We start from the raw sequence: 1,153,433 nt of genomic DNA on the forward strand, positions 1-1,153,433 counted from the left end.
CACAAGGGGGCGGGAGAGAGCAGGGATGACCAGGCAAGGAGAAGACCAGAACAGAACCTGGAAAGTGCCCCTACTGTTCAGGCCACTTGGGTAATCTCAGGCGGGTAGACCTCACGGGCCACAAGAGTGTGATTCCTGGCTCTTCCACTTACAGATTCTAGGGATGATCTTGAGCAATTTTCTTCACCTCTCTGCACCTATTTTCTGTCTGCAAGATGGGAATTATAAGACCTACCTCGAAGGGCTGCTATGAGAAGTAAATGAGACTCCTGTTGATGGAGGACTTAGCTTGGGGCTAACACAGGGCACGTACTCAGTAAACAAATGGCAGTTCTGACGGTTGTTTCCAATGCGTCTACCCTTCAGGCCTCATTGGAGGCCCAGCTTCTCAGAAGGTTGGCCACCTCCTTGGAGCGTTTCTGGATTCCTTCATATGAGAACAGGGTCTCTCCATGTACTGAGATGGTAGAGCACGAGGCTGGTACTTCCTTCATCGCACTTACTGCTTGCTGCTGCGTGTTTATTTGTGCATTATATTTATTGATGTTCCATGCTTTAGTTCTCCGATAATACTCCGATAATAATCAGATGATATCTGATTTTACTGTTCCTGACATTGCCTCACAATTTCCTGTACATCACAGATACCCAATAAATATAAATTGCCCCATGGATGAATATCTGTAAATCCTTGATCAATTATTTTGTAAGCCAGTGAGTTTTCACAGTCTTTTGTAAAAATGGCCCCAATGGGTCATCTACAGGTTAAAGGGGGACATAATTTAGAACGTGAAGTAACCACTGCCTCTGGTCTAAGGGCTGTTTGGTTGCGTTGTTCAGATTTTTCAGCAATGTCTATCAGAGGCTGCTGGGATAGGGCAGCCAATGTCCCTTAAGAGGCAGCTGGACTGGCCTGGACAGAAGACTAAATTCGAACTTGCAGATTTCATTTCAATAAATGAGTTGATGCTGATAATCTGGTCATGAAAAGGGAGATGAAAATTTAATTTCATAATTACTGGAGCAGGAAGAGAGAATCGAAAGCTGAAATTGAATTGTATGAAATCAAAAATAGTCAGAGATAGGCTTCTTCAAATGATTCAACCTGCATAATCATACTAGAAATCTGATCATCTGGGCTGCGTTTCGTTAGGATAGAAAACATCCTAAAGACTAATGTGCCACCAGAGAAAGGGTACCATGGATTTTCCGCTCTCTTCTCCATTCTGCGTTACAGACTCCACATCTGTCAATCAACTTCCCATCACGGCTGAGATAGCATTTTGGAAGCCCAACTAAGGAGCAAGCTTGACTTGTACTTGTGGACACAGCAGATGGGTAAGTGGGCCCATGGCAAACCAAGGGGACAGGACCGTGATGCCCCTGGAGCAGAGCCACGTCGCAGCTGCACGAGGGGAGACGAGCAGATGATGGGCAGATGGAGGCCAGCCTTCAGGGGCTGAGCAGCCTTTGAAGTCAGGGCTGGCTGGTGGAGACAAACTGCTCTGAAATCAGGAACTGGATTGAGATCGAGGCTGGCAAAAGGGACATTACACAGTACTTGGACAGTATTGTCAACAGACCATGTTTCTATTTCCCTCCTATGAACTCCAGACAATGCAGATTTTTATGAGGTTATATTTTGGTAAGAAAATGAAATTAGGGATGCCTGGGTGGCTCAGTCCATTAAGCATCTGCCTTCAGCTCAGGTTATGATCCCAGGGTCCTGGGATTGAGCCCCACATGGACTCCCTGCTCAGTGGGGAGTCTACTTCTTCCTCTGTCTGTCTGTCTCTCTCTCTCTGACAAATAAGTAAAATCTTTTCTAAAAATTAAAAAACCTGACATTATAACAATTATAAATATTATGTGTGGAGATAATGCCAGTGACACTCACATTAGACAAAATCCTCCCATTATACTGTTACGCCAGAAGTTATTAATACTTTGGGGGGTTTTTGTTTTGTTTTGCTTTTTGCTTGTTGGCACATCCTAGGGATGTAGACCTCAGATGTCATAAGAAGAACCCCAGATTCCAAGGGAAATTCTATACCAATCCAGATTCGCTCAGAAACACAGTCTTTTTTCAAATCCCTTTTCCCTTCTCCTCTCCCATTCTTTGCCTGGAATTTGACTTCTGTGAGGTTTTTTCCCTTATGAATAATATGGTAGCAATTCGTACCTATTTCGTTCCCCCTCACTCCCTCAGCTCCAGTCACGAGCCTTCTTGCTGCTCCTAGATCCAAGCCTGTCCTTTCTTCCAAGTGTTTGTATAGTCCCCCTGCCTGGACTGGTGTCCCCAGATAGCTGCCTGGCTCCCTCATCCCCAGCAGGCACTTGAAGGGGGGGGGGGGTCTTTCTTAAGCACTGCTGTTTTAATTGCCTTGCTTTGTCCCTTTGCCGCTCTGTTTTTCTCCATTGCACTTTTCAGAAGACATTTTTTGTGTTGTCTGTCTTCCCTCCCTCCGTGACGGAGGGTGTAAGCCCCCAAGGGCAGACATTTGTATCTGTTTCATCTGCTGTGTGCTCAGAGCCTAGAACAGTACCTGGCACTCACATGTTTGTTGAATACACAGACGGATACTAAGAAGGTGTGAGGACTTTGCTTCCTTCTGCCTCCCTCTCTAAAACAGTTGGGTATCTGCAGAGTAGCCACAAAGCCTTTCCAGATGTGGAGAAATGGAAGAGTTTCAAAACTGGTTACAGATCCAAGCATCTACACGTTGTGCAGATTCCAGACTAGGTGTAAATGAGATTTCAGCTCTGCTCCCCGTTCGCCAGCCTGCACGTTCTGAAAAGTAATTTGAAAAGTATACATTCCAGGTTAAATAGATGCATATTCACTTCAGCATCTTTCCAAGCAGAGAAATCAAATGCTTTGCCAACAACTTAATTCACAAATATTTACGAAGCTCCTACCATGTGCCAAGCTCCCTCCCATAGGCCTTGGCAGGAACCACAAAGGAGAGAAGTGAAGTCCCAGTCCTCAAGTGCCTTAGGATCCAGAAGGCAGTAGAAGGTAAGCAAAGATAAAGAGAACTGAAGGCAGAACATGATAACTACTGATTTCAGCGTAGTATTTATACTGCTGCTCAGTCTCGCTCTTAGTTTTATAAGAACCAACACTTCCATGATGAGAGACTCTTGTGTCCCAACTGAGAGCCTTCCACTGATTGCTTCCTTATCCCAACCCAGATCCCCCCACCCCCCAGCCCAGGAAGGAGAAGGGGGAAGAAAAAAGCTGCAAACAATGAAAAGGGCCTTGAGGCTTTATGTTCTGCCTAAGCCTGGGGAAGACCAGACTCTATCATCTTGCTCAATGAGGCAGCAGATGTGCAGGACCACACTCCATGGAGGGGCCTGCAGGGCTGGGTGCCTACTCTGAGCCCGGCTTCGCCACCGCCTACCCCAGCTAGAGGAGCAGGGAGAAAGGAGAAGACAGTACAGTCAAGCAGGAGGGGCCCTGGCAGGACCTGGTTCAGTCTCAGGGACTCCTGTCTTCCTTCAAGGTTAAGGTAACAGTAGCCTGGCTTTGCAATGGCCCATTCCCAAAGACAATCTCCACGTAATGAAACCGTTTTAGAGGAAAGGGAAGTATGGACAGACTTGTGTACACCAAAGCCAAAGGCCGACTGAACTGTTTGGTGAAATGATTTTTTTCATATTTCTTTCTTAAATATAAATTTATAAATAAAGAGGGAGGAGTCTACATCATTAAGTAGTATTCAGCCTGGGGAATGGGAGCCCGATGCAGTCCGGGGTTCCCTGCCGTGGCAAGGGCCACATGCGAAAACGATCTGAGTGCTAGGGGAGTTCCCAAAGTGTCAAGGGTATTTGGCTGGACAATCTGGAAACACCGTGGGGAGTGTCTAGTACAGTCCCCAGATGTGGATGTGGTCCCCACACGACAGAGGGCCCCCGTCACCTACTCATCCACTGCCTTCCCCATGGGACAAGGAAAAGCACTGTGCTTTTAAAACGCTTTCTCTGGAGGCCTGAGTCCTAATGTGGGTTCTCTGGCTGATCTGGGTGTGTGTGTGTGTGTGCGTGTGTGTGCGTGCGCGTGCGTGCGTGTGTGTGCACGCATGCGTGAGTGCGTGCGTGTGTATGTGTGTGTGTGCACGCGTGCGTGCGTGTGTGTGTGTGTGTGTACTTGCACAGGATAAAGTAGGAGCCCTCATTTACCCACTAAGAGCCTTCATTCATAAAACAAGGGCGTGGGTTATAGGGTTATGAAGCCCTCTGACAGCAACCCCCAGGGGACCCGTGTGTAGTCCCAGGTGCTTCCCTCACAAAGTCCAGAGTCATACTGCTTTCCACTTCACTTACAAGTTGAGATTACTTGTAAAATTTCATCCTAAGGTTTCCAGACCAGAACAAAAAAAGCCTACAGGTCTTGGGCTGGAGCTCTTGGTCCTCTCCAGAGTCCAGTTCCCGGGGTTCTGTGATTATGTAACATGAAATAGCAGCTAGGTCCTGGGAGGAATGCAGCTGAACACAGAGCACTGATGTGGGCTGTGATGGTCCACGACTCTAAATATCTTTCTTCTTTGCTGTCCTTCCAGGGACTGACTCGCTGACATATTTTCGCCTGGGCATTTCAGATCCCAGCCATGGGGTCACTGAATCTCTTTCTCATCCCATCATTACATATGGTCTCTTGGCAGAAGGAGCTGTGGGCTCCAAGGACAGTGGAGAACCCCTTGCCTGGTCCCTGGGAGAGGCACACTCAGCTGCCGAGGTCCTGGAGCTAGAGCACCTGCAGAGTCACCATGATCACTCAGAGGGTGCAGGCAGCAGAAATGAAAGCTTGCCCCCACTATCCCCCATTCCTGCGGGGAGTTCTCGGGGCTGACAGTGACCATGAGCGCTTGCTGAGTTGCATTCTTTTGGCAAAGCCTGGACAATCTGGTCGACCGCGTTCCATGCCTGCCATCTGCCTGAGCCATCTTCCAAATTCTCTTCCTCGGGAGCCCTTTGTCCTTTGCCCCCCGTATCCTTATGCCACTCCCACTCGGGCTTCTAACCGGCATCTTCTCCCTTCTCCCTTCTCATTCTAAATGTGACCATCTGGTGTCTCATTTCCTGGTGGCCAGGCCTATGCACAGTGACATACTACATTAACTTTCCCAGGATATTTCTGGCTCTTGCATATCTTTCTCTCCTTTATTGCATTATAAAGTTTATTAATCGATCATTCCCATTATCGGATAATTCCCCAAGGCAAAAATTATCAGGTTCCTACGGCGTGCAAATATCTGTTGCTAGGTGGGTTTTGTGGTAGGAACGTCCTGGAGGCGTGCCTGCGGGATGATGCATTGGGGGCACAGGAGGCTTCCAGCCATACCCGCAGTCATCCACTGGGTGCCCCCCTCTATGTCCCTGTCTGAACCCCTTCCCGACCCACACATGCGAGCCAGGCTTTCACACTTACCAGAGGAGGACTGGGTAGGTGTTTTTGGAGGCCAGAAGCACTACATTCCTCCAGCATGCCTACGATGGACAAGATTTCATTTCTTTTAATAAATACCTTTTTCTGGATGGCTACAGATAATATGGCTCACACCACGAAGCGGGCGTGGAAGGCCAGCTGGCATGAGTTAGAATATAAAGATAACTCTCTGGAAGAAGAACGTGTTACCCCATTAAAGAGGTTTCTGGAGTTTGGGGAAGGTACTTGCAAAGGACAGGTGAAAAGAAGGGAGAACACCAGGTCCCCAGAACCCATGGTTTTACATAGAGCTTCCTCTAAGCTAGGTCACTCTATTCTGAAATCCATCTTGTGATTTGGACTGTGGTGATTGAGGACACCTGAAGTCAGGCACCCAGTGACCTGTGGCAGAGGGAAGCCGTTCCATGCCGAAATCAGAAGAGGCAGGCAAAGACTGGTGCCCAGAAGAAGCGCCTTCCAGCAAGTCCCATGGCTCTGAAGAAGCACAGTCGCTGGCAGACCGCGGTGAGGTGCTTGGAGAACAGGTGCCCGAGAACCCCACCCTTGCTCTCCTCTGGCTCTCTGACATTTCCCGAGGATGTTCCCCCTCGCCAGCGGCCAGACCCGCCCAGGCCAGGGAGCACTGGAGGGGCCGTCCGAGGAGCACAACCTTCCAGGGCACAACGCAGAGCAGAGACTAGATCTGGGGGCTACAGTGAAAGGGTAACCCGTCCACGGTGGGCTGTGTTTGAGTTCCAGGACTAAGATCGGTACTTCTCAACAGAAGTACACACTGGAGTCAGGAGAACTGATTTTCCAATATATGTTATGGATTCGTCAGGAGCAGGGGTTACAATTATCAGAAAAAAGTGGAGCTTGTAGATGCTAAGCTGGCAAAGCAATAATCTTGAGTAAAATAAACAGTTGTGATAATGCCTACAGCATAGACATTGGTGTGAAAAACGTGTGTGAAAGCACTTTGCTCTGCTTACACATCGTTTCTCACTGTTGTTGCCAGACCGAAGAAGGTCTGACAGCTTAGGATCTGGCTGAAATCTGTGGCCAACTTGGGCTTGTACCGGACCCTTAGTCACTGAGACATTGAAGGCCAAGGCTAGGAAGGTTTGAAGACGGGGCCCTAGGAGTCTCCACTCCCCAGATCTTGATGCATGGCATTCGCTTTGACTGTAAAAAAAGAGAACCCTTAGCTGCCTGGCCTTCTGCTCTCAGGGAAGGGAGAGAGAAACTGGGGAAACAGTAGGAAAACTGGAACAGAATTGCAATCTGTTGGGATTTGAGGGTTGATACTAATCCTGTTGATTCTCTCTGGGGTGAGGAGCTCTTTGGAAAGAAAGGGGGAGAATCTGGGCTCCTAGGTTGTATGGGAAGAGTACGGGAAGTATGGTTTTGGGGTATCTGCCCCCCATCCAAGCCTCCTCTCCATCCACCATGACCTAATAAGCTGTCAACCCTTTGGTCAAAACCCCTTCCTAGAAAAGTATCTGGAAACAATTTCTTCTGCGCATTGTCAAAAAGCAGCATCTCTCCTTGTGGCATTCATATTTTATTTTTCATGTTGAGAAGCCTTTTTGTCCTACTAAATTTCATGCCTCAGGAGAAATAGAAAGAAGGTATTGCTGAGGTAAGGCTCTTTCCTGTATCTGAGGGCCAGATAGTAAGGGGGGGCAGGGGTAAAAGGTGAGGCCTACAGATGAGCGGGAGGCAGCTCCTTCCGGAACACCATTAGGCTCTGTGTGGCTCACATCTGGATGGGCCCCAGTTCAGTGGACATATTAAGGACAGCACCATCTGGAAAATTAGCAGAATAGTCAAGAGGAAGCGAGGCAGTTTTTTGTGGTCACTACTGGAGCCCCTTCATGATATGAATTTCTGGAGTTCCCTCGAGGGCATGACCATGACATGATCTATTGATTACATATGTGTGTTTCTGACAGTCAACTGTTTTAGTCCATTTAGCTGTATAACAAAACACCATAGGCCGGGGTACTTATAAACAATAGAAATGTATTTCTCACAGATCCGGAGACTGCAAGTCTGAGATTAGGGTGTCAGTGTGGCCAGATGGGGACCCTGTTCTCAGTTGCCCACGGTGGGCTTCTGACAGCGTCCTCACGTGATCGGATTGGGACAGGGATCTCTCAGAGCCTCATCTGTAAGGGCTCTAATCCCATTCATGAGGGTTCCCCTTAAGCACATCCCAAAGGCCCCACCCACTAATACTGTCACCCTTGCTGTTGGGTTTCAACATGGGAATCTGGGGGCCGGGAACATAAACATTCAGACAGAAGCAGTCGTGAACGTGGCCACCCAAGGACGCCAGGCGGTTCAGAGCCAAACCAGAGCGGAGGTGGCTGGGAGAGCTCTTTGCGTGGATTTGCAAACAAGGAAGCCTGAGTTCTGAACTCCAGGCTTTTGCCAAATTACTCATCACAGTCACACATGTTGTAACTCAGTTTTCCTTTTCTGTGACTCATAAAAGTATTTCAAAGGTTAACAGTAAATGATCCTGACACACTTTCCAAACACTCAAAACTATGAGGCTTTTCCCCTGCTTAGAGGACAGAACATGGCTGAACTCAGCACGCTACCCTGGTAGGAGACACACAATAAGTACGTTTGTTGTTGACGGACCTGGGCTCTGGCTCATCCTTGGTTTTGGATGTTTCCTGCAGTAAAGAAAATAAATTGCGAGACCCAGTTGCCAAGTTCCAGCTTTGTAATGCTCTGTACCCACGACACTTGTGCTTAACTTTATTTCTTCTTCCTAGAGCTCCCACCGGTAAGAGTAAATCATAGCTTTTCCAAGGATTACAACTCCTTTCTGCAGAGTTCACGGCTTCTTCCACGCTAACCCCCCCTCAGGAATTTGCATGATCTGGTTGAAAAATGGGGAAGAAATTGTCCAAGAAATAGTTTATGGGGACATTCTTCCCAGTGGGGATGGAACCTATCGGACATGGGTATCAGCTGAGTTGGATGCTCGGAGGGGTGACCTCCACTCCTCCCCATGCAGACTGTGGCCTCAGCATGGTTCTTCAGGTCCCCCAGGGTAAGGATGGGTTGTGGCTGTCTGGGGAGGGAGAGGGAAAGGGCAGGGCTGGAAGCACTGTGGGCTTTTTAAAATAGGTGGTTCTCTCACTCTTTGTCCTTAAATCTCCTTTATTCTTAACAATTACTGAGGACTCCAAAGAGCTTTTGTTTCTGTGGGTTATATCTATTACTCTTTACTGTATTGTAAATTAAAAATGGAAAAGATGGGGGCACCTGGGTGGCTCAGTGGGTTAAAGACTCTACCTTCGACTCGGGTCGTGATCCCAGGGTCCTGGGATCGAGTCCCATATCGGGCTCTCTGCTCAGCAGGGAGCCTGCTTCCCTTCCTCTCTCTCTGCCTGCCTCTCTGCCAGCTTGTGATCTGTCTGTCAAATAAATACATAAAATCTTTTTAAAATTTTTTTTAAAAATTGAAAAGATGTTTAAGTATCAGAAAACACAACCTCATATCTGTTGGCTGTCAGAGAGATCAAGCCATCACGAGTCATGTAGCCTCCCGAAAACTCCACTGGGCACATGTGAGAGGTGCAGATGAAAAGAAACAGGGAAATCCTGACTCAGACCCCAGGGGCTCCCTGAAGGGGTCTTGAGGTCCCTGGAGCGTTCAGATCACACTTTGAGAACCGCAGTTCCTCTGTGTCCATGTATCACCCCACCCTGAGCTGCGAAGTGAAAAGCAAGAGTAAGGGAAGTAGTGCCCGGCTTCCTGCTGATCACAGGGACAAAAGTCCCCAACAGTTGACAGAGAAGGGGAGGAGGGCTTGTGGAGTTTTCCTCACTTGCTGGCTCTCAGAACCAGAAATGATCCTGCTGGGGGTCTACTGTGAGAGGGGCTGGAGTTGGCATCCTGGGGGGCGGTGGGGAGACAGAAGTCCCCGCGCTGCGAGCAAGTGGAGGTGGGGATTCTAGGGGCCACAGACTGTCACTCCTGCAGCTCCATACAGTCTCGTTTTGGCGCCAGCCACTCCAAGCTCCATTTACAAATGGGTTAGGCGTCACTTTGCGATCACAGGAGGACCGGGAACACCGCTCCCGCGAGAGAGGAAGCACACACCATGGCTAGCGCTGGCAAGGAGAGTGGTCTGATTCACAGGCGAGGCTGGGCACCTGATGAAGACAAAGCCCAACTCCCAAATCCCGTCCAGGCGAACCGCCCTCATAGCCCTTGAGTCAGTATTGGTCTTTTGCCAAGCTCTATCTTTATTATTAACTAATATCAACTTTTAAGGGAATTTTGTCCTTGGTTTCAAGACTTGAGTAAGTTTTCTCCCAATCATGTGAAAATCCTTTTCTTTCTAAAATCATCTTTCAGGGCCACCTGAGTGGCTCAGTCATTAAGCGTTTGCCTTCGGCTCAGGTCGTGATCCCAGGGTCCTGGGATTGAGCCCCACATCGAGCCCCACATCAGGCTCCCTGCTCCGTGGGGTGCCCGCTTCTCCCTCTCCCTCTCCTGCTGCTGGTGTTCCCTCTCTCGCTTTCAATCTCTCTGTCAAATAAATAAAATAAAATCTTCTAAATAAATAAATAAATAAATGAACGAATAAAATCATCTTGAAGAGTAACCTTTGGAAAATGGGATTCAGGGTTAAGGAAAAGGGGATGGAGAAATGAGAGATATATGGGCTCTTGACACTTTGGGGAAAAATTAATTCACTCAGTAACTATGTAGTTGATACCTGCTATGTTCTGGGGACTGTACTGGGTTCTACAATATGGCAGTGAGAAGGACAGACGTGATTCCTGCTGTCAGAGAGCTTGCAGGCTAGCCTTACAACAACATTCCCCTGCATCTGGCTTCTTTAGATGCACAAATTGATCACAGCATAATATTGATGAGACCTGGATTATGGATTTGAACCCACTGTGGGCTACGAGTTCAGCTTTGTTTCATAACCACAGACTTCAATCTCAATTTAGATGATACTGCACAAAGCATGTTATTAGATCAGAGTAAAACCAGCTCCTTTACCAGAAAATCAACTCAGGAGTTAGTGAGTGATTGATGTTTTCTTTATAAAGTAGAGCACTAATCCCAACCCAATAAGAAATAACTTCTGAAGCTAAATATGTAAATAAACAAAAAATAATGAATTAACTAACAATGACACACCCCTTTCAAGAATGATACACACTATGAGTCCTTATCTCGTGGAGTTTGTGAATTTGAGTTAAAATTTGTCAAGTGCTAAGAGAATCTTGACGAAGCAGGCTAAAAATGTCAATGCTGGCTTCTCAGATTTTGCTGAACATTGCATAATTTGTTTTTGAGCTATAAGAAAAACTGCATATATCTGACTAAAAACTTTTCCTTTCAGAGCAAAATGGAGTCATCAACGCTTTTACACCAGATCAATGATTGGAGATATCTTCTTCCCAGTGGTTTTTCAGCTAGGAAGCATGGTCTTCTCTTCCCCTATAGACTCAAGTCCAGTGCTCAAAATTCTTGGCCCCATCCCTGATAACCTCTGGATATCATAGGTTTGAGCATTTATGGCAGAAAGATAAAGAATGACGAAATTTTTGTGCGACCAGAGAATCTCAGAACTGGAGGGAACCTTCTGATCCAGGACAGGAGACGTTCTCTCCAGTGCCTCTGACGGGAGCATCCTGCCGCCCTGGGAACACCCCCAGTGCGGGGCAGCTTACGATACCATAAGGTGCTCTTTCTCTTCTTTCACGAGAATGTTTATTATGTAGGAGTTGGAACCTCACAGGTGCCTTTGCTGTGACCCGACGTTTGGGGTTGGATCAGCCCATGAGATTAGCCAGTGAGCTTCTACAATGGCCTGTGAATGGCTGGACCATTTTACACATTTCCTGGCCTGCGAGAAAGTGAAAGTGCCCTGTTCTTATGGCAAATCTGCTGGGTAGCTTGGAATCTTGGAAGTATGCCTGGTCGGATCTGTGGAAGTGATCTCATTCTTTCTGATGTTTGTGGGAAAGTAAGAACACTATTTATCAGATGTGTTACCACCTTCAGTGGCACCGCAGTGACCTGGACCCAACTGCAATCTTTAATGCAGAAGTGAGAGTATGTCTCAGTCTCGGACTGGGGTTCGATTCTTCCTCTAATGGCTTCTCAGAGACAGGGCTGCCTCGCCTTTATACATACACTTATTCTCCACATGTATGCACCAGGAATAAAGCAATGCTTCACATGCCCTCGATTTTCCTTATGCCCCTAAAATCCTCACCATCATTTATCTCTAGTCCGGCTGAATTATCCTAGGATGGACATCAGTGGCATTCATCTGTCCCATTCCTTTGACCCTGCCTGACCACACACTTCAGCCCGGACACTTACTTCAGTGGCCCAACTTTGACAACTGGCTTTGAAAACGTCCCTTGGGCTTGATCCTTCACTTCCCTTGACTGGGACATTTGTCCTCTGGCTTTAATATCACAACCACAGGTAAAGACATTCTCAGTGTGCCAGGCCTTAAAGAACCCGCCTGCCAAGCCTACCTCTTGCTTCACTGTCCCCACCTACTTCCATGGATGAAGGTCCTACTCTACGTCTCTCCCTTCTCGTGCCGGCTGAGTCTCAGAAGAGCACAACTATCCCCGCTTCTCTTGTTTTCAGGGTTGCCATGGGCAATTCTTATGCCATCCTTTAAGCAGTGTTGCACTGTGAAGAGTGCAGCTTTATGTGGGGAATGGTTTCTCACCATTAAAATAGTTAGGACTTGGTATATTTCTGGACAGACACTGACAGTGAAACAGGTGATATGTCTATGTAAATGTCTTGTCTCTCCAACCGCCTGGTACGCTCCTCAAAGATATGAATGATCAAAGCCTCTTTGTGCTCTCAGGGCTTTACCCTACACTTAACACAAAGAGAAAACGTCCAAATAGATGAAGGGGAGGAGGCAGAGGCAAGGTCAAGACCTTCTGTAATGCGCTTGCTGCATTTCTGCTTCTCCTGTGGGGACTTTATGATTTAAGAGCTACATACGTGTAACATACAGGGGTGCCTTTAAATAATACCCAACATGTTGTAAGCTTCATTTTACCAGTGGTGCAAAAGTCCATTATTTCTTAACAATTTTAGACCTGTAATGGCTTTATTTTTTTTTAAGATTTTATTTATTATTTGAGAGAGAATGACAGTGAGAGAGAGAGAGCATGAGAGGGGAGAGGGTCAGAGCGAGAAGCAGACTCCCCGCTGAGCAGGCAGGCCAATGCGGGACTCGATCCCAAGACTCCAGAATCATGTCCTGAGCCAAAGGTAGTTGCTTAAGCAACTGAGTCACCCAGGCGCCCCCGGAATGGCCTTGTTAACTCATTTTGCTGACCAGATGCTCATAAGTGGAATCCATGAAATATCTGATAACATCATCTCAATCTCAAACACAACACCGTGTGCTGTCACCAGAATCAGGTTTTGACTTTGGGCTGTCTTGACCCAATATGTGAGTTAAGAACACTGGACAGAAATCTGTTGGACGCTGCTCTCCTCCTCTTCCTTCCCCTTCTTCCTCCTCCTCCTCCCTCCTCCTCACCCTACTTCTTCCTCTTCAGCTCCTCTCCATTTATTATCTCTTTTCTTTCTAAGCGCATAGAGACCAAGATGTAGCTCGTTTCCATGGCAGTGTAACAGGCAGGGAAGGAAAGCAGTTTGGAGAGCAGTGTGAAGGTCAGATGAGGTTTTCCCGGGCCGCGCTGCTCTGCCCCAGGGGTCCTGAGCTGTCCCATCAGATGACTGGCGTCCCTCCTCTGTCTCTCTCTCCTTGCTCCCGCTATTTTTGAGTGCTTCTGAGCCTTCCCTTATTTCCGAGGAGCTGTTTGGTTTTGCCTCTTCCTTTTTTGGCCTGAGACTGTTTCTGTAATTGCGGCCATGAGGAATAGTCATCCACAACGGAGGCCAGTGGTCACTTTCTGGCACGGTGGCTCAGCAGGGGCACACCTGATTCTGAGCACATCTGGGGTCTTTGTGTTCACATGTGCCGGTCACGTGTCCCCATGGGCTGATCGCATGAGTGCATATGCTCTGGGGCCAATAAATTAATTTATGGTGAGAAACACGATTGCCAAGTGGGTCAGATATGTGTCTCAGCTGGTCAGCAAATTTCCTGGCAACAGAGTCTACGTGAGAACAGCTAATCAGGGTCAGAAGAGTGCTTGGTGGCCCCAGAATCGGTGCAAGGGGACACATTCTTGCTCTTTAGGTCCCCCTTTCACACACAATTTATTGGTTCACAGAGTTTTCTCCAGAGAGGAGAGGTACTTGCCTGAAGACTCAGACAGCGGGCAGTAGCTCTAGAAGGGAGCCCAGGTCTCCCAACCCAGGATTTTCCCATTTGACTGAGGAAGAGTCCCTCACCACCCTTTCTGAAATGTCTTCACTACCCTTCTTTCTTTGGACATTCGCCATCTTTTAGCCTTTTATCTCTCTGGGACATCTCTGCATCTCCCTTTCTTACCAGGCTGCCTCTCTCTGATGTCCTTCTGGCTTCTGGTTGCCCTAAGCCCTGCAGGCTGTGTGACAAATCCCAGCTCTAGTGGCTTCAAACAGCAACAATCATTTTGTTATCTTCTAAAGTCTGTGCAAGTCAAATCTAGGTAGGACTGGGCCAAGCCACTCTGGCTGGGGATTACAGTCAAGAACTTTCTGGAATTTGCTCCAGATAGACACAGAGACTCTCCTTGTGGCCTGTGTAGATGAGACTGTGTAGATGTGAGGGCTTCCTCACAGCATGCTGGTCTCAGGGCAGCAAGACGGCTTCATGGCAGCTAGCCTCCCTCTGCAAGTATCCCAAGAGACCAAGGCAGAGGTGCATAGTATTTCTATAACCTAGCCTTAGAAGTCACAGAATGTGACTTTTGCCATTCCCTAAGTCAAGACAGTCCCAGAATTCTCCTCACTTTCAAGGGGAGGGAACATAGACCCCAACATTCAATGATAGGATTGTCGAAGTCGTGAAGGAAGAACACGGTGATCACCTTTGGCAAGATAAACCTGTCATAACTGGCACACCCCACCATCTTTTCCCCATCCCGCCCTGTAGTGTTTTTTTAGGGTTGCCATGACATTGTAAGGCTAACTGGGTGGCTGCTGAAACAATAGAAATTTGTACAAAATCAAAGTGTTGCCAAGGCCATGCTCCCTCTGAAGGCATCAGGGAAAGAACTGTTCTAGGCTTCTCTCCTAACTTCAGTGTTCACATGGTGTTCTCTGTGTGTGTGTGTGTGTGTGTGTGTGTCTGAATTTCCCTTTGTTAGAAGGATACCCGTCCTATTGGATTAGGAGTCCACTCTCTTCCAGTACGACCTCATCTTCACTAATTTATATTTGCAAGAACTCTATTTACAAGTAAGGTCATATTCTTAGGTGCTAGGGGTTAGCACTTAAGCATGAATTTTGGATGGACACAAGTCAACCCGTAGCATACCCCTATCAGACCTCTACAGGATCCCATCAATCCAGCAATGCTCCTTTTCCTCCAGCATATCAGCTAGCAGTGAGGAAATCAAAGTAATTAAATGAATTCACCCTGTAGTGAGACTGAAGAGTAGTGTGCCTTATCTTAACTCCCTATGAAAAGAGTTAAATCAAATGAATCTGGTGGAAGTTTGGATTGTTCTGGGGAAATTTAGGGAACAGCAATCCTTTCTTTAAATCATTCCACTCACTTTCCTTCTATTGATAAGGCTTACCGCCCAGCCCTGCAGAACAAGGAAAGGTGTTCTTGGCCTCTCGATGGTGGAAGGAGTTGTTCATTGGTTTACTCACTCAACAGCTTCTCCTCTTGAACCAGTGGCTTCTGATGCCTGCCACTTTTGATTCTCGGTGAGAAGGTCATGTTCTATGAGAAGGGGGATGCTTATGTCTTTTAGTAAGTTAAATATGAGTTCAGACCCCAGGACTCTGGACTTCCTGAACATAGATTCCTGGAGACACTCAGAGCATAGGGACCCCGGCAGAGGAACCCCCTCTACCAGCACCACCAGACTGTGGCTCCAGGGGGACTCGCCAAAGCTTTCACTGTGGCTTCCTTCCCCAACAGGCTTCCTTTTTGCTTCTCCACAGTTGGCTTTGCTGAGTTTAAAAAAAATAAAGAAAGAAAAAAAAGGCGAATACAGCAGCCACTTACACAAGTGACTTATCACATAGCAAGATAAATACCATTTACGTCATCAGATGTATCTCTGTTGCATATCTTGTTCGGTAAACTCTGTAAACTCAGCAAACCTTGCCCCCGTACTCTTATTTCTGGCTCCTGAACCAACTGAGGACATGAGCAGGGCTATAGCTAACCCATACGGAACTTTTGTGAAAATCAGAAAATCGTTCTTTTTCTCTGGTAGACACTGACCCAGGCCAGGTCATGGCTTAGCCCAGCAGAACATAGAGAAGATTTCTACCCTGTTTGTCCTCTCAGTGGGACATTCTTCTGTAGGGCTCGGCCTTATATTGCAGCTCTGGTCATAGCATCAGAAAATAGATGGAAATTGGCTGTAGACTAAGACGAATGAATTGATTTGGAAGGGGAAGAGTGACAGTAGAAAAAGATAGGTCAGTTCCTTCAAAACGGTAGAACTAGAAGCCCTGTTTGTATACCCGAAGAGCTATAATTATCTAAAAGGTTTTACATAATCCTATCATGGAGTTTATTTATGGCAATCTATTTTTAAAATTTTATGTCATATCACACAGTCTGTTTGCACAATGCTTTGTATGTATTAGCGACTCAGTAAATACTTCTAGAATGAACCAGTACAGTATTTTAATTAGCTCGTCCTCCTGTACTGGCGCCAAAGAACAGGGTCATCTTACAACTGAAGTCATAGAGGAGAAATATCCCACCCAAGATGGTGTGACATTCCAGGGGCCCAGAATGAACACTCCAAAGGCTTGTCTGAGTTCTTCAAAGGTTTTAGCAGCATTAACGTTCTTTACTTAATACTCCGCCTTGTTATTGCCTAGTCTGTGACATGAGTGATCTCGAACATTCTAACTACTCTCCTCCTCCCCCACACACGTTATCAGGGACAAAACCAGAATTCAGAGGTTCTCACACAAGGCACACCTTTTTATGAAGGCTCTGACAAGAGGTGCCAAGAAATGAATTCCCAGCCATCTTGATGGCCCAAATATCTGAAACCTAATATATATCTTTTATTCTTAAGGCCAGTGAAGCTGTTACATAATATGAATTTTCCTTTCTATTGTTATGCGGGTATTTCGTTAATGAAAGTTCTTGCAAAACACATTTCATCCATTCGTATCAATGACCTGGAAAGTGTGTAAAACTGCTCCTTCTCAGTGGAACCGATCATGTACAATTTTTTCTTCTCCCCTTTTCTCCCTTCAGAGTTAGCTGAACCCAGCAGGAACTTCTGCATTTGTCCTTGGCGGGGGTGGGGTGTGAGAGAATGTTGGAGACCAGAAGGTTCTGAGTCGGTTGGAGCTGGACAGTTGGAGCTGAGCGGCGGCGGAGTGGCAGCTGGAGAGCTGAGTTGGCCCGGAGCCCTGGCAAGCCCAGACTAGGTCTGAGGCAAGTACCGTGGCAGCAGCCAGACCTCTGAAGGAGCAAAACAGGGGCCAGAGAGTGGGAACAACTGAGGAGAAAAACAGCTTCTGAGAAAACAGCTTCTCAAATGGAAAATACATTCAGGGAACAGGAGGCTGCGGACGAAATGGGAAGCCACCTGAATGGAAAGGAAGTGAAACCAAGAGAGAAATGAGACATTCACCCCAAGCTAAGGCAGTCTTTGCTTTTTTTCCCTTTTGAGGTAGCAGTAGGGATTCTGAGGTGAATCTGTTATCCGAACTCAGTGAAAGTTCTACTTTGATCCTGAGCCACACGGTAGTGGTGTAAATAGGGAATTCTGGGAACACACCGAGAAGATACAAATTCTAAAAGCTGACAATCCTGGGGAAATTGAAAGGTTGAAGTAATAAAAAGGAAAACATTTGGAGTCCCATCAACTGTTAACAAACAGCCCCTTGAGGCACGCTGAAAGACCTAAAAGCATGTACTCTGCGTATTACTCACAAAACGGTGACAAATACATGGTCTGTGCGTTATACACAATAGGAAGTTGCCAAACCAGATGTAACCCCCAGAGGCTGAGTAGTTTGGGCTACCCTCCACCTTTCCTTTAAAGATCGAATTTGTCATCGACCCCTGAGGATCAAGGAGGGCTGAAGATGAAGGCTAGCTACTCTAACCCAACATGGCCCTTGAAATTGAGATCAAATTTCAAAGCTCTGTAAACTTGCCCAGCTTCACAGACTTGAAATCACTCCACGGGATGACTTGTTTATAGCCCCCATGATGAAATTTTCAAGGACTGTCCCCTGCCAGAAGGAATTAGCAGTTTATCTATGTGACACTGCTTAGGCTGTATTTTCATTAAAGCCACCAATTTTATTAACTCCCAATTTCTTGCCAATAATCTGCCATAGATATTGGCATTCAAATTCTATTCTTATGGCCTTCATCAGCTCTTCATAGGATGCATATTCTATGAGGCCTGAGACTCCAGTGCCCCGCACGTGGTAGGCACTCAGTATATATGCATAGTGATTAAATGAATTTCCGTAATGCCCACTCGGAGCCAGACTAGATAAGGCAATGGAGCCTGATGACATTTTGAAAATTAGCGAGCGCTGGGGCACCTGGGTGGCTCAGTGGGTTAAACCTCTGCCTTCAGCCCGAATCATGATCTCAGGGTCCTGGGATCGAGCCCCACATCGAGCCCCTGATGGTGACCCTTTGTGGTCATGCTAAAAAACAGGTTGGATAAAACTTCAGACTGAAATAGGAGGGCTCGTATATCAGTATTCATTCATGAAGAAGAGGTGGGAGAGGGGGAAGGGGTGGAGGAGCCCAGAGCTGTCTCCCTCCCCGAAGCAGCTGGGCTGGGCTTCCATGGCCAACCGGCAGTTGTGAGGGTGACATCTAGGAACTCAGAGATGTCTGGCGATGCAGAGTAAGTTCTAATCCGCTAGTTTCCTTTTTTGCCTTCCGGATTCCCCAACTGGCCAATCCTCAGAATTAACTCCCCCTCTAAACTCCTAAACGCTCTTTGGCTCTGCCACTCCACACACACTTGCTATCCTGTGTTGGTATTTATTCGTTTCTACACAGCCTGTCACTCCAGCTAGACCTCTGGCTAGATTCTGGCTTAACCCCTTAGGAACACTGCTTGCTCATTTGGGGCGGGGGGGACACAGTTTGAATTCCCTCTCCTTCACTTAAAATCAGGGTGATTTTAAATCACTTTACTTTTCTGAGTCTCACTTGTATAAAAAAAAAAATTTTTTTAAAGAAACAACAAAAAACAGGGCTAGTCAGGGTGCCTGGGGCGCTACGGCCATTGAGCAGCCGACTCTTGGTTTTGGTTCAGGTCATGATCTCAGGGTCACGGGATCAAGCCCCAAGTTGGCTACACACTCAGCACGGAGTCCGCTTGAGATTCTCTCTCCCTCTCCCTCTGCCCCTCCTGCTACTCGTGCTCTATCTCTAACATAAAATAAAATCGGGGCACCTGGGTGGCTCAGTAGGTTAAGCCTCTGCCTTTAGCTCAAGTCATGGTCTCAGGGTCCTGGGATTGAGCCCCACATTGGGCTCTCTGCCCTGCAGGGAGCCTGCTTCCTCCTCTCTCTCTGCCTGCCTCTCTGCCTATTTGTGATCTCTGTCTGTCAAATAAATCTTAAAAAAAAAAAAAAAAAAAAAAGTAATTCATTTGGGGAGTACTGGGGTCATTTTCACTGCTTTAAAACCCCATAGAAGAAAAAGTGAAGGGTATTTGGTGCCCGGATCCTGCTGTCTTTCATTACTTGAAGATGTCCTCACCTAAGGTTAGCATCACCTACTACGTGACCGAAAATCTCATCACTTGGGGGTGAGCTGTTCAAGATGATTTGAACCTCAAGTCTCTTTGCACAGACAGGAGGACCACCCCTTAAGACCAATTATCCTTCAGCCATTCGGATTGTTCAGTTCTCGAGCTGGTTTCCTTACAGTAACTACTTTCTAGAAGGTCAGAGCTATGCCTGAATCTATAGGTAAATCACCCATTTTCTGGGGCTCTTAGTGACCTAAGGGGAATGACTAACGCTTCCCATAGGACAGTACTGGCCACCATAATGAATGGGCTCTAGCTAACTGTTGGTTTCTTAGGGGCAGTTCCTCATGGAATTTATCCACATGTTGGTTAGGCAAGATGGGCTGTGTTTATAAATCTAACCTTGGTCAGTCTTGTCCTCAACAGTTCTTCCAGATTCTTTTCCCTCCCTCAGGCTCCCTGATTGACCTCATCCCATTTGCCTCCATATTCACAGAAAAAAGCCGAGGTTCACAGAAGCTCCTGATCTCCCCAGCCTCAAGGGAACCCGCAAGCCATCTCCCCCTCACCTCCATCCCGGTGCCTCCATGGAGGTATTCGACTCTGTTCTGGGCTCTGTTCCCACCAAGGCTCTCGATCCCTTCCTTTACTGACCTCCCAAGACCTTCTCCGCTGATCGTCCCTCCCCCTGCTGCAGCTTTAGCTGCTCAGACTGGTGCAGGTGCACAGAGAAAAGAGCAGAATTCACAGCCAGCCAGACAAGCGTTGGAATACCAGCTTCTCCATTTACTACCTCCATTTACTCCTCCACTTACTAGTGTGAGCCTAAGCACTTTTTAAAAAAGATTTTATTTATTCATTTGAAAGAGAGAGAGAGAGAGAGAGCGCACACCAACAAGCAGAGGGAGTAGGAGAAGGAGAGGGAGAAACAGATTTCCTGCTAAGTAGGGAGCCGTCAGTTGACCCTAGGACCTGGGATCATGACCTGAGCCCAGGGCAGATGCTTAACCGACTGAGCCACCCAGGTGCCCATTTTTTTTTTTAATTGTAGTAAAATGCACATAACAAAGTTCACTATCGTAAGCATTTTTAAATGTACAGTTCAGTTGTGTTAAGTAATTCAGATTGTGTGCAACCAATCTCCAGCACTCTTTTAATCTTATAAAACTGAAGCTCTGTACCCACTAAATGACACCCTACTCACCCTTTCCCAGCCTCTGCTAATCACCTCCTGTTTTCTGTCTCTATGAGTCTGACACCTTTAGGTGAATCATATGGTATTTGTCTTTGTAACGGGCTGACCTCACTTAGTGTAATGTCCTCAAGGGTTATCCAGGTTGAAGCATGTCTTATGTTTTATGGAATTTTCAAAAAAATTTTATTTATTTATTGGAGAGAGAGAGCATGAGCAGGGAGAGAGGCAGAGGGAGATGAAGAGGGAGATACAGACTCCCAGCTGAGTGCAGAGTGATCCCAGGGACCCTAAGCCCAAGTTAGATGCTCAACCAACAGAGCCACCCAGGCTCTCTTGAAGCAAGTTTGAAAAAAAAAAAAAAAAAAAAAAAAACTTCAGTTTCTTCACATACAAGGTCCCACACCTTCCCCAGGGTTGTTGGGAGGGTTACATACTATGGGAATTCAACATTGATTGGGTCCTTTTCCTCTTACTCCCTGAGATTTTTTCCTGGATTCAGAAACCCTCCGCGGTTCCTACTTAAGATCTTCCCTGATCTTCACCATCAGAGATCTTCTGAGCAGGAGATCAGAGAGCTGTCTCCACTCCTCACTTCCTTGTCACTCTGCTGCTCTGTAGAAGGACTTCTATGTCACTACCCCTTCAGTCATGCTGTTGCTGGGGAAGTCACTGGAAACTCCCAACTGTCCAATTTACTTCTCTAATTTCACTTGTCCCTTCTGCAATATCTGACATGAATTAAACATCACCCAATGTACTTTCATTGTTGAAAGCTCGTTCCTTGGCTTCTGTGATGGCACTGTGTAGCATTCTGAGCTGGTCAAAAAGATACTTAGGAATAACATGAACAGAGGCTGTGTTTGAATGTATTGTTTTATTATTATTATTATTATTATTATTATTATTAAGTGAACTCAATGCCCAGCAGGGGGCTTGAACCCCAAGATCAAGAGTTGCACGCTCTACTGACTGAACCAGCCAGACACCCCTAATGTAGTCTTTTTATTCATTCAACATCTATTTTGTGAGCACCCTATATGTGCCAGCTACTGTCCCAGGTTCTAAAGATATCTTGGTGAACCACACAGACAAATGTGGTGCCCTGGCATGCTTTGGGGGCAGATACTACTCCATTAAGGATTGGATGGTGGCTGGAGCTCCCCTGACCCACTCCCATTTTTCTGTACATTATTCACTTCTGCACTAGAAGAAAAGGTAGCTCAAGCCTCTTTCTCTGACACCACAAGCCTTGACCCTCAGCTCACGCCTTGTCTCTGTGACCTGCATCACAGGAGGGTTCCCTGTGCCCTTTTTGATCCACCCTTGACCTCGCACAGAGTCTACTGGAGGATAATGAGAGCTCTATGATGATGATGATTTCTGCTATCGATGACTTTCTATTCTCACCTGCCTATCTCCTCTGTAAGGAGGTGAGCTGCATGAAGGCACCGCTGGATGGGGCCATACTCATCCCGGTGTTCCCAGGGCCTGACACAGCACCTGGTACATAGTAGACAATCACTAAATGTTCACTGGATGAAGGTGAGTAATTTTATTTTTTTTTAAATGTTAACAAGAATATTGCAAGGCTCTTCTGTCCTTCTATATTTTGCTGGTTTAGAATCTGAACTGTAGGGATTTTTAATAAACCCAGAAACAATTAGGAAACATCTCAACTCCTTTTTCCTTTAAATAGTCCCCCACTGCCACTAATTTGGCCAAGAAGTTTGGGCTGCTCAAAGGCTTTTTCATTCTTCTTTTGCTAGAGCACTGGAACTGGAAGGAACCTTAGATAAGCCTCACCATTGCATAGATTAGGATCCCGGGGCCCATGAAGTGTCATGGCTGACACAGTGTCCCCCAGTGGGCAGCAGCCAGGAGAGACGTGGTATCCTTTGGGAGAGGGTCATGGGCGTATGGAGATGGGGGACATTGAATCCTTCACGGAGCTCAGAGACCACTTCCAGCCCAGCTGCTCACCTCACGCTGCATGCTTGTTTTACAGGACCAGCGAGGAGCCACAGTGATGCCCAGACCAACCACGGGTTTTCTGAGTAGAGAAGAAAGAACCAGGCTCAGTATTTCAGGCACATATTTACAACCTTATCTTTTCTTACTCTAAAATGTTCCTGAATAAGAGCTTTTGAGCCAAGAGTCTTAGTTTGCAATTCTAGTCAATACAACTTGATTTTGTAAGACAACCTCCAGAAAGGCCCAGGATATTAAGTGATACAGGACTGCAGAGAATAGTCGGTAGAATTAATGTGCTAATGAGGTAGTAACACAGCTTTGCTCAGGATTAACACATTCAGGAGCCAACCAATTAACTCTCCTTTCTACTACCTCCCAGGCATATTCAGTGTTCAGAATTTGGTAAAGCTCCTGGCCTCTGTAAATCTCAGCTCTCCTGTGCTTTTTATTGTTGTTTGGGGAGAGGGGAGCGCCTGGAGAGCCTGGGGAGTGGGGGAGGAGTTGGATAAATGAATGGCCTAAAGCTAGCTGATTGCCAGATCCCAGAGGGAGCCATCTTATACACGAAATACTGGTCAGGTACCTGCATTGCCTTGTACTCGCTTAGCATTATCCCAGCCCTTCCAGCACCCTGGTTTGGGTCAGAGCAGAAGCTGTGCTCTCTGGGCTGCAAGTCTCCTATTTTTCCTACCGTATCGGTGTTCACTCTGCTCCCGAACTGCTCTCCCTCTAACATGCAGAGCCCTTGCCAAAGCAAAAAGAGGTAAATGTATAACAATTGAGTCAGCTGCAAATACCCCTGAAGGAGGGTCCTTTGGAAAGATCACACACATGTAGACTCCCAGTCCTCTCTCTTTACTTTAGAAGCCCTTCAATGGTCTCCGAAATACGTCCTCTCATAAGGTCCTAAGACATTTCACAGAGCCGAGGTTGGGAAGCTATGCTTTAAATGCTTTATATTTGAATCACTCTCTACTGCTCCTCCATTCTCTTCCCTGGAAACCTCTTCCTCCAGGGAGAAGAGCTATTTGTCTCCTCTCTTAATCATTAATTCAACAAACGTGTGCTGAGTATAACCCTGTGCATGCCACACACCATGTTAGGTGCTGAAGAGGAACAAGGCTGGTTGGAACAAAGTCAATGAATGCTGTTACTTCTCTACCTTGTCTACCTGTCAGAACAAAGTTTGCCAGTCGTATATTGCCTTTTCTGGAATATCAGGAGAGAAAGAGAAAATGTCTGAGTATGCCAGGTGTCTGGCTATACTATCTATTCTCCTATTCATCCATCCATCCATCCATCCATCCATCCATCCACTCATCCAACACTCTGAGAGTCCTTCCAACTCACGAGTGCCCCCTCTAGACCAAGCCCTGTGCTAAACACTGAGTTTCCATGCAGGAGAGCTGCTTACTGCCCTCACGGAACTAAGTACCAGTTCAGAGGGACATGGTCCTATGATCAGACCATGAGCTAGAATGTCACTATTAGGATGCAGGCATGTCTAGAATGCAAAAGAAACCAAGCCCGTGGTCTCTAGCAGCTGAGGTGGATTGGGAGTTAATTCATGAACAGGTTTCAGGTTTTGAATAGCGGCTTTAATTCCCTTTGGGTGCATTTTCAAGGAAACAGCAAAATCTAAAATCCAATTCGATACATATTCTTTGAGGGCGTATTCGGTTCTCCTTTTTCTCTGCCTTCCTCCTTCATCTTCAAGCTCCCGACCTTCTGGAAGGTGCGATTCTGGTCTGTTTCCTTTGTTTAGCTCATCGTGAGCTTTCCATTCCCATCCACATCCCCACTCATGACAGGAGACATTTCAGGACCCCAGAGAGCCTGGGCTGGCAGAGCAAATTGACATGTGGGAGCGTGAGAGGCAGTCTTTCAGAGAAAAGGAAGAGGAAGAGACAAAAATGGCAGGCTGAGAGAGCAGAAAAGGGCAAAAAGAAATAAGGTAAGAGGACAAGACAGAGAAAGAAGGAAGAAAACAGAGGGGGTGGGGGACGAGCAATAGGACCCTAATGAGGTCTCCCCAGATGTGGCTTTGAGCGATTTCTGCAACATGGACTCCGGTTTAGAGAAGGGCCGGCTGGAACAGTCCTTCCAAATATGGGGGCGCGGTGGAGCAGAATTGCAGGAATACCAGAAGACCTGACTCATTCACTGAACTGCATCTTAAAGGGCGGTTTTGCTTTAATTATTGAACTGGGGGAAATTATGAAATTATGAACTGGGGGGTGGAGGTTAGAAAAACTCAGCATCCATCATGTGCTGCTTTTGAAAATTATTATTTTGGAGCACAAGCTGTTTCCTGTCTTAAAAGCCTATTATCTATCTCTCTTCCAGGTGGAGCTTGGGCTGCCTGCTAATTTAATCCCCTGGGTTTCCCCCTCTGCCTTCAAGATCTCAGAGAGACGCAGGCTTTAAAAAGAGGGCACCTTTGTGTCTTCCTCCCCTTAAGGCCCTGGATCTACCCTGGCAGCTATGAAGATGCTATTTTGGGAAACAGCAGCTGAGTGGGGAAGATTGTTAATTGTTTGTCAAATCCTTCTAGTCTAGTTAGATCACACCAAAAGAGAGAGAGAGAGAAAAGTCCTACCCTTTCTCTTCATTCTATTTTCCTCTTGCATCTGTGAGAGGAGAGGGGAATAAGGAGATCCTTTTCCTCTCAAGCACAGGCACACAAACAGTATTTTTAAAAAAATAAACCTAACTCTTCTACCCATTTGGAAATACATAAACATAATATTGGCCCAAGAACCAATCAAAATAGTTTAAAAATCATTTATAAGCTTCAAAACAAGCAAACCCAGAACCCAAACAAACAAAAAACTCCTATCTTCACCGAAAAGTCTTCAGGGGCTCTGCCATCCATTCGGACCCAACCGGCCCTGCCCAGTAGCATTTATTCAAACCACCGCGGCCAAACTGAGCAGATTCCCCCTCCCCCCAACAGCCGCTGACACTGGAAACAATCCTGCCCCGGCACACTCATCGGAACACCCACGGTCACACGCCCTCATTCCATCACCGCGAGGACAAATTCAAAATCAAACAGAAAAAGACCCAGACCGAGAAAAGGGTCCTCGGGACTCTGACCTCAGGAGCCCCCACGTGACTCTAAACTTCCTAAGCATTACGTCAGCCTGCGAGGAAAAAACGGGCTGGAAAGACTGGGAACCAAATGCTCACGCTTCTTAAAAGGGCAACGCCACAAAACATTTTGTAACTGGTGTTTCTCTTTTGACCCATTCTCGTAATGGCAGGATGCTAGTCCTACTTGACTTTTAAAGGACACCTTTTTTCCTTCCACAAGGTTTTTTTTTTTTTTTAAGGACTTTATTTATTTAGGCAGAGAGAGGAGGAAGCAGGCTCCCCGCTGAGCAGAGAGCACGATGCGGGGCTCGATCCTGGGACCCTGAGATCAGGAGCGGAGCCAAAGGCAGAGGCTCCACCCTCGGAGCCACCCAGGCGCCCCATCACAATGATCTTTTGATACTTTGAAGGAATGCCAAAAGGAACGATCTTTTATTAAGAGAGGAGTTGGACTCAGAGAACTTTATAAAGTGATAAAGGTGCAGGGAAGGATATGAGCGTGCTGCCTATTTCAGAATCGTTTTTCCTCAAAAGCGCTCAGACTGCTTTATAAACATAAATCTGCTAATCCACACACCAGCTCCTGGTTAGACAGCAGATCTGAAACTTCCTTTTTACACTGCAGGATGTGTCTGTATAAATACTTACTCAGAATTTGCTTAGTCAAAATGAACATGAGATGGGTTAGTGATTTGGGGTTTTCAAACTGAACGAGCATTCATGTTAGCATTTAGATCAGCTGTGTTGATCTAAAATGGACTTGACTGATGATTAGAATTCGCGCTATGAGCTTCCGCGATTAGAACCAGAGTGGGGAGAAGAGGCGAGACTTTTTTTTTTTAACCGGTTGTAGATATGCAGGTTGTCCCTAAAGAAGATGCTGTTACCTAGCGGGGTTTTCTGTACATCATTAATCCATAATAAATGTTTAATCAGAACAGAGTAGGCACGCAATTATTTTCTCAGTAATAAAGTCACACATTTGTAAAATAGCATGGCAGAAAAAGCAAACTTTCAAAAATCAACTTATTTCCTGTGGGAAGAAAATAGCTTTTACAGGGAAAAGGTGGAGCTTAGGGTCATGAATAATAATGAACTAAGATAAGATAAAATGTATTTGATGTGATATTTTGGTTAATAGGCTGCCAGAGTATTGTATGTGGAGTACTCTTTTTTTACCCTCTGCCTGGCTGTGTTTGAATACTTTAGCCTCAGATTTGGGGAGCCCATTAATAACTTGTTTATCAACTAGTTATTGATCTCTCAATATGTACATGGCAGTATTCAAGCTTTTGGGTATAAAGGAGGAAAGATGCAAAGAAAGTATAATGTAGCATTTCCCAGCACTTGAATGTTATTGGGAAATGAGAAATATATCCATGCAGAAGTGAAATAAATACCGTGCAAGTAAATACAATACGAAACAAAAATAAAAAGGTTATCATAACAAGTGGTATTGTGGTTTTAAGTAACAAATGACTATTAGAGTATGTGTGCCCAAGTGAGTACACCTTAAATACCAGTGGGCATGGAAGGCTTCCTGGAGGAAGTGTGGTGCAGAATTTGGGCAAGAGGGGAAAGAGCATTCTGTTGAAGTAGAAGGTAGACATAATACTTTTGATTAGACTTGTCTAGCTGGGAAAGAGATGGGGCCTTTCTGTTGCTCAGGGAACTAGAAAGGTTAAAAAGGTTTGACTAGATTAATAGAATCTCAGAATTCTAGACCTGAAGTAATCCTAAAACAATCATCTAGTCTGCTGGTTCTCAAGCGTGACTGCACATTGTAATCACCTATGGAGTTTTAAAAAATTCCAGTGCCCGGGTCTCACTCCAGTTTCTGATTTAAGTCATCTGTGGCGAGGTCTGGGCGGCTCCGTATTTAAAGGCTCCCCAGGTGATTCTACTGTGCAGCCAGAGTTTGAGGGCCACTGATTTAGTCCAACTCCCCAATTTTATAAGATAAAGAGCATGCACAGCTGGTGAGAAACCAGGCTCTATTCACCACTCCAGGCTGTTGTCTTTGACCGTGTATTGTGTGGTACTACAGAGACCGGGCCAGAGGGTTGGATTTTTGCCATAAGGGTCATGGGGAGCCACTGAAGGTTTTTGTGCAGGGAAAATGGCATGTTGGAAACAAAGGGTCCTGCAGCTTCCAGGTGGACATCAGAATCTGAAAAGGATAAACGTGCTCTAACCACGCGGGAGAATGGGGTTGTCCAAGTGAGTTTCTGAAATTTGTTTGCATGTTTGTGTTTTGAATTTTAGAATATTGTGATAACTTCTGTGTTCTCACATCAGATACGTAGAATTGTGTTTCACCACCTGTGTGGCTACTTCTCGGTTCTAGAAAGAATTTTCGTCTTGCCGATTGGCTGCGTTTTTTACCCTTTTCTTAGATTTTCTAAGAAACTAAGTGTTTTAACAACCATCTTAGTGTTTTATAGTTTACTTCCTTTTTACTTTATCTTCCCTCTCCTATCCCTCTTCTCCAATCAAGGACATTTGTTAATGGCTCACAGTATGCTCATGCATATTTATACGTCCACACCACCCTACCCTTTTATTACCGTGACTATTTTCCAACAGAAATATAAATTGAGGGGTGCCTGGGTGACTCAGTCGGTTGGGCATCTGACTTCTCAGATCATGATCTGGTTCACTGGCCAGCAGGGACCCTGCTTCTCTCTCTCCCTCTCTCTGTCAAATAGATAAATAAAATCTTAAAAACAAAGAAGAAATATAATTTGAGCCACCTATGTAAAAAAAAAAAAAACAGGTTACATTAATTTTAGTAATATAGTCTATTTAAGTCAGTATATCCAAAATCTAATAATTTCAGCATGTAACCATTCTAAAAATATGAATGAGACATTTTATGTTCTCTTTTCAATACTAAGCCTTTGAACTCTGCTCTGTATTTTATAATTGTAGCATTGATTCGGATGCTAAATTTTCAATCTTCAAGAATATTACTTAAGAAGGTTGTGTTTCAAAAAAAATGATTTTACCCTGTTTCAGTTTTTAGATTTAAAGTAAGTAAAATTTAAAATTCAGTTCCTCAATCACCCTAGCCCCATTGGTCCCATGGCTACTCCATGGATCAAGGCAGCCTAGCATTTCATATGGTAGTAGCTTTTCATTCTGTGGCTTGAGAGAGTGGAAGCCTCATTTTAATGAGTTTAAGTGCTCTATTTATGGAGGAATCTGTTCTCTAGGCATTCTAAAGGAGGCAAGGTATGACAAAGATGATTATAAAAATAACCTAAGTTTCTCTGAACCAAGATATATAAATTAGGACAAGAAGGAGGGCTAATTTAGGAAAGGAAATGGGGAAGAGGGAAAAAAAGGCAGGTTTTGATGCCCACTCCTGGTCGAATGCTACTTGAAAAAAAAGAAATTCTATAGTAGTCCAACAGCCAAAAGGGAGGGGAAAAAAAAAAAAAGATGTAAGATATGGTAGAAGAGTGAGAGAGAAAAATTAATTAATTAAAAATTAATTTAAAATTTAATTTAAAAAGTAGCTTTGGGGGCACTTGGGTGGCTCAGTCGGTTAGGCATACGACGCTTGATTTCGGCTCAAGTCATGATTCTTCAGGTTGTAAGATCGAGCCCCATGTTGGGCTGCACGCTCAGCTTCAGATTCTCTCTCTCCCCACAACAACAACTGCTTGCGAGCTCACTCTCTCTCACATACACACAAATAAATAAATAGAACAACTGTGTCTCCTTGACAGAGCAAGAGGAGTATTGCCTACATAAAGTGCTAATAATGTATTTTTGTAGAATTTTCCCCTAAAGAACTCAGGATTTCATACAAATGACTATTCGCTTACGTAAGCAACTTTGACCCCTGACAATTTCCAAGTGGCCTCACGTGGCAAGGTAGGCTCCGTGCAGAGAACCTAATCCCAGCCCCCTTCCTCTCACTCTTCCTTACTTCAGTAAGTACTCCTTACTTACTTACAGAGTGGGCTATGGAGTGTATCATCTGTGGTGTGTTTGCCTTGTTCTTCTACAGACTAAACTTAATTTAAGACAATGTAAGCTCTGTAATCATCTGATAATAATCTTTAGTCTTCAAGCTATCGTGCAAGAAACGGAGAACAACAAGAAATGAAGTCAACAGCTGAGGGCACGCAGGCCCTGCTCTTACAGGAATCCTCTAGCCAGAGCCCAGGAGCACCTGAGTGGGAACAGGTGTGGCCAACTCTCCTCGTGCTAACCTGCTCATGTGTGTCCAGGGGAGAGGATGGGGGTGGAAGGGTGGACCTGACACGTGGACACGCCCTGGCCACTTCTTCCAGAGCAGTTGCTTCCTGGGTCCTTGTACTGCTACCACTTTATTTTATTTTATTTTATTTTTTTAAAGATTTTATTTATTTATTTGACAGAGGGAAATTACAAGTACCTGAGAGGCAGGCAGAGAGAGAGAGAGAAGGAAGCAGGCTCCCTGCTGAGCAGAGAGCCCGATGCGGGACTCGATCCCAGGACCCTGAGATCATGACCTGAGCCGAAGGCAGCGGCTTAACCCACTGAGCCACCCAGGCGCCCCCCCCCTTTTTTTTTTAAACTGAAAAAGTCTCAACAACTGATAATGGCAAATTCAAACTCAGTTACCTGCTTTCTAAAGCTCAGGAAATGTTCTAGATCTGTCTTTTAGTAGGGGGGAGGTAAAGCTTGCTGAGCATAGCGGATCAGTTCTCAAGGTTCCATTCTGTTGTTTCAGGATTCGAAGTCCTGATGATAGTAGTGACCTTGCTCAATTTCAAGTCAGTGGGCACTTCCCCAGCACCTACTCTGTGGTATTGTAGAAAAACCATGTACAATTCAACAAGCGCTAACTATGGGCACTGGTATAAAAAGAAAAATATCAGGAAAAAATAGACTCAGTAAGTGCTTCTATGGTGCTGGGAGCTGTTAGGTATTGTTACTTCCTTTTTCTTTTTTTTTTTTTTTAAGATTGATTTTATTTATTTGTTTATCAGAGAGAGAGCGAGAGCACAAGCAGAGGGAGCTGCAGGCAGAGAGAGAAGCAAGCTCCCTGCTGAGCAAGGAGCCTGATGTGGGATTCGATCCTAGGACCATGGGTTCATGACCTGAGCTGAGAGCACTTAATTGACTGAGCCACCCAGGTGTCCTAGTATTGTTATTTCCACTTTACACAATAGGCCACTGAGGCACAAAAAGGTTGAATAACTTGGGCATGACTTTCTCATTTCAGTTAGACTTGAAATAACTTTCCAAAAGTCACACAGCAAGTAAGTGGTGAAACAAGGTAACCTGGTCCCAGAACTCTGCACTCAAGCTTTAGAAGCCCATGGGTTTGCAGTTCAATCCTACCCTCTCCACCTATAGCTGCATGACTTGGGGGAAATTACTGGGCCTTTCAGAGTCCTAGTTTTGTGATTTACTTTCAGAACTTTATAAGGATGATAAATAATGTTTGGAAAGTGACTAGCACAGTACCTGATAGACAACATCATGATTAGAAATTCATTAAGCCAAGTGCATAATCGCCCAGTATACACTGATATGGCCTCCCCAGTTGTTAAAACATTGTAATGATTCCATGCTGGTTGGCAGAATGTCTGCCCTAGGCCCCTGAGTGCACCCTTTCCTGGCCACTCGGCACCTCGTGCAGGAATCCGCCTTAAACCCTGGTGCCATAAGGGCCTCTAGGATTCTGTTCTGGTGGTTACTGCCTGCGTCATACATTTGTTAAATATTCCCACTATCTTCTGGCTACAAACATGAGATGGGCTCCTGCCTTCAGTGACCCGCACAATTTGAAAGGGACCCTGAACATGACCGGTGCGAAAGGAAAGCAGTGCTGAGACACCATGAATGCAGTGGCAGGGGTGAGACTCCCAGCTCATGTGGGGCAGCTTTACTGACTGCTTACTCTTTCAGTTCCCTGTTTGAGTGGGTGGTGACATCCCAGATCATCACCGTGGTTCCTTATGTTTCTTTCTTTTTTGTTTTTTAGTTCTTACCTCCTCTTAGTTTAGGCCTTCACGACCCTTTGCCTAGACTTTCACAAGAGTTTTATAATTGAGTGATCCTCTTTATAGTTCAGTTGTAAATTAAGTGTACTGACTGTTCTATAATCTATTCTGTGGTTCTCTTACTCAACAACCTTCGGTAGTTCCCTGTGGCTCCATGTCCTCATTGAGACGTTCATGACCCACTGTCATATAGCTCCAGCCCCTATTTCTAGCATTTACCACTTACTCTAGATGTCTGTCACATCTGCCAAATGATATGTTCCCTATATCAAACTTTGTTGCTTCTGCCACTCAGAACTTGTGATCCTACCTCAGCGTTTTTCAACACCCTCTTCAAGCATAGCTTCTTTCTCTTATCTGTTTCTTCTCTCCTCATCCTCTTCTCCAAACCCTGGGTCTTGTGTGGGGTGATATTTTCTAATTAACATACACTGATAGCTTCTTATGTGCCAGCCTATTCTAAGAGTTTCACATGTGTTACCTTGTTTTATCCTCCCAAAAACTCCAGAGGTGGGGACTATCATCTCTATTTTAAGATAGAAAAGATGGGGGTCCCTGGGTGACTCAGTGGGTTAAGCCTCTGCCTTCAGCTCAGGTTATGATCTAAGGGTCCTGAGATCGGGCTCTCTGCTCGGCAGAAAGTCTGCTTCCCCCTCTCTCTCTGCCTGCCTCTCTGCCTACTTGTGACCTCTCTCTCTGTCAAATAATTTTTTTTTTTAAGTCTTTAAAAAAAGGGAGAGGGGGGAAAAAGATGAAGGCACAGAGAGGTAAAATAACTTTCCAAAGGTCACACAGCAAGAAAAAGTGGAGCTAGAATTCCAACTCAGGAAGCTTCCCTTCAAAGCCTGCATTCTTAATCAGTGTTTTATAGTGACTAATAACTCTCAAAGAAAGAGAAAATAGAAGAAATAATTTTCAAGTTATTACTCAAAGTATGTGTCTTGCTTCTGTAATTATTCATGTTACTATTTTATCTCCTTTATGCAAGCTGAAAATTCCTAGAGGGGAGGAACCCTGGGTCTCATGGCCTGGTGTCTCAATTACCATTAATAAGTTGTGGCTTAAGTTATGTTATTGAGCCATCACATCCTTTGGAGACCTCTTGACTTGAATTGGCCATTACCAAGCCCACTTTTCACTATTTCTCCCAACCAGCTATCCCACTTGGCCAAACGCTGGTATAGGATCAGGCCAACTATTCCATGTGGAGTCTAAGAAAGCTTTGCTTAAGTTTATGATTCAGATTGTGGCCAAGAGTTATCACTTTTTAAAATTTTAATTCCAGTATAGTTAACATACAGTATTATATTAGTTTCAGGTGTACAATATAGGGATTCAACACTTCCATGTATCACCCAGTGCTCATCACAACAAATGCCCTCCTTTTTTTTTTTTTTTTTTTAAGATTTTATTTATTTATTTGAGGATGGTAGAGAGAGCAGGAGTGGGGAGGGGCAGAGGGAGAAGCAGACTCCTCACTGAGCGGGGAGCCCCATGATGTGGGCTCAATCCCAGGACCTTGAGAACGTGATAATGATAATGACCTGAGCCAAAGACAGACCCTTAACTGACTGAGCCACCCAGGAGGTATAGGTGCCCTCCTCAATCCCCATCACCTAGTTCACACATTCCCCCCACTCTGGTAACCATCAGTTTGTTCTCTACAGTTAAGAGTCTGTTTCTTGGTTTGTCTCTGTTTTTCCTTTGTTGCATTTCTTAAATTCCACATATGAGTGAAATCATCTGGTATCCATCTTCCTCTGACTTATTTCACTTAGCATTACACTCTCTAGTTCCATCCATGTCATTGCAAATGGCAAGATTTCATTCTTTTTTATGGATGAATAATATTCCATTATGTGTATATATTACCCATTTATCTGTGGGTGGTGAGAGTTGTCATTTATCTTCTGCATAATAGAGTGGATGTGTATGTGATTTCTCCCTTTTAGAGTTGGAGAAACTAAGGTTCCCTGCAGTTCTTTACCCAGAATCATTGGCAGGTCTGCGCTGGAGCTTAGGTGAACGAACTCAGACTGACTCTCCAGGAACCCAGGCCAGGACTCTGGACAGCCCCTGTGGTGATTCTGCCCTAACGCCATGTACTAAGGATCCCTGGATGGACTAAGTTGATGACTGACCAGAAAAGTCTGGAATAGTCTTCCCCTGTATTTTTACCTTGACACAAAATAAAAGTATGACATCATGATGGGAACACAGGACTTCTGTATTTGTATTTTTAGAACTTGTAGATTCTTCCAAGGGTGAACGGATCAGCGCTTGTGTTGAGGAGAAATCTCTGAGGAGAACTTGTACCGCCTTTCATTGTAACCGATGGGATAAGTGTGTTTGAGAACGAGGCGACAAATGGCTTTAGTAGAGAATCAGTAATTTCGCAGCTCGTCACAATTCCTTAATAAACAGCCAAAAACTTAGGAGCTTTTAGAACCCCCTTTTCTTTCTTGGGGGGGGGGGGAGTCGACCGATGCTAAGCGTGTGTGTGTGACTCCGGGAAGGCAAGGCACTCTGCTAAATATCTTGTGGTAATACTATTGATTACCCAGGGGTATACTCAGATGAAAGTTCGAGCGGGTTAGTTCCCTCTGGTCCTGGTTAGCCAGCCCACGAGCCATTAGAATCCTTAACTACACTACACACCCCCCTCTAGCTCCGCCACCGCCCTGTCAGCCTCCGCCCCGTCACCCGCCCGCGGAGCACAAGCCCGGACCCGTCCGGCCAGCGCCGCTCGTCGTCGCCCCCTTTAAGAGCCTGCTCCGCGGGACTAACGTTCGAATGGCCCAGGCGCCCCTCCTCGGCCTCCGATTGGCCGCGCGCGGCGCACGAGGGCGCGCCGGCCTGCCCCGGAACGGTTGGCGGCCCGTCGCGATTGGCGGTCGAGGGGCGTATATAAGGCGCCGGGCGGCCGGGCTGCCCTCAGTTAGCGACCAGACGTGGGACTGAGCTGTTGTTTGTGGTGACTAGGAGGCGGGGGGGGTCGCTGAGCGCGTCACCGGGGTCGTTTCTCTTCAGCCTTCGGGTATCGAGGGTCCAGCCCCGGACCGGACTTGTCGACGCCATCTCGTTTCCTCTCAGCTTCCGAACGTGAGCCGGGGACTCACCTCACCTCGGCGCCGGCCCCGCGAAGGGGAGGCAGGATGGAGTTCAAGCTGGAGGCTCACCGCATCGTCAGCATCTCCCTGGGCAAGATCTACAACTCGCGGGTCCAGCGCGGCGGCATCAAGCTGCACAAGAACCTGCTGGTCTCGCTGGTGCTGCGCAGCGCCCGCCAGGTCTACCTGAGTGACCCGTGCCCGGGCCTCTACCTGGCCGGTCCCGCGGGGAGCCCGGCGGTGTCGCCGCCGCAGCCCGGGGAACCGGCGGCCGGGCCGCCCGCGGGCTGGGGGGAGCCGCCCCCGCCGGCCGCCCGTGCAGCCTGGCCCGACGCCGAGCCGCGGCCAGAGCGCCTCGCTGGCCCCGCCGAGCCCGCGGCTCCGGTGACGGGCGCCGGGGACACTCCTCGGGGCGGAGAGGCGGAGGCGGCGGAAGCTGCCTGGCGCCGCGTGGAGGGACAGCGCGAGGCGGCGGAGGGAGGAGCCGGGGGCCCCGCCGGAGGCTCGGACGGCTTCCCCGAGGGGCCCCGTGGGGCGCGCCGTCCCTGCGGCTGCCCCCGGGGAACGGAGGACCGGCCGGGGCCACTGGGCGCGTGCCCCCGACTTGACTGCTGCTGCGCGCCGCGGCCCGCCGAGGACGAGCCCCCAGCACCGCCAGCCGTCGGTCCCCGGAAGCGCGGCGCGGCGGGCGTGGGTGGCGGCCCCGGGGACTGCCCAGCGCCGGGTTCCAGCCCGAGGAAGAAGCCGCGCCGGAACTCGGAGGAGCAGCCGGGCGGGGCGGCGGCCGCGGCGGAGGAGGAGGAGGAGGAGATGGAGACCGGTAACGTGGCTAACCTCATTAGCATCTTCGGTTCCAGCTTCTCGGGACTCTTGCGGAAAAGCCCCGGGGGCGGCCGGGAGGAAGCCGAGGGAGAGGAGAGCGGTCCGGAAGCCGCCGAGCCCGGGCAGATCTGCTGCGATAAGCCGGTGCTGAGAGACATTAACCCTTGGAGCACAGCCATCGTGGCCTTCTGAGCCCCCGGGACCCCGTCGGGAGGAGGTTGAGCAGCGGGGTGGCCTCGACGTGAGGCTTGGAGGACGGCCTAGGGACCGGAGGCGCTGAGCGCGGGGCGGAGACCGCGGGTGCTGCGGGGCAGCACGGACTGCCCTTGGGCTCGGCCCCGCGGCGCCAAGCCTGCCTGCGGTCTCCCCTGGAGACTTGGGCGTGTGAGGCTTGTCGCCGGCGGACGATCGTTCACTTTTGTGTAGTGTTATGTCTGTGTACGTCTGTTCGTCTCGTTAAGACTATTTCGTCCTTCTGGAATGCATCACCCCTTTCCCAGGGCTTAGGAGATTGGGGGCAGACAGGGACTTTCCTCTGCCGCCAGCACCGAGAAGGAAGCGGCTGAGAGCGCCGGCGCTGGGGAGTTCCCCTTTCGTACTCGGGGGAGGAAGGGACTTTACACACACCCCTCACATGAAAGCTAGCACCGCACCGGTGCCAGGAGTGGCATTTCCTTACAGGATTTCCTAAAACTAGAGGGATTTAGTCTGGGGTAGAGACTTGGATTCTTTCTCTCCCCCCACCCTCCCATCTCACTGAAAAACGTTTATACCCTGTGATTACTCGGGGAAAAGGGAATCTGAGCGGCCCTTGTCTTCCCCACAGGGAAAAAAAAAAGCTTGATGAACTTCACAGAAGAGTTCAAGCTTGGAAATATGGAGTTTATAGAGAATAGATATATTTTTAAAAGCTCTAGATCAGAACTACTACACAATGCTTTTAAAAAGTGTTTAATGAGACAAAAGTTTACAGACAGAAGCCCTAAGTGGAAAGACGTTATGGTTTTGTAGATACGGTGACTCCAGTCTTTGTTGTATAAAGGTTGGGGGAGCTGACAAGGTTTTTGTACAGTATTTTCTCCTTCGTTGTATTGATTTTTGTATAAAAATGTAACTCTACGTGTTTAACACGTATTAAATATTTTGAAGCAACTTAATTGCCTCCTTGTCTGTAATCACCTGTCTGGGTTGGGAGAGAAGTGGGAGGAGGGGAACTATGCTTCGGCCTGGAAAAGTGTAGTTCTCAGTATCAGTCATGCACAGACTGGGGACATTGTTTGCTGACTTCACTAAAGACCAAGAGAGACCCCTTTACGGTTTCTCCCCTGGATGGGAGAATAGCTATTAGATACTAGTATCAGTGGCCGGCCAGTTTTTTGAAACCTGTCACTGCAACTGCTTTTTTAAAATGTCAGTTTAGCCCAATTTGATTTTGTACAGGCCAATCTAATGGTGTCTGTTATTAAATAACTTTAGTGCCAACTTCTGAAGCCCTTCCTATATGCAAAAATGTTTTCATAACAACTACCTTTTAGTATCCTGTTTAAACTATATAACGGGTTATCTTTCAGTTTTGTTACTGAAATAAACTAACACATGAAGGAAGCTGATGAGGCTGACTTACCTACTTGGTCAGATCCACCCTGCAGTCCAGTGGATGTCAGGATGGAATTTTCAATGTTTTTTTTTTCTTTTATTGTTTTATCTGTAGAAAGTAAATGCATCAGTGAAAGGAAATTGCTTGTGTCGAATTAGATAAGGAAGGAGGGCTAGGCAAATTCAACTTAGCAAAACTTCCTGGTTTGCTCCTGGTGTTTGGGTCTTGGTAAACACTTAGGTGATGACAGCCAAATCATCCGTCAATTTTACTATAATCACTGCATTTAAGAGTGCTTTTTGTCTAAGGCAAATACTCAGTGTTTGAAAGGTATTCATTAATCTATTTCAAAAGCAAATCAATTAGAAGGATATCTTAAAATATTGTTGCTAGTACTTTAAACGCTGGTATTGGTTTACAACAGCTTATAAATAAACAGGGTGTTTAAGAGATGAGACAAATTGAGGTTGGGCAAAGCTTTAAGTAAGGGTTATGACCTTACTTAGAGAAGGAGCAAATGAATGGTGCTTTGGTGTTCCTAAAGTCTTGATTATGTGAACTTCTGTCATAGCTGAGTAGGCCAGTGCTTTGACTTTTTGACAGATCTATTAGTGATTCATTAAGTATAAGAAACTTTCTGCTTTATGCTCTATCACCTTAATAGTATATTCTTAGAATTAAACCTTGTCTAATCAGTCTTATTAAAATTGACGTGTTTTTCTTTCAGAGATTAGCTACTTGAGTTCTGTTGTAGCCACAAGAGATCCATTTGAGTGCTGACTCTTTAAACTGAAGAAGGGGTCCAGGGCCTGAATTTTGCAAACATTTCCTATTGCTAGAAAGTAATTATGCTTGAGCAGCTATCTCAGTGCATTTTTATACTTGGAAGGAGGTAACATTTGGTGTGTTTAAGAGAGTTGATATATTTTGGATAAGACTAAAGTTCCTATTGATGTTTTCACGTTAAGATCAGCTACAGGACCATGTTTCTGTTTAATTTAGAGAATGTAAATGGACATATTTGATAGGGAGACATAGCTTTGTAGGAAACCTGAAAACAGCATTGTTTTTGTTGTGGGATTGATGCAGAAGCAATGTAGTATAATGGTTAGAGCATGGGCTCTGGAGCCAGACTTCCTGGATTTGTATCTTGGCTCTGCTACTTATTAGCTGACGAACTCCAGATTACTTCCTTTTTCTCTGCCTCAGTTTTCCCAAATGTGAAATTGAGATAATTGGACCTACCTCAAAGGGCTGTGAAAATTAATGAGTTAATGCCCCTGAAATTCCTTAAAAAAGTGAACATAGTGAGCAGAATTCAGTTACCATTATTAACTTAGAAGTGATTTTGTGTATAAATCAGATATATTACTGTCAAAGAATTGTGTATATTTGTAAGAAAGGCGAGTAAGGGAGAATCTAAACTTAGCCTATCTGTGAATGCTGGGTTCTTTTATTCTCTGAACACTTGGCAGTTACAAAGCCTAGTTGCATCAGCATGGTTTTGTTCTCTATGTCTCACACCGATTCTGACTTTCCTGATCGTATCAACTCTATTTTCAGGGAGGAGTAAGCAGGAGTGAAAAAACACTCATGGAGCAAAGATCTTGTTGACAAACAAATGCTTTCTGTGGGATGAGTAAAGAAAAAAAAATAGCCCATAGAGTTATTTTTAGCCTGAATTGCTTGGGCATAGAATGTTTCTTAAGCCATGTTAATTGATAGGTCCCGGAAAAGAGCCTTCCTAGTGCCAGGATAGGGTTATCACACACATCTAAATCAGATTCACTGTGACTAGAAATGAAGCTACAGCTGTAGTATCTAACCACTTGACCACTGGGAGGGACCCCTTCTCTTGATCAAATTAACCTTAGCTGTGGTCTAGGAAAAAAAATTTTTTTGAGTGCCATGTAAAAACTAGCTGTTAAAAGTGCTTAAAAAAAATTTTTTTTTTTTTGTTAGAGCACAAGCAGGGGAAGGGGCAGAGGGAGATGGGGAAGCAGACTACCGGCCAAGCAGGGAGCCCAATACAGGGCTTGATCCCAGGTCTCTAGGATCATGACCCAAGCTGAAGGCAGAAACCCAACTGACTGAGCCACCAAGGTGTCCATTTAAAGTGCCTTTTGATGAATACTCCAAGAAGATCACATAGATGATGAATAAAGGTGATAAGCTTTAGTATAATGCTTCTTAACCATGTCACTTTAAACCTATCTTCCCTCTCAGAAATCATTGATTGTATTTGGGGAAAGGAACTTGAATGATGGAAAGCTTGAACTGCCCCTTCAGGTGACTGGATTTTCTCGAAGGCACTTACTAGAGTTAGAAGAACCCTTCTAACCCTATAGTTCATCACTGATTGGATTTGGGGAGGAGAAGTAGAAAGGAATGGGCTATTTAGCAACATTGGTAGAATTCTTCTCAGACTAAAGATACAGTAAATATTGGGAACGGTATTAATGACAAAACTGCTCTGTTTTATCACTGGATTAGACTCAGTCTCTTACCTCAACTTGCTAGGCACGACAACTCAGAGCCCGTGAGATAGGGTTGAAAGGCTAATACCCACTGCGACGTGGAGTTTGATGGACACTTATTTCCTTACACTTTTTTTAAAAAGTAGAGTTAGTTCAGTTCACTGAATAACCAAAGAACTTCTGATCTCTTGCCCTAAATATTCTTGTCCTGTTTGTGAATTTTTTATTCTTGTAGGCTTGCTTTTATCCCAGCAGTTACTGAAAGAAGACGAGAATGAAAAGAAACAGTGATCCCACCCTCCCGTGACTATGAAAGGATCCATTACTATTAGGTGCAGAACTCCGGTGGGAGTGAGGTCTGCTTCCCAGGATTCCTGGCACTCTTTCCAGTAATGAGCAGTTTGTTTCTCAGCCTTTGAACCATTATTCACATTTAAAATTCTACCCAGTGGAAAGCCTTGGGAGGAAAAATACAGTGGAAGCAGAATTGATGTTAGGAACCATTGTGATCTTAACTCATGTCCTTGGAGTTCTTTCCTAACAATTTCTGAGGGTATAGAGAAGAGAATGTGTGAGAGCAGAAAATCTAAAAGGATACCCGCATCTAGTAGAATGCCTCCTTCCTGATCCAAACACAGTTTTTCCCAATGCCTGCCACCCACCCCTCCCCCAGCAGGAATGAGGATTTTAAAAATAAAACCCTTCTCCAGCTCTCTCTCAGAGGAATATAGCCCAAAGCGTCTTTGCTGGACTATATCCTGGGGTTTATCTCAGACATTTGGAATCTTACAAGCAGGGAGGAAGAAGCCTCCTGGGACTGCATTCCTAAGAGGGCCTCTCCCTCTCCCCTACTCTGCGGATCAGCAGCATCTTGCACTACTGAATGCTGCCTGCTGAGGGGCAGGTGAGTGAGTCCTGGCTGTCAGCTTCCCAATGCGGCAGGAGGAAGGGCTGATCTGGTCGCTGTCTCTGCAATGGAGCATCTTCAGCGGGTGATTCTCTTAAGGGTCCAGCATAAAGTAGGCCCCTGGTGCTTCTTTATAAATCTACTTACTTTATCAAATGAAGTTTTCTGGGTCCTGGTCACAAGAAGCCCCCATGCCTGTGTGATAAGCCACATCTCTATCTTAAAGAATGAAGGTAAGACCCAGCTTTCCCCTGTGTACCCATTTGGCACCAAGTCAGTCCTGGTCACCCTCTGCTTTCTCCCTATGAATTTGGGCCTTCCTAGTGCCAGGATTGGGGCCGCAGCCCGTCACTCTACTAGATGCCAGGGCAAGGCTCCCTTCAGTGTTTCTAGAACTCAGGGATGTGCCAAACGCCATGTGTTCCTACCTGCTGGTTTTTCGCTTCATTCAGTCTCTCAAGTCTTGGGGCAGGGCAGCTCCGGAAACTTGCTTTCTCTAAGGTAAAAGAAAACCATTCTTTTCCCTTGGCTCAAAGCACTGACGTTCATCTCTGAGGAGCAGGATTTCCTTTGGTTACTCTCCATACTTGATCCCTTTCCTGGATCCCATTTGAGTTCTTCTCCAGGTTGATCCACATCTGCGTGGCTCGCTCCTTCTAGCCAGTCTCAGCATCACCCTGCCCTGTGGCACAGATACTTCCTTCAGTGCTGTAGTTTTCTTTCCGTTCTCTCTGGGTCCTAGTCCTCCCTCCACCCTCTCCTGAGGACACTCACATTCATTGTTTACCTGGGGAAGAGCTGTGATGGGGAATGCTACCGTCAGCTAAGATGCAGCAGAGTTGGGTTTCCTGACCTTGAGGCGTGCAGAATCTCGGGAGACTCTATGCCCGAGATCAAGCCACAGCTGTGGTAGCTGGTCGCCCAATCCCGGTGCCTCACCAGACCCCCAATTCCATCATAATAGCAGGGGGTGGGTTTGGGAGTATCTGTCTAGAAACAGGAGCAGCTGCTGAAAAACAGTCTGGCTTGTGGCCAGATGAAGGGAAGGAGAGGCAAAGCCAGGGGAGCCCAAACTTGGGATACACAGCATTTCCGCTCCCCCTTTCCTGGAACTGCATGTGCCGCTTTTTAGAACAGATAATGAATCACAGAGCTGCTCTGATGAAGACATCCAAAAGGGCCTCTTCCCCTTGTCTCCCCCATCCAGGTTTTGATTAATAGAAACTTTTTACAGTAGGTTACCAGCAATGGGAGAAGGGGAGTAGTTACAAGCCTGCTGGAATCCTGCAGCACTGGTGGCCGGTGGGGAGTGAGTGAGACCAGACCGTGGGAAGAGATCCTGTGGGCTGGGGTGGAGGGTGGAAGAGATCCTGTGGGCTGGGGTGGATTCCCCCTATTGCAGGGAATCCTCATGGAGTCAAGTTGTCCTGCTCAAAAAGTCTGCTGTGGGCCAAGTGAATCCAGGGCAGGAGCACCCCACCTACGTTTTTCTCCCCAGCTTTTCTCAAGCTGCACCCGTTTTCTTGAGACAATTTCCAAGTCCTATTTTTGGTTTGGAAAAGGGTGAAAGTGCCTTGGCATCTGCATTTATCAGCTTGCTCTCTGTGTGTAACCTACTTTAGAGACTGGAGTTGCTTTTATTTTTATGGCTATGGGAGAAATCCCTGAAAGCAAAAATTCAGTTTCAGAAGCTGAACTTAAGGGACATGGGACACTATGTTGAGGTGGTTATTACTCTATGATTTCTGTGGTTTTCTCCCCGCCCCCACCCCACCCCACCCCACCCGACCCCACTTCCTCTTCACAATGTCTTTTTAAAAGGTGCTTCTAATCTGCACAGCTAAGAACAGTTGTAAAGATGCCGTGTGGGGGAGATTCTGGCATGTGGGCTGGACCAGCTGTCTGCTTCCCAACCTTTGAGTCACCTCAGCGTCAGGCATCTGGCCTCCTAAACATGGAGCTTGCAGCTCCTTGAGGCTCCTGAACCTGCCTATGAGAGGAGACAGAAAGGGAGAGGTCTCCTATTTATCAGTCAGGAAAGAGTAATGAGGTCCAGAAAGTGAGTAGGTGGTCTTGAGCAGTCAGGTGAGAACCCAAACAGAGGCAGTGTTAGAATTCACACCAGACCAGTCCTTGGGACCCCTCTGAGCAAAGAAGTTGCAAACCAGAATCTAAAATGTGACTCACTCTTTGGAGAATCATTCATTTTTCTTGGTTTCTATTTATAGTTCCCCCCCCTCCAAAAAAAAAGAAAGAAAGAAAATAAAGGATCCACTTGCTTCACAATTGTGAGGTGGTTAAATTAAGGTTTGCAAAGCAAAGTTAGAAGATATAAACAAACCAGCCCTGGGTCCTATCAATCAAGTGTTCATAGGAACACCCAGAAGTAATTCATCAATGGGGAACACGGAGAGATGCAAACAATAGCATCCTGGTTCTCAAGTTGGATTAATTTCCAGATGAGCTACAAAAACAATGCAGGAAAACCCCCAGGAAACCTGACAGTTAGTCAAGTGTGATCTAGCCCCTTGCTTCTCCAAGTACTGTCTATGGACCAGCCACATGGGTATCAGCTGGGAGTTTACCAGAAATGCAGACTCTCAGGCCCTACACCAGTCCTACTGAATCTGCATTTTAACAAGGTCCCCAGGTGATTCGTCTGCATATTAACATCTAAAAAAGAGATCTTTCCACCAATCTCTGGGTCAAGTGGAAACTTCTCACCTTGAGGTCACTCAGGCCTAGGTTCCCAAAACTATTCTTTCCCTCTTGATGCCTCCTGCCCTATGGTATTGCCTGAGGGCTTGTGGGGGTGGGGAGGCTTTTCAAAGGGGCTGTGGGGACGTGGCCAACTTTAGGGTTGAGCCGAGAGCATAAAGAAACTCTCCAAGGGTACCTGGGTGGCTCAGTGGGTTAAGCTCAGGTCATGATCTCAGGGTCCTATGATCAAGCCCCACATCCAGCTCTCTGCTCAGCAGGAAGCCTGCTTCCCTCTCTGTCCGCTTGTAATCTCTCTCTCTCTCTCTGTCAAAGTAAATAAATAAAATCTTAAAAAAGAGAAAAAAGGAAAAGAGAAGAAACTCTCCGAGCTAGAGAGAAGGGCCAGAGCAATAAAAGGGAAGCCTAGAGGTAGGAGCCGGAGGAGGAAGAGGACCACCGCCAGCAGGAACAGTTTGCCGAGAGGGAAGTCAAGGAAAACAAGAGCAAAGAAAAGGTCCTCGAGCCAAAGATGGTTACGGTGAATTTTGAGAGCGGTTCTGGTAGAACATGGGAGGCAAAAAATCCAAATACAAAGTTGTAGAGTGAAGGATGTGGAGGCTCTGGCTGCCCCCAACACTTTGACATAAAAGGCAAAAGAGAACCAGGATGACAGCTAGAGAGGTCAGTTGAAAGGGCCTTGTCTTAGGACCGAACCAACCAGAAACAACCAAACTGAGGGGAATGGGGCTTGAATACCTAAACTGCTTAAGTATGCGTCTCTCTTATCAGAAGGAATAAACACTTTCTTCTCCTTCTCCTGTCAAATAAAAGGAGACTGGAGACACTAATAAATCACTCTAGGGACCTTGTTAGTATCCGCAGCCAGCACTCTCTTCCTCATTCTCAGCCCACGAAGACTCGCAGCTTGAAACTCCAGCATACCGGTTGGCAAGGTTAACACACGCGAGAGGATTCTGGAGGATAAAGGATCACTCTCCCAGACCCCAGCGACGCCTGCTACTCATCTAAAGTTCTCTATTTCTGATGCTTCATCCTCTTTACATATCAAAACATCAGAAAGCAGGCATGTTTTAGGAGGAAAGCAGAAGTTGGGGCTCTTGACAGCAGAAACACACACACACACACACACACACACACACAACCTGGTAATCTGTTCTCATTTGGAAAGCCAGTAATGAATGAGCGTGGTTTCCTGGGTAAAAATGTTCTCTTCCTTCCCTCCCAAGCAAGTCTGACCTCATCTGTCATTTTCAGTGTTATGGAGGATTAGTCTGAGGCTGAGAACAGGTTGAGACATGCCCCACAAAGGGGCTCCAGATCCTGAGAGAAGCGGGAGGGAAGCTGAGCAGTTTTAGGCCTCTCAAGGCAACGATGAGAATCGGGAGTGGGAGAGGAGAGGGGTGGACGGATGGGGAAGGCAAGAGAGACAGATGTCTGTGGTGATTTCAAAAGAAACACCAGACTAAAATAAACTTCGAGTCAGAAAACAGGACGAATGCGAGAAGACGAAAAGGTAATGGACTGAGAACCGCAGTGTGTTTGTGAAAACACAGCCCCATCCAGATGGAGGAACAGCATTATCCCCCCAGCAAAGTCTTCTGGAAGGGGGCGGAGGAGTTGCAAAATAGCTAATAGCTCTACGTGGTAGCGGGATCATTGGCTGCGAAAGCTATGAAAGTCACAAAGCGACATTGTTGTTGGACCTCCGTCCCAATTTCTGGAAGGGTGACAGGAGGCCCTGGTCCATGCAGTCTTGGCCTGCCTAGACTGTCAACCCAGAGCTCAAAATTCCTTCAGTCTATTTGCTTTCTATCCTCATTAGCTGAAGCTATTTCTAAAAACAAACAGATCATCTCCTCTCGCAGATTCCCTGGTGGCCCTTTCCCCACTGCTGTCTGCCCCCAAGGCCTTCTCCTAACTTCTATGTGCTGCTTAGACTCAAGTTCTGTCTCAGACGCCAGGGCTGCGGACTTCGCTTCACCTCCCTCCTTTGCCAAGACATCCAAACACTTGCTAAAGCTTAGAGCATCACCTCCAAAGCCAAGCTCATTTCCATTCCTCCTTCTCACTGCCACCTTCTTCCTTCTTTACTTCAAGCCCTTTATGACTTCAGTCTCATCTCCCTCTTTCTCCCAACACCTCCCCCACCCCCGCCCCAACCTGGTAACTAATAGATTACTCATCTGACAATGTCGTTTTGGTGTTGTGATCAGTCTCTGACTCAGAAGCCTCAAATGACTTTCCATATCTCTATGAACTCCTCTGCCTGCCATTCAGCTTTTTCAGTCAACCATCATTTATTGTCTACTCAGCACCAGGCGCTGAGTACAAAGTTGAGTTAAGAAATTGATATCTAGTGAGGAGATCAGCAGAAAACTCATTACAATTCAGGCTCGATACTACGATATTGCAGAAATATTGATGAGGGGTGTTTAACCCCGACAGAGAGGGTCAGGGAAGGAGTCCTGGGACGAGATGGTTATTTCTATGCTGATTTTCAAAAGGCTAGTTGGAGTTAGCTAAATGGGAAGTGAGTGGAAAAACATTCCAGGCAGACCCAGGTGCATGTGCAAAGGCACTGAGGCCAGAGAGCTGATAGTATCAGGATATCACAAATGCTTTATTCTGGCTGGAGCATGGCTAGGGAGAGGGACAGGGTCCCAAGGATTAGGCGAAATCAGACTATAAAAGGTTAGGCATTCCATAGGAGGGTTTTGGTTTCATCTGGAAATTTAGGGGCGAGGGGAGGGAGTCTTTTGAGCAGATTTACACTTAGATCCATCATTGCCTATAGTGTGGAGACAGGACTAGGAGTGGCAGAAGAGGAAAGACTGGAGACAGGCTAAGGCAGGGGCCAGTAGGGGCTGTTGAGTGAACCACATGGGGAATCTCTGGGGCCAACAGCAGCAGTGGCAATTCACCTGAGGTACCTATTATACACTGTTATGTACATGTTTGTTAATTTTCCAAAATTCCTTACCTCTCCCTTCCTCACTGGATTATAAATATTTGAAGGATAAACGCTGGAACTTACTGGATCCTAATCTTTTTTTTTTTTTAATTTAAAGATTATTTATTTATTTATTAGAGAGAGAGAGATAGAGCACAAGCAGGTGCTTGTGGGAGGGAGAGGGAGAAGCAGGCTCCCCATTAGCAGGGAGCCCGATGCAGGACTCCATCCCAGGACCCTGGGATCATGACCAGAGCCAAAAACAGACGCTTACCCGCTTACCTGACTGAGCCACCCGGGCGCCCCACCAGGTCTTAATCTTATCCATGTGAGAGCCTTTCTGTGTCTGGATCCGCAATGATAGCAGCTGAGCCAGAGAAAGTTAAGAAGTGGGGTGAGGGGGAACTAGCCTAGAGGCAGTAGGCAGGAGAGAGCTCGCAGCCAAAAGAGAGAAAGGAATGTGAGGTTTCTTTTGGTCCGACCCCACATTTCCTGCAGCCCAGCTGGGATCCCCCTCCAGTTTCTGAGAAGCAAATTCTGAATCACCTCTTTCTTCCTAAATTCTCTTTCCCCCAAAGGATTCAGAGACTCTAAGGGGTATTGAAATGGGGAGGGTAGAAGAACCATCTGATGCTTTCCCCTTCTCACAAGGTAGACAAAGAGCAGTGATGTTGACAATGGCCAAGCTGGGCAAAATGTAGCCAGAACCGAGCCCTCTGCCTCCCAGCCCTGGAGCCTCGCTTCCAGTGAGGGTGGAATTTCACTTGGAAGGTGGGCAGAGGGTGGTGAAGTTAGTCTTGAGAAGCTGGGTGGGAGGCAGCCTTGAAGGAAGGCAGCGTCCTCTTAGGCAGTGAATAGAATCTAATCATTTAAGGCACTCCTCTGGTTACAGGCTGTCCTGTAGGTAATTGCTTGTTTATTCCCTCCTACTTCTTAGAGGCTGTCGGACTCCTGCTGCTCTGGGAGTTGTGGGCTTACTGAACACCCCCCTTTACTCTCACCTTCTCCACTGCACCGAACCCATTGGGAAGGAACAAAGACCAGAGTTCAAGTTCTAATGAGGTCTCCAGTGAGGTAGAGGTGATCGTCTTCGTTTGGTCCCAGGCAGAGAGAGGTATTGAAATCCCAGAACCAGCCCTTAAATTGGCTGTTGGCCTGGTGCTCAGAATGAGTACCCCAGGGATGTGGGCATGCCTGGTTACAGGCTTTCTGGGACAGGGGCTTGAAGTGCAAGCAGTCCTCCTGGGCTCATTTCTTCCCCACCAACGACAGTTCCTTTCCCGGGGAGCGCATTTGAGTGCTGTGATTTAGGAAATCCTTGGAAGTCAGAGTGGATTAAAGACATGATAAACACAAAAATGCAACCAGTACTCCTAAAGAAACCAGAGGAAGATAAGTGACCCGTTGTACCTGGCTATATACGTGGTAAGAATTTGGGCTTGTTTCCAAAAAGTGACAGAGAGATGATAGTCCCCTCAATAACTAGGGTCTTTATCTGCATTTCCATTGCGAGGAAGGATCATGAACTGGTTTAAGTAGGACTTTGAGCCTCTGGAGATCTGTTATTCTGTGTAATCCATTGCCGCCTTGCTAGGAAAAGCTGTATCTTCTCCTAATTAAAGCACATTATCACTTGTTTACAAACGGTGAGGGCTACAATAGACTAACCCTTAGGAGATCACAGGTCAAACAAACACACAAACAAAGATAACTTACTACGGGATGTCAATAAGAACCTAACTGAAGAGTTAATCATTGCTTCTCTTTAGGGTTATTAGGTCCTTAAGGACTCTCTTCTGTTCCAGTTCGGTTCTCCCCTTTGGCCAGGGCCCCAGGGAGGCAATCAGAGTCCTTAGGTAGAAGGAAGAGCAGCATCTCCAGTGGCATCTGAAGCATCTCTGCCCCTTCCTTCCCTCCACTCTACCCAGCTGTCAGCAATCCTTGGGGCTCCCCCAATTGCCAGTGTTTTGCCAAGATTCCCCTGTCTGGACCACTTTCCCCATATACCTGCCGGGGCAAAGAATTTTCGCAGACGCTTCTCCTTGCTATAATTATTGGTTCACATGTTTCTTTTCCCGACCGGACTGTGCCCTCCCCACCTCAAAATCGCGTTCATCTTTTAGCCCCCAAACCTAGCTCAGAACCTAGCACGCGGTTAGCACTTTCCGGGAGCCCACGGGATGCTCTCCTGGGAGACTCAAGTCTGGGTTCAGCCCTTCCCGTTCTGTATGACTTTCCGCAAGTCATTTCATCGTTCTGAGTTTTAGCTTCTTCGTTTTAAAATAAATCCTGCCAATTCCAACTCACACGGTTACGAATTAAAAATGAGACAAGTGTGGAAGCGCTGAACAAAACGCCAGGTGGTGGAGGTGGTAGGAGGGGCGCTGGGCTCCAAGAGCACACATACTTGTCTCAGTTGGCTCCGGCGGCCATAACAAAATACCACAGACGGGGGGAGGGGGGACTTAAACAAAAGAAATTTATTTTCTCACAGTTTTGGAGGATGGAAGTCTGAGATCAGGGTGCCAGCACAGTTGGGTTCTAGTGAGGGCTCCCTTCCTGGCTTGCAGATGGCTGCTTTGTCATTGTGTCCTCACGTGGTAGTGGTGGGCTTGATCTCTCTTTGCTTCTTCTTCTAGGACCACGGCCCTGTTGAACTCACTTAACCTTGACTTACCTCTCCTAAAGACCCTGTCTCCAGATAGAGTCACGCTGGGAGTTAGGGCTTCAACGTCCGCATGGAGGGAAATGCCAACAGGGACACAATGCAGTCCGCAGTAATGTGAAAGGCGACTCAACAGCACACAGAGCCCTTCAGTCCTGCCTCCACGGTCCCCCAGCTTGCAGATCTGGTCTCCTCCTGAGTCCAGGCACCCTGTTGTCTTGCTTTCTGGACCATAGATGGTTTCTCTAGTCCACTATCAACATTTATTCTTTTAGAATTCCATGTCTCTTATTGGGGCTGCTCTTTGGGCTTGAGTTTTGGTTCCTACCCTTGGAGCGTTTAGTAGTTGAAGCTGTCTTTTAGGCAAAGAGGTAAAAAAGTAGTCCTCTTGCCAAATTAAGTCAACGACCCAGGAGTGGTCCTACAAAAAATACCCGAGTTTCTGACTTAATTTCTCGCCCTGTTCAGAGGAGACTGGAAGGAGGTAGTCTGTATCCTACTAGGCTATTTGGAGAAATAACCAGCAAAATCTTGGGATAGCACTTTGCAGCTACAGTATGTGAACCAGTTTATAGATGTCCCAATATGTGTCCAATATGTGTGGGGCATATCCTAGGGCTTCTGAAGAATACCTCCTACTTATCTCATCCCATCTTCATAACCACCATCTCCCAGATGAGGACACTTAGGCCTAACAGGTGCCTAGGTCCTCCAACTCTTCACCCCCAAACTCACTCCACCATACAAAGGAACCCCCATCCCACTTCAAAGAAAACACAGGGCCCTAAGGAGCGCAGTCTACCTCTTCAGCATCTTTGCTAAGACCAGAAAGAGTCCAGCCTCATACTTGTTAAATACGAATCTTTCTTTCTTGCTCTGGAATTCTATGGAGTTTGAAGTACAATAAATGGAAAGCGGTGACACTCTTAGAAGAGACCTGACACATGCAAAATTATTACTTTATTATGTTCGTTTGGCTGGAGACTAAATTTCAGGGGATCCTGACTACTTTCTTAGTGTATTTCCTTGAGATGCCTGGCCCACTTGGAACAACGGAATGAAGGAGGCATTATCTGGTTTTAACCCTATCCATTCATTAAACATTAATTTAGTTCAGAATCTACGTGCCTGGGGCTCTACCCCGCAGGAGCTCACATTCCAAGTTAAGGCAGGGGTAGACTCTACCCCTTAAGAGGGGCGGTATAAATGGAAATCTCTGTGGTTTGCGCCCCTCCCCCGCCCCCCGCAGCGATCTGGTGGCTTGGAATGTCTCCGTTCCGCCGCACTCACTCTGGAAGCTGCAGACACTCTTTGGGGCGGGGGGGTCTACAACACTCCCTTCTCAGCACACCAACAAACTGCGCGAGGGTACTGCACGGTCGAAATCCTCAGGCGGTGGGGGTGGGATCGGTCATCCCAGCATGGACCAATGTGCAGTTTTTGTTTGTTTGTTTGTTTGTTTTTTCCCCGCGAGATGCGGTGCGGTTGGGGAGGGGGCTGCCCGGAAGGCACGACCCCGGCTCCCGACAGCGATTCCCGCTCGGGTCTTTCCCTCCAGCCCGGGGCCCCCGCGACCAGCACTTCCCGCTTTCTCCGACCCCGGCCCTCTGGCCAGAGACCGCTTTATTTTCCGCCCCGCTCTTCCGTCTGGCCGAGCGGGCCGAGCGGGCCGAGGAACCTCCGCCAAGGTCTCTTCCTTCCACCCCAGGAGGACGGGCGGGGAGGTCTGGGGAGGTTTTCGAGGGGCCGGGAGGTCACGCGTGGCCGGAGGAGGCTCCGGGGAGACCGTGCGACCTGCCAGGGCGCTGTCGCAGCCTCCGCAGCCTTGGGGCTTCCTCCCCCGCTCCCGCCTTTCCGGGCCGGGCCGGCCGAGAGGAGGGGAGGCTTCCCGCGTCGGCTCCCGCGGCGCCCGCGGCCCGGCCCCTCCCCAGCGGGTGCAGGCCGGGGCCGGGGCTGAGCGCCGGGCGCCGCGGGCGGGGAGGGCGGAGGCGGGGCCGGGCCGCGCTCTGAAGCCCCTTCGGCGCGCCGCGGCCGCCGTTGCCAGGGTTACCGGGGGGCGCTCAGGTGGAGGGGAGGCCGCCGCGGCGGGGGCCGGCGGAGCGGAGCGGCGCAGCGGGCGGGGCGGGGAGGGCCGGGGGCGGAGTCGCTGCCTCGTCGCCATGGGAACGGCGCAGCTATTTCCAACCCCGGGCGGTGCCAGTGGCGCGGTGCCAGGGTGCGAGGGTATTGCAGGACAGCGGCAATCTGCTGCGGCCGGGGACCTAACAATGCGCTCCTTCTGTAGCGCGGGGCCCGCCGGCAAGAGGCCCGGCTAATCGGAGGGGCCCGGGCCGCCCCCGCGCGTCGCGCCTCGGCCGGGAGCCCGGCTGCCTGGGGCGCTCCCGGCCGCACGTGCTGCCCCCGCCGCCGCCCTCTCCAGACAAAGCGGGCTTCCCCTCCCCACTCGATGGACCCTTTGATTTCTCCCCACTGTCGCCTTCATCTCTCACTCGTCCCACCCCGCTCAGCGGCCTCCTGGGGAGCCGTCTCTTTTGTGCTCGCCACCTTCAATTCGGCCCTCGCTCCAAAGCTTTGCCCTAAAAAACGACTCCGTTTGACCTTGCCCCTCTCCCACTCTGTCATCAACTTTGGTAGCTTAATACCTTTGTTAAAAGGGCGACGGCCTCCCCCCCCCCCTCTCATATTTTTCAGCTTCGCGTTACCTTTTCTATTGTCCGCGCCCCTTCTTATCAGAACCGACTTTCTGGCCTCAACCTTTTCAAGACTTCAGAAACCCTTTTGCCTCTTTCCCAGTTTCTTTTCCACTTTTTTCCCCCTCTCAGCAGAAGAGAGATTGCAAATGGCTACCTCGGTTGGATTCTCTTTGTATTTCGCTGACACCGCCCTTTTCCCTGGGATCCCGTTATTTGGGTGCCGGGGTGGGGCTGTAGTTGGGTGTGTGGGAGTTCTATAGCTCCTGGCAAAGCGGTCGCTTTGCTTGTAAGCTCAAGTGAGGGAAACTTCTGGAAACTGGCCAGAGACCCCTGAAATGCATCTTGAGGACTAAACATCTCTCTCAATCCATTCCTGCTTGGTCACTCTTTAGTTCGTGCACCATCTGCCTCTTCCCACCTCTAGACCCTTTACCCCACCCTTTACCCCTGTCCCCGCGCCCCTCAACATCACATTGTTCATCCCTTTGGCACCAGCCCTAGAAGAGGAAAGGGCAGGTCCTCCTCCCCAGGAAGGAAGGTGGGGCAGAGCAGCTCCAGCAGGAAGGGAAGGAAAAAGGAGGGAAGGAAGGAAGTGGCCAACAGAAGAAGTGGAATCCGGTGGGAGGGCTTTGCATTGTTTTAACTTCTTTCCTTTTTAGCAAGGCAAAGCCAAGCCCAAGGCCATCCTGGAGCCAAGGTTATGCTGCCATCTCTGAGAGCCCCCGCAGGGACTGCCTGCCTTAGCCTGCAGAGGACAAGTCTGAGGGTTTTGGTGGACCTATTTAAGAGGGGTGGGCAGAGTTCAGTGTATGCTGCGGATTGTAAGCATTTACACTTTTAATGTATTTATTTCCTTTTGTTTCTTTCTGTCCAACAAAGTCAGCTTTTATTTTATTTCCTATTTCCATAAAAAGCCCCAGGGTAGAACGATGCCTCAGGTAAGGAAAATGTAACTAACACTTCCCCGGGATCCTCTAACTGTGAATCTGCTCTCATAGTCTAGAACACTTCCTATTTACGTTGGGCTTTATAGTTTATAAAGATCTGCCACTTAACACTACCGCACCTCAACCATTATTATTACCCCTACTTGGTCCTTTTCACCCCCTTACTTTAAAACTCAGCTCCTCGGGGAATAAATACTCATCAGTACTGCCGTCTATTTTCTTCACCCTTTTCCTGGGCTTGGCCCAAATTATAGGTCCCAGGAACTCAGTGGGGGAAGTGTTTTGGTCTCTGTGAGGCCTGTGGGTCTTATAAGCTGCTTGATGATAGACTAAAAGAGGTTTGTCTTTGTGATTGTTATTTGCATTAATATATCTTTGTATCACCATTCACTTAATATCCAAATGCCTAGAAAACCGCCAGCCAGGTTCCTGACTGTAGAGGTGGCGTCTTGTTCTTTGAAAGCCTCAGAATGAGAAAAAAATAAAAAATAAAAATAATAACTGGGTTGTGCTTTGGAAGAGCTTGTCTGAAACATAGTCCGAAGCTCAACCTGCTGTTTGTCTTCCCATCTTCTGGATGGGCTAACCGTGTCCTGAACACTGAGCAGGGGACTAGAGGGTGTGGGTGTTGGTTTTTCTCAGCCAACGGAAGCTCGTTCTTGCTCTCTCTCTGTGAGCCCTCCTTCGGGAAAGGGTTCTCAACAGTGCTCTGACGGCCCCGGATGGGGGTGAACGTCTGGAAGGGGCCCAAGAACTAGGATCCTTTTGTGTTCCTTTGGGTTTTAAGTTGCTGTCTCATTGGTGGAGGAAGGCTTGAAGGCATGGAGAACCTACCGGCTCCACCAACTTGGGACAAGTGTGGGCAGAGCTGTGGGGGTTGGCTTCCTTTTCTTCTGTCTTACTCATCATACTCACTGGGTTCTCTAGAGGGAATTTACTATCTCCATCTATTAGCAAACCAATCTGCAAGCCAGTTAGCCCTGGGCGCTTTCTTGGGGCACTGAGTTAGTGCCTCAGGGAGCTGACCCTCTCTCAGAGAACAAGCCCTACAGTTTTGTGGTCATTGTGTGGAGGGGCATGGGGTGCAGCGCTGGGGAGGGGAGATTTCTGGCAAACAATGGAAAGGATCTTCTAACCAGAGGAGACCTCAACACTGACAGTGGCTGGGCTTCCTGAGGCCTTCATGGTCATGGAGATGGTCAGGGAGCCCAGGCTAGATGTCCATCTGTCAGAAATCCTGTAGCTGGTTGTGGGGTTGAACTGATGACCCCCACAGTCCCTTCTAACCCCGAGAGCTTGCAATTGTGGAATATACTCTTGATCCGAGGCAGTGTTCAGTGAACGACTCAAACTTTACAGGGATTCTATTTATCAGTTATTTATCAAGTGTATACTTTGATTAATACACTTCTGTCCCCCATGACTTCTCAGGTCCGCGTCCTCTTACACCATTGCCCTGTGGTTTGTTTCTTCTTGAGATGCTGGATTGAAAGGTTTTGGGGCTTTGATCTGTGGAAAGGAGCAGAAAAGAGAAACCTTATTAATCCAGACAGAAGGGCGGAGGGAGTGGGGCAGCGTCTGTGAGGGTGAAAGCAGAGTGAGGGCTGAGCCCACCTGTCAGGATGCGCTAGGCTGGGGACAGACAGGAAGGAGCATCGGGAGGAAGATGAGGTGGAAATGAATGGGCCCCTGTAGGAGGAGGTAATGAGGTAAATCAGAAAAATCTGTCACTGAGATCCAAGAAGAGCCTGGCAGCTTTAATCTCTCTTGGTCTTTTTAAAAGATGAGGCATGTCAGTTAGAGGTCCCAGCCTTAGAGAGACAGATCTGTTTTGTTGGCTCCGACCAGGAGCCTGAGGTTGGAGCAGGGCTGCTGTGAAAGGTGCTGCTAGCCCAGCCCTGGGGCAGCCGGGAATCAGCTGTGGTGGGGGGCAGGGGCATCCTTCTCTCCCGTCCTGCTAAGTCCCAAGAACTCCTTCCCTGGCTTGGGCTCAGTAGCATCCCTGACCCCATGCAGGCCCAAGGCAGAGTCTCTATCTGTAGGACTCTCAGGAGCTCTAAGCCGGGAGGATTGGCGGGGTGGGATGAAGGTCACACTGCAGGACGGTGAATGGAGGAAGGGAGGGGTCCCAAGAAGTCTCATTTGCTTCTCTGTTCAGGGAAGCAACCCAGGACCCGTTGAATCAGAGTTCTTGGCGTCCTCGGGGATGCAAACTTCTGCTTTGTTGGTTTACGTCTGTGTGTGTGTCCGGGAATAGCCTCCTCCTTCCACAACTGTGGACAATCAGAGGCTCTTGTGCCCAGAATGTCGCTCAGGGGGGCTGCGTCTTACAGTTCCAGAAGGACCTGACTGCGTGACTTGAAGGACCTTGTAGGGAGGAGAGGGGCACTCACTCGCCCCAAAGCATGACTCCTCCACACCTGCAGCTTCTGCTGAGACAAATGCTGTCTGTTTGGGGATGCAGCGGCCATGGGTCACCATCTGCTCTCAGGAGTAGACAGGCAGACATGGGAAAGGGCCACCCAGGATAGACCAGGGGCCCGAAGGAAGGGGATCAAGGGCAAGGGAATTTTGCTGGGCATAGGAACAAGTCAGCGGAGAAAAATCCAAACACCAGGCTACGATTAGGAGCTGTTTTTTTGCCATCTTCATGTGATTCCCTGGGAGCCGAAGGACTCTGAGGCAGAGCCAGGGGCCTGACCGGCCTGCGACACCTCAGTGCCTCCCTGGGATAGGAGGGTGCTAGCATGGAATTTCATTTTTTTCTGTTCCGAGATTGAGCACAGGAAGGCTGCTGCTGGGAGTTTTGCTCATGTCTGAGTTCAGATCATCACAGGGTTCTCTGCTTTGAAGAATGAACGGAAGCCCGGGGCTCGGTTTGACAAGGGCTCTGCAGGGGCATGGTGGGATGCCATTGTAGGCCGCAGGAAGTTCTTCTCCTGCCCAGATGATGGATGCGACGGGCCTCTGCGAGGGATGTGGCCAGATGCTGGTTGCTTTTCTGGTTTTAGCTCTCAGGGGTGAGGTTCAGCTGGAAAACCCTGGTAAGTATTTCATGCAAACCAGAGTAGGACCAGAGGCACCTCACCTAAACTCAGGGTCCTCAATGTCACTGAACCCTGGAGTTCTGCCTGCAAGAGGCGAGGCTGGGTGGGTGTGGGGGGTGGTGGGTAGCGGCTGAGGTGGAAGCCCAAAGAGATGGGGTAGAGGATAGACTCTGCAACTTCAGAGGAACTGACTTTGAGGCTGGCCCCTGGGAAGAATGATCGGGAGTGAGGTGGCTGTGCCTCTACCAGTGTAGACAACTGAGCTCATGCCGCGTAAGCCAGGCATCTCCTATCCAGCTGTTCTCAGAGACTCCAATTCCCCTATTCCACCTGTCCCATGGCTGATCCTTTGGCTTTATCTCCAGTATTGACAGAGACTTTCAAGAGCTCATCAGGCTTAGGGGACAAACAGAGGCTTGCCTTCCCTTTCAGAATTAAATCCTAATGCTTCAGGGTTACGGACTCAAGTCTTCATGGTCCATTTCCTGCCTACCTTTTCTGCCTCACCTGTCGGACACCACCCTGCGTAGACAACACCCGCTAGTCACACTGAATTCTTCGTGGTTTTCCTCCCGTAGGGTACTCATTCTTTCTGTCTTCACCCGTGCTGTTCCTTCTCCCTGGGACACACCTTTCCCTTCCCCCACTCCAGAGATACCTTCAAAAGAGCTTGTGTCTCATCTTTTCCAGAGCCCCTTCCCCGATGCCCTTCATCCACTTCCCAGTCCAGAGTAAAATGCCATTTCCCTGTGTTCTGCACGAGAGTACACGTGCCTGAATCACAGCAATTCCCCTATTCCATTGTCGAAATTTTCTCCTGCGTCTCCCGGACAAGAAAACTTTACCTTCCCAGCTTTCCCTGTGCTCGGGTCAGTACCTGATATACAGTCAGCGCTGGTTTATTTGTTTAGTGGCTAACTGTGTGTTCCCTTCCACCACCCCCACACCTCGCATCAGAATTGAAGCCCCATAAGAGCAAGGATCTTGCCTTTTTGGTTGCTCTGCTAACCCCCAGTGTCTAGCACATAAAAAAATATTTGTTGAATGAATGATTAGAAGTCACGCGCTGTGATTCACATGTTGGCCCTCCCCCCAGTGCCCCAGTGACCGTGTATAAGTTACTCATCATATCTGGAATGGTCGTGTGGGGCCGTGGAGGGACGTGTGTCCAGAGCACCGCCCTTGGGCACCACGTCAATTCATCGCTGCCTGGAATCTGCCTCCAGCCTCCATTCCTCTGGCGAGTTCCGTGCAGGATCCCCAGGCTTGTGTGTGTGCAAGTCAGGAATATGGAGGAGCGGATGTTGTGGGGAACTGCGGCCAGCGGACAAATGCTTTTCCCCTTTCTTCCTCATGACTGATCTTGCAACGTTTCAAAGTATCCTCAGATGGCCCCGGGGGACTGGTCAACCAGCCAACCTTTTTGGACAGCTTCCTTGTTCCCCACTGTGTAGGCTCCCCCTCTTCTCTGTGCCTGCCTTCCTGGGTCACATACCAAGTGCACTACTCACATGTAAGCCTTTGTCTCAGGCTCTGCCTTTTTCTTAAAAATTTTTTCTTTTAAGTAGGCTCTATCCCCAATGTGGGGCTTGAACTCATGACCCTGAGATCAGGCGTCACACACTTTAGCAACTGAGCCAGCCAGCTGCTCCACAGATCCTGCATTTTAGGGAATTCAGGTAAAGACGACCAGGTTCCACTCCTGGCTCCTGCTGTGAACTAGCTCTGTCTTTGGGTCAAACCCTTTGGCCTCTCAGCCTCTATTGCCTCGGCTGGAAAATGGGTATCATGAAGCCACACAAGGTTTGCGGCATCTGATAATGTGGTATATTTGAGAGTGTCCATTCCAGTTCCTTGTATATCAGGGACTTCCTAATGGCTTCTTTCTCTTCCTACTGCCTGTCTTTCTGTAAAAAGGCAGGTCTAAGAAGCCCACCCGGCTCCCTAGTTGGCAAGGCCTCATGAAGAAATGTTGCTGAGTGTGACTTCCCTTCTGGTGGGAAGGCCAGACCAGAGGAGCAAAGGGTGACTGGGCCAGATGACTCAGGCATTTGGCAACGGGTCATTCTTCTTTGGAGCATTATGTAAACATTGGTCAAGGGAGTCTTGCAACAGGCCTGACAGGTGGGAGGCGGGAAGAGGCGAGGGTGTGGAAGCAGGAGGAGGCCGAACACATTGCTCACAGGGCGCTGGGGGGGGCATGTCAGAGATGCTCTTCTGGAACAAGTATGAGGCCATGTGTACAGGGCCTACTCGTGGGGGGCAGGGTGGGGTAGGAACTCCTCAAGTTCTCTTTCTGCCCCACATGTGTTTTCCTGTCCGCCCCACATCTTTTCTCACATGGCAGCCTTTTGCTTCAAAGAAGAGCCCCAGAGTTTTTGTTTCTGGGCCCCTCCCTCTCCATGCCTCCCCTCCGAAAGAGCTTAAGTCCTAAAGCAAAGAAGATGGATTTCTGGCTCACTGTGGCGATGGGAGAGAGATCTGGGAGGAGGTCTTCTGCCTGGTTCCCACTTAAATTTGTAGTCTACATCTCCTCAGCGTACAGATAAGGCAGGTTCTGGGTGCAATAGGCCCACTGGCCACTGGGAAGCTCTTCGGGAAACGACGCAGCAGGGCTAGGTCAGCTTTCTTGGCGTTTAGTCGTTACTTTTTCGAGCTTTAAGGCTCCTGGTTTCACCGTCCCTGACAGTCTGATGCTCTGAGCAGCCATCCTCGCTCACCGTTTGCTGAGAGATTCTTTTTCTCTCTTCTCCCAGCCTTCTGGCCCCAGGAGACCAGGGGAGACAGGAAGCTGGGGCCAGGAAGAAAGTCTGAAGCCCACCACAGAGGTGACTCTTTCTCCCAGAGCCCCCCCTGTTCCCCTCCACCTCCCAAGGGGGTAGATTCCTGCCCTCTTAGGAGGCCAGGAAGGGAGGGGGGAGTCACCAGGGGACCTCAGCCCTGGCTAGTCTCTTCTGCCCCTGCCTTCTCCCTGTCCCTAGCAGGCACCTCCCTGTTCAGCGGTCTGTTTCTCTGGGTCCTGTTCCCAGCTGGCCAGCAAACTCACCAGTCACTGGTCTCTGAGCCCCTTACTGTGCCCCACCCCGAGGTCTCTGTGCTATGAAAACAGGTGCACCTAGACACCAGTGGCTTTGCTGCCCTCTGCCCTCCCCCATACTGTCTGTGAGGCAGCAGCGATTGGTTGTTGGAGGCTCAGGGAACTTTCTCTGGAGGGAAGTGGCTGAGAATGGAGGGGAGAGGGGCAAGGAAAGCAGGGAGAGAATCATCTCGGAGCCTCTAGTCTCGGGCTCCCATCCCCCACTGCGGAGTTCATCTGGGGATGTGCATCTAAATAGCCACACATGCGGGCGCCACCTGCTTGTGCGAACCTCCCGTGCAGGTGGAGGTTAGCACAAGCTAACCTCCCGTGCAGGTGGCTGGTCTTCAGTCAGACTCTCTCCCAGCCCCAACCCTCCTTTTCACGCTCTTGGACAAACCCCCCTTCACCCCCGCACACACTCCAGACCCAGCTAGGAGACCACAGATCGCCTGGGTCATGTCCTTTATCACAGTGATTCTCAGAGCATGACTTCTGGACCAGCAGCACCACTTGGGAACTTGAAATGCAGATTCCAGGCTCAGCCTGCTGAATCAGAACCGCTCTGGAGGGGGCTCCGCCTTTCAGGCTTACCTGCCCCATCCTGAGATGCGTTCTGAAGTGTGAGCTCCGCTGCCTTATCACCATGTCTGCAAGAGTCTGAGCAGAGGAGCTCTGCTCCTGAGCAGGGAGGCCAAGGCAGGGGCAGGTAACCGGCCAACAAGCCGGGCTTCTGGGGGAGCATCCTGCAGGCTGTCCAAAGGTGCTGCAGGCCACCACCCACGACAGCAGCTGAGGCCTCCAGGAGTGTCCAGCGGGCACTTCTCACTACCATTTCTCTGGGCCTGGGAATCAGAGTGGATGTGCTCTTCTCCCAAGGGCTTGAAGAAGAGAGCGGGGAGAGGGGAACGTGGCTTCTCCTCCAGGGCTAAGTTCAGGGAACAGGGATTTGCAGGATGGCGCATGTTAGCTCAGAATTACAGTGCTGTGGTGGTTCCAACTGTGTGGCCAGTCTTCCCTGAAGGGGCCCCTGTGACAGTGTCATCTGGTTACTTTGATGAGTCGGGTGACGGTGCCTTATTTATGGACACATGGAGTGCTGTGGAATGAGCACTGGACAAAGAGTCAGGAGACAGGAATTCTTCTGTCCACTTTGAAACAGCTCTATTGGGACGCAAGGCAACTCCTTCTGGCCTCAGTTTTGGAAAACTATATACAAACCATGCTATATACAAACCATACAAACCAAACCAAACCATACAAACCAAACCATGAAAACTATATACAAACCATGTATATGGAAAACTATATACAAACTATCAATACAACGAGAGTAACATTATCAACTTCATTTAGCTGAAAATAATGCCTTGAGGACAGGATAAGACCCTTGTGACATTTTTTGGTAAGTTCAAAATGTTGGTTATCTAACCCTACAAAGCTGGCTTTTGATTTGTTTCTGTTTCTGGGAGCCAGGGTGGCTTAGTGGATGAAGTGTCTGACCTTCGGCTCAGGTCATGATCCCGGGGTCCTGGGGTCGAGTCCCTGCATCGGTCTCTCTGCTCAGTGAGGAGCCTGTGTCTCCCTCTCCCTCTGCCCCTCCCTCCTGCTCCTGCACGCACGTACTCGCTCTCAAATAAATAAATACAATCTTTAAAATCTAGCTTTCTGAGATCTGAACCCCAAGTGCAAACAGAACTGAGGGACAGCTTGGTGTGTGGGAAAGAACAATGGAGTGGAAGCCTGGAAGTTTGGACTCTGGCTTCAGTATGGCCTCACCAGCAGTGTGTGTCACAGGTGAACCACATTCCCTCCTGGATCTCAGTTTCCTCATCTGTAAAATGGGAACATTAGATTCGCTGATATCTAATGGCGTGCCAACATTGAACGGTCTAAGATTCCAGGACTTCTTTTTTTTTTTTTTTTTAAAGATTTTATTTATTTATTTGACAGATCACAAGTAGGCAGAGAGAGAGAGAGAGAGAGAGAGAGAGAGAGGAAGAAGCAGGCTCCCTGCTGAGCAAAGAACCCGATGCAGGGCTGGATTCCAGGACCCTGGGACCATGACCCGAGCCGAAGGCAGAGGCTTTAACCCACTGAGCCACCCAGGCGCCCCAGATTCCAGGACTTTGATCTGTTTGTTTGTTCTCATGGTCTTCATTCCCAGGCAGGCTTCACGATGCTCCGGCCTTAGCCTCACAGAGGGAAAGAAGCCAAAGGAAAGAGGTGGGGCGCATCAGGCTATGACCTCTAGACCCGGGATTGAGGACCAAGGGAATGGAGGATGCAGACAGAGGCAGAGTTGCCAGGCTTTCTAGAAGGGTGACAGGTCATTCTCAGAGAGAAAATTTGCTACAAGTCCGGGTGTTTTTTTCAACCACGAAGCTCAGGTTGGCGGCTCATAAACAAGGGAGTGCCCAAGAGAGAGAAGCAAGTGGGCGGGCTTTATAGGATTCTGTCCTCCTTCCTCATTGGCATCATGACACTGCTTGGAATTCGCTCTTACTCTTTCCCACCACAACTGACAAAGCTGGAGGAGATAGAGAGATAAGATGGGGCAGGCGATGGGGAGTGAACGGTGGGCTTAACCTTCTGCACTCCACATCTCTTCCTCATCCTTAGCTGGCCTTGAGTGGGCCACTCAGAAAGTAAGGCAGAGAGCAGACCACTGGCTTCAGGAAGGAAAAAGAACCCAGCATTTCCTTGACAAGACCAGCCCCCTGTATCCCAGACAGCATCAGTGGTTCCCTTGGCTCTGGACGCTTGCTGGCCCCACGCAGGTCAAGGGCGTGTGCCCAGAGCCTCAGTCACATCCTTCCTCCAGCTTCTTTGGGGGCCACTCACAGCTTTGGGGAGCAGCTTAAGTGGCAGAACCAGTGTCAGAGCGCCCTGGGGCGCTCCAAGGCTGTGGCTTCTACTCCTGGGAACAGCCCAAGGCTAGTTCTACTCCCTTAGTCAGCACAGGGCGGGAAGGGTGAGGGCCTGGGAAAGGCCAGTGGCGTGAGCTTCTGTAGCAACTGCTTCTTGGTAAACACAGTGATAATAGCAGGTCTGGGATTACGGTTGTTACCCCTGGTAATTATCGGCTGTAGCGCATTCTCTCCCCTAGGTGGGCCACACCGAGCTCATCACAGCGCAGGGGGCCGCAGAATAAGCTCCAGGTTTCCCAGATCGCCTCCTCCAGTTGCTAGGCAACTAGGAGTCTGTGCTGGAAGTGGGGTGCGCGGGGCAGGGGGTGGGGCGGAATCTCATTTAGGAAAATCTCCCCAGGTATCCCAACCAACCCTCCGCAATCTGCATGGATTATTCTCCAAGCGAAGACCTCGGATCACTGACTGCTCACCTCAGGGGGGCGTCAGAGGATGGTCCAAATGAAGGCTAAGCTGGGCTGAGTGAGATTGGAGTTGGGGGGGCAGCGTAACAGGGAGGGGAGGCTGGTCTGGGAGCAACCCCTTTCCTGAAACATCAGAGCTGCTGTTCTGGGGCTGAGTTAGCACGTGTTACGGCCATGGCCATGGCTAGTCGGAGTAAGAGGCAGCCCGTGGTTGTCTGCCTTGTACTGGCCAGAGACGGTGCAGGGGTGACCCTGGACAGAGAAGATGTAGGGGAGGAAGGTGGGTTTGTGTTCCTCGGCCTGTTTTCTGTGGCCAGCCCCGAGGGAAGCCTCAGGGAGCAGGCCCTGGTGTCTTGTGCTCTACTCCAGAGCTCCACAGACCAGTGTTTGAGGCCACGGGGAAGGAGAAAGTTCTTAGAGCTGCTTCCATTTCCTGCTCCAGGTGATGTCATTTGGGGGCAGGTGAACGGACGGACGGACCTGATGTACTGTCTCCGGACGGACGGACCTGATGTACTGTCTCCGGCGGGACCTGGGAGTCACTCTGGAGCCCCTGGGCACCACAAGCTGAGCAGGGACAGAGTCGGGATGAGGGAGGAGGAAACAGCAGGAACTGTTGGTTCTGGACCCTGTTAACCTTGACCTGGCACGAATGACAGTTCTCTGTTGAGTTTTGAGGAGTGCGTCTAACTGCTTAGCTCAGGGGGAAGACCTTGGCTTTAAGGCAGAAACCAAACACAAAGCAATTAAAATTCAAGAAACCTTCCTTGATCAGGCACCCAGATGGGCGTGGTGCTCAGGTGCCAGGAGGAAATGGGGGGGACCCGAGGGACAGGGACTCAGCTCCTCCCTGCAAGGAGCTCACAGTCTAGCCGGGGAGGCTTCACGGGCTCCTGAAGCCGGAGGTCGTTTTTCTTCCTAGGAAGGAGCCTCCCAAAGCAGCCAGAGGTTGAGGCTTTGTCCTACGGTGGAGGGAATAAAATCCTGTTGATCTTCCCAGAGCGAGACTTGCCTCAGGGCCTGCATGTCAGAAAGCAGCGCTCAGCCTGAGTCAGGCAGGTGAGCGCTTCCACCTCCTGAGCTCTGGAATCCTGGGGAGGGAGGCTGGGGAGGAGTGGGAAGAGGCGAGGCACAGCCCTGGCGTGGGAGCAGAGGGGGTGGTGCGAAGAGCTCCCTCCTCCTGGCAACCTTGACGGGTCCTCTCCCTCTAGCTGAAAGTGCCTCGAAGAGGCCATGATGACAAGAACAAGCTGTCCGCACGCTGGTGGTGATTGTATCCCAACGAAGAAGCATCGATGGGCACCATCACCTTCAGGTTCAATAAATACGGAATTTGCACCGCCTGCCAGCTACGGGGCTGGGGGCTTGGACGGACACTCGTGTGGTTTATCTTCTCTCCATCATTCTATGTCGTAGGTGTAGAGGAGGAAGCAGAAACTTGAAAGCCAGGGAGTCTGTGGGGACCACTTACTGGACTCAGCACTGAGCTCTGAGCTGCTTGCAAATACAACTCGGTGTCCTTCAGCTGTTTCAAAGTCAGTTTACCCAAAACCAAGTTCACTCGGATTGACTCCTTCATCTAGCTGCCCGAAAGGCGGGGGAGTTCTCTTTGATGCCTCCTATTCGCTCGCCCCTCCTTCCTCTATCTGTTCTTCTTACCAGTCACACATTGCTTGCATCCATTTCTTCTTTTCTGATCCTGGACCATGGTCTGAACGCAGGCTCTAGTAATGAACTGCCTGGTCATCACAGCGGCCTTGCCCAGAACCTTCTCCACCCTCTCCCACCCAGCCTTCTGCTGGAGGGCACATCTCTCTGACCTCTGGGATCACGTCTGCCCATTGTTTTGAATAAAAGGCCCTTTTGGATTGGACCTTGATTACCGGTGGTACTCTCCGCCTTGACCTGCATGCTTGCTGCTGGCCCCCAGGGCAGGACCTGCGGGCGGGTCCTGGGGGTGGGGGTTCCCGTGCTGCCCGCCTGCCTCTCTTGCTCAAGCTGGTCTTCCTTTCTGGACCGCCCTTTGCCTCAGCCACTCCCTTCACTTCCCTGCCTCCCATTTCTGTCTTCCAACCAAACCCAGGCTTCCCCCTCTTTTTCTTAGCATTTCCAGACCCCAGGTAGAGGTCGTTCCCTTGTGTCACCTGTCCCCAGAAAGGAGCCTGGGTCTCTGCTGAGCAGAAATGGAAAGATCTCGTGCTTGACAACCCCAGGGCACATTGACAAACGGACAGCCTTAGACAATAGTTTTTTAAGTGGGGAAGACACAGCAACATGCCAGTTACAAAAAGAACTTTTATAAAGATGTGTGGAGCTATCCTTAGAGTTCACTATCGGAGGGAGAGAGTCGGTCTTTGTTGAAGCCGATGGTGGACCGTGCTGAGCCTTTGCGACTGTCAGGCCCCTGTCATGAGCCATGCTTGGGACTGGGGCCCAGAGATCCTAGATGGCACGACCATCGTCACCCAGCAGTCACCTGCCACTCTTGAGGTTCACTGGCTACTCCTGCTTGGTGGTTGCCGGGCTGCCTTGTTTGTGGTGCTGTTCCTCCTCCTGCTTCTTCCCATTCCTCCGCCCCTTCTTCCTCCTCTTCCTCGCCCTTCTCATTCATCTGCCTCCCTCCTCCCCCCCTCCTCCCCTCTTCTCCCCTCCCCCCCCTCCTCTCCCTCCTCCTTCCCCTCTTCTTCCTCATCCTTCTCCTCATCCTACTCCCCCAATCCTCTCCTCCCTCTTCCCCTTCCTCCTCCCCCCCTCCTCCTCATTCTTCTCTTCCTCCTCCCCCTCCTTCTCTTCCTCCCTCCCCCTTCTTTTGTTTTCTCCTGGAGGAGGCCTCTTTGAAGGTCATGTGAGACCACACATCTGAGCCTCTTCCATTGTAGCCCACAACATGTAGCTCGCTCTGATCTCGAAGTTCCTCTATTTTCTAGAAGTTTCGTGTTTGCTCATGTTGAGCCACAGCAGAAACCCCCTTGAGTGGCCTTAAGAAATCATAGCAAACAGCACAAACCCAGCATTTCTATTCTTTCCTTACCTCCTAGTTTCCAAATAATCCTCCTTCCTTGGCCAGACACTCGGTTGCCTTTATGTCATGTCTTTATGTTGTTTGAGTTTCAGACTTGACATGGTTTCCCCTGTGGCTTCCGGGAGCCCCATGGGGCCGTTTCTCTGTTGCAGGGGCAACCGCCCAGCTGCCCTGCCTGTCAGCCCAACAGCTCTGAGGTCTCCTTTCATTTATTTATTACATTCATTGATTCACGTAACAGATGATCACTGAGACGCTCCTGTTCGTCAGGCACCGTTGAGGGCGTGAGGAAAGCAGGTGGGGTCATGAGCGAATGATCTTATAAAGCTTACCTTGTGGGACGGGACTGCAGAGGGGACAGACAGACACCTGCCCTCCCCCTAGAACAACTACAATAACAAGTCCCCAAAACAAAACTCTAAGACCCCAAGAAGTAGATAAATAACACACTTTCAGGTACTTACAAGAACTTCAAGGCAAATAAAATAGGATGGGAAAAAATGAAGAGAAGTGAAAAAAATGGAGAGAAGGAACACATGCACAGGCCTGGGGCCAGGAGAACCTTGAGGAGGGGAGAGGAGGCCAGTAGGGGGCACCGCAGGGGCTGAGGGGAGGGGAGGTGCGAAGGGGGGAGGGAGAGGGAGGCAAGGGCCGGATCACCGGCATCTTACGTGCCCTGGTAAGGAAGTGGGTTTTATTCTACACAACATGATCGAAGGACCACTCTGGCTGTTGTGGAAAACAGATTTTAGGCACCAAGAATGGGGAACAAGGAAATCCACTGGAAGGCTAATAGACTGACCCAGGCGAGCAGGGATGGGGGGCAGTAGAGGGAGAGAGAGAGAGATACAGTGAAGATGGACTGTGGAGAGGCAGCCAGCGGGGGAGAGGGAGATGCTCTCATCTGGGACTCAGAAGTCCCCGGGATCGCCCACCCCCACCAGCTGCGGGAGCTTGTGTGAAAGGCCTCACTTCTCGCTTCTCGGTTGGCTCATCTATAGAACCAGGCAGATGGCTCTGCCTGCCCCTTTGTTGGGTCGGGAGGGGAAGAAGGGGTATGTGCCCAGCAGTGCGCCTCTGTAACACAGCCTCCAGCCATGTCTTTGCCGTGCTGAATGTTGGGTGAGGACACTCGAGAGGTCACAGTATTCCAGGGATGTCCTGGAACACACCTCTTCTCTATGAAAATGGTGAAAAGGCGAGGCTCGCATGGAGGCTTCGTGTAAGTCAAAGCTCACTCATGGCTGATGGTGAAGGGCACCTTTGGGGGTCATTGCTTTTCAAAGTGGCGAACTTGGCTTCGGGTGAGGAGGTACCCAGGGCTGGTGGGAGAGCGCAGTAGCCCAGAGGGGACTGATGGTGGCTGAACAAGGCAAAAGGGCTTGGACCTGGGGGTGAGCCTGTCACTGTCCGGAGGGGTCGCTGGGAAAGGTGGCTCTGGACACATGGCCTTTGCTGGATGAAAGCAGGCAGGCTAAGGAAGAGTCTGATGGACTGACAGGTTTCTGGGAAAGTCTTAGCGAGGGGTTTTGACCTTTCATGGGTGGAGTAGGTCAGTTTCGAGCCCTTTCCATGGAAGTTCTGAAAGCAGAGGTCCCACCCTTGGAAATCACCTATCCCAAGCTGGCTTGCTGTCAGGTCTGGCCTGCTGCTCTGTGGGAGCCAGCCGACCCTGGGGCAGGGTGCATGGACTTTTATTAAGGCGGGAATCAAAGGTCAGCATAATGTGAGCCATATTCATGGGCCGTGCCCCTTTCTCTTTAGCTTTCTGAGGTCTGGACTCTGGAACCTCAGGTTTCTAAAGGGAAGTGGATGGGAGCTGAAACTGTTCACATCAGACATGGCTGGCATCTCGCCAAGCACCGTACACGACTCATAACGCTATGAAGTCAACATTATCATCTCCATTTTTTTTTATATTAGGGAACTGAGGCTCCGAGAGGGAAAAGCATCTTTTTCCAAAGTCTCTTGACGGGTAATGGACGCCCGAGCCCACCTACTCCAAACCCCAGCTTCTGCACAGCGTCTCCTGGACAGACTAGGTATATATCAGAACCTTCCAGAAGAGGGGTTTTGGGATCTTGATTTTTTAAAAAGTCCCTTAGTCTCCTGTGACGGCTAGCCAGGACTGGAAGCTTCTGCCTTGTACCGCATGGCTTTCCTAAATGCCTTCATGAGACATTTGAACCGAAGAGATGGAGTACGCACCCACCTTTGGAACATGACTTTAGCAGGATTTACCGAATCTAATCTATCGGTGTTAAGTGGCTTTCTGGCTGAGATGCAAGTCATTGAACTTCTCTGAGCCTCAGTTTCCCCACCTGTGAAATGGGGATCCAAAACCCTTCCAGGACCATTACAGGGTTAGGGACACTACAGCAAACCCCTAGTGCACGGTCCAGTTCAGCTGCCACTGAATGATTGGTCCAGCTCAGCTGCCACTGAATGATTGGTCGTCATTCACGGGATTCACTGCATTGTCAAACCTCTTGGAAGGGGGAGGTGGGGGACAGTCAGCTTCTCTGTGGCCCATTTAGCCCTTCTGAGGTCCTTCCTTGGCACAGTCTGCCCCATAGAAAGAGCAGCCTGCCAGGAGCTCTTCCTCTAGGGAGAGCTAGTGTCCCCACAGGCCACTGGGCCCTGGCCCCCAGTGCTTAAAGCTCTGGCACCCGGGGCCGCTCTCTGCTTTTCAGCTGGCGAGTGTGCCCCCTCCCTGGACTGGCCCAGGGGCACACTGGGCAGGGGGAGCTGGCAGGGAGAGCTGAGAAGGCTGGCCCTGTGCCCTACTCCTCTGCCAGCTGGGTGGCTAGGCCGGGCAGCAGCTTGGACTAGCTCGAAGGCCCAGCAGGGGTCTCTGTGGGGCGACAGCCTCCCTGAGCCCCTCAGCTAGCACCAGGCCATCTGGAGCCTCTGTCCCCTTTTGTGTGACGGGGGAAGGCGGGGTAAGGGGAGAGGGACAGATTTCTCTGGCCCGCTCTTTTCCAAACTGAGAAGAAGAAGCTGGACATAGAGGGCACGGGGCTTGGGAATGAGGTAGAGGGCACTCTGGGCTCAGGGCTCGGCAGAAGGGATGGGAGGGGGTGGTCCGAGGCATGAAAGGGGGCAGGTTCATGAGGGAAGGAGGAAAGCTCAGGAGGGACAGGTGCAGCGTGCAAACTACAAGGGGACGAGGCAAGAGAGAGAGAGAGAGCCAGAGAGCGAGCGAGCTGTGTGAAGAGGAAACCGTGGGTGCTGCGGAAGAGGGAATAAAAGTCCAGAGAAGGATGAAGTCCAGGAGGAGGAGAAGGTGTACAAAATCTCTCCGAGTTGGATGCGTGACGTTGCTGCTGTATTTCTGTTCTAGGAAAGAGGAAGTGAGAGCGCGTGGGCTGGGGGCCCCTTCCCGGGCAGGGGCCCTAGGTGAGGGCGAGCGGCAGACAGAGCAGTCCGGGGGGAGGGGGCAGCCCAGCCCTACCCAGCAGCTGCCAAGTTTGGGTCCCAGTCAGAACGGCCACCAGGCAGAGACTTTGGGAAAGGAATGGGATGGCTGGTCTCTAAGGGTGGGGAGCGAACGGGTGTTGACACAAATCCGTCCTTCAATGGGGTTCACTTGGGGACTAAAAATGTGCATTTCTGAGGCCATTAGGGAATGGACTTTGAAGAATTTCACATATGGGAATTTATAGTGACTTTGAGGGCACGGGCCGCTGTCGAGCTATGGAATATCCCTTCTCTTCTGCGCAGGCCACCGGGCGTGAGTAACGCAGGCGCAGGAAGAACAGTGCGGAGTGTGCCGCTTTGTGCGTTCCTGCTTCTGCATTCGGGGAGTGTCCGGGAGGACACAGGAGGTGGTTTGTTTTCTCCTCTGGGGGCAGCACAAACTGGCCTCGGGTTGGAAGCCTCCTTCCCCCTGGCACTTGCCTGTCAGACTCCAACCCTGGACCCCTGGCAGAATGAAGCTCGCTTCCCCTCCTGGGTTTCTTCTAGGGTCACCCCTTCCTGCTGGCCCTGAGATGTGTGTTCACCCTCTTGCTGTCCTCGAAACCCACCTCGTCATCTACAGAAGGCCTTCCCGGCCTCGGTCTTCTGGTGCCGTCTGGAGAGAAGGTCCAAGTCGGTGTTAACCTTCTTGAAGCAGGAAATCCACACAGAGCTCGTTCATGACTGGTAGAACCCCTCCCGCTAATCTAAGTGATTTTATTTATTTTATTTTATTTCATTTTTTAATCCTCAAAGTGAGTGATTTTAGTGCAGATGTGGTCCATTTAGCATCAACCAACACGGGATCCCCGCCCCCGACATTAGAGTCATCCGAAGATCCTAGGTTGGCTGGGGGCTCTGGGAAGCACTTCGCGCAGCTCTGGCGGTGGGGGTAACCCATAGCGGATGTGTATACCTTGGTCCTCTCCTGCCGAGCTGTCAAGGGCTCAGGGGGGGCCTTGTGTGTGCGCCATTCTGTGGAGACTTAAAGCCACTGTGTGGGGGGGGGGTCTGATGAAAGTTTGGATGAGGGGAGTCACGTGGTCAGGGCTGGCCTCGCAGGGGGAACAGAGGCCAAGGTGGTCAGGAGGAATGAAAACTATAGGGCAGAGCTGGCCAGGAGGATGGTGTGGTTGTTTAGAGAAATGGGGAAGTCACAGAGAGGAGATGCTTTTGGGTTAGGGGGAGGAGACATGAGGAGATTAGAATTTGAACCTGGTCAGGTCAGTTGTTAGCTGGACTTCCAGGTGGCCATAGGGAATTAGGAGGGGCTCCCTGGTCACCAACCCTAAAACCTCATCTTGAATGTCCAGCTGCTTCATTCTCTCTCAAGACGCTGAGCTCACCGTCTGGGACTCAGGGACTTACATTTTGTATCTCTCAGTGGCATCAGAACCTTGGATGTCCTGGGAGCTGAGGGGCCCAGTTCCCAGACCGGGCTAAGGGACAAAGACAACAACTATATAGTCCCTGCCCTCAGATGTGGGTTTCTCAGATCTTCAGGGAAGCTACAGATGAAGAATTTCCCTAGAAGTCTCTTTCTACAAGACCTAAGCCTCTGGTTTTCTCAGGGAAGACCTCGTTCACCCTTCCACAGGGGTACGGAGGCCAGCAGCGGGGACAGGGTCGCTTTTTGGCTCAAGGGTCATGACAATGGCCCTGCCTGACCAGGAGGAAAGAGACAGCTTCCTTCTCTTGGCTTGACTTTTGCATGAGAGGGGAAAGAGACAGTGGCCCAGGCTGTTGACTCCTCCCGGGGCCTGATCTTACAGTTCGTGACCTCTTCTCGAACAACTGAAAAACCTGAACCTGGATCTTGGATTAGGGTGAATCCCCCTTCTCGGTGAGGAGGCAGAGCTCTAAGAAGAGGTGACTTACGGATAGGATCCACTCATCCCCTTTCCTCATTCACTAAGGATGCATCTAGTGTCTACTCTGGGTCAGACGAAGGATAGTTGAGCTGAAGTCTCGCCCCTAAGGGACTGAGAGTTGGGGGGCACAGATGCATACTGAGGGGTAGGGGGGTTGGATGTCCTCACAGAGGAAGCAGGCTTCAGCTCAGTTCGGGGGTAAGTAGGAAACTGTCCAGGGAAGAAGGAGCAGAAACTGTTCTCAGAAATGAAAACAGCAGGAGCACCCCCAGAAATTCTGATTTTGTGGGTCTGGAGAGTGGCTCAGGAGCTGGCATTTTAGTTCTAGAGGATTCTGACTGGCAGTCAGGGGTGCAAGGGCTCACCCCTGCCTTGTGTGTGGAGTTCTGCTCCTCATGGGCGGGTCTTATTCAAGGAAGCGCAGGAGTCCAGGTTGCCGGGCCTGGTGGGAAGAGGGCCAAGAGCCGGTCTGTGTCGATTCGGCCTGCTCTCCCTGCAAGATCTGAGCCGGTGGCTTCTGTGATCTCCCCCTCATCCCTTCCTGGGGCCACCCCCTTGCTCTGGCTCCTGCTCTTGGCAGACTTCTGCAGTGGCCTCCCAACCAGTCCCCTGCCGCCAGGAGCCAGCCCCAGTGGGGGCATCCGTGTGACCTAGGACACATGGGGGCTCCTGTCATTCCTGACCTGGACGGGGCGCTCCCGCCTCGCAGGGACCTGGACAACGTCTCCTCCGGGCAAGAGAAATCCTGCCTTTGTAGCTCACTTCCCACCTCCCATTCCTTTCCTGGGCTGGCCTTCATCTTCTGTGTCTGCACGCCCAGCTTGTCCTTCAAGGAGGAGGTCAAGTGTCTCTCCCAGGAGCCCCCTCCCCGCCCCCGACCCCCGGAGTTAAGGGTCCCATCTATACTCCTGCACCATATGTGCACACCCTCTTCTCCCCCTCAGATGGACACGTCTGCAGCCACCACCAGCTTTCCTTTTTAAGGGAGGAAAATCACTCTTTTTTTCCCTCTGTGCACCTTAGGTGCCTTGATTGGGGCCCCACAAACTAGGATGACAAAGGACAGATTAGCGAAAGAAAATGGACAAGGTTACTCCATGTTGCATGGACGCACGGGAGCTCTCAGTGATGAGTAACTCAAAGGGGTGCAGGGAGCTTGGACTTCTAGAACATCTTAACGGAAGAACAATAGACTTGTAGAAAAGGGACAAGACCAAAGAAAACAGTTGTCAGCTTCCACGGGTGGCAAGCTGTGAGAAAGCAAGTATCTGGGGGAAATTTATGGAAGATAAGGCCTTCTCCGGCCTGATAAGGGTCAGGAGTAACTTCTGATCTTCCTGGTAGAGAGGGGAGTGGGGACCTCGTTACAAATGTATGCACTGATTTTGGGCCAAGAGTAGGAGGGCAGAGGGCTCTTCTGGGGTTTTCTCTGCTGCCTTGGGCTCCAAGTCTTTACACCAAAGCAGCTGTTTTGGGGTGGGGTGGTGTATTCGGCTCCCCTTCACTCACCAGACCTGGCAGCCGCCAGCCCACAGCAAGTGCACAGCAAAGGCAAGGACGACTCTGCCGCTGCGAGCAGAGTCAAGGTGAAGTGGATGGCAGTGGCCTCACTGCAGATGGACATTCCGTCTGGGCTGCTCTCCTGGTTTTAAATGAGGAAACTGTGCTTCCCCAGAAGAGGAAAGGCTTGTCATAGATCATTCTACAAATGTCAGAGTTGGCATTTAAGGCAGTGCTGCCTCAAGTGTTTTTGTGACTTTGTGTTGACAGCACTGGACCTTCGTAGGGGGAAGAATCAAGGGACGATTCTGCACTACCCTTGCCTTCTTCTGCCTCCTACACCGGCTGCCCCTTATGCCCCCTGCTCTTTTCTCCCAGTTGCCTGATTTTATTGTAGGTGATTTATTTTTGGCTCCCACCATCAACCCCCCTGCAGGTCTACTCGACATTTCAGAGACTGTCAGGGAGGCCCGTGCCTCATTTTTCACGCCTGCCTGGGAGCCAGGGAGTGCGCATGCCTTGCAGGAAGGGGCAGCGAGGGACAGGGGATGGCAGAACGACTAGCAGTGTGTCCCCAGATCCCTGCATCTGTGCGTCAGCAGTCCAGCCTGAGGCCGAGAGGGAGGGAGACAAGCCTGGGCATGTCCGGTGGGGCAGGCTGGCTCGGAGCCCATGTGTGTGAAGCCCACAGAGATCACTGGGAACTGCTGCTACTGGATTCGTAAACGTGCTAAACCGGACCAGGGCCTGGAAAAACCGCCTTGGTCCGGGGAAGGGAGGAGAGCCGTGCTCTGGGGGAGAAGGATGGGTTTGGAGGACGGTGATGTGATCATGTGGGTGGTAGCGGTGGGGGGTTCCTGGAGCGAAGGGCTCCTATTTGCTGGGCACAGTGCTCTGGTCCTTTGTAGGTCTGAGGACCCCACCTTGAGGTGAGACTTATCCCTACTTTCCTATTTACATGTGGCAGTTACAGATGAGGAAACTGAGGCTCAAACCTCTGGTCATTAATGGAGGGCCACACGGCCAAGCCCCTGACCATTCTTTTTTCTGGAGACTTCGAGAGTCCTGAGGACACCCAGAGATACTGGATGGGGTGTCTCGGGGGGTCTGGAGCAGGTGTGGCTCAGAACCAGCCAACTCTGGGTTCCTCTTGTTCTTGTGTCTCTGACTAGCAGGTCTGGGAAAGCATGGGCCACGTTCACAGGTCTTTAAAAACAGAAAAGTGTTCATGCTTGACTCTAAAATAATACACTTTCTTTAGCCTTTGCCTAGAAGGAGGTACAACTCTCTTTAAATGGCTCTGAAAGGTGCTTCCTGCTATGACTCCTCTGGGCCCTTCTACCTGGCACAAACCCTAACAGCTTAACCCTTCTGGGCAACACTACAGAAAAAAATAAATCCCGAGTGTCATAATTGGCCACAAGCTGAACATGAGTAAGCAGCAGAGAAACTGATTTGTAAGAAAAAGCGGATTCGGGGCAAGTGTGAAGTGTGAAAGGGAATTAGCCCCCCTCCCTCAGTGGGACAAGGCAGAGGAACTTCCCTACACGTGGTGCTCCGAGGGGTCACTTCTAGATCACATGTTAGGAACTCGGAACCCCTTCCTTCACAGAATCATTGTTGCAAATGCAGGCCAAGTTCTGAAGCTCGCTTAGAACGGTGGGCAAATTGCTCGGATCCTCAGAGCTGCTGAGAAACAATAGGAGAGAGCAATGTAGCAGCCATGTGCTCCCCTTCCTTCGTTACATATGACTGGGGAAATGCGCCTCGGATACGTGAGGAGGGGAGTGAGGATGTCATGCGAGAGACAAGGCTTCCTCCAGTTTTCAGGCTGATAGAATTTGGCACACCTCTGCCTCTTCCCACCCCTTGCGCCTACTTTCTTTCTAGAAGGCTTTCAGCAATTCCCCAAGTCATTGGCATGTGTGTGCACATATGCGTATGAGCGTGCATGTGTACACACACACACACACACACACACACACACACACACACGATGGGACCGGACACCTCTTCCAGTGCCCCCTCCTCACCTGCTGGTCTGACTCCCAGTGTGAGATGCTTCTTCATGCACTTTGCTAAAGTCTGACAATGACAGTGTGACAAAAGGCAGTCCTCGCTCCAAAATACATTTCCCTCTAAATTGTGCCTCCATCCTTCTGGTGCCTTCCATCATCATTATCAACACCTTGGTCGTCATTTCTGGTGGAGACAGGCACACTAGGTAGAATGGCTCCTTCCTTCTCACTCCCTGCCCCCGCTCCAGTCCTCAGTTCGATTTTCCACACAGCGTCCAGAGCAACTCTGGACCATTTTTATCAGGTCATGTCACCCCCTTCCCCTCATGGGTAGAGTGAAATCCAGCTCTTACCCTGACCTTGCCAGGTCTGGGTAGTCTCCCCGCCTCTAGGCTCGCCCCTGGCGTCGGGCTTTTGCTCTTGCCTACACCTCCGTCTGGACCACCTTTCCTCCCTGCTGCCTCTTCTCATCTGGCAGATGTCAATTTAAATATTAGTTTCCTCCTCCAAGAAGTCTTCCTGGATCTCCCTTTCTAAAAGGCCTCCTAGGGTGCCTGGGTGGCTCAGTTGGTTGAGCAACTGCCTTCAGCTCAGGTCACGGTCCTGGAGTCCCGGGATCAAGTCCCGCATTGGGCTCCCAGCTCCATGGGGAGTCTGCTTCTCCCTCTGACCTTCTTGCCTCTCATGTTCTCTCTGTCTCTCTCTCAAATAAATAAATAAAATCTTTAAAAAAATAATAAAAAAAATAAAAGGCCTCCTACGGTGCTCTCTTTCAAGATCCTATTTATTTGCTTCAAAACATGTAATCACAATCTGCAGTGCTCTTGTCTGTTTACCATGCCCTTGTGTATTGTGTATCTTCTCCACCAGAATGGGATTTTATTTATTCATTTATTTATTTAAATATGCCCCACATGCAGCATGGAGCCCAACATGGGGCATGAACTCATGACCCTGAGGTCAAGACCTGAGCTGAGCTCAAGAGTCAGATGTTTAACCGACTGAGACACCCTGGTGTTCCCAGAATGGAATTTTGAAAGCCTGGACTGTTGATCACTGTAGCTGCAGTGCCCAGAACAGTGCCTGGCAGTGAAGGTGTTGGTCAATGTTTGCAGAATGAACAGGTGAATCTAAAATGCATCAGCGAGAGCAGATGAAAAAAAACGCTTCTGTGCTAGGGAAATTTTATAGACTGAGAAGAGATTTGGGGACATGGACGCTGCACAAGCCCCCAGAATCCTGTGATTGAGGACAGGCTTGGAGTCAAGGTCAAGGCATGAGGCCGTATACATTGTATGAGGCCTTAGTGGTTGGAGGGCATCTGGCAGCTGGGTTGGGTGAGAAAGAGGCTTGGAGGGGCGCCTGGGTGGCTCAGCGTGTTAAGGCCTCTGCCTTTGGCTCGGGTCATGGTCCCGGGGTGCTGGGATCGAGCCCCGCATCGGGCTCTCAGAGAGCCTGCTTCCTCCTCTCTCTCCTCTCCGCCTGCCTCTCTGCCTACTTGTGATCTCTGTCCATCAAATAAATAAATAAATAAAATCTTAAAAAAAAAAAAAAAAAGAGGCTTGGAAGCACAGATCCTGAAGTTAGTACCTGATGTGAGAGGTGTAGGGACTGATGTTTTCGGGGGTGGGGGCGGTATTACCGTTGGTTTAGACCTTATTGCATCTCTGCTTATAATACATCAGACTCTTATCATTTAAATGTGAACCCCAAGCCCCACTTTCCCATTCATATTCAGGGGCTAGAGAGTAGTTTGGCTGGGATGAAAACAATCATAGCTTAATTGGTTTTAAATATGCTAATGTCTGTGTTGAAAGCACAGTGATGTGAACAGATGGGAGCACACCTTTGGAGGGTGTGACCTTTCCGCCACAAGGTGGGATGACTAATGAGAGAAACAGACCCTTAAAAGATAGCTAAGGGAGGTAGTTCTGAAGAGTCAAGTAGAGATCTAGGAGAAACTGAATTCACGACACAGGAAGGATTTGCTGGTAAGGACAGAACGCAAGGAGAATGGGACATGAAAGAGGTGGAGTTCTTTTAGATGTTTGTCTTGGGCCACAAGAGAGAAATACGATATTATCATTGATATTATAATAATGGATTTTCACTCTTGGGAATCAAAATTTTCCTACTCACTGTACCAATGGATTTGTGGTTTCAGGGGAGCTCCATGTGTCCCCGAACGAAGAAGTCTTGCTTAGCTTCACATTTTAAGCCAGATTTTAGAAAAACCCATAGCAAGCTAGTAATCAGTGATTTTGAGAGCCTGGTTCTTGAGAGGGAGGCGGTTTTCTACTTTTCAAGAAGATGCCTTTTCTGTATGTAGAGCAAAGCTTGGGGATCTGAGCACAGAGCGATGTTACGCCGTCATGCTGAGAAGGAATAAAGCGTTGGACACAAAGGAAGTACTTGCCCCGGAGAAAACCTCATCTGGTGCTGGGAAAAGCTTGGAGCAAGACTCAGGAGAGAAGAGGAGTGTGGTGAGGTGCCCCTGCTCACCAGTCAGATGGGAGTGAGGGACAAGGGGGCAGAAACAGCCCAGATGGGGTGACAGGAAGTAGAACATTGATTTGGATCCCTGGGAAGAAAATCCCTTATATGGGATGCCCACGGCGTAGAGGAAATGCTGGCAAATTGTGTTTCAGCACAGGGAGGGCCTGACATCGTGGCTCCTGCTTTATCTCTAGAACTTTCTGGTGATGCCTGGGAGTGGCCAGCATGCCCCCATTGAGGCGTGACTGGGTCAGGGGAACTTCTAGGCTGAGTCTTGGAGTAGACAACAAGAGCTAGCACCAGGGGGAAGGTGTGGCTGAGCCCTGGTGGGTCAGTGGGGCTGGGGCACACGGAGGAGGGGGCCCACAGGGCAGGCGCGATGGCCAGACCGCCCAGGAGTACATAGTAGGCACTGCATACACAGAGACAACAGGTTGTAAACATCTCAGGCCCGGCTAGATAAGGGGCGGGAGAGGCGGTGGCTTAGGGTCAGCGCATGGGAAAGGTACTTAAGAGGTTCTCATTCTGGACAAGATCAAAATGAATGTCCAGCGTATTTAGACCCGTGAAATAAAATGAAGGGGCCGTAGTGTGGTCCCATTCTTCTCTGGGCCAGTCCACTATCTTCTGAAGTCATCTAGTCATGATGGGGTCTCACCCTGAGACCAAACTGACAAACCGACTCCATTCAGAGTGTGGTGAGAAACTGCCACGTGAGAGGAAGGAGGAAGGCATCTAGAATGTGCCGACTGGAGAAGGACGATTCAGGGTGACACACTGCTCAGGTTCTCTAGGTCCCTGAGGGCAGACTCCATGTGGGGACATTATGGGCAGAGCATGAGATTTCAGCTCCAAACACAAAAGAACCATTCAAGAATTCTGAGCTGGCACCGGCTGAGCCAGGACCCAGGCACTTCCTGGAATTGGTGTCTCCAAGCCAGGACATTACGTAGGAAATTCAGACAACCTTTAAGATGTCTTCCAACCTTAAGATTATGTGAATTGCTGAATGAAACTCTCATTCTAGAATTCATGACTCAGAAGTGGCTCTTAATTTGAGTTGGGGTATGTGAGCAGAGTGAGGTCCCAGCTCCTCAGGAATCAGATGGCCCTGACCTTGGAGATTGGCTTTGTCACTCACTAGGTGCAGGACCTTGCAGAATCTCCTCCACCTCTCTGAGCCTCTGTTTTCTCGTCTATGAAATGGCAGAACTTACTGGCATTAAGTGAAAGAATGTGATAAAAGATCACAACAGCTGTGTGTGTGTGTGTGTGTGTGTGTGTGTGTGTGACAGTGAGAGAGAGGGAGAGAGAGAGAGAGAAGGGGGCCAGGAGGGAAAAGCAGGTGAGTACGGGCCTTGGAAGCACTATAAAGATCTCATTACTGCCTATAGTTAATTTTTGTCTTCATAGGAACCCACTTACAGAGCATCAGTTTTAATGAAATGGTGATGTAGACTCTGATAGGGTGTGGACTGATTCTGGCTTGAATCCTTAACAGGAGGGGAAGGCGAGGGTCTGAGCTGGGGAGGAAGGGAAGCCCCTGGGGAAGGGGCAAGAGAAAGCCATCCCCTGAGGGCCACAAAGAGAGGGCCCTGGCCCCGGTCCTGGGTTTCTGGCCATGGGATGAGTGTGGCTGTGTGGGTGCCCCCCCTCTCGTGAGAAAGGAGCGGGTCTGGACAAGCTCTCCCTTCCCCAGGACCCTGTGAGGTACAGCACCAGCACCATGTGGGGAGCAACCCTCAGAGGTGCAGTGAGTGAGGTTTTCTTTCAGCCTCCCCCACCTCTGCTCCAAGGTCATCCCCCTCCCCCACAACTCCCCCTCACTTTCTTCCTCCTAATTCCTCCCTCACAGCTCAGTTCCTCAGAAACAGCTCAGTTGTTCACAAAGAGGTATAAGTGACTGACGAAGCTGAAAGAGCTCCCTCTCCCAGGGGCACTGGCGCTCCAGGCCAGGCCAGACTCTCCACAGGGGCGGTTCTCCTCAGCGGGGGGGTGTGGGTGGGGTGAGCCCCGCTGACAGACTCTGGGCCCAGTCCTGACCCGCTTGAGCCCTGGTGGATGGCGGTAAGAAACCAGGCCCCAAGCCCTGCCTGGGGGTGGGGGGAGTGGCCCCCACGCTGGAGGAAGTGAGTGGGTCCCGCCTGGGGCCTCAAGCTGACTCAGTGATTCCTGGAAGGTGTGACATCACGGTGACATCGCAATTCCCCACCCCAGCCAAAGTCAACAGGAGAGTGAGTGCCGAGTGTCTCTCATGGGCACTGAGCCCTGAGGCCTCCAGTTACCAAGTCCCCCAGATCTCACAGGCCACTTAACGCTGCCTGCATTAATCCAACCCTTCTCCAGATTCCCACAGCTCAGATCATCTTTCTCTACATGCATCCCATGTTCTGGGCAGTCTTGATTGATTTTAATAATTTTGTCCCTTTGTTTTTCTATGTAGATAAATTCACAGGGGTGCCTGGGTAGCTCAGTCGGTTGGGCATCCAACTCTTGGTTTTGGCTCAGGTTGTGATCTGGGGATGGGGATGGGGGGTGCTCATGGGATTGAGCCAAGTGTCCAGCTCAGAGCTCGGTTGGGGAGTCTGCTTGAGAGTCCCTCTCTCTGCCCCTCCCCCCGCTCAGGCTTTCTCTCTCTCTCTCTCTCAAATAAAGAAATAAATCTAACAAATAAATAAATAAATTCACAACTCATAAAAAAAAAAATCATCCCAGTTCTGACCCGTTGTGTCCTGAGGTTTGGGCAACAGAGCAGGTGATCATGTGTACCCTTGTGTCTTTCTTCAGTTTCACATCTGTGGGTCTTTTGCAGTATTAATAGCTCCGAAGTGTCGGAAGCTGTGTCCCTTTACTGCTTCTGTCCTCTCCAGGACTCCTGAATGGGGCTGAGGATGAGCGGCAGTGAAATCGCTAGTGTGGGGCGCTAGCTCCTGGTCTTGCCTGTCAGGCGCTCTCGACCATCACAGCATGAAGGAAGGGACATCTGCAATAAGGGCCCTATGGCTGGGTAAGAAGTCTTTTGCTCCTGGGTGCTCTCTTGAAGGGTAACAGTCGTCAGTCCCCGTGTGGGTTTGGGGGAAAACCCGGCTGGACTGGTTGGGATCAGGAGTGCTTGAAAAAACCACTCCCTGCTTCCCTGTTCCCGCAAGGACCCGACTCCCTGGGAAGCTGAGTGGCAGACCCACGTGGCCGAAACCGGGTCCTTTGTCACCTGGAGTCTGAATGCAAGCCCCTCCTCCTCGGTCCTTCATAGCCGCGCTCCAGCGGTTTCCAGGGGCGCCCGGGGCTGGCCTCACGCTGCCCGATGCTGCCCCCTGCAGGTCGTTCTGGGGCACAGCGCTCAGCCCCGGGGGGCTTGCCGGCTCCTAGCCCCTGCCTTCCAGAGGGTGGTTTTTCATCACCTAAAGTTGTCAGAGCAGCTAATAGCCCATGAACATGGAGAGAATGAGGCTTCTCCAAGTGAACTGGGTGTTGAAAGACACTGTGATAAATGGTGGAGATAGTGAGGGTGACTGATCAAGATGCTCGTCTGAAATGAGCCGGTGGGGGTGGGGTGAGGTGGCGCAAGAAGGAACCAGTGTTTACTGCGACCTTGTCATTTACATCAAGGCTCACAACAATCCGAGAGGCATGTGTTCCGAGCCCCTGGCTGATGAACGATGGAGTCGAGCCGTAGGTTAACCAACATGACCCAGGTTATACAACCAGTAAATGGTAGGGCCAGGACCGGAACTCAGTGACACCAGAGTTGTGACAGCAGGTGTCCCATCACTCCATGCCAGCAGAATCCTGCCCAGGAGGAAGATCCCTTTTTCTATGGTATGACTGGGGTTCTTTGGAATGAAGGTGAAATTTTAACAGCGTTGTCTTCACTAAGAGTTTCAGCTATACCCTCCATGATGTGATTTTAGGGATGCTGGGAAGATCTCCCTACCTGAAAAAGATGTCCCCCCCCCACAACTTGCCCATCATGCAGCTCAACATGTCACTGTAGGAGAATCATTCCTTTGATTAGCGTTGGCTACATGGTTCTCTCTTGTTAACTGAACATGATTCCTGGGGGCGGGGTGGGGGAGTCACATCTTCCCTCAATGAGGATTAGCTCGTCACATTGGTTTGTCCCCGTGATAGAGCATTAAGGGTGTGGGGAAAGTGGAGGACAAGGGTTCCCAACTACATGTTTCATCTTTTCCCCAACCCTGCTTTTTTCTTTGTTGTCACATGGGCCCAGAAATCTCCAAGGTGTCCATCCTCCCTCCATCTAATTGGTCAAGAAGTCACTCCCGGCCCACTTCCTAACGGTGCTTGCCTCTTCCCTGTGCACACTCCAGTCTCTGGTCAGCTTGTCCCTGGCTTGTTCCTGGCTCTGGGCCTTTAATCAAACGCTGGCACAACAGCAGAAGAGAACTTTCTAGAATGCAAATTGGCCAATGCTGCACTTCCTCTTAAGATCCTCCGCATTGCTCAAGGAACGCAAACACCTTAGTATTGTATACGCACCCCTCGGGACCTCCTGGCTACCCCTCCCTCTAGCCCCAATTCTGCTTTGTCTCTGTCCATTCCTCCGTCACCCCCTCCTCCATCCCATTTCTGCCGCCTTATCTGACATTTTCCCTTTGTCACCTTAAACGTTCATTCACATCTTCATGCCTTTGCCAGTGCTTTGATTTTGTCAGGAAAGCCTTATCCCCTTCGGTGGTCAGCTGACCACGCCTTGGTGAAGCCATCCCTGATTCCCACCCCAGGGACCCCGGGAGGAGGGGTTTTCATGTCTCCATCTCCCCCACTAAGCTGGAAACATACATGAAGGAGTGAATGAGTAGATGAAGTCAGCCGATGAGCAGGCTCTCCATTTCAAAGGACGTGCTGCTTTGTCCACATGAATACAACCGGACGGTGGCTGCCAGCGTGAGCGCCACTGCGAGGCACCAGATGTGCGCATGTGAGCCTCGGTGGGCTACACTGGCTCTGTTATGATAAGTAATTTGATGGGCCTTGAACTTACTCACACAAGCAGAATAGTTTCAGAACATTGCCATGGAGACGGATGAGGCCTCAAGCAGCAGGGTACCACTTAGGCAGTGACAGATTTTACAGAAAATGGGCTTAGATACACCTTTCTTGTCAAAAAAATAAATAAATAAATAAAATTCCCCAGCTAATGGGAAGAGTGCTTCAAGGCAGAATGAAACCTTCCTTGCACACACACCTCCCCCCCCCCCCCGCCCAGTGAACAAAAACCCCCCAAAGTTTGGAAAACGGGGACGTGGCAGGGCGGGAAGAAGGTAAATGCTTAGCGATAGGCCGCAAGACAAAGAGAGAACGAGGTTGCCGACGGGCTGACATGATGCCGGAGTTCCAGATGTTGTCAGAGAATAAGCAGAGGAAGAAGATGTTCCCAGTATGTAATTATGCTCGGGAAGACGAGGAGGGAATCCTGTTGTGTGGAGTGATGAGCTATCACACGGAACGCGCGGGCCTGGAGGAAACGTGTCCCGGGGGCTTGGGCAACGTATTCATCATTTATGACATAACTAGTACTAGCACCTTCCAATTCTCCTTCGTCGGCGGAGAGTGACCTTCCCTGCCTGGTAGAAATGTGTTCTTTCCGGGACCGGCTCAAATGGTCCCACGTTATAGGTGAAGCCTTCCCTGAGTCTCCAGGTGGGGCTGATCCCTTTCTCTGTGTGGCTCCTCTTGTCCCTTCATTGCATCGCTGGTGGCATTTATTCTCACGTCAGTGTTAGCTAGACTGTGGGCCACATGAGGACAGTGCCCTTGTCTAGTCACCTTGAACCCGCTGACCCCCAGGGTGGTGTCTGGCATAGAGCGTGTGAGGAAACGAATTGTCTTCACCGACCCCCAAGCGGAAGTCCTAACCCAGGAACGCAGAGTGCGACCGTAGTTGCAGACAGGCCCTCAGAGAGGTGATTAAGGTAAAATGAGTCATCAGGATGGGCCCCAGTTCAAGCTGCCCGGTCTCCTTATAAGAGAAGGAAATCTGGACACAGGAGGCATCAGGGGCCTGGGTGCACAGGGAAGACCGCGTGAGGTTGCAGCGAGAAGGCGGGCATCTGCGGGCCCAGAAGAGAGGCCTCAAAAGAAACCAGCCCTCCTGACACCTTGCTCTGGAACTTTTAGCTTCCAGAACTGTGAGAACATGCATTTCCGTGGTTTCAACTGCCCAGTCTGTGGTATTTTGCAATGGCAACCCTGGCAGCCTGATACAGAGGACTTCCTCAAAAAAATGTTTGTCCTTTTTTTTGGTCAAATGAAGATAGAAACAATGATTATGAGTCGAGGCAAAGTAGCAGTTTTTGGTTAATTATGTTAGGAATAGAACCTCCAGGATGGCTCACTGCTACAGAAAAAGCCATGTGTCTGAATTGGGAAGCTTAGTTATGTACTCACATAGATATATATCTATGTGAGTATATATGTGTGTGTGTGTGTGTGCATACAATTTATCTTTTAATAATTTATTTTGAAATAATTTCAGACTTTCAGAAAAGTTGGGAGAATAGTAAAATCAATTCCTATATCCCACACCCAAATTTCCCACTCCGTAACATTTCAGGGCATTTGCCTTATTAACCGCCCTCTCTCCTTCTCTCTCTCTCTGTGTGCCTGCATGTGTGTATGTGTATGTACACATATGTGTGTGTATCCATGTATATACATGTATGTATTTTCTGGACCACTTGAGAGCAAGCTGTGGGTATGAAGCCCTGTCACTTCTACGTACTCCGGTTTTATTTCCCCATAGACAGCGGTGTTCTCCCTCAAACAAGGGTCTTCTATCTACTCACCATTCAGCCATACACATCAGGGAATAAACTTCAGTACGTCAACACTGTCTAATCCAGAGATGCGCCATTCAACATTTCCCAGCTGTCTCCACTATCTCTTGCTCATGATTATGTCTAGAAACGCATGTGGCCTTGCTCTCATGCCTCATTAGTCTTCTCCCATCTGGGACAGTTCCACAGTCTTTCTTTTCCTTTTATGCCCTCAACTCTTTGAAAGAGTACAGGCCTTTCGTTCTGTGTCTTCTCAAGACCGGGCGTGTGTCATGCTTTTTTGATAAGAATGCCACAGAAATGATGGGATGGGGAAACATATGGTGTCAGGCCATCCCCCCACTGGTGATCGCTCTTTCCCTCTCTCTCTCTCTCTCTCTTTCTCTCTCTCTCCTTTCTTTCTTTCTTTCTTTTTTTTTTTTCCTGGTATCTTTCGACCACTTTCACTTATTTGGAGTTATTCATCCTGATTGCTAGTCATGTTGGTGTCTGTCAGGTTTCTCTTATGTGAAATCACCATTTCCCCCTTTTACATTTTGTGGGGAGATACTCCTGCTTTTTATCAAACTTCCAACCCCCGATCTTAGCCTCCATCCATGTCCCTGCTGAGATCAACCATCACTCTGACAGTTGCCAAATGATTATTTTCTATTTTTAGCATTCCTCCTCCTTTTATTAATTGGCCGGTTACCCTAGGAAGGAGCATTCCCATTTTCTGTGTTTGTTTGTATATTCATTTCGGCAGGAGCTCTCATTTCTTTCCATAGGTTGTAGTCCATTGCCAACCTGGTTTATCTTGCTATTCAGATGGTCCCCCACACACAGCCTGTGGGTCTTCCAGGATTCCCTGGCTCCTTCTGGTGTGCCCCATCATGGTCAACACTTTTTTTCCTTTCTTATTTATTTATTTATTTTTGAAATTTTTAGAAATATTTTATTTATTTATTTGACAGACAGAGAGACACAGCGAGAGAGGGAACAGAAGCAGGGAGAGTGGGAGAGGGAGAAGCCAGGCTTCCTGCTGAACAGGGACCCTGATGTGGGGCTCAATCTCAGGACCTCAGGATCATGACCTGAATCGAAGGCAGATGCTCAAAGACCGTGCCACCCAGGTGTCCCACCCAGGTGTACTTTCTGATACAACATGTCTCAGGTTTATCTTGTGCTTTTCCTGCCCCAGCCTGGAATTTTCCCTAGGGAGACCTGCTTCCTTTCAGTGGAGGACGGTATTTAGAAACCAAGATCTGGGTACTTGGTGTGTTTATTGCTACTGGGATGTCATTCCTTCTAGACCCTTTTGGTGGAGAGAGCTAGGAAATACACGCATATATACACACATGCGTATACACATACTGAAATCTGTAACTATTTCTATATAAGCCTGTATTTGTATATTAAAAAAATGAGCTGATATTTGTACCTCTATTTCCATTCTGTCTTCATGGTTCTTTATAGCTTTCTCCCTTTCTATATTTGCAACCCCCTTCTCAAACTGGCTCTCATCATCTTCAGTATATGTATTTATTTGCTCAATAAGTTTATTTATTTGCTTAATGCTTATTTGCTTAATAAAATCAATCTCCCAGTCATACCAGCTGTATCTTTTACCTCCACTCCCTGCTCTGACCCTTCAGTATCTGGTTTCCTTGGGTAGCAGCAAGTATCCCATCACAGCTGCCCCACAGCATAGCCCTCTCCTCCTGTCAGTATCTGGTGAGGGCTTGATGCTGACTAGTCCATGTCTGGAAGGGAAGAAGAAAGAAATATAAGGAGGCTGTGCTGATTGCTTTAACTGGAAGCTAGAAAGAAGAAAAATCAGATGCCATTAAACCTAACTAGCAAGTGCTTTATCAAGTACTGATTAATAAGAAAGCATGGGGGGTGCCTGGGTGGCTCAGTTTGTTGAAAAAGTGCCTCTTGTTTTCGGTTCAGGTCATGATATCTGGGTCCTGGGACAGAGGCCCTTGTGGGGTCTCTGCACCCAGGAGGGAGTCTGCCTGAGGATTCCATCTCTCCCTCTGCCTCTCCCCCAACCCGTTCTCTCTCGCTCTCTCAAACAAATAAATAAATCTTTAAAAAAAAAGTATGGATAGATATACATTGCATGTATGAACTGGTAATGAATATTCCTTTAATAAATCATCCAACAGTTATGTTTAAATATATTGTTGTTGTCCCTCTCTTCACAAATGCCATATAACCTTGTCGGGGGTGTGGAAAATATAAAATCACAGTGATAGGTCAGAGAAACATTCAAGGGCAATTCACAGTTGGGTACAGGCCTTAAGGCAAGGATACATCTTAGAAATTTGTAGCAAAGTTAAAAAAGAAATTATCCTCTAAAGTTGAAGTCCATAAAAATCAACCTCAAATGAATAGTATTAACAAACAACCTTGGGGTGGGTCCATCTTGAAAGATGACTTGTAATTGGCTCCTGGGTATAACCAGAGTGCTTTCCAAATCTCCATCAAGAAGACTGAAGACCCTTCCCAACCCTGTCCATGCAGTTATGCATTCATTCATTCATGCAACACCAGTCATGTTGGTATCTGCCAGGTTTCTCCCCTGCAAAGTTATCATTTCTCTTTTCAGAATCACTAAGCCCTGGGGGACATAACAGGGGATAAAATACAGTCCTTGTGCTCAGCAAGTTCATAGTCTCATTAGAGAGACAGACCAGTAACCTGTTCATTTCTAAGTCCCTGGAGAGGAGTAAACCCCTGAATCGGACTTGGGAGAGGGTGTGTGGACAGGTTTCCCAGAAGAGGGGACATCAAAGGTAAGACCTGAAGGACCGGTGGGAGTTAGCTAAGAGAAGAGCTAAGAGAAGGAGTGTGATAGAAAGGCTGAGAGGAGAAAATATTATAGGATGAACAGCCATATGTTTTAAGATCTGGAAAAATGAGAACACTTAGGGAGTGGCAAGTTCAGTGTAGCTGGAATATCAAATTTAAGGGGGGATGGGGGACATGGATGAAGAGTTATGTGGAGACAGAATCATCAGAGGTCTTGGAAGCCATATTTAGGCATCTGGACTTCATCCTAGAGAAGAGGAACATCCCTCACGTGTTTTAGGCAGATACGTGATGTGATCATAGTCCCATTTTAGAAAACTCCTCTGGCTGTGTACAGTGAGTTAGCCAACTTGAGGTTAAGGGCACAGTCCCCATAAGTCTGCCTTTACTTCACACACCAGCTCCAAGTTTTATCTTTGACTAATTCCAATTTGTATTTTTTTATTATAATCAAAGTCTACTCCTAAGTATAAAACTTGCCCAAATATCAAATTATCAACTGTGAGGGTAGTCATGGGAGCCCCTGAATTTGCAGCCAGATGCTATGAAGAGAAGGTGATCCTGGGGGTCAAAGATAAAATCAATTGGAATCAGGAGGGTGGATCCTGAGAGGGTTCCAAGCATGAAGTTTCTGTGTCCTCAGAACGCACTGCTTCCCAGCATCTCTAGATGAATACACAGAAGTATTGCCAAGTTCATCTGAGCTTTAGTTTTGTTGAGGCTTCATTACCTAGGCTGATTGAGTAAATAATTGCCCACATCTTTGAACTCAATCTCCAGGTTCTTTCTCCTCTCTGGAGGCCAGGCTGTCACAGGGCCTGGAGACCCAACCACAAATCACATGGTTGGTCTTTGGGGGTGGGGTTTGACCCACCCTGACTTCCATGTGGGACGTGTCCCAGGATTGCTTAAGCTTGCGTGTGTGTGTGTGTGTGTGTGTGTGCACATATGTGTGTAATAAGGGGAGGTTCTAAGCAAGTTGTGATTGTTACTGTTTCGTTGAAAGTCAGACATACATCCTACTGTATTGGAGAGACTTGAAGAGGGGTATGTGTTAGCCTGGAATGAACAGGGATGAGTGTTGAGAGGAACTGTCTTTCCTCTCTCTTCATGTTTCCATATAGAGGGAGTTGGATTAGGGTAACACTGTTGGCTTCCTTCTGCCCCTTCCTCTTTTCTCCTTCATAGTTTAACAGCTTAGTGGGCTTGGGAAAAGGGGCTGAGGATACCTGGCTCAGTCCCTCCCCGACTCTCACTTAGCAGCTGGCTGCCTCTGGAGAGTGTAGGTTGTCTTGGCTTCCGGTAGGTGCTCAGCTTAATGGAGCAGGGCGCTCAGCAGGAGGCCTGCAGGGATGCAGTTCTGCAGCACCCAGGAGGGCCAGTGTGCCTGGTCCTGGAGGCAGGGTTAGGAAGATCTCTCTAACTGTGTGCCTAAGTGACCTTTCCGGGATCAGCTTCAGTATTGTGCAGTTCAAAGAGGAGAGACAGTCTCTCTTTCTAGCTCTCCCAAACACAGGGCTCCCAGCAGAAGTCTGAGGCCAACTTGCCAAGGCCTATCCCCATACCCTGCCCTGATCCCCTGAGACTGGTTTTATGGCTTCCTTTCAGCCCGAGTTCCTGTATTCGCGTGGGCTACCATAACAAAATACTGGGGAGCTTAACTGCAGAGACATTCTTTCTCACAGCTCTGGAGGCTGGAAGCCCAAGATGAGCGTGCCACTGGGGTTGCTTTCTGCTGAGGCCTCCCTTCTGGCTCTTAGACAACATCTTCTCACTGGGTCCTCCTCACATGACCTCTTTTCTGTGCGCATGCAGACAGACTGAAAGGTTGCCAGTAGCTCTTTCTCCTCTCCTGGGACCCCAGTTCTATGGAATCAGGGCCCCACTCTGATTCAGTGACTTCATTGAACCTTAATTACCTCCTGAAAGGCTCGATCTCCAAATACAGTCATTTTGGGGATTTTGGTGGTGGTGGTGGCGGGAGGGGAGGGACGCCACAGTCCATGCCACCACCCATTTAGAGATCTTTCCCATTGCCTTTCACGATTAGGATATAGTTATACAGTCTGGGTTGTGATAAGGTTAAGAATTTTTGGATTATAATTTCAGATTGGTTTTAAGAACCATGAACCTGGCATTCAGGAATTGCCTGTTCATGCCTTCAGGATTGTGATACTTGGGTTTTGCATATAATCAGTGTCAGTGGACTTTGGGCAAGACACCAAAGGGCATGGATGATGGATCAGTCCTTTGTACCCAGGTGCATCTGGGGAATTTTCCAGTGATAACCAGCAGGTGCTATTTGTTATGTCATAAAAGTCCTTCAAGTCCGAATGATTTAAAGCTGGGGGCAAAGGTTACATTTGAAGATTATTCGTATCTTATTCTGACGTCATTCCTGAAAAGTTCATGCTGCTCATTATGGCTTGTTATGGTGATAAAGGGGGTGACTTTCTGGGAAAAATACTACTAAGTGGAAGGAGGGGATTAAATACTTAAAACTCTAAAAGGCAGGCAAAATTATTGTTCTGATTCAGGCTTTCAAATTCCTCCCATCTTCTCCCATGATGTTGGCAGGTGATGCAATGTTGATATATCTCCAAAGAATTTGCTAGCCACTCTGGGCAGCATCTGCTCTACTGGAAGGCCACAGCCTTGGAATGAGAGCCCCATTGCTGGTCACAGAGAGCCCCTGTCTGTCCTGGGAGCCAGATTTAAGGGAGGGCTTAGCAGGACCAGGTGATGAAAACTAGACTGTGGACCACAGAGCGGGTAGAACTTCGAATTGTGCCTCTGCTATTGTAACTTTCAGCATAGAACGTCACCTTTCCCAGCTTCTCCAAGCTGCTGTTTTTTGTTCTGTAAAATGGGAACGATACCACCACCAATACTGTTATCGGGATCAAATAAGACTGTGTACGTAGGTGTGAGCATGTGTTGTTGACCCTAACGTACCCCTTCTCTCAACCAACCCAATTCCATCAGGAACTACAAGGCATGGTGCCCGCGTTCTCCATGATGTTCATGCTCTCCACGAGACCGCCGTTGGCCTCCAGAACCCAGTGAAACATCTCTTCCGGACTCTCCACCTTATCACCTGTGAGGATCATATCCTGTTTGCTGGGTGAGCTTTCTCTCTGAATCTGCATTTGACTTCCTCAGCTAGGCTGGTCTCTCTCTGTCTGCAGAGATTTTCATATATTTTTTATGTTTCATTTTTGAATCCTGGAACAAAGGACTTGCTCAAAAAATAGGGATCGGCTGAGATCTCATCTACTTTTGTCTCCCCGGAATTGGCCCAGGGTCCTGAGCTAGCTGAACTCAGCCTATAGGAGGTTGTTACTACAAAGTAACACCATGTTTATTCTTTCATCTGTTTATCTAGCAGCCCTGCCATGACTCACACATCCACATGAGGACTCCTGCCTTAGAAGGAGGCACTTTGAAGGCTATTATTCCAAGGAGCCTGTCACCTCTGAAAGCACTTTTAGAACACCCGCTTTGAGTCAGTGCCCCTGTCAGGATGGTGAATGCTTAACCCCTCTGGGAACAATTATTTCTGGAGGCAATGAAAGTCATGTTGGCCAAGTTTGATAAGGATGGTCTTCCAGAGGGTGGGTGGGTGTGGAGAACGAAGCACAGTGGGTGGATAAGCAGTTAATATTTAATTAGGCATTTCCAGTGGGTCAAGCTCTTTGCGTTCACTGTCTTTTTGTTTTTTTAAGATTTTATTCATTTATTTGTCAGACAAAGATCACAAGTAGGCAGAGAGGCAGGCAGAGAGAGAAGGGAAAGCAGGATCCCTGCTGAGCAGAGAAGCCCATGTGGGGCTCGGTCCCAGGACCCTGAGATCATGATCTGAGCAGAAGACAAAGACCCAACCCACTGAGCCACCCAGGTGCCCCTTATTTTATTCTTTTTTTTTTTTTTTAAGATTTTATTTATTTATTTGTCAGAGAGAGAGAGAGAGAGAGAACACGAACAAGCAGGCAGAGAGGCAGGCAGAGGCAGAGAGAGAAGCACGCTCCCTGAGCAAGGAGCCTGATGTGGGACTTGATCCCAGGACTCTGGGATCATGACCTGGGCTGAAGGCAGCGGTTAACCGACTGAGCCACCCAGGCATTCCCCCACCCCACTTTATTTTATTCTTAATAACGTCTCTATATGGCAGGTGCTATGATCACCCCCATTTTCCAGACAAGGAATCGGAGGCACAGAGTGCAAAACACATTCTCTACAGGAGCATGGTTACTTTTTTCTCCCCTATTACTAAGCTAGAGTTAGGGGGCCTGGAAGCAGGCAAGACAGACATCCTCGAGTGACCTTTCAGCACCCCAGCAGAGAGTAGGAACAGGGACATCTATCTAAAGACAACAAAGCCAAGAGCAGTGACTTTTGAACTGGTGGGGGCTGCGAGGTATGAGAAGGCAGGAACCCCGGGGGGAGCAGGAAAACGAAAAGGCCGTGCTGGCCCCTGGAGGGCTCCTCTGGGAGAGATGGGACAAGAGGGGAGAGGACTGGTCCAGGACTGGGGACCCCGGAGCAGGGGGAAGATGGTCACCAGAATTCCTAGTGGAAGGAATTCTTCTCGTGCCTCTCTTTTTCACTTTCTAAAATTGGTGTTCGTGTTTGCTGACTGTAAGAGAAGCTCAAATTCATGGTGGAGAACTTGGAACACGTAGAGGTATATGAAGAAGACAAAAAACGATCTGGAGGTGAGCTCTCCTCCCCAAGATCCCAGGCCTTGCTAAGATGCGTGCTGAGCCCATCCACACGCCCCAGGTTATTTATAAGCTCCCTCCTTCTGCTCCACCCACTCCCCTCTCTGCTGGGGCCAGGGAGGCCTAGGGCCAGGACATTCCCTTGCAGCCTCCACAGGCTGCTATATAAAGCAGCTCCTCGCGGGGCTGGATCAGGACGTTCCTTATCTCTCTGCAGCAGGGTTCTGATCATGCGCCCAGTTGGCAGGCGCTCCGAGCCGCGCCAGTGTGCTCTGGTTGCTGCCACCGGGGCCTCCAACCCCCATGTGCTCGTCTGTTCTGGTTGTCGCCGAGCCTTGGCCAACGACACTCACTGAAACCTTCAACATGGAAAGCCGTCTGCTTGTTTCATTAGAGGGCAGTTGCCAGGCAGCTGAGTTGAACTGGATGGGCTTGGCACGAGGGATGGGGGTGTTGGGCCCATGCGAGTGGCCCCCTCCTGCAGCAGCTGTGCCTAACCCCCATTATTTCAGCTCCCGCCCTGATTTCCCTCTCCTCTCTCTTCATTAGTGCTTGGCTCAGAATTTTCTACATCCATATGGCTTCTGCAGGCGAAGGCCTTCCGTGGCTGGTGGCCTGCTGTGTCTCAGTTCCAGAATTCCAGGCTGGACTTCTCCCTAAACGATAGTGGACTCTAGCAGATGTACTCTCTCTGCCTGGAAAATAAGTTTTGCCAAAGGAGGTAGAACCAATTTAATCACCATGAGTTGGGGCGGCGGGGGGGGGGGGGGGTGGAGGGGTGGACAGAAGAAGCATCCTGAAAAAATGCATAAACCTTTCTTAGAAGGCAGGGGAGGGACTGTAGAGCATTTCTCAAACTGAGAAGTTACTTTGAGACTGAAAAACAAGGAGGCCACACCATACAGTTTACAGAGAGTTTTATTCAAGGTAACTTACTGATGGTGGGTGGGGATCAGGCAGGGGGTGATCCAGCAGCAGAGTTATTCTCCACAAAGTCTGGATCTTAATCTACAGGTTTTATAGAATGAGGGTATGTGTGGAAGGGCACTGTGGTGAGACCAAAGGGTTCACATGCATCTAATAGATATGAAACATTTAATTAGATCTTGTGGTCCCACCTGTGTGTCAGGAAGGGGAGACACTATGTTATCTTTAACAAATTTACAGAGGGCCAAAGCAAGCTTCTCTCCATCTCAGCCTTGGCAGGCTTTTCTAAGGTATGTATATTAATCTCTTAGGACTCTGGAACACGGGGGTAGGGGCAGTGAGGGGGTGGGGAGTAGAATTGCGGGGAGTCAGTGGTTAGATGTGAACTAGATAAAGAGCTAAAGACAGTGTCAGTAGTGTTAGCTTTCCTACAACTCTAACTCAGACAGAACTAGCATGAAGTCCTAGCTCCTTTGTTGAAAAAGAGGTGTGATCATTAAACAAGTTATATATTCCCTTTGAGGCTTAGTTTTCTCATCTTTAAGATGTAGAGTATGATATCTTTAAAAACTCATGCAAAATTTAAATAAGATGACATATAAACATTGGAAACACTTTACTTGGTATTATGGTAGCTATTATAGTTTTTGTTAATATTTTTATTTATGAGCATTTGGATACGAGCGAAGTGGTGACTTCTTTTATTTAAAAGATTTTATTTATTTATTTGACAGAGAGAGACACAGCGACAGAAGGAACAAAAGCAGGGGGAGTGGGAAAAAGAGAAGCAGGCTCACCACTGAGCAGGGAGCCTGATGTGGGACTCGATCCCAGCACCCTGGGATCACGACCCGAGCCAAAGGCAGATGCTTAACCAACAGAGCCACCCAGGTGTGCTCTTTATTCCCTTTTGGATTCCCAAGGGGAACTCTCGACTTTGGTTATTAAGAGACTCATTTAGCAAAAAGGCATGTGTTTCCATTGATATTTAAGTGAGTTTTTCAAGTTCTTAGAGTATTTTTCCAAAGCAACATCTGGGTCTCGAGGAGGTCCGGTTCACCTATGTATTGGCCTGTGAGAATCGGATCATCAACCTCATACAAAAGGACAAGTCCGTGTACTCATGGCTTCACCAAAATTTAGTAGCAAAACATCCCCGCTATAAGCTACAAGGGATTTCAAGATGGAATGATTATATAGGAAATAATATATATGAAGTTATACATGAAATAATAATAAAACATGGCTTATCAGAACACAGGAGAAACAATTAAGGCAGTGTCCAGAGAAGAATACATAGTGAGATTTTATGTGACAACTTGCATAGACCACAGGGTGCCCAGATACCTGGTCAAACATTATTCTAAGTGTTTCTGTAGGGCGTTTCTGGGTGAGGTTAACACACGAATTGGCAGACCGACCAAAGCAGATTGTTCTTCCCAGTATGGGGAGGCCGCATCTAATCTGTTAAAGGCTTGAATCGGATAAAAGACTAAGCAAGCATTTGTTCTTTCTGCCTGCCTGTCTTTGAGTGGGGACATCATCCCTTCCTGCCTTTGAACTTGGACTGGGATGGGAACTTACATCAGTGTCCCTCCTGGGGCTCCAGCTTGCTGGCTGATGATCTTGGGACTTCTCAGCCTCCATAATCTCATGTGCCAATTCCTTAGAATAAATTTCTTTATATATCCTAGAGATTCTGTGTCTCTAGAGAACCCCGACTAATATACATAGTCTTATAATGAATTAATAAAAAATTAAACAGGAATGATAAATGAAATAAGCATCCCACTGAAGCAGTTGGGAGAAAGGCAATAAACCGAAGGAAAGCAGAAGGAAGGAATTAATAAATGTTAAAGCAGAAATCAATAAATTATACAACAAAAAAGTTTTATGATTAATAAATTATAACAAGCAACTCACAAATAAAGCGAATTCCTTTAAAAAACACGATTTATAAATTGTCGACTAATCCTGTTGAGAGAAAAGAAGGAAAAAGGCACACGAAAGAGGGACTGAAGGGAAAACAATCATGATGGACGGAAATAAATCTTAGAGACTATTTTGCTCCACTCCATGCAAATACATTTTAAAACTTGTCTTGTAAAAAAATGAACATTACTCAAAGAGATTTCTGGACTTTGTCCTTGGCTCCTGGGAGATCATCTCCAGGACCTTGGAAAGTCCTGCCTGATAAGAATGTCTTTCTTTACTTGGGGGCCTCAGGCCATGCCAGACAGTTTAACCATGTGATTTAGAATGGGAGCTTTGGGCTTCATACTATTTGCTCTATCTTGGCTCTGCTCTAAAGGTCAGTCACCTGGGTGGTCAATCATGTCTATGTGGTTGACCTGCAGTGGAGACTCTGGACACTCAGGTGAGTTTCCCCAGCTGTCAGTCCTCTGGTTGCATGTTGTTGCTAGGGAGAGTAGTGCTGGCCATGGGTCCACCAGAAGAGCTGGAAACTCATTCAGTGCTTGGAAATTTCCTGGATTCTGCCTGGTGGAACTCTTCCTTTGGCTGGTGTTAATCCACATCCTTTCACTGTAATGAACTGTAACCATGAGCACAACAGCTTCCAGTGAGTTCTGTGAGTCTTTCTACAAATTGTTAAACCTAAGGGTGGTCTTGGGAACCCCATAAGTTTAAAAAACCTGATATATTGGACACTTCTCTGAAAAAGTATAGTTCTCCTTAAATTGAATCAACAACATGCTGAATCAACAACCAATGTTAGTTTCTCCTTAACAGATAAATGAAAGTATAAATGAAATGAACGTATAAATGAAAAGAAATCCCAATAAAACTAATAGTTCATATGGAAAAAGAAGATGGAAAGTGAATGGGAAGCTAGTCCTATAAGTTCTAATGCATATTGTAAAACTATAATAATTAAAATAGTGTAGGACATCTTGCAGTTGAACAAAATAGAAAAATCCAGAAATAGACTAAAGCCTATTGGGAATTTAGCTTATGATAATGATGGCATTTCAAATCATTGGGAAAAAAAGATGAATTATTCAGTAAATAGTGGTGAGACAACTGAGTAGCCATCTGGAAAAAAATTAAGTTGGATTCATACCTAACTTCTTATATCAGGATACATACCCGGAGAGATCAGTGATTTAAATTTTCTAAAATGCTAGAAGATACTGTGGGAGATTAAGAAGGAAACTAATGACTATTTTGGAATGAGGAAGAACTTTCAAAGTATGCCATAAGATAGAAAAGTCACAAAGAAAACAGATGATAACTTCTATTGCATTAAAAATTCTATATGGGAGGGGGGAAATACCTGGATGGCTCAGTTGGTTAAGCAACCAACTCTTGATTTTGGTTCAGGTCATGATCTTAGGGTTGTGAGACTGGGTTCCACACTGGGCATGGAGCCTGCATTAAGAGTCTCACTCTTGGAGCGCGTGGGTGGCTCAGTTGGTTAAGCATCTGCCTTTCAGCCTGGGTCATGATCCTGGAGTCCCTGCACAGTGGGAAGTCTGCTTCCACTCCTTCTCTCTCACTCCCTCTCTCTCAAACAAATAAATAAAATCTCAAAAAAAAAAAAATTCTTCTTCTCCCCTGTCTCCCTCCCAAATTATGTATGGAAAACCATACGTATTCTACAGAGTATCGCCAAATCAGGAAAAATAGGCTGACATTCCTACTACATAAAGACCTTTTACTAATCAATAAGAAAAATGACAGGATAATAAGAAAATAGCAAAAGATATGAACAGAAAGCTCACAGAGAAGGAAACATAAATGATTTATAAATATATAAAAAGGTACTTTACATTGTTCATATTAAGAGATATTGTGAAATAAAACTACAGAGAAATAGCACTTATTGTTAAAACTTACCAAGTTCACAAAGATAAAACATCTGTTTGTGCACTTTGCTGGTACAAACACAGGGAACAGAAAGTCTTCTATGTTGCTTATGACATTGATTCTGTACAAGCTTTATGGATGGCAGAAAGTGACAAACACACATACCTGTTGGCTACTGTTCTACTAGTAGAAATTTATCCTAATCACTTTTGAACAAAACAAAGTATGCACAAAGTTATTCATTGCAGCATTGTTTGTAAGAGTAAAATATTGGAAACCACCAAAATGTTCATCAAAAAAGGATCGTCCTGGGGCGCCTGGGTGGCTCAGTGGGTTAAAGCCTCTGCCTTCAGCTCAGGCCATGATCCCAGGGTCCTGGGATCGAGCCCCACATCGGGCTCTCTGCTCAGCAGGGAGCCTGCTTCCCCACCTCTCTCTGCCTGCCCATCTGCCTGCTTGTGATCTCTCTGTCAAATAAATAAATTAAAAAAAAAAAAAAAAGGATCGTCCAAATACATTATGGTGCCCTGAGCCAATGAAATACTATGGCGCTCTAAAATCAACCAAGGAAACTCTTTATGTACTAATGGGGGAAGGAGATACCGACCCACTTGAAAGCGAAAAAAATAAGGGCAGAAGAGTATGTGCAAAACAGTGTGCTATCGTATCTGCAAGACAGGGAAGAAAAGAATGAGAGCTAATACGGGCTGTGATTATACCGTGCTCTGCAGACGGGGGTCATTGGGGCACAGAGAGGCTGCCCAAGGTCATGGACCAGTTGGTACCAGGCAGTGCTGGGTCTGGACCTAAGGGAGTCTGGTTCCCGAGTTTGCCTTCTTCCCACATGCCATGTCCCTCTGCATGGACACGTGTGCATATTTGTTTATGTGTCCATAAACTGTCTCTGGTGGCTAAGGGACAGCTGTGGGAGGGTGTTTCTCACTGTAGTCCCTTTTTGTACATGTGGCTAATGAGCCATCGAAGTTTTATCTACTGATACATTTAAAACAAATAAATTTCTGATTGGGAGCAGAGTTCAGAGGAGAGGATATATTGCGTAGGACTCGGTTCTCTGAGGCAGAAGTCGAGTCCTGGGTGCTGAGAACTGAGTGTCTGTCCCTGCCACGCTGGGGAAACCGCATGGCCTCAGTACGGCTCTGATCTGCTCAAGGGGCCAGCAGAGTGGGAGTGGGTGGAGTGGATACTGAGCCAGCCCACTGTCTCAGTGAGCCCACTGCTGAGCTCAGATCCGAGACCACAGAGCTGGGCATCAGGTGGGCCCTGGGCTGGGCCTTGTGCTGGGGTCTCTGCTGTGATCCGAGGTGGGACCTGTCTTCCCACGGGCCTCCTGCATTAGACGTCCACTTGCTGGTTTCCCCTCTCCCCCTACCAGGGCATTCGGCGTTGTCTGGCGGGGCTTGCTTGACAAGCTCAGGGCAGTGGGATGGGCAAGGTCTGCGTCGGGTGATGCAGATCATGTTTCTGTGCAGGAAAGTATTCTTGGGAATAGCGGTGGTGCTGCGCAGAGGAGAACCTTCAGGCTTCCAAGAGTTTGGACTTGACCCCACTCTGGGTGAGTGGCCTGCATAGCCGTGCTGGGTGTCACCGACATCCGAGAGGGAGGGCTGCGGGGCCGAGAAGCTCGCGCTGCCAACAGCCGCTCCCCTCGGAGAAGAGTCCCTCTCTCCGCTTGTCCTTTTCTGTTGGCCTGTGCACAGCCTGATGCCCTGAGATGGGAGAGTGTTGGGTGTCAAGAGGCCATCCCTCCCCGCAGCTGCGCTCCTCAGGCTGTGATGAATGAGCCAGGATACCTGCGACAAGCGGGCAGCAATGGCAACAACCACACAACCGCAAGGACTGAAAACTTCCCAGCCACCATGACTGTAACAACCACGCAGAACGATCGCACAAGTAACAACAGCAGTAAGTGTGAAAACTGCAACAACTACACAAGCACCCAACAGCAGCAGCAACCACACCATCTGCACAACCACACAGCACCTGCACAGCCACACAACATCCTACAGTCATAAAACACCCACACAGTCACACAACACCCACACAGCCACACAACATCCCCACAGCCACACGACATCCCCTCAGCCACACAACACCCACACAGTCACATGACACTTGCATAGTCACACAACATCCACACAGCCATACAACATTCCCACAGCCACACGACATCCCCACAGCCACACAACATCCCCACAGCCACAGTGACCTGCAGCGTCCACGGCCATTGACCCAGTGTGTTATCATGCTCTGACTTAAGAGCAGAAAGGGGGGTCTCCGAGACCTCCTGCCACAGATCAGTGGAAGTCTGGAAGGCTGGGTAGCTCTCGGGCTTTTGGGCAGGAAAGGGTTGGCAGGAAGTTGGATCAGGGGAGCTGGGTTTCATCTGCTTCTCTGAGAGATGGAGATGGAGGTGGAGAGATGGCCTCGTCTCCTTCTCTGAGGGGAGGTGTGGTCCCTTGAAGACTCCCAAGTCACTTTGGCCCTCAGCCCTAGAGGAGAGAGCATCTTTCTCACTTCCCTTTCTGAGGAGGGGGGCATCTGTCTCGTGCTCCTTCCCTGGGGACACCCTGCGCAGCTCAGCACTGAGCTCTGAGCGTAAATGGTGCTCTCTGGTGGGAGAGCATCCTATTTGTGTCTCATTCCAGCGTCCTATTTGCTCTGGCACATCACACGAAGGAGCGAGCCCCTCGCCTTCTGAAACCCGCTCTCCAAAAGGAGCATGGCGAAAGCAAGCTGTTGTCCAGACCCCTGGGTACTACCAGCACAGCCCCATAGAAAGCCTCTGTTCCATGCAGCCTGGCCCTGGTGCTGGTTGCCAGGACAGCGGAGGGCATGGTCCACACGCGCAGGGACTGACTGTGTGCGTGAGGAGATAGGACCGTGCCCAGAGAATCTCTCCAGACTCTCAGTGGAGGCGGCCGGAGCCCTGAGGCAGGGGAAGCCGCAGGAGGCCACTGGAGCTCCTGGGGAGGGGCGGGCTGATGCCTGGGGCTCTCAGGAAGGTTTCTTGGAGAAGGTGGAGCCTGATCCAGCTCTAAAGGAAGGATTCCACTCGCCCAAAAGAGAGGAGAGGGTGTTCTGGGAAGGGGAACGACATGAGTGAAAGCCCAGAGGCCTCCTGAAATCTGGTAGCGTCATTGAGCAGTGAGGCTAAGAAGGGCAGGAAGGAGGCCGTAGGACGGCAGAGGGGGTCAGAGGCTGGAGGGGGCATCTTGGAATGCAGAGTCCTGTGGGCACCAGAGACCACTGAAGGTTTCTCTGAAAGGCCGGCAGAAACGCATGTAGCGCAGGGTCCCCGGTTGTGGCCGCCCTATGTGGGACTGGGCAGTAGGACGCCAAGGGTGTTGTTGCGGGTGGGGAACAGATCAGGCCAGGTGAGGGGCTGGGGATTGGACTCAGTATCCCCCGCGGCAGTGGAAGGCAGGGAGGGGGTGGGCAGGAAGGACACAGGAGAAGAGAGAAGAGGAGACAGGATCCGGCAACAGCTCGGATTCGGGGAGGATGAACCAAGGACGGTGGCTCCAAGGGATGCTGTTTGGGCCACTGGCTGGAGGGGTCCTTAGTTTCCGGGGAGAGATGCTGACCTCGTGCAGCCCAGGAAGTAGGGCCGTGACCGTGGGGGGAGGCACAGGAGGCAGCTGGCTCTGTGGCATGGAGCCCAGGGGCATGGGGTGGCGTGGGGTGCACCTAGGTGGTGACAGCTGCAAGAGCAGAAGGAGTGAAAAAGGGCCAGAGGGAAAGAAGCAGAGGGCCGGGGAGAGAACCGGGACGCGGCTGCAGACACAGGCGAGGAGGCCGGAGTCGGAAGGACTCCAGCTGCCGGGATGTCCCCTTTGTCCTTGGCGCCTCCCCTTCTGCCTTCCTTCTGCTTCACGGCAAACGTCAGCTCCCTAAGGGTCACAGCTGTTTACCTATCTGTGCGCCCCACTTCTCTGGGAGCCCCAAGAAGGCTGTAGCTCTGTGTCCAGTGAGGGAAAGAACTTACCTGCAGGAGGGGTGGGCCCTGAGATCTCAGTGATGTGTGTGGTCCTGGGGACATCTGAGCGGCAGACCTGTCAGGAAGCAGGCTGTCCCTCTTGTCTAGAATGCTCTTTCTCTCCCGGGCTGCTCAGACAGCAGCCTCCCTTTCGTGAGTACCTGGGTACTGGGCATAGTGGGGCAAGTCCAGTGACAAACTGGGCACAGCTTCCTTAGGGTTCTTCCAGATCTTGCTTCCTTCCTACTAGTGGCCCAAGATGGAATCAAGGAGGAAGAGAGAAAGCAGGCAAGGCAAAGAGTCCATGGGGTAAGAAGCCCTGAGGACCTAGATGGCCGCACAGGGGAAGCAGGAGTGGCTGAGGGACAGGAGGAAGATGGAATTTTCCGAAGAAGAGAGGAGGGAGTGGGTTTGGGTCAGTTTGAAGTTTAAAGTCAGTTGAGAGAGAAAGGGAGGGCCTGGCAGACTCATGTGTGTAGGACAGAGAGGCTGAGCCCAGGAACCACCGGGATGCGAAGGCACAAGGTGAGATCAGGCCAAAGGAAGCCCTGAGGCTTCAGCTCAGGAGGGCGGGTTTGTGTAGACAGAGAGCGGGGAGTCTCGAACCCAGGAGTGAGGACGCCTCAGTCAACACGTGATGCTGTCAGAAGAATCCCCCCTGGGAGATGGGCAGGAGGCCCAAGGAAGGCCTCCAGAAATCTCAGGTGTTCTCCTGGGTACCGGCCAAGGAGAAGCAGTCAGGACCCTACGCGGGCAGGGGATGGCAAGGATGAGGGCGTATGGGGGCAGCAGGGAGCTGAGGCATGGCCCGATGCCTGGGGGTGCTGGGGGCAGCAGAGAGCTGAGGCATGGCCCGATGCCTGGGGGTGCTGGGGGCAGCAGGGAGCTGAGGCATGGCCCGATGCCTGGGGGTGCTGGGAAGTTGGGGGTGGTGGGAGGTGGAAGATGTGAATGGGAAGGGCCAGCTCAAGATGTAGGGAACCCTGGGACAGAGGTGGGGGTAGGGAGAGAGAGGGGCAGGGGGAAGAAGAAGGGAGGAGGGGGAAGTGCTTTCTAGACCCGAGGGGATGAGGTTTCACAGAACCGGCATCGTCTAGGTCATTTCCTGCTGAGCCCATGCACAGGAGGAACTGGACAGTCTCCTCGTATCACCCCGGTTCTAGGCCGCTGCCTTTCATTCTGTGCAGGTCTAGAGAAGAGACAGCGCCCCTCCTCCACTCTGGGAGAATCGTCAGTTTGCTGACAAGTACTCTATGCTTCCTCTTTTCTTCCTTCAAGGAAAGGGGAACCAGTTCTCGAAGCTGTCAGAACACTGGCCTCTGAGGTTTGCCAAAGGGCTTGTCCTGGCACTTGAGAGGGGCTGACGGGCCCCTGCCACCACATTCAGCAAGAACATTTTCCTTTCTCTTGTCTAGTTCTAGGCCATTGGTTCTCAGCTGTGGTTGGATGACAGTATTCCCCACTGGAGATTGAAAAAAGAATCTTATTGCCCAGGTAGTCCCCGAGATCACTGAAATACTAATCTTAGGGGAAGACATCAGTATGTTTGAAAGCTCCTTAGCAGATTTCTGGGTGTAGCCAGGCTTGGGGAGCTCAGTCCAAGGGTGTAGTTCCTGTAAATGCCTCTTTGTTTATAGCTGGAAAACCTGGTCCAGGCTAAAAGTTGGCCAGCTGTTTCTTTTTTCTTTTTTTTTTTTTTTTAAAGATTTTATTTATCCACCTGACAGACAGAGATCACAAGTAGGCAGAGAGGCAGGCAGAGAGAGAGAAAGAGGAGGAAGCAGGCTTCCTGCTGAGCAGAGAGCCCGATGTGGGACTCGATTCCAGGACCCTGAGATCATGACCTGAGCCGAAGGCAGCGGCTCAACCCACTGAGCCACCCAGGCGCCCCTGGCCAGCTGTTTCTGATATAATAATGTTTTTTTTTTTTTTTTTTTTTTAATTTGACAGATAGAGAACAAAACTAGGCAGAATGGCAGGCAGAGGGAGAGGCAGAAGCCGACTGCCACTGAGCAGGGAACCCGATGCAGGGCTCGATCTCAGGCTTCTGGAATCATGACCTGAGCCAAAAGCAGACGCTTATTCGACTGAACCACTCAGGTGCCCCTATTATGATGTTTAAAATGGGGCAAACTCAGCTGGGCCTTGGGGAGAGGTGGGTAGGGCAATGGGTCATCACCTGCATGAAATACTCTGGAATTAGATCGCCTCCCTCTCCTCCCTGTCAAACAGCTGTTTTTACCTCACACAGTCCCTCTAGTCTTGTTCCTAAGGGTCGGTAAAATCCCCCTGCACCTGCCTTCTTGCTTCTTTGGCTTCCTGTCTTTGTATAGATCCAGACAATGATGCATGTGTCTTAGCTTGAGCTACTATAACAATATGCCATGAGTACCTGGGTACTGGGCATAGTGGGGCAAGTCCCTGGTGTCTCTTCCACTTTCCCCATCATGGAAACTTATCTAAACCTAATTACCCGTCAAAGGCCCCATCTCTAGTACCATCATAGTGGGCATTAGGGCTTCAACATATGAATTTATTGGGGGGGGGCACAAACATTCAGTTCATAGCAATGTGATTATCTTGTTCTACCAGAAAGATTTCTTATCCTTACGAAGGAGTCATTAATCCCTAGTTCACTTCCTGACTTTGAGGGCTGAGAGATATACTGCTTGGGAAATGCCGGATATAATTCCTGGCTCAAAGCTGGAAACAACATGTTGTAGCCATTATTGTTACTGTTGTTCAGATATGTTGTGCTTTTGTTGTTCAGTCCCAAATTGTTGTCTTTTCCATTATGATATCATTCCTTAGTAGTTCTGTTACCTGGGACCCATTAATACTTTTAATTATTAATACTTTTAATTATTGCATGCCTGAAAAAAATTTTTTTTTCCTCACTCTTGACTGGATGATAGTTTAGCTGGGTACAGAATCCTGTGTTGATTGGCAACTTTCAGCACTGTGCCAGAGTTCCTCCTGTGTTTCCTGGCAACTATTGCTGCTGATGTTGCTACCCATCAGATTTGCTTTCCTCTGTAGATTGCCTTATTTAATATGACCTTTTCCTTTATCCTTAAGTGTTCTGTGGTGTCACTTTTGATGTATGGGCACCTAGATACGTCATAATGAAGGTAAGAGTTCCTATATAACCATATCTAGAGTTCTTAGTGAATTCTAACTTTAATACTGGAAAACCTCAGGTGTTCCCTCCATGGACACCAGTTCTCTCTCATTCCTTTTATTCTTTTCTTCTGGAATTGCTATTAGCTGTATGTTGATGCCTGTTAGTCCACATCCCATGTCTCTTAACTGCGTTGTGTGTGTGTGTACATATATATTTCTCTTTGCTTTTTCATACTTTTAAAAATACGTATTCTCTGGGGTGTCTGGGTAGCTCAGTGGGTTAAGCCTCTGCCTTTGGCTCAGGTCACTATCTCAGGGTCCTGGGATTGAGCCCCACATTGGGCTCTTTGCTCAGCTGGGAGCCTGCTTCTCTCTCTCTCTCTCTCTCTCTCTCTATCTCTCTGCCTGCTTCTGTGCCTTCTCGTGATCTCTGTCAAAAAAATAAATAAAATCTTAAAAAAAATAAAAATACGTATTCTCTCTTTGTGCTGCATTATGGGTGATTTCATCAATACTGTCTTTTAATTAATTAAGTTCTCTTCCATTATGACTTCATAATGTTCATTCAATACTATTTAGTTTATTTATCTCAATGTCTATATTTTTCATTTCAATTGGTTCTTTTTTATAAATTGCTTTTTAAAATGTTGCCTATTTGTTGTTTCATAAATTATTATTATTATTATTATTTTAGATTTTGTTTATTTAACTGAGAGAGGGAGAATGAGAGAGAGAGCATAAGAGGGGAGGGGGTCAGAGGGAGAAGCAGACTCCCTGCTGAGCAGGGATCCCAATGCGGGACTCCATCCCAGGACTCAATGGGAGTCAAAGGCAGTAGCTTCACCAAGTGAGCCACCCAGGTGCTCCATAAGTTATGTTTCTATTTATAATTATTAATCATTCCTTTATATCTTTGAGGATTCTCAACATTTCTTCATAACACTTGTTGTTACTTGACATATATTTTTTAGTAATTGTCTGTCACTTCTATTATAATGTAAGTTCCATGAAGGCAGTCACTTTGTTTTCTTTTTTTGTTTTGTTTTGTTTTGTTCTGTTTTGTTCATTTCAATTTTTTAATTTAAATTCTAGTTAGTTAACATATAGTGTAATATTAATTTCAGGGGTAGGATTTAGTGATTCATCACTTGCATATAACACCCAATGGTCATCACAGCTGCCCTCCTTTATGCCCATCACCCATTTAACCCATGTCCCCACCCACCTCCTCTCCAGCAACCCTTAGTTTGTTCTCTGTAGTTAAAGTCTGTTTTATGGTTTGCTTGCTTTACCCCCAACGCACATTCTTCTGTTTCAGTTCTTAAATACCACATATGAGTGAAATCATATGGTATTTGTCTTTCTCTGACTGACTTATTTTGCTTAGCATAATATTCTTTAGCTCCATCTACATCAAATGTCAAGATTTCATTCTTTTTTATGGCTGAGTAATATTCGTGTGTGTGTGTGTGTGTGTGTGTGTGTGAGACATCTTTTTTTTTTTTTTAAAGATTTATTGGTAAGAATGAGTGGGTGGGGGGAGAAGAGAGTGGGGCAGAGACAGGAAATCTGAAGCAGACTCCCTGCTGAGCATGGGGCTTGATCCACAACCCTGATATTATGACCTGAGCTGAATTAAGAGTCCAAAACCTAACCAGCTGAGCCACGTCTAAACCACATCTTATTTGTCATTTGACAAACTCACCAGATAATGGACATTTTGGCTCTCCCATAATTTGGTTATTAATGATAAAGCTGTGGGGAGTACATAAACATGGGGAGCATGTGCCCCTCAAATCTATATTTTTGTATTCTTTCAGTAACTACCTAGTAGTACAATTGCTAGGTCATAGGGTAGCTCTATTTTTAACTTTTTGAGGAACCTCCATACTGTTTACCAGAGTGGTTGTTCCAGCTTGCCTTCTCACCAACAGTGTAAGTGGGTTCCCCTTTCTCAGCATCCTCACCAACATCTGTTGTTTCCTGTGTTGTTAATTTCAGCCATTCTGACAGGTGTGATATGATATCTCCTTGTAGTTCTGATTTGTATTTCTCTGATGATTAGTGATGTTGAACATTTCTTCATGTGTCTGTTAGACATCAGGATGTCTTCTTTGGAAAAGCGTCAATTCATATCTTCTGCCCATTTCTTAATTGGATTGTTTGTTTTTTGGGTGTTGAGTTTGATAAGTTATTTATAGATTTGGGCTATTAACCCTTTATCCGATATGTCACTTACAAATATTTTTTCCCATTCCAAAGTTTGTCTTTTATTTTTTATTTTTATTTTTAAAAAGAGTTAATTAACTAATTTATTTTAGAGTGGGGAGAGCAGAGGGCGAGGGAGAGGAAGAAGGAAAGAATCTCAAGTAGACTCTGCATTGAGCACAGCGGCCAACACAAGGCCTAATCCCATGACCCCGAGATCATGACCTGAGCCGAAACCAAGAGTAGGATGCTTAAGCAACTGAGACACCTAGGCACTCCTCAAAGGTTGCCTTTTAGTTTTGCTGATTGTTTCCTTTGCTGGGTAAAAGGTTTTATTTTAATGAAGTCCCAATCGTTCATTCTTGCTTTTGTTTCCCTTGCTTCTGGAGACATATCTAATAAGAAGTTGCTATGGACAGTGTCAAAGAGCTTGCAGCCTGTGTTCTCCTCTAGGATTTTGATGATTTCCTGTCTCACATTTAGGTCTTTAATGCATTTTTTTTCATGCATTTTTTATTTATTTTTTGTGTCTGGTGTAAGAAAGTCCTTCAGTTTCATTCTTCTGCATGTTACTGCCCAGTTTTCCCAACACCGTTTGTTGAGATTGTCTTTTTTCCTTTGGGTATTCTTTCCTGCTTTCTTGAAGACTAATTGACCATAAGTGTGGGTCCATTTCTGGGCTCTCTATTCTGTTCCATTGATCTATGTGTCTGTTTTTGTGCCAGTACCACACTGTCTTAATGATGACAGCTTTGTAATACAGCTTGAAGTCCGGAATTGTGAGGCCTCCAGCTTTGCTTTCCTTTTTGAAGATTGCTTTGGCTATGTGGAATCTTTGTGGTTCCATATGAATTTTAGGTTTGTTTGTTGTAGCTGTGTGAAAAATGCTGGTGGCATTTTGATAGGCGTTACATTCAATGCATAGTTTTGTGTAACACAGACATTTTAGCATTATTTTTTCTTCCAACCCATGAGCATGGAGTGTTTTTCCATTTCTTTGTGTTATCTTTAATTTCTCTCATAAGTGTTCTCTAGTTTTCGGAGTACAGATCTTTTACTTCTTCGGTTATGTTTATTCCTAGGTAGCTTATGGTTTTGGGTGCAGTTGTAAATGGGATCGACTCCTTGATTACTCTTTGCACTGCTTCATTGTTGGTGTAAAGAAATGCAATAGATTTCTGAATGTTGATGTTCACTGACTTTGTGTATCAGTTTTAACAATTTTTTGGTCTTTCATATTTTCAACAAGGAGTATCAGGTCATCTGCTAATAGTGAAAGTCTGGTTTCTTCCTTGCCAATTTGGATGCCTTTCATTTCTTTATGTTTTCTGATTGCTGCAGCTAGGACTTCCAGTGCTATGTTAAATAACAGTGGTGAGCGTGGACATCCCTGTCTTGCTCCTGACCATAGAGGGAAAGCTCTCAGTTGTTCCCCATTGAGAATGTTATTAGCTGTGGGTCTTTCATAGATGGCCTTTATGATGTTGAAGTATATTCCCTCTAACCCTATTTTGTTGAGGGATTTTATCAAGAGTGGATACTGTACTTTTTCAAATGTTTTTTTTTTTTTGCATCTATTAAGAGGTTATATGGTTCTTCTCCTTTCCTATATTCATGTGGTATATCATCTTGGTTGTTTTGTGAATATTGAATAACCCCTGTAGCCCAGGAATAAATCCCACTTGATGGTGGTTTATGACTCTTTTAATGTGGTGTTGGATTCAGCTTGCTAATATTTTATTGAGAATTTTAGCATCCATGTTCATCAGGGATATTGACATGTAATTCTTTTCAGTGGAGTCTTTGATTTGGGGATCAAGGTAATGCTGGCCTCATAGAATGAGTTTAAAAGTTATCCTTCTGGAGCACCTGGGTGGCTCAGTCATTAAGTGTCTGCCTTTGGCTCAGGTCATGATCCCGGGGTCCTGAGATAGAGCCCCGAATCGAACTCCCTGCTCGGCGGGAAGCCTGCTTCTCCCTCTCCCACTCCCCCTGCTTGTGTTCCCTCTGTTGCTGTGTCTCCCTCTGTCAAATAAATAAATAAAATCTTAAAAAAGAAAAAAAAAGAAGGTATCCTTCCTGTTTTGGAACAGTTTGGGAAGAATAGGTATTAACTTATTAACTCTTCTTTAAATCTTTAAATATTTTGTAGAATTCCCCTGGGAAGCTGTCTGGTCCTGGACTTTTGTTGGGACATTTTTGATTACTGATTTAATTTGCTGGTGATCAGTCTGTTCACATTTTCTATTTCTTCATGTTTCAGTTTTGGTAGTTTTTATGTTTCTAGGAATTTATCAATTTCTTCAAGATTATCCAATTTTTTGGTATATAGTTTTTCATAATATTCTTTTATAATTGTTTGTATTTCTGTGGCGTTGGTTGTGATCTCTCCTCTCTCTTTTTTTTTTTTTTCAAAGATTTTATTTATTTATTTGAGGGAGAATGAGTGAGAGAGAGCATGAGAGAGGAGAAGGTCAGAAGGAGAAGCTGACTCCCCAAGGAGCTGGGAGCCCGATGTGGGACTTGATCCTGGAAGTCCGGGATCATGACCTGAGCCGAATGCAGCCGCCCAACCAACTGAGCCACGCAGGCACCCTGATCTCTCCTCTCTTTTTCATGATCTTATTTATTTGGGTTCTTTCTTTCTTTCTTTGATAAGTCTGGCTAAGGGTTATCAATTTATTAATTCTTTCAAAGAACCAGCTCCTAGTCTCTTTGATCTATTCTGAATTTGTTGTTGTTTGTTTCTATATCATTGATTTCTGCTCTGGTCTTGACTATTTCCCATCTTCTGCTGGTTTTAGCCTACATTTACTGTTCTTTTTCTAGCTCCTTTAGGTGTAAGATAAGGTTGTATATTTGAGTCTTGCTTCTTGAGGTAAGCCTATATTGTTATATACTTCCCTCTTATGACTGCTTTTGCTGCATTCCAAACGTTTTGGATCATTGTGTTTTCATTTTTATTAGTTTCCATGATTTTTTTTTATTTCTTCTTTAATTTCATCATTAACCCATTCATTCTTTAGCAGGATGTTCTTTAATTTCCATGTGTTTGTGTTCTTTCCAAATTTTTTGTTTTGGTTGACTTCAAGTTTCAAGTTTATTGTGGTCAGAAAATAAGTATGGTATGATCTCAATCTTTTTGTGCTTGTTGAGGCCTGATTTGTGACCCAGTATGTGATCTATTCTGGAGTGTTCCATGTGCACTCAAAAAGAATGTGTGTTCTGCTGCTCTAGGATGAAATGCTCTGAATATACCTGTTAAGTCCCTCTGTTCCACTGTGTCATTCAAGGCCCTTGTTTTCTTGTTGATTTTCTGCTTAGATGATCTGTTCATTGCTGTAGTGAGGCATTAAATCCCCTACTTTTATTGTATTATTATCAATGAATTTCTTTGTATTTGTTATTAATTGTTTTATATATTTGGGTGCCCCAAAGTTGTGGGGGTAATATTTGCCATTGTTAGATCTTCTTGTTAGACCCCTTTATTATGATGTGGTGCTCTTCTACATCTCTTTTTGCAGTCTTTGGTTTAAAGTCTAGTTTGTCAATACAAGTATGGCTACTCTGGCTTTCTTTTGATAGCATGATAAATGGCTCTCCATCCCTTCCCTATCTGCAGATGTCTTAGATGTAAAGTGAGTCTCTTGGGGTGTCTGGGTGGCTCAAAGAAATTCATTAATAAGGCATCTTTAGATGTAAAACGAGTCTCTTAAGTGTCTACCTTCTGCTCAGGTCATGATCCCATGGTCCTGTGATCAAGCCCCACGATGGATGCTTCACTGACTGAGCCACCCGGGTGCCTCATGGGATTTCTTTTCCCTTGCTCCTTTTAGGACTTTTTTCCTTATCTCTGTATTTTGCAGATTTCCTATGATATGTCTTGATGTTGGCCTGCTTTTGTTGATTTTGATGGGAGTTCTCTATGCCTCCTGGATTTGGATGTCTGTTTCCTTCCATATATTAGGAAAGTTTTCAGCTGTATATTCGTCAAATAAACCTTCTGCCCCTTGCCCCCTCCTCTTCTTATTTTCTTTATTATTTTATTATTATTATATCCTTCTTATTTTCTTTTATATTTTCTATATTTTATATTTTCTATTATATCCTTTTTATTTTCTTTATTATTATATCCTCAGCACTCAAAATAGTATCTGGGAAGCTGTAGTTGCTTAAAATATTTGGTGAATAAGTAATGAAATCTTTAAAGATTTTTTTTATATTTGACAGACAGAGATCACAAGTAGGCAGAGAGAGTGGGGGAAGCAGGCTCCCTGCTGAGCAGAGAGCCCAATGTGGGGCTCAATCTTGGGCCCCGGGATCATGACCTGAGCCGAAGGCAGAGGCTTAACCCACTGAGCCACCCAGGCGCCCCAGTAATGAAATCTTATTTAAAAAAATCAATATTGGATTGCCCTACTGTTTCACTTCATCTGAATTGAATTCACTTTCTGCCATTGCAATTTTTTTTAATACAAATTTTGATTGCCTTTCTTAGTCTTTCTTTTGGGGGAGTGACTATTAATAACTCTGATCTCTCTCTCTCATGTCCATGCCCCCAAAGTAGTGGTTTTATAGTTGCTTCCTCTTAACCTCCCCCCCCTCCCCCGTTCTGAACCAGATCTCCTACCATCAGCTCAGGTATCTGTGCTGTCATAATTTGGGAATGCCACTGATCTTGTCATTGGCCAGGGAACCCAATTCCACTTCCTGCAGAGCTAAGAAGTTTGGTATAAGCCTCAGCTCTGGAAGCAGTTACGTATTTTATGCCCCTGGTTCTTGAGTGTGGGAGCCCCACCCAGTCCCTGGCTTGGGGACTCCTCACATGGCATTCTCTATCTCACCACAGCAGGAAAGCTCCTCATTGTCTCTGCCTGCTTCTCATCCTGGAGACTCACAACCCCACAGCATCATCCAGCTTAAAGTGTCGCGTCTCTGTTGTTCTGGTCCTCAGAGATGGTCCTCTTTTTTTTAAGCAAGGCTTTGGTTTTAAATTTTCAAATTTTTATATTTCATCTGTTACTGTTAAGTGTTTGGAGCACAGGGGGCCTCAGAGCATGAATTTATAGTACCATTGTGCCCGCAAGTCTTATAATGACTGCTCTCTTTGACTTCCCATTAAACCCGTAATAGTACCAGGCCTGCAGGCTTTTCTCTTCAAAGTAAGGCTCCTGAGGCTGGGCGTGCACTGAAGCTCATCTCACTCCACCTCATTTCACAGAGGAAGCAGTCGAAGCTCAATGACATGCTTTTGGCCACTCACTTTGTTAGTAGCAGAGCCAGGAAGGTAAACCTGATTAGACTCCCTGGGTCTTTGACCGTCCATTCGCCTCTGAATCTGTTTTCTCTCCTACTGAATGGCATTCCTGCTTTACTGTTTTGTCTGAGACTTGCTTATAATTTAAGGGTTCTACAGTCCTCCATGGTCTCTCCCTTTTCTCAAGGCCTGACACTTAAGAGGGAGGGCAAGAAGATCAGCTCTCATAATTACTGAGGACCTGCCTTGTAATGGTTCTGCCTGTGGGGTCTACTGGAGCTCATGGTTAGAGGAAAACTCACATTTTTATATACGCTGCTGCCCTCTAGTGGCCACAGTGGACATCAAATATATAGTCTGAAACAGCAAACAAAACTGCCCCAGCACCAATCTGTCTTGAACATATTAATGTTCTTGTAGTCATAACTTCCCTGCTCTGCATGGAGACATAAATCTAAGTCCTATTTATTTGATCTTTCAATGTCAAATATGTAAGATATATATACGTAGAATCCAAAGTTGTAATCGACCTCTGTGGCATAAAACATTCTTCAATTGATGCTGACCATCTAGGCAGCACTGTCCAACAGATATATAATGTGAGTCACATAGTAATTTGGAATTTTCTAGTAGCCTCGGGGTGCCTCTGATGGCTCAGCCACTTAAGCGTCTGACTCTTGATTTCTGCTCAGGTCATGATCTTGGGGTCATGAGATCGAGCCCTGTCATGGTTCAGAGGCGAGTTTGCTTCTCTCCCTCTCTCTCTGACCCTCCCCCTGCTTGTGTACTCTCTCTAAAGTAAATAAATAAATCTTTAGAATTTTCTAGTAGCTCCATTCTTAATAAAGTAAAACATGTTAAATTCGTTTTAATGATACATCAATATAGCCAAAATATTATTTCAATAAGCAATCAATATAAAAATTACTAAGACATATTATACATTTTTTGTACTATGTTTTTGAAATCTGGTGTGAATCTTACAATTTCATCACATCTCAGTTCAGACCAGCCACATTGCATGCAGGTGCTCAACAGCCACACGTGCCTAGTGGCCCCTGAACTGGACAGCCAAGGTCTAGAGCGTCGTTTCTAAACTCTGTCTGACCCTGTTGTTGCACTGATGTTTGTAGGTTCCCAAGGAACGTTTTCACCAATCTGCAGCCAAATGAGAAAAACATGAGCCATGTTTTCTAATATATAAAGTGAATGTAAGATTATTACCTGTCTTGTTTGAGAGGTTGTCCTTCTGACTTTGTCAGTGTTCATATGTTCATTCTTCTATGAAATCATGGTCACAGCAGATCATCAATTATTGATCAAGTGGTCTTATTTTGCAAATAAAGCATTTGCAATCCTCTCAGGGCCCTGCGCTTTTTGTGCACACTTCACTGATGCTGTGTGATGCACAAAATCCTGCGAGCTGGCAAGCGAGGTGGCTTTTTCCCCTGGCTGCGACCATCGATGGTCACAAATGGACACACACCTGTGTGGGGAGGCTCCTGGGCGCTGGTTGGCACGGCATCTCTACACCTTTCTGTCTGCCTCAAAAAAGCATAAGGAAATGCAAGTGAGTGAGCCTGATATGAATAGAGGGGTAGCCTTGAATTTACTCTGAAAATCACAACACAGAGAGTAAATCAAGAGCAAAAACCAAGTCTGAGCAATAATTAGTAACAAATGACTACTCAACCGAGCCTACACGCTTGGTTGCCACATAGCAGGGAGAGGACCTTGTATTTTCACGTGCCTGGTTTTTTGTTTTTTGTTTTTTTAAAGATTTTATTTATTTATTTGACAGAGATCACAGTAGGCAGAGAGAGAGGAGGAAGCAGGCTCCCCGCTGAGCAGAGAGCCCGATGTGGAGCTTGATCCCAGAACCCTGAGTTCATGACGTGAGCCGAAGGCAGAGGCTTTAACCCACTGAGCCACCCAGGTGCCCCACGTGCCTGGTTTTTAATGCAGAGCCCCAGAAGCTGATGAAGTTCTAAAGAGAAGCCACTGTTCTATGGGCAAGGTGTTTAATGTCTTCCCAAACTCTACAGCAAGCAGCATCTGGAGTGGGCTGGGTAGGTTTGTCTCACTGTATATGGCTAGGGCATGGAGGCAACCGGGGCTCTCCCCTCTGTATTCAGTGGGGTGTCTACTTGGCCGTGGCTCTAGACTGGGGTCTGGTCCCTTTAGCCCCCTTCTCTGATTGACACCCCCCCTTTGGCTCACCTGTCTGTGCATGTCCTGATCTGTCGCAGCCCATCCCAGGCTTTGAGGCTGATCTTCAAAGTGTCCTTAAAATATACCTTCTGGGGGCGCCTGAGTGGCTCAGTGGGTTAAAGCCTCTGCCTTCAGCTCAGGTCATGATCCCAGGGTCCTGGGATCGAGCACCGCATCTGCTCGATGGGGAGCCTGCTTCCTTCTCTCTCTCTGCCTGCCTCTTTGCCTACTTGTGATCTCTGTCTGTAAAATAAATAAATAAAATCTTAAAAAAAAAAAATACGCCTTCTGCTCACCCTACTTATAAATTCAAGTCTTTAGCTCTCTAACTGGGCTGCCACTAGGGTGCTCATTAGCAGTTCTGTTTCTTTTTCATATATAACCCTTACTCTTGGGGTGGGAAACGGGGAAAAAAATGCTAGCAAATTGAAATTTTGTATATCGAATAATTTTGATTGCTCTGGGAGCTCACTCTTTAAGAAATCCTACGGCAAAATCTTCTGTAAATTAAGCCATTGGCCTTTTATCGGTTTTAAAAAATTCAAGTTTGAATATAGTATCTTGCCTGCGGTTGGGGGGCAGATGGTGTTTGTATTATTAGAAAGATGCACAGAAAATGTGGAGCCTGGGGTTCTCCCCCTCTTTATTTAAATAGTGGAGTGTAATCCCAATTACCCAGCTCGGAAGCAAGCAATTACACTTAGTATGAATGAAAGGACCCAGGTCAAAAATTGTGCCCAAGGGAGGCATCTGCCTACACATCCGGGTTAATGGTCCAGCCATTGCTTTAGTGGATGGTCAATGAGGTGTGAAGACAACAGGCCAAGAAGGGTGAAACTAAACCTCCGTCAGCAACTTGCCATTAGTCTCCTGACCTCTCTGCTTCTATTTCTTTGCAACCCTGAGTGTTTATTTATTAATTTATATATATATATATATTTTATTAATTTATATTTAATACACTTCATAGAGCCTTGGTTGACTCAGAGTAAAGATTTGCTTTTGTGGGAAGGGCATTAACAAAGCCCCTTCCCTAAATAAGTTTCAGCGGCAAGCCCCACGGTCACGGACTCTGATGAACCTTGGGGTTCTGCCCTCTGCCCCTCTTAACAGGTTCTCTGGCCCTTTAGATGCTCGGCCCCCACCCTCTTGTCTTCTGGCTGCAGATCCCTCCCCTCTTTGCCACCTGGAAGGTGTGGGTGGACCTAGTGGTCACAAACTCATCCTCAGTGAGATCTCCTGGGTTTGCCTCCCCGCCTCCATGACCTGTGAGTCTTGGCAATTCACTCGGTGGGAGCGCTGGGAGGGAGCCAGCCTGCTCTGCCCTCTCTCCTTCTCGTGTTTCTGATTCTGGGGTGGAATTCTGAGCTAGAGCCTGGGCTAGGCCTACCTTGACTTTAACCTAGCCCTTCTGGGAACTCAGATTTTGCTCCTGACCCCTGTTCCCTGTTTCCCTGGCTGAATTCCCTCTCTCAGAAAGACTGCATAAGCTCTTTTTTTTTTTTTTTTTTTTTTAACTTGTTTTGAAAATCTGTTTCTTAAACTGTGGCCTGTGAGCCGTGTCTGGCCTACTGCCTGGTCTTGTAAGTTAGTTATTTATTTTTAAAATTTTTATTTATTTTTATTTCTTTACTTTTAAAACTTTTATTCATTTATTGGGCAGAGAGAGATGCCGTGAGAGAGGGAACACAAGCAGGGGGAGTGGGAGAGGGAGAAGCAGGCTTCCCGCTGAGCAGGGAGCCCCACAATGGGCTTGGACCCAGGACCCCGGGATCACAACCTGAGCTCAACAACTGAGCCATCCAGGCACCCTTTTTGTAAGTAAGTTTTATCGGAACACAACCGTGCTCATTTCTTTATATATTGTTTATGGCTGCTTTCTTGCTACAGCAGCCGCTGAGTAGTCATGCGGCTCTAGTCTAAAACGTTCACTGTCAGGCCCTTTGCTGAAAAAGCTTACTGTTCCTTGTTTGTAGGGGTTGAATGAAGTCCTCTAAAAAAGGTATGTTGAAATCCCCAGTACCTCAGAATGGGGTCATATTTGGAAATAGGGTCTTCCCAGGGGTAACCAAGTTAAACAGAGGTCATTAGGGTGAGCTCCATTTCAATGTGACTGCTATCTTTATAAAAAGGGAAGTTTGGGCACAGAGTATATTAATAATTTTTTTTAAAAGATTATTTATTTATTCGACAGAGAGAGAGAGAGTTCGCAAGTAGGCAGAGAGGCAGGCAGAGAGAGAGGGAGAAGCATGTTCCCCACTCACCAGAGAGCCCAATGTGGGGCTCGATCCCAGGACCCCGAGATCATGACCTGAGCCGAAGGCAGAGGCTTAACCCACTGAGCCACCCAGGCGCCCTAATTATATTTTCTCATTTTCTGCATTCTTGATGCAGAGACATCTGGAGCTGGGGTGAGAATGCCATTCCAGGATCAGCCAGCTCCTGGAGATAGCAAAAGACTTGCCCAGAGCCCTGCCTGTTGTCTGCAAACTAACCATTCCAAGGCCCAGACTCCAAACTGCCTCCTCCATCTGGCTCTTCCATCCCAGGAGGTAATATTCCTCATCACCCGGGGGCCAAGTACTAGACCACGAGGCTCCATCCCCACAGCCCGGAGCCTGCTGAGCTTATCCAACCTATCTAACCCTAGACCTGCTCAGCCTGCTTGTCTTGCTTCTTCTTTCCCTCCCGCGAAAGCCACAGGGAGGACTCATGGCCACGCTTTCTCCTCACTCTTTCTGCCTCCTGACCAACCCTGTGTGGCCTGGTGTGGTGTCCGTGCCCCCTCCTCCTCGGGGAGGGGTAGTGACAAACTAGAAGTAACAAACCAGATTTTCAATGGCAGTCATCCCCTGATCTGTTGGTCTCACCGCACTTGAATAAAAACCAAAATCCCAGGTGCGTTTTAGAACAGAGACATATTTAGAACTAGAATGTCACCTAACACATTATTTTATTTTGTTTTCTTTATTCCTCATTGTTTTTTCACATAAAACATCTGTGTGGTATCTTATCGTTGTTTTAAGATGACCTTCATACACCTTACCTCATCTGGGTATTTCGAGGTGGTCCAGCCAGCGAGCGGCTCCTTTAACCTCGGACTGAGGCTCAGAGACCTCAGGGGACTGCAGGAGATCCCTCCAGAGGCAGCAGGTGGGGAGAGCACTGGTGTTTACTGAGGGCTCCTGCACTGGCCTCACAGGGTTTCAGGACCCACCCCCACAATTAACCTGAGGGCTAGGAGCTGAGCAAGTCTGCTAATGATCAGATAGCTGCGGACATCAAAAGGATGTCTTCTGACCTCACTTTCCCTGTCTTTAGGTGGCTGCTGCTGCTGCTGCTGCTGCTTCTGGTAAAGATTATTTATTTATTTATTTGAGAGAGAGAGAAAGAGAGAGAGCACAAGTTGGGGAGGGGCAGAGGGACGAGCAGACTCCCCAGCCGAACAGGGAGCCCGATGCGGGGCTCCATCCCAGGACCCTGGGGTCACGATCTGAGCTCAGCCAGCTGGGCCACCCAGTTGCCCCGTTTCCGTGGTTCCTGAAGGCCAAAGTGCATTAGGAGTTTGGACACCTGCAACCCCAGGCTGCCGGGTGGGAACCGGCTGCCACCGCCTGGACCGTCCAGGGAAGTTTTTCCTTCAAAGGACAGGGCCGAACCCAGCAGTGTGCGGGGGAACAAGGGACCAGAGCTCTAAGGCTCCTTCTGCTGGCCCTGTGGGGTGTGGTGGGGCGCCGAGGAGGGGAGGATGGGGAACAGTCTGGGGCTGTTCCCGTGTGTAACACTGTGGTGCGAGCTGGAGCTGCTTCTGGTCAAGGCTTGGTCTGGAGGTCAAGATTCCCTGAACTCTGACACCAGGAGCCCAGCCATCTCCTGAGATTCTTTTCTTTCTTTCTTTCTTTTTAAATTTCATTTTTAATTTTTAATTTCATTAAAAATATATTTTTCTGGGGTGGCTTGGTGGGTTGGGCCTCTGCCTTTGGCCTGGGTCCTGGCCTCGGGGTCCTGCAATGGAGCCCCGCATCGGGCTCTCTCCTCGGTGGGGAGCCTGCTTCTCCCTCTCTCTCTCTGCCTGCCTCTCTGCCTACTTGTGATCTCTCTCTCTCTCTCTCTCTCTGTCAAATAAATAGCAATCTAAAAAAACTATATGTATATTTTTCTAGTCAGATATCACAATTTCATTATCCAGCGCTGCACATGGGGGCTTCCACTCATACTCTTTCCTCTGCGTTAATCCGCCAAGCATGGCGGTTCCCTGGGGAAACTGCGCAAAGTGCAGAATGCGTCACGAATTTGTGTGTCATCCTTAAGCAGGGGCCACGCTAATCTTCTCCGTATTGTTCCAATTTGGGGATATGTGCTGCCAAAGTGAGCACTCATTTCATGTTATTTCATATTTCTCGCACCATGATAAGTGCTCTCTTTAATCCCTCTCCCCTGTTCCCCCGTCCGCCACCCACTCTGGTAATCATCAGTTTGTTCTCTATAGTTGAGTCTTTTTCTAGGTTTCTCTCCTTCTCTTTTCTTCCCTTTGCTTGTTTATTTTGTTTCTTAAATTCCAAATGAGGGAAGTCATACAGTATTTGTCTTTCTCTGACTGACTTATTTTGCTCAGCGTTATACCCTCTAGCTCCATCCATGTTGCAAATGCAAGATCCATCCTTTTTTATGGCTGAGTAATATTCCTGTGTGTGTGTGTGTGTGTGTGTGTGTGTGTGTGTGTGTGTGATCTTCTTTATCCATTTGTCTATGCATGGACTGCTGCTTCCATAGTTTGGCTACTGTAAATAATGCTGCAATAAACCTACGGGTGCGTGTATCCTTTTGAATTAGCATTTTTGCATTTTTTAGGTAAAAACCCAGTAATGCAATTCTAGGATCATGGGGTAGCTCTATTTTTAATTTTTTGGGAAAGCTCTGTACTGTTTCCACCGTGGCTGTACCAGTTTGCATTCCCAGCGACAGTGCATAAAGATTCTTTTTTCTCTAGATCCTCACCAACACTTGTTGTTTCTTGTGTTTTTGGTTTTAGCCGTTCTGACAGGTGTGAGGTGGTATCTCCTTGTGGTTTTCATCTGCATCTCCCTGACGATGAGTGACGCTGGGCATCTGCATTCTTCTCGGGAGAAATGACTGTTGATGTCTTCTGCACATTTTTAAATTGGATTGTTTTGGGGGTGTTGAGTTTTATCAGTTTTTTTTTTTTGTATGCTTTGGATACTAACCCTTTATCAGATATGTCATTTGCAAATATCTTTTCCCATTCAGTAGGTTGCCTTTTAGTTTTGTTTTTTTTTTTAAAGGATGTACTTCTTTTTTTTTTTTTTTTTAAAGATTTTATTTATTTATTTTTCAGAGGGAGAGCTAGCACAGGCAGACAGAGTGGAAGGCAGAGTCAGAGGGAGAAGCAGACTCCCCGTGGAGCAAGGAGCCCGATGTGGGACTCGATCCCAGGACGCTGGGATCATGACCTGAGCCGAAGGCAGCTGCTTAACTAACTGAGCCACCCAGGCGTCCTGGTTGCCTTTTCGTTTTGTTGACTGTTTCCTTTGCTGTGCAGAAGCTTTTTATCTTGATGACGTCCCAATAGTTTGTTTTTGCTTTTATCTCCCTGGACTCAAGAGACATAGCTAGAAAAATGTTGCTATAGCTAATGTCAGAGAGATAACTGCCTTTGTTTTCTTCAGTGATCTTTGTGGTTTCAGCTCTCAAATTTAGATGTTTAATTCATTTTGAGTTTATTTTTGTGTGTGATGGAAGAGAGTGGTCCAGTTTCATTCTTTTGCACGGAGCTGTCCGTTTTTTCCACCATTTGGATTTTGTTTGCTCTTTTTCAAGCTCCTTTAGGTGTAAGTTGGGTGGTTTATTTGAGACTTCTTGCTTCTTGAGGTAGCCTCGTATTGCCCTCTCTGCATTTTATACTGCCCTTCTGCTTTCATTCCCTTCACCCCTTTGTTCACCTGCCCTTGCCTGCTCACCTTCCAGGTGTGTGAGCAGCCTTCCTGACTGTCCCAGGAAGAGCCGGCTGCTCCGCCTGCTCCGCCCCAGCCCCTGGGACACAGAGCTTGTGAGCACATCTTACACTGCCTTGTAATGACCTGGGTACAGGTTTACCTTCCTTATTAGACGGTGAGCCCAAGAGATGGGATCCTGTTTTTACATTTACATTAATACTCTGTTTTACATTTATTTTTTTTTTTTTTTTTTTTTTTTTTTTAAAGATTTTTATTTATTTATTTGACAGAGAGAAATCACAAGTAGGCAGAGAGGCAGGCAGAGAGAGAGAGAGGAGGAAGCAGGCTCCCTGCTGAGCAGAGAGCCCGATGCGGGACTCGATCCCAGGACCCTGAGATCATGACCTGAGCCGAAGGCAGCGGCTTAACCACTGAGCCACCCAGGCGCCCCAACTCTGTTTTACATTTAAATGTCTGTTTCCTTGCACAGCAGAACCTGGCTATTACCAGGTACTCTGATCCTTGATGAATAAATGATCCAACCAATTAACCAGACTAGAGTGCCTCTTAGGTTCACTAGTCTTTGCTAATGGCATCCCTCTGTCTGAAGCAACTGTGACTCTCCATTAGCCACAAAATTGTCACCGGTGTTAAAAGTTGAGACATTCTTATACCCATGATCTCTGATTCTTTGTGGTTCCATTGTTATCAAGATTCTTCCACATCAAGGATATCTTATAAAGTTATGCCAAGATTTGGGGGATCACAGATAGGGGTAACCCTTCCATTGGGGACATCATTTCTACTTCATGGATGAGAACACCGAGTGTCCGTGGTCGGGCCTCACAGCCAGTCAGGGGTGATGATGGCGTCGGGGCTGGCCTGCAGTCCTTGTCATCACGCAGGGCTGAGCTGGGGTATCCCTTGGCCACTTTTGCCAGAAAACACTGTTCAGAATATGACTCAGTGTGTGCTGGCCCCCAAATATAGCCACATCTTAACCCCCGGCACCTGGGAGTATCACCACACATGGCAAAGGACACTTGGCAGTTGTGATGTATCGATCGATTGATTGATTGATTTATAGCATTTTTTAAAAAGGATTTTATTTATTTATTTGACAGAGAGAGAGAGAGCACAAGTAGGCAGAGCAGCAGGCAGAGGGAGAGGGGGAAGCAGGCTCTGAGCAGAGAGCCCGATGTCAGCTAGATCCCAGGACCCTGAATTCATGACCTGAGCCGAAGGCAGAGGCTTAACCCACTGAGGCACGCAGCACCCTGGCAGTTGTGATTAAGTTAAGAATTGTGAGATGGGGCGACTCCCTGGATTATCCAGGAAAGCCCTATCATCACAAAGGTCCCCTAAGTAGCTACCAGGCCCTCCAGACACATGGTGGGGCAGAAGCAGTTTCCTTCGTCTGATGAAAACTTCCTGAACACCTAATCCATGCCAGAGGCTGCTCTGGGGGCCTGGGATATAGCGGTGAGCACACAACTCGAAGTGTTGCCCTCAAGGGGTTCACAGTGAGCCACAGTGATCTCTGAAGGATGTAGAACATTCCAGGCAAGAGGAATGTCAGGACAAAGGCTCAGGGGCAGGACGCTTGCCAGACACTTTCCAAGACAACAAGGAGCCCAATGTGGCTGGGATGGCGTGGGGTGGGGAGGGCAGTGGTAAGCATGTGTGTGGAGGCAGAGGGTGGGTGATGAGGGGCCTCATGGACTTTAGGTCACCTGCCAAGGGTGCCCTTGGGGGGTTTTGAGCAAAGGACTGAACTGGTCTGAGTGTTAAAGGGATCCCTCTAGGAGACCTGAGCTACCACCTTCTTTATCTGTTCTGTGGCTGCACCCACTGAAGTATCAGCCCTCCGCTAAATCAGGAGAAAGAAAAAGAAACCAGTCTTCGTGGCTCCATCCTTGGCCCTCTTACCCCACTTCTCCCCATTAGTGGAACCACCCGTCTATTCGTGGCCTATGCATGGTCCTCCCCCCACTTCTTCTGCATGGCAGTCCCCACCTCTTCTCCCCATACCTTATCAGTCATTTACACTTTAGTATAATCAAAGATATGTATCCCATTACCTTCTCCAAGGTTATGAGTTGAATTGTGGCACCCAAAAGATATGTTGAAGACCTAATTTCCAGTACCTCAGAATGGGACCTTATTTGAAAATAAAGTCATTGCAGATGTAATTTAGTTCAGACAAGGTCACACTGGAGTAGGGAGGGCTCTTAATGCACTGTGATTGGCGTCCTTAGAAAAAGATGACGTGGAGATGCTGGGGAAGACACTGGGGAGATGCAGCTGTGGTCAAAGAGCAGCAAGAAATGTGGAAACCCCCACAGCTAGGAAGAGGCAAGGGAAGAGCCTGCCCTAGAGCCCTCAGAGGTGGCAGGGCCCTGCCATCCCACACCTGGATTTCAGACCTCTAGCCTCTGGAACCTTGAGAGGATATGTTTCTGCTGCTTTAAGCCCCCCAGGTTGCAGGGACTGAGGAAGCTAGTGTCAGGGATGTTCTCTTTTTTAGAGTCTTAATTGTGAAATGGAAGATTTTATCCTATCTAAAGAAACGTCTGGCATGTTATCCTACTAATCAGACTTTACCTGAAGATAATGGTGTTGTGCTGTGGGCGGCATCCTGGGGCTGCATGAGAATTCAGAAGGGCCCATTTTGCTACTGCCTAGACACAGACACTTGTATGTGAATGTTCACTGGAGCATCGTTCAAATAGGAAAAGGTACAGACAGCCCAAAGGTCCACCCGCTGACCTGTGGCTGAACAAAATGTGGCCTTTCCATACAATGGGGTATGAGTCGGTGGGAGGAGGAATGACGTACCGCTATCTGCTACAAGGTGCACGGCCCCAAAAACATGATGCTGAGGGACAGAAGTCGGACACAAAAAGTCACAGACTCTAGGATGCCATTTATTTACTTATTTTTATAATTTTCTTAAAGAACAGTAGGTTTTATGCCTATGCACCATCACAAGACATCAATCTGCTAAATAGAAACTGTAACGGGATTCAAATATAAAGATGGTTTGTGTCCAGCCAGGCCAGTGAAAGGCACCAGCAGATTATTTTTTCTATAGTGATAACTTGTAAGAGTTAACTCAGAAAACTGTCAGGAATTATGTTTTATATATATATATATATATTTTTTTTTTTGAGAAGATATCATCTAATTGTCCTAGTGACTTTAAAATGTAGAATATATGTCAAGAATTTATCAGCTACTTTCTCATAAAATGCCAATTTTTTAAGAATGTATTTTGAATCCCAGAAACTACGGATTTTTAGTTTTTGGCAATGGCTGTGGCTATTTATGTGTATAATAGTGATTTGTATTTAAAAGTCTTCACGAAAGGGGCGCCTGGTTGGCTCAGTGGGTTAAAGCCTCTACCTGCAGCTCAGGTCATGGTCCCAGGGTTCTGGGATCAAGCCCTGCATCGGGCTCTCTGCTCAGCAGGGAGCCTGCTTCCTCCTCCTCCTCTCTCTCTGCCTCTCTGCCTACTTGTGATCTCTGTCTGTCAAATAAACAAACAAATAAATAAATAAAATGTTTTTTAAAAAGTCTTCACGATGAAATTATTTACTTGACATGCTACATTTAAAAAAATCACATTTTAAAAATATTAGAGTGAGGGAGATCATTCTATCACAAGCCCAAAAGTCATAAGATAAATAAAAAAATTAAAATACTTAAAAATCCTGACCAGTAAAAAAGACATAAAAAGTAAGAGCTATTTTTTATTTGTGTGCAATGTATACACCTCTACACCTCTCAGCACAGTTATTTCCTATTTATGGGTTAGCAACCCACCTGGATTTAAAGAAAATTTTGTGTATGTATTAGCTATAGGCAGAAGATATATGAATATGAAATTTAGCAAAATGTATGCCACAATTAACCTTTTCTGTTTTTTTTTTAATTTTATTTTTTTATTTTTTAAAATTTTATTTAAAAAAATTTTTATTGACATAGAGTGTGATATTGGTTTCAGGAGTAGGATTAGGGGATTCATCACTTGCGCCCGACACCAGTGCCCTCCTTAATGCCCACCTCCCATCTAGCCCACCTCCCATCCGCCTCCCTCCATCACCCCTCAGTTTGTTCTCTATTGTTAAGAGTCTCTTATGGTTTGCTTCTCTCTCTCTCTCTCTTTCTTTTTCCCATTTGTTCATCTGTTTTGTTTCCTAAATTCCACATATGAGTGAAATTCTAGTCTTTACCTTTCTCTGACTTATTTTGCTTGGCATAATATACTCTAGCTCCCTTCATGTCATTGTAAATGGCAGGATTTCATTCTTTTTGATGGCTGAGTAATATTCCATTGTGTATGTATATGTATATATACTACATCCTCTTTATCCGTTGATCAGCTGATGTACACCTTGGTGTTTAACAAGTGATGGGCACTTACACACACACACACTTCAAAATCATCTTTATTCATTCATCAGTCGATGGACATTTGGGCTCTCTCCGTAATTTGACTACTGTTGATAATGCTCTAAACATCTGTATTTTTGTATCCTTTGGGTAAATACCTAGAAGTGTAATTGCTAGATCATAGGGTAGCTCTATTTTTAATTTTTTGAGGAACCTCCATACTGTTCTCCAGAGTGGCTGCACCAGCTTGCATTCCCACCAACAGTGTAGGGCCCTTTCTCCACATCCTTGTCAACACCTGTTGTTTCTTATGTTGTTAATTTGAGCCATTCTGACACGAGTGAGGTGATAGCTCCTTGTTTTGATATGTATGTCCCTGAAGATGAGGGAAGCTCAGCATTCTTTTCATGTGCTATTAGCCATCCAAGCTTTCTTTGGAAAAAGGTCTATTCATGTCTTCTGCCCATTTCTTAACTGAATTATTTATTTTTGGGGTGTTGAATTTGATAAGTTCTTTATAGATTTGGGATACTAACCCTTTATCAGATATGTCCTTTGCAAACATCTTCTCCCATTCATAGATTGTCTTCTAGTTTTGTTGACTGTTTCCTTTGTTGCAGAAGCATTTTATCTTGATGAAGTCGCACGAGTTCATTTTTGCTTTTGTTTCCTTGTGTGATTCCATTTATATGAAATGTCCAGAATAGGCAGATCCATGAAGACAGAAAAACAGAAAGCAGACTATTGATGGCCAGGGGCTGGAGGTAGAGGAACAGTCAGTGACTGCTTAATGGGTCTGGGCTTCCCTTTTGACGTGATGAAGTGTTCTGAAACTCGGTGGTGGTGATGGCTGCATAATCTTGTAAAAGTACTAAATGTCACTGAATTGTGCACTTTCAGTGGTAAATTTTGTTATTTTACCACCCCTCTACGTGAAACCCAGGGTTCCTGCTCCCTACATTCAAGAGAGAGGAGACAGATGATTAACAAAGAAATACATATTTCTGGAAAGTGCTGTGAGACAAAGCACAGGGAGTGATAGGGAGGTGCTAACTGATTGTGTGGTTGGCCTTTCCAAGCCGAATGCCAGTGAGAGAGCCGAGGACATAGTGCAGAGGAGACTCTCCAGGCTGCAGAAACAGAAAGGGCAAAGGCCCTGAGGCAGGCTCAGGCTAGGAGTGTCAGCAACCGAGCAGGAAGAGGGGCACACAGGTGAGGAGCTCAGAGAAGAAAGAGGCTGGAGGTGTGTGGGGGGAGGGCCCGAGGGCCAGAGCGCCCTGGGGACCTGAGGGGCACAGGCAGGACAGTGAAGGGCAGGAAGCCATGGCAGCAGGGGTCTGATCTGCAGAGCTCTACACATGGCATCTCCTGTCTTGGTCACCAAGCAGCACCGTCACGATTAAGGAGATGCATAACTATGTGAAGTGTTTGTGCTTTTTGAGCCGATCACCTGGGGATGCTTATTGAACATTCAGGTTCATATTGAGCGATGTGCTGTATTTTCCACAGCAGGTCTCCTGCTGTGCCTCTGCTTGGGGCTCCCTGACCCCCTCACTCTGTTTTCCCCTTCCCCCGTCCACATATCACTGCCCTACGCAGTTGTATAGCGCTGTCCTGGTTAATTTCTGTGTCACTGTGGCTAGGCTGTAGCACCCAGTTACTCAGTCAAACACTCACCTGGTGCTGCTGGGAAGATACTTTGTAGCTGTGGGAACATCTACAATCAGCTGACTTGAAGGAAGGAGATTACTCTGGATAGCTCGGGTGGGCCTCGTCTAATCAGTTGAAAGGCCCTCTACATCAAAACTGAAATTTCCCAATGGAGGAAGAAATTCTGCCTCAACACTGCAGCCCCAGTTCTGGTGGGAGTTTCCAGCTGGCCAGCCTGCCCTACAGATTTCAGCCTGGGCCATTCGCCCCAATCACATGAACCAGTTCCTTGAAATAAATCTCCTTATGTCTGTATCCATACCCACACACACACACACACACACAGAATCCCCACTGGTTGTGTTTGTCTGGGGAACCCTGGCAGATGTCGTGTCTCCCTCTTTGTTTATCATCCCCCTCCCTTCGGATGCAGGCAAGTGCAAGGGCTTGCTTCTTTTCTTCATAGCTGTGTCCCCCAGAACGATGCCTGGCCATAGTGGGTCACTTGGTATTGCTTACTGGATAGTTTTTTTTTTTTTTTTTTTTTTTAAGATTTATTTATTTATTTATTTGACAGGCAGAGATCACAAGTAGACAAAGAGGCAGGCAGAGAGAGAGGAGGAAGCAGGCTCCCTGCTGAGCAGAGAGCCCGATGCGGGGCTCGATCCCAGAACCCTGGGATCATGACCTGAGCCGAAGGCAGAGGCTTTAACCCACTGAGCCACCCAGGCGCCCCTGGATAGTTCTTTATACTTCTGGTTAATTTGTGTGGTTGTTGGATCAGTTTGAAAATCAAGAGAGAAAAAAAAGGGGGGGGAAAGAGGCACCCTAGTCTTCTGTGAGCTGGGGATTTCCTTGCGGGGCCCGGGGCTGTGGGTGCTGCTGTGGAGTGGGTGTCTGTCTGCAGTTGGGGAAGGGCAGTGGCCGTGAAGAAAGGTTGCAAATTTAAACTCAACTTCAGATTCTCCTAGCAACATGCACGCCCTCAGCCGGGGTAGCCCAAGCACCGAACACTGCCGCTGGGGCAGTGTGTGTTGCGGGAGAACAGTGCCTCCTGCTTCCAGCACAGCTGAAGGTACCTTGTGACATCAGGAGGGGTGAGCAAGGTGGGCATTGCCTTATGTTTCCCGAGTAATTGTTTTAAAGTAAGGTGTGCACGGAGCAGGCTTAAGCCCTGGTTTTTGTTTGTTTGTTTGCTTCAAAGCTAGTGGTTAGGCCAAAGCCTCTAGTTTCAGAATATGTCCCAGAAAGGTTTGCAACTAGGGACAGAGTCTGTAGGAGATTATGAAACAACCGATTCTTCTCCTGTTTGGCTCCCAGCTGCCACAAGCCAACCGCATCAGAGCAAGAAGTGTGGGGGTCTAGGATGAAAAGGATCAAGTTGGCGATGGTTGGGGCCGGGAGGGCTCTGGGTTTCCAGATTTTGTATGTGCTTCATTACATTCACAGACTATCCTGACCTCAGTCCTCTGTGGTGCCGGAGGCTGGGCTATGGGGGAACAGGAGGGCCCAGATCGCTGCCCCCAGCTGCTCCCCAACTTGCACTTTGCAAAAGAGGAAACTGAGGCAGGAGGGCTGAGCAGCCCATGTTAGTGGCAGAGCTGAGAGCCAGGCCCAGCTCTGTCCCATTCCCAGCCACCGTCTTTCTCCCACATCTGCTGCCTGGGTCGGATGGGACAGCATCTGCTCCGGGCTTGGAGGGGAAACCCACAGAAGATTGCTTTGGGTCTATTTTCTAAGAGGATGCCCTTAAGAACAGAAATTCAAGTTCCCCTAGAGAAGCCTCTGCTTCAGAAGGAGTCATGGAAAAAGTGCTGTGTTCATTGAACTGATTTTATTTTCCTCTTGGACACAGGGAAAGACTACAGCTCCCACTACAATAAGGTGGTGTCATGGGACTGAGTTTCTGGCCAAGGGAAGGGGCTAAGGGGATGAACACCCCTGCCCAGCATGGCCCCAAAACCTGCACGTGATCCCCCATGGGCTTTCTTCCCACCTTCTGGCTGGATGCAGAGGGCCCAGGTGGGACCCCAAGACCCGGGACAATGGGTGGAACCACTAGGAAGGAGCCTGGTTTTCTGAATGATTTCATGAAACAGAACAGCCCCTCCACTTGACATAACAGATTATGAGTGAAAAACAAGCCTGTGTTGTGTTGAGCTCATGGCCTTGGAGGCTGTGATGCTGATTAGTACCCAGCATATAGGAGGGTATGTGACAAGATCTTTTTTGTCTGGGGCGCCTGGCTGGCTCAGTAGATCATGTGAGTCTTGACCTTGGGGTTGTGAGTTTGAGCCCCACATTGGGTGTAGACATTACTTAAAAATCAGATCTTAAAAAAAATGATCATTTGGGTTAGAGGAGGAAAGAGAGAGTGGTACTTGGCAGAAGTGTCTCCTGAGCAGGTAGGGGAGCCTCCTGCTGACAGACAGATGAGGTCTGATGAGCCCCCTTGACTGAGAAGAAGAGCCGGTGTGTGTGTGTGTGTGTGTGTGTGTGTGTGTGTGTGTGTGTAAATTGCAGTTAAGCACCCTCTGGTAGGACCTTTTCTGAACTAATTAAAGGTAATAATAATTATAATAATAGTTAATGGTAATAATAATAGCAACTAAGGAAACTAATAATTAAAATAATAAAAGTTAACTTTTATCACATACTCACTTTTCCAAGTGCTTTACATGATTATCCTGTTTAATCTTTGTAACAGTCCAATGAGGCAGGAACTATTAATGTTATCCCCATTTTATAGGTGAGGAAACTGAGGCCAGCAGAGAGGCAGAACTTCCCCCAGTGTCCACAGGAAGTCAGCAGCAGAGTCAGGACTGGAGGGAAGGTAGGCTGGCGATCGAGCCCGCCTCTTATCCACTCTATCTGCTCTGTCTTTCTGGAATGTGCCCTAACTCTTCTTAATGAGGATGAGGAATTCTGCTTTCCTCCTTCTTTGTCTGAAACAAAGGCAGAATTAATGTGGGTGTCTAAGTCTCCAGGTTGGTGAGGAAGCCATGCCATTGATCTTGTCTGAGCTAGTGCCAGACATTCCTGGAAACATCCCAGAGGGCCCAGCGGGCACTGGGGTACCAGGGAGGAGGTCAGCCGGGAGGGGGAGAGGCCGCGGCCTGTTTTCGTTGTAGGTTTGAAGCAAGGGTCTTGGGTGGCCTTGCTCAGGCAGGGGGAGCCAGTGGGGCTGGGCTCAGTGCTCCTCTGAGCCCAGTACTTCCCTGGAGACCCCGGCCCGGCCACAGAGCAGGCTCTTGGTGGGAGGACCCCTGGCTGCCCTTTCCATACTGTGTCCTAAGACGAAGGCTGAACATCTTTCTATCTTATACAAGAGAAGTGCCCAATGTTTGTTGGATCTATGTCACGAATACTTGTAAAAGGCCTTCTGTGTGCCAGGAGATGTCCTAGATGCCGGGGATGAAATAGTGAGCAGAATGGCGTGGCCTCTGCCTTCATGGAGCTTTCTGCCAGATTCTAGATGCTGATGGGTCGCTGGAGGTTGAGCTGGAGGTCATAGGCACTAGAGAAGTGGGATGGGGTGGGGAAAAGGCTCAGCGGGGCAGGGACCCCAGAATCTGCTGAAACTAAGCCATGCAATCTGACTGGGGAGGGTTTGCCTACCTGCAAGTGTTTCCAGACAACTAGAAACTGTGGGTAGCCGTGTTCCGTCTGTAAATACAGAGAAAGTACATCTCAGAGGTGGGGGAGGGGGGCAGGAAGGAGCCCTCAGTGGGCTGGTTTCCCTCAGGGCGCCAGGAAAGGGGGGGCTGTTGATGGGGAATTTGGATAATCCTTTTTTTAGGACCAGCAGAAACTATGCCCAGGACAGACTCTTCCCATTTTTTATGTCACTTTGGGATGTACATTTGATTTGCTCCATGCCACAGGCATTCCGATTTAGCTGAAGATGTTGTCTTGCATCAAATTAGGAAAAACATAATCCTTGGTTGGTCTGGAGCCTGGAGCCAACCTACTGACTCTGGTGCCTCCTTGAACAGGAACATTGCATAGTGTAAGCATTTTCTCTTTGACTGATGTCTGGCCCTCGGGGGCAGGCGACTCCATGTCCAAGTGCCTTAAACAGGATGTGTTTGGAGAAGAAGCAGCCTCCGGGGGCTTGAGGATTTGTCCCCTGTTAATTTAAGCCAGGACGGGAGTGCAGAATCTCCCTCACTGTCCTCATGTTCCCTATAAGCTCTGGGACCCCCGCATCCTCTATGTCAGGTTTAGCACAACCCACGTAACTCACGGGGGAAGTGGGCCAAGTTTCCCAAATATCCCTTTTGCGGGTATCTGTCCTGGGCTCCAGCCCCCTGTTCCTGGCTGCTTTCCGGATGTCCTCCCTTCACTCACCCATCTTCCGTGGAGCCTCCTCTGTGCCACGGGCTGCTGGGGGCTGGAGACAAAGTCAGAGAAGAGAAGCCCCCCTCCCCCCAATCCTGAGGATGGTCTCTGTTTACCTGGTCACCTCCCTGCTCCACTAGACGAAGCCTGGTGAGAGTGCGCTCTCAGAACTGGGCGTTAGCACACAGTAGGTGCTCAGGAAACAGGATTGCTGCCATGGTGAATAAAGGGACACCTGTCCTCAAAACGCTTGTGCCAGGGGAGCCAGAGGGTGAACCAGTGACTGTAGTGCACCCAGCGACTGTGTTGGGAAGCAGGTAAGCAAGAGGAGGGCATGTAGGGAAGCCCCTGACAGGGGGCTCGGTGGGCCACTTCGAGGAGGAGGCTGTGTCTGAGACCCAAAGCCAAAGGCAGTCTGGCAAGCAAGGGGAGGGGACTGGGCCAAGGACACCCTGGACAGTGACGGAAGCGGAGTGGGGCAGGACCCATGGCAGGTCAGGGGACAGTGGTTGGAGGTGAGGTAGAAAGGTCCAGGGCGGGTGGCTCAGCTTATCTTTGGCCAAGCCGCTCCACCTTCCCTGACTTCCCATTTTGGGGGGAGGGTGCCTCTGCTCCCCTGAGACCTTTCCGGCCTTCCTTTGCAGTCTATCTTCTTCTCTCTTCCTTGGGATTCCAGTCCTTTGGTTCTGTGCTCGCCCTCCCGCCTGGGGCGTTTGTTCTGGTAATTCTGCTCAGCCCTTACCTTCTGCTTGCCTGGGTCACTGTATGGGCCACCTGACATCGGGTCCTCCTGTCCTTGTCTTTTTGGGCTCCGATCTACCCCACACACTTCTTCCAGATTCTTCTTTCTGGAGCTCAGTCCTGATCACAGCTCTCCCTGCTCAGTAGCTTTCAGTGGCTCCCGGGTGCCTTATTAAATTAGGTGAAAATGTCTTCACTTAGCATTTCAGGATTCTAAGCTGTAAGATCTACCCAACTTTCTAGAATCTTCTTCCATTATTGACATTCACCGTTGTGACACCACCATTGAGTTCCTTCTTCCTGGAATAGCTGTCCCCATATCCTCAAATGTCTGTGGGGTCCTACAGATCTTTCAAAGCCAGTCTTAAACTCTGCTCTCTCTGTGAAGCCTTTCCCAACTCAGATATTCTGGCTCTTACCTTGTAAGGCAGCACAGTCTAACCTCCTTGCTGAACCACTCCTCCCAGAGCACGGGAGACTATTATCAAAGTTACTGCCAATGGGAAGGGGCTAATACATGTGTTACGACCAGAGGGCACAAGCAGACCCCAACATCCAGAAAACACTATCCACAAAGTCTCAGAGGGCGACTTAGAGGCAGAGCAGTGAAGAAAAGATTCACATTTGATGGTGGCTAGGCATGGACCCCACACCCCGCAGAGGGAACTGGGCTGAGCCAGGGGACTGAATTCTCTTCAAATGTCTGCTCTTCCTGTGCTCTGGCCAGCCACATGGAAGGACAAGGGAGGGCCAGCCTGAGCCAGCGAACCATACCTGCCATGTGAACGGAGGCGAGGACCAGGCCAGTCATGCCCCAGCCCACATTGTAGGAGCAGCGCCCACACTCATCTGCAAATCTGGGTCCATCACTGTCTTTCCATCTGGCCAGTCCAATGAGCATTCCCCTCCCTTGGGACAGAATGACAGGGGAGGTGTGCAGGGAGGGAGTCCTGAGAGCATCTCCCCATCTTACCTGGGAAGTCTCCCAATACCCAGCCCAGCACTGAAGACGGTGATGCAGACTTGTTGAATTAACGAGGAACCAGGACTGCCAGCATGAGTCAGGTGATGGTCAGGGTCTGCCAGAGCTGGAACCTGGCGATGGGGTGGCCACTGTCCTCAGAGTGACCCCCCTTCCCGCCTCCATGCAAGTGCACACATAGCGGTACCCAATAAATGCTGACGACCCACTGGGCTGGGAGGATCCAGAGGTGATGTCTCTTAAGGTTTCACACCCAAAGATTCTGGAAGGTTCTCTGGAAGACTGTCACAGAAGAAAGAGGTGCTGCCTGGCGGCATGTGAGCGAGCCTGAGAAGCAGAATGAATCAGGACAAAATTCCTGGGAGGTGGAAATACATGGACTGTGAGAGCAGCGAATGTGACCCTCTCTGGTTAGAGAGAGAGGACAAGAGGACAAGGGCAAGAAGGGGCTGTTAGGACCTGCATAGGGACCCTGCAGCAAAGGGGACTTTTAAGAGGTGTCTTAACCAGAGGAACTAAAATGCCAAACTCGTGTCTGCCCTGATGGGTGCCTGGCCTCTGGCCAGTCTGCTCCAATCATCCCTCCTAACGCAGGTCTTCTCACTCTGCCCGTGGGAGAGAGACGGTGAGTAAACGTGGTTGGCTCCCCGCTCCGTGCTGGGGTGCAGCACAGGGCCAGGGCTACTGCTGCTTTCTCTCCCTGACTCTGATGTCAACTCTCATTCTGTCTCAAGGTTCCAGGCGCTGAACTCTGACGTGGGGGTAGCCTTGTTATGGAGACACTGGGCCAATGGTCAGGAGCCCAGGGCTCCACCTCTGAGAGCAGAATGGGACCTGCAGGTGGATTTGTTCTTGTGCAAGGAATGTGCCTCCGCAGGTAGACTCGGGGAGGCGTTCCCAATATCTGAATAGGTTCCGAGGCTGGCAGGGCTGTCATGGGTCAAGGTCATGTCCACAGATCTGTGATTCCATCTTTGAAGTGGTTCCGAGTAGGATCCTAGTCAATTCTTTGCTTCTTCATCTTCTGAATGTTTTGGGGGATCATAACGTCTATTCCACTGGTTTCCTAAAGAGCAAGCTGCCTTCTACATGCTCTATAGTAAAACCCTTAAGATATTCTTGATCATTTAAATTTCCCATATGGAACCTTGGGATTTTGGATCTCAGCTCCGTGTTCCTTTCCTTCTCCTCCACATGCAGTCTTTCCTCTGAGGAGTTGTTCACAGTCAGGACTGGCCGGTCTTCCTCCTCAAGCAAATGTATTTGTATTTGCCTGTGCTCACGTGGTTACTAAAGTCGTGTGGACCAGAAACTTCCAATAGCGGTGGTTTTGTCATGTCATTTGTCTTCCAAATGCTTCCCTTAGCGTCCTGTTCTTTGAGTCTCACAAGCCCTGTCTGAGGGAAGTTGGAGGTGTTTATTTTTATCACCCTCTTTCTCAGGTGCAAAATGCAGGCATGAGCTGAGGGAGTGGAACCAGCTCCCAGCAGGGATCGGAAGCCGGACTCCCTCCAGACGCCAGTGGTGGGAAGGGGCAGCTGCTCCTGGCCGCAGGGCCCTGAAAGCCTCTGTCTTAGTTTCCTCATCAGCCCAGGGCACGGCGGAGGCAGGGATATCAGGGGACAGGATCCTCGGCCCCAGCCACCGGAGAAGGCAGGGGTGGGGTAGGAGGAATGGGCACCGACAGGGAGTAAAGGCCTCCTGCAGACAGCCCTGCCACAGGATCGCTGCTTTCCCGACTGAATTAATTACTCCGTGTGACCTAGACCCTACAAGCCCTTTGTCTCTGCAGAGTCCCAGCAGCCGGGGTTCCCTTCTGGACCACCAGGCTCTCAATTCTTGCAATTCTGCAAGTCGCCACTGGGTGGCGAAGCCGGCCGCCGTGTGCGGGCCCGGGTAGCAGCTCTAGCTCCAGGCACGGGTCCTGCCTTCGCTTGCCCTGACCCCCAGCCAGGAGTGGGGCTCCTAGCGGCTCTGGGAAGAGGAGGCGAGGGGAGGGGGGCATTTTTCGGAACTTAAGGAGGTGGGGGGGCTGCTGGGGGATGGGTAGGTGGTGGCGGCTGGGACGCTGTGGGGCCCGGCGTGGCAGAACAAGGCTCAGGAGCACTTAAAGAAAGACGAAGTGGGTAGGTTGGCATACTGGGAGGTGCGGCAGGGTAGGGTGGGGAGGGGTGAGGCGAGGAAGGGGAGGCTAAATCCTCTTTTCCCCCAGGGTTTGTTCTTTCTCGGGAGTAGGATGGGCTGGAAAATTGCATTTGAAAAGAGAAGAAAATGTCTCTGGGCCAAGAGGGAGTGATCTAGGGTGTGTGTGTTGGGGGGGGCGTCGTCTTTCCTATCTGTTTAACAAACACACAGAACTTACTATGTCTGACACTTCCCACTTGTTAACTCATTTAATCCACACCATGATCTCAGCCTGCACCGTTGCAGACCCTAAAGCACAGCTCCCCCAGCTACACAGTGGCAGAAGCAGGATTCTACTGGGGCAGCCACCCCCTGCCCCCCAGCAGCTTCCTTCAGGGTGGGGAGGAGCTTCAGTCCCCCTCCTCTCTTACAGGACTTGCAGGGAGCGAGGCCAGCCTGGCAGCTCTGCGGTGGTTCAGTTTTGATGCCCTCCTGCTTTGTCTGCTCATTTACTCCTGCCTTCTACAAGTATTGGTGGAGGCCTTCTGCTTGCAGGCACGGGGCTTGGCACTTCACTGTCAGTAAAACCAGCCACAGTCCTTGTTTTTGCGACGCCAGTGGGGGAAGACAGAGATTCATCAGTCACACGCGTGGCATTCCCTGAGATCAGTGTTCTGGAGAATGGAACCCCACTTTCGTCTTTCTGCTCCCCTTTCCTCCTGACCCCACTCCGTCCTTTCCCACTGCGGGCCCACTTGGCACGTCTGGACCCCGGGCTGTCTGCTAAGATGCGAGCTCAGAGCTAAGGTGATAGATGGGGACTTAGCTGTACAGCCTTCTGGGACTTTGAAGGCAGATCACATCCACGGTCTGACTTGGCCTCGTCCAGGACAGGCTGGCGTGATCACCCAGGGAGGCAGGCTCTTTAGAATGGGGTTGCTCCAATCCAGCAAAGATTCTGGGGGAGACTGGAAAAAGTCTTGGCTTTCAGACTTGGGATTGACCCAGACAATCACCCGATTTGTAGTGTTCATGGATTTCTGTGGTCCAACGGATGGAGGAGGATTCAGGTTACTAATATGCCGCTGGTTGCGGAGCTGGAAAGAAAGGTGCAAAATCCGCCCTCGCAGCCTGGGTGGGATGCTCCACACACCAGCACCAGGTCTCTTACTTGGGTGAACGGAGGCAAGTGACTTAATACAGTGAGATATAATTTCAGCCTCTCCATTTGGAAAATGGTCTAGTAACACTTCCCTCAAAGTGTTGGTGGGGAGGATGAAACGACTTGCTGCTGTCCCCACCTCGCTCACTGTATCCTTAGTATAGCCATTCTCACTCTGCTTGTTTGGTTTTATGTCTGTTTTCCAGTGAACTCTGAACTCCTTAAAAACAGGGGCAATGTCGCATTCATCTTTGTATCTGCAGGGTCCAGCACAGGGCCTAGTGCTGAGCACTGAGTAAGTGCTCAGTAAATGTGTCCCTTTCTAACCTTAAAGTAGGGCCCTGTGTGTTTTGGGGGGGTGGAGTGGAATGGGGGGGGATTGAATAACAGCCACTCCCAGAGAGGGTCTTCCCTGGGGTCTACCTTTGGCTACTTTGGCTCTTTTTGTGACTCTGGGTGAGTCATCTGGTCCTCGGCTTGGGCTTTCCCTGTGAGCGTGGGGAGGGTTGGCTTGGTCACCCCTGCATGGATCTTTCATCAGTCCTGCCTGCCCTGGCTCTGAGGCAGCTGGGAAGGCTCCCCGTGAACTTCCCCTGGGGTGGGATGGGCTCTCCTAAGTCTCCTGTGTTCCCTGACCCCCTGCACCCACCCGCTGCCACCCACCAGCCTACAGCTCCTTCCCTCCAAGCTTCCCTCCCTGCTTTGTAGCTGCTTCTCCATCTCCAAGGGTACGTCCCTGAGGTGAGGGCTGGACAGGACAGAGAGGAGGAAAAAGAGCCACAGGGAGACGGATCTCTGCAGGAGGCTGCCCTAACGACATTCTTACCTTCGCCCCCACGTACTAGCTCTGGTGGCCCCACACAGCTGCCTGGTGTCAACTCTGCTCCCCAGGGGGGCCCTGGAGTGTCTTGCATCGCCAAACCCAGAAGGTGTCTTCTCCCAAGCAGCCCAGTGCGAAGAGCCCTCTCTTCCTTCTTCCTTTCCCACCAGGACTCTTGGCCCGGTGTCTTTGAGGTCCCTGGCCCTCCAGAGGCCACATCTGGTTTCGTGACAAACCCGGCGTGGTCTGCCATCATTGTTGGTGGGCTGTGTCCTGTCTTCTCCCTGCCCATCATTTCCCTCATCGGCCCACACCTGGACTCTGGCTAGGAATTCCTAACAGGACCCCACATCCTCGTTCTACAGCCTCTCCATGTAAGTATGATCTCTAATGTAAATCTCACATATTCTTTCTTTCATTCCTTCCTTCAGCAAATGTACATCAAGCCCCAGCTCTGGGTCAGGTACTGGAGATATGGCCATGAGCAAGGCAGACAGGCCTCGAGCGTCCTTGAACGCCCCAGTCCCATGGCCTCTGGGAGGTTTTCAGGGCCCATGGAGTGAGGGGCACATCGTTCAGGATCAACCCCAAACTATTTTTCCAGCCCCTTGATTTTCATCTCCTGCCTATGAGCTCAAGCCACCTGAGATTCTGGATGAATATTTCGAGTGTCCATGCTTTAATCTTAGGAGAATTCCATTAGCTAGAAATGATCGTGGCAAGGCCTCCTGCCCAAGGATTTGTGGTGGTGGTTGGAAGCTGACTTTGCTACATCTGGAAAACCTCACGAGGGACTTAACGTCTGTGTCATGAGGAAGATGAGATGAAGGGCCATAATTTTAAAAAGTTGTGTGGCATCTCTTCTGCCTACTAGTTTCAGTGGAAAACATAGGGAAAATAAGAGCAAAAAAACTATTATTAAGAGACAGGCACCAAAAAATAAAAAGTGAGCGAGAAAGAAAAAAATGCAGCAGACGCTAGAACAACCAGGTTGAGCTATGTGGGTCCACTGATACGCAGATCCCTCCCCCGCCGCCCAGTAAATACAGTGCAGTACCGGAAGTGTATTTTCTTAATAACATTTTCTTTTCTCTACCTGACTTTATTGTTTTTTTTTTTCAAAGATTTTATTTATTTATTTGACAGAAAAAGATCACAAGTAGGCAGAGAGGCAGGCAGAGAGAGAGAGAGAGGGAAGCAGGCTCCCTGCTAAGCAGAGAGCCTGATGCGGGGCTCGATCCCAGGACCCTGAGACCATGACCTGAGCCAAAGGCAGAGGCTTTAACCCACTGAGCTACCCAGGTGCCCCTACCTGACTTTATTGTAAGCACACAATGTGTAACACATGCAAGATGCAAACTGTGTGTTAGTTGATTGTTTATGTTTTGGGCGAGGCTTCCGGTCCCCAGTAAGGTATGTGTAGTTCAGTTTTGGGGGAGTCCAAGGTTGTATGTGGGTTTCAACTGCATGGGGGTCCATGCCTCCGCCTTCTGTGATGTTCAAGGGTGAGCTGTCCTGGAAATGCCTCGCTGGCTGAGAGACTCCACTAGCCAGAGTCTCAGATAGTGCTTGACTGCAGGCTGGTGACTTGTGACTGTGACGGTGACTGATGACTTGTCCTGTGCAGTTGTTCTGGGAACCAAATGACACAATTCACCTAACCCAGCTTTGAATAGCACCAACAAACCTTGGTGAGTCACAAACCAAATGCTTCACAGCAGCCTGGACAAGGGGGAAACACAGCGTGTAATTCACGGCAGGTCAACCGTCCCGTCTGCTATGTTGATGTCCAAAAAGCTTTGAAATCCTAAAGTTTTTCTATTCATTTGTAAGAAACTGATCTAGTGGCAAAACCTGACCTGAGCTGGTACTCACCCGTTTATGGTCTTTATACATCCCATTCAGTGTAAATGTTCAGCTTACATGTAAGGTTCTCTGTACAACTGTGAGGCTGTTTAATCATGACGTGCCAGCCCGGACCTCCAGGGCAGAATTACGCAGTATAAAGTGTCTGCACTTGGGCGCCTGGGTGGTTCAGTTGGTTAAGCGTCTGCCTTTGGCCCAGGTCATGATCACACGATCCTGGGATTGAGCCCTGCGCCGGGCTCCCTGCTCAGTGCGGAGATTGCTTCTCCATCTGCTGCTTCCCCTGCTCATTCCCTCTCTCATTCTCGCTCAGATAAATTAAAATCTTAAAAATAAATAAATAAAGTGTCTGCATTCTAGAAACTCTCAAAATTCCAGAGTCTAAATTCTGAACATCATCTGGCTCCAAGGCTTCTGATACAGGATTTCAGATATGTTTTGGGAAATTCTTTAGAAGAAATCAACTCTTTGAATTCTCGGAGGAACTTATCATGGCCTTTGGATAAGGAGTTTTAAATGATATGCTGATAGATAACGTGAATTCACCCAACAGATATTTATAGTAGTTTAAAAACAATGCAGGTTCATATTTCTTTTTTTTTTTTTTTCCTGTCCCTATGGAGTTTCTCTGAACTCCTAAGACAGAAAATGGTATAAATGTGTGCCTGTCTAAAGTTACATGGAAAGCTGTATCTGAAAAATCTAGACTTTCCTTAAAACCTAGATCCTCACCACAACTGAGGATTACTTGGCTAGAGTTGGCTCAGATGTTCCTGTAGCACTGTGACCGGATGAAAGGGTTGCCAACAGTCAATATGGAAGGTGGCCTTATTGGAATAATTTCAGAATAAGCGTCACCTCCCTCCCTGGGTTTCAGTCTCCTCTTACAAATGTGGATAACAATAGCACAGTGTTCATGGGGCACTTGCTAGGTGCTAGGCAGAGTTCTAAATATTTTATATATTGTGTAAATCATTTAATTCTCACCATGACATTGTAAGTTATAGTACCCCCATTTTCACAGGTAAGGAAACTGAGGTACAGGAAGGTTAAATCATGAGCCCAAGGTTATCCAGCCAGTAAATGGTGGGTCTGGGTTTTGCACTCAGGCAGTCTGGCTCTCAGAGCTCAGGTTCTAAGAATAGTAGTTCCTCCACTTCCTGCCTCCCCTTCTTCTCAAGGGCTGCAGTGCTAATTACTAATCAATCTAGTTCATTCCTTTAAATAGCCTACCATTTCATTAGTTTAGTGAAATGGGAAGTTATGTGGTTTTGTTGCCTTTTCTTCTGTTCCTAATCTGCCCATCATCTGCTGCCCGTCCATCCATCCATCCATCCATCCATCTGTCCATCCATCCAAGATTAACGCAACGTCAGTAGTTACAAGGATCCCACTTATCCACTGTTCGCTTCTAGCCTCTGTGGACATCACTTACCTTGTCGGTATCAAACGGCATCATAACCTTTACCTGGCAGACTGCTTGTATTCAATGAGCTGTTTCATGTAGAATGTCTAGCCTGGAGTTCACATGACTCTGTGTCGTTGAAAGAGTCATAATGACATTGAAAAAATTCTACAACTGGTAGAACTACGGATTTCGCTAGTGTTCCCACCTTCACATTTATTCGAAATCAGTTATATTTCAGTTTTAAAAAATTGAATCCTGCAGCAGCCTAGGAGAAGATAATCCTCCAAATGTTGAACTGACTACGGGGCCCACGTAACCTTGGCCACCACCCCCTTCCTGTGATGGAGGGAGCCATCTGCCTGTCGGCTGGCAGGAATCGGGCACGGTGGCCTCGTCTCTTTCCCTTCCCGATCCCTGTCGATAAGTCTGAGCCGCCTTTCCCCAAAGGACGAGGGCAGAAGGCTTTGGAGGGGGCCGGCCTTCCTTTTCCAAGGGGGCAGTGGAGAGCATCAGGGAGGGTACGGACCGGCCCGGGTGGCAGCTGGAACACGTATTTGCTGCTAGAGTGTTCCAGCAACAAGGTCAAGGGCAGCAGTCGGAAATGTCTAGTCCCCTGTGCTTCTGATCTTGGATGTGGTGGTGAGTGGAGGCAGGCAGCCTTTTGCCAGAGACAGCTTGGCACTCAGCTCCCACCATCTGGGTTGTGAATGCTGTGTGTGTGTCTGTGTGTTTCTCCGTGTGTCTCTTTGTATGTGTGTTCTTTCCATAGACAGACTCTCTAGCCAGATGTCAGAAGGTTTCAAAGCAGGGGCAAAGGAGTCCTTAATCAACTGTCTCCCCATCCGTCTTCCCAATCTCACCACTTTCCACAAGTTAATTGTGGAACAGATTACAATTCAAAAGACTTGGAACTTTTTTTTTTCCCTTAGGACTTTATTTATTTGAGAGAGAGAAAGAGAAAGCACGAGTGGGTGGTGGGGCAGAGAGAGAGGGAGAAGCAGGGAGCCAGGTGCCGGGCTCGATCCCAGGACCCTGGGACCATGACCTGAGCCTAGGGCAGATGCTTAACCGACTGAGCCACCCAGGTTCCCCAAGTTTGAACTTTCATTCATTTGTTGTCTTGTCTCTGTTATCCAGGTAACAAGATAGTCCATATTACATAATAATTCATGGTCAAATGGTCACAAACCAAAACACAAGAGAAACCAAGCACCCACAGGTTCAAACTACCTTCTGTGGTTCCCTCCCCCATGCCCTCGGAAGGAAGCTGACATTTCTGGATTACTCTGTGCAGTCAAGGACAGGGCGGGATGTAGTGAGCTACAGGGGTGGCTGAGAGTCCAGGAGGCCCATGATGTGAGACCAGTAGCCAGCAGCCAGCCAAGATTCAGCTGAGAGACTGGCCGGCTTCCACACAAAGACACAGAAGCCACACCTATGCAAGGGTATAGCGGGGAGGGGCTTGATGAAGGGACATTGATGGGGAAGCCCACTGCAGACCTTCTTAAGGACTCAGAGGCAGGGGTGGCCCCAGGATCTGTGTGGAGCCCATATTGGAGCACCTGGACTATTCCCTCAGCTGGAGAGGAGTGACCTGTTGCTTCTGGAGTCTGAGGAGCAGAGGGCATACCCTAGAAATAGAAAATCATTTGCCGCACTTTTTTTTTTTTTTAAATTTTATTCATTTATTTGACAGAGAAATCACAAGCAGGCAGAGAGGCAGGCAGAGAGAGTGCGGGAAGCAGGCTCCCTGCTGAACAGAGAGCCTGACGTGGGGCTCAATCCCAGCACCCCGAGATCATGACCTGAGCTGAAGGCAGAGGCTCAACCCACTGAGCCACCCAGGCGCCCTGTCATTTGCCTGCTTTTATGAACAGCAAGGCTCCTGGAACCAGTTGTCTTGAAAGCGTAGCTGTAGGGTGAACTTGCAATCACTGAGTCACGCATTCAACAAATCCTCTGGAGCACTTAGCTTTGCTGTGGCAGGGGCTGAGTGCTGAAGACACAGCCACGCACAAACAGAATCAGTAAACCTGTTGTCACCAAGTCTGCCTCCTGGTGGGGCGGCATGGATCATAAATAAAGTAAAATATATGGTGTGTTGGCTGGAGAAAGGTGTTTGGAGAAAAAAAAGGGAGGGAGAGAAAAGGGATGTTGGGGAGATTGTATCATTTTATTTTTTATTTTTTATTTGTTTTTAAAGATTTATTTATTTGACAGAGATCACAAGCAGGCAGAGGGAGAGAGAGGAGGAAGCAGGCTCCCCACTGAGCAGAGAGCCCGACTCGGGGCTTGTTCCCAGGACCCTGAGATCATGACCTGAGCCGAAGGCAGAAGCTTAGCCCTCTGAGCCACCCAGGCGCCCCGACTGTATGATTTTAAGTGGGGTGGCAAATAAAGGCCTCACTGAGGCGGTGCTCAAACGGAGATCAGAAGGAGGTAAGAGGAGACTTGTAAACACCTCAAGAAAGAGTGGGTTAGGCAGAGGACGTGGCAGCGGGAGCACCAGAGCAGAGGCTGCAAAGGAAGGCCAGTCAGAGATGACCCAGAGAGAGAGGTGGCTCATGGAGGACCTTCTGGGTTATCTCAAGGCCTTTGTCATTATCTAGGTGAGAGATAGAAAGCTGTTGGACCGTTTCTAGCACAGAAGGGACTTAGGGTTTTGTAGAATCACTTTCCCCAGGTTCTTGAACAGAGACTGTAATAGTTCTGGCCGTAGCTCTGGGAGTGTAGTGAGATGGTCCCCAGGAGAAGGGGAGGACATCTTCAAGGCAGATACGAGCGTGGTGACTTGCTGATGTGAGACTGTCTGATGCGACAGGATTGTTGACATTGGGCACCTGGGGAGGGTGTCGGATGAGAAGAGAGTGAGGTAAACTCACAAACTATAACGTGGAAAGAAAAGTGCAGTTCTGTAATATCGTCCTGTACGTCAGACTGCACGTGTCCATACGCAAGAAGTGCAAGGTGTGTGGCGGCGGGCCGTCAGAGGCAGGCAGGGTTCTGTCTGGGTGGCTGGTGATCCTGAGTTTCCCTCCCCCCCATACCTTTCTGTAGTGTTTAAAATTTTTTTTAGTAATAAGCAGGTGTTATTTATATAACCAAGAAAAAAAGAAACCAACAGAGTTCTTTTCAACTTGGAAGAATAAAAGAAAAATCAGTGAGAGTATATTGAAGATTTTGTGGTTTGTTCTGTTAATATATTTCATGGTCTCAGGCCCTCAAGGGATCAGCCTTAAAAGTGGGATGCAACCAATCGAATAAGGAGGGTGATGATTTCTTCTTCAGCCGGGCAAACAGCTACATCCACCTTTGAACCAGGGGCTGCCCAGCCCAGCGGGATCCATTTCCACCTGCTGGTTTGGGAAAGGCAGAGCTGCCTGGCCCTCCCTGTCTGTACCCAGGGTCACTAACAGCCCATTCAACACTCCAAGTTCATTACTGCAGAAAGGTGTGAGCGAGGTGTGCAAGGTGAATGAGCCGGAGGTCTAGGGCCAAACTATACCAGGTGCCTGAATAAAAATGCAGGAGCCAATAAAAAGGAGCAAATGCCACTGCCTAGTGCTTGTGGGACCCAGAGCAACAGTTTTCGAGGAGACAGTCTTCGAAAAGCAGAGGGAGGAGGAGGGGGAAGAGGAAGGCAGGGCCTGCTCTTGTTCGGATCAACGCTTCCCTGCGGAGTTATCTCACATGAAAAATCAAGCCCCGAGCAAGCTGAGGAAACAGTTCTCTGCAAGTGGGGATTCCGTGAAAATTTAAGGACCTGAGCTGACATATGCACTCTGTGTTGTTTTAATGTGTGTTTAATTGTGTGTTGTTTTCACACCTTCAGTGCATTAAGTGCATGTGTCGACAGCTTTGAAACCCCAAAGTCTCAGGGTCTCCCCTGGGGACCACTGTGAGGGCTGCACGGGTTTCCCACCTTCCTGAGCCTTTGGGGACCCCATTCCTGGGGACTTTGCCCAGAGAAAGGAGGCTGGAGTCGGAAGAAGTCGAGGGCCCCCAGGGTCCCTCTGCCACATACCTGTGGGTGAGTTACAGGTGTCCCCAGAGTGGCAGAGCCACACCACAGGTTACCAAGGCAACACCCGCTCCTCCTGGGACAAGAGAGGAAGGGAGCGCTGACAGAGTAGGATTTCATGAGCTGCCTTTCCAGAGGGATCCAGGCTAAAAATACCCACGCAGTTGGCACTCTCTTGGCTTAGGGAGCCTCTGAGTGTGTTTCGCTTCCCAGTGGTGGTCTGGTCCCTCAGAGGACGGTGCAGCGCCACCTGGGGTGGGGAGGCAGGCACTTGAGAAGACCCAGGACTGCCTTCCTGACCTTGCCCAGAGGCCAGCAGTAGGGCTGGTGCGAAGAGGAGGGTGGGGGTTTTCCGGGCAGACACAGGGCCTGTCCGATTTGACTGTGCCAGAAGTCAACAGGTCAGCCACTTCTGGGCAGCCTACCCAGAATAAGAAAACCACTGGCAGCTCCGGAGGGCACTGGCGACAGGTACAAAATGCTCTTAAACCTGCCTGCCCGCCCTGGGTCTGCGTGACCCAGGCATCCCTGGTTCTGGGTCTCTGCGCTGTGAAAGCCCTGGAGGGCGGTGGTCTGCGCCGGGCTCCTGTGGGTTCCAGGATGCAGTCACAAGGACATGTCCGGGAATCGAGGCCCTCTGAGGCTGGCCATTGAGTGCAGCCTCCACACCCTGTGGGTGTGTGAGGCTCGAGGTCATGACCAAAGGCTTGCACCCCCGGCAACGGGCCGCCCCGGCAGAGAGCCCACCTGGCTCACAGCGTCCACTCCAGCCGCTCGCTGAGGCTCCTCCACCTTCATGTGGCACAGGATCGTCGGGTGCTTGCGAAAGTGCAGGTTCTGGCTTGGCAGGTCTTTGTGGAGCTTGAGACAGTATTTCTGATGGGCTCCTGGGTGGTGCCCCTTTTGCTTTTTCTGTGGAGTAGCAAACATGAGGAGGGCTTCCGGGCAATGGTTCTCAAACAGGGGAGCAAATAAGAATCCCTGGGAGGCATTCTATTATCCATTTATTTATTAGAGAGAGAGTGCGCTCCGGCAACTGGGGGGAGGGGCAAAGGGACACGAGAGAGCGTCCCAAGCAGACTCCGCGCTAAGCCTGGAGCCTGATGTGGGGCTCGATCTCACGACCCCGAGATCGCAACCTGAGCTGAAACCAAGAGTCAGCATCTTCACCGACTGTGCCGCCCAGGTGCCCCTGCTGGGGAGGCATTTTAAAACTCCAGATCCAGGGCCACCTCTGTGACTTCTTGAGTCAGTCATCCCATGACAATACGTCAGAAACGCTAAAGGGTGGTTTGATGTCAGACTTTGACTTTGCAACCACTGTCTTGGAGCCTTCGGTGGGTGGGGAGACGCGGGAGAAACGCCTCCTCCAACCTGCGTGGTCCAAACATTTGTCTTCTCTATTTTTAGTACGATTTGTCCTTTGCCAACCTGGCCGACCATCCTTCTTCTTCCCCAAATATTTATTAAGTCTCTTCTGTGTTTCCATAAGGGTCTCTTCTTTCTTTTCTGGCTGGACAGATAGACGGCAGATGACAGACTCTGCTTCACGCCTGCAAGGCTGCGAAAGTGAATTAGAGAAATCTCCAGTGGCTTAGAGTTCACTAAGTTGGTTTCCTTACATGGCTGCAGAGCTGCTAATGTGTTCTTAATGAGCTGCCATTTACTTATGCAAATAGCGGGGCACAGATGCCAGGGGGATTAGGACCTAGCATGAGAGGCGTGCCTCTGCATAGCGCTCATGTTTTAACACAGGAGCCGCTGTCCTTTTGGACCTAACCTCATTTTTTGCCTTTAATTGCTGCCGTGTGGGCAGTGTGTTTGTGTGTGTGTGCGTGTGTATGAGCATGGGTGGGTTAGGGGGTCTCACCAAGCCAGCCTGGTATGAGAGCATCTCTCCCAGCCAGAAGTGGGAGTCACAGACCTCCCCTGTTCACATCTGCCTCGAACCTGGCCAGAGACCACTGATGAAGACCAGGAATGGGGGAGGCCAGGGGCCGTTGAACTGCTGGGTGTAATGGGCTTGCCGGGTCTGCGCACCGCTGTGAGTGTCACTGCTGGTCTTCATGGAAACTTTTAGCAAAGATTCGTTTGTGTCTTGTCAAAGGCCAAAAAACAAAACCAAACAACAACAAAAACCAACCAACAGACACAAAAAACCCCAAAAACACCATGGGGGAAAAAAAAAAAGCCCTGTTTTTATTTCTCTCCTGCTGTCCCAAGAAACTGGCCCTTTCCCACGGGAGAAGATGCACGATGGTGTGAGATTTCTGAGCGCCCGGTCCTGGCCTGGGCGCTGGCATCTTTGCTGGCATGTCGGAATGCAGGCTGGCCCGCTGGCTCATGGGCACCGCTGACATTTGCTGCCATGCCAGACTCTGTCCAAACAGAGCCGAAGAGGCCTCTCTTCCCACTTCCAAGAGCTTTTGGAACATGTTATCAGAAAGCAAAAATCTGTCCAAACAGGCACAGCGTTCTCGGGAGAGTCGGTGCCACTCTTCCTGTGTGCCGCTAGGCCTGCCCACCCTGGCATCTGACTGGCATTGTCTTGCTGCCGCCCCTTTCCTCCGGCAATGACTGCGTTACTTGCGAGTTTTCGGGCTCGTTGCATGCTCTGCCCGTCCGGCTAGCCTGCCCCATAACCTGGCGGGAAGAATCCCTGATCCTGCCGAGGGAGGCTCTTCCTGAGATTCGATGCCTGTAGCTTCCCCGTCCTGTCCCCACAGCCCATGGCTCTGCGAGCCCTGCCCCATCCCATCCCTTTCCCTCTCTGGGGCTGAGCCTTCTCCGCTGTGAGCCCGCACAGCTCCTTCCTAGGCACCGAGGCTTGGTGGGGACCGTTGGACCCCATGGCAGCTGGGACGATGAAGGTGTCTTTTGGTCTGTGCCTCTTCCCTCCAGCCTGGGAGTCACCTCTATCAAGAGAGCTGTGAGTCCAGAGTGGGGCAAGCTGTCCTCTGCTGCTTGAGGCTGGGGAGCGGAGGGAGAAGGCTATGAGGCGTGGCAGATGGCAGGAGCGCACTGTGGTCGATGGCGGTGCAGGTTTCAGCCGCAGCTGTCACTGGAGGGGTAGACATAAATCACCGTGTTTCTTGAGTCTCCATTTCCCATCTGCAAAATGGGGAGATGGGGCTGGCCTTAGCCGGCCCACGCTGATTCAAAAAAAGAGGAACAAAACAAAACCCCATTTGGCTTAACATTCGAAAATCAGAGGTTTCACATAAAAGTATGGATTTTCCCCTTATCCAGAAGAACGGGCGTATTTGGCAACATGATTGCCTCTTGGCAGCAACTGAATTCAGCTGAGTAAGTGCTGCCCTTTTTTTGTAGGCTGTGCTCTGCAGCTGGGTCCACCCTGGGCTCACTTCTGACAACACATGTATATCTATGTCTTTGGTTTTCTAGACCCATCTATTAATTTTTCGGGACTGCCGTGACACATTACCACAAACCGAGTAGCTTAGAACTACAGAAATTTACTCCTCTACAGTTCTGGAGGCTGGAAGTCAGAAATCAAGGTGCTGGCAGGTCAGTGCTCCCTCACAAGTCTCTAGAAGAGTTTTCCTCGTCTCTTTCTTGCTTCTGGGGGAGCTGGCCGTCCTCGGTGCTCCTTGACTTAGAGAAGCATTGTCTTCCTTTCTGCCTCCATTGCCACGTGGACCCCTCCCTGGGTCTCCCTGGTCATTGACTGGGGTCCACCTTAATACTGTATGAGCCGTGTCTGAACTGGATTACATCAGGTCACATTCGGAAGTTGCTGGTGGACATGAATTTTGGGGGACACTGTCCAACCCAGTGTAGTGGGCCGGCAACCCTTGGTCCAGCTGGCTTTACGTCCTCTGACTCGCTGTCCTCCTGACTTCTTTCCTCAGTTTTCTTCCTCCGGGCGGCATTTTCGCTTTCCTTCACCTCTCTGGATGTGGCACCTCATCCCATCCTCTCCGGATGTGACTGCGCATGAGGCACCGCCGTCCTCTGCTCTTGGTTTGGCTACTGGAAGGGCCACCTTGGGGACAGTCATTGCTCTTCTGGAGGTTTTGTTTGTGTGCATCGCTGCAGGACAATGGGAGCTGCCCTGGGCTGAGTGGGAAGCAGGCCGAGAAGGGCATGTATTTTTCTTTTGCCCGGTCAGACGCAGTTCTCAGTGGTGCTCTCTCCGAACAGCCCCTTTCCTGACTTGCACTTTATTCTAGCACTTACTACTAAGTTGCAACGAGGTGTTAACAGAGCTGTTTCCTCTCTAGACTCTGAGCTCCATGAGGTCAAAGACGGTGTTTTTACTCGAGCTATTCAGCCAGGAGGATGGGAGGCCTGAGGCAGGTGTTGATGCTTTAGGGAGCTCCCGAACTCCATAATCAGGGTGGGCACCGTACCACCTTCCCCCTCCCCCCCTTTCATGCCACTGTAGGCCCAAGGCTGTTGTGTTACTCTGCTGAATGCCCCAGTTTTGGACTCTTCCATGGTCTACCCAGCCTTGATGGGTGCATAATTGAGAAGAGATGGGGATCTAGGCTTTTCCTTGCCAGGCCCTCTCACTGCCAAGTCTGGTGTTGTGTGCGTTTTGGAGTTTCCTTCTCCTAACCTTTAATCCCCTAATCTTCAATGTTAAATAGAAACATTTTATTTAATTGCAGGAAGGCATTTTCCCCAGATCTATCTCCAGAGGTGGGACGATGCCTACGGTCTGCCTAATCCTGGCAGGTTTCCTGTCCTTTGTTAAGGTCCTTCATCCCAACGAGACTCGGTTTCCCCATCTGCTGTGTTCATTATGGGCCATTGTCATGGATTTAAACGGTGACTGGTGTTGTAGAAGCTAAACATGTGGTCCTAGGACAGTGTCTGTCAGGAGGATGTGACAGGGAGAGCCAGGGAAGGATGCTTCCTTGGAACATGGCATTTGAGCTGTGCTTTGAAGGTAACTAGTAGGAGTCTGGTTGGTGGCGGTAGGTGGGGACAGGGAATGGCGGGTGCAAGACACATGGACACCTCAAGGTAGGAGGGCATAGCACCAACCAGGACCAGGGAGAAGGCTGGTGTGTCTGCATGTTGGAGAGCAAAGGGGTAAAGAAATAATGGGGAGGCAAGGGAGGCAGACTGGGGCCGGACCACACTGGGTGTTGGGTGCCTTGGGAGCTATGGAAGCAGTTTAAGCAGGTGAGGGGCATGTCCAAATTCACATTTTCAAGCGCTCCCTCTGGCTGCAGCGTGGGGGATAGGCTTGGAAGAGCAAGAGGGAGAAGGAGGATGGTAGTAGCGAACTGTGGGAGCCTGCTCAAACAAAGCTTGATGATCTTTTAGGCTGTGGTGAAAGGCGTGGGATGGGGCAGAGTAGGCAGATCTGGAAAGTACTGGGGTGGGGAGTCAGCCAGACCCGGAAACAGTCTGGACCTGAGAGTGAGGGAAAGGGAGCCCTCAAGGGTGATTGAGGTTTAGGGTTTATAAGATTGGGGGGTGGCATTGGTCATGGTGAAGAACAGTGGATGGGCCCAGCCCTGGGGGAGAACATCAGGTGGTTGGCTAGAGATCTGACTGCAGATCACCTGGTCCCAGGGACTGGCCCGTAGGACATTGCTCATGGAAACTCTCGGGCTCTTTAAGGAATCCTCTGTGGTTAGATTCAGAGACAAGCCCTGTGCTCTCTTTCCCCATTAACTTGGGTCTACTCCGACCCTTGTAAGAAACAGTCACTGAAAACATGCTCGGTCAGGGAGCTAATTGATCAAGCAGGGTAACAGTTGGTGCCCTGTGGGCATTAAAAAATATGGTTCCCTTGTGTCCTGGAAGTTAAATGTCCTTCCCAGGATGAACCGCTTTTATCAACCACAAGTGAGCAGGAATCCTTGGACCAGACCGCTGGGCTTCGGCTACTGATAGGCTCCTTGAAGCTGGGAGGTCATTCACCTTTCATGAGCCTCTACTTCTTTTGTGTTATTTTTTTTTTAAGATTTTATTTATTTATTTGACAGAGAGAGATCACAAGTAGGCAGAGAGGCAGTCAGAGGGAGAGGGGGAAGCAGGCTCCCTGCCGAGTAGAGAGCCCGATGTGGGGCTCTATCCTAGGACCCTGAGATCATGACCTGAGCAGAAGGCAGAAGCTTAACCCACTGAGCCACCCAAGTGCCCCACTTTTGTGTTATTTTTTAAAGATTTTATTTATTTATTTGAGAGAGAGAGAGCATACATGAGTTGAGGGGCAGGGACAGAAGGAGAGCGACAAGCAGACTCCCCGCTGAGCAGGGAGCCCGATATGGGGCTTGATTTCCAGACCCAGACATCATGACCTGAACCCAAGGCAGATGCTTAACCTACTGAGCCACCCAGGTGCCCCCTGAGTCCCTGCTTCTGAGGGGAGGATCCATAAAGATGGTGGGGCTGAAAGGACTTTAAAGTTAGATGTCATGTAGAAATCTGTGGTGTCTCATTACCGTTGTGGCCGCAGCTCCCCCAAGGCCCCGTCTCCTGCCCCTTGCAGATCAGAAGGCAGAGGGGATTTGTGTCAGTGACCACAACATCACTTGGTGGGTGTGGCTGTCGCCACTGGTCCTGCAGCCAGATTTTTATGTCACGTGACACTGTTCTTACGCAAGAATTTTGCAAATCCAGTTCCTTGAGATGTTGTGCCAATTCCTTCAGTGAAACTGAAATCTTCCACATCTGCTCTGTTCCTCTTAGTCACTAATTTTGGTAATTTGATTACAGAGGCAGTCCTCTCTGCCGGAGCTTTTCTGCTCTGGCCAAGGAAACTGGTTCTGGGTGAGGTGTTATTGCCCCTCCTTCTGCACAGGTTGTTTTTCCTTCATGTTTTGTTCTTGAGTTTGGGAAATACAGCATTGACAGGAGCTGCAGTGGGTCAACTGCCTCTGGTTCTTTTTAGAGCAGGGTAGAGAATAAACAAATAAATACATTCATCTGTATGTAAGTACCTTGGACAGCTGCTTCTGGAGAGGATCGATACCTGCCTGTGTTTTCCTCTATTAAAAGGGGACAGGCGCAGAGTTTTTTATAGATGATTTCGCTCCTTGGCACTGGGAACCCAGCCCACTGTTTGAGCTGTGAAACTGTGGGTAGGTCTTTGGCTTCAGTGGGCCTCTGTTTCTCCACCTGTACAATGAAAGCATCTAAGTTGCCTTTTCTAGCTCAGAAGGTCATTCATTCATTCATTCATCCATCCATCCATCCATCCATCCATCCATCCAGCAAATATTTGTTCTAGGCACTAGGGAAGTAGCTGTGAATAAATCAGACACAAACCCTTGGCTTTGAAATACCTAAATCCTAGCTCTATAGTAGCATTCAGGAAATAGTGCTTGAGCCCCTACTATGTGTCAGACACTGTACTGGGCACTGGGGAGACAGTACTGGATCATGGAGAAGCTCCTTTGATTTGGTGTGTGTGGGGGAGGTTTGTGGTTTGAGAGGGAAGAAGTAAAGTAATAAAGGGTCCTTATTGTGTTATAGGGTGAGGAAGAGAAAGCTAGTGGTCCTAGAGGGGGAGACTTGCCCCAGTCTAAAGTTGGGGAAGGTTTCTTGAGAAGAGAAGGCTGAGCTGAGAGGAAGGGGGAGGAAGAGGGGAAGGTGGGTTATTTTGGGCAAAGGAAAAGCTTTGAAGAAGCTGAGGGAACTGGGGGAGGTCTGAGGCGGCCAGAGCTGGGGAAGTGAGGGGCAGCAGAGTGGGAGGGAACTGGAGATGTAGGCAGGGGCTCTTTGCCAGAGCCTGGTACACCTTGAAGTCTGGAAGGGGGCAGAGAGACCCAGGACCTCTGAGACCACTCGGAGAGTGAGGTGTTCCCAGTGGCAGACCCTGGGCTGGAGGATGCTACTCCCAAAGTCAGGTCATCTTCAGCCAGCCCCGTCCCCCCTTCATTTACATTCAGATCTGTACTGTCTTCTGGGCCATTGGAATGGCCCTTCTGTTTGGCTTCCTCTGATAAATGGCTTACCCTGATTTCTTTCCTTTCACCATTTTTTTCTCCTGAAGAGATGTTTATGGGATTTGAGGCATCTGAGGCAGTTGGTGGTATGGAGGGCTTTCTTGATGGTTCAGTCTTGTTTTCCCTGTCTTGTGTCTTTTTCCTGCACATTTTCTTTGGAAGCCTTGTTGAGGGCTTGTCTGGGACTTAACTTTAGTGGGAAGGCCATGTGGGAGTTGCAGGGGAGGGGAGTGGCCAGCAGAACGTGAAACAGCTAGTACCAAAACCAAGAAGGATCTGCAGACATTTCCTGTCATTTCTGAATAAAGAGCCAATGCCAAACTCTACCACTTTGTACTTAAGCCAGCAAATTTAACACAAATCTCGTATGAAAATAAAACATATGAAAATAAAACATACATGCCCTAGGTTTTCCAGGGCACCCCGTGGCTCATTGGGTTAAGCCTCTGCATTCAGCTCGGGTCATGATCCCAGCATCCTGGGATCGAGCCCTGCATCAGACTTTCTGCTCAATAGGGAGCCTGCTTCTCTCTCTCTCTCTCTGGCTGCCTCTCTGCCTACTTGTGATCTCTGTCAAATAAATAAATAAAATCTTTTAAAAAACACAACATATGGTTTTCCACACAAATTGGAACTCCTGGGATTGTCACATCTAGTGACAACACTCCTGCCTTCTGAACTTTAGCCACACTGGCCACCTTAAAGCTCCTCAAACACTCCACACTCCCTCCTTCCCCAGGGCCTTTGCACCTGCTGTGCTTTCCCCTTGGAGCATTTTCCCCTTCACCTCATACCCCTTTGCCTCTTTTCCCCTAGTCCTTCTTCTTAGCTCACCTTACCTATCACTTCTTCAGAGAAATCTTCACTGGCCCACACAGGTGAGATTGGGTCCTCTTATATTCTACCATGGCTCCCTCTTCTCTTTGGGCATAGCACTCATTTTCACTTGTAGTTCACTATTTGTGAAGGAATCTGATGGTTTCCCACTAGACTCTCAGCTCTCTGAGGGCAGGAGCTTGTCTGTTTGAGTCATTGTTCCTTCAGCACAGAGCATGACGTCCGGCACACACTGCGTGTCTGTATACGTATATTCGTTGGGTGGACAAGCCAGCATAAGCCTCAGTTTCCTAGGCTTTTTGGATGCGCTATTGCCACAAGGGAACTTAAGAAAGCAGAAGTCACACAACAGCTCGTTGGCCAGAGCTTTTGTGAAACCCAGGCTGACGTACCTGTCAGGACACGTTTCAGTTCACGTTTGACAACAGCCCTGGCTGAAAGGAATATGAACAGACTATTTGGGAGGGGGGCATTCAGTCCTTTATGAGAAAGATCGGACATCTGGGCAGAGAGCTGAGAGTATAATGTGGCTGAGAAAATGAGTGGTCATCGAATATCTGTGTGCTCCCGAACTGTGCCGGCTTCCTCATGGTTATGCTGGGGACATGTGCCTGGTTCTTTCCAATGGATGACAAGTGGAAGGATTAGGAGCCGTTTCTGCCTCTTTCCCGTATGTTGAAGGCATATGTCCATAGCACAGAGTTGTAAGATGGAGAAGAGCCTCCTAGCGTGAGGCAGGCTTTCTGTGAATGAGAAATAAATCTTCATTCCATCAGACCGTTAGGATTAACATTCTTCTTATCAAAATTTCATCTTGGTTGATCTGTCACTGCGGTATATCATACACTGTCCCGACCTATACCCTCTAACCACACTGACGCTTCCTCATGCATTTTCTCAAAAGCCAAGTATTATCTCCTTTTATCCTTTTTAAATTCTTACCTGTTAACCAGATGGTTTCAGACTTTCAGGAGTTTGTATTAAGAATTCCAGACACCCCACCAGTGGTTTGCAGACAACGCAGCTCCTGCCAACATGTGGTTGAATTGGTCTCTCGACACGGTTTCCTTCCCCTCCCCCGGGGAACAATGTTTCATATGAAGTGAATGTCTTCCAGTGCCTGGTGGCGTTTCTGACAGCTTCTGGAAGGGGAGTTCTGCTTGGCAGATTCCTGGAGTGGCTTGCACACCTGCTCTCCCCTAGGTGAGCTGGGGCACAGAATATTCCCTCTCTCATCCTGATCTGCTCCAGTTTTTTAGCAGGTTCAGATCCCAAGTAGAACCAAAAACACGCCCCCCCCCCCCCCCAAAACTAAGACAGTCATTTATAGGATAAAGGAGCCTGTTCTCAGGGAGAGATGCTGAGGAACATCTTCTGAGTTCTGCTGCTTCTTTCTTCTTTCCTTTGAGAGACCCTGGGAGGATGAGGGTCAGGGACCTGCTGAGGAGGAGTGGGCTTTGAGCTGGTGTATGGGAGACCAGGTCAGCTGACAGATCCTCTCAGCGCTAGGTGGCCTGTTGCTTGGGGCAGGCTCTCCCTAGCCGGCAGACTGTGAGCGGACCGCTCCTGTCCTCAGCTGTAAGATAGTGTGTGCGTGGCAGGAGGGCAGGGGAGGCTGTGTAGCCCTCCATTGTCAAACTGCTGACTCTCAGGGCTCAGAGGCATGGGTCAAGGGGGCAGAGGACAATGGCCCTCTTTGCCAGAAAAGCTCTGCTTTGAATTATTTCATTTGGGTAGTGGAATAATCAGCTGATGTATTAACTGATCTATTAATCAGTGCTTTGTTCTGGTTGTCATGAGAGGTTCCAAAGAAGGAGGTTGAATTTTATTTTCTCCCATATTCTCGAGGTCTGGACTCCTTGCCCTAGGTCTGTTAACAGTGTTTGAGATTCAGGACAAAAAAGTCATGCACAGGGAAGACCCTGTCCCCAACCTAAGTTTTGTTCAGAGGTGGGTAGTGCTGGAGGAGAGGAAAGAGAGTCTGGGGCTCAGAGTGGTCCTTCCTGGGACAAAGGGGCTGGCAAGGGCCTGTGAGGGGTGGAGGCCTGCACCTTGCCTGCTGATGTGAAGGTAGTGCTGGATGGATGGTTGGCTGCTGGGTTTTCAGATGCCAATTCTATAGCCTTGACAATAGCCTTGGGTGGGTGTCTGTGGTCAGGGATGTCTTGGTGAACAACAGGGTTTGGGAATAGAATAGGGTTGAGAAGGGTGATCTCCTCTGCAAGGAGCAATGGTAGAGGAGGGGACAGAGGACAGAGCCTTTTCCCCAGTAACCCATCCCTTGGGATGGAGAAGAGGGTGCTCCAAAGACTGGCTATCATCAATAATTTCAGAGCTGAAGAATGTTTGAAGTGGAGAGAGTAATTTCTATGTAAGCCTTCTGGTAAACTGCTTAAAGAAATCTTGGTAGAAAAGTCCTGGGAAATGTCTCCAGTAACTTATTATTATTTACTATTCAAAATAAATGTGTTCTTTTATACCTGATTTTGTATTAGTTATTTTGTATTCTTTTTCTTGCAGAGGGCACTGAAATTGCTTCAGGTTTCACAAAACCCAGGTCTGACACTGTTGATGTGAATATGCAGGTGTTTGTGACAAGCAGTGACCAGGATGCCTCGAAACACCGCTGTCCTTTCTACCAAACACCACTGTCCTTTCTACCGTTGGCGCTTTGGTCCAGACCAACCTCACCCAGGAGTGCCTTCCTAGGCCTGGGGGTGGGGGGCTTCAAAGTCCCCACGTGAGCCACTGCCCATGAAGCTCTTCTTTCCGGGTATGACCAAGCATGGTTTCTCCCCACTTCCAACTGTGCTGGGCATTTCTTTAAAATCCGGTTTGTGAGTTCCCATATAGAACTTTGTGGTATTTTTTCATGTTGTTGGTCCTGAATTGAGATTCGAGTGCCAGACTGTTAACTTTTTGTATCATTTTGTCCTATCTCTGCAGATCAGCATGTAAGCTCCTTGGCCGGGGTAGGGGGGGGTAGGGTGGGGGTGAGGTGGGGAGCTGCTTTCATGAAAAAAAACTTTGTATTTCCTACGGAGCATGTCTCACGCTGAGCTTCTTAAACACATAGCTGTTGGTTTGGTTGAATAACAATGCCTAAAATATTTCCAAAGTTAAAACAATTTACTCTCTTACTCAATTAAAAAAAGGCAGAACAGGTAGATATCTTCTCTGCTTTATATAATTGAAGAACTCAGCTTGAGATACAGCTCATGTACTACCCAGAATTAGACTATTGTTCCACGGTAAGACAATTATAAGCCATTTTAGATAGATGGTTCCATTTTATTTTTAATTTCTTGCAAAAAGTAGAAATTTCTAGCAAGGCCCTTTTCAGCGGGTCCTGTTTATCAGAAAGCCTTCTCTCTGCCTACCCCAGAACACCTCTGCTCTGATTTCAAGCTTGCTTATATTTTCCAGCTGGAGAGATCTCTTCAAAACATTAAACTCTCCATCTGAAACTAATGATGTACTATATGTTAGCTAGTTGAATTTAAATTAAAAAAAAAAATGATGGCAGCCCATTGCTTGAAATCCTCCAATGAGTTAAATAAAACCTGGCACCTTCTGTGACTTCCCACCCTGTGTGAGCTGGCCCTGCCTGGTTCCCTAGCTCTTCCTGCCCTCTTCTTTTGCTCCACTATAGTCACATGGCTCTTGTGCTTCCTAGGACATTCCAAGTGCTTCCTGCCTCAGGGCCTTTGCATGTGCAGCCCCTTGGCCTGCTACTCCTCTCACTCCTTATCCCTTAGGTCTCTGCTTATCTATCACTTCCTCCAAGGTATTTTGATCACCCATTACAAAGAGGCTCTTGCTCTGCCAGTCTCTATCACAGACTGTATTTATTTCTTGGACAGAATTTTTCACAGTCTGAAGTAACTTTAATTATTGCTTGGTTTAGCTGTTTATATTTTGTCTTCCCCACAAGTGAGTTGTGTTTTTTTTCTGTTTGTTTTTTAAAGATTTCACTTATTTGTCAGAGAGGAAGAGAGAGAGCACACAAGCAGGGGGAGCAGCAGACGGAGGGAGAAGCAGACTCCCTGCTGAGCAAGGAGCCTGATGTTGGACTTGATCCCAGGCCCTGGGATAACGACTTTAGTCGAAAGCAACTGCTTAACCCACTGAGCCACCTACATGTCCCCACCCATAAGTGGGGTCTATGAAGTAGGGACCCTGTCCATTTTAGCCACCAGTTCTACTCCTACTTGTCTCATGGCAGGGGTTCTATATGTATTTATCAACTAGAGGACAGAAATATTCAATGTGTTGATCTAAGAGTAAAGAAGGCTCAGTCCCCCTCTGCCCCTCACCTTGGAGTTTGGTTATGTGAGGCTCGCCTGAGTCTGAGAGACGCCTGGTGACCGATGGCCATCTTTATTTTTTTTTTTTAAGATTTTATTTATTAATTTGACAGAGAGAAATTACAAGTAGATGGAGAGGCAGGCAGAGAGAGAGAGATAGGGAAGCAGACTCCCTGCTGAGCAAAGAGCCCAACGCGGGACTCGATCCCAGGACCCTGAGATCATGACCTGAGCTGAAGGCAGCGACTTAACCCACTGAGCCACCCAGGCGCCCCCCAATGGGCATCTTTAAATCAGGTCAGTTAGCTGGCCTGGCTGGCAGGTCAGTGGGCTCCTTGCTCATGGCTCTGGCCCTTGTCTAGACACTTGCTGTAGTCAATCCTCCCTCCTGGCCCTTCCAGCTGGTCTGGGAAGGCGTAGGGAGCTAGTGAGCACCAGGTGCTGCTTATAGGGCTGGGAGAATACCATGTAGGAGGCCCCCTACCGCCCACCACAGTCCCAGCTTTTCCTGAGGTCTCCAGGCGTGAGCACTGGACCCGCAGCGAGGCCAACAGAATGGGTTTGGTGGTTTGTCATCTCAGGGGAGGAGGGGACCTTTCAGGGAGAGAGTCCGGGATGAGGTTTTAAAAGACACTGTTGTCTGAGGTGACAGGGAACAGCCCGTTTTAGGGCCCAGGGTCTCACTTGGGAGTCAGTGGATAAAAGAATGATTTAGTAGCCGGAGAAAGGGAAATCAGCTTCTCAGGCTTTTTCCAGCTGCTCAGCCACAATACCATCCAAGAGCTGACCTTTCATGTGGGCGTGTGCGGCCAGCCTGCTGGAACAGACCAGAAGAATCAAGCCAAGAGATGCTGATGGCGAATCTCAACTGGCCAAGGGTGTTGCAGCCGGGGGCCCAGCCTTGCAGGGAGAACAGCCCGAGAGCTGGGAGATGGAACGCAGCGCTCAGATGCTTAAAATGGTGCAGAGGGCTGCAGCGGAGGCTGGAAACAGCACACTAGGCCTGAGAGCTGTACAGGAAGCGGGACGGGCAGTGTCCGGGGAGGAGATGGAAACTGCCGCCCCTGCCGGAGAGCAGGATGGGCAGGGGTGCTCGGGAGCCCGCAGAGTGGTGGGCGTCACAAACTTGCTGATGATACTAAGCTGCCCTCAGCAGAGCCTGTTTCATAGAAATGGTCTAATTTGGGTCTCTGAGGAGCATACCGTCAGCCCCACTTCCTAGATGCGGAAGCAGGTACTGGGGAGGTTGGATGAGTTACCTGAGGCCTCTGGCTTGTTAGTGGCAGAACCAGGCTCGGAAGCTGGGTTTGCTGATCCTGAGGCCAAGCCACAGAGGTGCTCTGTGAGTTTTGCAGCTCCCCAGGAGACGATGCTCACCCTCCCTTTCTGGATCTTCCTCCTCCCTCCAAATCCTAATCCATCATCCTCCATTCCAATCAAACCAGGTACTGAGAGCCTTCAGCAGGTTCAAGCCAGTGCAGACCCTGCTGCCTTACTCTACTGGTCCATGAGGAACAGGTACTTCTCACCCTGGACTCAGCCCACAGGGGCCTAGCGACCCTGGGATTTGGAGCAGAGCAAGACGGTGATTCTGTAGTCAAGCATTCTCTCCCAGACTATACCGTCAGGGGGATGTAGGGTCTATATGTTTGGAGAAAGCAACTGATGCTATCAAAACTTCCTTCAGGTTCATTGGCCTGACTTAGGTGGTATTTCTTTTTATCCCAGAGAGACTGTGGGAGATTGCGTTCATGGCCCCTAGTCTTCCCCTCTCTTTATCCATGCTCTTTGCCATGCGGCTTCATTTCCTTCCTTCTTGAATCCGGAACTAGTCATGTGACCTACTTTGGCCAATAGGATAAGGTAGAACGGACTGTAGTTCCCAGCCTGGACCTCAAGGGACCTTGTGTCTGCTTGCCCTCTTGCTCTCTCCCTGGAAAGATCATGCCTGGGCTGGCCTGCAGGTTGATGAGAGGAGGAGAATGAGAGACATTTGGGGCGGAGCTGCCCCAGCTCGGGGGCCCTGGTCAAGCAGCCTGGAGAGCCCCCAGTGGATCTGCAGATGCCTGAGGATGCAGCCCACACCAGCCCCTCCAAATGGCCGTGTGAGCTATTGCTGTTCAATTTTGTATGTCACTGGGACTTTGTGGCTGGCAAGCAGCAGCTGCTGGTGCTGGCTAACAGATACAGGGATACTTTAAGAGTTAGCAAAGTACCAGAGCTCTGACAAACTAACTCAGTATATTGTGTAGAAGAAGAAAAAAATGTAAGAAAGTTGATTGACAGAAGCTTAGCTCAGGAGGGCACCTAGGGATCCCGAGTCTAACTCTTCGTCTTGCAGTTCCAGAATTGGAGTCCCAGAGATGTGAAGTGACTTGTTCCAGGCCACCCATGTGTGTGTCGAGGATAAAAGTCCAGTTGCCCAGTCCAGGCCTGCCTCCTTGTTTGGGCTGGTGGCTGTCCCACCATGTGGGCTAATGTCCAGGGGGAGGATATGCTCTACAACCATGCTCTTCAACTCAACCCTGAAGAGTCTTGGCTTGGGGGTCTGAGACTAAGTAAATGGCCTTAAAGCAGGAGCCCAGTCCCAGAGTGGCCACTCCATCTTTCAGAATTGGCCTCCTGGTGGTGAATGGTGGCCAGCTGCAACTTTCACCTGGAGGCCCAGTGGTCCCTTCTGAGCTCTATAATGCCCAATGCGTCCTGTTCCCAGAAAGCTGTGACATGGCCTCAGGACTATTCAGGTGATTGGATTACACTCTAGGCTGGCATTGTCCTGTCTCTGGAGTCCGAGAAATGCTCCTTTGAATACTGGGCATGGTATAGAAGACAAGGCTGGTGTCTTCCTGTGTTCCCAACTTCACCTCTTGTACTTTTGTTCTCCCGGAGGTGGACCAGGGTGCTGGGTAATTTGGGTGTGAATTTGCATGTGCATTTGCGTGTGTGAGTGAATGTGGGGCATGAGACTGGAGTGGGACCATTCCCAGGTAGATATACTCAGAGATTGGTGAAACTCTTTTCCTGGATAGAACATGACGGGTTAAACAATAGTGCTTTTCCATAATTCCTCTGTTCTAGGGTCTCCCACTGGCCCTGTCTCCTTTTCATTCCCTTCTTACTGGAAGCATGAATTAGATTTGTGCTGGGAAGATCAAGATGCCAGCCCAGTTCTGGGAGAAGGAGCAGACTGAAGGAGTGGGTGGGGCCTCTAGGCAGCCAGATTGGAGAACAGACCCTACTAAGCCCTTCCGCTTGGTCCACTCCTGTCAGCCTAACTCTCCATTCAGGCTTCAGAGGGCCTCTGGGATTCCTGGGTCTGTTGACTCGTCAGGACAGAGAGGCTGAGCTCTGTCTGCTAAAAGGAGGTCCAGGACCACCTCCTGGACTCCAGACACTTTACATGGCAGTTCTCCAACTGGGTTGCATTTCAGAATCACTTGGAGATTTTCAAGGACCTATGCCCGGACTCCATCTCAGGCAATAGTCTCAGAATCTTTGCGGGTGAGAGCTTAAGCAAGATCTTTTTAAAAATATGATTTATTTAAATCATGTTTATACAATTTTATTTTTTAATAATGGCTGTATTTAATAACGGGCTCACAGAATTCATGAAAAATTAACCATCCGCTCTCCCAAGCTGGTATAAGCCAGCTCCAGCATGCCGTTTCATATCCCAATGAGCCCCGAATTTCTGTTTCCAACCAGGAACTCTTTCTCAGTCCCAGGCTTCTGTAGCTAACCTCCTGCTTCTCATTTCTATGACTCACAGATACCTCAGACTTAACACATCCCAAAGCAAATTCCGTATCTCTCCCCCTAGTGCCGCTTTTTTCCCCACTGCTCCCTGTATCTTCATTCAGATGTCCGACCAGAAACCTTGGGTCATCCTTGTTATTTTTTCTCCCTCAGTGACACGTTTGCCCGCTGCCTGCGTTGAATCCATCACCAGGTGTGAATCTGTTCTACCTCCAAGTAGACCTTGAATCCATGCCCTTCTCTACATCTTCTGTGATACCTCTCTGGCCCAAACTATTAGCATCACTCCCTGGACCTCCTAGAGCAGCCTCTGACATAGTCTTCCTGATTCAGTTCTGGTTTTTCATTCAGCCATGTTCCATGAAGAGCCACAGTAAGTTTTTTCAAATGTAAGGAGAACCTTCTGTTTAAGTCCCAGTAGGCTCTTCTCACTGCACTTAGGATGAAATGTTTACTCATCACCATGGCCTCTAAGCAAAGCCCACTGAGGTTTCCCATGATATTTGTCACTGGGCTCAAGCTACCCTTGTGCCATATAGCCCTCTGGTTAGTTCCTCCCACCCCAAGCTCCCTCCTTCTTCAGTGCTTTCATGTGTACTCTTTTTTTCTGTGTGGGAGTCTTCTTTCTCTCTCTTTTTTAATGCAGCACAATTGACATACATTATTATATTAGTTTCAGGTGTACAACATAGTGACTTGACGTTTGTGTACATTGCAAAATGGTCACCATGATAAGTCTCATTACCAACTGTCACCTTACAAAGTTAATGCAATAAAATTGACTATATTCCCTATGCCTGATGTTACAACCTCAAGGCTTATTTATTTTATAACAGGAAGTTTATACATCTTGGTACCCTCCATCCATTTTGTCCTCCCCCAAACCCCCTCTCCTCTGGTAACCTCCAATCCCTAGGTTTTATTTGTCTATTTTGTTTTCTAGATTCCACATATAATGAAACCACGTGGTATTTGTTTTTCTCAGTCTGACTTTATTTCACTTAGCATTATACCCTTAAGTTCCAACCATGTTGTTACAGATGGCAAGACCTCATTCTTTTTTAAGGCCGAGTAATATTCTATTGCATTTATCTACCAATCTTTGTCCCTTCCTCTGTAGATGGAAACTTAGGTTCCTTCCAAATCTTGCCTATTGTAAATAATCCTGCAATAAACATAGGGGTGCATGGATCTTTCTTTTTTTTAAGTGCCCAGCATGGAGCCCAATGCAGGCCTTGAACTCACAACCCTGAGATCAAGACCTGAGCTGGGCTCAAGACCTGAGTTTGATACAGGCACCCCACGTTATCCCACATACACCTTTTTGATTAGTGTTTTCATTTTCTTCAGACAGATATCCCTAGTAGAATTGCTGGATCATATGATAGCTTTTTGTTCATTTATTTATTTATTTATTATTTTGAAAGATTTTATTTATTTATTTGACAGAGAGATCACAAGCGGGCAGAGAGGCAGTCAGAGAGAGGGTGGAAGCAGGCTTTTCGCTGAGCAGAGTGCCCGATGCGGGACTCGATCCCAGGACCCTGAGATCATGACATGAACTGAAGTCTTAACCTACTGAACTACTTAGGCACCCCTATTTACTTATTTTTTAATGTTTATTTTTTCGAGGAACCTGTGTACTATTTTTGAGAGTGGCTGTACCAATTTGCATCCCCACCAATAGTGCACGAGGGTCCTTTTTCTTCACACCCTTGCCAGCACTTGTTATTGCCTGTGTTTTGGATTTTTAGCCATTCTGATAGGTATGACGTGATATCTCATTGTGATTTTAATTTGCATTTTCCAGATGTTGAGTGATGTTGATAATCTTTTCATATGCCTTGTGGACATCCGTATGTCTTCTTTGAAGAAATGTCAATTCAGATTCTCTGCCCATATATAATTGGCTTTTGTTATTGTTGTTGTTATTGGGTTGTATGAGTTCTTTATATATTTTTGATATTAACATCTTCTTGGATATATGACTTGCAAATATCTTCTCCCATTCAGTAGGTTGCTTTTTTTTTGTTTTGTTGATGGTTTCCTTTGCTGTGCAGAAGCTTTGTAGTTTGATGTAATCTGAGTAAGGCATTTTTGTGAATTAAGTGATTCTCAAATTCAGCCTGAGTTGGGTCCACTGCTTGCAGAGATGGATCTGTAAGAGCCACCTGAAGGTGCTTTGACCCAGTGCTATTTGGAAGTATTTGGTGGTGAGGCAGTTCTGTAGGTTAAGACACTGCCTGCAGGAGGCTGAATCATGGCATTCAAAGATATTAGAGTCCAATCCCTGAAACTTACAACTATTATCTTATTTGGACAAAGTGTCTTTGCAGATATGATTAAATTAAGAACCTTAAAATGGGAAGATTATCCTGGATATTTTGAGTGAGCCCTAAGTAGAATCACAAGTATGTTATAAGAGGGGGCAGAGGGAGATTATACACACACAGACGAGAAAGTTATGGGAAGATGGAGCAGAGAGACCTGAAGATGCTGGCCTTGATGACTGGGGTGATATGGCCACAAGCCAAGGGATGCTGGCAGCCACCAGAAAACAGAAGTAAGGAACAGATTCTCTCTAGAGCCTCCACAGGGAGCACAGCCCTGCTAGTGCCTTCATTTTGGTCCCACGAAGCTGATTTCTGACTTTTGGCCTCTAGAGTGGTGAGAGAGTAAATGTGTGTTGTTTTAAGCCATGCATTTATGGTACTTTCCTACAGCAGCCACAGGAAACGAATACATTGCTTACCTGGAGAGACCCTTTGAGATGTCAAGTCAACATTACCCTTTCTGGGTAACATCTCCTAGCCCAGTACATAACTCACATGAATCCCACCCTTCAACCAATTGGCCAAATACTATTAATGAGGGGACCAGCCCCACATCAGATCAAATGGCAGTTACAAAGCAGGATGAGCAGCAGCACAGGGCGCTGATGGGACTGGAATTGAGCCAGCAGACAGGGCTGGCATCCCTTGTGGTTTTCTACCTACTGGTCACATGATAACAGAGGAACTATAGAGGTATCTTCAAGAGCTTATCAAGGCAAGGAGAGGGGCCTGGGGGAAAAGGGGCAGAATCCTTGGAAAGGATAGAATAGTTTGAACATAGGACTATGCCAAAGATTTTGTGGAAACATGTGCACAGATAAGCTTGGCTGGAGCCATGGCTTGAAGTGTGGAGGTTGTTCTAGAACTTCAGGGTTTGAGCAACTCATGAATTGCTGAATTGTCGAGGAGCATTGTCTGGGAATCTGCCCTTAATACAAGCTCCTGGGGTTATTATCATTTAGATGATTTACTGGTTACATTTTTAGAAACACTGAGTTCAGGTCATAGAGATAGAAAGTTGAAAAAGTTGGTTAGAGTTAGGCTTATTGACTCTTCAAAATCAGCAAAACTTGAAATATTATCTAACTATGTAGTATTTCTTTTATAGCTATACCATACCTTAAATTCTTATTTCCATCAAAGTAATGGACATGTATGAATTTAAAAGTTAAAGGCACTGCAAGGATTATAATGAAAATCATCAAGTCTCCATTCTACCTCTTCCTATCTCAGATTCCAAGAGGCAACTTCTTTCAACTCTTTCAGCTGTTTATTCTGGGTTTAACCTCCATATTTCCAAATAACATGTACATACTGCTACTTCTTGATTTTTCAATTTGAGGCATTATTGACTGACTTTCCTCCAAAATTAACAATTAACTTTTCCATCCATTTCCCTGTCCCCATCAGTAGATCCAATTCTTTCCCTCCATCTTCTCCCAATAGCTTATCTTTTAATGTATGGTTAAGTAAAAATCAGCATGTTGATTTCTAGGCAAAATTGTTCCCAGTCATGCCATATGGTGATTATGACTATATTTGCTTCATTATGTAACTTAGATGTCTCTTGGAATAATAAATTGCTTAGTTTTAGTTTTTCAGGTACCAGTGGCAGAGACAGACAGTCAGCTATGCCCCAACATCCTTTCTCCCTTGTTCTGGAGTAAGAGAGTGTGTAAGTGTACATTGAGCCATCCTGCTAAAGCTACAGTTCCTAGCCTTCCTTGTAGTTGTGTATGGTCACTGGGACTAAGTTGTGCCAGTAGGTATTGAGGAGATATGGCAATACCTAGGTCATGCCCTTAAAGGTAAGAATGCACCTTCTTATATCTCTTCCCTCCATTCTGCTACAGAATCACAGATGTGATGGCAGAAGCAAGATGAGTCGATTAAGAGTCTAAGGGGTGCCTGGGTGGCTCAGTTGGTTGGGCGACTGCCTTCAGCTCAGGTCATGATCCTGGAGTCCCAGGATGGAGTCCCACATTGGGCTCCCTGCTGAGCAGAGAGTATGCTTCTCCTGATGACGTCCCCCCTCTCGTGCTCTCTCTCTCCCATTCTCTCTCAAATAAGTAAATAAAATATTTAAAATAAAAGACTCTAAGGTAGAAGTCACATGTGGAGGAGCTGAAGAACAACACAATTGAAGATGACTGCCTTACCATAAGAAAGAAATAGGCTGCCATCTTGTTGGAGTTTTTGCCCCACTGTGTCTCTTTGGGGCCCAACTGTATTAACAGCTGCTATAATATCTAGGGGAAGATTTTCCATGAAGCTAGTGGAGTTCAAGCTTCAGGGTTCCTCATTTGCACGTGTCTCTTTCAAAGGCCCTGGTAGGGACTCTAGACCTTTTGTATTTGTGCTTTTATATTGTTTTCATTAAAGAAGCCCCCCTTACCTCCAGTTTCACAAGCTTCAGGCCCCTCAAAGTGGATCCTATCCCTCTCTGTACTTAAAGTAGAAACTACTAGCTCTCCACCAAAATCTATTCTGGCCTTCTTTGGATCTCAGGCTACATTTCCTAGTCTATCTCCTGGTGAAGTATGGTCCTGGGAACTGCAGTGATATGTGCTGCCTCCAGGCCTGGCTCCTAAAAACCTCCTCCAGTCTCCTCTATGCTCCTTCCACCCCCTACTCTGGCTGACTGGGAAGCTGATGATTAGGGTGTCCTGATTGTATTTTAATTTCCAAAAGTTCTTTCTTTTCCCTAAATCAGTCAATCAATCAATCTTACCCCCCCCCCAATGTTGTATTCTTATTTCATGAAGGTAATATCTTTTATCTCCCTGAGGACACAATTATAGTTTTTATTTTAAAAAAATTTTTTTAAAGATTTTATTTATTTATTTGACAGACAGAGACCACAAGTAGGCAGAGAGGCAGGCAGAGAGGGAGAGGAGGAAGAAGGCTCCCCACCAAGCAGAGAGCCCAGGGGCTCAATCCCACAACCCTGGGATCATGGCCTGAGCCGAAGGCAGAGGCTTTAACACACTGAGCCACCCAAGCGCTCCTCACAATTATAGTTTTTTTAAAAAAGTTTTCTTCTGGGGCACCTGGGTGGCTCAGTGGGTTAAGCGTCTGCCTTCGGCTCAGATCATGATCTCAGGGTCCTGGAATGGAGTCCCACATCAGGCTCTCTGCTCAGCAGGGAGCCTGCTTCCTCCCCCCCGCCCCCCCCCCGCCCCCGCCTGCTTCTCTGCCTACTTATGATCTCTCTCTTTGTCAAATAAATAAATAAATCTTTAAAAAAATGTTTTCTTCTGCTTCCTTCAGTGTCTCTTTACCTCTGAATGAATTTTTAAATTCGTGTTTCTTTTGGATTTTTTTTCTGCTGTGTTTAAGGATTTCTTCAAATGTCTTGTAATTCTTGGCTAAGTTTTCATATATGAGAAGGAGGTATTAAATTTTTTTAGACCTTCTGAGAGATTTGTGGATTAGCGGGCCTCCCTATTTGCAATTTCCTTGCAGATCCCCAGATGTCAGGATCTCTAGGGCTTTACCTTGGCCCAGTTTCCTTATAAAAAAAATCATCTTATCTCTTGCCTTGTAAGCCAGTAAGACTGGCTGCTTGGAAGGGAAAGGGGCTTGTGGTGGACATGGAGCTCCACCTTCAAAGAAGGACTAGTTGGATCAGCTCTGGGAGTGTGGTAGTAAGTAGTCTTCAGCTGTCATTTCCTTCATGGATAGTCTCAGCTGCAGAGAGCCCTCTCCAGATTGTCCTTCCAGGAGGGACCCGTATCCAATAATTGATCAAGGTGGGGCTATAAGGGCCTGGTATTTCTTGGCCCACTGTGGGACAACTTTGTTGGACCCTTTCAGCCTTAGAGCTCCTTATGGAGTTGACTTGAGGCTGTCAGACCATTTTTCTCTCTTCCCCATCCCTTTCCTTTCCACAGGTTTTGATGACTCCCTAATAAACTTCCTGAACAATAAACTCTTTCTCACATAGTCTGTTTTCTAGATGACTCAACTTGCAATAGCTTCTTTTTTTTTTTTAAACTTAAATTCAATTAGCCAACATATAATACATCATTATATTCAGATGTAGAGTTCAATAATTCATCAGTTACATATAACACCCAGTGCTTGCAATAGCTTCTTAAGGAGCATCCCATAAAAGTAGGAACTAAGAGGGGATTTTGGAGCTGGATCATTCACCTCCCATTTGACGATGAGGATCCCATCATTGGTTACAGGTAGGCACAGAGAGTCCCTGGTGCAAATTCTGTGGTTAAATTTCACCAGTGGTGAATTAGATGGTGTACCAGGAGAAGTAAATGCACTAGCTGGTGCTATACCTCAGGTGTTTGAAAAATTTGAGGGAAATAATGCTATAAACACAACTGGATTATGTGTTAGTTTTATATTGCTGTTGATGCAAGTTACCATGACCTTAGTGGCTTGTAAAATTCAAATTTATTATCTCACAATTCTATGGGTCAGAAATCTGGCACAGGTCTTACTGACCTACCTATAAGTTGGCTGCATTTTTTTTCTGAAGGTTCTAGGGAAGAATCTACTTCCTTGCTTTTTGTAGCTCTTAGTAGCTGACTATATTCCTTGGCTCACAGCTCCTTCCTTCATCTTCAAAATCAGTAATTGTACGTGGAGTCCTTCTTATTCTGCCATCTCTAGTTCTCTGCACCTTGGAAAAAAGGATCTCTGCTTTTAGGAACTCTAATGATTAGATTAGATCCACCTAGATAATCCAGCATAATCTCCCCATCTCAAGGTCTTTTTTACATTTGCAAAGTCATTTTTGCCATGTAGGGTCACATATTCATGAGTTCTGAGGGTTAGGATATAGAAATCTTTGGGGAGGGTGTCATTGTTTTGCTTCCAAAGATGGCTATTGCTAAGCTTCATGAAGTGTTAGAAAAAGAAAGCGAGAGACTCAAACCATGTGACAGCCTCCTTGTTTCATATAAAGAGGCTCTCACCCTAGTGCAGGAAGTGCAGAGAACATGGAGACTAATGCCCGGTACTTCATAGTCAGCATGGCTGATCTCTAAAGAAGGCTAAATTCCCAAACATGGCAGGTCTGCTATGCCAAGGTCAGGATCCTGGTTGGGAAAGGATGAGACCCTGCTACATGGTTATCTGTGTCATTGTCTCCCAAACTCAACTCAGATTCCTTTGAACTCTCTGAGCCTGTGGAATTTGGCCACCATGTCTGTTAAAAGCTAGCACTCCCATCCTTGATTTGAAAAGAATGCAAAGTTGTCTTGCCTGCAGCCTCAAGATCTGTCCCTGCTTCCTCCTGGCCACTGGGCCTATAACTAGAGTTAAATCACAGAACAACCCAGTCAGGGATGTGCAAGCTTGAAAGAGGGAGGAAAGGGGGACTATCTCCCAAATCAAGACAGCGTGTACTGGAAGGAGCCAGAGGAGTACACGGAACCAGATTCTGAGTGTGCTTAATCATGAATGCCAGAATGGAAGATTGAATACGGGAAAATGTTGATTTGGAAATGCTCAGAAGACATACAGTTTAATCAGATGGTATAAACTTGCTGCTGTAATGGCTCTTAGAAGACTTCAAACATGATAGCTCACCTTCATAAGGCCAAAATGCCAGCATGGTCATCATAAATGGTAGAGAAGGAATGAAAAGACTGAGGGATGCAGACATGCTGAATGGTTATACCAAGCAAGGCTGGGAAACCACTGGATGAATATACACCATTTGAAGAATGCAGTGACAGAGAGGCCCCAACATCACTGTCTGATGTTGGTTCATCTCTATGGGCCAGAGCAGACAGTAGGAGGGACCATTACAGAACTAGGCTCAGTGATAACAGAGGAAATGGGACACCAACACTGCTGAGGCCAAGTGGCAGTACTTAGCCTTCAGAAACTATTTATAGATGCAGTAATTATAATGCCATTGTTGTGGATACAATTATTACAGTGAGCAGCAAGGTCAGAGTAGTAGCCAAAGGGGCCTGACCCACAAAGAGTTGTGGAGATGGTTAATGGAACACTGTATCTTTAGGGGCAAAATATATGAGCAGCAAACAAGAGAACTACTCAACTTGGGTCAGCAAAAGAAGCCAAGGATGGATGATCAGGACAGTTACTCCACAAAAATTAAGGGTCCCTTACTTGGCTTCTGGATCTGAGCTAGTTTTCAGAAACAGAGCCCATTGATTGAAGGAGAGGCCGTGTCCTCAGGAAGAAGGACACCCTGTACCAGTTCTGTACATATACATAGTAATGACTTTACCAGTCCTTCCCCTCAAAAAGATCTGTAATGATTCACTCTGAGGAAAGGAAAATACTCTGAGGAAAGGAAAATACCCAAATATTTTATGGATAGTTAGACATAGAGTCTCAGTGGACACTGATACTCAGACACCTGAAATATTACCAAGGTCCCCCGAATAAGATAGGCCTAGGAACACCACCCAGTCAATCAAGTTCTGGCCAAAGTCTAGCTCTCCTTGCTTCTCCTGGGTCTTATGGACTCAGCTGTGGTCATTTTCCCAGTCCCCAAATGTCTACTTGGGATGGATGCAGTTCATCATAAAGTGGAAGTGGCACTCAGATGGTCTACGACTAGAACCAGAGGGCACATAGCAGCTGCACGACAGGTAGCTTGGATCTCATGTCATCTATCGTCATTTCACCCGGGCCCCTCTCTTAGCTCATACCTCCAGCCATACAGACAAATCCAGCTGACAGAGAATGAATAATTCCAGTCCCAATAAATAAGCCTAATCTTGGATTATAGACACGTGAGCTTTGTGTCTGGGCTCAAGCCAAAATATGCACATAGCTGTACTACAGCCTTCTTCAGGGATACCTGGGAAGACAGAGGTGAGGGAAAATCCTCCCAGGGGTGGAGCTCCAAGGGTTACATCTGAGCATCCACTCTATGTGGAAAGGGATATAGCTCCAGGACACACACACACACACACACACACACACACATAAATAAAATATACACACACATACATACAGTAAGTGGCAAATAATCTGACAACTGATCAATGACCTAAAAGAAGAAAGACTAAAACGCTGGGAACAAGGATATCTTGGGGTAGAGGCATATTGATGGACATATGGGAACATGTAAAAATTATAAATATCTTTGTATCATATGCTAACACCCATTAGAGTACATCTCCAATGAGAGAGACACTAAGCAAACAAGCTGATAAAATGACCCGGAGAGCTGATGTCCGTCAGCTCCTGTCGTCAGCCACTACAGTGCTGGTATGATGAGAATAGGGATGAGGTGGCCATGGCAGCAGACACTGAGGGTAACTGGGCTCCCAAGGGTAACTGGCCAAGGGTAATCCAGATGCTACTGCTACCAAATGTCCAACTTTACAGCAAGAAAAACCAACATGTGCTCTCAATTTAGCACCATCGGTCCAGGTAGCAAGTTGGCAACATTGAATCTCTCATTTTGGAAGGATCAGCAATTTGTTCTGACAGGAATGGATATTCATTCCAAGCATGGATTTGCCTTTCCTGCCAATGCCATGATCTGAGGATGTACGCAAGATCTCACCTAAAGTCACATCAGATCAGGATATCCACTTTGCAGAAAGGGAGGGAGGAATGGATCCATCAGCATGAATATATTGGTCATATCTCATGCTCGGTAACCTGGGCGCCAATAGGATGGTAGAACTTTGGGGTGGCCTGCTGAAGAAAGAGCCGAAGCTCCAGCTCAGACGTGATGTTTTTGAAGAGGAGGTATCATACTCTAGGATATAATACACATCTTGAATCAAAGGCCTTTATGGTGCTGTATCCCAGATTGGAAGAATTTGTGGGTCCAGTGACCAAGAAGGATGCAGGAGTGGCCCTACACTCCCAGTGGCCCACGTGAAAAAATTGTGTCTTCTGTGCCTACAGTGCTGGGTTCTGTAAGGTTAAAGGTCCCATCTCCAAAGTGGGAACATTTCCACTAGGGGACTCAGCAAGAAACTCCTTGAATCATAACTTCAGCTGCCACCTGGCACTTCAGGCTCCTCATGTCCAGGGATTAGCAGGAAAGAAGCTACCATCTTGACGGGGATGATTGACCCTGATTATTTGTGGAGGTAGAGCTGCTATTACACAATGGAGACAGGGAGGCAGGTGATACCTTGGGTCCCTCTCCAGTATTCCCAACCATAATTTCGATGGTAAATGGACAAGTACAGCAATCCCGAGGGCAAGATGAATAGGGCTTTGGACTTCAGGCCTGAGGGTCCAAGTTATGCCAGTATCATGAAACCAGCAAAGGGGCTAACGGAAGATGAGCAGCAGCCGATAGTGACAGAAGGAGACATTGGATAGAGGTTGAGGCCCCGAGAACAGCTGCAGCAGTGGGAGCTGTAATTTGTTCCATTAATTTTCCTTCTGAACCATAATTTGTCTCATTAACCTTCTTCCTGTAAGTCTCCCCCTGGAGTCTCCCCATGAGAACAGTGGCAAATTTAGCATCACTTTTCAACAAAGTACTCCCCACATTCTGGGGACATGCGTGGGGATCTCAAAATGAGTTAGGACATTCATCATCCTGGAAACGGCTACTTCTTGGAATTTCATATAACACGCAGAGGGCATGTGCTTCTTGTCAACACTATCTGTCACGGTCCATTTTATATGTCACCCTGACTCAGCTAAGGGAGGCCCAGAGAGCTGGGTGTGTCTGGAGGATGTTTCTGGAAGAGACTGAATCCACAGACTGAATAAAGATTGCTCTCACCTGTGTGGGTGGGCCTCATCCACTCCTCTGAGGACCTGAACAGATCAAAAAGGCAGAGGAAGGGTAAACTTGCTCTTTGCTCTGGTGGAAAATCCATCTTCTCTTGCCCTCGGGCACATGTGCTTCCAGTTCTTGGGCCTTTGGACGCAGACTGGGACTTACATCATCGCCTCCTCTGTCTCAGGCCTTTGGGTTTGGACTAGAACTGCACCATGGCTTTCTTGGTGCTCCGCTTGCAGACAGCAGATTGTGGGATTTTTCAGCCTCTAGTGGTGTGGGCCAATTCCTTATCATCAACCTTTCATGTGATCTCTTTCTATATCCTATTGGCTCTGCTTCTCTGGAGAACCCTACTGCATTATCCATCCCCCATTCCAGTCCCAACTCCCACCAGCCCTTCCACTCCCATTCCATCCAGACATACAAGAGCTCAGCCACTTTCCAACAGTCAGTCAAGCCGTCAACAGGTACTTCATGAGCAACCATGTTCCGCTGTGTACCTTGCTTTGAGGAACCAACTACAACACTGTGTTCCTCTATCCTCCGCCTCCCCACTAGACTGCGATTTCCACGGGATCATGGACTGTCCCTCGCATCCCCGGTCCTGAGATCAGGGCTTGGCACTTTCTCGGGGGCTCTGTACATTATTTTTTTTTTTTTTTTTTTTTTTATATTTTTATATTTTTTTTTTTATTTTTTATAAACATATATTTTTTATATACATATATTTTTATCCCCAGGTCTGTGAATCACCAGGTTTACACACTTCACAGCACTCACCAAATCACATACCCTCCCCAATGTCCATAATCCCACCCCCTTCTCCCCAACCCCCTCCCCCCGGCAACCCTCAGTTTGTTTTGTGAGATTAAGAGTCACTTATGGTTTGTCTCCCTCCCAATCCCATCTTGTTTCATTTATTCTTCTACCCACTTAAGCCTCCATGTTGCATCACCACTTCCTCATATCAGGGAGATCATATGATAGTTGTCTTTCTCTGCTTGACTTATTTCGCTAAGCATGATACGCTCTAGTTCCATCCATGTTGTTGCAAATGGCAAGATTTCATTTCTTTTGATGGCTGCATAGTATTCCATTGTGTACATTATTTTTTAAATAAAAAAATGTCCCTCAAGAAGCCAACTACCGAGTACAGGGGTGGAGCTGGGGGGGGGGGGAGACGTGAGGAAGACAGGAGGCTTAAATCTGGGAAGCAATTATTAAACCCCTAGAAATGTCTGGGTATACACAGCTTCTCAATGAGCACGGGAACACTGGCTATGAGTATTTTAGGAGGTTGGAGGTATATGAGGCTGAAGAGGGAAGGATGTCACAAAGAAAGTAGCCTTTCTCGAAGGCCTTGAAAAGTACATAGTGTCTATACAACCAAGAGCTTTTGGGATTAAAGGGGACTCGTTCACTCATTCAACACATAAGTACCAGGTATTTGCTTGGTTTTGGGGGTGCAGCAGTGAACAGAGAAAAGAAAAAGAATCGCTGTCCTCAGGGAGTTTCTATTCTGGCAAGAGACAAACAATAAGGAAGTAAGAAGTCTGTAGTCTATTAGCAAGTGTGGAGAGCTCTGGGCAAGCAGAAACCAAAGAAGAATGCTGCAGAGGTCAGCAGGGTGGACTGGGTACAAGGACCAGTTCCCGAGAAGTGAGACAGAGACCCATGCAGATCCTTGGTGAAGGGCATCCAGGCAGAAGAACAGCAGGTACAAAGGCCCTGAGGTTTGTGTGTGCCTGGTCTACACGGCTGGCTCAGAGTGAACTAGAAAAATAGTAGGAGGCTGGGGGTTCAAGGTTTTAGTCTGAGTGAGAAGGGAAGCATGGAGGGTATATTAGTTCTCTTTTGCTGTGTAACAAATGACCACAAACTTGAGGTTTTAAAACAGCATACATTTATTATCTCACCATTTCCAATGGTCAGGATTCTGGCATGTTTTCAGTGGGTCCTTAAGTCAGGGTCTCACTAGGCTGAATCAAGATGTCAGTGGGAGTTGTGATCTCCTCTGAGGTTTGGGATCCTTTTCCGAGTCCCCTGATTGTTGGCAGAATTCAGTTCCTTGTTGTTGTAGAACTGAGTTCCATCCTTCCTTCCGTCCTTTCTCCCGCCTTCCTTCCTTCCTTCCTTCCTTCCTTCCTTCCTTTCTTCCTTCCCTCTTTTAAAGATTTTATGTATTTATTTGACACAGAGAGAGGCAATAAGAGAGGGAACACAAGCAGAGGGAGTGGGAGAGGGAGAAGCAGGCTTCCCACTGAGCAGGGAGCCTGATGTGAGGCTTGATCCAGGACCCTGGGATCATGACCTGAGTTGAAGGCAGACTCTTAATGACTGAGCCACCCAGGTGCCTCTAGATCCCTTCTTTCTTGCTACCTGTTAGCCTGGAGCCAACTTCAGCTCCTAGCGGTCACTTGCTATTCTCTGCCACCTGACCCTATTCACAGCACAGCCATTTTTGAGGGCATCTTTGCTGCTTTGACTTCCTCTGTCTCTGACCTCTGGACCTTCTTTTAAAAGAACTCACCTGGGGGCACCTGGGTGGCTCAGTGGGTTAAAGCCTCTGCCTTCGGCTCAGGTCATGATCCCAGGGTCCTGGGATCCAGCCCCGCATCGGGTTCTCTGCTTGGCAGGGAGCCTGCTTCCTCCTCCCTCTCTCTCTGCCTGCCTCTCTGCCTACTTGTGATCTCTGTCTGTCAAATAAAATAAATAAAATCTTTAAAAGAATTCACCTGATTAAACCATGCCCACCCACACTAGTACCATGAGTCTTGGGACCATTTTAGAATTCCATCTACCCCAGAGGGCTTAAGCAGAAGAAGGACATGGTCTGACTTACATTTCTGCAGGATTTTGCTGGTGCTGCATTGAGAATAGACTGGGAGGAGCCTAAGTAGAAACATGGAGACCAGTTAGGAGGCCGTCATGGGGTATTGGGATGGAGAAAGCTGAAAGGGTGTTGACACTGTTGCATGGCTAGGGAATGCCTGGAAGCCGAGCAGGGGATTCTAGACTTTATTTTGGTGGCAAAAGATGCTATGGTAGCATTCTGAGCTGGGGAGAAGTATAACTTTAGATTCGCCCAAGCTGTAATTGCTCAGACGCTTCTTTGCCTCATCCTGTAGGGGGATCTGCGCATAGTAAAAGCATGATGGTTACTGATGGGCAAGAGGTGGGGCAGGGGGGAGTCAGTGTGCCCAGGTTTGCTGAGGATAACTGTGGCCAGGTGCGGCCCGCCACATACCTCACATCCCCGAAACTGCTTTAAGCTCCGACTCAGGCCAGCATCTCCATTCTCCTCCTGTCTTAGGACCTCCTGTCCTTCCTTCTTTCCTCCTGTCAAGGAAAGCGTGTCCTAGGATCCCACGAGAAGGAAGGTAGAACAAGTTCCCAGCTGGGGAAGGCAGAAACAGTTGGAAAAGCACGGCAGGGACGTGCCTGTGAATATCCTCTAGTCTGAGACTTGTCACCTTTCCATCAGGGAGAGGAAAAGAGAATGAGGAGGCAGGTTTGAGCAGCACTGGTGAGGGCTAATGTGGAATTCTATGTGAAAATAGCCTAGAGCCTGCCACAGAGCAGCCTTTTATGTAGTGGTGCTTACTGGGGGCTTGCTCTGTGGCTGGGTGACTAACACGCCATCTTGGCCTCAAGGAGTTCAGTTTTGTGGAACACAAGTGTTCAAATGGCCTGTGTGTGACAGACACATACGTGTGTGTGCGTGCATGCACACGTGCCTTCTGAAGTCGGGCTGCCTGGGTTGAGATCCTGGCTCTCGCACTTGATAGCATGATATTATGGGAATCACAGACCCCTCTGGGCCTTGCCCCTCTTTGAAAATGGAGTGTTAATAATAGTACCTGCTTCAGAGTACTGGTGGCAGGGTTGTGCGAACAGTGTGAATGAACATTGGTAAAGTGTTTTAAAAAGTGCCTGGGATATGGGTTTTGCTGCAGAAGTGCTTGATACAGAAAACGTGTGACTCTTAAAATCTCGAGTGATGTCTCCTCAGCTTGTGACACTCTTTCTCGGTTCTTGGAACCGCCTTGCACTGGGTGTGAATAGAACTGAAGGGCTCCCCGTTTTGTATGAAAGCAGGAGAGCCTTCTTGGGAGGACACGGTGGTTACCTGAGCTGGGCCCAGAGCCGGGCTGCCTGGCAGGCCTATGTGTGGTCTCCGAGCTCCACTCCAGACCACTGAATCCCAGTTTCTCGGGACAGGAACTGGGAATGAACTTTTAAAATGTCCTGAATGGATTTTATTTTTATTTATTTGTTTATTTATTTATAAAATTTATTTATTTATTTTCAGAAAAACAGTATTCATTATTTTTTCACCACACCCAGTTCTCCATGCAATCCGTGCCCTCTATAACACTCACCACGTGGTACCCCAACCTCCCACCCCCCACCCCCCCCCGCCACTTCAAACCTCTCAGACTGTTTTTCAGAGTCCATAGTCTCTCATGGTTCACCTCCCCTTCCAATTTCCCCCAACTCCCTTCTCCTCTCTAACACCCCTTGTCCTCCATGTTATTTGTTATGCTCCACAAATAAGTGAATTATCATATGGTTTCACTTATTTATGGATTTTATTTTTAAATTTTTATTTATAAATAATAATTATAATTATAATCATTATAATTAATAAATAATTATTAAAGAGTTATTTATTTTAGAGAGAGAAAGCATGCATGAGCACAAGTGGGGGGAGGGACAGAGGGAGAGAATCCCAGGCGACTCCCCGCTGAGCAGGGAGCCCTTCGTGGGGCTCGATCTCACAACCTATGAGATCATGACCAGAGCTGAAACCAAGAGTTGAACACTTAACTGACTCAGCCCCCCAGGCACCCCAAAATGTCCTTGGGAGATTTTAATATCTTACAAGCTATGGTACTTACTGATAGTTTTGATTTGTCTTTTCTGCCTGTGTTTAATTTTCACTTTTGTCTGTGGAGAGTGCATTTGCGTCTGTGTGTGAGGTAATCCTTTGTCGCCCACCTGCTCTGACAGAGTTACGGTAACCACTGGTTTGGATACAGGCTTTTGTGCCAAAGCTCATTCTATTGTCAGGTTGGTGAATAAAGCTCGTTATTTATTTCTGTGCTGCTGTTAAGACAGAGAAAGCTTTCTTGTTCTCTCATTCTCTCTCTCTTTCTCAAAGGTGGGAATGGTCACCCTTTCTGACCGTTTCCTATATCCCTTCCTGAGTCAGGTAGAAATAGTCAAGGACCAGCAATGCTGATAATAACTGCTCTGGGAGGTCAGGGATGGGAGTAGAAAGACAAGGTCTGAGCTTGATTTGCAGAGAAGGGGAGAGCTTCTGAAAAGTGGAGAAAGAAAAGCCCCTTCTCAGGGCTCCCCAGCCTCCTGGCACTGCTAAGGGGACAGTCAAGTTGAATAATTTAGAACTGCATCCTTAGTGGGCTGCTAATTTGAACCCCCGCCCTCCTCAGAACCCGAATGGGTAGCTCAGAACAGAGTTGTCTGTCTTTCTGACCCTCCCCAGTTTTTGTTACAGCTAATGGCTGATTCCCAGTTACATAACTGGTTCGCTGCAAGACTAGATCTCATTATTCTGTGGTGTGGTGCTCATCAGGTCTGGATTCATGTTGAGATCCCTCAGAGGAGCTGGGAACGTGCTGTTTCTCGTCATTTCCACCCAGCAAGAGAATTGGGGAGAAACAGCTACACCCAAGCCAATTACAGTGAGGTCCTTGGGGCCTGTTACATATCTTCCGGAGACAGCATAGGGGCTGACCTTGCAGTCCAGCGGGTGCACGGGCTGAGACAGCATCTTTGGTCTGTACATTCTCTTTCAAACCCAGAGGAGTTTCAAGGTGTACTTGTATGTGGTCAGGTGGGCAGGGAGCCTTCTAAATTGACTTGAGATTTTCTTGCCCATGGATAAACGAAATAAGAAAATGAATGAAAAACAAAGCCAGGCCTTCCTACTAGGCCTGGTCATTGCTGTGTTTTAGGTTGTAAATAAGCTCTGATCCAGGCCAATCAGGTCACTAACACAATAACCCTTGAATCCAAATATGAAATCCAAATCCAAATCCACATCCTGATTTTCACTGCTCCAGTGGGAAGCAGAAGTGTGGCTGAGCTGTCCAGGCCTGGAGCCCTCAGAGGCCATCAGGGTGGCAGGATGGCACTGCGGGGTCAGAATGGAGGGCTTTCAGGTCAGCAGAGCTGATATGATTCTGCTCTGCCACTTACCAGTCGTGTGATCTTGGATAAGTCTTTTTATTTATCAGGATCCAGTCAGGAAAACAGAAACTGCTCTTAGTCTATTTTTTTTTTTAAGATTTTATTTATTTATTTGACAGAGAGAGAGATTACAAATAGGCAGAGAGAAGGGGGAAGTAGGCTCCCCGTTGAGCAGAAAGCCCGATGCGGGGCTTGATCCCAGGACCCTGAGACCATGACCTGAGCCAAAGGCAGAGGCTTAACCCACTGAGCCACCCAGGCAACCCCCGCTCTTAGTCTTTCAACAGAGGATACTCGGTTATACAGACATTGGAGGAGCTAAAGAGACATATGGGCGTGGGGGAGCTGGGGACCAGCACAGAGGAGGCTGCTGCCTGCTGGGACCCACGGAGTGGGGTATCTTATCAGAGTTCGGAAGCCAGGCTTGTCCCCAGAGAGCTGGGACCACGGAGGGAAGGAAAGCCAAGGGAGAGCTAGAATAATGGGGGAGACAATAGCTGGAGAGGCCATTCCCAGCGGAGAGAGAAGAGAGACCCCCAGGCTTCTCCCTTCCTCTCACCCTCTGATCTTGTGCAAGTGTCCCCACAAGGGGAGGCTGCTAGTGATGAAGTTCCAGAATCTCCTACTCCCTCATCAGTAGCAGGCAAAGGAGCGTGGGAAAGGAGTCTTCTGTGATTCAGGACAAAACAGGGAAGGGACAGGGAATGGATCTAAAAACAAATAGGTACATGGCTTGTGTAGCCACTCATGTCTCTAAGTGAATTGTATCTGATGATTAATCACTAACGGTTGCCATCCCTGGGGCTCAGACATGGAGCAAGACTGGCCGAGGGACACTCTCGGTTGTCCGGGAGGGGAAGGAAATGCAGTGTTTGCCCATACATGTGCCTCTCATGCATTTAGCTCCTCTGTCCTCTGACTGTCCATTTAGCCCCAGGTGGCTGCGGCCTCGGCCTCCTGCGGAATGTGGCTCTGACCGTGTTCGACATGGGAAGCCTTGCTCCAAAGGCACTCTCTTAGCTTGGGTTCCTCCAAAACCAATGTTGGGACAGGGCTCTGAGTGCAAGTAGTTACTTTGAAAGGTAATCTGAGAAAACAGGAGGGAAGGGAGATAACGGAGGGAGAAAAGCCAATAATGTGTGAATGAAGGAGCAGCTTCCTGGGGGTGGCTGGGTTTGGTCCTGCTGGAGACCCTTAGAGAAACCACGGGATACACTCCAGGATCATCGTATCAGTGAACAGGCAGGCTGGGGCTTTACTCCCATCCCTCACTGGCAGAGGGTTTCCACCTAGAGAGTAACTTTTCCTTGACCTCCAGACTGTCCAGGCTGGAATCAGCTCCCTCAATGCTGGACAAAACCCTTCGGCAGTGAAGAAGCTTAAAGATGTTGGGTCCTTCCTGCTGCCCCTGTGGGGGAGTCTGGGTCAGCCACGGGAAGCATGGCATGAGCAGCGGGGGTTATAGTCACTGAGCCCAAGGGAAATTAAAAAAAAAAAAAAATCCCTAAAGTGTGTTATTAGGTAGTAAGAGGAGTCACTCTCACCTTTGCCTCTTGGCTCCAGGACCTGGGTTGTCTGACTTTGGGGGAGTAACACCATGCATTGGCCATTTCATTGTATTGGATAGCATCCCAGCCTTACAGGTATGGGGTCCAAGCAAGCATCATGGAAAAGGGACTGCGCTACTAAAGTTGTGATCATGGACAAATGCAGCCACTGCAAAAACTTGGTAAGATAGGGAGGAAGCAAAGGGTCAGGGATACCCTGACCTCCCTCCTCCATTTCTTCCATCTCCAGGCTCCTACTGGTGCCTCTCTAAACTGGAAGCAGAAGGAAAGTTTGCCTAGATGGTGCAGTCCACAGGGGTCCATCTTTTGAAGAACAGCACAGGGCAGAGAACCAGAAGGATGGGGCAGAGGGGTGGCAATGAGAACACAGTCTGATTAATTGCTTCCAGAATGCCTCTCTGCTTTTCTCCCATTCTCACTCTCATCATCTTTGTTCTAGCCTCCTTATTGCACCTCTAGACTATTGGAACAACCTCCTAACCGATTTTCATGTCTCTAATCCACCATTCCTAATGTCTGCGACACAGAGTCCTACCACTCCCTTTTCAGAGAACTCCAGCATTTCCCACTCTCTACTCATTATTGAGGATGGCCAGGTGGAAGGCAATTTAGGGGATAGAAAGACAATTCCAAGACTTCACATCTTATTTCTAATAAGGAAGATAGATATTAAGAAGATAGAAATGGATAATTTCACCTTAAAAGAGTTGTGGTTAAAAAGATGTGTGAATTTGACCCTTTCATGTCTTAGGGTCATAGTCAAGGCTCTTCTCCATCCAAACTTTCCTTCCAGACTTGGTTTCTAAGACTTGCATTCTACTGCATTCTTTCATGTGCCTTGGGTCCCAGCCCTACTGATCACCTGACAGCCTTTGACAGCACATACCCTCCACATGAGAATTCTGGGTCTTTGCCCTTGCTCTTCCTCTAGTCCAGAAAGCCCCTCCCCAGCCAACCTTGGTGGATGGTCTGATCAGCTGCTCAAAGTTAGCTGAGTCCGAGCACCAGACTTGTACGGCCTCATACTCAGAGAGTGATACTTCGACCCGTAGCACCGCAGCACCTGGGGGCTTGTTCGAACAGTAACTTTGAGGCTCACCATGCCTACAATCAGAACCCTGCATCTGGGCCAGATCTCCAGTTGATTCCCTTGTGTTTGGAAGTCTGAGAAGCAGCAGATGTTGTCTGAGCAGCCCAAGTGTGCTTGTAGCTTGAACACGGCAGCTTGGCTCCTTACCTGATCTCCCTGGAGTAAAGGCTAGGGGACTCAGTTTTCAGTTAGTTGTAAACCACTGTGTTCTTAGCTCTAAAGCTATGAGGGGGCTGACAAAATGGCTAAGAGAATGAGCTTTTGCATGATACAGCCATGGGTTCAAATCTCAGCTCTCCCACTTACTAGCTTGGGGCTATAATAAAGGCAGTTAACCTTTCTGAGCCTCTATTTTCTAGAGTGTGATGTGTTAATAATATCAAAGCATAGATTTAAGGGTCAAATCGTTCAGATGTGTACACTCTTTCATAAATGTTAATCACATTTGTTATTTTGCAAACCTGTGATGCAAAGTCACGGGGCAAGAATACCTTGTGTGGGAGGGTCTTGGCCCCTTAACTTCATGGTGGGAGGGGGCAGGTCTTTGGTGATGTAACAGGAGCCCAAGGGCCTAACAGTAGCAAATCAGAGAAAACAAAAGTGTCTCCGAGAGCAGGTTAGCCTACGTGGTTGAACAAACGCTCTCCTGACAGAACAAAGTCTGCAGACACTATCCAGGAGGTAGGAGGTATTCTGGAGGGCTCCCTGGAGGCAGTGTTACCAGGATTGGTGACTCCTCCCCTTAAGGTATAAAGTCAGCTGTATCTTCTCAGACAGAACTAAAAAGGAGACATGCCACCATCCTCCTGGATGGCTCATCTCAAATAACTGCTACCATCTAATATCTTGCTAGTACTCCACTACTTACAAATCACTCACATTTCCATCATCTCTTTTAATTTGGAATGTGACAGGGTTTAGCATGCTGTTCAAGTCTCTCATGACTGCCCACTTCTTCTGATTCACACAGGAAAGCAATTCAGTCCAGAGTGAAAAACAAACCTTGAGTGCATCTCCCCAGACTCTGACATTTTGAGTCAATTCCCAAAGTCACAACCAAAGGAGGGAGGTAAACACCTCAGGAGCCCCCAGCTTTGGGAAAGAAGGGAGGCCGCGGGACAGGAGCCGCTGGCTTTGCAGAGGGCTTTCAAAGTGTGGAATTTGGTGGATTTAACACACCGGAGTGCCGGGTTGCTGGCACAGAGGGAGGGAAATCTCAGGAAGAGTGGGGTTTGGGCCTGGATGTTTGCCAAAACCATCTCAAAGGCTTTAAAGGGGCATTTGTGACTGTGGAGAAAAATGCCCAGAGGAAACTGGAAAGTCCGATATGATCAATGGCACACGGAGCAACATTTCATTTTTAAATGAAAACAAGAAGGACGGAGCTGGGAACGCTGTAGACTCCAGGCCCGACTGCGCAGGGTGCGGGCCACACGCGAACTGAACTTGAACGTTAATGTAAGAAAGAAAATATGTTCGCAGATTCATTTCCCTCATCTTGTAGGTTTATGTGAAACTAAGGTCTTTCACTCTTGTTGAGAGGATTCAGCCCAGTGGGTCCGCTGTATGTCCTGTATGAGAGGCAGCCCAAGACAGTGGGTGAGTCTTGGTCTCAGGAGTTCAAATCCACGCGAGTGCCCTCGCTGGCCTGACAGGAAGCACAGGAAGGCACAGGGAAGTCCAAGTTTCCTCCAAAGCCACAGAGGTATCACAGGGGTAGAGGAGGAGCTGCCCAGACAGGAGACTGGAGGAAGCTGACCGTGAAGTGGGAAGGAAATGATACGCCAGTGGCATCTCGAAAGCTCGAGGAGGACAGACTTGATGAATGCTCTCTAGTGTCGTGGGCTGGAGAAAAGAGAGATATGCTGTCCAGGGGAGAACAGGAGGGACCTCTGAAGCTGGGTGGGATGGAGTGATAAGAGGTGGGAGCCCTGGGGCTGGCCCTCCTGCTGTGAGGTCTTGGGAAATCCACTGACATCTTTCAGTCTTGCCCTTCTTAAGTATTACCATTAAATGATTTTTTCTTTAAATTTTCTTAAAAGTTTTTTTTAGAAGTCTTTATTTTTAAATTTTTGTGTTTTTATCTTTAAGGTTTTTAAAATTTAAATTCAGTTGAGTTAACATATACTGAATTCAGGGGTAGAATTTAGTGATTCATCCATTGCATACAACACCCAGGGCTCATTCCATCATGCCCTCCTTAATGCCCGTCACCCAATTACCCCATCCCTTCATCTACCTCCCTCCCGGCAGCCCTCAGTTTCTTTCCTGTAGTTAAGAGTCTCTTACAGTTTGTCTCTCTCTCTCTGCTTTTTATCTTATTTTATTTTTCCTTCCCTTCCCCTATGTTCATCTGTTTTGTTTCTTAAATTCCACACTAGTGAAATTATGACATTTGTCTTTCTCTTATTGACTTATTTCATTTAGCATAACACCCTCTAGTTCCAACCACATCATTGCAAATGGCGATATTGCATTCTTTTTGATGACTGAATAGTATTCCACTGTAGATCTATCTACCACATCTTCTTTGTCCATCTGTTGATGAACATCAGGCATCTTTCTATATTTTGGCTATTGTGGACTTTGCTTCTATAAGCATTGGGGTTCGTGTGCCCCTTAGAATCACTATCTTAGTTTTAGATGAGCCTATGTTTAAAAATTTGACTTTAAATTGGAGATTCAATCTTTCTTTTTTTAAAGGAGATAGAAATTTATTGATATACTGCAAGGAAGCAGTGGGCAGGGCAGCAAGAGAGGGACTGACTGCCATGAGGCAGTGATGGACGGGTATAGTTAAAGGGAGAAGCTGAAAAGGTATGGGAATGTATGGCATTTTCCAGAAATGCAGTCTTAATTCACCAGGTATTTATTGAGCACATAGAAAACTCAAGCTTCTTACTGTGTTCAAGGCACCCTGGGGATCATAGCCCTGGTTTGGAATTCTGGATTTGTCTTCCAGTATGGTCTGATCTTGGAAGAATCATTATGTTTCTCCATCCTTCATTTTCTCATGGGTTCTAATGGTTATTGAGCACCGACTGCCCCATCAAGGTACCAGGATGAGGAACAGGAGTTAGAGAAGAAGTGTAATTTATTCAAGACCTCAGGTCTGCGAGCCGTGGAGCTGGCAGGTGGGCATTCGTCCACGTTCCCCCCAACACACTTCCTCTCCATGCGTGTTTGGTCCCTTCTCTAGCAACAGAATAAGCGCTGCCAGGACCATGTGTCTCTACCATAGAGCAAACCTAGTGAATTATATTCTTTTATTCATCTGTCTTTCCTGCTAGGTATAAGATCCTTAAAAACAGGGGTTGATTCTGAATTACTTTTTTGTGTTCCTAAAGTCTAGTAGAATGAGGCTAGAGATTTTCTTCCTTCCTCTTCCTTCCTTCCTTCCTTCTTCCCGTCTTTCCTCCCCCCTTTGCTGCTGCTTCTTTTTTTTTTTTTTTTTAAATGTTATCAGTGTGGGCTTCTACTAAACACATTATTCTGAGACACGTTTTGTTCCACTTAATCTGTGCTGATTTATTGAATGAATGGCTAATACTTGCCTTTCATTTTGTGTTTGGTAAAAGTGAGAAGCTGGGTCAGGACCTATGCCTCTCACCAGAGCATTGACCTCTTGGCCCTTACACTGGTAAGACAAGGTCCCAAGAGAAGCAGGTGGGAAAGAGACCAAAATGCTCGAGCGAGCTCTGTAGGAACACTGGGCTTCCGAGCAGAAAGGCTCCCTACAATTATCCGGAACAGAAGCTCTCCAAAGACAGGGGTATCTTCAAGTTAGAGTTAGGCCACAAGGTTTTTTTTCAAATAATAACTAAAAGAAGTTGTAGAATTTTGTTTGTTTATTTAAAGTTTTCCCTGGGGCAACATCATTTTTCAGATAACCCCAGGTCATCCATGGGCTAAGTTATAGATCACAAACATCTGAGAGCATCATCTCAATCTATTTCCCAATTCCTCTATCACCTTTGTACTAGTTAGGATGCAGATTTTGTTACTCTAAAAGAGACCCAAAGCTGGCATAAATCTTTAGAAACCTTGAGAGCTGGTTGTTAAACACAGTCCTCATTAAAAATTAAATTATATAAACTTAAAAGGGAATAAAATATATTAAAAACAAAGTGATGAGTACTCAGAACCACTTCCTAGTTATTTTACCACATTTTACTATTTTCTGTGCTCTTACGGTGACTTATATGTTGCCTGTGCATGGCGGCCAGCTCTGTGGTGACATGTTCTCGGCCCCACAGTTCTGACCATCTAGGCTCCTTTGATCATTGCTATTCTGACATCTCAATGTCTGTATTGCATCCTGGGTCCAAGGAGCCTTGCCTAAGCTTCAGCATCCTGCCTGTACACCAGCCAGAGGAAAGAGGAGGAAGAGACGGGAGGTTCATTTCTTCTCTCTTCAGTGCATGGTCTTGGATTTGCACACATCACTTCTTCTGACTTCCTACTGGCCACACCTAGCTGCAAAGAAGCCTAGAAATATGGTCTTCATCTGGGATGTTGTATGTCTGGCTAAAACTCTGTCCTTCTAGAAGGTACAAATGGATCCTGGGAAACAGCTGGCACTCTCTGTTATAACATTTTGGTTCTCAGCTAGCTTTAGGCCACCAAATATTCTCTCCTATCCTCACCACACTTCTTCTGAAGGCCTATTAGAGGGTTTTAGGAACTGCTCCTGCCACCGTCTACAGCGGTCAAAGACATGGCGCCTTCCAGCTGATCTCACATCCTGAGCCTGCAGGGAGTGAGAGGAGACTCAGACACATGAGCCAGGACCATCTTTTCCAGAGAGAGAGCACCAATAGACGAACACTGGCCCAGAAGCCACACTACCCCCCATTCAGAGCTGAGCTGGGCTTAGGTGGAGAAGGGATAATGGGACGCTGAAAAATCAGACAGTACCTGCCCCCAAGGACTTGCAGTAAATAGTACAGGCAATAACTGGTAAAGACCAGGTAGCTCCTTTCTGGGAGTGCCTGAGTAGCTCAGGTCATGGTCCCTGGATCTTGGGATCGAGCCTGCGTTGGGCTCCCTGTTCAGTTGGGAACCTTCTTCTCCCTCTCCCAATGCCTGCTGCTCTGCCTACTTGCACTCTATCTCTCCCTTTCTCTCTGTCAAATAAATAAAAAAACTGCCCCCCCCCCCAAAAAAAAAGACCAGGTAGCTCCTTTCTAATTTTAAATTCTGGGCAGAGAATTAGTTCTCACAAATAACCAACTCATTGTTGGACTAAGCTCTTGTTTTTAGCTTTTACAGTTATAATCAAAGAAAACTTACAACAAAGTTAGGTTGACATTAGTTAAAGATCTACCTAATTGTTGTGCTGCCTGTTAATTAGGCAGAAACTGTAAGCAATTCACATAAATGACTGTAATTAGCATTATTTTTACATAGCCAAGCGAAGTTTCTAATTTTCCCTGTTATCCTTTGTGGTTTACTAGTTGTCACTCCTGGCTCCAGCCATCAGTAATATTTACGTGCCATACCCCGGCTCTCTCCAACCTCTGACCTGAGCCTGGATGGCCTCCCCTGTGCTTCCCCACCAAGTCCCCTTCATACGGGGAAGTGGCAAGGCAGAGAGGTCAAGTGCTAGGGCTCTGGAGGGAAAATGCCTTTTGGACTCATCTCACAACTTAAGGTGGGTGACCTTAGTGACTTGTTTTATCTTTCACCTCCTTTGAATTGTCCATACGCAATTCCTGAGGATATTCCTAGGTCAAGTTGGTCGTTATGAGCTCATTTATTCATTCATCTCTTCAACAAAGAATTTTGGCATCTGCTACCAGCCAGATGCTTCTCTGGGTGCTGAGAATTAATAGTGAGCCAAACAAAGTCCCATGCTTTACATTTGAGAGGAGGGAGACACACAAGTAGCAACTAGTGAAATCTATCAGGTGGTGATAAGTCTGATGAAGAAAACAAGGCATAGTAAGGTACAAGGGTGAGGGAGGATGCTATTTTAGCAGAAGAAGGTGTATCAGTCAGAACACACTAGGTCCAACTGCAGTAACAAACAACCTCCAAATCTCAGGGCTTATTTTTGTTTGTTTGTTTTTGCTACGTGTCTGCCATGGGACAACAGAGGATTCTACTCTACATGCTTATCACACTGCAAGCAATTCAGCAATCACACTGGGACCTGGCCTGACTAAGTCTTTATGTTCTGAACTGTTCCTGGTCATTACAGCAGGCTGAGGGGGAAGGGGATCACCTATGTTTGGATGTGACACTGACCTTATTTCAGGGGCTTGGTAGAGAATTCAGAACCCTAATTTGGGCCTGGAAGGAGAGGAACCAGAAATATTGAGGTGCTGAGTAATCTCCATTTGCCCCCCAAATATGTTCTCTGCTGCCCTGCTGTGTGCTCTTGAACCTGAACTCCATGGACTGTATCACTAGGGCTCTCCTGCCTTCTGGCTCCTGGTTGTGTTTGGCCAAAAGTATGTAGCTACAGGAGACCCAAGGATGGGAAATGGTAGGTATTTGTTCTTTCTGCTCCCTGCTCAGCCATAGTTCCAGCCACAACTCTACCAAGCGCAGTCATGCCCATGGCGGCCACTCTGAGGTGGGCTCTGATAACACCATTTCCTTGCCTTGTCCTTCAGGACTAAGAGTAAGGTGGTATCAGCCTCCTAGCATGGCTGATCCTTAGGGCCTCAAAACATCTGGATTTCTTTGTGACTAGTAGCTTCAGGAGAAGAGCTCTTCGAAGATGAGACCTGAGATAACATTGGAAGTAAAGGAGAATGTCAAGCAGGTATCTGGGGAAAGATGGTTAGTAGGTAGAGCAGAGCAGGAGGAGGATGTGGGGGAGGATGTGCTGGAGGAGGATGTGGAGGATGAGGACTAGGAACCAGGCAGTGTGGCTGGAACCAGCGAGAGTGATGGGGCATTAGTCGGAGTTGAGAGCAGAGAGGTGGGGGCCTCCGATTATATCAGATTCTTCTGGGGAGGGGATAGGAGGGACTGGGATTTCATTCTGAGGGGCAAAGAAAACCACAGGGGCTTTTTGGGCAGGTGAGTGACATCATCTGGCTTATAGTTTTAAAAGATCACCCTGATTTTAGGGACCATATGAAAGTGAGAAGATCTGATAGGAGGTCGATGCAGAAGTCTCAGAGGGAGGTACGGTGGCTTGGCCCACAGTGAGAACAGTGGAGGTGGTGTCAAGGCGCCAAATCAGGATTACATGTTTAGGGAGACGTAACACAGGATGTGTTGACTGACTGGATGCTGGCATGAGAGAAAGAACTCTTCTGAGAGGAGAGATCGAGGGGAATGCAGTTTTGGGGGCGTAGTGAGGGTAGAAATTGAGTGTCCAGTTCCATGCGTAGTAAGTTAAAGATACCTATTGGACCTTGCAGGGGAAGGTTAAGTTAGCAGAGGTCAGAGCTAGGATAAAAAAAATTTGGTGGTTTCTAGTGGCGGGGGTACTTAAAGCTAAGATATGGCTGAGCTCTTCTGGGAGGTGGGGGGAGAGCCATAGAGAAGAGGTCCTAGAATCAAGTGTCCTAGAATCCATCAAAATCCGGAAGATAAGGAGGTGCCAGCAAAGGAGATTACAAAGGAGTGGCTGACTAGGAGGGAAATTAAGTGAAGAAAAGTATTTCAAGGAGGAGTGTATATTAACTACATCGAATGCTGCCAACTTACTGAGTTGGAGGAAGACTCTCTTTCAGGTCTTAGGTGGTCTGTCCCCTCCTCCGAGAATTCTGCTCTAACCCCTGAGTGGCTGCAGTAGCCTTCTGCTGTGCTCCCACACACTCACTGCTTCCCCTTCGTATTGTAATTTTGTCCTATCCGTCTCCTCCATTGGACACAGAGTGCCTTGAGGGTAGGGATGGTGTCTTGCTCATCAACTTGATGCCTTGCACTTAGTAACCTTAACACTAGTTCACCAAACACATGAGTCCGTCGAGGTGCTCTGCACACCCATTCCACCCCTGCATCTCCCATGGATCTGCTGTCCAGAGCTCCACATTTTATTCCTAAGAATTGAAGTTCCCTATTTTTTTTTTTTTTTCAGTTTGAAGGGGCCTGAAGATTTGTGGACTCCTTTAAAGTTTTCCCATTATAGAGTTGATATCCCACCAGCATTCCTCTTTCTTCTCACATGGAGAGGTTCTGGGACTATTTTCACTGGTTAGGCAACTTGGGTACCACACCATGACAGGACTGCAGAACCATGGAGAGAGAGATTGGTAGATTGTCTGCCTCGGTGGTTGGTGACTCACTGAATTCTGAGGGAGAGACAATTGGTGGGGAGGGAGAGGGGGAAGGGAGAGAAAAGTGGAGAGAGGCAGATAGGGCTGGAGAAGAAGAGGGAAGGAGGGAGAGGAGAGAGACGCAGCATAGAGGTAGCGGCCTTGTAAGTATAAAGAGGTGGCTATGGGGAAATGAGCTTTTTCTCCTTTAGCATCTTGGAAATGGTCTAGCCCAAGCCCTTCATTTCAGAAAAGGGAAGTTGAGGCCAAGACCAAAGACTTCAGAGTTCGTGGTACGCTGGCCTAGGCCATATTCCTTATGTCTCTCAGGTCAGTGCATTTTCTGTAACAGGCTGGTGACTTTGGAGATGAGAGTAGTTGTCTCCTGCCCCAGGCACATGTCTTCCACTTGCTCAGTGGTACCTAGAACTTCTTTAAAAGACAACCGTTTTGTGCCACAAATGAGAGAAGCAAGGTTTACATTGTAAATGGTGGAGGAAAGAAGGGTGATGGGGCTGCTTCTGTCTGAGGGATAAAGGATAGTAGTTCCTCAGGGGGCGCCCAGGGGTGGGGGTGAAGATACCCCAGTATCTGGCTGGAAAGAGGGCAAGAAAGGATAAAAGGAAAAACCAGAGCTGTGGAATTCAAACTGAAATTAGGTGGGTGAGAGGGAGGGAAGCAAAGCTAGCTCTCTGATCCTGGGCATGAACAGAACCATCTCATAATGGGAGCACACTTAAGGAAGACAAAGAAGAGGAGAGGCCCAGTTCTCATCCAGCTAGTGAGACAGTGATGTCTGAATCTCGATTCCCTCCTGGAAGGGCCAGATGGTTTCCCAAGGAAGGCTCAGGATAGCGGAGTTTGAGGATGACCAACTGGGATCTGAGTTGGGACATTCCCCTCCTGGTGACTGTTGTCATGTTCTCCTGGGAAGCAGCCGTTCTGCCCTCTTGGCCCATGGGCAGCTGGGGAGCAGACATCAGACCTTGTCCAGATCTCCAAAGCTGGGTGACCCTGGGATTCCGCAGTGCGCTCAGTCTGTAGGTTTGTGAGCTGAATGTTACAGCTTTAGTCTGCAGTGTTGCTTGAGTCTGGGGGCTTTGCCAGACTCTGTCTCACCTAGCTCTTTCTAACAGTGCTAATTTCCAAGCCCAGTCATTTCTACAAAGAGCCTGGCACCCTTACCTTCCTTCTCCGTGAAGGTTTAATAGCAGAGTGCTGAAACAGGGCTCGCTGCTAAAGCTTCATTGTTTTCACAACGTATACTACAGGACTCCTACTAACATACCATGAACCATTGTCCTAATTAAAACTCAATGACTCATGTCAAATTAAATGAGCAGAGTACATTGGGTTAGCCAGGGCTCTGGCTTGCAATTGCATGTTTGTTTACTTGTTAATTGGCCGAGTCCAATCATCTACAGCAGCCTTTTCTTCTCATCAATGCAAGTTACTGATGCTTCAGACTTGATCTGCTGGGGAGCCCTGGCTTGGGAGACGGGATACTTGACAAGTGGTCCCGCTGTGGCATCTCATAAAGCTGTTGAACCACCCTGTGCTATTTCTCCTGGAGTAAAAGGAAGCGTGATCTTCCCCACCTACCCACTTCTTGTAGTTGTTGAAAAGGCCCTGTAAATTGGGGACATCAGAAGAGCTCCTAAGTGTGCTCCCCCTCTGGAAGAGCTTTGATCCAAAGTCAAGGACTTTCTAGGTCTTAGAAGGCTAGTATATGAGTCAGGATTTTACCAGAAAAACGTAACTGGTAGAATACATGTTACTGTCATATATGTCTATAGTATATGTAAATAGCACTGTATACATGTGTATACACGTGTGTGTGTGTGTGTCACAAGAGATTGAGTGCAAGGGCTTGGCTTATACCATTGTAAGGGTTGGCTATGCAAATCAAAATCCACAGGGCAGGCCTTCAGGAAGGGCAGACTGGAAACTCCAATGGGAGATAAAGCTTCAGTCCTTAGGCAGGGTTTCTTCTTCCTCCTCGGGGAAACCTCCATTCCACTTGAAAGGTCTTTCCCCTGATCAGATCAGACCCAACAGGATTATCGAAGCTATTCTCCTGAAAGTCCATGGGTTGTAGCTGTTTATCACACCTACAAAGTACCTTCATAGAAACACCGAGATTAGTGTTTGCTTGAAGAACTATAGCCTACTTAAGTGGATGGACAAAACTGACCACTGTGGCTAGAATCTGGAGGTTGGTCATCCGGTTTAGCAATATTGCCTTCACTTGGTTCAAGAGGATAGAAAATAATGCTATTATGTCCGTGGGTTCTCAGTTCTTAGAGAAAGGCTCTCTTCCAAATATTTCATTCATTCACACCTCCATGAGACATAATTTGGAGCCTTCGCACTGAGCTAGGAGCTAGAGGCACATGGATGAATGAATGGGGGTTAGTCTGTGTCACTGCGGAGGTTACCATGTGGTGGGTGAAATGAGTTATACACAGAGGACAGCACAGTGAATGTGACAAAAGAGATATCCATGTGGATTTCAAGACCCCAGGGAAATAAGAGGGGTCTTCCAGGAGGAGGTAAAGCCTGAATATGGAAGATGGGGAAAAGGGAAGAAAGAGGGACATGTGTGTAAGAGAGGCCATCCCAAGCAGAGGGGAGACACAAAGCTAAGCAAAGGCACAGTGGTGAGGGGTGCCATGGATTCGTCAGGAACCATATGCAGGTTCGTGGTCCAGGAATGAGGAGAATGAGGTGTGGAGGTGAGTGAGGCTGGGGAGATGGCAATGGCTGGATTCTGAAGAGCCTCACAGAAGAGTTTGGACTTTTCTGTAAGTGGTAGGGGACAACATTATTAACTCTGCATGTTGAAGGGGCCCCCTGTGGAATCTGTGGGAAAGATGGGGTTAATGGGGACAAAACTAGGGTGAGGAAAGCCCATTAGAGACAAGCAATACCAAAGGTCAGGACTGGGGTCATTATTTCAGGTTTGGAAAGAAAACTTCTGGAAATACTTGGGAGGTGAACTCCACAGAACTGGGTGGTTGGTTGGTCCTGTGGGTGTGTAAGAAGAAGTAGAAGATGGAGCAATTGCTTCAGAGGGAGAACACAGCAGGAGGCAAGATATAGGGAAGGCTGATGAGCTCAGTTGGGGATATAGTGAGTTTGGGGGGTCTGAGGGACACACAGCTGCCATGTCAGCTTGACGTGTGGATGTAGGGCTCAAGATAGAGGTCTGCACTGGGAATTTTGAATTGTAGGTGTTGGGGGCCATTAAAAATAGGCCATCTGTACCCCAATGTTTATAGCAGCAATGGCCACGGTCGCCAAACTGTGGAAAGAACCAAGATGCCCTTCAACGGACGAATGGATAAGGAAGATGTGGTCTACACTACGGAGTATTATGCCTCCATCAGAAAGGATGAATACCCAACTTTTGTAGCAACATGGACGGGACTGGAAGAGATTATGCTGAGTGAAATAAGTCAAGCAGAGAGAGTCAATTATCATATGGTTTCACTTATTTGTGGAGCATAACAAATAACATGGAGGACAAGGGGAGTTAGAGAGGAGAAGGGAGTTGGGGGAAATTGGAAGGGGAGGTGAACCATGAGAGACTATGGACTCTGAAAAACAATCTGAGGGATTTTAAGTGGTGTGGGGGTGGGAGGTTGGGGGAACCAGGTGGTGGATATTTGAGAGGGCACGGATTGCATGGAGCACTGGGTGTGGTACAAAAACAATGAATACTGTTATGCTGAAAATAAATTAAAAATAAATTTAAAAAAAAGAAAAGAAAAAAATAAGTAAAATAATAATTTTTTTTAAAAAAACAACAGGTGGTAGTACAAAGCATGCAGTAAGTAAGATCATCCAGAAACAGACCCAGGAGACAGACAGTGTTTTCAATTCACAGATGAGAAAAACTGGGTTAAGGCTCCTATTTTGTGAAAAAAGGCAAATGCCAGTGGGAAGTACATTTGCCACATGTTGTCATTCTGCCCTGCTTCTGAACGAAGCCTACTAGTTTGGCACTGAGAGGGAGACCTCTCTCACCTGGGCCAGGACTAGGACTCAGGGAGGTCACACAGCTCCTGGGGTATCGTGTGTGGCTAGGACACGTGACTTCTAAATTCCAGCCAGGTCTTTTTTCCTCTGTGTGGTATAAAGGGGGGGGGGCAGTTTTGACTGTGTGGATGGGGAGCATCCCTGCGGTACTGAACACGTGGGGCCAGGAGGGTGCAGAGAGGCGCTCGGGCAGGAACTCATGGCAAGAAGGCAGGAGGTCCCAGGGAAAGGGACCTGGGCTACTCCACCTGCAGAGCTCACAGGGCCTGCCCTAGACTTTCTGTCTCACACTATGGCATGCCCTGGTCCAAGTGAATACACAACCCCCCCCCAGCCACGGGGAGTGTTCAGAAAATAACCCCAGCTGTCTTTAACCAGTTAGTATAATTTAGAATCAGCATGAAAAAGAGGGAAAGAAATGGTGAGCAACGGAGAGACATCCCCCGGGAGGGAGGAGACAGGGAAGCCTCTGGATGGCTCCCGGCAGCTGTGCTGACAGCTAGGTCTGCCTGAGCCTGTGAGCTGCAGCCGATGTTTTGGTTGTTAAGGAGCCCCATGTTTGTAGTCTGTCCCTGACCTGACCACAGTGGTCAGTGTGCCCTGTTCTGCACAGACCATTCAGGGAGCTGTTAGCTACAACCCGGTGTACTTTGCACAAAGGCAGCAAAGATGTGTATGGGATCCTGGAACGTTAGTTGCTATAGCAACATCTGTCTTTATTATCACCTAAACCCATTCACTGTATAAATATAGTAACTATTTGACTTCCCCACCCCCCCAGTCCACTTGGTAGGATTTAAAAAGAAATGGCAACAACCAGAAAAATAAAAAATAAAAAAAATAAAGAAAACCAAGGAACTGCGGTATCATGGGTCTGTGCACAGAGGAGGTTTGGGAGGTGGGGAGAGCATGAGGACTTTTGCGGGTGCGGTATATTTTCACAGGTTGCAAGTTAGTGGAGATGTCTACTCTTTACAACCTATGCAGAAAGGGCAAATTCCTAGAAGTGATGGACAGATCTGTCCAGAGAGCTGAAAAAAAAAGGGGAACATCATAGGACAGGTGCAGAAAAGGAAAATATTATAGTGGAAAGAACTTGAAATCGTAATCAGACCTGAGCTCAGATCTCGGCATCCTGCTTATACCCGAGTGACACTGGGTCACTCAATCCCCTGAGCCTGTTTGCTCATCCACAAAATGGGAGAACCATATCCCACAGCCCATTTCAGCAACTTGATCTCTTCCGGTGAGGCCTGAGGATCCCATCTCTAATGTTGGGACAGACACCAAGATGTGCTCATTAGCAGGAGGAGATTTCCTGGACACCAGCTACATTCCCTGCAGTGAGGGGTGAAAAGGGACAGGCCCAGCAGGGGTTGGTGAGAGAGATCATCATGCCGGTCTGGACAAGGGCTAGGCCAACCGGATAGGGCAGGGCAAGGCACAGCAGGGCAAAAGAGGGAGTGGGAAGGAGAAAGTCCCCTGCCAATGCATGTTCCATGGGCTGCTTTTCCTTCTGAAGACTGGGTTTCCATATGTGGGACTATTAACCATTGGGAGAAGGAAGCCATGGACAGAAACCGAGCATCTAACAGCCATTTTTGGAGAGCCTGCTGTGAGCCAGGCACCGTGCTGGGAATGGGGGGTTATAAAATGGACAGATACAGTCCCGCTGAGGCCAGAGGGACCACTACTGGAGGAAGGAATAGAGCCATAGAAACTTTTCTCTCACACCCATCCCTACATTCCTGGGCTTCTTGCCCCTGGAATGAACTGATTTTTTTTTTTCTTGGACTCTAAATAACAAAAGCCAACACTTACATAGCACTCACTACTTGCCAGGCACTATGCTGACTAAGTACTTCATAAATACTGATTCATTTAATCCTCACAATAATTTCACAAAGCAGAACCAGATATTGTCCCACTTTGCAGATGAGCAAACTGAGGCAGAGAGTGCCATGCACAGGATCTCATAAAGTACTGGCTCCAAGGGTGAGACCCAACCTGAAAGCTGCTGCTTCTGCTTCTTTTTCCCCTTCTCTCCTTCTCCTCCCCTTCCCCCTCCTTTTCCTGCCTCTTCCTCTCCTCCTCCTTCTCCTTCCTTCTCTACCTCTTCCTCCTCCCCCTCCCCCTCCCCCTCCTCCCCCGCCCCCTCCTGCCCCTCCCCCTCTCCCTCCTCCTCCCCCTCCTCCTCCTCCTTCTTCTCCTTCTAATTCTCATGAGAGAACACAACATAAGCATTTAGCCTGAACCTGGCTAAGTACGTGCCTAATACATGTTGGCTGTCACTGCTATGATTGTTATTCTCTAGTGGAACTGCTGTCAGGTCCATGAAGTTCAACCATTTTTTCTATTTTTGAAAAGGGCTCTCCTTGCCCCCTAAATTTTGCCTTGAGAGAACTTCTTCCCTTTGTGATTGGAAGTATCTAGAAACAAGTCAGTCCTATTAGGGAGGAAGGGAGTGCAGTCAAGACAGGAGTCAGGCAGCAGGACTAGGTCTCTGAAGCCAGAGACATTGCCCTGGTTATATTCAGACAGGCCTGGGTTCAAATCCTACCTCAGGCATTACTAGCTGCATCCTTAGGCAAGTCACCCAAACTTCTGAACATCACTCCTAGTGTGTTGTGGTGGTTAATTACCAGAAGTGCCACAACTGCTACACAGGAAGTGCTTGGTAAATGCAGCCCCATGCCAGTGAGGATAGTGATGTTGCTGTCAAGTATGGTGTTGGCAAAGATGATGATTTGAACCCTTCCTGTTTCCATTTCCTTGTAAGAAGAGACAGGAGAGGGGCAACTGGGGGGCTCAGGGGTTAAAGTCTCTGCCTTTTGCTCAGGTCATGTTCTCAGGGTCCTCGGATGGAGCCCCGCGTCGGGCTCTCTGCTCGGCTGGGGAGGCTGCTTCCCCTTCTCTCTCTGCCTGCCTCTCTGCCTGCTTGTGATATCTCTCTCTCTCTCTCTCTCAAATAAATAAATAAAATCTTAAAAAAAAGAAAAGAAGAGACAGGAGAGTAGCTCCCTTTCTCTGCCTCCTCCATCACCTTCATGAGGCTAGACCTTCAGCAGAATGAGAGTGCCAATGCAGGAAGTGGGAACACAGATGAGAATCTAAATACGTGGATAATTCAGACGACCGTAAGTCTGGGTCCAGACGAAAACCCAACCGTGATAACTGGGCATATAAATAAGAACGCAAACTCTGCAGTAAGAAAACAGCTTCTTTGATTCCCCCAAAGACCTCATTTTTCCAATGCCATGGCTGGAAGCTATTCCTCTTACCTTCTAACAGTCAAGCCACCAATCCCTTTCTTGTGCTGAGAGCAAGCCTAGTTTGCTGACCTCTGCAGGGGAGGAAGGGAGGAGTCCTACTGGGTGTTTTTCAGGAAGTGGCCCAGCCAGCCAGGGGAGAAAACCCTGAGATGAGCCCAAGCTGGAGGGGTTCAAGACTCTCATCCTGGCCGTCTGGCCACTGTGGCAGGTCACAAGGTGCTGATGGAAGCGCTGTTGGTCATGTCAACAAGGCGTAAACTAAGGACCTTTGAAGTCCCAGCCTATTTCCCTTCCAGGCACGGGCTTTATCTTCCTTGTAGATATCAAGGGGCCATCTCTCTAAAATTAAGAGGAATAGAGCATCGAGTTAAGACTTTCCCACTGACCTGTGGAGCTGACTTGTCTTCCTCATGCCCCTTCATGTCTTCCTTCTCTCTGTGTGCTTTGTTAAAATTGTGATTGAGCCTCCATATGTCTTTAAAGCTTCTTTGAGTCTGTTTTGGTTATCTGCTGCTGCATAATAAGCCACCCCAAAACTTACTGTGCTTACAAATTCTGTGGATCAGGAATTCTGACAGAGCACCGTGGGGTTAGCTTGTCTGTTTCAGGATGTCTGGGGCTGCCGCTGGGAATATTTGAACAACTGGGAATGACTTTAAAGAGCAAAACAGAAGGAGCAAGCTGTCCTGTCTCTTCTCAGAAGGGCATTAACCCCATTCATAAGAGGTCCATTCTCATGACCTATTCACCTCCTAAGGGCCCCACATCCTAATAGCATCACATTAGGGGTTAGGATTTCAACATAAGAATTTGGTGGGGGGACGATATTTAGTTTATAACGTGTTGCTTAGAGCTCCAAAGGTAAATGTTCCAGCAAACAAGGCCAAAGCTTCATGGGTCTTTATGATTAGCCTCCCTATTCCTCTGGGCTGACAGAATCACAAACTCACTTGGGCTTAAGGAGAGGGGATATGGACTCCACTTCTCAATGGAAAGGATATTAGTGGATGTGTCTGATTATCCAACATTCAATAGGTCTGTTTACTATATAGAGAAGTGAAATCTTAAAGATCAAGCCAAAGATATGGTTAATAAGTGAATAATTTCCTTCTTTTTTTAAATTTTTAATTTTTTATAAACATATATTTTTATCCCCAGGGGTACAGGTCTGTGAATCGCCAGGTTTACACACTTCACAGCACTCACCAGAGCAGATACCCTCCCCAATGTCCATAACCCCACCCCCCCTCCCCCCAGCAACCCTCAGTTTGTTTTGTGAAATTAAGAGTCACTTATGGTTTGTCTCCCTCCCAATCCCATCTTGTTTCATTGATTCTTCTCCTACCCACTTAAGCCCCCATGTTGCATCACCACTTCCTCATATCAGGGAGATCATATGATAGTTGTCTTTCTCCGCTTGACTTATTTCGCTAAGCATGATATGCTCTAGTTCCATCCATGTTGTCGCAAATGGCAAGATTTCATTTCTTTTGATGGCTGCATAGTATTCCATTGTGTATATATACCACATCTTGATCCATTCATCTGTTGATGGACATCTAAGTTCTTTCCATAGTTTGGCTATTGTAGACATTGCTACTATAAACATTTGGGTGCACGTGCCCCTTGGGATCACTACGTTTGTATCTTTAGGGTAAATACCCAGTAGTGCAATTGCTGGGTCATAGGGCAGTTCTATTTTCAACATTTTGAGGAACCTCCATGCTGTTTTCCAGAGTGGTTGCACCAGCTTGCATTCCCACAAACAGTGTAGGAGGGTTCCCCTTTCTCCGCATCCTCGCCAGCATCTGTCATTTCCTGACTTGTTGATTTTAGCCATTCTGACTGGTGTGAGGTGATATCTCATTGTGGTTTTGATTTGTATTTCCCTGATGCCAAGTGATATGGAGCACTTTTTCATGTGTCTGTTGGCCATCTGGATGTCTTCTTTGCAGAAATGTCTGTTCATGTCCTCTGCCCATTTCTTGATTGGATTATTTGTTCTTTGGGTGTTGAGTTTGCTAAGTTCTTTATAGATTTTGGACACTAGTCCTTTATCTGATATGTCGTTTGCAAATCTCTTCTCCCATTCTGTCAGTTGTCTTTTGATTTTGTTAACTGTTTCCTTTGCTGTGCAAAAGCTTTTGATCTTGATGAAATCCCAATAGTTCATTTTTGCCCTTGCTTCCCTTGCCTTTGGCGATGTCCTAGGAAGATGTTGCTGTGGCTGAGGTCGAAGAGGTTGCTGCCTGTGTTCTCCTCAAGGATTTTGATGGATTCCTTTCTCACATTGAGGTCCTTCATCCATTTTGAGTCTATTTTCGTGTGTGGTGTATGGAAATGGTCCAATTTCATTTTTCTGCATGTGGCTGTCCAATTTTCCCGACACCATTTATTGAAGAGGCTGTCTTTTTTCCATTGGACATTCTTTCCTGCTTTGTTGAAGATTAGTTGATCATAGAGTTGAGGGTCTATTTCTGGGCTCTCTATTCTGTTCCATTGATCTTTGTGTCTGTTTTTGTGCCAGTACCATGCTGTCTTTATGATGATAGCTTTGTAATAGAGCTTGAAGTCCGGAATTGTGATGCCACCAACTTTGGCTTTCTTTTTCAATATCCCTTTGGCTATTTGAGGCCTTTTCTGGTTCCATATAAATTTTAGAATTATTTGTTTCATTTCTTTGAAAAAGATGGATGGTACTTTGATAGGAATTACATTAAATGTGTAGATTGCTTTAGGTAGCATAGACATTTTCACAATATTTATTCTTCCAATCCAGGAGCATGGAACATTTTTCCATTTCTTTGTGTCTTCCTCAATTTCTTTCACTAGTACTTTATAGTTTTCTGAGTATATATTCTGTGCCTCTTTGGTTAGGTTTATTCCTAGATATCTTATGGTTTGGGGTGCAATTGTAAATGGGATTGACTCCTTAATTTCTCTTTCTTCTGTCTTGTTGTTGGTGTAGAGAAATGCAACTGATTTCTGTGCATTGATTTTTATATCCTGACACTTTACTGAATTCCTGTACAAGTTCTAGCAGTTTTGGAGTGGAGTCTTTTGGATTTTCCACATATAGTATCATATCATCTGCTAAGAGTAATAATTTGACTTCTTCTTTGCCGATTTGGGTGCCTTTAATTTCCTTTTGTTGTCTGATTGCTGAGGCTAGGACCTCTAGTACTATGTTGAATAGCAGTGGTGATAATGGACATCCCTGCCGTGTTCCTGACCTTAGCAGAAAAGCTTTTAGTTTTTCTCCATTGAGAATGATATTTGCAGTGGGTTTTTCATAGATGGCTTTGATGATATTGAGGTATGTGCCCTCTATCCCTACACTTTGAAGAGTTTTGATCAGGAAGGGATGCTGTACTTTGTCAAATGCTTTTTCAGCATCTATTGAGAGTATCATATGGTTCTTGTTCTTTCTTTTATTGATGTGTTGTATCACATTGACTGATTTGCGGATGTTGAACCAACCTTGCAGCCCTGGAATAAATCCCACTTGGTCGTGGTGAATAATCCTTTTAATAATGTACAGTTGAATCCTATTGGCTAGTATTTTGGTGAGAATTTTTGCATCTGTGTTCATCAAGGATATTGGTCTATAGCTCTCTTTTTTGATGGGATCCTTGTCTGGTTTTGGGATCAAGGTGATGCTGGCCTCATAAAATGAGTTTGGAAGTTTTCCTTCCATTTCTATTTTTTGGAACAGTTTCAGGAGAATAGCAATTAGTTCTTCTTTAAATGTTTGGTAGAATTCCCCCAGGAAGCCATCTGGCCCTGGGCTTTTGTTTGTTTGGAGATTTTTAATGACTGTTTCAATCTCCTTACTGGTTATGGGTCTGTTCAGGCTTTTTATTTTTTCCTGGTTCAGTTGTGGTAGTTTATATGTCTCTAGGAATGCATCCATTTCTTATTGTCAAATTTGTTGGCGTAGAGTTGCTCATAGTATGTTCTTATAATAGTTTGTATTTCTTTGGTGTTAGTTGTGATCTCTCTTCTTTCATTCATGATTTTATTTATTTGGGTCCTTTCTCTTTTCTTTTTGATAAGTCTGGCCAGGGGCTTATCAATTTTATTAATTCTTTCAAAGAACCAGCTCCTAGTTTTGTTGATTTGCTCTATTGTTTTTTTGGTTTCTATTTCATTGATTTCTGCTCTGATCTTTATGATTTCTCTTCTCCTGCTGGGCTTAGGGTTTCTTTCTTGTTCTTTCTCCAGCTCCTTTAGTTGTAGGGTTTGGTTGTGTACCTGAGACCTTTCTTGTTTCTTGAGAAAGGCTTGTACCGCTATATATTTTCCTCTCAGGACTGCCTTTGTTGTGTCCCACATATTTTGAACCGTTGTATTTTCATTATCATTTGTTTCCATGATTCTTTTCAATTCTTCTTTAATTTCCCGGTTGACCCATTCATTCTTTAGAAGGATGCTGTTTAGTCTCCATGTATTTGGGTTCTTTCCAAACTTCCTCTTGTGGTTGAGTTCTAGCTTCAGAGCATTGTGGCCTGAAAATATTCAGGGAATGATCCCAATCTTTTGATACCGGTTGAGTCCTGATTTAGGACAGAGGATGTGATCTATTCTGGAGAATGTTCCATGTGCACTAGAGAAGAATGTGTATTCTCTTGCTTTGGGATGAAAAGTTCTGAATATATCTGTGATGTCCATCTGGTCCAGTGTGTTGTTCAAGGCCTTTATTTCCTTGCTGATCTTTTGCTTGGATGATCTGTCCATTTCAGTAAGGGGAGTGTTAAAGTCCCCTACTATTATTGTATTATTGTTGATGTGTTTCTTTGATTTTGTTATTAATTGGTTTATATAGTTGGCTGCTCCCACGTTGGGGGCATAGATATTTAAAATTGTTAGATCTTCTTGTTGGACAGACCCTTTGAGTATGATATAGTGTCCTTCCTCATCTCTTATTATAGTCTTTGGCTTAAAATCTAATTGATCTGATATAAGGATTGCCACTCCTGCTTTATTCTGATGTCCATTAGCATGGTAAATTCTTTTCCACCCCCTCACTTTAAATCTGGAGGTGTCTTCGGGCTTAAAATGAGTTTCTTGCAGGCAACATATAGATGGGTTTTGTTTTTTTATCCATTCTGATACCCTGTGTCTTTTGATTGGGGCATTTAGCCCATTAACATTCAGTGTAACTATTGAGAGATATGAATTTAGTGCCATTGTATTGCCTGTAAGGTGACAGTTACTATATATTCTCTCTGTTCCTTTCTGATCTACCACTTGTAGGCTCTCTCTTTGCTTAGAGGACCCCTTTCAATATTTCCTGTAGAGGTGGTTTGGTGTTTGCCAATTCTTTCAGTTTTTGTTTGTCCTGGAAGCTTTTAATCTCTCCTTCTATTTTCAATGATAGCCTAGCTGGATATAGTATTCTTGGCTGCATGTTTTTCTCGTTTAGTGCTCTGAAAATATCCTGCCAGCTCTTTCTGGCCTGCCAGGTCTCTGTGGATAAGTCAGCTGCCAATCTAATATTTTTACCATTGTATGTTACAGACTTCTTTTCCCAGGCTGCTTTCAGGGTTTTCTCTTTGTCACTGAGGCTTGTAAATTTTACTATTAGGTGACGGGGTGTGGGCCTATTCTTATTGATTTTGAGGGGCGTTCTCTGAACCTCCTGAATTTTGATGCTCGTTCCCTTTGCCATATTGGGGAAATTCTCCCCAATTTCTCTCCAGTATACCTTCTGCTCCCCTCTCTCTTTCTTCTTCTTCTGGAATCCCAATTATTCTAATGTTGTTTCGTCTTATGGTGTCACTTATCTCTCGAATTCTACCCTCGTGGTCCAGTAGCTGTTTGTCCCTCTTTTGCTCAGCTTCTTTATTCTCTGTCATTTGGTCTTCTATATCACTAATTCTTTCTTCTGCCTCATTTATCCTAGCAGTGAGAGCCTCCATTTTTGATTGCACCTCATTAGTAGCTTTTTTGATTTCAACTTGGTTATATTTTAGTTCTTTTATTTCTCCAGAAAGGGCTTTATATCTCCTGAGAGGGTTTCTCTAATTTCTTCCATGCCTTTTTCAAGCCCGGCTAGAACCTTGAGAATTGTCATTCTGAACTCTAGATCTGACATATTACCAATGTCTGTATTGATTAGGTCCCTAGCATTCGGTACTGCTGCTTGTTCTTTGTTTTGTGGTGAATTTTTCCGCCTTGTCATTTTGTCCAGATAAGAGTATATGAAGGAGCAAGTAAAATACTAAAAGGGTGGTAACAACCCCAGGGAAATATGCTTTAACCAAATCAGAAGAGATCCCAAATCGTGAGTGGGGGGAAAGGGGATAAAAAGAGGTTCAAAAAGAAAGAAAGGAAAGAAAGAAAAAAAAAGAAAAGAAAAGAATTTAAAAAAAGAAAACAAATAAAGAAAAATATAAAAAAGAAAAAATATATATATTAGATAAACTAGTTAATAAACGTTAAAAAAGGGTAAAAATTAAAAAAAATTAGTAGAAGAAGAGAAAAATAATGAAAAAGAAAAAAATTAAATTAACTGCAAGACTAAAAAAAAAAATCACAGGGAGAAAGCCATGAGTTCCGTGCTTTGCTTTCTCCTGCTCTGGAATTCTGCTGCTTTCCTTGGTATTGAAACCGCACTCCTTGGTAGGTGAATTTGGTCTTGGCTGGATTTCTTGTTGATCTTCTGGGGGAGGGGCCTGGTGTAGTGATTCTCAAGTGTCTTTACCCCAGGCGGAATTGCACCGCCCTTACCAGGGCCCAGGCTGAGTAATCCGCTCGGCTTTGCTTTCAGGAGCTTTTGTTCCCTGAGCGCTTTCCGTAGAGTTCCAGAGGACGGGAATACAAATGGCGGCCTCCTGGTCTCCGGCCCAGAGGAGCCGAGAGCCCAGGGCCCCACTCCTCAGTGCACCCTCAGAGAACAAAGCCCAGTGACTCCCGTATGCCTGACCTCCGTTGGCGCTCCAAACTCACCGAGCCTGCGACCGGTTCAAGGTAAGCCCGAGCTGGGAGCTTACTGTCGGCTCTGTCTCTGTGGCCGGCTTCCCCGTTCCAATACCCGCAAGCTCTGTGACACTCAAGACACCCCCGATCCTTCTGTGACCCTGCGGGACCTGAGGCCACGCTGACCCCGTGTGGGCTTCGCCCCTGTTTAGCCTCTGGAGCGATGTCCCTCAGCGGAACAGACTTTTAAAAGTCCTGATTTTGTGCTCTGTTGCTCCGCCGCTTGCCGAGAGCCGGCCCCTCCCCCGGGGTCTATCTTCCCGTAGCTTTGGATTCACGTCTCCGCCAGTCCTACCTTTCAGACAGTGGTTGTTTTTCTGTTTCCAGAATTGCTGTTCTTCTCTTTGATCTGCCAATGGATTTGCAGGTGTTTGTAATCTTTAGATAAGCTATCTAGCTGATCTCCTGCTAGCTGAAGTAGTCTCAGCCTGCTACTTCTCCGCCATCTTGACTCCTCTCCAATAATTTCCTTCTTAAATAACTTAAAAATAATTTCTTTAGTCAACAAAAAGAATGTCATAAATGATGGTTAGTATTTTCCAACCTATATGTCCTGCACAGAGATTCCCAGAGCCATCTTACAAAACAAACAAAAAAAACAAAAATTCTTATTTCTAAGGAGCCAGGGGGTGGGAGGTTGGGGGAACCAGGTGGTGGGTATTAGAGAGGGCAAGGATTGCATGGAGCACTGGGTGTGGTATAAAAAACAATGAATACTATTACACTGAAAAGAAATAAAAAAATTAAAAAAAATACTTTGCACTATACATAGCCTCTTGGAGAGTCACTACGTATACTGACACATCAAAGTCCTGGAGAAGTCTGCAGCAAAGGAAGATTTATTTTCTTTTAGAGTTTGGATTTTTCCAAAACCTGTTTGAGCACAGAATCTTAAAAAAATTTTTTTTTACGTTCCAATATCTGTTGAAATCTCACCAAACTAATATTCCTTGAGGTCTCTTTAAGAAAAGCTAAGTAGGGGCACGTGGGTGGCTCAGTGGATTAAGCCTCTGCCTTCAGCTCAGGTCATGATCTCAGGGTCTTGGGATCGAGCCCTGCATCTCGCTCTCTGCTCAGTGGGGAGCCTGCTTCCCTCTCTCTCTCTGCCTACTTGTGATCTCTCTCTCTCTGTCAAATAAATAGAATTTTAAAAAATTAAAAAAAAATCTCTTAAAAAAAAAAGAAAAGCTAAGTAATAATCCATAGTGTGTGTACGTGTGTGTATATCACATCCTCTTTATCCTTTCATCTATGGATGGACATTGGGTTGCTTCTGTCTTGGTTGTTGTAAATAATGCTTCAGTAAACGTAGGGATTTGAGGGGGTGCCTGGGTGTCTCAGTGGGTTAAAGCCTCTGCCTTCAGCTTAGGTCATGATCTCAGAGTCCTGGGATCAAGTCCCAAATAGGGCTCTCTGCTGAGCGGGGAGCCTGCTCCCCCCCGCCCCCGCCTATCTCTATGCCTACTTGTGATCTCTCTCTGTCAAATAAATAAACAAAATCTTTGAAAAGAAAACATAAGGATGTAAGTGTCCCTTTGAATTAGTGTTTTTTTTTTAAAAAAAGATGTATTTATTTATTTATTTATTTATTTTAGAGACAGAAGTGTGTGCACACATGCAGCAGGTGGGGAGGAGGGTGCAGAGGGAGAGGGAAAGGGAATCTCAAGCAGACTCCATGTTAATCAGGGAGACCAATGTGTAACTTGATCCCATGACCCTGGGATCATGACCTGAGCCAAAATGATGAGTCAGACATTCAACCAACTGAGCCACCCAGGTGCCCCTTAAGTTATGCTTTTGTTTTCTTTGGATAAATATCCTGTGATGGAATTACAGGATCATTTGGTATTCCTATTTTTAATTCTTTGAGGAACCTCCATAGTGTTTTCCACAGTGTCTGCACCAGCTTGCATTCCCACCAACAGTGCACGAGCATTCCTTATTCTCTACATCCATTCAAGCTCTTGTTATTTCTTCTGTTTTGGAGTTCAGCCATTCTGACAGGTGTGAGGTAATATTCTTGTATGGTTTTGATTTGCATCTTCCTAATGGTTAGCAATGTTGAGCACATTTTCACATGTTTTGTTGGCCATCTTTATGCCTTCTTTGGAGAAATGTCTGTCCACGTCTTCTGCCCATTTTAAAAATTGTATTATTTGGTGTTTGGTGTTGAGTTGTATAAGTTCTTTATATATTTTGGATACTAACCTCTTATTGGTTGTCATGGGGGATGGGTGAAATAGTTGAAGGAGATTTACATAATTTATCACAAGGAGCACTGAGTAATGTATAGAATTGTTGAATCATTATATTGTACACCTGAAACTAGTATAACATTATATGTTAATTATGCTTGAATTAAAAGTATATTATGTTCAATTAAAGATATTATGATAAAAAACCTTATATCCAAAGAGTTGGGTCTCATGAGACGGAACCAACCCAAAGTTTGCATAAATTAAAAGAAAGAAAACCAGTTATAGACTCTAAATTCCAGAGGAAGCAAGTTGCAGAACAAATCTTAAAGTATTATTCAATAATTTTTTCAATAACTCTATCATAATTTCCAGTGCTTGAGTATTTGTACCAGAGCAATTGAAGCAGAGTCTTTGGTGGTGGGGTCTTGGGCCCTGAAATTTTTGAAAAGCCTCTTGGGGAATTCTAATGTGCAGTCAGGTTGAGAGCCATTGACTTAAACTATTATTTCAGAAAAATACTATTTATTCTTGGGAAGTTATACACTTTGTTCAACAGTTACTTGCTGGAAAATTGGGAGAACAAAGAGGCATATTTGCAATTCTTTTTTAAAATTAAATTTAAGGGGCACCTGGGTGGCTCAGTGGTTTAAGCCTCTGCCTTCAGCTCAGGTCGTAATCTCAGGGTCCTGGGATCGAGCCCCACATCGGGCTTTCTGCTCAGCGGGGAGCCTGCTTCCCCCTCTCTCTCTGCCTGCCTTCTGCCTACTTGTGATCTCTCTCTGTCTATCAAATAAATAAATAAATAAAAATCTTTTAAAATTAAATTTAAAAAAATTTTAAATAAACATATAATGTATTTTTAGCCCCAAGGGTACAGGTCTGTGAATCGCCAGGTTTACACACTTCACAGCACTCACCATAGCACATACCCTCCCCAATGTCCATAACCCCACCACCCTCTCCCAACCCCACTCTTCCTACAACCTGAGTTTGTTTTGTGACATTAAGAGTCTCTTATGGTTTGTCTCCCTCCCGATCCCATCTTGTTTCATTTATTCTTTTCCTACTCCCCAAACCCCCCACGTTGCATCTCCACTTCCTCATATCAGGGAGATCATATGATAGTTTTCTTTCTCCAACTGACTTATTTCGTTAAGCATAATACCCTCTAGTTCCATCCACGTCATTGCAAATGACAAGATTTCATTTCTTTTGATGGCTGCATAGTATTCCATTGTATACATACACCACATCTTCTTTATCCATTCATCTGTTGATGGACATCTAGGTTCTTTTGTTTATAGCAGCAATGTCCACATATTTGCAATTCTTAATGAAGGGGAATCACAAAAGAGACAGACAAGATCCTGAGTATCTGCACTCACCCTGCTCTGTTCCATGAGTCGTGGATTGCTACTCCCCCCACACTCCCCACCCCTGTGTTTGCCTATCCCCTCCAGATTGCATTGTCCAAACCACTACTGACTCTTCTGCTAAAGTTTTGCCTCCTCTCACCCCCCAGCCCCAAACAGGACTTTATTCTAGAATGGATAATTCGAACTGGAGGACATATACCCCTGGGGATGGGAAGATGAGCTCTTACAGATTGGAAGAGGGGTTTCTAAAACTTGCATGGAGGTTCATTGGGAAGATATTAGAAAAGGGATAGGGATAGAGGAGGAAAGGACATGCAATATTACCAGTGAAAAGAACCTTCCTCCCTTCCATGAAAGACTCAAGCATTAGAGAGCTTACTTACCCTGTAGGCTGGAGAAAATTCATATTGCCTACAGCTTTATGTTCTTCATTCCTATTGTGTAATTTTCTTTAACCCAATAATTTGGAAAAATCTGCTATACTCAGAGTCTTGTGGCATGATGTTTGAAGAATAAAGGAAAAGGTCAATAGAGGGAAGTTTGCCAGTTCCAAGCCCAGCTTGCACAGTATCCTCGGAGGTGGCTACATGCAGCAGTTTTAAATGGAGACTATCTGTGGAGTAAACGCAGTCCACGGGGCGGGGGCTGGAAATGACGAGACAAACACCTTGAGTGCCCTTGGTGGAAAACACTCTTCCTTCCTCCATCTAATAAGGGAAAGATGACCTTGAAAATAAAAAGTAGAAAAGGGGCCGGGCGGAGGTAGATCTACGTTTGAGCTACAAATGGATGTACTATCATGTATTTATTTAACTTTTTCTCCTTTTTAAACCATATGGTTTGTTTCAAGGTCTTCTTATTACATTACACTGCATGCACATTATGACACATAAATCCTAGCCTGCATCTTGCTCTATTTCCTTAGGTTAAATTCCCCAAAATGGAATTACCAGATCAAAAAACAAGAGATATTTTTAGGGCTGTTGGTATATATTACTACCCAGCCCGCTTAGAAAATTTGTATCAAATTAAACACTCATTAGCAGTGTACAAGAATGCTCATTTCCCCACGTCTGCCAACACTGGGCATTTTAACTTAAAAATATTTCTTGGTGTTCTTGTTATTTTTGTTTTGATAGTTTCCTTTCTGGATTATTCTCAAAAAGAAAATTTTTCCCCAGTTTTGAGATATAATTGGCATATAACATTGTGTAGTTTTAAGGTAAACAATGAATTGATTAGATATATAGGTATTGTGAAATGTTTACCTCAGTAGCATTAACTAACACGTCCACCACCTCACATAATTACCACTTATTTCTTGTGATGAGGACACTTTAAGATCTGGTCTTTTAGCAACTTCCAAGTATATAACACAGCATTGTTAACTATAATCACCATTAGATCTCTAGAACTTACTCATCACATGTATAACTGGAAGATTTTTTTAAAAAAGATTTTATTTATTTATTTGACAGACAGTGATCACAAGTAGGCAGAGAGACAGGCAGAGAGAGAGAGAGGAGGAAGCAGGCTCCCTGCTGAGCAGAGAGAGCCCGATGTAGGGCTCGATCACAGAACTCTGAGATTATGACCTGAGCCAAAGGCAGAGGCTTTAACCCACTGAGTCCCCGAGGTGCCCTAACTGGAATTTTTTTTCCCCCATTTCTCTCATTCCCCCAGCTATTGGCAACCACCCTTCTGTTTTGTTTCACCTTTTTTAGATTCCATATTTAAGTGAGCTCATACAGTATCTATCTTTCTCTGTCTTGCTTATTTCACTCGGTGTAATGTCCTCAGGGTTCATCCATATAGTTGCAAATGGCAGGATTTCTTTTCTTCTCACAGCTGAGTAATATTCCTGTGTGTGTGTGTGTATGCGTGCCTATATGATTTTATCCATTCATCTGTAGGTGGTTTCCATATCTGGGCTGTTGTGAATAATGCTGCTGTGAACAAGGGGCTACAGATATCTCTTTGAGATCCTGATTTCATTTCCTTTGAATATATACCCAGAAATGGGATTACTGGATCATAGGGTAGTTTTATTTGTAATATTTTGAGGAACCTCCATACCACTTTCCATCGTGGCTGCACCAATTTACATTCCTACCCGCAGTGCACGGGATTTCCCTTTTCTCCATATCCTTGCCAATACTTGTTATCTCCTGTCTTTTTGATGACATGATGACCTGTTAGCCATTCTAACAGGTATGAGGTGATAGCTCATTGTGGTTTTGATTTGTATTTCTCTGGTGATTAATGATGTCGAGCATCTTTTCATGTGTCTGTTGGCCATCTCTCTGTGTTCTTTGGAAAAATATTTATACAGTCCCTCTGTCCATTTTTAAAAATAGGATTGTTTATTTTTTGCTACTGACTTGTATGATTTCCTTGTACATTTTGGATATTAACCCCTTGTCAGAAATATAATTTGCAAATATTTCCTCCCATTCTGTAGGTTGCCTTTTCATTTTGTTAATGGTTATTTTGCTGTGGAGAAGCTTTTCATTTTGAGGAAATTTCACTTACACATTTTGATGTCATATCCAAAAATTATTGCCAAGACTAATGTCAAGGTGTTTTTCCTCTGTATTTTCTTGCAGAAGTTTTATAGTTTCAGGTCTTGTGTTTAAGCCTTTAATCAATTTTGAGTTAATTTTTGTTAATGGTGTAAGGTAGAGTTCTAATTTCATTCTTCTACATGTGACTATCCAATTTTCCCAGAACCATTTGTTGAAGAGACTGCCCCTTCCCCACTGAGTATTTTGGCTCTCTTGTCAAATATTAGTTGGTTGTATATGTGAGGGTTGATTTCTGGGCTCTTGATTCCTATCCATTTGTGTCCATTTCTATACCAATATTATAACTCTTCATCGTTGCTCTAACTTTGTAGTGTAATTTGAAATCAGGAAGTGTGATGCTTCCAGCTTTGTTCTTTCTCAGGTCTGCTTTGGTTAGTCAAGTTCTTTGTGGTTCAATACAAATTTTAGGAGTATTTTTTCATATTTCTGTGAAAAATGCCATTGGAATTTTGATAGAGATTGCATTGAATCTATATATGGTTTTGGGTACTATGAACATTTTAATGATATCAGTTCTTCCAATCCATGAGCATGAGGTTATATTTTCATTTATTTGTATCTTCTTCAATTTCTTTCATTAAAGTCTTATAGTTTTCTATGTATAGACCTTTCACCTCCTTGGCTAAATTTATCCCTAAGTATTTTATTGTTTTTGAGGCTATTGTGAATAGGATTGTTCTATTTTTTCCAGATATTTTGTTGCTAGTATATAGTATATAGAAGCACAACTGATTCTGAAAAAAAAAAATTTAATGGAGTAAATTAAATTATGTGTATTGTCTCTCTAGTCTATTTTCTCTTCAAAAAGTATACAAATATCCATTTGCTTTAGAAACATAGCAATCAAGTTTTTTCTTTTATCAGTTCTCCCAGATAAGAAGCAGATAATATTCAGGTTGCTGATAAAGAACAAGAAACCTCCTCTCTTTCATGGATATTTCAAAGAGCAGATGGTCTTTTGAGATTTTCTTCTTAGCCTTTCCTTAGCAGTGGACTCCAATTTGCCTACGCAAGTGTCTCAGAAACTTGTAGAGCTTGTCTTCCAGGCCAAACATGCCTCCTAAAAAGAATTTTAAATAAGGGTTCTCTGATGGAGATTTAAGTGAAATCATGAGTTAATTCCTTTTTTTTTTTTGTTCTTATAATTGGTGATAAATTATTGAGTGCTTTTTAAAAATTTTTATTTTTATTTATGTGTGTGTGTGTGAGAGTGAGAGAGAGAGAGCTCAAAAGCAGGGGGAGAAGCAGGCAGAGGGAGAAGCAGGCACTCCACTGAGCAGGGAGCCCAATGTGGGACTCAATCCCAGGACTCTGGGATCATGACCTAAGCCAAAGGCAGAAGCTTAACCACTTGAGCCACCCAGGCATCCCAAATTATTGAATGCTGGCTAACTGTTTTACATTGTACAATACATTGCAAAGTGCAGGAGATATTAATTGTTCATGGATTCCATATTTATAATTTTGCATTTTGGTGAAATTTATTGTAACCCCAAATCAGTGCTCATGGCTCTTTCATGGTCATTTATGGATATGGGTAGTACCAGGAAAATTTGAGTCACTCCACATGCACATGCCTGGTTCAGGTAAAAGAAGGCATCACTCTGCCTTTTTGTTTTCTCTCTCATACTATGAATAAGAGTCCTTTTGTGATGTATTTGGTGCCATATTTTTGCATTTTTTCTTGGTTATTTCTTTATTTAAAATAGCCCCTGAGGGTAGTGCTGAAGTGCTGTTTACCGTTCCTAAACTGTGATGTTCAAGAAGGGAGAAAATATGTGTCAGGTAAGCTTAATTAAGACATAAGTTATGTTGATCATGACTTCAATAAATCAACAATACATATTAAGTAAAGTGTCTTTAAACAAAAACACACATCAAACAAGGTTGTGCATTAATTGGTTGATGAAAATGTTGTAACCAGAGTCTCACAGGAATCTAACCTTGTATTTTCCCTAGAAGCAGTGCCTCAGTACTCACTAATTCAGTGTTCCCAGCAACTATACACAACGTAACTGCCAGGAGAACTAGAATGGACAGTATATCAGAGGGTGACAGTTTACTTGGGAAGTGCAAGGAACACACATAAATAATGAACAACCTGAACAGTAACAGTGGTACAAATAACAAAGGGTAAACAAATCAGGATGATCTGGAGGAAGTCTTTGTGAAAGGACTGGTCATCAATCTAGGCTCTGCAGACTGAAGAGGCTTTATGTAAGCTCCGGTAGCAAAGAGTAGGAGTGATTGAATAGTCTTATTCAGGGAAGACAGGCTATAAGCCAATTTGTATTGGAGGATTATTTTGAATGTGGAGCATATGAAAAATAAGGCTGAAAAAAATCGTGTAGGAAGGACTTATGGAGGTCCTGAATTTAAGTCTGAGAGAGCCTGGGTTTGTTCCCTCAGACCAGTTTTTTTTTTCTTTAATCAATGTCATAATTTGCATAAAATAATTGCACTCATTTCAAGTGTACATTTTGATGAGCTTTGACAAGTAAACACCCACAAGTAAACACCACCACATTCAAGATATAAAACATTTCTATTACCCCAAAATGTTTTCTCATATTGCCTCACAAACAATACCCTTACCACTCATAATACTAGGCAAAAAAAATAGCAAAAATTGGCTTCTATAGAAATTCTTATGATTTTTTTATTTGACACTTGGATTATTTGGAATAATTTTGTTTAATTTTAATACACTTTGAGATTTACCAGATAATTTTCTGTTGTTGATTTCTTCATTCTGTTGTGGTCATAGAAAATTGTAAGTTCTCTGAGTACATGCTGCTGAGTGGAGCATTCTATAAATGTCAATTAATTCAAATTGATTCAAGTGTTGTTTGAGTGTTCTGTATTTTTATTGAATTTTTAGTCTACTTGTTCTATCAATTACTGAAAGAGGCCTGTTGAAATCTCTAACTATAATTATGTGTTTATTTTTCCTTTTACTTCACTCTATTTTGCTTTCTCTGTTATAGAATTCTGTTTTTAGGAGCCTGTCATTTAGGGTTATCGTTGACACTTTTGTCATTATGAAATGTGTCTCTATCCTTGGTTATATTTCTTGTTGTGGTATTAACATAGGCATTCCAGTTTTCTTTTGATTAGTGTTTTCATCATATACCTTTTAAACATTTTTTTAGTTTTAGCTTATCTTCAACTCTGTATTTAATGCTGGTTTCTTTTGTTGAGGAATGCTTTTTTATTCAGTCTGACAATCTCTCTGATTTTTAACTCGACTATTTAGATCATTTGTGTTTAATGTAATTATTAATATAGCTGGATTTAAATCTAAATCTATTTGTTTTCTCATTAGATTTTTTTCTTTCATTAGATTTTTAAAAAATTTTTATTCATTTTTAAAATTTCTTTTCAGTGTTCCAGAATTCATTTTTTATGCACCACACCCAGGGCTCCATGCAATACATGCCCTCCATACTACCCACCACCAGGCTCACCCAACCTCCTTTAATCCATTCTTTATTCATATTTTCCTCTTTCTCTACCTTGTTTTTGGATTGAGTATTTTGTAGTATTCTATTTTCTCTCCACTATTTTTTTATTTTTAAAGATTTTTATTTATTTATTTATTTTACAGAGAGAGAGAGAGATCACAAGTAGGCAGAGAGGCAGGCAGAGAAAGAGGGGGAAACAGGCTCCCTGCCGAGCAGAGAGCCCGACGTGGGGCTTGATCCCCGGACCCTGAGATCATGACCTGAGCCGAAGGCAGAGGCTTAACCCACTGAGCCACCCAGGCACCCCTTCTCGCCACTATTAACTTGCTAGCTCTATCTCTTGTTTTATGTATGTGTGTGTGTTTTGGGGAGAGTGGTTGCTCTAGATTTATAATATACATCTTTAACATAGTCTGCCTTTAAATAATATTATGCCACTTCGTATATATAATATAAGAACTTTAAAATAATATATTTCTGTTTCCCTTTCCAGTCCTCTATGTTACTATAGTCATACATTTTACTTCCACAAAGTTATAAACTCCACAATACATTCTTTGGTTCTTCTAAACAGTCAGTTATCTTTTAAAAAGTTAAAATATGAAAAAAAAAGGATTTTTACATTTATTCTTATATCTATTATTTTACTTTCTTCATGTCTTTGGATAACTCCAAGTTTCCACCTAGTATTATTTTCCTTCTTCCTAAATGATAAAAGATTTACATTTAAAAAATTTATTTAAATTCAATTTAATTAATATATACTGTATTATTAGTTTTGGAGGTAGAATTTGGTGATTCATCAGTTGTATATAACACTCAGTGCTCTTTACTTCAGGTGCCTTCCTTAATACTGATCACCTAATTACCCCACCCCCCCACCTCTCCTCCAGCAACCCTCGGTTTGTTTCCCATGGTTAAGAGTTTCTTATGGTTTGCCTCCCTCTCTCTTTTCACCTTATTTTATTTTTCATTCTCTTCCCCTATGTTCATTTGTTTTATTTCAAAATTCCACATATGATTGAAATCATATGGTATTTGTCTTTCTCTGACTAACTTATTTCCCTTAGCATTATACCCTCTAGTTCCATTCATGTCATTGCAAACGGCAAAATTTCATTCTATTTGGTGAGTAATATGACACTGTGTGTGTATGTATGTGATATATATATGTATCTATATGTAGATACATATATGTATCTCTCTATATATAGATAGATAGATAAATATCATACATTTATTCATTCATTTGTTGATGGACGTCTGGGTTCTTCCCATAGTTTGGCTATTGTGGACATTGCTGCTATAAACATTGGGGTGCACATGCCCCTTTGAATCACTATATTTGCATCCTTTGGGTAAACACCTAGTAGTGCAATTGCTGGGTTGTAGGGTAGTCCTGTTTTTAACTTTTTGAGGAACCTCAATATTGTTTTCCAGAGTGGCTGCACCAGCTTGCATTCCCACCAACAATATAAGAGGGTTCCCCTTTCTCTGCATCCTCACCAATGTTTGTTTTTCATTTTACCCATTCTGACCAGCATGAGGTGGTATCTCATTGTGGTTTTGATTCGTGTTTCCCCAATGCTGATGTTGGACATTTTTTCATTTGTCTCTTAGCCATTTGTATATCTTTGAAGAAATATCTATTCATAACTTCTGCCCATTTCTTGACTGGATTTTTGGTTTTGGTGTTGAGTTTAATAAGTCCTTTATAGATTTTGGATACTAACCCTTTATCTGATAAGACACTGGCAAATATCTTCTCCCATCCTGCAAGTTGCCTTTTAGTTTTATTGACTGTTTCTTTTGTTATGCAAAAGCTTTTTGTCTTGATGAAGTCCTGATAGTTAATTTTTGCTTTTGTTTGCCTTGCCTTTGGAGACATGTCTAGCAAGAAGTTGCTGGGGCTGACGTCAAAGAGGCTGCTTTCTGTGTTCTCCTCTAGGATTTTGATGGATTCCTGTCTCACATCTTCAGTCCATTTTGAGTCATTTTTGTGTGTGGTGTAAGGAAATGATCCAGTTTCATTCTTCTGCATGTGGCTGTCTAATTTTCCCAACACCACCTGCTGAAGAGACTGTCTTTTTTCTATTGGATATTCTTTTCTACTTTGTCAAGATTAGTTGACCGTAGTTGAGGGTCCATTTCTGGGTTCTTTATTCTGTTCCATTGATCTATGTGTCTGTTTTTATGCCAGTACCATATTGTCTTGATGGTTACAGTGTTGTAATATAGCTTGAACTCCAGAATTGGGATGAATTCAGCTTTGGTTTTCTTTTTCTTTTTTTTTAATTATTAATTTTTTATTAACATATAATATATTAGCCCCAGGGGTACAGGCCTGTGAATCTCTAGGTTTACACATTTCACAGCACTCACCATAGCACATACCCTCCTCAATGTCCATAACCCAACCATCCCCTCCCTACCCCTCTTCCCCCAGCAACCTTCAGTTTGTTTTGTAAGATTAAGAGAGTCTGTTATGGTTTATCTCCCTCCCAATCCCATCTTGGTTTTCTTTTTCAAGATTACTTGAGTTTTTGGGTGTCTTTTGTGTTTCCATACAAACTTTAGGATTGTTTGTTCCAACTCTGTGGAGAATGTTGATGGTATTTTAACAGGGATTACATTGAATGTGTAGATCACTTTGGGTAGTATAAACATTTCAACAATATTTGTTCTTCCAATACATGATCATGGAATGTTTTTCCATTTCTTTGTGTCATCTTCAGTTTCTTTCATAAGTGTTCTATAGTTTTCAGAGTAAAGTTCTTTTACCTCTTCGGTTAGGTTTATTCCTAGGTATCTTACAGTTTTCTGTGTATTTGTAAATGGGATCACTTCCTTGATTTCTTTTTTTCTGCTTCATTATTAGTGTATAGAAATGCAACTGACTTCTGTGCATAGATGTTTTCCATCATGTGACTTTGCTGAATTTCTGAATCAGTTCTAGCAATTTTTTGGCGGAGTCTTTCGGGCTTTCCACCTCAAGAAACAAGAAAAAGACTCAACCTAACCTTACACCTAGAGGAGCTGGAAAAAGAACAGTAAATAAAGCCTAAATACAGCAACAGAAGGTAAATAATAAAGATTAGAGTCTGGTGGTATTATGGAGGGCACATATTGCATGGAGCACTGGGTGTGGTACATAAACAACGCATTCTGGAACACTGAAAAGAAATTAAAAAAAAAAAACGCAAACACTTAAAAAAAAGATCAAAGCAGAAACCAATGATATAGAAATAATAATAATAATAAACACCCCCATAGAACAGATCAATGAACCCAGGAGATGGTTCTTGAAAAGTATTAATAAGATTGATAAACTCCTCGCCAGACTTACCAAAAAGAAAAGAGAAAGGACCAAATAAAGTTGTGAATGAAAGAAGAGATAGCATAACCAACACCACAGAAATACAATTAGAAGGAAATATTATGAGCAATTATATGCCAAACAATTAGGCCATCTTGAAGAAATGGGTACTTTGATCTGTAAATTTATAATTTTTACAAAATTTGGGAAAATTTCAGCCATAAAGTCTTCAAATTTGTTTTTGTTCTCTTCTCCTCCTTTCTGGGACTCCAGATACACATATGCTAAAGAGCTCAATATTAGTCTTTGAGATGCTGGTGTTTTGTTTTTGTCTTTTCTCTTCCTCTTACCCTGTGTACTTAATTAAGATAGTTTCTTCTGTTATGGCTTCAAGTTTATTGATCTTTTCTTCAATAGTGTTTAATCTGCTCTTAGTACCAGTCAATGAACTTTTCATTTCAAATAATGAGTTTTAATCTCTAGATGATCTATGTTGTTTTTATTTATATTTTCCATATCTCTCTTCACATGTTAATGTTTTCTTTTAAATATATATACATAGTTATGACGTTTATAATTGTTATTTTATGTCTTTGAAAACTCCCTATCAAATCTATCATTTCTATATCTGTGTCTATTCACTGACTTTCCTTGTGGTTTTGAGTCACATTTTACATATCTAATAATTATTTTTATTGGAAAGTGAACATTCTGAGTTTTCTCTGTTGAGTGCTTGATTTTGTCATATTTCTTTAAAACATGATTGGTTTTATTTTGGCAATCAGGTAAGTTAAAGATTAGCTTGATCCTCTTAGGTTTATTTTCTTTCTTTCTTTCTTTCTTTCTTTCTTTCTTTCTTTCTTTCTTTCTTTTTAAGATTTTATTCACTTGGGGTGCCTGGGTGGCTCAGTGGGTTAAAGCCTCTGCCTTCGGCTTGGGTCATGATCCTGGGGACCTGGGATCGTGCCCCGAGTTGGGCTCACTGCTCGGCGGGGAGCCTGCTTCGTCGTTCAGCCTATTTGTGATCTCTTTCTCAATCTGTGTCAAATAAATAAATAAATAATAAAATCTTTTTAAAAAAAGATTTTATTCACTTATTTGACCAGAGAGAGAGATCACAAGTAGGCAGAGAGGCAGGCGGGGAATGGGAGGAAGCAGGCTCCCCACGGAGCAGAGAGCCTGTGGGGGCTTGATCCCAGGATCCTGAGACTGTGACCTGAGCTGAAGGCAGAGGCCCAACCCACTGAGCCACCCAGGTGCCCCGAGGTTTATTTTAAAGTTTTTTTTTCAGGGCAAGTCTGGAGGATACTTCAGGCTCCAGTATGCTAGGGCTTCTTTGTGATGCTACTAGGCTATGATTCTTCCGATGACTCCTCTGAGTGCTCTGTGACTTCAGTGAGGCCTACTTATACTGGTTGATGAAAATTGAAATAATTTTTTTCAGATCTGTTTGAGCTCTGGGAATTTCTTGGCTTACTACATTCTACTAATCTTTCTTAGCCTCATGGAGCTCCACCCTATGCATGTACAGATATATGTTCAGGCAAAGAATTGAGAGGACCCCTGTGCACATTTCTGGAGCTCTATCTTCATATAGCTCCCTTATTTCCAATATTCTGCCCTGCAAGTTCTACCTACCTTGGGCTTCTTGAACCTCAAACTTTGCAAGGCTCTTTTATTTATTTTATTCTTTTTGTTTTGTTTTGTTTTGTTTCTTTTTTTGCAAGGCTCTTTTTAGACCACTCCTTCCTGTGCTGTAGTTTGGATGTTATATTGAGGTGGACAGTGAGTGCAAACATATAAATACTTCATTTATTTCCCTTTTCTAGGGGAACATAATCTTGCGTTACTTGTAGTCCATGTCTGAAAATACTGATTTAATTTATTTGTTTATGTTTTCCTTTAAGTCAGGAGAGCAATTTCCATAGCAGTTACTTATTCATGGATATAAGTGAAGTCTACAATGGTATTTAGCATTGTGTTTGAGTTTGAGTGATCAGATACATGTATGTATTGTGTATGCCTTCATATGGTTAATATGAGTTATCCACATCGCCTTACTTGACTTGGGCTGCCATAACAAAATACCATAGACTGGTGCTTAAACAATAAAAATTTATTTTCTCACAGATCTGAAGGCTGAAAATTCAATATCAGGGTGCCACCTTGGTTGGGTTCTGTTGAGGGTTCTTGTCTTGTGCCTTTTCTCATAAGGACATTAATCCCATCAAGAGGGACATACCTGGGCACCTGGGTAATCCAGTGGGTTGAGCCTCTGCCTTTGGCTTGGGTCATGATCTCAGGTTCCTGGGATCGAGCCCCACATCAGGCTCTCTGCTCAGTGTGGAGCCTGCTTCTCCTCCCCCTCTGTCTGCCTCTCTGCCTACTTGTGACTTCTCTCTCTGTCAAATAAATAAAATCTTAAAAAAAAAAAAAAAAGAGGGACATACCCTCATGATCTCATCCAATTATCTCTCAAAGGTCCCATTTCCAAATACCATGACACTGGGGATTAGCGTTTCAACATATGAATTTGGGGGTGGGGATGGATTTAACTTAGATCTTGGCATGCATTCTTCAGAAATATCTCTCATTACAGTAAATTGTTTTACCACATACGTGATAGCCACTCTTCTTTTTTTTTTTTTTAAAGATTTTATTTATTTATTTGACAAAGAGAGATCACAAGTAGGCAGAGAGGCAGGCAGAGAGAGAGAGAGGAGGAAGCAGACTCCCTGCTGAGCAGAGAGCCCGATGTGGGGCTCCATCCCAGGACCCTGAGATCATGACCTGAGCCGAAGGCAGCGGCTTAACCCACTGAGCCACCCAGGCGCCCGATAGCCACTCTTCTAAGATGTATTTTAGAATTAAAAATAATAAAACTCCCAGCTTCTACTCCATTAGTGCTACCCAGTCTGGAAACGAATGCAGGCAATAGGGAGCTCTTACATACGGATTTTTGAGCAGGGATTTGACCTGACGAAATGGTGATTGAGGTGTGTGAGGTCAGTGAGACTAAATGTAGGAGAATGACAGGACAGCAGGTTTAATTATCAGTATGGTAACCATCTTTGAGTTCTCTCAGGGTTCAGGGTCAGTAAAATTTGTCATTAGTCATTTGCTTAGCTAGTTGTACCCAAGCTTATCATTATCTTCAGCAACCAAAGCTTCCAACAGCTCCAGCACTGAGGAAATCTTCAAAGACTCAGGTGCTGGAATGCATTATCCATTCATTTATTCATCCAGTATATCTTTTATTTAGTGGTTGTATCTGGCATTTTTAAGTAATCTAAAATAAAGACTATTGCCCTTGGGGTGCCTGGGTGGCTTAGTTGTTGCGCATCTGCATTCGGCTCAGGTTGTGATCCCAGGGTCCTGGGATGGAGCCCTGTGTCAGGCTTCCTGCTCTCTGCTTGTGTCCCTGCTCTCAATATCTCTCTCTCTGTGTCAAATAAATAAATAACTCTTTTTTTTTCTTTTCAAAAAAAGGTATTGCCCTTGCCCACAAGGGGTTTATGGACACTTTGGGAAGGCAAGACCAATGCATAAGTTAAAATATAGCATAAATTCATTATTTTGGCAATATCATACTGCTTTTAAGATGAATTCTCATACCTTCTATGGTCAAAAAGATAACAACATGCTGTCTCACAGATTGTCCATATGCTGTAGGGAAAGAAAAATGATAGTCAGTGTGGGATGGTATTAGCCAGAGAAGACTTTTCAGAAGAGGGTTCGGGTGTTTTCTTAAAAGATATGCTAAAGAAGTGGAAGATCCTTTGGTTGCAGAAATCTCCAGGCAGATATCATAGGAGTTTAGGCTGACCCAGGCAGGGTCTTGGGGAGCTACGGTTGGATAAGAGGAGGACCCCAGGTAGTAGAAACCTTAAGAGCAGGCTGAGGCATGTGGACTTGATATAAGCATCAAAGAGAGAACTGTGGGAAGTTCTTCTGTAAAAAAGCAATGGAAGTTTTTGCTCTATGTTTTCTGTTCCCTTCTTTTTCCTCCACTTTCATGCGAGCTTATTTTTAAATTCCCTTATGACACTAATAAGCTTTTAAAATAAGCTTTATGCTTGCGTCTTATTTTTTAAACAAGCCAAAAAGAGCTCTTTACCACAAAAGTCTGTAATAAAATTTTAGGACCATACCCATTGAATTGATACATTAAACTAGTAACTGACCACCTTTTCTCTTGCAGGCATAGTGCAAGACACTGAGAGGGATAGAAAGCGTCAACGTTTATTATTCACTCATTCAGTCAATCAGTCTCTTACAGTGCTCAGGAAGCATTGTCTATGTCTTCAGTGTCTTACAGTCTCATGATCAGGAGGGACTGATGTAAATGACTGGTTGGATCAGGTCACTTTTTGTCTCCTTCAGCTGTCCGAGGGGTCCACTCACTCATTACTCAGGACCTCTCTCCAGGACTTATATTTATTTTATTTATATTATATTATATTTTAGTATGCTCCATGCCCAATATGGAACCCAATGCAGGGCTTGAACTCACAACTCTGAGATCAAGATCTGAGTGGAGAGCAAGAGTTGGATGCCTAACCAAGTGAGCCACACAGGTGTCCCTCTCCAGGGCTTTCTAATTTGTTTATGGACATGGGAAGGGAATCACAATGGAAATCAGGAGCTGTGCTGGGGTCTTCCGGGGCTGCTGGGGCCTTTTTCCTCCTATCACAGAACTCCATGTTGACATAGTCCCATGGAGATTTCTTGGTCATGCATGGTGTTTCTGTTCCTGAATCTTTGAAATAGTCATCTGAATCTAAAACTGAGGCTCAAGTAGAAAGGATGGAAAGAACATCAGAGATGTCACTTACATGGTTGGGGGGTAATGTCTGGCTGTGTGAGGGAGGCATATTTAATGAAAATCAGTTATTTCATCAGCAGGTGGGAAGTACTTGTAGCTACAGGATTTTAGTTTACAGAAAACACATGCCATGCCGTGTGACCACAACTTGGAATTAAATGCAGTTTTAGATCATATTCATAAAAGTGTAATATGGAAGATACTTAAAACAAACAGTTTCCATTTTACTTTGCATTGACTAGTTTATGTCTGGAGTGTCTTGTTCATTTTTAGGGGTCAGGTTTTAAGAGAAATACAGCAAACTGATTTATTGAAACGTTAAGTAATCAAATGTGAAAATGAAAGGGTTTGAAACCAAATGACATCTGGAAAGGCTGAGGGAAGTCTATATTGCTCTTGCAGAAGAAAAGACTGACAGGCATTCGAGAACTTTGAAACAGCCGACAGGAGTTTGAAGTAGGAGTTAAGCCGGATCTGTGTAGATACAACAGATTCATTTAGGAACAACTCAAGGAAGTATTGGGGAAACCCAAGGAAGGCGGAACTTCTCCACGATCATAACTGTTCCAAATGGACTAGTTTGTCCATTGGAGTAACAAATACCCCATCACTGGATGGATTCTATGAACATCAGGGGAAAACGTTGAGGAAGGCTCCAATATCGTTTGATTCAATGATTTTGTACCATATGATGAATCCTGTCACACTTCAGTGCCCTCTGAGTGATCACAAGTAGAGCTCATAGGAAGCTGGAGGAACTTGGATGAGCAGATGAAGAGGACAACTGCCAGAGGCTCCAGTTCTGAGTCATATTTGAGCTACCCTTAGAGGCAGGGTAGAGAGAGGAAAAGAAAAAATTCCAAGAGGAAAAACACCTTCTGTTGCTCTTGGCAAACATTTGAACAGCACCACCAGCCTTATGCAGCCCTACGGGGAGGAGGTTGGCCGTTGATGCGTTGGCCCCTCTATCTGTCTGCACTTCCCAAGGCAGGAGGCTCTTCTTGGACCCCCTCTCCTCTATAGCCGGGAGGTGATTAGGCCCCAGGGTGGTGGGCGAAGTAAGTGTAGGTCTGTTGTCAGTGACAGGAGACAGAGCTTACACCAGCTCTGCAGCCGTGTCTGGTACTCCCTGGCAAGGGGATAGTCTCAGTTGTTCTTTCTTCCTTTGGCTTGTGGGGGCTTTCCTGATCTCTAGAATGTTTGAGCCTCATCACCAGCACGTGTGCGTGTTCCAGAGTCTGCTGCCGATGCCTTCCCTATCGTGCATGCCTCCTTTACCGCCTTTGGTGGTTCTCTTCTCACATGTACTTGTCTTCTATCTCCAATCAATGGTAAAAATCCTGAGGTAAGGATTGGCTTATACTCTTTTTAGTTAAGTTTTTAAAAATATTTCTTCCTTTTTTTAAAAAAAGCTTTTGTTATAATTCCAGTATAGTTAACATACAATATTATGTGAGTTTTAGAGGTACCATAGAGCGATTCAACAATTCTGTGTATCTGTGCTCATCATCAAAAGTCCCCATCGCCTGTTTTCCCCATCCCCTCTCCCCTCTGGTGACCATCAGTTTGTTCTCTATAGTTAAGAGTCTGTTTCTTGTTTTTTCTCTCTCTTTTTTTGCCTTCGCTCATTTGTTTTGTTTCTTAAATTCCAAACATGAGTTTGTCTTTCTCTGACTGACATTCTATTCTCTAGCTCCATCTATCTTGTTGTAAATGATAAGCTTTAATTCTTTTTATGGCTGATTAATATTCCATTGTGTATATACACCACATTTTCTTTATCCATTCATCTATTGATGGACACTTGGGCTGCTTCCATAATTTGGCTATGGCAAATAATACCGCAATAAACACAGGAGTACATGCATCCCTTTGAATTAGTATTTTTCCATTTTGGGAATAAATAGCCACTATTGAAATTACTGGATCATCAGTTCTATTTTTAACTTTTTGAGGGACCGCCATAGCGTTTCCCACAGTCGCTGCACCAGTCCGCATTCAAACCAACAGTGTAAGAGGGTTCCTCTTTCTCCACATCCTCACCAACTCTGTTTCTTCTTTTTGATGTTAGGGATTGGCTTATACTTTCATGTGTTTTCCATAGCACCTATCCCAGTCCCTTTGCATAATGAATGTGCTTATTCAAGTATCAAGGATTTATGCCAGTTTGTCAAAGCAGATCTTTTTGTAAAGGTGAGGATGTTGGTTAGATTTTATGTAGGGAAGTTATCGATTCTTCATGATAAACATTAATCATTGAACACCAGCTCTTTTTTTAAGACCCTTTACGTGTTCAGACTGGCTTATATCATTTGAAAATTCTTGCAGCTGGGGTAGGTGTTGAACACTTGGAGTTCTCTCCTGGCCCAGCATTTGGAGATCATCTCTGAGGTCTGTTTGAATCTGTTACTGTGAATTTCAGGGACTGTGCTGCTGATAACACGAATTTACTCAAAACCAATAATAAACTGGCCACTCCCCATGATTTGGGCTGTTACTTTTCCTAGAAGAAAAAAATAGAAAAGTTTTCCAAGAAGTCACGTGTGCCCTTTAAGTCCCTAAGTGTCCAAAAGCAAGAGAAGCCAGGAGGAGAGACGCTAGAGTCATTGCCAAGTGCAGGGTATGTGTGGGTTGCAGTGTGATAGTGACCTCACACACCACATCTCCTTGGCTCTTATTTTTCCCTCTGCGGAAAGCTTTGGGGGAATGGGCAAGCAGCTTTGGCACCCTTTAAAGGAGAGTCTTCTCAGGCAAAAACAAGCTATGTCAAAGTAGTCTTGTTTTACTGCCTGGCTGCAAGTTCATTTGTGGAGAAACCAAGGAAACCACCTTTGAAAGGCTGCATGTGGACCAAATAAGAGAATCTGAAACCATGTTGTTGTACTTCAAAAATAACAAGACTTGGCAGGTAATGGGAGAACACCATGTTTTAATTGCTTTGGGTATTAATTAAGAAAGGTAGAACAGGCTTTCAGGGAGGGGCTTTCATGACCGTAGGAGTGTTTGAACACTGTCTTTGTGTGTATCTATTCTATAAATCATCACAAAAACGGGAGAAGATGAAGAAGCATGGCAGACTGATTTTACTGCCAAAACAAAGATCGTGTCTGTAATAAGGTACCCAATGTCCCTGTAGGTCTACGCTGGGCAGTATCCTCTTACATTCAGCCTTAGCTTTTCCTTTCCTCCTTCGGCACCTTCATCCCTGTGGTCCAGTCACCTTCCCTTCTGCCGCTCAAATTCCTTTTCCTCCTTGATATTTAACAACTGTGAAACACCAACCACTGACTGTCCAATGATTTGAAACCATTACTAACAGAGCTAACTTACCTGGCCAGGTGTTTGCTTCTGTCTTCAGCCAGACCTTGTATTCACCCAATCAGATCGGTGGCTGTTCTCTGGGAAACTTGCAAACTTTGTAGCAAAAGCGAAGATGGCCATGAAGAAGTGTCCTGTGGCCCTCAGTTCCGTCTCCATAGGAGTGCTGAGCAGCCTTGCCCCATTTTTCTTCTGTTTTTCAGCTGAGAGGAAGTTTAAAAAAAAAAAAAAAAAAAGGTTAATGTCGTGCTTAACTAGCTGTGACCTCTAGGAAACCATTTCCCAGCATCATGAATTCTCATCTTCAAAATGAAGGGACGGATTGGATTACTTCTAAAGGTTCCTTGGGATCTACCCTCTGTGATTCTGCTCTAGCTTAGCATTCACTACCGGCGCTCCATACCACAGGTCACCATGTGAGCAACAGACAAGAAGTGGTTTCAAGGAAGGGAGAGCCCAGCCCCAGGGACTGAAATGGCGTCGGCAGAGTCCCGAGAAGGTGAGCTCTACAGCACTGAAGAAATGATATGTTAGTTCACGAAAATTTCCCAGTACAGTGTCTTAAGTATTTTAGAGGGAAGTAGCAATATAAATCTAATATGTGAGCGATTCTGTCATTCTAACTCCTATGCTTTCTACCAGTTACAATGAGGTCTCCCTGGTGTTTAAACTTGGGGTGTAGATTTTTTTTTTCCTGCTCTTTTGTTTTTTGTGCTTTTCAAGGCCCATTTTGTTTGGGTTGCAACAAGAAGGAGCAAGTGAGGGCCAGAGCTGGTCTAGAGATCTGGGGTCTGGGGCCACGGACAGGACAGTAGCCTGGCATTGAACACAGAAGCTGGGGCCTGCTTCCCTCATTGAGGTACCAGAGTTGTCTGAGGGGTGCAGTATTCTTTATCCTCCATCTTAACAATCCAGAGGTCTGGGAAGCCACAGGAAACTTCCAGAAGCCCAGGAAGGCCACGACTAAACACACGGGACTATATGATGTGGGACCCATGAGTGGGAAAACAAAGAACACTAAACATCTTAACCTGGAAAGAGGAAGCCTTGGACATGGTGTTGGAACATATTTTAGTCCTTAAAGGACCGTCATGTAGAAGGGGAATGAGGCTTGTTTTTGGGTTTTCATAGTACATTATTGATGAAAATTAGACAGATATTGGTTCAATGTCAATAAAAATATCTTAATGGTGTGTCAGAAATTGAATAATACTACTTGACATCTTTATAGTGTTGTACATTTGTGCTTTTCCTATCTAATTTAATAGCCCTGTGGGGCAAGTAGAGTTATTATTGTCACTATTATTGGGATTCCTAATTCCTTTTGTGGGGGGCGGATTCCTAATTTCACAGCACTATGGGTAGGTAGAGCTCAGGTTATTATTGTTATTACCATCAACACCATTATTTTAAGTCAGATATGAAAATGGAGATTATACTAAATGACTTAAAGTTCTGAAATTCTTAAGTGGATAAGTCTAACTCTATAGCCTAAGCTTTTCGTTAAATTTACAAATATATACACTCCTCAAACTACAAAATAAGTGAGAAAACAAGATACCTGCTTCCAAATAACAGTCAGTCAGATCACCCCATGCTCCTCTTTAAACCCTTCCTGACTTTCTCTTCTGGTGTATTAACTTCTGATTGCCAACTCCAAGGTCTCTCTGTTATTCTCATGGACCTGGAATGGTATTTTTTTGAACTCTGGCTGGGGTCATTTGGGAAGGATCAGCGGGGGGGATGGGGAACCTGGGGCACTAAGTGGCTAATTCAGGTCTAATCTGTGGGGCCCCACCGAGCAGCTGAGTGCATCCCAAGGAGCACAGCTGGTTTTTCGTAGTGCTGCTATTATAGGATTATGAGAAATGGCAACTGGGCATCAAGTAGTGGGGCCTCTTTTCTCAGGCTCTAGGGAAAATGTAACAGCAATAGTCCATGCCCTTGGCGACCTTTGGCCTCAGGAGAGAGCAAATGAATGGTCAGTGGAGGATGATACTGAACTCATTTTAGTAAGAATTAAAAAAAAAAAAATCCCGTTTTGTTTTGTTTTGTTTTTTCGATCTCCAGGGAATAATTCCCTCTTTTTGTCCCAGTTCCTAGCCAATTCCTGGAGTTTTTCATTTTGCCAAACCCAAATATCTCTTGCTGACATTTAGCGAGTTGATGAGGCTTACTGAGCACTTGCTCTCTGGAGAGCAGGTAGGGAGAAGCAGAAGAACACATGCACATGCTCCCTGACTCAGTTTCCCAGAAGAACAGTTATCGTAGTTGGCATTATGGTGGAGGTGTCAAAAGGGCATGGAAAGATCTATAAGAGCTGGAACACACTAATGTGGTTCATTGGCTACCCAGCAATATATATATATTTTTAAAAACCGTATATATTTTTTAAGTCGAGAGCATGTGGGAGGTTGGACAGGAGTGTGGTTTGAGCAACAGGCCAAGGATTGCCTTCCATCTCTTGGGTTTTTTTCCTTCCTTTTCAACTCTTCGTCCCTGCCGCAAGCTGGAGTGTTCTAGCTTTCTCCTTCCTCGCTTCTCACACCTTCGCACAGCGGTTATGTTCTGAGAGCCTGTCAGTCCAAAACCTTTTCCGTTTCTCTCAGCGGGCCTAGGGGCCCCGTAGGCCAGCAGGGCACCTCGCAGCCCCACTAAACAGCATAGAAACATGAGATGGTTTGGCCGAGGAGCTCTGTTCGGACGCCTGGTCCGGATGCCAACAGTGGCAGGTCTGCTGCCCGTGATGAGGACTGGTGATGGGGAAGCGGGGACTGCCAGACTGTAGTGAGGCAGGGCACCCTGGCAGACACAAGCCTTCAGCCACGTTCTTAAGGTGGTGAGTGTCTGGCCCGGGGGGGCAGGGGGGCTCGGCACAGAACCTTGGAGGGAGCAGGATGGAGTCAGACTTGAGCATGAGAAGGGAGGAGGCCAAAGGTGTTCTAGTGACGATCAGAATAATTCAGATCTTTAGAATTTGAGTCCCTGCTCCCGTCCCCACACTTCATTTCTCTTTCCTTCTCCCTCACATTCAGAATACGGCAGTTTTTTATCACACTGCTCTTAGGTGGCAGATGGATGGAGGTAGGACAAAGAAGTCCGCTGGATTTCTGATGGAGTCTTCTGAACTTGCCTGGCATAAACAATAATCTTAAAAGCTGAGGCTTTACATTTTTTTTTTTTTTAAATCTAAAATGCCTGGCTTTAAATATCAAGAGCCAAAGTCTAGAGAGCTGAAATTTTAGAAGGCAGGATGACACAATTTATTTCCTTCCCAAAAGGAGATAAAAATGTGACCAGCTGGGGAAACAAAGAGAACCAAAGCCAAGTAGCTAGATATCACTAGAACTTAGGCGCTTCTATGAGGAGGGTCAGCGTCCTTATCTCTGGGGCTGAATTATGAGAGGGGGTAGGATTGGGCAACTGAAATTGTGACTGGATTGAAAGGAGCTCAAAGGGCAGTAGACCCTTGTGCCTCTCTCTCCCTGAGCTGTGGCCCAAAGACCAAGGACACCTGCCTCCGACATGACCCTGGGCTGTAGCGTAGTGACAGCTGGGAGAGGCTAGTTAGCGGATCTGAGGAAGCCTCGTGGAATTCCACACGATCCTACGCTCTCGCAGGTGGTAGCAGAGGGCCCCCAAAGAGTTCCCACGACACCTACAATGGCAGCAAAAGTGACCAAGAATAAACTGTGTGATTCTAAAGGAGGCTGGTACTGGGTTCTGCGAGGAAGGTACGCATGCATGCACTTCCCGGTAAGATGCTGTAGCAGGACGGCGAACTGTGAGGACCGGGGACAATGAGTCAGCCAGTGTGGAGGACAGCTTGAAGACAGACTTCTTTCCCCGGAAGCCAGGACAATGGCTGCCCTCCACCAAAATAGAAATTTAGAACAAACCCTGCAACAAAGAAAAGAGAAGGGGGCGGGGGGTTGGGAGCGTGTGCGTCTCAAAGTAACCCTAGTTAAGTCTTAAAGAGGCTGAGTAAGCTTGAATCGGAAAAATTAAGATTTCTGTGACAGAGAAAGAAATAAGAAATGAGCTAAGTTCTGTTATAGACAATACAAATATTGCATTTTTTTATAGTCCATGATTGGGTATTTGACTTTCCATGCAGGTTTGCCTAGATGGAGTGATGACACCGAAATGAAGTAGAGTAGGAGACCAATGCAGAAACCTCTAGAGGGGAAGCTCAAGGCCTAAAGGAGGTAATTATGATGAGAACTTGCCTCGTGTCCAAGAGGAGGCTAGGGATGGGGGAAGGCACGCTACTGGTTTTTTTTTTTTTTTTAATAAATATTTTTATTTATTTATTTGACAGAGAGATCACAAGTAGGCAGAGAGGCAGGCAGAGAGAGAGGAGGAAGCAGGCTCCCTGCTGAGAGGAGAGCCCGATATGGGGCTTGATCCCAGGACCCTGAGGTCATGACTTGAGCTGCAGGCAGAGGTTTAACCCACTGAGCCACCCAGGCTTCCCAGGCATGTTACTGTTTCGCAGAGAGGGCTGGCTGCAAGGGGATCCCAGTTGGTTTCCCGGCATGTTGATATGTTCCTTTGGTGTCTCTCATGAGGCCCTAAAAGAGCTCTTCCCAGGGAATCATTATGAACCCATTAAATGGCTTTGACCTTTCCCCACTCCTCCCAGCAATGAGCACATGCAGTCTATTGGTTAGTGTTGTGAGAATGGATCCCATGCTTGTGACCTAGACTCCGTGTGTGGGAAGTGCTTCTGCAGGCACTGCCCACGACCAGACGGGGCCAGACCGGCACATCCCACGCCTGCTACTGCTGGGTGTGCGGATGAGGGTGGGGCAGCGAAAGGTGAGATGTACTCTGTTCTCAGAGTATACTGACGGCGAGATAGATACAGCTAAAATGAAACCACCGAACCCACTCCCACTTCTGATCGCTGAGCAGCCACCTGAGACATGTAACAGGAGAATTATTTGGAAGCTAGTTCTCTGGATCAAGACAGATTTGCATGAGGAGAATGGAGTTAGGACACCATCCCCTGGCTCTGTGACTCTTTTTCTATCTATCTATCTATCTATCTGACAGAGATCACAAGTAGGCAGAGAGGCAGGCAGAGAGAGAGGGGGGGGGAAGCAGGTTCCCCGCTCAGCAGAGATTCCAATGCAGGGCTTGATCCCAGAACCCTCGGATCATGACCCAAGCCAAAGGCAGACACTTTAACCCACTGAGCCACCCAGGCGCCCCACTGTGACTCTCTTTCTTCTGAGGGTTTCCCCCTTCCCCCTTTCCTCGGTCAACAATACTTTTAGCTTTTGCTTCTTCACTTTTCTTTCTGTTTGTCTTTCCTCCCCTGATGCTTGACCTTCACTTCGGATCCCCCGAGTTTCAGTTTTGCATCCTGGAGGGAGAAAAATGGGATTCTCCTCCCAAAGAGGAGCTCTATCTTCATGCGGCTCAGAGAACATCCTCCGATCCTAGACTGGTTATAAATTCCGGGTTTCACTTTCTCGCAGCAGTTTTGCTCGTGGGACAGGTTTGTTAGAAGAGTGTGAGCTGCTGATAGAGAAGAGAGAGATGCAGAAGGATTTAGCATATTGGTAGGACTGATTAATCCATGTACTGGCACCATGGAGTCAGGGTTCTAAGGGAATGGTGCAAGGAATGGTGATGTTTTGATGGGACAACGGGACTCTTACCTAATCTTCACTCCGATAGCTGATAATGGGACCCACAAGGCTCTTGTCTCAGATAAACTAATTACAGTTACAGGGCTAACAAGCATGTGGCTTACAGCTTCCTGAATTCCTTTTTTTTTTTGTAAGAGTGTGAGAGAGCATGCAGGAGAGCTGGGGAGCGGCAGAGCGAGAGGAAGAGAGAGAATCTTAAGCTGATTCCACTCCCAACACCGAGCTGGAGGTGGGGCTTGATCTCACCACCCTGAGATCATAACCTGAACCGAAATCAAGAGTCTGATGCTTATCAAACTGAACCACCCAGGTACCCCCGAATTACTTTCTGAATCGATAGTTGTGCTCTTTTACTTTTCTCCATGTATTTTAGTTCTGTAATTTGGGATGAGGGGGCTTCAGGTTTAGAGAGTTGCCTTAGTCCTTCTCCTCTGTTTGTAGACTATAATTATCATCCCTTGTGGTATTCATTTTCTTGGATTAGCATTTTATTTTTTCTTTATTACACTAGGACCCTATTCCCATTTTCCCTTCCATTGTTAACATTCGTTCCGAAGTGCTCAATCTATGACCTTAAGAATGCACGTATCTATGAGGAAGAGTGATGTCTTGTATATGTTTCTTATGAAAAAAATATAATGGAGAATTTAAAACATTTATAAAAAAAGAAGGATGACCTAATGACTCCCCCGCCATGTACCCACCTATCACTCAGCCTCAACAATTATGAACACACGGCTCATAGTTCCCCTTCCTGTATTGTTCCTTTTATTCTCCTCATATTTTTTGAAGGAAATCCCAGATATACAATTTAATGTACAAATATTTCAGTATCTCTTTCTAAAAGACAAAGACTTCCCCTTTTTAAACATGACCATAACGCCACTGTTGGACATAAAAAATCATCAATAACCAGTAATACTATCAAATATCTTCCAGTCATTTCCCATATTTTCCTGATACTATAAATGTTCTTTTCTTTTGTTTATTTTTATTTGTTTTCACAGTGTTTGAATCAGGATCCAAACAAGTTCTGTGTATTACAATTGACAACCATGTCTTTCAAATTTCTTCCAAGCTATGGTTTCCATTCCATTTCTTTTTGTCCTTGGCACTTTTTGTTGTTGATGAAAGGCAGCGGTTTGCCTGGTCCAGTTTCCCACCATTGTTTCCTTGGTTGCCTCCTAAGACCATGTTTATTTAACATGTAGCCCTGTCTCCGATATTGTTACAAATTAGAAGTTAGATCTAGAGGTTTGATCAGATTCGGGTTTGATTTTGGAAAGGTCCTGACTACTTCATAAGTGGTACTTTGTACTTCCATCAGAAGGGATATAATGTTTTGTTGTCTTTTTGTAATATTGGTAGCCCTTAATAATTGGTACTCATATTTAATTCATTAGAACCTGTAAATTTGAGATATCCTAATTCTAGCAGTTCTTTTTAAGGAGGAATACTACTGAATAAAATCAGATCCATGTTCACACTGTCCTCCAGAATAAATTCCAAATGCATCAGAAGAGAGTTAAAGCATACAAATATTCCAAAAAATATGGTGAATTCCTCTCTAATTTAGAGTAAGGAAATCCTAACTCTGACTTAAAACCCAAAAGCAATAAAAAAAACTGATACATTTATTACATAAAAATTTTAAAAAGCCTTTTGTATAGCAAAAGTTATCATATGGAAAAAAAATAAATGACAAAGTAGGAGAAACTATTTGCAACTTATTCATAAACAACAAGTTAATGCCCTTAATATAGATAGACTTTCCCTTATAACCATCAGTTTGTATTGGGAAAGCAGAATAAATGCTTAATTCTTTTTTTTATTATCAGTTTTCAAAAGAATGAGTTGAGGAGTGCCTGGCTGGCTCAGTTGGTAAGCATCTGACTCTTGATCTCAGGGTTGTGAGTTTGAGCCTCATGTTGGGTATAGAAATCACTTAAATAAATAAAACTTTAAAAAAAAAAAAGAAATGAGTTGATTTCCAAGGATGATCAATACAGTGTTTTTCTAAAGTATAGTAATGAATTTGTGGACTTAGAGTTACTTGTTGTGTTTCAATTGATTGTAATGGTCTATAAGGTCAAACTGTCCATCTGTGACTAGGAGGAGCCTATTCAAGGTGGGTTCTGGGTCCATTTGACATAACTCCAGCTGTCTTTGATAGCATCCTGGCTTTCTTGGAATTTAGATACTGTCAAATTCCTTTTCCTTTTTTTAAAAGTTTGTTTATTTTGGAAAGAAAGAGAGCGAGCACATGGGAGAAGGGCAGAGAGGAGGAGAGAGAGAGAATCTTAAGCAGACTCCCTGCTGAGCCCCCAACTGGAGGCTCGATCCCACGACCCCAAGATCATGACTTGAGCCAAAATCAAGAGTCAGTCACTCAACTGACAGTACCACCCAGATGCCCCAGATATTGTTAAATTCTTCCCCATAGGAGTTATATCATTTTACGTTCCCACCACTTTTTCAACAGAAGATGACATCAAACTGAGGTTTTTACCAGTCTGATGGGTGAGAGGTGGTATCTCAGTGTAGTTTTATTTGGCTCTTATTATGAGTAAGGGTGAACACATTTTCATGTGGTTAGGAGACATTTGCATTTTCCCCTACAAACTCTTACTTTATATCTTTATCACACATTACATTTTTTAATAAAGATTTTATTTATTTATTTGACAGAGAGAGAGGTCACAACCAGGTAGAGAGGGAAGCAGAGAGAGAGGGGGAAGCAGGCTCCCCGCTGAGTAGAGAGCCGGTTCGGTGCTCAATCCCAGGACCCTGAGACCATGACCTGAGCCAAAGGCAGAGGCTTAACCCACTGAACCACCCAGGTGCCCCACATATTACATTTTTTAAAGTGTTGCTGGCCTCTTTTCTGTTTTTAGAAGGTCTCTCACTATACTAAGGATATTAACCCTTTTTTAATGAATAAGTTGCTAATAGTTTTTCCTGTCATTTGTCTTTGTTCTTAGGTTTGTTATTTGTCATGTGACAGCTTTAAAAAACTTTTTTATGTAATAAAATTGATCAATATTTTTATTGCTTTGGGGTTTTAAGTCATAGTTAAAAAGATTTTCCCTACTCTAAGAGTGTAGAGGAATTCACCTATTTTTTTCCCAAATACTTGTATGATTTAATTTTAGATGTTCAGATCTCTGAAATTTATCAAAATTTATTCTGGAATGAAGTATGAGCAATAAATCTGATCTTATCTTTTCCTATTATTATACAATTACCTTATACTATGTTTTCTCCACTGACTTGAGATGCTGTGATTACCATATACTAAATGCCCATGTCATATATGAAAGTTGATATCTGGGTCATTTTCTAGATTTTATTTTCTGTTCATATAACAACATGAAATATATATATTTAAATTTGTGATACATAAAATTTATTTTTTTCTAGTTAACATGCCGTGTTACATCACTTTCAGATGTGCAGTATAATGATTTAACAATTCTATACATTGTTCAGTGCTCAAAGTATTTTATTATAGAGGTTTATATTAGGGTTGAATTCTGACTTAACTAGTCCCCTTACCCCTGATCAGCCCCTTTACCCCCTTAAAATGTTCTTAATATTAAGGTTTCTTCCCTGGTGCTTCTTGCTAGTTTGTTTTTCTAAATGAACTTCATAATCAACTTGTCTAACTCAAAAGAGAATTATCTGATGACATTTTTTTAAATTGAGGTTGCATTATACTTACAGAATATCTTATTAAAAAGCTGACATCTTTGGGATGCTGAGTCTTCCTATCCTCACATGTGGTATCTAATTTCATTTGTTCAAGCCTACCTTTTGTTTCTTTCTTAATGTTTTATGGTTTTCCTCATATGGATTTTGAGCATTTCTTGTAGGTGTATGCGTAGGTATTTTATTTTACTTTTGCTGCAGTGAAAGGGGTTTTTCTTTTCCATTAGCCTTCTGACTAGGTCTTTTGGTTTGTGATAATTTTACTGCCTGCTACTTTACTAAGTTTTCTTATTATTTGTATAATAGTTTTCTCAGGTATTCTTTTCAATTTGAGATTATATCACATGTAAATGGAGAGTTTTATTCTTTTGTTCCAATTCTTATTCCTCTAGATGCTTTCTCTTGTCTAATTACATTAGTTCCAAGACAGTGTGAAATATAGGAAGAGATAGTGTTTGTCTCATTCCTAAATTTAGCAGAAAAGCCGTCGGTGTTTCCTTCTTTGTAAGATGAAAGATTTGGGATTTTTGTCTCTTGGTTTCTTTTTATGTCTATTGGGTCAACATTGAAATTAGCTAATAATCTCTTCTTTCCCTTCCCTTTCCATCCGCTGAATCTATTTTGAAGTAGCCTTCTTTTAGTCCCAATTAATTCCCAGTGAGCTTATTTTACTTACACATATTCTTTCCAGTCTTCCTCTGGTTTTTTAATGGTTGTGTTGCACAGGAATTGTCAAAACATACAACTCTAACTTTATTACCTTATGTATCTTACATATTCTCCTTTATAACTGTAATTTAGTCTTAAATTTACCAATTAATATACACTTAATGTTTAAAAATTTTTATTTCTAGTTGTTTGTTCCTAGTGTATAAAAGAATTAATTTTTGTAAATTGCCCTTGTAACCTGCAACCTTGTTATATTTTATTTATTAGTTCTAGGAAGTGTTTTGTAGTTTCCTGAGAGCTTTTCTACAAAGAGAATCATGTCTATTTCATCATAGAGATACAAGTGTATTTCCTTTACCTGCCTGAGAATATTTATACTTGATGCTTTAAAGTCTTTGAGAATTCTAACATCTGGATCATCTCAGGGTTGGCATAGGTTGATTACCATTTTCTTCAAGAATAGGTCATATTGTCCTGAGTCTTTCTTTGTTGAATACTCTGGGGTTGTACCCTGGACATCGTGAATGTTATACTGCAGAAACTCTGCATTGTTATATTTCTCCAAGAAGCGCTGATGTTTTGTTTATCAGACGATTAACTCGGTTAAGACTCAGATTGCCAGCTCTCATGCCTATGCTACGTGGTGGTTCAGATCTTACCTCAGCTCTATAAGCCATAATTACAATCTACTTTCCATTTGTTCCACGTTTGCATGGCTCAAGGGTTGGCCAGAGACTTGGGCTGGGTTTGTACATAGAATTTCAGAGTCTCCTTACCCCGGAACCCCGCTCTTTTTTTTTTTTTTGAGGTTCCCCCTTACTTTCTGGCAGCTCTGGTTGTCCTGGCACCTTGGCATGGTTTCGACAATCAGAAAGATACTGGACCTGCTTCCAGAATTTAAGCCAGCCCACACCAGTATTGCTGCAACTGTGGTTTCCTGCAGGGCAAAGCCACAATAAGCAGGGAGCTCATTCCATACTGGTCACTTGCTCCAGTTTTAACTCATCTCTAAGCAGTCTGACCTTCTCTCAGTCTTGAGAATTCCCTGAGTTTCTGTTGTACTTCTTCCCAGGGTTTATAGCTGTTCTTTGGCATAGTAAGTGTTTAACTCCACACTGGAAGTAGCACTTCTTTTAGTCCTTGAAAAGTCTCTCAAAGGGAATATAACCTGGGGCAGGCCCAGTGGGGATAAGTTTGGGTCCTAAGAGTCTCTCAATAGTGATTTCTGCACTCCCTCTACGGCAAAGCCTGCTTCTCCGCACTGAGACTGTTCACTATTTAACAAGTCTCTGTAAGAGTATTTCCTGCCCCTTACGTTCTGAGCCTCACCGTGGCCTTTGATAGCCACGGAGCTAGATGGAACTGGGACAGTATCCTCTTGCCTCCAAGTCCATGGGCCTGTGCGCAGCAAGCATCCCAATTTGCAGAGCAGATGTAGAATCATCAGTACGAACAAAATCTCTTTAAACTCCCGTGTGTGAGGCTCCCCCTCGGTCTGGCAGTAAGAGACCTGTCTTGCCTCCATCTGGGAATATTGTGTCTACAACAGCACAGGGAAAGGGGATCAGGGATGGGGCTCCGTTTCTTGACTCTTGAGAAATGCAGTCACTGGATCGGCACCTATTTTCTGCTTTTTGTATGACATTGGTGCTGTGTTATGGTTTCTTTCATGTCCCACTTTTTTTTTTTTCCCCTAAAGCCTTCTCTAATTGTCACAAATCTCATTCTTTCTCAAGGCTTTTAAAGAAAAGAGTATCTGTAGATTGGATTGCTTTGTGTTGTCTTCTCATAATTTCATAAGTATAAATCCTGACTTTTCTTCCAGTCTGTAATAATTTTGAAGGCTGGGTCTGAACAACTGATCCCCCTAACAGTGCCTAATGTAGGATATATTGTCAATGTACAGTTGAATTGAGCCTGAAGTCAGCAACCAATTTTGACAGCTCAGAGTTCTGGGCTTGCGGCAGAATGTCAGTAAATTTCACAGTAGGTGGCCTTAAAACCATGCTGAGAACTCAGCAGGAAGGACAGGGCAATTTTCCCCGTTCAGGAGACTGAGTATGCAGTGCAGGATATTAGAAGTGAAGCTTTAAAATAAGTAAGTAAATAATGGACCTGTGTATCTGAAGGTTTCAACTTAAGGCAAGGGGCTTAAAGCCAAGATGAGAATCATCAAGGAGGTAAGCATGGCTATTTCTCGACAGCTTAGGGACTGAACGAAATTCAATCTTGGGTCATGATCCTGACACTTTAATTGAAGTTAAAATTTAACATCAATAAAGTAAGTACATAGCACAGAAAAAGAGCCGCGTTTTGTTCTCATCCTGTTCACTGTCAATTTGACTTTTCTAATCCGAAAGGCTTCGTTGGCCACTCCAGGGGATTTTCTGAGCAGGCTGCCTTCAGATCAGCAACTACTATTACATTGTATAGTTACATTGTTGCAGTAGTTTTTGGACATTCTGCATCCATCAATTTGCTTTCTGACCCAACAGGATCTACTCTTCAAATTGTTTTACGAGGAGTGCTGTGGCTTTGTTTTATTCCCTGTACTTTTCCTCCTGATCGGTCTTGTAAAAAAAATCTCACTGATTTCTCCTTCCTTGGAAATCCCAACACTTATTGTCCATTCTGCATAGACTCAAGTCATCATGTTGTTGATGCTCAACTGGTTCAGCTCTCATATGTCACCTTACACATGAGAAAACCAAGGCCCTATAGTCAGTTTCCCAGTGTCCCACCGTCATTGGATGGCAAAACTGGGATGAGAATCTTGAGTTTCTACAGACTATTCAGTAGGCTTCTACATGCGTGGCACTACCCACATTCCCACACTTCTTATTATAAACATATAATAATAACAATAAGGAAAATAATAATGTGATATGTCTGTATAAAGCATTATGCTTTCTTTCTATTTTTTAAGGTTGAATAATAATCCATTGTATATGTATACCACATTTTCTTCATCCATTCATAACTTGGAGGATTTTAAACAAGTGTGTAACCCAGACTGTGATTTAGAACAACCAGTCTGGGGATACAAGGCGCAGTGTGGTCCAATATGAAGTAGAGGGGACAGAAGGACACCAGGGACACCAGGGAGAGGCTGGTGGAGTTGTCTAGGCAATATGAAGGTGGCCTGGCCTCAGACATGACAGAGGACTTGAATTCCAGAGACATTTAAAAGGTAGAATCAGTGGGATTTGATAAAGGTGACAAGATATTTGTCCTAGTTTTAAAACTGCAGAGGTGTCTTTATGCTTAAATCTTATGCTTTATTTCTTAAGTAAATGAAAAAAAAATTTTTTTTAGTGAAGATAATACTGATTTGGCTAGATGGTTAGCTCCTAAGATAGACAACACTATGCCAATATTTACTCCCTAGAATGAAGCTCCAATTTTGGACAGGGGCACTTACTCGGCTATTCCATGCCCTGGATAAAATGTACCAACACTGTCCTCCTTCCTTTGTTATGATTCTGTGCTCACCAAGCAGCCTCTGATGACTAATTTGGCCTTGCAGATACCCTGATAGCAAGAAGGAGGTATGTGGCTACAGAATTTGTATACATTTCTCCAGGCCCCAGAAAGTACAACCTCCTGTATGAATTAATAAACTGGCATTCCAGAGTTTTAGTCTCTGGGACTTTGGTTTATGTGACACCCCACACCCTGAAACTGAGTTTCTGAAACTGTCCAGCTGAGCTCAGATTCTAAATGGACTCTGCTGAGCCGTGACTGCCTTGGGGGTCCTTGTAGGGTCCTTGTGGGGTCCATCTTGAGCAGGAACCCGCTACCCCCGCCATCTGTGAAGATCTGTTGAACAGTAGCAGCAAAGAACCACAGCCCTCCAAAGAGCGACTTGATGTTTTTCCCTTCAGAACATCAAGGGACTTGATGTTTTCCATTCAGAACATTCTATTTCATGCTTTGTTAAGATTCTTTCACAGGCTGGGTTTGGTACTAACAAGGCCTGATGGCAAAACGAGATAGAGACTGAGAGGACCTGGCCAGCAGTCCTAGAGAGCTGGAAGACAAGGACATGCCTGGCTTTTAATTCAGATTAGGGAATATTTTTAAAAAAAAAAAAAGTCTTGGAGCCAATGAGATTCCTTTTTTATTTTTATTTTTATTTATTTATTTATTTATTTATTTATTGGCCAATAAGATTCTTATTCTGATTACCAATTCTCCAGAATTTTCTGTCTCACCTACATTTAGGATAAGGAATAAATGGGCCTGTGCCTGTACTGACAGCTACTTCCATAATAACATTGTCATCAGCCACCCTCCCCAACTCAGAACTGTTTCTTCCCAAAGAACAGCAGATCAGTTAAGCCAGCTTTGCTTTCGGTTGCAGAAGCTGGGCGAGCTCTACATCACGTGTCTCTTCTGTTCCTCCTGCGACCAGTGGGACAAACTAGGCCTGTTCTCCTCCCAGTGGTAGCAGAGAGGCAACCCTCCGGTGTGAGCACATCTTAAGCGCTGGCCTGAAGCAGGTCTGCTGGAATCTCATTGGCCAAAGCAAGTTACATGGCTGAGCCAATGTCAAGGGGGGACAAGTACCCTGCCTTCTTGTGGGAGGAGCCACCAAGCTACCCAGCAGAGGGTGTGAACAGGGGAGGGGCAAAGGACTGAGGACGTTGAGGCAGACCCGGTTTGGTAATCTTGGAATCATGATGTTATTTATGTCCCTGGGAAGGGTTTTTCTGCAGATGAGAAACTTTTAAAAGAGGATGCGGTAACAGTTTGGTGGGTTCTCAAAAAGTTAAACATAGAATTGCCACTGGATCCAGAATTTCACTCCTAGGTGTACATCCAAAAGAATTAAAAGCAGAGACTCAAATCAGTGTTCTTGGCAGCATCGTTCACAATAGCCAAAGGGGCGGAGGACAACCCAAAAGGCCTTTACCAGATGAATGTAATTATACAAACGAAATGTGGTATAATGTACATTGGAATGTTAGTCTTAAAAAAGAAGAAAATTCTAACACATACTACAAATGAATAAACCTCGAGGACATTACACTAAGTAAAGTAAGCCAGATATAAAGGCAAATCTTGTGGGACTCCAGTTACACGAAGCATTAAGAGTAGTTAAGTTCATCAGGTTGAAGATTTGATGGGAAGTTGTCCAAACCTTCCTATTATGATGATTGGCCTAATCAAATATATTCCTGGAAGAAAAAACGAATGGGTGTCTCAGGAACTACCAGTTTCCAGTGGACGCGGAGCAGGAGTCACTTGTCAAATATTTGTGCTTTCCTTTTTTCCTTCCCATAAAAGCTCTTTGAAAATATGTCAGTGCCATTGATACCAGCGTGGTGAGGAAAGCAAGGTGCTATTTGTGTTGTACATTAACAAGTAAGGAGGTCTTCCCTAGTACAAAGATTTTATGCCTTTATTGTCTTCTCTTTTCTTCCTCTCTCTCCTGCCCCTCACTTCCATGAACCTGGAAAGCCATAGATTCTAATTGCTGCCTTTGCATGTAACAATATTTTAAGAGTGCCTGCCTGGGGGCGCCTGGGTGGCTCAGTGGGTTGGGGCCTCTGCCTTTGACTCAGGTCATGATCCTGGAGCCCTGGGATCGAGCCCCGCATCGGGCTCTCTGCTTAGCGGGGAGCCTGCTCCCCCACCCCTCTCTGACTGCCTCTCTGCCTGCTTGTGATCTCTGTCTGTCAAATAAATAAATAAAATCTTAAAAAAAAAAAAAAAAAAAAGAGTGCCTGTCTGCAAAGACAGGGCTGGCGCTTGCCAGGGAAGCAGGGAAGCATCATCTGGTTAGATGGACCTGTTGTCAGACTCCAGGGAAGTGTCCCCTCCAGGCCTGGGGAAAGAACTTTTTAAACTCTCTGATGACTCATTTGCTCTTTGCTCAAGGATCCTGGGCCTCGAAAACTTGGGTACTGCTGGGTTCTCTGAATGGACATCGTTTTGCACATTCCCTGGAGATGTGAAACTGAATGTTGCCACTTTGGCCTTGGGCTCTTCCTTAGACAGATAATGTCCATGGAAATCTGGTATTACCAGCGTCCCAGGGACTGTGGGTCTGGCTTTCCTACCACTTTTCCTAATGGCAAAAGAGACTAAAGAGATTGTAGACAGAACCAGCAGCAACTAAATCGAAGTCCCCAAAGTGGACAATTAACCAGGTGGCCTGTGGTCCAGGCGATGGAAAGAGGGGGACCTTTGGTGACTCATTGTCAGTGTCCATGAGGCTCAGGTGGAGGCTGCTAGGAGCACCACCTGCTGTTCCCGGGATTCTATAAACACCATTCATACCTGACCCATGGAAATGAACCTGCTTGTGCTATTCTGGTGTCATTAAGTTAAATCCTCAGTCCTGCCCATCTCCCCATTCTAAACATCTAAACATACAGTGGAGAATAAATCATCCTTGGAGTGGAGAGATCTAGAGGGATCTGTCAGGGACGATGAGTTCACAGGGATGGAAAATGAAAACCTGAGAAGCCTTGAGTGGGCTATGGAGGAAGGCTGAGAGCGTTCATGGCTCCAGTTCACACACTGTGAGGTTGGGAAAGATGATGGCTACTTCTGGCTTACTGATCCTTTCTAAAGTAATCTATATGAGTGGGATTTAAGGATTAATTTTGAAGCCTTCCCTGAAAGGTAGCAAGTTGGTTCTCATATTTCTGTGTGATTTCAGAGCTAGGAGGTGCCTGATAAGTTATCTTATCCATTTTCTTGTCTTCAGGTTGGACCAACCCAGATACTGGACTCAATTCTAGCTTTCTGAAAAACAAATAAACAGAACTAAAATAAACCCCCCAAATCTTCAATTTAAAAAAACAAATGACTTGGCTGTCTTTCTAGTAATAATTGCTGAGTATTTTCTATGTTCCAGGCACTGTTTTTGATACATGACAGGCAATATCTCCCAGAATCCTTACAATTGCTCTATAAGAAAGGCGTTGTTGTTGTTATCCAGTTATGTAGAGGAAACTGAGGCCGAGAGAGCTCACGTGTTATTTGGCTGGTGGGCCGTGAGTGGGCAGGGAACCCCAGGTGGCCCGACTCCAGAGCCTACCGTCTGGAGAGCCGTCCGGGAGCCACTCCGTTTTCTCTCACTTCAGCACACCTGCTGCTGTTTGGTCTCAGCTTGTTAGGAGTCTGCTCGGGCTGCTGTAACAAAGGACCACAGACTGGGTGGCTTAAACAACAGAAATGTATTTTCTCACAGTTCTGGAGGCTGGAAGTCTGAGATCAAGGTATTGGCAGTGTTGGTTTTTTCTGAGGCCTGTCTCCGTGCCTTGTAGAAGGCCATCTTCTCCCCTTGTGTTCACACGGTCTTCCCTCTGTGTGTGTCTGAGTCCGAGTCTCTTTTTTTTTTTTTTTTTTAATTATTTGACAGTCAAAGATCACAAGTAGGCAGAGAGGCAGGCAGAGAGAGGGAGGGGGAAGCAGACTCCCTGCTGAGCAGAGAGCCTGATGTGGGGCTCGATCCCAGGACCCTGAGATCATGACCCGAACCGAAGGCAGAGGCTTAACCCACTGAGCCTCGCAGGTGCCCCCCCGAGTCTCTTTTTATAAGGACACTGGATGCATTCGATTAGGGTCCGCCGAATGACCTCGATGACCTCCTCTTAATGACCTCTTTAAAGGTCAAAGCACAGCCCTCTCCAAATACAGTCATATTCTGAGGTTTTATGGGTTACGACTTCAATATGTAAATTTGGGGAGGGGACACAAATCAGCCCATAATGCAGGGGGATGGACAATGTGGATCCCATTGAAGCTGGTAATGGTTACATTGTTTCTTGCTTTTCTCTTCTGTGTGGAGGAATAGTCCCACCTCTGCTGCTTGCCTCCCGGGTCTTCTCTTTCCCGCTAGTTAATTGTTTCACTGTTCTTTTCTCCATGAATGTGTACAGTTTCATGTCTTGCTCTGTAAGTCGTAAGATTCAAATTGAAAGCATACTATGTCCATATACATTTAGTTTTCCTCTTCCCTCTTACTGATCCATAGAAAATGCCCATTCTGGGTTGGAGGAGAAAACTTAGGGTAGAGATGGAGGAGATAAGAGAGTATAATAGAGTAGAGACATTTGGAAAAGCACTCTTTTCTCTCTTTACGTACCATTCAGGGCTGCCTTAGCAGTTGAGCTGGGTCCTTTCTGCCCTATATCACATGTTGAATTATCAGGCCAAAGGGTTTCTCCCATATGTGGCAAGCCGTTTGGGACCTCTGGAAACCAGGAATCGGAACCTAAGATGCTCAGGCTGAGGATAGCTAAGAGCATTGCTTGGGGCCTCCAGGCTGGTTAATGGCTGAGCTGAGACAGGAATTTGGCTTCCATTTACCACCAAATGAGTTTCCCTCTTCTTTTCCACGATTGAACCTTATTGTGTTACTCCATTGATTAAATGAAATTGTGTTTCTTCTTTACTCTTTTAGGTCATCAACGTCTGAAGAAGAGTCTGGGAATTAGTCCCAATAGGCTCCTGGTTCTGAGATCTTAGCATGGAAGTGTGTTGAAGTATTTTATTTGACAATCCAATTTAGGCAGTTTCTGATAGATAGAGAGATAGATAGGACCATATCTGAGGCTAATACTATCTTGAGAAATTATTTTGTCCCAAATTTATATAAGATAACCATTTTAGAGAGGCCTCTTGTCAAGGGCTCTGGAAAGAAAGCACCTGTGTTGGAACCCTGCCCCCATTCCTGTGGTTAATGCTGGTCTGGGTCCTTAGATGTTATTCTCTTACAGTTTTTTTTTTTTTTTTTAAATGAATTAGTAAATATGGCTTTTCTCACCCACTCTGGAGTGGCTGTCTTTCTTACACAGAGGAGAAAGGGTGGGTGTATATGACCTTGGCGGCCTCTAGACATTGCTTAGTCTGAGACTTTTCCAGGGCAACCTGTATGTTGAAAGTCAGAGTTTTCAATACCCTCCCTCAGAGATAAAGCCAGAGCCCCCCAAAAAGGTTAGACTCTGTTACAATGTATTTGACTTGAAACTAACTAAACAGGGATGGTGCTGGAATGCAGATACAGCAAGCCAGTGAGCAAGGGAATGGGCAGGAGTGAACAAGCTGCATCTGTTGAATGGTGAACCCCAAGAGTTCAATTACCCCAGTTCCCTCCACAGAGGGTAACCATGGAAACCTCATAAGCCAAAGCATCACCAGTCTCCAAGCAGAACACTCACACACACACACTTACATGCATGGCCCTGGAGGGCAGTGTATACATATGACTATGTATGCCTGTGCTTATGTTTGACTTATTCTGTACGTGGGGTGTGTTTGTGTGATGCCTTGACAGTTTCTGTGTGTGTATCAAATGGAATTAGCATGGGCGTTTGCTGCCACATGCTTTCCGGTTCTGCTCTCGGGTGGTGAAAGAGCGTAGGTTTGTCCTAATGTTTGGGTGGTGCACTTGGAGCTGGTGAGAGGACGTGCCTTTTCAATTTAGTCGAGGGTGCTGTAGTGGCGTGCTTTGGGCATACAGGAAGGTTTTTAACTTATTTTTCCCATATCAGATCTCTATTGCATGCAAGTGTACAGGAGGTGGACTTTTCACCAGCTGGGAGGTGTTATTCCCCCAGGATGGGGAAACAGCACGGATGCATGCTGGGCTGCTCCAGTAATCTAGTGTGGATGCAAATTCAGGTTTGGGAAACAGTGTCTCCCCCTCCCCCTACCCAGGGTACGTGCTGGCTTTTTCTTTATTCTCTTCTAGCTTTCTGCTCTTTCTACTTTAAACCTTCCCCTGTGTTGGAAGCTGAGGCTAGCCTCCTTATGGCAGGAGGAGTATGAGAATGTGGCACTTGGGGAGGAGGTGGGGAGGTGAACTCATGGAAGTCTGCTGATGAAATGTGTCATTCAGTATGTGCATGATATCAAGAAGATTGTGTGTTACTTGGCAGACTTGTGAGGGTAAGGCAGGTCCATCTGGATTAGGGATTCCTGGGGAGAAGAGCATACGAAGGCCGGCCTTCAGGAGACATGCCTGAGGTTCTGAGCTGTGAATGAGGATGGCACGCTGTGCAAAGCCTCACCCCCATTCCTGAGGCTGTCTGCCTAATGGAGCTCTGGGCACACGAGTGTGAGCGCTTCCATGTTTGTGTGTTTGTCAGCTCTGTCCCTTCTTCTTTACGTAATGAATGACTGAAAGAGAATTCACTAGGGAGCATTGAGAAGGAACTCTTTTCTTCTGAATTCTTGCCCCTCATTCATTGGGAACACTTTAAGGGTTCCCAAATGGAGAGGTCTTGTTTGTCCATCAAGAAATGACTATCAAAAGAATCTTTTCTTTTCTCCTTTGAAAACAGCCACTTCCTGGATGACAGAAATCCACACTGGCATCTCCCGGCAGGGGCCTGAAACACTGCCCATCTCCTCCCTGACTCCTCAGCCCATGGCCAACGCACCTCTGATGGCACCCTCTCAACTTCCGTCTGCTGTCCTCGTGGCCCTGCTCCCTATAAAGGAGTCAGGCTAAAAGACTATAAGATATCTGACGTCAGGCAGTCGCCCAAAGCTCTGACACCTTGGAGGGAACTTCTGTTCCTGCATGGGTTGAGTAACTTGTTGAGTTTGCCCAAATGGTGGCACAGGGCACCCTCAGAGATGGGCCGAAGGGACCACCTCCTTGGCGTTTTCACTTTCCCCACGCCTGCTGGAGCCCATTTCAGTCCCTCCAGGAGCTGTTTCCCTAATGGAGCACCCCCCACCAAAGTGACTGAAAGAGCCCATTGCGTTGGCTCACCACCTCATCAAAACAGTTTGAGAAGGAGGTCTCCTTCACCCCATCCACGGTCGTGCAGGGGAGGCTGACACTTGAATGGGCTCCCCCTCTGGCTTCCTCACCCTGTGCCCTTTTTGGGGTGTATGTTGAGTCTTTCACAGCCAGTGATTCAGAAACCTGCCGTTTGAAGGTTTTTGTTGTTGTTGTTTTGTTTTGTTATTCAGTCTTCCAACCACCACTTGTTAAATGCCATCCAAGTAGTGGCCACTGGGGATACAGCAATGAAGGAGGCACTATTGTGACCCTTAGTGAGCTCACCTGTGTAGAAGTAGCAGCTTCCTGCTCAGCAGGGAGCTGGGGTACAACAGGGGCTAACCCAGAGCGTGGATAAAGGTGGCAGGGAGTTTTCTTAGAGAAACTAATATCTCATCTGCCACCCGAAGTATGGGGGGAAAGTTAGCTAGGTAAAAGCGGGTGATGGTACTCTTTCAAGCAAGAGGGAATGAAATATATTTTTTAGAGATTTTATTTATTTATTTTGACAGAGATCACAGGTAGGCAGAGAGGCAGGCAGAGAGAGAGGGGGAAACAGGCTCCCCGCTGAGCAGAGAGCCTGATGTGGGGCTTGATCCCAGGGCCCTGGGATCATGATCTGAGTCGAAGGCAGAGGCTTTAACCCACTGAGGCACCCAGGCGCCCTGAGAATGAAATATTTAGTTAAAAAAAAAAAAAACCCTGCTTCACAGGTGAACCCTCATGGCAAATGGTATTCCTGAGAGAGAAAAATGGGGCGGGGGAGAGAGGGAGAGAGAGAAAGAGGCACAGGAAACAAAGAGGCAAAGAGACAGAGAAACAGAGACAGGTGGACAGAGAGGAAAGGCTGAGAGGTGGACAGATGACAGAGACAGAGGCAGGCCAGGGACAGAGGCAGGCCAGGGCCCCATGGATTGTTAGAGCTGGAAGGAACCCTAGTGAATTTTACAGATAAGGAAACTGAGGCAAAGAAAGTCATTTGCCAGAGTCATGAAGGTATTTAGTCTGAATGCCGAGTCAGGAACCTAGATCTCAGCTCTAGTAGGTTTGAGAGAGGAAGGGCTAGAGAGGGACAAGATGGGGGGAAAGGGAAGTCAGAGATGGAAGCAGACAGGGAGAGGCCCGAGAGACCATCTTCACTGGTTTCACACTATCAGGCTTACTGGAGGGAATGCAGGGAAAGTTTCGATGAAATCTGAGCTAGGTTTCTTTCTTTTCCTTTTCCCTTTCCCTTCTTCTCTCCCTCTCTTTTTCCTTCCAACCACATCCTGCCTACAACTAGATGGCAGGGAACTGGTTGCCATGGCTACTAAATGGCATTCGAGCAGGCTGAATTATTAAACCAGGGTCTTTTCTTTGAAGCCAAGGCCCCAGTGTGAAGTACCATTAGGGGGCGCAGTATGGGGTATAGGTTTGTGCCCGGGGCTGGGCTGTCCTAGGTTCTCTCTTGCTGCTCTGGCTCTGAGAGAGGACGGTGAGTCTTGAGCCTTGAACCCTTTCCCCCCCGGCTGGCTATCACAGAGGCTTGGGAGCGGGAGGAGGTGCAGAGAGGAGGAGGTACATCTGCTGGGGTGAGGAGTCGGAAGGAGACACGCCCTGTGTGCTGAACCCAGTCCCCGCATCTCAGACTACTTCCCCCACCTGCTCCGCCTAGAGCGAGAAAGGCACTGGGCAACAGCCACCACTCATTCAAATGGGATAAGAACCAAAGCCAATATTTTTGTTATGTCAGAAATGACACCATATTGTTCTAATTAGTTGTTACTTGTAGCCAGAGAGGCAAGAAATAAAATGGCAGGTATGTCCAAGGGGGTTGTCCTTGGGCATGTGGGTTTGTGATGCCTCCTTGGAGAGGTTAAGTAAATCTGTCATGGAACCATCCAGTTGGTGGGCATGGCCTTACCCCAATAGTATGAAGGGGCCATCAAGGAGAATCTTATTTGTGAGCACAGTTGTTGTTTGTTTTGATGATGGGGGGGGGTGGGTGAGTATGGGTGCTCTTCTCTGAAGGAGATTCTAAGCCAGGAAAACCATCAGCCTTCTGGTATCCTAGCTCTTTAAACTTTCATTACAGAAAGAAACCCAAACATTGTAGTGTCAACGCTCCTGCTTAGGGATTGATGGAAGAAGGGCTTCAGTGCTGGTAGTTGCCCTCTCTGTATGCATATGCTGGAGTAGAGTAGGGGGCAGAAGAGTACGTTTTGGAGCTAATGGAGTCATTCTCCTTCCCTCTAACAGGTTCGATAGATTCTGAGGTTAATTTCGTAGAGTGGGAAAATCTCTCTCTCTTCCTCTCCACTTTGTGTTTTTTCTCCCTTGAGAGGAGGGCTGCTGACTCCCCCAGGCAGCTAACCTAAAGAAAGGTTAGGATTCTGACCTTCCTTTGTGCAGGGCCCAAGATCTCCTCCACAAGAGGGGCTCCCGTTGCACACTCATGCTTGAACTGAAAAAGAAAATAAAATTCTTTTTTTAAAATATTAATTTATTTATTTGAGGGAGAGAGAGTGAGAAAGAGAGAGCACACAAGTGGAAGGGCAGAAGTAGAGGGAGAGAATCTCTAGCAGACTCCCCAATGACAGCAGAGCCCAAGGTGGGGCTTGATCTCACAACAGTTTTCAGAACTGAGCTGCAATCACGAGTCAGAGGCTTAACCGAGTGAGCCATGCAGGTGCTTCCAAAACCAAATTTTTAACAGGGGAAATTAGATGTGTAAGACTTTCTCAAAATCTGTCAGTCTGGGAACATCTGATGTGTTGCCCTGATTTTTTTTTCTTTTATCCTAATGCCCAGTTTTTAACGTCAGAGCTAAATTCCTGGTTTTCTAAAAGTCTAGTTCCTAGACACCAGACTCACTTCCTTTTCAGTGTAGGTGATGATGTTCAGAACTTACCTGAACCTGGGGTCAAAGTCCTGGGTCCTCACAGAGTGACCCTCCCAAACAGACCTTCAGAGGGGGAGGGGAAGTGAGTGAGAACAGGCCAAGGGAGGTGGCCGGGCCCCTGGTCTTCACTTCCATACCCTACCCTAAAAGGAGAGGAGAGGGGACCAGAGTCCTGTGCCTTGTGGCTATTGAGTTCCCTTCAGTGAAGTGTTCTGAGATGTGCCAGGCCCATGAGGGGGTGGGTGGATGGTGGCAAAGCTGGCTAAGCAGAATCCCTGCTCTCAGCCATGGCCATCAGCCTCAGCCATATCAGCTCTCAGCTCCATAGTTAAGTGGGAATGGCTGTCTGTCCTCACTGAGCTTTGGCAACCCCCAGAACCTGGCTTCAGAGGATTTGCCCCCTCCTTGTCAGGCCTAAGGAACAAGAGCAGTGAGGGAGAGAACCCTCCCCTTTCCCCTCCTCCCCACCCTGGTTCTACCTCAACCCTCCCGCCTCCTCCTCTCTCTCTCCTGGGGCCCTTCCTGTGCTCTGATTCTGAACTTTTGGTGGAGGGTGGGCATCTGCTTAGAGCCAGCTGGAAAAGCCCCTCTGGGGACCTGTCTGGACTGAAGAGATGAGCCAGAGCCCAAGGTCTTCACCAGCAATGGCTCTGGGAGCATTTCTGTGATTCTTGAGGCAAGATATGCAAAGAGCCAGAGACATGGGGGAAGAGGGAGCCCTCTGAGAGAAGCCTTCAAAATGACAGTCTGACTCGGTCGTTAGGACTGTTTATTTTGCGTGTTGCCTGCCCCTTCCAGAGGCAGCAGACTCCCCGCCGCCGTAGCTGGGGCCCCTGTCCTTGGGCAGCATCTGACTCAGGCACTGGTTCCCCCTCCCCACTTCCCTTTCTCCCTGACTCCTTAAAGCCCCCAGTGCGCCTGTTTCTCTTCAGATGCAATCATGCTCTTGCATCACTGCTTCCCCTTGCCCGACGGCGGGGCCGGCGGCTCACAGCCTGGAGCATCTGATGTCCAGGCGTTGCTCCCCCCGCAAACCGGGACAGTTCTGGAGTGGAATCGCCTGGGGAAGTTCGAGGTCGCTGAACTTTTCCGGAGGAACCCTGACCCGAGTTTCTCGCCCGCAGGCTGTTTACTACCCGGAGCCCCGCGCCACTCCCCCCGGGCCCCGCGGCGCGCCCCGCCCCGCCCCGCCCCGCCCCGCCGGCCCCGCCCCGCCCGCAGCCCCGGGAGTGCGCGCGCCCGCCGGCGGCCGTCCCCGCGCCTCCCCGCCCGCTCCTTCGCCGACCCGCGCGCGCTGCCCGTGTGGGGACCGCGGCCGCTTCCCCGGGAGCCGGCTCCGGGCCGTCCAGCTCCTTTGTTATTCCCCGTGTGCCCTCCCTGGGGGTTGGGGGGCATGTGTGCGAGTTGTCTTGCTGACGGTCAGAAATTTCTTTTCCACTGTGTGGGCAGGAGGCAGATTTTTTTCCCTTTTAACTGTGTTCCTTCTGTTTTATTTATTTTCCGCTTCCCCCCCGACCTCCTCCTGCCTTCCTTTCCCCTTCCTTCTTTGGGCTGCTCCTTCGTCCCCCTTCAGTCTCCCCATCTTTCCTCCCCTCTTGCTCCGTTCCCCTCCCCCCACCCTCTTGCTCTTTTGCAATAATTCAGGCATGTCTCGGGAATCCTAGCACGCCCTCTCCATTCAGCCGAGCGCGGGACCCTGCGTGAATTCCAGGTAAGCCCGGGGTCTGGCAGCCACGGGAACGGTGGTCCGCGCGGGTGTCCGCTGCTGCCCGCGGCCCTGCGCTGTCCTCCCAGGCGGCGGGCGCCGCGCCTGGGTCCCGGCGCTGCTACCTGTTGGGGGGCTGCTGGACGGCTGGGAGTCCTCGTGTGCCCACACCTCGGAATCCGGCGCTCCGCCAGCTTTGCCTCTTCCAGCTCTGCCCTTTCCCGGCAACTTCCGTGGCGATCTCCCGGGCGTGAGGAAGCCCCGTGCCGTCCGGCATTTCGGGGGTGTGAGTGGCGTGCCCTTGCCAGGCGCCCGGGCGCCTTGTGGCTGGTTGTTGCGCGCTGGCCCAGCCCGCGGCGAGGGAGGCTCGTGCGACCTGGGAGCGCCGCCAGGCTGGGAGCAGGTGCCCGCCGCCGGGTCTTAGCGAGCCTCGCGGCCCCCCGCAGCCCTTGCGCCAGCCACGGACACCGGGCAGTTTTGCACGGGGGACCCCTCGAGGGGAGGACTCGCTGAGCAGGGACTGAGCTTCCAGCGAAGTTTTGTGACGTGAAGCTGCGTGCGCCCTCGGGGGCGTCCCAGGAATGGTAGGCTGGGTGTCCAGAGGCGGGGGTCGGGCGGGTGGGGAGTGGACCCAGTCCTGGGAGGGGGCTGACAGTTGGGCCCGGAGCAGGGAGAGGAGTGCGGAGAAGTCAGGCCACTTGGAGTGACTTGCTTGCTGTTGGGTAGAATTTGGGTCTCCCAGTGTGAGAGTGGTTGTGCATCCTTTTCCTGGGATGGAACTCCCAGTTCTTTCTGCCTCTTTGCTTTCTGCCCTTGCCTGGGAGAGAATGATGGGAAACACTACGCCCTCTGAACCCCTAAGACTGAGGCATCCACCTCAACGCTGGGGACAGATGGCGGTTTGTCCCCTTGCCCAAGGTGGGTGGGGTGTTCTCCCTCACACTGGGTGGGTGACTGTGAGTCCACTCAGGTTGTGCAGTTCAGGCTGAGTGAGTGGGCTCTGGACCAACATCTGGGGGCTTGCAGTGATTCGCTGGTTCTTCCCCTTGGAGGTGATGGTGGTGGATTCTTACCTACTCTTGGGGGTGGGGGGGGGGAAGCCCAGAGCTGCCCCATGTCACAGAGACATCATCCTTAGAAGAAAGGTGGGATGGAAGGAGCCAGGAAGGCTCAATCCAGAGAAGCATTTTCCTGAAAGGATAGGATGTTTGTGATGCTTAAGTAAGAGCATGGTTTAAAAAAAAAAATAGAAAGAAAAAAAGAAAAAAGCATGGCTTTATCTTTAGGGATATGAGAGAGAAAAGGGGCTCTCTTTACTCAGCTGGAAATTAGGGTAGATGCCAGGGGAAAACTTCCTGTTGACAGTTTCAAGAGGAATTACTAATGGAAAACAGAAATTCCTCTTCTGCAAATGTGTAAGTCTTATATGATTGGGCAGCCATCTCCAGATCCTGGAAGAAGGCATTTTTTTTTTTTTTTTTCCTGTTTGCTTCCATTCTCCTGTTTTTGTTTGTTTGTTTTGGTTTGGTTTGGTTTTTTTCTTCACATGCTATGTCTCTGGCCAGCTAGCAGGTTTTATTGCTGCTGCTGTTTCTTTGTTTTTTTTTTACCACTTTGTAGTAATGGGTCTTCATGTAATTTATTGTGCAAGCCAGGACAGTTCTGAGAGTGGACAGAGAGAGTCATAGTTACATAGGGACAGTAGAGGCTGTCCAGACAAGGATAAATGATTGCCCTAAGAGTGATCATATATATGTTCAGAGGTTGGGACAGTTCACAAGGCAACGTGTGTTAGTTTCATATCATCTGGATCTCGCATCTTCCTTTCTGTCAGGATTTTCCCTGACTCAGATCTCAAATGGACTTTATTTTGGTTCTCTCTGAGAATCTAGCCCTGAATATAAATCTCTTTCTCTTGATGAACTCTTCTTTCTCCAGCTCCACCAGACCCTCCAAAAATCCCATTCCCAGGATGGGGACTTCGTGCTCTGACTACAGGGATTACAAGCGGAGGGTGATACACACGGAGCTGCCTCTATCCCTCTGTCTGCTTCTTGGCCATATTTATGAGCCTGGGGCTCCCAGGAGGCGGTCCGTCTGCCAGGAATTCAAGTGTGTTGATGGCAGCGTGATATACAGTGACCCTCTCAGTCACACAGTTGAGTTATTGGATTACTGCTCTCATACCTCTTTGACTCTCTTGTGGCTCTTGACTCTCTTGGGATGAAGAGTGTGTGTCTTAGTTTAAAACTAAACCGGAGACTCATGTTCAAGAATTGTCCGATTGCAGGGAAATACCTGGCTTTTACTCCCTCGCTTGTGTGCAGGAGCTATGAGGATTCTTAGGGCATGTGTCTATTAGTCACACCTTCACTCCCCTGGGAGCCCCTGGATCTGTCAGGGAGCCAAGTCCCTCAGGGCTTCCAAAATTTAGCTACCATTGATTGAGGGTTTATTATGTTCCAGATATAATACCAAGCAATTTTTAGACTGTATTGTAAATAATTCTCATCCAACCTTGTGAGGTAGGTTTCCCCATTGAATAGATAAGGAAACTAAACCTCAAAGAAGTTAGTAACTTGCTCAAGTTCACCCAGATAGTAGAGGGCAGAGTTGGGATTCAAATTCAAGGCTATCTGACTTCCTCTGTGCAGTGGCGCTTTGTTGTGCTGAAGTTTATATGGTCAGTGTTTGGCCCACAGTGTTTGGGGTCTTGGGGATGATGGACAATTCTAGAGTGTGGTGGGTTGGGCACTCCACTTGTCGATCCTGCCTAGTTCTTGACTCATGTTGCCCCTGTCCTTTCTGTCAGCATGACCCTTTCTTGGGCTCCAAGAAGTCTGTGTCTTCATTCCCTGCCCTGCTGCTGAGACTGTCACTGTAGGGTCTCTTTCCTGGATCCTACGCCAGTGAACTCATGAGTACCTGGGGTGGTAGAATCCTTTCTTGGAAAGGCAGAGCAGAGGTCATTATTAGGTTTTCAGTATCTGTCTACACTTTAGTTATTGAAGCCTGTCTCTCTCAGAATCACTGTTGAGTGAGTCCAGTTTTTCAGAGACTGACCGTGACCTAGACTTGGAGAGACCATACCTCCCCAAGAAGTAATCCTACAGATTAGCAAGGGAATATATACTCAGAAATAATTCTGTAGATTAGCAAGGGAAGCTGACCATACCAACCTATGTTGACTAGGTCCCTCAGATTCTTTGTCTATCATGTAAGTGAAAATAGACCGTTAAGTAGAAAATTCTAGACATTGGATTTACTGTTTACCCTGCAGCACCATAGAACAGACCAAGAACAGCAGCCTCGAGGCATGCCTAGAGGGAAAGCGGGCATTATCAGGTGGGGTGGGGTAGATAAAAGAGCCTTGCCCTGGAAGACTTGACTTCTAGCCCTGGCTTAGCCCCATTAAGAAGTCATGTGGCCCTCGGTCAGTCATTCACTTCCCTGGGCCTCTTTTGCCTTGCCTGAAAATGGAGTTCGGGCACATGCTTCCCAGGTATGTCCCTGTTGCTTGGCAGTCTAAGGTCCCACAGTTCAGGGTGGCCTTGTGAGCTGTGTTCTGCAAATCGTAGGCAGAGCCCTCCTCTCTTCCCCTCTTTTGGTGAAGGTACAGGGGCCCCTGGGGCTGATGGGTAGGTGTTTGTTGGAGGGGCCATGAAACAGGCATCCTGGGGAGCAGAGTGACTGCTCTTGGCCTCCTGTGGGCAGATCTCTGCCCAGTTTGTGTCTGGAAGAATGAGGTGGTTTATCTGACCAGGGGAGAGCCTTTGCTCCTGCCTTGTGTTTCCTCGCATCCCCTATAAGTGACAGAGAATCGAGAAGAGAAGCAAATACAATACTCTTGCTAACCAACGTCTGTAATGTGCCCTGAATGATGAGAAGGGCTGGGGATGGGCGATAGGACAGTGGGAGAAGGTGGTCTACAAGAAAGGGGGCTGCACAGTCTTTGTTCTCATGGCACTTACATATGCTGGGGAGCCTGGACCTAGGCCATTGGACGAAACATTCATGTGACGAACCATAAAGCCATCTGGGACCAAAAGGCTTATCATAAAACCATCTGTTAGAGTTGGTTACATGCACATCAGCTACCTGCCTGGTGGAAGCAAAGGTGTGTGATGCCTTTCTCGCTGTCACCTGGAAAACTCCTAGGGGTTTAATTTTCGTCTCTGACATGAGGATTCTGAAGGGTTCTGCTGTATGCTTACACGCATGGGTGTGGAGGAATTGCAGCAAATGAGATTCTAGAAGAGAACTGGGCTTTCCCAAGGAAAAGGCCCTCCCATTTTTATGGTTCCTGCAGTGTTGTTTGGAAAGATTCATCATGTGGCATCACAGAGGCTCCATAACTATATTGATCATACTTGAACAAAAAATTGCCTTCTGAAAAATGCTAGATTGGGATTGGGGTAAAGAGAGAGTGCCCTAGATTATCAGTGCGGGGTTAGTGTTGGCAGCGGCTGCCGCGTGGGCATTGGGGAAGGGCAGAGAATGGGGAGCAGCAGGAGGAAGGTCTGATGCTGTCTTGGGTGTGGGTCAGGCACTGCAGCCTGTGGTAGGGCCGCAAATCCATCCCTAGGGGTTTTCATGCAATTTCTAACCGGGATAACAGAATCCAGGGCTACACGGATGGGGACACCTTTTAATGGTGGAAGCATCACTGTTGTTGCAAAACGCAACCTAGTTCTTTGTCCCTTGTGTATTGCAGAGGTGGTATGTGTTTATGATTCTCTCATATATCTTTTGGGGTTCCCCCCATTCTCATGAACTGCGTGTGTACATGGCCTTTTTATAGGAGGAGTGGGAAAATAAAGATGAAAATAACGTGGTTCTCACTCTCAGATCATTGGTTTCTAGCTCTCAGTACAGTACTTTGAAGAAGCCTGGATTTCTTTTACCAAATTATATGTTATCTGACCGTGTTGTCCCTGATCTGGCCTTGCTCTGGTCCTTACTGGCTGCAGACCATAGACAAAGCACTTAAGCCCCTGGACCTTAGCTGTGTTATCAACACACGGGCCCGGAGCCTCTGGTGGCTTGAGATTCCTTCCCATTTTAAGAATAATGACTGTTCCATGATTTTGTCTCACCCCTTTTCTCCCCCTCACTTTGTTCTTTGTCTCTCCCTCTTGCTGTGTCATACAATAGAAATTTTTTGTTTTCTCTATTTACTGAACAAGAGTTTTCTTCTTTTTCCTTAATTTAAAAAGGTGGTGAAGAACATTTTATATATTTCTGCTTAAAAGAGAGTAAATTGAATCTCTGTTGACTTATTTGGTCCTTGATTGATGTTTTCTTGAGTATAATGATCCTCACCAGAGCTCCATGGCTTCTTTAGGGAAGGGATTTGCAATGGCAGGGGAACACATATCCAGCAGCCTCCTTCTCTCTTTGTTGCGTCTCAGACTCTGGGTTAATGAGCTGTTCAGCGCTGAAGTCTGAGCCCTGGGTACATCTGCCTCTGTACCCAGGCAAGCAAAGTCAACCTGCCAACCTCAGAACCTGGGCACTGGCCCAGAGCCATCCCCAAGGTGTGTGTAGAAGGAGTCTGGGCTGCGGGGTAAAGCCCCAGATGTGAACCTCAGCTCTGGTACTTAGTGGGAAAATCACAGCCTCTCCCTTCTTGCTCTCCACTTCCCTTCTCCTTTCCCACCACCCCCTTGTGCAAATGATGTATTCCTTGTGCCCATTCTGGGTCAGGCAGTGATCTGGGTGCTGGGAATATAGTAGCACACAAGCTCCTACTTTGGTGAAATTTTTTTTAAAAGATTTTATTTATTTATTTGACAGAGAGACACAGCGAGAGAGGGAACACAAGCAGGGGGAGTGGGAGAGGGAGAAGCAGGCTTCCCGACGAGTCGGGAGCCCGATGTGGGGCTTGATCCCAGGACCCTGGGATCATGACCCAAGCTGAAGGCAGATGCCTAACCGACTGAGCCACCCAGGAGCCCTGAAATTTATATTCTATTGCAGGCGGGGAGAAAGAGAGAGAGAAAGAGAGAGAGAGAGAGAGATGATAAATAGACAAGTAAATGTGGAAAAAAATGACTGATAAATGTCACTCAGGAAATTAGTATAGGGTGATGTGGTGGTGACTGGGTAGCTCTTGAGACTGGGATGTCAGCGAAGGCTTCTGAGGACGTAATAGTTAAGTGGAAGATCAGAATGGCAAAAAAAAAAAAAAAAAAAGAAATAAGATCTATGACACCAATTCTCTGTGGCCATTACGAGGAGCAAGTACAATTGCACAAGAACGTGTTTTATAGACGATAAAATAAATGCAGCACATTTTATATCCCATTAGGCAAAATTCCTTGAGGGCAGGCATTGTGATTAATTAATCACAGTCTCAGTACCTAGCCCAGTAGTAGATGTGGGTTGAAAAAAAAAATTAGGTCTGTAAAATTGGGAGTTCACAGGGGATTTTTAACAAATAAAATGAGATGGTGTCTGTGGCAGGCTTTTGTTAAAAGAATATTCCTTTCCTTCTTGCTGGTCTTGGCAGATTTCCACACTCATTGCTCTGGGGAGAGTGGAGAAGCGCTCAGAGAAGAGCATCACCAGGGCAGAGGGACGGAGTAGGACGGGGAATACCGAACAGGTAGACTTCCCGAGGAGGTTCCATGTTGCTTTTCTTGCTGTTCCGGGTCTTGTTGGCCCAACGCGGACGCTGACTTCTCTGAAATTGGGAAGAGGTGCCATAGGCTTGCTCCTGCCCCCCATATCTAGGGGGAAGGCTTCCTTCTGCAGCCTTTGCCTTCCACCAGCCCTGGAGCCAGGCTCATCAGGTGCCCAGAAGACCTCAGTCCATTCTGCTCTCGGCTGTGTCCCTTTCTACCGGCTCCTCTCCCTGCCACCCTGCGGGCTGAGTCAGTGTGGCCCACCTACTGTGCCCACTGAGTCATGGCTTTTCAAACATCCAGGTATGAATCACTTAACTTGTAGCCCTTGAGATGTCTTGGGTGACAGCTGAGGGAGAAGACTTTGTGCCTGTCCCTGTCCCTTACCTGACTGTTGCTTTATCACACTTCCCTGTACTTGGAGCCTAGAGCTCTCATCCCACAGCCCATCTCTAGGGCCATGAGACCAGTCGTTAAGAGTACTTGGGAGTATTCACTCACATGGTAGGGTCCTTGGGGGAGAACTCGCGGTCCCAAAGTGTGGTTCCTGGACCAGCAGCATCAGTATCGTCCTGGACATCCTGAAGCAGAAACTCGGGTTGGGGCAAACCTTCCAGGTGAGTCTGGTGCATGTTGGAGCTCGAGAACCACTGTTAGAGGCATTGATGAAGGGATGTACCAGAAACATGGTATAGCTTACACCTGTTGGGGATATAGGAATTATTATTCTTGTTTTATTTTTTTAAAGATTTTCTTTATTTATTGGAGAGAGAGAATGAGTGAGAGAGTGAGCGGGATAGGGCAGAGGGGGAAGGAGCAGAGGGAGAGGGACAAGAAGACTCTGTGCTGAGTGGGGAGCCCGGCACGAGGCTCTGTCTCAGGACTCTGAGATCATGACCTGAGCCGAAATTAAGAGTTGGAGACTTAACTAGCTGAGCTGCCCAGAGGCCCTAGGAATTGTTTCTCTTGTTTTATAGGAACAAACAAAAGTCTCCAGAATCCAAGATCACAGGAGGCGGTGGAGCCCAGATAGGCTCCAAAGGCAGAATTACTATGAGGTTGAGATGCTTATTTAAACTGCAGATATTTCTGGAGACTTCTGTTACTAACCATTAACACCTTAGTGTTCATTGCTTTATTGTCCCTTTACAGTAGGCTTCTGAGAAGAGATCTGGAACAAGCCAGGCGTCAGTGGTATTTCCCAGGTGCCCTCACTGCTTGGCCAGGTGGCCTCTGATTCGCTCTGGCTGGTTCCTCTTCCAGCTGGGAACTCAGCGACTGCTTTTTAAGTGTAGGTGCCTCCTTGACCCAATCCTGGTCCTTGACACCTGTTATGGTACACACTCTCAGAGAGATTTCCTCCCCTCGCTCTCTTTAGCCATCATCCGTATACTGACACCCTTCAGATTTGTTTTCTAGCCCAGGATTGTCTCCTGACTTTCAGCTTTTCCTTCTGACTGATTACTGGACATTTCTTTCTTTCTTTCTTTTTTAAGATTTTATTTATTTATTTGACATACAGAGATCACAAGTAGGGAGAGAGTCAGGTGGGAGTGGGGGGGGAAGCAGGCTCCCTGCTGAGCTGACAGCCCGATGCAGTTCGGGGCTCGATCCCAGGACCCAGGGATCATGACCCGAGCCGAAGGCAGAGGCTTAACCCACTGAGTCATCCAGGCACCTCGGACATTTCTACTTCATCACTTCATAGTATCTCAGACTCAACGTTGTCCCAAACGGAACCCATCGTCATTCACCAGATATTATCTTCTGCTTATGTCACATTTATTATTGTTTCATCGGCTAAAGCAAGTCACAGGGTCAAGTTCAGACGGAGTGTGCAGCCCTCCAGGAAGCAGACATTGAGATGGATTAAATGTGCAAGGACTTTATTAGGGGACATACCTATGGAAGATAGTAGGAGGGAGCCAGGAAAGGCTAGAAGAGCTATCAGGACAGGCTACAAATCTGACCCTGAATGACGGACAGAGGGAGGGGTTGGGTGCGAGGGCCCAGCCTGCTGTTCTGTGTCAGGGTGCTCAGCAAGGCTGCTGGGAAGCCCTTGGACCAAAGTCAGCCCTCAGATGTGTTTCATGTTTCCCAGGAGTGGGCCTGCCTTAGTGTGCCTGCCCTGCTCCCTCTGCGCAAACACGGTGGCAGATTTCAGAGCCCAGAGCTGGGGCTCTTGGTATATTAATGCCCTGTAGTTGGCATGTCTGCCAGGCACATTCTTTTTTTTTTTTTTTTTAAAGATTTTATTTATTTATCAGAGAGAGAGAGAGAGCGAGCACAGGCAGACAGAGAGGCAGGCAGAGGCAGAGGGAGAAGCAGGCTCCCTGACGAGCAAGGAGCCCGATGTGGGACTCGATCTCAGGATGCTGGGATCATGACCTGAGCTGAAGGCAGCTGCTTAACCACCCAGGCGTCCCTGCCAGGCACATTCTTGAGGCTGCTGTGGGGCTACTACTCTCCCTACCCCCCTTTCACGATCAGACTGAGGGTGCCTCTGTGCTGAACAACTGGCTCCCAAAGCCATAGTCCTGATCAGCTGTCTGGGATGGCCCAGTGAGGCTGGGGCCCATTTCTTAGCCTGCCCTCTGACCTGTGAGGGTCTCCTAGGCTTAGGTCTTTGTTGCGCCTCCAACTTCCTCCGGCGTTTACCTACCACGGCCACCTCCTCCCAGCCCTCCATCTTCCCCTCTTCTCTGCCTGTGTCCAGTTCATTATGGCTGAAACTAATGGCTGAAACATCTCCAAAATGTCAAAGCAGGCATTAGTCATCCTGGTGAGAGGCTGGCTACCTAGGGAGTGAGCAGAGCAGGTGAACTTGGAGGTCAGGTGAACTGACAGGCAGGTAGGCAGGTGCCTGGAGATCCAGGCAAACACAGCCTGGGTGTGGTATGTGGCTGCAGAAACTGTCCCCAGCTGCTGTCGTGCTCTCTTCCCTATGCGGTGGGGGCCAGGCTTGCTGGCATCCTAGAATTGTGGCTGAAACTCTGTTGCTGGAACATAAAGCTTCCCAAGACTCTGGTGAGTCCAGAGAGATGTCAGACAAGTAACAACCAAGCAGGTGGGGCCTCGGTTCTGTGCTAGAGGACTTAGAGCCCCAACTCTGGGGCTCTCATTCATTCTTAAGTGGCTCTGCACAAGTGACTTATTTTCTTTGAATCTCCGCTTCCGTGGATGTGTGTAGGAGTCATACCTACCCCGTAGGATTTGTGTGAAGTTTGAATCAGTATAAGCAATGAACAGATATTAGCTAGAGATTATCGGGACTTGTTTTGGGTCAGGGGATGGTGCTGAGCTCTCAGAGGAGGGCATAGAAGGCACAATGGCAGGAGGTCTGGCTGGACACTGCCACAGTGCCCTTCAGCAGGCCACCTTCTTAATCTTCCATCCTACAACATTTCAGAGCCTCGAGCTTGATAGGTATCCAGTAAAGGCTAACTAAATGAGCATATAAAATATTTGAGGGAGGCAGGCAGTGTGGGTTGCCTTGGATCTCATCCTGTTAGGCGTGGCTTTTGTAGGCACATAAAGTTGGGAGGGTTTGGGGGACACTCATTTGTAAAGACGAGCACCGTTCAATTAAAAAAAAAATACAGATCGCACCCCCGCTTTATTCCTTCCCTCTGCTTTTTAAAGTTTCATCGCCAAATTTTCAAGGCCCAAGTATGAAGTGCCAATGAAATAATTTGCCTTGTAAACTGTAGGGCTTGAAAAATATGTATAGTGTCAGCAGTTATGTGGGAAATAGCTCCTGATAATTTTGCTATTGTGTTCAGCCTTTAAAGGCACAGGATGCTTAAGGTTTGCATTGCTGTTTGCCTGCCCCTGAAGAAATGCAATTGAAAAATGGAAGATTTTTAATTTTTGTTTTCATTGATCCCGAAACAGTCTTCTATTTTGGGCGGGGGTGGTCAGAGGGCCTTTGAGGGAGCTCTAGGAGATGTAATTATATTCCAGACCTCACCCCAAATCCTGTACATCAAAAAATGATTATACCTCTAGTACAGTGATTCTTTTTTTTTTTTTAAAAAGATTTTATTTATTTATTTGACAGACAGAGATCACAAGTAGGCAGAGAGGCAGGTAGAGAGGGGGGGGGGAAACAGGCTCCCTGCTGAGCAGAGAGCCCCGATGTGATGTGGGGCTTGATCCCAGGACCCTGAGATCATGACCTGAGCTGAAGACAGAGAATTAACCCACTGAGCCACCCAGGTATTCCTAGTACAGTGATTCTTACGTTTGGGGGTCCTAGACTTTTTTGAAAATTTGATGAAAGCTATGGACTCAACCTGGTGAAATGTACATCCCAAATATTCATGTAATATCAGGGGGACCCCAGGACGTCACGAAGCACTTCCTACTTGGAGCCTGGGTGGATCGCCCCAGGTTGAGAATATTTTTAGCATCGTGAATCAGCCCCAGGGAGTCTGGACAGAGCTCAGAGTCTGGATAGAGATGCCAGGGGGAGAGGCAGATCTGGGACTTCTGGTGTGCAGGACCCTGCAGAGATGTTTCCTTCTCCAGCATGCAAATGTGCCCTCCCTGTGGATGCTTCCTGCACCTCGCAGGCCCGGGTCCCTTCTGCAACTGGGGGCCCGACGCCATCCAGAAGGCTGGCTGTGGTCAGCTTGGCCCACAGGAAGCGATCCACTCCTCAGCCCCCTTCTCTCCAACATGAACTTGGTGAAAAGTCTGTGGACAGGGCTTTCCCTTGCGTTCCAGCCTTTACTCCCATTACTTCTCTTCCTAAAATGTCCTGGTCTCCCCTCTCTGGCCACCTTCCAGAGTCTCACCTCCTCTGGGAAATATTTGGCATCTCTCCCACGTGCCTCACCTTCCATCATTGCTGTGAACCCCGGTATTATTATGGCCCTCCCCTCCTCTGTGCTCCTCTTTTTTGGTGAATCTTTTAGCTGTAGGACGTGGCTGTGCAGCGAGAGGGCAGATTCTCAAGGTCAGAGACTGCACCTTCCGGCTGGCTACCTGGAGGCCGAGAGTGGGAAGCTTAAGACACCAAATATGTGATTTAGGACAGCAGCTGGGAGAAGCAAGAGGGCTCCTGTGACAGTCGCAGGGGCTGTGAAAGGCAAGTCTGCTGGAGATGATTGCGTTTTTTTTTTTTAAGATTTTATTTATTTATTTGACAGAGAGAGGCACAGAGAGAGGGAACACAAGCAGGGGGAGTGGGAGAGGGAGAAGCAGGTTTCCCTCTGAGCATGGTGCCTGACATGGGCCTCGAACCCAGGACCGTGGGATCATGACCTGAGCCAAAGGTAGATGCTTAACAACTGAGCCACCCAGGCGCCTGATGACTGCGTTTTAATTTTATTTTATTATTTTTTAAAGATTTTATTTATTTATTTGACAGAGACAGATCACAAGTAGGCAGAGAGGCAGACGCGGGGATAGGGAAGCAGGCTCCCCCGCTGAGCAGGGAGCCCGACTCGGGACTCGTTCCCAGGATCCTGGGATCATGACCTGAGCTGAAGGCAGAGGCTTAACCCACTGAGCCACCCAGGTGCCCCGGATGACTGCATTTTTAAAACTCCTCTTTCCTCCCCAGAAATGGCTCTATTTCTCTTCTCAGTCCAGTACGATTTCTCCAAAGAGTTGCTTGTACTTGTTGGGTCCAAATTCTCACTTTATTTTCTCCTTTTCCTCTTTTTCGTCCTTCTCTTCCTCTTTTTTTTCTTTCTTTCTTTTTTTTTTTTTTAAATTGAAGTATAATTAGCATACAGTGTTACATTAGTTTCAGGTGTATGATATAGTAATTCAACAATTCTATAATCAGTGTTCATTACTATAAGTGTATGCTCTTCTTTTGAAATTAGCTTTTTATTGTGGAAATTTTCAAGCATATACTAAAGTAGAGAGAATAGTATAATGAACCCTCAAATACTCACCACCCAAGTTCAATAATTATTGACTCCTGACCAATTTTTTTCACCTAAATCTCCCTATTTTACCTCCCACTGGGTTATTTTGAAGCAAATATTTAGGTACCAGTCTCCAAAAGATAATGGACTAGAAAAATAACTGTAATAGCATTATTACACTCCTTCAAAATAATAATAATTTCTTCATATCTCCAGGTGTCTAGTTGGTATTCGAATTTCCCCCTTTGTATCTTATTATGTTTTATTTTTTTAACAGTTTGTTTGAATCAGAATTGAAATAAAGGCCACACATTATATTTGCTTCAGAGGTTTCTTGAGTCAGAATCTGTAGGTTTCTTCCCCTGCTTTGTTTTTGGCCTGAGAATTTGTTGGTTGATGAAACTAGGCTATTTTTTCTGTCGATTTTCCCATACTCTAGATTTGGCTGGTTGCATCTCCATTGTGTTTTTGTTCCCTGGATTTCCTATAAACTAGCACTTAGTTCCATCTGATACAGATTTGATTTTCTGTTGTTTCGTAAGTAGACATCCTAGGGAGTGTTGTGGACTTTCATCAGAGGCACATATTGTCTGGTTCTTTCTCTTCTTATGACATTAGCAGCCACTGAGGATCATTACCAAGATTAGGGTTGGTAGATTTTCTCTGTGAAGGCCAGACATTCAATCTTGATGACAGCTTCTCAAAACTGCCACCATAGTGCAGCAGCAGTCGTGGCCAATGTGTGCATGAATGGGCATGGATGAGTTCCAATAAAACTTTATACACAGAAGCAGGCAGGCCAGATCCAGCCCAAGGTCCATGGGTTGCTAACCCCTGTCTGGATAGTTTGTTTCACTAGGGGTCTGCAAAATGTTGATAATTCCCATCCTATCCTTCCTTCTTCATTTATTAGTTGGAGTAACTTCTTTTTTTTTTTTTTTTTTAAGATTTTATTTATTTATTTGATAGAGACCACAAGTAGTCAGAGAGGCAGGCAGGGAGAGAGGAGGAAGCAGGCTCCCCACTGAGCAGAGAGTCCGATGCGGGGCTCGATCCCAGGACCCTGAGACCATGACCTGAGCCAAATGGGCAGAGGCTTTAACCCACTGAGCCACCCAGGCGCCCCAGTTGGAGTAACTTCTAAAGAGAGATTTTCTCTGCACTATTTGTCTTTCTCTGTTCTTTCGGACCCTTCTTTAGAGTGAGGCTCCCTTTTGTCCCTCCTCCACCAAAATTGCTCTAGCATCATCAGTGACCATCCTCTTGCTATATTCAGTGGTTAATTTTCAGTTCTTATCTGGAGATTCTTGACCTAACAACGGTGTCTAACATAGCTGATTATGTCAGCTATATATCATAATATCGAAATGCTTCACTTGGCATTCAGGCTGTACGTCCTTTCCCAATATTCTTTTCATGTTATTGGTCATTCCTTCTCGGGGGTTTTGTTAATTTTCCTCACTAGCCAACTCGGAGTGTTGGGTACCCTTGGCTCAGTCCTCAGACCTCTTCTTTATCTATAATCTCTTATCCAGACCCCATCTGCAGATGGCTTCAAAATATATAAACATATAACTACATACATAATGTATATTAAATATCATATTTACTAGGATATTAAATATATAGCTCTAGCCTGGCCTTCTCTCTGAATGCTACATTCAGTTGTCCATGAAACAGTTCCACATGGATGTCTAAGGAAGTATTCCAGACCTTACTTGCTCAACTATGAGTTCTTGACCTTCAGCATAAAACCCTCTCCTTCTTCAGTCTTCTCTGCTTCAGTTAATGACTCCATCCATCCCTGGATAGATGGGTATAATCCAGTAATGACTCCATCTACTCCGTGGAGTAGAGTTAATGACTCTACTTCATGTAGTAGCTTCAGCCAAAAAAATTTACAGCAGCAGTCGTGGCCAATGTGTGCATGAATGGGCATGGATGAGTTCCAATAAAACTTTATACACAGAAGCAGGCAGGCCAGATCCTGCCCAAGGTCCATGGGTTGCTAACCCCTGTCTGGACAGTTTGTTTCACTAGGGGTCTGCAAAATGTTGATAATTCCCATCCTATCCTTCCTTCTTCATTTATTAGTTGGAGTAACTTCTTTTTTTTTTTTTTTAAGATTTTATTTATTTATTTGATAGAGACCACAAGTAGTCAGGCAGGCAGGGAGAGAGGAGTAACTTCAGGGAGAGAGGAATAAAGAAGTTTACTCCTCACATGAGGCAAATCCACTTGCCTCAATTGTCAAGTGTGTCTGCTTCTCACCAAGCTATCAACCAGGTTCAAGCTATTGTCACCCTTCTCCAGGACTGTGGCTACAGGCTACTACTAACTGATGGTGGTCAGGTGTTCATGCTTCCCTACTTGGAGTATATACTCAACCTGGCAGTTCTAGGGACCCTTTGAAAACTATGTCAGTATATCTCATTCTTCGGTTCAAAACCCTCCAGTGGCTTCCCATCTCATTAAAAGTAGAAGCCTGAATCCTTAATATGGTCCACAGAACCTGATAGGGTCTAAAAGCCTCCACTACTTCTTACCTCTCCAAACCTCCTGTTTTTGTTGTTGTTGTTGTTTTTTAAAGATTATATTTATTTATTTGACACAGAGAGATAGAGAGAGATAGAGAGAGATCACAAGTAGAAGGGCAGACAGAGAGTTAGGGGGAAACAGGGTCCCCTGCTGAGCAGAGAGCCCAATGCAGGGCTCGATCCCAGGACCCTGAGATCATGACCCGAGCCAAAGGCAGAGACTTGACCCACTGAGCCACCCAGGCACCCCACTACCTCCTGTTTTGTAACTCTTCAACCTCCTGTTTTTAACTCTTCCTATATCTCTGTGCTCCAATCACACGAGCTCCTGATAGGCTAGGCACACTCTTTGTCTCAGGCTTTTGCATTTGCTGTTTCTTTTGCTTGGGGTGCTTTTCTGCAGATATTAAGGTGACCTTTTCCTCTTTCCTTAAAAACTAAGGTCTTAGAATCCTTTGGGTTGCTGGACTAGCTATGGATCCCAGAGCCTGGGGTCTGTGTAGATGTACTCTCTTTGGATTCACATCTTCACTCATGAAATCTGTTTCAATGTTTTTTTCCAAGGTCTGGATCCTGGAGCTTATGCTAGCCCAGAAAAAGGCTGTGGCAGCCCCCTCTTAGGGACTTTCTGCCTTTCTTTCTGTCTTCTGGGAATGATTGTGCCTTGGTTCCTCTATGTTCATCTATGTGAAAATCGTGTCTGTCATTTTGCACTGGAGTCCACACTGGACATATGGAGGCTTCTGGTCCCTGCTGGGGGGAATTTGGATGATGTCATGAAGCAGATATGTCTGCAAGGCTGATACCGTGGAGACTTTCCCCAGCCAAGCTGCTCATAGTCCAGTCCTTGGCCCTCACCTTATAGCATCACCGACTCTGAACCAGATGGGCCATAGTGGTCACCTAGTTTAACCCCCCGAATCTCTTCTGCAACGTGTCTGATAAGTAGCTACCCAGTCTACTCACTATTTATTTATTTATTTAAATTACTTTTATTAACATATAATGTATTATTAGGGGTACAGGTCTGTGAATCATCAGGTTTACACACTTCACAGCACTCACCATAGCACATATCCTCCCCAGTGTCCATAACCCCACCACCCTCTCCATACCCCCATTCCCCCCAGCAGCCCTCAGTTTGTTTTGTGAGATTAAGAGTCTCTTATGGTTCCACTCACTACTTTTAAAAATAGCCCATTCTATTTTCAGGTAGGTCTAATCATTAGAAAACAATTTAGACCTTCAACCTCATTGAGTCTCCTGTTTACCTTCTCGAAGGATACTATCATTAATGACTCTTTTTTTCTTTTTCATAATGACTCTTTCAACACTTACTCCTAAAGCAAGGACTTGAGTGAAGGTAGAGTCAGTTAAGATCCCATTTCCTAAGAAAAAAACCAAACCAAACCAAACCAACCAACCAAACAAACAAAAAACTCTTTTCCTCAGTGGTGAAGCTCTTAAACACAGGAACCCATCCAATTGATCTCTGTATTCCCAGTACTTGGCATAGTGCCTGAATGTAATAGGTGCTCAGTCAATTTTGGTTAAAGATAATAGTGAGGAACCACTACTTAGGAAGTACTTACATTGTGGCAGGTACTATGCTAAGCTCTTTATGTTCCTCGGTGCTCAGTCAATTTTGGTTAAAGATAATAGTGAGGAACCACTACTTAGGAAGTACTTACATTGTGGCAGGTACTATGCTAAGCTCTTTATGTTCCTCAGGACCAAGCCAGCATAGTAGGTAGTGCTACTATTATCATTTAATGGTTGAGGAAACTGAGGTATAGGAAGGCTATGTACCTTAACCCTGTATGGTCAGCTGAGATGACAGACCTGTGAATGAGAGAGTTCAAACCCAGGAGAGCTGATACTAGAATCCATGCTCTCTTTTTTGTTTATTATTTAAGGTTTATTTCTTTCTCTTTATTTTTTTATTGTGGTAAAATACATATACCCTAAGATTTACTGTGTTTCCCACATTGAAATGTACAGTTTAGGGGCGTTCAGAACATTAACACTATTGTGCAATCATAAAGTCCTCTAGAGCCTTTTCATCTTTCCCGTTCTTGAACTCCGTTCCCATTAAATAGCTCCCCATTCTTCTGCCTCCCCCAGCCCTGGCAACTGCCATTCTAATTTTTGTCCAGGTCAATCTGACCCCATGAGGTACTTCATACAAGTGAATTCATGTGAGACTTGTTCTTTTGTGACTGGCTTACTTTACTTAGCATAATGTCTTCCAGGTTTACGCATATTGTAGCGTGAGTCAGGATTTCCTTCCTTTTTAAGACTGAATAATATTGTATGTATAGTCAATATTTGTTGACGTACTTATCTATTGGTCGACAATTTGGATTGCTTCCTGTTTTTGGCTATCATGAATGATACTGCAAAGAATATGTGTGTATAAATATCTGTTTGAGTCCCAGCTTCAATTCTTTTGGGTATATACCCGGAAGGAGAATTGCTGAATTATATGGCAATTCTATGTTTAATTGTTTTGAGGAACTCTCATACTGTTTTCCACAGTGACTGCACCATTTTCCATTCCCACTGGCAATGTTCCAGGGCTCCAAGTTCTGCACATCCTCACCTATTTATTTACTTATTTATTTGTTTGTATGAAATGGTATCTCACTGTGGTTTTAATTTGCATTTCCCTCATGATTAGGGATGTAGATTACCTCATGATTACCTCATGATTAGTGATGTAGAGGATCTTTGGTGCTTATTGTCATTTGCATATCTTCTTGGGAGAGATTTCTATCCAAGTTCTTTGCCCATCTTTAAATTGGATTTTTTGTTGTTGTTGGGTTATAGGGGTTCTTTTTATATTTTGGATATTAATCCCTTATCAGGTAGATGGATGATTTACAAATATTTTCTCCCATTCCATAGATTGCCTTTTCACTCTGTTGATACTGTCCCTTGATACAGAACAGTTGTAAATTTTGATGTTCACTTTTCTGTTTTTCATTTGTTGCCTGTGCTTTTTGCGTCACATCCAAGAAATCATTATAAAATCCTGTGTCATGAAGTTTTTCTCTTATGTTTTCTTTTGAGAGTTTTATGATTTCAGCTCTTAAGTTTAGGTCTTTGATTAGCTAATTTTTTATAGTATAAAATAAGGGTCCAAATTTATTCTTTTGCATGTGAATGAGACTGTCCTTTCTCCATTGAATGGTCTTGGGACCCTTGTGAAAATCATTTGACTTACATGCAAGGGTTCATTTCCAGGATGTTTAATCTATTCCATTGATATATATGTCTGTTTTTATTCAAGTACCACATAAGCAATAAGTTTTGAAGTTAGGAAGTATGAGACCTTTAACTTAGTTCTTTTAAAGATCATTTTTTCAGGTCTCTGGAGTTTCTGTATTAATTTTAGGTCCGATTTTTCTGTTTCTGCAAAAACTGTAGTTGGGATTTTGATAGGGATTGCATTGAATGTATAGCTTATTTTGGGTAGTAATGACCTCTTAATAATATTAAGTCTTCCAGTTCATGAATACAGGCTGTCTTTCCATGCAGTACTATCTTCTTTATTTTTTTTAATTAAATTTATTTATTTTCAGCATAACAGTATTCATTATTTTTTCACCACACCCAGTGCTCCATGCAATCCGTGCCCTCTATAATACCCACCACCTGGTACCCCAACCTCTCACCCCTGCGCCACTTCATTCCCTTCAGATTGTTTTTCAGAGTCCATAGTCTCTCATGGTTCACCTCCCCTTCCAATCTCCCCCAACTCCCTTCTCCTCTCCAACACCCCTTGTCCTCCATGCTATTTGTTATGCTCCACAAATAAGTGAAACCATATGATAATTGACTCTCTCTGCTTGACTTATTTCACTCAGCATAATCTCTTCCAGTCCCGTCCATGTTGCTACAAAAGTTGGGTATTCATCCTTTCTGATGGAGGCATAATACTCCATAGTGTATATGGACCACATTTTCCTTATCCATTTGTCCGTTGAAGGGCATCTTGGTTCTGTAAGCATTGTTTTGTAGTTTTCAGTGTCTTTATTTTTGAAATTTTAAATTTTAAAAATTTCCCCAGTTGGGGTGCTTGGGTGGCTCAGTTCTTTAAGCTTCTGCCTTCAGCTCAGGTCATGATCTCAGGGTTCTAGTAACCCAGAGTCCCTTGTTGTGCTCTCTGCTCAGTGGGGAGCCTGCTGCTGCCACTCCTGCCTGATTGTGCCCTCTCTCTCTCAGATGAATAAATAAAATCTTAAAAAAAAAAATTCCCCTAGTTACCTTGCTCCCCTTGTAAAAGATAAGCACTGTTACTGTTTCTTGTGTATACTTCCATTTCTACATATATAAATAAAACTATAATGTATAGAGTTTTCAAAATCAAATAGTAACATACGTATACACTTCGGTATTTTTCCACTTAATAATTGATCTCGGATATCCTTCCAAATCAGGGCACTGAGATTTGCTTCAATCTTTTTAAAGGAGATATACATTCTGTAGTTTATTTAGTTGATCCCTGCTTAGTAGCCCTATAATATTTCTTTTTTGGGGGTACTATTTCACTATTATATTATTCTTCAATGAATAGACATATAAAGATGCCATTTGCATACATGAAAATATATGCAATAGAAAACTTCCTAAAAGTAGAGTTGTGGAGCCAAAGAGTAAGTTTAAAATTTGCAATACATTTCCAATCACCTTCCATGAAAGTTGTACCAACTTATCAATCTAGTGGTACAACGCCTGTTTTCCTTTCATTTTTGCCAACATAGCATGCAGTAAGCTTTTTGGTCACTGATTATCTAAGAGATTAAAGTGGTATATCCTAGTTTCAATGTGTATTATTGTGAGATTAAACATCTTCTTAAATAAATTGGAGTCATTGATATTTCCTTTTCTGTGAGTTGATTGTTCATGTCCTTTACATTTTCTCCTTGATTTGTAGAATTTCTTTATATATTAAGAAAATTAGTCCTTTATCCCTGCTTTAGATGCAGAAAATATTTTCCTGATTTGTAATTTGCCTTTTGAAGTTATGTTTTTATGACAGTTTTTACATTTTTATGTAACTGAATGCATCAGTCTTTTTATTACTGCATTTTTGGTTTTGTGTTATGCTAACAAAGGCCTTCATAACTACAAAAGTTCTATCTTTTTTAGTTTTAGAATTTTTATGGTTTTATTTAGATCTTTGATTTATCAATAGTTCATTTTAGTATAAGAATTGAGGGAGGGATTCTATGTAATTTTTTCCCATGTTTATGTAATTGTCCCAATGCCATTTATTCAATATTCAACTCTTCCCAACGATATAAAATGCAGTATTTCTCATAGGATTTTTGGGTCTCTTTCTGCATTTCTTATTCTTTTCTATATATATTTTTTTTAAGATTTTATTTATTTATTTGACAGAGAGAAATCACAAGTAGGCAGAGAGGCAGGCAGAGAGAGAGGAGGAAGCATGCTCCCTGCTGAGCAGAGAGCCCGACGCGGGGCTCGATCCCAGGACCCTGAGATCATGACCCGAGCTGAAGGCAGCGGCTCAACCACTGAGCCACCCAGGCGCCCCTCTTTTCTATTTTTTTAAAAGATTTTATTTATTTGATAGAGAGAAGCACAATGAGAGAGGGAACACAAGCAGGGAGAGTGGGACAGAGAGAAGCAGGCCTCCTGCTGAGCAGAGAGCCCGATATGGGGCTCAATCCCAGGACCCTGAGTTCATGCCTTGAGCTGCAGGCAGACGCTTAATGACTGAGCCACTCAGGCACCCCTTATTCTTTTTTTTTTTTTTTTAATTGACACAGAGAGAGAGGTCACAGTAGGCAGAGCAGCAGGCAGATATAGAGGCTCTGAGCAGAGAGCCCGATGAGGGGCTCGATCCCAGGACCCCAAGACCAGGACCCAAGCCGAAAGCAGAGGCTTAACCCACTAAGCCACCAGGCACCACCTTATTCTTTTCTATTTATGTTTTTATGTTTCTATTCTATTTATGTTTTATGTTTTTTTTGTCCAGTTATATGCTGGGATGCATGTTTTAATTAATGCATTTTAATAATATGCCTTAATATGTAGTAAGACTTGTTTTCTCTCATAACATTTCTTTTTCAGAATTTTTCTGGAAGTTATTACTTATTTGTTGTCCCATATGAATTTTAGATTAAATTTATCTAGCTCTTATTTACCCAAAATTTATTGGTAATTTTGTTGCGAATACATTCAGTTTATAAATCAACTTTAGGGAGAATTACATCTTTGTGATGTTAAATGCTTTTTAATCCATGAACATGGTATGACTTTCCATGTGTCCAATCGTTCCATTTCTTGTGTCCTTAAGTAGTGTTAAACATTTCTCTATCATCTTGCATACTTATTATTATATTAATTCCTAGGGTTTTAGTTTTGTTTTCATTTGTTATTGTAAGGGTCCATACTCTTACCTACTCCAGGTCTTGGTGTGATCTTAGGAACATAGTCACTAGAAGTTTCCCACCCTTCTGATCTGGGGTGCTACAGTGTCTCCAAAGAAACACTTATTCCAAATTTGGTCAGTGATTTACTATTTGTTTTATTTTCCAAGTAATGGATCTGTTTCAGGCTCATTATGATCATCTTCTGTTTTCCTCAAAAGCCATTTCATGTAATCCTTACAACAGCCTTGAGATGTTAAGGTTTTTAAGTGTATTTATTCATGTTCATTTTTTTAAAAGATTTTATTTATTTATTTGACAGAGATCACAAGTAGGCAGAGAGGCAGGCAGAGAGAGGGAGGGGGAAGCAAGCTCCCCGCTGAGCAGAGAGCCCTATGCGGGGCTCGATCCCAGGACCCCGGGACCATGACCTGAGCAGAAGGCAGAGGCTTTAACCCACTGAGCCACCCGGGCGCCCCTCCAGTCCAGGTTCTTATCATTACTCTCCTTTCCCCAGATCCCCACACTCTTATCCCGTCTCTAGGGGAGCCTTTCCGTCTCTTCTTCCAGGATTACTCTCCATTCCAGTCCTTTCTCCCAGCAGTCCACAACTTGCTGCTTTGCATGTGTGCAGGGATAGGCCGAAGGCTGCTTGGAGCATAGCCCACAGCGTAGCTGAGACATATGGGGGTCTGCTGATGGCTTTTGCTGCTCTCTCGATGTTTACTGAGGCAGTAGTTGGGAAGGTTTGCCATTTCCAAAGGTTTCACTGGCAGGCTGGCAGCTTGAATTGTCTCGTTCTGCTGCCTCAACTTCTCAGAATAATGAAACACTCCCACCTTCCTCTCTTCTTGTCTAGATGAGGATTAAAGCAGCCTCACTTCTCCTCCTACTTTATAAGGGTTTGGCTTAGGCTCTGAAGGAGGTTCAGCATTCCCTTCCTCACAGAGAACCTTCTCCCAGGCTGTAGGATCAGCTAGACTGCAAGGGACTCTACAGTACACCAGCGATCAGAGCTGCAGGGTAAGGGGATAATCCTCAACCTAAAGGCACGGAATGGAGTTTCAGTCATTGTTAACCTCCTCCCTCCCTTCCTTTCTTTATTCTTCCTTCATTGTTCTCAAAAGTACTCATTGCTCTCCACTCTGCTTCCTTCCTCCAACTACCACTAGATTTGGTTATGCTGACATCTTTCCTGGAGCATTCATTCATTCATTGTTCATTCATTCATCCAACAAGCTTTTATTGAACACTTACCCTATGTCAGACACAGTTCTGGATGCAGAAGATACAGCGGCCTATGAGACAGTGTCCCTGAGGTCTATGAGACTAGAAGAGATAAACAATAAGCAACTAACTAGACTTTCAGATAAGATCGCTTTCCCTAGCAAGGAGTACCATTAGGAAAATAAAATAAGGAGATGGGACAGAGAGGGAGAGAGCTTTGGAGTTCTCTTCCAAATGAGATGGTCAAAGGAGTTGTCTGAAGAGTTGATATTTGACTCAAAACTTGAATGACAAGAAGCTGGCTCTTCCATGATCTGCATTCAGGCAAAGGGCAGAGCAAGTGTAAAGGCCCTGAGGTAGATGCAAGTGTAGTATGTTCCAGCAATAGAGACTGATGAGGTGGGAACATGGTGAGCAAGGAAGAGAGAGAGAGGAGAGGACGTCAGAGAGAGAAGGTCTTATAAGCCATGATAAGGAATTTGGATTTTTAAATATGGGAGGAAGATTTGGGAGAGTTTTAAACACAGAAGTAATGTGGTCTGATCCATGTTTTAAGACTATCCTGGCACCAAGAGACAGATATCAAACTGCTCATGGCAACCTTATTCATATTAGCTGAAAAACTAGAAGCAGTCTGATGGGTGAAGGGGAGTTGGAGGTGCAGGCTTCCAGTTATGGAATGGATAAGTGACGGGAATAAAAGGTACAGCACTGGGAATCTAGTCAGTGGTGTTGTCATAGCATTGTATGCTGACAGCTGGTAGCTACCCTTGTGGGGAGTTGTTGGATCCAACACAGAGCTGTTGGATCACTATGTTGTACGCTTGAAACGAATGTAGCGGTGTGTGTCCACTATACTTCTATTAAAAAAGAAACAGAGGCGGGGAGCTGGGGTGGCTCAGGCAGTGGAGCATCTGACTCTTGGTTTTGGCTCAGGTCACGATGTCAGAGTCATGAAATCGAGTCCCACGGCAGGCTCTGCATTCAGTGGGGAGTCTGCTTCAGTTTCTCTCCCTCTTCCTCCCCTGCTTTCTCTCTCTTTCAAAATTAAATAAATCTTAAAAATAAGTCTGAACCTCCCCCCCCCCAAAAAAAAATAACCCCAGAAGAAATCCAAGTTTCCATCAACAGTAGGATGAATAAATAATGGACTTCCATAAAATGATAAGAATAAGCAGATTAGAGCTACCTGTATAACATGGTAAATCTCATGAATGTAATGCTGAGGGAAGGGGTCCCAATACAAAATAACACATACGGTATGATTCCATTTACATACAGTTCAAACAATAACCAGAATCCAAACTATATAGCTTTTCGGCCTTCATGCTCAGGTAGTAAACTGTGAGGAAAGTCAAAGAAGTGATCGCCTGAGAAGCCAGGATGGTGGTTGTCTTTGGCAGGGAAGGGGAGCAGTGCGGAGGAGTGAGGACGAGGAGGGCTTCAGGGGTGGAACCCGTGATGTTTTATTCCCTGACCTTGGGGATGATTACTTGTATGTTTACTTGGTGATAAACCGTTGAGTCATACATTTGTTTTTTATACCATTGTGCATGTGTGTGTTTCACAATCACAATGTGTAAAAACCTTCTTTGGGTGCCACGTGGCCAGTGATTGAGGGGAATGGAGAATGGAGGGAAGGCTGCCAGGTGACTGCAGACCTCGAGGTGGGTGGCCAGGGGCTGGCACGGTGCTGGTTTTCATCCATTGGGTTTGGGATATGTTTTAGAGGTGAGGTCCATGGGGCCTGCCAATGGATTGGGTGTGGTTAGTGGTGGTGATGAGGGAAACAGCAGTCCGGATGCCCCCTCGGACTTACTGAGAAAGAGAAGGCTTGGGATGGGCAGGCTGGAACGGGAGATGTAGAATTCTGCTTTGGTTCCATCAAGCCTGAGATGCTTATAAGCATTTAAGTGGAGAAATGCAGTAGGTGCCAGCTTCTTAACTGGCTAATCGGCCTCCAGATGTCTGGCCTCATTGTGTTCTTGACCCCATGGTTCCAGTGGTATATCCAAAAAGTAAATCTGGGATGATGCTTCTCATTTCAAAATCCCCACCGTGACTGTTGCTGAATGGGTGGAGGCTGAATTCCTCATTGTTGCCCCAAGCCTGTGCTGGCTGGGTCCTGCCTCTCCGGCCGTGTCTCTGTCACACCACTTGGGCCGAATAGAAGGACGGCATGCTGTCCCATGTGCTGCCCTCTTTATCTCCAGCTTCTTGCCACACCCTTCATCTGTCACCTAGGTGACTGCGGACTTTCAGTGAGTGATGAAGGGGCTGCGACTCTTTCTTTCTTTCTTTCTTGCTTTCTTTCTTCTTTTGAAGAGAGAGAGAGAGAGAGAGCGCAAGCAGGGGGAGCAGGAAGCAGAGGGAGAGGGAGAAGCAGGTTCCCTGCTGAGCAAGGAGCCTGATGCGGGGCTCGATCCCAGAACCTTGAGATCATGACCTGAGCTGAAGGCAGATGCTTAAATGACTGAGCCACCTAAGTGCCCCTGGGACTCATTCTTTAAGACTCACCTGGAATAACTGTTCCCCAGGAAGACTTTCAGTGCCTGTTAGCCCCCAGGACTGAGTGAGGAGCCCTCCTGTGTGTTCCCAACCCTGACTTCACCTAGCTCTTCTGCTAGCAGTCCTGATACTCTGCAAGTACCCCTCCTTTTTCTTTTTTGTTCCACTACAAGCTGTTTGAGGACAATGACTAGGTCCTGTTCACAATTGTGTTCCGAGCCTCTGCACCATGCCTGTTAAAGCAAACCCAACAAACACCTCTCGATAAATTAGTATTTAATGTATACCTCGCCCTGCATGCATTCCAGGCACGTGGTCTTTCTTTTCCACCAGCAAAACTTCCTTTGGGGCTGTTTCCACACCAAGGCACGCTCTATATCGCTTCTCTCACAAGCATCCCGTCTGAGGCTAGGGATTGGGCCTCCAAGGGAGACCTTTAGAGAGAGAACACTGGGAGCTTGGTCCCAGCCCACAAAGTCTTCTGTGAGTGCAGATGCTTTTCTGCCTAAGGGTTTGGAAGGTCCCCAAGGAGGAGGCAAAAGTATTATCAGAGCAGCTGCGGAATAGAGAGGGGAGAACAGAATTCTCATTTTCTGGTGCCCTCCCAGACAGAATGACTGAAAAATTGACTTGGAGGGGGAAACCTGGGTCTAAGTGGTTGACAATGCTGTTTGTCCGTGGAAAACATCTGGCCAGTCCAGTCAGATTTCATGATGTGTATCTTCCCTGCTCAACACCCTGACTTCCATTTAGCTGGGATTCTCCAGGAGTCATTAAGTGGAACAAGAGCCACGCAGGAGTGTGTAGTAGAGGTTGGCCCTTTGTGGGCCTGACCTGATAGAGCTCAGGTTTCTGGGCTTTTTGTTTGGGAACCCGAAGTCTTTTTTTTTTAAAGAGCCTGCATGTAGAGCCCTGGTTGCCTCTGAGGTTTACATGGCCGAGTCAGCTTAGGATCTTGCCGTGGGTGCCGTTCTGGCAGTTGTGCTACATTCCTCCTCTGCTACCTGCCGTCTGTAGGTGGTGCAGGTCCGATAAGTTGCATTTTGTCCCTTTGAGAAAAAGGTAAGCGACCTCAGACCCAAGAGTGGGGCTGTCATAGTGTCAGCCAGCTCCCTGTTACCCACTCAACAGAAGTGCTTGGGCAGGGGGCCCCCTGTCTCAGCCTGGACGCTCACACAGCAGCCGGACTGCAGACTCCTCCGCTCAGTGCTCTGGGCCGGGCTGCCTCCAGGCTGCCTTGGCGTGCGAGCGATCGCCTGCTGCGCTGATTGACGATGATTGCCTTGGAGTGCTGGTGGCTCATTTTCTTGTGAAGCCTTTTCATGAGAGCTCCGCAGACCCTGGGACTGGAGTCTCGCAGTCAGTGTGAGCTTAGGCAGTGAAAATGCAGGCTGATGAAGGGCCGACGTACGTGAAATCGCTTCATTTCCCCTCATTGTTAAGCATGGCCACACACTGGGTCGGGTGGCAGCACCAGTGCTGTGAGAGGCCACTGAGAAGGTCATGGGCCTAAAATAAAAGTCCCACAACCTGCTGGCTTCAGAGCCTCCCTTGGGCAAGTAGCCACATGACTCAGGGCCACTGTAAGCATGTCGGCTCTGGGCCTGGGAGGAGACACAGAGAACACTGGCCAGGAGGGGTTTAATGGCAGAGGGCAGGGCTCACCAAGGGCTAGGAAAGGTATTAGAGATGAGCTCTGTGATGTCCACCTTTTACAACAAATGACAGGAAGGCCTGATGACTTGCAGGCTTAGATCTTTCTCCTAGCCAAGGGCCCTCTCGATACCTCTGATAGAGGGAGAGTGGGTTCCTGGGCCACGGAGTGCTACAGGCGGAGGGTCTGCAGGCTCGGAGGGCGTCACCTACCCCACAGCTGTGCGAGGCTAGACTCCTCATCGCACCTCTCGCCCACAACGGACCAGGTGTTCCCGACATTTCACACGGGCAGCTGGATGTGGAAGCATACGTCTGGGGCTTTGCCCAAACTAGGCAAGCTCTGGTCGGGTGTGTAAGGGAGACCCCTGCGTGACTAAAGTGGGCAGTGGGAGAGCAGGAGAGCAGGGGCTCTGAAGGGCAGTGAGGCCATGGGCTCGCCCTCCCTGTCCCTGTCACTTAGCTCTCCCTGGCCTCCCTCTGCTCCAGACAGCCGCCTCCTGTCCTTGCCTGTCTTCCAGATCTGCTGTGTCAGAGCACCTGTGCAGCGCTTCCCTTTGTCTGAAATGCATGTACTCAGATATCTCTGTAGTTCCATTCTCCATGCCTTTCATATCTTTACTCAGAAGTAACTCTTTCGAGAAGATCTTCCTTGGTCATCTTTTCTAAAAACGTATGCCAGCACATCTCCTTACTTTATTTTTCTTCCTTAACCGCTATCACCATCTAAAATGCCGTTTGTTGTATTTTAAAAAAATGTTGGATATTGTCTGTATCTCCCATTAGAAGCCGGTGGTTGGAAGATGGGGATCTTGGTCTGATTTGTTGCTTACTATCAGCCAAGATGCCAGGCAGCCCCTAGTGAGAGGGAGAAGGCCACCATGGGGTCACCAACTGTGGCTGCTATAGGGTGCTATTATAGGACCCTGTTCTCTCTAAAAAGTGGAAGTTACTCTAATGTTTCCTAAATCCCCCTTATGGCTCTCGGGGCAGGGTTCCATTTTCCTTAAGATGCTTCCCCACGGGGAGTTCACAGAGCCAGAAAGTCCCAAGAATCTTCCCAAGCTGAAGAGACAGAAAACGGGGGTGCTGGGTATTGGAGAGGGCACGGATTGCATGGAGCACTGGGTGTGGTGCAAAAACAACGAATACTGTTACGCTGAAATAAATAAATAAATAAATAAGAAAAAAAAAAGAATAAGAATGTATTTGACTCTTATGAGGAAAAGGAAAATCCTAATAGATCTGTCCTAGCAATTTTACCTTTGTTCTAGAAGGCACTCCTTTCAAAGTTGTGGTAAACTTAGGTTAGCAAACCTCTTTCTGCTTTTCCCCACCAACTCCCAGTATTTCCCACTATTCATTCACCTGTTTCTTTGGTAGGGAACCTTGGCAGTTCTGTTCCCTCCCTGGGATCTGCCCCTGCATTGTACCTTGCTTGAAGGAGCACTGCCCCTTTTTCCAAAGATCTACATTCTAGGGTATGGACCAAGTGATGAACATGATGCAAATAAAATGTATCTTTATTTTTTTTGAAGATTTTATTAAATTATATTTCTGAGAGAGAGAGAGAGAGTGAGTGAGCCCATAAGCAGGGGGAGGGAGAAGCAGGTTCCGTGCTGAGCAAGAAGCCTGATGTGGGACTCGATCCCAGGACCCTAGGATCATGGTCTGAGCTGAAGTGATGCTAATAAAATGTAAAAAGAACAAATAATTAAAAGAAAAGAATATATTTGAACTGCTTCCCTTCCTTGTCTTTTTTTCATTTGTCCTCTCCTTGGATGGTTGTTTGGTGTTTTTGCTCATGAATCCATGTGTGGCTTGTTTTTGGATGGTCAGGCAGACAGGCTTCCTCTTCAAGAAGGCTCCCATCAAAAAGCTTCCAAGCCCTCCTTCCAACTCTGACCCCAAATGAAAGACTCATAGGTTCAGGGACAGTGGGTAAGAGGATCTGAACGGACTTCTGTACCTGTTTCTCTTCCATCCATGATTCTGGGTCTCCCAGCCCCGGGCCTTCATTCATTTTGCTTGTTTTAGTCATTTGTGGGGCCAGTGGCAGTCTGAGCTCAGTGACTATGTCTGTTCTCCCTGGTGACAGATTTGGTGACAGCATATGGGCTGGGGCTGGGAGTGGCCCCTTCACCACAAAGGGCTTTCCTCCTTCCTGTGCTCTGTGGGGATCCTAGTCAGAAGTGCTTTGAGATGGTAAATATTTTTGCTTCTTAATATCCCAGCTGGACACATAAAAGGCACTTTTCATAGTGTTAATTATTGACAGTGCACAACAGCTTACCTCAGGGTGCCAGTCCAGAGGTGGCTGCTCCCCTTAGCAGCCAGGAACACAAAGGCAATCCTTGGGAGAGCCCATTCAGGGACAGCCTGGGCCAGGATGCCCCCTAGGCTCTGCGCCATCACCTGCTCAAGTGACTGGCAGGGGACACTTGGGCACTATCAAGATGGACCGACTGTCTCTGGCTCACTTCTTTGGATTGCCACCATCTGGTCATTGATGTGGAGGCCCGTGGGATTGGAGTATGGGAAGGCGATGGGCAGGGTTGTCTTTTCCAGATGCCTTCTACCCGGTGACTTGTAGTTTTAAGGTGACGAGTTGTCCCTGATAGTTGTAGCAATGGACTGAGTCCTGTGCCTTGAAGTCCTTTGTCTTGGGGGGAGGTGTTAATGCCAGTTGTACCCCAGCAGTAAACTTTCCTCTGAGGTATCCTCTGGGGTCTAGGAAGACCAGATGGCTTTTCAGTGGAGACAAAGGGTCTTACTGGGGCACAGCTGGTCACCAGAGGAGAGAAAGGGTCATACATAGCATGGGGCTTCCAAGCCTGATGTCTGCCTATTGTATGTGGTTCCCCACATCTACTTACTCTCCTCTCACAGTCAAAGGAAACATCTGTGATCCTGGGAACAGACTTAGAGGGCCAGTATGGTTTGCTTAATGGCAGTTCTGCTTGTTACTGTCTTCCAGATGAGTCTTGATACAAGTCATGGGGCTGCAGATCTAATGAACCATTGCCACGCTCCTGGGAAGCTGTGTGTGATGGGGAGGGAATGTGTGTATGTGTCAGGTGGGCGCAGGGTTGCCTCAGACGTTTCTGTGCCTTCTAGTGTTTACCACAATTCTCTTCTGGGAAATGCAAGTCAGATTTCCAGGAAGAGGGCTGATTTTCCTCTTTCTCCTCTTAGATGCTCTAGGCTTTCAAGACTACCTGGTTCTTTAAGCTGCTTTGCTTGTCATTTGTGCAGACACTGATGTCTACTTAAGACTCTACGAAGGACAGGGAAGTGGGCTCTTAGGGAGCCGCAGTGAACTATAACACCCTCATTTACCAGACGAGAGCCTGCAGTGAGTGGCTCTGGCCCCAGAGCTAGGCAGGCAGGTGTAGGGAGCAGCTCTACAGCCAGGACTCAGTCCAGAGCTCCCGATCCAGTGCTCTTCCCATAGTCACACTGTTTCTCTTCATCTCCAGGGCAAGTCTAGAGAACTCAGAATATGGGCAGGGAGAGTGGGTCAGTTATTGTACGTGCTGTTCCTCAGACTTGGGGTGCTTTGGGGGACATGCAGGGGGAGCAGGGCTGTGGCAGGTCTGGGCTGGGTATTGTTAGAAGGTAGACAGAGATATCACAATGTGGAATAAATTTGGTCCTTGGTGGGGTACCTGTCCCTTTTTTGGATGGGGGTGGAGGGCACAGGTCTACTGTGGGACTTGTCCAAGGCAGTAGAAGTCACCCAACCCTGGGCTGGCCTTGAATCCCTGATTTCCAAGGGGCGGGCAGTGGTGGTCTTCTCACTGTGTCCTGGCCTGGGGTTGGGGAGGTGAGGTGGGGCGCTACTGAGAGGAAGGTGCATGAAATTTGCAGCCTTATTCAGAAGATGAGGGGAAAGGATCCTGCACCACGAGACAGGGTAAATTCAGGGCTAAACTCCAACTGTTGGAGTTGTTCAAAGAAGGGAATGGAGAGTATTAAAAGGGAAGATGATGGAGAAGAGTGGTCTTGAACTAAGGGCTCAAGGTTGTATGAAATCAGAGAGACATTGAAGGTGTGAGGCTTGCTAGGCATCTCAAACAAAAGCATGTAGTTACTGAGGGACAGTGAGTAGACAGGCTTGTGTAGAAAGGATTCACGTGTGTGCATGTACATGCTTTTGCTTGCATGTTTGTGTATGTGCATGTGTATGGGGTGTTATGGATGAGGCTCCAAGACGCATATGCAGAATAGAGTTGGAGAAGGTATTATCCTGATAGGGGGACATTCGAATTCTTGGCTCCACTCTTACCAGCAGCTGTGTGACCTTAGTCAAGTCGCTTTCCTTTTTGTACTCAGTTTCCTGGTGTATAGTTCTTTTCAAACCTTATCCAGCTCTAGCTTGTGAGAGAGGCATTTTGAGTGTAGACCCTCAACTCCCTGGCTTTATCATCTCTGGATATTTCCCTGAGGTGACAGGTAGGGGACTGGGAGGAAGGGTGTCTTCTATGACTGTGCATCCTGGTCAGGAGACTGCCTCAGAGGCACCAGTACTTATTGGGAGATATTTAATGGAGCTCTCAGGAGCTCATTTCTCTCAGATAAACCAGAGCCTGAGTTAATGCTTTAATTATCCAGTCAGCCTCCCCAAAGGCCTTATTCTCCATTTTAATTTTGGAAGACTCGTGTATGTGATATGCTTCTTCTCTTGATCTTTCATCAATCAGGCTGAAAATACTTTCTGGTTCCTGGGTGGAAGGGATCAGCATTTCATATCAGTGTCCAAAGGGGTAGGATGACCTTCTTCTGACTTGGGTCCAAGACCATCTGATGCGTGGGGGGCATTGCGGCAAGAGTTTCTAGGTGGTAGCCATGCTTATCAAGTAGGGGTGAGTGTGTAACCTGGCTTCTGTGGTTGGAGGGTTGTCCGGATTGGAGCAGGACAGAGCTAACTTGCAAATCAGGAAGTGGGGGCAGAATCATGCAAATCCGGCAAAGGATGAGGATAGGCTGCCGGTACAGAGATCGCATAAGGCCAGCCTGGGCATATAGATCCTTGGCCTCATGACGGCCCCGTTCTTTGGGGGATAAAGCTTCCGGGGTCTTTGCTGTTCCATCACAGTCCAGGCATGACTGAAGTTATAAGAGACAAGTTGAAGGGGCTGGAGGAGGAGTTGGAATCTGAGGGCCTTGAAGGATGGTGGAGATTGAGGAGGGGAAGTAGAGAAAGGCACAGTCAGAACAAACCTGCAGACAAGTCACTAAGTACATACACCTTGAGCCATTCAGTCTGGGCTTCTGTCTCAACAGGATTCTGTCCCATGATTCAAATTTGGAAATGGTTGGGTATATCCTCCTTTGTCTCATATATCCCCATTTTTTTCCATCTATAACCTCTACAGTTGAGAGATTAACTAATTAATTTGAGAAGAATTTATTAATTGCCTGCCATTTATTAGGTACTGTGTTAGTGCTGAGGATACAGGAAGGAACAAGACAAAGGCAATCCCTGAACTGTGGGAGGAAGGCAAACCCCAAATTAAAAAAGCAACAACAACAAGTAATCAGTCAAATAAATAATGGTAATTGATGGTAAATCCTGTGAAGAAAGCAAACAGGAAGCTGGCAGAGAAAAAACAGAACTCTTTCTGATGCTATGTTAGGGACGGATCCTCTAAGAGGTGACATTTAAGTTTAGATGTGAGGAAGGAACCAGCCCCTTGAAGAGCAGGGGGAGCAGAATCCCAGCTAGAGAGAACGGCAAGGAGTGTAGGAATAACCGAAGGAGGTCTGATATGTTTGGATTCTTCACTTGTGAGCAGTGATGAAATTAAGGCAGGGTTGTGAGGTGGGTTGGTGGTTTATATAGAGGTGAGTGAAGCACTGTGTTTCAACTTGGACAGCTCCTAGTGCTGAAGTCCCAAGGCCCTCAAGAAAGGCTCAGGGTTCATGGATGTGTCATGGAACATGGTGGGTACCCTGGACTCTTTAAGACTAAGGAGTATGGATGCAAGTTCCTGGGATTTGCAGAACTTTGGGGTTCTCCTATGGAGTAAAAGTGATTTGGATGTTGTATCTGTTTTCTCTGGCAGCTGTCGTCAATTACCACACACTTGGTGGCTTAAGGCAACAAATTTAATCTCTTATGGTTTTAGAAGAAGTCAGAAGTCAGTATCACTGAGCTGAAATAAAGGTGTTGTCAGGGCTGGGCTCCCTCTGGAAGTTCTAAAGAAGAATCTCTTTCTTGCCTCTTCCAGCGTTGGTGGCTACTAAATTCCTTGACTGATGCTTGCAGCAGCCCCATTTCAACTTTGGTGGTCACATTGCATTCTTTTTCTGCGTCCCATATCCCCTTGCCTTTTTCTTATAAGGACAGTTGTCATTTCACTGGGGCCTATCCAGATAATAAAGATAATCTCCCCATCTCAAGATCCATAATCACATCTGCGAAGTCCCCTTCGTCATATAAGGTAATGTCCACAGGTTCTGGGAATATTAGAGTTTGGACATGTTTGGTGGTTGCTATTCAGCCTACTTGTAAGGGAAGAGGGGAGAGGAGTGAGGCAGGATCCAAGCACCAGTTCTGGAGTGGATGATGCTTAGGGCATGGTTGGAGCCCCAGTAAACACTGGTAAAACACTTGAGTATATCCCTATCTATGATATTTGGATTTTTCATTAAACCTTAATCTGTTATTCCCAGGAGAGGATTTGACCAGCAGGAAGGAGGGATGAGAAGTTTGGGGTGGCAGAAGCCCTGGATCAGCTGCATCAACTCTTTGTTTTTTTAATAAAAAGCCTCCTGACACAGAGTAAAAGGGCACAGAGCAGTGGGAAATGATGGTGTCACAGGAGGTGGGGTTGGAGGAGGGTGGTGGAGGGTGTAGGGACTTCTGTTGGCGTGACAGGGTCCTTTGCTGACTTCAGTTCTGAGTTACTTATGGTTAGATTTTAAGAATTTATGGACTTAAATAATTACATGAAACAAGATTAAATAAATAAAAGAATACTATATTTCCTAGATCTGTCAAAGAAACATGAAGGTCTCCTACCTAGACAGTCTTTCCAGAAATATTGAATTTCTTTTTATTATTTCTGAAGTTAAACAAGAATAAATTTGAATAATTAATGCATGGGTCTCTCTCTTCACCGCCTCCTCTGCCACTTCTTAGCATCTATATCATCTTAAGGTGCTGAGAGGAAAGAAATAGATCAAAGATGTGGCAGTGCAATTTGTAGGCATCAGCTAAATCACTTGCTTGGCTGTGGGTGGATGTGGTTGTTATGATTGGAGGATGAGGGGTCCTTGGCTGTAAGCTCTTGGGGGACCATGCTGAAGTCTGCTCTCACTGATCTGTCTCAATGCAGGACTCAGGTTGGTGAGAACTTTAAAATAAGACTTACTGATTGGGATGGGAAATGGGGCTAAGTATGGGCCCTGGGAGATGAACCGATGGGTTGGTGCCATGTGGGACTGGTAGGCACCGCTCTGATCTGAGGGAGGGTGGGGCAGGGTCTTGGGATTGGCCCTCCATGCCCCTTTTAGAGTGGTCTCCAGGGACTTCTATCATGCTGTCTTGGCTTCTGGACAACTGCTGGTTATTAGTTGTGCCACTGCCTGCTTTGTCTAATGCAGGTGATTGTCAGCTGTACATACTGGGAATTAATGAGATGGCTTCTGATGAACTGATGACTTCTTCCGCTAGCATCTCTCTGGGATCCTGCATAAGGCCCTCATTAATGTATCCCACAGACATTTAATGGGAGTCCACTGTGGGTCAGGCTTTGGGGATACCACAAGGCATGGTACCGGCTGAGCCCTAAGTAGCTTTTGTCTAGTGGGAGAAACAGACAAGAGCAGGCAATCACAGTAGAGTGGAATGCAGACTGCTACAGGCCTGATTGCAGGGTAGTCTAAGAGCACAAAACCAGGTCTTGAGAATCACTGGCTTTCTGGAAGAAGTCATGCCTACTCTGAAGTCTGAAAGTGAATTTGGCATTAGCCAAGTAAAAGGGAGGAGAGAACATTCTAGGTAGACAGAATAACATACGAATAAGCTCTGGAGAAAGAGAAGGCAAGGCTGTGTTTGGGGAACGGGAAGAAGTTTGGCATGAATGTGATTGTGGGTGAAGGATGGGCGTGGGAAGAGGTGGAGGTGAAACAAGCCTGCTTCTTTGGATGGGACATCAGGGCAGTGGCTCATGAATGGGTTTAAATGTGGGAGTGACATATCCGATTTTCACTTACTATTATTTTTTTAAAAGATTTTATTTATTTATTTGACAGACAGAGATCACAAGCAGGGAGAGAGGCAGGCAGGGGAGGGGGAAGCAGGCTCTCTGCTCAGGGCTTGATCCCAGGACCCCGGGATCATGAGCTGAGCCAAAGGCAGAGGCTTTAACCTACTGAACCACCCAGGCCTCCCTCACTTACTATTATTTTAGAAAAGTCACACCGGGTGTAATGTGGGGGATGATTTGGGGTGGGATTAGGGTTCCTTAATAGGGACTCCAGTTCAGGGGCTATTGTAGTCAACCAGACAACAGAGATCAGTGGGATAGACCAGGGTCTCAGCAGTGGGGATGGAGACAAGAGAAGATATTTGAAATATTAGAAGAGTAGAAGTGATAGGACCTGGAGGTTGTGGAGAGTGAGAGAAAAGTAGGAATAGAAGGTGACACCCAGGCTTCAGTTTGGGGCAACAAAATGGTTTCATTTACTCAGATAAAGAACACAAGAGGTGCAGCAGAATTTCGGGAAAGACACTGAGATGCTTGTGGGATATCCCGGAGGAGATGATGCTGGTCTCAACACGTGAGACAGAGCGGGTAGAAGATCCAAAACTGGATCCTCAGCACACAGATGGCAACTGAAGCCAAGGGAGAGGCAAGAGCTTCCAGAAAGAGCACTGAGTGAGGAGAGGTGAGGACTATCATTCTCCAGTCATCAATTGTGGCATAACAAATGGCCTTCAAACTTAGTAGCTTAGAACAACAAATATTATACTATATTTCTCTGTTTTTTGGGTCATGAATTTGGCCAGAGCTCAGCTGAGCACTTCTTCTGTCCTGTGTGGGGTTGACTCAGATGACTCGTTGTATTTGGCTGGCAGATGGGCTGCTCTGGGGAACCCGAGAAGCCGTCACTCACGCACCTGCCACCTTGGTGGAGATGGCTGGAGGTCCAGACCCAGCTGAGACGCTCCACCAAGGCTGTGTCACGGTGGCAGAACGTCCTCTGTGGGAGTTCAGGATTTCCAGATGGACTATTCCACGAGAGGGGAATTAGAAACTGTCAGTTTCTCAAGGCATAGGCTCAGAGACTAGCACTGTGTTATTTCCAGGGCATTCTGTTGATCAAAAGCAGTCACAGAATCATCCACTGAGACTTAAGGGCTGGGGGTGGAGACTATGTCTTGATAGGCACAGTGTCATATTTGTCAAATTTGTGGCATCATGCTGAGGAAGGAAGGCACTAGAAGGCCCTAGGAGGCAAGGCTATCCTTATTTATAGGCAAGAAATTAGAAGAGATTCCTTGACTATTATTAGTTGGTAGTCAATTGGTATGCACTAATGCTGCTATATTGGGTTGTCAAAAATGAAATATTACTATACATATTTGATAAGTAGCCACTTCCCTGAGCTCCTGAGTGCTTTCTAACTGACCTGGCTGACTTGGTCCCTCCCCTGCACACACAAATTGGAATTTTACTTTTGTTTATTATTTACATTTAGCATTTATCTCCATATCAGACTGTAAGATGAATAAGGACAGAGGGCTTTTTCTTTTTTCTGATTTTTGTTTTTGTTTTTTTTTAGATTTTTAAAATTTATTTATTTGACAGACAGAGATCACAAGTAGGCAGAGAGGCAGGCAGAAAGAGAGGACGAAGCAGGCTCCCTGCTGAGCAGAGAGCCCGATGCGGGGCTCGATCCCAGGACCTTGGGATCATGACCTGAGCCGAAGGCAAAGGCTTTAACCCACTGAGCCACCCAGGCGCCCCCGCCCCCATTTTTAAGGACTTTTTCTTTTTTAAACCAATGTCTATTATAATAGTGCTTGGCACACAGTAGGCACTCAGTCAGTGCTTGCTCAATGAATAACTGAGTGGACCAAGTCTGTACTGAGTATCTACTATGTACCAGGCACATTCTGGGCATAGAGTGAAACCGATCATAAACAGAATGAACAGGAGACATCTACAGTACCTCAGATGTTTGTGAGTGTGGAGAAAACACAGGCAGGAGTTTAAGGAGGCCTAGGGAGGAGAGGCTGTTTAAATCAGGCTCTCAGGGAGTGCCTGGGTGGCTCAGTGGGTTAAAAAGTCTCTGCCTTCAGTTCAGGTCATCATCTCAGGGTCCTGGGATCGAGCCCTACATCGGGCTTTCTGCTCAGTAGGGAGCCTGCTTCCTCCTCTCTCTCTGCCTGCCTCTCTGCCTGTTTGTGGTCTCTGTCTGTCAAATAAATAAATAACATCTTTAAAAAAAATAAAAAATAAATAAATCGGGCTCTCAATGTGCAGGTAAGTTTTGAAAGAAGATCTGAAGGAATGAGCGAACAAGCTTACACAGCAGGTTAGGGGCATTGGGAATGCACCTCAGCAAAATCCAGACCTTTCTCTCCAGCTTCCTGCGCCGGCAAGGTTACAAGTAGAGCTCTTTCCCTGAGGTTTGGGTTGTCTGTACCTCAGCCTGTTCTTTTATTTTTATTTTTAAGGATTTTATTTATTTATTTGACAGAGAGAGAGAGAGAGAGAGAGAGAGAACGCACAAGTAGCAGAGTGATAGGCAGAGGGAGAGGGAGCGGGAGAAGCAGGTTCCCTTCTGAGCAGGGAGCCCGAGGCGGGACTCAGTCCCAGGGGCCCGAGATCATGATCTGAGCTGAAGGTAGAGGCTTCACTGACTGTGCCACCCCGACATCTCTAGCTTGTTCTTTCAGAGGGCCACCGAGCAGCAAGTATTGTTAGAACTCACTGTGGAAGATGTGGCTGAAGCCACCCTAAGAGCACGTTTTCATAGAGGGAGAAAGTAAGAGCTGGAAAGCGTTGGCTGCCTGACAGGGTTCTAGGGAGGAGAAGGCCTACTAGATAGGGTGTGGGAGGGCAGGGGAGCTCACGTTCCTCTGTGGGAAGAGGAAGAGAGAAGAGAAAAGAGGGGGAAAAGGAGGATTGCCCCATGAAGAACCCAAGACAGAAAAAATTAAAATGGCGACCTCAAGCCTGGAGAACGGGATTAACAGACAAGGTTCTGGATCGTATGCCCTCCTGTGCGAGACTCCCAGGAAGTGTGTTCAGTTGTGTGAAGAAATCAAAGAAGACCAGGGTCTGACTGTTCCCTGCTCCAGGAGGAGGGACGAGCCCCACTTAGGGAAGAACCACAGGGGAAAGGATGCACTTTACAAAGTCGGACGGTCCTTAGGAGAAAGAATCCAATCAGGTGGTTAAGCTGAAAGAGGCCCTGACTGCCTGGGTTCGAGTCCCGACCCTGCCACACACCAGCTGCTGCCTTAGGCAGGACTGTTTCCCTTTCCATGGCAGTTTCCTCGCCTGGAAAATGTGGGCAAATAGCGAGACCGACCTCACAGCGAGGAGGAGGGGGTTTCACGGGGTGTAGCATAGAGCGTGATTAGCCCCCGGCATCCCGTACGCGAAGGGCTCATTTTACTGATGATTAGAGATAAAATGCAATTAAAGGCCACCTTTAAAAGAGAGTCCTTGACCACGATGCTTGTTTACTGATCAGTAGCTGCTGGAGGACAGAGGAGGTGAAAGCTACATTGACAGAAGGCTTTGCCAAGTACGGAGACACCAGAGAGGGGGGTGAAGCAGCTCTGAGACTCTAGGGCAAGACTCTAGGGGCGTGGACACCCACTTGATGACATTCGTGCGCTACTTTGGGATCCCAAATTGCAAGTAATGTGTGCCGAGTTGTTTCAAGTGGCTTATCGCCCCCTTTCCTGTTTCTGCAGCACCCCTCCTTTACCTGGCGTTCGTACTGGCGGGGCACCTCCTCCTCGCATTCACAACTGGCTGGACACCATTTTGTGCCTTTCTCTCTGCCATGCTGTCACTTAAAAATGTAGTGACGTACAGAATGGTTATTGTCACCGTCTGATAAACATGAGCTCTCTATAGACGCACTTGTCTGCAGACTGCTCTTCTGGTTTATTAATCCCTCCCACATTTATTGATGAGCTGGGGCTCCTGGGCTGGCAGGTGGCCTCCAGCTGTCCGGGGTGGGGTCCTATTCCGTGATCTCTACTGTGATAAGAGTGCACAGCGGTTTCTGGTGAGATGTGGACTGGGACCGAGGTGACCCTACTGTGTTGTGGTTAAGATAACGCTTTTAGGACAGCCTGCCAGCCTGTGAAGCCCACAAAAACATGTACGGGTGGGTTTGTTGAGAAGCCAGAGCCGGTATTGAATGAAGAATATGCGGATTATGACCTGTCCCATGGGATGGCACAAGCCACCCACCCAGGGTAGGTAGGTAAATCTCTCAGCATCCGAGGTCCCACTTGTTAGGGCCAGTGACAACTCCCCAGGGTTGTTTTGCTTGAAGATGCAGTTTCAGGACACCTGCACATAGGAAGTCACTTCCCAAGGTTTGTTATGCACAGATCCCAGAAACCAGGAGGTGGGGGGCCGCAGTGAGCTGGGCCAGCCCTCCCTCTTGGGTCATGGGTGAGACGGAGAACAGGATAGCAAGCTCTTGTCACTTATGAAGAGGTTGGGGTGGATGTCACTAACTCTTCTCAGCTCTAAGTGGTCATTTCAAAGGGTGCCCTGGGAAAAGCAAAGTGGGAACTTGTGGCAGGAATCCTAAGCTTGGGTCTTTATGTAAATGCGTGAACTCTGGCTGTGAGCGGGGCTGCCTTCCTGTAAATGCCAAGGCAGTGGGTCTTGTCATCTCTGCATCCCCGGGCCAGCATGCTGCCTGGTTCCCGTGGGAGCAGGCATGTTAAAAATGCTTGGTTTGTCTTGGTTCATGGCCAGCATGTGACCTCCTTGACTCATGGTGGGGTGCTCCTGCGGTTGGATAAATTGGGAATGTCCTAGATGACTTGGAGGCACTCTGGCAGGGTTACTCTCCTTAAATTGTAGGGAAGTGGAGCGTGAGGGCATAGGATGGAGAAGGGTAGCAGACTATCCACCCTACCCGCTGGCTGTTTCTTTCCAGTTGTGTGTGTGTGTGTGTGTGTACACATACATACGGGAGTCCAGGTCGATTGCGGCATCATAGAAGGTGGCTCCTATGTCGCCTGTTTGCTTTCTGTCTAACCCATACCACCTCCTCTTCCCCTAGTTTAACTCAGCAGGTTTTGCCTAGTGCGTGGGACACATGCATGAATAGAACCTTGGTCTGACTTGGTGGTTTAGCAGCTGGACCCACCCCAGCACCCTGCTCTCCCTAGAAGACATGCGTGGCCTGGTGTCTGCACGGTCGCCACCAGGTCTTGCTTGGAGGAGGCGTGGGGCCTGCAGGCCTCAGCCTTGTGTAGACACCTCTGCCACCAGCGTCATGGTCAGAGCCACCTTCCAGGCTGTTCTTGGCTCCACTGCTGTGCTCTCTTCCTGCCATGGTGGGTTTCTGCTGAGCCCTGAGGGGTTCCCCCCTCCTGGGGTTTGCAGTGGGGGGAGGCTAGCTTCTCTACACCCTTGTCCCTTCTTCCTCCCCACCCCCAAGCCCTGGTAGGAGCCCTTATTCTTTGGCTCCAGGGACAAAATAACTGGTTGCCCAAATAGGTTCTAAATTTAACCAGCACAGCAAAAAGCTCAGCTAGAGGGTATGGAGAAGTTGTACTTCGGCAAACGACTATTTATTTCTGATTATTTTACCAGTAATTGGACCTGCCCTCTCCCAGGCGTCCCCTTCGCCTCTGTTTTAGCAGCAAATGTAATTGTTTCTATTGAAGCTGTTCCCCTCCTCCCCTTCCACCTGCTGCCTCCTCGCCTACCCACTGTTTGAAAGGAGTCTTGACTCTTGTTCTTGTTCTTGGATGAACCCCAACAGCTCACTGAGCAGAAAGATGGGCTGGGGCAAGTCTCTGCAGGCCCTGGCTGCTGGAGCTGGAGCCCACTCCTTCATGGCTCCTAGCCCCCAGGAACGTGGATGTTGCCACACTCAGAAGTCCTCACTCAGGCACTCTGGGGACTTTTAAACAACAAAACCACTATTTGTTCCTACTTCCCTATGAGAAGACTGAAGTGGATGCCTAATTCTGACCCTTGTGGGGCTCCCTGGGGAACAGACCTTGTTCCTCGGCCCCTGTCCTGGGCTACCACTAGCCTCTGTGGTAGGGACAGACTCCTGTTCTCCTTTCCCTATTTTTATCTTTCTCATTGTGAAATGAAGGATGCTGCCAGGCACTCTGTGTGAGCTCGTTAGAGTAGGCCAATGATGATAATTTGTGGGTAGGATTGCCTGGGCCTGGCCCCAGGGAAACCTCCCCGTGCTCGACAGGGAAATTCAGCCCTGCCTAACCCTGCCTAACCAGTGTGAGGCAAATAGAAGTGTGTCTGCTTTTCCCCCAGATTTCAGAGCTATACGGATGAGCCCTCATCTCGATGCTGTGGATATCCAGACCCTGAAGGAGCCTGGGGAACCCACCACTGTTGCACACTGTCCCTGGAATCTTGGCCCCTTGGCGTTGTGAATGAGGGCAGCCGGAAGCTCACTTCTACTCCTGAGGGGTATTTTCTGCTGCTCAGTGCACTACTGATGCTGGCCATGGAAGGGGCCGAGAGATTTGCTAGTGAAGTGTTCTTTCTGTCACAAAGCAGGAAGTCTGGTCCTCTGATGAGTGTAGGGGTGCAGGATAGAGAGGGCTGACATGCCTTTGGCGAGAACAGGCATGTGCTGGCTGCAGACACAGACTGGACTGTCGGGGGACTAGTTACGTGCAGCTTGCCGTCTGTGTGGAGGGCGCCGTACCTCCAGTGCCTTGTCCAGAACAGTCTTACACTCCTCAGGTTTTCAGGGGACCAGGTGGAATGGGGGAGTTTTACCAACCACTCCTGTTCTGTGGTCAGGAGCTATTTCTGGAGCCTTAGCTAAGACCTTGGAAGCGTGCAGAAACATCTCCGGTTTGTTTTGCCACAAGATGCAACAATGGGGTTTGTAATGATTTCCCTTCCCGTGTGTAAATGGACATTTTAAGAGTTTTTGGTGAAATCCTATTCTCTGTGTAATCTCGTGAGAGTTTACAGGGTTGAAGGGGGATTTATTTTGGATAGTAAAAAGAGCTTTGTTATTGTAGGCTGGTGATCCAATGAACTAAGGAACACAAAGGCTCGTCCCTCTGCTGAGATGTCTCAGAAATACCCGGACAGCTGCTCTGTTGCAATGGGTTGAATGTGAATATTCTGTTTTGCGGGGGGAATGTTGGTGAGTGGGGAATCTGGCCATTGCTGAGCTTTGTGCTACAGCTGATTTATTCATCATGGACTGTCATTTCACATCAATGTAAAGCAGACTTCTAGAAACTGTCCTCCCTCAGAAGTACACCCAGCACGCTACATAATGTCCTTGTAACATTTTCCCCCATATGTCTCTTCCTCAAATACCAGTCTAATGCATATGCCAGCAATGTTCCCCACTTGTAACATTCCTGCTTTTATCGTTTTGCCAGAAACTCAGGAAAGCAGTTGTGGGACCAGTAGGAATTTGGGATGATTCTAGAGTCAACTTCTGCCCATGCCTGGGACAGCGGTTTCACAGGCCGGGTAGGGAGGTTTGCCTGTCTGAGTTTTTTTCCCAGGACCCCCTGGGAACATGGGAGGTCTCTCTTTAGATATGATGGGCTGGGCCCAGACAGAAGGCCCCTGGAAAAGGGCCTTTCAGTACCCTGGAGAGCACCCTCTCTCATCTGCACACCTGTCTTCCCCTCCGCAGGGGCAGGCTGTAGTGCCTGTAGTTCAGCCTCTGTCTCGTGCTTGAGGATGTCATGGGGAAGGGGACTCGACTTGATCTTCAAACCCTCAGGATGGCTCTGCTGCCCACAAACCGAGGGGCCTTGAGAAAATTGATGAGACTCGGTTTCCACATCTGTGAACAGGGATAGGATTACTTAATGCATTCAGCCTCAGTCTGTGAATGAAGGATTACTAGAATTAGTACGTGCACGTGTTCCTCAGCACATGCCTGGCACTAGGCAAGAGCTCAGTATGTGGCTGGGACCATGCTGACTGTTATTACTAGATATGTGATCTGGACAGTCTCACCCTCTCTGAGCTTGTCTTCTCTGTCAGGTGGGACCACTGCAACCTCCTTCATAGGGTTGTTTTGAAGTCTAGTTATGTGCCAGCCTTTGGCGTTCAGTACATGGGTGTTAGATAAACCTTAATCTGCCCCCTTTCCATATTTTCTCCAGCAGCTCTGGTCCTTCCTCATTAGAGACCACAAGGGGCAGTGCTTTGTCCCCACCATGACCTCACAACTCTGGTCCTGTTTTACTCTGACTTTCCTTTTTCCAGAGGCCCAGAGCCCCATGGATTTTCCCTTTGGGGACAGAGACAGAAGAATGGGTTCATCTGTGGTCCTGTCTGTTGTGGCTCACAGCAAGACTTCCTTATTATGGGAATGAGCCTTGGCCTTTGTTGCTGTTCTGGACATGGCTATACTTCTTCTTCTTCTTCTTCTTTTTTTTTTTTTTTTTTTAAGATTTTATCCATTTATTTGACACAGAGAGAGAGAGAGACCACAAGTAGGCAGAGAGGCAGGCAGAGGCAGAGGGGGAAGCAGGCTGCTGGCTGAGCAGAGAGCCTGATGCGGAGCTCGATCCCAGGAACCCTGAGATCATGACCCGAGACGAAGGCAGAAACTTAACCCATCGAGCCACCCAGGCACCCCGAGGACATGGCTACACTTCTTATCTAGCCTTGGCTTTGTTGCTTAGCATGTGTGTGGGCTTGGACGAGGCATACCACCTCTCCAGATGTCAGTTTCCTCATCTGTAGAATGGGAATAATGATCCTATTTGCCTCCCTCATCTTCTAGGATTGTTGTTATTGGCACCTAATGGAATGATGAATGTAGAACGTAGTTTGTAGAGTGCTGCACAGTTGTAAGGGATTAGGATTCCAGATTCCCTGACTGCCTAAAGTTTTGCCAGCCCTCTTGAAACACAAATATCTCCAAGAGGTGGCTCACCCAGAGGCCGCCTGTATCATTCCTACTGTATCAGTAGGAATGAGAGCAAAGCATGGGAATAGATTTAGACATGCACCTCAAGGAGGGGAAACTTGGGGGGAGGCAGTGTTGGGGATGAATGTGAAAGAGGAGACAGGTTGTGACCTTACACTTTGTCTATGGTTGACTGAGGCCCTTTGCTGGACCCCTCCCCCTGGGACATCTTCAGGAATCCCAGTATGAGTTCACTGGAGAGGCTGGAGGGCATACTCAAAGGGTATAAACTTCCCATTCTAGCTCTTACAGGGTGGCTTGTACAGGTCCCCGCACACTCCATGGGCACAGTCTCCTGGGGGATGCAGCTGCATTTCCCAGACCAGGCATGTGGTGCAGGTGGTCGCCTGTTGATGTTTTCTTTAAGGGCCCTCATTCCAGGTCGCTGGGCTGCATACAGGAGACAAAAGCACATTCACTTCAGGTTTCATATGTAGGTCTTGAAGGCGTATTTTGTGCCTCACCTGGTGTGGAAGGTTATAAAGAAGCCAAAAATTCTGTCGCTGCTCTCAAGGTACTCAGGATCTCATTGGGAAAATAAGAAGAAATAGTTACATGAAAACCATTGACAAACCAAAACCAAACCCCCAGCCAACCCCTTTGTGAATCCTTGCCAAAATGCCAGTGAGCTGTCTATTCCGATGGTAATTCAGAGAGGGCTGGCAGAATGGCTAAGGAGGAAGGAGAGAATCTGTGTTTGGCAGTGGTGGGAACTAAATTGGGACAGTGCCTTAGGTCACTTTCCTGGAAGCAGACCCTGAAAGAAAGACTGGTATGCAAGTGATTTGTTAAGGGTGTGCTTCCAGGAGAAACAGTATCAGCGGGAGCAGGACAGGCAGGACAGGGAAGACACCAAGCAAGGTTGGCATTCCAGGTAATGGTCCAGCCTCAGCCTGCCTCCCCGGCAATTCTGGGGCGTAGATGACACTGCTGACTTTATCCAACCTCTAGGCAAGACTTTTATAGTCCCAGTTGTCTGTAACAAGAAGTTCCCTGAATCCCTCACCGCACACTCTTCATCCCCTGTATCCTGCTTTGCATTTTCCTTTTGCCCAAGCACACACTGGTTTCTCACATACTTTATAACCTCCCTATTTATTACAACTTTTGTGAATTGTGGCTCCTTAGAAAAATGCGAGCTCCGGGTGGGCAGGGCTGTCTGTTTTGCTCCCCCATTCAGCGCTGGCTCGTGGCCGGCACGCAGCCCACGTTTTGTAGATTGGATGCTTCGAGCCACGTTTTGTAGATTGGAGGCTGCCAGAGAAGCCGCTGGATAGGAAGACGTGGACCTCACGGATCTTCCGGGGATGCAGCAACCGGGACGAGTGGGCTGGACACAGGGGTTGAGTGGAAGGATGATGACGAGGATTCGGACAAAGGGAAGCAGGAGGATGCTGTGTCACTGCTGAGGAGTGGTGCCGCAGGACTGAATTCTGGCTGGAGCGGCATGTTGGAGGAGTACAACACAGTGCGGCTGCAGGGAGCAGAGCTTCCCGTGAGGGGCAGTGGGGTGTGTGTGTGTGGGGAGGATCCATTCTCAGATCCGTTTGGACCTGAGTCTGATGCCTGGAGCAGGGAAGGCCAGGTGCCACAGTGGGAGCAGACGGGAGGCTTTTCCTGCTCTCCTGCCTGGGGCCTCCTGCCTGCTGACAGGGCTGCTAGGATAATGAGTGGTTCCCCAGGCCTTCACTCTGCACAAAGGCCTTGGCATTTGTGCATCAGCCAAGGCTTGCCATTCCCACTGAGTGGCCCCAGCTGGGTCTCATTTACTCCTGGCCTGGTAGGGTAGCAGCACGGAGCTTGCACTTGGGCAAGGGAAAGCCATCTAATGGCTTGTGTGAGTGTGGAGGACAGTGGGGACAGCCCTGCTGTGATGGGGATCCCAGCCCAGAGAGCAACCTGGAGTTCGGAAGCACCCAGGGGAATCTGAGCAGCTGGCGTGGGGCAGTGGCCGCCTGCTGGCTCCATCCGTTGTGCGGAAGAGATGGCAAGGGGCAGCAGGGTGGAGACAGGCACGGCTCCCTTCCTGCCCCAGATGCAGGGACATGAGATCTGGGCAGCATCGGGGAAGGGCATCTCAGGCAGGAGCTCGAGCCATTGTATTTGCCTTGGTGGGCAGGAAAGGGCTTTCCCTCTGTGTCAGCGCGGGGGACAGGGAGGTCCCTGAGCCTGCTCTGGTGCCCTGACATTTAGCAGGAAGTGCCACGCCAAGCACAGGTCACCCTGTTTGTGAGTGGCCACTGACATCTTGCTGGAAGTAGATGAGGGGGCCGGAGTGGGAGAGGAGGGTTGGGTGGATGCCCTGTGGAAACTGGCAGCAAAGCGCAGGGATATGCCCCTTGAAGACCTTCCTGGTGACTGGGGGAGGCCTGCGAGAGCCTGCAAACTTGAGGTTACTAGCTTGTCCCTCCGCCTTCATATCCATCAGCTGGTGAGAGCTGCAGACAGGCTGTCAAAAGGAGCCTGGGATGGGGGCCTCGTCCGTTACCTGTGTGACCTAGAATCCTCACAGCGGTCATCTGTGTTGATACTTTTAGCTCAGTTTTATAAATGAAAGGATCATGTCTTGGAGGCTTCCATCCTTTAAAACCTGCTCCTCTTTCCATTATGTGATCCTGGGTCTGTACTCAAGGAGGTATCCCCTTGCCTAACATTTCCCATTAGCGCCTTTTGGGGGCACCACAGGGACGGGCCCCAATTGGGCCTTGGGTACCCCGGCTTTTTGGGACAGCTCTGCATCTCCTGCTCCTCCATTCTGGGAGACTTGCCATTCTAAAGACTGTTGTCATAGCACCTTTTACATTTGGGGACCCTACTGCTCCTCAGGATCAAAGCAGTTTTTTTAGCACAATTTGGGATTTGTCAAAGATCTTTGGCCTCGTGCCTGATCCAAAGTGCTGCTTCAGAAGCTCTTTTTTGAGTTGAATTGGCACCTCTCATCTCTCCTTTTTCAATCTTCTTTTTCCTATCTCGGGCCTCAGAAGCTACTTTCTTAGTTTGTCCCAAGGTGGCCTGGACATTCTTTTTTTTTTTTTTTTTTAAAGATTTTACTCATTTATTTGACAGAGATCACAAGTAGGCAGAGAGGCAGGCAGAGAGAGAGAGACGGGGAAGCAGGCTCCCCGCTGAGCAGAGAGCCCAACGCAGGGCCGGATCCCAGGACCCTGAGATCATGACCTGAGCCGAAGGCAGAGGCTTTAACCCACTGAGCCACTCAGGCACCCCTGGACATTCATTTTTGTTGTGCATCGCTGTCTTGGGGTGGGGGTTGGGGGGGAGGAAACATTTAGGAAGCTTGCCCCTGCAAGGGGTACTGAATTCACAGCTGTGGAAAAAAATTAATTAAAAAAAAAAAAAAAAAGCTTAAAGCTTTCCAGAGGAACTTGATTTGGCTTAATAATTACGTTTGTATTTTAGTTACAAGTGAAAATAACAGAGTAACTAGTAGACTACTTAAAAGATTATTTCATAAGGGATGAGTAAGATATGATAGCTTAGCTTTTATATTTCCATTATTTTTCCAATGTAAGATACAAAATTTTGTTCCAGAACCATGAGAAATATGTCAACTTATTTGTAATTTACTCTGCTTTCCTTGAAAAGGATGCTTTATTTCTCATATAGTGTTCAGAATAACCCTCCCAGTCCTTGTGATAGATAGCCATGTGAAGTACTTGGCAAAGAGAAAAATGCATCACAGATCTACCAGAATAACCGAAATGAAGATATTTATAACTAGGTGACAAATGAAAACTATCACCACAGAGAACCTGCGGTACAAATTTTATTATTGAAAGGAGCTCTAAAAAGTTGCTAAAGACATCTAAATTAGAAATAATAAAAGCAGCTGAAAATCAAAATGAGTCTGAAATAAGACGATCCGTGTGAATGAGGAAAAGGTGGCCTGTTGTGTAGCACAGACAACTCAGACGTCCTTATGGAGCTTTCGTAAAGATGCTTTTCAAAATTCACATCTGACATTTTCTCTCTTTTGTCTGGTGAGGACAGAGAACAGCAGATGGGGGGAGAGGACCGGTAGAGGAGGACAGCGTTTCGCCCAAACTCAGCGTTAATACAAATGGCCGTGGAACTAATTTAGAACGATTTTTTTGTAGAAAGAAAGCGGAAAAAAAAAAAAAAAGGATTTTTAAAAAATTTCTATTTACACTGAATTTGTTTCCAACTTTCCGAGGGGAGAAATGAAATATGGTAGAGGCAGTCAGTGTGATTGGGCCCAGGTTTTGGAGGAAAAGGGATCTCACGATGCCTTGCTTGTGGATTCTTCAAGGAGCCAAGATCTGGGTGTAAGTGCTCGGTGTACGGTAGGTTCGTATTAGATTGCCACCAGGGTTTGTACTGATGCTGATTTATCAAGATGGGGACTCTGTGCTGGCAGAAGCAGAATCAAGGAGGGCCGAAGCCCACACTGCAGAAGGGAGTGGGTTCCTTTGTCTAAGTGACTCCGCTGGCTGGTTCAGCCTGGGACATTTCCTCACTTAATTATGCAGGACGACAAGTGCTCCAGTGTGAATAGTTGCATGTCAACATTTCAAAGCTAGTTGACTCTAAGGTATTTCTAGCTTGGAAATTTCCACTAATTCAAGCCTTGCACAAAATGCAGTGTGGAGGTTGAAAACTAGAGAAATTACCTGGCTTGCTACCAAGTCTATTTAATGGCAGACTTCTTGAGTCTCTGTTTCCCAGTTTGTCTGGGCCAAGGGAGAAAGCGAGTGCCTGTTGTGTCATAAACCCTGCTCTGACTATCAGTCACAGGCCCCCCTTTGGGGTGGGACTGATCTTCCACACCTTGACTGAAGTGTTCTGGGACACACCACAGTCACAGAACGTCCGCTCAAGTGGATTTCTGACAGGCATCCTATATTTCCAATACACAGGCCTCAAAGATGCGGACCTCACGCCTGGAGGCATTTTCTCAGTAATTGGTGCTGGCATGAAACTTGACTCCCAAAAGAGCCAAGGAGTTTCAGGTCCCCTGGACCAGGCTAGACCAGTCACAGTGCCCTGGAGCCCTGTGAAGATCATGTCCCTTCTCCAGTACCATCAAGAGGCCTAACTGTCTCCTGAAACTCTAACATCACTTGATTAGTAGAGACAGCCTTGGTAGGAAATTCAACTCTGAATTGATTCCATTTTTTTGAAAAAATTTTATTTATTTGAGACAGAGAGAGCAAGAGAGTGAGAGTACAGCGGGGAGGAAGGCAGAGGGAGAGGGAGAAGCAGACTCTCGCCTGAGCAGAGAGCCTGACGCAGGGCTCGATCCCAGGATCCTGGGATCATGACCTGAGCTGCAGGCAGACGCCTAACTGACTGAGCCACCCAGGCTTCCCTGAATTGATTCCATTCTTGCCCCTAAAAACCAGAGGTAACCTAAAAGAAAGTCTTTTTGGTCAGTAGAGTCTAAAATAACTTTAAACAGCAAGTTTTAATTTCCCCTTACTACCCCAGGAATTGGGATTGAAAAATAAAAAGGAACGTGGTATTAAAAAAGAAAGGCATGGTTTTACATACCTGAGTTGTAAATATAATTTTTGCACCTCTAGGTGTATCAGATAATAAAGAAAAAGGCATGAAAAGATGACTAGAGTGAAGGGAAAGTAATACACCATAGTTAACGCCGAACAAAACGCCGAACCAAAAATGGTGTGTACTGTAAATGCCTTCGCAGGTAGAAAGTGGACTTCAGAGCTGGCTCTGAGGTGCTTTGCAGCCAGAATAAGAGGCACAGTTAGTCCCAGGTGTCGCATTTTCATAAGGTGAAAGAAAAATCGTTGCTCCGGAGAAGGTTTCCAGACACCAAAGATGGAGAAACCGGAGGTGCTGAGTGATACAGGCGATGGAAAACAGTACAATGGGTATTTGTTACTTCATTCCTCCAGTGTCTGTAGAATGCACAATAGGCTCGCCGTGCCAGGTACGGGGCATGAAACAATGAATAGGACGCAGGCCCTGCCCTCACAGAACTTGCCCTGTGGTGGAAGTTTCAGGTAGGGTTTCCTGAAACTGTCCACGCAGACTGGGGGCATAGACCTGAAAGGCCATTCTGGCAGAAGAGTTTCTCATGACCGATCATATTTGTGTCAGTTGGCTTTGTAGCTCATTAATAGTCTAGGCTGGTGTTTAAATCTTAGCTGGTGGCTTTATAAAACTGAAAAGGAATTCATTCACTTGTTTCTTAAATATTTATTAGCCCTTATTTGTGCCAGCTCCTAGGAGAGGCACTGAGAGCACAAAGCTGAGTATCATGTTGTCAAGGCTTTCTAGAATCTCTGCTTGCAGGGAGGGTAGCTCGCACAAGCAAGTAAATCAGAGTGGAACATGGTGGGTGTTAGTACAGATGTGTGAACTGAGATTTCCAGAGATGTCGGAATCTTCCAGAGTCAAGGAGGGTCTACTGAGAGTAGAAACACGAGCTCCTTCCTGAAGGACCGAGAATAACCACAAGAACAATAGCAAACACTTGACGCTTCGTTTCTCAGGAACTGTTGTAAACACTTTCTGTACATAATATGTGTTGAATGAGCTCATTTTAATCCTCACAACAGCTCTGTGAAGTAGGTGTTATTATGATCCCCATTTTAATTAATGAGGAAACTGAGGCAAAAAGGAATTAAGTACCACGTCCCGGATCACCTTGCTGGTAAGTGACGTCGAGCAGTGGAGCCCCTCATCCTTCTCGCATCCTCTGAGTGACCTCTCCTGAGACCCGGATGAGGCTGGTTTTCCTGCTTGCGTGCTCCAGCAGCACTGTGGGTTTTCTTTCTTAGAACTTACCATGTTGTGTAATTACACGCGTATCTGTGCAATTATCTGTTTAATGTCTACTTCCTCCCCTAGACTGCAGTCTCCACTGAGGCAGAAACGGCACATTTTCTTACCATTCAGTCGCCAGTGCAAGAATTGGCACGCAGAGGGCGCTCAGCAAATATTCCGAGTGCAGGTGGGAAAGAGCTTGAACTACATGAAGAATGTGTGGTAGAGACCTAAGTGGCAGAGAGGTGGGAGTGGGGTTTGGAGATGTTTGGGACAAACTTTCTACAAAGCAGGTCATCTTTGTGGATGTCTTTGTTGTTGTTGTTGCTTTTTGCTTTAAAATAATCCTCTGCTAGGACTGCCCACGCAGGCAGGGAAGCTGTTTACTGCTCCGAGGCAGAGACATGAAATAGGCAAGGAGGGTGGACAAGGCCAATTTACATTTTTTGGCAACATTGACCTACCAGATGCTTCCTGAGCCAGGTTAGGTGCACAGAACCTGCAAGAATGGGGTATTATATCCTAATTCTCTTTTCTTCCCTCAGTCTCTGGGAGACAGAGGTAGAGAGGACCTCACAGTGGGAGGTGGCTTGTGATGTGCCCTATTTTTTCCTCCTTTCCCAACCTTTTGGGAAGGCCCCTCAGAGCTTGGGGTGGGCAAAGGTGGGGAGTGGCTCTCAACCCTGGTTTCTCTCTTGCTGGCTGCAGGGCTGGCAGGAATAGGCTGCCTCCCGTCCTGTGACATCATGTCAATCTTCCTTTGCATCCTGAGCTTCTGCTGCCTCCCAGTTTCTATTTCCAGGGGAGCATGGCGGCTGCGTCTATATTTGGTGGGATGTTCTGCTTCTCTTTGGCACATTTGACTCAGTGAGGCTGTGTTAATTAGACAAGTTCAAGAGCCTGGAAACTGGCAACTGGCGTTCTGTAGCCTTTGCTACTTCTGTACCCCTGAGGCTGCCAGGGATAATGTGGCTGTTTGGGGCTTAGTTCTTCCTGCCATTTGCATGACGAGGAGTTCATCTCCCAGGAAGAGCTGGCTAAGGAAAGAATTTACTAATGGTTCTTTGCCCTGAATATCGCCATCAGTCCTCTGAGTCAAGTCAGTTTGTTCACTGAGCAAATATTTGTTGAGTACCTATGAGGCGCATAGGTCTATGATAACAAGTACTAATAAATGAGGTAATGGGGGTACCGTGAACATCATGGACAGTTATTAGGGGTGTTGAGAGGATACGGAGATTGAATATTTTTTTTTTTTAAAGATTTTATTTATTATTTATTTGACAGAGAGAGATCACAAGTAGGCAGAGAGGCAGGCAGAGAGAGAGAGGAGGAAGCAGGCTCCCTGCTGAGCAGAGAGCCCGATGCAGGACTCAATCCTAGGACCCCGAGATCATGACCTGAGCCAAAGGCAGCAGCTTAACCCACTGAGCCACCCAGGCGCCCGAGATTGAATATTTTGAAAATGATCAGTATGGGCTTTATAAGAAGGTTGAGTTTGAGTTGGACTCTTAAGGGTGGGTAGGATTTTGATTTGGGGTGGGCTTGGGTGGAGGGGGTCTCTGATATGGAATTCCAGGTGTAGGTGATTGTGTGAGCATAGGTGGGAAGAAAGATGTATTTGGGATCTGGCAAATGAATCAATATTATTGAGGCAAAGGTTTCATGTGGGGGTAGCAGTGGTAGCAAGACGACTTTAGAAATGAAGTCTGGGGCTAAACAGTGGGAACACTTTGGGGTTACATGGGGAGTCACAGAAGGCTTTATAGCAGGGATGCAATAGATAAAATTTGGATTTTAGGAAACATCTTCCAAAAGAACTATTTTCTGGAGGATAACTTAAAGGGAGGAGAAACTGAAAGCAAGGGGACCACTTTAATTCAAGTAATGGTTCTTCAAAAAGTTAAAAATAGAACTACACTATAATTCAGCAATTGCACTGGTAGGTATTTATCCAAAGGATAAAATCTGTATACAGATTCAAAGGGGTATATGCACCCTGATATTTATAGCAGCATTATCAACCATAGCCAAATTATGGAAACAGCTCAAGTATCCATCGACTGATGAATGGATAAGGAAGGTGTGGTATATATATATACAATGGAATATTACTCAGCTGCCAAGAAGAATGAGATCTTGCCATCTGTAATGACATGAATGGAGCTAGAGGGTATTGTGCTAAAGTGAAATAAGTCAGTCAGAGAAAGAGAAATACCATATGACTTCACGCATGTGTGGAATTTAGGAAACAAAACGGATGAACATATGGGAAGGAAAAAAGAGGGAAGCAAACCATAAGAGAATGTTGTCCCAGATTACTGTCTTGAGAGTTTCCAGGCCATACTGCAGGGAAAGGAAAATCAAATAGATCCCAGAAGACTCCCTGAATTGAAGAGACAAAGCTAAGAGTCTTTGAAACCAAGTCTGTTAAAGTTCTCAGGACAAAGTAACAGGAGAGAGTTGTATCTAGAGAGAACTCTAGAGATTTGTAGAAGATCCTTTTTGAGTACTCAGCTGAGTACTTAGAGAGAGAGAGAGAGAGAGAGTGTGTGTGTGTGTGTGTGTGTGTGTGTGAGAGAGAGAGAGAGAGAGAGAGAGAGAATTATGCACATCTGGGTAAAGAACCACCTGAAAGGATTAGAGGTAACAGCCCTTACACAGATAAGAAGTGGTCCCTGCTCTCAATAACGACACCAGAAATCTCAAGTTTCAGGGGCATTAAGTGGAGTACACAGCAGTGTTTTCTTCAGTACTGAGGGTTAACGAGCTGTAGACTAAATACTGCTCTGGTTCTGCATAACAAATCTTAAAAGCAGGACACAAAAGGATTAAACTATTTCCAAATAACTGCATCCAGAACAAAGATCACAAATACTTGTGGGGAAAAATATTTTAGCATCCAATAAGGTAAAATTTACAGTTTCATCTATCCCATCAAAAAATGATCAGCCATGCAAAGAAACGAAGTACAACCTATAATGACATAAGCCAATCAACTGAAACTGATGTGGAATTGACCCAGATGTTAGAATTAGCAGACAAGGCCATTAAAAGGCCATTAAAAATAATTACAACTATATCCCAGATGTTCAAAAGTTAAGGAGAGACATGAAAGATATAAAAGGCCAGATCCAACTTTTTAAAAATAAATTTTTATTTATTTGTTTTTAATTTATTTTCAGTGTTCCAGAATTCATTGTTTATGTACCACACCTAGTGCTCCATGCAATACGTGCCCTCCTCAATACCCACCACCAGGCTCACCCAACCTCCCACTCCCCTCCCCTCCCCTCCAAAACCCTCAGTTTGTTTCTCAGAGTCTCAGTCTCTCATGGTTCGTCTCCCCTTCCAATTCCCCCAACTCAGTTCTCCTCTCCATCTCCCCATGTCTTCATATCCAACTTTTAAAAATGAGAATTACAATGTGTGACAGGGAGAATTCACTGGATGAAACTAATGATAGGTAAGACTTTGCAGGAGAGTTTGGCGAACTTAAAGTCATAGCAACAGAAAAAAAATAAAAGATACACAGGAACAAGGGAAAATAAAGAAGAAACAACAAAAACTGAGCCTCAGTAAGCTGTGAGGCAACTTCAGGTAATTGGAGTTTACGTAGGGGAGGAGACAGAAGGGACAGAAAAAAATATTTGAAGAAATAATGGGTGAGATTTCCAAATTTGATGGAAACTATAAATTCATAACTCTAAGAAGCTCACAAACTCCAAGCACAAGGAACCTGAAGAAAACTGTACCAACTCACATCATAGGCCAACTGCTCAAAAGCATCAGTAAAGACAACGTCTGAAAAGCAGCTAGAGGAAGAAGACATGTATGTACAGAGTTGGGACAAAGATGAAGACGACAGCAGATTTCTTTTGGATACAATGCAAAGGAAAGGAAAAAGTACTGAAAGACAAATACGCCTGTCAACCTAGAATTATAGGCCCAAAGAACATATCTTTTAGAAATGAAGGAAAAATAAAGATTTTTCAGACATAGAAAAGATATTATTTAAATCTCTTTAAGAGAAAATAAACTGTTTCAATAAAAGCAGTAATAGTATAATGTGGGGTTTGTAGTGTAAGTAAAGGTCATAGGCACCACAGGCACAGAACAGAGGTCAGGAGGGAAAAAATGGAAATGCACTATTACAAGGTTTTTAATACTCTGTGAAGTGGTATGTTATCACTTTACTGTATCAGGTAACTATGTATACTGTAAATCCTCAAGCAACTGCTAAAATAAAACAGTTATAGGATAAGCTATATATAAATTAGAAATAAAATAGAATCATACAAGTTAACTTTACAAAATAAGGCAGAAAATGAAGAAGAGGGAAAGAACTACTAGAATGGAGAAATAGAATAAATAAAAAGATAACAGATTCAGTACAACCGTATCAATAAGTACCCCAATTAAACGATGGAGATCGTCAGATTGGGTAAGATTATACATGCCGCCTATAAGAACATACTGAATATAAGGACGCAAACTTTATAGCACCGAACACCTATTTTAGAAAAAAAGAAAAGTCTCAAATCAGTGACTCAGATCCCATCCTAATAAACTAGAAAGAGCAAAATAAATGTAACATAAATAGAAAAAAAAATTGGAGGGGGAGACGAACCATGAGAGACTGGATTCTAAAAAACAACCTAGGGTTTTGGAGGGGTGGTGGGTGGGAGGTTGGGTGAGCCTGGTGGTGGGTAGTATGGAGGGCACGTATTGCATGGAGAATTGGGTGTGGTGCATAAACCATGAATTCTGGAATACTGAAAAGAAATTAAATAAATAAAACTAAAACCAAACTAAAATAAAAATGATGAGAAAATTCATCTGAGAAATATAAAAAATTCAGAGCAGAAATCAATCAGCAAATGGAAAAACAGAGAAAAATTAACGAAACCAAAACCTAGTTCATAGAGAAGGGCAATAAAACTGATAAACCTGTAGTCAGAGTGATCAGGAAAAAAAATGAGAGAAGATACAAATCACCAGTATCAGGAATGAGAGAGGTGACATTACTATATATTTTACAGACATTAAAAAGATAATAAGGACAATATGATTAGCAACTTTCTGCCAATAAATTCAAATTGACGAATGCTTCAAAAGATACAAGCTACCAAAGCTAACTTAAACGGAAAACGATAATCAGAATATCTGCATATATATTAAAATATGTAATTTTTGGTGGAAAACATTTCTACAAAGACAACTCCAGGGCCAGATAATGTCACCAGTGAATTCTACCAAACATATAAATAGGAAATCTACCTAAATTCTTCCAGAAAGTTTAAGAGGAAGGAATATTTCCCAACTCATTCTGTAAGGCCAGCATTGCACTGATCACCCAAACCAGACAAAAGCATTGCAAGATAAGAACACTACAGACCATTATCCCTCATGGACACAGTTGCAAAAATCCTGAGCAAAATTTTAGCAAACTGAATTCAAACAGGTCAGAGATAAGTCCCTGAAACTATGCTCAACTTCATCAGTAATTTGAAAAAAGCAAATTAAAACTTCAGTAGGGATATCACAATCGTCTACTAGAATGGCTAAAACTACAAAGGCTGATGATATGAAGTATTGGGAGTTCTGCAGAAGAACCAGGACTCTTCAGTGCTGGTTGTGGGAATGCAAAAACAGTTTTTTTTTTAATTTAAAAAATTAAAAAAATTTTAATAAACATATAATGTATGATTAGCCCCAGGGGTACAGTTCTGTGAATTGCCAGGTTTACGTACTTCACAGCACTCACCATTACACATACCCTCCCCAATGTCCATAACCCCACCACCCTCTCCCTACCCCCCTCCCCCCGGCCACCTTCTGTTTGTTTTGTGAGATTAAGAGTCCCTTATGGTTTGTCTCCCTCCCGATCCCATCTTGTTTCATTTATTCTTTTCCTACCCCCCCAAGCCCCCCACATGGCATCTCCACTTCCTTATATCAGGGAGATCATATGATAGTTGTCTTTCTCCAATTGACTTATTTCACTAAGCATAATACCCTCTAGTTCTATCCACGTCATCGCCAGTGGCAAGATTTCATTTCTTTTGATGGCTGCATAGTATTCCATTGTATATATATATACCACATTTTCTTTATCCATTCATCTGTCGATGGACATCTAGGTTCTTTCCATAGTTTGGCTATTGTGGACATTGCTACTATAAACATTTGGGTGCACATGCCCCTTTGGATCAGTACGTTTGTATCTTTAGGGTAAATACCCAGTAGTGCAATTGTTGGGTTGTAGGGTAGCTCTATTTTCAACTTTTTAAGGAACCTCCATGCTGTTTTCCAGTTAACAGTTTTTTTTAAAAGCTAAACATTTATCTCCAATATGATAGAGGCATTTCATCCTTAGTTACCCACACAAGAGCAAAAAAAGCATGTTTGTATAATGACTTGTACGTGGTGTTCATAGAAGCTGTATTTGTAATAGACAAAAACTGGGAACAACTCAAATACCCATCAGCTAAGGAATGGACAAATTTCTGTGGCAATACAAGGGAATACTACTCAGTGATGAAAAGGAACACATTATTGACACAAGGTTCAACATGCAATGGGTCTTAAAATAATTATGCTGAGTAGAAAACCAGATCAAAAAAGAGTATAAAATGTGTGACTCCATTTATGTAAAATTCTAGGAAATACACACTAATGTGTAGTGGCAGAAAACAGATGAGTGCTTGCTTTCCAGGGGAGAATGGGAAATTTGGGGGGTTGGTGAGGAAGAGATTACCAAGGGACACAAGGAAACTCTTTGGAGTAGCGAATATGTTTATAATCTTGATTTTGGTAATGATCTGGTATTTTCTTCAATTCAATTTCAATAGCGCTTTTAAAAAATAATAATGACTACCTCAATGATTAAGAAGTTGCCATGTGAAAGCTCTTTATATACTACTATAAAGCTCTTTATATGCTACAGTGTTACAGAAAAGTTCGTTGTTAATTATATAAGGAATTAAAGATGACAGTGTGATTGTAAGATTAGGGAATTGTAAGGATGGTGGTAGGAGTAACAGAAACAAGGGGTAGGAACTAATTTGCAAAAGATAGTGATTCTGTTTTCCCAACTGTGATATATAGGTGGAACACCCAGGAGCTAGTTGGGAATGTGGAACACAGCAGCAGAGAGCTGAGTGCTGGCACAAGCATGTACAAATGGGCAGGGGTCAGGATGGCGGCAGGAGAGTGGAGGAGCTCTCTAGAGGGACAGCATGGGGTAAGGGAAGAGTTGAAGTCTGGGGACACTCCCAGCAAATTTCGTAACAGTAACTGGGGAGGGGGAGCCAGTTTGGGATAGGGAAGTTAGAGGTCATCTGAAATGGTGACATTGGAGATCATGTGGAGATCAAAAGGAAGATGTTCCTGATCTAGGAACAGCAAACTGGAGAGACCTTGAGATGGGAAAGAACTTGATGTGTTTTAGGAACTGTTCAGGAGGCCAGTGTGGCTAGAGTTGGTAAGAGAGGAAGAAGGTAGTTTAAGACTTAGTTAGGCTCATAGGCTGCAATGAGTTTAGATTGGTTTTATCTTCAGCATAATTGGGAGGCACAATGGATTTTTAGAAAGGCCATTCGGCTGTAGGTGGATGAGTAGTTGTGGAGGAGGCAAGAGCAGAAGCAGAGAGATCAGTGAAGGAGCTTCCTTCAGTAGTTGAGGTGGGGTATGGTGGTGACTTGGACCAGATCACTGTGGAGTGGATGGATTTAAGGTAGAAAGATAAGGGCTTGGTCAAAAACCAGGGTGCTTAGGAATCTTGCCAATGACAAAACCATTAGGCCTTGAAATTTTAGAGTTGGAAGTAGTATTAAGGATTGATTGCCCAGGAGAACTCCTTAACCAACAACCCTATTTCCTGCTCTGCTCTGTAGCGTATAGCAATATAGCATAAGGCAATGGTTGTCTTTTGCATTTGTGTCATCCTTCGAAGCTTCCAGTGTGTGCTCATATACAGCATTTCCTTCAAAGACGTGGTCCCACTCTTGCTTTATCTCAGCTTATTGCTCTAGAGTTCTGTGCCTGCCAGTTTGGTCATGTCTTTGTACTCAGATGCAGGAAATGGTGAGTCTTGTGTTACAAAGGGGGACTTGGGGCAGGGTAGGGATGCAGATGATGAAATTTGCTGGGAGTGTCCCCAGACTTCAACTCTTCCCTTACCCCATGCTGTCCCTCCAGACATCTCCTCCACTCTCCTGCCGCCACCCTGACCTCTCCTGGGCAAGCAACTCCTTTCCAGAGACCAACTCCAAGTACATGGCCAGCCATCTTGTCCTCAGAGCAAGGTCAGCACAGCCTCCCTCTCTTCTTGGAAGCTCCTGCTCATATCCCAACCTACTGAAATCAGGCTCAGCATTTACAATTCATACTATATTGTCTTCTCTTCCAGGGAGTTTTTCTTTGCTTCCTTTTCCTGATGTCATCTCACATTTTTTTGAACCCTCACTTTTGTATCTCTTTTGGGGCATTTATGTCAGCTCAACATGTTATAATTATTTCAAACTTCCCCTGAGTTATTGTGTATCTTTTACTATTTTATACCCAATGCCCCCTACTGCATATAGCTCGTGCATATAGCCCGGGCCTAGTGAAGGTTGTTGATCTGAACCCATTCGAATTCAAAGACATGCATCAGACATGATAGATACATAGAAAAGTTAGAAGGGAGCTAAGATTCTCATGTGAATGCTTATTTTTTTTAATCAAAGTTTTTCTAATTGCAATATAATTGACATAGAATATTGTATTTGTTTTAGACATACAACATAGTGATTTGATATATCTATATATTGCAAAATGATTACCACAGTAAGTTTAGTTATCATCTATCAACATACACAGTAACATTTTTTTTTTTTTCTGGAGAAGAGACTTTTTAAGATCTGTTCTTTTTTTTAAAAAATTTTATTAGTATGGTTATTATTTTTTAAAATTTATTTTATTTTTTCAGTGTTCCAAGACTCATTGTTTATGCACCACACCCAGTGCTCCATGCAATACATGCCCTCCCAACCCTCCACCACCCTCCCCTCCAAAACCCTCAGTTTGTTTCTCAGAGTCCACAGTCTCTCATGGGTCGTCTCCCCCTCCGATTTCCCCCAACTCACTCTTCCTCTCCTCCCAATGTCCTCTGTGTTATTCCTTATGCTCCACAAGTAAGTGAAACTATATGATAATTGACTCTGAATGACTTATTTCACTCAGCATAATCTCTTCCAGTCCCATCCATGTTGATACAAAAGTTGGGTATTCATCCTTTGTGATGGAGGCATAATACTCCATTGTATATATGGACTGTATCTTATCTATTCTGTTGAAGGGCATTTTCTTTGAACAACTTCCAAATAAACAATACACTATTGATAACTGTAGTCACCATGCTATACATTATCTTCCCAAGATTTATAACTGGAAGTTTGTACTTTTACACCATCTTCATCCATGTCACAGTCTCCCCCTGCCCCCGCCACCACCCACAACCACTGATCTGTTCTCTGTATCTATGGGCTTGTTTTTTGTTTTGTTTTGGAGTTCACATATAAGTGAGATAATATAGTATTTGTCTTTCTCTGACTTACTTCATTTAGCTTAATGCCTTCAAGTTCCATCTGTATTGTTGCAAATGGCAGGATATCTTTTTTAATGAATACTATCCCATTATATATGTATCTGCGTTTTCTTCTCTTTTTTATGCTAGTTGACAGAAAATGTTAAATAATTTCAGGTGTACAACATAGTGATTTGACAAATTATGCTGTGCTTACCACAAGTGTACAATGCTATTGTAATATTGCTGACTATATTCTCTTCTGCACCTTTTATCCCCATGGACTCACTCCTTAAATGGAAGCCGGTACCCCCCACTCCCCTTCATTCATTTTCCCCTCCCCTCTGGTTGCCATCAGTTTGTTCTCTATATTTATGGGCCTATTTCTGCTTTGTTTCCTTTTTTAGATTCTATATATAGATGAAATCATATGATGTTTTTCTTTCTTTGATGTATTTCACTTACCATAACTCTCTAGGTCCATTCATTGTCACAAATGACAAGATCTCTTTTTTCTTTTTGGCTGACTAAATAGTCCAATGTATATGGTGTGTGTGTGTGTGTGTGTGTGTGTGTGTGTGTGTGTGTGTATTTGTGTATACACATCACATCTTCTTGATCTGTTCATCTACTGATGGACATTGGGGTTGCTTCCATATCTTAGCTATTATAAATAATGCTGCAGTAAACATAGGGACACATATATCTTTTCAAATTAGTGTTTTCGTTTTCTTTGGGTAAATACACAGTAGTGGAATTCCTGGATCATATGGTAGTTCTATTTTTAATTTTTGAGGAAACTCCATACTGTTTTTCACAATGGCTGCACCAATTTACATTCCCACCAATTATACATGGAGGATTCCTTTTTCTCCACATTTACACCAACACTTTTTGTTTCTTCTCATTTGATGATAGCCATCCTAACTGGTGTGGTTTTGATTTTCATTTCCCTGATTAGTGATATTCATCATCTTTTCATGTGTCTGTTGGTATCTGTATGTTTTTTTGGAAAAATGTCTATTCAGATCCTCTGTCCACTTTTAATTTTGCATATGTATCTATGTAAAATATATATATATGTACATATATATCTCTTCCAGCCCCATCCATGTTGATACAAAAGTTGGGTATTCATCCTTTCTGATGGAGGCATCATACTCCATAGTATATATGGACCATATCTTCTTTATCCATTCGTCTGTTGAAGGGCATCTTGGCTCTTTTCTTTTAACAACTTCCAGATAAACAATACACTATTATTATAAAACAAATAAACAATACACTATCGGTAATTATAACATATATCTGTATATATATATTATATATTATATATTATATATATATATATATATATATATATATATATATATAAAATATAGGGGTGCCTGGGTGGCTCAGTGGGTTAAAGCCTCTGCCTTTGGCTCAGGTCATGATCCCAGGGTCCTGGGATCGAGCCCCGAGTCGGGCTCTCTGCTCAGCAGGGAGCCTTCTTTCCTTCCTCTCTCTGCCTGCCTCTCTGCCTGCTTGTGGTCTCTGTCTATCAAATAAATAAATAAAATATTAAAAAAAATATGTGTGTGTGTGTGTTTATATATCTATGTATATATGATGAAAGAACTTACACAACTCAACACCAAATACATATATGTGTGTGTGTGTGTGTATATAAATACATATATTTGGTGTTGAGTTGTGTAAGTTCTTTCTTTGTTTTGGATATTAATCCTATATCAGATACATCATTAGCAAATATCTTCTATTCAGTAGGTTGCTCTTTCAATTTGTTGAAGGCTTCCCTCCCTGTGCAACAGCTTTTTCTTTTGGTGTAGTCCAAATAGTTTATTTTTGCTTTTATTACCCTTGCCTGAGAAGATATATCTAGAAGAATGTTGCAAAGGCTAATGTCCAAGAGATTACTGCCTGTGTTTTCTTCTAGGGTTTTATTGTTTCATGCTTCACAGTTAGGGCTTTAATTCATTTTGAGTTTATTTTTGTGTCTGGTGTATAAAAGTGGTCCAGTCTCATTCTTTTGCATGTAGCTCTTCGGTTTTCCCAGCACCATTTATCGAAGAGACTTCTTTCTCCCATTGTATATTCTTGCCTCTTTTGTCATGATTAATTGATCATATAAGCATGGGTTTATTTCTAGGGTCTCTAGTCTGCCCCACTCATCTGTGTGTCTATTTTTGCTAGTACCATACTTTTTGATTACCAAAGCTTTGCAGCATATACTGAAATCTGGGATTATGTAGCCTTAAGTTTTGTTTTTCTTTCTCAAGATAGTTTTGAGTATTTTGTGGTTCTATAGAAATTTTAAGATTATTTCTTCTGTGAAAACTGTTCGTGTTTTAATAGGGAATGCATTGAATCTGTAGATTACTTTGGATAATATGGACATTTTAACAATATTAATTATTCTGATCCATGGATACTATATGTATTTCCATTTGTTTGTATAATCTTTAATGCCTTTCATCATTATTTTATAATTTTGAGATTACAGGTCTTTCACCTCCTTCATTAATCTTATCCCTGGGTATTTTATTCTTTATGGTGAAATTTTTTTAATTAAATTTATTTATTTTCAGCATAACAGTATTCATTGTTTTTTCACCACACCCAGTGCTCCATGCAATCCGTGCCCTCTATAATAACCACCACCTAGTACCCCAACCTCCCACCCCCCTGCCACTTCAAACCCCTCAGATTGTTTTTCAGAGTCCATAGTCTCTCATGATTCACCTTTCCTTCCAATTTCCCCCAAGTCCCTTCTCCTCTCTAACTCCCCATGTCCTCCATGCTATTTGATATGCTCCACAAATAAGTGAAACCATATGATAATTGACTTGGTGAAATTTTAAGTGGAATTGCTTTCTTTAATTTGTCTTTCTGCTGCTTTGTTATTCATATCTGGAAGACTCTGTATCCACAACGTGGCTAATTTAATTTATTACTTCTAATAGTCTTTGCCTTTGGTAGAGTCTATAGGGTTTCCTATGTGTAGAATCATGCCATCTATAAAATAGTGACAGATAGTGACATTTTAACTTCCTCTTTTCCAATTTGGATTCCTTTTATTTCTTTTTCTTGTCAAATGGCTTCCAGTACTATATATATAGGACTTCCACTACTATATAGTATTATGTTGAATAACCAGTACTATGTTGAACAAAAGTGGTGAGAATGGACATTTCTTATTTTGTTCCTGCTCTTAGAGGGGAAGTTCTCAGTTTCTCACCACTGAGTGTGATGTTACGTGTGAGTTTGAAATATATGGCTATAATAAATATGTTGAAGTATGTTCCCTCTAAATCCAAGTTGTTGAGAGTTCTTACCATGAACAGATGTTGAATTTTGTCAGATGCCATTTTTGCATCTATTTATATGATCATAAGATTTTATGTTTCATTTTGTTAATGTGTATCACATTGATTGATTTGCAAATATTGAATCATTCTTGCATCCCTGAAATAAATCCCACTTGATTGTGGTGAATGGTCCTTTTAATGCATTGTTAAATGTGGTTTGCTAATATTTTGTTGAAGATTTTTGAATCTGTGGTCGTCAGGGATATTGGCCTATAATTTTCTTCTTCTTTTCTTTTCCTATAGTGTTTTTGTCTGATTTTGGTATCAGGGTAATGCTGATCTTGTAGAATGTTTTGGAAGATTTCCGTCCTTTCCTATTTCTTGGAGTAGTTTGAAGATATTAACTCTTCAAATGTGAATCCCTCTGGTCCTAGGCTGCTGTTGTTTGTTGGGAGTTTTTTGATTACCAGTTCAATTTTTATTACTAGTAATTGGTCTGCTCATATTTTCTGTTTCTTTCTTTTTAAATTTTAATTTAATTTAATTTTATTATTATTATTATTATTTTATTTCTTTTCACCGTAACAGTATTCGTTGTTTTTGCACCGCACCCAGTGCTCCATGCAATACGTGCCCTCCCCAATACCCACCACCTGGTTCCCCCAACCTCCCACCCCCCACCCCTTCAAAACCCTGTTTCTTTTGATTCAGTTTTGGAAGGTTGTACATTTGTAGGGTTTTATCCATTTCTTCTAGCTTGTTCAATTTGTTGGCATATAATTTTTCATAATAGTCTCCTATAATCCTTTTTATTTCTGTAGTGTTGGTTATTTCTCCTCTTTTATTTATGATTTATTTTATTTGCGTCCTGTCTTTTTTTTTCCTTGATAAGTCTGGCTGAGGATTTACTAATTTTATTTTTTCAAGAAATCAGCTCTTTGTTTCATTAATCTTTTCTATTTTTTAAAATCTCCATTTCATTTATTTCTGCTCTGATATTTATTATTTCCTTCCTTCAATTAATTTTGGACTTTGTATGTTCTTTATCTAGTTCCTTTAGGGGTCAGGTTAGATCGTTTATTTGAGATTTTTCTTGTTTTTTGAGACAGTCCTATATCATCGCACATTTCTGTCTTAGAACTACTTTCACTGTGTCTCAAAGATTTGGGACTATGTTGTTTTCTTATCTTTCACTGATGTCCATCTTTTACTTATCTTTCACTTATCTCCATGTATTATTTGATTTCATTGATTCATTGGCTGCTAATAGCATTGGTTTAGCTTTCATGTGTTTGTGTTTTTCTAGTTTTATTTCCTTGTAATTAATTTCTTTTTAAAAAGATTTTATTTATTTGACAGAGAGAGTGAGAGAGAACACAAGCAGGTGGAGTAGGAGAGGGAGAAGCAGGCTCTCTGCTGAGTAGGGAGCTTGATGCAGGGCTTGATCCCAGGACCCTGGGATCATGACCCAAGCCTAAGGCAGACAGAACTGAATGAGTAATCCAGGTGCCCCACTTGTAATTAATTTCTAGTTTCATATCATTGTAGTTGGAAAAATGTACGATATGTCTTCAGTCTTCTTTAATTTGTTGAGACTTACTCTGTGGTCTAACATATGATCTATCCTGGTATTGTTTCATGTGTACTTGAAAAGAATGTGTATTATGTTGTTTTGGGATGGATTATTCTATACATGTCTGTGAAGTCCACCTTGTCTAACGTGATGTTCACAGAGACTGTTTGACACTTATGAATTTTCTGGCTGAATAATATGTGCTTTGATATAATTGAGTTAAAATTTCCTATTATTACTTTAATACTGTCAATTTTTCTCTTTATATCTGTTAATATTTGCTTTATGTGTTCACATGCTCCAGTGTTGGGTGTATAGATATTTATAATTGTTATATCCTCTTGTTGTGTTGATCCCTTTATCATTATGTAGTGCCCTTCATCTCATGTAATAGTCTTTGCTTTAAAGTTTGTTTTGTGTATGTATTGCCATACCAGCATTTCTCCCATTTTTGTTTGTGTGAGCTATCTTATTCTGTCCCGTCACTTTCTGTCTGTATGTGTCCTCGGGTGTGAACTGAGTCTCTTGTAGGCAGAAAATAGATGGGTCCTGGTTTTTTGTTGTTGTTGTTGTGGTGGTTTTTTGTTTGTTTGTTTTTTGTCCGTTCATCCATCCTATGTCTTTTGATTAGAGCATTGAGACCATTTATATTTAGAGTAATTACTGGTAGATATGCAGTGATTGCCATTTTGTTGTTTCCTGGTTGTTTTTTATAGGTCTTTTCCTTTCTTTTTCTCTTGCTCTCTTTCCTCATAATTGATGATTTTCATTAATGTTATGCCTGATTTATTTCTCTTTATTTTTTTGTGTCTCTACTATAGGTGTTTTATTTGTGGTTACCATAAGGTTTGTATATAACATCCTAAATATGTAGCGGTCTTTATTAAGTTGATGATTTAAAGTTTGAACACATTATATAAGAACTTATATTAATATCTTCTGCCCATTTCTTGACTGAATTATTTGGTTTTTGGGTATTGAGTTTGATAAGTTCTTTACAGATCTTGGCTACTAGCCTTTTATCTGACATGTCATTTGCAAATATCTTCTCCTATTCCATAGGTTGCCTTTTAGTTTTGTTGACTATTTGCTTGCTGTGCAGAAGCTCTTTATCTGGATGAACGGGAGGGTATTATGCTGAGCAAAATAAGCCAGTTAGAGAAAGACAGTTATCAGATGGTTTCAGATATATGTGGAATATAAGAATCAGGACAGAGCGCTGTAGGGAAGGGGAGGGAAGACAGAATGGGAAATCATCAGAGAGGGAGAAAAACCATGAGAAACTCTTAACTCAAGGAAATAAACAGTGTTGCTGAAGGGGAGGTGGGTGGTGGGATGGGGTAATTAGTTGGTGGCATTAAGAAGGGCACAGGATGTGATGAGCACTGGGTGTTATATGTAGCTGATAAATTATTGAACACTACATCTGAAACTAAAGATGTACTATAAGTTGGCTAATTGAATTTAAATAAAAAAAGAACTTCTGTTTTATACCCCCACTATACACACACACACACACACACACACACATACATACATACATATATATGTATATATACATATATATAGGTCATTGTATTTTAAATCTTTTTATTTTGTGGGTCCCCTTAACTGATTTTTTGAAATAATTGATTTTCATACTAGCTTTATAAGAAATTTCTCTATTATCTAAAGTGTATATTTGTCTTTACTCATGAAATTTTTACCTGTCATTATTTTCTTCTAATTATAACTTTTTCTTTACCACTTTTCTTTACCACTACCAAAAGAAGTCTCCTTTATATTTCCTGTAAGATCAGTTTAGTGATGATGAATTCGTTTAACTTTTGTTTGGGAAAATCTTCATCTCTTCTTCAATTGACAATGACAGCCTTATCAGGTAGTGTATTCTTGGTTGTAGGTTTTCTTTTTAGCACATTGAATATATCATGCTACTTTCTTATGGCCTGCAAAGTTTCTGCTAAAAAAATCAGCTGATAGTCTTATTTTTTTAAATTATAGTTTCCTGGGACGCCTGGGTGGCTCAGTTGGTTAAGCAGCTGCCTTCGGCTCAGGTCATGATCCCAGCGTCCTGGGATCGAGTCCCGCATCGGGCTCCTTGCTCCGCAGGGAGCCTGCTTCTCCCTCTGACTCTGCCTGCCACTCTGTCTGCCTGTGCTCGCTCTCACTCTCTCTCTTACAAATAAATAAATAAAATCTTAAAAAAAAAAAATTATAGTTTCCTACTTGCTTTTCTCTTGATGCTTTAAAAATTCTCTTTATCTTTATTTAATCATTGACATTTTAATTATTATGTGTTGTAGTGTGGACCTTCTTGGGTTCATATTGTTTGGAACTCTCTGTACTTCCTGAACCTGGATTATTGTTTTTCTTCCCCTTGGTTAGGGAGGTTTTCAGCTGTTGTTTTTTTTTTTTTTTTTTTTCAGTTAATTTCTTTCTTTCTTTCTTTCTCTCTCTCTCTCTTCCTTCCTTCCTTCCTTCCTTCCTTCCTTCCTTCCTTCCTTCCTTTGTTATTTTCTCTTTTTCCTCTGGGGAACCTATAATTTGGTATTGTTCAAGAGATCTATCCTCATTTTGTTTTATTCTTACTTCTTTTTGATGTTCAGCTTGGATGCTTCTTATTACCCTGTCTTCCAGATCACTGATCTGTTTCTGCATTGACTTTGATTCTCTTTAGTTTATTTTTCACTTCAGTTTTTGTATCCTTCAACTATGGTTATTTTTCATATATTTTTTAATCTCATTTTTGAAGTTCTCACTACCTTCATCTTCTCTCCAGTCCTTTGAGCATTTTTATGATCATACTTTGTACTCTTTATCATGTAGGTTGGTTATCTCCATTTCATTTAGCTTATTTTCTGAGGTTTTGCCTTCTTTCATTTGGAAAATATTCTTCTGTTTTGTTTTTCTTGATTTTCTGTGTTTGTTTCTTTTTATTAGGCAGGACTGCTACTTCTCCCAAACTTAAAGAAATGGTCTTATGTATGCTCACCCTCTGTGTAGACTGTGTGTGCCTGGTGACATTGTCTGACTGGCTGGAGTTGTGACTGGCATGGGTGGTGGGTCCTGGGGCACTCCATGCTGTGGTTTGTTCTGGTAGGCTAGCTGGAGCTGAAGTGTGCATGGGCTAGGGTGGTCCTGAGACTCTCCTACTAGAGGGTGCCCTAGCAGGGTAGCTGAAGCTGAAGTAGGTACAAGATAGTGGTGTGTTGGGGCTCTACATGCAGAGGATGTCCTGGCAGGACAGTTGAAGCTGAAGTGGGTACAAGATAGGTATTTTGTTTCACTCCACACAGGGGGTACCCTAATAAGGGCAGCTAGAGCTGAGATGGGGTGTGGTTTGAGGGATCCTTTCACTCTGCACTGGGGCTATCCTAGTAGTTGTCTGGAGTTTAAGTGGTGTGGGCCTGGCGTATCCTGGAATGCTTTGTGCCTCTGTCACTTTGTTAAGCTGGCTGGAGCAATAGGGAGCACTGACCAGGGGCTGCTGTGGTAAGGTAGCGTGGTTGGGTATGGGCTAGGGGTCTGGGGCTCACTGAGGTAGTAGGCTAGCTAGGGCACCTGGATCCTATTCCCATCCATGCTGTTATTGTAGAGGGGGAAAGTAAACCATGACTCTTACCATCTCCTCCAACCTGGAGAGAGTTCCAGTAGGTACCCCAACATTTGTCAGAGTTCTAGGGCTCATTCCTTTATATTCCAGTTGCCCTTTCATTTTACTTTTATTTTCCCCAAATTTTTATTTAAATTTAAGGTAGTTAATACATAGTGTAGTATCAGTTTTAGGTGTAGATTTAGTGATTCTTCACTTACATACAAAACCCAGGACTCATGACAAGTACCCTCCTTAATACCCATCACCTATTTAACCCATATCCCCACCCACCCCTCCTTCAGTAATCCTGTTTGTTTTCTATAGTTAAGAGTCTGTTTATGGATTTGACTCTCTCTTTTCTCCCCTCTATGTTCATCTGTTTTGTTTCTTAAATTCAAACCACACCATTTTTTCCTGTGCCCTGGGGCAAGTGAATCTTCTCAGAGTCTCTTAGCATTGCAGTTTGCAGTGTCTAGGGTGAAGATTTCCTCCAATATGGGTTTTCTGTCTCTTTTGCCATTCTCTCTGTAGTCTGTCTTTCGTTGTGAAGAAGCTATTCAGTCATCCCTCCATTCTTTTTCAAGAGAAACTATTCTATAAATCGGTGTAGATTTGGTGTGTCTATGGAAAAGGTGAGTTCAGCTTTTACCTGTGTCACCATCTTGGCTCAGAAGTCCCTATTTTCTTTTTTCATTCATCTGTTGATGGACACTTAGGTTATTTCCATGTCTTGGCTATTGTAAATAATGCTTCAGTGAACATGGAGGTGTGGATACCTTTTCAAGCAATGATTTCATTTCTTTGAGATAAATACCCAGTAGTGGTATTGCTGGATCATATGGTAGTTCTATTTTTAATATTTTGAGGATGCTCCATACTGTTTTCCACAGTGGCTGCAGCAATTTATACTCCCACCGACATCGTACCAGGGTTCCGCTTTCTCCATGTGCTTGCCATTTCTTGTCGTCTTTCTAGGATAGCCATTCTAACGGTGTGAGATGATAGCTTATCGTGATTTTGATTTGCATTTCCCTAATGGTTAGTGAGGTTGAACACCTTTTCATGTACCTTTTGGCCATTTTGTGTATGTTCTTTGGAAAAATAACTATTTGGATCCTCTGCTCATTTTTTAGTTAGTTTTTGTTTTCCTTTTGAGTTGTAGGATTTTTTTTTTGTATTATTTCTGATATTAACCCTTCACCAGATACATGATTTAAAAGTATTTTCTCCTATTCAGTAGGTTGCCTTTTCATTTTGTGGGTGGTTTTCTTTGTTCTGCAGAAGCTTTTTAATGCGATGTGGTCTCACTTGTTTATTTCTGCCTTGCTGCCTCCCCTGTGAATGTTGATTCTAGTATCTCTATACCAGGTATAAATGATAGAGTAGGGGTGGAGGTGGGGAGAGAAAGGAAATAAAGGGAATAAATGGAGCACCTGGGAGTGCTTAGAATTAGGAAAGTATGTCTGTGGCAAAGTGCCCTTAGAGAACTACAACCCTGGGTGTGAGCCTGACCACCATCTTAACGCTTCCTTGTTTAAAATTTAAAACAGTCTATGGGGAGATATTCTCTTTTTTAGGATTATCATTCTGATTTTATTACAGAGCTCTGTTGGGAAATTAATTTTTCATTTTAGGAACTTGCTAGAATATATCTGTGGCAGAAACTGTAAGTACTCAACAAGCTCATTTCCTTTTCTTCCTGGGCATATAGCTTGACTACCTTTCTGTCTCCCTTCTCCTTTGCAGTTAGGTTTGGCTGTACAATAGAGCCCTGGCCAGTGGAGTATTGGCAAAAGTGATGTCTGGCACTTCTAGGGCTGGTCCGTTAAACTTCCTACATCATCATCCAAGCTTTTTCTCTTCTTTGCCTGTTGCTGGATGCCCGAGATCTAGTCTAGAACGGCACTATCCAATAGAACTTTCATGATGATGAAATATTCTAAACCTCTTCTGTCCAGTATAGCAGCCATGTACTCACTGAGCCCTTCATATACAGCTAGCAGAACTGGGAAACTGAATTTTTAATTTCATTTAATTTTAATTAATATAAATAACCACAAATGGTCAGCAGCTACCATACTGGATCGCAGAGCCTTTGATAGAAGGAGTCTGGTCCCTGAGTGGCTGGATGGAGCAGAGTTCTTGGCCTGCCTACACTGCATGGTGAAATGCATGAGAAATATATACTTACTGTGTTAAAACACTATAATGTAATACCTGTTCCAGAAAAGGAGGGACACCTGCTGATTCACCTACACTAAAAATTCATGTGGCATGCATTTTCAGCTGGGCAACAATATGGCTGGACAAACACAATATCTCATATCAAATCCAATCATCTAGTGTAATTCCTAAATAGGCAATCTAATTTACCGCCCTTAAGCGGTTAATTTTTGCCCCCAGTTTTGCCCCCCACCCTATTTTCTTGGAGAGCAGTAGTGAACAGGAGGCCATGACACAGGTGCCACCCCCTTTTCCTACTGGGGTAGAAGAAACTGCTCAGCACTCTGGTTTCTTCTCCATCCTAGATCACTGTGTAGGCTTGGGGAAGTCACATCGTTTCTCTTGTTATTGCCTTCATCACCTATAAAATTGTGACTTCTGGATTTGTTTTTTTTAATGGTTCTTTCATATACATGCTCCATGATCTCTTATGCACCCTCTGTTTTTTTTTTTTTTTTTTTTGAAGGGGTGACTGCCACTACCATTGCTCTGGTCTAAGTCCCTCCAGGCCCTTCCAAGTTCTGTGCCTCTGACTTCATGCCTTCATGTCTTTCCTCTGTATCACTGATTATGCCCACACCCGTTAATACTGCTGCCCCATACCTCATTCACCTTCAGCCTCTTCAGGCTCATTCCCATCCAGACCTCTCTGGTGAGAGGGCTTTTAGGAATATCCCTATAAAACCCTTCTGTTCAGTTTCAGAAGAGTGGGCTCTGGGGACAGATGAATCTCCCCGTCTGGGTGCTTAATCCTGTCACATGGCATTTCTCTCCCCATTTATATATTCTAGACTTTTATCTCCTTCACTCCTAGAATGTCAGGGGAATTAAAAGTTTGTAAGTTGCCTTGAATTCCTTGGGGATAACGAGCAAGTGTAAAGAATAAAAGTCATTTTATGGAAAGCTGTTGAAAAATAGGCAGTGAATTGATTCACAGGCTCCCCCATTGGGCTATGATTATGAGTGTCTCAGATGAAATATCACATTTCAGTACGACAGGTGATGCCTGTGTTGGGCTGCTAATTGTAATAAAAAGCTTAATTTGCACGTCTGTTTCTCATTCCAGTGGGTTGAGGAGAGGGGGTGGCAAGGATGGGGCTATTCAGGGAGTCTTTATAAGCTTGTCCTTGAGTTGGTGATGGAAAGCGATTGTTCCAGCATTGTACAGTCAAAGCTTGACTGCTTGGTGCCACTAGTTTCCCAGCTATTCTGTTTCTCAGTAACACCATCGCTTTTCCTGTCTCCTAAGGCATACATTTCGCATCGATCATTTACTCACCTACTTCTTCCTTTTGTTCTCCTTCTCTCTCCGTCTCCCTCCCTCCCTTTCTCTCCATCCTTCTCTCCTTTGCTCATCCCCTCCCTTCTTTTCTTCCCTTCCTTTCTTGTGCCATCATTCCTTAGTAATTGTGGTTGTCTGTTTTATTGAAGAGACTGAGCATAAGGTGGTGAATGAGATCAATATGTTCCCTGCCCTTGTATAATTGCAGACTATTATGGTTGACAAACAATGATACAAGGAATTTTATTTTATTTTTTTAGAGATTTTATTTATTTATTCGACAGACAGAGATTGCAAGTAGGCAGAGAGGCAGGCAGAGAGAGGAGGAAGCAGGCTCCCCTCTGAGCAGAGAGCCCAATGCGGGGCTCGATCCCAGGACCCTGGGATCATGACCTGAGCCGAAGGCAGAGGCTTTAACCGACTGAGCCACCCAGGCTCCCCAATACAAGGACTTTTAACAAAGAGCTGTTTATTTGTTCATTCAACAAGTAATGAAAGAGAGCCTACTATGAGCCAGGCACTGTTCTACAGACTTGGGATACATCAGTGAACAACAAAGCCCAGACTTCTCTGAGATTGTAAAGCAGGTGACTGTGATTTACCTAAACGGTCCAGAGGGGTGAACAGGGATGCTTTGTTTGGCCCGGTAGGATGAGAAGAAATTAGGTCAGCCAAAAAGGGTCAGGGAAAGTGGTCAGCTGGCTGCTGGAGGGAGCAGCTGGTGAGGAGGAAGGAACGAAGTTTACTCACTGAAGCTGGTGCATATGGTGTGTGGGTCCAGAACGGCAAAAATGAGTCCTGAGAGCCAGGCAGGAACCAATCCCTAGGGGACATCTAAGCTACAGCAGTGATTTCAGAGTTCATTCACGGCATTTAAAGATCACATTTAAAGGGGAGTAAGGACAGTTTGGATCAGAACTGTCCAATAGAACTTTCTGGGATGGCGGAAATTCTGCTCTGGCCGGTATGGTAGCAACTAGTCACAGTAACTAAGCATGCTTAAAATTGTGGACTATGTGACTGAGGAACTGAGTTTTAAATTTTATTATTTTAGTTTATGTAAGTTTAAAGGGCTGCATGTGGCTAGAAGCTACCTTACTGGATAGTGCGTATCAGAACTGTTTGTTCATATCATATCCAGGATTATAATCACATGTTTTCTGCATCGCACCCCAGTGTGGACTTCTGCTCCTTTGAAGCTTTTCCCAACCACGGAGGCCTGCGGTACCAATCCAATCTCCCAGCTGCCTGGGCAGCAACTTTCTACAAGTTTTTATGTGAGTCCCCCTTCCTCCTCACTGACTCTTCACACTCTCAGAGTGAGGACTGTCTTTGTTTTTATCCTCTGGCAGGCCACGCAGCCTCTGTTCATGGAGTAATTTTTATTTCGGGGTTGACTCCTGTTTTCCTCTGTGGGCTCAGGATGGGTGGAAAGCGCGAGGATGCAGATGCCAGCTTGGCCTGCGTGCTACCCCACTGGGTCTGCGTGGTCAGCCTCTAGAGGGCGCATGGGGGGCATCTGCCCAAGAAGCCAGCCTGCCTGGCCTCTAGGAGCCCTGCCCGAATCTCTCACCTGTCCACCCCTGGGGCCCTTCCGTGCTGTGAACCAAGCGAGGCAGAGGGCTTCTCGGGTTCTCCTTCTTGTCACATGGAGGAACGGTTGGGTTGCACTTCTGAAAGTCTTGTGGGGACAGAAGCTTGCTTTCCATCCTTGTATTTCCTCTCGACAGTCAAGTCATTTTCCCACTGAGGTTTACAGTTTAAAACTGATTGGGAAGGGTCTTTTTTTTTTATTTAAGAAAAATTTTTTTATTAACATATAATGTATGATTAGCCTCAGGGGTACAGGTCTGTGAATACACACTTCACAGCACTCACCATTACACATACCCTCCCCAATGTCCATAACCCCACCACCTTCTCCCTCCCCCCAAACCCCCCAGCAACTCTCAGTTTGTTTTGTGAGATTAAGAGTCTCTTATGGTTTGGCTCCCTCCCGATCCCATCTTGTTTCATTGATTCTTTTCCTACTCCCCAAACCCCCCACGTTGCCTCTCCACTTCCTCATATCAGGGAGACCATATGATAGTTGTCTTTCTCCGATTGACTTCTTTTGCTCAGCATAATACCCTCTAGTTCCATCCACATCGTAAATTGACAGTTTTTTTGGTCAGTACTCATGACTTAGTTAAAAATGTTTTTCCTCTTTGTTTTTTTTTTTTTTTTAATTAAAATAAACTGAAGACCTATATCTAGCAGATGCTGCAGTTCTACTTCTATTTAAAAGGGGAAATATACTGTGGAAAGAACCAAGATGCCCTTCAACGGACGAATGGATAAGGAAGATGTGGTCCATATACACTATGGAGTATTATGCCTCCATCAGAAAGGACGAATACCCAACTTTTGTAGCAACATGGACGGGACTGGAAGAGATTATGCTGAGTGAAATAAGTCAAGCAGAGAGAGTCAATTATCATATGGTTTCACTTATTTGTGGAGCATAACAAATAACATGGAGGACAACGGGAGTTGGAGAGGAGAAGGGAGTTGGGGGAAATTGGAAGGGGAGGTGAACCATGAGAGACTATGGACTCTGAAAAACAATCTGAGGGGTTTGAAGTGGCGGGGGGGGGGCGGTGGGAGGTCGGGGTACCAGGTGGTGGGTATTAGAGAGGGCACGGATTGCATGGAGCACTGGGTGTGGTGAAAAAATAATGAATACTGTTATGCTGAAAATTAAAAAAAAGGGGGGGGGGAATATATACCTACCTTACCTTCATTTAGATCAGCCAAGTATTTTACATGTCATCCTTGTGCAGAGGATGCAAGGATGACACGTAAATCTCTGTATCGTTCCAATTTTAGTATATGTGCTGCTGAAGCGAGCACTCAATCAAGTATTTTAGACTTGTTCCATCTTTACATATGAGCTTGTTTGGTGTACATTTATATATTAATCTTTTAGTGGTTGCTCTAAACATTTCAACACATAAGCTTGGTTTATTAGAGTTTATCATGAATTAGGACTTTTAACACTTCTCAGATAATGAAAGTATTTAAAAACTTAAACTTCATTTATTCCCCTTTGACTTTTGTGTTTTTGTTAAGCATTTTGTCTTTATATATATTTAAAATCCTATGACAATTTTTTATATAGTGGATATTTATTCATATTTTTGCCACTTTTTTAAAAAATGGTGGTGTTTTCAGGTTCTCTTTTTTTAATTTAATTGCTTTTCAGTGAAGCAGAATTCATTGTTTATGCACCACACCTAGTGCTCCATGCAATACGTGCCCTCCATAATACCCACCACCAGGCTCCCCCAACCTCCCACCCCCCGCCCCTTCAAAGGGTCTTATTTCCATGCTTATGTTTTGAGCTCAGCTTGAAGCATGAAAGGAAATATTCTTATGTTCTCAATCAATTTGGGGACTTTTCTCAATTCCCTCAGTCATCAGAACCAAAATGTGTGAAGCTCTCGTTTGAGTTCTCTCACGTGACTAGCCTAGGGCTGCGTCTCCTCTCTCTGGAAGTACAGATAGCATTGCCCCATTTTCAGAGTACACAGAAGATGGGACATGGTAATTTTAGTGACGGAATGGGGATTTTTGTCCTGGCAGAGTCTTGGTTCTCACAGGGGAAATTTATTTTCATAAAATAACGATGGTTTCAAATATCATTTAGGGAGTGTTTCTGTTTTCTCAGTGAGCCTTTGTTGTCACCTGTGGAGATGGGACCTCATTACCACATGAGGCTTTCCTCCTGTCCTCAAGGCCTTTCTGACTATCGGAACATACTTCACTGGGCTGAAGTAAAATCCGCTCATGGTGGCTTTCACTCCTGGATTTTGGCTTTTCCCAGGAGGCCTGATAAGCCCAGTCTTACATCCCTCCTTCACCTGAACACCCCTGGGTATTTGATGATAGGCCAGTCTTCCCTTGTCCAGTAGATTCCCAGAGTTCCTTTATTGATTTCTTGGAGGATGAGGTGTCAAGCCCCATGGTCATCTCGAAGGACAGTCTTTACTTTCTCCTCAGATGGGAGCACCCAGAATAAAGGAAGTCAGCTTTATGCAGAGATGTGGAGAATGCGTGACCTGGGCAGAAAGGGCATGAAGTCTTGACCAAGTGTGTATCCCAGAGAGGTCCACAGTAGTGGTCCTGCCTATATAGTGAGGGGGTCTTACTCTTTGTCCCGTGTCCTCGGATAGACTCAGCTGTGAGAGGACATTGCCCTTGTTTGCATCAGTGCCGTCTGGCGCAGTGTCTCATCCAGAGTGGGCCCTTGGCGAGTATTTGCTGTCGGGCTGTGGGGGCCGATGTGAGTGCTGCTTCAGAGCAGAGGGCGCCCAGGGAGAGAATGGAATGAGACGGGATGCATGTAGGACCCAAGAGGCACTTAAGTGAGGACACAGAGCTTATGATTAATTCAAACAATAAATGAAGAGGCAGCAGAAGGACCTGAAGGAAGAGACTGAAGTGGTCGCAGCCACAAGAAAGATGATGTTAGACGAGGCAGACTCTGTGTTGGGATGGGAATGGTGCGAAGCAGAAGGCTTGTTGTTTTCCGTTTCCCCAGGAGACTTTCTTTCTTGAGGCCTCTCCCTCCACATAAATGACAGCCGCTCCTCACAATGGCTCCTGGAGACAGTGCATGGCTGTTATGTTCATTGTTAATGTTCATTGTTCAGATGAGCAAAGGGCCCAGGGGATTTACCTCCACTTCCCAAGGGAACAGGATCTGTGTTGGGCCCAGGGCACCTGCTATCACTGACCTCACCATGGGGAATGGCCGCAGTGAATTCAGTGATGGCGAAAAATGAGAGGTTAGGAAACTGGTGGAATTTGAGAGAGCTTTTTAAAGAAGATGTGCTGTTCATGGTGTTTGTTGACGTCACTTTGGTTCGGTTCAGTAGATAATCATTGAGTCTCTACATGTCCTTCCTGCTGGGAAGAATAGAGTCATGGGCTGGGCAGAAAAGGAATATGAGCATGTGGGTCAGGACAGCTGCCCATCGACAGGAAAGTGGGTTGAATTTATGCGGCGGGGAGGGACACCAAGGATTGTTAACAAGGGTCAAAGTGGGTATAGAAAGCCATACCCGTATGTATAATAAGAGACTTGAACTGTAGTGCCTGTGACCTACAGGTGAGTCTGTTCGGCTGCCAACTCAGGCCTGGGCCCGAGAGCCCAGGTGCTTGTGGAGGTCACAGAGATGGACAAGAAATGGTCGGCCACATGCAGTTACAATCTAGCAGGGAAAGTAAATCAAACGGACATATAATTATATAATATGTAGAATATAAATATATATCCTATATATATTTATATATACATACATAAATATGTAGAATATAAATATATAAATATATAGAATATAAATATATATTTTACTATGCTGTGATTACAAAGGAAGGATATATTGCTTCCTACTGGAAGAGAAGCTGGAGGCTCTATGAAGAGGAGACAATTTGACAAGCTCTTTGACCCTCAAACTGCCCTTGCCCTTACTTTCCTGTTTCTATATTTGCCACCCTGCTGGTCAAGCCAAAAATCTAGAGGCGTCATTACTGATACTTCTCTTTTTCCTCTCCCTGATGTCCAGTCTGTCACTCGGTTCTGTAGCATCTGTCTCCAGCAAAGAGCTTGATTCCATCGGTTTCACTCCTTCTTCGCTGCCACCATTGCTGCCATGGACACAACCGCCTGTTGCTGGGACTGTTGAAAGCATTTTCTACACATCTTCCTATCCTGTGAACAGTTTTTGCAGCATCCAAAAGGTAATTTAAAATCCTGCCACTCCTCTGCTCAAAAAACCTCTGTGGCTTCTCATATTAGTCAGTGAAACAACCTTAGGCATTTCCCCCAACCTCACCCTGTTTTTGCTTTATTGACATCAATGCTCAGCTTTTATTGTCTACTCCTGCAGTGGGGAGGGACAGCCTCTTCTTCCACTGCTGCTTCTTGGTCAGTTTCTCTTTGTGCTCGTTCAGCTGGCAACACCTGGCATGTGTCGTCTTGGGCTGCAGATCCAAGGGCTTGTTACTTCTTACCCTTGTATAATTTCTTGAGGTTCCCTTTCTGAGTCTGGTTAATGGCGGTGAGATTACGAGCAATGGATTTGCAAACAACTTGGAGAGCTTGGAAGCTACCTGGCTTGTCACAGCTGGGACAGCTCCGTCTTCAGGTCTCCCAGCTGTTTAAGCAGTGCCCCCTCCACGGCCACGCGCTTCTTGCTGTGAAGGTCTTGAGCTTTAATCTTGGCCATGCCTGCAAAAGCTGCTGCCACCTGCTCCTTGACAAAGAGGAAGATCTTTAGGTATTTCAAATAAGGAATATTAATACAAGATTGTGTTGCATACATACAGAGGATGGGAGGCAACCGGAGCATGAAAACACCACCACCTCAAGGTTAGAGACTCCCCTGAACTCAGAAGCTGCTTGATCATGACGGGTTCACCTGGTGGGAGCTGTGCTCTCCGAGGAAGGGGCTGTTTGGCAGGAAGCTGCAAGGGCAAAAGAGATGCCACCATTGCATAAAGTGGCAACTAGAGTCAAGAAGGGAGAAATACTCTGGCCTCTCCTTCCTGTCTCCTAGTCTTCCATTGTCAAGGGATCCTGGGAAATGCTGAAGGGTAGAAACAGATTGACAACCAGTTGGTGAAGACTGGCATACTCCCAGCTCTCTGCCATTGCCTACAGGGCCTCACGTGATCAGCTCCTGGCCACCTGGCCACTCTTGCCTTGTACCGACCTTCCTTCCTCCTAGCAGCCTGCTCTGTGGTTTCCCTCCTTTACCTGGAGTATCCCAGGCTCTTCCTTCCCCACTTCTTTGGACAGTGGGCTCTCTTTCCCGAATAGGCATCCCTTGGCTACTTTCATGGCTGGCTCCTTCTTTGCATCCTTTAGTCTTAGCTCAAATGGCACCTTCCCAGGGGGACTTCCGTGCCCCGCCCCAACTATGGTACCTCCCCTTGCCTTACTGATGACTGTTCTGTAATGTCTCCTTGGCATTTCATTGTGGCACTCACCATAATCAAGACTGACTGACTTGTTAGTTGTTTATTATTTGTCTTTCTCACTTCATTCAGGTCTCTGCTCAAATATCATCTCCCCAGGAAGGCCCTTAAGGCCACCCACGCTAAGGAGTGCCCCTTTCCCATCATGTTCTATTTCATCACACAACTTTGTTGTTGTTGTTGTTGTTATTATTATTATTATATAGGTAGTCATTACTTGGCAAACATACTACCCACCCCCCAACCACACACACACATAGTTCTTCCCCACTAGATTCTAAATTCTCGGAAAGCTTGTTGACCTTGCTCATTTGAAAAGAAAGCTCCATGAAGGCAGGGGCTTTATGTGTCCCATTCAGCTGATTGAATGTTGTGAACATCCCCCGCACTTAGAACGATGCCACATACCTTGCACACTCAGTGAACACCTGTGGCATGAATGCATAAATAGTGTTGAAGTTGAGTAGAATCTCAAAAAGCTGTGTTGGAAGAGAAGAGAGAAGATTCTCCAATGATGGAAACACATCGTTGTGTGTTTTATTAATAAAAGCAGAGATATTGGAAAGTGTATGCTCTGGGGAAGATGAGAACTTTGGTTTGTTGAAATGTGAAGACCGTGATGGGTGTTAAGTAGGAGTTAAGTCAGGAGACCAAATCATGGAAGACCTTAAAGGCTATGTTAATGAGTTCATTAAGTTAGGAAATACGGAACCCTGGAAGGTTTTGGAGCAGGGTTGTGAAATACACAGACTGTGCTTGAAAGATGCATTGGAAGTGTCTAAAGCTTTACTTTACTTTAACACCGGTGATAATTTTGTGGCTATTGGAGAGTCACAGTTGGTTCAGACAGAGGGATGCCATGAGCAAAGACTAGTGAACCTAAGAGGCATTCTGGTCTGGTTAATTGGTTGGATCATTTATTCATCAAGGATCAGAGTACCCGGTAATAGCCAGGTTCTGCTGTGCAAGGAAACAGACATTTAAATATAAAACAGTATTAATGTAAATGTAAAAACAGGATCCCTTCCCTTGGGCTCACCCTCTGATAAGGAAAGTAAACCTGTAAACAGGTCATTACAAGGCAGTGTGAGATGAGCTCTGTGTCCCAGGGGCTGGGGCGGAGCAGGGGGAGCAGCCGGCTCTTCCTGGGACAGTCAGGAAGGCTGCTCACACACCTGGAAGGCGAGCAGGCAAGGGCCCGTGAACACAGGGGTGAAGGGAATGAAAGCAGAGGGACAGTAAGAGATCTCTTGGCTTCTTTTTACTCTCTCATGGCCTGGTGGAGGGACATTCATTCAGTCAAGGGAGAAAAGGAAAAGTCCAGGGTTTTCCCGGGAAAAACAAATTCTGCATTACATTACACCAAAGTTTTGAATTTTCCCACATGACTGAATGTTTCTGGAAACAAATTTTTTAATGAATTCAAAATCTTCAATCATATGAATTTACCATTTAAACTGTGTTCCACAGCTGGGATTCCAATTTTTTAATTATGAACAATGCTGAGATTAAAATCTTCATTCATGAAACAAAACAAAACAAAACAGAGGGGCCGTGTAAAATGCAGAGGGGTTCAAGAGCATGGCTGTCTGGGGAACAGGGAGCAGTAGCTCTCTGGGTAGAGTGAACTGGCATTGGGAGGGTGGGCAGAGCACTGTGGATTGGAGATGATGAAATGTGGGGGTTCAGAAAGCTAGGAGGGGCTGGTAATGAAGACCTTATTTCACCACGGTAGGATAAGGAGTTTGAAGACGAGGTCTGTTTCCTACTACTCCTTGATTTCTGTTTGCAACAGAAATGCTCTCTTTGTGGCCCTGACATACTCAGTTTACACCATTCATGTTCATTTTTTTCTAAAAATATTTAGTAAGTTTCTACTATGTGTCCCCCACTGTTCTATGCATTGAAGATATGGTGGTGAATAAGGTAAACAAGCTGCCCTTTCATAGTTTAAAGGCTAATGAGGAGGATGCATACATGTGTGTGTGTGTGTGTGTGTGTGTGTGTATACTGTGTGCATTTATTTCTTGCCAAGTCATGATTAATTTTATGAAAACATTTGGATATTTATATATACATTTTTTTTTTTTTTTTTTTTTTTGCCAAATTGCTGATTAGTTCTAGGAAAAATACAACTTGTCTAAGGACATAAAACACGATGAGAGGGAATGTTTAGATTGTGGCAGGTCTTTCTGTTTTGTGGAAATGATATGGGAGAAAAAGATCTGAAGTGAGGAGCAAGCCATGTGACTATCATGGGGAAGCGTGATTCAGGGAAAGAAAACAGCAAATGCAAAGGCCCTGAGGTGAGAGCTGTTCCAGGAAGAGCAAGGAGGACAGAGCAGGTGGAGTGAAGTTAATAAAGGAAGAGGGATAGAAGTGGGGGAAGCAAGTAGGGACAAATCATGGTGGGCTTGCAGGTGACACGCAAGGTTATAGATTTTATTCTAAATGTGATGAGAATTCATTAGAAGGCTTTGAGAAATTCGTTGTAAAAGAATCATGCTAATTGTTTGTAAAAAATGGCCTCTAGTGGGGCAGGGGTGGAAGCCAAGGGATGAGTTGGGAGGCTGTTATAGTAGTATAAGTGAGAGATGGTGGTGACTTGGTGCAGCAAGTGGTGATGCTGTTGGCAAAAAATGGTTAGATTCTAAATATATTTTGAGGATGGAGCCAGTAAGTTTGCTGATGGATTGAATGTGGGGTGTTGGGGAAAGATAGAAATCAAGGATGATTCCCAGGGTTTTTGACTTGAGTACCTGGACAAATGAACAGTGGTGCCATTTACTGAGATAAGAGACACTGATGGAAAAACAGATTTGTAAGAATGTAGAAGGCAGTGAAGTCAAAAGTTTTAATTTGGAAAAGCCTACTGGACACCCAAGTGGAGATGCCGTGTGAGCCATTAGATGCACAAGTCAGGAGTTCAGGGACAAAGTCAAAGGTGGAGGTAGACATTTGGGAGTGTCCACATATGGGGGGCAGTTAAATGCAGTTAAATGCGGTCTCTGTGGTCCTGACCATCCTTCCAGGACCAGAATCAGTGCTGCTCCTTCCATGAAGCTTTCCTGGACTGTCCCAGGCCTTTCCTTTGCCTTCCTGTTATTTCTTTTAAACTGAAGACTTTTGTTTGGGAAAGCTGTGGCTTTGCCTGTGATTTAGATCTCTTGAGGCTTCACAGGGCCTTGACTGGGGTGTCTAGAGTGAGAGGTGCTTGTCTTCTACGTCTATAGGCAGGTGGGCTGTGTTTCCCAAGGTTCTCTGCGGCTGATGTTTGGAAGTATCAGACAGGACCCTGTTCTTGTCATTAGAGCCTAGACCTTCAAGATCAGCAACAAATATTGAAACATCATCATGCAAACCAAAGGTAAAAAGACTCATTATAGGATTCTTTTTTTATGAAATATCCAAAATAGGCAAATCCATAGAGACAGAAAGCAGATTAGTGGTTGCCAGGAGCTTGGTGAGGGGGATTGGCAAGAGACTGTTTAATGAGTAGGGTTTCTTTTGAAGTGAGGAAAAGGTTCTGGAACTGGAGAGTGGTGATGGTTACCCAGCACTGTGAATATGCTTAATGCTTTTGAACTGTGTACTTTAAAATGGTGAATTTTATGTGTGTCTATTTTACCACAATGAAAAAAAAATACCAAAAATATATCATTAGGGATGACAGTTTCCACAGACCTTCTCATTCTCTTCTCTTTGTGGCAGCTTCCTCACTTCCACTGGCTCCCTTTGCTTGGGGCAGGGATGGAGGCTGGGGGCTAGGCACTAGGGATGGGAGAGGTTGGATGCTTGTGGCTGGGGCCTGGTACTGACCTGCTTGGAAGGGCAGTCTGTTTGTGGGGAGAAGTGGAGGAAGGCAGGGATAGGATTACAGAGCAGGGTTAATTTACTCCCAACCAACCTAAGATTTAGGATGCGTGTGGGGGTGGGATAGGGGGTGGCCATGGGGAGGCTTGGCGAGCTGTGATGACAACTCATCTGCAGACCACCAGTATGCACTAGGGTAGCTACTGACACTCTTCTTGCTGAGCCCTTGCTTCCAGGGGCATCTGGGAAACTCTGGGGGGACTTGTGTTGCTGGTTGTAAACTCTGACTTTCCCCCAGCCTGGGGAAGGAGTCCAGTAGGGATTGGCTCAGAAAACCCCTTGAGAGAGGCTGGAAAAAGACTTTCCCAGCGATCTGATTATCCATCCCCTTACTGGGGTGACCACCCTTTGATTTTCAGGGCAAGGTTCTGTGGGCTGTGCTTTGGGGGTTCCTAAGGACCCATTAGCTTGAAATTACCAAGTAAGATGTAAGATGTTTTTACTTTGGGACATAGTGTTGCCTGTGGTAGACCCCCGAGCAGATGTGTTAACTTGAGAAGGGGAGCCTATTAGCTATTGCACTAGCATGGACAGTCGCAGGGGGGCACCAGGGAATTAGGATGGGGAGGGTGGTTGTATTTCTAGAGATAGAGATGGAGGATGAAGATGGAAATCCAGAAAAGTCCAGGACATGTGGAGTCCTCAGTGAAAGTAAGCGAAAGGGAATTTGCTAGCTCTTCCTCTGGTACAGGGCCACTTATTTCCAGCATTATTACATTAGGACTCCGGGTGTTTGCAGCCCCAAGTCTAAAATGTGGGTGTGACTCTGGAAATAGGAGTTGTCTTAGTCTGCTTTGGCTGCCATGATCAAATGCCTTAGACTGGGTGGCTTAAACAACATCCATGTATTTCTCACAGTTCTGGAGACTGATGTCCAAGGTGAAGGTGCTGGCAGACTTGGTGTCTGGTGAAAGTACTCTTCCTGGCTTGCAAACAGCCATCTTGTTGCCAGGGCCTCATCTGGCAGAGAGAGAGAGAGGAGGAAAGAGCTCTCTGGTGTCTTTTTTTAAAGAGGGCACTAGTCCTATCAGATCAGCACTGCACTTTATGACCTCACCCTCTAAGGCCACCTTAATTACCTCCTAATGGCCCTGTCTCCAAATGTAGTCACATTGGGGGAATAGGGCTTCATCTTGTGAACTGGAAGGTGGCAAATACAGCCTTTCACAGCACTCATAACCACACAGCTTCAGGAATGCTCTCTGGGAGGATTCAGAGGTCTAGAGCTGACACTCAGCGGCCTCGTTTCAGAAACTCATACTATGGATTGTGAGTTGTGTCCTGACGTGTCCTTTATGAGAACCAGCTAAGCTTAGGAATCATTATGTTGATGAAAACTGAACCTGGAGACCCGGCTTCTCAGGGGTTGAGCCACAGGTGAACCAATTTCTCTCTGGTATTATGAAATACTTTGTAGGGGTTGGGACACATGTGGGGCCAGGGGCCGAAGCAGTTGGTCAGGGACCTGAGCTGTATCTGGAAAATAGAGTGCAGGTAACTCTTGGCTTATAGACTATCTTCAGGCTCTGCTCGAATAATATATGCAAACTGGGTTTATCTCCGGGGTGGAACAGAAAGCTGCTGGAATTGTGTGTCAAAAAGTGCCATAGCCCAGGAATCTGGTCAATGATTCCACGTGTGTGTGTGTGTGTGTGTGTGTGTGGGCAAAGGGCTGGGTAAATGAAGCAGAGTCCCTTGTTGGCCTCTTGTTGACCCTGGGATGATACGCATAGAATATTATTTTTAAAGATTTTATTTACTCATTTGACAGGCAGAGACCACAAGTAGGCAGAGAGGCAAGCAGAGGGAGAGGAGGAAGCAGGCTCCCTGCTGAGCAGAGAGCCCGATGTGGGGCTCGATCCCAGGATCCCGGGATCATGGCTGAGCAGAAGGCAGAGGCTTTAACCCACTGAGCCACCCAGGTGCCCCAAGAATATTATTTTTAAAAGAACTCCATGAAGGTCAGCATGGACAGTGTTAAGGCACAGGCAAACCAAGCAGTTTGCTGCTTCCATAGTACAATCTCAGTGTCTTTTCATTTGTCATTAAAGCCTTTTAGAATTTCTTCTGACCTTATCTCCCATGTTTCTCCACTGGAAATCTTTCTTCTGCTACTTCACTAAGCCTTACTGACTTCAACCTCCTTACCTCTGAGTGTAAGATTCCTTTTGGCCAAATCCTATTTTCCCATTCTTTCCATTCTTCAAGAACAGCTCAATCCAAGGTGCCTGGTAGCTCACTCAGTTGGGCATCTGACTCAGGTCATGGTCTTGAGGTTGTGAGACTGAGCCTTGTGTGTGTGTTGGCCCTGGAGCCTGCTTGGGATCTCTCTTCCTCTCCCTCTGCCTCTCCCCTCCCTACTCTCTTCTCTCTCTCTCAAAACAACCACCACCACCACAATAACAACGACAACAACACAACAGCAACTCAGTCCTCATCTCCTCCCCGAAAAGCTCCTGGTTCCTCCAGCCCACACGGATCTGTCTCTCTTTAGAAATCTTAAAAGGTTTAAAATTGCTTTCACTTCTTGGTTAAATCATAACTTTTTCAAAGAGATATTTCAGAGATGTCACCACCATATGCAGACCCAGAGTGGATGAATGACCAACATCCAGTGAGTGGAAATTTATGCAGTCCTAAAAACCAAGCAGTCTGTTCTAAAAGGAAGAAGAGGCTAGGCAAGTAGAAATGTGTGTCATCAGTGATTGGTGATCCCTGCCAAAGGGAGTGCTTTAGGAATAAGAGCATTGCAGTCACTGGAAAGAAACATGAAATTGTGGCTCTTGGAGCAAAAGGAGGCTGCCCTTAATTAATGGGTAGCTGGCAAAAAATACAAAACAAAAAATAAAAAACAAAAAACCAGTGCTAACAGAGGCTGAGATGGAGAGCCGACTGAGAAAGCGCGAAGACCATGTGTGATGGTGGCAATTGTGAAATGTCACGTTTAGCAATGAATAGTAGATGACTGATGTGGAAAATACGGGGCTGGTTCTTTAGAGTGGTCAGGATGGGGTCTGTGAAATGATAAGGGAGATAAATGTGGATCGCTCTGTTAGAAGATATGTCAGTCTCCTCCCCATCTAGATGTTGTTTGTGAGTATGAATGGATTTGCTCTGTGGAGTGCTGGAGCCTTCCACGGCCGCAGGTGGTGTTTACATGTTCCGCTCGCTTTCCTGCTGAAGTGTTGTGTATCTGTTAAATACAGGCTGTGGAGGTAGGCTGTTTGGGTTCAAATTCTGGCTCTGCTGCTTACTAGTTACATGGCATGCTGGGAATGTCTCTGAGCCTCTCTATGCCTCAGTTTTTCTCATCTGTAAAATGGGGTTAATAATAGTACCTTCCTTAGAGTGTTGTTGTGAAGGTTAAAAGAGGTGTAATGCACAGAAGCATTCAGGAATGTTTCGCATGTTGTAAGAGCCAATATGGTGTTAGTTATTATTACCATCGGCTGTCAGTGTCATCACTGATTTTATGCTGTCTTCAAGTCTTTGAGGATGGTACTGATGAAAGGCTAGTGCTCTTTTCTGGTGGGGGAAGTAAGAAATTGGGGGCCAATATATACTCATCTGGTCTCAAAGGCTTTGAAAGCCCTGATATTTCACATATTTGGAAAGACGTTTGCAAGTCTTGGAAAGTGAATACCAAGAACCTCTTCCCAAGTTTGTGGGCTTGAGGCACTGGAGGTGTTGGTGCGACTCCCAGTCTCCATGTGTCACAGGTGGGACTGGAGCCTGCACCTGGGGATGGGAAGAAAGGTGGAGATTAGCTGCTGGTCTTCAGATGAGACCCTTAAGGGATGCCACGAAGGTGTGAAGTGTTGGTGTCTCTGGGCCAAAGATAGTTGTTTCAAGTGACTTTCATCTCTGACTAGTCCAGGGTATGGTAGGTGTTTGATGAAAGTGTGAGAAGGGTGCTAGGTGTATCCCCAGAGACTTTAGTGCCAGACAGGCCTGGATTCACATCAGGGCTTGACTCCTTATCACTTATGTGACGTTAGGAAGCTACTTAACTCTTTGAGCCTTGGAACACAGGAGGAATACATAAGATAATGTATATGAAGTTGTCTGCACATAGTAAGAGGCATATTAATTCCTTTTCACTCAGTTTCCTCATCTGTAGAATGTGGATAGTAAAAAAAAAAATTGTGGAACTTCCATAATAATTATAGATAATAGTTATAAATTCATTTATTCAACCTTTTTTTTTAAATGGCAACTATATGTCAGGCACTGTCTTAAGAGCTTAGGGCTTATCTGAATAAAATAGACAAAGATTCTTTCCTTTTGTAATTTGAATTTTACCAAGGGAAGATAGACAATACACTAACAAATGAGTAAGACTTCTAGTGTGTTTAAAGATGCTAAGTATATGGAAAGAAGAGAAAAATGAAAGTCAGATAAGGAGGCTTGGAGGTGCTCGGGGTAGCAGCAGTGTGCAGTATTAAATAGGAAGGCCAAGACATGCTTCATTGAGAAAGGGGGTATTTGAGCAAAGACTTCAAGAAGATGTGGAACTGAGTCACAGTGATATTTAGGGGAAGAGCATTCCATGCAGAGAAGGAGCAGTACAAATGCTGTGGGAGTGTGTCTGGCATGTTCCAAGAAGAGCATGGAGGTCAGTGTGGCTAAAGCAGAGTAAGAGGGGGTAGAAGAAGATGAAGTCCGGGGAATAGGGGGGGAGCCAGACCATGTAGGGCTTTGCTGGCCATTGGGAGGGCTTTGGATTTTACTCTAAATGAAATGAGGGTTTATCACAGAATGCCAAGTAGAGAAGAATAATGATATCTGCCTATTTAAGGGAATCACATTGCACACTGGCTACTGTGTCCAAAACTGAGTGCAGAAAGACAAGGGTAGAAACAGAGAGACCAGTTAGAAGGCTCTTGCTGTGTCCCTGAGAGATGATGGTGGCTTGAACCAGAATGGTAGAATGGTAGCAGTGGCAGATGAGAAGCAATTGGATCTCGTATTCTTGATGGTAGAGTCAGTAGGATTCCTTGATGATTGAATATGGGGTATAAAGAAAAAGATAGGAATCAAGGATAATCTGAGCAACTAGGAGGATTCCACCAATTCAGAAGAATATGGAACAGGTTTGGGTGGAGAAAATTAGGAGTTTACTTTTGATCATGTTGAATTGGAGCTGAATATTAAATATCCAAGTGGAAAATTGTGTAGACAGTTGGTTACGTGAGTCAGAGCTTGGGAGAGAAGATCTGGGCTGAGATATAAATTTGGGAATTGACAACGTATAGTGGTAATGATTAAAATCATGAAGCCGAAGGAAATCACCAAGGGAGTGAGTAGATATAGAAGAGAAGAGTAGCAAGGGCCAGCTCTGGGCCTCAACTGAAAAAAGTTGGGTGGAAGTATAAGAATCAACAAAGCAAGTTGATGGGAAATGATCCGTGAGGTAGAAGGAAAACCAAGAAAGAGTGGTTTAATGGAAGCCAAACTAAGAAAGTATTTCAAGGAGGAAGGAGTGATCAACTGTGTCAAATAATGTGACAGGTCAAGTATATTAGTAACCTATTGTTTAACAAATCATTACAAAACTTAGTAGTTTTGTAATTTTGAGGGCCAGGAATCTGGGAGTGGCTAAGGTGAGTGCCTCTGACTTAAGATCCCTTGCAGGGTTGTGGTCAAAATGCCAGCTGGGGCTGCAGTCATCTCAGGCCTTGACTTGGACTGGAGAATCCTACTCCAAATTCTTGCAGTTTTTGGAAGTCCTCAATTCCTCACTGGCTTTGGTCAGATACCTCAGTTGCTCACAATGTGGGCTCTTCACAGGCTTTCTGTGTAGCCTTATGACACTGTAGCAGCTTCTTTTCATGTGATCTGAGAGAAAGAGAGTTCAAGAGAGCACCTGAAAGGGTAGTCACAGTCCTCTATAACCTAATTTTGGAGGTGCTACACCATCAACTCTGGATATTCTTAGAAAGAGACTATAAGAGTGCGTGAATACCAGGAGGTGCGGGTCATTTTGAAGTTGATTATCATGTCAAGTATAACAAGAAGAATTCATCATTGGATTTAGCAATATGGAGGTTATTGTTGACCTTAAGAAATGTTGTGAAAAGAAGTATTTGATGAAAGTTGGTGTAAGAAATACTGGGATGAAGAGATCTGAGACCATGAAATACACAACTCTTTTGAAGAGTTTTCTACAGAGAGGAGCAAAGAAATGGGGTAATACCTGGTGAATGAAGTGTTTTTTCTGATATGAGGGAAATAGCACTATGTTTATATATTGATGGAAATAGTCCAATAGAGAGTGAAAAATTGATGATGTATAACAGTTAGAGAATTAGTAAAGCACTGTCCTTGAGTAGGAGAGATAACTTGTGTTGAGAAGGGTGGGTTGACTTTAGATAGAGGCATGCTGGATTCATCTACAGTATTATTTGGGAACATAAACTATGTGGTATGTGGGCAGATATGGTTATGGAAGTCTGCAGAATTACCTTCTGATTGCTCCATTTTTCTCAGTGAAGTGGGAATCAGTGGCATCAGCTGGGCTTGTTAGATGGTATTTATTTTTAAAAATCATTTCTTTGATACCTTTGGTAACTTTTTTTTGGATACCTTTAGTAACTTCGATGAAGGTAAGTAACTATGGTTACAGTAAAGGCACCTCCCCCAAGATTCCTTTTGCTTTAAGTCAAAAGGTAGAACTTTTATTCTCATAATTTGTCCAGATGGTGGGGCATCTGCTGTTCATGGTAACTTTGTAATATAACATGGAAACAAAGATCGATTTAACCCAAAATAAACAGTTTATTCCAAGACACTAAAACCCGTTCCCGCCCCCCCCCCCCAAAAAAAACCCTACAGGTCAAGATCCCTGATGAACATAGATGAAAAATTTTCAACAAAATATTAACAAGCCAGATTCAACAATACATTAAAGGGATCGTATACCATGATCAGTGAGATTTATTCCAGGGCTGCAAGGATATCCATAAATCAATGTGATATACCACATTAACAAAATAAAGGACAAAAAATTATATAATCATATCAATAGATGTACAAAAAAATTGACAAAAATTCACCAACCATTTATGATAAAAATTCTCAATGAGGTGGTTTAGAGGGAGTATTCCTCAACATGTTGAAGACCATATATGACAAACCCACAGTTAGCATTATACATAGTGGTGAAAGCTGAAAACGTTTCTTCTTCTTCTTCTTTTTTTTTTTTTTTTTAAAGATTTTATTTATTTATTTGACAGAGAGAGAGAGAGAGAGAGAGATCACAAGTAGGCAGAGAGGCAGGTAGATAGAGAGGGGGAATCAGGCTCCCTGTTGAGCAGAGAGCCCGATGCAGGGCTCGATCCCAGGACGCTGGGATCATGACATGAGCTGAAGGCAGAGGCTTTAACCCGCTGAGCCACCCAGTCGCCCCTGAAAACTTTTCTTCTAAGATTGGAAATAAGACAAGGATATCCTTTCTTGGCACTTTTATGCCAAGAGGTCCTAGTAGAGGTCCTAGCCATAGCAATTAGGCAAGAAAAAGAAATGAAAGTTATTTAAATTGGAAAGGTAGAAGTAAAACTCAGTATTTGCAGATGGCCTGATATTATACATTAAAACCCCTAAAGCATGCACCCAAAACCTATTAGAACTAATAAATGAACTCAGTAACGTCGCAGGATATACAGATATCTGTTGCATTTCTATACCCTAATATCAGAACGATGAATTGAGAACGTAATCCCATTTACAATTGCATCAAAAAGAAAATATCTAGGAATAAACTTAACCAAGAAGGTGAAAAACCTGCACTCTGCAAGCTCTTAAGAAACTGATGAAAAACAATGAAGGCAAAACAAATAAATGAAAAGATATACTCTGCTCAGAGATGGCAAGAATCAGTATTGTTAAAATGTTCATAATACCTCTGCCCAAATCCATAGATTCAATGCATCCCTATGAAAGTATCAGTGACATTTTTCATAGAACTAGAACAAAGAATACAAAGATGGGTCTGGAACTACAAAAGACCCCGAATAGCCCAAGCAATCTTGAGAAAGAAGAACAGAGCTAGAGGTATCATGCTGTCAGACTTAAAACTCTACTATAAAACTATAGTAACCAAAGCAGTATGGTACTAGCACTATATGAATGGGATAGAATAGAGATCCCAGAAATAAACCCATACTTATATGCCCAATTAGTCAACACCAAAGGAAGCAAAAATATACAATGAGAAAAGACAGTCTCTTCAATAAATGGCTGGGAAACTGAAGAGCTACATGCCAAAGAATGAAACTGGACCAGTTTCTTTCCCCATTTACAAAAATAAATTCAAAATAAAGATTTAATGTAAGACCCCAAACCATAAAATTCCTAGAAAAAAACATAATGAGCTTTTTAACATTGGTCTTAATGCTTTTTTTTTTTTTTTTTTTTGATCTGTCACCTCAAACAAGGACAAAAGCAAAAATAATTAAGTGGAACCACTATATCAAACCAACAAACAAAAAACCCCCACAAAAATAAAGACCCATTTACAGTGATAGAAACCATCAACAAAATGAGAAAGCAGCCTACTGAATGACAAAAGATACTTGCAAATGATATATCTGAGAAGAGGTTAACATCCAAAATATATAAAGAACTCATACAACTCAATATTAAAAAAAAAATCAGATAAAAAAAATGGACAGAGCTGAGGTCCCCAGGTGGTTCAGTTGGTTAAGTGGCCGACTTCTGATTTTGGCTAAGGTCGTGATCTCAGCGTCGTGGGATCGAGCCCTGAGTCCGGCTTCATGCTCAGCTGGGCATTTGCTTGAGGATTCTGTCTTTCTCCCCTTCTGTCTGCTCATACTCTATCTTTCAAATAAATAAATAAATTTTTATAAAAAAATGGGCAGAAGGCCGAGTAGAGAGCCTGATGCGGGCCTCGATCCCAGGACCCTGGGACCACGACCTGAGCTGAAGGTAGAGGCTTTAACCCACTGAGCCACCCAGGTGCCCCTCTTTGAGGTATTTATATGAAGGAAACAGAAACACTAATTTGAAAAGACTTATGTACCTCTATGTTCTTTGCAGCATTATATTTACAATAAACAAGGTATGGATGAAATTTAGGTGTTGATTGGTAGATGAACAGCTAAAGATGATCTCTCTCTCTCTCTCTCTCTCTCTCTCACACACACACACACACACACACACACACACAGAGGAATATTACTTAGCCATAAAAAGCAAGAATTCTTGCCATGTGTGGCACCATGGGTGGATGGACACAGAAGGTGGTATACTAAGTAAAATAAATCAGAGAAAGGCAAATACCAGATGATTTCACTTACATATAAAATCTAAAAAAAAAAAAATGGATAAACAAAACAGAAAGAAATAGACTCATAGATGTAGAGAGCAAACTGATGATTGCCAGAGGGGAGGGGAGTGGGGGAACGGATGAGACAGGTGAACGGGGGATCAAGAGGTGCAATGTTCTACTTATAAAATAAATAAATAAGACATGGGGATGTGATATGTAGCAAAGGGAATAGAATCAATAATACTCTAAAAATTTTGTATGGTGACATATGATAACTGGACTTATTGTGTTGACCTTTTCCTACTTATTGGGTTGACCATTTTCTAATGCATATAAATATCAAATATGTTGTATGCCTGAAACTAATATAGTATTGTATTTCAACTATTCATCAATAAAAAACAATTTTTAAAATGTTTGTGCTAGGGCACCTGGGTGGCTCAGTGGGTTAAGCCTCTGCCTTCGGCTCAGGTCATGATCTCAGGGTCCTGGGATCGAGTCCCGCATTGGGCTCTCTGCTTGGCAGGGAGCCTGCTTCCTCCTCTCTCTCTCTGCCTGTCTCTCTGCCTACTTGTGATCTCGCTCTGTCAAATAAATAAATAAAATCTTTAAAAAAAAAAGTTTGTGCTAAAACAAATAAAATCACCTGCCATATTCTTATACAGACAAGAGGTAACATCTCAAGAATTTTTTTTTTAAGATTTTTATTTATTTGACAGACAGAGATCACAAGTAGGCAGAGAGGCAGACAGAGAGAGAGGAAGGGAAGTAGGCTCCCTGCTGAGCCATGATCCCAGGACACTGGGATCATGACCTGAGCCAAAGGCAGAGGCTTTAACCCACTGAGCCACCCAGGTGCCCCACATCTCAAGAATTTAAGAAAACAAACAATTACAGGAAAGAAATATTAATATTGAGAACATTCTTTGCATTAACTAATTTTTCTTCTGGGAATTGGGAGAAGACTGCGCTGTTTTTTTCAGGAGTAGAACATACCTGTTCAGCCTGGTTTGAAAACCTCTGTAGTCAGCCTTGCAAATGGAAGGGCAGGAACTTTCAAGGTAGTTCAGAGCTCTGAAGACAGGCTTTCTGTCTCTGGGTGAGGGAATTGAGGAGCTGACCAAACACACTGCACAGGGAAAAGGGCAGGGGTCTGTGGAGGCCTCAGAAGTTTCTGGAAGAGGCAGGAGCCTCAGCCCCGTCTCAGTGCCTCCCATGTTTCCTTCCTGCTCATTGGATCTCACTGGAGTGAATAGCAGTTAGGACTCAGCCCTGGTCCCCTAAGCTGCTCATCCTCCTGCCTAGGCCAGTGACGTAGTGTCCTCTTGAGCCCACTAGGAAGGCTCTGGAAAAGGAGAGTGAGGGAAGCTTTTGAATGGGCCCTATCGGTGATGCGGAGAATCCATTTCAGGACCTGGCTTCCCTTCCTCTGTCATCTTGTCCTTCCTATATCCTTCCCAGCTTCTCAGCCTGGGGACCTCCAGGTGCAGGCCTGACCATGGGGTCAACTCTTCTCCCATGGGGTCAACGCAGTTCTCATGGGCACCATCGTGGTTATCAAGAAGCCCTTACTCCATTGGCCAAGACGAAATCACCCTGGAGATCCTGCATACTCTCCTAGCAGCCATGACGGAGCTGGTGGCCACCTCACTTTTGCAGAGACAGGTGCTCTGGTAACAGGAGCAAAGCAATTAGCCAATTTGACGCTAGTGTGAGGATGTTGCCTTATAAATGGTACCTGGCTTAGGGGAGCTACCTCTTCCCCAGATGCCCCTAGCCCTGCTCTGGCACTCAATTTCTCATTGTTGCTTCAACCACGGGCTTATGTGGGATGGCACAGACCACAGGGTCCCAGCAGAAGCCTGATTCTTCACCTCCTTATTCTGAAGTCGGTTGTAAAATGCTGCCCTCTCGATGCTGGTGCAGACCACAGGCTCTGCCCGGAGGTTTCAGCAGAGGGCAGGGACAGTGTAATTCCCAGTCCTGGGCTATTCTTTCCTGCCTAATTCCTGAGAAACAGAAAAAAGACATGATGAAACTTTATTTCAGGTGATAATAACACTTTCCTCCTTAAAATGTGCTTTCTCACCTTTGTCTTGTTTGATCTTCATGATACATCTATGAGGACAGTTTTCTCTGTTTTGTGGATGAGGGAACAGAGACCCAGAGAGGGTGCCTGACTTGCTCACCGACGTTGGCTGTGAAACAACTCTGGGCATGGCGGACGGGGCAGAGGGGCCAGAGGGGGCCACCTGAAGGGAAGGCGAACTCTGGAGGGAAGTCTTTCTTCCTGGCAGCTGGAGCCGGGCAGTGTGGAGCCTGCTGTCCTTTGTTGGGCCTCCCTGAAGGAGTCTGGGGCTCCAGGAAGCACTAACCCTTCTCTGCCTCCTCACACCCAACCGGGTCACCTGTCACAGTGTCAAGTTTCCACTGTGTCTCATTTTCGGGAAGGATGTCTGAGCAGCAGCACGGCCGGACCTCTTCTCGTTTGCTTTCCAAGGACTTTTTGCTTCGTCAGGCAAAACCAAGCCCCTCTTTGACATCTGTAGCCCTGTCCACAGAGATCAGACTTTCAGCTTTGATCGACAAAAAGCAATGGAGAGACCACGAGAAACAGAACTCTGTTCCTTCCAGGTGGTCTTGCCCTGCGGAACATCACCTCAGAAATTCTGCCTCTACCATGAGGGCATGGGTGTGAGGGAGCGTCTCCTCTGCAGATTCTGGGTGCAACTTGATCTCTCAGTGAAGCCCCTCAGGCCGCCTCCCGAATCCCTTAAACATTCATCTTCATGTTGTGCCCTCTCTGCCCTTCTTCTGAAGTTGTGGGAGTTGACTCTTCCCAAAATAACCCAAGTCAAAAAGTGATGGCTTGCGGGAAAGTTACAATTAGCTTTTCATGGGGAAAAAAAGCTCAAAGAGATTTTTTTTTTTTTTTTTTAAAGGAAGAGGTGGAGGAAGGAAAAGAAGCCACTGGAAAAAAATCTGTGCTCTTCTGAGGCAATGGAGAAAACACTGAATTATTTCAGCACAGAGCTGTTCGGCAGGAGACACATTGATTTTTGTCTCCTCTTCATTGTTTTTATTGTTGGTTACATCCTCTTTTTCTGAAGTATCAGCAGTGGGCAGAGGCAAATGAATTACTTTTCCTCACAATCCATTGATTTTTGTGTTGACACACATTGATTTCAGCTCAGAATAAGAAAGCACATCCTCCTAGAGTTATCTAAAGTTGGAATAGTTGCCTTGGGGGCTGTGGGATCCCTGTCAATGGAGGTGTTCGAACACAAGCTGAATGCCTGGGCAGGGACTATTTAGAGCTGACTCAGGCAATGACTGGGAGGATAGCTTGGGTAAACTCAGTGTCCTCGATGTCACGCTCAACATTAACACCTTGGATGACTTATTCGCTAGGGATAGAGCCTGCATGTCACCCAGGGCAATGTTTCCCCCATGGTGATATGGTAGATGATTTTCATTGGTGAGGATTTACTATGAAAATAGTAAATGACAAAGGACAAATGTTGGGGCACCTGGGTGACTCAGTGGGTTAAAGCCTCTGTCTTTGGCTCAGGTCATGATCCCAGGGTCCTGGGTTCGAGCCCTGCATTGGGCTCTCTGCTCAGTGGGGAGCCTGCTTCCCTTCCTCTCTCTCTGCCTGTCTCTCTGCCTACTTGTGATCTCTGTCTGTCAAATAAATAAATAAATAAATAGTATTTTAAAAAATAAAAATAAAAACAGGAAAAATGTAAAACAACAATAAGATACACACGTTATGGTGGTAAAAATCCAAGACATTGACCACACGCAATGCTAGCAAGAATTGGAGCACCAGGAACTCTCTTTCACTGCTGGTGGGAACGCAGAATGACGTAACCACTTTGGAAGATAGTTTGGCAATTTCTTACAAAACTAAATATACTATTACCATGTGATCCAACAGTCAAGCTTGTTGGTATTTACCCAAAGGAGCTGAAAGCTTATGTCGACACAAAAGCTTACACAAGAAGTTTCTAGTATTTTTATTCAGAAGTGCCAAAGCTTGGAAGCAAGGTGTTTTTCGGCATATGAGTGGATAAATTGTAGTAATCAGACAGTGGAACATTATTGAGTGCCAAAAAGCAATGAGCTACAAAGCCATGAGGAGACATGAAGGATCTTAATTGCATATTACTAAGTGAAAGCAGTCCATCTGAAAAGGCCAAATACTGTCTAGCTCCAACTATATGACATTCTGGAAAAGGCAAAATTCTAGGGACAGTAAAAAGATAAGTGGTTGCCTGGGATTGTGGGGATTAGGAAGGGATGTGTAGGCAGAGCGCAGAGGATTTTTAAGGCAGTGAAAATACTCTGTATAATACTAGGGTGGTTGATAGATGTCATTAAACATTTGTCCAAACCTAAAGAATGTGGGACACCTAGAGTGAACCCTTGTGTAAACTCAAGACTGTAGGTGATGAGCATATGCCAATGCAGGTTCATCAGTTGTAACACGTGGGCCACTCTGAGGTGGGGGGGATGATGACAATGGGGGAAGACTGTGTATATGTGAGGACAGAAAGTATATGGGAACTCTCGTGCCTTTTTTTTTTCAAAGATTTTATTTATTTGTGAGAGAGAGAGCACAAGCAGGGGGAGCGACAGACAGAGGGAGAAGCAGACTCCCAGGCGTCCCTCTCTCTCTGCCTTTCTCTCAATTTTTCTTTGAACCTAAAACTGCTTTAAAAAATAAAATCTTTAAAAAAAAAACTGAAAAAAATAGTAAAAATATAATTAGCATATCAGATCATGATTTTATATATATCATTGCCTAGGATGAAGCTGAGACCATCAATGCCATGGAAACCCACACTGAGACTGCACAGATTACAGGTGGAGACTTCAGACATGGCTTTGAGTAGTTAAAACCTCCATTGCTGAATTTCAGCCCCAATTGTCCCCAAGGATGAAGAGTTCAGATGATCAGATAAATAATATGGAATCATATTGGGCATATTTCTGTGCTGTATCTCAGTGCTCTTTTGGGTGGTACCTTATGAAGATTTGAATTTGCACAGCCGCAAAACTCAGGTTATAAAAATGTAGCTATCCTTCGTTCCAGAAGCTTGTTTGATTTCTGAGTCCCTAGCTACATTAATGGAAAACAACTTGATTTTTATAAATTTATGTCTTTCCTTAGTTCTAGCCAGAGGTTTTCTAGTTAGCTCATGATTTATCGTTCTTTTTTAAAAGAAAATTAATTTTCTTTTTAAAAAGAAAATTAAGAAATGTGCATTTAATGTGGGGCTCAAACTCACAACCCCAAGATTAAGAGTCACATGCCCTACTAACTGAGCCAGCCAGGCACAGTTAATTAATATGTTGTGTCCTACCCCTTTTTGTTGGAGCTTATATGGCCTGATATTGGGGCAGGACCTCAGGCTCAGATGTCATTTTCTCAGTGAGGCCTCCCCTGATTGTGCTTTTTAAATTGTAACCTACCCCAACTCCTACCCTCTCTGCCAGGCCCATTCTTACATAATGTACATTCTCAGCTTAAATATCCTCTCCTTCAAGCAGCCTCCCCAACTCCCCAGGGCCTTCTGTGGGCTCCCAAAGCCCCTTATTCTTTGTTCCCATCTGGGCACTTACCACAGTGGCGTGTCAGTCTCTGTTTACTGATCTGCTTTTGGCCCTGATGCTAGTGGCATGTAATAGGTACTCAGCACAAGTGTGTTGAATAAATAAGTGATTGGATGAATGAGTGAATGATTCAGTTCATTAAAAAAAAATACCAAAGACTGCTGAGAGGATTAGCTAAAAGGCTTATAAAGCCTTCAGTGTGGTGCTTAGTCCGAAAAGAGCTAATTGATAATTTCTGTGATAAGGTTTTCCTGCCACAGAGCTTCCATATTGTCTAGAGTTCGACGGGTCCCAGTGAGAATGGCACTGATTTTATATAGGAGAAATCAGACTAAAATGCATGGAAAAGGTAGTTGGATGGAAGGGACGGTCCTGTGTTTTCACGGTGTCAGGACTCTCTCACGCGTGATTAGCAGAGGTCCCTCTGTTTGCCTCACCTCCTGTTGTCACTGCCTTGCTGTCAAACAGCCTCCCCAGCTCCCTGGAGCACTGGCTCCTTAGAACGTGCGAATGTACTGAAATGATTTTGATTTGATTTCTGAGCGCCTGCTGCTGGGGGAGCTTAGGTGTTGGGTGGGGGGAAGAAGAGGTAGAAGAAAGACAGGATGAACCCCCTTGGAGCTTGTGTGCGGTGACTCTGTGGTCCAGCCTTTCTGGTGTTTCCCAGTTTCATGTAATTCTGTTTTTTCCAACATAGGTCATTGAGACATTCCATAAATATCAAACTTTGTAAATCAGAAAAAAAAAATCTTCTTTTCTGAGCAGTTTTAATTTTTGGATAAAATTTGCCATAATCTTGGGGAGTTTTTTTGTAGAGGGTCATGGTGAAGACAGGCAGGAATTTGGTCACAGCCACAAGACAGGGTTAGGACTGGGGCAGCTGGAGGGTGGAGGTGTAAGGTGGTGAGACAGAGAGGAAAGGACCAGGGGATCAGGAAAGGAGGTGGAGGGATCCCAAGGCTCATGCTGTCTCTTTCCTCCTCGTTTAATCCCAGAGCAGATGAGTTCCTTGATTCTTGCCAGGCGATGACATGATCTCAAGTGCCACTCCCCTTTTTTGCGCACATGGGGGCTGTCCCCTGTGATCACCCGCGTGGCTGCCTGGACCCACTCAGTGCTGTGCTTCTTCAGAGAGCGCCGCTGACCACGGCTCTTCATCCTCTACGCGGATCTGTGTGAAGACACAAAGCCAGGACGGTGGGAGAGGCTGGGTCTAATCCGTCACCAACATGCAGGACTTTACACCCTCCACATGTATGTACGTGATACATACAGTCGCTAAAATATGCAGATGCTAAAAACAAAACAAAACAAAACAAAAACAGAAAGAAAGAAAGAAAAAAAAAAAAAGCAGGGCACCTGAGTGGTTCAGTTGATTAAGCATCTGTCTTTGGCTCGGGTCATGATCCCAGGGTCTTGGGATCAAGTCCCATATCAGGTTTCCTGCTCCACGGAGAGCCTGCTTCTTCCTCTCTCTCTGACCCTCACCTGTGCTATCTGTGCTTTCTCTATCATGCTTTTTCTATCTCAAATAAATAAATCTTAAAGGAAGGAAGGAAGGAAGGAAGGAAGGAACATGCAGATGATCTTGTACCCAAGGAACAGGACCATTTGAGACCACGTCCACTTTCAAAATGCAGGTTCCCAGAGGGACATTGATGAGGAATCAGATACTAAAGTCCAGAGTCAGTGTTAACAAGCTGGGTGACCTTGGGTGACTTTCCATCGTTAACAAGTGATAAGATTTATCTTATGGGGTGGTAAATAAACATGAATATCAGGTCCTGAATCTGAGCTCAATAAGTGAAAGTTGTCCTTGCCATTATTGATTGTTACAGTCCTGACGTTCTTGGAGCCCAGTGTGGCAGGTGGCAGCATGGCAGTCAAAGTCAGGCAGACATTAAGTAGATGTTCCGCTACTTAATAACAGTGTGACTCTGACATTGGGGAGGTTTCTTCATCCTTTTAAGTCTCCGTTTCCTCATTTATGAAACTGAGTTAATAATAGTTTCATTAGATTTTTTTCAAGAATTATATGAATTCTTAAGATTTATTCTTTGCAAGGCCCTCATTGCAATACGTAGCATTAAAAAATTAAATAAATATTAGCCATTATATTTCACGATGATGGTGATGGTGATGGTAGTGCCTACTGTGACCACTACAAAGTTTTATCCTCTATTTAATTGCAACAAGTCCTTTTCCATATAATCCAACTGCAGTGTTTCCTTCTCTTTTCCTAAAACTTACCGCTCGCTCAATTGAATTTAGCTTTATTCCACTGGGGTTCAGTCATTTTCCTTTTATATGAAGGATTCTCAGAATCCTCGTCTCAAGGATTTTACGCAAGACTGAAGTCCCAGTGTCTATGTATAAAAGATGAATTACAGCCAAAAATCATATAAAGGAACGTGAGGGGACTTTCCCTTTCCTGTGGCCAAAACACTGAAATGGTTTTGCGGGCTTGTGAGTTGTACTGTTTTGAGGATGTGGGGCTCCTGCAGTTAGTGTGCTTTGGGGTGGAAATAATAGAAAATGGAGCTCAAATCAATGGGCTCCAGCCATCAGGGTCTGTGTTGCCTCATATTGCTAGTGGTGTAGAGGTGGGGAGGCTTCCGGGTTGGCTAAATCTGGTGGCTTTATCTCCCCTGCCCATGATTCTCTTGGCCCTGCTTTCCTCCAGGTGATGGCTTCATCGTTGAGTTGGTGGCAGAAGTCCCCCCATTTACATCTGTGCACGACAGCGTCCAGAGACAATTCCCTTAGGACCTTCCTTTAAGAGCTGGGAGAATTTTCTTAAAAGCCCTAGTAAGCTTCACCTCATTCTTTACTGGCCTTACATGGGTCGTGTGCCCTCTTCTTAATTAACCACTGGCAAAAGGATGGGATTCTCCCAACTAGCTTAACCCAGCTAGAACCCACCCAGGAGCTGGAGCTCATTGCCCATTGCCCAAACTGCGTAGACACTGCACAGAGGTGGCAGATGGAAGGGTCTTGAAGAGGTAGCGGTAATGCTTACTGGGAGTTTTTAGCTTGTTGAAGGTATGCAGGCCTTTCAGTTTGGTTTTCCTTATTGGTCTAATCTTGTAAGTGCTCTGTGTCATTTTGCACAGCGCTGGGGGACGCCAGTCTGAGATGCACACCAGAGGTCGCCAGCATTGTCCTCTGTATTTGTCGAACAAAGTATCCTTCAGGTCATATTATCCCTGGAAATGCAAATTTTGTTCTCAGTGAATTCTTTGGCTTAAATAAACAGGTTAATTATAATACCATTAGTAATTATGTGGTGAAATACACAATAAATGACCAGAAAGAAAATACGTAAAAATGAACAGAGAGTACAGAGATGAGGGTGGGCTGAAGGAAAGAGTCTGCAAGCTTCTGGAGACCAGATATGCTCTGGAGGCATCAGCGCACCCTTCCTCCTTTTCCACTGGTGCCTGAGTGTCCAGCTCATAACCTGTCATTTTTCTACTTGGTGGCAGGCTTCTTTGTAACTTCCAAGTCTTTGATCACAGCTGGGAAGGTGGCTGGACAGAGGCTGGGCTCTGAGACAGATCTGACATCTGGACGTGACCCCTAGGAGGAGCCAGCTGTGGCGGACAGACGGACGACCACCACCACAGAGGCTCATGGCTGGTTAAAATGCAAAGCCCTTAAGGGTTATATGATAGACTTGTCCTTCCTGGAGCCACAGCAGGGAGCTTTGGATGCCAGGCTCAAGGCTTTGCACTTGTTTCTCTATGTGGCTCTTCAGACCAGCACTCCCAGTGAGAACAGCATTCCCTGCTTAGAGCTGCGGAGAGAGAGGCTGTGAGCTTTGAAAACTTGAGCTTCGTATTAGGACCCCGATCAGGAGGAGATTCTATCTAACGGTGCCAGCACTGCTGTCTTCCACCCTACCTTTACTGAAGCAGTAACTTACTTTTCTTTAAAACAGGGCTTCCAAGGAAATCAATTCAGGTAATCTGGGTCTGTGTGGGTGGGAAGGATATTATCAGGCTCTAGCTGGAGATTTCTGGTACTCCTGGCGATGACACTTGAGTGTCAGCGTTTTGATGGAAAAGTGGCTCTGGAGAAGTTTCTGCAGCGCTGTGGATTCTGTGGTCTGAGACTGGTGCTGCTGTGGCTTGGACCTTTCAGGGTGTACCCGTGGTCTCCTACATGTTTGCCCACCAGGCCTTCTTTGTCCCTGGCTGGTCAGGCAGCTGTGGCACCTTGACTGTGTTTCTGCAAGTCCAAAGGCTAGAGGCATTTGTTTTCTCTACAGATGTAACCGTTACTGACTCCTGGCAGGTTTCCCTTCCAGAAACTCTCTGAGGAGTGGTACTCTGTTCTTTGTTTTCTACTCCCCGACAGGTCCTCAGAAAAAAACAAAACAAAACATACTTCTCTTTTTATCTTTGTCTGTCTATCTGTCTGTCTGTTTATGTCTGGGTGTTTTAGGGAAGTAGAGGATTAACAGAAATAACAAATTCCAGAAAAGTCACAAATGGTCCAAAAAAAAAAAAAAAAAAACTCAAGATACTCTGGCAGAAGTAGTTCTTGCATTACATTAAAAAGTTACTGTGCTATAGATTATGGACATTGGGGAGGATATGTGATTTGGTGAGTGCTGTGAAGTGTGTAAACCTGGTGATTCACAGACCTGGGGATAAAAATATATGTATATAAAAAATATATGTTTATAAAAAATAAAAAATTAAAAAAAAAAAAAAGTTACTGTGCTATAAAACAACAGGAACAAAAACTGATTGTACTGGGCCCAACCTCTTGGGTTTTTTCCTGGGTGCTTGTTGTGAGATCATAGAGTTTCCAGTGCCTTTCTCAGTCCCCAACACATAGTAAATGCTCCATAAATGTTTGTTGAGTGAATCTGTTGTCTTTTACTCTGATGATTTCTGCACAGTCATGTATTAAGTCCTCTTCCCTCATTAAAGAGATTTTCTTCCCTTAAGTCAGGTAGATCCTGTGAGGTTTGAAACAGCTTCTAAAGTGGAATTGTAAAGATGAATATTTAAGCAAATTGGAAAGTTGCAAGCTAAGGCCCCTTACAACCACTTCCATCCACTCCAGTGCAGTTGTAAGGATTTCTGCAGAAGGTAACTCTTAAAGAGGACGAATTTACCACAGTAGCAAAATTCGAGTACGGGAAACTCCCAGCATCTTCTTTCTTCTCTCTTTGCCTCCTGCCCCTGCCCTCGCCCTCCTCCTATGCATTCCTTTCTTTTATAAATATTTACTGAACGCCTGTCAGGGCTGGGTGCTAGGGATCCAGTGCTCAATAAAGCAAGTGTGGTTTCTGCCTTCATGTAGCTAAAAGGCTAGTGTGTGAGGAGGTGTCATTGATCCGGGGACTGTAGGGGGAGTTATGTCTGTGATGTGAGGCTGCTCCGTAATCGATTAGGATCCCCCTCCCCCACATTTAACGTTTTTGAGGACTTGCCTTCCAAATCATCAAGATCCTTTGGTGAATTGATTGTCGTGTTTAGGGCTTCTCCTTTTTCCTTTACATAAATCTGTTCCTCTATCTTTGTCCACATTATGATGTGGCCAATTTCAGCAGTTCATCAACTCCCCCATTGGATTGGCCAATATTCAGTGTATTTATACATTTGTAAATATTTGCCTTTGTATTTACCTTTGTGGTTATATTACAATACAAATACTAATACTGTCATGGAGATTGCTAGTGCTTATTAATACTGCTTTCCTCCTTCTCTTACTTGGCACACAGGAAGACTGTATTTCTGCTTTCCTTCAATTTTAAGCAGGGCCAGGTCTCAGAGATCTGGCTAAGGAAATATTGCCTAAGTAGTGCATACCACTTCTAAGTCTGGCCTCTAGACCTCTGCAAGATCCTCCAAGCTCTTTTTCTTTGTCTCCAGATTGGAGACAAAAAGTCTAATGGTGGACTCTGAGGCTCTAAGCTCAGGTGTTAGCTGCTTGTTTTTATAAATAAAGTTTTATTGAAACATAGCCACACCCATTTGCTTATATATTATCTATGGTGCTTTTACACCACAAAGACAGGGTTGGATAGTTGCCACTGAGCTCTTGTGGACTGCAAAGCCTAAAATATTTACTATCTGGCCCTTGAGGGAAGAAATGTGCCATCTCCTTGGGGGCTGACAGAGTCACTGAATGAGACAAACCTGGTCCCTGAGTGGCTGTGTGGAGCAGAGCCCATCCTTGCCATTTTCCAGGCCAGTTTCTGTTATTAAATGGTGACATGACAAAGAAATAAACCTTGACTATCTTAAGCCACAGGTATTTTGGGGTTGTTTACTAACATCATTTAATCAAAAAAATATAAGACATTTCACGTAATAAATATGACAGCTAATATTTATTGGGCATTTTTATCAGATACTATTTTATAGACTTCTATATTTACTTCCCACGACAGCCTTATGAAATATCTACTTTTTTTTTTTTTAAAGATTTTTATGTATTTATTTGACAGAGAGAAATCACAAGTAGATGGAGAGGCAGGCAGAGAGAGAGAGAGAGGGAAGCAGGCTCCCCGCCGAGCAGAAAGCCCAACGCGGGACTCGATCCCAGGACCCTGAGATCATGACCCAAGCCGAAGGCAGCGGCTTAACCCACTGAGCCACCCAGGTGCCCCTAAAATATCTACTTTTAAAGACCATTTTACAGATGAGGAGTGGAAGGCTCTATAATTTGCCCATGGATTCAGTTGGTGAGAGGGAAGCTCGGATTCATACTAGGCAGCCTGCCTCTAGTATGCAGACTTTAATCTGCTCTTTTTCCCATATTTATGGGATTTAACAGTTTCTAGTGCTATCTTATTTTGATTCCCACCACTGATTTCTATAGGACAGATTGTATTATTATCCTGATTCCTCAGGTGAGGAAACTGAGAAGAGAGGTATATTGCCAAAGTTTACTTGACTACCAAGTGGAAGAACTCTACCCTGAACCCAGAGATTCTGACACCAGACCATGGGCTCTTTTGACTCTGCCTCAAGGACTCTGGTGGACTTAGCGATCACTCCATGTTTGAAGCAGTGTTTTCTTTGGGTCTTGGTTTACTTTCAAAATGCACCAGCCTGTCAAACTGCAGTTGGACATTAGCCCATCCGTGAACAGTCACCATAACAACATAGACATATGGAGGAGAATGTGGGATGGGCAAAAATCGATGCCAGTCTAGGGGAGGATAGAGTTTTACAAGGAGTGGGGGTGGGTCGAGGAACTCCTCTGGGTATGTAGATACAGACTGAAAATGGGTAAGATAGTGTCTCTCTTTAAGTTCCTAACTCACCCAGGACAACACCTCTTACCAACTTAGTACAACCTCTCCTAAGTCTACGGTGCTTTTAGGACGTATTCTTAAGACATGATTAGGGGAGAAGATGCTTATTAAAACCATAGATTCCTGAGAGTACCCAGGATCTATTGTTGAGACTCTGGAGGGAGGTTCCAGGAATCTGCATTTTAGAAAACTAGCAGGGTAGATGATTCTGATGTATACTCATAAAGCCTGAGAACCACAGCCTTAGGCAGTCACAGGAAATGAAAATAATGTCCAGCTTTTTTCCTTCCTTGTGGTCAGGTAGCAAGCTGACTCAGAAAAGAAAAATCCTTTGATGAATAGTTCTGCATCAGGAACATCTCCTTTCTGAACAGGAGGGTGAGAACTCTGAGTAGGGTCATTTTCTGCTTTCCCTTTTGCTGGACAGAAAATCCATGAACTCTATGACTTCTCTTCTCTGGACTATCATTTTTAGAGAGGAACCCAGTATGGCATCTCTGTTGTGTGGTATCATGTTTTAAAAACTGTTTCCCTCTTGTGATGTTTTATTTCCAGCAGTAGGGGTTGGGGCCTTTCTGCTCTCTTCTTGTGCAAGACAGACAGAGGGAGCAGAGCCAGAAGAGTTTCTGGGCCACCACTCACCCTTTAGTCTCATTTCTGCCCGCCAGCTCCCAGCCCATGCCACTCGGTGGTGTATGTGGTGGAGACATTCTCTTCCTTGCTGAACTCAAGACTTGCAGGATATGAAGACCGTACATTCCCAAGAGCATAAGCTTTGTCGACTTCTGGGTATATCCATTGTTCAGAAGGTGATTGGAGGATGCGCATAATCTGGAGGAATGAGAAAGTGAGCCGTGAAGGGGTGGGAATGGAACGGGCATATGAGTCCAGTGAGGGAACGATACAGGTCTTTGGCACAGTGGACTCCCCTGCTAGGCCTGGAAGACACAGACAAGCCAATGGGATGCATGGGCCATTATTTCTGAAGCAATTCAAAAATAGAAGAATAAAAATTAAAACTCCTGATAGAATATAAAGGGAAGAAAGTTGCAAATGACATAATATTCCTCTGTGGAGGAAGATCTCAGCTCCAACTCTGGAAGGGTGAGAGGAGTGAAGATTTCCTTACCCTGCTACTCCATGTGGACCGGGAAGCAAGAGAAGAGCTCTTAATGGGGCTGTTGGGTTTCTAAGAAGTCATTTTTCGTCCTCAGGACCCCTGTGATTAAAAAGTCTTACCCTTGCCCATCAGCCAAACAGAGCAATAAAGAATAAGAAGAAAGTTGGGTGGAAAGCAAGGGTTAGAGGAATAAAACAGGTGCCCTTGGAGATTTCACTAGCTTGTTCTTGGGCCAGGATTTCAGAACTGCAAGGCCTGTTTTCCTTTAATTAGGGACTGTGGGTGGGGGCCACAGGAAAGCAACTATGCCCTCAGGAAGCTTCTTGTTAATTTTATTATTTATTTATTTACCTATTTTTAATTATTATTATTTTTTAAAATAATTATTTATTTTTTTTAAATAATTTTTTATTTTTTATAAACATATAATATATTTTTATCTCCTGGGGTACAGGTATGTGAATCACCAGGTTTACACACTTCACAGCACTCACCATAGCACATACCCTCCCCAATGTCCCTTATTTTTAATTATTTTTAAGGAAGTTTCTCATTTGGCATGTCCACCCTCAATTCTGTTTTATGGCTCTCCATTTCCTCTTTCTGCCTGCTGCTGTAGAATCTGAGTAGCAATGAAGGAGTGCAAGAGATGCATTCGAAAGAGCAAAGTTCACAAAAGTTTATAAAGTTTGTCAGAACACAGTCACACACATTTGTTTGCATATTGTCTGATGGTTTTCATGCTATAACAACAGAATTGGAGAACTTGCAGCAAAAATTACATGGCCTACAACATCTGAAATATTTATTGTCTGGTCCTTTATAGAAGGATTTGCCAGCCTCTCCAGATCTAGAGATCTCACACCGCATTTAAATGCTTGGTGTCGAAGGGAAACTCTTCACTCTACTCACAACTCATTGGCCAGAACGGTCACGTGACCCCAGTCAACCACAGGAGACCAGGAAGTGCATCCTACTAGGTGCCCAGGATGGGGGATAACCGGAATATTTGGCAAACAGTATCATGACCACCCCAACAACCTACTATGTGTTGACCTCAACACTGGGTGCTGGATAATAGAAAGATAACACAAAATCCCTGATCTCAAGGGACTCAAGGAATCCCAGAATGTGGGGGCTGGGCAGGAGAGAGGCTAACTACAGAGTAGATCCCAGTGTCCCTCCTTGGCATTTGTAGACTTCATCTCATCGATATTACTTGAGGTAGAAGATGTTTTCTCAGTTTGATGATAGCCAGACCTGGGAACTGGCCGGCTTGGCAGACAGATTCCCCTGATGAACATTTATATCAATAATAGAAGGGTTGTTTAACAGGAATTCTTAAAGGAAAGATGAGATAATTTCATGTTTTGATATTCGTAAAATTGATTCTGTTGAAGCAGAGCTCTGCAGGGCATATTATTGTGCTGTCATTTTGGCAAAGATGTGATTTGGATTGGCAAAGTGTTTGGGAAGGGGAAATCCAGGAAGGGGAGCGAGAGTGGGCTGGGCCAGGAAGTAGATGCCAGGAGCCAGGTCCCAGTGGCCCAGTAAGAGCGGGGACAGTGGCCCAGGAGCCTTGGCCGTGGAGGAACATGAGGGAGAGGAGGCTGCCGGGGCTAGAACTTGAGAGTGCCTGAGCTTCCGGTAGTGCTGAAGCCTGTGGAGGGGGTGGGAGCACCCCGACGACGGGCGTGTGCATGTGTGTGGTGAGGGAGAGACATTTAAACATTGTAGGAATGAAGGATAAATTTAAAACCCATCAAGCAGAGTTGAGACAGAATGACAACGTGAAGAACATGAATCACTCTTTCCAGGGACCCACCCAACTGTTTGCAGATTTTGAAATGTATTTTTCCCTTCATTTCTCTTCCCTGCCAAGCTTATGCTGGGCCCCTTACCTTTTCCTTCCCCTGCTCCTTGGACTCAGGCTTGGTGGCCAAGGGTCTAGCAGTGACCAGTGTGTCCCCAGAGCCTCCAGCCTGGCATCACTGAGGCCTTGGGGGTGCGGTGCTGACAGGGCTGGGGAGACCAGGCCAGATGCTAGAAATGGAGCAGGGGACGAATGAGGGCGACTGAATGACTTACTCTCTAGGGAAGTTAGGCTCTCTTCATTGTCCCCTTCAGGCTTTATCGCATATGCAGGAAGATCATCCTGGCTTTTTCTTGTCCACCTGCGATCTTAGTGTGATGCGGAGGGGGCTGGGAGAACATCTCCTTGTTCTGCTTCATGTGGTAGAGACAGGGTGGTCAATACCGTGGGATAGGCTGTGAGCCGGGATTTGAAGCCTGGGCTGTGTCTTCGAGTAGTAGTGTGACCCTGGGCCACTCTCTAAGGTCTCTGCAGCTCAGCTTCCTCACCTATAAAACGCTATGGCTATACCATGAACATTCCTGCCCATTTTATGAATCTTTGTTCTTGTGACTTTCAGTTCAGACTGGGGCAGGCGGTGGTGGGGTCTGGAGAGTAGCGTTCTGGGAAGACGCCTCCCTGGGGGGCCTACCACGGTCCCCAGTGCAGAGCGGGCCCTCACGGAGCCCTGGTTGGGTGATCGGGATGCTACGCCTTGTCTGAACGAGTAGAGCATGTGGCACTGCTTCGCGCCGAGGGGCCGTGTGTGTGCCATTTGTGGTCATCACTGGGGTGTGTGGTTTGGAACATGGGTGGGGAGGAGGCAGGAATTCAGGGGTTGGGCTCAAGGCTGGAAGGAGACAGTAAGCAAATACCTCAAAAAGGTAGTCGCTTCAGGCCCTCTCATGTCAGAAGGTCCGTCCGCTAGACCTCAGACTTGCCGTGGGAGGTCTGGCCACATCTTCCTTCTGTTCCCTAAATCCTCCTGCACATGCTCTTCCCTTTGTCCGTAGTCCTCTCTCACTCCTCACATGGCAAGCACTGTTTAAACCCAACATAATGGTCCTCTCCACAAAGCCCTTCCAGTCATCCTGTGATGAGTTTCAGTGCCCCTACTATGAGCTCACACCGCAACTGGCTCACAAGGGATGTTCTTCCTGTGTCTCCCATGAGGAGGATGTGGACCAAATCCAGCTCATCTCAGTGTGCCCAGCGCCTGGCACAGCGCCCAGCACACGGGAAGCCCTCAGTCAGGGTGGACTGGATGAGTGTCCTTCATATGCAAATCTGGCCACATCCTCTTTGGCATGGAAAAGGAGAGTGAGGCTCAAGGACGCCAACAGAGGCCCGTGAGGCCACACGTGCTCCCCGGATCCTGTGCGGATGCCCACATTAGGAAAGGAGGAAGCGACCTCTAGTCAGGGCCAGGTTCTCAAAGACGGGTTGCCTGTGGCTACTGCTGGGGAGAGAGTGTGAGAGTCTGGGCAGCAGGTAGTGGGTGTAATTTCCCCAGAGAAGTCCCAGTTCTTCCTCTTGAATGGGAGAGAACAGGCTGCTAGCTGCCTGGGGCCAGGGCCCAGAAGGACAGCCTTTGGAGTTCTTCCCCTGACGCACCAGTACCCTGAGATGTTCATCACATCGCAGCTAATTATTTCTTTAACCTCTGTCTCTGCACTAGACTGTGAAGTTCATGGGACAGAAATTAAGTCTGCTTTGTTTAACTCTGGATCCTGGCACTTGACACCCAGCCTGGTCTACAGGGGATGCTCCTGAGGTTAGCCACCATTTGCGGAGTCCCTACTGTGTGCCAGCTTCTGGGCCAGGCCTGGGACGTAGCCCTGGGTCAGCCAGAAGCTTTGACGTCATTAACCTCTTTCTTTTCTCTATTTCCCTCGTGCCCACCCCTCCCACCCTCCCGCCCCTCTCCCCCTTCTCTCTCGCCCGCTTCTTCCCCCGCAGAGCAATGTTCTGGGATGGTGCCGGAGATGCGTGGACCGAGCCCAGGCCGCAGGCTGCCCGAGCCCGCCCCCTGCCCCGCTGCAGGCGGGAGCCCTGAGCCCTGGGCCGCGGGCCGCCGCCGCCACGTCCTGGCCCTGCCGGAGGAGGAGGCATGGCGGCCCCAGCAGTGCGCCCTGCTGGAGGCCGACGCCTCGGAAGAGGTGGGCATGCTGCCGGCCTCCCCGCGCGCCGCCAACGCGGGCTTCGACAACTTCTTCCCGGTGCAGGAGGGCGAGGGCCCGGGCTGGGAGGCCGGGGCGGCCCTGGAGGCCGGCTCCAGCCCCTTCCTCCCGGTGAGCCCCGAGGTGATGAAAAGGCGGCGCGGGGGCCTCATTGAGCAGCGCGACATCATCAAGGCCCACGAGGCCCACAAGATGCAGAGCACGCCGCAGGCCCGGCGCAAGGAGTGGGAGTGAGTACCGGGAGGCGGGGCCGGGGACACACGGTGGGGGAGCGGGGAGCCGCCCAGGGCGGCCACCGGGAGGATGGGGTGGCTGTGGGAAGGGGTTGCCCGGGAAGTCAGATGCCTTTGTCGCTGCCGCTGGTGCTACAGAGGGATCTGACCCATCAGATGAGGTCCCAGTGCTCAGCGGGAACCTCGCTAACCAGCTGTAGGCTGCGTGCAACCTCACCGAGGGCGACAGCTGTCACCGGGGGCCATCAGGCTTGCCCTCCAAAACGTGCCTAGTTTGCTAAGATCTGGAGAAAGAACAGGGGTCTGTTTCACACTCTGAGCTTCCCTGAAAAGAGGAGCTCTATAAACGATGGAGAAGTCACCAAAACATGAATCATCAGTCTCATTTTTCTTCTGGAATTGTAGCTAAACTTACTCTTTCTAATATCATCCTTGGGTGAATGATTACATTTTGGGGCAAGTAGTGGAAGAGATTGTTGCCCCCGTGACTTTATCTCTGATTTTTTTGGGTAGAGTAGAAGCATTTATGATCTGTCTTAGATTGCCTTTAACCCAGTTCGTGCCTCTCGAGAACCTGGGCTTTATTCCAAGGAGCCTGACGTTAAAGGCAGAGTGTGTTTCATCAGATTCTCCTTCGCTGCTCCAGGCTTACTGCCCACCTAGAGGCTTTGTTTTGTCTTGTGGATGCCAGTGAACGTCCTGCATGTTTGCACGTCTTGTAGTCTCTACGTCTTCCTTAGGGTGTTGAGTTGTTAAATGTTATTAGGTACAAAAAGACGAGCAATAGATGTGTTTTGATGGTGGTGGTCATGGTAGAATTTACTTATCTGGTTTCAGTGGACATTCTGGGTGCTACAAAGGGGTAGGTTAGCTGATCTCTGGAGGTTTTTTCCTATGGTTGTCAAAACGTTCGCTGGTTCATCATTCATTCATTCAGTGGGTCCTGATGTGTGCCGGGCTCCTGGGATTCAGAGCAAAGTCAGGTGTCCAGCACTTGACTTCCTCTCCTGTTGCTCACCTTCAAGCGCTATTAGTCTTTAAAACCCTCCATGGCTCTAAGAGCCAGGTGACGTCCTAAGCCTAAGCCCCCGTATTAACTTATGTTAATCCTCACCATTACTGTATGGTAGGTACAGTTATTATCCATATTTAACCAGTGTTAAATAACTTTAACACTCAGACAACCAGTGTTTAATATGGCACAGAGACACAGAGAAGTCCCCCCAATAATCACTACGTTGTTATTGGGATTTGATTATTTCAACCCTGGCAGTCTGGTTCTAGAATCCGTGCTTTGAACCACAACCTTGCAGTGCCTTTCTTTCCAATTCCCAGAGGACTCACCTTCTATCTGAACCACCAACTGAGACACCGTGGCAAGAGATTGGAGCTTGAGAGATTTGGGTCTAATTCCCGGGGTGACTTAACCACTTGACTTAAGTGGTATGATGTTAGGTAAGTCACCCCATGGCCTCCAAACTTGAACAGGAGAAAGTAGGTGACCATGTGAGTATCATGCAGCTCTCATAGTTGGTTTTTCTTCATATTCAGGAGTAATGTATTCCTCTGCACCTCTGTCTTGTTTCCCCGAGAAATTTCTGAACAACTCAAGGGCAGAGACTATCTCACACACTTTCCACGTCACCCAGTGCCTGTCCTATGGCCTAACTCAAGGATTCCTGTCGTACTCACTGAAAGACTAGCTTCACCATGGCTAGTGAAGGATGAGTAATTCTTCTATCTTTCTCCAAGTTAAACTTTTGCCAGCTGGGGGATATAAAGGTCTTGTAGCAGCTACCTATTTCGAGTTATGGGAGACTGTGCTTTCACCTGGGAAGGGCCATGAGGAGGTGAAACAGAGCAGATACACCAGTGGCTTGGGGGCGTGTCAACCTTCCTGTGGGGGGGAACGGAGACGGATTGGCCAGGGAGGTAGGAGGAAAGCCAGAGAGTGGGGCGCCTGGGTGGCTCAGTCGGTTAAGCGTCTGCCTTCGGCTCACGTCATGATCCTGGTGTCCTGGGATCGAGCCCCACGTCTGGCTCCCTGCTCAGCGGGAAGCCTGCTTTTCCCTCTGCCCCTCCCTCTACCCATACTCTCTGTCTGTCTCTCAAATAAATAAATAAAATTGTTTAAAAAAAAAATAAGGAAAGCCAGAGAGTAAAGGGACAAAGAAGAGAGATGTTTTTTCAGAAAGAAGGAGTCATTGTGTAGGAGGTTGCTGAGAGGTCAGATAAACGAGGGAGGAGAAGGGGTCCCTGGCTTCAGCAATACGGAGGTGACCTTCACGGGAGCAGTTTCAGTAGGGTGATGGGGCCGGGGCCAGTTGGAATGGGTTGAAGAGAAAAGTGGGAGATGCTAGAGACAGTGATGTTGCCCTACTCCCTGCTTCTTGGCACTCCCAGCCTCATCTCTGAAGCCCGTCTGGAGGTGTCCCTGGTTGATACCATCCTGCCTTTTTCCTTTACCATCCGATATCCATCCTCATACGGCTCTACGTGCCTTAATCTGACCCACTTCCTACTCTTTGCCAGCTCCCCTAACCTTAATATTGTACTGTCTGGATCTCACATTCCATCATGAGAAAAACTCTCTACCTCTGTCACCTTCTCTGGATATACCCATCACCTGCTTGTTCTGACTGGTACCTGCCTCTCCCCCAGGAACGTGGCTCGATCGGCAGCTGCCTCACATGGGGGCTGCTGTCCTTCCCACACCCCCTCACACTCTTGAGCCTGGGAGCTGGGGATACACGTCTCCTTGCCCCTCATGATTGCTTTCAGACCATGATTCCTCATCCTGTCCTGAAATGCCAGCTTTGGAGCTCATGTCCTCGTGCCGTAGTACCCTTATTCCTTCTTGTAGCCATCGACAGACTCCCAGGCCACTCCCCTTCTTTCCAGAAAGATTTTAGTTGGTTTATTGCCTGTCTCCCATCTCTCCTCTTGCCGTCAGTCTTCGGTGATTTCCATATCCACTTAATGACTTTCCTGGACCCAGGCCTCTTGGATCCCTCACCTCTTCTCCCCGATGGTCTGGCCTCCATGTTGGCTGCCGAGACCTCACTTCCGTGGCTTTCCCAGACCTCGTAACTGCACTGCTCTAACCTCACGTAGCATCTTAGTCTCTGACCACCGCCTCTTCTCTGTGCAGTCCACTCCCTCTAGCGCTCCGTCCCCAAGATTCTGTAACCTCACTGACTCCACAAGACGTCGATCGCATTACTGCTTTTCTGCTCCCTCATGTCCGTACTTCTCATATTATCCAATTAAATTCCACTGTGAGCATCAAAAATACTTCACAGAGCAAAATGGTGATGTCACTCTTGCGATCTCCTACTACCCTCTCAACCCTTTCTCCTGCCAGCTTCTCAGACAGAGCCCGTCCTCAGCCAGCGGCAAGAATGCTGGATGCCTCCCAGGCCGGCTCCCGTCTGCTTCGTGCTCCGTCAGCCTTGTTTTCACCGTCGACTTCCTTGCCCCTCTGTTGCCCCATCAGACTGGTCCGGCAGGATCCCAGCCCTGCTCAAACCTCACTTGCCACCGGTTTTCCCCTCGCACTTGCACAGCAGAACACCATACAGCTATAATGCGTACTTGTCTCGCTGTAAATTCGTGACCCCCTCCTTCAAGTTGGCCCTTGGTCTTGCCCAGGAATCTGACTAGTTTCCACCTTTCTATTCATCCTCATGCTCTTTTAAAGATTATTTCATATATTTTCCCCTTAGTTCTCAAACCCCGACATCTCCTGCCAGCCTGTTCCTAGCTCATCGCTGCAACTGCCTTCCTACTTCACTGGGAAAAGAGCAGAAGTCACAGAAGCTTGCAAGAGCTCCAAGCACCCCATTAACCCCTGCTGGCCCCAGACTCCTGTTCTAGGCCTTTCTTCTGGTTTCTGTGACTGACTATTCATGGTCCATGTGGAGGTCTAGATGGAGAGCATAATGAGCCCTTTTGTCTACATTCTCTGTCTCCGGTTCCCTCTGGAAACCAGTGAAATCAGGTCTGTGTGCCAGTCAAGCTCCCACCCACATGCTGCTGAGTGTACTGGGTGGTCCTCTGTGTCCATCTCCTTGACCTGCTGGTCACAGCCGTTACCACTTGTCCACTGTCCCTCAGTTTTGCTTAGAACTCTTCTCTCACATGGCCTTTATGACTCTAGGTTTTCTTCCTATCTTGCCAGACTTTTCTTCACCTCTTTTGCTTGTTTCCTCTTCCTTTTTCCAGGGCCCCAATCCTGGGGGACCCAGGGCCCCATCCTCCACCGTCTTGTACCAACACTTACTTCCTGGTGACCTCACCCAGTCCTGGACCTTTAGTGACCATCAGGGACTGGTGATGCCCAAATTTGCACCTCTAGCCAAGACCTCTTCCCTGGGTTTTAGATGCCACCTGCTTCACCAGCACCTTCCTATGCACATCCGTAAGTGCCCCAGGCAAGATCGGTCCAAGAGCAAAATGCCAGTTTTCCTCCAAGTCTGCTTCTGCGGGCTTCTCTTGCTCTATAAGTGGAGCCTACATGCGTTCTTTCTGTTGCTGGGGCTGGAAGCATTGGAGTCAGCTGATTCCTCTCCCACTGACACCCAGCACTTGCCTTCAGTTTTCCCTCAAAATGTGTCACATCACATTGGATCACTTCTGTCACTATCTCCCTGGTCCGAGTCACCTATGATTTTTATTTTTTATAGACACTTAAGTGATAGACACTTATATGGCATGTACTAGATACCCAGCACTATTCGTTTTTCCCTTAAAGATTTGTTTATTTATTTATGTCTGAGAAAGAGAGAGCACATGCGCCAGAGGCAGGGGACAGAGGCAGAAGGCGAGGGAGGGACTCTTAAGCTGACTCTGCACGGCGCGTGGAGCCTGACGCGGGGCTCCATCTCACGACCTTGGGCCAAAACCAAGAGTCAGATGCTCAACCTACTGCCCATGCAGGCGCCCCTCCTCAGCTCTATTCTTAATACTTTAATTCCTTTAATCCTTATAACAACTGAGTGAGACCAGTACTATTATTACCCCCATATTGGCAGTTGAGGCACACAGAGTTTGAGTAACTGGTCCGAGAGGGTTGCGGCAGCCACTCTCAACTAACGGCCTCCCTGCTAGAGTCTTTCCCCCACCGAAGCTAAGGATTCTTCTTCACCTTTTTCTTCTCAAGATTTACAAGGGACTTGGAGAGATTGGACACGGAGTTTCCATCAAGGAGTCTTCAGAAATTTATCACATCAGTCCTCTGCTCCAACCCTTCTAGTGGTTCCTCATGTCCCCCCGGAACAAAGTCCTTACTTAGCATGGTCTTTGAGGCCCTACGTCACCTCCCTCCTCCACCACTTGGTCCTTTCCCCAGCCCCCCAGATAAGCACAGGCATCGTTGGCAACGTCCCTTGTCTCTTCCGCACTCGTTCTTCTCCACCTGCTCTGGTCCCACGCCATTCCTTGAATGTGCTCAGATCATTCCTACCTCAGGACACCTGGCTTTTGCTATTCCCTCCACCTGGAATGCTCTTTCCCCACAGACGTGCATGACTCCCACTCACTTCATTTAGATCTCTGCTCAGAGAGACCTTTCTGGTCACTCCTTGTAGTATAGCACTCCCCATTGTCACTCTCTTTCTTTTTTTAAATCACAGCCCTTCCTGTTGTTTTACACACACTCAGGCATATAAAGACACACACACACGCACACACACAGTATAAAGACACACACACACGCACACACACACAATACAGATACACAGATAACTATCTGTATCTGTGTATAGATGTATAGATCTACATAGATATCTACCAGATGTTTCCATCTATGTACAGGTATGTATATAGATACACAGATATATAGATATCTATCTCCTTCCACTGACGTGTAAGCTTCTTGGAAGGAGGGACTTTATCTTATCTTGAGAGTGTGCCACAATGCCTTGGATGTAGTTGGCTCACAGCAAGCATTGTTTGAATAATTGAGGAAGTAAATGCACTGAGGGGAATCGATACCCATTCTAGTCTGCAAGCTTCCAGGGAAAGAGCTGAGTTCCTGGGTTAGCTGTGTGGTTCCACAGGTTGCTGACTGCCCATGGTCCTCCAGTTACACAATCGGCAGTGAGGTGGGGAGTCTGTTCTCTATCCTCCTTCTTCTCAGGATCCTGTGTCTACTCAGTGCACCGTGAAGAGATGACACCTGCTCCTTTCTATCCCCTTCCTTCTGGCTTCTCCTGACTGACTTTCTATAGACAGGATCCTCCTGACACTGAGACAAGGGCAGCCTGGTCCTTCCTCAAGAATGGGTTTGCTACTGTAGGAAGTCAGGAAGGTTCTCTGCCAGCGGCCCTGGCTTCCGGCTCCTCCCTCAGCTGCAGCCCCTCGCAAGACCCTGTCCTCTGCCCACACAGCTGACAGCCTACAGCACACACACCAGCTTTACAAACCTGCCTTCTTGGCACTGACTCTGGATTCTAGTGGTGCACGAAGCAGGCTGGCAGCCAGCCGGGGAGGTTTCCAGAATTTTTTGCCTTTGGCTGGGTGAGCCAAGTGTGGTAAGGGAAGGACTTTGAGAGGGTAGGAGGAGGCCTTGAGTAAAGGGTCTTTGTTTTCCTGTGGACAAAGTATTGGTGATTTGGATGAAACAGAAATTCTTGTGCAGAATTTCACTTTCCAAAGAAGCTACTCAAAGGTTTCCGCAGGCCATTTTGGAAGGGCTATGAGGACCTCTTGGGGAACCCGAACTATTCCTCATGGACTGAGTTTTGCTGTGTTCAAAGGCATGACACTGTGTTTGACTCATACTTTCACAGAATTGCCTCCTTACCCAGTGTTTTCATGTATACTGTCTCGTCTGACCCTCATAAGGACCCAGTGGACTAGCTATTATTAGTATTATTTTTTCTTGAGAGAGAAAGAGAGAGTTGGGAGTGGGGCAGAGAGAGAGAATCTTAAGCAGGCTCCATGCCCAGTGTGGAGTCCCACAAGGCTTGATCTCATGACCTGAGCCAAAATCCAGAGTCAGACGCTTCACCAGCGGAGCCCCCCAGGCACCCCTGGACTAGCTATTATTATTCCTAATTTACAGAGAAAATTAGCCCAAAAGTCAGAGGTGGTGCTAGGTCAAAAACCCCTTGTTTTTATAATGGCTGTTACCGTTTATTGAGCACTGGCTATGTGCTAGGTGCTTTGCATGTATTATTTATTCTAATGAAAATCACAGGTACCAGTATAAAGAGTAGAAACATTTCATACGGGACTATTATTGCATATGGATTTGGAAGAAAGGAAATTATGTATAACTTTAAAGTCTGCGTAGGTTGGTACAACATACTCTCAAAAGAGGGAAGCAGTATTTCCATAATCATAGTACTTATCACACTTATCACACTATATTCTAATTGCCTGTTTACATGTCCATGTCCCCCACTCGACTGGATAGCACAGAAGTCTGTCTGCTCGCCATGGGTCTCCATCCCTTGGCACAGTGTCCAGAATACAAGAGACACTTAATAGATATTTGGAAAACAAAAACAAAAAACAGTAACTCATGATTTTATACCCCAGAAAGCTCAGTCTTGCCCAGTATCACACAGCTGGCGAGGATTCACCTCGGGCTCTCTGGCTTCAGTGCCTACCTTTTTCCATTGTGGCCTTCTGCCCATATAAGCATCACGTGCGGTCATTGTACAAGGGTAGACAAGAGACAGGACCCCAGTCATGCTACTGAGGGTTGATGCTTGCCTTGCCGCTTGTGCACTATGGGGCGTGAGGCAGGCTGTAACTTCTCTGCACTTTTAGAGTGAAGACAAGTAGTAATACTCACCACGCACGTCTATTGTGAGCTTGGAGTGTGTTTGCTAGATCACACATGCTGGTGTGGGTCCTGAAAATGTTGGCGAGCCTCGGGGCTACTCCTGGAGTCTACGCACCTACACGGTCTCCCTGGGTGACCTCGGCCAGGCCCACAGAGCTGCAGGTGACTCCTAGATACAGATTTCCTAAGAACCCTTGACTCTTGTAGCCAAATGGGAGGCTGACATCTCCACATCGTGGTCTAACCAGCATCTAAAACTTAACATGGCCAAAGCAAAACTCTCGATCCTCTCCTGATCCAACCCAGCCCCCCCTCTCCGTAGGCGGCACGACATCGGCCCCTTTCCTCAAGCCAGAGGCTTCTCTGGTCCTTTATTACTCTCTTTCCCTTTTCTTTTGCTTCTTATCAGTTGGCAAGCTTTGTCAACACGTCTCCCAAACATGTTCCAAGTCTGAACACTTTCCTGGTGCTACCAATCTCTTCCAAGCCGTTGTCACTTGGCCTTCTCATTTCCATGCCCTCCTAATTGGCCTCTCTCCTTATGTCTTTGTTTTTCTGTATTCAGGAATGTGGCTGTTCATAGAACAGGCAGGGGCATTTAAAAAGGATGCCAAACAAATCATGCTTCTGTGATGTAGCTTCCCTTCGCACTCAGGGTAAAATCTGACTCCCTATCTCGGTCTGTAAAGCCTTGTGGCACCTGGTCATCGGTGGCTCGTGACCTCATCCCCACAACTTGCTCCCTTCCTCCCTGCGATCTTGCCCACTTTCAGGCCAGGCCGATGCCTGCTATGTTTCTGCGTTGTCTGTCTGCCTAAAATGTTCTTTCTGTAAGATCGGTCCCTTCGTCGTCACCACAGAGTCTACAACAGACATCTGGTAAGTCTGGCTCCCATCGCTCTGGGCTGCTGACTGCCTCCCCGCAACAAGAAGGGAAGGGACACACTGCCTGGTCCAGTCTGTAGCCTCAGTGCTGGGAGCCGTGCCCGACATCTAGGCTCTCAGTGACTGGCTGTCAGTGAATGAATGAATGAGTGAATGAATGCATGCCGAGGGTGTGCCGAGTTGATGTGGTAATGATTCTGACCTGCAGGCTCACTGAGCCTCTGCCAGCACCCAGGCACTGTCGGGTCTCATCTGGGGAGCTGGGGACATCAGGAACTCTGCATTGAAGCCAGGTCAGTCCCTGTGGTGTGGAGCCTCCTGGGCTGAGAAAACCCAGGCTGGTTAGGTTGCGGGTTTTGGGGGCACTGTCTTCCTTCACGCCTCCGATCACCCCCGACCCGTGTGTTATCCAGCCTTGGCAAAAACATTGCACCTTTCTGAACCTCAGTATTTAACCTCATTTTCCTCCTCTGCTGGCTTGTGGATGAGGGCGGTCGCCTTTCAGACTTGTGATGAGGACGTGGGGTACTTAGCCCAGGGTTTGCTTGTTTTCCTCCTTCGTGTCCAGTTCCTCTCCTATAGGAACCCACTGCTTGCTCTCTCTGGCCGGGCGTCTGAGGGTCGCTCACGCCTGCAGGCACCGAGGCTGCAGCCAGGGCTGTGGTCAGCTGTGGACACCAGCGGACCCGTCGGGCGATGAGATGGGGACGTGCACGGTGCCTGACACGTGGCCCAGAGTCAGGGCACAGCAGTTGCTGTTGGTATTATTGGTATTATTCCCAATACTATCATCATTGTCTAGGCCAGCTGCCTCATTGACAGCTGAGGGAACGAGGGCCTCCAGGCCCCAGTGACGGCTCAAGCTGCACACGAGCCATTCTGATGGCAGGGACAGGTTCCAAGAAGCTGGCCCTACAAGCCCCACCCGCTCCTCCCCTGTGTCCCCCCCCAGGAGCCAGGAGGGCTGTAACTCAGTCTCATCAGCTTCTGTGCCACACCCACAGCACAAATCAGTGACCCCAGGAAACAAATGTCCCAACCTTGAAGCTTTCCCCTTAGGTTTGAAAAGCAAGTGGCTGAGCTCCCAAAAGACAGCTAACCCCATGCAGATCTCAGGGAACTGAGTGGGGCCATCATCCCCCATTTTGCCACTTGCTGGTAAAAGCAGCAGCATTTGGTTTACTGGAATGCTCGTGTCTATAGAAATGTCATTGCCAGAAAGGTGCGCGGGCGGAGTTTGCTCAGTGAAACAGAAATGCCCTGTTGACTGATCTAATACAATTTAGATTTTTACGAGCTTCGGAGAGGCAGGAATTCTTGAGGTCACTGCTGTTCCCACCATTCCCCATGGCCTGAGACCGGGCTAGTTCACCTATCAGCTGTGGTGATCCAGGCCCCGAGGGCGGCTGACTTTGCAGCCCTGCTGAATCTCACCCCAGCGTTCAGAGACGAGGCACTCTAGGCTGGTCGGGTTGTAGTATGACAGACTCGTTGACACCAGAACATACGCCAACAGAATACAGAAATCACGAGATCTCAACACACTGAGCTCTCCCTAGCCAGCAACACGTTTGAAAGCCACAAGCCAAGTAGGGACCTAAGTGTGTGCCTTGCCTGTCTGGAATTCTGAGCAGGACAGGGAGCCCCTAAGAATCCAGAGAGCTGGGCTTCTTCTGGGAATTGACACAATTTGGGTGTCTCTGTAGAGATCTAAGATGGGCCCTTTGGGAAACGTCAACATACAGCCTTGATTTTTTTTTTTTCTTTTTGTCCTCCAGAGATTTGGAAATAAGTGTCTCTTTCTAGGTCCGGTCTCTAGTCACGTTCTTTTTCCTACATTTTTTCTCCTGCAGTTCTCTCAACGCTTCCTCTAGAGAGCAGGCTGTGGGAATATGCAGGGTGGTGAGCCCGAGAGGTGGGGTTCCTGTGCGGGTGCCCAGCCCCTCACTCCGTACCTGGTGATGCTGATCTCTCGAAGGGAATAAAGGTGCAGCTTCTCTGTTCCTTCGCCAAAGCCACTGGATACCCTAAGAGAAAGCAGAATCCTTTTACCTCCTCCACAGTGTGGGGCCAGGGGCTCGGGCTTATTGGGGCGAAGGTTCCTCTGCTATCCTGGCTCTTCCCTTCTAGGCCAAGCCAGGAAGGAGGCGGCAAGGGAGAAGAGTTTGTGACTCTGTGGTTCCAGGTCCTGATGGGCCCCCCGGGGTCCATCTGACGCCTGTGCTTCCCTGTCCAGCCCCATCAGAGTCTTGTCCCTGTTTGGGGGGCTGGGGGGACAGGCGATCAGTCTCCCCCTCCTACCCGAAACTCGGCCACCGCCACTCTGCAGGCATGGGCCATGCCTGAATATCTTCAAAAGGAGACTCTTCAACCTTCTGCACTATCTAGATCTGAACAGATGCTTCTACCCCCAACCAGAGTCTCCCTTTTGAAGAAAATGGGAAGAACAACGCCCTCTAGTGCCAGCTGCACAATTTGTCACACTCGCTCGTTCTTGAGATACTTTTCCCTGTTTTATGATGCCCTCGAGTGGTCACTTCTGTGTACTGCAGCCACAGTCTCTTACTTGGAAGAGTCCCAGAATGCTGTGCAGCTGGCAGGGGCTGGGGCTGGGGCTGCCTAGGGGTCACCCATCCCGTCGGAGGGAAGGACACTGAAACCTGAAAGCAAAAGGGCCTCGAAGAGCAGGGTGGATTCCGGTTTGCGTCCAGGGCTACCGTCTCCCTCACCAGCCTGCGCGGCCTTTCCCTCCAAGCAGAGCTCATCTGAATGCATAGCTGCGGATGAGTCAAGGGTGTTTTTCTCCTGGATGTGATGGGGTGGGATGAAGACGCTTGTAGCAAAGGAAATACTCGGTGCTGAAGAGTCGAAGTGTGAGTCTGAGTGCGAGCATGCGCACAGGCACGTGCACGCACAGGATCCTGCAGTGATCCAGGCCCCGAAATAAACAAGACCTTTAGAAACGTCATCTCGGGCGCCTGGGTGGCTCAATGGGTTAAGCCATTGCCTTCGGCTCAGGTCATGATCTCAGGGTCCTGGGATCGAGTCCCGCATCGGGCTCTTTGCTCAGCAGGGAGCCTGCTTCCCTCTCTCTCTCTCTCTCTCTGCCTGCCTCTCTGCCTACTTGTGATCTCTCTCTGTCAAATAAATAAATAAAATCAAAAAAAAAAAAAAAAAAAGAAACGTCATCTCACCTAATGTCACATTTATTTAATGTTCAGGTGAGAAAGCAGAGGCCCACAGAACGAAGTGTGTCGCCCTGGGCCAAGCTGTGGATCTGTGTGACCTTTAGTCGCTGCTATTTTCAGTGGTGGCACCTGCTCTCTGTAGGAGAGCATAGCCTGTTCCTACCCCTCGACCCTCTCTAACTCTTCCTACCCTGCGACCCCCTCTAACTCCTACACTCTGCTCTTGGCCCCTCTCTCCGCTTCCTCTTTTGCTCTCCAAAACCCAGAGTGGAGGAGGAATGGTAAACGCAGGGTCAGAGTCCTTTGGTGCCTCTCTTCTGTCCCTCCACCTGTTACCTGGGAACCTCCGTGCAGACTTGAGCAGTGCACACATCCCACTACCTCACCGCACTGCTGCTGTGGGAGCGAGCCGCATTACCTACTCATCTCAGAGATGGGAAGTCCACATCCCTTCCCAAATCTATGAAGAAAACAGGGAGGAGTCAGGTAAATTCTCCCTCTGTCCTTAAGAGTGGAAAAGTAATATACAGAAAGGCTTCCTTGGGGACCACACTCTTCCAGGCAGGGTGGTGCTGGCCTGACAGCCCTGGTTTGGGGACACCAGCTTCTAGTTGGTCTTCATCCCCCCCCCCCACCCCCGGCATCTTAAACCTTCCCTAGCTGCCATCTATTGTGGTTACTCTCCTCATTCCTGTGCTTCAGCTGGGTAAAATCTGTCCTCTCTTTCTGGCATGAAAGTGGAGTTGGCGTAAACACATGGGTCTGCACGTGGCATTTGTGGTGTTTTAAAAATTAACTGTATCATAGGCATCTCCCTCGGCAGTTTCTAGAAAGACGTCCATTCTGTCTCTGCAATGTTGCACAGCATTCCCTAGCATGAGAGTCTCTGGTCAGTTGGCATTTAGGAGCAGCGCTGCAGGGACCCTTTTTGTGAAGTGCCTTCGTGATGTCTGCCTTCATTTCTGCAGCAGAGAGGGCCAGAAGCCGGTCGGTGGAGAAGGCTTTCCCACGCCACGCCCGTGCCCATTGCGGACTGATGCTTCTCCCCCACAGCCCTCCTCCCGTCTCAGCCTCAAATTGAAATGTGAACTTTTGCAGTCTGTGTTATCTCTCTGGCCTTGCTGGAGAGGCCCATGAATTAATCATAGGCCAGCAGGAAACAGAGAGATGGAGTCTCTAATAGTCAGTCTGCCCAACCTCTTGCCGTTGCTAATTAGCACGCCTACAGCTTTGGTTTTATCCAGAGCCAGAGCAATACTTCGGGGAGGCTCGTGGCTCAGCTCTTGGCATCTGGCACAGAGGGGGGACCCCGGAACCTTCCTGGGTGGGGTGGGGTGACCTTGCAAGAGGCTTATTGAATTCAGAAGTTCCTTCAGGGAACCCTGTGTGCCTCCTAGTGGGGGAGGAGACAGGCCTGGGCCGGGGGGGCGGGGGTGTCCGGGTGGTGCTGGCTGGTGTGGGCTGTTCTCGGGGCCCCTGTGGCAGGTTTGTGACTCTGGTTCTGCTAACGATGAGGGACACTTGCTGAGCAGTGTTGGGTTTGGTTGTCTTATGGACGAGCCTTGCCTCCAAACCGTAGGCTCCTTTGATGGGAAGGGGAGGCCCAGAAAGATGGCTTTAGCGTGAATACAATTCTAAGCTTCCAGCCCTGTCTTCTTTCATAACACATATAACCCCAGGTGATCTAACCTTAAATCTGGCCCTGGCACCATGCTGGGCTCTTATAGGGTTGCTCTTATAGGGTTCCTTTACAGAAAAAGAAACTGCCACCAAGGAGCTATGTGACCCTGGCCAAGGCCGTTCACCTCTCTGGCTATTTATATTGTGGCTCAGGGGTAGTCCCCATCTGCTGCGTGAGGCAGTGTGGCCCCATGGTTCAGGGCACAAATTACAGGACAGACTGCCCCTTCCCAGTCCTGACTCCAGCACCTAGAAGCTGGGTGGCCTTGGGTGGGTCACTTCGCCACTCAGGGCCTCTGTCCTTTTATCCCTTTAATGAGTAGCTAATTTCAGTTTGGTATTGAGGTGAGCTCCAATCTGATGAAAATAAGATTTGGTTTGTAAGCTCTTCGGCAGATGGACTCCCGATGAAATGTTATAGGCCACCTGGCAGGGACTCAGCCCTCTCCTTCCTGACGACCACCCCCTCATCTTCCCAATCAGGCTGTGGAGCCACTTTGGGGCCATGGAACCTACGACAGAACATCCACCTTTGACTGGGACACAGGCCTGGTCGCCTCTTCCACGTGGCCCTGCTCGCCGGGGCGGGCTCCGTCAGGCCCATCCTCTAGCTTTCCCCTCCAGGACGCCTGCCCTCCCGCTGCACTCTGGGGCTTCTGCTCCCGCGCTGCTGCAGAGAGGGTGACGCTGCTTGTTGTGGCCTGGGTTCCAGGAGGCAGGCCCCGAGGTATGGATTAGTGTACAGGGGGCCTATGGGAGCACTTGAGAGCCACACCTGGGAAAGGCAGGGAAGGATGCAGGCCTAGGTGGAAAGAGAAGTCAGGCTGTGATGTGTCTCAGCAGAGGTGGCCTCATGGGGTGAGGGGGTGGGCGGGAGGGTCTTCCAGAGTTGCCCTGAGTTGGGCAGAGAGGCCGGCATTTTCTGTTTGCTCACCGACCAGTCATTGGATGCAGACTGCCCCAGGAAGGTATCCTGACCTTGGTCCTGGTAGCCAGATTAACTAAGGCAGTTCCTAAGGTGGGCTAACAACCATGGGAGACCAGCCCTGCAGTCCTACAGGGACACGGGGACACATCACAGCATCCACTGAGGTGTTTTAAGGCTACTGGCCCGGCAGCTCCTGCACCACATAGAGGGATGGCTTCGTGGTCCACCATGAGCAGCGACGCAGGGGTTGGCCGGAACCTTCCAGAACGCCAGCAAGACCCTGCCGTCCTGACGGCGCTCATCTGTTGTGAGCACATGCCTCTTTGCTCTGGCCTCTCCTCACCCCTGTGGGGGCAGTTGGAATCTCGAAGTGGACTGCCTCAGTCTTTTCTCCCTTGGCCAGTAAGCTCCATGCTTGCTTCTGGATCTCAGGCCCCTCTCAGATGTTTCTGGCGGCAGAGCTTCCTAGAAGCTGAAAGTCTTTGGAATTAGGTAGATCTGGTCTGTCACTCAGTAGCCTCACATGTCTCTTAGTCTTGCTGGGATTGAGTACAACAATGTCTCAAGTTATTTTTGTCTGTGTATTTACATTCATCGATGAGTCTCATGCATTCTTAGGCTCTTGTGATGTATTTGATATCATTTTCACTAGTGTTTACTATGAGTCTTTGTTCATTTGGGCTGCTGGGACAAAGTACCACAGACTGGGTGGCTTATAAACAGCAGACAAGTATTCCTCCCAGTTCTGGAGGCTGGAAGTCTGAGATCAGGGTGCCGGCACGGCCGGGTTCTGGTGCAACCCTCTTAGGCTGCGGACGGCTGACTTCTTGCTGTGTCCTCCCTCAGAGGGTGGGGAGGGAGGGAGCTCTCTGGCCTCTTATAAGAGCATCAAAGCCATTCATGGAAACTCTACTGTCAAGACCTAATTACCTCCCAGAGGCCTCACCAAATACCATCCCATTAGGATTAGGATTTCAACATAGGAATTTTAGAGAAACACAGACATTCAGTCCACTGCCTTCTCCTTATCCTACTTCCCCCTCGCTGTGGCTGGGAAACAGAACAACCATTTATGCGGTGTGAGACCTACCCAGTGACCCCACCTGCCTGCCTTCCCACTTGGCTTTAAGAATTACGGGGCTCTAGATTCCAACTCTGACGGGCTCACATTCCCGTCCTTCTGGTTGGAGTCCCGGCATTGATAGAGACATGTACTGATAAATAGACTTTTACAGTTCCTCAGGTGATTTTTTAAAAAAGATTTTATTTATTAATTTAACAGAGAGAGACAGTGAGAGAGGGAACACAAGCATGGGGAGTGAGAAAGGGGGAAGCAGGCTTCTTGCCAAGCAGGGAGCCTGATGTGGGGCTCGATCCCAGGACCCTGGGATCATGACCTGAGCCGAAGGCAGATGCTTATAGACTGAGCCACCCGGGTGCCCCCACCTCAGGTGATTTGAAGGTGCAGTCAGGGTTAAGAATTATTGTTCTTCGTCTGTGGCTACAGGGAGGGCAGGCACCTTTGCCCAGGTTCTGTCAGGAGTGAGTCCCACTGATGTTTCTCCTGGGATACAGCAGATTGTTGGAGACGATCTCCTGGTGACTTGCACAGATTTTTTTCTGGGACTAGGCTGTCCGTCTGGGTTTTCTAGAAGGTAATTAGGACTTCTCTGAGAGGTTCTGGATCTCTGTACCTGGACCCTACGGGGGCAGGGCTCACTAGATGGTGACATATCCCTTAGACGGAGTCTTGAGCTGCATAGGGGTGCAGGACTCTTACCTGGATTTGAGTCCTGTTTGGACCCAGCCATTCTCAGTTAGTTGTCTGGTCTTGGGTAAACTACTGAACCTTCTTGAACCTCTTTTTCCTCATCTGTAGGAAAATATGTGCCTTACAGTGGTAACATTACATTTCCAGATCCCTGGATGTACAGTTGACAAAGCACATTCACTACCTCATGGAATCCGAGAGCGTAATAGCCTGGTGAGTTGTTATGGATAAAAGAAAAGGCTCAGGGAGATTAAATATTTCAGCCAAGATTACACAGCTAGAGCTAGGATTGAAGCCACATTTTCATTTCCCTTACAGCTATGCCGAGGAAGGGCCTTGCAATTCCATATGACTCTAAAGAAGTAAAATCCAGATCCTTCAGGGACAAAGAGGCTGTTCCAAAGTATACTTAACACTCTTCTTTCCTTCGGCTCCGCAGTTATTAGTCAGCCAGCCCTGGAATTGGGGTGACCTCATCAGGGTTATGGGCTTCTCCAGATCCCCAGGAGGCCAGTGGAACTCTCCCCACCCTGGAAACATAACTCGTACATATACAACATCACAAACAACTTTGCCCTTAATTCATTTTATTAATATATTTTACATACATGAAATAGAAAAATATGTCAAAGAATGATGCTTCTCACTCCATTATTTTATGTAGAAACACATGCCCACTTGCTAAAAAATTAAATTGTGTGAGTAAAACAAAAGGTATATTTAAGCTTGGCCCAAAAGTAACTTTCAACAGAAGATGGTTGTTGTTTGCTTTGAATAAGGAGCCAAAATTGTGGAGTGATTTTTGGATGGAACAGGGTGTATGTCATCTATGCTCTCGAGCTGCTTTTGACTTGGTTTTGATGGCAAACATATATGACCCTGAAGCTCAGAGGTACGTAATCACATCATTTTGAAGACATCATGACTATCCAAGTTTCCAGAAGGGGCACCCCAAATAGCCATTCTTCTAAGAGGGCATTGACATGTTCCAAACCAGAGAGACCCAGGGACTGACTGAGTGGTTAGAACTGGGAGTTTCAGATAGTTTTAAGTTGAAGAAAACTGGCAGGGGTAATCTTTGGTGACTTGCTTCAGGAATCTGACAGAAATACCAATGACCCTGGGTGTTTGATGTCACTTGACAGAAGCATCGCTTCCATTTTTTCCCCTCTGCACTGAGCCACAAAGCGACTCATTCGTTTCCAGGGCACGTGTCTTCAGGGGGGGTCTCTGTGGCTGCATTTGTCCTCCCTTGTTTGGCAATCTGTAGGATTTTTCAGGATGAGGTCTTTGCCTGAGGGCCCCTGAGATTTGGCAATGTTCTGCTTTTTTAAAATGGAGCGTTCTCATAAAATCGTTTCATAACCATGTGACGGACACATGTGGGATGTATTTGTGGCCTGCTGTTTCAGAAATTGAGTTTGACTTTTGAGTACAGTGACCTGAAGAACAAATTGGGGTCTTATTTTTCTCATTCCAGTACATCTGCGGGAGGCAGGCTGGGGCTGGGGAGGCAGTTCTGTGATGTCATCAGGGTCTTTCCAGCCAGCCGTCTCTAGTGTGGGCTCCTTAACTCCGGGTCCCACGCAGCAGATCTGTGTCCAGTGCTGTGAGCAATATAGGAAGAAAGAAAAGGAAGAGCAAAAGGAAACACGCTATGGGAGCCAGCCCCTTCCTGAAGAACTTTCCCTGCAGTTTCTGCCTAGTAACTTCTGATTCTATCTCCTTGGCCAGAGCTGTATCACATGACTTCCTTTATGTGGAAAGGGCGATAGGAAGTGTAGTTCTATTAGTGGGAGACCTCGATCTTCCTTATAGAGTCAGGTTTCTTTCAGGAAGAAGGAAGTAAAAGGCTACTGGGTAGGCCGTTCTCAGCTATAAGAACCTTGCAAAGCAAGAAATGGTGCCGAAAGTAAAATCAAAACATATGTAAGCCTTGCTTTATTGTGATTTTCCAATGTAAGCGAGATCCAATGTAAACAAAGAATATGTCTGCATATAAAATGGCAAGATCTAGTTTAATTTTTATCAAGTGGAAAACTCTTCCAGACCTCATTCATGGTGACGGTTTGGACTGAACTCTACCCAGTAGTCTACAGAATGCACCAACCACCCTATATTTGGTTGGGTTGCAGCAATACAGGAATGAAAGCATTTTGAGAATGTTTCATAAAGACAGTTTTCTTTTTTTTAAAATATATTTGATTTATTGGACAGAGAGAGAGAGAGATCACAAGTAGGCAGAGAGGCAGGCAGAGAGAAAGAGGGAGAAGCAGGCTCCCTGCTGTGCAGACATTCCCAATGCGGGGCTTGATCCCAGGACCCTGATATTGTGACCTTGAGCCGAAGGCTTAACCCACTGAGCCATCCAGGGGTCCCAACAAAGACAGTTTTCTAAGTAACAAAAAGAACATTGGGGAAAAAAATCCTTAGTTGTTCCAAGTTTCCCAAATACCAGATGACAATAACCTCAGTTGTCTACAGAAACCAAGTAGTCCATTGATAGGTCTCTGGAATCAAACATGTGATATGTAGATTGGGTCAAGAGGCAAGAGAACTGGATTGGGTGGTAAGAACTGTGAGATGTGGTCTAACCTCTTTCACTAACTAGCTGTGTAAAGTTCATTAAATAGCTCTAGCCACTCACCCTGTGTAGCTTCAGGTTGGTCATCTTTAAATGAAAGGGCTGGTTTAGATCATGTTCAGTTGAAATATTATCTGAGCCACAAATGCAGGCCATCAGTATAATTTTAAGATTTTTTAGTAGTTATGCTGAAAAAGTAAAAACAAACAAGTGAGATTATATTTTAATAATCTAACATGTCAAAAATATTGCCATTTCAACATGAAGCCAATACAAAATTGAGGTATTTTACATTTTTTTTTTTTCCTGCTAAATCTTTGAAATTGGTGTATAGCCTCCAGTTGGTGGACTAGCCACATTTCAAATGCTCGTAGGATTCGTGGTTACTGGCTACTGTTTTGGCTCCACACTGCTCTGAATGAGCTCCAATTTCTTTCAGACTGACTGTTGTGGATTCCACGCTTGGGTACTCAAGTTTAGAGTATCTTTCTATCCTCGAATATCCTTATTGTCCTTTCTGACTCAGTCTCTGAGGGTCACAGCTCCTTCTCCCAGGTGGCCATTCTACCTGTGATATTGTGATTTGTAAGAAAGATTCATTTGGTCATTCGGAGGATTAAAATCCGTCACTCTTACAGGCATTTGGTCTTTGTCTAGTTCCCAATTCACAGCTCCCCAAACCCTTGGAATTTCCTAAATGATGAGAGTGATAAAGGTGTCCCTTGTTATGTTAATGAAGTGACTTCGAGAAAGCACCTAAGGATGGGGTCTGTTTGCCAGGAGAACCAACTGTGTGATCACAGGGTTGGAACTTAGAGTCCCAACCCCAACCTCCTCTTAGAAGAGAGGGGTTGGAGATGAAATCAGTCATCAGTGGCCAATGAGTTAATCAGTCATCTATGTAACAGACCCAAAAGGACAGTGTTGGGAAAGCTTCTGGTTTGCTGAACACTTGGAGATTGGGGAGAGTTAGTGTTCCTGGAGAGGGCACAGAAACTTCCTCCCTTTCCCCATACCTTGCCCCATGCATCTTTTCCATCTGTTCCTGATTTATATCCTTATATAATCAGCCAGTAATCTAGTAAGGAATTTATTTCTCTGAGTCTTATGAGTTGCTCTAGAAAATTAATTGAGTCCAAGAAGGAAGTCCTGGGAACCTATGATTTATAAGCAGTAAGTCAGAAATACAGGTATCAACCTGGGTTTGCAGTTGGCAGATGAAGTGTGTCCCAGGGTGGCAGCCTTGTAGGATTGAGCCCTTACCCCGTGGAATCTGACATAGTCTCTGGCTTCATAATGTCAGAATTGAGATGACAACAGGGTACCAGCTTAGTATCATTGGCATTGTGTCCCAGAACCTAGAAGGCTATCCTGACATGGAACTCACTTCCCTTTCTGTGTTTTTTGGGCAGGGGGAACCAACACCTAAGTATAACCTTTTTGTCATCTTTCTTCGCCTTCACCTTCCTGTCCTGTGCTTGTGTCATTTTGTAACTACTTCCCTTGCTGCTTTTTCTCAGGTTAAGCGTGTGAGGACTTTACCCACACCTCTGGTCTTAGCCCAGCCTGGAGAAATCCTATTTGCAGCCTCCCAATGCTGTTTCATCTGGTCTGTTTAACATTCTCTGAATTTTGTTTTCCATTTCCTTTAAAATCTTCACCCGTGGGGCGCCTGGGTGGCTCAGTGGGTTAAAGGCTCTGCCTTCGGCTCAGGTCATGGTCCCGGGGTCCTGGGACCCAGCCCGCATCAGGCTCTCTGCTCAGCAGGGAGTCTGCTTCCTCCTCTCTCTCTGCCTGCCTCTCTGCCTGCTTATGATCTCTGTCTGTCAAATAAAAAAAATCTTCACCCACTAAAAACAAATGCAACGATATAGATTTTTTTCTTTCTCATTACAAAAGACAGGCTAATTGGGAAGCAATTGGAAAGTGGGGAAAGGCATACAGAAGAATATAAAATTCTCTCAGAATCCAGTCACCTCAGTCCAAACCCTGTTGACATTTGGTGTGTTTTCCTCTCTGGTCTTTTTGTAAGCATCATATATATGTACAAATGTGTTTTTAATTTCTGTGTTTTCCCCCAAACCTAGCTCTTACAGAACACATAGTTTTCTATTGTGCTTCTTTTTTAAATTATCTGTGCAGAATTATAATGATATCATGAAGTATTATTTGAAAACCTGATCTGTAATGGCTAACAGTTGAAGTTCAGGGAGAGATTTGGGTGCTATTATGTTGCTGTTAGGCTTGGGACTCAGATACACTTAGTTCCGGCCCTGCTTCTTATCTGTCCCTCCCAGAAGAGCTCTCCACCAAGGGGATATGAAGAGCAGGAACCAACTGTGAAATAAGGAACGACTTTATTAATAGTGCAGTGGGCACCTGAAACCCACACTTCCACGGTCCTGTGGTTATTGGTCTAAGGGAAGCTTCGTCCCCATCCCTGGAATCTTAGATGTATCTATCCAGTTGGGCCTGGGAAACGGACTTGGATTTGACTTATGTGGCTCCTTGTGGTTTTGGGCAGATGACTTAACCTCTCTGGGTATTTCCTCAACTGTAAAATGAGGATGACAAGAGGGCTCATGCCATAGAGTTTTGTACAGATGACATGAAGTGAACAGATCATGTGCTTCTCACAGTATCGTGTAGATCAACAAATCCAATGTTCAATAAATGATCAACAAATGTTAGTTCTACCATGTCCCTATCATGGAACATTTATGTGGTTTAAACATTCTTCACTATTATAGACTAAAAAATGTGTCAGTACTCAACAAATAGGTATCAAGTACCTAGTATGTGCCAAGTGTTTTCCTGAATGTTGGGAATGACATAGGATAACCATGACAGGGACCTGACCTTGTAGAGTTTAAAATTTTAGTGGAGAAGCATGATCAATAAAGGAGGTAAGTTCAGACAGTGACAGCGGCTGTATAAGTTAATGGAGTGAACTAAGGGGTGGCAACCTCAGACCTTTCTGAGTAGGTGACCTGAATGACAGGGCGAGATTCTGGGAAAGGTCAAGTTGAAAGACTCTGAAGTGGGAGTCAGTATGGGGAGTTCAAAGTTCAGGAGCAGTAAATGAGCAAGGAGGGGATGGGAGGTGGGGGGGCTACCTCCTTGGGTGGACACAAGGGGCCACCTTGTCGTGGAGAGCTTTGGAGGACAGGGTAAGCAGGGCAGGCTTTCGGCACAGTGTGAAGGACACCCCCGGAGCATTTCGTACTGGGGAGTGATGCACACGGAGTGGTGTGTGCCTGAGAACCAGTTGCGCCTGTCTCTCCCCAACTAATTGTGTCATGACATCACACGTTGATAATTCACAATGGCCATGGTGAAAGTATTTACAGCACAGAGATCTGTAGCAGATGCTGCAAGTCAGGACTTTGATCCTACAGAGAGCCATTGTTAAACACTCACCAGCCCACCACTAGAACAAGCTGATCTAGGGTTTAAAGAGGCTTGAGCTGCTCTATGGAGAATGGATTACATGGAAGTGACATGGCCGTGAACATTCTGGAACATACTGTTTTGACTGAGTTTTGAGTATTTCCTTAGAAGAAATTATTAGAAGTGAAATGACGGCATAAAATTATCTAATTGCTCCCTACTGGAAGTTTTCACCAATTTATATTTCTACCAGCCATGAGAGATAATTTTTCTGTACCCTTACTGATACTGATCACTAGCAAGAGAAAAAAAAAGGAAAAAAAACCACAACTCAATGTGTTAGATGAAAAGTGGTTTCCTGTGAACCTGGGTGGCTCAGTCCTTAAATGGCTGCCTTTGGTTTAGGTCATGATCTCAGGGTCCTGGGATGGAGCCCTGCATCGGGCTCCCTGCTCAGTGGGGAGCCTGCTTATCCCTCTCCCACTCCCTCTGCTTGTGTTCCCTCTCTCTCTGTGTCTCTCTCTGTCAAATAAATAAATAAAATCTTAAAAAAAAAAAAAGAAAAATGGTGTCCTGTTTACTAATGATTAGATGTTTATTGATCATTTGCCGGTCTTCTTAATGGAATTATTTATCCATATCCTAAGCATCATTATAAAAAAATTGGGTATTTGTATTTTTCTTATTGATTTGTCAGAATTCTTTTTAATTAATCAATTAACTAATTAATTGATTAATTAAAATTCAATTAACCAACATATAGCATATTAGTTTTTGATATAATGTTGAATGATTGATTAGTTGGGTATAACATCCAGTGCTCATCACATCACGTGACCTGCTTAAAGCCCATCACTCTTTATGCATTAAAAGTAACAGTTTTTGCCATTATGTTGCAAATATTTTCCTTAGTTTACTCTTTTAATTTTTTTAGTATATAAAAGTTTTACATTTTTAAAAAAGATTTTATTTATTTATTTGACAGAGATCACAAGAAGGCAGAGAGGCAGGCAGAGAGAGGGGGAAGCAGGCTCTCTGCTGAGCAGAGAGCCCGATGCGGGACTCGATCCCAGGACCCTGAGATCATGACCTGAGCTGAAGGCAGAGGCTTAACCCACTGAGCCACCCAGGCGCCCCAGAAGTTTTACATTTGTATGGAAATAGATCTATATTGTTTCTCCCAGTTCTTTCATGTTTAAAAAACTTTTCTCCATCTTGAGGTCGGAGGAATATTCATTTATGTTTTACTTATGTTAATTAATTAATTAATTTTTAAAGGTTTTATTTATTTAAGAGAGAGAGAAGCAGAGAGGGAACACAAGCAGGGGGAGTAGGTGAGGGAGAAGCAGACTTCCCACAGATCAGGAAGCCCAACACAGGGTTTAATCCAAGGACCCTGGGATCATGACTTGAGCCGAAGGCAGATGCTTAACAACTGAGCCACCTAGATGCCCCTACACATGTTCGTTTTTGTTTTTGTTTTTTTAAAATACAGCTTTAATCTATCTGGAATTGATTTGGATTATAATTCAATTTCATTTTATTCTAAATGGCCTATCAAATTTTTCCAGCCACTACTTATCGAATATGTATTTTTTTCTCCACTGATTTTTAATGTTACCTGTATCATCATTTATAATTTTGTGTATAGTAAGGTCTGTTTTTGTCTATGTTTATTTTTATTTATTTATTTATTTTTAGAAGATTTTATTTATTTGACAGAGAGACACAGCAAGAGAGGTAACACATGCAGGGGAAGTGGGAGAGGGAGAAGTAGGCTTCCTGCCGAGCAGGGAGCCTGATGTGGGGCTGGATCCCAGGACCCTGGGACCATGACCTGAGCCAAAGGCAGCCATTTAACGACTGAGCCACCCAGGCGCACTGTCTATGTTTTTAGTTCCCTTGATCTATTTATTACTTCCTCATTATCATGCTGTTTTAATGTTTAGCTTCATATTAGAATATTTGATAATTCAACATCCCCTTTAGGACACTTCAGAATCATTTTGCAACCAACAACATAAAAAATTGGATTTTGGGTGAGAATTGCAACAAACTTATTGGTTTAGTTAGAAAGGACATTTGTAGAAAGGACATCTTGGCATGGAACTTGGCATTTATTGAAGACTTCTCTTACCTTTTGGAGTCAAATGTTATAATTTCCACTTTCCTCCCTTTAGCCAAATTCTGTTTCTATGTATCTGGTTAAGGGATTTTTTTTCCCCCAGATAAAGTTTTTATTGCTATTCTGAGCAGGATACTTTTTTATGACATGTTATTACTGGCATGTAGGCAAGTTGTAATACTGTGTGTTTGTTTATGAATGTTGAACACTTATATTAGTGTCCTAGTGAAATCCAGACCTAGGAACCACTGTCTGATCTGGCACCACCTGTCCTCCAGCTCCTGCTGCTTCTCTGTTCTCTGTCCTCTGGGCTTTCTCTGACTTCTCCAATACCTACGTTCTTTGTTTTTACCACTTTGTGGGCTCTGTTCCTCTTATCTCGGACTTCCCAGTTTCCTCTCTACGCAGATAATTCCTTTTTATCCTTCAGGTCTGGACTCTCTTGCCCTCACCTCCCAAAAGACTTTACTGACCACCCTGTTAGTTTGTCGTTACCTATCTGCAAGAACCACGGCCATTTATTTATTTATTTATTCCCACTGCCCAGGACAGTGTCTGTCACCTGGTAGGCTCTCAACCTATGTTCTTGAGTAAATAAAGACATCTGGCCACCTTTCTGAACTTCCAAATCAATGAATTCTCGTAGAGTCAAAGGAGTTTTTTTTAACTTGGAATGTCCTGGATTGGCTTATTCAGGTTTAGGATATTTTTGGAATTGACATATATGCTGTTAAAAGGGTGCCATGATTGATAACAAAATATTATGCAGTAAAATGCAGCTGAATATCTGTTACCAGAACACACGAACAGCTAAGATCAGTGAGCCTTCACTGTAGATCAAGTGAATGATCTACAGTGATCTTCACTGTAGTGATCTTCACTGCAGATCAAGTGAGCCTTCCCTGTGTGCTCACCAGTGGCATCTCTGACCAGCAGACCCCTCTCCCCATGTGCCACGTGTGGCCACGGCTCACCACGGCCTTTGCTTCTCCCAGCGTGGCTGCTGGGTGTAGTTTCACTTCTGCCAGTTACATTTCTGCATCTGTTCTCAGTCTCAGCCCTTCATCTTTGGGCTGTCTGTGTCTCTCTGTCCATCAGATCCCTCACACTAGTGTAAGGACGTGCTGTAGGATCTCACACTAAACAAAGCAAACCTCCCTTGACCTCATGCCCTTCTTTATCCTCTGGCCTGTGTCTCTACTCTTCTCTACGGCAGAACTTATCAAGAGTCGTCCCTGGCTGTCCCCTTTTTCTCATCTGCGGTTCCCTCCTCCAGCTACTCTGATAGGCTTGGGTTTGCCAGAACTGCTCTTGGTCAGGTCCCGAGTGGCATCCGTGCTACCGCATTTTCGCGTTCCTCCTCCAACTTTATTTTACTTGACTTGTTACTTGGTGCAGCTGACTACTCTCTCGTTCTTGAGACATTTACTTCTCTGGGCTTGTGAGACAGCATGCTCTTCTGCAGTTTCCCTCCTCTGTGGCTGTGCGTAGTAGTCTCTGCTGCTGGCCCTTCCTCTCTGCTATGAGCCCTAATGTGGGTGTGCCCCAGGGCTGTGTTCTGGCCTTCTCTTCTCTGCCCATACTCAGCCCTAGGAGCTCATCCATTCTTGTGGGCTTATGCAAATCTACCCACAGATGACTTCCCCATTTATAGCTCCACATTTCATCTCTCCTCTGAGCTCCAAAACCTACTGCCTCCTTGACACCTTAACTCAGGTGTCTAGTAGACATCCTCTCTTTAACATGTCCACACCAGAACTTTCAAGTTATCCTGTCTTCCAGTCTGTTCCTCCTCTGTGTCTTTCCTGTTCCACTAATGACACCACCATCTATAGTATCTGTATCTATAGTATGGCTCCAATCCCAGCTTGTGTTAAAGAGTTAAGGAAGGCGTGTGGTGGGAGTAACAGCTACGTTCCCCAGGGGTGCTGTTACAGGACGTGTCCTTTCTCTGATCCGACTCTCATTCTCTAGTAGCTGTTTCAGAGCGCAGTGTGTACCGCCAGCTCTACCCACCCACTGCTCCCACCGCCTTTCCCTTCTTAGGAGTTTTGGACTCATAATGGCTCTGGAAGCAGAGGAAGGCTGGCATTAGGTCGACTCCAAAGTTATAGCCATGCAAGAGAAGGTTGGTCTCCTGGGTTTCTGGCTAGTGCAACCCCTTGTTTCCTGTGATGTGCAGCAGGAATTGTGGGTGAGGGATGGGGCATTTATGGAAATTCTTTCAAGCCAGTATGTTTGTTCTGTTCCAATTCCATACTCAGCTTTTTTTTTTTTTTTTTAAATGTTATTTGTTTTTGTCTTTTCTTACCCCCCTTATCATCATGTGTATTTTGGTGGGGAGTGGGGGAGTCTACATTAAAGATTGTCAGTCAGATGGTATTTTAAGCTAGAAATCCCCAGAGAAATGCAAATACAGCCACTTATGAGAAACTTCTTTGGACTCCTCAGAATGGTAAAATCCAGAAATTTGGATAATTCCCGTGTTGGCACTGATGGGGGGAGACGGGAACTTTCGTAGACTGCTGGTGAGAACCCAGCTGGTACAGTGATTCTGGAAAGTAATTTGGCAGAAGGTAGTGAAATGAAATGTGGATGACCTACAAGCTCAAAATCCCACTCAGGTGTATGTATCCTAGAGAAATTCTTTGCAAGGTCTGAAAGGAAGGCCATGCACAGAGATTTCCTTACTGTACGCTTCTAGTGGCAGGGAGCTAATGGCCACCGAAGCGCCTGTTTCAAAGGGAGCAGGTGAGTAGAGTGTGGTGGGAGCAGTGGTGGGACATGCTGTGGAGAACTGAGAGCCTCCATGCAGCACCATTAAAGACACTGTTGAGTGAACAAACACAGAACCAAATGAAATTCATAACGTTATATGAGTTAGGGAAGTGAAAAACATCCCCACATCTGATGTTTTATAAAGATAAATGAATATTTAAGATTGTGTGTTAGATGTGTCAGAGAGGGTGCCTGTGCTGGGGGAGGTGCTTGAAAGGGGTTCTTAGGGATGAGGAACCCAAAGCCCTGTGGCCCCCATTTCAGGAACCGGGAATAATAACCTGGCTAAACTCAGAGATAGGAAGTTCAGATTTGAGATATATTTTCCTCATGAATTTCAGAAAGATAGATGCATAGTTCCCAAATGTGGACTCTTTTCTCGAAGAACCATCCTTAAAACCCCAGGTCACGACTGGTGTGAGTAGGCCATACCCTGCTAATGGCAGTGAGGGGTGGCCTTTCTCTCCTTTCTAACCCCAGACTGCTCCAGGTTGCAGAAGGCGTAAAACCACTCTGTGTAGTGAGTCACCCTGTTGTCTCGAGATTGAGCTCTTAAGGAGAGAGACGACACCCATTCCCTTCGGTGTCCCCAGCAGCTGGCTACCCCTGGGCAGTGAATACGTCATCAGCACTGCTTACCACTTTTAATTGCATCACTTCACTTGCAAATTGCAAAGTTCCCTTGGGAACTTTCCTAGTCTAGATGCTTGCCTTGCGAGTAGCCTATGGAAGTATGCTTCCTGCCCTCCACCCCACAAGGCAGGTATCACATAAAGAGACAGTATGGTACTGTCTACCAAGGGCATTACATGTCATCTGGTCACAGGTTAAAAGCATGGAAATGGGCTTCCCTGAATGATGGCTGGGTCTATTCCCACAAAGAGACAACATCTTTTCCATGTAAGAAATACTCTGATGGAATTCTGTTCGAGTTCCTTCAACCTCACAAATATTTGTTGAATGCCTACTAAGTGCATGGGAACAGAACCCAGGGTTGGGGGTGGGCGTTCCAGTGAGATGACCAGAATGCTCTAGAGTGAGCAGTAAATAGATTGTGGTACATCGAGTACAATCCTTTATGCAATAGTAGGAATAATAGGAAATAATAAGGCCTTACATTTATAGAATGCTTTATACTTTTCAAAAGTACTTGCATGTCAATTATCTCAGCATGGTTTGGTGACCACAGTCTCAGGCAGTACCTGCGATCAGGTAGATATTTTCTGTGGAAAATGGTCTCCAGCATTGGGCATCCTACTTTTTTTGGGTTGCGTGAGTGTGCGGGGGAAAGAGTCAATTGTCATTGTTTCCATCGATGGAGATGAGGGAGCTAAGACTGAAAAGTTTCCCATCCCTAGGAGTGAAACCTTACATCAGTGATTCCCAACCCTGCTTATTGGTTCCCCAGGGGTGTCTGAAATTTTTCAAAGGAAATTAATTGCAATTCACTTCAATTTTTAAAATACACATATAGACCGCACAGCACAAAGGTTCTGGGCAGGGGCGGGCCAAGGGAGGTGGACTTGAAGTTGTATGTGTGCCAAAGAAACTGTCAATCAGCCAGAGAACAATAGGGAGCTGAAACTCTCCCAAATTTGGGGGAGTGATTGGTCTGTGTTCACCCCTGCTGGGTAGGCAGAGGCAAAAGGGGTGGTGTTGGTTACTGAAAAAGTTGACATAACTTGGATGACTGCAGTGACTTTGAAGTCTCAACAGAAGATGACCTGCTCTTTCCAGAGTCTGGAAAAGCAGGCTTCCTGGCCCCAGGGAATGTGTTAAATCCACCTTCTACAGTGGGGGGCAGGGCCTCGTTTTGCCATTATTATTTTGAATTGGCTAATTTAATGACTTGGTGCTCTTAACACTTACTTGTCCACACCAAGAAAATGTTGTTGGATGGCTGCTTGGCTTAAGAACACAATGGTGTTGGTCATTCCCTTCCTTCCCTATCCAAGCTAGAAAATGCCGAGTTTGCTCTGTTGTGGCACGTGATTGATGCAGTCACGTGGGTCACTGTGTGTGCTGGTGCTCAGAACTTAAAATGCATCCTCCTGGATAGGGAGGAACTCACGGACGACTAGGTCTCAAAGGAACGTATCGAGGGCTGCCCCCTGCTTTTCTCCGTCTCCCTTGCTGGGTTCTCAGGGGAAGTGGGATTTTGTGGGTAGCCGCAAGTGTTCGGGCTGTGTGTTCTTAGCCTGGTTCTGCACAGCCCAGTAGGAAAGGGGACAGAGGAGGAGGCTAGTGGTTGGGGATCCTCTGTTTTGGGAACATGAAGCATCCTGGGTGAGGAGGAGGGAAGTTATTGGGGAAGAGTTAGGGAAGCCTTGATTCATTTCATCTGTTAGCCCAGAAACACAAGTTGCAGGATCTCCTTATCTGCAGGTGGGCCATCAGCTCAGTTGCTGCACATTGGACCTTGAACTCTGGCATGTGCTCTAACTGACTATGAGAATAGCAGTGGTTCTTCCTGTTTCCCTGGGGCACATGACGACCGAGGCTTTCATGTCCCTTGCCGCAGGAGACAGATCTAGAAAAATGATGCTGTAGTGAACATCAGAGCAATTACTGCCTGTGCTCTCTTCCAGGATTTTTATGGTTTCAGGTCTCACATGTAGGACTTTCATCCACTTTGAGTTTATTTTTGTGTGTGGTGTAAGAAAGTGGTCCAGTTTCATTCATTTGCAGGTTTCTCTCCAGTTTTCCCAGCACCATTTGTTGAAGAAACATTTCTTTTCCCATTGGATATTCTTTCCCACTTTGTCAAAGATTAACTGACAGTGTAATTGTGGGTTCACTTCTGGGTTTTCCATTCTGGTGTGTTGATCTCTGTGTCTGTATTTTGTGTGTTTTGTGCCAGTACCATACTGTTTTGATTACTACAACTTTGTAATATGACGTGAAGTCTGGAATTGTGATGCTTCCAGTTTTGTTTTTCGTTTTTCAAGATGGCTTTGGCTGTTTGGTGTCTTTTGTGGTTCCATACAAATTTTAGGATTGTTTGTTTTGGCTCTGTGGAAATGCTATTGGTATTTTGATGGGGATTGCCTTAAATGTATAGAGTGCTCTGGTTAGTATAGACACTGTAGTGATATGTTTTCTTAATCCATGAGCATGAACTCTCTTTCCATTTCTTTGTGTCATCTTCAGTTTCTCTCATCAGGGTTTTGTTTTTTTTTTTTTTTTAAAGATTTTATTTATTTATTTGACAGAGAGAAATTACAAGTACACTGAGAGGCAGGCAGAGAGAGAGAAGGAAGCAGGCTCCCCGCTGAGCAGAGAGCCCGATGCGGGACTCGATCCCAGGACCCTGAGATCATGACCCGAGCCGAAGGCAGCGGCTCAACCCACTGAGCCACCCAGGTGCCCCTCTCATCAGGGTTTTATTGTTTTCAGGGTATAGTCCTTTCTCCTCTTTCCCTTTGCCCAATCTTGACCTCACACTTCACGGCTGTCTCTTCCCTGAATTTTCCTCATTGACCATTGTGAGATCAGAAAATGTGCTCTTCTTTCTCTTAGATATTGAAGTTGATTAAGAAAATGACTTAAACCTATTTGGAGTCGTGACACTTTCAAAACAAAGTCAGTGCAAGGGTTGTTTGCCGCAGGTGAAAAAGAGGCAGGTAGCCTTGGCAGGCAGCCCCCCCCCCATCTTTTCATGTCACTACACATTCATGAGGACAAGAGGTGCTGAGCTGGGGTGTCCCAAAACAACCGTGTATGGCCGGGGTTCCTGTCCCTCTTTTATAAATAAGAAAAAAAACGAGCCTTTGTGAGCAGCCAGAGCTCACCCTGGTGTAAGTGGTGGAGACAGGATTTGAGCCTAAGCCCGCCAAGCCCCAGAATCCACCCTCTCTGCCTGCAGCATAATGCTGACTGGTCTAGATGCGCCAGCTCTCCTCCTGCTCCTCCGAAATAGCTCAGAGCAGGCCTTAGAACTCTGATGAGTCTGCACAATCTTTCCGGCTTCCAGGCGCGCTGATGAGGACTGGAGCTTTTACAGAAGATTTTCTTGGCCAGATGAGGAAGACATTTTGCGTTGTACATCATCTAGAAACACTTTCCTGAATTTCTTGAATTCTTATTTAACATCTCTCTTCTCCCTCATGCTTTCCCCCCAGCTCCACTTTTAGGGTTGCGTCATCTGTTTTCTCTCCCTCTTCTCCTTTGATGCCTCGGTTCCCTCCTCCATCGCTCCAAGCCGTTCATCGTGTGCCCCGGTCTGCGTGCGCAGGCCCGCCAGGGGGAACGGATCTGGGCGGTTAGTCCAGCTGGCTTCCTTTGGTGGCCATTGGTGAGCGGATGCATTTATTCCTGCAAGTCCCCGAGTGGCGTATCAGAGTGTTCATCCAGCAGGGCTGCCGTTCTCCCGTGGTAGGGGTGGCTCTGCTGTGAACAGTGCTGGATTTTTCTCCACGTTGTTTCATGTGGGAGAGCATGAAGGAAGAGAGGTGGTTCGAAGAGAGGCTGACGCTCCAGGAAGGCCCGTGGGGAAAGAGAGGAGGAGGCTACTGGTGGAATTCTAAGACTTGGTGATTATCTGGAAAGAGAGAGAAAGGGAAGAATTTTGTCTAGAGCAAAAGAGTAGCATGAGATGGAGAATTCCGGAAGAAAAACAGATTTGAGATGGGGTGGGAGGAAAATCGTTCAGGGAAAATGCTCTAGTTTTGGAAACCAGCGCGTCCTTGCTATCAGCTTGGGGCACTGTCTCACCTGTCCGGTGCTCCTTGCTTTGGTCTTGGATCCTCTGCTGTGGGGCTCAGCCCCAGTGTGGGAGATGGGAATGGCTGGTCGGACTCGGAAGTAATTCCACAGCCCTCGCCACGAGTGCTCCGGGGACCGTCAACTCTGTTTGGAGCTCCTGGAGCTGCTCCCATCACTGGGTTTACCATCACCCCCACCCCCATGGTTCCTCATTCTTCTCTGTCAATTTGTACCCTTTGGCTTTTGGTCTTTTAGAAATCTCTTGCTGGTGGCATTTTTGTTTTTGATGGTTAGTTGCAGATGAATTCTTAAACAAAACAAGATAAGACAAACACACTGGAAGGAAACAAAAGGAGACAGGCACTTGGACCATCCTTCTGATCAACTCCTCCTACACTTGTTTTTCTGGCTTGGTCCCTTCCTGACTTTGAATTCCTCCAGGGCAGGAAAATCAGCTTATTTATCCTTTTGTCCCCAAGCACGGACTCATTCTTTTGGTTTTTTACATGCTGTGGAATGCTTAATCTTTAGGGGATTGTATGTTTACTTCCTTTATAAACTAAAAAAAAGGTAAAAATAAAACACGTCATCTCCAACTGAAGATTTGTTTTTTTCCCCTGTATTTTCAATTCAACGCTATTTCTGAGTGCCTCTTCTGTGTTTAGCACGAGCTTTATCCAACGTGCAGACAATATCAATACTTCAGAAGACTTAAAGCCTTGAAGCCGTTTCACCTGCTCCTGGCCCTGGACTTCAGGGCTGGAGAGGAGAAAGGATGGGTTGTGAGGAAGAAGGTTGACAGTGAGGGGGGAGAGTGGCAGCAGATCTCTGGCCGGAGGAAGTTCTTTGTGGGACTGGCTGGTGGGCGAGTGTTTCAGCCCACCCACATGTCTTTTGCACACCTGTCCTGTGTGTGACAGACCGCAGAGCTGTGTGGCACAACAGGTGACACACCACACAGGGCCCTGCCCTCCTGGAGCTAAAGGGAGAGAGGCTTGATAGACAGGTAGCCCTGGAAAACATCCCAAACATTCCACGTTAGAGTTAAAAATGATGGCATTTGGCACATCTTGTCTCAGCCTCCCTGTACTTGGTCAACGACTTGTTTATGCAGCAAGGATCAGTCAGGTTCAAAAAGGGAGACGTCAGAGTAGGGGAGGCATTTTTGTGTCTTTGCCTGTGGCTCCTGACTTCCCACTGGCTCTAGAAGAATCCCCAGCCACTCCAAGTTTGTGAGGTGACCACTGTCCCAGCCCAGCCCTGTGAGCACCCCCTGGCATTTATGAAGGGAGAAGAATGTAAGGGTGCTTGTACCTTCTTCCTGCAAATGACTGTCACTGAGTCATCTTAGAGCCCCCCCTGGAAGTTTGTTTCAAGATAAATTAATATCCTGTTTCTAGACTGACTGCTTCTATGCTCACCGGCAGGGCTGACCTCAGAGTCCAGGTCGCGGGACAGTCTTCATTACCTTGATGAACTGCGGTGTTCTTTGCAGGGGCAGGGGGGCCTTTTAGGACTGGGAGACACATGTGGCAAAGGCCAGTCCGGGGTCTTCCGGCCTCTGGGAGGTGACCCCACAGGTGCCTCTGGCTTGGGAGCACCGCCTAGATCCTGGGTCTGCCTGCAGTAAGGAGGCAGTGAATCTTAGCCGAAGGACCCAGGGTTGCTTGATGCCATGTACTGCATTCTGAGCACGTCAGAGTACACTGGGCCTAATGGATAAAGCTATTATAAATGATCTAATTAATACAGCAGACCACTGTTTTATTACCGGGGCTGCAGGCTCCCATCCGCGCACGTCGCTTGGAGTCACTGCCATTAGCTGCTTCTCGTTCCTGGCGTTCGGGTGGCTAATGCGCTCTACGGAGATGCAGAGGCATTTAATAAGATGGTCAGATGCCACGCTGAATTCATGTTTACAGCTTCTTGGCTTGGGCTCACTAAGTCTAGAGGTGCTCAGGACTGAAAACGAAAAATTTGGGTCCGCGTGCTCTCTCTGCTCACACCCATTATTCTTTGGTAGCATGTCCCACGAAGACCTTGCTTTGTGTCATTCAGTCACAGAGCACATTCTGACAGGTTGGGAGATTTCATAATGTGTATCATCCGTGTTACCAGGAAATCCCTTCTGGTGGCTGGAGGGGCTGCGGCACCTTCGGGATCATTCTTATGTCCAGGTACCCATGTAGCATCTAGTTTGTTTCCTCTCTCCCAGTCACACCATTCTTAAAGTGTTGTTCCTTGGAACTGCGCCCGTGGGAGCCTTTCTTAATCCCGGAAGAATCTGGTCCATTGCATTTTAAATTTGTGATGTTATCTTGCATTGAAGTGTGATATGGGAAGACTCTTCTCCCGAGGCTGTCAAGTTCATGCCAGATGTGTTTTATTTCCTTAGTGGACACCAGGGAGGAAGTGGCCTTTATTAGAGGCTCAGAGCTCAAATATCCAGCATATCCTGGCTTCTCTAGGAGTGGTTAACTGAGTTAAAAACCAAACCAAACCAAACTGATTGTTATTTTGGGATTTTTAAAAAATCAAAATAGAACTCCGTTAAAATGTTAAATCTAGCTGTACATCGTAGAGTGTTTCAATTTTTCTATTGCTGCCATAACAAATTCCTGCGAGTTTAGTATATTAAAAAACCCTCGGATTTCTTATCTTCTAGTTCTCTGTACAGGAATCTGGTATGGGTCTCCCTGGATGAGAATCAAGGTGTCAGCAGAATGTTCCCTTCTGGAGGCTCCAGGGGAGAATTTGTTTCCTGGTCTTTCTGGTTGTTGGCAGAATTCATGTCTTTGCAGCTGGAGGCTTGTGGTCTCCCTTCTCTGGCTGGTTGTAACCAGAGAGGCCTCTCCTTCTAAAGGCTGCTGAATTCTCTGACTTGTGACCTTCTTTCTCCAAGCAAGAGCGAGGGGACCATTTCTCAAGGTGTATCGCTGGCCTGCTTTTTTGCCTTCCTCTTCTACTTTTAAAAGCTCATGTGATTAGGGGCGCCTGGGTGGCTCAGTGGGTTAGGTCTCTGCCTTCGGCTCAGGTCATGATCCCAGAGTCCTGGGATCGAGCCCCGCATCGGGCTCTCTGCTCAGCAGGGAGCCTGCTTCTTCCCACCCCCTTCTGCCTGCCTCTTTGCCTACTTGTGATTTCTGTCAAATAAATAAATAAAATCTTAAAAAAAAAATAAACCTCATGTGATTAGATTAGAGATCAGGTAAATAGGTAGATGAGACCATGGTAATCTGGGATAATCTCTCCATTTTCAGGTCAGCTGAGGAACAACTGTTTATTCCATCTACAGCTTTAATTCTCTTAATTTTCAGGTCCTGGGGATCAGGATGTGGACATCTCTGGGAGGGGGATTATTCTGTCTACTGCATAGCATTTCTTTACAAAATCCACAATGCATTTAATTTAAATTCTAGAGGTTACGATAGGGAGGAGGGAAATTGGTGTTTGTTGAGCACCTACTGTATGCCAAGCTTCATGCTAGACCTGCACATGCGTTATGTGCCTTAGGTAAGTACTATTCTCATCTTGCTGAGGAGGTAACTGAGATTTGTAGAAATTAAGCAACTTGCCTAAGATCCAAAAGTTAGCAAATGACAGAGCCAGGATTTGAGCCCAAGAGGGTAAGACGCCAAGGTCTGAATCCTTCTCTTTCTTGGACTTTAACCAAGAGCCTCAGAATTGATGGCGTGTTTAAACATAACTGTTTTCTCTGGGTTAACTTTGGTATGTTTGAAGCCTGAGCTGCTGTGGAGAGCAGAGCACCAATTCCCCCACCCCCACCCCCACTGTCAGTCTCTCATACGCAGCTGGGCCAATTTTAAGAAAGGCCGTGGAGCTGGCTCAGTCAGTTAAGCGTCTGCCTTTGGCTTGGGTCATGGTCCCAGGGGCCTGGGATCGAGCCCCATATGAGCACCCTGCTCAGCGGGGAGCCTGCTTCTCCCTCTCTAGCTCCCCTGTGCTTGTGTTCCCTGTCTTGCTATCTCTCTGTCATAAATAAATAAAGTCTTTTAAAAAAATTAAAAAAATAAAAATAAAAAGAAAGGCCGTGGAGGAAGTAAGGAACCCGCATCGGGACCTTTGGCTAGGCCACGCTCAGAGTACCCGAGTGGCATCTAGTACCTGTAGTCCCCGACCTTAGGTATTGGAAAGCTGCTTGAAGCTCCTCCTTTGTTTGGGTCATCTCAGCCCACCTGGGACCCTGCAGGGGGCTGACCTTGGGCAAGTGGCACCTGCTTTCTCAGTGGGCTGGAACCAAGAGGCCTGGAGTGGCCTTGCCACCAGCGTCAGAGCTGCTGGAGCTCTGCAGGGCAAGGTTCTCTTCCAGGAATTACAGGCACCAAGGAGACAGGGTGAGACAGAATGGTGTGGCAGATCTGGTGAGCTATTGGTAGGGTCACATCTGGAGGCCTACAGTTTTGTAACAACCCCCCTCCACCGCTGCCCCTCCCGCCCACAACCATGATGTGACGTTGATGTCCTGCAGCTGCCCTTGGTTTGGATACAGTTAGACATTTGGCGCTGGGGCATTTTGGAAGCTCACAGTTCAAGTAAGAGTTATTTGGTTTCTTCGTCCATTAAAAAGCTCCCCAGTGGTAGGCGCTCCCACCCCGGAGATGCCTGCCACAGTAGCGGCTCAGGGGGCCAGAGCTATTTCTGTCTGCGGTCCACACATATGTCCACTCACGTACACATTTTAAATAATGTGATTGGCTTATGTCCTGCCTCAGTATTCTTGTTTTTCTCTTCCAATTTTGGTACTGCTCTCACAGGCTGGCAGGGCACCATGATTCTGTCTTTGCATGTTGATGCGAGTGACTCTGACAGATGAGGATTACAAGTTGCTAACTTGCTTTTGGGCCTCGGCTGCCGAGGAATTTATAATGTCTCCCGAATCTCTTCTCCGTCTCAGTTTCTGCGCAGAGAGTCAGGAGCTGGTCTCGGCGTCTTTGTTGGCACACAGGAGGCCGGGAGCCTGTGTGAGAGCAGACGCTGGGGGCCGCTTTCCGTTGATGACCAGTTCCTACCCGCAGATCCCTTGATGTGAAGGTGCCGGGCTGCGGGCTCCTTTGTTTCATTTCAGCAAATCCTGATTAAGCCTCTGCTTTGGTTATTCGGAGATAAAAAATGGGGGCGCCTGGGTGGCTCAGTGGGTTAAGCCTCTGCCTTTGGCTCAGGTCATGATCCCACAGTCCTGGGATCAAGCCCCACAATGGGCTCTCTGCTCAGCCGGGAGCCTGCTTCTTCCTCTCTCTCTGCCTGCTTCTCTGCCTACTTATGATCTCTGTCTCTCTGTCAAATAAATAAATAAAAATCTTTTTAAAAATATTAAAAATGGCAAACCTCTCCCTCAATTAAAAAGGCAAACATGATAGAGTGTTATAAATGTGATGGGAGGCAGGGATGTATAGGGTATTACGGGGGTACCTAGGAAGGTGCCCAACCCAGTCTTGGCAGTGGATGGGCAGGAAAGGCTTTCTTAGGGAACTGACATACACACTAGATCTGAAGACAAACTGAGGGAGGGGAAAGAGAAAGTGAGAGTATGTGGGGGGGGGGGGTTCCAGAAGAAGTGAGGGAGATCTCTAAACAGAATGTGTGCCATGAGCAAGGGCGCCTGGGTGGCTCAGTCACTGGGCATCTGCCTTTGGCTCAGGTCATGATCCCAGGGTCCTGGGATCGAGTCCTGCATCGGAATCTCTGCTCGATGGGAGGCCTGCTTCTCCGTCTCCCACTCCTCCTGCTTGTGTTCCCTTTCTCGCTGTGTCTTTCTTCATCAAAAAAAAAAAAAAAAAAAAAAAAAACTAAAACATTTTTAAAAATGCCGTGAGCAAAAGCACAGAAGCCAGAGAGAGGTAGGTGAGTGAGAGTATTAGAGGTCCAGGTCAGGGATGGGACTCTAGAGAGCAGCAGGACAATGGTCGGGGGGCGCAGAGAGATTGGATTAGTAGGAACTGAACCACTATATAATGACACATAGGCCACAGGAAGATATTTGTGCTTTAACCTCGGAGAAATAGAATAATTATAGGAGAGTAGTTACATGAACAAATTTGGCTTCAAAGAAGATGACTTGAGCTGGGCTGTGGAGAGCGGCTTGGAGGAGGCAGCTCCAGTCAGGGAGACACACGGAAACCGTCTGAAGTAAAAAAAGCAGGGGCCAGATTTAAAGATGGGGCTGGAGAAAGTGGGCGGATGTGAGAACTATTTAGGAATGGCAAAGAATAGGACTTGCTGAGGCATTCAGTGGGGTTCAGGGAGAGGAGGCGGCGGCGAGAATACCCAGATTTCTTCCTTAGGCAACTGGACCGATAGTAGAGCCATTTACTGCTCCAGCGACATAAAAGGCAGAGCAGGTGTGGGAGGCTGAAAAGATGAATGTAGCCAGGACATGTCCAATGTGAGGGGCTGTGGGATGGCCAGGATTGAGTTTCAGCTGGTCCTGATTCGTATGGCTGGGCTGGTTGTTGAAATCTTAGAACAGCTCGGTACTGGCGATGAAGAACCACTGCCCTGAGAAGCCCTCATCCGTGTGCCCTTTTCACTGTCCAGCTCGCCCTGATGTCCCCGGGCACTCAGGCCCTTCCCGAGGTCTGCAGAGCTGGAGAGTGGGCGGCGCAGCAGGACATGTTCTGACTGGTTGGTGCCTTTACCGCCCCGGTTCAGTATTTGTAACATCTCCCCTTGGAGACAGCCGAGTGTCCTGCAGGCAGCTAGTTTTAAAAAAGTCAAGAGCGCAGGAGAAAGAGAGGTCATGGCTATGAATACTCTGTTTCAAGTCATCTGGCTCAAAGCTGAAGCCTTGGCATGGCCGAGAGTCTTCCAGAAGAGTGTACAGAATGAGAAGAGTGGGCCTAGGACTAAGGAATTTGGACTTGACCCTACCAGAAGTGAGGAGCCAAGAAAGTATTTAAAGCAGGACCATGAAGCAACTGGTAGACCCCTTAGAATTGAGAAGGGTGCTGAAGACGTCTGACAAGGTTGTGCTGTAGAGAGGGGCTGCTTCCATTGGGGTAGGCGACAGACATCCTCCTGCCCCTTGGAAGTGACCCTGCTCACTACGTAGGAGAACTGAAGAGCAGGTGAGCAGCTCTGTACCACTCTAAGTAGTTCTGTCCCACAGCGCGGCCCAGAGCCCCCAGCAGGGAAGATCTTCCTCAGTCTGATGATGGCTAAGGTCAGCTGAGGAAGTAGTTGACCAATCTGGCTTTGTTGGAATCCTCATCGTAAGGCAGGTCCTTGGGACTAGGTGACTTCTGAGTTCCCTGTCGAAGCCCAGCTACTTGAATAAGCGGGAAAGTCTCTTCATAAAAAGAAATGCTTTTGTGTGCCACCTTGGGGTTTACGAGACCCTGTGATGTGTGTTACCTCATTTTATCCCTTCAGCCCGGAAGTGACAGAGAATGTTGCAGAGCTAAGGAGCTGAGACCCAGAGAAGTTTGGAGTTAACTCGGGTAATGGAACCAGCCTTTAAATCTGGGTCTTTAGATTCAAATGTTGGTACATTAGTGCTTCTCCCGTGTTCTGCAAACCCTAGTCCTTGGCACACTTAAGGGACTGCATTAGGTTGTAGGTGTTGGGAAGCACCTACCTAGTCTACCACGGACAATACTACTGTTTTCCCCATCAGCCTTCTTAGGACATTTTCTCCCGGGAAAGCATTTCCTGATAGGGGAAGCCTATCCTGTCTTCAAGACTTTTCTGGTTAGGCCTGATGAAACCATCCTCCAGAGTTGGTGCTGGTTCCTTTACTGATCACACACAAGACCTAGCAAGCCCCATCTTTTGTTTTAAACCGAACCCTTTGGCCCCTGCTCCAGCATCTTCTATCTGGACCATGCTCTCTGGTGCTGGTTCTTCTGAGCAGGACGGCTGTCTTCCACCCTCTCCCGTGGATTCCTGGCACTGCAGACACTGTAAGAGTGAAAAAAAGGTTTGCCATTTGGATTTGTTCCTGGGCGTGCATTGTTGCTGACCCTGGGACTGCCAGCGGCCAGTTTCAGTATCTTCAACTCTTGACGGACTTGCCTTTGGACCCATCGTGCCAGTATTTTTCTGAAACCATTACATCTCAAGCATCTCGATGTACCAGTTCCTTTGTTCTCAGAAACTGTGTCTTCATTAAAACAAGCCTCTTTCCATTAAGTGTTCTTTAGAAGGCTGTGGTTTGCCTTGATGCACCAGTAGTTATGAGTTAGAGGGTAAGGAGAAGGGGCCCAGAGGCAAAGACAATCATTTTGCTTCCTAATTCTACAGCAAAATTAAGAGTTCATATTTCTCTGGTTTCTCTTTCTGAGAACTGCCCAGAGTTTAGTAGCAACTTTTGAACTCAAGATTTGTGAAATACAGGCGTAAGCCTTTTTCTTTTTCTCAAATACTTTCGGAGTGCCTACAGTGTAGGTACAAAACTGAGTTCTGGTCTCTGTAGAGGATCTAGCAATTGTAAGAAATGATTTCTGTCCTCAAGGAGGTTATGATCCTCGCTTGCCCTTAAATGGAACAAGGAGAGGCAGGGAAGGTGTAGGTAGGTCAGGCCTAGGATGGCCTGAAAATGGGAGGAAACCCCCTCCAGGTTCCCAATTCGAATGTGGGTGATACGACAGGTGACCCTTTTATACCCTACTCCAGAAGTGTGGGGTGGACGGCAGGAGACAGAGAGCAGGAAGGTCCTGCAAAGGAGGGCTGACCCTGTCAGTTTCGAATGCCGGTAGGGTTGATGGCGGTGGTAGGCGGGGGATCGGGCCTCCAGTGGGATTCTCACCCCGCGGCAAATTCAAGGCATTTCATTGTATGTTTCGGAAGATCCAAGTGACCACTAGTAGTTCTTGACTTCTTAGCCCCTAACAGGCTGAAGCTGGGAGAGCGCAGGCTCTGGCGTGTTGTCTGGCGGATTCAGCACTTAAATCCCTGCTGACCTTTTCCACTCTGTCGCTTAACTTCTCTTGCCTCAGTTTTCTTCTTGTGCAGAGGGAACTAATACCTACCTTGCTGGGTTGTTGAGAGGATGGGAGATGGTGCAGGGAAAGTACTCGGCGTACAGGAGGCAATCCATAAATAGCGCCTCATTACCTTTACTGTGAACCCAGTGGCTTCACAGTGGGAACAGGGCACACGAAGCTGCGGTGGCCTAGCTCTGATGTTAGACTTTAGCCTTGCAAGTGGTCAGGAGAGCCACGCTGGGTGGTGGATTCAGGGTCTAGAGATTGGGTTCCTCTCCCAAGCCTCAGGGGGGACCTTAGATAAGCCTGTTAACCTTCTCTGTATGTTATTCCTGTTCATATACTGATAAAATGGGACTGAGAAAAAAAAATCACAGCATTCTGATTTGGAAAGGATCTTCCAGGATAAATGTAAAATAAGGGCATTTCATAGGGGAGGCGGCTAGGGCTGGAAGAGATAAAATGACACCTTGAAGGTAAAGCAAGAATGTAACCCTGTCTTCACTTTCAGCTTAATGTTCTTCCTCTAAATAGATGCCCCTTAGACTGGTAACAGCTCAGGGGTTTGGGAAGATTAGTTCACGTTTCGTGGATTATTGATCCCTTGGGCTGGACCACCCGAATTTGTCAGATGTATCAATCTGCTTTCATCAGCATCACTTGAGGATTTAAAGCATGAATGTAGTATAAGGGGTTGGTGGAAATGTGCTGTCCTCCCCATCTTTTTTTACTCTTTATCTCCCTCCTTAACTTTTGGTTCCTGAAGTATTTCTCTGCTCTGACCTGGCATTCACTTACTTGGTATTTATTCCATGGACAATGTGTACTATGAGGGATACAAAGAAATAGACGACAGACCTTGACCTGAAGGGTCTTACTATTGAGCACGTAGGGAAGGCATGTGCAGTTGAAAAGTTGGGTAAACAATATGAGAGGGGAAAAAGTGAACAAAACATGCACGGCACTCTATGATTAAGTGTCAAATGAGGCATCTAGACGTATGGTTCCCAAATGCTAATTTATGGGTTGGTGCCTGTTGATGACACCATTTTCATCAGTTTTCTGTGAAATGAGGAAAATAGGGCAAGTAGTGATTATCTCATAGGGCTAAATTTATTTGTCTTATAGGATTTTCTGAGATTATATCCTTCCAGTGTTACAGTGCTAAAATACTTGTACTTCTCCTCCCCCTCCGTCTCCCCACTCCGTCTCCCCCCTCCGTCTCCCCACTCCGTCTCCCCACTCCGTCTCCCCACTCCGTCTCCCCACTCCGTCTCCCCCCTCCGTCTCCCCCCTCCGTCTCCCCACTCCGTCTCCCCACTCCGTCTCCCCATCCTCCTCCTCCTCCTTCTTCTTTAAATAATGGGGCATAAATAGTGGTGGCTGTTTTTGAAAGCCCATACTTAGAAAATAAAAAGTTAGCCACATTGTATTGGTTCCCTTTTAAGTTTTGCTCATCCTTGAAAACCAAAAGCCTGGTGTGCTCAAACGTCTGGAGTTGAGAGGAGCAGCAGACATGGAGTAGTGGAGTGTTCAGGAAAAGCTCCCAGTACGGGGAGAAACACTGATAACAAGTTGGAAGGTTGGAAGCTTTTGTGATCGTCGAGAGGTATGGGGAACCTTCCTCTCATGGAATAATGTGAGAAGAGCTTTGGGGATAAGATTGGAAGGCTTCTTTAGGACCATGGGGAGAAAAGTTTGGAAGCCTTATCCATTTATCTGCTGTGCTTATATATATAAAAAAAAAAATCACCCTGCTGTTACCACAATAAAAACAGATCTCTGATTTCCTTGAAATAACCCAAGTCAATGTCTTGAACCACTGCCCCCGGTCAATGAGTCAGTGACCCAGTCCACCTTGTGTTCCAGTTCCGGCCTGCTCGCTCACATGACCATTCTTGACCTTGAACATTTGACCTTGAACATTTACATGCAGTACACAATATCTCGTTTTCAGTTCCAACCTCTTGCTTCTATCCTAGACTACAGCGTGGACTCATTCTTGGGTTAGATCAACCTTGCTCATTCTGGTCTTGTCCTGAGGTGTAAAGCCTAGGTCATGCCCTTGAAGAAAGCATCCATAATGAGTTAGTCCCAGCTCCCAACGAGGGCCCAGTGAGCAGTGGCAGGCAGCATGCATAGCAGGGGAAACTGGAGAGAACGGAAGAGGGCTCGGCAGGACACATGTCTGGGGGGAAAGGGGGGAACCGGTGGCCTAAACCTGGGGTCTGGGGCTGGAATGGTCACCATTGACTGCAATGGGAAGAGAGCCTGTTCAGGGGAGGGAAGGTATTTGGTTTCCGAGTTGTTGAGTTGAGGGATAGGAAGGCGATAAACGGAAGCTGGAGAAGAAAGGCCAGGTGCATTTGAAGCCAAGAAGTATTCACGACCAAGAACTTTTAGAGAGGGAATGGAGTGCTGTTGCTGGTCCAAGTGAACACAGGGGAGAAAGAAACTGAAAGGAGTGTAGCCTCACATGAAGGCCAGAAATTAATGCAGGGGGCACTGGGCAGATGGGCAGGAGGCTGGGAACCCATGGGAGACCAGACGAGGGAAACCACTAACTTAGAGACCGTGAACTTGGGTCTCGGCAAGGACTCATACTTTCTGGCCTAGAAGGTATGTCTCAGTCTAGGTGAGTATCTAGGGGGTGAGGGAGAGACAGGCTTGCTTTATGAGCCTGGGTGTGATGTGAGGTATTCCCTTGGCGCAAACCTCTCCCTCCTTTGCTTGGTGTCTTCACGCCTGCCTTTCCCTGCCTCCAACTCCTTCTCAAGGTGGAGGAGTCCTTGTTTCTAGGAACTGAGTGGCTGTAGGCCACAGAGAGGGTAGGAGCCGATGGGGCCATCCTTCCTTAGGCCTCCCTCATGGGCTGCTAAGAGCCGCGGATCGGTTTGAGTTTATTTATGTGCCTGGAGTGGAGAGCCCATGTTTTGCTTATTCAACCAGCTTCCCACGCTGCCAGGAAGGTGCTAAGCAGCAGAAATTCATGTTCACCCTCTCCCCTCTCCCTCACACGTTCTCTGGGATTCTTCAACTCCAGTGGGAGCTAATATTTACCTGCAGTGTTAGCTGTGGGGCCGTGGGAGGTGACAGCTGGAGGTGGAGACTTTTTCTCCCTTCCTCCTCCACCTGTCTTTCCCCAGAGGTTTGAAAAGGGGAAAAATTGTAATTGTAATCTGCAAGACTGCCGGGTTGAGAATTCAGAGATGGTGGGGAAGAGCCGGGGTTGGGGGGGGGGGGGGCTTGAGTTAGCCTTTCTACTAAAAGGCAAGAAAGGAAGATGAATTTGGTGGGCAAAGGGCTTTTGGGAGATGCCCTGGAGATTGGGAGAGCTGTAGGAAGCCCAGGACGGGCTTTAGCTGCCAGCCAAGGGACACTGTTCCTTACCAGCTGAAGGACTCCAGAACTGGGGTCTGGCAGGCCTAGAGGACAGAATCACAGGTGCTACCGTGCCTGGTCTCACTAGCAGCACAGGCAGCCTCGACCAGGGGGGCCTAGCCTAGCAGGCTTCGCAGGGCTAGGCTTATAACTTCTCCTACCCCTGGGAATATGCACAAAGGGCAAGCTCCCTCCAAGCCCACAGGCTGGGGCTGACTCAGGGTGAGTGTTCAGTGGCCCACCTATCAGGAATCAAGCCTATGCGGTAAGTGAAATGAACGTCTGAGGCCAGGAATAGGAGCGGTGCCTCAGCTCAACCTGCTTTGTGAATGACAGAGAGATGAATAACCGGTGAGATCTGATCCGTTGTTCCTGCAGTGGGAAAAGAGGTTTCCCAGGGATGCTGGGGGAAAGGTCATGCAGGGGAGGTGGAGCAGGGAGGAATAAAGGAATCTCAAAGTTGGGAGCGGGTAGTAGGGATGACACCCCATGCTGGTTCTGGACGTGGTGTGGGTCCTTCTGTGTCTGTGAGCTGGCTCCCTGCCAGGGGCCAGATGCCCTCCTCCGCTCACTCTTCTAGCGACCTTTCCCTGTCTCTCCAGCCATTTTCCAGAAAGCCTGTTTCTGTTCTTTAAACTGCTCTTTTAAGCTGTGTCATAATTCTCTCTTGCCCCAATGTGTCCTCTCGTTGCCGTGGTAACAGGCTGGGGGTCTCCAGCTAGGCGGAGGTGTCCGGCTGGCAAAGCGTGGAGGCAGAAGACACAGGTGATCCTGAGCTGGTGATTTTGGAGCTCCCGGTGCCATGAGGCCCCTCCTTTTCCCTCCGCCCTTGCTCCCAGCTCCCTAAAGTTCCCAAAACTTTGCCAAAAAGCAAAAGCAGGGGAAGAAACCATAGAAGCATTTGTTTTTGTTGTTCTGACCGCCTCAGAAATAACGAGAACTGACTTGGCCCATCCATGACTAGGAAAAGGACACAGCAGAGAGCGAACAAGAGCCAGGGTTTAGTGTATGGAAAGCCACTTCTAAGAAACATGCATCATCTGAGGTGTACTGGGCCTGTGACGTGTGAGCTAAGCAGCCCAGCTGGGATGCTTCAGTCCATGAGCTCAGACATTTTCATGTGGACTCAAGAGTCCAAGCTTCACTGCTGAGGATCCCCAGTGAGTTCAGTGTCTTGCATGACCACATGTTAGCCTTTTTAGCTTTCACTCTGACTTTCTATCAACTTCATGGCACTTTTTCACCAGACAAGATCCATTTTAATTAATTTATTTACGCGTCCATCCGTCCATTTATCCATTTCTAGCCATCCATCCATCCATCCATTTGTTCAACAAATACTCAAGAAATAATTGAGCATCTACTACAACTTTGTACTAATTCAACTGTGTACGGCACTGAACGATCTTGACAGTCTCTGCTGTCATGTAATTTGTATTCTTTTGAGACAGATCAACAATGAATAAATGAGAAAATGCCAGATAGCAAAAAGTGGAAGATTAGCAAAGGATGATGTCATAGAGGGTTTCTGGGTGGGTGGTCCCGGAAGGCCTCCAACAAGGTAGCATGTTAACTTGAGATCAGAGCACTGGGAATTAGCCACAAGGTGGAGATGTGGGAAGAACATTTCCAGCAGAGGCAATAACTAGCTTAGATGCCCTAAGGCAGAAGCTAGCTTGTGTGCTTGAGAGATACGAATGTCAGTATGAGCGGAATGAGTGAGTTCAGGGTGGGTAGAAGATATGGTTAGATCAGAAGTCATTGGGTCATACATGGGCCACATCAGAACCTCTTGGCCTCACCCACCTCTGGGACTTTTGGCCATTTGTTCCAGGCCAGCCTCCACTTCAGTGACTGACCAATTCCGTGCATGTAAAAGCAGACAGCCCCTCACCTCCTGCTTTGTATCCCCCACCTTTTACCCTGGAGCTTCCTTCCCTGTTGACACTGATCCATGAAATACTCAGGACTCTCTTGGGCAGCTGCAAGTTGGAGAAGGAAGTTGACTCCCTGAGTGATGAACTTTTGACCAATAGGAGATTCAACCGTTAAATTTCTTTGGTTTCCTCTGATGGACTTTCCCAAGATGCAGTTATTTAAGCTTTTCCCATGGCCAGGTTGGTAATACACCCTTGTATTAGCTTTTCCTTTTCCCCTGCCTTACTTCCTTCCCCCCACTCCTGCTTTTGTGTGATTACATGCAGTAATAAAAACATATAAAACCCTGCCTCAAGGCTCTGCTTCCCGGAAAGCCAAGCTAAGACAAATAAGCAGGCATTAGGTGAAGTAGGTTTTGTAGGACATGGTAAGGCATTTTCATTTCATTCTAAGAATTAGGGGAGATGATTAGAGTATTAAACAGGGGACTGTTGATCTGACTTACTTTTCAAAAAGATGACTCTGGGAGAATAATTTGAAGGGAGGCAGGAGTAGAAGTGGGATGAGCGGTGGGGAGGCTATTGCCGTGGTTCAGGTGAGAGATGAATGATAGCCCAAATGAGAGGGAGCAGTAGAGGTCACGAGCCTGTGTGTCTGTGACAAGGGCGATCCTAAGGCGAGGCCGCCCCAATACGGGTGCTGGGTAGTGGGCCAGTTGCTCTCAGTAATGAAGTCACCTCTGCACAGCTGCCTTTATGCTTGGAACTCAAATACATAGTTCAGCAAGATGACAGATTACAACCTGCCATGGACCTTCATCTATGTTGAAATAGACAGGCTTCCCCTTGAACACTGTCAGGGTGAACTGAAGACCTTTTGCATAACCTCAAATCAGCATTATTCAAGCTGTTCCAAGGGAGAGGAGTTTGGGTTCCCCACCCTCCGCTGACTCAGAGTAGCCTTCTGCCTTTATCTGCTTAAGAAATTTACACTTACAGTAGTATTTCTTTTGCAGAAAAAGCTCCGTGGCTAAAAATTTAAAGAAACGCAGCTTCCATTAATGAAAGGTAATTTAGTGTAATAAGACCGACTGAATCTTGGATTCAGATAGCTCTGGGTTTCAATTTCAGACTGAGCAGTTCCTAGTTATATGGCTTTGTTTCTTATCTACAATGTGAAGATTAATAACACCAACTGCTCAGAGTTACAAGAATTAAATGACTTAGATGTGTAAAGTGCTTGCTCCATGCTTTCTCTATCCTCTGACTACACCCGCCACCTAAGATCAATAAACCACGTGGAAGGTGAAATTCAGTGGGGTTGAATTAGGTTGATTCAGTGTTGGCCGTCATCTGGCAGACCTCCTTCCGTGGTTGGCCCTGGAGATTCTGGAGTTTGTGCCATAAAAGGTGGGGGGGGAATAGACCCTTCCCAACTATTCTTCTGGAGACATTCAGGAGGCTGGAACCTAGCCCTTTCTTTTGAGAAGCTCAAAGCAGCATCCATCTACGAATTACTATGATGGTGGCCCCATGAGATAGTTTGAGACAAGTGTTGTTCAATCCATTTTATGGATGGAAGGTTCTAATACCTCAGGCAGTTGTGTCTTTGCAATCAAATGCTAAGGCATTTTTCTCTTGCTGTCTTCTCTACTTGCTCAACTAAAAATATGTCAGCTCTTGCAGAATAAATGATCAGTTGTGAATAGTGGCTGATGTGAACAACCCTTATGAACCTTGCACCCATCAAAGATATAGTGTGTTTTTTTGAAATTTCAAAAACATTTTATATTTATTTTATAAAATATGAAAAAGCACACAGAAGGAAATCTAATCTATAATTCCATCATGTCAAATTAATCACTAACATTGGATAACTATTTCTTCTGGGTTTCCCACCCTCTCCCCCACGTGCATCTACACAATTTCATCTATAAACCTACCTATAGTCTTATTACATTATATGGGGATTATGGTCAGCACATATTGCCTTTATGACCTGCTTTACTAATTAATAGTATGCTGTGGACAATTTCCTGTCATAAAATAAATATTTTATTGCCACATGATTTATCTTACCATATGATTTTAAATAATTGTAAAATACTCCATTATATGACTACATTGTGTTAGCCAGTGCCTTATTATTGTTTATTTGGTGACGTCTTTAATATTGGAATTAATAGTTAAGTGGATGATTTTACAAATCATCTTTGTGTGCCAATTCAGTGATCTCATAAGGACGAGTTTTTAGAATTGGAATTATTGGGGCCAAGGCTATGCATATATTTATGACTCTTTAGAAACATTGCCCGCTCTTCCTCAGGAGAGTTTGTACTAAATATACCCCTTACCAGTCTGGATGAGATTACCCACATCTTTGCCAACTCTGGGTGCTTCAATTAGTAAGAGCATCTCCCGAGTCTCTCTTAAACATTTATTTGAATTGTGATATATCAAACATTTAGTATAAAAATTAAGAAACACCCATGCACCACCACGAAGATTAAATTGATCATAATATTTGTCTTACTTGCCTCACTAGCTCCCATTTTTGAAGGAATCAATATTACATTTATGCACCCCCGTCCCTTATCCCTCTCTCCACAAGTCACCCCTCCTCGGGAGTTAAAATGTTATTACCATGTGCATTTTGTAATTTTACTACATATGTATGTATTAATGAAGTATGTATGTGAATTTTTGTGAGTTTTAGAATTTTATATAAATGATACATGGAGTGTGTCCTTTTGCAGCAAAGTGAACATTAATTTTTAAGATTAACCAGTCTCATTATACGCACACTTATTTCATTATTTCACTTTCTGCATAATTGAAGGTTGTTCACTTACTCCCCTTCTGAAGGGAGCCAGGCTTTTGTCTACGATAAGTGATGTTCAAATGATCTTCCTTGCCTGTGTCTCCTTGGGCAAGGATGTGAGATTTCCTCTAGGGTAGATGCCTAAAAGTGGAATTGTCAAGTTTTGGAATGCACATTTCCCCCTTTATCGGCTGTCACCACGTTGCTTTCCAAAGTGACCCCCATCTGCATGTCTGCCGTTCGCAGTCTCCATTTCTGTGTCTTCCACAACACAGCAGGCAATCAGAATTAAACTGGACAATCTGATGCATGTGAAATGAAATCCAATTATTGCATTAATTGTGTTTTCCCTGATTACTAATGAAATTGAGCATGTAACATGTTTATTGGCCATTTCGATTTCTTTTTTTAAAATTTAATTTTATTTTTCCAGTGTTCCAAGATTCATGGTTTATGCACCACACCCAGTGGATTTCTTTTTATGTGAATTGCAGTTTCATATCTTTTTCCTGTATTTCTAATAGGTAGTTTATGGGTTTTTTTCGTTTCATTTGTTAGGGTTCTTGTAAGTATTCTAGATATGATTTATGGGTTGTAAATATCTTTTCCCTCAAATGGCTTGTCTTTTCTACTTTGTTTACGGTGCTCTTTGTCACACAGAGTTATTAATTTTAGTGTGGTAAAATTTATCTGTTTTTTTATGACTTTAGCCGATTTTGTCTTGTTTAAAAATTCTACATACTGAGATTAAAAAAAATAAGTTCTTTGTATTAAACCTTTTTTTCAGTTTTGCTGATTGTATTTGGCTCTTTGAATCCATCCATAATTAATTTTTGTATACAGTGTGAGGTAGGTCTAATTTCATCTTTCATCCTGCCTATGATTAGTCCTTTGCCATAACACCGTTTAATAGAGAGTCAACGGGCTTCCACTGTTTCTGGCCAGTGGTCTAATTGCATATTCCCTTTGACATGTCTCAATAATTTAGATTTTATAGACGTGTAGTTTTGATGCATTAAGGAAAATTCTCCCCACACCTCTGCCATATTATCTTGTATATTGGCCCTTTATTCATTCATATAACTTTTAGGATCAGCTTGTCACATTTCATTTAAAAAATGGGATTTTGATTGTAACTGAACTTAACGGATTTCTTCGGGAGAGGATTGCTATCTTTAAGACCGTTCATTTTTCCATCCCCCAACATGACCTATTTCTTCCTATGCTTAGATCTTCCTTAAAATCCCTCAAGAGAGCTTAAAATTTTTTTCCCTACATATTTTATTGTGTATCTTTTATTTAATTTTGTTTTTACACACCATATAGTTTTGATGCTATCACATGGTATCTTGTAATCATTGTATTTTCTTATTCTTTGTTGTAATTGTAGGAGAACCTATGTGTTTGAATATTGATTTCATATCCAGCATCCTTGTAGAACTCTTTTATTACTTTGCATGTTTTTCTGTTGGCCCTCTTCTATTTGGTGTGTAGACAACATCGACAGTGAATATTGACAACTTTGCTTTTTCCTTTTTCAGTCTATATGTCTTTTCTTTCTTTTTTACTTTGTTGATTACATTGACTAGTACTTCACGTACAGTCTTGAGTAGAAATAGTTTCAGCAGGTATCCTGGTCAAATACCTTCCTCACTTGCTTATCTGCAAGTCTGTCCTCCTGGACCTCTGATCATCCTGTTGTCTAATGCTATAGTTCCATCTTGTGTGTGTGCGTGTATTCACAATTAAATAATCTACCTATCCATCCACACGCCTATCTACCTATGTAATCATCTATCTAATCATGTGCCTTTATAGTAGATTTGTCCTCATATTTACTATTACCTTTTGCTCATTGTGCCATTTTCTTGCAAGCAATTCTTTTCTTCCATCTGAATTTTCTGCTTGTGGAATACTGTATAGCGTTTATTTCACTTGAGCCGGAATGGTAAACTTTTCTTGATTTTTTGGAGAAAGCCTTTATTTTAACCTCAATTTTGAGAAGTAATGTAGTTGAGTATTTTTTTTTAAGATTTTATTTATTTATTTGACAGAGAGATCAGAAGTAGGCAGAGAGGCAGGCAGAGAGAGGGAAGTGGAGGCAGGCTTCCCACCGAGCAGAGAGCCAGCCCAATGCGGGGCTTGATCCCAGGACCCTGAGATCATGACCTGAGCCGAAGGCAGAGACTTAACCCACTGAGCGACCCAGGCGCCCTTAGCTGAGTATTTTTAATACTCTAAGATATTATTCCATGATCTTCTGGTCTCTGTGATTATAGCTGATAATCAAATTGTTGTTTCTTGTAGATAATCTTTTTTCTCACGATGCTTTTAGGAATTTCTCTTCATAATTTTAGATCTTTTGGTGTCTCACTAGAATGCATATAGTTTGGGTTTATTTTTGTTCATCCTTCTTAGAACTCATTGAAGGATTTATAGTTTTCATTAATTCTGGAAAATTTATCCGTTAGCTCTTAAAATACTATCTCTCTCCTTTCTCTCATTTCTCTCTTTCTAGAACTCCCATGAGTTATATTTTGGATTTTTCAATCTGTTCTCCCTGTCTCTTTTTATCTTCCATCTCTTTATGTCTCTGGCTGTATGCTGGAGAGCTTCCTCATATATGTCTGTTTGTTCACTAATACTCCCCTTCGTTGTGTCTAACCTAACAGTTAATTTACCTGTTGCCTTTAATTTCAAGGATGACATTTTTTTGTTACAAGAAATTGTATTTGCCATTTAATATTTTTTTCCTTGTATCCTATTTCCTTCCTCATACACATTTTCTCTTATTTTCCAGCTGCAGTGTTCCAATTCTCTTGTTTATATAGTGAGTTGCTTCCTTACATGATTAAAAAGTTCTGATTGCAAGCTCCTGTCTAGTGATGCTTGTTTTTCCTGTGGAAATGAGATATAGTCAGGGTTGTGAGAGTGGAGCCTCATGGAGCATTTCTGTTTGTTCTCTCACTTGACCTTGGGAAGTTACTGGGTCTGGTTTTCACTTGATTTTTTTTTTTTTTTTTTTTGGCTTAAGTCTTCTAAACCCTCCTGCACATGTAGTGTGAATTCAACTTGCAAACCATGTAACACACAGTCTTGGGTTTTGATTTCTCAGGGTTTTGCTTCTCAGAGCTTCCTCATTATCTCCTTTTGCTGCAGAGCTGATTTTTCTGCAGCTTGTTGTTAACTCAGGGGATAGTCTTTCAAGTGTTCCCGCTTAATGCAGAGTTTTAGCGTCAACTTCTGCTTACATCCGCTTCTAAGACCTTATCTCTTGCTCTTGAATGGGCCTTAAAACCCATCCATTAAATCTTCTAGGTTGGGGCGCCTGGGTGGCTCAGTGGGTTAAGCCTCTGCCTTCGGCTCAGGTCATGATCCCAGAGTCCTGGGATCGAGTGCCACATCGGGCTCTCTGCTCGGCAGGGAGCCTGCTTCTTCCTCTCTCTCTTTCAGCCTGCCTCTTTGCCTACTTGTGATCTCTGCCTGTCAAATAAATAAATAAAATATTAAAAAAAAAATAAATCTTCTAGGTTGCCAGGACTAATCATGGTCCAAAGGATAGCTGCAGTTTTGGTTCACATGCTTCGTTTTATGTTTTTCATTTCTTCCTGGAAGATTCCTTTCATATTTTGCAAATTTAACAATATATATTTTAAAATCTTTTTGAAAATGCACTCTTGTACTTAATCTAGTTTTTTAGAAATTTGTAGCAAGAGGTTCCTCTTGTTCTGCCATCTTGCTAGAACTAGATCCTTGAATGTCTTTTACCAAGTGAATACTCTGAAATAGGAAAATGCAAGCTATTTCCAGGGTCCTCCAGGACTAGTAACTGTTAATGAGTCTGTAATCAAAGGAGCGAGACTGATACAAATTGAAGGTCAAGCAAAGCTTTATTTTGCACCAAGCATTGAGAATCAAACCGACGGGTCGGGGCCACCTCTTACAGAGAGGGCAACCCCTTCCTGCCTCACTAACTTTTATAGAGCAAAGGCCATGTGGTTGAGCCTGGCCACACATAGGTGGCCAATGAGATTGTAACACACAGAGAAAGCTGCACAGTCATTCTAGGTCACACACGGGTGGCCAATTGAATTACAATTCACCCCATAGTAGCTATTTGAACTAGCCTATCACCTTGGTCAGAATTGGTGCCCAAAAGGCACCCAAAAGGCAGGGCCCACACTCCTTGGTAGCTAGGGAGACAGTATGCACTTTACTGATTGGATGTCTCCACCTGGCCCGACTCATCTTTGCATCCAGGGTCCGTTACCTCCACCTGACCTGCCGTTGCATTTGGGCTCTGTTATCAGGGACTGGTCGACCATATTCTACTGGTTTCCCGGACTTGCTTTTAAGTAAGTTCCCCTTCGGTGAGGGGCAGGGTCAGTGTAAGTTTTACTGCATAAACAACAAAATCACTGTTTAACTGGATGGAATTGCTCTGGCTAAGTAGGCCTTTACACTGTGATGTTCCTAACGGAGAGGTGAGTCAGAGTGCTGGACTGAGAGCGTAAAGGCAGGTTTGAGGAAGGAAGTTGGGGAGAAAGAACAGTGCATTAATGGACAGTCCTTTTCTGCCTCCCCAGCTGGTACACCAGTGCTCAGCTAAGCAGTTCACTCAGAAGAGTGATGATTGCTTAGTCCTCACCGACAGCTCCTGAAAATAGCTTGCCTGAAATGATTGAGTCTTTTTAGGAAATGAAAGATCAGAATATGGAAGGAGGGAGATGGTTCTCAGGTTCTAGTGAAGACGGATTCTAGAAGCAAAGTGGGGGCCACAGAGCGTGTGGGTGCAAGGAGATGCTTTACAATACGGAAGGGGAAGCAAACAGAAGGAGAAGCAGGGGTGAGGGTGTAAAGGATTGAGTCAAAAACATGAGTGTGGGAGTTTCCCCTGAAGACAAAGCTGATTGGAGGGGATAGAGCCTATTCTCAATGGGGCCTTGTGACCACATTTCTTAGAATCCGAAGTATCGGGGAAAATGCTACTTGTCTGAGATCCAGTTGTTAAGCCTTAAGCAGGTGATGTTGGGTTGGGATCACTCCTGTATTTTTAGCCTGAGTTTTTCCTTCAGCCTCTTCTAGGAATATGTCTCTTTTACACTGAGCTGTGGAACCCCATGTAGGATGATGAGGCATTAGGAAACCAGAGGTGCTACTCCGAGTTCATTCCAGTGCCCAGAGACTGTGTCTTACCAGCCATGAGGCACTGAAGAGAAGGTAGTACATGGTTTGACCAGAACATTCCACTGGGGGTTACTCTCTTCTTGGTTAGGTTGCTGGTGTGTTGTATGATGTTGAGCAACTTGATCATTCTGCACCCATGGGCTCAACTGGGGACATTTTTGTTCCCCCACAGAACAGTTGGCCATCTGTAAACATTTTTGATTGTCACAAGTAGGGCGTGCATCTGGCCTCTAGTGAGAGGCCAGGAAGGCTGCTGTACAACCCACAATGCAGAGGACAGCCCATGCTTGCAAAGAATTATCTGACTCAAAAATATCAATAGTGATGAGGTTGAGAAGCCCTGCTCACATGTCTTTTCTATCTAGAAGTTGGAGGGGTTCGAGGAGGAGGTTGGTATGTGTATAGCTAGATCAGAGAAGTTCTATATTCAAATTACCCGTCTATCTAACACAGAACACTTCTGCCCACATCACATCCATAGAAACATGAATCAAATGAAATGAGTTAAAAACAATCCCTCCCTTTTCTACCAAAGAACAAAATCTTGTACTCAAAATGCTTTGAGCTTTGCAGGTTCACAGTGACCACTGTGCTCGTCTCCGTACTCCGGGCTGCTCATCTTATCATGTTATGTTTGCACGTTGCCCTTGCATTTGTGAGGGAAGGGTGAGGACCGTTTTCCCCAAGCTGAAATTGTTGTCTCTAGGACAGGCTTAGCACTTCTAGCTTTTCTTGTGCAAACTTCTCAACATGGGTCCCAAGACACCTGTGTTCTGTTTGTATCCACTTGGCTTTGCATAGAGTTAACATTCATTCATTCATTCCATAAACCTGTATTCGTTACCCACCACGCACAGACATTGGTTGCTGTGGGGAACACAAGGCTACATACATATTAGCCCCTCACACCGTAGTGGGGCAGATGAGGTCCATACACCCCAGTATCTGAGGCAGGGGGACATGAAGTGCCACAGGTTCTTTGAGAGAGAGACCATGTTTGTTGTAGGATCACAGAATGCTTCCTAGAGGAGATAATGTGTGAACTGGGCTTTTAATTCTACCTAATTGCCTTTTTTTTTTTTTTTTTTTTGAGAGACTAAGCATGTGCTTGAACTAGGGCAGGGAGGCAGTTAGAGGAAGTGGGAGAGAGAGAATCTTAAGCATGCTCAAGGCCCAGTCTGGAGTCTGATGTGGGGCTCAGTCTCACGACCCTGCGATCATGACCTGAGTCAAAATCAAGAGTTGGACACTTAACTGACTGAGCTACCCAGGTGTCCCAAGTCTATCTAGGTTTTTGACAGGTGGCTATGAAAGTAAGGGAAGGAAGGAAGAAAGAATGAGAAATGAAATGCAGAAGGATTACTTCAAGGTGCCTTTGTGTGATGGTGAACACCCCTGCTTCCTTGAAGCAGACTGTGAGTACTGCTGCTGAGATGTTGCTGCGAGTGTAGTTGGGTCGGGCGGCCGAACAGTTTGTTCAGTCCTGGTCCTTAAAATAAGGACTGATTGGATGACATTTAGGTTTGCTTTTAACCCTAAGATTATAAGATCTCCTGATTCCCTGGTGATAGTTGGAAGGCATTGGGAAACTCATTTATTTACTCAGTCCGAACATTTGTTTAATGACCTTTACCAGACACTGTACTAGACACAGGCAATACAACAGTGAACGTACTCTTGAATTTTATTCCACTGACGGGTAGGACCAGGGTCAGAGGTGGGCTGTGCAATGAATTGTTGAGCCAGGTAGAACCTGGAAGAGAAATAAGGATTAGGAAACTCTTCTTTGAGGAGGAGGAGGTATGAAGTCTTGAACTTGAGAGGTGGCGGTGCAAACAGAAAAGAGGAAGATTATGAAAGTGGAATAAAGAAAAAAAAAAGTGACAGGGTGTGGGGGATGGTTGCTGTGGGAAGTGGGCAGGAGGAAGAATCAAAGATGCATCCAAAGTTTTGTTCCCGAGTTATGGGGAGTCCGCGATGCTGCAGACAGAATGAGAGACTGGGGAAGGCGTTGGTGTGGAGGAAAAGAGCATGTGTTTCTAAACCAGCTGATGGATTCTTGGTGTCTTCAGATTGTCCTGGTCGGGGGAGCCCCTTGAGAAGTTGTGAATGTGGTATCTGGCTTTTTAAAGAGGATCGAGGGCGCCTGGGTGGCTCAGTGGGTTAAAGCCTCTGCCTTCGGCTCAGGTCATGGTCTCAGGGTCCTGGGATCGAGCCCCGCATCGGGCTCTCTGCTCAGCGGAGGGCCTGCTTCCTCCTCCTCTCTCTCTCTGCCTGCCTCTCTGACTACTTCTGATCTGTCAAATAAATAAATAAAAATCTTTAAAAAAAAAAAAAAATAAAGAGGATCGAGCCAAAGATAAAGATTTGGGCATGTCGTGGATAGTAGCTTGAGCTGCAGCCATCCAGATGGGTGAGATCAGCCAGAGAGTGTGTGTAGACTGAGAGAAAGGGTAGGAAACAGCCTCAGAGGAATGCATTCATTCAGGAGGTGGAGGGAGAGACGGAGGCAGCAATAAAGAATAGGTTGGAAATGCTCCTGGGGCTTGGGGGTGGGGAGGAGAAGCGGTTCCTGCGGAGTCCTGGATGCAGCGGAATGTGTACACATCCTAATAGCCTCCAGGGAAACAGACTCTGGTTTTAAAAATCCCTTGGATACATTTAGCTGTAAAAGTGTTGAGCCACCTGATCATTTTATCACTTCTCGGTGCCTCAGCCAGAGGGTGAGGAGGGAGAGGGAGAGGAGGAGGCTCTCCGGTGACTCATCCCTCCCGTGTGTTGGGAATTTTGGTTAAAAGGTTTGCTGCAAGAGAAAGCTGCTTGACTTATTTTGTAATAGGTTCCGGGAGCACCGCGGCAGCAGTAGGATTGTAGAAGCTGTAGCCTTTGTCCCAGAGAGGTACGCCACCCAAGGGAAGGCATTTGGGGAACCGTCCGGGATTGAGGTGATCTGTGCCATCCTAGAGGGGCGAGTGGCTGCTTTGGGGTTTGTAGCTCGTGCAAAGCCTGTGGCTTCTAGGCTTTTCATCCTTTCACGTTTGGCTGTGGAGGAAACTCTGTGCCCAGGGCTCGATCCTTCCTGATTCTGGAGTGACTCCGTACCCTTCCACTATGGGCCCTTGCTGCCATTCCCGTCCAGCCTCGGGGCCCGGCCATACCGGCTCCTTCAGCCTGTCTGTTCCAGTGAGGTGTGGGGTAAGATGTAGCCGCTGGCACGAGGCACAGAGGTCCCGGAGCTAGCTCTGCACCTACTCGCTGTCTGAACTTGGTTTAGGGACTCCGTGTCTCTGATCTCAGGTGCTTCTTCTGAACGGTGGTCACAGCTCCAATGCCTGCCTTGTAGGTTCTTGCACAGGTCGAGTGGGGTAGCGTGTACACGGGGCTGTGTTAGGCTTCCCACAATGGTTAGTTACTGTCGCTGCTTTGAAACTTTCTTTTCTTTTTCTGTTGAGCTGTTTTCAGAATTCCTTTCCCTTTCTCCCTCTGTTTCCCACTTTTTAAGAAAAGTACTGAACTTGAACAAAATCGATACCTAACGCCCATCCACTGGCTTCTGTCTGGATGCCTATGAAGGGCCTTGAATACTTTGATTGTCCCGCTATCATTCCCTTTTGGAAGTAGAAGCTGTCTTTTGACATCCCCTCTAATGCCTGGTGTCTGTCTCTGCAAATATAACCACGACACCCCCCACCCCCCGGGGTGTGACGATCTAAGCTCACAAAGCATTTTCACGCATGCAGCCTTCACCACCTCAGCATCATTTGGGAAGCTGGGTCTCACAGCCCAGCAAGCCGCTGACTCTCTCTCCAGGTTTCAGGTGCACGCGTGTGTGAGTGCATGCGTATGCAGACGTGCGGGCTGGAAGGCTTGCTGCTTTTCTTTGAACACAAAGAGCTAAAGTTTCAAAGCAGGTGGGGTGTGGGTTAAACACTGTTCTAAATGGCAGGCCTGCTGTTCGTGGGGAGGGAAAGTGGCCTGAAAGTTTAAAAATAACCTGAACATTATAGACTCCTGTGAATTCTACAGCCCGGAGCACCGTGAGTCTGTGGGTGTCTTACCTGCTGGAGTGCAGGCAGGAAAACAAGTTTGAGAGGCAGGAGGATTTAAATTTGCTGAATCCTCCCGTGGCATGCGTTGGCAGCAGAAGTTTTCATAAAAAAATGAAAACCGGACCTAATAATCAGGATCGATATTCCCGAATGGTAAGACATAGTGCCACCCTTGGATCCCCTGAACATAGGACGCTGGCTGCTATTTGGGTCGGCAAGAGTGCAGACCCTCCTTCTCTGCTGCTGGATACCATCTCTCCCTCCTTTTCTTACCCTCCCTTGCTGACCCCTCCAGAGTTTGGCTGATGGCTTTTCCGGATAGCTGCCTGAGACGCCTCCCCACCCCAGGGGGCTCAGCGGCTGGGGCATTTGGGGTAGATTTGGCCATTCATTGAGAAACTAGCAAACGGTGTGTGTAAAACCACATTCATCAATCAGGAGTAGATTGTACACAGCAGCATACCCTCTGAATTTTTAAAAAGTTTTGAAGAGTTTAAACAGCTTGTGAAGCAAGACTCCGTTCTCCTTGGCGTGGCCCGTGCTGCTTAGGGACGTTGCAGTGGGGGACTGGAGCAGCAGGTCAGACGAACAACACCAGCACGTATTGGAACACAAGGCACTTGCGAGTCTGTCGTCCCAGCTGGTGGATCAGTAGTCTCCTGGGATTCGGAGGACAGATATTACTGTTGTCAGTTTTTGCTCACACAGGCATAAACCCAGCCAGGGCTGAGGGGCAAGTCTTGTCTCCTACGCTTGTGACTTGCTTATTCTGAGCCCCCCCCCCCCAACCCTGGGACCTGTTGTAGTGTCTGGATATTTTCTTGCATCTTGGCACTACATGGGGGTCCGGAAAAATAAGGTGACTAGCCCAAATCTCTCTGAATCATATCAGTGAGAAGCTCCACACTGGGGTGGTTAAGATAATGGAGTTTGGAGTCAAACAGACCTAGGGTTGACTTTCTGCTATGTCCTTCACCACTTTTCTGACCTTGAGGGAAATTATTTAGTTTCTTCCAGTTTTGCTTTTTTACCTGTAAAATGTTGATTAAAATAGTACTTACCACACGGGATTAGTCTCAGAAATGAGGAAAGTAAAGGGCTTAGAGCAGTGCCTTGTTAAATAGTAAGTATTGAATACCTGTTACAATTAATATTCTTGGCCAGATTGCCTAGACTCATTTTGATAATTATTCTTTATTTGTTTGAGTCATGTCCATTTTTCTCGTTTTCTTTTTTTTTTTTTTAATAGTCCTGGAATTTACAATATCAAACCATGACCCACTGGAGAATAGACATTATTTTAATGAAGGAAAATAGCATAATAGGAAGCTTTGGGTTATTATATTAATAATACTTGACTACTTCACATCTAGCAGAAGTCTTTTGAAGAATGTGACTGAGTGAAGGAGGATTATGTAAAAAAAAAAAAAACAAAACAAAACGACGACGACCCAGGACCCAGTCTGTAAGGAAAGTAGTGTATGATGAGTGCATCTGTGTGTGTGTGTGTCTGAGGAGCTGGCTTGTCGAGCGTCTTAGGAGTATTTCAAAATTCCTTTCTTTTGACTGAGCAGTACATTTCCACCTTTCCCATTTTTAAATGGCACATTAGGAATATTTATAAATCTTCAAGAGAGCTTGTAATTCTTCCCATTTAAATATAATGTATTAGGCCTGTCTGAAAGCTCCCAACAGCGTAGTGGATTACTTTATATGTTTATACAGTTGGCAGGCAGAACTTGAGATCAGATCAGTATTAAGTGTGTGTCTTTGCACAAAGACAAAAGTGTGTGTGTGTGTGCGTGTGTGTCTTCCACATGCCATTCTTTGTAAGGGAAAAAAGTCCAAAGATGACATTTGCCTTTTTGTAGAGAGAAGAGATAGAACCAGTTTAAGACTATAGTTGATTTTTTTTTTTAAGATTTTAGTTATTCATTTGACAGAGAGAGCACAAGTAGGCAGCAGGAGAGGGAGAAGCAGGCTCTCTCACTGAGCAGAGAGCCCAATGCGGGGCCTGATCCCAGGACCCTGAGGCCATGACCTAAGTTGAAGGCAGAGGCTTAACCCATCACACCACCCAGGCGCCCCAAGATTTTTTTTTTTGAAGCAGAAGTTTATTCTTCTGTTTCATATTCTGTGAAAAGAGATTTGAAAATATTCTTTATGTGGGGGGTCTGAATGTCTTTTTTTTTTTTTTTTTAAATAGGTGATTCCCCAAATCCTATTTCATTTATTTTTAAAGAGCAAAGATATTCCTCATAAGAGAGTGAACCCTATAATTTGATGATTGATAAAACGAGGGTGAGGTTATTGTGCTGGTAAAGCTCCTGAGGAGAGTCATCTGATCCCTTGAAGGAGAGGGAGGCACGGGAGGATGAACGTTCAACCCAGAGAGAACAGCAGGAAACAGCTGAACACAGAGCAGAGACTCAGAGTTAGAGCCAGAACGTGTTAGGAGGAGGGCAGCCTCTGTGACAGGAACCCACTAACCAGTTGATGCTAAAACTCTTTTTCACCAAAAAAAATTGCAGGAGACTCCATGCTTCATTTACTGGTGATGTTTTTAGTAAAGGGCTGTTATAATGCAGACACTCCAGGTAATACAACGAAGGGGAAGGTATGTCCTTTACACCTGAGAAGCTTACACCATAGTGAAGAAGATAGGGCAGACATGATTGAGAAGTTAAGTAAGAATTCAGTGGTGAAGTTATACCCATGACAACAATGACAGAAAGTAAACAAGGTGCTGTATGAATGATAGTAAGTTCTGTGAGTTTGTAGGAGGTAGAGGTCACAGAATTGACGAGGTTATGGAAGGCTTTGTGGAGGAGGTAGAATGGAACTGAACCACACCTTGAAGGATACCTAGGAGTCAGAGAAGCAGAAAAGAGGAAGGATGCTGGGGGCGCCTGGGTGGCTCAGTGGGTTAAAGCCTCTGCCTTCGGCTCCGGTCATGATCCCGGGATCCTGGGATCGGATCCTTCATCGGGCTCTCTGCTCGGTGGGGAGCCTGCTTCCTCCTCTCTCTCTGCCTGCCTCTCTGCCTACCTGTGATCTCTCTGTCAAATAAATAAATAAAATCTTTAAAAAAAAAAAAGAGGAAGGATGTTCTTGGGTCAGTCTGAATCAGGTGCTCTGAGCAGGAGTGGGTGGGACATGTAACTTTGTTGATACTGTGGTACATTCGAAGATGGTGTTAGAAGGGTAGGTTGAATTCAGATTGTCAGGCTAAGGAGTTTGGCCATTTTTAGGCGTCAAGGAACCACTGAAATTAAGTGGCTGACAAGGGAGAATGATATCACCTCAGTAGAAACTGGAATTTTTGAAGGGGAGATTGTTTCAAGGGAATTACAGTGAATTCACTTTTAGGCATATTGTGTTTGAGATGGTGGACAGCCCTTAGTTGGACATTTGGATCTGGAAACGAGGTGGAAAAGTAAGGCTGAGACTAGATGTGGAGGCAGGGGGGATGGTTGGAAGTGACCCTGAAAAGAAAAGATGTCAGAGAAAATGAGGGGTTAAGAACAGCCCCCTGGGGGACTCCCACAATAAAGAGGGGGGAGAAGAGGAGCAGGAGAAGGCAACGGACCGCGAGAAAGTGGGAGGTGGGGTGCTAGAAGAAGGGAACTCTGAGAAGCAAGGGGGGTCATTGGTAGCAGAAGCTACAGAGTAGTCAAGGAGAAGAAAGAGGGGGGAAACAAAGACCATCGGAGGTCAGTGGAGGTCTGAGTATAGGTTTAGGGGAGGGGAAGGGGCAGAACCAGCACATGGCCTGCCCAGGTGCACATTTCAAAACTGGCCTTAAGTCCATATCATATGGGAATGCCTTATTCACTCTGATTATTTTATACCAGGTGGGTGTAACCAGCTGCTCAGTGTAGGAGAGCGTGGGAGAGAAAGGGTGTGGTGATGGACAGGTGGTGGCTTACTCTGCTGATGATTCCAACCCAAAGAGTCCTGTAAGAGACAAGACTGGTGGGTGTGGTGGGACTGAGTTCCCTTCTCTGGGCCATCAGGGTTCCTCTAGGCTTTGTTTCAGCTGTGAGCTGCTCTTCCTGCTATCGGGACGCTGTCTTCAAGAGTGAAGTGTGGGGGAAGGATTAAGACCAGCAAGTGCAGGTTAAAGCTCAGGCACCTGCTCATCCTCCCCCCCCCCCCCCCCCGCAGGGATGCCTCCTTTGCTCTAACACCTGACATCATGCCTGACACACGGAAGGTGCTCATTTGATGTTTGCTGAATGAATGAATCAGACTGAACCCACCCAGGCTGAGCAAGCTTTACACTGTGTGGGCTGTATTTTGTTTTCTGAGTCAAGAGGCCAAGGGGGCGGATGGATGGGCGTGTTTCCGTCGGTTGTTCTCACCCTTAGATGCCCATCATCCTCCGCTCACCCCCCACCAGTCAGATCTGGAGCTCTGCAGAGCCGTCCCATTGCTGCACTTGGCCTCGACCAGGAAGCAAGGCTGGACCCAGAGGATAAGTGTTGAGGTGCCGCAGTGGGGCAGTGGGTCTGGGGCTAAACACTGAAGCTCCAAAAGGACTCTCCCCATAAGGGTTAATGTTTGTTAGGCTGAATATATTTGACTCTTGTCCATGTTGAAAAGTGACCTGATGGGAAAAATAAGGATTGAAGGAGTAATACTAGGACTTTTAAGATCCTAGATACACAGAAATGCAATAAACATGCGGTCTGGTTAATCAGTCCCCTGCACCTGGCGTTTCCTCCACAGCCCAGGCTTTTCGTGTTCCATGCTGCTGTTCCCCGCTGCTTCTCGCCACCTCTGGCACCCTCTCTTTCAAAGGATCTCCCTGACTCTTTCCTTTTTCTGGTTGCCTCCAATCAGAGGGGATATCTCTCTGTTCTCCCCTTTACTGTGTACACCCTTGGGGTGCACATTATCACTTCTCAGCTTTTTGGCTCAGATCAAGTGTATTGGGGTGCTCATTATGTTCTGCCTCATATCAGAGCCCTTCATGGGTATGTTTTCCTCCTCGTCTCTCTTCAGATGTAAGCTCTCTGAGGCTTAACTGTGGCTGTGTCTAATTTATCCTGGAGCCTCAGAATCTTGAGAAAAATGCCTGGCACATTAAAAGGGTTAAATGAACATGAAATGGGCTTATGAATGAATGAATAAATAAACAAACATAGATCTGCTCCCAGGTACCAAGGTCTTTGGGCTCTTAGGACTGTGGTCTCTAATGTTTTCCTTTCTTTTCTCTTTCCCCCCATTTGTCTTTCTGATCAAGTCTCAGACACTTGTGTTTTCTCTGCTCTTCTGTCCACCCCATAAACACCAAAGTCATCCCTGGGCTGCACGTCTGCCGTCCGCTTTCCAAAATAGAAAGCTGCCTGATACGTGGTTTGTTTATGTGGTACTGTGGTCATAGCTACCACTGCTGAAATGTATTTAACAAACACGTATGTAGAGCCTGTTGTATGCCAGGTACTGTTCTAAGAGCCTGACACATATTGACTAACTTAACCTTCATAAGAGCCCAGAGACAGGTGGTGTGCTTTCTTTGAAGTTTAACACTTTGGGAGGCTTTCTGGCTCAGGGTCACACCTCACCTCTTAAAGTCCGAGATCATGCCTTTGCCTGGGCTCTTAAGCAAGGAAAACATTATTTTGACATGCACTATGCTAATAGTGGCCACGGATTGTCTAGAGTCCTGATCTTATTACCAGGAGACCCAGCCCTGCCATTCCCTACCCTTGTGCACTTGGACAAGTCCCCGACCTTTTGCACCTCAGATAATAGAATGTGCCTCACAGTCCTGCAGCAGAGATGCAGTGAGATAACATTATCACAGTTGGCACCCAGGAAATATTGAGTTGTCATAAATGAATGGTTTTAAAAACATTTTTTAAGCAAAATTTGCACATCTATAGTTAGCCGGTCGAGTGTTAGAGCTGTGGGGTTTCTCAGGCATACGTTTGAGAAATGCTGCTTCTAGGGATGGACATTACATAAGGATGTAGAGTTATGTTTTCACCCAAGTAAGGGCTGTAAGGTATTGTGGAAGCCACCAGATTCCCAAGATGTCTGCATCGCCATAACGCTCCTCTGCTCTGCAGTGAATTTGCACATGGTCTCCTGCCAACTTTTTTCTTAAGAACCCACTCCCAAATCCTCTCTGCATTCTGTTCCTTAGAGTTGCTTTGCATGAGTCTATTTCTTGGAAAAGCTCAACAGGGGGAAAATAGAACAAAAGGGGCTCTGATAGCTTAACCATAAGCTATAGGAGTGTAACTGGCAGTGGGGGAGGGAGGATGAGGAAGCCAGGCTGGTGGGAGGGGCGCATGCTTTTTGGATGAGGCCAGATTTGCAGACTGCAGTGGCGGGCTGAAATCTCATGCAGAGATGGCCCAAGGCCTGACTGATCTGGGAAGAGCTTTATGAATGAGGGTAATAGGACAAGTACTTCTCCACTCATGCTGCTCTTGTCTGTCCAGCTTAGTATAAACTCCTGTGGCCCCTGGTCTGGGGCCGGCGGGGTGGGGGGTGGGGTTTAGCCGACTGGTTTCATTCCCTTTCCAGAGGAGACTGGAGCATACCAGTCACCCTTCCTCCTGCCTGCATTTTAGAGGGGACCCTGGAGGTGAAGGGTTACAGGGTGAACGCTTTGAAATTAAACCATCTGGATGGGATTAATCTAGGAAAGTTTTTCACTTCTTCCTCAGATCCTTTTGGGTTTCTAGTTTGCAGGCCACTGCTTGCAGAAAAGCATGCCTGCAGAAAACCATCTGGTTGCACCATGTTAACCGTGCGTGAATGTGTGTGTGAATGTGTGTGTGTGTGTGCATGCAACGTGTTGACCTTGTGCCCAGTGTGTGCGGATGTACTTTCCAAGTACTGTGATATGGGACAGTTGCAATGTGGTGAAATTTTGGGCCTGGACCTCAACAAAGTCCCACAGGGGAGTAGAGAGCTGGTGACAAGAAATCACCTCTTCAGCATGTCTAGGTTGTGAAGTGTGCTGGGCTGCCAGGTACTGGGCTCACGGTGACGTGTTCACAAGTGACCAGTAGATGGTGCTCTGACAACAGGGAAATACGGCTACTGTCCCTCATGGGCTTGAAAGGGATTTTAGGAAACTGTTTCCAATCAGAGTTGTGACCATAATACTGATTTTCTGCATTTCCATATGTGGGTCTTTAAGAAGACGTTGGAAGGAGGGACACTTGTTAGGAGAATGCCCACCAAGTTCCCTCATGAAGAGCATTATGGCAATGACCTGACCTCCGTTTTTTTTCCAAGGATCCTCCTGGATCTTGAGAGCAGTACATTGTGTTCCTAGCTTAGCTTCTTCCCAGCATGGCCCCAGGGGCATGTGGCTACTGATCAAATTCAATTTGAGGACAGTAAGCATAGGAATCTCACAGGTTTTGCATGATTGTATAGTTTCTTCTCTTGACAATGAACAATTTGGAATTACACTGTTACCATCCACCACAGATTGGACTGGTTTTTAGAAAGAGACATATAGTGGCAGTCCGAAGATCTCTTAGAAGCCCAGGGAAAATTACTTAAGATTTCTGAAGCTCTGCAATTTTCCCATCAAATCAGAATCATCACAACTGGGTTGCCAGGCTGATCTCAGAGATTTGTTGTGAGGTTTTTGTAAACCTCGAAAACTATTGAACACAAAGGAAATATTTTTCAGTCTTTAAATTCTAGCCCTCTGGGGGCTGGGAGAATGGGAGCATTAGAGAGCATGAGAGACATTCTTAGGTCTCCAAGTTCTGAAGAGCTGTGTGGGTGGGGTGGGGGATGGTGTTAGAGATGATGGTGGTGGGAGAATATGAGAGGATGCCTCCATCCCACCATTACTGTCCTTAGATCAAGTCAATTTCCAAAGACTTTCATGCCATCATGTTAGCCTCTTTCCTCTTCGGCTTCTCCCCCCCCCCCCCCCCTACAAATTCCCCATTTGTAACTTCCCTACAGAGGTACTTACGCTCTCCAGCATCCTCTCTGTTATTCCCAACCCGTGCATTAGTGATTCCTGTCTCTTCAGGGGGCAAGCCTCAACTCCACTGGGTCTTCACATTTCCAAGTGTAACAGTCTGTCTTGGGAAAACCTAGGTCTTTGAAGAATGACAACAGCCACACAGAACACAGGACACTGTAGAGAGAGGGAAGGGACTTAGTACCGCCTCTCTGCTGAGTGGGTGGCATTGAAGACCCAGATCTGGAGGTTCCAGATCTTCCAAAAACCTCTTCCAGGAGCTAAAGCTTAGAGAGCCCTGCTTCCTCTGAGCAGGAACAAACAGGCATACCACTCTGACGCCTGCTAAGGCCGGGACCCAGAAAAAGAGGTGAAGTTGTCCTGTGAGAATAAGGTCTATCAGGCATTCTGGCCCGTAAGGTTATAGAATCTAATTTAGAAGAAGACACATTTTTTTGGTCATCTATTTTGTTCATTTGGCATCCTCAGTGCCAACAGCGCCTGGTGCTCAAAAATATTTATCAGATGATGGATGTGAGTGAATTTTGTGCTCCGGATTACTATCCTGCCTGAAAGCATGGGTTGATCACTTCTGCAAGCCCTTTCTAATCTGCAGTTCACAGGCTTAGTGAGACAGCCACTTACGGCCCTTGCGAATGACTACACAGGCTGATGGGGCCCCGTGGGGCACAATACTGCCTCCCCTTTCACTTCTGATGAGGTATCCAGACAGAAAAGGTCCCTCCAGTTAAGGGAGGTAGAATGACAGAGTAAGGCAGTAATGTGTAATCAAAATCCTAATTAGAGTGGACACACCTTGCATAGTCAGCTGGCCTGAAATGGGCTGCCCCAAATCTAGAGGTCAACATGCCGCCCCAAGGGCAGCATGGACACCACCATTCATTTGGAATTTCCAGGACCCAGAGGATTTCCCATGTACACATTTCACATGCACATTCACACAGACCTGTGTCAGTGCTCACGTGGCCTTGCCCACACATAGGCACATATACATAGGAACACACGTGCCTCTCACTCAGATGTCATCACCCTTCCCATCAGTTAATCTCACACACACACAGACACTGCCTTTCACACACGTGAATCCACACTCACCCATGGTTTCCAGCCTCCGGGTTTTGGTCAGACTCTTTGTTTCCTTCCTCGACCGCCCCCTTCCCCTTCTCTAACATTGCTCAGGTGGGGAGGAGCTGGATAGAGCTGTGTATTGAGCCTAGGACTGTAAAAAGGAGGAAAGTGTAGACATGGCTGGTCCTGTGCTCAGTTCAAACCACTAGTCACCTGTGGAGAAGGGCTTGGTCACCAAACCTAGGGACTCTTTCTCCGGGTCTCGGAGTCCACCTTTCCCATTTACGCAGCTCAGATACTAATTGGTTTTTCTTTCTTCCTTAATGGAGTGGGTTTCAGGAAGTCAGTGGAGCGGATTTGTGGGTAGAAAATAGGGGTGGGAGGATTCCCCCTGATTGCTAACATTTGGGGGGAAAGGTCGTTATAGCCCCAAACTCACCATCTACGGCCCCAGTATCTGGATCACTCTGCCAGAAATGGATGCGCAAGGCTCCACGAGAGCTGAACCCAAGAGGCCAACCCAGATCGCATTTGCAGGGGGAGGGCAGAAGCTCCCACGCGGAGCTGGCACCCACACCAGAGTGCAGAGCCTCCAGAGGTCCTAGCGTGCCTCGAAGGGCCTGCGGGTTGCTAAGTGGGGAGGTGGGGAGAAAGTGCTGCCTTCTCCGCGGAAATCCCTGGGCAGCGTTCCTTGGAGACTGGGAGGTGAGGAGGAGCAGCAACGCGGCCCCGGTGCGTGGCACGCAGGGCTCAAAGGCTTCGACTACCCTCCGGGGCAGGCACTGTGCGGGGCACAGCACCGGCTGTCGCCTCGGCGGGGACGGCAGGCGCGAGTGCGTGCGCGCGCGCGTGTGCGCCCCCGCCGGGCCTGGGCTCGGCTCTCTTGTGGGGACTGTGCCGCGCCGCCAGCTGCGCCCGCCTCTCTTCTCTCGGCGTTACTTGGGGACACTCTGCAGCGGCGGCCCCCTGCCCTCTGGCTAAATAAATCTATAAGCCAAACCAGCCTCGCTCGCCAGGCCCCTGCAGCGGCGGTCGGCCGGGGTCCTTCCGGCTCCATCCCCGCCCCTCCTGTCCCCGCCAGCCCCGCCCCCGCTTCTCCCGGCGCTCCGGCGCGCGCCTCGCAGCGCCTCTGCGCTCCGCTCGCTCTCCCCTCCTCGCCTTCCCCTTTCCTTCCCCACGTTCTCCTCTGCTTCCCCCGGGAGTGGGGCTGTCCGGGTGGCAGAAGAAACCGAGCCGTTCCGGAGGAAGTTCGGTCCTTGGTGAACTCCCGTGCCAGGCCACCGCTGGGCTCGCCTGCAACCTGTTCCTCCCTCGCCCCAGCGCTCGCCCAGGCGCTTGCCCGCCCGCCCGCTCCCGCTCCCGCCCTCGCCCCGGCGCAGCCGCGGATCGCTGTTGCATGCTGATCCGGGGAGGCGGTGGCGGTGGCGGCGGCGAGCGCTCCGGCAGGATGCTGGCACTCGGGCTTCGCTGCTCTCTGGATCCTGCTCAACTTCTATCCCAAGCGCAGGAGCTTTGAAGTCGTTTGTCCCTCTCCGGCTGGATTGACTTCTTATTTTGATATTTTGGGCGTTGCGGTTTGCGCAGGAACCTCAATACCGCTCTCCCCCTCCCTCTCTGTCAACCTTTGGATGCGTCTGTGCTGGCAGATTTAAAGACCCAAGTCTCGGCTGTGGAATTTCTTAGATGGACTTGCTGGGGCTGGCGTTACAAAGCATGTCACCGTAATCCCATCCTTTTTTTTTTTTTTTTTAAAGTTCTTTTGTTTTTATTCCTCCCCCCCTCCCAATAAATCACCAAACTGTTACCTAGCGGGCCGGTGCCTGCCTCTCTTCCAGAACTAGGTGGTGCGTCTGCCAGAAGATGAGCTATGTTTGAGGAGCAGCCTACTCCACCCCTCTCCTCTTCACTCCCCGAATGCCACCACACACTGGCATTTTGAGAAAAAAAAAAAAATTGCCTTCAGAAACTGAGCACCCCCAAGCCCTCCCCCCGTTTTTCTCCTCCTTGAGGAATGGAGCTTCGCAGAGGTTGTATTTAGATTCAACAGTTCGGAGCGGCGGGGCTGCTGCTGCTGCCTCTTCCAAGAGCTCGCGAGGCTCCCCGGAGGCGGTGGTCCCCGCGCTCGTCTGGATGCGGCTCTGAGTCTCCGTGTGTCTTTCTGCTTGTTGCTGTGTGCGGGTGTTCGGCCGCGATCACCTTTGTGTGTCTTCTGTCTGTTTAAACTTCAGGATGGCTCGCTTCGGGGAGGCGGTGGTCGGCAGGCCGGGGTCGGGCGATGGAGACTCGGACCAGAGCAGGAACCGGCAAGGAACCCCGGTGCCGGCCTCGGGGCCGGCGGCCGCCTACAAGCAGTCGAAAGCGCAGAGGGCGCGGACTATGGCTTTGTACAACCCCATTCCTGTCCGGCAGAACTGTTTCACCGTCAACAGATCCCTGTTCATCTTCGGAGAAGATAACATTGTCAGGAAATACGCCAAGAAGCTCATCGATTGGCCATATCCTTTCTTGCCCACCATAACTCCCCTCTCCCCCTTTGCATTTCTTTGGGTAAGGGGGGAAATCTAGCGTGGGATTTATGCCCCATCCCCTTCTTGGTGCCTGTTTGCCCCTTTGCTGAAATGCACTCTTTACTCCGGTGTGCCTAAGGGGCAAGCTTGGTGCTGTAGAGGCCAGTGTGTGCACTAGTGCTTTTCAAGGTAAGACTTTTGGTTTTTGATTTTTCCTATGTGGAGCTCTGTATCGTCCCTGAGTGCGTGGTGTTGCTGTGTCTGCCCCTTTCTGGGCTGGGCTTTGTCTGATTCCCAGGCCCCCAAGGCCCTTTACATAGAATGGGCTGCCCCTAATCTTATGGTTTTCTTTCATACTCACTCCCTCCTTTCCTCCCTCAAAGCCACCCCTTCTATCCCCATCCCCACCAGCTGGGGAGACATCCTCACTCTGCCCATGGGGAAGTCAAGGCTCCCTGGGGGATTTATCGTTTCAGAAGCTTCAAGAGTCTAGGCCAAAACCCTGTAGACAAATAGACAAATGGATAAATAAAGCAGCCATTTGGCTGGGGATCCAGCTAACTCTGGGGACTGAGTTTAAGTTCCACGGAGAGTGGAGTGAATGAATGTGTCAGCGGAGGCAATCTCTAATGATACAGCCCAGACGGCTCAGAGTTGGAGTTCTCTTCTCAGCCAAAGAAGAACAACAGCTCATCAGAGCTCTTCGTTTTCTTAGTCTGGGGTTGGGTGCCCCCCCCCCCCGCCCCCTGCCTCTGAATGCTTGACCCAGCTGAGCGCCCAAGATTCAGGTTGATCGGCTGGGCCTGAATTCTTCAGCTGAGGGCTGCATCAGCCGAGCCCAGGGGTGTGCAAGCAATCTGTCTCTCCCTACCTCCAAAGGAACTGCTCTCCACAAAGAGCTGGTGGGGGCGGCTCTGAAGGTGGCAGTGTCAGGGTGAACAGGCATCGAAGGAGCCTTTGCAGGCTCAATCAAGTGCACCAAATGCAGCCTGCTGATTAGGCATCTCGCTGCCTTGTTCTTCACTAAGGATTTGGGCATCTGGCAAGGTCTTTAGGAATTGTGGGTTGGTGGGTGTGGGGAGGGTGCTTGGTAGGAAGCAAGCCAGGGGGGTGGTGTTAAATATGGGGGTAGGTTTGGAGAAATGGGACTTTGATGCTTATGAAAAGACATTTCTCGGGAAGGATGCACCTGCAAAGGAGGCCCCTCCTCTTCTTCTCCATCCTCCTCGTTCCCCACCCCCACCGTCCAGGTGTGCAGCAGCGAGGCAGCTGGAGCTGCATTGGGTCTCTAGTATCAGCGAGGCACGTGGCTCGCTTCCCCCAGGACCTGGGCATCTCCCTACTACCCCCACCCCAGTCTCTGGCCTTCCCCTCCTTCCTCCCTAGTTCCCTGCCTCAGCAGCACTGCCATTGGCTGGCGCGTGGTGCTTCTAGGCAGCACCCCTCATTAGAAACGAAGGAGCATCTCTAAGCAGATATTCTTCCTGCTGCTGCTCAGATCCTCCCACAACCACCCCTGGCTGGGCTTCCTCTCTCCTCCTCTCTGCACTCCCCTCCTCCTCCCGCCCCCACAGAGTGATTCGGGGTCACTCCGTGCCCGCCGGAGTTAAAGGCGTCTAGGGTGGGGGTACTGGGGAGGAGGAAGGGTCCGGTCCCCGCAGTCCCGCCGGCCGGTGTGCTGCACAAAGCGGACAGATCTCATTATGTTGCACGCTGCGGCTGGGCTGCGAACAGTCCTCTGCTCAGAGCTCTGCCGATTTCTCCAGCGGGGCCCCCTCCCCCAGCCGCCTCATACAATTCTCTAAAATTCCCACCTTCCAGGTGCTGCCTTACTGTGCCCCTCTCTTAGGGACATGCTTACTCAGGCGCCCTCTGGTTTCATTGCGGTAGACAAAGCCGCCCAGCCACGCCGCGGGTGGCAAAGTGTGCCAGCAGCCATCCTTGGCACCTAGGACAGCGCCAGCGAAACTCCCCAGGCGTCCGCGGCTACGGCGCTCTGGGCCCTTCCGGCCGGGCCGGGGCTCCGGGGCTGGGAAATCAAGCGCGGCTCAGAGACCGGGAGACCACGCGGTCGGGCGCTTTTCACGGTTTCTCTTCCGCGGCAAAGACATCGCCTTTCTACCAGGCGTTGCGAGCGCAAGGTGCCACAGTGGTTTTCACCCAGCCCTTTCCTTGTCTTTGGTCCTCATGGCCCAAAGAGAGCCGCAAGAGAGAGTAGGGAGTTGACTTCAGCATCATGCTGGGTGCCTGGGCTGAGAACCGGGCCCCGGGGGTCTCTTCTGTCCCCGTAGCTGGAAGTTTCCCAGCGGTTCCGCAGCACGTAGGCTGTTGTAACAGTGTTCAGAGAACATCTGCTAAGGTGTGTAGAGGAGCCCGATTGGAAAATTTAAAATACACCATGTTTGCTTTTTTTTCCTCTTCGCTGTGCAACGTGACTGACTGACAAATCTATGTTGCCTCTGGTGGTGACCATGTGGAAACATTGCCTTCTGTGGGTTCTGCATTTTCTCCCCAATACTGCATCTGAGATCCTAGACTCACTTTTCGTCCTACCTAGACATCCAGCATCCGGAAAGCTCTCCCTTTTTCTTCCTGGGAGTCGGCGAGCAGTGGTTACCAGGAAACTTGGGAACCTGGCTGAGTTCACATCCCAGTTTCTTCCCTGGCTCTGTGACCTTGAAAAGTTACTTCCTTACTTTGCGACTCAGTTTCCTTGCCAGTAAAATGAGGGTGATAGTCATGAGTTAGTAGGAGAATTAAATGACCTAAAATACGTTGGGTTCCTAAAACATTGCCTAATTCCCCAGTAAACACTAGCTATTATTTTAACGGGGTCCTTCAGAAATTTCAGTATGCCTGAAGGGAGGGGTCTTAGTTCTAGGTCAACTAAGTCTTCTAGGTTTTTGCCTCTCAAACAGAGCAAAGAGCAATATCCCCATCACCTGGGGGCCTGTTAAAAATTCACAACCCTGTTAAAAATTCAGAGCCCCACTTCAGATTTTACTGAATCAGAATCTGCATTTTAATAAGTTCCCAGGTGGTTAGTATGGACATTAAAGTCTGGGGAGTACTTCTCTACTGTTTGTTAAGGGCTGGATATTTGAAAAAAAAAAAAAAAAAAAAAAAGAACATTGTTCAGGGCATGGGTTAAGACCGCCAGCTTTGAACTGACATATGAACATGTAACATGCTTGAGGACTTTGATTATCTGTGCACTGTGTCTTTGAGGCATATGCATCTTTTATGGGCTGTAGAAAGTCACTGTGGAGCTAGGGGGAAATGAGCATTTCTGTGGGCTATGTTAGCTTTTCTTCATACTGCATAATACTGGTCTTTAACAAATTGGCCTGAAAAGATCAGTTCAGGGAAAGGAATTATTTAATTTATACTTGTAGGACCCTCTAGCTTGGGTGGGCCGGAGGGTCAATCTTTTCCAATTATTTAATAGGGAAAGTCTAGTTCCTATGGAAAGAAATGCCCAAGATAACCCAGATTTGGCATGAAACATGGTGGTAAGTTACAGCCCACTCTGAATGTGTTTCATTTTTCTTGGAAGCTACATCTGCATAGGGAGATAATTTTATTTTCTTATGGCACTCTTTTCTGCAATGGATACCGTAACCTTTTTGCAAATGCTAATCGGATTTAAAATGTGATATTACATTTTATATGATGCCACTATTTCTTTCTTGCTCATCTAATAGATATAAGGACAAGAGGATTCTTTTTCCCTCAGGGAGTTGGCTGCTCTGATGGTCCTCACAGGTTCACTGTGCCGTAAGCTTACCAGTTCTCACTCTTCCATGCCCAGGCTGAGTTAACTCTGTGGACACATGCAAAGCCTCCCTCATGGTTTGTGAGATGCCCCACACTTGTTGGCGTTTTTTTAAGGTCAGCAGATGAGGGGAGGAAATGGGATATCTGATTGGGGAACTCGTGCCCTTGATGGGGAGCAGGAGAGTCCCCCCAACCCCCGTGGCGCCACTATGTGGGTCTTCTCAGGAGGCGATCGCATGTTTCATGCAGAAATGTACAAGGTCTGAAGTAGGAAGATCAAATGTCTTTGCAGCCACTGAGATGTTGAAAGCTCATTATGATGAACTTGTAGATATTCATCCATGATTTCTTGCTGCAGAGCATTTCACTGTAGCCTCAAAGGACTTTGGCTCTGAGTCAGAGGTTATGTGCTTTATTATGGCGAATTTCCCTTTGTGAATTGCCTATTTATTTTGGAGGGTTTTGGTGAGGATTACTGAAAGCTTTAGTTCTCACATCTCCCATTTTGGCATAAACTTTTCTCCTGCTCTGGTCGCCTGTAAGTATACAGCACCTTGCAGGATAGTAGACTGTAATCTTGGCAAGAATTTCAGGTTTGATGTAAGCTAATGGATCATGAGTCAGAGGGCCTTGATTAGGGCAGAGGGTGGCAGCTAACAAGGACAAAGTCTGTAATTATATCCTATGATCACATCATGCAGAAAGACTCTGCATCTTCTGTGTACCTGGGCACAGATGCAGACAGCGAAGCCAATAGTGGCTGTAACTTGCTTTGCGGCTGCTGGAAAAAGGTCTTCATTTTCTGAGGCTCCCAGGACAGTCTCCAAATTGTCCATTGGCTTTGTCTTTGAAATGAGGTGTGGGTAACATTTCCTCTGGAAACCAGGCTTTGACTTGTTGTGGGGACCAGTTGTAATTGGGATGCAGCCTGGAAAGCAAGCTGGAGTGAAGGAGTTTGACAGAAATGAAATAACTGAAGGATGGAGACAAAAATCCCTTGGACGTGCTAGTGTTGTCTGTTGGTTTGCATGTCACCATTTCTCCGCTTCCCTCCGCTTGCGTTCCCTGCAGTAGGTGGGAGGCACACTACGAATTAGAGGAGGAGGGGAAATAATGAGAACAGGTCTTTTGATCTTCTGAGAGATCCAGACTTTGGAATTATTAGTTCCATCCAGAACTGCTGATCTCTTTTTAGCTGCTGCTGTGCAAGACGTAGGGTTTCTTCCCCCTCCAACTCTGCCGCTTTCCCCCTACTTTATAGGAACATCTGGTTTCCTTCCATCTTCATGTTCTTAGTTAAAATAGAACAGAGCCAAGATTTGCTAAGCTATCAGAACTCCTGCAAACCCTTGACTCCTTGGGTCCCACCAGCAGCCCAGTCGCCTTCCTTTCGTTGTTTGCAGATCTGCCTTGGAAGCTGCGGGTCTCCGAAGCCCCGCCGTGGAAGCCAGCCAGCAGAGGCCCCTCTGCTGATCTTAGTTTGCTTATCGATGACCACACACAAGTTAAAGAGGGAACTTGGACGTGACCGTAATGAATACCCTTTTATTCAAGGAGAGAGATTTCTCTTTGTGCAGTTCTCTGTCCCTTTTCCATCTCTCTTAATTTCTCCCTCTCTCATTTTTAGGTTCAGCCTTTGTGAATAATTCATTTTATGTGTGGGTTTTCCCTAGGATTTTTAGAAAAAGGAAGGTGACTTGTCTTCCTCTTGGATACAAGCAGGGTCTCTTGCTGAGGACCAGCTTCACAGATCGCCTTTTCCCTCTGTGTCTGTTTGTTGCCGTGGGACTAGGACACTGGAGAAAGGTAGCAGGGGAGGGGGAGAGCTCTCCTGTTACATGCTTTTTCCTGCTGCTTTTAAAATGACTGCCTCCTACCCAGTCCTGGTACATTTGGGTGCCCCATAAATATGCAGCTACTCCCCTCTATTCAGAGAACATGTTTAATTAGAAGATATTTGTGTCCCCAAGTCTTTGTCGCTCTGAAAGCTCTTGTCATCCTAGGTCTTCATGCTAATAAGGGCTGAGCCGCAGAGCCAGGGAAGCTTCTGTAAATGTTTCTTTTCAGACTTTAGTGGGCGTTCACATAGGAAATTGAAGGGGTGAGCAGCCACTGAAATTAACGTGTACCACTCCCCATCACTTCGGCTGTCATCAACACGATGTGGCTTTTAAAGAAGCCCCTTTCAAGGAGGGATAAAACCACCAGTGACCAGTGCTAGTACCTCCCTTCCCAAGGGTTCTGGACCTGCCCGGAAGGGGCTTACTGGCATGTTCCCACCGTCACTCATATTTAAGGACAGAAAGTACTGCACGGAGTTTTTTGGCTTCTCCAGTTGTAGTGGTTGGTCTCTTACGTGTCAGTCCTACTTTAGGGAGATGTCTGTGGTGTATTTTTGCTCACTGCCTAGCCCAGGTACGTTCACTTCACTTTCCATTCCCTGTATCCTTGGCTGGTCCTTGGATATAAAGTCTGAGGAGCCGCCCCCATGTCACCATTTCTGGAAGCCAAGGGGCAGCCAGAAGGTGTGTCCTTAAGAGGGAGAAATGGGCCAGACTAAGGAGAACGGCACTGAATGACTAAAAAGTGTCAGTTATCCAAGACACTGGCAGAGCTGTGGGTCCTTCTTAGGAGCGTCTTTTTTTATTGTATTTTGGGTTCCAAATTTGTAGGGCTAAGCAGTTCTACTCTTAGTCCTCTTGAATATTTAAAAAAAAAAAAAAGACCCGTTTTTAAAGCAGTAGAGCTCATCCCTAAGGCGGGTGGGCAGAGCCTGGGAATGTGACTGCCTCCAGGCTAGGCTTCAGCTCCGGGCTCCTGTGGTCCAGCCAGGGAGGGGCTTCCGGGAGAGGCCTTGCTTGTCGCCTATGCCAGGTGGGGTCTTTCTGCCTGTGGGTGGTTGATTTGGATTGCTCTTGCAACTCTGCATTCTGTTGGGGCTGTGTTTTTTGCTGGATGTGGTGGTGCTGCATTGGTACTGCATCTGTTCCCCTCATCCCTAAAGAATTTGGAAAGCCTGTGTCAGATGTATGCCTTCGCTTTCTGAAGGCTTCTGTCATTAAAGCCAGGAGTGGGGCGTCTGTATGATCCTCTCCCCTTTAGAGAAGGTATGAAGAGGATGTGGGTGGGTCACAGATCAGTGGGGAGAGGAAGAAAAGCTCTGACTAATGTCAAGAACGGAGGCTCAGACACTAGCACAATTTCTGTGGCTGAGAGGCAAGGCACAGTGTGTGCCTTATCCACCCAGAGAGGCTCTGCAGACCAGGACTGGGAGGAAAACTAGCCCTCACAAGCTTTTCTCCACCTGTGACATGGCTGTATGTTTGAAGTGTTTCAAACTTTCGGTGCCTCTTTCTCAGTTTCCACACCATCATCTCATGGGACTGGTCAGAGTCAAAAAGCATGAAACGGATTTTCAGCAGTCACTCACCAGCATCCTGGCAATTTCCGGCTGTGTGCTGTTGGCAACTGTTTTGCTACTATCTTGTCAATGACTGTGCCTTCCAGAAGGTGACGTCTATTAGCATCAAAGCTAATTCCTCAGTTAGTCTCTCTGTGCTGAAGTCATACCTATGCACTCCCCACTTCATCTGCATCACTGGGTTCTGAAGCTTCGTGGGGCTCAGAATCTCCTGAAGGGCTTATTAAAATACAGATCTCTGGACCTTCCTGCCAGATTGGCTGATTCAGTAGGTCTGAAGTAGGGCCTGGGAATGTGCATTTGTCACAAGTTCCCAGGTGATGCGAATGCTGCTGGCCTCAGAGCCATCTTCCGAGAACCACTGTTTGCCATGGTTTTGTTGCCTGCACAGCAGTGCCTTCAGAGAAGGCCAGTTTTACAGTCGTAGAGGAGAGAACCCCCATCCCCAACTGTGCTCATCTCTCAGCCTGAAGCCTTGCCGCGACCTTTGGGTTCAGGTAGTGAGGGTTCAAGACTTTACCATCCAAATGCACATGCTCTTGGGAGCTGGGATATGCTAGCTGCTACATGGCACTAACACCGTGTAACTGAAAACAGGCTCTTCTGAGAACTGGCACAGGACACGCCCCTAATTAATTTCTGTACCTAGTGCAACCCTGGCTCACGGCGAGCAGCGGGGACAATTTCATTAGATGATTTCATTAGGTGGTTATTACTAGTCAACAGAAAGTCTCACTGAAGCATCTCTTATGTGCTTCGTGTTGCACTGACCTGGACCTGTAGGACCAGAGGTGGCCCGAGCGTGGGGAGAGGAGGTTGCTAGGAGGCAGTGAGGGCACTGGATAGCTGGTGGGGTCACTACATGCAAATTTGGAAGTTGGAAAAGACGAGCTTCAGGATCTAGCTGGGGATCACTCCAGTTTCTGTATGACCTGACACGAACTGTGAAAAAAGCACACGGTATTTGTTATCTGGCATTTTATTATACAGAACGCTTTATTAATTGGCACCCAGAGACCTATAGGGTAATAACAATTGAGATTTGTTCTGACGGCCCCCAGGCACCACAAAATGCCATAGCACTTTCGGAATATCGCCAATGAAGCATTTATTACATCATGTTCAACATGGTTTGAATGGTGTGGGCGCGTTATTGTGTTCAGAGCTTTTGCAAATTATAATCCATATTGATTATTTAAAGTAGCTCTTTATCACTTTTTTTGTTAAATTAACCAAAGTGTTCTTCTCTAGCTACACCAGATAACAGAAGAATTCCTGCATTATTCTAGAAATCAATTCTTTTCAGCTCTAGAAATACTCTAGGGCCTGAAGATGAATTCTAGACAATTATCATACTGTCAGGTGGTGATCAGAACAAAGTGTCTCTCACACACACACACACACACACACACACACACACATATATATATATATATATATATATATATTTTTTTTAATGAATTGATAGCTCAGCAAACTTTGGCTTCACTGGGCAAATTCTCCAGCTTGTAAGCTGGTATTACGTCTGACTGAGTCTGCGTGTGTCTGGAGGTTGTCATTGAAAATGGGACATCAGGATTTACAAGAGAGTCTCTAATGGGCATCTCAGCAAGAGGTTGACAGATTCTCTTCTTCCTTCCCCAGCCTGACTGAATTATCCAACTTTACTGCCCTGGGTTGTTTCCAGGTCCTTTTATACATGTCCCATCTCTTTTCTCCTTGATCAAGGTCAGGGGATGCTTCACTTGGAACTCTTCAATTGCAGGGTGATTGTCTTTAGATGGTCCCATTATGGAACTTTACAGGCAGGAATGACCCTAGTGGCCATCTTGATGACATCTAGATGATTCTTTTTGGAGGACTGGGACAGCCTCGTCCTCTAGTACAGTGTTTATTTGCTTTCTATACTGGGATCACAAATTTTACTGAAATTTGATTGGTGCTATGCACCCTTCTTTCCTGAAAAAAAAAAAAATACACATAAAATTTGCATTCAGTTTCAGGGGATCCATGGATTGCAATGCTGTGTTAGAAAGTTCCCACATTCTGGGATGTTGGGATGTTGAACCATCGGGCATAGGGACTCCCGATCCAGCATCATATCCCTTAGCTGCAAGCACTACAGAAACTCCATGTGAAAGAGCTACAGAGATACATTTGCACTAGTGCATCAGCCAGACTGCCGTGGTAAAATACAGACATTCTAACCAATGAGCATTATGTCAATAGAGGAGCTCTTTCTCCATCTCCCTGATGGGTGGCCATCAAGCTTCCAGTGATGGGGTGCTCTTGTCACTAAGGTGTAGGACACTGAAATACTCTTTTGTAGAGCTTTCACCTGATTGTTTTTATTTTTCCTGTTTCTGTTCTATAAAGCAATATAAACCCAGTCATTTATTCACTTCTCATTCACTTAAGGTCCTATGGCACTGATTATTGCGGCAGACCAGAACTTTCTGTGCTGATGGTTATATGTTTTTATCTGGGCCAACTAATGTAGTCGCCTGTAGTCACATGTGGCTCTTGAGCACTTGATAGGTGGCTGTCGTGACTGAGTACTAAATTTTAAGTTGCATTTCATTTTAATTAATTTAAATTAAATAGAGACATATGGCTAGTGGCTAAGATAAAGGACCGTAGGGGTAGAGAGAATAGATAATGACTCAGGAAACCTAAGTACCTGTCTGGGTTCTGTGATTTGTTTGCTTTATAACTGGGCAAGGTTTCCCTATCCTGGTGTTCAGGGCTTCTTGTGCTTTACTCTACTTCTGGGGGCAACTGTAATCACCTTCTTTTCAGCTATTCTACTGGGCTGCTAATGTTTGAAGGCATCAGCTTCTCCTAGGCCTCCCTGCCTGTGCACTTACTGCTCCCATTGCCTGGAATGTCTTCTCCCCAACCCCCAACCTCCCCTGGCCCCGGCTTTAAGACTGTAGTTAGTAGTCACTTCCTCCATGAAGACTTCCTTGATTTCTCTTGGCAGATTAAGACCAACTCCCTCCTCTGTACTTCCGTAGGGCACCTGGTTTATTACTTCAATGTAACACTTACCATATAGATTTAGTATTGGTTTAAATCCCTGGAAGGGGGTGCCTGGGTGGCTCAGTGGGTTAAGCCTCTGCCTTAGGCTCGGGTCATGATCTCAGGGTCCTGGGATCGAGTCCCGCATTGGGCTCTCTGCTCGGCAGGGAGCCTGCTTCCTCATCTCTCTCTCTCTGCCTGTCTCTGCCTACTTGTGATCTCTCTGTGTCAAATAAATAAATAAAATCTTAAAAAAATAAATAAATCCCTGGAAGGGAGTGGACAGTATCTATTAGTTTTTTAATTACTAGAACATAGATCAGTACTCATTAACATTGGCACATTTGTTTAACTGGAGACAATTTTTTAAATTGTTTTTTCCTTTTTAAAGAAATGGCATTGTACTTCAGACTTGACTTGAGGTCGCTTGCCGTCAGCAATAAACCCTGGATCTTTTATATGAATTGGTGACAGAATTAGCTTTCTCTCACTTCGTTCTCAATTTAATTTTTGAGTCTAAATTCAGGACTTTATATTTATTTCAAGTACGTTTTATCTTTTGGTGCAACAGTCCTTCTTATAGAGATCCTTTACAAGCGGGGACAGGGAACTAACATTCAGTGGGCATTCATCAAATTTCAGATTCTGCATTTATCTAGCTATCTGAGAGGGAGAGTGTGTCCAACATGTTCAAGAGCAAGGAGGGACACATGGGAGAGGGAGAGAGAGAATATCAAGCAGGCTGCACGCTCAGGGAAGAAACCAATGCTGAGCTCAATCTCCCGACCCCGAGATCACAACCTGAACCAAAATCAAGAGTTGGACGCCCAACTGACTGAGCCACCCAGATGCCCCAAGACTCTCTACATTTAAACAAAACAACCATGCAGTGAGATAACTATTATCCCGATTGTAAATACAGAAAAACAGACTATAGGAGATTAAATCACTTGCCCGAGGTCACCACTAGTGGACTTGAACTGCAGTGTTCTGACTCCAGAATTTAAGTGATTTCTACTACATATTGTCTTCAGCCTCTGCTCTTTAGTAAGTGAGATCTCTGCTCGGAGCTCTACGTCCTCTGCAGACAGGATAAGCATGGGCTTTTTATACTTTCCTTCAAGTAACTGGTACACATATGGTTAGAATTGGGGACTTCCCTTCTGCTTGTCATTAGTGTATTGGTCAGTACTCGACTGTTCAGCTTTTCTTGAATTTTCTGTACTATTCTTTAGCCAGCTTCTATTTCTTTATTCTGCAAGAATTTTATACAAGATACTCGTGTCGCATGCTTTGCTGAATCAATACATGCTTTTATGACTATTTCATGTCTATTTTTATTTTTATTTTTATTTATTTATTTTTTTTTTTTTAAAGATTTTATTTATTTATTTGACAGAGAGAAATCACAAGTAGATGGAGAGGCAGGCAGAGAAAGAGAGAGAGGGAAGCAGGCTCCCTGCTAAGCAGGGAGCCCGATGTGGGACTCGATCTCAGGACTCTGAGATCATGACCTGAGCCGAAGGCAGCGGCTTAACCCACTGAGCCACCCAGGCGCCCTTTCATGTCTATTTTTAGGCTAGGATATAGTGTTCTACTTTCACCAAAGTCCACACTAAATATCATTTTCAGAGATTCACTTAGATATATTTTATTTCTTTACTAGAAAAAAGAAGTATTGAAGCCTAGAATCTCAAAGTTGAAGGGATATTAGACATCATCTGATCCGGTGCCCGGAATCAGATGATGGTGAAAGCTTCGCCTTACTATTAGGATGTACCAGTCTCTGGCTTGGAAGCACTAGAGTCAAGGTTAAGAACTGACCTCTGGATTCAGACCTGGGTACCATTTCCACAACTTTCTAGCTGTGTGCCTCAGGAAAGCGACTTAACTTTGCTGTGTTTCAGAGTCCTCAAACATCAAATGGAAACAGGAGTAGGATTTTTGAGGAGATCAGGTTAGGATAGCGCGTGTAAAATGTTAGGATAGTGTTTGGCATGTAGTAAGCCATGACTGCAGCTTAGCTGCTAGTATCTGGTTAGCACTGGGTGAATCCATAATGAACCCCTGCAATTAAGTTTCCTTCCAATAATACCATCTCCTTTCTTCTGATTCTTGTCAGGTTTTAGGCTGAGCACGGCTGCACTTAACATTCAGGTGACCTCGAGTCACTTTTGCAACCTCTGTGAGCCTCAGGGATTTCAGGTGTGAGGGGGAAATCACATTCTCTACTTGCCTAGCTTGCAAGACTCATGGGTATGAGAGCCCTTTGTAAACACGATAGAAATTAGTACTAGCATTAATGTGGGTAGAGCTAATATTAATCAAGTATTTATGAGGTACCGGATTACTGTGCTAAATTTATCCCACAGATCATTGCATTGATTCATTGTAGCAGTTCTACAGAGACACGCATTCTTGTTTTCCACACCCCACAGTTGGGGGATTAAGGTGTGGAGAGGTTAACTAACTTGCCCACTTACACAGCCAGAGAGAGCTGGAAGCCTGGCTCAGAGCAGGGGCTCTGTCTGGTCTTCCCAGGAGCCTTTTTTCCCCCATCTCAAAGTTACCAAGTTTACTTTTTTTTAAGATAAGTTTTTAAAATACCTACATCAAAGCCCATCTTTCTTTGCGTGTTTCTAATACCGATTTTACACTGATACTATCCCTAAGGACATATCTGGATTTATAACCCAGAAAAGATATCTTCAGGAGCAATAAGAGGCGGAATTTTCCCAGCAAGCTTTTCATAAAAGCAGATTAGATATTCAGAACCCTCTGGCTTACACTAACACAGTAGATTTTGGTTTTGTTTGTACAAAAATGGTAGCCACAGGTTTCAGATGACACGGGGAAGGATCTGTCCTGGAGTCCAAGCATGGCCTGCGAGCAGATCTCCTTCTCAGGGGCTGTTGGCCTTCTGGTGAATTACTCCTTACCTGTTTAGGTTTCTTTTTTTTTTTTTTTTTAAGATTTTATTTATTTGACGGAGAGAGAGGAATCACAAGTAGGCAGAGAGGCAGGCAGAGAGAGAGAGGGGAGGAAGCAGGCTTCCTGCGGAGCAGAGAGCCCGATGCGGGGCTCGATCCCAGGACCCTGGGATCATGACCTGAGCCGAAGGCAGAGGCTTTAACCCACTGAGCCACCCAGGTGCCACCTGTTTAGGTTTCTAAGTATTCTGGGTCTGCATGTCTGTTCTGTCAGAGAAGGGAGTCGGGATTGGACTCCATTGACTGTTGAAGAAGCTTCTGAAAGGATTAGAGGGATGTAGGGGGAGGGGAAACCTCCAAGGCTTCTCTTGCACATTTGCCTAAATGAGCTTGACAAAGGTCCCCTGACCAGGATCCTGGAGGGCATTTTCCCTGAGGGCACTGGATCCTGGTGTGGCTGTGGATGGAGAACTCAGATGTACCACTTGGCTTCCGCAAACCAGGTGGAGGGTTTAAAAGAAATTTAAAAAATGTTAAAGGAATTGCCTCTTCTTTCTGCTAACTTTGGGTTGTGTTTGCATGGGAATTTGTGTTTATGAAATAACTGAGCCATATGGATGTTCGGGGATGCATGTGTTCTCCTGATCTGTTGATATGAGGAGCAGTTGAAGGGTGTGGGCTTGTCTGGAGGTGGCCTGGGTGGACGGAGGTGGTAACACAAGGCAGGGGCAGGTCCTAGGAATATGGGCCCATGTGAATTCAGAGGATCTGAGCCTTTTGGCAAAATAACACTCCCTTCTCAGAAAGAGTTATGTATGTCTATATTTATTTATTTGGGGGACCACAATGACCTCCCCCCCCACTTAAGAGGAGGATGTTACATAGTTTCTGGGTAACCTCTTTCCATGGTGATGATTAGGGAGTAACAGATGCCCACTCCTGAATGCCAAGGCTCAAAAAGCCCCAGCTCGTTTCTGTTACAAATATCAGTAGACAGGCTCAAGAGCGCGAAGCAAAGGAATAGATTGCGGAAGATGAGAACTGTCCCAACAGCTGTCCACACTTCTGCTGTGAAGCAGGCTGGGTTCTGAACAATCCCCCACAGTCATACACTTAACCCTTTCGTTTTCTCTTACCTTCATGTACTTTTGTCAAATAATTTTACTGACATTCCATGGGACCGTGACCCAGGCCTAGCGTGCCATCCATTCCTCACTATGCCATTAATCAATGCCTGTTGTGTGACACTCTGTGCGTGTTTTAGGGACATCTGTCATTTAGTTCCCTGTGAAGGGAATGTTGTTCTCCTGTTACAGATGATTAGCCCAAGGTTGCAGGTAGATGTGATCTCCCTGGTTCCATGGACTGCTCTCTTTCCATTGTAGCGCACTGCTTCAGCTCAGACCAGAGACCAGCAGGCGCTCTTCCCTAATGGAGCATCTTTTTAGGATGAGTGTGAACTGCTTGCCTGTATCTGTTGCACCCACTGGGGGTGAAGCTAAACCCATGGAAGAGTAAAGCATCAGTAGATGGGAGAAGACCAAAGATCTCTTACCCATCATCATGGTCATCATGACATGGATCTGAGACATCTTGCGCTGTGTCATTGGAATGCAAGCTCTTGTTGGAATTAGGGCATTGTGCTGTTTTGTTTTCCCTTCACCAGAAACTCCGCTGCCATACTTCTTCATCGCTCTGTATAGGACCTTTGGGAAATCCCAGTTCTTCCTCCCCTTTCAATATTAGCATGTAAAGTCCGTTTTCTTTCTCCCAGCCCTCTAAGGAATCTCTTTTCCGGGATGCCCATGGTTGTAAGTTACTGTGTGAAGCAGTCAACTTTAACAACTCTTTCTTGAACTTTTATCTTACTGAATGCTTCTGCCTTTGCAGATTTTAAAGGAAATGGGAGTTGGGGGGACAGGAGACTGTGGGAAAGATTCTCAGACTCTTATACAGAGTGTAGGTTTATAGAAAAGCAGCTTGATGTTCACTGCCAGGCCACCATTACGAGGATTCTAACTTTTTATTAGCTATCTTCTAGTGAAGTCTTAGGCCAACGCAGCTTGTCATGGAGCTCCTGTTCTTGAAAATTAAGAAACGTTTCCATCCGCTTTGGACGCTTTCAAGGTATTCCTAGGCATGCCAGGATTTCCATTTTGGATGTTATTGTTCGATGTTCTCATTAGTGACGTCATCAAAATGGCTTCCCCCAATTGTAGTAATGGACGCTTCTCCTGTATCCTTCACTCTTTTCCCATCATATTGCCCGTTACCACCACAGAGTCATAGTTTATCGGAGTTAACAGTGACCTAAGAGAAACTCTCAGCAGGTGACAAGAAGGGGGCTAGAACTAGGGTTCCTGACTCTTAAATCCAGGGATCCTTTGATCACATTTCCTCCTTCGTTTCCTCAGTACCCTCTCTCGGCTCAGTCGTCTTCCTTCTAGCTCCTTTGTCCTTTTCTGAGGACTTCTTACCCTTTTATTAGTAAGTACGTGTTTTAGTGTTGTCTTGGGCTGGGGCATAAGAGGCTGGAAATAGGGATTTTGGTGAATAAGGACGGATTTAATTAAGGAGTAGGAATGGATAAGAGAAGGTTAATTCAAGAGAAGCCAGCTAGCACTGATCCAACAAGAATGAGAAATAGTGATTCCGAACAATGGTTAATGTTCTGCTTTCCCAAAAATGTTGCCAAAGAGAATCCTTTATGAGAACTAAATGAATTGATAGTGTTCTTTTCAGTAGGCAGTGGGCTTCTGCCCAGTATAGAACCAAAACCATGTCTCAGCATACGGTAGCTCTGGCAAGCACTCATCTCAGAGTGCTTCCTGGACTCGTGAGTGGCCTTAGGAAAGGTAAACCTTCCAGATTCTACCTTAAGAAATGGACTCTTGAGAACAATTGAGTAGTCTGCCCATGGAGGAAGTAAACTCAAATAAAAAGATGTCATGGATGGAACTAGAGCGTATCATGCTTAGCGAAATAAGTCAAGCAGAGAAAGACAACTATCATATGATCTCCCTGATATGAGGAAGTGGTGATGCAACATGGAGGCTTAAGTGGGTAGAAGAAGAATAAATGAAACAAGATGGGATTGGGAGGGAGACAAACCATAAGTGACTCTTAATCTCACAAAACAAACTGAGGGTTGCCGGGGGGAGGGGGTTTGGGAGAAGGGGGTGGGATTATGGACATTGGGGAGGGTATGTGATTTAGTGAGTGCTGTGAAGTGTGTAAACCTGGTGATTCACAGACCTGTACCCCTGGGGATAAAAATATATGTTTATAAAAAATAAAAAATTAAAAAAAAAAAAAAAAAAAAAAAAAAAAAAAAAAAAAGATGTCTGTCTTTGAGAACGTTCATTTCAAGTCAGGAAACCAGGGAGTTTTACTTGGTTGTTCTGATAACGGATTCCCAAGCTTCTCCGGGGGTGGGGCTATAAATCCATGGAGGTTTCTAGTCCTGGCTCTGGAACAGTCTCCTCGTACCTCAGATCTCTCTATCTACATCTGTAAAAGGGATGTAATGGAACAGTTAATAGAACCATAAGACATCTTCTGGTTCTTACCTTGGCACTTCTCAGAGTCTAGTTTCTCCTGTTGTTATCTCCCTGAGTTGAGGATACCATTAGGTTTCATGGCCTCCAGCATCGGCAGCAGTGTTCTTTACTGCTGTGCTGTGTTTCCAGCAGTGTTCTTTACTGCTCATTAGAATCAGTGTGGGAGCTTCTAGAAATGCTCATCCCCAGATGGCACCTGAGACAAATCAGAATTTCTAGAGATAGGACACCCATATCTTTAATTTTGGAAAGGTTTCCAGGTCATTCTGTGTGCAGCCAAGGCTGAGATCCCCTGATCTTCTAGAATGATACATGAGCCTTTTATGGGATGTGTTTCTGTCTTTTGGGATTGTGCTTTCATTGTGTGTGTTGGCTGGTTCCTCTCAGTTATTTTGCAGGTCATGGTGAGATAGCAGGAACCTGTGGGTACCCCAGACGTCAGCCTGAGATAATGGGGTGATTAATTAATTGTTGTGCTTCATGGCAGTGGCACACCATTCAGCCGTGCTGCTTCTGGCCCACATCCAGCTGCACAGGTCCTGCCTTCTGCGATAAGGGTGGCGCTCCAGACTTCATGAACGCAGGTCTGGCTAAGTGGGCAACTTGAGGCCGAGGACCACCGTGAGTCATGCTGACCCAGGAAGCCCTTGAGCAAGTGACTGAAGACTCATTGACCTTGCTTCCTATCCATCTCTTAACCCCTTGTTAGCAACAAGGGTTGATCCAGCTCGACTGCCATCAAATACAGGAATCTCTGCCTCGATATTCTTGACTTCCAGTAAATGATGAATGGGAACTGGCCAGTTCCAGCTCTTGTGTACTCCTTGTGTGTATCTTTGTAACTTCATGTGCATTGCTGTCAAACTGGGAGCTAGAAATTAGTTATGGAAAGAGTATTTACACTCCAGAAATAGGCAAATGCTATACACCAGGGCTTTTCATCTTTTCAGGTGAGCATTTATTGGTACAACCTTCATTTTACTGCTTAACGAAGTTATCCATTCACTTAGAGAAGAGTGAAGCTTCTTCTCTGTATTTTCTCTGATCTACCTGTGGGTGGTCTTTGGTCTTTTTGGTCTTGGTCTTAGCCTCCAGAATAACGTAGACAATGTCTAAGCCCCCATCATAAGCTAGTCCTTCCGATATTTGAAAGCAGCAATGATGTCTCTCTCTAACCTTCCCTTCCCAAGCTGTGTATCCTCAGTGCCTTTAACATTTTCTCTAGTGGTTTGCAGGCTCAATGGGTGTTTTTGGACACTAGGGTATAGGTTCTGGGTTTTCAGAGGAAAACCAAAATTCTCTCACAGATGATCTGTGGACTCTTTCATTAGAGGTTTTTCATTTTCTTTGTACATTCAGCTGCTGTCTGTCACCCCACGAATCAAGTGTGGATGTGAAGTTAGGGGATAGTTTGGGGTGTGGTTGCCGGTTCCAGCCCCCATTCTTCTTTCCCTCGGATGTACATTGTTGCCAGAACTCTTGATGGGCTCAAATTTGTCAGAGTATCATCAAAACACCAATCCTGGTTTCTGAAACAGGTTATTTTCCCGCTGCTGTTTTGTTTTCTTCCAGAGCCTTTTAATATTCCCTGTTCCTTTCTTCCCTTTTCTGTAGTGTTCAATCATCTGTCCCCTGATCACCAAAACTGGGTGTTGAATGACAGCCTTTTGAGTCCAGGATTTAGTCAAACGCATAGCAAGTGAATTTGTTAAGACATATCCACCTGACTGAAACTGAGGCAAAAGGAGGAAAGCTGCCTTCATTTCCTCAGAACTGTCACTCCCCATTCTCTTGGAACTGGGGCCCAGATGAGTCTGAGTTAACCAAATTAGAAATACCATGAACTTCCTGTCAGTCCTTTTATATAGGGCCAGGGATATGGGAGTCAGATAAGAGTTTTTGGTCAAAAAGCAATGGAGGGTTGAATGTGGCTTCCTTCACAGCCGGTATTAAAAGGGTGATGCTTGGGACCTTTTTTGGTTGAGGAACTGAGTCCATTGACCTCCCTAGGAGAGCAGGGAGGGGACTGTGGCTGCAAGAGAGAGCCTTTTAGGGACCGGTTGTGTATGTGTGTGTGTGTGGGGGGGGTCTCTGCCTCTTTGCTGTGTTCTCAATATTGCTTTCTTTGTCTTTCATTCATTAGGATTTAAGTGTTTAGGAGTAGGTGTAATGGTATTTCCATCTCCTTGACAGAGAGCGAGAGAAAGAGAGAACGTGAGAGGTGTGCGTGTGTGTTCAGGACTGCCTGTCAGATGGTGAATTTGAACCGAAGCAGCTGTTGTCATGGTGATGGTAGGTTGCATCCCACCACCATGGAAACCAAAGTTAAAAAACTGATGTTAAGGCTGGAAGTCACGTGATCCATTTTTGTTTTGTTTTGTTTTAAAAAAGAAAAGGGGTTTGGCTTTTCAATCTGATTTTTTTTTTTTTTTTTTAAACGAAGTTGGGTGGCGAGAAAAAATGCGATAAGGAGAGTGATGCTAGTGAAGTGGGACATCATGAGGTCTGGAGAGCCTTCTCGGCATTCTTCTGCTCGTTAACTGCATTTCTCCCATCAGGGGAGCAGGAAGGGCGGAGGAGATGCTGTGCGAATTTCCAGATTTGCCCCCATGGCACTGCCGCATGGAGAAGCACAGGCAAGGAGCCCTCCCGCCCCGGCGGTGGCCCTGTGTGGGCCGCCGTCTATTGATCAGCCCAGGCCGGAGGCCGGAGATTTAACATGGAGGAGCTGAGACAAGAGAAGGGAATGGAATTGAGGGTGTGACTTGCTCCAGAGAGGAGGGCGGTTCATGTGTTGATAAGCTTAGAGGATTAACATTGTTTTTCAGGAAATGGAAAGATTCATCTGTAGTCCCTCAGAACCCCAAGGAATACAGTCCTTCCGTCTGCTCCCCTTTCTGGATTGGTCTTTGGGCTGCACTGTCCTCCTGAGTCAGCCACAGGAGCCAGTGGGATAAATGCGGGAGGATCCCATGCAGGAGCCCGTTAGCCTCTGAGCCAGGATCCTTGGGCCTCAGTTTGGCTCTTAACCTGGCCTTCCACCCGGGCTGGTTGAGATGAGGCGGAGAAGGCAGGCCAAGAGGCGTTAGGGGACTCCCTTGGATTTCCATCTTTTACCGCATACTTGCTCTCACTTCATACCATGATCTGGGCAAAAATCGAGGCACCTTTCCAGGAAGGAGAGCTGGCCCCAGGCCTGTTTTACCAGGGTGGGGGTTAATTTTCTTTCTAGTCTAAAGGGTTGAAGGCCTGCACGCTTGGCTTGTGTGGACAGGCCAGGAGGCAGCTCTTCTGTCTGGGTTTGAGGCACAAGGTCTGTCTTGTCAGTTTCCTGTTCCCTCCAGGACAGGTGTATGGTTCTCAGCAGCCCAGGCGAGGGGGATGTGATGTCACCAGCATGATCTCACTGCTTTTCCATCAGGGTCTGTGGGAGCTGGAGTCAGACTTCTGTGATGGTTCAATCCCTCCTGTTCTTAGCCCTGGCCTTGGCGGTGATTAATGCCCCCTCTAATCGCTGGGAGAGATTGCATCAGAGCCATCAGCTTCATAAATCCTCCTCTGGGGACTGGTGTTTGGATGTGCTTTCCATATTCCCAGGAGGTTCGGGGCCAAATGTCTTTGCTCTCTTCCCGGAGGCCCATTACCATAATTTTTTTTTCATATCCTTTATTGTGGTGGGTCTTTTCAGTGTCAGCTCCCGGCTGCAGCCCGCCAGCCCACTCCTGGAGGCTATGAGCTCAAACTGTTGCTTATCCCAAAGCTTAGAGTCACAGTAGATACTTAAGAGTGATTTAGTAGGGTAATAAAAATGACTGTGCATTTGTGTAGCACCTTACTGGTTTTCAAAGGACTTTATATTCATGGATCATTTTAGACTTTGATTCTTCTGTATTTGGTGTTTGGTTCTGCGGGAATGGATGGCGGTGCTTTCCCCTGCCTTGAGCGCCACATTGGGGCAGATTTTGCAGTGGGAACCCTGGCTCTGGTTTCCCGTTACCAATCTGTATTTCTCCATTGCATTGTAGGTTTCCAGGAAGATTCTGGTTCTTCTCATTAAAAAAAAAAAAAAAAAAAAAAAGTAGTCTGAAAGACTTGGAGAGCTGTATAGCTGTATTTCATTATCATTCATATGTAAAATGTCTCTCTGGTGTAGTGCTTGAGGGAATCACAGATTAGTCAGGGCCCCTTCCCTCTGACTGTCTTTGAGTTAACATTCCACTAGAATGGCCCAGGCCATCTTCTGAGGCCTCTTTCATCTCTTAGAATTGAACCTCCAAAAATAGGCCGCTGGTATGGAAAGGAAAGGAGGGAATGGAGACAGATCTTGCCAGGAGAGTGTTCTGGGCTGTGGGGGTGAGGAGTGGAAATGGGTAAAGGTGACTGGGATAAGCCTCCCCTGAGACTCGGGGGCTATCTTGGCTCCCCCAGGAGTTTTGAGGAAGTGCGTAAGTGGCCACAGTCTGCTCCCCACGAAAGCGCATTCGCCATTAGGGCCTGGAGTCAGGGAGAGAGCACAGCATTCTGTCCCTTGTGGCCTCTCGGCCTCTCTGAGTACGGGTAGTCTCCTTAGTGAGCTCTGATGTCACAGCTCTGAGAGGACACAGCCAGGAGCTGAGGGGTCCTAGGATCAGCATCCTGGTGGTGGTGAAGATGCAGGTTTCCCCTGGAGCTCCCCAGGTGTGCTGCTAGAGTCCTAAGTCTCTCCCGGTCCTGTGCCTGCAGACCTGCCCCGAGAGGTGTTGGCAGGTGAGGCTCTGGTGGTCCAGGCCAAAGGAGGGTTCTTGTCCCGGGACGGGTCCCCAGGGCCCTGGTGACAAGCAGAGCCAGCACCACAACTGTGGCCTATGGGGCAGCCCTCTTCCTCGCCCTGGCTTTCTGCGCCTCAGGAAGGAAATGAACAAATGGCAGGTGTGCAGGCCAAGTAGTGCTGCTCAAATTAGCTGTGTTGCTAAGGAAACAAGTCAACCGTTGGAAGGAAGGAGCATCGGGTAAAGGAGATAAATCAATAAGCGAACCTATTTTTGTCATTTCCCTAATGATTGTCTTGAAGCTGCTAGACGGGAGGGGTAGAGATGGAGCGACAGAGGTCCTCATTAATGGGCTCAGGGGGAGAGTGGAGTGAAGGGGTGTTTGGGGAGATTGCCAGGAAAGTGGATGAAATGAGGCCCCTGGTGAACAGATAGTGAGACACATACGGGAGCGGAGGCGTCTTGGGGGGTTTCAAAGCACTTTCACTGCCATTTCCTCCTTGGGTCCTGTCCCTTTGTTATCCTGCCTTAGATCCTCTCAGAAACCTTGTACTAATTTCCATGACCCTCAGGTTGGGATGGTTTTATTGTGTTGGCTTGTGTTTTTTCAAAATACATATTTTATATTCAGAATACATTGATTTTATAATTATAAACTAATGCATACTCATTATAACACTCAAGACAATGTGTAAAGGGGTAGAGAAGAAAGTGAAAATAACCCCACTACCCCCAAGAAAACTCATTATCCTTCTAGTGTGACAGATTTTTTTTCCTTTGCTCCTTTTTAAAAAATCCTTTTTACATTGAAGGGATCCTCTCTGCATGCTGGTTTCTATTTTTGAATAGCTAATGTGTATACACAGACTAGAGTACGGAAAGTTCAAGTGGGTACACAGTGTGGAGAAGGTAGGAGATACCTTTGCAAGGATACCTCTGACTCTCGCTTCTCTATGCCATTCATTTACCAATTGATTGATTCATTAATTAATTAGAAGACAATCATTGGGTGCCTACCATGCGATGGACACAAGGGGTCTGGAGGTAAGACAGGCAACACTTGTGCCCTCAGGCTCCCACATCTCACCGCCCTGCTGGCTCCATTTATTTAAGATCTCCGACTACAGTCTGGATACCTGGGAGAGATACGGTTCTCCAGGATGCATCTGGGGTCCACAGAGTGTGATGGGAGCCACTGAATTCCTGGGCGGAGGGCCTCAGAGTCTGGACAGTCTTCCATTACTGTCTCATGAAGGGCCTTGTTCTTTGAGGTCTTGGCAACATGGAGCTTCCTTGACCTTTCCAGGTCACATCTTTGTCAAGCCAGAGGTGCATTCCCTTGGCCTGTTGACCATTATTTGCAGTCCAGGCTCTTGCCTTGGGAGATAGAGCAGAGCCACAAGCCTTAGAGCCAAGCTTATTTGGCTTGAAGTTATGAGGGTAGATGAGAAGAAACGGGAGTGGCACCTCTGAGTCAGCTCCCAAGGGTGGGGGTGAGCAGGAGCCCGGGCCTGAGCCAGCACGAGTGAATGTCGTGCTGCTGCTCCCAGGGGTGCCTCCCATTCATTCATGCCTGCGTTGAGCATTGAGTCGGCTCCTGCTGTGTACTAGGGGCTCTGTAAGCACTGCCATTGGAGAGATGAACAAGAACGTGTCCTTGCTTTCAAGTGTAATTTCTTGGGGAGACAAATAGGAAGAGAGGTGAAAAAATTGTACAATAGAAAGAGCTGTGGGGCACAGGGAGAAACCTTCCCGGACAGGGTGGTTAATTCTAGCATGTTCTGAACACAGGACTGGAAAAGAGGAGAAAGCCCATTGCAGGTGGAGGCTAGAGTGTTGACATGTACGTGCCTGTTCTTCTTGCTTTCTTCAGAAAGAGAAGGGGGTGAGGAAAGGTCTGGAAGGGAGAGTGGCCGGGCCCCAGATGGAACTGGTTGCTCTCTGGCGAGATTACCCGTCACCGCCCTTTCTTTCACCTCTGCTTCTGCAGCAGAACCTCACCTCAGGTTCTTCATTGCCCCAAACCCAAGTTCATCCCGAGGTTGAGATGAGCCTTAAGGTCTACAGGGACAACTGTCCCAAGGATATGTCATTTAACCGCTTTCCACACTTCAAGCCAGAGGATTGTTGCTCTGCCTGGGTCCTTAGATGTCAGAATGTAGGCAGAGGGTATGGATGGGGGAGGGCAATGGTAATGGGGTCTTCTCAGAACCTGAGAATCACCAAACCCTCACTTTTCGATGGAATCCTCCAGGGCTTTAGGCACTGCCGTTGACTGAGACCTCATGAATTCTCGGCCATCCAGATACTTGGTTAGTCACAGAAAGTTTGGGTCATTAGCACCTAGGGCCAAGAGCCTTGCTCCTGCCCTAAGCAGCCGGCGGTGGTGATGGCTACACCTTCCCAAAGCTAGCCTGGTGGTCACAGAGAAGCCTCAAATATCTGCACCTGGGTGTTCTCCAGTAGGTGAGCTGACAGGTCCTCGAAGGGAGCCGTATGCTTAGGTGATCCGACTAGGGAAATGCAGGTGTGGACGTGGGAGCAGGGAGTGGGGTCTGCCGAGGGGCTGCCACAGTCCCAGGAGGTGTTGTGGGGTAGAGAGCCCGGGGCGGCATATGGCCACCATGACCTGTCATGCCTTCAAGTCAGCACCTAAAAGCAGATTTACTGACGTCTGTGGCTGTCACTTGGCAGTTCTCAGGGGTAGAAGCCTGAACCTCAAAAAGCAATTCTAGAACCCAGGCACACCCATGATGTCTGCCACTCCCCATTCCTGCTTCCCGGGTCACCTGCTGGGTGCCTTGGACCCGCTGAGCCGCTTTTCTGAACTTGCCGGGGCCCTGCTAGCCAGGGCCAAGGGCAGCTGAGCCCACACCTTGTGAATGGTTCCGCTTCGACTAAGGATGAGGCAGGAGGTGGGAGGGACGCCAGCTTCCCTCCCGCCGGAGCAGCAGCCCTCCTTCTCACACCTGGGGACCGGCGGTGACATCTGCCCTTTGGACCAGAGTTTCCCAAATACCTTCTCTGACGCCATTCCCAGGAGAGGTGGTCTGATGAAACGATGGTGTGGTGAAGCAAGTTAAGGAATGCTGCATACCGGGGCGCCTGGGGGGCTCAGTCGGTTAAGCGACTGCCTTCGGCTCAGGTCATGATCCCAGGGTCATAGGATCGAGTCCCACCTCGGGCTCCTTGCTCAGTAGGGAATCTGCTTCTCCCTCTGCCCCTCACCCCACTCTCATGATCGCTCACTCTCTCTCCCTCAAGTAAGTAAAAATTCTTAAAAAAAAAAAAAAAAAGGAATACTCTATACCATTCCCACTGCCTTTGGGGGAGGCAGTGGACGCTGTTGATAATAGTCCCTAAGCTTCCAAGAAGTCCTGCTGGGGGGAAGCCGGCTCACTCTCCTGAGTTCTGGCTTTCCCTCATTGATCTGATTGCAGATTCCTACGGCACTAGCATCCGTGTATCCCGCGGCCTGCATTGTAGGAACACTGGCCTACATGCCCTCCTCTTCTCCTGACCTTCGTCAGCGGCTGGTCGGCATATGGTCAGGGAAAGGCTGGTATGCCTGGGCCACCGCTTCTGCCTTGCTTCCGTCCTCGTGTTACCGTTTGAGTCTGGGGGCTTCCAGGTGTCTGAACCTGGCCCAGGACCAGCTAGACTTTTCAGATGGCTTATGGGACACCAGGTCCCGCTGTGCCCTGGTCCCTCTACACTTGGTCAGAGCTCTGAGTCAGAGCCCATGACGGGAGGGAAAAGAAGGCCCCCTGTGGTCAGTGGGTTTTGGTCACCCTGGGTGTGTTGTTGGGCGGCGGAGGGGGGGGGGTTGTCCCAAGAAGGGTGACATCTGTGGAGCATGTCCGCTGGCATGTTTAGCTCTCAGGGACCGAGTTCGGTAGGAGAGAAATTGCGGGAAGAGGAATGGCTGGGTGTGTGGGTAGATTCTCCTCTGACTGGATGGGTGGAAATAGGCACCGTGGGGTGTGGAGGCAGAGGGCTGGCACTGAAGGCCTTGGAGCCCACCCAGTCTTCAGATCTGGTGGCCAAGCCCTGGAGTAGCAGAAGCCAGCAGAGCCGTCCCTAGATTGTGGGTCCTGGGTGAGCGCTAGGGCTGTGTGGGAGGGAGAGTGGGTGGTGACTCGGGTGCTGGTGGCGGGGAGGAGACAGCCCTGGGCACTGCTGAGAGCCAGTGGAGAGGTCTCGAAGCTCAGGTGCAGCTTCCTGCCTCGCCTGAGGCAACCTCCCTTCCAGCACTGGGCCTGAGCAGCCACAGGCACCTCTCATCTCCTTCCCATGTCACCTCGGCAGGGAGGAGCTCTGTGCCCGGCCCTTCCTCACATATGTCCTGAATGCACACTGACCACTGATGGGCACTGGTACGGGAAAGCATCAGGGCCTGATTATGATCTGCCCTCCCTAGGGAAAGCTCTAGGCCCTACATGCTACACAGCAGGCCTAGAAGGTGGTGATGGGACAAGGGGGATGGTCACTTGCCTTCCCTCCACTTGGCCAGATCTACTCTTTTCTCCGTCCCAGATGCCAGAATCTGCCAGAGCATAGGTTGCTTGGCAAGACCTGTGGTGACAGCTCACTTGTGTTTGTCACAACAATAGTCACGGAATGAAATCCAGCATGCAGAGTGACTTGACTCCGGAAGCTGGTGATTCCCTCTCTCTCTCTCTGGGAACAGTGCCCCCTCCAACTCCTCCTGGGCTTGTGGTGCCCCCAAGAGCCCGCATGCAGGCACTTGAATCATAGTCCTGCTGTGCAGAAGGGCTTAGGGAGCCTCCTCATTGGTCTGCAGAGAAATGCAACAGAGAAAAGCCTGAAATCATTATCCATTCGCTTGTAGTTTGGTTCTTAGATGCCCTAACTTTGCTACCTGGACCCAGACTCATGATGTGTCCCTGTTTTCTATCTGTGTAGAAGCTTGGGAGAAACAGGGTGGGTCAAGGCAAGCTTCTGACTGCATTAAATTTTTTTGTGAATTGGCTATTGAAACAGAAAAGAGCTCACATGGAGAGAACTGTTCTTTTTTCCAAAGGCTCTTCTATTCCACTGAGCAGAGGTTCTAGAGGAGGAAACCCCAGAGGTGATTCCCGGAGACAGCTCCCGACAGCCACGGCTGGGTCCTTGCTGAAGCATCGTCGTCCAGCGCCGTGGCGGGAGCGGGACGAGCGGGAGCCGCCGCATCCCAGTCTCTTCCTTCTTTCCGTTTCCGTTTTCAGCCCTGCTTCATCCCTGCTGTGCCTTTGAATCCCGTGAGTAGCTGGAGTGTCGGCCAGATGTCTAACTATATTATTTATTGGCTGCATTTCTCCTTCTGTTGGAGAAGGTGCTCGGGGTTTCGAGCCCAATCAGAAACAGTTGTAGTTTCCCACGTGAAGGGCCCTCCGCTGCCCGGCCGCCTGCTGGCTGCTAGAGATGGCACAGGCCCTGCGAACGGCCCGCGGGGTTTGATGCAGTTTGTGTATTTCTGTGCACAGCCATCCATCAGGGAGGCTGCATCCCTCTCTCCCGGGTGAATCTGTTCCTTAACTTCATCTTTCCTACGCCGTTTGAGTACATGATTTTGGCCACCATCATTGCCAACTGCATTGTCTTGGCCCTGGAACAGCATCTTCCTGAGGATGACAAGACCCCGATGTCCCGCAGACTGGTATGTGCCTCCTTCCTTCTCCTCTTTCCCCGGTCCCTTCTCTCCCCCAGTGGTTCCCTTCTCCTTTGCTTCCTCACCTGGCCCCCTCCCCCACCGCCCGCTACAGTTCAGTGAGGACTTTGTTCTTTGCTGAGGGACATGCTGGTGACAAACCCCACTGGGAGGCAGAAGGACGAGAGGACTGACCATTCTAACTCCCGCTCCCAGAAGTTCTGAGGGCATCACAAACACTTGTGGACACACGGTGTGGTAGCCAGACAAGAGGAAAGGGCAGGAGCAGGGGCCATTAACTTCACTCCCCTGCCTAACGGATTGGGAAGCGAGAGGGAGAAAGAAGGGTGCTCCAAGCCTACGTGCCTTCACAGTGCTGAGCTTTGTAGGTGTCGTGTCCGTACTCTCCTTAAAGCAAGGAGTCACGTGTCTAGTGTATTCTCCCAACAGAGGACAACCTAATAGCTTAAAATCTAAATGTATGCATAAGTGGCTTCAGCCTAATTACCTGCAGAAGAGAACCCTCGAGCTTACAGGGTAAGTGAAGGCCAGCAGAGGAAAAGCCAACTCTGGGGGTGCCCGGGTGGCTCAGTGGGTTAAGCCTCTGGCTTCGGCTTTCATTCAAAGCACACAAAGAAAGAAGGCTCAGGTCATGATCTCCGGGTCCTGGGATTGAGCCCCGTATTGGGCTCTCTGCTCAGCAGGGAGCCTGCTTCTTCCTCTCTCTCTGCCTACCTCTTTGCCTACTTGTGATCTCTTTCTGTCAAATAAATAAAATCTAAAAAAAAAAAAAAAAAAAAAGGAAAGAAAAGCCAACTTTGCCAGGGTGAAGCCAGAAACGTCAGCCACTCTCCTGGGAAGAGGTCTGACTTGACTGTGACCCCCCATACCTATCCCTTCCGGCAGCTGGCTCCCCCAGGCTTCCGGTGCGCTTGTGCATTCCCCGAGTCCTTCAGTGAGTGCACTCACTTCCCACTTGTACTCAGGTGTCCTGTAGGAGCGAGGAGTAGTCAGAGTGGAGAGGGTGGCCGGGGCGTGACTTTGTCTGCATTCCCCCAGTCCCTTAACCAGAACCCATGCTTCTCATCCCGCAGGAGAAGACGGAACCGTATTTCATTGGGATCTTTTGCTTTGAAGCTGGTATCAAAATTGTGGCCCTGGGGTTCATCTTCCATAAGGGCTCGTACCTCCGCAATGGCTGGAATGTCATGGACTTCATCGTGGTCCTCAGTGGGTGAGTCCTTTTCCAGTCAGTCCTTTCTGGTGTGAGGGGTTGTGCCCGTGTGGTCTTGTGGTCCTGAAGTGACTGGTACAAGGAACCCAGGGGTGGGAAGGCGGTGCGGGGAGTAGGGTCAGAACAAAAAAGTTCAAGGATGAGATTCCTCACGGGGCTAAACCATAGGTGACCCATGTGCAGGGGGAACGAGTACTCTGTGGGGATGCTTGTGGCATTCTGTAGAGGTTACAGAACCAAAGTGTGGCTACTTCTGCTTCTGGTTTTCATTCGGTGTTTGACTAGTGCTGGACACACATATCCCAGTGAGTCTTTGCACTAAAGCACACAGCTTGCGCTAGCCTGAGGGGCCCCCAGCAAAATGGGCCCCAAATGCCATGAGATGCAGTGTTTCCTTGAATGTTGAAGAAGAACCACCCCCTGCAATGATATTTTCTTAACTGATCATTGAGACTTGTGTCCCGACCACAGAACTTTTTATGATTTGCGGATTTATTAATAGGAGTATAAAATTGAAACACATTAAAATATTTGATAAGTAATCCTGAATTATTGCTGATGCAGTGTCATATTTGCATTATTTAAATATTTGATAAATCATTTTTTGGAGAATGAATATAGTATGGCCTCTATTGGGGCCCATCCAATGCCATTAGCAGCATATGTGATGGCCTTGGGACTGGTGGTAATGGGCATGACTTTCTGGGCTTTTGTGGTTGCTCGCTGTTATTTGTGTCTGGTGGCTTTTGGTGCCTGCATGGGAGGGTAGTGGCCCAGGCCTCATGGGGGAGCCCCTGGCCTGTGTGGGCATGACTGCGGCAGTAAGGGGTGTGACTTGAGAAGTCCCATACCCAGCTGCTTGCCAGACCTGTGTGGAAAAGAAGAGAATGCAGTAGAAAAGTGAGGAGGGGAATCTAGGAGCCACCATTATGACTGATCAAAAGGAGGGGGGAACAAAGAGGAAATTTGTTCCAGGGAACAGAGGAGCGGAGGTAGATAAAGTCTGAGGAAAACGAGACCTTGGGAATGTTCGCGTCCACTCATGTCTTGTGGAACACATGCAGTACTCATACTTTAACCTTCCCACCAATCGCGATTAGGTGAAAGAGAAGAAGGGGAAGGTGTGTAGGACTGGAATGTTCGAATGCGGCTCATCAGCAGGCAAACCGCTAGTATAGGGAACAGATAAATGGAGACTATGATGTTTAAAAACATTTGTCTTATGGGAGGATTTTCTGAAGGTTACTCTTATAAAAAAAAAATTCTACTGAATCTTAAACATGGCTTAGTCTATGAAGATAATTTGTACATAGTGTTTCAGAAGTGCGTGGTCATCGACAATGCAGCACACCTGGGCCATGTTTCTCATGGTTTATTTTTTTCAGCTTTATGGAGGTATGATTGATGGATAGAAATTGTATATATTTAAAGTGCGTGTTGTGATGTTTAGATACACACTGCAGAATGATTACCACAATCAAGCTAATGAACATACCCGTCATCTCACACGGTTACCTGTTTCATGTGTGTGGTGAGATCACTTGAGCTCCACTCTGCAAATTTGAAGTGTATGGTACATTATTATTAACTGTAGTCACCGTGTGGTCACCATGCTGGTGTCCGGGACTTACTCCTCTGTAGCTGATAGTTTGCACTCTTGACAGGTTTCTCCCCCACTCCCAGCTCCTAGCAAGTACCATTCATTTCTCTGTTACTGTGAGTTCGATTTTTTTTTTTAAGGTTTTGCATAGAAATGAGATCATGAAGTAGTTTTCTTTTCAGTGCTTGGGTTATTTCAGTTAGCATAATGTCCTCTGAGTTCATCCGTATCATCGCAAATGGCATCATTCTTTTTTTTAAGGCTAAGTAGCATTCCTTCGTCACCCACCGATGGACTTTGAGGTTGTTTTCCTATCTTGGCTATTGTGAATAATGCTACAGCAAACATGGAGGTGTAAGTATCTCTTCAAGTTAGTGGTTTTATTTCCTTTGGTTATATACTCAGAAGTGGAATTGCTGGATTTATGGTATTTCTATTTTTAATTTTTTGAGGAGCCTCTATACTATTTTCCATAGTGACTGTGCCAATTTAACATTTGCACCAATAGTGCATGAGGGCTCCCTTTTCTCCACGTCCCCGCCAAGGCTTGTTATCTTTTGACTTTTTGATAGTGGCTTGATGATGTTTTAAATGTCCCTAACATAAGTAATACTACTATATCGTGAGAGATCTAAACGAGAATCTGAGTCCTTTAGAAATATTGTGATTCTATCTGGGAGCAAAGTACCACATACTGCAATGCATGTGGTTTATATGTCCACATTGTGTGCGCTTTTGGTCCTGTTGAGTTCTGTATGTGTCAGAGGCCATTTGAAATTTCTCATCTCACCATTTACTTATTTAGAGAGTTGGGGGGCGCAAAGAAGAGGAGGAGGGAGAGAGACACTTAAGGAGGTTCCACACCCAGCACAGAGCCTGATGTGGGGCTCGATCTCACAACCCTGAGATCATGACCTGAGCTGAAGTCAAGAGTTAGATGCTTAACTGACCGAGCCACCCTGGTGCCCCTCATCCATTTATTTTTATTTTAAACTATTATGTGTCCATTAAACAAAATATTGGAAAGTCAAAAGAGAAAAACAGTTTACTGATGAAGAATTCATAACTGTTTGGTGGTGTTTCCTTCCAGACCTTTCAGTGCTAAGGAAGTTTTCTTATCAATGCATATAATTTTGCGGCCTTTTGTCAAAGCCGTATGGACATAGTACATATTACTCTATATTTTGGTAAAAATCTGTAATGCTCGACCAGCAGTTTATTACCTGGATGTCCATGGAAGATGAGGACTTCTCCATTTTTAAAGATTTTATTTATTTATTTGACAGACAGAGATCACAAGTAGGCAGAGAAGCAGGCAGAGAGAGAGGAGGAAGCAGTCTCCCTGCCGAGCAGAGAGCCCGATGCGGGGCTTGATCCCAGGACCTGACCATGACCTGAGCCAGAGGCAGAGGCTTTAACCCACTGAGCCACCCAGGCGCCCCGACTTCTCCATTTTTTCCATGATTTGACAGCGAGGTTGCCTTCTGGTTTGGGCTATTTTAGTTAATGATTAAAAGTGTTGCAGTGTACGTCTTTAGGACATCACATTTTGAGAGGCATCATGACAGGTTGAAGTGCTTCTAAAGGTGGCTCTGCCGTTCTGGTGTGGGGTCCGGCCGCTAGTATGTGTGAGGGGAGGTGGAGGAACTGGACCCTTTGACAGGAGGGGAGAAGACTGTTGGAAACTGAGGCACAGGCTTCCCAGAAGGGTTGCCATGTGGCTTGAGGAGCAGGTTTGTAGGAATCACCAGGATCTTTCCATTAGCATGGCCAGGAAGGTCCTCCATGTCCTTGCTTGCCTGTGTCGGGGTGCACACGAGTGGGCCCAGGTGGTGACCCCGAGGCTATGTCACTCATCCTCTTCATTCTCTGAGGGCCTGCTCAGCCCTCCAGCCTCTTAATAGTGGCTCTTCAGACTTTGCCAAAATGTCCCTGCTGTCCATTGGAACCAACAGGACTTTGTCCCTGTTCTTACACCTCCCGATTCCTTTCTCTCTCCTTAATTCCCACATGAATGTGCCCCAGGGAAAAGGTTTGGTGCTCTAGAGGTTCCTGCTGAGGGTTCCCCAGGAATGGCTCCTCGGATTTAGCCTGCGGTGCACATGGCGTGTCACACAGCACAGCGCACTGCTCCCCAGTGCCCGTTTCTCAAGCTGGAGCATCGTCGACGTCAGCCCGTGTCTTACAATAAGGACACGATATTGTGTAATTGACAGCATTTTTCTTTCTGTCTTTGCTAAGAAGGAGCTCACAGGGTACCTTACAACTCTTGGGGTCTTAGAAGCAGTGAGATATGTTATAATACCAACCAGGCAGCCAAGCAGATCAGCCTCTTGATGTGACTCATTGAGTCCTCAGGTTGGTTAAGTGCTCTGTCCGAGGTCACTGCTTCTTGACCGCAGCTCGTGGTTCGGCACTGTGCCCTTTGACCCAGGGCTGGTGCTTTGCCTGGGACAGCCCCCCTCCGGGCTTCCTGACATCCGCCACTGCAGTGGTCCCTGCTGGCAGCGCCTACTTCCCACTGGAGTTCCAGGTGTCCCTGCACATTTTCCTCCTGTGTGCAGAGGGAATGACAGGTGCTGGAGCGTGACACAGCGCCTCCGGCTGAGACTGCACAACTTCTCAGCTCATCAGCGTGTGACTCGAGGAGAGGGACCGACGGAGGGGGTGTTGAGGTGTCAGACGGCTGGTTCGGTGAAAGACCTTCTATCAGTGACCTTTGCTAAGGAAGGAGTAGCTGGGGACTGGGTCCCTCTGACCTTCCAACCTCTGGTATTCTTAGGTCTGTAAGTTGAGAGAGTTCATGGTTTAGGAAGCTAATGTATGTGCTTTATTCATCTAAGGCTCATAATCCCCCAAATGAGGTCTTATTATCCTCATGTCATAGACGAAGAAGACAGGTTCGGGGAGGGACTTACGAGAAAGTACTCGATGCAGGACTTGAGCCCACATCTGCTGGCACCAGGGTCCTTCTTCACACTGTCAGCCACCTGCCAAGCTGACGGGCTCTGTGTGTCGTATGCAATCTCTGTGAATGCGTGTTCCTTCAGTTCCCTTGATGCAATGTGGGGTGCGCGGTGCATGATTTGGCAAATATCCCCATCCCAGAGCTGCAGCTTCCCATGTGACTTCAGGAGGACCCGAGTCCCATATGTCCATCCTAAGACTTGTCTCTGTGGTTAAGAAGCCCTGTAGCTTAGTTCTTGTGGGGTTAATTATAAAAGCTGAATCACAAGTTCATTAATAGGCTTGTTCGTTCATTCACACGTTTACCCATTTTTTGAACAAACTTGTATCATGGAACACTCGAGCAAGTGCTAGGACTGTGACACACCAAAGTTAATATATTCTCATTTCTCCTAAAAGACAGTGGAATTTGCCATTCCTTTAACAAACTAGTACCTTACATAACTTGGGATCTCTTGTATTGGTAACAATTTAGGACATGTGGTTTCTAAACATTTGTTAGGCCACCTGGAAAATTCTACATTATTTGAAGTCCTTATCCCCTAGTAGTCTTTATAATAAATCATAGTACCTGGAAGAGCTGGGTGACTGATAGAGGAGGATGGGAGCGCAGAGATGCTCCTCGGCTGTGGCTAAGAATAGAGAAGAAAGGGTGAGGACTGTCTTTCTTTCTTTCTTTTTTTAAATTTTAATTAATTAATTAATTAATTTTTTTTTGGTGCTCCAAAATTCATTGTTTATGCACCACACCCAGTGCTCCCTGCAATACATGCCCTCCTTAATACCCACCACCACCCTCCCCTCCAAAACCCTCAGTTTGTTTCTCAGAGTCCACAGTCTCTCATGGTTCCTCTCCCGCTCCGATTTCCCCCAACTCCCTTCTCCTCTCCATCGCCCTATGTCCTCTGTGTTATTCCTTATGCTCCACAAGTAAGTGAAACCATATGATAGTTGACTCTCTCTGCTTGACCTATTTCACTCAGCATAATCTCTTCCAGTCCCATCCATGTGGATAACAAAAGTTGGGTATTCATCCTTTCTAATGGAGGCATAATATTCCATTGTATATATGGACCACATCTTCTTTATTCCTCTGCTGAAGGGCATCTTGACTCTTTCCACGGAACACAGTGGGCATATTGACTCTTTCCACAATGGCCATAGGTGACTGTGGCCATTGCTGCTATGAACATTGGGGTACAGATGGCCCTTCTTTTCACTACATCTGTATCTTTGGGGTAAATACCCAGTCGTACAATTGCAGGGTCATAGAGTAGCTCTATTTTGAATTTCTTAAGGAATCTCCGCACTGTTCTCCAAAGTGGCTGCACCAGCTTGCATTCCCACCAGCAGTGTAAGAGGGTTCCCCTTTCTCCGCATCCTCTCCAACACACAAATGGCTAACAGACACGTGAAAAAATGTCCATCATCATTTGCCATCAGGGAGATTCAAATCAAAACCACATTGAGATACCACCTTAGAGCAATTAGAATAGCCAAAATCAACAAGACCGGAAACAACAAGTGTTGGAAAACTGTCTTTCAACACTATTCCTCTCTGTAGCCTTAGGGCCTGGATTGTAGTAGGTAAATGTCAGTTGAATTGAATCCTTTGCTTCATCCCAGAATCTCTCATCACCTATAGGATGCAAAAGAGAGTGTGGAGGGAAGCCTGGGCTTGGGCGTAGGGAAGTGTTATCTGTTACCAGTCCTTCACCTTAATCTACAATGTCTCTCTCATGTAGCTATGACTCGTCCCAGCTGGCTCCCATTCTGATCACTCTGTTAGAGAAAGGAGAGCTGGGAATTCAGTCTCCCAGACACCTGGGTGGCTCAGTGGGTTAAGCCTCTGCCTTCGGCTCAGGTCATGATCCCAGGGTCCTGGGATCGAGCCCCACATCGGGCTTTCTGCTCTGCAGGGAGCCTGCTTCCTCCTCTCTCTCTGCCTGCCTCTCTGCCTACTTGTGATCTCTGTCAGATAAATAAAGAAAAAATTTAGTTAGTAAATTCACTCAGGTTAGTAAGAGGTACAGGGTTCTAGTCACTTGGGCCTGTTTTCAGGGTTCTCAGTGTTACCTTTTGGGGATTGCTTCCTGGGTGATGGCGTCGGGGGTAGGGTCAGGGCGAAATATTGAAGACCCAGCCTTCTAGACGTAGCTGTAGGGGGTGGTAAGGAGAAAGCAACAGGAGTGAGTCACCTGCCACTTGCTGTACAGTGAAAGCTGCTGTTTGTTAACCCACGTGCCAAAGACTGTGTAGTATGTAATCCCACATGCACACGTATGGATGTGTGTATGTATGTTACTGCTCAGAGCATGCTGTGCCAACAGTTTGGCATCCTTACTGTGGGAGATGACCTGTTTTGACTATTCCTTAACTATGAGTGTCTGCATGCAAGCCCTGGAGAGTGGGTAGGTGTATCTAAGCTTGGGGCTTTTCCTCTTTTTTTTTCTACTGAGCCCCTCACTCCACCCTTCTGTCTTCCTTCACGAGACGTGGTCGCACACCCACAGTGTGCCCGGCACTGTGCTCGGTGTGCGTGGCTGTGGGTGGGCTGGGGCTGAGTGTCCCACGCCGGGACCCACATGTCATGAAAACCAAGAGGAAGGGCAGCAACCTACCTTTGGGGGGGGATTAGGGCAAACTTTCCGAAAGAAGTAACATTTAAATTCGGATGCAAGATGGGCAGGTGGGATTGAGACAAGGAAGAGGAGGTTTTCAGGGGAAGGAATGCTTCGTCCAAACCCTTGCAGCTGCAAGAGGGAGAGTAAGCAGGACCGTTCTGGGGTGTTGGCCGGTGGCGTCTGAGAGCTCAGCCTGGAGGTCTGTAGGAGCTCAAGCCGGCCTGGCCCGGGAGCCGGGGTGGGGGGCAGTGGGGAACCCCTGCAGGCTTTGAGCTGGACTGGAATGATGCGTTCTAAGTCTGCACAGGACTTCTTTATCCTGGAAGCAATCCATTCTGAGGTCTTGGCAGGGAGAGGAGAAGGGAGCCATGACCATGTCTTTGGCCGCAGTTTGGGGGGATGTGCATAACCAAGCCGAGAAGAGGAGAGATAAAGGAAGAAGGAGCAGGAAAGAGGAAAGCCAGAGGACATGCTGGGGGCTGCCAGCGCAGGTCCCCAGCTTTTCCTGAGCAGCACACGCCGAGTGCTTCAGCCTGAAGCCTGTTGGTAGGAGGGTGGTATCTGGAGCTAAATATACATTGATAGGTATTTTTAGAGGGCTTCTGTAAGGAGGCCGCCCTAATACACGAGTTTCCTGAGCAGCTACAGATCGAGGAAAGCAGTTTCCCGGTGGGAGCCCCGTCTCCAGTGCCGAGAATGTGGGGGAGGTGTTGCGAACGCAGTCCCGGGGCCCCCTGCCCGATTTAAACCTCTGTGGTAATAGTACCACAACACTTGTATTTATATACCGTGAGCCTGGCAGGATTTACAGACCCGCCCTGTGCTCATCCTCTCTGCTCTCCGTGGGTGAAGCGGGGGGTGGGGGGCACGGGAGGGCTCGGTGAGGGGAGGGGGTGTTGGGGCTTGTCATTTGGGAGATGTCTAACCCCACACTGGGGGCACACGGCTGCTGCTTGCGGCAGCTCCTTTCATCAGAACATTATTATTACTATTTTTTTAAAGTGCGTTTTCCTCCAGATAGATAAATGATGGGAAGGCTGGAGTTAGAATAAGGAATTTTGTTTCTCGCGGAGCTTAGAGATCTCTCAGGTCTGTGCCAGTGAGAAACCCAGTTCCTTCAGGGAGACTCTGAATGAGGGTCCCAGGTGGTAGTGGACAGGTGGGTGAGTGGGGATTACTCCTTGAATGCTGGGAAATTGTCCTTTCATACAGGACATTTTTTCAGTATTGAGAACTATCTTTGAGTCACTCAAAAGATATTTATTGAGCAGCTACTATGTTCTAGTTTTAGCATTGTTTCTCTTTCCTGAATGGCTGCTTCTTGCCTCCCCCACTGACTGACAGAAGCTGGAACTGGAGAGAACCGAGTAAGGCCTGAATTGGCCGTGGTGTTAATAAGGAGGAAGTGGGAGAGGGAGTGGAAGAGGCTTCAGAATCCTTGGGGAGGTCAGTTTGGGGCTATTTTCCTGGCTTTACGTCCATTCAGAACAGCTTAGAGAAAATATGATGGCAAGTTGCTTTCTAAGTCAGACCGTGTCCCTCCTAGGGCCGTCCAGTGCCTGCCCTCCGGTGCGTGCCCTCTTCCACGTGTGTGAGTGCGTGTGGGAGAGCGTGGCAGCAAGGGCGTTCCGCGGCATGTCTGCAAAGCAGAGATGGATGTAGCATAAATATTCATTCTGTCGGATTACCAGGTAGGCTTCTGAATTGAGGGGCGTGTTTACATTTGCCTTCTGTGGCTGACGCACGTCCCCTCACCTAGGCAGAGAGGTGTCCCCTGGAGTCTGTGTTGCAGATGGAGTCCACCGTGAAGCTCAAGTTCATCCGTGTGAAATGTGCAATTCAGCAGCACTATTTAATGCACGTCTCCCTGAAGTCAGGAGCTAGCAGAGGTGATGAGTGCAGAGTGGTTGCCCACAGGAGGGGTTGAAGGGAAGCAGGACAGGTGTTGAAAGGAAAAAGAAGGTGTACAGAGCTTAAAGAGAAGACACAAAGGAAAGTGAAGTTTACAGTTACTAAAACTTGATTACTGAATTTCAGATTTAGGAGGATGCTAAATTGCCCTGGCTTTCCCTTATTTATTTATTTTTTAAAGTTTTTTTTTTTTTTGAAATTTAAGAGTGAGAAGGAGCAGTGGGGAAGGGCAGAGGGAGGGAGAGAGAGAGAGAAGCAGACTCCCCGCAGAGCAAGGAGGCAGACGCGGGGCTCAATGCCAGGACCCAGAGATCATGCATGACCTGAGCCAGAGGCAGACACGTAACAGGCTGAGCCACCCAGGTGCCCCTTGGCTTTCCCTCATTTATTATCTGTCACAGAAGAGCACACGGAGGCCCCAGAGGCCAAGCAACTTGTGGAGGGTGTCCCAGCCGGATCGCGGTGAACAGGGACCCACCGCCTGGTTTGTGGTTGTGCCCCACTGTCCCTGACAGTGGGAAGCTGCTGCTACTTGATTGTGCTTAGGCCGTCCAGCTGGGGTGGGAGGAAACATTTCATTAGCTGGAGTATATATGCGGATCTTCTATGGGAATAGTTTAATCTAGGGGACTGAATGTTTCGGGGCTTGTGGGCTCTGGTCCTGACACTACAACGCATTGTCTCCGTGATGCTGGGTGACACTTCAATGATCTCTACCTCAGTTTCCTTTGTGAAGTGAGGACAGCACTTGCTCTAACTTTTTCACTGTGTCTTGTGACAAGTGAATGAAATAATGACTATGCCAGTGTTGATGGTGATGGCTCCCATTCCACCAGACGCTCACATGTCTTATTTTATTTTATTTGTTTATTTAAAAAATTTTTTTTAAATTTTTTAAATTTCTTTTCAGTGTTCCAGAATTAATTGTTTATGCATCACATCCAGTGCTCCATGCAATGCATGCCCTCCTTAATACCCACCACCAGGCTCACCCAACTTCCCAATCCTCACCTTATCAAGACCCTCAGATTGTTCCTCAGACTCCACAGTCTCTCATGGTTCGTCTCCCCCTCCAATTTCCCCCAACTCCCTTCTCTTCTCCATCTCCCCATGTCCTCCATGTTATCTCTTATGCTCCACAAGTAAGTGAAACCATATGATACTTGACTCTCTCTGCTTGACTTCTTTCACTCAGCATAATCTCTTCCAGTCCCGTCCATGTTGATACAAAAGTTGGGTATTCATCCTTTCTGATGGAGGCATAATACTCAATAGTATATATGGACCATATCCATATCTTCTTCATCCATTCATCTGTTGAAGGGCATCTTGGTTCTTTCCACAGTTTGGCGACCGTGGCCATTGCTGCTATGAACATTGGGGTACAGATGGCCCTTCTTTTCACTACATCAGTATCTTCAGGGTAAACACCCGTAGTACAGTTGCAGGGTCATAGAGAAGTTCTATTTTTAATTTCTTGAGGAATCTCCACACTGTTCTCCAAAGAGGCTGCACCAACTTGCATTCCCACCAACAGTGTAAGAGGGTTCCCCTTTCCCCACATCCTCTCCAACACACGTTGTTTACTGTCTTATTGATTTTGGCTATTCTGACTGGTGTAAGGTGTTATCTCAATGTGGTTTTGATTTGAATCTCCCTGATGGCTTGTGATAATGAACATTTTCTCATGTGTCTGTTAGCCATGGCTAACACGTCTTATTTTAAATGGGAAAGCCTTCATGCTGCGTCTCATCCCTGGTACAGGTCATTTTAAATGTAGAAACACAACAAGGCTGACAACTGTCTCCATTTTCGCGTTGAGGAAATCAATGCTGAAAGGGGCTATGTCAGGTGCTTTGTAGCCAAATAGCTACGAAGGGCAGGGAATGCCATTTTAATTCCGTTACCAACAATTCCAGAGCCCACGCTCTACCCTCTGAGGCCCAGCGGCCTCAGCAAAAGTGCCCCGAAAGGCAATTCAACAAAATAGCAAATCAGTGAGCAGTGATACCTTCCCCCAGGACAGTGATAATATGAAGATAAATGCTAAAATACACATAAAGCAACTTCGAAAAAAAAGTGTATAAACAATGAAAGTATCCAAAATACTCGGGTTCGGGAGCGCTCATTCAGAACAGTCATTTATCTCCATAAAACTTGCAGCCTCAGAGACAAGTCTCACTACAGTCTACTGCAAATTCCAAAACTGTGGCTAATTAAACGATTTCCATTGTTTGTCATTTTGTTTCATGACTGATGTTTACTGCAACTTGAATGTGGGATCTCTCTCTCACTTCCTTTGGGTAGCGTATCTAATCTCATCAGAACTGATCAAATCCTTCCACAGTGATTATCAACAACAACAAAGAAAGTCCAAGAGTAACAGCTGGAACAGAGGCCTTCATTTTTCATCTTTACGGATGATGAAAACCCTGCATTACCCAGATTCCCCTGCCCCCTGCCTTTTATTAATTAATTAGTTAATTAATATTTTGGCTTCATCTTCTGGCCCGCCATTTCTCCTCCCTCCTTCATACAGATATACACAGGTTAGAGGGGTGTGGTTGTTACAAAGGAGGGCTGAAGAGAATGTCCCTCTTCCCTCAGTCGGGTTGCCTCATTGGAGAGCTCTAGTTACCGCTCTGAGGAGCACTGACTGGGAAGACCGAGCTCCAATGTCCTCCAACCCTGTCTTTCATTTCCTTCTGTCTCGGCTGCCACTCTTCTCTCAGAAGCCTGGGCTGTGGTGACACAGTGGTTAGGAGAGGAGCTCAAGGCCATGGCTTTTCTCCCTGGATTGTAACTCTGGGACAGTGACTGGGAGGCTGAGTGACAGGTGTGGCTGGTTCACAATTTGAGGTGACATTTGCATTGAAGTCTCATGATTTACGTCACTGTGGGCGTCCCGTGCATCTTACCTCCTCCTCCTACCCCTGTGGAGCCCAGCTGGGCTTATGGCGTTGGTCCTTAGCCCAGGGCCACATAACTGGCCATGGGGAGACAAAATGAAACGGACGGGTCTGCTGTGTCTTTGCTGTTGGGTCTGAGTCAAAAGTCTGGGTGAAAAGGGATGACCAGGGTGAGGTCTGTTGCAGCTCGGCCCACTCAGGGCTGAACATGCCGTGCACCCACATCTGAAACCTGGAGGGGTTTCAGGTTCCAGGGGGTTCGGGTTCCAGGGAAGATGTGGAGGGGCCAGTCGAAGACAGGGAGGAAGGAAGGGTGGAGGCAGCCTGTATGCGTCGAGCACCTTCCGTGTGTTCCGCACGTTGTGCTGACTCCGAGGGATGCGGCCGTGGAGAGAGATGTCCTTTCTGTTGTCTTAGAGCTTGCCACCCAGCAGAGAAGACAGATGTTAAATATGCTTAAATATAATAGTTTTTAAAGTGCTGCCAAGGAGACCTGTTAGGAGGCTGGGAGGGCTTTAAACTGGGAACCTAACCTAACCTGAGGGAGGACGTACAAGGAGTTGCTGTTGATGTGGAAGGTTGGAGACTGGGCAGCATTTGGCTGGAAAAAGAAGACAAGAGGGAAGGGGGTGGGGTCAAGAGGGTAGAGGCAGAGGGCAGGGAAGGACTGACGGTGGCAGAGCCTGGCAGGTCTTGGAAACAGAAGACCAGCGGGCCTGTCACACTGTGACGGAGATGAGGCTACATTGAGGGAGGCTGGAGAAGGGGGCGGGGCCACGTCATTCAGGGCCACATAGCGTTACCAGGGGTGTTCCATGGGATGCCATTGCGCGGTTGAAGTAGGAAAGTGGACCCGGTTGCAGCACATGAGCGGGGATGGGACAATGCTTGCCGAGGAGATAGAACCACTTCCCTGAATGACTCTGTGTCTGCTCAAAATGAGGGACACACAATTAGTGTCCTCCAAGAGTCCCTCTCTTCTGTCTTGCCTCCTCCCTCCAGCACTGCCCTCAGCTATAATTTTGTTTAACCTTTTGGAGTTGTACCAAAACCCCATCAGCAGACCTTATAATCTAGCCCATTATATGCTAAAGATCTGTTCATCTTGCCCAGAGCAGAGACATAGTCCTGCCTTCTGGGTTCACAGTCTGAGCCTCTCCTACTGATTCAAATAATGGGTAGGAATTGATGAGTGTGTGGGCTTTTATTTTTGATATTCAGTGGAGACATTATTTTAAAAAATGCTTTTGCGAGAACATTGCTATATGATTATTATGATTTTTATTTTTCTGATAGAACAATAGTCAAAAGACCAAGCCAACCCACATTCTTGTTTATGGGATGTTTCTCTTTTTTTTCCTGCCTTCTAAGCCTGTGACACATCATGATGCTAGATCTGGATCCCAGTTGAACTCTGGTTAATAACCACCATAAACACAACATTTTGTGATTTAGGGGCTCCATCCGGCGAGAGCTCACAGTGCTCTGTAGTTCACCATCTACTCACTCCTCATTTGGAAGAGGGAACTAGAGGCCTCCTCCTGGTTCCCTTTCTGGGTAAGTGTTGTAGTCTCTGTTCTAGAGACAGGTCGCCCAGATGGATGCTTCACAGCTAGTCTTCGGTGCTGGAGATGGGGAGGTGCTCACTGCTGTCCCCAGTCTTTCCTAATTACTACTTCAATCCCACATGCTCTCTCCTGAGGAGCACAGCCCACTCCTTCATGTTCCAGCTTCCTCCTCGCTGTTCTTGCCTTGTCCTCTCCTACCTCTGCCTCGCCCTCCTCTGTTTTCATTTCTCACACTCGTTCAAAATAAAAGATTGGGTAAGGGGGAGGCAGGTGCCATGGAGGGTGGTGGTGGTGGGTGTGTGTGTGTGTGTGTGTGTGTGTGTGTGTGAGAGATAGAGAGAAGATGACAATTCTCACGGACTCCTTAAAGTTTTATTAGAGTGACTTTGACATCAGCCTCTCTTCTCCAACAAACAAATCCAAGTTTGGGGTGCGTCCTCTCTGTTGGGAATAGGATAACTCAAAGGTCTGACCAGCTGCTACTGCAGATGAGGGAGAAGGGACTTCCCTGACTTCAACTCCCCTGAGGGGTGCCTGACCAGATACCAGACCGAAGCTACACACCGAGAAAGCACCCGGAAGTTCACATTTTAGGAGCACAGATAGTGAAGGCAGAAATATACCTAAAGTGTCACCTATCTGTTCCAGTGGTTTTCAGTCTGTGGGCCCTGGGACTCTGAGAGGCCTGGAGTTACTGCCGTGGGTGGCAGATCCATGGCCACATCCAGTATTGGCTGTTTGCTGAACGACGTCTCCCACAACATGTACCACAGCATCGTTCTTCTGAAGCGTGTGGGTGCCATTGTGATTTAGAAAAAATAAATGTATTTAAAAGCATTGTTGAATAAATAGTGGTTTTTTATTTTTTCTTTTAGCTGATAGTACTCTGTGGACAAGCAAAGCTGAATTCTTATTTCTGCTCTGCTTGTTAGTAGCTCAGTGGTTGTAGGCAAGTGACCCAGCTTCTCAAAGCCTCAGTGCCTAGAGGACATTTATAGAGGATCTCTGTAAGAAAGGGGTGTTAGTAGTGGCAGATACGGACATCTATTTAACACAGTTGTTACAGGGTTATACTCATGAAATAGTGCCTCCAGGGGGCAAAGTGGGTTTTAGATTTTGACATTTTAAGGGAGCCTCATGCTTGAAAGGGTAAGAACGGATCCAGTGTGATCCCTTGTTACAGAAGAAGGAGCTGAGGGGCCATTGAGTGCCTGGTATTCTTGTGTCTGATTGGAAATTCCTTGCCTGAAGGTAAGGGCTGGTTTTCGTCAAGCAGAGAGAGTTTGGGTGTTCCGTCTGATGTAGGTGTGGTGGGGGGAGTAGAAATTAGACACAGTGTTCACACTCATGAAGGGATCTGTCTGGCTGGAGTAGAATATATATAGAGAGAGGAGGGTGGGGAATAGAGAGAGGAGGACAAAGGACAGCTAGGTACAGTGTGATCAAGACATAGTCTAGTTCTGGGTTGGGTGGTCCAGTCTCTAGCAGTGAGTGGCTAGACAGGAAGGATGTAAGTTGGGTCAGAGACACCCAGATCTCTGCCTAGGGGTAGGTATCCCAGGGTCAGTCTTTGGATCCTTTGTGTGTGTGGTTACTTTTTTTTTTTTTAAACCATTGACCACAAATGCCTTCTTGGATCGTTAACTCTCTTTTAGCCGCTGCATGTCCATCTTTCCTTACCCCTCTGTGTATCTATATCTTGTCTTACTGTCCTAAAGGAAAAAAAAAATTATTTTTCTCAAGATTTTTCAGCTTGACTATAGATCTTGATTTGATTACTGCTTGGTAGAGGAGAGCAGGATTAGATCTTGTTTTCTTTTTAAATTTATTTTTTATTTTTTTATAACGTATTTTTATCCCCAGGGGTACAAGTCTGTGAATCGCCAGGTTTATACACTTCACAGCACTCATCAAAGCACATACCCTCCCCAATGTCTATAACCCCACCCCCCTTTCCCAACCCCCCCTCCCCTCAGTAATCCTCAGTTTGTTTTGTGAGATTAAGAGTCACTTATGGTTTGTCTCCCTCCCGATCCCATCTTGTTTCATTGATTCTTCTCCTACCCCCCAGGCCCCACGTTGCATCTCCACTTCCTCATAGCAGGGAGATCATATGATAGTTGTCTTTCTCTGCTTGACTTATTTCGCTAAGCATAATACCCTCTAGTTCCAACCATGTCGTCGCAAATGGCAAGATTTCATTTCTTTTGATGGCTGCATAATATTCCATTATGTGTATATAACACATCTTCTTTATCCATTCATCTGTTGATGGACATCTAGGTTCTTTCCATAGTTTGGCTATTGTGGACATTGCTGCTATAAACATTCGGGTGCATGTGCCCCTTCGGATCACTACGTTTGTATTTTTAGGGTAAATACCCAGTAGTGCAATTGCTGGGTCATAGGGTAGCTCTATTTTCAACTTTTTGAGGAACTTCCACGCTGTTTTCCAGAGTGGTTGCACCAGCTTACATTCCCACCAACAGTGTAGGAGGGTTCCCCTTTCTCCGTATCCTCGCCAGCATCTGTCATTCAGGATTAGATCTTTAAAGATACATCTCTTTTTCCTGAAATTCAGGGCAAGAAGCTATAGTTGGAGTCTACAAAGACCTTCAGCATCCTTCGCCCTCGCTATAGGAGGATATGGGATAGGGAACGACGTAGTTGGTCCTTTCTCATCATATTTATCCTAGTGGCAACTCTTCCCCACCCCCACCCTGCCACCTGTCCATGTAGTCATCTATCCAACCACCATCCATCTAAAAAACCATCATGTGTCATTTAAGTGGGTATGGGGATTCTAGGCACTATATCAGATGCTGAATATATCAGTAATGTAATTGTTATAGTCCCTGCCCACATGGAGCTTGCCATCGATTCAGGCTTAGGGAGGAGTAAGAAAGCTCAGTCCAAAGTTGCCTGGACTGTGCTCAGCAGTGGGGGGAAGTTGTGGTTTCATAGGTGTGTATCTGTGCATTCCTAACATCGAGTCACCCCAACAGTGCATGGTGGAAAGACTAAGGACTTCAGTGTTAGGCAAACCTGAGCTTGAACTTTAGCTTTGCTGCCTAGATGTTGCTTTGGGTAAATTATTTAACCTATCTGAACCTTGTTTGTAATCTAAGTGCCCCATTTGTAACATTTTATGTGCTAGATTGAGTAACTCTCAGTGCTCTCAGAAACGACCCCCCTGATTGCAGTGGGTTAGGTTTATGTCTTTCCCCTTGAACAGGCCAGTGTGTTCTTGGGTTTCCTTCACTTTATGTCCCCTTCTAGGTGGTGCCTCTGCTGTCTTCTAGGTTCCTAGGGTTTACATCTCGATGGGAATAGAATGAGAAGTATGAAGAAGGCATATTCATTTTTTACATTTTTTGGCATAGAAGTGACATAATTTCTACTAACATCCCATTGGCAAGGACTAGCCTCATGACTCAACAGATGCAAAGGAGACTGAGAGATCTCATCTCTAACTGTGTGGCTGCTTCCCAGCAACAACCCCGCACTGTTGAAAGGAGAACATCAATTTTAGAGACAAATACTGACCTCTTCATTGTCTGTATGAGGGTTAAGTGAGAAGATGCATGTAACTTGTCTGATGTATAGCAGATACTCAGTAAATGTCTTCTTGGAATTCCTAGTAATACTCATTGATTCAAGGAATATTTATCATGTATGTACAGAACATTTTACTACATATTGGGGCTAAAAAAGGAATAAATAATAAGATATCTTATTACATATGTAATAATACATAAAATTATTATATATTATAAAATATATTTTATATATAAAATAGATTTTATATATAAAATATATTTATATATTATAAAATATATTATAAAAATTATAATATATATAATAATATATAAAATAATAAATAATAAGATATCTGCCCTCAAAGAGCTTTTGGTCGGATATAGAGACGCACTGGGTGAATAGATAACTTAAATCTGAGCTCAACAGCACCTGATCAGGAGGGAAGACTGTGAAAATAAATTTTTTCTGTCCATTTGGCTTTCTCTCCATCTATCCACCTTTATTAAGGGTTTCATCTTGCTGTCTTGACACTTGCACTGGAAGCAGCCCCTGAACGCCTTTTGCCCCCTCTTTTGATCTGGCTCTGAAGATAAGATTGAGAAGCAAGCAGTTTATTTTATTTCATGCAATTTTTGTATTGTTGCTTTCCTCTTTAAGATGACAAAGCCCCGAGGTAGGCAGCCAGAGGAGCTGTTTATAAAATATCCACGTTGGCTGGGGTATTGCTGCTCGTTAACATCTGTCCAACTCCAAACAGTGTAGCCAGTAGGACAGAGGATCAGAAGCCAGTTTCAGAGGGAAAACCAGCTTTTCAGTTCACTGATATCTTTTCTATCTTTAGTTTGCACAGACAAGGTTGAGAAGTCAGAGGTTTCGTTCATGTACATCTACAACACATAAACCAGGGAGTTGGTACAAGGAAATGGTCGTGGCCGGTCTTTGGAGAAGGATTTATTGCTGTGCGAGTATTGGAACGGTCCCTGGGGATGTTAATTATGTTGCTACTTACTGTAGCATATAACATGCCTTCTGCAAGAGGGTTCTGTAACTGAATCTAGGAGAGCTGTCTCCTTTGAAGAGAAGAGGCTGGTTTGGTTCCAAGTTCATGATCTTAAGGAAAGGAGCTTCAGAAAGGAATTGCCCAGATGATTCAGTCTCCTTGATGTTTCATCTTACTAACTCTGGAAGATAGTTTTTCCAGTCATCAGCTGGCCCCTGCCATAGTGATGCCAGGTCAGGAGGCCAGGGGAGAAGACTGGACAGAAACCTGGGATTACCCAAGACTGCTGACTTTGCTGACAGCTGATGGCCTGTGCTAAGCACTGCATTAACCATTTTAAAGCATTTTCTCATTTAATTCTTTCAACCACCCTATGAGGTAGATACTCTTATTATTGCTATTGGAGTCAGGAAACCAGGGCTTCAATGGGTTCTATAATTTTCCCCTTATCACGCTGCTCCTGGTTGGCGGAATCAGGATTTAAATGAAGTAGTCTGATTCCAGAGCCCACATCTTGATCCATGATGCGGTACTGTCTTCCTAATGTCTACATTATGGGGGCTGCCTGCTCTGGATTTGTTACTCTTCTGTAACTAACAAAAGTAAAGGGTTGTAGCTACCGAAATGTCAAAACCCATCCAGGGGAATATGAAACTCACTCCTTGGTTTTGGCTACTGGGAAAATGTCTTTTGTTAAAAGGGGATTAAAAGAGCCACAGATTATTGGATTTTAGATATCACATTGATCTTGAAATCATTTTGGACAGGGTTTCCATTTAGTTCTTTAAAATAGGTTAGTGTTGGGGCGCCTGGATGGCTCAGTGGATTAAGCCTCTGCCTTTGGCTCAGGTCATGATCCCAGCGTCCTGGGATCGAGCCCCGCATTGGGCTCTCTGCTCAGTGGGGAGCCTGCTTCCTCCTCTCTCTCTGCCTGCCTCTCTGCCTTGTGATCTCTGTCTGTCAAATAAATAAATAAAATCTTTAAAAATAAAATAAAATAAAATAGGTTAGTGTTGCAAGGCAGGACAGCCTGGCAGGATGAGAAGAACAAAGGCCGTGGAGGTACACAGTCCTGCATTTGCAGTCTGAATCTGGCTCTGTGATGGAACGGGTTATTGTTAGCCTCAGTTTCCTCATTGGGAAATTAAGCGTTCAGGATATTTCTGAGGGTTTTATGAGCATCATGATATGATGTGTGTAGAAAAATTTGGCACAGTGCTTTGTACATACTAGGTTTTTAATAAGTAGTATCTATTACTATTCCCTAGTTTAATGTTGAAGAAAGAGAGGCCCAAATGGAACTAATATATTCATTGAGTTACTCTAAGCCCCACAGAAATTCTTGGTAGAGCCGGGATGAAGCTGATGGCCCTGTATTTCTAACCTGTGGTTACTTGGTACTGGGTCACTCTAGCTTCTACCGTGTACTGAACCTTGGGTGGGCTTTATAGTCCTAGAGTCACTTTGTATGTGATCCGTATTTACAAATCTTAGTTTACCTAGGGTGAGGTTTCAAGTTATGAAAAACTGTTTTTACCTAATGATAAATAAAGCAGGTCTGTATCAAACAAGGCACACTATCAGTTGGCTATGAAAAAAAGCCTTGCTAAGCTGATGCGTATGACTCTTTTCCTCCTTACCCTTTTCTCTTTCTTTCTTTCTTAAAGATTTTATTTGTTTGAGAGAGAGAAAGGGAGAAAGCACATGTAGGCAGAGCAGCAGGCAGATGGAGAGGGAGAAGCAGGCTCCCCACTGAGCAGGAAGCCCAATGTGGGGCTCGATCCCAGGACCCTGGGATCATGACCTGAGCCAAAGGCAGATGCTTAACTGAATGAACCACCCAGGCATCCCTATTTTTTTTTTTTAAGATTTTATTTATTTATATGAGGTTTTATTTATTTATTTATTTAATATATATATTTTAAAGATTTTATTTATTTATATAAATATTTATTTATTTATATTTATATGATGCCGAGCTCCATGCTTAATTGACTGAGCCACCCAGGCACCCCCTTACCCTTGTCAAAAAAATTCTTTTTCCAGTTCTGCTTTTACAATTATTACTCCAAGAAACCAGTCCATTTTATTTCTTCTCTGGATCTTATTTGCTTCCTATCCCTTCATACTTAAATAATCAGAATCCCATAATACTTGTTTCTTTGTGTTGCTTTCTAATGATACATCTGTGTCTTCCTCTTTTTGGAGATTATGCACATTAATATTTATTATAATAGAGGATTTATTCATTTTCATTTCTTTCATTTATATGCTGGCTGTTCATTAGAATTTTCCCCATTTTTCTTTTTATTTTTCCTGCATTGCTCAGCATGTTATAGATCAGTTGCTTATATCAAAATTATTAAAATATTCTTATGATGGAGAATCTATTTTTTATCTTTTTTGTTTTAGCTCCCATCCTCTTTCCCACTCCTTTGCATGCAGTAAGCCTGTATACACCTACAGCAGTGAGCTTATTCCTGACTTTGTAGTAGAGTTTTAATACTTCTTGCATAATGGACTGTTTGGGATCAGGCTGTCAATTCCAGGGAGATGTTGTGTGTTATACTAGAATGCCCTTCGGGGTCAGCACTGACCGAGTTCTCGTACTGTCCTTGTTGGTGATATGACTGTAGGCTAGTTGCTTCACCTTTCTGAGACTTAGTTTCCTGCTCGACAAGAAGAGGCAGAAACACTAGTCTTCTGGAAGAGTTGACATTCCACGGCGTATCCGAGAGCGTCTGCTGCCTGCTCTGCTTCTTGTCCCTTTCTCTGCCTGCCTTCTCTCATGCCTTTCCCACATCTGTAGAAGGAGACACAGAGGCATCTGATGCAGATATCTGTATTCAGGCTACGGTGCTGCAGAGCAGGGAGACCATGAAAGTTTGATGGTGCCCCAGGCAGCTGCCGAGATGGAGGGGAGATAGAAGAGAAGAGAAAGAATAAGAAATATGGATGAGAATAAGAAATTCTGAGGCTCTTGAAGAAGATAGGCACAGGCTTGTAGTTTATGATCTGTCCAGATGCATGTTTGCTATTGGGTCGTATATATATTCTTGCCAGAGTTTGCCAGGAAGCCAATCAGCATCTACATTTTCGTCTGAATCCCCCACCCCATAACCCAATAGGTTATGGTCCGCAGAATTCTTTTCTTTTTTTTTTTTTTAAAGATTTTATTTATTTATTTGAGAGAGAGACAGTGAGAGAGAACATGAGAGGCGAGAAGGTCAGAGGGAGAAGCAGACTCCCCATGGAGCTGGGAGCCCGATGCGGGACTCGATCCTGGGACTCCAGGACCGTGACCTGAGCTGAAGGCAGTTGCTCAACCAACTGAGCCACCCAGGCACCCTGGTCAGCAGAATTCTTAGATGCAAACCGCATGGCAGTGTGTACCCTTAGTGGTTTGCTTTCTTTACCAGTGATTTTGTTAAAAGGGTTTAAAAACATTTTCTTCCCTTTGGAGAGAGAGACCACAGCTTGTTTCTATGAACTGATCTAGCGTTGGAGTCTCCTGCCTTTCTGTGAACTGCTCCAAGGGAATCTCTTTTCTTCTCCCCTCCTTAGCGTCCCCAGCCCCTGACCCTGACCACAGTTTAGTCTTGTCTTTACCAAGATCCAACCCTAAGAACTCACCAGGGATGAACTCTGCCAGGTCGCCAGTTCTGGAATGCAAATCCTTGGCCAGGATGGACGTTTGGAAATGAAATTGCCACAGCAAGGACAGCCATTCAGCCCTAATTTTACTGATGAGCCTGGTCTGCTGTTTGAAGGCAGACCCATTTCCCAAGAGGACACACTGAGATTGTCTTCCCTGTACTTCTGTGAAGGGAGGGAGGACAGACAACTTGTTTGACGGTTTTTGAAAGGCAAACCCCTTCCAAAGTTAATGTACATTAAAAGTAAAAGAAGAGGGACGCCTCGGTGGCTCAGTTTGTTAAGCAGCTGCCTCTAGCTCAGGTCATGATCCCAGGGTCCTGGGATCGAGTACCACATCAGGTTCCTTGCTTGGCAGGGAGCCTGCTTCTCCCTCTGCCTCTTGCCTGCTACTCTGTCTGCCTGTGCTTGCTCTCTCTCTCTCTCTCTCTCTGACAAATAAATAAATAAAATCTTAAAAAAAAAAAAAAAGTAAAAGCAGAAACAAAAAGTCAAGGGACTACAAAAGGGTGACTTTTTTTTTTCTTTTTTTTAAGTAAGCACATATTCCAGGAAGTGTAACATCTCTCACTACATTTTTTTAATTTAATTTTTTTCTACTCCTTGATTTTTCTTGGAACAGAATATCCTTCCCTACAAAATGACATGCTTTCTGACATCACTGCTCCCATCGGTGGTCTGTGTGGTTATGAGGAGGAGACCTGTAGGTGTGTCCGAAATACTGGGATCTGTTCCAGGCCCTTCTGGGCTCTTCTGAGGGAAGGCCTGGGCTGCTGTTCTCACCTACAGCCTGGAAGCTTCTGATGGATGGACTTTAGGGAGTCTTGAGTCATTGGAAGTGCTATTAAAAGTTAGCATATATGAGCATTTCCCCCCAGGGCAAAGAGCCCATAGATTTTACCAAAGAAGCCTGTGGCCCACATTTCAGGACTAATCTATTAAATGATCTCTAAGGAATCCACAAGCTTGCGAATTTATGTGGGTTTTATTACCCATCCTGTCCTGTAGACTTTTCTGTTACGTTTGATGTCTTCATCATTATGTGGGTTTTATTACCCATCCTGTCCTATAGACTTTTCTGTTATGTTTGATGTCTTCATCAATCCAAGCCCTGATTTTTCTCTCTGGCTCCTTCCTCCTCTCCCCTTGTCAGGCTTGTCCTCAGCGGACCTGTTCCTGCAAGAGCATCACAGCTGGACTTCCAGCCTCCGATTCGCCTCTGCCCTGGTCCGTCATCGTGTCCACAACTGAATCCTTTCTTTGTATCTCTCTCATGATCAGGACCTGTGGACAGTGTTTCTTTCCTCTTTGATGTGGAAGAGGAACTGTAGCGTGGCACCCCAAATGCGTGTCCCCGAATCTCCTGCTCCCGTCCTCGTGTCTGTTGCCTGACTTGTGTCATTGCGTTGGATGGTTTCTTCTCCTCAGCAGAGCCAGACTCGGTGCCTTTCTCATCTCGAAGCTTCTCCCCATGTTCTCTCACTCTCCGTTAATTGTTTATAGCCTGTTTCCATTTTACCAGTCCTTGCAGTGATAATCTGTCTGTGGGAACCAGCTCAAGACCCAGCCTCTCAGAAAGGTAGCCTTTCTTCCCTGACGCCCTCAACACCTACCTGTGCTGGCCCCTTATTAGCAAGCACTGTACCTGTTCTCTGGGCGATCTTGGGACCCTCTTGTCTCTCTACTAAGACGGAGCATCGTGCTCTCCTTCCCATCTTCTCTAGGGTGACGTGGGTTCTTCTCAGACCCGGAATTGATGCCCCACAAATGTGGGATGAACGAGGCTGTGAGCAGCAAGGGTCATTGCATATCTGCCTGCGGAGCTGAGGTGGGAGTGGGGATCACGGACCCGGCCTAAGCCTTGAACCCCAGCTGCACTTAGAGCCTGTCCAGGTGTGTTTCCCAGCTCTGAGCCCATGAAGCTGGAGTAAAAATGTGTGCCGTGACCCAACCTTAGGCCCAGTGGCAGCATGTACGTGGGTATCGACCTCCCCGTCCAGCTGTAGGTGGTAAGACTACAGGTAGAGAATGGGGCATCATGGGGAGGAAAGCTTTGATTAGGACTCTGGGCAAGGCAGTGTGTTTCTCCTGTCCTGCTTCAGAGGCAGCCCGTATCCCGTATTAGTTATCCAATTAACTTACAAGAGGCTATTTTCTTTTCTTTGTGCTTTCTTGTTGTTTGTTTAAAATAAATGGAGTATTAATCCTGCCAATTGTCAAACTGGCACGATGCCTTTTCCTTCCGTCAGCCTCTTCTCCCCCTTCACCCCTCCTTCCTGGACAATTAGCCAAACGGTTGGTCTTTGGTTTGGATGAATAATTGATTCAGAAGCTTTGTGAATGATTCATGGCCCATATGGTAGGACAACAGGGTGTGTGTGTGTGTGTGTGTGTGTGTGTGTGTGTGTGGCCAGCATCTCATACAAAAGGTCAGAGGCTTCTCCCTTGCTCAGTGGAAGGCTGGTGCAGACCATTCCCCAGGGCCGGAGAAGGTCACACATGGTCTTTCTTGTCTGTACTCTATCAAAGGTAAGACAATTGGAGCTTCTTCTAGGAAAGCAAGATTCTCCCTGAGTGTATGCATTTCAGTTCTCCTTCATCAGTGGTTCTGTTTTTGGTTCGATTAATCAATGAATGAATTAGAGTTTATCCCCTTTGAACTAGCTCTTCACCCTCCCCAAGATGAATGGCTAATTTGATTTTCAAAGCAATTGAGGAAAGGGGATATCCTGCCTTTTTTTCCTTGACATTACCATATTTCAAACCTTCCTAGTTAGGGGACATTTTTTTTTCTTAACCTAGGGCCTTACCCTAGACACTCCCTGCTACTACATTAATTTGGTTTCCTTGTATACCTCCTTCATTAGAGATGGAGAACATCTGGTTATCATTCATTTTATAGCTTTTCTCATCCTTAAAAACTGTTATGAAATACTGAGTGCATGGAAAAAATGGGACTGATGCCTAGCTTATATTACAGAAGACTGACATTCCCTATCTAGAAACCTTTTCCGTTTTAGTCAATTTTTAGGGAAAAATTGGGACTCCTGAATATGCCCTGGTCTTTGGAAGCCAGCTGAGAGAATGTAATGTTGGTACCTGCACAGAGTTCGTGGTCTCTTAGGCAGTCAGATTGCGCAGTTTATTATAGGAAGTTGAGACAGATGCAGTATAGGAGTAAAGTGCGAGATATGATGAAGATGTGGTAACGTGTTTATTGGTCATTCAGTTCAGTTCTTCCAGAAAGACTATAAAGATTATATTTTTTAGTACAATTTTAAAATTATGCTTTTCCTATGTAGGACCTAATCCTTTTCACATTTATTTTTGTGTGTTATATGAGGTATAAATGAATATTCCTATATATTACAAGTTCCCAACTCCATTTAATGAATAGTACATCTTTTGTCCACTGACTTACAATGCTACTTCTTTTTTTTTTTTTTAAAGATTTTATTTATTTATTTGACCGAGAGAGATCACAAGTAGGCAGAGAGGAAGGCAGAGAGAGAGAGAGAGGAGGAAGCAGACTCCCTGCTGAGCAGAGAGCCCGATGCGGGACTTGATCCCAGGACCCTGAGATCATGACCTGAGCCGAAGGCAGCGGCTTAACCCACTGAGCCACCCAGGCGCCCTACAATGCTACTTCTGTTCATATACAAAGTTTCCATGGGTGAGGGATTTGTTTTTAGGGTCTATGTCCTATCCCACTATTATTTATCTATCCTGGGTTTTTTTTAAAGATTTATTTATTTTATTACTTATTTGACAGATCATGAGTAGGCAGAGAGGCAGGCAGAGAGGAGGGGGAAGCAGGTTCCCTGCTGAGCAGAGAGCCTGATGCAGGGCTCCATCCCAGGACTCCAAGATCATGACGTGAGCTGAAGGCAGAGGCTTAACCCACTGAGCCACCCAGGTACCCCTATTTATCTGTCCTATTAATGACTATATTTTAAAAATAGTTTTTGATAATTGATAGTGCTAATCATTCCTTCTCCATTTTTCTTTAAAATTGACTAACTTTGCACATTATAGTGTCATATGACTTTAGAATTAACTTGTCAGGGCGCCTGGGTGGCTCAGTGGGTTAAGCCGCTGCCTTTGGCTCAGGTCATGATCTTAAGGTCCTGGGATCAGGTCCCGCATCGGGCTCTCTGCTCAGCAGGGAGCCTGCTTTCTCCTTTCTCTCTCTCTCTGCCTGCTTCTCTGCCTACTTGTGATCTCTCTCTCTGTCAAATAAATAAATAAATAAATAAATAAAAATCTTAAAAAAGAATTAACTTGTCAAAATCTAAAGATTTTCTTAGGAACTACTCTAATGATGAAGACACAGAAAGAGAAATTAAGAAAACAACCCCAGTTGCACCAAAAATAATTAAAACCCAGGAATAAGCTTAATTAACGAGATAAAAAACCTGGGCTCCAAAATCTATAAAACACCGATGAAATAAATTGAAGATGGCACAAATAAATAGAAAGCTATCCCATGCTCTGGGTGGGAAGACCCGATATTGTTAAAATGCTCATACTACCCAAAGCAATCTACTGATTTAATGCAACCCATGTCCAAATACCAAAAACATTTTTCACAGAACTAGAGAAGATAATCCCAAAATTTGTGTGGAGCCATACAAGACCTCCACAGCTAAAGCAGTCTTGAGAAAGAATAATGCTGGAGGCATCGCAACCCCAGATTGCAAGGTACACTACGAAGCTCTAGTAATCAGAACAGTATGGCACTGGCTCTAAAACAGACACATAGATCAGTGGAACAGAATAAAGAATCCAGAAATAAACCCACTCTTTTATGGTCGTTAGTGAGTAACAAAGGAGGCAAGAATATATAATGGGAAAGAGAACCACATCTTCAGGAAATGGTGTTGGGAAACTGGACAGCTAACATGCAAAAGGATGAAAGTACATCACCTTCCTCCACCGTACCCAGAAATAAACCCTGGGTGGAAATATAGTGTGTTTACTGACTGATTTGGGGAGAATTGATATTTTCATAATGCTAAGTCTTATCAATATCTCTTCATTTATTTTGGATATATTTTAGGTGTTAGAAGAGTTTGGGAGATTTCTCCCATTTAGGACTTGCACATTTTCATTAGGGTTATTTCTATGTACCTGTATTATTTTATTGCTCTTGCAAAGGAATTAGTAATTTTCAGTACTTCTAATTAAACATTGCTAATCTGTAAGAATGTTACTATTTTTGTTAATTCTGTATCCAATAATCATGTCAAAACTTTTCATTAATCAAAATCATTTATTTGTAGATTTTATTTATGTTGCCTATGTAGAAAATGACATCATCTGAAAATAACTGGTATTGGATTTCTTTCTTTCCAGTTCACCCACTATGTATTCTTTTCTCATTGCACTAATTAGAATTTTTATGACAGTGTTGAGTGATGTCAGTAGTAGTAGAAGGCTTTCATCTCTTGTTTTTGATATTAAAGAAAATATTTTTAAATCTTCTGCATTAAGGTAGCTGTTTGTTATAATGATATGGTGGATATTTTTCTAAAGTAACTAAAGTGTGACAGTTAAGTTAGTTTTATGAGTATCTTAATTTTTTTTTCTTTTTTAAAGATTTTATGTATTTATTTGACAGAGATCACAAGTAGGCAGAGAGACAGGCGGCGGGGAGGCGGGGAAGCAGGCTCCCCACTGAGCAGAGAGCCTGGTACTGGCTTGATCCTAGGACCCTGAGATCATGACCTGAGCCGAAGGCAGAGGCTTTAACCCACTGAGCCACCCAGGTGCCCCAGTAGCTTAATACTTTTATTTGACTTATAAATTCAAATTTTTTGGCAGTTCATTCTGTAGAAGGTGAAATGTTGAAATTATTGTGAATGCTATAGAAAATTCAGTTAGAAGTTTAACATTAACAAACTGAGTGTTTTGGAGGGGATGGGGGGAGTGGGTTGGGTGAACCTGGTGGTGGGTATTATGGAGGGCACATATTACATGGATCACTGGGTGTGGTGCATTAACAATGAATTTTGGAACATACACAAAAAAATTAAATTAAAAAATAAACTTAATTTACATTTAAAAAACAATAAATGACTATATTTTTAGTGATAATATGCATACAAATTTGATGCAATATGGTATTATTGTATAAACAAAGTTTTCACTAATCTGTGGAATGGAAATTGATGGGGTAGTGATGGAGACACAATTCATAGCTAGCAAGGTCTGGTATTCTACACATTGAGTTAGAAGCTGTAGACAAGTAGAACCTGTATAGAAAAAAGGGCAACAAAACGCAGAAAGTCCATCAAAAAATAAAAAAAACAAGAGAAGAGAATCAATAGGTAAGACAACTAGAAATTATGAATGTAATAATAAGTCTTAATTTAATAGCAGTTGTAACAAATGTAAATAGATTAAACTTTAAAAAAAAAGACCTTGTGATTTTATTTAATTTTAACTTTATATTGGCTAACTAATAATGGTACTAGAAAACTAAAAATAGAAGAGATGGTAAAAGATGTGCTAGACCCATGCCAACCAGAAGAAAGTAGATAGGACAGGTACTAAAAGCATTAATGTGAAAGCCTTAAAGGGGACAACAATGACATTTTATTCTGATAAAAAAATAATTCTTTAAGAACAGAAACTGATTCAAGAAAATAAAAGTTATGTGTGCATTGTCAGCATAAATGTCTGTTAAATATAGAAGGGTAAATATTAAAGAGGCTTCCAACTGGTTTTGAACAAAATGCAACCAAAATTTCTTCTTTATAGAAAGTTTAATACCATTTCAATACACACACACACACACACACACACACGATTATCTTTACTACTTACTGTACTTACTTTTATCTTTTACGGTTGGTGACAATATGTACCTGATTTTTTTTAAGAGAAAATTTACATTCCCCCCTTATTTTTGAAGTTTTAAAATTTATATGTTTTATGTTATTATTATTATTTTAAAATTTTCATGCCATTTTGGAAGGCCCTTTCAATCTGAAGATTCATATCTTTATTCAGTTCAATTCTGAGAAGTGCTTTTTGAATTGTTTTTCCCTCCCTCAAGTGGCTCCCTCCTTTCTTTTTTAAAATACTGCTTTCTCTCCCATTTATCTATTATTTACTTCTAAGTATTCATTATATGTGATGCTGGGTCCCTTCTATACTTCCTCTGTCTTTTAACTTCCTTTTTCAGTTTTTTATTGCTCTGTGTTGATTTCTGGCAACATTGCTCAGTTTCATTTCCTGGGTCTCTAATTCAGCTGTCTCTTTGGCCATTCAATATATTTAGTTGTTTTAAAAATTTTTAGTTATCCAAATTTTCATTTGCCACTATCTATAGCTAATTTAAAAAATGCTTGTTATATCCTCACACTTTGTCCTAAGCTAGTAATTGTATGTATTCATTCTTGATGATTATAAGTTCTTTGATGGTTCAGTTTGTTTCCTCTCTTTGTGGTATTGATTTTCCTTGAGCATCGGGTGATTCTTGATTATAATGTCATCTGTCATATCTTTGTGGAAACTGCTTAAAGGGATTTAGTTTCTGAGCTGAGTATGAGCAGGGTGGGACCTCCCTGCGGCAGCTGGTCACCTGTACCTCTTAGGCAGAAGGGATAAACGGGTGCTGCCCTACTTCTCATCCAACTTCCATGCCCATTTCCTTGACTTGTGGGCAGATACCCCAGAGAGGGAAAGGAAGAGAGAGTAGAGTGCTCGCTTGATCTTCCTGCTACTGTACCTACACTGTCACTGCGTTGGGCATCCCTGGACCCCTCCAGACCCCAGTGTTTACCGCCTGCAGGCAGGAGCGCTCAGGAGGCCAGCCTGTATTTATTGCAGTTGCATCCTCATCGGTGGGGGGCTGGGGACTGTAGTTTCCTTCCAGACATCAGATTGGATCCGCTTTCTGTCCTAAGGGCATTCATACAATTGTTAGTCTTTCAAGGCTTTCTTTCCCTTCTTGCTTTTCAGTGTGGTTATTGTTTGTATTTGAAAAATGATTTCTAGGAATTTGGGAGATGACAAGGTCAGTGTGTGCTTATGCTGCCTGTGGGAGAGAAGTTGGGGCAACCTCTAGCCTCACTGAACCTCGGTTTTACGAGGTTGGTGGTGGTGATGGTGGTGGTGGTATTTAGCTAACACTGAAAAGTATAATATGTGTCAGGCATTTTTCTAGGTTCCCACTTTACATGTGGGAACTCCTCTAATTCGTCAATAACCCTGTGTTAGTTACATATATTATTGCCACTTTATAGATAAGAAAACCGAGGCATGGGAAGGTTAAGTAATTTACCCAAAGAAATGGCTATCTACTTCATAAGGTTCCTTTGAGGACTATTGAATTAATACATATGAAGCACCTTCCATGGTGCTCAAGACATATTAAAACTACAAAGATGGCTGTTATTTTTCTCAGCACCAACCTGAGCCGGTTGAGTACAGATTTGGCTGAAAACCGGTACTGATAAAATACATGATAACTGAATGAAAAGATACCAGAAAGTCTTTTTTTTTAAAATTTTTTTTCATTTATTTATTTTCAGCATAACAGTATCATTATTTTTTCCCAGTGCTCCATGCAATCCGTGCCCTCTATAATACCCACCACCTGGTACCCCGACCTCCCCCCCCCCCCGCCCCGCCACTTCAAACCCCTCAGGTTGTTTTTCAGAGTCCATAGTCTCTCATGATTCACCTCCCCTTCCAATTTACCCCAACCCCCTTCTCTCTAACTACCCATGTCCTCCATGCTTTTTGTTATGCTCCACAAATAAGTGAAACCATATGATAATTGACTCTCTCTGCTTGACTTATTTCACTCAGCATAATCTCTTCCAGTCCCGTCCATGTTGCTACTAAAGTTGGGTTTTCGTCCTTTCTGATGGAGGCATCATACTCCATAGTGTATATGGACCACATCTTCCTTATCCATTCATCCGTTGAAGGGCATCTTGGTTCTTTCCACAGTTTGGCGACCATGGCCATTGCTGCTATAAACATTGGGGTAGAGATGGCCCTTCTTTTCACAACATCTGTATCTTTGGGGTAAATACCCAGGAGTGCAATGGCAGGGTCATAGTGCAGTTCTATTTTTAATTTCTTGAGGAATCTCCACACTGTTCTCCAAAGAGGCTGCACCAACTTGCATTCCCACCAACAGTAGAAGAGGGTTCCCCTTTCTCCACATCCTCTCCAACACATGTTGTTTCCTGTCTTGCTAATTTTGGCCATTCTAACTGGTATAAGGTAATATCTCAGTGTAGTTTTAATTTGAATCTCCCTGATGGCTAGTGATGATGAACATTTTTTCATGTGTCTGATAGCCATTTGTATGTCTTTATTGGAGAAGTGTCTGTCCATATCTTCTGCCCATTTTTTGATATGATTGTCCGTTTTGTGTGTGTTGAGTTTGAGGAGTTCATTATAGATCCTGCATATCAACCTTTTGTCTGTACTGTCATTTGCAAATATCTTCTCCCATTCCGTGGGTTGCCCCTTTGTTTTCTTGACTGTTTCCTTTGCTATGCAGAAGCTTTTGATTTTGATGAAGTCCTAAAAGTTCATCTTCGCTTTTGTTTCCTTTGCCTTTGGAGACATACCTTGAAAGAAGTTGCTGTGGCTGATATCGAAGAGATTACTGCCTCTAGGATTCTGCTGGATTCCTGTCTCACATTGAGGTCTTTTATCCATTTTGAGTTTATCTTTGTGTACGGTGTAAGAGAATGGTCGAGTTTCATTCTTCTACATATAGCTGCCCAGTTTTCCCAGCACCATTTATTGAAGAGACCGTCTTTTTTCCACTGTATATTTTTTCCTGTTTTGTCGAAGATTATTTGACCATAGAGTTGAGGGTCCATATCTGGGCTCTCTACTCTGTTCCACTGGTCTATGTGTCTGTTTTTATGCCAGTACCATGCTGTCTTGGTGATCACAGCTTTGTAGTAAAGCTTGAAATCAGGTAACGTGATGCCCCCAGTTTTATTTTTGTTTTTCAACATTAAGACCAGAAAGTCTTAGTCTCCTTGGTCTGCAGAAGGTCATGTGGAAGTTGGACAGCAAACCTTGTCCAAGTGTTTTCTTGTCGTACAAGTAAACTGGGTTCTGGACATTGGCCACTTGGTTCCCACACTACCAGCTCAGGAGTTTAGATTTTTAGGTATTGAGTTTTGGTTCTTGGAATCATTTTAGCCTTTTCTGTTTTTGTCATGGGGTATGGCCTAACTGAACATTTAGTTAATAAGTTTTAAAAAATCAAGAGCTTTCCTCATTTCCTTCCTTCTTTCTTCGTTCCTTCCTTTCTTCGTTCCTTCCAATAAAATGGCCTTTATTTTACTTTTATTTTTAGCAACAAACTATTTTTTAATTTAAATTCAACTAATTAACATACAGTATATTATTAGTTTCAGCGGCAGAGTTCAGTGATTAATCAGTCGTGTATAACACCCAGTGCTCATCACATCACGTGCCCTCCTTAATGCCCATCACCTGGTGACCCGATCCCCCCACTCCTCTTCTTCCAGCAGCCCCCAGTTTGTTGAGGGTTTAAGAGACTCAACGATTATAGTTGAGTCTCTTAAGTTTGTCTCCCTCTTTGTTTTCGTCTTATTTTTTTTCTCTCCCTTCCCTTATGATCCTGTTTTGTTTGTTAAATTCCACAAGTGAATGAAATCATATGATGACTGTCTTTCTCTGATTGACTTATTTTGCTTAGCATAATACCCTCTAGATCCACCACAACATTGCAAATGGTAAGATTTCATTTTGATGACTGAGTAATATTCCATTGTGTGTGTGTGTGGTGTGTGTGTGTATACCACGTGTGTGTGTGTGTGTATGTATGTTTCTATGTATGTTCACACCCCACATCTTCTTTATCCATTCATCTGTCCGTGGGCATCTGGGCTTTTTCCGTAGTTTGGCTGTTGTGGGCATTGGTGCTATAGACATTGGAGTGCACGTGCCTCTTCAGATTACCACATTTGTATCTTTGGGGTAGATACCTAGCCGTGCAGTTGCTGCATCATACGTTAGCTCTAAAAAGTGAGTTACTTTTCATTTCTCTTATTCAGAGTACTGAAAAAAATGTTAACTTTTGCTTTAAGGGAACTTACACTACAATTTCCATATACATATATATTATATACACATTTACATATACTGCACAAGAATAGTTTCTTTCTTTTAGTAGTATCATTGAAAATCAGTGTCTAGCACGATGTCTGGAAGAGAGCAGGTGTTCAATAAAGTATTGCTGAGTAAATGAGCATGTATATGTAAATTAGAGTGCAAGTCTCTGCCTTCATGGGATCCATAGCATAGCAGAAGAGAGAGACTTGTAGAAAGTAATTAGAATGCATCACCATAATAATGTTCTGTAGAATGTGTCCTGGGAACTTGGAGGAAGAAGGGGGTGACTGTGTATGAGGAAGGAAAAAAATCACAGAGGAGTTGATGTTTGTTTTAGCTCCGTTTTGAGGATGGGGAAGGGGTTGCTATGGAGAAAGTGGTGAAGGGCATTCGGTCAGGGTAAGGGGAGGATGTCACCCAATAAAAAGCAAAGTGAATTGCCAAATGCTGAGAATCTGCACAGTGAAATCTGTTCAATGATATCATGTTAAGCTAAAATGGCTTCTGTTGAATTTTGAAAAAAAAAAAAAAAGATCATACACGAGATCACCATAGATTTTTAAAACGAAATGAAATTTGATTATGCAGCTCTTTGCCTAAAGGCCTTCCGTGGTTCACTGTTGCCAGTGGCCAAGGACAAGAGCCATTCAAGACCCTTCCTGACCTGACCACATGCAGCCTGCCCTTCAGCTACGTTGGATTACTTGTAGTTCCTTGAATTTTAGGTGATTTTGTGGCTCTTTCCTTTTGTATATGCTCTTTCGCCTGCTGTTACACCATCCTTGCCATCCCTTTAGCTAATTCCTCATTTCCCTCCACCTTCCCTTCCTTCCTGGCCAGTTTCTCTCTGAACTTTCTTCCATAGTTGACACTGGTGTCTCCTTCATGGGATGGGGTGCTTGCTGGGGGCTGGAGGGCAGGGCTAGAGCTTACTCTTATTTGAGTTCCTTGTAGGCTTGGCATTTAGTAATATTTCAGCACATACTACTGAAAAATAGATGAATGAACAAGCTAATGAATAAATTAAGAAGTGGCAGATATGAAAGGGAGAAGGGCATTCTTAAGGCCAAAGAAATGCCAGTTTGATCCCATCTGTGTCCAAGGATTACTGTCCTGGGAGGAAGAACATATCATTCCTCGTCTTCTACTCCTTCCCCCCTCTCTAACGGTCCTTTTTAACATTATTAATGCTGCATATGAGCCCTTCAATCCCCCATGTTCTACACTATCTGAGTCCCAGTAAAGCCTTCCTTGAGCTGAGTAAAAGCAACTTGAAAAAACTGATAAGCTTTTTTCTTAGTTAATAGAAAACCTACCTCAGAGCAATAACCTCTGAATATTAGCTATAAAGCCCTTACATTACTTAATGGATAAAACTCCTGTTAAAATTCACCTTTTCTCCATAGAAGAGAGTCTAGGTTTTGCTCTCGATGTATATGAAATGGTGTATAGTGAAGTTGTGTTATTTGACCAGGAGTCTTAAAACAGGACATTGGTGAAATCAGACATCCCCAGGTGGATAGCAAATGTTTCTTACAACAGTTGTTTCCTATTTGTCCTTCTTTGGTTTCTGTCCTCCTTGTTTCCAGCATTAATAGATACTCAACAGACACCCATCATTTGTGTATGACGTGCTTTTGGGGCCGGTGAAGTGATGGATGGGTAGAGCCCGCTTATAATGAGGCAGATGGAAGATCTTCAAAAAACCCACATTAAAGTAACCGTGTTCGAGCATACTTTGTGAAGTCAACCTTAATTATGTGCGTTTATAAATAACAAACATCAGAGGTCTCTGGTTAGGTGTCTCATCGTCAGAGATTTCCTGTATCTTCATCTGATTTCTCTTGGGCTCACTACCATAGTTTCCATGCTCTAAGGTAAATGGGGTATTATATGAATTTATATATGGTAGTTTTTATTTCCTGTGTGCCTTGCACTTAGTAGTCATTCACAATATTTGATGAATGGTGAATAAGCTAATGAATGAATGGCACATTTATTTTACAAAGGCGGGCAAGTGTTTTAAGAGTGTTTTTCAAGTCCTAGGAGTCCTTCAGCACCTGTGTGGCTCAGTTGGTTGAGGACCCAACTCTTGATTTCAGCTCAGGTCATGATCTTGGTGTCCTGAGATCCAGCCCCGCATTGAGCCCTGCATCAAGCTCTACGTTCAGTGGGAAGTCTTTTTGAGAGTCTCTATCCTTCTGCCCCTCCCCCTTCTCTCACTCTCAAGTCAATAAATTTTTAAAAATCATAAAGTCCTAGCAGTCCTAGGATTTGACATGGTGTTTTAGGCAGAAAATGATGTACTTTACATTTGGAAAGAAACTGGGGTTTTATGTTCAACAGTCTGCTGCCGTAATAATAGAAGTTAAATATTCACCCAAAAAAGGATGGAGGTAACTTCTAGGGAATGGGATTTTAGGAGCTAGTAATGCTGGGAGTTATGAATTTCGTGATTATAGATAGGTAGACAATGAAAGAAAGAAAAAAGGACAAGGGTGTGATTTATAGTTGAGCAGTAGCCGGATAGCTGAGAGCACAAACAGAAGAGAATTGATACTCATCTCCCAGATTAGTTAAGAACAGCCTAATTAGCTAATGAACAGTTCCAGTCCTATGTTCTGAAAAGCTTGGTTTCTGGGCAAGCTGCAGTGCTTAGCAGCAGCTGCAAAATGTGTGGACATGCTAACACCAAGCAGAGAAACATATGCTGAGTTCCGACCCACAAAGGCTGGTCTTTTTGCGTTACCCGTTCTTAAAGGAATATCAGAAAATGGGGTTTGTAAGGATAATAGACACAGGCCACAGTAGCCTGGACTTGAGCCAGGTTGCCTGGGGTCAACTCACAGCCCCATGGCTTATTAGCAGAGTGATGTTTATCCCCTGGTCCTCATGACCTTCGTTGTTCTCTACCACATCGTGTCAGGGTTGTGACCAAGAGAACATGGCGGAAGTGAGAGTGTGACTTTTGAGGCTCAGTCATAAAAGACCTTGCCATTTCTGCCTTGCTCTCTTGGATTGCTTACTGTGGGGGAAGCCAGCTGCCGGGCCTGAGGACCCCCAGTGAGCTCTACAGAAATTCACATAGTGAGGAACTAGTCACTCTCGCCAATGCCATGTGAGTGAGCCATCTTGGAAATCCAGAATCAAGGTCATGCCTTCAGATAACAGCAGCGCCCGGTGGGATCTTGACTGCCACACCATGAGACATCCCAAGCCATGTAGCTAAGCCGCACTATGTGAGGTCATAAATGCGTATTGCTTTTAAGCCGCTGCACACTCCATCTTGCTCTGTTGTAATAGATAACTGAACAAAAGACTTTGTCAAGAACCAGTTTAAAGGTGTTTGCTAACAATAGACTTGATTTGATAAATAGCAGCCTACCCTTTTAATTTCTTTTTACAGAATATTGTTAATGTTTCTGAAAGCAACTTGTATGCGACACTAGTCCTTCAAGATGCTCTGTGTGAAAGGGTTTCATGCTTCTACAACACTGGGAAAGGCTCCACATTATATCTTCTTGGAGATCCACATGCCCATAAACATATTAAAGAATCTGAGAAGTCCCAAGAAAAGGATTTTTTTGATTAGTTTAGGGTTTCTCAAACTTATATCACTAAGAAATTTCTTTATCAAATATCACCTGGTAAAATACTGTGAAGAACCCTGTAAAAAAACATTATTCTATAGCACTGATTTTCAGACTGAAGTTGACATCAGACTTATTTGGAGAGCTTTTAAACACACATTGCTGGGCCCACTCCCAGGATTTCTGATTCAGGAGATTTGGGGTAGGGTCGGGGAATTTGCATTTCTAATAAGGATTCTGGTGATGCTGCTGGGCATACACCTGTGTAAGGTGAGTGGACCCCACTCTGAGAATAAGGTTTAATAAGGTTCCAGGTTCTTTGGTAAAAGCTTTAAAGAATGTGTAGGCAAATGTCCAGTAAGCATAAGAAAGGGTTCAACATTATTAGCCATTAAGGAAATGTAGATCAAAGCCACAAGGGGATACCTCTTCATACCCACTAGAATGATTACAACAAAAATTTTTTTTTAAAAAGGCAATAGCAAGTGTTGGGCAGGAATGTGGAGAAATTCGCACCTTCACCATTGCTGGGGGAAGTGTAAAATGGTGTAGCCATTTTGCAGAACAGTTTATCAGTTTTTCAAACTGTGAACCATGGAGTTACCATATGCCCCAGCTAGTTCACTTTTAGATACATTCTTAAGAGAAATGAAAACATGTACCCATGCAAAAACTTGCACCCGAATGCCCTTCACAACATTATTCATAATAGCGAAAAGTTGCTAAGCACCCAGGTGTGCATTGGCTGATGAATGGACTAACAAACTATGATTTATTAAATTATCATGGAATACTATTTGATGATGAAAAGGAAGGAAGTACTGACTCATGTTACAAAATGAATGAACCTTGAAAACTGTGCTGAATGGAAGAAGGTCCTTTGCAAAAGGCTACATACTTCACGATTCCATTTATAAGAAAAGTTCAGGATAGGCATATCCGTAGAAACAGAAAGTAGAACAGTGGTTATCAAAGGCTGGGTGGAGGCTGGGTGCAGAGTGACTGATAATGGGTATGGGTTTCTTTCTTTTTTTTTTTTTTTTAAAGATTTTATTTATTTATTTGACACAGAGAGAGAGAGGGAGGCAGGCTCCCTGCTGAGCAGAGAGCCTGATGTGGAGCTTGATCCCAGGACCCTTGATCCAAAGGCAGAGGATTAACCCACTGAGCCACCCAGGTACCTCTGGGTATGGGGTTTCTTTTTGGAGTGGTGAAAATATCCTGAAATTATATAGCAATAGCAATGATGACCGGATAAGTGTTTGAATATAGTAAAAACCCACTGGGTGGGAGAAAACCACTTTGTTGTTGTTTTTATTATTATTATTATTATTATTATTATTATTATTTTAGAGAGAGAGATTGAGTACAAGCAGTGAGGAGGGGCAGGGGGAGAGTGCCACACTCAGCATGGAGCCTGATGTGGGGCTCAGTTCCGTGACCCTGAGATCATGATCTGAGCTGAAATCAAGTCAGATGTTCAACCAACTGAGCCACCCAGGCGCCCCATGGGAGAAAACCACTTTAAGTGAGAGAATTTTTTGATTGTAAACAGACTTAAAACTGCTATAAAAAAGAATGTGTATAGCTTCTACATTAAGAGAGCAACAAAAGTACAAATATCCAGTTACAACCTCCACCGTCCCTCTGTTACAGTCCATCAGGTGCCAGAGACGTGCAGGTAGCAGTAGTGGGCTGAGGCGAACTGGACATGTAGCTATGAGGGGCCTTTTAGCTCTGTTCTCTCCCTGTGTCCCTCTCTAAAGATAGTAAAGGCTTACTATTATTTTATGGTAGCTCTGAGTGAGCTGTGGAAGTGATGGGAAAGTAGCAGGCTGACCCTGGGCCATTTGGTCATCGGACAGAGTACAACACCTGCCTCTGATCTGTCAGTTTGCATGGAGCAGTAAATGACAGCAGCATAAAGGGTAACCCTGCCCAGGGTTAGTTGCTGTGTTTTGGTCTTTGTGGTTGTTTGTCTTGTGTTCTAAGAGAACTTAAAGTCCTGGGACGCCTGGAGGGGCTCAGTCAGTTAAGCATGGGCTGTTGATTTCAGCTCAGGTCATGATCTCAGGATGGTGAGATGGAGCCCCGTGCCCACCATGAAGCCTGCTTTTGATTCTCTCTTCCTGTCCCTCTGCCCACCTTCACCTCTGCCCCCGCTTGCTTGCGAATTCTTGCTTTCTCTCAAAAAAAAGGTGGGGCTTAAAGTTCTAAGCTAGAACAGTGGCTTTTGAAATTTTAGTGTGCATTAAAACCGTTTGGAGTTCGGGGGCACCTGGGTGGCTCAGTCGGTTAAGCATCTGCCTTCGGCTCAGGTCATGATCCCAGGGTCCTGGGATCGAGTCCCACCCTGGGATCCCTGCTTGTCGGGAAGTCTGCTTTTCCCTCTCCCTCTGCCTGCAGCTCTGCCTACTTGTGCTCTCTCTCTCTCTCTCTCTCTCTCTCTCTGTCAAATAAATTAATAAAATCTTAAAAAACACACAGAAAAAATTTGGCATTCTTATCTAAAAAGCAGAATTTTGGCCTTACTCCAAGAGGGTCAGGAATCTGCCTGTGAAGCGAGCACCCAGAAAACCCTGAGGCACGTGGTTCATGACTCTTTTGAAACCAGCCGAGCTGGAAAACACCCAGCTATACTGGGAAAGTACATAGATATATGTACAACGCATACAGCCAACTCCAAGACAGGGATTATTCTGGGAAGGTGGGGGAGGAAACGGGTCGGGGTGTGGTCTTAGCTGTATCTAGCACGTCCATAGCTTTTAAAAAATGATTTGAAGCCAATATCAGAAAGTGTTAAATCCTTGATAAATAGGGGACTGTGTAAAACTGTGCACATTGTGTCTTACATTTTATTTTCTGAATTTCTGAACGATCTCATAAGAAACATGGCATTTTATAATTTTGGGGATTTTAGGGTTTAGGGCCCTTTTAGGGACTCTCACTCGGGGCTCTGTGTTTCTGGCAGGGCTGTAGGGGATGGTAGGCGGCAGCTGGACAGCCTCTGCTGGGCCTGGCCCGGCCCTGTCCTCCCACCTCTGCCTCTGGCATGGAGGCCCTGTTGCGGGGACTCCTGGCTCCGCACGGCGTCCGTCCGGGCAGGATGCAGGAACTCTAGAAGCCCGAGAATAGAACGTCTCCTGACAGAACCGGAAGGAGAGGAGGAACCGGGAAACCACAGCCTACCTGCTCTGCTGCTGGAGTTCGGGAAGATTCCATGTGTAGATCATCACGGTCGTCTCACTGTCCTTCCCTTTCCCTCATGGGTTTCAAGACACCCACCTTTCCCCCTGCCCCTGGGAGAGAGGAGTATTTATTTCTCTCTGGTGGGGGAGCACCATCCCCCACCCCCAGTCCAGTCTTTTCCCTTACAGTTTTCTGTATATTCTTTCCTCGGTCCCCTTTGACTTGGCCGTGCCCTGAGGTGCGATGAGGTGCCCAAATGCTGCTCCAGGGTGGCCGCCTTGTCGGGGCTGTGGCTCCAAGCCCCACATAGCCACCTTGGGGCCCGGGGCGGGGGGAGGCTGGCAGAGGCTCTGGAGCGCTGGGCCGGCCAGAAAGCCCATGTGGACGGCAGGGAGGCAGTGGGCTGGCAGGGAGGCAGAGGTACAGCGAGTCATCAAGTTCTGGAGCAGTCTCCGGCCAGTTGGGAAGCCGGCCAGCGGGTGCCTTCCCTGAGGAGGAGGGGGATCTGGCCAAGAGCGCTTTGGCCCGAGTACCAAGGTGCGGGCTCTTGCCAGCTGCTTCTTTCCCTGAACCTCTGCCCTCCGTCTTCCTCACGGAGGTGATGACGCTACGGTAGGGCCTTGGTTAGCCTGCTGGTTTAAAACCCTGTAGTTGCTGTGTGCCCTTGTCTCCCACTTCCTACGGCCCGTGGTCTCTCCACAGGAGCCCCGCTGTGGCCGTGCCCTCAGATCGTCCCCTTTCCCTGCTCCGACCCCAGCTCTTCCATGTGTGAAGTCTCTGAAGTTTCCAGAGTTACACAAGGAGTAATTTAAGAGTAGGAGAGCTCTCGTTGGCTCTGGCTGCTGGCCAGCTCTTGTGTGCCAAGCGCTGTGCCGTGGGAATCGCATGGTTAACTGCACCCCGTCCACGGACAAGAGTCTGTGGGGTCAGTCTGCACTCCTCAGTGGCTCTTCTCCCTCTTTATGTCCGCTGCCCATCACCCGGAGCGTGGGATGTTGGCGCTGGGCTCGTTCAGACCATGGGGCGTTGGAGTCGGGTGTTGGCCTGGTCTCGGAAGTGATGAGATAGGTGCTGGTCTCATCACTTTTGTGCGTTCTGCACACCTGTGTTTTCCAAGTCGGTGTCTGTCCTTTTAGAATAAGCCTTTTGTGTTCCCCTTCACCATCCTGCTCCCAGCCACTGGCCTGTGTCCTCATCACCTCAGAACCACAGACGATTTAACGGCTCGTTGGTTGGCTTCCGGTCTTCGCTTCCTCCCCAGTTTCAGTCTATTGACTGCCATACCTCCTTAATGCCCCTTCCACAGCAAGACATGACCCTGAGTGGGAACCAAGCATGGCCTCCGAGGTCCTGTTGCCTGAGGTCTGGCCTCTTTTTCCTGGCCTCGGAAGCCCTTCCTCAGCTGGTGATGCTGTCTCCACCCTGCCCCCGCTGCGCCAGCCACCAGCTCAGCTCTGTTCCCTTAAACATGCCTCCATTCTGACGTTACATCCCTGCTCAGGATCTGCCCGCTTCTGGAATCCCTTCTGTCGGGCCTCCTTCCTCCTCTTGTCCATCCTTTGTCCCCCTCGAAAGCCTTGCACCATGAGGTCAGCTACTGCTTCTGCATTCCAAACCACCTTTGAAATGGAAGGGATCTCAGAGATCCTTGGGTCTTCCTTCTCTCTAGGGGCCCCAACAGAGAGAGTAACCTGCCTGTGAGTCCGTACCAGGTGATTTCTGGACCAGGCCCCTCGGCCCCAGGCCAGGGCACCTTTCACTGTGGGCCCCTTGAAGCTGTACAGGAAGTGTTCTCGCCCACAACGAGCTGGGACATTGCCATCCGCAGCCACGGGGATGCAGTGGAAATAAATAACAATATTTGTGGAGGATTTCTTATTCATTGCCTTTGCCATGCAATTAGCGCCTTATTATAGCCTGATCTCATTCTCATTGTCAGCTCCACGCATTGAGCCCTTTTATATAGGAATATAACACTGCCTTGTTCACTAATTACTTTATGCACAGAAGACAAAACTGTCTTAAATATCTTTTGTAGCCCCAAGGATCTCCCACAGTTGCAGGCAGGGAATAGAACGTGCCGTCTATTTGTTGATTCCCTGGGTTTCAAGGATAATTCTAGGCAAGGCTCGCATTTAAACTACTAGTCGTGATGGGGACCTGCCTCCCTGCACTGGTGTTGGCTCGGAGACGTCTCAGGACCTCCTGACTAGAATTAGACACCTCCCCTCCCCCTCTGTTCTCATAGCACTTTATTAGCACCTTGCTTGTTGCTCAGATCATGTGATAATTAGGAACAAACCCATGCCTCTTTCTGGATTCTGAGTTTCCAGGGATAGTAAGAAGTCTTTCTCTGCGTGGCCTCTAGATTTCTTTGGCCACCGTTTCTTGCACGTCGTTACAGTCCATACACGGTTGTTAAATTGAGTATTATGAGTAATGACATAGTCAACACCATCGTATCCACATGTGGTCTGTTTGCACAGCCCAGGGCCTCTTTCCACACTGTGGCCAAACCCCAGGCTGGGACGAAGGCCAGGCTGGGAGAGCTTGGGATGCTTTCCAGATGGGCAGAGATAGTTGTATGTCTCTGAGTGTGTCTCTAACCGCCTCTCAAAGTCAAATATACGATAAATTACTTTGGTTTTATCTATTATGGTTAGTTGGCTATGTCTCTCCCTCCCTTTATCAGCCCAGATAATGAAGAGATGACATTTTTACTGTTTACTCCATGGCACGGAGAATAAAGCAAGTTTCCAGGTAACCCGACACAGGCAGCATTTTCCAAGCACCTCAACTGATATGGTCTGGGAAGGAGAGGTGCATCTGGGGGACACAGAAAGGAAAAGCTAGACAGAAAGAGGAGTCATTCTTCATTGGTTCCAACTCTGAGAGAGAGAACCTGTGGCCTCATTTTGTGAATAAAGAAATGGAGTACAAAGAAGGAAAGCCAGCCGAAAGTCACTGGCGGTGAAAGTGTGGGTCAGAACTAGCAGGAGGAACGGGGACTTCCGAGCCACTGGCCTGGTTGTCTGGTTTTGGTTTCCTTAAGCCTGTAGCTCCATAAAGTAGTTAGGAGAAATGTCACATGACCAGATGGTCAGGCCATGCATTGAGGGCGTTAAGAAAGGGATAGGAGTGAATGGGTTCGGGTAGGAGTGTGGGGGATGGCTGAAGGGCTAGAGAGACAAGGGAGGGAGAAGGGCTGAGAAGAGGGGGCAGGAATATTTGCCGTTCATTCAGCATGATTCCCTTCTCGAGGAGGAAGGATGAGTCAGAGAATGAGGGAAGGCCACGGCCATGCCCAAGGTGGGATAGAACAGTTTGCCTCTAGGCTGCTTCCAGATTCATTGATCTCTTTCCCTTAGAATGATCGTGTCTCAATTTTAGAAATTTTGAAAACTTCTGGGCAGTGAATCTGTCCAAAGGAGAAGGATGGAGGAGGACAGTTGTCCTTGGTGTCGCGAATGCTCGCTGAGGAGCTGTATTCAAGCGGAGCCCCCTAAGGCTGGACATGTGGGGGAGGGGATGGATAATAATAATTCGATGTCACCAAGCACCCTAATTAGGTAGATCCATAGTCCCATAAATAGGGAACAAAACTAAAGGGGGGGGGGAATTATAAATTCCTGAGTTAGGATTTTATAAGTGAATAACTTAAGAACCAGGTGGCAGAGTCTCCAGCAGTTCACATAAAATTTGTGCTTTTATGGTTTAACTACTATTATCTTAATTTCTATTGGCAGAAATATAGGGTCCAGATAAAAGGTAGCGGTAATACGTACGTTCTCTTGACTTCACGCCCGTGGAAATGATGTGCTTATTCAAGGGTCATGCTCTGTGAGGGATGCTGCCCATCTGGGATGCCCTCCGAGGAGGGTGGCGGGACAGTATAGGTTCTGGGAACTAGAGCACCTTTCTGATGATTGTAAGTACTCAGTAAGCAACAAACCCTTCCTACAGGATTCAGAGTATCTTGGGAAATTGGACTAGAATCCAACCATTTCTTTTTTTTTTTTTAAGATTTTATTTATTTATTTGACAGAGAGATCACAAGTAGGCAGAAAGGCAGGCAGAGATAAGAGAGATGGGGGGAAGCAGGTTCCCTGCTGAGCAGAGAGCCCGATGCGGGACTTGATCCCAGGACCCCGAGATCATGGCTTAACCCACTGAGCCACCTAGGTGCCCTAGAATCCAACCATTTCAATAAGGGTGATAGGGCTGTATGAGAGGGAAGTCCAGCATGGTCAGGGAGCATGGAGGAGGAAGCATGGGTCTGCCAGGGGGAGTCAGGGGAAGGAACCGTGCAGAGGAGCTGTTGCTCGAGTGGAGATTTATTCAGAAGGGGCTTCTCAGCAGCGGGGCTGGGGAAGAAAGCCACAGGGAGGAAACCCAAGCAGAGGTGCCGAGGCGAGAGCAGATGTGCAGCCCTGGAGAATGGCACGTGTGTGGTGTGCAAGGCTTGGAGTGTCGGGAGCATGAGGGAGGGTGGTTCTAGATGCAGCCAAGCAGTGGGGTCTTGTGTCCCATGATAACATGTTGGGATCTTACTATGAAGGCAGTACAGGGTCATTAAGGGTTTAAAGCAGGAGAGTAGTGGAATCCCTGGAGGGTGAACCTTCCAGCCTTTGGAGGCTGGGATTCTCGTGGTGCAGGGGTGAGGTGGTGATGATTAGGGAGGGGTCAGACCCATTGGGAGGCTGTCCTTTACATGCTTTACTGTCTGGAGCGAAAACGAAGGCCCAAACCTGGATTGTGTTAGTGAGACCAGACTGAAGAAGACAGATCTAATATCGAGAATGTATAAATTTGAATTACGAAGGAGAGGGAAAAACCAAAGTTGAACCCAGGTTGGGTGGATGGAATTCCTTCCCTGAGAGATAACACACGGGATGAGGCGGAGTCTGGAGGGGTGGGGGATATTTCTGTGTTTGTTGGGTTGGATCTGCTCTCTGGACCACTGGGTGTGGAGCTCAGGACCGGGGTCTGTGGGCTCATCTGCCATTCATCAGTGTGTGCTTGGCAGTTGAAACCAAAGACATGGACCAGATTGTCCCAGGGGAGGCCAAAGGTGGACTCCAAGGGGAAACATGGGGGACCTGAGAGGAGCCTGAGGTGTAGCAGGAAGGGGCAGGGAGGCTCGTGGAGGGAGACTATTAGCAGGGAAATGAAGGAAGAGTTTCCAGAAGAAGGGAGTGGTTAACAGAGTCAAATGTGAAGAAAGTACCCACTGTGGGCATTAGAGAAATTCTGACATTTTTCTCCTCCCTCGCTAGAAATGAGTACTATTTCTCTATGGGGGGCAGTGATGTACGGGGGCCCTGCCCCTGGCGGGGGGGTGGAATCATTATTGCCTGATGTCTTCAGTTCCATTTATAAAGTCTGTTCTGGTTCTAGGCTTTTGTCAAAGAGCAGAGAACTCTTACAGTTTGCAGCGAGAAGCAGGGGGGCTGGGTGTGAAGGATGAGCTCCTCAGTTTTAGCAAGATCGTCTGAGCTCCTTGAAAGGCAAGCTTTATTTCTACGTAAATAGAAAGCATTATTATTATTATATCCTCACACTGTATCAGAGCCAAACACTGGAGTCCTTAATACTGTATTTATTTCTCTGGGCTTCTGGAGGGGTGGGGAAGAATGGGACGTTTAGGTTGCTAAGTGATTTTGCTTCTAAAAATAATGAAATTCCCCAGCGGCTCGCTCTCCTGGTTGTTGTTTTTTTTTTTTTTTTTTTTTTTTTTTCTGGTTAGAGTAAGAGAATGTGAAGGTCAAGCTATGGGTTTATGGATGACAGACTATGTCTCGGGGTGGCCTCAGGGCAGCCTGATGGGGAAGGAGAGGAGGAACTCTTCCTCTCCAGTCCTCCTACCTGCATCCCCTTAGGGCTCACTACTTTGGGAAATTGCAGGAAAAACTGGGCCTCTCTCTCCCTGAATTGAAATGCCTTGTGAGGTAGTCAGCCCCAGTGGTTGCTATGGTGATGGTGGGCGGTTGGGGGGAGCTGGTGATGCAGCATTTGGCCTGTGTGGCTGAGGTCCCCAACGCAGGCTGCTTGGAGCCAAGGCTGCTGATGCTCTCTCGGCAATTCATTTGGGATTCCAGAGGGTCACTTGCTGCAGTGTTGAAATCTTCAGACAGGCCAGCCAGTTTGTCCAGCTGAATCCTTCACTGTTGAATATGCATCACACAGACCAAATTTTGGCAGGTGTTCATGGGGTTGGGAGCTCCACATTGACCTTGATGGGGGAAGGGGATAAAGTTCTGAGCAGGGCAGAGGGTGGGGATCATAGCCTCTGAGAACTGAAAGTGGCCTTTATGATCATCTAGTTTGTCAGTCTCCTCAGCAATATTCCTGACAGCTGGTCCCCATGCCCCAGCTTGGACTCTTCCTGTGTTGGAGAGCTCACTACTGGGCAAGGCACACGAGTCTGTTGTTGGATAGCGCCTAGGTTTTCTTCCTTCCCTCCCTCCCTGTCTTTTTGTCTTTCTTTGCAAAATCCGGCTCCTTCTAATTTGATCTACTGGCCTAAGTTATGCCAAGAAGAAAAACAGTGTAAGTCTTCCTCCAAATGACATCCACTTGCTGCCAAACAAAACAATAGTATCTTTCTGAACTGTTTCTCACCTGACATCACCTCAGGACCCACTGTGCTAATCCCATGCCCCAAATTTCTCACTATTATTCTTAACATATGACACTTAGAACTGAACCTAGTACTCTGATGGTCAGAGTTATGTAGAGAACTTTTGGATGATAGCACAGATCTGTGAACACAGTCTGAGCTAACTGTTTTATCTCCTTCATCAAACACCACTGGCTGATAGGAAACTTGGGCTTGTCAGTCTCCCATCTTTTGTATACAATTGCCACTGCCCTCTACTTCTCTACATTTTTGCTTTTTTCATCTAAGCTGTTGGTAAATATGTTGAAATGGACAGAAATGGTGATAAAACTCAGTGGCATACCTCTGGGAACCTTCCTAAAGGACATAATTATATTAACAGCTGACATTTTGGTGTATCTGTCTAATCTGTCTAATCACTGGCCTTTGACATGGTTATTATTACTACTACTAGTACTACTGGTACTTCTACTACTGTTATTATTATTATTTATGATGAGGAAGTGGGACCACGGAGAGGTTAGGTAAGTTAACTGCTCAAGCTCTCACAGGCTCTAGATAGCAGACTCAGTATTTGAATTTCATCTTTTATTCAGTGATAAGTATAATTTGAGCAAGACTTTTCAAATGTCAGCAACTCTGATCCAGTGGTACTTTCCACCATTCTGAAAACACAAGAGATTTTCTCAAGCGCTGCTGAAACACAGCCACATCAAATCTCCAGCAATGGCCTGATCTGGTCTTCCAATAACCTTATTAAAAAAAGAAACAAGGTTAGCTTGGGTGGGTTTGTTCCAAGCAATCTCTTGCTAATTACAGATAATAAGAAACAGTGATAATAGTAATAGTCCTCATATTTATGGAGCCCTTACCTGTGCCAGGCCCTGAGCTAAGCTTTCCCAGTCAGTGTTTGACCAACTTGCTTTTCTCGAAATTCCTCACAAACTAGCTATGTATTGCGGAATTCTGGGATTGACAGTGAACGCACTGGTTATTATTCCAGATTTTTTTCAAATCAGGTATTTGTTTGGGTTTAGGTTACTTTGGGTTTCTAAGGCCCTTGACTTTTTCCTTAGTTTCTTACAAGGTCTCTCTCAATTTGGGTGTCTTATTTTATTTTCAGTGCTGTGTCTAAAGGAGCATTGAACTTAGGGGCTGGAGACTGGGTTCAAGTCTAATTCTATTATGCCTTTTTATCTATGGGACTAATAGCAAATCACTCAACCTTCTTGAATTTTGGTCTTCTCATTTTTCAAATGGGCACTAATTTCTGCAAAGCTTATTTCTAGGGATGATAGGATGTTCTTGGGGAAGAATGTTTATGTAAAAGTCCTTTCAAGTTTTGAAGTTTCAGATGTACCATTGTTTTTATTAAAAGTGGTTAAGTAGCCCCTCTTATGTTATCTCCTATTTGTTTTCCACTTTTCTCTTAACAAACTTTGTCTTATCTTCTTAAAGTCATTATTAATCACCAGGCACAGAAAGATACCCACCAGCCCTTTCTGCACTGATTTGTGTTTGAAGTGGAAGAAATGGGGTTGTAGACCCAAGGAGGAAGAGGGTATCTTTTTAGAATTCTTTTGTCCAGTGGTGATTCTCAGACCTGTACCCCTGGTGATAAAAATATAATATATGTCTATAAAAATTTTTTTAAATCAATTAAAAAGAATTATTTTGTTCAGAAAAAAGCATCCCTGTCTGCCATTAAACAGCAGAAGTCCTCAAAGAAGCAAGCCACGTTGATCCTAGAAGAAGGGTGCCATATGCATTGATGTTTGTTGTCTCCCCCAGTGTCCACAGGATAATCTGGTGCCCCCTGCAGGTCTTATGTTGTCACTGTGGTGGGGACAGTGGCATGTAGAAGCAACCAGCTTTTCACCCTGGTGGCACCAGAAGCCTCATTTTCTCTTTGGGAAAACTAAGGCACAAAAGAATGGTCAGAGACCTCCATGGTATCATGAGACCAGCAGAGCCAGCAGATGCTCTCTTCTGTCCTTGGCCTTGGTCCTCTGGATTGTAAAGTCTAAGAGGGCAGGACTTGACCCCCTTGCCATTACGTGCTGGCTCCTCACATGGTTTGGTACCATGTACATGTGAACTGTCAACATAGGGGCTTATGGGAACGAAGGGATGAATCCATGAGGGGAGAGTCCTTTTCTGTGGGAACCGTGGCTCCTTCCAGTCTGAGCAGCCCTTAAGCTTTGTGGACGGAAGCCCAGAAAGAAGTTCACCAGAGGGGCGCCTGGGTGGCTCAGTGGGTTAAGCCGCTGCCATCGGCTCAGGTCATGATCTCAGGGTCCTGGGATCGAGTCCCGCATGGAGCTCTCTGCTCAGCAGGAGGCCTGCTTCCTCCTCTCTCTCTCTCTGCCTGCCTCTCTGCCTACTTGTGATCTCTCTCTGTCGAATGAATAAATAAAATCTTTAAAAAAAAAAAAAAAAAGAAGTTCACCAGAAAGTCTCCACCAATTTCTGGTCCTGAGACCTGTCAAAAAGAATGGAAATGTTCCAAGATTATTGGAAACATGGGCCTAGTCTCGCACATGACTTGGAGTGATGCAGGTAGGCGTGACTGTCCAGTTGCCGTCAGCGGCGAAGGACGGTACAGAAGTAAGGGCGGAGGAGGGGCTTTCTGCTTCAGGTCCAGGTCTGTGCTAGAGCTGCCCAGGCGTCTTCCAACTGCTCTTGCAGTGGGGCCCTCCTTGGGGACAGAAGCACTGCCGTGTACCTTCCTGCAGATCTGTGCTGGACACTGCTGATCCCAGGAGAGTGAATTCTCGTACATGTTCATTCCACAGTACCCTTGAGAGATGCTCTTGTCTCTTCCTGTCCCCACAGTAGCCACCTCTAAAGCAAGGAGATAAATCTGAAGAAGTTCGGGCTCCCTTCATGTTCGCAGTAGGTGTGAACAGCAGGGCGGGGCAGAAGGGGGTGCACGTGAGGAGCAGGCCAGCTTATCCACCGCTGGACCGCTTAGCCCCAGAGAAGCCTTGTGGGCACTGGCCCTTTGAGGGCACCCCTTCCCACTGTAGTAGCAGGTGCATTGCCTCAGATTTTTGAGTTGGGTGGGAAGAATTTGAGGGGGCACAAGGAGGCACTGTGGTCCTCTAGAAATAATGAATTGCTAATGCTACCTGTTCTGGGGGGCTCAGGTTCCTCATTCCCTGCGCAGAGACCAGACTGTGTGTGGCCCCACGGCCACTGCCACAGTGAGGTGGGAAACCGGAGTTTGGAGGGAGAAGCAAAGACTCTGCTTGTTCACGGCTTTTCTCATGGTTCCTACAGGATTTTTAGTCCCCCGCCCCTTTCTTTCGAATATGTCAGAACCAGTGAGATGAGCAGGCACGCAGCCTCCCGCGGGGCTGGAGCTGGGAGCTGGGTGCGCCCCTCCTTGGCTCTGGGGAAGAGGCGTTGGTGAAAGCTGGTGGAGTGTTCGGGAATCTGCTTAGGGTGGGGTGGCTGTTCCCTCAGCTCTCCTCACTGCAGCCCTGGCTGCCGCCTTGTGGAAGGCCAGCCTGTGGGCCCACAGCTCTGGCAGCGCCGACCAGGGCACCCCAGTTACGAGGCTCCGAGAGGGGCGAATAGCAGATGTGGTGAGATCCATGGAGGGTGCTGCCTGGGAGGCTCCGGAGCGCCGCCTGAATATTCCGTCCAGCCTTTATTTTCCCCTCCTGGAAATGACACCAGCAACTCTAACCTGACTGCCATCACCCTTTGACATATAGTGGCTGCCTCCATTTTTTTGACAGCTTCAGAACATTTTAATAGCCCTACTGCTGAAAACCCTGGGGAGCAGGCACTTCCTGTCGGCGTGCTGAGGATTCTGAGAGGACCGGGTAATGGACTTCCTTTTCTTCCCGGTCACTGCCCCAAGTTCAGAGTCTCACAGCAGGGCTGTGGCAGAGCTCTCTCCCCTGGCCGCTCTCCTTTCTCCGGCCTCTCTGTTGGCCACCACTGTACAACCTTCTAAAGTATTGTCCTCTTCACGTTGTCCTCCTGCTCCAGAACCATCCATGGCTCCCCACACTCAAGAGAGGAGGAAGGAGAGCTATCTTAGCAGCATTTTTGAGGAAAGGGTTCACAGTAGGTTAAGAAGACAGAATGGCTGCTGAAAAGGACGATGGTGTCTGGACCTGCTGTCAGCAGAGCTTAAGGTCCCCAAACAGGATTCACACTTTTCCACTTTTAAACTCAGTCCTGGTTTTTTAAATGGACGCTACCTTTGAAGAGGCAAACAGGAGTGGTTCCAGATAAAACTGTCCAGAATAACTAGGGTTTGGCTTAAGGAAATATTACAGAGAAATGGGAGAAGAAAGAAGGTTGTAAACCTGGGAAAGAGAACAATTCCAGGACTGTAAGATGCTCATCTTTGAATGTATGAAGGGCAGTCTTACAGCTATGTTAAGAGGGGGTACTTTGGGGGCGCCTGGGTGGCTCAGTGGGTTAAAGCCTCTGCCTTCAGCTCAGGTCATGATCCCAGGGTCCTGGGATCGAGCCCCACATCGGGCTCTCTGCTCAGTGGGGAGCCTGTTTCTTATTCTCTCTCTGTTTGCTTCTCTGCCTACTTGTGATCTCTGTTAAATAAATAAAATAAAATAAAAAGAGGGGGATACTTTGTATAATTCTGAGGTCAGGGATGGGATGCCTTGGATGAGCTGCCCATCCCTGTAAGGGACAAAACAGAGGATAGAATGACCCAGGAGCTCTATGTAATAGAGGTGTAGACCTTGGGCTCTATGTCTTCTAAGATCATTTCTAGTTTGAGGTTGATCTAGTCACTCTGTCCTGCAATATCCATTTATTGGGTACTTACTGCGTGCCAAGTACTTTGTCATAGACAACTTGTTCTTGGCCCCCCTTATGGGATTAATGCCCTTTAAAGAAGAGGCACCGGGGAGTTTCCTCACCCTCTTGTCATGTGTAGACACAGTGGGAAGATGGCTGTCTATGAACCGGGTTCATAGACAGGTTCTCACTAGACACCCATCTGTTGGCACCTTGATCATGGACTTTCCAGCCTCCAGAACTGTGGAAAATAAATCTTCTTTTGTGTTAGCCAGCTAGTATATGGTGTTTTGTTATGGACTAGGACATGCCTTCTTCTCTGTTGTACTAGAATATGGTACAGGCCTTGCCCTCAGAGAATTCAGCCTAGTAGAGGAGACAGATAAGATAAAGGAATTATAAGCTACAACATTGGGGGAAGGCTGATTTGGAAAGACTTCCTAAGGAACTCACACTGATGAGAGCTTTAAGGGGAATGTTCTGTGGAGGGCCACCTGGAGGGGTTGTGGTGAGAGGCTAGGCTAGATCATGGCATGATTCTAAAGTTCACATGGAGGTACTAGAGGATTTGACCCAGGATCCTACATACCAGCCCTGAATTTTAGAAAGATCATTCTAGTAATGGTCTGGAAATAAGATTATGGAAGAAGGGAACAGGAAGTCAGAAAGAAACCAATAGGTAGTCTCATGAAGCATGATGAGGACATTGTCAGTGGAGATAGAGGGACAGAGATATTAACAGAGATGAAGTGACAGGAGTTGCTCTAAGAATCGCTGGAGAAAGAAGGGGTGGTGTTTGAGTTGAAACTTGAGTGATGAGAAGAAAGGATCATCAAAGCCCTGGAAACAGAAATAAATCTAAAACATTCAAGAAACAGAGAGGAGACTGGTATGGCTGGATGATAGAGAGTGGTGAAGATAGTGAGGAGTTGACGTGAGGGGGCAGCAAGGTCCAGACAGTGCAGGACCTTACTTGTGGGAAAGGTTTGGAAGGTTGTTGTGTGATGAGAAGCTGGAACATTTTAATCAAGTTGATCTGATTTATACTTTTGAGAGTTCATTCTGCTGTGTGAAGAATACACAGTAGAGGGTACATGCAGGTGAGAAGCCCTGTGGGAGGCACATGGACCATAGAGTGGAAATGTTCAACAGGGCACTGGATATTTGAGGAGAGAGTTCTGCCCTAGAGATAAAGGCTGGGGAGTCATTTGTATTCAAGTGAGAGTTGGAAGCTTGGTTTCAGGGAGGCCATCTAAGGAGAATGTGTGGATTTGGAAAAAAAAAAGGGGGGGGTGGGGGAAGGTTGCAAGTATGAAACTGTAGGAAACCTTGTTTTTAAAAGAGGTTGGAGGAAGAGGAGTGGCCAGAGGAAGAACAGTAACTCAGAATGAAAGGGAGGAATTTCAAAACAAAGGGCACCAAATACTACAGAATTATAAAATACTACAACGTGAATACCAACAAGTACATACGGGATTTGGGGACCTGGAGGTCAGTGATGACCTTTAGTGGAAGTCATTTCTGGAGAGTGGTGAGGGCAGAAGCCAGAGGGCAGTTGAGGAGGTGGCTAGTTGGAAGTATACCAGCTTCAGCAGCTGGACAGCGACATGAAGATGCTGCAGAGGGACACCTCCACATCCAGGAAATGCTGTGTCAACAGTTAGAGAGGATGGAGTTGAGGAAACAAGACAGAGGGGCTCAGCATAGAGCCCCTGAGGGCGTGGGATGCAGGGAGGGCATCAGATGAAGGCTGGTCTGTAGCATGAGGAGCCTTAGCTCTGCCAGGTCCACATTGGTATTAGAAGGTTTTGCTTGTTTTAAGTACGGATTTAACAATTATTGCAATTTTTTTCTACATGTTTTGAATTTTAGTCTTAATTTGAAGTTCATCAATCAAAACATGTCTTTGGTCCTCAATATGAATGTAAAAATCACCATCCAGTTCAGTGGGCCTCCTGGACAGGGCCATGAAGAGTGGTTCTCTGAAAAGCATGGGAGTTGTTCTCTGTGGTGCTAACTTCAGGTTAGGGAGAAGGTCCAATCAACCTTTCTATCTCTCTCTTTTATACTTGTGTTTTTCTGTTTATAGAAGGAATTCATTCTCATTAAAGAAAATCTGAAAAATACAAAGGAATCTAAAGAAAATACAGATAATCTGTAATTCCACCACTTAAAGATGATCACTATTACCTTTTGGATAGTTCTCCTTCCAGTCTTTTTTCTTCTTTTACACATTTCATAGTATTGAATTTAATTGTACAAAACTATATGATAACTTCTTCCATGTTACTAAAAGGAATATAGGAATAGCATTTTAGAGGCTGCATAACATTTCATTGAGTGCACTATACTCAACCCCATTTCCCTCTTGTGAAAACACTAAGACTCTCTGTGGCAAATGGTATGGCAGTTCCTCCAAAAATTAGACATAGAATAAACGTATTATTCAGAAATTCTGCTTCTGCATATATACACAAAAGGACGGAAAGCAGGAACTTGGACAGATATTGGTACACCAGTGTTTATAGCAACATTATTAACAGTAGCAAAAAGGTAGAATCACTCCAAGTGTCCATCGATGGATGGATGGATAACAAAATATGGTATATTTGTACAAGAGAATATTCATCTCCAAAGAGAGAGGCAATCCCAACACATGCTACAACATGGGTGAACCTAGAAGACATTATACTGAGTGAAACAGTCATAAAAGGGCAAATACTGTGATTTCACTTACATGAGTTACCTGGAGTAGTTAAATCACAGAGACAGAAAGTAGATTGGCGCTTACCAGGGGCTGGGGGAAGGAGGGAATGGGGAGTTAGTATTTAATGGGTACAGAGTTTTTCTTTTACAAGACTAAAAGAGTTACAGGGACAGATGATGGTGATGGTTCCGGAACAGCGGGTATGTGCTTAATGCCACTGAACTGTACACTTAAAAATGGTTACGGTGATAAATTTTATGTGTATTTTACCACCATGGAAAGAAAACACTGAGGATCCTGACAAACGTATTCAGCTGGCTAACCCTCACCATAATCAAGACAAGAATATTTCCCTCACTCTCAAAGTTCCCTCAGGCCCCTTCCAGTCTCCTCTCCCAATCCCCAGGATTTTGTAAGTTGCTGATCTGCTTTGTCCCTATAGTTTTGCCTTTTGCAGAATAGCATATACTGGGAATCAGATAGGATTGTAGCCTTTTGATTCTGGCCTCTTACATGAAACATGATACCTTTGAGAGCCACCTATGTCATTGCACAGATCAGTAGTTCATTTCTTTTTGTTGCTGCCTGGCGGTTGGATCTGTGTATCACAATTTGTTTATTCACTGTTTGAGGGACACAGCTCAGATTGTACCCAGTTTGGGGCCATTATGAAGCTACTTTTGATAAGTAACTGTTCATGGTGGGGTCATATAGCAGTGTTGGTTTAGCTCTAAGCAGCTGCTGCAAAACTGTTCTCCAAAATGGTTGAACTGTTTTGTATTCCCACTAACAATATGCAAGCGTTGCCCTTGCTCTCCATTCTTGCCAGCATAAGGTATTATCAGGCTTTTTATTGTTTAGTTTCATCTATGTTTTAGCTTTCCAGTAGGTATATAGGGAGAACTATTGTGATTTTAATTTTCATTTTCTTAGTGATTAAATAATGCTGCTTATTTGTCATCCCCATCTCTCTGATGAAGTGTCTGTTTACTTCTTTTGCTCATGTTTTTAATTGGGTTGTTTGTTTTCTTATTATTCAGTTGTGGGTGATTTAAAAATGTTTTACTATCATAAAAAATCCTTCATTGAACAACATTGTATGTGGAAACTTTGCCCTAATTTTGGAATATGGACTTAAAATAACTTCCTAAACCTAATGGATCAAAAAGAGTGAACATCTTCTGCTGGCGAGGATGCGGAGAAAGGGGAACCCTCCTACACTGTTGGTGGGAATGCAAGCTGGTGCAGCCACTCTGGAAAACAGCATGGAGGTTCCTCAAAATGTTGAAAATAGAACTGCCCTATGACCCAGCAATTGCACTATTGGGTATTTACCCTAAAGATACAAATGTAGTGATCCAAAGGGGCACATGCACCCGAATGTTTATAGCAGCAATGTCCACAATAGCCAAACTATGGAAAGAACCTAGATGTCCATCAACAGATGAATGGATAAAGAAGATGTGGTATATATACACAATGGAATACTATGCAGCCATCAAAAGAAATGAAATCTTGCCATTTGCAACAACATGGATGGAACTAGAGCGTATCATGCTTAGCGAAATAAGTCAAGCAGAGAAAGACAACTATCATATGATCTCCCTGATATGAGGAAGTGGTGATGCAACATGGAGGCTTAAGTGGGTAGAAGAAGAATAAATGAAACAAGAAGGGATTGGGAGGGAGACAAACCATAAGTGACTCTTAATCTCACAAAACAAACTGAGGGTTGCCGGGGGGAGGGGGTTTGGGAGAAGGGGGTGGGATTATGGATATTGGGGAGGGTATGTGATTTGGTGAGTGCTGTGAAGTGTGTAAACCTGGTGATTCACAGACCTGTACCCCTGGGGATAAAAATATATGTTTATAAAAAATAAAAAATTAAAAAAAAAATTTAAAAAAAAAAAAAAAAAAGAGTGAACATCTTCAATGACCTTATATACAAAATGTCCAGTAGTTTTGCAGAGGACCAATATGCTTTCTTTCTAGTGGTAGTAACTTGACAGAGGAACAGGCTATTGTGTGTTGTTTTAATTTGAATTTCTTTGGCTATAATGCTATGGAACTTTTTCAAATAACCTCTAAATAGTCTCTGTTTCTTCTTCTGTGAATTGTTTATAGCTTGCCTTTTTGACACTAGATGGACACAGAAATTCGGCATGGCAGTATCTATACAGGGTAGTTATAGAGTATGTGAAGATCAGTGCCAGGATCAGTGGTTTAAAGTATTTTCAGTTTTTCATAAAATATTAACCTGGTCTCAGCCTGGTTTCTTTCATTCTCCGAGGCCATGGGCTAATTTGCATAGCTGGCAAGGTAAAAATAACTTCAGAGCTAAAAAGAAAGATCATTGCCATTGAGTTAAAGTTGGACTCTGGATGCCAGCACTTCTATGGGGGGTAGCAGTCCTTATTCAAGACTCCATTATTAATAAACACATGCCATTGTTCCTTATAAATAGAAAAAAGATGCTCTTTAAAATTCCTTTCTGAGAAAATGGCCATGTCTCTTAGCTCTTCTGGGAGAGTAACCTCTTGATTCTTCCAGTAATTCAGCATTTTATTTATTCACAATGAAAGTACAATTAAACCCATTTACTTTGTGCTTATATATCTCTATCAAAAAGATTTGGGTAACAATTAAAGAGTTCCTGTACATAGGCCCAATTCATTTTAATTATTAAAATTGCTTGTATTTTATTGTATTCCAAATAGGTGGTATGGGATGTATTATGACTCAGAAGTACTAGAAGGAATTTTGGTTTAATGACTCTAAAAAGTAAAAAGCACTTTGTTTTCTCTGACAAATAACTCTAGTTCATTTGGGGGCTCTACAGACAGTTGATATTTTATAACAGTTTTATGGCTGCCTCTTCATCATGCACTGTAATTGTAGGTTTGTCTGCTCTGCAAGCATGGGAAATTATCTTGGTATTTTTTTTTAATACTTGTCATCCTAGAAGACAGATGGCATATGCCTGTCACACTAATCAATCTTTTAGGCATTGTAGGCTGAACTAGGAAAGTGGAACAATGGACAAATATGTTTTCTCTAAAATTTATGGATCCATGATTTTTCTGAAAGAGTCATTGATTTGAGAGGTTTTATAAACTCAGATTCCTTTAGCTAGCTCTTCCTCAGACATCCAAAAAAAAAAAAGAAGAAGAAGAAGAAGAAGAAGAAGAAGAAGAAGAAGAAGAAGAAAAAGTCTCCTACCCCAATACACTATGAGAAGGTAGAGTTTGATTCCTTAGGTTTTTCTTTTCCTCCTACTTCAAGTATCCCTTCAGTCAACCCACCATCTAGTGTTAACCTGCATTCATTCACATGTGATGTCTCAACAAGAGGACTCTGGCTCTCCCCAGGATCTTTAATATGTGTAATTTCTCAGTCTTTTCAAAGCTGAAGAAGGAACAGTGTTTCAGTATCTTTGAATTAAGCCACTTGCTAAGGTGACATAAAAAAAAAAAAAAAGCTTGCACATTCTCTAATTGGTGTATTGGCTCCATGCCAGGGGCACGGTTCTGAGTTTTTCTTTGTTTTTCATGTATCTTACTTAACTCTTGTCTGGCCAGCCAGTTATATCAACTTCCACTTTAGTTTCTTATCCAGATGGTATTATCTGGACAGAATAGGTGAGTCGGTCATCACGAGTGACAGAAACCAAACTTGGAGTCATTTAAGCAAGCGGGAGGCTTTTCAAGGAAGATGTGTCTCATGGAACCACCAAGTTGCAGAAATGTCAGAAAGTAGTTGGGCCTCAGGAACTGCCAGATCAGGGTGCTAGCTACAGAGGAATTCCTTCCTTTTTTTCATTCCTCTTACCTCCATCCATAATTTTATTCTTCTCTATTCCTACAGCCAGCTTTGTTCTGTGAGAACAATGACAGCTCCTGAAGCCTTTCATTTTAGGGCTTTTGTTGCTTCAGGAGAGATCAGCCAAACTCTGGTCCTACATCCAAACATCCCTGGTGAGAAACTTAACTGGGCAGCAATGGCATATAAGAGCATTGCAGTTTTTGAAAAGAACTGTAGGGGTAAAGTCGTGTTTTTGGAGGAAGAGGAGGTCCTAGCCATATAAACAGTAAGAGGCCACTGTGTGTGGGTGGTGGGGGATTGCACAGCTGGTCTCTGTAATGTGATACTGGAGGTCTCCAGTGCAGCCTTCTCATGTGGCTGGCATTAGGGGCTTGGCTCCTACATGGGTAACCAGCTGCATTCTGCTGCTCAGCTGGTTTCTTCTCTATCCCAGGCCAGCCATCTCACAAGTGCTTGTCCCTGGACCTAAGGGAGACCTGGTGAGAGAAAGTGTGTGGGTGGTAGATCAATACAAATCCCTCGCCACTACTAGAAAAACAACTGAAAGAACATGTATTTATGTTAGCAAGTTCTTATAATGTGGGATTTCCCTCTCCTGCAATTCTCTGTCTTTGCCAGCTCTCTGAAGTACAGTTTAGGTAACATTCATATGATCCTGCAATCACAGGACACTGTGGGCTTTGCAGAGAGGCAGCTCTGTGGTTGTCCTAGAGAAGACATTTGTTGAATGTAGGTGCCTCTGGGATAGATTTCTAGCTATTAGCCATTATCTTTTGTAGCTACTGAAAGCGCTCCAAATTTGGAATCAAATTTCTGGGTTTGGGTCTCAGTTTGATCATTTACTGTCTCTGGGATCTTGGGCTAGCCAGTTGCTCTCTCTGAGCCTTAGTTCTCGAACTGACGAAATGGAGAATAGTGATATCTTTATGGGACAGGGTTATGTAAACAGTGAAACAATGAGGCATTTTTTTCATCATCATCACCATCATCATCGTCACCACCACCTGGGCTTGAATGACACTCACAGTCTTTGTACCCATCGCTTGGCATTTCTCCTTCCAGTGTCTGAGTGAATCATCAGGGACTTTCTTGTAAAACAAGGAAGAAGCCCAGGACCACTGGTCAGAACCTGACCTTTGTCTCCATTACACTGAGGTTAAGTAAATAAAACCCTCCTTGGCATGTTACTGTGTTCTTTACCTTGCTTGATTTGGGGAAACTTTTGGATTAAAGATTCCTTTGTAGACACACTGAGGTTAAGCTTCATGTGGCCACTAGATGTTTAAAGAAGAAGGCAGAGGACATTTTTAGCAATGCCGGCATCTATGCATTTTCATCAAAATTATGACTTGTGGCTGGGGGTCACTGTGGCAACATCTTCGTCTGCCTGAGAAGGGCTGAGTGTGCTTCTCCCAGAGTGGATGAGGACTAGTAGTGCAACATACGCATTGTCTTTAATCAGGCTACTGCTCCATTTGAAGGAGGTTCTCCATCCATAATGGTTCCCAACCAGGAGTATGTCCTCCCCACCCTCAGAGGACATGTGATGATGTTTAGAGACATTTTTGGTTGTTATAACCGGGGGCAGGGTGGGGATTGAAGGAGGGGTTGCTACTGGCCCCTAGTGAGCAGAGGTGGGGGATGCTGTTAAACATCCTGCCAGGCACAGAACAGCTCCCTACAGACAAAGAATTATCTGGTCTCAAATGTTGAATACAAACTCCTCTCCTTGGTGTGACATGGTTTGATTGTTGAATTTTCTTTTGGTGGAAAAGGAAAAGAGAGGATTTTTAGGCCATGATTTTTCTGCTCATCAAAAAGTACATTTTGGAACCACTTCATAGCCCTAGAGATTCTTAGGAAATTTAATTAGGAGCCCCGTTTTAAATTCCAGAAAGGGTAGGCCTCACCTTTGTTAAATACAGAACCACTTGTCCCTTCTGGAAATGGCACAGACGTTCTCTTTTGGAAAGGGACAGTCTGACCCTCCTGTCCTCATTCTCCCAAGAAATATCAGGACTTCTTCCTAAGCAGAATCTTAGAAGTTCATGCTCCGCTTTGGTCATAGACCAAATAAATAACAAATAAATAACAGCCAACCAACTAACCCACGAACCAAAGCCCAGAGATAGCTTGCCTTGTGATGGATTTGAAGGTGTGGTCTCTCTGTGAGACTAATCCATTCGGAAAGGCACCAAGACGGAGTTGCTATCTCTGGTAACAGAGAAGGGAACAGGGTCTCTCCTAGACTACTGTGTCTGCTGTTCTTGGAAGAGCACAGCAGAACTTTTCAAGGCAAACCATTTCATCATTTGGGGAAAACACCGAGAAACCACATGGTGCTATTAGAGCAGCAGTTCATGTCGGTCCGTCTTGTCCTCTTTAGAATGAGCATGAGTTAGCTAGTCTCTGCATCTGGGTTTTTCAAACTGTAGGTCGACCCCATTAGAGAGGCATGGCGTCAACTTAATTGGCTGCGACCAGCAACCAAAAACAAAAGATAGCAAGGAAAAATTGGAGAGAAAATATATCACACATAGAAAGAGTATTATTTGATGGGGCACTATGGAATTTTATACATACACACAGGCACTCATACACATAAATCATACATGCATATATTCAACCTGGCTTGTGATATAAAATATGTTTTGTACTGTAAGCTATGTTCAAAAAAGATTTGAAAATTGTTGCTTTGTACGCTTTTACTTTTGTTCTAAGAACATGGGTGAGTTGAAGCAACACAGCATATTTTCCCTTAAAGGCCTGATTTCTGTAGGCTGTTCATTCCTAAACCAGTCACTATTAAGAATAGGACAATGGATGATTTGCTTAGGATAATCTAGATTCAGTCTCTGGGCTGGAGAGGGACCCAGCCTTCCTGGTTGGCATGATCCCAGGATATCTGTGTTACCAGGAAAGGTTACTGTGGCGGAGGCAGGTGGCAACAGCTGTCCCAGGAAGGGCCTAGGGGAATAGACGTCGGCACTAATTCAGCTATAGTGACCGAGGTAGACACACATTTTTAGCAGCCGGGGCTGGGGCTTGGGGAGAAAATAAGAGACCAGTGGTTCAATCAGGGAAGTTTTTGGAGCTCAGAGTCACAGTAGGGGTAAGCTGATGTTCCATTACCAAGTGCAAGCCTGGATTTTGAGCGCTGCCAGGCTTGGTCCAATCTCTAATATAGCCTGCGAAGTTTTCTTTATTTGATATTTTCTACACTTTCTAGCCTCTCTGCTTTCCATTCTTCCCTGGATTTCGTTAAATTCCAGACACACCAGCTCTTGTTTGAATTGTTCAAGTGTACCAATCTCCTTTCTGCTCTGTCCCTTCTATGCATGCCTTTTCCTGCCTCTGGGATGCTCTTCCCACACTGTTTCCTCTGGCCGACTCATACTTCACCTTTGGGCTCATGCCATTTCCATATGAATGCCTTCCTTCCCTGACCTTTTACTTAACTGTTACTGTGATCTGTGTAACGTCTTTTTCATTAAGTTTCTTGAGGACAGCCTCCATCTCATCCTGTTCTCCACTGCAATGCCAGTGCCTACCGCACTGCATACATTCAGTAATGATCTGCTCGTTGTAGATGGGTTCTGGGTTCTGAGCTCTGGGTTCTGGGATTGAGCTAAGCCTGAACAGCGTCTGGGGAGGAGGAGGGGGCAGCTTGCAGAGATGGGTACTGGCCCAGAGCTAACAGCTGTTTTCTCTCTCTCAGCCTCATTGTTATCCCTCAGATGGATTTTAGTTAAATTGAATTTTGAGGGGAGCTTGTCTCCACTAAACAGTTTAATACACAGAGACTATTTTTGTTTGTTTTTGATAAAATGAAGTAAAATCTTTAGCAATTGATTCCGAAATCAAATTATACTTTCAGTAATTTATCATTTAAAAGAAATGGTAAGCCCAACATTAGGTGTAATTTAGTAGATTTTTGATAGATCATCATTATTTGCACATGTGGTTAAATCTCCTTCGGTGTGGATATCTAATTATATGGGTGCCGATGGGCTCATTCACAGCTCCATGGACAAGTCGATCTGATCTGCCTTAGTGGGGATCTATTAACACCCCTTTATCCCAGAGTCGAGGGTATCTCTTGGGCATTACTGCTGCATGTTGTTAGGGAAGGGACCATAGACGGAAATGCGAAAGGCACTTTCTGCCGTCGAGGAGCCAGCTTTGAACTGAGTTATGAGGATGCAGCTAATTATCATTAACAGTCAGACTTCAGTTCTAAAACACTAGAACGGTATGAAATCAGGTGTTCAATATTGTGCAGCGTTCAAGATTCCAGGGAAAGGGAGTATGAAATGAGCTGGAGAAATGTAGCACCGTATGGACAGGTCTTGGCTCAGAGTCTTAGAGCCAGGACAGATCTGAGAAGTCCCTTTACCTGATCCCTTTATTTAAGAGACTAAAACAGACACAACCTCTCATCTTTCTACATGACCCCTATTTCCTCAGTACTTTCTATGAGTCAGGCTTAGTAGACATTGTTGTGTTTTTAGCTATTTCAGGTTCAACTTCCCCAGTGGCCCCCAGTCTCCTTTTTGGGAGAATCTTTTATTGTGTGTGCACTTGATGGGGGTCTTGCCCACTTTGGAAGTGCTAGAGGACTATCCCAGTGCAGCCAGATGGAAGTGTAAGGGGACATGTGACTTAAGTTCCACCACATGCTTTTTTCTGCCATGACTTTTAAGCTGTCAGTGCTACGATATCAGTACAGTCGGTGATGATATGTCTGGCAATAGCCACAGTGGCCTAGGAATCAGATTTCCTGGAGTCTCTGACCTTTGCCAATGTATTAGTTTCCTATTCCTGCTGTAGAAAACTTGTACAAACTTGGTAACTTAAGACAAATTTCTTCTCTTACGGTTCTAGAGTCAAAACTCCAAGATTGGTTTCCCTGGGCTGTCCTGGTTATCAGCAGGTCTGTGCTCTCACCAAAGGCTTTAGGACAGGGAAGCTATGTGTTGGGCTTTCCCCGCTTCTAGAGCTGTGTTCCTTGCATCCTTCCTCCATCCTCAAAGCCAGCAGCACAGCACCTTGCTTCAGTCATCATATCGCCTTCTTTCTAGCCCAATCTTCCTGTGCCTCCCTCTTGTAAGGCACTTGTGATTGCATCCAGGGCCCACGCAGATAATCCAGAAAAATCTCCCCATCTCAAAATCCTTAACCACATCTGCAAAGTCAATTTTGCCATAATCAGGTAACATTTGCAGGTTCCCAGGATTAGGGTCTGGATCTCTTTGAATCTGTTATCCCGCCTACCACACTGAGATTTCCACTTCCCCGTTTTTTCCAGCTGGTCTTCCATACCCCCTTTAATTCTGTGAGCTCTTGATAACTTTTCGGGTCAGCACTCTGTGAAGAAGTTTATAAGCATCTTATCTTTTTAAATGCTCACAGTGACCCCTTAGGAAGGTATTGTCCCCATTTTACAGATAAGAACACTGCAGCTCAGGGAGGTAATTGCGTAAGGCCAGGCAGATAGTGTGAGTGAGGGAACTAGCATTTGAAACCAGCCGGTATGATGGGAAAGTACATGCTTTACCACTTCCTCATAATCCTGGTTCAAGTCTCTTTTGACTATAGATCCTTTCCACGGAGGAGTAGGATGCCATCTGGCTCTGAAGTCTGGATCATATTATTTAGGCAGGGAGAGAAGGCAAGGGGGTGGGCATTCCAGGCAAGAAGGAAGCTGGAGAATAAGGGGTGAATCCAAGAGATGTGTTGATGGAAGGATATGTAAGGCTTTGGTGCTTCATTGGAGGTAAAATAGTAGAAGAGAAGAAGGAACCAGCCACCTCTGAAACACTTCTAAGTGGACACAGCAACTCATTTTGGTGGATCACCCATGGAAATGATATCCTGGCTTAAATCTGTGTAGGGAATCCACCTTGAATTAGGCCTCCCCCTGTCTCTTCTGGGTCTCCTGCAATACGCAGGAGTCACAAAGTACCTGCAAAGAGATACTTTTTGGAGCTCAGGAAGGACTCCTGGGCCTTAAGGCAGGAGACCCTTGGTTTGTGTCTCTTCTTCAAAAGAGAATTCATACATTTGTTTAGGGCTAGGAAAACAACTGGGATGGAAGCTATTTATTTACCTGGTCATCCCTTAAATAGAGTTGCCAGATTTAACAAACAAAGTACAGAATGTCCAGTTAAATTTGAATGGCAGATAAGCAACAGATAATTTTTTAATATAATATTTGCTTCATGCTTCATGGAAGTGTGAAAAGAGACTGTTAGACTTCGGTTGACGAGGAGGCTAAGACAGAACTCCAACGTCAGAAGGAATTCTTTGGGTGATTGACCTGGGGAGAGACCATTTGGCCGTTGATGGCTCAGAGCATCCCTTCCGTCTCCTGCCGCTGTAGTGCCCGTCACTCCACACCCTCAGGATCTCATCAGCCTCTAGGCTCTTCTACCTGCTGATGGCTCAGAGCAGAGGCAGCAGAGTAGGGCTGAGCCATGACATCCAGGAGGGAAAAGGGTTTGAACATGTACAGGCACCAAACCCTCCGTTTCTGCCAGTGGTGCTCAGAGGTTCCCGTCTGTCCTCCACTTTGGGGGTAAAGTGGTAATTAAGCACCCCTTTGTGTACAGACCTCCCTGCCCAGGCCCTGCGCTCCTGGGGACAAAAGAACTGGAAAACACAGCCTCTGTTTCTGAAGAGCACACGTGTGTGTGGCACACGATGACACAGAGCTCAGGCTTTTATGAACTCAGAATTGGAATTTTGCACAGTGGCCTCACTCTGATCCTGTGGCATGCGTGTATGTGTGTGCGTGTGTGCGTGTGCGTGTGTGTGTGTGCGTGTGTGCATGTGTGCGTGTGTGTGTGTGTGTGTGCGCGCGCGCGTGTGTAGATCTTACGGCAGCCATCCTTTCTGGTGCAAGGAGCCTCTGACCTGCTGGTCCGGACAGCGGTCAGTGACGAGTCTGAGGAACTCAGTGATCTGTGGCTTGAGGATCAGGGGAGCCCAGCTCACTGGCTCGTAGGGAGACTAAACATCGTGACCTTGGTAGTTTTAGAAGCACAAAGGACTGAGGACCAGTGGAGCTGTGTGGTGCTGACAAAGACCGCGCACAGCAAGCTTTGACACCAGAAGGGGAAGGACTTTGATATTTGATACCTGCTCTGGCCATGTACTAGCAGTTTGATTGTTTCTAAGTCTCAACTTCCTCTCCTATGAGATGGAAACAGTTGTTATATCAGGATATGTTTGAGGATTTCACAAAATAACTGAGATGAAAATGCCAGCCTTGTAGGTGACCCCACAGCAAGTCCCATTCTCGGAGCGCTTGGGAAGCATCCCCGTTATGACACACTTCATCATGAATTACAATTATTTCCTTTGTCTGTCCGCTTCCACTAGACCGAGGGCCTGGGCCTTCTACGTGCACTTGCCTTGAGCCTCCTGCATCAGTCCCACTCCGTGTGAGGCCCAGAGTTTTGTGCAGCCCTATAGATTTCAGCACTGAGGCTGTGCGAAAGGGCAGGTCTTTAACATGTGGAGTCTCCCCCCTACCCTCCCTCTCTCTAACTTTCCTGCTGAAGACAGAGCAGATCCTGTCCTGTGGGATCTGCTTGAGAGCAGGCGTCCTACATGCTACTGGAAGCTCCTCATTAGACTCTAAAATGTTTGAGGACAGATTTCTAGTGTGTTCCCGCACGCTCCAACAGGCGTGTGCTTGGGTAGCTGCCCACCTGTGCCACCTGCCCTTCCCGTGGGTAAATTCTAAGGTGTCTGTGGTATTCCTGCCCGTTTGGTTTCTGCTTCAACACACTGACTGCTTTCATCAGTGCAGTTCGGTCCTCCAGGCACTCATCGAGCACCTTCTGCTTGCCAGAGCCTGGGCTAGGCGTGGGGTGTAGACATGAGGAAGACAGCATTTCTACTTGAGGGGTTCCAGATCTTGTGGGAGAGACAGAGGAGAAACTGGAGAAAACAGAGAATTCCTCTAAGATGTGGGCAGGGCAGAGATGGTAGTGGGTACAGAAAATTAGAGGGGCACAGAGCAGGGCCCTTTCCCTTAAATATCCTTTGCCCCCTAAGAATTCTGCCCCTGCTTCTACCAAGTGGATGGGACCTCCTGCCCTCAGACATGATGTGAACACTAGGGAACAGCCAGTGGCCAATGTATGAGCTCTTCTGTGTGGGATGAAGGAGAAGAAATTTCTGAGGGCACGGGGACAATGGAGCGCCAGGTGGTGTGGTCCTGGCTGAAGTTTGGGGCGACTTGGATAGCCTGGGGGACAGTTTGGTGAAAAGAACATGGACATGTCTTGTGGTCCACCCTGCAAGGTCCCGACCACAGGTGCCATATTTTTGCTTCTCTCCTTCAAACGGACTCTACTTTTATTCTCTTTCCCACACGAGAATTCTTTCTCTTGCATTCGCCTCTCCCCACCAGCACTTATTTCTTCTTATTTCTTTCCTGTTTTCATCTCCGTGTTTCTTCTCCTCATTCGCTTGCCTGCCCTCTCATTCTCTTTTCCCTCAAGCATTTTTCTCTCGGTCTACACTTAGGCCTTCTTGCCTTTTCAATTTTGTGTTTTGGTCCTACCTCCATGTTCTGAAATATCCCTCCTTCCACTCAGGGTTGGGAAGGAAATTTTCCTTTTCAATAGCTCTTTCTTAGGACTTGAAAGAGCATCTCATGTATATCCGGGTATCCTAGGAAACAGAACTCGGGTTTCTGAACGGGGCAGATTCTCCTCACCGTGTGTGCGTGTGAGGCAGCGCGAGCCCGAGGGCGAGGCGTCTCCTGTGGGCACCGCGCCTCAGGACACCGTTAGCTGATTCTTCCCCTGTTAGCAGATTCAGCAGAACAGTGACCCCATTTTCCTGGAGGTTCTGGTTTTATAGCACTACACTCTCGAGCTTTCTCTTTCTCCTCTTTGCTTTGTTTGTTTCTATATCTCTTTTATTTTTCAGTCCTATTTTCCACGTTTCTCCTTGCTCTCTTTTCTCTGCAGGTTTCCCCTACGTATTGGAAATGATGCCCCTCTCCTCCCTGGTTTCTCTCTTTGGTTTTGGCAGATAAACTCAAAAGCAGCCTCAGAGACCCTGATGCTCATTTTCAGAGACAGCGTGGAAGTTTGGGTCAGGAGAGGTAGAGGGAGACCTGAGAACCAGCTTGCCTAGTTCCTGAGACCCATTATGAGAGTCGGGTTTCTTTCTGGTTCTTATTTTGAGGTTGGGTCAACATAGAATTATAGTCTTAAAATTGAGAAAAATCCCTGCTAGTTGTTTCGATAAGCTCCAACTCCTGCTGGAACACTTTTAACTTCCTAACAGATAGTCGTACGGCCTGTGGCTGAGTATGTTTAATGTTGGGAGGTGGATCTACCTCATGAAACATTCGGCCTTGTCCTCGGCCAGCACTGTTCATGATTCTTATGTCCCCGGATCTGTGTAATTTGTACCTATTGATCCTAGCTCTGCTTTCTAGAGGTATACAGCACGGACCTTTCATTCAAGTTCAATTTCATGTATTGAAGGAAATGTTTCCTCCAAAATAATGAAATGACATAAACTCTTCTCTCCACCCTTTGACTATATAGAAAGCTCGGTTTTCTGAAGGACTTATTTGCTAGTGGCTCCAGATCACTGAAATTGTCATGGAGAGGTCATGAGGGAGGACAAGGACTGTTCCACAGAAAGAAGACTAAAATTAGACAAAACCAGTCGCAAAACCAGTACTGTTAATATTTTGTATGTAATAACTAGTCTGCACATTATAACTTGTAGAATACTACTCTTCAATACCGTCTCATTTTATTTTTGTAGCAAAGTCCTGGTACTCCCCCCATTTTGTAGATGAGGGCAGTGAGGCTGCTGGAATGTGTAACTTGCCTCACGTCACTCGGTTCTCAAGTGCTTGAGTCACGACGGGAGCCCCGCTGTGCTGGCTCTTGGTCATCTGCTATGTCTTTCCTTAATACTCAGGGGTCCTCGACTATCCACAGCACCTGCAGTGTCATGGGATTATATGAAATAAATTGTCTACTCGAGACAAGGCCCTTGGTATACACAGTCTAATAGGGTTGTTATGGATTTGTGTGTGTGTGTGTGTGTGTGTCTGTGTGTGTATGCGTGCATGTGTGTGTGTCTGGCTGTGGAGGTGGAAAATGGAAGCAGAGAAACCAAATCCAAGTTATACAGCGATGTAGAGCCATTATAAAAGTGCTGTGTGAGGACCAGTGAAGTTACTCCGTGATTTATAAGCTTCAGTGTGATCGATTCACTTGGTAAAAATTCCTGAGTGCCAGGGTGGAGAGGAACGAGTTACTCCTTTACTGCAGCTGATCCAGAGAAAGTCCCGGAAGGAGTTAGCAGACAGGGGAATCTAAGGAAAGGCTGAAATACAAAACCCAGGGGCCTTGGCCAGTTGGAAAGAGGGCGAGGAGGTTGGTGAGGAATAGAGAGGAGAGGAGGGGACAAGGTTTGGAGGCAGGAATGGGACAGATGCTAGGGAGCCAGTGTTCTATTCATGATCTGGAACTAGGATTCTGGTGTGATGATAAGTTTTCCTTCTGTGCAAAGTAAAACCCAGATGTGGCTAAATTTAATTCCAGTCAGAACCAGCGATGATTCACCCAAGCTCAGGTGCGCCCACGTGCAGCTGCCCTCGGCACCGTGTGCTTTCCAGGCTGATCCCTCCTCAACCTGGCTTCCCCTTGGGTCAGGGGGAGAAAGCCAGACTGTGGTAACCTTGACCTTCTGTGTCTCCACCTGCAGCATCCTGGCCACGGCAGGAACCCACTTCAACACACACGTGGACCTGAGGACCCTCCGGGCTGTGCGTGTCCTGAGGCCCCTGAAGCTCGTGTCGGGGATACCTAGTGAGCTCCTGTCTTTCTTCTTCTTCTCCTCTGCTGTAGCTTTACGGATGTGTCCCCGAGGGATCTGGGGCCAGAGGAATCCAGGATAAACAAGAAATGATTTCTCCAGTGGTAATAAAGAGTGCAGAAGCAGGGATCTGGCATAACATTTTACTTTAAAACCTAGCAACTCTTTTTTTTTCCCCCCTGGATTTTAAAGATAGTGAAAGATCTTTGTAGAATTATTTGCAAGGTAAAAAAGATGCTATAAAATGAAAAGGAAAAATGCTCATTATCCTATATTTGTATGCATTTTTTCCAGTGCATTTTAACACAATTTGATCATATTGTGTCTATACTTCTGGATCCTGTCGTAGAAGCATTTGATTTTCCTGACATTAAATATTCCTCAAAAATATGACTTAAAAAGTTTGATATTACAGCCCATCTCATACAGGCTGGCTTCTCTAGTCATTTTTACATGGCTGGACAGTAGATTGTTTTCATTTTTTTCCAACTATAAATAAAGCGGCGACATGCATCTTTTTACTTAAATCTTATTCAAATCTCTGATTATTTTTTTAGGGTAGAATCCTAGAAGTACACTTTCTGGGTCTGAGTGTATGGTGCTTTATGAATAGTGATTGTACTGACTGTGATCCCACAACAGTGGAGAAGCAGCGAGCTCTCAGATAGAGTCGAGTGGGAGGGGAGGCAAAGCTTGTCCTTGTTCTCATAGGACTTACAGCCTAGCAGGGCCAGGCTTCATTTCTTTTAGGAAAGAAGCATGTTCTAATAGGTTTGTGAAAGATAAGCAGAAGACAATAGGGGTGAAACAAAGAAGTGAGGAGTAATAAGCACGTAAATGATTAGAGAATGGTAGGAAAAGCACGAGATGGATGCCAGGAGTAGTTGTGATGGCTGTCTTTGGCTTGACTTGTTCTGGTTGTCCCTTTGCAAATTGGCTTCATCATCTCAGGGCCAGAGGTTCTTTTCCCTCAAACACTTGTAGGAGGAGGTCAAGGGAGCCTGCTCTATCCAGTGGTGCTCAGGGAGGCTCCCGTTGTCATTCTCTTCCTTTCCTTCCAGGCCTGCAGATTGTGCTGAAGTCCATCATGAAGGCCATGGTGCCTCTTCTGCAAATTGGTCTTCTGCTCTTCTTTGCCATCCTGATGTTTGCTATCATTGGCTTGGAGTTCTACAGTGGGAAGTTGCACCGCGCGTGTTTCACAAACAATTCAGGTAGGGTCATTGTTTCTTGCCTTCTACATCTTCCCTTCCTTGCCCTTCTGGTCATTGGAGTAATTTCAGGTCATCGGGAGACTGGGTGGAAGACAATATTCTGCCCCTGTCCCAGAATTAGAAACTCCCAAGTTAGTGGCTTTTTGAGGCACAAGCAGCACTAGACTAAAGGTCCCCATTGGACACAGATATTGCAAAACCAATGACCTCTAAAGTTTGTAGTCAGAGGATTTCCAACAGAAGATCTCAGCTCCCCCGTCCCATGGTAGAAGGTTGTCAAAACGCATGTCAGACCTCATCTGTCTGAATGTGCTTTGTACAGTGTCCTCTTTGGCTCATAGACCAGGGGGATCCACGAGTCCAGAGTCAGATTTTGTTCTTTCTAGATCTGTGGAGACATTTTCCCTCATGATCCATGTTGTGACTTTCCTCCTCCTCTGCTGTGTCCCGCAGAACGTGTAGAAGAGCTGAGGGAGCCCTGAGCTTGGCTTGCCAGGGGGCTGGGGGATTTGTGGTGTTCACAGACCTCAATTTTTTTTTTTAAGATTTTATTTTTATTTATTTATTTATTTGACAGATAGAGATCACAAGCAGGCAGAGTGGGGGAGGGCAGGCTCCCCGCTGAGCAGGGAGCCTGATGCGGGGCTCGATCATGACCTGAGCTGAAGGCAGAGGCTTTAACCCACTGAGCCACCCAGGCGCCTCAACCCAAATTCTTAGCTCTTTGTATCTTATTTGTTCTTTTCAAGTTGAACAGAATAGCTTAGCAGGAAAGGGGATCAGGGGGAGGTTGAAGAATTTCAGTTTAGTATAATGTTTGTGTTTTATCAAAGACTTCAAAGAACACCTTCTACCTTGGAGTTTCATTTTACTGATTGATTGATTGATTGTCTTACTCAAGACCAGGAATTTGGGCCAGAAGAACAAGGTGTTGAGCCCTACTGTGGAGGGACTATAGTTTATCATTGTCCCCAGGAAACGCAGGAAGACCTCAGGGTCTACACCACAGTCTGAAGTTAGACAGTAAGATCCTGCCTCCACCTCACACTGTCCTGTGTGACCCAGTCTGTCATGTCCTGTGGGGCTCAGGCAAGAGCAGAGCATATGGCCTGCACCAAAGGAGGGCTGCGTGGACGAGAGGCTCCGTGTCCAGAGGAGGTTGGGAAGTGCTGGGATGAGCACATGGTAGGGGAGCTGTGAGGCGGAGCGAGGCCAGAGGCAGGAGGGAGCCTGAGAGAAAGGAGGACACGCCCTTCTGTGAGAAATGGCATTGAGTGTTTGTGGCTCCCCGAGTCCTTTCCAGCTCGTGCTAACCACCATGTGGTGTATCCCCTGCCCTCCAAACGTGTCTGCAGGTATTCTGGAAGGATTCGACCCCCCTCACCCGTGTGGTGTGCAGGGCTGCCCCGCTGGTTACGAATGCCGGGACTGGATTGGCCCCAACGATGGGATCACCCAGTTTGATAACATCCTTTTTGCTGTGCTGACCGTCTTCCAGTGCATCACCATGGAAGGGTGGACCACCGTGCTGTACAATGTGAGTAGAGCTGCCAGGGGGCTGCAGCAAGAGGGAAGAGCCCTCAGATGAGCCTTCTGACGTTGTCTGGAACATCTGGTTGTTCTGGGGCACGGGAGGGCTGTGTGTGTCGGGGGCGGCAGACTCAACCGTGAGAAGTTGTAGCACTTTATATCCTTCTATCATCTGGCCTCTCGCTGAGTGGAAGCACACAGCTTCTTAGCAGAGTCAGGAAATCATATCCGTTGGATGGGTGAACGGAGCTAGTTAAATGAAATCACCTTAGTAGTGATAGAGTGTATTTTCCAGCAGCTTCAGCACAGTGGCGGGGTTCAGCAAGGAGTACCAAGAGGTATAGACTCCTTGGTTGTGGGCCTCAAAGAGCTTGCCATCAGTTGGGGAAGATATTACAGTTGCTCTCAACCCTGGCTGCAGACTGGAATCAGCTAGTGGCTTTAAACAGTGACACCTCCTGGGCTCCGCTCCAGACAGATTAAGTAGGAATAGCTCGGGGTAAAGGCCGGTCATTGATTTTTTTTTTTTTTTTTAAAGCTCCCTAGCTGATGCTGAGATGCAGCTCCTGTCAAGAACCCCTGCATCACATGTGCACAAGAAACATGCTTAATTGCAGGACTCAGTACGGGCGCTGGTTAAAATCCAAGTTCATAGGCCTCTTCTGGGCAGGTTTTGATTTTGTGTAGCTTTGACAAGCTCGTGGGCTCTATACTTCTTACAAGTGCTTCTGGTGGCTTGTATGATCGGGCCGGTTCGGAAGGTTCTGAGCTGGTGCACAAGACGACGCTGTCTGACTGCCCGTCCGGGATGTTAAGGGACTTGGGCATAGTGACACAACAGACCAGGTGACCACTGAAGGATCTTCTGCCTCCCAGAGTCCGATTTTAACAGCTGTGGAAGGCATGGGCAGAGTCCAAGTTCTAAAATGACAAGGGTCGGGGAGACGTGTGCTTGGATGTAAAGGGAACCCAAGCGGGCAAAGCAGTCTGGGTAGGTTGCCTTTGTAGAGGTGCTTGGAAAGGTCTTTATTCGCCTGTGTACCTAGCCAGCCCACCCTGAAGCAGACACTTTGGAATGATTGTACCTTGTATCTTTACTTTCACGGGCTGCCTTTACCCTAAGGTGCCTTCTATCTGTAGAAGCCTTCTATCTGGTTCTATCTGTAGAAGCCTTAATGGGGGCAGGAGTGGGCACAGGATAGCTTACACAAAGCACTCATCAGAGGGAGCTCTGGACATCATCTACACTGGAGGGAAAGGAGATGCTGTGTCTCAGGAGAGACCCAACCAGACTGTAATGCCCAAAGAGTCGGCATTTGTACAAGGCCTGCACAAGTAGGTGTTTTGTACACGTCCATTACTAACCTGGACAGATCTCCATACGGGTGAGCAAGTCAGGTCTGAGCTTTGTGGAAAAGAGCCACAGGCTATTACGCTAAATCTCTACAGGGCAGTGAAGAAATCCCAAGGACAGTTCATGTGCCGCAAGCCCAGTGACCTAGAAACACCTTGAGGACATTCTGATTCTTACCAGTTGTGGGGGTAGCAGGAGGGAGGGGAGGGGGGCCAGATGGGTGAGTTTAGCTGCTCCTTATTTGAAATGTCAGGAGGCCATGTCACTCAGATTAGCCCGGCGTCTCTGGAAATTACAGCACCAGCCCCACTTTGGCTGGTGTCACTCGTGGGGCTTCGGGAGTGATGTATTTCAATTATATGTGTAGACTCACCTAAGTGATGTGATAAATGCATTGAAAGCCTGAAAGGAGAAGTGTTGCATTTGAACCTACAGGCGTGATCTGTCGGTCCTCCTGAACCAGGGCTCTGGTGATGCCGAGACAAATAGGAATGCAGCTGAAAAATCACCCAGAGTGTGCATGAATTCCTTGTTCATTAATTCATTCAACAGATATTAAGTGAGCCTCTACTGTATGCCAAGCACTTTTCTAGATACTAGGGAAATATGGAGGCATAAAAGTGCTTGTTCTCATGGTGCTCTCTTTAAATTCCCATTTCTCTCCAGTTATCTATCTGACATAGGTATAGAGGTCACACAGAGACCATGATCTTGCCCTTTTCTCTACTTTTGCTCCAGTGAGGAAGCAGGGAGGAGAAGAGATCCTGCTGCCGATGTCCTGAAACCTTTCACTGCATGTGCTCCCACGGTCACAGACTCGTGTTCTCTCCGACTTCTGGTCTGTTGCTGTTGAACCTCACTTGACGGAGGCCTCCTGTTACCCTCGTGGTTGAATCCAGGGTTGAGGGAGTGAGTTGGGCTGTAGGGCTGGTTTCTAAAATGTGGCTGGCTGCTCTTGGGGAAGAATGAATCTCTGTCCATGCTGAAATGATTTCACTTTCCGCAACATTGGATCTAGGAGCGGGGAGCCAGGAATCCACAGGGAGAGGTATAGTTCAAGGTGGAAAACTAACCTTGGTTCAGGAGAAGTTGGAGGAAAAAGACACTCATTTTTAAAGCCAGTGGAGGCAGGACAACGTGTGTCTCCCTCAGAAGAAAGAACCAGCAAAGGCTGGGCTCCATCCACTTGAGCAGGGAACTGGGGCATGAAGCCTGACCCAGGCGGTCTTTGCTCCAGAGGCTGAATGCACAGCCTGGAGTTAGGGTTGTCTGCTTCTGGAAGGGCAGGTTCAGAGAAGTGGAGTCGTCCTACTGTTGGGCATAGGGCTGGCCGTACATGGTGGGCTTCCATCATACATGCTTTCAATTTGCCCAAATTCAGCCATTCAGCTTGGAAAGGAAGAGGGAGTCAGGGAGAAAGGAAAATAATTTACATAGTACACATTCATTCATTTATCATTCCCTCACTGTTCCTATACCCACTGAAAGTGTGAGATGAGAGATGCCTAAGGAAGGCGATGGTTGAAAAGTTGATGCTTCTCATAGCCAAGTCAACAATTCCTGACTATTTTTCATCTTTTTCTTTTAACTCAGGACTTGGTAATGACATAATTTTATATATATATATATATATATATATATATATATATATATATATATTAGAATTGGTCACACACCATGCAATTAACCACGAACAACTAGTAAATTCAGTATTACAAATTCTACTAGAGAAAATCTCTCACTCTGCCATTATTACCACCATTCCAATGAGATGCAAATGTAACTGTTGGTTTCCCTTTCTCCCCCTGGGAGGCTCAGTCCACCCAGGGGCTATATTTCCTCCCCCAACACAAGAAACAGGGGTAGGGAGGGCTCTCATTCCCAGTCCCGCACCTCTTCTAGTCAATGGTGGCAACCAGTATGTACAAAACACTGGTGCTGGTTGTGCTGGAAGCAGGAGGAGGAGAACCTTCACGTTTACACAGAGCACAGAGACTCTCTCAAGCACGTGGACTTGGTTTTAGCCTTTCTCGATACAATTTAAATGCTTCCCTCCTGTTGGCATCTTTTTTCTGCTATGCGGTCTCTCCCTGCATGCATGCCTCCTGTGACTTTGTTTGCTCTGCTTTGGGTTACTTTTTTTTTTTTTTTTTAATTTAAATTCAATGGCCCACCATATAGTACATCATTAGTTTTAGGTATAGAGTTCAACAATTCATCAGCTGTGTGTAACAGGCTCTGGGTTACTTTTAACTTCATCTGCATGTGGCTTTTCTCATTGGAATGCGTTATTGTAAGGGGCAGGGAGGGCTCTCCTCGCGGGGGCGACCTGCAGTCAGGCTTGCTCAATTTAGTCTCTACCCAAATTTCAATTCAGCTTGGTCAAACTCCAACTGTATTCTTGGCTTCCCTCCCTCTTGTGGTGGAAAGAATGCAAAGCAGTCTGCAGTTCTGCTGGCGGCTTCTTCCTGTTGTGACTGTCTCTCTGAAGGTCTCCTCAACTTGCAAACCCTCCCCTATTCTTGCTCGTTTAATTCATGTTATTTCTCCTGCCCTGACTAGGTGTTCCTTCTTCGGTACAATACATTTTGCTTGCGGTCAAGGCGGTTCACTCCACAGAGGTCACCGTGGCTCTTGTGTCATCTTCCAGCCCCGGTCACCTGGACTGCGTCTGGCTCTGAGGACTGGCTTGTTCCTGCTTCTGGTCGGTCTTGTTGCTGTGTTGTCACTCTGGTCTGGTGTGATCTGCTGTTTGCATTTCAAAGACTCACATGCGGATTCCAGAGGTTCCCAGGCTCTGTCCTTAGTCACTCCAGCCTCTGCCCTTAAAGTCTGTCACTTTTCATCTGTATTTCTGAGGCTTGAGGTGTCTCTTCTTCTTGCTCAGTATTGATGAAGTCAGGCAGGTGTGCACATTTCTCTGGGGGTGCCCTTTCTCCTGGGACGCAGCTGGGTCTGTTCTGACTGGCAAGGAGGCTCTGTGCTGCTGTGGAGAAAGAGATGCTCAGAGACCTCACCGGCTTTTTGCGTGAGGTGACACGTAGTCTGGAAGCTCTCTGAGTCTTCCTTGCTTCTCAGTTCTTTGGTCTGTAAAAGTGGTTGTGACTCTGTTTTTCAGTTGCCTTCTCTCAGAAGTATACCGTCAATATTTGCGAAATAGTTGACAGTCACTCACTTTTTGCTTTAAGATTTTGCTCAAGTGTGTTATGCCCCATGGTCAAAAATAAAATTCAACTGAGTAAATTTGAACATCAAGTTGGCTTTTTCAGTGATTCATGAATTGGGCAGTATCCCATCTAGCAAAAGAGAGGCGCTCCCAGGAGCTGTATGAAGTGGAAGGCTTTTACAGGCAGATAGGAGAGGAAAAAGGAAGTTTCTAACAGAGTGGATTGTTTTCAGGCAAGGTCACCTTCCTCTTGGGGAAAGGCAGGGCTCTTTCTACCTCACTAGTGCTGATCAGCACCTCCAGATGTACTGGTTCAAGGTTACTGTCCTGAGAGAGGCTGAAACTACAAGAAGATGTTGAGTCTTGTCTCCTGCTGTGGGGTCAGTGCAAGTGACTCTGAGGCCTCCTGTTTCTTTCTTTTCTTCGTCATTGTCTTCTTCTTCTTCTTTTTCTTTTAACAATTCCCACTTTTTGATCAGAATCTCAGCTTAACTGAAGGATGTGATCAAAATTTAAGGTATTAGTGCCTTTTGTAGTATGGCTCTCAAGTTCTTAGAGCTTTCACTGATCCTCTACGTGATATAGGTCGTGATAGAGGGTTTTTTTTGTTTGTTCATTTATCTGTTTCTGAATCTCCGTGGTATTCCCAACTCAAAACTTCAAGCCCACAATTTTTTAGTCAGTCATTTTCTTCATTCCTTTTCCAGCATTCCAGACTTAGGGAGGTTATTTGCTTGGTGATTAGTGGCTGTGAGCATGCATTTAAAACTCGTGAGAGAATACAGGGAACCAGGGAGACTACGACTATTATTACTGTAAGTAGGATAATTCCCAGTATCTGAGTGTGTTTAAGAGCCTTGGTCCCCAAGACCCAAACAAATCAAAATCCAGTATGTCAAAGACCCTGTCGAAGGAGTTACTTTCTTAAGCTAGTTCAGTGACCTTATGTCGCTGAGTTTCCACTTTGCTAGAAGTGTTAATACACGTACAGCCTGTAGTGCTGGCCATAGCACAGACACCTTCTCCCTCAGCTAAGACAGTTGAGGGCTGTCCTTTTATCAAGAAGAAGTTTGGCTAGAGAGTCTCGGGACCTTTGTTGGGCAGCTGTTGTTTTACCAGCAGATTCTGTAGTACTTTCAAGACTTAAGGAGAGTTTCTTGACCAGACCCTCATTGGTATTCACTCATGACAAAGGAAGCAAATCCTGAATCATGAAACACTTCTGGTAAGTCTTTTCTAACCCAATGTTGTATATTCAGGGGAACTAACCAATGAAGTAGCACATTGTATTTGTGAAAACATAGGGGTACAGTTAGCCTATGAGGCATTCCTCAGTTATGGGCCAGCCACTTAGGGATTCATAGGCCCAAGAATGAGAACCACTACAGACAAAGATACATTCGGTTGGGACACAAACCACCCCCACTAAGTAGGCACTGTTAATGGACAGAGCAGAGGTTTTGATGACAAATCTAGCCGTCTGAAAGGTCTTAGGAGATACAATGGCCTAGGAGATACAGATGATGGCATTATCTTTCCAGACCAATACCAGAGCAAAGGAAAGAAAGAAAAGAAGAGTTTTATGCTTAAAGTCTTGATCCAGTATCTTGGGTAGAAGCAGTTACTTTGATATCAACTACTTTTCTTCCTCATCAACTTGATTTTGAAGTCTCCAGCTGGTGAACAGGACCATATGTTGGGTGGAACCTTCTTTAGCTGTGAAATATAGATCCAAAGTTCAGATCTCTGAAGTTTGGCTGGATGGTGAGGAGGATCTGGTATAATGCCATCCAAGGACATTCAAGGGCAGTTTCTGTTCTTAGTGATTCTGAATCAGAAAGCAACTAATTGGAAACATTAGTTTGGAAAATTGTAGTCAGATATTTGGGGAAACTACAACAATTCAGGATCAAGTCCAGTTTATAGGTATAGAACAAAACCTCAAAGGCAATTAACAGGACTAGAATCTAATACCTACAAAGGTACAAACATAATTTCTCTTCCTATAATCAACCCCATTCTTTTAACCAAAGATAATCACAGTAATACTCATTTATTTGCATTAAACATGACCTGATTACTTACATAAATGCAGCAAAAATGGTGATTGACTATAAGTTCTTTCTAAAGATTGATTTGCTGGAATTTTTCTTAGGGAATCTCAGACTGAACTCTGAAAAATTCTTTGAAGCCAGGAAAATAAAATAAGGGCTTCCCATAGTTTTTGCCTATAATACCTACAGTTTGGCTGAATTCCTCCTTTAGGGTCCCTCAAAATATCTTGATGTTTCTAGGTCTACCAGGCAGTGACCTACCTTCCTTCCTTCCTTCCATTCTTCCTTCCTTCCTTTCTTCCTTCCTTATAAGGCTACCAGGAACCTTACTTATAAGCAAGGTATCAGGATGATCTTTCCAAGTAGTTACTTAAGCTGTCTGGTCATATCTGAGTCTATACATTATCTTTCTCAAATATGATATTCTAGTCAAAGCTTTGGTAATACTACCAATGTTTCCATTGTGTTCTATTACAGGGAGAATGGATTCTTGTTGAACTTATGCACATAACTAATTATATTGCCATGGAAAGAATACTAAAGAATTTCTGATTTTTGGAGGAATTGGGTAGGGAGAAAAAGTAAATGTTTCATTTTTGTTTACAAAGATGTACTTTACCAAACTGCTGTAGGTCATGGATAGCTTAAGAAAAGGTGGTTTTTTGTTTTGTTTTGTTTTTTTTTTTTTTTTTTTTTTTTTTTTTTTTTTTTTCATGGTATCATTTTTATGTGGAATCTTTAAAAAAGAAAAAAAAAAGTCAAACTTACAGAAACAGAGAGTAGAGTGGTAATTTCCAAGGGCTGAGGGACCGGGAAAACAAGGAAGGGTTAAAGGGTATAAGCTTTCAGTTATAAAAAGAATAAGCGTTAATGATCTAATGTATGGCATAGTGACTGTAGTTAGAATTTCATTGTATAATTGAAATTTGGTGAGAATAAATCTTTTTTTTTTTTTTTTTTTTTTTTTTTATCATGCATCCATTTTATTTTTTATTTTTTATAAACATATATTTTTTATATACATATATTTTTATCCCCAGGTCTGTGAATCACCAGGTTTACACACTTCACAGCACTCACCAAATCACATACCCTCCCCAATGTCCATAATCCCACCCCCTTCTCCCCAACCCCCTCCCCCCGGCAACCCTCAGTTTGTTTTGTGAGATTAAGAGTCACTTATGGTTTGTCTCCCTCCCAATCCCATCTTGTTTCATTTATTCTTCTACCCACTTAAGCCTCCATGTTGCATCACCACTTCCTCATATCAGGGAGATCATATGATAGTTGTCTTTCTCTGCTTGACTTATTTCGCTAAGCATGATACGCTCTAGTTCCATCCATTTTGTTTTGTTTTTTTTATATCTAGAAAAATAAAACATATATCAAGAACTGGCAGCAATCAAACAAAAAGTCATAAGGAATTATAATTATCCTCCTAAGTTTGGTCAGTCCCATGTAGTTAATACTTGTTCTGCTTGAATCTAGTTTTTTCACTGGTCCTGGAATATCTTACCCAGTTCAGTTTTATTTTCTTAAAGTTATCAGAACCTGTGCTTGTCAAATTCCTTCCTAAGGATCTCCTTGAAGATGAAACACTTTGTGGAACGTCTTTACAAAAGCATCTGAATAAAAGAATAACTGGCCTGTAAATGACAAAAGACTTGAGAAGTGCTCATTGTAAAAGATCTGATAAGAGTTTGTCATAATGGAATTGACAAAGAAATTTGGTTATTTCTGTGACACACAGCATTTTAAAATTATGACTGATAGCATTATATATCAGGACATATCAGATTTCTAGGAATTTTATACAGTTTCTAGAACACTAATAAGATTTTCCTATACAAATATGACATAAAGACTTAGTATTACTTTTTTTTGAAAGATTTTATTTATTTGACAGACAGAGGGAGCACAAGCAGGGGGAGTGGAAGAGGGAGAAGCAGGCTCCCTGCCAAGCAGGAAGCCTGATGTGGGGCTCCATCCCAGGACCTGGGATTAGGACCTGAGCTGAAGGCAGATGCTTAACTGATTGAGCCACGTGCCCTTTAGTATTACTTCTTATTTGGCAATGCTCCTATGTAATTTAACATATCAAATAAGGCTAATTAACTTAATATCTCATTTTTATATGGAAAGAAATTAATCTTTTGAGATGTTCCAGGGACCCTCTGAAAAAACCCAAAGATAGTTGTAAGGCAAAAAGACCTTATTTAGGATTTAATTTTGTGAAGTTTGTAAAAAATATCAAAGGTTTTAAAACACTTAGTCAAGTTGGATTATAAGTCATTGTGAAATAATACTTAGTTATATATTTAACAAATAGTGACAATAAGAGATTTTGTAGGCAAATACAGAAAGTTAAGTAGCTGGAAAAAAAAAAAAAAGAATTTGGGTTTTTAAATAGAGAAGACTCAGTTTTCTTCAAGTAATCAATGACCTGACGTGTTATACAGATATCGTGAAGCATGGCAAATTTTGGTAAGACACAAAATCTTTGCTGTTCAGGTACATTACTTAAAAAATAAAGAAAACTTTTCACAGTGTCTTATCAAAACCAGACTAATAATCCAATAAAACTTTGTTCTTGGGACACCTGGGTGGCTCAGTTGATTAAGCAGCTGCCTTCAGCTCAGGTCATGATCCCAGTGTCCTGGGATGGAGTCCCAAATCGGGCTCCTTGCTCTGCAGGGAGCCTGCTTCTTCTCCCTCTCCCTCTGCCTCTGCCTGCCATTCTGTCCTCCTATGCTCGCTCTCTCTCCCTCTCTCTCTGACAAATAAATCAATAAAAATATTAAAAACAACAACAACAACAACAACAACAACTTTGTTCTCTTAACGGAGAGAAAACCAAATCCTAATTTTGCACCAGCTTACTTTTGATATTAAAACACATTCACTTAATTAAATTCATTCCAATCTTAGCAAGTCCTGATCGTGCATAAAATTCCTTTCCAAAGATTCCTATTCTACAAACCTTGGTGACTTTAATTATATATGTTAGAATTTTTTACCCTTAAAAATCTTACCTTTTAGTAAGAATAAACAATTATGAGCTGTCTCTTACACTAGCATTCTGTGGACTTGCAGACATTTTATAATTTCTAGAAACACATGCTTTCTCATAGTAATTTTTTCAGCATAACCTAAAACTAACAGACTCAAATATCTTTAGTTTTCCTGTAAAAGGAAGCCAGAGTAGATAACTTATATTCAGTAATTAATGTTTCAGTATTTTATCTTATTTGGAAATAATCCAGATATATAATGATTACCTATCACATGATTTAACTTGGCAAAACCTTAAGGTTTCAGGTTACCCAAAAGATTTGAGAAACTATTAAAAACATCTTAAGACTTTTTTATCCCACGTACATCCATTCAATTCACTTGTTCTCAACAATTATATTTAGAATACTTAGAAAATTTCATTGTACGAGGTTATTTTTTTCTTGTTGACAAGTTTTGTAACAGATAATATGAGTTTGTTTGACTTGCAAACCCAGGTAGAATAAAAGTTATATGTCGACATTATTTTTAATTTTGATAACTTTAAAGATAATGTCTATTTTAATTAGATGAATAAACTTAAGCTAGTATTTAATTACTAAAGATTATCTGAGATCATGGGAACCTGAAAGGCATTTGGGTTAGTTTTCATGATAATTCTAAGAATTTTATGAATATGTGATTCATATTAGCACTTAATTATCCTTGGGTCAATTAGATATAACTCTTTTACAAATTGATTTCGGTAAATCAAATCAAATACCCATATTCAGAGATAGAAAATTATCATGCATGTACAACAATATATGAAGATACACATAAATAGACAGACACACAAAAAACCTTATGCCTCCCACTTAAAAATTTTAGCCACAAATCAAGTAGTTATAAAAGAGATTGGATACCTTTCTGGCAGGTGGAATAATTTCAGATTACTTGCTCAGGTGGCTAATGTTTTTTATTAATATGTGTGGAGAAGACACTTAAGATTTTTATTTGCCTTTGTTTTTTTATAATTTTTAAATTTTTTAAATAAACATATAATGTATTATTAGCCCCAGGGGTACAGGTCTGTGAATCGCCAGGTTTACACACTTCACAGCACTCACCAGAGCACATACCCTCCCCAATGTCCATAACCCCCCCCCCAGCCACCCTCAGTTTGTTTTGTGAGATTAAGAGTCTCTTATGGTTTGTCTCCCTCCCGATCCCATCTTGTTTCATTTATTCTTTTCCCACCCCCAAGCCCCCCCACGTTGCCTCTCCACTTTCTTATATCAGGGAGATCATATTACAGTCGTCTTTCTCTGATTAACTTATTTCACTAAGCACAATACCCTCTAGTTCCATCCACGTCATCGCAAATGGCAAAATTTCATTTCTTTTGATTATTTGCCTAAGTTTAAAAAAAAAACTTTTCACTTTTATGTCCTTTTTTTTTTTCCCTAAGAATTAGCTCCCTGAAGTTTGCATATCAAAGAAATGGCTTAGACAAGAGTTCTGGAGGAAGACCACGTAGGAAGGATACTTTTACCTCAAAGGTATAGGGAAAGAATGCACAAAGGACTTTTGTTTCTTAAGGCCAGAATTTTTATAATACTTACAAGACTTTTGAGATAAATAGATGAGATTGGTTGCTTATGAAAGGACTGACACACCTACCCATCTATGTTGGAATGTTTTTCTTTCCCTCTGCATACATTTGTTTAAGGGAGAGGGCCTAAAAAATATTGCTGTTGGGCTCTGAGTATCAACTTCCAGTTCGGCCAAATTTCTGGTCATAGGGTTATTAATTCCTTTCAAATATCTTACCAGGTTTTAGCAAACAGTAAATACATCTGGCAGTATTAAACAACTTTATGGACCCTCAAAGAGGGTGCAAAAGATATTATCTTCACAAGATTTAGAGCTACTCCCAAAGATAGCCAAAGAAAGGAACTGATAACCTGCCTGTCCCTGGCAGGCAGAAAGCCAAGCCGAGTTCTTAGGATGTAGTATAAAACAAGAAAACAGTCATCCTTGGAAGAGAAGAGATCAATAACCAATAAGTCTGGAACTGGAAAGGGAGAGACAGTGAAATTGTATCTTCCTTTTTCAGCTGGGTCCTACAGACAGAGGTCTAGGAGAGCTGACTCAGGTAAGAATTCTCACACTGAACCTGGCTTTTGCCAGTTTTCCTATGAACCCCTTTGTTGGCTCCAATACCTAGCAGAATTTGGCAAGATTTTTCCATCATTATAATTTAGATTCTCTTATTCATTTAAGAGAATAACATGGAAGTTTACCAGAAAACTCTTCAGAGTCCCATCAGCCTTGGGAGGGACCTACATGGGGGCCCTCCTTCAAGAGTACATGAGGATATATCTATAAGACCACTAACTTGGCAGACTTGTGTTTATGGTCTTATAGCCTTTCCAGAGTGGAAAAGCAACTCAGATGGAAGATTATTAGACTGTGAATACTCTGGTATAAGGGAGGAAAGAAGGGGGCAGGTCTTATTTTAGGTACCTCCCGTGTCTTTAATTTTTCATTAACCTTTGCAACGTATTTTTTAATGAAGCAATTTTAGAATCTTAAAGCCTTTTAGAATCTTTTGCATAGCAATTAAAATAGATCTTCAGTCCGTTTAATTCAGGAACCCTTACTTTCAAGTGCACTTATTAAATGTACGATCTTGTCTAATTAGAATGTTCCCCATCTTGGCCATTGTAATTCTAGATGGTCTTTAGTAAGATCTTGCCATTTTTGTAGCTATTTATATCCTGGAACCATACTTCTTAGATATAAAATAAACAAGTGTGTTGGAAAGTGGCATGCTCAAGTCTTTGGAATTTAAGGGTATCACTTTTATTATTTATTTGTTTGTTTTTAAGCTAAGCCTTTCGGCCTCTTGGAGCCAAACTAACTCCTAAAAGGATGTACTACTGGTTTGGGGATTGTGTTCTGCCTTGTTGCACATAAGTTTTCTAGAGATTGGCAGATTACCTTGTGTCTATCTAACCTGCCCCATGACGAACTGGTCCTAATAGGAGTTGTTGGGTGATGTGCTAAGAACCCCAACAGCTCTTAGATGCTTGACCTATCACTACCAGTTCTGCAGCTGCTTCTAAGATTCCCATTAGCAGTAGACTTTGTCTACACAAAATAAGATAAACAAACACGTGTTCTAATATATGGGTATGATGAAGTTCTAGAACCTAGGTGAGGTTTGGTGGGCTGAGGTCCGGAGCCGATGACCAAGAAAGAATTCTTGAGACATCTTTGGTGCAAAATGGTGGTTTATTAAAGCACGGGGACAGGATCCGTGGGCAGGAAGAGCTGCTGCCCTGGGTTGTGAGGGATGGCAGGTTCTGTACCCTGAAGTTGGGGGAAGGTGAGGGAAGGGAGGTTTCAACGGAGTTTCATATGCTAACGAGGGCCTACAAGGTGCCAGGATACCTGGATACCGGAGGCCTTGCCCTGGCGCCTTGATCAATGTTGTCTTTAGGCCAGCCATTAACATCAAGATAGTTGGGAGATTCTTGGTGGGATGTCACAATCCTGCTATCAGTCGTCTTTTTAGTGAGATTTAGGTTTAGAAGAGATTTAACTATATTTACATTCCCTTCTAACTCAGCCTCCTTCAGTTTTGTTTATGGTGGGGAGGGAGACATTAGGGCTTGAGGAACTGAGTTATCTGCCTCTGGAAATTTGTGCTGTAGATAAGGTAACCTCCCTGTTTGTAGATCTCCAGGACATTTGTAAAGCAAGGGAGACTCCTGTCCTTCAGGACCACGATCTCTGCAAGTTAGGTATTTGTTTACCGTCTATGGCAGTCAGAGGTGCCTGAGGAATACCACACACACTACGGAGGGGGAGCAGATAGAGAGAGGGTGCAAGGTGCCGGCCCTTGCTCTGTCTTCAGCCAGCCTCCTGCTCCCTCATTAGGCAGTGACTAAGAGGTGTTACTACATCATGACCAAGAGAAGGTCTGTGCACATGACCACCAGTTCCCACCATGAGAAGATTGGGGAAGGGACTGAACTAGAAGACCCCAACAAGTGGGTACTGCAGACTGGGAGCTCCACATAAATGGAGAGCCCTGAACTGCCACTGCCCATTCTCATGCAGATTGTGGTAGAAAATCAAGGGCTGGGAGTTGCCACCAGTTCAAGGAGAATTGTAGTCCGAGCTGTCAGTAGTCCCCAACATGGAAATGACTCAAAAGCTAATTAGATCTGGAGCTAGATGAAAGCCATCAGCGCTCCGAACCAAGGGGCGCACCTCCCCACAGCCCTCAGAAATGATGAGAAAGAGCACTCAAAAGGGTTTGCAGGCACCATGTCCCTGAAACCCTCAGAAGTTCATTTTGGATCTTATCACTGCCACCAAATCTGTTAACAAAATTCAGCTGAGTAAATTTGAAGATCAAATTGGCTTTATTCAGTGAATCATGAATCAAGCAGTATCCTATCTAGTAAACAGAAGCCCCAAGTTGCTGTAAGAAATAGAAGGCTTTTACAGGCCGAAGGGAGCAGAAAAACAGAAGTTTCTAACAAAGAATGGATTGTTGCAGGCAAGGTCACCTTCCTTTTGGGAAGGGCAGGGCCCTGTCAGGCAGATTGCCTCACTAATGCTGATCAGGTCATTCCAAATGCACTGGTTAAAGGTTACAGGAAGCCACAACCAGAACAGAGTTAAGCTTTGTTTGCTGCTGTGAGTCTCAGCACAAGTGACTCCACGCAGGGTGTCTCGCTTCTTTCTTTCTTTCCTTCTTTTTTTTTTTTTTTTTTTTTAACACCAAGCACAGTGAAAGAATATCACCATTTCCAAGGGTTGATGAAAAACTGCCATTTTCCAGCTTCCTGAAGTTTCTCTGTTTTTATGGGATCTCCAGAGAATGTTTTGGTTCGAGGGTCCGTGAGACTAGGAAATGTATCTACTCGTCTTTGCTTGGGTCTTCCCCCACCACCTCCCCTGTGTGCCCTAGGAACAGAATGTACTCAGACCTCATTTGACAATGAGTGGGCAGGAGCCTGCCATCGTCTGGCAGTGCTAGAGTGAGAGGGTTCACCAGCTGACCTGGGATCACAGGTATAGTGGACAGAAGTTACAGATACCTATAGCCAGGATCAGTCATGCTCTGCAATAGGTTGTGTGTTTTTCCCCTCCATGTCCCTGTCTACACTGTCCTGTTCCCGTGTTCTTTTAGGAGTCTGAGACCTTACAACACAGATGACACTTGGAATCTGATATTCGTGTCTGTTCACCTGTGACTTATCCACAGAGAAATTGATAAATGGATGCTAGAAGTTAGTCTGTCTGCTTTTCTGCTAAGGCTGGAAACAGGGTGTGTGTGCTTAAAAGAAACTGTAATTCCGTATTCCCCCTAATCCTGTACAGGCGCTTTGGCTGGACCCATTGCTTGCCAGGCTCTTCAAGGAGGAGAGAGAGCAGAGGGAGTAGAAGACTATTTCCTGGACTCAAAGCAAAGTCTTCTAAACCTCCATCTTATCTCATTTGCATTTTCTCTATTTGCATTCACAGTTTGGTCATTGACTCATTATTCAATAAATATTGATTAAGTGTCGGTTATGTGCTAGGAACTGTTCTGGATGTTGGGGATACAGCGGAGAATAAAAGGTGAAAAAGTCCGTGTCGTCGTGGAGCTTACATTCTACTGGGAAATACGTATGGAATAAATAAGTGAAACGTGGTGTCTCGGATAGTGACAGGGGCTGGAGAAAAATAAAAGAAGAAGTTGGTTGTAATTTTAAATGGAGATGTCAGGGAGGACCATGTGGAGAAGATGGCATTTGAGCAAAGGGAGTGAGCTGGGGAAAAAGCGTCCCAGGGAGGTAGGATAGCAGCTACAGAGATGCTGAGATGGACAGGTTCTGTGTATGTTTGAAAAGCCAAGACACCACTATGTTGGAGTGTAGTGAGTGAGGGGTAAAGGAGGAGACCATGAGGTCAGGAGGAGACACAATACCCAGGCAGATGGTGTGGAGTCTTGTAGGCCATTGCAAATAATCTGGTAGGTACTCTGAGAAGGAAGCGATAGGAGGATTTGGGGGAGAAGAGGGACATGACCCGAGTTATGTTTTTAAAGGATCATTCCAGCTGCTTTGCTGAGAACAGATCATAAAGGAACAAGGCCAGAAATAGGGAGACAAGTTAAGAGGTATTGCAGTGATCTAAGACAGAGATGATGGAGCCTTGGACCAGGGAGGTAGCAGTGGAGGAGGTGAAAGCGGTAGGATTAAGGCCATGGTATTCTCTAGTAGACTGAATGTATGAGGAAAGACAATCAGAAGAGTGGAGTTGACATTCACTAACTTGGGGAAGACTGTAGGTGAAGTAGGTTGGGAGGAACGTTCAGAATTGAGTTGGCACATGATCGGAGACTTTGTGATGCTTATTTGAGTATATGGGAGTATAGAAGGGAGCTGGGTAAATGAGTTCAGGGCTGGAGGTGAAAGGTAGAAGTTTTCAGTGTATAGACGGCATTCAAATCACGAGACTGGAAAAATATAACTATACATTACAGAGAAGAGGTTCCTGAACTGAGTTCCCGTGTTAAGATACTGATGAGCTGAGGAGGTAACAGCGGAGAGACTAAGAAGAAGCAACAGAGAGGAAAGATGGCGGTCGAGGTTGTGATGTCCTAGAGACCAAACTGAGAGAATGCTTGGGGCGAGAAGAAGGGAAGGAGACCAACTGAGTCAAATACGGCTCATAGATCAACGTGAGGGCTGGGGCAGTTTGAGTGAAGTGGGAAGTGGGAGAAGGCCGAAGAGAAGATTGGAAACAGCGAGTACAGACCATTGTGTTGAGTTTTGTTTGAAAGGGAAGCAGAGACAACATGACAGGTGCAAGAAATCCAGTTTATATACTGGTGAGAACGATCGGGTCGAGATAAAAATCATTGCTGTTGCAGGAGAGGGAGGACCGTTGGTGGAATGTTCTACCACAGCGGAGAGAATGGGCTCAGGGCCAGGTGGGGAGGGTTCTGCTTGGCCCATGCTCTGATGGTTCATCCACAGTCCTAGAAGGGGAGACTCAAGGCTGCCATGCAGGTAGATGAGGTGACAGAAGCTGTGGAAATTCTCCCATTATTTCTGTTTTCTTAATGAAATAGGCAGTAAGGTCATCAGCAGAGAGTGGGAGGAGGAAAGGGTTGGAGGAGAAGGTGAGACATAGTCTTCCAGAAGAGTGAAAGGAGTGGGGATCCGATGACAGGCAGCATCTAGGACCCACTTGGGGTTAGTGGAGATGAGATTAAAGTGAGACCAATGAACCTGTGGGTTTTCCTCTGGCCACATTCAGTCGCTGAGGTTCAGGCAGGAAGTAGACTGAGGGCTGGCTTTTACCCGGGTAGTTTTGCCAGGTGAGTAAAATAACATGAGAAAGGCAAGAGAGTGATCTTAGCGTGGCAGTGGAATTTGAGCTACGTAGGGAGGAAAGAGATGGGGGAGAGACGGAAGGGGGGCCGGAATAATGGAATGTAGAATAATGGAATATATATAAAATATATATTCAGACGTGATTTGAAATGTTACTCTTCAATCTGCTGGACATATTCAGTCAGTTGCGAAACCTGTCTCATTGCATAGAGGAAGTAGGAAGTGAGTTTTGAAACCAAATGTTCTGATTTCTAATTTGGTCCTCTGCCCCCAGTAGAGAGAATGAGTGTGTGTGTGCCTGTGTGAGTGAGGTATGTGCATGTCCGTGTGCAGGGGAAGCTGTGACTAGAAGTTTCGGCACACCTCCTGTGTCCTCTGACTTGACTCCTGGGTCCTGCTTCTGCCTGATTCAGAACACTGACTTGGGGGGACTTTTGAGGGGCCCAAACCATGGGGACTCCCAACTTCCTCCCTAGCATTGTATTCTGAAATCTTGTTTTCTTCCTCAGAGTGTGTGTCTAACTCTTTTTTAAAACATTATGTTTGCTGCTCCTGCTGATGCCGCTGGCAGCCTGTTCTCCATGCTACTGGCTCATCCTCCTTCTAAGCCCTGCAATGCCTCCCTCCTGCACCCTGCCCACTGGGCTGGAGGCTCAGGTCTGCAGGGCTCCTCTCTTTGTCTCGCTTCCTGGGAAAAAGCTGTGGTTTCCTTTCTCCCTCAGGGTCACATAGTCTCATCCATTCTGAAATTATCCCTGTTCTTTCCTATCTATCTTGCTTTCTTAATAATCTGTCAAACCAGAGATGCCAGTATTGGGGGTTTATTCCAAATGTGCCAAGTTTGCCTCCTGATCAGGCGCCTGAATTTCACACCGTGCACCAGGCCAGCTTCCAGGTCTTCTGTTTGCATAGAGTCATTAGGCTGGCTCCTGGTTTCTCTCCTTTCTTTTAGCCCACTCTAATATACAGCTAAATTTCTGATGCATTGCCGGAGGCCTCGGGCTCCTGATGTGTCCTGCGGCCTTAGGCTATGATCTCTCCAGTTCCAAGGCAACACTAAGCCTCAGGACTAAGGGGCAGAAATTAACTCATGGTGGCTTGTTGGTGGCTCAGTGGCCGTTTTAGGGACTTTCCACTGGATCCTTCTGGAGCCCAAATCCTTATGAAATCTCAGCCAAACAAGGATGGCCCAGGGCCAGTCTCTGGTACACTGGATAAGCCAAGAGGCCTCTATTATTTTTTTCCTTATCATTCGCTGGAAAAGTATTTTGGGAGGGTAGAATGGGGAGTAAAGTAGGAAATATCGAACGAAAAGCCTTCCAGCCTGTCTCCCTCACTGGATGGATTTCCAGGAGGTCATGCTTTATTCAGGATTTATCCCGCATAACATGATTGACACACAGCAGGCTCTCAGGGAAAGAATTAGTTTATTGCTCTAAGTCTAAAAGAGGTGATCGATCAGTGATGGGCACGGAAACACACACGTTCTTGTAACAACGAGACCCATGGAAATTCGTGAATGGTTGGGACCTACCTAAGCCAGCCAGGGTGTGTGGGAGGACTGAGGAGAGCATGGCTCACATACACGGGGCTTCTGGGAGCCAGTGTGGACTGAGCCTGTGTTCAGTGAAGGCCAGTGGACCCAAGGGGAGCCAGGGACCACGGACTGCAGCCATTGGACAGGCTGCTGGATGGAGAAATCAGAGCTACTCAAAGTACATCGGGGCATTTCTTGTCTCCTGTGCACTTAGAAGCTCTTTTATGTTTTTGCTTCCTTTCAGGGATAACGCTCAGAAATTGACTTTTAAATTGTGGGGTATGGGGGGAGAACTAACTCTCTCTTTAGGACCCTCTCCGTGGCGCTTCCTCTCTTCATGTCTATTAAAAGCGATTCCCCGAGGTGCACAGACCTTTGCTTCCGCGAGTCATATTCTGCAGATCTCAGCTTTTTCTCAGGGTTGCAGCCGCTTCTTGTCCTGTTGACCTGTACTCCTGCCCTCAGTTACACCTGGGTTCCTTCCCAAAGAGAAGGAAGTCCTGAACAAAAGCCTCTTTCCTCCAAGATGCTAAACATCAGGAGGCCCCATTTTACCCTTTAAAGATCTTTTAAGAATTTTTTTTTTTTTTTTTAAAGTAGGCTCCATGCCCAGTGTGAAACCCAACATGGGCTTTGAACCCACCACCTTGAGACCAAGAGCTGAGCTGAGATCAAGAGTCAGGGTTTAACCAGCCGAGCCATCCAGGTGCCCCTGGGCAACACTTTTTAAAGGGACTCCTGAGAACCCCACTTTCTACCACCTTCCTCCCCCTGCCATCGGCTCCCGTTATCTGTCTACCAGAGAAAGCAAAGGCTTTCCTGTGCTCACGAAGAAGGAAGAGTAGTAGCGTTGGTCACAGGGAATACATTTTATATTTGACTGGTTAGTTTTGGTTTATCATCTGCATGTGAATATATCTGATCTTCTGGGAAATTACAACACTCACAATAAAAGGCAGAAGCCATAGTGATGAGAGCAGCCTTCACGGATCTGGTATGTTCTTTTGATTTTATCCCTACCAGCTTCTCTTAGTTTCCTTCCTCTTGAGAAGTGGCAGCCTAAGGCTGAGGCCTTCACCCTTAGGAGCAGGCCGGTCACAGCGGCCAGTGATGGTCAGAGAAGATGAGGACTGTGGCATTTCCAACCTCCTGAGGGGGCTCTGCCAGGTACCTCTTTCCCCTACGCACCGGGCCTCACTGTCCTGCTCTTTGCCCTCTGGGCCAGGGACTTGTCTGCTGAGATCTGTAGACAGACTTTGGTGGCTGATTTCCAATTTTTTAAAATGATTTCCAATTTTTAAAAAAAGATTTTATTTATTTGACAGAGAGAAGAGAGCATGAGCAGTCAGAGGAGAGGCAGAAGGATAAGCAGACTTCCTGCTGAGTAGGGAGCCTGACACAGGTCTCCATCCTAGGACCCTGAGCCAAAGCTGATGCTTAATTAACTGAGCCACCCAGGTGTCCCTCAAATTTTGTTTTGTTTTCTAAAGATTTTATTTATTTATTTGACAGACAGAGATGACAAGTAGGCAGAGAGGCAGGCAGAGAGAGAGGAGGAAGCAGGCTCCCTGGTGAGCAGAGAGCCTGATGTGGGGCTCGATCCCAGGACCCTGGGGTCATGACCTGAGCCGAAGGCAGAGGCTTTAACCCACTGAGCCACCCAGGCACCCCTCAAATTTTGTTTTAAAATACACTTTTAGCTATTAAATTTCCTTGAATCTAAGATACATACCATTGATTATAAGAACTACTAAAAACTTAGTAACAGCATTTCATGCTGGAGGGGGAGGATATGAAGATAGGTATATTAGAGTTGATGAGGTAGGAAATGATGAAAAGGAAAAAAAAAACACTAATTTAAAAAGTCACACATCATCAATGCATTATAGACCAAATATTCACACTTGGAGACCACCCATTGTCATCCTGCTATAATTCCGTGTTGGGCAGACCTTGAATTCAAGCTCTCTGTGCCATCTTCCATGTTTGTTTGAACTTTGGGTAAATGTGCTGTTGATTAGACAGCTTGTATTCTGTGTTAGCCTTTTTAAAAAATTCAGGCTTGAGCGTGTTGGCTCCTATGAAGTGATACAAGGGAGCACACAGTTACTTTTTTGTGTGATTCAGGATTTCCTCCATACTGTGAAACTAAAACAAAATACAGAAATAAGCTGGATGCCAATGCTGATTCAAGACTGCACCTGTCATCTGTGGTCTTGACTTTGAATTTGTAATTTGCTGAAAACCATCTCATTTCTTGGAGTGATTGATTCCTTATTGAATGCATGTTTTGTATCATACATAGATTAAATAGATAAAATGGTTTTCTGTAAAAAGATGTCCTTTTGGGGTAAGTTTTCTGCCCTGATGTTCTGATGAAGATCTTGTTTGGGGAAAAAAAATGATTTCTGATGCTGGAGGTGGGGTAACCATGGTTAGGAAGCCTGGTCCCACCTTTACGCTGCCTGTGGGATTTGGGCAACTTACTTACCCTCTGTACCTTAGGTTTCCTTATCTGCGAAGTGAAGGTAATTTTGGGACCCGCCTCATGGGGTTGGGAGAATTGAGTAAGATCAGGTGGAGAAAGCCCTTGGCACCAGCCTTGGACACAGGAAGCCCTACGGTGATACACTGTTGCTCAGAACATCTTGTGAAAACCACTCACCCAGAGTGGACAGACAGAGCATCTTCTGCTGCCTGCTGTGCGGATCTGCTGCTTCCTGTCCCTCAGCCTAGCGACTTCCACCGGCCTCTTGGCCGATCTTGCACCCATGTTTTTCTTCCGAGACTTTGGTGCCATCTCCTTGAGAGAGCCTTCTCTGACTATCCCGGAGAAGGTCAGGGGAGAGGGGATCTTTCCTCTGAGCTGTCTTCCCCAGACCTAAATGTGAGTAGCATTTGCTGGGCTCTTTTTCCAGATTCCCCTATTTTGACTTATCTTTTAGGTGTCTCTGTCCTTTTTCCCTGCAGGAATATCCTTCTGTCTTCTGGCATCAGTCACAGGTCCCCAAACATGGTTAACCATTCAGTAAGTATCCACTGAGGGACTGACTTCGCCCACGGAAGGTGCCACGGCTTCCAGACTGCCCTGGCTCTCCGTGCAAGTGGGCTGGGTTCCATGCTGGGTGAGGGGAGTGAGCACCATGGTCCCGAGGGAGCCTGGTATGCTGGTACACTCCAGCTCAGTTCCCTGCTCCCTCCCCCAGAGGCAGGTAGAGGAAAAAAAATAGTGAAAAGTAGGGGGACCTTAATTTGAGTGTTTACAGAGGGTTTGCATGTAATTAGCAGTTTATTTCCATGACACAGTTGGCATCCAGGCTTGGAAGCTGGCTCTGAAAAGCTTTTAAAGAGACCCACACCTAGGCAGTCTGAGAGATGCTAGGGTTTTGGAACGTAACAAAGAAGAAGACCAAGACCAGACCAAGAACAGTTCCCTCTTTGAAGACTCCTTAAACACACACACAAGGACACACACTTTTGTTTCTTTTCTTTTCTTAAAATTTTTTTTTATTATTTTCTTAAGATTTTATTTATTTATTTGACAGAGAGAGATCACAAGTAGGCAGAGAGGCAGGCAGAGAAAGAGAGAGAGATGGGGAAGTAGGCTTCCTGCTGTGCAGAGAGCCCGAGGGGGCTTGATCCCAGGACCCTGAGATCATGACCTGAGCCACCCAGGCACTTCAACACACTTTACTTTCTTGAATCCATTTCCATTACTGAATTCACCTTTGACTTGAAACTTTTACAAGCTCCATTTTTTACTTTCCTAGAAATCAGCTTGGGATTGATACATAACCATGGGTAGGGACACCGCCACTGGATCCCCTGCTGCGCAGGGCCCCGTGATTGCAGGCAAAACACTTACCTCTCTTTTTAAGTACTGGGTAGGTGAATAAATAAATGTCTTAGTAGTCTTCTCATTAGTAATATGGGGGTTGGGGCACCTGGGTGGCTCAGTTAGTCAGTTAAATGTCTGCCTTTAACTCTAGTCTTGATCCAGGAGTCCCAGGAATGAGCCCCACGTTGGGCTTCCTGCTCAGCAGGGAGTCTCCTTCTCCCTCTGCCCCTCTCCCATTCATGCTCTTTCTCTCTCTCACTATCTCGCTCAAATAAATAAATAAAATCAGTTAAAAAATGTAAGATGGCGGGGGGGGCGCCTGGGTGGCTCAGAGGGTTAAAGCCTCTGCCTTTGGCTCAGGTCATGATCCCAGGGTCCTGGGATCCAGCCCCACATTGGGCTCTCTGCTCAGAGGGAAGCCTCCTCTCTCTCTGCCTGCCTCTCTGCCTACTTGAGATCTCTGTCTGTCAAATAAATAAATAAAATCTTAAAAAAAAAAAAAAAAAGAGAATACAGTAACTAACACTTAAAAAAAAAATGTAAGATGGGGATAATACCACCTCATGTTCCTACCTCAAGAGTCCTATGTGAGATAGGAAAGTACTTTGAAAAATACTTTGCCATAGGATTGCTATTCTCATGACTTTTTGCTTGTATGAGCTATGTCCTTATAAACTCGGTTTTACTAAGTGAAAAGATTTCATTTAATTATTTAATCATTTTATTTTATTATTTTTTTTTTTTTTTTGCTTATTTGAAGGGAGTGTCTGGTTGTTTCAAGGGCATGTAAGGTGAATTCTCCCATCATGTTTTCTCTCCCTTTGCATCTGTTCGCTGGTTAAGTCTCTGCTCTGTGCTCTGGGTACTCTCATACCCTGCCTTTTGGCTTAGAAATACGATGTGGTTTAATTACATGTGTATTGAAAACGTACCTGCATTTGTAAAAAATGGTTTCTGAATATTATTGAAGCGTTCACCTCAGTTCTTGCTAACTTTATTACCTCTGAATAATAGGGAAATGGTGACATGGCACGGCCACAAAATTCTCACGTGCTTCAGGATTTTTGACACTTTGTAAGTATAGGGCAGGCCTGAACTTGACCCACAGTAGTGTTTCTGAATGGTCCAGGGCCGAGGCCTTGGGAAAGTCAGAACAGGACGATAATGGCAGTATAGGTGTTCATGAAACTAAACTCCTTCAACTTGCATTTGAATTTAAAAATTTAAAATGTTAAAGGCTTTTCTTGGCAAAATAAAACATTGGCCCTATTGCAAACCCATATTCTTTTGTTTGTTTGTTTTGTGAAAATTCTCTGAATTGTGAAAGGTAGAAAAACAATGGTAATATAGATTTTATCTATATCATAGATTAATCTATTAATATAACTATATTGATATAAATAATTTACTGTGAATGCACAGTATTGCTAATAGCAGCTTGGTACTTAAGTTTTCTTTTCTATTCTGGTGACACTGAACTTTCTACTTTAATTTTAGCAGAACTTAGTAGTTGCTTATCTGACATCACTGAAGAATGAAGATCTTAGGAAAACAGTTAGGCTGGTATGGCGAATGCCAGAAGACATGAGGTAATATTAGACATAGGATTGTACTCGGGAAGCCCAAGGCCCATTCCAGGCTTTGTTTCTTATCCACTTCCTGCTCCCCCTAGTCATGATTTAGGAAAGTCACATGACCTCAATGAGACTCAGTTTACTCTTCTGTTAAATCGTAATACCAGTTCAGTCCTTAGTTCTATTACGGATGTAAGAATTAAGTAAGAATGTGTGCACGAAAGTACTTTGTGCACCGAGATATGCTTTCTAAGTTTAAGGTATTATTAAAACACTTTACGGCTACGAAGAGTTATGTTAGGAGGATTTCTACTATTGAGCTCCACAATGCAGATTTTTCACGTTATCTCCTTAAAATGTGTTTTGACAGATACGGTCACTGGGATTCCTTGGAATAAAGGTAGACTATGTATTCAAAATATTGTTAGCATCTTTCTCTTTCCTTTCTGCACAATACGTCGTAATACTATGACCTTTTTCAGCTGTTTCCTTGATGATGTAAAACAAAGCCACCACTCCCCAAGTAATTTGTATAGAAACAGCAGATTTCTAGATGAAGCAAAAAAGAAAGGGAGCGTGGAAACACCAGTCCTTCCCCAGGTGGCTCCATCTTTAGCCGAATGATTGCGGCGTACCCCCACCTGCCTTTAGGGGCGCCGCTAGTTATGACTGTCCCCTTGAACCAGAGAGCCTGCCCTGAATGATTTGGATAGAGAGGCAGGACCCAAGGGCAGCAGGCACATGCCCAGCCAGGCGATCACACCTCCTTCGCCACCAGTCGTGGGTACTTTCCAGTTCTTGGTAGGACCGGCCCCCTAACCACAGGTGGGGCTAGGGTAGTCACTGAGGCTGGCACACCTTTCTCCTGGGGTTTTCACTCAGGACTCTCTTCACCTTCCTCACCATCCTCAGGTCTGCCGCCCTCCTCGCTCTGTGACGGGTTCCTCTTCCTTAGCAGGCTGCACGGACAAGCCCTTCCCGGGGCCCTCGGGGAGCATGCCGCCTAAGTAGCAGAGGCACCCGGGGCTGGCCGAGTCATCGGGATGCTGCTCCGTAAAGAGGTGGGCACCGATGGCTCCGGTCCTCCTGGGGTTAGAGACTCCATTGCCTTGTTGAGCCGGCGGTTTGGGTCTAGCCTCTAGGACCTTCATCCACCCCGGAACACCAGCTTTGCCTGCCGCCCTGAGCTGCTGGAAGCACTGTGGGCTCACTTGCCCGCCCTGGAAGGGTTAAGGCGGAGTGTAATCGCCCGCGTTTAGTTTGTGCCTGAGCGTGTGATGGAGTGACAGGGAGGGCGCGCGCCTCTCTTTTGTGCCCAAGTTATTTATCGCGTTTGTCTTCCATTTAAAGCTAAATACACTGCGAAGTAGGTTATTTAAACTGGATCTCTGGTGCCTTTAGCAAGTGGGGAAGTGGGCGTTGAGGAGGAAGAGAGACAGGAGGTTGGGCAGAGGAGATGAGAGGGGCCAAAGAAACAGAACAGGGCTGTTTCCCTCCTCCCCGGGAGGTTAAGGCAGCTTTGCTGCGGCTCCTGACAATGCACACAGCCCCTTTGCTGGAGGGTCTTGGAGAACTTTCTGTCCCAGGCACTTGGGAGGCCACTTCCAGTGGGCTTAAAGATTTATGATTTATAAATAAAACAAAGGCGCCCGCCTAGCGCTGCAGACGACATCTTTCTCTTTCTTAGCATCTTTCTCTTTACTTTGTGCACAATATGTCGTAATACCATGACCTTTTTCAGCTGTTTCCTTGAGGTCAGGTGGAAACCCACCTTTCCAGGTGGAGGTGCGCCGCAATCATTCGGCTAAAGATGGAGCCTCCTGGGGAAGGACTCATGTTTCCATGCTTCCTTTCTTTTTTGCTTCATCTAGAAATCTGCTGTTTCTATAAAAATTACTTGGGGAGTGGCGGTTTTGTTTTACATCCTCCTGGAAAGGTGGGTTTCCGCCTGACCTCATCGTACCTGGGCCCCCTGCGTGCCCTGGCTTTGTGTGGCCTGGTGCAGGGCAGACGAGTGAGGGAGAAGGAATGTCCTTACAGTGCATTATAGTTACTGGATCCAAGGGACTTGGGGTCAGGTCTCTACCGAGGGGCATGCCCCCCGCCCTTCTCCTGCACGTGCCTGTGTGCGTTTATTCAAGCTCCAACTGCCTGCAGGCTGGGGCAGCTCTTTGTCATCTCAAGAGACTCCTGGTCCATCAAAACCACTCATGAATTCTCTTTTGTACGGATTTGATAAAGGGTCTTTCTGGAGTACCAGAAGTACTGAACATAATTCATAACACGAAGCAAGATGAAGTAGAAAGAGCAAGAGAAAATAATAACTGGGGAAGGGAAAGTTTTAAGCTTTGTTACGAGCCAGGAGGATGAGTCAGCAGCACGTATGTCTTGAGGGAGAGCTTTGCACAAAGCTGGTTTTGGGGTGGGGGCCTACGTGTCCGAAAAAGGAGGCCAAAGGATTCCAAGAAGGAGTGAGAAGTGGGGGGTGGGAGGAGGCGGGTTGAGGGGCAAAGGGAGGAGAGGGGCAGGTTGCGAGGGGGGTGACCTCTTGCTCTGCCCTGCCCCTTTCCCTCCTCCGCCTCCCCTTGAAGGAAGGAAATATCCTGGGGCTTTCATCATCTCCCCATCTCTCGCTTTTCTCCTGGTTTAATTAACTTCCTGCTCTAATTTGGAAGAGCCTGCAGATCTCTCTCTGCTGTGGCAACCGATCTCTTTTATGAAACCCACCCTGGTGCTCAGAAGAGCTATGACTTCCACGGGGACTTGGTCCTCAGTGGCTTTGGCGGTCATGGTCAGTTGAGTAAGGGGAGAGAGGGGGCCGTTGCTCTGGTCAGTCGTCTTGCTTCCCACGGCTTCAGTCCGCCCCTTCCCCCCCATCACCGGGAGTCAAGCCTCTCCTCCCATCCATACACCTTTGCGTCTTTCTCCTTGTGTTACTCGCCTGTCTCAGGACAAAACACACTTTGTTGCGATCTCTTTGAGCGTGAGGTGAATCGGAAAAGAGAGGGGAAAGACAGGAAACGTGGATAATCGTACTAGCCGCCGTTTATGCTACACCTCCTGTGTGCCAGGCGCTGTGCCAGGCACTTCACATGTACGACCTCTGATTCTTACAGTGGCCTTGAAATTGACTCTTGTCATTCTTTGTTTTACATATGAAGCACCTGGGGCACAGAGAGGGTGAGTGACCTGCCCAAGGTCACACGGCTATGAAGTGGAAAGCCAGGGTCGGAACCTAGTTTTATCTAAGTAGAGAAGCCCAGATTCTTTCCACTACTCCTTGCTGCCATTTGTTAGAGCAGAATGGGAGAGAAGATGGTGGCTGATAGGGGAATTCAGTTCCACTTAATTCACACAACAAACCTTAGAGGACCTACTCATTGCCAGGACCTGTGCTAGGTGTTGGGAGTGTAAAAAAAGATTGTGTTCCTGTCTTCGGGAAAGGAAAACAGACTGTGTTCAATCAGTGCCATAGTGAAGTGTCTTGTCATGTTTAGTGCTCTGGGGTCATGAAGACGATGGCCATAGTCTGTCTGAAGTGGTCAAGAATAGCATCATAGAGAAGCCTCCCAGTGTCTTGCATGGCAAAGTGGTTGCTTGGTAGGTTCAGAGAACAGCAAGAAAGCCAGAGTGCGCCAGGGTGAGCCGAGAGATAGTTGGGGCCAGATCCAATGTGGCCTGGTTGGATTCTGTTTCTCATTTAATGGGAAGTGGAAGTATTTTGAGCAGATGAATGGTCTGATCTGATGTATGTTGAAAGATCGCCCTGACTGCTGTGTGGAGAACCGGCCATTGTGGGGCAAGAGTGGAGGTGGTAAGAGAGCATTGGTAGTGAAGTCTGGAGTGGCTGTGCTGGTGGCGGTGAGCGGTGGTCTGATTGGGGTGTGTTCGGAAAGGCAGGGGCCAGTGATGGGTCCTCGGCAACAGTGATCAATCAGCAGTGGTGCCATTTACCAAGACAGGGACACCTAGAGAAGAAAGAGGTTGGTTGGACAAGGTCAAGGGTTCATTCAGGAGTGTGTTACATTGGGGACGCCTGTCTGATTCCTGTGGGTGATCCAAGCTGGAGATGTAGTGGTGAGAGAGTGGTGGAATAGAGGAGTCTGGAGCTCAGAGGAGAGGTCAAGACAGGACACACACATTTAATTTCTTTTAAGATTTTATTTGTCAGAGAGAGAGAGAGAGAGCACAAGCAGGAGAAATGGCAGATAGAGGGAGAAGCAGGCTTGCTGCTGAGCAAGGAGCTCCATGTGGGGCTCAATCTCAGGACCTGGGGATCATGACCTGAGCCAAAGGCAGATGCTTAACGACTCAGCCACCCAGGTGTCTCAGGACATATGCATTTAAGAAGCATCAATTTATGAATCATTTTAGAATCTTGGGGATGATGTCCCATAGGGGGACGGTGTCCCTAAAGAAGAGGGCCAAGGCCTGAGCTCAGGAACTACAACTTGCTGTGTATTAGGACAGCAGTCAGCCTGTTACTAAGCCCTTGAGAACTTGGGGTTTTTCTCTTGGAGCTATTTCTTCTGGAATTTAGCCCACATTTAGCATTATTAGTCCTCTTAGGAAATTATCAGAATAATAACATGCTCTAAGGGCCAGTTTCTTGATTAGAACAGGAACTGCTTTGCCCTAGGGAATGAAAATAGGAGTTCCGTTACCAGCCAAGGAGCTAGCTGCAGGTTTAGGGGAGAGAGAATTTCGGAGTTCTTCGATCTGAATCTACTGTGATTTGGTTCATTTTCCTTTTGTCTCTGCCTCTTCTCCTGTGAAATAAAATCATATTTTCCTTCAAGATGATGTCATTTGCAAAGCTTGGTTTTTATGTCTGTAACCGTATCTCTTTGCGTTCAACAAACTTCCAGTGAGGGCCTGCTGCATGCTGGACACAGTTCTCCCTCTTCTAACACGGTTCTTCTCTCCGTTCCGTATTGCCCCTCGTGTCCTCTGCTGCCTTCCCGCTCCTCTTGACATGTTACATTTGTGGCGTCATTCACTTACCTGTCCTGTCGTTCAGCCGTGGACACTGGAGCTCCCCAACCTTGAAACCCCTCTTGACTTCTCTTTTCTTCTCCCACCCCACATTGAATTCGTCCATCATTCCTGTTGAGTCCTCATTCTGTACTACCCAGGACCTGACCGCCCCTTCTAACCCCTAGCACTACCCCCCACTCCAAACCTAAGTTACTGCAGTGCCCTGATGGCATCATTGCCTCACATCTCTCTGTCCCTGTGACCTGGTGAGTTTAAGTTCGAGCTTGTCATTCAGGCAGGGAACCCTCCAGTGGCTCCTCCTCCCTTGCCGGGTAATAGCCAGAGCTCTCCCAAGGCTCCGCGGGACTCTGTGCGACGTGCTCTCCCCACCCCCTGCTCTCTCTGCTCCGACCACAGCGGTTCTCCTGTGCACCCATGTCAGGCATGCTACTGCCTCGAAACCTTCCTGGTATACTCTCTCGCGCACTTACCGTGGTGGGCTCACTCTTTGCCCTCCTCAGTGAGCCCTTTCATAACCATCCTATCTAAAATTCAACATCCCTTTTCTCGTTTTCTTTCTTTTCAGGCAATTTATCACAGTGTATATTTTACCCATTTATTCTGTCTATAGGTTCCCTCATCACACTAGAGTATAAACCTCATGAGGGTAGGAATTTTGTCTCACTCACTGTTCACAGCACATTGATGTAGAATAAGTTCTTAGTAGATCTTTGCTGAATGAATGAATGAAAGAATGTGAATTCATAGCAGGTGAGCTGGTCCGTGTACTGTCTGCTACTCCCTGGCCCTCCAGTGACCTCTGGAGTGCCTTTGTGAGACAGCTGGCTGCCGTAAGGGAGCCGAGAACAGCATGCCCATTGGAGAGGTCGGCTGGCCTCCACAGCATTGAGCCATTCACCTAGATGTGCTTGATCTTATTAACAAACTTATTAACAAACTTAGTCTTATTAACAAACAAACCCATCCCACGTTTGAGCTTAGGTGCATCCACAAAGGGGCTTACTGAGGTCATATTTACTAAAGAAACAGTGATTTATTTGAGGGTCCCAAGATCCATTTCTGTGCTTGAAGATAACTGTGGGATCTCTGACTGGGGGGTGGGGAAGAGGTCGGAATTCCCAAGGGAATCCTCAGGAAGCCTTCACCCAGACTCACAGCTCATGTCACAGTGAGCTTCCAGCACCACTGGCTAGAGTTTGAAACTGTGAATGAATTGGAGATGTTTGAACCTTAAAACCAGGAAGGGAAAACTACTGGCCCTAAGGATTGGGAGACCTCTTGCTTACATCCTTGGGGGTATTAAGTGTTGGGAAACATCCAGGGTGAGGAATCATGGCACACCCCAGACAGCACGTATTGTACGCCAGGCAATGTTCTAAGCATACTATAAATACAAATTCGCTTAATTTTTCTTAACAACCTTTTCCAGTAGGACTGACCTATCCCCATTTTACAGTTGAGAAAACCAAGGCCATCATCTATGCCCAGAATCTGTGCTCTTAGCCATTATGCTACAACCGTTTCAAAATAAGTGTTGCCAAAGGGCCATTTAGGGGAGTAGACAACTTGTTTAATTTGCTTACGTGTTATATTTTTATTTTTATATTGTTATCGGGAGTAGCTGTGTGTGAAAACTGACTTTTCAATGAGGCCTGCATGTGTGAATACTGTAATTAGTATTTCCAAGAGAGAACGGGTTTTTTCCCCTACTGCACCTAGCTGGAGACCTTGCTTGTGACACATCTTTTCTCTTCTTTCCTTTCCTTTTTTTTTTTTTAAATATCTTCATACGAGAGAATATTAGAGTAGGGCTGTCCTTTTGATGAAAGTACTGGAGGGTTTGGGACCCTTGAAGACTGGTCAGATGCTAGTAAGCATTGTTCACCTTTGATCGTCTTTACTAAGGAATTCTTGATTACCAGGAAGGATTCTATAGTAATTCTATAGGATAAGAAGCCTGTTTCTTATCCTCTCCTGTTTTTTGCCTCTGCCTGCCTGCCTTTCCATGTCCACTGATGTGAGCTGGCTCACCGTCAGGTGTCTGGGCAAGGAGGCAATCAGGTGTGCCGAGGCCCGCCTCACAGAGCTCCAAAGGTAGCTCAGGTAATGAGTGCTGGTCAAAGATGTGCAGTACTTAGCCTGACCAGAGGCTTGAAGATGGCCCTCTGACCCATGCCCCTTCACACTTTGCCCTTGCCTCGAGGGCACAGAGCTGGGAAGCTAGTCTTATCCTGGAAGCACTGATTTTTTTTTTTAAAGATTTTATTTTTATTTATTTGACAGAGAGAAATCACAAGTAGACAGAGAGGCAGGCAGAGAGAGAGAGAGAGGGAAGCAGGTTCCCTGCTGAGCAGAGAGCCCGACGCGGGACTCGATCCCAGGACCCTGAGATCATGACCTGACCTGAAGGCAGCGGCTTAACCCACCGAGCCACCCAGTCGCCCCTGGAAGCACTGATTTTTAGAGAAGAGGCAGACTTCTATTTGCTGGACTTACTGTGATTTGAGAGGCAGGGTCTTGTTGACTCCCACGAATGGTGCCGCGTGCCCAAACTTCCAGTGCCATTGCCGTTCGAGGCGAGTAGTGGGTGAGTGGCTCCACACTGACCCTCCTCAGACTGAGGTCTCGTTGATCGCCCGAGTGTGGTCATTGGGGAACTTGCCTCACCTTGGTTGGCCTTCCTTTTTGGGGGAATGATCAGAACCGTCCGACCCTACTGCCATCTTCACAAACAGAACTTCCCACCTTTCCCAGCTTTCTTCCAGACAGGCTTGAGGTAACGCTTTTCATGGAGAGCGGCTGCCATGGAATTGTTTGGGAACAGGAGCACAGGTTGGCTATACTTGCCTCTGGTAAAACTGAGGAGTGGGAAGAGATGGAGTTGTTGAGCTTGGCCCTTGGAGGCAGGGCTTTCATGGGGGCGGGGGGTGGGGGAGGACATCGTCCCTGCACTGTGGCACGCCTCACGCTCCTGTAATTAGACTCCTCATGCCACTTTATGCTGATAAGGGTGAGGCTGCTGCCAAGCCACTTGAGATGGAATTAGGTCGCCTGTCATGATTCCTGTGGGACTGAGGTAGAACGGTGCTTACTATACACCTTGCCCTACTTTCCCCTCCAGCTGGATCTGATCCCACATCCCAGCTGGAGGAGCAGAGAAGGCCTCTCTGGGCCACTCCGATCTCCTCGAGGTGGGGACCGGCCCAGGAATGCCTCTCTTAACATGGAGTTGCTTAATGGAGGTCAGAGGGAATCTTTTATCCCTTTGTGAGTCCAATTTGTAGGACGAGAGGGAGACATGACCCCAAAACCCTCTGAGTGTGGGAGACATGAGAAAGGCCCCATGTGTCATTCTGAATGTGGAGGAAGGAATGGGCCGTTGTCTTCTCTCAGGAAGCCCTGATCCCTGGTTGCTAGCTTTTCCCTGAGAATGGAAATCAGGAGAGCTGCCCAGAGACTGAGTGAGCGAGGGAGGAAAGGCAGAGAGAAGAGAGTCAGTTGTGAGTGTGTGAGCGCGTGCCCGTACACTCGTGGGTTTAACTTAGGATGCTGTTGAGGAGGAAACAAAGAGAGAAGTGAGAGCAAGCAGGAAAGGTGACCGAATGGGGGTGAGGGAGGCAGAACGTGCACAAAAGCCTGCCTGACGAGGCAGTGAAAACTCCATGAGGGTGGAGAGAGAGAGAGAGAGAGAGAGAGAGAGAGAGAGAGACGCAAGCCTGGAAGGGAGGGAGGAATGGGGCCTGGGGAGCGGGATCAGCATGAACTATTTCCCAGCCAGTGACCCAGCACCCCCCCACCTCCCCCACCCTCCAGCCCCCCACCCCGTAAACCTCCAGACAAAACACAGGCAAGGAAAGAATTCCTTTCGTTTTGTTTTCTTTATGTTTTCAGAATAGGAATAACAACCAGAAAAGAAACACAGGGGGCAAAAAAAGACAGGGAAAAAAGTCTGTCATGGAGGTATGAAAATTTAATCAACACCCAGTGTTCCTAGCAGTTCGGGAACACGCTCGATCTCATTAACTATGCAGCTATTTCTGTCACCTGGAGGGGGCCCTCAGCTGCCCTGGCCCTTGCCTGGGCTCCCGGAGATAGCATCTGGGATCCACTGGGCTGGCCAGGCAGCGGGGAGGGGAAGCCCGGGTGACCTGGGGAGGCTTCCGGCACAGGGCGGCTTCAGGCTTTACCTGGTAGGGACTGATGTAGGTGAGGATTTTAGCACAGAGTCTGTAAACTTGTAATCTGAGCATTTAAACCTCAGCCTTATTCCCTTCGGTACACGGGTATGGGTCAGTCTACCCTACTCGACCTCCCAGCGACATTCAGCCTGCACCTCCGTCCCTCCCTCTTGAAGCTCCCGGCTTCAGGGCCATCTCCCTGCCCTGCTTCCTTCCCTTTTTCTGGTTGCTTCTTCTCCTTGGAGCCCGCATTGCTTCTTTCACGCCCTTTCCCTTGGGATACTGTTGAAAGTCCCTTGACTATACGCTGATGACTCGATCTTATATTTCTAGTCCAGAACTCTCCTCCGAGCTCCAGGAGGAGACGGCTAATTACCTACAGCTGGCACGGTTGCTAAATACCTCAGCCTTACACAGGAGTCTTGATCTTCCTGCCATCCTGGTTTCCAGTCTCTCGCAGCCCAGTACGGGAGCCCCACCACCTGTTCAGTTGTGTGAGCCAAAAGCCCCCTTGTCATCCTTGTCTCCTCCGGCTCCTTCACTTCGTCTCCCTGTCATGAAAGCAAGGCTTACAGGTGCTGCCCGCAGAACAGGTCCCAGTCCCTCGGTCTCTGTCTCTGCTATGGAGACTCTGGTCCGGGGACCGTCTTCTTTCCCAGATTATGACAGCCACCCCTTGAGTGCCACCCCAGTTTCCTCTCTGGAGCCTCTGTCTACCCTGCAGCCTGAAGGGTTTTTAAACAAGGCACAGTCTCTGTGTCACTTCCCTTTCCAAATGCTTTATTGGGTTCCTGTTGCACTTGAACTACAGACAGAACTCCGTAATGGCGCGTGATCTGCAGGAATCACAAGCCTCCCAGCTTCAGCTCCCTCGGAAAGTCAGGTACGCAGTTCTGCAGGTATGAGAATTTCCGGCCTCGGTAGCCTCCCATCTTTCTGGTTAAACTCCTACTCGGCTTTTAGGTCCCGTGTAAAGGACGTACCCTGAGGAAAATGTTTTCTGGGCACCGGCCCTAAACAGTCAGCTGTGCCCAGGGATCATACTCACGACTCTTTCTGTTTTCCCGTGGATCGCTTACCGTCGTCGTACTATTCCGGTTACTTGTGTAATGTTTCAGGCACTAGCATTCCTCCTACTAATCACAAGGCTCCATGCGAGCTCGGCTGTGTCTGGGTAGTCACGGTGGTGGCTCTGGAACGTGGCAGGCAGCCCACTGTAGAGACTGAACAAGTGAGGGCAATGTCTCCAACCCCTATGCTCAAGGTGCTTTGATTCAGTGGGGTGGGGGGGTGGGGCAGGACATTCAGAAAAGTGTAACAAAGAGTCCTGGGCCCTAAGGCCCCTTTCTATTTGGCCCTATTCTAGTCTGTGTTATATTATCTGCTTGTGTGCATAGGCATTTTCCCCCCCCCAAATAGAGCTTATGTATTTCTCGAGGACTGTGTCTTCCACTCTGTGGTGACACATGCAGTGGGTTTTATCTTCTTGGACCTCAACTGTCCATAGATGCCCCCCAGCCCCCATCCAGCCAGACGCACCTCCCTCCCCTCCCACACTGGCCTGTCTCTGTGGGATTTCAGTTCTTCCCGCAGCCCAGACCGCCTGCATTATGACAGCCTCATCGCTGCGTGTTCTCTGCCGTGGCTCTTGTTCTCCAGAAGCTTCAGCTCTCTGCAAAATGCGAATGAGATTATTAATGGTAATAATACCTTGTCTATCTTTCAGGGCTGTTGTGAGGAAAGGATGAGTTCATTTATGTCAAATACTTTGAAAACCCTAACGCTCCATCAGAGTGCTGGAATTAAGTAAGAACGTTGGGGAGTGACGAGAGATGAGCAATCACTCTTTTAACTACAGCGGAAAAGAAAGTTTCTTGGAGGAGGCGGGATTTGGAAGGAGGCTGGAAAGATGGTGACTCCGGCAGATCCTGATGGGGAAGAGAAAACAGCTTCAGGTGGTGCGTGAAGAGGAGTATTTAACGAAGGGAGTACTTAAGCGATGTGGACGGGGCCTACGAGGGGGGTTTAGATCTCAGGGACTAGCTATAGTGGGACGTCACTTCCGGCCCTGGGTCTAAAGAAGCAAGGGGAGGAACGGGGGTTACCAGAGCCCAGTGAGAGCTGGAAGCAGGAGGAGGGACCTCCAGACGGTCTTCACAGCCGGAAGGTGCCCTGAAATCAGAGGGAGCGGGGAAGGTCAGCCATCCGACCCTCTCCTGCTGCAGGTGCCCGTGGTGAGAAGCGAAAGGGCTAAGAAGCCAGGAGAGGAAGCTTGTTTGAACGGGGCCACGGGGGGGGGGCCACCGGCTCCCTCTCGGAGCACAGAAACAGGCAGCGAGTAGATGGGGGAGGGGCAGCACAGATGGGTGTGGTTGGGGAAGGCAGGAGCAAGGAACCCAGGATGCCCAGATGAAGACAACAAAGTGAGGAGAGCAGAAAGGCTGGAAGGTATTGAGGGGCAGCTAAAGAAACCAATGGGAAGTAGGATTTAAGAAGTAGGTAGCTTCCACCAGACCGTGAGGGCTGTTGTTAGGCTCGGAAGGTTGGGTTTTATCCTGCTGACAACGGAAGTTACAGAAGGTGCTTCAAAGGAGAGGACCCGTTCATTACTAACACTGTGTTTGAAGAAATGGTGTGGGCAGAGGCATGTGGGTCGGGCCGAGAGAAGCATGGAGTGGCTGGAAGGCTGTTGTCATAGGAGCTGTTGTGAGGGGACAGGGGGCCCAGACCGAGTGGTGGCTGGCTGAAGATGGAAAGCGCCCGACGAACACGAGGAACCACTGGGAATGGGGGAGACTTGGGTGTGGAGGCTGTTAGTCAGGAAGTGTGTCCATAGGACACCCAGGGGCGCAGAGAGCCCCCCAGTCCTGGCATTTGTGGGCAGGATCCCTCCGCTTGCCCCTCTCCCTCCTAACCCTCTCTTCCAGTCCCATGCCAGGGGGCTTTGTGACCAGTTGCTTTTCTCTTCTTTTCCTTGGGGCATCATTGCTGCAGCTGCCTAGCTCCTTATTTCGGGGGGCTCCTTCCACACCCCTGATCACGCGTTATTACTGTGAGACTCGGTAATGATGGACTGAGGCTTTTGTGCCTGTGGGGCTGGTGGGAGGCGTCTCCTGACTCTTCCAACCCTTGTGCAGCTGCCCGGACCGGGGCTGCCATAGGAGACGCTGTGGAGACAGCCGCACCCACACGTGGGCCCGCAGGGTGCAGGACGCCCAGGAGGCGCAAATGGAGGGCGAATATTTGTCTTCCCTGGCTTTCTCCTGAGCACCTGAAGGGATGCCCTACCCAGCAGGGCCACCTCTTGCCCATCTTTCGGGCGCCATTCCTTTATTGTAATGCCAGTTCCTAGTTCACGTCCGCCAAGCACAAAAGCTACATCAGGGCTACATGGGAACAAAGCAAAACCGTGAAAGGGCTCCTTGGGTTTAGGCCTGAAGTAGGACAAACAAGAACGTAAAACCTAACCCCAGGAGTTGAGGGCCCAGGAGAAAATGCGACGGGGCTGGCTGGCCGGCTCGCTCTCAGGCTCTCCGCCCTCTTCCGCTCTCCTTTCCTTAAGAACTCTTATTTGAAAGATGTTTGTGTTTTGTTTGTTTTGTTTTTGTCAATGAGAACTGAATGGAGGCGAATATTTGAAAAGGACGGATTTTGAGAAGGGTTGTTAAACAGAAAACAGTTCGACAGGTATGATGAGGAAGCCTTAGGAGTAATAGTCCCAAATGTGGCAGACAAGGAGAGGAACCGAGTGGGCAAACGAACGCCAGATGCAGTGAATGTGGGGGTAGAAGGGGCTTTGGGATGAGGTGAGGAGTTGGTGAAGGCTTTGCCTGAGAACGTGTATGCAGATGGTAAGAAAATTGCTAATGAGCCCAAGTAAATTCTAACGCGCGTTCATTATGTGATTAAGCAGTGTGGTTGCGTTCCTTCATGCATTATCTTGTTTAATTCTCCTAACGATTCTGCAAGATAGAACTATTAGCTTTCGTTTGTAGATCACAAAACTGAGGCCGAAAGGGAGTATCTTGCCTTAGGTCACCCAGCTGGTCAGGGGCACAGGTGGATCTCAGACTCGCTATTGTTAAGGGATTGTTGCACCAGGTTTTAGTTCTTTAGAACTAGCTCATCTTGGGTGGAAAACCAAGACTAGTTCTAGCTAGTTCTAAAGTTCTAAAGAACTACAGCCAGGTTAAAGAGGAGTTAGTAGGAGAGCACACACATCCACGTGCCCGGAGCTGGCCCAGAGAAACCAGCACAGGTGTTAGACGGATGGTCAAGAAAGGCTGGAAAAAGCTCTGTAAGTTTTGTGTAGAAAGCATCTTCCTTACCTGGAATAGGTCTTTGTAGTCAAAAGCCCCTAACCGTTTGTTCCCCATGTTGTATAAGGACAACCAGGTCCTGGTGCTCTAGGCCCACCAGAGGGTCTGTGGCTTGGGCCTGCTTCCTGAAGGCCAGTCCTTTCCAGTCCCTGTGCGTCATTTTTCCAGCCATTCTTCTCCCCCTTATCCACAGTCGTAGACCAGGAACCTAAACAAGTAAGGTTGAGAAGACTCCGTCTACGTGTCTTTGAGTAATTGGGGTGGAGGGTGGCCTACAGAATGTATGTGAGGATTTGTTGGGAGGTACCAAGAACATTTCTTTCTCTGTAGTACTTTCTACCTTGCCTAGTCTACAAAAGACAGCCAGTGTCCGAGTACAATACTGTGTATTTTGTTTTTTTCATTTGACATGCCAACTATTCTTAATCATCTTTGGATAAGAGCAAAATGTTCTGGTGCAAACATTGTTTCTCACACGGAAATCACTGAGAGAGCTGAAAGCAGGCCTTGTGAACTTGGTCATCTAAAGTCTTATTTGCAAAGACACATACTTAGGTAGCTCTGTCAATACCGTTGTTAAGGCTCAAGAAAGTAATTTGGTGCTGAGCTCCCCAGACTCAGTGGGGCGTCTTGATTCATGAGGTCCCTCTGAGGCCAGCTCCGTCCCTTGCACACCAGCATGCAGCTTGGCTCTGGTGTAAATAAAACTATGGAAAATGGTTCTTCTTCATTGAACTTTTTACTATACAATGGACATTATACTGAGGTCTTTACTATACAATGGGCATTATACTGAGGTCTTTAAATCCATTATTTTCAAATTTTACAACACCTGCAGTACAATATCATTGTGTCAGAGTCAGATCTTGGAAAAATGGTCAAGTGTGTCTTCTAGCTGCCAGCCTTCCTTTCCTTTCCCATATACACCTTTTATAAAACTCCCCTCTCCTATCACCACAGTCAACACAGTTTGGTCCTCCATGCCTCTCCTATCAAATTCTCTTCCCCATTCATTCATTCATTCATTCATCCATCCATCCATCCATCCATTCCATCAGTTCATACTAATAAGTAGTATTATGCTCACTGTCCTGGGTACCATCATGGGCTCTGCTACAAGGAAAGGTACTAATTTTAGTTGCTTACACTTTTGCTTGATTTTAAGCCTATATTTTCTCTTGGAAAATAATTCATACTAAACACTTACTTTTAACCAGAGAATGGAAGACTATGTCTGTTACCAACAAGCACATTGGTGAGGTGTATCACTGCTGTCAAGCCAGACAGCAGCCTGCTTTCCTCAAGGATAAGATAGATTTGAGGTACACAGAGGTGAGTTCAAGCATGATTTGGATCTACCTCCAGAAGCTCTTATGTCACTTGGTAATCTGTAGATTCAATCAGCCTTCATCCCCTAGCCCTATCCCAGTATCGGTATCTGTGAGGAACCCGTGGGGTCATGTTTACTGCCATAATTATTCTAGTGTATGAAAAGTCACAACATTGTGGTTGTGCAACTGTGTGGTTAGCAGATTTTTCATTGAGTAGTTGGCTTATGTCACAAGTCTTAAGTGAGAATCACTTGTATCTGGTCATTCTAGAATGCAACCAACTGTCTCTGTTTACCCTTGGTAAAAATTTTAGGTGTGGACAAACTATTTCCTTATTGCCTACAGGTGGGAAAATAAGGCATCCTTAAAAACACAAAAGGAAGAGAAATAAGATCTCCTTCTGAATGTCAGTGTACAAAGCTAAGAGTAGGCATTGCTAAATCATGTTCCAGTCTACTAGAACCAGTCTAATACTAATTAGTAGATAATACTAATACTATTGGTAGATTAAAATACCTGAACAAAATGTGGCCCTCAGAGTAGGTGCTGACCATCTGCGGAAGCAAGGGAAAGAAGAAGCTTGGAGAAAAATGTAGGTCCTACCTAACCATCCCAGCTTCTGAAAGGCAGAAGTTTCTCTGCCTAAGGAGTAGACTTCCAGGTCTATCTGAGGCATCTACTCTCCTGGAGGGGAGTGGCTAATACCACGGATCTTTCCAATCATGCGACTCCATTTGCTCTGAGAAATATTTCAATTACAGATTGGCTTCACAGGTGGCTGATGGGTTACTGATTGGTTAACCTGAGCATGTGGGCCATGGATATTATATAGTTCTGTCATTGGAAAAGTTGCTGATGGTGAATCTGATGTGAGAAATCCATTCTTGGGGTGACTGAATCATGTTTGTGTACAGCCTATGCTCAGGGCCAGACTGGGAGTGTATGGAGTTTATTCAGGGAAGTTTATCACTGGGGGCCTCTTAGAAGTCCATCTGAGCCCCAAGCAGGAGCCCTTGGTAGCCCTTGGTAGGCTTTTTTTAGTATCAGTCAGTTGGGACAGTCCCATGGAGAGTAAATGTACATGCGTGTGCACACGCATGCACACACATACACACAGGTTACATTTAAAATGCTCTTTCCTGAAGAGCTACTATGATCTACAGTGCCAGGCAAGATAACTCCGCCATTCATTTCTTTGAGTATACACAAAACTATCAGGTTGACAGAGCTAATTTTCCCACCTCAAGGTCATGAAGATATTCTCCTGCCTTATTTCCTAGAAGTTTTACTGGTTTACGCTTCACATTTGGTTTTCAGCACACCCAGAATTGATTTTCATGTATGTTGTGCATGGGAGATAAGACTAATTTTTTTCCATATGGACATGTAGTCTACATGGGCTAGCACTTTTTGACTAGCACTGTTTATTGAAAAGGTTATTTATCATTGACCCTACATGTAGGAGTCTGTTTCAGGGCACTCTGTTCTGTTGTCTCTTTGCTTGGTCCCAGTATCACCATTTCTTAATAATTATAGATTTATAGTAAATTTTGATATGTGGTAATATAATTCCTCCAAATTTGTTCTTCCTTTTCAGGCTTATCTTGGCTATTACTTTTTTCTCCTAGCATTTTCGTTGTGTGTGTGTGTGTGTGTGTGTGTATGTGTCTGTTTGTATATATATTAGAATTATAATTTAGAATTATTTCAGAAAAATTTTATTTATATGTATATATCTATTTTAGAATTGTCAGTTTCCATCACAAAAGTTCCTGGTAGAACTGCTCTGAATCTGTAGATTTGGGGGGAGAATTAACATCTTTACAATAGAAAGCCGTACCATTGCTATGTGCATATGCATGTAGCATATCCCTCCATTTATTATATCTACTTTAATTTTTCTCAGTAAGGTTTTATAGTATGCTATGTAGAAGTCTGATGTATCTTAAACAATGTTTTTGATATTATCATAATTGGTGTTTTTCAAGTTTGTTTTCTAATATTTTGCTAGTAGTATATTAACATACAAATGAGTTTTGTTTATTGAATTTCTATCTGGCAATCTTGCTAAATTCATTTCTGCATTTTAATAGTGTATCTGAAAATCCGTCTACATACATAATCATGCCAGCTGCAACTAATGATAGTTTCATTTCTTCCTTTCCAATCCTTCCACCACTATTTCTCTTGTCTTATTGCACTGGCTAGGACCCCTAGTACAAATTAAATTTAAGTGGTAAAAATGGGTATTCTTATTTACAGTCTCCATGAAAAAGTCTTCAATATTTCCTCATTAAATATGTTTGTTATAGATTTTTCATATAGATCCTTGTTTTGGCTGAGAAAATTTTCTTCTAGTCCTAAATTGATAAAGTTTTTTTTTTTTTTTTAAATCAAGAACGGAGGTTGAACTCTCTTAAATTCATTTTTCTCTACTTATTGCATCGATCATATAATTTTTGCCTATATTTTAATATAGTGAATTATACTTTTTTTTTTAAAGATGAGCAGAGGGAGGGACAGAGGGAAAAGCAGGCTCTCCACTGAGTAAGGAGCCCAATGAGGGGCTCGATCCCAGGACCCTGAGTTCATGACTTGTGTCAAAGGCAGATGCTTAACTGACTGAACCACCGAGGCACTCCTACACTTATTTTTCTAGTGTTTAAACTTTCAGTGCTGGACTAACACAAACTTTGTTGTACTATGCTTTTTCTATGTCACTGGATTCGATTTATTCAGGTTTCGAATTTTATTCTCTATGTTTATAATAGAAATTGGCCTGTAATTTTCCTGAAATGTCCTAGTTAGTTTTGGCTAACTAGGCTTCCCACATGAAACAAGATATATTCCCTCTTTATTCTTTGGAATAATTTATAAGATTTAAGGATTAGGGTTACTTCTTCCTCTAGTGTTCATGCATAAAGTAATCTGGGTTGGTGTTTTGTTTTTGTTTTGTTTGTTTTTGTTTTTTAGCTTTATATTGGCTTTATCCAACTTGCAAATTGTTTAACAGTATAAAATTAATGTAATTCACTGTATTGAAAGGATGAAGGAGAAAAATTGTGATCAATGCAAACATCAATATAGAGAAAGAATTTAGTAAGGTTCAAGTTTCATTTTTGTGATTTTTTTAAAGTACAGATTTAATTTCTTTGCTAGACATTAAACTTTTCAGCTTTCCTGTTTCTTGTATAGATTATTACAAGTTGTATTTTAAAAATTACTGATGCATTGCCTCTTAATTTTAAAATTTAGTTGCATAAAATTGTTATTCTTATCTTATTCGATGTTTATAGAATCTCTAGTAATGTCCTCTTTTTTTTCATTACCAATATTAGTAATCTGTGTCTTCTCTTTTATTTTTTGATCAGTCTTGATAGTTTCATCAAGCTTTTTAAAGAATTATTTATTTTAGAGAGAAAGCATGTACAAGTGAAGGGAGAGAGAGAGAGGAATAGAGAATCTCAAGCAGATTTCCACTGAGGGTGGAGCCCAATATGGGGCGCAATCTCATGACCTTGAGATCATGACCTGATCTAAAATCAAGAGTCTGATCCTTAAACCACTGCATCACTCAGGTTTCCCGGATTATTGAATTTATTAGTTTTTTCAAAGAACCAATTCTTTTTTTTTTTTTTTTTAAAGATTTATTTATTTATTTTACAGAGATTACAAGTAGGCAGAGAGGCAGGCAGAGAGAGAGAGGAGGAAGCAGGCTCCCTGCTGAGCAGAGAGCCCGACGCGGGACTCGATCCCAGGACCCTGAGATCATGACCTGAGCCGAAGGCAGTGGCTTAACCCACTGAGCCACCCAGGCGCCCCAAAGAACCAATTCTTTATCCGTATATACAATGGAATACTATTCAGCCATCAGAAAGGTTGAATACCAACCATTTGCATTGACATGGACGGAACTGGAGGGGATTATGCTGAGTGAAGTAAGTCAAGCAGAGAAAGACAATTATCCTATGAACCTATCCTATGGTTTCACTCATATGTGGAACATAAGCAATAGCACGGAGGACTGTAGGGGAAGGGAGGGAAATCTGAAGGGGGAGAAATCAGAGCAGGAGATGAACCATGAAACTGTGGCCCCTGGGAAACAAACTGAGGGTTTCTGGGGGAGGGGGTAATGGAGTAATGGGTATTAAGGAGCGCACGTGTTGTGATAAGCACTGGATGTTATATGTAACTGATGAATTGCTGAACACTACATGAAAAGCTAATGATGAGCTATACTCTGGCTAACTGAACATAATAATAAAATATTCTTGATTTTGTTGATTTTCTGTATTACAGACTTACTTTTATTTTAATTTCTGTTATGTTCTCATTTTGGAAGGTTTTAATATGCTATTCTGTTCTAGCCTATGTATCTTTATATCTAAGATGTGTTTATTCTTAAAAATTTTTGTGTTTTAATTGGCACTTTTAGTGTCGTTTTTTTTTTTTTTTTATTTTTTTTTTTATTATGGTAAGTTGCACCTGGAATAGGTGGCATATTCTAAGTTTTCATCAGAAAATACTGAATGAATGAGTGAATGGGCACCGAGGTGTTCGTGACAAGCAGGAGATTGGGACAGAAATAGTCAGGGATCTGAATCTGTCCAGCCACAAGTGGAAGGTGCAATTCCTTTGGGCACCTTTGTTCTGTATTTAGTTGCCTCTCTGACTCTCTGATTGTGATTTCGCCGGCTTTCATGCTTCTCTTTTTTATAGCAATCCCTCTATCAAGGACTCTTGCTTCCCTATTCCCCACCCTCCTCCCTCACAACGATAACAGTGAGAGGTGCTGCGCCTTAAGTATATGACATATTCTTTGCCAACACTCTCATTGGCCCCTCCTTGTCAGTGTTCTCCCAAGGAAAGATTGCCACCCACACCTCTCTCCATTACAAAAGAGCCCAAATGACTCTGGGTATTTTAGGGGCACAACGTTGTGACAGTGACAGAGTGATGTGGTATTAGCACAGTGACTCCGCTGGAAGTGCCATTAGGACTTTTCATGTCATCTGGATGACTGCTGCTTTGTCCGCATTTAGCCGGGTGAGCCCCAGAGCTGAGGGAATTTATTTTCAGTGTGGGAAGAAAAGCTTCTTGGATCTGCATGGCAGCTTCTTCTTTTTTCTTTTTTTAAGACTCTAAACTTGATATGACTTTTCCTCCCTGCCTTGCCCCTGAGGCCCAAAGTTGCAGACAGTGAGTCCCAGCGTGAAATTTAATTCGCCTACAGTGGTGTTTTGAATGTTAAAGATCAACCAAGTATGAATTGGCTCCATGTCTGTGTTTATGTGGGTATGTGAGAGGGAGGGGATTTGGTGAACCAGAGAGAAAGGCTTTCGGGAAAAGTAGGAAGATGTTGGAGAGGGGATAATAAGTGGGTGTGATAGATGAGCTTCCCAGTGGCTGAAAGGACATCAGGTGATCATCTGGTTGGGTCCTCTGTCTTTGGGTAGGTAAAATATTCTCACTCATACTTCATGAACAACTCGTCTCAAGAGACATTCCATTACTTGGTAAAGAAGTGAGAATCGGATTCTGCTAGATTGTAAATTTCAGGGGTCAAAGGCTCTATTTGCTGTGCTTGATATTGTTTCCCCAGCACCTAGCTCAGTAAGTATCACACAGTAGGTGCTCAATAAGTGGTTGTTTAATGGACCCCAAATGCATAACTACTGCCAGCAAAAGTTCCCTCAAGGTTATTCTTTAACATGTTGTTCAGAGTATTGGCTTAATCTGGTTCTGAAGTTCTTATTTTAAGATTATCAAGTTCTTTGATTTAATAGATAAACAACAGTAACATAAAATAAGTGGCTTTCAGTTTCTTAAATTAGGGTTTATAATTATAACAAATTCTTATTAAGAATCTATTCTATACCAAGTGCATAATAAAGATCTAGGTAAGGAAGGGGGCGGCAGGGAGCAAATTCATGGATTACATTCTAAGTAATGTAAAAAGCAAAGTAAAAAAATGATATACATAGTATGATAGAAGTGGTCATAATCCTTGGGGCATGGGCAGGTTTGGTAGGTGAGTCTGTGGTTTTTTTTATAGGATAGTTAGGAAAGCCTCGAAGAGAAGTTGACTTTTGGATAAGACCTGAAGAAAGCTAGGAATTGAGACCTCTGCATACTTAGGGAGCAAGCATTCTGAGAAGGAACAGCACAAGGGAAAGCCCTGAGGTAAGAGTAGATCTAGAGAGGACAGTGTGCGTGGAGCTTACCAATAGGAGGGAAGTAGTAGGAGATGAGTTCATATATGGGGAGTCAGATCCTGGGGGGTCCTGTAGACCATGATGTGGCTTTGAGGGGTGAGGTAGGAAGCTTTGGGAGAGCTGTGAAGATGGCAGTGATGTGATTCAGCTTGCACTTTGATAGAATTAGTCTAGCTGCTGTGTTGTGAGTAGACTGGAAGAGGGCAAAGGCGAAAGCAGGAAGACCAGCTAGGAAGCTATTGCAGTAGTCCAAGCAAGAGGGATGGTGCCTTGGATCAGGGTGGCCGCAGTACAGGTGGGGAGGAGTGGAATCCTGAAGGTTCTGAAGGAGAGGCTGATCTATTTATTGATGAACCAGAAATGGATGTGAGAGACAGAAGGTTTTTGGCCTGAAAAACGGGTAGAATTGCATTGCGAGGGCCGTGTCATGAACTCAGATTGGGACATGTTGAGTTTGAGATGGCGGTTGGCCATCCCCGGACGACCTTGAATGGGCAGTGTCTCTGTGTCTGAAGTTCAGAGAACAGGTTTGTGGTGAGCATCAATATTTCAGGGTTATTATAGCATATAAAGGTTTTGTTTTTTGTTTTGTTTTACTTCTACATATATTATTGTTATAGCAGATAGATGGCCATGAAAATTAAGTGGGAACAAAGCTGTCAGGAGTTCCATTTGGATATGGCCCAGATGGGTTTTCCTGTTTGAGGGGGGTGGAGGGGGACACTGAATTGTGTCAGGGCCTCCAGCCAAGCTAGCTGTAGAGTATAGTACAAGTACATGTTCATCCTACAGGTGAGCCTCGTGAGAGCAGGGAGGGTAGATCTACATAAGCCAGTGTCGCTACTGGAAAAGCAGCCTCATGCGGTGAGTCAGCCGTCATCACCGTCCTTACTGTGAGGGGAGCATAGCCTGATTGCTGTGACAGATATGCAGATACAACTCCCCTGGATAATGTCAGTTCAGCGCGCTGACACCTCCTCATCCACATGTTGAGACATGGCTGACATGTGCAATTGAACTCATTTCTTGTTTTTCTTAGGGTTCATTCATCTCAAGGTGAGACTTGGAGATCGAGTTGACAGATGGGCCAGAGTGAACGCAGATCAAAGCATACTAGGACTGGTCAGCACTGCCCAGGACACTGGGAGGTTATCTTCTCCCAGCTTGTTTTCAGAAGGTGTTTCCTTGGGAGGAGTCCCAAGTGAGTTGTGTTGCATTCATAGCAATGTGGTGGGTCCTGGGGGTGCACAGAGGTAGAAGACTCACGCTTCTCTTAAGAGACTTATCATCTGGTGGAATTTCTATGGAAGTTCGAATAATAAACACAAAATGTAGGGTGCTAGAAGGCAAAGGCAATGTGTGTCATGAAGAACACAGAAGAGAGACTCCTGAGTGCCATGGAGTCAGAAAAGCCTGTTCCCACAGGAGATGAGACTTGAGCTGGGCTTTGAGGAGTGGAGGCACTTAAATAAGCACAAGGAGGAGGAGAAAGTCTCCCCTGTATGGTTGTTCAGGCAGTACATAACTTCACACGGCACCCTATAATACACTGGTTGTGTCCACAGTCAGTGACCCCAGCACAGAGAGACCCTCCAGGAGGCAAGAAGTATGAACAAAAGCAAAAAGGCAGAATTGGGTATGATATACTCCTTTGTTTAATGCTGATCTAACATCCATCCACTTGTTTTATTGTCAGGCATCAATAAGCAGACCACATTGGGGCGCCTGGGTGGCTCAGTGGGTTAAGCCGCTGCCTTCGGCTCAGGTCATGATCCCAGGGTCCTGGGATCGAGCCCCGCATCGGGCTCTCTGCTCAGCAGGGAGCCTGCTTCCTCCTCTCTCTCTGCCTGCTTGTGATCTCTCTCTGTCAAATAAATAAATAAAATCTTTAAAAAAAAAATAAGCAGACCACATTGACCATAGTGGAAGGTTCATGCTGGAAGGTGGTAGCAGAGAATGGGCCTCCACTGTGCTATGTGACGTGAGGCCTTGAATGTCCAGCTAAGGAGCTAGAACTTTGTCCTATGGGCAGTTAGGAGCTGACAATTTTTGTTTGTTTGTTTTTGAGTAAAAGATTCAATGTTTTAAAAAATAATGTTCTGGTGGTAGGTATTATGGAGGGCACGTATTGCATGGTGCATTGGGTGTGGTGCATAAACAATGAATTCTGGTACACTGAAAAATTTTAAAAATTAAAAATTAAAAAAAAAATAATGTTCTGGAAGCTATCTTGGTAGCATGGGGCAATCTGGCTTCGATTATGAGGTGACCGGTGGTGAGGAAGTGACAGAAGGCCATTGGCTAGGGGAGGAGTTGCAAGTGTTAATGGAAAGACATGGTACTGGTACTGTGGGGCCAAGGAGGTGCCTGTTAAGTGTTTGCACTGCCTGAGCCCACAGATCTCTAACACCTAGAAAGGGGAGATGGGAAATAATTAAGTATATGCCTCTCTCCCTCGATTGCCCAAAGTCTAGCTGAATATAAAATGCACGTGCACATTGGAAGTCAATCTACCAATAAGAGAGAACTGTACTTGGATAAGAAGAAAGAAATATAGTAAGTAAATTTAATAATGGCCAGGATAACTAGCATTTATGGAGCTCCCCAGTGACTTCAAACATGACCATGAATTACCACCCTTGATTCTCACTATAGCCCTGTGAGATTGGCATCGTCAGCTCCGTCTTACAGTAAGAAACCAAAATGCTGAGAGGGTGAGACACCAGTGTTATCACCCAGCTTGTAAGTGCAGGCCACGGCTCAGGCTCTTCACCAATTTCTCCAGAAATGATGCTGTTCTACACCCATGTTGTCCTGAGCTGCATGTTGTGTCCTTCTTTGAAGCCATGGGAGACCCTGCAGAAAGTATTGGTAGAATGAGGAGAAAGGAAAGGGGATGTTTCCCACTTGTAGGTCTTTTTCGTGTGGAGAGCCCTGGCCCTTTCAGAGTCCTTGCCTGTATCAAGCTGTCTTTCTACAGTGTGTAGGTAAGGGAACATCTACTCCCAGAGCCACCTTTGTCTGCGGTGGTGAGGGTCATGCCTCAGCCTGCCATGAGTGTGTGCCCTCCTCAAGGGGCATACAAGACCCTGATGATCTCAGACATTCAGTACAGGCCCAGAATGCCCCTGGCCTAATTATAGTGTCCTTGAGTCACAGAGTCCCTACTCCCCCCCCCTTTGGATGTATCGGTTGACAAGGACTCCACCAACTCTCCTTGGCACTGGTCCGCCAGTGCTGCCTCATGCCTGTTTCCATTCTCAAGTTGTGCTTGGCATATCCAAAGTAAGATCCTCCATTTCCTCCCCCGAAGAGTCTTCCATAGTGTCTTGGAGAGCCAGCTCTTGGCTCAGTAGAGGGCTCTTCTCTTTCAAGGAGTCGAGGTTCTTTATTGAACTGTCCTTGATGATGATGGTAGTGTTAGAGGAGCTGATAGGTGTACGGGTATGCCAGAGAAGCCAAAAATTACCACAGGCTGTGTGGCTTAAGTAAAAAATTTATTTTCTCACTGCTCTGGAGGCTAGAAGTCCAACATGAAGGTGTAGGCAGATTTGGTTTCTCTTGAGGCTTCTCTCCTTGGCTTGCAGATGCCCGTCTTCTTGCTGTGTCCTCATATGGTCTTTCCTCTGTGTGTGTTCTGTCCTGGTATCCCTTCCTATGTCTTTAGCAAGACTGAATTTGGGCCTACTCTAATCGCCTCAATTTAATGTAATCACCTCTCTAACACACCCTGTGTTCAAATACAGACATGCACGGTCATACTGGGAGTTAGGATTGTAACAAATGAATTTTGGAGGGACACAGTGTAGCCCATAATGATGGAGAAGCTCTTCCCTCTTCCACCCTCATCCTTCTCTTGCCTCCACTTTCCCTAGGACCTTTCCTGGGAGTCCATTTGGCCTGGATCCAGAGGATAAAAGGTGGGATCGAAAGTGGTCACTTACAAACTAGACAACAAGTTCCTTAAGTACAAGGACTATAGCTTAGATGACTTTTTCTGCCAGAATTTAGCAAAGAGTGGACACAGAGTAGGTTCTCAGATGTTTGCTGAATGATTAAATGATTAGGAGACTAGTCTGAAGCAGGGATTTTTTGGTTTTAAAAATCAGAAATTTCTGCTTATCAAATATAGTACTTAAGACTTGTATAGATTTTGTAGAGTATAAATTTTACAAAAATCAAGCTGCAGTCGAGTGCATTTTAAATTCAAATAGTATAAAACTAATCTCATCTTCGGTGTATGATATAAAGTGAATGACATTAGAGCAAAGCTAGAGCATTCTGCTTCCTGCTCTGCTCCTCATGGGCTTTTGGATCTCGGGATCCGAAGTTTAGTTTTTTCTTAGGACCTCTTACCGAACAAAAATGAGGGGATGGACTCTCAGCTGACACGTAAGCTTCACCTAGCATGCAGTGTTTAGTCAATGGACACAGTTGCCTGGAGGAGGATTCTGAGATCATGTTCAAACTCATCTTTGCAGAGTAGCTTGCATGATTAGCCATGTCTATCAAATGCACGGGAGAGGGGAAAGGTGACATAAATGGAGATGTTCCCTGAGGTCACCCTGAGAAATAAAGTTCTATGAATTTATGATTCAGAGAAGGCACTTCAGAAACTTGCTAGGCCCAAAGTCATCACCAAGAACATCTGCTTGCATTGTACTGATGATATGTAGGAGTGCTCATTGGCAGAGATTTCTGGTCAACCAAATGCTGGGTGAGTACAGAGTATGTGACTTGATCTAAATTTAGGAAAACATGCACAGGGCGTAGGACTTCCATATGTAAATTTATTTAATTGCATTGATATAAAATGTGCCATTGAGAGGGTAATGAGAGTGGTTATCTCTAGGTGATGATTGTGGTTAATTTTTATTTTTCTGTTTACACTTTTCTTTTCAAATGTTCACGCATTGCTTTTATGACCAGAAGAACAAAATCTTATAAAAAATAATTAACATTCTAGCAGGGTGAAAGAACAATGAAAAATATCAAAATTCAGTTCTTTGCAACAAACACATTACCCATCTCCTTCAGTAAACATTTATTTAGCATAGACAGTGTTACAAGTACTGTGAGGGTTACAAATGCGACTCAAGATGGATAGCCATTCACAGGATGTTTTACAGAAGAGCAAGCTCTTAAACTAGGTCTTGTGGGAAGAGTTAGCAATGGATAGAGTATATAAGGTGGACATCTCAGTTGGAGGAAATAGTACCTGTATCTGGAAAATGTGGTATGTTATCAAAGGACTGCAAGAGGTCAAGTTTAGATGTATGGCAGGGATCCTATCAGGGAGTGGAGAGAGAGAAAGCTGAACATGCACACTGGGTCCAGATGGTTGCCTCACAGCCACCGGTTGGTGAGCAGAGTGTAACCACTGCAGACCCCTGAGCAGAGGAAGGTCATAACAGAGCCGTGGATTGACATAATGGACTGTGATCACGGGGTATGTTGGAGGGGACCCATAAGTCCGGCAAAGTAGATCAAGTATATGGGAATGCTGTCTAGGCATTCCGGGGTCTAGAAAAAGACGTTTCAAGGTGGTAGATACTTCTGGGAGCACCAGGTTTCTCCACAGTGTTGCTAATGATTACAAATTAAGGAGAGTAAGGTTTAAGGTCTCTCACTAACGTGCTTATCCAGTAGGCGAGGCTAAAGGTTGCTAAACTTTTTGGAATTGTGATACAATAATTTCATTGTTTTAGTGTCGTGTCTTGTCAGCCCACCTCTGCTTTCTCTGTCTAGCCTTCTTCTACCCCATTATTGACATTTAGTTCATATTCATTTTAGTACTAAAGTGAACTAAATTATTTCTGTATTATGAAATTCACCTTTTAGATCATTTAGACATATTCTGTAATGCTGGAAGCCAGAATCATAAGACCAGTTAAGTCCTATTCTTTAAAAAAAAGAAAAAAAATCACCAAGAAGCTAGAAGAGGTAAAGAAGTGCTGAAGTGGGCTGGTCTGCATCCCTCAGACAACTGGCCAATGTCAATAACCCTTGACCTTTGCACTCTAGGTGAAAAGCTCAGCTGTCCCACTATAAAGCTCTGATCATTGGGGGTGCCCCAGGAAGCTTTTCTTTTCTTAGATTCTTTAGCAACCCTCAGGAATGGGAACACTTTCAGGGAAAACATGAGACTAAGGAAGTAAATATCCACAGTAGTTACAAAGAGGAAGCAGGGCCTCTATTTTTGAAGGACTCTGTGCAGCCAAATAAGTTTCTTCTATTAAAAATTGGAAACCCTTTCTCCTAGGAGTTCATTGCCAGACGTCTTTGTAGTCTCCTAGTCAATTTAAAAATATGTCGCTTCTGGAAGTTGGGAGCTTGAAGTGAATGCTATCACATGAATCATTTTTTTTTTTTTAAATCATAGAAAAGTCTTTTAGGTGGGGTGTTGATGTCAAGATTAACTCAGAGAAAATTGACTGAAGTGAGGGCTAAACGATAGTGATCACTGCAAAAGTCATTAAGAGTCTGAAAAACGGATAGTTAGACTTCATCCTTGACCAAAAACCATTTATCCCAGAGTTAAACATGGTAGCTGGAGAACGACCGTTCAGCAACGCTCAAGCGTAGGAGGCCTTTCTTATGAACCAGGCATGTTCTTGACATTTACTGTGTCAATCAGCTTTTTGTAAATGGAATCTTTTTTTTTTTTTTTTTCCCATTAACTTACCCTGTAATTTCAGCAATGTTTAACATTCTTCCCTGATTGATCTTGAGTTGACACATAACTGCGAACATTCGGCTTGGAATTCAGCGCTTCTTTCTTGATTTCTTGCTCTTTTCCTTTGCTTGCTTTCTTTTGACAGCTACGTAAGGAGCAAATAGTGTGCCAGGTGCAGTTCTAGGTGTTGGGAATATAAAGATGCATGGCAGGTAAATAGTTACCAAATGATAGGTAACGCAATGCTGGGGAATGCAGGGAGGCCCATGATAGCACAGAGTCCCTCTATCTAGGGAGGTGAGGCACCCGTAGGTGTTTGACCTGAATGCTAAAGGAGATGAAGATAGGAGGACGAGCTTGCTTGGGTGTTGCACACCCAGATGACTGGGATCAAAGGCCTGGTTGGGATCAACTGGCTGGAAGGACTTTGGTATTGAATAGTTTCAGTCCTGGGACAAGCATTCAGCTGTGGGTGGTTTTTGCTTAGCCTTCTACATGGAGTAAATATCAGTCAAAATTTGTTTCCAATCTTCGTTTCTCTAATAGTTGGAAGGAGATAGTGTACTGTTATTTTCTCCTAACTTTTCTGTCCAGTGCACTTGTGGAGTTTCTGCAGTATGCATTGTCTTACTTCAATCTGTAAATTCAACCTATAATACCAAAATCTTTGTATTTGTGAAGTAGAACAGCCCCAAATAAAATTGAGAGGGAAAAGGATAGGAATCTCTTAATTTCCAGTAGGAAGACAAATTTTGAACTTGCAACTTAAAGAAATGATTATATAGAAATTCTAATTTTTTCAATGGCAGAGGACATCCACCATAAGTAATGTCAAGATATTTGATGGACTAAGAAAAATGACACATAAAACAAGCTTCTTTTTTTTTAAAGATCTGTTTATTTTATTTATTTTTAAAGATTTTATTTATTTATTTGACAGAGAGAGAGAGAGAGAGGAGGAAGCAGGCTTCCCACTAAGCAGAGAGTCCGATGTAGGGCTTGATCCCAGAACCCTGAGACCATGACCTGAGCTGAAGGCAGAGGCTTTAACCCACTGAGCCACCCAGGCACCCCAGATCTGTTTATTTTAGAGAGAGATTGTGTGTATGAGTGCAGGAGTGGGGGAAGGGGCAGAGAGAGAGAATCCTCAAGCAGATTCCCCATTGAGCACAGAGCCTGACCTGGAGCTCAGTCCCATGCCGCATCAGATCATGACCTCAGCCGAAACCAAGAGTTGGATGCTCAACTGATTAAGCCACTCAGGTGTCCCAAACCTGCTTCTAATATAACTGAGATAGAAAGAGCCTCTACAAATTCATAAGAAAAAGACAAAAAACAAAGCATATGAATAAGCAATTCAAAGAAAAGCAAACGTGTATGATAATAAACACCTGAAAAGATGCTAATTTCAGAAAAATGAAAATTAAAAAGGATTTTTTTTTTTTTTTTTTTTTTTTTGGTCCAATGGCCAACATTTAAGGGTCATAACATCCAGTACCTGTGAGCATGTGGAGGAAAAGGCATTCATGAATGTCTGGTGGATTTGGTGGTGGCTTCCAGTATTACTACAACCTTTGGGAGAAGTAATACTGAATATAAGTATTCCCTTTGACTCTGTAAGCCCATTGTTGAGACATCCACCTGGCGAAATAAAAAGGCTGCTTGATAAGGACATGATATGTAAGGGAGAGTATTTCAGCCTTCTTTAAAAGTACAAACCAAAAGCAAACAAACACCAGTAGTGAGATCAATGCTGCTATGATTCTGTGAATGCGCATGCCTCTGTGTGTGTGTGTGTGTGTGTGTGTGTGTGTGTGTGTGTTTGTGTGTGTGTGTGTATTTCAGTGAAATTGATCTGTGTGTTTGTCCTGGAGGGAAACTCCTACTGTGTTTTAAATAAGAAAAGCAAGCTACAGAGTAATGTGTATAGTATATGGTCCCATAAAAAAAATAGTGAAACATTTTATGTTCATTTGAATGTGCATGGATGCAGGTAGGTGGGGGAAGTACCCACATCAGACTGGAAACACTTGTGTAAACACAGCAGGATGAGGATGGAGGTGAGGGGAAGCTAAACCTTTCCTTTACACATTTTTGTTGTGTTTGACTCTCAGTTGTTCCTCATTCACATTGCTTTTGCAATTTAAAACGTCACAGGTAGAACTGAAATAAGTACATGAAAATTGAGAACTGATTAGGACACTGTTGTTGCTACTCTTGTCCAAGCCAGCGAGAAAACAATTACACAATGCCAAGGAAGGTGAGCTCTCTGCCTCACCATCCCATAGAACAAAAGCCTACCCGCTCTTGCTTTTAGGTCCTAATATGTATTCATTCATCCATTCATCTGTTTCTTACTTCAGCTATAATTTATTTTATTTGTGAAACATTTATTGATTTATTTGAGAGGGGGTGCAGGAGCAGAGGGAGGGGGAGAAAGAGTCTTAAGACCCCCCACTGAGCTCGGAGCCTTATGCGGGGCTTGATCTCATGACCCTGAGATCACAGCCTGAGCCGAAACCAAGAAGTGGACGCTTAAGCCCTGCACCACCCAGATGCCCCTCTTTTTAATTTTTACTTTATTATTATTATTTTTTTTAAGATTTATTTATTAGAGAGAGAGTGTTGGGGAGAGGAGCAGAGGGAGAGTCTTAAAGCAGACTCCCCGCCGAGTGCAGAGCCAGGTTAGTTATAAATTTTAATAAACATGTAAAAAAATAAAGTGTGTTTAATAAACAAGTTTGACAGATAAACAAGTGAATATGCATGTGTATCTAGGTTTCTCTCTATATATCGATAGGTAGGTGGGCAGGAAGATTGTCTCCTATGTGCTTGGCTTCCCACGTGTACTGGCTTTGAGCCCTGCACACCTCGCCGGTGGTAGTGTTGAATGTTTCTCACTCTGACCTAATTCTTTCCAGGCCAGAGGCCAGCACCTGCTGGAATTGCACTCAGGGAGCTGGAAGGCCTGACTAGAAGGAGCTTGGTTTTTGTCACCCTTGGCTGGGCGTTGCTCCTTGGAGTTCTGCTCTCCAAGAACAAACCCACTGAGCCTGGCTCTGCATAATAGAGGCGTTTTCCCAGGCTTGGTGCCCATGGGGGCGGGTGCCTGCCAGGTGCACAGCCCTCGGTTAATTAGGGGATGATGGCGGTCCCTGCAGCCCTGCTGTGCGCTCATGAATCTGGGCTGACCCGGGAGGCCTCGGACCACGAAGGGACTTCTCTGCAAGGAGTTTGAATATTTCAGTTTTCAGGATGACTTTTCTTTTGGGAAAGCTTTATAGGACTGCTGAGGCCCTCAGCACCTATCTAGCCGTCTCTGAATGTCTTTTTTGGGGTATATCCTTTCTTGTGCCTTCAATCATTGCACTTTCCATTTTCCCTGGTTGGAATTTAGGCGGCCTGAGGTCAAGAATTTTCTCTAAGCATTCGCTCCCTCCAGTACAGTGCTTTGGGCATAGTTGGTGCTCAGTAAGTGGACAGCTGCCCGAAGTGCTGTGGCTTCTGGGGCATGCATGGGCCTGTATTCCCAGAGGCAGGGGCCTGCTGGAAGAGGCTAGGTGAGGATGGTGGACACGATGGGCCTTTCCGCCCAGGAACTTCTGCCAGGCCGTCAGCTGCATGATACCCCTCAGAGGGAAGGGAACCCTGGGGCAGGTGAGAAGAGGGAGAGGCTGGGCCCTTGGCTTCAAGGGACCACATCCAAAACTCACCTGTTAAAATGCCCACTTTACTCCCACTCATGGAAAGCTGAGAGAGTTGAGGAACCCCCCCCCATTTGCCCACTTTTTCTGATTCGTGGTAGCCTGGCTGGACCCCCAGGGGAGACACCTGGCCCATACAGCCTTTCCCAGGTCCCCCTGTCTGACTCCACAAGCCCAGGGAGATATTGTGTGTGTGTGTGTGTGTGTGTGTGTGTGTGTGTGTGTGTGTTCAGCTCAGGTTTCATGTGTTGATAAGAATACTGTAGAGTGGATCTCAAGGCCCCACTAAAACTCAGTATCTCGGGGGACCTCAGAGTCTGTGCACGAAGCAGGAGACGCATCCAAGTAACCTCAATTCTGCCTGGGAGTCCTGAGGGAGAGTTCACCCTAGTGTGGCACCAGGGACTTGAGACTGAACCAGAGTCACCTCGGACTGCGGATGCGGTATCAGCAGCGACCCATTCTCCACGGGACATCTTTCCTCCGCCTCTCCCAGCTCATAGCCAAGGGGGGATGGCACTGAAGGATGGCAACAGGGGTGAGCTAACGTCTTTCCTGGCACCGAAGGAACAGGGTGTGTGCATCTTCCCTTTTATACCTACATTCTAGGGGAGCTAGGTATAGAGGAGATAGTGTAACCCAAGAATGCAGATTTGGGAAGAAGGGAGCTCCCTTCTCTTTCAAGCGTTGCTGGCGGCTTTCTGTGTCCCCTCAGTAGGAGTTTCGGTGGAGCGAGAATTCTGCTGGGATCCACTGTCCTCCAAGGAGTATGTCTTCTCCCTACAGGGATGCTGGTCAGGAACACCTGTCTTTACAGATATGGCCAGATATATACAGACATATCATGATGGACTGCACTGTTCCACGATAGGGATTATCATCTCCATTATACAGACTGAGAAATTGAGGCACTGAGAGTTTAAATGATTTGCTTATTGTCACACAACCAGAAAGAGGTGAGACCAGTGTTTTCTCATTGTCTTGTAGTGTCTCACAGAAGTAACCTGCCCAGTGAAGACATCCAGTTCTGGCTGGAATAGACATCGCAGCCCTTGGACAACGTGTGGGCCCCCAGTTCTCTCCCTTCTCCCTTCCTGTAGAAGAATCATGTGCTTGGTTGTGGACGTGTGCGCATGGCTTTTGAAGTGAGGCAGACATGGGTTTGAATCCTGGCTCTGTTTTACGACTTGTCTGAGTTCAGTTTGGTCCTCCATAAAAGGGGGGTCATAACGACCACTTTGTTGGGTCATGATGAGGATTAAAGGAAATCCGATCGGAGAACTCTCTCTGCACATTCTTCCCCACCCTCCCTGCCCCCCAGAAAGGGTTCAAGGCTGCACCAGGACTTTCAGAGGGCACATTCTGTGAACATAGCAGTGGCTTACTGATTTCTCTTTTTCTGCATCTGCTTTCTTTCTCACACAGAAAGTGACACTACGTCTTACATGCAGTTTGCTCAGAATTCGAACGCTAGCTTGTTAGTCTCATCATAACAACGTTCTTCTTGGAAACAAACCTAGCAACAGCAATTATTTCTTACTTTTAGTGTCTAATTGGCTGTAAACTCCCTTTTACTAAGTTATTTCCATCTAATGTATGGAGCGTTGTGCGTTTGGCTTATCTCAATGTCCGCTTCATGCAGCCCCTATCTTGCCTTATTAGGGAAGACAGTTTGATGTGTGCTTGCCTTGGGGGTTCCCTGGAAGCTCTAGCCATTCCCAGCAAAGGACTGGTAACAGTCTTGTGAGCCTTCTGGTCCTTGTTATTCCTTGGTTCTCCCACCAGAGTCTCTGGCCTTCAGTCTTCTTGTGAGTTCTGCTGGTATGCCCCTTCCCCATTTGATCTCCTCTCCTGGCCTCTGGACTAATCCTTCCCTACTCTCTTAGCCCTGCTTCATTGCCCTCCTCTGCTTCCAACCCTGAAGCTAGGTCGGCTCCCTCCCTCTCCGCTTAAGTCCCTCTTCTTTTCTCACAGCATCCCAAAGGGCAGCCAGGCCATCCACCCAAGCCAGACTGTGTTAGGCTGTGAGCCTACAGCAAACCCAAGTGCCTCTACCTTGCTCTGTCTTCTGCCCTTGCCAAATAGCTTTTGCAGGAGCCTAGCAGGGGGCCAGAGCCAATGTGGGGTGCCTTTTCCTTAAGCTTTCCCCTCACTAGGTCCTTCCAACTCAAACTTGGAACCTTCTGCAGGACTCAGGCCTCAGCCTAGGTGTGTCCAATGCCAGGCCGTTGGCAGGAGAGTGGGGGAGAGATGCTCTACCTGTTGCTATGGTAGCGCCCGGCTGAGACCATGAACCCATATCATTCCCCGGAGATTTCAAGGTGAATCAGTCTCTCCTCACCCACGCCCTTTCTCCTCCCTCCCCGTCTCCCCCCACATTCTTCTGTCATCTTTCCTCCTCCCCCACTCAACCTCAGGCTTCTTCTTCCTCCGATCTCTCTTCTTTTTGCTCCTGGATACATCTGCATAGCAACTGAGGCTACACACAGCAGACACTTTTTTCCCCCCAATGAGTGTTTCTCAAACTTTAGCAGGCATCCCCTAACGAGCTTGTTAGAACACAGTTGCTGAATGTTAAGCTTCGTCGCCAGAGTTCTGATCGGAAGGTCCTTGTTGGGATGTGAGAATGTACATTTCCAATAAGGCCCCCCAAAATGCTGGCGCTATGTGGAGCCCTTTGAGAACCACTGTTCTAGACTATGTTTTCCCATGCTGAGCTAGTTATGGCTGTAGTATTCCATCATGTTTTGATTCTAGATGATTGAATTAGCTCATTCATCCATTTATACACCATGTTTATTGAGCACATACCTATTCAGGGAACCATGGCCGTTATTCTCTACACAAAGAAACACAAGACCTTGTCCTCCAGTTCACAGATTTGTACAGGGGACAGACAAGTAAATAATTATTATATGGTGTGATAAGTATTATAATAACCTGCAAATAATGACAAAGGTTTAGAAGTAGGCACTAATCTCCTTGCACAGGGAAGTAAAATATTTAGATGAGATGAATACAAATTGATTCATTCACATAAAGTGATTCATTCTTTCTTTCGCTCTTTTCCAAGGGTTAAGGGTAGCTGAGATTAACCTATTTAAATAGCATTTAAATAGCATCTAATGTTTGTGGAGCATTTACTCTGTTTTAGTTACTGTATCAAATGCTGAATGTATTGTGGAAACTTCTGGGGTCAGACTGATTGCTGTAGCCTGGTCACTTCCTCTCTGTGCAGCCTCAGACAGGTTATTCAACCTCTCCGTGCCTCAGTTTCCTCATCAGAGAAAAAAGCTATCATACTAGTATCTGTGTCAAAACATTCTTGAGGGAATTTAAGGTGCCAGTGTGGGTAAAATGAGCATAGTAATTTCTCCAATAAAAAGTTGGCTCTTATTATCCATATTTTTCAACCTCATGCTGAGCATCAGACAGTCTGCCGAGAGAAATGTATACCCCCCAGATTAAATAAATCACCAGGATTTAGCCAAGGGAATGATTTGTGGGTAGGTCTGAGCATAGGGATTGCAAGGTCTCCCAGCAAGCCTGGAAGGCCTCTGGGGCACCAGCCAGGGAAAGCAGCCCCAGCAGGGTAGTCAGGGATGGGGCATAAGAAGGGCCTTGAAAGATGGCCAGGATTTTGACCAAAGTGCCTGCCTTCCTTCCTCCCTTTCTGAGATGATGAATTGTCAGGATTGAGCCTGAAAAGCATTCCCAGCAGAGAGAACATCTCTACCCCACAAAGTTTAAGAGGGAAGAGCCCTCAGACCGAGGTCTAGAGTTTCCGACTTAGCTTTGCCAGTGAGAGGGCTGGGTTACCTTTCCCGAGAGCTGCTTTATTCCCCCATCACCTCGCCCATCACCTCAGGCCCAAATGTCCTGTATCTAGTGCTATCAGCGTTAAGTGGGTGTTTCCTAGCAATGCCCTCCGAAGAGGCTGTGTTTTCTCTTGCTTCCCCCAAGGCGCAGGCTTCTCCCCTCTTAGATACCCTATCCAGTCCTGAGGGATGAGGTTCTCTGTACTTATTCTGAGATAAGGGGTGTCCCCCTAATCTTTGGGGTCCTCCAGGGAGGGACTGTGGTCTACATTCATGCTGAGTGTCCATTCTGAATTTTCCTCTACCTTTCTCAGAGCCAAGTTTGCAGCTGAAACTGTAGCTGGATGGGAAGGCAGAATCTTAGCCATTTTCTTTTAATCCTTTCCTGAGTTCATCAGAAATAAGAGTGATACAGCCTCTCTTCTTGCAGAGACGATTAGAGGATGAAGTCTTCCCTGGAAGAGACACCTGGGAAGGGCTTATTAAGTGATAATTCGATGGGGTTTATCAGGGATTATCTACTAACCCTGCCCTCTTAGTAATGAAAGAGACTTCTAGGCATTTCGTGAACTCCTTGAGAAATTTTTTTTTCCTCACCTTTTCTTGTCTCCCTTCTGCTTGTCTTGGATTTAATCAGAGCCAGGCATTCAGCTTATTAACTTATTCCTTTATTTATTCATTCAATGAACACTTGCTGAGCACCTGCTGAGAGCTAATTTGGGTTCTAGGACAGATGCCTAAACATATAAGACTTGTTCCTTGTTCTTAAGGGATATCAAGGGGCACCTGGGTGGCTCAGTGGGTTAAAGCCTCTGCCATCGGCTCAGATCAGGATCCCAGGGTCCTGGGATCTAGCCCTGCAACAGTCTCTCTGCTCAGCAGGGAGCCTGCTTCCCTTCCTCTCTCTGCCTGCCTCTCTGCCTACTTGTGATCTCTGTCAAATAAATAAATAAAATCTTTTAAAAATAAATCTTAAGGGATGTCAAGCCTTGCAGGGGAGAATGACATGTAAGGAAGCACTGATTACTGCACAAAGTTCAGTTGTATGACCGCATTAAGACCTCTCATTGCTGATGAGAGCGAATGACTCTGGGAAGGTTTCCCTGGCATGGGTAACACTTAACCAGGGTATGTGCAGAGGCTTTCCAGGTGAAAGAGTGGAGAGGGATTTCTAGGTACTGGAGAGAGCATGAACAAAAGCCTAGAGATAGGAAAGAGCATGAAATCTGAGGGAATTGCAAGAAGCGGGGTCTGGTCATTGACCTGGTCAAGGGAGAGGCAGCAGCTGTGAGGTGAGCTGGAGAGGTGAAGCTGGAATCAGGCCTTGGAGGGGATTTGGCAGGGCAGCCATCAGAGGTTTTTAAGCAGAGTAGAGATGGTGAGATAGATTGGTAGGAAAGAACAGCTTTCCCCTGTTCTGAAGACTGAGGACAACTGTGTGGCTGGGAGTCCCTTGTCCCACTTTACAAGGTCACCCTCCTAGCCAGGGAACTAGCTGGGACAGTGTTTCCACCTAATCAAATGTCCATGGCTGGAAAGAAACCCCTGAGTTAAGGAGATCACATCAAAGGCGTTGAAACAATGTAACATTTGGATGGGATTAAGATGTGCACTTGGTTAGCAACGATTTCCTCTGCTGGCACTGCTGTTGTAAATGCCTTCCTTCATAACTCCGTTCTCAGGTATGTTCCAGGTTACAACAATATGGTTATTTTTATCCCCCACCCCCAATAGAAGAAGCAGCACAATGTAATATTTTGAGAAGAGGCCAAAGGAGGGTTTGTATATTGGTTCTGTGATTGACTGTGGGAGCTTCAGCAAGTCCCCTTAGCCTTTCTAAGTTTGGATTTTGTTGCTTTTGTACTTCCATGAACTTAAAATTGGACCTGTCTTGCACATGGTTGTGAAGATGACAGTTAATGTGCATTATGTACTGGCTCAGTATTCAGCAGAGAGTAAGTGCTTAACAAGTAGATTCTTTGTCCTCCTCAGTTACATTGAGGAGTCTCAGGATAGAAGTCACAGGAAAATATTCAAGTAAAGATGTTTTAATCAGGTCCTCTTCATAATTCCAGAAATAGGTCTCACTGGGTCCAGGCTGGGGTTTCATTCAATAGCTTATATACATTCTTCCATTAGGCACCTATCACCATTAATCCTAGCACGTTCATAGTACAAAGAAAGTTCTGCAGAGAATGGTAAAAGCAAAAAGTGATTGTTTCCAGTGACTCCTTGACTGGGAAAACAATGAACATTATTGTTCATCATCTGTGTTCTGTTCCAACATTGTTATACCCCTAAACCAACAGAAATGGTCCATTGCCATGAATTTTGTGCGTCTTTGGGGAAAGGGCAAGAAGAAGAAGAAGAATTTCTAGGAGTGGACTGAACCAGTAGAAAATCAAGAGATGAGAAAAGAGAAGGGAGTGGTAGACTCGGAGCCCGGAAAGGAGAGTCCGTTAGCGAGAGGAGAGACAAAGCGAGGAATATGGTCTGAGTGGGAAGGGCTCTCACATCTGTCGTCTGATGTAGGCACCTACTCAAGTGAGCAATTCCCTCCTCAGTGTCCCTAACAGATGGTAATCTTGCACAGTTATTCCCATTTTTTTTTCACATCATGGCACACATAGAAAATAATATTTGTATAACACTGGGGTAAGTGGATGAGGCTGCTTACGGGTGGAGGTGACCAGCTTGGGGCTTCTGACAGGTGAGAAGAGCAACACCTTGAGTGCTCCTAGAACCCAGTGTGCTTCGAGACAGCACCAGAGAGGGAGGCTTCACCCACGTGTTCTCAGGACGGGACCCCAGGGGATGCACAGCCACACAGGACTAGGTTTTTCATTATCACCACCAGTGAAAATTTATTGAGCATGTTTTCTAGAGAGATGTCTTGGATTCTGAAGATGCAAAGACTTGAAAGCCGTAGTTGTTTGTTTTCATGCTGTTCTTACTAGGAAGTCAGAGTGCTTCCTGTAGCCACAAAATAAATGAAACTGGCCCGCAGCTTCTTCAGGGAGCCAGCTGGGCTTACCAGCCTTGCATAGTGTGTGACACATGAATCATTAATTAAAATAAGGATATTCAGTGATAAATTAATTCACCTGCTCAGAAGGCATTGCGGCGGGAAGAATGAAAGTGAAGAAAAATGTTTATTGGAAACCTTTTTTCTTGAGTGTCTCTTCTAACATGGTGTGCTAAATATTTGTTAGCTAGGTGGACATTCTATATGTCAACAAAGGTGCCATTTTATGGACAATGGATTTATTTCCAGAGAAGGAAACTCCTAGAGGCCTGTGAAACAGAAGAATGCTAATGGTGGTATAGTCGCCCATCAGTCAACGACTTTATTGAGAATCTGTTGTTTAAGGAGGAGAAGAGAAAGAATCTAGGTGTTAGCAGAGTGAATGGAGAAACAAAAGATGTATTCTGTTTTTAAGAAACATTTAACCCTAATGGGAAGGTAGGACCAAACTGTGAAAGAGGCAGAATATATATAAAACAGCCCTGTAAATAAGTACAAATCAGAACTCAAGTGCAGCACTGAATGTTCTCTTTTCTATGGTAGGTATTTCTACTCATGACTTAGGCTTCGTTAAGACACCAAAGGCTCTTGAGGACTGTTTTCCATTCTTATTCATCTTGTGCGGATCCCACACTCAAAGGTGTTGAATGAATCTGCTACTATGGGGGAATTCTGGAGTGCAATAGAGTGATGTGCTCAGGGGAAGCCTTATAGAGGCTGAGCAGTGTTTTCAACTGTGAGAAACTCACAGTTTGGCAGGGGGAGGGGACCGGAGAGGGAGGAAGGAAGAGCTCAGAGGCAGTGAGCAAATCCAGACACACTGAGGCCGCCACTCAGGGTCCTGCGGGACCTTCTCCTCCTGGTTTTGCCTTCCTAACTCCTGCCCAGAACAGCCCTTTGTGTCCTCCTCATTGCTGCCCATTTCTTTCTCCTTGGACTGTCTTCCTCCATGGACTGGCCCGTCTGAATCCTCCTCCTCCTTTGGGTAGAAGGTACAGGTACCTTCCTGTAGAAGGTACAGGAAGCCTTCTATGACCCTTCTGAGCTCACTTCTTTCTTCACGAAATCCGTTAAGAGTAATCACAGGTCTGAGCCCTGGGCTCTTCACGTTCGGAGGAAGTGAGATACAGCATCAAAAGAGTCTTCAACCTGATGTAGCTTCCACGTGAGTTCCTGAGGCTGGACTAATTATATACAAAAGAATTAGAGGGAACTGGCCCACGGAGATGGAGTTTTAGCACTGAACTGAGTGGTATAGAAGTGCTGTGCAGAGTGAACTGGGGGCCCTAAGTCCCGCCTCCCAGTTCTGCTCCTCCACCCAGCAAGTGGGATGTCTTCCAGCAGTCACCTGGCTTGTGATCCTCAGTTCTTCACCTGCGAAATGAGGGGTTTATGCAAGATGCTAGGATTCCTTATCAGCACAGTCTTTCTGGAATACAATGGACCCTCCACAAATCTCCCCCTGTGTACAGAGTCTGTCAAGCCTCATGTACCTGTTGTCCCTGAGCCTCAAAGGAATAGTCTTCTGAGACTCTCTCCTTTATTTATTTTTTTAATATATATTTTATTTATTTGAGGGAGACCAAGAGACAGAGACTAAGAGTGGGGAGAAGGGCAGAGGGAGAGGGAGAAACAGGCTCCCTGCTGAGCAAGGAGCCCAGTATGTGGCTTGATTCCAGGTCCCTGGGATCTTGACCCGAGCCAAGGGCAGATGCTTAACCGACAGAGCCGCCGAGGAGCCCTGGGACTCTCTCCTCTTTAGTTCTATGGTTCCTGAATTTCTTGAAAAAGTACATCGAGTCTCTCATCAGCAAGCTCTGTAGAAGGGGTGAAGGGGTGATGTGTTTTAGCTAACCATCATGGGATGCATCCTCTTTAATTTCCTCTTTCAGTTGCGGACTTTGGCCAGCCTGCACGCGAAGCTGTCAGAACAACACACTCACCTCTTCCCAGAGCAAAGCAGCGTCCCAGCCTGGATGGCTTTAGCAGAGGGTCAGCTGCCTCTGTCCTGGCTCTTCAGAGGCTCTGAGAATGTCTGCCTGCCTAGTAGCATCTTGGGTTGCAGGGAAGGAGGACTTCTCTCCTTGTCTCTGCCTCTGCCTCCCTCTTTTTTCCCCATTAGTCTTTGTTTTCTCTCATTATTCAAAACAAAAGGTTACTGCAGGACGAGTTTCCAAGTATAGGAAAGAATAAAAAAACTAGAGATTTAAAAATCTTTAATTTCTACCCCTCCCATTATCATCACTATTAACATTTTTCACCACTTTGACTAAAATAAAAATACATAAAATAAAAAACTAAAAGTATTTAGACTAAAATAGGATTTTCTGTTAAAATGTGTTCATGACCCTGACCTATTTAAATAAGTGGTTCAATTTGGGGAAAATTTGAAACCTCTTATGGAAATTTTCAATCCCATGCATGACTAGAGAGGAGAGAACATGTAATCCAACCGCAGCTTCGGCAGATAAACCTTCTTTAAATGACCGGTTCTCTCCGCGGTGGGCTCTGGGGCCAGAGCTCAGAGAGGGAGTGGACAGGATAAACACCACATAGCAGTGACGTTGGAATTACTAGGACGTAACCAAAGAGGTTTGAAGGGTGGCAGGGTCCTGAGCCGTATGGGCTTCAAGGCCCTGTGTATATGGACACACAGAGTCATGGCTGCCTTCCTGCTTAGACGTGGCACCACGGACTGTCTCTGCCCCCGTGGCCAGGACGGCGCAGTACTTGGCCTGTGATGCTGAGCCGGGCTCCTGGGCACACGGGTCCTGACCCTGTCTCATCGGCATCCTGCTGCTGCCTGGGAGCTAGGCAGGGTGGGGGGGGGGGAGGCGGTGCTGGTGCTGCTTTTTCCTGGCTGGTTCTGCCGTCTTCCCACCGGCAAGAGAAGGGGAGGGATGGGGCGTGAAATGTCCAGTGGGAAGTGACTCCGTGGGGGGTGTTTGCATCCGGACTCAGGTGCTGCTGCACCCTCTCGGTGGTGGGAGAAAGGGCCGCTGGCCATCCAGTCTGGGGGCTTGGAACAGCCACAATGTGTGCCGAGTCTTGGGTATCAGCCCCGGGCCCCTGGCAAAGCCAGATGCTGCCTGTGGGGCTTGTTTGTGTGGGGAGACTCGCAGTGTTGGTTAAATATGCTCAGGGAGCTGAGACGTAATAAAACACTTTGCCTTCAGGACTGACAGGCTTAGCCTTCTTGCGGGGGGTGGGGGGTGGGGTGCAGGTTTGGTGTTTTACTGGGAGCTCTCTGGCCTCACTCTTCCCACCTGCTCCTCCACACTTCTTTCTGTCCTGGGGGGTGGGGGTGGGAAGACAACTCTTACCTTCTGGCTGCCAGGTTCCAGTGCTGGCTTTGTTCTCCCCCAGAATGTGGTAATGGTATGGACAGGATTGTTTTTAAAAGATCTGGAAGTAAAGGAGATATGGAGAGTCAAACATCCTAAAGCACGTGACCATTTATTGTTTTACGCTGTGACTCCGGGTCACTTTGCTGATTTGGGCCTCAGCCTCCTTTTCCACCAAAAGATGGGTTGGATCGAACCTTCTCAAATTCTTCCAAGTCCAGGGATGGAATTCCTGGTATGCAGGAAACCAGGCTGGGTAATCCGTATACACTTTTACTTGTCCACAACGCTGTACCTTATGTCCTTTTCCTAAAATGTGAGCATGGTCAGAAGGGTATACATGGCTCTGCCCCTAGAAACCGCCAACTCTGTGACTCAGGGGTGCCCCTAGAAACTGCCAACTCTGTGACTCTGACTTTGTAAGGCTGGTGAAAACCCTGATGAGAAAGGGATATAATGCCTTAAGTCAGATTCCCTGTGAACAGACATTGTGACAGATTCCTGTGGCCATGATTTATTGAGGGACTGCTTTCCAGGGAAAACTGTAAGGATATGAGGGAAGCTGGATAGGCTAGGGGGAAAAATATTAGAGATGTGGTTCTAAAAGTTTTAACCTCAGTCTGATCCCACAGGCAGCTCCAGAATGGGATTTGCAACTCAGAGGTGGTCCCCCGCCACCGCCCCTCCCTGCCCGCCTGGGGAAAATGGGCTGGATCACAGATCCCTTCCATCAGATAATTATTGCCTCTTGGACACCCGCCCTCCAAGGGCAGACGTAAACTTTTGGGTGAGGCAGGTCTCTCTGCCAGGGCCAGGCTTCTGAGAAGGGCCCACATGTGGGCCTGTAGCAGCCAGCACACATGATTAATGGGGCATGGGTGCACAGGCAGGTAGAGGCCGCCTGATGGAGGAAGGCGAAGTGAGGGGAACAATACAGGATTTTCCCCATCAGGGCTGGTGAGAGCCAGATAGGGAGCAGGGGAAGCGGCCCGGTGGGAGAGGGTTATTCTGAATGTAAATCTAGAGCACTTCTCGGTCCTGGGCAAAGAGGGACTGTGGATGGCTTGGCATCTGCAGGGAGAAGCTCAGATATGACTTTCCAACTAGGCTGACGTAACTGATGATTGCGGAAGAAGTCAGGGTAATGGTACATTTGAAGAGAGGGAGCTGGTGCCTTGGACAGAGCTGGAGGGAAGCACCGGGCTTACCTGGGGGCTGCTGGCACAGTTACGTACACTGGGAAGAAAAGCCATCGAGAGGTCCCCTCACAATTCATAGATGTTTCAGTGGGACGCCTACACAGGGTGGTGGGAGTTCGTTCTGACAGGGCATCCCAAGTCTCCTTTCTCTTCCCCTGTGTCCCCCGCTGTATGGCATTCCTTCATCTTCACTTTCTTCTCCCTTTTGTTTCCCCTTCATAATGAACCTGTTCTCTGCTTTTCTGGCCTCTGCTGTCTCAGCCAAGGTTGTGTCATAGATGGTCATGTGACTCTTTTCTCCGAAGGATTCAGTGCATCCTTTCCTGACCCCCTGGACCAGATCAGATGCCCCTGTGCATCCCTGCCCGGTGTGGCGCCTTCATGCCCACAGCTCAAGGGCACGTGTGTGTACTGATCTATTTAATGCAGGTCCCTGTTATCCCGGGCTTCACCAGGGCCAGGACCTGTGGCTGTTTTGCTCATTGTTTATTCCTAGCACTTAGGAGACTGTCACAAAGTACGTGATCCACAAATTTGTGGAACACAATGTGGCCCTTTGGCTCTGTGGTGTGAACTCCAAGTCCCTTGGGGTGGTAGAGGAGCCTTGGGGCTGGGATGAAGCAGAGGCAAAGGGAGGCTGTCCGCCGGGGGGAGCTGTCTGGTGCGCTGCCCTAGGGAGGGCGGTACTTGGTAGAGTCGGCTTTTGCTTCTGTCCCTTTTCCTTCACCATGCTTGCCCTCCCTGAGCTTCCTCTTACTGGGGTGGTCACCGGAGGGCTTGGGGGGATGCTTTTGCTGAGATGCATAGTCCAGTCCTTTGTGCAGCCTCAGGAGCTGGTTCCACCCATGTCTTGACTTGAGATCAGTTGGTGATTTCAAAGAACTCTCCTTGGGACAGAGCCTCTCAGCCTGTGGTTTTCAACTAGAAGCTTGTTTTTACTCCTCAGGACACTTGGCAATTCCAGAAACACCTTTCCTTGTTACCGCTGGTGGGGTGCTTCTGGCATTTAGTGGGTAGAAGCTAGGGATCCTGCAAATGAACCCTGCGGGACAGAACTATCCGGAGTTACCCCATGACCAAGAATCATCCAGCCCAAGATTCTGGCAGTGTCCAGGCAGAGAAACCCAACCGTAGGCAGCCCAGGCTTGCCAGCGGATGCTGTCTCCAGACTGGGAAGCAGCCGTGTCCCACAGATCTTCTTTTTTCCTGAAAGGGCCCGAGAATCCACATCCCCCTTATCCCCAGTTCCGGCTCATTTAGACTCCTTCGTCCAATTTGCTCTGTGAAAGGCGGGTACATAGAAGAGGCCTTTCAGCATTTCTTCCAGAGCCCCGTGGAACCTTGATAGAGACCTGCTTCCAAGAGGGAGGGCCTAGCTCTGCATCTCCAGCTTCAGTCCAGGAGAACCACGGGAACCCCCACTTCATCTCGCTGCCTCCATGCTCCTGTTTCTTTTCAATCCTGTTCCTCCCACCACACCTTCTACCATTTCCCCCAGTCCTCCAGAGATTAATGCGATAATTGCCATGTGTGCCTGTTTACGCAGCGAGTGGGTGTGCTCCCCAGCCCCAATCCGGCAGGTTCCCAAAGGAACACATCTCACCGTGTCAGGACTGGAACCCGCTGAGCACTCCTTGTGCAGGTGGGCGGCCACCCCCGACTGCTTTCTCTGTCTGTCATTACCCCACCGTGCGCACGTGTGCGCGTGTGTGTGTCACTCAGGGAGTCAGCAGGTGAGAAAGACAGACGTCAGCCAGCCTGCCGGTGGGTCGAGGGGCTGGGCTGGGCTGGGCTGGGCTGGGTGGAGAATCCGCGCCCTCACTGAGAGGACATTGCCCTGAAGAAAAACACTCTTCTGTAATGGCTGCCAAAGAGTAGGTGTTGCATGAATGGTGGGGAATGAAGATCCTTCCCTGAAGGGAGGAGACTCGTTTAGCCTCAGCTGCTTCGCGGCAGCCGGCGAGGCAGGGGAGCTTCCACTGTGAGACTCTTGGGCCGGAAGCCATGGAACATGTTCAGAAATCTGTAGGTCTCTTTCCCCAGTGTCTTGCTCAGAGTACTCAGCATGGCTGCCTCCAGAAGAAGGCATAGCAGCCTTCTCTCCTGAGGGAAGAGTCGCTAGGGAAAGTAGAGTGTGAGGATGCCATGGGTGGGGAGCTTGTCAGAGTCCCAGAAGCAGATGGGTGTGGAGAATGGAGCAGAGCACAAGGCCTTCTCACCTCAGCGGCCTTCCTCCATTCCCCCTCCCGCTATGACAGGGACACATGGCCTCTTGAGAGAAAACAGTCCCAACTCGGAGGTCGCACTGGCCACTTTCTCCTTGGCCTTCCTGACTCCCACCTCACGGGACTTCAGGACACTTGTTCACTCCAGAGTCTTTGGTTACTTTCTTCCTTTTGAATCTCAAAAGACACTTGAGTCTTTTGTCTCTCCTACACCGGACAGTTTTAAGGTTTTCATAATGATGAATCAGAAAGGAGATTGAAGTTCTAATTAGCATCAGAAAGAATCTTGCCATTTTGGAGGAGGGAAACCTGAAGCCCTTAGCCCCCTTCCTGCTGAGTTATGTCCCCGTGTCCAGCTGGATTTGTCCTTGATCCACTGACAGGCTGTGAGCTGAGGGGGAGTCCTCCTGGTGGGAAAGGTGGGGGGGAGTAACCAGGAGGAAGCCTGAGGGTGGGGAGAAAGGTGTAGAGAGGGTGCGGCAAGTCTATTAAAAGGTTTGTGAATAATCTTGGGGAGCTGTCAAGCTGGCTTCTCCAGAAGAATCTTTACACCATAAGTCATCTGTAATAACTCTCCAGGGTACCACACCGCTGGCCCTAATGTCCTCCTAGCTTTTCTTTTTCTTTTTCTCTTCCCCTTTCTCTCCTTTTCCTCATCAAACAGAGCCTGGTGCCATTGTGGGGGACAGTTTTTCTTAAAAAAAAATTCAGACAAAGCTTGAGGGGAATATCAGAATGAACAATTCTGGGGGGTACATTTTAAGCAGGAGAATGTTCTTATTCAAATTGTGGTCGTGTATTGGTTAGTTGACAAATATTTCATGTGCTGAACCCTTTACTAGGAACCATGTATAGAAATGGACAGTTCAGGCTTTTACCTTAAGGTGGGTTAAACCTAAAACCAGAGCGTTCTCAACACATGGATAAAGAGACACTGTCTGTCATTGTTTTTTTCTGTCAGAATTGAGAAGTGTTTTCCAGACGTTAGGCCCATGAGGAGAGTCCTTTTATCCCTGCATTTCACAGGCTGTATTTCCTCATATTTTAAAAGATTTCCTTCACAAAAGGGGGTTTCATAATCCAGGAAGTAAATGAAATGATATTAAAGTTAATAATGGAACTAGGAGGAGTCAAGATGGCGGAGAAGTAAAGTTAATAATGTTTCAAGCTAAGGGGAAAATAGAATCTGTTGTGTTTCCCAAGTTTCTTTGGTTACAGAAGCTCATTTCTCACAGAACACATTCACACGGATGACTAGCAATGAGGAGAATGTGACTTGGGAAACGCTCTTCACTCCATAACATCTTGGGCAAATCATCCCCCTACTGAAATTGCTTCTCGCCATCTTCAGACTGTAGCTCAGTCACTCCTGGGACCAAAGGTGCCTTAACAGCATGTTTCATGATTGCCATGGCCGGTATCAGACATACTGGCAGCTCAGCTCTGATCCGGGTACAGGGAGTGGACGTGGTCCTTGCTGCCAAAGCATGCTGGGGGACAGGGGACACTGGCTAAGCCATCTAGTGGATGAAACTTGTTGGTCTGGTGCACTGCTGGTGAGCCATCCAAGCTAACCAGTCTTTACAAAATGTTGCATTTGTAATCATGAATGAAGACAGAGCTATTTATACAAAGGTCATGTAATCCATCCTTCAGCTTATAAGAAGGACCGTGACTAAACTGTCTCAGAAAAAACAGCTTCCTCTGTTCATTAAAATCTCTTGTGGCTGGCCCTCAGCATCTAGCTCTTCTACATCTTTCTGATCATCAGGAGCAGTTTTCTCTGAGGTCGGGTCCACATCTTCCCTGCTTGCATTTAACTGACCAGACCCGGTTGAACTGAAGAGTTAGATCTTAAACACACAGAAATCGGCAGACCCCGCCTTTGCCCCACCGTTCAGCAGGTGTTTGTTTTTAAGTTATATTCTGCTTCATTTGCAGTCATCTGTCTCTGAACAGTGTGGGGGCAAGACGAAAGACACAAGTTTGGTGAAAGAGGTTGCTTTAAAAGTCATTTTTTTTAAAACATCTGTTTTTACTTATCTGACAATGTATTTTGCCATTTTTGAGGGATTGTTTTGCTGGAATAGAATCTTGATAGACAAATATTTTCTTTCAACACTTTGAACATATCATCCTATTGCCTTTTTTTTTTTTCTTAAGATTTTTATTTGTTTATTTGACAGACAGAGATCACAAGTAGGCAGAGAGGCAGGCAGAGAGAGAGGAGAAAGCAGGCTCCCCGCTGAGCAGAGAGCCCGATGCAGGGCTCGAGCCCAGGACCTTGAGATCATGGCTTGAACCGAAGGCAGAGACTTTAACCCAATGAGCCACCGAGGTGCCCCTTAAAAGTCATTTTTAATGGAAAAATCTACTATGTGGTGACAGCTTCCAGGATCAGTGGGAAGCTATAATCTGCGGATATTTGAATGGGAGGCAGAAAGAAAATTAGATAATTTTTAAAAAAAGATTTCATTTATTTTTTTGAGAGAGAGAGCATGAGAGGGGAAAAGGTCAGAGGGAGAAGTAGACTGCCTGTGGAGCCAGGAGCCTGATGCGGGACTCGATTCTGGGACTCCAGGATCATGACCTGAGCCAAAGGCAGTTGCTCAACCAACTGAGCCACAGAGGTGCCCCGAAAACTAGATAATTTTGATAGAAAAGATAGAATGCCCTAGAAGTCCACAGAAAGTATGAGAACAATGAGTCAATATATGTTTGCAAAGTTGAGTAGCGAGAGGAAGAAAAAGGTAAATCGCAGGGACAAAGAAACACTTTGCCTTAGAAATTCTGAGTTCAGATCTTAATTTTACTAATTTAGCCTGTGAATCTTAGGCATGGCATTTGACTTCGATGGCTTTGTTTCTCCAGTGAACTGAGAATAAAAAGCTTTTAACTGTTTCAAATGGGTATTAAGGTTTGCATGTGAGGGGCCTGTGGGGGTGGGGGGAGATTTCAAAGCCCTGTGTATGTAAAATGCAATTCAAGGAGACTATTAAGAAAGACTTGGAGTTGATATTGTGGGGAAAGAGAGTCAAGGTGAGGTTTAGTTGAGAGGCTCAAATGTTAGAGAAGAGTTTTCAAAATGTTCCCAAATTGTTTCTAGTTCCTAATAAGACATTGTTCCAAGAGTTGCTGCCTCGGCTAAGCCATGTAGTATAGTCCTCGCTCAACCCCCCACCATCCAAGGGTCTTGTATCTCACTTATAGTATGAAAGTCCAGAATATGAATTTCCAAGCACTTTGACTTTACTGAGGGATTGCTCTTTAGAATTAATTATTCCTTGTTCTGTCCAGAGCCTTGCTGGGGCCAAGCCTGAGCCAGCTCTGTACTATTGGACTCTGATAGAAGAAAGCAAGCCAGAGCTGAGGGTAAAGGGCTGAGCGGGAAATGGCTGACACTAATGTCCCCCCAAGCAGCCCCGTCAGGGCTTTCGCCAGTCTCCAGGGACTAGACTGATGGCCATAGCTTGCCTCTGACTTTTTGACAGTTTGTCTAACGTAGACTGCAAAAGCTTGGAACCGACATCACTATACACTATAAAACCTGTAATTTGTTTCCATGACCTTGGAAAGTACTGGACCTCACTGGATTTAGCTATCTCAGCTATTAAGTGAGGGATGATTGGATGATTCCTACTCAGGATATCGCACAAGGCTCATGCAGGGTTATTGACTCTGTACATGATGGAATAGGAGTTAACCCACAGTAACACCAAGCTGGGAATGAAGCAGGCCGTGTTCATTGTATTGACCTGTGCTTGTTATATCGCCATATATGCGAGGCTTCAGGAAGGGAGGCCTTCTCCTGGCAGATGGTTTTGGTAAAATATTAAGGAACGATTTTTCTTTCTTTCAGACCAATGATGCCTTAGGAGCCACCTGGAACTGGCTGTACTTCATCCCCCTCATCATCATTGGATCCTTCTTTGTTCTCAACCTAGTTCTGGGAGTGCTCTCCGGGTAAGCCAGACTCTCTCCTCTTCACTTCTTTCCAACTGTAAACTAATGCTCCTGACCGCCGACCGAGTCATTCATTGAACATTCATTTGGAAGACATTTACTGAGCAGCCCGTGTACCAGCCCGTGTACCGGACACGGTAGATGTGGTAGTGAACATTGCTCTCATTGTGTTTATTTTTCTTAGGCGTTAAAAAAATATTTAAACCACATACAATATTGAACATGATATCTAGTGAGGGTTCACGTGTCCATCCGTCCTTTCACTCAGCTGTCATAGACCTTCTTTGTCAGTCACTGTGCTGGTTGTGAGGGTTATAAAGTGGAGTAAGATGCAATCTTTACCCTCAAAGAGTATTGTTCTGCCATTTATTGAATGTCGAATCCCATATTTGTAGCTCGGGTTAGCATACCTCAGTCAGCGAGTATGCAATGTACAGTGCATGGTGAGCATTGCCAAGAGCACACAAAGTCTTGGGCATGATTCCTTCCTTAAAAAAACTGTACGTTGTGGGACACCAGAGTGGCTTAGTCAGTTAAGTGTCTGACTCTTGATTTCAGCTGGGGTCATGATCTTAGGGTCACAGGATTTAGCTTTCCATCAGGCTCTGTGGCTCAGCATGGAGTTGCTTGGGATTCTCTCTCTCTCTCCCCCCTCTGCCGCCTCCCCCACCTCTCTCTCAAATAAATAAATAAAATCTTTAAAAAAAAAGAAATTTGTATTTTGTAGACAGGACAACACACTTGAAAGAGTGAGGGAATACAAAATCTTTTACTTACTAATGTAAGCTGTAAATCATTTGGAAGGAACAAATCTATTTATTCTGAAGTTATCAGGAATGGCTTCATAAAGGACTGGCCTTTTGCTTGGATGTACAAGATGTAATAGGATAAAACAAAATATATCTGAGTGAACATTCCAGGAAGGAGAGCACCAAACCACAAGCAAAAACGAAGAAATGGGACTTATCTTACAGTGGGAAAAGATTGTAATGCAACCTAACTTACCTAGGCTGAAACTTTACTTTGGGAAATGAAAACTATAAAATAGGCTATATCAGGGGTTGATTTTAGAGGGTTTACATTTCTCTAAGCAAAACTGGACTTAATTTCTTCTCTGAGTGGCATAAGTTCTTCGAGCGGAAGTTAGATGGTGGTACTTCTGTTTCAACATAGTGGACTGAACCAAGTTTGTCATGCATTGTAACTCTACAAACACAGGAAAAAATTTTTAAGAAGGGCATAGTGGTAAGACAGGAGAGGAAATGACAAAAATGAGAGATGTCAACAAAAGTTTTGAAGGTGGAGAGTAAATGGTAACTGATCTAGTGATGGGAAAACTGAGGTTTAGTGCCCTTTAGTGAGGAACGCCAATAAAAAGCCAAAATGATTGTCCTCTAGAACCTTCCACAGTCCTGGAGAGGCTCCAGGTATGTCTGAGAGATGAATGGGTGGCACTAAAAATAAGAGGATTGGTCAAAAGCCCTCGTAAGGAATACTTTGATGCCTTCTGACCAACACCCTAAATCTCTACCCCCAAACACTTCTAACCAGTATCTGCCCCGCCCAACCACCCACCCCAGCCAGAGTCAGAAGACTTCCTGTCTCTTTGGAGGCTGAATCAGAAATTTGCAATGGCAACATCAGGTGTTTCTGAGGGTAGGGGTGATATGTTTGTAGTGAATTCCGCAAACTGAACATCATGCTTCCAGCCCACATTTACCATTGACTCATGGAGGTATATCGAACTGGTAAGGGTTAGTAGGATTCCCCTGTGGGGAAACTGTACATCTTAAGAGAAGAATCTAAGTACACTGATATCTGAGGATGGCCAAAGAAATGGCTCCCACCCATCACCCTCAGTGAGGCTCCTATTTGTTTACAATGGCTGCTGCAAGAAATTAACACAACTAGGTGGCTTCAGACTGTGAATAATATTAGCTCTTTCACAGTTCTGGAGCCTAGAGGTCCAAAATCTGGCAGGGCATTACTCCCTGAGAGGGCTCAAGGGGAGAATTTATTTCCTTCCTCTTCCAGTCACTGATGATTCCAAGTATTCCTTGGCTTGTGGCTGCATTACCCTGGTCTCTTACTCTGTGGTCACATTGCCTCCTTCGTTGGATTTAGGGTTACTTGTATATTCCAGGATGACCTCTTCATCTCCAGACCCTTAATTTAATTGCATCCAGCAAGGACTCTTTTTCCCCAAATAAGGTAACATTCATAGGATCCAGGAATGAGGATGTTGATAAATGTATACATATATATATATTTATGTATTTTTTGGTAAGCGCATTCAACCCACCACACTCATCATTTTAGAAGCTTTAGCCATACACACAAATTTCCAATAAGCCTTTGAGACTTGCTCTTAAATATTAATGCACAGCTAGAGATTACCAGCATTTGAAGAAAATGTTCAAAACAAAAGACAAAAAATAATACATTAATAAAGGAATTAGATGGAATATGAATGATGCAAAAGACTTAAAAAGCATAACTGATGTCAGCAGAGATAGAAGAGAAATAATTTTATCCACAAACTAACATTGCTATTTAAAAAAGAATATTTAACCATTAGGAAGAGCCCTTGGGAATTAATGTAAAATAAATAATGTAAAATTTACATTAATGTAACATGAATTAATATAAAAATGTAAACATGCGATGAAAATAATGAGGTAGTGAATGGTTGGAATATGAAATTAATGAAATCACCTAGAAAGTAGAACAAAAAGAAGAAAATCAAAGAGTTCGTCCAACATTCAACTATTAAGAGTTCCATAAAGAGAACAGGGAAGTTGGGAGGAAGAAATTTACAAAGAAAAATATTGAAAATGTTTCCAGAATCAGTAAGCACACGTTGCCAGAGAAAAAGGTCTGTTGAAACGTGTGCAAGGATAGTCTTTGAGGGAGAGTTGGAGAACCCGGGCATCCATAATTGAGATGGTAGATAAGTAAGCTGTTGTATGCATATCATGACATACTAGGCAGCAGTTAGGAGCAACAAATACCGTATACACATGCAACATAGAATATTTTAAAAGGACAGAGTTTAGTGAAAACAAGAAGAAATAGCATGGTATAATACCTTCCACATAAATAAAAAATACATGCATATGCAATATGTAGTTTGTGAGAATGCTTTCAAATAAAAAGTATACATTGAATACAAGTTTCTCTTGCTACCTGAAGATAAAACATTTTTTGTCTTTTATTGAAATATAATTAACATACAATGTTAAATTAGTTTCAGAGTTTCAGCCTGTTGATTTGACAATTCTATACATTATCTGGTGCTTATCATGGTAAGTGTAGTCACCATCTGTCACCATATAACATTATTACAATATTATTGGTTATATTCCCTAAACTGTACTATTTGGCTTTATGGATTATTTTATAATTAGAAGTTTGTGACTCAATCCTTTTATTTATTTTGCCCATCTCCCCACTCCCCTCCCCTCTGAGGCAACCACCAGTTCTCTGTATTTAAGCATCAGGTTTTTGTTAGTTTGTTCCTTTGTACATCATATGGTATTTGTCTATCTTTGTCTGACTTATTTCCCTTTACATAATACCCTCTACGTCCATCTGTGTTGTCACAAATGACAAGACCTCATTCTTTTTTTATGACCTAGTAATATTCCATTGCTTATGTATCCTACATCTTCTTTATCTTCTATGGATGCACACTTGAATGGCTTCCATATCTTGGCTATTGTGGAGTGTGCTGCAGTAAGCTTAGGGGTGCTTTAATCTTTTCAAAGTAGTGTTTTTGCTTTCTTTGGATAAATACCTAGTAGTGCAGTTAATGGAGGACATGGTATTTCTATTTTTAAATTTTTGAGGACTCTCCATACTGTTTTCCACAGTAGTTGCACCAACTTACATTCCTACAGACAGTGTTTGAGGGTTCCCTTTTCTGCATGTCCTTGCTAACACATTTCTTATCCTTTTGCTATCATATCTATTCTGATATGATATGTATGATATGATATCTCATTGTGTTTTGATTTTCATTTCTTTGATTAGTGATGTTGAGCATCTTTTCATGGGTCTGTTGGCCATCTGTGCATCTGTTTTTGGACAAATGTCTATTCAGGTCCCCTGTCCATTTTTTAGTATGACTTAGTGGGGTATTTTTTAATTTATTTTTTATTTTTGGTGTTGAATTGAAAGTAGAGCATTGTTTTGAAATCTTTCATAAACCAATATGACAGAAAGTAAAGAAGCGGTTACCATTTCATAAAGGCAAAAATGCTCTTTGGATTTTTTTCGGTTTTCGAAAATAGGTACTAATGTGGGTTTTTCATGAAAGCAAAGTGGTATAAAGTGAAATTTCAGATACTGGATGAAACCTGCATATTGTAATGGTAATTTGTATAGCAGAGACATGGGAGGCAGGTATAGAGATAGAAGGGAACAAGTGAATTTAATTAATAATGAAAATGCCCACTGAGCACTTGACACAAATGATGAAAAGAGACCACACCAAGATAAAGACATCACAAAATTTCAGAGCATCTGAATAAAGATAATATTCCAAAAGCTTTTGGTTATTGGGAAGACAATATATTTTGCCAATGAAGAATCAGAAATTAGGGCAGCTTTGGGCTTCTCATGGATAACTGAAAGTTAGGAATGAACAGAGAAGTTCCTAAAAGTTTTTGAAGGGAAAAAATTTCCAAGGTGGAATTCTATACCCAGCCCAAATAGCAATAATTTATGAGCTTGGAATAGCTGTATTTTAGGACACTTTCTGAAGAAGTTACTGGAAAATGTGAGTCACTAATTAATTCCTAAGAATAAGTAATTAATTGAAGAATGAAAAGGACATGATATTCATGCAAACAAGGGATTCAGTAGAGGAGAGAGACAAAGGGAATTCTAGGATGATGATGAGAGGAAGTCTACCATGACAGCTGTCAGAATGCCTAGAGAACAGCAAGTTCCGATTTGAATAGGGTGACAATTCTAAGAATGAAACAAGTATATTCCGTGATATATATTATATTCAGAAAAGTCTAATGGTTTTGTGAAGATTGTATATATATTTATATTTACAAAATATATACAAATATATGTTTGCATTGTGTGTGTGTATATATATATATATATATATATTCATGTTTGTATTTGTATGTACATACCTCCATCTAAGCAATTCCACAAAATACAAAAGTGTTACCATTAAAGGAATATAAGCATAGGGAGTTTTCTCTGCAGCTGTCAACTGGATTTTCATTGTTAACACTGGACTGTGAAATGACCCCTTATGGTGTTATAATTGTCTTGAGAGAAAGGAGGGAGGTAAATATGGGGAGGGAAGGGACTATCAAAGACTGAAATCTTAGGTTCCACAGTAAGAGTCTTTAAGCAGTATCTAAAATTGAAAGATTAAAAAATAGCCATTGTGTAAGTATGATAGTCAGAAAATTGGAAGCGACTACCAGAAAAAAATACAGGTAGAAGTTAAAAGTGATGGTTTCTGGGGAACGAGATTTAGGAGTGGGGAGGGGTGAGGCAGTGGACGGACTATCTCTTCATATAAGTCTCTTTAAAATATTTGACTTTAAAACTCAGTGTGCATCACTTTAAGAAAAATAGAAATACAATTTTAAAGTAAAAATGCTGCATTTACATTAAAGTGTAGGATGAAAGGGATGTATAAGCCCATTCATCCAGCATCAGTGGGGGAAGGATTGGCACAGAGAGAGACCAGATCCATAGGATTAAGGAGGAAACAACTATACTAATCCAAGTATGTAGTACTGAGAGCCTGTGGTGACTTTTGAAATGGTTATGAAATAAGAGCAGGCGACATTGTTAAGGCATTCTTAATACTGTGTATCATGAGTGGAAAGTTCTAAGACATAATGGGACTTCATAAACATGTACTCATTCAGTGAGCATTTATTGGCATCCTTGACGTGCAGGCACTGCTGTGGGTAATTTGCTCTCTGTACCCTGCACCTGCAACTCAGATGCTCTCTCTCAACGATGACTTACCCAAGGGGCCTGACCACCGACTTCATTCTTATGTATTTCTACAGAAGGGATACCTCTTATTTATGTAATCTGACTTGATCTTCTTTATCCTTACTTGTTTCCAAAGTGTGTCTCTGTGTTAATTTAGAAAATTCAAGTCCTCTTCTTACTATTGGAAGAGGGAGAAAAGCAGATGCTGTGCTAACCATCATTAGTGTTCCAGATAAGGCTTTGATATAGGCTCAAGATGTATTTTAACAGAGCTGGACATAGGATAGAGCACTCCCCTCTGGGACAATTCTTACATCTAACCATATCCACTCTAATGGACCAGGTCTGGTTTGGGGTTATCTCTTTTAGTTCTCCTGCATCCTTCTTCTCATGAGAAAGAGTGGCACAATGGGGAAAGCAGGGTCTTTGGCACGTGATGGTCATGAGTGAGACCCTTATCTTGCCACTTTCCAGCATTGTACATCTGGACCAGTTACTCTGAGCCCACTTCCTCCTGTGTGAATTGGGATAGCATTTTCTCTCCTAGGCAGAAGCCTAGCCTGGAGTCTAGCACAGAGCAGCCACCAGCTCTTATACCTTTGATAGTATTGACGTTCATTTTCTCTACCCGTTACATCTAGGTGGCCGTCATCTGAGTAGCAGCCTGTGATGTTTGGCTTGAATTGGCTGTGAGGCCGTCAGCTCCTCTCTGACGGGGAGACAGCCTCCTCAGGCTGGGAGATGAAACAGGCCTGGAATGGCGTATGTCTCCTTAACACTTCAGGAGAAGCCTAGGAAGTGACAAAAGCAGCTGGGAACAGCTGGTGTGAATAAATTCTGACATTTCAAGGAGTGTTAACAATAGGGGCCTTACAGGCTAGGACTGAAATATTTCTGTCCTGGTTTCTTTTTCACATTCTGATGCCCAACACATCAACACATTTACTGGTGTCTGTGGAGGGTTCAGCAGCGGCTAGTTCTATGTATAAAGAGGCCAAGGATGCTCCCTTCTGCTTGGTCTGGTTCTCACATCCCTCTGGAGGGGATGTTGGCTTTCTCTTTGGAGTAAGTGTTTGGTTGGGATTTGTGCTTGAGAGCCAGAGAAAAGCTTGGGAGGTTTTATTTCTAGGGGACGTGTTCCCTGTGCCCTGTGGGCAGTTCAAATATTATGCACCCAAGGCTTTCCTAAAGCAGAGAAAGAAGGCAGTGGAAGGAGGAGCCACTGTGTCGGCAAGTGACAAGAGGGTTCTGGGCGAGAGGGGGCAGATAACCTATGCCAGCCCTCCTGGCCCACTGGATGCTCAGTGTGGAAATGGCTGAGGCTCCCATCTCCGGGGCAGGGGATTTGGGGAAAGGAGGGCAGTCAGCTTCGGTGTATTTAAAAAGGAAGTATGGATAGAAGCATTGCAGCATTTTTACTAGTCTCAGAGGAAATGGGATTTGATAAAAACCATTAGCTTAAGCTTGAAGAGAAGCAGAGCTTCCCGTCTCCATGGAAACAAACCAGGGCTGCATAAGCACAGGGCTGCAGGGCAGAAGGCTCACACAAACAGACAATGACCCTGAGCTAGCCTGTTGCCTCTGTCTATTGCTCCCAGGGCTTCTGGAGAGAGGAGCAGGTGAGCTTGGGGGAGTAGTTGTATTGTCTCCAAACTAGGACGGGGACAGCCGGGCCAGAGACTGCTTACAGATGCACACGGGGAGCAATTGGAAACCTCAGGTATACAAAGCAAGCCATCATTTTCAAAGCTCCTTTTCTTCCATTTTCAATAGCACTCAATGTAGCACAACTAGAAAAAGGCTGGCCAAGGGTTAGCCTAGAATATCACCCTGGTTTTAATCTGTACATGCATGGACACACACACTCACACACACCGGTCTTCATGAAAACAACATGACCTGGTACATACAAGGTAGAAAATGCCAGGACACGCTCTCCCAGTCCTCTTGCCCTAAGGACTAACGGGAGGGGGTGAGCTTTCTGTATTAGAGGAGGAATTCTTCTGGTTGCATCTTTTATGTGAATGGAATGGTTCTCATAACAAGCAAAGTGACAGTTGACTGTCTGTCTTGACACCAGACTCATTTGACGATTTAGTGCAATTTCATAAATGTTTATTGAATATTTGCAATGCAGTAGACACTTTGCCAGACTGAGATTACAAAGATAAATAAAATGAGATTATAGATATATTAAGGAAATAATTCAAAATACATGTCATGGAATCTCAGTTCAAGGAGATCCAGAATTTTAGCACTTTCAAAAGCTATTTATATAATATTAATATATATCATATATTTTTGAAGATTATATATATATATATATATATATATATATATATATATATATATATAATCTTGCATATTTGAGTGCCTACTATCTTACAGGGCATTGTTAAAAACATAAAACTGAATAGGACCTAGGTCCTGTCCACAAGGAAGACACCAACAAATGTACCTTCAGTATTAAACTTTTCATCTCCTGAATCACATGCCCTCACTTCTCTTTGGATTTAGAAGCTGGCACCTGAGTATTTCCCAGACCTTACTTGTGTGTAGGTGAACTGCACAGTAATTTTCCTGCCAGATTCTGACCCTGGAATCAACTGTAGAAATTCCTTTATTCATGCATCCAGTGTTAACTGAGTTCTTGGTGTAGGTCATCTGCTACTAGGAACAAGGATATCAGACAAAGGCAGAGAGCTATTACCCTCAAGGAACGTGTCATCTAGGTGAAGAGACAGCAAAAGTTGAGCATTTAAATTAGAAGGAAAAGGATCAGTCAAGGCCAAATGAAGAAGTTGCCACTGATATATATTTTGAAAGAATAAGTAATGGTTGGCTAGAGGAAAAAGGGAGGACATCCCAGCAGGTGGGTAGTTCAGAAGATACAGAAGGACATTCTGAGTGACTTGAGTGATGGTAGAGGAGAAGAAACTAGAGGCAAAGGCAGAGGCTTGTCACGAAGGGCTGATCAGATGAGTGAAGCCGATGAGTTTAAACCTGGTTCCAGAAGCTTGTGAGAGGTTCTCAAGATGACCATTTTCTGCTTGAAGATGATCATCCGGCAGGAAATACATAGAGAAACAATCCTGGAGGCAAGGAGAGACTTCAGGAGTAAAGCAGAGAAGCAACGAGGCCCAAAGGGGTACAGTGGCGTGGCAGTGGACAGGATGGGCCGAAAGGTGTCGGTGATGCAGGATGTGCAGACTTGGTGACTGTGTGGGTGTGTCTGAGTGTGGGCTAGGGGCAAAAATATGAGGGAAGTCTCTTAGACTGCTTCTGGATTTCTGAATTGAGCTGCCACGTGGCTAGTAGAGAACATAGGACAAAGCTTTTGAGGGAAAGGTTGTATGTTCTGGATCTGTTGAATTTGAGAAAACATAACAAGCCTTACACCTGTTGGCTAGTTTGTAGCAGTAGCATAGTGTTCGTTTCAGGTGGATTTTTTTTTTCTTTTTGCCTGGGAGGGTCTATAATTTATTGAGACTGTGCTGTGCATTGAAGATTGTGCCAATGTCATGAGACAGGTTGTTTCATTTAATCCTCACAATGACCCCATGAGGTATTACTGTCTTCTTTTATGGACAGGGCAACTGAGAGGGAGGTTTGGTAATTTGCCTATGCTCACAAAGCTTTTAAGCAGCAGGTTCAGAATTTGGGATGAGGTCTGCCAGGCCCTAGCACCAATTCTGTTAAACACATCCTCCATATAGTAAATGTCCTTTTTGGAAGGAAATTATCCAGCATTCAGCATGACAAATCTTGATGGAAATGGAGGGACGCTTGGTGGCTGGCAATACACGTAGAACTTTCCAGTCCTTCAGACAGAGGTTTCATGTTCAACACGGGTAATAACCAGAGTAGTATTTGTAGTCCCTCCGTGACTAGGATAACACTCTCTTCTGGATGAGTTGTGTAACCATGAAAGTCACATACAAAGCCATGAGAGCTTCTTGGAAGCATCTGCATTTCCCCAAGACACTGTTCGGTATCAGTCGCCAGAGCTGTATCTTAGAGTGTGATACAAATTATTTGAGGTAGAAGGGGCTGTAAGTGAAACTTATATCTGGCCCCTGTGTTACAGATGAAGAAATGAGAACAGAAAGTGAAGCAACTTGCTCAAGTTATAGATAGCTAGTTAGTGGCAGATCTTGACTGGAACCTAGGTTCTCTGGCTCCCTGTCCAGAGTGCATTTTTCCCTCTGCACAATAGGTGTAGCTTGGTAGTAAAATATGTAGACTCCTACACAGGATATATGGGTTTGAATCCCATCTCTATCACTTGTTATCTTTATGACCTTAGGCAAATCACTTCACATTTTCATACCCTTAATTACCCAATGCTAAAAAAGTCTCCGCCATGTAGGATTGTTGGGAAAACCAAATCAGGTCTTGCATGTTAAGTGTGTAGTACCTGGAGAGAGTTAATACTTAATTGGTGTTGGGGCTCCTGGGTGGCTCAGTCATTAAGCTTCTGCCTTTGGCTCAGGTCATGATCCCAGAGTCCAGGGATCAAGCCCTGCATCAGGCTCCCTGCTCAGCGGGAAGCCTGCTTCTCCCTCTCCCACTCCCCCTGCTTGTGTTCCCCCTCTCTCTGTCTCTCTCTGTCAAATAAACACATAAAGTCTTTAAAAAAAAAAAAAAACTTAATCTATGTTAGCTATTAATGGCAGATTCTTCTTTCCAGAACCTGGTCTACACCTCAGTAGGTGGGACTAGGAAAGAGTCATTCTTCTTACCTACCTAGTAACCCCACTGGGTCAATTAGCATCAACTAAGATGGTGTCGGATACCACTGGTAGGGCTGAGGGACTATGGCACGCTGCTGGGAGTCATCAGACCAGTGGACCATATTCTTGTGCCCCATGTGTGGCCATTTCCTTAGACTCCTCTTCTTACAGTTTCTTCAAAACAACCTGGACTTTCTACCCTCTGCTCCTGTGGTCTAGAGTAGGCTCCTGTCCCCTTCGTTTTCCTTGTTGAATTCTTGCCCTCACAACCTTTTTCTACTTTGACCTGTTTCATGAGATCTTTCCAGGTCCATACCCCTCCTCCCTTTCTTCAGTTAGGATCAAAATCTTTCTCTCATATATTCTCATAACACTATGTACCTATCCATTATAGAACCTATTACTCATAATAACATGCAATTTTGTTATAGAACTTAATAATACTGAAGACAAGAGCTAACATTTATTGAAAGCTCATCATCTGCCTGGTACTATGCCAAGTACTTTATATACATTATTTCAATTACTTTTTATAAAAGCCTTGTGAGTAAGGTACTGTTGTTAACCCCAGTTTATAAATGAGGAAATGGAGGCTGAGAGACCTAGAGTCTTGCCTAAGGCTTCATGGTTAGTGAGGGGAGTGTATTGGAGCTATGAATGTCCCTGTCCCCTGTTAGGTTTTGTTTTCTATGCTAGAGATGGGTTTCCACATAATTATATCTTTCCTAATATCTCAGTGCCTTGTTCTTGGGTTCAGTAAGTAATTGCTGAGTTGAAGGGAAATCCAGTTAACACTAGGCTCTTCTTAGAGGATGCCATACTCCCTGTGACCTCTTGGAGAAAAGTATTGCAGAGACTAAGGAAGACTCTGTTATCTTAAAAGTAAGGAGCATAATCACTGGGACTGGAGATCCAGGTAGAGGCCTGGAGAGGCTGTTTTCTCTGGAAAGCGATGGCCCTTGCCAGCGTCTTCTACACAAAGTCATCAACTCACACTGACCGTTTTTTTTTTTTTTTCACATGGTTATTGCTACTCACATTTTTTAAAGTTACTGATTATGGCCTTTTCCCACATTTCTATTGGTATGTTTATCTTTTTTCATGTGAACATAAAAGGTCTATTTATATAGCAAATATATTAACCATATTAACCTTTTAAAAAATCATATGTAGCATTATTTGCAGAATAATTGCTTTTAAAGCATAAAGTTGTCATCATATTGGGAATTGTGGGCAACTCAGTCTGTTGGAAGCAGAAAAAGACTAAAATGGTTATTCTTTTTAAATGTAGGGCACTTCACTTAGAAAGCATTCCATATGTTTTCATTTGTTTGATTCTCACAATGGTGCTAGGAAGTGTATTATCATTATTTTACAGATAAGGAGAGTAAAACTCAAAGCGAGTAAGTATTATGCCCTAAGTCGTAAATCTGAAAGTGTGGGGTTCTGCTGTGATAAAAGCTAGCAATCACATCCAGAAAGAACAACGTTGGGGGTGGGGGGCAGTGTCGAAGTGTTAACGAAAACAAAATAGAGAAATCGGTAAGTAGGACTATCAAGATACATAATCAGAAAAAGGTACTGTTCTACATGGACTCACCATTTGTATAGAGATATTCGGACAAATATATTGGGATTTCATTACGTGCCTTTTTGATGATGTTGAGGCAAAGGCCAAATATAAAAATGCCCCTATTATCTCTTGAATTTTTTGTATGTGGAATTTTTTAAATTTAAAATTTTACCTAGTTGGGCGCCTGGGTGGCTCAGTGGGTTGAGCCGCTGCCTTCGGCTCAGGTCATGATCTCAGAGTCCTGGGATCGAGTCCCGCATCGGGCTCTCTGCTCGGCAGAGAGCCTGCTTCCCTCTCTCTCTCTCTGGCTGCCTCTCTGTCTACTTGTGATTTCTCTCTGTCAAATTAATAAATAAAATCTTTAAAAAAAAATAAATAAAAAATAAATGTAGGGCACTTCACTTAGAAAGCATTCCATATGTTTTCATTTGTTTGATTCTCACAATGGTGCTAGGAAGTGTATTATCATTATTTTACAGATAAGGAGAGTAAAACTCAAAGCGAGTAAGTATTATGCCCTAAGTCGTAAATCTGAAAGTGTGGGGTTCTGCTGTAATAAAAGCTAGCAATCACATCCAGAAAGAACAACGTTGGGGGTGGGGGGCAGTGTCGAAGTGTTAACGAAAACAAAATAGAGAAATCGGTAAGTAGGACTATCAAGATACATAATCAGAAAAAGGTACTGTTCTACATGGACTCACCATTTGTATAGAGATATTCGGACAAATATATTGGGATTTCATTACGTGCCTTTTTGATGATGTTGAGGCAAAGGCCAAATATAAAAATGCCCCTATTATCTCTTGAATTTTTTGTATGTGGAATTTTTTAAATTTAAAATTTTACCTAGTTGGGCGCCTGGGTGGCTCAGTGGGTTAGGCCGCTGCCTTCGGCTCAGGTCATGATCTCAGAGTCCTGGGATCGAGTCCCGCATCTGGCTCTCTGCTCAGCAGGGAGCCTGCTTCCCTCTCTCTCTCTCTGCCTGCCTCTCTATCTACTTGTGATTTCTCTCTGTCAAATAAATAAATAAAATCTTTTTAAAAAAATAAATAAATAAATAAATAAAATTTTACCTAGTTAACATACAGTGCAATATTGGTTTCTGGAGTGGAATTCAGTGATTTATCACTTAATGTACAACATCCATTGCTCATCAAAAGAAGTACCCTCTAGTGCACCCATCTAACCCATTCCTCACCCACCTCCCTCCATCAACTCTCAGTTTGTTTGCTTTTGTTAAGAGTCTTTTTTTCCCCAAATATTTTATTTATTTATTTGTCAGAGAAAGAGGGAAAGAGAGAGCATAAGCAGGAGGAATGTCAGGCAGAAGGAGAAGCAGGGTCCCTGCTGAGTAGGGAGCCTGATACGGGACTCAATCCCAGGACCCTGGGATCCTGACCTGAGCTGAAGGCAGATGCTTAGCTGACAGAGCCACCCAGGTGTCCCAAGTTCAGAATCTCTTATGACTTGTTCCCCTCTCTTATTTTTTTCTTTTCCCCCTTCCCTTACGTTCATTTGTTTTCTGTCTTAAATTCCACATATGCTAAGATAAAATCAGAGAGACAAATCGTAAGAGACTCTTAACTATAGGAAACAAACTAAGGGTTGTTGGAGGGAAGGTGGGTAGGGAGATGGGGTAGCTGCTGGGGGATGGGCATGAGGGAGGGCATGTGATGTTATGAGCCCTGAGTGTTGTACACAGCCAAGGAATCACTAAACTCTACCTCTGAAACTAATAATACACTATATTAGTTAATTAATTAAAATAAAAATTTTTTAAATTCCACATTTGAGGGAGATCATTTGGTATTTGTCTTTGACTGACTTATTTCACTTAGCATAATACGTTCTAATCAGTCAGTGGACACTTGGGCTCTCTCTGTAGTTTGACTATCACTGATAATGCATATGTAACCATTGGGGTGCAGGTACCCCTTCAAATCTGTATTTTTGTATCCTTCAGGTAAATACCTAGTAGTGGAATTTCTGGGTCTAGGGTAGTTCTACTTTTAACTTTTTTTATTTTTTTAAAGATTTTGTTTATTCATTTTTTTTTTTAAGATTTTATTTATTTACTTGACAGAGAGAGAGAGAGACCACAAGTAGGCAGAGATGCAGGCAGAGAGAGAGGAGGAAGCAGGCTCCCCGCTGAGTAGAGAGCCCGGGACCCTGAGACCACGACCCGGGCCAAAGGCAGAGGCCCAACCCACTGAGCCACCCAGACGCCCCTATTTTTAACTTCTTGAGGAAATTTCAAACTGTCTTCCAGAGTGGCTGTACCAGTTTGCATTCCTACCAACAGTACAAGAAGGTTCCCCTTTCTCTGAGTTTTCCCCCAACACCTGTTGTTGATTTTAGCCATTCTGACCATGTGAGGTGATATCTCATCATGGTTTTGATTTGCATTTCCCTGATGCTGAGTGATGTCGAGCATCTTTTCATGTGTCTTTAAGCCATTAGGAGGTCTTCGGAAAAGTGTTCATGTCTTCTATCCATTTTTTGTTAAAAATATTTATTTATTTATTTATTTATTTGATGGGGTGGGGAGAGCACATGTAGCAGAGCGGCAGGCAGAGGGAGATGGAGAAGCAGGCTCTATGCTGAGCAGGGAGCCTAATGCGATGCTCAATCCCTGGACCCTGGGATCATGACCCAAGTCAAAGACAGACGCCCAACCTACTGAGCCACCCAGATACCCCTCTTCTGTCTTTCTTAACTGGATTGTTTGTTTTGGGGGGTGTTGGGTTTGATAAGTTCTTTATAGATTTTAGATACTAGCCCTTTATCAGATATGTCATTTACAAATATATTTTCCTCTGGAGGCTGCCTTTTATTTTTGTTGTTTCCTTCACTGTGCAAAAGCTTTTTATCTTTTTTATTAAAAAAAGATTTTATTTATTTGATAGAAAGAGAGAGAGACTGCACAAGCAGCAAAAGCAGCAGGCAGAGGGAGAGGGAGAAGCAGGTTCTCCCCTGAGCAGGGAGCCTGATATGAGGCTCCATCCCAGGATCCTAGGATGGTGATCTGAGTGGAGGGCAGATGCTTTACCGACTGAGCCACCCAGGCACCCCAGAAGCTTTTAACTTGATGAAGTCCCAATAGCTCATTTTTGCTTTTGTTACCCTTGCCTCCGGCAGCGTGTCTAGTACGAAGTTGCTATAGCTGAGGTCAAAGGGTTTCTGCCTGTGTTTTTCTCCCTCTAGGGTTTTAATGGTTACATTTGCTTGGTCAAGTTTCTAGGTCTCTGAACAATCCTGTTACCTCCTCTGCCACACCTTAACTAATTTAGTGTAGATTCACCTTCTAATACTCTGATATCTTCATTTATGTGTGTGTGCACATACATATGCTCATCTCTACATGTCATACAGACACACGCTATATATGCATTTCTATACATAGTTTTTCATATACATATTTTCACACATGTACATGATACTGTGTATCCATGTTCCATGCATGCCTGCACTACTGTTCAGTTTTCTTCCTTCCATGAAGAACTTCAGGACCCAGCAGATGACTGTACCATTCTGAATTCAGCTTGCACAGCACACACTATATTGCATACTTGTACACTATATTTAAACCTATTTCAAGAGTGTTTCCATCTAAAAATCTCATTTTACTTCTCTGTTTTTCAGAGAGTAATATAGAATAACATAGAATAACATAATGTGAAATAATGTCCAAGACATATCTTTGTTAACAGACAGACCTGGATTTAATTTACCTGCCTGCCACTGGGCTCCAAAGGGGGACCTCTTTGCTGAAGTATCCCTTACACAACTCAGATTCAGGATGCTCTAAAGTGAATTCATTCTCTCATTCTCCCACCCTCCACTCATTATCTCCCCACACTCTCCACCTGTTATCTTTTATCACATTCCTTATCCAAGACCATAACCTTAGTTAATACTTTTTTTTTTTTTTTTTTTTTTGCTTATTCTCTGCATCTAATCACTCCTCAAGACCTACTGGTTCCACTCTTGAAAGATTTCATGAACTATATCCAGGATGATAGCAACTGTCTTTTTATTATTTTTCTTTTTTAAAAATTTTTTTCTTTTTTCTTTTTTTATAAACATATAATGTATTTTTATCCCCAGGGGTACAGGTCTGTGAATCGCCAGGTTTACACACTTCACAGCACTCACCATAGCACATACGCTCCCCAGTGTCCATAACCCCACCCCTTTCTCCGGACACCCCCCCCCACCAGCAACCCTCAGTTTGTTTTGTGAGATTAAGAGTCTCTTATGGTTTGTCTCCCTCCCAATCCCATCTTGTTTCATTTATTCTTTTCCTATGCGCCAAACCCCCCATGTTGCATCTCCACTTCCTCATATCAGGGAGTTCATATGATTAGCGACTGTCTCTATAAATGCTCTCCTTACTCTACTCCAGCCGCTGTCCATCACCAAAGCAGTTCTTCTAACTTCTAATTATGTTATTTGTATATCTTAGCTATTTTTAATGGTTTAATTAATTAATTTTAATTGCCTAAATAATGGAATCATTCATGTTTTCACTTGTTCAGTTTTTCAACAAATGAGCTTCTGTTATATGCCAGCCGGTGTTCTAGATGCCTATGTAGCAGAGAACAGAGCAAACAAGAAGTTGGGCACTTGTGAAGCTTGAGTTCCAATATGAGCATATCCCAATTGCTGTCTGTTTTCATTTAGGTAATTGAAAGGCCAACCCTGTTCTTGAAAAGGAATATTTCAAATTACAGAGATCCTGCTTTCCCCTACTTTAGTCTTTAATGTAATATTGATAAACACAGATGAGATTTTCACTTTACTAAATTGAAATTTATTTGAACACTTATGTATATAAGAATAACCAGGACATTTCTTAGAACAATGAGGATCGGGGTCTCTGGAGGCTCCACAAGTAGTAAATTACATTCTGAAGCAATAGTAATTGAAACAGTGTGGTATGATGTAGGAATAGAAGGACCAAAGGGAGACTCAAACATATATATGAATTTACAATAGTGTACATGTGTCATTTCAAATTAGTAAAAATGAATTATTTGAAAAGTGACACTAACACCTATCTAGTACCTGGAAAGAGAAATATTAGGTTAGATCCCCAGTTCCCATATCTCACACCAGAAAAATTTAAGGTGGAGCTATTATTTAAAAATGTGCGTACTGTTAAATCATAAAAGGATTCAGAGAGATTATGCACAATTTAAAATTCTTCAAGGGAGAAAGTTTTTTTTTTTAAGTATAATGCAAATTTGTAAGTCATTAAGGAAACAATGGATACATTTGAATTTGTAAAAATAAAAAATACACTGCCTTAATTCATTAATAAAAAATAAAAGACAAAACTTGAGTTAGTTTTGAATTTTAGATGGGGTCTGTAGAAGATTAGGGAAGTTTTTCTTTTTCTTTTTTTTTTTTTAAGGTGATTGACTAGTAATAAGACCATAAAAACGACCTGGTTGTGAACAGAAAATGAGGATATCAAGCACTGTTGACTGAAAAATAAAGAGAAAACAGGTGAAGATTTCAGGTGGTGGAATTGTCAGGTGATGGGGAGTGATTGGCTGGAACACATGGAGGAGGATGGCAGAGGGTGTCCCCAGATTCAGTTGTAAATGTCTTGGAGAAATTTAATCCCAGGAATTGAGATGAATACCAGAGGAAAGAGAAAGAAAAGCTTTTGTTCTGGGAGGGAAATGCATTCAATATCAAACAGAATTTGAGGTCCAGGAGGGCCAAGCAGGTAGACGGGATTAGCCAGTATCTGTGTTTTAAGAACAGAGAGAGAAAAGATGTGATGTGCTATCAGGACATGATAGAGAAAATGGTAAAAATAGGTAAGGTTATCTATAGAAAGCATCGAGAAAAGAAAAAAAGAGCCAGAGATAGAGATTTATCAAAACATGAACCATTAAAGAGTTAGAATATCAAGATGGGTCAAGGGGAGATCATGAAAAGCACCAGGTCATAGACAAAGACCAGGTCAAAGACAAAGAAGTATAGGGCTTCAGAAAGGAATGAGAAAACCCCCAAAACTCTCCCTTTATAACCACACCACGGACCCTTACCCAGTCCTCACAACCCCTGGAACCACTAATCTGTTCTCCATCTGTCTAATTTTGTCATTTTCAGAATGTTCTATAAATAGAATTATACAGTATGTAACTTCTTGAAATGGTCAGTTTTTTTACCAAACATAATTTCCTTGAAATCTACTCAGATGGTTCCAAGTAACAGTAGTTCATGCCTTTTTAATTCTGAATAGTGTTCCATATCACGGATGTACCACAGTTTGTCTAACTATGCACCCCTTGGAGAACATTTGGGTTGTTTTCAGTTTTGAGCTATTGCAGATAAAGTTACCACAAAGATTTCTGCATAGACTTTTGTGTGAACAAGTTTTCTTTTCTTGGGATAAAGGCTCCAGAGTGCAATTGCTGGGTCACATGGGAAGTGCATGGTTAGTCTTATAAGAAACTGTCAATCTGTCTTCTGGAGTGGCTGTATACCATTTTACATTCCTGCTGGCAATATATATGAGAGTTCTATTTTTCCTGTGTCCTCACTGGCAGGCTTAAAAATAATTAAATAATATACAGTGAACTTTAATCAGTTTCACAACTTTGTGTTAAAATTTTAACACAGTATACGTAATGTTGGTCAATGATTTTTAAATAGGTGACTTTTATTTTGTTTTTATTTTACTGATTTATTTGAGAGAGAGCGAGAGAGAGAGAGAGAGAGAGAACGAGTGTGAGTGGGGAGGGGCAGAGGTGGAAGGACAGAGAGAGGGAGAAGCAGCCTTTCTGCTGAGCAGGGAGCCTGATGTGGGCTTTGATCCCAGGACCCCCGGATCAAGACCTGAGCCAAAGGCAGAACCTTAACTGACTGAGCTACCCAGGCGTCCCTAAATAGGTGACTTAAAAAAAAAAAAAAAAAAGATTTTATTTTTTATTTACTTGAGACAGGGAGAGAAAGAGAACAAGCATGAGCAAGGGGAAGGGGCAGACTGAGAAAGAGAGGCAGGCTCCCTGCTGAGCAGAGAGCCTGATGTGGGGCTTGATCCCAGGACCCCAAGATCATGACCTGAGCCAAAGGTAATCACTTAACCAACTGAGCTACCCAGATGCCCCAAAAGAGGTGACTTTTTTTTTTTTTTTTTATATTATGGACCAGAAAAATCCTTAGAAAAAGAGAATAAACAAAAACAGAAAGCCAATGTGGAGTGTGTAGAACAGATGAATAACTTTTAATTTTAACATTTAAAGGCTTTAAAGCGAACGGAGTAATCGCAAACACCGCTTCAACTGCTAGCTTCCTCATCATCAGTTTATTAGAGTCCAGGTTAATGTTCCTTATCATGCATGACGTCTCAAAGCTCAGTGCAACCTACTTGTCCATCCTTGATCCTACCTTCCTCTCTGTTAGCCCTGCCACACACATGCTGCTCCTGGGTTTCCCAGGTACACCTCCCTTCATTTCTTTGTTCACTTTGCCTAGAAATAGCCAACCCCTACAGTCCTCCTCCGCTCTCCTGCTTTATTTGACTGGGGACTCATCTTGTAAGGTCACATTTCCCTTACATTTTGCTCATCAGTGTTTCCAGTGCACTGTCTATGACCCTCTGTGAGAGCACTTGTCTTACAGTTATTTGTGGATGTCTTTGTCCATTTCCTAAAATTATGAAGGCAGGTAGCATGGTGAGCTCATCTTCTTTCCTCGGCACTGAGCAAGCATCATGAGTAGGCACACAGTAGGCTCCCAGTAGATGCCCTCCAGCAAACAAGTCAAAGGCCGTCTTCCTGTTTATGTGATGCTTGTATTAGTCAGAAGTTTTCCGGAGATCTTGGGCATCATTGTCGGTGGGAATAATTCCCCTGAAACCCAGGTTTAATATTAGTTGAAGGGCTGAGCACAGATGAGTGTAATAGAACTCCTTTATGTGGCTGATATCAAGGGACAACTCTGAGAACCATGTAGACCTTCTCCATTACAGGAAGAAAGAGAGAACATTTGTCAGTATCAGTAGGGCGGACATGACCCCATGTAATCAAATCGTTGCTATTTGAGAGTCTTTTAAATGGCTTTCTTTGCTGTCATAATTTATCCCACATGCTCATTTCACTGTAGCTTTTGTGCCAAAATCTTATGCTTTTCAAGATTAGAAAAGAATTTTATGCTTGAACCTATGTCTCTTTTTCTGGTCTGTGGAATCTCCTAGTAATTGCTTTCACCACACGGAAATTTGTAATAGTGTTAGAACCTCACTTCATTCGGAGCTTATAGCCCATAGTCAAGCCCCTATAATTAGACATGTTTTCTGTGCACTTGCAGACATGTGCACACTGAGGTGGTTGAAATAATACCTCCCAATTTCCCCGGTTGATAATCACAGTCTTTACAACTTGGTTATATACTGGGTGCTTGGCATTTCTAGCTGTTAAGTTCGGATTCTGTTAGAGTCGCAGTTGAATTAGAAGTTCTTTATTTTCCCCTTGGTGTCAAGTGCATCCGTACATACTCAACACTTAATTATCATTGTGTCCTAAAATATTCCTCATTTAGCAAAAATATTGAAATCACTTTTTTCCCGTTGAAGAAGCAAACTCTGATATGCAGGGAAAACACTGAGTTGCTGTGTTCCCCTAGAGAACCCAGGAAACGAACAACAACTTAGGGCATTTGGAAGAACAAGAGGGACCCCAAAACCAGAGGACACATCCATAAGCTAAAGCTCACCAGACCAGAGGAAGCCCCCCAGCCCTCACCAGAGTTGACTGAAACAGCAGTAAAGTGGGATGTGGTCTTCCTCCCCTCCTCCCTCAGCCTTCTGTGCTGTCCACGGGCAGCCTTTCCTCTCTCACCTCCCCACTACATTCTCATATTAGACTCTTCCCTTAGATCAGGGTGCCCGGTGATCTAGTAGAACCCGAGAAAAGGATGTCCTTATTTGCAGACACTAGCGTCTCAGCCAGCAGCTCTCTGAGACTAAACACTGAGGGAAGAAGACGCAAGATAATTGAAGTAGAGGTAGATAAGGAGACAGAACATGTACTTGCTCATTTATTAAAATACTTTTCCAGCAACCATTTATGAAGCACCTGTGTGTTGGGCACTGCGGGTTTGATGGTGAACAAGGTGAGGTCCGTCACCTCCATGAGCTTCATATTCTAACGGGGAAGAGAGAAAACAAGTAAACGTATGAATAACGTGATATTAATGGTAAATGTCATGAAGAAAATGAACAGGCTTTGAAGAGCAGTTCTGACACCTTCCTAGAATAGGAAAAAAAAAATCAAACCTGAAAGAAGAGCTCCCATTCCCTGACAATCTGCATGGGTCTGACCTCTATGTCGAATACGTGGATATGCTTTTTTCAACTGACACAACCGCTTCCTCGCTGTTCCCCACAGGAGAAAAGCTGCATGCTTTTCTCAAGGGGACAGTGTCAGTTATTCTGAAAATGTCCTTTCCCAGCCAACTGGGCTACAAAAAAATAACCCAAGTAACAGTATCTTGAATGCATTAATTAACCTGTGCAGCGCACCTCCCGTCCTTTGCTCAGTGGTGTTCAAAAGAACGCCTCTGTGTTAAAAGATGCCCCAGCAGATAAAGCAACTTAATATTCTTTCCAGAGATAAGGAGCCGGAATCCAGGACTGTGCTGTTACTCACATCCCTACTGTCTACGTTCCCTGTGCATACACTCATGGATAGAAAGAAAAAAAAAAAATTCTAAAATGGTTCTGAGGGCACCTCAAGGCCAAGTTGTGTCCCAGATTGGGTACCCCCCAGAGAGGAGGAGTGTTGTTCATTCAGTCACTCATTTCTGCCCCTTTCCTCCGCCCTATCCTCAGAAGCAGTAGCGAATAATGATCTCTAGGTTGGGCTGTGCTGGTCATTTTCGCAGATAAATTAAGCAGAGATTATTTCTTCTCTCTAGGAATTTCTTGTCCATCTAGTCTTTCAACCCTGGTCAAGATTTGCTCCTGGCTAAATGTGAGAAGTGGGTGGCATGTGTATTTGACATCATGCACCTTTTCTCTCCCCCAGTTTAATGTCACCCCTTCCATTTCCCCCATCCTTTTGTCAGGAAGGAAAATGATTTGGTGGACCCACTAGTTCACAAGTAGTGTTTTAGTTGGGGTATCCCTGAAAGAAGACCCAGAGAAAAGAATTGGGTATAGGTGGTTTATTTGGGAGATGATCCCTAACTGCAAAAGGGAGAAAGTGAGAGAATTTAAGCAGAGAAGGAGGAAAAGCCAAAGAATACATGTCAGTTGAGAGGGTTACTAGTATGGGCTGCTGAGGCTTTGTCTGCTGGGAACCTTCTAAGGAAACATGTACCTCAGAATTGCTCTCCAAGACTTGAGAAATGGAGATATATATAATCTCGGTTAATTCCTGTCCCTCCTGGAGGAATAACACTTTGGGGTTGTCCTGCTTAAGAGCTAACCAAGCTCCTAGGGCACTGGAAGAATCCCTTAGGCAGAGAAGCAGAACAATATGGGCACTTGAGTTGGGAACTGTCATATCTGTCCCTGTGCACAGGATCTGTTTACAGCAGCTTTGGGACAACTCAGAAGTGATCTGAGAGTGTATGAAGTGGGGCATCCAGAGCAAACACTCTTGCTGTCCATTCAAGGAGCATGTCATTTGATCAACATTTATTGAGCACCTACTGTGTGCCAGGAGTAGTTTTCCCAAGATGAGTATCCACATAAATTAAAAGAAACAGGGTAAAGGGACTTTGGGTGGCTCAGTTGGTTAAGAGTCCTACTCTTGATCTTAACTCAAGTCTCAGTCTCAGGGTTATGAATTCAGGCCCCATGTTGGGCTCCACACTGGGCATGGAGCCTTCTTAAAAAATAAAAATAAAAATAAATAAAAGAAGCAGCATGGAAATAGATCCAAGGTAAGGAGCAGCCTGGGAGAGCAGGTGTTCCACTCCTCCGAATGACGACATTCCTCAAAGGGCTGGGGAGATAGGTGCTCTGGGAATAGGTATGCTGCTTCGAAGCCATGGGCTGGCTAGAACACACCTGTCACATCCTGCAAGGCCAACCAGATACCTGGAAGTTTATGTCAAAACTCTCTTCCCCTCCCCCACAGCCTGGTTCCCCCTCCCAATCCCATTTGGTCATCCCTACCCTGACACGTGCCATGCCAGCTCGAAGTCCTTCTTTCTTCTTCTGCCTTCTCTCCCCAGCTCACCCAGCATTCCATTTTATCCCAGTGTGCACTTGCCCTGCTCAGCCTCCCTGCCCTTTTCACCCTCCTCCTCATCATGAAGTACAGTATTCTCATTATCATGGCCTAGTTCCCCATCTACACAGCTAATCCTGTTAAGGACCAATTTAAGCAACGCTAGAGTCTGGAGCTTTTATGACTTCAGCAATTGAGGATCTCCTTATGTTCCCAGTGATGAATGACATAATAAATAAGCAGAGTCTCAATTAAAATACTCATCCATCATGTTTGATGTCACAGAAGTCTAATCTCAAACTTATATCTGTAAATTAAAAATAGTCGATCCCAGTCGCCAGAAGGCCATTCTGTCTTAGAGCCTCTGGACACTGTCCCCTAATCTGGGTCTGGCCCCATGTGTCAGTTTCATCCCCCACCTCCCCTGGTCCTTCCCCAGCCTGTGTACTGTAGCCCCAGTGCATCCCCTTTCCTTGGGGATGAGAGGGCAACGGCAGGTTGTCAGGAGGGAGGGACTCTGCCGCAGTTGCCATGACGGTGCTGGTCCGAACCAGCTGTCTTGCGTCACCTGAACCCCAGTCCAAGGAGCCACAGCAGAGGTCCTCAGGGCACCAACCCTTTGGCAGGTGTACAGCCAAATCAACCATTTAAGCTGTAGATGCCCCTGCGCCTCCCCAGGCACAAGGGCCCCCTCGCTGTGGATGAATGAAACAGATGGGGGCAGGTGCGGGCCTTTCTCAGGTGGCTTGTGTGCAGAGGGGACATTTGGACTCCCTCTGCCCTGTTTTGGTTCCCTTTGCCTCTCTGTCTCCATCTGGTTTTTGATAGCAAAGGTGAACATTATAATTAAACAGTCAATTCAGCAAATTTTCTTTGGGGATTTCCTTACCTTTCCTTTTGGCAACTGTAGCTTCTCTTATCTCCAGAAAGCCCCTGTGAAGTCTGTCCGAGGTGTTTTCACTTATCCTTTATCTACAGTTGTTGTTTTTTTTAAAATGCTGTTTTCTCAGACTACTGAATGATAAATAAGATGTAGCACATTCGTGGTTTACGTAAGCAGGAAGGAATAGATTTGCTTCTCTCTGCAGGAGAAGAGAAGGAGGCAAGTTGATGGCTGTTACCCAAGGCCTTGTTCCCAAATATCATGGGGATTGGGGAGTCTAAGAATATTAATTGGATATGGCGAGAGCAGTGGCAATTTCAAACACCCGGGAGGGACGTGCTGTGCTGAAAGAGAGTGTGAGTGAAATTTACCTGGTGGTGATCTGGTCTTCGTTTCTTCCATGTTTTGTTTGCCATGCCAAACATATATGTGGCAAGAGATGGGAATAGGGAAAGGGAGTTCATGGAGGGGAGAAGAAATAAACTTTGAAAATTCTAGTTGCCATGACAACGTAATGAGCTCCAAAAGTGGTATCTCTGAACTAGTTTTGCATGGAGAGGCAGGGGAGCCCAGAAGGAGAGAATTAAAATAATACAAATAATAAAACAGGGATCATGAAACAAAAGACACCACGGAAGAGCCACTTCTTGCCACTCCCTGGGGACGGGGACCGGGACCGCGGAAGCTGCCTGCTCCTGGGCAGACCACAGCAGGGTCAGTGGGATTACTGTTGGGGGCTAGAATGCTTTTCACAACCTCCTGGGCTCTGGGCGATGCACAGTGAAGAGATTCTGACAAAAGAAACTCTGCATTGTGTGTGAAGCAGAGCGTGCTGAGAGCCCTCTCAAAGCCAGTCTCTCTTCCTACCCGATGTTCTCCTCCCTTTCTGTCCTCCCACCTGCGTTCCCTTATAGCCTGGCTTCTCCTTCCAGTGGCTTTCACTGCAGCCCAAGCGACAATGCGTGTTGTCTCGCTTTTACTGCAGCAGCTGGGAACAGGGTCCCCATTGCTGCGTGCACTGGTTGTAACTGGAAGGCCCTTCTCCCCCAGCCGAGGGCCCCAGAGTTGTACAGGGTTTAGAAAACAGCAGGCAGCATTTAGAAGCATAAAATAGGAAGGCTGAGGAGTTGTAGGTAATGGTTTCTCAACTACCCTCAAACTGAAAATGCACCCAAGGCATCTTAGAAATGTTTACTCTTAGAAAAGGAGGGGGAGGGGGTTTTTTTGGATAGGATAACTATGGACCTTGCAATATACATTTTTTTCTCCTAAAATCAGCATTTATTTCCCAGCGTTGTGAAGGGATCCGGGAGTTAACACGCTTATTCTTAGGACTGGGGGAACGTGGGGACCCTGCTGCCACCTTGCGCTTGCTTGACTCAGCTGCGCACTGGGCCTGTGCCTCGCTCTGTCTCTCCCACTGAGCACAGTAGCTGGCACACGATCCTTACCTAATATTATGTCTGTTGCAAAAATAGAATTTATGCCACGTAAAATACCAACCATCTTTATTATATGTGCTCTGGCTTGACTCCAACTAACGGCTGTTTGGCAATAAGCCACATCAAGTTCAGAGATGACTTACAGGTGTATGTGTACGTGAACTCTTACTCCTGAGGAGGGCAGCCCCACCATGGAAAGAAGCAAATCATTGAGATCAGCAAAGATAAATTAATTCATTTTCTAGCCCCTTTCAGGTATTATCCTGTTAAAGTATTAACACTTAATACTAAAACTTAAGACTTCCTACTTTAGAGCCGTTTATTTCTGAGGGGAAATCCTTTTGCCTGGCTTCATCATGTTTTCACAAGGAGGCACTTCCTCTAGAAAACTCTAGGCTTCTTTCTCCACCCTTCATTCATTCCTCCTGACTTGTAATTGATGAGCTTAGACGACCTGGGTGTGCTTCTCTCTGCCTCTCTTTTTAGAGCTTCCCTCCCTCTAGGAGCATGTACCCTCTCCTCTGCTTTATTCTGAGCTCACAGGGACAGCACCCTGGACTATGGCAGGCCTGGGATCGTGTGGTTGTGCCTGTGATGAGGTTGCTAAAATACTGGGGTAAATATTAGTGATAGAACCAAAGCCACATTCTCCAATGGGCTTTATCAGAAACAATGCTGATATTTTTGTCTTCATTTATCTGACTGCTCTATATCCTGTTTCTCTCAGTTGGTTTCATAATCTGAAGGAGAACAAATATATTGATCCCCTTAGTACTGTTATATCTGATTACAAAGTCTTTTTATTCCTTCACATGTGCAATTTTCAGTGATAGAATACAGTCTCCAATGTGATTTTCTTCCCATCCAAGGAATCTAGAAATTCCAGTGCACATACCTTAGATATTTATTTTGAAAGTCAGTTGGGAAAGAGTAGTCAAAAAACAGAGATTATCTTTATAGCACGTTTGATTAGTGTATGACCTTCTGATCACCAAAAATAGGAGAATGCAAAAGAAGTGTAAGAATTCGTTCGTCCTCCTGGGGGCTCAGTCCTCCCCCTGGAAGCTTAAACCCACCATCTTTTCATATGGGGCTGTAGTTGATTATTCTGTGGCTTTTCATACAACAGCAGCTTTGCCAAAGAGGTGGAATTTGAGCGGGTCTTTGAGGGGGTGCCTGAAATTTACATGAGCCAGGGATGGTGTGGAGTTCAGGGAGATAGGCACCAGCTTTGAGGCAGGCCCTAATCTGTTGACGGGATAGAGAGGACATTGCATTTGGAAGTTGGGCAGGCAAGGTCGGATCAGTTGGATCTGACTAGATTTTGGAGAGTCTCACAAAAGAGGGGATCAGGCTTGAGCCTCCAGGCAGGTGAGATATTGTGGGTACCAGATGGAGAATAAGGGATGACCATGTGGGATGTAGTATTTTAGTAAGATTAACTTACAGACCTGTCCTGCGAGGACATCTGCTTATCTAATTCCTTTGCTACCTCCCCAACTCTTTAATCTTCCTCTGAGCTGCACCTGGTGTGAGGACCGTGGTTGGGTCTCTCTGTCAGTCGCTCTGAACTGTGGCTAGATGCGCCTAGAACGGAAGTTGGGTAGGCTGCTTCTAAAACGACTGAGAGCATTTTTTTCTTAAAAGATTTTATTTATTTACTTGAGAGAGAGATAGTGAGAGAGAGCATGAACGAGGAGAAGGTCAGAGAGAGAAGCAGACTCCCCATGGAGCTGGGAGTCCGATGCGGGACTCAATCCCGGGACTCCAGGATCATGACCTGAGCCGAAGGCAGTCGTCTAACCAACTGAGCCACCCAGGCGTCCCAAAGACTGAGAGCATTTATTCCACCCAGACCATGGCTTTTAGAGTTGAGATTGGATATTAGGATGTTTATTTTTTTTTTATCAGAAAAGTGTTTGTTTGTTTGTTTTGATAAATGAAAAAGGAGAAATAATAGTCCCCATTCACCTGTAAACACATAGCATTCACAATGTGATTTTCTTCCCATCCAAGGAACCATAGTGAAGAGCTGTATGTAATAACAATTGTATTAATAATACTAATGATTTGGGGTGAGAACACAAGCCAAGGATGTGACAGTATAGCTACTGTGTATAAAGTGTTTGCTGCATGCTACTACTTATCTTACTGTATTTACTGTGTCTCTACCATGTAGGTCTCTGATAAGGGCATACCTAACAGGTGTTGGGATTTTAACATGCTGGTAATAAATATGGACAAAAAAGGCAACCTGTGAGAGCAAGGTGGTGGATAGGCCCCTTACCAAAAGTGGGGGGCAGTCTGGCATGGTGGTTTTGGAATTAGAGGGCTCCAGCTTGACTCCTAACTCTTCATTTTACCAGTTGTATGGCTATGGGCCGATTTCCCAACCTCTGTAATATAGTTTCAGTTACCCTGTCTGTAAAATGGGGGTCATAATACTTCATATTGTGGTGGTTGTTGTTTGTTACTATTGTTGAAAGTGAGATAATAATTAACGTAATAAACCTACAAGCACCATGCCTGGCAGGGAATAGATTTTCAGTATCGTGTAGCTATTATTATTAAGGGCCTCTTTAACTAGCATCCCATGGATCATAACTTTTCCGCCATCCCCATCCATTGTATCTTTGACTTGAGACTTTGGATGAGCCTCCAAAGAAGTAAAAATAAGATACATAATCAAAGTTACGCATTTTCTCCCTCATGTTTCCTGAATATCTTTGTGCATGTGCATTTATTCGCACTTTAAAATGATGGAGCCTTGGGAGAGAGGTACAGGCAAGACAGAATCATTTTGATAGCTAGGGGGATGGAACTGTGAAAGGTGAGGAAATCTGAAAGAAAAAAAAGGTAAGCTAACAAAATGTATTGAATAACCACAACATGGTAGGAAAAATTTCATGTATTGTCTATTTAATCCTCACAACAACTCAGTAAAGTAGGCTATGTTCTCCTCACATGCAGATGAAGAAACATGGACCATCAGAAATTAAGCAACTTGCCCAAGGATACCCAGATAGTAAGTGGGGGGACCGGGATTTGAACTCTGATTTCTCTTCATCCCAAGCCTGTGTACTTTGTCCTGTATTCTCCTGGCCCTCATGGATTGCACAGAATGACATTGCCTATTGGAAGAAGCCACACATCCTGGGGAAGCCAGGGGCAGGCTAAGGACATGGTGCCCGAGAGCCCCATGTAAGCATGTGATAAGAGGGAAATGGGGGAAGGGTGGAGGATAGGTATACTTTCACAATTTCTACTTCTACTACCACTTAGGGCTCATTTGGTCTGTGGGAGATAGAGGTACCGAGCCCCTGATCACACTCCCAAGGCTCACTACCCATCAGGACAATGATACAGGGACCAGGGTTCTGAGAGGGGCTGCTCAACATCCTTTCCATCAGCGCAGGGCATGAGCAGGCCTGACTTGGCAGAGGCCTGGAGAATGTAGGATAGGCAGGCTACTTGCTATCTGCCACAGCAATGTGTAGAATTGGCAAATCCATGTCTAGAAGGGGACCAAAGTCATAGTAAAGGCTGATGTTCTAAATCTGGGTCCCCAACCTAGAGAGCTAGGTAGGAAACAGGAATCAGGATACAGGCTGGAAGAGTCAGTGAATAGGAAGGGAGGCAGTATGAAGAGAATGAACACAGGCATTGGGAGATGGCCCTGGAGGTATCCTGTGGGCAGGGAGTGGGCTTTTAGTATGGTTCCTGTGTCCTCCTTGGGAAGGTACACTGGATATTTTTCAAGGAGCCAGTTCTGATGTGTTGTGATGTATGAACCTCCAACCCTTGGGGTGAGGGATGTGATTTGGGGTGAGAACACAAGCCAAGGATGTGACAAGCAAATGTGCTTGAGTGAGTGAAAACTGCCACAGTGAGAAATGTGTGGGTTTGCCAACCAATAGGGCCAAGGAGAGTCAAGGAACTGCGTGTTTCACCAGCGCGTGTTCTCTAATTCACATGCAGACCAACGCTGGCCCAGTCAACCCTGCTTTTCAGGCTCTCTGCCTTCAGAAATGAAGAGCTAAAAAAGGAAACCTCAAGAAGATGATTTCTACACTTCCAGGCATAGGTCTACTCAACAGCAAAGTTGACCACACTCCTGTACCTGCCCTCACTTAGCCCCAGTGAACCTGGCTCACCAAATCATGTCTCTTTCTTCCATGAAGCCCTGTCACTGCCTTGAGGTATTTGAATAAGTTGAGGATTTCACCAAAACTTTTCTCCTAAGTTTCTCTTTTTCACTTCCTACATTTCTGACCACTCATGCTCAGTATTAGTCAGTATGGATTAGGCTTTGTTGCTGATATGAATAGCTCCCGAGTCTCAGTAGCTTACAACAACAGAGGTTTATATTTTGCTCAAGCTTCTAGATCAGCATTGCATGTCATAGATGCCTCATAGAGACTCAGGCTGACAAGTTAAGTGCTTTGGCACAGAAGTGCCTCCCAGCAGTCTTGCTCACATGTCATTGGTCAGAACTAGTCACATGGCCTTGCTAACATCAGGTCTGGGATAAGAGCAGTCTTCCATGTGCCTGGAAATTGAGGAGAACTGGGTATGAGCAAGTACCAGTGTCTTGTCTGTAATGTCTACCTCACTCTCTTTGCTGATTTCTTTTTCTCTAAGTTCTGGTAAAACATTGGTTTCCCACAAGGTGCCAATCTCAGCTGCATCATCCTTCTCTTCCTTGGAGGTCTCATTTATTCCCATAGCTATAAGCCATCCATGTCCTTATGACCCTTGGATCCATGTCCCCAACTTTTGCCTCTTTCCTGTGTTACAAAGCCATATTTTCAACTGTATGATAGATCTGAATGAATTACTTCAAACTCATCATGCTGCAAACCAAATTAACTTTCTATACCAAAATCCCCACCTCCTCTTTCTACTAACACACCCACTTAGCCATTGTGGGGGCCTTTGGAATGTCTGGCTCTTCTAATCTGGTCTACAAATTAGTTTTTTTATTCTGCGATGTGTCTGTCGACCTGTCTATCCTCTTTTCCATTTTCAGTGCCCTTGATCATGTAAGGCCCAGGGTCCTATCATAGCCTGTCAAATAGTGTCCCCCCCCATCTTTAGTCTTTGGCACAAATATAGCAATTATCCTAAAAATAGATTTAATCATGTTGCTCCTTGTGGAAAAACCTTTAAGAATTTCTTGCGACCCACAGAATAAATTAAATTACATCAAGTCGTTGGGGGAAACAGGGTTGTATTTGAGCAGAGCCAGACAAGGATTTGAATCCTGGTCTACCACATACTAACTGTGAGTAAGTTATTTAATCTCATTGACTCTCAGTTTTTCAGTCTATAAAAAAAAAAATAAATAAAAAAAAATAATGCCTGCCTCTCAGCATTGTTTTATTTCTTGCTCATGTTACATGTCCTTCATCCATTTGACTGGGGGATTCATGCCAATGGTTATTGTATTTTCTCTAGAACCTGGGCTGATGGAATACCCATTCTCTGACCTCATCCCCTCCTGCTCTGTCCTGGCCCACTGTACTTCAGCCATACTTTCTCACATTGGGGTAAGGAATAAGAGAGCTCTGAAGGCTCTTACTCTAGCAGGAAGTATTTGCACTCAATCTTAGTTGCCAGAATTGGTCATATATCCATATCCAACCTTAGGGGATAAGAAGGCAAAGAGCTAAAAATATTACGTCAACAGCATTAATGACTCCCCTATAATCCCAAAGAGGTTGCCTCAGATCCTTGCCCTTTGGATTGCCTCTTGGCCTGCTCAGGCTCTGACACAGAGACTCTGTGTGAGCATTAGCTAGTCAAACTTGTCAGGTTTTTCTTAGCCTCCTTCAAAAGAGGATGGGACAGTTTAAGCATTTCAAGGACTTGAGAATTAAAAACTGACCCTCAAAGATGCTCTAACTAAAGGGGATGGAAACCATCTTTTAGTTAGTTCTACTCATCACAGATGAAGAAACTCAAGGACCAAGAAGAGTAAGACATCCTGCCTAGTGTTCTCTGATACTTTAGACTCTGCATGTCTGTCTCTGAATCTTCATTATCCCTTCCAGCAAGCCCCACCATCCAACCTATATTTTCTCTGCATCTGCGGTCATCCTCTATTGTCTATTTATCCTTTGGAACACAACGTCATCTTTCCTAGACACCTTCCTTAGTTCCTCCCATAGAATCAGAACCTTTCCTCCTTATGCCATCCATGTCCCATTTATAGCATATGCCATTTTGTATTGATTTCTTTGTCTCCTGGGAATATTGGATTTACTTGAATAAGAAATGGTATTTATACATCTCTGTATTTTCCAATCTAACAAGTGGTACTTTATCCAGTGGCACTGGATACAGACTCTGTGTCTGAATAATTGGTCAAAAAAATTCCCATAGCCACACAAGCCGTAGCAGATTTAGTACCAAAACCTAACACCCTAAAACCACATTGAGATGCCACCTTACCCCAGTTAGAATGGCAAAAATTGACAAGGCAGGAAACAATAAATGTTGGAGAAGTTGTAGAGAGAGAGGGGAACGTTCCTCTTACACTGTTGGTGGGAATGCAAGTTGGGGTAGCCATTTTGGAAAACAGTGTGGAGGTTCCTCAAAAAATTAAAAATAAAGCTACCCTATGACCCAGCAATTGCCGTACTGTTGTATTTACCCTAAAGATACAGATGTAGTGAAAAGAAGGGCCATGTGTATCCCCAATGTACATAGCAGCAATATCCACAATAGCCAGATTATGGAAAGATTATCTGCCTTTCAACAGATGAATGAAAAAAGAAGATGTGGTCCATACACACAATGGAATATTACTCAGCCATTAGAAAGGCTGAATACTCAACTTTCTTATCATGGATGGGACTGGAAGAGATTATGCTGAGTGAAATATGTCAAGCAGAGAAAGTCAGTTATATGATTTCACTTATTTGTGGAACATAAGGAATAGCATGGAGGACATTAGGAGGAAAAGGGAAAAAATGAAGTCAGGGAACCAGAGGGAGAGACAAACCATGAGAAACTATGGACTCTGAGAAACAAATTGAAGGTTTTAGCGGGGAGGTGGTTTGGGGATTGGTTAGCCTGGTGATGGGTATTAAGGAGGGCATGTATTTCATGGAGCACTGGGTGTTATACACAAACAATGAATCTTGTAACACTACATCAGAAATTAATGATGTACTCTATAGTGACCAACATAACATTAAAAAAAAAAAAAAACCCTAACACTCTTGACTTTTGTTCCCATTAATTTTCTGTGTAATTTTACAGCTTATAATTTTTCAGTCTCTTACAGAATTGTGTCCTATGCTTTTCTTCTTGGGTTTAAGAAACTATTTCTTACCACATTTTTCCCTCTATTCTTCATTGGATTTTCTAACTTGCATTTTTTGGGGGGGGGGGGTGTTTCTTGTTTGGTGGTAATACCACATTCCCGTTCAAGATGGTTATTCTCCATAAATAAAAGGTGTTTCATTTTTATTTTTGTTTTGCCTTTCAAGTATCCTGCTGTAAGAAATGTAAACAAGTTAATTCTAATTTGCAATCTCACAGACTTTAAAAATGGTTCTATATGGATTTGGGAGCTTCCTGTATTGCAAATACTGAGTTACTCTTGAGATGCTCTGTATGAAAGTTTTTTGTTTTGTTTGTTTTACAAACTCTAAGGTGGCTTAGAGTTACAGGTATTATATTTAACATTATAATGTTAAATTATACTTAGTATCCATCATCATGTCTGGTGCTGGTAGATGCTTAATGAGAATTTGATGAACAAATGAAGACTCCCCCCGCCCCACCACAGATTATTTCATGTAGTCCTCATGAGAAGTTGTTTGTAGCCATGGGCTGTAGCCCTCGAGTCAGTCAGTGCTGTGTCCTGAAGGCCTTGTACCGGTCTCCAGGGGAATTGAGCTGGACACCATAGGTGACTAACCCAGGGCCGTCTATTTTCTACCAACAGTAGGTTCATTGCACTACCTTCCTTCTTGGAGGGCAGTCTCCTTACCCCTACTGACTCACTCTTTTAGGGTTCCTCTTTTTTACTTCTGGAAGGGTTCCAGTTCTTTCTTGTAGTATTACAAATTGTCATGTTTTGGACAGGTGTTTCCAGTTGTGAAAACCGTATCAGCAAACCCATCTTTAGGAGATGTTCTCAGTCCTGGTCTCTTTCATTCAATAAACATATGTAGTTCTTACTCAGTTCTTACTCCTAGGTTCTGTAGGAAAAGCATGAGTAGACTACTTTTGGGATACCCTCTCAAAATTTGTCCAGAAGATTTTTAGGAATAATTCACCTATATCCCACTGTTTTAGGACCCCCTGGTTTCCCGAGTCTTCCTTATTGTATACACTGACTATTTGCACTTCATATAACGTGGCCTTTTCCTTCGTATTCTTCATCCCCTGCATCCTTCATGCCCTGCCTCTTTGTTCTCTCAATTTTATTCCCTGGGACCAATCAGATGTGACTTACATTGGACTTCATTTGAGTTATAACCATAGAATGCTCAAACTAACAAGGCCCTTAGAGAGCATTTCAGGGCTGAAGTCAAGTCCCCCATCCCACCCCACCCCCACAACAGATTTGTCTTAACAAAGACCCAGGGGCAGTGAGTGGTGGAGTAGGGCTAGAATCCTGGCCCCTTGGCTCTTATTCAGATAGCATTCTTTACCTACCTCTGTTCAGTGCTCTTTGTCCTTATCAGATGAACCTTTTGATATTTGACTTTCATCCTTGTAATCCTTTCCTCTTGATCTGATGCCAAGACCATGGCTTCCATCCCTCAGATTGATTACAGAGCCGTAGGGACCAATAAGAACCCAGGTTGCAGAGTGATGGCTTCATGCCTTTGAGGATGACATGCAGTGGTTGGTAGCAAGATGATGAGTCTTTTCTCAATCCTTATTACTATCTAGATGATGCAGCTTGGATTGCCACTAGTAGTCACGGTAAGGCCCTTCTAATCCAGTGAGGTCATATTCAGAGGACAGGCCAAGGTGGGGATGCCGGCAGGACTTTCATGTGAAGAATTCTAGTGTATGGAGTTGTTTGGGAAGCAGACTTGTGGGTGAGGGGCGAAGAGAATTCTAAAAAGGCTCTACATCATATTCTCTTTAGCTCCCTCAAAGACAAGGGGAGATCCTGGATGACTTGGGATGTTAATTTTTAGTATTATGCATCCTGGTATGATAGGTGTGTCTTTTGTTGTCTCTCTGGCAAGAGTGACGTGACTGGCTTGTTTGGGAACATGAGATAGAGGAGGAGATTCAGCAGATTCCCCCTACTTCACAGATTTCAAGAGAGGTCGTTGGTGGGGGGGAGGGGGTAGAAAGGCTGCCACTGGAGGGAGAAGAGCACCACCTAACTCCAGCTGCCAGCGGGGAGCTGGGGTGCTGGAGTTATTAGGCAATAGGTGTTAGGGTGAGGCCACCAACCTTCCCAGTCTTCTGCTGGTATTTTTCTGTTTTCTGCCCTGCCCTTTTGTTTTCCCTTAATAATCTCTGAAATTTGTGACTCCTTATGGTCTGGAATGTCACTAGGGCAAAATACACTGGGATGTCAGCTTTGTTACTTACTGATTTAAATGGCCTGGGCCGGGGGTGGGGTGAGCGGATTCCTTACCACACTTCTGGTTTGTCACACTCACCCCTCGGCTGGCTGGAGCTTGGCCCTTTGAGAGGGTGGTGGTGTGCATGGGAAATCAGTGGGCCTGAGGTTCTGTTTAGGGGAATACAAGGTATCAGGCTTTGAGAGCACCAGAGGCTCCCCCCTGTACTTGGTGAGGGTAAAAATTAAGAGAAGTTCTGACTGCTTTTATATATTTTTGGAAGAAGAGGCACTGAGGCAACTATAAACATACAGCTGACGGACAATTTCTTGAATTGGGAGAAAAACTTATTTCCTCTTTCTGTTTTTAGGGTTTCTATACTCATCTATGATAGCATATGGTTTATTAAAATTTCCAGAGCACCTTTGTATATGTTTTTTTCTTTTACCATAACTTCAAGAGAAAATATCATCCATGTTGTAAGAAACGGAGGCCATTTGGTGACTTACCCAGAATTTCATAACTAGAATATGTCCAAGTTGGGACCAAAAAACAGTTCTTCTTCCAGTCTGGTCCTTCTTTAGTTATTATTCAGGGTAACTCAATGCCCTCATATAACCATGAAGCAGTACATTTTATGACTCATGGTTCATTGACTTAAAAGACAACCTTCTGTCTGAAATATTTCATATATGCCTCTTCCCGCCCCCAATATGTGTATGTATGTGTTTGTGTGTGTATATAAAACTTTATATATAGTTTGTACCATATATGTGATATAAATATAAATAAAATATCTTGGTTTTCACAATGAAGCTTAAGAGAGGGAATATTACCAGCAGCAGAGAAACCCAGTGGCCTTTTCCCAACTGTATCTCTTCATCTCCTCTTCAAGGGTAGTGCTTATTATTCCTTTGCTTTTCATTTGCTTTACTACCTGTATATATTGCCCGACAAGGTAAATCATTGAATGCTATATGGACTGTAGCATACTGTGCATGTTTTTGTACCTGTTGGTTCTCTCAGTTTTACTGCAGTATGGAATCGCACTCTATCTGTGCACTGCAAGTTATGTGTCCTTTCTCCACTTGGGCAATTCTAGGTTTTTTGTTAATGCAAATTTGCTGCCAGGAGATTCTGGAACTGAATTTTTGGGGGTTAAAGGGCATCTGCGTATTCCACTCTACAAGATAATGCCCAATTGCATTTTCAAAATCACTTTTTAAAGTGGTTATACCAGTTTACATTTTCATCATCAGCATGTCAGACAGCTTGTTCTTCATTCTTGCTGACACTTGAGCTTTCTGACTTCTAAATCTGTGTCAGGTTGATGTGTGTAAACAGCATCTTGTGGTCTTAACTTGCATTTGCTTATTTGCTAGTGAGGTTGGGCACATTTTCAAAGGTTTATTGCCCATTTGTATTTGCTTTTTCCTTTTGTGAGTCCTTAACTTTTTCATGTGAATGATTTGGGATAGTGACCCATTTCTCTTTACTTTCCGTGTAGATAGTGAGATCTGTATGAATGCCCAGCAGCACAGACAGGGATATCTGGCTGTTCTTGGTTTTTCTTTTCCATGTGAATTTTAAAATCCTTATCAGTTTCCAAGGAAACCTCTGTTAGGATTTTCATTAAAATGCTTTTTATCCTATAGTATGATTTGGTAATATTTCTAATAAATCTGTCCATTAATATATAGATGCCTTCATTTATTTCTGCCTTCTTTAATGTCTTTCAACATAATTTTATAACTCCATAAAGGTGTTGCACATCTTTTCTTATGTTTATTCCTGGGTATTTTCTGGCCTTTGTTACTAGTTTATTGTTTTATTAATTGTTCTCATGTCTAGAGTTTCAACTGATTTCTGGATATTGATATTTTTATTCATTGATATTGTTATACTCTGTTAATTCTATTATATGTACATTTTTTGAGGTTTTCAACACATTAAATTATCATTAGATAATCATGGCTTTTATATATTTTTTTAACATATTCTACTTATACTGTCTATCAAATTTTAAGTTATTAGCATTCTCTATCTGTTCTTTCAATGGCTAAATTTTAATTTTTCTAGGTATTCTTCAATTAATGAAATTTTTATAGACTTAATACCTTCTACCATAAAATACAATACCTCAGTAAGTCATATTACCCTATCTTGGGATTATTAGACCAATATGCAGTTATAATTTATATTTTTAATGTAACAATTTAGGCATAATCTTTGATATTTTAAACATACTTTGTTAGATTTACTCACAGTTTCCTACCTATTTTTTACTGTTCTTTCTTCCATCTTCCTTTTCTTTTTAGACTGTTTTCCTTATTTCTGAAGTACCTTCTTCAGTACCTTTGACAGTGCAAATTCCTTCAGTTTTTAGTGGTCTAAAAATATCTTTATTTTGACCACATCCTTAGTGTTTGTCAGGATTCATAATTGAAAGGTGACAGTTATTGGGGCACCTGGGTGGCTCAGTGGGTTAAAGCCTCTGCCTTCGGCTCAGGTCATGATCCCAGAGTCCTGGGATCGAGCCCCGCATCAGACTCTCTGCTCAGCAGGGAGCCTGCTTCCCCCTCTCTCTCTGCCTGCCTCTCTGCCTGCTTGTGATCTCTCTCTCTCTCTGTCAAATAAATAAATAAAATATTAAAAAAAAAAAAAAAAGAAAGGTGACAGTTATTTTGTCTCAGTATTCTAAAGAAATAATCCCTGTATCCTGGCTTCATCATTGCTGATGAGATCGAATTATCATTCCTTAGTAAGTGATAAATTTTTTTTTTCTTATTTCTTAGGCTCCCTTAAAGACCTTGGCTTTGGTGTTGTGTGGTTTTACTTTAATGGTTTTAGTTATGGATTTCTAAATTTATCCTACTTTTATATATATTGAACTTATTTATTTGATTTACAAATATTTCCTCTCTTCACTCTGTTTTTTTTTCTTATTATGGAATTCTGACTTGACTGAAAGACGTTAATCGTATCTAACATTTCTATTAATCTCCCTTTCATTTTTCTCATCTCTTTATTTTATTGTGCTGTGTCTAAAAACAGCCCCCCAAAACAAAAATAAAATCTCAACAGTTCACTGACCTTTTATTTAATGCTATTTGCTCTGCTATATAATTTACCTTTAAAATTTAAATTTCAAAGAAAGAAAGAAAACACAAATTATCGACATGAGGAATAAAAACGGGTTATCACCACAGGTCCTACAGACATTGGAAAATATGAACAATTTTCTGCCAGTAAATTCAACCACTTAGATAAAATAGCAAGTTCCTTGAAAACAAGAATTGCCAAAGCTTACACAGGAAGTTAAAAAGTTAAGTAAACCCATATCTATTAAAGAAATTAAATTTATCTAAAACCTTCCCACCAAAAAGCAAAACAAAACTCCAGGCCAAATATCATTTTTACGAAACATAATAACAATCCTCATGCGCTCCTTTAGAATATAGAGAAGTATAGAACACTTCCCAACTCATTTGATGTAGCAGGCATAACCACAGTATGTAAATCTGACAAATATAAGATGATTACAGAACAGTATCTATGATGAGCATAGATGCAAAACTCCCGAATAAAATATTATCAGTCAAATCTGGCAGAACAGAAGGGTAATATGCTATCACCAAGTAATATTTAATCTGTGAATACAAGGTTAGTTTAGCATTTCAAAATCAATCAATGTAATATGCCATAGCAACAGAGGGAAAAAGCATATTACATCTTGACAGGTGCACAAAAAGAATTTAACAAAATCCAACTCCTTTTTGTAATAAAAACTCACAGTAAACTAACATAAGAGAGAACTTTCTCAATCTGATAAAAGAATGTTTAAAAAATTCTACAAGCTAGCACCATACCTGTGGATAAAATATTTATCCCTTCCCCTCTGATCTGGAAAAAGACAAAGAATTTGTAGTTTCAGCCTTTCTTATAAAGATTATATTTATTTATTTGACAGAGAGAGATCACAAATAAGCAGAGAGGCAGGCAGAGAGAGAGGGGGAAGCCTGATGTGGGGCTCAATCCCAGGACCTTGAGATCATGACCTAAGTCAAAGGCAAAGGCTTAACCCACTGAGCCACCCAGGAGCCCTGTTTCAGCACTTCTTAAAACTGTTCTGTAGCTCTGAGCCATTTTAATAAGGCAAGAAAAAGAAATAAAGGGCAAGAATATTGGAAAGGGAGAAGTAAAACTAATTTTTTCACAAACAGTATCATATTTTTGAAACTAAAAATAGAACTGATAAACTACGGGAGCTAATAAGCAAATTTAGCAAGATACAGGATATAAGGTCAATATACAAACAATCAGGTCATATATACTTACAATGATCAATTTCAACTTGAATGAGAAATGAATTTAAACTTAAAAAAATTTTACAGTAGCATAAAATCCAATATCTAAGCATAAATCTAACAAAAGATGTGTAAAACCTTTATACTGAAAAGTACAGAACATTGCTGAAAAAAAGTCCTTTAAGAATCGAGGGAATACCATCCTTATAGACTGAAAGACTTAGGGGTGCCTGGGTGGCTCAGCTGGTTAAGTGTCTACCTTTGGATCAAGTCATGATCCCGGGGTACTGGGATGAAGCCCCAGGTTGGGATCCCTGCTCAAGGGGTAGGGGGAGTCTGTTTCACCCTCTATCCCTCCTCTTGCTCATGATCTCTCTTTCTCTCTCAAATAAAATAAATAAAATCCTTTTAAAAAAAGACTTAATATCATTAAGGTATCCATTACCCCTAAATCAATATACAGATTCAGTATATTCCCTACCAAAATTCCCACAGGCTGACTTGAAGACATAGGCAAGATGATTAAAAAACTAACATGTAAATGCAGAAGTTTAGAGAAGCCATAGAATTTTGTAGAAGGAGAACAAAGTTATAAAACTTGCACCATTTTATTTTAAGATATACTATACTGCCACTCTATCAAGATAATATGATATTAGTGCAAGGATAGAGAAATTTATCAGTGGAACAGAATAGAGACCCCCTCATATATGTGGCTGGTTGATTTTTGACAAAAGTGCAAAGTCAATTTAATGAGGAAAAGACAGTTTATTTTAATAATCATGTCGGATCTATTGGATATTGGTATGGGGAAGAAAAAATCTAGACCCCTATTTCTCTCTGTAGATAAATATTAATTTGAGAATTTCAGAGAATTTAGGGCAAATATTTCTTGCACAGAATACAAAAAAACCACAAACAATAAAACAAAAAAATTCCTAAGTTGGGCTTTGTCAAAATAAAAAAGCAAAACAAAACAAAACTGTTCATCCAAAAGGCAGCATTAAGAAAATGAACGTAGACAAGCCACAGCCTGGGGGGAAATATTTATATAGCATGTGTCTTTTTTGTTTTTTTGACCATGGAGATTTCTGTTACTTAAGCTTAGCAATGTGTTAATTGCCATACTTATTGCAATTTACCCAGCATCTGGGAATTTTGTATAAAAGGTATTTCAGAACACTAGTGGATCATTCTGCCAGAAGCAGAAGCTTTTTTTTTTTTTTTTTTTTTTTTTTTTGACTTTTTAGATTCTTTATAAAGTGCAGTCATTTTTCTGAATAGCATTAGGGAGAAATACAGTGATAGGAACCTAATGATTACAGTATTTCAATGTAAGAATTATTGAGCTAATCCTATTGAGTCACCCCCCTCCCCCCTTTGAAGTAAAGCCTATACTTACTGGCTTCCCAGGTAGGGGGCATATCTACAAAGGAATAGGTAAACCTCCAGAAAAAACGTTGGCATGGTAGATCTTTTCAGGTCTTAACCTTCCTGTAAGTGGGCTCTGGCAATACATGTGTGTATACGTGTGTACCCACATGTATGCATGTAATTTTTTATGACTGTGGAGCCATATGTATGCAAGGATAATGTTTTCAAATAAGATGTATTTTCAGGTAAGAATTGAAGTTTTGGGAAGAAGTCATATTTTCACTTAGAATTCCTATTTCACTTAGAATTGTAATATTTAGATATAGGATAGCTAAAAAATGATCAGTGTTTATTAGCAGAGCATGTTTCCTTTCAAAAGGATATGGCTGGCTATTTATGCTTTTGAAAACCGGCACTTTCCATGAGAATCCATTTCTCTTAATTTCTGTGATAATAAAAGGGCAATATACATTTCCTACTTCCTTCCCTGATGAGAATGTGAGTTTAATGCCTTTGTATGATTTCATCCCCTCAACTGCACAAAGCAGGGTAGGGCAGAAATATCCTTAGTGGAGTTCAGGGGCATACCTAAGACAGGGTGGAGGAAAAGATGCACTTTCTTCTTGGTATTCCTTCCTTTCTGATGCTGACTTACTTGTATTATCCTTGACCCAAATGTCTGTTTTGAGTTACTCTCCCAAGGTGATAAAATGACAACAGTTATCCATGACAGAGTTTTGGATTTTCCGAGTACTAGTACTTTGGGCTTCAGATTCAACCCACATATATTTAAGATAGACCATGCTTAGGTACTCTTGTGAGCCCACTCTATTTTTATCAATGCCATGTATGAGGAAATCCCACCTCCAAGAGGTTAAATGACTTGGCGGTGGTCTGTGATTCAAAACTAGGTATACCAAGTCCAATACAGTGGTTTTGTTTGTTGTTTTTGTTTTGTTTTTTGTTTTTTGTTTTTACTATACTACGTTTTTAATTATCTTTTAGGACATCTTGTTACTTTAGTTGTGTATTTATAATTAGAGTCCTCATTGGAAAGTGCATAGCCTCCAGTAGTCTTAAGCAGTAATGTCTACCGCATGCTAGCCTTTCCAAAGGAGAACATCTTTGCTTGTACATCACCTGCTTTTGTCCCTAATAGGCTTTGAAATTTTCAATGGGGTAATAATGAATTGCATTTTATCAAAGAACTTAGGTTAACTGCAAGATAAGCTAAAGAAGTTGGTGATTTATTAAGTATCTTCAATTTTAAAAAGACCTCTAAGTAAAAGATAATAGCCATCAACGGAAGGGAGTCTGCAAGGGATGAGCTGTCAGTGGCAGAAAAAATTTAAGCCAAATGTACTAAAGAATTCCTTGAAGTGAGGACACTTTGCAGCTTTGGCACGGTTTTGAAAATTCACCTGTAAAGCGTCAAGATAAGGGTGGATAGCTTGTTTTCAGAGTGGCTTGGTTGAGAACGAATTCTTGGAGGTAGAGGGATTGATCCTACACAAGTAGATGGGATCTGTGGTGGTCGTGAGTCGTGAAGGTAACTTATCTCCAGAGAAAAGAATACATAATTTTGAATGCTCTGTTACCTTTATTCTTTCATTCAACAAATATTTGTTAAGTTCCTTCTAGGTATCTGGGCACTGAGGACACAATGTTGAACATTGTAGAAGAAGATTATTATATTCTTTTGGAAAGACAAAAATAAACAGGTGGAAAAAAATCATCTTTTCCTGACAAAGGTTATTAATGAAGTAAAACAGCCTGATTCAGTAGAGCATGACAACTAGTGGGCTTGTTAACTTTGGTTCTGTGATCTGGAAAGATCCCTGAGAGAGACAAAGATCCGACCCATGTAGGGTTATGTAGACTGTAGTAAAGAGTTTGGATTTTAGTCCTGAGATGCCAGGGAGAGAGTCATAAGCAGGGGTAAAGAGGACTTTTTTGTATTTCGAAAGTCACCCCCCCACCCAGTTTTCCTTCCATGAGGGAAATTGGGGTGATCAGGAGAAGGGTGGAAATAAGAAGTCACTTAGTGAGATTACTGTGGGCTGCTGAGGGTAGGAAGCATCCAGGCAAGAGACCGGAATAACCTGGGCTCAGGTGGTAGCAATGAGTTTGAGAGAAGTTCGTAGACAGAATGGCTAGGAATTGCCGATAGATTGGATTGGGCTTGTGGTGAGGACAGGAGAATGGATAAGAAGAACGGAAAATGACTGAGTGGTGTTATTTGCTTACTGAGATGGGGAGAGACTAGAGGAGGAGCAGTGTGGGGGAGAAATTAAAAGTTCTGCTTTGGCCATCTTAAGTTTGAGAGGCCAGGTTCACGTCCACATTGTTGATACCAAGTAGATGGTTGCACCGATGGCTTTGGAGTTCACTGGTGAGTTGGGGCTAGAGAGATAAATGCGATCTTCAGCATAGAACGGTGTTGACTCCATGGGGCTCTGAGATCACGTAGACAGAGAACGCTCAAGGAGACCCAGGTCTGGGTCCTGGGACATGCTCATGTTTGGAGGAGAAGCAAAGGAGATTGAGAAGCGTCTCCTGGAAAAATCAGTGGGAGTCATGGAATCACGGATCCTCATGCACCGCCCTGTGCCACCACCCGCTTCCCCTGCCCCCCACCATTGACTCCGCACGTTGTGGGATGATGCATCTTATGGACTGAGGCCCAGGGCCTGTGCCACTGGACCCGCTCTCTCCTCTTATTCCAAAATCCAAAACTGCCCTTTGCCCAGTGGTTGCCTGTGGGGGTGGGGTGCCATTCATTCTCTTAGCAAACGTTTCCTGAGCAGCCAGTAGGTGCTGGGACTATGAGTGTGATACTGAATGAGAACGAACTGACACAGCCCCTACCCTCACAGAGTTGACCACGTAATCGGGCCACCAACAAGTAAGTGGACAGTTTATAAGGAACAGAAATGTTTGAGGTATGGCTGTTTCTAATACAGATGTGTGAGCAGTCTGAGCAAGTTTACCTGCACTAAGCCTCAGTTTTTTTGTCTGAAAAATCGAGCTGAGTTTGAGGGGCTCTTTAATGTACCCTGAAGATATGAATGAATACATGTGAGAGAAAACTCTTGCCTAACCTGTCATGGAGACGTTTACCAGGATAGTGAGTAGAAAACATGGCCTTTCTGCATGGTAAGCTCACACTTGGTGCGTTAGCCAACATCAAGTCTGCAAACTTTGTTCACCTCCCTCAGGACTCCCCGTCTTGTTCTCTCTAGCCTTTTTTTTTTCTCCATTTTATAATAAGTTATTTAAAAAAAATTTTTTTATGTTATGTTAGTCATCATTAAGTACATCGTTAGTTTTTGATGTAGTGTTCCCTGATTCATTGTTTGCATATGACACCCAGTGCTCCATGCAATCCGTGCCCTCCTTAATACCCATCACCAGGCTCCCCCATCCCCCACCTCCTCCCCTCTAAAACCCTCAGTCTGATTCCCGGAGTCCATAATCTCTCACGGTTTGTCTACCCTCTGCTTCCCCCCTCCTCCATTTTTCCCTTCCTTCTCCTAATGGCCCCCATGCTATTCCTTACAATCCACAAATATGTGAAACCATGTAATTGCCTTTCTCTGTTTGACGTATTTCACGCAGCAGCATCCCATCCTGTCCTATCCATGTTGACGCCGGGTTGGGTGTTCATCCTTTCTGACGTCGCCAGCCCTTTTTTTTTTTTCCTTCAGATTTCTGCTCCGCTTCTCACTATCCACCACCCCTGTTCCGTCAACCCTGGGCCTTCTCTTTGGTTCCACTTGTCCATTCCAAAGCAGAAGAAAGGTCTTGTTTTAACAGGGAAGAATCTTCTGATGCTGAACCAGAGGATTTTACCTCCCTGAGAGGAATCTTTAGTGTTTAAATTATCTGGGGCTGTTGAACAATGGACTGTGGGAAATTCAAAGCTTTTTACAAAGGAAAAAAGAAAAGCCCACACAGTATTAAGTGTATAATGACTCAAGTGGTAATATACTCTCAGTCACTCCCTTGAACATGCCTCATCCGTTCTTCAGAACCTCCAGACCCTTTTGGGGTGGGGAGGGAAGCATCGATTGCTCCAACTTCTCAGAGGATCTGAGTGTCTCTTAAAAGAACACAGCCATTTGTTCTGTCAAGAAGCCTCTTTCTTGCTATAGAGTGCTGTGGGGGGCGGGCGGAGGGGGAAATGAGCGAGAAGGAATATGAAATCCCTTCCTTCCCATGGCTCATTCTTCCTCACCACAGGGCTTTGAGCCCACTGAAGTATTGTGACTGAAACACATCCCATGATGGACAGGAAGACACTGAAGGCTTCGTGTGTGCCCTAGAGTTCCTGCCTTGGTAGTGTCTGTGCAACAGTGGGCTGGTGTGGACCGGGAGGCAGTTAGATGTACAGAGTTGGGAGATCTGAATTCCACTTTGTAACTCTGTGTCTGTCCATCTGTCACATTGATCCTTTAGGCCTTTGATATTCTGATCTGTCGAAGAGGAAGAGAAGTATGGTTTCCTAGTTCCCATCTTAAAAGCTTGTTAAGGACAAGCACATGAGAATGTGTCACTTTTCTCTGTCCATAGTACACGCTGTCCCTGGATCATCTCTGCTGATGGGAGGAGCTGTGAAGCAGTTGGAATGGAATAATGCATCATTCCGGAATATTTGTGGGCTTTGGTTTTATTTTGAATCTTATTTGCAGCGATAGCAACAATAATTTCTGGATTGTATTTTGCTGAAAAATCAGTCCCCATCTTCCTAGCATATGACAGCAGAGGAGAAGAAGGAGTGGCAGAGAGACTGTCTAGGATACTCCTTGAAGCAGCTGGCGTATACCACATGGAGAATAGAATTAGTGCTGCTGGGCCAAATGATTTTTAATGCGAATGTGTCTGGATATCTAGCTGACTTATGTACGTAGCTGAACTTGAGATCCCCACTCCATCCTCCCCACCCCCAAACCACTACTCCTCACAGTGTCTTTTCTATCGCAGTTCATTTAACTCCATCCTTCTTGTTGCTCAAGCTAAAAAACTTCTGGTGTGGGGGGGTCATCTTTAACCCAGATCTCTCTTATACGCCACAAATGTTATCCCGTCTTCTTAGCCCCACCTTCACATTGTATCCAGAGCCCTGGTATTTCTCAGGATCTGCACACCTACCACTCTGGCCAAGACAGCCGTGATCTGTGTATAAACTGTAGGGTCTCCCTGCTCCAATCCTTAGCCCTCATCTGCCTGTTGTCAACAGGGTGACCAGAGACCTTCTGTGAAAACTTAGGTCACTGACTCCTCTGCTCCAATCCCTCCAGTGGCTTCGAGATCACACCAAGTAAAAGTCAAATTGTTAGAGGGCCTCTGAAGTCCTACATGGTCTAGCTGTCCACCTCCACACAGCCTGTGACCCACTGTGACCTCATATCATTTTTTTTCTGCTTATTCAGTCCATTCCAAAGCAATATTGGCCCCTTTCTATTCTTGGAATGCTCCTCTGGAAAGTTCCTGCCCCAGAGCTTTTCCCTGGCTGTTGCCTTTCCTGGAATGCTCTCCCTCAGATACCTGGATGGCTCCCTCCCTAACACTTCTCAAGTCATTTCTTATGCCAGGCCTTCCCTAGCCACTCTACCCCAAATCCCAGACCTCTTCCCCATACTTACTGCTCTTCTTCTATGCCATAATTTTGCCTTAGCCCTTACACGTATGTAACATATTTATGTTGCTCTTTTCCATCTTGTTTTCTTGTCTGTCTCCTCCACTAGAATGTAAGTTACATGAAGACCAGGATTTCTCTTTTGTGGTTTCTGTTGTATTCCCATATTCTAAAATAATGCCAACCACACAGCAGGTACTCAATTAATTATATTTTGGAGGCAAAATATGTAGAGATGGATAGGTGGATGGATAAAGGCCTTGGTAATAGATTAATTGTATTATGATACATTCTCAGGAGTGTCAGTGATACTTAAAATGGGCACTTAGAACACCTACTCTCCTAGATACTATACTTGGCATTTTCCATCTGATATTTACTTTAACCCTCACAACGCTTTGAGACAGGTATAGCGTTTATTCCTTTTTCACAAAGGAGAAAACTGAGACTCAGATGTTCACTTGTCCCAGGTCATACCCGGATGTAGACAGGATTCAAATCCAGTTTGGTTTTGGTTTCAATTTTTGTTTCAGAGCTTTTAATTATTATGCTCAAATAGTCTGGGTTATACCAACTTCAAGGTTAAAAGGCCAAAAACTCAACAGAGACATATTCCAGCTCCTTCATTATCCCCTTTGTGTTAATTTCCAGGCCTTCCCCTGCATCTACTCAAATAAATGAGATCTCAATGTCAAGAAGAACAAGAAAAAAAAAAAATAAAAAGAACCGTGCATTCCCCCAAGATTCTATAAGAATGTGCTTCTTTGACTTCTCATGACTAAAATGTCATGCAGATTTAAAATGCACTGGCTCTGGAATCCGGAGATCCAGGTTCTGCTCTGGGCAGCCATCACATGCTACCGGCCTTGGACCAGCAAGCCATCTGACCTGTTTGTGCCTTGGTTTCCCTGCATGTGGAAGAGGAGGCTGGGAGAGCTGATTTGTTAGCGCCCCCTACCTGATACTCTGATATGTGAGACCCATGGCCTTCCTTCCATTGCTGTGGGTATGGAGTGGAGGAAAAAGGGTAGGATACTGTGCTCTGTGTAAGGTCATTTATTTGCCTTAACTGCCTTAGGAAAGGATGACTTCTCATTGGAGGAGCCCTCCCAAAGCCCCTGATCTCGGGGGAAGTGTGACGGTGAGATACAGTGCCCGAGTTAAACATTCCTCACCTTCCGGGACTCCCATCCATCCTGCTTATTAAAGTCAACACTGGACAGCATTTAGAGAACTGGGTGCTGTTCTGGCCTTTATTTATTAGCAACCTAAGGCTCCTTAAATCCTTTCTGGAACAAGTCAAGGGATAAGACATAAATAACTATAATACAGCTGAACTGTGTGACCTTCAGGAAGGTGTTTACCTTCTCTGGGCTGTGTTTGCTCCTCTGAAAAATGGGAAAAAGCTTCCCTGGACTCACAAGAACAACCAAAAAGCTGTTTTACCCTCCATCCCCCAACCCATGTTCCAATGAGACCGAGAGGACATCGCAGCCAACACACAACTGCCTATCTGACGTCCCCCAATTTCTCTTGATTTTAGAATATTTAGGGTTGAAGAGGTTTTTTTCAGGATGTCTAACCCAAATTCCCCTTTCCCGGAGCAAATATCCTATCGGAAGACTGGCCAAGTTCCTCTGGGAGCAGAGAAGCATTTTGGAAACATGGACTCCAGAGAAGAGCAGGAACATGACCATGTGGCCATTTGTGTGCTTGGCAAAGTCTATCTGCATATGCTTCTACGTGCCCATGTGAGCATATGTGTATGTGTGCCAGTGTGTGTGTGTGATGAAGCGTACAAGCGTGCACAAGAGTGTGGGTAAACAGATCTTTGAGTCACACAGGCCAGCCCATCCTGGCTGGCTTTGTCTTCTCTTTGGTTGCCATGACAGCTGCAGAGGCCTCTGCATCGGTAAACAAAGCTCCGGGTGTGTACTGAAGCAGGAGGAAAGGTCTGGAGCTAGAGAGTCACATAGGAGCCAGAGTTCTCCACAGAGTGGTTCTTATCACAGCAGACCTACCAGAATGCCATCCTCACTGTCTAGATTAATGTAGAGCTACCTGGCTAGGTGCCTGGTGACTCTGAGGTGACATAACATGGACAGGAATTTCAGGCGGGAGCAAGGCTTCATTGACTCTCCCAGGTTAGTCCTGGTGACTTCGTCACCTCATGGTAAGTTCCAGCAATGTGAGTGACCGAGCACCCTCACATCAACCCATGGACCAAAACTGGTCACCTTAATGTAGTGATACACAGATTAGCCCTTTGTGGATATCTGGCAGTGACCCATTTATAGGTCTATAAATTCATGAACTATAAACCCATTTTAATATTTACCTAAATATGACTTGAAAGAGAACTTTGCCGTCTCCCTGAACACTTCCCGTCTCCCACTGTCACACATGACACTGTTTTGGGTGTTATACCTTGTGTGAGATTATCTATGTAATTCTTCCACTTCATCTAATTGTGGATCATTTATAATTGGCTGTGTAGGAATAGTTGATTTTTTTTTGTTTGTTTTAACAAATTATGCCTCTCGTGTGAACTGCTGCAAAACAAAAGCAATCACAAGTGTAAATTCACCACCTAGGCTGAAAGAAGAAAATGGTTCTTAACCAAGCAGAACATGGAGATCAGCTTTCTTCTTAGTTCCCATAACTGAAATTCAGAAACCCAAACCTTGCACGCCTAAGTGACAACTAGAATAGAGGCTCATCCATGCTTAGCTTCAAGTCACTTTCCTTCCATCTATGTGAGGGCTCTGTCATGGGAGGGAACTGCAAATTATCCTCCTGGACCAAAACAAAGTGGGAGGAGGTACAGCTAAAAACTATGGATCACAGAACTGGGTAAGAAGTATCTGCAGTGAAACACAATTTGGATTTTTACCATCCTCCAGTCTTTTACAGGAACCCAGTCTGGACTCCTAGAATAACCCGATATATTCCTGTGGTGGGTTATGAGCAGAGGGAATGATTGACAGGGAAGCTGGGACAGAGAGATCACTGCCACTTTGTTAGCACAGAGGTTATCAGGATACCTAGCTCTGAGAACAGACCTGGTAGTATTTTTGCTACCTCACCTGGGATTTATTTTTGTTCCCCCTGTTTGGGATTCTGGAGTCTAGATGCATCCCAACTTGAGTTCTGTTCTGTCTGTGGGTATTTTTCCACTGGATGGAGCAAATGAAAAGGGGTTGTTTAGCCATTCTCATACCTTAAGCCACAGGCTGATGCGGGAAGGGCTGAGGGGTTATGAACACTTTCCACTGTAAGCCAGAGTTCCTTCTTTTACACTTCCTTGCTCAATTCAAGGGAATTGGATAAATCGAGATATTTGGAGGGCCTCTCTTTGAGGTACCTTTCAGTAGAAAGTTTGGCAGTGGTCATCTGAATGTAGCAGTTGTATGCTTTATTTTTGCCAAGCATCATCATCTGAATAATCCCAGATCCTCTGTGAAAAGGAGTACTCAGGTCTTCAGGGAAGAGGGGATAGGTGGCAGGACACATGTTTCCCTTTCCTTGGGACCAGGCATATCTATACTTCCAAGAATGGTGGACATATCAGATCTAAGTTTAGAATAGACACTTAACTTTTGGGAGGTATTGGAATTAAATCCTGTCCATCCCTGTTCTCTCTAGAATGTAAGCTGCATATAGATCATTGGTGGCTATACTACACATACAAAATCAAGCAATATATTACTAGCTTGACTAATGCCATGAATTTTATATTGTGTCTTTATTAACCCAGCACAGAACAACGGATTTTTATGCTCTTCTCTCAATTAAAAAGATTGTCCTTTTAGAAAAAGCACAAAACTCTCTTTTTAGGTCCTTATTTTCTTTAGGTCCTTATTTTCCTTGAGCTGAAACTAAATCCCTTCTGATTTTAAATGTTGACATCTAGATAGCATGTAAGACAGCTGTGGAAATGGCACTTAACCTCACTTTGGAATATATTACCTTGAATTCTGGCTCTGTCTTCTGCTGATGAGTTGATCTTGGGCAAGAGCCTTTCTGCATCTCCCAGGGTTTTTACAAGTATAAATGAAATCATTTATATGAAAGCGATTCATGATTAGAAATATCACCAGGGTGCCTGGGTGTCTCAGATAAGGTTAGGCGTCTGCCTTTGGCTCAGGTCATGATCCCAAGGTCCTGGGATCAAGCCCTTCATTGGGCTCCCTGCTCAATGGGGTGTCTGCTTCTGCCTCTTCTCTCCTGCTTGTGTTTTGTCTCTGCCTCTCTCAAACAAATAAATTTTTAAAAAATATTTAAAAATTTAACAAGTCGCAAATATGTTATTTGAATATTAGGTGTTCTTCATATGTTATTTCCATAGCCTGTGAAATCTACTGTAATAACAGGCCTTGGATCCAACTTCACAGGGTCTTGTTGAAATGTGGTACAATGTAGGCTCTGCTTGGTCTCATGGAGCCCGTAGACTGACTAGTCAGGGAGATAAGCCATGGGCACAATTATGTCGACCAGGGAGGGGTGACAGGTATGAAAGACACTGGTACCAGACTTTGTGCCCTAGGCCCCCAATGGAAAAACAAAACAGAAAAGTCTCCTTGATAGACATAATACAGAACCTTCCCCCTACCCAGCCCTTCTTCCTCCACTGACACAGGGGCCGCTCAGGAATTATCCCCACTGGTGCATATTCTTTGCTTTACTTCTTTAAGCTAAGAGGCTTCTTTAAAAGGCCAGGGAGTTTTGGTACGCTCTGGGTCCTTGAGCTCTGCCTGCTAAGAGGCCCGGTGGAAGCATGAGAGTTCACGGGGGCCTGTAGTGCCAGGAGAGGAGAGTAGGGAAGCCAGCTGAGGAGACCCAGAGCCAGAAAACTTCCAAATACACAGGGAGGCTAGACTGGGCTTTGTTGGTCTCTCTCTCCCACTGGAAATCAAGCAGTCGGGTAATTCTGGGGGCCAGGTGGAAAGTGACACACAGCATACGTCATGGACTGATTTTGCAGAGATTTTAGTGGAGTCAAACCAAGGGAAACAGTGGTGGCGGTGTCCAGGAATTACCTGACCACTGCTGCTCTCCGGCTAGTTCACCTGCCTCTCTTTGGGCCAGTACAGAGTTGGAGTGTTCCTTCACTTAAGCCTTTGGGAACCAGGGTAGAGCTATCAGAATACTCTCCAAGTCAGCCTGGATATTTTTAATTAAAAAGAAATCTATATTGGGCATATTACCATGTGCCAGGCCTAGTCTGTCTAGTCTGGGAGGATACGGAGTTGAGTAAGACACGGAATATTTTCACAAGAGGCTCACATAGTCACATGTACAGCTCACCACGGTAAAGCCTGGCTGGGAGATGAGCTGTAAAGGCACAGAGAAAAGAAAGGATGGAGGCTGGAGATTGTGCAGGGAGGAAGGAGAGGAAGGGAAAGCTGAACAGATGAAGTGACATTTCAACCTGGCCTTGGAGAAGGATTCTGACAGACTCTGGCAGTTAAGAAGGGATTCTCGGCAGAGAAACGGTGGACCAACCCTGGAGAGCGGAGCTGCATTCTCCAGAACAGGGAGAAGGGTGCTGCTGCGGGAGTCAGCCACGCGGGCTGCAGGCAGGTGGGTGGGTGCGAATGACGGGAGGCGAGGCTTAGAGGAAAGGTTAGTATCAGGCTGTGAAAGACTGTGAAGGTCATGTTAGGTGTTTGTATTTCATTTAGCAGAAGGTGGAGGAGGCTGTGGAGGAGCAGAGGGAGAATAGAAAGAAAATGGAATGTAGAAGACATGAAGGTCTTGGTTGCTCTTAGTGGCTCTGTGTCCTTGGACACTAGCTCCCTCAAAGGGCCACTTAGCTCCCCTTAGGTTCAGTGTTCTGACATAGAAAATGGTGCTGTTGGTAATGATGCTCACCCTAGATGCTAAGGATTATTGTGTTTTTCCGCTCACAACTGCTTAAATTCTCCTTTTTTCAAGGTCTTCCTTAAAATATTACCTTCTTTTTAAAACTTTCTGGATCCCCAGAGTGTAGTTGAAAAGTCAATGCATATATATATATATATACATATATATGTATATATATATATAATAAAGTAAGTAGCATATGAATATGCCATTGGGCTAGACAGACATCAGGGGTATGAAGAGCCTGGGCTCTTAGAGCAGACAGGCCTGGGTTCAATCCTGGCTCTGTTTTTTACTGAAATTGAAACAAGTTGTTTAAGTTCTAAATTGAGGATGAAAATACCTGTTCCACCTTTTTTTAGAGTGATTATAAAAAAATATGAGCAAAATGTGTGAAGGTGCTTGGAAACTAGAAGGTGTTCAACAAATGTTACTCGCTGTGGTTATTATTTTAGGTTTGGAAGTGATCAGATCTAGTGTGTGTTTTAGAAAGTGTGTGTGAGATGGATAAAATGCAAGGAAGAGAGACAGCTGGTTGAGAGACAATGGGAGTGTAATAATCCAGGCAGAAAAGGATGAGGCCGTGGACAAGGCAGTAAGGACAAAGAATGGAGGGTAGGTCCAAGTGCTGTTTTGGGGATAGAACCAACAGAACATGGCACTAATTGGACAAGAGGGATAGAAAGAAGATAAAGAACAAAAGGTAGAAACTTTGGTAGGTGGTAATGCCATGAACCAAGCCAGTCCCTTGTTGCTTTCTAATTGTTATAATCCAGAGAAGAAGGAAAGGAAAGGGGTGCCCCATGGCTTCTGTTACTCTGACTTTCACTGGTCCTGTACTCTTCATTTTGACTGTTTCCCTCTCTATTCCCCCACAACACTGTTGGTAGAACCTGCTGAACCTGAATATGAGCCCAGAATTTCTCCCTTAATGTGCTTTATTCTCAAGCCCTTTGCCTGACCATGATAAGGTGTCCATGCCAAGGAATCCATATATCTTGGCAGGAGAGGCTGAATGAGGTTCTTCCTCTTCCCCTGCCTGGGGGCTGTGGCATGTCCTTCAACCCCTGGCTTGTTTCTTCTTCCCTGGATATGAGGGCTATCTTATTTTGGGAGGCAAATTATGCTCAGAGGCTAAGTTTGTCTTTGCCAGCAATTTATTTAACATTAACATAAGTTAATGTTAAATGGCATTAAATAACATTAATTAAATAATATTAACTAACATATTTAACATTAACATAGGTTTACTGCAGGAATTTTACAAGCTAATAGTACACAGGATAATTTCTCTTAATAAGCCAATAAAGAAATAATATACTCCAAATCAATGACAGATTAATCACACTATTGTTCCAGGTAAGGGAAGATGAAAGGAATAAAAGACAAATTTAGTTGAGGTATACCTCGATACAAGTTGGTACTGGGAAGAGACAGCTTAGCCAACTGAGAGCTGATGTCCAGCTACTAGTGCAAAAGTAAAAGTCCTGTAGTGCAATATGTTAGAACATACTGTTAGGGAACAGGGGAACTAGTGTTGATGGGAAAAATGTTCTTTATGGGGCTGCTGTTTGACTTTCCCCACTGCCTGTAAGTGTTACTTTATGGATGTCCACAATCATCATTTTTATTCAGCATATACTAGAAGTCCTAGCCACAGCAATCAGACAAGAAAAAGAAGTAAAAGTCATCCAAATTAGCAAGGAAGAAGTAAAACATCCACTATTTGCAGATGACATGATACTGTATCTAGAAAACCCTAAAGGCTCCAACAAAAAACTACTAGAACTGACAAATTAATTCAGTAAAGTTATAGGATATAAAATCAATATACATAAATCCATTGCATTTCTGTACATGAATAATGAAGTAGCAGAAAAAGAAAATAAGAAAACAATTCCATTTACAATTGCACCAAAAATAACAGTATACCAAGGAATACACTTAACCAAATTAACCTGGCCTCTGAAAACTATAAAACACTGGTGAAAGAAATTGAAGATAACAGAAAGAATGAAAAGCCATTCCATCCTTGTGGATTGGGAGAATAAATGCTGTTAAAATGTATAAAATAATCTACAGATTTAATGAGATCCTTATAAAATACCAATAGATTTTTCACAGAACTAGGACAAACAATTCTAAAATTTGAATGGAAATACAAGAGACCCCAAATAGCCAAAGCAGTCTTGAAAAGGAAGAACAAAACTGAAGGTATCACAATCCTAGATTTCAAGCTATACTACAAATCTGTAATCAAAACAGTGTGGTATTTTTACAGAAGATCAATGAACACAATAGAAAGCCCAGAAATAACCCACGATTATATAGTCCATCTTCCACAAAGGAGGCCATGAATATGTAATGGGAAGAACGGTCTCTTCAAAAGTGACATTGGGAAAACTGGACAGCTACATGTGAAGGAATGAAACTGGACCACTTTCTTACACCGTACACTGTACACGTAAACTCAAAATGGATGAAAGACCTAAATGCTCAGAACTGAAACCATAAAAATCCTAGAAAAAAACACAGGCAATAATTTCTCTGACATCAGCCATAACATATTTCTAGATCTATTTTCTGAGGTAAGGGAAACAACAGCAAAAATATTGGGATCACATCAAAATAAAAAGTGTCTGCATAGCAAAAGAAATACTAAAACTAAAAGCCTACAGAATCAGAGAAAATATTTGCAAACAACGCATCTGATAAAGGTTGATATAAAGAACTCCTACAACTCTACACCCCAAAAATAAATAATCCAACTTAAAATGGGCGGAAGACATGAAGAGATATTTTTCTGAAGAAGACATCCAGATGGCCAACACATCTAGACACATGAAAGGATATTCAACGTCACTCATCGTCAGGGAAACCACAGTGAGAGATACCACCTCACACCTGTCAAAATGGCGGAAATCAAAAACACAAGAAACAAGTGTTGGGGAGGATGTGGAGAAAAAGAAACCCTCATGAACTATTGGTAAAAATGCAAACTGGTATAGTCACTGTGGAAAACAGTATGGAGGTTCCTCAAAAAATTAAAAATAGAATGACCAGTAATTCCACTATAGGGTATTTACCCAAAGAACACAAAAACACTAATTTGAAAATGTATGTTCATCCTATGTTTATTGCAGCATTATTTGCAATAGTCAAATTATAGAAGCAGTACAAATGCCCAGATAAAGAAGATGTGGTATATATACACAATGGAATATTATTCAGTCATAAAAAGAATAAAATCTTGCCATTTGCAACAACATGAATGGATCTAGAGAGTATAATGCTAAGTGAAATAGAGAAAGACAAATACTCCTATGGGAATTTAAGAAACAAAACAAATGCACAAAGGAAAAAAGAAACCAAAAATCTACAAAGTAGACTCTTAATTATAGAGAACAGATGGTTATCAGAGGGGAAGGAGGTGGGGGGATGGGCGAAATAGGTGACGGGGATTAAGAGCACAGTTATCTTCATGAGTACTGAGTGAGGCATGGAATTGTTGAATCACTATATTGTACACCTGGGACTAATATAATGCTGTATGTTAACTTACTGGAATTTAAAAAAATAAACTGGAAAAAAAAAGTCTGTTTTACTAAGGCTGGAGCCGATTGCCCCAAGTTCTTCAAGGAGCTGTCTTAGATCAGTATAGTGTAGGCTTGCTCACACCAGATGCTCTTGGATTGTCCTCACAGACTTTGGTCACTGTTTAGTATTCCCTTGCCATTGCTGTCGCTTCATACGCTCATTGTTAAGCCCCCAGTGGGGCCCCTCAGCAGCTGAGTTCTAAGGGGCCAGAACAGATGAGACGGTGACATCCTGACACAACTGACTTCATTCTTCTCTCAAAACCAGTTTACTTCTGGGGGCACCTGGGTGGCTCTGTTGGTTGAGCATCTGCCTTTGGCTCAGGTCATGATCCCAGGGTCCCGAGGTTGAGCCCTGAGTCCACCTCCCAGTCCAGCAGGGGAGTCGTCTTTCTCCCTCTGCCCCCAACACTTGTGCTCTCTCTCGCTCTCTTGCTCACTTTTTCTCTCTCAAATAAATAAGTAAAATATTTTTAAAAAATCCTTCTAAATACATCTTTTTTTCTCCACTTTGTTATATACAAGTCGATTAAGACAACTGCACTTAAGCCATAAGCAAGTGGATTTGAAATCCTATCAAAGAAATACACGACAAGTGAGGAGCTGACGGGACCCACTGTGGGTGCTGGGCTTCTTCCTCTTCAGGCTTCGCCTCTTTAATTATGGGGACACCCCGAGGAAGTTCAGCAGCTCCCTGGGCAGCAGGAGCACTCCTGGGCCCCTGCTGGAGAGCATTCCTCGGGTGAGCGGCGCTGTGGCCTGGAGGGATGTCTGGTGATGAGAAGGGCCTCGGTAGAGCGGGTTGCTGGACAGGTGTCTCAGCCCGTGTGCCTTTATTGATGCCCATATAGAATGTGTTCGTCTTCCTCTCTGCCACGGAGCCCTCGTGTCTCTTCTCCCTTCTTTCTCCCCATGGGACTTTAGGATTATGGCTGTCTTGTGCCACAGACTCTGGTCCCCTGCACCTGTCAGTGGACTGTGTCTTCTCCCTGATTTTTGCCCTTGGCTTGCCCTCTGTCCCATTATATCCCTTCCCACAGCTCCCACCTTCCCACTTTCTTTTCTAGCCAGGGGCCCTTTCTGTGTTTTTCCCTTTCCTGTTTAACCTCCGCCAGCCATCTTCACACACAATCAGCCCTTCGAGGCATGGGTGCTCTTGGTCTCAGGGCCACAGGCTGCCAGAGGAAGCACAGCGCTGTGGTTTGACTCCAGATCCCAGAATGTTACTTCCCTTCTCAATCCTTGGTGTTTCCGCATCTGTTAAATAGGAATTTTAATAGCGCTTATTACTTCCTAGGGTGCCTGTAATGGATTAAATGAGTCCATGGGCCTGTAAAACGACATACAAGGCTGGCACATAATTGGTCAATATACATTAATCATGGTTGTTATGAAAAGCACAAAGGCAAGGTGGATCCCCCCGGGGGTGCTGAGGGTTTGAGTTGTAGCTGGGGAAACAGAACATAGCATTTTGAACCCTGGTGTGTCCCATGACTAAGAAAGTACCTTTCCAGATAGAGCACGCAGAGGGCGTTAAGGGCTGACTGGGACGTCAGCTGCGTGAAGCCAAAGGAGCGAGGTTTCTGTGCAGCATTTTAAGATCACAGTTGCAGTCTGGAACAAAGGGGTGGGGGGCGCGCGAGGGGTAGAGGACACCTGCTCTGGCTCCCTCGTGCTTCTCCGCGCTTCACCCGTCCTCTTTGTCCTGGCGCTTCCTACCTTCACTACTTCTGCATCTCCCCCTCTCGTCCACAGGGAATTTGCCAAAGAGAGAGAGAGAGTGGAGAACCGGAGAGCGTTCATGAAACTGCGGCGGCAGCAGCAGATTGAGCGCGAGCTGAATGGGTACCGCGCCTGGATAGACAAAGCAGGTGAGGTGTGGCGGGCTGCGCAGACCTCCCTGCAGACAGCCCCCTGCCCCTGACCCCACTGCTTTCGTTCACATGGGCCACCCTGGCCAGAGCACCGAGAGGTGCTGGCTGCCTCACCAGCTTTTTGGGTTCCCTGCTGGTCCCTCTTGCTTCCTCTGGGGTCTAACTGTCCCTGTTCTACCAAACACCTTCGTGAGGCCCGAATTTTAGCAAGGTGAGGTGAGTGAGAGGGAACAGAGCCCAGTCCTAGAGCTGAGGTCGGGTGGCTAACATTTTACACGACTGCTAACAACAACAACAACAACAATAATAATAACACCAGCAGCAACAGCAATCCATTCATTCCACGAATATTTAGTGGGCGCTTACTTTGTGTCAGCGCCTGTCTTAGGAACTTGGGATATGGCAGGAAGCCTCTTCTTGCAGAGCTCATTCCCCTCTAGCTGGGGAAGGCAGAGATAAAATCATAAGTAACTTGTAAGAAGGTGACAAGTACCCTGGAACACAGATCAGGGTAGGGTTATGGGGTGTGCGGTAGGTTGTGATTTTAAATAGGGAGGTCAGGGAGACCCATTTTGGGGAAGGACTTGAAGGAGTTGAGGCATAAGTCGTGGGAATGTCTGAGGGGGTATTTCAGTGCCATGGCTCTACTGTGGAGGTGGGCCAGGAATGTTACAGGAGCAGAAGGAATGAGTACGGGGAGACGAGTAGGAAGACAGGGTGGGGGCAGTCATGGGAGGAGGAGGCAGACTTTATGGGCCACGGGAAGGGTTTGGGGTTTTCCTGTAAGCGAGGCAAGAACCACTGGAGGGTTTTGGGCGGGGGGCGGGGGAACATGGTCCGACTGATGATCTGGAGGTGCTGCACTGAAAGTAGACAGTGGGAGGGCAAGGCCAGAAGCAGGAATGTGGACGGTGAGGCCACTGCAGTAAGCAAGTAATAGTGGGTGGCAACAGCTGCTTGTTCCTATTCCCCGAGCCATCCCCTGTTCCTCACTGCGAGGCTCAGCATCAGGAACAGTTCTTGCCCAGCCTTGAGGATAGGTCCAAACCGATCACGATTTTATTAACCCACAGAGCCACCAGATTCAAGTTTGACTGTGGCTCCGCTGCTTATGAGAGGAATCGATCACCCTGTATCTGTCAGCAAAATGGATGCATTTTCTTTCCTTATTATTTTAAAGATTGCATCACATGGCTGTTATATATCTTTATTTTCATCCTAAGCAAAGAGTAATTTATTTTAATAAAAAAAATACACTTGACAGCATTTTTTTCCCTTCATTCCCGGTAGAAAGCAGAGCACAAATGTGAGGTCTCGCAGGAGAAATTTGGAATATGATTTGAGGCTTAGCTGCCTGAGCCTTACTCTGCTACATACAGCAGCTCTGGAATGACACCATGGCCCTCCCGTTCTAACCACCAACACACAAAAGCTCTCTCTCGGTTTTGGAGTCAACCTTTGATCACCTATCTGGGGTGAAAGTGTGTGTATGTGATGAAAAGTGCCATTTCAAAGCCAGATTGAAAACCTCCTCCCAATTAGGACCATCTGCATTTCTTGGCTGCCTCTGGAGGCCTGCTCCGTGCCCACTGACGGCGCTTCCAAATTTGCCCTTTCTTCTCTGAGGTCTCGTGGAGGGAAGGGGGGTGAACCTCTCTGCCTTCCTTCCAGAATGGTAGCTCAGCCTTACAGAGCAGATCTGCCTCCAGGTCTGGCAGGCAGCTTGAAGTTCCCCACCGTCCTTGGCTTCCTGGGTGGAGGAACCATCTGACAGACCGCCCCAGTGAGCCGTTAGTAGCAGAATCTGGCACAGACCCTCCCCCGCCCCGTCCGTGACCCGACTCGTGGTCAGGCAGCACGGGATGCTGTTCTCTGTGGCTCTGCTCTTTCCATACATGCAGAATTCCAAGGCTCCACTTTCTTCCAGTTGGCAAAGCCAGCTCTCTCCTTCTAAGAAAAAAGACGCACTGCGACGTCAAATTGTGCTTCCTGGCCCTTCCTTTTGCAAATGGGGTGTGAGTGAATCAGAGACATATGGGTTACATTTCCCTGGAAAGACACTCTCAAGTTCGAAAGAGAACTTGGCAAAAGGCAGTGGGGGAGGGGGGCAGCTCCACACCCAAAGCCCTCAAAGCGCTTCTCAGATACTCAGCAGCCCCACACAGCCTCCGTCTGCCTTGGGGATCCTCAGATCTGCCCACCCCAGCACCCAAGCACTGTACACAGCAGACGTGACCCCCTGGATGAGTTCATTCACGTTGTCACGAGGGTGATTTTAACGAGTGTCTGATTTTTAAATGATGCCCTCCTGAACGAACAGCGTGGGCTGTGCTTGACTTTAAAACCCTCTATGTCTGCATAAAGGAGCATTCCACCAATAACACTTAACCTGTTCACTTAGAGTTTTGCCAGAGGCTGTACTTCAAAAAGAAAGCTGAACATTTATGACCTGGTATAATGTGCGGTACCCCCCCACCCAGTCCCAAAATATTCCCCTCCCTGGGAAGTACATTACATCCTCTCTGTTTTATATGCAGGTGGAATGATGGTAATGACTTTACCCTCTTCTGCTTGTCCTCTTACTTGTTAACAATTGCTTCAATTAAACCATTGTTTAATAGGGCCTGCTGCAAGCTTCTCCCCAGCAGCTGGAATCTCAAGGAGTGATTGCTCAAGGCCTCCGACAACCCCTCCTGTGGCTGAGGTGGGGGGCGGGGATCAAAATTCATCGGCATCGCTCCCAAAGGGGACTCAGAATCCTGCCAGACATGGGACAGAAGGGCTAGTTTGTAAGTTTGGAGGGATGCTAGTGAGGTTTATTCTAAACAAGTTTTCCTGGAAAAGAATATCCCGCTAGTGAGGGCACGTCCTGGAAGGCAGGACTGTTCCTGGGGAGATCATGAGGAGAATGCAAGGGACTGTTTGGTTCTTTTCCAAATACCAACAACCAGACTCCTCATTCCAACACTGGCCAGCATTTCGGTTCTCCAAATGGGTGTCCCCAACAATTCAATTCAGTTCTGACACCAAATACCACCAGAAATTAGCACAGATCCCACAGGTTAGGGACTTAATCCCACGAGGCTGCCCTTGCTTCACACAGCACCTGTACACAGGGTGCCCGGCCCAGGTGGTCTGCATTTTTGCCTGCCTGACTACAAATTTAGAGGGCTCCAGATTTGATCATTCCTCGAATGACTTCCAGAGCTCAGGAAAATTATTCTTACTATCACCAGTTTGTTACAAAGGATTTGACTCAGGAACAACCCAATGGAAGAGAAAACTAGAGGTGGAGGCAGAGAGCCTCCATGCCCCCTTCAGGCATATCATCCTGCCAGCACCTCGACGTGTTCACTAACTTGGAAGCTTCCTGAGACCCATTATGTAGGTTTTTTGTTTTTTGGAAGTTTCCATTACATAGACACGCTTGATTAATTCATTGGCCATTGGCAATTAAACATTCTCAAGCCCCTCACCCATTCCTGGAGTTAGGAGGGGGAATGGGGCTGCAGGCTATAGCCAAATATGTGGTTGCTTTTTTCTGGTGACCTGTCCAGATCCCCAGGTAACACAGTCCTCCCCCACAATGAGTCATCTTGTTTGCACACAGACGACAGTAAATTCCAAGGGCTTTGGAACTCTGTGCCAAGAAGGTGGACAAAGAATATTTGTTCGTTCTATCAGAGGCACGAATGTATGATGAGCTTAAGCCTCTTCCATTCAAGCAAGGCAGACTGTGAGATTGGGGTAAGAGGAAGCAAGCCCACAAGCCCTGCTTCTCTGGGCCATTGGCATCTTCCTCTGCTCTTCCTCCAAGAAGCAGACGAGCTCAAAACATGGTCTCCCTCCTGAACGGGGTGGTAGATGCTATGCCTTGGTAAGCCTTGTACGTGCTGCAGACACAAAACACCAAGGAAGCTCCTGTTGCTAGAAGAAGGTTACGGAAACTGGGTAGAAGGAAAAACAAAAATGGAAAGTTTTCATTCCTACCAATTTAGGAGATTTCACTCCTACCAATGTAGTTTTTAAAAAAATGAGGTCTTGCTCACAAGTGTTATCAGACACAGAGCTGAGTTTTACCATCAGCCTCCAAGCGCCCCCTCATTACAGAACTTCCTTTCTGTTCTGATGTGCACTCAGGAGCTCCCTCTGTGACCCTGGCTGTCTTTCTGATGCTGGTGCCTGCACAGAGCTGTGAACTCTTTGCGCGCTCTCTCTCTCTCTCTCTCTCTCTCTCTCTCTGCTACCCTGGAACCACAGCCACCCCGGGGGATTTTTCATTTTGCAAAATAATTTGACATTTACAGATAATTCACTAAACCATTTATTTCCATATAGAGGAAGTCATGCTTGCCGAAGAAAATAAAAATGCTGGGACGTCAGCCTTAGAAGGTAAGGCCATGCTCTGGCACATGCCCGCATTTGTGCCCTCTTACGCCGTGGCCATCTCTTGATAAAAGAGGAGGGGAAAAAAAAAAACTAAAAGAGGAGTGCCCTGGGATTTGAAATGAAAGTCTCCCTGTCATAAAATCTCTCATGCTTTAAAATGAAGAGAGTTGAGTCATGGATTTAAATGCTTTTTAAAATGATGGAAATGAACTCTTAGAGCTGCTTTGTTCTAGGGCATGTGATTGATACCGTACAATAAAAAGACCATCACACACCCAGTGGCACGTAAAGGGATCTCCTGTGAAAATTTTTGGGCATCCTCTTGGGACCACTTTCACAAGCGGGAAGTAGCGTTGTTTTTGAAGAGCCAGAACAAATAGATAGGGAGCGCCTGTTTACCTACCGCATGTAGATAAGGTCTAGCGAGGGTTCTGGAGCCCGTGTGTTTCGAGGTGCTGCTGAGCATGGGAGCCGTGTTTCTACAGACACTGGCAACTTCTGTAACCACGGCCCAGGGGGTGTGAGGCAGCTGCCTGTGTCACAGGAGCCCCTGACACACAGTCCTGAGCTTTGACCTGAATTATCTGGTTGTGCTCCTGGTCTTTCACCGGCCTCCCCCTTCCCTGGTGTAGTGCTTCGAAGGGCAACCATCAAAAGGAGCCGGACGGAGGCCATGACTCGGGACTCCAGCGATGAGCACTGCGTGGATATCTCCTCTGTGGGTGAGTGGAAACACTTAGGTCTTCTTTGACTTGTCTGAGCTCTCGTAAGAAGACGATCCTCTCTTCTGAGAAGCACCACGAAGAGGAATAGAATCAAAAGAAGCCAGAATTCAGGGATGTAATTAAGGAAGGACTTGGAAATCGATTCTAGAGAAAAATGGACCATGAGGGTTAAGGCTTAGAGTCTCACCCAGATCCTTCAAGCGCGGCAGATGTCTCCCATTTGCATCTAGAACTATCCGTCCTGGAGGTGATCATGAGAGCCAACTTTGGGTTATTGTTCAGAGGATCCCGAGGACCTGTTGCTTCTAGTGACCCCCATTTGAGGACCTGCGATCATTTGCCTGACCACAGTGGGAGCGACCACCCACTCCCATGTGATAGTTCAACAAATTCCTACTGGCAGCTCTTAAATGGTTCCTCTTCAGGCCCAGGTTCTCTTAGATAGGCTGGCTACTGGCAGCTCTAACGTCCCCAGGAAAAGGGATGGCAGATTTCTCCCTCCTCCTTCACTTCATCCTTAAAAGCAGACGAGGTGTGCAGAACCGTTGCTGCTCTTGACTGCCGGGGGAGAAATCATCACAAATGCAGCAAAATGACTCTAGTGCCTGAAGCGTATTTAAAAGGAAAGGCCAGAGAGAAGCCCAATCTGTTAAAAACATAAATGGCCCCCTATTAGGATTCAGGACACCGGGTCCGTGTCTGGTGTCGTGCCCAGGGAACCTTTCGGTTTCCTAGAATTGAGAGTGGCCAGTAAGGAAAAGCAAGGGTCTCTGCCTCAGAAGCTACATAGCTCACCACATGGGGATGCCCTGGGCCTGTGATGTGGGGGTCGCCCAGCCCCCCAGGACTGAAGCTATCCACCTCCCCCTTTGACTGCCTCCTTGCCATGGAGAGTAATCTGTCCTGCAGCCTCATTCTTCTTCCTTCCTTCTCTCCCCTTAGGCACCCCTCTCGCCCGAGCCAGCATCAAAAGTACAAAGGTGGACGGGGCCTCCTATTTCCGGCACAAAGAAAGGCTTCTGCGCATCTCTATCCGCCACATGGTTAAATCCCAGGTGTTCTACTGGATCGTGCTGAGCCTCGTGGCTCTCAACACTGCCTGTGTGGCCATCGTCCATCACAACCAGCCCCAGTGGCTCACGCATCTTCTCTGTAAGTGGCCAGTGAGCGCTGGTCAGCGTGGTGCAGCTGGATTCGGGTGTGAACACAAGCAGACGGGCGTCCTGCTGGGCCCGGCAGTACTCTTGGTTGGGAGGGCAGCGTTGGTTGCCTCAAGGGGTGGGGATATCACAGCACTGGTACCCTTGTCGTTCATGATCAAATTGGATGAATCTTCTCCTGATAAGACCACAAAATGGGGTTAGCCTTGGGTACTCTAAGGCTTTCACTGAATATCATAAGGAGACTAAATGGTATAGAGCATTTTGGTCACCTAAGTCCTGGGGAGAAAGTTCTTAGGCCAGTGGTTACTTCTAATAGACCAAGACGGGAACGTCTAGGTCGGCTCTGGGCAGGGCTGCCACTGGTGTAAGTGGGGATCCAGGGTGCTGTCACAGGTGCGAGTGTGTAGGGCGAATCCTGCTCTTTCATCAGTGCCATGGTAAAGCCCTTTCTTTCTCTCCTGAGAGCCATATTCCATTTAACGGCCAGTGACAAGCCCATCCATTGAGAGAGAGCAAAGCTGATGTGTGGAGTGTGCCTGGGCCCCCCAGGTCAGAGTGTATCCAGATATCATCAGGTTTTTCCTGCGGTTCACCTGATATGGTCACTGAATGCTGGCGTTGAGGGCTCCTCCGTAAGGTTCAGGAGGTTGGGCTGGAGGACGCGGGAGCCCATGGCATCTACAAAACAAATGCTTCTGCTCTTGATGCTTTCAGACTATGCAGAGTTTTTGTTTCTGGGACTGTTCCTCTTGGAGATGTCCCTGAAGATGTATGGCATGGGGCCTCGACTTTATTTTCACTCTTCATTCAACTGCTTTGATTTTGGGGTAAGTGGTCCCGAGCCCACCTATCCTCCTGCTTCACGTTGATATGCCACAGTTTGAGATAAGCAGCTCACTCCACTGCTCAGCATGAAGCACTGAAATCGGAATTTAAAAAGGGCTAGAGGGAGGGCAGGAATAAGGGGATCCTTCCCTTACCAGGATTTGTTTGTTTGCTGGTTTAAAGCTCTTATATTTCTGATGTTTTTGTTGAAGTGTAACATGCACACCATTGTGTACACTTAAGTGTAGAGCTGAATGAATTCGACAGAGCTGCCCATAGCAAGGTTTTAACCACTTGCTGACTTGGGGGAAGCCTGAGAGAGAACAAAGGAACTGATTCCAGAAGGTGGCTCAGTAAGAAAGAGAAGCTTATATACTTGTTTTGTTTTGTTTTTTAGTTCAGTTTAAAAATGGGAAAATTATCTAGATACACCCTCATGCAAACATGCACATTCACACACACACACACACACACACACACACACACACACATACACACGCTCAGTCACTCCTCCCTTAGCAGGTTCCCACATAGATCATTTCATCCAGTGTTCACTTCCTAAATGATGTTGATACGTAAATGTGTGCCTATCTAACCATCTTCAAGATGTTCTGACATACCAGTCCTCCCACTCCGCTCAGGACTCCTAGCCTCTGTTACAGATCCCATTTGCAGATGAGTGAAGAGAGAACATCGTGTGCAAGTTCATATACCCAGTTAGCAGCAGAACAAGGTTGCAAAACTTTGGGTTCCTGAACCACTTCTCTTTCTGCCAAACCCATTTCTATTCCTGCCAGTTCTTTAGTTAGGTGCTAACGATTCTGAGCCCTTGCCAATCTGCATTTTTCACTTGAAACATATGCTTCTGGGTATGGGCAATTTTCAGGCACAACAGCTAGTGAAAGACCATTCCCTATATACGTACTTTTTAGCATTGCAGCAAGGATTAATTTTTGTCACTTCTCCTAGTGCATTGTGTAGAACATAGTAGACATTCAGTGAACATATAAAGGCCCAATTGTTAATTTGACATTGCTCCTTCCTACAACAATCAGAATCTATATGCCATCAACTAGTACTGTCACACTGGGATGTGTGGGACCTGAGTGACTGAAAGATACTTCACATATGGGTGACTGAACCATTCTTGGTAGAAATAAATTCTAGGACAGTGAGAGAATGTGGACCTCCTCTGAGGTTTTTACATTGAAATGCAACCTGTATTAACTTAAATTTGTTTTGTTGCTTCGAGTACCACTCTTTTGTGTGTTTGTTCAAGGTGTTATTATGTAAGAAGAGTTGTGGCTCTCAGGTTTGTGCAGAAGCAGTGACTGGCTCTGGTAGTTTCCACCAAGGACAGAGCAGCAGTCAGTGAACCAGTCTCCAGCATGAAGGAGTGACGTCAGGAAGGGGAATGGAGAGCAGTGTGGAGGGAGGCAGTAGAGTCTCATTTTCCCTCGGCAGCCTTCACAAATAGGTGGTTTTGTTGGAGTTGTGCTGGGTGGGGAAGGGAGAGTTTTAATTTCACTGCAGCGCAGTGACAGGTGTTGACTGCTGAATGCCAGAAGGCTCCTCTCTTCTCCTCCTTCTCCTCACTGTGGCTGGGTTTGGCTCTTTAGGTCACAGTGGGGAGTATCTTTGAAGTGGTCTGGGCAATCTTCAGACCTGGTACATCTTTTGGAATCAGTGTCTTGCGAGCTCTCCGGCTTCTAAGAATATTTAAAATAACCAAGTAAGTGATCAGAATCTGGACTCCTCCCAACCACCTGTGAGAGTGGATGTACTCTCTTCCTTAGTATATTTCCTTCCATCCCCTTTTCTCCTTCGCCACGTGTTCCCCTTACCACGTCCCCTACTCTGTTCTTCAGCACCGCTTCCTCCAAAAATCAGACCAGAAAAATACCTATGATGCCAGATCCCATGCCACACTCCCAAGGGGAGCCTCATTGTTGCTGACATCTCTCCTGCACACAAGTTTACAAATGCAGCCTGTTTCATAGACTACCAGGCAGCTGGACTTGGGGATAATTTTTAAATACAGTGTTCACTGCTGTAATGTTTGGATTTTGTAGGTATTGGGCATCTCTGCGAAACCTGGTGGTCTCCTTGATGAGTTCTATGAAGTCTATCATCAGTTTGCTCTTCCTCCTCTTCCTCTTCATTGTTGTCTTTGCTCTCTTAGGAATGCAGCTGTTCGGAGGCAGGTAAGCACCAATGAACTTTCCATTCAAAAGAGCCTCAAAACCCAGTCTTCAGCCTCTGAGCAGGAGGGCTTCTAATTTGGTCACCATGCCACCATTCTATTTGCTTTGGCCCACATCAACCACTGTGTGTGTGTGTGTGTGTGTGTGTGTGTGTGTGTGTATAAAACCAATGTCTCTGCTTCTAATCTTTTCACAATGTACAGGGTTCTGGATCTGGAGACCCCTCTCTTTGGAGCTGTCCCTAAAATAAAATGTACAGTGTGGGGCCTTATAAATCAAGATCAGTCCAAACCCCATCTCATAATCTGTACCTTCAAAGTGCACAGCCTACCAGTAATAGTCACTATAATACCATCTTCATAAATTACATGGAATGGGGAGAAATTAGGGAAGAAGAGGATATGGAGAAAGGGTAAAAGAAGTGACAAAGAGGTAAGAGAAAACTTGGTATGTGAGATTTTCATTTTATTTTTCTCTCCGAACTTCTTTTTCAGGTTTAACTTTAATGACGGGACTCCTTCGGCAAACTTTGACACCTTCCCAGCAGCCATCATGACCGTATTCCAGGTATGAGGCCAACTGGCAGTTAAAAATATTATGTAGGATCTTTTGGAGCTCACACCACAAAATGATATGTTAGGAGAATCCTACTTTAATACCCCAGGCTCGTCCCAGGCAACTGGAACTCTTGTTGAGTAATTATCATCACAATAATTCCTAGAATCTGTGTAGCTGCATGCTTACCAATAATAGAAAAGCTCTATCATGATTAAATTATTGGCCTTTTCCCTATACTTGTGAGTTTACAAGAGATATTAAAGCAAAGACATTCAGTAACTTTTATAATATTTATGACAACCATCAAGTGAACTTTATTCCAGGAATGCAAGGATGGTTCAGCATGCACAAATTAATCAATGTGATCTACCACATTACCAAAATAAAGGATAAAAATCATGGGTTATTTGAATAGATGCAGAAAAAAATTTATAAAATTTAACATTCATTCATTATAAAATTCTCAGTGAAGTAGGTATGGAAGGACCCTACGTCAACATAATAAAAGCCATATGTGACAAACCCACAGCCAAGTCATACTCACTGGTAAAAAGCTGAAGGCTTTTTCTCTAAGACTAGGAACAAGACAAGGATGTATACTTGCGCCACTTTTATTCTGCATAGTGCTGGAAGTCCTAGCCACAGCAATCAGACAAGAAAAAGAAATAAAAATCATCCAGATTGGTAAGGAAGAAGTAAAACTGTCATATCACATTTATGGTTTTTTGAAATTGGAAGCATCTCCTGACCCATATGTCCATTTAATGAATTATTTTTTCAACCCACCTCATCCCCCCCCCCCCACAAAAATATGTTTTTAAATCATGGAGGAAAACTAAAAAATCAGCAATGCGGAGAGCTAAAGAAAACACTGTTTATCTAGACTTTGAGGCTAAACCAGAACCCAGGTTTCTGGAACTGGAGTCCATGAGGCTCTTTCTAATAATGCTTCTGTCCCAAGAACTTTATCTTAGCTCTCCTTGGATGAACTGATAGTGACTAGACCACCTGATCTGTGTAGTTCCTATAGGTCTGGCAAAGCTGGAAGTGGAGGGACTCTATAGTCAGACTCAGAATAGAATCTTCCCTTGTGATGCTCTCTTTCCATTTTCAACATTTAAAATTATCTTCCTTATCAGAAGAAAGTTTGTAATTATTCATGGAAGTGACTTTATTTTTCTCCCTGGCAGAATGGCGAAGCAAGAGGCCAGAATTTTCCTTTTTACATTGGCCCCATTTTCTCAACCAACCCAAATCTCTGACTTGCCTGTTGTTTGCTTTACATAGATCCTAACAGGGGAGGACTGGAATGAGGTGATGTACAATGGGATCCGCTCCCAGGGTGGAGTCAGCTCAGGCATGTGGTCAGCTATCTATTTCATTGTGCTCACCTTGTTTGGAAACTGTATCCTTTTTAAGATAGTCCTCTTCATGCTGCCTGCCTGCCTGGACCAGCATTGAGGAGGTTGGTTGTGGTGGTGGTGGTAGAGTTAGGTGGGAATTTTTTTTTGGGGGGGGGGATTCAGGATATTACTTGGTATACTAAGAGAAACAAGGATTCAGATCTTTTTTTTTTTTTTTTTTTTAGATTTTATTTATTTATTTGACAGAGAAAGATCACAAGTAGGCAGAGCAGCAGGTAGAGAGAGGGGAAGTAGGTTCCCTACTGAGCAGAGAGTCCAATATGGGAGCTCGATCCCAGAACCCTGAGATCATGACCTGAGCTGAAGGCTGAGGCTTAACCCACTGAGCCATCCAGCCACCCCAAGGATTCTGATCTTAAAGAGATTATATACTAGTTGGGTAAAGAAGACAAATGTAGACAAAGGAAATAAAGTATTATCCAAATCTTCAGCATACACTAATAATAACACGTGAGGCTCTTATACTGAGTAGTTGGAAATACTATCAGCTGGGGAAAATAAGAGGTGACAAAGATAACTGTTAGGCTGAAATAGTGGCCACATTGTAATATTAATAAATTAATTACATGTTAATATAGAACAGGACCTGCACATAGTAAGATCTCAGAAATATCAGTATTATGATTAATGATGTTGCTATTTAGCATAGCTAACACTTATTGTATTTGTGATATTCACGAGAGCCTGTACTAAATGTTTTATAGGAACTAGTTCATCTGACCCATGACTTAGAAGAAGTAAGTCAAACAATTATTAAATTGTACGGGGAGATTGGAAATCAAGTCCATTTAATTCCCAAACCCATACCTGGTCGTAGGATCTAGACTAGGAAGATTTAGGTTTTAATCTCAGCAATTCTGTTTACCAGCTTTGTGGCCTCAGGAAAGTCCCCTAATCTGCCTGAGCTTTTAGTTTTCAACTCTGTAAGGAGGATAACAGCATCGATTCCTTTATTAGTTGTGAGTAGTAGGTGAGATCATTTATTTGGATGCACCTTATGTACTACAGACTTCTACACAATCACTGGATGTTTGTGGGAGATGGGACTTCCCTTGAAATGGCATTGGTGGAGTAAGAAGGGAGAGCCATGTGATGTAGCTGTACTTCTGCTTTTCCCATATTCTCATGGAGACAAGCTATTCCTTTAACTTTTCTGCCCCCAAAATTTCTAGGGCCCAGAGCAGACTGTGAACCAAACATGAGACACCCATAGGAGGAAAGTTATCCAGTGGGTCACAGAAAAGGAAGTCCAGTTTGTGACAATGGCACCTTGAGTTCCCTGTTCCTCTGAGGGTAGTCAGACCTGGACTTTGATGCTAAAACCAGCTCTATATTCTGCAACGCCGGGACCTCAAAGACAGTTGGAAAATTGGGACTTCAGTGGCTAGAGCTTGGAATGGAAATGTGTTCCATAATGATCTTGTATGCTCCATGACATTGTTGTTGAATAAAATATGGAAGTCTTCTAAGATAAAAAGAATGAGAGAACTTAGCATTCCATTATTGAGAGCCATTCAGTGATGGGTCTGTGGAATCTTCTTTTCACCTTTAAGATCAGAGTAGGATCTTGGTCTGGGTGGGCTTCAATTCTAGCTTCCCAGAAAGGAGAGGTAAACTCCAGCATTGAGCTCCCTAACATCACATTGTGCCAGATTCAATATTGCTATGAGTGGAGGCCATACGTGTCTAAAGGCCCCCTTACTCCAGCTTGGCCCCTGAGTGGTTGGATTCAGCTATCTCCACGTCCTAGGCAAAGAGAAGATCTGTGGAAGGAAGAAGCGATACTCTCCTTCAGACAGAACTGCATAACCTCTGCCTAACTGATGCCATGGGGTAGCTTCTCTTCCTGCTGGATCTCAGACAGCAAAGACCTTGAGGAAACCCTCTCAGTCTTGCTGAAGCCTTTTGGTTTTCTTACTTGCCCATCCTTAACCCATCACCCCAGACACACTGCTGAACGTGTTCTTGGCCATTGCTGTGGACAATCTGGCCAATGCCCAGGAGCTGACCAAGGTAAGCATTCTCTGCAGATCTCATGGTTTTCTTGTGCCATTGAGCATTTCATCTAGAGCATGGAAACACCCTAGCTGCTTTGCATACCTCACAGGATCATTGTTAGGATCCAGTAAAATACTCTACGTGGGAGACTAGAGCAGGCTGAGAAGATGTGTGTTCTTAGTAGCTCTAGTCATTTCACCTGAACTGGCTTTCCCCAGTGTCGTTACAAAGAGGGGACACCTACACCAGGAATGGAGGTGAGGGGATGAGGTCCTTGCCTGATCACCTGGGGTGAGGCCACTTAGCTGGGCAGGAGAAAGGGCACGAGTAGAGGCACAGCCTTAACAATGTACTCTGGACGGGTCTGACTGGAAGGGCCCTGTTCCATTCCTTGCATGCACTGCAGAACATCTGAGATGTGTCAGCTCCATTTTCTGACCTCCACTGCCATGCGCTCCACTAGGGGCTAGAGCTTAGGGTAGAATCCCATGGCTTTCCTGAGAAACTGTGGGGAAGCCTATGGGGCAGGCTGGAGACCAGAACTACTGGCCATGCCAGGCTGTGGAGGCTTCTGTCTCCCAAGGTGCCCGGCACCTGGCCACCTGACGCCTCTGAGCCCAACCCACCCTCCTCCTGCCTTGTTTAAGGTCCTTCCCTGCCTTCCTCGTCTCACCTGGTGTCCCGAACTTGTGGGGAGAGCCGGGGAGCTATTCTCCTTCATGGGGATCCCAGGCAAAGCCATCTCTGCTTTGTGTCTAGGATGAGCAAGAAGAAGAGGAGGCTTTCAACCAGAAACATGCATTGCAGAAGGCCAAGGAGGTCAGCCCGATGTCTGCACCCAACATGCCTTCTATCGAGTGAGTTGGCTGTCCCCACTTAACTGACCCCTGGGCTCCTGTGCTAACAGCCAATTCATCCACTCAAAATGGTATATTCTCAGAGGATGCCTCCTCCGTGCTGGGAAATGTCCTTAGGATACAACGGTGAACAAGACAGCGTCCTCTCATGGAGTTTTATTTTAGTGAGAGAGATAATAGACGTGTAAATGATTTTAGGTGGTGATCACTGCTCTAAGGCACATAGAGCAGGATAACACAGAGGAAAAAGAATTGGATAGAGTACTTACAGGCAGCCTGGAAGGGATTCTTTGAAGAGGTGAAATTCAAGCAGAGATCTGTACGTGGAGAAGGCGGTCATGTGACATCAGAAAGGAAGAGCTTTCTCCAGCGAGGGTGCGGGGTGGCTGGTGGGCACGGAGCAAGGAGAAATAGAAGGAGACATGGCCACGAAGATCCTGGAGGCCCAGCTAAAGGGTCTTAGCCTTTTTTCTAATTGCAGCCGTGGAGGGTCTAAGGCAGAAGGATGGATACTATGTGACCTATGCTTTTTTAAAAACATGTTTTATTTATTTGTTTGAGACAGAGCATGAGAAGGGGGAGGGGCAGAAGGAAAGGGAGAAGCAGACTTCCTGCTCAGCAGGGAACTGGATGTGGGGCCTGACCTCGGACCCTGAGATCGTGACTTGAGCCCAAGGCAGACACTTAATCAACTGAACCACCCAGGTGCCTCATATAGCATGATATATACTTTAAAAGGTCGCTCTGCTCTATGAAGAAGGGCCCAGGGTGGAGGCAGGGAGACAGAGGGTTGGCTCTAAGAGTAAAGTAGGTGACAGTAGTGGTGGTTGAAACCATAGCAATGGAGGAGATGAGAATCCCATTCAGTCTGTGCTTTGGAGGGAGGACCAATAGGAAGAGGTGATGGGTTAAATGGGCTGGGGGTGGGGATAAGAAGAAAAAAGAAATATTTCTCTCATGTTTTAAGTTTTGATGCAACTAGGTAGATGGTGCTGGTACTTCCTGAGAGTCTGGAGAACAGTGGAAATCCAAGGTTCATTTTGGCCACAATAAATCTGAGATGCTTAGAGAACATCTAAGTGAAGATGCTGAATAGGCCATTGGTTACATGAGGGCGAAGCTCAAAAGAAAAGTCCGCGTTGGAAATGAGGAGTTGGGGGGAGACATTTGTATTTGGACAGTATTAAGCTCTCAGCACGGGTGAGCTGGCAGAGAGTTGTCATGGAGACAGGGTTGTTCAGGACAGAGGCCCAGAGCTCTCCTGTGCCTCGAGGTCTGGCAGAGGAGAAACCCGCAGAGGACACCGGGAGCAATTAGGAGTAGAAAGAAAGGACAGGGAAGTGTCCTATCGTGGGGACCTAGAGAAGAGAACTCTTCAGGAAGGCACAAGTGGACAGTACAGCCAAATACCATCGAAAGATCACATAAGCTGAGGACAGAAAAGGGGCCATTGGGTTTGGCAAAATGAATGTTGTTAGCAACCTTCAGTTTCAGTGGCCCAGTGGGAACAGAATCCAGCTGGAGTGGATTAGGGAGAGACTGGCCAATGATAGTGGAGCAACGAGCGTAGACTTAAAGGATTTAGCCTGGACCTGAAGTTGCTGGCAGAACTAGCAAGGCGTGGGCCTGGTGTAGAGCCAGAGGAAGGTGTTGGAGGAGGAGCTGAGAATCCCGTTTGTGGCTTCTGAGCCTCTGTGAGGTCTGGGTGGGTGGCCCTGGGAATGGATGGGGAGGCTTTGAGGCCCCCGGGAGGTGCAACTCTACCTGGATACTAGACCCTGTCATCTACTACTTGAATCTGGTTGGGGAGAAGCCTTTCTTCGTCAGGTGCTCATGGGAAGGGCTCTGAATGTCCTCTGCCTCACCCTTTAGAATCATCCCAGAGTTATATGTGGGGCTCTCCTTCCCCTGGATGGTCATCGTCTTGCCCTCACCTTTCAAAACTGAAGGCCTGGCCTCCAAGCCACTTCTCTGTGAGCGAGAAAAAAAAATCGGCCCTCAAACTTTGTTAATGATTAATGGAGAAAGGCAGAGCAACTCCTTCCTCTCTGGAATAATCTCTGGGCCTTGAGTCGTTCCTTCCTCACCTTCCCTGCACTCATGAGTTTCGGTTAAAAATATACACACACAGGTATGCAAACATGCTGATGGGGAGGGCTGGCTGTCACTTAGGAGTGGGTGGTTCTATTTACTGAGATGAAGAAGCAGGGGAAGAGTGGGTTTGGAGACGTGAGTTGGGAAGATGCTTGGCCCAGAGTAGAAACTCACTATTTGTGGAATGAAAGAATGAATGAAATGCTGGTAGACATAGGGCTGTAGGCAGTGAGCTGTGTGCGTGTCTGGGCACGGTGAGGTGGAAGAAGGTGCTATACCATCCAAGATGAGCGGAGATCTAGCTCTGGTCATAGAGTGGGTGCTGCTGGTGGGAGCGATGTCAGGGTGGGTGGGTGCTACTCCGGAGTGCAGGCAGGACCCCTGATTTCTGGACTACCGGACAACCGAGGAGGTGGGTGTCCATAGAGAAACCTGAAAAGAGCATTGTCACAAGTCAGGAGGTCTGAGGGCTGGTTCTGTCACTCCCATGCTCAGTGTCCTTGGACAGAGAGCCACTGAGGATCCTAGAAACTCTGTTGCCCCATCTTTGAAGTAGGAAGGATGCCGCTGCCCTTCCTGATCCACAAGGTTAATGTCAGGTGTATGTGAGGTCACGTATGCATGAGCTGGAGCGATGTCAGTGCTTCTCTGTGTGATTTTTAGGAGTGAAGGTGTATTAATGATGGGCTGTGAATTGGGATATGTGTATGTGTGAGTGGAGAAGTGGAGTTTGAAGTGTGTATCTGGTCTGTATGGGAATTAAAAGTTGGGTCTCTTTTTGCCTGGCCTGTGTGTGTGTGTGTGTGTGTGTGTGCGCGTGCACATGTGTGCATTCATGAGGAAGAGAATTCTTCCATGTACTTAAACTCTTGACTCATATGCTTCTGGAGAGCTGATACTTGAGTATTGGAAAATTTGCAAAGAGATGGTAGCATCTGCTTCCCCTAGTGGGTGTGCATGCTGCCTGGCTAGAGCGGGTCCTTCTCGTTCTGTGTGCTACCCAGGCTTGGCACTGGCACCCCACGTGGGCCTCCTCACACGGCAGCTGCCTCTGCTGAGGGCTGCACACAGTTGGGGCGCTTGCAGGCCTCTCCACAGTGATGTCTGCACCCACCCCGTGGATGCTCGTACACACTGTGCCTCTTCCAGATGCCAAGTGAGGCTCCCACGAGCTGCCTCTCTTCCCTCAGCTCACCCGTGTCTCAGGCTTCCGTGTGGCTGTGGGACATGGCAGTTGAGCAGTGCTTCTCGGTCTAGCATGTTCTCTGTTGGTCAGGGAGGGAGCAGCAGTTGCCAAGCATGTCCCAGGTTGAGGCCAGACTGGGTCTGTCAGCCCACATTGGGGGCGGGCTCGCTCCACGGGTGTTCACATGTGTCGTCCTCCACTGGAGCATGGACATGACGCCAAGAGCTTCATTTCTAGGAGTCCCATTTGCCTTTGTGGGTAATGCCCACACCCTGCCGGTCTGACCTTCTCTGGACCTTGGAAAGGGAAGGACACAGCATGTGTGTATCTGGAGAAAGATTTTCTCCCCTGCGCATGGCTGAGAAGGCTGACACTATGCTTTCCCTAGCTGACCAGACGGAGTCTGGAAGACCTCTGGCTGGGATCACTGTGTTGCACAGTTGCAGGGCTGTCGCACGTATCCTGAAGTACACGGCCAGCAGCCCATGGCACGGGGACCCTTCCTGTGGCTGTGGGCTGCTCCGTGGCTCTGATGGCCTGCATGGCGAGGCACGTGTTCCTGCATGAGTTACAGTGCCTGGACTGAGGAGCTGGGGAGTCACACCCATGTGTGAATCCCAGACGTGACTGGGGAAATACTACTCATGCAAGTTTGTAAGATTTCCAGAATAGATCTCGTAAGGGCAGTTCGGGGCAAGTGTGGGGGCCTGTGGGGCATGAAGACGGAGCACCTGAAGCCCTGTCCCCCATGAGATAAGACACCCGAGTGTCTGCATGTGCGCTTCCCACACCAGATCTGCGTGTCTGCACACAGTGAGGCAACAAAGGTCACTCCCAGGGCAAGTTGAAGGTTAGGAGCCTCCTGAGGGCAGCAGGCATGTGGAGAACGTGTGGGCACCTAGAGGACCCCGTGCCTCTCCCTGGAAACTGACTGGTGGCTGTGGGGCTTGTGGTTCTGAGAGGTGGGGGTGAACTGAACCTGTTCGTTTTTCTTTCCCAGAAGAGACAGAAGGCGAAGACACCACATGTCGATGTGGGAGCCACGCAGCAGCCACCTGTATGTGTGTACCGGTCTGCGTGTCTGTGAGCGGTTCTGTGTGTGTGTGGGGACGCCGTGTCTCCGCCCCCACCGCGGACACAGTGGCGCCGGGTGTGCATGTCAGCGTGTGCCGTGGTGTGTGCGTGTGTTCCGTGGACACTGTCCTCCGCACCTCTCCACTTGTGCTCAGTTCAGTGTGTGTCTACGGTACGTGACCCCGTGTGTCGTGCCCTTCTCCGTGCGGCCTGCGAGCAGGCACGCGGCGGCGTGCTTCCTCCGTGTGGGCGCGCGGGGCCCTCCACGGGGATGCGCGTGGGCACGTGTGAGCGGAAGTAGTGACGAGCCTCCCGCCCGCAGGAGCTCAGCCCCGTGCGCGTCACCGTGCGCGGGCCCGCGGCCGCGTGCGGGCTCGCCCAGGCCCTGAGCCGAGGCGTGCAGCAGGGGGCTTGAGAGGCAGCCGCCGGCGCTCTCGGCACACGCGGTCCCGTGGTTTCCATTAGCCGCCGTGGAAGAGAGCCACGGCACGCCTGTTCTCTGAGGGGGATGCCAGCCCGGGTCCGCTAGTCACCGCCGTCAGCTGTCCTCTCAGAGGATCCCGCCGCTGTGCTTCTCAGCCTGTGTCCCCCCCACTCCCGGCTGTCATCTGAGGGGCAGAGGACAGGGACAGCAGGGGGAACAAAGGTCTCTGACCCGGCATTAAGGGCCAGTGCGGAGCACAGGGTGGGTGTAGTTGGATGTCCTGAGGGCAAAGGAGAGCAGGGGAGTGCAGACCGGGTGAGCCTTAGTACCACTGTCCTGCAGGCCGCGGGGGCTCCATCCAGGGCTCGCGCCCCCCCCACCCCCGCGGCTGCGGAGCAGGAGGACAGTGGGAAGCCCCGCACGCTAGGAGGTGCTGCTCCAGCCGCCTCCTCGGGCGTGGCCCACTCTGCTCCTTGCCTCTCTCTGTGCTTCCTGTCTGCAGGTGCGGGGCTCTCCCGTTTGCTGCCCCCCCCCCCATGTGTCCCGCCCCTTTGCCGTGGCTGCTGAGGGCGGGTCTGCACCTCAGTGGCTCCCTGCCTCGCCTCCGGCTGTCCGGCTCTGACCCGGGTCCTCGCCCTTTTCCCTTTGGCAGGAGGGAGCGGAGGCGCCGGCACCACATGTCGGTGTGGGAGCAGCGCACCAGCCAGCTGCGGAGGCACATGCAGATGTCCAGCCAGGAGGCCCTCAATAAAGAGGAGGCCCCACCAATGAACCCCCTCAACCCCCTCAACCCGCTGAGCCCCCTCAACCCACTCAATGCCCACCCCAGCCTCTACCGGAGACCCAGGCCCATCGAGGGTCTGGGCCTGGGCCTGGAGAAGTGTGAGGAGGAGCGCATCAGCCGCGGGGGGTCCCTCAAGGGGGATGGAGGGGACCTGTCGAGTGCCCTGGACAACCAGAGGAGCCCCCTGTCCCTGGGCAAACGGGAGCCACCGTGGCTGGCCCGGCCCTGTCGTGGCCACTGTGACCCGACCCAGCAGGAGGCTGGGGGAGGGGAGACCGTGGTGACCTTCGAGGACCGTGCCAGGCACAGGCAGAGCCAGAGGCGCAGCCGGCACCGTCGCGTCAGGACAGAAGGCAAAGAGCTCTCCTCCACCTCTCGGAGCCGGTCGGCCAGCCAGGAGCGGAGTCTGGATGAAGGGGTGGCCACCGACGGGGAGAAGGACCGCGAGTCCAGGGGCAGCCACACGGGCAAGGAACCCACAATCCAGGAAGAGGAGAGAAGCCAAGACTTGAGGAGGTAGGGTGGTCACAGGAGTGCCCCGGAGGCATCTAGCCCTGCTGGTGAGAAGGATTCTCCAGGACCATCCTATCTGACCCTCGGTTTTCCCTTTTACAAAACGGAGAGGCTGCTAACACCCCCTTCATCAGGTGTGCGTGGCTATGATAGGTGAGGGACTCTGTTCCCTTGAAAACCAGCATCTGTTCTTCTAGGGCATCTCCTGTTGGGAGCGGGTCACAGGTGGGTGGACCAGAAGAAGGCCTGAACACTGCCTGGGGGTCCTAGCTGCCCCCCAGCTGGGTGGGTCGGGGTGGGAGACAGCAGATGCTATGCTCTCCAGCAAGGCTTTCGGGCTTCCCTCACTTTCCCCTCTTGTCTGGCTCACCCACCACTTGAGAACAGCTTCTTCCTATCTGAGCACCAGCAGTCTCCTCCTCTGTCCCTCCAGGACCAACAGTCTCATGGTGCCCAGAGGCTGCGGGCTGGCAGGAGCCCTCGATGAGGCCAACACGCCTCTGGTCCGGCCCGAGCCGGAGCTGGAAATGGGGAAGGACATGGTGCTGACGGAGCAGGAGGCGGAGGGCAGCAGCGAGCAAGCCCTGCTGGGCGACGTGCAGCTGGATATAGGCCGGGCCATCAGCCAGAGTGAGCCTGACCTCTCCTGCACCACAGCCAACACAGACAAGGCCAACACCGACAGCACCAGCGTCACCGTCGCCATCCCAGACGTGGGCCCCTTGGTGGACTCAACTGTGGTTCACAGTGAGAACGCAGTCCCTGTCCCCTTTGAACCTCATTGCCCATCCCACCCCGGGGCTGGGGACCATTGTGGCTCTGGAGTCACTCAGCGAGGCTATGGGGAAAATCCCACCAGCAGGATGAAGTCATTCGTCAGCAAGTAAACAATAGCAGTGGTCTTAGCTTGGTTTGCAGGAAAAACAAGTTGGAATTTTCTCCACCTTAAGCTTTGCCCATAAAATTTCCTTCAGCCTTGGCCCTGGTGACCACCATAGAGCCTTCAGCGAGATCACATGTGGTTTTGTACCCAGATATATGTTCAGCTGTTTGACTTGTAGTGTGAATATTTGGTGGTGGTCTCTAGGACCTCTGAGGTGCCCTGTCACTTGGACAGCTTAGGGAACCTCTGAAGGAGCAGGAGATGGCCCAGAGCTGCTCAATGTGGCTTCCACAAACCTCTGCTTCTCCCAGAGACTCAGATTGTCAGCCCAGTGAAAGCATTGAATTGGGTGATCTCTGAGGTCTTTCTCAGCACTAACATTTTAGGAATCTGTTACTCTTATCTACTCTTTTCTCCAAGGAGGTTTTACTCAGTTTTTATCCCAGATATCTCAGGAAATGGACATTAATTTTCAGACCTCAAAAGGGGAGACAAAAATCACTGGACTACCCCCACCCCCATCCCCTCCCTAACCCCACCCCAACCTCACTCCTGTCCTTGTTTCCCTTTTCCTCCCTCAATCCCATCCTTCTCTCAGCCCTAAACTTAATCTCTACCCCATGTCTGCCCTAACCCCATCCCTGCCCTAAGCCCACCCCTATCCTGTACTAACCCCACCCCCTTCCCTCCTTCCCGACTCCATCCCCTCCCTGACCCTCCCCACACACCCACTCCTGCCTTAATCCCACGTTTGCTCCATGGCCACTGAATTGCAACCTCCCTGGCTGTGTTTCTCCCGTTTCCTTCTTTTTCTGTTCACAGAACAGTTTTCTGCTCTCCCCGTTTTTCTTTCTCCCGGTGCTGCATCTCCATTCTGTCACCTTCTCTACACTCAGAATGCCAGCAGTACTTAAGAAAATGAAATCTCCCATGTGCAGTGCTCCCTGGGGTTGGCTTGGTCCTGTCTTGGGATTTCGGACAACCATTTTTGCTGTCTGTTTCATTTTATGCTCTAGTATTAGTGCTTTGGACCCTCTCTAATGAGAAACGTTAAGAAGTTTTTTTTCTGGGGCTGGTCGATGGCCTTGGTCATAGGTAAGAGCGTATTATCAGAGACCTTTTGGATGAGTTACGTCTTGGAAGGACTCAGAAGGGGCCGGAACCTCAAAGGTTTCCAGGGTAGAGGCATTCTCTGAGAGCGAACAGTGGTAGAGGCTGACGACATCCCCTGCCCTGTTTGGAGAGCTTCTGCCTCGCTGCCACTCACCCTGCATTGTGACTTGCATGTGGAAAGTGAGGGTGGTGGCCCAAGAGCTCCCCTCAGCCTCCGGCTCCTTCCTCCTCCCCATCCTGGAGTGCAGCCATGGTCCCATAGAGGCATGAATATTGCATTGCCATTTCAACATTAATCATGAATGAAACAAGCACAGACAGAAAGTCAGCCGCAAACAGAGTAACGGTTTCTTAAAATCTTCCATTGCAGTGTGAGATCATTGAAAGGCTACAGGATTTTGAATCGGGAACTAGCTGTATGAACCTAGGATAAGTACTTGAATTCCCTGAACTTCAATTTTCCTGACTGTATAATGGGCAGGACTACATGCCGCTCAGGGTGTAGTGAGGTGAAAATTCAGTAAATGAATATAGGCAAAGAATCTAGATCTTAGATATGTCAACTTTGTAAACTTTACAACAGAAACAAGCCTTCTCTGACCCTGGAAAATGTGATTATTATTTATACATCCAAAAAAGGGCATACCATGTAAAATTAGGGTGACGGCCAGGCAAGAACGAGAGTAAGGGCTTAACTCTGTGTAATAGTGAACATCTCCAGTGTTTGCAACGTACCTGGCTAGACACATTCCTCTAACCCCTTCCCCTCCTTTCTATCCTGTCCCCAAGGGATACCATTCTCACGGGTGGCAAGGTTTCTGATGATTTCACCATGTCCTTTTTGCAGTTAGCAACAAGACTGATGGAGAAGCCAGTCCCTTGAAGGAGGCAGAGATCAAAGAGGAGGAGGAAGAGGTGGAAAAGAAGCAGCAGAAGAAGGAGAAGCGCGAGACAGGCAAAGCCATGGTGCCCCACAGCTCCATGTTCATCTTCAGCACCACCAACCCGTAAGGCCCCCTCCTGTCACTCCCCCTTTGGTGCCAGGGTTAGAGCGAGGGCGGGGTGACGAGAAGGAGAGATCAGGGTCCACTCCTTCTCCTGATCCTTCTTAGTGGACTGTGGCTGGACACCCAGAACATATAGAACGCTCACTGGTGGAGCTGGGTCATGGGATTGAAAAGCCTCTGAGCTCTGTGCCAAGTCCACAAAATAAGATAGGGAAGCATGAGAGATGTCAGGAGAAAATGATCCCATGCCTCTTAGTCCTTTCATTTGGTTGGTGAGTTGTGTGGGGGTGGGGTGGGAGGAAGGCAGTCTACTTCAGATGTTTCACCAAATATTCCAGGGGTAGACAGAGCTGAGAATATGCAGCCTAGAATAAATAGATGGCCCACTGGGGTTTAAGAGTATTGGTCCCAGAACCCCAAATGTGGATTTTGAAATGGGCATGGTTCCTCAAAGCAGAGGTAGGGGCATAAGATGGAGGTGGCAGAGAAGATTGTGGAAGGTTAGACTGAGCTGTCTTTTGCCCCCAAAATGAGCAAGATGTACAGAGAGACCAGCTTCTGTGGCTAGGAAGACAGAAAGGTTTTCAGTGACCGTATGGGCAGTATTCTGGCAAGGCTCTGGGAAGGAAGGAACTTGGGCTAATGTATGTCAAGTCACAAGTCCAGAATACAGTCTGTGGAACATAATCACTTTAATCAGCATACTGGGGCTCATAAAAACCTGTCGCTGCTCTCATTAGGATCTTAGACTCCAGGTGTATCATTAACGTTTCTTGGTTCTTCCAATTTCCCTGCTATGCCCCAGTTTTTATATGGGGGCAGGGGGAGTAGACACTGAGAGGTGGTGGAGGGTACCATGTGGGCATGCGCAGTGCATATTGTCTGACTTGGGCTGCTCCGGTGGTTCAGACGTGCCTACGGATAATGTATCTTGGCTTGCGCTACTGCAGCCTCTAACCAATCTGATTACCTTCTCCCACTGGAGCTTTAAATCACGGGTGGTGCCTGCGAAATTAAATTGCTCTCCCTATGGCTTCCTCTGGCCAGGGCCTGGCTGTCTGGCGGAGGCTGATGTGCCCGCGGGTGGGGAGTAAAGGGGAGGGGGGGTGGGAAGCTGAGGCAGCTCCTTTGGCTCTGCCACTGCTCCCAGGATCCGCAGGGCCTGCCACTACATCGTGAGTCTGCGCTACTTTGAGATGTGCATTCTCCTGGTGATCGCGGCCAGCAGCATCGCCCTGGCAGCCGAGGACCCCGTCCTGACCAACTCCGAGCGCAACAAAGTGGGTGCATGGGAGCCGAGCCATCGGCCCTGGGACCCACCCCGTCCCAGCCCCTCCCCAGCCCCGTGTTGAAGGTGAACTAGGGAAGGTTCCTGGGGCAATGCGGAAGGCTTAAGAAATGGCCCATTCCTGTTGCTCAGGGCAGAGTATGGATTCTTCCTAGGTCAGCTCCTTCTTCCCAGACCCCTAAGGCTGCATTGGCAGGCCTTAACTCCAGAGCCAGCCAGTCTTTGCAGCCACCCAGGGGCTTGTGGTGGAGGTGGGTGGGGGGGAGGATCTCTGATGCCGGGTCTCGTGAGGGATATGCATGAATTTGGGAAGCTGAAACTCTACCCTGGGGAGCTGAGACATCTCCTGGAGGTCCCAAGTGTGTATGTCAGGAGGTATGAAGGAGGTGGGTGGGGAGGATTGCAACTGACAAGGATTCCAGGGCCCGAGGGAGAAATCTGTGGGACGTTTGGGACCCAAGAAGTTAAGTTCTGGCCAAGGGGAAGGAAGAGCCAAGGAATGACCACCGGATCCTGCGGCTCTAGGAGAATGCATGGCTCTTCTCCTCCCTGTGTCAGCTAACAGTGACAAGCCCAAGCTTCTGTTCTGAGGGAGAAGTGAGCTGGGGAGGGGGTGCAGGACGGCGTGCGTGTGGCCTGGTGACCACACCTGGGCCTCTTCCCTTTCCTGTGTCTTACAGGTCCTGAGGTATTTTGACTATGTTTTCACTGGCGTGTTCACCTTTGAAATGGTCATAAAGGTAAAAGCTTCCAGAGAAAAGCTGGGCTCCAGGGTTTGGATGGGTCATGGGTCTGCTCCTTTAGTATAGTGCTGCTCCCCAGTGCTGCCACCTACCAACCAATAACAGACCTCAGTAGGGCCTTTGGACACCCCTCTTCTGGCCTCAGGAGTCTGAGGAAGTCTATCATGGCCAGCATGACTGGGGGGGTCTGTTTAGACTGGGGCAGACCTGTGGGTATGGCCCATGGAGGAGCCTGTCCACTCTCAGACAGTCAGGAATGCAGACAGTGAAGGAGCAGGAGGCTGCCTGAGGACAAAGCAAAGGCTGGCGCCTTGCACCCCCCCTTCACCTGCTCCCCTCCATGTGTGTAGCATTCCTCAGGCACCCCTGACTGCCATAAAATGATAAATAGTTAACTTGCTGAGATCACAATCCTGCAAGACAGGAGTCTCCCTTGGTTTGCAAATGTCCTTGAGATTACAAAGAAGTTACCTTATCAATAGCCCTAATGTCACCCTCCCCTCCATAAAAAACCGAAGGAGGCGGAGGTAGAAGGAAAAGTAAATAAAGTTAAATTTCTTCTAAACCTAAATCTCACTAACAAGGATGCTTGATAGCAGGAATGTAACATTCCACCAGGAGACTCCCAATTGTCTTTACTTGATAGTAACCAGGCCTTCAATATCCTGATAGTGCTTTTTTCGCATGCGTGGGCTAACCGGCCAGTTCTGCTTCTGTAAGATTGCTTTGTCTGCTTTTACGCGGGGGTCCCCTGACCCAATTCACTGACGCCAAGTATGCCTGTTCAAACTGTCAATCAATCAGCTCAGCCCCACCCGAAACTTGTTTATATCTGTCTATAAAAACCCTGCACCAACCCAGCTCTGGACCTCTCGGCGTTATCAGCAACGAGCGCCGCAGAGGTCCAGGTTCGAACCTGCAATAAACGACCCTTGCTGATTGGCTTTGACTCACGTCTCTGGTGGTCTTTTAAGGTGAGGGTAATACTCTATTGGCATTTCAACAGGCATGGGGACTGTCCTTGCCTCCCGAGCATTGCCCCCTGGTTCAAGCCAAGGCAGAGGGTCAAGTAGGGATGAGTCCTCCCGGACTCCATGTAGTCCTAGCTGCACTTGCTGTTTACCAGTCTGTGCCCCATCAGCCTAACACCCCACTGTCTTGTTCATGGTCTCTGCCGTCTGGGGTATTCCTCATCTGTGCATATGTGGGGACCTCTGGTGCTCTGAGACACTAAAGGAAGGAGAAATGTGAGGCTGAGGAGTCTAGTTGAACCCTGGTGGCTATGACACGGGGCCTTGGACTTCACAGTTAGGTGGAGAGAGCCTGTGGGACCTGTCCTTTTGTTCTCCAGGTCCTTGTATAGGGTTGGTTGTGGAGGCAATGGCCGTAGAGGCATTGTCCTGGGGACCCCTGAGCTCCAGATGCATTGCCGGCTCCTGGGGGCTCATCCGCAGCTGTTCATATGCTTCTCCCGCAGATGATAGACCAAGGCTTGATCCTGCAGGACGGGTCCTACTTCCGCGACCTGTGGAACATCCTGGACTTCGTGGTGGTGGTTGGTGCATTGGTGGCCTTTGCTTTGGCGTAAGTGTAACTCTTTCTTCTTGTTCAATGTCCTTTCGTCCCTTCTTCCTGAGACTTGGACTGATTTGAGGCCTTCTCCAAGGCCAGCGTGAGAGGCAGTTCCCTCAGAGTGGTGCCAAAGAAAGCGGCCCTGGAAGTCTGCTTCCCACTTGCCCTCTGTGGTACCCCAGCGAGCCTCATAGCTTCAGCTCACTGCCCCAAACGGCAGCACTGGTGAAGGAGGAGCCAGGGGAGTCCCAAGGAAGAAGCCAGAGGCCCTGGAGTTCCTTTCTCGGAGATGAGTAAGCATGGGGAGGAGCTCACTCATGTGGGCAGTTCCTCCATGGGCTCAGGGAGGGACCCAGGACAGCTCATGTACCCTTCCTTTCTTGGGTATGTCAAACAAAGAATCCGCTTGGAAGAAGAATACAGAGGGTAGAACAGAGTCAGGGATTACAGACTGCCCATGAGCAGGGGTACCCCAGAGATATTTTATAGATATAAGAACCATGATCATGTGTTTAGCTCCAGAACCTAAGACTTTCACAACTTTCTTGGTAACGCACTGAGGAAAACATTCAGGTGACTAAGCCGTGCTCATTACATGTGGGGAACTTTTTTTCCCCCAGACACTGATCAGCTGTAGCAGGTTTTCAACCACATGCTGACATTTCCTGTGGCATCCAGTCAAGGAAGGGGCTCTCTGGGCCCTTCAGGGTTTAGCTAAGAAATACACATGATCAGGGCCTTTTCCCTAAGATGCTGTATAGAGTGCCCAGGAGATGAATGACAGCTTTAGGTCCCTGTCTGTACCTTGCTGCACTGCCAGAGAGCCTCCCCCTTTTCCAGTATACTGCCAAAGGGAAGGGGTAGAGCACCTGCAGAGGGTGGACCTTCCCAGGTCCAGGTGGTTAGAAAGGGCTCATCCATCCCTCCCTTCTCCACAAACACCATATCAGCTCCTTCCCATCCTGGCAGAGAAGGAGGTGGGGTGACAGTGAAGAAGGCACATTTTCTAAGTGTCTGAGGGTGGGGAGCTCTTTGTAGGAGAGATGAAATGTCCCCAGCTGTCCTAAGGACTTAAGATTTTCCAGAACCTAGAAGTGGGCCATTTGCATTGCTGTGCCAGCCACGGAGGACCCTCCAAAGGAGAGCCAGGTTCAATGTGGCTGGTGGCGCTGAGGTGGACTTGCAGGACAATGTCCGCGTACCTTGTCCCCCTTGTAGACCAGTGTATTAACCGCACCTACCTTTAGAGTTATATGGAATCACCTGTGCCTCTCACAAAAAGAAAGCCTCTTATTAGACATGACTGAGCTAGTTCCAAAGAAATTTCACAAAAGCATGGTATTTCCCCCAACATCTGGACCTTGTATAAATTCTTATCTCAAGATAAAAACCAAGACAACTTTGCTCTACCCAGGGGACTCCCAGCTCCTCTTCCTCCTTCTTAGAAAAACAATCATTCAAGTCCGGCTTTTTCCTCAGGAGGCCTACTTACTTTGTTAGGATAAATACCACCCTTGAGTTTTCAAAAGGTCAGTTTCCTTCTCATTTTATCAATTCATTTGCATATATTATTCACCATATTGTCCTTTCTTATTTTGATCTCAGTAAAGTAGTTTGTCTTTGAAGAAACAAAAGATGAGGAGAGAGAAGGAATGGGAAAGGATCCTCCCCATCTTTAGGAAGAACAGAGCTCATTGGGGTGACAGGGAAGGATTGGAGGAGGGGTGGGCTCTGGACTTGCTTTTGAATCCCAGCCCCTCTACGTACCTACGTGATGTCCTAGAGCTGCAGAGCAGGATAGTAAACTTCCTAATCTCGGTTTTTCATCTCTGCAATGGAGTCAAAACAATGCCTGCGGAGTGCTTAGCACCTAGGGCGTGGCACCACGTGAACAATCAACAAATGTCTTTTTTTTTTTTTTTTTTTTTTTTTTTTGATTTTATTTATTTATTTGACAGAGATCACAAGTAGGCAGAGAGGCAGGCAGAGAGAGAGAGAGGAGGAAGCAGGCTCTCTGCTCGGCAGAGAGCCCGATGCGGGACTCGATCCCGGGACGCGAGATCATGACCTGAGCCGAAGGCAGTGGCTTAACCCACTGAGCCACCCAGGTGCCCCAACAAATGTCTTTTTTAAACTTCCGTTCAGTCAGCCAGCATATAGGACATCATCCATCTCGATGGAATGTTCCATGATTTGTTGGATCTTAATTCCCTTCCTCATCCTTCCATTCTTTCATCGCATCCTGAAGTCGAGATGCCGGAGCCAAGTGTGTGTCGATGTATAATGTGTGCAAATGGCCGAAGGTGAACACAGGCTGGTTTCCACGTCCGGGCTGTTTTACACACACACATGCGCATACACACGCATGCAGACATGCGGGCGCGCACAGACCCACAGGCACCCAGACACACAACCCGGTAACCAGGCAGGTACGTAGGTGCCCGTGGGGAGGAGCTGTGTTTCAGCGGAAGCCTCTGCATGCCTGCCCCACGTCCACAGTCCTGTTGTCTTCTCCTCAGGTCCAGAGTGACAATGATGGGCTGGAGGGTTGTCATCTATCTTGTTCTCTTTTTTTGTGCCCTTTGAAAACATGGCGATGGTGGCTTTGGTGCTGGTGGCAGGGGAGGCCTTAACAGCCCCGGAACCGAAGCCTCTCTGTGGGTCCTCAGACCAGGTACAGTGCAGGGAACCCCAAGAATCCCCTGGTTCTGGGGTCCACACTTACGTGATGGATTGAGAGTTATGATCCATCACTTGTTTTAAGTGATGTCACTTCCTGAACTTTTTCTTAATGTCCCTGGAAGTGTAACTGGTACTTGCTCCCCCTTCTCCGTCCACTCTCTTGTGCTACCATCCTTCCCGGCTGGCCATGCACATCCCCTCTCCCCTTTCTCCTGCTCATGGAACAGGCTCACACCCGTCTCCTCTGGCCTTTGTCACGTCACGGAGGTCCAGGCAATGCTTTCTCTTGCTCACGTGCCACGCTTCCTAACTCTTTTCTCTCTCCTTCCTCATTAAGGGCACCAGAGAATTCAGCTCTCCCATCACTTTGGTAGGGTTGGCCCGGGTCCCCCCTGTCAGTGGAGTGAGGGCCTGGCCCGGGGCACACAGCAGAAGGAAGCCTGTGTTGCACAGCCGGGCCATGGTAGGAGGCTCAAGCCAGTAGGAAGCCAAATGTGGGGTTTTCTGTAGGCTTTTTAAGGACCTCCCTCCTTGCAGTTACAGATTTCATCATCAGAACCCATGTATTTGCCCCTGAGGATGTCCACCATTCAGATAGCCTTACCCTTGCCTCGTCTCACTGTCCTCCTCCTGAGCAGAGGCTACTGTGGAGGCTTCTGCTCAGGCTCTTACTCAGTCTGAGCAGATCTGACCATGATGGCTGTGGTAACACCTTCATGCGATGCCTCAGAAGTCAGAGGTGACTTGGCATCCCTGTCACTGCGACCAGCCAGGATCTTCCCAGAACCCAACCCAAGTTCCAAGAGGAAAGCCCCTAACCAAGGGGAAGCAAGGTCCTGTAGCTGAATTCTCAAAGAAAACTGTGTGGTCCCCTGAGCCCTTCTGGCAGAGAGCTGCACCTACCGTCATGTATGTTTTCTGTAAGCATATATGTCGTTGACGTAGTGGCTGAAGAGAACTCTCTCTTCTCTATAGCTGTGTACCTCAAGGGAAGGGATTCTTTATAATGTAAACCTGACAAATTCTGTTTGGGAACTTTTATTATTGACTTTTGAGGAGGAGGGGACGGGGATTTCTTTTCTAAGTGTGGGCGTACCGGGAGATGAGAAAATCAACGGAAAGATACTCCAATGGCACCTTTCCTATTCCTCCCGGCACATTTTTACATTATAAAGCATTTATAAGAACACTCGGGTCTCCTTGCCTCAGCCAGATACCTGTGTAGGGAGACGGGCAGAGTTTTGGCAGAGGTTGGCTTTGTTTCTCCCTCATTCCGCTGCCCTCACAACACCCCACTCTCTGGGCCATATGGAGACACAGAGTGTTCGCCAACTATAAATGTCCTGACCATGCCTTTTCCTCCTTGAGGTTTCAAGAAAAGTCTGGTGAGTGACTGGGTCTGTGAAACCTTTCTCTTTTATCTTTTTCTATCTGAAAAAGAGGGATTCTTCTGTTTGATCATTATTTTATACCAAAAGGCCAGCAACTGCTTGTCCCAGTTTCCTCACACCCTGTTACCATCATGTCTGCCTCCCAGCCTCCTGGGCGGGACAACAAAGATGGTTCCAGCCTTGGCATTTCTGGGTATCTGCACCTCAGGCACATTCCCTCATTTGGGGACATCCTCCTGGAGGCAGCTGCCTCATAGGGAAATTAGGCAGCCCCTATGTCAGGTTGAGTTCCTGAACCTTACAGGATTATGCGCAGTGAGGGGGTGATGCTATCTGGCCTTCGGGTTTTGCATGTGAAGTGGCTTGTGAAGGGATTTGGACGGGCAGTTGGGCAGGGACAGCATCTCAGGAGGAAAGGCAGGGAGAGCACAGGGATGTATGTGTGTGTGAGATCCTTCACTCCAACCCAACCAAGCCCCTCATCCTCCTCATTCTCATTGTTCCACAGCGTGTTACTTAACTAGCTCAAGTCAAGTCACCAGGTAGCCAGCTATCCTGGATTGGGTTCTAATTAGTAAACTCACAGCTTATAATGACTTGTCCACACAAACAATCTCAAAGAAAAATAATGAGCAGTTCTGCTCCTACCTCCTCCCCCCACTGGGGCTGGTGCATCAGTCAGAGTCACGCATGCTCTCTGGCCGCTGAGACCCAAGCTCTCCCTTACTGCCTGCCATCTTAGCAGGGCATGAGGTAAGGTCAGGGCTCCCTGGCACGTGGGGGATCTGGATCACAACCGCACTTGGCCTTTAATTATTCAGTGCTTGGCCAGAAAGGAAAAACATGAGTCAATCTGCCTCTTGATGCCAGAAGGAACCAGAATTCCCACATTAGCTTTTATTACATTCTTTTCATTGAAGTATGTTGCTTTTCTGACACTTGACACTCTGCCCTGGTCTTTAAGATGGATAAGGTCCTTTGAATGCATTCAGAACCAGCTGCAGTGGCCAAGCTGGTTCTGAATTCATTCAGTGAAATACACAGAGATAATTTTAGATTTGGAAGGGCCCTAAGGAGCTGCAGAATATGGTACCCTGGTTTGTTTTGTATTCGTAAAGGTGTGAATGTGTGCTCGGGGAAAGGAGTGGCTATCCAGAGCTGAAATGCTAGTAGGTACTTCCCCTTAGCAGAGCACAGAACAATAGAACAGACATTTCTCCCTATGCCTGACTCCTCCCTGTTCTTCACTGCTTGCCTGTGTCTGAGGCAATCCTCCTCACATCTCACGCTTTGCTGTGGGATTTCTTTCTTGACAACCCCTATTCTTGTAGAACTGAAAGGGGCATCTCCCAAAGGAAACTGTCATGACCCATTAATCTTGGAGGAGGGCAAAAAAAGTAGACAAAGTCCTGCTTCATGCAAAGAAGACCCACTTGCCACTGAGCCAGACAGGTCATCCAGTGCCACTGTTCTGTGGAAGAGAATGAAGGATTAAAATTAAATTTTGCCATCAGGTAGCCAATTAACTGTGGATTTAGGATGCTGGCTGAGCTGGAATTGGAAATTTCCAGCAGTGAGCAGATAGAAGGATGTTGTTCCTCCAGACTCCAGCTTTAAGGGTCACCTCAAGAGTGACTTTCCCTGACTTTGTGCCCAGGCAGGGACCCTAAAGGTGATTAATGGCCAAGAGGCTCTTGGGGTGCCTACTGCTGTATTATACCCACGGTCCCTTGAGAATGGGTTTTGGCATGAATTAGGAGGGACAGAGTGGGAGCCATGTAGAGGGGGTGCCTGAAAGAAAGAGATAAATTCTCACTCTACCCGCTCTTGGCATTAAGCCCCAGCACACATTTTTTTAAAGATTTTATTTATTTATTTGACAGAGAGAGGTATCACAAGTAGGCAGGCAGAGAGAGAGAGAGGAGGAAGCAGGCTTATCCACGGAGCAGAGAGCCCAATGCGGGGCTCGATCCCAGGACCCTGGGATCATGACCTGTGCTGAAGGCAGAGGCTTTAACCCACTGAGCAACCCAGGTGCCCCAGCACACATGTTTTTTGATGAACGCTAGAAAATACATTGTCTGTGATTTACATCACTGATGCTAGGGAATGTGCATTTGGAGACCTTTATCCTATGGAGGCAATGGGTGTGGATGGCCCAGCATTTCTCTTTATTAACGAGCACGAATTTGGGAGATGGTTGATTATAAATGGGATGTCAGCCTCTGGCCACATTAACAAACGAAATGATCCAGTCAGGGAATACGGTCCATTCACACGGCAGCCAGCAATTTAGCTCACCAGCCTCAGATGCAAGGTGCCCCCCGCACCAGAGTCTTCCCAGACACAGGAACAGCTCAGAGCTGCAGGATTCGTAGAAATCCATCACAGTGTCCTCCAGATTTAGCAGTAAGTTTTGGAGTAACTCAGAGCAGATTTCGTGGTGGGACTAGGGAAGGATCAGCTCAGATCACATGACCTGCAAGCCATCTGCCTAATCCACACTCACAGAGCCACAACCTAGCATTATGAATTAGTCGCCTGCTGGGGGAGCGTATTGGCTGGACTTTAGCCAGAGCCAAGGCCCTCTGGGCAGGTTCAGCAGATGAGGGGTCTTGGGTATGTTTGGAAGGTGAAGTGTAGGAAGCAAGACCGATCAGGTCTCTTCTGCAGCTTGAATAACAAAACTGCTAGGAGACAGTAAGGTGACTTGCTGTCCCCTGATGCTTCTCAGAGCGTGGACCTTCTGGTTAGAGTGTGATGCTGTGTTTTGAAAAGGAGAAAGTTTTTGAAGGCAATGATGACTGTGTATCGGGAGCTCACTAAGGTGCATTTGCAGGAAGGAAAGGATTATGCACTAGCCACTTATTATAGAGTTGGTGGCATAGTCACGGAGCAAAGGAAGTTGGTAGAGTTGCAAAGGATTTAGGGCTCATGGTAGACCCCAAATGATGCTGAGTTAGGGGGCGAGGAAGAAAAATACACAAATAGGTGAACTAGCCTTACCAACAGGGCCCAGACTTCCTCTGGGGATAAGCACTCCCCGTGCAGCTTCTCATTTCCACTGGTCTTTAGAACTTACAAAGTGTTTCTGCACTCTTTATTTCATTCATCTCTCAGCAGTCCTGTTTTATAGTGGAGATGTGGATTGCTTGAGACTTTAACTATTTTGACTCATTTGACTAGTAGCAAAACCAGTTTTTGTTCTAAAATAACTGGTATTTTTTACTTCAAGGTTAGGGGCTTCCCTAAACTTTTCTTTCCCCTTAACCTTTCTCTATTACATCTAACTCCCTTCTCCCTCCGTTGTCGTAGTCAGTTCCAAGCCATTAACCCCAGAAAACTCAACTTGGTGGCTTGGTACAGATCTCTCCTCAGCCTTCCGATCCATCCGTCTCTGCTTGGAGACAGACAAGACCTATGGACCAGGTAGGGAAGGGCATCCCTGACCTTGCCTATCTGTTCCATCTGTACCTTTTCCTTTCCATGTACACTCACAGGCCCTAGGCTGATTAAGGCTAAGAGGAAAGATAGCTCATTATTTGAGTTCAGGAACTGCTGGTTTTGATGTTTGCTGTTCCTCCTTTGGTTAAAAACCCTCCTGCGATTCTCATCTGAAAAGGCACTGTAACATAAATAAGGATGTGGATTTCAGAGCCTAACTTAGGTCTGCACCCCAGCATAATGAATTATTAGCTGTCTTAACTCTCTGAAGTTCTATTTCCTCGTCTATAAGTGGAAATTAAAAATAGCTATGTTTTGGTCTTATGAGAATTAAGTAAGGTAAAATATATTCAGTGTCCTGTATAGTGCCAACCCCTTAGCAAGTGCATGTCGACGTTATTATGGCCTCCCAAGTAACAGTCCAGACATTTCAGCAAGGCTCAGGGCTCCCCACAGTGTGACCTCCTGTCCCTACCTTACACTCCAGCAAGCCTGTCCATGCTTCTAATGCAAGAGATTCCTTAAGGTCCCTGCGCTGTTCTCTCCGGGGCTCATGGAGGAGGGCAGAAGGCCATTCCACTTAGAGGAGGAGGAGCTCTTCAGAATCTGATGTCCCTGCTCTGCCCACCATGGAAAGAGCTGGTTCCTTGCAGAAATCAATGTGCAAGCACGTCTTCTAAGAAAAGGGAGGCCTAGAAACTGAGAAGTGAGATTACAGTGAATGATGAGTGATTATATATAAGTTCTGGAGGGCAGCTTGACAACTGAGCTGGAAAATTCTCATCTTTTACTGATGAGACGTAAGAGAAGTGTGGCTTTTTTTTTTTTTTTTTTTTCCCTTCCTGGAGAGCAGCCAGGACCTTATCAAATAAGAAATGAGTAGGAAATAAATGGGGAAATGGGTGGCCCAGTTGAGTCCCAATTAAAGGGGGACCAGTATGTCCTAGCCTGTGAAATTATCCTCAAGTTTTAACATTAGAGTCCGTTTTTAAACCTGACAAATTTCACGAACTAGCTAGGCAGTGTAAAAAAATTCTGATTATACATAGAGTAGGAAAGACTAACAAAACGTTATCAAATGATTATATTTAAATGATTTATAAAAAGCATATGAATTATTTCAAAAATAATAGGCCTCCATTAAAGTGCTTGACGAGCTTGTCCTTTTGGTTTGATAAAACATTTCCCTTGCTGTCTTGTTGACTATGATAATGACTTAAATAACTCTCCTGTGCCAGAATTTGGGAAGGGTAGTTTGGCCTAGCATATGTGTAAATTAGGATGTATTTTAATTAATATTAAAATTAATATTGGGACTAAGTCATTAAGATGTTTCTGGGCTCTATGATTTTGTTATCTATTGTTCCTTTCATTTCAAAAGGCAATTTTCAAATCCGTGCTGAACATATGTTATAAAAACCAAGAAGCAAGCGTGCTTTTCTGCAACCACTCAAAATTGTAGCTTTTCAGTGGCTTCTCTGCTGCGAAGGGCCTGTTTGAAAAATGTGCAGAGCAGTGACTAATCGGTATTTTGCTTTGGGCCTCAGTCTTATTACTATCCCTGGCTCAACTTTGTGGGAATCAGTATGGGACAAATGTCCCCCACCTCCGCTTACATTGGCAGCTACAATCAGCTGTTGAGATCAGAGTGTACTATTAAGGATCCGCATTTTCCAAAACAAGGGACGCACAAATCAGACAAACAATGGGTCAGAAATGTTCTTTGTTCCATAGCAGAATATTTTAGTAGGATCCTGGGGCAAAAATTAATTACAGAGAACAAATTTTGTCCTTTATCCAGGTATATGGGAAGAGCAAGAAATTTGGGGCTTTCTTTCATAAAATGGGCATCTGTGAGTATGAACCTCTGAGAACCCGTTCAGATGCTACTGGACATAAATGTCTCAGAGTTGAGGTCCTGGGCTAACCAACAGGTAAAAACCGGGAGTGTGTCACCCTAAATCACCTGCCCATCCATTGATCCTACTCTGTTCTCTCATTTTAGGGGTAGATTCTCTCTACCCCTTAGGGAAGATTCTAAGTTTTTCCTCAAGATGAATGTAGCCTGGGGAAAGGAAGTGACCTGTGTAGCTGTTTTGGTGAGATTTTCAGTCAGATGATTGCTTTTCCCATGGCATATAACTTGCAATGATGCTTTTGTTTGTTGGCTTGTTTACCTGAGGTCTGTCCTCCCTCCTAGACTGGGTAAGTTTCAAGAAGTGAGGGACCTCATTTGTTTTATTCACAGAGGTATACCCATACCTAGAAAGGGCCTGGCCTACATTAAGGACTCCATCAGTGCTGTGATACGAGTGGGTAAAGACGTGTTTGGCGGACTCATTGTGTGCCCAGTCTCATGTATGAGAAGACACTGTTGCAACTCAGGGAAGGATACTATCTTTGCCTTCTAAACTCTCAAAGGGTGTCCCATGAGGTATTTAAGATTTATAAAGCCTTGGATTTAATCCCATATTACCATTAATTTGGCAAGTACTGTGAAGATGAATGTATTTTTGAATATGAGATCATATACTGAGTAAAATAATCATGAGAAGTTTTTGCTTGTGACATATAGTGGTGTACCGTAGGTTTGTGATACATTACAAAGATTAAGGAGAAAAAGTACCCTTTCCAGCAACCGGCAGCAGAGAAGCCCAGCCTGAATTCCAGACATTTCTACATGGCTGCAGGAAGAGTCCCCAGTGGGACTGTGGCTCACTCCCTGAGTGACCTCATACAGGGCACATTTTCGTGGGGATGTAGTTAAGGGGGTTTCAGGCATCTTTTCCAGCTCTAGAATATGGTTTGATGGAGCCTGGAACCAAAACCTTCTGGTGCAGAGGCTTAGTGGTTCAGGGCAAGAGCTCCGACCACCTTACAGTCTTGGCTTCAAGGCCCAGCTCGCCGTGCTAGTGCTAGGTGCTCCTTAACTTCTCTGAATCACGTCTGTGAATTGGGATAGTCAGAGCTCTGTGTCCTCAGGTTATTAGAAAGGCCACAGAAAGAGTTGCACTAAAAGTGCTCAGCCTAGAGTAAATCTACAGAAAGTTAGCTCTCATTATTTTTAATTTCAAATATTTCACATTTGTGTTCTCACCCTTTTTATTGTTGGCAGGCCTCCAAATAGAGCTGGGATGATTTTTCTCCAAGCTGCACAGTAAATAGCTCACGATAGATGGTCATTTAACTTATCAAAGGGCATCCCTTTGTGTGACATCAGGAACTTGATACACAATAACTTGCCCCAGATCCTGAGGTGGTTTTAGGGTGTTTCTTCCATTTGTGCTTTTAAGAGAGATCCTATTATCCCTATCAAAGTGGTCCTGCGCCCCACTGCAAACGAAATCCTTCAGAAGCATAGATACACCACTGTGACGTGAAATGCCTTTCCCAACAGAATTTTTGGCCCAGAGCAGATCTAATTCCTCTATCCTGGTTTCTTATAAATTCACTGGAAATAGAGTTTGTTGGAAAACTACTAAGGAAATGGAAGTCAAAGGCTCTATTTAGGAAGTGTCAGTAGACTGGGCTCCATGAAATCAGGCACAATATGGGGAATGCCATCCGGTGAGAGGCAATTTCACTGGTGCCTGCAAAGGGCCTTTGCCTTTGCAGGTTGGAGAGGTGGGCGTGGAGCAAATGATGCGCTGGGCCCTCCTTTCGCAGAGCGTGTGGACTCTACCAAGTGCCAAGGCTGTAAGCGGGATCTCCTGGGCCTGTGCTTGTCCAATTCCCTGTTGCTGTAAGATTTCCTGGCCTCCCTGAAGTTTTCTGACTGTTTCCTTCTGTCTACCCCCAACCCTTTTTTTTTTTTTTTTTTAAACTGCTTTCCGCCTGGATTCTCCATAGGAACGCTCTGGGGTAAATATCATTCTCACTTTTCTTGAAGTCAAGAATACGGGAAGTGGGTTGGAAGAGGGTGCAAGCCCAGTTAGGAGGGAAGGAGGCTGCTCCCTGAGAAAGGACTGAGTTTATGTGAGTGGTAAGTTCTCACTGATATCCTAGAGAACAAAAATTAGGAGTCACCAAGCCTTCTTGGGAAGGGATCATTGGCACTGGTTTGGGTATGTATTTGGTTTGGAAGTTGTGTTTTTTTTAGATCGGTAGATACGTGAATGTAATATAGTAAAAGAGTTTATAGAATATACAAAATCTTTCGGTGAAAAGACCTTCTAATGTAGTACTCTGAGATTATCTATATTCAGAGCTCCAACTGAAGGATAGTGGCTTATAGGCCATGGCCTACAGCCATTAAGAGGGTCTTTAAATTCCCATTCTGGACAAAGCCAGCATTCCTTGAATGCTATTGAATGTCTTCCTACCTTGCCTTTTGTAGAAGCATAGATGACCTTTTATCTCTCTGTCCAAGGCAGGAAGAATGGGGTAAAAAGCAGGCAGAGGCCCTCATACTTCCCACCTGATATTCTGGATCGCCTTTGCTCAGGCTATTGGTGCAGTGGTACTCTGAACCAAGATGGGGAAGGAACCAGAGCCTGGGGTCCCTCTTCTGAGTCTCATTTCCTACCATCTGTGTGTGTCTTTTACAAATTGCAGTTGTTTGAATTGAATGCAACAATCTCGGGATAAGCTGGGTGGGGAGAGAAATGCAGGTTGATTGATTTATCTCATTCCCGAAGAGAAAAAGAGAAACGTATTTTATCTATGAGGAGCAAACATTTCCAAGCAGCTGACTAGGGACGCTCAGGAGCTGAAAGGCAGGGGGCAAGGTGGGCAGGGCCTGCAGTCTGGGCCGTCTCCAACTCTCTGGCTGTCTGCAGCCTGTGCTGGGTATAGAGGGCCTCCAATGGGGAGAGGCTGCAGAAAGAGCAAGGCTCACACAGATAATTGGGGCGGGAGCCAAGGTCCTGGCCAGAAGCCCAGGTGACATGCTTTCTCTGGAAGCGGCAGCTAACACAGCAGGAGTGTCATGTCCCCAGTGCCCTTCCTCACCCTGCTCTCCCCTGAACTAATGAACTCAGCAGGGGTGACAAACCTGCACCAAGGAAAGGGCTAGGTCAAGTCCTCTGATGAGACATGCTTTCGACCAGGGGTTCCTAGTCCCTTCAACAAATATCATTTGTCAGCCTGTTACTGAAGAACACCAGAGCAGGCACCTGGGGATCCAGGGTGGACTGACGTGCCCAGTCACGTTCCCTTGTCGGCTGAACTGCCATTTGCATTCTGCTAGTGTGGTAATAAGCCGCCATGACCCCGGCCGTTGGGGAGAAGAGGTATGCGGTACAAACCGTGTGTGGAGGCCTCTGGGTGTATGGACTCTGGGTGCGTTCCTCTGTGTGAGGACGCATGGGTGTGCATGCGTAGGACTGTGTGCACACTGGGGAGTGAATTAAAAACTTTCCCGGAGCATGTTTTGTGGGGTCGTCCTGAAGGGAGTCCATTCTGACCCCACTTCCGGTCTCTTGCCCAAGTGTCTCCCCTTTCACCCTGTTGTTGATGCAGTCATGCAAATGCCACTTTCATTTCTCCCGCTGTCCTCTGACCCCCGGGGGCCTCCCTGCTGCAGAACAAACAAGGGGCGAGACATCAAGACCATCAAATCTCTGAGGGTCCTCCGAGTTCTGAGGCCGTTGAAGACCATCAAGCGCTTGCCCAAGCTCAAGGTAATGTTTCCCGAGGCCCCTTCTCTCGTCTTGTCTTTAGCCATGGTAAGCTTGCTCTTGGAGGATCATTTCTGGGAATATTCCTTTTGCTCCCACAGAGACTGGGGTTCTTTCAAATGCCTGAGTTGAAGGTCTTCGTTTCAAAGAAAAATAACCAGAAGGCCAAGAAATCCAGAAGGGGGTTTGGGTCTCTTGAGTCCAGCCCCAGGTGGTATTTTATGTATACTCTGCCTGTGGCATGTCATCCAGAAAGAACCCCGTGTCATTAAGGTGCACTTGGAACACCAAAACAGAAGTGTGGGGGGGGGTGTCCCGTGTATTTTGGGCTGCACTTCAGATCATGCCAAGTAAACTGGGATGCTTTTTTCCCTCATAATTCTACACGAGGAAAGGATTTTCTTTCCCCGATCCTTCATATTCTTTTTTAAAAGATTTTATTTATTTATTTGACAGAGATCACAAGTAGGCAGAGAGGCAGGCAGAGAGAGAGGAAGGGAAGCCGGCTCCCTGCCGAGCAGAGAGCCCAATGCGGGACTCGATTCCAGGACCCTGAGATAATAACCTGAGCCGAAGGCAGGGCTTAACCCACTGAGCCACCCAGGCGCCCGACCCTTCATATTTTTAAGGCACAGACTGGTCAGTTAACTTGCTCAAGAATAGTCATTTTTGGCAGAGGCAGAGAATGGGGAATGGAGTTAACATGAATTGAGGGCTTCCTGTTGCCAGGAAGTTTCCAAGCTGCATTACCTTGGTTCTCCTCTTTTCCAGCCCATGCCCTCCCTGTTCTATCCTCCTGGGGCTCCTTTCTGCCCTCAAGGTGTGCTTTACCATTCAACTCCAGCTTGCTAACATGCTGAACACTTCTTCCCCTGCCCCCAACACACACACTCAAATTGTGATTGCTGGGTTCATGGGGGAAAGTTCTTCCTCCTGCATCCCTGAGTGAGAGCTCACCACCATGAGGGAGGGACCACGACTCCTGGTTCACAGCCCTGAGGTCTGCTCACTGCTGCCAGGGCCACATGGCCAGCCGAGTGAGCCACAGCACTGGCTGAGCCTGGTCTCTAGGATATATATATATATACACACACACACACACACACACACACACACACACACACACACAACTTCCTTACAACTCTCTTCCTGGTAATAGACCCATCATAGTGCCAGATCTTGTCCATGCCCATAAATACTCCTTTCTGCGGGTCTGGGGCCCTAAGCACTATTGTTAGCTGCAGCCCATGCTTTTGGGGTCTCCTGTCTTTTTTGAGCTTTGTTGGGGTCCTAAGAAAGCTGCAGGCAGCATGGTGTGATTAGCTCACAGGGTGGAGTGTGCAACCCCACCCTTGGTTAATTCCATTTAATTAGGAAGTGTTGGCTTCTCAGTCTCTCTGCAGCTCCATAACCTGAGGGAAGTGTAGGTGGCTCTGATGATACCATAAGACTGCGTGCCGCTCACATTCCCTGCAGTGTTGAACTAATTAAACCAGCGACATCCACCCAGCGCTGTGAAGAAGCAAGTGCACAAATGTGGCAAAGGCACAAATGCAGTGCCGCTATGGGGCGAGACTCCAGTGAGCTAAACCTAAAAACCTAGAAAGTAACCTAAAAATGGCTTGAAATGTGTTGAATTCCTGTGTAACCCTTCGGGATTCTGCACAGGGACACCCATGGCCTGTAACGGTCCCCCCTGCCTTTTGAAAAGATAGCTTTCCATCCCCACCCACACCACCTGTTGAATCTTCATCCCCAATACAGCCTGCTTTAAGCTAAGAACATTTACGTGAAGTGTTGAACATATTTGGAGCAAATGTAGGAATTTATTCAATATATTATTAAATAATAAATGGTAATCTACTGCACTCTCTGATCCATTTAGAAAGGTAAAGAGAAAATAACACATATTCAGTATATAAACCGACTCTAAGAATGTCACCAAATCGATGTCAGGTTAGGGACAAGCCATTTGATCCCTTTCTGCAATACAATTCTGTGCCTCCTCCTAACTGGAGTACACCTGTGGGGAGCCCACAAAGGACTCCCTCTTTGCCTGCTGCCATTTGTTTTCTGCCACTTTGGGTTTGCTTTCAGATTCGGAGCCCGTGTGCCCTTCCAGGTGGTAGGTCCTGGCAGTCATGACCAGCTTGGAATACAGCTCTGAATCCCATGAGTGTCACTTCTTAGTAAGGGGATGTCTCCGGGGCACTTTCTCAGCGGGGCTGGCTGGTGGTGATGTGGCTCTGACTCAGCTCTAGGCAAATGCACAGGCCATTCTGGGGACTTACAGGGCTCTGGGCTTCTCTTTGCAGGCTGTCTTTGACTGTGTGGTAACCTCCTTAAAGAACGTCTTCAACATCCTCATTGTCTACAAGCTCTTCATGTTCATCTTTGCTGTCATTGCGGTTCAGCTCTTCAAGGGAAAATTCTTTTATTGCACCGACAGTTCCAAAGACACAGAGAAGGAGTGCATGTAAGTGCAACCATAATGTTCTGCTCACCTTCTGCGGACGCGTATTCCGGCAATGCCCGCTTGGGCACCCAATAGGTCTTCTCTTTCTCTCTTACCTGTCTCTCTTTTCTTCTTTTAGGAAAAAGGCAAGACAGGAAATTGCTATTCTTTTATTGAGCACCTCTTTTGTGTCAATCATGGCACTTGGCATTTTATACCCAGTTTTTCATTTTAAATCTTTACAATGACCTTTTGATATAGGTTTCATATTCATGTTCTAGCTGTGGAAGTTGAGGCTCAGAAAGTTTAAATTACTCGAGGTTACACACTGTGCCTAGTAAAAGGATTAGGATTTAATCTTCCATTTCTACTAGGCACCAAATACAACTTTTATTCCACAATCATAGACTGCCTTTGATAAGACTCTGCTTTCTTCCTTGCATTTGTACCCTGATTATTACTCAGCTGCATTATTGAAGTTTGTAGAATTTCCTTACTCTCCCACGAGCTATAGTGAAGAGGCCCTCTTTCATCTGTACTCTGGTTTTAGAGGCAACTATGTAGATCATGAAAAAAACAAGATGGAGGTGAAAGGCCGGGAATGGAAACGCCATGAGTTCCACTATGACAACATTATCTGGGCCCTGCTGACCCTCTTCACCGTCTCCACAGGAGAAGGATGGCCTCAGTGAGTGATGGGTTTGCGTTGCCATACTTGTGTGTGAGCTGGGATGGGATAGGGGGTTGCCTGGAGAAGCTTATTTAAGATGAACAAGGCTAAGCCTTTGTTATTCTACAAGAAAGTAAGTGGTTATGAGTGGGTGAGACAGGCGGAAGAGAAGAGGAATGGAAAGCCTTAAGGCAAAAATCAAGAAGGAGAATACAAAGAAATATTTGAAATTTTTATTGTTTCAGTCTCTGGAGACATTGTTAGACACATTTCTCCTCCATCCTGGCCCTCCACCTGGGGACTGAGGGTTAGAATGAGCTGGAAGAGGGGCGCCTGGGTGGTTCAGTTTGTTAAGCATCTGACTCTTAATTTCAACTCAGTTCTTGATTTCAGGGTCATGAGTTCAAGTCCCATATTGGGTTCCATGATAGGTATAGAGCCTACTTAAAAAAAAAAAAAGAAAAAGAATGAGCTGGAAGAACTCAGAGACACTTTCTGTGATCATACCTCTTATGAAGAAGATAATAATGCAGTTTCTTTTTTCTTTTCTTTCTTTCCTTTTTTTTTTTTTTTTTTTAAGAGAAAGAGGGTGTGAGTGGGGTAGGGGAAGGGCAAAGGGAGAAGGAGAGAGAGACTCTCAACCAGGCTCCATGCCCAGCACAAAGCCCAGTGACTCACAATCCTGAGATTATGACCTGAGTTGAAATGAGGAGTCTCGTGCTTAACTGACTGAGCCACCCAGGTGCCCCTAGAGCTGGCTGATGGCTGATTTAGACCTGGCAATTATTAAGACCTTAGTTTCTGGTGGCAGCATGCTGTGTTGGTAAAATGCCAAATAGACATCCAGGAGTTTCTTGATATTGAATATGACGACCTAAGATAATAATGTAACTTGGTTTCTTAACAATGGATGCTATTGGGACAGGACTTAGCAAGGGCTGTGGATTGGGGCTCAGTGGTTCTTTAACCAGCTTGGTTATGGGCCCTAAAAATTATGGTAGATCCTCAAAGCTAGGGAAGCTACATAAGAAAATATAATAGGGGGCACATCTCCTAACAAGCCACTGCCAAGATTGCCATCCACCATCCATATCTCATCACTGTCCCTACAGAGTCCTACAGCATTCTGTTGACGTGACAGAGGAAGACCGAGGACCAAGCCGCAGCAACCGCATGGAGATGTCCATCTTTTACGTGGTCTACTTCGTGGTCTTCCCTTTCTTCTTTGTCAACATCTTTGTGGCTCTCATCATCATCACCTTCCAGGAGCAAGGGGACAAGATGATGGAGGAGTGCAGCCTGGAGAAGAACGAGGTAAAAACATATGGCCTAGGGTGCCTGGGTGGCTCAGTAGGTTAAGCCTCTGCCTTCGGCTCAGGTCATGATCTCAGGGTCCTGGGATCGAGGCCCGCATCCGGCTCTTTGCTCAGCGGGGAGTCCGTTTCTCCCTCTCTCTGCCTGCCTCTCTGCCTACTTGTGAGCTCTCTCTCTCTCTCTCTATTTCAAATAAATAAATAAAATCTTTAAAAAAAAAACATATGGCCTAAAGCATGGCACTCCTGGGGTTCCAGAAAGGATGCTTGGAATCCCAGTGGTAGGAAGGAAGACTTTCTTAACTTTATTAAAACTTCATTTAATAAAACTTGATTGAAAATGGCAAGGTGGGAAAAATTAATTATTTAGTCATTAAATAAATATTTTTTGAACATCTGCTCTTTTAAGACATAAGCATGAGGCACAGAGAGCTGGTAGGATTAAGGTGTAGTCCCTGCCTTTGGGCAGTGAATAGTCTAGAAGTGGCAGTAAAGTATGTGTGCCAAAATTCCAACATTAAGACATTTTCTTATGAGTCTATGTCCCTCTGTGGCTTGTATTTGCTATAAGGATAAGGGATATGGCTTCCTTAGTGCAGCTTTTCTAGGAACAAACATAGTGCTGGCACATTGCAGGGTTCATTATTTTTGTAATGGAATGGTACAGAAACTGTTTGAGACGATGAGACAAGAGCAAATAAAGTGCTATGGGAATGCATGGGGAGACAGTTTTACTTCTGACTGAGGGCATCGGGTAAGGCTTCCTGCCTGCTCGTGTTGGCCGCAGGCTGTGTGACGGACATGACTGATCACCATGAAATCCACATCCCACATGAGAGCCCAGGTCTGTGTACTCATTTAAAACCAGACACCTGCACTTTTGTCCCCCTAATCCCTGCTGCCTTTTTCCCCCTTCGCTTGTCCAGCCCGACCCTGGTTTCCCTGCACTGTCCCGTTCTTCTAGCCACCTAACAGAGAGCCCACTGATGGGTGAGGTTGAGGGAACTTGAGCTTGGGCTAATAGCTGTGACTTTCCTTCAGAGGGCGTGCATCGACTTCGCCATCAGCGCCAAACCTCTCACCCGCTACATGCCGCAGAACAGGCATACATTCCAGTACCGTGTCTGGCACTTCGTGGTGTCCCCATCCTTCGAGTACACCATCATGGCCATGATCGCCTTGAACACCGTCGTGCTGATGATGAAGGTGAGTGGGTGGTGGCCGGGAGGTACTCAGCAGACAAGGCCTTGGGGCCCAGTCCCTCCCAGGGCTTGAGGCATGGGGAAGATGCTTGCTTCCTTCCATTCTTCTCCACTTTGGAATCTCTTTCTGATCTTGTCCCGTTCAGCAGCCCCATGAAGGAGTGAGCCCTAGAGTAGTGGCCCAGTAGCACCGGGGCTCCAGGTGCTGATGGCCGTCAGATTCAGACCAGAGTGGGAATGTCTGGAGATCCACATGATCGTGGGGTTCTAAAAGAACGTTCCAAGTGTTGGAAGAGGTGTGATCTTATTTAATAATCAATGGTGATTGGTTCCTGAAAATGTTTCTGTCCTACCCACCTTCATCTCTAGGAAGACTGGCTATGTTTGCTAATAAGTAGCCATTGTAGGGTGTGGTCCATGATTTTCTCCATGTTGCCTTGTGCTGCTCTATGGGCTACATGGCCCTCCTCTCCAGCACGTGTGCTGCGCCTCCTGCACCACACACCAGAGTGGCCCGCAAGGGCAGGGTTGAGAGATGGCCAGCCTCGGTGACACGACATACCCCCCCTCACCTTAAGGGTTTGATTCTTTTTCTCCTTTTTTCTCTTCTTGACAGTACTACTCTGCTCCCTGTACCTACGAGCTGGCCCTGAAGTACCTGAATATTGCCTTCACCATGGTGTTCTCCCTGGAGTGTGTCCTAAAAGTCATCGCGTTCGGCTTCTTGGTATGGCGCGGCCTGTGCCCCAGCATCGCACTTGTCTTCCCTTCCTTCTGGAGGCACTCCCGGCCTTTGTGGGAAGGGGGGTGGTTCCCACTCTTCCAGAAACGGTTCACACACCTGACCTAATTGCGGGCCTGTTTCAACTGCTCAGTAAACTGCCTGAGAGATAAGAGGATGCCGAGGGTATTAGGAGAAAGGGGAAAGGAGACCAGATCCCCAGCTCCGTATTCATGCAGCCATTGGCGCTGGCCTTGGCAGGTTCTGTCAGTGGTTGAGGGGTGACAGAATTCTTATGAGAACTGTAATTTATTTGTAGATAAAGAGCAAAACAAAAATTGGACTAATAAGCCTGGAATGTTTATTGACTGGTAAAAGGTGTAAGATTTTATGATTCAGATGGGAACATGTCTGTCCCTCTTACCCTCAAACAGAGCAGATACTAGATTTTACCTAATCATCCTTCTCCCATTAGTTATATGAAGCGCAGTTTCTGCGAACAAAAATAAATGTTTTTTTACTTAAGCTTACAAAGGTTCATGACCATTAAAGTGTGTGTGTGTGTGTGTGTGTGTGTGTGTAGAGAGAGAGAGGGAGAGGGAGAGAGAGAGCGAAAGAGAGAGGGAGAGAAAGGTAGATTGGCAGGTAGGTAGGTATGGTGGAATTAGGTTTGTGGAGGGTTGGACCGAGTTTTTCTTTTATGAGTATTTTCCTTCTCTTCAACTATTAATTACATTCGCTTGCACATTCATGCATCTCCTCTCAGCAGTGTTAAGCAAACCTAGCCCTTTGCTTAGGTGTCCTGTAAACACAATAGTTCTCTCTGCCACCCCCCTCCTTGTTTAAGCATTTACAGTGAGATCAGTGGGATGCGGATAAACCCACTTGACAGCTGTTTCACACTTATTCAGTGTGTGAGCTACCATTTCAAATATGGGGTGTGTGTGTGTGTGTGGCTTTCCCTGCAAGAAGAGAAACTTTGCTTATTATCCCAATAAGGGTTTGTCTGAGAGCAGCTTTAGCGGGGCCTCTGGGCTGGGCTTGATAATTGCTGAGTGTTGACTGTGGCGGTTGCTTTTGGTCTCCTAATGGTTCTTTGAAAAGTCATTAACTTGACGGTTTGGGGAGGGGAGTTGAAGGGAACCCATTGCAGGTGGCTGTATTGTTGCTCGCTTGACTCCCCTTTGAGTATTTTGAGACTTGGGGAAATAAAAGAGTAAAAAGAAACTACCTCCAACAAAGATGCCTTTACAACCCAGCCTAGCCCTGAGCAGGGTGAGCAGAGTGAGGGACAGGCTGGTGCCACAACAGGGAAAGGTTTTCTGTGCATCGTGATTACTTACATATGCTGTTGACGTTGTCTGTTGACTTAAGTCCCCAACTGTGTGCTAATTATGGTGAACGCTGAATACATACTTCCAAGCTGAACCAGACTTGGTCCCAAAGCCTGCCGCCTTCCCACTCTCACCTTCATATTTGCATTCAAGATCTAGAGGCATTTTCACATGATCAAAGACACCACTACTCCCAATTTAGTCTTTACGTTGCTATAGTACTCTAGGTTTTCAGAATATCCCAACATATACTGTTTTGTTAGATCTTGTCAAATACTCCAAAATACACATGGCAGATGCCATCATTAACATTGTTGACATTGTTAATTTGAATGAGGAACTTGACATTCAGAAAAATTGGGCAGCTTTTTAAAGACGACACAGTAAAAGGCAGTAGAAATGGAAAGTGGGATGGGGATGAAAAAGGAAGAAGGAAGAAGAGGGAGACAATGAGCATGGGGTGCCATATTAAGTACGGAAGTCTTTGTATATTACTCATTTTAGCTTCGTAACAGCTCTACTTAGATAGACGTTATTGGTTTCTTTTCTGGATGGGCTAGGACTCAAGAAGATTCAGTAGTTGACCCAAAGCTTACTGAAAGGCAGAGCCAGCATTCAGATCCTGGTCTAATCCCTGACTTGAAACCCACCGTCTGTCCACACTGATCTACTGGTCTACATACACGGTGCTGTTCTAAGCCATATTTTACCATAATCCCCCTTCCACTGGAATCCAGAGCTCCTCTCCTCTGAGACCTAGATTCGTGTTCTTTCTACTGTATGGGGGCCCATCCGAGAATTAAGAAGCTTGGCCCACGTTGGGACTAGGAGAGCCCTGAGAACTGAGGAACTCAGAGACTCGACTTGGTTCTGCTCCTGAGGAAGTAGGTATTCTTCATGGAAAAGTGAGTCTGTGAGGCTGTGTGCCCCGTTTCTCTACACGCCCAGCAGGTGTCCCTGGTTTTGGAGTCATACAAGCCTCTCTAAGCCTTAGTTTTGTCATTCAAAATGAGGATCACAATAGCTGTCTTATGGCCTTAGGTACTTTATTGTACCCAAGGCATCTACACCTGTAGTCCTGAGTAGGTGCTCATAGATAACTTTGTGAGGCGTCTGGGCCGCTCAGTTGGTGATGCGTCTGACTCTTGATTTTGGCTTAGGTCATGATCTCGGGGTCCTGGGATTGAGCCCTCTGTGGGGCTCCATGCCCAGCAGGCAGTCTGCTTGAAATTCTCTCCCTCCCTCTTCCTCTGACCCCACCAGCCCTCCACACCCACGATCTCAAAAAGAAAGAAAGAAAGAAAGCTTTGCTCTCACCACACCCTTTTGCTCTCACTGTTTGCACCTCTCTGCCCACTCTTCTTGCCAACCCTGCCACTGGGTATTTTATGGACGTAGCGTGTTGAGGATATTGATCATGACCTAGGGACCATAGGGTCCCTGAGAGGAACAAACTGAAAGAACTCCAAGGGCCTAGTACTCGTCCGGCACAGACTGTAAAAGTCACTAATGCTCATTGTGACGGTTGCTGGGGATTGGCTTCAGCAGTGCTCTGAGGGGCTTTTATGGGAGGTACTGCCCAAGGACAAGCCAATGTCTTTGGAAACCCAAGTATACTGTTTCTTTTAAGGAATATAGTCCAAGGTCTGTGTTCACCTGAGCGCTGGAGATAGGCGCAGAGCCTACCTACTCTCTCTGTTAAGCAGAGTGTTACATGGTTGGTGGATTTTCCAGGTCCTTTATTTCTCCTCCATCTCCTTCAACCCACTCATTTTATTACTCAAAAGGTGTAACAGAGCCGAGAAAGAAGGGAAGGATGAAGTCTACTCGTTTTGTCGCCCTGTGGAGTCAGGAGAAGATTTTTGGCACATCTTTTGGCCTTTAATGACTTAAGACGTCTCTGTGAATTTTATTAATAGTTGAAAGTCAGAAGTGTATGTTTATAGGGTCACATTATATAATATAAACAATTTAAAATTGTAGAAAATCTTAGAGTAATATTGTAAATAACTTTATTGCCTTGTAAGTGGTGATGATGATCTTTCTTTCCTTTTTTGGGACTTTATAATGTGCTTGGCCTCAAATCTCTTTCTTACATAGTTTTTTATGTAGCTTTTTAGTGACAGCTTCAAAAACAAGGTCTTCAAGTAGTAAGAAGTCTGCTTCCCAAATGAGAAATTCCCAAATCAGTAAAGAAATAGCGTTTCCAGTTAGAAATAGGAAACTAAAACCAAAATTAGAATGACCTTGTATGTGAATTGGTGAGTTTTAATTCCAAGTGACAACTGATGTAATGAAAGATGTCTTTTCTCCATTCCTTTTTCTTTTCCTCTTTTTTTTTTTTTCCTGGTGCTCCCATGACTGAATTCACACGCCAGAACTATTTCCGAGACACCTGGAATATCTTTGACTTCATCACTGTGATTGGCAGTATCACAGAAATCATTCTGACAGACAGCAAGGTGAGTGGCTCGTACATCCTTGTCTTTAAGCTTGGCCCTGAAGTAGCATAAAAGAATCCTCTATGTATGCTGTCCATTGTTTTAAAAAGATTTATTTGTTTGTTTGTTTGAAAGAGTGAGCACAAGCAGGGAGAAGGGCAGAGGCAGGGGGAGAAGCAGACTCCCCTCGGAGCAGGGAGCTTGACACAGGGCTTTATCCCAGGACCCTGAGATTGTGACCTGAGCCAAAGGCAGACGTTCAACCGACTAAGGCACCCAGTTACAGTGGGTGTGTGCCCATACTTGCATACAGTCCATTTTTAACTCATCAAACCAAATACATAGCCCTCTAAGAGCTGGGAGTTCATTTCCTCATTCCCGAGCTGCAAACACTAGAGTGGCACTGGGTCTCGTGGGAGGTTTTGTTTCATTGGCTTGACTCAACAGCAGCCACCTAATGGGGTCAGTGCAATAGTACCAGAAGAGGGCTACTGTGCACAACATTCTGCTAGATTCTTTGGGAGTGACAAAAGAGGCATAGTATCATTGCCCTCAAAGTTGTTTTATCTGAATTGTTTCCCTAAAATTGTTTATTCTAAAGACGACTTGAAGAGCTCATTGTCACTCTCATCAGATGTGTGCATGGGCGTCATATGTGCTAGAGGGATTACTCCTTTGCCTCGCTGGCATCCAAGTGCAGTCGGGAGCACTAGAGACCCTTGGAAGACTAGAGAGGCTGCTTTCCTCTGATACACACAGGACACTCTTCTGGGGGTACGAGCCGCACCTTAGCCAGGCGTGGGAAGGCTGGGGAGAGGGCCCTCGCTGGCTCATCATTTGGAAATGGGATTGAAAACAAAAGACAGAATCCATGTCAAATTTTATATCAGAATGAGGGATAAATATGTAAATACTAGTGCTTAGTGTTTTCTAAATGATCATAATGTCACTAGTTATGAGGTTCCTTTTGGTCCACCAGCTGGTAAACACCAGTGGCTTCAACATGAGCTTTCTGAAGCTCTTCCGAGCCGCCCGCCTCATCAAGCTTCTCCGGCAGGGCTACACCATCCGTATTTTACTCTGGACCTTCGTGCAGTCCTTTAAGGTAAGCGCAGCCGCTCTTCCTCTCTGTCTTTTGGCCCCACGCTGTCATCACCTGGCCCCACGCTGTCATCACCCAGGTCCCTTGACCTCCAGGAATGAGTGTTTGTCAGATACTTTCAATGAAGGCAGCAGTTCTCTCTTCCAGTGCAGCTCAGCCAGGTAGCTGGTGCCCAACGGGATAGAATCTCATTCCAGAAAAACACCACCACTTTGTAACTCCCTTGTCTTCTCTTCACGGAGGCTGGGGCTTGTCCGAGGAGGTGTGCTACCTCTCCAGATGGTCCAAAAGGCCCCAAGCAGTCCCATCTTGTCAGGAGCCAGCTTTTGCATTTTCACGTACTTGCCAGTGGCTTGATTTCACATGAACAGTTTTCCAAAGGACTCCTTGGGCGCTGTTTGATTGCAGGATGAGTCATACAGTCCCATCCCTGTCTTTGTCCGTGTGTTTCCTCAACCACCAAATGTGCAGCGTGTTCATGGTCACCTCTGTTTCCCATGGTCTAATAGGATATTTGGGCCAGGCTAATGTGATGAGCTTCTTTGAATGGTCTCATGGGGCCATACAGAGGTGTATTGGTAAGAAATCGAAGTTTAAAAGCTACCTGAGATCGACTTTAATGGCAGAGACTTCCTGCAAAAGAAATTTTCTAAACATATTTCAGTGTCTTTAGGCTTTAGCAGTTATCATGGTTTGTTTTTGGAGTTTCAGGGTCTAAGTGCTATTCAAATGCCCACTATTTTTCCTCTTACTAAAGAAAAAAGCTTCTCAGTGAATGTGTTTTAAAAATAAATTTGATGACATTGATTCAAAGCTGAGAAATCATGAATTTACCCATTGCCACCTCTATTTTAATTATTTATGTATTTTAATTGAACCTGAGAGGGTCAGCCAGTAACTTCGGTGGTTTCTCATCATTTGGAAAAGCGTTTACCGCACACCGTCATTAATGACTTATTCTCCATTGAGGTCCTGCGGGTTTGATAGGTGAGACTAGGTGTCGTAAGGATGTTCAGGCTCCTGCCAACCACGTTTTTATTGTCAAGGTTGTATCCAGAGTCATTGTGTGGTGACCTAACTCCTACAGAGCCCTCACCTCAATGAAAAGAACTTTGCCAAAGTTACATGACAGAGGAGAAATCTAAAACCTTAGTAAGAATTTACTAAGTCTCAGGTGAATTTGGATCTAGAGTCCGATACACAAGGTACTTCTAAAACCTTTTTGCTTGAGATCTTCCAGACAAGTTACAGTTAGTCTCTCAGGAAATATGTGTCAGCCTGTCACATTATCATGCTCACCAGTTCTCTGTAAAACTGCATACTGTGGAGGGCAAAGAAAAGCACATCAAAAGTTGATAGCAGAGTGGTTGGCTCACTGCAGTGAATATACAACAGTGGAGACGGGGCATCTGCGTCCAGGTGACACTGTGATGGAGAGGTGTTTCCTTTTTGGAACAGTCCCAGGACTTAGTAGAGAAATTGTTGGCTTTACAAAGGCTGCCTCTGTAAATACACAGCAGGGAGCCACAGAGTATAAAGGGCACTGCCATGGCCTACCCAAGCTACCCCCGCCCTCCCACCGGCCGTGAGCATAGCCCCCAGTTCTCCACCATGGAGCCCTACTTCATTCTTCCCCATTTTTCCTTTCCTGAGTTAGAATTTTTAGCATGATAAGAGAGGTGATCAGAATGTACCTTTGATCTTTTTCCAAAAACTGGGATTCGGGAGAGATGAGCTAGGGAGTGAGGACTTGGAATAAGAGCAGGAAGTAAGCAGAAGGTGGGAGAAGGTAGCAGCACCTTGAGCTGTAAGAAACCTATCTCCCTTCTCTCTTCTACCAGCAGACGGAGTCTTCACATGGCCCCTTGAAACGCAGACTTTTCTCTTCGGAGACCTTGGGAGTCAGCATTTTACTGGGGAGGAGATTCTCCTAGCAACTCTGAGTTGCATTTTAATTTTACCCTTTTTTTCAAGTTGTAGAAGTCTCCCAAGGCTCTTCATTTAGCTGGCTCCGTTGATAAGCCCTGCCCTTGCAGTCTGAAAGCCTTCAATCGATCTTGTGGGATTCGTGCTGCGCACAGCAGATAAAGTGGAGGCCCCTAGTTGCACCGTCTTCCAGGGAGCTGAGTGGGTGGTAAACGAAAGAGGCGGGATTCCATGTCTGCGCTGAGCTCGCTTCAGAATTCTAGAACGCACCCCAGCCCTAAAACCAAATTGCCTTACATCCTCCGCCAGCCAGAGGGCAGTTCCCTACCTTCCATCTCCTTCGCTTGCCCCATTCATTGTCCACCTTACTGAAATGTTATCGTCCCAGAGTGGCAGTCAGCTTGGAGCCTATGGGATTTGGTGCCACAGGGCTTCACGGCAGGGGTTGCAGTGGCTAACCTTTGAAAGGCTTTTTGGAGTTTTGCATAACACGTAATGAAGTGTCAGGAGGTGTTACTGTTTCCAGTGTTTACTGGAAAGAGAGGTCTCCTCAGAAGATGAAGGTGCCTTCTAGGACACGATGAACAACTGAGATTCTCAGCCTGTTCACTTTGCTCCCAGATTCTCCATTATGGGCTTGGCATTGAGTGAAGGATGGGAAGGGGTAATACAGGGATTTGGGAGCTGAAGCTAGGTACTTACTGTGTAGTTTACATCACAATTACTCACATTATTAGTATTCTGCAATGCAGAGTGGGATGCATCGGTAAGCCCAGGAGGTTTCCCCAGCTCTCCTGGGAGATCTGGGCCGCCCTTCTGGTTGAGTGAGAATCCTTGGTGGAAGGTAAATGACAGGCTTCTCTTTAGACAATAGCTTACCTGTCAGAGGACATGACCTTCTGCAAAAGTATGGCATTCTGCGAGAGCACAGCCCCCACCACCTCATTTATATCAGCCTCAGGGCAAGAATTGTAGTAGTGCTGGTGACTATAGATTGTGGAGCCTGGGAGCTGTCTGCCTCTGAATTTATGGTCCTTTCTCTGCTTTCCTTCCAGGCCCTCCCCTACGTCTGCCTTTTGATTGCCATGCTTTTCTTCATCTATGCCATCATTGGGATGCAGGTGAGCTTATGTATCAGGAGCCTGGCGGGGGACAGGTATTGCCCGGATTGTCACTGGCTTACCGGCCTGAGCATAATAGATTGAAGGCGAGGCTTACCATGGTCCTTGTCTCAGGATCTCCCATTTTTGAGCTAGACCTAGAAGAAAGTCAGGTGGTTGTTCTCTTGTATACAGCAATACAAAATGTGTCTTGAGTTAAGTCTTAAATGGCTGAGATTTATGCCCTACGACTTATGACCGGGAATACTCCCAGAGCTCCTAGTAGCCGGCCTAATCTTAGGGACGCCCAAAGGCCGTGTGCCTGCAGATGCCTATCAAAGGGCCAGGCAGCTTCCTGGACAGTTCTCTTGGGTTACCACATCCTTTCCAGTTTCAGAGTTGAGAAGTGGATCAAGTTCCCACCGTAGACATTTATTCAGGTCGCCAGAGCCCCACTGAGCAGAAGAGGCCGTAGTTTCTTTCTAAAGTGACTATCATTTGTGGCCGATGGACTCCTGTAAACAACCAGCAGCTCGATCCCAGGAATCGATCCAGTTAGGCACACAGGATTTCCTGCCTGTCTAGGGGAGGCGAATTTTCTGACTTGGAGATGCGGAGACTAAACCCCGGTATGGAAATTCAGCCAAGTGGCAGTCTCCTGCAGTCAGCCAGTCTGGCCGCCTTGGGACCGCCAGCAGCTGCCATCTGGGGCCACTGCGCACATCTCCCAGGCTCGCCGTGTCTGCAGCCTTTTTCTAGAACATCTCTGAAATGTCTCTTCTTTTTGCTCCTCTTTCTTGTGGGCACTTCTTAATTTTACCCATCTTCTAACCCCATTCCTGGAGAGATTTTTGTCCTCCAAAAGGAGCAGAATGTCAAATGTCAAAAAGTGTGAGACTTGGTTGAGAAGTAGTGAGTTCTCCTTCAATGAGGATAATTCAGTAAAGATGTCATGACAGCATCAGGGCAATGGAATCCCCTACTGAAATTGCTGATCGGCTTGATGATGTCTGTTAAGGCCCTTCTAATTCTCAAACAATTGATTCTAGAATTTTAATGTTCTTGAACAGCCAAATAGAAGCGTAATCGATTTTTGCCCATGCTTAAAATAGCTCGTACCTCCTTTTCATCATCAATCATAATAAACTAGAATAACACCATCTCCAGTACTAAACCGTTCTCGATATTGCTGATAATGATGAGAAGACTGTTTACCATCATTTGAATGCCCGACTATGCCAGACCCCGTCCTAAATGTGTGCTCTTATCCCCATCCTTCCGCCCTGACCACAAGCACACACACAATTCATGACTGATGTATTCAGGAGCGATGTGAAAATGTTTATGGGTGGGTTTCATTGACTCCATTGAAGCTTAGCATCGTTAAGTAACTTATAACATGTTCGAGGCCTCAGTAAGTGGGAGAGCCGAGATTTAAATTTAGCTCTGTCTGCCACACAGCCCGTATTCTTACTGTCCTACATGTTCTCTCCTCCCACCAACAAGCAAATACAAGTATTTCTTTGACCCTTTAGTGGGATGTGGGCGTTGTTCAATCATGAAATTGTGGTCTTCACAATAACTGCAGTGTCTAATATTTTATTGCCCTTAGACTTCTTTTCAAAAAATAAGAGCCCTATTTCCATTACACAGGGACACAAATGGCTATCCCACTGTGATTTGCCTTAAGATGGCCGTCTTCCTTCTGGTCCATGATAGCGACTCCACACCAAGCACACAGCTGACACCTAGCTTGTGACTAGAGAAGTGGTATCTGGTATAGTCATAACAAAGCAGAGGGATCCATCCAAACAGAAACATAAAGGCAGGAGACCCATATTGGAAAGATGAATAGGAACAGGATGAATCTATGAGAAGAAAAACCATTATTCTGAACTTTCACATGCATCTTAGAAGGAGAGAGAGCTTTGCAGAGGATCTGAAGATAGAAGGAAGGAGTAATGTGCTGGGTATGGAAAAGAGTCCTGGGGCCACAGATCATTAGAAGGCGAAGCTTTCAGCCTCAGCTCCTCCACTGACCAGTTGTGTAGACTTGGTCAGGAGTTGGATGGACATCTTCTCAGGTCCTTTGATGTGCCTAAGTTTTCTGATTCCAAGTGAAAGTAGATTTAAGCTTATACGTCCATTCAGTTTTCCGGTGGGTCTCGGTGTCCCTTCTTTCTCTTTCAAACCTTTTGGTGTAAGAAATTTGGTTTGGGACAAGAACTAAGTGAAAGCTAAAAAAATAAAATAAAATAAAACCTTCCTTCACAATAAATATACATTTATATATTTTTGGCTTGAAAACTAGAGTAGATTTAAAATAGCTTCAGGGGGAGGAGTCAAGATGGCGGAGAAGTAGCAAGCTGAGACTGCTTCAGCTAGCCGGAGATCAGCTAGATAGCTTATCTAAAGATTGCAAACACCTGAAAATCCATCGGCAGATCGAAGAGAAGAAGAACAGCAATTCTGGAAACAGAAAAACAACCACTTTCTGAAAGGTAGGACCGGCGGAGAAGTGAATCCAAAGCGACGGGAAGATAGACCCCGGGGGGAGGGGCCGGCTCCCGGCAAGCGGCGGAGCAACCGCGCACAAAATCAGGACTTTTAAAAGTCTGTTCCGCGGAGGGACATCGCTCCAGAGGCTAAACCGGAGCGAAGCCCACGCGGGGTCAGCGTGGCCTCAGGTCCCGCAGGGTCACAGAAGGATCGGGGGTGTCTGAGTGTCGCAGAGCTTGCGGGTATTGGAACGGGAAAGCCGGCTACAGAGACAGAGCCGACAGTAAGCTCGCAGCTCCGTGTTACCTTGAACCGGTCGCAGGCTCGGTGAGCTCGGAGCGCGGCCGGAGGTCAGGCAGACGGGAGTAACTGGGCGCTGTTCTCTGAGGGCGCACTGAGGAGTGGGGCCCTGGGCTCTCGGCTCCTCCGGGCCGGAGACCAGGAGGCCGCCATTTGTATTCCCGTCCTCCGGAACTCTACGGAAAGCGCTCAGGGAACAAAAGCTCCTGAAAGCAAACCCGAGCGGATTACTCACCCCGGCCCCGGGTAAGGGCGGTGTAATTCCGCCTGGGGCAAAGACACTTGAAAATCACTACAACAGGCCCCTCCCCCAGAAGATCAACAAGAAATCCAGCCGAGACCAAGCTCACCTACCAAGGAGTGCGGTTTCAATACCAAGGAGAGCAGCAGAATTCCAGAGGAGGAGAAAGCCAAGCACGGAACTCATGGCTTTTTTCCTGTGATTTTTTTTAGTCTTGCAGTTAATTTAATTTTTTCTTTTTCATTTTTTTTTTTTTTCTCGCCTTCGGGTAAAATTTTTTTTTTTTTTAACTGTTACCTTTTTCTTTTTTAACGATTTTTTACTAGTTTATCTAATATATATATATATTTTTTTACATTTTTCTTAGGTGTTTTCTTTTTTTAAAAAAAATTCTTTTCTTTTTTTTTTTTTTTTTTTTTTTTCTTTTTTCTTTCTTCCTTTTTGAACCTCTTTTTATCCCCTTTCTCCCCACTCACGATTTTGGATCTCTTCTAATTTGGCTAAAGCATATTTTCCTGGGGTTGTTGCCACCCTTTTAGTATTTTACTTGCCCCTTCATTTACTCTTATCTGGACAAAATGACAAGACGTAAAAATTCACCACAAAAAAAAGAACAAGAGGCAGTACCGAAGGCTAGGGACCTAATCAATACAGACATCGGTAATATGTCAGATCTAGAGTTCAGAATGACAATTCTCAAGGTTCTAGCCGGGCTCGAAAAAGGCATGGAAGATATTAGAGAAACCCTCTCGAGAGATATAAAAGCCCTTTCTGGAGAAATAAAAGAACTAAAATCTAACCAAGTTGAAATCAAAAAAGCTATTAATGAGGTGCAATCAAAAATGGAGGCTCTCACTGCTAGGATAAATGAGGCAGAAGAAAGAATTAGTGATATAGAAGACCAAATGACAGAGAATAAAGAAGCTGATCAAAAGAGGGACAAACAGCTACTGGACCACGAGGGGAGAATTCGAGAAATAAGTGACACCATAAGACGAAACAACATTAGAATAATTGGGATTCCAGAAGAAGAAGAAAGTGAGAGGGGAGCAGAAGGTATACTGGAGAGAATTATTGGGGAGAATTTCCCCAATATGGCAAAGGGAACAAGCATCAAAATTCAGGAGGTTCAGAGAATGCCCCTCAAAATAAATAAGAATAGGCCCACACCCCGTCACATAATAGTAAAATTTACAAGTCTCAATGACAAAGAGAAAATCCTGAAAGCAGCCCGGGAAAAGAAGTCTGTAACATACAATGGTAAAAATATTAGATTGGCAGCTGACTTATCCACAGAGACCTGGCAGGCCAGAAAGAGCTGGCATGATATTTTCAGAGCACTAAACGAGAAAAACATGCAGCCAAGAATACTATATCCAGCTAGGCTATCATTGAAAATAGAAGGAGAGATTAAAAGCTTCCAGGACAAACAACAACTGAAAGAATTTGCAAATACCAAACCAGCTCTACAGGAAATATTGAAAGGGGTCCTCTAAGCAAAGAGAGAGCCTACAAGTGGTAGATCAGAAAGGAACAGAGACCATATACAGTAACAGTCACCTTACAGGCAATACAATGGCACTAAATTCATATCTCTCAATAGTTACCCTGAATGTGAATGGGCTAAATGCCCCTGTCAAAAGACACAGGGTATCAGAATGGATAAAAAAACAAAACCCATCTATATGTTGCCTCCAAGAAACACATTTTAAGCCCGAAGACACCTCCAGATTTAAAGTGAGGGGGTGGAAAAGAATTTACCATGCTAATGGACATCAGAAGAAAGCAGGAGTGGCAATCCTTATATCAGATCAATTAGATTTTAAGCCAAAGACTGTAATAAGAGATGAGGAAGGACACTATATCATACTCAAAGGGTCTGTCCAACAAGAAGATTTAACAATTTTAAATATCTATGCCCCCAACGTGGGAGCAGCCAACTATATAAACCAATTAATAACAAAATCAAAGAAACACATAAACAACAATACAATAATAGTAGGGGACTTTAATATTCCCCTCACTGAAATGGACAGGTCATCCAAGCAAAAGATCAGCAAGGAAATAAAGGCCTTAAATGACACACTGGACCAGATGGACATCACAGATATATTCAGAATATTTCATCCCAAAGCAACAGAATACACATTCTTCTCTAGTGCACATGGTACATTCTCCAGAATAGATCACATCCTCGGTCCTAAATCAGGACTCAACCGGTATCAAAAGATTGGGATCATTCCCTGCATATTTTCAGACCACAATGCTCTAAAGCTAGAACTCAACCACAAAAGGAAGTTTGGAAAGAACCCAAATACATGGAGACTAAAGAGTATCCTTCTAAAGAATGAATGGGTCAACCGGGAAATTAAAGAAGAATTGAAAAAAATCATGGAAACAAATGATAATGAAAATACAACGGTTCAAAATCTGTGGGACACAACAAAGGCAGTCCTGAGAGGAAAATATATAGCGGTACAAGCCTTTCTCAAGAAACAAGAAAGGTCTCAGGTACACAACCTAACCCTACACCTAAAGGAGCTGGAGAAGGAACAAGAAAGAAACCCTAAGCCCAGCAGGAGAAGAGAAATCATAAAGATCAGAGCAGAAATCAATGAAATAGAAACCAAAAAAACAATAGAACAAATCAACGAAACTAGGAGCTGGTTCTTTGAAAGAATTAATAAAATTGATAAACCCCTGGCCCGACTTATCAAAAAGAAAAGAGAAAGGACCCAAATAAATAAAATCATGAATGAAAGAGGAGAGATCACAACTAACACCAAGGAAATACAAACTATTATAAGAACATACTATGAGCAACTCTACGGCAATAAATTTGACAATCTGGAAGAAATGGATGCATTCCTAGAAACATATAAACTACCACAACTGAACCATGAAGAAATAGAAAGCCTGAACAGACCCATAACCAGTAAGGAGATTGAAACAGTCATTAAAAATCTCCAAACAAACAAAAGCCCAGGGCCAGACGGCTTCCCGGGGGAATTCTACCAAACATTTAAAGAAGAACTAATTCCTATTCTCCTGAAACTGTTCCAAAAAATAGAAATGGAAGGAAAACTTCCAAACTCATTTTATGAGGCCAGCATCACCTTGATCCCAAAACCAGACAAGGATCCCACCAAAAAAGAGAGCTATAGACCGATATCCTTGATGAACACAGATGCGAAAATACTCAACAAAATACTAGCCAATCGGATTCAACAGTACATTAAAAAGATTATTCACCACGACCAAGTGGGATTTATTCCAGGGCTGCAAGGTTGGTTCAACATCCGCAAATCAGTCAATGTGATACAACACATCAATAAAAGTAAGAACAAGAACCATATGATACTCTCAATAGATGCTGAAAAAGCATTTGACAAAGTACAACATCCCTTCCTGATCAAAACTCTTCAAAGTGTAGGGATAGAGGGCACATACCTCAATATCATCAAAGCCATCTATGAAAAACCCACCGCAAATATCATTCTCAATGGAGAAAAACTGAAAGCTTTTCCGCTAAGGTCAGGAACACGGCAGGGATGTCCATTATCACCACTGCTATTCAACATCGTACTAGAGGTCCTAGCCTCAGCAATCAGACAACAAAAGGAAATTAAAGGCATCCAAATCGGCAAAGAAGAAGTCAAATTATCACTCTTCGCAGATGATATGATACTATATGTGGAAAACCCAAAAGACTCCACTCCAAAACTGCTAGAACTTATACAGGAATTCAGTAAAGTGTCAGGATATAAAATCAATGCACAGAAATCAGTTGCATTTCTCTACACCAACAGCAAGACAGAAGAAAGAGATATTAAGGAGTCAATCCCATTTACAATTGCATCCAAAACCATAAGATACCTAGGAATAAACCTAACCAAAGAGACACAGAATCTATACTCAGAAAACTATAAAGTACTCATGAAAGAAATTGAGGAAGACACAAAGAAATGGAAAAATGTTCCATGCTCCTGGATTGGAAGAATAAATATTGTGAAAATGTCTATGCTACCTAAAGCAATCTACACATTTAATGCAATTCCTATCAAAGTACCATCCATCTTTTTCAAAGAAATGGAACAAATAATTCTAAAATTTATATGGAACCAGAAAAGACCTCGAATAGCCAAAGGGATATTGAAAAAGAAAGCCAACGTTGGTGGCATCACAATTCCGGACTTCAAGCTCTATTACAAAGCTGTCATCATCAAGACAGCATGGTACTGGCACAAAAACAGACACATAGATCAATGGAACAGAATAGAGAGCCCAGAAATAGACCCTCAACTCTATGGTCAACTAATCTTCGACAAAGCAGGAAAGAATGTCCAATGGAAAAAAGACAGCCTTTTCAATAAATGGTGCTGGGAAAATTGGACAGCCACATGCAGAAAAATGAAATTGGACCATTTCCTTACACCACACACAAAAATAGACTCAAAATGGATGAAGGACCTCAATGTACGAAAGGAATCCATCAAAATCCTTGAGGAGAACACGGGCAGCAACCTCTTCGACCTCTGCCGCAGCAACATCTTCCTAGGAACAACGCAAAAGGCAAGGGAAGCAAGGGAAAAAATGAACTACTGGGATTTCATCAAGATCAAAAGCTTTTGCACAGCAAAGGAAACAGTTAACAAAATCAAAAGACAACTGACAGAATGGGAGAAGATATTTGCAAACGACATATCAGATAAAGGACTAGTGTCCAGAATCTATAAAGAACTTAGCAAACTCAACACCCAAAGAACAAATAATCCAATCAAGAAATGGGCAGAAGACATGAACAGACATTTCTGCAAAGAAGACATCCAGATGGCCAACAGACACATGAAAAAGTGCTCCATATCACTTGGCATCAGGGAAATACAAATCAAAACCACAATGAGATATCACCTCACACCAGTCAGAATGGCTAAAATCAACAAGTCAGGAAATGACAGATGCTGGCGAGGATGCGGAGAAAGGGGAACCCTCCTACACTGTTGGTGGGAATGCAAGCTGGTGCAGCCACTCTGGAAAACAGCATGGAGGTTCCTCAAAATGTTGAAAATAGAACTGCCCTATGACCCAGCAATTGCACTATTGGGTATTTACCCTAAAGATACAAATGTAGTGATCCAAAGGGACACATGCACCCGAATGTTTATAGCAGCAATGTCCACAATAGCCAAACTATGGAAAGAACCTAGATGTCCATCAACAGATGAATGGATCAAGAAGATGTGGTATATATACACAATGGAATACTATGCAGCCATCAAAAGAAATGAAATCTTGCCATTTGCAACAACATGGATGGAACTAGAGCGTATCATGCTTAGCGAAATAAGTCAAGCAGAGAAAGACAACTATCATATGATCTCCCTGATATGAGGAAGTGGTGATGCAACATGGAGGCTTAAGTGGGTAGAAGAATAAATGAAACAAGATGGGATTGGGAGGGAGACAAACCATAAGTGACTCTTAATCTCACAAAACAAACTGAGGGTTGCCGGGGGGAGGGGGTTGGGGAGAAGGGGGCGGGATTATGGACATTGGGGAGGGTATGTGATTTGGTGAGTGCTGTGAAGTGTGTAAACCTGGTGATTCACAGACCTGGGGATAAAAATATATGTATATAAAAAATATATGTTTATAAAAAATAAAAAAAAAAAAAAAAAAAAAAAATAAAATAGCTTCAGTTTCTTTGACTGTTAGACACATGCCTCATGCAAAATTCCAGCATGCCCTCCAACTAGTTGTTGACTGGATAAAGTGTTTGAGAAAATCATAATGAGAACAATTAATGATGGCTTCAGGATTGTCATAGGTAGAAAACACACACACGCGTGCACACGCGCGCATGCGCGCGTACACACACACACACACACACACACACACACACACTGTAAGTCGTGTGGATGTGATCAATGAAGGGTAAATCGTGGCTGTTAGACCGAGAGGGTGAAAAGGAGAGACAGAATGTGAGCACAGACAAGGATGTAGGACAGTGTTCTCCTGGAGTGCCTGGAACTAAATTTAAGGGGGACTTTTTCAGTCCTACTATTTCTGTTTGTGGGTCCTGCACCTTCTTATCTTCCTCCTTTCCCTTTCCCCTGGTGCTGCCTCGCTTGCCACTTCCATTCTCCCTGAGAGACAAGTAGTATTTGGGTTTTGAAAAACAGTGTTGAGAACAAGTTCCCAAAGCAGGTGTCAGTGGGAGTTATTTGAGCAAAATAGCTGGGGGCAGAGATTGTTCCTCAATTGCACATTCTCAAAACTGTTCAGGGAGTGGGGGGGAATGTGTTCTATTTAGCATATATTAGATAAACGGAAGCATGTTATGTATAGGCTGGAAACAGTCTCAAAAGGCTGGGAAAGTGACCTGTAAGCCTTCGGTTATGCCAACATTGACTTGTGAGACTAGATCCTGGCATCTGAAACATGGCTGGGGCTGGGTAGTGCGGGTGGAGGGGTGTCCTTCTCATCCGAAGATAGTTAGGCTCTAGGAGTTCAGCATCATTCACTTGTCTATGGACAAATATCTCTGAGTTTTCCCTCTTTTTTTTTTTTCACGTGAATTTGCATAATGACCGCATTCCGAGCTCAAAAACAGACAGTAGATTTATAAACTCATTCCGTAGCCAGATCTACACAAATGCATCGTATTTTTCCTTTTCTGAGTATCCGGTTATCCTGACTTCCTTCAACCTCTTGGTCAGGACTTGGCTTTCTGTGCCTTCATTCTTGTGGACTCTAGATTATAGATGTACTGACCTTCTCAGTTTGACATTCTGGATAGGAACATATCCAAGGAAGATTGAGATGCCTCTCTCTGACCCACACAACTTACAAATATTAGCGCAATATCTGTCCAAGACGTGAATCACATCTTCTGTAAAGACACATGCTCCCATCATTACTACCAGAGACAGGAAGAGAGGGGTAGTTCCTTCCATGCACTTCTGTGATGGGGTACGTCTTTGACAGACTGCTTGAGTACCCTGGTGACAGGTACCATGGAAATTAAGAGACCAAATTAGGTGTGGGAGGAACTACCTACAGGCAGAGTGACTTCCAAAAGATCTTGCCTTCTGTGGCCCTGGATCCCCTTTGCTGCAGTGGAGAACATAATTACTTCTTTACAGCAGGCCAGGAGCATGGGGTCCACCAGTCTGTCTGGGTCTAATCCTGTCTGCGTCAGGGTTAGGCCATTGAGAAGGGCCACACGTATGCGTTGCCAACCCTAGTAGAGGCAGGTGCGGCTAATATTCATGTGCAGGGCACATGACACAGCCGGTAATGCTCTTTTTTTGTTGTTGCTGTTTTCTTTTCAAGGTGTTTGGAAACATAAAATTAGATGAGGAGAGTCACATCAACCGACACAACAACTTCCGGAGTTTCTTCGGGTCCCTCATGTTACTCTTCAGGTATCTGGATGCGTAGCTGTTGTAGCAGGAGCTCTCTTGTCGAGGGAGACAGAGTTAGTCTGCCTTTTCCTCCTATTTGTCTCTTTATTCTGCTTGCTCTGCTCCTATGAGGACATACAGTAGAGGCAGAGGTGGGGAGGGGCACTGGCTCTAAAAACCGGCTCCAATGACAGCAGGAAGTCTCGGCGGCGTCTCTGACTCAGTAGATGATCTGTAGACTGCAGGCTCAGAACACTGAGTGGGGAAGGGGAGGACAGTTTCCTCCAGATCGAATTCCATGTAAGGGCTGAAACCCTGGATGGCCAGGTCTGTGTGGGGTCTTCGTCCCACCACTGTCTCAACCGCTGTCAGCAGACACTTCTGAACAAACAGAGAAGTCGTGGGCGGGACGGCAGAGCCCAGGAGAGACCTCCTTGGCATGTTCCATCTCCACATGGAGAGTACGAGACGGGGGAACCATACCGGGAGAGGAAGGGATGGGTGGGTCGGGAAGGAGGGCCAAAGAGAAGATGAGACACGCGGACCAGCTACCACTAACCATGATGTCTTTGGGGCTCAGGAGTGCCACAGGCGAGGCCTGGCAGGAGATCATGCTGTCGTGCCTCGGGGAGAAAGGCTGCGAGCCAGACACCACCGCGCCTTCGGGGCAGAACGAGAATGAGCGCTGTGGCACAGATCTGGCCTACGTTTACTTTGTCTCCTTCATCTTCTTCTGCTCCTTCTTGGTGAGTAAACCTGCACTCTTGGCTCGAGATGTGGCGGGCCGTCCCTTGGCCTCCCCTCTCCCACCTCATCCCCCCCCCCCCCCCCAAGGAACTCTTGAAGGCCAGGACGCCTAGTGGACTCCCCAGTGAGTGACTTCCCATGGCTGCCACCAAGCAGATTTTGTTGCCTCTAAGGAAGGATGGCTGTGAAAAAGAATGATGAGTGGAATGGAGTTTAGGGAATAGAGTACTGAGTTTCGTGTTGGCTCTGTTGTGACCCAGAGTACATCTCTCTTCTCTGTACCTCTGTATTTTATCTTACCAGTAGAGCTAAGCATATCTTAGCTCTCTTTTGTAGCCTTTCAAACTGTCGCGAAAAGGTACCTTGGAAATATGAAGTGATAGGATTAATAGGAGTAGAGTGGTGACTGAATACAGTGTCACAGATGCGGTCTCTTGACTTATGTCATTATGTTTGATGACAGTTGGCCGGCTGACAGACGTGAAAGGATCGCTTTGGGCATTAGTAAATATTGAGTGACATATGTGGAACACGCCCACTTATAAAATGCTGAGAAGCCCTAGGTGCCTTCTTAATCTGTTCTTTGGGAGAAACCGTGAGTCAGCACCGGGACTCCCAAAATCTCTATGCTGTGTAACCCTAGATGAGGTCCTGCCAGGTCCATTAAAGGGTCAGTCTGGTGTTTCTAGCCGCCCTGACATCCCTCGGCTTCGCTTCACTGGTCGTGTCGCCGGCTGAACAGAATCCAAAACTAGGGGCGCCTGGGTGGCTCAGTTAGTTGAGCATCTGCCTTAGGCTCAGGTCATGGTCCCAGGTCCTGGGATTCAGGGAGTCGGGCTCCCTGCTCGGCGGGCAGCCTGCTTCTACCTCTGACTGCCCCTCTGCCTACTTGTGCTCTCTCTATGAGTCAAATAAATAAATAAAAATCTAAAAAAAAAAAAATCTGAAACTAAAGCAGGGCCCCTGAGAGGTGGTTAACCTCACAGCCTTGTGTCAGCAGATGAATTAGGTCCCGTCCAGGCATTTCTGCCTCTCTGAGGTGACTGCGAGGGATTTGCCATGTGTCCAGCTGGCTGGTGTGGAGAAGCTCTCTAGTGTGGCTTCTGAGGGTAGTGGGTGGGTTCACCTAGCAGGCAGCGAGCTTGCTGGAGGCTCAGGTCGCCTGTGCTGTGTGGTCTTGGCTTTGCTGCTGTCCTAGCATGGTCAGTCATTTTCCCTGTTGTAGCTTCTGTAAATGGGAGGGAAAAGGGCTTGATCATAAGGGTATTACATGCATGGTGAGCGGGTACATGTGTTTTTAATACACTCCCTTCTTGTGGGTGTGAAAGGTTTTTCAATGAAAAGAAGAAAAGAACACAGAACAGTATCTTAGAGGTATGGGGGTGAGGCTGTGAGTGGGTTTCAGTCTCTCTGTCAATCTGAGGCAAAGGGAGGAAGGCCCACAAGCCTTTTGTTGATGGGGCTGTTGTCAGGTGACACAGAGGACCATCGAGAAGGGCATGTGGATATTTCGGTTTTGTCCTCCATGATGTAAGTGTTTAATGATACATATTTAAAAAGAAACCAAAGATATAACTGGAAAATTCATTAGAGACTAGGAAGGTACTTTGAGAATTTGGAGATGGAGGGTGCTGCATAATTCACATTCTTGTTATTTTTAAAGAGGCTATATTCAGCCTGAGCTGATCTGCTTTCGAATCTCAGCCCGACCGGAAATTGACTTTGTGACCTTGGGCAAGTCACACAGTTTCTTCACTCAAACCAGCCGCTCCAGCAAGATTTACCGGTACACCGTGATGTGCCAGGCCATGTGCCTGGAGCTGAGAGTATACGACGTGTCAAGGAAGCACTTGGGTCCTCAAAGGGCCGTGGGTAATTAAGTCTGCCTCACGAGGTTAGAGCAGCGTTAAAACAAATAATAGGTTTGAGTGTGCACACCCCACTCTGAAAGACTATATGAACGTAAAACAATGATTTTGTTCATGTTAGTAATAAGTACTGTGAAGGGAGTGTAAAACACATGTGTGGCTATGTGGAAACCCCTTCGTAACCCAGGCAATGATGGAACATGTTCACTGTGTCTCCCATGTCAGTGACAGAAAGAAAGGCCGGGCCCATGCTGGGCTTAGGTTCAGCCGCACGGAACAGAACTCCCCAGACATCAGCGGCTTAACCAGGAGACGTTTATTTCCCTCACACACCGGTGAGGTCTGCGGGAAGGCAGTACAGGTGTGTTAGGGTGGCTCCACAGAGTGTTGAGGACCCCACCTCCAGGACCCAGACCTCCAGGCACCCACGTCTATCCCAGGCAGCAGGATGGAGGCGGTCAGGCAGGGACGAGAGGGATTGTTAGGGTGCAGGTGGCCAGTCTCTCCATAAAGACCCATGGAGAGGACTCCAGCCACATCCTGTCTACAGACTTCGTTCTTTCTTTCTTTCTTTCTTTCTTTCTTTCTTTCTTTTTTTAAGAGATTTTTATTTATTTGAGAGAGAATGAGAGAAAGCATGAGAGTGGGGTGAGGGGCAGAGGGAGAAGCAGACTCCCTGCTGAGCAGGGAGCCCGATGAGGACTTGATCCTGGGCCTCTGGGATCATGACCTGAGCCAGGCAGACACTCAACCGACTGAGCCACCCAGGCACCCGACTTTCTCCTTACCTCATAGGCCGCCTGCTTCTCTGGCACCTCCATCCACCTGGGAACCTCCTCTCTTACCTCATCAGCCAGTTGTCTCAGGCAGGACTCTCTCCCTCGTGAGTGAAGGAAGGCCCAGCTCCCCCTGGCCTAAGCAGAAAGGGATTTTACAGGCACATATAAATGAAAAACCCTGGGGCAGCAGAGGCATAAGTAGGTTTCTTTCTCTGCGTATGGATCTCTTCCTCCGGGCTCTACCGTGAGAGCTCTTTCCTCAAACACCCCAACCTGTGGCTCCAAGATGGTAGTTGCAGCAGTTCTAGACCCCAGTCCTCACTGGTACACCTGACAGGGAAAAACAAGTCTACTGCCCAGAAGGTCCAATACCATTTTGTTGGCTGTGATTAGATCACCAGTCACTATGGCCCAGGGGAATGGGATTCAATGGCTGAGGCCTGGGTCACAGGTGATGCCTCACTGAAGCATGTTGACTGGAAATAGGCAGGGGGTGGGATCCTCAAGAGACCAGACCTACAGTAAATGAGCACTAGGCAGCCAAGAAGCAACGGCAGAGTGTGCTCACTGTGCTCAAGTTCTGTCAATTCCATGTCCTCCATGTCCTCCATGTCCTTTGATTTTCAACTGTCCCCACTGGGTTGGTCCAAGAGCACCGCAGAACTCTCCCCACAGATCTCCTGGGTACCCTCTGCACTGCTGCCAAGGGTTCTTTCTGGATGAAACAGACCTTGGTCTCTCCCCTACTATAAACGCTTTTGGTGTATTCTGTGGCTTCCTCATAATTTAGACCAGAAATGGGCAAACTACAGCCCAAGGGCCAAATCTGGTTTGCCACCACTTTTTGTCTGGCCCCTGAGCTATACCATTGGGTTTTACAGTCTTTCTTTCTTTTTTGTTTTTTTTTAAATATTTTATTAATTTATGTGACACAGAGAGAGATCACAATAGGCAGAGAGGCAGGCAGGCAGAGAGAGAGCAGAGAGTCTGACTCGGGGCTCTATCCCAGGACCCTGAGATCATGACCTGAGCCAAAGGCAGAAGCTTTAACCTACTGAGCCACCCAGGCACCCTGGGTTTTACATTCTTAAATTGTTATGGAAAAAGTCAAAAGATGGATGATATTTCAGGAACTGGAGATTATATGAAATTCATATCCATACTCCTTTCTGATCCCAGTGTATCCTGCATACGCTTCTTTCATGGCTTCTAAAAAGATTTATAGCATTTGTATATTCCTGATACATCACAGTCTCTGCGAAATACCAAGTAAGTCTTTTAAGACTACTCAAGTATCAATACCTAGGGAAGGCTTGCTGTGTTTTAAGCAACGTGTGAGGCACAGGCGAGTATCTCTGGACAACAGCTTTCTTATTTCCCATCCTTAACGCCTGGATCTCTACAACGCAGTGGGTGCACAAGAAATGTTGTTGAACAAATAAGCGAGAGGACAGGGACCAAGGGGCATGAACAGCTGCAGGCCATCACACAGGAAGCCTTGCAGTGAGCTCCAGGACACCTCACTGGTTCTCTTGATGGCTCCTTTTGTGGAGCAAGAGACAGGGCCAGGGGAGGCTAGAAGGGAAGGTTGGTGTCAGGCCTTGACTTTGAGAATGTTGTCACTGTTGTGGCCCCCTCTGCTACAAATCAGTTAGATTAACTGAACAGATAATAAAGTGACTTTTTATGGAGTTCTTTGCCAATAGAAAGTGGCCCTGAAGAGTGACGTACTGAGGCTCACACAAGGAAGTATGTGGAAATTAGAATGGAAACAGCAAGGTCAGCAGTCCTTTCGTTAGGAGCTGTGGCCCCACAGACTTCTGAATTCTTCATTTGCCTTGAAGCCTGTTTTCCTGCATAGGTTTCCCCTAACTCCTCTTCTCCCCCTTGCCTTCCAGATGCTCAACCTGTTCGTGGCCGTCATCATGGACAACTTTGAGTACCTGACTCGGGACTCCTCCATCTTAGGGCCTCACCACTTGGACGAGTTTGTCCGCGTCTGGGCAGAATATGACAGAGCTGCATGGTGCGTAGGCCTCTTGGCCATCCCGGTGGGGCCCGTATCCAGGGCCTCTGGAATTCCCAAGGAAGGGGTTGGAATCAGATGCCTGCCTGTTACAGAAAGAGAGGAAACTCCTCTCAGTCATGGCCTGTAGGACAGGCCAGATCCTCAGATTGGCTCTGATATTAAGCCAGTCATCAAGACCATAGCTTCTTTATCTTCCTTCCCCCTCCCATTCCTTCTGTGACAGGCTTTTCTTTTCTTCGCCAATCTCATCACACAATCTATACCTCAGAATCGTTGGTTTCAGTCACCAGAGGGGCTTCCTGTAACCTTGTTCTTTTCCCCTGCCAATGGTTAGTGGACTCAATTTTTGAGTCCCTGGAGCAGGGAGGGTGGTGGGTTGATGATGGTTTTCTGGGCTACTTGAACATCTGGCCATCACGGTCAGTGACAATAGCATTTTGTCTCTCTCATCCCTCTAAAAAGATACTGTTTGAGATGACTCTGAAATTATGTTAAGAACCGAGCAAGTCATTCTTCCAACTGATCCCTTAAACACTTGAAGATTTTTGTTGCATAGAATTGAATTACATGGCAGGAATTTGCGTGAATAACCTCCCCAGATTTCTTTCACTGTCTAGTATTTCTCCTGTGATATGCCTTCTGAGCTTTTGAGTAGGGTTTGGTAAGCTACAGCCTCGGGGATAAACTTGGTCCACTGCCTGTTTTTGTAAATAAAGCTTTATTAGAACATAGCCACACCCATTCATTCATGCATTGTCTGTGGCAGCTTTCACACTATGAGGCTGAGTTGCGTAGTTGTGAAAAAGACAGTGTGACCCTCAAAATCAAAAATACTACCTGACCCTTTATAGAAAAAAAAAATGTTGATCCCTGCTTTATTTCACAAAGGCAGCATTTTGACCCCTCAAGCTGAGGAGAGGGTGACTGCTCTGGTAGCACTTACTCCACAGGAACTTTTCTGTCCTGTGTCATTTTAGCTTTAGGATCTTATCTCACCAATCTACCCATTCTGGTCCACTTCTAAAAATACTACAGGAAAGGCCATCCTTCACAGGAACGGCCCACGTTGCTTCCACCTGGAGCCCCTTCATATTCTGAGACTCTTCCTAAAATCTACCCTCCTGCAAGGCTCTTGAACTTGGGTCAAGTGTTGGAAAAGTGAATCAGAATTTCTCTTCCCCTCAGTAATTATTAGTGACTTAGGGCACAGAGTTCTCCAAATCCATTCCTATTACAATGGCTGAGCAATGGCGTTTACTTGCTAGGTCTACTTTCTGGTAGATAGGCTGCTCAGAAAGCCATGGGTGGTATGTTAGAGGCAATGTAGGCAGGGGCTGCATGGAACTGGCCCTGTGGCCTTGGACAAGTCATGTAACTACACTAAGCCTCCTCGTCTATAAAATGGTGATGATGACGCCCTGCCTACCTCGAAGAGTGGCCGTGTGGATTATGTTAGATCATGTTTGTAACAACTGATAATAACCATATGGGAAAGCAACCAGAAATTACGGAACATTGGTTTGAATGTGGATGGCTATGAGATGGGGAGCCTGAGAAGGCACGTCTTCTTTCCTGAGAGAGGAGAACTGCTAGTCGAAGAGTTCATTGCTCACCTAGCTCATGTTATCTTGGGACGCAAAGCCTTGTGAATTAAACATGCTCTTCCCCACTCATTCCAGCTGCTGGGAAGAAAGAATTCCAAGAGAACTAAAAAAATAAATAAATAAAATAAAATCATGAGACTTAGATCTAAGAGCTATGAGAGGGCAAAAGTAGAAAGGAGAACCCCTTCTGCTTTGAAATTGACAGCATAGCAGGCTGGTTGGTTCACTGGCCATCTCCTTGAGTTTAAGGGGGGGGGGGGACTAACAGAGCTAACATGAGCCAATGTCTTGGCCAACTGAGACGGGATGTGGGGAAAACCAGCTTATAGGCAGGATAAACCCACCCACATTCCAGTCTCAAGAAACAAAGCAAATGGTTAACTGAACATCGTCTCAAGGATCAAGAGACTTGAAGTACCAATGAGCTGCTATTAAGAACAAGAGGAGGAATGAACAGCAACATCAAGCAAAGACTAGAAAGAGTAAAGCTGGGACAGAGCCTCCCATGGCTGCTGGCAAGGACGGGATGCTCAGAGGTAGACATGTGGGTTCATAGTTTCAGGTAGAAACCATGTTCCATCCCAGGAGGTAGCTTCCTTGTCTTGTCTCTGTCAGAGCGGATGATTTAGCCACTTAAAATGAATCCACTGTTGATTCTGTCCTTCCTGCACAAAGCCAGGACTTCCTAGCAGACCCTTGATAGAAGGGTGGTAAGACAGGTCATGTTGTTCCTAGAATTCTGGCTGGATCCAGCCAGGCTGCCTGCTTGTGGGCTGGCTGGCAGCAGCAGAGCGGGAGGGAGGATGTCCACGGCCCCCTCCCAGGCTGCTCTCTAAGCACAGATCCAGGCAGGCGCCCACTGAGGAGAGCAGAGCTTGCCCCGGCTGAACTCGGGAATAATCTGCCACCACGCGAAGCAAAGCCCTTTGCAAATTCCCTTGTGCTCACTGTGCTCCCTGCTAATTAGCCTAATGGGGAATTGGTCTCTCTCCGTCTGCAGAGAGATGCCGACTTCCCACTGCCCCTGACAAGTGGGTCTGAGTAACCGACTGTAATCAATGTCTGTGAAAAGCACACAGTTGGGGAGTCCACTTCCCGGCAGCCTGGCATCTGCTCTTGATGGCTGTCAGAGGCCTTTGTGAACCATCAAGCTGTGTTCTTCAAAGCCTGGCTCGAGCTTCCGTCCGTTTCCTGCATCTGGCTAAGCATGGGCCAGATAGGTGTCTCGGAGGGGCTCTTGCCATTCGGCAGGCCCTTTGGGCACTGGATAGGCTCTGATTTCCTTAGAAAATCGGGGGCAGTGCAGTTCAGCAAGATGATGGTTCTCTGATGCTTACTGCTCTCAGTCTGTCCTGGTCTGGCTCGTGCCGGGTCCCAGGAAAGAAAAAAGCAGCTGTTCTTCCTCTTCCAGCCATCATGGTCATGGCTACACTGTCATGTCTTTCCCGCCCTTTGCTGAGTGTCCTCTATTAACCCGCCTGTGCTTCCTTTGCAGCGGCAGGATCCCGTATAAGGATATGTACAAATTAGTGCGGGTGATCTCGCCGCCTCTGGGCCTGGGAGAGAACTGCCCCTACAGGGTGGCTTGCAAGGTTTGCCTCCCAGTCCCCAGCCGTGACCGGCGGTGGGGTGCACCTCGAACCCTTCTCTCCGTCTGCTCCACCCCACTGCGCCACATGAGGGAATCTTCATGTTGCTTTCCTTTGAGTTTAAAGAGGTCCAAACCCTCCCAGAACCAGCAGCTGTTACACAAGGAAGAAGGGCACATTGTGGGGTGGGGGGAGGTAGAAGGACTTCATACAGAATGCTCATTTGACCTCTCTCACTGTTCAGCACATGCACAACTCAGTCACGTGTGTATGCACGCGCGCGCGCACACACACACACACACACACACACACACTCTCACACTCTGTCTCTCTCCCCACTCCACCTTAATCTGGAGATGTCAGCAGAGGGCCCTCTCCGTCCTCCAGAGAACGCAGACATCTTCACTGGTTCCCCTTCACTGGAGAACAGAGAGCCTTCTTTTGGTAAAAGTAGTGTCCTCCTCTCCTGTGCAAAGTAGCTTGGCGTGGTCCTAGTCATCCCTCCCTCCGTGTGCCCTCCAGCTCCTGGATAGTTTGGCCAGAAAGGGTTGTAAGAGCTCGAGAGTAGAAAGGAGGAGTGAGAAACCAAGAGGATTGAGAGCTGAAGGGGAGTGGTAAGAGGAGGGCGCCTCGGTGGCGTGTGGAAGAACGCGGCAGCTCAGGGGGGCTGGGAAGGGGTCTGTAGGTGACGGAGGGCTCCTGAGCGGATGCCTTGCCTTAGCGTCCTCCACGGACTGCTAAGGGGAACAAGGGGCCTGTCCTAACTGCCACATCATTGCTTGCTTGTGAGACCAAGGACGTTGTTCAGGAGCACACAGGACCCCCTCTGCAAGTCTGCCTGCCCCAGGGAACTCGAACAGGAGTGGCTCTGCCAGGCCGCCGTCCAAGGCCAAGGCCACTTAGAGAAGGAAGCCTCTCCTGGCGCTGCCGGCAGGAAGGGGGTGCTCTCTGGGCATAGCACAGTCCCCCAGCTGGCGGAAGACGTAGTAGGGCCAGGACGAGGCCAGCGAGGGCAACGGGAAGGAGCTGGCTTGAGGGTGGCGACACACTGACTCCTGTCCCCAGCAGGCCAAACAGCTGCCTCCGCTGAGACTCTTTAAACTGCACCCCAGTGAAACCTGCAGCCGCATGTGGGGAGAGCCGGGAGGGCGGCATGGCATGCAAGATGCTCTTTCTCCTCCTGGTTTGGTTTCTCCTGTCCCCAGCATGCCATCGGCCAGGGGCATGCTGGGAGGAGGGAGCGCTCTCCCCCGCAAAGCCAGGTGGAAGCAACGGGGCCGATGCGAAAGGGCAGCCCACCACTTCCAGTGCAAGTTGCCACCTCCCGCTGCACACACACCGCAGAGAGGGATACACGATGTTCCACCTGTGGGTCGAGGGGAGGAGAAGGGCCTGCCTTCCGGGTCGGGGACCCCATCGCCACTGGGGCCAGGAGTCCTAACCCGTGGCTGGAGCACCGTCTATCCGTTTTATACCGCTCACACACAGCCCTGGGAATTGCACACAGGCTTGTGTTGAATGGGGGATGGGTAGCGTGAACAGCCAAGTAGGGTCCTGGTCATCCAGGAGGAGAAAAACAGAGCCAGAGGGACCAAAAGGTTGCCACCAACGTTCCCGGGTCTGTGTGGGGCGTGATATAAATCCGCACCAGGACAGAGTCACACGTATGATTTGCCTTGATTAACAGGTTTCCTGTTCTTTTTCTGTTTGTCCATTTTGTTTTGTTTCTCTTCTCCTGTTTTCTGTATTATTTTGTTTGTTTTGTTTTGGCTCTCTGGGAATGCCTGTTCTCCTCTCCTCCCCGTCTGCATCCTTCTCCCCACTTCCTGTTCCTTTCCCCGTCACCCCTCCTGCCCCGCCGACCCCCACCCCCCACTTCCCACCCCTCCATGAGCAGTGGCCGCATCCATTACACTGAGATGTATGAAATGCTGACTCTCATGTCACCACCGCTAGGCCTCGGCAAGAGATGTCCCTCCAAAGTGGCATATAAGGTAGACCACCCCTTCCTTTGTTCTGGGCTAGAGACCAACAGGAACTGGGGCCCCGCTGTGGGGAGGCCAGAACATGGGGAGGACGCCGGGCTGGAGTGGTGGAGGAGGGAACCGAGGGGAAAAGAAACCATGAGATGGAAGGGCAAGGAAGGTTCCTGGAAGTACAGAGTCCTAGAACACTACAAAGCACGGTTGGCAAGACTCTGCACCTTGGGGCGTGGTATGGGTGAGTCTGCGTTTCTCCAAGCGTGTGGCTTCTTGTGGGCAGATTACTGGGAAGGAAGTGTTAAGTAGCGTGTTCCCTCAGAGGAGGCTGAGTGGTGGCCGGCAAGATAGCATATATGGGCAAGAAGGAAGCCTTATAGCAAAACTCCTATCAGAGCCTATATATAAAACAAAATCTTCAATTAGATAAGCTAAGAAAATAAATACAGAAATTTGTCTAAACGTGGTTCAAGAATTTTTTAGGAGAGGGGTAAACTCTTAACAAACTTCTTCTCCTTTGACGTAGGAAGGAACCATGGCATGGTTCCTTCTAGGTATCAAATAAAGGGAAGAACATACCTCCGTGACACACACGGAAGGATCCAGCTCCCTTCCCCTACTGGCCCAGCTGCTGGGCTCTCTTGTCAGTACAAGGGGAAAGGTGACAATGGGCACAAGTTGCCCTCCACATTAGACTTGCATTCTTGGCATGACTGATGATGGGGCCTGGCCCTGGAGTCACGGGAGGATTCCCCATAGCCTGCTCAGAGCAGCATTGTATATGGGAAGTCACCTGCTCTCAGGGTACTCAGAGCTTTGGGGTCTGCTTTTCTTCTCCACCTGTTAGTAATAGTTACTGTATGGTGTTTAGACTGACCCAGCACTCTGGAGCTCCTTCATCTAGGAATGCACCCCAGCAGTGTTGCCACTTTGTCTAGAAGCTTAAGGAAGTGGGAGAGAGATGGCACTCAGATACAAACAAGAAACTGACTTTACACTCTTAAAGACACCGTGTCTGTGGAATCACATTAGGCGAGATGTTCCAATGGAGCATTAAAGATCCTGCCTTGGGAAGAGACACGTCCCTCCCTGCTAGGCTGGTGGTTCTGCCAGAGGACCTTCTGCTGCTTCTACCTCCAAGTTGTACGGCTCCAGAGAGCATCTCCTTGGAACAGGGCCCATTAGGGTCCAGGACATGGCTCTTCATGCACAGCTCACAGGCTGGCATCCTTTTTGCTCATGATGGCCACATCCAAAAGGACCAGGTGGTGGGATGTGGTATTAAGCTCTTTGAATTTCTGGGATGAAGCTTGGTGGGAGAGGGGGTGTGGGGCCTGGAGGAAAAGTCAAAGGATTCCAAAAGCAAGATACTCTCTGGAAAGTGGATTTGGCCATTTCAATTTGATCCCTTCCTTCGGGCGAGGGGAGCAAGGCCTGCCCACTCTGCTCCTGCCTTGGTCACCCTTCTCTCATTCTCTCTCCTCCGCGCTGCCCAGCCTCTTCCCCTAGACCCTGTTTGCACTCTTCCCCTTCTCTATCCTGTTCCACCTCATCCTTTGGATAAGTTGGACTTATGCATGTTTAGTCATGTGCTGGCAAATTTCACCTTTTAAAGACTCAAAAAGGGGGCATCAGGATGCATCTTTCAAGTCAGATAAGCAGAGCGAAATCTCCCCCATCACTGTCTTTCCATGTGAGTTTTGGGGGTGTCTGGGGGACAAAGGGGAACGGCAGCCTCGAATCTGGGAATGGAGTCACCTCCTAGAGCTGACCATTTTCTCCGAGCCACTTCTCTGAGAAATCACTTTCCGTCCCTACTAAAGACATTCTTAGGACCGTAGAGGAGTCCTGAAGAATGACTTTTGGGAATTTGGTGATATTGCTAGAGGAAAAAAACTGGCTTACTACGCAGTCGTGCATGCGCCTGAAGTGAGCAGCAGGGGAGAGGTAGGATCAGGGACAGGGAATCCTTGCCCTTCTTTTTTGTCTCTGCATTTGACCCCTGACCTTTCTTCACTTCTCACCAAGGTTTCTTTTGGTATTTTTTTTTCCTTCCTGCTGTTTTGTTTCCTCTCTTTCGCACAGAGATTGGTCCTGATGAATATGCCAGTGGCTGAGGACATGACGGTCCACTTCACCTCCACACTGATGGCTCTGATCCGGACAGCTCTGGACATCAAGATCGCCAAAGGTGAGCCGGGGAGGGAAAACGGGATTCTGGAACGACTCACCCAAGGCGGGCACAAGATGGAGATGTTCGAACTCGGATCCATCTGACAACGCCGTGATGTGGAAATCAGCTCTATAGGGTCCTAGTTTCACCTCTGACTTGGTGACTATAATGTTTGTCATCTCTTCCTGGAAAAATGAATGGTGTGATCATCTCTAAGGCTCCTTTCAGCTTTACCAGCCTGCAGTCTTCCGGGTCTGGTACACAGTAGGCATTTTAGAAGTCTTTGCTCATTGAGCATAAGACTTTTGATTCTGTCCTTTCTTCCTTATTGGTATCTCTGATGCCCCGGAAGGTTCGCAGCTGGAGTTGTAGAGGGCAGCACTTTGCTCCTCTCCATGTCTTTTGCAGTGACTGAGGAGAGAGAACAGGCTTACTACTTCCAGATGGCCCTCCAGCCTTCCTGCTCTCACCTGATCCAAAACTCAGGTCACTCAGACCAGGGACTCAGAGTCACTGGAAGAATTGATGTACATCTCATGAGGCAGGGGAGTCTCTTTATGGCTCTTTTCATTTTTTCCTCTGATGTATTAAGCACTTGGGAGGTGTTTCAAATGAATAAGGAAGCTGCTCTTGGTCTCGGGGCCTCAGATCTCTGTGGCAGGATATCCCTGAGTCACTAAAAAGGAGAGCCAAATTATGTTCTGCTTCTTCAGCAGAAAGACCTGGTGTTATAAGATCCACAGTCACTCAGTGCCAGAACTTCCAGTGACCATATGAGCGGCCCTGCTGATTCAGCTCCCGCCCCGACCTACTCCCTCAGTCCTTGGTATTTGCGTGTCTTTCCTATTTATTAAAATTTATCTTCTAGGTGGTGCAGACAGACAGCAGCTAGACTCAGAGCTACAAAAGGAGACCCTGGCCATCTGGCCCCACCTGTCCCAGAAGATGCTAGATCTGCTTGTGCCCATGCCCAAAGGTGCGGGGTCTCCTCCTGGGTTGCATTGTCTCTGTGGGAACAGGAAGTGACCAAAGAGATAAGGAAAGGGTGCTCTTCTATCCTTAGGAATCCCAGATCCCTCACTTCTTAATCCCTTCTGCATGCACTGAAAACAGTTTTTCAAGACAGGTCACTGTAGTTGTGGGTTAAACTTCTTGGGCACAGAGCTCTCCTGGTACATGATAGGGTTCAGCAAACCTTCACGTAGTTGGGAATGAGGGTGCTGTGACTTAGAGATGGGAATCTAGACCAGTGGAGGTGACACTTTACTCTTATCTTACTCTTTCTCATCAATATCCTCATCGTCCGCGGCAGTGGAAGTTCTCCGAGGGCAGATCTGGGACCTCGTCACTCTGTATCTCCAGGGTCGGGCACACGTGGCGCTCTCCATGAATGTGAACTATAGATGGGTGGCAGAGGGAGCAAACCTGCTGCAGAGAGCGGGGAAGCTTGCGAGTGGTCCTTACTCTCTGCCACCTGTCTTTTCCCTGTTCCCTTCCATGCCACCTTTGTGGTTCTAGCCTCGGACCTGACTGTGGGCAAAATCTATGCCGCAATGATGATCATGGACTACTACAAGCAGAGTAAGGTGAAAAAGCAGAGGCAGCAGCTGGAAGAGCAGGTGAGGGTCACTGACAGTGGCCGTGGTGGGGGCACCAGGAGGAGTCACTAGAGGGCCCCTCTAGGGCCAAGCCTGCACCTCCCTGGGGCACAGTGCCCTACAAATGCTCGGAAGCAGAGGCTAGTGTGCGGGGTCCAGGAACTTTCTAGTGCTGGGGATTAGAAACCCAGATCAGAGAATCAGGCATGATCCTGTCTTACCCAAGTAAATGGGATCCCCGGTCCCCTGCTGGTAGACCCCGTCATCACTTGAGTCCTTTTTCCTCCTTCTTGCTTTTAACACAGAAAAATGCACCCATGTTCCAGCGCATGGAGCCCTCATCTCTGCCTCAGGAGATCATTGCTAATGCCAAAGCCCTGCCCTATCTCCAGCAAGACCCTGTTTCAGGCCTGTGAGTATAACCAAGGGCTCCCCAGCTGTCCTTCCTGCTTCTGGCACCAGCACCATGGTGCAGGCCCAGAAGTGCCCAGGAAATCATAGTCTGAGCCGAGTGATCCTTTCTCTGAGCATGAGAAAACCATATTTTTTATTTTAAAATGGCTATTGAGCAGGGGTAATAGCATGTTCAGTTCTGGGGCCAGCTCGAGGGAGAGCACTGTGAATGGACAAAAGAAGAAGGGCTTGTGTTAGTGCATTCACGCCTCAGATAAGAAACTGGGGACTAAGTAAGTTCCCCACATCCATGTGGCTAGTGAAGCTGAACTAGAAGTTAGGTTTGTTCTTCCTAACTCCAGAATATTCCCACTGCGCTGTTATCTGTAATGAAGAAAAGGAGCCTTAGAGCAGGCAAAACAAAACAAAAACAAAAACAAAACAAAAAAACCTCAGTTAAGGAATTTGCCAACTCTTCTGAGTTGCAAACCTTAGTCTCCTCTTTGGTCATTGGTCATACATGATTCCTATAGCAGCCATACCTCATTGCAACCTAACCCTTCTGTGCATCAGCAGGCTTGTCCAAGTACCCAAAGGGCAGAAATCTCTCTACCCCAGGCAAGTGAGTTTTTGTGGTTGGGATTAACCCAATCCTCATCCCCATGGAACCAATAATCACTAAATACTCAACCCCAGCAGTTATCAGGGGAATGAAATCAGGGCTGGGGGATGAGACCTCTGTCCGAATGCCATTTGGAGTTTCTCACACCATGAATTCCTTTCAGCCTGTGGTGCTGGACACCTGTTTTTGAAAAGCATTCAGTTCAGAGGTCACAATCCAGCACATTTGCAAGAGAAGCAAAGGACCAACATAATGACCAAGGCTATTGTTCATTTTTACAGATTATCTGATGTGATATAGTAGCAAGGTATGGATTCTCCTGTCTGTAGAAAACCAGGAGATGTGTGTCTGGGGTCTGTGCAGGAAGGGGGCATGGCTGAAGCAGTGGAAACTTCTCAGGGGAAGTATAGTGTTTTACAAGGGCCTTGGTTTAGAAAGAGAGGACACACCTCCACCTGGATCTCTCGCACCCCAACAATTTGACATATTATCTCACATCAAAGCATCAGTCCAACTCCTCCCTGTGTTAATTGATTCATGTACTTCTTGATTTGACCAATATTTATTACATTCCCTTATGACAGAAGAGCTGTCTCGGGCACTGGGGAGTTAGCTGTCAACATGATCAAAGCCCCCATGGAGACAAATCTTGAGAAAGAAATTAAACACAGGAGGAAGATTACAATGCAGAAAGGGTAGCCTCATGTGATACCACGGAAAGGAAGCAACACAGCGGTTCTGGGGTGTAGGGAGGCCTCCCTGTGCAAATAACATTTAAGTGAGACTCAAAGGCGTACTCTTCAAGAGGGGCAAAAGGGGGGGAAGCCCCAGGAAACTGAAAGTCATCAGGAGGGCTGGAGCACAGAGAGCTGGGGTGATAAGCTCCATCCAGGCCAGCACGGGAAGCATAACAGGATACAGGAGTGAGGGTTTATCTGAGGATCATGGAGTTTTACTCATCAGTGTGACATGATCAGACTTGAGCTTTTCAATGATTCTTGAAACCGGTGTGGATGTGGATGAGAGGGGGGCAGTTTGAAAGACAGAATTGCTTTTAGTATGAGACTGCAATTATGTGAATTATTAATGACTGTGGCTTGGACTAACAGGATGGAGATGGGGAGAGATGCTCAGACTTGAAATATTATCAGTAGGGAGACTGGATGGGATGTGGTAATTGATTTGCCTCAGGGAGTGAAGGAGAGCGGGGGCGGGGGATGATGACCCACAAGTTTCCAGCATAAGTCTTTTGATTTTTTTCAAGATTTTATTTATTTATTTAACAGATTGAGAGAGAGAGAGAAAGAGAGAGATCACAAGCAGGCAGAGAGGCAGGCAGGGAGAGAGAGGGGGAAGCAGGCTTCCTGCTGATGTGGGAGAGCCTGATGTGGGGCTCGATCTCAGGACCCTGGGATCATGACCTGAGCTGCAGGCAGAGGCTTAACCTACTGAGCCACCCAGGCGCCCCCCAGCACTTTCTTTTGGTGGATGTTGGCACATTTCCCGAGAGGGGGCAGTGGTGGAATATCCGGCCGGGTCCTCAGGACCTTCTGCCCTCGCTGAGCTTACACCTGGTGGAAAGCCAGTCCCGAAATGGAGTTATTGGAAAGAAGAAAAGTGATTTTTGGTGATTTGTCCTAGGAAGAAAAGCGTGTGGCATAATCTGAGTCCACCTCTGTTCTGGTGGGGGGTGGGGGAGCTTGGGGGGAGGGGGGAGGGAGATATCAGAGAGCATTTCCTGAACAAAGTGAATTTTGAAGGATGAATTCAAACTAACCTGAAAAAAGTTTGCAGAGGGCAGGGGAGTTGGAGAGAAGCATTCTGCCCTCTGGGAACAGCTCGTATTGACATCTTGAGGCAGAGAGAAGCCAGGCGGGCCCATTCAGTGAACTAAGAGAGTCCAGTGTGTCTGAAATTCAGGTGCAGGAGGTAAAGGGCACGAGAAGGCAGAGCAGGAACTAGATCAGGAGAGGCCGAGTTCCAGACTTGATCCTAACAGAATCCAGACGCGGTTTTTCCAAGGAGGAAGTCACTCTCGCTTCAAATTATTCAACTCTCGGAGGTTGTTTGGCCATCCCAAGGGTCCTCAGTCCCTATTGGGGATTCTTTGGTTACTGAGAGAGCAGTGTCCATCTTGCTCCCAGTGGCCCTCAGGAGAAGGCACACTGAGGAAGAGAACTGGCATGAAAGCAGGTCATTTAAATATCAGGTCGCTCTGTAGCAGTTGTGAAAATTCAGCAAACATCCTCCTGGCAGCAAGGGGACAGGTGGGGTGACTCTCTTCTGCTCTTCAGATCTCTCCCTGTGATCCCAGTCAAGGTAAGATTGTGCCTATGGATTATTTGTAAGTAAGTCTGTTCATGCCTCAGATTTTCTAGCGGATGCATTCATGAGTTCAGGACTCTCAGCTACGAACTGTCCCTCCTTGAAGCACGAGATGGTGCCCCAACCCTCCCTTCCAGCTCCACCATCACTGAGAGCTCTGGCCCTGTCCACAGCCACTGTCCCTCTGCTCACCCTCAGGAAGCTTACTCTGCATTCCTGAGTAGGTCAGAGGGCACTTCTTAATGTGCTAATAGCCCTGAAGGGCAGCAACAGGCATCATCTCAGGAGAGATTGGCTACCTCTTTTTCTCCTAACCAGCCCCATGGATGCCATTGGCTAAGAGCATCCGCAAGTACCCAACAGTGGTTTAAACTGGGATAGCTCACCATAGCTTTCATTCAGAGGCCTCTTACCTCATCACCATTTAAGTATCTTCCTCCATAACAATCAAACCAGAAGTGACCAGCTCCTCCCCACCACCTCTGAGCTCCTTCCACCCAGTTCCTAAACCAACAGACATGGTGTCTGGCACCGAGTTGTCCTTCAAGAGATGTTCACGGCATTGAATTGTTTAGTTTGGCCAAAGATGTTGGCACAATAAAACCATATTTCTACTGAGACAAGGAAATTTTTTAAAAGACCATGACTGCTTAATATTTAAACAAACTGTTCACTGTTTAAACTACAGTATATTTTTTTTTCTGCTGAAGCGAGAAACTGAGCAGAAACAGGTTTGTCATCAAGCCTTGGTCTTCCATATGGCTGAGTGTGACAAATAATGTCGTTTGTCACAGATAGGCTAGTCACCAGCAGAATGATGAATGGTTCCAAATGCAGGTTGAAAACAGTGCTTCTCCTTTCCAATGCCCCCACCCCCCCCCTTTTTTTTAACGTATTTATTCTAAGGTCCAGCCCCCTATCAGTCGCCAGCCTCACACCCAGCCCATACGGACGGATGTTGCCCTTGCCGGAAAGGAAGTCCTGTCTAGGGTGGGAATGAGTAGTGGTTGCTATGACAGGACTTTTCCTTTCTCTCATGTACACGTTACTTCTTACTTTGCCGTTGCTTTTCAGGAGTGGCCGTAGTGGATACCCTTCGATGAGTCCGCTCTCCCCTCAGGAAATATTCCAGTTGGCTTGTATGGACCCGGCCGATGACGGACAGTTCCAGGAACAGCAGTCTCTGGTGAATGAATGAGTTACATGACCTCAAAATTAGTTCCTTAGTTTCCTGATCCCTCCCACTCTCATTTCCAAATCTTATTTCATAGCTATGGCTTATCAGGAAAACCCTTTCCAATTGTCCTGCCAGTCAGTTACCTGCTGTCTCTCCTTTCGTGGCTAAATTTCTCATGTTCTCTGCAGCTTTTAACAGTCCCAGAGGCCCCCCCTGCTGCAGGAACTTAGATCGCTTCAGGCCAAAACTTCTTAATGTATGCCTATAAGCAGCAAAAGTAGAAGCAGGAGTCACAAAATCTTGCCTTTGGTGTGGAGCCTTAGGATGAGCCATCAGAATGAGTGGTATCCACTGGGCAGCTTCATGTACCCACGTATATTTCTGGGAAGACAGGAGTGCCCTCTGGCCATGCCCACCTCCTAGGTAACTCAGGGGAGCGTATGTGTCTGTGATGAGCTGTCAGCCAAGAGTTACGAAGAACCTCTTATCTCTTTTCTATGTGACCCTTTTGGTCACAATTCTGTAGATCAAGTACATATTAAGAGGTTCTTAAAATCCCTCTCCTGAGCCTAGAGTTTTTCATTAGCATAAATGGTAAGATTCCTGAGAAACCTGCTGAACCAAGTTTAAGCTTGGGGAGGGGCAGGGCACATTGACCTTTAGCTTTTGCTAATACAAAGCTTAAATAGCTTTGTGTTTTGATTCCCAACGATAATAGACTTTACCGTTATCCTTAGTTCAGGAGTCCTGAGATCAGGGTCACTCCTGAACTTACCCTGAAAGCATGGAAAGAAAAAGAAAAAACTCAACATTTGCGAAAGTCCATAGAGACAGCTTATCCTGAGCTCCGTGTCATTGGATTATAATTCATCTGGGTTGTTTTTTTTTCTTTCTGCTTCTCTCCTGACCTCCTCCACTGCTACTGTGCACGCCAGATCCACCCTGGATGGATGATGTGGGTGGAGTGTGGGGCTGGCCTGTTTATGCAGTGCATGTCTGATGGTATAGGTACCCGGAGAGGGGAGCAAAACCCTCGGGTAGATCAAATGGGTGATTCGGTCTCCTGTGACTACAGAGACGTAATTCTGTGTAGATGTTTGGGAGATGGCTAGACCAAACCCTCCCAGTGTGTGAGCATTCTTGGTAAGGTGGGCAGGAATCCTTGGACTAATTTCCTGCCTTCATTAAGGAGGGACTTAGCACCATGGACTAATTGGTACAGATCATTTGGTTCTTAAAAGTGCTTCTCAGCATTTTACAGCTTGTCTGCCTGATGATGCGTCTGGCTGGGAAAAATCTCAATAATGTGTCCTTTCTTTCACAGGGAGGCTTTATTACATCGTTATTTCTGGGGGTTCCCCAGGGCTGAGCCGTAGTGCCAGGACTTTTTGGATCTGTGTTCATCTCATTGTCAGTACTGGTGTCTGTAATTCAGGTGTCAGCCCGTGCCACACGCTCACCACTGTGTACTCCTGCCCATCCCTTGGGGCCCCCTGCTCCACATCCCGAGGCGTGGCCGTGATTCGTGCATGTGTCTTATCCCACCTCTCACACCCCACACACTGTAGTGTTGTTGCCACGTCTGTTTGAAGTCGGACCTGTGTGCTTTATAAAGCGTGTACAGCAGACACTACAATTTCTTCAAGCATGCTTATCATGTCCAATGAGGGCAGTCCTCCCCTTCACACCAGAAACCACCCGGCCAAATGGTCTTGGAGGCTGAATAGGGTCTCAGGTACCCTTCCCTTCAGCAGGGCCCTATTTAAACAACTAGGTTTTGAGGGTGTCATTCTCTAAATATAAAATAGATTTTTTTTTTCTGGTAAAATCTCCAGATGTCCAGGATATTTCTAGGTCTCTTTGGTGGCCCATGTAAACATTTCTAAGACAACTCTACCCTTTAGGCAGGGACAGTAGCTCTCTGCATGGATCACATATGTTTGCCAAACTAACAATCTTTAACCAGGAAAATCCCCTAAAAGAGCTGACCCCTTAGAAAGTTCCAATCCAGCCTTCTAGAGTGGCATAGCCCAGAATAACAACCACTACCCATATGTGACCATTGAGCAGTTGGAAAATACAGGTCCTGTCAAAGACGTGGTGGTGTCAAAAAGAACATAAAATATCCCAAGCTTTAGATTGATTACATGTTGACATAAGAATATTTGGATATATTGGGCTAAATAAAATATTAAATTTAATGATTTTTTAAACTTTTTAAAATGTAGACACTAGGAAATCTAAAATTACAGAGGCACTTTGCATACTATTTTTATTAGACTGTACTAGTCAAGAGCATTCCTGACAAATGGGCATCTGTCACATTTTTTGAATGGTTTCAATCAGAAAGAAAGTTCTCAGCTAATTAAATCATGGGTCTTAAGGTTTGAGATGACATATTTGACACCAGAAATTGGTGACTTTTCCTTAGAATAGTGATTTCTTTGCTTCTTCCAATTAAAAGAATAAAGCCTAACAAATACTGTCAACTTTCAGAAAGTAAACGTCACATATCTAAGAAGTATTATGGCTGATAATGTTTTACAAAGCTATAAAATCTGAAGCACTGCTTAGTGGTAAAATAAGAGGATACTTGTCTAGAAAAGGTAATCTTTACCTTTCAGTCCCCAGTAGAGCTCTGTTTGGGATATCTGGTATACCGCCTGTGCACACAAAAATGCACACATATATACCCAGCCATCTGAGACCTGGAAGATGCACGTCTCTCTTCCAAAAGCCATTCTTGTTATGGAGGAGGCAGAATCATCCGCTGGAGGTGAGAAGCAATGAGATGGAACCAAGTCCCACAAGCTTGGCTGTGTGTTTATTTCCAGGAGCCAGAGGTTAGTGAATTAAAAAGCGTGCAGTCCTCTAACCATGGCATCTACCTTCCTTCGGACACCCAGGAGCATACGGGATCTGGGAGGGCATCCTCTATGCCACGCCTGACTGTGGATCCCCAGGTAAAAAGCTATCACCACCTACCATGTGTAGTGGCATCCTGGACTGTATTGAAGTGGTGGGTTATGAAAAATCATCTGATATTTTCAGGTGAGCCCTCAGCTAGTCCCCATCCTTTCCGTATAAGCAAAATCTGGCTCGTGGGCCTTCTGTTTAGAGCCCGTCCGTCTGCGATGTGTTTTTAGTGAAGTCCTAACCACAAAAGTCTAGCCAGCAAAACGGTGTGATTCCTTCCGGACGGGCTGCACATTCTCAACAAGACTCAGCCAGCCATGCAAGAAATCTTTTCCAGGATTTTCCCTGTGGTTTCCGCCTCCCCTTTCCACCTTTCTCGGCTTCCCCAGCACATATGCAATTACGTACACACAGCTCTGTGTCAGGACCGTCTGTCCTAACCAGTGCAGGCCACGCCTCATTTCTTTGTCTGTTTTCCTGGCTTCTTTTTTCTGTCTGTCTGTCTTACATCAAGTTTTGACAGAGACAGGAAGTTTTTGTGGATCTGTTTTAACATCTGTGGCAAATCAAAATGCCAGCGTTTAAGGTGGGGCTGGGGAGCAGAAGGGATGGATGATAGACAGCAGTGCATTCTGAGACGCCTCCCAGCTGCGCGCTCTCCTGAGCTCCTGGGCTACATGGCACAGTCTTCCCTGTTGAGAGCAACAGATAAAAGGCAAAGTTCTGCTTCTTTCATGGTGCAGACTTCGTGATCAGTTCCCTCCCATATTTCAAAGTGGCTCAAGGTTCACTGCAGGTCCTGGCTGGGTCACTATGGTAGAAGACTCTAGCGGAAGCTTGCACTGTACACTTAGCTGCCTGCTTTCCTGAGCGTGAAAAAAAGGCCCTGGAGAAGTCCAGTTAACATAGCATAGGACCCTTGCCACCAGCTAAGGTCTGAGCAAAAGGGGTTCAAGGCAGGTTACAGTTTGCAACCTTCAACAATCTCTATCTCGCTTCTTCCTTACTTGTAGACATTTTCCATAATTAATCCAATTTTATGTTCCTCCGGGGGCTCCTGTTTCCAGGTGGTGACAGATCCCAGCTCCATGAGACGCTCATTTTCTACGATTCGGGATAAGCGTTCAAACTCCTCATGGCTGGAGGAATTCTCCATGGAGAGAAGCAGTGAAAACACCTACAAGTCGCGTCGTCGGAGTTACCACTCCTCGCTGAGGCTGTCAGCTCATCGCCTGAATTCTGACTCAGGTGAGGGGGACTTCCCTGTTCACCTCTTTTCTGGTTCTTGCGCTGATGAGCAATTCTAACACAAACTGAAAATCACTGGAACAGCATTCAGATAAGAGTGCAGGTTGAGGAGAGCAGGGGAAGAAAGAACACTCGGGGCGCCTGGGTGGCTCAGTGGGCTAAAGCCTCTGCCTTCGGCTCACGTCATGATCTCAGGGTCCTGGGATCGAGCCCCCTACCAGGCTCTCTGCTCAGCAGGGAGCCTGCCTCTCTGCCTACTTGTGATCTCTGTCTGTCGAATAAATAAAATCTTAAAAAAAAAAAAAAAAAAAAACTTGTCATAGGAAAGCATTCCCTATCTAACTTATCCTAGAACAGAGTCTTGTATATTCATCATAAAGGCTGAAATTTCTTTCTTTCAGAGTAGGACTATAGAAATCATTGAAATGTATAGAACTGTTGAATCAATTCTGTGGTACATCTGATACGAATATAACCTTGTATTTTAATTATACATCAATGATTTAAAAAACAGATTTTTCAAATGACCTGCAAAAGCACTGCGGTTCCTTAGGGAGTTTCTTTTTTCTTTTTTTTTAAAGATCTTATTTGACAGAGAGATAGCGCAAGTAGGCAGAGTGGTGGGCTGAGGGAGAAGGCGGCCCTCCCGGGATCATGATGTGAGCCGAAGGCAGCTGCTTAACCAGCTTAGCCCCCCAGGTGCCCTGCCTTAGGGGGGTCTCTAAAACATTCCTGGCAAGGGCTGGGCTCTTACTGCTAACTCTGCTTCAACCCCAATAGTGCTACCTGGGATTTTTTTTAGGTTTTTGAGTTTTGTTTTAAGAAAAAGGGTCATCCTGATAGGATCTGAAGCATTCTTACGCTTTTCTAATGGTTTCTATTTTACTAGTTGAGGAAACCGATCAAAAAGCAGTGACATGCCTATAACACAGGGATACATATATATGCAATACATGGCAGAAATGGGACCAGACATCCTCAATGGGGCTGAACCCTTTGACCTCCATCCCTTTACTGATGCCATCTTCCTTTCCCCTCCCCCAAAAGTTACGCACACATGTTTAGGACATAGAGAATGGCCCATCTTGTTGGCAAAGATTCTATCTTGATTGTGTCTAGCATAAGCAGAAGCAGAAGAGAACCAATGCATCCTTTGGCGTATATACCTTTCCAATGGCAACTTGCGTACTTTCCTCTTCACCAAAGGGAATCACCTGTTGACATGCCCGGAGAAGCTAGGATTCCTCAGCGGCCCGGTCTGACCCAGGCCACGTGACATCTCTTCGTGTTCAGAGGCCAGTATGGGTAGAGTTGTGATCAGGTGCTTTTGTCCTCTCTCCCAGGCCACAAGTCTGACACCCACCGCTCAGCGGGCAGAGAGCGGGGACGGTCGAAAGAGCGAAAGCATCTTCTCTCTCCCGATGTCTCCCGCTGCAACTCAGAGGAACGAGGGACCCAGGCCGACTGGGAGTCCCCGGAGCGCCAGCAGTCCAGGTCTCCCAGTGAGGGAAGGTCACAGACCCCCAACAGACCGGTGAGTATGGACAGGAAGTGGAGGCCCTGTAGAAGGACAGGGAGGGCTGGTCTGTTAACATTAAGTACAGAATGTGGGCATCCGGCACCCACACAGACCTTGGTTTCACGGGAAAATATACCCATTGTGCATGGAAAGTAGCTGCTTCCTGCTTGTAAACTCACAGAGGATATGAATTCACAGGAAACCAGATAGTTCCTCCAAGAAAGACAATAGTATCTAGAGGTCATTCCGTCTCAGTCCTCAGAAACCGAGTCACCAGTTCACCAATGCCTCAGCCAGATTTAGGAGAAAAGGATCATTTTTAGCCAGAAAAGTTTCTTTGACCAGTTGCATGACCCTTAGCCCCAGTTCCAGTGGTGGTTCATCTCTCAGTGCAGGATTTATCATTTGGATCAGTTCAACCTCATTTACCTAGCTTCCAGCCATCCCAAGAAGAAGACCCCCTTCTCCTTCCAGCCCCTGCCTAAAAAATCACTACCAGAGCTACAGGAAACATTGTCTCGACTTGCTTTCCTCTTCCCTCCCCAGCCCGAACTCTCATCAAGGCTTGGGAGTCCCGCTGGGAGACCCCCTCACCAAGCAGTGAGCAGAGGGGAGGAGGGTCTACCACAGTGGACTTTAGAAGCAGTTGAGAAGTTTCTTCTAGAGCAGTGGCTTGCAAATTTTAGTGAACAGAGTCACAAAAGCTTGTTTTAACTGCATATTCCCGACCTAGAGGGCTCTTCTTCAGTAGTGAGACCAGCTAGAAAGGGAAAAGCAGAAATCTGCGGTTGAAAGGATCCCTCCTTCCCCAGGAGCTTCTGAGCGGGTGGTTCCTAGGTCACACATACCTTGAGAAACACCTTCCGGAAAGTTCGGTTACCAGCGCTGGGCTCAGGGACCCCTGGGTCCAGGTAAGCAGGTCAAGTATGGCCTGAAGCAGCGACTGAGCATGTGGTTGGAGAAGCTGAGTTAACCTCTACCAGCCACTTAGGACATGAAGGCAAAGTGGAGACGAGGGAATGTAGCTGTCATTCCCTCAGATCCACTTCCCAGGAAAGATTTCCCAGTCAGCAACCCCTTAGCATCCATTCACCTTCTGTGTAGCTGTCTTTCTCCAAAGTGGCAAGGCTTTCTTTCACTGTGCCCCTTGTTACGTACATAGAGCTTCCCGATCCTTGCTCCTGTAAGTGTTTTCTCCGTGGTCCCGCTGCGCCGGGGAGCATGTTAGATATGTAGGGTCTCTGGCCCCAGCCCAGACCTGCCAAGTCTGCCGCTGCAGTTGACATTCACGTGTCCTGGTCTCTACGGTGGAGACGCCTCCATCTCCTTCCATCCCTCCTTCCCAAGTGGAGGGGACCCCAGCTCAGTCCTCCCTCTCCCAGGCTCCAAGGGTGCTCAGGCAGGAGGCTTAGGGCCCTTACAAGGACCCCAGGTGGGGATCAGGCTGGGCACCGTCTAACCTGCCATATTTGTTCCGCCTCGCAGGGCACAGGTTCCCTGAGTGAAAGCTCCATCCCCTCCGTCTCTGACACCAGCACCCCAAGACGAAGTCGGCGGCAGCTCCCACCGGTCCCCCCCAAGCCTCGGCCCCTCCTCTCCTACAGCTCCCTTCTGCGCCACACCGGGAGCATCTCTCCGCCAGCGGACGGGAGCGAGGGCGGCTCCCCGCTGGCCTCGCAGGCGCTGGAGAGCACGGAGGCCAGCCTGGTGGAGTCTTCCAGCTGCCGGCACACCCCGCAGGGCCAGCACCCCTCCCCACAGCGCTACATCTCCGAGCCCTACCTGGCCCTGCACGAAGACTCCCACGCCTCGGACTGCGGCGAGGAGGAGACGCTCACCTTCGAAGCCGCCGTGGCCACCAGCCTGGGCCGCTCCAACACCATCGGCTCCGCCCCGCCACTGCGGCACAGCTGGCAGATGCCCAACGGGCACTATCGGCGGCGGCGGCGTGGGGGGCCCGGGCCGGGCGTCATGTGTGGGGCTGTCAGCGACCTCCTGAGTGACACGGAAGAAGACGACAAGTGCTAGAGGCTGCTCCCCCCTCCGATGCATGCTCTTCTCTCACCCGGAGAAAACCAAGACCGAGTTGGGAAGCCAGTGCTGCCCGGGGGGGAGGAAGAGGGAGGAGGAAGGCAGAAGGACACCATGCATCATCAGCCAAGAAGAACGGAAGGGACGGAAGGAAAACCCGTGGGACCCACCAAATTGCTTTACTTCCCTGTGCAAGATGGGCCCTGCCCAAAGTTCTGCCTCCTGCTGGGGAAAGGAAATTCGAGAATGTGCTGGGGGGTCTTCCCGTGGCAGGAGGGACAAGAGGATGGCTTTGCTTCCCCTTGCCCCTTCCCACTTTGCTGTCAGCCTTGGAGGAATGGAGCCGGCCCGTGTCTACACCCATTGCCCTGAAAAGCCTGGAAAACTTCTGGCTCTTCGCTGGGGAGTCATGGAGACCCCAGGAGTGGGATCCCCTCCCTCAGCAGCTCCTGCCGCTTGGCCAGCACCACTGCCATGGGGGGCGACCACACTAGCATCTCACGCACTCCCCCCTCGGGCTCGCTTCCGCCCGAGCGGCGCAGGCTAAGTTCCGGAGCAGTGGTCGCCAAGGGTCGGAGGCTGGGAGGGAAAAGCTGACGTGGAAGAAGGGGTCAGGGTGCTGTGGCAGCAGCAGCAAGGGCTGGTCTGGGTGAGCAAAGCCATAGTCCAGCAGCCCAGACCCCGGGATCGAGGCTCAAAGAGATGGAGAGGAGGGCTGCTGGGAGGGACAGCGCGGTCTCTGAGGTTTGTAGGCTACTCAGTAGGTGCGGTGTTAGGACAGGCCGGGGAGGTCCCTTGGGCTTCGCTGAGGTGCCCGAGGCTCCAGGAAGGGGATATTTTAAAAGCATTTAACAATGCCTGTGGCCAGAACACCTGCCAGTGTGAGTGGAAGTCCAAGCTTTCTGCTGGAGCCCCGTGCTCTGCCAGGCCTTAGCCATGCCAGTGCTGGTCACAAGGGATCCTGCGGGTGGGGGAAGTGCAGTGGGGGGCACTTAAGCAAGGCAGATGCTGTTTTCCAACCAGCAGAGAAGGATGTGGAACAGTCCTCAAGCTGTATCAGCACATAGGGCCGAATGTCAACCTAGACGCTGGTCCAGGAGGCAGCGGGCCTTTCTGCCAGGCAGCAAGGCCCCGAGCCAGAGGTCCAGCCTTCCCTGCCACCCCCCACCCCGAAAAGGCAGTACACATGCACCCAAGGTGGTCCTTACGTCGCCTAGTAGAGACTTCTAGAGAGGAAAGGCAGGCACATCGAATGTGAAACTTCCATGAGAAAGTCAGTCTGAGTGTGCAGAGGACCTCCTGGCAGGAGGGGTCCCTCCGCAGCTAGTTTAAGTGAAGGTCAGTTCGTCCTGAGACTTTGAAGGTGGTGAGTAAATATACCTCAGCTGAGACCTGGGCTGCTCCTCCCAGCAACATAGACTCTGATGGGGCCTCATCACCCAATGTCCTGAGCCCGGGGTCCCCGTGGCGCTGAATATTTCCAGAGGCCCAGACTAGGCTTTTCCTCTTCCCAGAGTAAGAGCTGGGCAGAAGACAGCCCGAGGCCACTGTGTCATTCTTCACCCCCCAAACTCAGAAGCACGGAGAAAGAGCCTTTCTTGGCTAATCAGTCCTCGTCTTGTATAGATTGTCCATTTGGGGAGGCACACCACTCCCCCTATCGGGTGGAAAGGTACCAACACCTCTCCTTCGTTCTTGGGTGTCCTCCTGGGGCTGGAAGGACCCGCTGGAGAAAGATGCCAGGCAGGCCCCAGCCCGGGCCTGAGATCACCATGACGAAACCCTCTCTCCGTTCTCTTCCAACCACGACAGACTTCTCCTCTGGGCAATGAGAGGGGAGTGGCTGTTATTTTTCTTAGAAGGAGCCTCTTTTTACTTCTGAAGTTTTGGGTTTGTTTTGGTCAAAAATAGAACTAAGGCATAGTTGCATCAACCCTGAAAAGCCAAATCTAATCGGGGGGCTGCAGAATCATTGCCCATGGCCCGGCCTTCTCTTCTAGATATGGATGGAGGTTCGGGCCCCACAGGCAGCCCCACAGCAAACTGGTCTCTGGGCAGGAGATGACAGAGGCAGAATAGCAGCCTCCTCCTCTCAGACCTTCTGTCCATTCACTGCCCTCTCCTGCTCACCATGTGCCCGCGACTATGGGCCGGACCAGCGTGCCCTTTACATAAGACTCAGACGCTGGGCCTTGTATTGTTTTAAAGGTTTCCTCTAACCAGTGTCATTTCATGCCAAAGTGCGGCAGTGGGCTGTTTTCTGTGCACAAAATTGTTTTCCTCCCCCCTCAGAAATGCAGCTTTCCCTGAGGACAGGCCTACACCAGGACAGCCGCTTGGAGTCAGACAGCCTATTGCCCTGTGGTGTGAGAACAGGAACGGAAGGGATCTCCTCACACTGTCTCAACAGGAGGAGGCATTTAGCCTGGCAGAGCAAGGACCAGAAATGGGATTTGCCTATAAACCACATTATGAACACTAAATTCCCTGTGCCAGGAATCCTTCCTGGACCCCTGAGCTCCTTAAACTCCTGTACACAAGAGCCTGGGGGTCTCAGATGCCATGATGTGCAGCCCTGCAGAGACAGTCCCCCCGGCCAACTGCTGGGGTGTTTCTAGAACCAGTGAACTTAGGAATCCTCACTGAATTTCCCCTGACCAAGAAACTGGGTTTCTTTTCCCTTAGCCTGCATTTACCGTTCTAGTAAGACCAAAAAATAAAAGACAGTTTTCTGTTACATCACGGAACTCAGTATCATAATCTTCTGTTTCCTTCCACCTCTTAATAAAGCTGACCTTTCCCTTTCCCTCTAATAGCTGACCAGGACATCTTTTCCCTAAGTGTCAGATGCTGCCTCTTCTCTCTCCCTTGAAAAGAGGCCCTGAGATCTGAAAACCCGTGCTTCTCTTTGGATTAGAAAGTATGGCAGCATCTCGAGAAATGCCAGGCAAAATGGAAACCGTTAGAGATACACAATATGATCAAACTTGAATACCACAGGTCCACTCGGAAGAATGGTTAGCTTTGCTAATGTTAAGTCTTTGGCATCCCCTCCAAAGAGAGAGGGATGGAGGAAAAGAAACCAAGGTAGAGAGATGTTCTAACTAGGTCTCTGTTTAGATACTCCTCTCTTCACTTCCAGATTTCTGGTATCTCTCTCTCTCAATCCCCATGAGGGCAGAGTGCCAGCAGGCTTTCAGACACAGCGGTAGAGCTTTAGGCAAGAGACTCTCTGAGCCAAAGTCAGGATAGAATTATCTACACTATGAAGAGATGGTACCTTTGAGCATCTCCCCACCTTCTGCCCCACCAGGGTTGACATAAGCCATGAACACGACTGCCCAAAATGGGTCTGTCCACTCTTCTAGCTGAAGAATATTTCTACTCTGGGCTTCACTTCCCCAACTTGACATCCCTGATAACATTTCTCTGAAGCTGAAATCCAGATGTTCTGGATTAGACCGTCTCTTGACTCTGGGACCACAAAAAGCCCCATATTCCACCATTCAGCCAATGTCTGCTTTCCATACACACACCCATCTCTCCTCTGGCCTTTGTGATGAGCCTCAGTGGCTCCTGCCTTCTGTTCTTTCATCCCAGCCCTTGTTTTGCTGCATGGTATCATTGACTTACCTCCTGAGATGTTTTAAATCCACCCAGTCCAAGCTTATTTGCTGATCTGCCTGCCTCTGCTGGTGGGGAACACATCATTCTCTTAAAAATAGCTGGGAACTCACCAGTAATATTCACAAAGTGATCGGAAACAGTATCGGGTGAAGTACTATCTCAGTGAGTGGGGCGTAGGAAATGTCTGCATACTCCGTGAAAGCCCACTTCAGGGGAATTAGGTCGCTCCTGGCTTAATGGAACAGAATTTAATAATTGTGGGTTTTTTAAAAGAAAGTTCTCAGTTTTCCATTACATCCTATTTCCGAAGCCTGATCTGAGTGTCAATTTTTGGACAGAGTCTTCGTACAGTGGGTTGAGCCAGGAGTAAGCCGAGGTTCTTTAATTTCTCAGCCTAGCTATAATAAATATGATGAGGTTGTAATACAAAAAGGCATATGTGTAATAGGAAGCCAATGATCATCTACTTTGCTGGGATTTTGTGAGACTTGCAGGTTAAGGAATTTTCACCCTATTTTTATCATTTGCATGTTTGCTATGTTTTGAGCCCCTCAAAGGCCTGGTACCAGTGTGCACAAAGAGTCCCGGTGAGGAGAGGCATTTCCATGCCCTCGGCTAGCCTCTTCCTCACCAGATTCTCCCTTCCTGTCCATTCTTCCTTCCTGGATTCCCAGACACTAACCCCTGTCCAAGAGGTGCAGGTGAGGCAAGAAAAAAGAGAGAAGTGGGCCCCCTGCACATGGCCAGTCAGAGCATGATGGTTTAACTCCAGACAGGGACCCCCTGAGGAACCAGGTCTAGGTTTGGATAAAGAGCTCTCCACACGGAGACTCTTATTTTAACAAAAGCCACACAGAATTAACTCAGGACGTAGGACCTAACCTTGGCATGATGTGATCAGAAGAGAGGCCACCTTAATGAGCACTGCCTGTACCCACAGCTCTTTCTGACTTTTGTTCTTTCTTTGGTGAACCGCCCTGTGGACTGTAGCCTTTTACTCTAACAGAGGTCCAGCTGCTGACTTTGCTGGTTGCAGCCCCGGGCTCAGCTGCAGACATGCTGGGGTGATCTGTCAGTCATCACGGGCTGTCATTCAGTCAGTCAGAACACAGACGTATCGCTGGGGTGGGATTGAGATGTGACAAAAGACTAGGAATAGAAAACGCTGTCTTTGGATTCTGATAGCTGTATTTTTCTTACCTTAAATCCTTTCTGCTTTGACCCTCTGAGGTTAGGCATCCCGGGGAAATCACGCCAAGCCAAAGATAACAGATTCATAGATTGTCCCTACCGACACAAAGGGCCTGGAAAGCTTCCCTTAACAAAACTCAAGTCAGTTGGTTGAGAAATTTGAATGAGACTCACAGCAGAAGCAAGTGGATGGCTGGGCTATCTCCAAACTGCCCTTCTGTTTCGGTCGTCATTTTCCTTCCAATCTCTTCCATCGTGCTAAAATAAAGAAATAAATAGTTAAATAACTAAAATTTTTTTAAATGGGTGTGGGGGTGGTCCTAGCGACTCAACCTGAATGCAAAAATATTTTATAATAAGCCATGCCACTATGTAAATACAGGATTGAGGTTCAAATTCTTATTTCTGGGAGTATGAAAGAGTTGAGAAGATCTGATTTTTAAAAAATGGTAAGGGGAATCTATGTTTATTTTTATTTGTGATCTTTTTGTTTGGATGTTTTTGTCACAGACCCACTCTAAAATAGCAATGAAGGATAAATGTGTGCTCTGCAGTGTTACTGAATCACCTTCTAATTAATTCTCATCAAAATTAATCTATTTGAGTCAAAAATCTGATGTGATATGGTAACAATTTCATCTTCTCCCTCTGGTAGTTTTTGGTTTTGTTTTGTTTTGTTTTGTTTTGTTGGTTTTGTCTTTCTTCTTCTAAGTCAGCCTCTGTCTCTTGTTTCTAAGGACTTAAAATATAACTTAGATTAACATAAAACAGTCTGAAAACTTAAGTGAAAGCCAAGGAAATAATAGAATGGGTATAGATTTTTTTCTGGGTATCTTTAACCAATAAATACAAAGTTTATGTCTCAAGAAGATATAATTTTCAAGAGCATGGTGATCTGGTAACTGAAAATCATTGGGAGTCAAAAATAATTCTATCCCAGCCTTCTGTACTTGTGCCTTTGGCAAGGTATTACATCTGCGTGCTTTATTTCCCTTATTAGGAAAACTGACGTACTAATGCTTGGCTAATTCATGGGTGTGTCAGGTGTTTATAAATCAATTAGTATCACATCATTTAACGTACTTAGACTCCACAAATCGTCTTAGAAAGATCTCCTCTCCTTATATCCCACTAAGGACCTATGAAATTCTTGGCATTGCTATACACATTCCATTTTGGGGAAGAAACTTCATGTCTAATGGAACCTGAATCCCAGATATGCTTTTAATTTCAACTGCTATTGTTCCCATTTTTCCCTTCTGCTTCTTTTTTGCTCTCTAATTAAAAAAAGATCAAGATTTTTTTTTTCTTAAATGCAGGAAAGAAGTTGCGTTTTCATGATCAAAGCTCCTGGTATCTTTTTGTGGACACTTATGCCAGTCTTAGATAAATAACCATTCTCTAATGCTTGGGATCCTCACGAAGATCTCTTTCCCACCCCAGCATTGAAACAGGAGTCTTTTCTGTCTCTCTTTGCTCTACCAGTTTGTCAGAAAGAAGGGATTGCTCTCTCCATTCTGGAACCAGATCTGTAGAATCTGTACCAGGTACTACCACTTCCTCCTCAATTCACTCAGAGGTAGGCCCCCAAATTGAAAGGGTACTAAATCACAGCTGCCAAATCCAAATTTGACCTTATCTGGTGACTCAATTTTCTTTACAGTAGTCTGATTTCCTATAGTGATGGCCTGTACCACACAGGAACCTACTGCCCAAGGGAAGTCTTTTAGAAATCCATATAAGGGATGTGCAGGAAAAACACACTCCAAAATTTCAAAGTGCCATTAAACCAATTAAAAAAAAATAAGGGTAATATGAACTGAGGGCTAAACAATGTAATCTAACTGCCAATTAAAGTATACAGTAGTTCTGGTCTTAGCTACATTTGATAAGGAATTATATCACATTAAGCAGATTCCAGCAGATTTAGTAAAAACATAGGCATTCAATTTTAACGGCTACCAATGGGGATATATACTTAGCCTGCAGGCCAAACTTCAATCAGTGTTTTTCTATCCTGGTGTTTTGTGAACAAGCCAAAATTTCTACAAAGCCACCCTAAGTGCTGCAATTACAGAGGAACCCCCCTCTTGGTGATATCAGAGAACAGTCCAATTCCACTCAAATTGAGTCCAAAATTTGGAACTTGTCCAGAAAAAACAAATGGAGGAGAAAAATCTGATGCACCAAGTCGACTTGGCATTTTTGTAGCTGGGACAACGTAGGCAGAGGCTAGGAAGACAAGCTATAGGACAAAGACAAAGTTGAGGTGGAAAACATCAGCTAGTCCCAGGAAACGAAGCTCCGTGACTCGAGATAGTCTCTTACACTAGATCATGGATATACTTGTTAGCATGATACTGGATTCAGAACAGTTGTTCCTGCTAAGCTCACCAAAGGCAGTGGATTTGAAGGCTTCAGAGGATTAATAGAGCCCTGAACAAATTTTCCAGACCTGGGAGATGGAGAGAAAGGAGGTTCGTCCTTTAAAGCAACCTGAAGACAATCTCTGTGACTCTAGCAACTCTTCAATATAGTAGTGCCAATAATGGAGAGATTTCACTGGTCTTCCTGGTAGTACAAGTGCCACGGGAGGGGAAAGGGGTGGTGAGTGGGACAGACGATGAGCTTTATCAGGAAGAGAATTCAAACTATGAATGGTGCACCGGTACTAGTCTCAAAGGATATCATTGCAAAAGTGTAAACCAACGGGTGTCCAGGCCATGCCCTCTGTCCTTTGGGACCTAAGGTCAGGCCATTCCCACCTTGATTTTACTCTTAGAGGAGGAGCGTATAAGATGGTATCAAGAGAGAAATTGGGTGCTCTGCTTTAGGCTGTTAAAAATGCCACCTGCATTACAAAACACATGTGAGTCAAGACGCTTGAGACACTTCCTCATAGGCAGCAGCCACTGTGGGGTGCCGACCTGACACCCCTTCAGGAATGGTGTTTAAATGGCAGCCAGTGCTGGCCTGCCCAGAGTATCGGTGCATCTTTCCTAAAGCCAGAGTTCAGCACTGCATGTTGACCAGGTGGATATCCTGTAATATAAATGCTCGTTTGGATCCAAAAGGAAAATTATTAAAAATAAAAGAAAGATGAACAACTTTAATGTTTTTTTGGGGGGGTGGTCAAAGAAAAGAATAAATAAAACCTTGTTGTAAAGAATTAATCAGCCTGACTCCCCTCACTCACTCTGTTTCTTTGGTCCCTAAAAAGGGAGGTCTCGGGAGGGAAGCCTCACCAGAGCTCTCTGGGTAGGAGAGTAGCGGGTCCTGCAGTTGGATGACATCTGCTCAGCCCAGCTAGTCAGGAGGAGTTCCCTAGTTTCAAAGTTTCAAGGACACCCTGTCCCTAAAAGATTTTCTTTTCTTAAAAAGTATTATCTTGGAAGAGACAACAACAGCAACAAAAATAGGCTCGACAAGCAGCTTCCCTGAACAAGTTATTTCCTTTTTAATTTATTTTTTAAAGGTTTTATTTATTTGAGAGAGAGAGAGACAGAATGAGTGGAGGGAGGGGCAGAGGGAGAGGGAGAAGCAGACTCCTCGCTGAGCAGGGAGCCCAGCATGGGGCTCGATCCCCAGACCCAGAGATCATGACCTAAGATGAAGGTAGATGCTTAGTGACTGAACCACTCAGGCACCCCAGAGCAAGTTATTTTCTGACCAGAGAAATTATATGTCTAGGTAAGAAGAAAAGTAGACTGGGAATCTATATGGAACATGGGGCTTCATGACTAGGACTATAACCAGCTGCTTCTCTGAAAGAGCAGGGAAGAGAGGACAACCTAAGACTTTGAGGAGATACCGTCTATTCCTTCCCCTGCCTGTATTTCTCCTCATTTAATCATAATAGCTTCCTTAATAAAAGGGAAGCAGCAGCCTTCAGATCCAGTGGTTCCTCATGAGTCTCCCTGGGGAAACACCATCTTCTAATCCTAGTGTTGGGTCTATTGTTTTCATCTGAATTAGTCTTCTGTTAGTTTAACGGAAACCAGCTTCTAGAATGGATCCTCTATTTCTGTAGTTCTATCAAAAATGGCTTCTCAAGCCCTACATGATTTTTAAAGTAAGGGTTCTTTAGGATTAAAACCATCCAAAAATATGGTGGGTGGCCAATAGAGCCCTTCAGGGATGGATTGGAAATCTCTAATATCTTGTCCAACTCTCAGAGTTTATTTTCCACTCATAATTTAAACTCCATGGTTTCCATCACCACTGAAGTTGGAAAGAGAATTTGAAGAATAACTTGTACCTAATTGCACACTTCTATAGGATGATAAGTTGGTTTGGGAAAAGTTTATTACAAAGTTTATTACATTGGTTGAAGAGTTTTTTGGTTTCTTTCTAATAGGGACCTTAGTTCCATAGTATTTTCCAGGCTAATGGTACTAGGAAACACATACAAAAAAAAAAAAAAAAATAGACACTACTCTGAACTTCTCTCCAGTGTTTCTGTGTTATACTTCTGAGGATCTATTGATTACCCTAAAACAACATGTCCCTTGACCTAAATTTGGCCTCTGGGATATTATGAAACTTTTCTTTCCTAGCAGACCACGTTCTTTTGCTAATAAGCTAGAAAATTGTCAAACCAGAGAGTAAGATTTCAGTTCCTTAGACACTTGAACACAAAACATTGGGACTAGTCAGAGGGGCAGTTAGCTCTAGAACACCATAAATGTAAGATGCAACAAGGAACAGGAAGAGAATTGAGGCTATAAATGCAAGTTCTGGAGTCAGATCCAACTAAATTCAAATCCATGAGCCACCATTCTTGAACTGTATATCCTTGACAAACCACTTGGCCTTAAAGTCACTTTCTTTATCTTTGCAATGGGAGAATTGGAGCAATGACATCGTTGGGGTTACTGGACAGAGTGAATGAGTTTTTGCACATAAAGAGAACAGCCAGTGTCTGCCACATGAGAGGTATTTGATAAAAGTTGGGTACTATTGTCACTTGAAAGTAAATTCCTCAAACTGGAGGAACTGAACCCTACAGAGATACAATCCAACAAGAAGAGTGTGGCAGGTGAGTGTATTCCCCTTCTGTTCTGTGGAATATCAGACAATTTGATCCTCAGATAGATTTCTAAGGAAAGAGAATAAATTAAACTTTAAAAAAGCAAGCAAATCATTATTATATACCTATTTTTAAATAATGCCTCCACTCTTGTCTCAGAAATAAGCCCTAATTTGCTTATTCTTCATTTCTAATTTCCATATTCATTTAAAAGCAAAATGGGGGAAACATTAGTGGGAGGTACTAATTGCAAAAGTAGCAATAAAGTTAATGACAACATTAAAATATTGTACACATATAAACACACCAATATTCAAGATAATTTGAACTATCAAGCAACTCACAAATTAACAGCACACATAAGGGAATCGTATATTTAGTGTCAATGGCCTGATTATGACTCTATCAAAAGGAAAAAGTTGGGGCACCCAAGTGGCTCAGTGGGTTAAGCCTCTACCTTCAGCTCAGGTCATGATCTCAGGGTCCTGGGATCGAGCCCCACATTGGGCTCTCTGTTCGGCGGAGAGCCTGCTTCCTCCGTCTCTCTCGGCCTTTCTGCCTACTTGTAATCTCTATCTGTCAAGTAAATAAATAAAATCTTAAAAAAAATTTTTTTTAAAAGAGGAAAAAGTAAAGGCTCCTAGCTGGGTCAGTTGGTGGAGCACAGAACTCTTGATCTCAGGGTCTGAGTTCAAATCTCACATTAGGCATAGAGGTTACTTAATTTTTTTTTTTTTTTAATTTATTTGACACAAAGAGCACAAGCAGGGGGAGCAGCAGAGAGGAAGGGAGAAGCAGACTCTCTACTGAGCCAGGAGCCCGGTTCTTCAGCATGTAAGACTACATGTGCTCATAAAAATAATAACTATAGTCTCCATCTGCTGACACTTAAATGAAAGGAACCATAGAACCCAGAATGTTAGAGCAGGAAAGGGCCTCAGGATCAATTCTGTCCTAGTCCATTTCGTATGTGAGGGATTTAGGACTTGGGAAAAACTCTAATGTGTGCTTTCCAGAGGTCAAGGAGGTCTCCTGTGAGTCCGGCCAGCCACAGAAGGCTCTTGAGGTGGCCCCAGCAACCCTTAAACCAGCACCTTCTAAAAAACAAGAGAAGAAAATAAGAGAAATACCCAAGGAGGTCCTTTGCTCTTATGTATAGAATTAATGGACACACTCCCTTGTGAAATAGTCTCAGGAGATACTAGGGAAAGATCAGACACAAGCAAAGCTACCTGCACCAAAGAAATTAAAAGGAAGATCTTCAACAGATTAAACTATCAGACCTGAAAATACAGAGTGGAATCAATGCCCAGTCCACAGGCATGTTAGAAACACTGCTTTCCTCCGCCTCCAGTTCAGAGGGCTGGACTTGGATGGGAATATAGTGTGGATGGCTGGGAGAGGGGATGGTCTCATATACAGCCGGGTGAATATGCTGACATAAAGTTATTAGACAGACCTGGGTCCAAATTCTAGCTGTGCACTGAATAGTGTGACCTCAGCCTTGATCATGCAACTTAGCTTCTAACCCTTGATTTTTTTCAAATGTAGAATTAGGATAACAAGACCAACTGTGTGTAGTTGTATTTAGGATTAGAGATCTCTCTCTCTCTCTCACGTGCACACACACACACACATGCACACACACACACACACTGACTACCTGGTATGGTACCAATCATGTATCAGACATTCGGTGAACCTATTGCTATTATTAGGATATCCATTCACTCATTCAGCAAATGTATTTATTAATCATATACTATAGTGCCGAGCACTAGGGTTTTAATAATGAACAAGTCAGGTGAAGCAGTAGCCTTGAGTTGTCCACAACCTAATGGCAATTCCATTAACAAAGAAACCATTGCACCATAGTGATATTCTTGTTAGGGGTGAGGAAATTTCAGAGTTCCATGGCAGCCCCTAGGAATGACTTGGAGAGTTACAAATGGCTTCCTGAGAGAACTGGTATTTGAGCTGAGGCCTGAAGAATGACTGGGGTCAACTAAGCCACAAGGAAGAAGACAGCATCAGGTAGATGTAGGAGAGAAAAAAAGCTTGCTACACTTCTAAGGTGGAACTTTGAGAGGACATATTGAGGGATAAACCTGGAGCATAATAGGGGGAGCTCAGAAACCATATCCAGAGTTTAACCTTCATGCATCTACTTTACAAATGGCAATGACAAGTATCAAATCATGAGAAAACTAAATACAGATATCACCTCTGTAAGCCAAACCGGATTTGCTTAAAGGATAAAGAGGAAAGTCAGCATAGTCAGTAATACACCACAGAGAAATAATATTCTCTGAGACATCCTGCAATACAAGCTTCCTCTCCACCCCACCCCCACAGCAATGTGCGTACACAGTAGAATATGATAATGTGAGGGAGGGAAGGTTACATCAGACCCTATGGAGCCTTCACTGTCTCCTCCAGGTTCCACTCACAAACATGACACCAAAGCTGTTCTCAGTGTAGGTTAATCTAGAGAAACGCCAGGGTACATCTCTGCTGGCTTGCCTCATCAATCTTGAAGTCACACCATGGTGATGGGACTTGTGCAGAGCAGAACCCTCAGGCTGGAGAACAAGTCTCATTTATCATGCTCAACCTCAGCCCCTCCCCAGTCTAAGGAAATCCCTGAGTTTAGTGCTGCAGGACCCAGGAGGGCCCATACCCCGAGTTGTCCCTGTGCAGCACAGAAGGTTGGAGCCCTCTGACCTGTGACTCTGCTTGTCCCCCAGGCTTTATCCTGAGGGCACCGAGCAGCCACCAGGGTAAAGGAAGTGCGGGAATGACATGGTCTGATTTCTAAAAATAAAACAAAAGCACTTCCGCTGAAATGAGGAGTATGGGATTTAAAGGAGAAAAAAACAAAACAAAACAAAACAAAAAACAAAAAAACAACCCATCACAGTAGAGCTGGCAAGAGGGGCCCAGGATAGGACAGTGATAGCAGAGATAGAAAGAAGTGGACACAACCAAGAAGTCCATTTAGGGGAGGAATAGATAGAATTTGATAATTGGTATATCACCCTGATGTATAAATTGATGGTTTCCAGTGAATGAGGGAACCAGTTAATTGAGATGGTACATCAAGTTTCCTTTTGTTACTGCAACAAATTATAAAACAAAACAAAACAACATAAAAAAACCCACACAACTAGTGGCTTAATATAAATTTGTCCTCTCACAGTTCTGGAGGTCAGAAGTCTAGAGTCATTTTCAGTGAGCTAAGGTCAAGGTATTATCAGGGCTGGTTTCTTCTGGAGTCTCTGAGGGGGATTTCCTTTCTCTGCCTTTTTCAGCTTCTAGTGGTCATTTGTATCCCTTGGCTTATGGCCCCTTCTTCCATTTTCAAAATGTATTACTCCAACCTCTGCTTCCAGATTCACATTGCCTTCTTCTCTGAGGGGCTCCTCACACAAGAAATACTGTGATTATATCAGATAATCCAGGGTAATTTCCACTCAGATAATCCAGGGTAATTTCTCCATCTCAAGAGCACTTAATCACATCTCCAAAGTCTCTTTCACCTTGTAAGATGACATTCACAAGTTACAGGGGTTAGAATGACATTGCTGAGGGTGGGGACATTTTTCAGCCACAGAGAGTTATCCTTCATTCATTTGAGCAACAGCAGCTCCACATATCTGTACCTCCTCATGGAAGGCAGAGGTCTTTACCAGCACTGTGGAGCCTTCTGGCCGTCCCTGTCCAGTTGTCTGCTGCTCAAAGAGACACAGTGGACTCTCAATAGGATAATGTCCATGTTTCTCTTAGTAGCACATACAGATGTGTCACTCCATGTATTCAGCTTTTTTAAAGTATTTTTCATAGGGCAAGATAAGGACCAAGAGAAATCATACCAGCATCTTCTCTTCTAATAAAAGTTTCTGTCTGAATCACAACCAGCGATTGAGATAAATTAAGCTTATTTTAGGTCATCAAACCATTCTTTGCTTCATTAAAGTCCAACAGTGGTCCCTTTATGTGTTTAAAAATATGACTGCGTTTATAAGATCATAAACAACTTTCAGGAGTACATCTTAAGCAAAAACTGAAATACATCTCAAATGTCTGCCTCTGCAGAAGCAAAATCATTGCTGAGGTCCCCACTTTGCTTTCATTTTAAAGTCCTCACTTAAGAGTACTAAGTCCTGTTGTCAGGGACTCTATTTCCCTGTTATATTTCTGCTCTAGATCAATCAGCTTGCCTTTCTTTCTTATTTTCCAGGTATTTAGAACCTGTCTTTTCTTTCTCACTTTTATAAGTGTAGCCCTTTTCCTTTGTTGTAACTGTCAGATTATTAATAAAAATGGAAGAGAGGGTCTTCATAAATAGATTGTATTGGGAACAGTCTTGGTGTGGTTCTAAATAATTCCTTATTTCTTAGGTTCAGTTCAAAATAAGTCACCTTGTAGGAGCCAAAGTGCTTCTTGGGTGGGATTAGTAAACCCTTCCCAGATATGTACAAAAGAGAGGTGAATGAACTAACAAGGGTCCCAGGTACTGGGTGGGCCACTTGACACCCCCACTGAGGCAGAATATGATAGAACCTCTGCATCCTGAGCTGGACTCCATGAGACACAAGCAGCTGCTGCTCAGATCTGAGCTGAGAGTGTTGGCTTTAGCCTTGGGCAGTAATCAGAGTTCCAAATGGCAGGGGGTATGCCAGATAGAGGGATGAAGAGAGGGCTTTCAGGCACCATGACTGGTCACCAGCCCTAGAAATTTCTTAGAAAGGAGAGATGGATAGGACAGGGAGAAAGAGAGAGAAGTATTAACACAACCAAAGTGTAACTTTATCATTACCAAGCATCACAATTTAATCACCAAACATGGCAGAAAGTTTCTTTTGTAATTAGAAAAATCAGCAGGTTAGTCACACACTAATCGAGCACTATTTTTGCTTGAATTAGGTCAGTCTTCGTTAAATGCCTCTCTAGAAATAGGCGGAGGTCGAACTCCCCATGGGTGGTTTGCACTGACGAAGCAGAGATGACTCACGTTTGCTCATCTTATAAGCTGTACAGATGGCTGATAGAATTCTTCCTGCCAACTCCTCGGAGAATGAAGAACCCTCCCCACCCCACTCCCATCTTCACTAGAAGCCCTGCATATGCACTGCAGAGTAGGCAAAGTGGTTTCCAAACTGATTCTCCTACCAGCGGAGCACAAAGGTTTCTCCACCCCTTGCTAACAGAGTGCCAGGAAATTATAATATCAGCGAGCTGTGTAGTTGTGGTTGGCACTGAGGGGTTCCTGGTATCTTTGTGGACTGATGGGTCACTGAAGTGAAATAAATAAACACTATATCTGAGTCCTCATGGAGTGACCAACTTGTTTCAATGTGCCCGAATGGCCTACATCCTGGGAATCACCTGAGTCCCAGGCAAACCAACCATGGGTCACCATAGGCATCTTTATAAAGATCAAGATCCAAGACCAAATCTTTACTTGACAGATATTCTACATTCTTCACAGCGAATAAAAATTATTGCATGAGAAAATGCTCAAGATGAAAGGGATATTAGTAACTATCTGATCCAAGTGCATCAGAACCCACTGGGTTATTCATTGAAAATACAGATGCCTGAGTTTTACCTCCGGAAATACTAAATCAGAAGGTCTGAGGTGGAGTTCCATGTTTTACAATTTTATATGCACTCTGGATGATTCAGATTACAAGTGGTCCAAGAAGCCATGTTTGAGAAATAGGGATTTAATTTCCGTGCCTCATTTTATTGATGAATCTGTGCTGTGTGAAGCTACATAATATGCCATTTACAGCCTGATCTAAAATAAAACCTCAAAAACCATACTCTCTTTGTAGTCCAAAGTTATTTTCATTTACAGCATCTGGGGGCTACGTAGTTCTTTTTATCTTGCAAAAGTCTGTTTACATTGTCCTTCTAGAATACATCATCTGGGAAAATATTTGACAAAATGGATAACCAAGACTCACTAGATATAGCTATTATTTACAGGGTTTAGCATTTCTTCTCTGTGAGTAGCTAGTGTCAGCTTCAAAGAAAAAATGTGTAATGTTTTGTTTTCCTTCTTGAGGAGTTTCTTTGAAGCATTAGCTGCTTTGAACTAGTCTGGTCTTCTACATGAAGTTCTGAGACCTCACACTGTCTTAGCCAATATGAAGGATGTTAATTATAAAGATACCTGGGATTAAGACACACACCCAAAAATATCTTAATTCAGGCTCCCAAATTTATACCTTGTGAAATTGAACCCAGGATATTTTGTGTGAGTGTGCCTCATCTCTGTTTTCCCATAGCATGTAGAACCAAGCTTTAAATATAAAAGTGCAAGCTTTTGAAAGTAATATTTTAAGGTGGTTCTGACTAAAAAGATGACAATTTGGATGTACTCTGTTTTGTACAGTTTCATTCCCTCTGTGCATAACTTTCATCTATTATAATATAACCATCCTCTGGAGCTAATTTATCTTCCAAAATGCAGTTCTTTAAATATATGAAGATAATAATCAAGACTTATTTAGACTAAACATATCTAATACTAAGGTGTCCCTTTTCCAAACTCTTTGTTCTCCTCCAGGTTTGATCTAGAACACTGCTGTCTTCTTAAAGTATGTCATGCAGAACCCCGTTCCCCAGTCCCACAATTTTCTGTCACACCAACATCCATCATTAGAACTATGTGGAAAAGGTGAAGGGAGGGGACACAGCTCTCTTGGAGATGTGAAGATTTCCAAGATTTAAAAGAGTTTGTGAAAATAGACCCATCAAGGAACAGAGGGAGAAAGCATTCACGCCTCCCACCTGCCAAGTATGGACTGGGAATTGTTTTAGCATTGGTGATTAGAAATTGAATTCATGTAAAGATGTGGAGATATTCTGTTCAAAACCATTTCCTGAACCTTATTTCCTCAAGGCTGGATTACATATAGTTCAAGCAAAAGCATAACATAATTTTTTCAAAAAACACTGTTATTTACTCATGAATTGCAGAGTTCCATGTTTTGCCTTGTATTTAACAGCTTTAGTGGAATATAACCTACATTTCATACAGTGCATCCACTAATAGCTACAATTAAATAGTTTTTATTATATTCACAGAGTTGTACAACTATCACTACTATCAGCTTAAGGACATTTTCATTACTCCAAAAGCATAATAAAATTTTAAACATTATTCTAATCAATTTATTTCCTAATTATTGTCTCTCATTTATAAGACATCTACTATACACAGTGATACTTGGCATTCCAGTGAAGCACTGGATATTATATGAGCTCAATATAAAGGAATGATGAAAACAAGACAAAAACAGAACAATGCACTTCTTAAAGGATAAATGACCCTGTTGTGTGACATTAATATACCACATATTTCATAGTTCTGCATAGAGGCTGAGAGGAAGGACTTTGGGGCCAAACTTGTTGAGTTCAAAATCTGGATACACAATTAACTGACTTTGGGAGAGTCAGTGTCATCTGTAAAATGAAGACAATAATTGTTCCTACTTCATATAGTTCTTATACTAGATTAATATACACAGTGTTTAGAACAGAAACTAGTTCTAGATGAGTGCTTGCTAACCTACTTATTATATATATAAGTCAATCTTATTTATACTGACCTTCTATGAGGGTAAACTTTTTATGGGTTTATGGATTGTGAGAATCTGTATTTGAACAAGTAATCTGCTAGCAGTTCAGTATGTATTGAGATTCTATGGTTAGAATTAAATTCTCTGTGAAATTATTGGTTATTGGGTTTTTTATTTGGAAGAAGAATTAGATGGTCTAGTCTTATCTAATGAACACATAGGATAAAAAGAAGGGGTCAAAGATGGTAGCATAGGAAGACCCTGACCTGATCTACTCCCATGGACACACTGAATCGATGCTAACATATACAGAAATTCCTCCTGAATATGAACTGAGCACTGATTGAACAGATTCTGCACAACAGAAGATTGAGGGACCATACAGACAATGGTGAGAGAGAAAGAGACACAGTAACAATGGGAACTCCACTCCTGATGCTATGAAATGCAGTATGGAGGAAACCACTAAAGAGTCCATGCTCATATTTGTCTGATCCTGGGTACATCAAAGAAAAACAAACACAAAACTCAGTGGTTTTAAGGGCAACTAGACTGTAAGTAAAGTAAATCCATTTACTAACCCTAAAGTATCTGCCAAATCGTGGGAGAACTGCTAGAACTCTCACTGGGGTTGGGAAATGCTGGCAAGCACCACTGTTTAATATCCACCCCCCCCCCCACATAAGGATAGATCAGATGATAGCAGAGTCTTGGTGCTCTCATAGTCCTGCTGCCAAGAGAGCCATAAGTTCCTAGACCATACCACTACAGCTATCTACGCATAATAGTTCATCTACCTTCTTACACTTGCCACAATTCCAGCCATCCCACCAAGACTGATAGAATTCTTCCTGCCAACTCCCCGGAGAATGAAGAACCCTTTCCATCACCCCCCATCTTCACTGGAAGCCCTGCATATGTTCTGCAGAGTAGGCAAAGTGGTTTCTGAACTGACTCTCCTACCAGTAGGGCACAAAGGTTCCTCGACCCCTTGGCACACACCAAGAAGCCCCTAACCCACACTGCTCCAGCTCCAGCAAGCCAGCCAAAGCTACCAGAAACATTCAGTCTGTATAGAAGACAGTCCTACACAAGGACACTCCTTCAAGACTGGGAGAGGTAATTGTTTTGCCTAATTCATATCAGAGTTAAAGGATAAAGTAAGTGAAATAAAAAAATACACTAAAGGGAATCAGTAATAGACTAGAGGATGCAGAACAGTGAATCAGTGGTCTAGAAGACCTGGTATGAGAAAGCACCCAAGGTGAACAGCAAAAAGAAAAAAGGATAGTAAAAATATAAGGACAGATTAAGAGACCTCTGGGACATCAAGCATACTAACACTCACATTACAGAGGTCCCAGAAGAAGAGGAGAGGAGAGGAAGCAGCAGAAAATTTATGTGAAGAAGTAATAGTTGAAAACTTCCTTACCCTGGGAAAGGAAACAGATATCCAGGTCAGGGAGCATAGAGAGTTGTAAGCCAGGTGAACCAAAGGCAGTCTGCACCAAAACACATAATAATTAAAACATCAAAAATTAAAGATAAAATCTTAAAAGCAGCAAGGGAAAAGCAACTAGCTATATACAGGGGAAATCCCATGAGATTATGAGCTGATTTTTCAGAAGAAACTTTGCAGGCTAGAAGAAAGCAGCATGATATATTCAAAGTGCTGAAGGGGAAAACCTATAGCCAAGAAAACTCTACTCAGCAAGTTTCTCATGTAGAATTGAAGGAGAGATTTAAGTTTCCTGGGGTGGGGGGAATCTAAAAAAGTTCTTAACCACTAAATTGACCTTACAAGAAATGTTGAAGGCAAGAAAATATATTTACTAGAAGAAAATTTGAGGGACCCCTGGATGGCTCAGTCAGTTAAGTATCTGCCTTCGGCCCAAGTCACAACCCCAGGGCTCCTTGCTCAGCATGGAGTCTGCTTCTCTGCCTGCCACTCCCCTTGCTTGGCCATACTCTCTGACAAATAAATAAATTAAGTAATAAATATTTCTTAAAAAATAGAAGAAAATTACAAAAGGAATAAACTTCCCTGGTAAAAAGCAAACATGCTATATACAATATGTAAAGCATGACATTACATATAGAAAATGTGGAGGGGAAGGAGTAAAAATGTAGTGCTTTCAGAATGTTTGAATTTAAACAACAACAACATAGAGTGCTATATAGTTAGGATGTTATAAATTAACCTTATGGTAATGGAAAACCTATAATAGATGCACAAAAAAATAAACAGAAAGGAATCAAAGAATAAGGCTAAAGTCATTAATTACAAGATAAGAGAGTAAGAGAAGGAGAAACAGAAGAACTAAAAAAAAAAAAAACTATAAAAAAAGCCAATTAACAAAATAGCAATAAACACACACATATCAATAATTATAGGTAAATAGTATATATGCTCCAATTAAAAGATAGGGTGACCAAATGGATAGAAACAAAGCCCATTTAAATGTCACCTACAGGAGACTCACTTCAGACCTAAAGACATCAACAGACTGAAAGTAAAGAATGGAAAAAAACTTTTCATGCAGATGGAAGTGAAAAAAATAAAAAATAAAAAATAAAACTGGCGTACTAATAGTTCTATCAGACAAAATAGACTTTAAAACAAAGACTGTAACAAAGACAAAGAAGAGTATGATAAAGGAATCAATTCAACAGAAGATATAAAACTGTAAATATCTATGCACCCACTATAGGAGCACCTAAATAGGTAAAGCAAATATTAATGGACATAAAGGGACAAATTGATAGTAATACAATAGTAATTGGGGACATTAACACCACACTTATATCAATGGATATATTACCAGACAGAAAATAAATAAGGAACCAAAGGCTTTGAATTACTCATTAGGCCAGATGGACTTAACAAACACATACAAAACATTCCATCCATACACACCAAGATACATATCCTTTTCAAGTGCACATGGAATACTGTCCAGGATAAGATCACATGTTGGGACACAAAACAAGTCTCAACAAATTTAAGAAGATTGAAATCATATCAAGCATCTTTTCTGACCACAATTGTATGACACTGGAAGGAATTATATGGATGGGAGGAATTATATATATGACAATTATAAGGAAAAAAACCCAAGAATACACAAACACATGGAGGCTGAACTACATGCTATGAAAGAAAAAATTTAAAATACCTGAAGACAAAGGAAAATGGGAAAAAATGGTTCAAAATCTTTGGGATACAGCAAAAAAAGTTTAAAAAGGGAAGTTTATAATGATACAAGGTTCCCTCAAGAAATAAGAAAAATCTCAAATAAAAAATCTTTACTTCTATCTAAATTAACTAGAGAAGGAAGACAAAACAAAGCCCCAAATTAGTAAAAGGAAATAAAAATGAGAGTGGAAATAAATGAAATAGAGATTTAAGCAAAGTAGAAAAGATCAATGAAACTAAAGCTGGTTCTTTGAAAAAATAAAGAAAATTGATAAACCTTTTGCCAGACTCATGACATAAAAAAAGAGGAAACTCAAATATATGAAGTGAGAAATACCACAGAAATACAAAGAATTATAGAAGACTATTGCAATAAATTATATGCCAACAAATTGAATACCCTAAAAGAAATGGATAATTTCCTAGAAACATACAATCTTCTAAAACTGAATTGGGAGGAAATAGAAAACTCAATCAGATCAATTACTAATAACTAAGTTGAATCAGTAAAAACCAAAAAACAAAGCAAAACAAAACAAAAATAAAAAACAAAAACAAAACCTCCCAACAAACAAAAGTCCAGGACCAGATGACTTCACAGATGAATTCTACCAAACATTTAAAGAAAAGTTAATACCTATTCTCAAATTATTAAAAAAAAAAATAGAGAAGGGAAAACTTTCTAATTCATTCTATACAGCACTGATACCAAAACCAAAAAAGACACTACAAAAACAAAACAAGAAGAAACTACAACCAAAACCTCTGAAGGAGATAAATGCAAAAATTCTCGACAAAGTATTAACAAACCAAATTCAACAATACTATAAATAATCGTTCACCACAAGCAAGAAGATTTATTTCAGGGATCATTCAATATCAGCAAATCAATCAAGGGAATGTATCACATTAACAAAATGAAGAATAAAAACCATATGATCATCTCAGTAGATGCAGAAACAGCATTTCACAAAATTCAACATTCATTTATGATAAACTTTGTGGATTTAGACAGGATATAACTCAAGATAATAAAGGCCATATATGGCACAAACCCATGGCTAAGATCATAATCAATGGTGAAAAATGGAAAGTTATTCCTCTAAAATCTCATCATTTTTATTCAACATAATACTGGAAGTCCTAGCTACAGCAATCAGAGAAGGGGGAGAGAGATAAAAATATCTGGCTGTGTTGCATAAACAATGAATCTTGGAACAATGAAAAAATTAAATTTAAAAAATGACAAACAAGAAGTAAAACTGTCACTATTCACAAATGACCTGATCCTCTAGATAGACAAACCTAAATACTCCAACAACAGTAACAACAAAACCACATTAAAATAAATGAATCCAAGAAAAATTGCAGGACAAAAAAATTAATATACAGATCTGTTGCATTTCTATACACTAATAATGAACTATCAGAAAGAGAAATTTAAAAACAACCCTATTTACAATAGGATTATACCATGTTCATGGTTTGGAAGAATTAACATTGTTAATTAACATTGTTAAAATGTCCACATTACACAAAGCAATACACAGATTCAGTGGAATACCTATCAAAATACCAACAGTATTTTTTTTTACAGAAGTAAAACAAATAATCCTAAAATTTGTATGGAACCATAAATAATCCTAAAATTTGTATGGAACCTCAAATATTCAAAGCAATCTTAAGAAAAGAAGAACAAAGCTGGAGGTATCATAATTCCAGATTTTAAGATAAACTACACACTACAGTAATCAGAAGAGTATGGTACTTGCACAAAATATGACACATAAATAAGTGGAACAGAATAGAGGCCAGAAATAAACCCATAATTATATGATCAATCTACAACAAAAGAGGCAAGAATATACAATGGGAAAAAGATAGTCTTTTCAACAAATGGTGTTAGGAAATCTGGGAAAAAAAATGAACCTGGACAGCTTCCTTAGACCATATACAAAAATGAACTAAAAATAGATTAAAGACCTTAATGGAAGACCTAAAACCATAAAACTTCTAAAATAAAACATAGGTAGTAATCTCTTTGATAAAAGCCTTAGTGATATTTTCTGGATGTGTCTCTTTAGGCAAGAGAAACAAAAGTAAAAATAAACTTTTAGAAGTATATCAAGCTACAAAGCTTTGGGCAGTGAAGAAAACCATCAACAAAATGAAATGACTCTGTACTAAATGGGAGAATATATTTGCAAATTATATATTCAGTAAGGGGTTAACAAACAATGAATTTTGGGACACTGAAAAATTTTTAAATTAAAATTTAAAAAATAACCAAATATATATAAGGAATATACATAACTCAAATTAAAATAAAATCCAAATAATTTGATTTAAAAATGGGCAGAGTAAATGAATAGGCATTTTTTTGAAGAAGAAATTCAGATGGCCAAGAGATACATGAATAGATGCTCAACATCATTAATTATCAGAGAAATGAAAATCAAAACCACAATGAGCTATCACCTCACACAAGTCAGAATGACTAGCATCAAAAAGACAAGAAATAACAAGCACTGGTGAAAATGTGAAGAAAAGGGAACCCTCATGTATTGTTGGTGCAAATATAAATTGGTGCCACCACTATGAAAAAAGTATGGCGGTTTCTTGAAAAATTAAAAATGGAAATACCATACAACCCAGTAAATCTAGTCTGGGTATTTACTCAAAGAAAATGAAAATGAAAGCACTAAGTTGAAAAGATACAGCACCCCTATGTTTACTATAACATGATTTATAATAGCCAAAATATTGAGGCAATCTAAATGTCCATTGATAGATAAATGGATAAAGAAAATGTGGTGTGTATACACACACACACACACATGCATACAAGCACAATGGAATATTATTCAGTCATTAAAAAAATACAGTCTTGCCATTTCAAACAACATGGGTAGACCCAGATGGTATTATGCTAAAACCAACAACAGCAACCTACTCCTTTTCATACTGCCATAGCAGGATGTGTTCTCTCTTCTGCCTCCTTCTACTGTTAAGAAACCTTGTGATTACTTTGACTCAGATAATCTGGGTGATGTGTCTTAAGGTTAACTGATTAGCAAACTTAATTCAACTTTCTCCCTTTATTTCCCTGTGCCATATCTAATTCTGGTCACCAATTACATTGTTTAAGGGAGATGTTTTCCCATATACTGGTGGGCAATTCTTGGATACTAGCCAGATGTCCTATAATTCAACTCAATCTGACATAACCCACACAGTGATAGCATCAAATTCTACAGCTTCAGGGCTCAGTCCGCCAAGACAGCCCCCTACCCACCTCAGACACCAACCACAAGTCCCAGGTTATTACTGTATTTCTAACAGGCTATAGATGGGAGGCTCCAATGATCCCTTCCTTGAATATGATTAATTTGCTAGAGTGGCCCATAGAAGTTAGAGAAACATTTTACGTACTAGATTGCCAGTTTATTATAAAATGATTTAATTCAGGAAGAGTCAGAAGAGATGCATAGAACAAATTATGGAGAAGGATGCAGAGCCTCCATGCCCTTCTCTAACATGTCACTCTCTCTGACTCTCCATGTGTTCACCAGTCCAAAAGCTCTCCAAATATCCTGTTCTGGGGTTTTTATGGAGGCTTCATTAGGTAGGCACAAATGATTAAATCATTGGTCATAGGTGATTGACTCAACCTCTAGCTCCTCTCCCCAACTTCTCCCCAGAAATCAAGGAGTAGGACTAAAAGTTCCAAAACTATATTCATGGTTGGTTCCCCTAGCAACTAGGCCTCATCCTCAGATTGCTCAGGAGAGTTCTAAACTCTCACCTCATCAACATAAAAAGACACCTTGATCATTCTCATCACTTAAGAAACTCCAAATGTTTTAAAAACTCTGCGCCAGAAATAGGTGTGGAGACTAAACACATATTTCTTACTATAAATCATAATATAACACTGTATAATTTCTTAAACAGATTCCAAGGATTAGGATGTGGACATTTTGGGAGGATCATTAATCTGTCTACCACAAGGTGGCTATGGGTAAAAAATTGCTAGCTTTTCAGGATTATCTCTTATGCTTTTTTGTAGAACAAACTTTTTGTATTTTTGATGTTGTTTATGGTACTGAGTTAATACTTGAGGTTCATTTTTCCTCCATGTGGTTATCCAGTTTTTCCAGCAACCATTAAAAAGAAAAATTACTCTTTCCCCATTAAATTATATTGGATCTTTGTAACAAAAATCAATTGACCATATACATATGGGTCTATTTCTGAAATCTTTATAATACTCCATTATTTTGTATGTCTATATTTACACAATTTTCAGCTTGTCTTGATTATGGTAGCTTTATAATAAATCTTGAAATCAGGTAGTTTTAGTTTTCCAACTTTTTCAAAATCATTTTGGCCATTCTAAGTCCTTTGTATTTCCATATAATATTTGGAATTAGCCTGTCAATTTCCTCAACATTGGCCTGCTAGGATTATGATTGGGATTGTATTGAATCCTTTTATACATTGCTGGGTTGATTTTATAAACTACTGAGTTCAATTTGCTAATATTTTATCAGGAAATTTTACATTTATTTTCATAAGGAATATTCCATAGTTTTCCTTTTTTTTGTAATATTTGTGGAATAAGATTAACACTAGCTTTATAAAATGAATTGGGAAGGATTCCCTCCTCCACTAGTTCCTGAAGTTTGTGTAGAATTCATATTATCTCTTCTTTAAAATATGCATGTCTTTATACTTTAAAGTATGTTATAGTGGAGAGGGGAAGATGGTGGTGGAATAGGAGAACCCTAGGCCCATGTCATTCCACAAATACAACTAGATAACTATAAAATCATCCCAAATACCCCAGAAATTGACCTGAAGACTAGAACAAGCTCCACAACTCAAGGTAGAGAAGAGGACACATCCAAGATGGTAGGAAGTGCAGAGATGTGGTTAGAGAAAGCAAAGGATCATGACCACTGTGGTGGGGAAGGGAGCATTGGTCATGAGGAAGGGTGAGAGACACACTAAAACAGAGGGAAGTACACAGGGACAATGAATCCTCACAGCAATGGGCTTGGAAAGTGAGAGGGCCTGAATTTTGTGAACCACTGCAACCAGCAGTGCTTAAAGTCTGGAGATTTAAAGGTCAGCAGGCCTGGCTCAGGAAGAGTCCATAAGCATTGAGACTGCTCCTGGAGAGAAGGCAGGGCAAACAGCTTATGGGCATACAGCATGGAAACAGAAAGCTGAAGGGTCTCTGGGGCACAAAATGGGCAGGTTATTGCTCATCTTGGAGCATGATACAGAGAGGCAGCAGAGATACCTCCAGGGACAAAGGAACTGGCAGGTTCCATTTATATCCTTTGTCCCTTGGCATAAGCTAAGGACCACCCATGGGAATAAACATAGCACCAACAATTGCTACCTAATTTGCTCAAAGACCCACCCCCCCATCCCATGCTCCAGTGGAACTACCCTTCTCAGTCATACTTGCCTCAGTTCCACTCCAGCAGTTCTCACTTCTCAGATGACCAGCCCACACCCTACCCACACCACATCTTCTGACCTGGGAATTTTGCAGGCTCTAGTAGCAGTGGTGACAAGTCTCATTTCACAAGCATACCAGAATACATTTGGTTAAAACATATCTCATTCAGGCCAGGTACCAAACAATGGCCACAACGGGTAAAGAGAGCATCTGCAGATAACTGGCTCAAAGGATAAAGGGCCAGAACAAATAGCAGAGCATATACAGCACACAGTGGGGATATGCCCAGAAGTGCCAGGCCTTGGGGAACAGCGTACACTGCATGACAGGGTGCTACAACCTTCTCTCCATAAGGCCATTAACTTAAAAAAAGGAGCTGAATTTCCTAACATAGGAAACAGTCACAGAGACTTAGACAAAATGAGAAGACAAAGAAATTTGTCCCAAATGAAAGAACAGGACACGGCCACAGCTGGAGATTGAAGCAAAACACGTATAAGTAATACACCTGATGGGGTATTTAAGGTAACAATCATAAAAATATTTACTGGACTTGAGGAAAGTGTGGAAGACATCCAAGAGATCTTTAACACAGCAATACAAAAGAGCTAATCAGAGATGAAGAGTGCATTAAATGACATTAGAAACACACTTGAGGAATGAATTAATGACCTAGAAGACAGAATAATGGAAAACAATGGAGTTGAACAAAAGAGAGACAAAGAAATTATGCAAAATAAGAATAGACTTAAGGAATTCAGTGATAATATAGTAATATTCACATCCTAGAAGTCCTAAGAGGAAGAGGAGGAGGAGAAGGCAGTGGCAGGGGGTGCAGGTGAGAGGCAGAAGATTTATTTGAAGAAATAATAGCTGAAAACTTCCCTAATTGGGAAAGGAAACAGATGTCAAGATCCAGGAGGCACAGAGGACCTCCAACAAAATCAACAAAAGAAGATCCACACAAAAACATATTGTAATTAAATTGGCCAAATATAGTGATAAAGAAAAAAACTTAAAAGCAGCAAGACAAGAGAAGACAGTAACATACAAGAGAAACCCCATAAGGCTATCAGGAGATTTTTCAACAGAAACTTTCCAAGCCAGAAGGGAGGTGAATGATATGTTCAAAGTGCTGAATGGGAAAAATCTGTAGCCAAGAATACTTTTCCCAGCAAGGCTATCATTCAGAACAGAAGTATAGATAAAGAGTCTCTCAGACAAACAAAAACTAAAGGAGTTAGCCACTAAAACAGTCCTGTAAGAAATATTAAAGGGGACTCTATGAATGGAAAGAAAAAGCCAAAGGGGACAGTATGTGGACAGGAAATACAAATGCAATAAAAATGAATATTTCTGTAAAAAAAAAAAAAATCAAAGAACCCACAAAATAAAAGGATGTAAAATAGGACATTACACAACCATCAATTTAATATAGATTGTCATAGGTAGAAGAGGTTAGATACAAATCTAATGGTAACCACAAGTCAAAAACCACTAATAAATATGCAAAGAGTAAAGAGAAAGAAATTTGAATGTCACTAAAGAAAATCAATAAAACATGGAAGAGTGAAAGACAAGAAAGGGTCAGAGAAAAATCTTCGGAAACAACCATAAATCAAGGAATAAAAGGTCAATAAATACACATCTATCAATAATTCCTTTGAAAGTAAATGGACTAAATGCTCCACTCAAAAGACATAGGGTGACAAAATGGATTAAAAAAATAAGACCCGGGATGCCTGGGTGGCTCAGTTGGTTAAGCAGCTGCCTTCGGCTCAGGTCATGATCCCAGCATCCTGGGATCGAGTCCCACGTCGGGCTCCTTGCTCGGCAGGGAGCCTCCTTCTCCCTCTGCCTCTGCCTGCCATTCTGTCTGCCTGTGCTCGCTCTCTTTCACTCTCTCTCTCTATATCTGATAAATAAATAAAATATTAAAAAAAAATAAGACCCATCTATATGCTGCCTATGAGACTCATTTTTGACCTAAGGCAGATTGAAAGTAAGGGGATGAAGAAACATCTATCATACAAACAGATGTCCAAAAAGAAAAAGAAAGAAAAAAAAAATAATAACAATACATATATTGGACAAAACAAACATTAAAGCAGAGACCATAACAAGAGACAAAAAAGTACACTATATAATAATAAAGGACACAATCCAATAAGAACATATAACAACTGTAAATATTTATATACTTAACATAGAAACACCCAAATATGTAAAATAGTTAGTAATGAATATAAAGGAACTAATTTATAGTAATGATAGAGAGGACTTTTAATACCCCACTTGCATCATTAGATATTTCATCTCAACAGAAAATAAATAAGAAAACAGTGGCTTTGATTGACACTGATGGATTTAACAGATATCTTCAGAACACTCCATCTTAAAATATCAGAATGCACATTCTTTCCAGGTACACATGAAACATTCTCCAAAATAGGTCACATATTAGGCCACAAAACCAGCCTCAAAAAACCAAGAAGATTAAAGTCTAATCATGCATTTTTTTCTGACCACAATGCTATGATGCTAGAAGTCAACCACAGGAAAAAATCTGGAAAGACACATACATGTAGATTAAACAAGGAATGGGTCAACCAAGGGAAAAAAAATCAAAAAGTACATGGAAACAAATGAAAACATAATGGTCCAAAACTTTTGCAATGTAGTAGAAGAAGTTTTAAGAGGGAAATTTATAGCAATGCAAGCCTGCCTAGAAATAAACCTAATCAAAGAGGTGAAAGACCTGTACTCTGAATACTATAAAATGTTGATGAAAGAAATTGAAGATGACACAAAGAAATGGAAAGACATTCCATGCTCATGGACTGGAAGAGTATTATTAAAATATCTGTCGACTCAAAGCAGTCTACACATTCAGTACAATCCCTACCAAAATACCAACAACATTTTTCATAGAGCTAGGATGAAAAATCCCCAATTTCATATGGAAACACAAAAGACTCCACCTAGCTAAAGCAATTTTGAAAAAGAAAAGCAAAGCTGGAAGCATCACAATTTCAGACTTCAAGGTATATTACAAAGCTGTAGTAATCAAAACAGTATGGTGCTGGCACAAAAACAGACACACAGATCAATGGAACAAATAGAAAACCCAGAAATGAAATCACAATCATATGGCTAACTAATCTTCAACAAAGGAGGCAAAAATATGGGAGAATGTCTTCAACAAATGGTCCTGGGAAAACTGGACAGCAACATGCAAAAGAATGAAGCTGGGCCACTTTCTTAAACCATACACAAAAATAATTCCAAATGGATTAAAGATCTATATGTAAGACATGAAACCATAAAAATCCTAAAAGAGAGCACAGGCAGTAACTTCTCTGACATTGACTATAGCAATGTTTTTCTAGACATTTCCTGAGGCAAGGGAAATAAAAGAAAAAATAAACTATTGGAACTACATCAAAATACAAAGCTCTGCACAGTGAAGGAAACAGTTAACAAAACTAAAAAGCAACCTACATAATGGGAGAAGATATTTACAAATGACATATCTGATAAAGAGTGTATCAAAAATATATAAAGAATTTACACAACCCAATACCAAAAAATATCCCCAAATAATCTAATAAAAAATGGACAGAAGACACGAACAGATATTTTTCTAAAGAATACATACAGAATACAATGAATCATGTAATGCACTACATCAAAAACATAACAAATAGCATGGAGGACAAGGGGAGATGGAGAGGAGAAGGGAGTTGAGGGAAATTGGAAGGGGAGGTGAACCATGAGAAACTATGAACTCTGAAAAACAATCTGAGGGTTTTGAAGGGGTGGGGGGTGGGAGGTTGGGGGAACCAGGTGGTGGGTATTAGAGAGGGCACAGATTGCATGGAGCACTGGGTGTGGTGCAAAAACAATGAATACTGTTATGCTGAAAAGAAATAAAAAATAAGGAGACTACTTCAGCTACCCGGAGATCAGCTAGATAGCTTATCTAAAGATTGCAAACACCTGAAAATCCATTGGCAGATCGAAGAGAAGAAGAACAGCAATTCTGGAAACAGAAAAACAACCACTTTCTGAAAGGTAGGCGGAGAAGTGAATCCAAAGCGACGGGAAGATAGACCCTGGGGGGAGGGGCCGGCTCCCAGCAAGCGGCGGAGCAATGGCGCACAAAATCAGGACTTTTAAAAGTCTGTTCCGCTGAAGGACATCGCTCCAGAGGCTACCCGGGGCAAAGCCCACACGGGGTCAGCGTGGCCTCAGGTCCCGCAGGGTCACAGAAGGATCAGGGGTGTCTGAGTGTCGCAGAGCTTGCGGGTATTGGAACGGGAAAGCCGGCTACAGAGACAGAGCCGACAGTAAGCTTGCATCTCGGGGTGACCTTGAACCGGTCGCAGGCTCAGTGAGCTCGGAGCACGGCCAGAGGTCAGGCAGACGGAGTAACGGGGCGTGGTTCTCTGAGCACGCACTGAGGAGTGCGGCCCTGGGCTCTTGGCTCCTCCAGGCCGGAGACCAGGAGGCCGCCATTTGTATTCCCGTCCTCCGGAACTCTACGGAAAGCGCTCAGGGAACAAAAGCTCCTGAAAGCAAACCCAAGCGGATTACTCACCCCGGCCCCGGGTAAGGGCGGTGCAATTCCGCCTGGGGCAAAGACACTTGAGAATCACTACAACAGGCCCCTCCCCCAGAAGATCAACAAGAAATCCAGCCGAGACCAAGTTCACCTACCAAAGAGTGCGGTTTCAATACCAAGGAGAGCAGCAGAATTCTAGAGGAGGAGAAAGCAAAGCACGGAACTCATGGCTCTTTCCCTGTGATTTTTTTAGTCTTGCAGTTAATTTAATTTTTTTCTTTTTCATTTTTTGTTTTTTTTTCCTCGCCTTCGGGTAAAATATTTTTTTTAACTGTTACCTTTTTCTTTTTTAAAGATTTTTTACTAGTTTATCTAATATATATATATTTTCTTTTTTATATTTTTCTTAGGTGTTTTCTTTTTTTTTAATTCTTTTCTTTTTTTTTTATTCTTTTTTCTTTTTTTTTTTTCTTTCTTCCTTTTTGAACCTCTTTTTATCCCCTTTCTCCCCCCTCACGATTTGGGATCTCTTCTAATTTGGTTAAAGCATATTTTCCTGGGGTTCTTGCCACCCTTTTAGTATTTTACTTGCCCCTTCATATACTCTTATCTGGACAAAATGACAAGACGGAAAAATTCAACACAAAAAAAAGAACAAGAGGCAGTACCGAAGGCTAGGGACCTAATCAATACAGACATTGGTAATATGTCAGATCTAGACTTCAGAATGACAATTCTCAAGGTTCTAGCCGGACTCGAAAAAGGCATGGAAGATATTAGAGAAACCCTCTCGAGAGATATAAAAGCCCTTTCTGGAGAAATAAAAGAACTAAAATCTAACCAAGTTGAAATCAAAAAAGCTATTAATGAGGTGCAATCAAAAATGGAGGCTCTCACTGCTAGGATAAATGAGGCAGAAGAAAGAATTAGTGATATAGAAGACCAAATGACAGACAATAAAGAAGCTGAGCAAAAGAGGGACAAACAGCTACTGGACCACGAGGGGAGAATTCGAGAGATAAGTGACACCATAAGACAAAACAACATTAGAATAATTGGGATTCCAGAAGAAGAAGAGAGAGAGGAGCAGAAGGTATACTAGAGAGAATTATTGGGGAGAATTTCCCCAATATGGCAAAGGGAATGAGCATCAAAATTCAGGAGGTTCAGAGAACGCCCCTCAAAATCAATAAGAATAGGCCGACACCCCGTCACCTAATAGTAAAATTTACAAGTCTCAGTGACAAAGAGAAAATCCTGTAAGCAGCCCGGGAAAAGAAGTCTGTAACATACAATGGTAAAAATATTAGATTGGCAGCTGACTTATCCACAGAGACCTGGCAGGCCAGAAAGAGCGGGCATGATATTTTCAGAGCACTAAACGAGAAAAACATGCAGCCAAGAATACTATATCCAGCTAGGCTATCATTGAAAATAGAAGGAGAGATTAAAAGCTTCCAGGACAAACAAAAACTGAAAGAATTTGCAAATACCAAACCAGCTCTACAGGAAATATTGAAAGGGGTCCTCTAAGCAAAGAGAGAGCCTACAAGTGGTAGATCAGAAAGGAACAGAGACCATATACAGTAACAGTCACCTTACAGGCAATACAATGGCACTAAATTCATATCTCTCAATAGTTACCCTGAATGTGAATGGGCTAAATGCCCCTGTCAAAAGACACAGGGTACCAGAATGGATAAAAAAACAAAACCCATCTATATGTTGCCTGCAAGAAACTCATTTTAAGCCCGAAGACACCTCCAGATTTAAAGTGAGGGGGTGGAAAAGAATTTACCATGCTAATGGACATCAGAAGAAAGCAGGAGTGGCAATCCTTATATCAGATCAATTAGATTTTAAGCCAAAGACTATAATAAGAGATGAGGAAGGACACTATATCATACTCAAAGGGTCTGTCCAACAAGAAGATCTAACAATTTTAAATATCTATGCCCCCAACGTGGGAGCAGCCAACTATATAAACCAATTAATAACAAAATCAAAGAAACACATCAACAATAATACAATAATAGTAGGGGACTTTAACACTCCCCTCACTGAAATGGACAGATCATCCAAGCAAAAGATCAGCAAGGAAATAAAGGCCTTAAATGACACACTGGACCAGATGGACATCACAGATATATTCAGAACATTCCATCCCAAAGCAACAGAATACACATTCTTCTCTAGTGCACATGGAACATTCTCCAGAATAGATCACATCCTCGGTCCTAAATCAGGACTCAACCGCTATCAAAAGATTGGGATCATTCCCTGCATATTTTCAGACCACAATGCTCTAAAGCTAGAACTCAACCACAAAAGGAAGTTTGAAAAGAACCCAAATACATGGAGACTAAACAGCATCCTTCTAAAGAATGAATGGGTCAACCGGGAAATTAAAGAAGAATTGAAAAAAATCATGGAAACAAATGATAATGAAAATACAACGGTTCAAAATCTGTGGGACACAACAAAGGCAGTCCTGAGAGGAAAATATATAGCGGTACAAGCCTTTCTCAAGAAACAAGAAAGGTCTCAGGTACACAACCTAACCCTACACCTAAAGGAGCTGGAGAAAGAACAAGAAAGAAACCCTAAGCGCAGCAGGAGAAGAGAAATCATAAAGATCAGAGCAGAAATCAATGAAATAGAAACCAAAAAAACAATAGAACAAATCAACGAAAGTAGGAGCTGGTTCTTTGAAAGAATTAATCAAATTGATAAACCCCTGGCCCAACTTATCAAAAAGAAAAGAGAAAGGACCCAAATAAATAAAATCATGAATGAAAGAGGAGAGATCACAACTAACACCAAAGAAATACAAACTATTATAAGAACATACTATGAGCAACTCTACGGCAATAAATTTGACAATCTGGAAGAAATGGATGCATTCCTAGAAACATATAAACTACCACAACTGAACCAGGAAGAAATAGAAAGCCTGAACAGACCCATAACCAGTAAGGAGATTGAAACAGTCATTAAAAATCTCCAAACAAACAAAAGCCCAGGGCCAGACGGCTTCCCGGGGGAATTCTACCAAACATTTAAAGAAGAACTAATTCCTATTCTCCTAAAACTGTTCCAAAAAATAGAAATGGAAGGAAAACTTCCAAACTCATTTTATGAGGCCAGCGTCAACTTGATCCCAAAACCAGACAAGGATCCCACCAAAAAAGAGAGCTATAGACCAATATCCTTGATGAACACAGATGCGAAAATATTCAACAAAATACTAGCCAATAGGATTCAACAGTACATTAAAAAGATTATTCACCACGGCCAAGTGGGATTTATTCCAGGGCTGCAAGGTTGGTTCAACATCCGCAAATCAGTCAATGTGATACAACACATCAATAAAAGAAAGAACAAGAACCATATGATACTCTCGATAGCTGCTGAAAAAGCATTTGACAAAGTACAGCATCCCTTCCTGATCAAAACTCTTCAAAGTGTAAGGATAGAGGGCGCATACCTCAATATCATCAAAGCCATCTATGAAAAACCCACCGCAAATATCATTCTCAATGGAGAAAAACTGAAAGCTTTTCCTCTAAGGTCAGGAACACGGCAGGGATGTCCATTATCACCACTGCTATTCAACATAGTACTAGAGGTCCTAGCCTCATCAGTCAGACAACAAAAGGAAATTAAAGGCATCCAAATTGGCAAAGAAGAAGTCAAATTATCACTCTTTGCAGATGATATGATACTATATGTGGAAAACCCAAAAGACTCCACTCCAAAACTGCTAGAACTTATACAGGAATTCAGTAAAGTGTCAGGATATAAAATCAATGCACAGAAATCAGTTGCATTTCTCTACACCAACAGCAAGACAGAAGAAAGGGAAATTAAGGAGTCAATCCCATTTACAATTGCACCCAAAACCATAAGATACCTAGGAATAAACCTAACCAAAGAGACACAGAATCTATACTCAGAAAACTATAAAGTACTCATGAAAGAAATTGAGGAAGACACAAAGAAATGGAAAAATGTTCCATGCTCCTGGATTGGAAGAATAAATATTGTGAAAATGTCTATGCTACCTAAAGCAATCTACACATTTAATGCAATTCCTATCAAAGTACCATCCATCTTTTTCAAAGAAATGGAACAAATAATTCTAAAATTTATATGGAACCAGAAAAGACCTCGAATAGCCAAAGGGATATTGAAAAAGAAAGCCAACGTTGGTGGCATCACAATTCCAGACTTCAAGCTCTATTACAAAGCTGTCATCATCAAGACAGCATGGTACTGGCACAAAAACAGACCCATAGATCAATGGAACAGAATAGAGAGCCCAGAAATAGACCCTCAACTCTATGGTCAACTAATCTTCGACAAAGCAGGAAAGAATGTCCAATGGAAAAAAGACAGCCTCTTCAATAAATGGTGCTGGGAAAATTGGACAGCCACATGAAGAAAAATGAAATTGGACCATTTCCTTACACCACACACAAAAATAGACTCAAAATGGATGAAGGACCTCAATGTGCGAAAGGAATCCATCAAAATCCTTGAGGAGAACACAGGCAGCAACCTCTTTGACCTCAGCCGCAGCAACATCTTCCTAGGAACAACGCCAAAGGCAAGGGAAGCAAGGGCAAAAATGAACTATTGGGATTTCATCAAGATCAAAAGCTTTTGCACAGCAAAGGAAACAGTTAACAAAATCAAAAGACAACTGACAGAATGGGAGAAGATATTTGCAAACGACATATCAGATAAAGGACTAGTGTCCAGAATCTATAAAGAACTTAGCAAACTCAACACCCAAAGAACAAATAATCCAATCAAGAAATGGGCAGAGGACATGAACAGATATTTCTGCAAAGAAGACATCCAGATGGCCAACAGACACATGAAAAAGTGCTCCATATCACTCGGCATCAGGGAAATACAAATCAAAACCACAATGCGATATCACCTCACACCAGTCAGAATGGCTAAAATCAACAAGTCAGGAAATGACAGATGCTGGAGAGGATGCGGAGAAAGGGGAACCCTCCTACACTGTTGGTGGGAATGCAAGCTGGTGCAACCTCTCTGGAAAACAGCATGGAGGTTCCTCAAAATGTTGAAAATAGAACTGCCCTATGACCCAGCAATTGCACTATTGGGTATTTACTCTAAAGAGACAAACGTAGTGATCCAAAGGGGCACGTGTACCCGAATGTTTATAGCAGCAATGTCCACAATAGCCAAACTATGGAAAGAACCTAGATGTCCATCAACAGATGAATGGATCAAGAAGATGTGGTATATATACACAATGGAATACTATGCAGCCATCAAAAGAAATGAAATCTTGCCATTTGCGACAACATGGATGGAACTAGAGCGTATCATGCTTAGCGAAATAAGTCAAGCGGAGAAAGACAACTATCATATGATCTCCCTGATATGAGGAAGTGGTGATGCAACATGGGGGCTTAAGTGGGTACGAGAAGAATAAATGAAAGAGGATGGGATTGGGAGGGAGACAAACCATAAGTGACTCTTAATCTCACAAAACAAACTGAGGGTTGCTGGGGGGAGGGGGTTTGGGAGAAGGGGGTGGGATTATGGACATTGGGGAGGGTATGTGCTTTGGTGAGTGCTGTGAAGTGTGTAAACCTGGTGATTCACAGACCTGTACCCCTGGGGATAAAAATATATGTTTATAAAAAATAAAAAATTATAAAAAAAAGAAATTAAAAAAAAACTAATGATGTACTGTATGGTGACTAACATATCATAATAAAAAATTATTTTAAAAGGTAAAAAAAAAAAGACATAGAGTTGACCAAAAGACACATGAGAGGATGCTTAACATCTCATCACCAAGGAAATACACATCAAAACTACAGTGAGATATCTCCACACTGTTCTCCAAAGTGGCAGCACCAACTTGCATTCCCACCAACAATGTAAGAGGGTTCCCCTTTCTCTACATCCTCTCCAACACACGTTGTTTCCGGTCTTGCTAATTTTGGCCTGGTGTAAGGTGGTATTTCAATGTGGTTTTAATTTGAGTCTCCCTGATGGCTAGTGATGATGGACATTTTTTCATGTGTCTGATAGCCATTTGTATGTCTTCATTGGAGAAGTGTCTGTTCATATCTTCTGCCAATTTTTATATGATTATCTGTTTTGTGTGTGTTGAGTTTGAGGAGTTCTTTATAGATCCTGGATATCAACCTTTTGTCTGTACTGTCATTTGCAAATATCTTCTCCCATTCCGTGGGTTGCCTCTTTGTTTTGTTGACTGTTTCCTTTGCTGAGCAGAAACTTTTGATCTTGACCCTGCAATTGCACTACTGGGAATTTACCCCAAAGATACAGATGTCATGAAAAGAAGGGCCATCTGTACCCCAATGTTTATAGCAGCAATGGCCACGATCGCCAAACTGTGGAAAGAACCAAGATGCCCTTCAACAGATGAATGGATAAGGAAGATGTGGTCCATATACACTATGGAGTATTATGCCTCCATCAGAAAGGATGAATACCCAACTTTTGTAGCAACATGGATGGGACTGGAAGAGATTATGCTGAGTGAAATAAGTCAAGCAGAGAGAGTCAATTATCATATGGTTTCACTTATTTGTGGAGCATAACAAATAGCATGGAGGACATGGGGAGCTAGAGAGGAGAAGGGAGTTGAGGGAAATTGGAAGGGGAGGTGAACCATGAGAAACTATGGACTCTGAAAAACAACCTGAGGGTCTTGAAAGGGCAGGGGGTGGGAGGTTGGGGAACCAGGTGGTGGGTTTTAAGGAGGGCACATATTGTATGGAGCACTGGGTGTGGTGCAAAAACAATGAATACTGTTACACTCAAAAGAAATAATAATAATTTTTTAAAAACTACAGTGAGGTGGCTCTTCACACCTGTCAGGAAATGGCTAGAATCAACAGCACAAAAAACAACAGGTGTTGGCAAGAATGTGAAGAAAAAGGAATCCTCTTGCACTATTGGTGGGAATCCAAACCCATCCAGTCACTGTAGGAAAGAGTATGGAGTTTCCTCAAAAAGTTAAAAATAGAACTACCCTATGATCTAGCAATCACACTATTGGTATTTACCCAAAGAATACAAAAACTCTAATTCAAAGGGATACATGCACCCCTGTATTTATAGCAGCATTATAATAGTAGTCAAGATATGGAAATGGCTCAAGTGTCTATTGCTTGATGAATGGTAAAGAAGTATATGTGTGTGTACACACACACACACACACACACACACACACACACACACGAATATTACTTAGCCATTAAAAAGAAAGAATGCTGCTTGCAATGACCTGGATGGTACTAGATAGCATAATTCTAAGCAAAATAAGTCAGAGTAAGACAAAACCCATATGATTTCACTTTTATGGAATTTAAGAAACGAAGCAAATAAGTAAAGGGGGAAAAAGAGAGAGAGACACACAAATCAAGAAACAGGCTCTTAATTATAGACAAACTGATGTTTATCAGAAGGTAGGTGGGTGGAAGAATGGGGTGTAGATGGGTGAAATAGGTGATGGGGATTCAAGAGTGCACTTGTGATAAACACTAGGTGATGTATGGAATTGTTAATCACTGTATTGTACACCTGAAGCTAATAGAGCACTGTATGTTAATTAACTGGAAGTAAAGAAAATATTTAAATAAAGTATCTTATAAAAAGCCTATAGTTGAGTCTTTTTTTTTCCTCTTAAATTTAAAATCAAATTTGACAGTCTCCACATTTCAGTTGAGGTATTAGGACCATTTATACTCAGTGTAGTTAGTTACAGGGTTGGAAATCTATCTTCCTATTTGTTTCATCTGTTCTTTGTCCCTTTTTACCTATTCTCTGGCTTTTGGGATTAAGTACTTTATTTAATTTCCATTTCTTGGTGTATTAGCTACAGTTTTTAAAAAGCTTTTAGTGGTTGCTCTAACATTGACAAAACACATCTTCAACCTTTCACAATCCATCTTCTAATTTTATTCTGATATGTCATAGGTAGGGTAAAATCTATTCAGTAGTATAAACCTATTTTCCTCTCCTATTCATAAGCTATTTTTAATCACCTATTTCCCTTCCACATATGTTATGAGCTCCACAAAATGTAATTTTGAAGAAGTAAACTATGTTTTTAAATGTTGTAAGTGAGAAAAAAGTATTTCATATTTATCCCATGTTTCTTTATGGGCCCTTTGTTCTTTTACATCAATTTGTGCTTCCATTATTTTCTTCTGCTTCCTATAGCAATTTCTGTAGTGCATGCCTGCTACTGATAAGTTCTCCCAGCTTTGGTTTATCCAAAAATATTTTGAATTTTACCTTCATTTTTAAAAGATGCTTTCACTGGTATAGAAGTACAGGTTAATTGTTTTTATTTTTCTTTTATAACCTTGAAACCGTTATTTTATTTTATTTTGGATTGCACAGTTTTCAGCAAGAAGACTAGAAATCCTTCTCTGTCTCCCTACATAATATGCCTTTTTCCCCCCTTTGGCTCTTGTTAAGCCTCACTTGATATCAGTTTTCATAAATTTTGCTTATGATATGCCTTGGTGTGGTCTGTGTACATACCTGTGTGAATGGGTGAGTATGTGGAGTTAATTGATATTTTTTAATCTGTGAGTTCTTACTTTTCATCAGATTTACTATTTAGGTATTATTCTACCCTTCTTCCATTCTTACCCCTCTTCCATTTATTCATATGTTAGACTGCTTATTAATATCTCTAAGTCATTGAGGCTCTGTTCTTATACTTTTTAGTATTTTTTCTTCTCTGTGCTTCATTTGATGAATAGATTATCTTGCTATATCTTCGGGTTTATTGATCTTTTCTTCTGCTGTGTCTAACCTGTTGTTAATCCTATCCAGTGACATTTTAACTTTAAATATTTTAATTTTCATATCTGAAGCTCCATTTGATTATTTTTATATCACCAATAATTTTCTCATTATGTCTATCATTTAAATATTTGAACACAGTTACCATAACTATTTTAACATCCTGGTTTCTAATTCTATCATTTCTGTCATTTCTGCATCTGTTCTTATTGATTGATTTTTACACTAAGCATGAGTCACATTTTTCTGTTTCTTGGAAAGCCTAGTAATTTTTATTGATTATTGGACTTCATAAATATTAGGTTGTTGAGTGTCTGATTTGCATAATCTTTCTTTAAAGAGTGCTCTTAAATAATTGCCGAAGTTTGGTCCTTTTGAGATGTGTTTGAACTTTCTAGAGCAGGTCTAGAGTAGTCTTCACCTCATAATAATACAGCTCTACTGCTGAGCTATGGCATCTCCGCTGAGTGTCCTGGTGTGATCACCAATGGCTCTCCAATCTGTCTGGTCATAGTTTGAATACCTCCTCACAACTTAAACATCACACTCACCTATGCAACCTTCTAGAGATTATTCTAATTACAATTCTCTGGGTATTCTCTGCATGGCATTGTAAATTTTTCTCTATGAATGTGCAGCTTAATACTAAGCAAAGACTCATGAGGTTCATTTTTCAGGTTTCTGGAGGTTTATTCCAGCTCACATCACATTTTTCTGAAATTCTAAACTGTAGCACCCAACAGCCTTAACTTCCTTGAGTTTTAATTTTCTAGGTTAGAAATCTCTATCTGATATTAGATTATTTCTAGATAGAAATTTCTATCTCCTGAATTCATTAAGGCCACTGGGCTCTGCTTGTGTTAATCCATACTCCACTATGACCATTGTCCAGAAATTGCCTCCAAGCAGAAACACAAGGTGATTAGGGGGTTCACCTTGCTTCTCTCCATTAGCAATTAAGGGTCACAAACCTGTGTTGCCTGTTGTACAATGTCTGAAAATAGTTATTTCAATTGCTATTGAGTGTGTCCCACCCCTCAATTCATATGTTGAAATCAAATGCATAGTGTGATAGTATTTGGAGGTGGAGCCTTTGGGATGTGATTAGATATAAGAGTTGACCCTCATTAATAGAATTAATGCTCTAATAAAAAAGCTCCTTGGCTCCTTCTCCTACTTAGAACACAGTGAGAACATGACCATCAATGAAATAGGAAGTGAACTCTCAAACAGGGACCAAATCTTCAGATGCCTTGGTCTTGGACATTCTAGTTTCCAGAACAGTGAGAAATAAATTCCTATTGCTTATTATCCACTAGTCTATGGCAATTTTTTACAACAACCCAAATGTGCTAAGACATATATATTTTGTCTAATTATCTAGTTTATGATGGGAGGTCTTCCCTAGTCCTTATTTCATCATGACTTTAAGCAGAAGTCCAGTCAAAGAACTTTTATTTAATCAGTTAATTATATATAAGCTAAATATTTCATCTTGACTCATTCATGTAAAGGAAAAGTTCATATACAATGTAAATAGAGAAAGGATAGGCAAAGAGGAGGTAAAACAGTGAGTTTGCTCAGTGTGAGTTTAGGTCCCTCTTGTTTTAACTCAAATCTGACTTTGATCATCTTTAGTAATGTTTTGAAAGTAAAAATGTTGACTTTTCATTGGTTTTTATTTGCTTTTCTTTTCATTGGCTTCTAGATAAATAGAGCAGATTCTAAAAGTAATTAGGCTTCACTAGTAAGCAAAAGGGGTTTCATGCCTTGAGGGAAGTTTTGGTACAAGCCTGTAACTCCACATAGATTTAGGGTTAGTTACAAGTGATAAACCTATTTTGGTGTTATCCAAAGTCCTTTCATCCTGAAGACTAATCAGCCTTCCCTGTAAGCCTGAAAGATTAGGAGAACAAAGATCCATGGATACAGCCCTGAATGTTCACATAAGAGTTTATAAGACAGAACCCAAAAATTAATTCCCTGCCCTGGTAAAATTTATAAAATAACAAGATAAATAAACCACCAATGCCTAAGTAAAGCTAAAAACTCTCCTTTAAAAGCTCTCATTTGTCATCATTTAATCTGAAAGCTAGTGGAAGAAACAGATACTATTGCTATATTTTTGGACCAATATTTCTGTTTCTTAGCCTGAAGCTGAAGTGCATCCACAGGAAGAATTATGTCCAGTAGATGTAAATTACTAGCATCATCACTCCCTGCATATTCCCTTTATAAGTATTCATACTCAAAAGAAACAAAAACACTTTTCCTTCTAAATTCAGTAACCAGGGCTTCCTGGGAAGCTCTTCCCTTGCTTTGATCAAACTTGCAGAGAAGCAACTGTTACTGCTGTGAAAATACGAATTTTAGAAAGAACTATATTGGTGTAAGACTGATGATTCACAGACCTGTACCCCTGAAGCAAATAATACATTATATGTTAATAAAAAATAACTATAATAAGAAAATGACCGATATCATCTCTGCAAAATTGTTTTCTTTGTGAAAGCTACAAGGTGGTAAGAAACACACAGGGTATATGTCTACATATTCAAAAACACAAATGCATGTGTGCATTTAAAAGTTTGTTCCAAATGGACAGCTTTTATTCAGACTTTTCTAGACTCTCAAAATTGTGTTAACTGCTATGAGGGATACACAGATTTTAAATTAGGCAAGGACTTTAAATGAAATAAGCTCACAGATCAGATGAAAGATTGACATTAAATATTTAATTCTAAGACACACCAAAGAGTAGCAAGGTGTAAAATGCTCAAGAGAGATACACTTATACAAACCCAAGAGAGTGAAAGAGCCAACTACTGTCTGGCACATAGTATATTCTCAGTAAATATTTATTTAGTGGATGAATTGATGATGAATACATTTCTCTCCTCCTCCCTCTAATGTAAAACAATTTTACTCTCAAAAATGGAATACTAAAGACCATATTTAACCTCATCTGAAACAATAAAAAAAATTCCAAATATATGAATCAATGGTTTGAAGACAGTGAATATCAGGCAATAGAGAGTGACTGTAGGAGTGTTGACAATACTAACTCCGCTTTTGGCCCTCCATCTTGTTCTCCCTTCTGGTGCACAGATGACGCCACTTTAGATAACTGATAGTGATCCTCTGGCACATGGATGGCACCATTTTAGATAACTACCGTGTGGCCTTACCACTATGAAACTACCATGGGGCCCCTCACCCCATGAGAGCTGGGGACTAAGGTCTAAATAGGGACAGAGAATGCCTACATAGTGCCCTGGATGGTCCCTGTCCACCCATCTACCCTCTCAATAAGTTACTTTAAATGAAAATCTGTATAAATAATATGCAGTGGATTGTGTTTTGTTTAGTTTTGTATTACAGTGGCTTCTCATTCTGGAGTATACATTATTGACCCCCTCTACCATCTAACAGTGATCCTGGAGAGGTAGGAAACACAGTAATACCTATGAGAGATGAAGCACTATAACTGCCTCAGTTTACTGTTTTGAGAAAGTTTCCAGGCCATAGAGCAGGATTGATATGAAAAGGTTCAGATGGAGCCCAGTGAGCTTTCAGAGATGAGAAAAAGTGTGGGGAATTTGTAGAAGACTACAGGGCTCAAATTAGTAGAGTAGAATACCAGAAGGCAAAGGGCTACACAGAAAGAGGACTCTGGAGATATGCAAAGACTACCCTTGAGTATTAAGCTGAATAGTGACCAACACATGCATATGAGGAAGCTGTCCTAGTCTGGGGAAGAACTATTTGAAATAATCAGAAGTAACAATTTGCAGAGGTAACAATTCCTAGTGATTAGACAGGACTTGGGATACTATGTGTTTGCTCCAACAGACTGAAAACCCAGGAGCTTAGGGAGGCATTGGGTAGAGTACACACAGGCTTTTACATCAGTATTGGAGAATAATTAGCCAAAGATTGATAAGTATTTCCGTCCTGTCTTATATATCTTAACAACAAAACTGAAAGGATCAAACTGTTCTCAGATAATGGAACCACCAACCAGAACAAAGCTCAAGTATGTCTGAATACAAAAATATCCAGGACCCCACAGAGTAAAATTCAAGTTTGACATCCAACCAAAAATTACCAGCATTCAAAGAGTCAGAAAAATACAACCCATTGTGAGGAAATTAATTAATTGAGACTGACTTAGAACTGTCACATATATTAAAATTAGCAGACAAGATCATTAAAGCAATTATTATAACTGTGTTCCATATGTTCCAGCAGCAAATAAAAACCTTAAGAAGAGACATGGTAGATATAAAAATGACTAAAATTGCACTTCTAGAGAAGAAAATCACATAGTGTGAGATGAAAAATAAACTGAAAAGATTAATAGCAGATTAAAGAGAAGAAAAGGTAAGTTTCAAGACATAATAGAAAACACACACAGAACAGAGAATTTAAAAATGTAAATAGAATATCAGTGATCTGTGGGACAACCTCAGGCAGTCAAATAATCATGTACTTTGAATCTTTGAAAATCTTACAGAAAAAGAATTTGAAAAATAATGGTTGAAATTTTCCAAAATTGATTAAAAACTACAAACTCATAGATATAAAAAACTAGATGAATCACAAAAGAAACATGAATAAAACTACTTTAAAAATCAAAATTGGCCACAACAAATTCTTTCAAGACACGTCTCCAAAGGCAATGGAAACGAAAGCAAAAATGGACTTTTGGGACTTCATCAAATGTCTCCAAAGGCAAAGGAAACAAAAGCGAAAATAAACTTTTTGGGACTTCATCAAAATCAAAAGCTTCTGCACAGCAAAGGAAACAGTCAAAAAAACAAAGAGGCAACCCACGGAATGGGAGAAGATATTTGCAAATGACAATACAGAAAAAAGGTTGATATCCAGGATCTATAATGAACTCCTCAAACTCAACACACACGAAACAGGCAAACATATCAAAAAATGGGAAGAAGATATGAACAGAAACTTCTCCAATCAAGACATACAAATGGCTATCAGACACATGAAAAAATGTTCATCATCAAAATAGGAATCTTCTGCACAGCAAAGGAAACTGTCAGCAAGACAAAGAAGCAACCCATGGAACGGGAGAAGATATTCACAAATGACACTACAGACAAAGGGCTGATATCTAGGATCTATAAAGAACTCCTCAAAGTCAACACACACAAAACAGATAATCATGTCAAAAATGGGCAAAAGACATGAACAGACACTTGTCCAAAGAAGACATAAAATGGCTAACAGACACATGAAAAAATGTTCATCATCACCAGCCATCAGGGAGATTCAAATCAAAACTACATTGAGATACCATCTTACACCAGTCAGAATGGTCAAAATTAGCAAGACAGGAAACAACGTGTGTTGGAGAGGATGTGGAGAAAGGGGAACCCTCTTACACAGTTGGTGGGAATGCAAGTTGGTGCTGCCACTTTGGAGAACAGTGTGGAGATCCTTAAAAAATTAAAAATAGAACTTCCCTATGACCCTGCCATTGTACTACTGGGTATTTACCCCAAAGATACAGATGGAGTGAAAAGAAGGGCCATCTGTACCCCAGTGTTTATAGCAGCAATGGCCATGGTCACCAAACTCTGGAAAGAACCAAGATGCCCTTCAACAGATGAATGGATAAGGAAGATGTGGTCCATATACACTATGGAGTATTATGCCTCCATCAGAAAGAACAAATACCCAGCTTTTGTAGCAACATGGACGGGACTGGAGGAGACTATACTGAGTGAAATAAGTCAAGCAGAGAGAGTCAATTATCATATGGTTTCACTTATTTGTGGAGCATAACAAATAACATGGAGGGCATGGGGAGATAGGAGAAGGGAGTTGGGGGAAATTGGAAGGGGAGGTGAACCATGAGAGACTATGGACTCTGAAAAACAATCTGAGGGTTTTGAAGGGGTGGGGGTGGGAGGTTGGGGGAGCCAGGTGGTGGGGATTATAGAGGGCACAGATTGCATGGAGCACTGGGTAGAGCAAAAATAATGAATCTGTTATGCTGAAAATAAAAAGTAAGTTAAAAAACAAAACAAAACAAAACAAAACTACATTGAGATACCACCTTACACCAATTAGAATGGCCAAAATTAGCAAGACAGGAAACAACGTGTGTTGGAGAGGATGTGGAAAAAGGGGAACCCTCTTACACTGTTGGTGGAAATGCAAGTTGGTGCAGCCACTTTGGACAACAGTGTGGAGATTCCTCAAGAAATTAAAAATGGAGCTTCCCTATGACCCTGCCATTGCACTACTGGGTATTTACCCCAGAGATACAGATGTAGTGAAAAGAAGGGCCATCTGTACCCCAATGTTTATAGCAGCAATGGCCATGGTCGCCAAACTGTGGAAAGAACCAAGATGCCCTTCAATGGACGAATGGATAAGGAAGATGTGGTCCATATATACTATGGAGTATTATGCCTTCATCAGAAAGGATGAATACCCAACTGTTGTAGCAACATGGACAGGACTGGAAGAGATTATGCTGAGTGAAATAAGTCAAGCAGAAAGAGTAAATTACCATATTGTTTCACTTATTTGTGGAGTATAGCAAATAACATGGATGACATGGGGAGCTGGAAAGGAGAAGGAAGTTGAGGGAAATTGGAAGGGGAGGTGAACCATGAGAGACTATGAACTCTGAAAAACATCCTGAGGGTTTTGAAGGGGCGGGGGTGGGAGTTTGGGGGAGCCAGGTGGTGGGTATTAAGGAGGGCACATATTGTATGGAGCACTGGGTGTGGTGCATAAACAATGAATTCTGTTACACTGAAAAGAAATTAAAAAAATAATAATAAATAATAAATTTTAAAAAATTTAAAAAAAGAATATACAGTAATTAGCCATGTACCAGGAAGAAATTTCCTTTTTCTTAGCTAACATAAAGAGCATATGGGAATGCAATAAATTCTCAAGAATTCCAGTTAATTAAAAAAAAAGATTAAAGTCTTCTGCACAGAAACGAGAACAAGCAAAAAAACTAAGCAGCAACCTTTAGAATGGGAGAAGATATTTGCAAATGATGTATCTGGTAAAGGGTTAGTATCCAAAATCTAGAAGAATTTATCAAACAACACTCCAAAATGAAATAATCCAATTAAAAATGGGCAGAAGACATGAACAGACATTTTTCCAAAGACATCATCCAGATGGCTAACAGATGAATAAAAAGATGCTCAACATCCCTTATCAGGGAAATACAAATCAAAACTATAATGACACACCCATCAAAATGACTAAAATTAACAATGCAGGAAACAACAGATGTTAGCGAAGATGTGCAGGAAGGGGAACTCTCTTGCACTGTTGGTGGCAATGGAAAGTGGGGAGACCACTCTGAAAAACAGTATGGATGTTCCTTAAAAAGTTAAAAATAGAAATACCTTATGATCCAGCAATTGTACTATTAGGTATTTACCCATTTGAAAGGACATACACACCCCTATGTTTATAGCAGCATTATCAACAGTAGTCAAATTATGAAACAGCCCAAGAGTCCACTGACTGATGAATGGATAAAGAAGTTGTGGTGTGTATATATATATATATATATATATGTGTATGTGTGTACACACATACATACACACACACACAATGGAATATCAGTCATAAAAAAGAATGAAATCTTGCTATTTGCAATGACATGGATGGAGCTAGAGTATATTATATTAAGCAAAATAGGTCAGAGAAAGGCAAATATCCTATGATTTCACTCATATGTAGGATTTAAGAAATGAAACAAATGAATATAGCAGGGGTAAAAAGAGAGGCAGACCCTAAAACAGACTCTTAACTATAGAGAACAAACACAGTTGCTGGAGGGGATGTGGGTGGGGCCAGGGGATCGGTTAAATGGGTGATGGGTATGAAGGAAGGCAATTGTGAGGAGCACTGAGTGTTATATGTAAGTGATGAGTCAGTAAATTCTATTCTTGAAACTAACATTACACTATAGGTTAACTAACTGGAATTTAAAGAAAAGCTTGAAATTTTAAAAAGTGGGGGAAGAAAATAAGTAAATGATGGCAAAGAAAATTAGAACCCTAAGTGCACTGTTCATTGGAATGGAAAGTGGTGCAGTCCCTGTGTAAAATATTGCAGTGGATCCTCAAAAAAGTAAAAATAGAATTATCATATAATCCAGCAATTCTAATTTGGGGTATATACTCAAAGGAATTAAAAGGAGGAGATATTTGCACAGTATCTTCACAGCAGGAATCACAATAGTTAAAAAGTGGAAGAACCCAAGTGTCCACTGATGAATGAAAGGATAAGCAAAATGTGGCATATATGTATATACAACAGAACGCTATCCAGACTTAAAAAGGAAAGAAATTTTGACATATGCTATCACATGAATGAATCTTGAGTACATTATCTTAAGTGAAATAAGCCAGTCTCAAAAAAATAAATACTGCATGATTCCATTTACATAAGGTACTTAGAGTCATCATAATAGGAGACAGTAGACTATATGCTGGTTGCAGAGGCTGGAGGAAGAGGTAATTGGGCGTTATTATAAAGTTTCAGTTTTACGGGGTAAAAAGAGTTCTGGGTTGGTGGTGTTGATGTTTGTACAGCAGTGGGAATGTACTTAAAAACTGGTTGTACACTTAAAAACTGGTTAACATAGTAAATTTTATACGTACTTTAGTAAATTTTATACGTACTTTACCACCAAACCATGAAAGATTTTCTTCTACTTTTCTCCTCAGCTTCATTGAAATTGAAAACTCATAGGACAATATCAACAACAGACTGCACAGAAGAGAAGACAGAATTGGTGAAGTAAAGATGTGTCAGAAGAAAATACTCAAAAAATTGAAGTTGAATTAAAAAAAATTTAAAAAACAGAGAAGAGAGTAATATATGTGTGGAATACAGTCTAAAAATAAATGTATGTCAGGCTGCCTGTGTGGTTCAGTTGGTTGAGTGTTCGGCTCTTGGTTTCAGCTCAGGTCACGATCTCAGGGTCCTGAGACCAAGGCCCCCCGTCAGCTCTGCACTTGGGATGCTCTCTCTCTCCCTCTGCCCCTCCCCCCTCAAATAAATAAATATTTAAAGAAAATAAAAATAAAGTTATAGCTTGTTTATAAGTCCCAGAAGGAGGGGAGGGAGAGATTGGGGAAAAAATAATAAGTAGAGAGATAAGGTTTGAGAATCCAACTCTAAACAGGATAAATACAAACATAGCCAATCAAAGCACAGAGTTATCCCGCTGAAAACCAAAGACTAATTCAGTTTTCCCCAGTGTCCAGTCTCTGCCTGGGCCCAAGATGATTTGTAAAATACCCCTTTTCCTGATTTGTAAAATACCCTCTGGAAATAAATATAATGCATTATCAGCTCACACAGGAAGAGGTCTTCTTTTATCCCGTTTGTCTAGTCCTATTGCTTTCAGAATTTCTTACTAGTTTGTCTAGTCCTATTGTTTCCACATTTGTCTGAGGTCTTAAAAAATAATTTTTGCAATTTTCCCTTATTTAATTGTTACAGATATAGCTTCCAATTCTCTAATGAAAATTGGAGTGCCAATTTCTGCTAACAATCAACTATAATGAACTTTGGTGTAGACTCTCCCTTATGCTAATTTTTTTTAAAATTTCTTTTCAATGTAACAGTATTCATTGTTTTTGCACCACACCCAGTGCTCCAAGCAATATGTGCCCTCCCTAATACCCTCCACCTTTTTCCCCCAACCTCCCACCCCCCTGCCCCTTCAAGACCCTCAGGTTGTTTTTCAGAGTCCCTAGTCCCTTATGCTAAATTTTATTTAAAGAAAAAATTAATATCATTTCAGAAACTTAAGAAGCCTACACATCCATTAACCTTAATGACATTTTATTTGAATGTCTATGAAAAATAAATAAGTTTCATAATTGGTGTTAAAAGTTCATAAAATCTTAATCATTAAAATTTTTTTTAAAAACATGCCACAAGAATATAGAAAGATGATATATATCTAGACTTTGCTTAATCCATAATATAATTATTATTATACATGTATAATGCAACAGACTTTAAAGTAGCCAACATATAGTGTATCATTAGTTTTTGATGCAGTTATTCAATGATTCATTAGTTTCATACAACAATAGACTTTAATGAAAAGCTCTTCAGTTTTCTGTGTACAGAAATATACAGGTGACTAGATCTCCATCCTCAGTATCCTTTGGCCTCACTGAGCTAACACAATGTCATGACGATGGCTTGCTGCTAAGTGTCTGGTGACTAGCTCTTCAAGAAAAAAAAAAACCAAACTTCTAATTTGTAGTATTTACCAATTTCCATGTTATAGATACTCCCACTACATCCAATTACAAACTAGTAATAGTTTGAAGTTACTTAATGTGGGGCTTGGGAAGAGATGAACAATTGGTTTTCCATTTGTAACAACATGGATGGACCTAGAGGGTAATGAAATAAGTCAGACTGAGAAAAATATCATATGATTTTACTCATACATGAAATCTAAAGAAAAAAAAAACAAATGGATAAACAAAAGGCAGAATTGGAAGAGATGATGCTGAGTGAAATAAGTCAAGCAGAGAGAGTCAATTATCATATGGTTTCACTTATTTGTGGAGCATAACAAATAGCATGGAGGACAAGGGGAGTTAGAGAGAAGGGAGTTGAGGGAAATTGGAAGGGGAGGTGAACCATGAGAGACTATGGACTCTGAAAAACAACCTGAGGGGTTTGAAGGGGCGGGGGGGTGCAGGTTGGGGAAACCAGGTGGTGGGTATTAGAGAGGGCACGGATTGCATGGAACATTGGGTGTGGTGCAAAAATAATGAATACTGTTATGCTGAAAATAAATAAAAGAAAAGAAAAAAATGCAGAATTGGACCTATAAATAAAGAGAACAGGCTGATGGTTACTAGAAGGAAAGGGGGTGGGGAAGGGGCAAAATGGGTGAAGGGCAGTGGGAGATACAGGTTTCCAGTTATGGAAAGGAGTAAGTCATGGGAATAAGAGGTACAGCATAGGGATTATAGTCAGTGGTAGTATATGTATGGTGACAGATGGTAGCTACACTTGTGAACACAGCATAACACCTAGAGAGGCTGACTCACTACCTTGCACACCTGCAACTAACATAACATTGTGTGTCAACTATATTCAAAAATGAATAAAGAAGCAAACAGCCAGCTTGAGTGAACCAATGCCAACCAGCTTCCATACACCCCTGAGTTCCTAGGATTGACTAAGCTGAGGGCAGTGAGAGGGAATTCTTTAACAAAGCTCATTCAGGTTCCCTTGAGGCCTTACCACTAGCCATTCCTATGTGGCCTTAGTGACCAGTAGATGGCCTCGAGTGATCCCCTCCTTGTCCCCTAGCCCATTATTCCTTTTAGACATGCAACTCAGAAACATAGCAAGTCCTACAGAAGCACAAAGGGAATAACAACAATAAAATAAAATAAAATAAAATAAAATAAAATAAAATAAAAACCCAACAACAAAAACGTCCTAAAATCCAGGGTGCTACTCCACCTGGGACATTTATTAAGATGATATACACAGATTTCAAGTGAGAGCCAGTTCTCATTGGGAACGGAATTTCAGCGGAAGGTGGGGAGAATCCATGGCAAAAAGAAAACCCGGGGCAGCTATAACTACAGACAGATAGTTATTCCAAGAAAAAGTGGCTGAAGAGCCTAAGAAGAGCCATGAAGCCAAACGAATGTCAGGGCTGGAAGAAAGCTTCAGGATCATGTAATCTTACCTTCCACCTAGGACAGGGGTCTCCCTCACAGAGCAATCTCAACATCCCCTGGAATTCAGAGATTCCTTTCTTACTCTTTAACTCCATTTCTTGTAATTTAATTCCATTACTTGTAATTCCAATCAAGGAAAATTATGACTCTGATATTCCTAAATATACTGAAAATTTATGTCTTTACCAACTACAACAAACTTCAAAGGGGATAGGAATGTTTCATGCCCCTTGTAAAGATCAGATGACGAGCTCAGCCATGATCCATGGACACAGGAGAGGCAAATAACTGTGCTAACACCACAAATCTGTCATCCTTCCCTTAAAAGAATCCACTTCTCTTGGGTTTTCCTAGGTCTGATAATTGATTAAAACAGCATTAAGGGAGAAGAAATAAGGGGAAACCTCAAGGAAGAGTGAAGTTGTTTACTTCTTTCATGCCATACTTTACCTTTTATAATTTACAAAGGATACTTAAAGGCAAAAATAAGACACCATCCAGAATTTGGGAAGGTGGTAAATTTGCCTTATAGAATTCTGACTCAGGACAAAATATGTTTCAGGAAAGATACAAAATCATCTTAGAAGACAGCAAAGTTTGACTGTAAACCAAATGGATATATGAGTACAACTCAAGAAACAACAGTCAGGATGGGGTTGACCAGCTAAGGAAACTTAGAAAAAGATAATTCAGAGGGATGACTTCAACTCCATAAAAGTATACAGCAGAAAGTACAAAGCAAGAAGCCAATGTTGGGGACGCCTGGGTGGCTCAGTTGGTTAAACAGCTGCCTTTAGCTCAGGTCATGATCCCAGCATCCTGGGATGGAGTCCCACATCGGGCTCCTTGCTCCGCAGAGAGCCTGCTTCTCCCTCGGACTCTGCCTGCCACTCTGCCTGTGCTCGCTCTTGCTCTCTCTCTCTCTGACAAATAAATAAAATCTTTAAAAAAAAAAAAAGAAGCCAATGTTGGCAGAACCTTTGAGCCCTTATTGGTAAGGTCCTTTCTATAGTGCACTTAAGGATGTCAAGCCCTATTTTCTGGGGAGCAGAACCTCATCTAAATAAATATATTTTCCTGTTCCCAGAGCATTTAGCTTTCCAGAGAGTCTGCTTTGTGGTGGATGTGGACCAAGAGGATAAAGAGTATGTGGAATAGAGAGATTGTCAGAGAATCACCTCGCGTACTTTCCACAACATGTGGGAATACCATGATGGAGAAGGCAATAATTATTTATATGCTGAAATGCTCTTCAGCTGATCTCTGATATCCCACCCCATCACCCATCCCTGAGAATCACCGGACTTTTAAAAAAGAGTGTATCAGGGGCGCCTCCGTGGCTCAGTGGGTTAAAGCCTCTGCCTTCTGCTCAGGTCATAATCCCAGAGTCCTGGGATCAAGCCCCACATCGAGCTCTCTGCTTGGCGGCGAGCCGGCTTCCTCCTCTCTCTCTGCCTGCCTTTCTGCCTACTTGTGATCTCTGTCAAATAAATGAATGAAATCTTTAAAAAAAAAAAAAAGAGTGTATCACACTCACATGAAATTCTAGCACATGTGACAATTATATTTATTTATCATAAGTTAGTAAATCATCAAAGTAATGGATGCAGTGATTCCTGTGAGTTTAGTTAATGTAAAGTTACCTTGAGTAACAAACTCACTCTCAGTAAACCCAAATCACTTTCTGGTGCTCAAAATTGATGACCAAAACCTGGACTGAGGTGAAATTGCAGCCAGTCAGCTCACCTTGCCTGATAATACTTCATTATGAGGACTCAATTTGAGGCAACACAATGTGATGTGACAAAGAATATAAGATCTTTCCAGTCTCTACCTATAAAAAGGGGATAATGACACCTTTCACATAGGACGGCTGTGAAGAGTGAATGAGCTAACAATGATAAGGAACCTGGAATATCCCTAGTGTGGCAGAGGTAGGTTAGATGCTCATCAATCCAATTTCTTGTGCACAGAGAAATGCTACGTTTCCCAGCCTCCTTTGAAATCCTATTGAGGTCACCACATTCTGGCTAATGGGATGTGGAGTAGTAGTGACACACATCACTTCCAGCCTTGGCCATAAAATTCTCTGCACAATTACCCCTTCTCTCTCTTCCCTTTTAACGGTGCTCTTGGAAGCCACATGTTAAATGAGTTTCACAGGTTACCAAAAAAGTGAACCTTGAGGTCACTGCCAAACAGAGAGCCCTCAAGGAGAGCCTCTATCCTACATTGGCTAGGTTTTTAGCAAGAAATAAATCTATGTGGTGCTAAATTCCTGAGCCTTGAGAATGGTTATTAGAACAGCTAGCATAAATTCCTCCAGCACAGAAATTGGTATCTTGAATTGGGATGCTGCTAAAAGCAAAAGTCTAGAATTTGTGCCAGTGCCTAAAAAGCAGGACTGAGTGGCAGGCAAACCAATGTTGGAGGCTAAAAAAAGATCAAGATACATATTAAACAGTTCCATACATTTGATGAAACACTAGAGTTGGAAATACAATGCTGTTACCTGGATGTCAGATCACATGTCTAGGGACTTCAGAGCTTTAGGGGAAGAATGCAGAAAGTGGGATGCTACTAGCATGTGTTGCTAAGTATTGGTTGCATTTGATAAGGTATTACAAGAAAGATACGAATTCAGAAAAGAATCAGCTTGCTGTAAGCAGAAATGAATAGAGAATCCAGAAATTCAGGGCTTTGCAGGATTGTAAAATCGGAATGCTTCTGACTCTATAGTGTTAGAAGAAAGTGGGTGTGGTTACTAGCATATGAAATAGACTGAAAATAGGTTAGAAACCCACTACATTTTTGAGGGGGATTATATTGCCTAAGAAATCATGAATCTGGACTAAAAAAAGGCTTTGTTCAAAACGTAAAACAATCCTTAAAATTTCCATGAGCAAGGAAGTCTTCAAAAGCTTCACAATTGCCCCCAACACTTCATATGTGTTTAGAAAAATTACACATGGCTGGGGGAGGGGATCTCCAAGAGGAACCAGGAGCTAGAGAGAACAATGAACAAGAGAACAGTTTCCAGCAGCAGGGTAAAATCAAGGAGCCACTCTGCCTCAAGGATGGGTGCATTTAAAACACTTGTCTAAACAGGATTCCAAAATTGCTTCAGACAGGTGTCTGAACAGTGTCTCCACTCTTCTCATTTCTGAAGGAGTATCCATCATGGTTATCCCAGCCCTATTCCATCATTGGTGGGGTGAGGAGAGGCAGACAAGAAGCAGCACATAAATTTCTTTTTATTTGGTCATTGCCAAGCTAAGAAAAGCTATATTTGGACTTGATGGAAAATACTGCATAACATCGGGGTTCCTGAACTTTAAGATACAGGGACTGAGTGGAGACTTGAGTGATAAGTATGTGTTATATGTGAAACAAGAGTGAAAAAGACCTTTTTGGATGGTCTATGGCACAGGCTTGCTAGATGCTTACCAATTCTATTTTCCTCTTCTTGAGCCCTCGGAAGACTATATTTCCCAATATAGTTTGCAATTAGGTTGGAACAGTAAGAATTGATTCTGGCCAGTCAGATATTGATAGAGGAGGTCATGCATAGTCCCTATGATGTCTGATAATATGGTCACCAAATTTAAATTTTAAAAAATTCAGTTTCTCAGTCACACTGTATTTCAAGTGCTCAATAGATATGGATCTAGTGGTAATCATCGTGAATGGTACAGATAAAAAATATTTCCTTCAGTGTTAGTATAGCCCTTTTGTAGTGAACTTAGAAGTCCATTCCCTAAGTGGGTTGAAGACTCAAGAGGCCCAAATAGTGGGGCAAATGGTGTTTTTGTAAAAAAAAAAAAAATGTTAGTCATCATACAGTACATCATTAGTTTTTGATGTAGTGTTCCAAAATTCATTGTTTATGTGTAACACCCAGTGCTCCATGCATTATGTGCCCTTCTTAATACACATTACTGGGCCAAACCACCTGCATCCCCCTCCCCTCTAAAACCCTCGGTCTGTTTCTCAGAGTCCACCCTGTCTCATAGTTCAACTCCCCCTTTGATTCCCAGCCTTCATTTTTCCCTTCCTTTTCCTAATGCTCTCCAGGCTATTCCTTATGTTCCACAAGTAAGTGAAACAATATGATAATTTACTTTCTCTGTTTGACTTATTTCACTCAGCATGATCTCTTCCAGTCCCACCCATGTTGATGTAAAAGTTGGGTATTCATCACTTCTAATGGCTGAGTAATATGGACCACATCTTCTTTATCCAATAGCCAAACTGTGGAAAGAGCCAAGATGCTCTTAAACAGGTGAATGGTGCTTCTAAGGATTAGGGCAAATTTTATAGGTTTAAGTGTCAATTAGGAAAAAAGTGCCTGAAGTTAAACAATTAAGTGGCCAATGGGTCAAACAGTTCTGCTTGTGTCTATAGCAGAAATTTGGGGACAAGAGGAACCTTTGCTGCTTTAGTAACAATGCCATCTTCCTCAACACTGAAAAAATGTTTGTATCATTTATCTATTTGTGGTGTTATAAAAATAATCAACAGATTATCCTGACTTCTAGACTGATATCCCCTCAGAAATATATTTTTTTAAGATTTTATTTATTTATTTGACAGAGAGAGACACAGCAAGAGAGGAAATACAAGCAGAGAGAGTGTTAGAGGGAGAAGCAGGTTTCCCATTGGGCTACACAAGCAGAGGGAGTGGGAGAAGGAGAAACAGGCTTCCCACTGAGCAGGGAGCCCTGTGAGAGCTCAATTCCTTGACCCTGGGATCATGACCTGTGCCGAAGGTAGACACTTAAAGACTGAGCCACCCAGGCGTCCCCCTCCCTCAGAAATCTTATTAGCACTTTTGAATTATGCTCCCTATGAAGGGAGTTTGTAAATCAACAGTAAACCTCAGGGCTTGTTGAAACAAATTCTTAATCAATGTAGTCCTGGGATGCCTATAAAAATGCTTTTGGAAATATTGAATATTATCTAAATTATGATTAGGGCCAATGACTGCCAGTATGACTGAAAGATTCCCTGTGGGAGTCATAAAAATTCTCCACACGTCCAACCTAGCAAAATCAAGTTGATCAGAGCATTTTGTGAAAACTTTCAGAAGGAAGTGAAGTGGATTTTTTTTTTCCTAAGGAAAAGAGAATCCACCATAATTTCCAACCTGAACATGTTATCTTTCCCAATTTTTTAAATTTGAACACTTCTCCAAAAGAATCTAATGGGTAACAAAGCAGCATTTATGACATTAGCTTTTTCTCTGATGATTCTGACGAGGTCAAATGGCCCATGTTATTCTGGAGCCACAGATGTTGTCTATCTATTTTTCATGTATGAGTATGTGTCTATATGTATCTAAATGTTACACTCCCTTTTTAAGATTTTGCCCTTCTTCACATTCCTACACACACAAACACATCGCACTGGTAGCATTTTGAGGTGAAAGACAGCATGACTCAACAATTATCTATGTGACCGTATGCAAAGTTACTTAATTATTCAGGACATTGCTCCACTGTACTTTAAAATGCCTGCATGAACAAAATAATCTCTAAGATATATTTTTATTAATTTTCATCATTTATGACTTCTATATAATTGAGAACTCAATAGAAAAATATATTAATAAATATGCTACTTAAAATTTCATTGTCTAACTTAACTATTTATTATTGATAGGCAAGAATATTTGACTTGTTATGTCCATAAATAAATTAAGCTTTGTTTGAATTTCCCTAAGTATTCTTGAATTCACTAGAACCCCTGGCTGTAAGGGCAAACTATCATATCACACCATTAAATGCCAAAGTTGATGAGCTGATCCTGCTGGCTAGATAATCCAGGATGACATTTGTCATGATACAGATTTTGACCAAACCAAATGTGTATTTTTATCTTATAAATTGAAAAATTGTCCTGCTGACATTGTTATCACATATAAGGCTCATGCATCTAACTTCGAGTCACTCTAATCTTTCAGAGATCCTTCTTTCATCAGGTACTTTTAAAATACCACAAGTAATCAGATGATTCTCAGAGAAAATACTTGATCTTTGTCAATGTCCCCTAACACCTTCATAGGAAAATAATGTTCAGTCATGAGGTAAAACTATAGAGTGAAATAGTGTCACACTGGAAACAGAAAAACTAAATTTGAGTCCTGGTTTCCATTTAATCTAATAAATATGTATTGAGCAACCACTACATCCAAAAATGTTGAGCTAGCATCTGGAGATAATAGTGGGAAATAAGACAAAAATAATTTACTAATTTATTGGGGAAGATGGGAGAGATAAGCATTAAACATGTAACTGCAAGTGTGATAAACACTTCCAAGGATGATATAAAGGGTGATATGAGAACACTCTGTCTCAGGGATAAGCTCAGAAAGAAAATTCAGTGAGAATTCTTCAGTGAAAGATAATGGAGAATTAATCCAAACAGTGGGAAAAGCAGGTGCAAAGGCTTAGGAGGCAAAAGAGTATTATATCTCTGAGAAATAAAAGTAAGTTCAGACTAGCTAGGGTATAGAGACCAGTGGAAATAGTCTGAGATGAAGATAAGGTGCCCAGGTACCACAGTGTAGAAGACCTCAAAAGAACATTAACCAGCTGCAGTCTTGGGAAGACCTTCTAACCTCTCTAGGTCATTGTAGTATGGGTGGTTGGCTACATGGATGGTGAGGAAACTTCTCACTCTGAGGTTGAAAAGGTCTATGGTATTAAATCATTCCACATTCCAGAAGTCTATTAGCTTAAATTCAAGGTTTGAGAGAAAGGCAGATATTTATGGTAAGCGTTAGCCTGACATCTCAAGAAATTTTTCACACTTCCATGAATTTTATGGATGTCTCTGTATGTTAGGGCAAAAAAGCATGAAGATGCCAAATTTTCATGCTATGTAGTCTAGTCATTGAGTAGAGATTCTGAGAGTGTTAGATCCTTAGTCCTACTTTGGACCTTTGCTGACTCACCATGTCTACCTTATCACTTATCTTTGTCCCTCTGAAATTATCATGGGGGTACTAAAAACACTTCTCCTAAGACAGTCATGATGATTACATTGCATAAAATGTTCTAAGTGTCTGGAATGAAAGGTATGGGCAATATAATTTGTTCAGTTCAGCTTGGCCAAATAAGTTGCCTGAATTTCAGGGAGATGACATTTCTTGATATTCTTATGTGCTAGGTAAAGCAATTTGGCTTAGAACAAAGTTCCAGTAAGCAGAATCACAGCTGGCAAGTAACAATTGCCAAGATTGTGTGCCTTGTAAAATCAGGAAAGTTTCTTTTTTGTTCTGCTATATTTGGAGCAAATATACAGTGTAAGAGCCAAAACTCAATAAATATTTATAGAACATACAAATTAATCAAAGTATCTATTGGTATGGTTTATGTTGACTCAATTTAACTTGAATATGCAGCAAGATCTTATAAAAATAATCAAGGATACTAATCCACATTTTCAAAACTGGCCCAGTTTCTCTCCTGTTTACCCATTCTCATTAGCTTTGTGTAAATCTTGGCTTCTTTGGTTTTCCAATCTTAGTTTGGCTCAATCACCCGTTGTTAAATTTCCTCTAATGCACCCTCAGCTTTGAAAATCCATTTTGGATTCACTATTCCAGCTTAACTTGGTATCTAACTTTGTACCAAATGCTAATATTTGACTTTGGAATAACAAACTATGACGAGAACCTTTAGTTTAACTTTCTAGTAATAGAGAATAAGCCACTTGTGAAACCAAGGCCCATGCATCACTATGAAGCCCTTTGTTGAATTGCGGCAAAAGCTGTTTCCTTTAAATTCACGTCATTTAACCTAATTATTCACCTTAGAGAAACATAGAATAGGTCTACACACTACAGCTATTCAAATATGTGAAAATTAGTGATTATACTCTACCTCAGGCTCTTTACTGGAAACTCAACCAACTCATAGGACATAGTTTTGAAATCATCTATCTTTCTGATAATCTGATATCTATCTTTTTGAGTACAAAACCCAAAAACTGCATGGCAAGAACCACCATAACCTAAGTTATAGAAACTGGTAAACCAGGAGAAAATTTCTGCAAGACATATCACAGACAAAAGCCAGTATCCCTAATGTTCATAAAATTCAATAAAAACTAAGAATAGAGATGCTAAAATCTGAAAAATATATAGACAAGGTAAAATCAGACAATTCACAAAAATACATTTGAGAGCGTCCTCAAACATGTGAAAATACATTCAATCTCACTCAATTAGATTTTCTAAAAATTAAGTTAATGCAAATTAAATTACACTGAGATACCTCTTATCTATTAGAAAGGTGAAAACTAAAATACAAACAAAAAAGCATCAAAACACCCTCACCTTTTGTCTGTACTCTCATTTGCAAATATCCTCTCCCATTCCGTGCGTTGCCCCTTTGTTTTGTTGACTGTTTCCTTTGCTGTGCAGAAGCTTTTGATCTTGACAAATAACAGTACAGACAAAAAGTTGATATCCAGGATCTATAAAAAACTCCTCAAACTCAACACACACAAAACAGATAATCATATCAAAAAATGGGCAGAGGATATGAACAGACATTTCTCCAATCAAGACATACAAATGGCTATCGGACACATGAAAAAATGTTCATCATCACTAGCCATCAGGGAGATTTAAGTTAAAACCACATTGAGATACCACCTTACACCAGTTAGAATGGTCACAATTAACAAGACAGGAAACAACATGTGTTGAAGGGGATGTGGAGAAAGGGGAACCCTCTTACACTGTTGGTGGAAATGCAAGTTGGTGCAGCCACTTTGGACAACAGTGTGGAGATTCCTCAAGAAGTGAAAAATAAAGCTTCCCTATGACACTGCTATTGCACTACTGGGTGTTTACCCCAAAGATACAGATGGAGTGAAAAGAAGTTTCATGTTTATAGCAGCAATGGCCACGGTCACCAAACTGTGGAAAGAACCAAGATGCCCTTCAATGCACAAATGGATAAGGAAGATGTGGTCCATATACACTATGGAGTATTATGCCTCCATCAGAAAGGATGAATACCCAACTTTTGTAGCAACATGGATGGGATTGGAGGAAACTATGCTGAGTGAAATAAGTCAATCAGAAAGAGTCAATTATATGGTTTCACTTATTTGTGGAGCATAACAAATAAACATGGAGGACATGGGGAAATGGAGAGGAGAAGGGAGTTGAGGGAAATTGGAAGGGGAGGTGAACCACAAAGAAAACAATCTGACCATTTTGAAGGGGCAGGGGTGGGAGGTTGGGGGAGCCAGGTGGTGGGTATTATAGAGGGCACGTATTGCATGGAGCACTGGGTGTGGTGCAAAAACAATGAACACTGTTATGCTGAAAAGAAATAAAAATAAATTGATTAATTTAAAAAAAACCCTCACATTTTTGTTAGTGATATTAAGTAGAAACAGGTACTCTCATCCATTGCTGGTGGGAATAGAAACTAGTACAATTCTTTTAGAGGAGAATTTCAGATTACATAATTAAAATATATATGCACTTACTTATTGACCCAGAAGAAGAGTCAAAACAACTCTCAGAAGTTGTCTGAGGAGTCAGTCCCAAAGATGCACCCTCAGTAATGTAAAAGTATATATATAGATCATTCATTGCAGAATTGTTTATAATTGCACAATATTGGGAACAATTTAAATATAGCAAAGTGGTTGAGTAGACTATGGTACATCCATAGAAGGCGCAATACTGTGTAGCTGTAAAAAGAATGAAGAAACCATATGATAATTGACTTTCTATGCTTGACTTATTTCACTCAGCATAATCTCTTCCAGTCCTGTCCATGTTGCTACAAAAGTTGGGTATTCATCCTTTCTGATGGAGGCATAATACATAATACTCCATAGTGAATATGGACAATGGACCACAAGGGGAGATGGAGAGAAGGGAGTTTAGGGAAATTGGAAAGGGAGGTGAACCATGAAAGACTATGGATTCTGAAAAACAATCTGAGGGGTCTGAAGGGGTGGGGGGTGGGAGGTTGGGGATCCAGGTGGTGGGTATTGGAGAGGGCATGGATTGCATGGAGCACTGGGTGTGGTGCAAAAATAATGAATACTGTTACACTGAAAAAATTAAAAATTAAAAAAAAAGAATGAAGAAGTTATCTATGAACAAATAAAGAGTAATTTTTAGGGCATAATATTAGAAGAATAGAAGCAACTTTCATAAGAGTGTCTATTATGCTACTTTGAGTGTAAGGAGGGAAAATAAGAAGATATACACAAATTTGTTTGTCTTTGAAAAAAGAAAACAAAGGATAAACCAGAAACTACTAAGATTTGTTATCCACAGATATTGGTGGAAACAGGGTAAAAATGGAAATGTGGTAGAAAGCATTAGAGAGTGATACTTCCTGAATTTAAAATATATATATATATATACACACACACACACACACACACACATATATATACATGTGTATATATCATATATACCAATACATAGTATATATAATGTGGTTTTGAATTTTTATTCTTTTACTTAAATTCAATTTGCCAACATATAGTACATCATTAGTTTTTGATGGATTCATTAGTTGTCTAAATGTGGTTTTGACTTAGAATGAGGTTAAAACCTCACATCCTCAAAGAACAGAAATATGATTAAAATGAATGGTGGGGAAGATAATCCCAAATATGATGTAAACAGAAAAGGATGAATCAAACTATATCATCAATAACATAATGACAGTGAAGAGGTAGTGGTGGTGAATAACCAAATTAACTTTGGAAAATTTTGACTGCATACTCTATTAGCTTAAACAGATGGAAATGAATGGGGGAAAAAAAGGAAAAAGAAAAACCTTATACAAATACTATACTTAATTAGTAGGTTTATTTCCCATAGGTTATGCATTAGTTATTATGAAAAACTTTATGTGTATTTTATAAGCCAGAAAATATATTGTGGATAATGAGAAATAGGTTGCTCTTTGTCAGAGAAAAGGGTTGCAAATTAGGAAAGGAAGAAGGATGGAATACGTCTTGAGGACTTGGCCTGAAATTAGAGCCATAAGTATAAGTTCAAGCATTTAAAAATGTATATGGATAGATATACAAATACCTATAGGTATTTGTGTGTGTGTGTGTGTGTGTGTGTGTGTGTGTGTATATTCATACTTAAAGTTCATAGCTCTGTCTGCTAAGAAAGCTGAAAAAACAATTGTATTCCTACATCAATGGGCACACCTAGTGCACATTCCCTCTAGCAAAAGTAACTGTTTTAATAAAATACCACTCTCATACAAATCAAAACCACAATGAGATACCACCTCATACCAGCGAGAATGGCTAAATTAACAAGTCAGGAAACTACAGATGTTGGTGAGGTTGCAGAGAAAGAGGAACCCTCTTACACTGTTGGTGGGAATGCAAACCGATAAAGTCACTCTGGAAAACAGTATGGAGGTTCCTCAAAAAGTTAAAAAATATAGCTACCCTATGACCCATCAATTGCACTACTAGGTTTTTACCCAAAAGATACAAATGTTGTGATCCAAAGTGGTACCTGCACCCCAATGTTTATAGCAGCAATGTCCATAATAGCTGCGGAAGAGCCCAGATTGTCCATCAACAGATGAATGGATAAAGATGTGACATATATATCTCAATATCTCAATATATATATATATCAATCAATCTATCTATGTATATAAAATAACTGAGCCATCAAGAAAGAAATCTTAAAAAAAAAAATCTTACCATTTGCAATGATGTAGATGGAACTAGAGGATATTAAGCCAAGCAAAAGAAGCCAATCAGAGAAAAACAATTATCATATGATTTTACTTATATGTGGAATTTGAGAAACAAAACAGAGGATCATAGGAGAAGGCAGGGAAAAATAAGCGATGGGGGATGATCACTGGGTGATGGGCATTAAGGAGAGCACATGATGTAATGAGCACTGGGTGTTCCATACAACTGAAGAATCACTAAACTCTACCTCTGAAATTAATAATACCCTATATGTTAATTGAATTTAAATACAATTAAATTTAAAAAATAAAATAAAATACCATTCTCAAAAAAAAGGAACCTGGGCTCCTCAGAGAAAGGGAACATTTCAAAGCATGGGTAGGAAAAGTACAAGATGTGTTTGAAATATCTTGTGAGGTCAGGAATTAGGTAATGCTCAAAGAATGAAAGAAGAAAAGTGTTCCTAACAAAAAGACACTGGAGCCAATGAAATGAGCTTTCAATGACAAAATCCAGAACAACCTGAGCATAAGAATAAATAATTATAATGATGGCTTATAATTCATAGAAAAAAATAAAATCAATGAGTCCCCACAGATATAAATAAATAATTGAACAGATACACAAAGGGTGAGGAAAGGACATTTCTTCCTTGAATTAGGGTATAATCACTAAATGTAGAAAGAATACCGTAAATAGAAAATTGCCATTTAACAAACACCAAGGTAATAGTTATTAGGCAAGTATCATCAATGGAAGCTTAAATTAGTAGACAAAAATATGATGAGAAAAAAAGGATATAAAATATCTTTTCAAATATCAAAATATCTCCCCATAAGATACTTATTTACTACAAAGGAAAAAATACAGTGGAGGAGCCTGGCAGATAGCACTTTTACCAAATAGTCAAAGATAACATCACCAGCAATGGGACAAATTAACACGGCATGCCTCTTGATATGATGCACTGAGAAGGACACAACATTACCTCTGTGACATTCTTAAAAAATATTCGTAACCTGAATTTAATCACAGGGAAACATCCTATAAATTAAGGGACATTGTCTAAAATAATTGAAGTCCTCTTCAAAATGTTAAGATCATGAAAGAAAAATTGAGGAACTCTTCCAGACTAAAAGAGACTGAAGAGACAAGACAACTAAATGTGAACAAATTCTGTAGAATACCTAATAGAATTGTATCAATATTAATTTCCTGATTTTGATAACCACTATGGGTGTTATGGGCTAAATTGCGCCCCCCCCCCACCAAAATTCATGTGTTGAAATCCTAAAACCCCAGACCTCGGAATGTGACTATATGGAGATAGGCCCTTTAAAGAGGTGATTAAGGTAAAATGAGGTCATATGGGTAGACACAATCCCATATAACTGATGTTCTTATTAAAACAGATTAGCACAATGACAACACAGACTGAGGGATGACTATGTGAGGACACAATGAGAAGGCGACCATCTTCTAGTCAAGGAGATGGGCCTCAAGAAGTATCCAAACTTGCTGACACCCCAATCTTGAGTTTCTAACTTCCAGAATGGTGTAAAAATAAATTTCTGGGTTTAAGCCCCCCTGTCACTACTATTGGACTATGGCAGTCCTAGAAAATTAATACAACATACAACAGAGTATTATTTGGCCTTAAAAAGGAAGGAGATTCCGACACGTGCTGTAATACGGATATGCTTTAGAGACATTATAACAAGTGAAATAAGCCAGCCACAAAAGGTCTGTATGATTCCACTTATATGAGATACACCTATAGTGGTCAAATTCATACAGACAGAAAGTAGAATGAAGGCTGCCAGGGACTGAGGAAGGAGGGGATGGGGAGTTAGTGTTTAATGGGAACAGAGTTTCAGCGATGCAAGATGGAAAGAGTTCTAGAGATCAGTGTGGTGATGGCTGGGCAACAGTGTGAATGCAATTGATGCCACTGAATTGTATGATTATGATTAAAAATGGTTAAAATAATAAATTGTATGTTTTGTATATCTTACCACAATTAAAAATAAAAATAGGGAAGAGGGAAATTTGGATATATAGGGAGAAGACCCACAGAGAGCAAAATGTGATGAGAGAGAGAGAGGTGGGAATGATGTAATACACAAGCCAAGGAAGACCAAGGATTTCTCAGAGACCCTAAAAGCAAGGAAACAGCAAGGAAGGATTCTCCACTACAGTCTTCAGAAGGAACATGACCCCACTGATGCACCTTGTTTCCAGATGTCTAGACTTCAGAACTGTGAGAAAATTAATTTTAGTTGTTTTAAGTGAAGGAAAGAAAAAATGGAGGGAAAGCATGAGAGAAATAGGGAAAGAAAAAAAAAGGGGGGGGGATAATGAGCCTGAGAACCCATCTGAAGTTCTGTGATACGTAACACAGTGCTATGTATCTAGTGAACTTGGAATGGGTTCAAGAGAGTGAACTATCTTTATTTCATGTGGATTAAGTGCCTGAAAAGTGCAGGTCTGAAATGTCTATAAGTACATCTGCCCAAACAACAGCCAAAGATCATTCTTTTCCCTGGAGGAATACACTTGTCTTTGCAAATCATTGCTTAAACACAGAATTACCAAGAAGAAAGGGTGAAGTAGATAAACTTTGTCTCTTGGGATCCCACTTCAATTTCTCCCATGCTTGCTTTTCCCCAGAGCAATAATGGTGGTGGGCAAATTGCACAACAGTTAGGAAACTTTCTTCTATTTATTTTGTGTTTACTTAATTCTTTTATTTGTTCATGTTCAACAAACAACCATTAAGTAACTTATATGTTCTAAGGAACAATTCATTTATTTAACAAATATTTATTGAGTAGCTGCCATATGCTAGATATTGGTCTAGGTGTCAGAGATATGGTAGTGAACAAAACAATATCCCTGTGGCCACCATGAAAATGCACATCTCAGAGTTCCTACTGAGAGAATGTCATTAACTTCCAGCACCAGCTGCTGTGCTCTGAAATCCATCACTATATTCCTGCCGAGGCTATACTTCTCATGAGCTGTTCCCAGTTAATGACTGAAATTGGCAGAGGCACTAAAGCAAACCACGTCCCGGAAGAAATGAGTCTCCTCTGATGGATGACTCTTACTGGACTTTGTGAAACTTTCTTAAAATTGTACTGCATGCTATGGTCTTCCTTCTTTCCATCTCTCCTTCACAAGAGTCAGAACTGCGTCATAGTCTAACTTCCCTTCCAGCTTTATCTGGTTCCTTTCCCATACTCCTTTACTGGTGTTTCCCCTCAATAAACCTCTTGCATGTGTAATCCCATCTTGGTGCCTTGCCCTTTGGAAGACCCTGGCTAACATAGTCAACACCCTGTTGGAGGGACCACAGGGAGCAGTTAAGAGCATGGACTCTGGAAACAGATTGCCTGGGTTTGAAGCCCTGCCCTTCCACTTACTAACAACTTATTTTACCTCTCCCACTGCCTCAATTTCATCGCAGACTTTGATTCAGTTTCATCACCTGTAAAATGAAGGTAATAATAGTAAACCAAACTTTCAGGGTCATTGTTAGAACTAAACACATTATATGTAGGGTGCCTACAATGGTGGGAGTGTACATGGTCTATGTACATGCTGGTAATTAAAAGAAGTTGCATTTTAGTGGAGAAGATAGACAGAAATACACAAATACCAGGTAATGATAATACTAAGGTGACAATGAGGATGATATGATAGGATGACTGGTCATTTTAGATCAGAAAGTCAGGAAAGGTCAATAAGAGAGTCCACCATGCTGAGATCTGGAGAAGGGTTGATTAGTCAAAGGGAATAGCTTGTGTGAAGACCTAAAACACGAGGGATGCCTGGATGGCTCAGTGGGCTGAGCATCCAACTCTTTTTTTTAAATTTTTTTAAATTAATTTATTTATTTTCAGCATAACAGTATTCATTATTTTTTCACCACACCCAGTGCTCCATGCAATCCGACTCTTGATTTCAGCTCGGGTCATGATCTCAAGGTCATGTGGTAGAGCCCAGAGTCAGAAGCTTTGTGCTCAGCAGGAAGTCTGCTTGAGATTCTTTCCCTCTGCCCTACCCCTCTAAAATAAGTAAATAAAATACCCTTTAAAAATAAACCTTAAGCCAAGGATGTGTGATCATGCTTTAGAAAGAACAGGAGGGTCAGGGAAACTAGAGGATAGTGAACAACAAGGAGGATGATAGGTGAGAAGACGAGGAGACAGATGGAGGCCAGATCATGGAGAGAAGAATATGTTGGAAGGAGTTTCACTTCTTCTTTTATTTATTTAATGTATTATTTGTCAGCCACTCAATTTAGTACTAAGAACCTTGATAATTCTGGTTCTGCATTTTTTAAATTGCATGATTAGAGGCAACGTGAGGTGGTAGTTAGGTCCAGGCAGTAATTGTATAGTCATACAGGAGGAAAAACCATCTTCTAAAAACATTCCTGTGAGGGGTGCCTGGGTGGCTAAGTGGGTTAGAGCCTCTGCCTTCGGCTCAGGTCATGATCCCAGGGTCCTGAGATCAAGCCCTGCATCAAGCTTTCTGCTCAGTGGGGAGCCTGCTTCCCTTCCTCTCTTTCTGCCTGCCTCTCTGCCTACTTGTGATCTCTGTCTGTCAAATAAATAAATAAAATCTTTTTAAAAATAAAAAAATAAAAACATTCCTGTGAGGAGTGTTTTTGTATAGCTTGATTCAAATTTTCTGCCCTTGGTACTTTTTTTTCTACTTGTAGACATTTTTTATTACACACACACACACACACGCACATTCATATAATTATGTATATATTACTTATGTACATAGTTACATACAAAACAACTAGATTCATTTTAGCTATCAAACTTCTGATGGTTTGAAAACAACAGTCATCCAGTGATTCTGTGGTTGGCTGTTATTCTAAGTACTGTTGACTTCCAAGTATTGTGACTGAACTGCAAGTACTCTGTCCAGTCAATGAGTACCGTTCTTTAGGGGGCAAAGTTGGACAACCACTTTAGCAGTTACACTATAATCCTGAAGTGCCCAGTAAGGATGTATTTGTTTTACCTTGTTTTGTCATCTATTGTGAAACCAGAGATGGAACTTTTGTGTCTCCAAGGTCCTGAGCATGCACTCAGTTCTCCTTAACATGGAGCTATCTCTGCACAGGTCCACACTCATGAAATTCACCAGGGTCTTCATTTCCTTGTTTATAAAGTGGATAATGTACCCTTTCTACTTGCCTTTGAACCTGAGTGAGTGAAGTTTTCTCTAGTGGATTCTCCTGAATCTGGATCCATGAGGCAATGAGGGGATTTCAAAGTTATTTTTATTTAGCCCTTTTCCTCACAAGTTCAGTGAAGCTAAAAAAAAAAAAAAAAAAAAAAAAAAAAAAGTATCTTTAGCTGGAATTCTAGGTGGGAAAGTGATAACTAGAGTGTCAAGATAGTTAGACAAGTTGTTGTGCTTTCATCCCAAATTAGAGTCCTGAGGACAAGAATAGTATTTGCAGTAGCACTTGCCTGGGAAAAATTAGTCTCCAGGTCTCCAAAATTAGTCTCCTTCAGTCTCCATGTCTCAGACTGCAGGTTGGCAGTTTTGGGTCCTCCCCCAAGGGTTGTCTTTCCTTCTTTGTTAAAATCTATGGATTTCCCCAGAGAACCCAAAGATTTCCTTCTTAGATCTACCTGTGGTGGGAGAGGCCCTATGCCTTTCACTGGTCCTTGGGCTCCAACTTTTCAGTCTGCAAAATAGAACATATAATATAATCAACCTATCCTCCTCAAAGGTTATTGGTGAGGTTTACACCAGTAACTGTGTGTGAGAGGGAAAGGGGGAAATACAGAGTTAGATACAGAGCAAACAGTTACAGAAAGTACTTCCTGGAATCCTAACCTTGAAGGAGAAAATAAGATTGGCTATTCCATAGTCTAGATAAAGGACCATAGTATCAGGAAGGAAATATCCCCTAATTTTGGATTACAGAGAAGGGAAACAAGACTTCTCTACATTGTATTCCTTGTTTGACTACAGAGAGTAAAGATCTCACTTTTCCTGAGGTTATTCTTTAGCCTAGAGCAGTGGCTCTTAAGCTTGATTGCTTCTCAGAGTCATTTGTCAAGCCCAATCCAATATTTCCTGAGAGAATCACTGGGACATCTACTTCTGGATAATATGGAATAATAGAGACTGTATTTATTCTCCCATTGAAAACAGCCAAAAAATGGGCAAAATATATAAAACAATGGCTTGTAAGACACTGGATATAAGAAAACAAAGGAAAGTGATCTCTGAGTCACAAAAAAGAAACAAGTTAAGTCTTGGGATTACCCCAGTTTGCAGCTGTGTGAAAGTTGCTAGGTTTGTATAGGGCAGAGCCCAGTGGACTACTTGAGCTGGGAGGAGGAGGGTGATATTGTGGGAAAATTAAAATGGTAGAATTCTCAGGATAGAGTACTAGAGAGAAAAATAGGTTGATTATATTATATGTTCTATTTTGCAGACAGAGAGAAAGAGAGAGAGTGGGTGCACTTTAGATACCTGCAGATTCTCAGTATTCATTTGAGTATTGATCAAAGTATGAGTATAAGAAAACTAAGACTGGGGGAAAGCAATCTAAATGGACTGAAGATAACAATGTCCAGCACTCACACAGGGTCAAGAACAGCATCTATTCTCAACACCTCAAATGGAAAACTCCAAGACTCAAGGGGCAATGTGTAGATTACATTGGGTTTTTGCTTCAGTGGTGGGGAATAAGTAGCTGTAAACTGATAACCGCTTCATGCCTACCTTAAAAATCTTAAAAGGAAACAGAAAAGAACTAGTGTTTCCAAATAACTGAACTCTGTTCCAGAACTAAGCTCAAGAGTATTTAAAAGAGTGCAAAAATATCCAACGCTCAAAAATTCAACAGGTAGGATTCATAGTGTTTGATACTTAGTTAAAAAAAAGTTAGATGTAATAAATTATATCTACAAAAAATTATATCTAGAAAAATCAGTCAAGGTATACAAAATTAAAAGATATAAAATGCAACATCATATATATATATATATATATATATAACATGAAAAGGGAAGTAGAAGTTTAGTGCTTTCAGAAAATGTTCAAACTTAAATGATAATCAACATGTAGATTGCTACACAAAGAAGATACTATATATGAACCATGAATCAAAAATCTATGATAAATACCAAAAATTAAAGAGAAAGGAATCCAAGCATAACACTTAAGAAAGCCACCAAAGCACAAGGGAAGAGACCAAGTGAAGGAGAAAGGAACAGAGGAGAACTATAAAAACAACCAGAAAACAATTAATGAAATGGCAGTAAGTAAATACTTATCAATTTTTACTTTAAATGTAAATGGTCTACATGCTCCAATCAAAAGATATAGGGTGACTGAATGGACTTAAAAAAAGACCCATCTATATGTTGTGTACAACAGATTCACTTTAGACCTAAAAACATACACAGCGTAAAAGTGAAAGGAAGGAAAAGGAAAATATACCATACAAATGCAAGCAAAAAAAAAAAAAAAATCTGGGAGAGTAATAGTTGTATCAGACAAAATAGACTTTAAAGACTATAAGACTGTAGCAAGAAACAAAAAAATGCCCTACATAATAATCAAAGGATCAATACAACAAGTGGTTATAACAACTGTAAATATCTAAGCACCCAACTAGTAGTATCTAAAAGATACAGTAAATATTAGCATACATAAAGAGAGGGATTGAAGGTAATACAATAATAGTAGGAGACTTTAATACCATGTTTACATCAAGAATAGAACATATATCAGATATCCTTCAACAAGGAAGCAGTGGCTTTGAATGACTCATTAGATCCAACAGACTAAACATATAGACAGAATATCCCAACCAAAAACAGAATACATCTTCTTTTTAAGTGCATACGGAACATTCTCCAGGACAGATCACATGTTAGGCCACAAAGCAAGTCTCAATAAATTTAAGAAAATTGAAATTATATTAAGCATCTTTTCCAACCACAACAGTTCGAAACTGGAAATCAATTACAAATAAAAAAGAAACCTAGTAAAAGCAACAACAACAAAACAACTCACAAAGACATGAAGATTACAACACATGCTATCAAACAAGCTATGTCAACATACAAAGAGGAAATAAAAAATGCACATAGACAAATTAAATTGAAAGCACAATGAGTCAAAATCTTTGGGATCCAGCAAAAACAGTTCTATTAGGAAAGTTAGTATGATACAGTCCTACCTCAAGAAGTAATGAGAATCTCATATAAACAACCTAACCTTACTTCTAAAGGAGCTAGAAAAAAAAATCCAAATTATGAAGAAAGGAAATAATAAAGACTAGAATGAAAATAAATGAAACAAAGACAAAAAGAGTCAACGAAACCCAATAGCTGTTCTTTAAAAAAATAAACAATTGCAGTTGGGTATTCATCCTTTCTGATGGAGGCATAATACTCCATAGTGTATATGGACCACATTTTCCTTTCGTCCGTTGAAGGGCATCTTGGTTCTTTCCATAGTTTGGTGACCATGGCCATTGCTGCTATAAACATTGGGGTACAGATGGCCCTTCTTTTCACGACATCTGTATCTTTGGGGTAAATACGCAGGAGTGCAATTGCAGATATATGCAGAAGAATGAAACTCGATCATTCTCTTATACCATACACAAAGATAAACTCAAAATGGATAAAAGACCTCAACGTGAGACAGGAATCCATCAGAATCCTAGAGGAGAACATAGGCAGTAATCTCTTTGATATCAGCCACAGCAACTTCTTTCAAGATATGTCTCCAAAGGCAAAGGAAACAAAAGCTAAAATAAACGTTTGGGACTTCACCAAAATCAAAAGCTTCTGCACAGCAAAGGAAACAGTCAAGAAAACAAAGAGGCAACCCACGGAATGGGAGAAGATATTTGCAAATGACAGTACAGACAAAAGGTTGATATCCAGGATCTATAATGAACTCCTCAAACTCAACACACACAAAACGGACAATCATATCAAAAAATGGGCAGAAGATATGGACAGACACTTCTCCAATAAAGACATACAAATGGCTATCAGACACATGAAAAAATGTTCATCATCACTATCCATCGGGGAGATTCAAATTAAAACCACATTGAGATACCACCTTACACCACTTAGAATGACCAAAATTAGCAAGACAGGAAACAACATGTGTTGGAAGGGACGTGGAGAAAGGGGAACCCTCTTCCACTGTTGGTGGGAATGCAAGTTGGTGTAGCCACTTTGGAGAAGGGTGTGGAGATTCCTCAAGAAATTAAAAATAGAGCTTCCCTATGACCCTGCCATTGCACTACTGGGTATTTACCCCAAAGATACAGATGGAGTGAAAAGAAGAGCCATCTGTACCCCAATGTTTATAGCAGCAATGGCCATGGTCGCCAAACTGTGGAAAGAACCAAGATGCCCTTCAATGGACGAATGGATAAGGAAGATGTGGTCTATATACAGTATGGAGTATTATGCCTCCATAAGAAAAAAGAAAAAGTAAGCCCAAAATTTAAAAAAGAAAAAAAAAAGAATAGAGTAGAAATTGGTTAAATTGAGGAAAAACAGAAGAGTTAAAATTTTGAAAAATATTAAATTGACAAACTCTTTGACAAAAATAAAATAAAAGATTCAAATAAGTATATCAGAAATGAGAGAGGAGATATTACAATGGATGTCTCAAAAGTAAAAAGAATCATGGGCGCCTGGGTGGCTCAGTGGGTTAAAGCCTCTGCTTTTGGCTCAGGTCGTGATCCCAGGGTCCTGGGGTCGAGCCCTGCATTGGGCTCTCTGCTCAGCAAGGAGCCTGCTTTCCTTCCTCTCTCTCTGCCTGCCTCTCTGCCTACCTGTGATCTCTGTCAAATAAATTTTTAAAAAATCATAAAGGACTATTATGAACAATTATACACAAACAAGTTGGATAACCTAGAAGAAATGGATAAATTCTTACAAACTCACAACCTATCAAAACTAAATAAAGAAAAAATAGAAAGGCTTACCAATCAATATAAAACAAAAAGATTGAATCAGTAATCAGAAACATCACAACAAGGAAAAGCCCAGGACCACAAGGCTTCACAGGTGATTTCTACCAAACATTCAAAGAAGGACTAATACCCATTCTTTTTTAAATCTTCCAAAAGCTAGAAAAAGAGAAAGCACCTCTAAATTCATGTTATTAGGCCAGCAACACCCTAATATTAAAACCAAAAACACTACAAAAAAAGAAACAGACCAATATCCCCAAGGAACACAGATGTAAAAGTCCTCAATAAAATAGCAGAAAATGGAATTTAACAATGCACTCAAAGGATCATACACTATGACCAAGAGGGATTCATCACTAGGGTGTCAAAATGGTCAGAACACAAGCAAATCAATGTGATAAACCACTTTAACAAAATGAAAGGAAAAAAATGCCACATGACCATCTCTATACCATGTGACACAGTTAACATCCATTCATGATTAAAACTCTCAACAAATAAAATATGTATAGAAGGAATTTATCTCAACACAAAAAAGCCATACCTGATAAGCCCACATCTAACATCATAAAGGAAAAATGACTGAATGCTTTCCTTTGAAGACTGAGTACAAAACAAGGACACCCACTATCACTACTTCTTTTCAATGTAGTACTGAAAGTCCTAATCAGAGCAATTATAAAAGAAAAAGAAATGAAACTTACCCAAATTTGAAAAGTTGAAGTAAAATGGTCGTATTCATAGAAAACTGTACTCAACAACAATTAACAGTAAGAACTGTTACAACTGAACAACGAATTCAGTAAAGTTGCAAGATAAAAAATCCACAGACAAAAATTAGTCAAATTACTATACACAAACAATGAATTTTCCCAAAAAAAATTAAGAAAATAAATCCATTCACAATAGGAACAAAAAGAACAAAATCCACTGGGATAAACTTAACCAAAAAATTAAAGACATGTAACTTAAAAATTATAAAACATTAATGAGGGAAATTAAAAATGACAATGGTAAATGATAAATAGAAAAGCACCCTGTGTTTATGGATGAAGGAATAATATTGTATAGATGTCTGTACTACCCAAAGTGATCTATAGATTTAATGCAATCCCTATAAAAACATCCACAGCTTTCTTCACAGATAGACAAAGCTATAGTGAGCAAGAAGAATAAAACTGGAGGCATAACACTTCTGATTTTGTAATATAGTGTGAAGTTACAGTAATCAGAGTACCATGGTACTAGCATAAAAATTGAAATGTAGACCAATGGAACAAAGTAAAGAGCCCAGAAATAAATTCATGCATCTATAGTCAACTGATCTTTGACATGAGTGTCAAAACACATAATGGTGAAGGATAGTTTCTTCAGTTAATGGTACTAAGAAAACTGGATATCCACACACAGAATGAAACTGGCCACTCATTGTACACCATGTGCAAAAATAACTTAAACTGATGCAAATATTTATGTAAGACCTTAAAGCATAAAACTACTAGAAGAAAACATAAAGGGAAAACTTCTATATATTGGGATAAGAAATTATTGTGTTTTTTTAAAAATATATAATACCAAAAGAACAAGCAACAAAAGCAAGCATAGGTAAATGCGACTGGGACTTCATTAAACTAAGAAGTTTCTGTACAGCAAAGTAAACATAACAGAGTGAAAAGAGACCCCATAGAATGGTAGAAAATATTCATAAACTATGTAGCTGATAAGGGGTTAATATCCAAAGTATGTAAGTAACTCATAAAACTGAATAGCTGAAACCAAATAATCCAATTAAAAATGGGCAAAGAACATGAGTAAATCTCTCAAAAGTAGACATACAAATGGCCAACAGTAATATAAAAAGGTTTTAAATTTCACCAATCATCAGGGAAATGCAAACCAGAACCACAATGAGGTATCACTTCATGCCTGGTAGAATGTCTATTATATAACACCTATAGGTGTAGATATAAAGAAGAGGTAATACTTACACACTATCTGTAGGATTATAAATTGGTGTAGCTACTATGGAAAACATGATAGAAATTTCTCAAAAAATTAAAAATAGAACTATTTTATGATCCATTAACCTCACCACTTCTGAGTATGTGTTCAAAGGAAAAGAGATCAGAATTTTGAAGTGTTATCTGTAATCCCATGTTGACTTCAGCATTATTCATAATAACCAAGATACAGAAACAACCTAAATTACAATCAGTGGATAAATGTATAAAGAGAAAGTAGTCATCTATCTATCTGTCTATCTATCATCTACCTATCTACCTACTACCTACCATCTAATATGCACACATACCACATGCAATATTTAACCATTAAAAAAAAAAATCATGCCATTTGTTCCAAACTGGCAAAGAGGAAGTCAAACTCTCATTCTTCCCAGATGACATGATACTCTATGTGGAGAGCCCAAAAGACACCACCCCCAAATCGCTAGAACTCACAAAGGAATTCAGCAACATGGCAGGGTATAAAATCAGTGCACAGAAATCAGTTGCATTTCTATAAACTAACAACAAGACAGAAGAAAGAGAACTTAAGGAGTCAATCCCATTTACAACTGCCACCCAAAACCATAAGATACTTAGGAATAAACCTAACCAAAGAGGCAAAGGATTTATACTCAGAAAATTACAACACTCATGAAAGAAACTGAGGAAGACACAAAGAAATGGAAAAACATTCCATGCTCATGGATCAAAAGAACAATTATTGTTAAAATGTCCAAGCTACCTAGAGCAATCTATGTGTTCAAAATACCATCAGCTTTTTTCATAGAACTGAAACAAATAATCCTACAATCTGTAGGGAACAAGGAAAGACCCCATATATAGCAAAAGGAATGTTGACAAAGAAAACCAAAGCTGGGGGCATCACAATTTCAGACTTCAAGCTCCATTGAAAAGCTGTAATCATCAAGACAGTATGATACTGGCACAAAAACAGACCCATAGATCAGTGGAACAGAATAGAGAACCCAGAAATGGACCCTCAACTCTACAGTCAACTAATCTTTGACAAAGCAGGAAAGAATATCCAATGGAAAAAAGACGGTCTCTTCAAAAAATGGTGCTGGAAAATTGGACAGCCACATGCAGAAGATTATGAAACTGGACCGTTTCCTTATACATACACAAAAATAGACTCAAAATGGGTGAAAGACCTAAATGTGAGACAGGAATCCATCAAAATCCCAGAAGAGAACAGAGGCAGGAACCTCTGTGACCTCAACCACAGCAACTTCTTGCTACACGTATCTCCACAGGCAAGGGAAACAAAGGCAAATGACTTCATCAAGATAAAAAGCTTTTCCACAGCAAAGGAAATAGTCATAAAACCAAAAGACAACCAAGAGAATGGGAGAAGATATTTGCAAATGTCTTATCAGGTAAAAGACTAGTATCTAAAATCTACAAAGAACTTACCAAACTCAACACCCAAAGAACAAATAACCAAAGTAAGAAATGGGCAGAAGACATGAACAGACATTTCTTCAGAGAAGAAATGGTCAACAGACACATGAAGAAATGTTCAACCTTACTCAGCATCAGGACAATACAAATCAAAACCACAATGAAATACCACCTCACACCAGTCAGAATGGTGAAAATTTAAAAAGTCAGGAAATGACAGATGTTGGAGATGTGAGAAAGAGGAACCCTCCTATACTGCTGGTGGGAATGCAAGCTGGTACAGCCACTCTGAAAAATAGGACGGAGTTTTCTCAAAAAGTTGAAAATGGAGCTATCCTATGATCCAGCAATTGTACTACTAGGGATTTACCCCAACGATACAAATGTGGTGATATGAAGGGGATATAAACATTGCACCCCAATGTTTATAGCAGCAGTGTCCACAACAGCGTAACTATGGAAAGAGCCAAGATGTCTATCGACATGCCAGTGGGTAAAGAAGATGTGGTATATATACAATGGAATACTACTCAGCCATCAAAAAAATTAAATGTCGCTCTTTGCAACAACATGGATGGAACTAGAGGGTATTATGCTAAGGGAAATAAGTCAATCAGAGAAGGGCAACTATCATATGATCTCTCTGATATATGGAATTTAAGAAACAAGACAGAGGATCATAGGGGGAGAAAGGAAAAAAATAATAGAGGAAGACAAACTACAAGAGATTCTTAATCATAGGAAACAAACTGATAATTGCTGGAAGGGACAGCGAGGGTTGGGTGGATAGTGTAGCTTATGATGGACATTAAGGTGGACATGTGATATAATGAACACTAATCTCTACCTTCATAACAAAAACATATGTTAATTAAGTGAATATACATTTAAAAATTTTCAAAAAAATTCATGCCATTTGTGACAACATGATAAACCTAAAGGACATTATGCTAAGTGAAATAAGGCAGAAATAGAATAAATATTGCATTATCTTTCTTATATATGGAATCTAAAATAATTGAACTCATAGAAGCAGAGTGTAGAATGGTGGTTTCCAGGAGCTGAGAGGAGGTAGAAATGGGAAGAGGTTGATCAAAGGGTACAAAGTTTCACTTATACAAGTTGAGTAAATTCTGGAGATCTAATGTATACAATGTAACTATAGTTAACAATACTGTATTGAACACTTAAGATTTACAATCTTAGAAAATCTCAAGTGTTCTTAACAAGGGAAAAAACAACTATGTGAGGTGATGGACATGAAATCAGTTTGATTGGGGACAATCACAAATAATTGATTATTTCAATATGTATATCAGATCATCAATTTATACACTTATAATTTTTATTTGTCAATTATACCTCAATAAAGCTATTGGAGGAAAGCTCTAGGTACAAACGGCTTCACATATGAGTTGTATTAAACATAAAAGGAAGAAATAATACTAATGATACACAAGCTCTTTCAGAAAAATGAAGAGGGAATATTTCCCAATTCATTCTACAAGACCATCAATATATTGACTAGAACCAGATAAAGACAATATGAGAAAACTAAAGATCAATATCCTTTGCAAAAATAAATGCAAAATTTCTAAATGAAATTTTAGCAAATCAAATCCTACAAAATGCAAAAAGGATAATACCTCATAATCAGGGTTTCCAAGGAATACAAAGTTGTTTTCCTGTTCATCATATTAATGGACTAAAAGAAAACCTGTATGATTTTTTCAATAAATGCAGAAAAAAAGCACTGAAAAAAATCCACTACCCATTTTTAAAAAATTTTTATTTCTTTTCAGCGTAACAGTATTCATTGTTTTTGCACCACACCCAGTGCTCCTTGCAACCGTCTACCGTCCCTCTCTAATACCCACCACCTGGTTCCCCCAACCTCCCACCCCCGCCCTTTCAAAACCCTCATATTTTTCAGAGTCCATAGTCTTTTTTAATAAAAACAAGCCGCAAACAAGGAAGAAAATGCTTTCTCAAATCAATAAAAGGCATATAGAAAAATCTACACCTAATGATGAAAGAAGGAATGTTACTCCCCAAGACAATGATGTCTGCTATCATCAACTATTCAATATTATACTGGAGGTTCCAACTAGTGTAGGAAGGTAAGAAAAACAAATAGAGGATATTCAGATTGGAAAAGAAGAGTAAAGCTCTTTCTTATTCAGAGACAACATGATCATCAATGTAAAAAGACCTATGAAATTTATCAAAATATTACTGGAATTAATAAGTAAATTTAGCAATGTTGCAGGACAGAAATTAGTATGTAAAAATCAACCTCATTTCTATATACGATCCCCCAATTATTGAAAATTGAAAAAAAATATAAATATTGGAAAAATATGTTTAGAGGCAACTTTTACAAAAGATGTGCAAGGTTAAAAAATACAAAACATTGCTGACACAAGTTAGAGATCTAAATAAATGGAGATTTACCATGTTTATGAGTGTGAACACTCAATTTTATTTCCAAATTATAGAAAGATAGGACTTTTTTCATCTCCGTCCTCTTGAACATTTTGTTGTCTTATCTACAGTCTTTGTTTTATTATTTGCTATAGCTTCAGGACCTATAAGCATATCTTGCATATATGGGGGCTCAATAGATATTTGTTTGAATGAATGAATGAATGTAGTGACATACTTGCTGAAGTTTGGGTAACAATTATAATGAAAGGAATTCATTGGATGACTTCAGTGACATTTTATACATTTGATAATTCTCTCCTTTTTTAAATGGGTCTGATTCTGCTTTTTGTTTATTATTATTTTTGGATTTCACTTATAAGTGGAATCATAGGATATTTGACATTCTGTTTGATTTCTTTCACTTAGCATAATACTCTCTAAGTTTATCCATGTGGTCTCAAATTGCATGGTCTTATCTTTCCTTTATAGCTGTGTGATATTACATTATATAACAATATAATATACATTATAACAATATAATATTACATTATATATAACATTGTATATATATTTTACGCATATTACTTTATGTGTTCTATATATTCTATTTATATACTACAGTTTCTTATATATATATTACATATTATATATATTACATTATATATATATGTGTGTGTGTGTGTGTGTACACACGTATGTACTACATTTTTTTAATCCATTCCTCAATTGATGGACACCTGGACTTGGGTTGCTTTCATACCTCAGCTACTGTAATACTGCAATAAATATAGTAATGCATAGATCATTTTGGATTAGTTTCATTTTCATTTTCTTTGAGTAAATACCCAATACTGGAATCACTGGATCATATGGCATTTCCCTTTTTAATTTTTTGAGGAAACTCCATACTGTTTCCCACAGCGGCTGTACCAATTTGTCCCACGAACAGTGTATGGGACCAAACTGTCCTAAAAACAGTGTATGAGTGTTCCAATATTTCCCTCCTTCTTGGGACTTTCTTGCTGGTTTTCCATCTGTAATTCTGGGCATTGCCTTTCTTCTTCCTTTGTAGAATTTTCTTCCTTTTGGAAAACATAAATCACTGGTTTTCTTACATCCTCTTTTCTTACTCCTGAACCTCTCACTGCCCTATCCTCTGCCTTGTAGTCACTTCCCACCACTACACTGATGATTCCCAAATCTCTGACTCCAGCTTGGATCTGCCATTCCGACTGGCATTCACATATCCAACTGTGTATTTCTCTCCTCCTTTATCAACCCAAACTCTTCATGTGTAACAGAAATTATACACCATGTTCTCAAGTAAGCAAACAATAAAAACAAAAAACCCACCTGCTCTTCTATCTACATTCTCTCTCCGTGAACATGGCGGGTTTTCACCCAGGTATCAAGCCAACATCCCAAAGCCAAAGCACCTCCTTTGTATACCCCTTAGGGCTAATCTTTCAATAGCTCTGTCATTTCTATCTCTAAATAACTCCTGAATCTAACCACTTCTCTATATACACGGCTGCTACCCTGGTTCAGACCACTACTGTCCCTCACCGGAATACTGCAACCGCCTAACTGTTCTCCATGCCTCCAACAAAACGTGTCTCTTCAGCTGATTCCTCAATTTGCAACCAGGGTGATCTTTCTGGAGTGTCTCATGCCACTTAAATCATTTAAGAGTTCCCTATATCATTTAAGAGCTCCAACGCAGTTTTCCTCTGCTGACTTACTGTTCTCGACCGCTCTTCCTAATCCTACGCCCTTAACTTGATCAGTGCTTCAAAATCTCCATGTAGGGGCTCCTGGGTGGCTCAGTGGGTTAAGCCGCTGCCTTCGGCTCGGGTCATGATCTCAGGGTCCTGGGATCGAGTCCTGCATCGGGCTCTCTGCTCAGCAGGGAGCCTACTTCCTCCTCTCTCTCTGCCTGCCTCTCTGCCTGCTTGTGATCTCTGTCTAATACATAAATAAAAAATCTTATTAAAAAAAATCTCCATGTAGCTTCTACCTTCTTTGCTCAAGCTCTTTTCTTAGGGAGCTTGTCCTTCCTCTTTTTATTTGACCAACACCTATGTATCTGCCACTATTCAGCTAGCATAGGATTTCTTGATTCCCCAAACCTAGGTCAGACTTTCCAAAGTATACTACACTTCTTATACTTTCTCACCCAATTTTATCCATTGCGTTATTTCTGGTTTTTTTTTTTATTCTATTGGAATAAAATATGTTGGGCCAAGGACTATATCCACCATATTCACAATTTATATTCACAGAAAAGTGACTGCAGGAGAGCAGCGACTCAAAAATCATTTGAATGAATGAACAATTTAACAAAGAGTCTACACCTAAGAACACCCATCTAAATGTCAGAGTTAGCTCTTAGTTACAAAACAAACAAACAACACATCTACATAGGGGTGGAGGAGGAGGAACTCAGAATAGCACATGGATGGAGCTTAGGAATCACATGACAGGAGGCTAAGAATGACTCAGTAGCCAGAGCTGCTCTGGTTGTAGCACACCTTCTGCATTATGGTCACTTTGATCCTGGGCTTTGAGTATAATAGAGATAAGCTGGAGACAGGCACCTGAAACCATATGAAGGAATCAGAACATAACTTCCCTACAATATGCTACTCTGGTGTACTGATTGTTTTGAGCTGAAGGCAGTTGGGAGACAGTAGATGCAAAAGTTGTTCTCTGACCTCCTCCTTTCTCCCAAAAGCAGGCCATAATTGCCTCTAAGAATGGCACCCTTTCTGTGCCAGGAAGAAAAGAACATCCTTATCACCACAGATGGGAAGTCGACACCAAATGAGTCTACAAAAAAACTTATTAAAATAACCCTTATCTTCTGTTATTTTCTCCCATTTATTTCCTAATCACATTCTCACAGTTTACCACCTCTAGCCCAAACACCCTTTTCTTTTGTCTTGTCGTTCTTCATAATGTATCACTCTTTTTAAAAATGATACAGAAGCCCCCAGGTCTAACTATTTCAGGCCAAACTGCTTTCATTTCTTTCCAGGAAGCCCCTGGGCCATAAAAATATTAACAACATATAAAATGTGTATACTCCTCTCCTTTTAATCTATCTTTTGTTAGTTTAATTCATAGGCCCTAGGGACAGTACATAAGAAGGTAGAAATGTCTTTCTACCCCTACACATGTGAACTGAGGACCTATTATAGGCTCAGCATAGACACAAACACTGCCTTCAAACAGAGTTCCTAATTCTCAGTTTCTATAGTTGGGTACTTTGGTGTCTTAACCTAAAATACAGAATACCTAAGAGAGTAACAGAAAGCAGCAGACCTCAAATACATTTGCTGATGGATCAAGGACTTTAGCAAGTGACTGAGGCTTCTTTTTTAAACAAAGCCTGAGTGATTTTCTTATTCCTGTTAATGTCACATAGTTTGGATATAATTAGTATTGTTTTTCAATTTTTCTCACTTAGAATCCTATGGTGGAACAGTGAGAAGGATTTTTCCACTTTGGGCAATTTGTCTTCTCTATTTTCCTTTGGGAGAGTAGATTAGGTACAAGGGTACTTAATTACCTTCCAAACTCTCTACATGGGCGTGAGACTCTCAGTTTTATGATCCTTGATAGCTGTAAACCAGCTTATGTAAAGCTGCTTGAAGAGGCTCCTATGGCCTATTTCTTTTTTCTTTTTGAAGTTTTCTGAGTGCCTCTAAGATTCGATGTTTGCATAGACAATGGGTATTGAAGGGATCCAGAACATGCCACCCCAAAATATGCCACTTTGGCATAAGGAGTATTTTGAGCTGGAGGCAACTGAAAATCAACAGATGCAAGAAGAGCTTTCCACTCTCCCCTTATCTGCTTGAACAAAGGACATAAATTTCCTTCTGAGGACATTGTTCCCCCACCTCCCAGGAAGATAAGAGCCCTTATTACCAGAGATAGAGAGTTGACATCCAGATGAATTTGCATAAACAGACCTTACGAAAATACCTTCTCTTCCATCTGTTCTCCCACTTATTTCCTCGTCACCTCCTCATGATTTATCATTGTTTAAAAACCAAATTCTCTTTCCTTTGTTAAAATGGTATGCACACCCTCGAGTCTAACCACTTCTTTTGAGTTTCACTTCTTTTCTATGAATTTCTGTGCATATAAGTATTAATGAACACTGTGTGTCTTTTCTGTTAACCTTTTATTAGTTTAAGTCACAAATTAAACCCTCCAAATTTACAGTTAACCCTAAGATGGAAGAGGAAAATTTTTCCTCCATGACAGAATGTTCAGTCCTATTGTGCTGTGTGTGAAAGAGCCCACTCAACGCATGATCTTGGTCCTTAGCGTAAATTAAATGAGATACCAGATGGGAGTAGAATATTGCATTGAGTTCAATGTTGCATAATAGTCAAGTGTGAATTTAAAAAAAAAAACAAAAAACAAAACTGTCTTGCCTCTAGGCTATATTACTGGGGAATGGCTCTAAATATAGTTTAGTTTCCTATAAGGATAGGCATTGCTAATGAAACCAATGTAGATAGTGAAAAAAGTATCTATTCCCATTCTTTAATCCAGGTGCTCCTGTTTTACCCCAAATACTTTATAGGTCTTGGTTATTCTCTAGAGAAGACAGGATCACAAAGAATAGCCCCAGTGTTGTAACTCATGGATCTCATTCACAGGGCTATTTTGAGATGAATGATCACATCTAATGCACCATAGACTTGGAGATGATCACCCTTACTCAACACTCTTTACAAGAAAGTGAATAATACATTTGCTCCCTTACATATTCCATGATGTAAGACGACAAAAGCCAGTGGTCATCTCATTCTGTGGACCCCTGAATGGTTGATAGGCAGATTGTTTTGAAAAGAGTTTTTTCCTGAAGGGTTTCAGGTGTTCCTCATACCATTTAGAACAAATTAAGGCCACTTGATTAGAATATTTAGCATTGGCCTTGAAACTACTTGAATGTTGTACATTCTTTTAATGTTAATGCCAAAATTCACAGAATTTATTATCATGTGCAAATTTGCTGTCATGGATTCTCAATATTATAAAACATGATGTCATAGTTTCTCCCATTCTAGCTATCAGTAACTGCTCATATTTGTTGAGAGATTACTATGTGCATGGCATAATGCTAGGAATTTATATAATCTTATTTAATTATAATAACAACCAATAGGATTAAAAAATTATTTTTTCCCATTTTACAAGTGATGATGAAAACACCTAACATTTACTGAATACTTAGTAGGCATCATTCTAAGGGCTTTATGAGCCATAGTGCAATTAAACCTCTAGGCAAAATAATCTAAAACTTGAAAATAAGGCAAAAAGATCACACCAGGACTTTTTAAAGTCTACATAGTAACATCTAAGTGTCTAAAAGTCATAGGATTCTCAAGGAGAGCTAACTTTGACTTATCATTTACTATTGTTCAAGTCCCAGTCTCTGTATAGGTGGATTTTAGCTGTTAGAAAATTCACATTACAAATATTTTTTGCCATATAGGAAAGATGACCCCCCAAATCATCATTCTTTTGCTTGTAGGACATTAACCAGTTTTCTATCAAATGTTGCAATCAATGTAGCAACTTTCTCTTTTCCAGCAAGTATACATCTATTTCTTTTATCTACCTTTAAACCAGTTTTGTGATTCTCCTGGTTCCATCATTAAAAATTCAAATAAATCTTTTATACAATCCTTGCCATATATATGCATGAGAATTTGAAAATTACTTTAACAATATTTCCAGTGTTCCTATGAAGTAGTTGCTGTAGTCATTATCCCTGTATAAAAGTTGAAGAGAATGAGACAGAAGTTACTTACTTACACAAGAACACACAGCAATAGAGCCAGGATGCAAACCTAGGCAGTACGATATTATAGTTTATACATTTAACTTCAGAATTTTCTTGTAAGAAGGCTGAGACATTAGAAGAGTTAAATAACTTCCCTAATGAGATCCTGCTCAAGAAGTGTAAGAACTTGATTATTCTGGCTCTAACCCTATGTGCTTAACATTTATGTTTTGCCATATATCATGTGTAGATGTTGCACAGTCTAAAGGTGGTAATTCATAAGTGGGATAAAAGAGATTTCAGTGAAAATATTCTCATCCCTCTTGATAACTCTGTCAGGGTTACATAACAAGAAACCAAAACAAGACAATGAAACAAAAGGACAGTCCAGAAAAAGTGACAAAGGATTTTTCTCTTCTATATCAGCATTTTTTCCTTTGCCAAGTCCACGAATGAGCCTGCTTAATTGCCAGGGTTCCATACTCTTGGTTTTGCACTCACTCTGATTTGCACTTCAATGCCATTAGGAAATATTACTGGAAAGGTGTTTAGAGGATGAGTCTACTGCTGATGCATATGCCAGAGAGAAAGTCACGTTTACTACTTATCAAATGAAACGTGAGAATTAACTCACTGGACCTTGCTGAATAGGGATTCCTAGTGGTCAGGAAAGAAACATATGTCTTTTTAATTTTGCTAACCCCTGAATTTTGGGGTTCTTTAGGAAGACAGTGAAGTTAAATCCTTCTACTCTTCATATGTTTTTCCCATTCTTTATCTGACCTGAGAGAGAGATAATACATCTTAAGCCAGAGGTGGTTAATGCAAACTCACACAGGAAGGTAACCAGCATGAAGGAACACTTGGGGACTTGGCCTTGTTCTGAACAAACAAGACAGCCATTTCTTCATTAAACTGATTGTCACCACATGTTAACATAAGCCCACTGTCACCACACTACCATATTAAGAAGAAACCTAAACTAATTTTTATGTAAAAATTCCTGCTTGTAAATGTTGCCAATTATTTCAATTTTTGAACAAAGTTCCAACTAAACAAAACAAATCTGAAGTCCAAATTTAGCCCAGAGGACACTGGTCCTCAACTCTTGTTTTAAATAAACCTATTATGGGAAAGTCTAGATTTATGCAGATGTTAAAAAGGGGACATGATTATTGTTTAAAAGGATCTGTCACAGGTTTCTTTAGGGAACAAGTTCTTCTCTGTATTTAAAATATTACAAGGCTCAGGGAGACTTAATTTTAGACTCATTTTGAGTAATACATCAATAATGGAAAATATCTTATTTGCAGAGACTACCAAGTCTTTCTTGGTCCTATCCTTGTTCTTGGATTTCAGAACTATTCTAATTAAACTCAACATTCCACTCATTCAAGAGTGAAATATATGCCTATATATATATGTATATATATAATTTTATATATATGTATACAAATTATTTTATCTATCTTTAGGTAGATAGATAGATAGCCAGCCATTAGGTAACAAGAAATTTTCAAGGTGCTGAAAAATACCAGGGTAAATTAGATTTGGTCCTGGAAGAGTTTGGTTTATAGGAAGATAATAGTGGGAAGGGGATGGACGCCTTTGGAATTGACAGACTTGAGTCTTGAACCACATTGCTGCTAGCTCTATTACCTGTTATTGGCTCTATTAACCCTTCTCAGTTTGTTTCATCATCTGCAAGATGAGAGAAACAATTCCACCATCCCAAGATTTCCTTAGATATTTGTGAAAGCAGTAGGCAAATAGAAGGTGCTCAATAAATAGTTAACTAAATTAAATATCTTCAAAATTCATATTCTCTTTCTCTTTTTAAATTAGGTAGGAAGTTTGTTTGCAAGTGACATAAACCCAGTTCAAACTGGCTAGCATAGTGGGGTTTTTTGTTTTGTTTTGTTTTTAAGAATATAAAAACAAATCCAAAAGCAAAGGAAGAGTTGAATAACCAGAGCAGGGCCAGGAATGCGGTCAGGCTCTCTCTCCTTCTCTCCTCTCTCTGTTCTCTTAGCGCAGTTCAGCTTCCTCCACATGAGAGCACAGACACCACAGAACATGCTTAATCCTCATAGTTTTTACCTCTAGAGAAATTCTACCTCACTTATTTCAGTACCGGTTCAAAGAAGGGCAGGAAAAGACCGCAATAGGCTTGGCATAAGGCAACACTCACGTCTAAAGCTATCACCAAGACTGTGGAGGTAATTATTTCCTATAACCACATGAGTTCCTGAAGAAGGAAAAGTTCCAAAGAGAAGGGGAGATGTGGGTCTTGTGAAAAATGAAGGCTGTTGGGAAGACGCAATGGTCAACAAGTTCAGGCCCTTGGGATTGAGTTTAAGATACAGGCGACTGGGTTCCTTTTCACCAAGAATATCTATCTACTATAGGGGAGACTCTAAAGAAAATGTAAGTACCTCAGGGAGAGGGGATGGCTTCTGGACAGTCAAATGACAAGTATCGACCACTTATTTGATCTCAAATTATTGTGTTCCACATTGCTAAGTTCGGCCCAGATTTGCTGCTGTTAGCTTGTGCAATTCTTCAGCTAATGTGCCTTCTGCAACCTCTTTCTCTTCCTATGTTTCTTACTTACTCAGGGAGACTCTACTTGATAAGTCCACCAATTATTAATCATACAAGGTCTCCATCTTGCATGTGCATCTAATAAAATCTGACATCAGAATAGTTATAGTTCTCACAATTATTCAATTGGTTGCTTATAACACCTCCACAAGGGGCAGAATAAGTATTACCATCCCATTTGATAGTGATAAAATAATTCCAAATCAGGTCCCATAACTGAACTCAGATATAAGCCTACTATATAATTTTTACGTTGCATCATTATATGCTGAAGCTGACTTGCTTTTACCAGTAGACTCAAATTCCTCTAAGGACAAGATTTCCTTGGTTTTAAACCTTGTTCCCATGAACACTGAGCACAGAACTAGATTGAATGTGTGAAAAGATGACCTCGGCAGTCAACAGAAAATATCACAGATACCTCCTTCACCTCAAAAAAAAAATAACTCCAAGCTGCAGGTTCAGAATGCGGGAGCTATCCCTGCATGAAGCTCCTGAATCCAGAACCCCATAAGCCCATGGATGGTGATAATATGCTGCCCATCAACATTTCTAAAAGTGTATACACAGAGCATACCACGGGATACCATTCCAAGGCAGTTATAACAGTTTAAGTTGAGGTATAATTAACATACTATTAATTATATGCCTTTACAATGCACATTTTGATGTTTCAACATTTTAAACCTTATCCCTACATCAAGCCATCCCTATCAAGATAGAGAACATAAGTTTCACTCCCAAGATTCCTCTTGCCTCTTTGCAATCCCTCCCTAATGTCCTTTTCCCCATCTTTATCCCCAAGAAAATATGAATCTGCTTCTGTCACTATATGTTTATTGTTAAGTGGCATTCCATTGTACAAACATGCTATATGGCCCTTTACCTGCTGATGGATATTAGGATTGTTTCCAGTTTGGGGATATTGTAAGTTATTCAGACATGAACAGTGAACTAGTGGTAGTGTGGACATATGTGGACATACCTAGGAGCAAAATAGCAGGATCATGTGGCACATACATGTTTAACTTTTTCAGAAGTTGCTCTTTTGTTTTACAAGGTGATTGTATCATTCTAAGTTCCCACCAGCAGTATGTAGGAGTTCTATTTCCTCTACATCTTTGCTAATATGTGGATGCTCAGTCTTTTTTCTGAGTCTTTTAGACATTATAAAATGTGTATAGTGACATTTCATTTGTTTTAATGTGCACTTTCCTATTGACTAATGATGTTGAACATCTTTTCATGGACTGAAGTGCCAGCTGTGTATTTTTTTTTTTTTTTGGTAAAGTATCTGTGTAAATATTTTACTCTTTCTTAGTACTTTTAAAATTGTTTTGAGAATTCTTTATGTATTTTAAGTACAAGTCCTTTATCAGATATGTAATTTGCAAATATATTTTCCCAATGTTTGATTTTTTTTAATGGCCTAACAGTGACTTTCAAAGAGCACTTCTTAAAAATTTTTGGTTAAGTTAAATTTATTGTTATTTCATGGGTCATGATTTTGGATGCCAGGTATTTTGAACCTTTAGAAATACGTAATTTAAATAGCAAACTCAGGATAATGGGGAAAAGAGGAAAATAAAGGAGGGGGAGTATTCACTAAAATTAACCAATGATTTGACAGTAGCTAGCAAGCCTGTTCTAAGGGGATTATTACAATGCTTTTATTCTGTGAGTGACACATACACACATACACAGAGCTATTTAAGCACTTTTCATAGAAGATAAAAATGTTTCTAAACAACATTTCTGGCTAGTGTTGTCACATTCAATTGAATTTATTATTATTATTTTTAGTTAGATCCTCAGTTTTCTTGACCCAGATTGTCAAGAATCTAGTTCAGGTTCACAACACTTATTATGTTCAATATATGGCCCTTTTAGTATTCCCAAAAACACTGAGCCAAGATTGACTTAAATTCTGTGTTGATGACGGTAAATGATCCTGAGAGGTCCATCTCAGGAACACTGCGCACTGTTGGGAGTAAGATATGTTGGTTTCCTGGAGTAGCAGGAGAGATGCTCTGTTGTTTTTGTAGAATCAAGGAAGTTAGGAGGTATTAGCACATGTGTTACTGCATACATACCAGACCGACAGGAGCCACGTGCTGTGCCTACACATCGGCTCACTAGCTGGCATTTCAGTGAACTCCTGACAACTTGACCACCCAGCAGGGGGCCCCCACTTGGCCGCACCCAGATGCTTGGCAGGTGCATGGGCTGCCTGGCTGTGTTATAATCCAACACCTGCCCTTCTCTGGAGCCCAGAGGCAAACTGAAAAGCTGGGGGCACTCTCAGTGTCTTGTAGCACCTCACAGAACACTGCAGCTTCCTGTGTGGGTTACAGCTGCAAACCAGCCATACCATACCACACAGATGTGTGACCTATTGGCAGCCTGCATAAAACTGCAGTCAGAACACTCCCCAACAGTGGTCTCCCTGCATGGAAGTTGAGGCACAGGATTTCCCCCAAATCATAGTGTGGCAGTCCATGAAAAGAGCATACATCCCGTTTCAGAGTCCTCTGCAACATGCCTGATCATCCAGAAGCACTCAAGGGCACAGTTGTTTCAATTCTTTCCACAGACCACCATCTATCATATGAACCTAATTTCCTTCCTGGGGTCAACGGATGTCTGACTGAGAAGAATTACCCACAGCCAGGGTTTACATCACCTCTGTCTTATCAGATTATAGGTGACCAGGTTGAATATATCACAGAAATGACCTGATCAGAAAAGGGTAGGTGGTGAAGGAGAAGGAATAAGACCCGTATTTCTGACAAACAGCTACAGGGAGGTTTCCACCAAAATACTGAACTGAATTTGAGGAGGCAGCTGGCAGGGGTGGAGGGGAGTTGGGGGGGGGGGGCACTTAGTGTTTTGGAAGAAATAATTTTGCAGATCCTGAGAGAATCCCTGGCAAGAAACCACAAGACAAAGTCCCAGAGGATAATTCTGGGGAATGTGTGGCTATAGTTTAAGAAACATAGCCTGGGTGAAGCCTGATGCAGGACTTGATCTCAAGACCTGAGCCAAAAATCAAGAGTCGGATCCTTAACCAACTGAGCCATCCCAGTGCCCCTCACCAACTTTTAAACTGATGCTCAAAGGAGCTTTCTTAATCCCCTCAGTTACCCTAACAATTACTGAGCAGCTTCTATGTGTTAGCACTCTGATGGCCACTGGGGATACAAAGATGAATGAGATACAGTCCCCTGACTTTGAGGAGCTCATGATCAAAGTGGTCTAATTCATGGGGACAGACATGTAAATAGCCCAATTACAATACAGTGTTCTCTGTAATATCTTTAATTCAACTGTCTCATGCAATCCAGATTTGCAGTGCAATGTTAAAACAGAAGGCTAAAGAAAGGAACAGTGAATTTGGTCTGAACCGTTGTGGAAGGCTTCTCATAGACAGTGACCTTGAATCAGATTCTGAAGGGCAAAGAAGTTAACCAGACAAAGGGAGGAAAAGCACTTTCCAGACAAGGTCCTGAGTTATTACATCTCAGAATGGATTTTGAGCGTGGGTCTGTGTGATTAGAAGGTCTTTGTCTTTCTGCTCTACCAGCTATTATGGTCCCAGCCCTGGGGCTTCCTGAGCTCCTAGAGCCAGGCTCCCTCTGAGAGGAATGGGAATAGCCTCCAGTTATGGTAGAGGTCCAGGCTTCCAGGAGGCAAGATAAACTCTAATGATGCCATTTTTACTATGGTCTTAAAATGGTAGATCATTATTTACTTCTTAGCTTCTGAAACATTTGGGGAAGATACTTAGCTCCCCTCCAATTAAATATAAGACCACTTCCACCTTTCATGTGAGGACTAAGAATTGTACATTCCCCACAAAAATCAAATGAGTTACATCCTGGCAACTTGTGATTTTCCTAGTGGTTAATGGGAGCTAATATTTATAAAGTGCTTACTAAATACCAAGTATTGTTGTTATTCTTTATGTATATAAACTCATTCAGTATATGTAGGTAGTTATAGTCCACATTTAATAATAGATGATGAAAATGAGGCAAAGAGAAGTTAGGTTGATCTCAGTAGGAATCTGGTATGGAGGTTAGGTACTTGTACTGGCTTACAGGTTGAGACCAAGAACTAGACTTTTTAATTAGGAGAGCATCTAGAAATCAAGATCAGGAACCTCTCAACACATCATCTGATTCAGAACTATGACCAAATGTGGACAAACCCCCCTCATTTTTCAAATCTGGTATGTGTGAAACTTCCACAACAGAAGGTACATAGTTACTAGAGGTAGCAACCCAGAGACACAGTGAGCAAAGAACAAGGTAACATTTCCACAGGACTCCAGTGCTAAGGTATTACTTTGGATCAGCATTTAAGCCTCTCTTACTTGCTCTTGATCCTCAAGAGAACCTGAGAAGACTCTTGGTAGTGTAACCCCCAAACCCATTTCCCTGCCACATATACTCCACCAGGTAGATGTTAATCCTTCGGGATTAACTTTCCTCCTCCCCTCCTTTTTTAAAATTAACACACATTCAAAGTTTATCTTAATGGTCACTGAATTTAGCAAAGAGAAATCTGCTCCAGGTGTCACAAACTCCCCGCAGGAGGGCTTTGCTATGGCTAGTGTTTTACACTTATTGGACATCTTGTCTGGCATACTGCCTTTAGCATAAATTGTTGACTCCTTCACCCACTGGGTTGCACCACTGACTTACTGACTTCAACCCAGAGGGAAGCAATTGAGGCAACATTCTGCTAAACATTCACAGATCAAATTGACTGTTGGAATGCTTTTCAGAGTTTTAAACTCATGTATACTCAAGGCAAGTTTCAACATTTCCTGCCCCTTTCCCCATATAGAGACAAGGGTGCCAATTCCTTCCTGGTTGCCTTTAATTTGACTCTCTTTGTCTTTCTGCAAAGAAGTGTAGTTGTATTATTATTTGGGCATGTCAAGGCCAACAGACTAGGAGACAATTGCTATTAAAAAGATAGTTTTTTCTTCATCTTAGGGTTGTGGGTTCAAGTGTCACATTAGGTGTAGAGATTACTTAAAAATAAAATCTCCAAAAAAAAAAAAAAAGATAGTTTGTTAATAGTCATGAATCCCAGGAGGAGAGGGCATGCCAAACCATACGTGCTACAGGGGGAAGCACCAAGGTCAGTCAAAAAGCAGATATAGCAGGGACAAAACACATGAGCAATAGCATTTATTGTGATTTCCATGGTGAGGTAGGGAAACCAGGCTTAGCTTTGGATAATTTGAATAATTTCAGCAGATTTTGGAGCACAGGTTATCCTTAGTTGTCTGGTACCTAGCTCTAGGATGATTAGGGAAGGGGTGGAGAGGGGGAAGGTGGGGGAGGATTGGAAATAATGGCCCAGAGTATGAAAGAGAGGTTGTTGGAGGTAGGGGCTATGGATTAGTCTATTTACATATGAAAGCCACGCTTCTAAGCCAGTCTTTCCCTGTCTCTAAGAACTGGCTAACCCTGGAAGGGATGTCCCTCTAAGGTCAGAAAGGCCCCAAGATGTCAAAGCATGAAATGCGGAAACTAGAAAACATGGTTATTGAAGAAAGGAGTGGCTGGATTCTTTTCTGCCACCTCTCTCTAGGGTCTTGACTTAAGTGACTTTTGCCAGACTGAGATGCTCTGAGTCATTCTGGGAACACTCCACTTTCTCTGATTTGCATCTAAAAATTAAAATATCCAAATTCAGCAGTGGATTTTGAACTCACACATCTTTGTGTTTCAGGTTGATTTCCCTGGATCAAACAATTTCCTCCTTGAAGAAAGAATTTTAAGTCTCTAAACTGTTGAAAATGGGGTTATGGATCCCTAGGTCACGTATGAATAGCCAGTTGGCTTGACCAGTTGTGGACTCACTGCTGAGAGATCAATCAAATCCAAGAGCAGCCAGTCCATGCCAGACAATTTAGTAGCTACAACAACAAGACGACGGTCAGGTATTCCTCACACTAGTAGTACTCAGCACCAGCTGCAAATTAGAATTACCAAGGGAGCTTTAAAATATATCAATATTTAGACCCAGCAGCAGCCCAATTAAATCAAAATCTTTGAAGGTGTGGCCTGGGTAGCAACAGATTTCAAAAATTCTCTATGTGGTTCTAATGTTTAGGCAGCATTGAAAAGCGCTCTCCTATAATTAACCCAATTATTCAACAACCTGACAAATGGTCCTTATAATAGCTGGTTAATACTCAATGGAGGATATAAAATTAAAACTCTGGGTTAGTTTGGAACCATCTTGATTTTACCACATGAAGTTCTTGCCCTCTAAGAAACTTGGTCTGAGGCACTCTGTACTCCCTGTCTGCTGCTTCTTGTTTCCAGTGACTCCAACACCGTGAGCCTTCCCCCGTAGTCTGCCTTGATGGACTGACCAGCCTGGACCAAAAGAACATCCAATAACTCCCTCCACCCCATGAAAATGAAAGGTTGTTGAAGGCTCTGATAGATCCTAAAAGGCCTGTTTCCACTTCTAGTTGACATCTTGGTGGGAAACCAGAGACCTACCCTCAAGTCATGACACAGGACTCAGTTTCTGATGGAGTTCAAGTGCAGTGCCAGGAGGGAATCAAGGTATCTAACTTTGGGCCAGGATGCCTGTTCTTTGTGAGTTTTCCAGATTCTTAGCCAAGCTCTTTACACTCCAGTTACTGCGAGAAGCAGCCACAGAGCTATTTACCCAAATCAGTTCAGCTCTGCCGCAGTTCCTGTTTCTATAAGTCCCAGGGAGAGAAGCCAATATTCCTCAAGAGTCTTCAGAGTTTCCATAAAATTCTGGGAAATGGAGGAAAGTCTTCAAGGAACTCCATACCTGGTTGTAAGGTACCTTGGCAAACTTTCCCTCCAGAATCTTTTGTTTCAGAGATCTCATCATCAAGGAGTATGAAACCTTATTTTGGCTGGATGCTGGGACACTGCTCATGGGAAACCTCTCCTCACTACTTCAGGTTTCTCTTGTCTTGATCAAGCATCTGAAATGATTACTTTTGGTGGGGGGGAACAGAAGTATCCAGGCACAATTTAAATGGGCTTTCTCAAAGTCACCAAGAGAGCATCTTCAGATTCTCTCACATAAGATGTCTCATCAATCAGTAAGCTATCTCAATTATCATGGAATCAAAAAATATATTTGAGAATCTGTGAAATAATGGTAATAGTAATCCCTTAGCGTATTATGACTTATAAAACATTTTTGCTCACAGCATTGTTAACAAGAGCTAAAATTTAAGGAGAGCTTAAATGAGCTTACTATGTACCAAATTTTCAGCCACTTACATGCATTTTCACCTTTAATCTTCACAAAACATGTAACAAAGTAAGTGCTATTGTCCCTACTTTACCCAAAAAGAAAAAAAAAAAAAAAGGAAAGAAAAAGAGAAAGAAAATGAAAAAGAAAGGAAAGAAAGGAAGGAAGGAAGGAATTGAAGAAAGGTTAATAACTTGCCACAGAGTTCACACTGATTAAAGATGCTACAGGCTCTCTAACGTAAATATGTCTGACTCCAGAGCTAGTACCACCTAAATGCCTATAGGGTAATATAAAAGAAAGAGGTCAGGTGTAAAATAACATTCTTCTGCTGGTTCCTTCAGCTCTTCCAGACTTCTAAATGCAGAAGAGCTCTTGTATTTGAGTCTCTTTTCTACCTACCCTTCCTTCCTAAGTGATGTCACCCAGTTCCATCTGTATATCAAAGACTCCCAAGTGTTTAGTTTGGCCCCCAGTGCCTCCCAAACATCCAGAACCAAATATCCAATGCCTATTGTCCCTTCCCTTGGATGCCTAATATGTGTATCAGATTTAACATGTTCAAAACCAAACTCGGGAGTCTTCTCTCTGGAGGCCAATCTTCCCCCCACCCAGGGTTCCCTGTCCCAATAAAGAGCCCCACCATTCACCCATGTGCTTACATCAAAATCCTTAGAGCCATCTTTGCTGCCCCTTTTGCTTTCATACCCCTTAAATAATCCTCTAGCAAATCTCATAGTCTACTCCAAAGAATATTCCAGATTTCTCTATCCAACCTTAACTATTATCATCATAGTTCAAGCCACCATCATTTCTGGTCTGGATCAAGGCACATTCCTCTGAACAGTCCTCCATGTCTTCTTTGTCCCTAGACCAATGGATGCTGAGGGTAAACATCATTTGGATCAGAAACTATCAGCCTGTGGAGGACTGACTGCTTAAGCACCACCACTTTTACCTACCTCCTCCCCCTGGCTTAAATGCGGTCACTGTGACGTTGTTCCCAAATGACCATGACCACGAGCTTTTGCACTGTGTCCCAAATCACCTGTCTGGCAATCTTGGCATGGAATCAGTACTCATCACAGGGCCACTGGAACGTCAGCAGTTCCCTTTCCAGCAATGGAGTCCCTGTGCCCACTTTACCTTATTTCTGAGGCCTACTCTACCTGGTCCCAGCTTCTATCCAGAAGGCCTGTTTGGACAATTTGGTTTATGTTTGCTCTGTGTTTTTGTGTGTTGGTCAGTCAGGGGCAGCCACAAGTGGAGACACAGGAGAGGCTCAGGAAAACAAAGCTTATTGTAGTCCTACAGAGAGGGTTACCGCGTGCCAGGCTGGGTCACAGGGAAAGAGTCAGGTTTTGGTGAGGTGGCAGAAGACATAAATGAAGGAAAAACTTAGGCCACAGTCTACTGGGGCTTCTATAGGAAAGATAAGACAGGACAGAGTAAACAGTTTAGGGTTGGCTAGTCTGAATAATTTTGGCAGGCTCTAAACCATGGGAGTCATTCCTACTTGCCTGGTACCCGGCTCTGGGAGGATTTAGATAGAGGAATAGTATCTTCTTGGGTAAATGAGCCTAATGCTTTTCCCAGTCTGATCCTTGAGATTAGGCCTCTTCGTGCTGGGAGGCAAAGGAATCACCGTGCTGACGTACAGAGGGCCTGTCTGCTCCCTAGTGTGGCATGCCGTGTGTAACAAGAAGTCCGTCAGCCCTGGGGATGGAAGCATCCAGATATTTTATCGTGTCAGATCGAAGTGTTCAGATGGGAACAGCTAAGCAGCCACGAAAAAAAAAAATGATATCAATTGAATAAATTTAACCTAGGTATCAGAGCCAGCAAGTGACGACGTAGGCACATCCTTAAGAAGTAACCTGATGAAATAGAACCTGCGGAAATCTGTCTTCATGGCATCTGTGGTCTGGAGCTCTTAAGACCTTTTGACAAGTAGGATTTACTCAAGGCAGTACCAGAGGCCCAGCTGGGCAAGAGTGTCCCTGTAAGCCAGTGGAGTCTGCAGAGGACAGGTCTCCTGGGGCTGAGGACAGGCTCCCTCCGACGGGAGGAAAGAGTCAGACTATCCGACAAGGCTGGTTTCAGAGCTCTCCCTCTTTCATGCCCAGTTCTGTGGCTCAGAGTTTTGTTTTTGTTTTTGTTTTTGTTTTTTTTTAAATGAGAGTTTGATAAAGTTTATTCACATCCATCCTGTACAAAACTCATTAGTTGATTCCTCCAGCTTACTCTATCCAAAGCAGAAATAGTAGTACCTGTGGCCCAGAACTTTTATAGAGCTTCACCAAGCATCTCCACAGACACTTTCTCAGCTGACCTTCTCAAAGCCCAGTGGGTTAGGTCAGGCTGCTTATTCTTTCCTAGGGCCGCCATAGCAAGTTGCCACAAATTGGGTGTCTCAAAGCAACATAAATTTATTCTCTAATAGTTCCAGAAGTCTGAAATCAAGGAGTTGGCAGGGCAGGCTCCTTCTGGAGACTGACAGGGAAAATCTAGTTTTTGCTTTTCTCCTCACTCCTGGTGATGGCTGGCAATCCCTGGTATCTCCTGGTTGATACATACATCACTCCAACCTCTGCCTCTGTCTTCCTATGGCCTTTCTATCTGGATTTCTCATTTATATTTCTTATAGGAATATAGTCCACCACTGGATTTAGGGTCCATCTTCATCCAGGATGATCTCAAGATCCTTACCTTAATTATATCTGCAAAGATCCTTATCCAAATAAAGGCATATTCCAATCAGGGAGCCTAGCACTTTGTTATATCCAAGTGGACATGCATTTTGGAGCCCCCTATTTAAGTCACTATAGACAGACAGTATTCCTACCCATAGATGGGGACATTGAGCCTCCAAGAGGTTAAATTTACTCAAGTCGCAAAGCTATTGATGAAATTTTCCAGAATTGGAAGAAGAGAGGATGTGGCATATCATACCTCCAGGGACCTTCTTTGGTACTAGGAATCCCAACTACTTTTTGGTTCTAAGTAGGTATCCCAACTTGCAATGTGCTAGCTATCAATTGGAGATAAAGGAAACATCTTTGACTAAAAATTAAGACTAAATAAATATCAAAACCAAATTACCTTTATATATTTTGAGCTGCCTAGTGGCTTTCAATAAGATTTCCTTTCCAATTTCTAGGTGGTCTTTTTAAAGCTACCATTTCTGGTTGTTTATTTACATTTATGTGACAAACATTTATCAGTTGTCCATTATGTGCCAGACACTGTTCTTAGAAGCACACCAGATATGAAGACATGTAAGACATAGCCCTTGTCTGCAGGATGATTCCTGTCTGGTGATGAACACAGGTGTCAGACTATTGCAATCCAAGACAAAGGCATGAGGGAAATGAAGGATTTTCCAAGTACCAAGGAAAGATGAAGGATGGAGCCAGTCATTGTGCCTGAGGACAGTAAGAAGATGAGCTTTTATTGAGTCTGGAAAGAAAAATAATGTTTCCTGGAGATACATAGGGGTAGAATACATAGGGAATAATGTGTGCAAATGGAATTACAAGTAAATAGGGCTTTTTTAGGGGAGAAAGAATTAGTGTCTTTTAATACCTTTTACCTTGAAAAGGTAAGCAGGAGCCGTTGTTACTAGCCTTGTATGCTAGATCTGAAGTTCAGATTTTATCCTAAAACACAGCAAACCCTTAATGAGCTTTAAGCAGAGTGAAGTGTATCTGTACATGAATTTGCATTTCCAGACATTTTTTGTGAAGGTCTAGAGGTCAAATGGTTAGTCTGATGGGACAAGTGACAGTGGGCATGGGGGGGGTGGCATTAACTAGAAAACTGTTTGTTGGTGGCCACCCTGAGTTCCTGCCCTCTTTTGTGCTCCCACAGGGTCCCTAGCATAACATACTTTTTGTGTATCATGTTACACTACATTTTTGCTTTATAAGTCTGCTTCCATCATTAATCATGAATTTCCTGAGACTGTGCCTTATTCATCTTTGTTTCCCAGAACCTAACAGAGATGTCCAATAAATACATATTGATCGAATTTTTAATGAGGCAGAACCAACAAGAATTGGTGATCAATTAGATGCAGGGAGCAAGGAGGAAAAGAGGAGTCTAGAATGACTTCAAAGCCTTGCTTATATGGCAGGGGAAAGGTGGTGCCAAAGGAGAGATGGAGAAGTTTTGGCCAGCCTGGGCTTATTGTTGCAATTGTTAGTTCTTTGAGAAAAGATAACTCAGACTGAGTTTGGTAGTGTTAGTCATAAATACTTCACTAATTTTGTTAGGCTGAATTCCCTGACAAAGGAAAACCTACCACCTAATGGCTCACATCACTGAGTGAATTCAGAACTGAGGTCTACCACTGCTCCTACTCTGCCATTCCCTAAATTTGAGCTCAGGGAAGAGGCCTGGCCTCTCTACCTGGATAGCCTTGCTTATGAAGGCTTAAAACGCCACCTCCTTCTGGAAGCCCTCCAAGACTTCCCAATTTGAGGTAATCTCAACTTCGTTCAATATTCATTGTCTTTTCCCCCCTCCTGCATCTCTCATAGTACTTTCATCAATCCCCACATTTTGTTATATTTCAGGATGGGTATGTCTTCTCTTCATAGATTAAAACTACCAAGAGCAGGATTCACAGCAAATTCATTTACTAACAGTATGGAGCATAACACCATTTTTTATAATTTTGTTGAAGAAATGAATGAAACTCATTGAAAGGTAAGGAAATGGACCATAAAGACTCCTCCTAGGATTTATATTTATTTGATAATCATGGCCTGGTCTGGGGGATGGGTGTGGGGGCAGGGGAGGGAGGAGGCAGCCCTTCTGATAAACAAGGATATAGCACAAGAAATTGCAACCATTGCTGTGCAGAAGCTTTTGGTTTTGATGAAGTCCCAAAAGTTTATTTTTGCTTTTGTTTCCTTTGCCTTTGGAGACATATCTTGAAAGAAGTTGCTGTGGCTGATATCGAAGAGATTACTGCCTATGTTCTCCTCTGGGATTCTGATGGATTCCTATCTCACATTGAGGTCTTTTATCCATTTTGAGTTTATCTTTGTGTACGATGTAAGAGAATGGTCGAGTTTCATTCTTCTACATCTAGCTGTCCAGCTTTCCCAGCATCATTTATTGAAGAGACTGTCTTTTTTCCACTGTATATTTTTTCCTGTTTTGACGAAGATTAATTGACCATAGAGTTGAGGGTCCATATCTGGGCTCTCTACTCTGTTCCACTGGTCTATGTGTCTGTTTTTATGCCAGTAGCATGCTGTCTTGGTGATCACAGCTTTGTAATAAAGCTTGAAATCAGGTAACATGATGCCCCCAGCTTTACTTTTGTTTTTCAACATTTCCTTAGTGATGTGGGGTCTCTTCTGATTCCATACAAATTTTAGGATTATTTGCTCCAGCTCTTTGAAGAATACTGGTGGAATTTTGATCGAAATGGCATTAAAAGTATAGATTGCTCTAGGCAGTATAGACATTTTAACAATGTTTATTCTTCTGATCCAAGAGCATGGAATGGTCTTCCATCTTTTTGTGTCTTCTTCAATTTCTTTCATGAGTGTTCTGTAGTTCCTCGAGTACAGATCCTTTACCTCTTTGGTTAGGTTCATTCCCAGGTATCTTATGGTTCTTGGTGCTATAGTAAATGGAATCGATTCTCTAATTTCCCTTTCTGTATTTTCATTGTTAGTGTATAAGAAAGCCACTGATTTCTTCACAGCAAAGGAAACAGTCAAAAAAACAAAGAGGTAACCTACGGAATGGGAGAAGATATTTGCAAATGACAGTACAGACAAAAGGTTGATATCCAGGATCTATAATGAACTCCTCAAACTCAACACACACGAAACAGGCAAACATATCAAAAAATGGGAAGAAGATATGAACAGACACTTCTCCAATGAAGATATACAAATGGCTATCAGAAACATGACAAATGTTCATCATCACTAGCCCTCAGGGAGATTCAAATTAAAACCACAATGAGATATCACTTTACACCAGTTAGAATGGCCAAAATTAACAAAACAGGAAACAATATGTGTTGGAGAGGATGTGGAGAAAGGGGATCCCTCTTACACTGTTGGTGGGAATGCAAGTTGGTGCAGCCACTTTGGAGAACAGTGTGGATATTCCTCAAGAAATTAAAGATAGAACTTCCCTATGACCCTGCCATTGCACTCCTGGGTATTTACCCCAAAGATACAAATGTAGTGAAAAGAAGGGCCATCTGTACCCCAATGTTTATAGCAGCAATGGCCACGGTCGCCAAACTATGGAAAGAACCAAGATGCCCTTCAACAGATGAATGGATAAGGAAGATGTGGTCCATATACACTATGGAGTATTATGCTTCCATCAAGAAGGATGAATACCCAACTTTTGTAGCAACATGGATGGGACTGGAAGAGATTATGCTGAGTGAAATAAGTCAAGCAGAGAGAGTCAATTATCATATGGTTTCACTTATTTGTGGAGCATAACAAATATCATGGAGGACAAGGGGTGTTAGAGAGGAGAAGGGGGGTAAATTGGAAGGGGGGGTGAATCATGAGAGACTATGGACTCTGAAAAACAATCTGGGGGGTTTGAAGTGGCGGGGGTGTGGGAGGTTGTGGTACCGGGTGGTGGGTATTGTGGAGGGCACGGATTGCATGGAGCACTGGGTGCAGTGAAAAAATAATGAATACTGTTTTTCTGAAAATAAATAAATTGAAAAAAAATTAAAAAAAAAAAAAAGAAAGAAAGAAATCGCAACCATTTCCCCTGATTTCCTTAGCTTAGAGAGTAACAGGCTGATAATCTGGCTCATTGAGTGTGGAAAAAAAATTGAAGACAACATTCAGGATGGGCAGGTGGTTGGTTCCCTTAAAGCCTCTGAGAATGTTCTCTTCAGCTAATCCTCTTCTAGTCACTGAGAATGTTTCCAATTTATAGCCTACACAAACCTCTAGTGTTAGCTGGGCTGTTTATTTCAGTGTCCAGTTATTCAAACAGGCTCTGACAAGGATCCCCTGAGAGGGTCAGGGTCTCTCTCTCTCTCACACTCACACACACGTACACACACACACACACCCCTTGGCCAAACGCAGACCCTTGCAGAGTCCTGGCTGGAGTCTGTCTAGTCAATGAAAGACGCCCCCTAGCGCTGCTCCTAAATCAGCTCTTGTGGGGGCGGCTGACAGTGCTGCAGGCTCCTCCTTGCTGGGAGGGCTCCCATTTGTAATCGACTAAAATACTTTGGGCTGCTGTGACTCATGCCCGCCTGACATTTGCCTAATTAATTCTGGCTCTTAAATTCCCGCTCTCTCTTCCGTGAAGGGGCGGCTGGGAGCTGCAGGGAAGTGGGATCCGCCAGGAGCTCCAGGTGAATGTTTGGCAGAGCTGGCAAGAGGATAGGCTCCTCCTGGAGAGGGGTGGGCAGCTGGAGCCGGCACAGCTCTCCAGGGATCCTGCTGGGGCCAGCGGATGTTTCTGCAGCCATTCTGGGGAGGCCCAGCAAGACAGGTTCAGAGGGGCCTGCCGAAGTTTGCTGGAGGCTGGACTTGTCCTCTTGCTGTTGATCTGACATGACAGAGATGCTCTCCTGGCAGCTCAGCATTGCTAGGGGACAGACCCATCAACACTATGGGCAGCAGACAAGTGAGGAGGCTTGCCCTCTGCAGTATGATCTGTGGCCGGCCAAACGATTTCTCCATTTGGGGGTGTTCTGATAGGAGTGGAGATGTATCAGGATGCTGTGAAGGGATCGTAGGAGTCAGGAAGCAGTGTTTATAAAATTTTGTGTACATTAAAATCACCTAGGAAGCTTGTGAAAACGAAAGTTCCTTGGCCCAGTCCCTCAGAGATTAAGTATAGACATTACGAGCTTCTAGGTGATTCTGAGCAAGCAGTCCTGTACCAGCTCAGTGCTAGACAGAGAGTTGGATCAATGGTCATCCCATGACTAAAGGTTTTCCTTCCAGATGCGCTGGTAGCTTCCTTTGATAGTGTTGCTAATTTTCTCTCCTTTCTTTCTAAACTCATGGGGCAAAATCCCAACACCAGATTTATCCACTTCTCTCCTCCTTGGACACTAAGTACTGGGTAAACATGCATACTTGGGCCAGCTAGTGGTCCTCAAAGTCAGGGCCTTTAACTCAGCTGAGCTGTGACCCAAACATCACAAAGCAGACCTGTCCCCTAACTAACCTATTTCCAAGGACGTTTTACATCCCTTTGCCACTTTCCCCAACTCTGTCTAGACCACCTGCCTACCCCATTCTTGGCAAACAGCTTTAACTTTCGCTTCACAGCAAAACAAAAGTCATTAAGTTGGACATCCATTGTCTCCCAAACCTATCAAGCATCTTACTTGCATAAGCATTCACTCTTTCCTCTAGTCTCAGGGTCAGAGAGCTCAGTCACCCTTCTTCATCAGTGTCTTAATTACTCCCCTCCCCATCCTCTTTTTTTCCCCCTCTTTCTCCTTAAAAGAGCTTCTCAGTCTTAAAAACCCTCCCCTACCTACCCCCAACAATATGCCCTTATTCATCATTCTAGGATTTTTGTAGGTTTTTTGATCAACTTTTTGAGTGAATGGTTTTTCCTCAACTATCTCAACTTTTCACCTCCTCCATTTGGTATATTCCAACCCCCTCCCTCCACCATAGCTCTGAAACTGCTATCAAGATAGAAAATGATCCTCCATTGCTCCATGACTTAGCTCCCCCATGGCAGCTTCTGAACCTCTCTGGATCTCCGTCCCTGGAATGGTCTTCTTCCCTGGCTCCACTCTCCATCTAACTGTTACCTCTCATTTTCCCTCCCCAAATCTTTTCTTTACCTGCCTCAAAAGAGGGTTCTTTCTCTGGGTTCCATTCTCATTCCACATATTCTCATGGCTTCAACCACCACGTATAACCTGACATCTCCCAGATCTGTATCCTGAACCCAGATCTGCTCCGTGAGTTCCGATACATTCGGTGGCTCGTTGGATAGCCTAACAGAGCTGTAACTCATGTCCAAAACAGAACTCACCACTCCATCTCTACCAGTTTTATATTACATCTTTTCCTGTATTTTGTAATTCAGTGTTACTCTGTGTTTTTCACTTATTTTTATGTTCTGGCATAAATGTTACCTTTTTAGAGAAGGTTCTCCAACCACCTTAACTAAAATAGCAATCCTATCCCCACCTTCCATGAAATGTCATCTCTCTTTCCTGTGTTTTCTTCATAGACTGTATAGCTACCTAAACATTGCTTATTGTATACATGTTATTGGTTTATTCTTGGTCTCTCCTACTACAATCCCTAGAAATATAGGAAATTTGTCTCATTCACTTCAGCCTCTCCAGTGCCTAGAACAATGCCTGGTGTATAGTATCAGTTGAGGGAATGAATTCAGGTATGGTTCAATAGAATCCCCTGGAGTGCTTTGAAAATACAGTTGTATGGGCCCAGCTCCTACTAAATCAGAATATCCAAGAATGGAGTTCTTGGATATTAAAATTTGCATCTTAAAAAGCTCTCCAAGTTACGTCTTGTAAGAACTAGTTCCTAACAAGAGGGATGTTGTTCCCGCTGACCCAAAATCCTGCACAATCTAACTCACACTTCCCCTTTACAGACCCATCACAAACATGACCCATTTTTCCTCTCCCCTGTCATTCTTGTCCCATCTATCCGAATGTCTTTGACATTACTCAGATGTGGCCCTCCTATTTGCAAATGTCATTACCTTCACTCCATTTTTTTCAGTGACCCAGGGAGGTTTCTAATCATTATCTCCACCTCTGGTCTTGACCTAGTGCAATCCATTTTCCTATCCTTCCCTCAAAGTGAACTTTCTAAAATGCAAATATCACTGCATAACTCCTTTGTTTAAAACCTTCCATCCATTCCTTATTGCCTTCAAAATTAGGCTCAAATCCATTATCATGTTCTGGCTGCTACATATCTCCAGTGTCAGCTTTCCTGAGTCAAACTTATCCTCCAAAATAACTAGGAATAAATTTAACTAAGGAGGTAAAAGACCTGTATTCTAACTATAAAACATCCATGAAATAAATTCAGCACTACACCAGCAAATGAAAAGATAGACCACACTTAAGGTTTGAAAGAATTAACATTGTTAACATGTCCATACTACTCAAAGCAATGTACAGATTCAATGCAATCCCATCAAAATGCCAATAGCATTTTCCACAGGACAGGAACAAAGAATCCTGAAATTTGTACAGAGTCGCAAAAGACCCCAAATAGCCAAGCAATCTTGAGAGAGCAGAACAAAGCTGGATCACAGTCCCAGATTTTAAGTTATACTACTACGTATCAAACAAGTATGGTACTGGCACAAAAATAGATTTGTAGATCAATAGCATAGGATGGAGAGCCAGAAATAAACCCCTGTTTACACTGTGAGTTAATCTAGGACAAAGGAGGTAAGAATATACAAGGGGGGAAAGACAATCTTTTCAATAAATGCTATTGGGAAAACTGGACAGCTACGTGTAAAAGAATAAAACTCGATCACTTTCTTACACCATACACAAAGATTAGCTCAAAATGTATTACAGACCTAAACGTGAGACCAGAAACCATAAACCTCATGCAAGAAAACATAGGCATTAATCTCTTAGATATTGGCCTTAGCAACATTTTTCTAACTATGTCTCATCAGACAAGAGAAACAAAAAGAAAAATAAACTATTGGGACTGCACCAAAATAAAATCTTCTGCAAAGTGAAGGAAACCATCAACAAAACAAAAGGCAACCTACTGAATGGGAGAAGACATTTGCAAATGATATAACTGTTAAGAGGTTAAAATTTATATATATATATGTATATATATACCATATATATATATATACCATTTGCAAATGATATATATACCATATATCTATACCATTTGCAAATGATATAACTGTTAAGAGGTTAAAATTTATATATATATATATATATATATATATATATATATATATGAAGATATACAAATCAACACCAAAAGACAATCCATTTAAACAATAAGATAGGAATAGATATTTTTCTAGACATGCAGAAAGCCAAAAAAACACATGACAATACACTCAACATCATTAATTATCAGAGAAATACAAATCAAAGCCACAATGAGAAATCATGTCACACTACTCAGAATGGCAAGTATTAAAAAGACATGAAATACATACTGGTAATGATACAGAAAAGAGGGAGCCCTCATGCACCACCGGTAAGAGTGTATATTGATACAAACACTGTGGAAATCAGTATAGAGGTTTCTCAATAATTAAAAACAGAAACACCATATGATCCATTAATTCCACTACTGGCTATTGACACAAAGAAAGCAAAAAGACTAATTTGAAAAGATATATACACCTCTATGTTTATTTCAACATCATTCATAATAGGTGAGATATGGAAGCAGCCCAAGCATCCATTGATAGATGAATGGATAAGAATATGTAGTACATACGGGCAGTGGAATATTATTCAGTCATAAAAAAGAATAAGGTCTTGTCATTTGCAACAACATGGATGTGACTAGATGGTATTATGCTGACTGAAATAAGTCAGACAGAGAAAGATAAGTATGACATAATTTCACTTACAGATGGAAGAAAAAAAAACAAATAAGTTTTTAAAACCCAGAAATAGATTCATAAAGACAGATATACAAACTGGTGGTTGCTAAGGGGAAAGGGTTGGCGGGGCTAACTAGGTGAAGAGGATTAAGAGGTATAAACTTTCAGTTAAGAATAAATAAGTCACAGAGATGAAAAGTATAGTTAGCACAGGGTATAGAGTCAATAACATTGTATGGTGACTATACTTACCCTGGTGCAAATAAAGAAATGAATAGAATTGCCCAATCACTATGTTGTACACCTGAAACTAGTATAACATTGTATGCCAGTAATACTTCTATTAAAAAAAAAAAGAATGACAAAGCAAAAAGAAGCAAAAAATAGGCAACTTGCACAACCTCCTCAGAGTCTGCATGTTTGTAGCTGCTGCTCCTTTGGTCCGCATGCACTTCCCTCTGCTTCTCTCCCCAGCCAACCCAATTAGTCATGTCCTCCAAATCAGGTTGGGGACCTCTCTCAGAGCTAAGTGCACTTCAAGGTCAAAGCTGAATGGAGCGGTTTCTTCGGCTAAACTGTAGGTCTCTTACGTGCAGGACTGCCTTTGAACTCTGCAGCCTCAGAACATACGGTAAGCATGAGCTGAAGGCCGGTGTAAGAGACCAGCTGGACACATCTCTTCCCAATTCCACATTTATACTGATGACTTGCAATCAGCCATGCTAGAAGTATTTATACCACAGATATGGGCAAGTGATATAAATTAGGATTTGTTTTTTTCCTGGAGGGCTAATTGTTAAACATTTGCCGACATGCTACTACCTAAAAGAAACATGCCTAACATTCATTGTACACTCAATTCAGTTAATGTTTGTTGAGGAAATGAGTGAATGCACGAGTAAATAAAGGTGTTAGGAGTCAAAACTGTCTCCTTAAAACTTTCAACTTTATGTTGTTTTTTTGTATGGCACCATGCCCATCTACATTCTCTTTCATAAAATAACTTTTTAAACTAAAGAAATATCTATCATGTTTTCCCTAAGTCTTCTATTTTTCTTGGTACAGTTATCTGACCTGACTCCTTGAGCCTTTCCCCCAGGATATTCACCATGCTGGCAACGTCTCTGGAGAGGTTCTCATGTATTGGAGGGTCCTTCTTAAAAACAACGGCTCCCAAATGGACATAACACCTGATGGATGGTCTAACTAGAGCTGGCTACAATGGAAGAATGAATTTCAGGAATGTGGTGCTTCTGTCACTACAGCCCAAGATGTGAACTGTGCTTACACACAGACATACTCAAGTGCATGTACACACATGCATAGACACAGAATTCTATCATACACTTTTGCATTAAGTGGACATTGAAATGAACTTCTGGTTTACATGGATATCCTTATTAATTTTAGCTTAATGCTTCAGCCTCAGTGTTCCAATCTATTGGAATGTTATTTAATCCTGATTCTGTCATCTCAGTGTTTTTTTCTGCCCTGGCATCTGGGTTCTGAATTATGCATCAGAGATTCTTGAATAGGCAATAGAAGAGGAACCACGGAAGGAAAGAAGCTGACATTCATCGAGGAATGCCTTCTATGCACGGGGTATTAGGCAAGATATTTTCATATACATTGCCTCCTGTAATTCAAGCAACAATCTGCAAGGTAATTATTAATGGTACTATTTTAACAGATGGAGACCTCAGGGAGTTAAAGAACTTGTCCAAAGTCAAACAGAAGCAGCATTAGTACTCATGTTTGTCTGAGTCTTAAGTCTATGTTTGGTGTACACCATTGTACTGCTTCCTAGAAAATATTGCTAATAACTAATATTAGCATTCGTGAAATGTTTTCATAGCGATGTCCTCCTAAGATGCTTACAAGTTTATGAGGCAGTTCCTACACCCCCTGTCTTCGGGAGACCTATTTCTTTACCCAAATTTAGATAATCTCCTCCGAGTAACCAAGGAATGGTCCATGATGGCTGACCACAAGGTAGGATGCCACATGGACAGCCCATGGCTGCCTCTAGTCATGAGTGGTAATAAAACCAACACTCTTTGTAGTATGGGATAGGCACTGTATGCCAGGCTCTGGGTGAAACTTGATATTCACATATATATTCTTGAGTAACATTCATTGCCAGCCTATGAGATAATAATTCCTGTTTTCTAAGTGTGTTAACTAAAGCCTCAAGAGGTTTAACTGCTCAAATCAGTCAAGAGGCAGAACTGGGGTTGAGTCTAATATGCCTGACTTCTGCACCCATCCACGACCTTGGGGGTCTTCTTCATGAAAAGGAATATAAAAGCTGAGACTGTCTCCTAGACTACTTGGAAAATTCAGAGCCTCATTTGACCTTTTATCTAAGATTCTCTGGGTTTTCTAAGGGCAACTCCTGTATTTGCGATTCGGTAACATTCAGATCCGTGTCCAAATTTCATTTATTGCTTAAATGTATTATAAGAAGAAAAATAAGCAAAGGAAGAGAAGAGAAAGGTTTGTGCCTGTCTGTTCCAGAGCTGCAATTTCTTCTTCCCGATGTTTCTGTTCTGGCTGTGAGAGTCTAGTTCCTTCCAGCATGGGTATATCTAATGATGTCAAAATGGTCAATCATTCAGGCTCCCAAGGCGGCCCGATTCAGTGTCAGCACTTCACATCATGTCAATGACCCAAATAGGCCGACAGATTCCCGACAGGTTTATTTTCCCCAGACAGACATATAATCTCCCAACCACTCCGAAGAAAATGGTATCCTTTTCCTTCACTTGTTCTCTTGTACATTCTCTCTCCTGCCCCGGACAGGTTCTGCCTAAACACTGTCACCACAGTACGTGGTGAGCTGTCATGCAGAGGGAAGTCATAAGGGGACATAGGCTGCTAACAGGAACCTAAGATCTTCAGAACTGTGCTTCCATAACCAGAATGGCTGAGCAGAGAGAAATACTGCAAAGCTTAGGGATTTGGTCCAGACCACCTCCTTTAAACTCCATCTCATTCAATCTTCATCTCGCCTATCAGATTAGATGCATGTAGTTGCCCCCCAGGAGGGGTTGTGGTACCTCTTAGCTCTGGTTCTGCTGCATAGCCTGGCACTCTTTGCTCATGTTGCCCGAAGGCATGCCACTCCAAGCTTCACTTGCTTGACCTTCTTAACCTAGTGGACCTTCCAGTTGTTCAGACTTCTATCCCAGGCTGACCTTCCACAATCTAGATTCTCCAACTCAAGGATCACAGCTCCAATTTATTAATGTAGTTTCTGGGTGGCTTCTTAGTTGCCAGTGTGAGTCATACTTCCTGATCTCCTGCCTCGTTGGAAGGAGGCAGACTGATTGACCAGCTCAGTTCAAGAAGTGTGTCCTACACTATCACTATTAGCTAGATTCCCAGCAGGGAGGGAATGACCTGAACCCATGACCTCTGTTTGTCACTAAAAGCTCTATAAGCCACTGGACGCTCCTCAACCCACTCTAGCTTTCGGTGGCATTGCCTTCATTAGAATAGGCTAGATAAGTATGTTCTAGGGCCAAGGAACATTCAGGGAGGTTTGAAAGATGCAACATTAAACTTCTGATCATACTTAGTCCCCCATATATGAGAAAGAGAGAGAGAGAGAGAGAGAGAGAATGAATATCATAAACATTCAACCTTCAAGAACCATGACAGTATTTATCCTGACTTGGTAACAAAAGCATCCAAATTTATCCCTTCCCAAAGCCATCCTTAGTTCCAGATGTTGCTACCACATTCTTGAGGTGATCAAGCCCACTGCATGTCCCAGATTCAAAGGAAATTCTTTAGGGAAGATTAGCTCTACAAATCTACTACTGCTCACCATTCATCTATTGCAAGATTAGGTCTGCAATTCTACTGCTCACCAATAATAAAGTAGGATTTAGGAAAATACTCTCATTTAGGGACTTTCTGCTGATGGGACAACTGGGCTATTTATCTCTCTGCAGTGGCACTCACTTCTTTAAAAAACCACCATCTAATTTCTGCTCAATTCAATGGCATTCACCAAGCATCTAGATACCTGGTTCTGTGATAGAACTTGAGGGTGTAAAAGTAGACAACAGGACTCCTTCACTCAAGCAGTTTCTAATCCAGTAAGAAGATCCAAACTTCTGGTGTATCACCTTACGTACGCAAGAGAGGAAGTACCTACAAGCTTCAGATACAAATGCACCAATGCAGGAAGCTGTTGGTTCTCTAGGTGTAGAGGCAGTCAGGGAAGATCTTAATAGGAAGTCACACTGCACAAGGATCTGACAGATGCTCCTGTGGTTTCTGTCAAAGCTGGTGGACTGAGGGACACCTGGGTGGCTCAGGCAGTTAAGCATCTGCTTTCAGCTCAGATCATGATCCCAGGGTCCTGGGATTGAGCCCCACACGGGACTGCCTGCTCAGCAAGGAGGCTGCTTCTCCCTCTGCCTATGGTTCTCCCTACATGCACTCTCTCTCTCAGGCAAATAAATAAATAAAATCTTTTTTAAAAAAATGATGGATTGAACACACATTATCTTCACTATTTCCTGAAACTCTACTAAAATGGCAAAGTTTTTTTTGTTTTTGTTTTTGTTTTTTTGAGGACTGAATCTTTAAGGATGAAGAGAATAGGGGAAAAAACACCACATTATTCTGAAGTGGAAAAGCAGATGGGCATTTGATAACAGACTCAACAGACTGGCTGAGAAGGCTGAAACCTTAACTGGCAATGGAAGTGGCTGCACCACAGAAACCCAGGAAGGTACCAGATACCACGCACAATGAAGGTGAAGTTGAAGCCCAAGGCAGAAAGAAGTTCTGAAAGTCTATGAAGAAGTGTTCAGACCCCAACGTGCCTTCCCCTCCCCTCCACCTATCCCTTCCATACGCAGGTGGTTCCCCCACCGCACCATACAGCAGACCTGAAAGGACAGACTGAGGCACACTGGATTGTAGACATCAGGTGCCAGAGAGGGCAGAAGTGCTATCTAGAAAACGAGGGATTAAGTGAAAACTCACAGAACTGAAAGAGACATTTACAGTCCACAACAGGAACATCAGCACCAAGTAGTTCACCCCCTCTAGGAAAAGAGTGAAGCATTTATTCTGAAAAAACAAAACAAGACAAAATTGACCGGTCCAAGAGATGAGACTTAAATGCCTTCCACAGTGGGAGAACTTATCCAAGTCCCCTAACAGTGAAGTTGCTTCTAGTCAACCGACCCCCACCCACAAGCATGGGGTTTTCAGGCCACCACTCAAACTAGAAGACACACCCCAAAATTTTCGGACATTTGAGAAAAGCCTCTCATATCAAAGGCAAAAACAAACAACCAACAGGAAAATAAAAGGCATTTAGAAGAAAACCAAGATATTTCAGGGAAAAGAAACCTATAAAATTACATATATAATTATATATAAATTAAATGTATACAATATATAAAAACATAAAAATTTAAATATAAATGTAAAATAAGAAATTAAAAATAAAATAATAAATAAATAATAAAAAATTAAAAATATATAAAACATACACATACACACGTATTTCAATGTCCTTAGAAGAGAAAATTTTTTATTGATGAAAACAACCAGGATGCTCTGGCAAGAAGGGGCACATTCAGAGCACTAAGAAAGTAAAGACTCCTTGGAAATAAACATGAAAATTAAATATTTGGATGATAAGTTTTTAAAATCTGCCAGAGAATGGAAAAATGCAGAGAGATATAAAATAGGAGTGAAAAAGAATGAATTTAGAACAACAGTTTGGAAATACTAAGGAATTGCAAAAATAGAGAATGACAAAAACAGAAGTTAACTAATAACTAATTTGAGAAAATTACCCAAACCTAAAGGACATTAACTTCTAGATTATAAGGGTCTGTCAGTGGCCAGTACAATGGAAGCATACAGACTCATGCCAAAGCACATTCCCCAGGGACACAGAGGACCCTAAAGGCTTTCAGGAGTTCACAAATGATCAAAACCAAAATGGCATCAAGCTTGCCTGGCTTTCTTCCCAGAATGTACCACTAATCCACTAACACCAACAAAGAAGCTAGAAAACATGGAGCAATACCTTCACATTCTAAAGGAAAATAATTTGTAACCCAGAATTCTAGAGATGGCCAAACTATCCATCAAATCTAAGAAGAAACACATTCAACATACATGCATGTTTTTTCCAAAACTTTATTTCTCATACATACTTTCTTAGGAAGCTATTTCCGGATATGGTCTGGTGAAGAGAAGGCATAACTGAAGACAAGAAGACATGGGATCCAGGAAAGAAGACATCCAGCGCAGGAGGGAAAGAATTCTAGGACAACAAGGAAAAGATTCCAGGAAGACAGCTCACAGATGGGGGAGGAAACATTCAAGAAGATGAACTTGAGAGAACACCTGATATGTGCGAATATATTGAGAAGAAACATATATAGGGAACAATGTCTAGTTAGGAATTAGTGTGAGGTGAACAGAGAACTATGCAAATGAAGAAACAAGACAATTATTAACTCCAGGGAAAATTAAAAGTTGTACAAGAAAGAAAATGCAATCATGCTTTCCTACACAGGCATGCTGTGAATTTAGTCATAATTATGTAAACACTGAACACTGATCTAACTGAAAATGCTGATAGAAGTCTACTGGGACACTGAGGACAGGGAAATTGTGGAGGTGGGCGAAGGAGGTGCTAGAGAGAGCTAAACCTCATCTTCCATAGTGAGAATTCAATAGGTAATTCCAGAAACTGAAAATCAAGAGGTTGGTAGTAGAAATATGTTATTTAGCAATATAGAAGTAAATATCCAAAGAGCAACTGAAAACAAAGGGCAACTAGGAACTGAAAATAAATGAAGGAGAAGGGAAAGGTCAGGAAACTGTCTTTTCATAATAAGGTTTATAACTGTTTGACTTTTTAGAATGAAATTTTTAAAAAATGTTCTGGGTTGGAGAGAAGGATGAAACAGTCTCCAAGGTAGAGGAAACATTATGCACAAACACACAGATGAGTGATACAATGTGGCAGATATTGAGAATTGCTCTGGAGCATAAGTGTGTCATAGAAGGCAGGGGAGAGGTAAACAGAAAGCAAGTCTTGAAGGGCCTTGTATGCCTTGAGCCTGTACCCATCACTTCCCCACGTGTTGGGAGAAATCTGAGACCAGAGAGCTGAACCATGGATAACGGAAGAGCTGCGAAGGCTCCTCAAATGGACAAATGTTGGGCTACCAGAAGGAAGAAAGAGTTTTTTTTTGCTATAGAATTATAGCTTAGAGATTAGGTTAAATTCCAGAATGGGCTTTCAAATGGATGGTTTAACAGAAGAAACAGATTATAATTAAGAATCAACATGAGTTCATGAAGGAGTCAGACCACAATGATCTCTCATTTTATCCAGCGTGGTTAGGAGATTGAGAGACCAAGAAAAAGCTGAGCACACAGGGTTCTCTTCCATTAATATTTGTCTCTGTGCTATCCCTGTGGACAAGATGAAGACATGTGGGCTAGGGAACAGTATAGTGGGGTTACTGGGTAACTGCTCTGACCATAAGCAGTGATGTATATTACTTGCTCAAGGACTCAGCCCAAACTGATTTATATTCCAATACTTTTAACCATGAATTGAAGGATGACATATTTTAAAAGGATTTATTTGTGAGAGAGAGAGGGAGCGTGCACACAGTACACATGAATAGGGGAAAGATCCGAGGGAGAGGGACAAGCACACTCTGCTGAGCACGAAGCCCAACACAGGGCCCCATCCCAGGACTCAGATCACGACCAGAGCCAAAATTAAGAGCTGGATGCTTAACTCACTGAGTCACCCAGGCGTCCTGAATGGTGGCATTTTTATTAAGTTTTAATTTTTATTAAGTTCTGGCATGTCAGAACCTGGGTTGCAGAGAAGGATGCTAAATGACTTTGGTATCTTAGAATAATGAATTGAATAATGAATTAACCTAAGCTTAATAAGAACAAGTGTTAGGTCCTCCACACAGAGTATAAGGTCCCATCGTTATCTATCTGGTTACCTGTCCAGCATTACTTATGGCCACAGTTTCCTTAGACTCTGGACAAAGGCTACTCCTTGTAGTTTCGACACAGGTGTCCTGCATATTTTTTGCAGATACAGCCTTGCTGCTTCTGTTTGAAATGTCCTCCCCTTCCCCTCTCCCCTTCATATGCTTATTCAACACAAACTCAACTGTCATATTCAATTTAAGTTCTATAAATTTCTCACTACACTTTCTCCTTCTACTCTAATCACAGAAGATAACACCCCTCCTTTGAACTTTCACTGGACCTAACTGAGGTCTATCAGAATAGCTATAGTATTTCAGGGCACCCCCCTTTAATTAGTGAGGAAGTATGATGCAAACACCAGTTGGAACTACATTAACCAGGTTCAAATACTGGCTCTGCCACTTGGTGGTTATGTGATACTGGGTAAATCCCTTAATCTCTATGTGCCTTCCTTATCTCCTCTACAGAGAAAGGGTGATTATAGTTTGTACAATTAGGGTAGTTAAGAGGATTGAGTGAGTGAATACTAGTGACTAGCCTATAGTAAGTGTTAGATATTCTTTTTATACATACATCTCTGTAATAGTCACCAACCACCTTGTCATTTGCATCTCTGTATTGCAACAGTTAATACAGCACATGACATGTAGTAGGACACCTACTAAAATACCTCAGTGGTTCTCCACTGTCCCCTGAGGAAAAAAAAATCCAAATTCTTCAACTTTCCTACTACCTACCTCACTAATCTTCACTGTCCCCCGAACACCCCCTCAGATCCTACACTCCCACCTTGAGAATGAAATTCTGGTGGCCAAAATATCTCAAGCATGGACCATCTTCAGACCCTCACACTGGGATATTCTGTTCCTTCTCAACACAGAAATTATGGCCCCAGCCATACTCACAGAAAGGCAGCTTGGAGGAGCGTGGCAGAGCCCAGAGGGGTAGAGTCAGGCTCACTGTGTGGGTACATTGATATGTGTGGGTACACATATCACCCCTCAACTGCCACCAGGCACTTCATTTGAATAAATGCCCATGGAACCCAACAGGGACCCCTCACTGCAGGGAGCCATTGGTCCCTCAGGATAACAGCTTTTGTAATATGTTCCCATCTCTCTTCAATACAGGAATACCCAGATGGTCCAGTTAACTTTGGACTATTGTAAAACTGAATCAGCATTAGTCAGATCTGGGGATTTTGGCCGAGAATATTTTGGTTTCTGTCACCTTTACTTACACAGTAAGTGAGGTCTTTGAGGGCAAGGATTCTCAGCTCCCTGTTCTGAACACACCAGATTCCCAGCTCAGACATGAACTTGGGAGCTGTGCCCACACCTATCTCAACCTTCATTTTGATAAATTGAAAGCCCCCAGCTTGGGGTCAAGTAAAAAATGTCCTTTGGACTGAGAAGAGCTGAGTTTATATTGTGACAACTGTTAATCACTACTTTATTAAAAAAATAAATACACAGAATGTGCTTGCTGTGTAAGTCCTCCAGCTTTCCAGGGAATCTGGGTTTCCACAAGCTAGGGGCCATTTCCTGCTCTGATCACCTGTGAGTGGTACAGCAGTGCCATCCCGTGGCCATCTCATTTAATGCAGCAGGCCTCTACGCTCCTGGGCCCATTTTTTCCCCACTAATCTGATGAACAGGACGTCTCAGAAGTCCTGTGCTGTATAGAAATCTTTTTCCCAAAGCCATTTTGGATGTTCTTTTTCTTTTTTGGTGGGTAGTGGGGACCGTTAAATATCTGCCTAGCCTTTGAAGAATTACTGTTCCAAGAAATGGAATTTCTTGGAAACAGCTGTTTTGAGGAGTATTCTACGTGTGGTCCTAACCCCCAAGGGTTTCCAAGAAACTTTTAGGGGTTCTACAAGGTCAGTTTTTTTGTAATACTAAGACAGTATCTGTCGTTTTCATTCTTTCAGGTGTATACTAGACATTTTCAGGATTTACACGACCCATGACAAAGCAACAGATTGAAGGAAAGGCAGATAGGAGAAATGAGTCATTAAGCCATATACTTAACAGACCGGCAAAGTTACAAAAATCATTGAATTTTCTAAAAGAAAGATTAAGAAAAACAACTTTTTATGTTAACGTGTGTTGGGGTTATTGTTAGTTTAAACGAATGCCTTTTCTAATTGTTTTAAATTAGAATATTTTAAGTATTGAACGAATATTACCCACCTACCAGAACAAAAATACTTTGGAGTCTTCTCTATTTTATGAGTGTACAGGGGCTCTGAAACGAAGGAGTTTGTGAGTCACTGCTTTACAGACTCGGTTGCAATGCTGAGCTGTCGCAGTCCTCATCTCTGCACTGAACGGTACTCAGGGAAGATCTATGAGTGCACTGAGGTAGGACACAAGGGGAGGTGGGTATTTCCCCCCACTCAGGAGAGGGAGTACTTAGCTTTCATTAGGTTCTTAGAGGTCGGTGACACGGTTCATCCCTACAGAGGCTGGAACCACTTGAACGTGGACATAGCCTAGGAGCTGGAAGGCTTAGGGCTCTCAGCCTAATCTGTCTGCGGTGAAGAACAAGAAGGTAGAAGGAAGAAGAAAGGAGGACGAAGGAGGAAGGAAGAAGAAGAAGGAAGAAGAAGAAGGAAGAAGAAGAAGGAAGAAGAATTTCCCGGTATTTCTCTTCCTGCAGAACCTCTGGAACTATGGAGAAATCACATAAGTCTCCATTTATTACTTTACAGTTAAAGAAGCATGACCTTTTATACCATGCCCTGTTTATAAGAAGGCCTACCCAATGAATAATGTAAAAAGTATGATCTTGGGCTCCTGGGTGGCTCAGTGGGTTGGGCCTTTGCTTTTGGCTCATGTCATTGGTCTCAGGGTCCTGGGATCAAGCCCCGCATTGGGGTCTCTACTCAGCAGGGAGCCTGCTTCCCGTCCCCGCCTGCCTCTCTACTTGTGATCTCTGTCAAATGAATAGAGTCTTTAAAAGAAAAAAAAAAGTGTGATCTACATCCTAGGATAACCATAGGAGACTCTCCTGGAATTAAATGCTTTCCCAAATGTTAGTCCATTGCATTTTAGTCAAAATAGGGGGCAAATTTTAGAATTTATGATTTCTTTGCAGCTTTTAGAAGGTCATCAATGAAATATTCTATGAATTAAAAATATCTATGTTCTTTTGTAAGACATGATGGTTAGTTTTCTCTAGAGACCCCTCACTGATACATAAGGTATGTATTTTTATATGCACATGACTTAATTATATCCTTTCTATTATTTATTTGGCCTGTTAAAAACTCAACATATTTTAAAATCCTTTAATGCTATTGTGTTTCTATTTCTTCTTGTATTTCTAACATCTTTCCCTTAATTACTTTGAGGTAGTCTTACTTGTTAAAGGTTTATGATAGTTTCAGCTTTATTGAACATTGTAATGATTCTCTTTGTAAAAAGGTTTGTAAAAAAATGTGTCTGATATTGATATTATTCATCAATATCCTATATTCATAATTGATTTTGTTTCCATACTTGCATAAAACATTTTTTATGTGTGCTTACACATTTTATTGCCACTTTGCTTTAAATAAGTCTGACAAATAGCATATAGGGTTTTTAATTTAACCTGAATGTCTGTTTTTAATAGAGGAATTAATCTAATTTACATTTCTATAAATTGCAAATATGGTTAGTTAAATTTGGTTAATTAAAAACTCATTTTTAGAAATTTTGAGGTATTCTGTACTTTCAAAAATGTTTTCTTTTTCTTCCTTGGTTTTTAGCTCTTTGGTATAATATTTTCCTGCATTTATGATTTAGAATTTTTAAGATTTTATTTATTTATTTGACAGACAGAGATCACAAGTAGGCAGAGAGGCAGGCAGACAGTAGGGGGGAAGCAGGCTCCCCACTGCACAGAGAGCCCGATGAGGGGCTTGATCCCAAGACCTTGAGATCATAACCTGAGCCAAAGACAGAGGCTTAACCCACTGAGCCACACAGGAGCCCCTGATTTAGAATTTTTGATGCATACAAGCTCTTCCTAATTATATTGGTGGTTTCCTAAGAAATTTTCAATAGCATTCTGCTGACTTACATTTCATTAGAGTTACAGTAAAGAATTCAACAATATTTTAAACTCCCCTCATGTGACACCATTGTCCCCTCACTTCACCCTCAATTATCACTAATTTCTGGATCTTTGTTACAATAATCTGGGCATTTTTGATTCTTACCTATAGTGCAGCTATTATTTTATTTTATATATTTATGTTTTTTGTAATCATTTTTAATTTCCATACATTTTTTGGATCAGAATATTCAGATAGCTCCATTTTAACTGAATTAAACCATCATTGCTGTTGCATTCATGTTCTGACATCTTTAATCTTTTTTTTTTTTTTTGAAAGACATTCACCTTTTTTTTTTTTTTAAGATTTTATTGATTTGACACAAAGAGAGAGAGATCACAAGTAGGCAGAAAGGTGGGCAAAGGGGGAGAGGGAAGCAGGCTCCCCGCTGAGCAGAGAGCCCGATGCGGGACTTGATCTTCGGACCCTGAGATCATGACCTGAGCCAAAGGCAACAGCTTAACCCACTGAGCCACCCAGGTGTCCCCCGACATCTTTAATTTTGAACGTTAATTTTGTCCCCTCATTCAACTGGAGCAAATCTTCAAGTATCTATTAAAAGAAATATACAGGAGTTGGACTTTTTCTAAATCCTTAAATACCTAAGAATATCTTTGTATTGCTAACATACAAGGAAGGAAAGCTTAACTGTGTGCAGAATTCTTGGGTTACATAGTTTTCTAGTTGTGTTCCACTGGTTTCTGAAATTTATTATTACAAAGGAAAAATAAAATGGCTAATCTGTTTATTTAGGCAAAGCAACATAAAATAATGCAAATGCTGCCCAGCAATAAACATACCTAATGTTTGATATGAATAATTTCATATTATTTTATGCCTAGGATACTGTTTTCCATTTCTAATATAACATTGATTGTGACACGTACCATTAATTAACAGATTTGGGGGGGAAAGACATTAAAGGATATAAAAGCTATTTGTTTTTATTTGCCCATCTTTACTAGCATCCAATAAAATATTTGTCGGTATTTTATTAAAATCAAGGTTTTAATCTAAGCCACCTCACCTAAAGTTTGAAAATTAAACATTTTCTCCATTAGCAATCATATATAAAATTATAGTAATTTTATGTTTTTTAAGCCAATGGGTCATAACATTGACCTTTTTAGCACCATTAAAATTAATACATAATTTCAAAGTATAAGAAATGCCAGAATTCTGTCTATACTTCCAACTTGGGAATTTTTATTATTTTGAAAATTATATATTGTTTGACACACCATCAGTGGTAGTTCTTCCAAGACACATGAAATGGTCATACTTAACCCTGCTGGTTTTAAGAATTCTATTTAGTACGAGAGATTTGGCAGTACCTATTTTTATTGCCTTGCCTGCCATATGATATGCAATCTTCTATTTACAAGACAGCTTTTTATTTCAATGCTGTAATTATGTAGATATCTTTTTAGGACATTCTATGCAACTACAGAGAAGGAAAAATATTTTTTCCCTACCCTTTTAAGTTTTTGGCTAGGGTCCCTGTAACAAAAGTCAGATTAACAAGAGAAAAAGCACACAAATTTATTTAGTATTAGTTTTATGTGACACAGGAGACTTCATAAGGAAATAAAAATCCAAAGAAGTGGTTAAACCTGAGTGTTTTTATGCTAAGTTTGGAAAGAAGTGAGTTGGGGGAAATCGGAGGGGGAGACAAACGTTGAGAGGCTGTGGACTCCTGGAAACAAACTGAGGGTTTGGGAGGGGAGAGGGTGGGGGGTGGGGTGAGCCTGGTTGTGGGTGTTATGGAAGGCGCGTATTGCATGGAGCACTAGGTGTGGTGCATAAACAATGAATTTTGGAACACTGAAAAAAATAATAAAATTAAATTAGTTTTTTTAAAAGATTAGAAAATTATGGAAAAAACATAATTAGACCAAAAAAGGGTATGAACTAAGTATGGTATGCTGGGGGAAACAGTAAGACCTCACTGTTTATTCCTCTGCATTCCTGTGTCTTGGGAAATGAGCATCTTCCTTTTGTCCAGGTATAGGGAGGACACCTCTCACGTGAGGGTCCTGTGACCTGTTTCAGAAGATCAGAAAGTCCTTTTTGCACTGGCCTGACTTCCTTCAGTTTGAAATACTCAATGTGACAAATTTTGGGGTACCATGTTCTGAACCCTGTCCCAATAAAGGGCATCCCGAATTAGAAGTACAAGGGATCTGTCAGTATTAAACCAATGCAATGGTTAGTGTCGTACCAATGCAAATAAGTAAAATGACAATTCAACATGAAGTTAGAGTCCATAGTTCAGTTTGCACACACAAAAGCAATGACAACCATCTCATGACTTGTTATCCTACCTGAGAGCTGTAGGAAGTCTTTTAATCTCAACTATAACATGTATTTAATTTGGAAAAATTAGAATGTCTTAACATTGAGGTGATACCTTATGAAGGACCAGTTGGATATGGATATTGTTTACAGTTTTGGCTATCGTTAATATTTCAATTAGAATCTAGTATATACTTTCTTACACTTGTCTAAACATTTCCTTCGGGGTGCCTGGGTGGCTCAGTGGGTTAAAGCCTCTGCCTTCAGCTCAGGTCATGATCCCAGGGTCCTGGAATCAAGCCCCGCATCTGGCTCTCTGCTCAGCGGGGAGCCTGCTTCCTCCTCTCTCTCTCTCTCTCTCTCTCTGTGCCTTGTGATCTCTGTCTGTCAAATAAATAAATAAAAATCTTTAAACATTTCCTTCAAATAAATTTTTTATTGTTGAGCAGAGTTAAATATTTAAAGCTCTCAATACACATCGCCAAACTGCCATCTAGAAAACTTGTCTGAATTTATAGTCCTGACCAGAAAGGAGAGTACATATTTCCTGTTTGTCCTTGCCAAAACTGGTATTATCTTATATATATTTATCAAATGTGATGGGTGAAAATGAAATCTTATTGTTTTAATTTGCATTTTTGGTGCCTAGTATGTTTGGACATGTTTCACAAGTTCCCTATTTTTTACTGATTTGAAATACTATTTCATAAATAAAGATGAATACTTTATCCATCATATATGTTTTAAAAATATTTCAATGTCCCATTTACATTCTGATTTACTCATAATGTTCTCGTCACACTGAAGTTTTCCATTTTAATGTAATGAAAACCTACTAGTCCTTCCTTTTCTTTTCCTTTGTTATGATCCAGCGTGCTTTCCCCCTCCCCAAACTGGTTTCTTGTAAGATTCTCTTTAATAATCAATATTTGGCAAATTTATTTTGAATTTCCCAGGTGTGATTTTCTTTATACTTATCTTGCTTCAAGTTCACAATACTTTTCAATGTGTGGCTCAAGATCTTTCTTCAGTTTTAGAAAACTACCAGCCATTATCTGCAAATATTGCTTCTGCCCCCATTCTTCCTGTTTTCTACTTGGGGTTAAAATTTCAAATACGTTAGACCTTTTCACCATGACCTTTTAATTTTTTTCTGAGATTGCATCACTTTCCCTTTTATTGAGTCTTACCTTATTTTCTTCTTATGTATTTTATCTATCTTCCATTTCATTTGAATCTAACTCACTCCTAATTTTTATTACTGCTGTAATTAATTCTAGAACTTCTAGAATTTCCATTTGATTTTACTAGTTTCTAGTTTCCTGCCAAAATTCTCCCTCTTGTTTAATTCCTTCTACTATTCTATCATAACTATTTTAAAGTTTATAATAACTTCCAAAAAATAATGCTTATAATAACTTCCACTGTAACCCCTTAACTGAATTTCTCACAGATTGGTTTCGGTTGTCTATTTTTGTTTGTTCTCATTTTCAGTCAAATCTTGTGCTTTTACATAGTTGGTTATATTTGATTGCTAGACATTGTTAATGAAAAAAAAATGCATAGTTGAGGCATAGAGGAGATTATCTTCCTTCAGAGATAGTTCGTGTTTTCATCTCATGGGCTTCTAGGTTAGGAGGTCTAGCAATCCTAATGCCATCAGATAGGTAGATGATTCAAAGCTAGCTTTCTGTTTCTGTGGGAGATCCACTCCTAATTCATACTTCTTCCTAGGGTACAGTCAGCCCTTCAGAGCTTCATTTGAAAATCTGGACCCTTCCTGGTTGTGCACCCAATGCCAGTGTTTGTTCCCTTAGTCCCATGGGTCCAAAGTTCTGCTTAGCTTTCTGTCCTCTTAGAAGCTGCTTTTAGACTTCCCTGTTGATTTGAGTGACACCTGGGATTTATTTTTTGCTTCCTCTTTCTCCTAGGATCTTATCCACAAAAATTCTCACAGCTTTGGAAGCTCTCCAGTGCTTTCACAGAGATGAACTTTCTAGATTTACTTGTTTTTAATCAAAAGAAAACCACCTAGTCTAACAGGGCTGAAAATGTAACTCCAGACAGATTTTTAAAAATTGCTGTTAGTCTGCTTTCTGATGCCTGTAGGATTTTAATTTTAGGAATTTTGATTAGGTGAGGTGCCTGGGTGGCTAAGTTGGTCAAGCATCCTACTCTTGACCTCCACTCAGGTCCTGACCTCAGGATCACAAGTTCAAGCCTGACATGGGGCTCCAACCTGGGCATGGAGCCTACTTAAAATAAATTTTTGATTAGGCTATAACTAAGTATGGGTTTTCTCTTAAAGTTATGATTAATTTTTCCTAGAAGCTGCATGTAAATAAGTCTTCCCCCCACTTGAGATAATGGAAATGCCTTTCTCCTATTTCTTGGACAATTGCATTAGTTCTATTTACTCTGATCTTTTCATTCAAGAATATGTATTATATCCATATACTCTCCATTTTCTACCATCCATAAACATCATTTTTTTTTTTTTTTTTGGTCAGCATTTTCCTTCATTAGTCCTTTTAATATGAATTTGAAAGAACCTCTCAATTTCCCCCCACTGTTTCAATTCTCTACAATTTCAACTTCACTCTTTATGTCAGTCATGGTAAATATTAATTTGTAATATCTGCATTGCAACTTCCTTGCAAACATGCTTATACCTATTTTTAATCTCATTTTAGGATTCTTAGCTTAGCTTAGTCTCCCTCCCTTTGTTAATTTTTTTCCTCTTAATTCATATAGTTCACATTGCCCAACTTTGAGACCATTGAATCATTTGAAATAGTCAAACTCCTACAATACATCATTCTCAAATGTATGTTCATCCTTTGAGTCTCCCAGGTGGTCTAAGGTATCATTTCTTTGTAGTGACCCATAATTTGCATACCTGCCAATTCTACCCGAGAAACCATTTTAAGTGTGTATACATAGGAAACAAATATTTTGAATCTTCGAATTGTAAAATAATTCATAGGTCACCAAAAGAAAATCTGGAGCTTATGTAACAAAAATAAAATTGAATGGTTACATTGCTTAAATATCTGTAATACTCAAGACTAAATGGTATTAGTACAATTTCATTTCTATTACTTGTTCACCAGACATTCACAGATCTCCTCCAACAATAAAGAGACACAATATGAAAGGGGCTGTATCCTAATATCATATAATACTAAAGAAGAAAAAATATTAATGGAGAAAATGGTATTCATGGAGAAAGTTACAACCTATTTGAAAGAGGTTTGAAGAGGGAATTGAGAATTATCTGACCTATTTCATCCAGAGAAACTATTAGAATGTTAAATCAGTTGATTTATTTGAACCCAATCTCATCTGTAAAAACACTAATTGTTTCAGCTTTTAAGTTGCCTAGATTTTATGTGAATATTAATGTGAAGATATATGAGGAACATCTGGCATTTGATATGAGGAGGTCCTTATATAAATTCAGGGAAGATTACCCATGCTATTATTTTTACTATAATTATTATTCTCTTCTATGCTCCTCTAGGTCAATAGTCTATTAACTTCAGAGGGCTGGTGAGAAAAATTCAGAAAGAAATCTATTAAGATTGATGCATTTTCAGAATATAACCTCTACACAAATAGATATATTTTCCTTATACTCCTTGGCATGCTCTTAATATAAGCAAAAACCCAGCTGACATCTAATACTTAAAACCATTTCCCTATGAATATAATTTCTAAATTAAATGTTATTTATTTTTTTTTAAGATTTTATTTATTTGACAGAGAGAGATCACAAGTAGGCAGAGAGGCAGGCAGAGAGAGAGAGAGGAGGAAGCAGGCTCCCCACTGAGCAGAGAGCCCGATGCGGGACTCGATCCCAGGACCCTGAGATCATGACCCGAGCCGAAGGCAGCGGCTCAACCCACTGAGCCACCCAGGCGCCCCTAAATGTTTTTTTTTTTTTTAAAGACCGATTTATTTGAGAGCGAGAGCACAGTGGGGAAGAGCGAAGGGAGAGCTCGAGAGAGAAACCCAAGTAGACACTGCACTGATCGTGGAACCAGACCCTGGGCTCAATCTTGTGACCCTGAGATCACTCCCTGAACCCAAACCAAGAGTTGGGTGCTCAACTGACTATACCACATAGGTGCCCCTGTAACGTATTTCTTTATATTTACATTTTTTACCTTGCTGTCTTTTTAATTGTACAGTTGTTTTATTTTCTGTGTTGATTCTCTATCCCCATCATCAAATCTTATTTTGTCCATCTTAGCAAATATTAATGCCTAAGATTGCCTGTGACAAAGTAGGAGATAAATAGATGTTTCGGGGGTGCCCACTGGTCTTAAGCATGGTCAGAAACACACATGCACATGTATACACACGTACCAGCATTAGAGAGACGAGGTATTCCCTTAAAATCCTAGGAGTTTCCATCATTAGGTTCAGTATTGTCAACTCATGGGTACATGGCAATGAAGATCACTGTGACAACTATTATATGTATTTTCCTGGTTTAGATGACATGAGTTTGACAGGATAGGAAGGATTACATATCTTGCAGTCTGCACTCTCAGTTTTATAGTAATGGAGATTAAATGGAAATTTTAAATTTCAAATCCTGATCCTTTTATCTTCTTGTAAAGGGACACACCTCTCCCCGCCAGGAGCAAAAAGAGCCTGTGAGCCACCAAAACCAATACTGAATTTTATGGTTCAATTTTCTGAAGCAAATTGTTTTCTATAATTGTGTGTTTGGACATTTTAACGTAGAAAACAGTCTAGTTCAGAGACCTCTGAAACGATTTCCCTCCTGACCTATGACCGTGTGTTCACTAAATTGCATACGTTGATTCAACAGGACTGCTAAAGCAGAAACAGGGTAAAACAGTAACTCAAAAAAATACATCAGAGTAGAGGAATCTTCCAGAAAAGGAGGCTTACTCATTTGACTACATCCTCTACTCTTAAACCCCTCTAAAGTCGAGAGAAGATGATTTCATTTGTCTTTTAGGTTTAAAACCACTGGTTCCTAAATTCCTGCTGAGCCATGAAAATCTTGGCTAACAGAAATTATTCAGAGAAAGTGTGATGAATGTTAACAAAATGTATCATGCCTGCAGTGTCATTTCAGCAAGCATCTACTGTACAAACCCAAGTACTGAATGAACTATCATGCCAGACAGTATAGGACTAAAGGAATGAGGAAAAACATGGTTTGCACCAATAGCTTTTCTTCGAGGTACCAAATTTTATTCAGAAGGGGGAATGCAAAGTTAAGTCTAGAAGACAACAAACAAAGCTAAGATGTTAAGGACTCTGGGTTTGCAAAGAAACAAGACTCTAAGTATTTACAAGGCAGCACTGGGGCCCATGTGCTCAAGAGCGTGTAGCTATAATTATACGGACATTGGGGAGCCTTTAAAACCTATAGAGTTCTTGTTCTTGCAATATCATATTTTGTCCACACAGTGACCCCCCGCCTCATCCCCACTACATGACCTTTGTCAAGCCGTTTAGTCTCTATGAGCTTAGTTCCTTTGTCTGTAATACTATGGATTATAATAGTGCCTACCTCAGAATCATTCAGATTTACTAGAACAATTAAAATATTGACACTGGAGGGACACATGGGTGGTTCAGTCAGTTAAACATCTGCCTTGAGCTCAACTCATGCTCCCAGAGTCCTGGGATTGGGTCCTGTGTCAGGCTTCTTGCTCAGCAGAGAGCCTGTTTCTCCTTATCCTTCTGCTGCTCTCCCTGCTCGGCTCTCTTTGACAAATAAATAGATAAAATCTTTTCAAAAAATATTGATTCTGGGGCACCTGGGTGGCTCAGTGGGTTAAAGCCTCTGCCTTCAGCTCAGGTCATGATCCCAGGGTCCTGGGATCGAGCCCCACATTGGGCGCTCTGCTCAGCAGAAAGCCTGCTTCCTCCTCTCTCTCTGTCTGCTTCTCTGCCTACTTATGATCTCCATCTGTCAAATAAATAAATAAATAAAAATATTTTTAAAAATATTGATTCTGGAAACTGCAAGACCATTGTTGATAGAAATTAAATATCTAAATAGAGGGATCTACTACATACAGACATACACACATATCTATGTAACATATCCATATATAACTATATATAGCCATCATCCATATACCATGGATTGGAATAGTGAACATTGTTAAGATGTCATTCTGTCTCTAGGTGATCTATGTATTAAGTAATTCCAATTAAAAAATATTAGGCTTTTTTTGGTAACAACTGGTAATTTTATAATTTGTATGGAAATATAAAGGACCTAGAATAACAAAGAAAATCCTGAAGAGTGAAGTCCAAGGACCTATTTTAAAGCTATATTAACATAAACATTACATGGTATTGGTGAAAAAACAAACAGAACGATGAAATACAATACAGGAATAGACCCACACGAGTACCTTCACTTGATTTATGCCAAAGATGCCATTCTAAGTTAGTGGGGAAAGGTTGATCCTTTTAATAAATGTCATGGAACTAACTGGATTTAAATATGAAAAAAAAAAAAAAAGAAAAGGTCTTGCTTCGCACTTTGAACCATAGATAAAAATTTAAAATGAATCATAGGGTTAAACTAAAAGGTAAAGCAATAAAATTTCTAGAAGAAAGCATAGGAAGTCATTTTCATAAATCTTGAGAAAGGTAAACTCTTAGGACACAAAAATTGATGGCCAAGAAAGAAAGGATATGTTAATTGGACTTCTTTAAAATGAAGAGTTATTAGAATAAAAAGTCAAAACACAAGGAGAAGATATTTATAAAATATATATCTGACAACAGACCCAGATCTAGTATAAAGAACTCTTATAAACTAACAAACAAAAGGCAAGAAAATTTAAAAAGCAAAAGATCTGATCTTCAAAAAGAGGCTATTCAATTAGCCAATAAACATATGAAAAGTTTTTCTATATTATATATCAGGAAAATATAAATTAAAACTACAGTAAAATACCATTATACCCCTACAAGAATGGATAAAATTAAAAAGACTACATGCCAATCGCTGGTGAGAATACAAAAGCAACTGGTACACTCCTATATTGCTGGTGGGAATGCAAGTGGTATAATTATGTTGGAGAACCACCTTGCAGGCTCTACTAAAGGTAAACAGAATAAATCCAAGGTCCATCACTTTTCATCTTGGGTATATCCTCAAAAAATGGAAATATGCCCATCAAAAGACCTGAACAAGAGTCTTCAAGAACAACAAAATCTGGAGACAATCCAAATGTTCACCAATAACAAAATGGATAAAATTTATTCATAGAATGAAATGCTATACAAGAATAAGAGGACAAATTATGGCGACATGGTTCATAGGTGACTCTCGGAAAAAATTTCATGGAAAGAGCCAGAAAAAAATGCATTTTGTATCATTCCATTTATATAAAGGTCAAGAATAGGTATAATTAATCTATTGCAGTAGAGGTCAAATAAGCAGTTACTTTTGGAGGTTATTCATTGGGAGGAAGAGCGCTGATATTGCTCTATATTTTGATCTGAGTAATGGTTTTACAAATATATAGATACGTTAAAAATGTAAGATCTGTAAAAACAGATATGTAAAATATGTAACTTTGCACTTAAAATCTGTGCACTTTACTAGATGTATTAATAAATATGCACATTTACATATATATATATTTGTATGTGAACATAAGTATATATACTCCCTTTCAGCAGTGCCTGGAATATAGTAAGTACTCAATAAATGTTAGCTGTTTTATTACTATGAGTAAAAAGTAACAGTGGCTTATTAAAGAGATAAAAGAGGTAAAACTTTAAGCTCTCTCCTAAGCTTACAGAATAGACAAGGCGGAGGAGCTGGGGTTGGAGCCCTGTCTTCTGACACTGGATCTAAGACATGCATGCCACCTCCCTTTTCTCACTGGTACTCTTACGGTGGGAACTGGAGCTCCCTTTCTGGGCTTCCTAGCTTTCAGGACATGCTTTCTTCCTTTTCTAAATGGCACTGGAAGACTTCTCTAGTTCAGTTCAGCTGATTAAGGGCAGCAGGCCGGCAATCAGAGCAAGCACATGTAAGCTTTGGACAGAATGCCTCACAGTAATTGGTGACAGCTTAAAGCAGAATTTACATCTATGTAAAAACTGCTTAGAACTGTGCATTACTATAACTGCTCACAATTATTGACTTGATGTATTATGAGCCTAGAACACAAGGATTGTGAAATGATGGGGTTTTTATACAGTGCATGCAAGAGATGCCCCTACTTCCTATATTCCCAGCTCTGCAGATGGCTGTGCTCCAGGCAGAGGATAGAAACAAGCAGAGGAAAAGTATTCCACTCTAAGAGTGCTTAATCCTCATTTGTGATTACATGTTCCGTTTTTAAAAGTATAAGTATGACTACTACTCTTCAGTGTAATTGGAGCTGAACAAACCTTACAGGTAGTCACAGATGCTTCCCTAGGCAGCTTTGGGTCATGGAGAAGAACTTAAGGGCAGGCAGAAGGAACAGGCAGTGCAAAGGCCCTGAGGCAGGACCACGGCTGAAGTTTTTGAACTCCAGGGTACAGCGACATGAGAGCAAGTGATGAGGGGGGAGCCTGGTAGGATCCAAGGTTATGTCAGAGCCAGAACATGCACCATGTGTTTTTAAAGCATGAAGGAAAGGACCTTCTGAGAACTCTTTATTATTTTTTGCTTACAGAGCCCTGTAACTAAAAGGTGTGGGGGAGGAAGAGGAACCAGGGCTGGATGAATTCCTTCCCCTGTGGTGTAACATTGTCTAAAAACAGAGTACTGTGTTGGAAAGGACTTAATGAACTCTGAACTAGGCAATAGATTTTTTTTTTTTTTTTAAGGAATTCTATTCCCCTCCATTATCCTGCCCAAGATCCCTAGCCTCAGAGCAGCATTGCTGGTTGGTTAAGTATCTTGTTTTTATTTTAGTCATAATGTATTCTTTCACTCTTGAATCCTCACGCCCCGCCTCCCTCCCCTATCCCCTCGCCCCCCTGCCTCTTCTATCTTGTCCCCATACACACCCCCATCCTGTCCCCATGCCCCCACCCATTGCTCTCTTTCATATTCCCCTTCTCCCTCCCTGAATCAAGCATAGAAGGTACAGAATTTATTTTTGTACTTTTGTGGCAAGGCTGAGTTATTTTTATCTTTATAAATTATTTTCCATTTTTAAAAAAAAACTCATTTAATGAGATATATTTCTAAGTGACTAGTGTTATACATATTTCAGTAGGTACCCTTGGGGCCATCTGAGAACATAGTTTGGCAGGAATGTTTCCAAGTCTTTCTTGCTCTTGTTCTTTCTGGGTGTGGCCCCAGAAGCCAGGTGGTAACTCTGAGTATGAAGATGGAACATGCATATTTAAGTGGGGAAGATGGACTCTGCCCTCCCAGTCCCCTTTTGATTGCTTTTGTTAACTAATAATCTTATGATGGCTGGAGTCAAATATCCATGGGGTCTGGGGTAGAAGAGGGCAACAATTTACCTCTCAGCCCTCAGGCAACAATTCTTACTTGAAGCTGCTATGTATAGATCTTGTACTAGAGTAAGTTGAAAAGGAAGTTTCAGGTCCTCCCAGGCAGAATAAACATTATGACATTTCTATCTTCATCACAGATCTTTCCAATTATGGGTTGAAAGCATTCTGATGTATGAGCAAACCTCTGGACTTTATAAAGGGGGTTGCCTTAAATAGAAAATCTCAGAAAACTCAAAAATGGCTTTCTGATACAAGAAAAAAAAAACCAGGGAGAATAGGAAAAATGAATAAGAAATGAAAACAAAAATCAGTGGCTAAATATAAGAGCTACCAATCATTATGCTCTTATTATGGTCTGAGCTACAGTCCTTAGCTATATGATCTCATTTAACCTTGAAGTAACTATGAAGCAACTTCTCATCATCCCCATTTTTCAAAAGAGAAAACGGAATTTTAGAGAGTTAAATAACAAGTTTAATTCCAAATAGCTCCGGCGCATCAGAGGTCTGGCTGCCCCAAGTCTTTGGAGAAGAGGAAACTAGAAGCTGTGGAAATGGGGGATACATTAGGAGAAGCAGAAGAAACTTTGTAGGTTGGAATCTAGGAAGCAAGTTCTGCATGGATGATAGAAAGAAAAAAATATTTGGGCTTATAAAATGAATGTCATATCGGTAACCTCCATGAGGTATGTTTCCATACAAGAATTTTTTTTTTAACTAGTTGGCAGGGATTATATTTTTCATGCTTTTTAAGCACTAGCAAAATGTATTAAGAGAAAATGAAAAGTAAAAACTCTTCCTGGGGTGTCACTCATCTGGTAGAAGGGGTTAGCTGCTCACAAAGCCAGCTACTATTACTTATCATCACACTTATTATCCACTTTTGGAGTGGTATAGTAGGTACACTGCTCACTAACACACTGTCAGAGGAGAACTAGGTTCCAGTGCTCTGACAGTTCATGAGAGGTTAGGTCCACTCAACTCTTCAGCATTGGAGTAGTAGAACTCTAAGTAACCTCCAAGGTTTCTTCCTACCCTAAGGGGTCATGATATCCTGTCTTCTCATGTTTCATTTACTCTCTCCCTTCCATCCACCTACTCTGTCACACATCCTCCGCTCTGTAGATGGTACCCAAACTTCTATCATTGCAATTCAGATTTGGACATTCATGAATCTTTAAAAAGCTGTGCTACAGTAGAACACTAGAGTATAAGATACTAATGTGTATTATACTGATACTGATAGAATGTTTAATACTAATCCCTAGATTGGGCACACGAACAGTCAGGTCTTTCATTCTCTTATTTGCTCTTCCCCATCTCCAGTTTGCTATATGCCTGCCCAGGCAGGATGCAAAGGTGGTACTAGGGGCATTTTTTTTTTCCAGAGTTGGTCATAGACTAGTGAATCCTCCTGGTGATATGATGGGTAGGAGGTGGCGGCACTGGTCTTATAGCTCTAAGATATCCCCTCTCAGCAGTCTCTCTTTGACTAGGTTGGAGAGCATATTGGGAGGGAGCATTTTTTCCCCAAAAGATTTATTTATTTATTTTAAAGGTGAGGGAGGGGAGAGGGAGAGAGAGAATCCCAAGAAGCCTCCTTGTTTAGCACAGAACCAAATGCAGGACTCGATTCCACAACTCTGAGATCATGACCTGAGCCAAAAATCCAGAGTTGGATGTTTAACCAGCCGAGACACCCAGCTACCCCAAGAGGGAGCATATTTTTATTAACAACTTTTGAAGACCTTCCGGCTTGGGTTTAAATTCTCAAGAACCAAAGGGCTAAGTCTTAGATTTATTTAATACTTAAAGGGAGAAATAGAAGTTATTTGCTTTGGAAGCACTGTATAGATGTGTGTGGATCAATGGCTTTCTCTCTTTCTACCCTTTCTATTCCTCTTTCTGCCATTTTTTTCATCTTCTCATACCTACTACTCCAAGAAGAAGATGGTTATTCTGTTGACAAAAACATGTGATTTATCTTTGTATCCAGAAAGGCACCTAGTTCTGTGTTTGTAACATATAGGTGCTCAGTATTTGCTTGTAGGATGGACAGATGGATGCCCTGGGATTGGACAAAGAAGAGGGGAGATTGAAAATCTAACTCTGCTATTTACTATCTATGTGAATTAGGATATTTGTCATCTTTAAGCCAGAATTCTGTATTTTCTAAAAGTAGAAATTACATTTACCTCATGGTTTGTTAAGGGAAACCAAGGAAATAATCCTTGAAAAACACTTTGCTGAGTTCCTAGTGTTGATTAATAACCTGCTCAGTAAGTTTACCTAGTGAAAGGAAGATAGGAGTAAATGTTAAGATTGAGAAGAAGGAAACTCAGGGCAGTCATGGTGGATGATGGTAGGATACAAGGTTTTTTATTCAAACTGGGGCATAAAAACTCTGAAATCTATAGGGTTGTGTCAATAAGAACCCCAAATCTGGTGCCATGTGAAGACAGAGTAAGTAAGGAGTAAATTGAGAAGGTGGAATCTGATCATAGGTGAGAAAGTTTGGACAAGTATTTAACGCTTGCCAAAAACAAAGCAAGAAGAAAAACATAATCAGTAACAAAAAGTAAAGCTCCTTTTTTTATAATACAGTTGGAAACAAGCCTAATATTTTTAAAGGAATAATCCCCTAATTTAGTGCTTCCTTCCTTTGTCCTTTTAGGTTTTGATACAGCAAATATTTGTTGAATGACTATGTCATTAAAATGGCTTCAAAGATAAATAAAAAGCCCACCCACAGTTGCCAGTCTCACAGGAAGTAAGATACTGCACTGAAAAATCAATTGCTCTTCTTAGATTGAAGACAGAATAGAAATCAGAAGCCAAACGGCCACCCCCTAAACTAGAGAGAAGGGTAAATACAGAGAACCACAATGTGCCTGGAACAGAACCTGCTGCAGGAATTAGCTAAGAGTATTCAAGAGTAATTGACTAATTGCTGGAGATAGAATATGGACTATCTTGAAAACTTAAACTTCTGGAAGTCCAGCCTTGAGGAGGGATCCTTATATTTTCATGAGTTTTATAGCCAGGAGCCCCACCAGATTTTTGAAGTGAAGACTGAAGAAAAAGTTCCCCATGTTTCTGGCATGAAGACATAGAGCAGACATCAAAATCAGACTCTGTTATTGTAAAGACTTTGAAATTATCAGAGCAGGAATTTAAAATAACTATGATACGTTAAGGACTCTAATGGAAAAAGTAAACATGCAAGATGGGTAATGTAAGCAGAGAGATTGAAACTCTAAAAAATAATCAAAAGAAAATAATAGAAATAAATAGCATTGTAAAATAAATAATTCCTCTGGAATTCTCTTAGGAGACTGGACATGGCTAAGGGAATCATAAATGGTTCTGAAGAAACTTCCCAAACTGAAAAACAGAATAACAAAAAGGAACAGGATTTCTAAGAACCTTGGGATAACTAAAGGCACTAGCACATACAAAATAGTAATAAACCAGAAGGAGACAAGAGAACAGAAGAAGCAGTTGAAATAATCAAGGCAGATAATTTTTCCACATTAATGACAGATATTAAAACACAGTTCCAAGTACCTCAGAGAACACCAAGCAGGATAAATACCAATAATCTACACCTAGTTATATTATGTTCAAACTGCACTTAAAAACAAAAACAAAAAAAACCAAAGACAAAGAGTAAGCCAGAGGCCAGAAACCAGAAAGCCAGAAACCAGAGGAAGGAAATACATCCTACCAACAGAGCAAAAAAGCTAAGAATTATGTTGTGCTTCTCTTCAGAAGCTGTGCAGGTAAAAAAAGAATGAAGTATTTTTAGTGTTGAAAGAAGTCTATAATCTAGAAAGGGCAAAGACATGTAAACAAAGGATTACAGTGTGTGTTCAATGACAGGACAGAAGAAGAAATGTCAGTCACGTGAGAGGATGACTGTAATCATGTTATGGGAGAAGAAAGGAAAGATAGGCAAAAACAGAAGCTTATTAAATGAACAAAAGGCATAGAAGAGTTTGATGTTCTCACTTTTTAGTTCCTTAATTCTTAATACCTTTTGCCCTATGAGGACCACTTCCATGAAACAACACAGGAACAAGCCTTCTGCCAAGATGTAGATAACTTATGTAGAAGCCTGTGACCAACTAAGTGGGATCCCATGTTAACAAGACAAAAAGCACAGCGTTGACCCTTTCATAGTCAATGCCCAGTTGTCTGCGTTTTATAATGCTAGTAGTGCTGGAAAGTCCAAGGAGTTACTATGTTTGAGAACGGATGAAGTACATGGCCAAGGCTCCAAGGGATCCTGGTGAACACATGGTATATACAGTGAGAAGATAAATGAGGTTGGAGAGGGGTGAATGGGCTGATGGAATTCAGGAAGTCAGAGCACTGATGTCATGATGGGGCACAGAACAAAAGTGATTATGAGAGGCTAAAAGATGAAGAGGGGAGAAGGGATTTTAAGACCAAAAATGAAATAAATGTAATGTAGACTTCCATTGGTTTGTACATACTAGGCCAGTTCTCAAAGGACCTAGGACACTAAGGATGGTATGTTCAAATACATGTGCACTATTGAATGTATGAGTCAAACAACAGATCTTGAGCGAGTAGAGGGCAAGTCTTGCTATCTTCATACATTTGCCTTTCATTGTAGTAATTTTTAAAAATATTTGAGAGAGAGAGCACAAGTGATAGCAGAAGCAGGGGGCAGGGTGTGGGGAGGAGGAGCAGAGGGAGCAGGAGACACCTTGCTGAGCAGGGATTCCCAATGCAGGGCTTGATCCCAGGACCCTGGGATCATGACCTAAGCTGAAGGCAGATGCTTAAACAACTGAACCACCTAGGTGCCTACAGTAGAATAATTTTTGATCCTCTGATACGAATACCTCCAGTTTCCATGTTTTATTACGTTAGACTACGGCTACTGCTTTTTTATTCTAGAAGAAATTTCTTTTGTACTATGGAAAAAAGGAAAGGAAATGATAAAGATATCTACCTCAATAAATCATTGTGGTAGATTGTCTCATCACTTAAAAATCTAGATTTGTCTTCATTGGAGAAGGGTCTCCAATGAAGACATACAAAAGGCTATCAGACACATGAAAAAATGTTCATCATCCCTAGCCATCAGGGAGATTCAAATTAAAAACCACATTGAGATACCACCTTACACCAGTTAGAATGACCAAAATTAGCAAGACAGGAAACATGTGTTGGAGAGGATGTGGAGAATGCGGAACCTCTTACACTGTTAGGAATGCAAGTCGGTGCAGCCACTTTGGAGAACAGTGTGGAGATTCCTCAAGAAATTAAAAACAGAGCTTCCCTATGACCCTGCAATTACACTACTGGGTATTTACCCCAAAGATACAGATGGAGTGAAAAGAAGGGCCATCTGTACCCCAATGTTCATAGCAGCAATGGCCACAGTCGCCAACTGTGGAAAGAACCAAGATGCCCTTCAACAGATGAATGGATGAAGAAGATATGGATATGGTCCATATATACTATGAAGTATTATGCCTCCATCAGAAAAGATGAATACCCAACTTTTGTAGCAACATGGACAGGACTGGAAGAAATTATGCTGAGTGAAATAAGTCAACTAGAGAGAGTCAATTATATGGTTTCACTTATTTGTGGAGCATAACAAATAACACGGAGGACAAGGGGAAATGGAGAGGAGAAGGGAGTTGAGGGAAATTGGAAGGGGAGGTGAACCATGAGAGACTATGGACTCTGAAAAACAATCTGAGGGTTTTGAAGGGGCGGGGGGTGAGAGGTTGGGGGAACCAGGTGGTGGGTATTAGAGAGGGCATGGATTGCATGGAGCACTGGGTTTGGTGCAAAAACAATGAATACGGTTATGCTGAAAATAAATAAAAAAATTTTTAAAAATCTAGATTTGTTAAGTAGAAAGCCCAAACACTCTGAAACACTACCAGTTCTAAGCTGGGCAGAACACTTCAGGATGGAATTTACCACCCAAGTGGCAGAGAAGGAGACTCAGTTCATCTGGCAAATTTGCATGGTTGGTAGCAGAATGCACAGGATGACAATGCTTGATTATTTAGGATGCTTGGTAAATGCAAAGTAAGAGACCACAGTAATCTACCACAGTAATCATTATATCCTACATTGATAGTGCCCTTTCATCTAGTTAGAATAGACTGTTGTCTGTGTGGTATGGATTGAGGGCCATAATGGGGAAATCTAAAGATAATATAACTGAGAGGGACCTTCTAGATCATCTAGTTTAGAAATTCCCTCCCTTGTGTTCAGAGTGTGCCTCAGCTTCTGGGGCAGGCTTGCAGAGCCCCCATTTATTCCTGAGCATGCTGCAGAGCTATACTTTTCTATGTGTGTTAGGATATGAAAAGACTTGGGTGCACTCATTGGTCTGACCTCATCATTTTTCTATGTGAAAAAGCTGAAGGTAATGAAGCAAAGTCGGTTGGTCAGCTGTTTCAGGCAGAGTCAGAACCACAGTCCTGATTTCTCGAATCCATTTCTCAACTCACCATGTCTCTGTTCTTACTTCACAGTCTTGAAAGTTCCTCCACATATACAGTCATTCTGTTAGGGTAAGGCGTGGTCTTTTATTAGATGTCGATTTCCCTCTTAAAACCTTCCAGAAGTATCCCATTTATCTCCTCCTCTTTCACCACATCACTGCTACAATGGCTGGAACACCCTTCTCCAGACTTCACTCCTTCTCTTCAAGTGAAGACTCAAATGTCATCTCCTCACTGAAGACTTTCATGCTCACTGCAGCTCACCAAATAACTTTCATGTTACCTTGCTTTATTTTCTTCACAGAATTTACCACTAACACAAATGGTCTTATTGGTTTACTTCTTGGTCTCTTATTGGTCTCTTACTAGTGTGTAAGCAGGAACCTTGACTGAATTGATCCCTAGAACAAGGATTGACACATGGTAGGAATTTCAGCAACTTTATGAATTAGTGAGTTCTCTCCTATGAAGATGTGAAATACATAAAGTCAGGATTGCATATTTGTGAAGAGGTTTTGTTAAGGGGAGGTAAGGAAAAGAGGCTCATGTAGGAAGCATGGTCTGAGAGAGGGTGCAGGCAAGTAGAGGATGCCTGAGAGAATTCTGGAGTGTTTACCATCATGACCACTTTTGCTCTCCTTATTGTTGTGCTCAAAACTGACTCCAAACATGGCAGTCACAGAGGCAGCCAGTGGGGAGCTGGAATACATTGGAGGCATTTGTTCCAACTTTTACTGACCTTCCTTCAGTGACATTACCTCTGCAGCATACAACACAACCCTGCCTCAACCATGAAGATGCTCTCTGTACCACCTGCTAAGAGGAAATTCAGAGAAACCATACAAGCAATTACTAGATGTAAACTGGAAGAATCTAGAACAATAGATTCCTAAATCTTTGGAATCTAACTTTCTGGAGCCAGTCATGGAGTTAAGCTAGAGAAAGAAAAAAATGGGAAAGGAGAGTGACAGAGATGCTCCCTCAGGAATTAAAGAACAATGATACAGGCTTTGGGAAGCAATGACAACAGGGACAGCTCTATTCAGGAGGGAGACTAACAAATCTCACAATCACCGCACATCATCTAGGTGGGAAGCACTTAACAGACAACACTCCCAATAGATGGCGCCACTCACAGCTGCGTGCATAGAAAAGGCAAAGGTTGGATTTTCCAGCGTTTCTTAGCCTCAAAAATTCTGATGGATTTCTCTTGGTGGTTCTTTCGAAATAGGGCTGTGCCCTTCCCATCTAATTATTCTGCAGGCCTGTGGCACAGACTTACGTAAGACATATGCAAAGAAATAACAAGATTTCTGGGAAGCAGATCTTAAAGGCTTATTTTTTTTAACTGCATAGCTAAATTTAGGGAAGTGATTCAGAAGACACCCCCACTCCATCACATGTACACCTCTCTGTCTAGTGTTCCATGCACGTTTAGCTGTTCTTCTTGGCATTTCATTTTTTCTCTAGTTTCAGCAAAGGGCCTTGCATTTGTCCGTAAAGGTTCTTTCTATAAGGATAGTTTGCCTTTTTTTTTTTTTTTCTTTTGGTGAAGTAATGACTAGGGCTAAGATGAATAAAATATAAACCCGGGCATGCCGTCTTTTCACACAGATCAGACATTAGGGAACTGCATGGTTCATGAAGGAAAATGTGTTCTTCCTCTAAGCACCTGGGAAGGTTTGGGGTAATTCTTAAGAGTCACACGCATCAATCTTTGAAATGTCAAGCTGAAAACAAGCCCTTGTCAGCAGATTCATGCTAGGGTCTCATTTATTTGGGTTTTTTTCTCTACTATCTGGATATGGGGGTGGGAGGTTGGTGGTGACCCTCCCCCCCATGAGAAACCCAGAATAAACACAGGTCTAGATCCTAATCTCAGGTGACAACTAATAAATCAAATATTTCTGAGTATGTCATCCCTCATTAAGTCTCATTTTTCTCAACTATAAGTTGAGAGGGTTGGGCTGGACCAGCCTTTCCCAAACTGATGCACTGCACCCTAGTGCACCACACGTTTGTTCCTTCTTTTTGCCATTTACAAGGTTTAGAAGCACTTTAAAGACTTAGTATATCCTATAATAAAAGAACAACTTTGTTGATCACATTATTTTCCAAACCAGTTTGACCCTGAAACAGCCCTAGTACCCCTTCTCATGTTCCTTCTTCCCCACCTCAACCTTTTAACCTGTACCTCTCTAAGCCCTAAGGAACCCATTTTGGGAAACCCTTAACTACAGGACACTGTGGATGACCTTATAGGCTCCTTTCAGCTCCAAAAACAGCTCGTTTCTGCCATGAAGGCCTACTTCTTGCCAAACATATGCTAGGTACAATAAGAGATGGGGGCCTGTCTGCGATCTGCTTATAGTCATGGTCTATTTTAATCCATGTGATAGAAAAGCAGGTGGCCTAATTAGTGGATGACATCACTTTAGAAGGAAAGCAAATGACCCCTCCCCCGAGTCAAGGATTTCTTATAGTTTATTGGCTGATAAACAAAGGATTTAGGGAAACTCTAACTTGTGAGTTCGGAAATCTGTAGATTCACAGGGAAATACTAATGGAAAACTACCACTGTTTTCCCAACTAACCCTATAAACACTGAGCTGACAGAGCACTCTCCTGGATCTGGGGAGAACCATGATCAAGGGTTGTCAGGATCCATGCTGGTATTGTCAGGAACTTTCGTTGGGAATCATCTGGGAGAAATAAAATTGAATTGAGAACAGGAAGACTCTTGTTTGATGGTAGAACAGCTTAAAATCTGTTCTAGTGTATTTTATCAAAACATTTTTTTTTTTTTTCTGATTTGTGATTCTCTCTTCTGGGCAAGACAACTTCAAATCTGCCTCAAGCTTTACAGCTAATGGTACCACCCACCTAGTCTCCATATGGCCCCGTGACTAAGGACATTTATTATAACTTTAAAGTGGCCCCTAACTGTGCCATAGGCACAATAGTGCTTGAAATCAAGCTATTAGGGATATAACTTAGGGCAGAAGCTAGAAGGGAGGGAAAAAAAAGCTGGCAGAAAAGATGCTGTTTCAGGATACACAGATGACAGATGGCTTACCTGTGGCATACGGCACATTTCTTAAACAACAACTCACCTTTAATGAGCACAAAGACAGGTCTTCTCTGCTTTTCTTCCAATACGATGTTAACACGGATGACATTTGGTTAGAAGAGCAGTAAATGGAAACTCAAACAAGGACACAAAGATATGGGGATACTGTAGGGAGGGGAGGAAGGTGAGCAATGGGCCCTGATGATAAAACGGAGCCAATGTACGTTGGAGAGACTTTTAGGAGTATCGATGCGTTTGGTTTCAAGGCAAGCGGGGAGTCAAAATGCCCACTCCCCTTCGCCCCCATATGTATAGCAGCAGGCAAGAGAACATTGTTCTCTGCAAAGAGTGGGAGGTTAGAGAGAGAAAGAAATAGCTGTGACTGAGCCATTGTATAGCTTTTCCATTCAAGACGAGACAACCACCTGAAGTCATATACTGCAGGGAGACCTATGAAACCTAATGCGAAATTTGATTGCCTACTGAGGCTTTCTCCTCCATTTGTGAGGCTGGGGGTGGGCTGTTGTATGTCATGGGGAGAGAATGGGAGAGCCACTGCTCAGAGGCAGTACCAGTGCACTGGGCATTTAGGTCCTAGGTCCTAGAGTGCCAGGAAGGCCAACCAGCTGCTAGGTCATAATTCCAAAACCCCCTTTCTGACCACTACCGTCTCCCAGTCCTCTCTTTTACTCACAGATCCTGTTTTTCTATCTTGTTGAGCCCTGTTATTTCCTCTTCTTCTTCTGTCACCTTCCCCTCTTGGTACTACTTCCTCACTGCCCCCTGTCCCAGACTCACAGCCCATCTAATCAGGGACAGTCTGTTAGTACCTCACACAACTTTAGGTCTTTGGCTTTATCCCGTGATTGCTCAGCAAGCTTCCTACCCCACAGAACTCCAGCCATCTTTCACCTTTTCTCTGCTTGGAGGGTTGATTGCTAGGAAAAAGCCAACAATCTCTGCTTCAGCGGAGTCCTTGGGTGTCCCTAACATTCCTTTCCTACAAAGGCTACTGACATCACCACTCCCTTCCTAAGCCCTCTCCCTGCTCCCCCTCTCAGCAGTTGGCCTTATTTCCATCTGCACAGAGGAGACTGTACAAATCAAAACCCAGCAGCTGGATCGTGCCACATATTAATCAGCAGAATGCATACCTTGTAGAAACTTGGATTCGCAATGGAAGGCTTAGACCAGTACAGGGGAGTAGAGGCTTTGGGCAGTTCTCTGCAGAACAGAATGAGAAAATTTTAGCATTCCCAAGGGTAACATAGGAGAGTGCGATAAAGAGGAAAGATAAGTGAGGAGGAAAAAGGGAGGAAGCAACTAGTTAGGCAAAGTAGGCTGGCACCCTTGGACGAAGAAGCCAGTGAAAAATCCCAGTGAGCAAAACCAAAAGACTTTTAAGCACAAGAGTGATCTAGGTTCACCTGGAAGTTGTGCTGCGAGGATAAATACCTCTCTTTCCTTCCCATTAAAAGCTTCTCTGAGGTCTACCACAAACACAAATGCTTTGCAGAACTTGAGGCATAGGCATCAGAGTTCCCACAGGATGCAAGAGAAGCTGTCAACTGAACTAGTTTAGTCAAAAGCCAGTGTAGAGACTCAGAGGAGCCTGTGAAAATGCCAGTTCCTGGTGATCTGTAGAAACCAGTGGAAGATTTTGAGACCTAAACAAAGTTTGTAATGATATTGAGGTAATGTCATCTCAGTTTAGAGGGGTGGAGAGGATCCCAGTGAATGGATATCAGGATTAAACAGGAAAAAAAGGGGAAGGGGCTTCAAATATAAATTTCTTCAGGTTTACCTCCATTCTACAATCATATGTGCAGCTCTTCCTATCTAACCTCAGTCTCATTCATTTCAAAGATGAGAGACCATGTAATGTGGTAGAAAAATGAGAAATTTAGGTCTCATATTGGGTTTTGAATTTTGACTCTTAACTTCATTAGTAGTATGGCTTTGAGCAAGTTGCCTAACCTCTCTAAGCCAAGGTCTGTAAACTTAGGATTTACAGAAAAACAACTCTTGTGAAGTTATTCCTTTTAACTGACCTGATGCATATAAAAATCCCATGATCCATGGTACGTAGAAGGTACTCAATAAATATTAGATTTTCCCACTATCTAATTACCCCCTCAATCTTATTTCCCCATCTTCTGAGTCTGTTTCATCAATCATTTTTTTTGTATCTTCCTATTCTTTCTATATCATTAAATAAATATGCTTAAAACTTATAAGACTTGTGTTTCAATAAAAAATCCAGCCAAAAAATGGGCAGAAGATATGAACAGGCATTTCTCCAAACAAGCCGAACAAATGGCTAAGAGACACATGAAAAGTGTTCAACGTCACTTGGCATCAGGGAAATACAAATCAAGACTACAATGAAATACCACCTCACACCTGTCAGAATGGCTAAAGTTAACAATTCAGGAAACGACAAATGTTAGTGAGTATATAGAGAAAGGGGAACTCTCACACTGTTGGTGGGAATGCAAACTGGTATCGCCACTCTGGGAAACAATATGGAGGTTCTTCAAAAAGTTAAAAATAGAGCTACCCTATGACTCAGCAATTGAACTTCTAGGTATTTATGGAAAGAATACAAAAATAGTGATTCGAAGTGATTGCTGCCAATATCTATAGCAGCAATGTCCACAACAGCCAAACTATGCAAAGAGCCCAGATGTCCATCTATAGATGAATGGATAAAGAAGATGTGATATGTAGCTATAGATAAACACATACATACACAAATACACACACACACACACACAATGGAATATTAGTCATAAAAAAGGACATCTTGCCATTTGCAATGATGTAGATGAAACTAGAGGGTATTATGCTAAGCAAATGTCAGAGAAAGATTTTACTCATATGTGGAATTTAAGAAACAAAAACAGATGAACATAAGGGAGGGGAAGGAAAAATAAGATGAAAACAGACAGGGAGGCAAACCAAAAGACTCTTCTTTAAAAATTTATATTAATTTGACAGAGAGACTGCAAGCATAAGCAGGGGGAGTGGGAGAAGGAGAAACAGGATCTCCACTGAGCAGGGAACCTGATGTGGGGCTCTATCCAAGGACCTTGGGATTATGACCTGAGCCAAAGGTAGACGTTTAACTGACTGAGCTATCCAGGTGCTCCTCCCCCAACCCACCAGAAGGGACTCTGAACTGTAGGAAACAAACTGAAGGTCGCTGGAGGGGAAGTGAGTTGGGGGATGGGGGTAATTGTGTGGTGGGCATTAAGGAGGGCATCTGATATAATGAGCACTGGGTGTTATAGGCAACTGACAAATCACTAAATTCTAGTCCCAAATTAAAAAAGACTCATATTTCCCACTGTCCTATATTTCTTCTCTAAGTCTTGCTACAATCATCTGAATTACATCTACTTCCTCAATGCCCAAATGTCCCCAAGTCCCTTCCTATGGGTCTGCTCCATGACTCCATGAAAGTTTCCTTGCTTGGATCACCAATGACCTTCACTATGGTCAGATCCAAGGAACGCATTTTAGCCTCTTTTTACGCAACCTCTCAGTGAAATTTTCCACTAAGATCACTTCCCCTTCTCTTTGAGACAGGTACCACTCCCACCTCCAGCTGCTAGACTACTACTCCATTTCTTTTCAGTGTCTTTCTTTTATGGCCTTAAAAAAAAAAAAAAAAAAAAGGTTGTGTCCCTCTCTCCTACCCAGAGTTCCACTGTACCTTCTAAAAATTCATATTCTATATTATCATTCTGCAAAAACTTATTCACCACTAAACCTTCAGCTAACACCCAAATGCTGATGACTTTAAAATAATTATTTCTCCGAGCAAGAACTTTCCTAAAGTACTACCACCATTTTTCCTGACCACCTACCTCTTCAGTTCAGCAAGCATTTATTGACATATTTACTCTAAGCCAGGATATTTATCAGGGATATAAGATGGGATGGAACATACCTCCCTGGGATGTCAAGGGGGTCCTGCATGCTTGAATTAATTTCCAACTTCCCCAGATATTCCTAACTCCATTAATAAGGTAAGAGAGGGAACATTGTACTTTTGAAGCAGGATCATCCCTCCCTAAGAGGGGAGAAGACTGAGCTCTGCACCAGCAACAAGACCCCACCCTTGTTAATGGCCACAGCCAAGGGTTAAGATAGAGTCCCAGATACTCATGCCTCTGTACATGCAAACACTCAGACTGACATTCACAACCTCTCTTCATATCTGTCTTGAGGGATTAATACCCCAAATATATAGGGAACTCACACAACTCATAGCAGAAAACCAAATAACCTGATTTTTCTAAATGAGCAAAGGAAAAATACAAACAATAAATGAACAAAAGATCTGAATAGACATTTCTCAAAAAAAGACCAATGGTCATCAGTACATGAAAAGGTGCTCAGCATCACTAATTATCAGGGAAATGCAAATCAAAACTGCAATAAGATATCACCTTACATGCTAGGAGGTCTATTACCAAAAATAAAAGTGTTGGTGAGAATGTGAGGAAAAGGGATCTTGTGTATTATTGGTGGGAATATAAATTGATATGCCCATTATGGAAAAACACTACAGAGGTTCCTTAACATTAAAAACAGAAATATGATCCAGCAATCCCATTTCTTGGTATATATCCAAAGGAATCGAAATCCAGATCTCAAAGAGGTATCTTCACCCCCAAATTCACTGTAGCATTATTCACAATAATAGCTAGATACAGAAACAAACTTAATGTCTATCAATAGATGAATAAAGATGTAGTATAGATGTACAATGGGGTATTATTCAGCCACCAGAAAGGAAATCCTGTCATTTGTGACAATGTAGGTAGGACTTGCAGGCATTATGCTGAAGGAAATAACCAAAACACAGAAAGAGATACTACATCATCTCACTTATATATGGAATCTAAAATAATTAAAATTACAGAAGCAGAGAGTAGAATACTAGTTGCTAGAGAGCGGGGGCAGGAGGAGAATGAGGAGACAGTAAAAAGGTACAAACATTCGGTTATTCAAAATGAAGGAGTTCTGGAGAGCTCTTGCCCAGTATGGGAAAGTTAACAAAACTGAACTGTATACTTGAAATTTGCTAAGAGATCTTAGATTAAGTCTTTTGACCCCCCCCCCCCCCACACACACACAATGGTAAACACAAAGAGGTAATGGATAAGTTACTTGATTGTGGTGATCTTTTCATAATGTTATACATGTCAAAACATCATGGGTGAGGGAAATGAGGAGACCTTGGTCAAAGAGTACAATAAAGCAAATAAGTTCTGGGATCTAATGTATGGCATGGGAACTGCAGTTAACGCTACTGTATTACATACTTGAATGTTGTTGAGAGTAAATCCCAAATGTTCTCACCATAAAAAATAAATGGTAATTAAGTGAGGTGATGGAGGTGTTCGCTAACATGATGGTGTTAATCATTTTGCAATATATAAATGCATCAAATCAACATATCATAACCCTTAAACCTATAATGTTAAGGGTCAGTTATATCTCAATAAGGCTGGGGAAATGTACACTTTAAACATACAGTTGTTAATCTGTCAAAATTCTCAATAAAGATATTAAATTAAATTAAGTATCTGCCTTTGGTCTACCTGAACCAGTCTCCTTAGTCCTTCTATCCCAGTGGTGTCAGTCACCACAAGGGCCTCAGACTCCCAGGTCACTTCTCATCACTATACGACTCTGTGTAACCCCAGTTTTCCCCCCAATATCTCCCTCCTTCCAAATTTCCAAGGCCATCTACTGTGTTCCCTTGAACACACAGGCTATCATTACCAAAAATCCCCTGTCTCTCTAGTCTTCCCAGAGCAGTCCTGCCACCTGTTTTCTCTAAAGAAAACTTGACTTCCCCAAGGACAAATACCTGAAGTAGAGTAGGGGTTAGGTTTTCTTCCATATCCCTCAGAAGTTCGGCTTCAATGTGGGATGAGGTCCTCCTCGCTCTTCATTGCCACTTTCAGATCATTCTCCCTCTCTCACCCCAAAAGATCTCGGTTTTGAATCACACATTTATCAGACTATATCACCTGTTACCCGTCATCGTAGCTATAACTTACTGACATTGGCCTCCCTATCACTCTCTCCAGCACTACTTCCGTCTTAATTTTTGCTGAGGTTAATACACAGGAAAGTGAAACGGAGCATCCTGGCCACTCACTTCACCAAACACTTCTACTCGGACGGCCTTGTCCTCCACTCTCCTTAAGGTCTCACTCCCACGATGCAGGTCAGCCAGATAAGCTTGTCATAACAAATCACTGCAATGATTCCGTAATACAAACTCCATGACACCACCTCCCCTAGGTGTCAGCAATCTCCCTCTAGAACCCCAGATGCAAAAACTCCTCTGACCTGACCTGGACCTGTAATCCAGTAATCCTGCTGTCTTTTCACTGCACTTACCTCCTTCATGTCCCCACCCCCTTCCCTCCTCAGCCAGCTTCTATTCCATAGTCAATCCTTGGTAACTTCTCTCTCTCTCATATATATATATATATGAAAAGAGGGATATGGGAAATGATTATATATTATATATAATCATATATATTATATGCTTATATGATTATATATAATATACAATCATATATATTATATGATTATATGTAATATATAATCATTTCCCATATCCCTCTTTTCATTGTACTTACTTGGCTAAACTCAAATTTGATTATTCTGAACTGCCACACTGGCCTATGAACTCAGTCCAGCTGGAAGTGTCTAGAAACACACATACAATGGTGTTGACTTATCTACATTATATCTGTGCCCCTAACCTTGAGGGGGCCCTTGATGCTGCCCAGTAGCTATAATAGATTCCCCTAGTACATCCTTCCTCCCACTACAGGAGAGGATCAATTCATACCTTCTCCTTTCTCCTCACATGTCCAACACCTCTGCCCCCATGCTCACTCTCAGGAGAGGACCTTGCTTCTTACTTTTCTGACAAAATTGGAGCAAATTAGAAGAGCATTTCCTCAAACTCACACTACCTCATCTACCCACCTCCAACCATCTGCACCCATACACGCGGCTTTCTTCCTGTTATGAAAGACGAACTCTGTTCTTCTCTACAGCCAGTTCCTTCCTTCTGTATTGAAGAATACCTAGCTGGGGAAGGGGTGGGGGTGGGGGTGGTGTGTGTGTGTGTGTGTGTGTGTGTGTGTGTGTGTGTATGCACGCACACACGCGCGCAGGGGTGGGGTTAGGATGGGGCTGTATTCATTTTCTTATTATAAATAAGACTGTCATGAATATCTTAATGCCTTTTTTAAATTTTGAATTTTTTCTGAAATGGATTCTCAAGAAGTATAATGATAAGGACAGGCATTATATTTTTATAGGGATATACTGTGGGTGGGGGGAGGGAAGACGGATGAATCAGGGAAATACGCAGCTTATGGCTCATTGTTGAATATGAGAAGGAAAAACTAATCTTATGAAACAAGGAATTTAAAAGAACCAATAAAACGTACAATAGAAACATGAGTAAGATTTATGAAATATGTCTCAGGTTATAGGTTACAATACAGTCAATCCAAAAGATAACTTTTATATCCATTCCTTTCTCAAAAAAAGTCAATTTTTCATGTTTACAGTTTTTCTTGGAGAAATAAGCAAAAAACAAAGCAATAAAAAGCAAAATATTAATTTCTGCTTGCACCATTTGTGCCAGTTTCCAGAAAACACTTCTGGAAGAACACTTTAACATGATTTTTCATCAATAAATATGTATGAAATTGAATTACTAGACCTTAATACTCCAAGAATTGCATAAGCACTTACATACTCTAAAATCTTTGCAGATGTTGGAGGGATGAGAGTGGGTAGAAGATCAAATAAATCCTGTGCATTGGCCATCTTCTTGTTGTACTTACATAGATTTTGATTTTTCATGGTGAGAAGTGTTGGCATTTTCCTGTCATTATTTCAGATTTTTCTATTATAAAAATAATATATCTCCAGTTAAAAGGAGGTGGTTACTATTTATCTAAACAAAAACACCTCTTCTTTCCCTAAAACACAATAAAGTCACAGTGAAGGAATAAAAATATATAATTACACAAGGAACAAGAGAGCTTAGAAGGAAACTATAGATAATATAATTTGGCAGTTTTGGAAGATATCATTTCTCCTGAGTCCAAGTACCAGATGGAGTTGCAGCGACAGACTTTGCAGAGTGGAGTAAGTGCCAGCCCACATGCCTGCAGAGCAAAAGGTAACCTGCCTAGTAGGTTCCTAGAAAGGCTTAGCACTTGGAGACCCAGGCATTACCAAAGATGAAGGGGAGGCACAGCATGGAAAATAAGGGGCTTGGTTGGAAGCCATATGAAGACCAGCTGGATCTTTCCAGGTCCTCTTTCCAAAAACTAGATAGCCAGGTAACCCACCCCGGAGAAAGTCAGAGGTTTATTCTTTAGCAAAATTGAATAAGAGGGATTCCAAACATGGAAATAGCAGGTACTAAAAATGGGAAGTTCAGTGAACATTTGCACTTAAACAATGGAAACTTCAATTTCCTTTCCTGATCTTGCTTTCAGAACATAGACATATATGTCATCCTACCTCCCAGACAAAATACTGGAGGATTCTTCTATTGGGATATTGGATAGCCCCAAAGATTTTCGTATATTGACACATGTGGTTCTCTCAATGAAAGCTAGTTCTTAGTTAAATGATGGTGGAATCCAACAGCCTCAGAGACCCATGCATGCATACAAAACTTCATATCAAATTTTTAGTACCTTGTTTTAAACTGAATGGTCAAAGATCAGAGGACATTTAAGGAGAACTTCTACCATAAAAAAGAAAAAAACAAATGAGAAATGTGAGTCAGAAGAGAAAAAAAAATGTACAGAAACAGAGAAATTATTTACAGTTTCCTGAGAAAGGAGAAAACAACGGGGCATTCATGAAACAAGACAGTACTATGGGAGAGGAACTGTATTCATTAAAATATAACACGCTCTACTGAAGCAACACATGCTCAGGTTTCAGGGACTCAGGACAACCAAGTTTACTTCTTTATACCAAGTACAAAGCACTCAAAAGTTATTCTTTATCTGCAACTCAGAAATCCAGGCTCCCTTCATTTTGTGATGCCACCATCTTTACATGTGACTTATAAGAACACCACAGCACGAGGAGAGAGGGATGGGGCAGAGGCACAGTTGTTTTTAAATGCTTCAGCCTGGGAGTGACATAGGTCACCCTGCTTGTAGGCTACTGGCCAGAACTAGTTTTACTCTAACCGAGGCTGGGAAAGAGAAGCACTTATAATATTGTTGAGCCTAATGTCCTTGCAATAGGAACTACTAAGACAAGAAAGAGCTCTTGAGAATTAATAGGATATAAAGGATAAAGTTGAAGAAATCTATCATGAAATAATTTTTAAAAAGACAAGGATAGAAGTTTTAAAAATTCTATGATCCATCCAATTATTAGGAACTCCTTGAAGAGAACAGAGGAAAGAAATGGAATTTTTCTCTGAAGTCCTAACAGATATCACTCACAAACTAAAAACTGCAACTCGCCAGATTAAAAGAGTCCATGGATATGGGCATCCAAACTTTGTGCAAAAAGTTGTGGTCGGGAGTCTGGCGATACAATATTCAACAATATGTGGGTAAAATAACCTTCAGAGGCAGGACTGGCACTTGATCGGACAATAAGAAGTAGGACCAGCAAGCGCCTCACAGAGCCTGTTCGGTTCATTATGCAATAATTGTATTTCCATGGCCCTGGGTTATCTTCATAGTCATTACATTTAATGATTACAAATATTCTATTGAACAGATACCATATCTTACTTAAGATAGACTTTCTATAGACTGTTTCCAATCTTGTTATAAGATGGTCATGAATAGCTTAATGTCTAAATTTTAATTTAAAATTTGGATTATTTTCCATAGGATGAATATTTCCTTAAGATTGTTCCCAAAACTGTAAAAATGGAAAAAAGCCTTATTTGTATGTTCATGATTCTTGGTGGATGTTACGAAAATCAACTTCCACAATTACACCAATTTATAATGCATCCAGGCTTACACGCACATACTTGTTTAATCACAAGTTCACTAGCACTGCATATTCTTATAGGAATTTTATTTTGTTAATTTCGGGGGAGTAAATGCCTTTGTATATATTTTTCTACACATTTGTTTACAATGATTTCATTTTAGTGGATCATCACTCCAGAAGCTTTTCTTATTTATCCATATAATGCTTTTCCATGTGTTTTAAGTTGACTCCACACAGTGTGGAGACCAACACAAGGCCGAAACTCAAAACCATGAGATCAAGACCCAAGAAGAGATCAAGAGAGGGACACTCAACCAACTGAGACACTCAGGGTGCCTCCGCTTAGTCCTTTTTTTTTTTTTTTTTTTTTTATTACTTTGCAGTTATAACCCTTTGGCACTTTCCTTTTAGTTTACTTTTTAATATATTAACACTTTAAAAATCTTTTTGCAATCAAATCTGTTGACTCTTTCCTTATCTATATATTAATATAATCGATATTAATATATCGATGTATTAATATAATACATACCCACTTGCTCCAGAAAGTTGACAACCACCTAATTTCTTGTTTTACTATGATTCTTAGTAAGTCCATAGTAAAATAAGTACAATATTTATGTAACAATTGTCTATGTTCTGGCACTGGAGGTTCAAGATGTGTAGAAGAGGTCCCTGCCCTCCAACAGTTTATAAAACTGATGCTTCCTACAAATTGTTAGCCCACCCCAGCACTACCACTATGCATAATGCTTTCTTTTCCCATTGATGTCTCATAGGTCACAAATTCTTATATGTAAATATACTTTAGCAAAATTCCAATGTCATTAGAAATAGAACAATCTTAAAATTAGTATCAAATCCCAGAATATCCTAGATAGATAAATCTTGAAAAAAGTAAAACAAAGCTGGAGGCATCATACTTTCTGATTTCAAACTGTATTATAAAGCTATAGTAATCAAAACAGTATTATATTAGCATAGAAACAGACACAGATCAGTGGAATAGGGAACCCAGAAATAAACCCACACCCTTATGATCAGTTCGTTTACAACAAAAGGAGCAAAGGATATACAATGGGGAAATGAAAGACTCTTCAGTGAATGGTGATACAGCCACATGCACCACTACCTTCACCACACAAAAAATTAACTCAAAATAGATTAAAGACTCAAATGTAAGATCTGGAACTTTAAAACTCCTAGAAGAAAACATAGGCAGGCAGTAAGTTCCTTGACATTGGTATTGTTTTGGAGGTTTTGGATTTGACACCCAGAGCAAAGGCAACAAAAACAGACATAGGTAAGTAGGACTACAAATTAAAAAGCTTTGCACAGCAAAGAAATCATCAGCAAAAGGAAAAGGCAACCTATAATTTGGGGGAAATATTTCCAAATACTATAAAAGAGGTTTATATAAAAAATATATATAACTTGGGGGCACCTGGGTGACTCAGTTGGTTAAGGGTCTGAACCTTGGTTTCAGCTCATGTCATGATGAGGCTGTGTGATCAAACCCCATGTTGGGTTTTGTGCTCAGCACAAAGTCTGCTTGTCCCTCTACCTCTCCTCCTCCCCCCAATCATGCTCATGTTCACACTTTCTCAGATAAAATCTTGAAGTTCATATATAACTTATATAACTCATAGCAAAACACAAAACAAAAGCTAGAGCCAAAAACAAAACAAAAGAAAAACAAAATCTGAACAATACAATTAAGAAATGGGCAGAGGATCTCAATAGACTTTCCCCCAAAACATCCACAAAAAAACCCCAAAACAAACAAAACAAAAAAAAACTACACACACACACACACACACAAATGGTTGGTAGGTACATTCAAAGGGGCTCAACATCACTAGTCATCAAGGAAGTGTGAATCAAAACTGTAATGAGATATCACCTCACACCTGTTAGAATGGCTATTTCCAAAAAGAAAGAAGATACAAAGTGTTGTGAAGGATGTAGAGCAAAGGGCACCCTTGTGTACTCTAGACAGGAATGTAAATTGGTGCAGCCACAATGATAAACAATATGAAGGTTCTTCAGAAATTAAAACTAAAACACTACCATAACTCAGCAATCACACTTCTGGATATATATTTAAGGGAAATGAAAACAAGATATGAAAGATAAGCACATTCCTATGTTCATTGTAACATCATTCACAAAAGCCCAGATATGGAAACAATCTAAGTGCCCACTGATAGATGGATCAATCAAGAGGATGTGGCGTGTGTACACATACACACTTATATACACTGTAGGATTTTATTCAGCTATAAGAAAGAGGGACATCCAGCCTTTTAAAATAATTATGTTGTCAACATAAATGGAACTTGAAGGTATTATGCTAAATGAAATATGGCAGAAAAAAAATGCCAAGTGGTATAACTCAAGTATGGAATTTTAAAAAAAAGAGTCAAACGCATTAAAACAGTAGAAAAGTGGTTGCTAGGGAATGGGGGGGTATAGGGAAAGGTTGGCAAAAGGGCACAAAATTTTAGCTCTAAGATGAAGGCGGTCTACGGATCTAATGCAGAACACAGTGACTATAGTTAGTTAATAACACCGTCTTGTACAATTGGAATCTACAGTGGTTTTATCTTCTTGATGAGCTGACTCCTTTAGCATTATGGAATGACATTCTTTGCTTTTTATTTGCATTTTTGGTTTAAAGAATATTTTGTCTGAAATAAGCATAAACTCTTTTCTTTTGGTTCTACCTGCATGGAATATATTTTTCCAACCCTTCACCTTTAGCCTGCCTGTGTCCTTAAAACTGGAGTCCCTTGTAGTCTCTGGCTGTCCTTCTGACCTTGTGCTCACTATAGTCCCCTTGGCTTCTTACAGTTAAGTGCTGCCACCTGCCCTCCTCTGCTTTTTTCCATTACTATATAGGTGAGAGTTCAACTATGGAACCATCAGTTCTAGCCTGCAAAAGAAAGCTATTACTGAGATTCTCAAAGATACTGATATCCTCCTCACCTGTGCATTCCTTATTGCCTTGCTAATGGGAGTGACCTCTGGCCCCTCATGAGACTTCTGGGCTAGTAGTGCATTTTCTGGTCTCATACAGTATATCCAATCCAGGATACACACTTCTCTGAGCTTTACTATTCCTTCCTCTACCATTTTATGCATTTTATGCAGTTCTTGCATTTTTACTGTATTTTGTGTAGGTCATTATTTTTTCTAATCTTCTGATAATTAGACCAACAATTTAAAGTCATCTTCTAGACCCTTGCTAGGATATTAACTTACGCCTGTGGCAAAGTGCTCCCAGATCCACAAACTTTCTCTTAAGCAATTTTATATTCTCTTCCCCTTTGGTCAATCATGCTCAGGGTCCTCTGTTAGATGCACTCTCCCAGCTTCTGCCAATAAATTTTTTTTTAGGTCCTGAGGCTCCTTCAAGATATAATATCATCTCAACCTTGGTAGGCCCAGCACTTTTCTGATTGAGCTATGCTGAAATCTGATGTTAGTTATGAGTCTGGTGGTCAAGAGGGGAATTGGGAGCATATTCCAAAAAGGACCCTGCACTGTTTTATAATGCCTTGTTTGAAGTCTTTTTGTAGTCTTCAAGCAAAGGCGGGGGGGGGGGGGGGGGATAGGCTCTATCTTCGATAATGAGAAATAGCTGCCTCTCCAGAATCAGAGGGTTTAGGGGAATCTACGTTCGAAATGCCTCTATGCAGAGATCCCTCTCCCAAGTCTCACGGTTATACTCTTTCCCCATTAAAGCCCAGCTTGGGCTTAAGAGACTCACCAAACTGAACACTCAGCCTTCTCAGGCCTTTGCACGATCGCAATTATGTCCCGTGCCTGATCTTCAGCTGTTTTTGCCCCAACAACATCCCAGATGCAGGAGTTAAGGCCTCCTGGCTCTCATGTATTAAATTTTTGGTAGCAAAATCCAAATCTGTAATTTTATTTCGTCAGCTACCCATTCAGTTCCAGAGACCTTATAATTATCTTCTTACACCTCTCAAAGACGAGACGTTGCACCAGTTAGCACATCTCCTTCCACATGGACCCCATCCTAGCACATCTCCTTCCACATGGACCCCATCCCAGCTCATCACAGATGAGAACCTTGGCAATCCCACTGTGTAGCCTCGCAGGGACCAATAGCATAGCATGACCAATTCTTCACCTCCCTTCAGTTGTGGGGTCCTCATTGTCATCCATCCAACGAGTGAGTCAACCCAAGAATTCCATTCCCGGGGTTGGCTTCCTGAGACCATTTCTGCTGCCAGTGATCTTCAGTTGGGTTCCTGCGTAGCCAGGATAGTGGTGACGTTTCTTATAAGTGACCGGCAGAGTGCTCCCAGGACAAATAAGTGCTTGTTTATAGTGCAAGCAGAGTAGGACAGAAGTAGAAAGCTTAGACCAGAGAGTGGTACCTGCTGAAGATGAGCTTCAGCTTAATTCCGCAGAGAGGTGGGAGCTGCACCACAAAGCAATCCCACCTTGAGGCCAAGGGGCCAGACTTTTAGGCTGCTAAATCTGTTGCCATTGGTTCAAATCTGCCCTGGGCAGTAGGGGGCGTTGCCTCCTGGGCAGAAAGACTCCTGTTTGGCAGAGGAGGACTATTTTCAGGAGTAGGGGCAGCTGTGGATTGTTATCAGCGGACACAAACCTCAGCCAGGGGGTGGGGGCACTGCCTGTAAAGAGGATCCAGGTGGGGCACTAAGAGAATACGTTACACTGACATTTAAGGAGTGCACACCGTATGCTAAGTTCTTTCTCATTTCCTGTCTCATTTAAACTTCAAAAAACTCCAGAAAGGAGGTATTAAGAGTGTCTCCATTTTATGGCTAAGGAAAATTAACCTTGAAAGTTTAAATGACTTTCGAGTGGGTACAAAATGAGGGTCTGTTTATAGTGGTTACAAAATGAGGGTGTGTTTTCAGGTGTAATAAACTCATAGATAAAAAGAAACACCTCAGCTTACGTGTTTCTAAAATGGATACACCCAGAACTCATTTATGTTCATATTTTTGGAAGCTTGAAGTACAGTCTCTGTAATTAGCCTTTTTGATTCAAATTCTATGTTTTAAGTGCTTTGCAGTAATATTGTCTCTTGCATGCAATTGTGAATCTTATTCCCTAAATACTCTTGGTCTCCTATGTTGATTGTGTGCATGTGTAACAACTCAGTTACTCATAATATTCAAATACTTGAAATACCACATTTTCCAACTCCTTTGAATACAGATGTTAAAAATAACTAAGAAATTGTCTGTTAAGTAATGGAAAAGCCAGAAACAGCCTAGAAAGGTGATTGATAAGAATTTGTTAAGCTTTTGGCTATATGTTAAGCACTTTATATCCAATTTCTCACTATGAAGCAAGTACTAGCATCATATCCCATAATATGGATAAGACAACTGAGACTCTGAGAGATTTATTATCTTGCTTCCAATTATAGAAGTAGGAAAGGAGAGGTCCAGAAGTGAACCAAAACCACCTCTGACTTTAAAACTACGACTGGATGTTAATGAGAAAACAGCACATGATAGATTCACAGACAGACAATCAATGATACAGACCTCAGTATGAGTAAAGAGAACTTTCCACCTTCTCAACTCTTTTTCACATGAGCCAAATCTGAAAGCTATGAAGAAGACGGAAAATTTCAAAGAGCACTCATTCACCCAGCATATCACTGAGCAGAACATTTCTGAGACAAGAAAGGATAATCATTAATAATGACCTGCTAAAATAAAAAGTATTTTTCTAGAGGCAGTGCCCTGAGCTGACACAGGATTGAGTGGCTGACTCCACAGCTTGAGTGAAATCATCAAATCAGGTTCTCCGGGCTCAGAGGAGGGTGAGGTTTTGTGGCAGGGTGGATTCCTGTAACCATGGAAACCATGCCAGCCACTTGCCCTGGATGGTGGCTTCTGCAGAGCGCTGCTGAAGCTTTCTTTGCTTCCTCTCCCTCCTCACACCTCCCACCTCCAATGAATAAATCCCTTGCTGAATCCCTCTATGCTCTGTACCCTGAGATCACTCTGAAAAAAAAAAGCAAAGTTGTCCTACTGTTGGCAGAAGGCCACTTCTGTTGTCCTGCTATGAGTTACTCAGCCTTTGTAAGCGTCAATTTCCTCATTTGTGAAATAAGGGTGACCCACATCCTTGGATTGTTGTGGGGGATATATTCATTTTGTATATAAGTACATTACTTGTGCACGTGTGTATGTGTGTGTGTGTGTGTGTGTGTGTGTGTGTGCATGCGTGTGTGTGTGTGTGTGTTTATCAGACTAGGACAAAAGCATTTCTGAATAAATTCAGGTACCTTTCCCACACCTCATCCTATTAAAATTAGGGAAAAAAAGTGGGGGAAAGGCATATTTTTTTCCTTGTTCAAAACTCTCACTGGCTTTCCAGGGCCTGTTAGATAAAGAACAAATCCTGTTCTTTATACAAAACCTTCCATGGTATGACCCCAAAGTCCTTTCTCAGCCACCTTTCCCATGATACTCTACCTATCACTCATTCCTGAACATGATCTTCATTTGCTCACCTTTATGTTTTTCTCATGCTTCTCTCTCTGCTCCTATGGGTCCCTCTCAGTTTTGCCAAAATCTCATCCATTGCTTTAGTCTCAGAGAGTGTGGAAGTTCTATGCAAAACAAATTTCAAGAAGTTACAGAAATTGTGAGGATTCCATTTCTTCAATGTATCTTATCATTTGCTGTAAGTAAAACTCCAATTTAAAAATGTTCCTTAATGTTATCAAACTATCTATTTTAAGTACACAATTTGATGGATTTTCGCAAAGTGTATATACCCATGTAACTACTTCCCAGATCAAGATGTGGGGTATAATAAATGCCCAAGTAGCCTCTCTCACTCCCCCTCCTAATCTCTACCCTCTTCTCCAAAAGTAACTACTATCCTAATATCTAATATCATAAATTAACATTTTCCTTTTTTAAAAACTTTGAGTGGAATCATACAGTATGTTTTCTTTTGTATATGACTTCTGATCAATATCGTATTTGTAATATTTATTCACATTGTCATATGTACAATAGTTTGTTCATTGTCATTAACAGAATTCATTCATGAATATCCCACTATTTGTTTATCCATTCTATCCTTGGTAGGCAGTTGGGTGGTTTCTCATGGGCAAGCAGGATATGTGCTGAGAAGGTATTCACCAGAGTCAGGTTCATCTCATCATCTCTGGACCAGACAATGCACAACGTGACTGCGGAGCTTGATACATTGTACTGAGATGTGGAAACATTCTCACTTTTCTCCCTCAGCCACCCTCTCTCTTCAGTGCCAACCCAGCATGGTCTGAGAACTTTTTAGAGCTTGGAGCTGCAGAATTACAGGAGTCAGTTACAAAATGTCTCATGCTGTTATGTTAATGGGCCCTTAAAATAGCCAGATGGTCCTGTTAGTATTTTTCCCCCCTCTGATTTTTGATAAAGGTGTTCAGAAATTATGAGTGTGGCCCACATGGAGGAGAGACCCATTTCCGTATGTTTTTTCTAAACCATTATGATTCACATTTTACATAATTCTAGAATGTTAGACCTAAAAGGGACTTTGAAGCTTATCTACTTTAATGCCCAGTTTTCAGATGATAAAAAAGAAGCATAGAGACATCCGTGAGTTTTCTAAAGTAAAGTATTTTAGGGGCAGAATAAAGTCTCAGACCTGACTAGAAGAGTCCTCTTCTCCACAGGATACCATCCCAAGCCACTCAGAAGGTTGTATAACAGTAACATGCCAACCTTACTTCCCTGGAAACATGCAAGCTTCCCACTGATCGGTGAACGGATATCTACTTTCCTTCCAGCGTAGGGTGGGGCGTTCCACTTTGAGTTCACTTCAATATCACTTCGCTAAACACCGTGCCTCTTCACAGAAAAGCCACCAACTGAACATCTGAACACACTGTGCTCCAAACTCTCCTTAGAGGATGTTACACGGGGATGCAGGAGCAGAAACTGTCCACCATCATTTCCTGGAGAAGTGTTAACAGGAAAGGGGCCTTTACAGTTTACCCCGAAGGAGAAGGGCAGCAATAGCTACCCTAGGCTGAGTGTTTATTACGTGCCAGCTACATTCTAAGCTCCTTCTGTGCATTAGCTCATTTAATTCTCACAACTCTCAAGTAGATGCTATTATCCCCGTTTTACTGATGAAGAATCTATGGCATAGGGAGGCTAAGTCACTTATGTGTGTTCCCATTAACTCTTATGATAAAGATAACTTTAGGGGCATCTGGGTGGCTCTGTCATTAAGTGTCTGCCATTGGCTCAGGTCATGATCCCAGGGTCCTGGGATCGAGCCTTACATGGGGCTCCCTGCTCAGCAGGAAGCCTGCTTCTCCCTCCCCCAATCCCCCTGCTTGTATTCCTTTTCTCACTGTCTCTCACTCTGTCAAATAGATCAATAAAATCTTTGAAAAAAAGAAAGAGAGAGATAACTTTATTTTCCCAGGGGAAAGCTGAGGGCAATTTATCAGCTGTAACTCTTGCTTTCTGAGGCTCAGCTTCATCCCCTGTAAAATGAAGATGGCAATTCCTAATTTACAGGGTGTTGTTATTCAATAAGCTAACATGGGTAAGATCCCCATAAAGCACCTGACACATGCCTGTCTCCTTGCTCTTTCTTTAGCTTTCTGAATGAAGACTGGCATCATGTTAACAGAGAGCACAGAGCATGATGATGACTTGAGGCTTGACTCCGGCAAGGAGAGTTTCCTTTTCAGCAGCCTCTCTGCCTCTCTCCAGGGGCATTTGACCCAGGCTCTTTCCTAGATCTAGCCCTGTTTGCACCAGAATTCCTCAGAATATTAAATAAACCAAAGAACAACCTAGTATTATAAGATTATAAACTTACTAGTATTTCATCCAATATATAGAAGCTTTTTGGTCCAAAGGAAAAATGTGTGTGTGTGTGTGTGTGGTTTTTTTTTAAAGATTTTATTTTTTGTTATTTGACAGACAGAGATCACAAGTAGGCAGAGAGGCAGGCAGAGACAGAGAGGAAGGGAAGCAGACTCCCTGCTAAGCAGAGAGCCTGATGTGGGCCTCGATCCCAGGACCCTAAGATCACGACCTGAGCCGAAGGCAGAGGCTTTAACTCACTGAGCCACCCAGGCACCCCAAAAGGTGTTTTTTTTTTTTTTTTTAAATAGGTGATTATAGTTGTACACTGTGAGTACATACTGTCAAAATGTTTTTGTTTGGGGCATCTGGGTGGCTCCATCAGGTAAGCAGCCAATTATTGGTTTTGGCTCAGGTCTTGATCTCAGGGTCCTGGGATTGAGCCCTGTGTCATGTGTGGGGCTCCGTGCTCAGCAGGGAGTCTGCTTCTCTCTTTCTCCCTCTCCCTCTGCCCCTCCTTGTGTGCTCTCTCTCTCAAATAAACAAATAAATAAATCTTTTAAAAAAATTTTTGTTTGACTGCTGTAGCTTTCTAAGTGTTGACACTCACTGTCTGACATTGCACCTCAGCATAATTAATAGGTTCCTCAAACCTTGAAAGAGCCACAGAGATCCATCCTAATTCTTTACTTTCTGTCAGTGAAGAAGCAGTTATCGGAAGGAGCCTATTACTGGGAAGTCTCTCCTGTTCCCTGTCCTTTCTTGAGTAATGTGGTGGGTGACCACATAAGACATGTTCTAGCTCTGGACCCCTTCCATCAAGCAGAATCAAAAAGATCGACTAGGGATGCCTGGGTGGCTCAGTGGGTTAAGGCCTCTGCCTTCGGCTCAGGTCATGATCCCAGGGTCCTGGGATCGAGCCCCGTATCAGGCTCTCTGCTCAGTGGGGAGCCTGCTTCTCCGCCTCTCTCTGCCTGCTTCTCTGTCTACTTGTGATCTCTGTCTGTCAAGTAAATAAATAAAAATCTTAAAAAAAAAAAAAAAAGATCAACTAGATCATAAAAACAGTCATATGCCAGGCTCATTCAGGATGAACAAAAACATTGTCCTAGATGCCTGCACACACGTCTTCAAAAGTATATAAAATTGCTGTCCTGAGGCATTGACTGAACTGATCGTTCTACATCTTAACTTCCAAACCCTAACTTCTTGTTCACTGATTTTCAGCAGTAACTGACCCTTGAAACGTTGTATTTGCGTTGTTCTGGTGGGATTTCTCTCCTTATGGTACTGGGTATTTATGATGAATCTCCAACCCATTTCTTGCTTCATGAAGTAGATTTTCACCTATTTCTTTTTTAAGACCCATCTTGTCTCCCCATTCTCTCCCCTCTTTTTCCTCAGAATTCTTCCCAGTACACAGGTACCACCGTCACACAAACTGCCTGTCTGAAATATTCAAATAAGTGCATTATATTACATTGGTGCTTAGAAAAAATAAGTCATCCAAATAGAATCAACAGGTTGACACAACTTTGATCAGTGATGTGTTTATGTATAATACTAAAAATGACATACATGCTGTACTATAATAATAAAGTCAGAGACAACACAATGGTTAAAGTGAAATACAATTCTACCAAAACAATAAAACTGTTTTTTTGTTTTTTGGGTTTTTTTTTTAAAAAGATTTTATTTATTTATTTGACAGAGAGAAAGATCACAAGTAGGCAGAGAGGCAGGCAGAGAGACAGAGGGAAGCAGGCTCCCTGCTGAGCAGAGAGCCCGATGCGGGACTCGATCCCAGGACCCTGAGATCATGACCTGAGCCGAAGGCAGCGGCTTAACCCACTGAGCCACCCAGGTGCCCCAATAAAACTGTTTTTAATGGAAAAATGTTTTATACTACTGCAACTTTAAAATTAAGAGTTTTAAAATTCAGTTCCTCAGTTGTATTAATCATACCTCAAGTGCTTAACAGTCACTTGCCTAGGAGGAGGGCAACTTCTGTCAGTTCTCTACTTTCCTCTCCTCTCTTCTATCACTTTTTTTCCTTTCTTCCTTTCCCAGAGGAGAAGAAATTGTTAATCCAGTTCTGTTCTAAGTCATTGATTGAACCATATTTCCTAGTGGTCGTTTCTTCCATTTTTCAGTGCCATGTAGATGGATGGATAAATTAAACCAGGGTCTACCTTTAGGTGTATCTATTTCCTTCTTCTTTAAAAAAAAAAAAATTATTTCATTTTCTTTAAATTAAATTAACATATAATGTATTACTGGCTTCAGAGGTAGAGGTCAGTGTTTCATCAGTTGTGTATAACACCCTGTGCTCATTATATCACATGCCCTCCTTAATTTCCATCACCCAGTTACCCCATCCTCCCCCTCTTCCCCTCCAGCAACCTCAGTTTGTTTCCTTTGGTTAAGATTTCTCTTATAGTTTGTCTCCCTCTCTGATTATATCTTGTTTTATTTTCCCCTCTCTTCCTCTATGCCCCTCTGTTTTGTTTCTTAATTCCACATATGAGTGAATTCTTCTGATAACTGTATTTCTATGATTGACTTATTTCACTTAGCATAACAATCCCTAGTTCCAGCCACATTGTCGTAAATGGCAAGATTTCTTTCTTTCTTTCTTTCTTTCTTTCTTTCTTTTTTTTTTTTTTTTTGATGGCTAAGTAGTATTACATTGTATATATATATACCACAACTTCTTTATTTACTCATCTTTCGATGGACATCTGAACTCTTTCCATAGTTTGGCTATTGTGGACATTGCTGCTATAAACATTGGGGTGCATGGCTCCTTTGGATCACTACATTTGTATCTGAAGGGTAAATACCCAGTAGTGCAATTGCTGGGTCATAGGATAGCTCTATTTTCAACTTTTTAAGGAACCTCCATACTGTTTTCCAGAGTGGCTGCACCAGCTTGCAGTCCCATCAACAGTGTCAGAGGGTTCCCTTTTCTCTGCACCCTCATCAATATCTGTCATTTCTGAGTGGTTAATTTTAGCCATTCTGACTGATGTGAGGTTGTATCTCATTGTAGTTTTGCTTTGTATTTCCCTGATGCTGAGTAATGTTGAACATTTTTTCATTGTCTCTTGGCCATTTGTATGTCTTCTTTGAAGAGATGTCTGTTCATGTCTCTGCCCATTTCTTGATTGGATATTTTTCTTTGACTATTGAGTTTGATAAGTGCTTTATAGATTTTGTATACTAGCACTTTATCGGATATGTCATTTGTTAATATCTTCTCCCATTCTTTCAGTAGTCTTTTGGTTTTATTGACTGTTTCCTTTTCTGTGGAAAAGCTGTTTATCTTGATGAAGTCCCAACAGTTCATTTTTGCCTTTGTTTCTCTTGCCTTTGGAGACATGACTAGCAAGAAGTTACTATGGTTGAGGTCACAGAAGTTGCTGCCTGTGCTCTGGGATTTTGATGGATTCCTGTCTCACATTTAGCTCTTTTATTCATTTTGAATCTATTTTTGTGTATGGTGTAAAGGAATGGTCCAGTTTCATTCTTTTGCATATAGCTGTCTAATTTTCCCAATACTATTTGTTGAAGAGACCGTTTTTTCCCCCATTGGATATTCTTTCCTGCTTTGTTGAAGATTATTTGGCCATAGAGTTGAAGGTCCATTTTTTGGTTTTCTATTCTGTTCAATTGATCTGTGGGTCTGTTTTTGTGCCAGTACCATACTGTCTTGATGATTATAGCATTGTTTTTTTTTTTTAAGATTTTATTTATTTATTTGACAGAGAGAGATCACAAGTAGGCAGAGAGGCAGACAGAGAGAGAGAGAGAGAGGAGGAAGCAGGCTCCCTGCTGAGCAGAGAGCCCGATGCAGGACTCGATCCCAGGACCCTGAGATCATGACCTGAGCTGAAGGAAGCAGCTTAACCCACTGGGCCACCCAGGCGCCCGATGATTATAGCTTTGTAACAGAGGTTGGAATCTGGAATTGTGATGCTGCCAGCTTTGGTTGTGGTTATTCAGGGTCTTTTCTGGTTCCACATTGCAGGATTATTTGTTCCAGCTCTGTGAAAAAAGTTGATGGCATTTTGACAAGGATTGATTGAATGTATATATTGTTCTAGGTAGCACAAACATTTTAACAATATCTTTTCTTCCAATCCATGAGCATGGAGTGTTTTTCCATTCCTTTATGTCTTCCTCAATTTTTTTTTTTTTCATGAGTGTTCTATAATTTTCTGAGTGTAGATCCTTTGCCTCCTTGGTTAGGTTTATTTCCAGGTATACTATGGTTTTGGGTGTGATTATAAATGGGATTTGCCCCTTAATTTCTATTTTTTTTCTGTCTCATTGTTGGTGTATAGAAACACAACTGACTTTTGTGCATTGATTTTATATCCTGCCACTTTGCTGAATTCCTATATGAGTTCTAGAAATGTTGGATTGGAGTCTTTTAGGTTTTCCACATAGAGTATCATGTCATGTGCAAAGAGTGAGAGTTTGGATTCTTTATTTATTTGGATGCTTTTTATTTCTTTTTTGTTATCTGATTGCTGGGGCTAGGAGTGGTGATAGTGGATAGTGATTGAACATGACACTGCCATGTTCTTGACCTTAGAGGAAAAGCTCTCAGTTTTTCCCCATTGAGGATATTTGTGGTGGGGTTTTCATATATGCCTTTTATGATATTGAGGTTTGTTCCCTCTATACTTACACTGTGAAGAGTTTTAATCAAGAAAGGAAGCTGTACTTTGACAAATGTTTTTTCTGCATCTATTAAAAGGATATATGGTTCTTGTCCTTTCTTTTATTTATTTAGTGTACCACATTGATTGATTTGCAGATGTTAAACCATTCTTGCAGCCCATGAATCAATCCCACTTGGTCATAGTGAATAATCCTTTTAATGTAATGTTGGATCCTATTGGCTAGTATTTTGGTGAGAATTTTTGCATCCATGTTCATCAGGGTTATTAGTCTGTAATTCTTCTTTTTGATGGCATCTTTGTCTGGTTTTGACATTGAGGTGATGCTGGCCTTATAGAAAGAGTTTGGAGGTTTTCATTCCATTTCAATTTTTTTGAAACTGCTTCAGAAAAATAAGTATTATTTCTTCTTTAAATGTTTGGTAGAATTCCCCTGAGAAACCGTCTGTCCCAGGACTCTTGTTTTTTGGGAGATTTTTGATTACTTCTTCAATTTTTTTGTAAGGTCTGTTCATGTTTTCTATTTCTCTGTCTCAATTTTGGTAATTTATATGTCTTTAGGAATGCATCCATTTCTTCCCGATTTCCCAATTTGTTGGCATATAGTTGACCATAATATGTTCTTGTAACTGTTTGTACTTCTTCAGTGTTGTTGTGATCTTTGTTCTTTTTTATTTTTTTCAAGATTTTATTTATTTATTTGACAGAGATCACAGTAGGCAGAGAAGCAAGCAGAGAGAGGGAGAGGAGGAGGCAGGCTCCCTGCTGAGCAGAGAGCCCAGTGCGGGCCTTGATCCCAGGACCCTGAGATCATGACCTGAGACAAAGGCAGAGGCTTAACCCACTGAGCCCCAGGTGCTCCTCTGCTCTTTTTTTTTTTTTTTTTAAGATTATTTATTTATTTATTTGACAGACAGAGATCACAAGTAGGTAGAGAGGCAGTTAGAGAGAGGAGGAAGCAGGATCCCCTCTGAGCAGAGAGCCTGATGCAGGGCTCGATCCCAGGATCCCGGGATCATGACCTGAGCCGAAGGCAGAGGCTTTAACCCACTGAGCCACCCAGGCGCTTCTATCTCTGCTTTTTTATTCATGATTTTATTTATTTGGGTCCTTTTTCTTTTCTTTTTGACAAGACTGGCTAGAGGGTTATCAATCTTATTAATTCTTTCAAAGAACCAGCTCCTAGTTTCATTGGTCTAGGGTCTATTCAACAAGAAGATGAAACAATTGTAAATATTTATGTAAATATTTATGCTAATTATATAAACCAATTCATAACAAAATTAAAGAAACACATTGATAATAATTCAATAATAGTAAGGAACTTTAACACTTGACTCACCGAAATGGACAGATCTTCTATGGAGATCTTCTATGGAGATCAACAAGGAAACAAGGTCTCTGAATGACACACTGGACCTGATGTACCTTACAGATATATTCAGAACATTCCATCCTAAAACAATAGAATACACATTCTTCTTGAGTGCACATGGAACATTCTCCAGAATAGATCATAAACCGGGTCACAAATCAGTTCTCAAACAATACCAAAAGATTGGGATCATTCCTTTCATATTTTTAGACCATAATGCTTTGAAACTAGAACTCAATCACAAGAGGAAATTTGGAAAGAACTCAAATCCATGGAGGCTAAAAGGGCATCCTAATGTAGAATGAATTGGTCAACAAGGAAGTTAAAGAAGAATTCTAAAAATTAATGGAAACAAATGAAAATGAAAACACAACTGTTCAAAACCTTTGGGATGCAGCAAAGGTGGTCCTGAGAGGGAAATGTATAGCAATACAAGCCATTATCAAGAAACAAGAAAGGTCTCAAATACACAAATTAACACAACACATAAAGGAACTGGAGAAAGAACAGCAATAAAGCCTAATCCCAGCAGGAGAAGAGAATTAATAAAGATCAGAGCAGAAATCAATGTAATACAAACAAAAACAAAAACAAAACAGTAACAAAAAATCTACTTCCTTCTTCTTTATAGCTAAGAATCTGTCTCCTTACAGCTGACTGGTCTTAATCTCTCTCCCTCCCTCTCTCCCTCCCCCTCCTTTCCTCTCCCTTCCTCCCTCCCATTCCTATTTAACTAAGTAGGTAAATTAACTAAGGGCTTCTCTATTTGAAATATGTCCCGTCATGTTGCATTATTTTATGTCTTTGTCATTCATACACTGATAAGACTGAATATACATGCCCCTCTCCAAATACATATATTGAAACTTAATTCCCAGTGTTTGGATATTTGGAAGTGAGGTCATTGGACAGTGAAGAGATCATGAAGGTGGAACACTCATGAACGGGATTAGTGCTCGTATAAAAGAGACCATAGACAGCTCCCTTGAGCCATGTGAAAACACAATGAAAAAAGGCCATCTATAACCAAGGAAGCAGATCCTTACCGCACATCAAATCTGCTGGCGCCTTGATATTGGACTTCCCAGACTCCAGAGCTGTAGGAAATAAATTTCCATTCTTTATAAGCCACTAAGTCTATGGTATTTTGTTAAAGTACCCCAAACTCACTAAGACATACACCTAAGTGGTTTGGTGGCTTGGACTCCAACAACATGCCACTGACTAACTGGCTAATCCCAAGATTTGGATTTAGTGAAAGGATAGATCTACAGTGGCCTTTAGGCTTGGCTACAGGACACTACCTAGGTTATTAGGGCACTGCACTAGAGATATACTTAGTCAAGACTCTTTGATGCAAATGAGAAAATCCAATGGGAAGTACTTTAGGGAATAAAAATAATTTATTGTCTCATATAATCAAACTATGAAAAGGACAGGAATGTGGCTATTTTTTCGCTGGGGGTGACTAAAACTGGATAAATTTGCCTTCTGGACTTTCTTTTGCCTCTGCTTTCCTCAGAAAATCAACTTCTTTTCCTCAGACCTTCTATAAGACTAGAATTTGAGCACCTGCATCTTTCAGCTTCCCCTCCAGAGGAAAAAAGAAACTCTTTATTCAGTTTTTATTTGAAAAAAATCCCAAAAGGCCCCAATGGCTTAATTTAGATCATCTGAACCCCCCTCTCCACCCCATCCCTGGCCAATTTGGAAAGAGAAGTTGTTCCCAAATAGAAGTAGGGGATGCTGTTAGGAGTAGAAGAGATATGTGCTAGAGAAACAGGGAGATGTCCATCTATAGGAATAATAAACACTAGCGTGGTTTATAATAAGTCCATTAGTATTATTTTCTTCCCTCCATTTAAATACTTCAGTAATTTTATTAGGGTGATATGACTGGGCAAGGTCAAGATTATTGGAACTCCTGGAATCTTGAAATTAGTATTAATATTTCATCCATGCTTCTAGTGCAACTTAATAAATGAATTCAAATTTTAGAATGCTTATAAGGCTTCAGGGATGCTTACTGATACATATGTTTTTTTAAAAAATATATATGTTAAGGTAATACAATCTGATTATTCAGTAAATGAGGGCTCTTTCTGTTGTAAATTAAAAGAAAAAAACCATCAATCTGCTTAAGAAAAACAAAATTTTGGGCTTATGTAATTGAAAAAGCCCAGACATTACATTACATTACATTAGACATGACTACCTCCAAAGGATCAAACAATGTTCTCAGGATTCAGTTTTCTTATCTTCATCTTGTCTCTGCTTTGCTCTGTCTTGGCTCTTTTCACAGATGGATTCTACCCCCATAATTGACAATAGGGCTGCCTGCAGCTCCACACTTATATTCTATCCTCTTAGCAACTCACCATAGGAAGAACTTCATCATTTCTGAAATTTCCAATAACAGTCCTAGAATTGGGTCTAATTGCCTCAAATGGTCTAATTGCCTCTAATGGACCTGGCAGGGGTGGCATCAACCTCACTGAAACCACATGAACTCTGAGAAGGAACCTTCAATTCCCTAGGGAAAGTCAAGGCACTTTTACCAGAAAAAGGACCAGTAGTCCCTGGGGAAACAAAAATGACCAATCTCTGATACATAGATAATTTAAAAAATAAAAATAATAACCCTTAATTTCCTCATTCAAATATAACTATTGTTGGTATTTTGGCAAATTTGTTCACATTATTTTATATATATATATAATAGTAATTATAATCTACTTAAAATTGTTCTGCCTTTTCCATGTCTTTCTATAATTTTCCTAAACATAATTTAATGAATATTTATAAATGAACTTGGATGCCAAGATTGCTTCCTTTTATTTAAAAAAACATTAAAAATTTTGTGATAAACATCACCATGCATATAGCTTTTTCCATTGCTTGGGTTACTTAGAACAGTCCAATTTTCCAAAAGTTGAATTACTGGATCAAAAGGTACACATACATTTAAGTTCCTTGTAAATTTTGCCAATTTCCCAAAAATAATTGTAATTATTCATAAAGCTATCACCAATGAATGAGTAATAATCATATATATAAAATGTAGTTATAAAGTCAAAGAACATTTCCAAAGATGGTGAAGGTAGCAATTTCTTTCTGGAGTAATAAAAATGTTTATGAAGAGGATTTTTTAAACCTTTGATTCTATGTTAGTTTTTCAGAAATCAGCTATATACTGCTCAATTATGCAGTTGTGCATTAGTTCTTTTCTGGAAAAATTATGTTGATCATCTGAGAACACAAATTGAAAGGTATTATTTAAGAAAGCAGTATGAGTAACATGGTCCTGGACTGTTAGAAATTTCAACTAATTCTCATTTCACTAATATCTCAGGCACAATATAGATAAGTGAGGATCTGGGCAAAAATTACCCATGAGAACATATGTCACAATGTTGTTAATAATAACAACGCAAGACAGATATGTCTTCTGAGTTTTAGGTGTCTTTCTCTGCCAGTTTGCTAGATATCTCAAACCTGAATATTTTAAGCCTTCTCAAATTTATGTCCAAAATAAAATCATTCAGGAAATGTCTATTTGGTGAATTAATGAAAGAATGAATGGATGGATGAATATTGACCAATAAATACTTGATTTCCTACAATCCATTATGCTTAATAAATTTTCATCTACCCAGTCACCCAAACTAGAAACCTCATCGTCCTGGAGTTCATGTTTTTATTCACCCTTTTATTTGATTAATCACCAAATCATCCCTACTCTCCAAGCCATTTCTATCATCCTAGTTTACTCAATTATCATCTGACACCCAGATTATTGACACAACTTCTTTGGTCTCCTTCCTCTGGTCTCAGCCTTTCTTTACCTTCCTAGACATGGTGACCTTTATAAAATTCAGAGACACTCATAATGGCCTAGGATTCTGCTTAGAATTCCACTGTGGTCCACCATCCTATAAACAAGCTAAAACCTGATACCATTTAACCCCTGCCTAGCTTCAACTTTCATTTCTCCTCCCATCTCTATGGCTCATCAGTTTCATTTCACACTGTAGCTCTACTAAACTGCTTACATCACTCTCAGTCTGTACTAATCTTTCATATCTTTTATTTCTGCACATGATTTATATCTGCCTGCTCAGAATTCTCTGTCTCTACTCTGTGAGTCTGATAGCAAATTTCTACTTTTTCTTTTTCAAAACTCATATTAAGAAAAAGTCCTTTAAAAATATTGGAGTGGAGGTCAGATGAGGACAGGTCTATAGTTCTGATAAATAGCTTTGAATAAAGGTGTTGGTTGAAGCTATCAGAGTGGAAGGATTCTCAGGACAGCATGAAATGAGAGACAAGCAGTGGGCCATGTTAGAAGGCAGAGGAAGAAGAAAACTAGGAAACTGAGAGGAGCATAGGTGGATGCCATCTTCCAGAAACCAAGAGAGGGAAAAGTTTTAGGTAGAATGAGATAATAAGAACTTTAAATGCAGAAGATAAATGGAGTAGGTTGATGACCTCAGAGCATGTAGTGGTTTTTATAGTTAAGAGGTTTTCATGTAGTCTTAGAGCATTTTCAGTTGAAGATGGGAACAAAATATGACTGAGGTGGGTTAGTTAAAGAGGAAATGCAGTTAACTACACATTCCCTTCAAGGGCTGGGAGATAAAGAATAGAAAGAGAGCCATTTGGTGATGTCTTGAAGAGTAGATAGAATAAAGGAAGGACTTTTTTTTTTTTTTTCCAGAAAGACTATTAGTAAGCAGAGAGAAAGCAGCAGAGGAGGAGGGAGTGATGAAAGACATAGATCTAAGGAGAAGAGGCAAGAAGATAGAGGAGTAGTAGACTGAAATGACATCAGGTCGCAGGATTTCAGTTAGATAGTTATTAAACCATTCCAAACACCTACAAACTCAACAGGAGATCGAAGAGAAGAAGAGCAGTAATTCTACAAACAGAAAATCAACCACTTTCTGAAAAGTAGGACAGAGAAGTGAATCTGAGGCAATGGGAAGATAGACTGTGGGGGAGGGTCTGGCTCTTGGCAAGTGGCAGAGCAACGGAACACAAAATCTGAACTTTTAGAAGTCTCCTCCACAGAGGGAGCTCCAGAGGTTAAGTGGGAGTGGAGCCCTCTCGGGGACAGTTTGGTCTCAGGACCTGCAGGGTTGCAGAAGGACCAGGGGTGTCTGAATGTGGCAGAGCTCCCAGTTATCAGAGCAGAGAAGCAGACTACAGAGACAGAGCTGAGGGGTGAGTTCTCAGCTCAGGGTTACCTTAAACCATGATCTGCAGCACAGTTGGGCCACTGCTCTTTGAGGAGGGACCTCACAAGTGGGAGATCCAAGGAGACTCACCTTCCTCCTCTGGAGGCAGGAATCCCTTGGGTTTGGAGACCCCAAAAGGGGCTGTGTGTCAGAGACAAAAACATTTGGTCACAGACCGGGTGAGCTTGAAGCACAGCTGGAGACCAGGAAGATGGGAGGGATTGACCCCTTTTCTCTGAGGGTGCACTGAGGTGTGGGGCCTGAGCTCTCGGCTCCTCTAGGCTGTAGACTGGGAGGCCGCCATCTTCAATTCTGTCCTCCAGAGCTCTACAGAAAGCGTTCAGGAACAAAAACTCCTAAGAGTGAAATCCAGCAGATTTCTTAGCCTGGCCCCTGGCAAGGGCAGTGCAATTCCACCTAGGGCAAAGACATTTGAGAATCACAAAAACAGGCCCCTCCCCCAGAAGATCAGCAAGGACATCCAGCCAAGACCATGGTTACTGATCAAGGAGACGAGCAGAACTCCAGAGATAGGGAAAAGCAATACATGGAATTCATGGCTTTCTCCCCATGATCCTTTCATCTTGCAAAATTAAAAAAAACTTAAAAAAATTTTTTTTCTTATTCTAGTTTTTTTTTAACTTTTCCTCTTTCCTCTTTTAATGTTTTAAAACTAGTTTAACAATACCTTTCTAAAAAAAACTTTTTAAACTTTCATTATTATAATCATATTTTATCCTTCATTTGTATCCAACCTTATTTTTTATATACATATAGGGTTCTTTTTTTTTCTAAAAATTTTTGGGATACAATTTCTTCAAATATATCAAAATATACCCTAAATCTAGCACAGGCCTTTGTTCTAGTCTCCAGCCCAAGCACATCCCCCCCCCTTTTTTTCTTCTTTCTTTTTCCAACCAATTTATCAATTCCTTTTTAGAATTTTTTAAAATTTTCACCTTTACAGTCATATTCCATCCCTTCATCATGTTTACCCTTATTTTGTGTATATATATAAGTTTTTCTTTCTTAAAAATTTTTGGAGATTGTTTCTTCTAAGAGACAAAAATATACCCAAATTCAAGTAGGTTGGCCCTGTTCTATTCACCAGTCTAATATATATATATATATATTTAATTCTTTTTACCCCCTTTCTTCTCCCACCAGTCTGGGGTCTCCTCTGATTTGGTTAGCATACATTTTTCTGGGTCTTTGCAACCATTTTAGTATTTTATTCTCTCATTCATATATTCATATCTGGATAAAATGACAAGGTGGAAAAACTCACCACAAAAAAAGAACAAGAGGCAGTACCGACAGCTAGGGACCTAATCAATACAGACATTGGTAATATGTCAGATCTAGAGTTCAACAATTCTCAAGGTGCTAGCTAGGCTTGAAAAAGGCATGGAGGATATTAAAGTAACCCTGTCTGGAAAAATAAAAGCCCTTTCTGGAGAAATAAAAGAGCTAAAATATAACCAAGCTGAAATCAAAAAAAGAATTAATGAGGTGCAACCAAGAATGGAGGCTCTTACTGCTAGGATAAATGAGGAAGAAGAGAGAATTAGCGATATAGAAGACCAAAAGATGGGGAATAAAAAAGCTGAGCAAAAGAGAGACAAACAACTACTGGGCCACAAGGGGAGAATTCAAGAGAGAAGTGATATCATAAGATAAAACAACATTAGAATTGGGATTCCAGAAGAAGAAGAAAGAGAGGGGGCAGAAGGTATATTGGATCGAATTATTGTAGAGAATTGCCCTAACATGGCAAGGGGAACAAGCATCAAAATCCAGGAGGCTCAGAGAAACCCCCTCAAAATCAATAAGATTAGGTCCACACCCTGTCATCTAATAGTAAAACTTACAAGTCTTAGTGACAAAGAGAAAATCTTGAGAGCAGCCCAGGACAAGAAGTCTATAACATACAATGGTAAAAATATTAGGTTGGCAGCAGACTTATCCACAGAGACCTGGCAGCCCAAAAAGAACTAGCACGATATATTCAGAGCACGAAATGAGAAAAATATGCAGCCAAGAATACTATATCAGCTAGGCTATCATTGAAAATAAAAGGAGAGATAAAAAGCTTCCAGGACAAACAAAAACTAAAAGAATTTGTAAACCCCAAACCAGCTCTACAGGAAATATTGAAAGGGGAGAGCCTTTCAATAAGAGAGAGCCTAAAAGTAGTAGATCAGAAAAGAACAGAAGCAATAAACAGTAACAGTCACCTTACAGATAATACAATGGAACTAAATTCATATCTCTCAATAGTTACCCTGAGTGTAAATGGGCTAAATACCCCAATCAAAAGACACAGGGTATCAGAATGGATAAAAAACCAAAACCCATCAATATGCTGTCTACAAGAAACTCATTTTAGACCCAAAGACACCTCAAGATTTAAAGTGAGGGGGTGGAAAATAATTTACCATGCTAATGGACATCAAAAGAAATATGGTGGGTGGCAATCCTTATATCAGATCAATTAGATTTTAAGCCAAAGACTATAATAAGAGATGAGGAAGGACACTATATCATACTCAAAGGATCTGTCCAACAAGAAGACCTAACAATTTTAAATATCTATGACCCTAACATGGGAGCAGCCAACCAATTAGTAACAAAATCAAATAACAAAACCAATTAATAACAAAATCAAAGAAACACATCAACAATAATACAATAATAGTAGGGGACTTTAACACTCCCCTCACTGAAATGGACAGATCATCCAAGCAAAAGATCAACAAGGAAATAAAGGCCTTAAATGTCACACTGGACCAGATGGAGATCACAGATATATTCAGAACATTCCATCCCAAAGCAACAGCATACACATTCTTCTCTAGTGCACATGGAACATTCTCCAGAATAGATCACATCCTACGTCACAAATCAGGTCTCAACCAGTAACAAAAGATTGGCACCATTCCCTGCATATTTTCAGACCACAAGTCTCTGAAGCTAGAACTCAATCACAAGATGAAATTTGGAAAACCCCAAATACATGGAGGCTAAAGACCATCCTACTAAAGAATGAATGGGTCAACCAGGAACCTAAGGAAGAATTGAAAAAATTCATGGAAACAAATGATAATGAAAACACAACTGTTCAAAATCTGTGGGGCACAGCAAATGTGGTCCTGAGAAGAAAGTATATAGCCACACAAGCCTTTCTCAAGAAACAAGAAAGGTCCCAAATACACACCCTAACCCTACACCTAAAGGAGTTGGAGAAAGAACAGCAAAGAAAGCCTAAACCCAGCAGGAGAAGAGAAATAGTAAAGATCAGAGCAGAAATCAATGAAATAGAAACCAAAAGAACAGTAGAACAAATCAATGAAACTAGGAGCTGGATCTTTGAAAGAATTAATGAGATTGATAAACCCATGGCCAGACTTACCAAAAAGAAAAGAAAAAGAACCCAAATAAAATCATGAATGAAAGAGGAGAGATCACAACCAACACCAAAGAAATACGAACAACTATAAGAATATATTATGAGCAACAATACACCAGCAAATTTGACAATCTGGAAGAAATGGATGCATTCCTAGAAACATATGAACTACCACCACTGAGCCAGGAAGAAATGGAAAACCTGAACAGACCCATAACCTGTAAGGAGATTGAAGCAGTCAGCAAAAATCTCCCAACAAACAAGATCCCAGGGCAAGATGGCTTCCCAGGGGAATTCCACCAAGCATTTAAAGAAGAATTAATTCCTATTCTCCTGAAACTGTTCCAAAAAATAGAAATGGAAAGAAAACTTCCAAACTCATTTTATGAGGCCAGCATCACCTTGATTCCAAAACCAGACAAAGACCCTATCAAAAAAGAGAATTATAGACCAATATCCTTGATGAATGCAGATGTGAAAATTCTCACCAAAATACTATCCAATGGAATCCAACAGTACATTAAAAGGATTATTCATCATAACCTAGTGGGATTTATTCCAGGGCTGCATGTCTGGTTCAACATCCTCAAATCAATCAGTGTGATAAAATCCATTAAAAAAAGATGGATTGTCAGATGCTGAAAAAGCATTTGACAAAGTATAGCATCCTTTCTTGATCAGAACTTTTCAAAGAATAGGGATAGAGGGTACATACCTCAATATCATCAAAGCCATCTATGAAAAACCCACAGTGAATATCATTTTCAATGGAGAAAAACTAACAGCTTTTCCACTAAGGTCAGGAACACAGCAGGAATGTCCATTATCACCACTGCTATTCAACATAGTACTAGAAGTCCTAGCCTCAGCAATCAGAAAACAAAAATAAATTAAAGGCATCCAAATTGGCAAAGAAGAAATCAAACTATCATTCTTTGAAGATGATATGATTATTTTATGTGGAAAACCCAAAAGACTCCATTCCAAATCTGCTAGTACTTGTACAGGAATTCAGTAAAGTGTCAGGATATAAAATCAATGCACAGAAATCAATTGCATTTCTATACACCAACAAGACAGAAGAAAGAGAAATTAAGGAGTTAATCCCATTTACAATTGCACCCAAAACCACAAGATACCTAGGAATAAACCTAACCAAAGAGACAAAGAATCTGTACTCTGAATACTATAAAGTTCTCATGAAAGAAATTGAGGAAGACACAAAGAAATGGAAAAATATTCCATGCTCATAGATTGGAAGAACAAATATTGTGAAAATGTCTATGCTACCTAAAGCAATCTATACATTTAATGCAATCCCTATCAAAATATTATCAATTTTTTCAGAGATGGAACAAACCATCCTAAAATTTATATGGAACCATAAAAGAGCCTGAATAGCCAGAGGAATGTTAAAAAAGAAAGCCAAAGTTGGTGGCATTACAATTCCAGACTTCAAGCTCCATTACAAAGCTGTTGTCATCAAGACAGTATGATAGTAGCACAAAAACAGACACATAGATCAATGGAACAGAATAGAGAGCCCAGAAATGACCCACAACTCTATGGTCACCTAATCTTTGACAAAGCAGAAAAGAATGTTCAATAGAAAATACAGTTTCTCCTACAAATATTGTTGGGAAAATTGGGCAGACACATGCAGAAAAATGAAACTGGACCATTTCCTTACACCACACACAAAAATAGACTCAAAGTAGATGAAAGACCTCAATGTGAGACAGGAATCCATCAAAATCATTGAGGAGAACAAAAGCAACCTCTTTGACCTCACCCACAGCAAATTCTTCCTAGAAACATCACCAAAGGCAAAGGAAGCAAGGGCAAAAATGAACTATTGGGACTTTATCAAGATAAAAAGCTTTTGCATAGCAAAGGAAACAGTCAACAAAACCAAAAGATAACTGACATAATGGGAGAAGATATTCGCAAATGACATATCAGATAAAGGGCTATTATCCAAAATATATAAAGAACTTATCAAACTCAAAACCCAATAAACAAATAATCCAATCAAGAAATGGGTAGAGCACATGAACAGACATTTCTGCAAAGAATACATCCAGATGGCCAACAGACACATGAAAAAGTGCTCCACAACACTTGGCATCAGGGAAATACAAATCAAAACTACAATGAGAGACCACCTCACACCAGTCAGAATGGCTAAATTAAGTCAGGATAACAGATGCTGGCGAGGATGTGGAGAAAGGGGAACCCTCCTACGCTGTTGGTGGGAATGCAAGCTGGTGCAGACACTCTGGAAAACAGCATGGAGGTTCCTCAAAAAGTTGAAAATAGAGATATCCTAAAACCAGCAATCACACTACTGGGTATTTACCGTAAAGATAGAAACATCGTGATCCGAAGAGGCACATGCATCCTAATGTTTATAGCAGCAATGTCCACAATAGCCAAACTATGGAAAGAACCTAGATGTCCATCAACAGATTAATGGATCAAGAAGATGTGATATATATATATATATATATATATATATATATATATATATATAGGAATACTATGCAACCATCAAAAGAAATGGAATCTTGCCATTTGCGATGATGTGGATGGAACTAGAGGGTATTATGCTGAGGGAAATAAGACAATCCAAGAAAGACAATTATCATATGATCTCCCTGATAAGAGGAATTTGAGAGGCAATGTAGGGACTTGGGGGGCAGGGAAAGAAAAAAATGAAATAGGATGGGCTTGGGAGGGAGACAAATCATAAGAGACTCTTGATCTCACAAAAGAAACTGAGGGTTGCCAGGTGGGGCGGGTAGGAAGAGGGTGGTTGTGTTGTGGACACTGGGGAAGGTATATGCTATGGTGAGTGCTGTGAAGTGTGTTAACCTGATGATTCACAGACCTGTACCCCTGGGGCTAACAAAACATTATATGTTAATAAAAATTAAAAATTAAAAAAGATGATTTACTCAAAAAAAAACAAAAAAATGAATAGGGTGAGGGCAAGAAGGGAATGAAAAGTGGAAATTATAGTTTGTGGCTCTAAAGGTTACATTATAAAAGTTACATTATTCTTAAAGATTGTATTGATAGAGAAATCAATCAGAAGATGATAGAGATATAGATGATAGATTATAGATATTATCCATAGAGAATATTATAGAGTTAGAATAGAAGAGAGAGAACCACTTTTCTGGTGTTAGTCAATATTTGGTTTTACATCATTTTATCATTGTAAGTTAGGATTAAGATTGATTCATCTCAGTATAATCAAAGAAGCATGAATTTCGGAGTCAGACAGCCATGGGTTTGAATATTGAATCTGTTTCAGATCATCTAGGTGGTCTTGGACAAATGAAAAATTCCTTAAATCTCGGTGTATTAATTTCCTAGAGCATAACAAGGTACCAAAACCAAGGTGGCTGAAAACAACAGAAATTTATTTTCTCATAATTCTGGAGGCTAGAAGTTCAAAACCAATGTTTTAGCAGGGTCATACTTTCTTAAAGACTCCCAAGGAAGAATCTGTTCCATGCCTTCTCCTAACTTCTGGCAGCTTCAGGTGTTCCTTGGCTTGTAGAAGTATCAATGCAATCATCTGTCTTCATGCAGCATTCTCCTTGTCTCTTTGTCTTCACATAGTTGTCTTCTTATATAGACACCAGTCATATTGGATTAGAAGCCCACTCCACTCCAGTACGACTTCATCTGAACTTAAATCATTATAGCTTCAGTGAGTCTATTTCCAAATACAAGATCACATTCTAAGTTACTCAGGGTTAAGACTTCAACATATTATTTTGGACGAAACATAATTCAAACCAACACACACTATCAGACACATAGTAAATGAGAAAAGCAAAGAATAAAAGCCAGACATCAAAATGATACTTTGTTACTAACTAATTCCCTGTTATTTTCCAAGAACTTTTGGTGGAGAGGTCTTATCAGGTACTGTGATTCCTTAATACTGTATTCACAAGTGACCTTGATTCAATATTTACTAGGCACTTACTATATGTTTGGCATTGTACCAGGCACAAAGATATTGGTGCCCAGAGGGGACCTGAGGCCATTTCTGTGATTTTCTGAGGTTGTTTGTACTCTAAGGTCAACTCCTTATCCCATCTCAATTCTACAAATTATGATCTAGAAAGGTGGTCAGTAAACTATGAGCCATGAGCCAAATCTGGACCATTGACCATAAATAAATTTTATTCAAAGATATCCATATCCATTTCTATACCATCGAAGCCTATTTTTGTGTTACCTTAGAGAGGTGAGTAGTTGTGACAGGCACACAAAGCCTAAAATATTCATGATCTGGTCCTGTATAGAAATATTACATTTATTGAAGCTTAGGCTTTTTTAATACTCTTCTTAGTCCACAAGCTTCTCAATGCTCAGAGCTTCAGGTTCATCTACAGCTTGGGCCTTGGCAACTTTAATTTTTCTAGTTTTGAGACTCAAAAACCTTGAGGTCACTCATTCATTTGATCAGTCAAATGTGCCCTTTGAGGTGCAGTCTAAGCAAAAGAAAATTTGAAAAAAGGAAATTCAAGGAATTTATAATCCAGGAAGGCAATAAAGTCTCTACATAAATGAAAATCACTAAAGGCAGTAGATAATGGCTATAAAATTGGTAAAGACATGGAGAGAGAGAGAGAAAGAAAGAAAGAAGAGAAAGAAAAGAAAAAAAGAAGAGAAAACAGAAAAGAAGAAAATAAATGAAAAAAGTAGAAAGAAAGAACTTTTATGATCAACTATCCATTTAGTTGCTGATGCCAGAAATCAGTCATCCTTAACTCTCCATCCTTCTTCACTTACCTGCTACACCATTGAAGTTTTGTTAATTCTATGTCTGAAATATCTCTCAAATCCATTTATCTCTTCATCCCCACAGCTTCCATCCTATTTCACATTACTGGATCAACACCAATCAATTAATTGACTTTTCTTCCTTTAGTCTTGCCTTCCAACACATTCTCCACACCGTCATCAGAGTGATCTTTGTTAAATTTTAGATTATGCCGCTTTCCTACTTTAACAATCTTTGATAGCTTTTTGTTAGGATAAAGTGTAAGCCCTCCAACTTATCTTACAGAGTCTTCCAGAATCTGACTTCTGGTGCCTTGTCCAGCTTCGTGTCTTCTTGCTAGACTACTTCATGTTCTACCCAAACTGGTGTTGAGAGTTTGGAACTTACTGTGATCTCTCTGAGAGAAGCCTTCCATTTGCTGTCTTTCTTACTGGAACTCTGTCCCTCTCCACTCTGCTCAGGCTCCCACCTCCCTTTGTCTAGCTAATTCCTTCATTCTTCAGGTCTCACATCAAATGACAGTTCCTACAAGAAACCTTCCCTAACCTATTAGTTTAGTTAGCTTGTAGTAGTCCCTCCTTATCCCTGGGGGATATGTTCCAAGACCCCAGTGGATGCCTGAAACTATGGATAGATAGTACTGGACCCTGCATGTACTGTTTTTTTCTGACACATGCATACTTATGATAAAGTTTATTTTAGAAATTAGGCACAGTTAGAAATTAACGATAACTCAACAACATAGAGCAACTGTAACAACACACTGTAATTAAAGTTACATGAATGGGGTTCTCGCTCTCAAATTATCTGATTGTACTGTACTCCCCCTTCTTGGGATGATGAGATGAAGTGAGATGAATCAGGTAGGCACTGTGACTTAGCATTAAGCTACTATGGCCTTCTGAGGGTATGTCAGAAAGTGGATCATCTGCTTCTGGACTGTTGTTGATGGCAGGTGCCTAAAACCAAGGGTAAGGCAGGGAATGCTGTACTTAATATTTCACTTCAAGAGCCTCCAGCACTTTCCTTACGTAATACCAGCTCCCTTGTTTACTTATCCTCTCTTGGCTTGAGTCCTGAAGTTGGGAAAAGTATGAGCACGTGTGCTTTCTTTACCGTACGTTCCCCTACTCCTCACCCCATCTTTCCACCCCTACTCATGCCTAGCCCTCCTCCCCACTCACGTTTGGCTCCAACAGGGAGCTCCATAAATAGTCCTAGAACAAGAGGGTATGTAAGCCTCCACCTCTCACTTTTCTCTGCTGCCTGCTTGGGGAGGGTCTCAGTGCTGGGACAGGAAGGGGGATACGGGTGCGGGGGAGAGGGCAGGGCCAGGAACACTGTTCATTGGCTCCGTGGGGAGGGGCGGGGCAGAAATGGCTGGGGCATCTGCACAGCACAGGGGTTGTGAGCCCCCCCGATTGTCCAGGTCCAGACTGCTTTTCAGCTGCACCGTGGGTGAGGAAGGTGCTGCCGGTGGAGGCCTCGCAGGCCCTGCACCTAAGTCTCATTCCTTGGGTGGCTCAGATGAAAGATGCAGAATAAGTTGTTCTTTGGGAAGCTGAATTCGTGGAATCAGTGCCAGGACAGGAGGAAAGATAATTCTCCCTGCGCGGAGAGAGACAAGCTTTGCAGACCCAAGACTCCTCTGTTGGGCTTGAGTTTCCTTTCTTCCTTTCCATATTCCACTCGAGCTGCCCACCTCATCATCTTGTCCTTGACTTATTCAGGAAGCCTCCTAAAAAACTTCGAAGCAGTACGCAGTTGCTACAGAATGATACACCACAGCCTGGATGTTAATGTGACCAGTTAGAAATGTGTGGTTGCTTGTAAGTTCCTCAGGTATAGTCAGAACTAGAGGGTCCCTGCCCACTGCCAAATACTATTATTACTAAATGCAAAAAATTGTGGAAGAGGAAGAATTGGATGAATATCAATTTACCCAGTGTTTTACTCTTTTTGAAGCAACCAGTGATACCTGCCTCATCTTGAATTTGTTAGGTGCTGCTTTTAAATTGTCCAAATTTAACTGAGGCGAGGTCTCTACATACTCAGTTGAAAACTGGGGAAAATAGAACAGAGAACGTACCTTTGAAAAAATGGAATAGAGAGCATACCCCTAACCAAGATAATAAAAGATAAAACTGTAGATGGACAGAAATCCAGCAGCTTTCTTCATAAGATTTGAAACCAGAATTGAAGAAAGACCATCTACCATCTCAAATGTATCCACCTTTTTAGTCATCTCTGATTTATTCATTCTACATTCTAGCCAGGTCTAACTATACAGTTTCTCCAGACTGCTCCTTCTCTGCTACTTTTGCCTCAAAATTCAGCAAATATATCACCTCCACTAGAAAATTCCTGTGTCTCTTTTCTCCAAGTACAGGACTTCCCTCTATCACAATACTGCTCTGCGATTCTTATCTCTGATAGTACTTTTCACATAGTGATATAATTTTTTTCAAAGATTTTATTTATTTATTTGACAAATCACTTGACAGTTCACAAGTAGGCAGAGAGGCAGGCAGAGAGAGAGAGAGGAGGAAGCAGGCTCCCTGCTGAGCAGAGAATCTGATGTGGGGCTCTATCTCAGGACCTTGGGATCATGACCCAAGCCAAAGGCAGAGGCTTTAACCCACTGAGCCCCCCCAGGCACCCCATGGTGTAATTTTTTAATGCAATTTTTTTAACTTGTTTTTGTACCAGATTGTTAGGGCGGTATCTTTATCTCAGTATTCCTATGTGTGGCTCAATGGATATTGGGTAGATGTTGGATGGATGTATGGATAGATGATGGATGAATGTACCAGTGAGGAGGTATCTAGAAGGATGAACATATAGATGAGAGTGAGGTGATAGGCAAGTGAATAGATTGGTTATTACTATATAATTGGTTATTACTTTAATAATAATATTACTTATTATAATTTGTTATTACTATATTATTGGCTATTACTTTGTAATAGATTGTATTGGGACTAAAAGGTATATAGGTGAATGGATAGAAATTAAACTGATTTATAGAGTGAATCTTGATGGATGCCCTGGTTGGGAAAGACTAAGAGGGTCTTTCAGTGAAATCATTATTTCTATTGGAAAAATATTGATAAAGCAAGTGCTAAAGTTTATAAATACCACTTTGTAAGGAGAAGATAATACTAGTTTGATATGCTCGTGTTTAAAATGCAAAACGCTAACATTTCCCTTCTCTGTTAATCTCCATTTAAAAAAAATATTTTATTGATTTATTTGACAGAGAGAAACACAGCAGGAGAGGGAATACAGGCAGGGGAGTGGGAGAGGGAGAAGCAGGCTTCCTGCTGAAGCCCACACAGGGGCTGGATCCCAGGACCCTGGGATCATGACCTGAGCCGAAGGCAGATGCTTAACAAGTGAATCACCCAGGAGCCCCTAGTCTCCATTTTTTTTTAAATCTCTGGTGTAATTATAAAAAGTCAATTATAATATACACTATGGAAATATGTATCCATATGATTATTTTTGAAAGATGTCTAAAGTTTTTTTTTTTTTAACAAAACAAACCAATTGACTTCTGTGCTTCTAGTCCCTGAAAACAATCATTATAATAGCAAGAAAACTTTTTCTCTACTAATGATTTACATGTGTAAAACTTTATAAAACTTAGAAATATTTTGTATCTATAGCCTCATCTCAGTAATTCTGCATGGTTACTTGAATTGCTTCATATTTTGTAGATGAAGAAACTGGCACTCAAAGAAATTGTCTTATTATTGCATGGACCAGTGTAATAGATGGGAATAATGTTCTCAATTCTTTACTTTCTTCCTCTAATCTGCTGCAAAGTGACTTTGCAGTGTCTTCCAGCAAAACCAGTGGAGTATTCATCTCTGTCATAGTGACTTTGGTCTTGGTCATGTAGTTGTTAGCCAAAGGGATTGTTAATGATCATGACATGAATACAGATCTTAAGTCTGTGTGGGTTAGGTTGGCCTCTTATGCTTCTGCTGTTGCCATAATGACATGTGCTGTTGCCATAATGACATGTTCTGGATCGCTGTTCATCCCAGAATGAAACATAGGTTTGGAAGGGGCCAATCCTAACCTACCTTGGATACAAGCCTACCTGGATGTAGATGAGCCCAGCTTAGCCCAGCCATGTACATCCAAGATCAGTTAAACCCCAGCCAAATTACAGATTTATGAGCAAAGAAAATAAAAACAGGGGCGCCTGGGTGGCTCGGTGGGTTAAGCCTCTGCCTTCGACTCAGGTCGTGATTCCAGGGTCCTGGGATTGAGCCCCGCATCGGGCTCTCTGCTCGGCAGGGAGCCTGCTTCCTCCTCTCTCTCTCTCTCTCTCTCTCTCTGCCTGCCTCTCTGCCTGCTTGTGATTCCTGTCAAATAGATTAAAAAAAAAAAAAACCATAAGCATAATCTTACCATATGACCCGGCAATCATTCTCATGGGTATTTACCTAAATGAATTGAAAATTCATGTCTACAAAAATGTTTATAGCAGCTTTATTTATAATTACCCCAAACAAGCATCAACCAAGATGTCCTTCAATAGGTGAAATGATTAACAAACTCTGATAATCTATACAATAGAATATTATTCTGTGATGAAAATAAGTGAGCTATCAAGTTATAGAATTACATGGAGGAACCTTAAAGACATATTGCTGAGTGGAAAAGGTCAATTTGAAAAGGCTGCATATATACTGTATGATTCTACTTTATGACATCTAGAAAAGGCAAAACTATAGAGTTAGTAAAGAAATTAGTGATTGCCAGAGATTCAGGGGGAGGAGTGAAAGATGTCTATTATTGAGCCGGAGATTTTCAGGGCAGTGAAACTATTCTGTATGATACTATAGTGATGGATACACCATGACATTAGACGTTCATTAAAACCCATAAAACTGTAGGACACAAAAAAAATGAACCCTAATGTGACTAAGGACCTCAGTTAATAAGAATGTATCAATGTTAGCTCACCAACTGTAATCAATGAACCACATCAAAATGCAATAAAAATGATGATAATAATAAGGCATGTTCTCCCTACAGTCCACTCTGGGCTCTGTTGTCTTAAAACTGGTGTTTTAGTTATTTACATTCTTTTCCTGGATCCTATAGAATAAGTTGTGGTTGTTTTATAAATTTGGAAAGACGGAACATGGAAAAATTCATTCCTCACAAAACATTTGTTGAACCCTGTTTCCTTAATTATAGAAATACTAGCACATAGTAGTTCAATACATTTCTGGTGAAATTTTAAGGTTATATTACTTTGTAATAGATTGTATTGTTGCTCAAAATATTCATTGCCTCTTCCATGGGCCCCTGCCTATGGGAGGATGACATGTCTCTCTAGCAGTTATGGTCATGTGACTTGCTTTGATAATTGAAATAAAACTGGAAATGATAATCTCACTTCTAAACAGAGACTTTAAGAGCCATTCCATAGTCAACACCAGTTATTTTTCCTGCTGACATGAGACAAACTTTGTTTCAGAAGAGGGCTGCTTTTTCATCTTGGGTTCCAGAAAGAAGACAATGTAGACTTGAGTCAATCCTGACCCCACTATAGACATGAGAAACTTTTGTTGTGAGTCACTAAGATTTTGAGACCATTATTGTCATGCAGTTCCAGGTGATGGAATAATCACTAATTATATTTTCTCCACGTTTCTCAGATTAAATGACACTTAAAAATTACTTTTCTGACTTTAATATAATGGGTGACAATTTACAACTTGGTGATAACTAAAATGGCATCTATAAATAAATGTCACTTCTGTGCAAAATAGTGAAGTATCTAAACTTCTAATTAACAACTTACTGCATACTCTATGCTTAATAAAATACTATTGGACTTAAACCGATGTGTACTATATATTTTAATATTTTACAAATACTTGCTTTATTCACATATCTATCCATTCATCTGATAATCCATATTATTTTTTGAAGTATTTTAAAGTAAGTTACTGGTATCAGTACACTAGATACTGCAGCATGTACTAGAGTTATATTGGCTTAGGACTTTTTTTTGAGGTAAAATTTATATGTGATGTATAAATTGAAGTGTATCATTCAGTGACTTGTCAAACACATACTTGTATGCAATCCAAATCTCAATCAAGATATAGAGCATGGCCATCACCCAACAAGGTTTCACCATTTATTTTTTAGTCCATTGGTTTAGTATGTGTATGTGCTTTTAAATGTTACATATATTTTTGTTCTGAAGTATGTGGCTTTATTTCAGGAGAGATTTATATATATATATTCTTAGAATTCAAGCTGATATGTCACATTAACATACCTCTTTAGGTCTTACGAATGATTTACTTTAAAAGGAATTCAGTTCTGGGGCGCCTGTGTGGCTCAGTCACTTAAGGTGACCGACTCTTGATTTCAGCTCAGGTCATGATGTCAGGGTCCTGGGATGGAGCTCTGGGTTCCTCTCCATGCTCAATAGGGATTCTGCTTGTCTCTCTCTCCCTCTCCCCACTCATACTCTCTCCCTCTCTCTCTATAATAAATAAGTATATTTTTAAAAGGAATTTTGTCCTGAAAAATAAAACTTCAAGCATCTGATAACTTATGAATTTTTTTCTAGGCCCTTATTGTTCTTTCTCTACCTTTGCTTTCTGAATAATTTTGTTTTTGCAACAACCATCCATTAGAAGGGATGTCCCTACCACATCAGGCAGTATAATCACCATTTGCACTTAATTGAAACTTTGGCAATTTCATGTTCTACAAAAGACATTGGTTATGCTGGGAAGTATTTTTATGATGCTAATCACAACCCAGTTGTGTGGGTTTAGATTGGCTAGAGCTGAAGCTGGTTAGTTAATGAAGGATAATCACAAATAAGACAGGAAAAAAAAGTAGTTTCTACTATATGTTTCGTGGTTGTACACACATGACGGGCTTAAAGAATGAACAGAAACAGAATCAGCAGATAAGCTGAGCCAGCATAGAAAAGACAAGGGAAATATCGGAATAAATATAAGTTTTATATATATATATATATTTTATTATTTTTTTAAAGATTTTATTTATTTATTTGACAGAGAGAAATCACAAGTAGATGGAGAGGCAGGCAGAGAGAGAGAGAGAGGGAAGCAGGCTCCCTGCTGCGCAGAGAGCCCGATGCGGGACTCGATCCCAGGACCCTGAGATCATGACCTGAGCCGAAGGCAGCGGCTTAACCCACTGAGCCACCCAGGCGCCCCTAAGTTTTATATTTTTAAAGATCTATTTATTTATTTGAGAGAGAGAGAGAGCAAGCACAAGCATGAGGGGCAGAGGGAGAAGGAGAGAGAATCTCAGACAGACCCCATGCTGAGCCTGGGACCCAATGCAGGGCTTGATCTCATGACCTTGAGATCATAACCTGAGTCGAAACCAAGTTGGATGCTTAACTGCCCCACCCGGGCACCCCAATAAGGTTATATGAAATGTGGCCTTAATTTTCTTCTACTGCTTCCCTGCCCCCATACTTTATGTGTCCTTAGCAGCCTAAGATAATATATGCCTGTGCCACAAAAATAAACATGGTAGAATAGTAGTCTGTTTATGCCTTATTACACAATATGGATGTAAAATGATCATTCCTTAAAGCTGGAGATTTGAGGAATTATTAATACTGTGTGCATACCAAGAGAGGCTGTTATTAATGGAAATTAGGATAGTAAAGAGGATTTCTATTTATTATATTTGCACTTATCATTCCAGTTATCTTTCTCAAGCTATTTGTCTTTCAGGACTAGGCACCAGAATTCAAAAGACTGAAATCATATTATATAGAAATTATTAATTAATGGAACTAATATACATCCTTTTCTCCAGGGAGTCTTAACGGAACCAAGTTTGGGAGGAACAGAATTGTTAGACAATGTATAAATTCCACTTATCACAGGGAGAAGGAATTCATGACTGAATGAAGGTATCTCACTACATATTATTTCTAATATTTTAGTAATGATCTTCTTTGCATATAATTTTAAAGGCCAGAAATAGAAGAATTAGAAAAGAGACTACAGACAACATGAATAATTTATAAAATCATCTAATGGAGATTTAATATAAAGTATGATGAATGTATTAATACTGTATTGTATACTTGAAAGTTGGTAAGACAACAGATCTTGAAAGTTCATACCACATGCAGCAAAAAAGGTAAGTTTGTGAAGCAATGCATGGTTTAATTAACCTTATTTTGGCAATAATTTGGTGATATAAGCCTATATCAAATCATCACATTGTACACCTTAAACTTATACAATGTTATATGCCAATTATTTCTCAGTAAGTCTTACAAATAACAATAATAATAAAAAGAAAAGGAAAAAAATCTGGGAAAGCAAAAACAAAACAACAACAAAAACCATCTATATGTCCTCTGAAAGTTTCTTTCCCCCAAAATGATTCTCTATGTGTCTTGCTGCTGAAGTATTCCCTGGATTCCCTGTATGTGAAACAGCTTAGACACAAATTGGTAGCAAGGTTATGACTATAATTAAATCATTCTCTCTAGTCCTTACTTATCTCCAACCCCATCATTGAAAATTAACTGTATCCCTGGCATCTATTGAAATATAGAAATGTGCTTGTTTTATAATTAGAAGCAGACTTAGTGGAGACATGGTTGTTCTCTTTGATATGTGAAGAGCTGTCATTTCAAAAATGAACTTCTTTCTTATATCTCCTTGAGGCAAAATTAATACTTAAGAGTATAATTAACTATAGACCAATTTGGGGCTCACTCTAGAGAAAGCATTTCTAATAACTAGGAGAATCAGATGGTAGCACAGAATATCTAACAAAGATGTGGTATTTCTAGCACTCAAGCCATTTGAGATGTCTAGGAAGAGATTAGGTGACATCTATATGAGTTTCCTGCATTTTCTGATGATCAAAGATGACTTCCAAGAGTCCTTTCTTTCATTTCTAAGACTCTGTAGACAAATAAACAAAAAAGCCAGTTGAGTGGCCCTTTATTAAAATTTTGACTTGAAAATACTTAAACTTAAGTACTTTAAACCATACTATATTAATGGAGTCAATAATCTATATATCTACCATATAGGATTGGGTATCATCATCAAGAATTTACAAATGATAGTTATGTTTCTTACTGTCAGTAATCTTGCTCTGGGTTTATGAGCTCAGCTAATGATGGAATCACATCAAACTGTTAGTCTCATCTTATTCATCAGTTGACTGTCCCTCAGATGTGTACCTCAGGCACTGATCTGAACATAGGGTACAAGAATATCAAAGTGCTCACAATATCAGAGCATTTGGGGAATTAGAAAGACCAGAACATTGCTAATAAGAAAATTTGTGTATGTGATGGCAAAATTCTACAGGTGGCTTTAAAGAGTTCTCTCTTGAGTCATATTAATAATTCTGTGCTTTATTCAGTTTTATATTTTCTCTCTAGCATGGTACTATGAAGAGTTTGCAGGAAGACATAGTTATCCTTGCTGACACTATCTTAGGACAGCCATGATGATGTATTATCGCACTCCTCTCTTTCCAATAATAAAAAGCCTCAAAACATAGCATGACCCAAGATCTCTGTTAAGAAAATTAAGCTTCTTTCAAATTTGACTTCCAGAAAAGTTTAATATATCTGCACTGTACTTGTAATTCATACTGTTCTGAAGTTACATTTGTAATTATTCCACTGAGTTTATATTACAGTAATTCCCTGGTTGAATTTATTATGCTTGTGAGATTTGGTGATTTATTATTAAAACTGCTAGAGTTAATTATATTTGTTGTACTGATCTTCCCTGAAGGAAGCTTGGGAATTGTCTTTCTCATTCTTAATTAGGAAATGGTAAAATGCAATTCTGAGGACACGGGAATTGTTTTCCTTTACTCAATAAGACTGACCTACCAAGTTTATTAAGAAAAAAACAAAACTTTCTTGATTACAGATAAAAACATGTAACTTTACTATTAAGCTATAAAAGGATAGTCTATTAAATTGAAGACCAGTTTTTCTCCTTGACTTCTGGTTCTTCATTTTAGCTTTTTAAGGAAAGAAAGGTTCCTATCCTCTGCTTAAATCATACTTTTATTTCTTTTAAAGATTTAATTAAATAATTAATTTGAGAGAGAGAGAGAGCGAGCAGGGGAGGGGAGAAGGAGAGATTCCTCAAGCAGATTCCCTGACCCATTACTCCATCCCATGACCCTGAGATCAGGATCTGAGCTGAAATCAAGAGTCAGACACTTAATTGAGCCACCCAGGTGCCCATAAATCATATTTTTCATTTTAAATAACAGAATTGCCTTGTAAGTTATAATATACCATTAGTTTTCCAGGGTTGCCATAAGAAAATACTGCAAATTGTGTGACTTAAACAACAGAAATTTATTAACTCATAGTTCTGGGAGTTATAAGTCCATGATCAGGGTACCTACAGAGTTGGTCCTTCTAAAGGTTGTGAAAGGGAATCTGTTCCAGACCTCTCTAATTGACTTGTAGATGGCTACCTTCCCCCTAACCATGGTTTACTCTGTGTCCAAATTTCCTTTTTTTGTAAGGAGAACAATACTATTGGAATAGGACCTATCCGAATTATTTCATCTTAACTTGTCTAACCCCAAGTTAAGACTCTATCTCCAAGTAAGTTTACATTCTGTGGTGTGGGGCGTAGGAGTTCAACATTATCTCTTTTGGAGAGACAAAATACAACTGATAACAGGTGTCATGAAAGAAAATGTCCTACAATGTGAATTACTTGTCCAGCAATATTTCTGATTTATTAAAAAGAGCCAGAGTTACCACTGACACCAATTTTTCTTCTTTTATTCCCCCCACATACATTTTAACTGGAGAAGATAGCATGCTCTCAAAATAAGTAAAGTAAAAATAGTCAAAACCAGAGAGAAGTAAACAAGTCCATAATCATAGTGGGAGCTTTTTATATACACTGCTTTTAGTAATTTATAGAAAAAGCAAACAAGGGGTGACTGGGTGGCTCAGCGGGTTTAAGCCTCTGCCTTCGGCTCAGATCATGATCTCAGGATCCTGGGATCAAGCCTCGCATCGGGCTCTCTGCTCAGCAGGGAGTCTGTGTCCCTTCCTCTCTCTCTGCCTGCCTCTCTGCCTACTTGTGATCTCTGTCTGTCAAATAAATAAATCAAATCTTAAAAAAAAAAGAAAAAGCGAACAAAAGCTTAATAAGGGTATAATAAGTAGGAGGATAATCAAGAAAATTGGGGCTCCTTGCTGGCTCAGTTGGTTAAGTGTCAGCCTTCTGCTCAGATCATGAGCCTGGAGTCCAGGGATGGAGCCCCACATCGGGCTCCCTGTTGAGCAGAGTGTCTGCCTCTTCCTCTGTCTGCCCCCTGCTCCCGCTCATGTTGTCTCACCCTCTCAAATAAATAAATAATATCTTTAAAAAAATCAAGAAACTTGGCCAAAGGAATAAATATAGAACACTCTACCCAAACACTTCAGAATATACTTCCTTTTCAAGCACACATAAAACATTAAAAAATTTTGACTATAAGCTGTACCAACAAAGCAAGTCTCATCGAAGTTCAAATAAATGAAATTATACAAACTAGGTAGAATACATTATTGACCCTAATACAGTTAAGCTAGAAACCAGTAATAAAAGACAACCAGAAAACTATCATATGTTTGGAAATATAGCACATATCCTCATAACCCATGATCAAAAAAGAAATCTTAACAGAATAAAATATATTTGGAGTTGAACCATATGAAAATGTTATATATTAAAATCTGTATAATTTAGCCAAAGAAATTCTTAAAAGGAAATTTATAGCCTTAAATGTATATGGCAGAAGAAGAAAGACTGAGTGTTAATGAGTAAGCGTTCTATTCATCTAGAGAAATTAGAAAAGGAATAGAAAATATATACAATAGGGCATCTAGGTGGCTCAGTCAGTTAAGCATCTGTCTTTGGCTCAGGTAAAGATCCAAGGGTCCTGGGATTGAGCTGTGCCTTCAGGCTTCTTACTCAGCCAGGAGACTACTTCTCCCTCTCCCTCTGCCCCTCCTCTGCTTGTGGTCTCTCTTTTGTTCACTGTCTCTCAAATAAATAAATAAATGCAATCTTTAAAACAAAACAAAGAGGAAATACATACAAGAAAATTAAAAGAATTGAAATAATAAAAATAAGAATAGAAATCAATGAGAAAACACATATACAATAGTGGATCAGCAAAACCAAGAAAAAAAATGTAAGGATTAGTAAAACTGACAAGCCATTAATGAGACTTTTTAAGGAAAAGAAGAGAGAAAACAATTGTCCAATTAAGAAACGAAAAAAGAGGAGGGTCTGGGTGGTGTGTTTGGTTTAGTGTCCAACTCTTGGTTTTGGCTCAGGTTGTGATCTCATGGTGGTAAGATTGAGCCCTGCATGAGGCTCCATGCTCAGTGGGAATTCTTCTTGAGATTCTCTTTCCCTCTCATGCTGTCCCTCTCTTTCTCTAAAATAAATAAATAAATCTTTTTTTAAAAAAGGAAATGAAAAAAGAGACAACACTACAGATCCTGCATGCATTAAAAATACGGTAAAGGGAGAACCTAAGTAACTCCTTTAGACAGAAATTCTTAATGCCTTTTTCCCCTCACTCCAGCTTTGAGAGACTGCTAAAACTACTGCTTAAAAGAAATGGATTATTGGATAGGCCTTGGACACTTTTATCCTACGGATTTTTTGGCAGCAATAATATGGGAGCTATCTCCTAATTATTAATGGACATGAGGACCACAGAAAGCTCCTACAATTAAATTTTGGGGGTAGCCTTAAGTTAAATAAATAGTGTCAGTTTTTTCTTATTTTTAAAAAGATTTTTATTTATTTACTTGACAGAGAAAAAGAGAGTACAGGAGGGAGCTGGGGAGGAAGAAGCAGGCTCTCTGCTGAGCAGGGAGTGCAATGCGGAGCTCTCAATCCCAGGACCCTGGGATCATGACCTAAGCAGAAGGCAGATGCTTAACTGACTGAGCATCCCAGGTGCCCCAGTTTTTTTTTTTTCTCATTAAAATATAACTAATTATCCCAATAAGTAGTAAAATAGAACAAATTTAAACTTTATCATCTCTCTCTCCAGTGAAGGTGAAGTGGTATACAAGGTACAAAATGAAAATGCCATTAGGAAGCCAAATGTTAGAGAAATCTAAATTAATAAGTTCCTGATTAATTAAAGTTCTTTCATTATCTAGACAGAACTGGAAATATTGAACTAAGGGAGCCATTAGCAAGAAGTTGGTAATTTTATGTAGAAGTTGTGATGGACTTTAACATGTTACTCAGCATTTTGCAAATTTTGCATTGTTACACTACTTTCTTAACTTTGAGAGAATTTCAGTTTTATTTTTGCAAAAATCAAGATATTAACCTGACTTATCACTGAAGAATATTTGGATTCAAGAAGAGACCACTTGTAGTTTAACATGCTCCTTACTATACTGACATTTCCATAAAATTAAGAAATAAGAACACACGTTATGAAAATAAGAAACACGAGTTTTCCATCAATAAGTATTTCTTTAAGGGGCTTTGATTTAAAGTTGCTTTAGCATGGCCATAGCTATGCCATATGGAGAGTTGAAGGAATGATTCTGATTTGTCAGGAACTTCATGTATAGGAATTGTAATCCATTAGAGAGTAAAAAAAACTTCAGGCTTGTTTTGCTTCTTCAAAAAATGAAAAGGTACAGAAAATTTTGAAGAATAATATACCAAACACCCATGTATCTGTCACATAGAAATAACCAATATTAACAGTTAGTAATATTGTCTTAGGATTTCTTAATCTCTCTGGGAGTGGTGAGTAAAGAAATAAAACTTTACAAATCAAGTTTAATTTCTATATAATCTCTTCCCTGGCGCTTATGCCCTCTATTTTTCCCAGAGGTAACCATTATCACGAATTTGTTGTGTGGACAGTGTTTTTGTTTTTCAAGGACAGATTTAAATATCTACCAACACTACATAATGTTTACTAGTGTGTCTTCATTATTGCTCTGAAACTGGGCTTTTTTCACCCAACGTTTTCTAAACTTATCCATGTAGATGTTTAAAGCTCTATTTCATTTATTTTTATCTGATATTTAATATGAATAAGACAGAATTTCTCTTTTCTCTTACTGATGGATATTAAGATATTTCCAGATTTTTGATATTATAATTTTTGATATTATAAGTTTTAACATTTTATTTTGGAAAAAATTCAAGAAGCCAACAGAAAAATTGTTAGAATGTCAATTTACACGGGCAAACTTACCCATGTAAGTTCCACATGGATTCACCAACTATTACTACTTCTGTTATATTTACTTTCTTTCTCTTTCTGCATTTCTTCTTTCTTTCTTCCTCTCCTTTCCTTCATATTTATTTATATTTTATTTACATAAATTTTTCCTGAGCCATATGAATGCTGTAGATATGACTTGTCAGACCTAACTATTCCCCTACGTAGCTCGCAAGAACAAAGGCATTTTCTTTTGTAACCATGGTAAAGTTATTAAATTTAGGAAACTTAACATTGGTATAGAGTTTTAAAATTCACCAATTTCCTCATCAAGTCCTCTCTAGCAATTTTTTCTGACCCAGGACACATGTTGAATTTAGTTTTCTTGTCTAAGTCTCCTTTAATCTGAAGAAGTTTCTTAGACTTGTTTTCTTCCTTTTTCATGACATTGACATATTTGAAGAGTATAGGCCAGTTATTTTGTGTCCTGCTTCTAAATTTGGATTTGCCTAATGGTTTGTGCATGATTAGATTCAGTTATGCATTTTGGGTGAGAATATGATATAAGTGAAGATGTATTCTCAGTGTATCACATCAGGAGGTTGTCAACTTTTAAATTTTTCAATCTAATGGACATGGAATTTCATTTTATTTTGGATTTTCTTGATGGGTTATGAGATTGAGCATCTTTTCCTATGTTTATTGGCAGTTTGAGTTTCTTCTTTAAGAATTGTTTTTTCAGGGGCGGCTGGGTGGCTCAGTGGATTAAGCCTCTGCCTTCGGCTCAGGTCATGATCTCAGGGTCCTGGGATCAAGCCCCACATTGGGCTCTCTGCTCAGCGGGGAGCCTGCTTCTCCTGCTATGCCTGCCTCTCTGCCTACTTGTGATTTCTCTCTCTGTCAAATAAATAAAATAAAATCTTTAAAAAGAAAAGAATTGTTTTTTTCATAATCCTTTATCTATTTTTCTTTGATTCAGCTGAGTTAGACAGTAATGTGTCATAAATGTCCTTCCAAACCTCACTTGTCTTTTATATTTACTTACACTACTCTTTGTTTTGCAGGTCTTTAAAATTTTAATATAGTCTAATTCTACCATATTTTTCTTTATGACTCTTTAGTATCTTGTTAAAATAAATTCTGTCCTTTGCTGTAAAGCTCTCTTATGGTTACTTAACTTATGGTTTTAACATTTTACTTTTAACATTTATGTATTTAATCCTTTATGTGCTGTGGAAGAACTCTGATTTTGTTTTTTTCTATACGTATATCTGGTTCTCCCAACACCATTATTGAATAACTTGTTCTATCTTGACTGATTCGCAATGTTTGCTTATATACTAGAAGTCTACTATACTTGGATCTCTTTATGAGTTCTCTGTTCAGTTTTGTTAATCTATTTGTCTATCCTTATAGCAATATAAAACTGATGTGATCACTCCAAAATTACTTGTAGTGTCATATGCCTTACTAGTTGGACTACTCTCCTTGTTTCTTTTTATCCCCTCCCCCCAAATTATTTTGACTGTTTGTGGACCTTTAAGATCCACAAACATTCATATTGGGGTTTGGAAGACCATTGACTTTGTGGAGTAATTTACAGGTAATGCAATCTTTATAATGTTGGGTTCTGCCAACTGTGAAAGTGAATCTTATCTGTCTTTTCAATCAGGTACTACATTACGTTCTTTGATAACATTTTATAATTTTCTCCATGAGTCTTCCTTGTCTTTTAATGGATTTTATTCCTAGACATCATAAAGGCTTTATTGCTAATGTGACTGTTATCTATTTTTGTTACATTTTAAATTGATTATTGCTGGTGTATAAAAATCTACTGAGTTTTGTATGTTAATATTGTGTTTAGCTCCAAAGTTTTGTCAATTTTTAAGACTTTCTTGTAGACAGATGTATCATCTACGAATGGCTATCAGACACATGAAAAAATGTTCATCATCACTAGCCCTCAGGGAGATTAAAATTAAAACCACATTGAGATATCACCTTACACCAGCTAGAATGGCCAAAATTAACAAGACAGGAAACAACATGTGTTGGAGGGGATGTGGAGAAAGGGGAACTCTCTTACACTGTTGGTGGGAATGCAGGTTGGTGCAGCCTCTTTAGAGAACAGTGTGGAGATTCCTCAAGAAATTAAAAATAGAACTTCCCTATGACCCTGCAATTGCATTCCTGGGTATTTACCCCAAAGATACAGATGTAGTGAAAAGAAGGACCATCTGTACCCCAATGTTTATAGCAGCAATGGCCACGGTCGCCAAATTGTGGAAAGAACCAAGATGCCCTTCAACGGATGAATGGATAAGGAAGATGTGGTCCATATACACTATGGAGTATTATGCCTCCATCAGGAAGGATGAATACCCAACTTTTGTAGCAACATGGACGGGACTGGAAGAGATTATGCTGAGTGAAATAAGTCAAGCAGAGAGAGACAATTATCATATGGTTTCACTTATTTGTGGAGCATAACAAATAGCATAGAGGACATGGGGCATTAGAGAGGAGAAGGGACTTGGGGGAAATTGGAAGGGGAGGTGAATCATGAGAGACTATGGACTCTGAAAAACAATCTGACGGGTTTGAAGTGGTGAGGGGGTGGGAGGTTGGGGTACCAGGTGGTGGGTATTATAGAGGTCATGGATTGCATGGAGCACTGGGTGTGGTAAAAAAAATAATGAATAGTGTTATGCTGAAAATAAAAAAATTTAATTAAAAAAATTTGTGCTCAATTTTTTGTACTTCTCTTTTATCTTTGATTCTTAGGATCAGATAGGTCCCAAATACAGTGTTAAATAGTAATAGCATAAGAAGAGGCCTACTTGTCTTATTCCTGACTTTAAAGAGTTTTGCCATTGTGATGTTCATTGTAGGTTTTTGTTAGGTAGCTGTAGCAGACACCTTTAATTTCAGCTGCATCTACAGTGAACACTGTTGACTCATGCTGACAGCATTTCACTTCAAGTGTATGCTGTGTGTCTCTGGTGATTTTTTTTTTGTTTCTTAATGGCCTTCTTTGCAATGGCAAGCATTTTCAGAAACCATAGGAGCCCACTCAGTCCTTAAGCTATTAATAGCTTAATTAATTAATAGTATTAATTATTAATTATTAATAGTCTTAAGCTATTTTCAAGGGATTCCAAAGAATTATCTTTATTTTGGTTTCTAAGAGTTTTTATCATAAATTTTTAGTGAATTATTTTGAATATGTTTTCCATCATATCTGTTCAGATGATTCTACTCTTTTTTAGTTTAATCAATTAATATAATAAATTACTTCAATAAAATTTCTTAGTGTTGAAGCATCTTTATTTTTATTTGGGGGTAAGCCCTTCTTAGTCATGACATACTTTCACTTGTTTGTTTCTATTTTATTTCATTTTTAAAATTTTTTATCTTCATTCCAGTTAGTTAACATACTGTTTTATATTGGTTTCAAGCATACAATTCAGGGATTCAACAATTCTATATAATACTCTGTGCTCATCACAAAAATTGCACTCCTTATCATTACTCAACATCTGGGAAATGTACATCAAAACTACAATGAGATATTCCCTCACACCAGGCAGAATGGCTAAAATCAAAACACAGGAAACAAGAGGTGTTGGCAAGGGGATGGAGAAAAAGGAACTCTCATGTACTGTTGCTGGGAATGCAAACTGGTGCAGCCACTGTGGAAAACAATATGGAGGTTCCTCAAAAAGTTAAAAATATCACTATCTTAGGATGCAGCATTTGCAGTACTGAGTATTTATCCAAAAAATACAAAAACACTAATTCAAAAGGATGCACGCACCCTTATGCTTATGGCAGCATTATTTACAATAGCTAAGAAAGATGTAGAAGCAGCCCAAGTGTCCATCAACTGATGAATGAGTAAAGAAGATGTGGTATATATATATAATGGGAAATTATTCAACCATAAAAGAGAATGAAATCTTGCGAGTTCCTAGTCATGATGTGTTTTGTTTTGATTGTTAATTTGTTGGCTTTCAATTTTCATTTTTTTCATGCTGGATTTGATATGCTAACATTTACTTAGGATTTTTGTATTTGTATTTGTAAGTAAGATTTGTGCATAATTTTCTTCCTTTTTATGTCCTAATCCAGTCTTCATATAAAAGTTGCCTTCTCAGGGCACCTGGTGGCTCAGTGGGTTAAGCCACCGCCTTTGGCTCAGGTCATGTTCTCAGGGTTCTGGAGATCATGATCTCTAGTTCTGCATCAGGCTCTCTGCTCAGCAGGGAGCCTGCTTCCTCCTCTCTCTCTGCCTGCTTCTCTGCCTACTTGTGACCTCTCTCTCTGTCAAATAAATAAATAAAATATTTTTTAAAAAGGTTGACTTCTCTCTTTTTATTCTTCTCTAGGATATTTTATATTAGAAAAGAACTGCGGAGGGTCTCCTGAGTGGCTCAGTGGGTTAAAGCCTCTGCCTTCAGCTCAGGTCATGATCCCAGGGTCCTAGGATCAAGCCCCACATCGGGCTCTCTGCTCAGCAGGGAGCCTGCTTCCTCCTCTCTCTCTGTCTGCTTATGATCTGTCTGTCAAATAAATAAATAAAATCTTTAAAAAAAAAGAAAAGAAAAGAACTGTGGAGGGGAGGAGTCAAGATGGCGGAGAAGTAGCAGGCTGAGGCTACATCAGGTACCAGGAGATCAGCTAGATAGCTTATCTAAACATTGCAAACACCTACAAATCCAACAGGAGATTGAAGAGAAGAAGAACAGCAATTCTAGAAACAGAAAATCAACCACTTTCTGAAAGGCAGGACTGGCAGAGAAGTGAATCCAAAGCGACGGGAAGATAGACCGTGGTGGGGAGGGGCCGGCTCCCGGCAAGCGGTGGAGCAACAGAGCACAAAAGTGGGACTTTTAAAAGTCTGTTACGCTGAGGGACATCTCTCCAGAGGCTAAACTGGGGTGAAGCCTAGAGGGGTCAGCGTGGCCCCAGGTCCCGCAGAGTCACAGAAAGATCGGGGGTGTCTGAGTGTCACAGAGCTTGCAGGTATTAGAACAGGGAAGCCAGCTACAGACAGCCGAAGAGGGAGCTCTCAGCTCGGGGTTACCTTGAACCGGTCGCAGCCTGGGTGAGCTCGGAGCGCAGCCAGGGAGACAGGAGTTATTGGGTGTTATTCTCTGAGGGCACACTGAGGAGTGGGGCCCTGAGCTCTCGGCTCCTTTGGGCCAGAGACTGGGAGGCCGCCATTTTCATTCCCGTCCTCCGGAACTCTATGGAAAGCATTCAGGGAACAAAAGCTCCTGAAAGCAAACCCAAGCTGATCACTCAGCCTGGCGCCTGGTAAGGACAGTGCAATTCTGCCAGGGGCAAAGACACTTGAGAATCACTACAACAAGCCCCTCCCCCAGAAGATCAACAAGAAATCCAGCCAGGACCAAGTTCACCTACCAAGGAGTACAGGTTCAATACCAAGGAGAGCAGCAGAATTCCAGAGGAGGAAAAAGCAAAGCACTGAACTCATGGCTTTCTCCCCATGATTCATTAGTCTTGCCGTTAATTTGTTTTTTTTTTTCAATTTTTTTTCTTCTTCTGCTAAATTTTTTTAAACTTTTGCCCTTTTCTTTTTTAACGTTTTTAAACTAGTTTATCTAATATATATACATATATTTCTTTTTTATATTTTTCTTTATTCGTTTTCTTTTTTTAATTGTTTCTTTTTTTTCTGAACCTCTTTTTATCCCCTTTCTCCGCCTCACAATTTGGGGTCTCTTCTGATTTGGTTAAAGCGTATTTTCCTGGGGTCTTTGCCATCCTTTTAGTATTTTGCTTGCTCCTTCATATCTCTTATCTGGACAAAATGACAAGGCGGGAAAATTCACCACAAAAAAAAAAGAACAAGAGGCAGTACCAAAGGCTAGGGATCTAATCAATACAGACATTGGTAATATGTCAGATATAGAGTTCAGAATGGCGATTCTCAAGGTTCTAGCCAGGCTGGAAAAAGGCATGGAAGATATTAGAGAAACCCTCTTGGGAGATATAAAAGCCCTTTCTGGAGAAATAAAAGAACTAAAATATAACCAAGTTGAAATTTTAAAAAAAGCTATTAATGAGGTGCAATAAAAAATGGAGGCTCTCACTGCTAGGATAAATGAGGCAGAAGAAAGAATTAGCGATATAGAAGACCAAATGACAGAGAATAAAGAAGCTGAGCAAAAGAGGGACAAATAGCTACTGGACCACGAGGGGAGAATTTGAGATATAAGTGACACCATAAGATGAAACAACATTAGAATAATTGGGATTCCAGAAGAAGAAGAAAGAGAGAGGGGAGCAGAAGGTATATTGGAGAGAATTATTGGAGAGAATTTCCCTAATATGGCAAAGGGAACAAACATCAAAATGCAGGAGGCACAGAGAACCCCCCTCAAAATCAACAAGAATAGGTCCACACCCCATCACCTAATAGTAAAACTTACAAGTCTTAGTGACAAAGAGAAAATCCTGAAAGCAGCCCAGGACAAGAAGTCTGTAACATACAATGGTAAAAATATTAGATTGGCCGCAGACTTATCCACAGAGACCTGGCAGGCCAGAAAGAACTGGCATGATATATTCAGAGCACTAAATGAGAAAAACATGCAGCCAAGAATATTATATCCAGCTAGGCTATCATTGAAAATAGAAGGAGAGATTAAAAAGCTTCCAGGACAAAGAAAAACTGAAAGAATTTGCAAACACCAAACCAGCTCTACAGGAGATATTGAAAGGGGTCTTCTAAGCAAAGAGAGAGCCTAAAAGTAGTAGATCAGAAAGGAACAGAGACATACAGTAACAGTCACCTTACAGATAATACAATGGCACTAAATTCATATCTCTCAATAGTTACACTGAATGTTAATGAGCTAAATGCCCCAATCAAAAGACACAGGGTATCAGAATGGCTTAAAAAAAAAAAAAACCCATTTATATGTTGCCTACAAGAAACTCATTTCAGACCTGAAGACACCTCCAGATTTAAAGTGAGGGGGTGGAAAACAATGTACCATGCTAATGGACATCAGAAGAAAGCAGGGGTGGCAATCCTTATATCAGATCAATTAGATTTTAAGCCAAAGACTATAATAAGAGATGAGGAAGGACACTATATCATACTCAAAGGATCTGTCCAACAAGAAGACCTAACAGTTTTAAATATCTATGCCCCTAACGTGGGAGCAGCCAACTATATAAACCAATTAATAACAAAATCAAAGAAACACATCAACAATAATACAATAATAGTAGGGGAATTTAACACTTCCCTTACTGAAATGGACAGGTCATCCAAGCAAAAGATCAACAAGGAAATAAAAGCCTAAAATGACACACTGGACCAGATGGACATCACAGATATATTCAGAATATTTCATCCCAAAGCAACAGAATACACATTCTTCTCTGGCGCACATGGAACATTTTCCAGAATAGATTACATTCTGGGTCCTAAATCAGGTCTCAACCAGTAACAAAAGATTGGGACCATTCCCTGCATATTTTCAGACCACAATGCTCTGAAGCTAGAACTCAATCACAAGAGGAAATTTGGAAAGAACCCAAATACATGGAGACTAAACAACATCCTTCTAAAGAATGAATGGGTCAGCCAGGAAATTAAAAAAGAATTGAAAAAATTCATGGAAACAAATGATAATGAAAACACAACAGTTCAAAATCTGTGGGACACAGCAAAGGCAGTCCTGAGAGGAAAATATATAGTGGTACAAGCCTTTCTCAAGAAACAAGAAAGGTCTCAAGTACACAACCTAACCCTACACCTAAAGGAGCTGGAGAAAGAACAAGAAAGAAACCCTAAACCCAGCAGGAGAAGAGAAATAGTAAAGATCAGAGCAGAAATCAATGAAATAGAAACCAAAAGAACAGTAGAACAAATCAATGAAACTAGGAGCTGGTTCTTTGAAAGAATTAATAAGATTGATAACCCCCTGGCTAGACTTATCAAAAAGAAAAGAGAAAGAACCCAAATAAATAAAATCATGAATGAAAGAGGAGAGATCACAACTAACACCAAAGAAATACAAACAATTATAAGAACATACTATGAGCAACTCTACGCCAACAAATTTGACAATCTGGAAGAAATGGATGCATTTCTAGAGACATATAAACTACCACAACTGAACCAGGAAGAAATAGAAAACCTGAACAGACCCATAACCAGTAAGGAGATTGAAACAGTCATCAAAAATCTCCAAACAAACAAAAGCCCAGGGCCAGATGGCTTCCCAGGGGAATTCTACCAAACGTTCAAAGAAGAACTAATTCCTATTCTCTTGAAACTGTTCAAAAAAATAGAAATGGAAGGAAAACTTCCAAACTCATTTTATGAGGCCAGCATCACCTTGATCCCAAAACCAGACAAGGATCCCATCAAAAAAGAGAACTACAGACCAATATCCTTGATGAACACAGATGCGAAAATTCTCACCAAAATACTAGCTAATAGGATTCAACAGTACATTAAAAGGATTATTCACCACGACCAAGTGGGATTTATTCCAGGGCTGCAAGGTTGGTTCAACATCCACAAATCAATCAATGTGATACAACACATTAATAAAAGAAAGAACAAGAACCATATGATACTCTCAATAGATGCTGAAAAAACATTTGACAAAGTACAGCATCCCTTCCTGATCAAAACTCTTCAAAGTGTAAGGATAGAGGGCACATACCTCAATATTATCAAAACCATCTATGAAAAACCCACTGCAAATATCATTCTCAGTGGAGAAAAACTGAAAGCTTTTCTACTAAGGTCAGGAACACGGCAGGGATGTCCATTATCACCACTGCTATTCAACATAGTACTAGAAGTCCTAGCCTCAGCAATAAGACAACAAAAGGAAATTAAAGGCATCCAAATTGGCAAAGAAGAAGTCAAACTATCACTCTTCGCAGATGATATGATACTATATGTGGAAAACCCAAAAGACTCCACTCCAAAACTGCTAGAACTTATACAGGAATTCAGTAAAGTGTCAGGATATAAGATCAATGCACAGAAATCAATTGCCTTTCTCTACACCAACAAGACAGAAGAAAGAGAAATTAAGGAGTCAATCCCATTTAAAATTGCACCCAAAACTATAATATACCTAGGAATAAACCTAACCAAAGAGGCTAAGAATGTATACTCAGAAAACTATAAAATACTCATTAAAGAAATTGAGGAAGACACAAAGAAATGGAAAAATGTTCCATGCTCCTGGATTGGAAGAACAAATATTGTGAAAATGTCTATGCTACCTAAAGCAATCTACATATTTAATGCATTTCCTATCAAAATACCAGAAATGGAACAAATAACCCTAAAATTTATGTGGAACCAGAAAAGACCTCGAATAGCCAAAGGAATATTGAAAAAGAAAGCCAAAGTTGGTGGCATCACAATTCCAGACTTCAAGCTCTATTACAAAGCTGTCATCATCAAGACAGCATGGTACTGGCACAAAAACAGACACATAGATCAATGGAACAGAATAGAGAGCCTAGAAATAGACCCTCAACTCTATGGTCAACTAATCTTTGACAAAGCAGGAAAGAATGTCCAATGGAAAAAAGACAGGCTCTTCAATAAATGAATGGTGTTGGGAAAATTGGACAGCCACATGCAGAAAAATGAAATTGGACCATTTCCTTATGCCACACATGAAAATAGACTCAAAATAGATTAAGGACTTCAATGTGAGAAAGGAATCCATCAAAATCATTGAGGAGAACACAGGCAGCAACCTCTTCCACCTCAGCTGCAGCAACTTCTTCCTAGGAACACTGCCAAAGGCAAGGGAAGCAAGGACAAAAATGAACTATTGGGATTTCATCAAGATCAAAAGCTTTTGCACAGCAAAGGAAACAGTTAACAAAACCAAAAGACAACTAACAGAATGGGAGAAGATATTTGCAAACAACATATCAGATAAAGGGCTAGTGTCCAAAATCTATAAAGAACTTAGCAAACTCAACATCCAAAGAACAACTAATCCAATCAAGAAATGGGCTGAGGACATGAACAGACACATCTGCAAAGAAGACATCCAGATGGCCAACAGACACATGAAAAAGTGCTCCACATCAGTCTGCATCAGGGAAATACAAATCAAAACCACAATGAGATATCACCTCACACCAGTCAAAATGGCTAAAATTAACAAGTCAGGAAATGACAGATGCTGGAGAGGATGCGGAGAAAGGGGAACCCTCCTACACTGTTGGTGGGAATGCAAGCTGGTGCAACCACTCTAGAAAACAGCTTGGAGATTCCTCAAAATGTTGAAAATAGAACTACCCTATGACCCAGCAATTGCACTACTGGGTATTTACCCTAAAGATACAAAAGTAGTGATCTGAAGGGGCACGTGCATCCAAATGTTTATAGCAGCAATGTCCACAATAGCCAAACTATGGAAAGAACCTAGATGTCCATCAACAGATGAATGGATCAAGAAGATGTGGCATATATACACAATGGAATACTATGCAGCCATCAAAATAAATGAAATCTTGCCATTTGCGAAGACCTGGATTGAACTAGAAGGTATCATACTTAGTGAAATAAGTCAATCAGAGAAAGACAACTATCATATGATCTCCCTGATATGAGGAAGTGGAGATGCAACATGGGGGCTTAAGGGGGTAGGAGAAGAATGAATGAAACAAGATCAGATTGGGAGGGAGACAAACCATAAGTGACTCTTAATCTCACAAAACAAACTGAGGGTTGGTGGGGGGAGGGGGTTTGGGAGACGGGGTAGGGTTATGGACATTGGGAAGGGTATGTGCTGTGGTAAGTGCTGTGAAGTGTGTAAACCTGGCGATTCACAGACCTGTACCTCTGGGGATAAAAATACATTATATGTTTATAAAAAATAAATAATAATAATAATAATAATAAAGAAATTAAAAATAAAGCTTCCCTATAACTCTGTAATTGCACTACTTGATATTTACCCCAAAGATACAGATGTAGTGAAAAGAAGGGCCATCCGTACCCCAATGTTTATAGCAACAATGGCCACGGTTGCCAAACTGTGGGAAGAACCAAGATGCCCTTCAACGGACAAATGGATAAGGAAGAAGTGGTCCATATACACTATGGAGTATTATGCCTCCATCAGAAAGGATGAATATCCAACTTTTGTAGCAACATGGACGGGACTGGAAGAGATTATGCTAGGTGAAATAAGTCAAGCAGAGAGAGTCAATTATCATATGGTTTCACTTATTTGTGGAGCATAACAAATAGCATGGAGGACAAGGGGAGATGGAGAGGAGAAAGGAGTTGAGGGAAATTGGAAGGGGAGGTGAAACATGAGAGATTATGGACTCTGAAAAACAATCTGAGGGTTTTGAAGGGGCAGGTGGGTGGGATGTTGGGGGAACCAGGTGGTGGGTATTAGAGAGGGCACAGATTGCATGGAGCACTGAGTGTGGTGCAAAAACAATGAATACTGTTACACTGAAAAGAAAGAAAAAAATTTTTTTAAAAGTAAAAAAAAAGAGAAAAGAACTGCGTTCTTTGAAGTTTTGGTGAATTTAGTTTAAAACCACATAAGCCAACGTTTGTTTGTTTGGTTGGTTTTGTTTGTTTAAGTTTAGGGAAAACAATATTTTAAACAATAGATTATTTTTTAAAGTTTATTATTATTTATTTTTAAAATTTTAAGTTTTTATCTTTTTGATGCCACTTTGATGACCTGTAGTCTTATGGAAAGTTTTCCATTTCATTTAATTTTTTGTGGACATCAAGTTATTTAATTTATTTAAATATTTCTTCTAGTTTTTAAGCTTTCTACTGTAAATATAATTTTGTCTTTTTAATTCATAATATTTTTGTGCTCTCCCTCCTTTTCCATTTATCAGTCTTACTAGTGCTTTCTCTTTTGATTAGTGCATTCAAAGGACCAGCTTCTAGTTGTGATCCTTTATTCCCCTGTTTTCTAGAGTATTTATTTCCTCCAATCTTGACTACATCCTGGTCGAGAAGCTGTATCTGCTTCTACCTGCCATTCCAGGTAATGAAGATTTCATAAGCCGTCTCACAGGCTGGGATCACATTTTCTTCAGGACCAGATCTATTATATATTTCACTTACACATAATTTGAGAATTATATTCCCAGCCACGAGTTCTCTAACCCTGAACCCCACAAGTGTACATCTTTAGCTCTGATTACTACCTTCTGTTTCTATTCAGTTATAGTCCATGAGGATTTTAATCTTGCTTCTGAGTACAGCTGTATTTAAAATTTTTTTCTCTTGTTACATTTCATCTATCATTGCATTGCCATGTATTTTGGGAGTTGTGGTTAAATCATAAACTCACAGTACCACCTTAACTGAAAGTCAGACAATTATTGTTCCAATTCTTCATGGAATTAGAAATTATTTAATGGTTTAGAAAAGCAAAAATAATTTTGTAGTTCCAGAGTAAATTTTAACTAACTCTTAATAAAACTTATCATTTTTCCCTTTAGAATATTTGAAAAATAAAATGAAGCTACATCAAGTCTGTTTAGAAAGAATGTAAGACCAGAAACTCAACAAAAAGTAAAAAAAAAAAAAAAAAAAAAAAAGTAGCTTAAGGATGGGTATGGACGTAGCATGGCAGTGCGGAGAAGCCCAGGATACAAAGAAGTCATCTTCAGGTGAATGCAGCCTGAGCCTGGGGAAGATACATCAGAAATCTAGCCTCCACCTGGAATTTCAAGTAAAGTCTTTGCCACACTGCAGGGCTGACTGTCTCTCTGTGGGTCCCTCAGGTAAGCAAGAGCTTCTGGCAGGACTCAGTGTGAAATGAGGAAACTAATGAAACTTACTTCCAGAGTGAAATCACTGCAGGAATCTCTGTCACTTCTAGTTCCATCTCTGACTTAAAGCATGGAGACTTAGAACCATAATCCTCTGGGCACTCAGAGGACCTTCAGGAGATCCTGTAGAGGATGATAAAAATATTACCCTTACTGACTCATTTGATGAAGACCTAGAGGTAATCTCTGGAAAAGATGGCTAATCTCTGGAAAAGATTGCTCTTATCAATATAAGAAACACGGAACATCTTTTTGGGACTTCAGAAGCACATGTAGAATCATGTAGAGGGACATTCCTACTGCTACCCCATCTCTATCAAGAAATTCTTGCAGGCTGCCAACCTACACATGCACAAATTGATTCATTCTAGGAATAAATGTTTCAATCTCACAACAGATGTGTAGGGACACTGCTGTCATGGACAAAATACAGCGTTCTAATATGGCTGTGTGAAATGGTGTCATGAGAAATTCCTGCTATACTGTGCATCAGAACCACCACAGTTCAGATGACTGAAACACAGGAAAAGAGGACTCTAAACCATACATTGTCCTATTTGGTACAGGGGTTTGCAAACCAAACCTTCTTTTTAAACATAAGGTGATCCCTCAGCAGGTCAAGCCATACCAGTGCCAAGAATGGCCTTTGCCCAGCTGTTCAGGTTAAAAACACAACAAACACATTCTGGAGAGCCCTCAGTCTACTGTGATGGGTGTCGAGGGACCTTCACCAGGTGGGCATCCCTACAGCCCCCTCAGCGGATCCATATGGAGAGAAACCATATTTCTGTGCTAACTGTGGTCATTCTTTTACTGAGTCAGTGCTCTGCAGAGGCAAAAACCACTTTATAAAGGGGAGGAATTCCGGTGGCTGGAACTGTTAAGTCTATCATCACCTTTTGGTTTTATCTCCATTAAGATCAAGCTTTCTAATGTAGTCACTAACTTAGTCCAGGTTTTTCCCCAGATTCTGCGCTGTTGTGGATGACTTTAGATAAATCTAAGGATACCGTTTCTTTTCCCCTTAGAAAGGCTATGATCATTTCTAACAGGAGTAAAGTAGGTATTTTTAGGTGCAGATAATGCTGTTATTAATGACTGGGAATTAATTGAGTTTTTATAGTTAGAAGACTCCTTATCAAGCCTGGCCCTTATCATAATTTGGTATTTTGCTTGGTTCTTTCAGGACTAGTCTTTATTGGAGTTTTCTACTATAGTAATCCTTGTGCTGGTTTGCATGTGGTTTGGGATGCGACTGTAGCCTCTTGGTAATTTTGTTTATTTTTGTCATTAACTGTACAATTTCTCAAAACAAAATATTTTTTTAAAAAGAATATTATTTTTTTTAAAAGCTGTAACAGTACTTATTTGGATGAACTTGTAACTTTTCAACCTACACATACAAATTTTATATATTCCAGGAGTGGTTGTTACTTTTATAAAAGAAAATATGGCTAACTTCCCATATCATGTTAGTAGTGAATTCGTTTCCATATTTTAAGAAATCCACTCAACGCTTTGGAGTGTGAGTTGTCTTAGTAATCTTCTGTTTGGTTTCCCCCCCCTTTTTAAAAATCATCCAAAAGAGTGTCTTCGGTGGACTTAGTTTGTAAGTCTGCTACAGTCCTTTCCTATTGTAACTGACTTAAGTTCCTGGGTTAGGGTACTGAACTCACATTTGGAAATGAAATCAACCTAATGTACATTCATACCAATTGATGGGCTTTACAAAGTCAGTGGCTCCCTGAAACCACAAAGGAAAACATCGGTAATGTGCATTATTTTGATAGGATCTATAGCTTTTATTGGATTCTCAAAGAGCCCGTTCAGAATTACTTTACAAAATTTAGGGAGTGACTTTGATCTCGTTCACTCCAATTTCATCATTGTCTTTAGTTCTTTATGGATTCTCCTGGAACTAATATATCATTACAAAAACATCATCTTTAATATACCTGTAATGAATGCCTTCTTTTACACTTGTGATTATACTGGCATTAACCTCTTTTGCACGATGGAAGTGTGTTTTAAGATTTTTTGGAATTTGGTGGAAGGAGAAGAATTTGGAAAATTACATGCTGAAATTGTAAACTTGTTTCTGCCCAGTTTTTTGTTTTTTTTTTTGTTTTTTGTTTTTTTTTTTGTTTTTTGTTTTTTTTTTACTTTTCCCAGTTAATAGTTGGTGATGGTAGGAAACAATCTGGAATAACTAATATGGTGATGGAATAATTCCAAAACTTAAGTAGAGAGTTTCATTGAGATGGAAAAAGGCATGATGAATGGCTCTTAGGGCACAGAAATGGCTACAGATTGAGAGTTGAAAATGCAATCTGAAAGCCATTTTATTAGTATAAAAAGAACATGTAAACATTTCCATCTTAATATCTGTTCTAAGGATTATTTAAATCTACCATAATTTCTGAAATTAACAGATCCCATTAAAGTTATGATCTTTAGTTAATTTAAAGGGTAGAAATCAAACCACATAAAAGTAAAAGAGAAGATCTGATAGGATAGATAGAGCTCTGGACTGCCCCTGGGAGCTGTGCAATTTGTAGCTTCCTCACTTGTAAAATAGTGATCTCTCAGGCCCACTGGAGTTCCGAACTTTCTTTGCTTAAGTGACAGGACAAATTATATTTCTACTGTCCTTTCAGCTACCTGAAGTGAAATAAATGATTATCACTTAACATTCATGGCCACAAGAAAGACCTGATACTATTTGTTTTGCAGTAATGTAGTCAGCTGAACAGCAGTCACCTAAAGGTAGTACTTAAAGATGCTAGTCCTTGGAACCTATAAATGTGGTAAAGGATTTTGAGATGGGGAGATTTCCTGGAAGATGTGTGTTAACTCTAAATGCTATCATAGTGCCCTTAGAGGAGAAAGGCAAAGAGAGATTTGACACAGACAGAAAAGAAGACAAAAATGACTATAGAGACAGAGATTGGGATGATGCAGTCCCAAGACAAGGAAACAAGATTCTCTCCTAGAGCCTCCTGGGGGAGTCTGGCCCTGCTGACACCTTGATTTTAGCCCAGTGATACTAATTTCAGACTTCCAGCTTCCTGAATACTAAGGAGATACGTTACGGTTGTTGGGAGCTACTTAAGTTGTGGTACTTTGTTCCACAGCCAAAGGATACTAATACAAGTGACTCATGCACACTCACATGCAGACATCTAGACATTATGGTTGTGGACCTAATTGCACGGGGGAAGATAAGATGCACATTAACTGCCTCTCTGTGTTGTCTGTTTAGAGTTATACAAGTCCTAGGTTGGCAGAGAATTATTAAATATATGTTTCCAGATGTGGGTCCTGTGACTTCAAAAGAACCAGGAAGGTGCCTTCCCCAGATAGTTCCCTACACTGATGCCCCAAATCCCTCTTTTTGTACACACACATTTTACAGTCTCAAAATGGAAAAACTAGGTGTCTATGTATTTGTTTCCCCACTTCCCTTTCAGGAACATGAATTGAGAAGTACCAAACAGGGGCCTCAGTTTCCTCACCCTTGTGTCTACGTTACCCTCTTACTCAACTGCTCTGCCTCATTAAACCCGTTGGTCCTTGAAGATAGGAATTCCAAGGTGAGGGGGAGAAGGAGAAATGGAAAAGGAGGCTGTGGTTCTCACAGGAGGCTGAGGGCAGGGTAGTGGGTTTAGGAAGGGAGACAGTGTTCATAGCAGAAGGAACACCGACTGCCCAGTGAGCCAAGGGAGGAGCTGGGGCTGGGTCTTAGGTCCACACTCCCGCCCCCACTGCAAGGTGGATGCAGTTCAGCTGTGCATATCTGAGCTGGGGCTCTGGTTCCATGCTTCCTAGCTATGTGATATTGTTTGTATATGTTGCTAATGCTTTCCACAGCTTTGTTTTCTTATCTGAAAAGTGGGGATAACACTACTTTCATGGGGCTGTGTTCTGGATTCTAAAGAATTAGGGATTTCTCCACTTTCTAGGGAAGACCATGCATTAGCTCACTTATCTCCATGAGTTAGGAACTGCAGTACTCACCCCTGCCAAAAAAAAAAAAAAAAAAGATAATCAAAAGGGTTAAAGGGTTTCGTTGTTATTATTCCTTATCAAATGTGGTCCTGGTATCTAGATATTATCCACAGTGGATCTGAATCCTCCCTTTTGCTGGGTCCTAGATTTAGGACCTCCACTTGGCAAAGGCAAGGACTTCCTGAATACCAGCTGAACCTCTGCCAGCCTTCACAGTAACTATTGGTTAGGGGTAGAGGGGAATGTGGTGACAGGAAGTGGAGATGTGTTCCAACCCTCTGTCAATTTTCTTAGGGCAGAAATCAGAGCTCATGATGACACCTAATGACTACATTCTCACTCATATTCTCCACATTACATCTTGTTAGCTATTGCTGCATTTACAAATTACCAAGCAAAGCTTCCCAGTTTAAAATAATAAGCATTTATTACTTCACACAGTTTCCAAGGATCAGGGATTTGAGAGCCACTTAGATAAATAGTTCTGGCTTTGGGTGTCTTGTGAGGTTTCAATCCAGTCGTCAGCCAGATGTGCAGTCATTCTGAACTCTCGGCTGGGGTTAATGGGTCCCCTACAAGTTCACCGATGTGGCTGTTAACCATCTCCTCACCACAAGGCCCTCTTCATAAGGCTGCTCACGACACGGTGGCTGGCTTCCCTCAGAGCAAGTAATGAGGGGCAAGGGGGTGAGAGAGAGAGAAGGAGAGAGAGATATCAAGCAAACAGTGGAAGCCACAATGCTGGTTGTGATCGAGCTTCAGAAGCTGTGCACTGACAATTCTACTTTATTGTATTTATTAGAACCAAGTCATTGAGTGTAGCCTACACAAAAAAGGAAAGAGATTAGGCTGACTTCTTGAAGGGAGGCATATCACAGAATTTGTAGACGTATTTTTAAATTTTTAGTTAATTTTTAAATTCTTTTTTTTTAAAGTTCAGCTTTATTGAGGTATGACTGACACAAAAAAACTGTAAGATATTTAAAGTACACATTGTGGTGATTTGATACACATGTACATTGTGAGGGGTCTCTCCCCATCTAGTTAACACATCTGTCACCTCACTTATTTATCTTTTTTGGGGTGGGGGTGAAAACACTGAAGTTCTACTCTCTTCACATATTTCAGTTACACAATACAATGTTACCAACTGTGGTCACTGTGTTTTACATCAGATCTTCAGGCCTCATTCAGCTTATGGCTGAAAGTCTACACCCCTCAACCAACATCTCCACAGTTCTCCCACTCCCAGCCTCTGGAAACCACCCTTGTATCTGGTTCTATAAGTTTGATTTTTTTTATGCTCCACATATAAGTGACATCACACAGCATTTGTTTTTCTCAGTCTGGGACATACTTTATGTCCCCAACATGTCTTTGTGTGGGGGGAGATGTCCTTCTTCTCACGGCTAAGTTATATTCCATTGTGTGTGTTTATGTGTACACCGGAACTTCTTTACCTATTCATCCCTTGATGGACACTTATGTGGGCATATTTTTTACACCACCATAACTGCAGAAAGTAAAAATGTAAGCAAGCATAATTTCTAAACTGAAAGGTGGGGGATTTGCTGCATGTTCTCCGTGTGACAGATATGCAACCTTTTTCTTAGAAGGAGGACAAAGGCCTTAGTGATCTTTGCTTAACAATACTGATAGACAACAGCCAAGAACTATTAATCTTATTTGCTTTCCAAGAAAAGAGTTACATATTCCACGTGGAAATATTTTTTAAGAGTCTCCCTAAACCGACTGTGGTAGGGATTAGCTGGGATGCTAGAGGTTGTGCCACAACCCTAAAAGTGTTCACTGTTTGGTAGTTGTTATTACCTTGGAACCAAACCTTATTGACTCCACCTCTGAAGTCTTGGACATCTCTTCATCTTACTTACGAATCCCACTTGTCCTTGACCTCATTGAACGACCACAGAAGATCCTTGCTTCCCTTCTTGTCCTGGACCTCCTCTATATTCTCTTTGCTTTACAGAAGGGGTCAGCTTTACTTTAAATCCTAATTATTAGCTTAGGCTTTATAGAAGCCCCATTTATCCACTGTTCAGGTTCAGGTTCACTGTTCATGGTTCCGGTCTACTGAGTGCCTGACACTCCTGAGACAGTGAGACTCAGCCAATTTGACTGAGTTTGTGGGAAGTCATTAAGGAGAAAACATGGAAAAATATTATCTAGCCATTGTGGAAAAATTTTAATTGTTCTGGAATGGAATAGAGAGAAGGCAACTGAAGTTAAAAATGAGCTTCGCTCTCAACTTTAAAAAGACACCATTTTCTGGCTCAATGAAACATTGTCATTCCATCTTTGGCGATATTTTCATGGGTCATTGAGTTTGTAGTCTGCAGTCTAGTTTTGAGTCTAGCAAAGACATCTGTTTGAGTATTCTAATATGAGTATTAAATTGATCATTTCCTTCCCTGCAAGAATTTTGAAGGCTTAGTTGGAACTCCTGGGTGATCTGTTGGGTTTCTATCAGAGGTAATATAGCTGTTTAATGTGCATGCATTTGGATGATAAAATTTTGTGTAAGTGTTGAGTGTCAAGATTCTTTGCTGGTGTAATTTTCTGTGTATGGCGTAGACACAGAATGTTTCATTAGGGAAATGAACCCTTGGTGGGCCTTCAAGGAACTATCGCCTCCAACCCCTTTTTCCTGGCTGGCTTCTCGACAGCTTCTCTAAGGGGTTAATGATTAACAGCTGCCAATCCCAAATCCACTAGGTCTTCCTTCCTGGGTCAAGCCAAATTTCTGCTGTGCTGTGTTTCAACCTTTATCATCTCTTGAATTTATGGTCACCTACTTTTGAAAATGCATGTCACCAATAATTGCAGAGTCTTCTTCCATGCCAAAGAGAGGCAGTTGGCCCTGTGGTTAACAGCAGTCTCTGGAGCCATTAATTGCCTCCACTGAATGCCTAAATGTTGAAACATCATTATGCTACCCCTTAGCCCTAATGTCTTGGGCTATATAACTTCTTTGTCTCTTGATCTCCTCTTCTTAAAATTAAAGATAATTATCATCATAGGTTTACTTTAACATTTCAATAGTTAATATATGTATGAAACACTTAAAACCCAGGCACACTGAATACTACATAAGGTGATAATTATTATCACTATTATCTAAAGGATATGGATCGTGATGACTGGGAACTCTGGTGACACTATCAAGGGAATGTTTATTTAGTTGAGTCTTATAAATGATCATTTTTATTTGGTATATCCAAATTAATTTTGGCAAACTAACCTGCGGAAATGGCACTAGTCTAGAGAGAAGCTCTAAATTCTATTGCAAAGAAGGCCCTGCTCTGATTTTTAATTACAGAATGGGGAAACAAGATCGTCTGCTATGATGTGAAGGTTTATAGAGAACTAGAAAAGCAGTTCACTATTATTTGGGATAACAATCTGAGACAGAATAACCTTATTCAAATACTGATTCTTCTATAAACAGAGGATTCAAATGCCCCTGCTTTGGACTGCAGACTTCACTGGGCAGAATTTATGCCACACCAGTTAGTAGATGGTTGTCTTCTCCTTTGTATCTGCTTCTCCACTCCATGAATTGTGACCTTTCACTGTCCAGCCCAATGACCTGTGGCTACAGTAAGGGAATTGCATCCCCCTGCAATACATATTCAACATGACCCTTGCAGCTGGTATGAGAAAATACTGGTTGGGAGAATTTTCCTTAAAATGTGACCTGATTAAGTGACACTACTGAAGGATTATTGAACTTCTCTTCGCCTGTTCAGTATATTACAATCCTTTATATTCCAGAAACACAGTATGTAGCTCCAAAGATACCCAGCACAAGCTAACCTGTTTTTTTCTGCCTAGTAACAAAAAGGACACACTTTTTCCCCATAGGTGTGCCCATCTGGAAGCTACACAGAGATACTGCACATCATCTGCAGAAATGAGATTATGCAACCACTTCACAACCTGCTTGATAGCTTGAGTCCATCGTATCCTTGTCAGGAGGTGTTCCAGAAGCTTGAACCTATTTTTAGTCTCATTCTGTTGTGATCTCATCCTGATTGCCTGCTCATTTTCATGCTATCTGCTGGCTAGATGATAAAAGGAAATTATCACCAATGATTAAATAGACCAGTGGTCCCAACTTGGCTGTGCGTCAGAAAATAGGGGAAGCTTAAAAGATTAGAATCCACAATGACCTGCAGACTTGTTTCAATATTCGAAGCTAGGATTCAGCAGGTTGTATGGTCAAGAAACAGCTCACGTACCTTCTCTACAGCCATTCTATGAACTGGTTTGGGGAACAACAGCCTTAAAAATTTATGGAAACAAATTAAATATTTTAATTATCAAAATTGTACTAACAACCATCTTTAAAAAAAAATACAAAGAAAAGAAACAATGACTTCAGTCTTCAAAGATTTCATTGGTTAACCAGGAAAAATATACAAGCCTTTATGCTGTTCATAATCACAATGCTATGGTTGATTTTTTACAACATTTACCAATTTAATACCCATGCCTTTAGCCAACTTTCCTTTCCTGGTGGGATAACTCCAACTTTTATTGCTGCCTTATTATCACTCCTGATTAGCCAATGCAGATACAGAAGCTGAAGCCAAGGCAAAGGATGGGGATGGACTAATACCTCAAGCATTGCCCCTCATGCCAGACCCTAAACCACCTAATTCTGTTGGTTGGACATGTAGATGTGTCCAAGGGAGTTAAGACACAAAACCTCCAGGCCTGAAGTCAAACTCTTTTACTAAGTTTGCCTTTATCAAACAAAGTATGACAACATGTATCACTTCTCTTTGTCTCCCATGTGTTGAGGGAGAATTCAAAAGAAATTCAGATTTAGCACCCTTTGGTGGCAATTTTAGGAATATGTTAAAGATATCCACCAAAGGAGAGTACTATATGTTCTTTTGGGATATCTTATTCCATGTTTGCCCCTGTGCATCAAAGGAAATCTGTGAAGTCATGAATTCTTTGCAGTTGGGTCCAGAGCTAAGAACTACTGATTTCAAATGATAGAAAGTCAATACATTTTGAAGAATGACTGTTGGTAATACACAGATTTCAAATAACCTCATTGGAGAGTAATTGTGAATCATGAGGGTTTCCAAACTTGGTTTTAAGACTTTGAAACAAAGGCAAACCAATTGGCACTTGGGCAAGGGCTATTCTATTTTCTTTACTTCAAATCGGAGCTAATGACCTAGAAAACTTAAATGAATCTAAGAGGTTTCTTGAATTACGATCATGCCCATTTGGAGAAATGCTACATATCTCTCTCTAAGTGGGCATATTACTCTCTGTAAATTACATATGGTTGAAGTTCCCAAGTTGGGAACAAGGGAAAAGGTGGCCAGACAGGAAGCTGATGTAAATTTTGTGGGTGAGACTTAGGTTCGATCCAACTTACTGTATTTGACTGTAAAGAGGAAGGGACTTCTTTTTCAGATATTAAGGTTTTTCTGGACTTACAGAAAAAAAAAACAAACTTGTGTTTTTGATTCCAAAACATAGGATATAAACTTCCCTCTCTTTAAGACAAAGGCCTTCTCCACCTCAAAGCTGAGACCCATTTCCCAAGGGTAAAGTAATTTTGGCAGGAAAGTGAAATAATGGGCTGTCTGGCTGGGTCTGAGCTAACCTCAGAGAGGTTTTGCTGCTTTGAAAGAGGTGCTCACAGAGACCACTTCTAGGAATTCCCTTATTCATGTAAAAACTGAGAAGTACCTTTCTCCCCAAGAGGACCAGCCCCTGAGGTCTTCTTAGTATTTGCACATGGCCTTGAGGGCAGGACAGGACAACCTTTTTTTTCACTGTATCCCTCGAGGCTTGCACAGTGCCCAGGATATCATTCCCAACCCACTGAGATTCCCCCACCACGGAACTCAACTCTTGACCAGTTCTCACTACAGTTTCTTATCTTTTTCCAATGGAGTACGGCCTCTGAGATTTGGAAGAAAGACAGATAGGAAACCCCACATAGGTGCCAGCCCTCCTGTTACTTTTTACACAAGAGATCAAACACTTTTATCAAATGGACCACCCATGGCCAGGACTCACTGGAAGGAAAGGCTGGCCAGTGGGGCTAGGTGACATTACCATGTGAATGGGCTTGTCCATGAAGGAGGGTTCCAGGCAGTGAGGTCCGACAGCGTCTTCACCTTCCCTGAGACTTAGCAGCTTGAGCCCTCACTCATCAGAGGAGGAGGGGATGGTCTCCTTTTTGCAGGTGCTGTGCTTGGCTCGGTGCCGCTGGAGGTGATTGGACCTGGTGAAGGCCTGGCCGCAATCCTCACACTGGTAAGGCCTCTCCCCGTTGTGCACCCGAATATGCTGGGCAAGCTCCGAGGCGATTCGGAAGGCCCTGCCGCACTCGGCGCAGAGAAAGCCCTTCTCCCCGGAGTGGATCTGCTGGTGCCGCTTCAGGGTTGAAGAGCGGGCAAAGGCCTGGCCACACTGGGTGCAAGGAAAGGGCCTCTCCCCCGTGTGGATGCGCTGGTGGCGCACAAGGCGCGAGGGCTGCGCGAAGGCCACGCCGCAGTCAGCGCACTTGAAGGGCCTCTGGCCAGTGTGCAGCGTCTGGTGCTCGATCAGGTTGGAGGATTTGGTGAAGCACTTGCCGCAGGTGGGGCAGGGGAAGGGCCGCTCGCCTGAATGCACACGCTGGTGCTCCATCATTCGACTGGCCACGGCGAACTCCCTGTCGCAAGCGGGGCAGCGGAAGGGCTTCTCGCCCAGGTGCGTGCGCTGGTGGCGCAGCAGCGACAGTGGCTTGTTGAAAGTCAGACCGCACTCGGCGCACGGGAAGGGCTTGTTGTTGCTATGCATGTTGCGCTGGTGTTTGCGCAGGTCGGAGGAACGCACGAAGGCCTTCCCGCAGTCCGGGCACGGGTAGGGTTTCTCCCCGGTGTGGGTGCGGATGTGCTTGCGGTGGTCGGAGGACCAAGTGTAGGCCTTGTCGCAGAAGGGGCACTGGTAGGGCCGCTCGCCCGTGTGCAGGCGGCGGTGCTGCTGGAGCGTGCCCCGGTGAGAGTAGGTCTTCCCGCACAGCTCACAGGCATAAGGCTTGGTGCCCCGCGGCTGCGAGGGACCCAGAGGATTGCTGGGCTTCTGGAAGGCCCTTCCTCCCCGCAGGCACTTATACGGATGTGCCTCTCCTTGCCCCGCCTCATGCGCACCCTCCAGCTTCTGGCCCTTCCTGCCGGTCCGCGCTTTGGCCAGCATCGCTGCTGCCAGACTGGCTGGGGGGACAGAACCCCGGGCCGGGGTGCGCGTCTCCTGCGTGGGGAGGTCCCAGTTGCCCCCCGGCTTGGGGAAACACATCGGAGAGGAGCTGTCTGGGGACGTGTCTACGCCTCTCTGTGCACAGAAATCTCTTCCCGTCTCAGGGAAGCTGGATGGGACCCCCAAGGCAGCGTCCAGGTTTGCCCTGGAGTCTCCATCATCTCCGGCAGGTAGTGTGTCCCTAAACGGTTGCGTCCGACCTAACAACTTGTGCGACAGGTCGCTAGGGAGGGTCCCCGGAGGCGTGCCTGGTCCAGGGGAGTCCTGGTTCCGGGTGATCTTGGACTCACCGCTTCCCCAGCCGGCCTTCTTTCCAGGCTTCACTGTCGGTTCCTTCCCGACGCCCCCGGCACTAACGGGGCTGGAGAATTTCTCTTCTTCACTGGGTGGATGATGCCAGGGCAGGTCAGGACTGTCTTGAGTCTCTTGCGAGCTGTTTCTTGGATAGACCTGGTGATCAGGGTCCCCAGGGCTCCCTTTGTCTCCTGCCTCCCCGCCATCCTCATCTTCTCTGTCTAAGCTCACGCTCAGGATCCGGGGGTCATGAGCTTCCTCACTCAAGCTGCAGAGAGGAGACACCTTGCCCCGCCTTTCCTGGGGGTCCACCTGTGTCATGACGTCAGGCATGTCTGGTCCTGGCACGTCTGGTCCTGCTCCTCCTAGACGGAATCTTTGCTTGGCTCAGGATACCTGCACAAAGGAAGTTTATTTTTTTTGTTGTTGTTTGCCTAATATATGTCTTTTATTTTTATATATTCTTAGAGAAACATTTTTATTATTGAATTATAGTTGGCATACAATGTTATATGTACGTATTTTTAATTTAGGTATATCATACACACATGTATGTATATACATATACACACATTCATTGTATGTTTCTTTTTTTTTTCCACTAAGTACTGTCTTTTTCTTCCTTCCTTCCTTCCTTCCTTCCTTTCTTTCTTTCTTTCTTTTTTTTTTTTTTTTTAACAAAGACAGTGTTTTCAGTTACCTTCAGTTTAAATGTTTCACTTTTCCCCACGTGTGCCATATTTATCCCAAGGCATTTCTGGCAAACCCCACAGGCCCCCCGGCTGTGTGCGTACCCTGATTCGAGAAGCATTGACTTAGCGTTTGACAGCAAGGCATGAGACAAGGAAGCCATTGAGTTTTATTTTCTAAGTGGTTTTATTTTAGCTTGAAGACATGGAGAAAGCCTGCTAAGGTTGGTGAATAAGGATTGTTTGTGTGAGCCGTTTGTTTTACAGGAGTCGCTGGAGCGAGAGGCAGGCTCCTACAGGTCTGGGGGTGAGGGGCAATTTCAGACCAGGGGGCTGAGTTTGCTTTTGTCTGGAGAGAACCTTCTGGGAAACTCAGAGGGGGTAATGCTAGTAGTTTCACTTTCTGGGCAGACATTAGGAACCAGGTAAAATGCTGAGCACGCACAACCAGGATTTCATTTCTTCTTCCCAGCAACCATTAAGAGAGATGCTGTTACTGTTTTCATATTCTTTCCATTTTACAGACCAGGACAGGGAGGTCTAATGAGGTTTCCTATCTGCCCAAGGCCACACGGCTCAGGGACAGCAGCCCTGAGGCTTCTCTTTTGCTCGAGGCCGTTATGTTAAACCCAGAGCTGGAAGTACTACCTCCCAGAGGTGGCCTCCAGACTAAGGCCAGCCCTGGGGCTGGGCCATGCCCAAGAGCAGCCACAGCATCCTGGGGGGAGAGCCCTTGCTTGCTGCAGGCATCAAAGCCCCTTGTGTTTTCTGGGCCAAGGAGGCTTGGCTGTAGGGCCTCAGCACTGGGCTCCTCCCTGCTCGTGTTGACCCAAACTGCCCTCTGCAGAGAAAGAGGCCAGGAGACATGCTGTGGAGACTGTTGCCTGGGGTGGTCAGGAGTGTTAGTCACTGAACATTTACTTTCAGAAAAGGAAGAGCTCCTTCTTTCTTCCTCCGCCCACCTTCCACTGTCTCTGGCAGGATAAGAGGAGCCATCGCTGCCCTTGGTGGCCCCGATGCGCTCGGGCAGGACGCGTTGTATCACCTGCCAGCAAGAGGTAGTCATTCACTCAACAGATGTGTGCCAAACCCTCAAAATCATAAGCCTGTGTCTCAGCAAGTGTCTCAGTCTTGTTTTTTCACTGGAAAGGTGGAAGGTAGTACTGTATGGTCTGTGTGAAGCTCTTGTACACGGCTGACTTCCAAGGACTAGTGCGTTGTCCCATATACTGTCAATTCCCCACCCCCCACCCCCCGCCACAAGCAGGATTTCTGGGAGGTGTCCAGACAGTTTCATGGCCAAGGGGCACATAATAAGGCCATATCCTAGCCCCACCTCATCAAACTGCCTCGCCCGATCATAAACCCAGTTATTGTGAGCGTGTGTGTGTGTGTGTGTGTGAGAGTGTGTGTGTGTGTGTGTGTGTGTGTGTATAGGAGGGGAGCAATGCGGAGGAATCTTCACTTTGTACTTGGGAACAGAAGCCAAAGTTGGAAGGAGGGCATAATGCCATGGTGGCTGGGGTCCAGCATCTTATGTCCCTTTGTGGCCGGAAGCCCAGGGACCACTCCCTCCCCCTGACATCCCTCTGCATCCCCAGTACAGGTCCGAGTGTGGCTGGCATAGCCCTGGGCAGGAAACCGGGCTCAATGTACTTTGGGCACACTGGTTCTTAGAAGAGCAGCTGTGTGCCTGCGTGCGTGCGTGCGTGCGTGCGTGTCTGTCTGATTAACAGAAAGGACACAGCGCTAGCCAGCTAGGCATGGTGTCCTCAGGCCAGCATGCCTGATCGGGGACTGTGGTCTGCGAACACGGACGGCAAAGGGATGCTGGACTTGACTGAAACTGACTCCTTGGGCTTCTTTCTTTCTCTGGGACGACACGCTGCACATGTTCAGATGGAACTGCATGCAGACCACTCATTTCCCCCTTCCCCCACGCCCCCTCCCGCACTCGGACCCAACTTTATACCCGTGTCTCATTCCCCTTCCTCTGAGCCACAGGTGAGCCTCCTCCGGGCAGCGCTCAGCGCTCTGCCAGCTCACAGCTTCTCAGAAGCCTGACAGAAGGTTGTCTTTTCAGATGGGAAATCCCTCCCCGGTCTGAAGCCAAGCCCTGGGGAATGCATTCTGCTTTCTTTCTCTGGGACCTGCAAGAGGTTCTCTCTGGACCACCGACAAGACCAAGAGGAAGGCAGGGGCTCAGGGTGGGATTTTCTGGCCGAGGCTACACAATTATTCCTGGTCCGGAAGAGCACGGGTGCCACACTGTGGCTGGAGCGGCTGCTCTCCAGACACGCTGACCCCCAGTGGCTCTCAGAGCACAGCCCTTTCCTGGAACCTCCACCACCCTTGCCAGCCAGGAGTGGCCCAAACGCAGCCTCCAGCTTACCCACCTCATGCGGGGACACCTTGCAGAAGCCTGGCCTGAGGGCTTGTTCCAGCTCAGCCCCTGCCCCCCTCCCTGCCTCCCTTCCATAGACTGTTCTAGGTCCATCCCTGGCCAGGCACCTCCCGCCTTCTCCTCTGCCTTTAGGCCTCCCTCTCTACCTTTGGCTCTGACACAGATAGTTGCTTACCTGGGAAATGCAGACCGTGGCGTGCGTCCCCCACCCTGGCTTCTGTCACATGTGGCCTCTCGGTCCCTTGGAAACTGAGTTTGGTACAAATCAGCAGAGATGGTGTCTCTGTCCCTCACGCTTTTGTGTCCAGTCCAGCAGCTGCAGAGAGAGCTTGAGGAGGTGGGGCCAGTGTAATACACTCGACCTTCCTGCCTGCATCCCAGAGAGCAGCCTGGGAAATAGAGCGGGGCTGCCCTCTCTCACTGCCTGAACGATCCTGCCTTCCCTCTGCTCCCGCCTCCCCTCCTGCCAGAGCCTCCCTCCGGCCCCCTCCTCCCTCAGAAAGGTTGCTTCGTCCTCCTGCAGGTGGCCCTTCCCTCCTGCTCACTCTCATTGCTTCTTGCCAGGAGAGCGAACAGCCCCTCCTTCAGTCCTGCCCCTGTATGGCCATAGGCCACTGTCCCGGGTGAACTTCCTGGGCAAGCATGCTTTGTCCCTCCCTGGCGGGCAGGACTACCTCCCCCTTTATGGTGCCCACCTTTTGTAGCGCTGGGGTTTGAACAGCGATGTTCCTATAATTTTCTGAAGTACTCATTGGCTCAGAGATGCCCATAGCAATTTCCCGGGGGGTGGGATACACGGATATTGTTTTATCTCCTTATTCGTACAGATGCTAGGCCCGTCTGGGACCTCTCTTCATCTCTCAGTGTTGGTTCTCAGGCAGGTTCATTTTGAAGAAAAAGATTGGCCCAGGATATGAGACTTAACTGTGTCCGGAACTTCTGCCCACTCAAGTCTAGTGTGTCTTTATTAAGGTGAAAGATCAGGACATTAAAATCGGAGATAGGAGTGTGGTACCTGTGATGTCATTAGGTGGCCAGAAATTACACTAGTTGACAGCAGGGTTCTGGGAGTGGCCTTGAATCTTACCACTCACTGGCTGTGTGACTTTGAGTGAGTTACCTAACCACTCTGTGCCTTAGCTTCCTCATCTGTAAAATGAGAATCCCCATGTGATGGCACCAAACAGTGGCATCCCCACCATGGGGGTCCTACAGGATCACATAGAGCCCCTGCAGTGAAGTGTGGATGCCACAGATACATGGACTCTTTGGGCAAGAAGATCCTTTAGCCATTTCACATTCTCAAAAGGGCCATGATCCAAAAAAGGTTGAGAACCATTAGTGTCAGTGGGGGTGGTGGAGGAGGGGAAAGCAGGCCCTTAAAATAAAATATCTCCCATAGCAACTTATCAGATGGTGTTGCCACCAACCCACATCCCAACACTGTTGCTCAAAATGTCCCAAGTGGCCATATTGTGCAGGCTTGGGCTTCAGACGCCCTTTGGCAGGGAAGCAGCTAAATTCCTCAGGGAGGGCCTGGGGAGGTGAGAGCTGGGGCTGGGCTCAGCCTGTGTGTGTCCCTCCCCGCTCCCGGCGTCACTGCTGTGGACACAGACTGAGAGTTTCCTTGTGCTAACGCCGTGCTCACACACCACTGGTGGCATCTGCAGGAACCTCACCACATTCCGATGGAGCGGCTCCTGCCGATGTTGTTCCCACTTCCAGACGGGGGATACCGAGGCACAGACAGCTTAGTACGTTATCTACATAGACGAGCTGTGATATGGGTCTGAGCTGGGAGGGTCACATTCGTCACCACACAGCACAAGTGGCCCACATGCTGTCCCTTCAGAGCCTGCGGGTTTGCCCTTGGCCTGGAGGCACCCTCATTTCCTCTTGAAAACTCTTAGTTCCTCCCCACCCCCCACAAGGCTGTGTGACCTGGGTATGCATGGCCATGGCAGGCACTCTCTCAGAAGACCCCTTCCCACAGAAAAGTTGCCCATTGGAAAATGATGCCAGCGAATGCCTACTGCTTAGTGTCCAGCCTGGACAGCCTGTTTCTCGTCATGCTTCATTTCTAGAATCTGTAACAATTAATGAATTACCATACGGCATGGCACTTCCACATGAACTTGCCCACTTTGTCTCTTCCTTGGTTTTCAAGGCACACGGGTGTTACCGTCTCCCTGCTACCGGCTAGGCCACCTAGCACTGAATGCGGTAAGGAGTGGCCTGCGTGCTACCTATACAGAGAAATAATGCCTCCCTGAGTCACCCACCCTGAGAAGTCCCCTTAACCATCTCTTAAATCCCACTTTGAGGTGTTGTGCACCTTTTCCGTGTAGGAGATGCCACCATCCTGATAAGTGGCACCCAGCGGGCTGATCCAATCTTGGAACTGCATTCTGGCCAACCTGCTGCTCAGACCCCTCTCATTTCTGGGATGCCTCCCACTTCTGACAGTACGAGCACATTCATTGTCTCATCTGGTTTTCCCAGCAGTTGCTGGAAGAACCGCCAGATATTGGAGTTAAAGGACTTTCCTGTAGGACCACATCTTCCCCCCAACACATACCTTTCAAAGAACTTTCAGAATTTATACCATTCTGCTCAATCCCTTAGGTGCAGAAACAAGGGATGTTGTTTTTCCTTATTTGATATTATTTCCAAGTTGGCCTTCAAAATCTGGCATTTTCCTAGAGCTGCCCTGACCGGCAGTAGTAAAAATAAGTGTCCTCCTGCCCGCTTGTCTGGGGAGGGAATAAAGCAGTGGTGGAGAGAGGAGTGCGAGGCAGTGAGGAGAGGAGAAGGCACTTGGCCTCCACTAGGTACCACGTAGGGGCTCAGCAGTGCCTGTGAACTACTTGGCTGGCTGGCGGGAACTGAGTGATATGGATAGAAAACAGGTCTGACCCTCCATCTTGGGGGATGCCTAGCACCTTGCTGAGTTGGTGAATGATGGCTTTGTCTGGACATTGGGTCAGATAGGGATCCTGAGAGGACCTGAGATACTTCCCAAGTTCCATACATGAGACCCTGGAGCTTGGACCCCACTCCCCTCCAGGCCTCCCCATGCTCTGCCGCCAGCTGTCACCAGCCCGCTTTCTTGCAGCAGCCCTGCATCATCCTTGATGTTCCTTAATGGAGCCTAGTTGGAGCCATTTATGTGTCCCAAGCCCAATGGAGACTTGATTTATTTATTTAAAGATTTATTTGTTCATTTACTTCTTTGAGAGAGAGCACGAGAGCACAAGTGGGTGGGCAGGAGCAGAGGAAGGAGGGAGAGAATGTCAGGCAGACTCTGTGCTGAGCACAGAGCCCCATCCCAAGACCCATGAGATCATAACCTGAGCCAAAACCAACCGTCAAATGTCCAAACGACTGAGTCACCCAGGCACCCCCACAAAGGAGACTTTAAATATTGTTGTTTTTCTCTTAGCCATCAAACTTTGTTGAGTAAGGGTATAGAAGTGAGAAGCAGAACTATAGGTGGGATAGGAACTTGGTACATGACCTTAGGTTAGACGCATCTTATTTTAAATCCCAGTTCTATTTGTTGGATGACCTTGGTCAATTTCTTAACTTCTCTGAGTCTCAGTCTTTCTGTCAGTGGAATGAGAATAAGCCTGTCATTGACAGGCTTGTTGTGAAAACACCCTGAAACAATATTTTTAAAGAATTTAGTCCAGTGTCAGCCATATGGTAGTTTTGCAACAAATTGTATTATTAATTTTATCCTAGAACTGGTGGGAGTTTGATGGTGTCTTTCTCCCATCCCCGTTCCTCTGGATTGATTTTCCTTAATTACCGGCCACCAGAAAGCCACCATTTTTCTGGCTGAGACCAGTCTCCTTATCCCAAGCATCCCCACTGAGAAGCTAGTCAAGCAGGTGTTTTGGAGGACTATGATAGCCTCAGAATAGTGACGTCATAAGCCTGGGCTCTTCACTGTGTTACACACAACACGTATAATCAGTGACGGGGTGGGAGTTTCGTGCTCCAGACAGGATAACAAGACATGGTGATGACTCCAAATACCAGCCCAGCACCTCCCTCAGAAGAGAATCAAGGGACACCATCACCCTTGGCTGACAAAACCACTTGCCCCTGGAGAAGGCTGCAGAGCGTAGTGACCGAGGATGAAGGTTTTAGAGTCAGGCTGCGTGGGTTGGTTCATCCTGCTTCTGACACTTGCTGCGTGACTACAGGGAAGTTACTCACCCTTTCTTCGTCCTGTCTCTTGATCTGTAACTTAAGGTTAGTAACCGGTATCGACCTTACAGAGTTATGGGGATTAAATGAGGTGACCATGCCTTGCGGCACACAAGCACTCAGCCCATATCAGATAATCGTAACATAATCTGGGGAGGTGGGAACTAGCCTCCACTATAGTCCAAACAGTGGAAAGCCGTGGAGAAACCCCCTCTGGTCTCCACCAGAACTCTCTTTTCCAGCTCTCCCGAGGTCTTACCCTATGGATGAGCTATAAGAAGCGGAACCTCTTGGGTGACTCTCCAAGAAGATCAGCCCCTTCTTAGCTCCTCGAGGCCCACCTTGTGCTGTGGTGACCTTCCCTGATGAGCAGGAAAGCCCAAGACCCACGCTCTAAGAGGACGAAACTTTAGCAGCAGGATGGGAATCTCCAAGGGTTCTGGAGCCCTCTGGGTACCACAGGCCAAACATCCAAACACTTACTCTCTCTCTTGACATAGTAACACATTGTCTTTGCCCTAGGGATAACACACCCTTCCAGGTCACAGAGACTCCCACCCCCACCCTCAACCTTGTGACCATGTGGAAGACAAAGAAAGAAAGAACACTGCAGACAAAACTTAGGAATCTCTTTGCTTTAGGTTTGCCTCCTGCCTTTGCTGGTCCTTCCAGGCTTGGAGACAGCAAGTCTGGGAAGGCTAGCAGGGAAGACACTGCCTGTCTTTAGCTAATTAACATACCTAAATAGAACGCTCTGCCATCATATCAGCGGGAATCATTTTGACTAAGGATCCCTAGGCCTGGGGCACGATGAAGCTGTTGGAAATGGACGAGAAGGCATCAGGTCTCAGAATTCTGAATGAAAAGCTCTTAGAAATGATCGATCGCAGCCACTCTGTTTTTACAGTTGCTGAGAGACAAGCATTCACTCAGTTGTTCCATCTGTCATTTACTCATTCATCAAACGTTGTTGGAGCATCGATGTCTGTTTTTCAAACTGCCGGACAAAAACCTGTGAATAGGACAGTGAGTCACAACCAACCTTCTTGTTTGAATAGAATGATGTAGCACAGAATGGACTAGAGTAGAACATATCAGAATATCTCCCACATAGTAAGGAAAAGTTGTTGCAAGTTATTTTTTTTTTTTTAATTTTAGTTTTATATACATATGTATGTGCAGGGTTGCAACAAAGGCTGTGCTTCTTACTCTAGTTTGGTTTGGTTCTTGATCAAAAATATTTGAAAAACACTGTACTTTGTGCCAGTCTTGCTGTGCATAAGGATAATGGGGGGGACCTGGAGAAATAGGATGATTTCAGGGCCACACTCTTCTCAGAGATGGTTCAGGTCTGGGGGGATCCTAGAGTCTGCCTTGCAACAAGCCCGGGCAGGATCCTGAGGCAGGAGTCCCAGCTACACCAACAAGCACAGCTCTGGGCCAGGCAATGGGCGGAGTGTGTGTGTTGAGGGTGGGGGGGGTGAGGGGTAGGCAGGGGAACCAGGACAAGGTTAGGTCCCGCCTTCAGGGTTTCCCGGCTGCGTGCTGGAGGGCTCAGAGCCCCCGACTGTCTCCCTCTCCTTTCCCCAGCCTGCGACGCTGCTTTGGGTTTGCTTCAGGTTTGCAAGGAGGCAGAGTGCCTTTGCCCGGGCCTTGGGGAAGTCTTTCCCTGAAAAAAATGCCTTTTGAGTTGGGCCTTAAAGGATGAGTTTGAGTTTGCCAAGAAAAGAGGAGGATGGAAGGGGCCTCATTGCCGTTAGGAATTTCACACCATATTCTTCATGGCCTTTTCGGGTGGGGGGGTGCGGGGGTGCTGGGGGCGCAGCCCTCCTCCACGCCTCTGCGCAGAGACGGGCCTCCCCCGGCTCTCTGGCTCCGCCTCTGGCTCGCTTGCACAATGCCGGTGGGATTTGGGCTTCTGCCTCTCGGAGCTCTGAACTCCCAACTCCCCTGTTCTCCTAGGCCACACCACCTCCAGTCGCTGGCCACGGTACAAGGGGCCTTTTCTTTCCAAGGCCCCCACAAAACACACATGCTTTTCCTCGCAGCTGTCTAGCTCGGCTGCCTGAACACAGAGGTAATTCACAGGAGAGGCGTTTGAGGTTTCCATGAAAACATGCCTCCCCTCTGCTTTTCAGCTGCTGCACTGAGCATAGCCGGACAGAACCTCTCTTCTTAATGCTCTGGCCCTGGGTGTGAAGCCGCGATTCTGGAAAGAAATTCCCTTTAGGGTCCTTGGAATGCAGTATTCCTCTGACCTCGTGGATTCTCCCGGCCAGGGTAAACTGAAGAGTGGTCCTGCCCCATCCCCCAGCCGGGAAAGACCGTAAAAACCTCTGGCAAATCGAACTAGAGTGTGTGGGCAGAAGATGGAGATAGACACACCAACAAAATTGTAAGCGGTTATAAAAACATAAAGACACCCTTTGCACAGTTTTATGTCATTGCGTTTGAAAACAGTGAGGCCAGTGATGTCCTTATGTAACATGAATAAAGTTAGAGTCTCAGATTCAGAATAACAAGTATCAACAATCTGTCTGGGGCTGTGCCCCACAAGGTGAAGATACCTCCCCAGACCCCAGTTCTTGGCTGTGCAGAAACAGACCTGATTTTTGACAGGGCACCCCAAGATTGCTGGGGCGAGTGGGGGTTTTACAGCAGAGGCATGATGATGTCAGACAGGGCCACCGTGCGGATCGGAACCAGAGGGTCCTGATTCAGGTCTTCAACCATGGTTCTTCATCCAGGAGAAGCCAGAAGGGAAAGGCGGATGAGGGGTGGCAGAAGCTCTGTGCATAAAGACATAGATCACTCTTTACCCGGAGAAACAGGGCTGGGGTGAGCAGGAGTCCAGGCAGAGGAACAGTACGTGCAAAGACCAGGTACTGGTCTCAGATACCGCCAGGCTTGTCTGAGGGGCAGCAAAGAAGTCAGCGTAGCTGGGGATGGGACAGAAGGAATGGCCAGAGGAGTAGGAAGGGGTGGGTTGTAAGGCCTTGAGGATGGTGGAAGCACCTGGCTTCCTTTGGAATAAAATGGGAACCCTTCAGAGGGTTTTGGGTAGACAGGAGGCATTCATTCATTCATTTGACAAATATTTCATACCTACTATGTGCCAATGCCTGTTTTTGGCTTTAGAGTTTAGAGACAAAGTCGTGAAAAACTCATATTAACATGAAAGGTCTATACCAAAAAAGAAGAAGAAAGGTCTCAAATGAGGACCTCAGTTTCCCCCTCAAGAAACTGGGAGAAGATCAAAGGAAATCCAAAGTAAGTAGAATAAAGGGAATGATAACCATCAGAGCAGAAATAAAAAGAGAGAAAATAAATACAATAGGAAAAAAACTAGTGAAGCCAAAAGCTAGCTCTTTGAGAAGATCAATAAAATTGATAATCAATCCTCTAGTCCAACTGATCAGGTAAAAAAAGAAAAAAAGAGGTGGATAGAAAAAAAATACTAATATCAGGAAAGGGAGCTATAGCATTTCTATAGATATTAAAAGGATAATGAGGAAATGTTACAAACAGCTTTATCCCAATAAATTCGGTGGGTTAGAATAGAAAAATTCCTTGAAGGAAACTTACTACCAAAGTTTAGTCAAGAAGAAAGAGATAATGTAAATAACCCTGCGTCTACTAAAGAAACTGAATTTGTAGTTAAGAATGAGCACACGAATAGAGTTCCATGTCCAGAAGCCAGGTCTGTCTACCCCTCCCTCACTTGGATGCCAGGTACAGGAAGCTCTGGGAGGGGCATGGTCCTGGACAGTATCTTTAATGGTAAATCCTATAAGAATAATTCACTGATGGGATATTGTGAGATGACCCATGCATAGCCTTCCCCCACTAAAATCCGCCCTCAATCTCCAGATTTGTTTACGGTCCCTTTGCAGGTCTCTGCCCCTATAACAGGCTGCTAGTGTCTTCAGAGCAGGGAAGGAATCCTGGGCAGGTCCCCAGTGTCTGACCACAAAGGAGAAACAGTGTCCCAAGCAAAGGGCCTGATGCCAAAATATCACATCTTACCTAGCAAACAACTGAGGTCAGAATGCAGATGTCTCATCCACACCGTACCTAGAACACATGGGAATACATCTGCATGTGCACCCTCTCTACCTTTTGTTTTTTAACCACTGTTACCCTTCCTCCACTCACCCAGACTGAAAATCTGGGAGTCAAACCTGACTTCCTCACACTCTATGCATCTCATTAGTCACTGATGCCTGATTCATATTCCTTCCCCTTCCTCAATTTCCAAGAGATAAGGCTTCATTAAAGGCAAACGTTTCTAACTCCCTCAAAGTGATTCATTTGTTCATTTAGTAAATATCACCTATTTTGTAATCATGTGATGTTGTCCATCAAGTATTTCCAGTGTCCCCCTTCACAGAGTATGGTAGGGTTTTATTCTTGGCCCCTTGTGGTTAGTCAGGACCATGTGATTACTTACGGCCAATGAGGGTGTCATTCAGACAGGACATGCGTTTTTCTCACTGAGACTCTAAGCTCCCTCTTCCCTCTCACTTGGCAACCAGCAACATCCAAGATGGTGTTAGCCCCACCATCCAGTAACCCGGATCCCGGAGTGGCTATGGTGAGCAGAGCCTCTGTGTATACCCACAGAGAACGTGTAGCATGGGAGAGAAATAAACTTTTCTTTTTCATCTTAAGCCCCCAACCCGCGAAATAAACTTAATAAATAGGCAAATTATAGGGTCTGTTAGATGTTGGTAAGTGCTATGGTAAGTTGGTAAGTTCGAATTTTGAACAGTGGCAAGGGGCTTGGAAGTAAGGGGGTAGGGACTGCAATTTGAATCGCATGGCGGAGCTAGATCTCATTAAGGGATCACTTTTGTGCAAGATCCAGAAGGGGGCAAGACAGCAAGATGTACAGATGTCTGGGAGAAGGCAGGGAAGAGAAGAGCCATGCAAAGCCCCTGAGGTGGGGACATACTTAGCATGTGGAGGGGGGTGAGGCTCGGGTGGGTGAGAGAGTGAGCCAGGGGGAGAGAAGAAGATGAGGCCGTGGCCAGATTGTGTAAGGTCTTGCATGTCATTTTAAGCAGTTTGGCTTTTGTTGAGCAGTGTGTTAACCAGAGCAGTCTGACTGCTGCTTTAAGAAAGCTGATAGGAACAGCAGCAGACTCAAGAAGACCAGTTAGGAGGCTTTGCAGTAACCTGGTGGGTGGGGCTGAGATGGCTATGAATGGTGAGAAATGGTCAACTTCCCAATCGATTTTGAAATTAGAACTAACATGATGTGGTTATAAATGGGATGTGGAAGCAAGAGAAAGAATAGGGTCAAGGAGGACCCTAAGATTTGGGGCCCAACCAACTAGAAGAGTGATGTTGCCCTTAACTGAGATGGGGAAGTCACTGGGGAATAAATTTCAGGAGAAAAGACCAACAGTTTAGGGTTGGGCAACGCCCAGAGATAATTGATAATTGACAGGTAAGAGATAATGGATATCAGTACTGGGTTGGATATAGGCATCTGGTTTCAAGGCAGAGATCTTGGTAGAACATAGAATTTAAAGAATTATTAATGTATGGATTGCATTTAATGTCACATGATTATATGAGTTTCCCAGAGAATATATTACACAGTGAAGGGTCGAGTTCCAAGGACAGAGTCTTAGAAGTGAGGAGATGAGCAGACCCAGCAAACAAGATGAAAAGTAGAGAACACAGAGACTTGAAGAGAAACCAGAAGGATGCGATGTTCTGGAGATCAAGAGAAGAAATGGTTCAAGGAGAAGGAAGTGATCCTTTATGTCAAATGCTACCAAGAGCTCACCTTAAATGAGGACTATGAGTTTGCCATTTGATTTAGCCACAGGGGCCTCATCAGTTGATTAGAGAAGATTTCAGGGGAGGGGAATGGTAGCCAATGAGCATAGACAGTTCATTCAAGGGGTTTCACCCTAAGAAAGAGCTGAGGATGGGAACAGTAGGGTTTGAAATGGCCCAGTAGAGAAGGAAACATTGATGAGGCAGGAATGGAGGGACCTGCTGGTGTGATGTCCTTGAGAGAGTGAGAGGGGATGAGATCCAGTGCATGAGCGGGGGTTGGCCTCTGCCCAGGCAGCTCATCTCTAGGAGTGGGGGAAAGTTAGAGGACAGGGACACAGACAGGTGCGTGGGGAGATGCAGAGGTGGGAGCTTGAGGAAGTGCTCTTTCTCAGCCTGCTTTTTCTAGATGCATTAGGAAGCAAGGTCTTGGCGAAGAAGGCAGGTGGGACAGGAGGTGTGGGGGCCTTCAGGGAAAGAAGGATTCATCCAGGAGAGCAGGAGAACCTATGGGTCTATGATTGCCAGGCCGCTATTATGCACCCACACGAGGTTATCAGTCATGACCAGTCAGGAAGAGCGAGTTCTTTCCTGCTGCCAGGGTCTGCTGTGTGGGCCCAGGCATGGAGTGGGCTCGGATGGGGAGTTTACCAGGTTAAAGCTTTACCAAACATCACAGTGAAGCAAGAGATGCATACTGGAGATGAGAGCATATGAAAAAAGAAGTGATTAAAGGATAAGCCATGGAATCGGAGCCAAGGAGGTAGGGAGAGAGAAACCGAGGGGAGTGGGGTATGAGTTAAGAGTGGAAGAGGCAGCCATTCACTTCGAGAAGGATTGCTAGTGATGGGATCTCAGGAGCCCTGAGCTGGGACGTTGGGTGGTGCTGGTCAGAGAGGGAAAGACACCGAATCCAGATTCTGGAAAGGGTAGAGTTACTATCGACGTCAGGCACTTGAATATTTGAGATAGGATGGGGACAAAATTGCTGGGGGAGAGGTGCCCAGGGAACTGAGAAGCCAGCTACATGGAGTGGTGGTCTCAAGAGTGATGACAGATGGTGTTGGTGGGAGTGACAGCGAGCCAGGTGCTAAGAGCCATAGGAGGAAGGAAGGGTTGTCATCTGGGGTTTGTGGGTTTGTGGGAGACTGGACCAGTATAGGGGGGGACGCTGCAGACTGACAAGTTGATCTTCAAAGCTGGGAAGTTTTAAGGCCGAATGGCTAGAAACAGCAAGAAGGAACGAGGAGGACACCTGCCCCACCCAGTGGTAGGAGGAATGTGGCTGAGAAAAATAAGCACCACTGAAGAAGGCTGAGGGAACGATTCTCAGAAGAGAGCGTGTGTTCAGTGAGAGTAAAAAGGCAAGAGGATGTGGTGGATATAGGATAATAGTTCTGTCCAGCCTAACACATTTCAGTGACTTCCCACAACACTTACAACCTAACAGACCCAATTCTATGCCACCTGCTCACTCCTTTTCTACATCTCAGTCACAATGTCCTTAGCATGCTTCTTAGACCTGCCACATTCTTTCCAACCCCAGGGCCTTTGCATACGCTGCCATACTTTCTCTTCTTGAAATTACACTCCAATCCTTTAGGTCTCATGTTGAGAGCATTTCGTCTAAGAAACTTTGCTGAATACCCTCTTTAAAGTCAGGGTGCTTTGCTGATTTCAGAGAAGTGCTTGTGATCCATACAGTTTCTGTTCTTATGGAGTCCAAAGTGTGGCGAGACAATAGAGAAGTGGGCGGGTAGTCCGAGAGTGTGCTCAGGGCCAGGATGGGCCACACCGAGAAGTGCGGATTCAGAAAAAGGCTAAATGGAGGCCCAAGGGAGAAGCAGGGTCTGTGGGACACATGAGTTTGGGCTCCATCCTGGGGGAATGGGGGACCACTGAGAGGTGTATATTTCCGAAGATACATACTTCTTTTGCTGAAGGATTATGAGCAGGAGCAGAACATGATCTAATTTGGCCTCCATTGTATTTGGCCCCAGAATGAGCTTTACCAGGTGGCTTTCGGGAGCCAGAGGACCACAGCCTTCTGGGACACAAAGTAAGGGCCTAGTGCCATCTGGGGGCAGGGGGAACATGTGGCTGGGATCCTAGAACCACCAGAGCTGCAGAATGTCCTGGACCGTTGGCCTCCCACCCACCACCCGGAAGGTTTATTAACCCACTTTAGAATAGGGACACCTTCTCCATTTTATGCTGATGTCACACCCTGACCTTCTTTGTACCTAGGACCAGTACTCATCTGCTGGACCCCCAGGTGTGCAAGAACAGTGAGTTCCTGTATTTTCTCACTGTGGTTTGAATTTGTGTTTCTCCTGTGGTCGGCGGTTAGCAACAGCAGTTACCATGGAGACGTCTGCCGGCTCAGGCAGGTTCCTCTGCCATTCTCAGAACCTGGAAACTCTGCGAGGCTAGAAAGGCAGTACAGCATGGATGCAGCCCCTTCCCTCCGGGCCTGGGTGCTTCTGTGGGGGTGCTGCAGGACCAGGTGGGGGATGGTGACTTAGAGCCATCTCCCCGCACCGGCCAGGGGAACTCTTTAGTGGGGAGAAGGCTGCTCTGCCTCCTGCCTCCCCGGGTCGCATGGTTGCGTCCCTCAAACCTAGACCAGCCCCCTGTACTGTCGCAACAGACCTGGAGACATCTACAACCCAGAATCCAATTTTAGCAACTGAGAAAACTTGTTTCCCTTTCTCTTCATCTCTAAACCTGGGAAATGTTTGCATCTCCATTATTTGGGGACATCAAAGAAGTGTACTAAAAATAAAATAATTATGTTTCTATAGCCAAAGAGCCAGACTAGCCTACCTTGCTGGTGTTTTTGCCCGGAATCCCCTTTTCCATTTTTCCGCCAGACTCCCGCTTACCCTTGAGGACTCAGCTGAGACCTGGCCTGGGAGAGGAATTTTATCTGTATTCATGAGTCACCAGCTCTGCAGGAGGCTCTGCATGAGTTTCCCCTGTGTGGTAGCCCACACCTGGCTCCTATCAAGTGTGTGCGAAACTGAATGGAATTTGGGACAAGGTGTCAGATTAAGAGGCTCTGCCTTTGACTAGTGGCTGCCTGGGGGAAGATGGGCTTAACTGAGAAGTGGCGGGAGGGGCGCAAGACTGGGGGTACTGTAGTTTTCAGAGTAGGATATTCAAAGGCAGAACAAGAGGGAGGGCAGGGCCACTTGGCCTCTCCCCTCTGCTTGCATCAGGCAGGCAGAAAAGGGAAGATGTTTCTAGAACTGGCCAGCAGGTGGCAGCATTGCCCCTTGGATGAGGGACTGCCGCCGCCTTCTTCCTGCGGCCTCTCTGAGTCACTGTCCACCCATAGCCTTGGGCAGAAAGCTGCCAAAGTGGGTAAAGCCTGGAGGAGTGGAGCCTGGGCTCTGACTGGGCCATCTTGAAGGGCCTGGTTGGGACCCATCCTGGTGGTTCCCCACATATCCAGTCACCACTTCCTAACTTCATGCCTTTGTCCATTCTGGTCTTATACCAAAAAGTCTTTTCCTAGCCTGACCCATGCCATCCAAATCCTCTACGCTTCAAAAAGTCACTCTTCAAGAGCTGTCTGTGAGGCCCATAGCATTTTCTCTGAATCTCTGTCGTGGAGCCATGTGAGATGGTTGTTTACGTCTATGTATATCTTCTCGACCCCATTGGGAGAGATTCTGAGGGATGGGGCCACCATGGTACCTGCCCCCTGGCCCCTATGGTAAGGGCTTGTGTGGGTGTGACAAGAGGGGGCACACAGGAAGTAGCGAAGGAAGACACAGGAGAGGTGTGGTTATTAACTATTGTGAATCCACAAGGTGACAGAGGACGAGGGTGGCAAGTTGTAGTTGACGGGATGACTTTGTCGTGGAACCCAATCCGATCTGGGCCCTGAAGGATGGCACAGGTGATCAAGTGAAAGGTCACCACCATGTTCTCAGAGCCTTCTTCTTAAGGAAAGTCAGTGCTGAAACTTTCTGAGCAGGATAAAAGGGGCCTATGGGTGGGGCAGGCCAATCGCCATCAGCCGTCAAGCTTGTTGATATGTTTAATCTATCCCCGATAGAACTTTCTAGAGTGTGTGGAACAACAAGGAAGGGAGGAGTACATGGACAGCAAGGCCTTGTCTCCTCTCCTAGACCCAGTTCACACCAAGAAAGGGGCATCCAGCACAACACAAGAGGCAGAAATGCTGTCAGAGTGGGCACAGCACCCCTAAACCCGTCCCTGTGCTTGAAGCAGTGTTGCCTGACCAGGCCAGCAAAGTCACATCCTAAATCAGAGAGGGAACGGCCTGAGAGGTGGAATCCATGTCTTCCCAGCACCTCAGAGGGGCGCCTTCTGGCCTGGAGCCTGAGGACTCCTGTCCTCACGTGAACCTCCCCACCGTCTCCTCCTCTACCCCCTAAGGTAAATGCTGCCAGACTTTGGGCTATAACCAGCTTCTCCCCTTAAGTGAAAACTTCGGGTCTTGGCTTAATGAGGGTTAGGATGTTTGGAGGAGACAACAGGTGAGATGGAGAACAGAGCTGCCCACCGTGGGCGTCAAAACCTTGTTCACTGCCATCTTGGCTCCCCTCTGGACAACTGCCCACACTTACCATGCTTCCTTCTAAGTCTGCCTAAGACAAGGAAAGATCCCATCAGGGAGTCCGACCTGGCCTTGAGATTGGGTGTGGAGGTCACGGACAGGAGGGAGAGCTGCTAGTGAGCGACCTAGCCTCACTCCACCCGTCCCGTGGCGTGTCTGGGATACTCAACCATGTTGATCGGGAAAGTGGCACCAAGAGGACAGAGTATGCCTCGCGTTCTCCTAGGAGAGTGAGCTCTCTACTACCTGATGGCACTCTGGGCAAAAAAATATGTATCTCCCTACCTTTCTGTTCTTCCTCTGGAGGGCCTCACTGTGTTCTTTATCAAGCCACATTGCTGAGTTCTGAAAAACAGACCAGTTAGGTCCATGTGGGAAACAGTTCCTTCCTGTGGCCTCTCATGAGATCTGACCACCCAGGTCAGCCCTGGCTTTGAGCCCCAGGGCTGGCTCCGAGCCCCACCCCTCCTCCTCTGCCCCGGGCCGGCCTGCTGCCTCCTGTGAGTCAGCCAGGTAATCAGGAGGGCAAGCACAGGAGAAAAACAACACCCTCGTGGCCCCGGCTGAGCGAGTCCCAGCCCAGGGAGAGGATATTTGCTGGGGCATCACTGGCAGTTTCCCAGAGTGAGGGCTGAACCCGGGGCAGCAGGAAGAGGCTGTGGCGGAGATCCTGGGAGGGGCAGCAGGGGACGCGTCCTGGAACCTGGCGTGCGTCCTGACGGGCCATTTCTGACAGCAGCATCTTCCGATGCCCTTTCATAGGATAGGAACCCGGAAGGGCAGAGGTAATGAGATCAGGATGGTGCCAGGTGAATTCCATGGAAGACAGTGGTGAACCCCACATGTTGACCAATGGCTTTGTGTAAATAAGCCACACTTCCCTCCTAGCTCATCCGAAACATGCTCTCCTTCCTTGGCATCCACCTCTCCAATCTGGTTCTTCATTTTAAAGCCTGAGATGGAGGGGTCTGTCCTCCAGTGGGGGGGGAGGGGTGTCTTGGCGTCCATCTGTGACAGCTGCAACAATGCTTGCCACTTGCTAAGCACTCAGTGGACATTTGTTGAGTTAGTGAAGGGACCCCCAGGCCTGTGTAGGCCCCGGCTGGTGCCGAGGTAGCTCTATTGATGGAGCAGCTGCTGCATTTGGGGGGCTGATATGGGTGGCCGTGCAGACCCTGGGGCACTTCTCCAAAAGTGGGGGTAGAGACTGTGCCAGAAGGTCACCTGCTCAGAGTAACCTTATAGGAACAACAGGTCCATGCACAGGGTACTTCTGACTGTTGGGCAGCAGACCAGTTAGTTAGAGTTGCAGGCCTGCCTGCTTCATGTTGCTTTCTCCCCTGGAGAAACGGCAAGCTGGGTCTTATTTAGTTATGACTTCCAGCACAGAGCATGGCTCATTCCAGGTACCCAGGAGATGCCTATTAGAGGAAGTGTGTGTGCCCCCTTCACACCTGGGCCTGTGCTGTTCCCATCCACCACTGCTGGAAGGCAGCGATGTGTGCGGTGCAATGGCCCACCCCACCCCTTCCCCACACACCCAGGACAGGAGCCCCAGTGATGGATTCTTTTCCTCCCCCAGCATCTGCCCCAGGGTATAGATGTGGTTCCCCAGGCTCCTGTGGGCCTTCACACACACAGAGACAATGTCTGTGGGATGCTCCGATGCATGAAAGACAGGGAGTCCACGTTCTACTTGACATAGGCTGGAGGAATTTTCAGAAGAAGAAAAAAATTAGCTGGCTCCTCATATTTGACCTAAACTGCTTAAATGCTGTATCCTCTCCTCCTGTCCCCTGGTTTCCTTCCCAGCACCACAGAAGATGAAATGCTGAACCAATCACATTGATCAATGTCTTTGGTCACTGAAGGATCTGGAAGGACCAGCCCTGTCTTGGGGCCCAAGTGAGAAAAACACATCTCCTCTCCATCCTGCCCAGAGCCCAGAGACCCACAGAGAAGCCTCCTGGCTCTTCAGGGCCCAGATTCCGAATCTGGATCTTGTACTTGATACCCCGAGCCCTGCTGAAGCAGTAGGAACCACCTCTGACTTGGGAACAGACTTGTGCAAGGAAGAAGAGAAACTCCAGAGCCAGCTAGAGCAGACGCTTCTAGCTTTCTGGGACGAACATCTACTCCTAGATGTTTGCTTAAATGAGCACAGGCTGGCAGGGCCGCACCTCAGACATCTGTCCAACCCACACCACCACCTCCTCTCAGCCCTGAGCTCTGGCTGCACACACAGCCCCCCTGCAGTACAGATAACTCTAATGGGACTTCTTGGCTCAGGGAGGGCTTAGGGCCTGGGCCTGACAAGCGTGAATTGTAGGGACCTGGGGAACCTTAGGGAGTAGGGACCTGGGGAGCCGTAACAGCCGCTGGAGAGATGGTGGCAGGAGTGGAGACCAAAATCACCCATAGGATCTGACCCCAAATGACATGTGAACCTCCAGCATGAAAGCCCCCAGTGAGGAACCGAAGACCAGCCAGATTCCCATCTTTGCCTTGGCCAGAAACTCATGGTCCAGTCCCTTCACCTGTAGCAAGCAGCAGTCGTAGCAACAATGACAAACAAAACCAGGGTTTCGATGTGCTGAGTGCTCAGAGGGGGTGGGGAAAAGACCAGCTTTTAGGCAGAGCTCAGCCCCACAGCCATCACGACTCGCTAACCCCAGGCTGTGAATCGGAGGCAGCCCACCCGTGCTCCCAACTACCTTCCAAGCAATGGACTTCCAGGCTGGCTCTGCACCTTGCAGGTGAGCAGGCGAGGGCCAGCCCTGCCCTCACGTAAGCTGTATCCTCCTGGTTGCCTGCTATGACCTTACCCTTCCAGGGCCAGAGAAAGGACGGTCAAGGAGGTTAGGAAAGGGGAGGGAAGGCTGCTCAGGGAAGGTAAGAATTCTGTTCTTGAGGATGGAGCAGATGGGAGTCCAAGTGCAGTGACTTCGGGCAGTACCCCAGCCACCCAGAGTCGAATCCTGGCTCCGAGTCACAGTCTACTCGCGGATGTGGGCACCACTAACTACTATGAACAGTAACGGTCTTTCTCACGGTCAGGCCTCATCATAGCCCTCCAAGGGGTGTATATTCCTTTTATAAATGCAGAAATTAAAACTCAGATTACTTAAGGGATCGGCCTAAGATCACAAAGCTAAACGACAGGCACGGGTCTCCCGATTCCTCCTTCAGTGTTCTGCCACTACACAAAAGCCGCCTCCTTCTCTGAAACCCGGACTGGTGCCCTGTACCCTCTCCGAGGCCTTCAGCATGGAAACAAGGCGGGACGATGGAGAATAAGGTATCGTCCGTGCCACCTGGCTGTCAGGCTCAGTACAGACAGTTTCCTCTGCGCGGCTTCTTGGCGGTGTACAGCCATGGGCAGTGTTTCCTGGAGGCCTGACACAGTGGTTAGGAGTACGGGCTCACGCTGGACTGCTGGGTTTCAGTCCCCTGCACTTCCAAGGACTCCCTGTGCAACACCAGGCAAAAATAGTTTACTCCTCCAGACCTCAGTTCCCTCATCTAGAAAATGGGATTATAACAGTACCCCCTGCTCAGGTTTGTTTGGGCTCTGAGTTCACTTGTGCAACGCGCTTTAAACAGTGGTTAATAATTGCACTTCGTAAATGCTCTGTGTCTATGACCGTTGTTAATATCAGGTATGTTTGATATTTAGTATTACTTCCAAACAGGGCCAAAATCATTGACATATTCTTATTTTATGCAGGAGGAAAAAAATCTGAAGCCAATCCGCCCACCCCTGCCGCATCCTCAGGGTCTGGGGCCCACGGTGCCTGCACAGAGCGCCTTCTGCCGGGAGGTGCCAAGGAGCTGGGACTGGGCCTTCTAGGAGCCTGTTTCTCTGGCTGGGGAGCTGAGCCCGGTCTGGCCTTCTCCCCACCGCCAGCCTCGGCTCTCAAACCCCCACTATCCTCGGCTGTCACTGCGGCTAGAGGCTGCATAAAGGCCACATGAAGCCACCCAGAGGCCCAGGCTGCCCGCAGCTCCTTGCTGCCTTGCATGCAAGATGGACAAGGCCTCCTTCTTGGCCTGCACCTCTGCGCCCAAGGAAAGTTCCTGACACGGCCCGGGGCCTGTTCCTGCCTCCACGACAGGGAGGATACTGGCCTCCTTCCTGGATCTTTTACTTTCTTCTTACTCTCTGCTCTCTTAGGAGGCTCTGCCTGGGCCCTCACCCGAACCAGTGGTCTGAAGAGCTGCCTCCACCTTTCACTCTGTTTCCTCTCCTGGTAGGCAGAAAGCACGTGATGTGGATGTGATTGTGACGGAGCTGCCGGTGGCGGGGGTCAAGGGTGGCAGTGGGACTGTTGCGAGAGCTCAGGGCATTTCCAAGGCTGTGGATGGGAGAGTTCAGGAGGCTCCTGGAAAAGCAGACGTAGGACAGGTTTTGGTTAAGATACTCCCAGCTCTTGTAGAATGTGGGTTTTCAAACCTCGGTGGTTTCCCACGGTGGAAGTTTATTTCCTGTGCCCATAAGGGCTCACCCAGGCCCCCAGGCTGGCAGAAGCGCTGCCCCTTTAAGTTGCAGCATCTAAAAGCAGCTGGGGTGGAGACAGCCAACCCGCAGATGGAAGGGGGGGTGGGATGTGGGGTTGGTGGGGGTGGGGATGTGGGGTTGACTGGGGTGGGGGGAGCCCTGCAGTCTGGTCACATCTCTTCTGCCCACATGCCCTTCGCCAGAACTCCGCCACCGCCACCGCAATGTTCATCTTAAGTGAGTTGGGAAATGGAGTCTCCGCTGGAAAGCCGGTCCCAGCAACAACCCCAGCCCGTGGCCTGGAAACGTGACTGGTGGAATCAACCAAATGGGAATGCCAGCTGGAGGCGTTCTAGAAAAAATTCTACTAATGAGATCTCAGCTGCTCCTGAGGCTGCAGAAGAGTGGGAGGGGTCTAAACAGGCTGCCTTAATGAACGTGATCGAGTGAATAAACAGGCAAAAGCGGCTCCCCAGGACACTCTGAGTTGAGCTGGGTCTTAAAAAAGAGCATGTGCAGGTGCCCCTGGGTGGCTCAGTGTTGGGCTCAGGTCATGATCCAGGGTCCTGGGGTTGAGCCCCATGTTGGGCTCCCTGCTCGGAGGGGAGCCTGCTTCTCCTTCTCCCTCTGCTGCTCCCCCTGCTTGTGCTCTCTCTCTCTCTCAAATAAAGAAATAAAATCTTATATATATATATATATATATTTATAAATATATATATATATATAAAGAGCATGCACAAATGGTGGAAAGAGTGGCTATTGACCTCAAACAACAAAAATATAAAAGACTGGTAGGGAGCTGTCAGTAATGTCAGGAACGTTGAGACAGGATATCTGAAAAATGTTAGCAAAGCTTTTTCAAGCTTCCAGTGGACAAAGGAACCTTAGGTCTGTCCCTAGGAATGGATGGCGAGGTGTTACCAAATGACAGAAAACAAAACAAAAAAACCCAATCCCCTCAATTTCCACTTTGCATCCAACTTCTTTGTCAAGTGAATAATTTTAAGGCCCCAAAGAGAAGACATTGAAATCCCCAATGAGCGAAGAGCGTGCAAGAGGGAAACTCACCCTTCAGGTCAGTTGACAACATCCTAGCCCAAGTGAATGCAATTCCCGAGCTCTGAGAAGAATTTCCAGAAGGGACTACTGTAGATGTGGAGTGATGTTTAACAACGCAGGCTCTGGAGCTAGACTATCTGGGTTTGAATCTCGGCTTAAGATTAGCTGTGTGGAGAAAGACAACTATCATGATCTCCCTGATAGGAGGAAGTGGAGAGGCAACGTGGGGGGTTTGGGGAGTAGGAAAGGAATTAATGAAACAAGATGGGATCGGGAGGGAGACAAACCATAAGAGACTCTTAATCTCACAAAACAAACGGAAGGTTGCCGGGGGAGGAATGTAGGAGAGGGTGGTGGGGTTAGGGACATTGGGGAGGGTATGTGCTCTGGTGAGTGCTGTGAAGTGTGTAAACCTGGCGATTCACAGACCTGTACCCCTGGGGCTAATAATACATTATATGTCAATAAAAAATTAAAAAAATTTTAAAAAAAAGATTAACTGTGTGCCTCTGGGGAAGTTACCTGATCAGTCTGTGTCTTAGTTTTCCCACCTGTTAACTGAGCAAAATAATAACAGCTACTTCGTAGGACTGTGGCGGGGTTTAGTCTATAGACTGAATCTATCTTAGCACTCAGCCTGGCACCTATGAAGTGTTTAAGAACTCTTAGCCGCTGCCGCCGCCACTCTTGTTATGTGGCTGCTCTGCTGGCAGTCTATCAGACATCACGGCTATCAGAGAAAAGTCTAGAAGACAAACAAATATACTCCAATTCTGAAAATAAAAGAAGAGAATTTTCTCAACGTTGTCCATGCCAGGCAAAATTTCAAACTATGTGGCAATTCGGCAAATTTTATGACATACCTACCAGGTGCCAGGCTCTGTGCTAAGCCCTGGGAAAAGAAGAGGGGGCAAAATTAACAGAAATCCATGCCTTTTGGGGGGGTGGGTCGTTCTATCAGGGGTAGATATGTAATTTTACACAAATAAACACATGTTGGTGCTGATCGGTGGTATGGAGAAAAACAAAGTAGGCCAAGGACATACGCAGTAGCGGAGGGAGGAGGTTTCGATTTTGAAGAGGGGAGTCAGGTAAGGTCTTTGACACAAAAAGATGTTTTAGGAAAATCTGAAGACGCATGACTCTCTAGAGGGAGAAGTGAAAGTGCAAAGAGGCCAGCAGGGAAATGCACCTGCTGTGTTGGCATCACGGTGTAAAGGAAAGGAGACCGGCCTGGAAGCAGGGAGGCCCGATACGGGTGCTCGAAATGATCCGTGTAACAAACTGTGGCGATGATGGCTTAACCGAAGGTGTTGAGACATGGCTTAAGAAGTCATCAAATTCTGCAGAGAAACAGCTGGATTTTGCTAATAGATGGAGCGAGCATGAGAGCAGAAGACTTCCTGTGCTGCTGCTTCCTCCTCCCCTCCTCCACTTCTCAACGTTAGGATCCACTCCAGCTCAGTCCTTGGACTCCATCTCTTCTCCAGCTACTTTAGGCCCTTGACAGTTTCATCATTCTTGGGCAGGTACCTCTCCAGCCGTGGCCTCTTCCCTGATCTCCAGATTCATGCTGCCACATGTCTCTCCTTAGATGCCAGCTAAGCATCTCAAATGTAAACCATATCTCCAACCAACTTCTTCCTCATCCCCCATCCCCTAGCCCAGGTGCTCCTGCGGTTGTCCCCTTTCAGCTACTACCTCCCCATTATTCCAGCTGGTTGGGCCAAAATCCTTGGAAGCAGCACAGGAAGACTAAAACGGAGCAGCCAGTGAGGTCAGAAGACAACCAGGAAAAGGTTCTAGGTTCCAACCAGGTTCCAAGGTTCCAGAAGATGAGGTTTCAGGGAAGAGGGAGGGATTGGCTGGGTCAAGTCCAGCTGAAAGGTAAAGGAAGATAAGGGCTGAGCGATGACCATTGGAACAGCTGGTTAAGGGATCATCAGTGGATTCTTAGAAAAGAGTGGTAATGATTAAGGTTCAAGATTAGTTTTGCCAGATGAAGCACATTCTTTTATTTATAAAATGTCCCTAGACAGTTCCATAGTTTGCCTACATTTCAAAATGGTGTTTTGAGGGGAAAAAAATATTTTTGAACATGATGGCAAAATAATGGCTTATGACATGGTAAAACTAAACACTAAATACTTAAATACTAAAAGCATTTAAAAGTATTTAAGTTGGTAAGTTGTATATTCTACTCTCTCTCCCTTTCGTTTATTCAAAATGTTATCAAGGACTTGAATAAAAGCATTAATGCAGGGGTCGTCTAATTTGCAGATGTTGCAAAGCTAGGCAAGATCAAAATCTACTGACAGAATCCAGGGGGTCCCACAGAAGATTAGATAAATGGGCAGAGCAAACAAAATGACACTTAACAGGAATGAATGGGAATTCCTACACTTGGGTAGCAAGACCTGAATATATGACTATCAGATGGGGGACCCATTGTTTAGCCACAGTGCATAAGAAAATGACCTCACAATTGATGTTGACCATAAGCTCTGTGTGAAGCAGCGTAGTGATATGTCACCGAAAACAACCATCATCCCAGGCAGCAGTAACAGAAGAGTGGTATCTACAAGAATTAACCATCTTGTAGCACTTTGTGCTGCTTAAACCACATGTGCCGTGGTTTATTCCATTCTGGCACCATGTTTATAGACGGTAATTGACAGGGTAGGGTGCAGAGAGAGGAGAAAAACAGGACACGCGAAAACCAGCGAAATCTGCTGTTTTCCAGCATTCCTGTCTTGCCTTCCCTGCTGGTTCTCCACACTGCTCCCAGAGTGCTTTCTTTTGAAAATAAACAGGATCACACCACTCACTTATTTAAAACCTTCAGTGCTCTTTCTCCCATTGCCTAAGACATAAAAAGACTTTCTGCATCCTAACCCTGTCTCTGTACCAGTGTACTTCTCTGCTTTCAGTGGGCTTGATGCTCCCTGAGCTTCCCAGGTCAGTTCCTGCTCAGTGCTTTTGCTCATGGATTAAGCGCCCTCCTGTGCGCTCTTCAAGCACTTACTTTTCCCACCTGTTGTTCTTGCCTTTCCCTAATATGTCGTGTTACCACTTATAGACCGAGGTGACGGGAGTGGCTTGTTTCATTATTTTCCTGCTTAGGGCGGATCACACCACAGACCAGATGCTCAGTAAATACCGGCTAAGTGAATGAATGAACGGAGGGATGAGTGAATCCGTGCCAGTTCCTCTGCCTAGAATGCCCTTCCTTCCTACTTGTCCGAGTGGTAAGTTGCCTGCCTCCTCTGAAGCACCCAGCTCAGGCATCAGGCATTCTGAGAGCACTTCCTGTTGCCGCAGGCCTTTCCCTTCCCTCTACTTCCTGCAGCTCTTGGTGTTCAAGACACTAGGCTTATTTGCCTTCCTGCCTACGCTGTCTTATTCATCTTGGTATGCCCAGGACAGTGGTTGTCCACATACCTGAATCTGGTATCACGTCCTGTAGGGAGTGATGAAGGTAACTGAGAATGCGTAGCCCAGAGTAAAGGAAAATTTGCCTCGTATTAGAAGAAAAAGAGTAAATCGGCCCTTTAGCTTGGTGTTGTGGTGGTAACTCACATCCATGAGGGGTGAGGATGGAGAGCCTCTAGGTCTCTTCCAGCTCTGGGACTTTGCAGCTCTGCACGCTGGTAGTCAATAGAGTTGCTGTATTACTGATAGTCTTGCTTCCATGTTAAGTAGCCCTGGGGAAGAGCTTGGAAGACGTGTGCCCCCCCCCCCACTTTGCTACAACTGGATTGTGGATTAAGAATAAGTAAGAAAAAGTTGCCTCTGAGGCAACTTTTGAGGAGCAAGTTCTAATCTCCCCTTTGCCAACAAGAAGGTGCCTGAAATCCCAGTGGGTTGGGGGTAGGCTGAGCCACTCCTCACACTCTGCCCCAGTGGGCTCTTGGCCTCAGCTCTCTCCAAAGCCAGTCTGATCCAGGGAGCTCTGGCCACTGCTCCACTGCTCTGTCTCCTTGGATCTGGGATGTAGAGATTCAGGACCATGCCAATGCCACAATTTGGTCAGCTTCAGAGCAGGTCTGAATTCTTATAGCAGGTTACCAGTGTGGGTGGAGAAAAGTCATGGCAAAAACTGGATGTCCCTATTGCCATCAGCTTCATGGCCACTTTGGCCCCAGGATGTAGATGGAAGCTGTTGCAGGCCAAGGGGATATATCCACAGAACCACTCTGCCAGCATTCCAGCAAGAGAACAGAATTCCAGGAAATCGGGTCAGCACAGCAAGAGCCTTCCCTGGCCTCAGCTTTCGGGCCATTGATAAAGGTTCAGAGGACATGCAGCTTGTCTCTGAAGGCCTGCAGAAGATGGTTCCATCTGCACTGAAGCTGTTTGGGTCTACTCAGATGTCTACCAGTCTGGACTCTTGAGTGCGGGGCAAGAACCAGACATCAGACAGCATTTCTAGGTTTGTGTCTTGAGAGTAGGCATGATAAGATAACAGAACTCAGGCTTTCTGTTCCATTTATCTTATCAAAGGGACACTTGTAAGAGCCGTTCTCACCATTACAACCACCTGAGAAGGTATTCGACGCGGTTTCAGGGTCACTCTGAAATGCTGGCCTTGCCGGACTCTCCCTACCCATCCCCCTAACACCTTGTCTCTGCATAACCCCATTACAAGAGTCTCAGAAAACAATCCAGCTCACCAGAAACTAATAAAGCTCGTTAGCTAAATTCCCTTCTTTTTCTTTGGAGTGGAATTTAGGACCCTACTGGCCCCTAAAATTTGTAGCAGTAACTTGCTTCTGGCCTGTCCAGCTCAACAGCAAGTCCTGGATCCCCTGGACAAGGACTGGTCCAACCCTGCCGTGGACCGTGCTGACCCATGTAAAGGCAGGGACTGCTGACGTCCTCTCTCACCTCCAGGTGGTAGCTATTTTAGGGAGAAATATTGATCCGATGGGCTATTTTTGCAAAGCAGTTGACAACAGTGTGTAAGCACTTGCCTGGATGTTCCTTGGACCTTTAAAAACAACATGTGCTTACTGGAGCATGGTCCTGTCACACAGGATCCATTCAATAAACATTTGGCAGATGTCTGTTGAAATTGTTCTGTCAGGAATTTAAAGAACACTGAGCACCAGGGGGAGCACCAGAGGGAGAAAGAAAGAAGAAGAATGGAAAGTTCCCTGTCCTCAATTGTCCTACAGTCTGGTGGTCAAAAGAAGACTTCCCTATTTGGAGAGCAACCCACCAAATGACAATCTATAACTAGGACGCATCTGTGTATTGCAGTCCTCCTGGGTCTGAGGGCTTAGAGAGGTCCACTTTGTGCAGCTCTCCAAGTTGGCTGGGATTCTACCCACGGTGTCCTTGGGCCATCTGCAGTAACTCTGCAGGGTCCGTGACTTCATCCCACGGAAGGAGACAGCTGCATCTCCCTCCCTGGATGTTAGAGTCCAATCCTCCCTGCCCTAATTTAGCTGGAAAATACTTTATAAATATTTGAGATGGTGTCATAGGGGAACATTACAGAGGCTATGTTGGTGTTACACTATTTAATTTTGGCAGTGAGCATGATGAAGGTAATGGAATGGGAATTGCTATAATGAGTGTTTCTGATGTTTTGCAAATGAGGAAATCATTGAGGAAAGAAGCTTGCCAAGGGTCATGCAGAGGAATGCTTCGCTGGATCTACACTAGAAAGTGCTCCCTTTTCAGCTCTCTCTGCTGCCTCCACAGTAGTTCGTTCCAAAAATTATAGCATGACTAGACCAGCAGGCATGCTTCATCTCTTGGTGGGTCTCTTACCTGCCCCCAGGCAGATGGGGACATCAAACCTTCAACTCTAGACCCATGAACACGCTGGCAGTGTGTGTGTGGCCTTCTTGGCTGACCTCTGGGTGGTCAACCTAGTGTCTGTCAGTCATGTTTTATTTGCTCTTCCTTCCAGTTCTGGAGTCCCTGGAAGAAGGTAGACAGAGACCTGTGATGTTACTCTGATTTTTTGTTTTGTTTTGTTTTGTTGAGCTGTTTTGCAAGATGGTTTTGTTCTGGCCTTGAGTTAATCTCCCTGGTTCTGGGAACAATCTATGTATCTACGTAGATGACCAATCTCCCTAGTCATATGCCTGGGTTCCCCTTTTCCCTGGCCCATCTTGACCATGTACAGGTGGATGCAAGCCATACAGCGTAGCCTCCTTCCCCTCCTCTTCACACCTTGCCCCTCTTGCCAGAGTTCTGCAGACTCGAAATGGAGAAATTCATCATTGTTCTGCCTACAAATTCTCTGGTTGTTTTTCCTCTTTTTGAAGCTGTTCACCCTGCAATAGGCATAAATAAGCATCTTTGATCTACTTTGAGCCTGTTTTTGAGCCCTTCTGTCTTACTTTCCATGGGGTGAGGGAAATAGTCTCTTTAGTTGGCCATCCTAACTCCTGCACCTAGCTCAGCACAGGTAGACTCTAGGCCCTCATAACTATTTGCTGAGTTAACTAATACATAATCTTCTCAAAGATTCTCACCTCTACCAAACCAGCAGAATCCCTCTTGCCTAATTCCGCAGTCCGAGAAAGTGAGGTCTAGATGCCCTCTCCTGACTCCCTTCCCCTGTGCCGTACCTCCTCCCAGTCCATAAGGAATTCTAGTATGATCCCCTTTGCAGAACAAATCTCTGCTACAGGCAGAATTGCCTTTGAGGGCCTAAGAAAGAATTCCAACGTCAGCTACAGGCAAGTATTTGAGGTCCATCATGATCTCGGTGTTTGCTCCTTTGTACTTACTAATTTTCAGACCTGAAAATCTCATCCTTTCATCTCTTCCCAAGATTGGTATTTTTAAGGCGAATCTGTTGTAGGGGTAGGTGGGGGTGGGCATGCAGCGTGGGAGAAGGTAATTTTAAAATGGTCTCTGGCACCACCTTGATTTTTGGATGTCTCTGATTTCTCATCCGGTAGAGTTGGAGTGTTTTTGCCTAGTGTCATTAGTCTTTCCCCAGTTCTAAACATGTCAAGTGGCTGCAGGTAAGGAGCTGGGAAATGAAAGAGGGTGGGTGAGCGCGGGCACCCAGCCCAGCAGGTGCAGGCTGAAGCACGTCTGCCGGAGCAGGAGCCGGGAATCGCAGCTCCCTGCGGTCCACAGCCCCGCTGGGCCTGCCGCCCAGCCCCATCCTTGCCCTCCCCACGCATTGCAATGGCACGGAAGACAACGCCTCCACCACTAGCCTCTTACTTCTCTGACGCACAAAAGAGTGTCTGGCTCGGTAAATATTCACCCAATGATTATAGGATTAACTGCAAGCTTCGGGAAGGTAAGCTTTTTTTTAAAAAAAAAAAAAAAGGGGTTGCTTTGTTGGTTTTTTTTTTTTTTTTGGAAGAAAATGAAATATAAAACAGACAGACATATTATCCATTAATGGGAGCTTTAGGCTTCGGGTTCCAGCAGTTCAGTTATCAGCAAGGATTTCCTTGAGCGAAGAGGTGATCAAGTTCCATTGTCACAACCACATCCCTCCTCTTCCCCGGCTCCACCTGACTGCAGTTGCCATGGCGATGAGATTGCTGTAACAAGCTAGAAAATGGTGGTGCTTGTACCTGCAAAGTGAGATGTTTATGAAAATTCACATTTTCTTCTTCTTCCCCTTTCTCTCTGTAGAAGGAAAGAAAGAATGGGGGAAGAAGAGTAGTCCCACGGTGTTGCACATCCATTATGTGCCAGGCTTAAGGTTGGATGCGTAACACATACACTGTGTTAAATGTGTGTGTAGAATACCTTTTTTATTAGGAAATATAACTCTCCTGCCAAAGAGTGCACAAAACAAAGGTGTTCGGCTCCGTGATTTCTTACAAAGCAAACATCCATGTAAAATCAAGAAATAGATGTTGCCACAACTCCAAAAGTGGCCCTCGTGACCCTCTCAATTCCTCCTCCTCCTCATTACTTTTATGGAATCACTTGCTTTCTTTTTTCTTAGTTTCCCCACCTAAGCATTAATATCTAAACATTAGGTCAGTGGTTTTTTTTTTTTTTTACTTTGTATGGATGAATCGTACAATATGTGTTTTTTTTTTTTTTTTGTCTGACTTTTTTTTGCTCAATGCTATGTTCATTAGGTTTATTCATATTATTAGTTGTGGCTGTAGTTCATACATGTTCACATTTTTATGCAACTTCATTGTATAAATGGAACCCAAGTTATTTACCATTCTATTGTTGGTGGACTTCTGGTTTCTTTGCAATTTAAAGTTGTTGTAAGTAATACTATGCTAAATATTCTCGTTCTGTCTTTTGGTGCATATCTTCTGTGGGAATTAACTTGGGAGCTGAAATCCTAGCTCATAAGATACTTTTTGTAGATAATGCCAAACAAGTGTCCTACGTAGAGTGCCCCCACTTGCATTGTAAGGGCTTCTGTTTCTCCATGTTTGATATCCTCAGTCTTTTCAATTTTAGCCATTCTGGTGGATGTGTAGTGATCGCTCAATATTTATTTGTCATCAGGATATTCTCTTCTATGACGTGACTGTTCAAATCCCACTTTTCTATTGGATTGTTTTTTCTTACTGATTTGTGATAGAGTGTCAAATAATTTGTATACAAATGGATAGCCTCTTATATGTATTGCAAATATACTGTGTGGCTTATCTTTTCACCCTCCTAATGGTGTCTTTTGGTGAAACAGTGTTCTCAATTTAATACAGTTTTTTATTTATCAATGCTTTCCTTGATAGTTAATGTTGTTGGTGTCCTGATCCAGAAATCTTTCCTTTATCCCAGCATCATAATGGTATTCTCCTATATGGTCTTTAGGAAATTTATTGTCTAACTTTTCATATATAGATCTAACTTATGCCAGAATTTAATTTTTATGGTGGTGTTAAGCAGGGGTTAAATCTTTGTTGTTGTTGTTTATATGGACATGCAAAATGTCTTATCACATTTGTTGAAAAGACCGAACTTGCCTCAATACTCCACAGGGTCATCTTCATAATAAATCCGGGGTCCATATATGGGCTTTCTCTTTGTGTTCATTGGTCTGTTTCTAGATCTCTAAATCCTCAATCATTTCTTTTATTTCTTTGAAAAAATAATAGCATGTGTTATATATCTTCTGTTTGCCTACCCAGTTATAACTTCATTCTTGAGTTCAAGCCGGGTCTAGTTCCTTTCCTGTGCTGTAGAGGACTATTGGATAAAACACTGGTGTGGATTACCTCAAGGAAATCCAGCGTCAGCATGCCCTGGATTGAACTCACATCTCTTCTCCCATTTCTAATTACTGTTCCTTCTCTTTGTTTACTACCTCAATTAGTGCCGCTTCCTCCCAGTTGCCTATCCTAGAATCTTAGTGATTATCCTTCATTCCATTCTACCTCCAAATCACCCAGTTGATGAGTTTGAGTCCTAAATATGTCTCATATTTTTCTTATCCTGCATATCTTCACTCTGACTGTGTTAATGTGGACTCTTATAACTATTCCCCTGGAGTTCTTCACTGGCCTCTTAATTGATCTCACTTCCACTGGCTCTGGACCATCCTCCATACAGTGATCTAACATCAGCATTGCATTGTTTAAAGCCCTCTGTGGGGGTGCCTGGGTGACTCAGTTAGTTGGTTAAGCATCTACCTCAGGGTCATGTCATGATCCTGGGGTCCTGGGATTGAGCCCTTGTCCTTAGGCTTCCTGCTCAGTGGGAACGTGCTTCTCCCTCTGCTGCTCCCCCTGCTTATGTGTGCCCTCTCTCTCTCTCTGAAATAAATAAATAAATAAAATCTTTAAAACAAACAAACAAACAAACAAAAGACAACTTTCAGGGAGCCTGGGCAGCTCAGGCATTAAGTGTCTGCCTTTGACTCAGGACATGATCCCAGGGTCCTGGGATCAAACCCCTCATCTGGCTCCCTGCTCAGCCAGAAGCCTGCTTCTCCCTCTCCCTCTCCCCCTGCTTCTGTTCCATCTCTCTTTCTGAGTCTCTCTCTGTCAAAAAGTAAATTATAATCTTTATTTAAAAAAACAAAAACAAAAACAAACTCTCTGTGCTTCCCTGCCATCCACAGGCAATCTAAGTTCCTTGCCACCATTTGTAAAATTCTTTATAACCTGACCCCTGCCTACCTTTTAAGCATCATTTCCACTGTTCCTTTTTTTTTTTTTTTAAGATTTTATTTATTTATTTGACAGAGTTTACAAGTAGGCAAGAGAGGCAGGCAGGGAGAGAGAGGCGGAAGCAGGCTCTCTGCAGAGCAGAGAGTCCAATGTGGGGCTCGATCCCAGGACCCTGAGATCAGACCTGAGCTGAAAGCAGAGGCTTTAACCCACTGAGCCACCCGGGTGCCCCCACTGTTCCTTTTTTTAAACTTCATGGTTTACCAAATATAGTATGCTCTGGGCATTCCTGTTATTCCTTCTCTTCCTTGCCTCATTCGTCACCTGTTTAATTTGCACTCCTTCTCTAAGAATTAGCTTCCCGAGCTTCCCGAAATTATTCCAAGTGACCTTCGGCGTGCTCCCATGGAAGAGTTCGATCATGAAACAGAATCCACTACGCTGAAAGAAGGGGGTTTACATCTCACCTTCACTTATGGGTGAGAAACCTCAAGGCACTCCCGTTAGTGGCAGTACTTACCAGGGCCTTAAATACCCCAATAGGTCCTCAGTTCTTCAGCTTGAAGAATTCAGTTGAGTAATATTCTTTAAGATTAATCAAAATCAGAAGGCATATTGTCCAAGTATCTTGGATTGCACTAGGTGGTTTGTTCTACTGTTTCTCGAGCTCTATTTTGCCTTTTAACTTTTCCTAATGTTAATAGGCATTGATACTATATTTTAAATGTCTGCTGTATTTTCCACTTTATTAATCTCTACTTATTTTATTATTTGAAAAATTTATATTTCACAGAACCCCACGGGCATATTGAGAGTGAGCGCTCACTTTCTGTTTTTAGAGAGACATACTTCGATTTATTTTCATCCTTAATATGTTTCTTTGTTGTACCTTATAACATGGAGCTCCATTTATAATGTGTTACATTTCTTGTTAGTGGGATTGGAACCTACATTTATTTATCTCTTCATTTATTCCACATTTTAACTAATTCCTTCTATTCGTATCATTCCCCTAATTCCTCAGAGCCAAACCCGTCCTTCAGCAGAAAGGAAAATTTCCCTTGTTGATTATTTCACTTACTGAAACAATACTTAGTCTTGTCCTTCCTGTCACCAGTTCTGGGGATCACTGTCCACCTTTCTGACTTGGTGTAAAAATCCCAGCATCTCTTGGCTTTTTGACTGACAATAATGGCAGTGCCTGTTTCAGTGTCTGTCACCAGTGGTTTGAAGAGGCAATAAGAACAAGATGGAAGGGCTCAGTCATTACGTGTCTGCCTTCAGCTCAGGTCATGATCCCAGGGTCCTGGGATCGAGCCCCACATCAGACTCCCTGCTCAGCAGGAAGCCTGCTTCCCTCTCTCCCACTCCTCCTGCTTGTGGTCTCTCTCTCGCTGTGTCTTTCTCTGTCAAATAAGTAAAATCCTTAAAAAAAAAAAAAAGGACAAGATGGAAGTGGTTGATTTTTACACTTCTTTGTCTCTATTTGGCTTTGTGGCTTTATTTTCTTTTAACTTATAATCCTCAGAAGATAATAAGAAAGATCATTAGTTCAGTGTCTGACAGTTCAGAAACGTTGATGTCCACTCCATCAGTTAACTCCTTGTAGAAGACTGAACTTTCCAAACAATGGTCCCAGCCATATTTCTCACCCTACATGCTATTTCAGTCCCCTTTCAAGCATCAAATTCTATCTTCTCATCCTGGGTAAGTCATGTAACTAGATCGATGAGTATAACATAGTGAAAGTGACACTAACTTCTGAGGTTAGGTTGTAGAAGGGAACCCATAATTTGGGAACTCTGAGTAGACCTGTGAGAAACTTAACTACCCTGAAACGTGTGCTGGAAAGGTCGTATGGAGAAATCAGATGGAGGCAGAGAGACGCCCAAGGAACCCCAGCTCTTTCAGCCCTCAATGTTGCATTTTCTCACCCAAGTAACAGATATGTGAGTGGGAAGCCTTTAGAAGATCCAATTTTCATCCTTCAAGCAGCCCTAACTGACACAGGGTGGATCAAGATTTCCCCCCAAATCTTGCCCAAATTTCAGATAAATGAGCAAAATAAATGTTATTGTTCTAAGCCACAATGTTTTGAAGGGGTTTGTTGTATAGAAGTACATAGAAATATAAGACCTATGGAAATAAATGTCATCACCAAAGTTCAGACATAGAGCTCTGGTTTGATGTCTTTTTTTTTTTTTTTTTTTAATCAAAAAGTGGAAATTTGAGATTCTAGATGTGCCCTTGGATGGCAGAGTGGAATGGTAAGTCAGGAGGCTTTAAACTCTTTGTGTTGAGCCTTCTGTGTGAGAATAACACAGGAGATGCTTTTTCAGAGCCCTTTGGAGGCTGGGGAAAGAAAAAAGAATTCAAGTGGACCAGAAGGAGGAGAAGCATGTGACAAGCTGTTCTGATTCCTCCAGACCAGATGGCAAGACACTACGATCTCTTTCTCGTGTCCGTTGTATCATCACAGTCCAAATTCTCCAGCTGATATATAGAAGAATAGAGAGCATTACTTTTCCTAGTGCATGATTCTTCCCATAGGGAAAGAAGACCCACCCGCTTTTCAGTTGCCCAGTTCTAACCTGGGGGCATCAGGCCTCAGTAATCAGAAGTGCGGGTGACTGTCCATGGTGCTGGCCCAGGACTACTGCATCTTTGGAATGCCTCTTGCTCTTGTCAAGCTTCGTACCTTCACAGGAACTCACATGTAAAGATCCGCCATTTACAATGACAAAGGCATTCTAGATCCTTAGATAATCACAAGGTTTCATATATTTGTTGTAGGATGTGATATAAAGAACAATAAAAAATGAAAGCCACCATTTGTTCATCTCTTTATTTTAGTACCAGAGAGGGGTGTGTGTGTGTGTGTGTGTGTGTGTGTGTGTGTGTGTGTGTATGTTTGTATGTGTACTTATTCTTCTCAGAAAGCAAAGACTAAAAAAGCTCTCCCAGAGGGGTTTTGAGGAATTTTACTCATTCACAATGTAGCATTCCTTATGCTGGATTCTCAAGTATGCTTATCAGAATTTTCTTCTCTGGGTTCCATTGAGTATCTTTATTCATTGTCACTGGATGAAGGCATAGGCATTCCATGTGCCACTATCCTGAAAAGGGAAGGCTGGGAACACTTGGGTAGGGAACAGGACCAGAATTTGAGACATACAGTTGGAGGGTCCATTGATCTATCTTCTTTAATCCCTTATATCTTTTTTTCCCTCTCTCATCCTCTCTTTCCATGTCCTTTTATTGTTGTTCAAGGCCACGTCTTGGAATGGAAGTGGAGGTAAAAAAAAAGAATGTTCATGTCAAGGTTCTGAGGGGACAGGAGGATAGCCTTCTGCCTCCCATTACACTCCACAGTTATTCAAGTGGCAGTTGTGGTGAGAAGGTGAGGCAGAACATTGCAACTGATGGCAGACCTGGGTTCAAATCTAGCCTCCAATGTTTGATCGTTATGTAACCTCAAACAAGTCACGGAGTCACTTATTTTCTCATCCACAGAAATATAACGTTCAGAACACTGTTGTGAGGATTAAATGAGATAATGTATTAGAAAGAAGTTTGCAAACTATAAACACTCTATCAATGAAAGGTTACCTTTTCTTGGTGGGGCCCCAAGGAGACATAAAAGTGGTGAAGGGGTAAATCTAAGGGGCTACTGAAAACTTCAGCACTAATGGGATGAGAAGAAAGAGAGAGAAGAGGCAAGAGGGAAGAGAGAAGTCCCCAAAAGCAGAGGATGCCTGGATCAGAGTTTCTGTCACCTGGGTCTCATGGGGCTGACCCAGTGGAGGGAGAGGAAAGGCTTACTTGGAGGTGTGTGTGTGTGTGTGTGCAAACCTAGGCAGCACACACAGTTAAGAGCTTATGGGGAGTTGTGAGCAGTTGTGCTCTCACCATGTTCCCAGCACTGGCTAAGAGCCAGATACTGTGCTGAAATTTTACATTTTCATTTAATACTCACAAGTCTGTGAGCCAGATGCTGCTATTATTCTCACTTTAAAGAGAGGACATTGAGGCTCTGAAAGGTACAAGAAATTTCTAAAAGTCTTACAGCCAGAAAATGGCAGAATTTGGATTCAAAACTAGGCTTTTCAGACTCGAAAGCCCTAGCCAGCAAGATAGAGACAAGGTTTTGATTTTGTTTTAATGGATTTTCATAATAAGAAGAGAGTTAGAAAACCTACTGTAAAGGAGTCACCAAAGCAAACAGTTCAAAAGTGAACAAAACAAGAGTGAGTGAACAAAACAGAGTAAACAAAACAGAGTGAGTAAAGAGACAAATCAGAAGGTCGGGGTGAACAGAGGCATGTGCCATCTCCCTGTGCAATGGCTCATGGTGGAGGCTGGATGCATTCAAGGGGCTGTGGACAGAGGTACCTCCTACAGCCTGTTCTTACATGAGGACCAGAAAGTCTTCATCTGGGGTCCAACTGTGGCTCTTGTTCTTCTCTTTTCATTATAATTAACAGAATAAGTGAATGGTATAGACAGCATTCACCAAAGTATGTTCCATGGAACATAACCTCTGTAGGATGTTATTGGATAAGACTTAGAAAGAACGGTCAATTAAATTCAACTTAATGCACTTATTGAACACCCACAGCAGGAGTGTGAACTACAAATTCAACCATGGGCAATACAGGCCAAGTCTCTCAGAGCTTATAGACTCATGGTCAAGTAAGTTTGGGAAACAGTATGCCAAAGAGGTATAGGGTTCTTTAGAGTGAACATTTCAGGACTTTATCATGCTAACAGGCTTGTGACTTTCTGAGAGTGGGTTGAGTATACAAGAATCCCCCAAAACATCTGGCCATGGAATCCTACTTTATTTGCCATAAGGTCTCTTCTTGTGGCCGTGGGGCTGCTATTCTGCAGGATGAGCTTGGGAAAGATGTAGGAGCAGATAGAGAAAGAATGACAAGCACCATTTCCATTCATTTCACCACAATACTGGTATTGTGTCCAAAGGAAGGGTGGGTAACATTCAAGTCCCAAACATGGCATCCCAGTGATGCACATATGAGGAAAAGTGGCCCCAGTTGTGGATACTGGGCATCCACAGTATCTGCCTCTCTGTGGTAGCTGCCTCTCAACACTGAACTCTGACCAAGTCAGGGCCACCCAGAAATTGCTATAGTCAACTCCAAGGGGATAAGCAGTTCTCTAAGCAGGACTGAGAGGCTCACTGGGCCACTGCTGTTACAGGAGAGGGAGGCATAGGATGTGGTGACCCAGGAGTGGAAATCATTTCCCCCTAGGCCATAAGAGAGAAGGGGTAGGATTTCTGGTCAGTCTTGTGGCAGGACCTATGTGGCGGCTGTACCAACGTGGGTGGGAGGGTACAGTATGTCCAGCCTTGTGGCTATAAACAGAAGCGTTCACTTGAGCCAGCCATGGGGTTTTGTATGCCAGCATCAAAGTTTATCACTCAGGCAAACAAGCCAGAGGAAAAGAGCTGACAAATGGCTAGCATTTTGTTTTTCCTTCTCCAGGAAGACATTTTGGTCTTGGTTACCCTCTGGGTTTTTCCTCTCTGTCTCTCTCTCTGATCTCTCGCTCTCACGCAATGTTCCCTGCATAGGCGTTACATAACAGCCGGGGCTGCAGGGAACACCTATACAAGAGGGCATGACAGTTAGACAATGGGCAGGCAGAGGCTGCCCTGAGAAAACGGAGTCATTCATGAGCTGTGTGAGAGGCGGCTCTGTTCCCAGCTTGGCTCACTGGTAAATGAAGTGTGCTGGAGACAAAGAGGGGAACTTTACACTTGTCCAATTTTCCCACAGTGGCAGGCTCACAGGAAAACAAGGCACTAGTTGGCTTAGAGGAGAAAAGGCAACCATATCCATAGACTTTGCTTTCTCTCCCAGATCGTGGTCTTGTGCCAAAACCACAGAATAATCTCCCAGCGAGGGAACAGTGAGGCTAACTTGGGGTGAGCTTAACTGGCAGAAGCCAAAGGGGACATATGGATCTGCCTTCTGATTCTCTCTGTTTTCCTCACTACTTGATGGGTTTTCATTTCTGAATCAGCTTATATTGTACCTCTGTACTAGCTCACCGCTTTGAAGGCAAGGAATGCTGTCAGTCAAGATGATTACTCTGAGACAGAAATAGCAAGGTCGTCTCTAAGTGCAGGTGCTAAGCAGAATCAGGGAGCTTATTCCTCCACATAGGTGCCAGCTCCCCTGTTCCTAGATGCTCTTCAGCCTGAAGACAGAGTGGCCATTATTCCAGCAGGAAAATACTTAACCTGCTGGCCCAAGGGCTCTTCACATGGGAATGTCTACTGCAACTGTACGTATTGCTGCCTTGACTTATAAACCACAAATGCTGAAAATTTAACCAAAAAGTTGAGTGCGCTGTATTGTTTTGTATAAGACTACATCATGCCAAGAAGCTATCTGTATTATAAAAACTAACCTTATATATTTTAAAATGTCCAAACCCCAGCAAAGTCCTACTTATCTTGGCACAAAGCTCTTATCCAACTTACCTACTGAAAGAGGTTTTGGAGGTGCCTGGGTGGCTAGGAGTCAGTAAAGCATCTGACTCCTGATTTCAGCTCAGGTCCTGATCTCAGAGCTAGGACACTGAGCCCCGTGTTGGGGTCCATACTTAGCACAAAGTCAGCTTGAGATTCTCTCTTCCTCTGCCCCTTCTACTCGTGCTCCTTCTCTTTCTCTAAAATAGATAAATATTTTTTTAAAAAGAATAAAGAGGTTTTGGAGTCCATTGTCAAATGATTTGACCCATGGCACAATTCCTACCATTGGAAATTCTGTCATAATCATCAGGTGCAGAATGGATCCTGCTGTGGGATAAATTTTAATAGTGTAAGGTATAAAGATGCGTCTTTATCTACCATGGAATGCTGTTTTCATACCCAGTAGTAGAGGACTCCCACAGAAAAAGATGAGAAGAGAGTCAGGAGATGTAAAATACTTACTGAATGATAAAAGGGCATTGATGCGATCCAGTCTAGGATAAGTGCGTAGGTAAAATAGATCTGGGTGTGTCAGTTCAGCCTCATACAAGAAGGCTCTATCCTTCTGGGCACCAAGCCCATGATGTGAAGGTGTTAGCTGAAGAAGAAAACAAGGACTAAATGCTCTGGAATCAGATCAACTCAGTAGCTATGTAACCTCAAAGAAAAATTACTTAACTTTTGTTTCCTCAACTGAATTAATCACAATGGCCACCATTTGTAGGGAAAAGGGCAGAGACAGACCTAGGGGATGCCCTGGGACAGTATAAGGAAGCAGGCTATAGGATACCCTGCCCCTCTTAGCAGAGGAAGCCCTGCTTATAGCTCTGGGCACCCTCACAAGACAGGTGACAATTTTTTTTGAGAAGAATCCTCACTGACCTCGGAAAATGTTACCCAACCCAACACTGTTTCATGCACTGGGTCCTGAAAACCAATGCACGAAATATCTTGTGGTTTAATATTCCACTGCCTTTGTTTATATTCTTTAAAGAGAAACCTTTAAAGTTTTCTCATTTATGCTTCAAATACAAAAATGTGACTTTTACCAAACCCATGTGCTTCTAATTCAGTTTGAGAGAAGAATCGAAGGTCCATTGGCTTGCAGATGGTTCGAGAATAGGTTCTACCCAATGTTCCTGAACCATTTATCGGGTCCCAGGTACCATGCTAGCCTTGCACTACCCATCGTGCTTACAACAGAGCAAGGTCCAAGAGGGCATGAGGTGGGTTTAGTGCCCTCTCTCTGAGAATGAAGCCTGGGAGTCTAGGAGAGCATGCCTAATTGGAACAGCGGTGGCTGGAGAAGACTTTCCAGAACAGACGGTACCTAAACTGAATGCTGAAGAATACGTTAGGCAGGTAAAGGGTGGGGTCCATCCCAGGCAGAGGGCGTAGAGCATGCAAGAAAACCATGGAAGGCAAGAGGGCCTGAATGTTCGATCAGCTGTTGTAGCTCCCCATCGCTGGGACATTGGAAGAGGGGCTCAGATGGGAAGGGGTGAGCAGGAACTGAGGTGCGGACGGGGGCCAGATCTGCACAATATTCCTAATTAGCCCTGAGGTGTCATTTCTCCCTTAACAATACCTTCAAGAGATATATTTACTGCTCCAAACATTTACTGATATTTTCATCCTCCAGAGGGAAAGCCCCTGGGTGGTTCCCTACATGTTTTCACATCAGCAGTCCCCATGGCTACCTTGTTCTTTCCAGTTTGAAGAGGATTCATTGGGCAATCAAGTTCATGCTTCTATAACTATTTATCTTCCCCCTACTGACCTTTGAAACTGATCTTTGTTAAAAAAGCTATGTTTCATCAAACTCATCTTGATTATTCAATGACTAGTCTACTGGGTACAGGTGCTTTTCAAAAAGGCGTCACCTTTTAAGCTTAATGATCGTTGCCATTGTTTGACTGATATTAAATGTCTGGCACTGTGCTAAGGGCTTCTGAAATATTTGTATTCAATCCTCGTGGCAAATCAATGAGGAAAACAGTGTTATTGTTTCTATCTTATGGGTGGGGGAAAATGTGGCTTGATAAAGTAACAGCTTATCAGGCAGTACTGGGATCCCGTCTGTTTGATTCAAAATCTCTACTCACCAGTTCACTCTACTGCCATTTTAAGATACTTTTGAGAACAACTTAGAACAAGATATATGGGAGTTGCTTTGTTCTTAGGCTAGAAAACAAATTTTTCTTTACAGAAAGAAGGCAGCAAAGCAGTGAACATCCAGCGAATGTTCCAAGACATGATTAGGGAGGTCTGAGGTTGGCAAAAAACTTCTCTCCACCATGTGAAAGCCCAAGTTAAGATACCTCTGAGAAATCTTAATGCCAATGGTCCACAAACCCCCATTTTCTAGAGTGATGTGAGTTACTAATAGTGTATCAATATTCTTTGTTAATTATAACAAATATACCATACTTACGTAAGATGTAATGAAAAGGGAAACTGGATGAGACATAGATGGGAATTCTGCACTGTCTGTGCAATATTTCTGCAAATCTAAAACTGTTGTAAAAAATGAATTTCATTTTTAAGAAAGCAAAAACAACTTGTCCTGAAAAGCCTCATATGTATTCCAGAAGACTTTTTACTCTCAGAAACTTTCAGAAGTAAGTGATCTACTACCCACAAGATTATGGCCCAGATTAGACCGAGCAGTAATTATTAATGACTGAAGTTTAGTGCAGAAACTCCAAAATCTTTCACTAGAGTGTTTGTATGTTTCTAAATCTTATAATAGGCATGTCAATGATTCCTGATGCTTTTTTATTTTTAAAGATTTTATTTATTTGACAAAGAGATCACAAGTAGGCAGAGAGAGATGGGGAAGCAGGCTCCCGCTAAGCAGAGAGACCAATTTGGGGCTCAATCCCAGGGGGCTCAGAACCCTGAAATCATGCAGAGGCTTAACCCAGTGAGACACCCAGGTGGCCTAATTCCTGATGCTCTTTTAAAAAAATTTTATAGACAAAGCATGATTGATAAAAATTGGATGTCGCATACTTTTTAAATTTTCTTATCTATCTGTGTATCATTGGGAATTGAGCTGCATGTTCGTGACCCGGCCCCATTCGTTTGTCCCATAAAAGCTGTCGAATTGCAGTCATAGTGCCTGGGGTTGAAGAGGAGGCTTCCAAAGTCCTGATCTCATGAATCAGGGCCGGTGGGCCAGCAGATCCTTTTACTCCATTAGTTAGTAACTGCATGGAAGGGTTTTCTGGTGCTAACCATCCCATTTCAGGGTACGGCTGGTGTAGCCTCCATGTTTCACTGGGTTATCTGCCCTGTCCTAAGCAGATTAAGAATGTTTTATGAAGAAACCAGGTCCCTTGGTCAAGATTATCCAACTTGACAATACTCTTACCTCCACTCTCCAGGTGGAGATTAGAAGGATCCAAGGAAGGAGGCTTCTTGTCTGAGGTTGTACTGCTGGGCAGGAAGACAGCTGCGGGGCAGAGGGAGAAACATGCTGGAAGAGGCTCTCTTCCCAGGGCCCCATCCCAACCACACCACTACTCTCTCGTTTTTTAGAGAGCTGCGTAACAAGACACAGTAACGTGAGTTTCATTATTATCCAGAAAACTGGAAGGGGTGGATGAGCTCACTCACAGAGGCCACAGGGGGCCAGGAGCCGGGAATGTTATCCCTCCAGACTGGGAGAGTTGGGCCATGTGAGAGGAATCATGTTTTACTGATTTCAGACACACGGTTCATTTCCCGGCCAAAGGTCATCCTGAGCCCCCTGTTAAAAGTGGAGTTTCCCCAAAGAAGAGGATTAAGACCTCAGGTTAGTTCAAGGCCAGGGCAATTTATTATTTTCCCAGTGTGGTCACAAGGCAATACTGAGGATATTGAGTTTTTCCTCTCTCACGTCCATGGTGCTTTTGGGGTAACCCCATAAATTCCTTCTCTTACCAAGATTCCAAGACCTATTGATGACCTCCATGGATTGAAATCTAGAGAAGACAATTCCTTCTTTTTATCAGAATGCCTGTGCAAGAAATGTATAGCAAGAATTTGCTACCCATCTTCCTGGAAGGAGTTATTTACCAATAAAATCAGGCACCTACATCATTAGCGGGGAGGAGAAGTTAGACCTCTTGGCTTGTGAAGGGCGCCCTTCAGGATTAACAGGGCAGAAAAGAAGTGAGAGCAGGGAGAGGGGACTGAGGCCAAGATTCCAGTGCAGCCCCTCACTCCTGGTGCACTCTCACCAACCTATGAAGGGCTCTGCCTGTTGGATCCACTCACTCGCCCTTTCCATGATAGAACAAGCAAAAGGTGGCCATGGTCAGCCATTCCCCAAACCCAGAATCACCCCCTTAACACCCCAGGAAGACTTGTGCATTTCTCAAGTGATACAGGAAAACTAAGGGAAACCAGTCGATTTCATGGACTTATCAAGGTTTAGGCTGTGATTTAAGGTCACAGAGCCTCCGAATGATAAGCTGTATCTCCAACGGTTCTATCTGACTCCAAAGTTCAGGCGCCTTCCAACTTGAGAATCTGAGCGTGACTGAGGCGTGGTCGGGACCACAGAAGGGAAAAGAAGAGAAGCCCGGTGTTGAATAGAGAGACAGGGATCAACTCTTAAACATAGTGGACACTGAACAGCAGGACCTCATTTCAGATGTAATTACAGCCATGCCGAAAGGTCAGAATTTACACTCAAAATCTCTAGGGCACTTGCCATAGGAACCATTGAGTGCTCCCAACCCTGTGGTGCAAAAAGAGCCCTGAGAATTCAGCTTATTTACGCGAGTCCCAGACACATCAAAGGAAAAGCCCCTCTAAGTCTATTTAGGTGGGTTAGGGCTGAGGGACTTGCCCGGAATCCCTAAAGAGAAGTGAGTATGGGTCATGAGAGCAGCATGTTCAGGCCCTTTCTGGCCAGGGGACACCTCGGGCTCCAGGAGTTACTCATTCAGCTCTGGTGTCTCAACATTCACTTTAGAGGGTAAAAAACACCCGCCTCCCCCAGATAGTCAAATGGAGTTTTCCAGTAGAAAACGTCTTAGTCACTTGGAGTCCGACCAAAGTCAACGCCTAGTGCGGACCCACCCATTCTTCTGAACTGGCTGGGGAGGGAAAGGGGAAATCGCAGAGCAAATGTGAAAGCAGCTTCTCGGCCTTCGAGGTGGCCCTCCCCTCCCTAGGTCGGGGCTGCTGCAGGTGACACAGGACCGCAGGAAAGCTGCGGGCAGGGAGCAGGTCTGGGACAGGCTGTCAATGGCGGCTCTGTTCGGTTGCAGGCCCGAGTGGAGCTGCGGCTTACATAAGAGTTTGGCAGGGGACGCAGCCAGGCGGAAGCACGCGGGTTTCCAGCAGTGTATAATCATCTTTGATTTCTCTGTTTGTTCAGCAGCTTTTCTGTGGTGGGGGAGGCGGCCGTGCAGGACGAGGAGCGGGGCTCTGATACACTGCAATCTTCTGTTTCCTTCTGCAGAACAAACAGCCCTAAACAGATCCCCATGGCCAGGGAATTAGCAACTGCCACCCAGGTCCTCTCTGGGCGAGGAGCCGTAAGGGAGCCTGGGTCCTGGCCTCAGCGGGCCAGAGATTGATCTCAGGTCAGGCCCTCGCCAGGTACACAAGAGCCAGACGGGCGGCCCGGAGGCAGGGGCCATGGTTGCCGGCAGTGCCCTATGGCCTTTGCCCTCCTTCTTGACGGTGAGGGCGACGGTGTCCTGCTCTGATTCTGCAGGTCACTCTGTCCTATGCCATGTCCATTCAAAAAGGCAGCTTTTCAGGCCCTGTGCCTTGCTAACCAATCTCTCTCTCCCTCTCTCTCTCTCTATGCCATCACCTCTGTGTAGGTACCAGGCTGATCATGCTAGAGTCTTGGCATATAGGAGCAACCAATGTAGACAGTGACATTTCACTTAATAAAAACCCAAATTGCCACCATCTATTGATCCTTATTTGCCCAGAGGTGGCTAGCAACTATCCGCTTTAGAATGAGCACATCCTCTCCACCGGCTGTAGTCCCCACTAGTCCCTATTGTCCTTCATGCAGAAGCCTCTTCACTTACGTCTTTGACTTTCCAGCTTCTTGCAGACATTTTTTTAGCGTAAATTCCCTGCTCTATCTGAACTGTCATCATTTGATACTATAATCATCACTTGCCTCTCTGCCTCCCCCACTAGACTATGAGCTCCTTGGGCAGGGACCCAAACTGATCATTCATTTACTCATTCACCAGCTGCCTTTGGAGTGCTTACTTTGGGCAGAGTGCCAAGTGCTAGTCATTTTGTTAGGAGTATAATATTTATTACGGGGCTCCCAGTGCCGGGCACTGAGCACACATGTTGGATATATGTGTTTATACTGAATGAATGCATGACTAATTTTTCCTGGGGTAGCCTGTTGATCTTGGTAACATGGTTCTGTTACCAAATGTGCCCGTGCGCGTAACCTTACGAGAAGGTGTACTGATAGGGTGCACCTTGTTTTGCAAGTAATTTGCATGAACTTGTGTAATGTTGTTGTGCTCAAATATTTCCTTGTGCTCAGATGTATTCTAACCCCCAGCTTAGATCTCTGCCTCATATTTTTGCCGCTCCCTGCCCTAGCCAGCCATATTGAATGGATTATATCCTGTCTCTCTGCTCCTCCCACTCCTGAGACCTCCGTACCCTTGTTCCCACTGTCCCCTCAGGGTGGAATGCCCTTTACAACAGCCTTTAGCATTTCTAGCATTTCTCCTGGACAGCTCCCAGGCACCTCCTAAGACCGCTCTGAGACCACCTTCCCTTGGAGCCTCCCCTGAGCCCTCCAGGCTGGGGAAGGGGCTTCTCCCGGCTGTTCTCATTTTCTGTGTACATCTTTTATGAGTTCGTCTCCATCGCCATGCTGACAGCTCCCTGAGGACAGGGGCTGATTCTTTTCATCCTGAATTCTCAGGGTCAAGTACCTAATAAGAATTTCATACCGGGAGAGAGAGAGAACAAGTTAGTCATGCTTGTAAAGGAGAGTGCAGTCTGGCTCAGTACTTGTTTGAACAGCCCATCAACGCACACACACCCTCAACTTGGCCATTTCCCTGCAGAGGCTACATTCCGGGCCTAGGATCTGATGAGATTCTTTCTTCGTACCGAGCCTAGCTATCTGTTGACATGTCATATTCTCTCCCCATCACAATTATTGCCCTGCTCTGTGTGTTTTCTCAAGCTTTCAGTGTTTGAGTACATGAAATTCTTTTTCTCTTCATATGAAAACAATGCCATCTGTTCACTAGATGGAAATTCTGGAAAGCTTCAGAAAAGCAGCTAGGTTTGTGATATAGAGCAGCCCCAAAATACTTCTGCGGGATCCTGGGTGGGAGGCAGATAAGACTATGACTGGAGTGACTGAGCTCTTAGTTCCGTGTGATTTCCCCTCCCCCTCCACGTTCTTCCATCTTGAACTTCAGGCCTTTTCTCCCACACCTGCTTCATTGGGATCTACGCCCCACTGAGAACTAACATGCTCCTTAACTCTCCGTTGGGCAGCCCCCAGGTGACAATAGTCCCTAGGAATGCAGGGGTCCATCCTAAATATTAAACACCCACAAAGCACTCGTGCCTACTATATACACACCTGTTGACAGGGGTTATAAAACATTCCCAAGGTTGACCTGGCAGGCAGATTGGAGAGGAGGCAACGTGCAAACCACAGTGGCGAGAAACAATGGAACCGAGTAGTTGGATAAAGGTCAAACCAATTGCTGTGGGAAAGCAGGAGGGGGAGTTAATTCTGATGTCACCTGCTGCTTTAAGACCATTCACTAGTTCCTCAAAGCGACATCCAGATGCCTTTATAAGGCAGGCAAGGCCTGCTATGATCCAGATCTTGGCTACCCACCAATGCCCTCCATCCCCTCGGCCCCTCCCCTGACCCCCCCACACACTCACTGCTCTAGCTTCTGGGACTCTCCTCCTCAGGGGAACATGTTCTTTTGCCTCTCTTGGCATCAGCAGTTTTCTTTGCCTAAAATGTCCTCGTCTTTTTCCACCTCAACTGTTAGATGCAGCTGAAGCTCCCAGTCCCCAGAAGGTCTCTCGGACTGTAGTACTTACATTTCCTCTCTGCCACTCTGGAACATCCTGCATACACTTCCCTTTCCCCCAACATATTTCTCTTTCCACCACACTGTGAGCTTCCTGGGGACAAGGGCTGATTTTAATGAAATATAAGAAACTTAATAAATATGCATTGAGCTTGTAAGTTAATAAGTTAAACTTAATAAATATGCATTAAGCTTGTTAATGCATATTACAGTGATCAGGGAAATCTTTATTTGGTAAAATCCTGGGGGAAAAAAGTGAGTTTTACTATAATTGATGGAGAAAGGGAAAGGATATTTCAGATTGAAAGAACAATTTACCTGGACATATTCCAAAGGGCTCAATAAATATTTATTGCTGGTTTGGCAGAATCATGTGAAGTTACCCTTGATCTGGCAATTTTACTCTTGAGTGTTTATTTACCCAAGAGAAACAAAAACACAGATGCCCAAAAAGACTTGTAAAAGAATGTTTTTGGAAGCTTTATTCATAACAACCCCAAACCAGAAACAGACAAATACCCATCAATAAGAGAATGGAAAAATAAACTATAGAATATTTATGGAATACTACACAGCATTGAAAAGGAACAGATGCTGAATATATGCTAAGACTTGTATTAATCTCCCAAACATGCTGAGTTTAAAAATATGTGAGATGCAAAAGCCAGATACTAAATGATTGTATTCATAATGAAGTTTAAGAATAGACTGTTCACTGTAAGAAAACTTTAACTTTATATATAAATATATAAAGCAGATGCTTTAACCTTTGCTCAGCGGGGAGCCTGTTTTCTCCTCTCTCTCTCTCTGCCTGCCTCTCTGCCTACTTGTGATCTCTGTCTGTCAAATAAATAAATAAAATCTTAAAAAAAAAATACCTATGTCCCTGACAGTCCTTTGGGTTCTGTTCCGGTAGCATTCCCAGTGTGGTAGGGGATGCATTAGAGAACAAAGCAAGCAAAATTCCCAACCCTTGCGGTGCTTATGATCTTCTGGGCTGACCTGAGGTGTTCAAGACAAAAAGACAAGCTGATGTTTATATCATTGAAGCTGTTGAGTTCCTTCAAGGGCTTGTCAATGCCAGGGCTGGTGAGTGCTCAGAACTCTTAACCAGGTGATTTGGATTTCGTTGCCTTTTTGTTATCAGTACTTTGAAACATTCCAATGATGTTTGCCTTACCTGGGGATAAGGAGGTGTTTGCAAAGGGGATGGAGCACAAGGCTTGTTTTATCTCAGAACACAGACATTAGGGACTGTGGGAAAGAGTGCTGTGGAAGGAGGTCCCCTTCCAAGAGCAGGCTCTGTACTGGGAATGTAATGCAGACTCCATTTCAGAAGAGGCCGAGTGAAGGGAGGTCAGGGTCCAGGCATGCAGGTAGAAGAGATGGAAGGGCTGCCTGCCTCTTGGTAGTTCTCACCAGCAGCCAAAAAGCAGGCATTGAAAACTGAGTCATTTAGCAAAGTGCCTTGTGACAGAAAAACATTGTAGCAGAAAGCCAAAATTGCTCCAAAGTAGCCTGAAGACACAGATGTAGAAGAGGCCACTTTTCACAATGAATCCATTTAGATCGAGATGATAGAACTGATGAGTTGGTTTTCTGTTTGTTTAGTTTGGTTTGGTTTGGGGCAGATGCTTAGCATAAGAAATTTGGGGAGATTTTTAAGATGCGCCTATCCATGATTTACATTCCTAGTAAATGACCATTGCAAAACATGCTAAAGGATGGTGCTTTCCAGTCATTGGGCTGGAAGGTGTGTCACTTAAGGAAGTTATTATGCTCATAATTTTGACAACTTGATGATTGGTGCAGAAACCAGCAAGTGCTACCCTAGTCTCTAGCAATAAAGGGAATGTGCCTCTGTGGACACGCGCGCGGACCAGCCCATGCCAGTCTTCCAGGGCCTGGGTTCAAATCTCTCCTGGGTCTTCACCAGCATTCCTCCCTCTGTTTATTCATGTCACACCGGGGCCAGCCCTGATGAATGGGGTAGGATGGAGGACGTGGGTCATGGAACTCAGGACAAATCACATACAATTCCCAACTTCTTTATAATTCTTTTTCTCTAGTGGAGGTCAACATAGACTGGAAAAATAAATGCAAGAAGGGCACCTTAGGGAGTTAAAGGAGCATGATGGTGCCAGTTATGTGCTGTGTAAGCTGTTGGCTTCCTCATACCAACCCTTCTAACGCCACATCGGCTCCTCCCTCTGTCCTGCTGAGTAATGAGTACCTGAAGTGATACCCTTTTTGTAGGTGATGGTGCCCTTTATTATTTAAAGTTTAACTTCTAGCAGCCTGACTCATTTTGGTCACCCTCTAAGTTATTTCGGGATGATGGTTTGAAGATCCTTAACAGTCTTTATACCTTCTCTACTACTGAACACCGATGTGTCAGAAGCAAGCATTCTAGGAAACGACTGCTTCAGAATTTGAGAACTCAATCACTGGAGTGGTTAACTAGTTTCAAGAATGTTCAACGTAGCTCTAAAATAGCCAAACAATACGGAATGGGTTAACTAATAGAATACATACAAAGGGATACCAATCAGTCACTGAAATAAGGCTGTAGGTAAATATTTGTTGGAATATTAAATGGAAAACAGTGAGACTCTTTGTACAGTGTCACCCAGTGGGGTGTGTGTGTGTGTCTAGAAGGAAAACAAAGCAAATTACAAACATTGGTTATCTTGAAGGGGTGACATTACAGAGTTTTAGAATTGAAACATTTTTGCTTCTCTGTATTTATTTTCTAAATATTCTATAATGAAGACTTACTGAGTTTTATGATGAGAAAAAGTTATTTTGGAAAAAAAAGTAACCAGATATATCTTAAAAAGTCAATAAATTTTAGGAGCACCTGGATGGCTCAGTCGGTTGAGCGTCCAGCTCTTGGTTTTAGCTCAGGTCATGATCTCATGGGTCATGAGATTGAGCCTCAAGTCAGACTCCGTGCTCAGTGGGGAGGCTGCTTAAAAAGTCTCTTCTTCTGCCCCTTCCCCAACTCACACATGTGCATGTGGATGCACACACTCTTTCTCTCTCCCTCCCTCACTCTCTCAAATAAATAAATCTTTTTAAAAATGTCAATAAACTTTAAAAAATAAACTATGAATGCATGATTCTTCCCATAAAAAGCATCCATAGGAGCCGTCTTGATTTTATTCATTTTTTTAAATTTTATTCATTTTTGTTCTTTTTCATATTTACATTCAGCGAAGTGCATGATTAAATGCATTTTTATTCTTATACCCCTATATGACTTTCTTTGTAAGGTAAGTCACAATAAAAAATAATTCTTGAACAGAATTGGAATTATAGCCTTGAAGTAAGAAAATAAAATCACTGCCAAGGAAAACATAGGCTGGCAAGTCCCTGAAGCAGCTCAGATATGGGCAAAGACAATGCTTGATAGGACTTTTTTGTTACGGAGAAGTGTGCATATGGACATTTTATTTAGCCACTATATTTTGTAACCCAGGATCCAAGTTAGAGATTGCAAAAAAAGCTTCAATTTTATGCATCCCAGATGGAAAATACGAATGTTTTTCATTCTTCTGTCCAGGTGAGATAATTATAGTGTCTGCACATTGAAGATTATAGGACCACTATAATTCCACTTCCTACTCACACCTTAAAGGAACTGTTAGAAAGATCCAGAAGAATGAATAGAAAGATAGTCCAGAAGGAGAGAATAGATTGAACTTTTTTCCTCTGAGATCTTCCCATCAAGAACTTTTTTAGCAAGACCCTTTTAGCCCTCAGCAAAACTATATGAGAAGGCAATGTGCGATAGTATGATTTATTTCCCCACCTAAAAAGAGCCAGCTCTTCCTCTCAATCCTTCAGTCTTACAAATTATAGGAAAAAAGAGAATAACAAAGTAGAAATTCATTTGTTTTGCCATTGATGAGCCATGCAACTTTGGGGATATCACATCTCCTTTGCAAATGTCTGTCTTCCAAACCCTCTATTCCCTAGGTGGAACTTCAAGGGACAGAGGTCACAGGCTGGCCAGGACAGCTGCACAGCACCCCTGTGATGTGACAGCTCAGCACACTCAGATATATAATGTGTAGTGTCATGAGAATTTCTGGAGCTTGTAGGACACCAGTGTATTTGCGGTTTCCCTCAGGGCTTTCTGTATCTTCTCTTCTCCAATGGAGATGACTTTCTCTGGCCTCTGACAGCAAACAGCATTGGAAAGAGGGGCAATAAACCCAAGGAAAGAAATGAAAGAGATCAGCAATCATGGAAGGAGGGGCCAGTGAGTCACGAGGGGAATGGGAAACCTGGAGACCCGCCGGAAAGCAGAACATGAAACCATGTATGAGAAGTCAACTTTGTCGACCAAAGGGCAGTGTGTCTGTTTAGGTTATAGTCTTTCTTGTGCAGTTCCTTGTGAGGAGAGCCTCCACTCAGGTTTCTTAAAGAACGTCTGGTCAGTGGTGGGTCTTTACAGCATCCACGTCATGCAACTCCTTTCAAGCTGAGAGTTATTCACAGTCCCAGAGTGGATGCCCTTCCCGATCCCAACCACACAGGTGAGCTTGAAATCTTCCTAGAAAGTGATTTCCTGGAATGAATGAGAGTTGACTAGAAGTCCTGGTTTTAGTCTTAATCTGCTAATCATAGGGAAATCATTTACAGACACACTCCATGTCCTCGTTCGGAAGATGGGAGGGTGAACGCCACCTGCCTGCCTCCTCGAGTGAGGGGCCCCGAGCATCTGCTGGATGAAGGTGAAGGTTGTAACGCTGAGACCAGGGTGGGCATGTCCACGTGCATTGCCTGCGATGCTGAGCTCAGGGCAGGTGTGCAGACAGCTTAAGTAACAACAGGGCCATTGTAACACATGCTGTCCTCCTCTCTACATCTGTCAACAAGGGGTTGGGTTGCAAAACACAGATCTTGTTTCAGTACCTGTTTCTTTAAGGATCAAGGAACAGGACCCACAGCTTCCTGCCTCTGCATGGACCTGGACACCCGCTAGGCTTGGGCCTCATACCCAAAGTCTTCAGCACAGGCAGCCTGCAGAGGAATCTTGGACAGCTGCTGCCACAGCCATTCATGCTCCCCTTTTTCTGCTCCAGAGCACATATACAGTAAGCACAGCGGTTTCTGGAGCTTGATGCACGGTTTTCCCAGCACCTGACACGGGGAGTACGTGCACCAGAAGGGGATGTTTGGGGTCTTGTGCGCTTATTAGTGTAGTAATTGGAACATTCGTGGTTCTTCCTGCCAAGCGTCCGAAGACGTGACATTAAAATCTCTCCATTTGGCATTGGTGGCTCAGGAGGGGAGTCCCACTGGCACATGGGGCTGGAGCGGAAGAGCTGGAGGTCACCGTGACCCCTGCTCCTAAGGCCTTCACCTCGCTGTCCAGGATCATCAGACTTGCATTTCCATGTGAATGAGCCAAGGGAAGAGAGTGTTTCTGAGTTTTATGGGTCTTTCATTCTTTTCTTTTCTTTAAAAAATTGGACCAGAAAACCCAGTCCTTTCAGCTTTTTCCTCTCCCTGGAGTCCTGCTGGTGCGTATTACCACTAATAGGGCCTTGGGTCCTGCCAACTCAAAATGAAGAACAGGTCCACGCTGCATCTGTGGCATAATGAGGAGCCCTGAATGGAAATGAGAATTGAACGTGCATTGAAAATATTCAATTCTCAGCCAGGTTGTCCCTGCCCTGTCCCTTGCCATCTCAGGATCCCGAGTCCAGTGCCAGCAGAAGGTGACCTGCCAAGCTGATACCCTGTGTAACTTGGGGAAGGGCACTTGAATGGGACCTGAAAGCACACTCTGAACTCATTTTCTGTCTGCCCAGCAACTGCCAAAGCAGGGGCCGAAGTGCGGGGGTAAGTGGAAATGGGAACGGGGTGCACATGACTGAACGGAATGAAAAATCCAAGGGGGTAGGGAGCAGGAAATCAGACACGGGGTGGCAGCCTGAAAACCCGTTGCTAGGAATTTCACTCTACTCTGAGCATTGATTGGGAAATTCGACCAGTGTCTTTAATGGAAAAAAACAGGGGAGGGGGTTTGGCAGAGAAAACATGGTCCAGGGCCTGGCACTAGGACAGGTTAGCTGCAGGGACTTGAGTGAGTTCTGTCTGAGTCTCAGCTCCCTCCTGTGTGGACTGGAGTAGGCAGTACGTGCTTGACCCATTGCCCAAGCCCATCATGAGGACTTTGCGACCCACAGTCCGTGGAAGGGCTCCAGCAAGTGGGAGGTATTTCTAGATTATTAAAGGTCTTTTTGGCAAATGAATTTGTTAGAAATCTGGAGGTAATAAAGTCAGGTAAGCTGCTAGGAAATTGGTTAGGTAGGCTTGAAAGTGGGGAACCCCCGAAACTGTGAGGGTTTAGCTAATAAAATCAACACTCAGTATTAAAAGACAAGTTATTCAGGCCAAACTGAGTGGAGCAACTTGATGGTAGCCAAAGTGATATCCATGTCGTTAAAGAGCATGTCGACAAAGGTGCATGGCCATTATGAAAACCTGGGGAGTAGAGCATGGACAGGGTGTATCCGGAACAGTCCCGGGGGCATGATGGGGAGACACTCCTATGTGTAGATGGGCCACCTTGGCTTCATTACCTTTGGACCATACAGCTAGTTTCCTTCCTTGGCTTCATGTTCACCAAACCTCCTGATCATGTCCTAGATCACATGGAAATTTCTTTCCAGGGACAAATGTACAGCTCGGAGAACTTTGCAATATTCTATAAGATACTTTTTATTTTTCTGTAAGACAGTCTATGAGATTGTCCTTCTGTATATATCATTCCCCTGTGACTTTGATTTGTATAAATTTGTATAAATCATTTCTTTCTTTTTGTACTAGTACACCCTGGTTTCAGGCCCTTGACATTTCATACTATGTCTTACCACACAGATGCAATGATTTGTTCCTCTGATTCTAACCTGTGTCCTCCAATTTGTCTGCATGCCAATCATTCTTTAGAACTACATTCATGTCACTTCTTGGATCAAAATCTCTCTGTGGCTCCCTATTTCCCATGGTGGCTCATTTATACCCTCTCTTTTTGGGACTTCGTCATCCAGTCTTGTTCCTTGCCCTTCCAGACCCTTTCCCGCCTTCCTCCAGCCAGTGACTGATGAAGACGCTCTACATGGACCATGTCGTATATTTGGTACCTAACCTATATCTGCTTATGGAACCTAACTTGATAGCTTCTCAAAATGTATTTGCTTTTAAAATTCCAATGATATGAAATATCCCAAATAGGGAAATCCATTAAGAAAGTAGATTAGTGGCTTCTGTGAATGGTAGGCAGGGGGAGGGGGAGAATGACTGTTAATGAGTATGCATGGTCTTTGTTTTGGTTTTGTTTTGGTTTGTTTTGTTTTGGCCTGAGGGAAATTACATCAGATAACTCAGTGCTGGGAGTTAAAGAGTGGTGATAGTTGCATAGCCTTGTGAATAAAATAAATTGGTATACCTCTCTAAGAATGTGAATTTTGTGGCATAGGAATTATATCTCAAAAATTGCTTTTGCAACAACCAGAGATAGGTTAAAAAGAGGGGAGGAGAATTTAAGAGAGGGAACAGTGTTTGTATGGATCTTTTTGGATCCCAATATGAACAAACTATAAAAAGACTTTTTCAGAAAACTGGAGAAATTGAAATTAGCAGATGATTCTAAGGAATTATTGACTTGGTTAGGTTTGGTTTTTGGCATTGTAGTTGTATAAGAATCTTTTTCAAAAATTTTATTTTTTTTTTATATTCAATTAGCCAACATATAGTACCTCATTAGAATCTGTCTTTATTTTTAAAACAATGTGTACTGACATAGGGATAGACTATGACTGGAATTTGGCTGTAAAATACTTCATCAAAGGAAAATAAAGAATAGATAAAGGAATTGTGGAGAATCTTGATGATTGTTGAATCTTGCCAGTGGGATATGTTGGGGTCTATTATAGTATGCTCTCAACTTTTGTGTATTTTTGAAAATTTACAATATAAAATTAAAAAATAAAGTATTTGCTACATAAAAAAAATCCTTTGTTTTTTCATTCCTTTGTTTCTGCCCTCATTTTTTAAAATTTTTTTATTTTTTATAAACATATATTTTTATCCCCAGGGGTACAGGTCTGTGAATCGCCAGGTTTACACACTTCAGGGCACTCACCAAAGCACATACCCTCCCCAATGTCCATAACCCCACCCCCCTTCTCCCAACCCCCCTCTCCCCAGCAACCTTCAGTTTGTTTTGTGAGATTAAGAGTCACTTATGGTTTGTCTCCCTCCCAATCCCATCTTGTTTCATTGATTCTTCTCCTACCCACTTAAGCCCCCATGTTTCATCACCACTTCTTCATATCAGGGAGATCATATGATAGTTGTCTTTCTCTGCTTGACTTATTTCGCTAAGCATGATACGCTCTAGTTCCATCCACGTTGTTGCAAATTCTACCCTCATTTTTGACGTTTCTTTCCCTTGACATGGCATCCATTCATAAACCTATCTCCTTCCATCCAAAGACTAACACCTGTCCCATCTTCTTCACAAAACCTTCCCTCATCACCTCCAGCCCTCACAGGGCTCCCCCTTTAGGAACATCATAGAACTTAACTCTTCTTGCTCACAGATTTGTTCTGCCTCCTACAATGACTGCTTTTCTGTGTGGGCCAGTTTTAGCTCCTAGACTAGATGGTGAACTCCTTGATTTTGAGCAGGAGAAAACTATTTTCTTGTTGACATTGAATGAATATCCTGAATTTTAGGGACCCCTCCCACTGAGGCAGCTTCAGGAAACAATATTGCATGAGGAATGGTATTTTATTAAAAAAGAAAGAGAAACTTTGTTTTAATCTCCTATGGTCAGTGTCCAGCCTGAAAAATAAAAACTACTGAGACAAATCTTAACATGAGAAGGGCTACTAAAACTGCTGCTATTAGCTATAAATAGAATTTGTAACTAAAGTGTGCACAAGGCACAGTGCACAGGAAACCAAACTTCCCAGAGACAAGACATTAGGGATCAGACCATGTGCTAGAAAAAGCATTAAACTGGGGTCAGGCAGTCTGGGCAACTCTGGACTTGCCACTCAGGAGCTGCACAGTTTTGGTAAAGTCCCTTCATGAAGCATCATTTACCCATTCTGGAAATAGAGCATGTCAGAATAGGGACCTCTGATGTTTGCCCAAGCACTAAAATCCTGGTGTTTGTTGCCATGCCTGGGCATGATTTCGCACTAAGTTAGAAGGAAACACAGGGTTGTTTTAGAAAGTGATTTGGACTATACAGTCTAATTTAGAAGGCGGCCAACCTTCTGTCCTCAGCTCTTGGTCTCCTATCTGGCTAGAAAAGTAGCTTCCCAGGGAACCCAGGAAGAGCCCTGAGTTTAGCCCCACCCTTCGTCTTGGTATACTGTTTCCAAACTGCTGCCTCTAGTCTGTCAAACTTGCCAATTGGCTTATTTTATATATATATATATATATATAATATATTTTATATATATGTATATAATATATTTTATATATATATATATATATATATATATATATATATATATATATATAGTGTGTGTGTGTGTGTGTGTGTGTGTGTGTGTGCTTGTTTCCTTTCCTTTGGTTAACTTTGAAGTTGAACACAAATTTGTTTTGCTGCATTCATTCTTAGCTGACTGCTGAGTAGGTTAAGATTCTCCCAGCCTTTTGTTTTGCAGAACATGGATTTTTCCATGCCCTAGGAGCTGTCTTCTGCCTCCCCAGGGCACTCCTGCCAGTGTGAGCCATCATCCCTCTTCTTTCCTCCTAGTAACATTGCAGAATATCTTTGTGCGCGACCATGCAATAGCCACAGATCATTTGCTATGAAGTTTAAATCCCACAAGGAGATTATCAGAAAATGGAGTGGCTGAATGACTGAACCCTAATTCAGTGATTTTGTGAAGTTTGGGACATTGTCTAGCAGTCCCTGAAGTCGTGCTGGATCACAGTAGCTTGAATGACATGCCTGGCTCTCAAGCTTATGAAGTTTTCCTTGAAACCCACCACTAGACCAACTATGTGAGCCTGTAGACTCTTGGAAGTTCTCTACCAGGGGTTCCTTGCAATAGAAATGGCGTCCCCAAGGTTGCCATAAGGAACACTGGGCATGAAGAAGCATCTTACTTCCAGTCATATCAGACCCACTGCTGCCATGGAGTCAGTGATCTAAAGTTATTAGTCAAGTCTGGGGTGTAAGGGCTTGCTCTTGAGAAGGGCTGCTGTGGGCCAGTGGTTCCTTGCAAGAGTCAACTTCGAGAGAGTAAATACGAGCTTGGACAAAGAGCTAGAACACTGAGGCCTCAGGAAGGTATTGTCAATGACTGAATGAACCCTTCATGATTACTGTGACATAAGACACCTTCTTCATCAATTAAGGGATGCTCTTTACTGAAAACTAACCAAGAGAAATAAATAAAAGTCAGTTTTCACAGGCAGTGTGAGTCCGTTGTCAGACAATGCGGATTAATGGTGAGACTGAACACAGCCTCCCTCTGAAGCTGATATGAGCTCTGCTGAAAATCGCAGCCTTGGACCTATGAAGGGTTTGGTGTCAGTCATTCTTCTTCCTTGGATACCTATATTGAGAGTCTTTCTGTTTTTTTCTTGGAAGAAAATATAACTGAAAGAGAAGAGTGCCAGGTTCTTAGTTGGCAAATCCTAACTCAAGAGAAGAAAAGCTTCTATTTCCCAAGTTTATTCTCTGGGTACGGAGCACGTACCTGGGGTCAAGGTGATGTGCATACATCCTTCCTGACCCTCACACCAGTGATGCACAGGAGATGTTCCATCTCTCCTTCACTTTTGAGAGAAATGGCATCCCCAATGTTGCAGAGTAGCAAGGGCAGAGTCAGGGGTAGACCCAGTTCAGACTGACCCCAAAGCCTTTGTTTTCACGGTCTCCCAACCTTCCATTAGAAGGGCTTCACCATCCTGGTTGAACGTAACTCTAATATTTGCCAAATTTTTCAGATTTTGAAGTCCCTTTGCTCAGTGGCAACCACACATAAAAGTCAAGGATTTATATTCTGAGAATGAAATCGACAAGGCAACGCTGCCTGCACTGTGGTTTTGAGGATCTTAGATGATGTGTTACCACCTTTTAGAGTGTTCCAGTGGCTCCTACTGCCAATGACCAGGGACCTCATCACTGACTATGACCACAAGGACCCTCTGCTCCCTCTGACAGCAAGCCCCTTCCCCATCCAATATGCCTTTCTACACATGCATGTCCCTCCACTGGGGAAAATCAGAACTCCTAGATCTGCTGACATCACAAAAAATCCCAGGATTATGATACTGGAACGATCTGTCTAGACATCTCCCCTCCACCATGGAGGGCTCCTGCTTCTTGCCACTATGGACATGAAAGTATGTTGAATGAGAACATTTCTGACAGACATACAGTGTCCCCAAGCTACACCCAAGGAAGCAGTTCTTGGCTTCCCCCAAATACATTTGACAGTTGCTGTGGACCCAAGGGGATTCATCCTGAAAGATAGAGCAAGGACTGTCATTCTGAAACCCTGCACCCCCTTGGTGCCCTACTCTCCAGTGACTAGAAGACATTTCTCTTTTCTAGGGATGGGAATTCAGTCATATCCTGCTTCTCTTAACACCATGGGTTAAAGTAAAACCCTAAGGTCAGACCTCTAAGCTCTTCTTTCTACATGGGAAAGGAAACTTTGGAAATCCAAAAAAAAAAAACCCATTCATCCCTAACAAATCCTGGATTCCCCAAAGAATTTTTTTTTCCATGGACTCAAAAAAGTCTAATTTGAAAAGGCAGTAATTCCCTAGTCGTAGGTCATCTACTCAATGCTTGTCTTTGACTTTGATCTGTTTGTTTACCTGCCTGGGACAATTAAGTACAAGAATTGAGGCTGTTCGAAACTTTTATAGAGATTTGACAGAGAAATTTTATGTTTGTTGAATTCAAAAATATTGTGCCTGCTCTATTTATGTTTGTTCTTAATTTAATGTTTTAGGAATTTATGTTTTGATTGTATTTTACAAAATGATGGATTGGAAGATTTTTTTTTTTTTAATGACCCTTTAACACACAAAGTTTGAGAAGCAGTGTTCTAGTTTTTATCTGAACTTCCCCCTTAGGGATGGCTATGCCACCAGAGTCTCAATATATGGAACAGAAATAGAAAATGAGGAACTAAGTATTTTCTAAAACAAAAAAATGCAGGGGTGCCTGGGTGGCTCAGTCAGTTAGCATCTGCCCTCAGCTCTTGTCATGATCCCAGGGTCCTGGGATGAAGCCCCAAGTCAGGGTCCCTGCTCAGTGGAGAGTCTGCCTCTCCCTCTTCTCCCTCTCCTTCTGCCCTTTCCCCTGCTCATGCTGTCTCTCTCAGGCTCTCTCTCAATCTCTCAAATAAATAAATAAATAAATAAATAGAATCTTTAAAAAATAAAACAAAAAGGAGTACTATGGCTTAAACAGGATCAAGTTAATTTCTTTTTCATGTGTTGGTCCGGACGTTGGTAGTGTAGGGTCACTGAGATGGCTCTGCCGTCTGCAATGAGTGGTGGCAGCCTTCACCGGATCCAAAGGAACCAAACGACTTCTCACTATTGCTCAGCCAATGAAAGTGAAAAGCAGTATACTTAGTTTATTCTTTTAAGGGCAAGTCTAGTAGTCTTTAGCTAGATGGCCAATTGCCCAGTTAAAATTCTATTTCTATTAATGATGAGGAAAACAGATAAACAACCTGCCACACTACAGAATCTTAGTAGGCTGAAAATTTTTATTTAAACCCTGAATTTTTCTGAGCTTGTCAACACTAGTAACTCAAAATTTTACACTTAGAAACCTAAATAATATTCATTCTCCCAGTGTTTTCCAAGTCAAACACAAATTTGTATTGTTAAATTTTTCTTGAAAAATCTTCCCCCAGATATTTTTTGGTCATGACCTAAACAATGAAGTTGATTTATTTAAAAAACAACACACAAAAAAAACCTTTTAATTTGCCAGAATTGGTTCAAAAATATGTCTAAAACCTGGGGCACCTGGGTGGTTCAGTCGGTTGGGCATCAACTCTTGGTTTGAGCTCAGGTCATGATCTCAGGGTCATGGGATCAAGCCCCATGTGGGGCTCTGTGGTCAGTGAGGAGTCTGCTTAGGATCCTCTCTCACTCCCTCCCCCTCAGCCCCTCCTCCTGCTCTCTCTCTCTCAAGTAAATAAAAATAAAATCTTTTTAAAAAGAATGTATCTAAAAAAAAAAAAAAGAATGTATCTAAAACCTGAGCAATTGTTAGCCAATAAAGAAATTAAATTTCTAAAAAAAAAAAAAGAAAAAAAAACTTCCTACAAAGAAAACCTGAGTTCCAGATTCCTTTCTTAGAAAGCTCTGTCAGTGGGCGCCTGAGTGACTCAGTCGGTTAAGAGTCTGCCTTCGGCTCAGGTTGTAATCCCAAGGTCTTGGGATCGAGCTCCATGTCTAGCTCCCTGCTCAGCAGGGAGCCTGCTTTTCCCTCTCCCTCCGCCTGCTGCTCCCCCTGCTTGTGCTCTCTCTCTAATAAATAGTCTAATAAATAAATAAAATCTTAAAAAAAGAAAGGAAGGAAGAAATGTCTGCCAAGTAGTCAAGGAAGAAATGATTCCAATCCTATGTAAACTATTCCAGAGAAAAATGTGTAGACAGATAATGTGGGGAAGGGGATCCTGGGTGAGAGGAGCCTGTGCAAAGACACAAAAGTAGGCAAAAATACAATGAATCTGGGAAACAAGTGGTTCAGTACAGTTGGAGCTCAGGGAACTTACTGGAGAGAAGCAGAAGACGAGACTGGAAGTTAGGCAGGCGTAAATTTTTTTTTTTTTTTAAGATTTATTTACTCATTTATTTGAGAGAGATAGCAAAGAAAGCTTGAGCAGGGGTGGAAGGAAGGGCAGAGGGAGAGGGAGAATCAGACTCCCCACTAAGCAAGGAGCCCAAGGCGGGGCTCAATCCCAGGACCTTGGGCGTGACCTGGGCGTGACCTGAGCATGACCAAAGGCAGACACTTAGCCAACTGAACCACCTAGGCACTCCAGGAGTAAATCTTTTTAAGCCACACTGAAGACAACAAGAAATTTTGTTCCATCCTGTAAACAATTAGGGCATGTCGGATAAGACTTGTAGTTACCTACAGTGAAGTCTGTGATGATCCTGAGATATCACTTAATATTTATGCAGGAAAAAAATATTTATAGAATAAAACTCAGTACCAACACCAACTGAAAACCTTTTACTAATGTCACAGGAACAAAGACGTTCCAATGACCTCTACAAAGTGCCTTTACAAGGTATCTTAAACACAATCTCTACAAGGATTTATATAAGCCTGAAACTAGGATAGCAGATAGGCCAAGTCCACTCCTGGGCCCACAGTAGGTATGACAATAACAGCTAATATTTATTGAGTACTCTGGGCCAGATACATTGCTAAGCTGTTGGCATGAATTATCTCAACTAACCTTCATAATAATCCTGTGAAGTAGGTGCTATAATCTATCTCCATTTTCCTGATGAAAATAAAGCCTGAAAGTGATTAGATAACTTGCCCAAGGTCACCTTGCTAATAAGCACCAGAGACAGAACTTGAACTCCTGTCTATCTGATAACAACACCTATGCTGTTAACTACTATGCTGTCCTGCCCAAGGCAGATATTACTAATTAATTATTACATTACTCCCAACCTTTTTTTATTATATTACTCCCAACTTACAGTGTAGCTCTGAGAAGCCACTGTGGATAGACTGGACTTGACTCATGAGATAGGACTGATTGCTGCCCTTTGCCTACACCTTAGTGATGTCATCTCAGATGCAGCCTCAGATTCTAGGCACTGTAAGCATAAACCACCGAGCTGCCACAAAAGCAGACCTGCCACCACAGCTTGTTGGAATCTTTACATGAGAAGCCCCCACCCCACCCCGAGTGCTTTCCTAAGCTGATGCATATTCAGTCTGTTGGTACGGAAAAAGGGCAGGAGGAATTCAGGTTATCCACAAGCTGTCAACAAGAACTGGCTGCCCTTTCGGGGCATTCTAACCGTTCTTTATGAATGTCCGTGGTGAGGAAATTACAGAAGTGAATCCAGAAAGAGGCTATGGCTTTATGCTATATATTCCACATATCTGAATTGCTTCAAGTAGTATAGAATCTAGAAGCACTGTTGAAGACTCAGTTGATTTGGATTTTGGAAAAGACTCATGCACTTCTATAACGTACTTAACATACCTCGTCACCCCATGCTAAGTGGTAAGAAGTCAAGAACCTACAGAGACTTTATAGAGTCCTTCCAGGTAGACAGCCCTACCTTAATGCAACTGCTTTTCCTTTTATGTCCAAACTCCACTACAGCCACACTTTGCCACCAAGTATTTACAACGTGATGACTCAGGTAATGGAAAGTCCAGGGCTGGGAAGAGGGCAGAGGTCTGACGAGACCAAGCAGGGGCCTGATCCCTGGTAAAGACAGGGAGCAACAGGGATGACCCACCTGGATTCCAGGCTGTTCCTGGAAGGGCAGCTGTGTGCTCCCGGAGCAGTGACATGAGTAGCCCAGCCACTCATGTCTCATGTTGGAACAGGTAGGTGGGTGGAGGAGCTTCAAAGTCCAGAAGCCTCTGGGTACCAGGGAGGCAGGTGAAACTGGATGATGTGCCAACATTGGCGAGAAACCCAACTGGGACTGAAATGTGAGGGTCCTGCCCTGGTCGCAGGCTTGACACTCATTGTATATCTCCACAAAGGGAAAAATGACTAGAGAGAACCCAACTACAGTGAGTTCAGGTCACACTCCCAAACACGTGGACTGGGACAATGGGTGGGAATAGGAAGAAGCAAGGAGAAATTTAAGCAATTTAGGGATAGCCTAGGTATTCAGATCGTAGGACATTCGATCCTTGGAAGGGTCCAGTACAGCAGCCTTTAGGACCACAGGGGAGCTCATCTCCCACAGAATGTGGGGCAATGGTTTGATGCATATTTCATTTCTTCTAGGATTAGATCTCAGTACCCAGGAAAGGGCCTACAAGGATCTGGTGACAGGGAAGAAAATTAACATATGTTATATAACTGCCTGTGTTGGACCTTAATTTAATATCTTATTTAACTTAATTCTGGAAACACCTCAGAAACATTAAGACCTTCAGAATCACAGCTAGAAGGCGATATGGCCAAGATCTGAACTCACGTATGACTCCAAACACTTGACTCTCTCTGTCCCATCAAGCTGTTTCTGGCAGGATCTGGCCCACACCGCTGGAAAAGACCCAGAGAAGAAATACTGGAGGCCAGGCCAAAGGGTCTGATTCTGTCATCCTCTCAATGGCTTTCAACCCTGGCTACCCATCAAAATCATACACACACACACACACACACACACAAGTGCACACACACGTACACATATACACATACACACACGCATGTGCACTCACACACACGTCGGGACCATCCCGAGATTCTGCTGTAATTGCTCTGTGATGGGATCTGGAGATTGTTTTTCTGTGTTTTTCTTTTTCTTTTCGACGTTTTTCTTTAAAAGCTCTCCTCGTGATCCCAAGAAACAACAAGAGCTGAGAACCGCTGACCTTTCTTGCTTCCGACCCTTTAAGGTAGACAAACATCCTCAAGCTTGCTGTCCCTTGAAGGCAAACTGAAAATCCAAGGCTCAGGTCCCCCCTTGCCTATTTCTAACTAACTTCTACTTTGTTCTTATCCCTCTTGGCTGCCAGGTCCCATGTTGCCTTGGGCAGAAACACCCAGTTCCTACTCAGGCTGTGGCACCCAATCCTGGCTTGTCTCAGCACAGCACTCTAGACAGACAGGAGCCCTAGGAGCTGTGGTTCTGGGTCTCCAGAAATCTCACAGAGGGGCCAAGTGCACAGAGGAGTGGGGGCCAGGGGGAAACTGAATTAAATCCAGGGACAACATTCCAGAGACTAATCATCAAAGTAGAGGACCTAGGCAAGGGGAATCCAGGAAACAGATCCAGGGAAAACAGCACTGAGAGGAGAAGGGCTTTGAGCCAAGATCAGGAGATAGAGCCTGGGGAAGTTCTCTGAGTCGGAGATGCTATCGTAGCTGCTGCTTCCTGGGAGCCCGCCACTGAGGGCTGGGTGAGGTCACTACATGGCTGGGCCTAGACCTCCCCGTTTACCTGCCTGAGCTCGAGGAATGTGTATGTTGTTTTCCTTTTGCTACCTCACCCTCAGACAAAAGGTCTGGCTGAAAAAACAGCAGGTAAATAAGACAGCCTGAAGCAGAACTTTGGACATTAGCCAATGAGACTGTGGAGACACATTATCTCTCCATGTGCAAGTTCATGCTGCTTCAGGAACTTGATCTTGCAGAATTATTGATGAGATTTACCTAGATCAGCTCCACCCACACCCTTCTCTCTGCTTTTTCTAAATTACAAGAACTGGTCTTCGGCCAGCAGTCATGAGCTGGCCAAGGAGGGCAGCACCCCTGGAGGGCTCAGATGGGCAAGGCCCTTCTGGGGGCCCAGAATCCAAGTCGCTTTTCTAATGCTCATAGCTTCTTGTTGACTTCCACCCTTCGTGGTCCCGTCACCTTTCATTCCCAACCGTGTCTTGAGTTTGACGGACGCCACCGCCCAGGAGAAGCCAGGCCAGGGAACCACAGAGGTCCTCAGGACATGTCTAGTTCAGTTCTTCTCAAACTTGCTTATCATAAACGTCTTCAAAACAGATTCCTGTGCCTCAACAAGGACTCACTGGTTAAGAATTTCTGGGGGCTGTGCCCCCACTGACCTGGTGTGTTTCTTATCCAAACTGACACTCTGCTCAGCGCCTGCACTAAAAAGAACCCACCTTCTGCCTATTGAAGTCACAGCTCCCTTTCATGCCTATAAACATTTTATGTGACTTCTGATTCGGGTGCAATTGTGGTGCAGAGGAAGAATCAAAACTGTGACTGGTATTTGGTGAGCCAAATTTGCCTCTTGACCTCCTAAATCATGGTTCTCCGTATCAACGTCATGGTAGAAAAGCAATTAAGAGCACTTAACCACACAGCTGTTGCTTGTGTCTCTAAGACAGTATCTTAAGAGACAGTCATGAGTAAGGAGAAGGAGACTGAATTTTGAATCAGAAGATCCAGGGTTTTTTTGTTTTATTTTATTTTTTATTTTTATTTATTTGACAGAGAGAGATCACAAGTAGGCAGAGAGGCAGGCAGAGAGAGAGAGAGAGAGGAGGAAGCAGGCTCCCCGCCGAGCAGAGAGCCCGATGTGGGACTCGATCCCAGGACCCTGAGACCATGACCTGAGCCGAAGGCAGCGGCTTAACCCACTGAGCCACCCAGGCGCCCAGATCCAGGTTTTTGAGCCCACATTTTCTCCATTACCACCTGGAAAACCCTGGACCAATTCTATTACCTTTCTGAACTATCAACTTCATCATCATCATCATAGAGCCAACATTTATGAGGCAATTACTGTATGCAGACACAATGTTAAGCACCCTACTGAGGGCATTGGCTTTAATATTCCCCAAACGCCTCTCCACAGAAGAGAAGACGGAGTCCCAGAGAGTCAGCCACTTCGGCCACGTGATCACGCAGATGTCCACCTGTGGTATCGCACAGATCTTTTGTAAAACTAGTGAGAGACCATGACGTCATAGTTGTACCGTGTATATGGTTCTCACTCCACAACTGCAAGTTACCATAATCAAGAGGTTATCTTACTTGTCTTGCTGCTCTGCTACCCAACACTGTACCCAGCACATTAGTAGATACTATAAAACATGGGTCAGATGAAAATGAATAAATGATTAAAAACAAATAAACATTTAACGAATGCCCTACATAAACAAAGGCCCTATGGATCAACCTACTGCATCAGTGTGACAAAGGCCCCAGAGACAGCTGTGCTGTGCCTTATACCCACTCTGGGCCTCATGTCCTGAGGGTGCCTTACAGGCGGTTCTATTTACCTGAGGTCTTGATAGGCCTCCTTGGAGAAACAGTAACTAGACATCTGGGGAGTGCTTTTGGCCCCACGAATCTGAGCCAGCTCTGCAGACTGTTAGCTCGCTCGATTAAACTAGTGCCACACAGCAGGCCCCTGATAAAAGTCCTGACAACCAGGCCTTGTGCTTCTTCGTAATACCCGGACCTCACATGGCCTCCTCAGACCCAACCCCCTCCTCTCTCTGGCACTTGCTTTGCTCTATGGCCTTGACCTGACATGGGCACTCTGGTCCCAGCCTTGGCCATCCTCCTGTTTTGCAAAGGGCATTTACCCTTCCGAGTGCGTCTAAGGCTGCTGTGCTGGACAAACCCCTTCTCACTCGAGCTTGGCCTCCACATTTGTTGCCCAGAAGGCTTATTTTTCCTCTTGCGCTTGGTCATCTCTGTGGATCAGAGTCAGACACTGGACTGAGCCTCCTGGTCAAAACCAGGGTGAAGTCTCTCATGTTCATCCCCAGGGAGCGTTTCCAGGAGGACAGGGAACTCCCATATGACAGACTTGCTGTCCCCAGTCTTAGTCCCCAGATGGGGACGAGATCGAGCACAGGTGGGAGGGACAAATTCGAATGAGGTAGAATTTTGTGCCATGCTCACAGAGTAAATGCTCACAGAGTAAAATCACACTCTCAGAAACATGTCCCATGCCCCACGTCCCAAACCCTTATAAGGAGAGGGAGAGAAGGATCCTCTAGAAAACCGAAAAAGATTCAAGTGAAAAAGTTGGTCTATTTGGCAAAATTGTAACAAAGGGGGCAAGACCTCCCTGATTTGGGTGTTGTGGGGGTGGGGTGGGGGAGATGTGAAAATAACACTGGAGGCCAGTTGGTGAGCTGAAGCAGCCAATTGGCCAAACCCGTGGAAACAGGGGAAGAGTGATAATAACGTGCCCATAACTGGTAGAGCCAAAGGACAGGTGGACCTCCCAAAGCTGGGCTAGGTGAGACACAGACTTAACTGCTGTGACTGAGAAATTCCAGCCGAGACAGCCGTGGATTAGCAGCTCCGGCCACCAGGTGGCGCTAGAGTAGAGGCCGCGGGCGAGAGGCGGCGACTCAGCAGGTAGGGGGAGCCCCCAGGCCAAATGGGGGACTTGAAGGGGCTGAGAGCCATTAGTGCCACAGGTGGTGGTTCAGATGTGAGATGTGAAGGCACTGGGGTCCTCACAGTCTCGCCTGGGCTGGAAGCTAAGGGAGGGCATGTTCCACTGGTTTCCTAGTGACAAAATTCCCAGCTGACCTCTCATTACCATTTCAAACAAACCACACTGCTGTGAAATTGGGCAACTCTGGGTGTTCCTAATTTGGGGAAGAAAGGCCATTTGCTTCTGGGTTTCCAGTCAGTGGGGATGCCATCCTGTGACCCCCTGATACGTGATGGAGTATGTAGTAAGAGCCTTGCCTCTATAGAGCCCAGCCACCAGTAAATGCCCAGGAAACAGGAGTTCTCGATCCCCAGGGAGCCCGGCTGGACAGCTGGTCTCCCGCCTCCGAGGGGCTGATCTGTGTCCCTCAGAACTGAAGTGCTATTGGCCCTCTACACCCCTCAGCCCCTCTGGCCTGAGACCCTTTGTCCCAGCGTCTTTGTTGTTCCAGATTTCTCACTGGGAGGCCAAGGCAGCTGCCAGGGGCCACCCCAGGAGCTGGAATCTCAGCTCACAAACAGAGCATTATACATGGCCCTTCCTCGGCATTCCCCCCACCACGGGGTGTCTGGCCCAGCCCCACGCCCCCGCGTCCAGCCTCGCTGCCATGCTCCCTCTGGGCCCGCAGAACACCCCCCCCCCCAGCCCCTCTCCAACAATGTGTTTCTAATCTGCCCCGAACAGTCCCCACGCTCGGTTTTCCAGCCCGGGGCTAACCAGCTTGGCCCCCGGTGCTCCGTTCGCACGGAGGAGATCGGATTGCAGGGAACAGTCTGTCTTCCTCCCTGCCCTTGCTTGTTTTCTTCAGGGATAAGGGCCGGCCTGCTGAGCTGCCTTTCTCTTGCTCCACACCTTAGCCTCCCAACCACGTGGTCGCCCTCCAGTGGGTGCGGCCAACTTGGGGAGCTGGCCCCCCGCTGCAGGGAGTCTGAGTTCGCAGGCAGGTTTGCAGGGGAGGCCAGATGGCTAAGGCTGCAGGGGAATTCTTACAGACCAGCTCTGGCCAGATCTCCTAAAATGTTTTGCTCTTGCCTTGCTGCCTCTGTGCAGAGGGGGTGGCTGTGGCTGCTGTGGGAGGGGAGTTTTTTTCCCCCTTCCCTTTGCTGAGCTGTTACTTCTTAGGCCAGCCAGGCCTGCAGGAACTTCTGGTTCCTCAAGGCAGTAAACACCCTGGTTCTCCAGGCCACCCTGTTGCTCCCTTTTCTCATTTTCTTACAAAACGCAGTTTTTTAAAAACTCAGAAAAGCGGCAATGTCCGTGATCAGGGCTGGGTTTAAATGTTTGGAAAGAATCGTAAAATACAGTGTTTATCGAGTCTGTTTGCTTCTTCGGCTGTATTCTCCTCTTTCTTGTTCTTGGCAGCATTAGAAATCAGCTGCGGGGCAGGCGGTGTGCAGACAATGTTGGCCCTTTCAGAGCAGTATCGAAATAAATATTTTCAATACAAGCATTAAAGTGAGTTCGTAAAGCATGAGCTTGTTAATCCCTTGAAGGGGTTGGAGCCCCCTCTGGCCATGTCGATGGGACCTAGAGCTTGCCTCTGTACTCTGGCCGCTGCTTGGTGTCTTCTGCCACTTGGACTTAGCCAGGGAAACACCAGCTGACTGACCAGACAGGGCTGCTGGGCTGGGCTTGGTGGCACTCCATGAGCCCCAGGGCCACAAGTCCCTTTCCAACCATGGCCACCTACACCCAGTGACTCTACGAAAGACTTCGTCACTTTCTCTGAAGCTGATTTTCTTACTCCAACCACTTCGCTCCAGAAGAAAGCTTTCTAGTTTCACTTTAAGTGCAAAATCAGTATCCCTTCCGTAAATTTTTTTAAAAAGAGTATAAAAATAGAGAAATGCCATGAAACCATGAAAACAAAACAATGCTATTAATTTTTAATGTCTTGCATGTAGCAGTAAGTCTGAACAACTTATGAAAATTAGTACCTCAGGGACAAAAAGGAAACAGTGTACAGTGTACATATGCTCGGCTCAGAGTCCTGAGTTCACTATGCCTGAGTTTGCTACATCTAAACGCAGGGGTCAGACTGCCTGGATGAGTCCCAGCTCCCAGGCCAGGGGTCCGTTTCTCCATGTCTGTGTGCCTTAGTTCCTTGTTTGTCAAAAAAGGCTAATAATAGCACCAGTCTGAGTTGTTTCTGACCACTGCATGAGTTAACAGTTATGACAGGCCCGCCAGCACTTAGTAAGCTCTCCACGAATGTCAGCTATAATAATAACTATAGTCATAGTATTAGCCTTAGCAGGATTCATGAATTTAAAATTCCTACTCACTAGAGTAGCGTGTCAGGAAGATTGAAAAAAAAATTATTGAACACTTTTACCTGGTAAAATTGGTTACTACAAGTCAATTCCTAACCAAAATGATGAAAGTAACTTTAGCCCAACAAACTTCTCTTTGAATAAGGCTTCTGAAGCAATTTCCAAAATCTAGTTTTGGAACAGATTGAGTTCCCTGGTAATGTTTGGAAAGTGATGGAAAATGGGTTCTTCATCTACTCCCTGATGAATTCTGGTCTAGAAAAATACTTATAAAGATATTTTGTTTCATCTTCCAAAGATCCCTGTATAATATTCAAAACAAGGAGCTATTCAGATGAGTGTATAACTATATGGCTCAGATAATGAAAATATTTTCTGATATTTGAAATTAGTTGAAGGCTTGAGTCAGCTTAGAAGACATATTCTTGGATCTTTGGTATATCACTATCTGACACCAACTACATGCTATGTAGAATTAAATTATTGAATTCTCATAATAACCCAGTGGCATAGGTACTCTGTCTCTATTTTACAACTGAGATGCTAAGGCTCAAAGAGGTCAAGTGGGTTTAAGATTGTTTGGCTCACGTGGGTTCCAGACTAGAATTCGAGGCTGCTCTCCAGTGGCCTGGCCTGCTCTGCATCTCTGGGCTCCCTTGCCTCTGTGGGATGTAATCTGACACTATAGGTCGGCCTTAGTGAATTCACAGAGCCTGGGCCTCAGACCAGGGCACCAGGTGGGATGTTCTGCGCCCTGTGGGTTCCTACTGGTCTAGTCCCTCCTGAAATTCAGATGGTGCACAATGAAGCCTTGGGCATGGGCTACCCAGGAAGTGCAGGGGTAACCACGGGACCACAGCCTGAAAAGAAACCATAGTACCCTTTCCTTGTCTAGGAACGGCTGGCTACTCCGCTCCCTCCCGCTTGCCTTCTGTCCTTTCTTGCTGTTACTGGCAAAACCTGCCCTCTGACTGCAGCCACCACCTTTTCCTACCTCCTTTTGTGTACCAGCAAAATCATCTCTGCTGGCCCATATACCATGTTTGGGGAAAACTGAATTAGTACGCTGTAGGTCTCTGAGACAGGTGTAAATAAATGAAAAATGTAATTGGAAGCTTGACTATAAGTTCCTTAGAGGTGAGAAGTGTGACCGATTTAGCTCTATCTCACTAGAACCTAGAGCAGTGCCTAGCACACAGGAGGTGCTCGGAGTGTCAGTTATTGAATGTTGGGCACGAAGCAACAGGAGGAAGACTAAAGAAGAAGAGGTGAGTCTGTGTTTTATTTTTGGTGCCAATGTTTAGACGAATTTAAAGGAAAACCCAAACCTCAAATATTTCACTGAACTTCTAGGACATCTCAGCTCTGAGAAGATCTTACTATGATGTCTCACCTCCTTCCTGATCCTGTTTTATTCCAGAAGTGCTTGGGATGTCGAAGAAAGTTCTAAAGGCAGAGGGGTGGTTGTCGGGAGACGGGCAGGGACCAGAGGCAGGACTGAAGAAAAGTAAGGGATGCTGCAAGGAAATATGAGAGCAAGGAAACGCTTGTATTTCTCCTCATGCGCTTCCAGGCTGCCAAGAGGTCCATGAAGACTGGTCATCGGCCCTTCCCACCATCACCAGTGCCATGGCCAGGGTGAGGGCTCCAGAGACCTGAGGTATAATGTCCCAGGAAGATCAAAAGCTGTGATTATTTGGTCACTCTCCAAGGTCATGGTTCTTTCCGAGGCCATTTGACTTCTTTCAAGTCTTGACTGTTCCTGAGTGTCAATGCCAATGCCAATGCCAATGCCAACTTTTCAAAAATAGTTGAGATATGTAAACTCAGGAGAAGCTTAGGGAGGAGCCCTTGAGAAGGAGCCAGTTAGGTGTTGGGTGATATAAGAGAAGGGAGCTTCTTCAAGGGAAGCCCCTGGGAAGGGACAGAGACCTCTTCAGTAGTGCTTGCTCTTCACGGACTGGTGACAGAGGTCCTGAAAGGGACAGTTATCAGGAAGGGTGGATGCTGTTCTGAGAAATGAGCTCACAGTGGCTCAAAGAGTCCTGAGGGGTCCCAGCGTCACATTGTCATGGAGAGCTGCATTGCTCCATTACCACAGATTTCCTCAGACATTATCTAACCCGTGACAAAAGAGCTCTTACAAGGGGAGGAAAGAGCTGGCTCCAGACCTCCTGAGTCACCGTACTGAGCTTTTTTGCTCTCTGCCCACTACATTTCTCTAGAGATACTCGGGACTGTTCCTCACAGCCCAGCTCTGAGTAAATTTTTTGTTACAGAATTCAGCTTTCCAGATACGATCGTGGTGGCCTCCAGTTTTGGCCGTCTCTCCTGCTGAGCCATTACTCTCCTGTTTTCCGTGACTCCCAAGAGTTGTGTGCTTTGGTGTTTTCCCCCTACAAACAATTTCAACTTTCTCTTTTCGCCCCAGCCAGCCATGGCTCCCTGGTATTTCAGACTTGGCTGCCTATGTCCTTTACTCAAGCCGTGTTATTTTAGCCTTGCTCTGATACTCTCATGGCTAATTTATTCAGCTCTTGCTCTCAGAAACCTCAAAGTCTCAGCCCAGCCCTGGGCACAAGACAGGATTAGTCTTGTGTGGGTATTTGAGCTCAATAGTTGAAGACCTGAGATACCTAAAATCAAATGCACATATGATCCAGGACCCTAGACGCCATGTGTAGGGACTGCCCTTGGGTGTGTTGCTGGGCATTCTACATGCACTGCATAGACCTGGGAGACCCCTTCTGAAGGGGTCAAGACATATTTCTTGATTCCTTTGAAACTCTAAATTCAGACCATAAGAAATGTCACCCTAAATTCAGCCCATGGCCCATTTAACTCAGGCAACAATTACAACAGCCAACTTCTGCTATACAACACCAGTAACCTGCAAAGCATTTTATTCTCAAGCATTTTCTTATAATATGTCTATTCTCATAAAAATCCTGTGGAGTGGGCATCACTATTACCATCTTAAGAATCTGGAACTTAAAGAGACAAAGCAATCTGCCCAAGATCTTGCATGCTACAGAAAAGGACGTGAACCCAGATCTGTCTGAAACCCAAACCCAAGCTTTTAACCAATTACATTCCAGGGCTGAGACATTTTAGGGGAGAATCATGCTCTCTGAGGGGCACTAACTGCGTTAAGATTGGGGTAGGTCTCCCCCAAACACTGTTCAGTTCTCTCAACAACCACGATGGTCTTGTTATCTGGAAGTTAATTGAATTCCTCTCGAATCTAAACCTCCTTGCACAATGTATTGAGTAAATGGTTTTAATGAGACTAGAATGTACTGTGTACTTCCTCTTATTTGAACGAATGCTACTGTTTTCAGTATTTCAAGAGCAGTCCTTAATTCTAACACTGTAAGATCTGCAAATTCTAGTTTTCCCTCCTACAAACTTTTAATTTTCTTTAGATTTATTATATCCTGCTTTAAGGCCTCACCTTTCCACACCAAAATGCAATGTTTTCAGTGTTTCTGTAAGGCTGCCATTTCCTATCCCCCTTCCTGACCCCACGCTCCAGGCAAATGAACAACTGTAGGCAGTTTCCCATGACCCTTCCCTTTCATCCACCTGTTCCTTATCTCCTCAGAGCCAGTAATCTACCCTTTATGACTGGCTCAAAGATTACACCGTCCTGGAAACCTTTTTTTTTTTTTTTAAATCCCCACCCCCCAACCCCAGATGGAAGTGATTTCTCTCTTTCGTGCTATAACCATAGGACTGTACCCTTAGATTCTTCCTATGGTAATTTTCACTGTCTTTATTGGATTTTTAGTTACTCTAAGTGTTCCATACTTCTATTTCTAGATTATATGTACTTCAGGGCAGAGTCTGTGTTTATATCCTGCACTGCATGCTCATGTGTTCATTCAATGCATAAACAGATATAATATCAATGGTCTTGCTTGATTTCTTTTCTGGAACATTTCTATTTCTTTATCAGAATGAGATAACTAACTGTGTGAAGCATTCCATGTGAAAGATTCATGCACATTTATACAAAGCTAAGACAACATTTTGTAGTTTGTATCCAACAGTCTCCAACATTTTATTGGTCTCTTAAAATCGCCATAGTGCATTGAATTGAAGACTTCTCAGAAAGGATGAGCCCTTTCCTGGGTAGGAACTGGGAGCTCTGTGCCTGTCATCTCAAGATGGAGTGTGGATATTTCTCTCATCAGTGCATTACTTTCCTTAACTTTAATCAGAAAATACTCTACATACAAGATGAAGATTGCACTAGGCACTCTTTCAAATGATGTATCTTACAGAGTTATTATCATCTCTTTCTTATGCCATAACTACCAGCAAGATCTCAAAATTAAAGATACTTTTGTGTGAAAGAAATTGAGAATCCTAATTCATTTCCCTCAGTATTTAAAATCTGCAGTGGAGGGACACCTGGGTAGCTCAGTCAGTTAAGAGTCTACCTTCGGCTCAGGTCATTTTCCCAGTGTTGTAGGATTGAGTCCCACATGGGGCTCCTTGCTCAGTAAGGAACCTGCTTCTCCCCATCCTTCTGCTGCTCCCCCTGTGTGTCTCTCTTTCCCAAATAAATAAATGAATAAATAATATCTTGGGGACGGGGAGCACAAAAGCTAATTTCCCCTTTAAAAAAAACAATAAAATAAAATCTTCAGTAGGTTGACTTGAATTTCTGGCCCACGCTAGAATGCAGAACTGACCATGGCAACACCACTGATGAGCCCTGGCTAAACCTTCATTCCCTGCACATACACTGTGAGTATTTTTTTAAAGATTTATTTACGTATTTGAGAAGCGGGGAGAGAGTGCCTACATGGGGGAGGAACAGAGGGAGAGGGAGAAAGAGAATCTAAAGCAGACTCCTGACTGACCGTGGAGCCTGACAGAGCCAAAGAGGGGCTTAATCTCACATCATGACCTGAACTGAAATCAAGTTGGATGCTTAAGCCACTCAGGTGCCCCTATGTTGTGAATATTTTGACAAACATTATTCAAAATATATTGTGAGCCTGTATATGGCTAATGTCGTACAGAAGATTGAAAACGGACAATCTGCAAAGAATTAAAAGGCTAAGAGCAGCCTTACAGATCAAAAATTACTCCTCTTAGAGAGACCTGAGTGTGTGCAAAGAAAAAAAAAATCATGATGACCCAACAGTTACTGCTGCAATCGAATTACAGTAGCTGTGTGACTACTTTCTTTCCAGAAGATCACAGTGCTTAGAAAATAAGGGCTTTCCACCTATTCTAAATTCCTTGTCTCTTTTCTTACTATCGAAAAGGAATTTTCTCTGTGTCGTGTACATCAGACCCCAGAAAAGAGGCATAGGAGCTGGCCCTGAAGGTCTAGCTGCCTGGGGCCCTGGGCCATTGGCATATAAGCAAGGCTCGGCTAATGTCTGGCTTGGATGGCTTAGCAAATCCCCATCCAGAGATGGTGGGCTGAACAGTAGAGGTTCAGGGGACTAGCCGACAATATGGAGTCTTGATGGAGATGCTGTAGCAGAAAGGAAAGTCAGGCTGGCCTAGCACAGGGGCTGAGAGCAAAGTGGGACACACTAAGTGGCAGGGTCCTGGCCAGGGTTAAAGGTGGCACCCCACAGAAGAAGGGGCTCCGAAGATGGACTCCGCCAACTTTAAAAGTCTGACCTGCTCACCCTTGGAAGGATTCTGACTTGAGCCTTAACTAAAAAGAGCTCACATAACTGCAACTGTCTGTTCTTATTGGTCATAATTTGTCTTTAAAGTTATGCTCTTATCTGGTGAGTTCTGTTCTTATCTTGTTATTCAATCCGTTACTTGAGTTGCATTCCCCACTCCCCACCCATCCTCTCAAGCTCTGGATTCGAGTCTTGTTGGTGGGTTGATTGGTTTTTCCGTTCCTGTGGCTGGGGTATGTGAATGACTAAGGGACAGTCTAGCCCATGACCTTTAGTTTAGGGAAACTTTCCAGGGCTGTAATTACCTGGGACTTAGCTCCATCAAAGGCATGTTTTGATCCATCAACCCCTGGTCCTGGCCCAACCCTTTGAGTTCCTGTAAGTCACCTTTGGGTAAAATAAAGATAACATGTATTAATTTTTCTCTTTTAAACAATTGGAAAAATATGACCAAGCCTTCGGAGGTGGCAGGGACCTTTCCCTGGCCCCTTTGATCCATTTCCTTGTGAGTTATAAATCCCTGGTAGTATTTCTTTAATGTGGTAGCACTTGATGCTGTATTATTCCATAACTGCTCTTAACCCTTTTGACCCAATCATTTCTGCTTTCATTCATTTTTTTTAAAGAATCCTTTTCAAACACTTTCATGTCCATAAGTTTATTTTAGTTTGAAAGATAGTCCTTAGTTGTGGGAAGGGTGTTATTAGTTCCATTTTTACAGATTCAAAAATTGAAGCCCAGAGATGTCAAGAGATTTGTTCAGGTTCTTACATCTAATTAGTGGTCAACCTGAGCTAAATATGAAGTCTTCTGACTGCTGGGCTCATGATCTTTGTGCTACATTTCACTGTCTGCCCATTCTTTTTCTTCTCTTCTTCCTTCATTTGTCTCAATATTTCTTCTTCTCAACACATTTTAATCTTAGTCCACATTTTCTCCACCCTTCAAAGCCCTCCCACTCTGTCCAGCCATACTCCTTACATGTGCTCTCTGAGACAGCCACACATACCGCTGGCCCAAGTGCATCCCTCCTCAGTGGACCAAGGGACCATATCATGTCCTGAGAGCCTCTCTTCACTTTGTGTACTTGGTTCCATGTTCTTGTGTTTTTCCATAAGCTTTTGAGCCACAGCCTACTCAATGATATGGAGAAGAAGGTGACCCTTGTCTGCTCTAAGCAGTGAACCTGAGATGCCCAAAGTTGAGGTTCCCAGCCATAATTCTCTTTGGACTTAGACTGCTCACAGTGAGCTTCAGAGACACTGGGAATTTTTCAAAGAAGTTTCCATGATAGTTACCTTGATTTTTCTTACTTTTCAAAAACAAATTTATTTTAGTTTTTCAGTGTTCCAAGATTTATTGTTTATGCACCACACCCAGTGCTCCATGCAATATGTGCCCTCCTTAATACCCACCACCAGGCTCACCTATCCCCCTACTCCCCTCCCTCCCAAAACCCTCAGTTTGTTTCTCAGAGTCCACAATCTCTCATGTTTCATCTCCCTCTCCGATTTTCCCCAATTCACTTTTCCTTTCGTCTCCTAATGTCAGAAAATGTTAGAGCTGGAAGATACAATCTTTTCCATCCTTCTCATTATGGATGAGGACCCTGAGGCCCAGAGAGATGCCTGAAACTTAAACCCCTTCCCAGGGTTTCAATATTTGGGAATGAGCATCATAGGATCCGGAAATGATAAGATCATTTCAGTTGTGAAAGAGTTGGGACACATTGGTTAATTTATCTCTAAGGCTTTGTTGGATCATTGCTTGACTACATTACTGGAATATCATCAGATAAAGTGAACACCAGGACAAAGCAGAACAAAGTTATTCTTCAGAATCTTATCCCTGTCTCTTTTTGAGTTAGGTAGTCACTCCGCACTGACTTTTGTGTGCATCTCTGAAATGACCCCTAACCATTCATTCATTCATTGGTTTAACCAACAAGTCAGGCAATCTCTGTGTATCCTATATTTTTCTAGATCCTAGATCATTTTCTATATCACCATCTGCCTGCTGAAAGCGATATACCAGTAGGCACTATAACACAGCCTAAGGAAGTAGGCCCCAGGGAATAGGAAAGCACCAAAGCAGACATCTTATTCAGACCTGAAGTGACCCTGTGTTTGTGCGGGTGGGGGGAGTGTAGTCAGGAAAGATTTACACAAAGAGGCAACTGACTTCTGGATGGAATTGGGAAGGATAGGCAGAAATGAGCCACTCTTTCATTTATTCAATAAACATTAAGTGAGTACCCTATACAACAAACAGTGTGTTAAGGCATTCCCAGTTCAGAATGGGTGGAAACATTGAAAATCCCTGATTCATTGGCCTTCACACTTTAGTCAGGAGTCAGGCACTAAAAGGTAAATAAATGTTACAAAGTGTGACATGCTGGGAAGAAAGCACAAGGAGGCTGAGATAGAGAACAAGGATTCTTCTATTTAGAAGAATCCAGAAGGGTCTCATGGGAGAGCTGAGGGTACATAAAACCTAAGATATACGAATGAATTAACCATGGGCAAGTCAGGTAAGAGGGGCCATTGCAGACAGGGAGGCTGGATGTGCAAATGCCCTGAGGCAGAAAACTGCCAAGCCTGTTTTACTAACTGCAACAAGGCCTGTGTGTCTGGTGCAAGGCGGATAAAGGAAAAAGGCATGATAGGCTGCTAGGGAGGACAGCAGGGACCCATGCCTCAGGGCTTTGTTAGCTAAAGTAAAAACTGGCAGCAAGGACTTGCCCAGCAGAAGGAAAGGCCCATGCAAAGGCCTAGAGATGGGAAAACAGCTGGCAGCTGGAGAAATTGGTATGTGAGCACAGACACCCACAGCATGGTGGCTTCTATTCCATAGACAGCATGAGTTAAGCATCCAGAGGCTTCGGTCATTCCTATCCCAATAAGCCTTTCAAATAGGCTAAAGCCCTTGATCGTCTTCCTGGATCATTTGGATGGCAGTCATTCCAGCCTCTCTCCTCAGCTGCTGGAAGCAAAACTCCAGACAGCCAACCGGAGACAGAGGGTCCCCTAGTATGCCAAACTGGGCGCAAACAAGCCCTACAGCCCCATGAGATACATAGAAATTCAGAACTGAGAATGGCAAGGATAGCCGGCCAGCAGGGAGACAGGCACGGGGCCAATGCTTCGTGTTCGGATGACAAGGGCAGAAAGAATAAAATGCAAGAGAAAACAAGGACTCTCTCTTCAAAGAGTTGGGAAACACACTCTGCTTCCCTTCACTTCCCAACTGGGGAGGGCGGCAGCAGCGGGACAAGAGGTCAGGAGGAAGCATTCAGTCCCGGACACCCTGCCTGCTACCAGGAGACCTGCTGGGGTGGATGCCACCGGGCCGGATGCCGGAAACGGGAGACACAGGATGCGGTGCCTGGGCCCTGCCGATGCCAGGGCCTGCCCCAAAGAACTGGACATTGGCAAACAGAAAACCATTCAGACGCTGCAGCAGGCAGAGTTCCTATGGCAACCGGTGGTTCCCCAGCAACTCCACATCCCTTCTCTTCCTGGCCTAAACTTTCCATTTGATCTCTTTGGGTAATGTACAGTTTGGATGGGAGGGGCTGGGAGCGGGGTGGGGGGGTAGGTGTTCAGCATCCACAAGAGGGTGTTGAGATGTGGCAAGAAGAAGCCTGGTTTTCATAGTAAGTTTGAGAATTAAAAGCCAGTGGATCTCTGGGAAAAAGCTAAAATCAAATTGTTTTTGTTTTTATGTTTTTCTTTTTTTTTTTAATCCTGACTTCGCTTTCAGTTCTGGCATTTCCCCGGAGCTCTTTCAGAGCCAAAGGCCACTGGTCACTGCTTCCTCCTGGCCCTTCCCTAGCCATCACTCTTGCCTGCTGAAAGAGGTGCTCTGCTGCCTGATACGGTTCCCAAGTCTGGGCTGGCTGAAGTCCCGCTGCCCTGCTGGGGCTGGCAGATTGAGGGGCAGGGAAAGGCACCCTGGAGTGTTAAAGAAAGTCAGTGCCTGGGCCCCACCTCTGAGATTCAGAGTCCTTAAGATTTAGTGGGATTCCCAAATCTGTACTTTTCAAAAGCACTCTAGTTTACACAGGTTTTGATGGATGCTGAATACATACTAAAGAAATGCTGTTTTCAAGGATCACCTGATTGGCATGTAGCCCAAGACCATGGAATAAACAGATTTCCAAGCATGTAAGTTGAGATTCAGGCTTAAATACAGACATGCTGGAGAAAATACACCTTTGTGGAAGGAGATATCTTTCCCACTCCCCAAAATGTGTGCTTTCCAGACAATTTGGAGGTGCTGAGTTTCCTCCAGCATCTTTCAACCAACACTAAAACTTTGCAAAAGAAGGAGGTTCTAGTTCTCCTCCTAGTGCAATGAGTGCTATGTCCCTTCTTCCAAAGTCACTCCAGCATCTCCAAGAAAGGCAGGGTTCATGCAAGGCTTGACTAAAGTTAAAATGGGTTAGCTGGTGGTCATTTCTGAGTCTAACAACACAAATAAGACACAGGGGAAGTCACATGAAAGGAACCAGAAAATGAACAGAAATAAGCATGACCAGGGAACTAGAAGGTGTTTCTCTCATGTTGGAAATGGAGGAACTGTTTCTGTTGATCTTGCTTTCCTCTTTGGTGCTGATTAATTTTAAGTGGGGTGGTTTTTATCTTTGTGGGTAGTGACTATACTGTGCTTTAGGCCTCCTCTGGCCCTTGGTTGCCCTGCCATTTAAGGCAAATAAATTAAGAGATCTTCAAAGGAATACTTTAATTCTTAAACTGACAAGGACTACACAGAGAGGAAGAAGTAGGAAGGCACTGACCTCCTCTAGAGACAAAGCTGAGGCTAACTTATGGAGGAAATGTGCTGACATCAGTTATTAAAAGTTAACATACAGAAATTTCCCTGAATGGGACCATCCACTGTGCAATACCCGTGTGTTGGAAAACTTTTATACTACCTTGTATAAATTCATAGGGGCTGGTTTTAACAAAGGGATCATGTCTTTTTTTTTTTTTTTTTTTTTTTGTAGCCATCATACTATTCAGCATGGTTGCTGGCCATCTGGTAGGTATTCAAAAAGTCATTCTTAATTGGTGGACTTTAAGAAGTCATTCTAATGGTTTTAATGCCTCAATAAGCTATTTTCAGGCTACATTTACTAGACATTGCCTCCAGGGTGAGATGACAAAGAAAGAAACCAGCAATGTTTCTTCTGAGTATTTCTTGTGTGTGCTTGCTATGCCTGTAATAACTCTCTGGAGAGATTGACCCAGTAAGATCTTTTGGAGGCAGCCATCTGCAAGAGTGAGCTTGATTACAAGTTAGGCTTCTGAGCTGAAAAATTAAATGAAGCCAGTATAGAGGAGTGCTGAAGAGCGTAGGCTCTGATTGCTACCCTTTGAGCCGGAATCCCAGTTCTACCATCTATTAGCTACATGACTTCATACAAAGTACGTAGCCTGTCCTCATCCATGAGATGGGGGTCATAAAGGAATCTGTCATAGGGTTGCTGTAAAGATTAAATGACAGAAGTTGTGTAAAGATTTAGAAAATAGACCAGCCCATAGTAAGAGCTCATAATGTTAGCTATTGTTAGCATCACTGAGTGGTGGCTAGCACGGGATTGGCTCCTGAACAAAGACTGAGGACCACAGCCACTGCTCAACCCCCACAGACACACTCAAGTGGGGTTCTACCTCCTGTATGTTTCCTACCCAAATCACTTTTTACACCTGAATTTGTCACTGAATCATGGAGTATAATGACATTAGGTAACTAAATGTGAAAATTCTCAGCCATCTTTATTCTCAGTCTCATTTCTAACTCCATTCTGGAAAAACATCATCCTGTTTATGTTCTTCCCAAGCATCTAAGTTATTTAGAACTTGGTTAAGTGAGGGAAAAAGAGCAGAGGCACATAGCAAAATGTCTGCCCCAGAAATCTCAGTGAAGTTAGTTGCATTAAAAATAATAAGGGCTTTTTAATGAGAGGAACAGGGGATCAAAACAGGCACATTCGGTTTCCACTCATGATACTAAAATGCAACCCTGAGAAAGAAGAATCAGTTTGTTTTTGTTTTTGTTTTTTTTTGTTGTTGTTGTTGTTTGTTTGTTTTTTCAGTTTGTTTTCAAAGGAAGCTGGGTCCAACTTCTGGGGATAAAGATTAAAGGGAGCGTGTCAACAGATTTTGAAGTTTGGCATTCTTTAAAAAAAAAAAAGCATGCCATTCATGCCAGAGCAGAGAAATGAGCCACCAGATAGTTCTGGCTATGAGATTTTTGACCCACTGACTCCAGGTCTTTTATGGACAGTAGTAGCAGCTTCATAAAATTATTCCCTCTGCTGCTGGTCCAAAATGAGCATTATGCCCTCAATGCCAGGAGAGATCAATAAGTATTTTTAACATAACATCTGAGTGTACATACCTATGATGAAGTATTATTAAACTTTAAAAGGGAAGGGAATTCTGACATATTATACAGCATGGATAAACCTTGAAAACATGTTACATGAAATAAACCAGAAACTAAAAGGACAAATATCATAATTCCAATTATGTGATGTACCTAGGGGAGTTAAATTCACAGAGACAGAAAGTAGAATGTTGGTTGCCAAGGGTGGCAGGGAGGGGCAAGTACAAGGTTGTTTAATGGGTACAGAGTTTCTGTTTGAAATGACAAAAAAGTTCTGGGGATGGTTGGTGGTGGTGGTTGCACAGCAATGTGAATGTACTTCATGCATCTATACAATTAAAAAGGGCTAAAATAGTCATTTTGCGATGAGTATATTCTACCACAATAAGAAACCACCTAAAGCACAAAGAAAAATGGTGTCCAAGTAACGGATGGAAGAAGTTTGTGTTCCCCTCTGCACAAGCAGCTCTGCTCTAGCCCTATTATATGACTGTTTACCAATCTTATAGGCAGATATTACAGTGTTTTTGAATAGATGTCCTGAGAAGGATGTAGAATCTGTTCTGAGGTTCTGACTTCTCTTACCAGTTCTGATGCCCGCTCCCCCCCAGAGCATTCCACTAAGATGGTGGAAAGAACAGAAGGAGAGCAAGGCGATTGAACTACAGAGCATTTTCCTGTATAGCATATAGCAGAAGACTTCCTAAGAGAAGTGTAGGTTCTTGGAGTCTCTAGGTTGAACTAAAAAGCATTTCTCTCTGCTTCCCTAAATAAACAATAGATTTGCCACCTGCCAACTCTAAGAGTTTTGGAGACAGTGGAATCAAAGTTCAATTTAACACTTTAGTAGCATTCAAATTATTTTGATTGCAACCCCACAGTAAGAAATGCATTTTACATCATGATGTAATGTGTGCATTCATATTGTTTAATTTATGTAACTGAAAGAACAGTTTTACCAAATAAAACTTAACCTTAGTACATGCAGGGCATTGTAATATTTTATCTTCCTTTCTCCTCAGTTCTGTTCTACCCTGTTGCATTTTTTAAATGTTGGTTGTACTCTATTAAATTTGTTTCACAACACTCTAATGGATCCAGATCTACAGTGTGAAAAATGCTACAATGTGTTTCCTGCTCCAGCCACTGGGTTAACACTAAATTCCTCGCTCCTGAGGGTCAACCACTGGTGAAACTCTCTGCTAGCAAGAGGAGACTTCGGGTCAGTGTCTCTTCACTCTCAGAAGGAAAAAGCCTGATGTGGTAACACAGGGATTTATTGCGAAATGAGCATGCATGGGCTACAGGCCAGAGGCAAGGCTCAGCAGGAGAGGCTTGGATCATGTGTCTGCCCTTTAGCAGAAATGGTGAATATGCATGTTAGCAAAGTCTACTCTTCTTGGATATCAACACAAAGAATTATCAAATTGAATCTAATTTGGGGGATCAGGGAAAAGGCAAAACCAGAAAACTCTGGGGTCTTGCTAAACATTACAGTAAGGAGGGGAGTCCACAGACTATGGGACAGTTTTCCAGAGGGAAACTGAAACTCAGGTAATGTTGGAGGGCATATGCAGTGTTTCCTGGACTTCTCAGAGCCTCTGTAACCCAGGGACCCATCCCGTTTCTGACTGCACCTTTCTTGCTCTGTTGTCTGGGGGGTGCTGGGAAACAGAATATTGGGATTTCTTGCCTGGTTTCTCTCTTTCTTATATGTTTTTTTTCTCTTTTCCATGCAAATCAGAAAGATCTGGAGGAAGGGAGCCCCACTGGAGGACTGTGTGCTTACTGACCACTTAAAGTCCAATTCAGGATGAAAGGAATTGACATTCATTGACATCACGTGGAAAAAGACAAACACTGTGACAAGCACCGGGGACCATAAAAAAATTTATTATTTTTGGCAGATTATTTTGAAATGATGACATTTTCCAGAGCTCAGAGACTACACTAAAATTTCCTTTAAAACAAAAGAAAAGAAAAGAAAAGAAAAATAATGTCTCTCTGAACAAACTCCAGAACACTTGCTAAGGTGGTATAGATGCTCAAGAAAGCCATCCAACCTACTCAGTTTACAGTGTTCTCAGGCTGCTAAGGTCAAGCCACAATCCCATCTCACCTCACTGTCTCACAGATGTACCTAGTGATATAATAGGAGGTAGGTGCCTCTGTGCTACTTGGGCAACAAGAGTTGTGGCTTCCAGAATATAAAATGGAAGTTGCCACCATCAGAGTCGGTAGCATGTCGTATGGATGCAATACGGGGAGGGTTTCTACCTCCTTAGTTTTCAGTGACTGAATGTGGAGCTGGTGCAACATTTAAAGGTTACCTTTTCCCAATCCCGTCAACACATACATCCCAAGTCAACCTGGGATTCCTGGGAATGGTCTCCACTCCCAAGCCCATCTCCTCCAAACCACCGCAGTTCATTCTTTCCCTTTACTAAATTCCAGTAAACATTTTCAGGCCTTGAAGTCTTTGCCACAGACTTCAACAAGTCATTTCTGTTTTGTTTCACTTTGTTTTTTCCATGCAGGTAGTATTTATTCCATGTTTCCAGCTAGGTCGCACTTTCCCTCTTGGGCTTCCCTTTCCTTCTTCATTGGCCCATGGCATCGCATTCTGTTAGTTGACTGATCACCACAAGTCTCTCCTTTGTGTATGTTTGCTCAGTCAGTAGAACTGAGCTTAAGAATGTATCTCCTGATCTCCGACTGAGACAGAGTTGAGCCAGAAAGGAGAACTGTACATTTCTGATGAGGAATCTGACCATGTGAAAGAAACTTTGCAGAACTTTGCAAGATAATTAGCAAAGGGAGTTGGCTGTGACACTTACAGCTGCCTGAGACAGAAAATGCCTAGCAGACAGGCTCAGACAGGCTTAAATGTAGTGCATCACATAGCTTAAAGTCCAGAGATACCTTGGGTTCCAGGAGAGATTTGGTCCAGCACTACTCAGTAATGTCATTGAGGACAGAGGTTATTTCTGTCCTTGCATTCTGCTGTCCTCGGCACTGGCTTCATTTGAAGGTTGGATCTTCTCAATAGAATAAGATGGCTGCCACCGGACCTCAGGCTATGTGCTTCTCGTTCATACCCAACAGGACAGGGTGAATGAAAAGTAGCCTCTCAGGGCACCTGGGTGGCTCAGTCAGTTAAACAGTTAACAGTCAGTTAAACATGTGCCTTCAGCTCAGGTCATGATCCTGGAGTCCCCAGATCGAGCCCCACACTGGGCTCCCTGCTCAGGGCAGTCTGCTTCCCCCTCTGCCCCTCACCCCTGCTTGTGCTCGCACACACTCTCTCTCAAATAAATAAATAAAATCTTAAAAAAAGAAAAAGAAAAGAAAAGTATCATCTTCCAAAGCCCTCTTCTTTAGTCTGATTGGCCAGAGTAAGTCATGTGTTCATCACTGGCCGAAAAACAGTTACCAGGAGAATACCATATGCTGATCGATGTAGATAGGTCAAGGTTTCCGAATGGCAACACCATTGATGTTTTGGACTGGATTATTCTTTGTTGGGGGGCCATTCTGTGTATTGTAGGCTGTTTAGCACCATCCCTGGGTTTTATAGCTCTCCATCACCACCAATTATGAGAATTAAAAATGTCTCTAGACATCTCTAGACAAAATGTTCCCTGGAGGTAGGGGGAGGTCAAAATCACCCCTGGTTGAGAACCGCTGGTGTAGACTAATCAAGTTTCCTACTGGCTCTGTGCCTCAGTTTTCTCATCTTTAAAATAGAAATCACACTAGATTTTTTCCTATGATCATTATGAGAATTAAATGAGTTAACTTATATAACAATGTAGACTATGGTAAGTACTTTATAAATGTTAGCTATTACTTTTATCCATGACTTTTAATTTCAGGGGTGTAAGAGCTATTAAATAAATATTTTCTCAATGAATGAATAAATTTGGTAGATTAGGCATTTGTATCCATGTAACACTGATGTAGTTCTCAAAATGATACACTGCAATGCCACTCTTGTTGACAATCTCTCAGGTTAGGATTATACTCTGAGTTTAGAGGATGTTTAGTTTCTTCACCTGAGAAGAAACCTAGTAATCAGGACCCTTGGTGAATCTAGGGATCCGTTCATGTAACACACCAAGCAAGTCCTCTCTGCCTTGTATCCTGGAAACCAAGACCAAGAATGTTGTACTTGGAAATGCGGTGTGAAGTCCAATGGTTAAAGATGCTGAGAGGAGTATCTTGATGACATCATTTGAAAGTGTGGTTTTTAACGTTGTTACTGTCAATAATAATGTTTATATTTGAACTGTGCCCCCCTATAGTGTAAGTTTTTAAAAAATCACTTTTACATGCCTCTCTGAAGTATTACCATGCCAAAAGAGGTATGAATCTGTATCACCAAGAAGTTTTACCTGCGGAAGTTGAGCTTAAGGAGTCCTGAAGGAGGATGTAAAGAGGCCACACATACTGACAAAGTTCAAGGCCTGAAAATCACCAGGACTGAGGAAGCCAGCTGGTGATCATAGGAAACCCCTTTGTGCAAGGAGGGAAGTGGCACAAGTGCTTCTTTAGGGCCATTTCTCAGCAAATTAGCACAACGGTGAATGGCGAGTAGACCAGGGGCAAATATAATGGTAGAGAGAAGAGCCTCTGATGAAGCATGATGGGTTTAAAAACATGTGACCACCATCCTGAAACACTACTAATATGTCAGGGAAAAAGATTTAAGAGCTACGTTGCACATAAATTGCCAAGGACAAAGGAAATGGGACAGAAGGCATCACGAGATAAAAAATGGGAAGCTACGAAAGTGTGTGTGTGTGTCTGTGTGTGTGTGGTGTGAGGTATGTGAGGTGTGTGGTGTGTATGTGTGTGTTAGGAGTATGTGCACGTGTGAGGTGTATGTGAATATGGGTGATGTACGGGTAAACGTGATGTGTATGAGGTGTGTGAGGTATATGTGAGGTGTGAGTGGGGGGCATATGTATTTGAGGGGTGTGTGCGTAAGAGGTGTATGTGAGATTTGTCTGTGTGGAAGGAGGTTGTAGGGAGAAACTAATGTCTCTTTTTCACAGTAGGAAGTTGTCTTAGTCTGCTCAGGGTTTCATAACAAAATATCACAGAGTGGGTGGCGTAAACAATAGGTATTTATTTCTCACAGTTCTGAAGACTGGGAAATCCCAGATCAAGGTGTGGTCCAGTTTCATCCCTGGTTGGCTCGAGGATGGCCACCTTGTCAAGGTGTCCTCACATGGCTTTTCCTCTCTATGAGCTTTCAGGGACACCCTGTGTCTCTTCTTCCTCATACAAGGGCACTTACCCCATCGGATCAGGCTCCACCCTCATGACCTCCCTGAACCTTAGTTACTTACGTAAAGGTCCTATCTCCAAATGCAGTCACACTGGAGTATGGAACTCCAATATATACATTATAGCGGGATGTGATTCATTCCATAATAGAATTCAATAGAAGATATTAAATGGTAACATCAAGAAATGGCATATTATTTAGAAAAAAGGTGGTAAATATAATAAGAAATAGCAAAGAGTTAGAAGAGATTGTCCCTTGGGCAAAAAACAGAGGGGCAGAAGACTGAAGCAGGGGATTTATTTTTATCATTACTATTATTATGATTATTATTATTATTGGTCTTGCAACTCTATTTTCCTTTTAAAACTTGTACATATTAAATTTATAAAATAGAAACTTTATTTAATTTAAAATAATAGAATAATAGTTAAAATAGTGAAATATTAATTTATAAAAATAGTGAAGTAGTAGAAAATAGAAATAATAGTGAAATGATAACAATTACTATTATCTGCCTTTAAAACCCAACTCCTCCATGAATTTTGGATGATTAAAGCTGGGAAGAAGAGGGTAAATGGGATATTTGTTATTTATTATCCAAGCTGGGGCATCTCTTATAATGGAGGGGAACACTTAGCAATTCCCTGGGGACAAGAGGTGCAAAGTAGGACAGCCTTGGAGAAACTGGGATTTCTGGCCAGCCTCATCAGGACGTAACTAAGTCGGTTTATAAAAAATAGTAGGGAAGGATTATTTCAGTGATACAGGGGCAAAAGGATGGTATTTGTGGATTGGCAGGCAAACAGTGATCTCAAGTGACATCTACTCAAATGAGTGGTAACATCCAGGCAAGGGGCCCCTGACCCCTCTGCCAGACACCCAGGCCAGAATCTGTGCCCCTTCATGCTCCCTTCTTTATATATATATATATATATATATATATATATATATATATATATATTTTTTTTTTTTTTTTTAAGATTTTATTTATTTATTTGACAGACAGAGATCACAAGTAGGCAGAGAGACAGACAGAGAGAGAGGAAGGGAAGCAGGCTCCCTGCTGAGCAGAGAGCCTGATTCGGGGCTCAATCCCAGGACCCTGGGATCATGACCTGAGCCGAAGGCAGTGGCTTAACCCATTGAGCCACCCAGGCGCCCCACTTCTTTATATCTTTATTGAAGAATTCACACACCCTTTTGACACTATGATTTTCTTGTCTGTGTCCTGAATTTCCCCTGTAGGACACCCACCCCCAATGCTGGACAACATTTTAGAGAATGAGGACTGTGTTAGTGTCACCTGTTTTCCCAGAGTCTATTGTAGTATGATAAACAGGTGCTCAAAATGTTTTTGGTGAATAAATACTGAACAAAATTACAACGGAAATTTAAAAATTTAATAAAACTACAATGGGGATTATAAAACTTTAAAAAGAAATAAAGGCTAGAGAAAGCAGAGCAAGCTTATACCTTTAAGATGGCTTTAAATAACAAAAAGAAATAAAATATATCTAGAAAGTTGACCACACACGGAATAAAATAACCTACTCAAGTTACTGATTTTTAAAATTATTCTCTGGGAGACTGCTTCACTCTTATAGTGGGAGAGCATGTGATTCGTTGGTGTCCACTGGAAAGTTAAGTTTATTTCTGCTTATTTTATGTTATCTTTGGTGGGGACAAGAGTGAAAAATTATGGTGAATACCAGTGCTAAAAAATTTAGAAGTGGGCGCCTGGGTGGCTCAGTGGGTTAAGCCGCTGCCTTCGGCTAGGGTCATGATCTCAGGGTCCTGGGATCGAGTCCCGCATCGGGCTCTCTGCTCAGCAGGGAGCCTGCTTCCCTCTCTCTCTCTCTCTGCCTGCCTCTCTGTCTACTGTGATCTCTCTCTGTCAAATAAATTAATAAAATCCTTAAAAAAAATTAGAAGTAAAAAAATTCATGAGAAACTTAAGAAATAAAAATCACAAGGGAGGTCTATGGACTAGAACTATGGGCAGGACTATGTAATTTGATAGTAACAAACAAAGCAAAGCAAAGCTGAAGCTACCTGGTCATTTTGACAGGTGTCCATAGGAATTTGATTCAAAAATTTCATAAAAATTCCTTCCCAAAATTTCTAGTAAAACAGATATGGAAAATTATTCAGTAAGTGATAGAGCATTCACACAGACCCCATATCTGATACCATGTGCAACACTAAAAAAAAAAATAGGAATTTTTACATTTAAAGGCTAGAAAGAACATAAGGACATGACTCTCCTGATGTCATTTTTAACAGTGGTGAGGAGGTTGTGGCCAATGAGATAAAATGGGGGTAGGAGGTAGAAGAAAGGAGGATGAAAAGTATTTGCAGATGATACGATTGTCTACACCGAAAACCAAGGAGAATCTACTGAAAAAGAAAATATTATAAAACTATGGTCAGTTTGACCAGCAGATAATGGTCAGTTAGAAAATGAATATGCAGACATAAAGACCTTGTCCTAGCAGTATCAAATTTAAAAAATATAGTGAAAAAGGTGTCATTTACAGTCAAAAATTTTTAAAAATATAAAATACCTCAGAATCAAGCTCTCAAAAATAGGTAATGTGTATATTTTTAAAAATTAAATAAACACGAACAATGTTTGAAAGCAAACGGCCAATCAAGAAAAAAATTACAATTATATGCCAAATCAAATTTCCATGAGAATTTGAACTCTTGGCCCAATAAACTCAGAGTCAGCTTTAGGAAATTAAATAGAAATTTGTGGGGAAATCCAAGTAGCACAAAATTAACTGGGATAAATTGAGCTTCTAGATGAGCTGAAGAAGAGATTCAAAGGAGGGCAACTGCCAGGCCGAGCTCATTCTTGCGTTGATCTGTTGATGAATTGCTTGCTACAGATTGTGCATAAATCCAATCCTGCCATACACAACGTCCATGCCTGCTCGCCTAGGGTTTAACAAACGGCAAGCATGACCTAGAATAAATGCAATAATGTACATCACACATTCTTTTTCTCCTCTCCGGCTTACCATTGTCCTGGAAGTCAGGAAGTGAGGGCTACTCGTAGAACAAGGTTGAGCTGCAAAGCTTAAGTGTCTTTATGTAAAACTTTTTAAAAAATGCTTAATTTTAGCAAGAGGATACTAAAGCATATGTGTGCCATGACTGTGTTGATAACGAGACAACAACAGGGCCAAAATGGAATTGCTTATCCTAAGCCCCGAGTTACCAAGACTTAATTATGGTTTCAGCTGTTTCAGAAATGAGAATCTTAAACAAGCCAATCGGGAATCTCTTTATCAACACTAGTTAGTCCATCTGCCTGATAAAACACTGCTATTCCCTCCAGGGAAAGTAACCTTGCCATAACCAATCAGGCTTTTTTTTTTTTTTGGCCTTGTGTAACTTCCTTGTTCCTCTTCCTCTCTGCCTCTACAATTCTTTCTTTTACTTTGCATAACTCTTCTGAGCTCCTTTCTCTCTACTATATTGGTTGCTGCCCGATTCATGAATCGTTGAATAAAGCCAATAAGATCTTTAAATTTTACTCGGTTGAATTGTATTTTTTAATAATTGCAACTTTTTTTAGAGAGAGAAGTGTGAGTGAGGAGGGCAGACAGAGGGAGAAAGAGAATCTTAAGCAGGCTCCATGATGAGATTGCAGCCCAACGTGGGACTTGATCTCACAACCCTGAGGTCATGACCCGAGCTGAAATCAAGAGTGGGATGCTTAACCAACTCGGCCACACAGTTGCCCAAACAACTGCAACTTTTAAAAAGTATATGTAATTTGTGGGGGGGTGAGGGACAGAAATAAATAAGCAAAAATGAAAATGAGTGACGGGATTGTAGTGATTTTTGCCTCCATTTCCCAAATGTTCTGTGATGGTACATTATTAGTTCCTACACTGAGTGGATAAGGTAAGGATTACCTGCTGTGGGTAGAGCTCTGTATTTAGTTGTGGGGGAACAGTCTCTCCCAAAGCGCACCATCCGGCAGAGAAGTCAGTTCAACACAAAGTTACAATCAAAAGTGACCAGCGCTCTGTGGGAAGACGTCCGGTCGAGGTAGGAGCACACGCCAGGAGGACTGACCCACATGAAGAACTTGGAGGGAGTGAAAAGGAAGGTGAGAGTGTAGGCTCTCAGGGTGGGGAGGGAGGTGAGCATTTTCAAAGATTAAAGAGGAAGCAAAGTGGTGTGGAGGCCTAGAGACTAGAGCCTGGTGAGGGGCAAGGTCTGAGGGAAATGCGGAGCATGGGGCACCAAGACAGGAAGTAATGAGAGAGAGATAGAGGTGAAGCCATTCAAGGCCAGGTGAGACACAGTACTGCACCGAGCTTTATCCAGAGGACGTGGGAAACCATGGAAGGGTGCTAAGCCATCACCTTTGCATGGTAAAGTCATCTTTATGCCAATAACATGGAGATCCCTTGGAAGGGGGTAAGCCAGGAGAAGAGAGAGCAGTGGGAAGTGAGACCATATCCATAGGAAAATGATGCTGGCCTGGATGAGAAGCAGTAGGGATGAAGAGAAGTGGGTCTTTGGGAACTCAGATCGACTTAAGATAACCTGGACTGGGGAGGATCAGGGAGAGGGGTGGTGTAGGAGCCTTTAAGAGGCTGGGGCAACAGAGCAGGGACCAGTGTTGGCCCCTGAGCACCAAAGGAAAGCAAAAAAAGGAGATACAATGAGCAGCCAGAAAAATGGAAAGACGGGACACCGTGCTGTCCTTCAAGCTAAAGGAAACAAAACACTTCAGGAAGTAAGGACCAGTTCTAGGTGGAATAAGATAAAGGCTGAGATATCTTTGCAAGGGAGTATGGAGATGGGACACTCACTTTTTACAGGGAAGTTCTCAATACCTATATTGTGCTTGCAAAGAGGGATCTGGAAATGTTATCCTTTTTAAGACAATCAGCTCATCAATCCCATACAAGAGACTTAAAGAGGCAGGTGTTAGGGGGGAGTTGAAGAGTCATCTGTATGCTACAAGCATAGTGGAGTGAGGGAAGAAAAAGAAGTGTTTTCCCTTTACTCAAAGCAAGTGAGAGGAGCGTCAGTAAAACCACCTGAGAGCTTGGGGTGCTTCCCCTGCAGCTTGTAGGGTACAGAGAACTTGGTTGTATGCCTGAGACCTCTGAAGTGGGACGTGGTTGCTAAGAGCATCGTGGTCTGTAAACAGAGACAGGAGAAGTGGGTGTGCTTGACAGTTTGCGCTCCTAGATTTGTCAGGGTCAAGAACCGATGAATGATTCCCTGAACCACATGTGGGCTATAGGAGGAAGGCTGCTGTGTTTCTTAAACCCCACCCAGTGTAGTCGCAGAGGGGAGAGGAGGAAGGGTGGGGAATTCTGATGACCAGCCAGAGGACACACTTGTCCATTCAAAAGAGATACAAGAGAGAGGACCCTGCAATGAAGACTTCAAAGAATCCACAAGGTGCCCGGAGAGAGCGCCACATTGAGATGCCTGCTGCATCCAGAGAAAAACAAAGGCAGTCCATCACTGTTAGCCAAGCAAGATCTCTCCTGGCCCTTCCCTCTGCTTTGTCCACTTCAATCTGCCAGGGAGCAGAACCTACAGCTTTTAAGTCTGGGAGTGGGGAAGGAGGACTAAGAAATTGTCAGCAGAGTAAGAACAGCCAACCACTGCTCCCTTACCTGAACGAACTTCACACCTGGATGTTCTCGGAGCTCAGAGAGGGGAGAAGATTAAACTTTAAGTAAAAGTTGGACTGAACATTTTAATTATTGGAAATGAAGTTATTTGTGAAACTCAGGGTGCCCAGAAAGTTTATTATTTAGAAGTGGTCAGAAAAAACCATGGACCGATTCTAGATTCATCTAAAGGGTATAGAAAATCTAGCCCCAGAGATCAGGTTTGAAGGGGCAGTGGGCTCTCGGGAGAAGGGGGGATTAGTTACATCCTTGTGTGATCAACACAGAACTTCTCCAAACACTTTCAGTGGAGTGATGGAAGAAGCCAGATTGCTGTACACCGGACTGAGTTAGGAGGAACTGAGAATGCGTACACAGCAAAGACACATTTTCAAGAAGTGCAGGAGAAAGAGAAAGCAGAGCTGGGGGATCATGCAGAATAGACAGAGACTTGTTTTAATAAATGGGAGAAGTTAGAGTATGGTTAAAAACTAGTGGAAAGGGGCTCCTGGGTGGCTCTGTGGGTTAAAGCCTCTGCCTTCGGCTCAGGTCATGATCCTAGGGTCCTGGGATCGAGCCCTGCATTGGGCTCTCTGCTCAGCGGGGAACCTGCTTCCTCCTCTCTCTCTGACTGCTTCTCTGCCTACTTGTAATCTCTGTCTGTCAAATATATAAATAAAATCTTTAAAAAAAACAGCAGAGGGTGCCTGGGTGGCTCAGTGGGTTAAGCCGCTGCCTTCGGCTCAGGTCATGATCTCGGGGTCCTGGGATCGAGTCCCGCATCGGGCTCTCTCTGCTCAGCGGGGAGCCTGCTTCCTCTTCTCTCTCTCCCTGCCTGCCTCTCTGCCTACTTGTGATCTCTGTCAAATAAATAAATAAAATCTTTAAAAAAAAAAAAAACAGCAGAAAGCAAGCAGAGAGGATGCTGAACAACGCATGGTCTCTGATCAGAGTGGACGGGGGAAATGGGGGACACAGCTTCAGGCTTGGACAGGAGGTGTGGAAGCTTCTTCCCTTAGAATAAGAAAGGGAGGGAAAGGGAACACACAGAGACAGAAAGCTGAAGGGCTTTCATCAGACTGCTTTCCAGATCTTCGGCTGAGTAGACAGTAAAGGGGAAACGGAAGGCTCAGCCCTTGGAGAAGAGTGGAGAAGGTCCAAAATAACCACCTCAGGACTAGGGGAAGGCACTTAGTTTGTACGCGGTGTGGGATGGCCTGGCTGCACGGAGGGTCCAGCTGAGGCTGGAAAACATATTTCATTGGACATTCATCTGGACTGTCTGCTAGAACCTGGGGAAGACCCAAATGTAGCAACTTTGGCTGCAAAGTCCCTGGAGTTTGTGAGACTGAAAACGGAATAAGGTGGGAATCTCTCAGATTGAGTGGGAGCGGAATCCACATCACCATCTCTATTGTTTTTGGATTTCTAAAGTTACTTATTTATTTATTTATTTTAAGATTTTATGTATTTATTTAACAAACAGAGATCACAAGTAGGCAGAGAGAGAGGGGGAAGCAGGCTCCCCGTTGAGCAGAGAGCCCGATGCAGGGCTCAATCCCAGGACCCTGGGATCATGACCTGAACCAAAGGCAGAGGCTTTAACCCACTGAGCCACCCAGGTGCCCCAACTTATTTATTTTTAATAAATGGATGGTGTTTGCAAAGGATACTTACAACTTGAGCCTGTGAAAGATGTGAGAAAGCCATCACCTAGTATTACGACTGAAGTTTATGCAATTTTTCCCACTGGAGAGATGGTGTCCCCACTCTTGTCTTTCAGAAGGTCAATGACGAAGAAATGTAGGGAAACAGACAATGACGCACAAGCCACCACTGTTTTGCAATCTTCTGACAGACTAATCTGCTGACACCAAATATGGCCTGTAGGGGGATGGGGATGAAGGCACGTGAAATGAGCAAAGAGAGAAGAATGAACATCACTCTGTTTTCCCCACTCGCAACCTCAGACAAAGGTTTAACAGGCACAAATGTCCATAGAAAATATGGCTGCATATTTGAAAATGTCATTGTCCAGGAAAGATATGAGTTGTCGATCTTATTCTCCATGGTATCCACATCACCTAGCACGGTGCTTGGTACATAGTAGGTGCTCAATAAATGCTTGTCTATTGAGCAAATGAATGGTGCGCCAGGGTAGAGGGATGACCTGCTTATCCCCGGGCACCCACCTCTCTTCTGCTCTGTGCACGTGAGCTCATGGAAAGTTGTTTTTCTCCTCTAAATATAGGTGGGAATTTGCAGAATTTGGAGAAAAAGGAGCATTCTTCCTACAGAGAATTTGTGAGCTTGATGACAGTAAAACCAGACAGATGTTTTAGATGTTGAGCTGAGGCACGGATACAGTGCGAGGCCATGGGTACAGTGAGGCAGACAGAAGACCCAAGAACTTAAGGGTTCCAGGTTGTTCTGTCTGTCTATAGATCAGCGATAAAGGATCTTGTCCAGCGGCACCCTCATTGGTCTATACAAATGGACTGTGATGGTGACCAGCTAATACGAATTTACTGGGGTGGTGACTCCTCTCAGTAAGTGGTAATCAGGAATTCACCATGCAAGAAGGTACAGACAGCCCTTCCTAGCGGGATAAGCCTTGGTGAACAATGAGGTAATCTATGTCGTGCTTTCAGGCTGTTCTGTCTTTTCTGGAATTTTTGGCATACAATGTCTGAGGGACTTTTTAAAAACTTTATTTTCTTTTGTTATTTTTGAACTTTACTTTTCTTGTTTCTTGGCAGAGGGAGAGAGAATCCTTATTTATTTATTTATTTATTTATTTATTTATTTATTTGACAGAGATCACAAGTAGGCAGAGAGGCAGGCCAAGAGAGAGAGAGAGAGAGAGAGAAGCAGGCTCCCTGCGGAACAGAGAGCTGGATGCGGGGCTTGATTCCAGGACCCTGGGATCATGACCTGAGCCATAGTCAGAGGCTTTGACCCCCTGAGCCACACAGGCACCCCTCTTGTTTGTTTCTTAAATGGAACCCCTACCCTGTGCCAGTTGTCATCTATGCTCAAATGCTTGAAAACTTTATCACTTTGCCTGCTTATAATGAGGATTTTTTTTTTTTTTAGTTCACTTGTTTGTTCATCTTTTCATGTTACATCAATGGCCAAAAATGAAATGGTAAGCCCTCTTTTAACCTTCTGACATAAGAAAAAGAGAGCAAAATGTGAACTTTGGTCACATACTCAGGTCCGAATTACACTGAGACAATGGAAGATCAGATTGCATAAGCATTATTGGTACTCACAGAATCCTGAGTCATGTCTGAGCGCCCCCCGTGGATCACGTACTCTGCTGGTTTAGAGGCTGGTACATGGGAAGAAGTTTGCAGGGTTTGAGACATGGGGTGATTTGCACGAGTCAACTTGGTTAACCTCAAACTGTATTAACCAGACCCCCTTCCCTGTATAGTTCTAGGCTACTGTTGTCCAAAAAAAATTTTTTGCATGAGATTTAGCAGGCTGAAGAGAAGCAGCCCGATGATCTCTGAGTCACCGTGATTCACTGTGATGACAGAGGGAGAGGCGCTGGCAGATTCCAGTTTGTTTTTGCTGTCACCAGCTCCGTATTCTGTTCTTCCTCCAACTCCTGACCCTGCTGAGCAACAGCGGCCCCAAAGCCCAGACCTGTCACCAGATGCTTAGCGGTGGAGGCACAGTGTCCACAGACCTCCCGTGAGCTTCCCTTCGGGGTTGCACTTCAGCAGTGGGGCAGGCATGGCTGCATTACTGACGCTCCCTGACCCTTCAGCTCCCCACCTGCACCTTTGCTTTCTCTTCTCCTCCTATAATTATGTGAGATTGAATTGTTCATAATCAACCCCTTCCTCCAGAATGCAGAGTAGCTCTCCTTCCCTGATCGAATCCTGAGATACCCAGCGGGGAAAAGATTATTAATTACTAGATGGTTCCTATTGGCAAAGCCACTACGCTGGAGTCGGAGATACTCTGTACCAACCTCTGTTCCACCACTACCTGCTGATTGATTTGGGGCAAGATGTTAAACCTCTCAAGCCCCATTTTCTGCACTTGTGAAATAACATTAGCTACCACATAGGGTCACTGTGAGGTTTAAATGGCATATTGCGTGGAAAGCCCGTAGCCTGATACATAGCAAACGCGCAGTAAATGTTAATATCACTGACGGTGCTGAATGTATGAAGGAGAGTCAAGTAGTGGAGACTAAAATATATGGAAAGAAGCAAATGATTGAGTATAGGTGTTTTAGGATTTAGGGAAATCTGAGGTTGAAGAGACAAATAAGAATCAGCCACAGAAAGACAAGATGGAAGGAATAGGCTGTTCAGGATAGAAGCTGTGAGTGCTGAGGGTCTAGACACAGACTAGTGGTTCAGAGTGGGCATCGATCATTTTACCCAAGTCCTCTTGCTCAGTGCACAGGTCAGGTCTCCCTGGGTTTGCTGCGCAGAAAAATGTCATGTAGAGAATGAGGGATTTCCTGGATTGCTCTGCTGGTGCACAGCCCATACCCAGATCTAGATATTAAAGTTAGCTTTTGTGGCACTGGAAGAAACCCAAGACGGCCTGAACCCAGTTTTGTCCCATCCTGGAGTGTCATGGGAGCTGTGGTGGGGGAAGGAAGAGTTACACCACCGGGACCTAATGGCCAGCCTCAGTAAGGAGAGCTGAGACTCAGGGTGAATGGGTGTGTGGTAGACCAGGAGGTGACAGCTAGGTGGGCAACCAGTTCTTAACCCCGATCTCTTCAGAGACCCAAGAACCTGCTCAGATAGGAAAACGAATAAGCCCACACTGCCCTCCTCCTGAACAAACTGAATGAGGATGGTGTTCAATTGGGGCATCAGCCCTGGGCAACTAGAAACCTTCAAGAGAATGGAAAAAGACCTAAAACCCCCATAGAATCAGAAAACATGATTGGAGAGAAGTGTGGATGTGCAACTTTAGAGAAGTCTCTGGAAGCACGTAGTTGCTGCCTTCCGTTCTCTTAAAGTTTTCACAGAAAAACAGGTCTGAGATCAATGAGTGGAAATTATGAGGAGATAAGTTTGCCTCAGTGTATTCCTGTCATTAAAAAAATCATGAAAGTAATGGTCAGCTTTTACTGGGCACTTCCTATGTACCGGGCATCGTTCTCAGCAATCTACACATATTATCTTGTTAAAATCTTAAAATATCTCTGTAGAGCACTGAGAAACTTGGAAGTTAAATAATCTGCCCATGTTTATAGAATTTGACATAATGGAGGAAGGATTCGGAACCAGGAAGACTGTCTCCAGATCCTACACTCCAAACCAAGGCCCTCTGATTTACAATGAAGGGAATTCCCATTCCCACATCCAGCAGGATTTGGGGCTCCATTATGTCTGAGCTTTGTTCCAACTCAGATTCCCTGAAGTCTTTCCAGGGCTAGGATGGTTGGTATTCAACGCAGTTGAACCAACACTTGTGGAGCACCGAGCATTCGCCAGGCTCTGGGCTGGGTACTGGGACAGCAGGATAAACCAGACACGACAGTCCTGGAAGAGAGGAGCAGAGCACTGTGGTCCACAGGACAGAATCACAGCCTTCCCTCTAAGAGTTGTCAAATTTGCAAAAAAAGCAATCTTTGGCTTTGAAAATTCCATCCCAGCTCCTTTGGTCACCCTCTCCTCCCTTTCCTGATGTCAAGCAGCACACGGCACAGTTGTCACACTGTCGAAAGGGTTCCTGACAGTGCCTGGTGCTGCAAGGGATGAGGGCCACATGAGTGTGCGTGTGAACCAGACAGACCTGGTTTAAAGGCTCAGGTCAACCTCAAATAAGTGAGATAAACCATGTGTTTCAGACAAAACAATCAACGATATTGGGTCTCCTTCTAAACCTGCCAGTTCATTACTTATTTTTCCCATTTGACCTAAAACAATCAGATCTGGACAGGAAAATAAAATAGTAATCAGGTAATCTGTGGAACCTTTTATTTTCACACTAGAACATTATTTATGGCGCAAAGAAATGGAAATACATTTTTGAAGAAGGGAGTAATCTTTTTCCTTTTTAACTAAAGCTAAAGTAGGAATAAGACATATTTATGATTGTCCCATAACCAAAGAGGACATTTATTGAATTCTCACTGTATGCCAGGCAGCATTCATGAGCTTTCCCTGGATTAGTTCATTAAATCTTTATCCCAGTCCTCAGGGGTCAGTGTCCTGGAAACTCCATTTTACAGTTGAGGTAATTAGACACAGAGAAATTAAGCATCTTGTCCAGAATCACTCAATAAGTAAATGGGAGAGCCAGAATCGAACGCTAGCAGGTTAGCCCTCAGACAACGTGCTTCTGTTGCTTCTATAACTGCAATTTTAAAATGAGGCAGAAAAATAAGAAAAAAAGAGGCAGTGAGAAGTTAAGAAATTAGCCTGAAAATCACATTAGCCAGGCAAGAGCCAGAATGCAATCTGGTGAGTGTGTTCCCCATGCAGAGGCCTGTCCCTGCAAGTCCTGTGGCTCCCAAGAGGCCTTAGGAAAGATCCTTTCTCAAATGTGTGGCTGTCAGTGGCATGCAAGTGAAGCTCACAGGGTTAAAGTCAAAGGTGTCTGCAGAGCTGCAGTCCTTCTGTGGGCTTCAAGGAGAAGCAGTTCCTCGCCTTTTCCAGCTTGGAACGCTGCTCTCATTCCTTGGCCTGTGACCCCATCACATGGACCTCTGTTTCTATCCCCACATTTCCTTCTGTGACTCTTCCTTACAGATTTTAAGGACTCTTGTGATTACCCTGGCCCATTTAGACAATCCAGGATAATCTTCCCATCTCCAGATCCTTAATCATATCCACAAAGGCCCTTTTTCCCAGTAGTCACAGCCATGAACATCTTTGGTAAACATTTAACCACAAACACCAACTGCTGGTGAAAACATAAAGCAGCTCAAATTGTCATACATGGTGGGTGGGAATACAATAGGGTACAGTCATTTTAGAAATTGTGTACACAGAGACTTGTACACAAACGCAACTTTATCTTGATCAACTGGAGACTATCCAAATGCCCACCTACCAGGTGAACAGATAAAAGAAGCTGTGGTATAGCCACACAACAGAATAGTCCTCCATTTAAAGAAAAAAACACAACGGGTACCTACAAGAACAAGGGTGTTTTATATAAATTATGCCTCAATAGAGTTCATTAATTATTTATTTTTTCTGGAAAGGATCTATCACCTGCCCTTCTGAGGAGGCCAAATTGCCTCCAGAAAACAGAGTATTTAACACTAGCTGTATAGAGCCGATCCTGGCTGTCATCAAGCTGTTGACATGTTGGAAGGATGGCGGAGAAGCCGGAAATTAACCCAGCAGAGCAGTGGGAGAAGAGAGAGCTAACCTACTTGAAAAGGTTCCAGAGTGTTTTTTTTTTTTTTTTTTTTTTTTTTTTTTAACGCAAGCCCCTTGGGGCCTTTGTAATAAACAGAATGATTCTGGAGAAATTGACTGCAGGTCCCCACCAAATTCCTGATTGATAGAGGAGACATGAATGAAATGCTTTTGTAGCAGTACCTGGAGAAGGAAGGAAGAATGGGACATGCATTTGTTCATTCATTCATTCAACATCCATGGAACACTGGAGAGTGGTTACTAAACCAGGTCATTGTGCTGGTCCTGGGGTACATAAGACAGATGCAAGTCCTGTTCTCAAAGCCTCATGTCCAGTTGATTACTATTTATCGTGTTTTCCCCGATGCTGTCCAACTTCCACCTTCTAGTCTGGCCCATTTATCACAGCCTGACACAGCCAGCACTGCCTCTACAATGACCCTTCCCTACAATGACCCTTCCCTGCAAAGACCCTTCCCTAATGGGTGTAGGATGGTAGAGATCCCTATGGATTGGTCGAATGATCACTCAGGAAAGAACAAGCCTCCCCTTTTCTGTCCCACCCCCACCACAATCCTTTTCAGTGAGCTCAAAGGAAACGGTGAAATGCGATTTGCCCGGAGGCCCCTTGATAAATTGTTTCTACACACCCCCTCTTGCATTTTAATGGAAAGAAAATGGGTGTGGTAGATCTCTTGCACAATGTCAAAATTGAATGGAGTTTAATTCTATAAAATAGATTCCAAATTACATCATAAATAATAGTACAGGAACACAAAGATCTGAGCCATAGAGACATAAGAGCCAGTTGGTAAAAATAAAAAATTCTGGGGCGCCTGGGTGGCTCAGTGGGTTAGGCCTCTGCCTTTGGCTCAGGTCATGATCTCAGGAGAGCGGGCTCATCAGGCTCTCTGCTCAGCAGGGAGCCTGCTTCCCCTCTCTCTCTGCTTAAGTGTGATCTCTCTCTCTCTCTCTCTCTGTTAAATAAATAAATAAAATCTTTAAAAAATAAATAAATAAATAAATAAATAAAAAATAAAAAAATAAAATATTCTGACATGCAAACAAACAATAACAAAAAAGTTAGCTGCCCAGATCTTGGGAGGCTACAATTTCTGGAAAAGGAAGAAGTCTTGGAAAGTGAAGCCTTGACCAGAGATTTAGACTGACACGAGTCATTTGCACAAAGGCTGGCACATAGTAGGTACACTCTGTACGTAGCTTGCATCTGCCCTAGTTGGTGACGTGTGATAGTTAAACAGAATGCGCAATGCTCCAACATTCTGCACAGCTCCTGGTTTACAGTGGGCATTCTGAATTTTTTCTCGAATGTATGAACAAGGTATATGGTGGGGACCCTTGCTCCACATACATGGCAGAGTAAGGCAGTTTCACGTGATCCCGTCTGGTTAAACAAACTCTCCCACCAGCCAGACGTAGTTTTACTAAAATTTACAAATGCATTGAACTTTTATTGTATTCAGAGCACTATGTTAAGGTGAAGACAATAGTAAGGCAGAGTACCTCCCTTCTAGAAGCTACATTTTATTGGGTGCATGTATGGGTCCTGGTGGGGAGGGGACAGATACAAATGTAAGTAAGCAGGAGCAAAGAACACAAGGAAGCGTAGAGAAAGAAGATGAACTATTCCTTGAAGAATTTAGAAAGACCTCTTGCAAGAAACAGAATTGAGCTGATCTTGAAGGAAATGGTTGGGTAAATATTCCAAGAAAAAGGAATTTCAGAACAAAAGTAGACAATGATGGGAATAGAGAACATATTTAGGCAAGGGCCAGTAGACCCTGTAAGAACCCATGAGCTGTCTGGTTTCACTATGAAGCTGGGAGTGCCCCAGTGGCCAGGAAAGGGAAACTGGTTTAAGAGCTTCATAAATTCTAAGAATAGAAATTTCATTACAGTCCTTTCCATGTGCAACTTGAGATTTTCAAAACACTAAATCACAAAATAAGACCAAGAAGTCCAACAAAGTTCTGACTTTGCCCATTAAGAATGGGCAGTTCAAAGTAGTCTGATCTTTTTCTTTTAAACCTAAATAACAAACTCTTAAAATAAAATTGTTCCAGAAGCTCTGCTTTGGAGTTCTAATTAGGATAGGAGAAGCTCTGCTGGAGGAAGAATGGACTCTGGAAACTCAGGGGATTAATCCCCAGGCATTTGGTTGGGGCGACACCCTCGGGCAACACTTCTCCAGATGGCAACTCCAGGTTCAAGGCTCTTTCAAGCAGCAGCTCTGCTGTCTACTAGGGCCTCATTGGAATCCTCCCTGATCTTGCACATGCAGCTGTCCAACTAGCAGAGAGAGAGATAATGGCACATTGCATAAGGGGTTAGAACCTAAGCCTGGATTGTGTACACATCACATCCATCCACACTCCATGAGCCAAGCTGGTCTCATGGTAACCTACACCATCGCTGTAGAGAGATGAGAAGCTGTAGGGGACAGCAGGTGCATTCACTTCCTACTGCTGCTATCACCAATTACCTCAATCCCATTGGCCTCAAACAACATAAATTTTATGATGTTACAGTTCCATAGGCTTGAAGCCCAATTTGGGTCTCACTAGGCTAAAATCAAGGTCACCAGGACTGTGTCCCTTCCCCACTTCCTTGTCTTTTCTTAGCTCCTAGATGCTGCCCACATTGTTTGGCTTATGGCCCCTCCTTCCATCTAGAAAGCAACATCGCATCTCTTATAAAGGGGGACATCTCACCTACTGGATATTGTTTTGATTCTGAGAGCCAAAGGTTATGTTTTTATTGTATTATGTCTTCATATTTTCACTTCTCCCACCCCCACATTTCCATGGATAGACTCTATGTGGCACTTGGTTGAATTCTACTTAATATGGTTCCCTAAATTCGTTTAAAACTTTACCAGAATATCACCCCACTTCTCAGCATCATGTCCCATGCACAAAAGTCAGGCAGACACACCTAGCAGAAGTGAACCAAAGTTTGTCAGGAGAGGGGTGAGTGATGAGGGAGCAGGAGGCTGGCTGAGGACAAAGCAAGAGCTGGCGCCTTGCACCACCCCCTTCATCCGCTCCCCTCCATAGGTGTAGCATTCCTCAGGCACCTGACTTAGGTTCTGGGACTTCATCAGTGAGTACCCCTCTGTATTTTTTTGGTAAAGCAACAAAGTGCCCTTCAGACCAGAGTGGAATTTTGTTTTGTTATTGAGTCACACACAATGGAATCAGAGGCAGCAAAACTCTATAACAAAGCACATACCTATTTAGTAACCAGAATAATTGTGCATGAATGTGGTCTCTGAGTGATGATCTAAATAAGTGTATCTTAGAAAATTAAAGATTTGCTCTAATATATTTGAACCAAACAGCCCAGAATACAAATGTATTACACTTTAAAAAAAAAGGCAGCAAAAGCCTAGGAGGAGTTATTTGTTGTGAGAGATACATCTGAAGCACTCCAAACATGGATACATCTCAGACTCCAAACATGGGCCCTACAAAATCTCCCTGCTGATTTTAAAGCGAAACTGCTTAACAACCCTCAATATGTAATTTAATTAAGAAAAAAGCAAAATACCTGTTGAATCAAATAGGAAATGCAGACAAAAGCCAGGTATTCTTTAATAAACTTCAAGCTCAAGGTCAACATTAAATCTGCAAAAGCAATAAGTCTCCCCAAATAGCAGATAGTCAGTACAATGCTTCGCATGGCTGCCTGTGGCCAAAAATAAGAGGAATATTTAGATACTGAAGTGAAGGAAGATATAGAAGATATATCTTGATTTAGCTAGAAAATTAAATCATTTTTCCGAATGTTCAATGTTTCTTTTCTCACCAAAATTTTTTGTTGAATCCGTGAGGCGATTTAAACTTTTTTTTTTTTAAAGATTTTATTTATTTATTTGACAGAGAGAGATCACAAGTAGACAGAGAGGTAGGCAGAGAGAGAGAGAGGGAAGCAGGCTCCCCGCTGAGCAGAGAGCCCGATGAGGGACTCGATCCCAGGACCCTGAGATCATGACCTGAGCCAAAGGTAGCAGCTTAACCCACTGAGCCGCCCAGGTGCCCCAGTGAGATGATTTAAGGAAACATAGTATTTGTAACGACTTACTTGTGACACTTGTCTCCAACTGATTGCAATACATGGTGAATAGAAGTGTTTGTCCAGGGACTGCCTGGGTCCTTTCCATGTGGAATGTTTCATTATTCCATGGGCTTTCCACCGGTGGTGTGCTGGTATCATTTTGCACTGGCCTGAGAGTCATTGTGCACCTTTCTTCCCAGCTCCATTTGGTGGTAATGTAATAGGGCCACAGTGAGTATTTACCCCACCAAAAAAATGGCAAGTGCCACAAGGAAGGGCTTCATTTTTTTATTATTTATCTCTGAGACCTGCTTGTTAAGTGTTTACCAACACACACCGTTGTCCCACACTGACTTTAAATTTCTCTTCGGGATATATTTGGAGCAATCATTATTCGAAGGTACTGTTTGATACTATTGTTTTAGTGAGACTTCAAGGTCAAGAAATATAATGTCCTTTGACTTCTAGAAGTCCCATCAACAAAAAGCAATTAGACTTCTGCCTATTACTTAAAAAGAAGCGCTTCTCTTGGTTATTGCCTGCTTTCTTTGCTAGAATAAAAAGACAGGCCTCTTCCTCCCTTTTATTAATTGGTGTATTTCAAGAACTTAACAACACAGGGTAGGTACCCAATAAATATTTGTTGAGTAAATGACTAAGATTTGCCTGAAGCAAGGACCTTGTCTTCCTGGTTGGTGATTCCCCAGGCTTCCTCTGTCATTAGTATTGCAAATTCTCAGTGGGAAGAGAGTTAAAACTGTTCTCTCTAACTCCTTCTTCTGCATGTTCATGGTAATTTTAATTTTAAAAAATTTAAAATACGGTGTTTTATCAATTTCACGTACATGATATAGTGATTCGCCACTTCCTCACATCACCAGGTCACCAGGACAACCGCCCCCCTTGACCCCATCCCCTGTTGTCCCCCTCCCCCTCCTCCCTCCCCCAACCACCACTTTGTTCTCAATAATGAAGGGTCTATTTCTTGGCTTATCTGTCTCTCTTTCTCTCTCCTTTGTCCCCTTGTTCATTTGTTTTGTTTTTTAAATTCCACATATCTCATAGTAATTTTTAAAATGCCAATATTATATGGAGGCCATTTTCTACATTATTATAAGTGTTCCTTTTATTACATACATGCGTGACTCTTATAGCAGTGCCCAAATCAGAGTCTATGTTTCTGTTTTGTGTTTATTTCCTTTTTTAAAGTAGTATATCCTGGGTTTTTATTATTTATTCTCATGAGTGCATCACACGGAAAGGGCTTCTCTTTGCCTATGTCCCTTAGCACAGTGGAAGCCCGTGTGCAGCAGATGTGATGGTCAAGACTGAAGTTCACGTCTTACCCCTTCATGTCTTTGGCCCTTAAAAGAGAGCAGGCTCAACACATCCTTATTGAAAGAACAGTGCTGACATTGCCTTTGAAAACCCCGGAGGGACTTCAACAGAACTCAAAGGAAAGAAAAGCTGGATTTCCTCCTAAGAGTTTGCGTGCTCTCTACCTCCCCCACACACATAGTGGCCAATAATCTCGATCTTTGCCCAAGGCACCTATCAAAGCAAATCTTTCTTAAAGAGGCTTAAGTAGGAAGCCAGCCCAAGACTTGACTTTAACAGGGGCTGAAGAAGGATGACCATGTGCTTGATCTTGGCTGTCCCATCTGTGACTCAGAAACAACCTGAACTCCTCTGATGTAATCAGCTTTGAGGAATTCTACATAATCAATTGACAAATCTTTTCCCGGACAGCCAGAGATGCCCAGACAACATACAAATGGCATATTGACAATAGCGATTAAAATAAATAGCTTTCCTTAAGCTTTACTGTCATTCCTGGCAGAGGCAATCCTTGAAACATGGACTTTGGGAAAAACAAATTTGGAGCTGACTTTGGCTGCTCACCGGGGTGTTACATGTTTAGTTTGTTATAAGCTTCAAGCTGCTGGCATAAGCCCAAGTGTCACGATATTGCAGCCCCTGTGAAAGAAACAGAAAGCTCTAACACTAGAGGCTAGCACACCCTGAACTGATTTTCTGGGGAAGCTCTCTAGGGACCCAGGGTTGCATAAAACTCAATGGGAAAAAACAGCCCAACTCCACATAAACCCTCCTTACCCAATATAAGATATTCTGCAATCTTTGAACTTGCTAATTGTTGCTTGCAGAATCCATCTACCATGTTGATACTTTGTGGAAAGTTGTTTTTTTTACTGGGGCAGGTCCTCTGGGGATAGTTGGAGGTCAGAGAGTTGTATTTTCCAGAACCCTCTGTCTTCAGCTTTGGTGCCAATTGGCCAAGGCACAAGGCAACATTTTCTCAGTCAGTCAAGGTCAATGCTGTTCAGATTGGTGGAACATATACGTACAAAGGTGTTATGTATCATGGGACTGAGGTTGCTGTCCCAGAGGGCAAAGGGAATAATGCTGCCTCCTAGTGGGAGAGAGTGGAAAATGAACAGGCGGCAGGAACTGAAGGGGTCTCAGACCCAGAGAGACCTACAGACACTTCCTGCCGTTTAAGAATCTGACTTTATGCAATACAAAATACCTTTTTCTAAAAATCTATACGGCTTCTCTTGGTAGTGCATTTGAACCCACCAATCAACATTTTTTTTTTTTTTACAACTTTTTATGTGCTCTAACATGGGTGTAGAATCATAGTGGACACCAAGGAAATAGGCAGGATTTTTGCCCTTAGAAAATATATATGTAATTTGAGGCGCCTGGGTGGCTCAGTGGGTTAAAACCTCTGCCTTTGGCTCAGGTCATGATCTCAGGGTCCTGGGATCAAGCCCCGCATCGGGCTCTCTGCCCAGCAGGGAGCCTGCTTCCCCCTTTCTCTCAGCCTGCCTCTCTGCCTACTTGTGATCTCTGTCTGTCAAATAAATAAATAAAATCTTTAAAAAAAGAAAAAAGAAAATGTATATGTAATTCAGGGGGAGAAACTGGCTTGTACCTAAAAGCGATGAGGAATAATAATCGAGTCTTCATCTGTGTGGCTCAGTTTATATGTCAACAGCTTACTCTTCCTCTGGCTCCCTCCGCTGGTTTTGGTTTTCAGAGACCTTCATCATCTGGCTTCCCGCTCATATCCCACCTCGCACATTTCTCTCTTATATTCTATGTTCTTGGAGCTGGCTTAAGAAGGCCCCTGGGAGAGTCAATCACTAAGACTTTCTAACATATCACTAGAAAGCTAGCAAGGCATGGAGAACAGAACTGTGAGGAACCCTCTGGGAGAGGACATTATGTCAGGTCCCGCGATAAACTGCTAAGGGTCGGGAGTGAGATCTGCCAGGCCCACGCTTAAGGAACAGTAGAAGATTTCTGTATTGCTTCCTAAAGAAAACATGTCACCTAATGGCGGAATTTTGTAGACCTGGGTCAGGGAACAAGGAAATGACTTGCCTGGGACAATTGAGAAGAGGGGCTACAATCCTGCCTTCGGAGGGCTCTGGGCTTCTTTCAAAACAAACTTAAAAGAAACCTATTGGAAGGGGCACCTGAAACTGAGAGGGGCTGTCTCTGGGCTACTACCTGGAGGGATTTCCCCTGTTATCAAATCTCTGTGCTTTTGACAGTTTTGGCTGCAACCATCCCACTGATACTCTATACCAACTTAATTTGAAATTCAACAAAAACGTCGTCTCCTCCAGAAGATCTTCCTGGACTCTCTACTGTATTCTGGCCTCGCCTGGTCTGCTTTAGATGCCCAACCTTTGTGCTCCCACAGCTCTTGATGTACATGTCTTATCAGAGCACAGTGTTATAATAAGCTACGAGTGGGTCTGGACCCTAGGGGAGAGGGCAATAACCTCCCTGATTGTGTGGGTTGTGTCTCATTTTTCTGTGTACCCCAGCATCTCTACTAGCTCCTGGCCATGTTGAATATACCGTTCTCTTTTTAAGACTAGGGAAAAGAAAAACTACTGAGCAGGCCTAAGTAGTTGGTTTCATAGCAGAAGACTTGGATTGAGTCTTGATCAGTAGGTAAGTAGAGTTGGAAAGGTCCGGGTCACGATCTTCCTGCCAGGAGAGTGATTCTATGCATGAATCTGTTAAATAGGAAAAGACGCAAGCCCAACTGTGATAGGCAAAATATTTTTCTATCTATCTAAAAAAATTTAACAAAGTCCATTTCCTTTTTTTCAGCCCTTCCCAAAAGATATAGTCCTTCCCAAAAGATATCCCAGAAGTTCTTCAGAGATATAATTATATATATATTATAATATATTATATATATCACATAAGTATAGTATATAATTATATACAAATATATAAAATAATATAGAAATATAATTAGGATATAGTATAGATATATTGTATTTTAAATAAGTGTATATTACTTAATATATAATATCTACTACATAATATAGTATGTAATTACATAATTACATAATATGGTGTTTTATAATGATATAATTATGTAATTATATATTACATATTATATATCATTACATTAATTAACATAGACAGAATCCTTGGCTGCCGTTCTGGCTATGAAATGAAATCTTAGAATGCTGCATAAATTCAGAGGAAGAGGTCCTTCCCATTACATCTCTCCCCTCCAACTCCCCCCCCCCCTCCAAAATTCCTAAACAGAGAGATCTTGCTCAGGGGATATGCACAGCATGAAGTTGAAATAGCTACAGGTTAACCAGAGTAAGTGGGCTCTTAAGCCCTCTCCCCTTCCCACCCACAGGTCTAAGCTTCCTATTGGTGGTGTCCCTTGAGCCCCAGTTGAATATTATTCTGCAGACAATGAAGGGGTTTACTTTAGAGATTGGTGTTTAGGGTTGTTATCTGGGCAAGTAGATGGAGAATGGAGAGTACTGAGCTACATCTCCTTTACCAGGTTTGGACATGGTTATTCTGAAACAGAAAGATACCAGCTAACACCACTAGCCAGGCCAGAGTTTTCAGTTTCTTGACAAAGAGTGCAATAATAAATACAGCATTGCTGTGAGAGATTTTGTCTAGGAGAACACCTTCTAGACCATGTTTGCAGACAGAAAATGTAATATCCATACTTTTAAATGGCTTTACCTGCATCTTCAGTTCTGAGCAGAAGTGTTGAGAAAGCCAACCCTAGGGCCTATAAGAAACTTAATGGTCAAAACCATTGTCAATTAAATGGATCATAGACCTAAATGTAAAGGCTAATATTATAAAACTTCTAAAGGAAAACATGGGAGAAAATCTTCGTGACCTTAGGGTAGCCCAAGATTTCTCAGATTCAACACAAAAAAGATAAACCAGAAAAGGAAAAATTGATGAATTGGATTTCAACAAAAATTTTAAAAATTGCTCTTTGACAAATATGTTAATTGTACTGATTAATTCATTCTAAATATTATTAAATGTCTATTATGATGGGCACCTGGCTGGCTCAGTCAGTTAAGCATCTCACTCTTGGCTTTGGGTCAGGTCACAATCTCAGGGGTTGGTGAGATCGAGCCCCCTGTTGGGTTCTGCAGCTCAGCAGGAAGTCTGCTTAAGATTCTCTCTCTCCCTCTCCTTCTGCCCCTCCCCCTGTTTGTGCTCTCTCTCAAATAAACAAATAAATAAGTCTTTAAAAAACATGTCTATTATGTGCCAGTACCCTCTTTCTAGCTAAATTATGTCAATGCATTGAACTCTGTTATACTGAACTATTGCAGGAAAATGAACATTTTAGAAAAGTTTTCAACAAAGAAAAACACAAAACAGGGAAAATTTCATTAACCAAAACATCTCTACTGTATTTTTCAAATTTGCCATTTAAATGCATGGGCAGGATCCAATACCAGGAAATGATGGGGAAATGCTGAGAAATAAGAATGTGTACTGCCATTTGAAATTTGTTGAATCTTGTCAGGGATCCTGAATATTTGGATGTGAGACAAAGAATTGTAGAACTTCCCAGGGTGATCTAAAGCCATACTTCACCCCATATTGTTTATTATTCTGTGAGACTTAAGCGTCCCTCAGACAACCCCAGATTTGAAGACTACTTCCTTCTACCAGCTGTAGGATTCCAGACTGATGCAAGTGCCTACCTTGTAGAGTTGTTTAATGAGGATTAATGAGGTAGTAATTGTGTTGTGTATGTCTCAACAGAAACTCACTACATGATGACGTTAATGGTGATGATGATGACGATAAAATCCAATCAGCTTCCAAAAGTTGACCGGGTCTGAGCAGCTCACTTGTTACTTTTAAGAAATGTGCCTCCTCCCCCATGATAGCCTTAGGGTCTTTGGGAGGAAGGCGGCATTTCCATTCCTCCCCTCTTCAAGTGCCCAAGACGGGTATCACTAATCCACCCACTGTAGCACTCTTCAGTTAGGGTGGACTGGGTTTCAAATGCCTCTCAAGGAGCACACATCCAATCATTCAGAGTTAGTGCTGGAGATAAAATGTATCTACCATTCCTGATTGAAGGGTTCAGCAGACAGCTCCAACAGACCAGGAGGAGTGACTATAAGCTTATTTTTCCTATGAAGGTAAAGGCCCAAGTCAAGCCAAAAGAAAGGTGGATGACCAGGGGTTCTAGAAGAAGCTTAGTCCCACTATAGCACAAATTTATTTCCTAAACAATCAGTCACTGATTAATTTGTTTTTTATTTAGTTAAATTATGTTCTTCACTTATTCTACATTTGGAAATAAACTTTAATCATTTATTCAATTCCCAGGATTTCCTGAAAGTAGATTTTCGACTTTTCAGATCTTAGAGGCACATAACCCCCATCACACTTTATTTTGGGGGAGTTTTCCTTGTTTGTTTTATTTCCCCCTTCATTGTAATTACAGATGTTGTTCCCTAAGTTAAGAGGCCCTTGGGCTCTAGCTGAAAAGCCAATAGCTCCAAGGGGCAGAAAGAAAGAAAGCCTGTAAATTCCTTGGTCTGGTGATATGACTCAGCTAATGGCAATGACACTCAAAGGGGCAGAACCATCCTTAAGGCATGATTCTCATGTTGGCTACAGAATACAATCAATTGAGCAGTTTTTTAAAAACCCGATGACCAGACAGGGGCCCTGACCAATTATGTTAGTGATGGTGCAGATGCTGCCCAGGTGTCAGTATTTGAACAAAGCTCCTCAGGAAATGTTAATGTTCAGCCAAGGTTGAGAAACTATTGTCCTAAGTTGTTTTGGAAATTTGCAAGTTACTCCAATAGCCCAATAATTGGGGTGGAGGTGTTACTGGTATTTTCTTGGCAGAGATATGGGTTGGATGTTTTTGTAATGTCCTACAAAGCCTAGGATGATTCTGCTCCCACCTCCCAAGGAAAAACTGCACTATCTTTTGAATGTCTTACTGGATATTGACATAGTTGAAACAATTTTATGATCTGGAACTTAACTCTACCATACATATAAACACAAAGTATTCTTTCCATGTTTTTAGTTAACATGCACTGAATTTTCCCAGAATGTAATCAACATATAAGTCAAGGTAGAATTGTACTTTATTCTGTTTAGAACTTTATGAGGAGTTGCTCACCTTGTCTGACAATCATATCACTGATGTCAGCACTACTTGTGGTAGTCGAGTAATTACCATTTGTTGTAGAGGTTTTCCTCGTGATTCATTATATAGATGCAAGCACCTGAGGGTCTCATTCTCCTTTACATATGGCAATATATCGTACTTTATTATAATAAACCTTCATGTCATGTCTCTTTCTGCCAAAACACTGATTTCCAAATATTGTGTGTTAGGGTGGGTTATATGATTTGTAAATTTCATTTCAGGAGAGCAAATGCAGCATTACAAAATTAAATAAATAAATAAATATTAAAATAAAATTTCCTATAAAAAGGGACTTTAGGGTCCGTTTGAGTGGAGACCTTCTGATCTAGGGATTCCCTTTGGGATCTCTAATAACGTCATCTCGATTGGTGTCTCTGTTTATTCAGCAAGGCCGTCCTGGTAAGCCCAGAGATAGAGGTATGTGCAACTTTGAGCAAGTGTCTGTAATGTCTTAATGTCTTAATGTCTGTAAGCTTCAGTTTCCTCATCCTTAAAAATGGCCTAACAAGAATACTTCCCTCATAGATCTATCCGGAAAATTAGATGAGATCAACTTTAAAAAGCACTTAGCAAAGTTTCTGGCATGCAGGAAGCACTGTTCTGATGATGACGACAAGGACAGTGATGATGACAAATTAAGCAGTACGACTCAGAAAGAGACCAAAGACTCTTTAATCCCTTCCCCAGTCAAGTATGTCATCTCTACACCCTGCTTCCCCGTTTTTCAAAGAACGCTGCCCAGAACAGGGATCCAGAATATTCAGTCCTGGATGGGAACGCCTTGCATAACCTCTCCTTCTTCATTCTTGTATTTGTTTTGAGCAGAAACCATGGACAGAAACTTAGGGCATTTTTGTGTATGTGCGGCGAATAAAGCGTTACAGGTTTTATCGTGGTGTTAGCGTTCCAGGAGCTCAGAGACTTTGCACCTGGAGATACGCAGCTCTCATGCACACTCCTTGGGTCTTTCAAAATGAAGCCAGGCACCACCGTTCCCAGTATGCTTGTTTGTCTGCTCCACCCTCTTTTTACTGACTTATCAGCCTTTTCTTCCAGCCGTATCTCCACATAACCTTGCAAGAGAACTGATTACTCTTTGGAAAAATCTAAACTAGATGTTCTGTTCTATCTTTCGAACACAAGGGCCAAGACTCTTCTTTCAGGGGCTGGTCCGTAATCTTGAGGCCAGGATCTCAGCGTTCCCTTCCAGTTTCCTGCTCATCTGGAGCATTTGCTGGTCAGGAGACTCCGTCCCCCTCATTCAGTAGAGACACTACCTTTCCGAGTCCATTCAATCTGTGCCGTGCAAACACATGAGTTTTGTAAGCATAAGAAACTGGGGGTCTTTGTTCAGAGATTGTCTTCTATGTAATTCAGTTTTTGACTGTGAGGACCTTGAGTAACAGCATGGGCTATGTAGGCAGGGGTCTACAGCTCATTGTGGATTTCCAGGTGAAGAAGCCCGGAAAAGGTAATATACTCCATGCTTTGGGGTAGGATGACCTACAAACCATTCCCAGTAGAGGAGAATCCATCCCAATGTTAAGGACCACCGAAATGAAGATTCCAGAATCAGTAACACCATCTACTGTTAAAGTAATACTAACTCACAGAAGGGGAGTTAGTATTTACTGAATACTTACTAATAGCCAGAAATAATAATAAGCCTTTTACCATTCACTGTTCTTAACTAATTCTCACAAAAGCCCTTTGAGTTAGGAACCAGGAACATTCTTTCTATAGGTAAGAAAACGGAAGTGCGGAGAGGTTAAGTTCTTTGACCAAACAAGCGGCAGAGTTCACATTCAACTCTAGGCTGTCTAGTTGCAAGGCTCAGGATCTTATTAGCTGCCAGGCTTCAGTTATATTGCTTCACGTGGACATGCTGGACACGCTCCAGTTTATACCTGCTCCTCTGTATTTGCTTCTGCATATCCACTAGTGTCACTCAAAACCCTGGGTTTTACCAGAGTCCCAGACTAACCAGACCAGCACTGTTCAATGAAAATATAACGGAAGCCACAGATGTGAGCCACATTTGTAATTTCAGTTTTTCAAGTAGCCACATTTTAAGAAGTAAAAAGAAATGGGTAAAATTAATGTTATGAATATATTTTATGGAAGCATTTAGCCATAGCTAAAATGCTATGATTTCAACATGAAATCAATATAAAAATTATTCATGTGGGGCACCTGGGTGGCTCAGTGGGTTAAAGCCTCTGCCTTCAGCTCAGGTCATGATCCCGGGGTCCTGGGATCAAGCCCCACATCGGGCTCTCTGCTCAGCAGGGAGCCTGCTTCCTCCTCTCTCTCTCTGCCTACTTGTGATCTCTGTCTGTCAAATAAAAAAAAATTATTCATGAAATAATTTTCACTTTTTTGGGGCTAAGCCTTGGCAACAAGGTGTATATTTATACTAATGGCACATCTTGGGTCCAGACCACCCCCATTTCAGTTGCCCAAGAGCCACATGTAGCTAGGACCTGCTGAAGTGGACAGCCACCCTAGACACATAGATCCCAACCTTCTTAATAATCCCGGTGGCTCTTTGGGTAGTAAGGAAAGCACGGTGAAGATGAAGAGCATGTTTCCAGTTATTTGCTTGATTTACTCTAAGCAAAACATGAAGAGAATAAACTCCCCAATTTCTATCTATAACTGATGGTTGGCTTAGTTGCCCAAGAGCAGACGAGAAGCTGCATGCTGAAAATCTACAGCATCACATAACATATATCAGGTGTCCTCATGCCCTTAGAGGGGTGCCGGACACAAGAAGGGGACCAGGAAACCCCAGGTCCCTGACCAGAGACATGGCCCATGAAGCCAGCTCACTGAGGGTATCAGCCAGGGCCACCATGACTGTCCGGTCCTTCTTCTCCTTGTATTTACTCCCACACCTACTCCAGCTTGAAAAGCAAGGTGGATAAGCCATGCCTAAGAAGCATGGTATAGGCTCTGTCCTTCTTACGTTGATCTTGACATCTGGAGAGCAAAGAGAAACCTCAAAACTCACCTTCCGCCATCCCATGGATAATTCTCAACTCCAGGTGCACCAACTTTTGCACTCTTAGAATCACTTAGAATGCTTGTTGAAACGGATGGCCGTGCCTTACCCCAAGAGTTTCTGATTCAGCAGATCTGGGCTAGGGACAGAGAATATGCATGTCCAAGAAGTTCCCAGGTAAAGCCGATGCTGGAGGTCAGAGACCACACTCTACGAACCAAGGCTCAATGCTAAAAAATTAATATAGTTAAAATCAAGAACGATTCTAAGAAAAGGCACAGGCACCTTTCTTACTCTTCGTGAAACAGATATGATTTTTACATAATTGATGTGTGTTAGGCTCTTTCTCTGTTGCTCCCCATTATTTCCTCTTGTCCAGGAAGGGATGGCGTGATCATGATGACGGGAGAAAAGGCTGATGGGAAGAAATAATGTAGCAGGAAGGCTGTAAGGAAACAGGAAGTCGGACCGCGGTTGATCCCCTGGTGCTCAGCGTAGCTGCTCCCAGGAAGGTAAAGGGCAGCAAAGCCACCCCCCGGAGCCCTCAGCTGGGACCGACACACAGGTTAGAGGCAAATACACCAAGTCACAGAGACATCTCACACAGAAGTTATTTTCCCCTTTGTGGGTTTGGTTTTTTTGTTTGTTTGTTTGTTTGTTTTTTAAGATTTTATTTATTTATTGAGAGGGAGAGAAAGCATCAGTGGTGGGGGGAGCAATAACGGGAGACGCGGATCCTCCGCTAAGCAGGGAGCCCAACAATGGAGCTCAGAACCCTGAGATCATGACCCAACCCAAAAGCAGACACTTAACCCACCGAGCCACCCAGGCGCCCCTCCTCTTTGCTGTTTAAGAGGGGAAATTATGGTTGAACGTCTGCTGACAGCAGTCAGCAGCAAATACACGGAGCCTCGGACACCCTTTTGTGCATGCTTATTCATGTCTAACCTTGCAAGGCACCAAGATTTCAGAAGGAGAGGCACGAAGACTGGCTAAGTTGCAAGCAGCTGAGAATTTGGAATGCATCTCTGGAGATACACAGTGAGCCTCGGAATTTCCAAGAAAACTCAGTGGGAGGGGAAGGAAAAACAGGGCAATGACACTATGCCTTGTAGGGCCCGCCTCTGTCTTGCTGATTCGTCCGGAATCTGTGTTCCAGCTGCGCTGCCATGACCCAATGTTCTAGTAAACAAGGAGGGGATGGCAGACCAGATAGACCTCAGATCAGGCTACCCTGGAGCTTTAAAATAGAACACAGGGGCCCCGCTGGGTGGGGCCAGAGCTGGGGAGTTGCCTCGGTGCATTTCCTCCGTCAGGGAGGCACACCCACACCGTCCACCAGGCACATGTTTACACATCCTCACTTCTTTTTTTTTTTCTTTTAAGATTGTATTTATTTATTTGACAGAGAGAGAGACACACACACAAGAGAGGGAACACAAGCAGGAGGAGTGGGAGAGGAAGAAGCAAGCTTCCCAGACAGGCAGGCACCCCGATGCAGGACTCGATCCCAGAACCCTGGGATCATGACCCGAGTGGAAGGCACAGGCTTAACAACTGAGCCACCCAGGTGCCCCGACATCCTCACTTCTAGTGGGGCTCGGACAAATGCCAAAACCTCAGAGGGTCCAGTCTGCGAGGGTCAGAACTACTGACCTCCTTCAGGGCACTTTCCAGGAACTCTGGAGCTGGAGGGCGTGTAAACGGGCACTGACTCACACCAAGCCAGGCCACTGACTAATGGAGTTTACTCTCTAAGCAATACTTCTGCCTTCCGGAAAGACAAAGGGACTGTAGCACACAAATACCGTCATTCAGGTTATTCCCAGCACCCCCATTTGATGCCATGGCAGAACACAACAGACTGATAATCTTACTATTTCTCCAGTTTATTCTACGCTCCCTGCCTGGAGCTCACATCCGTATTTTCTCCAGTCTCTACTTCTGTTTCACAGCCAGCAAGTGGGTCTAAGTGGTACTCAGAGGGGCTTAAGTAAAAGTACGAAGGAGAGTACCCCTGGCTCAGAGAGCGAAATTCTGGAAGTTCCTTCTCTGAATGTCTCTGCCTGGGATACTCTAGGGGTCTGTAGCCCAAACCTGTATCTAGTTTCCCTCTCCCACCACATTAGTGTGTGTGACAGTCCAGGTGACTAGGGGACCAAAGAATTTATTATCCACCCTGGGACATCGCTGAGAGGGAAGGGGGGGTGCGTTGAAAACAATTTGGGGACAAAGCTATTAACCAGGACACCTGGCCCCCTGAATGACTGGAAGGTCCATCTCTCCTCCTGTGAGTCACTGACACCCTTTCACAGGTCTGCCCTGCCTCGCCGGTGATCTTTTTTTTTTCCTATGACTGATTTGTCCTTTCCCTTTACTGGTTTGGGGCTATTATTCCTTTATTTTCTTCAATAACAGTCATCTGCAAGCAATAATTGCATCTGTATTTTGAAGTGGTGAAAAGGCAAGTCTTGAAAATTCTCCATGTAAAAAGCCGGGTGATCCCATCCTTGGAACTCTGAGGGGCGTGTCCCCACAGTCTCGATTCCAGGCGCACTTCATTTGGAACGTTAGTGCCCCACTGAGTATTGTCAGCTTTTACTCACCAAATGGTCACGCCCCAATTTTTGGACAAGCGAAACAGCGTGAAAACGGATGAGGATTGCTTGAATGCTCATGGCCGGAAAAAAGCCTTTCTCACGCTATTTCCTGAATAATAATGGTAACAGAACCTGCCTCCTGTCTCTGGTGTGCTTAAAGCTCCACACACATTGTTTCTAAAGTTTACAGCCATCTTCATTTTGCTGCCCGGGGCTCTAAGTCGAGGCCTCAAAGGGGAATTAGCCGGGTATCTGAATCCAGATTTATATGGCCCCAAAGCCCTTATCTGCACCCCAACAGCCCAAGCATCTGCTTTGGCAAACCTGACTTGCCCTTCTTCCCCCGAGACTATGGAACCATGAGACCCTGTAGATGTCAGCCTTCATAGGTGCCCAGGCCCTCCCTCAGAACTGGCCACTCCTTTTCAGTCGCCTGAGCAGCTTTGAGTACCCCATAATGGAGCCTTCCTTACTCTTCAGAAACCCATCTTTCTTTTCGACTGATTGTCCTTTTCCATTTTGGCTGGCGATGATTGTCTTCTCCTGCAAGGCATACCATCTGTGCACTAGACTCAGGAAGTTCCAGAAAGTACTGGGAATGCATGGTAGGGCTTGGGCTAGGAGTCTGGCAATTTTGGCTAAAGTTCAGAGAGGACCCAGTAATAAAATGAGATTAAAAAAAAAAAAAAAACCCAATGAGATAATAAAAAGCTTAGTCTTTAAGGGTCTAACTGGCCTCCGTGAGCAAGACTGGGCCCCAAGCCAGGCTCTCCTAAGCTAAGTTCCTACCAGGGCAGCACTCTGCCTGGAAGTAAGGAGCATGTCGGCTAAGAGTGGTAAGCAAAGTTGGGGAGACTAGGGGGAGCTTTAATTACCTGTTCCTTCCAAGCACCCTTTCAATCCCAACTGACTTGTCTCTGGATCATTCTGGCAGGAGGACATATTTCTCTTGCCCTAAGAGACCATTCCTCACAGCACTTTCCCTCCTCCTCCTTCCTCTCTGTCCCTCCCCCTCCCCCGCAAACATGCCGTGGTGGTCCCATGAGCATGCACTTGGAAATCAGACCCCCTTGGGTTTGCTTCTTATTGGCTGTGTGACCTTGGGTATGTTTATAACTTCTACGGCCCCCGGTCTTCCTATCTAAGAGGCAGGGATAAAAGAACTCATAGATTTGTTAAAAGGATTCAAATAAGGAAAGCTATCTCTCACTTCATATATGGTAGTCACCCGTAAATAGTTATTATTGCTGTTACCCCGATTGCTGTTACTTCAGATTGGTGGAAGTTCTTCCTTCAGAATGAGCAAGCCCGAGAGCGTGGGAACAGTGAGAATGTTAGAGATAGAGGGACTTTGGCATTCATCTAACCTACTTCTTCATTTGGGAAGGGACCTGAGGTGCACAGGGTGTGAATTGGCTTGTCCAAGGTTACATGCCTGACTAGTTCCAACTTTCCCATAAGGAAGTTAACTAGTTGGAGCAGCAGAAAGAGCTTTGGCTTTGGAATGAGACACATGCAAACTTGATTCTACCGGCCGGCACGGAGGAAGCCTTCGCTTCTCCACCTGCTCCTGCCTCATTTCCTTACCTGCGGCACAGGGAGACGAGAGCCCTTCTCCCGGGAGGGTGGAGAGGACTTCACGGGATACTGTACATCAGGTACCCACTGAGCCTCCGTGGCTTGGTTTCCCCGCACATTATTGGAACAGTCCAGGGCCAGTTAGGATGGGGCAGGCCAGTAGAAGGAGCTGTATGGAGATTCTACATACAGTGGGCTTTGCCTAAAGGATGAAATAGGAATATTTAGGGTTCCATGTCGATGCCCACATGTCAATTTTACAGTGGGTTTTGACACATTAATGCTGGTGAGGCTAAGAGCAGATGGGGAAGATAATCTGCGGACAGACCTCAAACTCCACAGGGAGGGACCGAGGGAGGGGAGCTGGGGGGAGGGGAAGGAGTCAGGGAAGATGATCCTGAGGGTTTACACGGAACTTCCGGAGTTATGTTCCAAAACAATTTTGAAAGCACCTTGGTTTCTAGATACAAATTGTGTTTTGAATTGGCAACACAAAGTAGGAGGTGGCCTTGAGATGGGTGACCATTTCTCAGAGGCAGCGGTTTCGAAATAAGAAGCACAGATCAGTTTTGCAATGGAAAGTGAGTTCCAAGATGGGTTTGTTCCAAGATGAATATAGACAAGGACACTGAGACACTCCACAGCAGGTTAGGCCCCAGAGGATCCAATTACAGGTTTTGAAATGGACCCAGGCGCAAGAATTTAGAAACCTAAAACAGAAAGACTGAGAAAAAGTAATTTTGCAATTAGACAAATGACTGACTCCACAAGAGTCCGCTAGGGAGAAAGGGGACTGGAAAATGCCGACTTGGCAGTTTCTAACTACCCCGGGGGAGTTAGAATGGACTTTCCTGTGACGTATTAGGATGAGGTTGTTTGGGGTCCAAGCGGGGACAATGATATGGTGTTTGCAACTCACTCAGCAACTGGGTGACCTGTGAAATGGAAAGTGGGAACAAGCATCATCCGCAGAAGCACAGTATGTGGCCTTATTTAACAAACAAACAAAAACAGCAGGGAAATTTGTTCTGAAGTATGAAATTCTTAAGTACTTGGTGTATGTTTTTGCCATCTCGTATTCCCAGTCCTGGCAGAGGGCTTGGACTCAATGAAATTAATGGCTTAGACTGCCTTATAAGATAATGAGTTCTCCAGCATAGCAGGTATTCAAGTAGTAATCCCTCGGCAGCAACTGTGTAGAGGGTTTTGAGTGTCTTTTGGATGTGACTGATAATCATTGGGGTTTCTAGCAAACCTGAGATTCTGGGCACCCAGCATAGCACAGTAACTCTCTAAGACAATTGGTTCTGATTTGAACACAGGGGTCCTCACATTGACTGAAGGGAAACAAGATAGAGCCAAAGTCCTGTCCCAGTGGGAAAACTAGACATTCTTACCCTCCATTTTCTTGTCTAGTCTGTGGTCCAAAATCCTTCTTGAGGCGACCTGGGCTTTGCACCCTCACTCCTGCATGAACACAGTCTGCCCTAAAGCATTCTACTGGTCCCTTCTCAGGTCTGCTATGGCTGAGGCCACTGGCTGAGCACAAACCCATTCTCTCCACTTCCTGGGAAAACAGTCCTCATCCTCGGGTCCCGCTCCAGTGAGATGTGGCGATGGAGAATATGAGTAGAAGTGACGTACACATCTCACCTCCAGGTGGGCCAATAAATGTCTCCCACTTGGCTGTCTCCCATGCTCTTTCCCTATCTGCCAGCTAAGTGTTGACACCCAGGACAGTGCTGGCAGCTACTGCTGAAGCCCGCAGTGCCTGCAGCTCGCTGGGTCCTCCCCTTACCCTCCCTCCCACTCATTAGACTGTTAGATGAGATAGAAACCTTTATCCTGTTAACTGTTACAGCAGCGCGCACATCGAATACAGAAGTTCACCTTCTTCCCTCTTCCCCTCTTTTCTCTTTCTCCGCTTTTCATTCTCTCACTTGACAAGGGACTCAGAGAGATCTGTGAGGTTATGGCCATGGTCAGGAGAGAATGGGGGCTGGATGAATAGATATGTCTCAAGTGGTTTTAGTCTCTTTCTTCTGCCTGGGATGTTGGTCTTTCAATGTCCTCACTCCTACTACAGAGGTATGTGAGAAGGGTAGCCAGGTACAAAGTGTTATAGGTGAGCAAAGTGTAAGCTTCAGACCCTCTTCTCCCTGCTGCAAGCTTCACTTGTCTTCTTCTAGCCTTCCCTGGGCACCAGCTTCCCTGCCCTTCCCCACAGCTTAAGCAGAGCAGGAAAGGGAGGCAGAGGTGCTGTCTTTGGGCTACAGCCATGAAACTAAAGGCCTCATTCTTCTGGCTTCTTCCATTTCACTTCTCTTCTGTGAGGCACCAGCAGTATCACACACAGGAGTGATAATGTGAGGAGTTTGAGTATAACCTACAGGAAAGAAAGCAAAGTATAGGTATAGAGTTGGAGTGCAGCTTTGGCCACTTTAATTTTCCCCTCAACCTTGTTGAGAGATTTTTTAAAAGATTACTTATTTATTTATTTGTTAGAGAGAGAGAGAGAGAGAGCACAAGCAGGGGAAGCAGCAGGCAGAGGGAGCAGCAAGCTCCCCGAAAAAGGATCCCAATATGGGACCTGACCCCAGGACCCCAGGATCATGACCCGAGCCAAAGGCAGACTCTTAACTGACTGAGCCACCTAGGTGTCCTGTGAGATATTTTGATTCTGGGTCTTCTCTGCTAAAAGACTATATGCTATCTTAGCATATAGTCTTTCTTGTCCCGCCTCCTAAGTCTACAGAAGGTCCTGTAGAGTCTGTTTTCTTTTCCTGTACTGACTGTGCCATTCCCCTCTGTGCCAGGCCAAAGCCTCTGTCTTCCCCTGAAATGAAGATAGCTCTGTTTACCTTGCATTTTGCCCAAGCTCTAAAACAGGCAGACTCTTAATGATCTCAATTCCATTTTAAGTACTGATTTTCTGCTCTGCAATATTTGGACATTTCCCTAATTAACCCTTTTCAGGAAGCCTCTTCTAGCAGAGGTCGTTATATGTTATCTCTTATGTAATCTCTTCTTAGCAGTAGGAGCCCCACAGCTACCTAGAATAAAAGCTATATTTGATAGCTTACAGACACACCTGGCAGGTGGGTGTGTCTGTAAGACTGAGTTCCACCAATGGAGCATAAGCATATGGTCAATCACCATCTTGGGTCATGAAATGACCTTGACAATGGAAGCCATGCTGGGCGGAACAAAGAGACAGAAGGAGCCTGGTACCCCATTCTGGCTCTAGATGGCCAATCTCTAGGTTTTCACATGAGAGAAAGATAATCTTGAAATTCATGGAAGTCACCATTTTTTATGGTTTTCTGTCACCTGCAGCCAAACTAATTCAACTAACTTCAGCCTCTGACATTAAAAGTTAACCTTCCTTCCTCCCTCTCTTCTCTTTTAGAATCATATTGCATTAAAATAGAAAGGATGCTAATTATTATCTCATCTGAGCCCTTCACTTCACAGTGAGGAAACTGAGGACCCCAGAGAAGGGAAATGACAGGCTAAGCAAGCTTGAACCTGCTGCCTTGACTCTCATACTTGGATCCCATTCGCCCTTCAGTCACTACCCAAGGAAGAAGGTATTTGCCTACAGCTGGCTTGCACATCATAGTAAAGGGGATGCTGGAAAGGAAAGAGAGTTTCCTATTACTTTCATCTTAGGGTGATGATTAAGAACCTACTCCATAAAATGAAAGCTGTATGTATATATAAGTACAGAACATATACACACGCGCACACGCACGCATGTGTGTGTGTGTGTGTGTGTGTGTCTTAAACACAGTGCTCAGTGGAGCAATCATAATCATGGGAACTAATAGCATGACATTATAAATCTCCATTCATTCTGTAAACATTAACTAAATTCCTGTCACCTGGGCATTCAGCACTGACCAAAACAAATGGGCATCTGACCTGGAAGTTGCCATCTGCTGGTAACCTGTAATTACTCAAATAAATGACATAATTAAAAATGGTGGTAAATGCTACAAACGAAAAGTGCAGACACTATGAGAGAGTATAACTAGGAGTCTAATTTGGAATGGGAGGAGATTAGAGAGCGATACTTAACTTGAGACCTAGAGGACAAGGAAGAATTAGATGGGAGTTGAGCATTCTGGTCAGCAGGAGCAGCTGAGGTCAAGTCTTCTGGAGGGAGAGAAGATCAGAGTGTCTAGTACACCAAGACTATGGTGAGCAAAGGGGGTGGCCAGAGAAGAAGGTAGTGGCACATCACACAAGCCGAAGGGGCCACGTTGAGGACTTTATATTTCACCTAAGAGTAATGGGAAAACCGGAGATTTTGAGGGCAGAGTGACCCAATGTGACTTATATTGTAAAAAGATCCCCCAGGACCATTAGTTGGGAGGAACCCCCAACTAATGCAATCGGGCAATCAGTCAAAACATTTTTTGAAAATCTTTCATGAGTCTAGTTAATATGAAGAACGAATCCCTCCTATTTGCTGGTTGTGAACTAAGCCAAAGAAGCATTCGTTGTAGATCCCTGGATAAGACTTCAAATTCTGTGTTCTAACTCCACTGCCAAAATAAGTAAGGCAGGAAGAGTTTCTAGAAATATCAGGCCACCGTTTCAAGAGCACAGCCCAAGTGCAAACGCAGATAGCATGGTTTTTTTGCACTAACCAGGAAGGGGAGCTAAATATTAACTACAACAAAACATCAGTAATAATCCTTGGATGGGACAGATTCCAAGACTTAACTGGTTGATATTCACTAACGTTCTATGGTGAATGAATCATAGAGCTTCCTAAGAGTTTATCTGTGGCTAACTCATTCCAGTGGCCAATGAGGGAGCCATGTTACTTGGAACTAAATATTCCACCCACCTAAGTAGGTTTCATTCTAGCTATGATGACCTGACATGAAATATGCTGGTGGAATTTTAGGATTTTTGTTAAGCACAAATTCTAGTGGGTCATCTGTATTTGGAAGAAATGTGGCCTCCTTCTATGTGAGAATATTGGTAGTTTCCTCTATTACCATAACAAACAGTGACCTTCCCACCCATTCCTCTGGTTTCTAAAATGGGTATTATGTTAATTAACAGAATAGAGCAACTTTCTAAAAGCCTAACTTCAAACATCAACTGCTATCAAAAGCCTAGCCTCCTTATCAAATTTATTAAAGGTTTGGTTAAGACAGTCTATGAGGCATGAGTTCTATGTCCACTTCTAAATATTCTTAATATCCCAATGAACTTTCTTTTTATTATATTAATGCTTCAGCATGTTTTTTTCTTTTGCATCTATCAAAAATTATTAAATTTCTCTTCTTTATTCACCGTGAAGTTGATATTGAGAAACTTGTATCCCTTAGTACCTTCTCTTAGATGACAAGGATGATTCTATTTCTTTCTTTTTCCTTCTTCCTTTTTGTTTCTTTTTGTTTCTTTCACCCTTCACATGTCCAGAAAATTCTGGTCAAGTTTTATATTTATCTCAGCCACCGCCTTACCTCTTATGGTAGTTAGAAATTGGGTTTCTACTTCTTAGTTCTGTGTCCCCATTTAAATATCCTTAACTCGGTAATCTGAATATTTCTGTTTCATGAAAAAGATATGATTCTTTAAAAAAAAGGAGAATATACATAAATCCAAGGAAATATATTTTTCTTATGTCTCAAAGTACTTACTCCTTTGAAAGGTAAGCTATGAGGACACACCACCAGTGGAAGGTTAGGATAAAAGGTTTGGTCATCTCTGTACGATTCAGAGAGCTGCTTCCTATGAAACCACTCTGAATACAGCAGTGTTCCTCCCTTCTTAATAAATTTATCCTCAGAGCAGACACTGGTAAGAGTATAGGAAGAAGAGGCAGGTACTGTGGATTCTCCTATCTAGTGGTCTCCAATTAGCTATTAATCTTGAGTAATAGCCAATAGTTAAACCAATAGTTTCCTGGAACTCACTTTCTTCATCTGTAGAAAAAAAAAAAAATTGGACTAAAGATATACTGAGCCTGCTTTCAGCTCTAACACACTGAGGTTTTTGAGCTTCTCCTAGAAAAGACATAGAAGAATGGTTCTTGGCACCAAGAAGCTTATATTCTTTGAAGGATATAAAATACAAACTCATGCCCCATTTGTGAAAAACCACATATTGAAAGTCTGACTTTGCCAATATCACACCTGGCCTCCTAAGATCAGTGAAAGATAACAATGTCGTTTTATTTCTTTAAGATTATATTTATTTATTTGATGGAAAGAAAGAGTACAAGCAAGAGGAGCAGCAAATAGAGGGAGAGGGAAAAGGAGGCTCCCTGCTGAACAAGGAGCCTGATATGGAGCTCAATCCCAGGACCTTGGGATCAAGACCTTAGCTGAAGACGGATGCTTAATAGATTGAGCCCCCCAAGTACCCCAACTATGCTATTTTAAAGATGAAATAGTTAAGAAAGAGAATTCTAGAAAGAATCATATATATATGTATATTTATATACATATATATATATATATATGACTTCAGGAAACTGAATTTTATAAAATAAACAGAAAAGAGATAATAATCCTGTGGTCAATGATTCCAAAAGACAGGACACCTAAAGGGGCTTAATTACAAAAAATATTCTTATTCATATAGTCATAAGTCATCCCATCCACTGTGCATGAGTGCCTAAACATGCTGAAAATAATACGCAGAAATTATCAATTTGGCCATTCAGGGCCCTCGGACTTTAAAAGGATGAGTGCAAAAGATGAAGCAAAAGTTCCCTAAAAACCAATGTCAGAAAAAGCAGAGACATGCAAAAAGCCCAAGAATGGCAAAGATTTTTGTTTTAGTTGTGTTCAGAGCAGGGAGAACAAAAAAAGACTGAGCTGACTGTTTGAGGCAGATGGTGTAGTATTACAAACAGAACTAAAGATCTGGAAGCCAATATGGGATCATAAGAACAAGTCTCATACAACTCTTCTTTGCCTTTTTGTTTTTTATGAGATTACCAAACAGGTCATGTAAATAGCTTGATCTGAGCAAAACAGTCTACCAAAACTCTCCTTATTCTCTCATGGGCAAGCTGGGGAAACCCAAGGTGACTTCCTAACTCACTGAGCAAATAAGCCCAGGAGGCTAAGTGAACTATGTTAGTCTGAACATCAGGCATGCCTCAGCGTTATGTCCTCTTCAATATCTGAATATGGAATTTGGTTTGAAAGTGCACATTATCATACTCACAAATGACCTGAAGCCGGGAAGGATGACTGATCTATATATTAAATGGTAGACTCAAGTGGAAGAAATATCTGGCAGGCTGAGGCAAGCAAGGTGGAGACATATCTATGTAGACACCTTGTTTTCAAAAATTATTGGAATTCGTAAGAGATATGAGAGGTTTGACTTTACAGTTTTCATTTTTACTGGGAATATTAACTCATAGAACAACAAGGAATGGACAAGAACAGAGCCTTCCAAAGGGCTGCCATCTTTGGCTATTTTCATAGAAATACATTGTTCAAATTAAGAAGAAAGTCTTTTCGCTGTTTCTATAGTATAATTCCATATTTGGAGTAATTTTTTTTTATTCAAAGAACCAAATTAGGAAAGAAACTTTAACAAATAAAAGGAATTGCAAAGATCAACCATGGTATTTTGGGATCAGAAAACATTGAGAGGGGTGTCTGGATGGCTCAGTAGTTTGGGTGTTCCACTCTTGATTTCAGCTTGGGTCATGGTCTCAAAGTCATGGGTTTAGGGTCATGGGATCAAGCCCTGTGTCAGGTTCCACACTCAGCAGGGAGTCTGCTTAGGGTCCTCTCTCTCCCTTTGCCCCTGCCCCTCCCCTCTGCCCCATGTGCTTGCTTTAACTGTCAGATAAATAAATAAATAAATCTTTTTTTTTTTTTTAAAGAAAACATGGTGAGAATTTTGTAAAAAAAAAAAAAAAATGGTTAAAGAAATGGAAATAATCAGCTTTGAAAAAAAAGAAGCCTGTAGGAATTCTGATGTTGAGAAAGCTCAGCTCCTTGGAGAGCAGCTTATGTATGCCCCTTCTGTCACATCACTCCGTGTAGAGTCTTTGCCATCTGAAATCATCTTGTGTTTTTATTGTCTGTTTTCCCTTCTTCTAATACAAGATTCACAAGACAAGGGGCCTTGCCTGATTGTTCAGTATTTTATCTGCAGATAAACTAGAACAGTGCCCGACACATAGTAGACACCAAGAGAAAGAATGGGATGGTGTCCGTACAACCTACAGAGAGCCTCTCTCATGTCAAGTGGATGGGTACAAAATGGTCTCTGGGGACTACTTGATAGTGTGCAATATACAGAGGGGCCATTTTTTCGAAGAAGTATGGAGATAAAACCCCCAAACATCTCATTCCATGCAGATGAACTTGTAGCTTGAGTCAAAGGTTTCAGCTGACGACTGCTGTGGCTTCAGGGATGTCTGGACATGTCCAGAGAAATAGTGGAAAAGACTGGGTAGAAATCAAATTTACACAAAGACTAAAAATCCTGCTGGAAAAACAAAACAAAATGAAAACCCCACATGATACCCCCTGGCAAACTTTTGACCTGTCAGGACATGTCTGGCAATTTGGTGGGGGAGTCAGTCAAAAGTCTACTGGCCAGTAAGAGGATAGAGAAACTAGATCACTCCTGCATTGCTGGTGGCCATGTACAATGGGATAGGAACCCCAGAAAATGATTTAGCAATCTCTTATAATACTACACATGCGATTACAATACAACCTAGCAATTGGAGCTCTAAGCATTTGTCCCAAAGAAATAAAAACTTATATTCATACCAAACCCCGGAAAACAGTAGTTTTAGTCATAACAGTCAAAAACTAGAAACAACCCAGATATCCTGTGCAGTTGCATGGTTAAACTGGGGCACATCCATACCATGGAACACTACTCAGCCATGAAAAGGAAAAAAATGTTAATAAACAAAACAACTTCCATGAATGTGCAGATAATCAGGGAATTACACTGAGTAAAAAAAGTCATTGCAAAAAGTCACACACTATGATTAGACTTATATAATTTTTTTTTATTATTTGAGAGAAAGAGAGAGAGAGGGCACAAGTAGGGGGAGCAGCAGAGGGAGAGGGAGAAGAAGACTCCCTGCCTAGTGGATGCAAGACTTGATCTTGGGACCCTGGGATCAGGGATAACCTGAGCCAAAGGCAGACACTTAACTGACTGAGTTACCCAGGAGCCCCTCAACTTATATAACATACTTGAAATGACAAAATTATAAAAATGGAGAAGAGCTTCATGGTTGCCAAGGATCAGAGATGGGAGTGGGTGTGAAAGGACACAGAGGCAACTACAGAAGGTTCATCTTGTAGTGACGGACATGGCGATGTTCTGCATCTTGGCGATGCCCGTGTCCATATCCTGGCTGTGATATTGTGCTACAGTTTTGCAACATGGAGCGAACTGGGGAAGTAGGACACAGGATCTCTCTGTATTATTTCTTATAACTGCACATGAATCTATAGTCATCTCAGGAAAAAATTTAATCAAAAATTTTTATTTGCAAGATGGGAACATAGGAAGGGAGTGAAAAATGCAGATAAGCCTCCCAGGAAAGAACTCATCTAGATAAAGGAGGATGCTGACACTATGACCCTGACCTCCCAGAATGCAAGCTCTAAGCGGGCAAGAACTGTGTCTGCCTTGTTTGTCACTGGATCACTAGGACTTGCTAGGACAGAGTCTGACATATCAGAGGGTCAAGACAAGGGTTCCCCTCTGTCCAAATAAGAGCACTTAGATATTGACAAACAATGGACAATCCAATCTTCATGATCCCCTCCCCCGCCAAGTTTTGAACAAGGAAGAGTTTATCCAAAAATGCACGTCCTTCCGCGTGGTCCTTGAGTTCTGAGCAACCGAGAGCCAGGCTAGTAATAAAGTCCAGTAGTGCAGCTACTAAATGGAACAGAGGAGAGCTTCTTGGCTGTTCAGTGCACCTCTCCCAAGGCCACCCAAGATGCATGAAAACTGACAGAGCAATTCAGTTAATTCCTGCATCACACTGCAGTCGGAGTGACCCTGCCGTAGGAGTCTCTGACCAAGTGGAATTCCACAAAGAGGGAGCCACTGTCCCCTACTCCCCACCAAATATCCTTGCCAGCCTGTGGAATTGAAATGGGTACCAACAGAAACTGCCAGGCCAGTACAGATCCAGAAAGGCAGTGGCGGTGTTGGTGAGTCCAGGGCCAGGGCCCAGGCTAGTGTGGCCTCTGTAAGGTTCAGCAGAACCGGGAAATCACCAGGACCGAAACACCTGTGAGCAGCCTTATTCCTGAACTCACGTGAGTAGCCTTAGGGATTCCCAGAACTAATCGAGAAGGAGTTTTCTAGAGACTGAACTCCTGCATACACAAGTAGGGACCAGAATCAAGTAACTTGGATGACAGATTTTCAAAAGTAATGGTGTATCTTTATACCATATTGGTCCTGATTTTCACCAGGGAGCTGGATTTGGGATCAGAAGACCTCAACCCCAAGCTTCAGGTTTATTTGCTTAAACTGCTATAATAATGTCTGCTCTGGCTCCTTTACAAGGCTGCTACTTGAGAATTGTAAGAAATGACATACTGCATACGAGAAAGCTTTTAAAATTATCAAGTACTGTATACATGTAATTCGTGGTGTTATTTTAAGAGCACTTCCTCACCTTCACTGTAATTTCCTTCCTTTTATCTCATCTTCTAGAAGCTGCACAATTCCCAAGCCCCCTTTTTGCGCTCCCTATGAAATACATGGTATTTCAGGTCCTGTGTGATCTAGGAGATTTGAGGAACTCATCTGTGGTGGTCTTGGTCTCTCTGACATCATCTACAAGTTGTCCTGGGACCAGAATCTCCCGTGATTCCCTGTACCCTGGTCTAGGGCTCTGCTGAAAGTGTGGTCATGGGCTGCTAGACTAAACGAGGAAGGAGAGGTGCTAATTACCCAGGGTCTAGGAATTAGAAAATGGGCTCCAGAATTAGGGTCCTAATTGCCCAATGTAAAAAATTTTACAAGGCCCATAATCTGGAAACTGAGGAGTGGTAGTAAACCCTGGAAATGAGAAGCTGAAAGCCAAGAAGTCAGAGGCCCTACTTCTGTGCCCATCGTCTCCCCCTCCCCCAACCCTGCTTCCACTTCTTCCAGGGCTGAAGCCGCAGGTGTGGCTTGGGCTTCCTTTTCCAGCATCCAGCAGAGAGCACAGAGCCAGCCCCTCACTCATGCTTCAGATAAGCAGGGGCTGTGGACTGGCACAGGTTCCTTCCTTCATTCATTCACTCACTCACTCATTCGCCAAGCCTCTGCAGGTCTGTACCCTGCCATCTAGCCATCTTGACGAAGCCAAGTTTTCTGACCTCGAGACCCTCTCAGCAAGCAGGGGCTGCATGGAAGTCTCAGGAGAGACAGGGAGAGAGCCATGCAGGAGCTGAGGGCACACATCTGGTCCAGGCTGCCGCAGTCTTCCACTCGGGGAGCTTCTCGGGCTGCCAGCAGGAATGGGTCCCACAAAGGAATCTGAAGGCTTCAGACCTGCCGTGACTCAGCTGGACACAAGGACAGACAGTTGCCTTTTCAAACATACAGATTGGGGGCCCCTAAATTGTGGTTACTTGAGAAATAGGTCAGTGGATCTTTGAGACAGGGTCCCCCAACCTGTCAAAGAATGAGAAGTCATGACCTCTTGCCAAGATGGAAAGCAGACGCCATCTTGGGGTTCCAAGGCCAGAGGGCAGAGTTAGACACTTTCTCTTCAGGGCTCCCAGAGAGCCCTGGGCCTGCAGCTCTTCTCAGCAGTTTTCATGCTGCACAGTAGCCCTCCTCACTACACCGTGAGCTCCTCCAGGAAAGGAGCGGTAGGGTGTCGTGAGTACGGTGAGTAGGCACCTGGCCTCTGGTGCCAGAACCATCTCAGCTTCCACCTTGATGAGGCTCTTACGGACTGTGCAGTTTTGCTGGAAGGATGGAATTCCGTAACATCCATAAAACCTGAACGTAGGATAGAACCTATATGCGTTGGCTCCTCTGACTTTAATTTTATCTTCAAGCACTAAGAATTGCATTGCGATTCTGTGTAGGAAACAGAAACTGCTGTATTTACATTAAGCAGGCAGGTGTTTAATCAAGGAAGAAGATGTTTACAAAGTGAGCAGAAGAGCTGAATGGGCAGGTTCTAGAATCAGGCTCCAGAAACGGCTCCCCAGACAATATAGAAATGACCCAGCGGGAGAGTGGGCACCTCTGGAAACCTCTGGAGCTCTGCCGGAATCCAGGAGCTGCCTCTCTGTACCCAAGAAGCTAAAAATGGACTGTAGAGCACCACTGCACAGAAACTTCCCGTTTCCACAACCGTGCTTGCCCACAAAAATGACTGCGACGGAGCAGGTTCTGCTTTCGCTTCTCATCCTGAGTTCATCTACTGGGCACAAGATGGTCTGCTTCTGGAAATCCAAATGCAAAGACACCTGGAACACCTGGTGGTCCGCTTTGGGACCTCCTCGCCTGGGAGGCTGGGATGAAGGTGAGCGAGCCAAGGGGCACAGCCACTAATGTGCACGGACGGTCACGTTCTGGGTCCTCCGCTGTGTGCTTTGTGCGAGACCAGCCTGTGAGTCAACCAACAGGGGCAAGCACCTGTTTCACCAGCGAGGCAGCAGAACCTTAAGGGAGTTGCTGACCCTGGGTCACAGGGTGAGGCCTGAAGGTTGGAGGTGAGCAGGTCCTATTTTATTCCAGAGCTTATGCTCTTACCCAACATGTTAGACTACTCATCATGCCATCTTGTGTGCCTAACCCAGTGCCTGGGCACAGCTGCACAGTTCGTTCATTGTGGGTTTAAACAGAAAATTAAACCCAGAATGCAGTGGCTGGAGCATCCTCACCTTCTGGGCAGGAGGTCAGCAGGGCAGGAGCCCCACGATGAGGGACATGGGGGAGGTGTACCCACTTGGGTGGGGTGAGGCAGACCTGTGCGGACAAGTCCAGCAGGGGCCTGGGGCCAGGATACCGGGGAAAGGCTGTTTGATGGACAGCGCATACCTCGTCCCTTCCTGCTTCTGGCAGAGGGCCACGGGATGTGGATATGGACAGGGCTAATGAGAAGGACGAACTGATTCACCCAAGAGACGTTTTCTTTTTCGTTTTCCCTTTTTTTTTTTTTTTTTTTTAAACAGAGAATGAAAATAGGATCTTAGAGAAAAAATACGGCCCCTCGGATTCAAGCACGCTGGTGCCTGTGATAGTGGCTTCCTGAGTGTCCTGTCTCTGCTGATAACCACAGACACTCACCCTCCGCAGACGCTGTTGGCCACAGGGCCGGGCACAGTGACGGTGCAGGCTTGCCAACACCCACCCCGGGAAGCGCTGTCCCCACTCTCCCTATGCACCCAGCCCAGCCCTTGGGGGCACCCAGGAACTCGGTCATCTGGCACAGTCGCTAACGCCTGAGAGAGGGACCCAGGATCTCGATCGACCGGGCTGAGGCCACCACACAGGGGTGAACACACACACACACACACACACACAGACGCACACCCCTAGAGGCACACCACATACACAGGCAGGGAGACACAAACAGACGCACCACATGCGTCACGCACACAAACACAAAGACACACCCACAGAAACAGGCACACCACAGATACACATACATACACGTGGGCCAGAAGCATAGGAGGTATGGATACAAAACAGTGTCGGAAATGGGAAAGACAGCAAAAACGGTGTATACGAAAGGATAAAATCTGTTGAAACACATGCACAATATTTATAGACACAGAAGAGAAGGTAAGCAACACCAAAAAGAGGATGATTTACAAAACATCTGGGTCATTCTCTGTGAAGGTATTTAGGTGAACAGCCCATTTTTTCCAGTGCCTGCTCCTTAGCACTGACTCGCTCACCGTGTGGCCACTGACTTATTTCCACAGGGGTAGCCTCGGTGAGGACCCCCTTCCATTCTGAATGCGTCCCCCAGGGCCACAGGACCGCAGAGCCCCTGCCCTGCAGCATCTGATTGATGACCGCGCTGGCCACCGGCTCCCTCTTGTCTTCCTGCCTCCCTCCCTGCCCAAATCAGGAAGGATTTCAGGGAAGCACAGGGATTTGGTGTTGACCTCAGCAAGAGGCCAACTTCCCGGAGCCCTGCTTTCTTCCAGAGCTGACAGTTTACCTCTGTGTGTCTAGGGGGCGCTCAGGCCCAGGAATTGAAAACATCAGAATTTCTGCCCCCTGGATATTTTTAAAACTCAGGAGTCAAAGGCAGGAAATCAAAGTTAAGGGACAGGCAGGTGAAAATGATGGTTGGGGACCGCAGAGGAGAGGGAGAGGATGGGCCAGTTGTGAATACACCTCCAACACCCACTGTCGCACTGAAGTTCAAATCTAAAAGGAAACGTACATACAGTCTATCAAGTAGAATCCTTTCAGTGCCCAATGCAGAATCCAAGGCCCCGAGAGTGAAGTCAGTACTAATTAGAAGATACTCAGTCATAGCCCGTGAGGAACTCTCTGGTGGAGGAGTGGCTATCATTTTCCGCCTTCCCTGCCACAGTACTCTTTCACTGACTCTGTGTATGGGATTATTATAATGAGATAGTATTCTGGATATGAGATTTTATTAGAGCAGCTAATCAGTTAAACATACTTAATTTAAGAATTTCCATTTTATTAGATGAATATAGAAGAATAGAAAAAACCCAAATCAGCTGTTTAATACAAGCATGTCCTGTTTTAACAGAGTTGAAAATCCACACAGCCAAATTCAAAAACAAAGTATCATTGCTTCATTGCAAAATGTACCGTTCAGTAGTCTCCCTTCCCCCACCTCCAGGAGGAAGTTCCCACTACATATTTCAACCCTGAAGTTTTCAGGGAAGAAACGGGTATGTAAGTCAAGAAAAATGATGATGAGTTTTGTATCGTTTTGGCATCCTCATTATTCACTAGAGTGTGTTTTTGCTTTGTTTATAAACCAGTAAGAAACGGGGAAGATATACAGATTAGCGGCGGGAGCCAGAGGTTTAGTCCTGCTTTTGCCAGTAATCCCAAAGCCTTACCGAGTCTCTTAACCTTTGTGAGCTCCAAGTCCCCTCTACAAAATAACAGTCTGGGACCAGATGACCTCCATGGGTTCTCCTAAGGTCACAGAGCAGAGTGGAAGCATGCTCAAACACAAGAGTCAGACCAGCTAGAGCCGGTTCGTCTCCATCTTCAACTTTCTGAGCTAGTCCCCGAGCTTCTATGGGATGGAGGTCCTCCGTGGAGTGTAAAATGTGCACACCTCTGCCACGCGGGGTCATTTGAATGTTAGATGAGATAATGCACACCAAGACCCTAGACATTGCCTGCCATACCAGAGGTGCTCAGTAATTTTCGTTGTATCCTGTTCTGTCATTGGAGAACCATATTAATTTTATAAAGAATTTATGGCTCCATCTGGCTAAGGATAATGTCTTGGGGATGTGGTAGTGAAGGATTTGACCATGGGCTTCTACACAAGGCCTTTTGCTATCAGTGTAAGGGGGACAGAGGCCAGGATGGGTAGAAGGGGCCCTGCCCAACTCCCTTGCCACAGTTGGCACCTTTTGGGAGCAGGTTTTTGCCCCACTGTGGTTTGGCTCCATTTTGTTTTACCCTTTCTTTGTTGAGGTTTGCTTGTTTGCTCTTTATGGATGGCTTCAGGGTTTTTTTGTTGTTGTTTTGTTTTGTTTTTTGTTTTTTTGTGGGTTTTTTGAGACTCATTTTTCACCTGCCTCTCCCTTCACTTGTGCTATTATTTCCTGCTTAGATCATTTCCCCAACCCCCCCTCCCCTTCATCTGGCTAATCCTTCAGGGCTCAGCTTTCCTCATGGAAATTTTTCTGACCCATCACCACCCGTGCTATTTGCTTTCATAGCACCCTGTTCTCCTTCCTAACTCTTACCACAATTACAGTTACATAATTTATTTTTGTCCTATTAGTCTGTCTCCCTTACCAGGCTACAGGCTCCAAAACAGCAGCAACCTTTTCTATATTGTTTCCTGATACCTCCCTAATGCTACAGTGTTTGGCACATAGTAGGGGTTCCATGAATATGTGTTGAATAAATGGATGGGAAAATGTATGAACTAAGCAGCTCATTAGTAGAAATACTCTCCCCTTTATTTCATTCCATGTTTAGATTCACCTTCACTTTTTACCTTTGCAGGTTTCTCTACAGCTTCTCCCACTCTCAGAAAAAGATTTGATTTACTAATATCACAAAAAAAATCCAACCAGGAAGTCTCTGGTAGATTCTAGAGAAATTTGATCTTATTCAAACTGTGGCTTAAACACACAACTGCATGTCCTCTAGTAGGGCATTATTTTATTTTGTTTTTTTATTATCTTATGTTAGTCACCATACAGTACATTAGTTTTTGATGTAGTGTTCCATGATTCATTGTTTGTGTGTAACACCCAGTGCTCCGTGGTATATGTGCCCTCCTTAATATTCAACACCAGGCTCCCCCCACTCCCTTCTGAAATCCTGTTTGTTTCTCAGACTCCATAGTCTCTCGTAGTTCATCTCCCCCTCCGATTTCCCCCCTTCATTTTCCCCTCACTTCTAATGTCCTCCATGCTATTCCTTTCGTTCCACAAATAAGTGAAACCATATGATAATTGCTTTTTCTGCTTGATTTATTTGACTCAGTCCCATCTATGCTAATACAAAAAGATGGGTACTCATCCTTTCTGATGGCTGAGTAATATTCCATTCTATGTATGGACCACATCTTCTTTATCCATTCATCTGTTGAAGGGCATCTCAGTTCCTTCCACAGTTTGTCTATTGTGGACATTGCTGCTATGAACATTGGAGTGCATATTCCCCTTCTTTTCACTACATTTGTCTCTTTGGGGTAAATACCCAGTAGTGCAATTGCTGGATCAGGGAGCAACTCTATTTTTAATTTTTTGAGGAACTTCCACACTTTTCCAAAGTGGCTGCACCAGCTTGCATTCCCACCAACAGTGTAAGAGGGTTCCCCTTTCTCCACATCCTCTCCAGCATTTGTTGGTTTCCTGCCTTGTCAATTTTTGCCATTCTAACTGGTCTAAGGTGTTATCTCAATGTGGTTGTGACTTGAATTTCCCTGATGGCTAATGATGATGAACATGTTTTATGTGTCTGTTAGCCATTTGTATGTCTTCTTTGGATAAATGTCTTCATGTCTTCTGTCCATTTTTTGACTTGATTATTTGTTTTTAGGGTGTTGAGTTTGAAAAGTTCTTCATAGATCTTGGATATCAGCCCTTTGTCTGTAGTGTCATTTGCAAAAATCTACTTTGAGATACCCATGCGATGATCAAGAGAAGCAGAATGACTAAGTGATCTCATTAATGTCAGAACCCATTTTAGATTCCACTTTGACTTCCAATTTTTCCAGCCCAACCATTCACTACTAAAGATTCTCAGTTCACGATCTTGGGCCCCCTTTCTGCCTCTGGGATTTCCTACCCTCAGTGGCTCCCCAGGTAATCACATGAGCAGGTGAGCAGGTAGGAGCTCCTTAAAAGGAAGGTGTGTGTTTAAACCAAATGGACGTTTTCTCCTGGAAAGCGACCTCTAGGAGGGAGCAGAGAGTGGAGGCAGAAGAGTCGGTTTCACATGAGTTGTGTCTCGTACCACCATCCTTTTTTTCTCTTTATGTTTTTCTCTTTAAAGGAATAGCAAAGTGTAGGCTTCTCTGCTGAAGGATAAGTAGTTTTCCTCTTCCAGTCCAGTCTAAGGATTGGGTTGAACAACCACAGGCAGCTATGGAGGAAATATTTTCCACAATAGTTTTCTGGAGCTCTGCTTTGTTTGGGTCAGCCTTCAGGCTTCCTGACAATATAGCTTTGTTCTCATTTCCTCCCGGTACCTGACCCAGCAGTACATGATTGTACCGAGCAGTAGTGAGGGCCCGCTCTCCAACTCCCAGAGGCACGTTGTCATTATGAAGGAAACAATAGCCCAAGCTTAGGTGTGGACTGTGTATATTCAAGGATGCTGTGTTTAATTTCCCTGCTTCCATGAATAGTCTTCAAGATGAATAGCTTCAAGATTTCTGTTTCTTTTTTTTTTCTTTAAATAGTATATCAGGGTCCCCCATTTCAACCTCAAGAGTCCCCATGTCAGGGATTCGGATTCTGGGTGTGTGTGACAGAAAGGTGAACAAGAGTCCCATTTGAAGGGATTTAGGTGGCAGGAGTGGGAGTGGGCATCTTGGACAGCAGCAGCTCTGTCCCTTGACCCCAGGGGAAGAGAAGCTGCAAGCTGAAGCTAGCACAGCAGTCCTCAAAGCTGGAAGAGATGTACAAAGCATAATTCTGATGTCGGAGAAAGAAAAGGTAACCGGAAGTGGGAAGGGGGACCATTGTGTCTGCTTCTGTGCTCATTCTATGGCACTGTAGGCTGAAATACTGACGTCTTTGGAGACGGTAGCAATTCATTGGTCTATGCAGTTTTGGGAACAGAGTGCAGCTCTGACATGGACATCAGCACTGTCGGGAGGATGCTGACAGCTGTGGGGTCGAAGGGTCCCCAAGTGGCTTCTCAAGCAGTGAACATCTGGGAGAATATGTGGCAGAAGAGGAAGCACATGGCAGACGTGAGCACGTGCAAGATCCCTGCGGACTTTCAGAAATAAGTTGGGGAGAAGAGATCTCGCAGATGGGAAGCGGGGGAGGAGCCAGTGAAACGGGACTGACTCCTGTGGATGTCACCGTGGGGGCCCACAGTCACCTCACCCCAGAGAAAGTGCAGGTTCCGATAAAATGACACAAGCAGGGTTGGGAAGGAGCTAAGAGATTACCCCGTCGAAGTCCCTCATGACGCAGGTGATGAAATGGGGCCCAGAGATGTTACACTATTTTCCAGGTTTCACAGCCAGTGAACAGCAGATTTGGGGACAGACCCACTTTTCCCAAGTCCCAGCCGACGAGGCATGATGGGCTCCTGACATTCTTCACATATGTGGAGGGTGTTAAGGGCTTCTGCTGTCTCTGGGCAGGAAGTGTCTTCTTGGTGTCCATGACTTTGAGGAAGATCTCAGATGCCTTGAGTCAAATGGAACTTGTATGGAGCCAGGGGTTCTGTGTAGGAGGACACTTTGGGAAGCTGCTTTTGGTTTGTTGTGCTTTTTTTTAAAAAGATTTTATTTATTTATTTGACAGAGGGACACAGCAAGAGAGGGAACACAGCCCGGAGAGTGGGAGAGGGAGAAGCAGGAGTTAGGTCCAATGAAGAGGCGGCTAAGCTTGGGCTTCAAGTCCTTCCCCATCTTGTTCATCTCCTTGTGCCCTTGGATCTGAGAGGTGACAAAGGCAGGAGACTGTGGGAGTGAGGGGCAGGGAGGCATGGACCAGCTGGTCTCCCGGTGCAGGCAGCACAGGGAGACAAGGCCCTGCGCGCATCCTCTGGACCACTCTCCCGGCTCTGCTCAGCTCACAGCTCACCACCGGCGTCTGCAGCAGGCTGTCCTGTGTCGGGCGCGCTGGTCTTCAGAGGACAGGAGCAAATCCAAGAGCTTCCATTTTTCACCCTCTCACTCTCTTCCTGTTTGATCTGCTGGGCAGCCCTGGGGCAAGCAGCACAGGTTCTGTGACAGGCCTCTCAGCGCTGCCTGAAGGGACCCTGTGCGCTGTTGTTCAGAGTGGCCCAGGAGGGGAGCGGGGTCCTGTCGGACCCCAAAGCGATCAGCTCCTTCCCGAACAGGAGAAGGTCAGCGACTGTCGAGGGCGCTCGGAGCAACCTGCTCCACCAGATCACGAAGCCTGTGGAAGCTGTTGTAGATGTTCCGCACGAGTCCGCGCTCACCGCAGACTGGATGGAAGGGCCGGCACCCTGCAGTAGGGGAGCCTCTGCAGCAGCGTCTCGGAAAACCGCGAAGTCCTTGTATGGTCTGTACCCGGAGGCCTTGAAGGGCTGCCTGGAAGCTTCATATTCCACCTGCTTCAGGAACAGGCCAGGCCCTTCTTCTGGGGAATGAGCTCCCCCTGCACCTTGTCCCCAGCCAGCAGCTCCTGCGGGGCGTGTGCGGTGGCGGCGGGGTGCCCTGCGGCATCTGCATTCCACTGGGGCGTGGGTCCAAGGGCTGTCTGACCTGGCTGTTGGCCTTCTGCCTCCTCCTCAGCCTCCGCCTCAGCTGCCACCCGGACTGGCGCCACGCCTGCCTCGCACCCACCCACCCCTTTTTTTATTGTAAAGCAAATGCTGCTGCAGAGCCAACATTGCAGGGAACAGATGGCCTGGGGTCTCTGTGAGTCAGGGGCCCAAACCCTGGCCCCCCCAGGTCCTTCCTCTCTGCCGGGAAGCCTGAGACGCTGATGGGCTGGCAGGTCAGGCTCTGCAGAATTACGAAGCAGGTGGTCTGCGCCGGGCTGGGGCTGAAGTCTGGGTCGGCCACCAACAGCACCCTCTAGTCCTCTGGGCCTCCAAAGATTTTTACAGCCAAAGAGGGCCAGGGAAGCAGGTGGGGCGGGTTGGGGTGGGGGGCTTGTTCCCACAAAAGGAGCCATGAGGGCACTCCAGAAAGCTGAAAGGGTCGGTTTTGTAGAAGGGGTAACAACCTCGTGTCAGCAGCTGTGGGACTGATGTGACCCCTAGACAGGGTCCACTCTAGGATCTCCCAGTGATCCTACGTGCTGCTGCACTGGCAAATGTCATTCCCGTTCTGTCCTGATATCATTAGGAGTCTGACTCCAATCTAACTCCATAGGCTTGGTAAGGATTGGGGACCAGCCGGAGGGCAGAGTAGGGAATGGCCAGTGGGAACATGCTGGGTGTGCAGGGGTTGCTGGGGAAGCGTGTATTTGGTTGGGTCAGATTTGCCTGGCATCAGGTCTGTGGGTACCAAGGTGCTCAGCTGCAGCATTTTGACCACCTCCACGCTGGCTGCCTGGGTTTGCTTGGTTAAGTACATACCTTATTAGTGGAATCTCTGCTCTGGGGGGTTGTGGCTCAGGAGGGCGCCAACAAAGATGACCCAGGACATGAGGGCAGCACTGCACTGTTGCCCTCGTCCCCCAGCTGCCCTGTCACCACGCTCTCGCCTCCAATTCCCCTTAGGCCCGAGCCCGACACCAGCAGCACAAACCTGTGTTAGGATGGGATGCAGTCTTCTGAAGAGCGAGCTCTGCAAAGCGGGAGGTCTTCCACCAGAAACGTCCCCCTGTCTCTCACAAAGCCAAGCACGGCCAGGACTGTCCCTGGGACCGGCTCGCACCCATCCAGGTGGCTTCCAGTCTGATGCACTGCAATGCATCTTCCAAGACCAGCTCATCCTCTGGGTGGCTATATTTGCTCCGAGGGAGCTGGAGGAGCAGGCTGTGCTCTTTGCTGGTCTCCCAGAGGATGGGTGCCTGGGGCGGCATGGCCTTGAAGAGGGTCCCCACCACACAACACTTCTCCCCGGGCTGCAGCTCACACAGCTTCTTTACTTGGGCTCCACCAGCCTGGTGCCGTTGCACCCAGCTCACCAGGAAGGGCCTCGTTTGGAGGAACCGGGTGGCATCGATGGGGCATACTACCGGCTAAAGCCGTGATCCCCCCGCAGGAAGGGCTGGGAGGACTTGGTGTAAGTCACACAGGCACAGGGGCCAAGGTGGCATTGTTGGCCAATGGTGGGGAGAGGAGAGTGTGGGCCTCTGGATAGCCTGCTCGGAAAACAGGACCGTGCTTGATGTGTCCAGAACACTGTGCTCAGACCACTATGAAGGGTAGCTTCATGGAAGCAGAACATTGGCTGGTTCTCATGGCATTCAGTCTATTTACCTAACTACCATTCAGCCTATTTACCTAACTGCCTAACTATCTACCATGCCTTTGTGCTCAGATGCTTCTCCTGTTCAACACTAGTTGACCCACAGAGGCTAGATCCAGCTACCAGGGCAAGAGGACACAATTTTTTTTTTTTTTTTTTTTTTTTTTGCATCAGTGAGTTGTTGTGTTTTTGTTGTTGTTGCTGTTGTTGTTTTTAAATGAAATTCTCTCTGCTGCTGTTTTCAGCTTATGTACCTTTAATTTGTCCTAAGCAAATGGAAGGCAACGTTTTTTATATTTTGTTTTATATTTCTTCATGAAATCTGGTCACCCCTTAGTCTCTCCAAAGGGAAACAGCCCAACTCCTTTATCTACTGGCTTTTAGGAAGCTAGGCTCCCGGTGGTTTTTTATTGTGGAATGTTCCAGAAACTCACAAGAGAACCCAACTTTCTATAGGTCATAGCACTCATTTTCAGTTATTCACCTTTATTGCAGTATTGCTAAAACCTGCTAAATGTAGTCCCCTAGGACACTCAGGAGGTATCTTCTGACTGGCAAAGGTGCATATTACTTTGCTGGCTAATTTAAAACTTAATTTAAAAAAAGTACACGCACACTTTTAACTTAAAAACACACATACATTAAAAAATATACACACAGAGGTGCCTGGGTGGCTCAATCAGTTAAGCGTTCGCCTTCAGCTCCAGTCGTGATCCCAGGGTCCTGGGATCGAGCCCCGCATCGGGCTCTCCCTGCTCAGCGGGGGGTCTGCTTCTCCTCTCCCTTTGCCCCTTTCCCTGCTTGTGCTTCTCACTCTGTCACTCAAATAAATAAATAAAATGCCTTTAAAAATATGCACAGGAAAAGTCTTACTGTGTGGATTTAGAAATTCTGATGCAGAATAAACACATGGGCCACCTCAGCCCCTTGCAGGGTCATGCAGACACCCTCTCTGCACCTGGCAGCATTCTCGTGAACGGGCCCAAAGACCTCTACATACCTTTTACATTCTCTCTCTTTCCCTCAACTTTCCTGACCCCGCCCACGAGCCCTTTCCCCTCACCTCACTTCTCAGTTTGCCTTCACAAGTGCCGGTAAGAAAAGGAAAGCTTGTCCTTGCCTTATTTCTGGTGCCACTCCCCATCATGGCCTCCTAGGAAGGCCTGGAGCCACAGAGCCAGAGCAGTCTGCCGCAAGAGGCCTTCCGGACCCTGTGGGAGAGACTCTTTGGAGCCATCGCTTCATTCCGCAGTGAGCCTGGGGAGATATGAAGAGAGTAAGCCTTCACCGGGTTTCTGGTTGAGCTCCATCCCTGCGCCCAGTGCAGCCGGAAACACTCCGGGATCTGCTCACACACAAAACATTCTCTTGGGCTTGTCTATTTACATTCTTGGACTCTTGCCTAATCTTCCTATAAAAAGAGTCAATATGAAGAATGTCTACTCCTTCACCCCAAAACTCTCATGAGAAAGTTTGCTCTAAGAGAAGTCCCAGACACTAGTGCTAGAACCCACAGGGCAAGATGGAGCCAGAGAGACGAAACTCAATAGAGTTGGGGAAAATTTCTGGAGATTAAAAAACAAAAAATGCTTTGATAAAGCCTGTCATTAGAGGACTGAGTTTCAAGGACTGTGACGAAGGTAGATGGGGTGTTATTCCCCACTGTAAGTTGTAAGCATCTATATAATCATCTCATGTCCTTAACAGAGAGGGGACGTCACCAGCAGGCCCGGCACAGTTATGTCCCTGGCCCAGTGCCACAAGGCTGACATGTCTCAGCAGACAGGACTTCATGGTCATTCGCTGCTCTGTGCTAACCCAGTGAGACAGCTCATGGCTGGGGAGAGGGATCGATGGTCTTTGACCTCTGACGTCCCACCCCAATCCAGAAGAACTGAGAGTTTGTCCTCTACATGGTTGTTTTGATCCAAGATGTATCAATTAGGAATGGGCCAATGGCTCTCGGTTCAAAAAAGTCCTGTTAGAGGAAGAAGTTCTCAAATGCCAGAATGAAAGACCCAAAAGATGGGGAACAAATATTGTGACAGGATAATGATACTTTTCTTCTTCAATCTGGGGCAGGGGGGAAGTGAACATCTTTGGAAGGTTCATGCATCTCTCACAGTTGTTTGGTTTTTTATTGAATTTTTTCGGCGTGCCCTCACTGCTCTTCCTCTATGACGTCTTTTTTATCTTCGAACCAAAATGAAATTATAACTACCTGCTCTGAGAACCTGGGGTAGTTTGCTAATGCTTTCCTATGCCTGCCTTCCCCATCAAAGGAGAGACCTCTATGTAGCCGTCTTGAGAGAGCTGAGCCATTAGAAGGTAAGCAGTCAGGGGACTGTAAGAACACGTAATTTATGAGTATCCCTGGGTGCAAGTAGGTAGGCCTTCCTCACCGCCATGCTCCTTCCATTCTGCACTCCAACTCTTGACCAGCGTTGACACCGATCCTACAGTCCAGAGAGTGGAACCCACTGAGGTTGTGTGGGAAAAGGGACTGAGATGAACAAGAGACATGCATGACAAAGCTTCAAGTGAACTATCTATAAAGGGGCATGTGAGGAAGAAAAGCCAATGAAGATTACCTGCAGGTTGTTTGGCATTTCCCAGATTTGAAATGGTTAGGGTAGAGGCCTAGAACCCTAAGGCTCCCTCACGAATCAGTCCTTGGTTTCACACTTCATAACTTACACTCCTTTTCCAGACACTGCCCTGTCTCCTTCAGAGCATCTCCTACTCAAGTGGGGACCAGTGGTTCATATTCTTACCTACGTATTCAAGGCTCATTGGTTGGTCTGTATCACGGTCATTAACACTGTTGTCTCTATGGCGACCACTCACATCATCATCACCACACGTGCCTGGTGCGTCACAGTTCACAGAGTCATATTCACTATCTCGTCACCTGCTAACAACAGCTCTCTGAGGACAGTTCTGCTGTTGAGATCGTGTGTCCCAAAGTCACTGGCTTTGCCTTGGGCCTTGAAGGGAGTCCAAAAAAGTACTGTTGGATCATGTCGGTGAGAAGGACCCTTTACAATAATTTTGTCTTTCAGGGCCATTTTCCTGGGGTCACCTAGTTGACATTCCTTTTGGTTCTTTGTTTTTGTATTTGCTACCGAGGTAGGATGATAATCAAAATAAAAATAAAGACTTTAGGAATGGAGATTATAATAAAAAAGAGTAATTTCCCAAATTGGTCTTTTGCACAAGACTAAGACTCAACTGGGTCCAGTTGCACGTGAATGGATGATAATGGAATAACAAAACTCATAGTGAGTAACAATGATACAATATATAAATGCTCAACTCTTTATAAAGTGCTTTTATCTGAGTTAGCCTCACAACTACATTTCCAGCTATTTAAATAATCATTATTATCTCCATTTTATAGATGCAAAAGGATCTCCGTTAACTAGCTCACTAACTCGGTGTCAGAAACAGGGCAAAGGTCCAAATCGCCTGGCTTCCGGGCTAATGCTTCTCCCCATACTGAGCTGCCACTATTGCACTCTGTCCATAGGCAGCCTGGGCTGTCTTAGGAATCCTCTGGGACAGTTGCAACAGCACAGGAGATTTTTTTTTTAATAATAATTAGCACACCCAATAGGGAATATGCTTTCCCTTCCATTTACGGAACTCGAATCAGAAACATTGTAAAATAACAACCTTGCATTTTATAGTCTAATTACTAATGACTAATTTGGTATGAATACCTGAAATGTAGATTTTTTTTTATACAATATGGTGTTTTGAAAGGCTCACAGGATCTTTGTTGAATATAGAGACTCGTGGGTTATCACTAAAAATAGGCTTTGGTTTACCTGATTTCTGTAGAGCTCTTTTTGATGATGGCTTTAGGCTTCTTTAGGCTCCCTCCTGCCAAGTGCATGTTCTTCTGTGGGGATAGCAATTACCGGGTACTAAGTCATGGTCTAGTTCAGTGGTTCCCTACCAAGGCTATGCATGAGACCTCCTGGGAGTTCTTTTAAAAAGGCAGATGCTAGCTCTCTCCCCAGAACTACTGACCTCAGTCTCAGAAAACAGAGCCCACGTGTTTACGTATTTTTTTAATACTCCCCAAGTATTTCTTATCAAAAGGAAAGGTTTAAAACCATGTAAAACAGTTTTACTTGATTATTTTAAATGGGATTGCTATGATTGTCATCATTATTCTTGCCTGCGGATGTACCAGTTAAATTTTGTAAGGATTTTTGGCAACAAGAGCATTACCCTCTGGGTCTCTCAGCCATTTTTGACTCAGTTTTCCTGAGGCCTTGAGGATTTTGAGGTAGCTACAGAATCAGGAGCAAAAGTGGCAAGGTTTCTTTAGGCCAGTCTTTCTTTCCATGATAAAGAAATGACCCTTGTTGTTTAAGTTTCTTGAAAGGTATCAGCATAGTTTTTCATTCTCCCCTACCTGACTGCGGATAAACTGCAGCATCAGTAAATTCTGTGAACTGGAATGCTTAACTTAGCCACCAATTAAGTCGGGAATCGAGGACTCTCCTTCTCTCCCCTGCCCCAAACTAGACTATGTTGCTATAGAGTGAATTTCAGTGTACTTTCCACATATGCTGATGTATATTTACTTTAGATCTGTATTATTATTAGCTAAGTCCGGTACAGAAAAATCACATGGCCTTGTTCAGGTTTCTCAGAAGTCTGTGCCAGGAGGGGCCATAACCCCAAGCTGGGGATAAAGTTTCAAAAGCTATTAGGTTTTGATATGTTCTCTATGCGTGCCATGTACTTTCTGGCATCCTGAACCGTTAACTTCCCCAAAGGATACAGTGGCCTCCTAAACGAATGAGGAACCCTCTGAGCTGAGGGAGGGACCCCAGAGAGAAGCCAGGTCAGTCCTGAGGTAAAAGGACGCCTGGGTGGCTCAGCTGGTTAAGTGTCTGCCTTTGGCTCAGATCATGATCCCGGCATCCTGGGATCGAGCCCGGCATCAGGTTCCCTGCTCAGCGAGGACACTGCTTCTCCCTTCCCCTCTGCTGCTCATTCTTCTCTCAAATAAATAAATAAAATCTTTAAAAAAAAAAAAAAAAAAAAAAAAAGGAGCTTCCCCCAAGGGAAGGAGAATAAAATCTCCCTCACTCCTCAGGCTAGGTAAACATCAGAGATCACTCCTGTGAAAATTAGACCCCAGTAGGTGAGCCCATATGTATCCTAACCTCAGACCCCTTCTCTTCTCAGACCTTGTGGATGGCCTTGTGCACGGCTCCAAGCTCTGCTCATCAGCAGAATTTTCTCTCGGCCCTTCTTCTTCAGTGCCGGGCCTGCATGAGACCGTAGTGCAGCTGTCACCAACACGTACGTGCCCACAAACGCCATGCCAGTCCCTCGTTAAAGCATGCCTGTACTTCTTGGCCCTCCTTCGGCGTGTTGTGGAGAACCACCCACATGACCAGGAATGTGAGCTGAGGGAGGGCCCCTGACCCAAGTGTGGGAGGTGCCACAGGGGTCCGAGCTCTCTGCTCTGCAGCCGGTCTGTGCCCGCTATTCCCACTTTGCTCAATCCCGGATGGACCCGTTTGATTCTCTAAAGAATCATTACTGGCCCCACCTGAGCTTATTACTTGGTGCATGTGTCAGGGACCAGCTCAAGGTGAACAGTTATGGACTCATGATGATTTGGTGTCACACGCTCAGGCATTGTTTCCACAGTGATGCAGATGTGACGGAGCCTGGGCTCATCTGGGGAGGCGCTCTGGAGTGAGTGTTGCACATCACGGTGATCCTGCGGTGGGCGGAAATGCTGGGCCTTCCTATCCCTCCTCGGGACTCAGTTTCCCTTGAGAAGGGCATGATTCGGGGGAGACAGCTCTTGGCCCTGAGGTAATCTCCAGGAGCTGATACGAGGCTGCCGACTGACCTACCACACATCCCTCACCTGGTCCCTTCCTCAGCGGAGGTCAGGGAGACGCGCCTCGATGTCTGCCACCCCTCCACGCTGTAAAGTGAGGACAGTAAAATCAGGCCGGTTTACCTCACCCATGCCAAAGGATCAGATAAAACAAGGCAGGTGGAAGAACCGTACGATGCCAACATTACTGAGGGGGAAATACTGCTACTCTGGTTGTTACTCAGAAATATACTGGCCATGGGCAGGGACTTGAAATGTTTACTTTATTTGGACATCTTTATGATTATGATATTACTTATAAGACACTTTTGCCATAAAACAAAACAAAAAAAAGCAACTTTTAATAATAGCCCTAGGGTTAACAGATGCTAATTAGAAGACATCTGTCTGTTCAGCCTGAAAGCGATCTGCGTGGCAAGGTGTCTGGGGTGTTTTTGTTGTTGTCGCTGTTTTCGGTGGTGATGGCAGTGGAGAGAGTACAGATATCACATTTGCACAGGAGCAGTAGTGACAAAACCCTGCATCTCCCACCCCTGCCCAGCAGAATCTGAGCAGTCCTCTTACCAAGGCACTCCCAGGCTTCGGAAACGGTTTTTTGTTTGTTTGTTTGTTTGTTTGTTTTTTAAATACATCTTTAAAGTTCTTATCTGCATTAGGCATCTCTTCCAGAAATTCTCACCCTTAGAATCGGATCGTAGGTTGAGAAAGAGTGGGGCGGGTGGTTCAAATCCCCAAGGTAGCTGTAGGCTGTACAGAGAAGGAGGAGAACATCCACTCAAAGTAATCCCTGAGCTTCCTTTAGAAAGACGGAATTGTTTGGGGCATACATATCTGCAATCGCATTTTATGATTCAATTATTCAATACCTTCCAGGCAAATCGTCAGCAGGCCCAGAAATGCTCTCAACCTTGCTACCTGCCTCCGGAGGACCTTATTAGCACACCAGGAGGCAAGTCAGATGGTGAACCTCAACGGACCATGATGTTGGAGCCCCAGTCCCAGTCTTCTGATGGCACGTCCCATTCCAAGCTGTCACCCACCAAACTTCCGGAAATACCCAGCACCACTCTTCACGTTCTCAGCTAGGGAGGAGGTCCCCATCAGGCAAGAGAAGTGGCAGAGGCTTTTTTGGAATCCCAGGCTCCGAAGAGTGATGGCGGTCCGGGGCGCGTATCTGGTGTCTGGCCTTATTTTAGTCTGTTTCTCATTGTTCCTCCAAATTAGACCGAGCCGCCAGTCTAGCTTGAAGAAGTCATCCACGGGGTTCATTAGATGCCTTTTCTAAGGGAGGGCATGTGCCTGGCCCAGTGTTTTTGATGTTACGTCAGACAGAACCAGAGCATCCCAGAATTCTCAGCTCTCAAGGTGTGGACCAGAGGACCAGAGGCGGCGGAAAACAAGGAAGGGTGCTGTCATTGGACATGTGCCTGGGTCGATTTAGGTAGGTCAGAACATTGGGCCTGGGGCCAGTCTTTCTGTGTTGGCTTTGACATGGTGCTTTCAGCAAACCCTGGCAGCGAAGCCCAGCCACTTCTAAGAACGGGGCTCACTGCATCAGGAAACAACACTTGCCGAAGATGGGACAGAAAAAGTTTCTTTCTCTTTTTTTCTTTCTCTCTTTCTTCCCTCCCCCCCCCGCTCCCTCCACCTCCCTCCATCCATCACTCCTCCATCTCTTCCTTCCTTCTTCCTTCCTCCCTTCCTCTCTCTCTAAGTGATGAAACTTTTGGAAGGCTGCTCACTTGGAGCCAATGTCTTCATCCCAGAGCTCACATCGTGCATGTTAGTTCACTCGACTATCAAAGCGCACACGAGCTGCCATGGAGCCCCACCCTGAACCTTCCAGAGAAGTCAGCTCCGGTCTAGGACCCAGACTTTTCCCTTTTCCCCTTAGAACTAGAAGCTCCCTTGTTGCCTCAGGAAAACAGACCACTAGGCCTCCCCTCTCATGTGACCTCCCCAGGCTTCTACAGCTACATCTTAGCATGAGCCAGCACATTGCAGCACGAGCAGAGAAAGCCTGGCCGGATGCCTTTCGCCGCCAGTATTAACTCTTGGGCTCTCTGGGTGCGTGGAGCCATTAGAGTAAAAAGTATCTCAACACACAGCACCACGGCCACCGGCTGTCGCTGGAGCCTCACAGTTGTGTCCTGTGGTCCTTTTGTCCATTACGGGTGAACCGCAAACAGCTGAGAATTGGGACTCTGTTCCAGTGACGTCTCCTGGAACTTGGATGCTTCTCTTTCCCTCATGAGACAGCAGACGAAGGCTGGCAAGCGTTCAAGAACAGACTGTCTCATGAGATTTCCTGTACTTCCTGCTGCTGTTGCTGCTGCTGCCTGGGCCACGTGTCCCCCAGAACGCTTTTCTCATGACAGGTCAGCGTTTCTGCTGCCAGTTGTGGAGAAGCCAGATGTGAGGAGAAGCATAAAAAACAAAAGAGTGAGGAAGAAATATACACTTTACTTTAAAAAAAATTTTTTTTGAGGGGAGGGTGTCGGGGAAAGAGGTGATAACTTGAAAAATGTGCGTGTATGGGGCGCCTGGGTGGCTCAGTCAGTTAAGCATCCAACGCTTGATTTCAGGGTCACGAGATCAAACCCTGCCTTGGGCTCTGAGCTGGGTGTGGAGTCTGCTTAAAATTCTCTCTCCCTTTCCCTTTGCCTCGCTGCCCCTGCTCACAAGCACATTCTCTCTCCCTCTCTCTCAAAAGAAAAAAATATATACACATAGGCTTATAGAAAGTCTGCAAAGAAGGCTCGCCGTGGGCTACCATTGTGGAGTTAGCCACTTGGGTGTGCAGCTCCTTGATCAAATATTTAGAAGGTAGAGTATTGTACCAGTCAAGAGCTGATATCCAAGTTCTTTCCCTGCTTTCAGCCAGCCTTTCCATCACGAAGTCCTGGGCTATTCATTGAGTAGGACTGTCTTATATTCAAAAAGGAATCACCAAGTTCAGGGCAGTAGGCAATGATGACAGCCTGTGATCACCACAGGCAGATGGGCCTGATTGTCACAGAAGGGTAACACTGTAATGTGCAATGGTATGTCCCAGTTCCTGGGAAAGTGCCTGGAACCCAAGAGGCACTCAGTAAATATGTATGGAGTAAGTGACTGGAGACAACTGTGGCTTAGGTTGACTTAGAGAAAGACAGTTATTTTGAAATAAAACGGGTATGCTCTTTTACTGCCTATGGAACCATCTCTGGCCTTAAAAGTCTTCATTCACTACCCTTGAAAGAACCCACAGGTGAATCTCCGGTGCCTCACACCAATCACATAGCCACTCTAAGTACTCACTTCTTCTTCTTTTTTTTTTTAGATGACGGTTTGGACAGGGAAGAGCAGGTTGGTTGCCACCCTATGGCAAGGTCCCTGGCCTGTGTGTCCTCCTGAAACCTCAAAGTCTTGTTCAGCCAAGGACTAGAGATGCCCGGAGCCCGTGGCCAGCCTGAGGTAGCTTTGCCACACCTAGTCTCAGCACTGAGCTAAGGGCCTATCTTGGTCAAAACACTCAGAAATACTCACAGCTGTTCTGTGTAACTTTTGAAGGAGATTCCTGAGACTTCCAGGGTTTTTTTGATACTTGACAGACTTAAAACTGGTCTGTGGCTGGGGCACCTGTGTGGCTCAGTGGGTTAAGCCTCTGCCTTCGGCTTGGGTCATGATCTCAGGATACTGGGATCGAGCCCCACACTGGGGATCTCTGCTCAGCAGGGAGCCTGCTTCCCCCTCTCTCTGCCTGCCTCTCTGCCTACTTGTGATCTCTGTCTGCCAAATAAATAAATAAAATCTTTAAAAAAAAAAAAGACTGGTCTGCAGCTTCTTAGATATCTGGGATTTGGAGTAATTCCCCAATTTTATCTCAACCCATCTTGTACTTTTCCAGGTGGCCCAGGTACAAACAAGAGTGGCATTCCTTCCTCTCTTTCTCCTTTCCTTCTTAGAGAGGCGGTTACCTTATAACCATAAATAGTTAAGAAAAGTCTTCAGGTTCCATAAGTATTTATCGAGAACCTATTCTGTGCAAGGTCTCCTTTAAGGATTATAGGGAACAGGTAGTTTTATGTCCTTATAAAACAGTAAGAAAAATTTAGAGAAAAATAATTGGTATGAAACAAACATGTAAACATTCATTTTACTAGGGACAAAAGTAAAATGCTGCAGAAGTTTGGGAGCATAAAACTGTATCCATTTGGGGAAAATTAGAAAAACATGTCATTAATCCTGTGCATAATTTTAAATAGTAGATATAAAAAGGAAGTATATCTGGTAAAAAGTACAAGACAAATAATGTTTTGGGGGTTGGAAATTTTAGTTATGTTTTGAAAATAGCAAGACAGTCTGCTTGGTGTCCATGAACACATGTAAAGGAGCTGTGACAGGCAAGACTAGAAAAAGCATCTGGAATAATTTTGGGGAAAATATGAATGGGGGTAGATGAGTTTGAGCTCAGGACTCCTGGGTGCAGTTGGTCAAGCAGCCAGCTCTTGATTTCGGGTCAGATGAGATGGAGCCCCGAATCAGGCTCTGTGTTCAGTGGGAATCAGAGCCTGCTTGAGATTCTCTCCCTCTCCCTCTCCCCATGCTTGTGTGCTCTCCTTCATTCTCTCTCTCAAATAAATAAATAAATCTTTAAAAAATGAGATGGAAGTCAAGAAGTTTATATCAGTTTAAATCAGTTGATTTAGAGTCACAGAAGGTTTTTGAGTAAGGGGTTCTTCTGGGAAGAATTTGGCTTAGAAGGAGTTGAGGCTAGAGGTGGAGAACAGCTTTAAGCACAGATGCCAACGGGCTTGGAGAACAGTAATGAAGCATGGAGTAAGGCGGTGTTTGTGTTCATGGAAAACAGGACCCAGTTTCAAGGGAAATAACAGGTAGAACTTAGCTGTCAGTGGGGCTGAGGGAGGGGAGCAAGAATGATTGAAGAACTGAGACCAAGACCTAGGAAGGTGGCAGAAACCACAAACGTGGGCCACGGGAAGATCAAGACGTGGAAACAATGCGAAAAGCCTCGTTCTTGCTTCCTGCCCCTCTGCTCCCTCTGGTCAACCATCTTGAGGCCAGCTGCCTAGGAGGTCCAGATCTCAGGAGAGTGAGAGCCTCTTTATGTAAGAGGCTGGAATTTTTTACTCTCCTCTTGACCACAATACTTCAAGGAATTTTTTACCCAACAGACCACTTGGATCATACCTTCTGGTTCCTTAACTTCCTTAGGAAAAACCATTGAGAAACAGGTTTTCTAAGTCAACTGCCAAATGTTCCCAGTAGCATAGACTCCTTATTCCAAGCAGTGAAAATAATCTCCATACCAGGATTTGAATAAAGAGCTCTTAGACTTACTAACATGCATCACAATACTGGGATTACCCTGGTCTACATTGAAAGTAGCAAGTTTTTTTTTTTTGTTTGTTTGTTTTTTTTAATATACAGTCAATCATTATTCATGGGTTCTGTATTTGCAGAATTGCCTACTTGCTAAAATGTATTTGTAATCCAAAAATCAATACCAGCAGCAACACTGTTCCACACATTCACAAACTCATGCAGAATGGAGGAAAACGGGAGTCTCTGGACATACATGTTGCCAGCTGAGGTTGAACGAGCCAATACTCTGCCTTCGTGTTTCAACTCCTACACCGCAAGCAAGTGTCCTTTCTGCAGTCTACTTACTGCCACATTTTCACATTTTTGTGCTTTTTGTCAATGATTTCATTGTTTAAAGGGTCTCCAAGCATAATGCTGAAGTGCTGTCTGTATTCTTCAGCACAGGAAGGCTATGCTATGCCGCACAAAGAAAATACATATGCTAGATAAGCTTTACTCAGCAAGACTTCTAGGGCTGTTAGCCATGAACTCCACGTTAACAAATCAATAATATATACCGAATAAGGGGCACCTGGGTGGCTCAGTGGGTTAAGCATCTGCCTTCGACTCAGGTCATGATCTCAGGGTTCTGGGATCAAGACACACATCAGGTTCTCTGCTCAGCAGGGGGCCTGCTTCCCACCCCCACCCCCCGCCTGCCTCTCTACCTACTTGTGCTCTCTCTCTCTCTGTCAAATAAGTAAATAAAATTTTTAAAATAATAATAATAATAATAATATATACCAAATGAGGCATTTTTAAATGGAAACTCATATAAAACAGAAGTATGTATTGATTGGTTGATAAAAAGAAGTTGTGACCAGAGGTTCCTATAACCTCACCTTGTATCTCCCCTAGAGCAACGGTTTCGTATTCCTCAGGTCAGTGTTCATGACTTTACAGAACATAAATATTGCAAACACACACCCACATGTGAAAACCCAAGATGCCAGAAGTCAAAGACAGGAGGCATCCTCTGAGTTCAGCTGGATAAGAAAAATCTATGCTGCTCTGAAGACGCCATGAGGGAGACATCACTAATTCCGTCCCCCGACTCGTGTTTATGAATGTATGTACTGCGCACCCACCTTCACGCACAAGTGGATTTGAAGTGACTTACCTGAAAGACAACATAAACCAGAACTAGGTACAATAAAGAAGTGTTAAAGAGAAAGAAAAAGGACACACGGGGTTGGGTGCAAGATGGCACTGGGAACGTCGTTAATACAAAGCACGGGCTCCTAGACACTTACCAAAGGTCACAGATCTGGCCCTAAGCTTTTGAGCAGTGGATAAGAAAGGGATTTAAATGAGTGTAGATATCCAGGTCACGGGGTCCATAAGATGAATACGTCTGAGCAGCCCAAGTGTGTTTCTAAGCTCTAGCAGCTTCTCTCTCCACCTAGAAACCCTGATGCACAAGTGCTTCCCAGACTTTCAGTCTCAGCAACTAGCACACTGGTTTCCACTTTGCTCCTTGAACACACCAGGGTCATTCCTGACTCAAGACCTTTGTGCAATGTGTGTTTCCCAGAATGCCCTTTGCTCAAATTGTCGCATGTTCAACTCATTCTTGTCATCCAGGCCTCAGCTCAGCGTATCATTCCAGACAGAAGCTGCTTCTGACTGCCCAGTTGAAAGCTGTCTCTCTGCCCCCTATCTCCAAGGTAGTATTGCTTCACCCTTTGAAAAAAACAAAAACAAAAACAAACAAACAAAAAAACACTACTCACCACATGAAAATTTTTCATCTGTTTGATAATTTGCTTATTGTGTATTTCTTTCATTATTTAAGGTCTGTGAGCACAAGGACCTGGTTTGTACATTCTACAATAGAACCCAGAACTTAGAAGGATCCTCAGTGAAAACCTGCTAAATAATTAAGCGAGAAGAGGGACCCTGAGCAGTGAGATGGATAAATCCTTAGCAGTATTCCTCCAACAGACACTGCAAGGAGTCTCCAAGGACTCTTCATTAGGGTCAGGTCAGCTCAGAGCAGGGGACAAGGAGAACCCCCGCGAATAACTTTGTCTACACTTCCACCCAGTTCTGCTTCATCTCCACAATCTCTCTTGCTGCAGCCGAAGACCATTATGCCATCTTCAGTAGATTCAGATAATATTTGACTGCCACTGACTGCCTAAGAAAGAGATCATTTTTACAGGTGTGAAAAATGTTATCAACTTGCATTTTTGGAAGGAATTAATAAAGAGGTGACATATTGAACACTTTTTAAAGAAAACATTCATTATTACTTCATAGGCACATTGACATAGTTGCTAATACAAATAAATATCTTCTGGACATATTCAGGTTATTCAAACAAAACATTAGGGATTAACTCATAAACTGTTATGTGTAAATTTGTGTTTGCTAAAGTGACTGACTAGGGTATACTCTAGCAAGCATTAACACCTATTTCACCAAATCCAATATAGCATTGATTTTAAGCTCACATGTCCTTAATTTTTAAAAAGTCCATAAATTATCATTGTAAGACTCAATTTCGGGATGTGGCTCAGAATCTGTGAAACATGGCAAGAACTATTATTTGTTAAAGATTATGATTCAGGCACGGTGCTAACCCTTTTATGTACATACTCTTTTTTATTCTCTGCAAAATACAAGAGAATAGATGCTTTTATGATCCCCTTCTACAGATGATGAAGCCAAGACTTGTTACCCCATGCAGAACACTGATACATAGCCAAGAGTCAGAGTAAGCTCAGAATTGTCTGACCTGGAACCTGAGCTCTAAGCTACTACATTAAAATACCTTTTGTGGTCTTATTTCTTAGACCAGGCATGTGGAACTTTCTAGGGAGGCTACTTGTCTACCAAAAGAATCAATGAGTCAGTCTAACAATAAATACAAATAAAAAGCAAACTGATTTAGTTTCTTTCCCTCTAAGAATGAAATTTATAAAGCCCTAAACAAGTGTGTTTTTTTAAAAATTAAGAACATGAAAATATATTCATCCCAGCAGAGGCATTCCAGAAACTACTCTGAGCTGTGGCGCTGATTATTAGAACAATACATTGAGAGAAATGGACCCAGTGAGGCCCAGGACCAATTTACCCATTGTTCACAGACAGTAAAAATGCAATGTTTATTTATTTTTTAAAAGATTTTTAAAATATATTTATTTGACAGAGAGAGAGAGAAATCACAAGTAGACATAGAGGCAGGCATAGGGCAAGGGGAATCAGGCTCTCTGCTGAGCAGAGGGCCCAATGCAGGGCTTGATCCCAGGACCCTGAGATCATGACCTGAGCCAAAGGCAGAGGCCCAACCCACTGAGCCACCCAGGCACCCCACAAATGCAATTTTTAGACCCAGTTTCTCGGAATATGAAAATTCCTTAATGGTAATATTCTTCCCAAGTGAGAGGAAACTATATTTAAAGGCAGCTAAGAATCTCTCATCTTTTTATTGTTCACAAATAGGTAAGGTTAGGTAAGGATGGTGCTACCTTAACACAAATAGAAAATATGGACAAGGAATTCAAGGAACAAACAGGATCATAGAGGAGGAGAGAAAAAATAAAACAAGATGAAATCAGAGAGGGAGACAAACCATAAGAGACTCTTAATCACAGGAAACAAACTGAGGGTTGCTGGGGGAAGCCGGGGTGTGGACATTAAGGAGGACATGTGATGTAATGAACACTGGGCATTACATAAGGCTGATGAATCACTGACTACTACCTCTGAAACCAATAATACATTATATTTTAGTTAATTAAATTTAAATTTTAAAAATAACATAAAAAATGAAGTCCAGTTTGTCTGATAAAAAAAGAAAAGGAAAAGATGGACATGATGAAAAATCACAAGTCTCATTTTTTTTTTCTGAAAACAGAACTTCTCTAAATTCTTTTCTTGCACACAAAATTGAGAAGGCAATAAAAGAAGTGTTTATCTAGACTTACTTTTGATCAACAAGTAAGGAGTCACCAGGATCAAAAAGATGAGAAAAATTTTAGGAAAAATAACCATGAACATCCAAATAAGTAAATGTTTCATATTCCCAGCTCCTGGGGTGTGTGTGGGGGGGTGCAAATTAAAGGTCAGAGTCGCAAAAAGATCACTGGTCCCATGGTCCAGAAACTGATTCAACAAAATTGAGCACATGTCATATGCTAAGCATGTTCCATGGCTAGAATACCACATTGAATAAAGCAAGCTCCTGTCCGTGTGAAACGTACAGTAGAGACGGGGAGGGAGGAACAAAAAGCAAATATACACATAAATATATAATAAAATGTCAAGTAGTGATAAGTGTTATTAAAAACTAGAGTAAGTTCTTTGGACAAATGACTGATTCTACAACTGGGGCAGGAAATACACAAGATAAGCTTGAAACAATCTTTCAGTGCCAGAAAGTAAGGAAGTGCTCAAAAATAAAAACAAAAACAAAAACAAAGAAACCCCACAATAATGGGAGTTTGCCAAAGAGACATGGGAGTAGAATGAAAGTACTTCCAATGGCCCAAACAGGAATAATTTTAAGAACCACATAAGGTAGTACTGAAGTATAACCCAACTTGTAAAATACATATCTTTGAGTCCATAGTAAGTAAATGATTGAAAGAGAAAGATAAATCTCCCATGCAGAAGAATTCTAAGTCATTTCTGTGAATGATTCTCCCTAGAGGAAGTGGAACATAATGGTCACCGTTAAGAGCGGGCTGTGCCTAATGATTTCCTTCAAAAGGCACAAGGCAGAACAGGGTAGTGTGCACTCTGGAGCTGGCCTGCTTGAGGTTTCCTCCTGGTACTTCCATTCACCAGCTATATGACCTTGGGAAAGTCACTTATCCTCACTCTGATGGAAATTCCTCATCTATAAGATGCAAATCCTACTAGAACCTGCCTCAGGTAGTCATTATAAGAGTTAGATGAGTTGATGTATGTGAAGCACTTAGATTCCTTGGCTTATAGTAAGTTCTATATAAATAAGAATTTAGTTCTTATTATATGGAAAGCCACTGGAGGTACTAAGCAGAAGGGTGCTAATGGCTTGTATTACGTCTCTAGGGGATCTCTCTATGCTCTCTGGAGAGAATAGGTTTGAGGGTAGCAAGAGTAGGTGTGAGAGGTCAGGGCTGGAGGGCAGAGTGATGGCAGCTTACATCAAGGTGGTCATAGTGGGAGTGATAAGAAATAGCTTCAGGGTAAATTTTGAAAGTAAAATTGACAAGATTTACTAATACATTGGAAATAAGATGTCGGTGAAGGGGAGAAGGAACCATGCCTCCAAGAATTTTAGTTTGAGTAATCAGGTGAGTAATCATATCATGTACTGATGTGGGGAACCCTGAGGGAAGTGTGTTCATTTGGGTGGTTATTTGTCAGAATTATTAAGAAACGTTGAGAGGGGGTGCCTGGGTGGCTTGGTCAGTTGAGTGTCTGCCTTTGGCTCAGGTCATGATCCCAGGCTTCCTGGGATCAAGTCCCAAGTTGGGCTCCCTTCTTGGCGGGGAGCCTGCTTCTCCTTCTCCCTTTGCCCCTCGCCCTCACTCATGTTCTCACTCACTCTGCTCTCTGTCTCTTAAATAAATAAATAAATAGTCTTAAAAAAATAAAGAAACATTGAGAGGAATGTTCTGATGAAATGAGAAGGTCTCAAAAATTCAATTCAACTCTGGTTGAATTGAATTACAAATGATACCAATAAGGGTGAAGGAGAACACCATCTGAAGACACTTAGGTAGTTATAGGGTTTGTTATTTAATGAACTCAGAGGATTTTTGAAAATTAAAAAAAATTTCGACAAGGGGGTGCCTGGGTGGCTCAGTCAGTTAAGCATGGGACTCCTGGTTTCAGTTCAGGTCATAGTCTCATGGTTGTGAGATCGAGCCCTGAGTTGGGCTCCATGCTGGGAGTGGAGACTACTTGCGATTGTTGCTCTCTCCCCCTTTCTGTCTGCCCCTCCTCTCCCTCTTAAAAAAAAAAAAAAAATTGATGGAATGGCATCGTACTACACCCACACATGGTACCAATGTCAATTTCCTGGTTTTGATATTATATTACAATTAAGAAAAGTATAACCATTGAGGGTAACTGGAAGAAGCGTACTTAGGACTTCCCCATACTACCTTTGTTAACTTCCTGAGAATCTACCATTATTCTAAAATGAAAAGCTTAAATAATTACTCTTGTTCAGGAGAAGGAATAATGGTACATATTCTAGAGTTTTTAGGTAACCACAAGCTGCTGTGAGTCATTCCTGTGATGCAGTTGACAAACTAATGTTGGTGTGACCAGGATTAATGGAAGGGTAACATTGCCAAGAGGGACTATAGAAACCCCCCCTTCGTTTTGCTCAGGTCAACCCACAGCTGAGGTGGCAAAATCAACTCTGGACGCCCATTTCCAGATTAATGAGCACACTTAATGACAGCTAGACAGCACACCCAGAACCAGGCAGCCCTGTCATATGAAACATAGCTGAAGGAGGAGAAGATATTTAGCCAAGAAAACTGCAGGCTTCCATGAGACATAACAGCTGTCTTCAAATACGCAACAGATCGTCGTTGATAATCAAATTTAGATGAGTCTTTGACATCCCTTCAGAGGCAATAAACTTACCCTTGATTTTCACAAAATGCCAGAAGTATTTTTAAAGAGTGCTTAGAGAAGCCATTTTACCAACATTAAAATCTCTGATATTTATTTATATTTTTAATAAATTGTGTCATTTCGTTTCGGCTGTACAATACGGTGATTCAGCAAGTCCGTATATTACTCAGTGCTTAGCATGGTAAGTGTAATCTTAATCTCCTTTACCTACTCCGCACATCCTCCCACCCACCCCTCTGGTAACCATCTGCTCTCTCTCATTAGGAGTCTGATGTTTGGGGGTTGTCTCTTTTTTCCCCTTTTGTTTGTTTTGTCTCTGGAATTCCACATATGAGTGAAGTCATATGGTATTTGTCTTTCTCTGACTGGCTCATTTCACTTAACACTAGCACTAGCTCCATCCATGTTGTTACAATAGCAAGATTCCATTCTTTTTTTATGGCCAAATAATATTCCTATGTGTGCATGTTCATGTGTGTGTGCGCGCACGTGCTCGAGTGTGCATACGCACGTGTGTATACCATATCTTCTTTATCCGATAGAACCTTGGGCTGCCTCCATATCCTGGCTATTGTAAATAATGCTACAATAAGCGTAAGGGTGCACATATCCCTTCAAAGTAGAGTTTTCATATTCTTTGGGTAAACAAATTTCCGATTTTTAAAACAACGGAAGCAAAATAAATCTGGAACATCAAAATGTTCTCCCAACTGAACCTTCAGTGTTATTTTGTTTGGTTTGAAAATGAGTCACTGATTTTAAGGAGCCTGCCACTTTCAACCGTCTCCTCCTGCAGTTGTCTCAAGAGCTATTAAGATACAAGATTTGTGATTTGGACTTAGAGATCAGAAATCTGTTGGGGTGCCTGGGTGGCTCAGTGGTTTAAGGCCTCTGCCTTCGGCTCAGGACATGATCCCAGGGTCCTGGGATCGAGCCCCACATCGGGCTCTCTGCTCAGCGGGGAGCCTGCTTCCTCCTCTCTCTCTCTGCCTGCCTCTCTGCCTACTTCTGATCTCTCTGTCCTGTCAAATAAATAAATAAATAAATACTAAAAAAAAAAAAAAAAGAAAGAAATCTGTCAACCTTTCAGACAGGACCAAGAAGTTTTAAATATTCGCCTTGAGTAGTAAGGAAGGGTCGCAGTACCTTTCCTATGTCCCCTTGTTCACGGATAGAAAGGAAGATGATAGCAATGCCGGAAGGTCAATGTTACGACTCTCAATATTAAATTAATACTGATTGTAGCCTCTTAACTTTGTAACACTGCAGTGAAGGTTAGACCAAAATTTAAAAACAAAGAGATTACTTGGCACTTTTCTATAAGAAAAGGCTAGAAAAAGGTCAAGAATAAAATCCAGTGAAAAGAACCTTGCAGACACCGACTTTCATATCCTGGTCATGATGGAGTCCTTCCCTGAGCAGTCTCACTGCTGTGCCTACTCAGTTTGCTGAGGAACTTTTCTGTTTATAACCTAGCAGAGATGAACATACTGCTTTGGCCAAAAGGGGCGAACAAAATGCTGAACGGTATTATGAAACAAAAACAAAACAAAAAATCCTATTCTTTTTTTCAAACAAAACCAAACTCCTGGCGTGCCTGGAATAGAGAGGGCGTGGGGTTCTGGCTGCTAGCACCCAGGGAAGAGGACTGGAGGAAAGAATGAAGCCAGGAAGAGGTTTTGCACACTTAGGATGTGCCCAGCTTTTTACTGAAGGGGACTGTGCTAAGGGGTCATTATTTGCACTATTTCCTGTGAAGTTCACAGACACCCTATGAAGTGAGGTCATACTACTATTCTCATTTTACAGATAAAGATGAGGGCTTGGAGAGATTAATTAACTTGCTCAAGGACACCTAACTAGAAAGTGACAGGGGTGGGATTCAACCACAATGATCCATCCAGTGACCACTGAACATAAATCTTTAGTGTTGAGCCCATGCTCCCCATCTTCCTCTAAAGAATCAGGGGTTCAGAAAGCTGAGGAGATTTGCCCAAAGCTGGATTGTGGCTGAACTGAGGCTTGAACCAAGGCCTCCTGACTTCCATTCAGGATCATCCTGCTGTGCCCTGGGACCACTCCGTCTGGAATCTTAAGAGTTGAGCAGAGATATCATCAAACTTTGAAACTCACAAAGGACATGAAGAGAGTAAATAAAATCTTCTAAAACCCAATCGTATAAAAGCACTAGGACAAGGAACCATTCTGGAAGCTTGAGAGAGAAACATATAAAACAAGAGAAAGAAGTGCTACCATATATATACAGCAATGAACTTGTAGAACTCATTGGCCCTAGCAAGCAATAAAACCTGAGAACAGGCATCCAAAGAAAATATTAGGCTTTAGTTTAATCAGTTTATTTAACACCCTGCCTCCTAGGTACCTTTTATGGGCTGAATTGCATCCCCCACCCCCACCCCAAACTTTACACATTGAAGCACTAACTAACCCCTATGATCTCAGAATGTGACTGCATTTGGAGATAGGGCCTTTAGAGGGATGATTAAGTTCAAAAGAGACCGTTAGGGTGAGCCCTAATCCAGCCCAACTGGTGTCCTTATAAAGAGAGATTAGGACACACACAAAAACACCAAGGGCATGTGTGTCCAGAGGAAAGACCTTGTGAGGACAAAGCAAGATGGCAGCCATCCATAAGCCAAGAAGAGAGATTTCCGGAGGAAAGAATCATACCAACACCTTGATCCTGGACTTCCAGTCTCAAGAACTGTGAGAAATAAATTTCTGTTATTTGAGACACCTGGTCTGTGGCACTTTGTGTTGGCAGCCCTAGCAAACCAACATAACGCTTTGCAAACATGCATTTGCTAATTACTGCAACAGCCTTTTGATGTAGAAACTATGATCCCCATAATACAAATGAAGAACCCGAGGCTTAGAGAGTTTATGTCATTTTATCCGTGCCACTCACTAGTAAGTAGCAGAGCTGGGATCCACTTGTGAGTCACAGAACCCCAGTGGATTAGGAAAGACGTGAGGGTCCTGCCTCCAACCTTAGCAGGTGGACTTCAAGAAAGACTCCTCCATTTCGCTCGGTGCTTCTGGACCATGTGGATGGAGGCCACAAGCTAATATGACAATTTGTGTGGGCTTATGAAATGTTAAGGAAATCACCTTCGAATAACACACATTATAAAAGGTCAGAGGGGCACCTGGGTGGCTCAGTGGGTTGAGCCTCTGCCTTTGGCTGAGGTCATGATCTCAGGGTCCTGGGATCGAGCCCCACATTGGGCTCTCTGCTTAGCGGGGAGCCTGCTTCCCCCCACCCACCTCTGCCTGCCTCTCTGCCTGCTTGTGATCTCTCTCTCTGTCAAATAAATGAATAAAATCTGTAAAAAAGAAAAATAAAAAAGTAACTAAATAAAAGGTCAGAGCGCTGGATTGGGCACCAGAGCACCTGAGGTCAAATCCATTCCCCGGGGCTTTTCCGAGGCCCAGGTATTCTTGTGCAACTCAATCTCTAAATCTGTTTTTTAAGCTGTGAAAAAGAAATAACATCTGCCTCCTGCTTTTTGGTGTTTCTTTAACTGCATTCACATTGTAGACTCACGCTGCTGCAGTAGAGCTCTCTTAACTATCACTAACACAGCAGGTTCCTCGCATATCCTTGGCCGTTAAAACATGCACAGGGAATGAAATGGAAGCTCTCAGCAGACTGTGCAAACATAAAGCACCCTTGCTGATACAGGGGAATATCACGATTTCTTTTTTTCAAGCCCTGGTAACCTCAAAGGGGAAAGCTGATGAGTCAGAAACAAAAGCCAGGGGACCAGGTAGCTCCGAGGAAGATGACAGAAGAGAGAACCGCTCCCAAGGAATAAGACGTAGGCCCTGACCTGATGGCTTGAACCCTTCACTTTCTCCTCTTCCATGTCTGAGAGACAGCTGTGTCCATGTCACCTTCATCTGTCATCTACCGCCTTTGCCCCGAGTCCTTAAGATCAGCCAGTCTGTACAAAGGAGCAGGAGGGAGCTCTATAAACTTGAATGGAAGCCTTTGTTCATGTCCTTTACTGGAGGCCACCCTGAATCCCTTTCCCAAGAGCTATAATGGGTCCCTAGGCGGGGAGAGCCTACCTTGCCTTGCTGGCCTGCCAATTTGCCAGGGGAGGAGAAATGTTACACCCAGAATAAATACGTGCCAGACCTTTTCCCACTGATTCCGAGGGTGTGGGATGAGCTCCCAGCACCCAGCACTCTAACCGTTCTGCCATAAACAAGAGCGGAATCGTACATCTGCTTCTTTGTTTATTCACCAATTCATTCATTCATCAAATATTTATTGAGTGCCTTCTATGTGCAAGCACTGATGCAGGTGCCAGGGGTACAGCAGAGACAAAACCCTGCCCTCATGCAGCTTGCTTCACCGCGGGGAGGAGGCAATAAGCAAAATAAATAAGCGTAAGATGAAACCTGTTAGGTAAGATGTGTTATGGAGAAAAATAAGCTAAGAAAGGAGATTAGGAAATGCTGAGATAAAGTCCTAAAGATGAGAGTGTAAGATAAGCAAAAACCAGAGAGAAAAACAGTTCAGGGAGAGGCCCGGGAGTATAACTGGAAGATTCTAGAAACAAACAGAGGTCAGTAAAGCTGAAGCAGAGTTAGCAGGGTGACAAGTCACAGGGCTAACAGGAGACCATATTTAGAGCACTCAACAGGCTACCCTAAGAACTTCGGCTTCTACTCTGAGAAAGAAGGCGAGTCGTTTGGGGATTCTGAACAGAGGGGCAGCCTGACCTAAATGAGTTTTATAGGATCCCTCTGACAGCTGTGTTTAGAACTGAGTAGATGGCCTGGGGGGAGCACAGAGGCACAAGCAGAGCAGTCAGGGACAGTCGTAATGATTTAGGCGAGAACTAATGATGGCGCGCAGCAGGGAGATACCCCGCTGAGGCGGGGAGAAGCCGCTGGGTTCTGGGGAACTTTCTGACTGAAGGAGCAGTCAGCAGGATTCGCCAATAGCCCTCTTGTGGGATGTGAGAGCAGGAAAAGAGTCAGGGAAGGATGAAGCTGGCATTAACTGCGGTGAGGAAGACCACGGCAACGCAAATCTGGAGGGTGAGGACATCAGTTTCTCATTCAGGGGATGTGGCTCTGGATATGCCTTTTGATACCCAGTTGGAGATGACACGGGTGCAGTTGGGTGTGCCAGGCGCGATGCAGGGAGTGGGTCTGTGCTCAAGACGGACACTGGGAATGGTCAGTATCTAGAGGGCACAAACGGGCATTCGACTAGATGAGAACCGTGAAGGCGAGCAGGGACAGCAGAGATGCAGCCCACGGGCTGAGGGGAGGCCAGCAGCCCTGGACATGGGAGTGAGAGGACCCAGGGGTAAGATTGCAGGAAAGCCAGGAGGATGCGGCTCCTTCCTTGCCCGACTGTTCTCCCTCCAACGCTCCTTTTTCTTTCCTGTTCTCATTCCACCTCCCAGCCTTGTGCTTGGGGGAGCAAAGAAGCTTTCCATCAAAGTGCATGACCTAAGATAGGTGTTTACCAGGTAAACACTACCCTTCTTGTTGTGTGGTCCTTTTTAAAAGGCCCCCAGATCTCCGTGCAGTGCATCGTTACAGTATGTGGATCAGCAAGAACAGCCAGTTGCTCAGCTCCGTGGGTTCCGTGGGCTGCCTGCCCAGGAGAGTTAGAGATACTCTCTTCACTGTTGCTGTTGTCATTGTTCAGGAAGGCTGTAGCGCTCGCCGCACCCTCCCTCCTTCCTTCTCCCACTCCCCACCCCCTGATCGGAGGGCAGTGAATGCTCACATCATTTCACTTTGGTCCAGCTGCCAGGCTGGGGAACAGATGTTGCATTGTTAGCACAGAGAAGAAAACAACCCGCCCCACTCCTCTGTGTCCTCCTGCCTCTCCCCTCCATCCCCATTTTAGCCCCCTGGTGAAAACGGGCAAACAGTGTGGGGGAGAAGAGAGGACAGGGCTCCAGGGAGTAATGCCATCCTCCCCAGCCAAGGTTGAGCCCTAACCGGAGGTGCACAGAGCGTTCTCCCCAGCCCTGTTTACAGCAGACACGGGGTCAGTCAGCTGAGAGGGCTGGCTCGTGGCTGGTGACGTGAGGATGCTCTCACTGAGAGGAGCATTGAGAGACGGAAGACAATGGCCCTCTTCTGTGTGTGGCCCAGGAATGACTCTACCTGCATTTTATGAGCAAGAGCTATGACCCAAAGACATCAGGGCAATCCTAAGGGCAGAAAGAAATGGTGTCTTGGCTGGGGTCTATCTTGGTTTGATTATTCCTCCTTTGAAAGCTTCTAAGAGATGGGGGTGGGGTGGTCATTTCTTCTCTGGAGACCATAGGTTTAGATTCTTCTGCCTTTTCTTTCACTTCTCATGCAGACCCTTTCCTCAGATGGGGAGGGGTGGTGGAGGCAGTGGAGGGAGCACTGGAAGTCTGGTGTGAAGGTTGGAAGTGAAGCCGTACATGGAGATAAGGAGGCCAAGTGAGAAGCAGAGTGTGCAAGGTCTTGCCAGCTAGCCTAAGTACTTGCAACTTCCCTTGAAGTTATTCAGTGGCAATAGAAAGATTTTAGCAAGGAAGGCTACAAGGGAAGGAAGAGCGAGTTGGTTTTTTTTTTTAAGTTAATGTTTTTTTCATTTAGATTCAATTAATTAACATACAGTGTATTATAAGTTTCAGAGGTAGAGTTCAGTGATTCATCAGTTGTATAGAACACCCAGTGCTCGTCACACCTATGCCCTCCTTATTGCCCATCCCCCAGTGACCCCATCCCCCACCCTTTCTCTCCAGCAGCCCTCAGTTTGTTTCCTATGGTTAAGAGTCTCTTATGGTTTGTCTCCCTCTCTAATTGTATCTTCTTTTATTTTTTCCTCTCTTCCTCTATGTCCTTCTGTTTTGTTTCTTAAATTCTGTGTATGAATGAAATCATATGATAATTGTCTTTCTATGATCGACTCATTTCACTTAGCACAATACCCTCTAGTTCTATCCATGTCATTGCAAATGGCAAGATTTTGTTTTTTGATGGCTAAGTAGTATATATACTACTTAGTATAAGTACACATACTACTTAGCCATCAAAAATGAATGAAATATATATATCTATAGGTATATATATCTCACATCATCTTTATCCATTCATCTGTTGGTGGACATCTGGGCTCTTTCCACAGTTTGGCTATTGTGGACATTGCTGCTATAAACTTTAGGATCACTACATTTGTACCTTTGGGGTAAATACCCAGTAGTACCATTGCTGGGTCACATGGTAGTTCTATTTTTAACTTTTTGAGGAACCTCCATACTGTTTTCCAGAGTGGCTGCACCATCTTGCATTCCCACCAGCAGTGTAAGAGGGTTCCCCTTTCTCCACATCCTCTCCAACATTTGTTGTTTCCTGAGTTGTTAATATTAGCCATTCTGACTGGTGTGAGGTGGTATCTCACTGTGGTCTTGATTCATATTGAAGGGAAAGCTAGTTAAAGGCTGCTATAACAATCCAACTAGTAGACAGCAAAAGCCCCAAAATAACATGAGAGATAGCTCAATTGTTGAGACAAAATCAACAGAGCTTAGGAACCAACTGGGCATGGAGGGGAAATAGCTAATGATGGCCAGAGCTCTTGCAAGAACTTAAGGGTTCTAAGCCCTGAAAAAGTTATGCCTGCCTCCTGTGCACATCATTCAAAAAAAAAGTAATATCTAGCCATAAAATAGGTGTAAGGAATTCTAAAAAGCTTCTGTTTTTTCTAGGATGGCTGCTTTGCTATACTTTGCTCAGTCGGTTAAGCATCTGTCTTCAGCTCAGGTCATGATCCCGGGGTCCTGGGATCAAGCCCCGCATCAGGCTCTCTGCTCAGCAGGAAGCCTGCTTCTTCCTCTCCCACTCCCCCTGCTTGTGTTCCCTCTCTCGCTGTCTCTCTCTCTCTCTCTTGCTGTGTCAAATAAATAAATAAAATATTAAATATAAATAAATAAATAAATTCTTTGATATTAAATTTTTGCCACCCTAGTTTTGTTTTCTTGGTGTTTCAACTGTGTATGTTTTTATGCTTATTGGATAATCCAATACTGGGAGAGAGTAGCAGAATTTACGTGTGGTCCACTAGATGGATGACATGACTTTCACAGAGGGGAACGCAGGAAGAGGAGCAGTGGGAGATGGAGTGGGAATGATGAGCTCAGCCTTGGACGTGTGAGTGTCAAGTATCAATGGAGACAGACACTGCCAGAGGGCAGCTGATTAGATGGGTCTGGAGCGGAGATGGTAGAACTGGGTATCATCAGCACTCATGGGTGGAGGGGGTGGGGCCAGAGTCATGGGAGAGGATAAGGTCATCCAGGGTGAATGTGGAGGAGAGGGGAGACAGCCTGCAATGAAACCTGCAGACAGTTGGCACGTGAGGGATTATGCGGGAAAAGGAGGCTGCTGAGGAGTTATCTAGGAAGACCCAAGGAAATTCAAGAAAAAGGGGAGCCCCAAAGACTAAGGAGCAAATGAGTTTCAAGAAGGAGAAAATAATCAACAACATCAAATGCTCTAGACCCATCCAAGTCAGATAAGAGGATGGGCAGAGCATCAACGCACACTCCATCAGAGAGGTTCCTAGGGGCCTTGTTACAGACAGCAATTTCTGGGGAGTCGTATATGTGGAAGGATGAGTGAGAAGCAGATGAGAAGATAACAAAGAGGCAGAGAGTTTGCACTATTAGTGGTAGTATAAAGGAATGGAAGGCTGAGGGATGGTTTTATGTAAGCATGATAGAGAACACACTATATCTCACTTATACCTGCCAGGCAAAATATCAAGACATACTAGATTTGGGGGAGGGTGAGGGGGTTTTAATACATAAGTAAGTTTTAGGGGAATAATTCTGCTTGTATTACCTATAGGCTACAGTGAGGCTTTAACCCACTGAGTCTATAACCCACTGAGTTATAGACTCAGTGGGTTAAAGCCTCTGCCTTCGGCTCAGGTAATGGTCCCAGGGTCCTGGGATCGAGCCCCACATCAGACTCTCTGCTCAGCAGGGAGCCTGCTTTCTCCTCTCTCTCTCTCTCTGCCTGCCTCTCTGCCTACTTGTGCTCTCTCTCTGTCAAATAAATAAATAAAATCTTAAAAAAAAAAAAAATAGGTGGTGTGGACAGTGCCTCCAGCCCCTTGGTAGTGTCAAGCCTCAATGAATATTCCTTTTAAAAAAGGCTTTAACCCACTTAGTCAGCTGAGGCAATAATTTTGCTTGACTTGGATGCGGTATTCTGGAAAGTTGGACGAGCACCTCTCAGGCACCTACTCTGCATGCTGGTTCACGTACTAGCTGCTGTGGGGAATTCAGAAACAAGGAGCTCAAGACGCTCTTCATGTCTTGAAAAGAATACTTATACCAGAGGCTGCAGATCTACAATGTGAAACACCCAGGGTGTGTGTGCTATGCAGTGTTTTTGTAAAGTTGAGCCATCATTGTTTTTTTTTTAAAGATCATATAAAAATCTGGATATCTGGCTCTTGTTGAAAAACTGGAAGATCTACGCCCCTTGACCTGCATTCCTGACAGGCAGCAATTGACTGGGACAAAGGTCCAGCTGCCAGTTCCTGAGAGCACCCATTCTCCCCTTCACTCCTGTCCTTGGAGCTCTGTAGAGCAGACTCACAGAGAAGACTGCATTTACATTAACTGCCTCGTGCTTGGGAAGCATGTATGCTTGTGACCACAGCTGGGGACAATCTAAGTCATGAATTACTACATGCTAGAATGTGTGATGCTGACAGCTGTGCTTAGGTATTCAGGGAAAGGAGAAATCAGTGGAACTCCATAGTTGAATATAGCTTCTTAGACTTGGCCTTGACGAGTAGGTAGGATAACGATACATGGTTGGGTGGATAAATGAATAAATAGAAGAAAGAGAGAAAAGCACTCCCCTGGATTCTGGAATGGATTTAAGGCACTTGTACAGCAGGTGATGGCTGGAATTGAAGAAACACAGATCTAGCACTTTTTGCTTAAAATCTGAAAATTCCTTATTTTCAGAGCAGGAAAAAGACATTTCGACTTATTTGCAGACAGTGTTATCTGTAATTTCTCTATTTGCCCATAACTGTCCTGTTGCAGACAACTTCCTAGTCAACAGCAGTAATCCTATAGTGATAGTGCAAGAAGCTGCTCCCTTGAAAGTCAAAAACAAAGATCATATAACACGAGGATTTTATATCGATACAAGAGCCTCACTGTTGCTTGCACAAGTGCATCAATCTCAGTTCCCTGGGTAGTCATCATACCCGTGTCATCTTTCTTTTCATCTTTCCCGGCTGATTGTTTGTGCCCATCTCCAAAGAGGGTGTCCTTTGGGCTCAGTGAGCTAAAGTTCCAACCTCACATGTTTTGGAAAGCATCTGGAATTATCTCAAAGGGGTAACCACTGATTAATCCCTTTGATGATTTCTAAAGTTCAAGAATGAAACACAGTCTCCCTAAATGAAGGAGGGGAAAGCGCTGAACTTTTTACCATACTAATTCACTGCTCCCTGTTTTAGGGACCTGGCCTTTGCACTGTAATTCCTGTCTTCCAAATACAGCCAGCTGTGTGTGAAAAGGCCCAGTTGCCACTAGATGACCCTAAAGTGTAATCCACTACAAATTTCATCCTTAAATAGGAACTGACAAGTAAAAAACATCAGTACTGAAGAAAACCTTTCCAGACAAAAGATGGAGATAATAAGAAACAGTAACAAAACAACCTGGAGGAAGCAGAGGCAATTCAGAAAGCAGCAAACTGCTGTGAATATGTAATTAGTATCTTCAGAGAGGTAGGATACAGGTTATATCCATAAAACAAGAATAAGTTACAGAAACAACAAAAGGAGCCCTGAGAATAAGAATAAATGGTTTAGGAGCGCCTGGGTGGCTCAGTGGGTTGAGCCACTGCTTTCCGCTCGGATCATGGTCTCAGTGTCCTGGGATCGAGCCCCGCACCAGGCTCTCAGCTCAGCGGGGAGCCTGTTTCCCCCTCCACCTCTGCCTGCCTCTCTGCCTACTTGTGATCTCTCCCTCTGTTTCTGTCAAATACATAAATTAAAAAAAAATCTTTAAAAAAAAAAAAGAAAGTATTTCTTAAAAAAAAAAAAAAAGAGAAGAAATGGTTTATTGCAGAAGTTTATTGTAAAGATAAATTTTGTTATTGTAAAGTTACAATAAACCCAGTGGAAAATGTAAAAAGCAGTTGAAGAAAACTCCCAAAGTGTAAAAAAAAAAAAAAAAAAGTTGAAGAAACTTCCTAAAAGATATAAAAATGTGTAAAGGAATGGCTAAGTAGATTAAAAATCAGAGAATTGTTCCAGGGAGTTATTTTCTGACCAATGATATTCCAGAAAGGGGGCGGGGGGTAGCAACTGAGAAAAATAATAGAGAAAACATTATTAAAAAATATAAGAAATTGAAGAACACAAAGTTCTAAACTAAAGGGGCCCAGCAAGTGCCCAACATAATAAATTTTAAAAGGTCTACACTAACATATATAGTCATGGAATTTTAACATACAATGGAAAAACAGAAACTTCTGGAAGAAAAATATCTTACAAAGAAATGAGGAATGAGAGTAGCAGCAGACTTCTCAACATCAGCCCTAGAAGCTAATAGGAAAAAAAAAAAAAAAAAAAAAAACATTTTTTGAAGGAAAGTTATTTTTATGTCTTCCCAACTAAATGTCCCAAAGAATGTGAGCACCGACTACAGACATTTTTATACAAGCAAGATTTCAAAATACTACCTACAGAGACACCTTGTCAGAGAATTGTTCGAGACTGTGCCCCAACAAAACAAGGTATACACTGACACGGGAGAAGGCATGGGATCCAGGAGATAGGAGGTGCAACCTACAAGAAAGAGGATCAAATTCCCAAGGTGACTATGAAATGAGGTCCCATGTGGACACTTTTTCAGTGGATCAGGAAAACAAGCCAAAGAGGAGCTGGAGGCTGAGGCTCCTGGAGAAAGGTCTGCAGGGGGAAACAAAGAAATGGAGGCGGCTTCAAGATAAATGAGAAATTATCTCCATCCCCCACAGACACTGGTTTTGACCCTGTGGAGATTGGTATAGAGAGGATGTAGAATGGTGTTAGGGAAATTTAGCCATAGATACAGAGATAATAAACAAAAGAAGAAAGAGGAAGAAGGGGGTGGGGAAGAAGAAGCAGGCAATCATGAATTACTAGGATAAAACAAGAGGCTGGAAATTATAATCTACTACTTGGCTTAGCACAAGCCATCTTTCAGTGATCATAATAATCTAAACACGGATTGTAGTTCTAATTCCCTGTTGGAGGAAGTGGAAGCACTGGAGGAAAAAATGCGAGCATAAGAGATCTAAAACCTCATGTGTGCTAAAATTCTAAAAATGATGTCAAATTATTAATCAGGTATGAGCATATTGTTTAAAAATATGGACTCACATATGATAAGAAGGTACCAAAAGACCTGAAATGCGGTCACCTTTTGGGGGAGCAAGATATGGGGGAGGTGGCCGGCAGGCTACTGGACTACTGTGTTGGTGTTTATAGCCTAGTTGACTTGTTTCAACTCAAAGCTTATATCACTTTGATTAAAATGTAAATTAACGTACTGTCAGAAATAAGTAGGAGTCCCCAAACAGTTGTAGAATAACTATTCCCTTACCAAGGTGAATACTTGGAAAGACAACAACTCACTTAGATACAACATTTGTGCTTCTGGCATTTTATCAAGCACTTACAACCTGGAGTTATAGCTCCCTTCTGCACAGTCACCCGTGCAGACACACACTTGCCAGGTGCACTCAGATAACAGCAGCTTCTGTGGGTCCATGTTTCAGGAAGAAGGAAAAGTGGAGGAGTTAGACAAAAATAAGTGTCTGCGTGGGATGGAGCTATTTTCACCCTCCTCCTCAAGGCTGCTATGTGTGCATCTACTATAACAGAAGTCTGAATTTTGAACAGTGTTGAAAGCAACAACTATTCTCAACCTCATTTGGAGCGATCTGGATAAAGCTATAGGAAAAAAAAAACTATGAAATTTGCCAAGTTGCTGAGATTTGTAGCATCACCTCCTAACAAAAAGCTATCAGCTTAGTCTGAAAAAAAGGTTCTACCCAGAGGTGCTAGAATGCTTCACACAGAAAGGTAAAGTTAGAAGGGACTCTAGAAATCATCCAAGTCAACTATCTCATGAGACCCAGTGAGGCAAAGGGATGGACATGCCCCCAACCTTCCAGCTTACTTTCATCAGAACCAGATCTGGAGTCCCGGATGGAACCCTGTACTGCCTACCACAGAGACTGACTCATTCCCTTCAGAGAGATGAATAGGGGTAGACACTAGAGCAAGGTCAGAGTCTGAACACAGTTAGGTTCTGAGACTTGTCATCTGTCCACCACTCCAAACTGCCTCACACAGCAATAACAACAAAAGGGAGGCTATAAAATTCAAAAAGTCAGAGGCCTACCTTTGTCTGAGCTGCTGACCTTCAGGGTTTAAGATAGCCCAAGCATTCAACAGTGACTTAGGGATTAGCCACTGTGAGCTGAGGGACTTCCAAGCAGAGGTGTCTAGCAGACAGGTAAGTGCTGGAGGCTGAGAAGAGATTTCAGAGTCATCATGTACACGTGTCATACTGAAGAATGAGATTGCCCAGGGAGAATGAGAACACAGAGAAGAGAAGGTGTTCCATACAAAATCCTAAGGAACACCAATCTTAGGACAAGAAGAGTAAAGGAGAAGACAAGTTGCTCCTGGAACCTTTACCTGCCTTCAAATAGCGGTCTTACACGCCTTGAAGTGAGGTATGAGGTCTTCATTGCTTGTTTTCCTCTCAAGTTTTAAAAATGCATTACAAGCACGTGCAGCCAATGCTTGAAGTAATAGAAGAAAGGAAGAGGGAGGATTTAGAGTGAGCAAAGGCATTTGAGGTTCATCCTAGAGAAGCTGGTGGGACTGTTTCTGGGCTTCTGCAGAGACGTAGGCTGCTGCCCACTCTGTCCCCCATCCCAGTACCGTTGCCACTAGCGCAGGCCCCAGGGGAACCTGGGGAAGACAGGTGTCTCCTGGAAGGGTCAGTAGAAGGCCACCCACCCTCTGCTAGGTGGACTTAGTCCAGATCAGAGCATGTGCTGCTCAGAGCCATGTGGTATAAAGGTTGAGTAAACATGTACTTTCTTTGCACTAAGGGCAAAGACCGGTGAGACTCGGATGTCACCATAAAGGTTCTCATATATGAAAAGCAAACAGAAAAAGGCAATGGCATTCACTTTTCACCTAGTTCAATGTATTTCTCAGAGAAATGCCATTTTGGGGGGGAAAAAAAACCCAGAAATTTCAAGTAAGAAAGTGTTAGTTTGGTCTAGAATGAGTATTGGGTGATTGTTAACTTGGGATTGGCCCAAGACCAGGAGGGTTTGTGAGCAAGGATCTCCTGATCTTCTCCCCCATGTCCTAATTATACTAAGCCCTCTCTGAAATCTTTTCCTGGCTGGGAGTTCATACCCAACGGGAGTAGAGAGAGCTGGAAAACACTGCAGTGGAGAAGATAGAACCCAGGCTTTGAAGCTAGGAGGCCTAAGTTTTAACCCCAACTTTAGTGATTATTATCATTGTGACCTTGTCAGAATTATGTAAATTTCTTGAGTCTTAGTTTCTTCACCTATAAAATCAGAGTGACACTTACTGCAAAGGATTGAAAGAGATAGTATTCACAAAAGGTATGAATAGGTACTCAGTAAATGCTCCCTCATCTCCTGCCTCCTCCTGCTCATCTTACCCTGAGAGCCACCATTGAGTGAGCAAGGTTACACTTCATTTTAGCTCCCTTCAACTCCTTGCAAATTAGACACGTTATCGACATTGACAGTGATCTCAACATTTTCTCTGGACCATCAGTAGGTAGGGTTCTACTATTATGTCATCAAGTTATGACATCCTGGACATTGCATGCTCCGATCATTGGGTATGAGCTGACATGCTTTTGTAACTCTCCACTATTTATCTGGTTCTTCGAAAAAACATTACATTTCTGTAAGTCATTAGCGGTAGTGGAAGTTTGAAGTGGTTCGTGGTCTTCTGTCATCTCCTTATCCCCAGGATGGCACAAGTGCCTCAGTTAAAGACAACCCTCCCCCCCTCACCCCCACCGTCTTCCACCCCAACACACTGTGATCTAGCTAAGTAGCTGCAGCTGGTCCGCACTGGTGACCTTTCCCTCTTTGCTGCTGTGATTCACTGGCCATGGGAACTGCTCTTTCTGGTCTCTCTCCCTAGCATATAAATGGTTCCTCATTTGCACTTTTTTTTTCCATCAAGTTCATGCCCTCAAGCACTTCAGGCCATGTGAGGATATTTAGCTTTGCTCAGGGAGCTTTGCTGACTTTGCTCCCTGACTGATGAAGGTTTGGTTGCCCCCCAGAGTTTCAGACTGATTTCCTTCATTGGAGGTTTCATCTGGCTCTAGTGACTGCTGTGACACTTTCATGACTGGTCATTTGAGTCACCTTAGATCATAATATTTACTGTGAGCATCAATACTTTGTGCTCTTGGAAGTTGAAATTCTTCATTCCAGCCTCTGACCCCTTAGAACGCCTTCTCTAACTTTTCCTTGCCCTGAGCATCCTGTGGCTACTGCTCTTAGCTCTCACAGTCATTTTCCATTAGGAAAATGTAGGAAATGTAGGAAAATGTTTTCCTAAGAAGGAAAAAAGTAACTGTTAACTAATTAAGGCCTCTCAACCCTCTTTTCCAGGAGCAGGGCCACAGATCCCATTACCAGGATCCAGCAGAGTGAGGTGCACTTAGCAGAAACTCACTTAATGCTTACTAGTTTGAATTGTTTTCTAACTAAGCATAAGGGAGGCTAGAGTCAGACTGCCTTGTCAGCAACTAAGTGAAAGAGAAATGCACAGAAAGGCCATTGTGTGCTTAGACATGCTCCCTCTTCAAGGATCCAAAACAAGGCTTTTGGATCATGCTAAGCTTTTTATCATTTTAATGCTTATTGTCTTCTCTTTAATATAGACTATAGATAAATCAACCAATCAGCAAGCGTGTGTGGCCTGCCAACTTTGTGCAAGGAACCATGGACATTTCAGAAGTGAATGACAAAGGGGAGATAAGTGATCTTGGGAATGAGAGCTGTCTTAGGTAATGTGGGCAAAGCATGAAAAGAATCCAGCATGGCATCTGCCCTCCTGGAGTTCACAGACTCCACGAGCATAACTTAGACTGACTCACATAACATAAGCAGGCAAGAACCAGGACAAAACTGTGAGGAAACACAAGGAAACATTCTGGGGAGGCTGTAGGGAGAAGGAGTTTGCCTTGGACCTTGAAGAATGATAAGGATTTGAAAAGATACAGAGAAAAGGGAAGGACTTACCAGGAGAGAAAGAGAAGCATGAACACAGGAAACCTCGACCAGAGGAGAGAACCGGCATCAGTTGCCCACATGTACATGCTAGGAAGGCTGTCTGTAAAGAGTTAGACTTACTGCAGTGAAAATAGGTATGAGGGGAGGAGAAAAGCGTCTGCTCAGCCTCAGGGCTAGGCTGTGACCCAAGCAACCAACCAGCTACAGACTCACATTAGCCCGTAGTAGAGTGAGCAGGCTCCTGCAGGGCAGAGGAGATTTCTGCCCATGTTCCTTAGAGAAACCACTAGATGCGGCTTCTTTCCAGTCCCCTATCCACTCCCACCCATTTATCTGTTCTCACTTCATGGAAAACCAGGTTTAAAAGTGTCTGTAGGGGCGCCTGGGTGGCTCAATGGGTTAAAGCCTCTGCTTTCAGCTCGGGTCGTGATGCCAGAGTCCTGGGATCAAGTCCCGCATCGGGCTCTCTGCTCAGCAGGGAGCCTGCTTCCCCCTCTCTCTCTGCCTGCCTCTCTGCCTGCTTGTGATCTGTCAAATACATAAATAAAATCTTAAAAAAAAAAAAAAAAAGTGTCTGTAGAACAAAAGTAATCGACTCCAGATGAGGGAGACCATGCATGCACTTGCCCCATTGTGTGGGTCTCTAGCAGCATCTGGGGCAGCAAACACTCACGTGAGGCCTCTACCATTTGGTCCACCAAAGGTTATGGTTTCAAGAGACAGTGAAATGAACAAACAGCTGGACCCTGGTTAGACAAGAAACCCACGCTCTCCTGATTGGCCATCGTCCTGGCCTATGAGTGGGACAAATGTCTTGGCTGTCACCGTTTCCATCCTAGTTGATCCGCAGAGAAGAAAGGTCTATTTTAAGAATCTTTTTGACTGGTCACATGAGAAATTGCTACTCAAAAACGGCTATTTACCGGGTAAGTAAAGCGCCTGGAAAACAAAAGGTTAGTATATTACCCCCAGTAACTGTTTAAACCAAAGCAAACATCCAGACAGGCCATGTTTACTCTGCATCATACCTGCTTTCTGCCCTCAGTCACCTGATTCCTAAGGCTCCTGGTTGATTTCCTCCTCAGGATTAAGCTGAGAAAGAGCAGCGGTGATATCAAAGGATGGAGTCTCAAAAGGGTAAGGGAATTAGGGGCACACAGCAGTTCTCTTATTAAGTGATGAAACTTTTGTTGCTTTTTCAGGGAAGTCGAGGAGCTGGGCAAGGCAAAACCTGAAAGAATCTGGAAGCTCTAAGACCCTTTCACAGAAAAATGTCCCCTCCTCTTCCATTTGAGGAGTCTATGTTAATGGACGGGCAGGGCATCAAATATGGTCTATAGAGATACTGTTCATACTAGAGTTTCAAACCATCAAGGTAATACCAAAAGCATTAAAATCCACATTGGAGAGACCAAATGTGCTGATTATGGTGTCTTTGCCATGGCTTGGACTTATTATAATCGGTCACAAGAGTACGATCCCAGCTTCTCCATGGGGGTCCCCAAGCCTATTTACCTCTTAGTTTCAGGACACTATGCTACACACTGAGTCATATCAAGTTAAGGAAATCTTTATGTCACCTATCCTATGGAATTTATGATCTTGCTTAGGGTGTAAGGTAACACATAGAGCCAACAAAGAAAATAACACAAGGTCATATATAAATACTAGAGGGCCACCTGGGTGACTCAGTCAAACATCTACCTTCAGCTCAAGATCATGGTCCCGAGGTCCTGGGACCTCCCCACCTGTTCAGTGGAGAGGCTGCTTCTCCCTCTGCCCCTCTTCCCAGTTTGTGTTCTCTCTGTTTCTCTCAAGTAAATAAATAAAGTCCAGTTTGTGTTCTCTCTGTTTCTCTCAAGTAAATAAATAAAGTATATTATATATATATATATAAATCTATTTATTTATTTATTTACTAGAGAATAAGTGGCACAAATCAGTGTTGGGGGTGGGGGACAGAGCAGTATGGCATAGAGCACCCACTGAAAAAGACAATGCCTATAATGGAAGCTGAAGTCCCTAGCTTGCTTCCCAGTGCTTTCCAGAATCTGGCCTCAACCTGCCCCTCAACCTTACTTCCCAGGACCCCTCCTCTACAATCAAACTAGACAGTGTCCTAAGCTCAGCTTGCTCCATGGCTGTTTTTTGTTTGTTTGTTTGTTTACTGCTTCGCACAACTTTTCCTTCCCTCTCTGCTATGCCAAATGTTAGCCATGTTTCACGTCTGGCTCACACTTCTCCTGTTCTTGACACCTTTACAGCAACCTCCCATCCCCCACCAGCCCTCAATGACCTCACCCTGCTCTATGTCCCCCAGCAAGTCATGTGCGACTCATTGTCGGGATGCCCATTCATTCATCAGTTGTAGACAGCCTCAAGATAGCTCTAGACTTGTTATCTCAGACTGTGCCTAACCTTTGACCTCTTTGCATAGCATTTCCCCCCTCCTGCCCCAAGTATATTATTCTCTTTTAAAGCTTGCATCTTGGACATTGTGTGTTTCCTAGCACAGGACCTAACACACAGTAGGTGGCCAATAACTATTTGTCAAATGAATGACAGAATAGAAAACCTTCATATGCACAATGACCTTCCCTGATTTATTCCACTTCAGGGGGTAAGAGAAGGGGCTACAGTTTATGGGGGGGTCTATAATGTGTACTCATTGGGGACTTTCTGCATTATCACATCATTTAAACTTCGCACAGTCAGAGAACTAAGAATATTTATCTCCAATTTACATATCATGAAAATAAGGATCGAAGATGTTAAATAATTTATTCAAGGTCAGTCAGCAATAAGGAGACAGCACTGAGAGGCAGACTCTGGGATGCTGACTTGGAAGAACATGCTCTTTGGATGGTGCCACACTTCCTCCCACCTGAACATCCATGGGAGGGCTGCTGAGTGTCTTCCTGAGGGTCTCTCAGGCACCCTTCCTGTGACTTTCACTTCGTCATTCTGTGTATGCCCCCTCCCTTTAAGCCAACCGGAATAGTTGCTTTTCCTGCAATGCATCGGTGTTTTCAGATTTCCCTGTAATTCCCTTATAATTCCCTCTTACCCTGGAAAATATCCCTCCATCTTTCCTCCCTGAAAAGTCTTAACTTATCCTTAAAGGGCCCACCTGAACTGAATACCCCTTCCATGAAGTTTTTGGAATCCTACCCTGTTTTAAAATTGCCCTCCCTTCTGAGTGTCTACCGCCCACTGCCTCTTCCACACTTTGAGACTCACTTTATTCTACTTCAGATTCCAGTCAGCCATTTGCCTTCTGCCTCCTCTCCTAGGCTGTAAGCGACCCGAAGGCAGAAGATGCGTGGTCTTCATGCCTGTAATCTAGGTCTTGCAGGACAGCATGGTCTCCCAAGAGTCTTTGATGGTAAAGACGACCCAGAGAACATTGATTCAGTAGTGGCACAAATACCTTCAGTGATTCTGCCTGGGGAATGAGCCGTTGGAGACCAACTGAAGCAAGAAAAAGAAACTCCAAGCAGATTTCCCATATTTGTCCCCAGCTCTCAACCCAAGGGTTTTTACCTTAAGACAATGCAAGTCCCCAGTTTCAAGTGATTCAAGAATGGTTTGATTTCCCTACTTAATCTGGTCTAAAATGGTTTCCAAGATAGTTATGTCACAGGGAGAAGCCGTCATAACAGTTTTCCCTCTGGTCTCAAGTACTAAGGAAAAAAAATGGCTACATATATCCTTTTTTAACCATACCTTTAGGAATAAGGTCTAACCGCTAGGTTTAAAACACGAGTGAACAAATAAGTGAATTAACAAAGGACGAACGTTCCAGGCCCTATTTGAATGAATATAGGACATTCGTTTGATTTGTCTTGTAGAGTTGCAGCCCTTCCCCAAACTTCTCGAACACATTCCATCTAAAGATGGAGACTGGGTGTCCTTCTAGAGAGCCAGTAGCCACAAAGAGATAGTAGTTAGGAAGCCAGCCTGGCGGATGTGGCCAGTATGGTATCTGGAGCACAGAAATCTGTGTACAACCTCCAACTCCACAGGACTCCAGCTTAGGACCATCTGGGTAATCCAAACAACCAATGTCTTTAAAAGCAATTACTACAGCGGGGGGTTAGGAAACAAATCTGTGGCACACTGTCCCTTGAAGGCAGGGCTTGAATGTGTCAATTCTTTCATTTTTTTTTTTAAGATTTATTTATTTATTTGAGAGAGAGCGGGGCAGGATCAAATGGAGAGAGAGAATCCCAAGCAGGCTTCCTGCTGAGCAGAGAGCCCGACATGGGGCTTGACCTCATGACCCTGAGATCATGACCTGAACTGAAATCAAGTGACAGATACCTTAACCGATTGAGCCACCCAGGCACTCCAAAAGTGTCAGTTCTATGTCCCCAGTAGCAAAGAGCCCACGACCTGATAGATAATACGTATTTGTACATGGATGCCACCCTTGTCTTCTCCTTTCTTCCCCCACTTTCTCCTCCTTTCTCAAGTCTTCTTCCTGCCCATTCAGAACCTATTGAGGCCCTATTAACTAAAATTCACTGAAACCCTAATTACCTTTCCCTCTCTACCTCACCTCATCTCCCAGGTAATACATGAATGCTCTTTTTAAAAAAAAATTTTATTTATTTGTTTTATTTATTTGACACAGAGAGAAAGATCACAAGTAGGCAGAGAGGCAGGCAGAGTGAGAAGGGGAACAGGCTCCCCGCTGAGCAGAGAGTCAGGACCCTGAGATCATGACCTGAGCCCAAGGCAGAGGCTTAACCCACTGAGCCACCCAGGTGCCCCTACATGAATGGTCTTTATGAAATATTAAATGTTAAGTTCTATTTTCTTTTGCATTTGTGGTTTCCTTGTCTTCTGGATGGCCAAGCATTGATAATCGGCCTCTTGGGCAACCAGGCCCTGCTTCCCTTCCTTTTTTGACTCTCATTTTCACTCTTCTCTTACTCCAGTGGTGTTAGTCACTGCAGAGTCCAGCTGCTGACTGTCAATGCTGAGAAACGTGGCTCTCAGAGCCATGCCTTGGAAACTCTCCTGTGAAGCTTATGTCAGGTGTCTTTGAGGTGGGTTCACAGCTGCTGTTAGCTGTCCTTCCCACCGACACCCCATTCTCCTGTCCTGCCCTGACCCACAAGAACCCAAAGTGTTACCAGCAACTGTGCCCATATTGGGGGGCACATAGGCTGCGCCAGTGGCCTTTTGGGCTATACTGGCCATGGTCTTCATAGAAAGGGTGCATTTCTTCTGGAATGTGCGCCCAGTTAAAGTCAGCCACAGTGTGGGAGAATAATGTCAGCACTCCCAGGAGAACAGATAAACCTTCTTGTCTAATCCAGTTTCATTTTGGCGTTCATGTTGAATTGTTTTGTTAGAGCAAAACATACACCCACATAGTTTTGAGCCCTGGTCCCAGCTGCCAGGTAAGTGGTTCACACTCTCTCCCAAAGGAAGTTCTCTGGTCGAGGAATGGAGGCTTCAACAGGGGGAATGAGCAGCTGTAAACTATCCCCTTGTGCTCACAGGCCCCTGTACCCCCAGCCATCCTCCCCACCCAAGTCCACAAATCCCATCTGAAGAGCCTGGCCCTCAAAGCGAGGGATGTTTAATCCAATTGTCTTCCTGATAAACTTTCAGAGGGGAGAAGTGTGTGCATGTGCGAGTATGTGTAGTAATGAGTAGGGATGTTGATGTCATCAATACAACTTTAAAACTAATTCCTGGACAAGAACCCAGTCTTAGTCTTGGGACGTACATGTTTATTCATTAGATCCTTGCTTTGGATAAATTTTTATCAGGGAAATACTCAAAAAAGAATGGCAATGGGGAAGGACACCTGGTGGCTCAGTTGGTTAAGCGTCTGCCTTCAGCTCAGGCCATAATCCCAGGATCCTGGGATCGAGTCCCGCATCGGGCTCCTTGCTCAGCCTGGAGCCTGCTTTTCCCTCCACCTGCTCTGCCTGCCGTGTCCCCTGCTTGTGTGTGTTCTCTCTCAGACAAATAAATAAAATCTTAAAAAAAAAAAAAATGGCAATGGGGGAAGAAGTCAGGCCATCAAATGGCAAATATCATATATATTTTAGGCAGAGATAGAGACAAAAATAAGCATTGACCAAGAGTAGAAGGAAATGTTACAGAATTTCTTTTCCTTAGGCGTCGGCGGTTCTTGGTCATGGGCTTCAAAGAATGAAGAGGTAGGCCAGACAGAGCGGTGGGCAGCCGAGCAAGCTTTCCTGAACAATAGTGAAGTGATAGTACAAAGCTCCCGAAGAGGGAGGGGACCTGAGAAGGCTGCCACCAGATTTTCCAAGTCTGGGGATTTTAGGGGTGTGTTGGCAGGAGCTGTTGAACCTGATTAAACCTGCCTGTGCCTGCCATCCAGTCGGGTTTTTGTCATCTCTCTCTCTCTCTCTCTAGCACGTGGGAAATGATGGAGGGATCCTTCCAGGGGGTGTAAGGTCATTCTAAGGGCGGTTTCCTCTTAGGGTGGGGACCCACTGTCCCTGCCTGCCTGCCTTCCAACTATCCTGCATCAGAAATACATCAAAATGCTAGAGGTTTTTTTCAGGTTGTGGAGTTAAGGGTGATCTTAGCTACCCCCACCCTCCGTATGTTTCTGTGCTGCCCCAAATTTTGTGTTGTTGTTGTTGTTATGGTTGTTTTTTACCATGAGTAAATATGACTCTTGTAACGTTGGATGAGAGGAATAATTTTTTAAACTTGATTTTCAAATGTAGATCACCTTGCCCCAACTCCTTCTCATCCAGAAGCCCAGGCAAAAGCTGAGTACAATGGCCTTCAGGTCTTCTGACTCCATGGCTCTACCCTCCCCCTCTGTGGCTCAGCACAGTGTCCACGAGAGTCCATTACCCTCATCCGAGGGCAGAGATTGAACTGAAAGCCATCCAGGAGAGGTAGCTCAAGCATGTAGATCCTGCAGGACCCATGATCAGTGATAGACCTAGAGGCCACCAGTAGCTCCACAGCTGAGCCCAAACCCTAGCCTGAACGGACCTTGCTCCAAAAAGATTCATTAGCAAAATGGGAAAGGGAGGAAGTCAGGAATAGGAGGGGAGTGAGGCCAAGGAGCCAAGAAGGGGATTTCTAATGAAGAATTGAAACTGCTCTGTTCAAGACCTGGCACTTTTCCAAGGACTTCTAAGGCTGGAAAGAGATGAGCTGGGAGAAAACCAGGAAGAGGAGGCAAGGTTCAAGTCAGCTCAGGCAGGAGGACCCCACCTCCTCCAGCCCAAACCTAGTCTACTCATTGTCAGATCTTCTACGTTCCCTTTTGTGTTTCTCTTATCTTCACCCAAACTCCAGCTCCCACACCCATCCCCAACTTAATTCTATCCTGGACTAACAATCTGGGTTTGTTGCTCCAGAGCCTACAGCTCCTACTGGAAGGGGTGACAGTCACACACCAGTTCTTGTAGAGGAACTAGTTCAGGAGGCCAAGGAGGAAGAAAAGTTTGGAGTGAATGTCTCCAAAGTCGAGAAGGTATCCGAGCTCATGCGACTCCAAGCCACCACCCACCCCACTGCCATTATACTGTACAGTGGTCTGACAACCTTGAGCAGCCCTCAGTGTTGGGTCCAGAGTGGGTGATTGTCCAAGAAGGATAAACTATGGAAGCAGAGGGGAAGAAAAAATATCCACAGAAGCGTGGTGGGGGATGCCTACAGGAGGTAAGGTATGGCTCACATTTGCATTTACCCAATAGGGCCTTTTCTGGAAGCGAAAATAGGCTGACAAAGAACAAATGTTCTTTAGATACTAATACCAAATAGATTGCTGGACAGTAGTTTCACATGCCCACCCAAGGGGCGCGTGTGCGCATTTTGCTGGTAGGAAGCAGTTTGAGGTAGTGGAATGCAGTGAGGGGAGGGTCCTTCTAGAGAGTGAGATTAACTCTGCATTCCTCCAAAACTCCTGGGGGGAAGAATTGGATGACAAGCTCTTAAAAGTTATTAAGTCTTAGAGGATTCTGAGCCAGTTTTCCCACAGCAGAATATGAGTACATCTGTCCTTCAGTCTTCTTGGTCTCCAGTTTTTCTTTTGAAAAATTTACAGCTTTCAGATAAAAATGTCTGTGTTCTTGAAAAACAAATCCCATCACATACGATTTCTACAGCAATGACACTTTGCCGTAGGAAGCCATATGGGGAAGTGGTAAGTACATGTACCTCAGAACCTTCAAAATAGCCTTCAAAAGGCTGGCTCTCACAATTACAAGTTGGGTGACCAGTTTGATCATCCGTACAATAAAAACAGAAATGCGCTTAGCTCCTTCCATACAGGGCTGAGGTAAGAAATAAATGAGAGAATACATATACTGAGCCTGGCACTCAGCAAGACCTTAGGAAATCAGGCTGCCATGATGATATCATAGGATCAGCACTCTCCACATGGCTTAACTTCCAGCAAAGCTACTCAGGGCAGTAGAGTGATGGACTCAGCACTAGGACAGGGGTAGCAAACTATGCAGCTGGACCAAACCCTGCCTGATACCTACTTCTGTATGGCCAGAGAGCTAAGCATATTTTTTACATTTTTAAACGAATGGCTGGGCAAAAATATCCAAAGAAGAATAATATTTTACAGCGTGTGAGAAGTATATGAAATTCACATTTCAATCTCCATATGGTTTTCTGCAACACAGTCATGCTCATTCATTCATAGATCTTCTATAGCTGCTTAGGCATATGAACAAGGCCTGAAATACTTAACCATCTGCAGAAAAAGTTGGTAAACCCTGCATTAGAGGATCAGTTGTCCAATTCCAGCCATCCTTCCCACTTCCCAAACAGAGAAACTACCTCCCCCTCTTCACCCAAAACATGCCCACCAGCGCACACATAACACCATTTGGCTCACTCACCGTGATGTTGTTAACACCAGCTGGCCTACACTTTGAAAAGTGTAAGAAGGGACTGGCTGTAAGGCATTACTGTTATTTTCTGAGCTAGCACTTGGGGGTGGTGCCATTCCAGTCGCCCCTGAAAAAACCTCAATGTGTTCTTTGTTCTCCCAGCCCTTGATCTTTCACTCTCGTTACTATTTCTCAGGGCCTGCTGTGTCCATTTGCACTTGCTCAGCTGGGAAAAATATGAGTTGGGCTTTGTGTGCACCTTTAATCAGTTTACTGAAAACAGCTCAGAAACAAAACAAGGACGAAGCATTAAAACACACACGTTGAGTGCTTACTACACCGGGGACTCTGCAGATTACAGTGAAGCGTCAGGAAAGGCCCTGGGAGAAGAGGACACAAAGAGTGAGGGAAAGAGTTAGAAACCTGCTGTGACTGCGATAATCGAGGTAGGTCCAAGGCACAGACGGAGCAAAAAGAATGATTTGTTCTGTTGGGGCACTGAAGACAGCAGGCATCAGGAGACGCCCCTGGGAGCAGACAGCCTTGAAGAGTGGAGGAGAGTTTGTTAGGTGTGAAGAGAAGGTGAAGCCATGAGGAACGGGAGAACAGCAAGGGCCAAAGCAGAGGTAGGCACCATGGGAATGTCCTTGTGGAGGAGAAATGTGGCCCAGACCCTTGACAAGTAAGCTGGGACTCGACTGTGGATGGCCCTGTGAACAACACTGTGACACTTTATTCTAGAGGTGATGAGGAGCCTTCAGGGACCTCATAGACTTCAAAGAAGGGAGAGAGCTTATCAAATGTGTGCTTTAAAAATGATCATTGCTAACTGTGAAGAAGGATACACCGGAACAGAGAAGTCCTTAGTTGAAAACAAGTCAAGGGTGATGTAGCGGGAAGACAGATCTTGGCTACAGAGTTAATAGGACTTCATGACCTTGAGCTCTTAGGTTAGTGAGCTCAGTTGGTTTTCCATGAGCACCAGAAAGAAGCTGCTGGGTTTGCAGAAAGGGAGTCCTTGAAGAGATGAGCCGGAGGAGTTTCAGTAGGATAGTGGGGACACAGGCATAGTCCCCTGGTTTCAGGAGTTAGTGCATCTGAAGAAGTAGGAGCAAGGAGCATAGAGTGCACTTTCAAGAAGTGACATTTTTGTAACTCTTCCTCCCCCTTCTCTTCCTTCTTCTTCCTCACCTTCTCCTTCTCTTCCCCCTCCCTCTCCTTCTTACTCTGGTTCTCCTCCTCCCTCTCCTCCTCCCTCTGCTCCTTCTCCCCCTCCCTCTCCCTCTCCTTCTCCCCCTCCTCCCTCTTGCTCACCTCCTCCTCCTCCTTCTCCTTGTCTGTCTTCTCCCTTTCAAAAACCAATTGTCTGTCCTGGAAAATACCTCTGCTTTCCAATTCATTAACCTGAACACTATGTTCTAGAAATAGACTGATTGGGTTTTCACAGCTCTCCAAGGTGACATTTACCCTTTCACAGAATTTCAAGTGGGTCTTTTGGGAACCCATTATTTGAGGAATCCTTGCTTTTTTTCTTAAAAAAAAAAAAAAAAAAAAAAGTATTTCTTGATAAAATCAACAAAAAGGACCAAAAATTCTTGCTGTGGAGGCAAACCTTGCAGCATGGATTCCTCAGTTAAGGTGTCTACCATGAATCCACACAAGAAGCCAGCCCTCCTCTCCATCTACGATACAGAAACCAGGAATCAGGAAGTAAGGGAAAGGTGGCTGGCAATGCTCTTAAGCTTTGCATCCCACACCAAGTTCCCTTTTTCACTCTAGTCTGAGACTGAGAAAGACTAGCGAACTTAGGGTAGTAATGATGAAAGCTAGTTGGAAGGCAAGCAGTCAGAGACAAGGGGCCCCCACTCTAAATAGGAAAAGATTTTATACCACCCTGGGGAGCCTGAGTGGCTCAGTGGGTTAAGCCTCTGCCTTCTGCTCAGTCATGATCTCAGGGTCCTGGGATGGAGCCCTGCATCGGGCTCTCTGCTCAGCAGGGAACCTGCTTCCTTCTGCCTCTCTGCCTACTTGTGATCTCTCTTTCTCTGTGAAATAAATAAATAAAAATTTTTAAAAAGATTTTATACTACCCTGGAAGGAGACCTCCACCCTTTCCCACGGACCGATAGATGACAAAAAGCTGATTGGATGACAGTTCCAGAGAGTGTTAACCAGATAAAAACAGCCCACTCATAACCCCATTAAAAACCTCTAGACTTGGAAACTCCAGTGGTCACCCTCCTGAGTCCCCTTCCTCCTGGGGAGCTTGTACTATCACTTCGCTATTGTTCGATAAAACTTGCTTTGCTGCCCACCAGTCTGTCTAGTCTACCTCTTCATTCTTCCAAGTGACATGACCAAAAACCATGGGCACCAAAGGAGAAAAAATCCAGGAACAGTAAGGGACCAGCCCCCTGGAGAGCTGCATTCTAGCTCCGGCTCCACTTCTTATCCATGGGTCCTACCAAAAGGAGACAGTTGTCCCTATTCCAGTTCAGTTTCCTTAAAATATAAATAATGATCAATGTATTTGCTTAATAAAATATTAATGGCTTCATCTTACCCTAGGATAAAGTCCAGCATCCTTAATAAGACAAACAGAGCCTTGCGCATCTAACACTCCTAGATGTCTCCTCAAAACTCTTGCCTGACCCACTGGATTGTTTTCTCCTTCCAAAGCAACATGCAGCTCTCTATTCTTGCAGCTTTGGAATGTATAACCCCCTGTCCAAAGGGCCACCATGGTCCCACTTTATCTGGCAACCTTAAACTCATCTTAAGTCAGATGTCAGATGCTCCAGAGAACTCTTTGACATTCCCTAAGCTAGGTTAGACCACTTAGATCAGACTCTATGGCCCCTTCTTAGCATTCCGTACCCACACCTGCTTAAGATCAGCTTCTCCTACTAGAATATTAAGCCCTCAAGAACAGATCCACAATACACGGAAAAGCTCTTTGAAAGGTATAATATAAGATCCAAATATTTGGAATATTTTCTGCAGAAAAATGTAAAATG

The 1,153,433-nt window shown here is 44.4% G+C and overlaps 3 protein-coding genes, 1 non-coding gene and 3 pseudogenes across 8 annotated transcripts; 2 read left to right on the forward strand and 5 right to left on the reverse strand.

Moving 5' to 3' along the window:
• Positions 1-34,481: 34,481 nt before the first annotated feature.
• IER5 (immediate early response 5) lies at positions 34,482-36,656 on the forward strand. The gene has a single exon (XM_059146333.1). The coding sequence runs from the start codon at positions 34,723-34,725 to the stop codon at positions 35,689-35,691; it is 969 nt and encodes a 322-aa protein (XP_059002316.1). The 5' UTR covers positions 34,482-34,722; the 3' UTR covers positions 35,692-36,656.
• Positions 36,657-116,416: 79,760 nt separating this feature from the next.
• Positions 116,417-116,523, reverse strand: LOC131815367 (U6 spliceosomal RNA). Its single transcript, XR_009347683.1, has one exon. It is a non-coding gene; the product is annotated as a U6 spliceosomal RNA (small nuclear RNA).
• A 130,353-nt stretch (positions 116,524-246,876) lies between these two features.
• CACNA1E (calcium voltage-gated channel subunit alpha1 E) lies at positions 246,877-752,501 on the forward strand. Of its 5 annotated transcripts, XM_059145253.1 has the most exons (50): positions 246,877-247,327; positions 325,251-325,425; positions 357,656-358,106; positions 427,463-427,729; positions 454,752-454,857; positions 455,943-456,082; positions 524,441-524,544; positions 525,613-525,765; positions 527,121-527,302; positions 600,107-600,210; positions 658,099-658,214; positions 662,556-662,609; positions 663,239-663,328; positions 664,274-664,483; positions 665,209-665,321; positions 666,939-667,051; positions 667,392-667,523; positions 668,018-668,090; positions 669,369-669,486; positions 671,451-671,518; positions 672,263-672,360; positions 676,641-676,697; positions 677,791-678,438; positions 678,869-679,182; positions 681,279-681,438; positions 682,589-682,718; positions 683,407-683,466; positions 684,947-685,053; positions 698,083-698,179; positions 700,492-700,652; positions 701,182-701,319; positions 702,414-702,615; positions 703,656-703,820; positions 704,433-704,543; positions 708,250-708,333; positions 709,292-709,417; positions 712,396-712,461; positions 722,816-722,907; positions 723,467-723,632; positions 728,179-728,306; positions 733,400-733,496; positions 735,567-735,672; positions 736,523-736,630; positions 737,173-737,273; positions 737,558-737,664; positions 741,667-741,778; positions 744,604-744,732; positions 745,753-745,933; positions 747,277-747,467; positions 748,938-752,501. In XM_059145253.1, exons 3-50 carry the CDS (start codon positions 357,670-357,672, stop codon positions 749,478-749,480), a joined length of 7,365 nt encoding a protein of 2,454 aa, XP_059001236.1. In that variant the 5' UTR covers positions 246,877-247,327; positions 325,251-325,425; positions 357,656-357,669; the 3' UTR covers positions 749,481-752,501. The 5 variants fall into 5 exon arrangements, with proteins under 5 accessions (XP_059001236.1, XP_059001235.1, XP_059001231.1 ...); XM_059145252.1 differs by lacking the exons at positions 246,877-247,327; positions 325,251-325,425; positions 357,656-358,106; positions 427,463-427,729 and having other exon boundaries at positions 454,722-454,857; XM_059145248.1 differs by lacking the exons at positions 246,877-247,327; positions 325,251-325,425; positions 357,656-358,106; positions 427,463-427,729; positions 733,400-733,496 and adding an exon at positions 731,409-731,505 and having other exon boundaries at positions 454,724-454,857.
• On the reverse strand, positions 322,419-322,533 carry LOC131815400 (U6 spliceosomal RNA; annotated as a pseudogene).
• LOC131814442 (large ribosomal subunit protein uL29-like) lies at positions 325,549-325,913 on the reverse strand (annotated as a pseudogene).
• A 212,117-nt stretch (positions 752,502-964,618) lies between the features above and the next one.
• On the reverse strand, positions 964,619-969,574 carry ZNF648 (zinc finger protein 648). Its single transcript, XM_059146332.1, has 2 exons — positions 969,412-969,574; positions 964,619-966,539 (listed from the first exon to the last, which is right to left on the reverse strand). The coding sequence occupies exon 2, from the start codon at positions 966,474-966,476 to the stop codon at positions 964,755-964,757; it is 1,722 nt and encodes a 573-aa protein (XP_059002315.1). The 5' UTR covers positions 966,477-966,539; positions 969,412-969,574; the 3' UTR covers positions 964,619-964,754.
• Positions 969,575-1,105,202: 135,628 nt separating this feature from the next.
• LOC131814443 (DNA polymerase delta subunit 2-like) lies at positions 1,105,203-1,112,697 on the reverse strand (annotated as a pseudogene).
• Between the last annotated feature and the right edge of the window lie 40,736 nt (positions 1,112,698-1,153,433).

Source organism: Mustela lutreola, chromosome 14 (assembly GCF_030435805.1).
Source record: "Mustela lutreola isolate mMusLut2 chromosome 14, mMusLut2.pri, whole genome shotgun sequence".
NCBI lineage: Eukaryota > Metazoa > Chordata > Mammalia > Carnivora > Mustelidae > Mustela > Mustela lutreola.

Coding starts and splice junctions, on each gene's coding strand:
- IER5 (XM_059146333.1), top strand. CDS start 34,723: ATGGAGTTCAAGCTGGAGGCTCACCGCATCGTCAGCATCTCCCTGGGC.
- CACNA1E (XM_059145253.1), top strand. CDS start 357,670: ATGGTGCCGGAGATGCGTGGACCGAGCCCAGGCCGCAGGCTGCCCGAG. Junction 681,439..682,588: donor ATCTTCAGCACCACCAACCC/GTAAGGCCCCCT, acceptor CACTGCTCCCAG/GATCCGCAGGGCCTGCCACT. Junction 704,544..708,249: donor TCATCGCGTTCGGCTTCTTG/GTATGGCGCGGC, acceptor TTCACACGCCAG/AACTATTTCCGAGACACCTG.
- ZNF648 (XM_059146332.1), bottom strand. CDS start 966,476: ATGCCTGACGTCATGACACAGGTGGACCCCCAGGAAAGGCGGGGCAAG.